At 39.6% G+C, this 1,153,433-nt stretch overlaps 8 protein-coding genes, 1 long non-coding RNA gene and 1 pseudogene across 28 annotated transcripts; 7 read left to right on the forward strand and 3 right to left on the reverse strand.

The window, feature by feature from the left end:
* Positions 1 to 134,718: 134,718 nt before the first annotated feature.
* On the reverse strand, positions 134,719 to 659,107 carry NAV3 (neuron navigator 3). 9 transcript variants are annotated; one of them, XM_052668319.1, is made up of 39 exons: positions 658,835 to 659,107; positions 523,255 to 523,655; positions 313,899 to 314,016; positions 313,150 to 313,202; positions 286,041 to 286,113; positions 281,926 to 282,100; positions 268,345 to 268,413; positions 265,566 to 265,705; positions 258,113 to 259,148; positions 248,257 to 248,372; positions 235,291 to 235,399; positions 234,507 to 234,890; positions 230,912 to 231,031; positions 196,528 to 196,666; positions 193,093 to 193,363; positions 190,307 to 191,012; positions 188,299 to 188,787; positions 181,871 to 181,912; positions 179,416 to 179,576; positions 177,783 to 177,971; positions 175,397 to 175,449; positions 171,176 to 171,199; positions 168,827 to 168,904; positions 163,536 to 163,619; positions 161,828 to 161,939; positions 160,350 to 160,471; positions 158,392 to 158,564; positions 154,732 to 154,885; positions 152,521 to 152,695; positions 149,205 to 149,302; positions 148,458 to 148,553; positions 148,001 to 148,169; positions 146,966 to 147,201; positions 144,938 to 145,092; positions 143,957 to 144,028; positions 143,343 to 143,539; positions 142,588 to 142,706; positions 139,838 to 140,041; positions 134,719 to 137,507 (listed from the first exon to the last, which is right to left on the reverse strand). In XM_052668319.1, the coding sequence occupies exons 2-39, from the start codon at positions 523,324 to 523,326 to the stop codon at positions 137,388 to 137,390; spliced, it is 6,903 nt and encodes a 2,300-aa protein (XP_052524279.1). In that variant the 5' UTR covers positions 523,327 to 523,655; positions 658,835 to 659,107; the 3' UTR covers positions 134,719 to 137,387. The 9 variants fall into 9 exon arrangements, with proteins under 9 accessions (XP_052524279.1, XP_052524275.1, XP_052524276.1 ...); XM_052668315.1 differs by lacking the exons at positions 523,255 to 523,655; positions 658,835 to 659,107 and adding an exon at positions 387,743 to 388,443 and having other exon boundaries at positions 134,719 to 136,301; positions 137,360 to 137,507; XM_052668316.1 differs by lacking the exons at positions 523,255 to 523,655; positions 658,835 to 659,107 and adding an exon at positions 387,743 to 388,443 and having other exon boundaries at positions 258,113 to 259,145.
* A 24,428-nt stretch (positions 659,108 to 683,535) lies between these two features.
* CSRP2 (cysteine and glycine rich protein 2) lies at positions 683,536 to 816,338 on the forward strand. Its single transcript, XM_052668366.1, has 6 exons — positions 683,536 to 683,541; positions 811,238 to 811,356; positions 812,869 to 813,037; positions 814,013 to 814,145; positions 814,793 to 814,886; positions 816,047 to 816,338. Exons 2-6 carry the CDS (start codon positions 811,245 to 811,247, stop codon positions 816,121 to 816,123), a joined length of 585 nt encoding a protein of 194 aa, XP_052524326.1. The 5' UTR covers positions 683,536 to 683,541; positions 811,238 to 811,244; the 3' UTR covers positions 816,124 to 816,338.
* On the forward strand, positions 745,930 to 763,855 carry E2F7 (E2F transcription factor 7). The gene is made up of 12 exons (XM_052668325.1): positions 745,930 to 746,140; positions 748,735 to 749,010; positions 749,874 to 750,042; positions 751,739 to 752,020; positions 752,658 to 752,816; positions 753,819 to 753,956; positions 754,694 to 754,888; positions 755,526 to 755,610; positions 756,370 to 756,883; positions 757,529 to 757,799; positions 758,975 to 759,396; positions 760,736 to 763,855. The coding sequence occupies exons 1-12, from the start codon at positions 746,054 to 746,056 to the stop codon at positions 760,910 to 760,912; spliced, it is 2,775 nt and encodes a 924-aa protein (XP_052524285.1). The 5' UTR covers positions 745,930 to 746,053; the 3' UTR covers positions 760,913 to 763,855.
* A 4,562-nt stretch (positions 816,339 to 820,900) lies between the features above and the next one.
* On the reverse strand, positions 820,901 to 885,422 carry ZDHHC17 (zinc finger DHHC-type palmitoyltransferase 17). The gene is made up of 17 exons (XM_052668339.1): positions 885,291 to 885,422; positions 868,371 to 868,474; positions 860,143 to 860,265; positions 857,188 to 857,265; positions 855,768 to 855,912; positions 850,713 to 850,777; positions 849,809 to 849,971; positions 845,496 to 845,621; positions 844,138 to 844,280; positions 841,553 to 841,655; positions 834,078 to 834,200; positions 831,159 to 831,221; positions 830,229 to 830,322; positions 826,998 to 827,081; positions 826,454 to 826,611; positions 824,278 to 824,372; positions 820,901 to 822,895 (listed from the first exon to the last, which is right to left on the reverse strand). Exons 1-17 carry the CDS (start codon positions 885,351 to 885,353, stop codon positions 822,757 to 822,759), a joined length of 1,869 nt encoding a protein of 622 aa, XP_052524299.1. The 5' UTR covers positions 885,354 to 885,422; the 3' UTR covers positions 820,901 to 822,756.
* A 47,727-nt stretch (positions 885,423 to 933,149) lies between these two features.
* On the forward strand, positions 933,150 to 1,014,209 carry OSBPL8 (oxysterol binding protein like 8). 10 transcript variants are annotated; one of them, XM_052668326.1, is made up of 24 exons: positions 933,150 to 933,269; positions 961,344 to 961,447; positions 965,857 to 965,893; positions 969,494 to 969,631; positions 986,250 to 986,320; positions 989,793 to 989,873; positions 990,758 to 990,859; positions 992,031 to 992,234; positions 996,715 to 996,799; positions 997,781 to 997,952; positions 999,869 to 1,000,103; positions 1,001,261 to 1,001,445; positions 1,002,246 to 1,002,327; positions 1,002,889 to 1,002,987; positions 1,003,475 to 1,003,571; positions 1,003,907 to 1,004,005; positions 1,005,282 to 1,005,379; positions 1,006,672 to 1,006,761; positions 1,007,271 to 1,007,407; positions 1,007,674 to 1,007,859; positions 1,009,113 to 1,009,200; positions 1,009,603 to 1,009,705; positions 1,010,116 to 1,010,221; positions 1,010,485 to 1,014,209. In XM_052668326.1, exons 2-24 carry the CDS (start codon positions 961,406 to 961,408, stop codon positions 1,010,618 to 1,010,620), a joined length of 2,673 nt encoding a protein of 890 aa, XP_052524286.1. In that variant the 5' UTR covers positions 933,150 to 933,269; positions 961,344 to 961,405; the 3' UTR covers positions 1,010,621 to 1,014,209. The 10 variants fall into 10 exon arrangements, with proteins under 10 accessions (XP_052524286.1, XP_052524288.1, XP_052524287.1 ...); XM_052668328.1 differs by having other exon boundaries at positions 969,497 to 969,631; XM_052668327.1 differs by lacking the exon at positions 933,150 to 933,269 and adding an exon at positions 949,858 to 949,880.
* A 139-nt stretch (positions 1,014,210 to 1,014,348) lies between these two features.
* On the forward strand, positions 1,014,349 to 1,017,146 carry BBS10 (Bardet-Biedl syndrome 10). 2 transcript variants are annotated; one of them, XM_052668338.1, is made up of 3 exons: positions 1,014,349 to 1,014,524; positions 1,014,607 to 1,016,474; positions 1,016,569 to 1,017,146. In XM_052668338.1, exons 1-2 carry the CDS (start codon positions 1,014,349 to 1,014,351, stop codon positions 1,016,468 to 1,016,470), a joined length of 2,040 nt encoding a protein of 679 aa, XP_052524298.1. In that variant the 3' UTR covers positions 1,016,471 to 1,016,474; positions 1,016,569 to 1,017,146. The 2 variants fall into 2 exon arrangements, with proteins under 2 accessions (XP_052524298.1, XP_052524297.1); XM_052668337.1 differs by having other exon boundaries at positions 1,014,607 to 1,017,146.
* Positions 1,017,147 to 1,024,375: 7,229 nt separating this feature from the next.
* LOC128073440 (uncharacterized) lies at positions 1,024,376 to 1,028,697 on the forward strand. The gene is made up of 3 exons (XR_008202709.1): positions 1,024,376 to 1,025,816; positions 1,026,388 to 1,026,480; positions 1,027,541 to 1,028,697. It is a non-coding gene; the product is annotated as an uncharacterized LOC128073440 (long non-coding RNA).
* A 46,992-nt stretch (positions 1,028,698 to 1,075,689) lies between these two features.
* On the forward strand, positions 1,075,690 to 1,103,536 carry NAP1L1 (nucleosome assembly protein 1 like 1). Of its 2 annotated transcripts, XM_052668358.1 has the most exons (15): positions 1,075,690 to 1,075,820; positions 1,089,423 to 1,089,455; positions 1,090,105 to 1,090,193; positions 1,092,529 to 1,092,631; positions 1,094,931 to 1,095,072; positions 1,095,518 to 1,095,598; positions 1,095,848 to 1,095,976; positions 1,096,471 to 1,096,542; positions 1,097,192 to 1,097,331; positions 1,098,624 to 1,098,769; positions 1,098,859 to 1,098,878; positions 1,099,527 to 1,099,649; positions 1,100,593 to 1,100,625; positions 1,100,985 to 1,101,035; positions 1,102,813 to 1,103,536. In XM_052668358.1, exons 2-15 carry the CDS (start codon positions 1,089,439 to 1,089,441, stop codon positions 1,102,846 to 1,102,848), a joined length of 1,182 nt encoding a protein of 393 aa, XP_052524318.1. In that variant the 5' UTR covers positions 1,075,690 to 1,075,820; positions 1,089,423 to 1,089,438; the 3' UTR covers positions 1,102,849 to 1,103,536. The 2 variants fall into 2 exon arrangements, with proteins under 2 accessions (XP_052524318.1, XP_052524317.1); XM_052668357.1 differs by lacking the exon at positions 1,075,690 to 1,075,820 and having other exon boundaries at positions 1,095,851 to 1,095,976.
* Positions 1,103,537 to 1,109,426: 5,890 nt separating this feature from the next.
* Positions 1,109,427 to 1,114,476, forward strand: PHLDA1 (pleckstrin homology like domain family A member 1). The gene is made up of 2 exons (XM_052668034.1): positions 1,109,427 to 1,109,444; positions 1,110,340 to 1,114,476. Exons 1-2 carry the CDS (start codon positions 1,109,427 to 1,109,429, stop codon positions 1,111,261 to 1,111,263), a joined length of 942 nt encoding a protein of 313 aa, XP_052523994.1. The 3' UTR covers positions 1,111,264 to 1,114,476.
* A 15,753-nt stretch (positions 1,114,477 to 1,130,229) lies between these two features.
* LOC128073302 (sterol carrier protein 2-like) lies at positions 1,130,230 to 1,131,371 on the reverse strand (annotated as a pseudogene).
* Positions 1,131,372 to 1,153,433: the final 22,062 nt, after the last annotated feature.

The raw sequence follows: 1,153,433 nt of genomic DNA on the forward strand, positions 1-1,153,433 counted from the left end.
ATTTTCATGCTCTAATTTTTTATTCACCGTATTGTAGCATACAAGTTATGTATTTTACTTCATGAAATAATGAGAGAGCATAGTTACTCAGCACTTATATTAAAAGCATTCATAAAATTTACTTCAGTTGGGATTGTTTGTATTTCTAACAGGTGGTAACTCTTTTTGCTTGAGTAGGTAACTTAATGACTTCTCTGTCATTTAAGATCCACTGCCATTCAGCATCCATTACCTTTAATACATGCTTTAGCAGAAGTTTAACTTCTTAGTTCTAACCTTGGTGCAACAGTAAGGGAAGAATGACTGCTACCATAATGTAGGCAGTGGTTGATAATTTACACTTTACACATAGCCTACTGCTCCTTAAAAAAAAATAATAATAAAAATAAAATAAAATAAAATAAAAAAGAAGTAAAGAGAAAGGAAAAAAATCCAATCCCTTGATAATTAGTACCTTTTGTCAAAGCTTCAGTTACAGTTTGATGAGAAAATATTCCTAAATGTCAAGAACCATGCAGTCTGATAAATATGGATGACATTTAAAAAGCAGAGGAGGTAGTTCTACAAAAGCAGAAGCAGAAGAAGCAAAAAGAAATGTAATATGTATTTATGGAAAGAAAGTTTTTCCACCATGTATTCTCCTTATATATTGACTGTTTTGTACTCCTGGTTCTTCTTTTCAAGAGCCTGTGAAGTCTTTGTCTCACATCAAATGCCTTATCTGCATTTCTTCATTATAAAACAGCACACTTGAACAGCCCAGATCCTTCCACTCAGTATAACTGATTGAGAAGATGGAGTCAGAGAATCCTCCAAATATTTTAATTCTTCAGAGTTGTTTAAATTTAGCAAAAAATGACACCCTGAGAAAATGAAATGGCAAGTACTTGGAAATTGCTAACTGTGATATAGATCAATCACAGCCCTTGGTGATTACTCGTTAAACAAGTCTGTCTCACAAGCAGAGTCAAAGGAATTGACCTTCTGAATATTAACAAACAGAAGGCAAGATTCTCCACAGACAAAGCTTCTTTAGCAGATGGAATTAGAAATCTACATTCTCCATATTTACCACACTCAGAGTACTAGTATTTTCATTTCTAAAGACTTTGTTGGAACAAGACTCATTAAGAAAGCTATAAAGGAATGAAATATTATCGTTTAATGAACACCTAATTGAAAACTAATGTGCAATGAGAAAGAAACTTTGTTTATTGTTCTGATGGTAGGATTAGAAATGTGTCTGACTACAATGACAGTATGTGTAAGATAGGATGACATAGATTCATCATCTTCACTTCCAGATCTATCAACCTGTCAGATTTGAGAGCATCAAGAATGTAAATGCAGTTGAACAATAAGTCCCCCTCTTAAACAACCAACACTGAGATGGTCCAGGTACTCCACCACTGTATTACTATAGTTGCTTGGGTTTACTTGGGTGACGGTAGTAAAAAAAAAACAGATCCTATCCACACTGTTAACTGTAGAGTAGATTAACTATACTACCTGGAGGGTGTTTGAACTCTGTGAGGTTCCCCACTCTCTGAGCTGCTCAAGTAAGGCTACTTCTCTCAGACTTCTGAGACTGTGAGGATAAAATTCAAAAAATACATTTATTTCTTAGATAGTTTGAATATCAAACAATGTAAAATATATCTCACTCAAATTACTGTGTTAATGAGTCTTGCCCCTTATTTTAAAGCGATACTGACATAGCATTCAGATGAAGGCAGTAGTATAAAGAACAGTTATCACAAATATCAAAATATGCTAACGTTCTCATGTATGATCCAATTACCAAGAATTTACTTAATAATCTTAAAGCTGTTGCAGAGCTCATTAAAATTGCTTTCAATCTTTCTGCCTTTCAACCATCTCTAAGACCTCCATTGGTCTGATACATTACCTCAAGTATATGTCCAACACCATATAGTTGGAATCTCCAGCACTTTGCACAGAAAAATTACTGTGGTATCAATTCTAGAGTAACAAGTGACCCTCACAAAAATTAAGTGGGAGGTCTACTGAGTGAACCATTTCTGTACTCACAAACAGTTCAATCCACTTTTTGAGGCCGTTTTTTTCATATTATTGCAAAATAAGTTGGTCTTGAGACTTCCCCTGATGCATACTGAAGGAAAATAAGAGCTGTTGATTGTAGCACTGCAGTTATTCTCTGATTTACAAGAGTGATACAAACTGCAGTCTGGCCTCTGACAGAAAAGGTAATGCTTTATTGGCAAGTATCCCTTAAACGAGGAATTTGTGTATGGACTCTGAAAAAAATGCACAGAACCCTGCAAAAATAAGTATACTCGTATGTATGCGTATTTCTCTAACTGATAAATAAGGGAGACAATGTAGAAAGAGAAAAACCGTGTAGTACTGAGTTTTTTTGAAAGACACAGATAGACCTTCAAGCCCTCTCACAAGTGCTGCATCCAACCTTATCACTGAGAAAACATAGCAGTTCTCCTGCTGATTTTCTGGTGTTCAGATCTGTGTGTGTTTTTTTTTTTTTAATAATATCTGCTATTTCATCACTTGCACTATGAGAGTGTCCCCAGATTTGAACACAAGCCACTGGTTTCAACTCCTCCCCTAATTATTATTGATTTCTATTCATGGTGAAACCATGGAGAGCCTTGCCACTGCTTTCAAGAGGACAAGTATTTGGCCTTTTGTGACCAACTGCCTCTGCCCTGCAGTTAAGCAACTCATCTACACATTAAGATCAATGTTTTCATGTTCATGTACACTATGGCTAAGCTAGAGATCCTAGAACACAGAAAAATACTTTTAGATTATCTGTTTAAACTATCAGTGACACAAATGCATTTATACATAGCTGCAGAAACTGTCCATAGGGCATGTGATTTTCTCTGCATTGTATTTTAAATCATAATCTTATTTATCTGCTCTGCCCTTGCATAGCTTGCTGTGTTAGTTGTGGGCTGTTTTTTTGTTGTTGTTGTTGATTTCTCAGGTGAGCTTTCCTTCTCACAATGGACTGTTTGATATGCACAGCACAGCAGTACTTTTAACTAGAATGGTAGTTATACAGAGGGAAACGTGTTGTCATTTCTCCTCCTGGGAGTGCTTTGCAAAAATTGCTTTTCACAAAAAAATTCTTTGTGTCTTCTTATGGGTGATGGAATTCAGGTAGCAAAAGACTAGTCAGAAGGTTATTTAAAATCTAATCCCTTTGTTTAAATAATCATATCCCTTAAAATGAAAAATAAGAAAAAGAACAGTAATACATTTTTAAAAATTAATAAAATCTAAAATTTCAGATGCAGTGGGTGCTTTTCATAAAGCCATGTAGTTGAGATTGAAAGCCATCTGATACTTTTTTGGTAACATTGTCATCTTTTTCTATGGCAAATGTAAGAATATCTTTGTCTTCAGGAATAGCACTTCAGCATGAACTTGAATCCCAACCCCCCAACCATCACCTTCTTCCTAGATTAGCTGAGTGCATTGGGTCTATTTAACCATTAGCTTTTATTGAAGGATAGATGAATATCAGTCCCTGAAGAATAGTGAATTAGCTACTGCCTTGTAGCCAAGCATTTTCTCCTTTTACTCTACAATAGGTCTGCTATAAGCACAGCTTTTCATAATGCAGCTAGCAAGTAAAGTGGCAGGTCTGCAGAAGAAAATGGAAATCTTTTGGAAAAAGAGAGTCTAACGTGCAAGGGCTCTTGCTTTCATTTTAGTAATCTTAGAAAGAGGTGATCTTTCCAGAACAGACTTTTACGATAATAGGATTTGACTGATACTTAGCTGATCCAAAAATATTCTAGTATTAAGCAACATATGCTTAACAGTATATAGAAAAGTGATAAAATCTTTGTAAAGAAGGAAGCAAAATATAAAATACAGCCAGATGAACCCCCAAGCAAAGAAGAAAAACTAAATAACAAATATTTATGGTAGAGGGAGTTATTAATTTCTGTTGATGTATCTGTGTTTATCCTTATTTTCCTTTATTCCCAGGGAATTAATCTCTTATTCTTTCCCTCCATATGAGGCCAACAGAAATTATATCAGTTTAAGAAGTAAGAGGAATCAAAATTACTATTTTTTTTCTTCCCTTATTTGAAAATATCCGTGTTTACTTTACAAGCATTAAAGACATACTACATTCTATTTTCATTTAAAGCTCACACAGTTCTTGGATTCCTTTCTTTCAAATTTAAAAGGATATTTCTGACAAGTCAGCAGAAATAATTCTCCACGTTTTGTTCAACACGGATCTAGAAATAGGGAGGAAAGGACCAACAGATGCTAATACCTCAGGCTCTTAAAATCATGGTACTGAAAACCTTAGAGACAGCCAACACATGCTGAACAGGTAGCAAAATACAGTGATCTGGACATTAAAAATTCTTTCTCCCTCTTTTAAAATTCGAGGATCTTTGGATCTAGGAACTTTGTGTTTTAGTGGTGAAGGGCACTGGAGAAATGAAAAACACACACAAAAACAAACAAACAAACAAACGATGAACAAAGAAAGTGAAGACTTTCAAGACAAGGCTGGATGAAACCCTAAGCAACCTGATTTAACTCTGCATGCTCCTGTTCACTGCAGGGGAGTTGGACTAGATGATCTTTAAAGGAGCCTTCCAACTCCAAGGATGCTATGATTCCATGATTCTATGATTGCATTTGAAGCAAAGAAATACAAAAAAGCCTCAGGAAAATACTGGAGTACATTTTCTAAGTCTAATGATCAAGATAAGTGATAACATCCTATTAATGGGAAAAAGGCTTGGGAAAGATGAAGGAAGGAAAAATGACTTACATCCTGGGTTTGTTTCTCCAGCAACTTGTTACAAGTGGAAAACTACAGATTTTCATAACAAAATCTGTCAGTGCAACAATGTTTAAAAAAATCATCATGCAGATCCAAAAGACAGGAGAGAGTGATGGTTCAGATGGAGGATTTTGAAAGGGAAGCCATGTACCACCAAAACTCTCTGTGGTCCTCTATGAACTTCCAATTTCCATCTCATTTTCTTTACATATTCATGACACTCTGGCCTTCACCTTTGCTGATTGCTACATTCTTTCCTAAACATTAATTAGAGAAAGGCTTCAGAGAGTTAAGCTAAATATGAAACAAGAGAACACAATGGTTGTGGGAAAGAGGGAGATGAGAAGAGGAGGTATGTCCTGAGATGCTCTAGGAAGCAACCAGGACCTACTGAGAGCTGCACCACCTCACTCAGGGCACCTGATGTCTCATCGAGTGTGGCAACACTCATCCCATACCTGAACAGCATCTCTGAAGAAAACATTGTGGGGAGTCAAAAAAATACAGAGGATTCAGAATGGACGTAGGCTTGTGTCTAACTGACAGTATAGAGGCATCCATTGCCTCCTAAACCTCACTCATCCATGCACCAAAAGCAGAAAATCTTTCTAAGGTCTGAAGACAGGACTGACATATCGAACACTATAGCAATAGATCAGCCTAAGCCTTTCTCTAATTAATGTTTAGGATTGGTCTGCTTTATAGGTGAAAGAAATTTGAAGTTATCTACAGTACAAGATTGAAAGGTAACAGTTGAATAACAGGGATAAGCAGTATCACTACTCTGGAATTAATAGCACTACATGGGAATGAGGAATCTTTGATTAAAAAATAAATTAGACTTTCCAAAATTGATTTATGTTGCTCTGTGATTGATCAAAATGGACAACAAATGAAATAAAAATTCTCTGGACACTGATGCTGTGATTTTGGTTGTTTCTGAGTGCTAACCTGACATTAACCAAACACTGAAAGTTGTAGGAAAGCCTTACCTCCCTAACAGCTTCAAGATCTATTGTGATCACATTTGAGATAGAAAGTTTCATTTCAAATTATGGCACTGAAGGCTAAGAATATGTAGCAGTTGTGGTCAATAATACATGTTTTCTTTTTCATGTTTGATCAGCATCATCACCTTACATGTATGCATGTTTCAGCTTGAAAAAAAAAAATTGCAAAGACACTAATACTTACCTCAAATGCAGTAGATTGATGTAGAGGCTGCTAGCTTAAGAAAGAAGACAACACATTAACCTATTCCTTTGCATATTTGGTGGTAGCTGCAGGACCCAGCAGCTAAATAGTGACAGCAGCACTCCTAGAGACATCTGGCTCCTTGGCAGGTTTCCCTGGCAGCTCTGGAGTTGCATCTAAGTTTATCACATGGTTAATTTGTTGGTGGGAAGTCTGCAGGCCCAGACTACTTGATATAAATATATAAAACATCAGGGGCATGTAGAATTTTTGGAGTTGTATCGTATCCCTTTCTCCAGTATGACCAACATTTCTCAGTTTCACTGCATGCTGGAAAAGCACAGCATGTTGTTCCCCTGACTGGAGGAGTTTGAGGCCAGGCTGGATGGGACTTAGAACAATCAGGTCTGGAGGGAGGTGTCCCTGCCTATAGCAGGGGGATTGGAACTAGGTGATCTTAAAGGTCCCTTCCAACTCACACCATTCTATGATTCTATGCCCCAGATTTGTGATTGAATATATGTGGTTCTTTTATAGGTACACCTTGGCTGTGTGCACCACTTTCCTCATCCATGAATTGCTCTGAAGCCAGTACTTTTATCTGAGAGCTCTGCTGCAGAAAACACTGTGCATCATAATGGAAAAGCTTAGAGGGACTAGATCGCAGAGCATGTAGAACAATCAAGTGGTTGCAAAGGAACTAGCTACTATACTCATCTTGTAACTTCACAAGGTGCTGGGTTAATCAAAATTTTAGGTACTGTGGTTAATACCGTAAGTAAATTTACTCTTTTCTGTATTGTATTCTTCAGTGAACACATCTTGTGACTTTCCCATCTGTTTAGATAAAAAAAAATCCATCATTTCCTCATGCAGGAGCCACGGGCTAGTTTTATCACATTTTGCCTGAAATTTCTCCATTCTTTGCCAGCTTTGATGAACTTTATTCATCCTATGGGTGGTGAGAAAGCGATCTCCTTGCAGCACTTTCTGGCTGTTTGTATGCTTGAGATTTCCTTCAAGCACTTACAAACTGCTTCAGCTTCTTTAGTGTTTTCTAGGTCAGTTGCTCTGAATGCTCGATCCTAGCCTTAGGACTGTAAAGATTAAGCATGGCAAGCTTAGAAGCAGCCAGGTAGGGACACTGGCCAATTCTGGCTCTCAGTAAGGAGCTTAATCTATTTTTTTCATTTTGTATTTTCTCCTTACTGTTTGCTGTAAAAATCCTAATTTGATTATCCCTCTGCCATCAGGCAAGATACAATCACACTGATAAACACAGTGTCTGGCAGAAAATACTGAAGCCCCTGAAGCCAGTGATTTGGAATAAGAACACTAACACTACCTATGCTGTGGGCAGGTGCTGTTTTAGTACATATGTTTGTAAATCATATTTCTTTTAAATGCAGATTATCTCTCCTAGAAGCTTCCATAGATTCTGTTTTGTTGCTATGCAGACTGTAAAACATATATACTTCCAAAACATGCAAGGAATTTTGTAATGTTCTACCCAATACACAGCTTAAACCTGTAGCCCAACATACAGCAGGAGAACAATTTGAAAATAAACTCAATTATTTTAAAAATAAGAGTTTGAGCAAGTCAGTCAGATGAAAACACCTTTTCTGCTGAGGTCAGACTATAGAGCTGCTTACAGATTACTTCTAAGAAACAACAGCTTGAATCAGTAAGTAGACATTCCTCACAACAGTAGTATTTACTCTTAAAATCTGCCTCGTTGAAGAGATGGCCTAGAGCAAGAGTATCCAACATTTTGGCTTGCCTGGGCCCACACTGAGTAAAGAGAAATGTCTTGAGTTGCATATAAGCTGTGTAATATAGTTCATGTATAGCAGTAACAAAACTTTTTTTTTTTACATATTTTTTATTACAACGTGAGCGAAGGAGGGCAGTAAAAAGATTAAACTACTGGGAGATTTGACCTTTTGAGATGTTGAAAATTACAAAATTTGTCTATTGTGAACAGTCTGCTTATTTAATTATTTTATGAAATAGCACAAGCCCAAGTGTAATAATTAAATAGGAAAGCTTATTGGTAATCACTGCACTTTACTCTCCCAGTGGCTCAAGCACAGGTAATATATAACACAGAAGGGTTTTGATTTGACCGAGTGTGTATGATGGCTTGAGAGGTAGACTTAGAACTGTACTGCCCCTCCCCTACACAGTGTTCTGATGTTGCCTACCCAGTCCACACTCAAGCTACACACAACCAACTCACAAAAAATATCACCATAATCACAAAATAATGTGAAACTGTCCAGGGTCTCATATGGCCCGTGGGCCATAGTTTGGGCATGCCTGGCCTACAGCATTGTATTCACACACCTAGGGATGCAGATTCATGAGGCTTAGTGGCTGAGATTCGTACCAACAATTGTGGTGGCACCTAGTGAAATTCAGACTGGGAAAACACAGCTAAGCAAATTAGTTCTCGTTCTGCCCTGTGAGATAAAGGCTGTAGGAAATGTTGCTCATCAATTAGTGCTTGCATCAAAAAGCATCATCTGATACAGCGCTGTCTTTGGGATTGTGCTCCCTAAGTTAACTTATGCAAGATAAATCCATGCATATTTGCTAGCTTTGATAAAACTCACATATCAATGAACATCTTTTAGAAGTGATAGTTCAAAATTGAGACTTTACAATAGTCTAATTATATCTGCTTCCTACTCATCCCCCAGATCTATGCAAAACAGTGTCATTAATTACTTTGTCCACTGAGATTACTAACAAGGTCACTGATTGATAACAGAGCCTCAGTGTAAGCTGTGAAGTCTGAAACATCATTTCAAATAAGTTCAGAAAGGCTTTGTCACTCAGTACTTTCAGGTCACTCTCAGTCACTTTTCTTTGCCAGTGTATTTATTCTTCTTCACACCACAAAAGTTTCAGTAATGTAAGAGATTCAGAAATGTTTCAGTAATATAAGGCACTCAGATCACCTGAACCAGAAAACAGTTTCATGAGTTCTCTTTCTAAGATATAGATACTTTTTTTGCTTGGCACAGTTCCAACTGATATTTTCTGTTCTTTAATGTGTACATCAGATTTTTCTATTTGGAAACATATATATATTTATTATTCATTTTAATTCTAGCATATAGAATATATTCTCCTCACAGAAAACATTAAATTTGTTTCAAAGATTGTGAAAACCAATGAAGTGCTCTAGCTACAGACTTCATCAGACCAAAAGAATAGGAGAAACACACAAATAGAACACTTCACTCTGACTTTTCATAAGGAAAAGGGAGATGAGAATTAAGACTAGGACTATCCTTAAAATCCTAGCTTGATTGGCAGCCTCTATTTTCTTGATCCAAGAAGAATACTCTTGTTAAAGTGACAGAGACTTACCATGCCAAGTTCCATGCTTGACGTATTTTTGGCTTTGCAACGTTCCATGCCCACCATAAAGGACTCTTGCAGGACTGGGAATACCGGTACATACCACCCATGTTCATGGCTGACCCTGACAATCGTGCTCAGGCTGAACTGCTGCATAACCCTACTTTTGATTCTTGTGATGATTTCTTTGTGGGAGATCAGTGATATTTTTGAGCTGAAGGCCTGTAGGGTTAAACGGTATTGAAAAGTAGGTGGTACAAAAAGCTTTTGGACTGAACCTGAACCCTACATAGAGAGTAGATAGTACTCAAGATCTGGCCTTCAATTTTTTGGTATTGAATTTTATATTCAACTAGTCACATTACTATATAGTAACAAGGGCAGTAATTTCAATTAAAATATAACTCTTATCAACAATCAGTATCAGGTATATATCAACAGCGTCCATCAATAACTTGTAAATAGTCTTTCTGTCAGCTAATTGCCATATAGCTCTCAATCTAAAAAAATAAGCAGATTCGTGAGAACATGGATGTTAAAGGATGTCAAATAACAAGTATCGAGGGAAATGGGAAAAAGATTCACTGAAGCAGCTCCGTAACTGGTTATGAATGCAACAATTTGTGGAAGCTTAGTTTTGCTTAATTTTTTTCTCCAATGATTGCAGTCTCACTGACTCATGCTAAAGAAGTGGAGTGCTTTGCAATCGAAATAGAGAACCTTAAAAAGGTCAGAATTAGTTTAGTACATTACAATAATTTCCAAGATTGCATTAAAACTCCAAACTCTGATCCTGCACAGTGAAAAAAATATACTAAATGTAAAATGCACAACAGGATTCCACTCTCTTGATAAGAGGCCATAAAGGATTGGCAAATGATCCCATAATTATAGAGTGAAATGTAACACAGACTTTTATTGAAAAGAACATTAGATTGGGAAAACCAGTCAATTAAAACTAAAGAAATAATGTTAGAGTTATGTTCCTGCATGGCCCTGGGAAAACACACTCTAATTGACCCTGCTCTGAGAAGTGGGGGTGGACTTGTTGATCCACAGAGGTCTCTTCTGACCTCAGCTGTTCTGAGAGTTTGTGATTCCTTCAGAGAAACCTCTTACACACTGATAATATATATTCATGCATAATTACAATGCCTCATGATATTATTTTCCACAAGAACCTTGACCTGTTCAGAGACTGATCTAAAGCTTAGTGAAGGCCACAGGAGTTTTTGCAACAGATTTCAGTGCGGTTTAGATTAAATCCAGCTTCATATGGTGGATGGAATCTCTCAAATGAGAGAAAATAACTGTTTTTTTTTTTTCCTTGAATTAATAACCATCACAGCAGCACAGAGCGCAACAGGAAGGAGTACTGTTGCTACTGACACAAATTATATTTAATTTACCAATAGACAGAGTATTGTGCAAAATCTAATTACTACTTAACCAATATGTTAAAAAGCTGATTTTATTCACTGTTCAGTAAGTGATGGCCTGTATAAATATTGTGTATAAAATACAGGTATGATGTGATCTGTTTATTTTAGTCCATGTTTGTTCTAAATTATTTCAGTACCCCTTTGAAACAATTTCTTTACCTTCAACTGAGCAATTCTAAATTTATGAGTATCTGAATGCAACAAAACTGGGCCCACAGTCAGGGAGAAATAGACCAGGCTTGTACCTGTCATGGCAACTGAGAATGTAGCAAACACGAAAGTTTCTTCTGGAAAGGGGCTTAAAGGTATGCAGTGTTTTGAGCTACCCTAATACCATCCAATACTGAAAAACTTTATGAGGACTGACTGGAACGACTCTGTGAAAATAATGAAGATCAGGCATTTTCTTCTCTGAAAGCCACTTAGTTTTTACTCTGCTTTTTTTTATTATTTTGCTCACATGAAAGTTCTTTTCCACATCTAATATAACATCTGCTAAGACTTTTGAGAGCCAGCTCTTCAACCAGTGAATGGTGTTTTGTGAAATTTTGTTTCTCTGTCAGTTTGTCTTTCTGTAAAACACTCCAGGAAACTAGAATTACTCAGTCTTAAAAAAAAAATACTCTGCATTGCAGAAAGCATGATATATCTTCTGGATTTGAGTTTGGTTAATTAGCTTTCTTTTGGCCATAAAGACATTTTCCAGAAAGTCTGAGAGAAGTTACTGAACATCTGATAGAAGAAAGCACCTTATATTGCCCCTTCTTCATCTCCTATTTCCTATTATTTATTACATCTATTAATTCAGCTCAAGTATTGCGTTCTTGGCAGAAAAACTACTAATTTGTCCTGTAACTTCACAGTCAAAAGCAACAGACTTTGAAACCCTCGTTGTAGTAGCTATGCAGAATGGATTTGTAGCAGTGGTAATAGCTACTGGTGAGTGCCTCTCCTGTGAAAAGCAAGTATTTCCCAAGTTCATCAACCAAATAAACTGATCATTAAAAAGCTTTCATAAATATACTAAGTACCACATAGTGCAACAAAAGTAGTGACAGGGAAAACTTTTAAATTTTTGTACTGTGAGAAAAGCCTGCATTTTATGGATGAGACTCAAATTTTTTTTTTTTTTTTTAGAAATAATACAAGATTTTATCCCCACAGTATCAGGAATCTAGAAGCAACCAATGTTTTAAAATTAATGGTCTTTTACCTATAGGGAGTAAATTTTACTTTTGTTTTGTATGAACAACACATACATGCCATTGCATTATATAACTGAAAATTTCTGACCAGAAGTATAAAACTCAATAGTTTATCTTACTTCTGGGGAAAGAGGGAATGATATAAAAATGGAATTCCCACAGTAGCAAACTAAAATTGTACCATGTTTTATTTCGATGACACATTGTGTTATTTGAGTTACCTTTTCACCTTATCTTCCTAGTGGAACAATTGTCTTTGGAAGACTGAGCCACATAATGAAAAGCAAGGAACAAAGGAGCCAGAGTCAGAAAAATAAACAAGGAATGGCTTTTCTAATAAATAGCATACAGTGAAACATAGTAACACATATAATATATATGGTCTATATAATACATATATTGTATTACATTATTACAATATTAATATTATAACTTTATATTATTTTGTGTAAATTATAGTTATATATGAAAGATAAAAGGTGTGAAGTAGAGTCAACCTTGAAAGAATTTTGCTGAGAAGCAGGGTTTTTCAGTTAAAAGGAGTAGGAGGAAGGCAGGAAGTTGGAACCAATGAGGCATAACAGAGTCCTACTTTCCTGCAATGAACAGTGTTATGATGTCCTATGCTGTTTAGTCACTAATTTAGTGTAGCAGTTGACAGAATATGATTTATGTAATCAGTAGAAAAAAAGACATTATTCTGCCACATCATCGCCTTTTCACTACCAGTCAAATTTGGATGTAAGGATGACTTGAAATATCAGCTTGCTCCCAGGAATGGTTTGGATTTCTGATGATCCTGGCTGCTTGAAATTCTCTTTTTCTTCCATGTTGTGCTATATAGTTCAGGTCAGAATAAATGCTTTTTCTAAAACAGGCTCATAGACCTCATTCCTGAATGGGAAAACAACTCAGAAACATAACTGGGAGACAAGGATCACAGCCTGCTATTGGACAGGGACACTGTGTCCCTACCTTTCCCCTCCCTCACTTTTGCTTGATGAAAATATATTATTCCTAGCAAGATAGGCATCTTCTTCCTGTGAAGGATTTCCATGCATTAGATCTGGTTCTCCTGGTTTTCTCATGACAGTGTTGAGCCTCATGGGAGAATGGCTGCATTCAATTGTTGTCATGTACACTTGGTGTCCTAATCTCTAGGCTGACGTTACTAATTTAGCCACTTCCATGGTATGCACAATGCTAAGGAGCCTGAAATTACTTTTCTTGAAGCTCCAGCAACTCTGTACCTTATTTTTAGAAATGTGTGGGAAGTCCTTATATTTAGTACCATTAAACTGCAGGTCTTCCAGCTAATATATTATCTGTAACTGTTTCATAGAATGTATGGTGACAGAGAAAGACAGGATATAGAAAACAGCAGGCTGTCAAAACAATTGGTCAATATTCATGCTTGCTTTGTTCTTCCTGTTCCAAAGGGAGTTTTGTAAGACTGGGAGACCAGCTAAATAATTGTGGGTATGTTGCTCATTTTGCTACCTCATGCCCCTCTTACTTGTTTCCTTATGCAAAGAAAATAAAAAATAGAGTGCTTCCAACATGCAAAATTCAAGAACTTAAAAACATTACAGAGAAGGAAAATAAGGAAAAAATGTACTTTAAATGGGATGCTTATCTGTGTGTTTACATCTTCAATTGGCCAAGCCATTTTCACTACTGCCTGCAGCAGGAATCATCTACCAACTGTATATTATAACTGAATGTATCTGAATCCCTCCAAGACCATATTTGACTCTTTCAATACATGTCACAAGTAAGCATAAAGGCTTCTTTGGTTATCACTGCTTCGATTTCCAGAGACTCCGTAATTTCCAAATTAGTTGTCAGAGTAATTGAACGTTAATGTACTTCAAGATCTGAATATATGTAATGTAAATGACATTACAGTATATGAAGAATACTTCTGATTAATCATTCAGAAGAAACATAAGGAAGACAACTTTGCTTGTCTGTTCTGTTTGCAGGCACAGTCTAATCCTAATATACAAAAACAAAACAAAAAAACAACAACAACAACAAAAAAAAAAACAAAAACCAAAAACAAAACCAGAACTCCCAAGCTTAGTCATGGTTGTTTCCAAAGTTTTAGTGGTAAATGAGATGAACAGCAGTTTTCCAAGGAATAAACTTGTGTAGGTCTGTGACATTTAGGTAGCAACATGAATATTCAGAATCAATTTGGTACAGAATTCATATGCCAGTAAAGATACTCAGATCTTGAATCTAAAATTTGAGGATTCTAATGATTATAAACAATATCTACTGCTGTCTTTCATATAGCAGGTTCTGAACCATAGATTAATTTCAATTGGAAGGGACTGAATTAATCTCTGTTACTGCTCCCAGAGCAAAGAGAACTTATATCAGCTTGGTCAGATCCATACTCTGTTGAGTTCTGAATGTTTCCAAAGGTGGAGATCATAAACATTTTCTGGACAAGTTGTTCCAGTGTTTCCATTAAAGCCTCACTGTCATTTTTCTTTCCCTATTATCTAAGCATAAATATATTTCTATCACTTCCTTGTCTCTTTGTGTTTCAGCAACAAAGACACCGTAACAGATGAAAGTTACACTTTTTCCATGGCAGTTCCCTTAAATATTAGAAAACTCATTATAGGGGAAACATTTAACACAGGACAAATGTGAAATTACCAAAGCTACCATGGATAGGCAATGTTCCCAGGACAGTTGGAAATAGGGATGCCACTAAATCCAGCTCTGTAAATTCAGGAAAATATACCTTCCCTAAGAAGGAATGGGTTTTAGCAATTTTTCACTCATGATCCTAACAAATACAAAAATATTCAAAACACTGAAGCTTTCATAACAAATCCACATGTACCACAAACAACAGTTCAGAACTAGACTGCATCAGGTACATGGCTTCAGTTTCCACCACAGTCCACTGATTACTCAGCTTCATCTGTCACAAATCAACTGTCAGCTAAGAGAAACGTCACTAAAGATGGTTAACAACAATTTTGGTTTGCCCAAGCAAATGAAGGGTCATTTTTTTTTTTCAAAAAAGTTATATATATATATATATATATATATATATATATATATATCTGTTACAACTACTTTTGTAGTTCCAGTAGAGAAAACTTACAGCAAATACACTTTATTTTTTCCTATGCCTTATTAGAACATGGCTTTGGTCTGGGTGACTCAACTGACATATGAGTTTACAAGAACACAAGGGCAAACAGAATCTAAGCCTAGAAATATTGCAAAAATTATTTGTTCATGACTGAGTAAAATTAGTTATAGCTTTCATAGGTTAGGAATTTATTCATGTTCACCGAAATCCTTTAATAATGCAGATGTTTTAGTGTCATAAATACATTTGTTTGCATCTTAGCTGAAGAAAAATAAATGAAAGATTATTCCTATTCCAATCTTGATGTTTATAGTTGTTATAGTTGTAAAATTAAAAACTGCATTGCCTGACCTACAGTTACATACAATGGGAAATCAAGATTTAAACCAACTTTTCTTATGACTTTGTGCAACCTTAACTCTCCTTTAAGTTTCTTTGTTGAAATCTTGAGGTAGATGAGGACTGTAAAAAGAAAAATCTATGTAAACAGAGTCCCTTTGCTATTAATTTCTTTCAAGAAGTGAATGCATTTGTCAAAGTGTCTTCCAGGTTAAGAAGGGCCATGTTTACCACTACATCAAAACTGTCCATCATAGGTTCTAAAGGCGACAGAACAACCATCTGCACATCATCCACATAGCAAGAGGCTGCTTGCTGAGAATAAAAGGAGAGCTCCTGACAAACAGGGAAAACTATGCAGTTATTTTTGAGAGGGATACAAGATCAACCCCTACTGATGAATGCTTAGAAACTCTGCCTTGCAAAGCCAGGAGCTGAGCTGGAAATAAATAAACAAAAGGCCTGCTTTTTTTTGTTTTTTTTTTTTTCTTTTCATTTATTTCTAGTGAGTTGCCTGAGGATCATGGCATATAATTTTTCTAGGTTATTTCCTTTGGATCTACTGACTGGTCTACATCTCCACCAAAGAGATTTATAAACACCCTAGTTTATAGGGCTCGCCCAGGTTTAAAAAAAAAAACAACAAAACAACAAACTAAGGGGAAAGCCTGTCAAAGGACTGCTCAGATGTGCAGTCACGGAGGTGAGATATAACTGAATTCTTGTCTAGGCTTCATCCTGTATGTATCATTTTGACAAACCACTTTACAAAAATGGAATACAGACTAGCAATTTTCCAAAGTGATGTTACAGTTATTTTCTTGTCTTCTTTCCATTCATATGTTGGAGCAAGTCTGAAACTAGGCTTTGAAGCAAAATTCTTTCGTTACTGAAAAACTTCCTTGGCTCCCCAATGCATTTCCCAGAAAAGGGAAAGAAGAAAATGCGATTTCTTTTGCTTAGACCGCAGTAGAAACACCCAAAACAGCAAACAAAACATTTCAACATCAAAAATCCCTCAGCTCCAAGACCAGACTTAGGAAACAATCGGAAATTAAGCAGGTTCCCCCCCCCCCCCCCCCCTTTTTTTTTTTTTTTTATTTGAGCAGTTAGATTACATTTTGATGTTTATATTCAAAATTGTCAGAAAAGAACTGCAGATCAGGGAATTGCTAAGAGTAGTTCTGCCTGCTTCAAAGAAAAAAAGTTTGGCTGCATCATTACAGTATGCAGTTTCTCACCTTCTTATGATGAATGTGTCTCATCCCCTTTTGGTCCGCTAGTAAGTTAACATATCAGAACAATATGCCCCAAAGCCTTATTTGAGACAAAAATTCAATGGATTATGTAGCTGAGAGACTTGCACTTAAGAACAACCTGGTAATAGCCAAGTGCAAATAACTGCAGTCTTATAATGACTTGAGGTATCTGTTTTAACTTGATGAATTCTCTTTAATGCTGCACTGTCACTGTATGTGTCAGACTCCAAGCATCAAACTGATCGAAGGTTTTGTCCAACGGGGTATCTTCATCTATGCAGAAGCAGAAAAAGATTGAAGGTGAACAGGAGGTGTCTGCAAATCCCTAACAATCACTCATCCACATGGAAGCACCACACAAAGTAATTGGCAGCTCTGCAGAAAAAACAGCAAGGCCAAAGGTACCATTAACTAATCAATCAATCACCTGGCAAAGCAGAACAGGGAGCTGTTTGTCAAAAGGAGATTAACTTAATTTTTTCAAGTGTTTTTGGCTAGTTGTTTCAGACAGGAGAAGTGATGGAAAGGAACAAGATGCAGGAGGAAAAACAACACAACTTGAAATTTTGACCAGTCCTTTTAAAGCACAGCACAAGTAACATAAAAAACACCTCAAGGTAGGAAGCTGAAACAGGAAAGCAAGTTTATAACGTTCTGGTGGGAAGAGATAAGAAATCAGTTTTCTAATTCAGAAACATATGCCTCTGTAACAGGAATGACGAGGCTCATCCCCCTCCGCAGGTCACACAACAAGGATCAAACGTACAGCATACAACATACTCAAGTCCTATTCAAACCCTTTTCCATTCCAAACCAGTGTCAACAGAACAGATGGGAGGCTCAACAGTTTGTTAGAAATGAACCACTTTCTTCTGCCTTTTCCCTGAAATGATGAGGATCTCAATTCATCTGAGACAGCGTGGTTCCAGAAGCCCAACAAATACCAAAGTCATCGAACTACAACAGCAGATAGGAACAGAACACCTCCTTACTCTCTCTCTGACTCATCCATATTGAAGTGACAGAATTGGCTGTCTTGTCAGAAAACAAGAACCTGGAGGTTTTTTTCTGCTTCCATAATCCATGCAGCTGGAACATACTCATCATTATTGTCTCTTTGTCACTCCTTCTGTTACTTTAGAATCAATCTATTCTCATTTATGTCCTCTTCAGAAATGAGGAATGAGGGGAAAAAAAAAAATAAAAAAATAGTATGCTTATCTATGACAAACTCTTTCTCAGCTGCCAACACCATGAAAAAGGATTTAGCTGAGCAAACCTCAACATCTTTCTGGATTCACAGCACAGATGCAAAGCTAATGTAAGATGTTTCAAAATCTGACACTGTTTAGATAAATGCACACCAGGTATATTATATATGTACTGCATTCCTAATATGAGCTACTTTCCTTACATATCAACTATAAAGCAAGTCTGAGTGCAGTTCATAAAGTCTGAAATTTGGATACTTCATGTATTTGTGAACAGAAACATTTAAAAAATATATACCAGTGACAGAAAAATGTATCTCCTATTAAAATACTTCTCAGAGCCTCACAGAGATTCCAAAACATATCTGGACAGTTTCAGAGATTTTCTTGCAGAGCATCAGTTCAAATCCAGTTCAGACTGGTACTAACTTGAAGTTGTTATCTTCTTGTGGCTATCTGATAGCTTTATTCCCTATAGAAAAGTGTGCCCATTAAAAATATGCAACAGCTGGCATAAATCAGTTTCTTGCTGGCATTCACAACAGTGAGGCAGGGGAAAGCATGTGGCTGGAATCTAAATGATGCCTCCCTCGAGGTGGTCAGACCAGCACAAGTGTAGGCACTGTAATTGGAAAGGGAAACTTGAACTTTGTACTTAACGGGTGAATAAATTGAAAGCTTCAGTCTGCAAGATTATCAGATTGGTAGTTTTCACAAACACTCAAATCAAATACCACATCTGAGTGGAAGAAATTTAGATGTAAATATCCAGGAACCAGAGCCAAGCCCAAAGAAATCAGTAAACAGATTTGCACTGCTTCAGTTCTATGCCTCAAAAAGTATTAATATTCCAGAACTTTGTGCCTGTGAAAATGGTTTATTGTGTTCTAAAAAATTAAAAAAAAAAAAAAATAATAATAATAAAAAAAAAAATTGTACAGGAAGCTTCAAATCTTTTGCTTGCAATCAGCAATCAAAATAATGGAAAAAGCTCTCCAGTGCTTAAGAAATGGCTCCTGTTAAAAATCAGGCATTTATAGAGAGGGGAGTTAATTACACACTGCTGTTGCTATCAACAGAAATCTATCTCTGATAAACGTTGAGCTCTTCTCTGAGAATCATAAGCATCCCACTCCTGTATTAGCCATGCCTACTTACTGATGAATCATGTCAGTAAGGTAATTTTTAGGGCTCTCAGAGGAAGCCCTGGACAAGTCATCAAAAACAAATGTTGATCATTCCACAAGTGTATCTTGGAATATTTTTAGATGAAATAGCCAAGACATATTTACGCCAACATGATTTGAACATGAGTTAAACCTCTTAAGCCTGTAAGCAAAAACGTTTGCTGCTTTCAGGGCTGTCTGTCCTTTTCAGAAGTTCTGAGAGATCAGCAGGTCAGCCTCCAGAACCATGCTGTTGTGTGATCCAGGGCACATTCTGGCTTGGGAGCTGCTGATCACAGACAGCTGGTCTAAGCTAATGCATGTAGTCTATACTCCTGACTGTCAATATGCAAAGCACCAGCTGTAAGGAAACATAAATTGTACAGTTGATTTGGTTTTGCATATCAAATGTGTGCAGCATATTATTCACAGATTCTGTTAATTAATTCTGATGAAATCGTAATGAAAAGAACATTAACACTAATAGATTTGGATGAGATGAAATTTCAGACCTTCCTGACATTCTCATTTGTGGCACATACCATATTAAAAACAACCAACCAGCTTCCCCTTAGCAATACAAGCATTAGTTTCCCCAAAGGTAAAACAGAAGGTCAGCTTAAAAGTCTCATTTTTTACAATGAACAGGAATGTTTTAAATGACTAGAACAGGATGCTAGCATTAGAACTATTGTTTTCATAAAGCTATTCTTCTGTTGACTATTAACAGTCACCACTGGCACGCGATTCCTTTCCCAAGCAGCTTTCCAATTTAGGTTTCCATAGGCTACGTTTTGACTGAGGAGCTAGAAGAATTCATGCATGCACACTATGAAGTTTCATTATCCAGTTTCTGTATGTCTAGCATTCCTTGTAGGATATGTTCTGTGGCTGCTCTGTGCACAGACAGCCCTATTTGCGCTTTTTGCCTAAAGAGGGTTCATCACAGAGAGGTCACAGGGTTGTGCAATGTTACACCTTCTCACACTAACACTGATCCTGGGTTGGTCCCTGCAGTGGTCACTGACAGCCAGGTGAGACCCTGAGATTTCCCTGCCACTACTTCTCACAGGGTGCTGATAGATGATGTCACAACTACACAAACAGAAGTCCTATTTCACACACCAGAATCTAGCCCATAAGACATTTTTTTTTCCCCTAAATTGGGAATTATGCAATAATTTCTGACTCATACTGCAATAGAATTTGTTTAATCCAATCTTTTCAGAGTGGCTGATACTTTCAAAGTTAGTCTCATCTTTCTCTTCAAGAATAGACATTTCTAATTAAAATGCAACTGGCAAAGCCAAAACATATCTCAAGCTTTTCATATACACACTTCTGATGCTATGACACCTCCAGTTCACCAGGTAAATTGATAATCATCACATCAGAACAAGTTTTCAGCAGAAAATGTAAGAGATGCAGTTCCATTAGGCAGAGGTAACGCACTGCTTATTCCATGAAATTCTTCAGTCTTGTAGAAAAAGGAAAAGTAATGAAGAAACCTTGGAGTAAAATACCCATATTTGTCTGCCCCAGAAGTCAGCCCCCATGGTCACTTTAAATGACCATGGCAAGGTCTCCACTTTGCACTTCCCTAAAGTGTGTATAAACAGGAGTCTTCTATCACAGTTTATCTTTCATTTTCTTGTACATTTGCACTCATGGCTTGTGAAGGCCTAAAAATGAGTACAAATAAATCCCAAGTTATATCCATCTGTCACTGGCACTAAAGGCTGTGCATTTTAAATCACTTCAGCGTACTGCTTTCACAGTGACTCAGCCCCGACAGGGGCGTCCACCCTGAGGGTGAGAAAATGATTCAGTATTCATTAGTCTACCTTAATGCAGTCTCTCCTCAGCAGGAGAATAGCCAATCATGTGCCTTATCTGTGGCTGTTTCTGTGATTTATCCACCGAGAACTGACCTACAATCAAGAACTTTACTTAAAACCTTTGACAGGCAGCTAGCTGCCAGTCCAGGGATAAAGCCAGGCTAACTACACCCATGCTAATTTCAGACTTCACCTTCCTTTCATTCTGAGAGCTCAGAAGTACATGAAGGAAATAATTCCATCATACTGCTTAGATGCATCTTACTCTTAAATCCCAGGTACTGTTTTCTGAAGCTTTTTTTTTTTTTTTTCAAAAACAACAAAGAGTTTGAAAGAATGGCAATGCTGTTAACACACCACGTTAGAGAGGTGTGGCCCGTGTAGGATTTCAGAGTGACATAGTTATGTAAAATTAAAACATTAAAACCTTGAGCCTGCTGAGCCAAAGCTGAACTTTTTTCATTTGTGAATGCTGAAAAACAGACTCTACTTAAGCAAAGAACAGTGAAAAATAGGTGTGATTCCTGCAGTCTTCTCAAATAAACCTGAAATTGAAACATTTCAAGCTCCCTGCACCAAGAGATAGCTTTCCAAAGGCGACGGATTTGATAACAAGACATGAAGAGGGGGAATAGAGTGACAGACCTGTCAGTCTGCCTACATAAAGAAGTCTTCTTTCTCTTACGTGTGCCAATATTTCCTTATCAAACTTTTCTTGGCTTTGCAGGGGGAGAAGGGAGAAGAGAAAAGGTAATGTGCAGATTTTGTTTTTCTTTGCTTTGAAAACACTCCAAATATGATTTTTCTCTTCCAGCCTAAAATATGATGTAATTTCTGGAAGAATATTGACAACAAACATTCTGAACCTCAGCAGATTTTTCCCCAGTATTTTCACAGAGCTGTTAACTCAGTCAATATGCCATACAGTTTGAGGCTGGGAATAGCAGGTTTGAATGCCTGAGCCCAGAACAACAGGGCAATGGGAAGGATGAACCCAGAAGTACCATTTTTGAACTGTTGTTTGACATTTTATAAGTTTGCATTCCAAGAGAGGCAGAACTTTTTACATTTTTTTTTCTTGTCTAAAAGTGAAGTTATCGAACTCCTAAAGAAGGCAGATAGATTTAGGAGATTTGTAGATTTGTCAATTTGTAGATAGCAGTTTCCTATGTAATCCTATGATTGAAGAATGAATGAATCTGACAGTCAGTATCTCTGAAGGCAAGGACTCAAGCTGCTTTTTTCCTTCTGTCAAATCTGTGTCATTTATTTGCAGAAAAATATGAACTTGGTTTCTTAGGTACTTCTGATTCCAAAGAATAGAAAAGTAGTAAGGAAGCAGCTTTTTTGTACAAACATGAACATGTTTGGTTTTTTAACTCTCTCCCTATTGTCAGCTCCAAGCACCATCAACTAAAGTAAGCATTAGGCATCAGATAAATCCCCCAGAAACTCGATGTATAAAAACCACATAAGCTCTGAGATATTCTTCAGTATGTTTTTCTCAAATTCACAGTTTTTCCCCTAATTCAAAAGCAGTATTTTGGTTTGGGATTTGGCATTTCTGGGTTCCTAAGAGCAATCCATGAAATAAAAAGCATAACACAGAAGGCTATTGGTGGAATCCACCCTATTGTTGGTTATTCAAGTTACCTTTTCTAACTGTCACTTATATAATAACAATTTAAAAAAAAATACATTTGAAATCATTTAGGCTATTTCATCTCTACTACTAAAGCTTACATTTTAAAATATCTATTTTAAAATTCCATCAGTAGAATGACATTTTCTGTATTGCAGACCAAGGACTTCACATCCACAACGATTCAGCACTCATCTCAAAAGCCCTAAACATTCTGAAGCCTTCATTCTGAAAAGAAGTTTCAATAATCTTGTTTAGTAAGAGTTTATTCTTCTGTAAAAGTAATAGATGATAGGTATGAACCCAAATGCTACCTTTTTTTTTTTTTTTTTGCCAGACAAAGTCAGCGTTTATGATTTGTATGTCTCGTACCTACCAGTATTTTTGATCCTACTGCTTTTCATATAAGCAGATGGTAAATGGATGGATGCTGTGAAACTGTTTGGAAGCATATGAAGTGGTGTAAAACAAAGCTGAAGGATAGCTAAATACATTAACTGTTGTAAGCACTATAGCAAAAACATTGTTAACATTTACAGATTAAGGCCATGAAGACAATAACAATCAATAAACTAAGACAAATTAAGTAGGGCTGGGATTTCAGGGTTTTATTTTGCATTTAGAAATATTTAGTTGTTAACAGCTAAAGCCCTGAAAATATTTAAGTCAAAATCTCAAATCAGAGTAATACCAAAGTAGTTTTATATGTTGTTATATGCTTTAGTCTTGCTTATAAGCATCAGCATTCGCTTTGATTCTTAACGTTGCTTGAGAACTGAAGCAGAGTTTTCCATTATTTCCATTATTTCACCTTAGAAAGACAGAATCTTCTGCATATTTAACTTTGTAACCCAAACTATACTAGACATTCAGTTACCTTTCATAACACTCTTTCATAAGTGTTTTCTACCATTTCTTTCATGTGAAAGTTACTCAAATAACATTTCAGGAAAATCTTTAGTTGCTGGCAGTGCAAGAACAACCTGGAGAAAGAAGCAAGAAATACATTTCTCCTGCTTGAATTTTACTGGCTGGGAGATTCCTTCTTGTTTACCTGGCAGAAGCAAATCAGGCTGAGCTCTTCCTACCAATACATAAGTACTGGGATGGGGAAGAAAATTCTAGGACAAGTTTTAAAGTACCATCAAAACTGACTTGAATGTTTATATGTGGAAACTAATCAAACATGAGCTTTTCTCCGTGTTATTGTTTTTTAGCTAGAAGTTACTCTGACTGTTGCTTGAGTTTTATGAATACTGCCTACTTTCTGCACCTCACCAAATGTCTAGCCAAGCTAGCCGAATACTATAGGTATTAATCTATATTGATACATTTCAAGTCATGTTTTACTTTCCATATGAGTGTCTGAAATGCTTCTGTTTACAACTACTAATAAACCATTTGAAAGAATTTTGTGTGTTTTACCTGCTTCTTGAGGAAAGATGACAAAACTCTACCAAGAAATAAAAGATGTTCTGATGTGGCCCTTCCATATTTTCTGAATCTTTCAACTCACCACCTGAATTTTTACTATAACTGCCTGCCTGCACATAACAGTAAAAGCAGCCTACAAGGACTTTGAAGATTGTGTAATTTTGCTATGATTGTATTCAGTCAACTCTCGCTATTTCAGCAGTATTCAACAATTTCTGCTTTGAACACTTTCATTCCTACTGCTTAGGAGGCTTAATTCTATTAGACATGAAGAAGTGCCTTTGTAATCTAAAAACTGTGACAGTCAGAAGACATAATATTATAGAATCACAGATGTGTCTGTATTCTTTTTACATTAACTTCAGTATGATGGCAAAAAAAAAAAGACAAAGAGGCAGAAATAACATGACTGTAGTCAGCATATTTCTCTTCATGAAATAAACATGAAATGAAACATTACTTAACACAAACTCTTTTTTTTGAAAAAAAAAAAAAATAAATAAATTCAAATTAAGACAGCAAAATGCTGATCTCCCTCATGAGTATTGGTGATAGCTATTGTTATCCTGCCACTTGTAAAATAATTTTCTGTGAGAAATCAACTTTTCTAAAGAGCACTCTCATCTGAAAGGAAAAGTAAGGGGTCTGTTGATGGACCTTGACTGCAACTTCAGATTATGCCGGATATTCTGTTTCCCCTGTGGATAACTTGCCCCTTAGACTATGGAGCTCTGGAGTATGCACTAGGCTTCAGGCTGATAAAGAACAATTCAAAGTACTTTCAGTACTACTGCATTTCCCATAGTTCTAGATACAAATATAAATAGCTGTTATTAGCTCTCTCTGTTGCACAGAACTTGCTCAGAACTGTCCTTAAAAAAGTCTAGCACTCAGAATTTAACTGGCACTTGATAAGACTTTTAATTTCCTCTTTACAGGAGTTTAATTTCCTTACTTATTTAATAGCTTGGATTTCCAAACTTTCAAAGCTGATCCTCCTGAAGAAGGATTTGCAAAAGCAGAAGACAACTCCTTCAGCTAATTTTGAATTATTCTGTCAGAATATAAATTGACATTTTCAAGGCTAAAGCAAAAAAGGTATCTGCCTATAGGTACTCTGTCTAGTGTCTGAACATAGTATGTTAGCTTACAGGTATAGCTTAGAACTACAAATGCCCAGCAGCAGCCATTTGGTCTTCACAAGATGAGAAACTCAGAGCCAATGCACCTGATAGAACTTGATAGACTTCTATTATATAATAAAAACAAGGTGTTTTTGCTTTTTTTCCCACACATTTCAATTGATAACAGCTTTTGAGCAATTTTCAGCTAAAAAATGAAAAGAGTTGAAAAAGCTTGAGTCCACTCATCCATACAAAAGACTTCTTTGAAGTAATACAACCTCTCTACAAAGCAAAGATTTGTTGTAAATATAATGACAAAAAATTTAAATGATCTTAACACAGTGAACGAGAGTGTTCCGAATGCACGTAGAATTATTAACAACAGGAATATTAACTCTTTATGATAGTTATAGAAGATGCATCTTAATAAACACTAAGAAGTCACTACCATTTATTTCAGTGGTAAGCATCACATAATACTGATACAAACTTACTTTGCTATAGTTGCTGTTGGTACAATGACAGACAATAAATTTCACCTTAGTAAAGTAATAACTGAAATCACATTTCATACTTTCATTCTCCATGGTAACCACAGATAGAAGCTCCTTGTTCTTTAATGAAATTAATTTGATAAGGAACAAGAATTAAGAATAATTGATAGTTTTTTGAAATGTAAACACCTTCTGCATCATAAAAACAAGCTTCAGTTTAGGTGATGGAGACATAGCATGTGCTCATAGACATTCTAGTTCATTAAGTGCTGGTTTTTTTAATATTCAACTTCTATGTATTGAAGAGCTTGATTGGTGTCTGCAGGGGCTGTCTCCATAAATTTAGAATTGGTACAACCCAGACTCTAGACAGAGCTCAAGAGCAAAAGCCATGACACAAACACTTAAAATTAGCTTGAGAATTTTCGCTCCTGCTTAACTATGCAAAGTAGATTCTAGCTTTTTATTTCTTCACAACTTCAGAATAAGAGACCTACCAAACACACTTCTGTTATTTTTGTTATTAGTATACCTGACATGAATAAACAGGCAAAACTCAATAACAGTCTGCAGTAGGCTCCTTTCTTCCGCTGTGTAATTCCTTCCAGATACCCTTCCACCTTTGATATTCTCTTCAAGACTCTCACACTGTTCTTTTGCTACTATGACAGAATTTGAATAACGTAGTTTGCAATGCTACTTTCAGAAAAGATCACCTGTCTTGCTGTTGGTCTTCAGAAGCAGAAAAATTGCTTCTGGTAAGTTCTTTTGCAATACCAAGCAAAGCATCTCAAGAAATACAATTAGGAACACACAGAGGAAAAAGTTGACTCACCCAAATTGGTGATTGGATCTCTGGCTGCAGAACACTCCTTCTCAAGAAACAGACTTCATTCAGCAAACAATATCCCTTTAGAGGCTAACCCTTAAATGAGCCCAGAGAGGGATTCCAGTCAAGTGGAAAGCACAGGTAAATTTCTTGCACCTGCACTTCCTAGGCCAGCCACCCCCTTCACCAAATGCTCAATCATCAGTTCAGGCTGTGATATAACAGCCCCCTTACACCTGCTGACTTACCATTCTCAATTTTTTATATCCTGTAGAGATGTTTGATGTTAGTGTTACTCATCTTGTGCAGTAAGATGGTTCAGAGATAACAGCTGATGTTGGAGCTACATTCACCATGTCAATGAGGACAGGAAACATATAATTAACCACCTACCAATTCTTCTGGGCTGGTATGAATGTATTGTCTGGTCATTTTGAAGATACCAATCATCATCTAACCTTTTTGTCACAGTTACTTGTGGTGTTTGCATGTTCCTCCTGGGCTGATGCTGACTCCATTGACCTCAGGAAGGACTCAGTTGGGTAGAAAGTTGGAGATAGGCTGAGAAAGTTGGTCTTCTTCAGTCTGGAGAAGAGAAGACTCCAGGGGGGGACCTTATAGCAGCTTTCCAGTACCCAAAGAGGCCTACAGAAAAGCTGGGGAGGGACTTTTTAGAAGGGCAGGTAGCAACAGGATGAGGGGAAATGGCTTTATACTGGAAGAGGGTAGATTTAGACTAGATATTACAAAGAAATTATTTACTGTGAGGGTGGTGAGATGTTGGCACAGGTTTTCCAGATAGGCTGTGAATGCTCCTCCCTGGAGGTGTTCAAGCCTGGGCTGGATGGAGCTGTGAGCAACCTGGTCTAGAGGGAGGTGTCCCTGCCCACAACAGGGGGTTGGAAACTAGATGATCTTAGATGTCTCTTCCAACACAATCCATTCTGTGATTCTATGACATTTAGGTGCCCTCAGCTGTGAGCAGTGGAGACACAGAAGAGGCTTATCTCCATTCTGGGGTTTTCAGAAAGGTTCCTGGCTTTTCCATATGCCGGGTAGACCACTTGCCCACATCACCCTGCTGAAAACCCAGAGCTGTACTAGCAAGACCTAGAAGAAGGAGACCGCAGCCCCAGCCAAATGTGTTGGTATAACAATGAGAGTGTGCCAGCTGCAAGTCCTAGCTGTCACCTCAAGCAGAACATACCTCATGAGAGGACATAAACATACCCACTTTTTCTGTATAGAAATAACACCTGGCAGTGGTGCCAAATATTTCATTCTTCAGTGCTATCTGTGAACTCTCTTCTCTCCCATCCTTCTTTTTCCCCCGATAGCAAGTTAGTAAAGTTAGAATATGTAGCTATGTGAAAATTACAGCTAAGAAACTGAGTATTCTACCTCCCTATTGCAGTACTACTATATAGACAATGATCTAGTTCTGCTGATAGAGAGGCAATGAGAGGTGTTGTACTTATTCTGTCTCTGTAAAAATTATACCTACTGCTTGGCTGAATTACCACTGAAGGAGATTTATTCACTGTGACTTATCTCCCCCCCCTTAAGTTTACCTTTATTATCATTCATGCTCCTTCATGTTTTTCACTAGGAATCTAAAGTTTGTTGAGTTGGAAATGCCTACAAATGTAAATGAAAGAAATAATAATTCTGACAAACATTTAAGAATGTATTGTATCCTCTGAACTTAAAACACTTTCTCAAAAAGCTTTGTGACCCACATTGCTCTTAAAAAGCCTGATTATTTTCTTGAAGTTTTAAACATCAAAGTTTTTAATGGCTGCATTCCACTTTTTTTTTTTTTTTTTTTTTTTTTTTTTTCCAACGTAAGAAGGACTGCAAAATTATTGGAAGAATTTTGATAGCCTCTTCATGTAAGAACAAAATGTTTTTTCTTTTTGTCTTTGCTTCAGGAAAAAAAAAAAGCCTCCAAGCATTCTGTGCTCCACCTGGTATATCATTTATGTGTTTACAACAGTTTCCTCTCATAATCTGTGACAGTATTTCTGTATTTCACTTTTGTATAGAAAGTATTCTTCAATTGGATCCAGTGGGTATAACTTACAGCGCCAGCTGAACATGAAATTGTTCAAGCCCTCAATTTTGAGTTCCCTGGGAAAGCAAAGATGAAGTCCTTGTTGCAAGGAAATCTTTTGGAGTTTTAAAAGATCTTTGAGGCATCAGCTTTTATTCCAAAATTTAATGTTTACATGTTTATAGATGAAATCAATACAGTGAGCTGAAACCTCACATCGTATCCCCTATCCTTGTCAACAGTGTACTGTCTGAGAGCCCAGGATTCTCCATACTAGGTTAAGCAGTGTGTAAAAAACAAATGCTCTCCTGCTTCAAAGGATGGCTGCAGGCTGGACATTACAAGAGAACAAGAAAACAATGTTGAGGAGGAGTCTTTAGAGGTATCAGCACAGTGGCACGAGATGGATGTCATGTCAGTGCTAAAAGTTAGAGGACAGTAAATTAGAAATCACTATGATGAACATGTCTAAAGTGGAAGGGTAATGTCTGGGTAGAACCAGAGGTTTGAAAGTATTGCATGTGTAGATGTTATGCCACATGACCAGGAAAAGCAGAGCACAAAGAGAAGATCAATGATGCTTTCCAAAGTTCATGAAGTGTAGTAGAGATTCAAAGCCAATTTAGAATGGAGTTCAGCTCTTCTCTAGGCAACTTTTGCCAGTGCTCAGTAATTCACACAGTATAGAAGCGCTTCTTCATGTTTACTTGTCCTAGTACTGAGCAAAAAGCCCAGACCCGTCTTTGCACTCTCCCTTCAGGTGTTTATGTGTGTTTATAAGATTCACCCTGAACCTTCTCTTCTCTGAGCTGTACGGATCCAGCTCTCAGCCTCTTCTGCACAGGAAAGTTGCTCTGGCCCCTCAACATTCTTAATGGTCCTCTGCTGGATTCTCTCAAATAGCTCCATTCCCTCTTGGATTGGGGATCCCAGAACTGAACACAGTACTGCAGGTGTGGCTCACTGGTGCTGAAGGGAATGATCAGCTCCTTCAGCCTGCTGGGAGCCCTCTTCCTGCTGCACCCTAGAACAACAGCAGCATTCTTTGCCACGTAAAAACACTGCTTGTGCGTGCTCAGTATTTGGCAATCTAGAGAAAGCAATGTAGTATTTAAGAAATGGGCTTTAAAATTTGATTTTTTAAAATTTATTTAAAATCTTTATTTTATTAAAGTATTTGTGAAAGAAAGCTTTTAAATCTTTACCAGATGAAGTAGAAACCAAGGACATTACCTGAGGGACTATAAACCTGTCCTTTAAGAGGCCATTTCACAGCAAACTGCAAATCCATAATAGGTTTTTATAAACAGTTAAACTATAGCAAAGCCAGCTAAACAAAATCTCCCATTTGTGGTCGTCTATGCTTCTTTTATTCTCAGTTATACTAGGAATTTATCATTACATTCATCTACTGTAGAAGGTTCGATGCTGTCTGTAGATAAAAATCATGTTAAAGGGTCAAGTGGATTTTTCTTTCTGATACTGATACTTTCTGCAAGCATGTTGAAATAGCAACCTTTCACAACTCCCTGACCACATATTTTTCAAGTAAAACTAGTGGCTGCTAGGTCGTATGAATTAATATATAATAGTAGTTTTTATGAGTTGTTCTATTCTACCAAACTTCTCTCTATCCAAAGCGTTACAAAAGTTAACACACTCAGTTGTAAATGTTGATCCTTTGTTTAGTCAGAATGATTAAGTGACGGTCATTGTAGCATGACTCATTGCTTCTGGATAGGAACATTTACACAATATTATCTTTGTTATGAAGCGCAGTTATGATTCACATCACTTTAAGCCTTCTACAAGTGAGGACAGTGATGGCTGAATTTGGAATACTTCATTCTCCTTGGTGATTTACTGGTAAGTGAGCTCAGTGCTTAAGTTGGTACTTCGTAAAGGAGGAAAAAAAAAAAAAGGATGACTCCATTCCTTAAAGATTGTTGCTGCCAAAACCATATGTTTTCATTAGGAGAAAATCATCCTTCTTAGAGGAAAATTGTTCAATAAATCCTGTATTAGAACCTTCCCACAGAGAACAGGAGGTTGCTGACTCACTGTACAGGGTACTGAGAGAGACAAAGGGTAAAGCTGTAGACTGAGCTTGTCTCTTCTGTGAAGCCCAGCTTGTATTCTGAGACTGATATGTGGGGCTGTGTCATTGCATTTGTGCATGATTTAATCTAGCCACTTGCACACTACAAAGGTAGCTCAATAGCTGATAAAGCATGAGAATTCTTTTCTTATAAAGATGGTAATGGTATTCTTAAATAGAAATAGAAAGTTAGAAATAGAAATGAATAGAAATAGAAATGTCTTGTTTTTTTCTTTTAGATTTAGTTATAGGGACAACAGTATCTACTAAATTTAGATTTAGTTATAGGGACAACAGTATCTACTAAATTACACAGTTAGGATGATCTATGTAGTTTTCCTTTGAATAGTCTTCTAAGTTAATAGATAAAAGTAAACATATTTTCTCTCTTAGAGTATGCAGACCCACAGTTTTATTCTTTTACAGTAGAGAAAGAATGTGAATCTTGAAACAAACATAACATTCCTGGTAACCTGGAAAAGAAAAGGTTTTGACCTTACCAAAAAGTAGCATTTCATCTTTTTCTTTCCCAAAACAAAGAGACACGCTGACAGCCATCAAGGGAGCAGCTGAATTTTAAAGATGCTATATTCTCTGAGAGAAAAAAAACATTTCTGACTGCAAGTTTTGACTGCTACTCCTTCACATCTCTTGGTCTGCTCATCTAAAAGCACAGAGATGCCTCTACTGGCCTCGTGCAGGGCATGTTTAATATACAAGTTATCTCTGCATTAGTTCTGCCTTCTTCTACATAATAAGTCAATCAAGAAAGAGTTTCATTTGTCATTTATAGAAGTCCCAGAAGGTGTGAGCACAGACTGAACTGTCTTCCTTTCACATGCTCACATTTACCTTCCCTTTACTGCAGTCTCATGTCACTTAGACTGTAACTATGGCTTTTTACAAACTTTCACACAGAGCACACAGAGCTTAACCTAAATCAAGCAAAAGGTAAGTGCCTAACCAGTTTAGCTGCATCAGATGTTCACAGAAGTGGAAAGATTGGGTTTCTTCAGTTGTTTTGATTAATTAGAATGAAAAAGGTGAAAACTAATATCCCACCTTTGAACAGAGAGAGAAAGGGAGACCTAGTAATAGTGTTGAAATAATTAAGGAATGCTTTTGCAATGCTGTTTGGTAGCACAAAGTCTGTAGCTTTCTAAACTGCATTAAACATACAGTGGGTATTTCATCTACGTGGGACGATAAATACAACTACACCTCAGCAGTTCTGGACATCTCATTACAGGGAGACAGTGACAGATTGGAAGAAATCCAGGGTAGCAAAACAGAAGTGATAATTCACTCTCAAGGCAGCCTTGTGAAAATATTTGTTGGGATAAAACCATACCAGTTAAGCCAAAGATTAACTAACTGGAGACAGAATTCTACAGCTATTTGAATAACACAGAGATTGTTTTGTTTTGCTGGTCTTGACCTTCCTATAAAGAGATTTCACCAAGTTTGTACCTTTGTAGGTAAAACTTAGAACCACACCAGCGCAAATATTAGCCCCACTGAAAAAGAAACCTACAGTTAATATGCAGACACTGAGAAAAAAAATTTAATAAGGAGGTAGCAGACTTCACTCCATGCAGACAATTTATCTAGGACTCTTTCAGGGTTCTGAATGATTCTTCTTTGTTTTCTTCTCTAAAATTCTGGAAATTTATCATTCTAAAAACTTTTTTGTGTATGAAATGTTTATTTAGTATGTTCAGTACAAGAGTAATGAGAGAACCATTTGCTACAAGAAGTTTTGAGCCATTTTCTAATAAGTGCCATTACTTAAAAAGAATCCCATCACCATGAGTACTGATTAATTCCTTCTACATTATCACTCTGGGAAGAATTCATAATTTCATATTTCTATTCAGGCAACCTAAAAGAAGGATAGCTAAGTCCTTTTGATCTTAGAATAGTCAGGGAACAAGCATGGAACTGGATGCATTGGGATGATAATAATCTGACAATAATCTGATCGGTAATGACATATTTCTTGAAGTATTTTTTTTATTTTGAATGATGTACCAAAGATAATCAGTGAAAACTGCAGTGATCCTAGATGAGTTTTATTTATTGAGCCTATTAGGTGAAACAGAATTACATTTACTAGTTCAAACAATACTCAAATGCAAACATCAATTTACAGTAGAAATGGTATTTATACAAAGTATACAGGAATAGGTCCTCCTTGATGAGAAGTCCTGATTTAAAGCTTGCTTGAAACAGTACAGGAAGTTCAGCTTCAATCAAAAAATAAACTAAGCTCAAATAGTCAAGGAAAATAAGAATTATTATTATTATTATTTTAATTAAAAAAGACTATAGGATATGAGATACTACTATTTTATCAAAATCCTGCAAGTAAACTTGTTACTGTCTCATATAGAGGAATTAAAGAAGAGGGAGTATTCACTTCAAAGGCTTGAATGGCCAACAGAGGAAAGAAAGAAATTAAATTTAAAAGAATTAGACAGAAGTAAAGGTATTTGCTAGGTAATATCCTTAAAAGTTTCACATGCGATGCCATAATGATAAGAGAATTGCATTTCAGAGGGGAAAGGCCCAGCATGAGGGCAGTTCATCAGTACATGCAAGTCCTGCTTGCACAGCCTGAGCGGCCATGCCCGACAGCTCGAATCTGTCTTTCTAGAAAGGAGACCCTCAGCTAATGCAAGCTGCTGCCAACAACAGCCTACACAAGCCCATTTGGCTGCCAAACTCCAGCAACATCGGGCTGTGAAGCTGTTTTTTCCCGTCGTTGCCAGACTTCTGAAGGGACTGTCACTTTGATGCCTTTTTTTTTTTTAATTTTATGATTTTAGCAGTTTCATAACAACAAATTAGCAAATACATATATATTATTCAATATGATGGGACCCCTTGGGAGCACCAGAGTTAACTGCATATGGAGCTCTATACCCACATTTTGATTTTATGGAGGAAAAGAAACCAAACAAAAGTGAGAATGGGTGAATATATATTTGCTGTCAGCAACTAGTTTGGCAGCAGTTTTGTTTGCTATGACAAGCCTTCATGAACGGGCAGGAGAGACAGCTGGGCTCAGAGTTGTGCACCCGTAGCATAAATCTCTCTCTCTTCCAGATGATAGGGGACTAAAAAAGTTTTCAACAAGAAAAAAAATATTGGCAAGGGCTTATAATTCTGTAGAAAAATAATAGAAACATTAAATATGCTGAGTGCTGTCTCACAGCTTATTAGAAAGAGTTATCAGCCTGAAAGCAGTTTAGAGGCAGACACCATATACAGTGCATTCATTGACAGCAAGCCATCATCCTGCCTCAGATTGAGAAATCACTGAAGTGAAGAAAATCAGTGAAGAAATTAAGCCACCAAGAGCCAGAGTGGAGAAGGTGAAGATTGTAAGGCAACTTACAACCCTTTTAGACAAACATCTTCCTCAAAGTGTAAGGTGCTCTAGTGCAAATGCCATAGGTCCTTAGCCTACATTTCTGTGGAATATCTCTCTATATATCTGGCAGTACAATCCCTGTGTATAACCAAGATGTTATAGTCACAATATAATTGTGCATAATCAATAGATATCAAGATGTTATAATTGCAATATAATCAAGAGAGTAAGGCAAAGCAGACAACGATCACAAAAAGAGAATAAGTGGAAGAGCTTACCCTTGGGTTGAGTTCACCAGAAGATACCAAAAGAGGGGATCTCCAGAAGAGATCCTTCCCTGGCTCCACCCCTTCCGGCAGCACAGGTGAATTGCCTTCAGCTGTGCTCCTCTGGCTGACTCAAGGCTCACCTCAGGTGATCAATCAGAGGTTCAGGCTGTGACTCAGCAGTTCCCATACACCCTTTACTCAGGAGTCTTATGCTTCACAGGAGCACTAATGTGCCTCTGTGGATGTGGGATGCACACAATTTTTCTCCAGAAAAAATGAGTTCATTTTGGGAAAAAAAATAAAAATAAAAAAAAAATTCTGAAAAAGCTGTTTGTTTTAAAGGGCCCTAGTAAAGGTATTTGCAGTTCTACCTTTCTTGGAGAACTGATAACCTGTTGTAAAAAAATGTCTCCTTCTTCAGTCATCAGGCTATTATCCTACAGAGTTTTCTTTCTGTCTCCCAATAACTCTGATAGTACTTTTATTCTCCAGACCTCTCCTATGAAGAAAAGTTGAGGGAACTGGGCTTGCTTAGCTTGGAGAAGAGTAAGAAAGGAAGTAAGAGTCAGGAAAGAAAGAAGGGGATAGACTCTTTAGCAGGGCCTGCTGTGATAAGACAAGGGGAAATGGTTTCAAACTAAAAGAGTGGAGATTTAGATTGGATAGAAGGGAGAAGTTTTTACAACAAGGGAGGTGAGGCACTGGAACAGGTTGCCCAGAGAGGCAGTGGAAGCCCTGTTCCTGGAGACAATGTCCAAGGACAGGCTGGGAGGGCTCTGGGCAACTGATCTAGCTGTAGGTATCCCCGTTCATTGCAGGGCAGTTGGACTACATGACCTTTAAGGGTCCCTTCTAACTCAAATGATACTATGATTCTATGATTCAGCAGGTCTTGTTTTGATGCTGCACGATTCTCAGGTAACAAAAAATGTCGCTAACAGGCACAGCAATACCCTGCAGCCCTGTGTGCAATGAGGGGTGAATAAACACTTTTATGTACATAATAGAATTTTAAACTGTTACCTTCCCTCACTGGAGATTTTCTGAGCAGCAGCACTAGAAGATCTTTACAGTGGAATCACACCTCCACAACGTATGCTCAGCTGTGGCCGCTGCACTGCTGCACGCCATCTGTCAGGAAGGCAGCCCAGCGGAGCGGTGCGACAGCAGCCTGGGCTCGTTCTGGAAACACTGGCAGTGGCTGTGTGGCAGAATGACTAGGAGCCTCTTGGGGAGGCAATGCCTTCCTGCTGCAGCCTCCTGAGGAACCCTGCAGGAACCTCGTGGGCCTAAAGGTGGAGATTGCGTGTCCAGCCGGATGTGGCTGCAGGCGGTGAGCTGCTCTTGTTGAGGGAGACCTCTCTGATCTGCTCCTGTGAGTGAAGGCTGAGCCAATGCCTTGCAGAGCTTTTTCTCCCATCTTTTTCTTATGTGCTCTCATTAATGAAAATGCCAGCATTATAAAAAATCTGTCGGCACAGAGAATGTGCTTGTGAGCAACAGTAATACGCTCAACTGCATGTAGTGGTAATGGAATAGAGGGGAAACCAAGTGTGCATCAAAAAGAGAAATAGTAAGGATTCATAAGAGATATGAGTTCTATCTGCTCTGCAATCAGAAACAAGGAGCTGTGAATTTACAGTGAATTTCTGCTTTCATTCAGTATGCTTTAGAGAGCTGAATTCAAATCTCACGTGCTATGGGGTACTGCGCCAGATTTCATTATGTATGGAATTTGAAATTAGTAGCAGTTACTTGGTGCCCAGCAGAGCGTTTGACAGCTGTTTGAACCAGAAGCTGATCATCAAGTTCAGAGTGGGAGAGCTGATAAAAGAGGGAAGTCTGGGAAAATCCTAGAGGGTCAAGTAGAAGTGCAAGTAGAAGACTTTCTTCAGAGCCTTGTGAACTTTCCCATTAATTTGGCAGTGGGTTGCCTAAGACCTTTATTAAAGCATTGTATGAGTTAATTAGGGATTGTTAGGAGGAGAGAGGTGTGTATGAACACTGCAAGATTAGGCAAAAGTCCTCTTTCAGTGATGAAAGGAATCAGCTGGAGAGGCTATGGAGTTTTGCAGGGCTTTAAGCAAAAACAGCTGGAATCCTCTCAAGATTCACCAGAGGCTGGTAACTTTACAAATAGGATTGATTTTTCAAAACTTCCTCTAGCAAAAGATAAATGTACTGGACAGTCAGAGATTGTTGTCTAGGATTTATCTGTAGTCAGCATAGAGACAGGAGCAGCCACAAAGCAATTCTCTCCATCTGCTTCTTTCTGCTGACAATAAAGGGAGCCACGATGACTATCTTGTGCTGCACCAAAGCACATTTTAAAGGACTAAATTTATGTACAGAGAATGCAACTCAGTTGGTATTAAGCAGTGTCTTTTGAAAGCATGCTTTGAAGAACTCGGAAGATAATCCGGTCTCTAATTTTTGGAACCGGTTGAACATTGTCTTTTTAAGGACTGTGTTGTAATTTTGTAATTGTATCTCTCCTAGAGAACAGTTTACTTAGAAGGATAAAATTACATTCAACTGCATTTCTATTAAATAAAAGACATTTTCTGCAAAATGCCTATTCAGAAAACTCTGACACAGTAATCTTCATCTGTTTATTCGCTGTGCAGAGCTTGAATGTGTGTTCCTGGCACTACTGGCTGTGACTAGAATTGCTGCATACTTTAGGAAGTCCCAACAGCTTTGCACTGTTTCTCCCTTTGCACTGATCTGGAAAGATGTACAAGAGAAAAAAAAAAATCATAAATTGCAAGCAAGCGGTTAGGCTGCGTGTTTGCGGTGGGATATGGTGGAAACTAAATTTAAGAGGAAGTAAAAAATGAAAAAGATTGCTTATGGAAGTTATCAAGCTGTCATTAGAGATTTTTAGAAATTACATATGATAAAAGCAATTAATCTTAACTTCGGACAGACAGACATTTGTATCATGTAACTTCTATTAGGCAGGAGCATTTTGAACTCAGATTGCTTAAGTGGTTTAAAGATGTATAGCCTTGATTAATTTTCCAAATATCAATTAAAAAGATATTATGCAGTTGAGTATTCAGATAAGCAATATGTTGTATTACACATAGTTCTTGGGTTACAACCAGAATTAAGTCACAGTCAGTCTTGGATAAACTATGACTTGCCTTGCCAGAACAGTTTCAGAGCCCTCCACCACACTGAGAAAATGCTTACCTCATGAGCCTCAATTCTCAGCCCCCTTAATTTCTCCTATATCTCAGCATTTCCTTAATAACCACAATTTATTTTTTAATGACAGAAGTACAAATGGGTTTGGTATTCTTCTCTTTGGAGATCAATGAAACAACAGAAAAAATCAGTCAGCAGAAATGATACAGACATCAATAGCTGTCTTGTACTGATAGTTCTTTCAGATGATCTTTTAAATATGTTCTTGAATTTCTGACCTTGAGTGCGCAGGGCATACTGCAGCATCTTAATATTTAAAAACAAAACAAAAAAAAAAGCCCTAACACTTCAATGCATTCAGCAAAAAAGCCCTGTCATATTAAAAAAGCTTTACTAGTTTCCATGGTTGAGAAAGAAAATGGAAAATTTTGCTTAAATCTGAAGAAGAAAACAGTGTAGAAGTTGGAATTTAAATTAAGTTTTAAAAATTCTATGAATTTGAAATGGCTTGTAAAGCTAAAAATGGAATGTTTAAGTGTTCCCACTAAGATCAGAGTAAGTATGAGTATGGAAAGGAGAGAGGGAAAAGGTTAGGAATTAAAAAATCACATAAAATAGAAACTATCTCCACTTGATGTGATGATGTGAAGCTGTGTGAGAATACAAGGCTCTGTGATAATCCTCAAAGAACATTTCAGTTTAATCCTACTTTATGTTCCATTATTTGTATATTTTCCTTCTTTACTCTTTCTTTACTTTTCTTTCTTTCTGCTCATAACGATGATTAAAACCAACAAAGAAATATTTTCATGGTGCATTGTGTCAGGAGCAGAAAAAGGAACACTGTTAATGAAGTTTCAGAACTAAAATTAAAATTCTAGTAGATAATGTACTTTCTTCATTTTCCTACATGAGCTGTAGCATACTGTACACTTTTGAAATTCAAAGGTGTTGATGCAGTATGTCTTCTTAACACATCTTGCTAAACATATAGTCACTTGAGCTATAAGGCACACTTAAGGATAACACACTTAAAATGTTATATAAAAGGCAACTTCAGAATTCTGAGGATAGAGTTTGTCATTAAAAAGTATAAATCAGAAATCAGTTTTTGTTTCGTTACAGCAAAATATTCAATCATCTATTTTGGAGAAAGTCACATTTTTTCACCATCATAATAAATCTTAATGCAAGTACTTCAGTGTGACCATCAGGAAATTGAAGGCACATGTATCTGCTGTACTGAAAAATGAAGAGCTAATTGGGCTAAGTTACTGGAAAACTGAACACTTGCCAATTTCTGAACTTCAAGCCTGCATTCTCCATCTCTCGCTGGCTGCAGTGCTAGATGTTCACTTTATCAACTTGAGAGATCTGATAGCAAGACTTAAACTCAAACTTGAGTCTTGCAAAGTGAAGCAGTTGATTGTGCCATGCCTTGCCAATTTAAAAAAGGAATGGAAAGTCAATGTAAAACCAATGTTGTATCATGCAATGCACTTTATGGTTTATGTTTTTTTTTTTTTTTTAATGTAATTTATTTTGCTCTTCAGTTTAATCTCTGAGGTAAGAACCAAACTGTACCAAACTACCTTTTTAAGTTCAAAAACTGGAATTAAAGGCAGGCAAATTTACTTAGGAGTTCTTGCTCAAATACATAAAAAATGGAAATTGTTTTCTTCATGCAATGTTATTGTATTAAAATGTTAACATTAAAAAAAAAAATCTTGTAAATGTATATCTCTTGATAAATTGTACTTGGTAGTAAAACTTTGATTAAAAAAAAGCCTTTTGAATCCAATCAATCCTAAATATATAGGGTGCTCTAAAAGTAATGCTTCCTTTTCATTTCTATGGAAAATACAACAGATACAAAGACCACAATAACAGTATTTGATAGAGAAATTCTTAGCTGCAGAACAATATTTTACAACATAGTCACCACCATCAGCTATGCATTTTCTCCAGTGATGAACTAGAGCCTGCATGTTGTGATTTAAACATCTGCAAAATTGGAAGTGACTTAAATTTTTCACAGCTGCTATGATGGCATCATTGCAAGGAAAATGTTGCCCACGCAGTCCATCTTTCATCAAACCAAACAGATGGAAGTCAGAAAGCACTAAATCTGGACTATACTGTGGATATGGTGTTACAATCTATCCAAGGTTGGCCATGTGCTCAATGGTCTTCAGACTGGTATGAGGCTTGGTGTTATCACGCTGCAAGAGAAAGGTTGTCTTTGTCTCTGGCATGACTCTGGAAGTTTGAGCCTTCAGCTGAGGCAGTCAGTGATTTTTCCAGGTTTTTGGAAATCCAGAAGGATCACCCCTTACCTATCTCAAAAGACAGTGCATACCACTTTACCCTCAGAGGACTGAATTTTTCTTCAGTGGGGAATACACACACTGTTTTGACTCTGGCTTATAGTGGTTACCTGCATCTTGTTACCAGTAATGCTGCAATCTGGGAAACTGCCACCTTCAGCGTTGTATTGGTCCCATAGGTCCTGACAAACTTGCATACAGTGTTCTTTCTGATCCTGTGCGAGCATCTGTGGGACCCACCTGGTGCAACTTTGTGGTATTTCAGCGTTGCCACCAACGCTGTCTCCATTTGTCTCCAAAACACTGAGGCTGATATTCAGATCCATAACATTTCCCTGTTCGTAATCTGCCAGATTACACGAATGAGCTGATCAACACAGTTCATTTCATGGTGTGACAGCTGTGCATGACTAATCAGAACATGGCTTTTCTTTCACACTGCTGCCACCACTGCTGAAACACATCACCCATTGCCTCACTGTGCAGTCCACTAATTGGTATCTGTAAACATTCAGCAAGCAGTGTCAGTGGGTGTGATTTTTTTCTGCATGGAGGTATTCAGTGACACACCTTTGCCTTATTCATGCTTCTGTGTTGAGACCATTTTGTCAGACTGCCCCTCAGCTGCCATCTGTCACTGAAGGATCATGATCATGGAGTAAAACAATACATTGTTAGTTTGTCTATTTTTCTCCTTCACTGCTAGTTAAAATCTAGTTAAGGTCAGCCAGGAGTTTCAGTGTGTAGATTGGCCACATGTAGGTCCCATGACGCATGCTTAAATCAGCTTATTCCACAGAAACTCATTTCTCTATGTGTGTGGCAGGCACTTACAGGATGTTGTTTAAGTGCTAAAGAGAGTCTCACACAATATTTGGGACGGTGACCTGCTTGCTATTTATATATCGAACTGAGTCAAGCTAAATGGATTTTTGAAAGCCTCTTAATGAAGGTTTAAAGGAAGAAGTGCAATTGAAGAGTGGAGTAAATAGTGCAAAAGATGTTTTGTTCCTGAATATTTATGTTCCTCCAACAGTATTGAACCTACCAAAAACACGCCAAGGTTCATGAATAAGCACAACCAAGGATAGCACACACTACTCCAAACCACTGAAATTAATTTGTCTGTCACATCCTCCCTTTGACAAAGCTGAACACTGTACACTGCTGGTCACCAGGTTAATTGTTCCTGTTTATGAGAAAGCAAAACGATGGATGGCAGGGATGAAGCCTTACTACAGTGTCAGCTCCATTTGTCATGACAAGGGATGCACTGAGAGTCTGCAGGAGAACAAGATGTAGTAAACAGTCTTCCCTTGAAAAAGGTGAACAATAATCCCAGGAGTTCTTTAATGTGACCGGCTAACTACAAACCGTCTGAGATTTGTTGAAAAGATACACAGGTGGTTAATTTGCAGAATGTTACTGTCATACATGTGTTTTCAGAACCCAAAAATTAAATACACGTTAAAGTAACATCTCTTGAAAATTCCTTGAAAAACTGTTGGAAGAAAAGTAAATTCATTTACATCTATAATTGCTTGACATTTTCAATTGTGCATGTTGTACCACTGAATATTTTCCCATACTTCATATTAAAAAAAGGTTCACATATGGTTAAATTCACACTTCTTAAAATTTAATTCTGTAATATTTAGTATATCTAGAATATCCTTCAATTTTTTATCTGTATTATTACTTTAAATATGTATTTTTAAGTATTGTTGTGAAGCAATTTCTGTGTGAGAAAAAACAGGAAATTATACTTACAGTACCTGAGCGCTCTGGCAAAAATTCCCTAAAAATAAATATATATCACAAGGACACAGTAACTAATCAATAATTCAAAGCATTTCTGTTCCTCGGTATCTTTATAACTGCATATGACATACAAGTGCAAAGTTAGAATTTTCACTTTTTTGTTACTTATTTCAGAAGAGTGTCTATAAGCTTTGCTATAATCATTGATTCCTCTGTGTCAATTCCACTTCTTGAAGAGATTCAAATTGCCTCAGAACTCTTAGCTTATTTATATGATGCTTAAATCTCATCCACCCACCAATCACCTTTATCCTAAATTTTTGGAAAGCGTGATTTTGAAGGGTTTTTTTCCACTGCTCTTTTCACAGAAGTGTGCAATATGCATTTAACATTATCGTCACTTAGTCTCAGGTTTGCTGAAGCATAGCTTCTGTCTGCTGAAGCGTACACAACTTTTAAAGTTCACCTACTGGTTTTTAGAGGCTGTTAAAGAGCCACTCTAGTTAGAAACAATTTTGCTTAACATTTCACATTATTCCTCATTTCTTTCCTTAACACTTCTACTGCTGAATTTCATGCAAATGCAATTGTAGAATCATAGAATATTCTGAGTTGGAAAGGACACATGAGGAAGATAGAGTTCAACTCCTGTCTGCCCACCAAGAAACGTAAGAGCATTTATCTAAGAGCACTGCCCAAATGCTTCCTGAACACTGACAACATTGGCATCATGATCACTTCCTTGGAGAGTTTGTTCCACCACCTGATAACCAACTTGTTGAAGAACTTTTTCCTAATATCCAGCCTGAAGTTATTCTGATGCAGCTTAAAGCTATTCCTTTGCTTCCTAGCACTGGTCACCAGAAAGAAGAGATTAGTGCTTGCCCCATTGCTCTCTTCGTGAGGTCACTTCGTGAGGGGCTTCCTCTCAATGTCCTTTTCTCTAGATGGAACTGAACAGTCCTTAATATCCGCAGCTGTGCCTCACAAGTCATGGCCTCTAGTTCCTTCACCATTTTAGTATTACACATATATTTGAGACAGAATTATCAGCACAAAACCACTGTTATAGCTTTAGATAAAGAATAAGTAGGTAGCAAGTTGCTTTCCTTTATTTAAGAGGGAGGAAAGAGTCATTGAGTATGTGTATTGTTCAACCACAAGTATTATGAAGAGAATGTTACTTTAAAACAAAAGTAAAACCATCAGCCATTTTAGAAGATATAATGAAAACACAGAATTTCTACTGATATCTCAGGTTTAAATTTCTGAGTAACACCCACCCTGTGAACAAAAAAAATAATTCAGCAACAACTGAAATTAATGATCTGACTTCCTATGGGTCAGTGCCTTATGTCTGATTGTCTTCAGTATGTTAGAAGGAATAGGATAAGTCAAAACTTAAGGAGGACATTTCTAAGGTGTTTCTTCAGGGTGAATTCTCCATTGCTTAGTGAATGAAAAGCAGCATTTCCTTTACCAGGGCAAGTGGAAAGATGCCATAGCAGCATAAGACTTAACAAAGTTAATTAACCCTAAGACCTTTAGTTTTCTGCTAAATGTGGTTGAAATTGTCCAATAAAGTAAAGAGAAGTTGAGATTTCTCTTCAGCGTGAAAGTAGGCATGAAAGACAAAGCACAGAACCACATCCAATTTTCCAAAGAAAATTTAAGTCCTTTCTTCCTCACCCACTGACCACCCACCAAATGACTTACACTCTCCTCTGGCCAAACGATTATTACAGTTAATGCCACTTATTTTAGGGCTGTTAATGCTCATGAAGATTACGGCTACCTTCTCCTCATACATTTTGATTTCCATTTGCACACTTTATTTTTCATCAGGCTGTTCCTAACAGAAGGTGCTGAAATCTCTCTCAGTAATTCCTTATAATTTTGGCTCATATAGAAATAAGAATGCATCTCCCAGGTGAAAAAGTATAACCCATTTGTCAAGTATCTTGCTAAACACCATATTGATTTTCAGTTGGCCTAAATATGCCATGCCTTCAACTCAAATGCAATTATTTGCAAGTATGCTTGGAAAATAAGTGCTGCAGACTTTCCTATCTATTTCATTTGATGCAATGTACTTCATCTTCACTTTCCTAAATTAAAATATAATCTCACAATATGTTTCAAGCTCTCAAACCAACATTTCATTAATTTTCAAAGACAGCTGAGCATATTTTAAATGCTAGCTTTGTTCATAGTGAATAATATTTTCATTTTCCCAGTAATTTTTTTATTTGTAAATTTCCTTTCTTAGATAATGTAATGTCATGGGGGCTGCACTGCTGAATCACCTTTCATTATGGAACACTACTTCCCTGCTCACATCTTGTAATCTCTGCTGGGTGGTACACAGCACACAAAATGTGCTTCCCCCTCCTCAGTGTAAGTAAAGGTACATTTTTGCCAACAAGTGCAGATCATAAGGTCAGTAATGAAATGACACGTGCATAGCTCAGAGTCTCAAGGCTCAAAAAAGAAGCAGGAGAGAAAGCCTAGAAACACACCTGCATGGAGCTCAGGAAAGGAAAGGAAAAAAAAAAAAAAAACAGAACAAAAAAAACCAACCCAACGATTGCATAAGGTCTTTTGTAAGCAGTAGGGTGGAAGAAGAAGGAACGAACAGAGGGAGACCCTATGAGCAGCACCATCTCTGAGGCCAGAAGGGCTGGTGGTGCTGACATCCCTGTGCTGGAGCTTGCCATGCTTGCTGTAGCAAGTTCTGTTGCTGGCCTGGCTCATGCAGGCTGATCACACACCCAATCCACACAAAAGGATATGCCAAAGCAGTCGGTCATGGCTGCTGAGGTGGCTCCAGCTGGGCTCTGGTTATGCCTGAGCAGCTCAGCTGAGCAGCTGAAGCACTGCTCTACCTCCACATGCCCATGGGCAAGGCTCCAGAAATGCCTTGTAAGTGGCAGCCGCCTCTGTCAGAAAGAATTAATCTGCTAATGGCAGGAGATATTGCAAGCGATTAGGTGCCTTTTTGTAACAAGTGCCTCGCTGTACCATGTTCTCAGACTGAAGGAGAGAGATTATGCACAAATATTGTGTTCATGTTTGGTGTACGTACTAGCTACTTTCTGATGCCCTCTGACACAGGCCTGCTGGCTGGCAACAAGTCCAGCCGCACAGCAAATGCCATTTTCAATTTGTGGAAGCAACAAGACTGAGGTCTTTCGAAGGAAATGACTGATCTACGGAAATTCTTCAAGGGATAATTTAGAGAAGGGGACAAACCAGGAGCAACCCTATGTGAGGAACCTGTCATATGACACTTCAGAGGGAGACGGCACAGAGTTGAGCAGAGATATTTCTTCACCCTGTGTCTCTTGTCTCCTTATTGCTGCATTAGAAGTTGTGTGGCCTGGTCAGCACTGTGTATTTTATCTCAAAACTCGACACATCAAGAAAAGTGATGTTTCAGAATCTGACAGATCTATGTTTTTCTGCTATCACAGATCTTATTAAAAAACAACAACAATCCCAGTGCTTCACTGATATATTTCTGTCATACTCTATTTAAAAATCCGAATTATTATCTAAATAATTTAGAATTTCTAAAATTCAATTGCAATGTTTTAGTAAAGAGACAATGTGAGAATGACAGTTTCCCAAAGATGATTTTATTCTGCAGACCTACTAAATTGAAGTGCTGTGCTCTGTGACAGATACCCTTAGTACTTACTACACACATTAAGTTAGGGGGAAAAGCATCAGGTTCACAACTCAATCTCAATATATCATCTGAGCATAGTACATTTTTGTGTATGTCTAGCTAGTATCAGTCTTTAACTCATTCAATACCCATTTCTGTAGCAAATCAAGAATAAAAATACATTTAAATACATCATGCACCAGAAATTAATTAATTAAATAAATAGAAGTTTGTCATGAAACTGCTCTTGTGGGAACTAAGCATGGATTTCCTAGAAGTAGTCAGCTCAAGAAAGTAAATGAATAATAGATATTTTATCCCAAGACTTCAAGGAATATCCATCTATTTTTATTAAAGAAGACATAAATTGATCAAAGTAGGCTATACTCACACAATGATATATTTTCAATTATTTATTAAAAAAAAATAGGAAAAAAAAAAGGAGTTAGAGATTAACTGCAAAATATGCAAAATATTTTTTTTTTTTAAGAGACAGTAAAATTTGTTAGCTGCAGCACCTCCTTGCCTCTCCTGTTTGACCACTGCCCTTTAGGATGTGTTTTACAAAGGGCTTGAGCACCTAGACTGTCAAGAAATGGAAAAGTATTTAAGTGATACAAAGATCCATAAATTTAATGCCAGCATTATCTACAAGAAACACATATATTTCTACTTACTCCTCACCTCACCTCATTCAGCTGAGAAAATCTGCAGTGCTTAATTCAATGAATGCAAACTTGCATATGAATGGCTAAAAGAGAGGGAAACCTCAAACTTATGTTGATTTTATCATAGAAAATTGTAATAAACTTATCTGACTTTAAACAAGAGCAGATTCAGGTATTATGACATTTTCCTCTCACGTGCTCTTTTACAAGACTGACATACAGATCTTCAGAGGTAAGTCAACTGATCTGGAAAGCTTTCTCTTCACAGTGCTGTAATGAGTTCTGTCACCCACTCAGCCACAGCCCTTCAGTCACTCTCAGTGAACTAACATACAGCCCAAAGAGGATGACACAAGGATGTGGTCCTACATCTTTACACTACAGATTTCTAAGTGTCAGTTTGATTCACGTGTTTTAAAATCTGCCTGTATGTTTTAGGATCTTTGAACATATCCAAACAACCCTACCTTTTTCCCTTTGCATTAAAACCCTTCCCTTGCATTCCTAGAGCTGCACTATGCAACACAACACAGAATTAGCATAAACAACAACAGGGAATGGCTGTGATGATAGGAGTGTGTGTGAACTCAGTGGATGGACACAGACTATGAAGGAGAATGAGAAATGGATGCAGATCTTTAGATCTTTCCAGAAGAAGCATTCCTCTCATCATGTCCTACCCAAATATAGTAAAACCAAAAATCACAAGGAACACAAATACAAGTTGCTACTCTGATCTATGTTGACTGGAATAGAAATAGTTAATGATTTTTTTTATTTCTATTTTTAAATTTGCAAATAATGAATAGCTTGCAGACTTGGAGAAGAAATGAAAACTGTTTTACTATGAAAGCAAAATGTGATTGCAGTACTGCTGTCTCCACCTACACAATGACAAGAACAGGACAGAGTTGCAAAGTTTAAAGGCAAAGTGGATTCTAAGTAGGAGGGGGAAAGAATAAAGAACAAAAAGAAATCTTGAGAGAAAGCTGTATATGTAACTTTAACTATAGCTTTTCATCAGGACACTGGCAGTACAGAAGCTTTTAATGGCACTGCATTGTCTGAAATCCTTGAATTTAAATATGAGAAAATACATTAAGGATGATTGTGTGCTAGCCAGAAAAAGCAAACTGTTCCTTCCTGGCTTTTGATGAATCATGTGAATGATGCAGTAAAACAGATAGTGCACTAATGGTCAATGCTTTATGGAAGGCTGCCTTGAAATGACATTTACATTCCATAATGCGTGTATTATTGTTCAGAAAATTTTGGGGGAATGCAAGGGATTTAAAAAACAAACAAACAAACAAAACCAAAAGATCACAAAGAGCACAAGATGGTGTTTCTAACCTAATTCCCAAACAGCTATGATTCTCAGTCAGAGCTTCACAAAAACACAAATCAAAACAGGAAAAATAAAAGGAGGAAACAATTACATACATGAAGAAAAATGCAGCTTAGAATCTAAGGAAATGAGGACCCAAATAAACTCACATAATAAAATCACATGGGTGTTTTGCAAGCAAACTGCATGCATGATAATGAAGTTAGACCAGTTATGTGGAAATATAGATGATACATCAAAGTAATTTATAAAATATTAAATACAATGTAATATTAGCAATTATGTAGAGTATAATAGAGCATATAATAGATAGTGATTTACATGCAGGGCTGTTAGCATATTGTTGAGATTTGGCTCTGTGTATTCTGAGCCACCAAGTACTGTTCTTTTTTTTTTTTTTTTTTAAACATCACTTGAAATTTTACATTATCACTTTCAAGAATATTTTATGGAGATACCTGTTCACCAGCTAGGATTAGATGCTGCCTACCAGCGTAGAGAATTCCAAATTTCATTCATTGCTTCTGTAATTATTATAAGTGACTTCTAATCAGGATTTAAGGACCATGCCTATATTCTCATTTTTAATTACAAACTGAGGTTTGAAGGACTTTAACTTGACTTGAGTGGCCTTGATGTATGCAGCTCACGATTCATTCATACTAGCCCACCAATTATTCCATTACTGCTTGGGAAGAGAAAGCAACCTTTCTTTTTATAGAGGACTCAGTCACTAATATACGTCACTCTTGAAATCACAGTATCTTAAAAATCTACATTACATAATGTGATGTTTTTAGAACAAGTTAAAGCAACAAATAATTTCAACTAGATCTGCAATTCAATGTATCTGATAGAGAGAAGTTTTCTTTAATGAGAAATGTTCTACTGATTAGGAAACCTCTCTTTAACCCAATTTCCAAGACAGGCTGCCTGACAGAATTAGCTGTAAACTAAATTTTCCAGGAGCTGTATGCTACTGACATTGGATTTGGAAGTCATGGGACTGAATCACAAAATAATAGGATTGTTTGTGTTGTAAAGACCTTCAAGACCTTCAAGTCCAACAATCACCTAGTGAGTCCCACTATTCTCTCTATGAAGAAATTCTTCTTAATATCCAGTCTAAACCTCCCCTGACACAACTTGAGACAATTTCCTTGAGTCCTGTTACTTTTCACCTCAGAGAAGAGACAGGTACCTCCTTGCTGCCACCTCTTTTCTGGCTCTCCTAGCTGTGGAGAGTGATGCAGTCTCCTCTCAGCCTTCTCCTCTCAAGACTGAACAGCCCCAGTTATCTCAGCTGATCCTCATATGTCTTGTTTTCTAGTCCCTTCATCAGCTTTATTGCTCTTTTCTGCACATGCTATTGCAGTCAATTCTTGTAGTCAGGGCCCCCAAACTCAACACAATAATCAGAGTACGCTCTCACTAATGCCAAGTGCAAAGGGATAATAATTTCTGCAGTCACATAAACACTCCAAAGAAAATCTTGGGCAGTGAGTGGATATAGAAGGAAGACTACTGCTTTCAAAATACAATTTATTGATGTGTCATCACTTCAGCACTTGTGGGCCCTCTGCCCAAACACATGTTTTTCAGCAAAACACAAGCGGGACCACTCCCTTTGTGCTGGCAGAGGTGTCCTGTTCATCTAAGCAGAGCAGGAATACAGCACTTTCTGAAAGTTAGAATATTCAAGACATAAGAAACTTAACCTAGCTTCTTCTGAAGCAATGCTTTGTATGCAAGTCAGCTAATAAAATCTAAAAGGAGTCCTGTTTTTTTTTTTCTTTTTCCAGTCTCCAAATATACTTTTAAAGTTATGCCTTTGATCAGTCCAACAACAAATTTTTGAGTCTGGGGATAAACTATCAGATCCGTGGAACTGACTTTAAATCATAACAAAAACTGCAGTGGTCTTGACTTCCTATTCACATCATTAGAAAACAAACTCAATTGGACAGTCCATATAAAAAAGACAGAGTTGTTCCAGGACGTGTCTTCTGCCTATGAGTGATTAATATGTAAAGTCAGCTGAAAAACATTTTTTTTCCTGGCAGGTGAAAACAGAGATACCAGGACCATATTCATCTCCAGCGGCAATTCATTAGCCTCAACAGAATTATAGTAGGGCAGCTTTTAACGTTGTTTCACAAACAAAACATAACTGAAACTTCTCTGTTCTTCATGAATAAATATTGAACAGCTATTTCCATCTTCATTTACCTAGACTGCTTTAAAGGAAATAATTTGCAAAGCTGTGAGATGCTTTCTGTTTTTTTTTCAGACAAACAATGCTTTTATCCTCACACACCTGTGTCTTCTAACTGGGAAGATTAATCAGCAGTGTTCTCTGAAAGAGAAAGTATGTTTTTAACTAATTATTCTAAATGCTCTAGCAAAGTGTTTCTGAATACACAGTCTCATTTACTATGTTAATCAACAGAAGCATCAATTAGTGTCACACGCTGTAGAAAGCCTTTGGAGTACCTCTCCTGCTCTGCAGGTCTGGGGATCAGGGCACTGGTTTTTTTTTTAGTTCCTTGAAGAAACTCTTCTCACTTCCTAATCGGATAAAGCTGTCTGCATGAGCTGCTGTGAAGCTTAACTAGTAAGAACCTTACTTTGACTCTTTGATGGCCCAGTCATCTGTGAGCAAGATAAAAACATTAAAAAGAAGTTTTGGGTAGGGAGTGACACACTTAACACTGCTTTAAGATTAAAAATTTATGACTGTTAATATATCTGTGTTAATATGTCTGTGTGTTATGTGTCGGCTCCCACTGGCTCAGATTACCTTTCTTCTGAGACATAGGGGAGAGAAATTCTAATGACAGACTAGATGAAAATCCCAGCCCAGTGCTTCAAATGGAGACATGTCATTGTGAACAGCCCCAGCTTCATTATTCCCAAAAGTGCCCAGGGCAGTTCTTTCAGCTGTAACATAAGGATACTCCTTGCTAGCGCTGTGCTCTAGGGGAAGGGATAACATGGGATTTTCTCTTCTTCTTTCCTGAAGGCAAATGATTCAATAGAGCAAAGAAACTGAAATTGCCTATAGAAGCCTCACTTTACATCAGCTGCCCTTCACCATACTAGACACTTTTATAATGCACTAAGAATTCTGTAGTTCATGTTAATCTGCAGTGAGGCTTTAGTAAAGAAAAACTGTAGCATTTTACAATTCATACTCTCACCAGTTCACATTCATTTCTTGAGGAATTCACAATATAGACAGATAAATCTTTAAGATAGAAAAATCTATATAAAACAGTCGAGACTGCCATCTGCTCTTTTCTATAATAAATTTTAAAATGTTAACTGTTATGAAGTCTTCCTATATTTATACGTGGATACAGTTAATTATTGAAGGCTTTTATTTCAAAAAGACTCTTCAATGGCACATGTTAGTTGGTAGTGAAAGCACAGGACTGAGGCCTTGCTGACAAGTCCATTGCCCAGCCTGAGATCCCATAGGTGCAACCATACAAATGCTTGTGCAAACATAGTTTCATATCAGCTTATGAAGCACAGCAAGAGCAGCTTAAAGCACCATTCTGCATTGTGGCTTTTCCCAACAGAATTATGTACATATACATCCTACAAAAATGGTTGCTCTGACAAAATTTACCAAGCTAGAAAACTGTAGGCAGTCTAACACCAAAACCATGTAGTGTTTTTCATGTTTGTGGTGCTGCCAGGTTGAGATGAGTTCTAACAGATGAAAATTTGACATTTTGGCAGCATTTTCAGTGATATTTTTGTTAGAGGCAATTTTCACATTGTCATCACCTTATATTTAAGTATTTTAACTTATTTCTTTGCTAATTTATTTATATATTTTCTTTTTTTTTTTTTTTTACAATGCTGATCAAAACTATGTTCTTAATTATATGTTGCAGCTCCATTGTTCTGATAGGGAAGTGGGAAATGCAGCAAGCAAGCTTGTTTTCCTATTCAACTTCTAAAAATACTGAGCATTTTTAATGTTCATATCATTATAAAGCAATAAAGAGGGACTCTTAAAAATAAAAAAAGAGAAATGAAATTTGAACCTGCTCCAAATTGTGTTAGTTGGAGAGTATCTGATTTTATTAGCAAGTGCATCAGGCCCAGAGAGTCAATTTTGATCCTTTCCAGTACAGTCTGGAATTAGAAACAGCAATTTAAAAATTTTTCCCTCTTTTTTTTCTTTTTTTCCCCCCTCTTTCTTTACTTTTTATTTTTGTTTTGTTTTTCTTTCTGACTGCTCACATCATCTGAACAGCTCCCTTTAGCATTCATATGAGCTTCTCTGAGGTCGTATCATCCACCAACTTCCTGGATCTGAGATACAGCAAGACAAATTTAAGCTGCATGATGTTATTCTGTTCTGTTTCTTCTATCTTTCAGCAACAGATACCAGCTCAGAAGGGCACTTTAATTCAATTTGGATTCTATACTAGGAGCCTTATATATATATCCCTTCCAGTGGTATTCCCTTATGAACAAAATCCGTTTACCTCAATGAGAACTGGTTGCCATGTGGAAATGAAGTTATTAAGATAATAACTTCTCATATATATACATATATATATATATATAGTACAAGTCTTAGTTACTAATGTTGTGGCCAGGAAAAGGGAGAAAGAAAAAAATGATTCAATGATTCAATTTCTTTGTCTCGACATGCATTGCCCATTTCAGTGTTTTGATAGAGAAAAAATTACACCAAGATTTTTATCATCAGTTACTTCTGTAAACTTCTACAAATTTGAAAAAGGTGCTCTCTTTCCTGCACAACAGAAGACTCTAGAATTTACTAGAATCTAGAATTTCCATGAGTACTACTTTCTTTGATATTAGAATTTTAACATCTCTTTATACTCCTTATTAATCTCCTTGATTAATATATCATCACTGCACCCCTTAATGCCCCAGCCAGAACCCAGTCAAACACTAGCTAGTCTCCCCTTCATAAAAGACACATCTACACCACTAGTTATACCTAAACTTCTTTTAAACATTACTTAATTAGTCCTAAGACTCCTAGCATAATCAGTTACCTCTTGTTAGTTTACAAAATGGCACCTTGGAGAAATTCAGCAGGAGAAAAGCTCTAGAGAAACTCCCTTGGTCACAGGAGCATTCATTTTATCCACAGTTATAAGGAACTGCCATCATGTGTATAACTAATTTAGGAAAAATACAGTTTCAATATATATCAACTATTCCATGGTGTTTTGGGACTATACATTTTTAATTCCAAATAATAGCCTTTGCCTTCACTCTTCAAGTGATTAAACATATATAAATTAATGAACATTTCATATTATGAATAATTTGCATAGATATTACAAATGTAAAAAGTGCTAAAAATATATGAAGATTACAAGTGAAAAATACGAGAGAAATATAGAAAAGATTAATTACAGTAAAATAATACATTCCCAAATTTCTGTGCAAGTACTAGAGAAATTTCCCCATCAGTATCTAATCGTTCTGGATGGTCAGAAGCAGAGACATCATGAAACTCTTCCTGTTTATAGTGTTGTCTGTTCTGTACGTTATATTTTCCTTTGCCCCCAGTCTTAAGGATCTGCATCAATATTCATCTATATTTCCTGATACAGGCTCTGCTAAGTGTTTCTATTTAATGAATTGGTTCAGTCTGTTTCCAAACCGATTGCCTCAAGTTCCGTCTTCCATTAATCTTCCCTGCTGACCATGACAAAGCTTGCATAAATTTGTCCCACTCAGATGAGTGGCATATCATTTTTCAACTTCATGTTACATCTGCAGAAGCACCTTCTCTTTCCCTTGGCCAAGGACAGTGCTTCTTGAAGAACTAAGCAGCAATTAAAAACTAAGCAGCAGCTTCTGGCTTTGTTAGACCAAGTAACCAAGAAACTTGATACAAAGCAAAGCCTGAGCTTTGCTGTGGTTTGCAAAATCAAATAGATAAATAAATAAAAAGGAACAACTGCAGCACCACTTTACTCTCCTGCATGGATTCCTCTATTGTAAAGAGAAATGAAAAACAGTTTATCTTATTTTAGCTCTTTCCATAGAAATACAGAACTAAGTATAAGCAGAGGCTTTATAGATGTTTTTAACCTGGCCTAAAACAAGAAGCAATCTGCTCAAGGCCATGGAATAAACAATTTCAAAACAAGTTCTGAGAGAGCTGACCATCAATCAAATTTACCTGATAAAGTAAGTTTTCAAAGACATCAACAGATATTTTGAAGCCAGCAGAACAGAATGGTATCACCCAGTGTACAGTTTTTCTGCTCACCCATTCAGGGAAAACTGTTTCCTCTCCTCCCTTCTGGCTCCAGGAAGACAAAGAAGAAAAGGCAGAGCAGTCACTTGTGCTCATGTACGTGGCAAAGAAAAGTTAAACAGTGCCTCGGGATTAAGGTACAGTGAAATACCATAAATCAGCTTTTGGACAAGACAGTTGTGGAAAACTTCTAGAACAAGAAAACGTACTCTAGCAAATTAGCTTCATCTTAATACCACTGCTGTGGAGATGAGCTTCACATTGATGGTAGTGGACAGAAAACAGTAGCGAAGATCAGTTAGAAAGAAAACTAGAGCTCAGATCTGTCATTGATTACATAGTGATACCTAGTCCTAGCTGTGTCTAGGATATTTCTTTTTTTTAATAAAGAATTGGACTAGAGTAAATCTATGTGTACACCTACTATTTTAAATATTAGATATCATTTTTCACTTTGTCCTTGGGAATCTCCACTCTCCTCACTCCCTGTAAAACTCCAGGCATTTCTGAAGTGTACCTTTGGGAAACTGCTTTTATTAGCTTATAGATAGGCTGAGTAACCATACTGTTCTGGCTGACATTTCAGTGCCTCCACATTTTATTACAAAAATAAATCTTTTTCTGAGGAAAATCCTCTTTAGTGTTAAGAGTGTCAGAGAATTGGCACAAGCTGCCCAGGGGGGCTGCGGAATCTTCATCTCTGGAGGTATTCAAAACTCACCTAAATGTTTTCATGTATAACCTACTGCAGGGAACTTCTCTAGAAGGAGGTTGGACTAGGTGGTCTCCAGAGGTCCCTTCCAACAACTATAATTCTGTGATTCTGAAATTCTAACATAATTAAAAAGGAAAACTAAATAGTTTTCTATGGCATAAGAGGAGTTTAACATTTATACAGAATGTTTAACTTAGGTGACAATGAAAACCAATCTAGCAGCTGGAAATGATATGCTGTTTCAATAATGTAATTTTATTTTTTCCATATTTATCTTTGGAAAAAGTATTGGCACAGACAGCTTCCAGAAAAAGTTGAAGAATGTAATTTGAATGCTTCAGTAAAGCTACAAGAACACGAAAACACTGGAATGGTGTTTTCCAGGCTTAAGTGGACTAGGCATTACACACATCACTGCAGTTCAGAAATACATTATTTCCAGAACAGGTAAACGAAGAAATTGTGTCAAATTTAACAATGCTAGTAGCAAATATATTTGCCAAGATTATCCCCCCTTGCTACTTATTCTGTTCAGATAGCAATGTTTTTTCTTCTTTCAGGCAATTCCAGGAGGACAGAGAGTCATTCCTGTGCCAGCACTACTGCCAGCTAGACTGAAAACTGAATGTGTTTGCAGAGTTACAGAAGTAAAGAATTCATGATGCTACTACATGGAGACTGCAATTGATTGGCAGTATTGTATCCAAGGAGGAAGAAGGACAAAGAGGGAAAGAGACAATAATTGTAGGGAAAGGAAGGGGAGGGGAAATCTAGGCATACATCAGCTGCTCTCAATATCATTATTTGCCTCACATCATTGTGTATAGGGGGGAACAAGTTCTGGGAAGCCTGATTCTTTCTAGCTGACCTGTTTTAGGCAATATTGTAGGAATAAGGCAGTGAACATAAGTCAAATGATGACTTTGCTGTACAGTGATGTTCATAGCCCGGAGAAAAAAAAATCATTTGATTTCAGGAGATAAATATTTTCCTTTCCCCCTTTTCCGTATCAGCTAGAGTTGAAAAGTTAATCCTCAAGCTTTTTACTAAGTGTTACCTTGTTTTCACTGATCAAATATTTCTCCGCCATCATTGATACAACCATTTTATTAAAGACTGGATGCTTTTCTTCTCTTTACTGCTTAGGTAGTATCTCCATATACCTGTATATACCCTGTATATACTCCATATACCCTCTGTGTTGTATACAGTCTTGCTGATGGTAGCAGAGCTGACTGACTCTGTCACGTGCCTTTTGATTACACAACACAGGAACTTCAAATGTGACGCCAGGAGAAAGGGGGAAGACCAGTCCAAGTGAAAATAATTTATTGTACCCAAACCTGGTCTTTCCATGAGGCAGAGGAGTAAGATAACACAGAGATAAGCTAACTCCCTTTCCCAGTGCCACACAAAGCACAAACAGAAAAAGCCCTATTAAGTCATACAGTCCTCTGACTCATCACTGCACAGCTGTCCTCTGCAGTCTATTGTACACTCTTGTTTGAACTGACACAGCCACTTGGGAATTTATTCTACAATCTTCTAGATCTCATTCTGAGAAAGTAAAGGGATAATAATTACAAAAACTTGCCATTTTTAAAAATCATACATGAAGATTACATATGAAACTACATTGAAAGGACACTCTAAAGTTTAGAAATGTTGATATTAATATTCAAGTACTCAACTTTATCTGCAGCTACATGATGATATACTCTCCTTTTAAACAATTGCATGCAACTGGTTTTCCCTACCTTGCCATGTCTCATTTAGAATGGACTGTGATCACCTAATGAGGTGACAATGACTGTTTTGCTTTCTTCTCATTTTCCAGAATTTGGTTTCAGGCACCACAAACCAAACCTTCTGAAGATTAATCTCCTTAAAATCTTTTCTCTGGTGCTCTTCACAGTACTATTTGGAAGTTTCACATACAGAGTGCTTGGTCACTTTTGGGAGCTGATTGGAGTGGCGTAAATTCCATCCAACAGCTGGAGAACCCAGGCATGGATACCTGCTAGTGTTTAGATACTCAGCCTTAACCCCAAGAGCATATTCAGAGTTATGCTCTACTGTATCCACCTGAAATGCAGCTGCTACTGCATCAATTACAGTGAAGTACATGTGGAACTCCAGCAAATCAGAGTATGTGTCCCAGGTTGGGCTCCAGAAACCAAGGGATGTAAGCCATGAGAGTAAGTACAAAGCGATATTTAAAAGCTGGATAAACCAAAACCCCAGACCCTACAGACTGGCTCCACTTCATTTACAGAATTCTGCATCCTCCAGCTCCCTGTACAATATATCTAAGAGAAAGATTCACTGAGTTGCTGATTCACAAACTCTCCAGTGGAACCTTTTTCACATTGCATGAAATAAATACGTATTCACTGAATGAGAGAAGCAGAAAAAGCTTTCAGCTTAACAGATGGGCATTCATGGGCACATACTTGTGGATAATAGCTGCAAAACCAAGGGAGCTATTTCTGATCCTACTTCAGGTGAACGGTTTAACTCTTATAGTCAAAGTGGAGCAAATTCTGCAGAAATCAGTGAACCATTTCAGCCAAAGAATGCCTTTCATTAAAATCAGTACTTTACATTGGCTGGTTAAATAATTTCAGTCAAGTTTTGCAGAGCCACATGCATATTCTAAACACTGGAATACTGGAAAAATACTGGTGGCACAGTTTTTGGCAGGGGCACCTTATATTGTTCCAGACATAACCTAATGGGCTCTGAAACAGATACCTAATCAAAAAAGATGGGCAAAAGAATGGCAATTTGTGAATCTTGACAAGATTTATCTGTAAGACAGATAGACAGTTATTCAGCACTGTCAAGACTTACTAGACTTAGCTGGAGTGGTAATGTTACTGACACAGGGACACACTGAAGTGGCAGACCAAGGACACCAATAGCTCCTTGTTGTTCTTCCTGATCTGTTTGCCACTCACCTCTACAGAGTGTTTGTTCCAGATCTGCCTTGACCCCTGTGCACTTGAGCTGGGTGTCTTGGCCTTGCAGACTGCCAGATCGAGGGGCCTGGTGAGAACAGGAACACACAAACCATTTGGTGTGTGTGTGGACCAAGCACAATCACAGCAGCCCAGAGCTGCAACAGTAGGAAGGAATTCAGCTCAGCTCTACATTCAGAGAAAATGACACTTTCGGGGCAATTATATGCTGGAATTTCTAGGCATGTGTGAACTATCTGCATTGACTTATGAAGCATGTGTGGGTTTTCAAACAGAAAGAAGTTACTTACTTCCAAATGCCAAATTCAACTCTAACTGGAGTTTCTAAGGAAAAATATAGTTCCCATAATGTGGATTCACTTCATACTTCCTCTGCACTGATCTTTCTCTTGAAAAAGAGAAGTTATTGTTATGTAAGAATCTTACATTCTTAGCATTCTCCTAAATTCATTGACAAGAGAAAAAAAACAAACAAATTAAAGTTAAAAAATAAAAATAAACAGCAACAACAACAACAACAAAACAACAAGCATGTATTAATGTCTCCCACAGGCATTAGTTTTTTAAATGGACTAGTCAGTGGCATAGAAGTAGATGATCACTCAAACAATGGACACCAATCCAAAGCATAAACATTGTAAAAGATACAATCAAGTCATTATTGTCTTCTGCTTTTCCCCATCTCTTAAAATCTAGCACAAAAATGACTGCAGAGCCTACTGCTCTACTTGAATAGACCAAACTACATGCACATAGTGTCTTACATCCACAGTTGTTTTTATTTAACATTCTGCTTCTTTAAGGGATACTCCAGACTATGGAAAAAACAAAACAGCAGTTCTGGTTGTTCCTCTTATAAATATTTTCTCACAAGTTTTAATTAAATATCGAAAAAAAAAAATAGCAACTGGGTTAAATAACATGCTGTGAATGTAAAACTACCCAGTAGTCAAAGACAAATAACAATGTGAGAGCTATAATGCTAATGACCTACTATGAATGTAATGATCAACTGATTAGACATTTAATTTCTCATTTGAAATCAAATTTACATACCTAACCTATCAATTCATTGTGACAGTAACATTAAAATTAAATATGTGGTTTGGTATTTCAGTAAATGACAGACATTGGTTAAATAGCAATAATACTAGCCTTTGGGACCAACATCTAGAGTGCATTGCCTAATTTATTTCATTTTCAAATGAATGAAGTCTGTCTCTGAATACCCTGCTTTTCTACAGATCTGCCTGGGAGGACTTGTTATTAACTCTGGAGACTGAAAGATGGTGGCTAAAAAAAATAAGCCTCATTTATTATGTCAAGAAACATCCTTTCAAGTGGAAGGGTGCAGTTCAAGGAGCCCAGCATCTCCTCAGAGAGGATAGGTACTTCGTATATGGCCCATCAGACAAGTTAGACCTTGTAACCACGCACTAATCACCTACAGGATTACATCCACAAAAAGGAAATAGGAGATTTTTAAGCCTTTTTAAAAAATGAACCCCTCCTCTCAGAAGATTAGCCACTTGTGGAATGTTTCATAGAATCATAGAATCACAAGGTTGGAAAGGACCTACAAGATCATCTAGCCCTACTGTTCTCCTATCACCATTACTACTCATTAAGCCACTAAACTATATCTTGCAGCACCTCATCCAGAAGCCTCTTGACACTGCTGGGGACACTGACTCCACCACCTCCCTGGGCAGGTTATTCCAGTGCCTGACCACTCTGAGAGAAAAGGTTTTTCCTTATGTCTAATTGAAATGTCCTCTGGTGTAACTTATGGCCATTTCCTTGGGTCCTATTAGTTGCCTGGGAGAAGAGGCCAAACTCCCCCTCATCACAGTCTCCCCTCAGGAAGTTGTAGAGTGCAATGAGGTCTCCCCTGAGCCTCCTCTTCTCCAGACTGAACAATCCCAGCTCCCCCAGCCGCTCCTCATAAGACTTGTGCTCCAGACCCCTCACCAGTTTTGTTGCCTTTCTCTGGACACATTCCAGGGCCTCAGTGTCTTTCTTGTAGTGAGGAGCCCAAAACTGAACACAGTACTTGGGATACGGCCTCACCGGTGCTGAGTACAGGGCAATGATCACCTCCCTGCTCCTGCTGGCCATACTATTTCTAATGCAGAGCAGGATGGCATTGGCCCTCTTGGCCACCTGGGCACACTGTCGGCTCGTGTTCAGCCGAACATCAATCAACACCCCCAGGTCCCTTTCTTTTTCATAGTCATCCAGCCACTTGGCCCCAAGCCTACAGGGCTGCATGGGGTTGTTGTGGCCAAAGTGCAGCACCCAACACTTGGCCTTGTTCAACCTCATCCCATTCACCTCAGCCCAGCAATCTAGCTTATCCAGATCCCTCTAAAGGGCCTCCCCACCTGCAGGCAGATTGACGCTGCCTTCCAACTTGGTATCATCTGCAGACTTACTGAGGGTACACTCAATCCCCTCAAATTTGGTTCATTGTTTTTCTGAAAAAATAAACACTAATGGATCATACATCCATGAAACTTTGGCTAACATCTTTTTTTGCTGCTGATCCTATGTAGTGATGTCATGGTTCTATGTTTTTTTGTTTTTGTTTTTGTTTTTTGCTTTTGGGTTTCAGTATTCCACATCAAAACATCATGTAGTGTACGGGGCATTGAAGTGTCACTGCCCCAATCCCAGCTACCTATCCCTGTACATTACAGAATTCACAGGATCTGGCCCTTCCGGGTGGGGGGGGTGCTCTCTTGCTGCCTTGCAGTGGGTGCTGGAGGGTGCTTTCCTAGCCGTTCCAAGCTGTTCAGGTTTGAATCGGTCCCGGGAACTCTCTCTCTCTTATCTTGTCTGATTTATTAATCTCAATTTCAATTAAATTATATATATTGTGTTATTTTGTATTCCGATATTATAGTAAAATAAGTTTTCCTCCATAGATTGTTGCCGCTGTTCTTTTCCTCCCTTCCTTCCTTCCCATTTTTGTGGGACTGGGGTGGGGGGGGGAGGGCAGAGGCCTGTCGCCCCTGTCACAGACATAGATTGATCTGATCAACTCCATGACAAGTGACTTCAGGGAATCAAGAATGAAATTTGGAGAAAAAATGAAATTACCTCTTCTGTTGCATTTTTCAGTACTGCTAATTAATGCGCTGTTGACTAAGACCGTGTGTCTGAGAAACTATACTTAACAGAATCACAGAATCACAGGAGTTGGAAGGGACCTCAAGAGATCATTGAGTCCAACCTCTGCTAAAGCAGGTACCCTACAATAGATTACACAGGTAGGTGTCCAGATGGGTCTTGAGTATCTCCATAGAAGGAGACTCCACAATCTCTCTGGGGAGCCTATTCCAGTGCTCCATCACCCTTACTGTAAGTTCTTCTGCACGTTAGTACAGAAGTTCCCACAAACAAGTCTTAGGTCGTTACTCTTTTTCCTGTTGCTACACAACACGAAAAAGAACCTGACCTCATCCCTTTGCCACCCACGTCCTTTAGATATTTATAAAAACTTTTCATTATAAATTCTTGGGACACAGACACATTGGAAGTCACCACCTAAGGATCATCAGACTACTTTTTAAACCTGGTTGAAAAATAGCAAGGAAAAGGAAAAGCTTTTTTTTTTTTTTTAAACCAAGAAACGGATAATTGAACCCCCTTACAGACAGGTTACCTTTTCTTCCTCTTTCTTTTTGTGACAAAGACACCTCAAAAGTTGATTCACACAAAAGAGAGAAAAGAGAGAAAGAACTTGACAGATTATGACTCTGTCTGCTACTGCAAATTTCGAATGATAGAAACACAGCCTAAGGAGATATAGGAACAAGTCCATGTGAAAGCTGTGCAGTGAAACATGTGTAGAAATTACATAGCTATAAAGGTCGTCATATAGAGCCATGGTTTATCACAAGATTATCTTTGCTAGTGTGTCATTTATATATACACAGTGTACAGGTATATGCAAGGATGGATAAAATAGTTTAAGGCTTTTAGTGACTTCTGTTGGTAATTACCATGATTATTTGTCCCATCTGGACAGCAATATATTGTGTGTCAACCTATGAAAACTATGGGAGATCACCACCTATGTAAATAAGAATATAAAAGGAAACATTAATGGGCTGTAAAAGGTAACCTGAAATGAAGCATTAGTTTTGTCTTTATTCCTTACTGAATTTCACATAGCTGTTTTCCCAGAATTTATTCAGCATAACATTCTTTCTGTGTTGTCAATCTCCCAGACAGAAAGCAGTTCGAGAGACAAAGTTTGCTGTAAGCTTACATCCTTTCACTCCTTAAGTTCTTAACTAAAAAAACATCTTTCCTATCTGTCAAACATTGCCACACCATGAGAATTAATCTGGGCAAACATAGGCATTTGAGTGTTTCAATTTCTCTAGTACATATTTATCTCAATGTAATATATTTGGATTCCAATTGTAGAAAAAAGAGAGAACCCTGCTTTGCACAGGTGTGAAGGATTAAACATTTCAGAATAGAAAGTGAGGAGCTGCCTCAGTTGTACAGTGTCCTGCCTTGTGAGTTCTCTGCCACACTCTGTTAGTAACACATCTCTGCTTTTGGCAGCAACTAGGAGGATAATTTCATTAAGAAAAGTGCTATCAGAGAACTGCAAGACCAATATATTTAAAACTGCACATTGTTCTTGGAGAATATTGCACAGGACACAGGTTCGTCTCCTTTATCCGTCTGAATAAGGTAGCATGGAAAGAACTGGAGCAACGTGGTCTACTGGGAGATGTCCCTGCCCATGGTAGGGGAGTTGGAACCACATGACCTTGGAGGTCCTTTCCAACCCAAACCATCTGTGATTTTATGAATTTACACTCTGACCATCAGCCGCTGACCTAACTGTCCCAAGAGGTGTGAAATTAACGCATCTGAAGACTACAGTGACAGGGTGACTGTTGGTATAGTATTTGTCACAAAACCGCCATAGTTTGCAGCTATTCCTTTCACTGAAGAAAAAAGGAAAATCACGTATATTGTTCCTCAAGACTGTTCTTATTGTGAAAGTTTTAGGATTCTATCCCTTTTGTTAAACTAAATTTATCTAGTTAGACTGCCAGATTAGATACTGATAGCTAGATGACAAGACTCTGTTTCCAGTTTTTACTGGCAGTTTTTACTGAGCAACCAAGTTGTCACTATGGTATAAAAGAGCCACAGTAACTCCCATGCCGTGCCTCCACTCCAACACTAAGTTACCAGAAATTGCTGAAGAGTCACTCCGTTCATCTTCTCCCCAGCAGCCCCAATGGCATTTTTGGAGCAGGGAGACAGCATGAGCGACAGCAGCCCCGAAGCTACTTTAATGTTTTTCACAGACAGAGGCTGGCATTTGTTACCTGAGGTTCAGAAATATGCATCTGTGTTATAAAGCTTCTTCCTTCTACTTCAAATGTGAGCAGAAGCACTATTCCATTATCCAGAAAACCAAGGCCAAGCTGCAAGCTATTAGTTACTGCCTAGATCAGGAGCGAGTCACAAGCAGGACAGAGGGAAGAGCTTAGTCTTGTGATTATTTGGTATAGCTTTGCAGTCAAATGACTTTTGCACCATAAGGACTATTTTTCTCCATTTGTTAACCAATGGAGTTGGCTGTATAGATATGCAAATACTGTATTTGTAATAAATAAAAGGAGTATTAATTGAGAAAAAGAGAACCTGCTCAGCCTCATTTCTTTGTAATGCCTGTCTTCAGTCTTCCTAAGACAGAGGTATTTGTATCAATTAAACAGTTAATTAGAGTAACAGCACTATCCACACTCCCTTTTATTTATTTATTTAATTCATTCACCTCTTTTAAAGGGTAGATAACAATGGGACAAGGGGAAATGGTTTTAAGTTGATGGAGGGAAGATTTAGGTTGGATATCAGGGGGAAGCTCTTTACTATAAGAGTGGTGAGGTGCTGGAACAGGATGCCCAGAGAGGTTGTGGATGCCCTGTCTCTGAAGATGTTCAAGGCCAAGTTGGATGAGGTGCTGGCCATCTTGGTCTAGTATTAAATGTGGAGGTTGGTGGCCCTTCCTGTGGCAGGGGAGCTTGGAGCTTCATTATCCTTGAGGTCCCTTCCAATTTGGCCATTCTATGATTCTGTGATTGATACATTTATTCAATAGTAGAGAAAGACATAATTACTTTCTTTGGCCATTGTTTTTTCCCCACACATCTCTATGATGGTTGTTCCAGATTCATGTTCTCCCATTTCCTGTTTTTACTCTATTTTATTTTGATAGAATATATTTGGCTGCTCATTTGTTATTTTGTCCTGGACTCTTTGTCTGTCTTGTGTTGATACCTGTCACTGATGATACCTCACTGACCACTCATTAGTACGGGGAGAAGCTGCCTCAGATTCAGTAGAAATGGTCAGGATTGCATGTCTGAAGAGATCTAATGTTACCATTAGAAATGACTGGCAAAGGGATTTCTGTGCTTTTTTGCAGTGTAACTACATCTGATGCAGGCTCACATGAAGAGGAAGCAGCTCAGGAGATCTTCTTCCTAAGGCAGCATTGCTGCTGATCCTTATTGTCACACTTGAATGAAAAAGAGGTGAGAAAATATTACTCTTCATCACAGCTGCAACAGGTGGGTAAATTAGAGTAGATTAGAAGGATATAATCCAGTCCCTAATCATATATCACCATAATTCTCCCATAATTATCAGCATGCATCTCAGTTTCTATTTCTCCATTTTACTTAATCCATCTTATTTTTTACACTTCCTTCTACTTTATTCCCAATTCTGCTTTCTAATTTGCAGCCATTCTCTTTACCATTCAAACTGCATGCTAAATGGAAGAGTGAGGAGCCAAAATGTCAGGGAACTGCCACTCACCCTGACGCCTTCAGCACTCTGCCACACTCTGATTTGGTGACAATGCCTACAATAACATCCTCCTTGCATTTTCTTCTGACTTGTGATTTCTTTTGCATTTTCAAAATAAGGAATACCAATACAGAATCATCAGTGAGTTTTGCAATGGCAGCAATAAGAAATTTCTTTATTTCTTATGAAATTGTAAAAAATTTGTAAGAAAATGGAATTTCTTTTCAATGAAAAAAAAACCAAAGCCACAACAATACCTAGCACTTAATTGTTAATTGTTCAATGTCAGTGACTATTTAAATTCAGTTCAGAGAGAAATTCTCTTGTGTAATGTGTTGAAGAGATAGGAGGAATTCTGAAAGTCTAAGAAAGATTAAATTTTAAGGAATTACCAACTCCTTACAAATCTTTGGAAATCAAAATAATTATAATCTGCTGATGGCAGGTTTATACAGAATAAAGAAGACCAAATAACACAATAGCTGTAGAACTGGGATCTCACCTGTGCCAAACACTTTACTGCCTTCTCTAGCATGTATTTCCTTGGGTGAAGTTCAAATAAATTCACAAAAACATCATTACTGCAAGAATTCTAAGAATATAGATATAAATCATGGAGACAATGGTATGACTAGCAGCCAGACTACAAAAAAGTGAGCCACTAGAATGGCTGGTTTGAAAACTGTAGTCTCAGTCTTTCGGTTTTCTAACAGAAATCCTTCTGCATAAAGACCATGAACTCTCAGTGACCAAATTATTTTCTTTTAGAATTGTAGACACGTACCTTTCTACTCTCCATTGAAGTCTAATGCATGAAAGCTAAAGGTTTAGATCACAGTTTTGCGATACATTGCTGTATTCCTTTGAAATGAGCTCAGTACTTTAAAAACAGAACTTTATCTTCAGACAGTAGCTCAGGGACAAGAGGGCAAAGTTAATATAATTCCTCCTGCATCTTTCACTTCACTTTATTTAAAGAGCTGGCTGTTGTACAATGAAAGCGATAAGATTTTAAGAAATTGGCATTTTTTATTATCTTTTTGCTAATTTTCTTTAACTGCTGAGCAAATTCATATAGAGATGTGAAACACCACAGACAGCACACATTACTCCCTTGTCTATTTATTTGAAAACAATTACAATTTTCCTTCCTTTAAAAAAAAGAAAAGATAATAATGAAATGCATTTATTCCCTAGATTGACTGATATACCAAAGACCGCAAGTTCCAGTTTAATTTACTTGATAATAAACTCTAGGAGGGGCCCAGCATGTAATACTCAAAGAGGAAATTAGCATGTCACTTACTGAACAAGATAGCATTCATTAGATGTTTGGTTATCTTCTGTATTCTTCTCATTCCTCAGCTTTTTCACCTCTATTCTCAGCCCTTCATTCTGAGAGAGAAACAGGAATGCTTATCCACAAATACACCTTTGTAGTTCTCATTTCCCATATAAATCAACAACTTGTAGCAAATGAGAGGGTGGCAATATTTTTCATGATCCGTGCCCCAAGTTAACACCATTCCAACGGCTTCCATGCTGGAATGAATTTCTTCCTGTATTTCCCCTACTGGGAACCAGAATCAGAAACTCAGCAAAAAAAGCTACCCAATATTTCCCCACAACTTCCATTTGGCCTTTCAGCAATGCTCTCCAAAAATCTCTATTAGCATTTCATATTTTTTATCCCTTTTAGTGGTATTGTCAAAGAGAAAGAAGGAAGTTCTTAAGGTTGCTTTTCAGAAACAACCAAATCTTGCGGGGATTCCTGAGGTTGTTCTGTTGACATGTGTGGGCTTGAAATGCAGCCTTTTCACAAACCAGCCCTGCTACTTTATGTTGTACTCTCTGTGTGGATATTCCCCATACTAGCACTGAAGCCATAGGATCAAGGATGAACAGTTCAATGCCTGCTCTGCAGGAAGCCTCTGGTGGGCCAGAAGTTCTTCACAGTGCATGAACTAAAAAACTATAGATCTCAGCACTGTGGTGCTTCCAAATACAGCTACCTCTGAACAAAACAATTTTAAAATATTTACCTGAAAAGTAATATAAAAGGCTTTTTTAGGTTCAGAATTTTATGTTTTTGCATTTTCGAGAGGAGAGTTGATTATTATGACTGAAATCTGAATTGTCATCTTTGAATGAATGTCTAGCAATAGTTAAAAGCTTCCATAATGTGTGACTTCATCTAGGGAATGGTTTTATTGGCTTGGTGATGACCATTCTCAACAGAAAGAACTTCTTTTTCTAAATAGAACGTTAGATGTAGAGGTCATGTGTTTCCCACAGAAAGTATGAAACAGAATTATGTTTCTTATTCCCATTTACCTCTGAAACCTTTACAGCATAAACTGGCAATTAATTTGTCAAACTGAAATTCATTAAGAGCTCAAATTGCAAACGTTCAGCTGAGTATTCACAATATATGAATCATATTTTGCTGCTTTATGCAACAAAATAAATTTTGAGTTGAACTCAACAAGACTAAGTCACTCTGCCTAAGGGAATGATTCCTTAATTCAGGGTACTGAATCAGAGTTAGATTCCTTTATAGCCAATATTCTCTCAAGAGAATAAAGTACTGAGAATGAAGCTGAGCTAAAATGATACTTCAACTACGAGTTCTGAATTATCCATGGGAAGAATTACTCTGTATGTGGTGACCCATCCTGTCAATTCAGATATGTAAGCTAGAGGCCTACATCTATTGCGACTATACACAAATGAAATAATCAGCTGGTATCAGTACTGTACGGGCACAGCCTGGCATAAGATGGACACTAGCTTCTCCAAGTTTTCAAGGCCAGCAAGTGCTCAGTGGATACTGCCAGGACCATGACGCTTTTCCAAGCTCTGACCCTTCTGTCACGGAAAACCAGTTCCAAGATACCTTCACAGAGAAAAAACAAATTTCCCTGGGTTTCCCACCTGCTTTCCCTGGATGGCTTGCATAGCACTGATACCTTCTCTAAGGTGGCAAGAAGGACCCAGGGACTTATGGACCAGCTAGCCTCACCTCAGGGTCTATAAAGCTCACTTTGTCTTCTGGGAGTTTGTTTCTAATGATGTGAAGTATAAAATGTTTAAAGTGGTTGTCAATATGAATTTTAAAGGAACAAATGATGTTCAACAGGATTGCCTCCTACAATAAAATGATTGTGAGCAAGGGGAGGCCTGTGGATGTGGCGTACCTCAGCTTTAGAAAAGCTTTTGATTCTGTCTCCCACAGCTCTGTCATTTAGCATCTGAGGAAGTGTGGAATGGAAGAAATGATGGCTAGATGGACTGAAAATCGCCTGTAACTCTTGGCTTAAAGATTGGCAATCAGTAATTCAGCATCTGCTTGGTGACCAGAACAAGTAGGGTAGCAGAAGAGCCAAACTGTTGCTCATAATGTTGAATATCTTAATCAATGACCTGGCTGATCACCCAGAATCTATCATCTACAAATTCATGAATGATGCTAAATTAAGACAAGAGACATGCACAATGAATGAAAGAACTAGAATCCACAGAGACATTGATAAACTTGAGAAACAGACTCACAGAAGCCTTATGATATTCAACAAGGAAAAAGCAAACTTGTACCGGTACAGTGTAACCTTGCATATAATTAAAAGGTGAGCAGCAGCCCTGCTGAAAAGAAGATGGACTATGATGGACTGTATGTTGAATATACTCTTTCACTATGAATAAGGTAAGCTGAAGATCAGGCTGTTGGCTTGAAGCTCATGGGGCTGTATGTAGCAAAGCAAATTTGATTTTGGACTACTTACTGGAGAGACTGCCATGGGGTACTATGAAGATGTTCATAAGTGTGGGGCTACAAGGTAAGTTTGAGAGGTCCTTAGTCTGCTGAAGCAGTTAAAGTTTGGTCAAATAGCAGGCAACAGATACTTGAATAGCAGTTGATAAGGGAAGATCGTGAAATCAAAACCTTTCTGGCAGTGGCATTTTAAATTTGTGGCAATAAGAATAAATTGTGCTTAGAAAAGTTAGAATGATCACTAAGAAAAACTTTTCACCAAGAGGAAAATCTTTGCAGTTCAGCACTACATCAGTGTGCGCAGGGAAATTCCGAAATCTAGATTTCTTGAGATTTTTAAGACACAAAGCCACTGGGTATTGGTAACAGTTCTGTCCTGCTTTTTAGGAAAGAAGTTGGGCCAAATGACCTCCAAAAGTCTCACTGTACTTTTGTGTCTGAAAGCCATTACTTCTAATTCTGACAAGAAATTTCTGAATTTATACTATGAATTCTGACTGGTCCACAAGATTTGAAAACTAATGAAAGCTTGGAAAATACCTTTCCCATGGTTGTCTGGAATCCTTTAGCTCTGTCTACTTTGCATGCAGAATGCATTTATTACCAAAACCCTGCACCTGAGATGAAATCAGTGTGAACTGTAGCTGTCCATGCAATTGTGCATGCAAATTAAGATGACACAGACAGTCTCCTTGCTGGAACATCTTAGCTGACCTTTCATCTTAAGTATGGTGTACTTTCTTGTAATGAACCTAACATTTAACACCAGGAAATTTAACACCAGGAAAGTTTGATCTGTATAACTCTAGAACAGATATCTCACAACATACATACTCATAAGCAACTATCAGGAGAACCAAGTCCAACAAACAGTCATTATGAGTGTTCAAGTCGTGACCCAGGTGAGATGAGACAGCAGTTTGGAGTTCAAAGAGGTGGTAAAACAAAATATATAAATTATATATTTTTCCCTTCATAGTCTCTTTCACAGCAATCACTTCTGCAAGAAGCAGCCAGGTATTGGTGATGTAGCTGGTGCTATAGGCTCTGATCAAGATAGTGAGCCAGCCTCTACAGAGCATTTCTAGACACTTGTTTATTTTAACACACTACAGAATGTTCCCAACCAGCACATGTTCCTTAAGGCAATTAGTTACTTTAAATAATCCTCACTTCAGCCAAATGAGAATGCAATGGTGCTGGATAACAACAAAATATACCGTTACCTAAGGATTTCGTAGTTCCAAGTTCTAAAATTCCCTGGGGGAAAACAAACAAACAAACAATCAAGGAAAAAGAAAGAAAATGCCACATCACCTAAACATAACATTGCTTAAAATTCCTAATTCGGGATGTAAACAGATAAAGGAAACCAGTACATTTCATAGCAAGATGAATTACTCTCAGAAGTGTATTTTTAAGACAAATTTTTTTTGTTTGTTTGTTTTTGAATTACAAACAGGTGCTCCCTTTTGTACAAATGCCAGGAAAAAAAAAAAAAAAAGTGCAGAATTTGGCATAAAAGTAACACAAATATAGTCAAAGAGAAAGTGCACTTTAATTACTGTACTGTATCAAAGCCTATATTTTTGAGCTGCCAGAAAGCTCTTCTTAGGGATTTGTTTGCTTTTCTTTTATTTGGTGAGCCCATCCTGTTTGTTGTTCTCACTGTTAATACCTGCACCAGATATAACTTGGAAATTAACTGCCTGTATGCCTGTGCATCTTCATTTAGGGCCTTTACAATCTGTCTCACAAGTTCTCTCAGCATTGCAGAGACTATGTAAAAGTAACTATTGAGATTTCATAGCAAAGTACAAGGAAGTGAGAAGAAAGTGGCACTGGTAATGTAACCAAAAGTCTGTCGTGCTGTGTGTGTGCATGGTAAAGGCAAGAGAGGGAGGTGAGTGGTCTGATAGTTCAAAGTTCAGAAGATATTGATCCACTTTGTCTATTCTTCCCTTCTCCATGGGTACTGGCTCCTAGGCCCTGATTCCATTCCCCATCTTCATCTCTATGTTGCTGCTTTCATCTCCAGTTCCCACACTCGTTAGCTGTAGCAGAGAAAATTTGTCCAGACTGCTGACACCTTCATAAGTTACACATATCTGACTACTATCAAATGGGAATTTTGAATTATAGCTCATCTAATGCCATTCTCCAAGTGCCACTGATTTGAGCTCAGGCTGTGGATGTATGGCTATGGATGTTGGTAACCACACTCATTTTCACCCAATACACAAGCCACAGAAGCAGGCACTTTTCCTTCTCTTTATCAGTTTCTCCTACCACACATCCTTCATACACTGCCTCAGATCCCTTTCTACCTAATTTCCCACCTCCCCTTGCCCCATGTTACCTGAGGAATAGAGAACGTATGTGACGTGGTGAGACTCACATCCAACTGTCAAACATGGTGATCCTCTGCCTGTGACTCCCAGTTCAAAGGATGGCAAGGGAAAGCTGTGATCAGTATTGTAAGAAGTTGTTGACAATGAACCAAGGAGGCAGTATGTAGTGTATGATCAGCTTGCATAAAGAATTAACATTATAAGGGTTTCTCCCTGTAATGTTCCCCTATAGAACCCTGTTCTCATTTCTTTTGAACACCATTTCCCTCATACTTCATCACTTAGTACTCTACATTCACTTGAATCTCTGTGGTCCTGTTAACTTATTTTGCTGATCCATCAAGCCTGAGACCACCCTTACTCTTTTCAAGTTGCTGAATGATACAGGACTTTTCTTGTACACTCTACAGTTAGAATTTCCAACATAAATCCTCACTGTGTTACATTTTCCGGTTAGTCATACAAGTACTGCTCTGAAAGCAATGTCTTATGTATTATGTTGACTCACAACATCAGAGGTGGATGTTGGTGGCATGGCAGTAGAGGTTGAATCCTCCTGCCAATATTCTGTTATGTTTTTTTTGCTGTGTGTTGCCAATGCCAGCAGAGAGGCAGTCTGACAAAATGGCGTCTGACATGGAAGTATAAAAGTGGAATATACATGGGAGAGTATAAAGCAAAGATGTATCACTGAATTCCTCCATGTGGAAAAAAACAGCACACACTGACAATCTGATACTTGCTGAACATTTATGGAGACTGAACAGTGGATGTGAGCACAGTGAGGCAGTGGCTGATGTGTTTTGGTAGTGGCGACAGCTATGTGAAAGACAAGTCATGTTCCGGATGGCCACACGCAGCTGTCACACCACAAAATGAAGAGTGTCTTGATCAGTTCATCCACATGAATCAGCCACTGGAAGTGGCTATGTTGAAAAATGGAGTTCTTTAGCTGAGAATGTGCTCTATTAAATAGTGTTATTGTGCTTCTTTTTTGTAGTTTCCATGGAAATAAATAGGAGGCATTACTTTCAGATTGACCTTTGTACATATTGCAATACACATTGTTAAAGGAATTAAATGAACTTTAGCATTCACATACCTCAAAACATTGTGCTTTAATGGATTGTTCATTTTCCCAAATAAGAGGCAAGCTGAGGCTTGACTGTTAGTCTCACTCTCTTCAGTGCATCCCACAGTACAAATTATCACTCTTCACTTTCTTTTCTTCTGAACAAATTTGTTGGGATATTATTTATAGAGTGAGGTTCTGAGTAGAACTATGGCTAATAGCTAGTATGTTCTTAATACCCTACACAGTCGTGTGAGGCTCCTCAAGGATAAAATTTCACTTTTAATCTTGTTTAGAGGAGCTGGGTTTTCTTTTGCTATAGAAATTGCTAGCCTCAATTTACTGTGAGTGAACCTAACTGTGAAGTTTCTTTAGACAACACTATTTTTCTGAAAATTTTTCCAGCACCCTCCCCTAGTTTATACTTACTGTGGTAACAGTGGTTGGAATGGTTAAAATCTTATTTTGTTGCTTTCTGTAGAAAACATCTGAAGTGACATAATGAATGTATTGTCTTCTCCAAGCAGGCATTTTATTTCCTTGTTTATAGCACTCTGGTCTGTGTACAGCTCAGACAGACTTGTTAAGCAATGTTCTAGCCCTCCTGTATTATTTGCTGTGTAATGCCTGGATACTCTGCTGATTCGCACCTTATCACTGACAGGAAAGTTTGTCAAGTTCCTTGACAAGCAGCCATGTTTTTAATTCTTCATTACAATGAAAAATCCCTACTGGGTAATGAATTTTCTGATCATTCAAAGTTGAGCAAGTCAAGGAGTCTACCATATTAATAGCACCTTTCATTGCTTTAAAAGTCAAAAGGGGCAATATTTGAAAATGTTTAAAAATAGCAGGGGGGAGAAGTCCAGCAGCCAAGTCAAAAAATAACACAGTGCTCTGCACAGAGTCCTGTTTCAACCCTGAGCACTGTAACTTTCTGTGGATGAAATTACTGTCTCAGCAGTAAGAAGAAGACCTTTAGAAGACTTTCTTGTTCATAGCTGATAGTATTTCCTAAATGAAAGACAGGCTCTGGAGGAACCTACTTTTGACCTGTGCTTTCTTTCTTTGTCACTCTTGCTACTGAGGAAAAGGTTGGGTAAATCCTCCAGACAAGAAAGAAAGAAAAAAGTTGGAGATCATTGTTTGGAGACCTCTCCTCTCTCTGAACACATACCCTCAACAGTAGCAATATTGTTTTCCAATAAGGTATGTTGCATCAGTCAGAAATAGCTGTAATAGAGTAGTGAATTCTGTGTGGAACAATTCATAGCAACAACAATAACTTAAATGTTAAGTAAATGGTGTAAACATATCGTAGTAGCCAAAAAAAAAAAAAAGCCCTCAACTCTAGACTCAAAGCATAAACAGAAAAATCCCTAACCTATCAGTGGTTTTCCACTCCTCTGGAGACTGTGAAGAATCCATTAATGCAATCTTAATTATTTTTGTTTGATTTTATGAACTCTATTTATTACTATGACCTCTAGTTTGCTTTAAAATTTCATTTTTTATGGTAGAAAAAGGCAGTATCTTTGAATCTGAAACAGGAACATCAAAGACTGTCATCAAAGAGACAAGCTCTTCAAGAAGAACAAAAAGAGACGAATCACCAATCACATCAGAGGGCTGAGCTGAGCAAGTGAAGGACTGGAAAGACATTTTCTCCCTTGGGATTTGCAGGGTATGCAATGGTGATGGTACAAGAAGGAGGAGTCTTCTGTCAGATGTTGTTTTTTATGCATCTGTAAATCTGTTCAGTTATCTGCAAGCAGAGCTACTGCAGTTTCAAGAAGGGCTTTGGCAAAGCAGACAAATTTCTGTCTTTTATTGTTCGAAGAATTAAACAAGAGACCCTATTTCAGTAAGATCTGAGGTATGCATGCAAAAGTTTGCAGTTATCTTGCATACCTGTCTGGTCCAGAACTGTTTTGGGAGGTAGGGAAGTGGTGTGTAACTTTTCAGAAAGGGGTCACAGGATGCCAACATTTTTACTTTTAGGGCCAATGAATTTAGGGGAAAATGAATTAGAGAACAGAAACAGTTCAGGATCTTGTGAGAATTTTGTTTGTTAGAAGTTACTACAGAACATAAACATGTGGAATTTGAGTCAGATGTAGTTGATTTAAAAAAAAAAAGAGAGACCTATTCTTGAAACAAACATAATATTCTCAGAAATCACAGTTTTCTCCTTCAAGGCTTGGGAACAATAGAAGTTGAACAGCTGTTCTAATTTTCTATTTTTTAACGTGGAAAAGGCATTCTTTTATTAGTAATATCAGTTCTGGAAACAGCTTAAACTTTCAACAGAAAAAAAAATACCAACTTGAGCAGGTAACTTTAAATGTCATAGGTGATAATAATAGGATCACAAGGTAGTGAGTTTAGGACTCTCTAGTCATTTAGAAGCATTTCTTACACTGTTAGTGATTGCCTGGTATAGTAGGGAACCAAATACAGACTTTGTATGTTTAGTATAATATTTCAAATGCCTTTTCTGAAAGCACAACTCCTGGTTTGTTGTAGGCTGTACACTCTGTGTTCTCATCATGTCAAATCCTTCAAGTTAAATGACATTACACTGAGTCTGCACTAAGCAGATTCACTACGCTGCAGTTGTTTTTTTGTTGTTTTTTTTTAAAGTTTGAACTGAGCCAATATTCCAACAGGGATTTATTAAAGAACACCCTGATGATGCAGGTCTAATCCTTTGATGGGACCTACCACGGGGATGTGACCTCTTTTTGATCATTTAATGCTCATAGCAATTTTTCTGAAAGCCACAGTATGCCTCTTAACCTGGATGTCCTGGATGAATTCCAGCTCAGGAACACCATGCTGAAAACTCAAATCTCCAGACAGTTTCAGTGATAGAAACCAAGTTACTGTTTAAACTGTTTGTTATTGGAAGACTTCAGGAAGCAGTTGTCCTGAACACCAGAATTGATTGCCTCCTGTTATTTCATCCTTTACTGGATCTGCATTATATATATGTTCTTCATGTCTTAGGGGTGTTATGAAAAAATATTATTTGAGTCATGGTAAAGGCACTACAGATCTTTATATAAGAAATGGTATGTAAGTTTAAGCATTATTACATAGTACCCCCAGTTAAAACCATACCAGCTTAAAAATACAGTTCACAGGCATCTAGAAAGGAATCCTTTCCATTGGCTAGGAAAGCAAGATAGTAAAATATTTTCATTCTTGAACTTGGCATATAAATTTGTGATAACTTGACTAGCTAGAATGCATCATTAAAAGAAGCTTTTTACATTTCCTATTTTGCATGCAATAAACAATAACTGCAAATCATTTTTAGAAAATTGAGTTGTAAGATGCCTTTTTGAAAAAAAAATAAAGAGAACAGAGCTTGCTAGAATCTTTTAAGGAGACCAGGCTGCCCGAATGAGAATGAGTCATCTATAATCACACATCACATTTTCTCAGCAGTTCTTTGTCAGGTGTATATGTTTAATTTCCTGCTGGGTTTTTAATTTTGCCAGATAATGTGGGGAGAAAAAGGAAAGATGTTTGAGTCATAAGAGTTTTTTTGTTGCTCTTTCCTCCCTCCTTCTAAAACTGTCACTTGGATGGCTCAAATTCTGCTGTTTGAGTGCCAAACAGAAAGAGGCAGCTCTTATCTGCAGCAATAGATGCAGAATCCTTTTGGTATTTTTACTCTGCTGAAATTCTAACAGAAGATTTGTTTGTTTAATTGTTGTCCTAAATATTGATCAAACAAGTCTCTTGTAGAAGAGCTCCACTGCAAGCCATGTGCCTCTGGCCATTTTAAAACCCCCAAACATAGGGCTGAAAAACTGCAAACAAGTGTGACTACAGAAAGCTGGACAGTTTTCTAGCTGCTGAAAAGGCACTGAGGAGATGTAAACTTAGACAGGTGAGAACCTTTGTACAGCAAGGAAAGGAAGAGCTGTTTTCTCCCTTCCTCACGCTGCAGTAATGCTGATGTTGTTAAGAAGCCTTACACATCTCTAAACTCCCTAAAGACAGGAAGTAATATAGGTATTTGTGCTGCTAATGAATCTTCCTTTGATCCTGCAAAGATTTAGAATTTGCTTAACTGTCAAGAATGATTCACTATATGAAGAGTTAATCTTTCAACCAGTCTGACCTGTGCACGGCTGCAGTTTTCCATATTCACCATCCCAGAGCCAGACTGTGGCTGTGGGGAAACCCTGAAGAAAGAGAATCCTCGTTGTAACAACCTTTTCAGTAACTTCGGTTATGATCTACAAATTGAGGTGTTTCAGAATTGCTGTCTTCTATGCCCTTAATTTCAATTTTATAGCTCTAAAAAGGAATGTGTGAAATGTGGGTCTCTCTCACAGCGCACAAACGGGGAACTACACAGCAGCCTATATGGATTTAAATCTCTCTCTTAAATACTCCTAAGGCATCCAGCTCCCCTCAGCATGCCTAAACAGGAGCCTCGCAGAGCATTAGGAGTATAATCCTCCAGTAAGTGCTAAGTAGGCTGCTATTTTTCCAAGGGAAATGAGCTATTCTTTTCCCTCTCCCACATCACCCTCCAAGAAACGTGGTTTTCATAAGAGCAAAATGGAGACTCTATTTCAGCTCTCCATAAAAGCACACAGGGAGAATGAAAAATACGAAAAATCAATATGAGCCATTTTGGCAGCTGAAATTAGATGCTTCATGATGCTGTGCCAATCTCTTCTTAACTTCTGTGCCTTTTCACTTCCTTTTGTTCCTTTTGTTCCTTCACCTGTGGGGATAAAATACAGGTCTGGGTTTTCCTTCATGTGTGCATGTGGTCAGTTTTGGTCAGCCTTTCATACAACTTAGGATTTTCTTTATTGCTTAAAAAAAAAGGCCACACCCCAGATCAGTGGCTGCTATCTGTTTTTAATGAAAAGCTTCCATGTCAGGTGTTCCTCATTCAATTGGGTTGTCAGGGAGCATATTTTGGTTATATTTCAAACACATTAAATTGGTGGCTTTCATGAATGCTCACTGCTAAGGAAGATGCACAGAGCAGGCAGAAACAGCATGTGTGATAGGGTATTCTGAGAATAGCTAGAGAACGTGGTTTTCAGATGTATTAATTTGTTAGCATCATACTGAAGAAATCCTCCAGAAAAGAACTACTGAAGTGGAGTGGCTGTGTAAAAGTACTTAGGGCTGGCTGGCTGAAAAAAGCTATGTCAGGCATGATTTTTGAATATGATGTTGAAAATGCCATATGTAGAAATTCTTTTGAGTTGCATGTAAACCACAAATCTTTTTACCAATATCTAATGACCAGCAAAAGACAATAACCATAGGATTGTCCCTAGGAGAGAAGACTTGTGCATGTTATCTATTTGTGCCCTTTAATGACCTTTGCAGTCCTGGTTAAATTAAGAGGTTATGTACCTGTCTTGTTCAACATGCTGCCTGACTGAGGCAGCGCTGAGCAGCAGCAGGAACACTGAGGAAAATCCCAAGGTTTTCTGTCAGAGAAACAGGGAACAGTGCAAAGTCTCTGGAGAAGGGCATGGGAACTAAGCTCAGGCCATGTGGAACAGGGCAGCTTCTACAGGACAGGGAGTGGGGGAGCAGTTAAAGCTGGCCAGCCTGCCTGCTCCAGGGAAAGATGGAGAAAAAGGCTTTTTAATTAAGCAGAATACAATGTACTATTTCCTGTGCAGAAACCCCTGATCATTGCCCCAACTTTCTGGTCATTTTTGTTGTTCATTTTTTTTTACTAAAGAGACAAAACAACCACTGACTAAGATTCTGAGTAGAAGGACATGATGCTTCTTGTTAGTGGGGCTACAAAAGCAAAACCGATGTAGAAATTGATTCTAGAACTTTAACATTGTTGATGGTTAATATCAGCAATTGCTCTGTTTAATAAAAATCTACATTTAATAACTGATGTTACTAAGAGCAGCATAAACTAGAATTCAATATCTATATTTTAGTCGAATATTGGGTGAGAGCATTCTGAACTGTTGGAAAAGCAACAGGTGTAATCTCTGTACAGCCTGCACAGTGCCAAGGGTTCAAAATGTTGAATTCTTCATCTGTGACCTTTATGTAATGAAGAAGGTCATTTTAATGCTAGGACATCTGCACCAAGCCATATGGTGAGCTAGAAATGGTGTGATCACCACACAAAATATGCTGCAGAGATATTATTCTGGTGCCACATGCCCTCTGGTATCTTCAGGCAGAGTGTTATTTATCACACAGTAAAAGCATAATCGTTTGAAGAAACATGACCTGGAGTACTTAAAAAAAAAAAAAAAAAAAGTTTAATACTTAAACAGAAATATTCCCTGCTGGATCTGAAGATCATCTCATGGACATTGTTCTGTTACATGACCTCGCCTTTGGCTTGGGAGACACACTGCACTTGCTGCAATCCATCACAGGACCAGTGAAGCTAGGAACTCTCACTAGCAATAAATTAATGAGGCTAATTAGAGAATTATGGTGATATCTGCTACTGTTTACATGGCATAACAATTTAAACTCACAATATAGCTCAGGTGTCGGTTAACTGATTGAGAAGACCCCATATTAGTGGGCAACCCAGAAGAGGAAAGCACTTTCAAATGCTTAATGTCCAGAGCACTGAGCTTTGTGTGAACATGGAAGGCACTGGCCTCAGGATTTGATTTGTCCATGTACATGTTGCTGTCTTCATGCAGCAGGAATTGTTCAGCCTAGTGATGCATTATAAGCACCTCCTGCACAGATGGAGTTGGCTTTTGGATGAAACGAGTGCTGGAACAGGGATTCAAATTCCAAATAAATAGTGCTTGTGTAAGAACACAGTCCAAAATAACCAGGAGAGCCAGTTTGCCTGTTCTCAAAAGCTGCCCTACTATTGTTAAGCGTATTAAGAGGATTAGAATCAGGATGTGCTGAACACATGTGAAACACCTGTGATAAATGTTCCTAAAATAACTCAGCAGTGCAGAGTGCTTACTAGGGCACAAATTGCTTGATTAAAGCAGGAAAAGCCAAGGTTGTTTTTGTGGTGGGGTTTTTGTTTTTTTTTTCTTTATCAAAGACCTGATCATTTTTATTTTCAGCAAAAAATGCCTTAATGTTGAATTCTAATGCGATTCTTATCATGCAGATGCAGACTGAAACATTTTAGTGATTGTCCTGCTTTCTTCTAACGTCGTTATTCTGCTGTTACATTTGGAAAGTTTGATGAATGGGTAAAATGAAAGTGTGAAGTATTTCACGGAATCAAAGAAAGACAATTTTTGAGAATTTTTTTTATTTCATGAAAAGTTGACATTCCTATTTTATATATATATGTATATATATATATATAAACAAAACTAAATAAAACACAACAGATTTTGATTGATCTCCAAAGCTTCTTCATGATAAGAGATTGAGCTTTGTTGCAGTAAGGTAATTCAAACTTGGCTCTGAAAAAAGGGAAGAAAAAATCTTGTACTTTTTTTTGAAAGAATCAGAGTTAATGAAGAAGATTACAAACAAGGACATTATGGTGGGTGGTTTTTCATTTCCAAAAAGCTCAGTTCCTGGGAGATAAGTAATAATTAAGAGAAATTTGGACTTGATGCACACAAATACAGCTTTCAGCATCCTACTGATAAATCACAAATTGAGTATTTTTAGATGAATAGTTTAGAAACATGAATAATCAACTAGCAAAACTTCTAATCTACTAATTGGATTCCCAGGGAGCTTTCCAAAGCTTTTCCTCTTAACTGAGGACAGGGTTTCATCCTGTGAGCTTGCAAGTCTGAGGGCAACAAGAGTTATCAGCAGTCCCCTCTGCTTGTGAATCCAGCCTTTACACTGGTGGCACGTGGAAGCCAGACTGAGCACTATCGAGACAGGCAGGGCCGAATTCTGCCTGAGCCTACAAAAACAAACTTCCCACAGCTATTTTTCCAATGGAGAAATCCATCTAGAATACTCTGCAGACGCAGCATGAGCCTGGCAGCTGCAGAAGGAAACTGGGGAGGCTGCTACTTCCACCAGTTCCTTCCCTCTCAGAGTGCTTTCTCTCAGTAAACACTAATAATCTTCCGGTAGTGCATGTGGACTTTAGGACAATAAGAGCGTACTGTGGGGAATCTGCACTCTGATATTTTCCCTGAATTCTCAGCAAAGTCTCTCAGCACATTGGTTTTAACTCTGGGATTGTATTTGCAGCATCTGTGCAGTTAGTCTCCAGTGAAATGCTGCATTTGAGAGACCCACTAATTTATTTCTGCTCTTGCCAACTGACTTACCCTGCATATTAATACTAACAATCATGTTTGAACAAATGGGCCCATTAATTCAAACTTCATTTCCTTTTCAATTGGTAATATATGTAAAGAACAATAACCAATGCAGCATAATTTTACCCATGGCTGTTATAAGTGGGTACACAATACCACATTTATTTCCTTCTAAAAGAATTGCTTCTAAATGAGCGAAGGATATTACAAGTGTTAGCTTTTCTCCTTCCCTCAATGCATTGTGAAGATGTGGGAGGGTTGTTGGAGGAGAAGCCGATTAAACTCAGACTGAAGTTGGATGTTATTTGGGAGTTTGATCCAAAGTCAGATGCCTCCAAGAGAACATTCCTTTTTTACTTTTTTAGGGTTTGCTATAGTACCATAGTAAACATTAGCAAAATTCATGATGGAAAAAGGAAGGAATGTATTACAAAGCACAAACTTCAACAACAGAAAAACCTTAATTCTCAATCCAACAATCTCCTGCCAGGAATAATGAGCAAACATTGTTTCATAAATTAAATTAGGATTATTTTTCAGATTAGGACCATAGAAGTGAGTCTATTGATAGTTGCAATCATACTTCAGTATTCAATTGTCCAGCAGGGAAGGCAATCAAGAAAGTTAAAACTGCCTTCGGGAAACTCAAGTTGTAACACTTCAAGAAACAGAATGGAATTGTACTAGCTCTTGAGATTTTAATAGGCAAGACCCTGAATAATAATGAAAAACACTATTAGATTCTTCAGTGCGGACAAAATAAAGAACATTGGTTGATATTGTTTCCATGAGAAACACAGGCAATTAATGAGAAGTTTCTGGTGGCATTGCTAGAGTTTCAAAGCTAGGATCATATAGAATCCCATTTAGAAAACCCTTCTCAAAGCACCTCAGTCTAACTTCAATACTGTCAGCTTGCATGGATAATACCTGTAAGACAAACTCAAAGCTTGCCTCATTGGAACTGCTCCCATTAATCTGAACTATGAATGTTTTTTAACTGGATTTGCTAAACACTCTCTGTGTTTTTAAAATGTTCCCAATATGAGTAAAAATCCTGAGTTTCTAAAAAGTCTTAGCATTTTCTTTGGAAATCATTTTTAATACCTCTTACGTAGGTTATCTTAAAATCTTCTTATCAAAATGATCTAAAGTTTCACAGAGCATGTGATAAAGAAGTTTCCCAGAGGAATATTCTCAGTGTGTGCAAATAACCAATACCACAAAGAGATAGCCAGACTTTTGAAGGAAGCATCTCAAAGGTACCAGGAGTGAGCTGACTGATTAATTTCCTGCGCAATCTCTGTATTTTATTTTTCCGCATTATCAAGTAGTGACTTACTAGATCTCTTCTGAGGAACAGATATCATGTAGCTCATCATTCAAAAGAGAGTTTGTTAGCTATTGCATTAGGTGCCACATTAGGTGGTTCTTTCCTTTAACAGGGAAACTCACTGGCACAAACACACAAAAGCTAAATTCATTCAGAGACATTTTTGGGACTTTACATCATAAAAATCTCTACAATATACTTTGGAGTACCCTCTGTGTACCTCTAAGGCTCAAAGGCTTTACTGTTTAACAGTAAATACAGTAGCTGCAACGTGTTGCAAAACACAGCAGAAGACCTCAAGAGTCAGTGCAATAGGAAGAAATTTGCATTGTGAAATTCTCAGATCATCGCTGGTAATGTTCCATTCGATGGGGCAAGAAAAATAGAAACAAACCAGATCTCAAATATCTGCCCTGTGGAAATATTCTTTCCCTCCCACAAATGAGTCTGTCTGTTTAAACATGTGTGAGCTATACTAATCAAGCCCCCGAGAAATTTTAGAAGCAGTAGGCGTACTCCTGCAGCACTCCCAACAACCTGTCTTCAGTCTCCTGTGCTTCAAACGAAAAGAGAGCATCTTCTCTTTTCCCCATTCTCTGTTTCCTTCCAACCAAATTATGCATCCAGGGGAAAACTCTCCAGGAAGATTCTTCTTTCTCATTCTCCCTTCTTCACATTCCCTTTCAGTATTCCTTCATAATAATTCTTTTTGGAAATACCCTTTGCATTTTGATGTAGCTTCCAGAATAAAAAAAATCCCACTCTGAGTGAAAACTCTCTTTAGCATAAAGTTGGCAGACTTTTTCCCTTGCTGATAACAGGCATTTGGGTATGTTGCCAGCATTTGCTTTGATAATAGTCACACTGTCTTACTGACAATTAATGTAGACTTCCCTGTTAGACTGATAATTAGGCCTTCAAAATGCCAGAGTCTGGTCCAGGTTGGATATTCTGGTAGAAAATGTGAATAAATAAATCAAAAACTAAAGTTAATGGGAAGTGATGCCATCCGCCTGAAATGCAGTCGGGGTGCAGTATGACTGCACCTCTACAGCAGGGACCTGGGACAGGGCAGCAGCCACAGGACTAGGCCTCTTCCCCCATGCTTTGGAGACCCTGCACATAGCAGGGGGGTTGAAACTAGATAATCATTGTGATCCTTTTCAACCCAGGCAATTCTATGATTGTATGCTGCAGGGGAAGGCCTGCTGCACGCCCACCTGCAGAAGTCAGGGCTCTTGCTCACTGGCTGAATCAGATATTTTTTCCCAGTAAAGAAAACAAAATCTGTCACTATGCAAGACAGAGAAAGATCTCTCTGACACTGCGGTCGTTCATGTTTATCAGTAGTCCTGATGAACACTGCAATTGAAATAGCCATAAAAAAACTCATCCTCCAGCTGCATAGCAGTTGATGGCAGAAAGACAAAAGCAGGAATGGGAGGGCTCTCAACTATGTCTCACTATGGAACAGGAGCTATGGAAAATTCCTACTGTCTCAAACTAAAAAAAATGTCATGAGGGACATCTACTCTTTGCCTCTGTCTTAATATTATGCATGTTTGCAACACATGCCACCGAATCAAAAGATATGTTGTTCTTTGTAAGCTTGTCTTCCCTGAAAGGATGTGGGGAGGGAAGCAACTGATGGCTGCTGAGGTGTACAGTCTGCCTGCCTCATGCATCTCTGAGTCACCTCTGCTTTTAAGAAAACTGATTTGTCAGGAGACAGACACATAACCAAGTTCTGCCAGCTGAGCTGTAAAACGCTGCTGCTCCTTTTGACCCAAGCACTTAGACAGAGGATTTTGGTTCAAAGGAAAATCTAAGATTAGACAGACATTTCTCCAATGCAACCTGTGCATTTCTGATTAAGGTTTCCTGGCCAAGACTAGAACAATACTTGGATATGAGGATGTCTGCAGAAAGTTCAGAGATCCTTTCAGTCTAGTGCCTTTTCCTAAAATATTTCATCTTTAGTTTTCTTCTAACCATTTTTGCTTAGAATCTCTAAGCAAACTTCTGCCACTGGGGTGGCTCTTGTACCATCTCTGTCTTGAGGAGAAGATACCAAATGTTGTTCTCTCCCTCCCCTTTTTGTTTTTTTTAAGTTGCCTATTAATAATGAAGGATGCATGATATTAATGACAGGGTGATTTAATACAACCATGTCAACATATTCTGCAACTGTCTTTCTATTTAAAACATGCGTAATAAGAGGGAGAATCTATTTCTAAGTTGTGTCAAACCTAATTTTTCAGTCCACATATAGAGGAAATCATTAAAAAAGCAGTTACAAGCTTTCTCTCATATTTATAGGGGAAAAGACTGTTCTGAGTTTTTAAATTTCAGATAAAATATCCCTGTTTTTAGTAAACTTTACATATTTCACTTTTGAATATAAAATATGTTTTAGCCATGAAAAAAATCATCATTTTGGCAGCAAACCTTTTCTAAAAGATGGAAGGATCTTTATTCTCAAGCAGCAGAGATATTGTTTCTATTTTGTGTGGGCTTCCTTTTTAACTGAGCAATCTGGTTATTTAAAAAATAAACCAAGATGACGTTTCTGTCTGCCATATTCTGCAGGCAAAAAGTTACAGAATTGCAAAGTGCTGTAATCACTGGAATTGGGAAACTGGACTTGATAAGCTTCATTTCCCATATAATCAATTCAGGTGAGTTGGCGACGTTGAAATCAAATTCTGGGGATGAGCAAATGTGTCTTTAAATGGCTGAGCTCCTTCTCCGTCTTTGTAGGTTTAAGGGGGAAAAAAAGGAAGTTTTAGGGTCTTACTAATATGATTTTTAAAACAATCTTTTCCATCCCTGCTAACATGTTCAGAAGGAGAAGGCTTTTGATTGAGAAGACAGTGTAAAATCCAGATCCCAATCTAAAGGACAGCTTCTCCTCTCAATTTTCAAATACTATCCATGATGCTCTTTACTTAGAAATACCTTTATTTTTTGGACTACATTCTTGTCGTGTGATAGGGCAGTCTGAGACTTCTATTAGGCTGGAGGACTGAATGCACTCACCAGAAAATAATAATTTTGCTTATGAGTTTGATTTTATTTTTTTTTTCAGTTTGTTTCGATTTTTCCACAAGCTTCTCTGCAGCTAGCAGAGAAGAGAAATTCCTGCTGTGGCAGAGTGGAGATTGCTTGATTTATGTTTGAGAGCTCTTTGTTTTACATGAGTTAGTAATTCTCAATGTCAGTGGAAGAGATGGTCATGAGGGTTCAGGGCTGGAAAGCATGACTTCATTGGTGACAGAGATTTGAAGTGAGGAGGAGGAAATTAGAGAAACCTGTAGAGAGAAGAAAAACGTTTCCCTCCTGAAAAAGGGATTCATTATTTTTATTTGTATTTATTTTTTTCCCCAGATAGAAGTACAAAGAGAATAAAGGAGCATAAAGGAGAGTTTGAGAATGGGAGTGTGACCCAAGCACCACTAGTAACACAATAGCCGTTCTGAACTAAATCTGCATTTCTTTTATCCTGTTACCAGGGAAGGCCAGGTTATATTTACTGTTTGCTCCAGCTAAAGAGCAGCATAGAGCAGCGACGGCTCCAAAAGAGACTGAGGACGAAGCCTTTGCCTTTGCTGCACTCTGTTGCGGGTTCCTGCCTTGCTCCCCTCATTCACGTCCTGCCAGGGAGGTCCCTACAGCACGGGTCCTTGCATCCTGGGCTTGATAGAGAGCAGGTGATGGGTGCCTGGACTCTGCTTGCATCTAACCTTCCACCAGAAGCTTTGTCACTGGAGCAGAAAAGGTGGGAAATAACCTCACTGAATCTTAAACCACAAAATGGGTAGTTGGAAGGAGCGGATTATCTTTAGGAGCATTTTTTTGCCACTTGTGATTTAGGACCTTCAAAATGTAGCAGGAGAAAACTTGACACGCACAGACATCTCCAGCGAAGGAAAGGAACAAGATGCAAATACTCCTACAAAGTCACTGTTCTGCTTCTTCCCTGGCAGCAACAAAACAAGCTGTAGTGAGCGTTAAGATCCTTGAGAAAAATCACACCTTCCCATCCTAGTTGGACCTTTCTCAATATTTCCAAAATACAAAAGAAGATGCCAGACCATTCACTTGGATTTTCAATTGTTAAAAAGCTGCACTTTCCATGTCAACCAGGCTTACTCCCCCAGGACATCGTGAGGGGTTGAGTGCTCCTCATTCCCTCTTCAGTGTGCCACTGGAGCTGGCAGACATTTCCACAAAAAAGATTTTTCTTATTCCATTGCAATCATTATTTTAAACCAGGGTTAATTAACTCGTATTGAAGACTGCACACTTAGTGCAGGCAGCCCCAGAGTGGGGTAACTGAGCTCACATATCTAAAGTGACTGCACAAAAGCACAGTGGATTCAAATGAGCATCTCACCCTGCAAGCCAATGGGACACTTATCACCTAACGAAGCATCTGCAATGCTGCAGTGTCCTGCCTGATGAGGACCTGCCTGATGAGGTTGTGCTGCTAAGGGAAATGGAGGCAGGATTAGGCTGAATGCCAAGTATTTGTGGACCAAGATTAGCATGCACATTTTTCTTTTGCAGATCCTTCAAGAACCAAACTGGCCACCCTACCTATTTCCTCTAGTGCACCTAGAAGATGTTAGAAACTGCATATTTAAGGTAAAATTTGGTAGAAATTCCAACTCTCATTTACAGGTGTTGTTTATTATGAATGGGCTATAATCTGATGGGTGCCTCTGACAGAAGCAGCGTCAGACTCAGATGGTCAAATTCATCTTGATTACCTCAGTCTTGTTACGTGAGAATTTGCAGCATATTTCCTCTGAAACAAAGAAACATGTCCCATAAGCCAGCCTGAGACCAACACGCATTTCTCTCCCAGACCAAGGGAGTATTATTATCTTAGAAGGCAGCACTGCCATCTGGGGGATGGAAAAGCAATATTTCAGTCACAGTTTGGCTATGGCTGATGGAGGGGATGGGGGGGTAGAAATGTGGAAAAATAAATAGAAGCCTGCAGTAGCTCACAATGATTTTCTTACAGTATACATGAATAAACAATACCCTCTTGGATTATTGCTTTCAATTGAGGAACATTATTTTTCACATTAATGCAAAGGTTCTACCCTTCCAGAAGCATAAGAGGGGTCTTGCCTTTTTAATGTTTATATCATTTAGCAACTGGCTATGTGGTATAAACACTCTGTAATGAATTCGCTGTAATTCCTTGAATTACAATATTATTCCCTTTTTGCTCACTTACACCAGTAAACAAGGGCAGAGGTGATTTGCTGAACCCAGCTAATAAACGATTCCACAGTCCAGTCTGTGGTCTTTGAAATTTGTAACAAATAATAATGCAGACATTACCGTACCCACATCTTTTGATATCCTACCGAGCCTATGGTTGTATTCTTTAGACATAGCATTTATTTTGAAACGTGTGCCTTATTCCTGGGATAACTGCAGTCCTTTCATCCCTCCCACCTAGGTCTGTCAGGATTTCCTTCTGCTTCACTAATAGAGAAATTGCTGCGCATACTAACGTAGCTAATTATTCCTCTGATTTACCCTAAAGTCCTTGTAGAATATAGAGCCACCAGCCTTTAAATAAATAAATAAATAAATAATCCAACAGCAATAACAAAAACAAATCCAAAACCCAGCAACATGATTTATCAACAAATATTATATTCTGGCATGCAGTCAGCTGCTTCTGATGTCCTAAAACGACTGCATATTCTCTGCATAGGTGTGTTCAGAATGACTCAGAGTGTAAGGGAGCAGAAGCTGAACCACACTCAGGACAGAAGGGTGATTCCAGCTCCTGCTTTGACCTTCATTTTGTGCTTCCATCCTTTCACCCTCTTGGCACAGACAAGATTGCAAACTGTCTCTCCGTGTTATTTTCCTTTTGTTCCCCCAAATGAAGCTTAGTCTGCAACCAGATCTGCTGTCTGCTAACACAGGCAAGAGGGAAAGCTGAGATCCTGCAGTCAGACGGCTATTTTGAGAGGTGGTACAAGCTCTGTATCTGCTTACGCTGAGCATGGAACCATGTCCTCCGTTATGCAGTTTACAAACTTAATAAATGAATCATATTTGAGGTAGCATATATTAGTCCACCAGAAGATTAATGCATGAAGATAGAGATAGTCTTTGGGGTTTTTGTTTTGTTTTGTTTTAAGGAATGAGCACATTATTTATGTCTGTAAAGCACACAGAAGGGATTTTTCTTATAAATCTAAATCAACATAAAACAGAACAAGACTCTTCTGACTGAATGAGCAGACATTTTTATGTAGATTCTTATATAACTGTATTGTATAAGCATACACAAATGAATTACACCAAACAGTATTGTTTGAACTGACTTGTTACTCATTTTTTTATTTACCATTAAGCGCAAACAACTTTCCTCTGCATTAAATCACTTTCTTCTTATGTTGTCTCTTAGTGAGCCCATCTATTGCATCGCTGCTGAAAATATTCTCCTGCAGAAGACAGAGAACATTTTTAATTCTGTCTTACAAAGCACTATTTTTACACATTCTTTTTTTTTTTTTTTTTAGTGCTACATACTAAAATCTGAAGACCTTATGAAGATTTCTTATGAAATATATTGGCCACTAAACTGTCTTTCCATACCCACAAAAGAGACACTGGTTTAGTATCTCTGTTCTTGAGCAATTTGGCAGTTTGCTTAACAACAAAGATGTGACCAGAGGGTGGCTGTTGAGCCCTGTGCAATTTATGTGAGTCCCCAACACAGCTGGATCCAGTTGTCTCAGCTGTGGGAGCTCCCCTAAGTCCTCAGCTGCAAGAAGAATTGACCCATAAGGGGTGGCCAGTGTCTGCAGCTGAAGCCAAGCCTTCAAGACAAAAAGGAAGAGCTCCTGTAGATTGTGACCACATGAAGATTTTGGAATCTGGCCTTAATGTTGGCCATCCTTCACCCATAGCATCAAAAAGCAAATTACTGTGTATTTGTCATACCACAAATGTCTGCTGCTACTGACAGCTGCCATTATTTTATGTACTTTTTTTGAGTAGCTAATTTTGCTCTAATGTAAGACTTTAAAAGGCATTGATACTGAACAACAGAAAGTACCCTTCTGGCCTTGTAGCTAATTGTGTTTTGAATAAAAACTAAATGAAATTTTTAAGGTTCTCAACAGATTTCATACTGTTAGCTAAGCCAACAGCATTCCATTTCAGCTTGCTTTGACCACTTCACACTTTACAACATGTCTAACATCAAGACTGCATAGCATTTTATCATCTCAGGTCAGCTAATTTTTTTTTCTTTTGAAAGTCTCAAAACACTTACAAACCCCAAAGACATAGGTGATGTATTCAAAATTGCCCAGGGGTTTTGGACACCCAAATCTCATTAATTGTAATGGAAAAATGGGCTTTCAGCCCCTAGAGGCAAATCTGAAAACCTCAGCCAGATGGTATTGTTATTAAAGCACAGAACTGGGAGTTAAGAGCTGATGTGAAGAGCCTCACAAAGAAAACAGTGCTGTGCATAGGAACAATTAGTAATACTAGATTTACTCAGAAAATACAGCTGTATGGGTACAAATCTAAATGTCATCTATTCTACATTTAGCAAAAAAATAAGAACATCAGCACACAGATCTTCCAAATTTTTAGCTTTCTTGTGTCCTACTACATCCCTCTAAGCCAATTCATTTCTATGTGCTGAAGTTATATTGCTCCTGCAGTAGCACATGTGGAAGTGGCTGTTACGCCTCATTTTTTAAATTCACACTTTAAGAAATGTCTAACCATTCAAATAGAAAGAGATTACATATTTTCTGGATTATTGTTTGAACCTAGTGAGTATAGTTTATGATAAGAAAACTCTACACGAGAATCATTTTGGAATGAACTATATATGAGGGCTTTTAACAGCTGAGGAAAGGGATAATAAACAAACAGACCACATAAAAAAGAAGAAGAAAAAAAAACACAAAAAACCCTCTTCTTTGTTCATTTTAAAGGAAGGTCTCAACAGTCTAGTCAGTACAATAAGGCAGCTTCATATTCTCACCTATATGGGAATCAGGAAATCAAAAGAATTAGAAATACTGTGTATCTGGGCAAGGAAGAAATCAGAGCTTGCTTTCAGACCTAGGTTTTCTTTAAACTGCACAGCCCTTGCACAAAATATGGTGGGGTGACCAGCCAGAGACAGATGGAGCCATGTTCTAATCAGCACTGGAAGAACTGCTTGCTGTAAACACAGATATTAAATTTGCTTGTGACAGCATTCGTTTTCATTTGACAACATTCTGGCCCTTTAACCAGAATAAAAGCTTGCAGACAGTGACAGAAATGTGCTTGAGACTCTGCAGTTTTGCAGAGTGGAAGGACATTTCCTGCTGGAGTCCAGAAGCAAACACTGGAGCATCAGGGGTTTTGTTATTCATAGTCCTTACAACTGTTACTCCCTTATAAACACTATAGCATAACCTGGGTTATGTCTCAAGGGTTTATTAGACGCCTGCTTCCTTATCATTTTATAGCAGAAAACCTGTTCTCTTCTCTATTTTCCTCCATAATACATGATATTTGGCTCTCAAAAAATCAAAGCCAGGGAAGCTATATATTTCAAAAAACAATTACGCTACATTTCAGAAAGAGTCTGTATTGGCTAGGGGTCAAAGCATTCATAATCAACTCAATCTGTTCATTCTCCAAACCCCCTTCCCCCCCCCCCCTCCTCCAATCCTTTGCTTTGCTTTTGATTCTGGCATCATCAGCATCCTGCAGGACACATTGTCTTCCAAGTACTTTGAAGCAGCATTTTCTTGCTGGGAGTTGCCTTTGCTCTGAAAATGAGGGACCAGTGAAGGTGGCAATGTTTCGTCTATGTTACATGCAACATTAAACCTTTGATGGTAAAGAGATAAAAGGATGCAGGGTGATTCTGTGGTGTTAAACTGAGTGGCCAGTTCACAGGTAACTTTCCTGGGGAAGCTGAATGGTGGTGTTATGGGATCAAGCTCTTGGCTTGAAAGTTATGAAACTAAGTAAGTCACACCTATGTATTGCTGCTCAGGAGCTAGATAGAGTGCAAGCACTGCCAAATTTACAAAACTGCAGAGGAGGAGTTGTAAAAGGACTTTAGGAAACAGGCAGATAGTACCATGCAGCAATACAAGAGCCTCCCAGAGAAGCAGCCACATGGGGGAGAAGTGAGAGAGGAAGGAAGCTGCACTTTGGCTTTGTTCTGAAAGGGGTGAGAGAATGTATGGAAACTGGAGAGTGGCAGAGTGTATAAGAGAGTGTTACCAGTGGTTAGGGTTAGTATTTAGGGTTGGACAGACCATTTGTGTGACTGTATACAGCTCCCCTTTTTCTATTTTTTTGCCAGAACTTGTATATTTTTATTTGTTAGGGAGAATAAAGAGGATGGATATATTTACTCCCACCTTAGAGAGTCTTTGAAAAATTCAGAGAGGCCAGTCCTCTGAGTGGTGTGAGCCTTGATCTAAAAAAAAAATGTAGAGACATATTCTGAGAAACCAGGCAACTCATCTGCAAGGCTTTCCATAGAGAAGACTTGTGGATGGCTACCCTCTGCTTTATCCCATGAAACACATCAGGAAGGCCACAAAAGAAGCCAGCACTTCAGACTCTGCAGCCAAAGCAGGACTCAAGAGCTGGTGATGTCTGAATGAATACTGATGAATGAATACCAAGTGAATACAGTCAGCAATTTGGTCAGCAGGGGACATGCAACTGCTATCAGTGAGACATTAGGAAAAGTTAGAGCTTCTCTGTTGTTGTTTTGTTGTTGTTTGATATGTTTTTGTACCAAACCAGAAGTTTTCTCCGCATTTATAAGCTATGTAATTTTCACTTAAGATTCCAAGCAAAATAGATGGGATATTTCTCATAAATGGGTTTATAATGGACACATTCATGCTGCCTGAACTGTAATGGGGGATAGCTGTAAAGAGGGAACAAAAAAAAAAATAAAAATCAGCCTACGGAGGAAAAAAAATCCTCCACCTTTGCCCTATCTTGAAAGGCAGCAAGACAACTTTTTTTTTTCTTTTTTTTTCTTTTTTTTTCCCTTTTCATAAGGAGCCTGGCCTGAGGCCATTCTTCCAGTCACACTGGAGGGGAAGAGCCTTACCGAGCCATCGCATGTCCGAGCCTGCCCTTTCTAATACGTATTCTTTTTTGTTAAGGAGGCAGCTTTAATTGAAAATGTGTCTGCTCCAGAAAGAACAAGGGTCATGAACTTGCTCCACGGTGGGAGCCTGCAGGAAAGAACTGGCTCGGCTTTGTTAAAATGCCTTTCTCATGCAGCCGGATACAATCTCTGCAGAATTTAGTTCTGTTCACACTCATGCCCAACCCCCCACCTCCTGCTCCCAGCTGCTTTTTTTTTTTTTTTTTTTTTTTTTTTTTTAGTGGCTGGTACAACAGAAATTAGTCCAAACAGGATTATCTCCTGAAGAGAGATGAAGGAGAGACCAGGTACAGGGCAGCACACAAAACCTCCATGCAGGAGTGACCCTCAACCACAGTGCACAGCCGGGTCACTTATTTCCAGCCAATCCGAACAGCAAGGCATCTTACAGAGACCCACGCTACAGTAACTATTTGTAAAATTGTCCTAACTTATGCTGTCTCCATAGTTTTCAGTTGCACTACCATATTTTGCCCAACCACCCCCAAAAAAATTCCAGCTCACATAGCTGCAAATCACAAACTAAGGATTAAATCTTCCTCACATTGTGAAGTTTACAAGAGCTGTTGAAAAGAGAACCAAAATTTCAGTTTTATTATCAAATCTGGTAACCAAATCTGCTAGTCACAGGAAAGGTGAAACCTCAAGTGAATACAGCCTTTGAAAAAGTATTATTCTTCCACTAGGTTGCCTTCCTCCCTTTGTTTGATTGATCTGTCCCACTTAAAAAATATAAGCCCTACCTCAACCAAACATGACACCCAGAGAGTTTTATCTTGAAGCTGAAAGGATTATTTCTTTCCAGCACCCAGCCTTTCCAGCCCCTTGTTACAATGGTACAGCTCCAGGGCCTCACAACTGCCACAGACAGACTCACTTGTGAAAGACCTGTTTGCAAGGAGGCCCATAAAACAAAGCTGTGCACTTCAAAGGGCTGGTGAAGACCTCAAGGGGATTAGTTACACACCATTTCACCTGTCCACTACCATCAGCTGAGGCTTGGAAAGGGCAACTTTGCTCTTTTGAAGCCAAAGTTATGTGGTGTAAATTGATTCTTTTTCCCTAAACCTTTCGCCAGTGGTAGGAACTGAACAGCTTTCCTCCAGGTCCCTTCACAAACTGTCCATCGCTCCATCATGATGCTCCCAACACCTCTCAGTGATGGCACAGACAGCTCCATTTATCTTTGATGGTTGCTTTATATATATATATATATATATATATATAGTCTGATAGAAAAAGCATGACAAATATAAGTCAATCACTCTTTTAAAGGATAACAGCAGGAAGATAGCAACATTGCTCCTCAGTTACAGCTGCTCTGAAGAAATGCATTGTCCCCCTGTGCTGATACTGGAGGGACAGCTTGTTAAATGGTGTAAAACATCACAGTCATGTTCTTATAAGAGTTTCTGAAGAAAGGGTTTCATGGCCATTGTGATAGATGTCTGGTCTCCATCATATAAATATTTCCATGTATCTCTCTTGTAAATTATCAGCAATAGAGAGCAAAGTATACATTTTGATGATGAAGAGCTTCATATAAACAGAATGACTGGCAATGCAGCATCTGCTTTACTCAATCGAAAGTGAACACTATGTATCCAACATAACCTTAAGTTACTGCAAAAAGCAAACACATTTGTAATTCATCTGTTGGAACAGCAACAGAAGCAAATTAACTGGCTGGTACCATCTGAGAAATAGGATAGAAGCATTTTAATTGGAAATATAGTTCATGTAAGCTTTACCTCACACTCTGATTATTCAGTTTTATTGTCTGAATTGGAGAGGTCCCAGTTCAACAGCAAATTCAAGTGCATTCTTAAACTTTGCTAAGGCAAACAACCATATGAAGGTTTTGGGATGTCCATCTGCAACCTAGTAAGGTGGCCTTTCCACTAAAATTCAGTGGTTACACTTACCCTGTCCCTTAAAAGCTGCCTCTGTGGGACTCTAAAGGTGATGCTAATTCTGTCTTGACTGTGAATTTGCCCCTTTTGAAGTGTCTTACACCCAAAGTGCCTGAAAGCATTTCAGGCTTATGTGGCTTAGGATGCCATGAACTGTCTTACCATGTTGCAAGAGAATTCTGAAGAGGCTGTGTAGTTGTGGCTGCTGACATAACTGTGTGCATGGAGATGTGGGGGAGGCAGAGAGCAAACAAAGCTCCTCTTAGACTATGCAGGCAAACACAGCTTCAGAACAGACCCCAGCTGAAAAGGGCTGGGCTTAACAATTTAAACATAAATTAGGAAAACAGTTATTAGATTAAATAAAGACATTATTCAAACTAACCAGGACTGTGATTGGTCAAAAATTCAAGTCAGGCATTTTCCTCCTGTAGTTTCGCAATCTTATTCGAAAGACATTTATTCTCTTCCTGCTCCACTTCACCCAACCGTGGTGATCATCAAACAGGAGTTGTTCAGCCTCATTGCATGAGATGAGCTGTCTTGCTCACAGGTGGGCAAATCTTCTCCTCTTCTCCAAATTCTTTTAAACTGAGCTATTGATCACACTTTTTGTTGCAATAGTTTAAAGCTGCAGAACAGCAGAACAGTAGTGTGGAGCTGTAACAAGTCACTGGTAACTCTGTCATGGGGGCGAGTTTTGAAATGCAGATTAATAACAATTGCTATTCTCACAGAAAATTTCCATCTGTGCTTGTACCTAGTTCTCATTTTATGTCACCGTTGTTATCACTCCCTTCAGCTATGAAAGGAGGAGCCCTGGGTTTTGATTCAGGCTTCTAATGAGAGAAGAACAGAAACCTGCTGAAAAGAGCAGAAGGTATCCATATGGGTGAGAGCAGAAGCCAGATAGACAGTAGTGTAAATTAAACTGCTACATCTAATCCTTCAAGGAAACTGAGACAGCTCCTAGGATATTACTGCAAGGGATAACCGTAAGCACAGATTTGGAGAATAAATTTGGTATTACAGATATAAATGAAACCTGATGAAAAAGATAAGGACACACTTTATTTGGGAAATAAAGACATCAAGGTGAAGGTGCTCATATAACCTGCAGTAAGGATGTAATGAGACACAAAGAATTAGTAACAGATTTTTGTTTGAATCACGACCACTTCAGGGAATATTAGTAAGAAAATTCCTCTGAAGTAGGCTTTCTTCCCAGGAGAAAGCCTTGCAGGTGGGTAGAGGGAGATCTGGAGGGCACAGGAGTGAAATCATCAGCAAAGTTCCTGAATAAGTCATTGTGTGAATGAAGACCTGCTAACAAGGCAAAAAAAAAAAAAAAAAAAAAAAAGGTGAACCTGAAGCACTGAAGCACAATCTCACATTAATAAAACAATGTGTTGGTCTTCACAGAGTGCTTCATCATCTCCTGAACTAAGAAACAAGAGTTCTGTCCTCAATATCACTTACTGCTTGTTCTTATGTATGAAGGATCAATGTTTATAAAATTATGATGAAATTTATTAGTTGATAGTTGGCAGAGAAAAATTGCCTATTACAATAAAATTGCCAAAATAAGATAAGAAAATATAACCTACAATTTACACAATCATATAGACCCGTAGCAGAAGATATAGAAGACAGACAAATGTAATACATTTTGATTTTTACTGTACACTTCATATACATTTTACTAGCAGGACCCTCATCTGCAAGGCAGATACCTAACTTGCAATGGAAATTATTCAGATTACATAGATGTAGTATACTTCTAGACTGGCAGAGGCACTGAAAATTTGAGCTATTGGAGGAGTCTTGTTCAGCTTAACTAAAAGAATGAGGGTGGTTGAGGCTCCTAACTATTACATATAGGGCAAGGGAAGAAAGAATAAATGCAGGAACACAGGAACTTTTAAAACTCAAAGGCAGTACTGATACAAGAATAAATGAGTATAAAGCAGTCATGAATACATGAAAATGGTAATGAGAAAAGGTTTCTAATGATCACAGGAGCAAAGCAATTTTATAATAGAAAAAATAGGTCACAAATTTAACTAATACTTAAGATGGAGAATAAGAGCTATTGTTTAATGAACAAAATTGAATGTGGCAGTAAGTGATAAGCAGAGAATAGACTCAATATGAAAGATTCCTTCTATTTCACTTCTTAATATAAAAATCCTCCCCCCTTCTTTTTTCTAGAGCCCTATATGGAGACTAAATAAACATATTGCCTTTTATTATCATCTGTAATTTATTTTCTAAATTAACAGAAACACTAAGGGACAGTAATTAAAATGAAAATGTCATGCTAACATTCACCTTTTTTCTCTTATCTTTTAGTTTGTTGTAGCTCACAGTTGGCATATATGACACCAAAGAGAGAGATCTATTAAGCAGTTATGTTAGATCCAAAAGCTGTTTTTTTCTTAGTATTTGTTAGGTAGCAACTTCTTCCAAGGGAAGATAAATTATATCATTTGATGAAGAAGGGATATAACTGATTTTCAAGATTTCTAGGATCATTGTCTTAATGTAGGGATCACTGTTGATGGAAATTTGATAAATAAGAACTTATGCATCCCTTTCTTTCATTTCCTTTATGAATCACAGCATGTAGTGTCACAGGGAATGCTATGGTAACAAAAACCTTATTTGCTTTCATTGCTCTGAAGAACTCATGTAGAATATCACTAGAATAAAACCAGGCTGGGATTTGCCTTAAGTGCTTTACTTACTTCTACTAACACAGTTTAATTCCTGTTAGCTTACACACCCACCAAAAAAATGACATTACCTCAGTACTATGGGCCCTCCCTCATCCCTCACCTTCCAATTGTATTTCACTGCTTCCTGTTATGGAAAGCACTTGCAGGAAGAATCTCCCCTTGACATAGCTGTCTCATTCAGCTTCTTTACATAACTGAAATACAGCAATACAGAGACTTTCTTTAGAGATGCAACACATACACCTAGGAATAACATATAAAATTCAGAGAGCACACGTAAAGTTGTATAATCTCCACCTTCTAAAATAAATGTTTATCATTTTCCTCTTTTAATCTAGAGTTAACCAAGAACTAATGGAACATAGCTGATTTCAAACAGAAGTTGTGTGGTTAAACATCACTGAAATCCAGTCAATGTCTCTAATTATTTTTAGAAAGCCAATTGTCTTATTATGCTCTGTACATTCATGTAATTGTTTGTGTTATACAGCACATTACACAATTATATGGGTATAACTGCAATACTCTTAAACTATTTTAACTATATTGAGAATCAATTTATGCTGTTTGTAAAAACTGGAAACCATGTGAGATAAGGTTTTGAACAAGCTCCATCAAATCTTAGGAGACATATTAGAGAGTTAAGAGGAGAGCCTAACAAAATATCATAACAAGAAAACCAATAACTTTACTCATAATGGCTGTATTACTCTCATAGTATTTAGTTTAAGAGCTTCAACAGCTTTTTTTATTACCTTCTCAATGTATTACAATCTCAGTGATCACTAGGCCAATTTTGTCAATGTTATCAGTGGAATCTCTCATGCAATAGTTGCACCTCCCATTAATAAACACAACAGAGTCTCAAGAAAAATTAAAATCCTGGAGTTAAGAAAGTCAGGAAGCGTTAATGGAGCTTTCTACCCTATCCTGAAAAAATACAACAAAATAACCACAATCTTCAGAGAACTAAAGAGTCCTACACAAAAGAACACTTACCAATAGGCAAATTCAAAAGTTAGTGCTACCTACCAAGGGTGAAATGTACATAGAAAAAAGATTTTAAAAACAGAAGTATTAGAAGATTGAGAGCAGAGTGACAGATGAGATGGCTAGATTTTAAACAAAACATTAGCCAGCCTTTTTCATCCCTTTCTTCATGCAGCAGTAAAGTGTTGGGAAAAAAGCCTGAAAGCCCTGAAAGAATTACTGAAAAATCCATGAACACACTGTAGAGGAAAATGTCAGTGGCTTCACTTTAGTAGGCAATATTATGACATAATTGATGAATAAAGAGGGGATTTAAGCAACTGCTGACTCCAGTGGGAGCATTCAAGCTTACAGCAAATATGAAAATTTGCCCCAGAGTTTAGTGGTGGGGAAGGAAGTGAGGAACTCCAGGGAAACAGTTGTAACAAAGAGTGAGCACTGTTGCAAGAACCCTGAGCAGTGCATTGGATCATAGGTACCTTGAAGATGTCTGCTGTAGTTGAGAGGAGGACCAAGATGGAATGCTATATTGAGAATAGCAAGACTCTATCTGGCCACATAAAGCCCTTTATTCTGAGCAGGAGCAAATTCAACACTGTATTTTTATTAAGAAGTTAACCCTTATTCTCATTGCCAGAGTCTTCATGACTACTATTACTGTATAATAGGTGGAGAATGAAATAAACTTGGCTTATATGATTTTTGTTGGGAAAACTAATTGCTTTTGTGTTTATGTGTTACATATTTGCAGTCTGTTTTTTCCTTTTAGTTAATGTCTTCTCAAACAATGCCACTGATCCTTCTCTCACAGTTCATCTCTCTTTTTTAATCAGACACTTCTGGTTGGGCTCTACCTTCCCATGCTCTAACTTTCTTAAAATTAAGCAAATATTTTCCATCTGTTCAGCAAGAAAAGCAATTTGAATAAACTATCCATTAGCTCTCTCATTCCGTTATCAAAGGGCCATGCACTGTTTTATGTACAACTGATTTGAAGATTTTGTGGCATGTATTTCTCTGCTAGTACAGGAAAAAGTCAAGTAATTGCTTTGAAGTAGGCACTACCATGAATTTTTTACTAGAGTTTACTGGAGTACAGAAGTCAGAACAGTCATTTAGATGACTAATGATTTGGTATATAGCTAAAATAGCTTTCCAGGACATCCACAAGAAGGAAGGAAAGAAAACACTCAACAGTTGGAAAGACCATCTTAAGCAATATTTTAAAAAATCTCTCCCACACGTGGAACAGAGTCATTTCACTCTAATGGAAAACAGCACAGAACTGAGAAGAATTTCTGCAGGCTGCCTCTGCTCAGATGAGAAATCAAATCAGCAGAAAGACTTACTAACAGAAATAAGTAGAAGCTAAAACTACAGAAAAACATTTTCCTCTCCCAGCCCCCATCATTTCTTTCTAAGATTTGCAGAGCAAAAGATTGCCCCCCAAAAATATATCAGCTGGATCTTTAGTTGGCTGAGAGTAATTTTTATGTTGTCAGTAAGATATTTATGGGGAAGTCAAGGATCAGCACCACTATCTGAAGTACTCTCTGGCCTTAAGAGATAGGTGATCAGACAGTGATAGGACATCCTTGTGCTTGGGTGTTGATTTTCCACATCTGATAGGATAAAATTATGGATCTGCAGGAAGACAGTGCCTGCTGTCACCCAGCAAAGGCTGCATACTGAACTTTCCACTGAAAATAAGGCAATGACAAGTGAGAGGATCCAAATTCAGCACCTCATCATGGTAATTTCAGTTTATCTTTCTTTGACAGAGTGGTGTGATTTCTGTCTTACAGTTTCCCATCTTTGCCTTCCTTTCATTTGAACCTGTTTCTTGCTTTTATTAGATGTTTATATACAGCCTGGAAGATTAAGTGGTAATAGACAATTCAGTGGCTGCACTGTTCCTCCTCTCACCTCTGTTTCTTTATATGTTTGTGAGTGCCTACAGGTTTGTCTTTCCAAGTGCTATGCAGCAGAGCTCTGTGTGCATTTCTTGATTTATGTTACAAATAAGATATTAATTACAATATTTATTTTAATTAAACAATTTGTATGCACATAGGGTACTTTCAAAACCACTTTGTGCACAAAATTGCTGCTACCATTTATTACTACATGAATATTAATTGTTTAAATTAAATTGCAATAATATGAACTTGATAAACTACAAGAAATAATGCACAATGCATTCATCAATAAATTGGAAGATGAGGGGGTGGGCACAGGAGACATAAAACTATGCAATAGCCAGTGGAAAGACAGTCAGTGATATGAAGGGGTTAAGGCCTACATGAATCCATCAGACATGTAAATATATCATGCCTTCATCAGACCATCGAAGTTTATGTACAGTTTGACAATTATGCATCCAGAATTGTATACTACTGTAGTAATGTTTCCATGATTTAAAAGAAATAAATCAGAATTTCCAAAGGAACAGTGTTAGGGGGTATGCAAATCCAAGCCAAGTGGAAAATACGTCCTTAATCTATACAGGTCATTACTCACTGAAGACAAAATGCCTGAAGTGGGACAAGCAGACAGCTCCTGGCTGGGCTCAAAGCTCCCTGAAAATCCTGGGGAGCAGTATTTTAAGCCCTGACATTTTAAACAGATGAGCATTTCCCTCAGCCTGCCCTCTCCTCCTTTTCCCCAGTGCTCAAATATCTTCTTTTTAAATACTCATTACTTGGATGCTGTGGTCACACAGCACTGATTTCAAAGCTCTGCTTCCGTGCACAGAACTGAGCAGCCACAGGAACAGGGCTTTGAAGACGCAGAAGAGACAAGCCACTGAGTTCACACAGCCTTGAAACACTGAGCAGCAAGAAAGGACAAGCAAAAGGGAAACTGAAGCCTAACATCAGCACCAGCATAACACTCACTCATTATACAGTCCCCTGCTTTCCTTTAGGAAGTGAGATACACAGCCACACTCTTGGTACAGCCCTGGTATCCTTTGTCCAGCTGCACTTAAAGTTTGCAGAAGGCTTTCGGAGAGAGGAGAAATGCCATGTGGAATGCCTGGCCAGACAAGCCAATAAAGCTTTGCTACAGTGCCAATGTGTTTTTTTCTTAAACAGGGTTCAGAAATGAGTTATCAATAGACTGATCACTTTCTTTTTTACTAATTTGACACTGTTCACCTCACTCTTTTCCTTAAGGGCTCCAAAGCAAAATAACCCACATCTTTATCCCAGAATCATTTTGATATTCTGGAGGCTGTTTATTCAGCACTTTTATGTACTGGTTAATATGAACTTCCTCAACAATCAAGACTACTTGGATGCTATGTAGTTCTTACAGCAACACCTTGTTCAAAAGTAAATAATTTTAACCAATCTTTTCATCTGATCATCAGGGCTACCGAAGTAGCTGGGGTCTTGAGCGTCTGCCTTATGAGGAGGGGCTGAAGGAATTGGGATTGCTCAGCAATGGGAAACAAGATGGCTTCTGAAGGACCTAATAGCAACACTTCATACCTAAGAGTGGTCACTAAAAAGATAGAGCCAAACTCCTTCTGGAGGTGTACGATGAGAAAATGATGGATAATTGTACTGGCTTGAAATACAGAGAGGGAAAAAAGAAAAAAAAAAAAAAAAAAAAATTAATAAGGAAAATTATGATTATGCACTGGAAAAAATTGCCTATGGGTGTTGTAAAAAAGCCTTGGGCAACCTGGCCTGAATTCAGCACTGACCCTGATTCACTCAGTAAATTTGGCCAGGAGACCACCCAGTTCCTTTGCTGTCCCAAAGAGTCTGCAATTATGTGTGGCTCTTATAACTGTACAGCAAAGACTCAGGATGTAGTCCTTTCACAAATCTCAGTCTTGTTCTGGAAGAGCCCTGAACAGCTAATTATAACTTTTCACAGCACTGTGAAATAGTATGTACATGACATATTCAGGCTTTGTCTACCCTGTAATCTGTATGTGCTACTCAGGAAAGAACTAAAAGATAAGGCTCTATCCAGCCTCTAGTCATTATTGATCTTAAGGCAGTACTTGTTATTTCAGAGTTTTGCTGTGAGTTCTTGCTAAGATTTTGAGTTTTACATATGAGCTACAGATACAAAGTCAGTATTTCAGCATACACACAATCCTTTGAGCTGAAATGATTCCGTAGAGAGATAAGCTCTTCAGAGCCTATTTAAGTAGAACTACAAATTAGTTTTATTCATATTTTGACGGATTTATAATAAAGAAACATTTAGAGGTTTGTTTTCAGCCAAATTTGTCAGAATAGTCATCCATTGCATTGTATTGCATGAAGAGGAACAAATTTCACTTCTTGCCTAAGGTCCATCTATGCCATACAAGGATGTGAAAAGGACAGAACATTTCATACTGCTGGCACCTCATATGGTGCACTGTGTAGACTATATAAAAATCCATTCATTAATACTTGTAGACTAACATGGAGTCCCAATTTCTGTTCATATGCATCAGGAGTCTTCTTCTTGCTATTACTATTTTCCTATAATTTCTACACGCAATAACAGTACAACAAAATTCTAAGTGGTGGCAAAGATATAACCATGTAACAAATGAATTCCAGTTTGTGATGTATACAACTAATTCAAATTTAGGATCACTGTTTGAATGTGGAAGTATGGATCTCATTCATACTTTGCCATGTGGACCCAACAAGGCACCAAGCAGCTCCGATCTGTCTTCCCCTTGTTCAAGGGGAATTCATACGGATGAGGTGCAGAAAAGGGCCACTAGGTCGATCAAGAAAACTTAGGCTTTAGAGAATAAAATCTCAGCTCTCAGTGCAGAGGTTGAGAATAGACATGTTTGCTCTCTCTAAACATATTACTGGGTCAAGGCAGGAAGAGAAAAGATTTATTAAAGCTGAAGAGCAACATCAACACAAAAACAAATAGATATATGAGATGACTCAGTTGAGGAAGGAAGCTAGAGGAGTATTTACAGGAATGGCCTTTCAGTATGAGTAATGAAGAGACAAACAACTTGCATAGCTTTGAGATAAAGCTTTATTAACTTTATGACACAGCTTCTTGTGATGGCATATATCTAGGAGTTCCCTTCAGTCTTATGAAATGTGTTAACAATTCACAGCTACTCTGACAATGTTCATCGTCCATGATTGCTATCTGAGGATAAATTTAGGATAGGGAGACATTCTCTTCCATGTGACTAAAAAAGCAATCTTAGATCAAGAGAGAACATTACATAATTTGTTCGTGCCTCCTTTGCTCAGAACAGAACATCTTTTTATTTTAAATTGTTGGCTTCACTGAAGTTTATGGGAATTTTGCCACTGATCACAGTGAAAGATGACTGTATTTTTATATATTACAACCCACACATCATATAGCGAGTGGTATGACTTCTCAGCATTAAATAAAAGCAAACACTGGAATCACAGAGTTAACTGCTATTAGACAGAAAACGTGAAAGCCTCTTTACTCTTGATTTGTTATTATTTTTTTTTTTATCTCCTTATGAAACATTAGGTATGTGGAGGAGAACAAATCATCACTGCTCAGGATAAAAAACATTTTACTCAGGGGAACAGTGCCTAGATATCAGTATTTCTAAAATAAATATGCAGTGATAGCAAAAGAAAACAACAAAACACAATCTTCACACAAAGAACCTACTTCTTAAAAAAAAAGACACATTTGCTATTGCAAAATAAATAGATGGACAAACCCTAGATATTTCATAAAAGCATATTATAAACTAGCATGAAATCAGATTAATGAAAACTTCACGCTGAAATGAAAGACAAACAAATCCTTAAAGAAAAGAACATCACACACTTGAATGAAGTTTAAGAGCCGTGAAAAGCAGAATGATTTAAAAAAAAGATGTGTATTGCAAAGTAGCCAGCAGTAGTATAGTACGTATCTATGGCTGCAGCTGCATTATAAAAACCCTTTATGCTCTCAAGATAATCTTTTTAAATTATGGATTTGCAACCCTAAGATTTCTTGTTACCATGACAGCATGAAACAGTTGTTGCCCAACATTAGGGATCATGTGTTTCAGAAATTTCATTATATTGCTGCAGTATTTAGGTTACTTGGAAAATATTCTGCTATTTTCCAGTGTATTTAATTTTGGGGGGAGATGAGGCTTATTAAATCTTTCAAAAGGCATGCTTATGAAGGGTGAAATATCAGAAATATGATAGGTTCTGCTCTCAACAAAATTATTCTTTTTATGAGTACAAACACTCCATTGGACAGTTAATTAACATAGTGCTGTAGAATTCTGTAAATACTTGCACCAGAGGTCAGGCTCTGTTACTGTGGAATGATGTGACCAATGGTACAATGATACATAAGCACATGCAGCACCTTCTATTTCTGAATGCTACAACATAATTTACTAAGTGTTCCACATTTGGTATACAACACTTATTGAAGGTAGCAATCATGACTTGTAAGGGATGAGTATTTGGTTCTCTCATGTTATTCTCACACTGTAAAAATCTAAGGATTTGTATATTTTGATGAGTTCCTCTTTCTTCCTTGTACCTCTCCTCTCCTCTCCTCTCCTCTCCTCTCCTCTCCTCTCCTCTCCTCTCCTCTCCTCTCCTCTTTCTCTTCCTTTTCCTTTCCCTTTCCCTTTTTCCCTAACTGCTATGGAATAGCAGAGCAGAAGCAGATGGGGACATCAGGGTCTTAGTGAATTTCGTGCTGGTTACAAATAAGCCCCAGGTGTGATAAATCAGTGGTACCTACTCCAGAGGCAACCAGATGGACAGGCAAAAGATTTACAATTTTAGGGCAACATTTCTTCATACTTCTTGAGATCTTAAAATATATATAAATAGAAGTATAGGTGTCCTATTCTTCAAAAACACAAGCAAATAGATGCTCAGATTTCAGCCAGGCTGTTGCACAGAGAGCTGTCCTTGACAGGCCTTAAAGAAGCCAAGATCTGGCATGAGGAGGTCTGCTCTCCTGTTGTCTCCTAAAGCAAAATAAAAGGTTTTTTTTTTTTGCTTTACCCCTGCCCCTTACAACATGTACAAGCATACCACTATTTCAAGCTGCACCATACCAATCCAGTCTATATCTCATAAAATATATTTTTTTGTGATTAGCCATTTGCCAAACAGAAAAATGAATGTGGGATTCTCCATTAGCGCCCATTAGCATTAGAGGGATAATGAACTAAGACAAATGCATCACAATCTGGTGCCACAGCATCAGCTAGCAGGATAAAAAGGCTGACTTTATCCCCTTTGGTCTTACTTCAAACTCCTACCGGTGATTACTGTAAATAATTTTGCATCTTTTAAGCAGAGCAAAACAGGTACAACTGTTTACATACACACCTCAAAATTCTGTCAGATGAGGGACAGACCAGCCCTTCTGTTTCAGGCAACACAGATTTTTCTGTACTGCAGAGGAGGAGGAGTAGTGGAGAAGAAAACATAAGCAACATTTAGTTCTTAATTTTTTCTATCATTAAACATGGCACATAGCTGGAAAGGTAATAAACATGATAATGAGTATGGTAAATTCAAGAAATCTCTAAATTTGAGGTGAATTGATAAGTTAACATGAAGAAGTAAGCAGTGTATTCACATGCTGTATTGCATCCAGCTGTCTCTTCTGACGATTATGAAATATATTTATGATGTGTGAAAAGCAAATTTGAGCTTCTCAATACAACACAACTCAATACAACTCAATACAATAAAACAGAAGCTTCTCAATAATAAATCCAAGTATTCAAAAATATGCAGGAATTCAATTGCCTACATCAGATAACTGCTATGATGTGTCCTTGCACTATTTTAGGCTGTAACTATCAGCACTACTCCCAGCATCTCCTAAGCCTGGCTGAGATGCTGTATGCTCCAGGGAATGTGCCCATAGGCAGCAAAAGCAGAATCACAAGCCACGTTGTGCCAATGATCCTGGTCACATTTAATTGACCCCAACACGGCATTTACATTATCTGAGACAGGCAGGGGAACACAGAGATGGTAAATAAAGGCACTGTCATGAGAGCAAAAAACAAACTTATCTTGAAGCCAGTTTCTGGTACATACCAAGTGCTAACCTCAAGTATTATTTTATGGAATTCAGATGATTTTGCAGTGACTGCAGTGCAGATATCCCTAAATATCTCTGCATACAGTTCTGCCATTTATTATCTGCACTCTTAATAGTTTAATGTGTCTGATCTGTGTAAAGGGTCCTTTTTTATATATATATTTTTTATATTTTATCAGCATTTGCTGTATGATTCCATCTCGTATATATCCAGTGACACAGTCACAGTCTAGTGGTATAGAAAAGACTGTAGTAAAAGCCAGTAAAAGCCAGTTCTGTGGGTTTAAGTAGTAGTAAGAACTGTAAGATGTTTCACCACCTCAGATTCACCTTGTAACAGCCACCAGTAGGCGTATCCACACTGCTGTTTAGGTAAAACACAGGTCTGCTTGGTTCAGTGATCATAACACAAACATGAGAGGTTTCACTGGAAATCAGCAGAAGCTGTATCTGGAAGCTAGACTGAATGCTAACCACACCTCTGTGCATCTTCTGACCTTCCAACTGCACTTCTTGCAAATCAGTATGTATATGCAAAGATACAAGCCCATAAATACGCTTAAAGTTTGAAAGAGGTTGTTGGTTTTTTGGAGAGGAGAGTGAGGAGAGTGGATAGAGATGGGAAGATTAGTACAGTTTTTTAAGCCTGAGTATTTTATTTGAGCATATTCCTTATCTTCTCTTACCAGAGAGCCATTTTGTGAATAATCTTGGAAAGCCTGTATGAAGCAGAACTGCAAGAAGTTGTACAAAAATGCTGCCAGACTCTGCAGCTACGTAAGAACAAAAGAATCAGTCACAAATGAGTTAGAAAAACTATATAAGCTGCTGATGCCAGAATCAGTTAACTAGGTTATCTGGAGGTGGGGAAACTGACTCAAGGATACTGATGATGCTTTGTCAGCTTCCCCATGGATTGTTCTCAGCAGCCTATCTCCTAAAGGAACTTCACTTAGCTTGTGGTGGTCAGCTGTAAAGAACCTCAGAAAACTCCTTGACATATAGTGCTTTATGTTTGAGAAATCCCTATTTTGCCTAGTCTGAGTCTGAACTGCTGGCAAGAAAGCAACACAGACAAGCATATAACTGTCAGAGAGAACTAGCCCCTCCCTAACAGGACAACTTTGAATGCTACGTGTCCCTCCAAACTTGCAATAAGCTTGCCAATTAATAGGAGTTCAAAAAGCTCCCTTTTCTTCCATCAACTATTTTATTTCAGGATGTTAACCCAACTGTAATATTGTGGTCCAGTTTTACATATTGTAGAAGCACGAGAATTTGCTCTAACAAGTCCCCCTGCATTATGCTTTAAGCAGATACATTTCTTAGCTTTCCCAGATCCCTTAATAGAGATTCCTGTAAACATGATGGGACTTGCTGACAGAGAAAGCTATCCAGAGGGCATGCTCAGAGCAAATGCATGCAGCAAAGCATCTAACACATCCAAATGGAATTATAGCACAGAGGGCACCTCAGCATGTTTATCCTTTCATGGTGTGCTAGTAATTTGTTTTTTCTTACTTCAGTAGTCTAACAGTTCTTTGAAGTGTACAAGGACAAGCCAGATTTCTATTATGTGACATATATTATTCATACTAAGTGTAACAAATTATAAGACATAGTCTTTCCTAAAATCCTTCATTTCGATCATTTTTTAGTCACTTTGAGTGGAAAAAATAATTTAATTTACTGAAATATAAGGTGGCATGTATACTTAAAGGATGAAATACACGGCCGTCATGCTAATTCTACTATAAATCTGTTTTTAATTCCAATCTACTCAAAGAAGTTTTGCATACATTATTAGCAATTGCCTCAAACATATGGCACTAGTATGCATCAGAACAACAGATCTCCATGAAAACAGTGCAATTCAGTCATGCTTAAAATGACAGCACAAACATGGTTGTCCCACATGAAGGAACTGGTATAAAAAGATGTCTATAATTTGCTTTGGGGTTATGAAAACCAACATCTATAAGTATAAATGCTTCCCCTCTTCTGTAATCCCCCTCTCTGCAGAAGAAGAAAACCTTAGGTAACAATCCCAGTGTTTGTCTGCCTTTTCCATCAGAGCATCCTAAAGAAGACAGAAAAAGAGGTCAAGACTTGGCCTACAGCTTGGCAGAATTATCCTCATAGTTCTAAGATGCCTTCTGGATTCACAGACTTCATAAGGCAAGACCAAGCAGGAAATTCTGTGCATATTCTGGTGAGATTCAGACTACTGAATCTGTCTCTTCAAATTCTGCAAACTCTGAATTAAATGTAGGAATTAAGTTCTTTATTCTGCTTTCTTTCCTGTCTAAATAGTCCTAGACAAGGATACAAAAACACACCATCCGTGGTGAAACACAATGCTTTTTTCAATGCAATTTTAAAGGAATTTTTAAAGGAATGTTTTCCCAAGTACTGATGCCTGTCCTACACTTAAAGAAATAGGTCAGCAAGCACTGCATTGCCTGGGGTCCTTATTATCCTTTCACTGCAGTGAAAGCAGAACTATCTTCAAAAGAAATAAAAGAAGACAGAAAATTCTGTTCAAATCTAAATTTAAAAGCTTACATTACAGATTTTGGTACAGCACAGACAAGCAGCTGATTCACATCTGACCTGTCTTAGTCCCAGGCTCTCCTTTATTCTGGAGCTTTCATTATCTGTGTCAGTACAGGCCAAAATAAGTAAATACAGGCAGAGGAAGGGACATCTGAAGAAGTTGTCAAGAAGTTCAAACAACTGGACTGCTTCCTAGGGAGTAGCACCATTCCTATGCATACAGATATAATTCCACATTATTGTGCTCCAAGCCTTCCTAGCCATCTGCCTGTTTTTTTTTTTACTCCTGATGGGATATATATATTTAATATATATATATTTTGTAGGAATCTCTCTAGTGTAAAGCCAAGTACAAAAGCCAAGCAGAGAGGGTACTGATTTCACACATAGATGACATTAAGTGTGCTGGGTTGCTATGGCATGGTTTTGATGCTGGGAAGTTCAGGGCCTGAAGGAGGCATGGTCCATGGATACTCCCCTCCCTGCAGCAGCAGCCCAGGTCTGAGCTGCAGCCCATGAGAAGGGGCCTGCAGTAGGAAAGGAGGCCTGGGAGACCCGTGTGGGGCAGTGCTTAACAGGTGGCCTTATATTACAGACCTGTGTTGGAGCCATGCTTGAAGAGCCACAGCCTGTGAGAAGCCCACGTGGAGTAGGGCAAAGAGTGGCCATGAAGGAGCAGCAGAGACAAAGTCTTTAGGACTGACTCCCTCTTCCCTGTTCCCGTGCTCCTGGAGGACGTGTCTTTATTTAGTTCTCACTGCTCCACTCTGTTATCAATGGGAATAAACTACATTAATCTGTCTGTACTCAGTTGTAACACTGGTTCGTGTCGAACACTCATAAAGTTGGTGAAGTTTTTGAATCACACACCTACACACACAGTACCTGTTCACATTCCACACTGCTGCATACATTGCAGGAGTATAAAGTTAAGGAGTATAAAGTCAAAAGAGGAGATCAACAGGCCTGAGCTTCAAGACTCACAATAAATGTTGCTCACTTTAGCTCATATACTAACGCTTTAGGCATTGAAGTAATGAATTCCTGCCACTGGACATTTTGTTGAGCTAGATGACAGACTGCTTCTCTCAGGTCTGGACTGAGTTTATGAACTCAGACATCTGTATGCTTGGCTATTACATTTACAGACTCTTAGTCCCAACGACACCTCAGAAAGCATGACAGAATGACCTGCTAGAAAAAAGTTATAGCCATTCCCATGAAGACTGGGGAGAGAAGAACAAAACACACAAATCTGGATAGGTGAGGAGACGTTTCCTTAGAGGTAAGTTTCAGCTGCCTGTGCAAGAAAACACTGAGGTATGGTTCTGCAGTCTCAGATTTCAGCCACATGAAAAAAAGGAGCGAGCTTATTTCTTAGCTCGTGTAAGATTCTCAACTGGACTAACAATAGCAAAAAGTCTAGCAAAACTAACAATACAGAGCCACAAACAAAAAAAACATGTTATGTGCTCTCAACTGGTCTGGGTATTTCTCCATTAGATGGAGTCTCTGATGTCCTGTACATTCCTCTGTTTATCTTGGTTGTGCTGGAGTCTGAGAGCAGAATACTAAGGCTGTAAGCAATATACCCCAAACCTTTTCTAAATGGGGTATGGAAATAGTGATTTCTTGGAAATACAGCTTTTCTGTCACTTGTGTCTGACACATTTAGTAGAACAATGCTTTCAATTGATTTGTAGAAACAAAGCCACTTGTTTTTTTTGGAGCATGACATTTGCTATTATCTCTTTCCAAAGCATGACAATCCCAGGGCAATGGAAAGAAGACTTGGATATCGATTAGAACAAACTTGACTCATTAAAAATACTGCTGACATTTCCACTGATCTGTGGTATTCTTTTCCTTCAAATTAAACAATGTAGTCATTTAAAGCTTTAAGGTCACTGTTCCGTAAATGCACTGTGTTTAAGGTACATGCCATTTACCCATTGCTTGGACTAAAGAAAAAAAAAAAACAAAACCAAAACCTAAAAAAAAAGAAAGAAAGAAAGAAGAAGCACACAGGAGATGAGTGCAACAACTTGCTTTTCTTCCCCAGCTCCAGAGCTGAGCTTCCCTCTCAGGAGAAGATTTACCAGTTAGATGCATGCAGGTACTTCACACACAGACTGCCTCATTAAGTAAAGTAATGACTTGACTTCCTGCTGTTAGGATGGCTTGTTTATTCCTCCCAGACGTCACTTTAAAATTTCCATTGCAGAAGCAGGTCCATCAAAGCACAGCCAGATCCTGCAGAATAAAAATTGTGTGCAGGATCTGGCTGCACACAGCCCAGCTCTTAGCACCCCTCAGCAGCCCCTTCTGCTGTGTTCCCCACTGACAGTAAGAGTTAAGAATCATGCCATCTAACACTACAGTCCTTACAGTTTGGTGCATGCATGGAACTGTTTAATTCACTGTTTCGGTTGCAATTAAAGGAGGAGAACAATTCTATAGAGTTTCCTGTACCCAGTATGATTACTGCCTCAGGAAATGTTAATAATGGCCCAAATGTGACAACCTTTGCCATGAGTATTACTCACACTCTAAAATGTCACGTCTGTACCAATTGTTTGACTTCACTTCGAACAGAATGATGGTATTCTCTCCCAGAAGGAAGACAAATACATCCATTAGGCAGAGGTCCTGGAGAGGCAGAGCCAGCGGTCTCTCAGTAGGGAAGCTATCCTGGAGCTTTGCAAGCCTTTTTTCATGAAGAGCTGAAATGCAATTCTGTTTGTAACTATCTAAAAGAAATACATTCTCTTGAAAATTTTGCCTCTGGAAAAAATCAGTAGTCAGGTATTTGGTTGTCAGTAGAAGAATTTTATCATTTTATCAGTCCAAAACTACTGTTTCTTAACAATTCTTTTTTAAAGTCAGCCCCCCCACCCATATAGGCTTTATTTTAGTTTGTATCACTAAGAAAATAAAAGGTTCATCTCACCACATATTTCTCCTTTGTGATGGAATTTGTCCCTGAAGCCCACATCCAGCTTCTCAGGAAAAAGAGGATATTCTAAAGTATTGCAGAAGAACCCATCTGTTTCTGAAGGTCAGGGAAAAAATGCTGAAATCCCCTGCTGTTTCATTTCATTTTATACTGACTAATGTAAGTTTCCTGAATACTGTCACAAAATTTTCTTAAGAGGCTCTAAGTAGGAGAGCCTTAAGTAAGTCCTGCCTTGATTATTCTCCAAACAGGATGATGAATTGTAATTTCCTCTTAAGCCTTTGCTACATAATAAAGACTGAAAGAGAAGGAGAACGATTTTTACTCCACAATGGATGATAAAAGGCTAGAATCAGGAAGAAGAGAGAAGATCCAATGAAGATGAGATTTGTTCTGACTGCCACAAGTTATGCTTGGCCTTCGACAAGAGTATCAAAGCAATGTTTATTTGCTTGTTCATCAAACTCTTGCATCCGTGACTATATTTGGAAGGAGAAATAGTATGGCTCATTTAAACAGGCAGCCCAGGATATTTCATGGCCTATCTCATGAACATGTCATAAACTGGCACAGGGTAAACTCTTGTCAGCAAAATCAGAATATGTAGAAGCTAAAGTGAAAGGGAATTGCTACACAGAAAGTTCAGCAGACAAACTAGTCTACCTTTCTATACAGAAAAGGAATAGCATGGCTTGAAACACTTATCCATGAGTTTATGTCAGAAGCGTATTGATACTAAAGAAAGTAGCACAGAACTTTTCATGTGCTGATCTATTATTATCACTATTACTCCTCCATCTCCCCCTCCTCCTGGTTTTGGTATTAAAAACACTCATTTAACATTCCATTGCTGGTTCTTCAGATAATAATCATCCCTAACATCACTTACAAGTGATTTCTGTTAGTGTCATTGTTACATCTAATAATGAAGCATACAAAGACCATGGTAATTATGAAAGCATGAAGTCAAAGCATTTATGTCCACATAGATTTGACAATATCAACACCATGTATCTGAATTATATTACAAAAAATATTTTGATAAATCACTTCTGAAACAGTGATTTGATACTCCTAGGAGCATTTTAGACCACCTGTAAGAGTGTATGAGTTACAAAAGATTTTTCCAACTGCTCCATAGTTGAAACTGAACATGAAATTGTAATGACTTCGGAAATCTCAGAATACATGTAATTCTGAATTCAGGGGCTCTGCAAGATTTTCTTTAGCATTCTTCACCATGTCTGTTACCAACCAGACTTCCTTCATCTTCCTATTTTCCATGTGGATTGGGATATACTCCTACAAGTTACTTGGGCTAGACCAAATGTAAGGTACAAGTGTACTACAATTATGAAAAGTAAGATAGAAGAAACTTTTATTTCCTTGGAAAAATAAATCTATCAACCCTAAGGAAGCTCAAGATCTGGCCATTCAATTTTTAGGGTTAAACATAAAATAAAGCCCTATATGACTCTGTCCCATAGTATATTTCAAAACAAATCTCTATTGTAAGAATTTTTTTATTTTCCTAGAGATATCATTGAAGATATATTTAAGGAATCCAAGAGAAAAGAAGACTAATTTAATGGAATTGCAAAAAGAATACTGGTCCAAGAGAGAAGAAATTCTCCCAGTTTTAATTGCTTGAACATAGCTGTGGAGTCATATTAAATTTGAAGAAATGAACAGTTCCTGTGTACACGTATCTTGGAACAAAGCAACTAATTTCTGTAAAGAAATATTTATGGGCTTATGTTCTTAAAAAAATATTTAGGAAGGAAAAAAATCTTCTATGGAGCTCAGGTAAGGAAGTGGTTTAGTTTCTGGAGCTTCTTCAAGCAGAGAACATATGAATGGTGAATTATATTTCAGATAAAATAAATATTGATTTATAGACAGAAAAAAAAAAGGCGTTTATAATTTTTCTCCCAGAAACATGCAGAGTAGAAGTCTGTGAGGTTAATGGTGAGGAAAATGGGTAGTGGGAAGGATCACATAATGAAATATGTTAGCTATTGAAATAAGTAATAGAAATAGCAGGTGGCATTGTGATGAGAAGAGATTGTGGACAAATTTTCCTGAATGTTAAACTGAGGTTGGTTATTCTCAGTTCTGATTCTGCCCCGGTCCCTCAATATGCGCTAAAAAATCTAACGGTATAGCAAGTGTGGTGTCCCAGCCATCTCCTCATTATTATTACTACACTTACAATCTTTCAAAGACATGCTATTTGCATTCACTAAAGCCATGCATCTCATGGCAAAAGAAGCAATTATATTTTAGTGATGTGACAGCCATAGGAATTGCCTTTTGGATTATCACTGCTTTAGAGTGGCTGCTGACCTAACCATTGGTTCCTTCCAGAAAAGAGAAGGATCAACGTGCACCATAACAGTGGGAAGACCTTACTCTGCATATCATTATCCAAGCAATTGGTCTTGGCTTCCTTGATGCCACAGTAAAAGCTGATATTTTAAGTCCATTTTACATAGGCCAAGAAATCCTTTTCAGCTAAAAGCTTTAATTAATACAAAACCTGTACTAAAGCATTCAAAATCCAGGAAAAAAAAAAGACAAATGGGTAATACAAACACAATTAGTATGCAGTGCTCTGAAATTTAAGTTCTGTACAGTCTAGTCTTATTGGAAGACCAAATAACAGAGGTACTATCATCGCAACTGATCAGCTTAATATACCCAGGAATTAATACACCTATTTAGACCTTTAATGTCTTCCCTTTTGTTTCCCTCAGTTGCTCTTTCTTCTTTGCAGTTTTAGGTCTTTTGATTCAGGGTCTCTTTTTTACAGTGTATTCCTGCAGTACTGTAGGGCCCAACTCAGTTAGGGTTGCAGGAGCAAGCGCGCTGCAAATAAACAATGGGAAACTTTTTAATTTGTAGCAAATCATAAAACTATCTTATGCATAAGATACTTCTCCCTATTTCATACTCCAGTGCAGCTTTTACTAACAAGCAAAATTAAGGCCACTGAACAAAGACAAGAAAAAAATAAACTAGCAGACTAGGAAATAACAGAAAGCAAAAGTTAAAAAAAAATTTTTTTAAAGTGGCTTCCTGTACAACAAATGACATATGGCTCGTTATTATCACTTAAATTGGATCAGGATCCAATTGCAGTCATCTCTGAAGAGTTATTGATACCTGATAGACATAAATCTTAGGTTCTATACATTTGTGAAGCTGTAGTAGTCTATGAACAGTTTACACAACAGAAGGATCTGGCTCTCTCATCACTCTTTTTATTATTTCTTAGGAGGCAGCATCAACAAAAACTTAATAAAACTATCGTCCATTTAATCTCTCCAAGGACTCATACAGAACACTTCTACAAATGTGCAACAGGGGACATTGTCTTAGTTTCAGCTGGGATGGAATTGTTTTCTTCACAGTGTCTGGCATGATGCTGTGTTTTGGTTCTAGGAGAAAAACAATATTGGTAACAGAATGGTGTTTATAGTTGCAGCTAAGCAGTGTTGTACACAGCCAAAGCAATTCACAGCAAAGGCCCCAAGGAGCTGGGAGGGAAAAGAATTCAATGGCTGACTTCAATTGGCGAAAGGGATAGTCCATACCATATGACATTAAGTAGAAGTTTTGAAAGGGATAGGAGTTCATCTCACACTCTTCTGCTGTATAAGGGACTAGATGGACGTCTGTTGGGGTCTGGTACTATCTGATGACAGCAAGCTGCATGGTGCAGTTGACACGCTAGAGAGAAGGGATGCTATCCAGAGCCTAGAGAGGCTTGAGAGATGCCAACATCGTGAAGTTCAACAAGACCAAGTGCAAGGTCGCAGACCTGGTTCGAAGCAGTCCCAAGCACAAATAAAGACTGCACAAAGAATGGCTTGAGAACATCCCTGAGGGGAAGGATTTGGGGGTGTCAGTTGATGAAAGACTAAACATCAACCAGCAATGTGCGCTTGCAGCCTAGGAGGCCAATGGCACCCTGGGTTGTGTCAAGAAAAGTATGACCAGCAGGTCAAGGGAAATGATTCTGCCCCTTTCCTCTGACCTTGTGACATGCTACCTGGAATACTGTGTCCAGTTCTGTGGCCCCCAACATAAGAAGGATATCAGGCTGTTAGTGTGGGTCTGCACAAGGGTCACAAAGATGATCAGAGGCCTGAACTTCATGAAGGAAGAGCTAGAGAGGGAAGAAATTAACTGTTAGACAGGAAATGAAGAGGTCATCTGGAAACATAGAGAGAAGAAATAGAGGCAGCCAGAGAGAGAGGACTTTAGTATTAAGGAGTTGCTATAATTCCAAACAATAACATAAAACAATTTCTAATTATATGCATACTGAGCATTTGTGAGGTCTGTTTCCTGGTGGCTTATTACACTTCTTGCCACAAAGCTATCTCTGGCTTGCCGTTCCAAGTGATATTCATCTCCCCTTAGCTCAGATGTTTCACTTTCAGACACCTGAGTTACTCATCCCAGGTTCCCTTTATAGTCAAGGAAGAAAAATAGATGCCTCCAAAGAGCAATTCATTTGACTTATCTTAGATTTCTTTCTTCAGATGAAATGAATCGTGCTCCAGAAAAAAAACGTTTCTATAAAAAGTGCCAATGCCAACTAGCTTAGTGGTGGATATCAAAACTTTAATAACCTATCACTGGAAGAAAGTTACTTTGACTAGTTTTCTATGTTAGGATGAAACAAGTACCTTCAGTTTAAAAATAATAATAATAATAATAATTAGAAGTTCACATCCTTTGTCCTACTAAATCCTTAACTCTTAATCTACATGCCACATTAAGAAACCACTAACCAAGTGTGATTTTATTTAAAGAGTTCTCAGGTGACCTTGCATAGCCAGACCAGGGATGATGACGCTAGTATGCATTATACAAGGACTCAGGGTTTGACCTTCATAAAGAGCACAAAATTCTGAAGCATTCCCTGAGCAGTTGAATCCAGACTGTGGTCCCAGTGCTTTGCTGCAGTGAAGAAAATTCTGTCTCAGAACATTTTCAAGAACAACAGGAACAAACAAGGAACCCACTGTGAACTGGCATCCTCAGCATCCTGTTAGGGTACAGAGCTACTGTACCAAATTTTGCCATAACTATACAAGGTGACAAATTTGCCTCATCTTGTGGTGTTTTATATCGCTCTGGCAAAGCAAACTAGGCACTGCATGCATGTAAACAAGCCTGCTGGCAATAGGATAGAAATTTACTTTGGCATTTGGACCTGATGATTAAAACACACTCAAAAGTGATATTGGAAGGATGCTCTCCACACTATTGTGGAGCATTAATTTATTTATTTCTCTTTACTTTCATGTCATGACCTGGCAAATGTACTGTAAGGCATTCAACAAGAAAACACTACATGCTTTCTACAACACAGTGTGGCTGGGGAAAAAAGGTAGATTGTACTCCTTCACTGCAATTATAAGTAGCATTAGACCTGTAAGAAGATGAAAAAGTACTTCCTTACTTGCTTGCACAGTCTCCTAGTGTATGAGAAAACTACTTCGCTGCTTCTTCCTTGCCTTGCATTGATAGAGAAATCCCATCTTAATAAAACAAATTAATGAACACTCCTCTTCCAGAAGAAAATAAATATATTTCAAGCACAACCACTTGTGCTAGATACTAGAAAACAGACATATTGTCAGCAAACTGACTTTAAAGTCCCAATAGTATGCACAGAAGTAAAGACAGAATGCTAGAAGTTTCATATTATTTTGTCTGCATCCCTTTTAAAATGGGCAAACTCCCTGCCCTAATAAGCACCAGACATTCTCCTGAAGCTGTGTAGTAGTATCATTAGGCTGGAATACAGCAATTATCTAACAAAGTGGCTGCCAACATGGGAGAAAAGAAAACCCTCTTGAAAACCTGTTATTTGCTACAGGAATCAGGAACTTCTATCTTAATGCACATCCTCTTTCTTTCTTCCTGTGGTTTTTTTCTTTTTTTACTCTATGCGCATTTAGATTTCATTACTAACTTCTGCACATATATTTATATCTACTGGAGATGGATTGTAGCTGCAGTTCTGCAGAGCTGACAATGGCAATTACAGCATCAGCCACAGAGTGCAAGATCTCATTTAGCCCATAATGCACCCCAGAGCCTGGGACTGAAACTCCATGCCTCCAGGTCTGTAATGACTGCTGAGCTCCAATATCTACAGATTACATGAGCCACGTGGGACATGAATGTGAGGGGCCTGGGAAGAGCAGCAGTGGTGCAAAGCATACTCTTGTCAGCAGAGAGCCCAACTCCTGACCATGCTAGCATGCACAAAACCTTGCTAAGACACCCTGCCCTTGGTATCCAAACATCAATCAAACACACAGGAACAGGCTTCGATTCCCCAAATTCCAACTGTTTTCTTCTCTATTTTAGTACTTTGAGTACTTTTTGGCCAGTCTTTTTTATTATTATTATTATTATTATTATTTTGTAGGCTGGAATATTTGAGATTATAAAAATATATATTTGAGAATAAAAAAAAATAAACACATTCATGGTGTTCAGGGTCAGGTTGTATGGGGTGTTGGGCAACCTGACTTAGTATGTGGTAACATACCAAGGCAGAGGGCTGAAACTAGATAATCTTTAAACATTTCATGGTTCTGTTATTTGACTCTTTGGACAGTGTTTAAGAGTAGTCTGCCTTATTCTTATCAATTTGCTTCCCTGACAATAAGTTTATTTTACAAAAATATAAGTCCTCATATAATCTAACTGTGGAGCACTGCAGAGCAGGACTTGTAATTTATAAAAGGCAAAAAAAATAGAAGTAATTGTCATTGGATCAATCTTTTACGATTAATATTAGCACTGTCTGTGTCAAAGGCAATGTTCAACCTTCTTCTACCCCAAATTTTATGATAGACAATTTTCTCTCTGCTAAGAAATTGTCTAAATCTTCTAACGCTCACTGCAGCTGTTCAGCAGTTTCTAATATTTATTTTTTTTTAATTGGAGCCAATCCTATTGGAAAAGGCAGCCTGTTGCAATACACTGTTTGCTGATAAGCCTTTTCTATAATACAGCAAGAAGTTCTCTGTGTGGAAAAGATCGTCAACAGAGGGAAGTAATTTGATTTACAACTTACATTTAGAAATATCCCAAATCCCTGTGACTTAGTTTTTATTGGAATCTGAATCAACATTCAGTAATTCAAACTAAAATTCATTTCCATGTTGCATATGGCTTCTTGTGCTCAGATAAGAGCTTAAGCTGACAACTTCAAACAGGAATGTTTGTGGAAATTCTTTCATAAACCTTGATTTTACTGAAACTACTTGGCATTAGTCACAGCATGAAAAACAGCCAAGTTGCTTAGCTGCCTTGACTTTATACATTCTGAAAAAGATTAAGTTCAGTACCAGCCCTCTTTGGCAAAGTGCAAGTATCAATTATTTTTTTCTTTGAACAGTTATGACTGGTAACCAGTCCCACCACTCAATGATTTTGTAAAGATGTTGTATGAGATAAACGTTGCTTAAACTCAGTTATACAAGAAAAAAAATACAGCTCTGAGCTGTGTAATTTCTAGTTGCTGTTTCCATCTGGGTCTGTTTTCACACATGCACTTCTTCATGCTCCACACTATTCCATCTGTGCGCAAGCCAATGTGGCCCCAACAGCAGTGCCCCTTCCTGTCATGTTGAGAACATTCTATCTACCTGTTTTGTCTTTTTTTTTTTTTTCCTATTCTTTTTCAACACTTGACAAATAAACTGATTTAATTCCCAGAGGAACAAACATTAGAGGCCATAAAACATATTGAGCCAGTATCCCATGTACCTAGTTCCTGCTAGAGTTATGCCTTTCGGAGTTGTCTCCAAACATTACTCCCTAAAAACATCAATAAGCCTTCGCATTAGGAATCTGGATTATTTATGTGATCCTTATGACTACATATATAAAAGCAACTCCTCGTTCCCCAAGTCAGGAGATCAGACTGCTATCCTCAAGATAGCCCTGAGCCTCTGTGGCCTAGTTAGGAGCTCCAGACCCCTACCTGTGGCTAAAAACAGGTCTACAGAGGGCTGGAGCTGCCTGTGGTGACTATTGGTGCCAGCAGATTTGGGTTGTGAAATGTTCCTTGGCTTGCTGCTCTGTGCGTTCAGGTCCATGCTCCCAAAAGCATCAGCCCAGAGCTTTGCCCCACTAAGTGCTTCAAGATTGGCCTAGGAGTCTACGGGCTAGTGATTAGGTAACTATTGACGCAGTGACAAATGCTTCCCAAGATATGCTGCTTTCACAAAATGCTCAGAAAAATAGTATCCCTAAACAAATAAAAATCTTCATCTCCTGATTTTATCACATCTAATTGGAATGATCAGGGCTGTCATTTCATGGAAATCTCACAGCAACTATTCCTCTTCTAAGGTATTTTCCTCCCATTTGAATATCAGGAAAGTTTTCAGTTTTTGTAACAGGGATTGAACAGATGGGTGGGCAGACGGTGGGTATAAAATAGTGCCGCAGGAAACAGCCAAGGAAGCAGCTTGCTCCCATCCATTCCTGCTTGTTTATTAGAGGGAAGATTCTATTTGAGGTGTAGACTATAATGGGGCAGTGCCTCAAAAGCATACGGCCTAATCTCATCATGGTACCGTTGCTCAATAGCACCCACTGACTTCAGTGGGAACGGGGCTGCACTCAACAAACGATGTGATTTAAGTGCTGCCTGATATAAAAAGGGCATTCTGTGCAACACTTCTGCGTTCCGTGCCACCTGGAACACTGTAGGAGACTGCACAGGAAAAAAAAAAAAGAGGATTTTATGAAATTAATGCCTTTATATGGAGACCATTATAGATAGTTCCAGGATGATAAAAGCTACAGGAAAGAAAAAAAAAGCCAGACCCTCTCAGGGACACAATGAACTGATACCAAACTTAAGACTTTACATCTTGGCTCACCTTTTCTAGCAATGATACATATTTGCCGTCTGCCAAACAAATTCTCATTTGGTCACAAGCCTTCAGCAAATGCTGCCCTTTAAGACCCCTGTTTCGTTTTTCCTTTCAGTTTCTTCACTACCAGACGTGATCTTGGTGGGACCCAATTCTCTCCTCACGTTTGAGTGCTCCTGCCTGCATCTTTGGTGATATAGCATCTGTGCTACGTCAGCTGTTTTGGCCTTTCCCCTTTCCTCACCAATTTCTCTTTGCAAAAGCACAATTATTATACTATGAATAATTGAAACAAATGCTTGTTTAGATTACTAAAACAAGAATATGACTTTAAGTACAACATCTCTGAACTTTATATAGGGACCTGGCAGAAATCAGGCTTTGTGAAGACAAGTGTAATGAACCAGCACCTTACAACCTCCCTTGCACCAATTAATAGATATTGAAAGCCAAAAGTTTTAGTGTCTCCTGATTAGTTCTGAAGTGAGTGTATGTATTTTCTTCAAGCTCATATTAGTTCAGATGCTCTTATGCAGTCTTAGCCTTTATTCCACAAGACTGTCATTTTACAGCAAGGCTCTTTATCTCTGAAAAGCTACATGTTATAAAGGTTATTAAAATTTTACGAGGAGTGTATCCTCAGAGCTAGTAAGTCTGGGCAGTCCTGTTCCACATCAGTGCTACCATGTTTTTGCATTACGAAGGGGTACAACAGGGAATTTAAATCCTGCCTGCTATTTACTTAAATCACTTTATTTTTTCTGTACTTATGTTATATTCTTAGCCAATAATACAACAGAATTTGCATTTTTAAGTATGGTACATTATTTCATTAATACCTTTAGAATGTTTTTCTTTTTTTTTTTTTTTTTTTTTTTTGTCTTCAGAGATTCATCCTTGTTCCATTAAATGCATACTTAAATTTTTCATTTCACTTGATGATTAATTCTGAATTATAATAGAATAATAAACGGGAAATCATGTAAAAGCATTTATGACAACATAAAATCAGCTGGTGAATTCCATCGAGTTGTCAATATCATCAAAATATTTTTCATGTTTGCCATTACTTCTTACAGTGGTAGACAAGGAACTGAAGAAATACCTGTTATAACACGTGCCCTCCTATTCAAATTATTTGAAAGTAGCTTCAAAATATTATGGGGTATAATGAATTGTCAAGGTTAAGCAATTTCAGGCAGAGTCTAGAAATTCCTTAACAATACAAATCAGTGATACTGTCTAACCCCACATATTTTCCTCTAAAAATGGACTCTGGCTACTTCTAGATATTGCATCTGATGAATTATAAAACAGAACAACCAAAGGAGATTCTTCATAATGCCATGTATGTCCTTGTTTTATATGGAAAAGTACAGAGATCTATGATATCATCTTTAAATTTTTCTTTTTGGGTAAGTTGTTTTTTGTTATTGTTTTGTTTTCTTTTATTTGGTGGTTGTCGTTTTCCTTACTGTAAGCCATAAGAAACCTCCTATATATGAAATATATATGATGGCTGTCCTAAAAGTGAAATAAGTTAAAACAAGAAGTAGAGATGACATATGGTTTAAGATAAGGCAAAGTTTCAAAGGAGAAAGGGCTGACAAGCATGAAATAGCAGAGAGAGATCTCTTAACTCATAAAAAAAAAAAGTAAGATCAGGAAACCAAGACAGGGAGGTAGAGAAGAACAGTTGTACTCTTGTCAACAAAGGTAAAATAATAATAATAATACTAATACTAATGCTAATAATAATAATAATAAAAATTAGAAATAATAGCAGCAGTTTTAGAGTACCAGCTGGCCAAACAAAAAGCTACTGTTAAAAAAAAAAAAAAAGTGCGAAAGACATTTGTGCAAATCTGACCTATGAGAAAACTAACCACACCATAAAAGAGCTCCAGCTATCCAGAAAAGTCAGTCTTGTCCAAAACTGTCCAACCTACTTTGAATTTTACTGTGATTCAGAGATCTTTTTATTTTAAAGTTCCAGATCAAGTTTAATAATAGCTTGGTTGGTTTCTGGTTCAAGGATGTAATGTTTCAATCAAGTTTGCAGATCAAAATGTAGCTTGGTATGATGCCTTCTTCCTTAAACAGAATAGAGAGAACATCCTGTAAAGGACAAGGAGACAACAGATGGTGTGCTGTATCCCTGAGGCACAGGCATGAGGTGCCACTCTCTAAGTACAGCTACTGGCAGGTCTGTCTGCAAATGAGATATTGCAGTATCACCACCAGTTTTCAGAAGAGATCCTATAAAAAAAAAAACAAGTCAGGCTTTCTTGAGTCCTGGCAACAGGGAAGCAAGCAGAACAGACTGCAAAACAGGCTAATTGTCTCCTCCTTCTACAGTAGATTACACTTGTACTATACTTTGAGATTAATCAGTAATGAGAATACATTGAAGGCAGTGGCCTAATGATGTGCACTATAAAATTTTTGTAATATATAGACTGTTTCAGAGAAACTCAGAAGTAAGCTGAAGGAAGAGCACAGAGAGATGGATCTTCCTGGATTTGTCTTTTGCCTACTCTTCAAGAGGGAGACAGTTTTTTGTCTGCTTGTTAGGTAGATGCTGTAACGGCTGTCTCTTCAGCTAGAGCATTTGACTAACATTCCACAAGGTAAAGGGGTTACATGACTTGACTGAAAACTGTGTCCATGTAATAAAAATTTACCTCTCTGGGGACAATCTGGCTAAACAAATCTAAAGGTTTGTTTGATGGAAAATGGAAAAGATGAAGAGAGGAACTGAGTCCCAAAGTTTTGGGGAGCAAAATTAATCAAGATATCAAAGCACATGAGGGGGAAGAAAAGTTCTCTAATAGCCTATAGAGCAATATCAGGGACTTGATTAATAAACGAAAGGAGTCAGAATTGTTTATTCCAGGTCATACATTTCACCTAGCAGGTATTACTGAGATGTGATGGGAATGTGCAAGACCAACATGCTAAAAATAATGGGTAGGTCCAATTTCAAATGGATTAAGTACAGTGAAGGGCAGAAGTGTGACAGTGTTAAAAATTATTAATTTCATATCAGGGAAACATGCAGTCTTGGATTCTTATGTATCAACTATTTCAAGACTTACAGCAGTGCTTGGTGCTTCCTTCTTATAATAAAAGCAGACTAGGGAACAGGATGAACACATTACACATCTACTAACAACTTTGAATCATGAACGAATAACACATTACCATAACAGCTTTCGTTCTGCACAACACTGGCAGTACTCATCCTTTTATCAGACCTCATCTTTACAGATAATTAAGATTTTGAAACACAGAGACAGGATCTAGCAACTGGAACTGTCACACTGGAATCACAGAAACATCCTAAATGTGATCTAAATGATCACATGGACAAGATCACACAGCACAGACACTATCATGAATTTCACATTGGTTTTCTGCAAACAGAATGAGAAATAAAAGTATTATTGATGACGAACTATGTAAATGAAACTGAAAATCAAAGAGAAGAGAAGAATCTTTTGGAAAAAAATCATTTGAAAAAGGTTTATGAATGCAACTGAAGCTTAAAATCAATGCCAAAAGTGTAAACCTTCCACTGAAGTGAAATCAACATAGACCAAGAAAAATAAGATGAAGTGAAAAATTACACAAATAAAATAAGATTAAATAGTATTTTTCATGTGTCGCTAAATTAGAAATGCATATTACAGATAAGACATTTTTTATATTTTTTCCTGATGTGAGTCAAAAGTGGGGAATAGAAGAATACTGATTAGTAAGGCAAAAGGAGAAGCAGCCTATTGCAGGAAAGCCTGAGTTGAGTTCATAAAGCAGAACTTGAACACAGAAAATTATAAGAATTAAATGAGAGAGTTGTCAGTAATCATACACACAAGGAAGAGCGGAGAACTATATTTGTCTGCCCTAGGAAAAAAAAAAAAAATAATACAGTTATTTGGTAATAAAATACTTTCATAATTTTTGAGAATTTTTTTTAATAACATGGATTCCATAGCAATTTACAAATCACAGAATTCTTGTATGCAGGAATCTTTTTGAAAGAGTTGTGCAGAGACAGATTTCAGAAATTCTGTTGGCATTAAAAAGAACAAATAGAGCAAACCAAAGTACTCCAGGCCTTGCTGTGGAACCTCAGATAAACATCACACGAGTAATACTAGATGTGTCTGAAAACATAAGAAAAAGATTTGCCCATGTACTCAATATTTTTGACCAATGTCAACGATATGTATTCAGAAGTGACATTGATGCCTTTGTGCCTGGAGTAGATAGTGCCAAAGCTCAAATTTAAGAAAGAAGGCTCGTAAATCAGAAGAGGGCCAGAGAAGACATTAAATAGTTTCAAAAAAGTGGGAAAAATAGTTCTTATAACAGAAATAGAATAGAAAAAAGATTATGGGAATTTTATCAGTGAGAAAGATGAGAGATGGCATAGTCACAGTTCATGAGTACATGCTTGAAAAAGGGACTTTTGAGAAGGTAAAGCTCTTCTGCAGTGAGCAGAATGCCTAAATAAGTCCAGTAACTGATAACTGCACTTTGAAGTCATGAGCTTGTGTCAGGCACAAACTAATTTTAACATTTTCACTTATTTGCGAAACTTACGACAAGCCAGAGCCAGCACGCAGTCAGTTCTGCATACATGTACATCTTCATGCCAACAACAAACAAATTTATAGAATACAATCTCAAATAGCCAGCATGGACAGGAGGATTTTGGCTGGTCTATGGACAAAAGGGAATCCAAAGTTAGTTTCTCTGTCTAATTATGGCAAACTCATGTAATATTTCATGCACAAAGTCACAGCGAATCTGAGTGTCTGTGATAACAGCTAAATGACATCAGAGAACGTGGACAGAACCACCTGATGTGTCAAGGAGCATGCTTTTCAGCTCCCAGAGTCTACCTAGCTGAGCATCGTGCAAGAGATACCAGAGGAAGATAGGTGTTGAGAAACCTGGCTGCCTTTGTGTCATCAATGTCAGACTACTTTTTTCCTAAGATTTAAATCAGTTATGACATAAAGTCAAAAGCATAAGGGGAAATTTAATCATCTTTAGCTATCTATCCTCGGCTGAACTGTATTGGGTGTACAAAGTTTGGAGGAGACATCTTCCCTGAGCCATCTATTGTACACATGGTCCAGGTGCAACGGGCAGAGACACAAGTGTGATCTGCCTTCCTTAAGGAACTGGGCAGCATCCCAGGGCCTGTATAAGAGCTGTACTTTAAGGTTTCATCTGGCCATGCACTTTCTTTCTGTTTTCTAAAGCAGTTAGCCCAGTCATTTTCAATAAAAACCAACAAAAGAACATGAAGACCAGTACTCTGCTAGATGTCCAATGCTGGTGTTCATGCTTTGGAGTCATTTTCCAGCAGATCACTGCATACTTTTACATGGGCTGAATGCAACTGGGAAACTTTTTTTTGGGGGGTGAGAACCTACATGTGTTACTTCTTTATTCTAACCCTTGGATGCAGGAGGTTTAGTGGACGACTATGTTTTTGAAGGATGTTCTGTCTCTCAACAGCATCATGTTGTTGACTCATTATTTGACTAACTGGTTGTCCTCCTCATTCGTTACTTTAGTAGAGCCATGGGAAATTAAGTGTCTTAACTATTTGTTACCTATAGTGTTCATGGCTTACAGTATGCCTATGCAGTTTAATTGATCTTTTACTTCCAAGAATTCCCTGTCTAACCCACCTCCACTCACATGCTGTAGATCATTTTCTTTCTCTTCTGCTACTCTTTTAGAACTGGAATCGTTGTTATGTCAGCCAAATGCAAAGTGTTTATCCATATAATACCCCAAGTGTTATTTTCAATTCCATTCTTCAGATCTCCCAGCAATGCATATGCCTTTTGAATCACCCCTCTGAAGTAAGCAGAGGTTTTTCCACAGATGGTCAAGTGTTTGTAATTAATTGAGAACTTATAAAAATGTATGAATAATTCCACATTTTATTTAAAAGCTAAATTACTTACATTTGCTAATGCATTTTTCACTTGCTATTATGTGCTTGTGTGTTTTCATTTTTTTTTTTCAAACTCTCCAAAGATCTTATGTCCTCCATAGTCTAGAGAGAACCACCTCCAGACATTACTATCAACATAACACTCTTGCCCACAGTTGTTGACAGCTCAAAGTTCAACCTATTTCCAGGTCATTAATAATCATGATACAGACAGTGATAGCCCTAGATGCAGTGTTATTTGAATATATAAAGCTGTCATGATCTCATCTTCTTCAATCACTAGATCTACCTGTAAACTCTTGACATTGAACATTGCCCTTAGATGTTCACTCATCTATCTCACACACCTTTAAATAATCAAGGAGCATCAATAGCTCCGACCTTGGGGAGCAATCAGTACGTGTCTTGCATTATAACTGAAAAATTGCAAATGAAAAAGCAAACTCCTGACCTGCAGGCAGTGAATTACAACAAAAATCAGATTCTTTTTTATTCAGAAGATGGGAGGATTATCTGGAAGCTTTTCTTACTGGACTGTTATAAAGAGATATTGAAGAGAAACATAAATGGGAACTGCTACCGTTCCCACTTATTCTCAACAGATGAATTTCAGTTGCATGCAACCACCCGCAGTCTATCATTTTAATAAATGATAGACATTTTAAATAGGGCCAGCCTTGGTTTCTTTTTTGATCATTCCCAGAAATACAGAAAAATGAAGATTGAGAGTAACTTCTGAAGGTTACATTGTCTGACCACTTGCTGAAGGCAGTTCTATCTTCAGTGTTGGAGTAGGTTGTTCATGGCCATACCTTTTAAAAAGTTTTGAACTTCACCAAGGATGAAAATCTCGCAGCATCTCAGTGTTCTCTTCTATTGTCTCACCACCCTCATTCTGATCAGTTCTGTATCCTACAGTTTACCATTTTAGGTGGGAAAAGAAAAATCATTTTCCTCCTTGCTCTCTGAAGACAGAAAAGAATGGAAAACACCCTGACAGCTAAGAACAGCTCTGTATCACCAACCTCATATTTCTTAACTAATCTAAACCCTACTAAACTAAATCCTTCCTCTGCTACTAGTAACTTCTGTTTCTCAGCTGCAGTGAGAGAATTAGATTCAGACAGATTCCAGCTGTGCCACCTGGAAAGTACAAAGCAGAGACCACTCACCTCTCTGCAATGATAACCATCTGAAATCAGAAGGGTATGAAGGAAAAGGCAGTACAGAAACACTCCTTTAGCATTTAGATAAGGAACACCTCTCTCAAACACTATTCCCACAGCCGTCTCATGACAGCAGAAATAGATGGAAGGACTGGCAACAGATCAGAGAAGTTATTTCTTTGCAGGAAAGCTTGTTTCCCTGGGTGAAATTCTTTCCAGGAGGAGATGAGCTATTTACTGTTTAGATTCTTTTTTCTTTCAAGTGACGCTTATGATCAGAGCCTTTTTTTCCCTAGCCAAGAAGAATTAGCTGATGGTCTAGACTCATGTGAACAACGCACTTAACTCATCTTTTATCACAAGCAATTATATCATTGCCACCTATACAACTCTGTATTTAGATGTGATCAATACACCAACAAAAAGTGGCAGGCTGAAGCAGAACACGAATTGCAATCAGCAAAGACAGGAGAGGTTGAGAGCAGGGTGATGGTTTTTCTCTATTTGTCACCTGTTAGCTGGAGGGAGTCCCTTTGTTTTATCTCAGCATGAAGTCCACAGTCCTAGAAAAACTCCAGGTGATGCAGAACACTACAGCTGGCAGAACAGCAGCCTTCAACAAGTCTATATGTGCAGTGCATCTGTGTTCTGTGAGAGAAATGTGTCTTGCCCATAGCAACGCTCACCTTCTGCTGCCCACGACCCCTCTCTCATTTCTTCATCCTTACAGCAGAACACGCATTTAAAGACAGACATATGAAAACATCTTCAAAAAACACCTCTTCCTCCATCTCTTCCGGTGGAGGAAGAATTATAACACAGATAGGATGTCACAGATGCTCATTATTGCACACAGGTCTTCAGGTGCTCTTGATACCACATCAGAAAATATATGGATTAAAACATAAAATAGGTCTCTCCCTGCACACCTCTCTCCCATATTATTGTCCCTTACTTCTTTCATCCTTCACCTCCTCAGCACCTGCTATACCAATCTGAAATCCTGCTTACTATCTGACACAGACACTGCCTGCCTGCTCATGACCCTCTGCTCCATCGCTATAGGCAGGTTGATGGCATTGCTTACAATGCTTTTGTTCAACTGCTTTAAGAAGAAACCTCTGCTTTGGGTTACCTGTAACATGCTTGAGTTAGATAGGGCTAGCTAACTCAGACTTTTATATTTCTTTAGCTATATCATTTTGACCATTGCTTGCACTGATGAAGCTTATAGGCACGTGTTTCCGAACATAACATTCCACATAGCAGCAGGGAAGAATTTTCAGGGCAAATGGAGGAGTTGTTTCCCACTCAACTATTGCTTTGCACCCAGAACAAATGGAAGTGACTGCAGCCATCTCAGGAATGATGCTGCTGCCATCTCCTGAGAAAAGCTAGGCTGAGCATGTTTAACAGCACATTATAGTCACCACTGCCAGAGGTTGTGCCTGAGTCGTAATAAAATGGAGTATTTCAGCTTATGGCTGGATCAGTGCAGTCTGTAAATGAGCGATACCTAAGATAGCTGTTATCAAACTAAAAACACAGGATCCAGAAATATGTCTAGCAATTGTATGGAAATTGCATTTGCAGACATAACATTATGTTATTGCATATGAGGTGATTAATCTTCTCTGTTTCCCAGAGGCAAACAGGAAATTCCTGCTCCACTAAGCCATGGAGGACTCCAAGCTCAGCTAACTGTGAGAGCTGAAATTTGGAATTCAGATATGTAAGTGCTTTTGTGACTTGAACTGAAGTGCTCATCCTTGTCACGTTTAATCATAAGCACAAGGATTTTGAGGAAAATGTCACAAACTACCATAGATGCACTATCCATTGATAGTTTCTGAAAAGTCTGTTGAAGCAGTCATCAGTCTTTATTGGAAGTAGAGCTCAGACTCCTTAGATATCAACCACACTTTGATAACTACTTCAATCTAGTGATTGTTGTTTTTTTCCTATCCCTTTCTCCACACAGGAACATATATTTACATGCATTCACACAGACAAGAAAATGATTCTTATTTTCTAGGATCAGTCGTGTGGGTCTAAAACACTTTTGCAATGTCATTCATTCGCCAAAAGCAGTATCTTCCATGTTCACAAAATGTCCTGGAGGGAAGTATTGTATACAACCCCCACACCAAATAAATAGTAGACAATAAGAATGTTAATAATGTCTGGGGTTTTCTTCATTAGCAGCATCTAAAGGTGCAGGTTTATGCATGAAGCTGTGCTGAATTGCCATCTGCACCCTGGTGCTGTTAATGAGATTTCTTTCCCATTCATTCCTTAACAATAAGCTCCTCCTGACCTTTGTGAAGTACTTTGAGATGATGCTTGAATAGCACTAAGCAAGTACTAAATAATATCATCTGATAATTATAACTCCAGTGATGGCTATGGAAAAACATTTTCTGCTTTCCTCAGAGCTCATGACTACTTAACAAATATCACTATAGTAACATGACTATTCCTAATTTTCTTCGAAAAAGGCGAAGAAACTTTGGTTTACCGTCAAGACAAAGTGAATCTGTTCTCTAAAACTGATTCAAAATCCCAGTTTTTTTTTTTTTGTTTGTTTGTTTTTGTTTTTTAATACAGTGAAAAATTCACCTTTCTTGGTCTGCAAATCATCACAGAAGCATCAGTACAGATACTACGCTTTTTCTCTGGCAAGCAATAAAGTGAGAGAAATAAACTTCTTTGGATAGATCCAGACACGGTCTGAAAGTTTTGGAACCCTGTCCTTGCTCGGCACATTTCCTGTCTTACATCCCACAGGGTCTTCAAAGCTAAGGAAACTACAAACTATTTGTGGTGCAGTACTGAAAAAACAGTGAAATACTGTTCTTTGGCTTAGCATTTCCTAGTCAGCAGGGAGAGTGGGATAAGGAAAGCCACAGCCCCAGAAACCATGCAACTTTTTCCCTGTGAATACACTGTTGTGGGTGAAGTATCGGGCTTCTTCTCACAGCCTGCTTCCCTCTCCCACTGCTATACCAGCACAAATGCCAGCACTCAGGCAGCAAGCAGGAGACAGTGTGGTTCTGGATGGCTGTTGCCACACTCTGCTCAGCTGTGACAGCATATGCTCAGTGTTCAGAGCCAAAGAGGGACAGGATGCTGTCCTGGCACACTCTGAGCAGTAAGTGGCCTTCTGGGGAGCAAGGAGGTGGTCAAGTGAAATGTGCCAGGGAGGGACAGGTAGCAAAGTGGGGCATCAGCAGGAATGGCAGTAAGAAGAGGAACACTCAAGAAAGGCTAAACACCAGAAAGGCAGAGAGAAGAGGGAAAAACACAGAGGAAAAAACTCTGACAGTACCAAGAGCTATTTTCCTACCCAAGAAAAAAAGTAAAAAAGAAAAAAGGCTAAAATTGGAGTGCTTGGGGGTGCTTTGAGCATATGCCTTCTCTGTTGGAATGGCACCTCCCAGAGTCAGCGGGTTGGCTGCCTCAGCAAGGTGAATCACACCCCAGCTAACACTGAAAGAGCAGCCTAAGCAAACAACGATGCTAGCACAAAATGATGGTTTCATAGAGAAAATAAGAATTTCCTTTCCAGATAGAATACTTCATGTTTTCATATCAGAAAGCATGCAAAAAGTTTTGTTCATACTGTTAGCAACAGATCAAAACAACCATGGACTCTGTCCTCTACCCCTTCCTCATATCTTAGTAATTTTTAGACCATCTCCAACACTGGGATTCATAGTCACGTGAGCTGAAGGTGGCAAGGGTATTCCCCTGCAATCTACCATAGCTTCAGAAGCAGCATTTGGAGCTGAAGCATTACAACAGGGACTCTGGCTCTATAGTGAGAAGCTGAGAAGCTTCACACCCTGAGCCCAAAGCAAAACTTCAGCAGATCTGCAGGCTTTCTGAAACCGCAATTCATTGAGCTGGCAGGAAACAAAGCCCAAAGCACACCACAAGCAGAGAATATCTGACATTTGTTTATTCTGACATTCTTGGGTGCATCACTTTGGCCTGAAAGGACAGCTTGTGTGGTTGCAGACTTCCTGACCAGCTGTGGTTTGGCATTCAGCAGTCCTGCTGAAAAAGCTAAGGGGACAGAATCAGCAGCACATTGACTTTTTGTGAGCATAGACAGACAAATAAAACAGAAATGCTTTTTTCTCTTTATCCTGCTCCCTTGAACATCTATTAGACAAAGAGCATTATGCAGCATTCTTGTGCAAGCACAGAGGCTTCTACGGATTTAGCCATGGTTTCCACTTGCAATAGGACATCCCTGATTGTTAGGCAGAGTGTTTCAATATAAAACAGCCTTTGGAGCATACATGCTTGTTTTAAGGCTCATATTCAACCTCAGCCTCATGTTTTATGTCTCAATTATTGCACAGCTCAGAAACCCCACAGATATCAGACAAATAGTAAGATAGCATTATAAGTAGTTATAAAAGTTACCCGATTAATTCTGCTAAAGATAAAGTTGAATAATATTTGTGCAGCTCTGTGTAAAGCAATGGAAGGCTCAGTGGTGACACCAAAGTAGCAAGGTCTAAGGATTCGCCCAAATGCAGCAGATGCGGGCACAGAAATGAAGGAAAGAAGCCACTTACCTTCAGAAGGCCTCAGGTATGCAGAGATCCCCAACAAGATACCCTTACCTCCACTGCCAACCCTTACCTGAGGTCTGGGAAGGAATAGAACCAAAATCCACCCCTTCCAGTCACTCCATGCACTGTATGCACCTGATTTCCTCTGAGTTGGCCCTGCCTTCCCACAAGGTAGTCACTCACTCACTGCTTCAATTCTTCCTCACTCTGTAACACATACTACAGCTTTTCCGTCTTCCTTGAAGTGAAGTAACCTTTCTATTCTCCTGCAACTACAAACAGGCACTTAGATTTTATTGCTAGCAGCTGCTCCACTCCAGAAAAGGAGCCCTCCCTCCATTCTGATTAGTGACATAGTCTGAAGGTTTTATTCAACTTCAGAGACCACTAGGACAGGTAATATGGCATCTTCCTAAATACCATTATATTTCTTGCATGTAATATTCTGAACAGTCACTACAAACCACATTTAGCTGAATCTCACAGCATTTAGTTGACCATCTTATCCTCTAAAGACAGTGGTTTATGGAAGAATGAATTGCAGGCACTGAAGTCTGAATTAGGAAAACACTTCAGCACATGTTTAACACTATCCAGGGCAAAAATTAAACATTGCTGGGTCATTTGCTCTTTAAAGTTATAGGCACTTAAGCTAGAGGTGAAATTTACTTTGTGGATGTAGTGTATTAAATAGGTTGTTGGTATGAAACAGTACTAATCAACTCTCGAACAAGCAGTATTGTTTTAAACTCAGGAAGGTGATGTGTAGATGGCTGAAATTTTTACTAGGAAACTATTTATAATGTATCTGAGATACACTGACACTGCAAAAGAGTAATGCAAAGACATTAAGCAATAATGAGATAAGCCACAGCAATAACTAAGAAGGCAATAAAGTTTTCTCACATTGGTAGATTTCTTCCTCCTACTGGGTGAGAAATACATCTCTCCAATGTTAGCTTAGATATAATGTAAGATTTTGTGTCCATTGTGACAGCACCGGATGTAATCAAGCATCAGTACCAGAAGTCTAACACTCAACCTGAATTGGCATGGATGGAACACGCTAAAGCTTACGCCAGGTATATAAAGTGCAGTAATGATGGAATTAAATCATTCATTCTGCCACTTAATTATTTCTTCTAGCTCAGGGACTTCTCTACAGAAACAGTAGATCTTTATAGGATGCAGCCTGCCTGAGTGGAAAAACTAACCTGCATTGAGTTGCACTAAGGAGTCCTTTTTCAGTCTGTGTACGTTTTGTCATTGCACTTGTGAAGTGCAGAACACAGAACTATCCAGACATATTTTAGATGCATTAAGTCATAGCTAAAATAGAGTTCACTGATCTAAAGGACTTAATTCACTAAGACCCTGAGGTTTGGTGATACAGCCAATAAGTATTTCGTCTGCTTCTTTCTTCTTTCAGAGCCATCTATTTATGGTGTGATAAAATTATTAGTGCTGGTTATGTGTCATCATGCAAATGCTTTATTTTGGTGCACAGCAGTTACCGGGTGCCTCTTCTTTCAGTTTTGGCATTTAATTGTCAAGATGCATTTTAGTTTCCTGAATTATGTGGACTGATTTAATAAAGCTGCTTACAAAACAAGAAAATACACTGACAAAGACAAAACATTATTTCATTTATGAAATTTATTACTAAAAATAGGACTTCGTGTGCTCAGTCATTGCTATTTATCAATGTTTGCTTAAGGTTACAATTGAACGAAGAACAGTAAATGCAATGTAGTGTAGAAAAGCAAGGTCACATGGCTTGGGTCTTAGTTAATTTATCTTTCATGACAGATCCTATTTTCTGCTACTGGTATTATTACCCAGCAATACATTTCTTCCATGATAGTGCATCTGCAGCTTACGCACTGTCAAACTTAGTGGTAGCATTTAATTTATGTGACATTATTCAGTTATCAAGAAAAAGTAGTGCATGCTGAGAAACTCAGTGGCTATTTAATGATGGCTTAAAAAATGAATTCTTATGAGTGAGAGCAATGTCTCAAGTACTGTGCTAAAAACACTTCCTTCCATGAGACTGTTCTGTCCTGCTGCTGTTCCTGCCCTGGACATCTGAGTACTCGCTGGTACGCCTCCAGATGAAGGATAATGGGTAGATGTGCTGACACAATAGCTGCAGAAGGAGCTTGACAATTAGATTTCATACTTTCTCCCTTAAGTAATGGCAGATGGATAACTTGTAGATACTACAACACTGAATTATAGGAAAATCACACTGAATGAGGTATTGCATTAGTCTGTTCTATTCCCCTTCTTGTATAAGACCAGCTCTACATACATCACTTTCAACAGAAACTGATGTAATCCATCCTTAGAGACTGACAGTGGTGGAGAAACCTTGTAATTTGTTGTATTCACATATGGTTCTGTATGATATACTGGTATTCATATCCACATTAACTGGAACACAAATATGCAGATGATTTAAGTGACCCAGCAATGTAAGTGTAAAACAGATTCCTTGCAGGATTCAATGGGAGTTCTTGTTGTTACTTACTATCTTCATCTGCAAACTGGTTGGTTAGCAGTTTTTGGAAAACAGGAAGCTGGTGGAGTGATAAATTATACAGATGCCAGTTGTAGATAACGACCTGAAACATTTGGTAGGTTGGGCTGATTTGAATATCCTCATTTAATACAGTTAAATTTGCAGTCTTGTATCTAATGAACAAAAAGCATGGCTTATACGGGCAGGATTGGACAAAGTATTTCAAAATGATGCAACATGAAAAGAACTCAGGGTCTCAGTAGATAATTAACTGAACATGAGCCTGCAGCAGAACGATGCAATTAGAGAGTGAATGTCACCACTAAAGCCTAAGCAGGGAAAATACGAAGTGGGAGTAGGAAGGTGACATCAGCCCTGCCTGTAGCATAAGTAAAGTCATCACAGGAATACCACGTACAGTTCTGATACCTGCACGTCAGACACGACAAGATGAAGAGTTCAGAAAGTCTTCCAAAAATGTGTTGAAGTCTGTATGGTATGCCTTTCCACGAAGAGATGAGAATGAGCAAGCTACTTGCTTTACAAGAGAGAAGCAAGAAAGACTGCTATCTAACCATAAAATATGCTTTTGATTGTGGTTTTTTTTCTTAGTATAAGAGGAAAAGGCATAACAAAAGGCAGTTTGGGGTATTTTTTCTCCCGGAAAGCAGGAATTTTGTGGGATCTAACTACAAATAAAGCACTCAAAAAACAAACCAATCCAGTGAATAATTAGCCATGTTGACAGCAATACGCTGGATCTTCTAATCCACACTTTAATTTTTCCAAAGATATGGCAATTTCAGGGAAATAACAGACCTGCTGCTGAGGTTTAGACCTGAGGTGCTACCACTCACAGGATCATAATGATCTCTTCCAGCCTCAAAATACCTTTGATTATCTAACTAACATATTTCTACTTGCTTTCTTTGAATTCTGTTAAATTACCATGATTTATACCTGCTGAGGAAGTGTCCCTGAATCCTTCAGATTTGAAAATGAGACATAATACTGCACCAGTTGTTCTGCGCAGGTCCACCACCACTGAAATCAATATCCTTGAATTTGAAGAAAATCTTGAAAATGGGAAACCTGTAAAGTTGTTTCTGAACTCCACAGCCTGCTCTCACCATGGAAACAGTTGGCCTAAAATAATACTGAATCCTGGAAGTTGAAGCAGTACTTTACTTTGTTTTTACCAAGATAGTTCTACTGAATTCAGAACATCACATTCCTCATTTTGTCACGTCGCTTCTGTGTTTTTGTTTGACATAATATAGAACTGTTATGGTCCTGACTGCAAAAACACCAGACTGTGTTTTCAATAAATAATTCCACTTTAATGGCAAAGTAATAATTTAGACAGATACAGTGTGCACACCTGCAAAAAAAATATACGCAAGCTGGTTTACAAGCTAGAGGAACAATAAACCAATAGAAAATACATCATCCAGTTAAGTCCGATGACACCAAATACTTATTATTATTAGGGCTTTACAAAGACTACAAAACTTTTCAGATGATTTATTTCACTGTTTCTGTCTATTTACACGATATGTTACATCAAAAATGTACAAAATATAAAATGTATACAGACAAATGTTTCACAAACAATTTCTGAGTTGTAAACTAGGTGGACTCACTGAGATGTATTGCAGGAAGTTTCGTGTATGTGGTATCGTGTGTTTGTGTGTTAAATATGGCAGGAAGAGATCTGCAAGCTTGCTCAGAGCACAGGTACAGGAAAGAGTAACTTTCCTTTAATTCTTTGAGTCGGTCAGGATATACGCACTGACATTTTACAAACAGAAACAGATCCAGCTTCTGGGGCCATGATGTTGGTCTGGCTGAATCCGACATGCATAACATCAGTTGGAGTTTTAATTAGGGCAATAGCACCGTGTAGGAACCTCTAGATTCAGTGATGCAGCTCAGTGCCATTTGAAAACTGCATTGATTTATCTTTGTTGTACAGCGAGTGACCACGGGGTGGCCACAGTTAATAGCACCAAATACACATCCTGAAGGTAACATCGATGGAGGTGTACAGGACACATCTACACAATGCCAAAGCCCTTGGATACCTTCTGGTTTATATGCACCTATTTGAACCGGATGCCTCTTGTGGTAAAAAGGGCACTTCTGATTATTCTGAGCAGTTTTAATGCAATCTGGTTGTAGCCTGCCATGACATATGCACTTAAATCATTTCCAGATGTTCAGTCCCAAAATGTATTGGTTTCATAGAGATATCGAAACATGGTCACTGTAGCATTGATAGCTCCTGCATAGTCATAACAACTGTAAGTACAGGACAAACACACCAGGTAAGAACAGCTTTTAAGGTTTGCATTCTGTATTTGTTTGTAACATACTAGAAATCTCAGCAAGTGAAACATCTCTTAACACCAACAGAATAAAATACAATTTTTTGTTTGTTTGCTTGTTTGTTTTTATTTGATTTGTGCAAGGCTTTTTTTTTTTTTTCTTTTTTTTTTTCTTTTTCTTTTTTTTTTTTTTCTTCATATATTTACATTACCCACCCAATAGACTGTGCAAAACCAACCCACTTTTACAGTATAAACTCTTCCTCTTCCACAGTGGACATCACTGCTTCAGTGTTCCTCTATGCTGAATTTTTCATGTACAACAATAGCAATCAAAACAACATGCTAAAACCAGAAAAAGGAAAAAAAGAAACAAAACAAAACCAAAACCATATATTTGTGCTCATGCTGCATCAAGTGCATCCAGCTCTGCTGGATAAAAATTCAAAACATCTGTCCTCCAAAAACTCCATTCCATGGGACCAAATGGATTTGAGCCGATTTTCTCAGCGTTTAGGTGGCAGTGGAAGTGGGTTTGGGTTCCTTGTGTATTTCTGAGGGTAGGCAGAGCAATCTATTCACAAGATAAAAATATTATATAGCAACTGTTCTTTCTCCTATCCATTTCTTTAAAAAATCATGATATACAGATATGAGGCTACTGTGTTAACTGACGGTTTCTCATTAGTAAATGAAGAAAAAAACAGTGTAAATTACCAATGGTTTAGGAATTAAACCAACTGTAAAACTGTTCTAGAAATCTGTTTTAAGGCAGTGAGACAGCACCATAAGAAATGTTCCTTCTTTCACTGAAAAGGCTCAAACAAATGAAGCCCTAAGAAGCCTTTAATCAGTGTTGGTTAATAATTGGTATAAAACTGTTGTTAAGGAGTGGGCAGGTGGTTAAAAAAGACCTTTGTGGTAAAAACAACTTTATAAAATCTGTGACTCGTATACTAAAAACTTGATGGAGCGCATCACCGTGACCATGGCAGTTAGAATTAAATTGGCACTTATCCAGCATATCACAGTCATGTTTTCTGGTGATTGCACAATACTGTTTGTGCTTTCTGAGTTACGATCATCATCTTTGATTCATTTTGGAATGGGCAGTAGCGTACAACACCAACACCACTGCAGTCCTGTGACCAGCACCACGTGGCACAACAGAGGTTAGAAGAGAATTAGAAGGACTGCATTGTTCATGCAGCACCTCAGGGTAAAGGAAAGGAAAAAAAAAAAAAAAAAAAAGGAAAAAAAACAACAAAAGAACAAAAGAAGTTGCACTGTAAACTTGTACAGATAAACAGAGACAGAGAGAGAGAGCAGAGAGAGCGAGGGAGAGAGAAAAAGAGAGAGAGAAAAAGGAAAAAAAAATTCCAGTTTGGCTAACGTGTGCAATCTGCTTAGATGCCCTCGATCCAGGGCCCCTTCCAGTTGACAAATGGAGTCTCACTTGGCTCCATAGGTATCAGAATGCCTTGAAATTAAGCTAATTCAAGCTCTCCACTTCAATTTTTCTTCCTGACTTTGCAGTTAGGTCTCCTGCCTATCTACAACACACCGTTCTCATTCAGGGACCTCGGCGTGCTGCTTTAATACTGGCAGTGGTCTCGTGGAAGCAGATATTACCATAATCCTCCACCAAGGGCTGTCCATTTCAGAGAGTCGATTCAAGGGATGAATCCAAAATGTCATCGTGGTGGCTGGTGCTATCGCTGTCACAGCTTTGTGCGCTCGAAAAGTTGGCTGCCTCTTGAAGCCTCATTAGCATATTCATCTGAAAGAAGAAAGAAATGTTTACATAATCTTGTCTCATTTAATGCTGCAGCAGCCGTGTTAAAATTTAATTAAGCTGCCTTGCTGTACGAGGTGTGCTGGTATCTAGCTGAGGGGACTGTACAAAAGGATTTCTGAAAGGGCAGGGAGTCAGCAGCTCCTCCTGGTACCCTTTTTGCTGCCTTCTGGTCTTTAAATAGCAATGTGAGTTTAAAGGTCCGGAGAGCCAGAGGGATATAATGAAGCTGCCTGATAGCTCTCTTTCATTCAAGGGTGAGAATGGCTGCAGCTGCACCACCAGCAGGGGAAGGAAGCCATATCACAGCCGGACATCTGGGCCCATATTTGCAGACAGTAGAGCTTCCAGATCATTTTGGATGGCAAAGAAGTATCACACTGGAAAAGCAACTGCAAACAAAATCACACTAACATAGCCACTCTGCAAGAGAGAGAATGGGAGGGAGTGGGCGTGGGGTGGTTTGAGACCAGCTGCTTCCTAAAAGGGTCCCATTTGCTGCTGAAGGAACAGCCTAGCAGAGAGCAGCAAGAGACCCCCCTTCCCAGAAGAGTGGAACCCCAAATAACTCATTAGGGGTATAACTCATTAACTCAAATTGTTAGGATTTGAGGCCACCTAAAAACAAAACATCAAAAAGCAGCAATAGGCCCCAGAAAATTACTTGGGTGTTTGTTGCTCTACCTGTACAATTACCAGGATTTTATTTATAAAGTATCTACTTTTAGTAGCATTTTCAGGGCTTCAAGAGATGTTGACACTGCTTTAGAGTTTTTTTTTAATGAATAAATAGGTTGTCCATGGGAAAAAACAGGTAATAAAAAAAAACAGAGGCAAAGGTACATCCTTGTATATGCACATTAAGCTCTTTTTCTCTGTTTTCTGGGGAAACTTTACATTTCTGTGGTTTCTGTGGCACGCTATTTGCAAAGATTTCTCATAGAATTGAAGAGCATTTAATACTCTTTAATGCTATCAGGAAGCTTTTGCTGAAGGTTAAGAAGTATTCGTGCGGAAGAATACTGGATACATGCGTTGGGTGTGTAATACGGCCTTCCTGTGAAATGTCCTGCTTGCACAAGCACAGTGTTTAGATATGATCACGCTCCCCTTGTGTCGCTGTGTCTCCCTGTGAGCTCCACCTCAAGCCGCACATTCACAAGTTTCATCTTCTGACAACTGGTCAGATAGAAGAAGCTGTAAACAACAAATGATCACAGTGTGCAGGGAGCACGGGTGACAGGATGCTGAAATCTGCCTACCCAAGTATAGTGACCTTAGTGGAAGGAGATGCATGTGTGCTGGAAGCCTGGGCAATATGCTCACTGAGAGGTCAAATCAAAGGGCCAAACAATCACTCCAAATCTTTTGCTTTGGAAGATGAGATCAGATGAGCTGATTTCCTACACTTCCTTGGGATGCAAGGTCTGATTTGGGTACCAAATGCTTCCCCATACATTTCAAGGAGGCTGAAAAGTCACTGCTTTAGCATTGGTAAGAGTTTAATGCATTTTCCTCTATGAAATTCCCTTTTTCTGAGAGCTCCCTGTATTCCAGAGGTACTATTCTCCACAATAATACTACAAATTATGATTGAAAGTCAATAGAAGAAGTGCTATATGGGAGGAGCTGTTCAATATATGCAATTTAATATCCCATTATCACAAGCAGCAATGGTTAATCTCAAACATTTGGGATCACATTTAGGTAAAATGATATATGGCATTTAGGGAAATCGACCTCTTATCTTTGAAGGGCATTATATTTGCATTCTTTTTACATTAAGAGTCTTATACAGTCACAAGTTTTCTTGAAATGTTCAGAGGAAAGGAAGGGTAACTCTATAATTTGCATTTCCACTAAATTCTCTACTATAGCAAAGTTAGATTACGTGAGTTTCTCAGTTATCCTTCATAAATATATATATATAAATAGAGAGAGAGAGAGAGAGAGAGAGAGAGGATATCCTTCACACATAGGATGTACATGACAAATTGGCTGACCTGGAAAAGTGTATTCAGAGCAAGCTGATTAAGCAAGCTGCTTAAGAGTGGTACCTGAATGATGAGTACTAGATACATGGAAACACTTCTGGGCAGATAGAAAATGCTTGTGATTTAGGGACCCATCAGTGTGAAGGTGATTCTTGCCCTTCCTTTTTTTTTCTTTACTTTATCTAACACACAGTAGACTTCATTTTAAAAACACAGTTTGGAACAGGTACATAACATATTTTTTTACTGTATAATGTACAATTTAAAATATGACATCAAGGTATATACCGAAAATCATTTTTCCCTAAGTTTAAGTCATACCAAGGGATCCCCCTCTGTATCAGTCTGTGGAACATGCTTGGAGGTTGTTCCTTCTTTTGCTGATGCATAACCTTCATAACCAACATCTTCTGGTCTTAACTGGAGTAATGATGGCCACTCATGCTGTAGAGATGCAGAGCTCCATGGATATGTGTCAGCTACCCACTTGGAGGGATCTTCCCAGGGTGCCCTCTTACCATACATCTGTAGTGTGAATATAACACAGGTAAGTATCCAATAATTTTCACTACTGGTTTTAATGGCAGACAAAAGTCATCAAACTCATTTAAACCTTTCTAGTAAAAGTTTGCTTTCAAACATGCTCAGCACTCAGATATGATAACACACTGAAAAGATTTCATCCCCATTAGTGCTCCTTCAATACTCAGAATGAATGCAAGTTGAACAGCACTCTGTAACTAGTGATACTTGTAGGCAACGGTACGAGCTACAAGCCTTTGGTATGAGAAACGAGACCTTTAGGTAACTTGCCTAAGACGTAAGGTGAAATTATCTTTGATCTATCTAAAACATTCAAGTTAACTGGATTTTATTTAAAGTGAATTAGGAAGTGCCAGCATTGATTGTTTTTTTCTCCTAGCAAAATGGGATGCAGAAGCAGACATCTGTACAAACCCTGAGATCTTTCACAAGGTTAAGAGAAGAAATTCACAAAGGACAAGTTTTCCCCACTGTAAAGCACAAAAAGGCTTATAAATCTGTAATGCCAGAAAGAAGGAAGAATGAGAATACTATATGTTTAGGAGGTCCGGTAACTTCCTCACTAAAATGCACCTTCTGTACACTGCTGTTCACAAGCAACAGGTCAACTGAGAGACCCTTGGCTGCAGTTTGACAGATCTCCTTTAGCTGTGCTGCCTTCAGTGACAATGACACATGGGACTTGGGAGCCCGCTACCAGGGTCTTCCATGATCTCTCTCAGCTCAAACAACTTCACACAGTCCAAGAAAAAGCATAACACTGGCGGAGGCATTTAGATGGGCTGTACTCCTAACGTGATTCAAACAGCAAAGGATTCTAGTGCTGAAGCCAGAGAGAAGAGTTGTGCTTATCATTGCAACACCTGCTTCCAGGCACTTGCTGAATCCAGATTTTCAGGTTAGGCAGCCCAGTTCCCTGTATTGTATACAGAAATACTCAGACTTCTGCCCTAAACAGAGGCACGGCTGCTTAGAAAGGATCTGATTAAACAAGCCAAGAAGAAATGTTTCTTAGCAAGCTGACTCCTATCTCCTGGCTGTAGGTAGCACTGCCTCTCATCTGAGACAAACAGTGGCTAAAACCTTCCTGGAAGCTGGGGCAAGGTTTGTAAACTGCATGTTTGACAAGTGAGCTTACAAAGCACCAGGCTAGAAAGTAATTTTCTACCCTTCCCTGGTTCCAGGAACATCTAACTATATCATATAAAAGGTTTCTGTTTATTGTTAGTAATGCTGTTCTTTGGAAGGCATCCTAAGCATATAAAAAGTGGAATGGCTCATGAAACAACATATTTTCTTCTGTCTGCTGCCATCTTCTGCTCCAAAATTGAAGTTTTTATTTAAGGAGTTACCCTGCATACTTGGAAAAATATGAACACGATGAATATCCCTGTGTTTTTATGGCTGATCTAAACAAGTGCTCTTAATCTCACTGTGGCTGTTCTAGTGGATGTTTGGCACTTTTTTGCACAGCATAAACACGCTGTAATTTCCAGAAAGATAAGCAGTTCTAGGATTGTGTGAGATATTCAACAGGCAAGATGTGAAACTTCCATCTTGTCAGCATGCCACTATGTCAGTACAAGGCGATAAAGAACCTACAGCTGCTTACATGGATCTTTGACTGTTCCATAACAACCCTCTCTGCATCATGAAGTAATTTCTTTCACTGTCATGTGTGGCAAAAAAAAAAAAAAGAAAGTCTTTTCACAATGGGCCTTGCCAGGGGGCACAGAGTTGCAGACGTAAAAGGAAAGGAAAAGGGAGAAAGCCAAATACAAACAGAAAAAAAAAAAAAAAAAAAAAGGATTAATTGCAAGATTTAAGTTTGCTCCAAACCTGTGCAGAGGTACCAAATCATAACCTGTATGGAACAGCTTACAGTTCTTGATACTGTGAAACTATCCATAGTCTTACTAAAATTACTATTAAACATTATTTGGTTCAATATCAATAGACAGAGAATGCTAAGAGACTGGAACTGGTGTTAAAGCCTAGGTTATGGAGAAGACACGATGGAGGGAACAATGAAATACTCTGAACTGATAATGCTGTTATCCACAATGATAATTACAGTCATTAGAAAGCCCATAATGAGAAAGAGATAAGGCAAGAACAAAATTCAGGGGAAGACAAGTGGCGGTGCAAGATACAAAGATGAAAAGGGACAGATCTTCATGCTCAACATGGCCAAAAAGTAAATTATCTCCATCTTCTGAATGGTGAAAATATCCTTGTTCACAAGCTTTCCTCCACATGCCTGCATGTGTACTTCTCTACATGTTGGACAAGATCAGGCAGACTAAAGCTCTTTTCTTACACCAATATAGAATCTACTAACTCTCACACCCAGAGGTAGACTGAGACCTGCTCAGGTTATGAGCAAGTCAAAAGGAGCCAAACATTAATATCTATGACCTCTTCAGAGATTTTTTCTTATAAATTCAACAGTATTTACAATTGGATGCATTAGTTAAATGTAACTTAGAGGAAGCCTATAAGCAATTGTTAGGAAGCAAATGACATACCTGAAGTCCTTCTCTCACTGCTTCCAGAAGATACGGCACCAAGGAGTAGTTCCAGAGGTCTGTGAACCACACTCTGGAGCCGTCAACATCCATGGGACAAGGGAGGAAAAGGCGGGGACCTGAGAAGTCAAATTGTGTATTGAAAAAGTAGCCCTAGTGAGCCCACTGAAAATAACCTTTATAAAATTTAAAAAGTGGTATTCAAGCATAGAGAATACAAATACAGGACTACAGTATAGGATCTACCAGTAAGCTGTTATTAAAAATGAACTAGTGTCTCTTTATCCAGTTCTATAGTCAGATGAACACTTACCAGTTTTACTGCCAAACCAGTGTAAAAAGATGACTTGCTAACAAAGCTTTTCCACTAAAAGACCTCAGGTATATCTTCCACTAGTTTGCAGAAATGACAGTCCAAGTGTTTTTATTGCTTTGATTATGCTGCAGCGTGATGGCCAGAAAAAATAAAGCTTAGCAAAGTTGTTGTTGAGGTAATATTTTGTTAAGTTATTTTCTTAAGATGATAGCAATTTACTTTAAAGTCTTTAGCAACCAAAGCACAGTCACCGGGAAATATACACTATCTTTTCATTTTCATTTCAGCCTTGCTGGCAACACTAACTAGGTGAACTCCTCACACTTATTTTGTGTTTATCACTGACAGATGACAAATTTTAAAAAGAGAATTCAACTTTCACAAACCTCTGAAATAGTCAGTCTGTGTCTTTATTTCAAACCAGTTTGCTAAGACTCACCAATGGTTACATCTGAAGAGCTGTGTGTTTCTAAGAAGCTGTTGAGATGATGCCATGTTTTTGGGATCCAGTCAATGATTTTGATGAGCTCATTATTGCGTATGTTCTTTTCTATTTCAGTCTCAATTAGTTTCCTTCTCAGGTATCTTCCTAAGAAACCTTTAACAGGCTCTGTGTGATTAGCACACAGCACCCACCTAGGTAGAAAGGATAAATGTCAAGTAGCAATGAATTACAAGTAGACTTCCTCTTTAACAGGTAGATGACAATAATGTCATACGCTTTTAAATCTTGTGAACCAGCAAGTATAAAACTGCATTACTGCTCACTGTCACAGTTCTTAGAGGGAATTCAAGACATTGCTGAAGACAAATGGAATGCAAGAATGCCATCATGTTCAGAATAGTGCTAAAAATGCTGGAAAGCATCTCGTTTTTTTTTCAACATTCCCAAGTACCATACTGAGACCTCTCAGTACAGGGAAAGTCACAGAATCTCAAACATTCTCCTGTGATGAGACACAAGATCAATGTTTATTGAAGAGCTAGTCAGAGGAGCAGGGAGCTTGAGACTTCTGTGCAAACACAGACATAGTAAAAACAAAGTGAAGGTACCTGAAATTGTGATGCAGCTCCAGATTTGGTGAGGAGGAAACTCCCTGGTTCATAGTTCCAATAATATAGGGACTGGAAAGAGAATTAGCATGTTTTGTAGAGGGATAATCTTTTCAGATATTCAGAGAATATTCTTAATCTTATTTGTGCTAGGCTAATTTTGAAGAGTGTGGATGTGTTATAATTTTTGATTTAAGATATTTGTGCAGTATCCCCTTTTGCAATTCTTGTTCTCATATGATTTCCCTCTCTATACATTTGTAGTTCACTATCACTCATCTATAATAAAGAATAAATGAGGCAACTGTTCATATGCCTCATTATTTTGTGGGAAGCTCAGAATTTTAATTTCAGACGACAATGAATCTCGTGCGTAAGACGTAGCGATTTCATAAAATTCAGCAATTTTATGAGGGGAAATCCCTATGATGGTGCTTTTACAGTAAAAATAGTCAGTGGCCAATAAAAATCCCAGAAAACATTGTTATTCTTGCTTGGCAATAAAGGACATTCAGCTAACTCCATACTTCTTCACTATTATAACTTAAAAAAAAAACAAAAAAACAACTATCCACAGTTCCTTCTCCATGGCATGGTTCATGTGTTCCCACATGTCCCAAATTCCCCTATTATAAAGCACATTTATTATTCTTTCCCATAAGCCAACCTCATGGTACAAATGATCTTATGTCACCTGTCAGGGCAAAAGAGATAAGAACCTATTTCAGTCAAGTACATCTTAAATTCAGTCTCAGTGCAATGCAAGGGATCATAAAGTAAAGTTGGCACATAAGTACTTGGCTGAAGAGGGTCAAAATTGTTCAAGTGCTTAAATTGAAGGTGCTGTACAGAAGCTTTGCTGACAGCCTAAGGGAATCTAAGTATTTACTGGAACATTTTATTTTGCAAAGTAACAAACAGCTTTTACTGTAATGTGAGTAAATGTGATGTGAGAAAGCGGAGAAAAGAGCTTCTACTTACCATTTATTGTATTTACAATTGAGGAAACCATTGAAGATGTCACTTAGTGAACTGATATGGTGGAGGTTATCCAGAATTATGACCACAGGGAGGTCAGCACCGTTGTTGTCAGCACTGCATTGCTCAGCTAGGTTAGCTAGGTATTGTCGCAGATCCTTCAGCAGAATTAACAAAAACCATGAAAGATTAGCCCAGTTAGACCACAGATGTAATTTCGGGGGAAAAGAACTTCAGAAAAAGAGGTTGCTACAGAGTTTCACCACTGTGGACTGCTCGGCTGGATGAGCACATGCTTCTTAGACGGGACAACACTGAAGCCACGTGCTAGGAAGAACAAAGGCTCTAAACTTAAGGCAAACGACTGAAACAGACACATTCCTATTTGGTGGACACTGTTCTTAGAAACCTGCTGGCAAAATATGTCCAGTAGAAAACAGGTTGCAATAAAATATCCTACCCATTTTTATGAATGCCACACATATATATATATATAACAATGAAACAAACCAAAATCCAAAAAACAATGAAACAAAATCCAACCAAATTGTCACACAAACTAAGCATACTGAACTGCTCCCATAGATATCTCCTTTCATTATTCTCCTTGAAAACCTGATCTTTTGGGGTTTCTATATCACATCTTACAGTAAAGATCCTCTTGTGAATGTTTTGTTTTTTTTTTTTCCTGTCTGGATGTCATTTAGTGCTGAAGTAAAAGCAAGCCTTCTACAATCAAAATATTTCATATTTTCCTTGATGCTTTATTGCCCTTCAGGTTCTGAGCTATACAGTTTTATAGCTCCTTCCCTAGAGGTAACTAATTGCGACAGTGTTAGGAATGTTCAATATTATAGGCAGAGCTCCTATTGTCATTTCACTTCCTGGACTGAGGATAGCAGAATCTTCTTCTCTTTAAAAAGAACATGTAATATTTTTCTTATTTCAAGAATGATTTTTCTTTGGCTTTCTATGCTCAGGTGTCTCTAGGGAACATCATGGGCTTCTTCCAAGAAAAAGCACCATCTGTGTTGTTTGAGCACACTTGGCATTTGACAATGATGCTTTTTCTTTTTTACTACAAACTCAAAAGCTCTATGCAAAAGAAAGGCGGAGGGCGGGTGGGGGTGGAAGAAATCCACCGCATATATCAAGCAATTTACCAGCAATCTAAAAGCTTGCTCATTTGTGGGACAATTTCCATTATAAATGTATATGCAGTATAGCAATAAAACATGAGCACATTCCCCGCCAAAGTAAAAGGCACCACAAATCTTCTGTATAAAGACAATGGAAAGCGATGTTTGTACTGGAACGGTTCTCTCACCCCTTTGAGATCTGTATGTTCTTCCTTCTTATATTATGTTAACATTCATTATGTTCTGTGCAAGTCAGAAAGCTCTGGACAAAACCTTTCATTTTCTTTTCCCGGGGTACCAAGTTAGGAGTATACCCAATCTAGGATAGCAAGTGATTAGTATGATCTGGGGCTGCCATAGTAGTCACGTTAGAGGCTTGCTAATTTGAGCCACGTAAATTGCTCTGACTGTGACAAGATGTCACATTTAGGCAATTTTACTATGGTCAGCTTCCTGACCGATGTACAGCAGAAACCATGGGAGTAGTCATATTCGTAGCTGATTGCTGCACCCAAGACAGTGGTTCAAAATTCCCATTCTCAAATCTTCACTAACAATAGGCTGCTATTGCCACTATACAAAAGCAAGCTAGACCAGCTGTTCTACAATGTTTCTGATGAAGGAATTACAGATACATCAAGAATTGACATGTGACTGCGCATACGGCCTTAAGATAGATTTCTTCAAATGAGGAAAAATTCTGTTTTTCCTTCAGTGCTTCAATAGTTTGTTTAGAATAGAAAGATTTGGTCTGTATTCTTAACTGGGATTGGAGAGTGAATGCTTGTCGAAAAAGATGCTAACTGAGCGACAATCAGTATGCCAGCTAATGGTATACTCTATAATCTCCCTACAAACCAGGCAATAAGTTATTATTTCATTTCTAACTTACCTTGCTTGACTTGTGATCTACATTAAAGGTTGTAATGGCATCTTCAGTTTTTTTCCTCCCAGATTTAGTTATAATATATTCAGCCAGCCTATTAGCTAAATAGGTTTTTCCTGTGCCACTGGGTCCCGAAAGAATAATTCTGCGATGCTCCATCAGTAAATTAAAGTACCGCTGAGTAATTGGCTTAGGAATTAGTGTGTCAAACACAAAACTGTCCAAACTGTTTTCTTCCACTCCTGGGAAAGAAAGAAAAGAAAAATGGCTTGTCTTCATCCATGCTAAGGTAAGGTTTGGACCAGAATCCGATGACATCAGTGTCATGCTCTAAGCAAGGTGAGATACTTCCTAAACCAAACACCTGTCAAGGGCTCTGCTAATGTGGAAATGCTGATATCCTTATGCAGGGCCAAAACATAAAACAGTGGCAGTGGCAGTGTGACTAAATGGATGGGAGAAAGCATATCAAAGTAAATGTGAAGAGAAGGCTCAGTGAGGCAAAGATGCGTGTTTCAGACACTACAGGCAACTATGATAAAAAAAAAAAGGACAATTTGACAGCTACAGGAGTTACTGGTTGTCACATCCATACATGGACAATTCTGAAGGCCACTCTCCACTCCAACAGCAAATCCCTACAGCTTTCAAAATGTTTCAAATTTTTGCTGAAGAATTGGGTAATACATACATATTTTTCGTCACAGTCTAAGGGTTTTCTCCTGTTTGTTTGTTTCACAGAATCACAGAATCACTGTTTGCTCTTCCTTGTCCACTATTCAGAAATTTACACTTTGTTGTGGTAATTTGGCAATTAGACAGAGGAGAGAGAAATTCTTAGGTTTACCTCAAAATGTCCCTGTGCTAGGTACTGTACAATGTCATACAGAAAGTTTATGTGACAAATGAATCCTCGAACTGGACACAAAATACAGAAAGGTCAGGCTTTAGGAAAGAAAAAAGAAGGAAAGAAAAAAGAAGGTATGGAGAAATGCACTGAAGAGCTGTACAGTGTCTGCAAAAATATTCTTAGGGTTTTACCTTTCAGGTTCACAGTGATGATGTTATTATCTCCAACCAGATATCCACAAGGCAGCAGTTCAGGCACTTCTAGGCTATGGGCTCTAGTTACATCCCCTATACAATAGCTAGCAATGCAGTCAGAGCTTAAACCCAAGCTAGCAGCTGGATCCACTCGGAAAATATATTCCTGAAATTATATAAAAATATAAGATGTAAAAGTGGATACAGTTATTGAATGAAAGCAGTATACCAAAGTACAGATGAATTCATTTGGAGAGGAGATTCTTGCAGTCAAATTCAATAGGAACCACCTATGATCATGAAAAAATACAGCAACATTAACAGTAAAGGTTAATGGTGGTGTTAGCTATATATTAAAAAAAATGACTTGGTAAGACAAACCAAACACATAGGCTTCTTCTTAATCGAGAAAGGATATGGAATTAATATTTAAGTTATGTTTTTAGTACCTTACCTTAAAGAGACGTCTGATTACACCATCTAAAACGTCCCATTTTGTTTTGCCACTAACTCCAATTGATCCTATCAGATACGTATGCGACTTTTGATCCTGAAAAGACAGATACTTTGAGAACTAGACTAAAAATGGTGGCAAGAAATTTGCTATAAAGACTCCTGATTTTCTCAAATAAAGAAAAGTAGCATTATTTGGTATGTGATGTTACAAGTTTGTTAACAGCCTCCATGCCAGAAAAAGGTATAGGTGATATTACTTTGGTACATATTTATACAGAAGGAAATAAAGTATCTTATTCTTCTATAAGCTTTCACCAGTAATTGTAAAGAGTTGAATGTAAATAAAAGTTGCACTGTGTTTATAATTTTTCTGCAACACAGAACATGAATAAACAACTCTATTTCAAACTGATTACCCAGCAGCATATTCATAGTTGCACTCTAAGAGGTATAAAGCATACATCTAATTTATAACTACTTTTAAAAGGAGCTAGCAAGTCCCAGAATGTATTACTACTAATTAAACTGAGAATTGGTAATGTCTGAACCACTACAAAGGCAGGAGGAGGACATATGACTTCATAGTCTATGGAGCGCGCCAAACTGAACACAAACAACAGGGCAAAGGCTGCTGCCTTTTGGACATTTATTCACTTCCTGGCTGAAAACACTGAAAAGAGCTTAGTTACTGTAATGGAGGATGTGCCAGAGTAGTAATTTTGTGACTGCTGGGTAACAAACTTACCTTGGATCGACTATAACCCTTATTTATAGTGACTAAAATTTTCACACTATGGCCCTCTTTGTGGAGTGCTCCATCTGTGACATCATCCAACAAAATATCTGTAATAAAGGGAAAGAGATCTAACAAATCGTATCAGTTATGTTAACCTCATCATTTCAACACTTGCTCAAAGGGTTTTTTGATTGAAAACAAAGGTTGCTACCACAACTTGCAATCATTTTAATCTCTATTTATCTACATTTTTCCTTTTTCCGATAGAGATGAAAAAGACAATTACAATTTGTCAATTTTTGAAGCAATATTAGTAGCATTAATCACATAGAAATGAATTGGGAAACAAGAAAGAAAGACATTTTTGCATTATAATTTTGCCTTTTCTTTCCTTCTTGGAAATTGTTCAAAACCATTCATCTACAAAGAGATGTTGTATAAAACTTAAATTGAGTTTATGTCTTTGGGCACTCACTATGCCCTTTAGAATGTTGTCAGAAGAAAAACAACAAATCATTGCAATGATATGTTTGCTGCTCCAGTAAAACAGCATTTTAATTTCCCTTTCTAGATTATTTTCTTGCCTTCTGTACATATGGCATGGATAGAACCCTTTTCCCCCATAATACAGACTTAAAAAGAGAATCCTTAGAAAATCATTTTTCATTCCCCCAGAACATGTGACAATATTTAGCCATTCCACTGAAAAAAGTTTTACTTTTCTTGGAGGTAAGGAGCAATTCTGATCTGCACTGTGCCTCCATTTCTAGCTCCTCACTAAGTCCCTAAATAGGAATCTGGAAGGATTTATTTCTTAGTGAAGACTGAGCCTGTAGCTTTATTTCAACAAATAAAATGTCTATCGTCCTCTAGAAGTTCTGTTGGAGACATTCATGTTAGACATTTAAACTGTCAAATTTGGAGAGATTATGAATTTGCATTTTCTTCAAAGGTCAGTACAGTAATCCACAACCATAAATCCTGCTTATTCCCATTATTACGATTGAATAAATGCATTGACTTATGTTAGAGTTTGCACAAAGTCCAATTTCCTTCAAATTAAAGAAGGTGAGATTCAATCACAGAAGTATTCGCTTGAAGCAAAAGAAAATAAAACTTACCAGTATGACCTCAGTGAATGTATTAAAAATAAGCAGGTCTTCATGTAAAATATTTGATAATTTACTCCAAGACCTAGAAAACTGAGGTCTAGAAAGAAGATTCTACTGGTTTGTTTACTTAATTATTTTTAATGGATCAGATGAAGCACATTTTGCTGTAAGCTTGAAAAAATCAAATCTCTGTATATTTTGTTCTAGGCAGCCAGTTCTTCTGTCCACTAACACTGAATGTTTCACTTCACTTGTTTGGCATTTTGGCATATATAATAAACCTTAAGAGTTTTCATAATGTCACAGTTCATCTGAGGGCAAGTTAGGATATCTCTGATGCTCTAAAATTTTTCATTTTCTAAATGACTCTTAGGTAGCCTTTCAAATACAGTTTTCAGTAAGCCTTTAAGAACAAGGCACCATTCTTTGGCTAGAAAAAAAAATTACGTTTGCTTCTGAGATGTCTCTCTCAAGGACACAATAAGCTGAGAAGATGCACGCAGAGGGCCTAAACTCCAGGGGCATGCCAATTGCTACCTCCTGCTATGCCCCTGATAGCATACCTAGCTATGCTATGGTGGCCCTAGAAACCTTTTGGTAGGGCTTTAGCATGCTCTTCATCAGACAGTGCAGAGAAAGACCTCTACTAGTCCTTGTTTTTTGTTCTTCACTCTCACCCATCTGGAAGATATGGTCATATTCTTGGGAAGAGGCAGTGAATCGGTTTAGTGATTTTCATCTGACACTGGTTTCTTAGAAAATGCCATAGTGCTTGTAAAGTGAGGAGCAAAAGCCCTCAGTAGCTGTCTTAGTTTAGTTCCCAACAGGATTCACCTCTTCGTATCTCAGGGACTTTAGTTCAACAGCGCCTCAAAAACCCCACAGACCTTGGGAGGAAGCTTCCACATTTCATAGTTCTCTGGCACAGCAATAAAATGATACCATCAACGATCAAGAAGGCTGGATTCCTAACCAAATGAAATCCTCCACTCCTCATTAAGCACTCTTAACGTTTCTTTAATTTCTTACAACCAAAAGTAATTACTTTACATGCTACAAAAACATCTTGAACTAGTAAGACAAAATCATATAAAGCTTTTATTAAACAAGCTAATATTTTTCCTATATCTATGTCTAGTTTTTTCCTATATCTAGACAAAGAGAGAGTCAAGAGACAAAGTGCTAATAGCTGCTATTATAAAAGAGTTCCTAAAACTACCCTTCTGAAAAAAAGAAAAAGGATTTATTTATTTATTTCTGTGTGCAGATATGTGAGCAGGGACAATCTGTTTTTCACAACACTTCCTTATATATCATGGTTCAATTTGATTTCATACATACTAAAAAGTAGTACCGGATTAAAAAAATAGATTGGAATGTAGATAAAAATATATTGATTTTCATATCAAATTGATGCTAACCAGAAGAAATATTTAAATATCCATGTAATTAATGACTGGCAAGATAATATGCCTGGCTGCCAACCCAAATTACAGTCAGGCAGTTTGGCTCATTCCCAGCTGTAGTCTTGCCTAGACTCTTTCTACAGTTATTAGGCACATTTTTATTGCTTCCAGAGACTACATTATCCTTTCTGTGGACTCTATGCTAATGAGTGCTGCTTTGCTTCTGCTGTGCTTCTGATTCTAATGTTAGAGACAGCACTTCTGTTTCTTGGCTACATTATCAAAACAAATGTAGAAGACTTATTGTCATAAACTCTGTGGCATGGAAAATAATGAAATGTTAATGTTCAGGATGTACACCACAGTTCTGCTTGCTTTTTCTCATTCATGGAAGACAATGAGCACTTAATAAGGCCAGGCAGGATTTAGCTCCTGTGATGAATGAAGTTTTGGTCCAACACAGGCTAGCTAGCTGTATCACATAAAGCATGTGTAAGGAATAAAGCTGAGACCACCTTCTGCTCAACATGCAAATGGGATGTTAAGGAAGATGACCAAAGAGATCTGTAAATAAACAAGGAAAGTTGCATGTACTACACTGATATTTGTCCCATATGGACATGAGAATCTGTCAATACTGTTATTTTCAGAAATGTCTGTCAACTTTATTCCTCATCTCCATTACTGAATGTGTATCTGATGTTCATATGAGCGACATGAGGCATTTTAATTTTCATGTACGCTTGTTAAGAAGATGAAAACTAATAAATTATTATAAATTCATGCATGTGCTCAAAATATGTTTACCTGATGTAACAGATTCAGTGATGTTTAAATTGTTCAGAGAAAGTCCTAGCGACTGCCGTGATGAAGAAGACGATGTGCTACTTGAAGACTCTGATGATGGCCGGGCAGGTTTTCCAGTATTTCCAGTTTCCGCCTTCAGACGATCATTTTCAGCTTTCAATATCTCAATTTCATTCTGTATTCAAAAGAAATCAACATAAAAGCACAGAAGTTTATTCTTTTAGAAAACCGACAGTGCTCTTTCTGGTGCCTGCTGTTTACCTGAAGGAGATAAGTGGCTCAGCAGTTTAATTGCAGCATGTAGCACTGTATCAGAAGCATAAACTCAATGAGTGAAAGGTGGACTGCCCTTACACTTGAAATGGCCGGAAAAATCCTACAATATTGTTCTAGCTTTTGCCTCAAGATACGTTACAAACATCATATTCTCCAAGATTCTGTGTTTCAAGTTCAAGTTCAAGTGGAAAATTCTTTAGCTACTCCCAGTTTTAGAAGCTATTTTTAATTGCCAAGTAACTTAGGTAAGTTTTTAGAAAAATCTTCGATATATCAATGTTTCTAAAGTCATGAAAATGATTACTGCCACTGAAGGTAAAATATTCTTCTTCAGAGAAGAGAAAGAAAATTTAAAATAAACAATTAGAAATTGATATTTTAACAGTTTCATAACCTTCCTTGTTATCAGATAAGACTTCTTGATCATTCAGAAATGGGACTGGTCATGCAATGGCCAGCAAACCCTCTCTAATGAAAATACACAATGACAGATGAATCAGCACAACTAGGACTTTTTTTTTGTTTAACTAAGTTTGCTGTGATGTTAGGTGATTACTACATAATAATAATAAAATGAAATAATAAATAATAAAATGCAATAATAAAATGAAAACATCCTGACAACAGCTTGGTACCAGGTAGAGCTAGTTTTCAGTTACACCACAAAGCACAGCACAAAGCAATGGCTTATTCTCGCATACTGTTTTGCACATCAAATTTAATTCCTGATTCATTAATGCTCTGCTAAAAGTCTTATTATGAAGGCTGTTCAGCCACATTATACAAGCAAATCAGATAGGATATCAGCACAGAAAAATGCAACTGCTACAAATAAAAAGATGTTACTGGCAAAGGTGAGAAAAAAGTTAAATGGAAGGGTCAAAACAGAAAATCATTGACAGAAGGAAACAAGTGAATGCACCATTTAGCCTTGGGAGCATATCAGGAGCTATGGTGAAACAAGTCATGTAATTTTAATCTGCTCCACACTACACACTGACTAATCACACATTTTTGCGGTGCTTAGAATTCACACAGCATTCTTATATCTTCTTCACCAATCCTACTCTTCTCCTTTTCTAATCGCCACCCATCCTCCAAAATGTCAGAGTCTGTCATCTCCTAGGTGGCTGTCTGTCTGACTGGGAAAACTTGAGAAGAATTGGTGATTACAAAGAGCAGCATCTGAAGTAGTTACCTCTGCCCAGTTTTGGTGAAATTAAAGCTTTGGAGGCATGAAACTATGTCAAATTCTTCTCTGGGGAAGTTCAACTTGTTTAGGCCTTCATATCCCAGTGTATGATTGTGCCCTATCTGTGTGAATATTGTGGATATTTCTGAGCATGCAGCTCTAGACCATTTTATGTAGGTGACAGAGCTGAGTCCCACAGAGCTCCATGCCACACTGAAGCATGCGATTCTTTCTGCATCCTTTCAGCCACATGAAAGGAAAAGTCTTCTGAAATAGTAAAATGTGTTCAGGAAATAGTTGGAGCAGTATCACAAGTAATAATGTAGTGAAAACTGAATGATGCTGGATGCAATAATATAGTTCAAATTTACATAGTTTGCTTCTGCAAGCCATGACTAGGTTAGGAATTAGACATGAAGAGAGAATATGCACATATTGTCCCATGGCTAAAGCATTTAAAGATCTACAGAAATCACTTCTTGATCTGCTTATCTGTCATGCACCTTTCACCAGATTCAGGGTTTAGAAAATGGATTTTATATTTTTCCACCTCTCACAGCCATTTTAACTGATAATATAAATGCTAGGGCTACTATCATTATAAGTTGAACACTTATCCTTTTGAAGCACAGTCAATCTTGTAGTTTGCTGCATATCAACACCTACCTGAAACAAAGCAAAGGAAACACACCAAGCATACTTTTGGTGTGCATCCCTGTCATCACTTCAGCTGCTGCACTGACCTGCATGCGGTTCATGGCCTCCCGAATCTGATCCAGATGATGTGCAGAGCTGAGGGCTTCAAGACGAATGTCCGTTAATTTTAGCTCTTTCTCTCTCAGCTCACTCTTTAGCTGAAGAATTATTTCAGCCTCTGCCTCTGTGCACTCACAGATCCTAAAAAGGAGAAGGTGACAGGCAGGAGATTAAAGGAAGATTCTCCCCCCAAAGCAGTATCATTACTAAACATCAAAGTACAGAAAATGCTTGCTGCTGGTGAAACCCTATGAGTGAAGAGAGAATCTTATCAAAGAAACATGAAAAGGCTTAAATTGCAAATTAAAAAAGGGAAAAACCTCCTCCAGCTGAAATGATCAGCTTGCTTTATACCTTTCTATTTTAGTTACATCATATGGTGAAAAAATAAAATCCTTAAAAACCTTTCAGAAATCTCTTTTTGCCTGTGCATCACCCATGAGCTTTAACTTGATTTTTCTGGATCTTTTCTTCAGTGTAAAGGTTATGATTTTTCTAAGTACTAATAGTAAGAACTGAAGTATGCCGGTCAAACTGTGCTACTGACACTGACTATTTTTAAGCCACAAGCCATTTTTTTTTCTGCTTTGAACTTTTTTCCGCTTTTGATTTGTTATCCAGAAGATTTTAATCCACATTGGTTTTAATTGATCCATTTTCCTACAGTTTTGGAAACCTACAATGTCTAAATTAAAAGGTGCTTTTTCTTAAATAGCTTTTTTTTCCCCCTTGAATACAGAATTAAAAGTAGTCACCATGTGATTACTTTTTGTATTAATTTTAAGGGAAAAAAACATTATATTATGAGAAAAGATAAAAATATGACCAGCTGAGGCATTCAGCAACTCTTCAAATCTTGTTTCAGATTGTTTGGTATCTGTGTGTCTATCACACCCAGATCCATTGCATAACAGAACCAGTACAAAATAGAACACTGAATTTTGGACCCATTGTTACACTATGCAAAATTTTCAGCCAGTTCACCAAATGTTATTCATTTCTTATTACTGACACTTTAAACAGTTAATATTTGCAGAACAATTTAAATATAAAACACATTTTATGACGATAAGTATTATTATTATTATTGTAATTATTACTACTAATACGACAAACAAGAAACAGAGGTCAATTTTAATCGCCAAATGCATGCAAATGCATTTTGGAGGAGAAGATGCAGCACTTTTCAGGTCAGCAGCTGGGTACACAACTCCATGCCCCACACTCAGTTTTACCGGGATCTATGCCTGTAGACCACGTGACCATTTTGCCTTTTCTTTGGTGCCCAGCCTAGAGAGGACCTGCACACACACGCATTGGACAGATGCAATCGGAAGAAAGTAAAGTCAATGTTTTAGAACAAGAAACTCAGAGCAAGAAAAAATGTAAAGAAACTATAAGCAAATGGAAGATGATGGAGTTCATCGGAAATAAAAAATATGGCAAACTGAAGAAGAGAAAGAAAGAATGTTATTCACAACATGCACAAATATTTTAAATGTGAGCAGAATGAGAAAAAAAGAAGCATATATTAGGATTTTTTTCCCCAACTATTTTGACACAATTCTTGGTTTGGAGTGCTCATACCTACACTAACAAAATAAAAAATGAAATTTTATTTAAATGCGTACTGTAGCTCATAAAATAATTTTGACAGCTGGGAAGTCACATAAATATTTTTTCACTATTTTCTTTTGGGACTTTTTTCAGTATATTATGAGAAGGAGTAGAAAAAAAAACACCTTGACAAACATCTTCAAAGTAGATAAAAACTAAGCAGAAAGCCTGGATATGGTTCTAGAAAAAATCAGGAAGATGCTGTCTAGAATGGAAGCAGAAAGTAGAAAGTATGAAACAATTTTTTTTTTTTTTTTTGCAGTTCTTCAACATGCAGCTACTACATCTATAAAATTCAGAAAGATATTCAGGCTTCACCAAAAAAAACTAATAAAAAAAAAAGGCAAAATTCTGATCTGCAGAAAAAAAAATTTAAATGTTTATAAATAATTTAAATAATTTTAAGTTTTCTCTCTTTTGATAGTTGCAGGACTGTTAAATCATTAGGTTATTTTGGGTGAAGGGAACAAAGTTGTCATCTTTAAACAGCAACTGCTGACAATTATGAAAGACAATAGAATTTTAAATGGTGCAATGGAAAAAGGTCTTGCAAAGAAAGTAAAATGTCCATATGACAGAAAAAAAAATTAATCTGAAGAAATACATTTTATGTAAAAAAATGAACTTATTATATCCTTTGTAGGAAGCTCACAATAATAAAAAAATGATCCAAAAGATCAGTGTCCAGAAATGTTATAGACAAAGAACTAGAAGGCCATTAAACAGACAGAGCTTAGGAAGACAAGGCTCAGAAACCTAAGCAATTATGGGAAGAGCTTGGGATAAAAAGTTAGACACGTAGTATTGTTCTTGATGATTCCAAGTGATCGGGACATCTAGGCAGTAAGTCAAAAAGATACAGTTGGATGAAAAAGAAAAGGTTATGAAAGCAGATCTGTGAATCATGAATAGATAATTTTGTTGAAGAACAGTGTTGTGTTTAACTTCAAGCACTTTCTATTAAGGTTTTTACTAGTGATTTTAAGGTTGATAGCAAATCAGACTGAAGGGTACAAAATGCAGAAATTATTCCCCAAATACACACATATACCTGAAACCATAAAAGTGTGAGCTTCACATAAAATGCCTAATAAAACTAGACATCTAGATGAGTTACTCTTTCATAGGCTGCATGAAATGTGTGAAATGAAAAACATTTATTGTGGAGCAGTTTCTTTTATGCAAATATTTGCTGCCTAAACCTAGTAATAAAAATCCTTACAGTCTATCAAAAGTTGATTGTAAAAAGGTGCATACCAAACACAGGGAAACTCTACTCTAAACTTCAGCCATCAGTTGCAAGAAGAGAATTCCCTGCATGCTCTAAGGAAGGATAGTTCTGAACTGGTTACCCTCAGAGCAAGAAGAGGAAGGTTGATGGCAGTTGTATATGCTTGAGTGAGTGTTCATGGAGGATGATTTACCCGTGTTGGAAAAAATTAGGATTACATTTAAAGGCATTAGGAAAAAAAAACAAAGGTAGGAGAATATGAATGGGAACTGAGAATTCAATAAGAATGTATTGAAAACAAAAACAATGACAAGAACACAATGATTTCACAGTGAAGAAATGAGGTGGCTTCTTCTGATTGATGATTTGTTCTCAGCCCTGACAGAGTGAAGATGTTGACCAGAATAAAATTATAAGGTAAAATCCTGCAAAAAAAATTTCAAGTTGAAGAAGCAGGGAAAATTGATTTAAAAAAGGATATAAATTAGTAGTTGCATAGTAGAAAAAGCAAGAACAGAAAGGATGAACATAGTTGTTAATGGTGTAGGAAGAGCACAGCATAAACTTTTGAGGCATTCATTTCTAAAGAGATTTGTACTGCCAGATGATTTGGAATAAAAACTGTGAAAATAAGAGAGAATATTCTAAGAAAAACCTGCTGGAAAATAAGTGTGTAAATTGAGTAAACCTGGCAAATGGATGAAGTAAGGGTTTAAAAGACCACAACAACTGGCCACTTTGAGGAGGTCTTCACAGCTCATCCCATTTGGGAAGAAAGGATATTGAGGGAGAGACTTACGCAGAAGCTGATTGTGACGGTTTCATTGATGTTGCCCCGCACTCTCCTGAGCTGTGGGGCAATTTGGGTGATGAAGGAAGAGATGAGTCTGTTTGTTCTTCGATGTCAGAATGGGACGAGGGAGGCTTGGTGGACTTCTTCTTTCCAAAGGCCTGTTTGAAAGAGCTTCTTAGCTGGAAAATAAACACAGATCAAGATTATTTCCCTCATCTCAGTAATCTGCATGCCGGTCATGTTTTGAAGAGTTAGTTTGCAGATGCCATCCTAGCTACTGCCTGAGGTCAGTATACAGAAGCAAGGTATTAACATATGCAACACGGTATCTCTAAAAACATGATACAGTGTTTGTTTTTCATTTATTAATCCAGCACAGCGCAAACATAAGTCTTTGGAAAAGATGCAGGACTGAGTGGTGCAGCTCTGGGAGAGAGGGGTGCTCATTTAAAGCCAGTAGACCCCAGAGGAATCCCATTCTCATGGCATTCCCCTCCAGGGATGGCTTTAAATAACCACTTCACATCTAGGTACAGGCAGATCCTGGTGTTCCTAAATGCTGAAATCAATAGACAAGTCCAATTTATTAGGTTTGCCAATTGACTAAAATTTGAACGGTCAAACCATTTCAATGCTATGATTTGGACCACGAACGACAAGACTTAAGTTGGGATGTAAGATTTCCTTTTTGAACTGTGAAGAAGAACGTTAGCTGAAAAGTATCTACTCTGTGCTGCCGTTTCCTTTAGAACAGTAAGATCTCTGAATATACAAGCATTGCATTTTTTCTCTAGAAGCTTTGCTGGTATTGAAAAGGGACAGAATAGCCAAAGAGCCATTTATTTCAGGAGCCAAGATGAGAACAGTTTTGTTTACATTGAATTGTAACTACCCCATTATTTGATACCTTCATCTAAGTACAGAAATCAATCATCTTAGGAGAAATATGTTGCTTTATTTATTTATTTTCAGGAAATTGTTCTGATTTAAAATTGTATAAAACTCAATGACAAACCTCTACATAAAAAATGAGGTACTCAAACATTTTATTTTCATGATGTAATTGGGGAGTGTGACCACTGACCAGAGAAACATTGCTTAAGTATTTTTCTATTTTTCAGATCATGAAATCTAACAAGAAAGAAATGGATTTTGGCTACACTCCCCCTTTCTAGAGTCTAAACTTTGAGATTAAAATGAATGAAGAGAAACTGAGAAGACAAACAAGATAATCTGTTTTTAGGAGGTATAAAAGCCTACTGCCAAAATAAATAGCAATCATGCCAAGATAGGGTTCTTTATAGATGCATGCCAAATTTTCCATGGTACATATTCACCTCACTTCCTCTAGAGTTCACCTTGCAGAAACATGAAAGAGTGTGGAATTACAAATCAAGAGAATGAAGGCTGGTCAGTACTTTAAAACAAATGTTTACGCAGGTAATACTTCTAGAGCAACAAAAACATATTTTCTGATTATTAATTGAAAATATTTGATAAAATCCTTAGTACCATGTGGTATTTGTGTGTTCCTGTGGGGAAGTATCTTACTTTCTTTAAACACCATACTAATTTTATATGATAATTCTTAACAGATTTCAACACCCTTCACAGCCAGATAATGTATTTGAGACAAATTTTTGAGTCAAACTCTTACTGAAGAAAAATTAAGTGGGATTTCAACATGGTCCATGTATATTTTAGGTCACAACATATTTTAAGGTCATTTCCAGTTTTTATTATTAATATATTTTTTTAATTATCCTGACTTATGCAAATGAATCTCCATTAGTATTCAACAATTTTTAGTTTGCTAGTAGTGCCACAGTATGCATCACAAGTGAATTGCTTTGCATCTGTCTGGCCCAACACAAATACTGTAGACAAAATGGGCCAAGTATGCTATACAGCATAGGAAATGACATAGTAGATAAAAGATAGGTTTAGAACCGTTGGGCACTTACCCAGTTTTTCTTTTTCTTTTTTTTGGAGTCAGCATCATTACCACTGCCAATGCTGGAGTGGCTTGTCGCACTGTTGATGCTGGAAACACTTTCTGAAGAATGTTGCCGCCTAATACGTAAATCTAAAAAAAAAACCAAAAAACAAGAAAGGAAAAGAAAAAAGAAAAAAAGGAAATACATTGAAAGCCATCTAACTAGGAAATATAAGGTGATATAGACTCTACTTCAAAGTAACTTTTCTTGTACTTATACAGCACCACCCTCCTTAACTGAAGCCTAAATGCACATAAATGGCATTGATTCTTATTGTGGCTTGTATCCAACTTACTGCAGCCTGTGAGAAACCGAATGGGAGTCAATGGGGATGTATTCAGAATATGTATGTGCTTCTCTGGATGGGAAGGCATGAGGGCAATGACCATGAACAGCAATCTACGCAGGCATAACTTCACTGCAAAGCAGCTTTTGCTACAGATGGATTATTTAAGTCATCAAATGTGCTACAGGTTTTTTTTTATTTTTCCTCTGAGCAGTATAGGCACTATATAACTTGTAGATGGCCTAAACAGAATTCCTTCTAATATACCATGAGAGAAATAAGCAGGTAGGTTCATTTAAAACAAATGAAACAGAATAAGAATTGGAGATTGCTAAAATGGTGGGTGAGACTTTTGAGTTTCAATTTCTTAAAAGTTTCTAATATCTATAATTTAATCACTGAAATATATTCTTGGAAAACATACTAATACCAAAGCATATTACTTTTTAAGTTATTTTTTACTTTCAAGAAGTTGCATTTCATACAATGGGATGATTTCAGGACAAACATCCAAATAATGACCTCTTTAAGCAAAGATCAATGATGCTCTAAAAAATGAACCATGCTACTATTTTTTTTTTCTGCAAGTGATTACTTTGTTACTGTTCATCAGCACACACCTGTGAGGTGCATATTTATCACATAACATCCGCCAACCACATGACAAATTAATTCAGAATCTGGAGTTTAAAATGCCTGTTCTGCACTGCTTTGGCAACTTGTGAAGAGATAGACCAGTTGTTGTCAGTCTGTCTCTTAATGATTAAAACAAGTTGCATTGCTACATCTTATGCTGGATTTCCAAAGTACGACAAAGTTTTGCCTTAAGATTTCACTGGCGCCTTGGGATTACTTCAATATAAAACTGCAGCAACAGGTTTAACTCTTGACATCTCTTGACAGGCCATGCCTGGCCACCCAGTTCTGAGATGACAAGGTTCCCAGAACTCTTCAGCAAAGAGGAGATACAGGCAAGGTTTCCAGCCATGGAAATACGACAAGTATGCCTACAACTTGCTTCAGAACAACTTTGCCCTTGCAACAGAGCCCCCAAAACAACAGGAACGTAGTGATCAGCCTTTTTTAAAATTTTTTCATTTTTTCTTTTTTTTTTACCTGAAGAGAAAGTGTATTTATTTTAATTGTGACACAAGCCTACCTTTGTGGGTGTGATCAGGGCCATTCAGAGCTCCTTGAATAGCAGCTTGTGCAGCAGAATTTTGGGCTTTCAGCATTTCAATGGTTTCCCGTAGCTCTATAAGCTCAGATTCCTATAGGGAGGGAAATGAGAGCTGGAAATATATGCCACAAGAACAATATTTATCGAAGCCAAGAAAAGTGACAAGAATGATCAAACTGAAGTACCATAAGACTGCCAGGATGAAAACAAGGATGGCACAAATTTCAAGTAGAATCTCTCTAACAATATTAAACTAATGTATAATTTTGTATTTTTTTCTATGCAGTGTGATCATGTTATCCCTAAGGAGAAGAAATCCTTTTTTATATATAAAATTTGATCTAAAAGGAGTCTTGGTTGAATACTCTTTATAAAGTGAAGAAAAAGACAAAAACTTTATTGGCAAGAGGCATTAAAACCACTTGGATTGTATCTTTTATATCTTTCAGAATTAGAGGCAAGTCTTTAGTGGCTGAAACTCAATCTAAATTTGTGTAATTTCAGTAATATTAAAAAATGAATAAATAATTCCATTACATAAAAATCTGTTTAACAGTGACTGTCTTGTAATTTAAAGTGAAATTACTCTACTTCAGTGCAGGAAGTTCTGTACTGAAATGCAGAGTTGATTTTAATTAAAAAAAACAGCTTTTTATACTGATTTGTTAAAACCTCTCCTTCCGGCTCTTATTTATGTAATGAAGATTAAAGGAATTTAATCTCAACAGCAGGGAAAAGAAAAGAAGGGATGTTACAAATCTTAAGTGGAACAAGCTTGCTTATGAGATGATTTGTTTCAAAGTTTTTAATCTCTTCTGGAAAGAAAATATTTGAGGGAAACTATACTTTGTAAAAAGTTAATTTGAACTAAATCTTTTTATTTGTTTATTTAATAATTTTGCTTTTTAAAAAATTTTAATCTTCTATCCAGTTCACACTGCATCCTGCAATGTTTCATGTGTTGGTCCTCAATCAGACTGCAAAATTTTATTGTATACACAGGTACACTGATTTTAGAGGTGAGAAACAGTTTACTGATATACAGTTTCTTTCAGAGTTTGGCTCACTGAGGCCCCTTACTTTGTAGGATAGTGTTCTACTAAGGGCAGAAGACAGTTATAAAAGTTCAATACTGGAAGGTGCTAAGAACCCCCCTAATCTTCAGCTGGGGACAAAACCTCACATTAAATTTATTCTCTACCAGGTTCTTGTTTCTTCCCTGACAGTCACAGCAACACTTGGAAAACCAAAACTGTTTCTAAGTGAATAGGCATACCCAACCTGCATTAACAATGAATGAAGGCATTTTTCTCTGCCCAGAGTCCCTCCCTTCTCACACTGATCTCATTCTAACAAAGTTGTTAGGCTGGGCTATGACTGGTATTTGTTACAGGATCTTTCAGTATGGATTAATCCTAGAAATGCATACATTTAATTAAAATCTGGAAGCAAAGATTTTATCTTCAAGCTATTCTGCGATATTGTCTGGATAACCCTGATGTGCAGAGTTTAATTCTCCTGGAGCTTTATGAAGATTTGATCGCAACGGCCATTAAGGAAAGATCTGTCTGCCTTGCTGACACAGCTGTTCCTGTGTTTCTGTTTCCCTTCAGTTTTTTTTAAACAAAAACGTAATATAATCTGCCAACTTCATTCCTCATTACAGCATCTTCTCTGGTAAACGTACCTTTTGCTCAGCTGTCATTGTAAGACTTTGCAAACGGCCAGTCATATTTCCCAAGCTTTTTTCAAAAGCTGCTACTAGGTGAGCCTGTGAAAGAAACAGAAGACATCACTACTTGTGGTAATGGGTCTTACTTGTAAATTTTTACTTGTAAAATTGTAAAACTTAAAGAAATTGTGGGATGCTCTATACATTTTGGCAGGACAAACAATACTTCATAAAACTCAGCACTCCCAGTTTGGGCTTTCTTCCAGATCTATTTCTTTCTTTTTTTTTTTAAACACTCTTTCGCCCTCCAAGTTTATCTTCTCCAAACCTCTTGCATCAATTTTAAACTCAGACTGAACCAAATTGGCTATGTGTAGCAGCCAAGTGAGCCCAGTGTTCCTTGGGCTTCTCTAATTCCCAAGGAGTTTAGCTTCAGTACCTCTGCCTGCAATGAATTATAGATTTAATGTCCTGCCTGAAGTTACTGATATATTGACCAGAAGTCTGCTCCAAATAGAAGTCCGCAAGTGATTATTTTCAATTACTGAACAATTCAACAGAGGAATTCAAGTGCTTTATCTTAAAAGGAAAGTTCTAGGCTTCCAAATAAAACGTTCCAGTAGAATCCCAAGGATCAAAAATATTGCAGTTTTTTTGTACAGAAGGTCATTGCTTGATCTCTTTCTCTTATACTGATTATATATATGTATGGGTGTGTGTGTAATTGTGTCCTTATTTATGAAATTAATATGTAGCTTACATAAAATATAAACACGATAAGTGCAAAAAGGTGTATCAAAGACAATCTTGAAAACTGTAACTCCCACTCCTCAAAGAGCAGTACATTGAAACTGAACTAAAGATTTAATAAAATAAGCTTCATTCTGTTTCTAACATTATTCACCCTCTAACCTATGTCTAAATAATACATCACTTCTTTAGCGGTTGCAATTTATATTGAGCTCCATAGGCAAAAAAGGGAAAGTAGTCATAAAAAAATCAACAAGATAATCCATCTTTGACAGTAAAGTGAGAATTCACTTTTCATGAAACTCCATAAAATCAAATCTCTTTTCACAATACCAAATAGTTAAAGCAAAAGAAAATACTTATTTTCACTTTTCTGTCTCTAGAATGATAATAAGTGAAGTTTTCTAACATAGGGACTATAATACACTTAGGAAGATAACTCACAAGCAGCTAATTTATATCCACAAATGGATTAACTGAGCATCTTCACTCCTAAAGAATGACAATTTCTTTCTTTTAATACAGCAGTAGACTTACACTTTGCTTAGCAAATTTTCCCACTAGAGTAGAGACTGGCATGCTTCTGTAAGAGTTGCTAACATTTGTCAAACATAGCTGATAGTACAGTCTCAAGTATGTACAAAAAGAGACATAGTTCAAAAAGGACTGTTAAACAGTTCCTTTGGTCTCTCCTCATAGGACACATTCTCCAAGCTTTTCACAAGCCTTGTTGCCTTTCTCCTTGAGCTGCTCCAGCACCTCAATGTCCTTTCTGTACTGAGGTGCCCAAAACTGAACACAATACTCAAGGTGAGGCCTCACCAGTGCCCCAATAGGGGCAGGATGACTTCCCTAGTCCTGCTCACCACTCCATTCCTGATATAAGCCAGGATGCATTGGCCTTCTTGGCACCTGGTCACACTGCTGGCTCCTGTTCAGCTGACTGTCCATCAGTACACCAAGGTCCCTTTCCATCAGGCAGCTTTCTAGCCACTCCTCCCCAAGCCTGTAGGATTGCCTGGGGTTGTCATGACCAAAATGCAGGACCCGACAGTTGGCCCTATTGAAACTCACACAGTTTGCATTGGCCCATCGATCCAGTCTGTCCAGGTCCCACTGTAATGCCTTTCTGCCCTCTGGCAGTTCAACATTCCCTCCCAACTTTGTGTCGTGAAGATGATGAGCAATGTCCCAGAGCACAGAGACAAAGAAGATGCACTAAAAAAGAGCTACAGCCGATGTGTCTTTTCTACATGTGTTTAACAGGAACCTAAAGGGGCTTTCTGTTCACTGCCTCATAACAAAATCTGTAGTTCTGCTGATGACCCACGGGTCTGCTTTACTACGAAAATAAAAATGGGTATTTAAGGTTTGAAAAGAGAAATCATTTGCTCAATTATGCATTGCTATTTCTGATTTCTCACAATTGTATTGGGATAACTGCAGTCCTTTGGTACCTAATCATGCATGCTTGTGCAAAGTAATTTCCTATTCCATAGATACAACCTCAGCTTATACTTTACACAAATAAAGTACAATTAACAAAGAGCATCATTAAAACTGTCATTAAAGGTCATTGGAACTATCAAGTTATTGTCTGACAGTTTCTAGAGAATGACAGCCATGTCACAATTACAAATTCTTAGTAAAATTTACCCAGTGATAGTGTACGTTACCTCAGAGTAGCACACTGTGATTTTTGCATTCTAAATGCAATTGGATTAAGATTATAATGGATCTTCCCCAGGTGATTTGAGACTACAGGTCTTGATTTGCTAATAATTCAAAGGTCCATCAACTGAAAACTAGTCATGAAAAAACCTTCAATCACACTGGCCATTATTTTAAATGTTTATTACAAAAGAACACTATCCTATGAAATACAAGGTGTCAATTTTGTAATGAACTGTGCTATTTTCCCCCACAGTAGCAAATATTTATTTATTCAGGAGTCTTGGGGATACCTATTTGTTCCAGCAAAATGTCTAGCTTTATTATGATATGCATCTTAGATACATAAACAATATACAGCTCTTAATCTCTAGATCCGACAAATATCAACTAACTTTGACTTCTGCTTATAGCTGAAATTCCCATTGGAAAGTCAGAGACACATGCTCAAGGAGATATATGCTTCAATGTGAAGATAACAGATTTGATATACAGCATTTCCCAAGCCCCAACTACCTCTTAGCACTTAGACATACGGCTATCTTGAACAGACCCCTGGCATATCTAAAGACTTTGCTGATGCACATTCCCATTTGACCTGTTGAGTCCAGGCTTGTAAAATAAAGGTAAATAAATAAATGTCCTACCACTTGACACAACTGAATGGGAGGAGTTGTGAGAGGGTGCCGGGGTCTGGTTGGCTGCAAGTAATGACTGCTGACCTTTCTTCTTCACTACTAGCTATTGTCTTCTTGTTTGGTTGCAGGACTAGCCAAACAAGCATTAGCCAGTGAAATCCCTCCACTTTCCAGTGGCATCCAGACTCTACTATAATTGGTAAGCATACATCCTTCAGCTTCATACAGTATAAAAAGCAGTGATCAAAGGCTCTCCAAACAAGCTGCTTGCTGGAATTTGAGCTGATTAGTCTCATAGGAAGTCTGCTGGCTGAACACTTTCAGCACTGAAAACAGCTCTTTCTTAATTAGCACTGAGATTTGCCCTTCAGCAACATTGAAAGAGACATCAGGGAAAAGCCAGAATATATATATAAAAAAAAAAGTAAATTAAGCATCCAAATAACAGCTGGGCCTGGCATGGATTTAATCACATGCAGGCAAAACACTTTGGGGTTAATCAAATGAAATAAACAGCTGAAATCAAGCATAGTACTCGAGTCCAACAGTGCCTGAATAATAAATGAAAACGAGTAAGTAAAGTCTCATCAGAGGTTCCCAAATGACTAAGAGATGCTTTAACTTCCAAATGGTCAGATTCTGGTATAAAATCGTACATGAAGAAAAGGCTTGACCAAACAGGTCAAAATTCATTCTGATGGTCCTTTAATGACACTTGCACTACGAAGTGTCTTTTGTAGCAAAGCAAGGGAAAAAACACACAAAGAGGATGGTTATGAAATGGCTGAAAGACTTTTTTTTTTGCTCGGTTCTACAAAGGGAAAGGATAACAAAAAATTCCAGCCTGAAATGAAATGAGATCTCTCATTGTTGGCTTCAGTTTGTTGCTCTCAGGCAAATGAAGAACTGTCCAGCCTGGCAGAGATGAAGATTAAAATTTTACTTCTAAAATACATAATAGAAGGAACCCCCAAAAACTGGATGGACATACTGGCAATAAATTCCCAAATATATATCCTGAATTGCATTTACAAATCACTATAAAACAGATTGTTCAGTAACTGTCTGCTAATATCATCTGAAGCCATAGTAGCCAGACAGGACTGCAGCTCACGTTCCCTATCTGGCATTATTTTCTGATAACATGTTCAATAACTCATATTATCAACTGATAACTGATAATTATCATATCAACTATTGGAAGTTAAACCAGGGATCTTTCTATGAAATGTCCAGTCTTCATTGGTTATATATCAGCATAGTTACTGAAGCTTGTAAATTCTATGTATAATTTTATATTGTTCACATCTGTCTGTATTATGCTGAGCTTATCTTTGTGAAATTTAACTATCATAAATTCTATCAAAATCTTCAATTCATGCCCTTTCCTTGGTTGTGTCTCCTTACTTCATGGTTTTCCTCCTAGCATACAAAAAGATGAACATGAGCCAGCAGTGTGCTCCTGCAGCTCAGAAGGTCAATGGTATCCTGGGCTGCATTAAAAAAGGGGTGGCCAGCAGGGAGACAAAAGTGATTGTCCCCTCTCTACCCAGCTCTTTGTTTTTCGTTTTGTTTGTTTCTTTCTTTTGGTGCTTGTATCATTTTATATGTCAGAAAAAAATGTTTCTTTTCAACTTAAGAAGTGGAGCAGCATACTGGTGTTGGCAGTTTAATACCAACAACGCTGATGTAAATTTTACTATGGCTCAAGATCTCTAATAAGCTTTAGTTTTGGTAGTTTGAATGACATATAATGGAACAGAGTATTTCATGTTACTGTTAAGCCACAGCATTTTATTTATCCTGGTCCATATTGAGCCCGTCTCTATACATTTCAAAATGATTTTTAACAATCTAAGTAGAATGGATTGATACTTCTGTCATGAAGCATCAATCTGCCACTCTTACTTGTGCAGAATCCAATTAAAATTGCCAGACACTAAATCTAACACTTCAAATTTCATCTTAAGGGACAGGTAACAACATCAGAAAAAAAAAAAAAAAAAGAGAGAGAAATCACAACCACTACCCTTTTCAGAACATTAATTTCCATATCCACTGTGTTTGACCGTAAGACTTTTTTCTGCCTGAAGGTGAGGAGATGTGGATGTGAATGAAACAATTCATTTTAAAAACACCAAGATAAATCAATAGTAAAAGTATCCTAGATCACATCTCGGAACCTGAATTGAATAGAAGTTATTAACCTATTTGACAGTATTTTTCAGCAGGGGCAGAAATACTTACATTTGCAGAAAGTTGAGATGTAAGAGTAGCAACTTTTTCCTGTGATGCAACAAGCTCTCTCCGTAGTTTCTGAATTTGCTAGATGGAAAAAAGGCTACCATTAGTACTTCAGCAATTGACTTCAGTTGAATTTTTCTTGACGTTTTTCTTAAGAGATCACTAATGTGTGATCACTGTGTTAAACAGTACCTTAACTTTTAATTTTAATCTCAAAACTGTGAAGAAATACAGATTAATAAAAGTAAGCAATTAATGCTACTCCAAAAATTTTCTTCCACTTAAGCAATACACCTGCTAGGATTGCAGTTAAGGAGCACAGGTGAGCAAATGCTTCATTACTTCATATGTACAGTTCCCTGTTTGCACATGCAAACAACATATTTTCTTTTTACCAAACTGTGTAGACTTCAAACATATCTTTAGTGTTTGACTCTTTGAGGCTGAAATTATGCAATACAAATTTGCAAAGATTCACCTTGCCAGAAGTTAGCTGTGTAATGCAATTACGTGTTGAATGTCTGCATTAGATGTAAAATAAAGTGCCAAAAGATACTCCTCCACTGTCCGTTATGAAGAAGGCTTCAATGGCAACCTCTGACACAGAACATTATTTCATAGATGTCTAAAGTTAGGTGTGATGTGGCTACATATATATATATATATGTATTTTCACTCTAACACTATAGTTCCCGCATGACATTTGATTCAAATATGCAACCTTCAACCTTTCTAAATCTTATCTTTTTTTTTTTTTTCTCCAAAAAATCTCTGGTCAGCTCACAAAAAAAAAAAATAATGTAGCTTTAAATATACATGCTGATGTAGAAATAAACTACATTCAAAGCTCCTGTATCCTTTTTACAAGAAACATAATCCTTAATAAAAGCTGAAAAAGGCTAGATAGCAAGCATGAAACCTGCATATCATTTTAAGAGCATTTGACTCTACTTGAGATCTTATAGAGACTCCAGGCATTTCACTGAACTTAAGCACAGCATAAAGTTTCACTTTGAACCCCTCTCACATTCAGACATAAAAGGAATTACTGCAAACTAGAGAAGTAAAATGTCTACAGACATCCCAGCAAACAGAGCCCATGACATTCTCATACTAATACTTTCACTGTAAGGACTACTGCTATATTTTAACTTTACTATTCCTGTGAAAATCAACAGGGAATACTGTACATGCTTTAAAGGTAAACAAGCTTCTGTATGCCAATGATACAAAAGTAATTAAATAATTTGCACTGGCTCAGAATAGAAGATATTTTTGAGCTGTTTTCCATTCTGGCCTTCTCCTTTTCTTTTCCCAAGAACTGTCTTTGGTTTTCAGTAGCAATAATTCGAGCTTCCTGAGTAAGAATCCTCTGATTACAGAAATGCAGATCTCACAGGGCATATCTAGATACTAAGAAAGCTTCATAAATGTTGTTACACCACTATATACAGCCCTTTATGAAGGGAAATGAAACAGGGAATTGTCATTTACTCTGCTGAGCTATGATGCATCTTTTCAACACGTTTGATTTAACTGTCAGACAAAGGAGCTTAGAAAATCTCAAGGAAAATCTCAAGTATTTTTTCAATACTGAAAAATAGTGCAGTAATCAAGGACAAATATGTTTATTTGTTCAATCTTCCCAAAGTATCTTTTGTACTTTTTTTTTTTTTTTTTTTTTTTTTTAAATTTTTACTTTTTGCCTGATCAGAATAGTAAAAACAAGAGCAGAATAGAATAAATGCAGTCTGGAGACATGCAGCTCTGGGAAGTGGACATGCACCCCTTGGTGCTGCAGCTTATTGCTGCTATTCCTTGGTGCCCTTTCAATACGACAGAACTTTGCATGAAGAAAGACTATAATTGTATTCAGCTGCTGACTCACTCTTGTAACTCGTTCTAATGTACTGTGAGGAGAAAGAAGCTGTTTTCCATGTCAGGTTTCATTTATATCTGAAATCCATCTGCTTTTCTCCAAAATTCATCAAAATGGTCAGTTTTGGAAATTTAATATGCAGCAAAGTGTAAGCGATGGAAGTTCAAAGTGAACATTTTAAGTCTTTTTCTGGTGAAGTACACGGAGTTACCTTGAAGTGCACAGTCCCTTAGACCCAGTCTGGAGTGGTTTTAAGTATGAGATCAGACGTATTACAACTCTTCTGCTCAGCAGCCTGATTCTCACTGATTTTTTTTTTTAACCTTTCCAGAACCTCAGCCAGGAATCCTTCAGCACAATGCTCAGAAAACACCTTTTAGTGCAGTGGATCATACTTTTAGTTTAGATAAACAATACATTTCTAAGAAATAGCAAACAAATACACAATTACAAAGATGAAGAAGCGTTCTTACCTCTGAATGTGCCTTTTCTTCTGCCTGGAAGAAAACAAAGAAGAAATGGTTTAGAAACAAGAGCAACATAATTGAGGTGATAGAAAATAAACACCAGCTACTCTAAAGTGAAATGAATAGCTTCACAGATCCCTTACTTTTAATGGAGATATGCAGTAAAAACAGTAAATGGAATTCTTTTTAACTTACTTGGAAAGGCTCCAGCTGAAAACCCAAAGAGTTTTCCAGCATACTGACAAGATGAAACCGGGGTAGAGGAGGAACGGTAACAGAATTGTAAACTGCAGCTACATTTCTAACAAAGGAAAGAAAACTTGCTATGCTGTCAATGAACGTACCTAAATCTCCACACATGAACTTTTATACCATAATGAATATTATGGCTCCTGTAACTATAGTTGCTTAACTGTATACTGTGCAATAATCCTAACAGACTAATCCCTGCTAAGAAAAGTTGGCAGCGTACCAGTAAAACATATACAGGATAAGGTGTGGGGAGAGGGCTCCTTGTAGTTTAAGGTAATTTCTTCCATACAGAATATTAAAGTATATCAAAGCATGTTAAAGTTTTAGCTTACATTTATTAATAATACTTAGTAATTCTAGATATTGTCCACATTTTTATGTATTACATCATATAATGATGCCAAGCTTCTTATTTATTTAGCAGCCTTTTTCAACAAGCTAAGCAACTAAGTCATTACAAAGCATACCTTTGGATGTCTGCTAAGATAAAAGTCATTGAATTTGTAAGCAGGGGAGTGGATTAATTTAGCAGGCATTTGGCAGACAGAAAGATCTCACTTCAGTGGGATTCTAATGGAAAGTAAAGACGTAACATGAGAGAAGAAGCTATTCTGTAACACAAAGTGAGTGCACTGGAAATCAATGCACCCCATGATCTGAGGTAGCTGAACTTCAGAGAAACAGTCTGATGTTAGGTGGAAGAGTAAAACAAACACGGGTAGAAGAATTAGATGTAAAAAAAAAACTTAAAAAGTGTAGGAAAACTCAAGGTAAGCGTTCCTAGGAAATTTCCCAGATGTCAGGTAGTACCTTTTTTATTGTTTGCTTGTTTGTCTTTGAGGTTCTAGAAAGCACAACTTTCGTGTCACTAGAATTTTATTACCTGATTATAGAACCATTTTCTTTCCTTACCTAATGTTGGTGAGTAAAAGACTTAGAATAGTCCTTTTTCAGTACCTGTCTTTGTGTTAATTGCCAATAAAAAGGCTGAGATGCTATGATATTTCCCTGTGCAACACTTAGCTGAAATGACTGTAATACCTACATCACCACATGGGAATGATTTAGAGTAGTAATTGTTTTATTTGTCAGCACTGATGTGACACATCCTGACATTGGCTTTCTGATTTACGCTCACAAAAACAAGATTTGCCTACAGAAAATTTTGAAAATCTATTCCCATTATTGTTACTTCAAACATGTCATGCATGAAAAGCCATTAGAGGATCAAGAAAGACAAGAAAGTTTACCGTGCCAAGAAAAGAAAACAAAAATTAGGTTTGGTGATCTTTTGCTGGAACTGCCAGTGACCTCAGATCACTGTGGTCCCACTGACAAGAGAAGTGCTGCATGTTGCTAGCAGATGGCTCCCTCAGCATACAAGGAAGTTTTGGCTTTCTCTCAGAAGTCATAGAGGCAGATGCCACAAGTCATCTTTAATGGAGAGTGGAAGGAGTAGATGAAAGAGAAAAGGGGTTCTGGGTGTTTTATAACTTATATAATAAGATCTGAAACCCACATAGAAGTGTGCAGTTTTCAGTTAGGAATTCATGCTGACATCACTGTAATCTAGTTCTCAGTCATAGGCTCACAACTTCAAAACTCTGCTCTAAAAGGAAGCAGTATTGTTCCTGTATTTCTCTATTGCATCCATGCATCTCATCCTTGAAATGTAATCTTTTCCTTTTTTTTTGTAGTCTTAGAATATTAACATACAAATGACATATCCTTACTCATCTCCTTTAAGCTTGGCTTAGCACAGCTAATGAATTCTGGGGATTCTAAGTGTAGCTAATGCTGAAGAGGCAGTGCGAGAAATAGAGCAATTAACTAAATATGTGCAAATTGCGGTGTCTCACCTACTGAGCAGGAGATTAAAACTGGAGACAACCTATCATAATTTACACTATCACACATCTTTCTTCAGCCTCTTGGAAAGCTAGATGTACTCACTGTCAAAATGGGATCAGTGTTTCAACCCTAGAGTCTACTATATCCACCCACATGGTATTTTCTGTGAAACAAAATGTTTTAATCTGTAAAGTATATCTCAACAAGCTAGATTCCCAGTTTATTCAAGTAAGTTCTGAAAACTCAAATGCAAACCCAGAAAGAAAGCCAATACATATAGAAAATACTAGAAGATCCATCTCACTGGATTTATTCATTGCAATAATAGCAAATCATGAAGCATCTCTTCTGAATCTCATATTCTAATTTTCAAAGAGACAATCTTCTGAGAGCATGTTCAAGCTTTCCAGCTGTCCTCAGTTAAAAGTATGTAAAGATCTTGATATTTATTGCATACTTTATCTGAAGCATCAAGGCGTAAGGCAATGCTTGAAGTCTGATAAATGACTTTTACTGATACGTTTATGGAAAGGTAGCTGCTTTGGAGTTCACACTGAGTGATTTTGGCCTGCAAAAGTAAGGCAGAGCACCCAGCTCTTGTATCCTCCTTGAATCTAGTAATAACTGAAAATGAGTTACATGGAATATAATTCTGTGAAGCTATCCCTTTCTGGAGGCAGTGGGGCACTGTGGGTATCACTGAAAAATGAATCATGGCTCTTATACTTCCAGATGATTTGATACTGATTGTCTATCTTCCATCTTTCCACTCCGCTTCTTCCTCATTTCTTGATTAATTTCTGAAAATGCTTACATTTTTCACAGGATCAAAGGGATTAAGTAGGAGAAATTCTAATCAAAACCATCCCTGGAGCTCAACTCTAGTAATTTTACCATACTAATTCTTTCCTTGCCCTTTTCAGATTTTTCTGTAACTTCTATTATTCTGTCTACATAATCCAAGATTTAAGGAGCAGGGCTTAGCTGCAATGTGAATTTACAGCCAGAAGTTTTCAGAAGCTATTTCACTGGCTTACAGCATTATGTTAGATAAAGAAGTTAAAGTTGGTTTTACAGAAAAATTACCAGTTAAACCATGAAGTTTAACTGTTAGTGTTAGGCTGTTAGATTATTCTGTGCATAGATGCATCCCACTTTCTTAGCTAACACAAGTTAAGTATTGAGACAATTGCTACCAGCTGTACAAGAGGTATAGCTGCATCAGCCAACAGGGGCTGGATATTCCCAGGCTAGAACTAGGGCTGGCCTAGGGCACAGGAACCCATGTTGTTCCAGGGCAGTGGAACACTACTCAACACCTGAAAATGTGGTGAGGAGGAGACTGTTCATGAATGCATTGTACAAAACAGGTGCAACTACAGCATGTAATTGTGGTTTGCAAATAAGTTGCAAAGCAGCTGTTTTGTATTAGCAAGGGAATGGAGAAACTTGTTTAACTCCTCCCATCTGGATGATTTCTTGTTAGTAGAATACTGGAGAAACAAATTATGCAGAAGAAATAAAAAAAATACTAAAACAATAGTAAAATAGAAAATAGCTTCTGCTTGAGACAGGAGAATACGATTAACATTACATAATCTAATGATCTAATTAACTAAGACTAATGAGTTTTTAAAGATGCTCTTATCATTGGAAATAATATTGTCATTTTCAACACAGATCAATAGAAATTTAAACTGAAAATTCTGTCTCCCTTATTTTGAAGCAATTTTGTTTTTTAAAGTACACCTCAAACAGTAACAGGACAAAACAACTTTGTAAACTGTACAATTGGAAAAAGAGCTTGAAAAATGTCTAAACCGTTCAAGATTATTAATTACAACAGCATAAAGTCCCTCCCAAAGAGACAGTTCTAGATTATTACCTTCTTTCTAGTTTTCAAAATATACAGTAGGTGATTTTAAGCAGTTTCATATCGATCACTTAAAAAGATGGAAATAATGCATTTTAAAATAGCATAACAGTAACACCAACACTAAAAATAAATCTTCCTGCTTTATTCCAGTGCAATCTTTATCCTTCTAAACCTTAAACTATTAAAAGTGTAATGAAAAATGAAGAAGAGCAGAGGCAGGCAGAACTTTCTAAAACATCAATACTCACCGTAGAATAGAGAGACGATGTGCTGGAGACAAGTGATAACGAGGACCCATGTACTTTAAAAAAATGAAAACATAATGAAATATTGCAAGCATAGAACACCCCCAATAACTCAATAAGCTCAATTACTATGCATCTTTTTTAAAATGAGAACCAATTTTCCACAAAGAACAGTTATTATGAGTTACCAGTATAGAAAAGCTCTTGATATTTTCTCTTTTTCTCTTTTTTTTTGACAACAAATCATCTTATAAATACACTCTTTGTAGAAACCAGAAATTGAGTTGTTTATGTACCTGTCCAAAGCTGAGCAAACTGATTTTTAATAAGAGACTGTTCTCAGCAAACCAGTTCTCATTCCCTAGGATGAACTCTAAGGGTCTTCTCAGTTGGTTTCTCCCTTCAGCACAGCACAGACCAGTGCATTATGGCATTTGTAGTTTCTGTGAAGGGGTTAATGCAAGATGTAGTGACATACTTCCACTAATCATCAGCAGAGTCAGTCGCAAGAGCACTGAGTGAAGATGGGAAGACTTGACCTCAAGTTTTTCCTGACCTCTCTGAAAATGGGAAGTGAAAACTGTGACAAAATAGCCCCTTCTGCTGCTGGTGACTCTCCTGAGAATAGACACTCTAACAGGGAATTTTGCAGGAGACCATTTATTTCTTTAATACTTTTCATTTTTGTTTCACATGAAATGTGTTTAATTTTCCTGCTCTGCTGTTCTCAATATACTGTTTTGCTTAAATAGCTCTCTATTTGGCACGTGCCTGCATACCAAACTGACAATATAAAATACTTGGATTAGCTGAATAGACTTCAAATCCAATTTTGTAGCTATGTAATTATTTACAAAGATATGGTCATCACTGATGTCCTATTGCTTTCAGTCTATCCCTGATTTCCAATCTCTGGTTTTAAACTCTTATCTAAGCTTCTTTCCGTCCTTGCACTCAGTGGCTCTATCCATTACCTGACTTGTTTCACTAAAACCTTCCTTAGAACTGCTATCTTGAATAAAAGACATTTGTCCTTTCTACAATACAATCTAACGTGATTCTCTAATGACCATGAACTGCTTAAAGCTGTTAATTACTGCTGCACAGTATTCACTTCTATTTACTCAGGTTGATCACGGTTATCCACTCCAGCTGGATATGAGACGTGAACAGTGAAAAAGTTTCATCAAAGTCACTGATGACAGATTATTGAAATTCTAGTTTTAATACCTCCTTTTTAATGCACAACTGTTTGTCTTGTTTTCTCTATTATTCGTCCACCACTATCTTTGACAATTCCCCCTTTCCTCAGCAAAGGCTGCATAGCCACCTCTGTCCTTGAATTATGAGATATGCTTCCATGCAGTCAGCCATCCTCTTTGTACTGACAGCTCACGGCTTAATCTGTCCTGCACCCTACTGCTCGTATTACATACCCAGATGTCTTCCTGACACATCATCTAAATTGCAGAAGAATGAATAGAAAAGTAAAAGTGTTATTTGTCCGCTATTTCACCCAGGACTTCTTTTTCTCCTCTTTATTTCTTGACTGTGAGCTTTGGGGGCAGAGGAAAATTTTTAATTTTCTTGTTATAAAGATCATTTGTATTGTTATCATTTAGCAGTAAGCAAGACAGAAGAGATGATGTTCGAGAATGAAGCTCCATTAAATTTTACATTTTTAAAATGAAAATATGTGAGAACTTTGTACTTAGGGGAATTCTGCAAATGATCAGATTTAATAGAAATGTTAAGCAGAAGAAAATGTTATCACACATTTAATCACGACTTGTTAAATTCTCTGTGGTTAAAAAAAAAGACAACAAAAGAAAACCAACAAATAATCTTTAAATTCTAGGTGTTGTGCATAGCACTAAAGAAACCAGAAAGACTAATCTCCAAAAAGAAATTAGATTAAATAGAGGTCAGATTAAATGGAAGAATTAGAAAAGTAAGATGGTGGTATTAGAATTTAAAAAAGAAAAAAAAAAAAAAAGGAAATGCAGATGTAGGACTATGAAAACATTAAATCACAGTTAAGATATGCTCAGAGACTTCAAATTTGGATACAAAAAGAATAAAATAATTTTCCAAGAATGGCTACCTTTCCCTAAAATTTTCTGGGCCAAAAGTAAAGTACGTATATAGGAATGATTACTCTGTATTACGAGGGAAATATCTGTCTGTGCTGTAGGGTAAGGAAGTACTGTCAGTCCAGCTCAAAAGAACACAAAGTTATTTATAATAACTATAATAATAACTATAGTTATTTATTTATATTTGTTTATATTTATTTATAATTAGAAAATTATTTAAGCTTTCATGTTGTAGAAGAAATATTGATGATTTTGCGGCCTATTTGGTGATTCAAATAATAATTCAGTCTTACCTTCTTCCATGCTGTCCCTGAATGAACCCGAATGACTAATTGCACGTGGTCTCTCTTCTAGGGATGTAGCACTGCCACACAGTTGGGAGTCATCATACAGATCAAAAGAAGTATCTTGTGCCGGGATGCTATTTGAACGCATCATACTGGGTCCGGGAAGGTTAAACTGAGACAGGTTGGTTGGACTCACTGGAATACAAAGCTTTATTAATGAAGTATATTTCCATTAACTGAATTCTGGTTCTTAAAAAAATTGTTATTAGGGACTAGCATGGTTATGTGGATTTTACACTGCTGAGAAAATAACAAAATGCATTTATTCCAATATCCAAAGCTATACGGAAAGGGGAAGAAGATGATTTCCAAGGAGCTGGAGTTACATGAGTGTTCCTGAAAAACACATGTAACACTAATGCTGGTGTCTGAATAAACTTGCTTACTTTGACTTAGTGCTTAAAAGAAGCAGCTGCCTATTCAAATCCGATCAAACTATTGCTTTAGATCATTCACGATGTGCCTGAAGTTTTGCTATGAAAACCAGTTATTCAGTGGAGCTGTGATAATAGTAAACAGAGAAGGACATCAACAAAATAAATTAAGCAGATCTTATTACTCTCTGATGTGAGTGCAAGAACTATGAACTACGAAAGAAAAGAAAGATAATAGTAAGAAGAAAACTGATAGAGTGAGAAAATCACTGCTTAAAGAGCACTGTGTCTTCAACTACTGCAAGTATATGGAAAAAATTCAAAGTAGTGGTTTACTTAGGCAGCATCCAATTTCATTTTCAAAATTGGGTTTGCTCAACTTCTTTTCCCCATATGTAATAAAGACCAATATTTTTAAGGGCAATCAAATTGCTTTTGAGTGACTATAACCTACAAATGTCATAAGCTGTGACCGAGTGACAGAAGTATAAATACTTCACCGGCTGCAGCAAATTCCACAGTAAGGATCTAAAATACAACAGCTCATTGTGAACCTAGGTTTGTGTCTAGTGCTGTAAAAATAAAGGGTTTTATATCAATCATTAAAGAATAAATACATTTATTAACTAAACTAGATTTGAGTTATAATAACTTGAAGAAATATCTAGAATAATTAAATCTAACTCTTGACCCGTAATCAAATAAAACTAAAGTGTGATTCACATCCTGTAATATTATAAGGATTAAGGATAGAACACTGATTGGGTCCAAAGCAGCTGTATGTAGGTCCACACATGCACTGGAATGCCTAGAAAGACCTGTCTCAAAACAAGCCTGTTTACGGGAAGAAAAACAACGTTTAGCATCTGGAATGAAATCCACTAAACTCACTAGAAAGAATCCTAATGCCTCAGATAGGCTAAAAGACGAGCAGCTCTGAGCTAAAGGCAAATTTCCAGCTCTGCCTTCGATTTTCCCCTCCTTGGGCAAATCACAGAAAATTTTTGCTTTTTTCTTGTAAACAAAATAAGAAGTATCCTCATCTACTCCATGAAAAATGTTGTTTCACTTTATTAATGAAATACCAAAATGTGGTGATAGAGCAATCTAAATACATTACTGAATTTAATAAAATAAATATGAACAACTGGATATTACGACATTATTCTGAAATGGGAGAAACAGTGAAGGGAAATAGCATTTACCCAGGTTGGAAAAGTGATATTTTCCAGTCGCAGATGTAGACATAGCTGAAGGAGAAACAAGTGGGGACTGACTGCCAGTGTCCTGCAGGCCTCCAGTGGAATGGGAGCGTAGCCACTCCTTGCCTTCTTCCTGACTTGTTTGCCGGGATGATGGAGTATATCTGAAAAACCACAGCTGACAAGCTCAAAACAATGACAAGGTGGTGGTTTAGAAAGAAATGAATGTGTCATAAAAAGCCTTTTCCAGTTACAGAAAACCAAACCCTTAGAATGCATCAAGTCTAGTTAGTCAAATGATTACCATCAGGAATTTTACCAACGTAATGTTTACTGTCTTACAACACAAAAAACACCAGGCTTAGTTTCCCTTCTGTTTCACCCCCCTCCCCAAAATAGCATTCCCTTCATTTTAAGAAATACAACGATAAACCACAGAAAACAGCTGACAGGAAAGAACTTCAAAGTTAAATGTAGTGTATAGGTTGATGCAAAAGCTTGGGAGCTGCATGTCTAGAATGGGCAATGGACAAACTAGAAGCCAAGAAAGGTGAGTAGCTGCTTACAAAATGACACCTGGCATATCTCATGGGAAATTGATTAGATGAAAGGAATGAAACAGATCAACAGTTCTGAAAAAGCAGATTGCATTGGTAATGACAACCACTAATGTTCACAGTCATGGTCTGCTGCTCTGAATGCTACTTGGCACTCTGTCCTGCCCCAAACTGCAGGGAGGGAAAGGGACAGGAAAAAATGGCGATTAGCAGAAAAAACTATTCAGAAAGAAGTCTGGAAATCGAACAATTCATCTACTGCTTCCCACAGCAATCCAATAAAACATGCACAACTGCCACATGGGCTAAGAAGGAGTAATGGTAACTCACTGCTTCACTCTTTTATAGCTGAACTGGAAGAAAGGCAATTCCAGCAGTGGTTAAAAAGTAAAATGCGCAGGCAGAGCGGATCTTAACCAAGAGATTGATTTCAGCATTGTCTGCAATAGTTTGCTTCACTCAGCACAGTCGCCTGCTTAAAAATGAGCATGTTCTTCACCACTGTCATGAGCCATCAGTGCTCCCCAAACAGCAGAGCTGAAAGGGCTTTTGATATTCTGGCCTCAGGCCTGTGAGGCAGGAGTATTTCTGCTTAGAAAGCAGATTGAATGAACATGCAAGTTCCCATGTTGTGCTTGGGGTTTTGTGCAATATTTTAAGGCATTAGAACATCTTGTTCTGATTAAATATTTACCTCCTTTCTTCTTTCAAAAAATGGCTATGATGTTTGCTTCTAAATGTGGTATAGAAGAGTTACCCAATGGTTATCAGATCAGAAAGATGGTAAAATGAGAATTCAGGATCTGGGTTTTGGTCTGGGATCTCTGCACATTGAATCAATCTGACATTTCTTCTAGGATAACTGATCAGGCTTGCATGCCTATAAGTTGTTTCTCCATTTCACTTTCAGCTTTCAGCCACCATTACAATCTGTCAGCCACAAACCTCATCATTCCATTGTACCCTTTCAGGGTCCCTTTTATGCCTTTTTCATATGCTCCACCTTTTCCATTCTCTCTCAATCCAAAATGATTGTTTTGGGATAATGGGAAATTTGATTAAATACTTTTAAGGAGAGGGTAGTGCAGAAGAGCAGAAGGTGCTAACTACTGACAACACTTTAGCACAATCTTTAATAATAAAATACTGTTATTTATAAAGAACTCATGAGATTTCAGTCATATAGTTTCAACAATTGGAAGGCTGTAGAGTGTCTCTGTGTGTGTATGTATATATATACCTTTGCTTGCCAAGTCTACTAGCTGGACTAGGGCCATAAAGTGCCATGCCTGATAAATTACTACTGATTCCCTCTTTTAAAAATGGAGCACAGAAGAAAGCAGATGACTTCTGTTTTCTGTGTTGAAGATGGCTCTAATTAGTGGGGAATTAGTAGCAGAATGGGACTCAGTATTGCCATGTACATACCAAGAATAGTAGTTGGAGCAGGGATCATTTTATACTTACAAATCTTGGAGAAAAGAATTAGAGTTTTCTGGATTTACCCTCCAACTCAGATTGCATGAGTGTTTGCATTTAGAGTTCAAGTTCAGATCCACCTCTTAAATTTTGTTTTTCTTAATGTTTTCAACAACTAGTCCCACTGAATTGCAAAGGCACTTTGCTCTTTCTCCAGGATTGAATATCCTTTAAGAATCATCTCAAAAGGAATCTTCTTAATTTTATTCAATTTCCAAGATATATCCAGAAGGGATATTTATGCACGAGGCAGACTTGGAAAGACAAAATCCATTGTTAAAATCTATGAGTTTTGATTTGAATCTAAATACAAAGAACTCTGTTGGGAACAAGATGGACAAGAGGAAAAAGAAAGGGAAAGACAGTGTAGGAAAAATTACAGTAAAACAGAGAAGTAACAGTCATGCTCAAAATATATATACCTTAATCCCTTTTTGGGTAGTGTATTTCTGTCAAGGTGCATGCTGTTAAAACAAAAAAAATCCCTAAGGACATATAGAAATATGACTGTTCAGAATTACAGATTTAAAGGTCCAGATACGGGTGCAAAACAGAACATGTACTCTCACCATTTATTTTCCAAATAGACAAGCTCTGAGCTGGGTCAATAGTAATTTGGAGACTGCCCAAGTCATAAAGAAGTCCTTCCCTATCACTTCTATCCTTCTTACAGCTTCACCCCACAATCTGTGCAAGAATCATATGGTCACAGTATGAATCTTTATTTTTCACAGTTTCCTACGATGCACCAACAGTTTTTCAAAAGAAATGAAGGTTGTGGCACCTGCTAGGAGACAGCATGGCCTTGCCAGAAGCCAAATGACAGCTCAGCTTGAAGAAATACGTGCCAAACATACAGACCTTTGGCTTTCTGTTGCTATGGGGCTCACATAGCTAAGTCATGTTGTGGACAATGAAGAGCGGCACTGCGACAACGCTATTCCATATTCATGCATAAAAATCTCAGGGTGGCTGGTTATCAGAGATCTATGGCTGGCATTTTCCTAATTCAATTTCCATCACCATTACAGAGCTGTCTGCAAGGGCACTCACTATCCTTCCTTCAAACAGAGTGCAGTTTGGGCATTTCCTCAAAAAGACTTAGAAGATCAGTCCCTGACTAGTATGGGCTGAACTTGAGCTTGTTATCATCAATTAAATATGGCAATGCTTTTTCCCTTAAGAGTATAATGTAGTCTCACCGTATGGATTAAATTACGAAATGGCTTTAAGAAGGCTTCTGTATTATATATCACAATCACACCTCTTAGAGCAATGCGAACTTAGGACCATACTTCCTATCTAAGAAGACTCTCACTCTGTTACTAAAGGTCAGTTCCTGTTGCATCAGAGATGCTGGGTACTTTCATGTCACTACCTTTATCAAGGTAGGAAAAGGCAGTAAAATACTGTTGGAGTTACCATTATGGTCAGTCTGATGGCAGTAAACCACCTTCAGCTTAAGGAACACTTACAAACAATTTTCATAGTTAATCAGGGCCTCACTTGCATGGGGAGTCAGCAAACTGAAGGAACTTAGCAGGATGTCAGTACTGGCCTAGTGGTCCGGGTGACAATAGCTCTGACAGAGAGAAGACTTAATTTTCAGCATTTTGCTCCTGAAGTAACTAACAGGAATGAATAATAACTGGTAGAAAGAGAACATCATTATGAATGCATGATTCCTGTATTTTTTAGTTCTCTACAAACAGGAATGAGACCTTGATATTCCTTCATGTATCTTTATGCATCTCCAAATCTCAAAACAAATAAACATGATCATAAGATAAACAGCTCCCACAAAGATTTCAAATACGTTAAAAAATATTATATTTTCTAATATTTCTTTAGTTTGAAGTCCTATATATTTAACAATAATCTATATCACATTATCTAATCAGTCATTCCTCCTTTAAATCAATCCAAAGTTGTGTATTGAAACAAGCCATGTACACAGGTAAGAGTACCATAGCGTTCTGCTGAAAAACTTTCGAATTCACATGCCCAAATGAAATTGAGGTGAATATTCCCAAACAAAAGTATGGAATTACTGCAATTGCATAAGAGTGAATGTATAAAACATTCATTTTCCTTTTTAAGATACTAAAATTTACAAAGGCGATCCTAGATTTTAGTTAGTTACATGAAAATATTAACCAGGGTACTATGTAGTTATTTTTTCAAACCCATAAGTGGCCATATGTTTTTAGTATCTGAAAACACTGTCTCCCCAAAAAGCTGGGTATGTTACTGGTACAGAAACTAAACTTCTTGTAAATGGAACTGAACTGCAATATCCAGAGATCCCCTTTGAAGACAACTCCAGTCTCAACCGAGTGCCCTAAATTCCTTTAAAGATATGAACAAAAAGTCCTTCCTTTCCCAAAAGAAGCATTGCATTCATAGAAATCTGTTTCTGGCTCAAAAGAAATAGGAGCCACACACCACTATTAAATGAGGCTGAGAATTTGCCACTCTTCCTAATGTCTTTCTTTGCCATGTCAATTGCCAAAATTACTCTTGCAGAAATATACCTGTAACTGTAGGCTGAAATGATTGATCCCACCATCTATCCATTCCCTTCATTTATTTTGCACTGCTGCACCCATCTGCAAGTTCTCTTGGGAGAATCCCCAGGGAGTCTTACAGTTTTTGGTTCCTTCTCCTTGGTGTTGACTTCAATTTGGGAAAGGCAGACAATGGCCATAATGAAATATCTTTGGGCTGTATTTAACTGTTGCAGAGCTGCTATGGAATAAAATAAATTATTGCAAGCCAAGGAACGCTGAGGGCAATCTAGGATAGCCAAGCTGATATGGGACTTACAAATGAGTTTACATGACTGGCTGAGCACACCAGAAAATCTGATACATGATGCACTGTTTCACACCTTTAAAATCACAAAACCATCAACTCAGCTGATAAGTCATAACAATTGAAATCTTCAAGTGCTTAAATGGGTATCAATGCATATTCATGGTTCTCAGAACTGAACCATGTTCTAACGAAGTAAACCAAAACAAATCAATCATGTAATTAGAAAATACTTCTAATTCTGCTAATCTTGAAATGCAGCCATATTTGCTGATGTAAAACTGCACTGTAAATTCCTGTATTTCTGCACTATTTGTGCATCTGTTGCTGTCACTAAGACCAACCAGGAAAAAAAGGCAAATCTATAATATTCAACAGCAATTAAGTATTAAGCTAATTACTAGTGATGACTACCCATCGAAAATTTTATCATTTAAACCAGTGTTATTTCACCAATTAACTCCAGTTGAGAATTTTATTTTAGAGTGCACAGAACTATTCCGTGTATTTTAAACACTCTAAATTGATGTAAGCTGAAATACAAGTGCCCTTCCAGACTGTGAGTTACACTGCAATAACAAAAGAAGTAGACTTATCTAAATAAAAGCTGCTAGTGCACAACTGGAAAAGGCCCTGAGGGAGATGCAAATTTTGCTGGAAAAGAATCTTTTTTTTCAGTATTTACTGAATATATTTTCTGTTTATTACAGTAGAAAAATCTTTGTGGAATGACATAAAAATTGGCTGGAAGAGACTCTGATGCTGTACAATTCAGCAGTTGTCAGGAGGCCTATGTTTGCCATTGCCTGGTGAGTATCCTGAAGGGCTGTGGGCAGTGCCCCCAGAAGGTCTGAGACCTGCTAGGTGTGCGTGAGCACATGTGGCGGAGACCTTGTAGACTTACTGCTTCTATGGCTAGTGGCTATTTTCTTGAAGGTAGCCAAGGGCTACTACCCTTAGCAAGATACCCATGCCTTGAGATTTTCATCTAATTTTCTGTGTTCTTTCAAAAAAGTAGTATGGGATAACTACTTTATAAGTCTTACAAGGGGATTGGAACTAGATGATCTATATTAAAGGTCCCTTCCAACCCATGCCATTCTATGATTATATGATTCCATGATACATCAGATTATAGATCACTGAGACAGTGCTTTATCCTCCAGAAATGGCATTACAACTCCTTAGACACCCTTTCATCACTCTCTATTTTGTATTTGTGAAAATATATTGTGCTTTGTTATATCCCTTCAATCTAACAAACAATTGCTCACTATTCAGATAACTCTTTTTCAACCTGGCCAAGCACCTTACTTTATTCCCTCATTTGTTTATGAGAATGTCATTTGAAATAACACATGAAAATTTACTAAGTTTCAGATTTCTTACTGTAGTTACCAATTCCTATCCTTTAATCACAAAGCCCAGAATTATTTAAAAGGATGGTAATGACAGACCCCATGCTATCTGCTACTTAATCTGTTTTAATGTCCTCTTTCCAAGGACATAAAGTCAAAGAGGCCTTGCCCACAGTCACCTCCATCCCACCCTTCCTCATCATTCCCCTTACTCAGTACATGCCCTTTAAAACCTCTTCTTCATTCCTAGAAACTGCAGGGCCAATTCAGACTCTGTCTGAAGCAGGGAACTGAAAAGTTCATCAGACAACTGAACTGGAGATGTCCCTAAGTAATATTTAACCTTTTCATTCACTTTTAGCATGCATGCCATTAGTGATGCTTAGCTATCAAACTATGATCAGTAATTCGAGAAAGTAAAAAATAAATTTACTTGTATATTTTTTATTAGTTCTCTCTTCTCTTCCACCTTTCCCTATACTTTCTGTGCAGAGAATGTATGTGGCTTGCTAAGTCTGTCACTTTTTACTTTGGTCTTTCTGATCTTGTCCCTACGTTATGTTAGTATATCTCACTGTGCAGACTGCTCATTCAGTCTTGTGCAAGCTCTAGAGTGACCAAAGGATCACTCTATGACTCTAGGATATAACCTGGGTTCCCGCACAATGGCTTACAAAGGAAAAACCATACAATACTTTGCGAAATATATCTGCTGCTAGCATTGCAAAATAATGCTTTTGTTTTGAGGAAATACTTTCCAGCATGGAGGTTTTGCTTTATAAAACATCTCAGAAATCACACATCACTTGTAAAATATCTTTTAGAAAAATAAAACTGCAAAAACCCTACTGGGGCTATAATTCCAGAATGGACACCCTTTTCTCAAGGTGCATTTGCTAAGTTTGAGGTCAGATCAGTATGATAAATGTTTCTCTCTCGACATAACCATGATTTCCCCATACGGACAAATCTGAATCTTACAATATTGCCAAAGGCAAAGTATTTGGAACCACTGAAATTAAGTCACTGAACAAATACATACAGGATTAGAAGCAGAGGTTACTCAGGAACTTATGCCAAACCATTAACATTTCAAATGTGATGTTTAACATCCCCTGCATAAATATGATCTTTAGCATAAATTCACCACTCTTCCACATCATCTTATTAACTTCACCATCCATATACACAGTCATAAAAATCAGTGGAAAGTTTTCTGATCTAAATATTGATAATTAATGTTCTGAGAAATATTTGGTTGATGGCATACAAAGCAAATTGCTATTAGAAAAATTAAAGGCACAGTGCAAGTCATGAAATCACTCATGTATCAGTGTACTATTAACTGCAAGATTACATTGGTATATACATATATAGAACTGTAACGATGTTAGTTAGAGGTGTGATTTGAGCTGATACAGTAATACTTATGAAGGCAAAATAAGAGAATGAAATGTGTGGAGAGTTTCCATCTAGATTTGACCAAAAGTTATCTAGTTTTGTTTTTTTTTTTTTGTTTTGTTTTGCTTTTGTTTTTGTTGTTGTTGTTTGTTTTCCATGCTGCTTCACTGAAAGTGAAATCTTTCCATTGGAAAGTCTTGGTATTGAATAATCTCTGGTTTAATACAAAGGAGAAAAGCTCTCAACAGTCTGTTTTCCAAATGTACACAAATTTTTTTTCTTTCTTTTAAATAATTGTGCATTTTCCAAACAACTAGTTTTACCCTTAAAATGTTTTAAATATTTCTGACTCACTATAGTTTTCTTTTTTGAATCAGATGCTGCATACATATTGAGAACATTGAATTTTCAATCCTCATGTCAGATAAGAATTTCATTATCAAATCCTGGAAATTTTCGCAGGATGTGAAAACTACTGACTGCCTACCAACGCTTATTTTGTCTCCTTTACAAAATTTGAGTAAATGTTCCACAAAAAATAAGTAAAATTATAAAAAAGAAATTTTCTCTCAGGGTGGCTACACCATTTGCGTTATAACTTAAGTGGTAAAGCAGAAGTCTTTCACAGAGCAAACAGGGGAAAACCCTGTCCATCTGTTCCAGATGAAACTCCTGTTTTCTAAACAACATTCCTGCAAGGGAAACTGTATTTTAATGTCTGTGTAATGATTATCAGGTAAGGAAAATCGGTCAGGGCTGGATACTTTAATGTGTGGTCATCTGAAAGCAGGGACCCTCCAGCTCTGCCCCTGCACTGTGCTTGTGGGAAGAAAACTGCTGGGGTCCCACATTTGTGGTGCAGGTTTGTTAGCTTGGGGGCAGTGAGACAGCTGTGGAGCTTCTGAATGCTGGGAGGGAAGGCAGAACTGGCATGCAGGACTCACTGTGTGGCCCTTTAGATAGATATGCCTTTAGTTAGACAATGTTCCCTTTTCTCTGGTTCTTCTCCAGAACAAGGGAACAATAACAAAAAAACCCCAAACAACTCAAGATAGAAAAAAGTCCTTGTAAAACCTCAAAAGGTGGTTGACTCCATATCCAATGCCTGCAGTAGCTTTCAGCTTTCTTTCCTTCCTTTGATCCTTTTCTACATATAGGACTAGACTGCTAGTTAAACAGTGTCCCTTTAGGAAAATGGATGCAGGCTTCATTTTTTTGGCTCCTGTCCTTTTGCCTCTCACTGGTTTTGTGGTCACTGTATCTATAGGCAAGCTCACCTTTCCGAAAGAGTAGATCTGACGCTTCCCGTCCTCATGAGCAGGCTCTGAACCTCCTGAGTGCTTGTTGTCAGTCCAGAGAGAGAGCCATGATGGCTAAGAGGAAGGTCAATAGACTCGGAACTGGTGTGCAGGCTAGTCATGGACTGGTAACTTGGTGTGTCCTTACTGCCCGCTGAAGAGCTGCTCAGGTTTGCAGCCCACACAAGAGCACCTGATGTGAAAGAGTGCACTGAGGCGGGACTGGAAGCCAAGGAGTGACTTAAGCTTACAACATCTGCATTTAAGTCCGAAGGTTTACTGAAGAGGGGGCTGCTGCTACCACTTTGCCCACCTGCACTGCCCATGCTGCCTGTGCCCGAGGACGGCGATTCCAGGCTGCCTTGCCGTGCCAAGGTGGTACTAGGGCTGGGCATTGCCGATGTGGGTTTCACACCTTCAGTACTGGGTGCAGAGGCAGCTTTACCACTTGCCTTGGCACCAAACAACCTAAATGTAAAACAAATAGCTTTAGAGAAACCGATAGCCACATTAAACATTCATGGCGTAACATCCTAAGAGCCAAACGACACATTTTAATTACTGCTACTAAAACCATGCCTACCTAGTTGTTCAACGGCATCTCAAAATTAAATTCACTTAACCATATCATAATAATCAGGGTTTGTTTCATTAGCAACAGCTATTATTTACTCCTATTCAGATGTGCTCTTTGCACATGCAGACCCTCCCAGAGAGAGGGAAAATAAGCACATTTTTGTCTTATTATTGCATGAACAGATTACACTTTCACCCAAATTCAGGAATTTAACATTCCCACAGTCATTAGGCTTTTAAACCTCTTGCTTCTCAAATCTGCTAAAATGATTGCAACAAACACTTGCAAAATCCTTCAAAGTTTAACTAACATCTGAGTATTTCTGTAAAATTTTCCTTTGTTGCTCTTGTGCAGAGTTCCTCTTGTGGTCCCTTCAGACAGAATAAACTGCACCAGAGCTAAACATGCCCCATTTGTTTCCAAGGGCAGTCCTGGCAGAGGTGTATTTCACATAATTGCTCCCAGTAATTATACAGAAGAAATTGTCCACAGCGACGATGAAAAAGTCCCACAATACTCTAAAACTGTTGAAATAAAGGCCATGTGATGATTAAATGTCTTACTGAAAATGCATTAAGCTTTAGTTAAAGTGCAGCTCATAAATTAATGAGAAATAAATGCAAAGCTTATCGTGATGTGAAAAATGCATGGCTAATAATGTAAGAATCTGTTTTACTTATTACCAAGCCCACAAAACCAAGCTGCAGCTCCTTCAGCAGCTGGAGATGCTGTTTCGGTAACTAGCCACCAGAAGGCAGACTTGGCTTTTTTTTTTTTTTTTTTTTTTTCCAGCAATGGAACTGCTTCACCCAAAAGTGCATGCTGATTTTCACATCCCAAAACATTACAGTAGGGCATTTCCAACTGAAATTTAGTTTTGATTAATGTTTTTGAAGAAAGACATGAGATAGCTGCTTGGAAAATCAAACTCTTCCAGCTGGAGCTGCTGACAATGTACAAGAAAATACTTCATTAACCTACAGAGCTCATCAGTTTTCTGAACAGGCTACACCACCTGTTCAAGTGACAGAACGTGCCTTAACAAGGTGTCTTATTTATGGATATATCAGAATATTGAGAAAGAACTTCTCATGTGCTTGAACAGTCATTAAGAACTTATTTTAGCTTTCAAACTATCATCATGAGAATGTACTTAAATTGGTCAAAGCTCAAGCAATAGCCACAGCCAAAGCTCAAGCTATAGCCATGTCATGTCTAGAGAGGTTTTTAGGCCTAAACAAATAATTGTGTTGTGGGAAGGAGTATTCCCTTTTTGCCTCTGTATTTGGTTCTCTGCTTATGGGAAAATATACTCCAAAAATCCTTTTTACCCACTAGACACTTGTTTGACACATCAAAAATCTCTCCTTTATCTACAGCAATACGAAGAATTCATAGAAAAGCGCATACCTTCGAAATGTGGGTGATGCAATATCTGGGTATTTGGATCCTGGCTGCCTAAGTCCCGGTGTGCCAGAGGCGCTTGCTGAAGTTGGGCTGGATTTTGGGGAACTTGACAGTGAGACACTCTCAGAATCAGACACGGCCACTTTTTCCTTCTCCTTATCCGTCTGATTGATGGTGACAGGACTGGACCGCCCGGACCCAATCTTGCTTGGCTCCCGCAGTTTGGTGGCAGCGGCGCCCGCAGACTTGCTGCTGACATTGGAATCGATGCTGCTGGTGCTGGAGCGGTGCCCACCTCTGCCTGGGATCCCAGTGCCGCTGGACTTAGATGGGCGAGGCAGGCTTCGATACTGCAGCGTTGTCTTCGAGTTCACGTGCAGAACGCCATCGTCCTGGTTCTGAGAACCGTCTAAGCTCGTCTTCCGTCCCGCGTTGGACTTGCCACCGATGGCTGAGGATTTGGGCATCTTCCCCAGAGTTGCCGATCCACTTGTGATAGTCGCTCCACTCGCAGTGATTATGGTAGAAGATCCCATCCCAGACTTCTTGAACCCGAAGGACCCAGTAACAGTTGATCGCCCAATACCAGAGGGAGGCTTCTTTCCTTCGTCACCACTGCTCTTCCCTGCATCTGATGGAGAGCGCTGAATGGAGGCTCCTTTCAGAGGAGTTTTCACTTTTTCTGAAGCTTTTGCATCATCTGTTTTTCCTAAGTAAAAGTATATTTGAAAAGGTCACTTGTGTTTGAAGCTGAAATATCTCCAAATCTAATTTTAATGCTATGTGATTACAATTCCAAAATGAAAAAGTAAACAGAAATACCATCTTAAAAAAGCAGATCCATTTAGGACTTTTTCAGTTCCCAATAAGCAGTCAGGATCAGGTATAATACTTCTAAGTAAGCTTTCAAGTATTAAACTCTGAAGCCCTCCTGAATATTTCCATATTTTATACATAGCAAGAAAGTGTGGATGTACAAAACACTCCAGGACGGACCATAAAAAATCTGATTTTCTGCTGTTTTGGTTTTCTTTTTCTATTAATGGTATTTTATATGTAAGAAATACTATTTGAAAGTAAAACACGACATGTAATTAACATTTCCTGAAGAATGACATTAATTATGAATGTAGAAATCAGTGGTACTTACTGAGTTCTTTGGTTTTCATCAATTACTTTTTTAGCTTATCACTAAATTTGTTCTTTTGTTAGCTACAAAAATTATCAGAGAGATTATGCTGTCATGGTACAAATCTTCTTGATCTATAATGATATCAATTATATGAGTTAATAGTTTTTGTCCTATCCTTAATGTCTTTTCAAGAGCCTCAGGAGAGGCTCTCCCAAACTGCCTACATGCCATATATTCCTACATAAAATTATTGTGACATTCAGAAAGGTTTAAATAAGACACTCTTCTATCTCAAAAAAGTGGCAGACAAAAATGCTATTTCTGTTCTTGTCTGATTTATCTCTAAGTATTTACTGTACACACTTAATTAGCCACAAAGATTAGGCATAACAAAAACATCAACTCATATTTAATTCAAGTGATTACAGAGTTTTTGGAGGTAGGTGGCCTGACTTTTCTTAATGAACTAAACTTTAACAAGGAGCAACAATTACAAGTCAGAAATAAATCCACTTGCATATTTGTGCAGTGCACATTTTATGCCACACAAAGACACACCAGGACACTGATCAGGCACTTGCACTGCAAACACACAGGCTACTAGTACATACTCAAGAAATAAGAGCCTCTATTCTGTGTTGCATAGTAGCAAGTTCAATTGGATCTTCCACAAAACAGAAGACCTGGGAAATTTATCTTGGCACGTGGCTACCTTGGTAGGATCTCTTTTTTTAGTTGCTATTATGAGGGTGTCACTGCTGCAACCACATGAGCACTGACTGCTGCAATGATCCTGAGTGTCCACACAAGATCAGAGGCTGACTAATAGCAGTTCCAAATTGCTAAGAAACAAAAGTGGCTCACAATAAGTTCATTCTGAGAAGTTCCTTATTAGTACAACTGAGGGTTAGTACACACTCATTAAATGTTTCATCGGGACAGGTCAAAAGTGCTAGAAAATGTCCTACAAAGGATTGATAGTGCTTTAGTAAAATGATAAATTAGAAGGTGCTAATTGATGGCTTCCACCAACTTTGGATTTTTTTGCTGCAAAAGTAGATTACAAAAGCAGCTATTATTCCTTAGAAGCTTTTCAGAAGATAAGAAGTCATCTAGAATAGAAGGAATTTTGTAAAATGAATAGTTTTAGAATTTTTATTTCTTAAAAATAGACTAGAAGATACCTACAATACATATAATGTGGCAATTTAGGTTTAGTTCAGAAACACTAAATTTGAGTCCCCTGGTTTGACCTTTAGAGGTTAAATCTTTTAAACTCAATTTTTAACCTCTTGTGATTTCTACACATATGTTCAGTATAGGTTTATTTTTTCTAGAGAATAATGACAGGGCAGAAATGAGTCCAAATATTTTTTTTAAAGAATTCCCTGGTAGATGTTGTGTACTGATATGATAATAAAATGTAATCACAGCTTATCTATACATGTTTGATTAATAACTTATTAGTCTGCAATGTAGCACACAATCTTGGCTTAGAATCAGTTGTGAGAATAACACAGTTTTTGATGTCTGCCACTCACTTATAACATCCATTAACTATTTTCAAGCCTTTAAAAAATCTTTAATGCTTATAAGTGAAGTGAAAGTATGAAGCTTAATTCTTAATGCAGGAAACTGAACTACAAAAATCTCCTACCTGGGGTCTTGAGAGCACTGGTCCCTGCTTTGTGCCTGGACTGAGTGGCTCCCACTTGTGTAGTCATGCCTCTCCTCCAGGATCCCGTCTGTGAGAGGGGTGCTTTCTGTCCCCCCTTCTCCGACTCTTCAGACAGCCCCGAGGGAAGGCCTTTCCACTTGCCACTGCTGTCTATGTTGCTGTCAAAATCTTCCTCTGGTTTCTTCAGCTCTTCAGTGCTGCCCCAAGTTTCGCTGTCTGTAACTGAACGCTTCTCCAAGTCTGTCTTCAGCTACAAGAAATTAGTATGGAAAACAGTCAGTTTCAGCACCTTCAGAACTTGCTGATTTAAGTTCCAGGAAGAGAGAAGAATAAGCTTGTTGCATTTGAACTGAGGGACATGGAAAACTCTTGTTTAAAATGTCTCCTATTTTGGGAAAGACGTTTTCCTCTTTATACTCTTATTTTCAGAAGAATTCAACTCTTCCCTTCATAGGCGAGCTGGTATGAAGTAAAACATAATTTACTCTCATCATCAGCTGTAACACCTTATTTATTATCATCTGCCTATGAATTTCACAGAAGAATTACTGTGCTGAGGGGTTTCAATAAAGCCTGACTGGGACGATCCCTAAAGATACTGCTAACCTCATTGTAGGCTGCTTTCTTGTTTTTATTTGCCTGCTGAAATCTTCTGCTAACCAAGTTAGAACCACTGCTCCAGCAGCACTGATTATGCTATGCCATCAGTGACAAAGCATAACATCTCTACTAACATTATCAGTGCTGCAGATGATGGCTTTTCTTCACATTTTCCTCCACTAAGCTTAATCATTTTGATCAAGAAAGTTGCTCTAGGTGCATCAGCCAGAAGAACAGCTTTTGCAAGCAGTACCCCACCAGGAGGGAAGGTAATCAGCTGGGCTCATGCTTGCTCAGAAACTCAGACCCACGTGGAAGATCCCAGGCGACCTAACAGTGCTGTGGCAGTTGCCTCCCCACAGCCCCAGGTGAAAGCAGCATGCTTCAGGGAGCAGCCCAAAATGCAGGCACCATATCAGCTTTGGAAGTGGCCTAAATAGAAATGCCAGGGACTGATCCTACCTCTGGTGTTGAGACTCACCATCTCTGTGCTGACAGGCTGTTTGTTGTCACCTTTCCTCCTCCGTTTTCCCAAAGCCTCCCTACCTCAGCCTCAAGCCTCACTGGCACATCACCATCCCAGTAGCCTGTTCTCTTTCCTCCTTCATCTTTACATTTAGTTTACCTACACCTCTAACAATGAAACCAGTGTGATTAGTCAGGTATCACTACTTATTGTGTGACAGCACTGTCCCTATACAGGCACCCTAAGCAGTCCTACAAACTGGATGGTGATCAGAGGAGAGCTATTTATTAGTCTGTGTTACCACAGCTCCTTCACAGAGACACCTCTGTTGTTGTTTCCTAGACACTGCTGTCATAAGAAGGATTAATACTGATTAGATAATCAGCGTAATCAGTAATTGTTTATACATTTTTCATTTAAAGCTTAGAAAACACAGAGGCACTCTCAAAATTTCATATCTGTTTTGGAGAGGCTTACACAGATTTGGGGTAAGGACTGTCAGGAAAAAAAGCCTAAACAAAACTTCTACACAAATATTACAGGGTCCTTCATATCAGAGTTTGTCTTGGTGCTATTTTCAAATGTGTAATGTTCCCAGAATTTTTCTCATAACTGAGCAGTTATGAACACATAGCTCTACATTTTTTGAAGCAAACTGCACCATTTCCAAGGAGTGACAAAAACAACGCTTTTTAAAAGCCTTTTTTTCACTATTACTGGACCCCAACAGCAACGTTAATCCTGTTTTAGTATGTAAACAACAACAAAATACACAATGTAAACCTCAGGTTATAGACAGCCTGCATTACTACAACCACGAGAAGATGGCAAAAGGGACCTCTGTGTTGCAAGATTATGTCCTGCACCTGGAGAACAGCTGGCAAAATCCTTAAATACTGTGCTTATCTCAGCTTCTGGCTCAGACTGCAGCCAGTCTGGAATACTCAGTTCTCTGATTAATCTGCTTGATGTGAAAACTAATAAAAGTCTGTTCATAGCTTTCATGACATAATGCAATGTTGGCAGAAAAGCAGTGTTTGAAAACATGCTGCTTTTATGTTTATCACAGAACAAAATGCAGCTAGTATAATGAGTATTTAGAAGATGAGTTCACTCAAGCAGAAAACCCAGAAAGAGTTAAATGGTCAGTCTGAGATTTCTCAGTGATGATGATGATGATAGTGCAGTGGAACAAGGAAGCCAGGACCCAGCTGGCTGTTACTATTGGTACGAAAAGAGAGAAGCAAATCTCCAGTTAGCAACCATGGGAGGACCTGACTGAATGGGAAAAGCAATGGTAAAAACTGAAGAATGCTGGCATCTGTGTGAGTACCATCTCATGAGTACAGAAGCAGCCTGAAACTCATTTCAGAGCTTCTATTGCAGATTAAGACCATCTCCATTCCCAGACTTCTCCATTGTCTGTGGGGAAATAAAAAATGTGTTCTCATATTGACACAGTCCACCACAGTCCACATCTACAAAATGGTTCTCTCAACTCCAGGCACTGGCTGCCTGCAAAAGTCTCTATGGAATTCAGGGTGTCAGTCTTGGCTCCTGGATTTTTGACGTGAAATCACTAGAGGCAAAAACTTTTCTCCTATGCCGAGTTTTCAGTCTCGAGGTTCCTTGTTTATAAACAGAAGGTGCCATACTGTTCTATCGGGACTAACTCTTCCCTTTTTTCTTGATTTTTCATGAACCAAGTCCTGTAAGCACCCCACATCACCTTTTTTATCACTTGAAATTTTAAGGTTAGCTAGGAAGAAATAGAAGGGTGTCTGGCACAAAAACTGTTCATTATCTATCTATCTGTCTATCCATTCATCCATCCACCCACGTATGTACATACTTACTTACATACCCAAATATATGTATCATATATAAAGCTTTATATAAGGTTATATAAAGATTTCTCAGAACTCTATTTTGACACTACATACTGCCAGCTTTCACAGCGTTGTGCAAAACTTGGATAAAAGGATCAGTGTTTGTGATTTAAAAGGAAAAAAAGAGTAATTATGAATCAAAAGTGACAGAGACCAACAAATCATGGGCAGCATTTCATCTGCAACAGGGAACCAAATAATTAAAATTTAAGAGATAGTTAAACATTTAATGTTTCCTTTGTGGGGCTAGGGAAAATAGGATTGGACAAGACTTCAGGAGATGTGTTGGTCCATAACCCTATCCAAAATACAAACTAACATCCAGAGACAGGACCTGAGCTGGTAAAATATAAATATTTCATTTGTTTTGGAGGCATTGTTACAAAGACTTTTTTGTTTATTTTTTAATACTGCATACCTGAGTGGTGTGGCAAGAAATAGCAATGGAAAACTACTTACCTGAGCATGAGCATTCTTTCTTGAAGAGGCAGTTATATTGGAGTAAGAGCTGACAGATGAGGTGGTGTTCAAATCATCTGTGCTGAGGTTGTCAAGAGTGTCACTGAGGCCACTACTAACTGAGCTGCTGTCATCCCAGCTGCAGTGAAAGAAGTACATCTACTTACATACTGTACCAATAGGAAGAAAGCATCTCAAAATCAACGGACAGCATTACTTATTTTTCAACAGGTTTACCAGAAAATTTTCACTTTTGTTTCGTAATGTACAGTGCATATTAGTTTTCAGACCTTAAAATTAATTTTTCACTCACTGACAAATGGTTTCTTGTTCAATTAATAAACAAACAGTTGCCTTTGAAAAAATTAACATCAGGTCTAAGCAAGCAAGGTAAGTCATTAAAACAGGTTGTTTCACGCTTCACTGTGAACACATTCAGTACACTGGCAGGGAAATCCATTAAATCTACCTGGTATTGCTAGCTAAATCATTATTAATAACCTGGAGAACACCTGATAGATTTCCAGGCTACAGAAAAATAGAAGGAGCATCTCTTTTGCAGCCTAATCAACTGTCAGTAGGAAGCCAGTATTTCCAAAAGTTTTATTTTCTTATCTTAAGCCTTTGTCTCATGGGAGCAATGCCATCGTAATAGGATTCCCTGACAATACAGTCACCAGAGTTGACAGAGAACATGTTATACATCTCTCAAGAAACACAGGCTGTCAACTCCTGTTTTGGGAGATTGAGGCAGAGAATGTGAATGGGTAAAAAGCCATTCTTACAGAATTGTCATCTATCTACTTTCACAAAAGATTTGTTTTCCCACTGAAGGGAGGTGGATTGGTATTTCTCAGACCCTTCTCCACACAACTGTTTCTCCATGCTATTACACTATGACCACCATGGCTCCTAACTTATTGCTGTATCCAACATTATAGCTGTATACTTCCAATTCTGCCACATTTTCATCTGCTAATCTTGCTTTGGGTTATCCCCAGTCCAGGGTTTTTAAAAAATCCACTTTGTGGATTTTCTCTCTCTCTGATAGTTTTAGCCATCTAAAAGTTGGGTATCTCATTTGATCTATCTGCCTTAGCACCCTTTCTAACTGAGAAGCCTCCAAAAGGAGGCAATTTATCCTATTTTAAAATATATCATAGATTTGCAGGATTAAGGTACATTTTATACCTCTTTCTCCCTCCTGGAGTAGAGGGTTGATTAAGCCTATTACAGACACGTAACCTTTGCAGAAACAAAGTTAGGTGACATGTTTAGTTACAATGTTAAAGTTCAAAAAACAAGAAAGGGTACATCTTCTGCTGCTGCCTATGTCACATTCTGCCTTTTAGGTCAGATTCTGTAATTCACACCCAGATTCTAATATTTAGCCCTAGAGTCTAGTTACATCTGAGTACTATTGCTACTAGTCATTCAGAGAATGCAAGGAAAATACCAATAAATTCTGTTTTGCAAGTTTCAATTAACTATTTCACATAAGTGTTTAGAAGGTCCTAGCAGCAGTGACAACGAATTGTGTGACAACAGAATGTGACAATAGAATGATGCACCAGAAAGTTCAGTGCACAAGTCGTGTATCATAGCAACTGCAGCAAGCATTATCTTCATTTTGTGAAAGGTAGAAAATCGCATTAGTAAGCTACCTCGGTGACAAGGTAAATGTATTTTGGAGGGCAAGAGTTTATTACAGTACTGTGCTTTCACTGTTAAGTACAATGACAATAAATAAATTCATCTTCTGCAACATTACCAGGCAATATACATACAAGTTATTTTAAAATATGATTTCATATCTAAGCCATTATATTATAGACTGTCCACATTAACCTTAGAGCCCTCTCTGAAGCACTAGACATTTATAGTGTCTGTATTTTTCAGTGGCTATGAGATATGGAATTTCACTGATGCTAAATGCCATTACTGAAAAGTTATGCATCACATAAGAACATAATGTGTAACTACTAAAATCAAGAACCTTAAAGTTGAATAAAAACAAATATTTCAACATGTGATCTGTTTTTTGCAACAATGATATCACCTCATCACTTTTAAAAGTAAACAGTCATAAGATAGATTCAAAGTATTGGGCGCTTGCACAAGCAACATGAATTTCTGAGTATGACAGTCACATTAATAATATTTGACCATCAGTTTCTCGAGTCTGTTGTAAGGCCCTGGCGATAAAGATCAACATTTAATTCAATTTGCTTATGTCTTCTCATTATTTTATTCTATTTAATTTTTTTACTGCTTCATTTTATGCTCATTTTTCTCAGTAAGAAGATTCAGGTTTTCTGAATTCAGAAATAGTCCACATCTGATTCACAAAATATTAACACATCAACAGCTGAAGTTGTCAGGCAAAAATGACTATGATTTTATGCTCATTCTGTATGGCTTCTCTGTAGTGTTTCACACTCATCACACCTCACTCACCAGGGGATTATTAGTAGGTTCTGGGAACACTCATGGCCATCCTGTAAGATACATACAAGATTACTTTGACACTTCCACTATTGACCTTTCAGAGTCATCACTATATTTGTCTGGAATTTTTTTCCCTGACAGGAGGTGCTCAAGATGTTTTCTAAATGTGAATCATAGCATCGTAGAATCATTAAGGATGGAAAAGACCACCAAGATCATCTAGTCCATCCATTGTTGAATCCTTACCAACGTGTCCACTACATCACGTCTCCAGATGCCATATTTGCACTGTTACTGAACGCTTCCAGGGATGGTGAGTCCACTACTTCCCTGGGCAGCCTGGGCAGAGTGGTGCATCACCACTCTTTTGGAAAAGAAATCGTTCCTAACACCTAACCTGAACCTCCCTTGGCTCAAGTTTCAGGCAGTTGTAGAGAGCACTAAGGTTTCCCTTGAGCCTTCTCTTCTCCAGACTAAACAATCCTAGTTCCCTCAACCACTCCCAACAAGACCTATGCTCCAGACCCTCCACAGCTTCACTGCCCTTATCCAGACATACTCCAGGGCCTTAATGTCTTTCTGATAATGAGGGGGCTTTCATACTCAAAATTTTCTACTAACATTCAGAATATCTGAAGCAACAGGATTACCAAAATCTCCTTCTTTCCTATAGGTCATTTTTCTAAGCAGAAATTGATTCCTTCTTGACACGCTTTTTTTTTTTTTTTGTAAGATCTTTCTAAAAATATATAGTAAAAAAATGGTAATTCTGGCAAAGCAGACCATATAATGAAGTAATGAAGAACGTTGTCCTGTGTTTATTTTACTGCATTGTCCAGAGTTGTTTTAACTTGATCAGGCAGTTTAATCTCTTCTGTTTTAGCACACAGTGCTTCTGCCTTTTGAGCTCCCTTTGCTTGTGTCTAGGAAGTATAGCTGCCATCAAATGAGTTAATATAATTTCTGGATAATGAAGATGCCGCATTTAAAATTTGGAACATTTCCTGATGATTCATATTCATTTCTCCTTTAAACTGGAAAAAATATATGACAAAGAAATCCAGTAAAATTTTATGCTCATTACCATCAGATTGCAAACCCATTATCGCTAATCTGAAGCAAATTTTCAATGTAACTTCTGCTGTTGTTCCTCCTACCCTTCACCAAAATAATATTGACATTATTCATTGTCAGCCTACCTAAGGGACTTAATATAGATTTTAATATACTGGAAAGGATTTATTTTTCATTTTAACTTAGTCCTTCATTTACTTTTCTCTTTTTCATGCATCCTACACAGTTTATGACAAGTCAGGTTAGCCCTCCTGTTCACTAATGACTCATGTCACAAAAGCACATCTTACCTTTCTGTAACTTTGGCAAAATCTTTATTTTAATATCAGCGTCAGGTTGATTTTATTAGAAGAAAGCTCAGCAAATGCAGCTGTGCTATCTGAGAGACTGAGGCTAAGAAATATATGCCTTATTTTGACAGATTCTGGCAGCCTTTTCTTTAGGAAACCCTTGGATCCCAAGAGGAATAGAACTACCTTGATGTTTCGCAAGTTATAATCCTCATATTAAGGATGTTGATTTTGCCTTTTATGGTAATAATCCTATCAAAACTAGCTAATTTAAAAATTTCTTCCAAGTCACACTTTGCTGGGCACAGACTTTTTAGTCTTTCATTCAACTAATGGCCCAAAGTCTCTATCCAGACATGTGGCAGCTCAGCTGAGCTCACCTCAATCTGCTATGGTCTGGGGTTCAAAACACCAAACCGAGAGCAAGTCAGCAAGCCAGTTCACATTGTGAATAAATGTAACAGTTTCTAATAACCCAACCACATACTGGTATTTGTTCTCTAGGAACACTTCATTAATTTAGTACTCTTAAGATGTCTGCTCTAGGGATGAACCTCAATTTTGCATTAAGGCATGCTGTTTCTTGTCATTATTTTGTGAAGTTGAAAGACTTCTGTAGCAGAAGGGACTGTACGAAGCATAATTGAAGACTCCTTGCAACCTGCAGGTTATTAGGTGACTGCTTCAATCAAAGTTTTTAACAAGTTGGACATGAATAAAGTGTTTCTAATTTTCTTCAGAGCTTAACATCTAACTTGCAAAGATGTAATGCTTGCAAGCATACTCTTTGAAACTACCATGTGCTGCAGGCATAGCTCAAAAATAAGATTACCAGCACCTCGACCTGCTTACTAAGTAAAACAAGGGACCACATGTGATGAGTGACAAGAGATATACAATATTCCAAACAACTATTTTAAAAATGAAAAACCCAACTTCAGATTATATAAAACAAGGACTCTAGATTTCAGGGAAAGTAGTTCAAATCACGATTGCTTGCAAATGCATCTGCACAAGAAACATGCGTTCAGGTGAAACAAGCAACTGTTTTCCTACTTCTGAGTCTTTACAACCCCATGTAGTTGTTTTCATACTGATAGCATTTAGTTCTACCAATAGTTAATTCTGATCATTATTAAAACACTTCAGACATACAGAGAGTTGAAAAGGAATCTGTGCAGAAGGAATGCCTCTTCAATATGGGACGTAGAAAAAGCACACCTAATCATGTGACAGGCACAGAATAGTGGCTTCCTTCCCAATTCCTGGTTAGATTTATGGCCAGTATGTTAGAATCCTTTCTCTGAAGCATACCTCATGCTAGTTGAGTTTGCCTGAGATTTTTGCAGTAACATTTTCAATATTCTTTCTACTCAGAGGATCTGTGGTTTGGGCCTTCTTTGATGCATCAGATGTGCCTATCAGAGTATTTGCACCAGCTAAAGCTCTAAAACTCGTCCTTGTTTCTATCTTGGCTGCTTTAAATCCTAACAATTCTCATGCATTTTCAAGCTAGCAATAATATTTCCTCTGGAAAAGACAGTCACTTCTGAACTGGATTTAATTGCAGAAGGTGCCTGTGAATACTACAGAAATCCCAGTTCTCCACAAATTGCTCAAAATTCTTGAAGTAAAATTCTAAATACTCCAGGAGGTCTAGGAATCCACAACTTGCTATCTACACAGTTGGTTAGTTTCCACTATCACCCTTTGTCTCATTTAATTAGTGTGAGGTACTAAGAAGATCTCTCTGTAATAATCCTCTTACTGACCTTTCTGCTGCTTAGTTATTCTGGAAATAGCAAGGTGTCTGAAGTCAAAATACTTAACAGTATGTAGAGCTGAATGAAGATTGTAAGCATATCCCCACAAGTATTCTCTCGAACAGAAAGATAAATTGCACTCAGCTGTGCTCATGTCACTTTTGTGTTTATTTTCCACAAGTATTCAGTTTTCTCTGCTTGAAAAAAAAAAAATCCAGTTTTAAGTTCACACACTGAAGTATATCAACCAAAGGAGGAATATTTTATATGGAATAAGACACTGTTTTACACAGCAGGTGGACAAGCAGCAGAGTTCCAGGGCAAAGAGGCAGTGAAACAAGACAGAAAATACTTCATCATATGCTACATAAAAAAGATCTGCAGAAATATGCAACATTTTCAAGATGTTTTGAGTGACTGCCAAAAGCACAGAAAGCACTTCATTGGGCAAGCAATGAATACTGAAGGTAAATGACAAGAGGAACGTGGAGCTCACAATCCATGTTAGCTCCATGGATACACAAAACTATTCTTCATTCACAGTACTGGTTTTAGAAAATCAAAGCAGTCTCTAATTGCAGAGAAGACACAATGGAGAGCACAACTATAATGACTGTTCCTTCCACCCTTCCTGTTTCTATTTTCAGCATTTTCCTATAAGCCTTTAAACTTACCAGCTCAATAAAGTTCACCATACTGAAAAGCTGGATCAGGGCCTGGAATTTGTTTCAACAGTGGTGTAATTCATTAATGTTTGAGAGTGTCTCCAGCCAAAGTGGCCTAAGAAAGTAAATACAAAAGCTTTTCTCAAGCAGATCATCAGGCTAATGAAGGCAGCAAGACTCCAATTAGTGTGAGAATTCTGGAAAAGTGTGGTTTCTTCAGAACACTCAAGCTTTTGGCACAGTTGCACAAGTTAGAAATTTAGTCAGATACTAGGAGAAAATTATTTACTGTGAGGGTGGTGAGGCAGTGGCAAAGCTGCCCAGAGAAGCTGCCTCATCCCTGGAGGCACTCAGGGCCAGGTTGGATGGAGCCCTGGGCAGCCTGAGCTGCTGGGGGGCAGCCCTGCCCATGGCCAGTGGTTGGAACTTTACAGTGGTGGGCTTTACAGTCGCCTACAATGCAAACCGTTCTCTGTGACTCAGGGAATCATAGGTTGACATTTAATTCTCTAAATAGTGTGCAAAGGCAGGTGCATACAACGGTTAAGAAGCAAAGACTGAAAGGATGTGAGTGATATGACTTTAAACCAGATGCCCACAGTAAAAAGATTAAACTTAGTGCATCTTGCTCTACACTACTTGCACAAGTTTGACCCCGCAAAAGTAAGACAAAACTCATTTACAACCAGTCCATGCTTAAACTAGTCCCACACACTTAAATCCATAAAGCAGGGAATACAGTGCACCAGCCTCCAGAACATACTGCACACATGTATTTTTTTCTTCTCTACCATGTATTAGTAAAATGTGTATCAGCATGAAGTCCAGGCTGCTGCCATGAACCATCATCTTCCCTGTATTTCAGCACATTTCAGGAAGACTAAGATTCAGCCTTAAAATAAAGACTACAGCAACTCCTCTAGCTGACTTCTGAGAACATAAATTATCTCTTAGCTCACTAAGAAGGTAACAAGAAAATAATTTGACTGTTTTACTCAGAGCAACTCCTCAATAGCATGTCAATATATCAGCTGGAGAACTCTCTCCTTCAAAGCTCAGTTCATTGTGAATTAATCCATTTTACATCTTTTACTGGGAGCTCACCTGCTCATTATTCATAAAACAGATACACTGACCCCTTGCACACAAATTCAAGATGGCACAGAGTTCATAAAATCAATACTTTGTTTCAATCCACAGACTCACAGAGCAAAATCCCAGGCCCTGAATCAAACCAGAAGCTGTCCAGGGTTATAAATTTCATTATAGCTATTCTGTCCTCATAGCTAAATGAAAATGTAGTCAGCTGGACTCATACTTCACTGCCTTTTCCTCAGCAAGTTTAATGCATTATCTGTCATACTAAAACAAGGCAACCACTGAAGCATTAATCTTGCATTACTTTGGGGTCACTGATAGAAAATCATGTCATGCACATCTCAAAATGCACTTATTTAGCATATTATAAGGAAAAATGTTTACAATTAGGAAGAATAGCAATGCATTTATGGATTAGTTTTTGCATAGCATCACTTTGGGAGGATTTTTGTTTTATATTTGAAAAAAATTATATCCTACTAAAGCATAATTAGAGCAAAATGTATTTTTGCAATGTCAATATGCTTCCGTATTTCTTTTTCCACATTTTAAATACGTTCTTCAAGAAATAATTTGGATTTAGAGCCTGAGGGGTGGAAAAAAATAATAAAAAAAAAAGATTTGATAGAAGATTTACATTTCTTGTGATAACCTTCTGTACTTCATTTTTCACATCTTAGAACCTGAACAATTCTTCACCAGAACCCCTCATTGGTTTGCACTTATTTCTGAATATAAAGCGTAGTATGACATCAGAGGGACAGTGGAAAGTCTAAATTAGCTCTAAATTCATAACTGATATTGCTACAATCAGAAGAAGTAACTTACAAAATTGAATTAGGCATTACCTAAATAATAAATGTTCAACTTAAAAGAAGTTTGTTGTTTTTTTTTTCTTTTTTTTTTTTTTTTCCTGTGGAATGTACAGTTCTTTTTTTGCACGAGGAAGATAAACGGCATCTATTTTTAATTACATTTCAAACAGCCTATGGAAAACACGAAAATATGGGCTGAAGCAAGATGTAAGGAAATAATTCCATCAAAAACTGTTGACAATATCATAACAAACCAAGAGAGAAAAGCTTTTGATGGAATTATCTTCCCGCTGCTGGTTGTTATGTTTTTAATACACTGTTTGGATCCAAGAGATGTTTAAATTTTTCAAATGCAGATCAGACAAGTTAATTAACACCAGCTGAATAGACATAAATAAACAAATTACAGAGCCCATGCAATTCTTCAGAAAATACAAAACCAACTTTATTCCTTGCTTTCTAGCCTCTTTAAGAAGTACAAATGTCATTCTTCATTCTGTACATGGTCAATTTGCATCCCCCCAAAACTGAGAGACATGAGATCCTGCAAGCATAAAGAAATATCTCTTGGGAACCACATTTGTGGTTTAAAGGAAAATCATTTTAAAAACACTCTGAAATAAGCACAGTTTGCCATTCACCTTTGCAAACTGCCAGTTAAATTAGCTGAGGGGAGAAAGGGGTGCTCAGAAAAATCAAAGCTCTTCACTCAACCTTGCCTATACAACACATGAAGAAACCAAACAGATCCTGCTGATAATTGTTCAGAGAACTCTTCCCTATAATTATTTGCCTGATATCAAGGTTTTGATTTATTGGTAACATCCTCTCTGTGCATAGTCTCTTATTGTTAAGAATTTCTATTGCTAGAACTATCTACTCTGTTTTTGCTTACGTACAGGGATTTGTTTTTCCTGCTGATGACTGAATTCAATCTAAAGAAAGAACATACATAACTATGTTAGCAGAATGGTTCTATTCTAATCACGATATTTTTTTCTATAAAACTCCAACACTTAAAACCAACAGTTTTCCACAGTTTTCCTATTGCAGTGAAGCAAGGTTGGGAACTGTTTCTTGCTTTTGACATACTATTGTCACCACTCATAGTTTCCTTACCCTTCTTCTTTCCCCTTTCCTTTTTCCCCTTTCTCCTTTCTCCTTTCCCCTTTCCCCTTCCCTTCCTTCCTCTCTTTTCTCTCTTGGGAAGCAAGGGTGTCCTCCCACGTCCCCATTCTTCAAAGTAATTTCTCCCTGCATGTCTGAAGACAATGATGTTTCGAAAGGTTATTGGTTTGTTGAGTTAAGCAACAGGTTGTAACTGTGGGAAAAGCTGCTAGGTTGATGCCTCAAGGGGCTTTTAACAAAAACCTTCAACGCTGGAACTCTATGAGAGCTTGATCCACATAAATATGTTCAGGGAAGAGGGTAAGCCTATTGTTTGAAGTCTAATGTGCTTATTTGCTTATAGTCAGCATCACAACAATTTGGCTAACTAACAAGCTGAACACAAAGCTGTTTCTGTTCTTATTTTTGTCGAGGTTCTTGCTTGCACTTGTTGCTCTTCTTGAAGTCTGCTGAGTGAGACCCGATTACTGCTTTAGTAAAAAGGAGAAAGGGACTTTCTCTTTGTTCTGCATGGCCTAATTTTTAGTGTCATTTAAGTATGGAAAGAAACTGAAATGCTTTGTACACATCTGGTCTTCAGGCCCTTGCTCATTACTTGTCAGCATGGTTTTGATGGTTTTGAAAAGGGGACCCATTTCAGTCTCTATCTCCTAAGCTTGTTCAGAAGGAAAAAAATAATGAATGATATCCCATGAGGTATATAAACAGCAGCCTGACAGGATTTACTACTCGAACACACCAGGACCTAACCAACTGCTTAATGAATGTGGTTCTAAACTTTCAGGGATTCCAGGATGATGGGGCTGCACACTGAGTTCAACACCAAGGGGCAGAAAGAGTGGTGGGAGAGGACAAGAAGTGATAAAAGTCCTCTGGCTCATCCTCTCCAGGTTGTGCTCGTGTGCTAGAGGAAATGTAGCAGCAGAACAGACTGAATGGAAGAGATAATGGTGCATGAAAAGCTTTACATACCCACAGGACCATGAGTGAGGGCCCACAGCATCCTACCTGGGACAGTTACCTGCAGGGCCCTGCTGACTGAGCTCTAGCAGCCAGTTCACTTGGCTGCATAGGACATCTGTGAGTTTACCTCAGAACGAGTTTTAAACTCTTTGCAAACTGATTATTATATCAGGATCGCAAATATGAGGGTTATAATTAGGACAGATTTTCAGTGCAACTTATCTTTGTGGTTGCGTGAACTTTTAAATAGGCTTAGTAATACAAAAAGCAAGTTTGCTATTTGTTGTTACCGCCTGAAAAAGCCCAGAAAATTACAGCTTGGTAAGTGGGGAAATAAAGTTATGAAAAAGAAAACCTAGTAACAAACAAAAATTCCACAAAAACATTGCAGTTCTTCAATGCAGTTATTCCTTGCGAGAAAAAAGAGAAAAAAAAACACAGTAATAGATGAGCAAGAAACCTGTAGTTCTGCTGGAATCAGAACAAAAAGGAACAGCATCCTCTTCACCTCCTGCTAAGAGAACAAAGAATGAAAATACTCTGTAAAGTTACACAAATAATTAGGATGCAGGAAAGCCATCAAAAGATCAGGAAGATGTGGAAAGACGATGGATTGTGGTGCAGAGACACACCAGCGCTCATATCTTGGATGCACACTGGATGGATGTTACCCACAAAGGTCAGAGCAGAGACTGAGGAATCAAATTGCAGCACTGTCTCCACCCTGGGCACAGAGCAGAGACAAAGGACACTACAGACACCAGCACATGGCCTGCAGCAGTGAGCCACTCCCATGCAATGCAGCTGTGGAAAGAACAGTGTGTTTACATCATTCAAGTATTTTGTGTGTTTACTTTTCACCTGTAATTGCCCTGTTCTGTCCATTTAAACCAAATTCAGATAATCCTTGTTCTCTGACAGACCAGATAAAATTACTGGAGACAGGGGAAATGAAAGGGCAGAGGCTACCACAATAATGAGAACAGGCTATGGCAAGACGGGACCACTGATACAAGTTTACCATACAATATTTACTACTACAGCTCTACAAATAACCAATGTGTATAATGTCAACAACTTTTTCCCTAATAAAAATATTAATTTTCAAGTGTAAACCTCAAAATGTACAATTCCAGGAAAAGTACAGGTTTACTGGGATACCTATGTATCACAAAATGTCACAAAATTGTTTTGAATGAATGCATTTAAGGGTGAAGGGATACTTAACCTTATTTTGGTATTTTTGGTACCCAATCAGGGTCACTGTGCTAATGCATTTTCTTACAAATAAAGTAGATAGGAACTACTAAGAGAGAAGTAACTTTTATGCAAGTATTTAATTTGTAAGAAGTAAAACAAAACTACCCTTTGCAGCAGCACAGAAGAGGTCCTTGCCAAGAACACCACTGTCTTGATTGTATTTCTTCAATCACTGCAAAGGCAAAGCAGATACTACTGCAAAAGTACTGCTTTTTCGTAGTCACAGAGATGATTCTTCATTCACTTTAGTATGTTTTTGAATTCTTCCAAAGAAATAGCGAAACAAAACAGGATACAGTTAAACCTCTGACCTTCTTCCACTTCTTGCTAACTCACTGGCTTAAGAAAGACACTTGCTCCCTCATCCTTCCATCAAAACTCTGTTCTTCATATGGCAGCTCTCAATGTTCCCATTCCAAGTAAAAGCAGTTTGAATGCAAGTAGACTTTTACATGGATCGACCCAATGCAGCCACCAGGAGCATCTCCCACATGCTACAGGAAAGTGCTAAAAACATCACAGGGCTCCTGCTGCTTAAGACAAAAGATACAGATGATGCCTTGGAGCACCCTTTTGCTGCAACGCTGCTATTAAAAGCATCCAGAATAGTTGAACATGATAGGCTGCTGGTTCAGGCCTCTGGTCATACTCAACTCTGTCAAATGAGATGGCTTGCACTTGGGAATTTTGAAATCTACAACATTGTAAAATAAACAAGCCGACTGCGCAGTGAGAGTCCAGCTTGTTGCGTCTTCTTCGCTTTCCACTAACAAAATAGAAGGAGACTAGTAGAAGTCAAGGCATTTCTTTGAAATAAAGAAATAAATAAATCTGACATCCTAGGACTATTTGATTTTCTGTTTAGTATACTTTTACCTTACCAAGCACTTTGGTTCAGGTTTTCTAACACATCTTTCTGGCAGACCTTTGATTGGTTGGGGTTTTTTTTGTTTGTTTGTCGTTGTTATTGCTGTTTTATGATAGAGAAACTTCTAGCAGAGTTTGAAGGAAATCCACACTATTTTATTTATAGCACTATTTCTGAAACTCATTTCTTTTAAAATCCCCTGCTCAGGAGGACTTCCAAAAGCATAGATCTCTTGGGGAAGAAACAAAACAAACTGAGATATAAACTGGCTTGACAAAATAAATTTGAAATTGAAAAACATCAACAAGTGACAAGAATGAAATGTATTCCATAAAGCAGTGCATGATTAAATGCTACAGCCTAGCTAGTGTTTTTAAAGGAATTAGGGAGCTGTAGGAATAATGAGAATATTTTTATATTAGAATAAACGTGAAAAACTTTACATTGTTATGTATAAATCATCCTTAAACATCTTTGTTCTAGGATTCAGATTGTCCTAGAACTTTCCCTTAGAGAAAATATGTTTCCATTATTATTAGACCATAACTTATAGTGACTTTAGCATTTATTTCTGAGTGACTTGAAATTCTAAATTAGATGCCGTGTGGCACTGCTTTTCTTTATGATGTGTGGAATTTGGGTAAAGACCAAGCTTAGGTGACTAAAAATGTGACACATAAGCAGTTAAGAACGTGATTAAATGGTCTGATTTTCCCAAGATATTACACACCCTGTAGTCTGTTGAGACACAGTCTGCCTAAAATTATACCAAATAATGCATCTGAGCAAGGAAAGGAGGAAGGATTCCTATTGACTTTCTTTCTATCTAGCACTCCCACATGTCAGACAGATTAATTTAAATCTTTAATTATCAGAATGCATTCTTTTTCCTCTTTTTGTTTTCAAAGTTTGAAGGGGGAGGAATTGGTTTACTCCCGAGAACTAAGTTTCCATCTTTTACGCATTGCTGCTTTCCATTTCTCTGAAATCGATGACCTTTACCAGTACCGAAAAAAATAATAATAATGGGAAACTGGCAAAATATTCTGCTTAATGCTGCTTGAAAAGATTCTTCCATCTCAGAGTTAATCATTTCTACATCAGGTTATGAATGCACTGTACATCAAACTTGACAGCTTTTCCCATAGAAAGGCTGTGCTTAACAATTATTTTAAGTGGGCTAGATCTGATGAATATTTATGTCCTAAACCTAAATTCAGTGTCTCCTCGCTCTTCAAACTAGTCATTTGTTTTCCTCTACCTTTTGTAATAAGTGCCAAGTGCTCCTTGCAAAAGTGTTGGGTGATAGGCAACAGGTATGGAAACCTAATTGTCTTTACAAGACCAGGCCTTCCTTTCCAAAGAACCTGTGCCATTCAGGAGCTAAAAGTTTGTGAGTACACCAAAATGTTGCCCAGTTCAAGTAGATTAGCTCCTAAATTGAGTATATTGTTAAACTGAGACCTCCTGTTATCATTTGTAAACTCTGTAAGTATAGTGCATTTTTGCAATGTCATTAACATCAATGGAAGTTTGAGATGCATGTCTTTAGCAGATGTGGGGTCATTCTTTACGTGAAGTTTAGTTTTTTGGGATTGGAAATGAGTATCTATCACAATAAGTAGTTTATCTCCTGGAAAATAAGAAAGTCTCTATTTAACACTGCAACTGGTATAAGAAAAATGCAGCAGAAACAGAGGAATCAAGCACAGTATTAATCAAAATTACCCATATGAAGCGGCTCCAGATGGTCAGCTTATCAAATTCAGCAGGCTCTTAATGCAGCTGTAGACAAGGGCCATTAAATGCAAATAGAAAACTGCCAATCAATTCTTACTTCTCACAATTTACTTCTCATTTTGTAAACTCAAGTTCTCATGCACTTCCATTTACATACAGCATCCTTATTGTGTATGTAGTATTCAGTATACAGACTAGTGAGTTTGCAACACACAGCACTGTGAAAGATAAGTCTTTGAAATGGCATGACATTTCAGGGTGAACTGCTGAGCCATCATTTTTCAGACAAGCAGTACTTCACTGCCTGCATTACCTCATGTGAGAGAAATTGTCTCCTAAGGCCACTACATGATACATTTTTCTATGAATCTTTAGAAAACCTGTACCCTCATGGCTAGTAATTCACAGCTGAAAGTAATTACTCCAACTTTAATGAGATGCAAAATGCACTTGGATTAAACAAGATCTCTCCATGAAATATAGACAAGTATATGCAACTTATATAGAAGAACATAGAATACCGTGGTCAACTTTGAAAACAGGACAAAAAAAGGAAAAAAAAAAAAAAGAGCTTTCCATAGTATAAGACTGTTGGTAGAAAAAGATCTTTCATTTTTGCCTTTTCACCCAGCAGCGCCATGCTTGCTGAAGATTTTCTTTTTGGAAACATCACCAACAAATAACACAGGGCTGGCAAGAGCAGAGCTGACAGTCCTGTGAAGGTGACAGCTGCCTGGCAATAGTGATTAAAAACCTGGAGTGCTGTTGGTAGGCAAAGATAAGGAGGATGCAATAAGCAAATCCTACTTATACCTGCCAATGAGTATTCTGTCCAAGTCCAAACCTCTCTTTGAGGCCTCACCCCTCCCAGTGGCAAACCTCCCTTGGGCACTGCAGCAGTGACCTTTTCCTACAGGGCTCAGCATCACTAATCCACCCTGTCAGCCCTCCCAGCAACCGCCGTACCAAAACCTTCAATCTCATCGTAAGGAGAATTAGTAGCTGCTGCCAGAACAGAATCATTAAGGCCAAATATTTCATCGACGTTGCTGTCACTACAATGAAGAACCTAATCTCAACTACTGTAAAAATATTGATCAACAAAAGATTTTATAGAAGTGGCTAGAGTTATTGTCAAGAAAGTGCCTGCAGAAAAATGGGATTTGAAAATGGCATCCTGAAAAATTATCTTGTTTTCATTTAGGTTGAATGATTTTACCTAACTCAGATCTCATTATTTTCCAGTCATTTTACTGTGAACTGTTCTCATTTCACTCAATATTCAGATATATGATGGATGAGCACATTCTTAACCATTTTCTGGTAATGTAGTGAATATTTTATCACTATTGTAGTAATATTTCCATTAACTTAGTGATACGTTAACAGTAATAATAATATTAAAAGAAGTGTGAATGAGAGCAATAATTTTGAAATAGTGCAATTCTCCTTGCTTCCCCTTTTGTGTGTGTGTGTGATAAAAATAATTTTGTAATAAGCAAATCTTATTTAACTATTTTTTTTAGTAAAGTATTTATTACAACATGATCTTGGTGTTAATGTTCAATAGGTAGAACCTGTTCAGAGTATACGTTTGCGTAATACAATAAATTGAGTTGGGAGATTCCTTGATTAGACAATGAGCTCTACTGGAGTTGTCAAATAGCAGACCATATTGCAATCAAAGAGATAATATGGGAGGTCTCTCAGCAATTTTATGACAGAAATTAACTAATCATGAGAGGCTCTACTGAGAGTTTTATTAAATAGCTTCTTCCAGTAATCTGTAATGAATGCAAGGGAGTGGCACTACTGAAGAGCAGCAAGACGCTTGGCACATTCTCTTTCATCTCACCTTGGCTCTTGTCAATAGATGATGCTCATCTCCACACGTAAGGATTATGTAAAAAATATACGCTCGAATATTCTGAATAAGGCATCAGAATTACTAAGCAGTTTCTCTTGATTCCACGTGCATCCTATTCCCACAGTGTGGTTCAGCATTTAACCTCTCTAATTGACTGGTACTGTCTTATTGGGTTCCAAAATTAAGTGGAGAATATCTGAAAGTTTTTTTCCTGCTTTTCCTTCTAAATTGTTGGATGTTCTTTGTCCAGATATCTTACACTACTAAGCTATGAAGCAACATTTCTCCCTGTCACTGTTACTAAGTGCTAACTGCACCTTGATAATTAACTGCAGCCATACAGAGAATCAGTGGAATGCTTTACCAAGATGGGCACAGACATTAGTATGATAAAAGCACCTTTTACAATTCAATTTTTGAAAGATTATGAAAACTACCACTATTCTTATTTCATGGTGATTGATTTATTGTTATTTTTTTAAACAGACTACGTTCTCATTTCCTTCAACTCTTAGCTCAGAAATTATTGTGTTTTGCTTTTTTGTTTTGCTTGTTCTGACTGCTTTTCTGATAGCTATCTCACATACATTTCTTTAAATTTCCTGCTTTCTACCATTTACTGCTATTTTTTATTTTAGTATTTTGCGTTAATGCATTTGAGAAAATCTATATAAAAACACAACTCAGTGAGAAAAGGCAATTTAATATCCTGCAATGGCAGACCATAAAATTGTCACTCAGGGAAACACAATAGTCAACGTGGGAACAGAAAGCCAAAAGTATTTACTCAGCAATAGAGAAGAATTATGCTAGATGGGACAACAAAGGTGCTTTCCAATCCAAATCTCTAATTTCACAGCCTCACTTCCTCAGTGCAAAATACCCTCAATTAACTTTTCATGTGTTGTTTCATCCCCTCTATTTTAGGCAACGTATTTCAAGGAGGAATTCTGCTGGAAAAAATAGCAGTACTCTGAAAGAAGTGCATGACTGAGTCACGGAGAAATAGCATTCGATGATGGCTTGGAATCAATTCAAAAAATGAGTGCAAAGTTAATTTTGTAAAGGCTGCTTTGAATGACTGTCACTAATAGTTACCATAACATTGATTGTGATATCTTCAAAAGAATAGAAACTCAAATATTTTAGCTGAACATGCTATATGTGCAGTGGAGCAATACATCAGTAAAAATCTCTGCCCCAGAAAATTTACAATTTTCATGGCATTTAGGACAGGGCAGGATGGGAAAACAGTCAGGGTGAGCACTAAAGAGCGTGTAGTGAGCAGTTTCAGAACTGAGCAAAGCAGCAGAGCAGCCAGAAGCTGCTTGCCTAATCAATAACACAAGCAGCAGATGTAAAGGGCAGACTTATCACAGTTAATAGGAAGAAAACATTTCCCCACTGCAGAAATAAAGCAAAAGTAATGTGCAGATGCTTTTGAAGCACTTGGAAAACTTTGTATCAAGGGACTAAAAGTCTAGAAACCAGCAGACTTGTCTAATGATAAAAAAAAATAAAAATAAAAATCCTTCCTCCTCTATTTCCCTAGCTGCTTGGAGTATCTGTTAAAGTTGTGGAAACAAAGGAAAAAAAATATTAATAGTGAATGGCAGAGTATAATTAAAGAATACTTCCTTCTTTTGTCACTGCAACAAAGGGAAAGAGAACACATGCAGATTTTTTCCATTTCTACTTCTGATATGTTAAGTAAAATATAATGTCATTTAGGTCTGACACACAGCACCAGGGTAAATTTTTAATTATCTAGTTCATCAGACGGTGGGAACCAAAACAGTTTCTCAAGTCTGATGTATCTTCACAAAATGCTTAGTTAATTTTAACTTATCTATTTGGAATCATGATGAAAACATCTTCACTGTGGTTTTGCTCCCTTGGCCCATAATGTCATTCTTTATCTGTTAGCTTCCTAGGACTCTTCTTATGTTTATCTTCCAAGAGCTAAAGCATAGCGCGCCGTGTCAGTGCAAACCATTTAAGGTCACATCCTCTTAGCTTTTAAATCCCACCAGCTTGCTAGGTGACTTTCAAAGTCAACCGGCTTTGAGCACAGAGTTTGCATGAACAGTGACAGCACGAAGAGGCAGCACAGCTTGTGGAGCATCACTCCTTCCACTGCTGACAACAGAGACACTGACACAGTGTGTGTATGTGTGCACATGCTCCCACTGCTTGGACAGACATCAGTAGGCAGAATGCACACAGGTATACATCAGTGAGCTGCTTGGAAATTTTTTTACCTCCTCTGGCCCTCTCAATAGTACCACTGGCATTGCAGGGGATATGTGGCATTTCTAACCTTGCAGGACAGAAAAATGGTATTTAAATTCATTCAAATCTTGCATGGCTTAGGGGTGGGAGGTAATAAAAATATAAGGCAAGATTCTTTCTACTGCAAAATTTGCCTTTTACAATACACAGACATTTCTTTCTTACTCCTTGGAAAGAAAAAAATCAGCCCCTGTAATGTACACTACCAAGAAAATTTAAAACAGTAAGAGACATAGCATTAAGCCAGGAATTTCAGTTTTCTGTCCAGCTTGCCTATTGAATTAGAGGTTATACCTGCTTTCATGTTTGTTTCTTTTTATGCTGTCATTTTGTTTTGATTTTAGGTAAAGCAATTAAATTCAGGTAGCATGAAATAGACTATACATATTTAATATCATTTCTATCAGTTCTGCATTGTGTTTCATATAATTGTGGGTTGAACGACAGCTATAAGTTTGTGACTTTGCACTAGCTAAACAAAGGAAAGATAGTTTTTTCCTAGAAGCAAAGACAACCCATGTCATAGTAATTTTCCTGCCTTGTTGTTTGATCGTTCTCTTAGAATGTCTCCTAATTATTAAAGCACAAAGCATCTTCATAAAATTAAAAGAATATGTCCAGAACTCAGAAGTGTTCAATCTTCTCTACAAGAAAGTGAAAAACATACATTACTTCTTCTAAAAAAAATAACAACAACTCAGCATTCACAGGGTCAATACGTATCCACAATGGCTGCTTGCTGCAATGAAGCACAGTTTACTTATAACACATCAATATTTGATATTAGAAAATGAAGTCATTCTTCAGCTTTGAACTTGAATGTCAAAGTCTATGACACAGGAAAGTTCTACTGAGAAGGTTCCAAGACCTCTGGCGAGCTGGGCTTATAGCAGTGAATGTGCCAGAATCTCAGTTAGAGAGATAAGGCAGCTGCTTTAATAAATCACTGCCAGAACAGCAGCCAGTCACCCTGGATCTCTCCCCAGCATCCTGAATTTCTCTCTGATCTCCCATAAATGTCATCCTGATTTAAAGCTGGAGCAGACCAAAAATCAGGGCTACTGTTTGGCTTAAGCTAGGCAAGAAAAGAACAAAACCAAAGCAAATGGAAAAGAAATAAAACAAAAGCAAATTAAAAAAATCTTTCATCAGTTAGAATGCTTCAGAAAGATGTAACAGCACATGCCCCTAACCCACAAATTACTCCAGTTAGATGCCCAAGACTCAGAGGCAGATCACTAACATGAAGCTGGAGAATACCCTGAATGTCTTCAGCATATGGGGAAAACACAAATAATCAAAAAAACTCCTTGTTACTAAGAAACCCTTTCTCTCTTTCTACATTAATAGATGATGGCAATGCTTGAGCTGGAGAGTAGACTAGCAGGACAGCGCTGAAATACAAATAGAACTGCAGACAGCAAACACATTTGAAGCCTGTTGCAATTAAAAAAAAGCCTCTGTCAGTTTAGGAGATGTTCCTCTCTCACATTCCAGCCTTCTTGTCTGTCGCATTTGTTACCACCCACTCTGAGATGCCGAAGCAAATTTCTTGGAATGTTTCACATCGTCAGTATTTATTAGGATGTCAAAGGCTTCTTTCCTAATTGAATACTGACAACAGCCTTTTGCTACTTTTTCTCATTTTTGCCTAATGATCCTGTCTTCCACCTCCTAGTCAGTGCCTGGCACAGAGTGCAGATTCACACCAGAATAAACATGAGTGTGCCAAAACCAGCATAAGAGACTGAAAGAGAAGCTGAAGAAAGACAGGGCTGTTCAAAGTGCAACACTGGGCTAGCATTTAACACCACAAAAGTAAACCTAAAACAGAAGGGCAATTGCCTTCATAAGTGTAACTGAACATCAACAATACTTATATTTCCTGAAGAGAGACTCTAAGATGATCAGATGGCTGAAGCACCTCTCTTATGAAGAAAGGTGAGGAAGCTGGGTTTGCTTAGCTTGGAGAAGAGAAGGCTCCGGGGAGACCTCACTGTCGCCTTCCAGTACTTGAAGGGAGCATATAAGCAGGAGGGAGAATGACTGTTTATGAGGGTGGATAGTGATAGGACAAGGGGGAATGGTTTTAATCTGCATCAGGGAAGGTTTAAATTAGGTATTAGGAGAAAGTTTTTCACACAGAGGTGGTGTGATGCACTGGAACAGGTTGCCCAAGGAGGTTGTGGATGCCCCATCCCTGGAGGCGTTCAAGGCCAGGCTGGATGTGGCTCTGGGCAGCCTGGTCTGCTGGTTGGCAGCCCTGCACATAGCAGGGGGGTTGAAACTGGGTGATCATTGTAGTCCTTTTCAACCCAGGCCATTCTATGATTCTCCGATTCTATCATTCTATCAATCATTCTATCATTCTATGAACATAGATTTCAGACTGGTACCATCACTGAGCTATAATCCCACCATCAAAAATGCAGTGGTGATAAATTTAAAATGATGCAATCACTATGGGAAAATGTGAAGGAAAGTCTTACCGCTATTTACTGGGTTATTCATTCAATCAAATGCTTATCAACAAGGAGAACCAGAGTGTATTTTGAAGTATAATCTATCCTTCAGAAAGGTAAGACTACTGATTAGCATTCTCTTCTTTTATAAAGAAAAAATAACAATAGCAGATGCTGAATATAAGATTAAACATCCAAATGAAAGGAGCTAGAAGAAGCCAAGAAAGAAAAACACTGCTGAAAACTTCCAGGGTATAGGAAAGCTGGTCAAGCCTAAAGGACACCCCAGGAGGTATAAAGGGATTCAGTACTGCTTCAGAAGATGAATGCAAGGAGAAATAAATGACTGGTGTGATTTCAGAGTCCGAAGGTTAAAAATGTCCTTTCTTGTAAAATGAAAAAGGGGAGGAAACCAATTAATAAGTTAGCTTCAGCCAAGTCTTGCAGGCAAGAGATAAGGCCTGAGAAGAAGCATCATGAAGTAATGCTATCCAAATGGGAATACAGAAGGCTTTTATAAAAATATCAGAGGACAAAAACTAGCAGTAGGAAGAAGAACCCATTAACGAAGGGGGTATGTTTTTAAACTAGCTTAAAAATAAAGGATGTAGTGCTTTCTTAAAAAGCCTTGTTTAACCATATAAATTAGAACTCTGGCAAAACTTCGGCTTTAAAATCCCATGTTTTTCCAGTGATCATTTTTTAAAAATACTTCTAAAATTTTTCTAAAATTTAGAGAAAAATAGCAGACAGAAAGTCTTCATGGAAAAACATTAATATACTACCAGCTTTCCAAAAATGCATGAATGATTGACTGTGTTCTCATCCAATAAAACATTATCTGGCTGACAAAAATAAGACAGTCAGTGCAAAAACAAAAATGTACTCAGAATGCAAAGAAGTACTGTGATTGTTTAACTTCAGGAAAATTAAAGGAACTTGAGTATACAAAGTGAAATAGTGTGTAAAGTACACTGTTTGTACAAATACTCTAACTTGCAACATATCTACCACAAGGTTGGTCATTTTTTGTATAAAATAATTACAGTCATATGTTTTTTACCATCTCTGCTGTTATTTTCATGAGATTTACTGGGATCGTAATAGAAGCCAGCTGATCCTTAGGGCTTGTCCTGATGGCACTGGCACATAGACTTCATTACAACATGGCAGATAAATATGGATTAGAGAACTTAGAAACTACAGCAGAGAAGAAATCAGTACTTTTTTTGCTACTACAGGATATTACTCTGAAGTACTATTCTGATAAATATATTTTTCTGACATAATGCAGCATTGATTTATTTAGCATTTAATATAGTTTTCTATCTCGTCTATCTGACTAAAATGTTACACACAGATACTGCAAGTTACATTCCCTTGTTCATACCAATTGCACCCAGAGCACCTCCGGGCCATACCAGGATTTCCACAGCCTAACAACGAATGGAAAGTAGTGAAATGTCTTTTATAATTGAGAGCATCTGAAGGGCTCTTGAGCAACCATTCGGCTAAGTGAAGCAGCTGGCAAGAGCTGAAGCATGAAGCTAAAGGAGCCACACCAGCTCTCTTGAGCTGCTGGCAGTCTCGCAGGGACAGCTAGGGCTTCCTCTGTGCTCGGCCAATCTCTGCAACAAAGGGCCCAGCATATTCCACTGCAAGAACCTACTGCATCCATGCCAAAAATAGAGTCAACAGATACACCTGCAGTCTTTTCAGCCAACAGCCTATAAAGTCATTTCAGAGCATCCCAGTTGAGTGGGATGAGGATAACACACAGTCCTCTTTTCCTGGTGTACCAACCAGAGCCAACGTCAGCCTCACATTTTTGCACGCTGTACTTGTCATGGCACATATGCTCTTTGGAATAGTGTTGCCAGTATCCTTTTGATGTTTTGTGCGCACACAGCCTCAGAAGATCTTTAGGTGTTAAAGAGACACATGATAATTCTCCTTAGGTACATTATTAGCAACAAGATTTGCCCATTCTTCATGATAGTCACTTCTCTGCTGCGTCCCTAGGAGTTTCCTGTTCCAGGTTCAGCCCAGACCAACAGTTCATTTTCTGGCTGCCCTTTTCACATATGCTCCTTTTTAAGAACTGCAGGGAAAGTACTAAATCATTCTCAGCACTCTCTGGCTTACTGTAAAGAAAATTTAGAGTGTGTTAATGGTCTTTTGGGGGAAGCTTTTAATGGTGAATATGATCTTGTGTGTACAGTATGCACTAGAGACCCACAAGAAAGCAGACAACATGGGGGGGCCAGTGTAGGAGTTGCTCCATCTTTCAGTGGGGCCAAGTACTAAAATGCAAATAATAAATGGTAGACTGATTGTATATATCACAAATCCACAATATTCTCATGAGATTGTTCTAGCAAAAATACACTTGTCTTCTAAAATCATACTGGTTCAACATAGTGGTGTTTATTCTTCTTTCAGGAACAGAAAAGTACAAAAAAACACAGCAAGATTCATAGCTGAGTTTCCTTAAAGAGCAAAGGCTTTCTGTGACATGTACATTAATCTACAAATTTACCCTGAGGAAATTCTCCAGGGTCAATTGAAAAGAGTAAGTAATTTGCTAAATCTGCAACTTTAGCATCCAGCTCTTGACTCTAATCACGTATCATTCAGGAAGATCTGGTTATGTGTATGGCCTAATCTTTAAGTTACGGCAAACTCTTACAAAAAGATTTTTAGAAATAGTGTGGAGAATAGGACAGAAGGCTGGAAAAGCAGGAGACACTTCAAATCCAGCTTTATGAGGAACAATGACTTCTTACAAGGATCATCAGCAAACACAAAATCTGAGATTCCTTTAGTTTGAGAAGTATTTTTACAAAGAGCTACAACTTGAAAAGTTGAAGAATCAACAGCAATTTGGCATCATAATACCCTATGACAAAGCCACAACTACAAACCTAGAAATGAGCTGCTACCTTCTGGATAGAGAAGATCAAAACCCTTATTCTTATGACAATTCAATTATTGGTGAAATAAATACAATGTTTGGATTTACTGCTGTTTTCCCAGTAGACAGGGAACAGCTAAATGTTCCCAGCTGGGCATGGTAGAGAAGATATCTGCCATGTTCCTAAAGCTTCAAGAAAATGAATATCACATACAAAACTCCTCACTGTTCTGTTCCTCTTTGTATCAACACCACGGCCAGTGCGAGAAATAAAGCTCCTGTCAAGGAAATAGTTATGATGCTCTGAGTAAGTGCTAGATATGCTCACTGAGGACTAAGAACCAATAGTGCATGAAGCACTGATGGTCAGTTACCTTCAGTATTTATCCCCTCTGTGCAGAGTTGTACCAAGCAGCAATCCAAAATTAATAAACTCTCTACTGTAAATTTTCTGTGATGGAGTCTGCTTTTACTGCTAACACTGGAAATCTGCAGAAATTTTTGAGGCTCACTTACCGCTACTCAGCAATTCAGAGGCACACTGGAATGACACATATACAAAGCATAGTCTTATTAAAATTTCCTACACTGCCAGTCCAATCAAGTTGTTCCAAAAGAAAACATGATGGATAATATTATAGAATGTAGCACTAATAAAATATGGTTGGAAAATTAGCTTTCACAATATATCTGCAAGGCTTTAAATTATAATTGTCAACACAAAAAGACTATTTTTCCTAAATGGTTTTCAATTGAGTTCATCCACTTTATATTCATCCATTTCTTGAGAGTATTATTTTATCATTAATTTAAATGATTAAAGAAAGAGAAAGAAAGATGTACAAGATAGGAGATCATAAACTTCTTTCTATCCTGAACAAAGGGGAAATACATAGAATAGAGCCAATTCAGTGTGGTTTTTTTTTTAAGCATCAAAAGATTTCAGTCATATATGGCATACTAAGGCAATTCTTTTCATGAAGGGGAATGATTTTCACTTGAAGAGGAAAAGGAATAACTTTTTATCTTTAAAGAAACATTGAATTTTCTTTCAATAGCTTTTCTGTACAGAAACTGGTTTTCCTAAAATGCAGCTATTCTAAAATCCCTTGAAAGGCAATTCCTTCTACCAAGGGATGACCCCTGGATGACACTATGTCATGTCATGCTGTGGCTGATGTAAGTACATACAGGTTTGTCACATCACTGCAGTGCACCATTAGAATTTCTTTTATTTTAGGAGAAAACCAAACAAAATCAAAACCAAGCCAAAACAAACAAACAAACAAAAGAAAATCTTTTTTTTTTTTTTTTCAGTCTTCAAAACAAGGGTGCTCCATCTTAACATAAGCTAAAAGCTAGCTGTCTAGTTATGTTTTAGGTGTAGGCAATGAAAAGATGAGAGCTTCCAGATGGTGGTTCACAAATTATGAAGATTATACACTGTTATTGGTCACTTGCTTCTCATAAAGCTTTACCTTTCTTCAAGTTACACCAGATACAGATCATTCATTAAATTGAGTCTACTTTGGTGTTTGAATCTGGCATAAATATCTAATAGAAACATCAAGATTTGATTTCAAAAATTAAGATAAGCACAGCTCACCTTAATTCCTCGTGGCTTGTTCCTAACATTCATGATCTTACTCCTAAAACTGAGTGTGTATTTCAAATCTGAATAAACATATTTTCAGATTTCAGGCAATGGCTATCAATATTAATCCGTTAATTAATGAACAATTGGAAGATAGGTAATGCATAGATTAGTATTTTCTGTTTCTGCAGTCTTTTTTCCAGAACCCAATTGAAATCCCACTGATTTGAAATATTTGAATTTCATCTTTAACACGATATCCTGGGGAATTCACAAAAAAAAAAAAATTGTAGCATATGAAAATGCTAAAACACTCCAGCTTGTATCACTAAGATTTATTTCTAAAAAAAACACCTTGAGGAATGAAGAATACCTGTTCTGTCAATTATTGTACTTCTCAGGGAAATGCAATTATTTTCAAAGCCATACATGCTTTTATATTTCAGTAAAGCGATTTTTTGCTTTCCTGAATTTACCTACGCAGCAGTTAATAGCTTTAGCAGCCATTTTACATTCTATTCTACAGTGCAAAATGGATCTAGAGAAACATACATCCAAAATAAATATAAGAGGAAGTTTAAAACACTGGAGATAAAAGTTGATGCACACAAGCAATGGATTAAGGAGATATTTGTTCAGATAAGATTAAATAAGGAGAAGCTATTTAAATTTTTAAAAAATAATATAGTTTACACCATTTAATCTGCTATAACTATATTGCATTCTTTTGTACAAAACTTGATTTGCAAAATGTACTGCGGGTTCCACTCTTAAGTTTACACAACTGATCATGCTTAAATTGTCACGTTAATCTTTTGTTTACAAAAGAGATCTTTGAAGACTTAATATTTTAGCAATTAGCTACAGATGAGATTGGTGCTGTAACTTCAAAAGAAAACAAACTCTAAGAACATTGCTGCACCATTTCCCTATAAGCAGCTGAGGCTGTCACAACAGCAGTCAAAGAACAGATAGGAGTGGAAGGATCTCTCTTCTCTCCCCACCACAAGAAGACTCAAAAGTGATACTTAAGGTTTCTAAAGCAAAATGTTGACACACACATAAAAAAAGAGGTTTTATTTTGTTTTGTTTTAACAATTGGAAAGATTAACAGGCGTTGAACTCGATAGCAGGCATCACGCAGCAGGAGCATTCTCTGCTCTGGCTGGTTGCTTTGCAGCCAGTGCTGCATCCTTCCCAGCTTATCCTCCATGCTTTCTCCTGAGCAACCTCTTTAGCCAGCTCACAGGGATGACAGGCTATTTCTTCCTTTGGAAATAAAATACTCCCACTTTTTTTTTTAACCTGCCTGGCTTTCGATACATTCTTCTCTTCATTTTGTCTGATCATAAACAGCCCATAATCAGATTTCAACTAGATTCCAGTCTTCTTTTTTAGCCATTAATGATGAAGTTATCTTGTAATGCAGTTCCCAATACAAAATAGATTGAACATCACCACAAGACAGATAGCATCATTGCTTTAAACTAAGAGTAGCACAGTGCAATTGAAAGGGTCAAAAGCTTGTGGTTTCCCCTGCCACACTGAAAGCATCCTCACAAGTGAAGTAAATATGCACTCTCATCCTTTGGATGCTAAGCTTAAATTAAATGATCTCCATTTTGTTTCTTCCTCATCATTCTGATGAAGATGCCAAATCCAAGTGATCTTTAAAGTGAACTTACCACTAATAAATCAAAAGCAAAGGATTTTTATGGCATTTCAAAAGAATTGCTTTCTATGGAAGTGCTAATTGGAATATTCTCTTAATTCATCAATTATGTTTGTCAAACGTGCCCATATAAGCATATGAAAAAGTACTTCAATCCGATAAGAAGCAATCAGAAAAACAGTTCTTCAATAAATGACTTAAGTAGTAAACGAGAATAGCTTACTCCATGAGGAACTACGTCTCTCTGCTGAAAATTAGAACAAAAGACAGCTAAGTGATCACAAATTGCTGCCTCTCCAATGCTAAATTCTCAAAATTACAATTTTTATATCCAGTTTCATGAATTATATCTAAAACATACCATGTTTTTATGTCTGAACTGTAATCTCAATTGGAATTATTTCATTGCATATTTCAGTAAGTTGTTTTGTTTTGTTTTGTTTTTAAATAGGTATGCAGGAGAACAAAATTACAACATTATTTCCTCCAGCCATCAACCAAATAACCAAATCAAGACATCTGAAAGAACATCATATGCTTCTTGACTTCAAGGCTCAAATATGCATCACACGGGAGATAGAAATTGTTTGGTTTTATCTTTTAGGTGTTTTGGGTAATGTTTTATATCTTGCTACCCATGTTTTGTTCTAACACAAGGGAGCCAGTATGATAGTCTTTGCTGACACTGGTGAAATACAGTAGTGAACCAAAATCACGCTGCTACTGAAACTGGAAAGTGCATTTTAGCTAGTTATTATTAAATGATATTATTATTGAATACACTGGTACTCTCCTCAGAAGTAAATTACAATCAAAATAAACCATCTGCATTTTTCCTGCAGAGAAAGTAATAGCAATCTGTTAAAATATGTTAAGTCCAGCCTCGTTTCAAATAAATGTAGTTTCAAATAACTTTTAAGTATCTAAGCAAAACTTGGAGATGAGCAGAAATAAAGACTGCATGACATTAATGCACAGCTCCACACCACCCACTCTGAAGAAACAGATTTGTGAAAAAGTTAAATGTGTCAGCTGTAAACAGACACCCTTCAGTTTAATGGCCCTACAGAAAATCAAATGCTCAATTCATTTAGCACCACATGAGAATGCAATTCACTTCCATTCCTTGTAAGCCTAAAAACTTTCTTCCAATAATCCCTTTTTCACAAAACTGAAATTAGTTGATATTGTCCCTCGTTCTGCCACTTGACAAAAAAAAAACACCAACAAAGAACAGAAAACTTCATTTGTCATTCACTCCATGTAAACACTTGCAGCTCATTCTTGTTTTAAAGTAAGCATCTGCCATGCAACGTTCTCGCATTTTCAAATGTCATTTCCTTATGTAAGCTGGATGTAAATAAACATTTCTGCAGACACGATGGTGCAGGACCATGACATTAACATACTAATGACAGCATGCTAACAATGCAGTTTTTATCACCGATACTAATAAAATATCCAATCTAACAGCTTACATAGCTGTTAAGTGCTTCCACGTTCTGGTCTGTAGTACTGTAGGCAACTTCCACAGACACTTAAAGCAACTAAGGAAGGGGACAACCTCACAAAGCAAGACCAAAGTCCAGTTGTTCTGCTTACCTTATATTATCCAAATCCTTACTTTTGGAAGCATGATCAGAAATAAAGTCATACTCAATTCAAATGCAATTCTTTCTAACTTAATAATGCTGTACAAAATCGCATTACTGAGAATTTTACTTTTAATTTTGTGTTATAAAATAAGGAATTTATTCTCAAAGGATCCTAAGTACTTTAAGATAAAATGAGCCAAATAGCCAGAAGCGCTACTTTTTGATATAATTATTCTATTCTTCATGCATGGATGCACACGTATCTATGCTGTAGGTAGTTAAATTTAATAGTGTACTTATTTTGCAGAAACGTAAAAATATATATATATATTATGCATTGAAATAGATGGTTCTGACTAGTAACATTCTTGATAGCCTAACAGATGCCAAAATGGGGAAAGATTTACATCAGAGATTATGAAAATGCAGGATCATTCGAGAATAATAAAAGTAAATGGGGGGAAATGTTAACAGTAACAGCTGTGAAAAGAAATTATACAAGATTAAAAGGATAGAAGAGAGCAACAATAGCAAAAACAGAGCTTTAAATTTAAATTGCTCCACAAGAGGCATACTTTAATTATGCTTTCTTGAGATATTTGAGTAATAATTGCAGAAACAGTGAAATATAGATGTTTATAATTATTTCAGTGTCCTAAGGACCTACTAATACTGTAAAACCACAGCCAGGAAAGCTATAGCAGGTCACGCAACTAGATGAATGATGCTAACTTTAAGGTCAATAACCACTTTTTTTAGTTTAGCCCCAGCCCCTGCATACTAAGAGGTAAAGTCAGGTGCAGCAGATGTATAGGAAGCCTCCCACAGTGCAATAGATTAACAGCAAAGAAGATTGGCGTATATATAGAGGCGTACATGTCAATTTTACAGTTTATTATATCATTCCTACAGGATTTTTGTGCTATTTCCATTGGCACTGATCCTTAGAGCTGGACAGAGCTGAAACGTTGGGAGATGGAAGGGCAGGTTGGACATGTGCAGACAGTGAAGAACACAAATGCCATGGAATACACATTTCCTTTTAACTATTCATAGTAAATTCTAGAAGCAAAAGGTAACAGTTGCAACACAGCAGAGGAGTGATCACATCAACACCAAACTGCAGGGGCACATTGAAGGCCGCACAGTGCTCACATACATGACATTTCACAGAAGTAACTGGACAGGAAGGTAATACAAAGTATGCTCGTGCACTGAACAACCTCTCAAGGAGTCAAGTTCTAAAACACCACCATCAATTCCACTCTAATGTCAATTTTCCAGCACAAGACTGGGCTCATATTCCATTAGGATTTTAAGTTACTTCATGGTCTCTCTTGGCCTCTTCTGATACTACCATGAAATAGGGCTCCCAGTTCAATACCTTGAAGATCCTTTTCCAAAAGTACAATATTGCACCTCAACGTTCATCTATTCTGACAAATACCATAAGAAGACTTACAGACATTCATGCAGAAAGTTAGTAAACCTCAAGCAAAATCTGGAATTATTTTATTATAATTAATAATGTATTACGGTGATTATGGTTTGGCTGAGAACAAGCAGACCAGGCTGAATGCATCTGAGCTAACTGCCAAATCTTCTACACACGTGACAGATGGTGGAAACATTTTCAGGGCTCCCTGTGCACAAGAACTCTGAAACCATGCAAAAGCAGGCTCAGATTCAATGTAACAGCAGGTCATGATGGAATCACACTAAGCAGAGCGCTAGCTACCTTTACAGATTTTTCCAAGGAAAAGATGAAAAAAATGCAGTCGAGATGTCAGGAGAAAATAGCAGCATAACTTAACCTTCGTGAAAACGAAGAAATCTGTGACTTTTGATAGCGTGCTAAATTCAACAAGTGTGGAAGAACAATGCGACTGAACTCAGTAGAGCTATGTGCCCTCCTCAGAACAACCTGACAACAACTCCTCCTCCTCCTTCATCAGGCCTCCTTAACAGCTTTTAAGGACAATACAGGGTGGTTTGGAACTACTACCATTTACCTTTCAATGAACCTTACTCTTTCCAAGAATATAATTCATTTTGTGTGGTTCTGTTTAATCTCTTTTGGCTCATCATACCTTGAAAAAGGTTTTCAACTCCAAGAATGTTCCTTAAATACTCCCTCTAAGAGTCCCAGAGGGCAAATGATAGAGAGTAGAGCAGGAAGATAGAAGAATAAATGAAAAGTAACATCATACCACTTAGAACTCTCCCAAACACACCCCTAGTTACGCTCACTGCAAACAATGTGTCTTGCTCTCTACCTAAATTTTTATGGTATCTGACAGAAGGTAACTCACTAATAAGGAAGAGGCACCTACAGACAAAAGATGTCAATAAAAAAAAATCAAGAGAAGAAGATCCAACCATTGACATGTGCCAGTTCCCTCCATCCTTTTACTGAACCATTTCAGTTCTTTCCCCCAGAACAAACAACCACTCTGCATTTCCCCCAGAACAAACAACCACACTTCTACAGTGATCTGCTTTCCAGAGCAGCACACAAGCAACACTTGAGCCTGAGCTTATGTCGTGTTCATGCATTTAACTTTTTATGAAGTTGTTCAAAGGGCAATTTAATATTATTGCTTGGATGAGTTTACTTGCGCTGTTTCCAAAAGGAGATCCTTGAATACTTTGCTTTTTGGCACTCACCAAATAAGCAGAAATGCAGGTGTCATCAGAAACCAACTTAAGAGTGCAAGTTGGAGACCTGATTGTCTTTTAACACAAGATTATGCCCTTAATTTTAATGAATTACTCCAGACTTATCCCTGAGACAAGAATTAGATTGAAAGTATAAATTTTCCAAAAATGGTATTACTCATGGCTATTATCAGCCCACCTGTCTGATGAATACTGTACTGTCAGCTCACAAAAACAAAGAAGCTGTAAAATGTAAGCAGAAGCTGCAGTTTAGGTCATTAGAGAAAATCTAAGATGAATTTTCATGAAGAACATGGATCTGCTGTCAGCAAAACTTGCTGGCTGTAGTGATGGACAGATAGTTTCTCTCCTTGGATGCCAGCTAATGTAAGTCAGTATTTGCAACCTATCATTTATTTTCTCCCTGCACAGAGATGCCAGCAGAATCTTTTACAACAGAAAGGGCAGGGCAAATCCTGCCAACTATGAAAATAGCTTATAATAATGATACTATAGAGAAAATGCAAATGTTGTTCATGTATCTATCTGGCCAACAGAAAATAGAATAATGCTCTTTAATGGAAGTTCATCATATTAGTGGCAAAGAATACCTTGAAACCCTGAAATAATCCCCCTCTACTTTCTAGAATATAAAAATTATATGTAAAAGCTACCTGAGATGATAATGAATCTCAGGTACCCATACTGTTGTGAAGGTTCAAAACATCTCCTTTCAAACAAAGCAGGAGTCTCAGCAATTTCTATACTGCTTTCTCATTTGACTTCATATAAATGTGACATGCTTTGGTGAAGATCAAAGAAATAATTTTATTGAGTGACCTAGAACAATTTTTTTGTGATTCATTTTTGGCAAGCATATGTTTCGCTGTCGTCAAAACTCATAAAACTACTTGAGCTTTTCCCACTTCCTAAACACCTTCTTGTCACTTAAAGGAATAGAGTACACTGATACGCAAAAAAATAAGTGTCAAAGATGATTAAGTTTCTAAAAATCAAGCACTGAAAGGTCAGAAAATGGCAAAGTAGTCTAATCTTTAATTTAAATTCTTCATGCCAGTGCATCATGATTAAGTTTTTAATAATATGATAATAAATGGCATGTAATATGACATCCCATTTAAAGGGTCCGGACCAGCACAAGCTGTCATTGTTTGTATAAGGGTAAAGCGTCAGTACAAAGTAAATCCGACTTCACTATAGGCTTTAACCTCAAAAAAATTACTTTGAGGACGATTCATGCAGTTTACTAATGTCAAGAGCAGTCTGAGAATGTACAATGAAGATTGAATATATGTAAATTTTAGTTGTTGAGATCAAATAACTCTTCCATAAGTATGCATGAATTCCAGTATTTTAAAAGCTTTGCATCTTGCGTAACACTGGTCAGCTTTTCGCTCAAGACCAAAAACAATCTCTTGGCAATTCTGAACTCTCTGCTTTAAAATCTTAACATGAAAAAGACTCAAAGATGAAAGGCTCAGAAACAACATAGTAGTTTTGGGCGTGCTATTTTTTAACTACTCTGATAAGTCTGTGAAAACAAACCAAAACAGATTTATGTATTGGCAAATACTGGGCAACCTCATTAACTTAGAACTGATAGCTTCTTCGTATTTTCACATCCAGAACATACATAATTGCACACTATACAGAACAAATTAACACATACATTACTGAATAACACATCAAAGAAAAACAAGCACAAAGGCTCTGAGTGGCATTTAGGGTAGAAAGAATAAGAAGAAAATTTTAAAATCCCTAAATTTGGACTTCCTTTTTCCCTGGAAAATTTGTGGTTTGAAATCTGGTTGTGAATAATTCAAAGTAAGATCTCTAATAACTTCCCATCCCAAATGAACTCTATATAGAGAAACACAAAAATGTGGCATTGTCTATGTTCTCTGTCTTTAATTATTGGATTTCTAACTCCCAAATTGTCCACCATCTCTCCCACTTTATGCTTAAGGTTCTTGTTCTCACATACAGAGCTCACAAAAGTCTCTCCTGCCCACATTTCATTTTCTCCTTCTGTTACTGCCTGAGTTCTATCCAACTTATTTTTCTTAAACGCCTACTAACACTCTTCTGGTCTTTGCATAGCATCATTGCTTGTGTTCCAAATAACCAACACAAACTATATAAAAGTGATTTTTTCTTCAAGGTCAATAAGTGTTAAATCAGTTAAAGCAATCCTTTATTTTAAGTAACTAGAATCTCTAGAAGAAAATTATGTTGTCTATCTTACTGCACTGCATTTATTGTTTAACGAATGCAGACTATTCCTGACTTGTGTCATAGATATATTTCCACTGTAAAACTGGGAGAAGTGAAAATAGTATCATATCTAGATTATTGTTCTGAAGCTTCAACTAGCTTGCTGGGTTTACAAAACCAAAGCTGCTCCACAAATCTTTCAACCCTTCTTGATTAAAAACATTGATTTTGAAAGGATGGGACTAAACCCCTGAAACTGAACACTGCCAAATTTCACAGCTGCTCCTTATCTCTGTGATTGTCTGACCAAAACCTCAGAGCTGACAGCTCTGTGATGATGAAGTTCTGCAAAAGTTAGGTTATGGATCTGTATTTCCCAGAGATGGACACAAGCCAAAAGAAAACTCTTGCATGATCTTTAGAAGTACTAGTGGGAGTACATTTTTATATTCACACCTATGTATACGTGTATGGGGGTATGATAATGTTTCTTTTCACGCTGCATAAATAGTAGAACATAACCATACTTATCGCCTCCCACTGCTCAGGGGCAATATAGGGGAAGAAGAGCAGGGTTCTGGTTCCAGCTAACTCCAGAATTGTGTTTTGCCCCACTTGTCAGGCACAAGCAAGCTCCCTGCTGCCTAGGGACTGTGTGTGCTCATCTACTGACAAGGCAACCCGTAAAAATCATGCCCTTCTTCAGAAATTCAAGTTTATAGGTCTGAGGTCTGAGCTGCTCAGTATATTCACTCACACATTCAACAGTAAATTCTTCCTCTGATTCCCTTTCCCTTGCAAGAAACTTGCTTTTTCCCCATCCATTGCAGCATTTGGCATATTCAGTGATCAAACATCTAGACTTTGAAGCTTGCTTTCTCTTGCTACTCCTTATGATCAGGACAGTGGTATATTAGCAGGTACGGAGGATGAAAAATGTCTGTAAAGCTCAGATAGGTTTTGACTGTGCAAAGCACCATTACCTGTCTGCATCCACGGTCACGTCATGAACCCCTCTCTGAATGACATCTCGAGAAGTAGCTAGGTCTGGTATTCGGTTCAGACTTCTCGTATATAGGTTGAGTCCTCCATCTGTCATGTACCTGAAAATAAATGTGTGGTCAATCAGTGGGAAATGCAGCCATCTGCCAACTGTGTTTCACTCTAAAGTTAATGGAGTGTGGAATTCAACTGCTTAAGGTAAAGACTATGCTATTAGATGTAGACTTAGACTAAATATTCCCAGCTTATGGGCTCGGTGAAGGGAGATTAGCTATGTGCTCATTTTCTAGGATCATTTGGTAAGAGTAACCTGTTTTGCCAAAATATATTTAGACTGAAGCTCTCAAATATCTTTGTAAATTTGAAGTACCTTTTAAGTACTGCAGTCTTGTCAAAGAATAACACTAGATGCAAGAGGTATAAATCTAATGGAAAAACAAAAGAGCAAACAAAATCATTCATCTAAATTGGAAGAGAAATTAAGAACCTAAATCCATAGTCCCTGCTAGGATGCACACACTCATATATGAAGAGAGATATCACTGAAGCCCTTACAGTGGTATTTATACATCTGTTTCTATCTGTGTTTCCTTTGCTTGATTCACATTATAGTGAATGACTAATGAATTCAACAGAGGGAATAGTGCTTCTTACTCACTAGAGAACCATTAAAGAATTCTGAATTTCAAGTGGCAGCAGTAATTTCTGAAATGTCTACCTACAATTTAGTTATCTCTGTGAGATGTTTAAAATGGTGCTTGTAACTGAGCATTACTGTGAGCTTGTCTCAAGACCTCTCCATTATTTTCTTGAAGAAGCTTACATTAAACTGTCTGCCTTCAAAGAGTTGATTTTTATACCTCCTTCTTATTTTTGATAACTGAAAAATATTGGCGTACCCCAGTGAACCTATTAAAAAACAAATGTACAGGCTTACTGAAATAAGAGGGATCCTGAATGCTGGGAGAATGTCTAAAATACAGAACTTCACTCACAATTCAAACAATCTTTAACGAAAGTTTTCCTAGGGCCATGAAATGATGCCATTCAAATCCATCTTTCAGCCAAAGTGTCCAAGTATACAAACACTTGACTTTAATAACTCTACACAGACTCTGAAGCACAAGCCAAAACTCACACACACCACTGGTGCTCCAGATGTAGTGTTGGCCCTCATCCCATGTCTCCTTCTGGAGCTGATCTAGTACAAATCAACTGATCTCTCAATCCAGGAGACCAAGGGAGTGACACAGAAGTCCAGCAACACCCATCATCACCCCCGTGATGTGAACTGGTCCAGACTTAAGAGTTCAAAGCTGTGGTAGGGAAGCCCTGTGAGACACCAACAGCTTGGGACAGCAAGCTGAATGGCAGTCTGGATGATGGCAACCTCATATACATTAAAACACAAAGGATTAGTTTGTTTATTTTTAACTAAATGCCAAGGGATCTGCAGTTCAGAAGGGGACTTCTGAAAGTCTGATATCAGAAATCTGCAGAAGATAACTTTAATTATTTTTTTCCTAAGGTACTAGATTTTCCTTTTATTTTGAGACTTTTTGAGAGATTATTTAGGAGGGGTATATTCAGCAATACACTCCAAGGTTCTTAAATTGCATATTAAATTTTGCTGTGATTTGAGTGAAAACCAGTCTATATGGATTATGTACTCTATAACTAAGGCCTGAATGGAGAGATATTACAAGTCTCTTAACAGGCCTCCCTCACACTAAATTCTAATTACTGCTGCATTCCTATCCCCAAGTGTTTAAAGTAATTAAACTGAAAATGGAAGAGGAATGAAGAAGATAAGACTTTATATGCCTCGATGAATTTTGAATTTTCTGAACTTATTAACTTGCTTTTAACATTTACCACACCTAAAAACGTTAACTGAGCACACTGTAACTTACTGTCTATTGAGTCATACTTATTACTGATGCAAAGAAAAGTCACACAAGATGACTATATTCATTCTCTAAAGTGATAAGCTAACTAATACAACTCATCAGTCACTGCAAAGGATTCAGCTCTTTTTGAAATCTTTTTAAATAAATCTATGCATCCATTAAAGGCGGAATTTATATTTTCTTTATTATAAAAGGTCTTCAGACATTAAGCTATTACATTTTCAATATTAATTTTCTCTGCTTCTGTACTGTAGTCAAGACCTACTCTTTGTTTTCTTCGTTTCATTGTCTTTTCTAGCACACATGCATATGGCATCCAATTTTTTAGCCACTAATGCTACGCTCCAGGCAGGCTTATCAGTACTATTCCTTTCATAATTGACACAGTGTGTTAACAGATATAGGAATTTGCTTTCTTTACAGTTATGGTATTTCTAGAAATTAGTCTTTTGGTGCTGCTTGAGGTGAGACAATAATCAAGGCACAGGCTGGATTACAAACTCAGATTTCCTTTTAGGAACGTATCATATTTGATTTCATCAGCTATCATTCTTTTATCATAGCTATACTTCAAAACAAAAGATTAGACTGACAGTCCTAAATGTATGCAGAGTGAGGTAGTGCAGGGTGACAAGGCCATTGGCTCTATGGGACTTTGTTCAAACCAGTGTTTGAACCTAAGCCACCAAGAACCTTTGAGCAGCCAACTTGTCACCTAAAATAAAATTTGCTGCAACACTGAACTGCAATTTATGTATGGATAACATTGTAATATGCCTTTTTTTAAAAAAAATAATGCTTTAAAACTTTTAACATACATAGGGGTGAAGTAATAGGATGCATAGGAGTAAGAATTGTTCAATAGTAATTTGAAACTTAAGTTGTATATTTTTTTGTTATCTCAGCATAAAGACCCTTATGCTATATATACTTACAAATCAGTCAGAAACTTCCTTTTCAAAAAACTGAAAATTGAAAAAAAAAAATCTTTTATAGAGAAACTCAACTTCCACACGAAAAAAGTACTTTGGTCAACCTCTTGGTATCATAAGGAATGATGTATCTGAAAGTCAATCAATTGATTGGCCAAAAAGTATGTTTATAAGTAATGTTCAGTCTTCCTCCTGGATAAACCAGGATAATAACCATTCTATTCTTCCATCAAAAGATATTCCTCCCGCTCTGATGATATGCAATGATGAAAAACTGCAGTATCATTTTGAAACACAGAGTACAGATGACAGTATGCAAAGCAGTTAACAGAGAAAGGCAGGCCTGTCAGCAACTGCTTTTCGTTAGCTGGGTCCAATTCCATATCTACCATCTCTAATAAAATATAAAACTACTGCCAGAAAACCCATCTCAAGGCAAGTAGTGAAAACTGATGGTTTACCAGACAACTAAGAAATTCCAAAGCAATATACCTGTGTTATTATCAACGCTCACTGCAAATTCATATTGATGTGAAAGAGAAGGATCTGGATTTGACTGCAGGTGGAACATTGCTGGCAACTTAAGGGCTTATTTTTATTACTATTATTTCTAATACATAGATTTTTATTAGCATCCGTAATGCAGCTCCCACCTGTATGTCAGAATTTTTCAGGAAGATGCTAATGAACTTGCCAATCTGATGTTAGTTCAAACAGGAGAAAGTGCTGCTTACCCACTATTGATGTCATCTGTTCTGAGACTTTTTCCAAGGATATCCCCATCACTCATGTAGCCACCAGCGTCAACTTCAGAGGACATATCCAAATCACTGCTTCCCTTCTCACTCACGTCGATCTGTGAGATATTTCCAAGGCGAGAAACAGCTGCTCGGCGAAGCGGGGTGGTGTACATGAATCGAGAAGGGTCTGTGTGGATGAATCGACTCGTGCTGCTGCGAGGATACCCGGCACCCAGGGATGGGGCATCTCCTGCCTGTAGCCGAGGACTGGCCTGCCCAAGCCTCCAAGTCACTGGGGTGGACCGGCTTGTCAAGCTCGGTATGCTTCTTCCATTCACTTCTGTTGTCACAGTGCTGTCAAAAGTTGTCTCCAATGTGCTGTCAAAACAAAATGGAGAAGTCAGAATGCTTCCTCTCATCCTGGGAGAAAGGATGGAGTATTTAAAAAAAGTTGTGTGTGTGTGCATGTCTGTCTGTCCACAGGCACATACATTTGTGTGATAAAAATGTTTGCTTGTAAATAATCTAGAATAAATTTTATTAAGTATCTATTAAAGGCTATTAAATGTGTATATGAAACAAACATCTTTGTGAATGATTGCATAGGACACTGACGGAAAAGTACATTGAAGTCACTTATAAGTGGTTGAAGGAGTCTAGAAAACAATACGGATGGTGTTATAGTTAATTTTCCCTTGTTAAGTCTCTAATTCATATAGCAAGTAATAACACATTTCTATAATCTGATATTTAAGTAGTCTACACAAAAGCAGCTTACCTGTGGCTTATCTGGGTCCCTCTAAGGCTGGACATAGTTTCTTCCAAATTCTGCCTCAGGTCTGCTATGTTCTTTACAGTTCTCATCCTTCTTGTTTCAGGGTCTTCCCCTGAAAGAAATAAAACAAAAGTCACATAAATTTAAGTGCATACAAATATATCATGTTAAATAGTTGAGAATACATACATATGATTGTAAACATCTCCGTCTCTTGTTAAAAAATCAAACCTCTTTCTTTCCGTAATAAAAACCACATATGTTGAAGTTAGTGAAATATCCTGATAGGGCCGAAATTTATTAATGAAACTCAGATTAAGAGTGACTGGATTTTTATCTTCTACAATCAAAGCAAAATGCAACCCTGGACCACTTGAGATGTTACACAGCTTCTTTTTCCTCCTGGACATTTTACATGATGTGGCAAGAAATAAAGCCACAGTAAATTTGTGTTTGGAAAGAACTAGAATGACCTTTAGCAGTTCTTCTGTCTGCACTTAACATCCAGACTATTTCAAAGTACTCAAAGCATCTTTCTTTAACGGTTCGGTTCCTGAAGTAGTAGATTATTCTATTATTATATTTTACTTGGGTTAAAAGTCAAAACACTCTTAAGTATGTGAATCATTTACACGATTATGGAATTTAGCAGCCTTCAGCAGGGATGCAACAAATAGCCACAAGTTGTGCCAGGTGAGATTTAGATTAGACATAAGGAAAAACCTTTTCTCTCAAGGGATGGTCAGGAACTGGAATGGCCTGCCCAGGGAGGAGATGGAGTCGCCGTCCCTGTAGTGTTCAAGAGGTGTCTGGATGAGGAGCTACGAGATATGGTTTAGTAGCTTAGTGGTAGTAATGGCAATAGAAGTACTGTTGGAATAGATGGTCTTGTAAGTCCTCTCTTTTTTACTCCATCCGTGACAAATTTGAAGTCATACCTCACTTTGTCAATCCTACTCATTATGGAAAGTTACCATCAATTACAATATCATGCAGTCACTAGACACATCTCTAATATCTAACTCCAGATTCCAACATTCCCATCCAGAAAAATCTTCTATTTTATTTCTGGAATTTTCAGAACATTGAGAAACTGTTTCATCTTTGAACACATCCATCATGACATAGTCTTGTGAATTTAAATTCAACACTGTACAAATTTCAAGATCAGAAATTTAAACATAGACAAAATACTATGTAGCATTGTAATATTTCACGTTTGTAAAATGTAAAATACACATGAAAATTGATATCTAAGTTGCTGCATTTCTCATTCTGTTCCCATCCTTATTCTTCCCATGTTGATATGTGGATTTATACAAGTATAAATTCAACAAAGATGATGTCTCCAAGGAAAAGGATGGTGTATCATCTAAGTGACAGAAGCATGTCTGGGGACAAGAGAGCTGGGAAATATTCGAATAAAATAACCTGATAAGACAATCTAAATGCAACGTCTGTTTGAAGACCTGAGTAAAACATACAAAGTTTATGTTGTATCAAAACCACATTTGTTTAACACGGGTTTACAATAGGCAGATTTGAATATAGATAGAGACATTTATTTCAAATACAAGAGAGAACCTGCTGAAAAAAATGGTACCATTTTAACCATGGTTAACTTAATTTATTTATTTTAATTTTTGACTAAAGGATGAAGTGTTTCAGATCAAGGACAAACCTGAATTTGCTACTGTGCTCTCCATGTTTCTGTCGTCTGCTCACTATGCAGGCAGTTAAGAAACTTTTGGCAGTTAATGGAAACATGTTATTGCATATAAATTCTGTATACCCTTTCTTTCTTCCCTGATAGCCCAAGGATGTACAGTACTATTCAACATACTCTGCAGCTCCGGTAGAATGTCAAGCTAGCTTTTGCAGCAATGCCAGTTTGAGGACTTCCCAACTACCGCACGACCAGCTATATCTTCTGCCCTTTTGCTGCAGCCAGTAGTTGTTCAGGAAACAGTGCTATCCCAATTGTTTTATTGCTCTGAATAAATTCCACAGTGATTTCATGGCCAGACATCCACAAACCTCTGGCTCGGTGGCATGGAACCAACAGTGGGGTGGAGACAAGTACTGCTGCCAAACCTTCCATCTCGTCTTGATGGCATGCCCACCCAGAAGGTTTTGCTCCTTAAAATAAGACATCTGTGTGCATTGAAGGAGGCAAATGTTCACACTCGCTGAAATTACCACCACTAGTTCTGTGTTTTAGGCTAGGCATCTGTTAGTCAAGCACCTTGCTGATCAGTACATGCATGGATCCCATGTACTATTTGCAGAGGTTTCTGTGCCATACTGGAAAATCCTGTGAGGCAGAAGAGCTCATGCCAAAGCTGTGCTGGAGATCACCCTGTTAGACTGAGCCTGCTGATGAAAGCCCAGACAGAGCTCAGGCTGACTGTCCAGGACAGCCTCCAGGCAGATGCACACAGTTCTTCACTGCCATTGCTCTTTGTCCCTCTGGCAAATGCACTTAAATTTACTTTCAGGAGTGAATCTTCCTGCCACAACACTTACGTGGGGGAAACTCCAGGCCTGTTCCCTACCTTGCCTCAAACCAAAAGTGAATCATAAGCTAGGTGGTATGAGGCAATATTCTGTTAACACAGAAAGATAAATCTCAGAGTGTAGGCAGGCAGAATTAAGGCAAAGCAATCATTTACCTCTGTATTTATTTGAGGAACTGAATATAATCTGCACATACAGTATCTTTGTCTTTTCCTTCCTTGTTTGTCCTTGCCAGTTGTCCTTTGCTGTATGCTAACTCTGCAAATTCTTGCAGCAACAATGACAATAACTGTCTTTTTTAATATATATTGCACAATAACTAGTATAACAAAGCCTTCAGGTGCAATTGCAATAGCAAAAGAAAAAAAGTATGTTTATATGGCAAACTGCCAAAATATATTTTCACAGAGAATGTCTCATCTTCAGACAGATAACATCATAAAAAGTAGCACTCTTATCCCCTGGAAAGGTGGAAATTTTGAGATTTAATCTCTTTTGATGTCTCAGTCACACAGGGGTAATATCAAAACTACTTTTTCTAAAAGAGATAGAACTGGAACGTTATGAACGTTATGATCTTAAAATACTATGTAGTGCTATGAGGTACTTACATAGCACTATATAGTATTATAAGATCATAACATTCCAGTTACGATCCAGTTAGAAATCTCCATTATCATAGATACTGTTTTACAAATAACTATTATTTTTTCTTTCTCTTAAGAGTGGACTGATGAGCTTATGCTGTATCCCTCATTAATAAGTCAAAAAGAATAAACAACTGACCACAATACTTGAAAAATTTTCTGTGATGAGTGTGAGACTCTCAGACCTGACTTGAACCTGACATTATCTACATTTTCAGGACTTTCCTGTTGCTGCTAATGTACATAAAGTCTTCCACACAGAAGACCATAGGGCTGGTGGATACATTATTCTGAAAGCTAGCTATACCTTGTTTCCAGAACAGCCACTATGTGCTTATTGCAGAAGGACTGGGACACAACAGATAGGTTCAAAGGGATCCCAAATTCTTCCTGACATCCTGTTATAATAATAGGCACTGCCATCATGCAGTCTACCTATATTTGCATGTCCTCACATATCAGAAATGGTTTGTAATCTCAAGTACTCTGCTTTGCACACAAGAAAAGTCATTCTGCTTCATGCACAAAAAGACTGGGATAAGAATGACTAAAACCAGGGTATTCTGAAACTTTCTTTCAAAATACTGTTCCTCTTACAAGGAAGTTGGATGTAGATATTTTACTGACTTCATGGATGTAATCTCCTTAAATCACTTGTAGCTTTATCATTGGTATTAAACATAAACATTCCAAAAATTTGCCTCCCAAATTCTTGCCTGTTAATAGTGAAACATTACAGCTTCTCTCAGTAAGTTTCTAAGAAACACTGTTTGTTCTTCCATTGTGTGAAATACACACATAGGAAACAAAATAAAGCACCTTACAGAAATCAGTGATCACCTAGGTTAAACTTCTACATTTATTATTCTCAATCTTACCCACATTGAACATTTAAACATAGCATTCAGAATCATTTTGGTACTTGAGTGTACATAATTACAGCCCAAAGCAGATAATGAGAGAATAATAATTGCATTAATTTTGTGATTTTCACTAAAGGATTCAAATATAAGCAGCAGAGAATTTTTACTCTTAGACATAAACTTCATTCACAAATGAGAGTACCAGTGTCATTCTGCAGATGGGGAAACTGAGGCTCACAAAGAGAGATTTGCTCAAGGATAGATGAAGAGAAGCTAGAGAAGGTGAAGAGTTCAGCTGCCTTTGCTAACAAGCTTCTAATCTCTAGAAGAAATCTCTTCTAGAATACAGCTATAGTCTACCAGGTTAATCATAAAAAGACAGTGCTTGTTTCATTGTCATTTGGAGATGATAGCTTTCTACATTACATGTACAGCAAACATTTTGTCCTAAGTTTAAACATAATCAAGGCTAGCACACCCAACAGAAAAGAGCCTCCAGGCCAGGTGCATGCTGGGTGACCTTGGAAAAGGAAGAAGACATTTCAACCATTTGACAGGCTAAAGAACAAAGCTCTAGAAATGAACACTTTGAGCACTGAGAGATGAAAAGTAAAGCCAATAATACAGAAGTCTTTTGAAGAACCTATGGCAGTGGATTTCAAATGCTCTCTGGCATGCACTGATACAGCAAAATTGTAAAACCCTGGCACTAACAATTCCTCATATATGGATGAAATTATCAACAGAGGGAAGGGAACAGCAGTAATGGACAGTTTGTACGTAGGCCATTTGCTATAAGACACATTTGCTATAAATTGGAATCTTGAATTCAAGGTTTGGTTTAAAACTCATGGGAACGAATGCCATGAGATTAATTTTAGAGTGAACTAATAGTACCTAATTGTTTCACCTTATTTATTTCCAACAGCTTAAGAAAACTACACTCAATTATTCACACATTATTGCTGCCCATGCACCCATCAAAAATGATTTGGACAATTGTCTTCATTTCACAGTCTTTAGATATAAAAGTAAGCAAACAAGGAAAAAGTGACCAGACCCTGTTTTTGCATACTACTGCAAACAAACCCAATTCTGTCTCATGAAATCACTGTCAAGATCAAAAATCTGCTCTGTGCAGAAATGTGCTAGTTCACGGGTCTCCTGATTTGAAGACAACATGAACTTACCCAAAATATCAGTATAAAGGACCTGTTCTAAGTCCCCCAGCATCGTTATTATGACATCTTCATCCAGATGTGCAGTTCCTTCACGCAAGCAGCCTTCCTCCTCCTCCTCTGCCCAGTTCCTGCTAGCAAAATGAGCTGTACAGGATACATTTTCATCATCTGATTTCCCCCTCTCCTGATTATCGATCCCAAAGCCTTCATCTGTACAACGGTCTCCAGACCTCTTGAAAGTCCTGCTTCCAGCAGATGGTAGCGCTTGAAATGCTTGGGGTGCGGTGAGGCCAGGCTGACAGAGGGAGTGCACTGAGCGTGAGAGTGCCTTGGAAAGCAAGCCTTTCCTTTCAGCTTCTGCCTCCTGCTGATGGTAACTCTGGCTGGACTTGGAGGCGTTTCCAAACCAGTTTTCCCTATATGAGTGTCGCCTCTTCTCCCCTTCGCTGATGAGCGTGAGGTTGGTTAGAGACTTCTGCTTCTGAAGACGAACACACTCTCTCCTAACCTCCTTGCCTTTAAACACTGACAGTTCAGCAGATCGCTGCATCTTCCCAGCTGTGCTTCGCCTCAGTCAGATTTCATATTCCCGAGATGGGCAGCAGTTCAGTTCTTCAGCACGGTCTGGAGGTGAACCTTGCAGCATCACACACTGCACATCCCAGGGAGCACATCCTTTCACGTGTAATGAAAAGCACAGCTCAAACATGCACAGTACACACTGTAAATGACTAGACAGGCACAGTCATTTTCTTTAAAATTACGCTGCTGTCTCTGCTAAGCCACTTCTCTCCTGTCACATTAATCTGCAGTACTTACAGTCATTTTCACTTGGATTTCTCTCAAGCAGAAGAGAGTTGATCAAACACTCTGCTCCAGCACAGAAGTAATCCCAAAAGCCAACCGTGTTTTCCCCTCTCCATCCAATCACTGGTCTCATCGGAGTGGTGGGCCTGCATCTCTGTCTACGGCTGCTGCACTCTGAAATCCAAAGTAGGCACAAGTGCTATCTCAGGCGTTTTTCCCTCTCTCACCAGATCATGACTGATCCCAGCGCACGGCTCTTCACTTCAGATGGGCTGACACAGAACTGCAAGTACAGCCTCCACGTCAGAGCTCAATAAAGAGCCAAAATTAACCACTGAAGCAAAGCTCTGCACAAGCCTCCTTGCATTTTAGTATTCAACCTGCATTCCCAGATATATGACTCTTCTCTGCTACTGCAGCGAATGCTGCTGGCTGCCATGGCAGCAAACATCCTGGTGAATTAAACCGGAGACACAGAAGCCTCTGCCCAGTTTACAGTGCCACAGGTTTCAAGACAAAGCTCCACCTGAACGGGATGCTACAGTCACAGAGCTAGCTCAGTGCAAATGCTAGTATTCTCCCAGAAAGGTAAGGATGATGAACTATTTCTTCCATATCACTGCCAGCCCTTGTGCAGGAAGCTAAAAGCAGATTTGCAAATGGACCTCGAGCCTTGCAATTTCTGTTATAAATTAGAAAATGTAATTTAAATTGTAAGGAAGCTAATAAATAGAATACGACAGCAACTACCCAGCAAGATGATTTAATGAAGGAAATATTTTGTTTCTTTACTCTTAAAATATACCTTGTTTGCATCTCTGTGAGGTTCAGACTCTAGTATGGAATTAAAAAGCTGTGATTAAATTATTGTTTCACAATCTTCTGAAGAAATCCTATTAATTGGAATAGTTATTTTCATATAAAGAAACTTGATGTCATGTCTGAACTAAGTTGTTCAATTCTAAATGTGGTTTTTAAATAAAACATCAAGAGGAAAAGAAGACTTTACATTTTAATATATACCTTTTCTGACAGGGAAAAAGATGTAAGCTCCAGAAATGATAGAAGGATAAACAAAAAAACTCCTAATTTCTATATACAAATTTCCTTATTTAAGAGCAAGTGGTGTCATAAAACATTACATAGAAATCTTCAAAGATGATTTTTTTATGTAACAACATATTGCTTCTCTCATATCCTTACCCGGAAAGCTTTGACAGGGAGGTAACCTTTGAAAATGCCACTCTAAGAATTATAAAGTATTCAGATTCTCTACAGGAATAAGTGCATATAAAGAGAAGCCTCAGTGCATTCCTTGCATTTCTCTTTCTCAGTGCAGTTTTTAAAACATTAGAAAAATTAAAGAACAGGGGGAGAAACTCCTTAAAAAATGTTGACGGAAAACTGCATTTTTTCCTGGGTAACCCTCATAAACACAGAACTGAGAGAAGAGTCAGCAGTCTCAAGCAATGAGAGTTTCCACACTGAATCACTGACACATTCCTAGAAAGACAGCGTCAAGAAGAGAGCCCACTCCTACCCCCCACCTAACCCACAGAGTCATGGGACCAGAAGAAGACTGTCACCCTGATATGATTAATTCTCACATGTGAAGTCTGAAAAGCAACACCTGGAGGGTTGCACCATTGACATAATTCCCATGGTCTGCTCGGCCTAGTGGCACATACGCCCTTGGTGGTTTCTGCAGTCGTGCTTGTGAACACCAGCAGCAGCAGCTGGTGGGGATGCTCTCAGTGGGGCTCCAGCTCTGTGGGCAGCACCAAGCATTGCTCTCCTAGAGAAGCACTCAGCTCTTTGCACAGACACACCGGACACAGAAGCACCAAAACTGGCCTGGCATATTTAGTCCTCAGAGCTACCCACTGCAGCCCAGCTGCAGCATGGGACAAAGTCCAGAATAAAAATGACAGCTGGGCTCTGTGGTGGCCCCAGGAGCATAGCTGGCAGCTACCCTTTCCTTCTGTGCATTAAAAACACAGTGAGAGAAACATGGGGATATGGAGGCATTTGGTTTACTCACACAACCTTCATTCAGCCCTCATGTATACAAACATTACACTACAGCCCTCAATTATAAGAGTACACAAACTTTTCTCCTATGAATCCCACTGCCCCATTTGGTATACAGATCTGTCCTTAGATAGAGCAAATGCACATGTACATTTTGACCAAATTGTCAGTGCAAAGAGTTCTGGATTTATCCTCGTGCTTTACCACACCTCTCTGCAGTCTGTTATTTGACAAAACATAAAACTGCAGTGTGGAAATTCTTGGTTTTCTTTATTGAAAAACACTTTTGTAAAGCTCATACCTCCATTTTAAACTGTAACAATGAATAAATAAATCTTTCTAAACCAACCGCACAGTATGGGAGACCACAAGAAAGCAAATGTCATGATAGAGCATTATTCCCCAACCACCCCGCAGTTCAGTGTGTTCCCCACCCAGCACATGGGAGCATGGTTAAATAAAGAACAGCACAGGGAATTTCCCCACTCCATCACAGTCACTGTAATGCATGACATGTATTTACCATCTCTTTCATAAAAGGAATTATAGAAATGATTTTAACCATTAATAGACTTGGGACAACTTTTGCTGTCAGATAAGATGTTCTCTGAAGCCCCTGCACATCATTAGCAGCTGTTCAAATGAATTATGTAATAGATCTGCAAATGCATAACATTATGAGTCTCTTCAGTGAAGATTACTTGAAAAAAAATTGGTAAACTATTTCCATACCTATTCTTTGTTTTCCCCCATTTCTCTATTCTTCTCTTTTCTCTGTTTCTATTTCAGAGCACAAAAGAAGCACAGTAACATAAAAGGTTGAAAATTGAATACTGTTATGAGAATACTGTCATTGATATTAGCACATAACTCAAACTAAATTACTGTCATTTCTGCTTCATCCTTCAGATTTTTTTATAATTTGCCAAAATTTGCAAATTCATGAATAATTATTTAATTAAACATTTTGCTTTAAACTCTGATTAACGCTAAAATCAAATATTAGCACTGATTTCATGAAATCACACTCTGTAGTTACAGATATGTACCACTTTTAATTAACTTACTGACATCCTTCTTCAATAAATTTTCTGCTGAAACTGATAAATGTTACAGATACTACATACAGAAATATTGCCCCCAAAGTGTGCAGGAGGTGCTACACATACTGCATGTATGCTGTGCTGCTGATCTGCACATCCACCATCAAAACATCTGGGAGTGCTCTGTTGAGCTGTGGGAATTCTCACCAAAAAGAAAAGAGGGAAAAATTCTGAAGCACTTGAGATCACAGCTGGAACACATTCCCAGCAGAGATGGAGGAACTGTGGAGAAACCCAGGCTTACAGTAGCTCTACCAAGAGGTAGAACTGGCTTTAGGCATAAGACATATGGTGAGTTAGCTATGGCAGCAGGCTGAGGACAACCAAAGAAGAAAGTGACTATTCGAATTAACAAGGTAACTGTTGAGAGTTCATGTCTGCACCAGCCTTACTATCTCCTTCACCTTCCAGCACCAGCCTCCTGTCCCATGGCTCTACAAGTAAAACCAAATCATCACTTGCCCAATAGCAGGCTAGAAATAGGTAGGGTGCTCCAAAAGTAATACCTCCTATTTATTGCCATGGAAACTTCAGCATCTACAAAAAGCACAAAAAACTGATACAGCAAAAACACTGTTTTTCAAACAATCACCCCCATTACCTGTGCATGTTCTTTCACCAGCCATGAACGAAAGCCTGCATCCTGCACTCATAAAAATCTGCACTAGCAGAAGTGACCCACTGTTACTGTCACTACTGAAACACACCATCCATTGCCTCATTGTGCTCATATCCACTGGTTGATCTCCATAACTGATGCAATCATCAATCCATGTTAATGGGTGCAATTTTTTCCACACAAAGGAATTCATAGACACGCCTTTGCTTTATACATACTTCCATGTCAGACACTATTTTGTCAGACAGCCCCTCTGCTGACATCTCTTATATGGCAACAACACGGAATGGAATATTGGTCGGAAGGTTCAACCTCTACTGCCATATCACCAACATCCGCCTCTGAGGTCATGGGCCAATATAAGAAAATAGGAGGCATTACTTCAAAGCAGCCCTCATAAGTGGAAAAAGCCAGCTACACTCTGACTTTGTGCCATCCTTTCAACAGCTCTGAGATGGAAGAGAGGAATGCCGTTTAAAGAAACCAACTGCCTTAGAAACTGAGAGGAATACGAAGCAGAGAAAAGCTGGAAACTACCTCTAGAGCTTCTCACTTTTCCTCCCTACTTTCTCTTATCACCACTGTTGAGGAAAGGCTGTGAACTACATTGCTAGGCACAGAAAACAGAGCCATGACTGACACATTTCACCAGTGGAACAAAGAAATTCATTTTATTTTAAGAATTTTAATCATTTTGTTCTCATCCAAATTTTGCCTATATTATGGAGACGTTTAAGACTGATCGGCTGATTTTACCCTGAAGTAGATTAGGAACTCCAATATGACCTGCTTGGCTAGTTAAGAGACAGTAACATTCAACCAGTGAGCAATAATGAACAAGAGAATGTAATTACAATGAAAGTAGTGAAACAGTTTATACAATTATATGGATTAAGATATCTTTGTCTTTAATATTTTGGCCTTATCAATAGTTGGCACCATAAAAAACCGTAAAGACTGATGAATTATAAGATATAAAATAGGTGGGACGGCACTTCATGAACCTTCTCCTATAGCCTGTCAGTGGTTTCCAGATGCTCAGTCTCTTGCATGATTTTCATTGATCTTTTTTGCCTACAAATAAATTGTGCTAGTGCATATGGCTACCAATTTACAAAAAGAAACCTGAGATGATACAGAGAATGTGCTCACACACAACAACAGTGGAAGGTTTCTGAGAAAGACATTAGCCACTTGAAAGAGCTTTTTTTTTCATGCAGGTTCACCAATGGCAGAGTCACCAATGCCTTGGTGATAGTTCACCAAGCAGACAAATACGTATTCAGCAAATGCAGCATCTGAGCCATTTATGCTGTTACAAGCCAATTACAGGTGACACACATCTGTTTTCCGCTGCACAAAGGCCCTGAACCATATTTTCCCAGTGATTCTGCTTTGCTGTCTGTTACATCAATCAACTGCTAATGCCAAAGTCTGAATAATCAGCTTAGAAACATCTCTGATGCCTAGTGCCCTTTATGCTTTTTTTCTTCTTTTTGATACTGTTCCACTTCTGTTCAGAACAGTAAAAGGCCAGGAGACATGATATCCTTTTTGATCATTTCAGCAAGTACTGAACTGATTTTTTTTAAAATAATCTCAGTAGATAATTCCTTGAAGCAACCTTTGAATTGCATTAAATGTTTCAATTTACACTCTTCATACTTACAAGACCAAAGAATCTGACTTCTGGATTAATTAAGAATTACTACTGTAAAATAACTTTAACAGGTACTTGTCACCTGCAGGGAATATTTATCAAGCTTCAGGGTGACATATTTCTTATAAAATAAGGGATGTTAGACTTACAGAAGTTTTGAAAGCAGTAAGACAAACCAGGACAAAAGCTCAATGTCAGTATGAATCAGCTAAATGCCAAGGCAGTCCCACAAATCCTGGGCATCTGATTTCCCTTCTGGTACAGAGATAATTTTAGACTGATGTGTCAAATGAGTATTTTAAAGTGACTTATATCCTGTGTAAGAAATGAATGACTCGCTCTAAATTTATTCGAGTGTTAAAAATTTGGAGTAAAATGGCAAAACTAAAATTGAATCCACAGGGACAGGATTTCACCTTTTATTCTTGTAAAAGGGATACTGAGAATAAAAATGCTGATTAGAGGGAAAAGAAAAAAAAAAAAAAAGAACAACTCTGTCAAAGAGTCCTTTTGAAAGTACTCCCACACAAGTCTGCAATGCACTTCAGTCCTGATGAAGAAGTCAGCTATGACACACATTGCTTTTGAATCTGTAGGCACTCATGGCCAGATCATGGGCTAATGTAAATCAATAGGTCTCTGATGACTTCAAAGGAGCTATTCCAATATGATTTAAAAAAAAAAAAAAAATCCCTCACATTTGTAACCTAACAAGGGAAATAAAGCCTTTACTCCAGTTTTACAAGGAATTGCAGAACAGAACCTGTACCAGATTAGTTCTAGCAGTAACTTAAAATACAGGTACAATAATAAGGACTCGTTCATTTTCTTATTTATTAAATAAATTCATTATTATTCATTTAAAAAAGAAAAATATACTCTTCTGTCATTAATGTTTCAATTCTGGAGTTATGACTTAATTTGAAGGTCTTAAATGCAACATGATATCAAACATCCTGAAGTATAATTCCCATGGCTGTTCTGAAGAATTCAGCATGACTCTAAAAGTAACAATGACTCGGAACCCTCACTTATGAAAGTCCATTTTCTGCAACGATGAAGGAGCAGAACAGAACAGAAGGAATCAGTTCAGTCAAGGAATTGGTAACCAATGACAGAATTTGTGGGTGGCAGGGGAGGTTCAGATAAGACAGAAGGAAAAAATTCTTTATGATGAGGATGGTTGAATGCTGGAACAGGCTTCCTAGAGAAGTTGTTAAGGCCCCATGCCCATCAATGTCCAAGAGACATTTGGACAATGCCCTCAGTAACATGCTTTAATTCATGCTTGGATAGTCCTGAAGAGGTCATAGTGATATTTGAAGGTCCTTTCCAATTGAACTGTTCTATTTTGTTCTGTTTTGCATGTGAAACAGTAACTGTGTATGATCCAAATTTTCTATATACTTAGAGCCACTCATGAATAGAAGTCAGAAATATTATTTCAATGGCTGTAAAGCTCCTGGTAAGAAAAAAATATATATAAACAAAGAAGCACAGAATTCCAAAATTGAGGCTTTTTCTGACTTTTTGTCACTTACCAGATATCTCCTCTAGGCACTGTTTGGCAGTCTTACTGAATGACAAATCCATTTTAGTAGGACTGGTGCAGGAATCAGCAGGTGGTAAAGAGGTACTGTCATTTTCTGAAAGAGTTCTGAAAACAAGCAAGAAGATGGATTATTATCATCTGTCATACAGATATCAATGGAAACAAACAGTAGCTGCAGCTCAAACTAAAATTATATCTCGATATACATCCTAGGTAAAGACATACGGAGAAAAAAACCATGAATGTCACATTCTTACTGAATTAGTTTGACTCCAGTTAGACAAATTTGCAACTCTGTCTCTTCAAAAACAACTCAGGAGCTTAAGTTGAGAAGTTTGGAACCATTTTGTTTCCTTACTTTTTCTTTGCAGGAGTCAACCAGATATAGGCAAAATCCATTTAAATCTGTTAAGTCACATGGTAAGACATATATAAGGGAAATGAAAACTTGTATTTCATTGCTGAAATACTAAGTGAGATAGGCCATGTGTGAAGAAGCTTAGGCAAGAATGGAATGGAAATCTGGCTTAGATATTTAAATCCATGTGCAGCTTCTTTTGATAATGCTCCTTATATAACTGGGGAAATGGAATAATAAAAAGTGATTCCATTTACTTACTAACACATAGACCACATTTTCTGTGATGGCATATTTCTGTGGATATCAATGCTAAACTACAATGGGTACACTTTGGATACAGTGGATACAGTTATTTGCCACTGCATAATTGTAAGTAGCAAGAATACACTAATACATAGATTATAATATAGAACATAACAATTCTATCTCTTCCTAATGAAGAACTCTAGCATAACTAGATGATCTTCAAGGTCCCTTCCAACCTAAGCTGTTCTGTGATTCTGTGATCTCTCCTACCCACGTGCCATTCGATCATGATGACATTAAATAGCAACCTGTACCACAGTTGTATACAGTAAAAGAATGCATCTAAAGATAATACCAGCTACTTCTCAAAATAAAATGGAAAACATTCTTCAGTTACCACTGAATTTTCTCCAGTTTTTCTGACACAAATAACACACTCAGTCTTCTGATTCCTTGAAAGACTGGTGAAATATTTATATCTCAATTTTAAAGCATTACATTTATAGCTCAAGTCTTAAAATTCACAACTGTGTTTCTAATGACCAACTAAACTGTCAACACACAAGCATTTAACTTATCACTCAAAATAATTCTACGACAATTTGTGTCATAAAATTACCTTCTTGTTAATGTTTTCTTCATTACATGTTGCACAGATTTTTTCAGTAATTCATGGCAATAACTGAGGGAACAGATATATGCATATACAATGGAGCAAGTTCTGTCATGCTGAGATCTGTTGATTGTAATCCTTTCAGTCATTTAACTCTGACCTTAAAAACAGAAATGTGCACTCCTTATCTCTTTCTGCACTTTGGAGATTTGGGAAATAAACAACAGTCCTCCAAAAACAGTTTTTGCTTCTTGTCTACTATTTCCCTTTTCACACTACTGGAAACACATATGCAGCAAGAAGCTGCAGAATTCTATTGACCCTGAATGTGATTTTACATCTACTGTGTGAGGACAGTGATCTCAGTAATAAACTGAAATCCCACAGCCCCACCTGCTTTCCTGTCTTGCTTCAAATCATCAAAATGAATGAGGGACACATCTACTTTCACTGAATGTAACTTTGACAGATCATGAAAGCTCTGTCTGGGCTTTATGATGACACATAGTGCTGGATCAGCCCAGGACAAAAGGTCAGCCCAAAATCATATCTCAGAAAAAGACACAATAATAGTAAAGATAATCAGAATGTTCTGCACTCTTTTCATTAATCTCAAAAAACTATGCTACAAGCACTAGAGACAGAGAAAGGCTGACATTAAGAGGAACATTAGAAACGTGCAGGCTTCTATTGGTCTTGCACTAAGGGCCCTCGGCTAGCTGAGAACAGTTCAAACATTTCTAGCCACATCTGTAAATGTATATGGACTTCACATCAGTCCACTTCTGTGTAGAAGTGGAAAAGGACCTTTTTCACCTTCTGACCTTATGGCATTGCATGCCTGATTGTGTAACTGTTCTTCCATCAATCACTGCATTAGCCCAGACAGGGGATGTAAACCCCTCTCTGACTGACCAAGAGCCTTATGTACGCTATTTTCTAAGAGAGGATTGAAAGGATCTATTCTTAATTATTTGCCTTTCTGTAACTAAAAAAGGGATTAATTGATCTGGATCCTCACTAGACACCAGTATCCAACATTTGCACTTCTCAATCTAGAGAATGGGGAGAAAGATAAGCACAGAACTTCAGTGATTTGGACTACCCTCTGTCAGATAGCATTGTCTGTACAGTCAACAAAGACTAATACAAAAATCACTACTGACTCTATGGTATATATTTGCTCATGTTAAAAGGGTTGGATTCCCCTATAGGTAAAAGAGCACAGATAAGTAAAGAGTGAGGTAAGTAAAGAAAACTTCAGAATGAGAGCATCTATTCACCTAATATGACAATGTGTAAAAGTTTTCACTTGTTCAACTCAGGTCAAATCAAACCTTCCAGAGTTATACCAAACAGCAATTAAAGTACATTGTCTGGACGACGTGCTGCATGATATGGCTTAGTACTAGTGGTGGCAATGGTGATGAGGAGACGGTTGGACTGGATGATCTTACAGGCCGTTTCCAACCTTGTGATTCTATGATTCTATGATTCTATGATTTCTGTTCTTCATATTTTTTTGTTTGTTTGTTTGTTTGTTTTCCTCATTTTCAAATACCTGATACAGCTATAATCAGGAGATGTTAAAAAAATGCCATGAGAAGAGATACTTGCAAAGATTCCCATTTCAAATTTTAGAATCCAATTGGTGGGATGAACCACAGCACAAAATCCAGTTTCTGACATAAAAAATAGCATCAAAATCTAGTCTCAAGCTAAAAATACTGAAGAAGTAATATCACATAACACCAATAATTAAAAAATGTTTGATTTAATTTCTAGAAAGACCATAGAAACACAAACCAAATGTAAATGCAATGAGGTTTTCTTAACTTCACAGGCAGCCTGAAATAACAGATCTAAGAAGCATGAAACGTTTCTTTTATCTTACTTCAGACTTGAAAGCTCAAATATGACGTAAAATAAATTTGATTTGATAGAAAACACATTACAAAGAAACTGCTTTACTGGCTATATTCATCAATTTAATGTTCGATTTAGTAAAAACATCAGTGATTCTAATTATTCAAAGTGACAGCAGAAATTCTACAGAGGACTATGGATTTTGAACAGTTGAAGTTCTGCTTACATAAGAAAGGCAGTTATTTGCCAGTGGAAGTGTTGGGCCAAAAAGCACCTGCTCGAGGACTGTGCTTGAGTAACCCAAGGAGGAACCTGTGGACAGGGCCTCACCAACAGGTCTTTCTCTAACAGGCCTCCACTTATCTTGCCAACAGCCAGCACTTCCACAGCAGCCCTGTTTTTGGTGCAAGACGGCCAAGGCCCTGTCTTTTTTCTGGAGCTAAGTTTAGACCACCTAGATTGAAGATGGTCTAGTGGTAAAAGGCTTCCAAGCAAAACCATGCATTTCCTGGGGAACAACGAGGTCCAGGTATGGACAGGGCACCTGAAACATCAAGTTTGTTTTCCTCAAAGCCAATCACAAGGTGTGATACTTTGGATTACTGATGTAGATACCTCTTTGCTTAGTTCAAACGCCATGGTTTATTTAAAAAATAAAAATAAAAAAAAGAAAAAAAGGTGAAATTGCCAGAGTTGCCTTCCCCTGTATTCCTGGCTGTTAATTCTTTCTGTGGATCATATTAATCCTATGAATGACTCAAATGTCCTCTGCAGTACTGCAGCACACATCATTCTCCAGCCAAGCAAACAGTAAATAAAATATATTTTAATTAAAATTAGACAGGGATCTTAATGAATGGACCTGTATCATCTACCTATTTGTAGCCCACTGCCTTTAAAAAATAATACTTGCATCTCTCTTGTCATCAAGGAAGACTTTCAGTTTTTTCAAAATACCCTGTTGACACTTCTTCCAATGCTATGTATCTGCAGTTTAGGTTCATTTAAGCAGCTGTCATGAAATCAAGACAATCTGCTTTCTATTTTAATCGTGGCAATCAGAATAAGTTTATCCCCAACTCACTGAAATACATGTTACCTATTTGTAGGAGATTAAGACATGCTTAATGGGACAAACTCTGTTCTTAATCACACCTGCACAAGCTCATTCAGTTTGATTAAAATGATTGTGTACAAAAGTAATTAAGGACAGAATTTGAAACACTACTTAATAATCTGTCTTTAACACAGTCAGTGATTTCCTGTCTCTAACAAAATAGCCAACCTTTAATAAACACAGATAACATCAAAGATTTCTTTGGTTACTGCTTCACATTTCACATGATATCAGATTAACGTGCTGCTTTTCTTTTCTTTTCTTTTTTTCCCCTCAACAGCTCTCTGAGCTGCAGCTGTCTTGAATGTGTATTGCTGTGAGTGTAACAAACTGGCAGGACCACATCTGGAATATGAGTAGTTTGATCACCCATGTTCAAGACATGTGAGTTAAACTGGGAACAGCTGCAGAGAATGGCTGCTCGGACGATCATGGGAAGGAAAAAACTCTCAGAGAAAACAAAAGTGATAATTTGGTTTAGCCTTACAGAAGACAAGAATGGGGATAAGCTTATGCTCTGATGCATTTAAAAAGAGCGATAACAAATTCAAGAGAGGAAAGACAATTTCTTAAGCTAAAGGATAACATTGACAAAAGAATAAATTGAGCCATTCTGATTTGTGTTGTTTGTAACTAATTTCTAACAGTGAGACGAAGGAATTACTGAAGGAAACCTCCCATTGGAGTAGTGAGGATATCTAGTTTAAGATGAAGCATAGTTGCTATATGATAAAGGCTTACAGGGCTGCCAGTGACAGAAGACCAAACAGGACTCAGAATATCATTTTTGGCCTACTACATTTTACTGATTATTCAGGCAAAGGGAGAAATCTGTATGAAATGTAAAAGAATGACTTCAGCTCGTAAACAGTGGGAAACTAAGTTATCAGGCTAATGTTTTAACTTAGTAATCAAGTATGTGCTTAAATGATTTACTCTCCTGCTACCCTCCTTTCTACCTTTGAAGCCAACTCCTCTACACTTGAAACTTTTCTTGCACAATTAGTTGAAAATCAAGCATGAGAAAATGGGAAGATTTTTCTAAACACTGATGTTATATGGCAATGTTTAGTGCTACCTATGACTGAGAAATATTGGTAGTGACTGTTGCTTTAATTTCACAGCAGTAGTGTAAATAATAGACATCAACAAAGCACTGCAGTATAAATTTGAGTCATCGCATTTTTAAGAGTTGCAATACGCTTACCAGCACAACCTATTATTAACAAACACAATTATCTGATAAAACATCCTTTAGAAAAAGTTAATTCTAACTCCACAGTCTATGACTTCAAGTCACTAAACGTGGACACAAATATGGTTTCTACAAGCCCTGCAGGTGCTGTGTTTTCAAGATCTTTGAAGAGTAGTTTAATTATTTCCTTAAGCTGGTACAAAAACATCCTGAAAAAGCAACTGGAATTGAATTTCACTGTGCCTCCAGAGGTGCAACCAGATTATATCCTCCTTTCCATCTGTCATAGCTATGCAGTTCCTATGTGCCCTTGAACCTATGGTCTGGTAATACAGTTGTTTCAATTATCATATAGGAAAGGAGATGGGAAGATTGTAGTACCTGGTAACGTGTTTATTATGTTTATTTTCTCTTCATACAGTGAACACTTTAGTCCTCTCCAAATTATAATTTAGATCAGAAAGGTGGTCTAGAAGCCATCTCATTCAGTGTTCTGCTCAAAACAGATCCAGTCACACGAAGTTGCTCACTGCTTCATTTGATTAAGCCCTTTCTGAGGACAAAGCTTCCACAACCTCTCTGGGCAACCTGATAAATTCTCATCACCTTCATGGTGAAAATATTTTTCTAAGATTGAATCAGTGTTTCCCCTGTTGTAACTTGCATGCTACCTCTCATTCTATCATCCTGCATTTTGAAGAGTCTGTCTCCATCTTCTCTATACTAGGCTGCTGAAATCATCAGCTTCATCCTCTTGCTATTGAAATAGCAATTCTGAGTGGTCTCAATTCAGACAGTACTGAAGGTTCTTTCATATGTGTCCATCATTAACTGACAAATTTACCTGAAAGAGTGACATTTAATCAATTCGCAACAGGATGATGAGCAGTTGGCTAATTCTCTTCTGCAACTTCTAAACCTTCAGAATGTAAGGCACTAAATACTTTCTGAGCACTGCAGCCTCTGGGATTTGGGCACTTCAAATTCTGTATTCTAATCAGCAGTTACTACAGGAATCAATAAAATAAAACTAAGTGACAGTTCATGTGATAGAACTTGACGCTTTACTGAAAAAAATTTCCGTTAGTATTTTAGCAAGTCCACAGCAAGTGCTAATTGCAATCCTTTCACATACTTCTTGTGGGTTTGAGATGATTTATGTCAACTAAGCATTTACATTATGGAGTAAGCTAATATTTGCGTTACTACTGGGACTGTTCTGTTTCCCATTTTATCGAAACAAAATAATCTTTCCATAATTTGGAAAAATAGAGCAATAATTGCATACAATAGGCACTTGTTTTTGCAAGAAAGTGTTTGAAAGTACCAGTTATATTACACTTCTGAGCAATATATTTGAAAGCTAAGAACTCCTAATACTGAGTAATTAAGCTGTTACTTGATTAAGATTTTAGGACAAAGATTCAGACATTATTTTCAGTTTTGTGTCTTCCTTCCCTGTTTTCAGTATAACCTAGTAAGCACTAAACTTCTGTATTACTCTTCTCCAACTGAAATTTAAGCAACACTATGAATATGACCAAATTCTACAGCCAGTTTTGATATGAGTCCAATGGATTCTGGCAGATGGTGTAATTTCCATTTTCCTCTAATTCTGTCTGCATGGAAGAATGTGTAATTTAAAGTTGGGGCTGGTTTACTTCAAAAAAATACAATCTCTTACACCCTCCTTTGAGTTGTTTTTCCTGCTGCATCTTTCTTATCAAGCTTTCTGGCAAACAAATTACATTTCCTTCAGCCTGTCATAAATCCATTGGACCCTGCAGGCAAGTTCAGAGAGGACATTAAAGGAGATGTAAATAACATATTCACAATAAATAATTACTTTCTGATGAGGATGGAAGAATTTAAATTACATCCATTTAGATTATGTCAATTGCAGTTTTTACTGTTGCTAATCTTTGAAAAGAAGTAATAATCCTGTAAGAATTTCCATGCCATGGTGTTTAAGAGGCATAAATACAATGTGCCATCAGATAGTGACCAAGCACGAAGAGTGCAAAGCCGAACAGTGCAATGTATCATTTCAGCACCTACTAGTGAAATAGCCTATTCTATCCCATTCTGCCCATTAGCAGTGAAAATGTTCTATTTGAAGCCATGAGCGGTGATAGCTCTTCAAGTACTCAGTATTCACACTGGTCTCAAAGAAACTCTTTGGAGTAATTCCTTTTACTCACAAATCTACACTAACATCCTCAGAGCTAATAACTCATCATTGCCAAATATACGGAATCCACAGATATCAGTGATAAACCAGAAAAAGCATTTGTCTATTTAGCCTTGTGTTGATAGCCTATACTAACTATGGTAGTGTTTTGCAGTTGGATGAATTCTGCAGGTTTCTGGATAAAATGCATTATCTTTTTTATTAATTTATTTTGAAACATTTTACAAGGACTATAATAGACGTTCACTGAGTCTTTACATTCTTTCTAGCTATAAAAAAGCCTGCTAGTCTGAATGGTAACTATTGTTTACTACCCCACTGATCCATAAAGCTGTTCCAGTAGCCAACAAGTGTACCTGAAAATTCCAGGTATAAATTGTTGACATCACTCAAAAAACATTTAGATTTAAAAGCAACAAAATGTAAATATAGTACCCTAGCTTTGTGCACACTTCTACTTGCTGTTTGTCCTCAAAAATAAATCTGCTGACTTTGGAAATATGACTATTTTATCCTTGGTTATATTTATATTCCTCTGTGAAATCGTCGTGTACTATCACAAAGCCCTTGAGAGTTGTAAGGAATGCAGTTACTGTGTATTTGTGGGTCAGATTCAGCTTTCAGTTACAGAGATATACATTGAAAAAACCTCATTAAAGTTGGCCTATTACCCTGCGCTCATGGCATTCTGAGATCAGACCTTGGCTCAGAGAAATGTATTTTCATGTGAGATTTAACTTCAAATGCAGTCTCTTTTACTGCTTGTCTGAAGCAAATAGAAGATTATTAATACAAAATTTTGCTGGAAGATGCACACTTATATCACCCTTTCAAATTCCAAATACATTTTTCATCATGATGAAGCTTAAAAGAGCAATAAGGTTTCTCCATCATGCAATGAAATGGCATAAATCTGTGACAACACTGCCATTAAGTAACAAAAGCATCTGAAAGCAAAGCATAGCCTCCTTTTCTCTCTCCTTATCTATGCAGTCTAACACATATGTAGGCCATCTTATGTACCACCCTGCAAGCGACTGTCTCACTGCAAATATTCCAGCCAGCTATACTGAAACATTGCATATTTAGTACACTCAGTAATACATTTAATTAAAACTCAGGAGGCAAGCCACTGCATACTAGAATAAATGTATCTTATATAATGCTTTTTGCCCCTCCCATGTGATTTTCAGAACTGCTTTTGTTCAGAATTAACTTAAACAGTTTATCACTCATCAAGATTGGTTTTGAAGCTATGTTTAGTTGTATGTAATGATATATATACTCCCTCAGAGCCTACTTCAGCATCTCTTTATTCTTTAGCCAAGATTATCTGCAGCAATACTTGCTAACAAAAACTGCCAGTATATTTTGTTTAATAACATATTTGTCATTTTATCAGATGTTAAATTTACCCACAACTGTAGCTGAAGCTCTCCAATAGCTGACATCTGAAATCATTACTCAAAGCTGCCTGCCAGTCTTTCTACACTTACTCTGTCTTATGGTTTGTATAACAGTGAAATCTCTCATTTTCCTTTGGTTGCTTTACTACATAGCAAAATAAATTCAGACACAGATCAATACATTTAACTGCTCATTCCCCTGTTCCAGAGCCTTGGCCAGCAAAAGATCATGCACCACCACTAAAAATTAACTGCCTCTAAGGAGTTAATCTATATCTAGTTCATGTATAAAAGCTAACAGCCAGCAAGCTTTTCTCTCTGCCCAAAATACTGGAACACTTTCGAACGCTTGCAGAAGTTTGTATGTGATTCTTCTTCTAATATCCTACAAGTCATATTCTCTGAAAACGTCAGCAGTTTAATTTAGGATTCTTTTAGCAAATGGTGTATTTTAAGCAAACATTATCAGATATCAGCAAATAAATGTTGAGGTTCTTAAACTGCACACAGGAATATTCTCACTGGAAACCTGACTCAGCCATGACCTTTCAAAAACAGAGCAGGAAATTCATAACGTGACTTGGATTTCCAATCAAAATATCCCAAATTTTAAACGGCAAATATTTGTGATGGAGTGCCTTCATATAAAGTAGAGAATCAGTGTTCCAGGGAGAAATTTTTTGTGAAGCAGTATTACTTAAAACATAATATCAGAAAAACGTGTGATGCTGTGACAGCATGTGGAACCTGGGAGATAAGAAACATGACAGTGTGATAGCTCATCATGTTCTCCATTTTAGCTCTCTTTTCTAAATGGTAACACAAAACCAATTTTCCTGAGTGACCTTACCTATAAATGAAAGGGGCTACTGTGGCAGTATTAGGGTGGCTGTATTGCTGTTGCTGAGGAAGTTGGACAACACCATTCCCCGAGCTTTGGCCGCTGCTTGTTGCTGTGCCTGACAGAGCTGTGGAGGGCCCCGGGGTGAGAGCAGTGCTTGGTTCTTTCCCTTCAGAAAAAGCAAGCCCACAGGAAGGAGAAGCCTTCTCGTTAAGTTGGGACTTAGGTGTTGGTTGGGACTGGTTTCCTTTTGTAGTCCTCAGTTTCTCAGCTTCCTTACTTCCCACACATGCAGATGAAGTACTTTGCTTTGCTGTTGGCACCTTTGATCCAGGTTTTGGGATCCCACTAGAAGATGGTATTAAACTTTCCTTCTTGGCTGTTGCTGTCTTGCTTCCCTTTGGGATTAAGCTTGCAATTTTTGAGCTCTTCTTTGTAGATGTTTCAGTGACCTGGTCCTTCTCTTCCTTGACAGTTTTCTCAGTGCAAACTTTGTTTTTGTCCCTGTTCTTTTCCTCTTTGTCCTTTGGCTGTAGCAAGGACTTTTTATTGCTGAGATTTTTGCTTCCAGCTTTTGGAGGAGTTAACTTCGGCGATACTTTAGGACTGCTACTTGTGGAACCACTGCTGTTCATCCCACCACTTAGCACATCCACCTCACCACACTCTGAAAAGGTGTCATCCTCTCTCCCGCTGTCACTGGGCCCTGAGCTCAGCGACAAAGGCGGTCTCAGAGCAGTCCTAGCATTAACCAACTTGAATTTTTCCAGCATAGATTTTTGTCCAGATGAAGGGGGCTTCACACCTTCAGAAGGGGGCGGCTTAAGCCTGTCTGAGGATGGAGTAGGGGAGGTTGCAGGACTGGGCTGCTTCACGGATAGCATGGTCGAGGTCGCGCTGTGTTTGACATTCATGGATTTGCTGCGCCAAGGCTTGCTGGCACTTGGAGAGGGTATGGCAGAGACCTGCTGCTGCCCAGTGCTGGTGGGATGCTGCACATTTCCATTCATGCCTGCAGATGGGTGAGGGCCTTTTGGTGAATCTGCTTAAAAAACAGAAAGAATGACAATGGTACAATTATTCTCTCATCATCTCCTGCCTAAAGGTAACAGCACACCCCCCAGCATAAAAAGCACAATCACATAAAAACTTTCACAAATCAAGGTAAATGTGATTTCTAATAAATATATTTTGCAAGTGTACAGAGCACACAAGAATATATGATCAAAATGCCTTTTTTCCCACCATTATGGTGTTGCACAATACTTCCTGCTATGAGCTCAAGCATGCCTGAAGATGCCTGACTTGTAACCATCCCATTATACAAATTAAACCTTCCAATGTAAAGATTTTATCTTTAATAAGTTGTTTTAAAAAAAAAAAATCCAATCAGTCTAATAACAAAAAAATCTGAAAGGACAAAGGAAAAAAGAATGCTACAAACATTGGAAGAAAGCAAAACAAAACAAAACAACTACAACAACAAAAACTGAGAAAGATGGTATTTTTGGTGTTTATCTAAATATATATATATGTCTATCATAGAAGCGTAGAATCATAGAATTGCTCAGGTTGGAAAAGCCCTTCAAGATCACTGAGTCCAACCACAACCTAACCAAACTACCCTAACTAACAACCCTCCACTAAATCATGTCCCTGAGCACCACATCCAAACGGTTTTTAAACACATTCAGAGATGGTGACTCAACAACCTCCCTGTGGAGCCTATTCCAGTGCTTAACGACCCTTTCTGTAAAGAACTGTTTCCTGATATCCAACCTAAACTTACCCTGGTGCAACTTGAGGCCATTTCCCCTCATCCTGTCATCAGTGAGAAGAGACCAACCCCGCTCTTGCTGTAAGCACCTTTCAGATATTGGAAGAGAGCAATAAGGTCTCCCCTTAGCCTCCTTTTCCCCAGACTAAACAGCCCCAGCTCCTTCAGTTGTTACTCATAGGGCATATTCTCCAAGCCCCTCACAAGCCTTGTTGTCTTTCTTTGGACCTGCTCCAGCACCTCAATGTCTGTACTGGGGTGCCGAAAACTGAACACAGTACTGGAGGTGAGGCCTCACCAGTTCCCAACAGGGGCAGGATGACTTCCCTAGTCCTGCTCACCTTGAGACTACAAAACATGTAACAGAAATACAGTTCATATAGTAGAAAAACTATGCTTGATATTTCACTTACACAAGAGGACAAAGTTATACCCTGTGGCTCCCCTGTCTAAGTAATACAGCAGAGGAAGACAGAAAGGACATATCTGTCTCCAGCACAGTTTGAAGCTGTGTGCAATTTCCATTTTTTCAGTCTCAGCCCTTAGGCCATAGTATGGATTAGACTACCCACCTAGAAGTCTCAAGGTCAATAATACAGGAAAAGGGGGATTTTGAGCATCTCGGGAGAAGAACTGTTTTTTCTTTAACAAATAGAATGCACACATAACAAAATGTACTGATCTAAGCACAATAATTATTAACACAATAGAAATGTAACAGCCCCTACTTATTAACTCTATTGCCAATTGCACTCCAGAAATCCAATCACTTCCACCTTCCATAGATGTCTTAAATGCCATCTGCCTGGAGTATTTCATGTGCACAGAAGATTTCGAGAATATTTTGAATGCTGGGTCCATTTGATTGGCAATAAAACATTAACTGACATGAGTGGCCTCAGAGCATTTTTTGGGAGAGGTGAGGCGATGGCTTATTTCTCTGGCTCCAGGCAGCATCATGCATACAGAGATGTGCTGCTGCAGAACTGTTCCCCACTCCATGACCAAGGCAGGAACTGTGGCTGGGCCCCTGCTATTTTCTGGTGAGCCTCAGATCCTGGAACAGAGCCTGGGGCGAACAACAGCTGTTACATATTAATACAGCCCTCAGGCTTCCTTAATTTATATCAGGGATCAGCCCTATGGCTGATAGCCTAGGACTGGGTGTGCATGAGGACCTTCTTGCACATATGCATTGCCTTCCACTAAACATGCCTTCATTGCACAGGAGGATTGGGGTATTTAGCTATCCCAGTGGTACTGCAGTTGAAAATTCACCTAAAGTATGTGCAAAATTAATGAAGAATAGATGTAACAATCTGAGCACAGCAGGATGTCACTGAATTTTCTTGAATTAATTCTGTTATACTTGTCTGGCTTCAGGCTGTTAGTTTTACCAAAAAAGAAAGCATCCTGATTCTAAAGAAGAGTACAAGCACTGCCATATTTCCTGCTATATAATACTGAACTAATGGGGAAAAAAATGTAAAAAGAGAAGTATTCACTATTTCACCACCAGCTTGTTCTGCCACATATGTAACACATGCAGATTCCAGAACCACTGATTTTTATTTGATCCCTATGTCACAAACCATAAACAGCATCAAAAGGTACAAACAGAGAACTTGCCTTTTATATTAAATCTGAAGTTTCCACTGCACATTATCAAGAAATAGAGAGAATGTGCATGTAATTAATGATGTGGAATAGAAAGATTTATCCACTCCTAGTCCAAATGTATGACTTGAAGCTGTACATCCTTCATTGCTTTCCGAGCAATTGGCTTTAGCTCTAGCTGCTCATTATATGAAATCTGTCCCCACCTTGTGGTGCTTTTGTACTATAAACTAGGACAAAATTTTCATATTTATATACACTAAATTTTACAAGCAGATGGGCTTCTTTTATAGGTTCCCATTCCTTTATTATTGAAAGGCATAATCAAGTTCTGGTGAAAACAATCCTGCATTCTGCTTGGGAGCTTTGTGCTGCAGGGCTCAGCTCAATCTCCTTTGGGAAAGCATAACTTCAGCCCCTTAGGTGTGCACTGCAGAAAGTGAAATTGGCTCCAGAACTCAATATACAGTCCTTCTCATCTGCTTTCTCATCACTGATCTTTGCTGTATTCGGTGCTAGTAGGGAAGACGGGCTCTGAGAGAACAGCTCCCAGCTGCAGCATAGCCAGGCAGTGATTTTCCAGATATACTGGAGCAGGCATAGAGTTTCCAGCAGGCTTATTAATAACGCTATGCCAGGTGCCCGGATCATAGCACTCAATGTTAGTCACTCACACCAGAAAGGTTAACAGAAAATGGAAAAGCTGTAAGGGATAGCTGTAAGGATGCCTGACAGAATGGGAGCTCTGTGTAGTGATTTCAGCCAGTTCAGCTATCACGTTCCAACCAGAGAAAGCAGCCATCTCTTATCAGAACAGGAGGATAACACCACCAGGGATCACTGGTGGCATACATGCACCAGAGCACATGTTAACAAATTGGCAGTGGGTGCACATACTGACCACAGAATAATGATGCAGCCATCAGAAAATGGGGATCTAGAGTCATTATGAAAAAAATAATTAGAAAAGCATTGAAATTGATTTAGGACAATATATAAACAACATTTTATGTTGTAAAGGTAGGCAATTATTTTGGTGACATAAAGGTCCTTATTAGTATTCAGAGACAGTGTTCCTAAGCTCTGAAATGTAAATATTTGTAGGTTTGGTTTTTTTAATGTTAAATTTGCCTTGAATTATTTTGCTGTTATTCTCAAAATGCTGTGCCTTATTACCTGTGTGAACCATTAGTTTCTTCAAAGAGTTTTATTTTCCCAGTTCTCTTTTCCTCTGTATTTCACTAAATCCAAAGGACATAGATGTGGTGTCACCTGAATAACTTCTTGCAACCCATCCTAAAGCTGTAAAGTCCAGGGCAAGAAAAAGACTCAAAGTTCCACTGCAAAGTTTCTGCACATGACATCTTTATCATTTTGGTGCATCTTTTATTTTTTTTTTTACCTTGGATTTGATCACTATAACATAATGTTACCTATATCATGGCAATGCATTATGTCCATGAGTGAAAATTGGACTGTTCTGAATGAGCAGCAAAACTGCTTTCACTAAAGGGGACTTTGGCTTTCATATGGTATAAACCACGTACTAAGCAACATTCAGAAGAGATAACATTAAATAACCTACTAAATAATGACACATTACATAGCAGACACTTATTACATCTTATTCTGGACCGCTTTAACTCTCCTTTATGTCTATACCTGTATATCCTTTCCTTACTGTGACTGAGCTGAAAACTGTGTAATAGGAGAACAAATTTCAAGTATTACTTATAATTGGATCAAAAAACTCTTATGTACATCTTTTCTAAGATCTCTTTATAGCACATACAGGAAGTTGTACAGCAGAAAAAAAGAAAAAAAAAAAAAAAAAAAGCAGTATCAACAGTGGTCTGACCTTGAAGAGGTTTGTATATTCTCAGTTTCTCAGTTCTATTACCTATTTGCATAATGCATGGCATCCCCTTTTCTGCTTCACTTTATGCAGCCCTAATGAAGAATCAGTTGTTTGCTATACGATCAAAGTCTCAGAAATTAGTGTATGCGGACTGTATGTCCGTTACAACCTGCTGAAGTTGTCTTTCTGCAAGCATCAAGAAGCAAAAATTAAAATACTAGGCTTACTGTGTGTGCTGGAATGTTAGGATAGATTCTTTTTTCAAGGTATAGTGCCACTTTTTTTTAAACAGACATTTGTTATTATCAGTACTGCTACTGTGAGGGTTCAGGTTTGTCTCAGAAAAAATTCTTCAGAAACACAGAACACTCTCAAGTACTCAAAAATTAATAAAACTAGGAAGTTTCATTGTAACATTTTAAAAATAGCCATTATAATCATTTCATTTTTAAAATATCATGCTACAACTACTTTTCTAGTTCGGCAAAGAAGTAGTTTAGTGAATTGAAATACCGATTCCCCTGTGTTCTGTCAGTGTATTATAAAAGAAAAAAAAACATATAGCTATCCTCGCATTTTTTCCTCGCAGTCATTTTCTCTAGCATTTTCTTTATACACATATTGTAAAACCTGTATTCAGCTTATATTTGCATGAAAAATCAATATTCCTCCATCTGTTTTGCTGTTTTTTCAAAGGAAGAAAAGAAAGCAGATAGAAACATCTAATATGCAATACTTAATTTAGTTACGCAACATTATATTTTCTATATCCTGTAAAAAGAACTGGATGCTTTTTATACAAACAAAGCCACCCTTATCTTCTTGCTAGCGATGACTTCACTAAAAACCTCATCAATGTTCTCATCCCCTGCTGTGAAGAAATGAGTAAGCAAAGAAATCCATCATGCAAAAAGCCATGAAAATGTGCAATGCCATGTAAACCTTAGCAGTTCAAAGACAGTTTTCAACTAATGAACCAAGAGCAATCATAGCAACAAGCATACCAAACCTTGAATCATTTCACTCTTTTACATATTTCAATAGAAAATTATGTCAATATTACAAAGTAATTCTAAAACCTGAACTTGCTGTACATACCTTCACTCAAGCGGCCACATCTCCTACTTCATAACTTCACTATCGTATTTGTGAACTAACTGTCTGCTCAGTTTATTCTCTGATCTCTTTTTAGTTTTAGTCTGTATGTCTTGCAATAAACAAGTCCTTAATAAAATAAACTGCACTACAGAGCTAACTAAAACATTCAACTGATAGTAAAAGTAAAAAAGTAACTATTGAAAGAATGGTTTTATATCTTCAGATACAGCTAGGGGCAAACTGTGTTCATCAGAATTTTATAAAAAAAAAAAATCTGGATAGCTGCCTGTTGCTTGGATGAAGAACATTCACTGCATACTTGTTCCTCCCACAGACCCCAAGGATGCAAATGGGTACTATGTATATTGTATCATTTTCAACTGTATTCTAACCCAGAGATATGAATAAAATGTTGTTCATTACACAGAGAGAGAAAGAAGGGGAGGACTGGACTAGTTACACAACTCAGAAGGCTGAATTTTTACATTTTTATTTCTGAGATAAAGCCTGAAGAGGCACATTTTCCAGGAAAACAGCATCAGAGGACTGATGAAATGGAAGGACTAAGGGAAGTTTGTTTGAAAAACAGACAATCATGCTTAAAGAAGGCAATAAAACATGACCATTGAATTCAAATCCCTGCCAAATTTCATTACGTTTGACCTAATTTCCAATTCTCTGTTCAGTCTGACATAGGGTCCTGAAACAATAGACATATGTGATATTCTCGTGTATAGGTAACATTCATCTCCTTTAGTCGCTCAGATGCAAAGCTCTCATGAAAAACACGGCAGCCTTCCTATGGTATGAGTGGACCTGAACATGGACCAAGATTATAGGCAAGCAATATGGATTTATTTTCCCTTCAGAAGTATCACTCGAGGACCTTTCTATCAAAGAGGGATGAAATACTCATTAACATCTTGAAAGGTTTCCATTCTTAAATTCTACCCCAACTCAATCACAAGTCCTAATTCAGAGGGCTGACTCCATGGTGCTTCCTCCACAAGTCTAAAAATTGTATTTATTTCTTTGACCCTTGTGGATAGAGCTATTTTTTTTTCATCGTGTATTACTTCCGTAGAGTAAGTTGTCTAACTTTAATCACTTACCTTTTTCATTACCATTTGCATATTGTGGAGGCTTGTTTTTGTCAATGCTGTTAAAGCTCTGGCTTCTCCGATTTAAATTGGAAGCTCCCTGAACTTTGGTACTGCTGCCTGCAGCTGGCACTCTTGAGGGTCCTGGAAGCCTAGAAGTAGAATCAGAAACTGGTTTGTTGTATGCAATGCGACATATAGAAGAGGCGGTATGCAAATATCAGACCAGAACTCAAAACCAATGACCAAAACCAATGATTTTATGTAAGCAACAATAAACAGGAGGATTCAAATTGGGTAGACTCAACAAATGAAAATAAAAGCTTATCTTTATGCACACAGAAGAGAAAAAAAGATGCTTTCTAGATTCGCAAGACACGTAAGAAGATGCTTTGCATTTGCCATTAACATTGCTGAAACAGATTCACCTTAAAAGACCATTAAAGCGCAGCATCAACTTGTATTTAAATAAGTTACTTTTCAAGAGTAAATTTTACAGTAATTGATTAAAACACAACAATATATAACTGAAACATATTTCATTTGTCTAACTGTACTCAATACTCTACAGCTGCATTTAACACAAAAGCTGGTATTTCAGTTTTCTTATTTGGTTATTTTCCAGAAGACTATTGTCTTTAGCAATTCTACCTCTTCAAGCTTGTAATTTCAAATAAGAGTATTGAAAACAAATGTTTCACCTAAACACTACAGAAGAATGCATGCCTTTTTGATACAAGTACACAATGTAGGTTATGCAGTTCGTTTGTTAGTGTTTGCTGCCACCATCTGAACCTTACAGGGTGGCTATGCAAAGGAAAAAAATGCAGTCTGATATCCCAAGTTTAAGCAAGTGTAAGCTTGCACTGTTTTCTGTCTGAATCTGCTCTTTGATGAAAGATTCTTTAACACATCCTTGCATCAAACTTTCTGCAGCATCTTTGCGGGTCACTCCACTTCTTTCCACTTTGGTTCTCTGACAGACAAAATGAAATGCTTAAATTGGAAAGACACTTTTTCCATAGGAGAAGAATATCTATCTTGCGTTTTTCATTTATTGCAATGATATAATGATTTTAATAATGTCAATGCAAATTAAGTCAGATGTATTTAATTATGCTACACTATATGATGAAATAACAGCATGAGAAGGGAGAAAAACATCACAGTACAATGAATTACAAAATGCTAGATTTCTTGTAAACTTTTTATGTTGACTATTCTAGTGTAACAGAAAGGTTCAAATTTTGTTTTCATGAGCAGACACGTGTAAACAGCTCCATGTTGTCTTCCTTTACCAATTTAAGCCTCAGAGAGCTAATCCATCCATTATTTTTACGGCTCCTCCTGGCCGCCAGCCTGCCCTGCTTGTCTGTGCCAAGCCTGCAACAGACTGTCTCTGCTCTGCAGCTGTACGCGTGCTAACCTTTACTGTGACCCATGAATTCTAGTGATCTTCTGCTCCCTGAAGAATGCACTAAAACAAACTTAAAAATCCATTTGCTCCTTCTCATTACCCTAATTTGACAGGCAATGAGAGCCCCGAGATCATTTGTCAAAGGTAATGAAAAAAGCAATGAAAAGGCATGTGCAACACTGGAAACTCATCTGTTCTGTTAAAATATAAAATATGCATATATTCTGCATGCCAGAATTCAAGAACTTGCCACAGTAAGCACGTTATACATGAGGTCATTTGCTCTACACACTTTCCAGTTTACCTCATATGCTGTCTCTTTTAATTGAATTCAGGTTTTAAATTGCTCTTGCAGAATCATGTTAAGCAGCTAAGGAAATGCAAAGAGGAGAATAACAAATAAGGGACAAGTCACATACCTCTGAACAGGCTTCGGAAACACTGCCACACAGATTTAAAGTATTAGACATTAAACTGTTAACCCCAACATGTTGAATGCAGACAAGACAGGAGCATCAGCAGTAAGGAAAACAGAAGACCTATAAATGCAGGTGCAAAGCAACTGGACTGTGGTATAGCTCACTTCAAGCTATCGCCAGCAACTCAAACCATGTTAGTATGCTATGCTGCAAAATGAAATCTTTATTGTAGATTATGCAACTTATAGTTCATTGTTCTCACCAATGAACTGTCTAGCAAAAGTATGATTAATGAACACATTAATTGCACGCCACAAAAAAAGAATAAGCTTTAGATCTCAGCTTCTTTCTTCTGCAACCCGGCTCATAGATTTTAGTGCTCGTGGTGCTCATAGTGCTATGAGTATAGGTGAGAACAGAATCAGGGCAGCTGTGTCAAATTCACAAGCAAAACAAAGCATTTTGCTGACAGGGACTGTGTTGGGCCTACACTTGAAGGAGCAGAACTCTTGAAAGTGCTTTTTACTGCCCTGTTTTGCTTCTGCATGAACTTGGCTCTATGAACCTCTCAGGTAGGTTCCTGATACATATGAAACATCTACTGGGAACTGGGATGGCTCCCAAACTTTTTTTGCTTATGACTAAAGTACGAATTTGAGCTACAGAATAAAGAGCACTAAAATCACCAACTAACCCTCCACCTGGTATTTTACATGCAGGATACAAAGATGCAGGATACATATAAACCAGAAATATTACTAATAAACAGTACAGATCAGCTCCTTCCAGTCCATACAAGGCTTTCCTATTGTAAAGCTCATTGATGCAAAGTTTGCACGCATAACATCAATACACATTGATTAATGCCCACTTATGTCCAAAGGATAACATACCAATGGACATTGACTCGCTTGAGTATCGCTAACAAGCAATAAATTAGAGATATTTAACTGACCTAGAAGCCTTTTTTTGACTGGTTGCAATTCCACTGTGATTAGACTGAGTTGCATATCTGGCTGTGAGACTGTATGAGAAGAAACAGAGAAATTGAATTAAAGAATTTCTTTGAACATGTATAGAAAGAACACACTTACCAGCAAACTATGAGTTAATGAATGTAAATTGAACATGGAGAGAAAATACAAATCAACTGGCAAAAATATGAAGTAATGCAACATGCAGATTTTTATGAAAGATGCAACGCACAGATTATGAAATAATGGTATTGCTATAACTTGTCTTATTTTCTAGAAATTATTTTAGAAATTGACAGTTTGGGCACAGTGACTGAACACTAGCTCTGCTATGTAAAGAGCACTTCAACACTTTATGCCTGTGCTTTTTCCCCCACAAAAAGTACAAAAGACGAATATACACCTATCAGCCTCCCCCTAGCAAACTGAGATTGCAGTCTGGCAGGTAGGAAGAGATTTGCTGCACCAGACCCAGTGGGGACTCCGAAGAATTTCTACTAAAGAAAGGTAACCCTCGTGACAGTAGAGCTGTATAGAAAGAGAATTCCATCATAATTTTCTTTATTGATGGCAGCACAGTTCATGTATACAATGCATTACCAAGGCACTGAATCAGGGGCTCCATTAGGAAAGCCAACACGTGTACTCAGATTCACTGTTAAATTTCATAGGAAAATGCACCTTAGTCCATTAAGACATCCAAGTAGTTTATCTACAAATGCTGTGCTTCAGGGCTAAAAACTATACATTCCTTTAAACATTCTGCAACGTATCTTTACTAAATAGCAGATTGATACTGCTACTGTTTCAACCATTTGCACAGGGGGAATATCAAAGGTATGGCCGAGATAAGGCCTCCTGCCAAGTAATTTCAGATACAATAAGCAGGTGCACCATGTGGGACCCATATAGCCTAAGGACAGAGTCAAATGCCATCACAAAATCAAATTCCTTGCATTCTTCAGAAAGGAATAGAGAACTGAGTAAGCAGAAGCTCTGACAATCATAGTCTCTTACAGTTCTGCATATTCCTAACTATTCTGAGTAGTGATAAAACCAGTGTTTAGTACCACCTTGACAGACTGGCAGAATTTACAGGAAATGCCTAGTGACACTGATTTTACCAGAAGAACATTAAGAAATTTCTGCTGGCCCAATGAGATAGATAGGCTCAGCATAGAACAGAGGGGAAAGGCTCTCACAGGAGAAAAGTATTCCCACACAGGCATGGCTGCTCTGAAGAAAAGCACAGGAAAGGCACAAATAAAGGGACAAAGTGACACTTAAATGTGCTGCATGATTACTTTACTGTTACTTTATGAGCTTATACCACAGTAAAGGGTTCAACACTGCTTCTATGCCTGCCAGTTACAAAATGCACGTGCTCATAATGAAAAATAAAAGGGAGACTATCAGCGTTAAGAGAGTAAAACCAAATCATTCAACATATAAAAGCAGCATTCAATTCTCTAAACATCTAACTTCATAGTAATGCCGACAAAGTGCTCTTTCATATGACTATAACTTTTGTGGGAATTGTAAAAAAATATAATAATATCATCATAATTACAGTATATATTTTTTCTATGTATAGTCCTTAGTACATCACTTTGTATTTCATTTGCAGCCATTTTTTCTTAATGCCTAGACATATAATGAAAATCTGATACATGATGCTTTACTGAAGTTGTTGAAATTGTGTTTAAATTACTGGCTCATCTTTTGATAAGTTCTTCCACTTGTGTTTTTTTTTTTTTGTCTACATACTAAACACTAAAATGAAGAAACCTAGCAATGGTTAACCACTTATCTGCAATGACTAAACTCAGAAGTTTGTGGGAAAAATGGAACGTCAAATTAAACCTTAGAGCATTTATGCTGTAGAAGTTACAATGATACACAGTACAATCAACATGGACAGTGAGCTGGAAAAGCAGAATGAATAGGATGCATCTTAACCACTGGCTGAAGAGCTGAAAGTTCTGCCTTGTCACGGTGCTTGGTAGCTTTTCTAACTTGAAGTGTTACTCCAGTGGAGCTGGAATCTACTCAAATCACTCAAACTCAGTTGCTGAGTTATTGATAAGCCAGTCCACAGAGTGACAGAACATTTTACTTTGTTTTCTTTTAATAAGTAAATGAAGCATCTATTTGGAAATGATCGCTGGAAAAACTTCTTTCCTCTCAAGCCTGTTTGCTGGGATTCCATCCACTAGCAAATTCAAGAATCTTTCTGTAGACCATATTCAATTTTTCCAGACAGTACTGACACGAATGGATAGATTTGTCAACACAGTATCTAAGCATCGTGACTATCTAAATTTATTTTTCAAAGCAACGTGTCAAATGAAAAAGAGAATTTTAGCAGCTCATAAAATAACTGTATCAAGCGCCTAAGTATTTTGGTTCTTCCTTCTCCACTAGCACTTGATGTGCTGAACACTCTGAAGCTCTGCACAGATGTCTGTTTTCCAATGGCTGTCCCCTCTGTTACAAATGTGAACTGCAACATTTCTAAAGTCCAGCCACGCCAGAGCCATTCTGAGTACATAAAATATTTACCTGCTACCTTTCATCCTACCTGATACTTATCAGTGGGTAACATCTGGCAGTGAGGAAAATAGACTTGTTTTGCTCAAAGCTGTATTTTTGTTAATGCTAATAAATACTCAAAGGCATTATAAATATATTCCCGCATTAAAGCAGCACAGACTCATGCTAACAATCCAAAGAGCAGAAATTTAACATCACAGCATTTAGGATGAGGAATTATTTATTTACCAAAAGGCTAGAAAGTGAAAACTAGGAGTATCCTAGTTGTCTGCTCCCCAAATCCTTTCCATTGCCATAATACTCCTATCAGCAGCCTTCCCTGCTATACAGTCACAGTTTCAGCTCTTTGGAGCAGCCGCAGCAGCTGCCTGCAAAGCCCAGCCTTGATAAATTGGCATGAAGGGGACATAGGGATTGAGGAGGAGAACGGCTCCATCTGCAGAGTATTCAGGAAAGCCCAATGGGGCAGCTTAGAGCTGGGGCTCAGTCCTGTCATCCAGAGGCTGGCACAGCCTGGATCTTTACCGAGGCCAGGAATAAATCAGCTAGCCTCTGGCTTCATGCTTATCACTCCTCTTCTACTTAGTGCATAGAGAATGAGAAAGCAGATTCTTCTGATTAAGCAAATCCTGCTCAAAAGAGGCGAGATGTTGTAAACACATCTGATCCCAAAATCTTAGACTCTTCAAACTGGCTTCCAGGTGAAAACAGGCCCTAATGTTTTCGTGTTTCCTCTCGCACTCCAATGAAGCACTAATCACCACAACAGAGATGAAATGACAGAGCTTGGTGAACTGTGAGAAAATGGAATAAGCATGCTGAGGCAGCCCAGAAAGAGAATTCACTGTGGACTGGGGAAATACTGAGAGGGAAGCAATGCAGATGTTAGAGACTGTGATGCCCCTACGTGCTAATGGAAAACCCCAGAGCTATACCACAACCAGTGGCTGTGCAGCACTGTCGGTCGCTTTGGGGAGAATGCACCACGAGTGATAACACCCAGACAGGGAGCTGAATGAGGGCATGCAGCCACTGGCAGAATAAAAGGGTTTAAGAAATGGTCCTGAAAGATGCAGGCAATCTAGGAAGTCCACATCAGTCACAATACTAAATATTAATTATTAAATGTCATCCTGCTGAAAGTGAAGAGAAATACTCAACTAAAATGGGAACATAGGAAAAAAGATGAAGTGGGAAGACAAGTGACTGCTAGACACTGGACTAAACTGCCAGAAGATGTTTCTGCTGAACAAATAGCATCGTATACCAGGAAAGAAGAAGCTCCTTGAAAGAGTATATAACATGTAAAGTTGAAGGATACAACTTGTAAAAACCTAGATAGTGAGTACCAAGCAAGCTGATTCAAATAAAATATTTTAACTGCCTTCTAAAAAAGATAACAGTGTCAGCCAGCATATCACCTACTTTCCATTAACAGTCTTGAAAGATCAAAAGGATCACATTACATCACTCTGTCACATCTGTGTAGCCATTTTCCTGTAATGTTGAGGTGTACGATGGCTTTAAAATGACAGTTATGTGATCTGTTAAAGATAGAAAGAAAACCAAAGGGGGGCTGTAGTATGTAATCAAAGTTCAACCTTACTTGCATACTTGAATTTTAGATGCTGTTGATCTTATAAAGTATATTTATATCTCACTAGGGTGACTGCACTCCAACTCCCGAGATTCTTTTTATTAGAACGATTCCTCAATTAAAAATGAAACAAAAAATAATCAGCAAAAAAATACTAGTTAAAAATGAACAGAAAATGTTCCTTAGAAGATCTTGATTGTGCTGTAGTCAATGTTAACTCTCTCTCTTGCTTTCAGACTACTTAACTGTACACTTCTCATTGGTCTGGCTGGTAGATAGCACAAGATACAACAATCTAAGGTTCACCTGATTCCAAATCCCAAGCCTGCCACATGCTCCACAGTGTTCTCCAAACAGTCTGGGCAGTGAAAGTATGTCCCATTCCTCAAAAGAGCAGACTAGGAAGACTGAGGAAAAAAACATCAAACTCACTTTTCAAAGAACAGTGTATTTCTGACATTTCTTGTGCTATTTTAGCCCAACTCTGGTGAAATAATGTTTATAAATATTAGAAGGTCGCTCTGAAAGTAGTGCCTCCTGTTTATTTCTATGGAAACTATAGCAGATACAAATAGCACAAGAACAGCTGTTGACAGAGGAAGTTCTCAGTCACACTATTTTTTCCAAAATACTGACCACTGTTGCTCTCCATTTTTGCCAGTGATGAGCAAAAGCCTGTATGCTGTGCTAATGAAAAACTGCATGGCCATCCAGAATGTCCTTGTCTTTCACATCCCTGCCACCACTACTGAAATATGCCACCTACTGCTTCATTGTGCTCACCATCCACTGTTTGGTTCCCATGAACAACATCAGTGAAAGTCAATGGGTGCCATTTTTTCCACACAGAGGAAGTCAGTTTCACACTTTTGCTTCATACACACTTCCATGTCAGACACCATTTTGTCAGACTGCCCCTCTGGTGCCATCTGTCACATGGCAGCAAAATGTAACAAAATATTGCTGTGAATGTTCAACCTCTACTATCCTACCACCACCATCTGCATTTGACAGCATGGGCTAACATAACGAAATACTGTCTTACTCCAAATGCAGTGCCTTCTATCTATGTGCTACATATATGCTTTTAAATCTTACATAAGCATGTGTATTTCATATATTTATATCGTAGAGATACATACATATGATACAGAAACATTTATTTTTTCATTCACAGGAGGAAATGTCTATTGGTGTTGGAGAGGTGTCCCCCAAGGGGCCATCTTGGGATTGATACTCTTCAACATCTTTATCAATGACATACATGGTAGGATCAAGTGCACCCTCAGTGACCTTGCTGATTACTCCAAGCTCATTGGTGCTTTTGACACATTAGAAGGAAGGGATGCCATCCAGAGGGACTTGGACAGGCTTGAGAAGTTGGCTTATAAGAACTAATCATGTTTGAAAAGGCCAAGTGCAAGGTGTTGCAGTTGGGTCAAGGTAATTCCAGATATGTCTATACACTGGGAGGAGAACTAATTGAGAGCAGCTCTAGGGAGAAGGATATGGGGGATTCTTGTGGAAAATAAATTGGAAGCCAGAAATATGGTCAAGTGTGCTCAAGACCAGGTCGGACGGGGCCCCAGCCAGCTTGATCGAGTGGGTGGCAGCCCTGCTGACAGCAGGGGGGAGTTGAAACTATACGGTTTTTAAAGTCACTTCCAACCCAAAGAACATGTTAACACATGTTAATAAGTATGCCCAACTGTAAATATACAATAGACAAGAAAGAAGCAGATGGCTTATGTTCAGATATGTTAACCTAGTTTAACTTGTGCAGTATCAAAAGAAACCAGTCAGCTTGATATAGTGTTGCCAAACCTGCCCACGGCAGGGGGCTCGAAATGGATGATCTTTATGGTCCCTTCAAATCTAAGCCATTCTATGATCTGTTTTGTATTAACTAGATATCTTTCCCTTCTGCTTTAACTTCTACAATCTTATACAGGAAAGATATCTGCATCTGATTCAGGCTTGGAAACAGAAGCAAAACTGCTTTCTCAATGTTTTCATGTTCATAGTTCATAACCCAAAAACTCAGATAACTCAGTTGTCCATCTATATTTATGTTCTCAGTCAGAACTAGTCCTCTACCACAGCAACTATATCTTTCCCACCCTGGTCCTGGTATTTGTAGTACTGTCATTCAGTGAAAGAATGTGAAATCACACTGTTAAAAAAAACAAGAAGGATGACACCTTAGTCAAAACATGCAACATAATGTGTTTAGTTGACATGTAACTCACTTCTAGCAATACAATCTTCTAAAAACCACTAATTTTTCTGAACAAATCAAGCAACACTGTGCTACTAGAACTGAGAATGTATTCTTAGGGATAATTTTATCTTTTATGACCCTATCTCTGTGCCATTTTTGATCTTGAACAAGAATACACCAGATGACCTATACAGAAATGTATGTCATTACTAAGACTGCAACAAAGTTTTCTCCAAAAGGGAATGAGAAAGAGGATGCCAAAAAATCTGAGGCTGTCACTTTCTGAAATCTAAAATAATTGTCTTTGGAACATTTTCACAGATTTAAAAAAAAAAAAAAAACCATATTCATCAATGCATCCTATAGAATGGTTGGGGTTGATATAAACCTCCATTAATCCATTAAATAACACCATCTACACTTCTCATTAGTTTTTTGGGGGGAGTTTTTTGGTCAGTGAAGAGAGAAACTCATCATATCCATAGCTGCTGCAAAGAGTACTGTTCTCTTATTAACTGGTATCTGCCAAACAACAATACATAGAATATCATTTCACATTCGCAGAACTGTCTGTGAAAATATTTAGAGATAAAAATGGATAAAAGAACTGACTGTAGCAGAAAGAAGTAGCAGTACAAACATAAAGCTGTGACTAGAAGAAATACATGAATACAAGTGAAAGATCAAGTCATACCCTGCCAGCAAGGAATTTATTGAGGAATAAATAAAAATAAAAAAAAATATTGCTTCAGAATAGATAATAAAATAAACTATAGGACAAAAGAAAGAATGAAGACCATAATAAATCACTATGGTTCCCACTGAATACTATATTTATTCAAGTTATATTTGCCATTTACACAAATGTTTGCAAGCCATCTGAATTAAACAGATGCCAGATCTGGAAATGGAAAAAGATTCACAGACAAAACTTCAGCAGAATTTATTTTCAGAGAATCAGAACAAAGAATGAATCTGGACATGTAGGGAGGGCAGAGCAGGAAATAATATCTGTAAAGAAAATAACTGTATTCTAAGGTTACTTCAAAAGGAAATACAGAAAAAGATGGATCCCGACATTAAAAAGATAAATGGAAGAAATCCCATTAAGAGCTACAGAAAAAATATGGCTGAAGTACATCAAAATGGAAATACAAAAAGTAATGAGTGATGAGAAGCAAAGGAGAAAAACAAGACCATGAAAGTATCTGAGGCAGACAAAATGAAAATCATCACTAAAGTGAATTAAAAAATTCTCTTGAAAACTGCAAGGACAAGAAGAAAGGATGACAGTTTCATCTTGACGTGCAGACAAAACAAGAGAAGTATCCTCCTTGAGCAGGTGGCAGAGGTAATCTAACAGGAGAAATCAACTATATATCATTATATGCAGATGCATGATAAATAATATAACTAACAAAGGACAAGATTTTCAGGAACCAGTCCAAAGAACTATGTAGGAAGGTGAAACATATCAGCAGTTTCTGAGAGGGTCAATAGCAAAAAGATTAAATAAGAGATGAAACGTTTAAGGAAATCTGAAAAGCTATTACAAGGATCTAAAATGTTTTATAATTTACGTTTTTATATTTCCTCTCTAGTATGTGGTATATTACAGCTATAAAAGAGACTATTTCTTTTGGAAATTGAAACTCCTCTTCAAAAGAAATTTTCTTTCCTTATGTTAAGCTTTAACATTGCTTATCTTAGACAGCGTGGACTACAGGGAAGAAATCTGTGAAAAATATATTGTTGCTATTGCACTGACTGCCGTTTACAATGAAGGTTACAAGAAAGGAACATCTTTTGCAATTATCAAACAGCAATCCTTTTGAGCACAGTAATTTCTAAGTTGTTCAAATGCAACTATGTATTATGAAACTACAAATAATGCTCATGCTTTGCCTGTTTTGAAATATTCATTTTGTTAAAAAACCAAAACTTGCTACTGAAACTGTGACAGAAATATTAATATTTAGGACACAGTGATGGTGTATTTTTTATGTGCTTCTCTGTCATTACGTCATGGATAAATCCTAGAGAATTCCCAACACTGTAATAATCTCTAGCATCCTTGTGAGAGTTATGTAAATGTGTAAATTAATTTGATACTTGTGTGATACTTGTGCAAAAAAATGGAGTGTGCAAGAAGATTAACTGGTAAACTATATACAAGAACAAATCTCTGATTTATGCAATCCCACGTTGTTACTTATAATCTATTTGCTTAGGTACACAGTTAACTGATATAACTGGTATGCAGATACACCACATGTTTTAGTTACTTGGGCTACAAGAAGGATGAACTTCATGCCCTGGTCTGTTAAGGCATCAAAATTTCCTTTCATTGGCAACTGTAAGGACTGTTATGATAGTATCTTTAAGGAGCAGAAAGAAATGGGGCAAAAGCTGACTCTTAAAGGAAGCTCAATTAAAGTAAAATGAAATCCCAAAGGTCCATTTGAAAGTCAGTTGCCACGCATCACTTTGCAATCACATTAGGTAATGCAGATCATTGTGCATTATCCCCCAGACAAATAAAAATACATCAGATATGGCTAATAGCTTGTTCATTCAGATATCCACTGGAAAAAATAAAATAATAAACCTTTTTCTAATTTGTCTTCTTCTTTTAAACAGTGATTATATAGTGAAAAAAGCAGGAACAGCATACCTGGTTATCTTCATTAAAACAAAATGATCAGTAATGGCAAGAGCTAAGACAGGGAAGAGACGTAGTTCATCCCTTTGCTTTTCATTAACCAAGACACGTGACTTTCATTTTTTAGCCTATGTTGGTGTGATGCACTTGGTGCAGACTATTAAGGCTATATTTTAAACCTCAAGAACACTGAAACAAAGGCCTTTTTCTAAATTGCCAGTGGTGGAACCAAGATTGGCATATGGATCACCAGTATTCAGGCATGGATCTATTTAAATGCATAATCATAACCACTGCATTTGCATTACTGTGTTTCACACAGCACTAGCTGTGTGTTCAATAAGCTTCATTTTTTCCCTAATACATCTAAGAAGTAGGCAACATGACACCGAGTTCATTACACTAGTTATACATGCAACTGCCTGTAGAAATCAGCTACCTAACTTTGTTTATGCACTTAGGAAAACCAGGGTGCTCTTTTAATATAACAAATTTAACAAAATCCATCTGGACCTCAAGCTGTGCTCATCATTCCTGTACGTGATAAAATAGTTTGTCCGTCTTCTGGAATTTTGCTGACAGCTTACTGAAACCAGTTACTGCCTAATCCATAAATGAGACAGAACTTCTTTCATCCACATGTGTTTTCTCTTAGTATCTGGGTGGTTGAAAGATCATCACTGCAGAAAGTTTAGATGTATTGCTGTGATAATGGAATCCACCAGCAAAGTGAAGCATAAAAATATAATGTAACCATTGTTGTCATGTATCTGTACTGACAGATAAAAATAAGGCCACCAGCACTGTATTTTTTAACCAAATCTCTAAGCAGCAATGCAGTCATAACTAAACAGTGAAGTGTCTATTCCAGATTTTGAAATTTTCAATTCCCAATTAGTCGCAAAAGAACGTAGGAAATTTTAGGATGAAAAGAAATCAGAAATCCCATCTACAACTGTTCTCTTTCTTGAATTACCATTTGTTGTTTACCACAGACTTTTCCATTAATTGCTAAATGATTTTAAGAGATTTTATACTTAGTGGTACAAAGTTACAATCTACCATAAGTAAAGCATATTCTTTGAAATGAAATTCCACTTACCATAAATCAGCTTCCTTCATTCTTTTTATATTTACTTCATTATTTGATTATCCTCACTAGAATTACATAGGACAATGATACCCTTCCACATTCAGAATCTTGCTCCCCTTCTGTGTATACAGTTTTCAAAATTCTGAGTTTGGTTAGGCATAGTTTACAAATGGCTAAGGATGCTGAAGTATTGCCACACTGATCAACTGTAGATACCTTTGTTAGAGCCTGCCACAGAAAAGTTTGCATGGAAAACCATCTAGCCCAAATTAACTGCAATTATAAAGAAATATTTTCAAAGACTTAAATTGCAACTTGAAATGTGATTGAACACCAAACTCTAAAAAAAAAAAAAAAAAAAAGTCTTAAAATGCATCTACCTTTGTCAGTGTATGTATTTTGGTTTTGTTTATTTGTGTACATACAGATACACACCAAACACACTGCAGTGTATATAATCCTTTCAAAAAGACCTCATTCATCTAACACAGTAGAACTATGGGATTTTACAGCTAAAACAAAAAGAGGCAGCACCTAAAGTGTGCTTTATTGCCATCTACCCACAGGTGCAAGCAGATACTTTTCTAAGGGTACATTCAGAATTGCAACAGACTTAGTAAAGAAAGAGTCGCTGCTCAATTATAAATCAGTAGCAATAAATTGTCTTAAAGATTACTATAAACCATCAGTTCATAAAGACTTTTAGTTCCTGCTCTGTTAATCAGTCATAGAATAGTAGAATATTTTGACTTGGAAGGGACATTTGAAGATCTTCTAGTTCCCTCTGTAATTAATGTTGAGACACAAATGCCATGAAAGAAATTATATCACAGAACTGAATCTTGGGAGTCATGTAAGCTACTTGTCCGTATTTGAGACAGCAAAATGTAGGCAAGAGGCACGACTAACACCATCACAGGAGATCTATTCGTTTCATATTTTGACTTCCTTCTAAATAGAATCTTCTTATTCATTTCTATCTCAAAACTAAGAAGTTTTTTAGCAAAAATGGCTTTTCTGATTGAAAAAAGAACAAGTTAAATAAGATGACTGTTAAGAAAGGAAGAGCTGCTAAGTCCCCCACAGACAGTTCAAATTAACAGATCTATACATCTGTGGAAATCATATTTTCCAAATGCAGTAGTGGTGGACATGTTACTCTATACTAATTTCCTAGTATTACTTCAATGACAAATGAAAAAAAAAATCTTTTTGTCTTCTTTGTTTTGCTAGCAGCTCAGAATACTAGAAACATTCATTCACAATAGAAGGTAAGAATCTTTCAAATATAGACAACTTTCACAAAGAAGGATCTTTACCTTTACAGCCCTTATGGATAAATATGGGGATAGAGAAAATCGTGTTCAGTCAGTACAGAAGTTTGCAGTGAGAAATACTCAAAATATGTATACGTAAAAGCAAGCATAAATTCTTGCTTTTAGTTTACAGGTAGGGAGTAAGACATTATTAATCTTGGTGTACTTTTTTACAAAGAAAAAAAGTAGTTGAAATATAAATAGCTATAAATAACATGTACAGGCATTAAAGCAGGAAGTCTAATGCACATTGATGAAAGTAGAAATTGTTAAAACAGCTTTAGATGTCACTTAATTAAGTCATGAAAGCTGAGATTCTGGATGCAGAAAGACTGCCTTCCTTCTAAACAATGTATGTTTAAACTTAGCAAAGGAGAAGAGCAGAAATAGGCACTGAAGTCTTGCAAAATTACAATGAAAGGAAAGCTTTATATAAATTCATCCCCTCAGTGCTGACCATTCCTGAGCAGACAAAGAACTAGTGTTTAAGTTGTCTTCCAAATGATAACAACTGCTTTTCTCCAAGTTTTTTGGACAAACAGAATTCTTTACAATAGCGGTGATGCATAAAGGAACATCATAGCTAGTTTTAATTTAAAAAACTCCATGGCTGAACTAGAAAAGCAGGAGATGTTTCAGTTTTACTAAACTGTAAACAAATCCCAAAAATCAGAAGCATCTGCATACAGCTAAGTCCTTAACTCTATTGATCAAAGCAGTGAATACTTCTCTATTCTAAATATCTTTGTTATAATAGAAAAATAAGAACTTTTTGAATAACAAGATATTATTTCCTCCTATGCAGTTATTTAACACCCTACAGACAGCAAAAAAATCAACTTGTGAAAATGTTCACAGTCTTCCAGAATGATGCCATAATTCCTTAGATTATATGCTAATAAAAAACTCCACAGAAAAAGAAAGCATTCAAAGAGACTAATTTTTAGAAGCGGGAAAAAAATGCATTCCACATTATAACGTCTAAGGCAGTGCAAGTGGTTCCTAATTTTTGCATCAAATGAGATACTAAAATTGCCACTGGCAATGTCCTCCTAGATTTATTTTTGCAACATTCTCAGTCTCCAGGCAAAGTTTTCTATTATTTTGGGGTGCAAAAGGTTTTTTTCAACTGAAGAATAAGTTTTATAAACATGAGGAGTATCTTACGTGCAAATCGGACTCAGGAACCAAAATTTAACTACTGCACTCTCATATTTTAATCATTGATTTATCATATTCTAGACGATTGTTCATGAAGCACACAAAATCTTTCAAATGAGAAAATTACTGAAACAAATATTACAGCCATCAGATCAACATTAAAGCTTTTCATTAACAATGCACTTACAGTCTTATTTGTGAATAGCTTTTTTTCCTTCCTCAGTACAGCATAACTTGCTAATACTTTTGATTTAAATAGATACTTGTTTAAAGCTGATTCTTTTGTCATGGCCAGTAGAAAACCACCTTCTCCAAATATCTGTATAGCTTCAATCTGAGAGGAACATAATTCAACTATTTAAGATGCCACTGAATTTTTTGCCTTCCTAACTAAATCTTAATTTGACCCCTGAAAAGAAGAAAATGGATTAAGATCATTTTATTTCCTTTTCTTTTACCATTTCAAAAGCCATTCAAAGAGAATTAGGTACTCAAAAACAGAATGCATGGGAACAAAAAGAGTTAAGAACAAATTGAACTATCAGTTGTGCCTTTTCCCTGTGCATTTTGCTAAGCATTTGAGATAACTCATTTAGATGTGCAACTGGGCATAAGAGGAAAAGATAAGTGTGTGCTAACAATCTCTTACTGTGTAAAGTACTGCTGAATCAAAGTGTAAAAAAAATGCCTTAAAATTAACTAGAATTTGAACTAAATTTAATTTAACTGGGGAGATTATCACTCTACCTTTATTATAAGAAATACAAGCTTAATACCAAACACAAAATAAATATTGTGTTCCTACATATATACAAAATAATAATAAATAAACAATAAATAAATAAATAAATAAAATACAAGTCTCTTGTAAGGGATCTATTTTTCCACAAAAGCTTCTCCTTTTTGAACACACAAAATAAATTGCTTTTACTTATAAGGAAATTAATTTTTTAACCTACCTCGACTGCATATCTTGTGTTTTGGACTGGCTGATTTCTGCTGGAGATGAAGGTACTTGCTGTTGTAGCTCCACCAAAGACTGGTAGTACTGTTGCTGATGATGTTGCTGCTGTTTGTATCGAGACAAACTGAAAAACAGGCCTAAAATGGCTTTCAAATTTCCATTCCTTATTTCTATATTAAAAAGAAAAAAAGAAAAAGAAGTGAAAACACAGTGGTTTTAGACTTTCAGTTTTGAAGAAGTTTTACACTCTAACATCCATGTAAACTAACCTATACATATTTATACTCTTCTGCATTTCTCTCTGCTATGAGAGACATGCCAGGTGCCATTGACACTTTATTGTTTGTCTTTGCTTATTTATGTGCTGTTGTTGCAAGAAACACATCTCTTTAATGTCCTCGTGATGAAACACATGTGCATGGTCATAAAGAAGAGTAAAGCTAACATTAAGCAATATATATATTTGAAAATAAATACAGTACACAGCCTCAACTCAGTACAAGGATTCTTGGGAACAGAGAGGCTAGAACAGCTAGTAAAAATCTCTGTTCTTCTGGCTTTAGGTAAACATCCCTTCTAAGTAGTGGCTTTACATTTCTCTTACGGCTTCTTGGGCAAATCTTTGTTCAGCACCAGTAAACAATGACTTCTAAAAAAAGTGGACAGAGGAGATGTCTGCAATCTAGTGGATGAGTGCATATGCATTCACAAGAATTAGGAAGGAACACAAGAGAAGCAGATTAATGGGAAATACCAATGAAAACAGGTGACCATAAGATTTGTGATTATATCTTTGAACTTTCCAGTAACATCATTTTCTAGTTTCCTATTCCATGCTGCTTGTACTGATTAACAAAAACTTCAAAAATACAGCTTTCACTTGTGGCTAAAATAGCTTTCCATATGAAATTTTGTCTCTGGGTAGAATCCTGAAGTCTCCCATTCCTTTCTCTTTGTCTTTGCACAGCCTGAGATGAAGGTTTTAAAAGGCTAATGTTATTCTTTGCTCATAAAGGATCTCCATGTCAAAAAAGAAGCCTCAGGGGGCCTTAATGAAATTATCTGCAGCACTTAGGTCTGTTCATAACTTCATTATTAATTTTCTTTGGCACTGGGCTTCTTGTGTAAGGTTTTCATTAGGCCGATAGCCTTGTAACCTAACATGCAACATTTCAATCTTTCTGTCTTTCCTGCAAATACAAAGACTGAGTTTTATGTACTACACAGCCTTTCCTTATAAATACTTAATACAGCTTATAAACAAACACTATAATATTAATGTTCTTTAAATCATATTAATTTCCTTTCCACAGGTGAAATGCTAGTGCATACGTGAACAGGCCATCAAACACTACAGCACTTATGCTCTCACTCTGTTCAGCAAGAGCAAACAATTCTGCACACCCTAATGTACTTTGCAAAATGGAAATTTGTTGTATGTATCTATACTTGCTCTTGTTCCCTATGAAGATGCAGTAGGATCACTGATTCCTCATGAGATATCAGCAACATGCAGAACTTTCTCAATTATTAGCAAAAAAAAAAAAATTAGCAAGCTGTTTAGGAATGATGACTTCTGTAGTTATACTGCTGTCAAGGAAGATCAAGAAAGCTTTTATTTAACATTATCTTAAAAAAAAAAGAAAAAGAAAAAGAAAAAAAAAAGACAAACCAAAACATGTAAATACCATTGTTCAAGCTTCTCCAGTTCTATCCCAGATATTATTTATTCTTGTCATATTGCATCATGTAGTTCTCAGGAAAATAATCCCTTGTTCATTAAATCACATCCATATATTTTTATCTTATAATTTCACCTTTTTGTGTGTGTGTGTGTGTGTTAAACCATATGTTTAACTACTTGTAAAGGAGAATGTGAACAATGTTGTACTTATTCCCTGCTTTTAGACCAGGTACAGTTGGAAGATTTCTCTTAAAGCATAAACTCCCAGAAAATTATCGAAGGTACTAAATATAATACTAAATGCAGGGAAAAGGAGAGGAACTGCTTTTCTTCATTGAAACTGGTTTATTATTTGTCACTTGAATTCTCCAGTACAGATTTTGCTCTCAAGGTTTAAAAAAAAACTTTTGTTCAAGAATTCCCTGCTCAAGCATCTAAATGAGGTGGGAAATCGGTTTCAAATCTTTAATCTTTGTTAAGGTCGTAGTTTTCTGTTTGGGAAACTGTCTGCAAAATGCATTAATACATGTCTCAACAGTAGTAAGACATTTACTAAAGCCTATTAGAAGAAGCAGCCATATCAGTTTGTGAACTTCATGGATTTTAAACATAAATGCAATGAAAAAAAACACTATGAAGATAACCTGATAACTTACTGAAAAACAACATAGCAGTTTTGCTCAATTCCTTCTTCTCAAGGAAATTGCAATGTTCAAAATAATACATGTTAAAAATGGTACATTTAAGGGAGGCATGTTACTGCAAACTGATACAGAAACATCAAAGATATTAGAAGATGTACTCCAGAGTCAATATTGACCGACAAACAGCAAAATTAGTTTGAACATTACTTCAGAATTCAAGGAATGCAGTGTTAAAATTCTGTCTCAATACAAGTTTTTAAAAATAGTCTTTGCATTTAAAACTGCATTAGATTATTACTTTTAGTAGTATTTGTACTTAATGCCAATTGGTTGAATCCTACATCTTTCTACAAGTGATTTTCCAAAGCAAAACAAAGGTTTGTATAAAGGCTTGTATTACAGAATGCATTCTGATTTTGATTTAATGAAGTACAGAGAAAAAGAATGTTGTTTTGTGCCATGCTATGAAACAATGAAGAGTATTGTTGTGAAATAAATTCATGCTATTCATACATTTGATTCTTATTTTGTATGCAAGTAAAAATAAGCTTCCCTGAAAAAATGAGTTCTAAATGACTTTCTGGACAGCCTGGTCTAGTATTAAAAGTGGAGGTTGGTGGCCCTGCGTGTGGCAGGGAGGTTGAAGATTTGTGAGCCTTGAAGTCCCTTCCAATCCTAGCCATTCTGTGATTCTGTGATTCTGTGACTTTGGGATGATTGGCAGCATGTAAATATTCAGTATTCTAACACATCAACATATCTTCATTACATACAAAGGTTCCTTTTTATCAGTTAAGGAGTTTTCCATAATTAAATTATTATAGAGAAAAGACAGAATATATTATGGCTGTGCTACGCTTCCACCAGAGGTACTAGGAAAGGTGGGGATGGTAGAGGATAACAATGTTAATTTTAAAATCAAGCACTAGCTAGCATTCAAAATTTTTCTTCACATTATCTTGTAAAAATAAATGGAAATTGGCATCTCTTAAAAAAAGAACGCCTCCTTTCCCTTAGTTTTGCCACATGCAAAATAAATACATAGCATTGTGACTTGATAATACCTATTGGCTTCAGCTGCCACAGAATTCAAAGGGACTTCTATGGTGCACAGAACCCTGCAGAACTGTTTAATCCCTTACAAGACAAATGTTTGCATACATTTTATTATGTTACAAAATAAAATAACCGTTTGAGTTAATTCTGCATTGATTTAGCAAATATTACACGTTTAGACAATTGGTACTTGACTTGATATATTGATTACTCATAACTGCATCAGGCACTAACTTGATTAAGACAGTAAAAAGAGCTATAATATAAGCAGCAAGACTGTTCTCTCTTTCACGTAATACAGCACATCACTGTTATGCAATACATTTCAGATGCATCCAGACAATACTAATACTGAGTATAAAGGCTCTTAAACAGTCTTCCCCGGGTTTATTTATCTGAGCAAGATTCTTATATATCTATATTTGTTTTGAAACCCATATATGAAGAAGACAAAATGTGTACTTGGGGAAAACTGTACTTATCTGACATTTTGGAGATAACATGAAAGTGTTAATAAAGGTTGCCTTAAGTTTTGTAAATATACTAAATTCCTTAGTTCAATTTCAATAGAAAATTAAAGTTTTCTCTCACTCCTTATCAGTAATCAGTATTTAAGTGCTGTTCAAAACAGCTACAGTTTGGTACAAAGGTACAAATAATTTCTATTAAAAAAATTAGCTTAAAAAAAAAATCCAGTTATTTGTTCTGATGATCAATTTCTCTTACCTTCTGCAGAAAGACCTTGGACATTTACACCTCTGGCTGCCAGAAAGCTGAGGCAGACATCAACATTCTCAATCTGCAATATGAACATAAATAACAAGCAGCGTAAGACTATTTGACAAAATGTACTAAAGTGTAGGGGAAAAAAAAAAAAGAAATGTCCTAGGAATGAATACTTTACATTCACTGCATTCTACAGCTCTTTACCAAAGTTTAACAAGAATGATTACTCCTAATTAGGGACCTGATATAAAGCTTTCATTGTCCACTTTGCTGCTTAAAAACAATTCATAAATGCCCGATCCAGAATGGCATGCTGGCAAATCAGCAACCCATCTACTTAACATAAAACTGGATTTGATACACTGCAAACAAACAGCAATGAAAGCATCCATAGAGAGTTAAACACTGAACATATGTTTAGAGAAGTGGGTGAGTTAGCTGAAAAACGAAATCAAAAGCATCCAACAAATGTTTTAGCAAAGGTATTTCCCTGAGATGATGTAGAACTTTGTGAAGATTATGTCAGAGCAATGTTTTATTTTCCTTTTCTTTTTAAATATCATTCTAAATAATTTTAACTTATTTAAAGATTATATATCTCTAAAAAGTGCTTGCTTATTAAAAGATATGTTGCTGATTTCAGTTGATTGTTTAGATGAATTTTACAGTTGCCACACAGTTTAAGGAAAGAGAAGAAGAAAACTTAGCCCAAATGTAGACCGATAAAAGGATCAAACTTCTGTCTTTACAATGACTAGTCACAGTATTAATGCTTTTCAGCTTTGTACATTTCAGATTAGGGAGCAGAATGTTCCAAAAGGTTCATTTGAATGACCATCCCTGACTGATTTCCCAGACGCTTTCAGGATGTATGAAGCAAATATAAGGGTAAAACCTCTCAACTAACAACTTTATATGGCTCAATATATTCTTATCTACTCAAAATTATGCTATGTGGAGCAGTGTCCTATGTCAAGTGCCTTACACGGACCTGATTTAAAACTATATTTTTTAGGTTGAAGGATTTTTTTATTTTAAGTAATTGGGATCACAGAAATAAAAAGTTTAACAATATAATTAAAATACCTATTGTCATTGGGAAACATTAAAAGAAACAAGCACCAAGCACCACACCCATAAACCTGCAGTAGATCAAGTCCATGCTATTTTGTTTTAATGTTCACATGTTTCACAATATCTCGTTATCATCAGTTTTCAGCCCTCATAGCATGAGGCTTAAATTCACTCCTTGACTAAAAAGTATTTGATCGTTGACAGTATCTTTCCTAACCTGAGAGAAAGGCCTTTTATTATGGCTGTCTTTCTATGATAGCACTTCTACACTTATCCTCAGCGAATACTATTAGATAAAAGGAATAGAAACATTATTTTTAACAGTGACCCTTGAAATATATATTATGAGTTTACACAGACTTTCTTGACCCACAGATACTACTTATAAACATAAGCATCTGCAAAGCTCTTAGATATTGCTTGTTAAGCACAACAAACTCCAAAACATTAGTAACCATATCTTTAAAAAAGTATTTTCCTACACTTAACTTATTTCTAATGACATACTACCATTTATAGGAAATAATAAGCAATCTCTCTCCTAGATCAATTAAAAAAAGTAATTACAACTCTGCTGCTAATTGTAATTAAAGTTACTCTTATGTTGGGATTCACCATAAAACTTTCTTCAATCAGCTTGGCAGCATTCACTTATTTGTACAGCTGGAATAGTGGAACAACTGTCATAAAAATCAATGGGATTATTCCAGTTCTGGTCAAGCAATGTAAATGCAGTTCCTCAGGCATTAACTCTGTGATTCTCTTATATGTTTATGTAGTTTCACATCATGAAAATAAATAAACAAATAGTCCGATAGATAAACAAACTAGGTCATTTCATAAAGGGCAATGATGTGATACACCTAAGTGAGTTGAAAGTAGGCTGCATCAAAAATAGGAAGATCGACTTCTTCCTCACCTCCTCCTTCTCCTCCCAGGTGTGGAGCCCTGCTGCTGCCAGCTCGTCTGATCTTCAATGATTCTCTGAGCACACCAGGAGCTCGCTCAGCACACAGAACCCACCCAGCAAAGAAAGCAATCATTTTTTAGTCACTCCAGTTTCCCATGCAGACTGATGAGCACAGGCATCAGAGGAGGAAAGGGTGCGTCCAAGCCTGAGTAAGGCATAGTTTGGGGAGGAGAGGGCAGACGAGGAGGAGGGACAGGAAGATTAAACCACTCCTGACAGCAACGGCAAGAAAATGAGCTGGCTCAGCCCTGACCTCCAACTACACCCATGGATCAGTCATGAAAATAATACGCATGATGAGGATAGCTTTGCTCGACCTTTAAAAAAGGTCAACTACACAAGAAAACAATTTGAATGGAAATTTTCCTGTCTTGAAGAATTTAACAGAAGTGAAGATTTCTTTGGATATAAGCTATATAACTGTGTCTCTTTGAACTTTCGGATCAACCATAATGCAGAATGAACTACTTCAAAGATGGGAAATTTTGCTCTACCTACCACTTAATACTGGGAATCAAATGAGAAAAAAAAACAGGACCAGAGTCAGTAGTGACCACATCCAAATATCCAAACCAATGTTTCCTAGCAGACCTGCTAGCGTAACAAACATTTTTCATAATTGACATGTATTCTCTGTCATACTTCAGGAGACTATTAACTATAAACAAAACCTTATTTTCTACGTACTACAGTACATAGTACATATATATACCACAGTACATAGTATTATGTAAAGTACTAATACTATGAAAACATCTCAATAGCTATCTGCAATACTAAATATTTAGTAAATAATAAGCCAAAACCTTACCATACGCTTAGGATGAAAAATATTCTATAGAAATGGCTCCTGGTTAGTTTACATGTCAGCATCTACTGTATATGTCTTTGAAGTCACATTTCTTAAACCTGCTGACAAATCTAGTCATCATTACTAGCACTGATGACTCAATATACTGAAAACTACAAAGCAAATTCTGTTTTGCCTCATAGTTCACCCAGAGAACTCTAATAGAAACCCTGAGTCCAAAATCATTCCTCTTGGTGGTGCTGTATGAAGTAATAGCAGAAGCCAACTTTCAGACAATTGACTGTGGTTGCAGTATTAGCCTTATAATGAAGTCTTCTTTTGGTTTGTGAATAGAGCAAGTCTGGCGTGGCAGTTCACAGTCACACAGCACACAGAAAATGTCAGAACATAACTCTTGCAGTCAGTTTTCTGATAATAACTGCAGTTACTTACAACTCTCAGAATCTATTAGGAGATTCAGTGAAACATCTATTAATACATTTCTGGATCATTTTCACTTTCTTTCCTTTCCAGAAGAAGCTTTCTAGAAGAAGTTACCCTTAATCTTGTCCCATTTTAAAGCTTTCAGTACGTCTATAAATGCTGCTTTAATTACCTACTTCTTGCTTTCGCAAACCACAGTTATTCTTTGAACTCAAACCCCAGAAATACCAAACACTTTTTATTCAAACTTACACACAGATGAGAGTAATTTTTCAATCACAAAAGCTCTAAGAGATTTCAAGCAGCTTCCAGTCAATACTGTTTCAATCAAGAGTGGTATGAATCCCTGAAGTCCATGTTTATTTAAGTAGTTAGTGGTGGCATTATTATGAGCTGGGTTAAATTCTTCATAGTGCTAACACTGCACATACAGAAGTCTACCTGCTAATATATCAAGGACTATGGATTTTGCTTTGTTACTCTTCACATAGACACCAGACAGATTTCATGATGTATGCCCACAATTTTGTAATGAATTTTGCTTCCAAAAATTTTGCATCCATTCACAACAGAGATGATGTTCCCCATTAGTGCAAGCAGCATCATCAGAATTATGATGTAGATCATCCCAGTACAGAATTCAAGTTAAACAGATTCAAAATCCAATGTACCAAAAGATAGAAAGTAAATCAAAAGTGCAAATTTGCTTGTACAGCTAAATATTGCCAAGATCAGGCTATCGCTGAACAGTTTTTCACTATCAATCCAAAATATTTTTTGTTCCAAGTCCCTTATTTTATAATCTCAACTCAAAAGACTGGAAGATATGAATAACAGATTTGCCACATTAAAAATGTTAAAACAGAATAGGGAAATTAGTACCACTTCCTTGACATGTAGATTTGTCCACCTACTTATTCAATTAACCATTTTGAAAGTCAGTTGCTACTACATGAGATTGCTTTTCAGAGGCAAACAAAACTATCACCTCTGATTGTATAATCACTTCCTTTTCAAAGCTGAAGAATAATTTGCCCTGTTCTGAAAGGTGGCTTCAACTTCATAGGTGCAGAGAAACTGCTAAGAAGATAATGATTTAGGAATCAAGATATTGGAGAATCATCAGCTAGATATAATACTATTGGATGCTAATTAGATTAAGGCTACTACATTATGTTTATACAGTATTTAGCTATTTTTGTAAATCAAATCCTTTAAATATTGTTTATAGACACAGCATTATGAAAAAAATTCATCTGAAATACTTACACCGTAAATACTACTGGATCCCAGGATATTTCTACGCCCACATTTTAAAGGATAATCTTTTAAATGATTTATATACAAATAAGCAGCAATAGCACAACTGCATACTATTATTACATTATATGGCATATAAAGAAGACACGTCTCAAATCTTCTGTAATACACTGCATACTATAGTCTTAGGTAATCTGCTTTTGACCTGTAGGTATTTGAAATTTTACTGATAGATATAAATGACTAAACCAGACTTTGGGACTTGCGTGTAGATGAACAGTAGCACTTAATACCCAGAAGTCAGCAGACTTACAGGAAGAGATCATTTGTGGGATTGTGCTCACCAGTGACTCAACATATAGAACATGTCTACTTATTATAATTATTTTTGCTGTTACCAAGATTAGCTTTCATCTCTTTTGTCTGGCAGAAAACACTTTCTTCACTTCCAGCATCAATTTAATTGTGGGATACTCAGAAGACAAGTAATGATGACTAATACAGCAGGACGTTTTCCTGTATTTGTAAGAAGCTCTGAAAAATATCTTGGTTTGACTAATTGTTTTTAAGTTTATGACAGTACAGTTTAGGAGAACTAATAGACACAGATGCGAGTTGCCATTTGCCTGCTTCTAGCAGGATTTGTCACCCTGGAGAACAAGATGCATTTTAACAGTGTTTTTATACCTACATGCTACTAAATCTCTCATTATTTTTGCACAAAAATAAAACAGTACTTCCTGTAAGCAAGAACTTAATTCCACACTAACAATGCATGTGCTTTAAACTTCTGAATCACAATACACAGCCCCAGATAAAACCTTGTAAAGAGTTTGACCTATAGAAGTTTTACTGATTACAGCTGCTGACGGCTGATTACAGATGGACATGGAAAGTGTCACAGAACCCCAGAAAGCCACATACATACTCACCATAAACAGTTCAGTACGTGCTGTGGGGTGAGGCTTTCTTTTTTTCTTTTTTTCTTTCTTTCATTATTGATTTTATCAATATTGATACCAATAATGAGAAGAAGTAATTTCAGATTAACTATGACAGATACTATTTCTAATGTATTCCAAATACACTTCATTTTAGATATCTATCTAAATTTCCCCAGAGTGACTTAAGAGCTGTGTTTCACTCTTTTTTTATTCCTACGGATCCTCATCTCTAAGATCCAGAGAGATCAATGGATTCAAATGTATTGTCACAACACAGCTCGCCCTCATTCCATGAAGTACTCATAGAGTTAAAAACAAATTTAAAAAACCCAGTAACAACAAAAAAAAACCAACTCAGGCTACGCAGAGAGCATCTTGGACTCTTGAGTATTAACAGTACTGATGACTAAACTGAAAAATGGAAAAGCAGATCCACTCTGTCTGACTATAATATGTGTGGAGTATGGAAGAGGACACATGAGCTTTCAAATTTCGGCTACTGGCTTAGTCTTAGTTTAATTTTAGTTCTAGTCTTAGTTGTGGGTTGTATAAAGAACAGAGGTTCAAGCAAGCAACCAAGACATTTTCATGCCTAGATAAAAGCATTTTGGTCCACACTTGAGCCAGGGGGAGTATGAAATTATCCATGAAGACTTAGTTATATGGAATGCTTTGGAGGACACTGAAAAATATTTTTAGGTGGACATGGCCTAGACTGTCATTACCGCTTACATAATGTGGTGCAGAATGAGAACTGGTCACCTATTTTCTCACAGATACTTAGTAAAAATGAAAAGTAAAAAGAAAAACAATTAAATAAAGAACTTCTAGAAGATCTTTTACTGAGTCAAATTTATAACCTTGTACAACCTGCTGCACCTAAAGCTGTTCTCAGGGACTGAGAAGCACAAGTTTATTTCACTTTCTGTTCTCAGCTGACTCATATGCTGTACATGGTCCAACTTGCTGACAATTCAGTTGTGGTGTGGGCAACACCTAGATTTTCAGTTTGTCTTGTAACTTTACTCCTTCATTATTATTATTACTATTACTATTATTTTAAAACCAGCTGGTTTTACTACTTTGTGTTCCTGTTCTGTCTCTCCTTAAAGTATAGGGCTAGAAACCTACAACAGCGATATGTATTTATATATATATATATTGCAGCTTTATACTGACATATTTTTATCTTCAGTTCTATCTCTAAGCTTGCTTATAAAAAGTAGACTTCATAAACCAGGCAGGTGGGCATTCATCTGTTTTGCTGTGTACAAAATTGACAAAGATCCAGTATTTTCTTCACCAAAAAAATGAACTATAATAACTCAAGTACTTCCTCTGTTTCATACAAGTGATAAGTGAAAACATTACATGCTATTCTACTTCACATCATGCTTTCACTGTATATATTTGCATTTACTATGATTATCGAAAGCTGCGTGTTGGGCCCAAATGCCCACTGCAAATAGCTGGTTTATTCTGAGGACATTCAGTATCATTCCAGATTAAAACAGGTACAGCAAAATGAATTACTCTGTTCATTGCCTTTATTGATCTCCCTACCCATTCTTCAAGTGCCCCATTCCCAACAGTTCTGGGAGGTAATTCTTAAATGACTGCAGAAATAATGGAGTGGTGAGGCACTAGACCATGCTGCCCAGAGAAGCTTTGGATATCCCATCCCTGGAGGCATCCGAGGCCACGACAGATGGGGCCCTGGGCAGCCTGATTGAGTGGAGGTGTTCCTGCCCATGGCAGGGGTTTAGAACCACATAATCTTTAGGACCCTTCCAACCCAAACCATTCTATGATTCTTAACAATATTCATGATTTAGAACTCTCTATTGTTCTTCACTTGAAAACAGATGTTTGACACACTTGAAGTTCTGCACACCTCTTAAGAAATTTTTAAAGGGTAATACAATACAATTAAAATATTAAAACTCCCTAATAACTTTGCATTGTGTGCATTTTGCAGGACAAAATTCACTGGTCCACCAAGAAGACAATACATAATTCTTTGACATATCATAAGATTTATTATAATTATTCTTAAAGTACCAATAAGTAACCTAGATCATCAAAAGAAAAACTTTATACGCCATACATTCCACTTAATTTACCTCAGCTGATGATATTCCTCTTACCTATATAAAACTGTCATGAAATTGTATTTACAAAATGTATGCAGTATTTTCACTATACTGTATTGGTTTATGTTATCCACAGTAGGTCACTCTTATGTATTCAAAGGAGAAGGTCCTGCTGGAAAAATAATTTGTTGCAAATGCACTTCTAGTATAGCTAGAAAAAAACAGGAGGGTATAAAGATTTTGAAAGGAACAATGGGAAATAAACACCTATGAGCTAACTTCACAAGTACTACAGTTGTACTGTAGCAAGCAGACTGGTTTCTTTCGATATTGCACAAGTCAAACTAGTTTAACAATCTGAATGTAAGGCATCTGCTTTCTTGTCTATTGTATATATACAGATGGGCATAGTTATTCATATATGTGTTAATATATTCACAGAATGGCTTGGGTTGGAAGGGATCATCCAGTTCCAACTCCCTACAGTGGGCAGGGCTGTCACCCACTAGATTAGGGCCTCAACCAACCTGATGTTGAACATATTCAGGGATGGGGCCTGCAGCTTCCCTGGGCAGCCGGTGCCACAATGCCTTTGAGTAAACAATTTCTTCCTAACATCTAATCTAAATCTCCTCTCTTTTAATTTAAAATAATTTCCCTTGCCCTATCATCATTAGACTCTGTAAAATGTTGGTCTCTCGCTTGTTTATAATCTCCCTTTAAGTAACAGAAGGAAAAATAACACCCATTCCTACTAAAAGATTATGGCTTTTGAATGAAACTGTCGAAGCTTCACGCTTACATCAAGATTTCCTGCAAATTAACTGCATGTGTTATTAAGAAAATAATTAGTGTCACTATGACTACACATGAGAAGAGCAGAGAATACTGGCACATACATATCTCACTCTGAAAGCAACACCTCCTTTTTATTACCATGGAAACTACAACAGATAAAGAGACTACAACACTATTTGATAGAGCAAATTCTCAGCTTGTACAAAATGTTATTTTACAACAGTCACCACCATTAGCTGTGCACTGTTATTAGCAATGAACAAGAGCCCACGTGCTGTGCTTGTAGCATCCTCACTGTCACCATCACCACTGCTGAAATGCACCACCCACAGCCTCACTGTGCTGCTCACATCTACTGTTTGGTCTTCATAAACATCTAGCTAGTGTCAGTGAACATCAAATCATTTTTTCCATATGGAGGAATTTAGTGTCACACTACTGCTTGACATGCTCTTCCATGTCAGATGCCATTTTGTCAGGCTGCCCCTCAACTGCCATCTGTCGCATGACAACAATGTCTAACAGAATATTAGTGGGAAGGTTCCAAATCTATTGCCACATCACCAACATCCACCTCCGATGTCACGGGCCAAGATAAAATAGGAGGTACTGCTTTTGAAACTTTTGAAGACTCTTTCCAAACCATGAAGAAAATGGTATCAGAAAATATGTGACGCAGAGTAACTGACATTGACTCTACTGAAAAACATCTTCAATATCAAGATTTATTAGTCTTTGTGCAAGCTGCTTGTATGGCAGGCTGAATGTAGCACTACACCCTTGACCTGCAACTACTGAAAACGGGAGAAATTTGCCATGAATATTTGGTTTACCATGATACAGAACTCAAATGAAATGAAGAAAGTTGAAACTAAAGGAAATTGAGAGATAGTCAACTCTCCAACAAAAAAGAAGAGAAACTTAGAAATCATATTATTTCTTGTTCTGATTGTTAATTTCCCATGAGTTTCTGAGGTGATAGTTCACGGCAAGACATTTTTGTTACTGTACTGGAAGACTACGTTAAGTTTCAGAGGGTGGTGTAAATTTGAAAACCCACCCTGGTGAAACAGGTGTTAGTGGTCCTGCTGGGAGATATTAAGTGTGTTCTGCTGACTTGCTGTTGCACGTGGCCAGTTACCTCACCCAGATGCAAGGGACATTCCATTTTTCTGTGGAAATTATTGTATGTTTCAGAGTGTTAAGCAAAATCCACTGACACGTATACAGATTCAGCTTGTTTTCTAATAAACTTGTGACTTGCTGTAAAAAAATTTAAGGAGCATTTAATGAAAATAGCTATCAGTGATCTGTGTAACAACAATCCAAAAAAGTGTTCCAAACACAGCATTGACCATATTAGCAAATTGAAAAGTGATTTACTGGAGGCATTTGGGGAGAATTTTACCTTAGAGTATAATAACTACTGGTATGTAAAAGGCCTCCCAGGCAAAAATTTTTAGGAAATGATGCTGAAGTTATTTAATTAGGTTTTTTTGTTTGTTTTATTTTGTTTTGTTCTTTGAGAAAAGGACAGTGGTGTTATTTAAAACTGAAATACCTTCCACTTCCTTTTTTTAACAAGTATGATGGAACACGTACACCAAATTCTTCTAGTATGCACTCCAGACACGAAACATGAACAGTAAAGTCAGAAATGTAAAGGAAATTAATGTCCCAAATACTTGGAGAATTCAACAGGCATATGTACTGACCTGCTGATAAAAGAATGTATGAGGTCATTATAAAGGTTAGAGTATGAGCTGGGTGTGTATTGATTTCAAGAAAATACAAAAATGGGAAATGGATTCCTTTTAGAATATATTGCTGTCAATACTGTCTAGAATATTGAAGTGACAGCTGGTGTTCCAGATATTTTACGTTGCCCCTAATCTGATGCTTTGAAAGCTTGGAGTGAATGAGAGGTAATGTCAAATGCAAGTTGTTTGCTGTTTCTTGTATTAGTATATATCAACAATCAATTTGTTAATTTAGATACTCTATGATTCTAATAAAGCTTTTATTTAATTTTTAAGATGTCCAAACATGATTATGAACATCTGTTGACCATTTAATACATTAAAACAAACAAATACAAACCTACAAACCCCCCAAAACAATTAAGACAATACAGAATTTTCCTCTGCTTATCTGCAGTGGTACATTCTTGCTTTATCTTTCTTTTTTACTCTTTCTTCTTTCTGTGTTTTATCCTACATTTGCTCCACCAGAGTCTCTACAATAGCCACTACAGCAGAAACTGTATTTTGCAGAACACAAAATACGGTGACCATATGTGAAGTGATTTTGTGCTGCTGTGAGAGAAACAGTGAGTAGAAAGTGTTGGATTTTTGGTTGGAACACAGCGTTGGACTTGGCCCTGATTAAGCTCCTGGCTCTGGGTTCAGAAAGCCATTGAAGAGTATTTCATCATCTTGCACAAATTTCTTAGGAACCTAAAATATGACTCCACGGCAGCCAGTATCAAAGGAAAAGTCTAGGCAAGAATTCTCTTCTAAGGTCTCAGAGTAACACCGTATCTTAGTGCTCCAACCTCCACAGACACGTGGCCATGAACACTGTGAAAGATCCCTGTACATGAACTAAGAAAGCAAAACTGAAGATAAATGCTACCCTAGGAGGACATTTTTTAACATAATGATAAAGGGGACTCTGTTCAAACATAGTGTTTGTGTTTTTTGTTTGTTTGTTTGTTTGTTTGTTTTAAGCAAACTATCACTCTAGCAAGCATGTCTACAACTTCTTTTTCAGTTATGCAATGCTTCTGAGTCAGCAAGGTGCCAGTGTCTAAATATTTATGGAGCGTGGCAGCTTCAGAAAATTAGAGGGCAGTGTGAAAATGCACACTTCTCTAAAACAGAGTAGTTTCTCTCCATTAGTTCAAAAGAGAGTCTACAACAGAGCATTCATTTACTACATTTAATCAAACCTATGAAAGCATTCCAGTTCTCTCCTTCAGCACTATTTAGTGTATAGCAACTTCATTTAGCTCATCAAAAAAGGCAGCTTTTACAAGTAAAGGCTAGTAAAACAAGTAAAGTTACTGACAGTGAAGGAATGAACTCTGTCAAAGATAAGAAAATGTATAAACTATGGGGCATTTCAGTGCATCTCTTGAGTTCTGCAAATGGAGTCCATCCTGTTGGACTTCATGCTTTCTAACCACATTACACTCTTGACTATAGAAGAAGCTATAGTGCTGCAGCATGTGAGGGAAAGACTACAAGAATTGGGTATCTTCTGATCTTTTAATTTCATAAACATTCTGATGTTTTTCTTAGATATACTTTTAATATTACCTTGAAAATATATTTATAGAAAGTTCAGCTAATCAGAATAACAGTGACACAACTATTTGTTAATGAAGACCTCTGAAAGTACAGACTAGAGGTTTCTGTACATCGAAAGTTATGTGGCTGGTCTTCCTATAGGAACCAGAAGTTCCTGGAACAGGAACAGGAACCCAGGGGAACTATGCAGGAAACAATATAACACACCACCAATTTTCCTGTATGTTTAGTCTAAATCTTAAGGTAAAAAACCTCAAAAGAAAGAAAAAAAATGATGAATTAATACCACATTCTAATTAAACAAGAAATCGTTAAAAACTATAGGTATAGATCATATGGTTGAAAAAATCTTATGAAAGATTCAGGCTTTCATTTTGACTAGTGGACCAGTGCACCTGTGCACTGTAATTTATACCGTTTGGTATAATATAAAAATAAATATTAGGGCTAAATATATATTAATATGCTCATACACATGCTACTTAATTATCTATTTCTTGATATATGATCATACACATGGGAAATGTTTTCCAAATTCTTCACAAGATCTTGTGTTTTGCATATCAGTCAAGAAAAATATAAGCACCTACAAGGCAATGGGATATCTGCTCTTACATTCAGTAGGACGAGGATTTCTCTTGAATTCTTAACCAAAGCTATAATAGAAACAGCAGAAATACTTGAGCCTGTAAAAGGTCTGAACAAATATTGCTTGTCATTTCACTTCCAGTTGTAGCCAATGAAGAGTGAAGTGTTAGAGGAAGTAGTATTATAAATAATTACCCAAGTGTTTTCAAGTTATAAAATATAGTCAATACTATCTGAAAAACAAGCATTTCCTGGGATTTGGAGGGGCCACATATCTTCAAATAGGTTAATTTATAAAATGTAGCAGTATCAATCTTTCAAAACTGTTTATGCTAAGAAATCCTAACAGAGACCTCATATACACAAGATCTGCGAAGACACCCTGGTACATATGTTTGCTGTGAACTGGGGTTGCTGATTTGTCTATAAACTAAGTGAAAACTTCTATAAAAAAGCTAACTTAAAGTCATTATTGGGAGGAATTACTGAACAAGTCTGTGAATGACAAGCCAAAGATAACATAAGACTGGGAGCAACCTATGTGCGCAGATAGAATACACAGAAGTGTAGCCTTCTAACTTTGTGACCTATTATTTATTTCTCATGCAAACAGGTCTCAGTACTGAAGTGTGCAAACCCCGAGATAAAGAAAATTCTTATGGTTATTTTTTCCATAGAGAGAAATGTTGATGGTATACCCCCCCCCCATTGTAATTCCAGATAAACTTGGAAAAATCAAGTATGAATAATTCAAACAAGGTTCCAATTAGCTAGCAGCACAAGCCTAAAGAAAACATATTAATATTATTTATTATAATAGAAATAAAGATGGCCAAAAGCTAACAGTTAAAATGTGAACATATTTGTATTTCAGAAAGACCTCTCAAATTCAACTTCATGGACTTCACAGGTTTTATCGAGGATTCCACCAGAAAGAATCGTTAAGAACCACATACACAAACAGATACACTGCCTTGATAGCAGCTCTTCAAAAAGCAGAAGTAGCTTTTGATCAGTTTGCGAGGTTGAATATAATCAAGTCCTCACAAAAAAGTGTATCTTAGATTGACTCTGAAACTGTACCCTGCCTGGACTAATTCATATCCAAACACCAAGCCAACTTAAAATAAGTTCAACTTTAAAAAGTATTGCTCTGATTTATGTCATAAGATCATCTGTTGATCATATGGTCAGCAGATTCCTCAGGCCGGGAGTGTTTTAAATAATTCATACACATCAGAAAGCTGCCAAACAGATTACTGTACTTGTACTGTTTATTTATACTGAAACAAAAAAGTACTGTATTCTAACAATTTGTGTACTAAGTTTCAGGTCAAAGTGGATTTAAACAGAATTTACATTTTAAAAAAGAAGATTTTGTTAATATTTTAATTAACCTGAGAAAGAGTCTTTACATGAAAAGGGATTAGCTAATGCTATTGAAATAAGCAGCCATTGTCATATCTTGCCTATTTTATTATTAGCTTAAGCCAGTTTACCTTTGTGTACCTTAACAGTCTGTGATACGGTCATAAGCGCTAATAGGGTTTGCATTTAGAGTTGATATCAGAATTTAAGACCAGTTCAATATCACCAAGATGTTCACTAACACAGCATCAGGAAGGTGAAGCTATCTCAAGCTATTCCAGACTAGTCACATCCCCAGTCTTCTGACAGACAGGGATTGGGTAGAGATGGTTGGTAGAAAAGTAAGTGCAACGAAAGAAACACACCTATTCTGCACCAAGACTCATGGCTTTGTATAAGAATATAGGAGAAAGAATATGTTTTTTTCCCCTGAGAAATCCAGTATGTTTCATTATGTGGAAATAACAGTGATCACAACAGCGCATAAAAATATATACTGAAGAAGCATGCAAAGTGCTCTCTAATTTCCCTAATAAAGTAACTGTAGGTATTTGGGAAAAACAAGAGGAATGGAGACAGGAAATTTAGGCAGGGCCACTTTTTCTACCTCACACACCTCTCATACTGACACTCTCAGAAAGCAAATATTGACCTGATACACCATGGCTCTGAAGCAACAGTGAATATTAATAGCAATACGCCGTTGAGGAAAGGGATTTAAGTTGACAGGATTTGCAAAAGGGTTGAAAAAGGAGTGGGTTTACACCTGTGGATGTAATCAAAGAGCAAGGTTAGTTGGGTTTGTGCGCATAAAATTCAGTGAGTTTGAATATGGTAACTGCAAAAGGCACTTAAAAAATAATCAAGAAGATTGGACATTCTTTCCATGAAACAGGCTATCACTTAGCTATTGCAGCTCCTCTTAAGCAAAGATGAGAGGCAGAATGAGAAAATACTCTAAAATATTCTGAGAAAATGATCTGGACTGATCATATTAGTGTAATTATACACCTACTTTCTGTTCTTTCCTCTGATCTTCTAACACTGCAGTCATTTTGTTTTGAAAGTAGTGAAATATTGCTGAAAAGAAAACTCTGTCTGGCTTCAAGTTTTTGTATTTCTGTCTCCAACAGGAGAGCAGAGGGAGGTTATCAGGCCTTTTTGTATGAGATTGACAATTACAGTTACAGGATAGTTTTTGTTACCATGTCGGCTTGTAATTAGCACACTACATTGTTAGGACATTCTGTGGTACTTTATTCTCCTTTCTTCCAGTCTCTCTGCTATAGTGCCAAGTTTTGAAATACTGGATATACATAAGCTTAAACAAGATGATTCAGCATGGTTATCTAGGCATCATATACCACATAAAAATTCCAAAAGCTTCATAATTTGTTGGATATTATTTACAATAATTTTAAGCACATGTGAGAAGATGAGTGTATTTTGATCCTCCTCTCCTGCAGCGAAATTCACAACACAAACCCTGTTCCACTTCAACACTACTAGTTGCAATCTCTTCCCTTTTCCATTCATTACAGTATAAGCCACAACCCTCTTCCTCTTTATGTGTTGCATAACCAACAGCAGCTTACAGATGTTTGTGCATTTCCTGCACCTTCCATAAAACATCGAGGTGCTTTTTCCAGCCCAGCCAAATAAAAGAGAACAGTATTCCTACTTGCTGTACATCTTCGTGTATTATTTTCAGGTCTTGGTGTTCCAAGCTCAAAATTGTGTTCGTTTCTTCTTTTCTAAATTCAGTCCCTACTTACCCTAGGAGCAGAGAAAGTAGCTCTGGTAACTGTAGAGAAGTACAGATATACTTGACTGGTATGGATGTGCAGAAAACATAAAACTCACATAATGACAAAGGTCCCACAATCCCCCATTCATCAACGAGAGGCAGAGAGAGCAGCTTTAATGCCTTTCAATAAACTTCAAGAGAATAAAAATAGAGTTTTATCAAAACTACACAGAATACTTTGTATAGATGCTCCATGTGCACTACACACCAAAACATATGCCTATATAATTTCTTGAGAATCTTGCATTTTACTGAAGCTGCAGAATCTACTACTGATGCCATCTGGACATGGTCCTGGGCACTCTGCTCTAGCTGTCTCTGCTAGAGCAGCTGTTGCACCAGACAACCTCCAGAGGTGACTGCCAACCTCAACCATTCTGTGTTGCTCTGACAGGCAATGGCAAATTACCTTTGGAGAAAGATATATGAAGAATCTTCAGATTCTTCTTAACAGTTAAGAATACTCTTCTGCGAAAAGCCTACCACTCTGAAGGAATCCAAAATTCACAGACATACATAGATAACAAAAGAGTATAAGATAATCTAAGTAGAAATATTGTAAATAGAGTGGTCACGAAGTCTTTAAATAGAAGAAACTCCTCAACTATAATCATAACAGAACTGGCACTTTACCACATTTCCAAAATAATCAAGCACTTGATAAAAATCTAGAAAGCTGACAAAATCTCAAAATTACCAGAAAGTCTTGTTTGGATATGCTGTAAAAGAAAACTACTTCAGAGATTGTTTATTTTCTTGTAAGGCTTAAATATGCATTTTTGCTGTTCAGCTAAATATCACGCACTTCTCTATTTTTAAAACCAGTAAACATTCTAGACATTCCTAGTATTTATAGCATATTCTCCTTATAGAAGAAGATGAAAATACACCATCACGAAGCACACGTATTTACAATAATCGTGCTGCTGCTGTCCTGGGAAAGTGTATAACTAGAATCAATAAGTGCTTTCTAAAATGTGCATCGTAGTCAATTAGTGTGTATGCATTTGACATACGTGGTTATATTAAAACTTTTCAGTTCATTTCTATCAATTGAGCTTCCAGGGCCATTATTCATCATCTCTTTGTGTCATAAATATACATATGATAAATTATAAAACTTCAAGTAATGTTCAAATTACATTTTTGAGGGGAAAAAAACACAGAAAACTGAAGAGGAGGGAAAGCTGGGTGGGTGGAAATGGCAAGATTGCCAACTGCATCTTTTCAAAGAAAAAATAATTCAGAGTATATGTCAGTCACTAATATTTAAACATAAGTAACTCCAATGTTTCATTCTGCCAATGCAGTTGAACATCATGATGTTTTTGATCAAATTACATGCCTGACAAACATTGCTGAGGAACAGGGAGGTGAGTGAAAATGGGTATGCCTTGATGTCATGGAAGTACTGGAAGGCAGGGGAGTTCAAGAGATTGATTGGAGGAAAAGAAAAATTTTGAAGGCATTTTTCTTGTTTGTTTAAGGAAGAAAAAGATCTTTTTGTTTTCAGCAATCTTAGCCTACAGAAGCAGAATGCACATAAATCTAATTCTAGCCCTAATCAAGCAACCTTCAGCAAGCAAACCTAACCCTAGATGAACTTCTCAGTAGGTTTAATGAGATTGATACCATCACAATGTAAGTAATTCTCATGACACGACTATTTCATTAACATCTAGATGACTTATATTCATGTGACTCTACTCATTAATAGGACAAGGAATTTGTAAGTCTAAACAAGACGACTAATAACTGCATGTGATTTATTTATAATGAATAATGTACTTCTTCCAGTACAGAGAAATAAGAACCAAGATGTGTTCCTGTGGCATTTTCTTTTATGACTTCAGAAAGTCAAAGGCAGACGACTTGGGGAAATATCCAGTTCACTGCCTGATGTAAGTGAGTAACTCTGAGCTGTTCTGTGAAGAGGGATTGTCATAAAATCTGTGGTTCTTTTAATGTTCTCAGATCTTCTCTGGATGTAAAGAGAAATGCTTGTTTCAGTGCAGAATAAAGAGGTCTAATAAAAAGCCAAACCAGAATCAAATCATGTAAAAAACAAAAGTGATTATTTGGTTGCTTTCTCCTCCTCTTTTCATGACTGCAACATCCTTTGGCAAGATTGATGAAGTTCTCTTTCATTAGCTTTCTCTCTCATGATAAAAGCCAGCTTACTCTATTTATCTGTGCAGCTCTCACACCATCTATGTAGTCACCCCAAAAGTACTGCCTCCTATTTATTTCCATGGAAACTACAACAGAGACAAAGAGTCCAATAACACTATTTGATAGAGCAAATTCTACACTTTTCTAGTGTAGAATTTGCTCTATCAAATAGTGTTAGGGACATAGTCCCTAACATCAGCCAATTTTCACCAGTGATTAAGAGAAGCCTGTATGCCCCACTCATAAAAATCTGCACCAGTAGAGGTGACCCACTGTTTCACAGCTGCTATGATGGCATAGTTGATAGGAAAATGTTGCCTGTGAAGTTTATTTTTCATTAATCTGAATAGATGAAAGTCAGAAGGTGACAAACCTAGACTCTAGGGTGGATGTAATAGGACTGTTCACCCAAGACTGGCAATGTGCTCCATGGTCTCCAAACTCGTATGAGACTTGGCATTATTGTGTTGCAAGAGAAAGGTTGTCTTTGTCTCTGGCTTGACTCTGGAAATTTGAGCCTTCAGCTTAGGCAGCATCATGATGTAGTGGTCAGTTGATGGTTTGTTCAGTTTCCAGGAAATCCAGAAGCATGACTCCTTCCCTCTTCCAAACAATAGGGCACCTCACTTCATGTGTTGAGAACTACATCTTGAACTTACTCTTAAATGGGAGTTCACATGTCTTTACTCCATGGACTGCCATTTTGACTCTGGCCTGTAGTGCTGACACCACATCTTACCACTGGTAATGATGTGATTCAGGAAGCTGCCACCTTCAGCCTTGTGTTGGTTCTATACATCCAGACAAACTGAATGCATACATACAGTATGCATACAACGTTCTTTCAGTTCCGGTGTGAGTATACGTGGGATGCACCTGACACAAACTTTGCAATATTACAACATTGCCACCAACATTTCCAATGTATTGAATCCAATATTCAGCTCCATACACAGTTCACTTTTTGTAATCCACTGATTCGGGCAGAAGAGCAGATTGAGATGCTCCTCATTTTGTGTGACAGCTGTGCATGACTATCCAGAATGTGGCTTGTATTTCATGTCACTGTCACCACTGCTGCTCTCAGACAGCAGAAATAAGCTTTGGAGCCCTATAAATCTAGACAGCATTCCTAAATGGAAAGGTATCTTAGTAGTTACATTCCTATCATCAACCAGGGAAATTTTGGAGATTTCAATGGAATAGCCTGTTCGAACACTCAATAATAATTGTGCACACTCAGAAGCTATTTTGTTATATATTACACAGAATATTGCATGTACTGGCATGTGGCGAATGTGTTAAAGAAATTCTTCCCTAGAACAGGGCCGGTCACTCATTGAGGGAGTGGATATGGGGTTGGTTCTCAGACGGGATGTCTACAGTCTGAGCATGCCTAAGAAATGACAAGATTTTTCCAAGACAACTTCAGAAAGACAGAAGGCTCCTGGCTGCAGCAGCCTTGGAGACATCCCTTGGAATGCCAGTGAGGATACAGGTTAAATGCAAACCAAACTCAATGAGGAATCTCAAAAAGCATTCATAGTTAAGTCAAAAATGATCTACTTGAAAGTATCATCAGAAAGTGGGAACTCTGAAAACGTGTCACACTGAGAAGAGTCATTACTTCCAAAAGCATCTGCTTAGATAGTAGAGCTGAGTAAGTCTTGCAGGCTTCAATCCACAATGTCACTGTTCTAAGGAAAGAGAGAGTATTTGCCATTTGAGTGTTGCACCAATGGATTTTAAATTCACAGTGTCCAAAAAAGAATAGCACAAGGCTATTCTCTGCCAAACCATAAAAGCAGGATTCATAAGTGTAGGATTAAGCCATAACTAGAAACTTGGTAGGAGGGGGCCAAAGAACATATAAGCCACCTTGTTGTGACAAATTCTTGCTGAGTAGTGGGGAGTTTGATACTTCAGCCTGCTTATAAGGACCAAGGAAGAACTGTGTGCAAGGACAGGATCAGCTATTAGCGCAAAATGCCAGTTTTAGGCCACATGAGGTTATAGACAATATGGGCAGTTATCAAGAACAATGTTGAGCCCTTTGAACAACAAAAATAGACCAGACTCCAAATTAAATAACAGAAGCAGAAGTTAAATGTGGACTTTTAATTACAGCAGATCAGGGTCTACTCTGAAAATAAAGGATCTCTAAGATGGAGGAAGCCTATGAGAGAAAGTTTGGGTCGTAACACAATCATGACTACTCATCTTACGGCCAGGTCCTTTATAGAAAACCTGCCGAGTGAAAGTGAGGAGGGTAGAAATCTTAAAAAAGCAAATAGAAAGTGCAGGGAAAAAAATCCAGGGCTTTCTTCACTCAGCAGAAGTGAATGAAGTACTGCAAAGATAGAATTGGGACCCCAGAATCCTTGTAGATGGAACCAAAAGAAAGCAGTAAGAACCACCAAATACATCAAGATGAAGTTATCTCTTCATATATATTACAATTATATATTCCTTCATATACATATTCCCCTCATATATAGCTTCAGATATCTGATTTAGAACACACGTATTGCTAATACTATAGTCAGCACTGATGTTACTATCTCTTCGCTACAATGAATTTTACCAGTCAAAAAAATATCCCAGAGATCAGATAAGAAGGAGACCAAAATGGTTATGCAATCATAATTTCAGAGTATTTAGTCAGTGAATCACTACACAGGTGATGGCTCTCCTCAGTTACAGTGGTATTGTACAATGCAGCTTTCTTTGCTAAAGTACCAGAGAGAACAAGCCGCCCTGATGTGACATGTGGGGACAGCAGACTTCCAGGCTGTGATGAACTCATGCACTTAGAAGGCAGACAGCCCTAGAGGTAAGGCTGTCACCTTTGATGCAGTAAGGCTGCACATCCTCATTTCCAGGGTTTTCAACATCCTGAAGTGCTATATTTATCACAATATATACAAATACTGCAACAGTGCTATGAGCTGAACAACTGCCATTCACCTTTGAAATCTCGTGACAGAAGATCTTAAATTATTAAGATGCACATACAAACAGTAGGAGAGAAGTCTGAGAATGAAGTGTCAGGAGACTTACAGAGCAGAAGGTAACTCTGAGTTGATAAAGGAAATTCCCATGTTAGTTGTACACAAAAAGACAGAAAATAAGGCATTTGATCTGTGTTACCAGGAAGTTGACTAACAGGAGCAGAAATTACGATGATCAACATTTTTATGCCTGTATGCATGCTGTGTTGAAAAGCAGAAGTCCCTATGTACTCTTTTTGATGATGTACAAGTTAAAAACTTCCCTAGTAAAGTATGCATGTTCCCAATGTGGTCAAGCCAAGTAGCTGATGAGCCAAATGTAATAACACGATGGAAATCCCAGCAATGACAGCACAATAGCAAAATTCTATGCTGCAGCAAGTAAGGAGCTGCTCAAATGCAACAGGTGTAGGTATAGAAACAAAGGAAAAAAAAAATCTTACCCTGGAAAAGCACCAGGTACACAGGGATCTCCTGCAAGATACCCTTACTTCCACTACCAACCCCTAAATGAGGTCTAGGATCCTGGCTCCAGCCCTTCTGAGGTACACTGTGGTACACTGCATGCATCTGAGCTCCCCTGAGTTGGTCCTCCTTCCCACCATATGTTCAATCACTGGTTCAAGCTGTGACTTAGCATTTCCACTTCAGTGAATTACAACAATCTAGAATACAGATATACTGTCACTGGAAAAAGGATCTCATCTCTTTCTCTATTCCAGATCTGAATGTTCTCATCCAAATAAAAATAACCTTTCTTAGTTCCCTATGTGAGCAGAATTCTTAACCTTCCTCTGATCCTTTCTATGCAGTCCCTTATATAACACTTAGGTATATTCTTTGCTTTCCACTAAATAGTTCCGCTATGTTTTGACAACTTTTTTCTATGTACCACAGCTAAAACATGAGCTTTCCTACATGTAAACACTAGAAACCTCTCAGAGGAGCTCATATTTTAATTTTTACCATTTTTCTCTGGTTTTATTGAGAACATTTCCATAAACATACTGCAAACTTCTCATCTAAAAGTACTTTCATTTCTTCCCTTTTCAGAGCTACCCTATTATTGAAAACCAGATCTCCTTCCCTACCACAGAGGTTAGGGAAATGAGCCTTTGACTTTGTCCTGCCAACACTTCAAGATGCCAATCCTTTGGTGGTATTTTTTAACAGAGATCTGCCCCAGTAAAAGCCTTGTCCCCTCTCCAAGGCAAACTGCATCCCAAAAAAAGAGCCATCAACTCAGAAGACTCCATGTATATTTTTTTAATCTGATGAAGGACAATAGAAGTTCAACACACCTTTTTGTTCAGAATTGCCAGATGCTCCTGCAATATTACCTCAAGATTTAGATTTCATTATCCTAAATAACTATTTGGAAAAAAAAAAAAGAACTACTTTTCATCCCTTTTCCTTTTTGAATATAATAAATGAATCACTTACAAGCACAGACCTTTGGGAGATGAGAATCATAGCTTGTTCTGTATTTACCAGTTATTCTTTGTTTTCCATTCTTAAGGAGTTGTTAATGGCTTTTGTGTTCATCTCCAAGAAAAAGCTCATGAGTGATGCTTTCCTTCCAGTTCCATTCCAGGCAGCTTCTGTTTCAACCTACTGAAAAATCTTCCTGAAAATCTGCTAAGCATAATGGTACTCCCCTATTTTACAATGCAATACTTTTACTTCTCCTAGACTCAATTACATGGAATAGTGTACACTTTCATTGAAATACTTCAGGCTATTTACTTCATTTCTGAAACCTGCACACAAGCAGGCACTGCAGAAATACAGGAACTAGATTACTAACTTGTGTTCTGTTTCTTCATGCACACCAAACCTGCAAAGCTGACAAAACTCAAATCTCCCATTTCCTTTGTATTTTCAGAAGTCTCTCATAGTATCCAGTCACGAAATATGTGAAGACTCACTAATTGCCACACGGTGATAGCAAGAATGTAAACAAAAAGATGCCACTGGACTGCAAAATAAATGAGATGGGATTTGTTTTTAAAACTAATACAAAATTTTCAGTTGCAACAGCATATTTTTACACAGTCAACTTTCTATGTATACTTCTATGCCTCATGCTTGTGTGGGAGGCTCACCTGGAGCTGCTCAAGAGCATAGAAAGCATATAAGTTACTCTTACAAGAAAGTAATGCCAACAAGAAAGTTACGAGAAAGTTACAAGAAAGTAATGCCTTCTATTTATTTCCATGGAAACTACAAAAGATACAAAGATCATAATAATGCTATTTGAAAGAGCAAATTCTCAGCTACCAAATGCTATTTTTAATACAGTCACCACTATTAGCTATACATTTCCAGGAGTGACCAAGAGCCTGCATGCCTCAATCGTAAACTTTGTGTGCATTTGGAATATGCCTTGTCTTTCAAATTACTGTCGCCACTGCTAAAACGCACCACGTACTGCCTCATTGTGCTCACAGCCATTGTTTGGTCTCCATAAACATTCAGCAACTTTTGGATACTGTCAACCTGTGTTATTTTTTCCACACGGAGGTATTCAATGACACCTCATTGCTTCATGCGCTCTTTCCCGTCAGACGCCATTCTGTCAGACTGCCCTTCTGCTGCCATCTGTTACATGGCAACAAAAAGTAATGGAACATTGGTGGGAAGGTTCAACCTCTACTACCATACCACCAACATCTGCCTCTGACATCGTGGGCCAACATAACAAAACAAGAGGCACTGCTTTAAGAGGAGCTCTCACATTCAGGTAGCCAAAAAAACCCACAGACTGCATGAAGAGGTAACAGAAATAGTTCTGTAAAATTATGAAAGGAGGATAATGAAAGTGTCACCATAAAAAATTTTCAGTTTATCACTCTGGGTCTCCTGCATTTTCTCTGCCATCCCTATGATGGATCAAATTTGGTATTTTGTTTGGTTACTACATGTTTTATAGGATTTATTTAGAGATCAAATGCTGGCAATCTTCCAGTACGTTTTCAATATGTTCAGCAACAAAAAAATCTGAATTCATTCTTTTGGACCAGTAGATATGATAAATGTAAATACTTCACAATGTATTTTCTATCCGTTATATTTTCCTGCTTTTTCTAATGGTGTTGGGATTTTCAATAAAAATTAAAGAAACAGATGGCCTACAAATAAGCAGAAAGGAACAACCATTCTATTACATCAAAACATAAAACCTTGAAAGATTAGTAAAATAATAAGTATTCTAGGTTTCCTTAACCGATGAAGTTATGGAATAATTAATTAAAGGAAAAGATAGAAATGAATATGGCATTATTTCCACAAAAGGGTTTGAAAGTGATATAAAAAAAAGGCTCAAGTGCCATATTCCTCTTTGAGTGGAATAGCTGAGAAAAAAGAAAATGGCAGATTGTGTATGATACAGAAGACAGACAATGTATCCTGAAATTAATAGAATGCAAAATCCTTATTATAATACTTCATAGTAAATACCAAAATCATTTTACAACTGTGGGTTTATCCAGGAGAAGAAAGTCTCACCAGTTAATGACAATTAATGGGAAAGCTAACTATGCAGAAACTGAATACTGCTGGAGTTTACAGGTTATTATTTTCATAAACTTGGACCTCTGGAGCTGGTTTAACTGGTCTACAAGTTTTTCTGTATTGCTGCCAACGTGACAGGCAAGTGCAAGACACTGCAACAGATTTAACTAAAAGAAAACTAAAAGAAGCATTGGAAAAAAAAATAAGAAAAGATGTTTATGAATTAGGGTAGGTAACAGCTTAACTGAGATGTTTTAAAGATTATTTGAAAGATGAAATCAATGGCAAAAGGAAAGCAAAATACTGACTGAAACAGAATTGGGGGATACTGGTAGTGATTAATTATGAATTGATATAGATATCACCTACAGTGTAGATGAACATCAAGAATTCTCAGCAGTGGACAATTCATGTCAATATTCTCTAATTTAAGCCAATAAAATATGTTAGACATCACCTCCTGGAAAGGCTATCAAGTAACAGATAAGTACAGAAAACATTATTTCTTAATTATAAGTCATGAGAAAAGATCATGAAAACATATGTGAAAGAAGGGTAGTGGAATTTTTGAGGTTAATAAAGGAAAAGAATGAAATTAAGGCATTGAATGAATGGCTGTCATGCATAGGAATATTAATGAATTAATGGCTATCATGCATATAAAGTAGCGTGATTACTGCTGACATACTGACTGACATTCTAATTGTGACAGGACATAATTTTACATACTAGCAAATTTCAGATGTAAACTGACTTTGACCACTGCATTTATTTGTTTGTTTGTTTGTTTGTTTATTCATATCTTTGCGTGTTACAAATATCTAGGAGTTCACTGCCCCAGGGAGAAGAGACTTGGTTCATCACTGCCTAGTGGGCTAACATGACCTGAAAATGAGATAACAAGGCATCTTCTACTAGGTTATATGAGTGAACGATCCAAAGGAGACAAATGGAGAGCAGGTGCAATATCTGGGTTCTGAGAGAGGCTTTGAAAGCTGACAAATTTGAACTACTTTGCCTTCAGAACATTTTAAATTTCCTAGCTCGGTTGAAGAAATCAGCAGTACAAAACTGTTATTTCAAAGCATAGGAAAATAATCTGATCAGACACAGAGATAAAGCAATAAAGTGACTAAATCAAAAAAAGGGGAAAAAATATGTTATTTCTATCAAGTTGAAATGGGTAAAACTGATGCTTTAGCACTGTGCAAACACCAATCTGAGATGGTGTACAGGTGTGAGTGTTTGAGGGGCCCATTTGCAAGCCAAAGCACATGAGACAAAAACTCTGACCTGGCTGAGATCAGAGTTGGGTTTATGGGAGAGAGAAGATAGATGCAAAGAACCCTGCAGGTATTGCTGTAGCACAGGTATGCACTGATCATGCTTCCCCCATAACTGCAGTACAGAGAGATGAAATCCAGAATCACTGCATCTCATAAAGATTTACCTGCAAGAAGGGAAGATGCCATTTTTGGTGGTTTTTTTTTTTTGGGGGGGGGGGAGGGCTAGGGGTGGGGTGTGTGGGTAGGGGGCAATGCAAACATTGCTGGAGTTGTCCCTGCAGCTTGGCTTTGTCTCATGGAAATGAAGTTAGATAGACATCAGAGCAGTGAGTCCCTCAGCAACCCTAGATGGTCATTTGCCAGTTACATGACCGGGGGAAATCATATCACTTTTCCATGCTTTTGTCTCTTCTTGTTTGCCTTGTCTGTCTGGAATGGCAGGTTTTAATGTGATTAGAGTAAAGAGTGATTATCTCTCAATCTGTATGTGTAATATTAGAGTTCCACACTGAAGTTCCCAAAGTTCTCAGCCAGGGCCACTAGGTGCTGCTGTAATATGAGTAATTAAAATAATAACTATTATTAAGGAGATTTCCTATATTCTTGCTACAGAATGTTTCAAAAACCCTGAGAGCCAGAGGAGAAACTTATTCTTACCCTCCACATTTTGTGAAAAGTAAGAATGGGAAAAAGCTTGATGAGTTATTTTGCTGAAACTTAAAATTCTTCCTTCCACTTTCCATAGCCTTGTGGAAAAACACTGCAAATATATTCCATCTTTTAGGAATGCATTGAAAAAATGCAAAATTTTTATTTTTTATTTTTACCTCAAAACCTAGCTGTCATACAGGCTTACCCAAACCATGATGCTACAAAATCCTTGACAGCTGCACAACTGTGCAACTTTTCACTTACTGTTTGGCTGTGAACACAGGCAAAATCCTCAGCATGGGGGAGCATGCTTGCAACTGCAAATGATTCAGCAAATGCTCGGTGATGTTACTGATGCTCACATTTTGTACCTGCCAGTTCCATGGGCTTCTAATTAGGCTTTATCTTATTAAATTTAGTTTAGTAACCATAAGCACAGTAGAAGATTAATCAGGCTCGTATGAATCACAGTCACAGAGTGCTTGTTGCCTGAGTGTATCAAAACGTCTTTAAGCAGCTGCCAGTGATAGCTCAGAAAGTTATATGACTAAAGTGCTATTTCTGAAAGTTGTGGAGTCAGTGCATCTAACTGGACTTCACAGTGGGCAATCCAAAGGGCTATTTATATTCAGAAATAATTTGGCAAGTCTTGTTCACCAGACCAGTTTTCCAGACACAAAGACTCCACTTAAAAATTTATTCTTGGATTTATCATGCTTAAAAATGAAGTTGAATGAAATTATGTGGATAATCGGGAGAACAGGTTCACTAAGGCAGTTCTGGATTCATTAGTACTAATGAAGTTTTGCTGCTGGGTTACATCAAGACCCAAAGTTAGCAAGAACAAAAATGAAGATGCAGACACTAAGTATACATGGAAAAAAGAAATATAAAGAACAGTATGTGAGAATTAGGACTGTACACTAGATATGGGACAGAATATTCACCATTTAAAGAAATCACTGTTAGAAAGCATTTTAGAAAAATGCAGAGATGCCAACACACACTAAGAATATATGTTATTCTTACCATTTGAGACTGGCTCCGGGGACAGCCATTGATATCTTCAACCTTCTCATTTGCTAAACAGAAACAGTGAGGTGAGAAATGAGAAGTAAACAGGGAGATAAAAGTTTTCTCTCCAGCCCCAACCTCGGCAAAACAAAACAAAACAAAACAAAACAAAAAACCCACACACACCAGAAAGAAAGAGAATAAGCAGAACAGACACAGCGATAAAGTGCACGGGGTTTTGTTGACACAGAGCTCCTTTCTAAGTAAAGCTCCGTCGCACAGTAACATTTCTTGTTAGCAGCAGTTGCTTCCACATGCCAAATCATGCAAAGGGGGAAGTGTGAAGGAGATTGCTGCTAATTCTTCAGCCCCTGCAAAATAACTGCTGACATGAAATCTTCCGCAATTGTCTTTGTAGGGTCAGGATACAGTTTCAAGGCAGCCCAGAAAGTATGAGCCACTCCAGCTAACGAAATGCACACATGGGAGACATACGGCTTAATGGAGCATTCATTTCTGACAATTCAAAGTGTGTAAGATACAGTTCTGGCCATTTAAAGTATGGTTAAACAGACAGTTCCAAACATGCTCACATAAACATATTTTTTAATTAAGACAAGGATGAACCACACAAATATCAGAGACATATGGAGTCAGTCAAATCATATTATTCCGGGTTCATCTTATTGTTAAATACATTCAACTTGAATTATATATTCCCCCATGCAAAGAGCTCACAGTACTTCTCCGAGCCTGGGTCTTACCGATGATCTGGATGATTTCTGCTAGCAGAACTCCATCTGCAATGTCCTGTTGCAAATCCTTGATCAACCGCTTGTGGCCAGATTTTGCTAGGTAGTGGTTAGCCCAGTCAGTGTAAATCTGCAGAGCAGAGGGGAGGGCAGGACGGAGAGAGGGGAGAGGGAAAGAAGACAATAAAAATTCTTAAAACAAATGTTGGCTTGCACACGAAAACTATTCCGGATCGCATTCCAGTTTAAGAAGTCAGCACCAAAGGAAACAATTTTAACGTTATTTTTTTTTAAAACAGCCATGCCCCTCCCACTGCCGTTTTCTGTTTTATTTTAACATCAAATGATTCACTCTGTTTCATGAGGGTTCAAGCTTGCTGTGACCAAGCAAAATTCCCCTTATGACAGTAGAGGAAACTCAGGCCATAAATCAGTCACGTCTGCCCCAGTTCTACCTCCTGCCGTGCCCCTACCTACTCTCACACCCCACCACACACCCAGCACGCAGAGACTGCCAAAGAGAAAACGAGAGCAGAAGTGTGTGCCTGTGTTTTGGTGGGAGTTCATTGGTTTGTTGCTTGGGATCCCGTCTGTGACAGCATTTCTGCCACACTGCTGCAATAATCACAGTTTCCCGCCCTGCGCAGTTCATTTGTTCCCATGGTTTTGTGTGTTGCACAAAAATTGAAAGCAACCAATGGAAGGTTAGAAAGGCCCAGCTGAACGACATCCACCAAAAGAAGGAGGAGGGTGGCTGGAAGCAGGTGAGATGGAGAGTCAGGGACACCATGCCATGCATGCTGAAGGCCTGGAGCACCCCAGAAGGTCTCACGCTGTCTCCCATGTTTCCCAGCAGGCAAGGCAGCCTGGACCAGTGAAACTTAGCCCAGGCACGGCACAGCCTTGATCAGATCATCAGAGCATCTCTGATCACCTGATCAGAGCATCAATGGCTCTAGGCAGCAAGGGCTGAGTCCTATCTGTGGGGTTCCCACAGTCCCTCTCACCACCCTAGAAGAAAGGACAGACCCTCTTGCTGTCCCTGCATGTGGTTGCTGAAAGAAAGCCTATATGCATAGCAGCATCACTATGTAGGAATATATAATATCTGTGGTACCCTCTATGCTGAGGTTATTGTTTGAAATTGTTGACACCGCACCTCATCTATGAGAACAACATGAGGTCACTTTATAAACATCCTTTCATTTAACCTCAGAGACCCTTGGGAGGAAGGGGTCAGAATTCCATTTTGTGAACAGAAAAACATAGACCAAAGCCATGAACTATTTGCTTAATTCAAGTAAATCTGTGGCAGAACCATGGAAAAACTGGAAATTGCCAGTCCTGAGCCTTATCTGGAGAACCAGCATCCACTTTCCATCCAGCAAAGGTATCATTGCTTAGTCCACACTCAAGTCAGACTCATTTGCACCCAGAAAACCTTTGTCACAGGTTTTCTCACTCTTCAGTAAAATTGACAGGAAATTTTGATTGGTTTGGACAATCCTATATCTCCTCAAAATTCCTGCAAGTGGATCACAACTGGTTTGTCTAAGCTTTCTTGGCAGGTTTAAATAACTGTAAATAACTATATGGCATCAAATTGTGGGAGGGGATTCAAGGCTCCCATAGCCAAAAGATGCTGCTGCTTGCTGGGGACCTAAATTTCCCTCCTGTACCCAGAAGTCTGCTTGGGTCATAGGTTTTCAAAAACCAGAACTCTTTTTTTCATTACTACACAGGTGAATCACACGGAAGACTCCATTAAAAAGTTTTCAAAGCCAACAGTAGATAAGAAAGTGTTTCTTCAGTGTGTATAAACACATATAATGAATGCCAATGCGGAGTCTCCAAAGATAGTATTAACAAATATTTGGAACAATATGAATTCAGGAGGATAAAAGGCACATACCACACCCATAGCATCATGTACTCCCTACTACTAGTGTTTCAACTTCAGTCAGTCTTTAAAAATAATGCATCTTAAGTATTCTCTGAGTTCCCACTATAAGCTGAACTATTTTCTGTACTCCAATGAAACTGATCCACTGGAAAATACAGAATTTAATACCTACCAATATTATTTTGGGTTGATTCTTTACTCCAAATAAAAATGCTTTACCATGCATGTCATTTTTTTCATTTGTCACACCCACACATAATCTGATGTACCAATCCTAATTTTGACTGCAACTTGAACTACCGTCTCAGTACGTAGCCAGACAAATTTTATTCTAGCAGCTGCTGTGCAAGTATCTAATACTCAAAGAACAGACTTCACCCACCCACTCTTCATATAGTTCTTTTTTTGTAAATTTAAAAGTAGAAAGTAGAAAGAATGAAGAATCTGAACAGCAGAGATGGAAATGAATTGTGATAGATATGGGTGATTTGCTACCAAAAGTTCCTAACTCACATCACCCTGGTGGCCGCAAAACTGTACCAATGGTCTGTATTTTGACAGTCCTGAAATGATGGGAAAAAAAAGTGAGATGAGCTGGTAGTCAAAGGAGTTTTTTCACTTCAAAAGTATTGCAAAAAAATCAGAAATTGAAGAGCTATTGACAGAGACCAGAGAGCAAAGTAATATCCAGTTGGCAATGGAATGTCACGTTTAATTTCCTCTCTTTACAAAGGGTCACCACTTGCTTCAGTTTGTCCCCTTCCCCACAGGACTCCGTTTTCATTCATCTCATTCTTCCATGAACCCAACTGCTCAGGAGTCAGTTGTAGAAAATGAGAAGCATGCAGATGGATACATGAAATTACAAGAATGTGTGCATGCACTACATATTTCACACTAAATTCTTGGATGCAAATAACAAGGGTCATAGAAAACCCCCTTCACAATGATTATCAAAGTAACTGTAATTTTATCTTAAAATGCTCAGGACAGCAAAAATCTCCAGTGTACGTAATCACTGATGGCACTCAGTTGCAAAGAGAAGTTACACAAAACAAAAGATAGAAGCGCTGCAATTTCATGCAACAGTTTGCTTGTAGTTGGCATTCCCCTTTTATTGGAGCTCTCCATGCTCCTCCTCTTTTAAGAGCTAGCAGGAGATAATTTCATCTTGCACTAACTGACCAGTAACATTTCCCAAAAAATTTTAATTTTTTAAATTTTTTTAATTTATTTTATTTTTTTTTTTTAATTATTTTTTTTTTAATTCTGAGGCTGTTCCAGACAAGGCAACACACAGATGGGTCAGTGGTTGCAACACTTCCTCCTCACTACACTGACCAGCCCAGGAACCCAGCCTCAGCCTCACAACTACGTGCTGGGGCGGGCTGATGACTTATTCATTTCCTCTCAGGTTTCCTCCCTTAGCACTGTGGTTCACAGACCCAGCTAAAACAGAAGTATCTGCTCCAGTGCAAGGCTCCAACAGCTGAAGAAGGATGGTGGAGTTGCTGCTGTCTGTGGTGTGGAGTACTAGCCTCAACAACCTGATAGCAGAAGAGAGCCAAGACTGCGTTTGTATGGTCCAAGCTGTGTCCTGGCATTGGATAATTTAACCGCTTGCAACACAAAGCTGAATTCAGTGGGGCAATCTGAGCTTGGGCACAGCCTGCTTGTGTTAACAATGGTTTCCCCTAGCATTCTTCAACTGCTTGTCATGCTAACCTTCCAGAGGTTAGAGGAAATCAGTTCTCATTCCCAAATATAGTTATGAACTTCACCTCGATACTCCACACATTGCTGTAAGGAACACAGGAGAGCAACTTGGCAGGACTGGTGAAGAAACAAAACATTTTGCAATACGTTAGTTTAACTGAGTGAAAAAGAACAGGGATCTCACAGGTTACTACCATTTGTTGAAAATGCTTTAATCGTAAACCAGGCAATTATACACGAGGTAGTGCTGTAATTAGCCTCCTTTAAAATTAATGCAGAAATGCTACCACACCCAATCAACGTCAAATGTGAAATGTCAACTGGATTTCAGAATTACAATCAGTCTAATGCAATAACTCGTAACACTTTGTTAGTGTCTTCCACAAAGCCACCTCAATAGGCTTTACAGAAGTTAATGAGATCGCCCCTAGACTTTATTTAAGATGTAGAGAAACCAATGAATAAAAAGTATTATCAGAGTATTTTTTATATCTATATATATATTTTTTAACGTCTTGTTCAAAGGCAAGCAAAGCTGAAAATACAACCCAGATATTATGAGTTGTAATCATTTTTTTCTTTATATATTTTTTTTAATCTGATTTTTTCTTTCTCTTTTTTTTAATCAGGCAGTTTTATAAATAGTCATGGTGGGAAAATACATATTCCTGGAATCAAGATCCTTCTACATATTTCTGCTTTTTTTGCTTGCTACAGAATATAGATTTTCAGTTCTGAAAATGGTCTGTTGCCATCGAGAAGGCAGCTTTCCATACTTAGTGTGCACCACTGTCATTCTGTTATGTGCCAGTGCTGCTACTTAGGAAGAACAACAGTTGCAGCCAGCTGAGTTATGCTGAGACCTCGTGACAGAATTCCATGCCATTTAGGAGGTTAGGTTATATCTGAAAAGATATTAACACATTTTACCACTGTATGAAAAAGTTTCCTCCCTAGATATCTGGGAATCAATAGATATTACCCATCTTTCATATTCTGTCCTTTAAAATGCTCTCTAGAATACAACCATGTCCTCCTTCATTAGTATGAAAGAATTGAAGTGCAGTCCCCCAGTGCTCTCTTCCGTTCACAATACCAGCCTCATATTTTTTGGGGAAGGGGATGTTTTCAAGAACTTATTTCCCAAAAGGAATCCCTTTACATTAGCAAGCCTCTCACTGTTTCTTTTTTTCCCCTTTATCTTGTAGCAAACAAAAGTTGGAAAAATAGACCAACAGTTATCTATCATGAAAAGTGTTGCTGCAGAATACCTGGGTTGCAATGGCTCACAGCCATATAAAATATTATTTTTCAGTACAGCAAGAGTCTGTCTTTTTTTTGTGTTCAGACTAGATCAATACGTTTGATATTCATTTCTGTTTCTCAAACAAACAAACAAAGAAACAAAAGACCTGAAAAAAGTAGAACACAAAAATTTTTAACAGCCAGCCAAAGAGGAAATACAGTATTTTTAACTTAATAAATGTGTTATGTGACTAACTAGTGTAATGTATTCAGCCTACTTAAAACATGGGCAGTGAAGACAGCTCAATGTTGATAGCACTTAGAGCTTTTCACCCATAGACAATCTTTCAAATCATGCTTGTACAAAAAGAGATTAATGACTTGTTTTTACTCCTCTCCAGCATGCTATGCAATGGGCTGCAAAGGCTGTGTATCTATTTCTTGGGCTGTTTTCTAGTGTGTGGCCCAAACTGGATGCTGAATACCCAGAAGAGTCTCCATAGCAGTCCCAGAGTCCCCGATGAAGGGAATTTGCCAGACGAGAGGGCATGACCACAACTCTACTTCGACAGAGCTATTCTTGGCCAATGAGTCGTGGGTAGTGCAACGTGTGTTGGAGTGTCCCTGAAGCTGCTGGCCTTTATAAGGAGAAGTTGGGCAATGTCTTGACTACTGTCAGAAGAAGGTGAGCAAATCATTTTGCAAAGAGATGCCTTTATCCTGTCTCTTCACTAAGGAAAACTTAACTGAAAGTCTTGTTCTGACCTTTTAAATATTTTCTTATTGCAGGTTTTCTCCCCAGGCTGCAAAAGCACAGTTCATTAGTTTCTGTCCTCCTCTTAACAAGGAAAAGGGCTAACTTTGCAAACAACGGTTCAATATTTATATTTAGCCTGCCATCAGAGGCAGATCTAGCATCCGATTTATGTCAGGATTTAACTTACTACAGAAAACACACTCCAACTCATGTGCTTCAAAGTAAAGCTGGGGGTAGCACTTTTTTTAATGTGGAGCAAATTGCATGAGAAGGAAAAATATTTGCACAATATAAACATATATATTTTTATATATATATTTACAAAATATAAGGCCAGAAAAATGAAACTAGAATGATACAATTTATATGCAAAATAGAAGCCAACACATTTCATTCAAGAGAGTGAAGTAAGTATTAAATGACATTCCTGATAACTTCTTTCTCGATTTGAGTGAGCAAATGACAACAATCACAAGTTTAGGAACAGAAACTGTTTAGAGAAGTACACAGAAATTAACCAAAATGCCAGAATCCCTGTAGTGTGATCCTGTGTTACAAACAGCAGTATGTATCCATCAATGTTATTCTGCAATTTTAGATAAAAATACAATTAAATAAAATAACATTTATTTAATCACAGCAAAGAGAAGGAATAGAAATAATACCATTCAACCATCACTGACAATTTTTAGATGACTTATTCAACTTAGAGTTTCTGAATTGCCCAAATGACATTTGTCCTGATGTACTGCTCTCTCTTTCCACACATTTCTTAACAAATCCAACTCAGAATTCATTTAATACATGTGTTTAGGCCAATTTTTAACAACAGCACTGAGGCTTGTATCTGTGGTTGGGTGGATAAAGTTTGCGAAGTGATTTGTGTAGTGCAAATTAAACAAAAATCAACTCTTTATAGAGTTAAATAACTTACTCATCTTTTGAAAATAATCGTACCAATTTGCTTTATATTTTAAACACATTGTTTTGCTTACTATTTTATTGCAGCTGCTCATCAGCCCTGTGCAATAGCAATGAAGTACCACAGGAAGGAGCCAGATATTCATAATGCAGCTGCTGGGCTCCTGCAGATTTGTACTGCAGCAAAGAGATTCTTGTCAGAAGAGCAACAACACCACAGTTATTAATACTGGCCTCAAGCTTCCTGAATTAACAGAAAACAAGACTCACACAGAGTAAGCCTCCAAAACAGCCAATCTTGAGATGTTTTGATATTAATACTTCATGTAATTGCCTGTACTAACTTTGGAATTATTTCCTACCTGTATTTTTCAACTTCAGAGCACATTCTTGCATCCTTTTAGCAAAACTACAGTAAAATACCAAACCTATTATTCACTGCATCTTTTATATAAAACACTGATTCAAACTGGTATCTCTAATATTATAAGGGCAAAGACAACCAGTATTCTCTGCTGGGCATTACTGTGAAACCCAGAGACACCATTCAGAAGGTGAGTCTGCCTTGGCATATCAGTTCAGATGCGGAGAGCACTCCTAAAGGTAACATCCCATCACTTACTGCATATGAGCAGGATGTCTCTCACGTGGAAAAAAAAAAAAAAAAAGAGAGATGTGTTTCAGGAACATGCTGGATGTAATCCACTCACTAGCCAGCATTTAGCCCATGCAACAGAATCTGACCCAACAACTCTTCCTGCTGATATTCACATATGTGTGCCCCAGAAGTGATGAGGAAGAGGGAGGATATGATGGAAAAAGGTGCCAGCTGTCCTTTGTAGTGGGACACAGACAGATATTCTTATGGATGCTACAGCAGCAACAAATATGCAGTGGAAATATATTCTTTTTGATAGTGGTGATGCATTAAGAAATTACTTTGATCAACAGAAAACTGCTAGTATTCTCCAGACAAAATAAATGAGCTGATACAAAACTACTTTTTTCTACAGGTACAAATGCACATTATCTGAGTCTGTGTAAAGCTTTCAACCACAGATGTCTACAACAGTTCCTGGCAAATGAGATTGCCTTTGGAAGAAATAGGTGAGTTGGGAAGGAGCACCTGTGCCTGTCCAAAAAAGTAAAAGGAAGCCTATTTTTTGCTTTGGGCTATCCAGGACAGAAATGATGGCTCTCTGCACCAGGGGCCTCTTTCTGTTCTTCTGAGTGAGATATCATTTATTCCATACTTGCATCAATCTTCTGTCTCATACATATCTTGTCACTTCTAGGATAATTTCAAGACTAGTCTTACAAATTCATTTTAATAAAGAAGAACAGAGAAAAGTACTCAGATCTGTCTGGAAATCACAAAGTAATTTGCAGAATAAAATCATCCTTGCTCTTTTCTGAGCAAAAGCAGTAAGTCAGCAGAGCAATTCTGGACAAAAGGAACACCTGCCCCATAGATGCAGCAGTGGGGCTCCTCACATGGAGCTGAGGAGATTCCACTGTGAAACTACATTTTCCATCAAAGCTCATTTTAAGGATTTATAACTTGGATGGAGACATTCTTTCCACATTGCGATTTGGCATTAAAGAACTTGGCCCAGGGATCAAAATAACCCTCTTTTCCAGCACTTCTTTTTAAGCATGGGAAGGCAAATTTCTGATACATAAAGATGCAAGAATATTAATACATACTTTTGCTCTTTTGTTACAAGAAATCAGTGGCAGAAAGACGGCAACTAACTTTATAATTAAAGTCTCCATCCAGCTTGTATCTTTTGAGGCTTAGGAAGTGATTTGAATTGTTTGGTTTCCTCTCATGTGGAAGAATGATTTTGCGAATCAAAATAAACAAAATAAAGTTTGCTTTCCGAGCTGCATATTTTATAACAAGGCACTTTAACTTCTACTTAACTTTTCCTTGGGCTTTGACAGTTAGAAGTTTTTTGTTACAAACACTATAATTTATAATTTAATATCAATGAACACGTCTCACATATTCAGCACAGCTTTCAGATACTGAAGATAGCATATTAATATCAAGTGAACATATTAATGACTTCAAGCAAAAGTGATCTGGGCGTCTTCTTACTGTCATTCATTTTTGTTGACACAGGTCTTTCTGATGCATGTGTTAGCGGTAAAGATCACTGCACAAGTGTTTAGCCTTCTGCTACCTTGCTGAAATTTAGGGAAATGAAATTATGTGCACAGATGACAGTCTACACATATATTTCTGCAGTTCAAATATACAAGTCAGTTTTAGGGCTTGAATGATTAAGGGTGCAGCTCAGTACACTAGGAATACCACTTCATGTTTTTTTCCTTTTGAAAGTGTTGCCCCAAGATAAAGGCATGCCCATTTGAATGATAATAATACTTAAAATAGCAATCATCCAGCACAATAAATTTTATGTATGAAGTAAATTCTGCCAAATAATAATCTTAAATAACAAAGGGAACACAATAATCTTATCATTGTTTTTGCAGCAGAAAGCTTGTCATCCCAAATTAGATTCAACATTATATTCTTCCTCAGTTCTAATCAAAAATCCTATGTCATATATTGGTTTTGTAACACAAACAGATCTGGAAGGACCATCCTATGGAAAGTAAAAGGTTTTGAATACCCTTGTTTTCTATTATGAAAGAGGAGATCTGACTAAACACTATAATGAGAGCTCGAACTGCACACCACACAGAAAAAGGCTGTTTCAGGAAGGGGTGCCCCATGGCCTGCTGACTGTCCTTCATCTGTGTCCTATCTGCAATCTCCCATAAAAATCTTCAAAGGTATATCCCACTTTTTGGGGTTCTGCTACTCATTTCTGTAGGACTACACCACCCTCCTAAATTACATTGAAGATTCAGAACAGATATTTTTTTTCATCTGCTATTTACCTCTGAAGACAAGGAAAAAAAACCTCTCCTAGTTCAGGGTAAAAATAGTGACACATACATACATAATATAGAAAGAAAAACAATGGAATCTAGCATCTGATAAATGCACCACTTATGTTAAAGTATATTTATTAACAAACTATCCCATTCTTACGCTGAATATTATCATACTTATATGTGAACTTCAAGTCTGGAGACCAAGGAGGTTTTGATAGTGTGTGATCATTTAGATGGATAATTATATGAAGTTTAAATGCAGAGTCTTCTATCACATTGCAAGGACAAATGGAGGAAAGATCAGGGATCAAGGCTTACATATGTAAAGATCCACACTGACAGAAATTAACACTGAAGTTCTTTAATAAGACTTTGTGGTAGGAGAGGCTCTTCTCATATCAGTACCTCTGTGCATACACTGGACAATACTGCTTCAAACTAATATCCATACCACAATGCTTGTATCCCTCCTACAAATAAGATGCATATTTTTTGATTCTTAATGTTACATCTCAATAATATGGTGTGAATTTTTAACCAGAAATAAAAATGACGAGCAGATGTGAGACTGGACACTGGAAAACACTTCCAGCTCTGGACATATCTGCAAACTGAACTGTACAATTTTTAGGATGTGTCATTGCTGAATCCAAGCACACAAACATCTTATAAATGAATGTAAATCAGATGATCACTTAGAATCTATCAGTCTGCCATCTGAAAATAACAAGAGGATGATATCTGAAGAAGAAGAAGGTCTTGAAAGACTTACGTGAAAGCTCAGCCATTACCTGATATATTTTTTTCATCTTCCTCACTACAGACATCATTGCCTGATATGTAAGTACAAGTGCTACTGTTAGTTCTACAAATGTGGTGGTTATTTTTTTTTACTTCAAGGCCAAATCCATCCCCCTTATACCACAAAACAGCTGGCAATTCTGAGTTTGAGGTCTGTTCTCCAGGTCCTCGTGACTGACCATACAGAGGGCACTCACCATTGAACTCCTCAAGGGATTGTGCTCCACATCTGCAACTCTTCACTCACTGTCCCATGTTTCTCTTTAAATTATACACTCCAGTGATACTCTTGTCTCTTGAATACCAGCGTAGAAATGAAGGATAGGGATTGACTGACTCACTTTAAAGGGCCACTGTCTTAAATTTAATTAAATCCATATCTTCTACCTCCCACACAATGACTCCTTGGGACTAAAGGCTTCTGTAAGGGATTAGGGAGGGCATACTCTCATTGCAGCCACACCACTATGCAGAAAATAATTCAAGATTTGGGAAGTTGTGAGCAGGAAGCAGAGGATGAAGAAGAAAGGGACACTGAAAACACAAACAAATAACTCTGCTGGCTAGAGATTACAAGCATTCATTCTGGAGAGAAGAGAGTGTGCTCCAGCCTTTCCTTCCAAAATCCCTTTTGTATTTTTTCTTACTAATGTAAGAAACAGAAATGATCCTTTGTAAAAGAAGCATCAGGTCTTCCCTCAAAAACCTGTAACCTACCACTTTTTGCCCCTTTCCACGTAATGATGAATATTTTTCTTGGGACTGTGATGCAGGATGGCACTGTTGGCACCACTAGCTTCTGAGTTAGCTCTGTGTGCGAGAAGGTTGGCATCAGAGGAGAGCCCACACAGCCACTTAAATCATACAGAAATGTGCAGAGTGTCACTTTGAGGACTTCTGTGGGTAGGTCTGTATTTAATCTACTGGTTTAGGATAAGAAAAACTGCTTTTGCTGATCTTGTCATTTTAACTCACAAATAAAGTAGAATGAAAATTAATTTAATTCTGCTTGTCCTTCCTTCCTCCCCTCCTCCCGTCTCTTCCCCTCCTCCCCTCCCCTCTCCTCTCCTCCCCTCGCCTCCCCTCCCCTCTCCTCTCTCTCTTTTCTCAGAAGAAACAGCCACTGCCAATGAATACTGAATATTTCATTCTGATGCACTGCTTTTTTTCCCCCCAACTATAACCTTTTGCTACAGTAGGCAGGTGCTTATTTCACCTGTACTGTAAGTAAACCTTGCTGGTAAGGTGCTTGACTCTGCGAAGCCAATACAGCTTCTGAGCATTCTTAGAAATACAATTTTAAGTCCATACAGACGCTTAATGTGAAAACCTGGGATGGCTATGGATGGACTACAAGCACTGCCAAAACAGGCAGCTGCTGAGTGGGAGTTTCAAGGATGAGAATGATGTATATAGGAACCTAAAATGCAAGTGAGGTAGGTCATAGGAACATAAATTCTTTGGAGGAGGTGGAGAGGTCTCATATTTCAAGAATTACTGTGAAAAGCAGACTCTTTGTTAAAAATTCAACTGTTTACTACATTATTTAGCACATAAAATAGGTATGGAAATAAATAGTCCTTAAAGTCCTTAAAAATTTTTTTCTTTCAGTTTTTACAGAACTTCATTAAGGCCTCTGATAACCAAAAATTACCTTTTCCAGTGTGACCTGCTGAATGTCTCTCATTTCTGATATAAATGTAAGGATAAATACTTTGGAGAAACTTCTTTAAAACATACGGAACACTTACACATTCTTATTCATTTACTGAAGAACGTGTACATTTGGGACCCATGAGTTAGTGAGGAAAATTAAGTTTGAAATTTTCTTAACTGATGTACCTCTAAAGTTGCACATTTCCACAGAGAGACTTCTGAAACACTACACCAGATGGCTTTGCTCTCAGCTTCCTTTGTCAGATTCACATTACTTCACTATCAGTAATAAAATTCCATACGTACCTTAATATTTCACTTCATGTTACTGTCATTGTCTTGTTACAGGTTATAACAGTATTGATATTATCTGTCTAATAATTACTCCTGAGTAACAGCAGTAAAAGTCTCAACTTTCAAGCTCTGATCTAAAATCTGCTGAAGCAATTAAGTTTCCTCTGTGTCTCTTTGACTGAAAAAGATATTCTAAACACTAAAAGAAGAATTAAAGTGGGCAAATTGCTTCTCTAGTTTGTGGTTTTATAGTAAACCAATCCCAAACTTAGCTACATAGATTTAAATCAATCTCTTCCAAAATACAATTATGTTTACTGTATGCATGAATGTACTGTATTTCTTCAACAGGGATAAATCCACAGAAGTATTTTCTTCAAAACAGTTGTTTATACAAGAGTGTAGGACTATGTAACTTTGGTATGTGACAAACAGCAAGCAAAATAAATATGAAGGACTGGGATCCCCAAAGAGCACTGAAATGTCTGACAAGACTGCAGTAAGATTAAATACAAAGTGTAGTATAGGGATAGCCAAGGGTCTTGTCTTGTAAGTCATTATAAAATATTACATTCTAAAAAAGGTATTTAAAATGTTCATGATTCTACTTAGTGATACAACAGAGTTCTGTAAACAATTATCTTAGGAACAGGATATTTCAATTAATTGTGGTAGCATGCTCCAAATTCTAATCACACAATAACTGTAGTGATAGAGTGGATGTGACAGTACTGCACAATCAGCTTTACAATGAAGTTCAACCAAAAAACTGCCCACACAATAAGAAGATCCCCTGGATTTATCTGATATCTAGCAAAGGATATTTAATCAAGATAGCATGCACACAGAATTGCATGTTGCCCACTCTTTACAAAACAAATGTTCACAAGCTCACTGAGCACTTAACTTTACATGAGAGGTTCACAGTACAAAAAACAAACTAACCAACAACAACGAAAAAATCCCAACAGAGGAAATTCAACCCACATTAATAGAACTTAATCTGGCTACTGCTGTAAAAGATAACACAAAATGTATTTACAAATACATTAGCAAGAAAAGGAGGGCCAAAGAAAATCTCTGTCCCTTGTTGGAGTGGAGGGGAACATTACCACCAAGAATGAGGAAAACAGGCATACTCTTCACTGGGTAAAAAACTGACTGGATGGCTGGGCCCAGAGAGTGGTGATGAATGGAGTTAAAACTAGTTGATAACCAGTCATAAGTGGTTATACTCCAGAGGTCATCAATGAGGGCAGTCCTGTTTGATATATGAGAAGCAGCTGAGAGAACGGGATCATTTGTACAGGATAAAAGGAGGCTAAGGGGAGACCTTATCACCCTTTACAGCTACCTGAAAAGAGGTTGTGCTGAGGTGGGAGTTGATCTCTTCTCCTAGGTAATTAATAATAAGACAAAAGGCAACAACCTCAAGTTGCACTAGCATCTGTTCAGGTTGCATATTAGGAAAAATTTCTTATTGGAAAGAGCATTCAAGTATTGGAACAGGCTGCCCAGGGTTTAGTGGTGATGGGCTGAAGGTTGATGATCTTCAGTCGTCTTTTTCAACCTTAAGGATTCTGTGATTCTATGAAAGTTGTGTGTGTGGTACACTGTTGTGTACATAGTTAGCCTTTGCTACTAGGCATGAAAGAATCTGTGCTGGGGCATGTTTGTGGAGGTTGCAGGGGCACTACTGAAACAATTCTCTCTTATAGGGAACAAATAGGCTGCAGCTTCTGCTGAGAAGCTAAACAAAAATAGTAACAAAATGAGAATGTGAAACATTTGGCAAAACTTGGAGAAGTATGGTGGCATTCATCTGAATCATTTAAGATTTTTTTTTTTCCTCGTAAATTACTTCTCAGCAAAACTCAGGCACAGAGTTTGTTATTCTAGCCCTGCCACAGCCTTCTGAAGAGACACCTTTGCACCTCCTGTGCTGTGTTCTTCACATCACCTCCAACTAGCTATCTCCCGCACAGTTTCTTACATGGTTTATTAAACTATCTTGACCATCTGAATTTGGCACAAATAATCCTTCTATAAGGAAAGCTATCAGAATCTAAGTTGCAGGGAAACCCAAACGCTTCTGAACACACTGTGAATTCACTTAAAGCCAGGAGGCAGAACAAAGGAGTAAAGCAACAGTCTTCTTTCTTCCATTTCCTAAGTCTTCATTGCCCCTTGAAAGCATTTTAAAAGTTACTTTGGTCCATTCTCTACTCCTGCCTGGAAGCTCTTGGCTCCTGGCCTGAGTTTGAATGGTCAGTTCCTGAGTATGATGTGGTTACTTGGTCCAAACAGCAGCATGGACCAGCCCACTTCACAGGAGTTCACATGTTCCTCATGAAGGAAATAGCCCTAAGTGATCTTGGGCTCCTGGAGCTACAAGGCATTGGCATTCACCGCTCTTTGGGAGTACTTTCAAGCAAGCAGACTAGAAGTGCTCTGTATACTTGAGCACTACATCTGATATAATAAAAAGCCTCAACAACCTTTCATAAATAGTCCTGTGTCCTGTACCTCCTAGCTCTTACAAATTCTTCTTCTTTTAGCATGACCATGCTCAGCCTTTGACATTACTGTTCTCACTCAGTTTCAGCAATAGTACTCTGAATTCCTTCAGGAAAGGAATATTTCTCCTGCTTTTGGATAAAAGATTATTTTTGCCATCACTTTGTGGCTTTGTCATTTAGTTCTTTTAATATGTTCAATAAGGTAATCCCAGGGACAAATAATAGTTTAAAAATCTTTACAACTGTCAGCAAATATAACAACTAAAAGCTGTAAATGGCACATAAGTGTAGAAAGCATGAAAAAAAGAAGTAAAAAAGGCAACACTTTTAATCATTCTCTTGCTTGATGAGAAATTTCAGGAGCTACAGCACTGCAGTGAAGATAGAATTTTCATTTGGTCTTACCCTTAGAAAAGAAAAAGAAAAAAAAAAGAAAAAGAGAAAGAAAAAGAGAAAGAGAAAGAGAAAGAGAAAGAGAAAGAGAAAGAAAAAGAAAAAGAAAAAGAAAAAGAAAAAGAAAAAGAAAAAGAAAAAGAAAAAGAAAAAGAGAAAGAAAAAGAGAAAAAGAAAAAGAAAAAGAGAAAGAAAAAGAGAAAGAAAAAGAGAAAGAAAAAGAAAAAGAAAAAGAAAAAGAAAAAGAAAAAGAAAAAGAAAAAGAGAAAGAGAAAGAAAAAGAAAACACTTTGCTGATTTCAAAATAACTTTTCTGTAAATGTTTATAATCTATACAGAAATGTAAGCAAACTTACAATAAATATTGCGTTTAGCTACTTTTCAGATGCCTTAAAAAGCACTCCACTGATTCCTGTAGGACTGTTGTATGTCATAGGAAATACTATCACAAGCAGAGAGCATTTTTCATGGTCTTATATGTGTATTTATACATATAAATATTGAGTATTAAGAATGAAAACAATTACGACAGAAAATATTCTTTCATTAAAAATCCTTATATTGACTTTTCTGCCATAAGAGATAGGATGTATCTCATAAGATAGATCTAATATTTTTCAACACAGTCACCACCATGAGTAACACATTTTTGTCAGTGATAAAGAGGAGCCTGCATGCCATGCTCATAAAAAATTGTCTGGAACACATCTTTCTCATTGCTATTGCCACTGATGAAACACATCACCCACTGCCTCGCTGTGCTCACATCCACTCTTCGGTCTACATAAAAGCTCAGCAAGTGTCAGTGGATGTATTTTTTTCAGCATGAAGGAATTCAACGACACACCTTTACTTCATACACACTTCCATGTCAGGCACCATTCTGTCAGACTGCTCCTCTGCTGCCATCTCTCACGTGCCAACAAAATGTAATAGAATATTGGCGGAAAGGTTCATCCTCTACTGCCATAACACCAACATCTGCCTCTGATGTTGTGGGCCAACACAGTAAAAGAGGAAGTGGTAATTTTGCAGCAGCCCTCATAAATTAGGAGATAAGGTTTATCCCTAGGAGATAGCTAAGCATACAGTTCTGCATGAAGCAAAGACAATCTCAAGGCCTCTCAGAAATTCAGAGAGGTTTGGCAGAATTACTTTGTTAAAGCTGTTCTCATTGAGAGAGGCAAAGAGAAAAAACAACAAAAAAAGTTGAGATAAAACAAGTAGAGACAAATTTAATGAACAGAGAAGAAACTCCAAAGAAAAAAAAACACAGAACACACTGAATTACAACACAAGCAGAAAACTAGAATAAACATTTCATGATAGAGGATGGTTGAAACAACCAAGGTATAGAGATAAGAAAACTGCTCCAGATTGTTCTTCCATTTTGATATTAAGGGTGTCTAATATTCAACTGAAGTAGAAAATAACATAAAAATTCCTTATTCTTTCTTTTTTTTTCCTTCTGCTGGAAATGCTCTACTATTTATTCAAGTTAAAGGGTTAGCAAATATATTTCACTAAGTCCATTCGCCAGCAGAATGCCCAGTGTAATCATGTCACACACAGTCAAAATCCTCCTCATCAAGAATGGCCAACTGCAGTATATATTGATGTGAAAAAATAGATAACATTTTCCTCACAAAGGAGTTAAAAACACATTCATCTGGGTTTCAGCCTCTTCTCACCTGTACCATAGCTCTGCTGTAGACAACATATAAACAGAAAAAAGATTTTTATGTTCAGGGAAAGAGCTAGGGCCTGGAGCTAAACAAACAGGAAAACAAACGAACCACTTCTCTCTTTGGCACTGTTACAAATGGAAATGTTCATCACAGCGTATTGTAAGCCTATTGTACTAATGACTATCTGACGTCCTGTCCTGTCTTGTCTACAGATGCTCAAAAATCTAATTTGTTTCTGCATCAAATCAATTGCTTCACTAACACCATTCAAAACTTTGTATCACTCTAATCCTATTTCATGTGGAATTAGATAATATTCCTTTATGTTGTCATCTTGGTCAGGCATCACAATCAGTTCAAGGCAGGCAAAAAAGTCCAGCACCCCCAGGGGCGCAGTTGGAGCTCAATGACATGAAGCTGTGTCAAGGCAGGTTAGGTTGAGCATTAGAAAAAGCTTCTTCACCAACAGGGTGGTGGAAAAGGTCACAGAACCAAACTGTTGGAGCTCAAGGAGCATTTGGACAGCACTCTCAGATGTATGGCTTGATTTTGGGTGTCTTGTATGGAGCCAGGAGCTAGACTTAATCAACCTACTGGGTCTCTTCCAACTTGGGATATTCAATCATTCTATGATTCTTAGATGTTTTTGTAACCCAAAAGCCATTCTGTAATACTAAATAAGTTGTAAGTACAAAGAAAGCTAAAATATCCTAATCAAGTTTCCAGATTTCCCTGGAAAGGCCCAGTTACCATTTCCCTTTTAGATTTTTGGTAAAGTCCCTGTTTTCAGTTCTGGATAAACACAACTGGCTATTCATATTATACATACAATTCATTGTAGGCACACATTAAACTTAGGCTGTCTTTTTGAGAAACATTGATATTAAATCCAGCCACACTCCAGCAAAAGTCAAATAGCATGCTGTCAACAGAAAGAATTGCTTTTATCAAGATCAGTTTACCCCATCCATGGATAAATATGAGAAATAAAGTAAAAGCAATAAATTAATGTAGAGCTATGCATCCTTTCAATATAAAGATATAAACAAGTCAAGCAATATTAATACATTTATATGACATGAACTCAGAGCGTACTGATGAACTTAACATTAAATTGATTGCATTCGCCCCGATGCTGAGCCAGCTCTGCATCAGGCCAATACTTTGGCATTAATTAATGTAGCCTTAAAACTGCTCCAACTAAAACCAACTGCCTAAAGCATTCACAGCACTTCTCATGAGCTAGATGGCTGCAAGCAATGCTCAGTTACACCTGCTCTGAAGAGACACAGCCCCACCTCACCTACCACCAGTCATGATGCTCCTACTAGACCAGTGAGGAAACACATTCAGGGAGAGGTTTATACTTCGATGCATAATTTTCAGCTCTATTTAAACAGAACACACATAACTAGAACTGCTGGTAAGCTTTATTTGAATGTGAATCTTTGGTGAAAGAAAGAAAAGGCAATTATCGGTGCTGAACTCCATACATATTTTCACAAAGGGTAAGAACTACATTAGACCACTCACAATCCAGGAGATGTGTGCAATGTCACCATCCACTCACTGACAACTGAAGTGTTTCAGATGGTGGGAAAGAAAGGTGTTATTATCCCAAGACATACTAAAGAGGTAAATTCCTGACATTTGCACGGTTTTGTTGAAGTGGAGCTGTAGCCTTTTCTTACCCTCAATTTCCTTTCCAAAACAATGTAGTCCTTTGAGTAGCAGTGAGTCTTGTTCTCCTGTCTCCATACACCCATTTGCTGCTGCGTCAAAGTGAACTTTTGATTGAGTCATTTTGCACTCCTACATCACCAACGGAACTATATGTAGGTGATAAAACACTATTAACTCTAAAAGGTCTCTTTAAAGAGAAGCTTTGTGTAAATAAAATGTGTCATACTCAGAGCCATAGCATATTCTAAAGAGGTGCCTTTACCCTACAATGTGTATTTCCTGTTGTAACTTAAACAATGAAGAGTATAACCTGTGAAATTCTATAAAACAATCTATTTTATTTACCGTTCATTATATGCCTTTTTGCATCCCAGAAAACTCGTATGTAAAATGAGGTAATCAACTTCATTCCATAAGGCTAAAGAATTAATAAAAGCACCTATGTGGCATCTTAATAGATCCAACCACAAGCCTCGCAGGACATCATGTATGCCAGAATCTCATTAAAGGTGGTGTTAAAATTCAGAAGAGCACCTGCTTCTCTGATTGGAAAATGTCAATGTGAATGCAGAACAGCCAGAGAAAGAAAAAAAATTACCCCAAATGGGGTCAGATTTGTTTTCCTAATTCCTGCAGGAAATCAACCTTGTGCTATCAGAGGACCACTGTAAAATAAACTGATTTATCGTTGATTCTTAAGTAACATATAGAGTGCATATAATAAGAAATGTGTTTCAAGTTTGCTAACTCATTACAGGAACTCAACGGTCTTGTTTTGTTACTTTTTGAAGAGCAGTACAAGAAGAAACACTAGCATAGTCTGATAAGCTTTTTAAAAATATCTATTTCAAAACCTTTACTGGTATATAGTAAATCTTTAATTTCTTTCAACATTCTAAGCTAACAGGGAATTGTATTTTGCCATTAGATACAGGCAGAACTGATTTTTTCTTTTCTGTACTGCTTGTTACTGTGATGTTGTTCTGTTTGGTAGTATGAAAAGCAGCAAGTCCCTGCAGATGTTCTTCCAGACAGTGATCTTTTACAAATTAATTTTAAATTAATCTGTACCTATGCCAGAAATGTCATCAATATCAAACAGAAACTTAAATCTTAATACTTTGGAAGGCAGCATCCACTGATAATTATACAGAGTACAGGAGTTCAGTTCTGCATTTCTACATACTGTGTGTACTCCATAGATGGATTTTTACACTGGTTATGCAAGTAGCATATTAGGAAATGATGAAAACTTCCAACTCCATGAGGGAAGTGTTGCAGACAGGGAGATGAAAACCAAAACAAACACCAATATTAATGTCAACAATGAAACAAACAAATGAGAGATTCTTGAGAAAGAGCAAAGGAGACACATAAGCACTATGAAATGTCTCCTAGGAAAAATTCTATTAAAAAACTGGGATAAAGAAAACCAAACAGGCTAGCTAGTCTTTAGTCACCTAAAGAAACCCACTTCATTCTTTGAATTTAGACACAATTCTGACCTTCTATCTCTCTACCAAAACAAAGTATGACACTTGACGAACCAATATATAATGTCATTATCAAATGCAGAAAAAAGACTCTTCTGCTGTTGTTGGGCATAAGGAAATATCTACTGCATAAATAATAGGTGAACAAACTGCTTTTATTCTCTTGAAATAGCATGGAAATCTAAAGTATTGTAGCAAATGTTGAGGTGAAAATCCTGTTGTAAAAATGCCAAAAAATACTCAAATTCATGAAACCACGTTATTAAAATAACCATCAAATTAAAACAAAAAATACTTTCCAAAATGCATTCATAAAAACTGAAAAGAAAAAAAAAATCAACAATAATGTGTATATGCATGGAAGAAAAGAAACATCAAGACAGAAGAGAACCAGGGAAAAATAAAATAAAAAATCTTAATTAGTCTTCTACTGCCTCGTGTCCCACCCGCATCATGAGCTTTATCGTTTACTAAGAAAACAAACCAAACCAAGAGGAGGAAGCAAGGCCACTATGCCAGGAATGTGTTTTTGATGAAAAAGTTATTCCTGTTTTAGTCCAACGGTGACGTTCAAACCACTCTCAAAGAAGGACAGATGTTGGTAGGAGCAAACTAACAATGTGTTGTATATAATTTTAGTCCATTCTTCCTCTCACTGAACCAGCAATTTTCTCCTAATGCCTTCACACAGCATCAATTACCTCCCAGCTCGAAGAGGTTGCTCACACAGCTGAATCACACAGCTCCTTAAGTAGCTTCTGCCGTGATAAAATCTCCTGAGCTCTTCTCATCACAAAGAGCACTGGGTCTTGGCAGTTAACCAGCTACCAGTTAAGGCCAGGCTCCACATCTTCAACTTGGAAACCTGAGAAGCCACCTGAATATTCACAGCTCTTCTGTGTACCATTGTAGCATGAAGGTCAACCATTCATTTTAACTGAGGTTGTAGGCAAATGAAGGCTCTATCAAGATGAACTCACAAGCTTATCTCAGGCAATACCCATTATATGCCTTGAGGCAAGGCTGACAGAACATGAAGTCGTTCTGGGAATGAGCTTAAATGGCAAACACTGTCCGGGGAAAGCTTCTGACATCCAGGCAACAACAACATCCTGTTTCCAAAGTAAGGTCTTGGGAACCTATACTAGAATCACAGTAAAGATAAAGACAATTTCTGCTAATAATATTACTTCTACTCTGTCAAAGTACACAGTCTTGCATGATCTTCAGATTCCTTTCTCACTGCACTGCAGCACTGATTAAGATTTCTAAAGAGATGATGAAGATAAAATTTCAGTATTCAGATTCCTTCACAAATAAGTAAAAGTCAAAAGCTTCTTAGTTCAAGAGAAGGATAAGAGTTAATAAAAAACGTAATGGTCTTCTGATGCCTGGAGTTTCTACAAGAAAGCACACCTACCTCCCAGGGTCTGACCTAATCTCTGTAATTACACCACCAATTCCTTTCCCTTTAGCATCAGTTATGTACCCCAAACACTTCCTAAACCAGTGCAGCACCACTAATGATGAGAAACAAATAGACGATTTCAACAGCAAACAGACCCAAAATGCACTTCAGAAATGACAGCAGCTGTAACAATTTAGATTAAACTACAGCATCCTCCAATCCAAGGATTCCAAAATATTTTTGCAGCAGCTAAACTAAATGCCATGTGCAATACTAATTAAATTACTACAGTATTAGGGAGCCCTAGCATATTCTCAGATCCTCCAAACGAAAGGAGCAAAAGGTATTTCTAGATCTAAACAGCGTAATGCCTAGTTAGGAGATAGAACAATGCAGACAGATAGAAAAAGCAAGGTGTTTAGGAAGATATCAGACATGCCTACGCTGTAAGTGCAGGCACACTCAGGTAAACCTTATTTCCCTGGAAACATGCTTGCTGTGTATACGTACTGCTCCTAGAGGAACAAGCTTCCGTCTCCATCTACGGTGTGTTAATACTTGTGTGGAGTTTACTTATTAATCCACACAGTGAGGTGCAGCACAATGTAGGCATACTGAGACAGGTCAGTGGGGCAGATTTTTCAGCCCTCTTTGGACAGCCACAGTGAAGTAATACAGATCCTTCTGGTAAACAGCACTCACTGCATGTCTGCAGTACCAGGAACACCAGGTTTACTTTAGGCGTTGTAAACATAATGATACAAACTTAATGAAGACTCGTTAGCTTATTTGGCCAGCTTAAAAGGCAGCTTACAGGGCTACTATGATAAATACTAGAAAATTCCAAATGTTTCACATCTCACTGCCGTCATAAGTCCAAAAAGTCCTTCTCTTTCTTCCTGTTGAGGCTGGAAGGAAACTAGTTCATACCTATTTTATTTTGGAACTCAAATGTGTAATATATTTCTAGCTAAGAGTCTTCTACTTACTTTTTTTTTCTATTCCTCACAGGAATAATTACCATGTATCTTTTAGCACATTAATCTTTTCAGATGATCTGCCAAAGATCATTCACGTTTGTCTCACTTCTTTTGGGTTATTTTTCAGCTACATTTATAAGATATTTTATACTCTCAAGGAAGACAGTCCAGAGTTTTTCTGACCACGTTCATCATCTTTTGAAATTTCACTCTTTCAGACGGACACATCAGGAGTAGCCTGGTACTGATCATGATTTAATTATTATTTAAAAAATTGGCATTTGAAACCAGGAAAGGAATTGATTAACATCAACATGTCACCTACTTAAAATATATATCTTATTTTTATAATCTGTCACCAAAAAACAGCATGCTGGAATTCTGCTGAACACTGAGCCAATGCCACAAAGGCAAGATTGAAAAAGGCGTGAGGGAAATAACAGCACTTCTCCTTAAGCAGTGAATAAGGTGTATTGTAAGGTGCTGAACTCTGAGGAAATTCTCCTGGAATTTCCAGAGCAGCAGCTGACTATCATAGATCTCATATGCCAGCTGGTGGAACTAGCTGGAGGAACTACCGCTGATGCTATTTACTGACAGTGTGAAAACAAACAAACAACCCATACACTCTCTCAAATGAATTATTAGAATGAATTGTCGTGCGAAGGACAAGGTTCAAATTGCTTGGAGAATGGCTGCCTGAAATGAACTGGTTCAGAAAGCACTACATTCTTCCATCAGTTTCTCTTTTAAAGCATGTTCTTGCCTTCCTTCCAGTGCAGCTGTTCATCTTTGAAGCTCTTCCATACTTCTGAATTAAGCAGAGACATGCTGTGTCTATGTTCTGACTTCCTGCCAATAGTTAGAAATTGAAGAGATAGAAAGAAGTTGGATCCTCTTTTCCTCTAGCAGGTAGAGGATCTTCAGTGACTCTGGAAACAAATTGAGGTCTCCAAGCAATCAAATGACTGGATTATGTGTAAAGAGCAGAGGAATAAGAAAAATATAAAACAATGGGAAAAAGGAATCCCACTCACTCTTCAATAGGTGTTAGGTACTAGGCAGCAGAAAAGGAAATTCAAGGAGCAAAGCAGAAGAAAGCAAAAGCAGTGATTTAAATAGCCATAAAGAAGCTTTTATTTTTCTGTATCTCCTCCCTTTTGTTTAAAAGGATTAATCCCAGCAGTGTTTTATGCAGAGAGCTCTTTGGGCTACTCTTTTTCTACACTCTGAATCACTAGTCTCTACATACAGCTCCAAATGAATCCCAATAGGGGCCTCAAGATCCTCTTGCAAATGCACAGTTCACAAAAGAAAATGTTTGTGATGCTCACACAGTGGATGAGGTTAACTGAATGGCAAAATATTCATGACTCAGGCACAAAATTAAATGCAACAGTCAAAGTACACTGCTGTGTAATATCTATACATAGCTTTTCTGAGGGGAAATAAAAACAGAGCAAGGTAGTAAAGAAAGCCTGAATGTGCTCTGCTATCAATCTCTTACATTAGAGGTTAGTCTCTACAGCCGGATATGCACACCATTCACAAGTGAAGGCAGTTACTACACAAAGGGGAAAACTTTTATGGTGTCTTGAGCATTACGGATGTGTGACCAAACTTAATGAAGCACTGGATTATTAACTGCGTTAACACAGAAACAGCTGGGTGAACCACATTCATATATGGTAAGGAAACACCGTCAGGACTCTGCCTGTAGTCAATGAAGAATTATCTGTACAATGAAGTTTGTTTAAAATGCCCTACCTTCTCCACATCTTTTACTCATGAGTTTTAAAAGTGACATGACTAAGAAAATCTCTGCATACTGTAGTGAGGGATTCAATCTGATGCTTAGAGAAATACACTGGATTTTTCTGCTTGCTTGTGGAAAGACCAAACAACCTGAGCAGAAGAGCTCTGTGCTGTGCTGAGAAGAGGGACCCAGAGGAGTTGGCGGCCCTTCCACCAGAGCGCTTCCCACAGCAGTCATGCCAGTCCAACCAACTGGGAGACTCCTGAGACCTGTGGGGCCAGCAGGATTTAGAGCTCAGGCATCAAGCACCTCTGGTAGCCATAGGTAATATCACCCAGTCTTTCTCACCTCAGTCTCACCTTTTCACTTCTTTACATCGTCTAAGAGCAATAAAAAGGTTTCCTAGCCACGTCTTAAATTCCCAAACATCACAGCTCATAGGATGCTTTACTCTACCAAACGTAGCTTCCCAAAGCTTAGTTTTCACCGCTCCCTTTTCCCACACCAGGCAAGGTCCTCCCATAAAGGGCTAAGATCAAAACAAAATTCCAGTTCTCACCTGTGACACTCCTTCTGTCTTCTCATCCAAGTTTGTAGCCCTCCCCTATTCCTTCTCTTGCTTACCTGACTCGTTGGGCCCCAGCTTTCTCCCAGCCTGCTAGTTTTCTTCCTCAGCACTGCCCTCAGCTCCAACGCCAGGCCTCTTCATGATTTCAGAGTCTGAGGAGAAGAGATGCTGCTGCTCAAGGCAGAGATTCGATTTTCTCAGTGCCTGTGGCTGGTATCACGGCAGTTTCTGATTGCTGGGAAAAGCAAGTCCAAGGGCTGGAGCATGTTCAGGGCAAGTTTATGTGAACTGAGCGTTTCCAACGCTCACATCCTGTTCAAATTTCAGAAGATTTTTCACAGGGAAGGAGTGAAAAGCACTTTCCTGACCCTCCAGCTCTCCTTTGCCAAATTCAAGGATTCCTCTCCAAAACAGAATTGTCACAGCAATTAGTGCAATAGTTATGAGACTTTTCCCATTTTATTCAGTACAGTAGTTGCTCTCCACTTCAACTTCCCTCTCAGAATTAAACGAAACATAATTTTATAATTTTTCTTCTAAAATTTCTAGGTAAAGCCAACATCTGTTTAAAAAATTTATTAACCCATATGCTTAAAGTCAACAAACCTAAAAAAAAACCTGAAAACAAGGCCTTGTGATGGAAAGAGGTGACTCACTATGTTTACATCCTTCAATACATCTTGGAGACTGGCATCTGAATACCAGTGAATGCCAATGAGCCCTAAATCTCTTTTAAAGAAACTGCTTAGAATCTTAAGGTGAGCTTTATTTCTTTTTCGAGTTACAATAGCTCATATAGGGAATGTGACTATCTCCTGATGGGAAAACAGACATTGATTGGAGGGTTTATGGCTCCTTTCTGAAGCCTACTTAGAAGATTTGATATCTCTAAACCATAAAGACAGCAAGTAGCACTGCTCTCAAAGACCCTGTATCCTCAAAGACCCCTGTATCCTATCCTGAGACCTTGCAAACACTCAGGTAGCCTCCTGAGTCTGGTCAGGTAGATGACCAGACATCTAGTCTCCAGGACAGTAGAACAAGTTAGCACAAGTCCCATCACTGATCTTCTTGATCTAAACCAACCTTCTTGATTCTATTAACCTCAATGTGTGCATCATCTATCCACAACTATAGAAGCTCTGACTGAAAAGCAAAAAGAAACTAAAATCCACAGCATGCTAACCATCCAGCTTGCTAATTAGCTGGCTGGAAGGAGCAGCAATAATAAATAAGCCTCTACTTGGAAGCCAGATGTGGCAGAAGTACCCTGCAGCTGCCAGGCAGGCTTGAGGAGGTCCCAGCCTCAGCATCACACAAGGGGAAATGGCACTGCATCCTTCCCCTCTCCTCCCCCCCCCAACTTCTTGCTATGAGGACTCTGAAATGTACATTGTGGCACTAAGAAATGGAGTGATACAGTCCCAAAGTGTAATTCATAGTTCAGCAAGAGTGTTTATTCATTATGTTTTAAATATATAGCATCTAGAATGGGTTGAGGGTTTTTCTTCCATCCATAAAACAAGTTATAATTTTCTCCCAGTCCCAGCAGACCACAACCCATATTCTAAAAATAAGCCTTTCTTAAGTTTCTTAAAGAACTATAAAATAGGCCTATAAATGAAATGATTGCTTAAGTAAACCGAACTCCTCAGAAAGGCTCCATTCTGAAAAGCATTTATTCTACATGTATTCATAAAGAAACCGTCCCCCAAAAAATCAGTCTCCAGTCCTGAACTGGGTTGTGATTTTCTGTGACACAATTACCTGCAGCATTGAAAACTGTGTGGTATAATTAAAAAGAAAACAAAAACAAAAACAAAACTAAACTAAACAAAAACATAGCATAGAAACATAAATTGCTAGAATGGAAAGTGTGGGAACCGCAGATGAACAAAGTGGCCTGAAGGAAAACGAATGTCACCCTGAAGGAAAATGAACAAAGACAGGCAATGGAAGCAGAATTGGTTGAGCATAAACACTGAACTCTTCAAAAGCACTGGAGAGGGAAAGTAATAGCAAAAGCCCAAGATACACGTTAAAGGTATTTGCTTATTGCTGAAGAAGCCACTTAAGTCATTTGTCAGCAGACACAAAGCCTCTGATGATCATAAAGCACTCTTAGTGATTCTGTGTCATTAACTGTCTTAGAAGGAATTGGGAGATTTGAACAGTGAATGAGCAATCTCTCAGTAAAAAATACACTGTCACTTCATTGGCATCGTTTGTTTTACAGTACTCGTGCTATCCTTGCAGTTTAAACAGTGCTAAATCAAAGCAGGCTTGGAGTGTAGGCGCAGGAAGGTTTGGTTTTTGTTTGTATTCAAAATAGTGGCAGCAGCACTTGGGCTTAGAGTATTGGGATCTGTTTTCCTGTTACGCTTTTCCTTCGTAATAACTGCTTTTCATTTTTAAAAATACAGCAATAAAAACGGAAATTCCACAAAGGCCGTCTTCTTTTATACGAAAGTAAGGGGGGAGGGGGAACCACAAAACCATATGGAAGTCAATTAAATGCTTTATTTGTTCAAGAAGAAAAAAAAGAAAAAAAAGGAAAAAAAAAAAAGGACTGTGTATTTCCTGAATTACATTTGTTTTCATTGTCCTTATGCTGGTAACTGTTTAGGGGGATCACAAACAATGACAAGTCCTCATTTATGACTTTCCAAAGTAAGAGACTGTATTCCCCAGGTAGGCAGTTCTTCAGGCAAGGTTCGCTTATGGACATCTTTGCTTCCTGCTTTCAGTGATGTAGCTGGAAGCAAACTATGTCCTGTTATTATTTTATCAGTGAAGCTCCTATACAGCTGTCAAAAGTTCCATAATAATGATAGTAATAGCTGTATAATCTGTCAGTAACTGAAAACTTCAGAGATTAGTCTTCAAGTTCATGATCTTCCTGATTGTCTACAGGCTGCCAGTTCTTTCTGCAACACACCACAGTCTACACATTTTTTAATGCTTTCTCTTCCATCCTGAAGCTAACTTAGTGAATCTAACTTAGGTGGACTGAGCTGGGTAAAAATAAAGTAAGTGATTAAGAATATTCAAGAGAAAGGCATCTGTGTGCTTGAGGCAAGATCAACTGGCAGGAGACCAATGTCAGGGAATGATCTTGCAAATATGTCATTGACATTGTGCACAGCAGATGCTCACAGCAGAGAAAGGTGATAATTAAAAAAAGACTACTGAACATCACTGTCATTCTTGCACACTAAGCACGAGTAAAGACACATGCTAATAGAAGGAAAAGGCCTTATGTTGAGATAATGAGGATCTTTTTTTTTTTACACTTTATCACTAAGCAGTTAGAAAATATTCTGAGTAATTTTCATAGACAATAACAATGTCTAATAAAGTAAGGCAAAACATCACACATCAAATGCTAATCCTTAATGGAAATGACCAAATAGTCATTTAGCTTTTTGTTTGTTCATGCTTATTTTTCGTTTTGAATATCCATGCAATATGCATAATTGGATAGTTTTGGACAGCATTAGTATAGGGCTCTGATTTAAAAAATCCATCAGCAGAAGATTAGTTTTAACCTGATCTAATACTGGAAATTGTAAGCGATATTGTTATGAAAGTGGCACAAATCCCAACACGCTAATTCGTTCCAATAATTTCTGAACATGCAGCGTATATTCAGTATTTTAAATTAGAAGTTGATATAAGAGAGAAATGAGTCAGGTTCCCCCAAATCATTCTTCATTATTGCTTCAACATCACCCTTTCTTAACCTTTACATTTTCTGCTGCTCATTAGCATTGTTAGAATCGCACGCAAGACAAACTATTAGTGCTCTGGGACTCAGAGCAGTTATACTTCACATGCAGTTACAAACAGTTATACTTCACATGCAGCCACCTAGCACATTGCTAATTGATTCAAGAACAATGTGAAAAGTAATTCTAACCGACACTGAGATGTTCATTAGAATGTTGTCTCAACCTCAAGAAAATAAATTATAAAAAAAAAAGAAGTAGCCTAGAAGATTTGAAATGCAGTTTTGACTTACCTGTGCAGATTTAAATTGGTATTTTGATGACAACAGCTGCAGATGGTATGCAAGAGCAAGAGCAAGAGACATAATAATGGAGAGCTGCACTTGATGGAAAGTCAGAGGAAGTGATAATAGGATGGTTACTGTTTTGAATTAGAAAGACCCATAGTCAGCTTTTTATACAGCATCTGAAGAGCTCAAAGCACACTGCTTTTTCACTCTATACAATGAGTAAAAGAAATCTGTGTTTGATTATTCTCTTTGAACAAATACTCTGGCAGGTTTTTAAAACACAGAAATAACTGTGTATTACTAATTTCCAAAGTTGGATTCCTTAGCCATTAAATTATTATTACATCCAAGTAAGCTCTGAGATAAGACTTATGATTTGCTCCAGTTTTCATATACAATGTTGATAGAAATGTGAAAGTAAGAAACCATAAGCCTTTTTTTCCTTAAACATAACATAGCAAGCCAAACAAATTAATTACAAACATTCAAAACAAATACAAAAGCTGAGTTAATGATACAGAAAAAATCAGGCACTGAAATCACTATACTTATACACAAGTAATGCAAACTACTAACTTCTTCCTTCACATTGTATCTTTTAGGATGCAGTGATGAAAATGCACCTAATAACCTTTTCTAAAAAAAGCTGCACAGACAGAATATGAAGCTGGGATCTATCATACAAGGAACATAATCTATGTAATACACAAGAATCTGAAAACTCAGATGTTTTAAACTCAAAGGGTGAGACAAGAATGGATTTTTAAAATAACAAAAAATTCAAATGGAACCATTTGCCTACTTAAAGGGTTATGGTAAAGCACAACAAAGAGACCAGTATTTACAGGTGCCATGTGTTTGTGGTACCTAGATTCACTGGTTACATAATGTGAACTCAAGCACCAGCAATACGATGCACTGTTGCTTCAAAAATAATCCATTACATGGAAAGAGCAGCTGAAGCTGAGCAATAGGGGATACTGCTTGAGAAGGGACTATATTTAGAAGCATATATGGTCATAGTGAAACTGGAAGATTTAGATACAGTTTAAGATCTCTTCTGGGCTTCCTGCTGATGTTAACCTTTAGTGGTATCCACAAATCCTCACTGAATCACCTCCAAGTGGGTAGCTAAATCTACCTAGCAGAAAATACCTTCTTCACAGGTATTTTTACCTTAGTCACTCCTCACCTAGATGCTGGAAATACATTTCTGATATGCACAGATATTTTAACAGCCATCAAAGTCCACTGGGAAAGAGTAGTACAGCTTACTCAGCAATACAAGCTATCTGTATGAGCTCATACAGCATAGCTCCTGAATGCTGTCTTTTCATAGACCCTTTATCAAAAGCCACTATTGAAGACCCCATTTTCAATACATTATTGACCTCAGTTTTGTAAAGGAGTTTCTATGAGAAGAGTCTGACAAAGAGCTAGGACAAAATTGAAATCCCTGTAGGAAGAAAAATAATCTAATGAACAAGAAATCAAGTCTTCTTGGGAGTCAGGGCACCTGCACACCACAGCTTGGAGTCCCTATTCTAGATAATACATTTTTACACAGTCAAATGCTGCAATAAGATTGCTACATTTAAAGAAGCTTAAAACAGCTCATTAAAGCATCCAGTATATTCTTACCATGCTATCTGTTTCTCCAGTGTGTTAAAGTTACTACTAACGCACCGTTCTTAATATTTTTCAATCAGTCTGAAACTTTGGTCTAGGTTATTAAAGTAGGTATTTTTCAGTTTCTCTTTTATGCTTTCTTTTAGAACCATAATTAGAACCGAGAATATCATGGTGAATTAATATTAAGTTGCCATGGTTATGCACATAAAAACAAAAAACAAAAAGATGAATCATTAAATCAATATACAATGTCAATTATGAATAAGTTCTTAAGTAATATCTTCATAAATAATGTCATACACCCATGTATATGGACTGCTACTGCAGATGCTCCATGTCTCTTTAGATTGTATAGCAAATAATAAACCTTAAATATAGGAAATTAAAGTGTGGCTTTTAAACCATGTGGATTCATGAAGAAACCAAATCAAGTCTGAAGTGATATAGCCCAAAATGATGTCTTGCTCTATTCATCTCCCATCATCTGCTTCTACAATCACGTTTACCACCACTAGTCTTCCCCAAAGTTGGATAGCTGTTGCCCACCCTCCTGGGCAAACATAATTGGAAAAAAGCCTGGCAAAGAGAGGAAAGTTATTATTCAAAATGTGAACAATTCAGCAAAGAGCTTTGTAAGCACTGGAACTAGCCCCAAGCAGGGGAAGACTGCATGTGGCCTGGAACAGGACTAAAAGGAGCAGGTGAGAGTGAGCAGGAAAAGTGACCTCTCTGCACAGAAGTATTGGATCTGCTTAGCTTTATCATCATATGCTTCCCTGGAATGATGTCACACGTGTTTTCCCTCCTAGCTAAAGGCTGAAGCAACGTTAATGGCAAAGACAAAAGAATATAAAACACTTTGAACAGAAGCCTATGTCCTCAAATGACTTTCCAAAAAAAAAAAAAAAGCATTAGTGAACTGGGAGTAAAATGAGAACACAGCCAGCATTACAAAAACACTGTAAACAGTGAAAAATCTGATGAATAAGATTTAAATTGTTTAGCTTTTATATATGCTCATACTGCTCCATTGCCACATTTAAAACACAGGAACTTAGTATACCTAACTGTTAGGGACTCAAGCTGTCAGCCCCCACATTTTTTCCAGTTAAACTGAGTGAATGTATTTACCTCTCCTGGATTATTTTCCTTTTACAGAAAGGGAGAAACATCTAACTAAAAACAGATAATAGTAGCAAATGATGTGCCTTCTGCTGATCAGGTAGTAAATGCAAGTGACAAAAGAGTCGCCTTTCCTGTTCTAATCTTTGCACTGTAACATGCAATGAGCATAACTGGCTAAATGCTATGAAGCCCAGCACAATGAATGCACACAAGCAGGAAGGAACAGCATCTATGTAGATCCAGAATGCACATACCAATTAAATGGGGAAGCCTCAGGATCTTTTCTAACTCCTTTGTTTACATATTTTACAGCCAATTGTTCTCTCTCTGGCTCATGTGCTAGCAAGCATGAGATGTAACCCAACAGATGACTGTGCAATCAAACCCGTTTTGTTGCTTAAACCTAGAAAATGTCATATCTTATTTCTGAAACTTAAAGATCCTGGTCTTTCAGCTATCTTGCTGCAGTGACCCCCTAGTAAAAAACCTCTGTGTCCTCTCCTTCTTTAAGCTAAACAAAAACCTGCAGTGAAACAGAATGAAGACAATTTTCAATAATAATTCTCTGAAAAACAACCTAAATGCCTCCTAAACATAACAGAATTTTCTTCAGTGTTTAGATAAAGGTCATCTTTTAAAAGCGTGCTTAATGAGATTTTTTTCAAGGATTCTAATGGACTTTGACTGAGAAACAACTGTTTTACATTACTGACTTGTAATGTAAAATCATGGCTAATATTCAGAAAAAAATTCTAAAAATTCCTTAATAATCATATACCATCTAATCAGTGATGTACCCTGAAACACAGTATTCAGCTGTTTTCCAACTCAATGGTCAGAAGCCTGTAATAATGCAAAAGCCAGGTGGATGGCACTTACCCAGACTTAGTGTCATGCCTAGCTTCAGTAAAACAACCCATCATGTATTTGACAACAAGGTTAGAAAAATTAATATGAGAAGTTTTAATGGCAATCTTCAGCATTTACAATGTATTCTGCAGAGTTCTGAAATTATATTATTTTTTTCCATTAGATAGTTTTACAGATGGGCCTACATAAAACACCATTCTTGTACCTGTACATCCATTGCTATTGGATTTTTTAGAGTACTCCATCGGCATGTGAATCAAACTATTATTTTTACACTGTTATGTATTTCCATATTCAGACTAGAAGTTTACTTAATGAGGGTGTAGGATCTCTGATCTATTGATCTGTCCTTCATCTTTACACACACACTCGGGTCATCAAAAGGAACCTTAGGCTTCTGTGAGGCTTCCTGACAGTTTGCACCCTGAAAGAACAAGAGAAAGTACCCAACTGTGTCAGATACCCTAATCTGTTCTAAAATTTGGTTAAAACCTTACACACAAACAAAGTAATGATTTTATGCCTACTAATTCTTTCAACTGTTTTATGGTCATGATTTACATCAAAGAGTTACCTGAGGATTCCTGTGCTTATGATTCTATGTTTGAAAACTCAAATGGACAAAAAAATCCTGCTAGGATAGAGAGGTTTAAAGATAAGATGGGCTATTAGTAGTTGTATCATTTCTTCCCACAGAGAGAAAATGTTTAATAGTAAATATAAAAGTAATTCCAACAATATTTAAACAGGATGGACACAGCAAATGTGATCCAGGTCTTAACACAGGTGTTTCTGCCTGAGAACTTTTTCTTTTCCTGCTTACAGGATATTAAAAAGGTTGCATGTGTAACAGTTTCACTATTTTTTAAAGTACTGTGTTACAGAATTCAAAGGGACTGCCAGGTATCTGCTGGTGGGGTAAAAATCATCAGGGCTTTACACAAGGATCCCAGTGGTGGTATGACTATGGAAGTGCTGCATTCATAAACAAATACAAGCAGTATAAATCTATTGCAGTTCAATTTTTACATGCATATTTAGTCTTAATGTGTGTGAAAGAAACGTGAAAGCATATTCACCTGCAGATAGTTAAAGTCCTAATAACAAAAGACATACACATTTCCAAGGCCAGTAAGAGGGGCTTGAGGACCTAACGTGTCTCTAACAAATAGAACTTTATGATGAATCTTACAATTGTGGAAATATTTCACAATGGAAAGAAATAAGATTTTGTAGGCTTACAGTTGAAATCAAATAATGTCAGTGATAATAACCTTATAGTTTGTGGCATAATTACCTGAAGTGACCGGTCTTTTCCAAAATGACCACAGAATCCCACTGGTAATGTTAGAACTAAGACTTTTCAAGATTTCAGAAAGTCAGTTCAACATCCTCCTAACTACTTTTTAAAAATCTTCCACATTTAGTTTGTACATATGGACATCTGCTGTCTCACACAGTTCAGAAGTAAATCCCTTACTTGACTGCCAGTGCAGGTGTACTTGATGTCACCCCATGTCTCGAAAATATTGCAGCTTTGAGAGTTACAACTAAGACAGTCAATGTCCTGAGTGGGAAGAAAACCATATTTCTCACTGTGACACAGAAAACCAGCCCTTCTTCTATTGCACATCTGCTTTTCACTGACATTATGCATCTCTCTGCATAAATGTGAAATTGAGATAGATGAGGATTTCCTCACCACCCTGCAAATGTTACAAATTATCTCTGGTTTCAGTGAAAAAGCTGGAATTCAACAGGCTGGCAAGAACAACTAACCACTATCTGTATGGTATCCTATATATATATGTGTATTGCCTGTGGGTCCAGTATGCGGAAATCTCTGTATGGAACTTTACACAAATGGTTCAGTCAAACACCTTAATTTATTCACAATGAAATCTTTCACAAGCCTGGAAGCTTTTCCCTAAAAGAGCAAGTATTCCAGTCATACAGGTTCAGCTTTCACTTTCTCTAGTACAAAGGAGTTTCTATTAGGATTCTGCATTTTCCACCCATCTGTACAGATAAGAGGGTTTTAAAAGTAATCATGAGACCTCTATCCCCACAAGTAAACATAAGTAATTTGGATGGCAAGATCCAGCAATATTGCTAGAAGATGGGAAGCATTAATCTCAATGCTACTACATGAAACCAAGGCTAGGACACTGGAATTTACCAGCTTTACATATTCTGTTTTGAAATGACTCTAACAGTCTTTACAGGCCTCTGACATCTGCGGAAGTGGAATTTTTCTCTTTACCCAAAACAGCATGTAATATTGAAAGTAGCAAATTTCTTAACCATGGCTAGGTTAGCTGCCACTGAGAAAGCCATCCCCTGGGTCAAAGGACAGTTTAGTCTCCAAGCTTATCTCGGTCACTGGCCTTCCTCGCTGTGATCTCCAGCAGGGTATTAATTGGTTCCAGTTGATGTATAGGCTTCCAAAATATCAACACATGCTCACATGCAAGACCACACACTTATTCCACATAGGCCATCACACAGCTACTGATCTGGACTTAAACTGAGTCAGTCTCCCGAATTTGAAAGCCTCTAGCAGATATCATTAGTCTGCTTTTCTCTTAATTCCATTTCAATTTTTTGTTGATTTCTGATTTTCCTTATTTAGAATTTTATTTTGTTTTTTTTTCTTCTTGAGATGTCTTTTATTGGGACTTTTCTTATACATTCTCCAAAAGCGTCTTTAAACATAGTTAGGAAGATATTTAAAGCACCAGACAAATAACAAAGCACTAAACTGAGCCAAGTCAGGCATAATTCAAATGTCACTAATAAATGGTGTATGTTTTTAAACTGTATTTGGATATCAATCTGAAGTTAAGACCTATTTTCTTCGGATTTTGACTAAGAGGGGCTGCAGAAATCCAACTATACACCCTTCTGTACTGCGTAAATGTTTTCATGTGCATACAGAAATCAATGAATGTATGTACAGTAGACATAAAAATGAATGCTATCTTCAGAAATATGATTACAGAGATCCAGTGATAGAGATGTTCCTGAAGAGGTGCTTTAGAAGCTGCGGTGGGTGCAGAAACACTCTTCAGGAATAAGTAGATTCCATCCAAAAATTCTGCTGCAAATCCTATTTCAGCAGTCGTTTTAATAGTCTATAATCTAATTACAGTATTTAAGCTGAATTTCACTTGAAAAATACAACATATTGCTTAACAAGGGGTTAAATTATGTGATAAGTTTGAATCTAAGTTTGATCTGGTTTTGTTCAAGGCTATCAGAACTACATAGATTATATTTTTCAAAGTTTATCATTTTCTTTAAATCATGTAAGATTTTTTTTTCCCTTTAAAAGATGAAATTAAAATAAAAACAGTACATTCTTATTTACACAGATACTGCATTCTTTCTCATTCTTCAGGATAATACACCAAAATAAATAGGCCCCAAATAGAATTCTTACATTACATTAAAATCCATACTTTGTCTGCAAAATTGTCAGAGCTCTGTTTTATTTGGCTTTTGCCTTATTTAATAGGGGTATGAGGTCACTATTAGCTTGATTACAAAAGCATGAATTCATTAATATGCATTAGCTGACATAATATAGAACTCCATGCATCAAATTATCCTTTTTTTCCCTGAAGTGATCACAGCAATTAAATTCAACCCTGATAAATTGGAGCAAGGAAAAAGGAGAATGTGATAGTAAAAACTCATTAGGAAGTAAAATGTCCCATTAGAACAGCCTGGGCTGCTCAGATCACAGGATTTTGACTCATTAAGGCAGTTGGTGGCCTCTAGCTGGAAGTAGTGTGGTTTCTAGGACTCACCATCACAGTTACAAAGGAGAAATCTGCTGCATCTCTTTTTCCATATCATAATCTGCTTCTTTTGTACTTCTCTTTCCACACCATATCCAATCACAAGTGTTTTATGCCCCTAGTCTTCTGGAATATCACAAGCTAAGCAAAATCCACAGATATATAAAAAGAATTTTATTTCATTTGCCATCTATGGATCATATCAAGGACTTCTCTACAAACAAAATCTGGACAGGGAATATTAATAATTATTTTAAAAATTTACTAGCCTCGATCCTGAATTTTCCATTGTCAGTTGTGCTGAACAGTACCTATCATATCAGTACCTATTCACAAGTGTGAACATATCAGTACAATCTCCCAGAGTGCTCATCAAGAAACACATTAAAAGTATTCAGGCTGTGACATACTCTTAAGCAAGCATAAAATCAGCAACATTTCAGTAAATGAATACAAATACGTGGATATACATGGATATAAATATCAAGTAGTAAACTGCTTAACTTTAAAACTTTTGCTACAGCACAGAATTTACGAATCTTTCTCAAGTATTTAGGTTACCTGTGTAGAACTTAGAAAAAAACAGGGATCATCAAAAAGCCAAGCGAATCTTGAATGCTTCCAGGGATGGTGACTTAATCATCTCTCTGGCCAGCCTGTTCCAGCACCTGACCACTCTTTCTGAGAAGAAATCTTTCTTAATATCCAACCTGAACTTCCTCTGACACAATTTGAGGCCATTACCTCTCATCCTACCACTGTTATCCAGGAGCAAAGGCCAACCCATCTCGCCAAAACCTCCTTTCAGGCAGTTGTAGGGAGTGATAAGGTCTCCTGTGAGCTTCCTCTTCTCCACATTAAACAATCCCAGTCCCCTTGTCTGCTCCCTATAAGACTTGTGCTCCAGACCCCTCACCAGTTTCACTGTTCTTCTCTGGACATGCTTCAGGGTCTTGATGTCTTTCTTGTAGAGATGGGACCAAAACTGAACACAGTAAACAGATGTGGCCTCACCAGAGTTGAGTACAGAGTGATCACTTCCCTGTCCCTGCTGCCAACACTGTGATACAAGCCAGGATGCCATTCACCTTCTTGGCCACCTGAGCACATTACAAGCTCATGTTCAGCTAAGTGTTGACCAAAACCTTCAGATCCTTTTCCTCTACAAGACAGAATGAATTGGCACAATGGCACAGATGGTGGAATTACATTTTCTACTTTCCTCTCTATTGCTTTACCAATAATCTCTAACATTTAACTGGCCTTTCTTACTATAGTGAGCATTGAATTGACATTTTTATGCTGTTATCTGCCATAACCTAAGGCAGAACCTACCTCCAAAGCAGTAATTATAGATGTTATCAGTTAATGTGTGAACTGTAGATGATGTGCCTCTTATGGGACTTGTGCCTCTTATAAATCTAGTCTGTGAGGAATGTTATGTTATTTCTTTGCTCAGTCACTCAGTCTCATAATATTCTTCAATATCTGTAGTTAGTCCTGTCTTAATAACTTTACAGCATAAATAACCTGGTCAGATAACTTTTTGTCTTTTCTTTGAGCCATTTATGCACATGGTTCTGGCACCAGTCACTGCTAATAACTGTTCACTATAGTAACTAATCATATATTCCTAACCTCTGTTTTAATCAACTGAACATTATAAAATACAAGAGTTCCCAGCTTTCATGTGACGACTGCTTAGTTTCTTCAAAGCTTTTGTTTAGAGAGCATCTTGGAAACCTTTTGGAAACTGAGGTAGGAAACTGTGTCAACTAGACCTACTTTACCCAGATGCTCTGTGACCCCTTCAAAAAACTCCAGAAATACTGAACAGAGTCTAGACTTCCTTCTGAGTCAGCACACATTTGCAGATCTTCACAGTAGTGACATGAAAGTCTCCACTGTTCCTGCAGTTTTGTTCAGGAACTGGCATCACTATTTGGTGTCTTGCAGTCCTCTGGCTCCCAAACACAATTAAGCAAGACATTACTTGTCGCAAGAAATTCTATAGATTCTACAGATTTTTGTGGAGAATAATAACTGAACTTGGGAAGTTGTTACTGTTCATTTTGTGCATTTCATTCACAGAAACAGTTCCTAGAGTGACATTAGGTTCATACAGAAGTTCTTTTGAGTTCCTCAAAGGGTAGGGTACTGCTGTCTCCCCAGAATTTTCAACAGTAAGCAGAGAGTGATTAGAATCAGTGAAGATTTTCTAACTCATTATCTTCTCTGAACACTTCTATATTTAGATGAGCTGCTGGCTCTGTAGACCAATGCAAATATTATCAGCAACATTACTATAACTCTAATTTCACTTCAGATGATTTTAGTTTTACTTAAAATAGTGTATCCATATATGACAGCTTGTGCAAATAACATATTTGCCTGCCTTCTCGGTAAGGAAATAGCAAACCCACTTGGAAAATTAAAGAGAACTTTAGCAATACTTCCCAATTGTTACAGTGCAGTCTTAACTCCTATCAGAACTGCAGATTTAATTTTCTCAGCTGTTAGCACTTATAAAAGTTGGGTCATTTGAACCATCTAACAGGATTCAACAAATAATCAAGCAATTTTCAGTGGGAATAAGTACACAAATTTCACCTAGGACGAATTTCACTGTGCAACTGCCCAAAAATTTATGAACTGTCCTTACTATGCCTTGCTAGATTTTATCCTTACTGTCATATACTGTCATATCCTCTGCATGAGGATTAAGTTCAGCTCAAAATGAAAAAGTTAACAAGTGGCAAATAGATTTCTAAATTTCTTACCTGTTAATAATTTAAATTATCATAATAAGCAGAATGATTATTTGAGGAAAAAATAAAGATTGTAATTTTATCTACATAAGGATAATACCAAATATTTTGACCTGGGCTCAAGATTTCTATTTCCTTAAAGAAAGGGGTTTTACCAAGTTTATTATGAATAGAAACATTCTCCATAGCTTTTGCTCTTAATTTTATTGGAAAACAATATTCATAAATATCTTATTTTTAGCATGCTGTTTTACTGAATGGAAAAAAAACATCCAAAGTACAAAGCTGTGCTCCAGCAATGATGTACATTTTAACAAGCTACCATACATCCATGTAAGAACTCAAACCTTATCCTTGGTGACTAGCATGTAAAATAGCCAATGAAGCTTTGACTTTTTCCATTCCAGTCCTTCAATCTTCCTTTCAAGTATAGCAAGCACGCTCTGAGTTCTGAATCATCAGCTGAAGCATGTTTTCTTCTCCTCTCCAACAGTCACTATCAACTTTGATTTAAAATATGGAAGAAGAAGCATGACCTGAGTCTCAATAAATAACAGTTATTCTCATGAACAGGATTATAGCAGTCTAATTGTAATGCTTAGTGTTGCCAGAGCTATAAGCCTAACTTCTAGAATAGGTACATTCAAGACTCCAGTGAGCGCAGACAATATCAGGATTAATCTTGACATTCACTGGATGCTGAGATGAACAGACAAGTAAAATATCCTTTGGAGAAGCTCTCACTCCACTACAATCTAAGAAACTAGTCCAATATACAGGATATAACCCTCAGGATCAATTACCATACTCTCAGTGGAGGGCAGTAGAATATATGTAACTCAGAACTTGGCTTTTATAAGGTGCAGAACCTGGGTACGTAAAACACAGAATGATGAAAGATACATAATTCTCTTCAGTCTTTCAAATCATGTCTTTCAAATATTAAACTCATTTTCTAGCATTTTCAAAATGAGATATTTATAATACTGCTTGACAAATTGGAAATTCGAAAACTGCATATGCAGACAATTTCCATGTACATTTACATTAAGAAGGAATCCAGGATTTATTGAGCAGCAGGACTAACTTTTGCATTACAGTGGGAAAGCCAAAAAGATTATAAATCTTCACCTTAGCCTCATGAAACAGTCCAGCTTTGCCTTTCTATGGGAAGCTCATTTAAACAGATGCATCTGTGTTTTTAAAGCAAGACATAGGAATTGTAGAATATAATTCTTTATAATCCAACTGATCTTCTGTGTTATCTCGAAGTTAAAAGCAGCCACACAGTCTATTTAGTTACCAAACATCACTATAAAGTATCTAGCCTTTTTCTAGGAAGATGAACTACTATAATTTTCCCCAAGGGCCACAAAAACAGATTGCAAAATTTTAGTCATCAACAGTCCTTCTGTTCACATGACCCTTTCTATGAACTATTTCACGTTAGCACAGCTCATGACGCCTTCCTATCTTCCTGTCTCCAGTACTTTGAACTCTCATGGAGATTTCTGGTGTAAGACCAACTTATCAAGCAGGGAAAAGAACAGCTGCTATTTATTTCACTTTAGTTCTCTCTTGTGTTCTGCATTTGCAGGTGGTGGAAGGAAGTAGAACTGTTCTACAAACAGCTTTTAGACCAATTCACTACAGCTTGGAAATTATCAACACAGACACTTGCACACTTGGTCATTTAGGGAGTAATAAAGACAACCAGACACACTACAGCAGTGTCTTCCCACTCAGAAATTCAACTGGTACAACAGGAATTAATTAGAAATATATGATATTCAAAGGACATTTAAAGGAATTCATACTTGTAATTATATAGCAACATTCTTCATGCACATATTCACACTTTCAAGTGTACTTGAAACATTAAGTAAAACTTCACTGTAAAATTTACAAGTTAAATATATATATAAATACATATAAACTTGCAGATGACCTTGCACTGTTCCTGTTTTTGAACAGCAATAATCTTCAGTTGCATTTTCTGTCACTTGTTCTGATTTATTCATCATTTGTCACCACATTTGCAAATCTGTTCTAAAATTCAACCACATGTGTTATTACAATAATGATGATGATGATTATATGGAGTTCGTAATTTTTCAAATCCATTCTTTTCCTTATGTCCATGAGCCAATTTCTATCCTTTGGCTGTACTACCCTCTTTCGACTTACTGAAAGTAATGTATAATCATGAGCACATTTTGGTTCTTTTTCTTAAAATTAAAGTGTTAAATACTCAAAGATTATTTTCTCTTTATCTATGTGGATATTCCTTTTTTTTTTTTTTTCCCTATTAAAATGGTAAAATATTTCCCAGAAAAGGTGGAACTTTTTTTTTTTTTTTTTCCAGAAATCTCAGATTTTTAGCAGCCTTCACAGTAACCAGCTGAAGAACGGTAGTTGTTCCCTCCTGTTCCCTCCATAATGTGGTTTGCATTAAAAACCTCCTAATAACTGATTATAACTGCATTTTCTCCTCCCTCACAGACATTCCATTCAGATATTTCCTAACTAAAACAGGACTCAAAGGCAGGTGATATAGACATTGTCTGTACAAAATCCTGCACTCACTTAGCTAAAATATGTGTGTTTCAAGCCAATTTAGTTAAATTCATGCAGTCTGTCCTTGCACACGTATTTAGGTTTACAGATATATTAAAGAGAACTTTGCAAGAACAGTCGGTTGGATTATAGATTCTTATTTAAAGAGTGTGGCCTAAACTGAAATTGGATCCAGAAAGAACATATTTCTAATATCAAATCCATTTTGCCCTGCTGGAAAACAGAAAACTGAGGGATTGGTTGTGGAAATTTCAGTTCTCAAGAAGAAAGCTGTCTTTTTTCATTCTTTCTTACAAGGTTCATGCTATAATGAAAACTATCACATCATCTAATCCTGCAGAAGTAGTGTATTCTATAAACTTCTGAAGTTGTTCACTGGTGGTCTTTCTATTTAACCGTTGTCTACCCTTTCATTTTTCCTGTGCAAAGCCAGCTTTCACAAAGAGCAATACTTAAGGGTCCTTATCCTATAAAATATATCTGGCTATCAGGCACCTCTTCTTCCAAAGATTTATTTATGTTATTTTTTGTTTGTTTTTGTTTTTAATATAGTCGGTCTACAAGTTTTATTCTCTCTAAAGTATGCACTGAAAATAAATAGGAGCACAGAGATAATATTGTTTACAATCAAATTCAAATAAATTGATTTCTCCCTTCCTTATTAAAGAGAATATGCAGAAAGGAACCTTTTAATTATTCACCAAACCCCGCTCCATTTAAGTTGTGCATTGAGTAGTCATCCAAAGAGAAGAAGTTATCCACAGTACAATTTTTTCTGTGTAAGCAGTAGCAGTCACTCCATTCTCCTTCCTCAGCGCAAAAGATGCAGCCTGCCTGGAGACTTGTCCCTTCCCTAACTTTTTCTGACCCAGTAATCTATTAACATCCAATTTACCCTACACTTGTTCTTGTTGTAAGTGCAGCATTTAAGCACAATATTAATCAATCAAGAAAAGGTTCAGAAGTCCACCTTCTGTTGTTGTTTGAAAGAGAAAATGGAACTACAGCCATTGTGATCAGCGCGAGTGAGATGTGTTTGGAGCTTGGGCAAAGTGTTAAGCCATCTGAGGGACTAAGGGAAATTCCTGCATACTCCAAGAAGAAAGCAGGGTTCAACTAGGAGTAAACTACTTTAAGGCATCCACAGCTAACAGAACTTTTCACTAAAGCAAATCTTTGAAGAAAAACCTAAGCATGTCTGTCACTGGCTAAAGAAATTAGACAAAATTGTTCGGATTATTTCCTTAGATCCCTGAAGGGTAATGCAATTTGTGATCTCACTGTTCATATAGTGCCTCTCAGCTTTAGCTACTTTGTTTTCTGTAGCTACCTCTTAAAATGAAGTCCTCGGTTAAAAGGATTGTATCTCAAAGATCTTCTTACCTTACGGCTCTTTCTACTTAACTGATGTCAAATATATCACCTCAGATTTGCTTATTATATCAATATCAATTCATTGTCCCATTAGCTAGTACTCAGGCCATTGCTAATCAGCACTGTTAGTGAAGGAAAACCCTAAAGTTACATCCAACTTCCACACCTGGGGTTGAGAACATGAAACTCTAGCTTACATCTGGAATCTTGCTCATTTTTCACTTTAAAAAGCACATCTAGTTCTGATAAAAAAAAAAAAAAACAAAACAACAATATCCAAATACAAAAACCCTATATATGCTATATGTTCTTTTCCACTGTTCGTCCAGAGTATATTCATTCCTTAAAATTAAACCACACTCCTAAAAGTTCGGTTTTTCCTAATTTGGCATCATTTTTCCAAGTCCAGATCAAAATGCATTGAAATCTTCAGTCTGTTTCATTCCAAAAGAGATTTAAAATATGCTCCTCTGAGCTGTTAAAGAAGCTTTCCTTCAGTTGTCCCACTTCATCTCTTGCCAATATATGTTCTCCTTAACTAGCAGATGTCTTTCTTTTCCAATACCTTTCTTTGTGTTTACACTGCATGGGATTAATTCCTCCCTCTACACTGTCTCCTTCATCTCGTGGAAAAAATCTGGAATTGAATGACACGGTGCCTTATTCAGTTCCTCTTCAAGACATTTCTTCTCAACCTTCTATGAGTTCAAATCATACTCCTAATAAAATAAAGCAACTACATTCTGTTCCTAAACCTCACATAGTCTAAACAAATATATGCATGCAAAACAATTAAGTTGATACATGATTTAATGACATTTTTTCTTGACAGTGCATATTCTTTATATTTGTATGAACATTACATAAATATTTTGTCATTCAAAACCACTTTATGCTAATAGTTGCATTTTTTAGGTCATAACAATTTTTTTATATAAGGAATTTCTCATGCAATTCCTATCTGTGATGAAGAGTAGAGAAAAGGGTAGCACATGCCAACTGATGAGTTCAGGAACCCCCAGACTAACTCAACCAGGATTCATTTGAGCAAGCCACAGTCCACAATATTCTTTCTTGTGTGTTCCCATATTTTTAAAAGGACTTCTATGATTGTGTAAGGAGGGGAAGGGAGGGGAGAGGGCAGGGCAGGAGAGAGGGCAGGGCAGGGCAGGGCAGGGCAGGGCAGGGCAGGGCAGGGCAGGGCAGGGCAGGGAAGGGAAGGGAAGGGAAGGGAAGGGAAGGGAAGGGAAGGGAAGGGAAGGGAAGGGAAGGGAAGGGAAGGGAAGGGAAGGGAAGGGAAGGGGAGAAAAGGACATTGTGAACAGCGGGAAGTGATGCAACAAAGAACATATCCAGAGCATGGTTCAAAAGCAACAGTGAATCAAAAGAGTGAAGGAAGAGGTGATTGAAAAATTAAGTGAATTGAAAACATGTAAGCATTTTTTGAAAAAAACAGAAAAGGAAACTTTGTTGAGATCAGACAGTCATTAGTCAGTAAACTAGACTGATTGGAAAAGGGGGATAGATGTGAAGAAAATGACCTGATCTCAGATCAGATGACACATAAACTTGCTATTAATAATGTCTTTGGAGATATCTCAACTTTGTTTAACAGTGCAAGTTCAAAAGAATGATTCAGTTCATAGATCTGCTTAATAATTCTCATAAAATGAATAATAATAAAGGAAAAATAAATGTCATTAGCCAAGGACCTGTTCTTAATGATGAGAAATAATTCCCTTCATGTTTCCCAAACAAAAGCACAAACCTGCTTTTCATTCTCTTTATTTGAGGCTAATTTAAAAGAGAGAAATTGTCAGTCAACTAAAATATTTCCTTCCTTCTAAATACGGTTGTTTTTTTCCTTTGAAGCATCATTATGTTTCTTATTTAAAGCAGGATTTAACATTCGTACTTTATTTTACATAGCTTCCTACAAAACAGTATGAATATTATACTACTAATTTGAATATGTCAACTCCAGTGAAAATTTAACCTTAATTTCTGAAAGCTAGCATAGGATGAACTCTGGCTTGTTACAAAAAAAAAAAAAAAAAAAAAAAAAAGAAAACACCCACAATAGTAATTCTTTATCAAGTAACTTCCTTTCATTACATACCTAAACATCCACTATAAATCATCTCTAGTAGCATACTATAAGTAGCTTCTTAATCTTTATGCCTAATATTTGAGATACGAGGAATCTCATGTTAATCAGCTCAACTCTTTCTAACTCTCACTGTTACCTTTTGATTTCCTAAAATTATATAGGTTCCTTCTCATGGATGGATTCTGCAGGCACAAAAAGTGTTTGCATGCCAGGGAAGAAAATTTGTATGAAGGACATTTACTCCCTGTTCCTCCTTGGCTATTTTGTGAAAATTCTCTTTTAAAATTGCGCAGTCTGAAAGTCTGCACTGCCAGCAGACCTTATGCAAAAGTGTATTTGGGACTGGCCAGAGGGACACAAGACATTTAAAGTCAGCTTAGAGTCTGCTGTATGGGCAATTACGCAGTTATCAGAGAGGATGTCTCTTTGGTGAAATGAAGGAAAGGAACAACATTTCTGTGGCTAACTGTGAGGACGGGGTGAGAACTTCAGCTGATACAGTGTTAATGAATGATTAAACAAATAGCAGTGCCTACTCCTTCAGACTGTTTATACTTCCATATCTTTCAGACATGCTCCTAAAGCATTTTCTTTCAGTTTTATGTGTTTACTTCACACATTTTGCCATTTGCAATAGTTGTCATTTTAGCATTTATTGGTGGCAAATGCTGCATCATAGGGTCTACAAAGGGTCTGCAGGTGGTAAGAAGTTCTCAATGAGTTTAATAAGCTAAAAGATCTTCAGGCTACTAATTAGTATATTTGTTGGAAATAGGTATATGGTGTGTCTATATTGATACATGAAAAAATATATACAATCCCATGAAAAGCAATACAAAGGTTTATTTACGCCAATAGATAAATCACCACAGACAGGAATTCTTCTGATGTTTCAAGATACTGTGCGCTGCTATTTTTTCTCAAAATCATTGACAGATCGAAAGTGTTAGAAGCAAATTCTTTCTTATTTAATTCTTAAATATTACTCCTTTTCCAATGGCTTTATTTTATATATATCTAATGCTTAATTTTATCAAGGACATGCATACATTCAAACGGTCTCATTAGCAGACAGACTTTAAAGATTCTGGAAAAAGCTAGGAAATAATAGAGTAATTTAAAGTCTACCCACAGTAATTATGAAATGTAGAGCTTCATCAGGGACACAAGTACAGTCGTCAAAAGTCCTTCCATATTTATCTTTGGTGTTTTCATTTTTAATCTGAGTCTACTGAATCTCAGCCTCAGGAATGCTGAAATTGATATAACTGACAGCTGTTTAAAAAGTCCCATCCTCTTCCTACACCCACCACTTACTCCCCTCTTTATCTCCTGTTACAAAAGCCTGTCAATAGTATCAGAGAACAGACCCAGATTAAGTCATATTTTTAATTTAGCTTCTGGTAGACATTCTATGAATTTTGTTTATCTACATGACTACAAAAGCTAACTCAAAGCTGTGGACAAGAGGAGTCAGGGCAGAGAAACTGCCATGCTTAAGTTTTTGCAAAAGCTTTATCCAAAACCGCAGGTGGAACAGCACTAGCACGTTATTCATTATGCAGAGCAACATGGATGTTTTTGAAAGCCATGTAGATTGCAAGCTGAGCATGAAACAACAGACAGCAAACATACCAGACATAGTTATAAAAAACATTTCATTAAGTGGCAGACAGATTTCTAAAAGGGACACAGACACTTTGATCTCTTTTAAAGTTTTGTTTGTATTGTCAAGAGTAGGTCTTAATCCAAAGTTCTAATCTTATGCAACTGCCTTCCTGATTTTCATGTCTAGTGAAGAGAACATGCCAATTACTTCTTTACTTTAGCGCCCATGGTGCTAAAAAAGCTTTTGGGAAGCTCCTTTTTGGAAGGTGTTGAATATCAGCACAGTATGATTAAAATCAGACAGGCTTTTCAATTTTAAAAATATGATTACACCTCAGTGGTCTCCTATGTCAAATCTTGTAACTAGAACAATCAGCTGGGCTCTTAAAGGAACAAATGTGGCCAATCTGTAATCATCCTTTCCATTTATCTAACAGCAATATAAGACAAGCTATGCATATAAGCAGAAAATGCCCAGTGACCAAAATGGTAAAAGCAATAAAAATGGTAAAAGCCCTCAGTTGTTACATTTGAACAAATATTATAATGACAGACATTAATCAAAGGTTTAGCATAACCATTTGGTGCCTATTACACTATCACTTTCACCTGCTCATTCAGAAAAATGAAGTGCATAATAATTCGAGAAGGATAGGACTGTTCATAATTCAGACTTATGAACAGGAAAAAAATTGTAAAAGAAAAGAAAGCTGAAACAAGGGAACTTAGTATCCAGGATTAATAATCTTTTCCGTGTCCCATTCAATATCTTAACTGTGTTTCTATGTTTTAATTATGCTACATTTTAAACAGGTTACAGTTTGGCTAAATTACATTTAAAAAATCATCACTAAGTCGTTGTAGCGTTCTTCAAGGGTCACTGTTGTCCTGTCCTATGTAAAGGAAAAAAAAGAGTAAAATAAAAACATACGGGACTGAAGCACTACTTTATTGAACAGAGAGTAAACACTTTATATAAAAAGACATCCAGGCTCTACCCAAAGCATGCCAGCTTCCTAGTTTTAAACAGCACTGCCATACAGTTTATCATCCAAAATGATGCCTCGTGCTGCCTTTCAGGAAGTCTCCTTTCAAAAGCCTAAATTAGGGTTAGTGACCCAAGCAACCAAATTCCACTCCAAGATCAACGCCAGCTTCCCCAGAGCCTCTCAGCAGGGGACAGACAAAAACCAGAAAAGCAGTCAACACCTTATTGAGGTCTCTTGTATTTCCTTATGAGTGGAGAGCAAATACAGGAGGTGCCAAAGTAACTTCTAGCCCACAAGACACCACAAAGAGGAGCTCAGAGCAATCTTTGGAGTTGTGATGATATATGAAATTATACCAAATCTTTAAACAGATGTGAGTGGGTGGTAGAGAAGAGAGAATCAGCACACAGGAACTCTGAAAGGGCTGATGCCTGCTAAGATTATCCATCTTCCCATCTGCAATGAAGTGAGACAGACCATCTTTTAATTTGGCCTGAAGAAATGATAATCTAAACTACTGCTCCATCCCAAGGGTTACTACAGGGATCAAAGAACATCAGTCCTTCTAATATGCCTCAACAGCAATCTCTGTGAAATTTTCACTTTTCCTTCTGTTCAAAAGTAAAGGATGCAAAAATTGTTAAGAATAAAGTTTTACTCTTTGGCTCAGGAATGGGAGAAGACTTGGCTCCAAAATCTTTTAGGCTGGTTTATGAGTTATTAAGAGTACAATATTTGCAGTACCCTGATCAAGTACACCAGAGCCTCACAGAAATGATCACGTTTTACAGAGTGCCATTCAACATATGGATATCTGCATTTCTTGGCATCCTGATCTACGTACAAAGGTAATATCTGCAAAGACATGTTCCAACACTCTTTCCATAAGACTGTAAGAAGAGAGTCATGGAGATGTACAGATTTCTGCAGCACAGCAGTATGTTAAATCATAACCTCAAAGTAGATGCCATACATTGGACAAAAAAGGAAATGAAAACATCTTTTTGATAAATTGAAACCAATATGAGAGGTAAAATCAGAGAAAGAAACTTTAAAAAGATGTGGCATAAACTGTTTCAATAGTACTTGCAGAAGAATAATAGATGCCATAATGAATACACATTTAACTAATGAAAGTTCTCCACCGATCCAAAAATCATGGCCTTACTGTTAAAAAGAAGCCAAAATCTCTGTGTTAAGCATGGTAAAAAATGCAGAAAAAACCCATAGGTTTTACACAAAACAAAACAAAAAAACAACAACAGAGAAACAGTTTGATGACTTTATCCTAATATTTATCAGCAAAAGAAATCCTCATCCAAAGCAAGAAAAAATGGCTGCAAGGAAGTCACATCTCCTGAGGATATTTATAAAAGGTATCCTCAGCTCAAGTCTTTCATGTTAAGATGTTTAATGTTTAGAAATGCAAGCCGTATTATATTTTTAAAAATAATAATAAAAAAATCATAAGGATTTGAAACAGAACGATCCACAACCAGCAGTTCTGTCAAGCCAGGTTTCAAAAACTTTCTTTATCCATTTGATATAGATTTTCCCTGCTGTCTGAAAACAAAAGAACGGGGCCAACCAGATGGCAACCATGAGTATAATCTTTCCCTGTGCTGGAATTTCAGAGGCAAGGATACCTGCCAACCACCATAAGACTGCTGCTGTGCACATGTGCAGCCTTCTGAGGAAAAAAGACAACTCCTAATATATGTTACAAATAAATTCTCTTAGTGCTAGGATAGTTTCATTAGAATGAATAACAACCATGAGGCCTCTGGGATTTTCAAATCCTTACCTTCTGGCAAAGAGTTAAAGGACCAGATTCTGTCTTTGGACATGCATGTGCATGGCTCCCAGATGTACTCATAGATAAAACACTCAACCCGAAGTGATGTCAGGTGTGGTGTGAATTTAGTCCCAGTTCACTTTAATACAGTCCCACCAAGTCACGTCAAAAATACATCAGTGACAGCTGCATACAGTAACAGTGGTTCTGGTTCACTCTGTGTGCTCTGGTAAAACAAAAGTGATACTCGTAACTGTAGTTGGGAACAAGAACCAGTTACTCTCATTTAAGTTAGAACAAAAGATGTCCATCCACATGGAGTACCACAGAATTACTAAGATGCATACATCTGAACCTTTGGATTACAGGTAACTATATAGGTCACTCCAAAAGTAATGCCTTCTATTTATTTCCATAGAAACTGCAACAGAGGCAAAGAACACAATTTGATAGACCAAACTCTGAGTCACAAGACTCTCAACATAGTCACCACCATTCGCTGTGTACTTTGCCAGCAATTAACAAGAGCCCGCATGTTGCACTCATTAAAATCTACACCAGTGGGGGTAACCACCTGTTTCACTGCTTCTATGACAGTATCATTGCTAGGAAAATGTTGTCCACCCAGTTCAACTTTCACCAACCCAAGCTGATGGCAGTGAAGTCAGAAGGCGATAAATCTGGACTCTACCGTGGGTGTGGTAGGACAGTCAAGATTTGCAATGCACTCCACCATTTTCAAACTGGTATGGAGCCTGGCGTTACTGTACTGCAAAAAAAAATTGCCATCTTCTCTGACCTGACTCAAGAAGTTTAAGCCTTCAGCTCAGTCAGCATTGCAACGGAGCAGTCAGAGTTCATGGTTTATCTGGGTTCCAGGACCCAAAAGACAGTACACATCACTTCCCCTGCTGAGGGCTGCATCTTGAACTTTTTCTTTGATGGGAATGTCATTTTGACTCCAGCTTGCAGTGGCAATACCACATTTTGCCACTGGAAATGATGTCATCCAGGAAACTGACATTTTCAGCCTTGTATTGCCTTAATAGTTCCAAACAAACTTGCAAACAGTGTTCTTTTTGTTCCTGTGTGAGCACTCATGGGACCCATCTAATGCAAACTTTGCAAAATTCCAACATTGCCGCCATCGCTTCCAACATATTGAAAACAATATTTAGCTCCATACCCAGACTGATCTGCCAATTTGCACAGAAGAGGTGATCGAGACACTCTTCATTTTGTGGTGTGACAGCTGTTCCTGGTTGTCTGGAACATGGCTTGTCTTCATGTCACTGTCACCACTGCTGATATGTACCACCTACTGTCCCACTGTGCTCACATCCACTGTTTGGTCTCTGCAAATGTCATGAATGTCAGTGGGTGCAATCTTTTCCTTAGGGAGGAAGTAAATGACACATCTTTGCTTCACCCACACTTCCACTGTCAGATGTCATTTTGTCAGACTATCGCTCTGCTACCATCTCTCACAGGGCAACAAAATGTAACAGAACACTGTCAGGATGGTTCAGCCTCTACTACCATACTACCAACATCCACCTCTGACACTGTGGGCCAATGTGATAACATAAGAGGAATTACTTTCCGAGTAGCCCTCATAGCTTTGCTTATTCACATAGAGAAAAGTTTGAAGTCCTTCAGGAATAAAAAATGCAGGCCTGGAGAATCTGTCACAAATTTCACTGAGAAATCAAACACTTTTCTCATGGAAAATCATGCAACCTATAGGAAAGGTATTTTCAATGTTAAATCTAAATGGCTTAATTTTAGGTAGCCTGGTCATCCTGTCTTTGTATACTCTTTAAGTGCAATTGTTTTCAGTTCAATAATATCTTGTTCTATGTACATGTTCCATCCTTCTTTGTCTCAAGTAGGCCTTTAAGTGTCCTCAAATGCTGGCTGCAGCCAACTAGTCAGAGCATCTCATATATTTCATGTCAAGAGAATTTGTGTTGTTAACCAACAAGAAAATGCAAAGGTTCTTGTTTCAATGGAAACGTGCAAAAAGTATAGAGTATCTATTGCAATAAGATTTAGCATAATAAAGATATAACAGATAAGATACTATCACACAAATGATTAACATAACAAATAATTAACTATCACACTATCCAGTGTGTCACAGCTACAGTAGCGGATTTGTTAGTGAGTAAAGACACATGAAGTGTTTTGGTAAAAGTGGTTATTAGGAAAATAGAAAGTCTTCATGACTACTTCTGTTTGATGGAAATAGCTTTAAGGTGAACTACTTTTTTTCTTTTGATGGTCATGAAGCACCGAGTTTAAAGTAAAATTCACATGCAAATCAACAATTTGTAGCTTTTGCAAGGGGATTACTGAAAACTGTTGTAAAGAATTGCCTGAGTATTAGAAATCTGTCATGTTTAACTCTACAGTCTAGAACTTTGTTTAACATGCAATGTTTTAAAAGGCATAATTTCCTTAGCATTATCGTGGTCTCACTAAGATAATAGAAAACATTTTGTTGTATGAGATAGAAAAAGCATCTGGGTTAAAAATAATGCTGCTTACTGAGTGTTAATCCAATCTGCTAATCCAAAATTTACACACTTGATTAACTGTGCACACAGTAGGTAAAAAAAAAAATATGTTTACTTTTAGCAATCAAATCTGGAAAGTAATTATTTGTCTTCCCTGGGGAAAAGAAACATTTCCACAATCCACATCTCTAGAGCAGTCTATGAAATTACTGCGTGTCAGTGTAAAAAGCAGAGGAAGTAGGATATAACCTCTGTGTTCTTGAATTTACTTCCTTCCATTGTAACATGTTCTTACTCTATGTGGGATTACCCTGATCTTAAAATGAATTTTAAAAATTGACTCTTGTTCTGTTTTTGCCTTCTCCTAAACACAAACACAAGCCAATCTAAACATGCTCAAATTACTCAACAGACTCAGCAAAGTCTGGTCATGTTGCTTCTAACCTCTTTCACTAATGGCAAAAAAGTCAATTTTTTTCATTGTGGATTTAAAAGCGATTCGTCATCGGTGCATCAGACTCACAGGACAATGATCGAAGGCATCCTTTATCTTTACCACCAAAAAAATGTAAATAATTGCAACAGCACATAAAAGTCTTCTTTGGCCACAAGCACTGATGAGAAATGAGCTAACAGCTGCACATTTTTACTTGCTGAACTTAAGTGCATGAAATGAACCCAACACTGAGTCTAATGTGAAGGAATCAATGGACTGTTGCCTTACTCGGTGCTCCTCCAAAGACTTTTGAACTGGAACAGAATTCATTTTAATGAGCATCCAACATCTGGAGAAGCCCCTTAAGAGTTACAGAAAGCCAAGTTTAAAAAAAAATACTGCAAGAATACCAAATCTCTACTGAGAAAACACCAGAAAGAAAGAAAATAAATAAATAAAAAATCTTCAATTCTTATATTTCAGATTTAAGAGTGCACTACTTTATGATTTGCAGTAAGAGATTTATTTTCACATAATTTCACACCAAGTCGCTCCTTTAATCATCTGATAAGCCTGGTCCACCCATAATTTGCTATAAATTTTTGGACTATCCCCAAGCTAGAATTTTTTTCTAATGGCTTGGAGGAATGCAGTTTTACTCTGTTCTGTAAGAGCACAATACCTTTTCAACAGTACAGTAAACAACACTGAAGGAAAAACACTTCAAATCTCCTGAGGGTTTTTCTTATTGCTTCCTTTCTGTTTCCCGCTCAGTTTTCAAAAATTGGCTGCAATGCTTTTCTGTCTTTAAAGTAAAAAGAACAGGATGCTCCTGCAACTGCATTTTACTCGTCCTATTGCTTATGCAGCAGGTGGCTGATGTAGGAAGAATTCAAGCCTGACTGTCTCTGTGCACTTGCATACATCCACAGTCTTTTCTAACTCAGACATACATAACTACATATGCGTATTTTTACATAGTGGACTTTTGGCCTCAGTTCACCAACAATTTAAGTTTGGCCCTGAAAATGGCTGGATATGTGAGTTAACCTTCACAATAAGTCCAGATTTTAAGTGCACAGTGAATGCTGTCTGCTGCACACTATTCTGAGGAAAGACAACAGACAGAATTTCACAGACTCTTCTTTTTAATCCCTCAGAATTTACCATCACCACTATGACCCACAGCAAAACAATAAAATAAAAAATAAAAAAACTTTCATTTTTTTTCATAATTGAAATGTTGGAAAGAGGTTAAACACTTTAAGATGGTCTATCTTTTATCCTCTTTGTGCCCACAAGAAAAAGATAGTGATAGATTGTTAGATAAATAGGAGAAAGGTTGCAGGGAGGAGAAATAAGTTAATATTTTCTGAAGAGCTTTCCTCTTCTTCTTGCTATGATTTTAATAAACTGTGACCCTATTAAAACCATCACTCCATACACTTTTATAATCAGTTCCTTTTTTGTAATTGTGCCAGCGTTGTATCCACTGTATGTGAATCCATGCCAGATAAACATGGCTATGCTTCAAGAAGCACTATTTTTCAAAGCTTTACCCTGAACTCTCTGGCTCAAGTATACAAATTTGAGGGACAAATGTCTCTGAAAAGAACAGTCTACAGTACTTTCCAACCCCTCTCTCCTACATGACTCTTCTGCAGTTGTACAAAGGCCAACAAACATCAAATGAGACGTAGACTGAAGCCAAATAATTCAGACTAAACTGATCAAGTTTACCCACTCAGTGCAAGATGTTTTTAGTTCATAAGATCTTTTTTTTTTCTTTTGTAGACTAATTAAAACAGTTTGACGAAGACTTACTGAAATATTATGCTCCTTGCCATTCAAAAATTGTATGAGCCAATGCCAGCACTCCTCCCTGTTTGCTTTTAAAGCCATATGTACTTCTCTTAAAATTTTAAACCTGCTTGAGGTATCTGCAGCTGCTTCTAATATTCTCTTAAATTCTCTTCTTCCTCTGTAGTTGAATTTCTATGAAGTATGCCAAACAGTTAGTGCTGTTTTGTTTTCTTGGCTTCTTGCGTAATGCTGCTGTATTCAAACACAGGAACTGTGTGACTGAACAACTAAAACCTGTATTTCCAGATTCAGGATCTCATGCTTGTCTCTAAAAGCTGTTCTCTGCCAATTTAGTTTAGCATCATTTGTGTTTGTATCATATAAAACTTTTAGGATGTAAACAAAATAATGAATACTAAAAGATGCATATGTAGGTTGGAGAATCCAAAAATAAAACACCTACCTGGCTTATTAGGTTTACCCTGTGGAGGTTAACTAGCATACCCAGCTTCTCAGGGCCACAGCGAAATCAAACAGCTTTGCTTAGACGCCTTTCCTGACTGAGTTTCAGATTGCTAAAGGAATTTACTACTGATTTGGACAAAGATAACAGAAAGAATGAGGTTTGCAGGTGATACAGATGCAGGGTTAGGATAAACATTTTCTCTTGTTATTTTTTTGGAAAATATTCCACTTTCCATTAGCCAGATACTTTCTTAAATTTTATGAGGTGCAGCTAAATTTAGAGTGTGAACTTACCCCCAAAAAAGTCTAAGATCTTCAAGGTTCAGAACAAAAAATAAAAAATAAATTCATGCAAGCACATGAATAAGAAATCCACAAAGCCTTCGAGCTGCGGATAACATGATAACATACATATGTATAATATATGTGTATACAGTTACATAGATATATGTACATCTCCATCTATATTATGAACACTGTACAGACAAGGTGAACTACTGATGAGGGAGAAGGAAAACTGAATTTTTTTTTCTCCTTAAATACAGCCTACTCTGACACCACTTTCTAGCAGATGATCACCAAAAGGCACCAAACATTAAGAAGCCAGACCACATCACTGTTTCTGTTGACAGGCTACATATTTTATACAAATATCAGCGATAGAAAAACTATGGCAATTTGAAATAATAGGAAGGAAGAATGTGAAAACAGAGTGCTAACCATCTCCCCCTAAACCTCATACAGATATTGTGAGCTTTGCAGTCTGCAGCTGTAAACTGTATTTTAAAATATCTATACAGAAAAACTGTTCTCTTACTACTGTTTCCAACACAGCATATTAAGGCTGTTGCTGCAGCAGTAGTTAGACCCACATCAATGAGTGCTTAGGTAGCAGTCAGGTATGACACAAACTACCAAGATTTGGAGAGGGTCATGTTAAGGACCCTACTCACAGAGATTGCAACAATGGAGATATTTTCACTAGCCTCATTACATTGAACATGCTCTGACAACACGTTGTCCTCTAAAATAACCAGATCCAGGAGGATCCGCATCTGCCCTACTTGTCAGGAGCCGCCTAACAGGGAGCGAAAGTGCTGTGTAAGGAAAATGTTCAGCCCCTGAAGGCAGAGAGGGAGGATGACTCATCTGGTGCCGTTCCCAAGTCGTCCTTGCCAGCCAAACCAAGAGTTCACTGATGTGCTTCAGAAACCACCCCATCTGGCTTTTCCAGAGTAGCAGAGATGGGTCCACAATCTGGGTCTTTCGTGCAGGGGTAAATGAGCAGTTAGAAAAGGCATTCTTGTACAAAGAATAAACAGCTACTTCCAGCACTGTTAAATAGCTCCTGAGATAAGTTTTCATTACTCTACATGCTATAGAATCTTTCCTGAACATACAAAAAATTAGCAAGCTTTTGCTGTTTCATATGAACACCAGCCAGTGGTAAAGCAAAAGCACAAAGGTTATTTTTTTCTTGGTTTTGGTGGTAAATTTTGTGAAGTGTTTCAAAGTGCCTTTCTGAGAAAGCCTTTGATAAGAATGATGGAGGAACAGAATCAGCAAAAAATATTGCATGGGCTGCATTGTTTAGTTAGATATTGACTTTAATTAGGTCAGCCATACAAGTGTAAAACACTCTACTAAGTGACTACATGAACAGATAGGAGTCAAACTCTAATTTCCTTTTCAGATGTCTAAAATGCATTTTTTCAGAGTTAACATCATAACTTCCGTAAGAATTAACATAGAAAGGGTGGAACCTTCTATGCACACGGAGTCACTAAGAAAGTTGCTGGGTTATGTCTATACAGAGTCTCAAGGCCCAGACTGTGTGTCTGAACCCTTCTGTTGAGTTCTGAGTTGCACAGCCCTATCCTCTGCAGCTGTGATCTTCTACTGTCCCCTCAGGGGCCCTATCTTCCTTCCTTGTGTACCCTTCCATAGCATCTTTATTAGTTCAAGCCTCACAGGTTGCCCACTGTGTATTTAGGAGCAACGTGCCTGTAAGCACGATGACCCACAGCATAGAAGATTTGGATATGTAAGTATCATTCCTGACAAAAACAAGGATGAGAGAATTTGTCCTAATTTTCTCCTTTCTGTGCTTCTTCACTCCTGTGGACATAGGAAGAAAAGCTCTCTTTCAGTGACAAAATGAAATTGCTGGCTGCATGGTCAAGAAAGTGAATGCAGTCACTGTGGCATTTGTGTTGCAGTCATTTTCACAGAAAGGCTTCCAGATAACTTTGCAGTATCAGCCTCAATGTGTACTTTGTTCAGAAAAGATTTCCCTAATCATCAAAGCTCTGCTTTAACAAACAATCACAGCAATTAGTGCATGCCAGATAGTGGAGGCAGCTGTGAAGAGCTTTTTGTCCATTTCTCTGGACATCCTTCCTTTGATTCACTGAATTATAAATTGAAGCTCTTTCAAACAGCCAGAGCCCTTACATATCTATCAGTTGCTAACACTGCTGCACTGTCCAGAGAGCAATAGCAGGGCCTCAGTGCTCATCCATTCATTCCTCTCCCAAATATACACATTTCTTCATCTCCATCCTGAGGGCAGTGAAGGTCTATAAGGCTCTCACTGCCCCTCATGAAGAGCAATTTCTGCTGTAGTATCTAACTAGCAATAAGTGAGCATACGCCAGCAAGGCCATCAGAAGTTCAATATTTAAACATTTATGTAATAACATAAACAAAGATAAAAAAAACCAATTTATCTATAGCTGCTTTCCTCTCTACTCACTTGTTTGAGGCTGTTTTCATGGGTCTTTTAGAACAGAATCTATATCGTTGTCCCACTTCTTCAGTATCTATTACTGGGCCCCGACCCTTATTTGAGCACTAAGACATATCGTCTAGTAAGTCATAAGAATGATGGAACATCATTCAATCGTGAGTTCATTTAAACTGTTGTCTTCAGTGTGCCACATTTTTTATCTGAGACACTGAAACTTACTATCATGAAGCTAAACGAGGGAGTTTCTTTAGCCTTAAAAAGTTAGTTTGGAACATCACTGGTTTCACATGAGTAAGTAACAAATGTTAGTGGAATTGCAGAGGCAGAGTTCAGCATTCTGAAATTTAAATTAAATCTGTGTCTTAAAACTGATTCCAAACAACACAAACATATTAACAACTTGTTGATTTGCTGTTCTCTGAGTTGAACTGTTTCAGTTTCGCTTCTAATGTAACGGGAGAGACAAGAGAAAATGTACATAGTATTATGCACTTTCTTTAGGATGATCAGCAGTGTCCTGTGTGAGTAAGAAGCTACAAGATAAAAAGGCAGGTGCAAATGGTGATTATCCTTCACTAACCTATAAACTGGGTAAAATATTAAATTACCAATTCAGGTAATTCTGGTTCTGAGGAAATGAATAAGCCATGAGAATGCAAAGAAGGAAATATATAAAGCCTCTAAAAGAAAATAGCACAAATATTAAAAAAAAAAAAAAAAAAAAGATTGGGGATTTGATTCTTAGATGTAACCAGAGAAGTTGACAGTACCAAATTTTAGGTTGTCCAGTTTGAAAGGAAAATCATTTCTGTGAAAAAAGTGGTATTTTGTAAGGATATATTCAACATTGATATGTACATATCAGTCACCCTTTTAAAAAGCTCATTTCCCATATTCCTGCAACACTGACATATCAGAGTGTTTATATTTTTGAATAGCAGGCATTTAGATATCTTTTGCCCCGTCTCACAAAATATACTCTTAATCTACTTGAAATCTCATTCCCACTCTGATAGGTGCTACATCTGTGTTCTTGTTTCTGCCTCACTTGAAATATGAATGACAGCAGCTAGAGAGGTGACAGCTCCAATACTTTCCAGTTATCTTTAGTTCAAGACAGTTTGCCAAGCAAAGAAGTTCGTGGCTCAAGAAAGGATTTACCTGAGAGATTTCAGTGAATACAGACAGGAAAAACACCCTTTTCGGAGTACGCATCAAATTTGATTAAGCCTGCATGTAGTTTTGACACTTATTATGAAGTTATATTATATATATATTACTTATTATCAAGTTAATAAGGAGCAACCACAATTCCTTAATGTTGTTCTTCCCTGTAAGCAACAGCTGCAGCTGTTAAAGCCATGTCATTCAGTTCCTATCTAGAAGGAAGAAAAGCATCACATGGCAAAGTTGTAATGTGCAAGAGGAACTTTTCTAAACTTATATATGAAATCCTCTGCAGAAGTATGAGAATATTACTGAATATCTCATTTTTATAATGGGTAAATTACTTGATCTCATACCTTATTTCTTTAAGTATATAAGTAGTTTCTGGATTGTGACAACAAATGAAGAAGGAAGGAGTCATGCTGGAGCTGAGTGAAAACGACGTGTAAATCATGCACTGGGACACTGCTGAAATGGTGAGAGATTTTCAGTGCAAATACATTGCTCACCAACTCATTAGATACTTTTCCTTTTGTGTGCGTATAAAGCCCATGCATGTGTACACACAGCAGCATTGTCACATATTCAGTAAACTGATTCATTACAGCAGTTCAGGGTAATGATTCATCTCGGTATGCCTACTATCTCTGTAGCACTGACCTGAAAGATAGCTGCAAAAATATATCAAAGTGAAGCGTATCTCCTTAACAGAGATACCTTGATTTCGTATGTGACTGGCTCATTTCAGTACTATCTTTGCTTGCTCATCACTCCTCCTCACCACAGGGACTTTCAAGAACTTCGTATCACCAATCTGTTTAAGAATTAAAAAAGGATGCTCCTCGCCTCCTCAAAAAAGCATGCCTGGCTCCAGCATGCTTATCACAATAATGTCTGGACCAGATTTGAGAGTAGTTTCAGAAGATTTAAATAACAAAGTTTGGAAAATAGATGTACAATCTGTAGTAATAATAACATTCAGTACTTGAAATGGGAATATCTTCCCAAATAAAAGTTCTATACTACAGGTAAGTTTCATCTCAATTAATATCACACATTTGAAAAGTAGATGTTAAACCAGTTGATTCATCTCCCCTTGATTAAAGATGTACATTTCTCCAGAGGGTGAGACATTCTACCTTTACATAAACATCTCAGAAAAGTGAAAGGAATTGCCCTCAGGAAGTATTTATCTTTCCAATCTGACTACAATAGAAGCCCAAGCAGCTAGCTCAGACTAGACACCAACCCAGTAGCTGGCTATAATGAGGTAAGATGAGCCATGCTATGCCCAGGAGCTCCATACAGTCTTTGAGAACATCTGACCGCCTTGCCTGTGTGTTGTCTGTTCTCAGACTCCAGCAGAGTCCTCTATGCGTTCCCAGCTTGACAGTTACAACTAATATGGTTTAGTTTTCATTAAATGCAAGAATTACAGGAAGGAATTAACTTTTTCTCAAATACTCTCTGTTCTGCGCTCCCCACACCAGCCAGACTTCACTGATCTGTGATGCAGGAAAATAGCTAGGGGCACTCTTGAACTTCACTGATATTTTTCTTTAATCCCAAGTTATTTACAGACAGGAAAAAGCACTCCCAAACAGCCTGTCCCCTGTTCCCCATCTTCTGCTCATGCTGACTATTTGTCACACACATGTAGTCCTGACTAAGGAACAGTACTCAGCTATTAAGACCTAATATTAGTAAACTTGAAAAGAAAAAAACATTAAATAAATACAGCATTTCAGAACACTGGACTATACAGACCAAAATCTTTTTTGTATGTATAAGAGAAGGACAGAGAAGGCAAAAAGGGACTGGCAATTAGGATTGCGAGCAGATTTTTACTGTGCTCATTTCTACTGCCAAAAATCATTTATGGGTGGGACAGAAGGAGCCTCAATTTTAATCTTTGGAGCCATGAATGCGAACAATTCTATGCAGAATTTATGAGCTGTTTTACTTATCAGTATTTCCTCAGAGTTTTCACGCAGTCAGATTGATTACCCTTTCCTCATACTGTTTGTGCGTGCTTCAGTTCGGCCATACAGCGCAGAAATGGACATGAGCTACATACTGTACCATACAAGGAAAGTAAAGGCAGTGACATGCCAATCATGGTTATTATTTTTGTTAGAAAACTCAGAAATGATATCACTCATAATAAAAATCCATTTTTCCAAATACTTAAGCAGCAAGCATAACCTAAATATTTGCTGATTTCTTTTATTATTATTATTATTAATCTAAGTTCCATAGGTCATCTAAATAGACAGGATAAAAGAAAGAAGGGAAAAAAAAAGACAGATGGAAGGAGTCTTATTTTCTTCTTTAATATGCTTGCCTTTCATGAAACAATTTGTCCTGAATGGCTTCAGTGCACAAAGAAGTCTATTTTTTTCTTCATATATCCACAGTTTATATATCTATAACTTCCAAGAGTAAAAATCTCTGATTAGCAGAAAATACCAGCTGCCTGGCATAAAACAGCTCAGGATAACAAAACAGCTTCATGTTCCCAAAAATAAGGCCTTTGTCCTGGGCCTACAATGTAGTGCATTTATGCATTTTATTTCAAGGATTTTTTTCCCAACATAGTGCTGGAGACTCAGGCACAAGCTACAGCTCTGCACACAACTACCATGATGCTCACAGAATTTGGGATACACAGTCCACATGACCCAAGTACATAAGGTATGCCACATCAATACATCCACTGACAGATAAACCAATTTCCCCAATTAGCAGCACTATTAATGGCAGTTTTCCCCCAAGTTTACCTGTAAAACTTCGACAGACAGTTTGGCAGAGAAGTTAATCACATTTCTCAAAAAAAAATAACTTCATTCTATGGCAATGGCTGACAGTTACTAACCAACTTCTGGATGGATTTCTTGAGTTGGAAAAAGATGCCAGTGAGGAGGTTTTAACTGTATAAACCTTGGAGTTTAGGTATTGACTGAACCTGGAGTACTCCAAGAACTAACCTAGGAAGCATTTAAAAATGAACAAAGGTAAAAAAATGAAACCAAGAGATTTCTCTATTTCTCCACAGAAAAAAAAAAAACAGAATACATTTTTGCATAGTTTATTTTACTCATCTACATAATGATGAGATTAGCTATACTTTAGTATAGCATGAGTAACTAGCATGGATTATAGACATAACACCCTCCAAGGCAGAGGTGTAGGTTGTTTGATTAGAAAATATCACTGGTTTGTGGAAGAAGCATTCAGTATCTAAGCCTGAATGGCTTGAAATTCTATCTTGTGATAATATAAGAAATTAAGAATTTTCTAGACACAATGAGTAGCCCCCATTGAGAAAATGGAGAAACTCCCTCTGATAACATCAACTACACAGCGAGTTCTGATTATGGAAGTATGATTTTGACAAGTTTCCCAAATGAGGCACTGAAAATGATCTAGCTAAAAAATATCTCTCTGAAGTTCATTGAGGAGATGATAAAAGCAGAGAGCTGCAGAAGTATACAAGAAGTATACAGATAGGGGGCAACAATATGTAGTTTGTATAGAAACAGACTCCTCAGTAACTTGAACACCTTTTCCTTCTCTGCATCAGTGACCTCTGCATTGCTGAGGAAGTTCATTTACCAGAGAAACAGGGAAAGCAACTGGGAACAGGTACTGGAGACAGTCTCTGTTCTTTTACTGGGATTTCAAGTTCCTTAGCTGCTGCAGGCCTCTCGCAATATTTAAAAAGAAATGTTCTTGTGACTACTTACGCAAATACAGATATAAATGTGAATAGGGACCTGTATACGAGCATATATACCCACTTCTAATATGAACCACAGATTTGTAATTTTTGAATGGTTTCCATCTACCTAGGATGCACTACTGCTGCCAAAGGGCTAAACCTACATTTATTATCTCTGTGCTGTAAATTTAGAATCACAGAATCCTTAGAGCTGGAAGAGTTGCCATTGCTTTATAACTTGACCAGGATTCATATTCCTTCCTAATTAATTTGGACAAAACATTTGTTTATTTTGTAACCATGTTGTAAATCACTGGTTACTGTGTGCAAAGGTTGTTGAAATCCTGAAAGACATGTATACATCTGAGTGAAAATCACTGTTGAAAATCCTGACTTTACTGTTATTCAAGCTCAAGTTTCTAATGGGAAGTGAAAGAAACATTTGTCCCATTGGACTGAAATATGACCACTATCACTCTGCCTTTGCTGGCATTTATATCAGTATTTCACAATGAGATCTTACCATTTCTCTCACATTAAATGAGATCATCTCTAGTTTTCAGAAGAGAAGGGATCAAATTTTCCATAATGCAAATATGTCCCTAATCCCCTTGTTTTTAGGGAGTCTGAGTTCTCCAGTGTGTCTTTTGCTGATCTGAATCTCCTGTATTATATTCTTGCTCTGTTGCCAAACTCCCTTTAAGGTTTTTGTTTTTTTGTGGGTTTTTTTGAATGACAGTGTTCGGTCTGACAAACCAATTCCAAATATGCTCACTCTCATGTGCTTCCTTCTTCAAAACTTTGCTTGGTTTGGTTGTACAGGTTCCCTTGGGACTCTACACTTCCCTGCACCATGCCCACGGATGAGGCAGCACAACCCAGACAAATTCTGTATTGACAGTACAGTGCCCCGGGAAGAAAGTCATGATCTACTTTCTGCACATTTTTCTTTTATTCCCTACTCCCATCTGCTAATAGCTTATAGGCTCAAACTCCTGAAAGATTGTGACTGACATAGTCGGCCTGTGCTGGGAGGGCTTCCTTGCCTTCACTCTTCACTGATTCAACCACCAACCTATTGCCAACACCGAGCTGAAGAAACCAAGTTCTCAGTCAAGAGTAGTCAGGACATGAACGTTTTGCAAACTAGATTGCATTCAAAGATAAGGATGTGGTGATGTTATTGCCTGTAAACAGGGCATCTGACTGTCAGTAAGACATAGTTTATTTACTGAATACTCTGCTCCTTAGGCTTCGGCTAGTAATTCAGAACTCTGCCAGTCTCTAGTGTGATACTACACTGAGGTACAGAAAACAGCAAAGACACTGTTATTCTCCTCTTATCACATATTTCCACAGGACAAATGCACATTGTATATTCAATGGCTTCTACTTGTGTCTTCTTATTACAAACAAGAACTAAGGATGTACATGTTATTAAGCTGTCAGACAGGAAGCTGTTAACATCAGTAACAGATTAGGTGAAAAAAATCAGTTTTCCTAAGGTCATTCAAAGTAACTTCAACAATATTTTTAGAAGTAGCTAATTCGATTATTCCTTTGGTATTAAAAAAATAAGAGGAAATAATACTTAGCTACCAAAAACCTTTACTCTGAAATAATGGCCTTAGTACCATTTTGCACATAAGCTGATTTCAAAGAGGTACGTGATAGAAACCAGAAGTGAAACTAGTTTGTGGCTTCCCATGCTAATCACTAGGCCCTACTCCCTCTCAGAAGCATTTCAAAAGCAAATCTGAACCTGTAGCCTCCAAGCCTTCAGATCTGTGCTGCTCCTTCATGAGAAACAGATTCCCCAGCTCTTCCTTCCAGCATGCTATCTCTGGCGGGTGAGCTGGCCAGCAATGACTAAAGCAGTCAGGCCGATCAGCTGAGGATATTTCTAAGCTCCTTTTGAACTTTTATTTGTTATTTTACATTCTTATTTAATGCCTATTTATTTCCACTACAGAGACATCTTACAGGAAAAAAAAAAAAAAATTAAAACAAGAAGGAAAACAGCCTGTTTACTGCATAGTGCTGCCAGTAAATCCCATTGTTGTAGTGGTGAGTAAAAGTCCTGCACCCTGACTTATGTCTTACTCACCCTAAATCATGTATGAGCCATGCAGCTTTTTCTGATTAATGAAAGTGGTCAAATGTTTTACAACACATCTTAGGAAGTCGTCTCTCTGTGCATGACCACTCCGATTACTAAGTCATGATGGTTTTACACATGCCCTGTAAATCAACTCCTGATGCACAACAGGAAGCCTTTACTGCCAAATCTTTTGGAGTTTAACACAGTATCAACATGATACAAAGCCAGGTGTTAAATTCTCAACGGCAGATATTTTGAAATGGAAAACACAGGAGAGGGGTCAGCATCTATTTTTGTTCTACCTTTGCAGATTTGCTGCAATTCATTCACTAATTGGTGAGTTTCACCCTAGCAAAATATTTTAAGCTTGTGATGAGAGACATACAGAATGACAAAATATTTCCACTGGAATAGGATTGGAAGGGCAGAGCAGTAAAGGAGGCTATGGGAAAATAAACATAACCAAAAAGGTAAGTCAGACCAAATATCAGGCTGAAAGTAGGTTAGGACAATATTAATATTGCACTTGCTTAACTTTTGTTACGTTTTATGCAGTTAGTTCAGAGGCTGGCACCTTCTCACTTTGTATACCCAAAAATACTGTGATCCTGCCCTAATAGCTTTAAAATTCTGCTTCCCTTTGATTTGCTTATTTTCCAACTTGGTTTACACTGAACATACAAAGGAGCCATCAGAAATCTACACATCTTACACAAGGGAATTATTCCTTTGCATTTACCAGACAAAACACTCCACATTCCTTTTCTGAATTTTAAGTAAGTTATGCTATCTTTCAGCCAAAGTTCTGCTGCCAGTAAAAACAAAAAAGCAAGGGTTTTGACCTTAAAAACATCACAGGCAAGTGAAGATTCACACAAAATATTCCACTAGAAGGTTTGAGAATAGATAGATGCTCCCTCCTCTCCCAGCTTAGTCCCCAACCACTCTAGCTGTCAAAAGGCTATTGTTAAAGCATGGGCTTCCTCCAAGACCACATCCTGTGAATCAGGTCAAAGTGAAACACAGAGCTGCTTTAAATGAACTACAATTTGCTTGCTCTGCATGCAAGTGTAAGAAAAGCTACACAAGTCACAAATATTAGTGTACTAGAGAAAGAAGTCAGTGGGCCTAGAAGTCAGTGGGAATGAACACAGAGTTAAAACAACTACATTTCTTTGCAACTGATTTGCCTTCATTATTTTGTAAATGCAAGAATTTCTGCTACAAGGAAGCTAATCAGTATATACAAAAGCAGACATAAGTACTAAAAATATCATCTCTCTTTAAGAAAGGCCTGCTTTTATTTCATAAATATTTATACTTTCTACATCATGTTTAACAAGCGAAAAGCCTATGAGCAGCATTACACACAAGACTTCTCATGAGTGTTATACCACTCTACAAAGGGCACAATATTTGTGCATCTTGAATAAATAGTGTCAAAATCTGTGTTGATCAGATAGATCAAAACCAAAGAACGTGGCTTCTGGAGTAAAATTCCAACTCCACTTTAGACCTGGGCTCAGGCTGATGCCAGCTATTGACATTAGGAGGAAGAAAGAAACAAAACTCTCCTTGTGAAGTAAACAGGATAAATAAATAATAATGTGAACACTTCTTTCTTGATTCCTTAGAAAAGACAAAGATTGGGCTTGTGTTTATGATATGAGGCTGGAAGTCAAGATATGCAGGACCTAAGATTCAAAGTCCTATCAAAAAGACCTAGCCCAAGTGTGGGAAAATCATCCATTTCCCCTTAAATCTCCCCTCTCACTCTGTACTGTGGTGATAATATTTTTCCCTTTCTCCCACACTCTAATACAGCCATATAAATACAGCCTTATATGCTATAGAGCTGTAAGCAACTTCTACTGCATGCACACTACCTGTTGCATTAAGGCCTCAATCTAGTAAAGGTATCTAGGCTTAAGGTCTGGTTGAAACTGGAAAAAAATCAGAGAGGACATGAGAACATATTTTTACTTAGGGAAAATAATAAGTTTCAGCTGAACTGAATTTCAGTCTTAGTGCTACCTCTCATTGCACTGGGTGCTTTGGGAAGCTCCTGGAACCCAGGGAGCAGTCTGAACAGCCTCCATGAAACAGGACAGGCTGAAAGACTTACTGCAGTGTTCCTGAAGGGATTTTGAAGGATCTTATAGTTCTAAACTAATTGGATTCTTAGGGTTTCCAGGTCCCTTGCACAGAACTGGGTTTCTGTGTGTGCTTCTACTGTCAGACTTCACAGGTTCTTGAGACTTCAGAGCACTCCAATGCTGACATCCCACACGGTAAGGAATATTTCTGAATGAGAAACTAGCTTGCTGGTTTCTGATGATACCTATTCCTGCTTTCAGGAAACTTAACAGGAACTGCATTTTTTTTTCAGAGAAATACCTCTGAAAACACCCATCCTGTGCAATGCCATATTTTGTAGCAAAGATGTCTCCGAAGTGAGTTCTTACATCTCAGTGGCACTGTGAGGCACAGGGCTATCAGCTCAGGCTTCCAGAGTAGCAGTTTCACCATCACACACCTGCATTTAGCGGAATCCGTGAATGAGAAAAGAGACCTTAAGGAGAGTCACCTACTCCTCTGCACAAGAAAGGGTCAGTGTAACCACGCAATGACCAGCAGGTGTACCTCTGCTTGGCTTTTTGAATTCTCCAGTGGCAGAGATGGTACACCTTCTGAATATAATGTGTTCCTCTGTTTAACTACTATTAACTGCTGGAAAGCTTCACTGATGCCTAACAAAAACCTCCTGGGGTATAGTATAAGCCCATTATTTTTATGTAGAGACAGAGACCACTTATCTCCATTTATGGTCATGGAGAACAGATTACCCAGAGGGGCTGCATTTATTAGCTCTGGTGTTGCACCAAGCAAACGTTGCTGGGTTGCGTTGGGATCTGGAGCTCTGCTGCTTTCACACATTCTGGGAGCTGTATGCATACAATCAGGAACACTTCCATTTTCAAGGAAAGAGAATTTTTTAAACTTGTTTGTTCAGGAAATCCCCTGCCAGCTTCCCTAAGCACAGATGCAATACAAAAGAGTAAAAGCAATTGTTTTTTATCAATGCCTTGCGTCAGCTCTCCGTAGCCATTTAATATGAAGTATGCTGAGTTCTAATTTCTTTTATTAGAGAAACATAGAAAAAGAAGTCTAAAGGTAGGCAGAGGTTTTAAACCTGAGTTAGTAAATATCCTCCTACTCATAATCCCAATTAAAAATCATAAACAAAAGGCTCATTTCAACCCACACTCATTACAATTTGCTCATAAATACAAAAGCTTTTAGAGTTATATACTTGTCTTACTGTTAATTTATCTTAACTAAGTGAAAATGTGTTTGCTACAGATGATCAGAAAATAAACATGTAACAGCAAAGTTGCTTCCAAACTCGTGCAGCACGAGACTCTTAAATCAGTTATAATATAGCATAGTCAGATGGTGCTGAATATACAAAGCACATTAAAGATGCTGTTATCTGTTTGATAAAGCAATAATTCAGACCGCAAGGCAAGAAGCTGAAAATGCTGACAATCTGAACTCCTGCCAGCTGTCCTGGCTTCACTGGGCCAGTGTGAAGTTTAAACACATGCAGTCCCAGGTGTCAGCAGTGCCGACTGAAATTTCTGGCAGCTAGTCAGTGCTTTTGAAACAGTGCTAGCTTCCCAGCACTAGCAGTCACTGTGGGAAGAAGATGGGCGGCCTCTGGCTGCTTCTGCTGTCCTTTTTGTTGCCTTGGCCATAGCACTGTAAATGAAACACTCGGCACAACGAGCAGCCTCCTTTCTTGCCAACCCACAAGGCAGACATCTCCAATGTACTAGCACTGGGAAAAGGAAGGGTATGACAAAGTGGGGAAATAAACTCATTTATTTATGTTCCCTAGACTAAGTATGTCAAGAAACTTTGTGAAGTTTGGCCCTGTGAGACCAGACAAAAAGGTATCCAAGAATCTGAAAGGTCAAATAGATGTGGGATTGCAACGGATGCCACACTTGGGAGTGCTGGGGAATGGTGGGAAAGGGACACAAAAAAGCTATGGTGTGGAAGGGTTAGCTGAATAAAGACAGAGATATGGAAGTCATTCATGGCACATATCTGGTTTCCAGTGTGCACAGTACTCCCACAGGCACAGTCAGGGAGCTCCACCCATGCAAAGAAAGCAAAAATGTTTGTCTTAAGAACTGTCTTAAGACAGAGGATAGAGGATCCTAGCTGTTCTTCAAGTCTGGTATCTGGCAACAGGCAGGAGTTACCACACCGCTGATATTCTGCTGACATTTGATGGGGCAGAAATGAGGGGTTTCCATGCTCATTCCAATGTCCTGATGCAAAAGCACTGGCTGAACGATGCCAACACCAGAAGCCTTCAGATCAATAACGAAATATAGAATTATGACACTAAATGAAATGAACTTCGAGAGCCCTTACAATAGCAGCAGTACATGTTTTTTGCCTAATCACATCAAAGCACTTAGGATTGTTTTGTGGCATTGATGTTAAATTTTATTTTAGATCACTCCAACGTTGCTTTCTTGGTACAACTATCCTACAGAGTCTAGTCTTTCAGGGCCATATTCCCCACGTAGAGCGCATCTATTCATTCTCTGTTCTGCTGCTTTACAGACCACTTTCCCAGTCCAGATGCTCAGATTTCAATGCTCTAGAGAAGAAACCGCTCACATGTCTTTCATCAGGTGGACATCATATTCTTTGCCATTACATCCAGAAGACTTGGCAGTAGATCCATTTTCTGAGTTCCCCTGAGATATTCCTGTCTCAAAATTAGATAGTTTAGTGATGAGCTTGGTGTGGCTGGATCACTTTTTAAGAGAGTGTCCATACATCCTCCGGCTGCCAGTATCTCTACAACTCTCTACAAATACCTGAAAGGAGGTTGTGACGAGGTGGGAGCTGGCTTCCACTTGCACGTAACCAGCGATAGGACTCAAGGAAATGGCTTCAAGTTGCACCAGGGGAGGTTCAGGTTGGATATTATGAAAAATTCCTTCACTGAAAGAGTAGTCAGGTGCTGAAACACACTTCCTAGGGAGGTGGATCAGTCACTGTCCCTGGAGGTGGACAGCTGGACTGGATGATACTGAAGGTCTTTTCCAACCTTGGTAATACTATGGTTCTACAATCTCCATGTTATGAGAATCTTAACATAAACCCTAAAAAAAAAAAACAAAATGATGTATCTATAAGAGTTTTAAGTTTATATACATACATATACTGGGTCAGTTGTAGAACCTAACACTTTCCTTTAAGGTATAAAAATGTTGTAGTCATAACATAAAGACTTGATTTGTAGATACAGAGAAAAATTAGTCTCTCTAGAAGCCTGTAAAGATGTCTGCTAGTAGGAAGGAAGAAGATAAAGCAGACAGCAAAGGACAGATAGCACAGAGAAACTGAAAACAGCAACAAAAAAAATGTATGTAAGATAATGTGAGTACAGGAATGAATTAGCTTAGGAAAGAAGGATAAAGTCTTATATTTGAAGTCATATAATCAAAACACTACAATTAATATATTGGATTCAGTCCATAGAAAACTAAGTTGGCAAGCTTAAATGATAGTGCAGTATTCTTGAAATAAGAAAGTTTGATGATGGAAGGAAACTATGGGGAACTTAAAGCACAACACTACAAGGAGTAGCTCTGGGCAGCCAGATCAGAAGCTGACATGCTCAGCATGGGTGCCAGCTCCCAGCATCTGCTCAGATTTTTGTCAGAGAAGATTTGTGACAATGTCCTTGTTGCCACAGCAGCAAATACGCAAGAACTACTGAAAGAAATTACATTCACCTTGAGTGAAATGTTATCGGTACCGATACTATTCTGCAGTACAGCACAAAGTTATCATTTAGTGACCAAAATTAGTTGTTTTTACAAAGAAACTCTTAAGTTTCTTTGTTTTAGCCATTTCCACAATATTGATTTTTTTTTTTTTTTTCATTTTAAAAGTTATCTTTTACAGAATACAACAAGAGTAGCACAAGGCAGCCTAATACAATCTGATAATTTTGGTCTCATTATTTTAGCAAGTAGTATGAAAGGAGAGACACAGATTTAAAATACTACTCTATATACGGTTAGAAAAATGTTACAGCAAATATTGGTATTTTCAGATGTGGATTTTCATAAAAACAAAGCACGGTCCTACTAAACAGCAAAACTCCATCTGCTTCAAGGCAAGCCAGCATTTCACCTCACGAATTCAGCAGCTGGATTCTTTTCCTGTGTACATATATAGGAATAAACTTTTGTCTATATGATACTCAGGGAAAAAGAATGTGTTCTGAATGCTTGCGTTCAAATATTTTGCATGACTGTTCACATCATAAGTGCTCATGCAGTCAGCTTAAACATTAGCAGGCTTAGCAAGAAAGCAGATGGACCTACATACCAAAGCACAAATTCTGAACAAAAGTGTATTTGAATAAATTACACACAGAATAATTTAATGATTAGCAACTTATTTGCCATTAAAGAAAGAGCATTGAATGTAATCATTCATTTTTTTTTTCCTACTACAGAGTTCTTATTAAAATAATGTCCCTTTCACTAAACTCCAAACTGTATCATGTCCACAAAAAGCCTCCAAGACTACATATGCAAAAGCAACAAAATCATGTGAGAAAGGAAAAATGCTTAGGAAAAACAGATCTGATGTTTGCAGCTGTATTCCTAGCCAACTCTGGCAATGAAGTTGTGCGAGAAAGCCAACACAAGTGTCAAAAGTCTCAAACAATCAGGTGCAGTGAGACTGAGGGCCATAAAGGAAACAGCTGGGTGGCAATGACCTACTGCATTGACATATATAACACAAATTTATCTTGGGGTCCTTAGCACTTATAGATAGCAAGAGGATGTGTCAGAGAGCGTGTCAATCCAACTGCCTTTCAGACACAAGGTTGGTGATCCACAGAGCAGGATGTGTAAAATACAGAAGAAAGTAAAGCTAAAGCCTGCAATCCAGCAGACAAGGGCAAATGTTAACCAGATGATTAATTCATAAGCTCCACCATCTTCTGCAGATAGATATTCATCATCTTACCCTCAAAAAACAGTGCTGTTTTATACCCAGTGATATAACATAAGCATACAAGCAGTATACTATAGAAGAAGATTATACTCTCATATAGAAACTCTGGCTAGGTATTTACAACATTTTGACTTAAAGACTTTTTATCTGATCACTGTTGTAATGGAAATGCTCCTAAAGTACACCATTGTATACTATAGAACCATGTAGGAATGTCCTTGCTAACCAAAAAAAAAAAAAAATCAAAGGACTATGGGCTCTTACAAATAGTCAAGTTTTAGAACACTGATATGTGGAATCTGCATCCACACAACAAACCTGAAGTGACCTTCACCCTAACAACTCATTCAAATTTGTGCTTGAACTACTTAGATATTTTAGACATGCTCCTAAGGAGACCAGGCAATGGGAAACAGGGGGCAGGAATCCGCAGCACTGATGAATGAAAATATCATTCAGTAATTTAGGATGATATTCAAGTTTATTAGTGACAAAAGCCTAAAATCAACTTCATCATAACCACTCACTTTATTATGCAAATTCTGTTGCCAAAATGCTTCATGAAATTCACTCGATAAGTGAATAAAAGAACATTCTTCAAAAAAATGTACTTGGGAAAAAACTGAACAAGGACATCCACCAAGCTTTGCTGGAAATGTCAAGACTTTATAAAAGGGAATACAGAAAAGCTGCAGAAGTTAGTCAACCCATCTATAAATCTAGGCAGCCAGAGGAGTTTTCAGACCAGCATGTGCATAAACCATCTTTAAGGGTCATATTCTAAATGTGCTCAGCTGCCTCCATTGAGAAGAGAGAGATGGATCTAATACCTAGCAGGACTTTTTTTTTCAAATAACAGCCTCTAAGTGCAAAAGCATAGTCAAACCAAAGAAACCTGAAATTCTCAAACTCAGATTTGAGAACCACTTGGGTCCACACAGTCTGTTACTTTACTCACCAGTACTTCAGCAGTACTCAGGACCAGATGCCATGGAAGTAAATGCGGATCATCAGAGGAACTGACTCCCATTAAGTCTCATGCTAATCACTAATAGATCCTAAGCTGTTTAAATACTGAAACAAGATGTTCTACCTATCTCTACAATTTTTTCAAAGAATCAGGAAATACAGTTCTCAGCAGGCAATGCTATTTTTTTTTTCCCCTGAACATAGTACTTGAAAATCTAAAATACTTTTCATGCAATACTCACTAAAGAACACCATCAAAGAGTAAACAGAAGGAATCTTTTCCATTAAAGATAAACGAGTAAACAGGAATTACATTGTGCTGAAAAGTTTTATTCTTATCTTCATGTTGCACTCATGTCATAGAAAAGGATTGTTCATCATTTCTGGAAATCAAGAAATGAACAGTCTAGTCTCTGTCTATTGGACATCTTTGATACCATCAAAACATCATTTGAAAGGCAGGGAATAAAGTGACAAAGAGAACTCCAAGAGAAAAATTAAGTGACATGACCAAAATCCCGTGGGAAAATGTGGCAGGGATTAAAAAGGAAACCAAATGTTCAGAATCCCAACCCTTTGCTTCACCACAAAACCAACTTTCTTCTTGAATACTGAATTAATTCAGTAACTAAAAACAAGGGAAAACCAAGTACATACATTACATCTATCTTACTACTGTAACAGCTCTGATTACACTCAAGTGTCCTTAAATTAAATATGAAGCAACTACAAATACATGTTTAATCACAGTTTGGTCATCAGTTCCACAAACCAAAAGTACTAGGAAAGCATGAGTGGTTTTTTAAATTATCAAGCAAGAATCCAAAAGTACTCCTTTACAAAAGAAAAACTATATGAGCAGTCTAAAAATGCTATGGAAGCTTAATTAAGAAAAACTTCTTAAAAAAATTTTAATCATAATGAATCAGAGCTAAATGAAGTCTAGGAAGAAGTTCTGTGCAGAAGCGAAAAAACACAGGTACTTTTCACTGGGAAGCTGCTATTCAGGTTCTGCAGCAAGAATATCCAGATCATTTGAAAAGTGAAAAGAAAATCAATTAGTCGTTCTAAAGGAGTCTCCTTGTGGGCATAAGTGTGGGTGTGAGATCTCTTTATAAATTTCATAATATCATGTGAAGCAGCCAAGATTTTTTATTATTATTATTATTATTTTTTTTTTTTTTTAAGTGCAGTCATGTCATTGCTCTGTTTATGGGATGCTTCTACTTGTGATTCTACTGATCTTTATCAGATTGTTCAGTGAAATTTATTCTATCATTAACTTAACATTAATATTTCAAAAACAGAATATTTATTCAAATGACAGCACTGAGCAAACAAAATTTACAAGGCTGCTATATAAGTTCACTGCTGACAGCAAAAGTCTACCTTTTACCCAATCACACCAGAGCTGTGCAGGCAGTCAGTTTCTATCAGACTTTGCCCGAGCAAATCAACATTTTTTGAGAATTCAGATGTGCAGGAAAAGTTTCCAACTAACCTTGCTATCTTCCAGCTCCTGGGTTTTCCCTTGAAGCGCTCTCCTCTCTCCAAAATCACAGGTTGACTTTAAGGTGAGCTGACAAGACAGCATCGAGCTCTCTGCCCCGGTAAGCTCCAAGGACTTTGGTGAGTAGTGCTGCGTGCCGGTGGGGCCAAGGTTTGGTATCGGGAGGGCAGTATGAACAGGCTTTGACCCTACGGCTGGCTGTCTTAGCTTGGAGGCAACCCCAAGCACAGGCATGGCTTCTCTAAAAGTATCTTCTTTCTGCCAAAGAAAATGCTCCTGACCTCAGTCTGGTAGACTCCAGATTCAGCAATTCCGAACAAATACTTTAAACAAAAGTAGCAGTCATCTTTGCAAAAAGTCCTTAAAACAATAGTATTATGAGTTTCACAAGGAAGCAAAACTTCTCCTTCATCTCTGCCTTCTCCCTCACAGACACACACGCGCTGCTCAGTGAGTCAGTGACTCTGTAAGACTAAACACTCCTTTGGGGCGTGAACTTTTCTTGAAGGTAACTGCCACAAAGCTGCCTGCCTGGGATTAAAGAACTCGTAAATTTGCTTTCTCTTCTTCCTACAGCATTCCAGGTCTGCACGTTAAGTGAATGAAGGACGGGAGAGAAGGAGGCAGAGAGGAGATGAAATCTCCCTGTACTCCAACTGTCAAAACAGCTCTGAGACCACAACACTGGAAGCAGAGACCTCTTCCTGACTGCATAAATAACCAGCCCACAGCTTAAAAAAAAAAAAAAAAGCAAGCCTCTTTTTTTCTGATGAAAAAAAAAAAAGACCTGAGCGGTGGCCAAAGCAAACAGCTGTTGGAAGAGTTTTTATCCCGGAAATAATCTCAGCAATGAAGCTGTTTGTCTGATTCCTGGCTATTTTTCACTGCTGACAACCATGAGCTAGAGTGTTTCATTCCCTGTTCCTCCCGTGAAATCAGGTTAAAATCGTGCAAGAGCATGGCTAGGAACAGACGCTGAATCACAGTGTGGGGAACGTCTGCCTGTGCTATGAAAAATCCATACAAAAACACAGAGCAGGATATAGGAAAATCACGAGCATTGTTAGGAGATTTAGTCAATACAGCTTTTCAGGGCACTTTTTTTTCTTCCTTTCTCGGTGGTGGTACTAACGTCATCTACTCAGTTTTAACACTTCCCTTTCTAAAAGCATTTAAAGCTCCATGAAGTGCACGTCCAATACATCGCTTCTGCTTGTTGATCATAGACATATTCTTTCTGGCAACCTTAAATCCTTATACAGGGAAACACACAGCAGATAGGCAGACAGAGCAAGCCATAAAATGAATTGCAATAGACAGTACAAATTGCTGAGCAGCATAAACGCTTGCTTAAAAGGACAACTGTAGATTCCTTTGAGTACCTACAGCAGGGAAACACATTTTATACTGTGATGTAAGGGAAAAAAAAAACCAGTACAAAAATGACACATCATTAAGCTCCTAAGGGATGTTATCACCCACACCACGGGCAAAAATATTCCATGCTTTTACTGCTATCTCTTCCAAAATAAAACACAGATACCTGAGTGCTATTCTGCCACTGTACTCTACATGGTGTTAAGCTGCTCTACCTGAATAGCAGATACTTTTCACACTAAGATGTAAGCTCAGAGAAAAATAAGAGTCTTGAGGATGCAAGCTGAGGATGGCAAGAGTTACAAAAAGCATTTAAAACAAAACCGTATAGACAAGAAGCAGAATAGAAGGGAACTCCTAGGCCACCTTCTGAAATTATTTTGCGTTATAAAAGTACATTTCCTCACACAGTATTTTCTTCAACCTTTCATTTAAAAGATCATGATGATATATTAATTATGAATTCAATATTCTATATTGACTATCCATTCATGCTTTTAGTTTAAAGGAATAAGTCTGACCTCGTTTAATGATCTCCTTAGTTTTGCAGTGTGTACACAGAGAATCAGCAAAACCTATTTCAGCATCCTCTGCTTAGCAATGAGCTTTACAGAAGACTGCACGGAGATACCTTCACTCCATTTTGGACAATTTCAGTACACTGCATCCAACACTCTTCTCAATGGACAGAATATTCTTGTTCCAAGTAGTGTTACAGGTCTTGTGCAGAGCAAAAGGGAAAAAAGCTCCTTGTGCGGTCTGCATTTGTTCTCCAGCACCATAAAGCACTGTAGCTTAAGTTTATCAGACACAACTGTGAACGCTTTAGAAAGGGCACATATGCAAAGGCTGAAGTGGACCACAGGAAAAGAGGGATTTATCTGATGCAAGGTTTGAGGAGATGAAAAATCCTCATGAGGACCGCTGACCAGTGATCAAGACAAAGAATAAACTAGAGTCGTAAGACAGATACTTTCTTAAATAGAACTTTGCCAAAAAAATGCAATTGAATCTTATTACTTCTCAGGGTTATAATTTTACAAAGTAATGTATTATGGCAATCTTGCTGCTCTTCTTTTGAATATGAATGATGAGGTCATGATACCCACAGTCTCTTTTGCAACCCATTTTCCCAGCACAGAAACCCTAGAAGTAATAAGCAAGCTAGCTTACCAGGAGAGAGTCATCTGCAACGCATAACCAAAAGGGTTTGGAAACAATGATGTGAAGCTGGTGCTATTTTTTCAAGGAAATTATTACTCTTTCAAAATAATCATCAATTATAGAAGGATTACCAGGTCACTGCCATCAGCTTCAAAATCCCATTTTTCAAGATCTTTGGCAACTACGTAAACCTGAATTGCTTCTGATCTGCAAAGATATTAATAAAAATCTACAAGATTATTTGCAAGAATCATTCCTGATTTCTACAAGGTAATGGAGGAAAACAGTAGCAATACTCTATAGGTAAGAATACATTTACAGGCCTAGTTACAAGACTAGTCTTTTGTTCTCCCTCATTCTAATTCTCAGTAAAAGATAAGAAACAAACATCTGTTGTCCTTAGAGACCACTTACCCACATTTTTCACTAGAAAAGATTTGCATGCCTCATGATTACTGTGGATTTTATGAAGAATGTCAGGGGAAAAGAATATTTAACAACTAAGTTTCAGCTGTGGTTTCCATGTGAACCATAAAGCAGAGCACAGAGTGCCTGTGGACAAAGTGCCCCAAGTGGTACCAGGTGCAGGTAATATCAATGAAGCTGGATAGAAGAGGGACAACATCTCAGGCAGAAAGTGTCTGCACTGCTCTGAGAAGTGCCCTTGAGGTACTGTAAAGGGATGAACTCTTGGAAAACTGTGGATGTAGGAGCTGCAAAGATCACCATTAGGAATTATGATGGTAATGTGAATTTAGTGGGATTGTTCATGGTAGCTCTGAAGTGGGGAGCTAGGAGACCAGCAAGCCAGGCTCCTATAGAGAATCCAAAAACAGAAGAGAGATGGTTTAGTTATCTGTGAATGGTGCCTGAAAGGAAAGAAGGCCTGCCTATGAGAAATCAGGGGTAGAAATGTTGCTGGAAGTGGCTATGAGCCGGGACTACATGAAATAAAAACCAGCACCAGATTATTGGACTAACTGGCATGAAAGGCAGTAGCACTGCTGGCAGGATAAAGAAAATACAGTGTAGAAAGACATGACAGATACAAACAAGAAGAAAATATCTTGGTTGTGTGAAGCAGATAGGGATGACAAATACGCGAGGCTAAACACACAGAGGACTTGCAGGTTTATCATTTACCCACTTAGATATTTATCAGCTTAGATACCCTCAGGCCAGGCAGGTACAGGACTCCATCTAGTCTCAGGATGCAGGATATGCAGAGATTATGACTGAAACCCAGACACAAGTGAAATGAAGTTTTGCAGGAAAGTTTAGAAAGTTATGAGGAAGCTAGAAGACATCTGAGCTTTGGAAGTAAAGTGAGAGCAAGATTTCAAGTGGTATGTTAAACGAGAAGATAAAAATTAGGAGAAACCTAAATATGAGAAAACAGAGCTAAGGTCATGATGTAAACCTTTGAAGTCTTGTCAACAGCAGTAGTAGTTCCAGTGAGATATTGCAGGCAAAACTACTTCTTTCTCTCTAATAAAGATCAAAAGTGATGTCTATATGGCCAAGAAGTACAACTTTAGAAGTATCAAGCAATCAAATGTTTTAACAATAATTATTAAAAATTTGAGTTACATAAATGACATGTACTTCAGAGGAAGACAGTATGTGTGCATTGAGTATAATTCCTATGTCCCTATAGTATTTATTTCATACAACACCTGAAACCCAAGTAACCTTGTAAAATAAGGTATCTGGTAGTTGTACTATTAACGTGAATTTTTGTTCTAAAGACTTAATATGAATAATTATTTACAATACAACACTTCAACATAAATTTTCTTTCCCTCATCGTATCTGATACCAGAGCCCCATGAAGGCTGCTCCCCTCTCTAACCACAGTTCTCAGACAAACTGCTTGTATGAACTGAGCAGACAGCTGGCAATGTCTCCCAGACCACAGGAAATATCAAGAGAGGGGACACCTGCCTCAAAAGTGGAGCCAAGAGATTTGTTTGCTCCTTCTGGTCTATGATCTTCAACAAGGAAGCTGTTGCATGTGTCCTGGGTCAAACAGGAAATGTCAGGGGTCCAGAGACTGCTGAGGTCTGTTCTGAGCCATTTCCCTACTTCATCCCACTGGTTCAACAGCTGTGTCTATAGCTTACAAGAGCCAGGCTGACTTCTGAAAGAGTTTGAATGTGATGATACAATCACCCTATTTTGTGAGTACTGATTTCAGGTTGAGAAGACAGTTTTTCTCCAGTTAGAAACAGCTGGGGAGAGAACTCTTGGAAGCAATTATAGTACCTTTGAAAAAGAAACCAAATTTAAAATATTATATATAAATATAAATTTATATTTATGGAAATATTTTGATATATTTAATAACATATCAAAAATGTTAATACAATAATGCTGACCTAAAGTAAGAAACATGCCATAATTGGTGTAATAAGGTATTTTCAATCTATCAGATAATGATGAGACAAATTATCCAGCCCTTACTCACGTTCAGACCATAATCCTACCTACACTGCAGTGCTTTTTACAAGAGTTAGGCAATTCTATAGTCTAAAAGTAAGCCATGTAACAAGTATTTAATCCTATCTGTGTGTAATGCTACTGAATAAACTGCTGTTGTTTTTCTTAACAGTTTGGAATTCCAAGAGATATATAATCCGAAACCCAGTTATAGTCACTGAAAAAGGTGCATCCGGCTTCCTAAAGGAAATCCTTCTGCTTTGGCTGAATGTTTGGGGAAGTCTTTCAAAGAGGACAACTTTTAAATAAGGATATCTATTTATCCTCTGAGTAATTTGGCCCTTCAAAGACCAAGGAGTTACTGGTTTTGAACCATTACTGATGTGAGTGACTAGATCTTTTGCAATTCTTTTGTAATTTTGTAATTCTTCTGCTTTACATTTGCACTATCTTCCATCAGGTGGTTTCAGACATTTATACACATACATTGTATGTCCATGTAAAGTGCATTAAAATCTTGCGAAGTGCACGCATGAAGTTAAATGACCTTCTAAGGACTACATGGGAAGTCAATACTCTCTTTGTCAAGTAGAGATTTTTTTTGGCTTATGCATATGTGTGGGTTAAAAACGATAATTATTTCTCTGCTGCTATGCACTGCATTTAATCATGGAGTGTTTGGCTCAAAGGAATCAAGCTTAAATACTAACGGATTGGGAAATGTAAACAAAAATGTTGAAAGAATAAGAAAGGGCTAATATGCTATGTAAGTATTTACATACTGACCTACTGACTATCCCATATGGCCAGCTGGTAAAGCTTAATGAAAACATCAGCCATCCTCTTTGGGAGGTGGAAGAGGGTAAAATAAAATAAAACAAAGGCAATCTATTTGTTCATTTGTTTCTTTCTAAGTAAATGAAGCAAATAACAAAAGCTGCTTATTCCCAAAACTGCTGTTAACTATGGCTAATAAGGTAACCCTCCATTAACATCACTCTGCATAAGCTAGTCTAACGGATTACATTCATTGTATGAATCAAAGTGCTAGGTTTTCCTTTCTCTCTTCCTTGTGTCCTCAGTTTGCCATTTACAAACTCCAGGCAGCAATGCCCACAGCAGGCACACTGACTTCTCCAGCATCCGTTTGGCAGGTTTTCTTTTGTCTCTTTCAATGCTCCTTGTTTTTCCCATGGAGTTTTCTATTTCTGAAGATATCTCTCTCTTCTGACTTTGTATCTCTATCTCCATCTTCTGACTTTGTATCATCTTTGGTGCACTGCGGTGAGTTATAGATTCCAACGTTTGCATGCCTGGCATCTTTATTTCTTAGAACATTACAGGTTCATAACTTCACTGTCATGTTGCCAAAGTAGTGTTTTTGTCAATTCTAAGGGCGTTTAGGAGTACTCCAGCTCAGTCTAGAGTTACTGGAGAAATGTCTAAGGTAAACAATACAAAAGCAGATATTTCTAGAACTTAGGATTAAGTTTGTGGGTTAATCAAAGCCGTTCTGATTCAATACTCAATGTGAGCTCTCCAGAATTTTCATTCAACATTCCTTTACAACATAAGCTTACTGTGAAATTTTCAAACAAACTGTAAAAAAACAAACAAACAAAAAAAACCAACAACAACAACTTGTTAAGGTAAAGCAATGAAGACTAAACAGGAACCTGCTAATTATCTAACATCTGGGATCTGGCAAGAGTGAAAATATGCTTTTACCTGCTAGAAAGGGAAACTTGCCTCTTACAAACGCAACAGTTCTGATAGAGGGTTTTGAAGTCATGCAACGTAGCTATGCTGGCATTCAGTCCAGGATTTAAGTAAAAAACTGTTGCATAAGGTTCTCATTGGTCTATTAAAAAGAAAAAAAAAAAAAAACACCTTAAAAAAACCTTAAAAACATCTGCTACAGTCATGAGCAGATTCTTGTCCAACTGCGGCAACAACAGTGGCTTTGAAGTCTATCAGCTTCTCTATCACCAGCAGACACCCCTGCAGTCAATGGAAATTACCATAGAGAGAGAGTTTGGGGGATAGAAGTTTCTTTGCTAGAAATGGATGTAGATAACAGTAAAAAAAAGAGGATTTTTTTTGTTTTAATAATCATGAAAATGGTTGGGAGTGAAAGGTTAGGAATACGTGTTTCCAGAAAACAGAAGATACGTTAATACTTAAAGAATATTTCTTAAAAACAAAGACGGATAGATTTTCAGGTACTGGCTTTGATATTTGACCTTAAACAAGTGTGAACTGCTCTGCAGCTGGAGAAACACTACTAACTCACAATCTGCTGTCTACTTCCTTCTTTCTTTTAGACTGGTAATTTAATGTTGGCTAGTATCACCCACAATTTATAATGTCTACTGTGCTAGTTATACCATCTCTCCTCATCTGCCTCTTCATATCTTGATCTAAGGTGCAACCATTGCATAATATTGTCTGTTAGTTCTCACTGCTTATCAGCATGGGTGAATGATCCAAGACATGTTTTTGATTTCCTGCTACTACTTCTTGCTCTCTTTGCAGACAGCCACAGTATTTTTTTTAATCAAGTAAGCCTCCTTACACTACTACATCATTTTAATTTCGTTTAACTACATACATACTTCATATTTACCTGCATTCCCTATTATTTGCCATAATTAGGAAGATACTGGCAACAGTGCTTAGTACGGATGCACACTGTAGTTCTTAGTGAAGTCTCGCAAGATCATAACATCAGCCTCCCTGCCACCCTTCCTATTGAAATTTGGTGTTTACTTTACTCTGGCACTGGATGGATATCCTAGAAAAATTGTTACTCCCCATGTGCTTCTGTTTCCACACACTTTCTCTGCATGTCTTCTACAGCAAACAGTCAGAAGCAGTGTACTGAGTAATTGATCTTTGCTATTACCTAACACTCTAATTCTTAGATGAAGACCAAATATCATGAAGTATTTTGAAGTCACACTAGGACTTTTTTTTTGGTAAGCACACATGATCTCTGCCAATGTCTTTGGATTATAGGCCTACTGTGATCAACCACTTATGATAATGCTACACAGAGTCCACATTTTTTAGCAGCATGTCTTCACTAGGGTTCATCACCATACTCACTGTCGCTTCCTACCTCTTAGCTTTGCTAGCTTGGAGCTCTTACAGAGAGGTCACTCCTCTCTATCTGCATTATATTAATATGAAAGAAAAACCTTGATCACATACATTTTGGCTATATGAGAGTGTTCTTCTTTTTCAAATAAATATAGGTCCAATGCACACACTGAAATCACAACTGTCTGCTTTTATCTCCTGTTGGCCATATGTGAACATTTCCTACATTTAGCCTTGAAAGCTTGTGCTTTACTCTGTTCTGCTGTGATCAGAGCGTGCTCCAGGCTAAATGCTGAAATGAATCCTGCATGTCTCTAGACCAAACCTTCCAGTTTTGTGATCAATAGGTGTCAAGGTTGAACTGCTGTTTCTTGTTATCACAAACCTCCCACCTATACCACATCATATACCTTGTGCCATCTCAACAGAAATCTGATTGTACAGTACAATAGCAACTTTTCAGGTCAGCAAACTATTTCCTCAACTCCACTCTGTATATAGATACATAATTTTATCTTCTGTGTCTATCTTTATGTACATACGAGAACATATGTTTAACATGTCTGACAGTCATTAATGCCCTTTGAGCAATTCACCTGGGTTGTTTTATCTTTCACAAAAAGAAAGAAATACCCAATAGCACACAGCTGTCAAAAATAACTTTGAATCCTGCAGATGTTGGATGCTTCCTTCCTGCTTCTCAGCATACTGAGGAGAAATATTACCTTACAGATGTGGCATGTAAAAAAACAGGAGGTTATCATTATTTATTATATTGGACTTACCTTCAAGTAAGCAAGAAAAGTACTGGATGAGAGATAAATGATAAAGCTCCTCTCCCAGCTTTCATCCATCAGCAAAGCTTTTAGAACTGACATATGTAACAAGCATATGGCAGCCATAAAAGCAACATCAGCATTCACAAATTAAAAAAATAAAATAGCCAAAATAATTTTATTCCACCTACAATAAGCCTAGGATGAACTACGAACAAAGCAGAGTTTTATCAAAGCCAGAAGGGAGACTAAACTGGTTACTAAGCTGGAGCAGCCAGTTAGTAGGTACTAGCTAAAAACTAGCAAACACTAAGTTAACAGCCCCCAGTGAACAGGTCAGCAGTACCATACACACTTTCCACAGTGACAAAGTCAGAGACCATTATGTACAAATTCTTTTAGCATCACAGCCAACAATAACTTTGTTGACAGACACGGAAAGGTTTTCAGTAGGTACAAAACTGCATAATTACAGATACATCATTAACACAAGTGTGAGCCACACCAGTAAAGCCTCACTCTACATTTAGAAAAGGTATAACTAGATGCCATACATTATTCACTTATTGTTTTCTTTTACTCTCTTTGAAAGTCTTATTTTTCATTCCATTCCCTTCCCTGCACCCAGTGAGAGAATCTTCTTCAGAATAAGAACAAGATGTGTAGGCTGTGTTTATTTTCTTTTCAGAAACCATCATAGCACAGCACAGTACAAACCACCTGAGCACTGCTGGGATCTGTCACTAGTAGAGTATTCAAAAGTGGAACCTGACAACTTGTCAAAAGATTCCATTTTTTTCTGAAACCTGCTTTAATTTGGGAAAGACCTCTCTTCTTCCAGATCATTATGGGATCATAATATGGGATTTTGATTCTGTCTTTTTCCTGTCGTTTTTCTATGATTGTTCCCTGATCACTCACCCTTTGCAAGTCTCTGTTTACTCTCTCAGGCTGTAAGCCAGCAACTTTTTATTTTATTTCCCAGCTTCCTTTTGGTCTTCTGTGGAGCTTCATGACTCTGCTATGAGAACTTCCCCCTGCCCTAGGCAATAAAGCTGAATCAGTCTAATACCTGGTGCCATGGGATACTACATGGGTTACTGAACAGAACTGAATGCTAGCCTCAGTGTCTTAGCTAAAGACAAAGAGAGATACATAACGCACAGTCTGGTATTTGACCTGAAAAAGGTTTCTTTCTGTGATTAGAATTTGAGTTCCAGGCAAGTTAACTTCTGGCCAAATTGATTTTCCCACCCTTACAGAACTGAACTCTGTTCCTTGTTATACGAGTGTAAATCTGCAGCAAAAACTTTGAACTTCCAATGAGTAATTCTAGATTTATGCCAGAGTAATTGAGAGCAGAATGTAGCCTCTTGGTTGCTCATAAATATTACACGGTTTAAAATTTCTATCCTCCAACACACTTGTGAACATTCCAGTTCTTTGCCCCAACTCTCTTTTTTCCTTCAAGCTATTCTACAAGTTGACATCATAAATATCTGGAATTTTCAACACAACACTTCTTTGGATATATTCTACTTCCAAGTTAACGGACAATGTAATTCCTTAGAATGTAAATATCAAGAGATGCTTTTTTTTTTCCCCCCCATTGAAGATATTTAAGAACAGTATGGAAAAATCCTTCAGCACTGACAGAGGCAGGAAGGATGACTGCCCAGCTTTTTTTCAAGACTGAGGAACATTTTATTAGTACCATCTTATTAATTCATTTCTAGACTGCTGCAGGTTTGATTAGCAGACAGCTCAGAAGTTCTCTATTAAGTATCTTTAAAATCTTGCACAATTACTCTGTTAGCATCCAACTCGATATAAATACAAATCATTTCAATAAAAAGTAATCTGTATTTTCCGAGTAAACTTTATTCCTGGTACACATATAATTAATTCCAATTAATTATACATATCAATTTTTTTTGTTGTTGTTTTTATATTATATATCAACAAATCGCTTAACAATCAACAAATCCCTCTTACAACTCCTGTTTAAAAATTCATCCCAATAGGCTTTTCTTTGAAACAATTTCGTTGCTACATACCAATAAAATGTCCTTTGTTTGCTGTCCAGAGAATCCAGCAGGGTCACTGAGATATTCCAGAGCACGCCAGTGGTTTCAACCCACCCTGTCTGTCCACAAAGCACAACAGTACCTGAAGCTCAGAAAGATCTACATTGTCCAACTGGGACAAGAGTATTGCTATTCTTTGATCTGGGATTTCAAGAATGCCACGCTTCCCCCCCTTTGATGAAAGACAGTTGGTTTCAATTAAATAAAAATAAAAACATTCAACAGGAGACTTACCCAACAGGAAACGGAGTTTAAAGTGAGTCAGACCTTAGCATCATACCTTTTGGATCATACCCTGAGCTGGCTGTGAATATCCCCAGTCATTTCAGACTTCAGCTTAGGCTACCTTTAGTTCTCACTAGTTATATTTGGATTTACACAGTGCAAGTGAAAGCAAAATCTTACAGACTTGAACTATTCCTTAAAAAGACTTTGAGCAAAACTGTTGAAAGGACAGAATTTTAAAGGTCTCTGAGTACCTTAATTCTCATTGATTTCAATGAAAGTGAGGTGAAAAAAATCCATCCCTAATTGCAGTGGTCTCTGAGAACCCAAGAACCAAGCCCAATTTCCACAAAAATCTTTCCACAGACAGAAATATTTCCATATACTTCCATGGCCACATGTGCTCAATAGTTCTCACTGAAGTATTCTGAGGTTGGGATTATATTATTCATTTATTTAAATCAGTTCAAAGAAAATGTAAAAATTAGTGGGGATGGTAGAAACTTTAGGACCATTATGAGATTTGCTTAAATTGGCAAGCCAAACTACTCGGCTTCACTTCTCTGAACTCTTTGAAACAAATCCGGCTTATGCAGAAGCTCTCATGGACTGATTAAAAAATTATCAAGGCTGGTTTTAAAAATGTATTTATTCAAATTCTCCTATTCTGCTGGCAGCCAAGTTGAAGTCAGAACTCATCTGTGAATGGAATAAAATCATTTGAAGGGCAGTGGGTTATGTAAAGGCTGAGACTTCTTGCCCAGAACTAAAACTGTGAATGTTATATTGAAAGTTGTATTCTAAGGAATCAGGAAAGAATTTAGAACCTGAAGGACTCAGATACTTTCAAAACTACTTTGAGTTGAAATAAACATGTTGATTTTCCCCTTTCCTTGCCTTCACAGAAAACAGTCATTGATTTTTTTGCTGTTACACTCACAATATGAGCAAAACTTCTATGGCCAAAAGTCCCATGCCCCAGAGTTTTCACCTTAAAGGTAGGAGTCCCAGCGCCTTTGTGAAATCTACTGAAAACCTTCTTATAACTGCTGATTTTTGACAGTTCAGACTGTGGTACAGTAGCAATGGAAAGCAACAGCAATCCTGGATACTCTTTTTTTCTATGTGTTTTTTGCAGAAAGAGTCATAGCCACAGACCAAGACCCCAAGTACTGCAAAAAGAATGCATTCTGACCTCACTTGGGAATGAAAAGTGAGAGAGGTCATCTGGATTTTGTTGGTGATTCCTCACCATCACCAAGTATGACAGTCTGTTAGAAGAGATCTCAGCTCTTAAGTAGAAGACAATAAGCTACCACAGGGATCTGTGAAGAAAACGACTGTGAAACATTATAACCTCAAAGTCAGCTGAAAGAACAAAATCAGGCACTTTCAAGCAGTGGATGACAGTTATAAAGATTCTGACATGGGAAGAATGAAGATGGAGCAAAGTCGATACTCAGAAAAAGTATCTACTTGTAGGAGATTAAAGGTGGTAGATTATTTGTCTATCCAATCATCTATCTGTGCCAAAAATGTTATGAGAACATGGCTAATGTCTAAAATATTCCGGGAAAGGATTACATAGTAGTTATTATTTTCATGCTCATTTTATTCCTATAGTTATGAACAGAAAAAGCAAACAGTACTACTGTATTCCTATGCTTAGAGTAATGGACATATATGAGTCATGATTTGGATTCTGTAATAGTTTCATCATTCTACTGTCCTTCAGGCTGATCAGCGGAGGAAAAAATCCAGATTGTTATGCACAGCCCATGACTGACTGCACTTCAGCTAAAAATCCTATGACTTAAGCTGCCTTCTAACCCTCCTAAAGCCCTTAATTATATAGGTTTGAAAATGCGCCCTTATAGCTATTATGTGCCCAGATTGAAATTAATACTTATATTTTCTTCCCCTTTTTAAAAAATTCCATACTTGACATCATTTTTATTTTTATTTTTAAAGATTCTATACTAAATAGAAAGTTTTATTAACAATAGCTCTGAAAGAAGTAAGCTGAAAATCACCAGAAAATTTTCTGCTTGTAGTGCAATCTATTTTTAAACACAGTTAAGGTACCTATATAGCTTATTCTATGTATGAATAAATTACTGTACTTAATGAGCTATTGTTAATTTACTTCCTCACATTAAGTCAAAGGAGATGAGATACAGATTAAAATATATTACTTCAATTACAGTTAAAGAAGCCAAGGCGGACAAGCTGCCTTAAGCTGTACTCTAGCGTAATGTGCTTCCTAAGGGTTTGATCCTGCAGCTTTACCACATGCTTAGTTCTCACTGCCATCAGAAGAGTTCAGTCATCAGATGCAGATTTAGGCCCATAAGGACGTATCCATTTCAAGCCATTAAGAAGGGATTGTGAGCTGGAGCTGGTGGGAGTTGTGCAGCTACAGGACAGTAGCTGGCTCTGAAGTTCTGGCTAATTTGTTCACCACTCTTTGAAGTACAAAAGCAGAAAAGGAAACCGCATGAAATATTAAATCATCCCATACTGCCAGGAAGGTTCTGAAACAATTAAAACCTGCTACTACTAAAACGTATATACATTAATTGGTTCTCCAAGAAAGCTATGAAAATTGTGACAGAAGGGATAAACTTTCCACTTATAATTCTAACAACAGAGAGCATGTTTGGTTCTTATTCACTGAGCAATAAAATACATGTTGAGGACTGAAAAAAAATGACTATATAAGCATGAGCTGCTGTATTTCAGGCAGTGAACATTTTCATTAGGAAAATGATTTAAATATTTCTCAAACTTTGAAGCCACACAGCCATCATAGTTTAAAATTTGCAGTGGAGCTTGGCAAGGGCAACTTACAAAAAATATGAGTAGAAAAATGGCAAAAGAGGAAATGTTTCAGTGAAAACTAGAAAAAATATGTCTAGAAAACCTACATTTCAGCCTGAAAACTATTAAGACTAAATAATTCCTTGACTTCTTAAAGGATCTTCTTACTCCTCCTTCATCTCTCTAAATTACATTGTTCTTTTTCAAATTGATGTGTTTAAATTAACACAAATCAACCCCCCCAAATCAACCAGAGATTAAATTCAGCCAAAAGCATACTAAAAACTTGTCTTTGCTACATTCCTTCAAAAGAAGTATTTAATTCTTCATTTTGAAAGTGTTTCGTTTCAAAACTTTCCAGATGCTTAAAAAAAAACAAACAAAAATAAAAACAAAAAAACCCACACATTTAAAACGTATTAAATCAAACAATATACTTTTGTCTCTCTAAAACAATTTTAAAAATTTAAAATAGATTTGCACAGCTGTAGGACATAAAGAATAGCTGATGTTGGCAGGCAGCTGTTGTGCAACAAGCATGTTTCGCAAGCGAGTCATAATTGTCTCTCTTGAAACTTGTGCTCCCCCATCTGTCTGTTGCATCCGTTACAGAGAGGAACATGTCTCTATCAAATTATGAACTACATTTTGTATTATGTTAAAACACATGTCTCAACTTGCCCAAAGCAAACCTATCAAATTACTTTCCAGACAGCTGCTTTTCCTGCAAAAGATGCTTGAAATCTTGGAGGAAGAATAATATAGAAACACCGCTGAAGATGCAGTTTGAAGCCTGTCTCTTCAAATGTTTCACCCATGCTAGCTCACAGAAAAGGCATTTAATTTTACACAGGTCAACAGCAGTACATGCGAAGACAACTGAATGCAGTGGAGAATTTGAGAAGATCAAAAGAAGTCCTTGCTATGACCTGATCTCCAACACAAAAGGAATCACTCCAGGCAGTGGGATTTTGCCTATCTTAGGATACACGCAAGCAGATATTCACTCCATGCATCTTTACAGATCTAAGTTTAGGCAAACCAGCCTCAGTTGTAAACTCCACAGATGGAAAATACAGGACAGTTTGAGGATTAAACTAATCAACTTCTTGAGAAGTCTTTTTCCTTCCACTCACCACTCTGTGATTTTCCCCTAGGTATGAACAGATTTCAGACACTCAGGGTTACAGTTTCCAGTTATAAAGCACGTGAGAGAAACATTGCATTAAACTATCCACAACTATCCTTGTGCCTCCAACACCACTCTCACATCCATCTCATAACCTCTTTACCCCTTGGTAGTGCCAGTCATGTTTATGAATTGATCATTTTTAAATAAGATAAAACTTCTTATTCAAGAAATTTGTTTGTTTTTGTTTTAAGGATAGAATAAATTACTTAAGCTGACTCCAGCACAGCCCATACTCCATCCTTTTCCTGAATAATTGGGATATATGAGTAACTCAAGGCACTATTGACACTGAGCATTTTGTACTGTGAAACCATGACATGACATCTATTCAAGCGGTACAATCTTATCCTGACTGGCATGAGTAAAGTGCTATTTAAAGGGTTAATGAATTCCCCTGTAGCCAAGTTTCTTGCTTTCTTGTCATGCCATTCCTTGAACGGGTTAAAAGATCATGACCATCCCTGATGGAAATGAAGCTCTGGTGGAAATCAATGGGAAAAACAAGAAGTCAAAAAATCACAAAAATGTTGGTTTGATGGGACTCCTGGAGACTGCCTCATTCAGTTTGTCACATGGCTTTTTCAAGCTGAGACATAAAGGCTTCCACAGAGGGAAATTGCAGAGTCTCCCTGGGCCACTTACACTGTCTTCTCAATGAAAGAAATTTGGTCTCAGGCAAACTTATGGTTTTGATGTTTTCCAAGCTCTTCAGAAATGTAGATCAAATAGGCCAAATATTTTCAAATGGAAGAAGTCTAGGAAAAAGAAGCTGGTTATCAGAGGACATAGATGATCTTAGTACTGATGATCTTAGTTAACATGTACTCAAAACAAAGGAGCCTGGATTCTCTCCATTGCATTAAAGGATTTGTGAGAAGGGTGTTAATAAAATGGAGCAAGTTTGGAGTAGAGATAACAGGATAAAGTTTTACTAAGTGACCCATTACAGTACTTCACCTTCAAAATACTGAAAAATCTCATCCTGGCACCCTGTGTTTTGGTACCAATATCATTCTGCCTCAAGACAGGTTTGGATGAGAAGCAAGCCAGTGTACTTTGGCTACAAGAAGTAAAAGCATTGTTGCTCTTGTAATGTGGGTGCCCTACAATATTATTTTGTGAGCAACATCTCAGTAAGTTCAGTCAAATTTTATCCTGACTAAAAAGTCTAAATTCTCGGCTCCTGACTACATCAAATCTCATGCTGTATTTTTTTTATACCACAGGATTGCTGTCCCAAATGAAAAAATAAAAGGTTGAAAAAAATGAAAAAATAAATTATCATATCCAGATAGAGAAAAAGAATACCAAAAGAAGCTGTTACAGTCTGATAAAGCAAAAGATAACCCAGATGCAAAAATATTTGTCTCAAAGTATACATACATTTTAAAATGAAAATGTTTCTGAAAACATTTCTTTTTATATTTAATTTTTTTTAATAATGCAAAAGTGGCAATTTTTAAAACTAACTAATTAGTGAGAACTGTGCAAGTAAATCTTTTTGGAGGCTCTTAAAATTCCCTCTGAATTTCTCCTAAATGATCACTCATCACAGCCCTCATCACACTCTACAGCTCTTGACAGTTCTGAACATAAGTGGAACTCTTACTTTATAACCTATGAAGATACAGAACATTCCCTATTTCCTATTGTGAAAGAGCAGACATTTCCAAATGCAGATCTGTGGGTAGTGGCTACATCTAAACAAAAGGACCTTGGACACCATCTGAGCAACCATATCCACTTGCAACCATACACAACCCCACACTGTTACAGGCTCTCAACCGCCTTCTGCCCTCTCTTCATGTTCCCACCTTTCCCTCAGATGCACTTTGATCGAATCCCATCTCCAGAAAGCAATGGAAGCAGAATCTTGGAAAACAGCTCATCACATGTTCACAAGAAGATTAGGATGCTACCTTAAAAGAAGGCTCCGGCACCAGACTCTTGTCTTTACCTTCTCCGTACTGCTCAGCCAGCGTAAAGGGTGTCATTTTGATTACAATTAACCAAAGAACAGTGTCTTGTAGGGTCTATCTTTACATCAAGTAGAGAGGCAACACAGCTGACAGACCTGAAGGACAGTGTGTTGGTCATTTAGTAACACGGGATTCTTCAGCCTGCTCTAAGGTACACCACAGTCCACACCAGTCTCTTATGCAACAGAAATCATGCCTACTCATTTTTTGATTGTATCTGTGATTCCTAAATCTATTTTACAGCAAGAGATTGAAAGTCTGCATGCATGTATATGGATTGATTTCATTTCTAGTTTTTATAAAATGCTTCTCTAATGTTCACTCAGTTTTGGTCTTCCTCCTATTAAAGTCCTGGGCAATTCAGTCTTGGTTTTGACAACACAATTATACCCAGGCACTCCAAAGTAATGTGTACATTTGGATAGAGGTAAGAATTGAATAAATGTAAAACCAGTGTGAGTTAAAAAAGACACTGAACAGAAACGTGTATTTTTAGAATCAATAATGTCCATTTGGTGAAAGAGGAATTGTTATTATATGAATAGAAGCCCAAATCTATTACGTGTCAGTTCATAGGTAGGTGAAAAATCCACAATGACTGACTTTTTAAACCTACAAGCAAAGTCAGCCCCATTTACAACATTCATAAAACAAAATGGTTGATAGTGCTTGTCACTGCACTATTTCCAAACACAGAAAAATTGACCAGTCAAAGAAATATTCTTTAAAAAAAAAAAAAACCAATCCAAATGGTAAGACAATCCTGGATGAGCATCTGTATTTCACAGTGTTCATTAGAAACGTGTATTTCACATCTGATACACACCAGTATTTTTCAATAGCTTTGTATGACTTCTTTTCTTCTTTTTTAGTGCACGCCAGCATTTGAGGAGAAAGATACATATGTGTGATATTTTTTCTGCATGTGGAAACAGCAGGAAAAGCTTGATAAGCATGGTGCAACCCAGTATTTGTAAATGCAAAGGAAGTATTCCAAACGAAGCAAGATTAGAAATCAAGGATGTAAAGAAGGATCAGAGATTCAGTTTGTAGTCTAGTCCAAGAACGAATGTTTTTTTAAACACTACGTTTTATTATTTTTCCATATACAAAATCTTGGAAACCAAATACATTACAAACATAAGTGTATGCATCTGGTTCCATGAAATTATTATCAGAACATCTTATACAGTTTTGATCCAAAATTGTAAAAAGTCATTTTAGAAGAGAAAAATAAATCTAAAGACTTGTATGAAGCAATAAAAGATAACTGCAGGTCAAGAACGATCCGTCCCTTTATAGCAAATGCAATAAACAGATGCACAGAAAAAGGCACTGGAGGGCTAGAGATACCTCTGCAGTAGGAAGGAAGTAAAAAGACTACTAACACCTCTGTTAATATAACAGGATATCTCATTTAATCACATCTCTTATTACAAAGTGCTTTTCAAGAAAGTATTGCATATTAAAACTCACTTCTGTTATATACAAAGACTCAGTGTTTATAAACTTCATGTTTCTCTAATATTTTGACAAGTATATCCCAAGCTATTACAAATGGGGATAAATCCACAAAACTTTCGAAGGAACTATTGAAGCTCATATGCCACAGAAAATACAAAGATGGCTCATATTTTTGCACTGCTACTTTTGTTTCTGGAACTTCCATTTCAGTTCAAATGGGTCAAATTTTGCTGCTCCCTACAACTTTGTTCCCAGAATTTCTGAACTGAGATCTCCTTGTGACATTCTGCTGAACGCATTGCCTTCTAGGTGGCACCACTTCTTATCTTGCTCCAAAGACTGTTTTTCCTCCCATATCCTCCCCTGATACTTACGACAGAAATTCAGCTGAAACTTTTCATGGATTTCAGTTTAATAATCCATTCCCTTGTGAAACAGTGAAATACAGCATTTAAAGCGCCTAAGGAGCTCTTAAATTAAGCAAGCTGATTTTGAGAATTAAAAAACTTAATGAAGATTCAGACAATCACTAAAATGACCCTGTACACATAACTGCAAAGCACGTTTAAGATTTTCAGGCCTTTTAAAATCTGGTTTTAATAGATTCTCTTTTTAATGTTTTTATAACAGTAAAGGTGACAAGCCAATGAAAACATCTGACGAGTCAGTTTTTGCTATAGAAGAACATAAGGAACCCAAGTTAAGACAGATACAGCAGTCTAACCAAGTCCACGTCTGTCATCCTTGAAAGCAGAACTGTTCTGTAATTCACCATGGAAAAAGCTACAAGACTGTGGTTTTGCTACAAAATGGAACTGAACATTTAATCTCAATTTGTGCAACGGTCCAAACAACAACAACAACAAAAACTTTAGAAAAGAAATCTTATTTGATTTGGATTTAGTTTATTTCATGAACAAAACAATGGAGCAAGCACAGTGTCATGAGAGCAAGCATGTATGAATCCAGGTATGAGAAAGGAGGGAATGAGGAATTTCATCCCTTCTTTAAACTGTAGATTAGTACAGAGCTACTTTACCTATAACTGTCTTCAAGATGCTACCTGGACGATAGAATGATATGGTTTCTTAAAGTTTTATTAAAATATGTACACAGAAGCACAACGGAGCAGATACAATTTTGGACTTCCACAGCACATTTTCTCCAGAGGAATGTTTTCTTTCTGTAAACATGGCAGCAGCAGCATTCTAAACTGCTGCACTTAATTTCAAGAATATCCAGCAGAATGCAAAATGACCTCCTTGGCTATCTCACTCAGGATGTTTGTGTTTATTCAAAAGCATACACATGTCCAGATCTCTCCCTCTGGTCAAGCTTTGTTAAAGACTATTTGGCACATGTTCAGAACCATTACAGACTAATGTAGGGTCACCTGCTTTGAGATTATTGAGATTTTTCACTTCTGTATTTCTGATTTTATGTAGGAAGAGAAGTGGAAACTGTAAGAGTATCACTGGAATTCACTATTCCAAAATATAGGAGGAAATATATAAGGAGGAAAAAGAAAGGACAAATTATATGCCATTGAAACACACACATTTAAAAAACAAACCAAAACACAAACAAAAATAAAACATGGATGTTATCTCCAAAAACATCTAGAGAAACAAAACAATGGACTGTTTGAAATAGCACAGTTTGAGATGTGGCGCTTAAAATTTGAGGAATTAGGCCAAAACAAATGCCATGGATTCGGTGCTTGTGTCTGTTCCAGCTATGAAAAGAGCAAGAATTTTGCACTGTATCCTTGTCTTCTGCGTTCTGGCAAAAGCTTAAGTCCACTGGAAGTACACAGAAACTGAGGGCACTCTTCGACTGAAGAAGAATGAAGACAAGAAGGCTCTCATTCCTTTTAGGAAAATATTTAGGATATTCAGGAAATGTTTTTTTAAGAGTAAAAGTAGTCAGGGATTACCTGACAAAAAGAACAGGAATTAAAGAGAAACTTTAGGTCATGCAAACACAAGGAGACAAGGAGACAGCCTGCTATATGACTTCTACTAAGAAGCTCAAACAGAGAAAGCAGCTTTTATGGCACAGAAGCTGTAGGAAATCCCTAGGAAATGAGATCAAACCAAATGAATCCCCCCAAAAAGCCAGTTTTTCCCTATATTAAGATCTAGATCACCAAAAATACCATTTCCAATATATAGTGAATTGAAGCAAACTACAACTCCTTTTTAACATGATCATTATTAAACTAATAGAGAAACTCTGGGTATATTGATTTTTTTTTTTTTTTTTAATGTTAGAAAAAAAAAAAGACATTAAAAGGTTGTCATAATAATTAACCAGTGAAACAGGGTAACAATCAGTGGAGAATATTTCATTTGCCACTGAATCTTTCCCTAACGGGCAGACTATAGTTCAACAATAATTGTTGGAGATTATTTGACTCAGAAATTCAAACTGGATATGAGCGAATATTCACATCATCCAACAAGTCAGACAACTTCAGTTTTAAAAATGAAACAGTCTGTAAAAAACTATACAGAAAATCCACAAATCTAAATAAAAAGGAGAGAAAATGAAAGCTAAGCGTGCATTCAGTACAGTCAGAAACAATTCTGACAGTGCAGATCTTTCTAAATTCTAATACATCCTTAGTGTTCTCACAGCAAGAAGGGCAGAGAGGTAAAATATTATTTGATATTGAAACTCTTTGCTTCAGAATGTACCTCAGAATATATTGAGCCAGTTATTCATTTTTCTCTATGACTGAGGGTAGATGGGTAAAGAACGTTATCCACCTCTATCTTTGAACACAGAGGAGAACTGGACAGGTTCGGGTTCAGAGACAGGCTACTAGCCAGATAATCTGACTTTCTAGCATGGGCAAAGATGCCACAGGGCTGACTTCCATCCTAGGACTTGTGGTGCTTCTGTTACCCAACGGCAAGGCCACTCAGTTCAAGCTCCTTTAAGTGGCACCCAGTGCCAGGACAAAAGGCAATTGAGCACAGACACAGGAGGTTCTGTCTAAACATCAGCAAGCACATCCGTGCTGTGTGGATGATGGAGCACTGGGACAGGCTGCCCAGAGAGGTTATGGTATTTCTTCCTTGATGAGCTTCAAAAGCTGTCTGGCCATGGGCCTGGGAACCCTGTTCTAGGTGTCCCTGCTTGAGCAGATGGATCCAGAAGTTCCTGCCAACCTTGATGAGAGATTCTGTGATGACAGATCTTTGCCTGAGAAAGTCGCTTTTTTCTAAATGTCAAAGTGGACACCATGAAGATTATATTTGCATATATTACATACCTTTCTCTTTATCTAAACAATACAGAGAACATTAATATATTTTACTGTTTTTATAGAGAGACTTGCTTTATATAGTTTAGAGAAAAGAAAGCTGCAATAAATGAAAATATGTTAAAGAGGAACCCAGTCTGACATACGACTTTCTGCTCTGATTTGTCTGATAACAGATTCTGACCACTTTGAGCTGTTTGCAGTCTGGCCCCGGGCACGCAGTGGGTAAAAGTGTGCTGCTGGATGAATGAAGGGTCCCCCAGAATGTCTTCTCTCCCTTCAAATGCAACAAAGTTTGCAGGTGAAACTACACTCAGTACAGGTTGAGATATCAGGCCACAAAGGACTGTTAAACCAGGAAATACTGCCTATTAACAGCACTGTTTCAGATGATTTACTTGGACTTAAGCCACACACATATTAACGTGTGAAAAATACGATATGTGGTCAGTGCATGATTTTGTGGCCAATTCATCTCATTGCAGTCCATAGAAGGAGGCAAATAAGTTCTCACATGCTACAAGTCAGCCTTGCTCCTTCTTCATGCTGGTATGAGATCAACTTCCAGCAGCAGAGCACGTCCCCACCACCTCCAAAGGAGCATCCATAGCATTACTTCACCCAAGAGAACTACAGCATTATACCCGTCTCTACAGGTTTTTCTTAGGAAAGGTAAAAAATAATGCTGAGAACCAGACGTTCTCCTGCATTTTCTGGAGTTTATCAGAAAAACTGTATCATATTATTCACAAATCTTTTGGAGATTCCTGTGAAATACTGGGGGCAGATAAGCATCACAATTGTGTCACTAAGTGGTACTAGCTGAATGAATATTGCCCCCTGTGATGGTTCCAGTTTCCTCCAAACCCCACCAAATTTGGCTGGTTTGACAGTATATTTTCTGAAAGGATAAAAAGTTCTGCATCATTTACAGAGTCTGATGAGAGATGATTTGCACATTTGTTTAAGAGACAAGGGAGCTGAGAGTGGTGAGAAGAGGAAGGAGAGAGAGAACTGCCTCTCCAAAGTTGCTCACAAATTTATATAACTATACATACATTTTCCTTGGATGTAGCATAAAACCTAGCTTTCTGGCAATGAAAATTTTTTCTTCTATGAGTGTAACACTTGTATTATTACCCTATACTTGAGATTTTACTTATCTGAAGAATTTTGAACACCCTGGGGGTGTTCAAGGAAAGACTGGATGTTGTGTTGAGGGACATGGTTTAGTGGGAGCTATTGGGAATAGGTGAACGGTTGGACTGGATGATCTTTTAGGTCTTTTCCAACCTTGGTGATTCTATGATTCTATGATTCTAATTTAGTCTAAACAGCTGTGGTGTAAGGTGACCAAAGGAAAATGATACCATGCATGAACACAAGGATGAACACCTGAAGGGTCACTGATGAATGACTATCCTGATTTTCACAGCACAGTACTATATTGTCACATTTGCCCCACGACACATAAGTAACGAGAGCTGACATCACAGCTTTTTAATTCCTAGGTTCAGAAGTCTATACCTTAGTCATACACTTTGGCAGATTGCTATGGTTGAGTAAAATAGCATCTTTGGAAACATTAATCCAGCTATGTTGTTGAAATGAGCATTACATGAGCCCTGAAAGCACACTGACAACAGGAAAAGAGGTACTGCTTCGGAACATAATGGCTTAAGAGGCCCCTGGTTTGGCTGTAATCCGTAAAGCATAAGAGTTTGTACCACATGCATTACAGACATTGAATCAGTTGCAAGTTTACAATTTGCACCACATAAGAATTTCAAAAAGCATCCATATCCATTAGAATACCACAACTCTTCCTTCTTATTTATTATCTAATGTGATAACCTAATGCTCGTCGCTTTTTTTCAACCTCTGGGAGGGAGCCAGAGTATGCATGTATGTCATAACCATGTATTCATACTTTACATATTATTTGTAAAACACTAAAAATAAGCCAAAGATTTACACTACTTTTTGCACTGAGGTGAATTCAAAGTATCCCCAAAGCTAGGAGAAGTTCAGTGCCACAAAATGTCTCCCTGAATACAGCTTCCTTGCAAAACAGCTGCGTTGATTTCAATGTGTGGTATACTTGTTGGATGAAAATAACTCGCTTTGAAACAACACTTGAGGCAGAGTTTACCATTGCTTAGATAAATGTTTACATTAAGATTTCCAACTACCATAAAGCCAAGATGCATTTCAATATTTGAAAGAAAAGCAGATGCATACCCCTCCTGTATGAAACTACTCTCATAAAATTACAGACCTAATTTCCAGAGTTCAACAGTAAGATTGCTTGCACATGTAAAGAAGAAGACTGTTTTAGTGTTGCTCTGATTTTTTTTTTTTCCAGCAATCTGTACAAATTGCATATATTGAAACAATATCTGAATCTGGCTTTAAGAAACTACCAGAGAATTAATCTACTTTAATACTGACTGAATTATTAATAAATGTCTGATGGCAAAATGAAAACAAGAAAAACATTACAAATATTTGCGGTCTTTGCATCTATGACTATCTTGGAAGTAATCCCAATCACAGATATCTTTCAATAAATTTAAATTTAATTTAGCATCTATCCTTACAAAAGCATATCTACCAATAAATTATATTTGAATAGACAAATTACAGATGCAAACACATGCACATACATACACCAGACATCATACACATACAGAGATAAATAATTAGAAACAGTAACTATCTGGCTGAACACAAGAAATATGAAAAAAGAATAATATGTGAAAACAAATATACTATGCTCTGACTGTATTACAGAAGGCAATTACATTGCTCCTGATAATAACAATGAACAAATTATTTCAAACCACACTAATCCAAACTTTTCTGTGAGGTCCTTTCAGTGCAGGCTACTTTACATGCATTTGACCTAAAAAAATTGTTGATGAAAAGGCAAATTACCTTCAAGTCATAGACAGTCTACAGGCACACTAAATTAGTAAGGAAGCATTATAGAACATATACTAAAAGAAAGTTCAGCCATGCTAATACCATGCAGAGAGTTTGCTTATTAAAAGAAACCAGACTACTTTTTCATTCAGAAATCTGATACTTAAAATGTTTAAAAGATTGAATTGACTGTTCATTATACTGAAATCACACTTCACAAATATGTTTAACAGTGAAACAGTGGCAAAATTTGCAGCCACAAGTTACAGTGAACAGGATATCACACTTATGAAATGCTCTCATAAAATAAATAATGTCAGTAATATCAGGTGCTGTACCACAAACTACACAGCTGACAGAGAAAAATCCAGTTATGTCTCAAATGCACCTTTTTTTTCATGCAGTTTAGTTCAAAAATGTTAAGTGCTTGTTGTGAACTACAGCATTTAATAAGTTAACATGGATTTACAAACATTTTAGTAACCCATAGAAGCAACACACTGATTTAAATTCAAGCAATATAATAACTTCCCTATAAAAACTCAGTATTTGATTTCAAGGTGGCACAATGCTGTACGAAAACACCATTTGAAAAACACACTGTTAGGAATTAGACACAGTGACTGCAGAAAATAAACAAAGTAAATGAAAGACCCTTATTCATGCTGGATGAAATTCACTCCTGTGCGGAGTGCTGGCACAAGATTTGTGTACTCCTTACACCTCACTTAAGTCCCATTTTCTCAATAAGAGCACATAAATTTGTGCTGTCACAAGTATTTCTCATACTCTGTTAACTGTATATTTCCTCTTTCCAAGCATGTGAATTTCTCTTTTTCCTTCAGTATCCTGGCCCCAATGAAAAAGCAATAAATAACTAATTCTCTTCAATCTGAAGTACCATAGTTACGTCCCTCATTTTCCTTGACTATGGGCACAAATTTCAGTCACTGTTGGGATAGTTAGTGGTTACTGCATTGTTCTCTATTTGTTTCCTATTCTGAGATTATAACTGGAATACTGAATGGCATCCCGTTATTGTTTTTTGTTTTTTGTTTTCATTTTAGCTTTTTATTGAAGTAAAGTAAAGTAAAATGAACTCTTCTATTTCAGAATTCATGCAGGAATTTACTCCTGTGTTACAAAAGTGCTTTTCCCCACTCTTTTCCCACTGAGATACAGAGTTTATGGATATGCCAATTTATTTTTTTTTCCAGTTGGAAACACTCTGTCCCAAACGCCTTCCAGAAGGTATGCTCCCAGAATTTTCAACTTTCCATGGAACAGTGCAATTTTGATGATTTAGAAAAGTATGTAACGGCGACACTGAGCGAAAACGTTGCTTCTCTTGTCTCCCTGGTTCACCTCTAGGGCACTGAACTAGTACTTCAAAGTCTTGCCTCAAATCTCACCAAAATCCCACTGAGCTGCACTTGCCAATCCTGTTACACAGTGTGCATAGGTTGAAGTATCACTTTCACGTGTGGCATGGCTTTCCTGCTACACAGCACACTGAGCCACGTGTATCAGTATCAGGGCTGACGTTATGCTTGGGCCGAAGAGGCAGCGTGGGAGTTCAAGGGAGCTAAGAGCTGGAGGGAAGCATTAAGAAAAAATACTGTAAAAGTTGGCCATGGCAATGTTGCCTGTGAGCCTTACTAGCACAGTGTGTATGTTCCTACTGAGAAAATGTTCTATTTGATCCTAGAAGCAGAAGATTAAATTTTGCTTGTGCTTCTGATTGCACTGTGGAAACTGCATTCCTTCTAGGAGTCTAGCTAAAAAACAAGAGTGGTTTCCTCTCTTACAAACCTCCTTTACAAACAAGTGCATTAATGCAGAGAACTGAGAGCAATCCTTTATATCAACAAAACCACAGGGAATATTTCCTTGTGATATATGTTTCCTCTCTACATAAAGCATTACAGAATCTGTATAAATACCAAGAAAAACTAAAAGTTTGCCTTAAGACTGCATTGCTAGCTATTTTAAGAGACTAAATCGATCTCCTCCAACATGTGCAATTAGGGCTGACACTAGGCTAGACTTAGCAAAATTCATAACCTGCTATGCTGGTTATCAATTTTATCCAGCCTATTCCCCCTGATGGTTATTACTGACTTTCTGGTGTTTTTAGGAGAAGATGCCTCACTCAGAATATGCACAACCTAATCTTTGCTTTCATAAAGCAGTTTCTTTGAGACAGAAATCTCTCCAGCACATACTGAATGCTGCTAGTTGCAACTGGAGAGCTGTATAATTACAAAAAGGAATAAAAGGAAGATTTTTGTTAGAATTTTCCTGATCAGCAGCATTAAGGCCACTGAGAAAAGAATTCCCATCAAGCAGTTAAGAAGATGTTATATTTGGGTTTTTCCTCACTGACAGCTTTTAGACATAAGAAGTACAAATTACTGAAAGAATTTCCATTTCATGATATCCCCACTGAAATCTCTGAGATACTGAACAACAAATAGAGAAAAACAGTGTCTATTTTATGATCAGGGAGAAGACAAAGGATGTCAGTTTGGGATGCCTATCAACAGTTGCAGCAACAACTGGGAATTCACATGAATAAATTGCTACCATTAGGATGTTTACTCTTCATCCAGAGCATGCTCAGTAAAAGCAACCTGAAACACCACAAAAATTATCTTTATTGCTTTTACTACATTCCTGTTCATGTACTGCCCAACTGTACAAAACTGTATTTGGCAAGATTTACAGTGAAATAAAATGATTTTCAAAGAGCATTTTCTTTAAAATGTCTGTGTGTTACTTAGATGCAATAAATTCATTCCTAAGATAGCCATGAATACTGTTCTCCCAGGTTTTAGACAGATGACCTACTAAAGGACTATTAAGAACATACACTGAGGCAGCACTCTACATAACACATAGGGAATACAGCTCTAAATACTTTCTTAACCTAACCACTACTAATAATTGCTTGTGACATCCATCCTAACATCTTGGAGATGTATAGGAATAAAATGCATGTTTTCTGGACTGATGGGCAATGAAATAGCATCGTTCCCATTTATACGACATGAGAGTTAGAAGAAAGGTTATCAAAGCAATGAAGGGAGAAAGAATGAAAACACATTTCTCAAAACAGGAAATGAGAGATAGGGTGTAAAGATCATCATTAAAAAATAAACAGTAAAAGCAATCTTAAAACACTTATTTTCCTGCACTTTCCTTTCTCAACTAGGGTTATTTCTTCAATGCACTTACACATTATTTCTACCTGAGCAATGAAGACATCTTTTGGATTAAAATTCCACAGCCAGTGACATCAATGACAAAACTCCCATTGGCTTCAAGGTCAGGATTCCACTTCTCATCAGCGATACCCTGTAAAGTCCTGGATGCATCTGGAAGTTCATGGCACTTTGGAAGTACTATTTACACTTTGGAAGTTCATGCTTCTCCTGCTGCTAGGTTAAACAATCTAAATTGTGCTTTGAGATAGGGCCCAAATTCCTGCTGCAATGCTAACAGCTCTGACACAGTTTAAACAAGTTACATTCCTCCTCAGCCACCGCTATGTATTTTACACATAAACATGCACGGCTTCAAACATTAGCTGTACTTTTTCATGAGTCTGAATGATCAGTAGCAAACAGGGCTGCACTGTACCCCAGTGGGCCAAGCCCAGGGCAGCATGTTATGATGCAGGCAAAGTTGCAGCCCTACAGGTAATTCTGTTGTTCTCTGTATTTTTAAGGGGATCTCTGACACCCCTTCTACCTTCTGCCACTTATCTCAGAGCTACTCATGGCCTCTCATGGGGAAGACATCTCCCCAGTACCCCTATTGCTAAGATACCTTTTTATGAGCTGCCGGGACGCTCTAGTGTTGTGATACCAGCCAAGCAGTGTCATTGGAAAACTGTCACTCCTTTCAAAAGAGTTAAGATTTCTGTCCTGACCACTAAAATACTGCTATGGTCCCCGCATCACCCTAATGTTCTCTTTCTTTTAGCTAAGAAATCCATTCCTCAGTATTTACTTTCTTGTCCCAAGAAGAATCTTGGTCTCCCCGTGGATGTGCTTTTCTCCTTCATGCTGATGGAAGGATTTCTCTTGCTTGCATCTCCCAGGTTTTCCCCTCTTAGGAGGTGCCTGCAGAAATGACACACAACCTCACTGCAATGACAAATGGTATCTTTCTTGTACCTCCACTTGTGAGTGAACTTTTTTATTTTACCTTCACCCACTTGAAATATTTCTGCTGAACTGATGAAAAAACTGGAGGATACTTCTGCATTTAAGTACTGCAGTATTTTCTCAGATATTCAGTAAAGTCATCCATGCAACCTGTGCATACTGTATTTATTACACAGCACAAAATTTTTCTGCTTTTACCATTTAAATAGACACAAAAATACATGCACAGTATTGACTGAACACCTGAACACTGGCAGTAACAATTCTTGATGGAATAGAAACACGCTATTACAGAACAGCAAACAAATTACCTCAGTTTTCAAACTACGGGAATGTGATGTGAAGGCATAGAGCAAAGAGCAGACCAAAGCTTTGAAGATTGCCAGATGTTTACTTGCTACTTCTACCACAAGCCTTCAGACAGAAATCAAGCACACGCCGCCCCAGTGCCACCATATGCCAAGGCCCCCTGACAGCAGTACCATATGGTTACAGCCTTTCTGTTTATTATCATGTTTAGCCAGCCAGACGATAGAAAAACATTCTTTATTATGACACTGATTAAATTATTAGATATCTCGATACCAATGAAATGCCCATAAGGATTGACCTGAGGTTTCTTTTATATGAAGAGATTCTTTGAGGAAAACCGAAAACCGTGAATGGATGATAGGAGCAGCTGCTAGGAAAGAAGAGTACTCCAGTTAAATGCAGAGAACCAAGACTGAGTGCTGTCATGAACACTGCTTCATATCAATGTCACAAAAGACCTTTCTGGCCATCAGCAGTAATCCTTAAAACCCAAGAAGAATGCAGCTTTGTTTCTGGTTGCTTGAACTGACTCAGGCAATTTAACTTCAACCCAGCATCTCAAATGACATTATCCATCTAACTTTAATCTCATAATAGTAGTCAAAAGGGACAGAAAATTAAGATAAAAATGCAACATTTGAACATAAAATATAGTTCTACTTTCAAAATACTCCTGGCAATATTTCAGTGAAAGTTTGCCCGTGTCCAGCTTTGATTCATATTGAGCAGCAGAGCAGCTCTGTCAGCAGTTTAGAAACAGTGCTAAGTATGGAAAAAGGGACTCTCAATTCTTTTCTGAAAAGAGCTACTTCTGAATTAACATGGTTATCTACCCTTTCCACATCCCTTTTCTTCTCCCTAGTGTAAAATGTCCTCATAAAATAAATTGCAGTATGAACCCAACTGGGAGGAAGGCTTTCTTCAAGACCCAAAACAAACAGAACTGAATGGTGTGGGATGCTTTTATAGGGTTTAAATAATTCAGAAAGTTTCTTGTTTTGTTTTATTTTATTGTGTGTGGTTTTTTTTTCTTCGAGGAAGTAAAAGCTGTTTGTTTGGATGAAATTCACTACAGCATGGAAGGTAAGATGCAATGTCTACTTAGGCCCCACTAAAGGCCTCCAAATATGAAATAAAAGATGGAAGCTAGTCTTCTCGTTCTAATACCAGAAGTAGTGAAGCAAGGTGAAGAATCTCTTACTGGCTTTCAAGGCATGGAATAGATCCACAATTATCATGCTCCTGTGTTGCAGGACCACACCACCTCATCTCTCACTTGGAATCCACCCAACTCTCTATCCTTTCTTTATATTTTTAACTGAGATTTTTTTCCTTACTTACTCATATTAAACTCAGTTTCTAGCCAAATACAATCTGTGAAACAGATTTTCAACTGTGATCACATTGTAGGCCACTTTTTTTAAAAAAAAAGAGAAAACCTGGAGCCACCTTTCCTACTAATCTCCCAATATAAACATATTTTCCTGTGGAAACTGGCATACTTGATTGCATAAAAAATAGTATTAGAATGGTGTGAAGGGAGCTAAATGAAAATAGGCTGTGTTCATGGAGGGTACCCTTCTTGTTATAATCCATCCCTGCTATAGACATATATTTTTTTCCCTCTTTCCTTGGTTAAGGAGTTTTACCTTAACACTTACATCATCATTTACAGACCCACAACTTCTACGTTTGTCCTCTCCTGACATTCCCAAAAATTGAATACAGTTAACTACTTGGCAAGTAATTCTAATACTGAGAAAATCTGAATGAGGTCAAAGAAATATTCAAATTTAAAAACATCTTTTTCCAAAATATTTTTCGAATCATGAACGGAGCACAAGAGATTTCAGCATTGCTCGTTTGCTAACAGCAAAGGCCTCTGTATGGATCACCTGGAAGAATTCTATGAACCAAGAGGTAGAACACTGGATACTACCTCAAAAGAACACAGCACATAAATTGAACTCCCTCATCTGCAACAACTGGATACTGTCATGTAGAATGCTCAAAGTCTAAAGTTCTCTGAATAACAGCTATTTTACTTTATATACAGAAACTGTATCATACTGTCTATTAAATATATATATATATTTTAAAGAATATTAAGCTTGTTGCACTAACAACACTAACAACCACTGAAAGACAATACAAAAACCTGGCTCTGCTGAAGGACAGCTTCTCACCCATGTAATACTTCTTCCCCATGGAATGAGGAAACAAGTATGGAAGCTTTAAGCCAGTCAGAAATGCACTCAAAAATAATTCAGTAATTCAAAATTTCCCATCTGTCGTATCACCACTGGACTAGACTAAACCTTTTTCCCAGCAGACCATCTGTGACAACAAGTTACTGTCCACTGATAACAACAATGAGCCAGAAAAAATATGCAATTAACCAACTGAGTAATTATGGATTTTATTTGGTATACTTAAATTGTTAAGCAAAAAAAAAAAAAAAAAAAAAAAATTTCCCCACTTCCAACTACTGCCCCTAAAACCAGAACGAATACACTCAAAAACCTATCTAAAACAAAGCAAGGTTTTGTGAAGAGCCAATAGAAACAAAACACTTCACATACAAATTGAGTTTAAATAGAGATACTGGAGAGCCACATCATTTACTTTTCCATGTCCTTATCCTACAAGTCTTTGTACACTCACTCATACAAAGCCTAAGTGATTCTCCAGGGTATTGCTTGATATTGCTTTCATTAGCTCTTTTCCAAGAAAAGGAATTTATTCTAGCTTGTACTTCAAGTGTGTGTGCTCTAGCAGCTTAAAACCCACTTGCAAATCCATTAAACCCAATGGGACTTTTCACTTGCATTAAGCGAAGCTTATGCATAAACAGATGCAGAATTGGAACTCTAATGGCTTTATATTGTCTTCATCAAGGTAGAATTTCATGTTTTATATCATCTTCTCCTTCTAGAGCAATATCAATTCTTTATTTTTTAGTATGCTTTTTGATTTTAGGTCCATCCTATGATGCTGGAGCATTTTTTGGTTCCTGAAATAGAAGGGTCTTTGTTCAAAATACCTGATATTCTTAATGGTGTGGTATTAATTTCCCCTGTGGATCACATTTCTAATTTTTACCCACTGTTTTAGGTTGTTAACTCATCCTCAGTGATGCAATTATAGATGGACACTGACATTTCTTTCAAAACAAACTGCTCCAAGTGATCCAGGGTAGTGTGGATCATATGAGTTGACATATTTGGCAAAGCAGAGTAAATCGTGTAGAATTTGGTGTTACTGCAGCTTGTCCACTCCCAATACCTTAACTATATCATTCTGTTACTCACACTGAACATTTATGTCTGAGATAATAGAGATTAAAACAGAACAATTAGGTAAAGGTTTAAAGCGTATTTTGACACATAAATCCCACAAAAAGTACAGGAATTGAAATGCAGCTTAAGAATTAGTGAATACATGTGGGAATGAGAAGGGATAAATTCCCCAGAGAAGGATAATCAGATGCCTGTGCACAAGAACACTGATCCCAACTCAGAAGTGTAAAATAGTCTTACATCCCAACAACAAATCTGCAAAAGTATTTCGGCACCTACCTCCCATTGTCATAAATAGGACTGAGTCAGTTCAGTAACATTAAACATCTGGGTTTAATCCTAGTTTTAAAGACACTAATGTGTAGTTTTAAAAGACATTAGCTGCTGATAAACGCCAAGGGGCATTTTCAAAAGTCTCTGTGTACTGATTTCCAAATGAAAACTCCATTAATTTCTATTTGTGTGATTAGAAACATTGGAAAATCTAGTCTGAACTTGTGAAATGGGGATGTCAATATACCAGTTAAACTAAATTTCACCCAAACATTAAGGGATGCAATAACCAGTGAAGGGAGAGAAGCAGGAAACCATAACAATAGTGAAGATCTTTTTTTCTCAGCCTTTCAGTACCTAAAGGGAACCTATAAACAGGAGGGGAATCAACTCTTTGAAAGTGTAGATAACAGCAGAACAAGGAGAAATGGTTTTAAGTTGAAGGAGGAAAGATTTGGGTTGGATGTCAGGGGGAAGTTCTTTACAGGGAGAGTGGTGAGGTGCTGGAACAGCCTGCCCAGAGAGCTTGTGGATGCCCTATCCCTGGAGGTGTTCAAGGCCAGGTTGGATGGAGCCCTGGGCAGCCTGGTCTAACATTAAATGGGGAGGTTGGTGGCCCTGCATGCGGGCGGGGGGTTGGAGCTTCATGTTCCTTGAGGTCCCATCCAATCCGGGCCATTCTGTGATTCTGTGATTTCTGCAGGGACTCCTGGAAGTTTAACACATTTTATTGATTTTTATCAAATGGTTAAGTATGCTCTGTGATTTCATGTTTGCAAATATCTTTTCCAAACGTAGCATCCTCAGTAACCTCCAGAGAAGCAGTTGAAAACAGTTACACTAACCTTCGCACAAGTGAGAACTGGATTTGGTCTTTAGACATTGGAAGAGCTAAGGTAGAGAAGTTTCCTATTACTGAGAAACTATTTGGAGGAATGACTGCAACATGCAGAATTCATGCATTCAAACATAACCACCAATATGTTTTCACAGAAAATGTTTAAAACATCGTTTAATATTCACAGTTCTGGAAGCCATTCACTTCTCTATAAATTGATTATTTTTGGCAAACAAGCATTTTATATGTGCCAAAGTAATTTCTTTTTTTGAAAGTAAATTAAAGCCAATGTACAGAAGCATTATGTCAGGACTAATTTCTAAAAGAGAGATAATTAGATATCACTGCACTGCATTTTTTTTGTGAGGCATTCAATTTGTATCTTTTTAAAATTGTATTCAGCTGAGGAAATGTTTTGGTTTTTTTTTTAAACAAATTGATTTATCTACACTGTCACTGCAGTGTTACATATTCCCCCTTTGGAATTGTGGAAATTGGGCACAAAGAAAACTATTTCTCTGAAACCAACCATGACATCTTATGGCAGAGCCAGAAAAATCTGGAATCCTGAAACTTATTTCATGATCTCAACCACAAGATCATCACTGCTTTCTGTTCATCACTTAAGATAAGATGTTCAAACTACCTCAACAGTTTAGGCTTTTACTTGGCTTTGTACCCAAAGTCACCTAAGAATTTTTCTAATTCTCATGCATAATTTACAATAGGAGCATGCTACTCCTGCTTCTTAGACAATAATAAAGGCGCTAATAGTAAAATAGTATTTGATAATCTACTTTATAGGACTGCATGAACTTTACAATGACTTTTTGTACAAAGGCTGCTCAGGAAACAATGCCTCCTGTCTGATTATGTTGGCTTGAAACACCAGAGGCAGATGCTGGTGGTATGGTAGTAGAGGTTGAACCTTATGGCCAACATTCCATTCCACGTTGTTGCTGTGTGACAGATGGCAGCAGAGGGGCAGTCTGACAGAATGGTGTCTGACATGGAAGTGTGTGTGGAGCAAAGGTGTGTCATGGAATTCCTCCCTGTGGAAAAAATTCCACCCATTGACATTCACCAACGCTTGCTGAATGTTTATGGAGACCGAACAGTGGATGTGAGCACAGTGAGGCAGTGCTTGGTGCATTTCAGCAGTGGCAACAGCGGCACTGGAGCACCTCCACTGCTGCAGATTTAGAAGAGTGCGGCATGCAGGCTCTCATTCATCACTGGTGAAAATACATAGCTAATGATGGTGACTCTGTTGTGTTTTGCAACTGAGAATTCGCTCTATCAAACAGTATAGTTGTACTCTTTGCATCTGTGGTAGTTTCCATGGAAATAAATAAAAGGCATTACTTTTGGAGCAAACAGATGCAGCGAACCTCACTGACACTTGAAGTAAAAAGTTAGAGCTTGGATAATCAACATCTTTGTATAGTTCTTACAGCACTTCTACGGAAGTCTAATACAAGCACTGCCCAGCTGACAGAGGGCCATCAGTTGCTTCTGACTGTAATCAAACTTTTTCATAACTTTATGGAGTTCATTTTGTAACTTTATGGAATCCATTGCTTCATGTAATTGAGAATTGCTCAAGTAGCAAAATTAAAAAAAAAAATTGTCAGTAACACCACTGTTCCTAGAGTAACAGAAAAATTTTCTCAACTGCCCTGATGCATAAACACTTCCATTCCTTACAATTTTAATATTCATCAACAGATGTTATAAGTAAGCAAAAAGTGCAGGCTGCACCAGCATGGTAACATACCAGCTCTACACTGCTCTATACCATGATAACAGTTGAAAATTTTTGCAAACTCTCCTCAACAACAACGGGACTTGTATACAGATTTTGATAATCAGAAAATGAAAATCATAGAATCTTAGAACGGCCTGAGTTGAAGAGGACCACAATGATCACCTAGCTTCAACCCCCTGCTGTGTGCAGGGTCACCAACCAGCAGATCAGGCTGCCAGAGCCACATCCAGCCTGGCCTTGAATGCCTCCAGGGATGGGGCATCCACCCTTGGGCAACCTGTTCCAGTGCATCACTACCCTATGAATTAAAATCTTCCTCCTAATATCTAGCCTAAATCTCCCCTGCCTCAGTTAGAAACCATTTCCCCTTGTCCTGTCATGATCCACTCTTGCAAACAGTCATTCCCCCTCCAAAATGTCTTTCAGTATGTTTTATTTGGGTGCTGCTATGTCAGTATTCCTCAAAAGTAGCAAATTATCACCCAAGATTTTGATGTTAAATATTTCAAGATGATCACTGCTAACATGAAGTGGGGAAAGGACAAAATGAGATTGAGGGAATCAGAGTCTTGCTTCTGAGAACCCTGCTGGGGAAATGTATCCTTAAAGATCCTGTTCTACTCACCCACTCACGCTATTAACGCTGTTCCACGCAGCCTGCTTTGGCAAAAAAAAAAACAAAAACAAAAACCAAGTTTTCCTCTAAAACTCCCATTCAAATGATAAAACAAGTGCAAAACATCTCGTCTGCTTTGTAGCATTTTCTAGCTATTTATTTCAGCCTAAGACATCACCTCAGTGCAGGAGAATTTTATACCAAAGTTCTCTTTTTTATGTGTAATAATGGAAATAATATCCATGAATGAGTCAAAATGATCCTGAATTACTTTTCCAAGTTCATGTGATAGTCCCAATGGTCTGAAAAGCAGTAGGATAAGTCTTTATACAGCACTATCTAAAGTCCAAATAAGGATTATCTCAGTCCTTGATTAAAACTCAGTCATTTATTTGTAAAACACCATATATTGTTTTTTCTGATAAGACAGCAGCTATCTCATAGAATAAGAACAAAGTAGAGTTTCCTGCAATAGCCTAGAATTTATTTCATAATTATAATGTCAAAAACTGAGCAGAATTTCAGTCATTTGCTCCTTAATGAACCAACTTCACTTGAGCTTCTAATTAATCACTGTCAACAAACAGACTATGTGAAATGAAAATAAATGTTCTATTCTTCTATGTAATCACAGCAGATTGAAACAAAAAATTTCCTTACAAACATGAACTTGCCCTACAATGCTTCAGTTTAGCTGTATGATCAAAAGTAATAATAATTAAATACTAAATGCCTTATTTCTTATTTTTACACAGGAGAATCTTTATGGATTTTGCAGAGTTCAGGCATCTAGAAGACTGCTCCTCAATTCTCTATAAAATTATTGTGCAAACCAATTTCTGACACCTGGTTTATAGGCAGTTGTTACACTCCATGCTTAGGAAAGCAACCTCCAGAGATATAAGTGTGCCCAAAGCAAAGAAAAACTATAATTACTTCTGTGCCCTCAGCTGTATCAGAATGCATCTCTGCAGGTTTAAAATTCATGAGAAGAAAGATCAGAAGAACAATCTGCAGCCTGAAGTCATTTCTCAGCTGGGAATTTCCTGGAAAACCGTACTACTCCTTGCACATGAAAATAACAAAAACTTGTATATATACACGGACAGATGCAAAGGGCTCGGAACACTGTGCAAAAGGGACTTACAGGAACCTCCGAATATTAGATGAGTTTAAATTAAATAGCACTTATTACAGTCTGACCTCTACAGATAGCTATAATCCTACGGGTAAAGCTTAAATCCAGGAAACAGGAAATTCCCTTATTTCCTACCCTGAGTCTGAACCTTCCTAGCTCTGTGATTGATTTTTCACCTTTTGAACATATGCTCTGCCTGTCACTACGTCCAGTAGGAGAACTCCAAGTGGAAGACTGTAAGAATGGTCCAGTTTTGTCCCTTTCTTGCCGTTATCAAAAAAAGTATCAAAATGCAATGTTTAATAAAGCCTACATTTAATGAAGCAGGCACCTTACAGCCAGGCGTTCCCCAGCAGAATATGTTATAGCAGCTGGTGTAATTTGCTGCCCAGGATGAACTTTTAGGGCCTGCCTATTTCAGGCTTTACAGTCCCCTTAGTTTGTTAGTGAAGTTAGTACAGTGGCATATGGGTTACCATGAAGGATATGGTAACAGAATAACACTGCTTACCAGATCAGGCTTTTCAATAAGTGATTAGCCTGTACCATGCGGCTGGGTTTACACAGACCCACCAACACAACTGGCTTGCAGTGGCAGGAGTATATAGTAGATTATTTCCATCAGGGGCTTTTAAACAATTGGGTACCTCCTTGCTACTTGGTTTTGAAAATCCTCAGTTGCAAAAATCTTCGGGTGAACTCAGATTGCTTGACAGTTAAATACTTATACTCTAATAAAAATGTTGATACTTGTTGGGACTTAGCACAATTATCACAAAATTCAAAATAGTAAATACATAAATAAGTTGTTAGATAAACATATCCTCTATGAAATGAGGACCTATGAGATCTGGTTTAGTAGTTTGTGGTGGCAGTGGTAATGGGTGGATAGTTGGACTAGATGATCTTGTAGGTCCTTTCCAACCTTGTGATTCCATGATTCTAAATACATTTGCCATGCACTCTACTGTCATAGATACTTAAATATGGGATGCTTTTCTTCCCCTACAGCAATAAATAAAAAAGTAAATAAAATCTCCCATGTTTGATGGTTTATCACTGGCAAGAGAATGGAGAAAATTTTTTTTTTTCTCTCCTAACAAAAAAAAAAAAAAGTTTTTCTTCTTTAAGTTGTACTTTGCTGTGCTTACGTGTTGCTGACAAGACATACAGAGTATGTAGATAGGATTATGCACTACTCAGTCTGTGTTACTTGATGGAAAATGTGGTGGTTAACTCATTCATGGATAATCTCCACTACTAAATTATTTTCCTGCTATTTAGTGTGGCTAGATCTATAATATTTTTTATTTAGACAGTCAAGAGATGTGTCAGGTGTTGAAAGGATACCTGAGGCTCCTTGAGATGGAGAACTCTGTGACAGGTAAATAAACCACTCTGATTAACAGTGGATAAAAAATTTTAAGGAGGAACCTCAAGTAAATCCCCATATTCTTTCTTCATATCAATAGATTTGATAGTTTTACAGCAGAATGTGACCCAATAGTCAAGGGATGTTGGATTTTAATAATTTTTATTCAAACAAAAAGAAACAGGGCAAAAGAGAAAAGTGAAAAGAACTAAAACTGGGAAAGGGAAGGAAAGGATCGAATACTTAATTCAGTCACCTGCTCATCAATACCTTATTAAATGATAGCACTGTGCAAGTTATATTGATTTCTACTAGGAGTTTTTTTGCTGTTTTGATTTCTTTATTTTTGAGAATCAAAGAATGATGGTGTCACTAGGGTTGGAAAAGAACTCCAAGATCACCTAGTTTACCATCCACCTGCCATATACTTCAGGCTAACGATGAGAAACAAAGCTTAATTTGAAGAACACTGAACTGAGGGACTACACTGTCAAGCAGGAGTGGAAAATGGAATGGAGTGATGAGAGACAAAAGTCTCAGATGACAGCGTAACATTTCTTATGATGCTTCAAATCTTCTCAAATTCTGATTTGGATATCTTGCATATTCTTAGAAAAATCAAGCTGACGCTATAATTACTAATAGTGTTAGAAGTTTTTGCTGATAAACACATTTTGATCCTTAGAACCATTTGTTGGTACTTTTTCTAACAAAAAATGTCAAATGTGCTCAGTGCAAAGTAATGAGACACCGTTCTCACAACGAAGTCTGGGTAAAGGACAAGAAAGAAGTCACCATAATGGATGTGACATAGTGTGAGGGCTGAGCATGACGAGATCCTAAAGCTAAAGTGAAGGAGGACACAATATAAACACAATCTAGTTGTTTTTGGAGGAAAGCCCAGTGAAGGAGATGAGCAGAAAGGAATGTGTCTCAGCAAAAAAGGACTCTATGTCCAAGGTCATCCTGTTTTTCAACTAAGCCCCAAGAAATACCTAACGATGATACAACACAGCTATAACAAATCTGCTATATACATCATATACGGAAATCTCACAGAAACAGATATGTTACAAAAACCCAAATGCTTCAATAAACTGTGCTACACAACCATAGTTTATATATGAATCTATGTTATTTAACATATGTCACTCTGTATTGTAACATTAAACTAATAATCAGTAGTCTTTTATTGAAGGGTATCATTACAAAAAAAAAGAGCTACTTCACAATTTTGTGCTGCAGGCAATAAAGCATCACTTCTACAGAAGAAAACCCTAAAGCAACAGAAATTACTGACATCAAATGTGACAATTCCTGAACAAGAGTTATAATTAACAGAGTGCTGCCTTCTAGGTCTCTTTCCTCAGGCCTTTCAGGCGTTCTCAGTTGTGGTGCACAGGGACAAAGACTTTGAATTCTGTGTCTGTATTATTTTAACATCCTGATTCAAACACTGAAAAATCTTACCTCATAAGTAGTATCTAGCTGTACTCTTACTTCAGTGAAGGACTTCTCTCTGTAGCTGACTGAAAATTTTGATAATAAAAAGCAAGCAAACAAAAAAATAAATATTGGTAAGCTACAAAAATGAAGTTTTACTTTTCTTGCAGATACAAGCCTGTTGTTAAATTCAGGACCAGGTATTAAATCTGCTACATCTAATGCCAAGATCTCCAGTGTATTTTAATTTGAAAATTTAATAAAAGTACCAGTCCAAATTAAGTTGTAATGGCGTTCATCATCAAACATCTCAACAGCAAGGATACAGAGACACCCGAAAACCCACATTTACATGTCAAGACCAAACAGCAACGTACATGATCTACCTTTTAGGAGGAAGACTGGGATAGCTGTTCAAATTATTTGACTGAAATATCTTTTTTATTTACAAAATACAGAGCTACCCACCTTAAATCTCAACAGTATTAGTTACCATCTGAACTGAGCTAACAAACAGGGAGGTATGTTCTCTGCATTTTTCACCTATTCGAAGGCAGAAACAGCAACATGCACCATTTTAGACTCAGGCAAAGAAATGGAGGGGAAAAGACACTAGGACAAAGCAGCATGATATGCAGAACTAAAAGCAGTCTCTGTTCTCCACATCTTCTTTCATCCATGTTGAGATATGATACTAACAAAAAGGCTAAACATGGCAACTTATCTCTGTGTGGCTAAAGCAGCACCAGGTAAATAAGAGAAGAAAGAGAAAGTGATTTAGGCCTACCTTTTGGTAGTGTACATCACAATGAATGATCAGTAAACTTATGCTGCCTTCAGTATTGATGAAGGGCTGTGAAAAGCTAGGAAATGCTACTCTCTCAGCTTGTTGTCAGAGGAACTTTAGTAGATGCTGTCTGAGATTGCAGTGACACCCACTGCACAGAGACTGCACAGCCACAACCAGGTAACAGATCCCCATCACCAGCAGCGTTAGCTCAGTGAGCTCACTGTCTCATCCAAAGCTTTTTTTGTATTTTTTTTTTCTTCACAGTCTGCTTTGGATATCATCAGCTAAGATCATTTAAAGCAACCTAGTATGTAGTAATTTCCTTTATCTGCAGGGTGAATAAATAAATAAACTCTATTTATAATTCTTGGTGAAACACAGGGGGCTTGGCTTTTTGTGCTTCTATTTCAATCAGAACCCTGTGATGCAGTTTTTCAATTCTGTAATGCTTTATACTGATCTGGTATCTCACGTTTGTTCTTAGAAGGAAGGAAGTAAACAGAAGAAAGAAGGGAGGAAAAAAAAGAAAAGGAAAGAAGAAAACAGAGAAAAGGGAAGAAACACCCTCAACTGCTATCACCTCAATCTAACAAGTATTTTATGTAAGAACTCACTATTACCATTGCTACCGGGCAGTCTACAAGTGATGTTCTAGCAACTGTAGCCGACTTTTTCACCTTCACATATTTTCATTTTGCTCAAAGGTAATACAATCATTCAGATGAGGAATAACAATAAGAAGGGGGTTATACTGCTCTCCAATGGAACACCCTCTGCAAAATAAATAGATGCTTCCCCGAGTTTTAACCCCGCTGGATTCCCCTAAAACGGACCAACGCTGGGAAATACTCAAACATAATGTAAGTATACAGGGCTCATCCTTTATCTGTGCCTTACTCCTTTACGAAGAAAGTACAAGAGTTCAGAACAGAGTCCATCCTGAATCTCAAAGGAGTTAACTCCTAGCTTTTATGTCAGAATGGATCTTGTCTCATGTTTTACACCAGAGGGAGACACTATGCCAAATTTAAATTAAGAACAAAAGTCCCAGTAATGGTGCATCACTTGTGGTTTTGGCAGTGGTAAAACAAACCCGATAGCCTCAAAGGAAACATACCTTTTATGAAAACCAAATATAGACCACAATTGGCATACAGAAAACTGCATGGACAAATAAAACTGCTGGATAAACAAATCAAAATTACACAGGAAGCTGACACCCATTCTTTTCAGTGGAAAACCAAAGATAAGAATGAGTCATATATTTTACATTTTTGGACAAAACAAACTTCCATCTGTCTAGCAGTATATGATTTATGTTTTCAAAGTCTAATATTTCCAATATTATTCCTAAATAACCAACCAAATTATCAGGAAGATGAATCATTTAAAACAGTTGAAGTCATGGAATAGCTGACTGCTTTGCAAATAGCAGGGAAATGGCTGTCCTTGAACTGTAGTCTGTGTTTTAGATCAAATAATTAGAGTATATAGAGAAAGTGGGAAGAAGCAAGAGTGAAGAAGAGACAGGGAGAGAAAGAAGGGAAAGGAGAGAGAGTGAGAGGGAGGAAGAAAAGGAGAGGAAAAAAGAGAGAGAGGGATGAAGAGAGGAAAGAGGAGATAAGGAAGGGAGGAAGAAGGAGGAGGGAGGAAGGAAGCCCCAAGCACATTAGATGCTGAGTTTGTTCTTACGATAGTAGTAACAATTCTAAATGCAATTGCATTTTCCAGAGTTTTGTTTTTCTTCCTAGCTTATTTTGCATTTAAGTTGCCATTTCTAAATATTGGTACTCACTTACTAAAATAAAATGTAATCAAAAATTAAATTCAATAATGATACGAAAGTCAGTACTATGAGCCAGGCCAGGAAAAGGGAAACAGTCCAACCCAACTTACTAAGAGCTTTTATACCTCTGACGACCCCATCACATTTTGCAGTAGCCTCTTTTATGTATTCTCAACACCTGTTATCCCTGTTGTCTCCCCCATCCCTTTGCCAGAGGTTATCACACCTGTAGAACAGAAACAAACTGCAGGTGTATCTTGGCTACTCTAGTTCACAGGTCACTGCAGCAGCTGAATCATAAGTGAAAGGGGGAAATGTGTGGCAGTGGATTGTGACAGAAGGATAGCAGTTTTTCACAGCTCTGCCATAAACTTAGCAATGCCCGTGGGGACAGAAGCATATTACGTCTGTTTGAGTTGTAAGAGGGCAATATTGCTTCCACAAATGATTTCTCATGAGTCATCTCCTACATGCCCAGTATTATCACTTTTCCTTTCAGGAGATGATTCTTGATCCTTCCTTCCTCACATAGGAAAAAAAGAAAACCTATTCAGATTACTTGGAAATTTTGTCACATTAAAATGTACGCTGGACAAATTCTAATGGGAGAATCACCACTTTAAAAACTTAGCTGACATTTCACTTTTAAAGAGAACACGAATTAGATTGTATCTCATCCGTATTTACAATTCCTATGCTCTTCTCTACTTCAGTAACCTCAAGGCTACATAGAAGATTTTACTAACGTGGCAGATTCTTCTCACTGAAGTACAGTATGTCTTAAAATATATTCCTGTATATTTAAGTTAGGATTGACTTAAATAAACCTCTACTCATCTAGCAATATGTTGATGCTATGTTTCACTGAAATGTGCTGAGTAGCCATGGTGATTTGACAAAGGTATAAACAAAAGCAGGTGAGATTTATCTGCAAACAGAGCATACAGAGCCAAAGCAATTTAATCAGTGTATTCCTTGAGGCACAAACAAATCATGTCTACCCATTCTCCATCACACAGGGAATGATAGCTACATGTATTTTGCTTTTGAGTAAATAAGAAAAGTGCAATTACATAACATACAGAGCTACAAAATAAAATAGAGATACTTTACTTTAAAACTTATTTGTGATAGAAGTTCTGTCACCTTTTAATAAGGGAAGTATGATTCATAGTAGCTGAGACTGTCAGTCTCAGCTGAACATGTGAGTAATAGTATATTGTGGTAGGAAATGGGCTACGTAAGATTTCTGTACTCTAGGAAGCAGAAATAAATGCAATGATTCATAACATTTTGTACACTGCAGTGAGCATTCATACATCAAAGTTCTCTATCACTGCTTTAGCAACAAAGCAGGACAGAAGAAATCAGCAGCAGCTCCTGAAGATTATAGAATAGCTCAGGAGGAGAAACAGCCCAAAAGATTTTTAAAAAGCCTTGACATAAATGCTTGTTCTGCAACTTCAGCAGTGGAAGAAGGAAAAAGAGAGTCTAAGTGTCTCATTTCCTTTTCATTCTCCAAATCCATCAGTACCATAATGATACCACACTAGTCCCCTCAGTCCACAGAGAAACTGCCCACCCATCTCCCACTCTGAGCACAAGGGACTCCCACACAGCCAGCCCTTGCCACAGACTCCTGTGTAGCCACAAAAATATCCCATGTATAGCCCATAAACATGATGGCCTCATCCCATTTCTGATCTACCCAGCCCATCACAGGCACTTTGATCTGCATGTACCACACTGGACCGACTGAGTGCTGCAGTATGCCCAGAGCCATGCTGACTCGTAAAGCCCCACACTGCTGCATCTGTTCTGGCTGCCTCCCTTCCTACATCACTGGGTATGGCAGAAGCACCCCCTACCAGGCTGCAGGGCCAATTCTCCCATTGGAGAAGATAGGAATTGATGTAAGAAAATCTCTCAGCCAAACACAACCACCTTCCCAGACAACAGATAGTAGCAAATGAAATAAGCTAACCAAACACAGAGTACTAAACATGTTTTGTATATGGCTACTTTATTAAGCCAGAAATCATTTTCTGAAACATAAAATAACCACAGTCATCTGTATTCATCCGCTCTTAAGATTTGCCTGTATTCTTGTGCTTCTGGGGAAGTTTTCTTTTCTTTCTTCTTGCAATATTTGAGGATCATGCCAAGAATTAAGATGGCACTGTATTCATTAGCAATAACAAACAAAGGATTTTGGTAGATTTATTTTTAATTAACATAAAAAGAATGGAAGTCCTGCATCTTCAAGGGTAAGTATAGCCACAGTCACGCTTCTTGAGGACAGTCTGCTCAGCCAGGCCTAGGACAGGTGCAGACCTCATAGTAGGAGCACATGGTGGCTCCTCTTCCATGAGTTATCAGCCTGACCATGCATACTGACCACAATTAGCTTTAAACAGGCACCTTAGAACAACGAAAACTGGAGGTCAGTTCAAGCTTTCACAGTACATCAAACGTCTGTGCTATGGTAACTCATTTTGCAAATGTTTGTGCCCAAAAGTATCCATTTACTGCTAAGCAAAATATCAGTGCAGGGCTGGATCAAAACTGCACACACAATGGAAACCACTCAGTTGTTCTCTGTTTGACATTTACAGTTAATATTTATTGTAAAAATGGCTCAAGTTTTTACACCAGGTATAAAAAAAACCTGAACTTCCAATGAGCAATTAAGCACCCAACCCCAGTGCCTCCAAGACAATTACCTTTGTGTTTAATCTGGACATGCAGAAAATCACCTAATCTCCTACATATCTATTAAAAAAAAAAAAGTTTATGCAGAGAATTATTACTCAAGTCAATATCCAAATACAACTAGAAGCTCTCTTCTCTCTCCACTGTCAGGTGGCTCTATCACAAGGGCAAATATAGAGCTCATCTAAGATGAGAGGCAGATAGGACAGTATACAATTTTATTAGCTAACACACACAATATGTATCTAAATACTTGTGGGAACTCTCCCACTTCCTCCTCTGGAACTTGCTCCATTTGGAAATTTTATACCCATTTCTGTATTACAGTCATTCCATTCTACTCATGGGACCTGTGAATTTTGAATTATTGCTACAAAATAGGAAAACATTAGCAGAACAAAGTGACCAGTTCTTCTGATAGTGCAACCTTCACATCAGTTGTCTTCCTCAAGGCTGCTCACTACTCTGGACACTTGTATTTATATTCTGAGACAAGAAAATTGATGCCTGAAGCCAGAAGAGGATATCAGACAGAAGAAACCTCTCCCTGCCCTCTTCTCTATTGCATTTAAGTCCCAGATAGCTTTCATACTCTTCTGAAGATTATTTGTTTAGGTACTTGTACATGAATTAAAGAAGTGAAAACTCAGGGTAACGATTAATTCTACTGAGGTCAACAGCCTAGGAAAAGGAGTCTTTACTGCTGCCATCACGTTTTTACTTTTGTGCCAGCACCTTGGAGGGGGTCAGGTGCAGTGTACATATAAAATGTGTTTCTCTCTGAACTGGAATTTGAAAATGTATTTTACATAACATTTTACAGTTTGGGATTATAAATGTTTTCCGATCTTACAGTTGAAAGTGTAACTGATGACACTTTTATCAATGGTTGTGAAATTCAAACAATTCTATGAGAGAAAAGCTGATGTGAGACATGCAGCACCAGTACCTGAATCTCCTTTTACAAAACATTGTACTAAAATAGTTCTTTGTGTTACTGTTCGGAAAATGATGCGTATATAGACACATGCACACCAGCAACTGTAGCAACAAGCCACCAACAAAGGGGCAGATGCCACTTAGGGTCTCAAAGGTTAGGGTCTGAAAGGCCTCAGGTCTTACAGCAAATTCATTCAGAATACATACCTGAGAACACATTAATAAAGGAAAAAAGGTCAATAGCAATCTTTCTTACCATTCCTAGGCACACTACCAAGCCAAGGAGCAACTGTGCATTCTCCAGCAATATTTCTGTAACTTATTACAAATTCTTTTATTTTTCAAGTCATACAGAGAAAAAGCACTTTGGTTTTCAGGCTGTATGCTTCATCGATGATAGAACTGAAAATTCACTCTCAAGCCTACACTGAACATTAAAACAGAGGAGGGAGAATGAAGGAGGAATATAATGGGCAGCCTGCCACACCCAAGTCATCCTGTGTAATATAGTATGCATACATATATCCTTCATCACATTTGGCTTGTAAACTAATTGCCAATTTTCTTAGTTTTTCATCGACTCCTCCCACTGGGATCTAGACAGCGTGTTAAGAGTTAACAGATGCAGCTGATTTTAGCATGTTTATATTCTTTCAAAGATAGGACTGTTGGTGTTTGTTTCTGTTTAAAGAAGACAACTAGATATTTCTATAAAGGTGGATAAGGTGCATACAACATTCTTGTCATGTCAACCTTGAGGGAGACTCTTAAAATTACAGGCACACGCCAAATTCCTTTTAGAACCGCAGAGGAAGGCAGCATGGCTGCTTCTTCCACTCTCCTTTGAATTGTCACTACTCTGTGCCAGCCTTGACATTTACCAGATGGAGTCAGATTTGTTTCATGCACACTCATAAGCAGAGGCAGGCTTCAGCTAAACCAATATTCTTCCTTTCCAAATATTGGCATTAACACCTTAGTTATAAGTACGAGGTATGTAAATATAAGCATGAACTAAAAAGAGAAATCTGAAGCTTCTCTGCAGCCAAGCAACACTGTTAGAGCTTTCTTGTGTGCAAGGGGATACGCAGTGATTTGTAATATTTAAAGACTTCATTTAAAAGTCTTTAATCAAAAAGCTATTGCAATAAAAATGACAGAAGTGATGGTGTTAGCAGGTATATGACTACATTTTTAATAATTGTTTCAAACTATGACCAGAATTAGCGATTACATCCACTCAAACTGTACATCTATTTTATGCTGAGAAAAAAGAAAGGAGGAAGGGAGGGGTGGAAGGTTGAAGAAAACACCCAAACACTTACTAGCCTTATGTACTTACTAAGTACTTAACAGTTATTTCAACAACAACAAATTTGCTTGATATCTTGTGTATTGTATGCATGTAAATAAAACATACGCTATTTGGTACCATACTATTTCTTCCAACAATATTTTAAGTGAGACTCCTGAAATATCTTGCTGAATTTATTTGACTTTCCACAGCTACTGTGTGAGTCAAGAAAAGCACTGAACTCCATTCGGATCAGTACATATATTGGAGCTTGTCCCAAGGAAGGTATGACTTAGATATTTAAGCAAGGCAATTAGATCACTCATTTGTTTAAAGCTACAGAATTAAATAGTTTTTACGTTTGGTTCTTCAATTAATTTCCCTTGGTTTTCCATATTTGAAACAAAAATCAAAAAAAAAAAAAAAAAAAAAAGGAAATAGATCTAAGGAATCAGGATGCCCTATCTTCAAGCCCACTTTAGAGAAGGATGGCTTCCCTACACATTTTTTTTAGTGTAACTATTGTTGGTGGCATAGAAAAGGAGGTAATGCAAGTAATGAGTAATACTTGCATTAATCTGCATTAATGATGCAGAACCATGTATAAAGCTGTTGCTGAAACTCCCTTCTTCAATATCAGACTCTAAAACTCTTTGCTGTTACTTTGAATTACTAGTAATAAAACAGCTCCTTAATATAAAGCTAATAGTTAGAAAACTTCTTTGACGACATTATCTATTTCCATTAGATTTAAAATTTACTTCTCTGTAATAAATCAAGAAAAAGACAAGACAAGTCTTTATTTGTGCTGATAAAAATAGAAAGAAGTCATATTTTGCATGGCATGTCTATTGTCAATTGCTCACTAATTTGTTGTTGCTGGGATTTGTTTCAGAAAGCTGCAAAGGACCTAAAGTATATTTTAACATAACTTTTTAAAAGGGCACTGATAGCTTCTGCAAAGTAATGACATTTCAAAGATGCATCAGTAAAGTAACTACCCACAAAAATCACAGCAAATATACAAATCTCATCTTCCAGAAATATTGCCAGAGAATTCTACAGAGGAAAAAATAGAGACCTAAAAATGCTGGCAGTGGTGCAAGGGACTTAGTACTATTTCTGCTTTACATGCTCCCATCTCATCCCAAAAAAAGAATATGTTTTGAACATGAAATTGTTCTCCATTAAGTAAACAAAAAAAGCACACTGAAATTCTGAAAACGAGGCATAATAAATCGCAGAAATCACAGAAATCACAGAATTGTAGGCGTTATAAGGGACCTCTAGAGATGATTGAGTTCAACCCCTCTGCAAAGCAGGCTCCCTACAGCAGGCTGCACAGGCAGGCATCCCGTGAGAATCCACAACCTCCCGGGGCAGCCTGTTCAGTGCTCCATCACCCTCACTGTGAAGAAGTTCCTTCACGTACTGGTGTGGAACTTCCTATGCTCCAGTTTGTGGCCATTTCCCCTTGTCCTTGCATACGTGCAATATGAAGTAAGGAAAAGGGATCCCATAATTAACTGTGGGGACTTTTAATAGTTAAATATAATAAGCAATATCCAGGAAATGAAAATCATAGAATCATAGAATGGTCTGGGTTGAAAAGAACCACAATGATCATCTAGACCCCCCTGCTATGTGTAGCGTCACCAGTCACCAGACCAGGCTGCCCAGAGTCACATCCAGCCTGGACTTGAATGCCTCCAGGGGCATCCACAACCTCCTTGGGAAGCCTGTTCCAGTGCATCACCACCCTCTGTGTGAAAAACTTCCTCCCAATATCTAGCCTAAACCTCCCCTGCCTCAGTTAAAAAGTATTTCCTCTTGTCCAATCACTATCCACCCCAGCTGTTCCCCCTTCTGTTTATATGCTCCCTTCAAGTACTGGAAAGCAAGAAACATCTTACTGCTGTAGAAATGTAATTTAAGTATGACTAACTTCATCTCTTCTGTCCTTTTGTTCAGCCCATCTCTGCTTCTAGATTGCTGATCTCCATGCCTCTAACCAGCGGCTGGCAAGCAGGTCACTCTTTCCCACTTATAACAAGTCCCCATGTCCCATTACTACCAATCCCTTCTGCTCATTTCCAAAATCTTCCCTCCTGCAGACATTTTTGTATTTTGGCTTTTTTTTCCACTTTCATTTGTCTGCTCCTCCAGTGCATCATTCTTCATTCTTCGCTCAATCTGCTCTCTCATCTTATCTAGCCATTCTCCCTTGGCAGAGGAACAATGGGATAACTGCCAAGAATTCAGGAATTATGAGTTGTCTGATCTTGGATAATACTTTGTCCTACAAAACACTGAAATCCTGTTTCACCCACCCAGACTGAAAAATACACAGTCACTCTGGCACAGAGTTCGTGTGCAGCCTGAACACAAGTAGTTTTTTCAGAGAACATGTACTAGCCAAAAACAGTCCATAGAAGTCATTTCTGAACATGCCTGACCTCTAAAAATCTTTTAAGGCTTATTAACCTGCCAGACTTGCACAGATTTTCAGTAGGACAAAAATTCTGTGTTCAATACATGGCTATCATATTTTAAATTCCTTAAAATGAAACCACCAGGATTATTTTAGCAGTACGAAACAACATGATTTTTCCCTCATTTCTCAACTGTAACTTTTAGAAACATCTTCAGATATAAGATTTGCAAGCCAAATTTCATTCATATTATGCAGAATTTAGCTAAATTCTACCTCAATAGTTCTTAAGTGTTTCTTGAATTTCTGGATGTCTTGTGGCTTGATAACATGTAGAGCTACCTGCCTCACTGCTCTAATGAAGAGTTTTCTACCTTCAGTGTCTTGTCAGTTTTTCCTTTTTCACCCTATTCATTTGAAGTTTAAAAGAGAAGATATGCTGTTCCTCAGCAGGAAACACATTGAGCCAGCTATTAGATTTTTAGCAGGAATGTAAAGATGCTATGCTAGTTTCACACATTCATTTATCAATATCTGTAGTAGCAATAGCTGTAAGAGAAGAACACAAACATCACCAGCTAGAAAGCTGAAATCTCACTAGTTCACCATATATATGCCTTTCAGACTACTGCTCATAACAACCGCAAGTGAGATATTCTATTAAACAGAAACCCAACAAGAGAGTACAATCTAACAACAGCAACAAACACAGATGAAGAACATCTTTGTGTTTCCTGAATCCCAAAATATTTCACACTGGAACATACTACTGTACTGAAAGTTTAATAATTCTGTATCTATAAAGATTATTTAAAAACATTTCCACTTTCTGGGATATTTATGTGAAGAATATATCATCTCAATGTGAATTCTTCACTCATGTGAAGAATATATCATCTTCATCTCAAGTGAGATGAAGATCTTGAGATGAATATCTAAATAGGCAAGCAGAAAATGGGAAACTGAAAGGTGCTATATTTCAACACTAAGTCATGAATCAAGCTATTGAAAAACTAAATTGAACTGGATAAACATGCTGAGACTGCCACAAGGAGGAGATAGTGCATGAAATTACTCAGCTAAAAAATGCATGGATTTTATTCAGGTGGTTATCAAATTCGTAGAGCTTCCATCATGAAGAATCATTTACTGGTGAATGAAGGGAAATGAAAAAGACAATGTCCTCTACATTTGTTCTCATGGCCTACATTTGTTTTAAAATTTTACTAAATCACCAAATGACGGAGGTAGGAAGGGGCCTCTGTAGATGATCTGTTCCACTTCCCTGCCCAAAGCAGGATCACTTAGAGCACAGTTGTTCAGGGCCATGTGCAGCTGGAGTTTGAAGATCTCTGAGGATGAAGACTCCAGAATCACTTTGGACAACCTGTTCTATTGCTTGACAATGCTCACACTATAAAATGTGACTTTATATTTAAATGGAGTTAAAAGAAGTGCAAATGATGTGATTTGTAGTGGTTATTGATTGCATTTTGGACATCTCCTTATCTACCGTAAGTGAAAACTCTTAAAACAGCAGAATTTCAGACAATTACTGGACAAGGTCAAACGCTACTGTAGTTATATACTTAGATAGGATACCTGCACACAGCCAACACAATTAACAGCAAATCATCTTTTGGATTTGGTTCATACCAATAAAAATGAAAATTTTCTGAGTAAACTTTGTTCTGTTAAATGCAATTTCTTTTGAGCAGCAAAAATCCAACAGTTAGTTCCTCACTGGCAATAGTTTTCTCTTTCCTATGACTAGAATTGCTTGTAGCAATACAGTGAACCTCCAAGGTGTCATCCCAGTCTTTGTAGAAGTGAACTTAAAACTTTACATAACAGCAAAGAACAAACACACTGACACAAAAAATGCTAAGACTGTGGTAAATGGTAAGACATTTAAAAAAACCAAAACAACAAACGTGACTTTACTGCAGGGAGTGAATTTTACTGAATGCTGTGTATAAATAAAACAAGAGGGGGGCATTTTATAAACATCCAGGAAATACACTCTGGCTACACTTCATCCTTCTTTATCCAAAGGCAAATTAATTGGTCTATAATTAACTCTAAGTCCACATTTTCAGTTCAGTTTCTTGCTGCCTGCAGACTGTAATAGTGGCTGCTGCCCCTCAGTAGGCAAACTGCGTCAACATATTCTTATTTACAACTAGGCATGTCTGTAATTTTTCCCAGCATGCTGGCTAAATTAAAGCCAGCATGGACCCACAAGTTGCCATACTCCTATGGATGCAGATGCTCCTTCCAGAATAAGCCACGCTTAGTTCAGAAATTTCTGTGTGCAGGGAAAGCTGATGAAAACATTTTCTCTTCTAAAGCTTTCTCAGCTAAAAATATAGTTTAATTTAAATCAAAAATTTAAGGATGATATAATAGTTTTCCGAAAACATTTGATTTTAGTATAAGAAATGCAGCTTCATTTCACGTTTTCAGTTAAAATGCAAAATCATGGTATGGAAGGTAAATTCAAAATAACTAATTATATTCTTAATGAAAAATGAGTCAAACTGAGTGATAAAAAAATAATAAAACAAAATACAGGTTAATTTGAATGGAAAAAAAAATTCAAGTAATCTCTCCAAGACAAAGAAATTCAATCCCACATTTAAATTTCAAGGTGTAAAAGCTATGAAGAGCATCGTGTAAATCTGAGGTGAGAAAAAAATTTGAAGAACCCTTCCAACTTGATCTGTATGTTATATTAGTGAAAGTTACTGGCTGGTAATATCAGTGAATGGACTGTTTTTTTGACCTGTAATCCAGCAGATTCTGCCAGATGCAATGGCTCCCAGACCCACTTTTTTCACTGTCGCATTGGATGTGCATTTGTCAGCCAACACAAAGTCCTCTCCTGTGATGAAAGAACACCAGCCATGGACCCGAAACCACTTTTATGTCCAAAAAAAGAGACCGGTCCCAAAAGTGTGACGTGCCCAGTTAGCTGTGTGAAAACACAGTGAGGTTGGAAAAGAAGCTGGGATATCAGCACCAGGAGCATCCTGCTCAAAACTCACCCCCTAACAATGCTGGTGGGCAGCGAGCTGGATCCAATCTGCAAGTCTGGACAGCAGTGTCTCTTGCTGATTTGGCAATTAGACTGCTATGGGATTGAAGACACTAATGTTCTCCCACCACTTGTCTGATGCATTATATTGGGAGTTTTGTACTTTTTTTTTTTTTTTTTCTTTTTTCTTTCTGATTCTGATTCTAGAGATAAAATTGGGCTACAATCTTTTCTTCATGCAATAATACTCTGTCTGGCACAAGTAGCACTGACCAATTGGAGCTCCATGTGTTTGTAATACCAAATACAAAAACTCTAAAAAATACAGTTTGAAACAGAAAAATCAGATGTATTTTAGCAAAATTCATACACGGTGGCTTTGAATCCTAGAAATAATCATTATAAAAATATGGCAAAAGCTTCAGGGCAGCCCGTTAAACATAATGTGTTAATTACAATTCACAGAAAAACATAGCTGAAACCTGTTATAGCTGACAAACATTTCTAATTTCAAAGGAATGAGATGATATTCTGCCAGTAATGACAATGTATGTGGCTGCATATAAGAATAGTTTCAATACCACATCCCTATGAAAATAAGTGTGGAAACAGCTTGGATATTCTTCAAAGAACTCAATGAGCTGAATAATAATATAAATTAAGACCACTTCAACCAAACTAAAAGAGAGTATTTTCATTTTATTCCATTTCTGTAATTTTTGATGTAATTTGAGTAGTGTTGGAGACTCAAAGTAAATCTCATTAAGTCTAATCAAAACCTAATGTAATGCATCATTAATATACAATATGTATCAGATATTTAGTGTAATCAGCAAAAAGTTTGTTACAGTCTATCATATCAGAGTTCTACATCTCATGTAAATTCCATTAATTAGATGTTTTCTATTTATTTACAATCCAATCATACATCAATCATACAGCAATTGTATTAAAATACATAATCAGCTAAAACAAAGTTATGTTCACATTGGTGAAGTCAGGAATTTATTGTGAAATTTCCTTATGGAAAGTCAATCTTCCCTTTTTTTTTTTTTTTTTCTTTTTTTTTTTTTTTTTAATTTATAAACTATTGAAAATATATTTGCAGATAAATTTTTCCTATGTCTGCATAATCTATCCTCTGACTCTCCCCAGTCTGCAGCAATAGGTCTTGGCACTAGCAGCAGCGTCACTGAAACTGCTGCAGTTACAGAACATAAAAGTGGTGTGAATCAAATTTTGTCTTGATATCTTGCAGTTTAAATCAGCTGTCTAATTTACAAAGAATGAAATTACTACAAAAGGCGAAATGAAGACTTTTTACCTGTCAGGCTGCTCTTGTTGGACTCATCAAATAATTTTGCTATGGAGATGACTTTGTTCAGAAGCAAATTAGGAAGTAAAATTCAGAAGCTTAGCATTGGCATAGCACTCCTATGTAGGGATGGTCTACAGTCCAAGTGTTAGAAATGACTGGAGGTATCAACCTCAAATGGAATAGCAGCAATCAGTTTATGCATAACAGGAACCAAATTGTATCCTTTCAATTAAATCATTACCACATAGGCTTCTATATATTCCATTATAAAGTTCAGATGCTGAAGAGTCTAAAAGACATGTGGTTGTAGCTTCTCTGTATTCTCTTTTTTTCCACACAAAATCACAGAATGGTTTGGGTTGGAAGGGACCTTTAAGATCCCCTAGTTCCAACCCCCTGCTATAAGCAGGGATACCTCCCTCGACCAGTTTGCTCACAGCCCCATGCAGCCTGGCCTCGAATGTCTCCAGGGAGCGGGCATCCACAGCCTCACTGTGCGACCTGTTCCAGTGTCTCACCACCTTCACAGGAAATTTATGAGAATTTACAGTGCAGTTCTTATTTCACTGAACCATCATTGCAAACCATGCACAGAAATCATGTTCTTCTACCATGTTTCTCAGTCAAATATTTCTCAACATAAGATGAGATTCAGAGGTCACGTCACAAAGATTTCACCCCATCTAGCCATCTACATTGCTTCCTAATGCACTTTGGAATTGTCAAGGAAATAATATTACAGATTTTTTAAAAAATGCAAATAAAATATGTTTTCCAATATAATATTTATCTGTTTAAAACCAGGTTTTCCCTGATTTGCTAGTTTGTTCATCTTGGTCTTGCAGACATTTATGGAATGGCTGTGATTCATCACTGCAACAGACATACACCTCTTATCTGTCTATGAATTAATTGAATTCATTGTCTAAGAGCAAACTGACTTTTTTTTGAAAAAAGCATTTTTTCCTGTTTTGAAAGCCTAAAACATTTGGTTTATCACATTTATAAGCCTCAATATTTTCATGTGACCATAGAAATTGGGGATAAAATCTTTTTGTAACCAGTGTTTATAGTACAGAGAATTACTTTAGTTCCTGGCAGACATCATTTTATTTCTAAACGGTTTGGATTGGTTTTCTAAGCAGTGGCTTCCAAAAGCAAGTCCATGAAACTCAGGGGAACTCTGCGTTGCTTCTAAAGGGCCTTGAAGCAGCAACAAAGATAAACATATTGCACAGAGGTTTGTACCACCACAGAAAAGCATCAAGTGTTTCAAAATGCAAAAAGATTAAAACCAGCATTCTAAAGCTGTTCTATAAGACACCAACAATAGTTGTTAAAGTTTTATCTTATGAATAGCCATAACTTTGCTCTCCCTAAACTTTGTACTATTTTCTTACTGCTTTATAGGGGTTGAAGTAGGTCCTGTAAAACAAAATTTGTTTGGTATAACTGTGCCTTGTCAGGATGTAAATAAGCTGAGGCGTCCAAGAACATCAATTGAACTTTATCATAATTCACTTCATTCTCAGCAGAATTGGCACAATGGCTGTTAACAAAAATACTTGAACTGAATGTAACCATGTCAGCAAATACGAGATACTCAAACCTTATGTGCTGAGCTTGGTTGATGATATACCCTGAGGTATATTAACAAAAGCTAATGGGAAAATGAATGTCATCTCAAAACTCATCAATAATTTGTACTTAAAAAAAAATCTTTTCCTGATAGTGGCTGGTTTTATTTCAGTTATTAAAATATTCATTTTTTCTCCGCACTGTAACACAGTTACTTTCCCTTTTACTATGGAAAAAAGACATTTTTTATAATATTTAACTCTTGGTCAAGGCAAGGTTGTGCTGCTTCCATGACAACAGACCATATTCATTAACCTGCTCATCAATTTTAAATATACAATACACAGAAATATGTTTTTTCAAGATCTGTTATGTGCCCATACATTCACACTCACCTTAGCATAAGATTTATTTATTTACTTATCTTTTCAATTTCATGACAATTATCTTCACGCTTACTATTGTGACACTATAATTGCAGTGTAAAACTTTGTTATGTTGTATATTTTATTCATTATGATGTATGTGATTATTTACATTAGGAGAATTATTATAGAATGGCAGCAGCTCTGCATTAGTCTTTTTTGCCCTTTTTCTGCCTCATTGTAGATGACTCTGGTAAAAATTCCTTTTTTAATTATTCTTTTGCAATGCCTATTTCCTACTGCTGCCTTTGATTACCACTAAAATGATAGCTGCTGGTTTGAATTTTCAGCTTTTCTTATAACTAACATTCATACATAGAAAATAGGGAAAGTTGAAGGTGAGTGATAGGAAACACAGTCATTCTGTATTCTTCCTCAAACATACATAGACACTGACAGAGGCATCAGTGAGTAGGTTATAGAAAAATCATGTGAGTTCATATGAGAAGAGTCCATAGGATTCTAAGCTGTATTTTCAGCTGAAAGGCCATGTAATTTAAAAACATCTCAACTAAGACAACATTTATTGATGTTCTCAGCACACACTTTCTTTCATTTGCTGCTAGATTTCTGTCATTCACATGGGGAAATACAAACAGCAAAAAGGAGAAAAAATACCTGATGCAAACATAAATGCCAATGAACTCACAACAACCTGTAGTACTAGGTATCTGAAAGTACTATGCTTTTTATGAAACCAGCATATTTTAAAAAATATTTAAAATATTTGAAACATTTAAAAAATGAACAACAGGTAAAATGTGAACATAGAGAATGAGTAACATGATTGTCATATTTTCACTTTTATTGTTATTCTTCCTTGGCATTAATCCCATAATGTTCTGAAAAACTCATATAATACTGTAAAATATAACATTATAACGTACAGGGTTTTTAAGGTAAATTGGCTTTTTAGAAGTTGGAACAATTGTATACAATAACTATTTCTATGTGTGGGGTTTTTATCAGTACACAGCTCGGACTGCTGTATGTTGGCCATCCTGGATGCATTCTGCAGAGCTTACGTGTCTCTATTTCACACGAAAGATATTAATAGTTTCAATACCTTCAAAATACGCATATAATTAGGTCATAACATGTTTTGTTATATTAGCTAATAATTTAAGAACACGGAGAGGGAAAATGTTATATATGTGCATTTTTTAAAATGTCAAAGGAGATTTGTGTTCACTGGCCATGAGAGTACATGGACACGTTCCTTCCCAATCTGAAAAAAAACAACACCAAAAACAGCAAACATCTGAGCAACAGTTTAGGCCAGTTGGGTGATAAATACAGTAATTATACTGAAGTCAGTTTTGGATTCCATCCTTTATATACCTGATAATTCCCATGAGAACCCATTCCAAGAGGACAAGGGCCTCCCTCCAGCCCTCACATCCCTCCTGTCAAGGCTTATCTAGACAAGCACAGGCACCTTCAATCACTCGTAAGAATCCCTCCAAAACAAATATGGTCAAGTCTGTGGGCAAAGGACTCATCCTTGAAGTAGAGAGATCTAGAATTTAGATGTACTCTGTTTGCATAGCAATAAAATTAGATCTCTTGCAATGGAGAATTATTCTCAACTCCTAAGCCACCACCACCAATGCTGAAACTGACAGCACTCTCTTCTCTCAGTCCAGCTGTGCATCTGTGCAGTCAAAACCTGTGTGATCAGCTGAAGACAGATGAAATAAAACCCAACCTAGTGATGAGGATGCTCAACTATGAGAACAGACCCACTGTTGCTGACCCAGCTCCCAGGAAAGTGCATGTATTTTACATTAGGTTTTCATCAGAAGATAACAGAAAAAAGATAACATAAAAAGGGACCAGAGAGCAAAGGCCAGCACTCCTGCACCTCTCTTCTGAGTATCCTATCTTCACAGCATTGTTCCTGCTCTTTCTTATCTATATTGCAGTTTTCCTGCTGGGATTTGGATGAGTGTAAGATGCAACTGAACTGCTAGTAGGACTATCCTCAGCTCTGCATTTAGATCGTTAAAAAGGAATAATACTCAGACACTGATAACATACTTCAGCGGGAAGAAACTCTGACAACTTCTAGGCACTGCAGACGCAGTCTCATTGGGAACATCAGTGCGATCTGGATGCCAGAGCTTTCCTTCCAAACCAGAATAACCCCAGGAAACTGAGTTTGCTGCTATACAGGTTTTTGATAGATGGTGCTTACTTAGAAATATCCAACGTTCCAATAATTTTACTTTGCTTTATAATAATTATAGTGAAAAAAAACCAACCAATTATCCACAATATAAAGGCGTTTCCAGAAATTGTAATTATGCTCATTTTAAATTTCATTGTTGAGTACAAAGGAGTGCAACATTATAAAAGTACTTTGGCTATTTCATAAGCCATTTGATTTGGAAATCAACTAACCAGTATAATAGTACAATATTCATGCCAGGACAGAGAATCCAAATAAGAATGAAGCCAAGATATTTTAAATAAGATGGAAATAGCTGCCAGAAATATCCACATCAATAGAAAACAAAATTCTACTAAGCTTACACTTATCCATTCATTCTGAATTAGGACAGGAGAGGAAATAGAGCAGGGTGGAAGGACAGGGCAGTGTACAGAGAGGAGCAAAGCACAGTGGCATGGGGTAGCACTGGAATGCAGTACTGATGGCCCTGAAAAATAATTAATGAAGGTTTAGGGGTAACACAAACAACTGATGACTTTTTATTGGAATCATTTAAGATTTTAAGGGAATGTATCAGTTTAACTTGTAGCTTGGCCTAATGCTTCAAATATGTATTAACTGCAACAGGGTGGTCGAAACAGTAAGCCTGCCTGTAGCTTAACTGATGACCTTACTTTGCTACTCCCCCCTTCTTGCAACATTTTATTGTGAGTAACTTCTGTTTAGTTATCTTAGTGCTTGCATTGTTATGAATATTCACTGTGTGCAAGTGTATTCTGTGATACCATAAAAATCGTGGACAAAGGAAAGGAAGAGAACGGTATGGAAAAAATCACGATTCAGTTGAAAAATAAGGTGGTGTTCTTTCACTTCCTCGGGACTAACTTCCTTCTTCACACTCTATGATAAAGACATGTTCACAGGAATTTTAAATGGCTCAATGATGGTGATTTTTCAGCTTCCTGGTGTTTACCCATCTTGCTTTTCCTATTTTCATCTTACTATTGTCAACCTTTTCCTCGCACAACATGAAATAACTCCATTCTCAGTGTTTATGCTCTTCATAAGTGTCAGCATTTTAGGACAGTTTTTGTGTTAAACTAACTGAGTTGTAAGCATTTGAAAAAGAGAATTGAATTTACAGAAACAAACAGGATTATGGACATATGTACAGTTCCAGAAAAAGAAAGCTGACAACATTTTGACAATCCAAACAGAAGCTCACTTGCATTGTTAGTATAAATATAGTCCTACTGAAAGAATCAATGCAGATAAAAGAATTTGGGAGGGAAACATATCTAACAATGATCAAAGAGAATAGGCACTTGATTTCCATTTTTTTTTTTTTTAAGCTGGGTATCATGTATGTCCTTCCATTTATTCTTCTATCACAGTAAATTACATCTTATAATTCCCATTACAGATTTCCACCATACTGTATTTTGCAAAATGTCTTTTTTTTTTTTTCCAAAGCACTTGAATTTGAAAGCCATTCCATAACATCCCTTTTCTGATGGTTCTAATTTCTACCTCTAATGTTGTTCAGGATCATCTTAAGTGGTTTTCTTTTTTGTGGCAGCACTGTCAGTTGACTTTTCTTCCCTACTGCTCCTCACCTCACCATATCCGATGCATTCATAAAAATAAATTATATCCCTTCTCAACTTCTGATTCACTTGGCTAAGCAAGCCTTCCTGTAATACCTAAGGTAAACTGATCTTTCTGCTGACCATCCTAGTAATCCTGCATGTATATGTCAATACATTTACAGTCATTTTTCTATAATCCAGAAACCAGAATAGAGAACACAATCTAAGGTGACGTCATACCAATAACTGCAGATAGTTGCATGAAAACTTCCCTTCCCTGGACACTGGACTTTGTCCAACACATCTATGATCAAATTTGGGCTTTTAATTCCACTTAGAACTCATCATATTCATCTTGTGATCAACAAGTATCATTTTCTCTTCTGTCATTTTTAGATGAAGCATTCCATATATATTATAAGCAAGCTCATTTATAATATCTTTTCCACAATTTATTTTACTCTATAGACTTCAAAAATACTCTTTCATGGTGTTTTGATCCTCTTTTGATGCATCTCAGTGTTATGATCTACAAATGCCATTGGCAAAAACCTTGTTGTGCTGCAGTCATTAATGAGTGTTAAACAAGATCCACCCCCAAAGTACTCCCAGAGCAAGTCCTCCAGCAACTTGCCTCCAACCTTAGTTTAATAAATCCTCATTCATGTTCTTTATAAATCTTTCTAATCATGTTACAGTTCTGAATTTCTCTGCCCTAAAAAGGAGTTCCCAAGTTTTGTATTATCAAATTAACATCTTTATTGGCAACATGGATGATAGGATTGTGTGCACTCTCAGCAAGTTTTCAGGTGACATCAAGCTGAGGGGTGCAGTTGTGTCATGGAATTATCTCCAGATCTATCTGGGTCCAGATCTATCTGTCGACAGGAGGTCCACAGGCCCTCTGACCCGAAAAAGGAGGGGGGAACAAATAGAGAAAGGAATAATAATAAAGAAAGAAAAAAAAAAAGAAAAAAAAAAAGCAACAATGATCTGAGGAGGAAAGATAATTTACTAATTGTAATAGCAGAAATATAAGTTAATTGGGATTGAAGATAGTAAACCAAATAAATGAGAGTGTCCAAAACCGAAGGCCTTGCTCTAATGCTGAAGGCGAGAGAGCTAGGGAGCATGCGCTGCTGAGATGAGCAGTAAGAGAAGGGGCAATCTCATGACTTGCAAGCAGGCCAACTCAAGTCATTACACGATTCTATGAATACTTGCCATCTACGATATTTTCTTTTGCAGGAAGCAGAGCTGTCTTCTCAAGACAATAAGTTATAAACTACCACATCAATTTCTATCTCATCATTCATTTACCTCCATATTTTTTCTTCCAAAGGATATGATGGACCATCATTAAAAGTTTTGTAGCCCTTTGGATTATTTTTTTCTTTAAATATTTATGAAATACTTGCTGTTCTTTTTCCTTTGTTCCCCCAATGTCATCCATGATAGTCAATTCATGACTTGACAGTCATTAAAACTCCTGCCCTATGGTTTCATAAGACTGGCTTCTTTTCTCTGCATCCAGTACCCCAGGATCAAAAAAGCTAGTCCTCATTTACTAAGGTTACAGTCCTTCTTGCCTCTTGGATATGCTGATTTTTGTTCTATGCAATCATTCTAGTAATTTAGTCACCTAGCCTGTGGCTCCATGCTCATCGTATCACAGAGACACAAAATCATTAAGGTTGAAAAAGATCTCTAAGATCATCAAGTCCAACCGTTTACTTACAACCAATATTGCCCACTACACCACATCCCTAAGTACCAAATCTAGCCTTTCCCTACACAACTCTAGGGATGGTGAGTCCACCATTTCCCTGGGCAACCTGTTCCAACACTCGATCACTCCTTCTGAGAAGAAATTTTTCCTATCCAACATAAATCTCCCCTTGTATAACCTGAGACCACTGTCTCTTGTCTGTCACTAGTTGCAGGGAAGAAGACGCTGACCTCCACCTTGCCACAACTTCCTTTCAAGGAGTTGTAGAGAGCTCCCCTGATCAACTCCCCTGATCTTTACTGAATACTGACTCAAGCATTTGTTTACTTACGAGGTCACTCCAACTTTATCTTCAATCTTGATGTTAACAGTCATGTTATATGCTGTTTGTTAAAATAATTTCCCTTCTTTCTCCTTTCTCTTATCATGTTACTAAAGAACCCAGCTTCATTTTAGGAAGCTCTCTTTTTCACTGTACTTCCTGACTTTTAAAATGGACTTTCATTGCTACCTACTCAATTTTATGTTCTCTACATGTCTAAAAATCCTATAAAAACTATCAAATTATCTAGTTAAGGCACAAAGATATTTTTTTTAATTTTTAATTGGGGTGGGGTGGACGACCGTGTGACCACATCAGCTAAGGATCTTTTCTTCTAGCAGCTCTCCTATAAAAATTATGTCACTAAATACATATATATAGAATATTTGTTCTTGTTATTTATATGCTCTGTGATGAAAAAACGTTGCTCTCATTTCTGAGAAAACTGTGTTATACCTCCTTTGCTAATAACATTTCTTCTCAAATTTGTAACTGGAGACATCTATACTGGCTGGTATTTTTCTCTCTGTGAAATTTAAAGATACCACATTCAACGTTAAAATCTCTATCCCAGCATTATCTCAATTTAATCTCTTTGAAATTGATATTGATTCAAATAAAAATGCTTTATCTACACTCTTTGTTGTAATATGGTATATACTGAACACTTCAGTATTGGTGCCACTATTATTAGTTCCTCAACCTCATAGCTGTAAATGCAAAAATACCCAGTTTCAAAGTGTACAGTAATTCACATCTCCATTTTTTACAATTAGGTAAAAACCTCTGAGTTGCATTTCATCCCATGTTCATTATGGTCCTTTCATTATCTCTATCATTTACAAATGTTTGTTTTATTTATCCTTGCAACTTGTTGTCACACCTAAGACTGATCTTTCATCCAATAGTTACCTTTCTACTTACTAAAAACAGTAAAGGAAACTGCATCAGTTTTTCTGTTCACTTTATTTTAAAGCTCTTCATTACAGAGCCAGTATTCTACTCAATCCACAGTGAAGAGACACATTTCTGTGAATGAAGTGTAAGCTTGTATAAGTGGTAATTGTGCAGGTACCACACTCAGTACCTATGTTTTGATTGACATCACCTTGATATTTTTATTTGAGCTACATCAGATACAATATATTCCTTTAATGCTGCAACTAGTTCAGATGAAGCAAAAGTAAGTAGTCAGCTTCAGCATCTCATGCTTGCGCTTGTCCAGCACTGTAGTTCTAGGTCTTATCATTAGAGTGCCCATTTCCACAGAAAAAAATCCTAACAGCACCTTCCATCATGCCATTTAACAAGAAAGACTCATTTTGCAAAGACTTACTACACTGAAGTTAGTTGCAAAGACATCTTTATGTGATACTGGGATCTGAATCAAACCTCATTTGGTCATTGAGTTTTTTGTTTGCAACATAGAAGGAAGAGTTGAAATAGTGACAAGTATGAACTCCTTTAACTCTAACAGTGTAAGAGGGAAATCATTCCCATTAAAGCAAATACCATTCAACCATAACATGAAAGTGAACCTAATTCCATATGTTTGCTTTGATGTGGTACATAAAAAATGTTAATGGCAAGTAAGCTAACTGTATATAAAAATATATTTACTGGCTACTCCTCTGAGAACAGGTTTTGGATGTGTATTTTTTTTCTGAAGTTGCTTTCCTATTCCAGAAGATTTCAAAATACAACCCTGAGTGATTGCTTCACCACCCCCCTGAGATGGGAAGGCTATTTACGTGGTTTGGGAATTGACATATTGCTGTTTCTCCCCCTAACTTCTGTGTTTAAAATTATGCCAGGCGAGATTTAGGCTGGACGTTAGGAAATGCTACTTTTCTGAAAGAGTGGTCAGGCACTGGAATGGGCTGCCCAGGGAGGTGGTGGAGTCACCAACCCTGGAGGTGTTCAAGGAATGTTTGGATTTTGTGTTGAGGGATATGGTTTAGTGAGAACTATTGGTGATAGGAGGGTGGTTAGACTGGGTGATCCTAAAGGTCTTTTCCAACCTTGGTGATTCTGTGATTCTGTGATTGTGTTTGCATTTCATGCTTGTGCATCTCTTGCCTAACAATGCTTGGATGAACACTGTTTTGCATTTGATTGAAGAATACAACTGCATCTCCAGACAAATGTACATCCAACCCAACTGTAGCATTTAAGAAGCAGACACATAATTGAATGGCATGTTAGAGAGAGGGGATGTGCTGCAGACTTTTCTATTCAATTGACTGAGGACATTTTGCATTCTAGTTGGCTTAAAGCATGAAGAATCTACACAAAGACTGAGGAGAGTGGTTCTCTACAACCACATATTTGAGGTTGTGCTGCAGAAACTGAAGGGAGTATTAAGCCGAGGATGGACTTTGTAAGGTGACTTGAATACTGCTCTGCCTTATGATATTTACTTCAATTCTGTGTTCATGGAACAATGCCTAATTTTTTCACTGATTCATTTTATAACCTCCTCAAGTGCCTGCATGGCCTAAAATGAACTGCTGAGTATTGAGAGAGGCTTTTCATACAGTTACTTGTTCTGCTCCAATTACACATCAGTTGTTTTAAAGTTAATATTCTCTATATTTTTTCATCTTTTTTTTCTTCCATCTCATCCTTCAGTATGTGTATCTAGAGGCTTTAAAAGGTTATACTAACAGAGACACATAGCGTGGCTCTAAGGCTCTTGCTCTTTCATGAAGATTATATTTTGCATTTAAAAAAAAAAAATTAAGCTGAGTTCACTTAGACAAATCTCAAGGGCACAGATTTTTTTCCTTCTTTTGCAGCTAATAGGGTGTAAAAATCCTTCAGCTCATCAGCCAGCACATTCTCATCAGGGAATTGAGAAAAAAACAGTTTGCCTTTCTGAACTGGAAGCTGACATTCCCCGGGGAAAACATATTCTGGAAAAGATTTAAAAGAAGTAATTGCTGGCTGCCATGAGGACTTTGACAGCCTGCAGAGAGCATCACTTGAAGAGAAACAGCAGTTGCACAAAGAATATCTGAAGGGACAGATTTGAGATTTGACATCATTTTCATGCATTTCTACTTGAAATTTCTCGTGTCACGTCAAAATGCAAGCTGTGCTGTAACCTACAGACTTCCCTGTAGCATCATCAGACCTGAAGAAGATGATCTTCCAGTTATCTTGAAGCTTGTATATAATTCATGCATAAAATCTAAAATCCCATTTAAAACTCAAATCTCATTAAAGGGAACAGCTTATAATGGAAAACAGACAAAAGATCAAATTAAGCCTGATAATAATAACAAACAGAAATAAGCAACAAGCTGAAGTAACAAGATATATCATTTGCATAAAGTGAAATATTGACGGTGTTCTGTGCAGTACAAAAGATGAAATTTTATTTTTCTACTGCAAGCTGTAATTAAGCAGGAGCTTAATTTCACAACCAGGTTCAAGTTTTCTTTCACATATTAAATCATTCTTACTTGTCATTTTAAACCAACAAATCAGCAAATGGTCATTTTTTAGGTTTCAACTGAGCTGCAAAGTTAAAGTAGCAAGACTTGAGCATCAAGAGAGGATTGTGAAGCCAAGGGGAGTGTACTAGCCTAGGAGAACTTCTATTTTGGAAAAGGTTATTGCACATTAATGCATGTAGAAGTGAGAATGAATTGTGACAGGGACTAAAGGGCACTGAAATTATGGGGCCTTGACAGGGGTCATAACTCATTTTTAGAGTCAATAACTCAAACTTCACTTCTCTTCATGTCATCAGATATCCATAACATGTGAGCACTTTCTCAAGACTATTTAACTGCTTGAAATTACTAGCTTCAAAAACATTCATACCACATCTCTGATTCTTCTGTAAGGCATACATTTCTCCCATCTAAACAACTCTGTGTATGTTTCTCAATTTTAAATTTATTTATTTGTTTTGGTAGCTTACTGCTTTTATTCCCTGTGTTGCTTTTCATGACCTAATCAAAACACAAAACTGTTTTAGAGCAAAAATCTATTAGTTAAAATGATGTAGGACACAGAAACACTGCTTAACACTTCGCCAGACCATGAAAATAAAAGCACTGAACACCACTACAGTGACTGGCAGACAAATGAGGGCTACTTCCCCTGATATGATAACTTGTGCATAGACATCAATTGCACTCATTTTCTGCAATAGATACATGGATGAAGAAACCACACTCCTAGTATTTCAAAGCTCACTTAAGCAGCAAGCAATTCCGACAAAATCCAGAAGATGGCAGATGCCACACGCAGTACAAGGGACTCAGGTAAATGCACAAAGGCTACCTGCAAAATACTGGAATTATTTAAGTCAGCGTGTCCTCATATATCATTCCAAGATATTGAAAGTAGTGAAGGAAGAATCTTAACATTATCATTATGCAAAGCTGAAACACAAAACGAAAACACAAAACTAATAGTTGCTTCAAACAATAGAAGCCATTTTCTTCATGTTGTCTTAAAAAAGAAATGCCTTCAGTATAAATCACAATTTATTATACACCTTCCTTACATCGGAGAATTATTTAAGAAAATATTTCAAAATATAATGTTTTCATAAAGCCTGACAGTCATTTTTAGGCTTTTCTAAAATAAAATGGCACACGTCACTTAAATAATAATAGTAACACTGAAATATCACTAGAATTATACATTTATTTATTTTCAAGTATAAAAAGGTATAAAGATTTTCCTTTTTACTTTATGCACCTGGTTCTGTAAATATAGACACTGATCTCTATGGGATGTATCAAAATGTGACGTCTGTCACAATTTTTTTTCCATATGGTCTGGAAATGTAATCATTCCTTAATAGCTGGAGATGTAAACTCTGCTAATGTGGGCAGAAATAACTGATGAAACTAGTAGGGGAAGGTCATGGGCAGTAAATGAATTGTCCAACCATGACTCGTGACATTAGCTGAGTTTTTAATGGCTTTGTGTGGTCAGGCTTCGTAATTCTCAAATCCCACTTAAGCCTCCTTCCCACCTGTGTCCATTCACAACTGAAAAGATAGAAGAAAGCTCCTCTTTCTAAATTGAAGAATGTTCCAAAAGCTTTTTTGGATGATGAACTGGCAGCATATCTAAGTATCATTCTATAATAGATGGTTTGGCAATGTTTCTTATTCTGAATTCATATAAGCACAATTATTCTTGAGGAAAAAATATCTAACTAGTAGCTACTAGGAGAAAAATATTTGTACTTTTTAGTTCAGCTGAAGTACTTTGACTGTTTCTATTTGTACTAATAGAATTATTCTGATTTAGTGTATCTTACTGAGCCTGTTATCCATTGCCGTAACAAAACTGCTTGTTAATCTATGAATCTGCATAGAACAAATTACAAAGTAGGTTTCTAATACTATCTTTATCAAGATTCTTCAAAGAACTACTTCTATATTACAGATACAAATCTGTAGCTCTTACTGGGTTTTGAAATCAGAAATTATGTGTTACTCAGAAGCTTACCTCTGGATCTGTTTATGACATGAAATACTGCTGTGGGTACAGGTGATGAAAGCATGAAATGCATTTGACTCGCTTAAGCCTAAAGGCTTTCTGAAGGGGTGGTCTACAAATAATTGTCTGAATCTTTTTCTTTTCTTCCTTCTTTTTGCTTCTGAATACTCTTCCAGACCTACTTAAGCTTTTTTTTCTTTTTTTTAAAGAAACAACTCTTCTAGTTTCATCAACAGTGCTTTTGATGTTTCTTAGCTGCTACAGGCTAATAAAAGTCAAGTTTGAATAAAGCATGCTTTTTTCAGTGAAAAATACAATGATAGGATCTCTTTGCTCAGCAAACAGAAGTCAGTGATGAAACTGATTTATTTTTTATAAGACTCCTTGTTTTCAAAATGACTGTAAATAATTAGCCCAGCAACAAAGCAGTGTAGTGTCTTCAGGCGAACTGCCATTTCATAAACATCTTGTATGGCATACAAAAACAATTTTTTTGAGTAAATAAGAATAGTTCAGGAATATAATCAAGATTGATTAAGAAATTATGAAAACTAGGAAACTCTCCACTGATCAGTTCAAATAGACCAAAAGAAAGCAACAGCTGAGAATTCCTCAACAACATCTTCTATCTTCTGTGCTGAGTACAGATGACAAACTGTAGTGTTGTGGTAAAGCAAATTCTTTCCCTATGCTTCATCTTCTATGAGAATCCAAAATATATTGGCAATTTGTACACACTGTCATTGTGATATGTGTCATGGGGATACCTGGTCACTGAGAACTACGGTGCAATTGCCAACTCTTTCATCCAGGACAAACAGTTGGCAAGGTATATTAATTTTCAATTGCTAACAGCTTGATGTTCCTTCCAACAAGAGGATACAATCACAATGTAATTACAGTTCTCCAAGCCTTACGCCTCCCCTCTATTTCTGAACTCTGTGAGCTGTGAAAGGAGTGACATGCGGCATTTTTAAAATGAATATCTGCATCGAGAGATATTCCTTTGAAAATGCAGCACGCAGCTCATTACCTATCAGTAACATCAATCTCAGACATGAGACGTAAGAACATACTTTTCCAAGGTCAGACTCCTTGTAACATTGTCTTACAAACTGCAGCTCAGGCTGATAGCTGCGTATGCTCCTCCTTGAAAGAAATTAATTTAAATCTTGTGCGCTGCTGCTCTTGCTTCACTCATCTACAGTACAGCTGACTGAAAATGAAAAACAAAGGCCTAAGCAACATATAGGCAAAACAATAAAAATATTTGATAACAGCATTAGGAGAGCTTTCTGATTGCTTTTACAGCTCTGCTCCACGAGTCCAGCACCCATCTCTGAAGGGCCTCGCAGGGCTCAGCACCAACATACCCTGCAAGGAGGAGCTAATCTGCAAGGTTTCTCAGAGCAATGTCATCTATTCATGTGCACCCAGAAAGGAAGGGATTATGACTCAAGGCACTCAACTGATAGAGGAGCTCTCATTCCGCTGCATTAGAAGAACTTAAAAGCATGCTGAAATGCTCTGGTGATGTGGTGTCCAGAGATGATGTAATATAGATATCCCTCACATTTGTTTTGCAACCTACTGTCTGACAAACACCCTAAATGTAGGCACTGTATTTGGCCCACACAGTGGGGCATTACTTCACCTTCCTTCCTAGCAGTATAGGAGATCCACTGGTAAAAATGCAGTATTTGGGTAACCAGGGTAACTAGAAACAGGTTGAATACATTCCTTTATATGATTTATGCAGTGTTTTAATCATCAGAATTTTAAGGCTGTAGCTGTTTTATTCTCTTCTCATAACATACTATGAGGGCTGCTTCAAAAGTAATGCCTCCTGTTTTATTATGTTGTCCCATGATGTCAGAGGCAGATGGTGGTGGTATGGAAGCAGAGAGTGGATCTTCCCACCAATATTCCATTACATTTTGTTGCTGTGTGACAGATGGCAGCAGAGAGGCAGTCTGACAGAATGGCATCTGATATGGAGGCATAGTTGGATCAAAGGTGTGTCACTGGATTCCTTCAGGAGGAAAAAATGGCACACGCTGACATTCAGCAATGCTGAATGCCAAAGAGTGAATTTGAGCACAGTGAAGCTGTGGGTGGTGTATTTCAGCAGTGGCAGTGACACTGGGTAACCTCTTCTGGTGCACATGTTTACAAGTGCAGCACACAGGCTCTTGCACATGACTAGTCAAAGTGCAGAGCTAATGGTGATGACTGTTGAAAAATCGTGCTTTGTCAGATGAGAATGTGGCAGTCTGCCCATTTAGGAGCAGCGTAAGGTGCTAGTTATTCCTGATATTATGAAAATGCCTAAAAGCAATGTGAAAATTATGAGCACACATAAGATGGAATGAGAAAAATTAGAAGGTGCATTCAATTCAATTCTACATTGTTTGTGTACTCATACCAATTAAACAAATCATAATTTATATAGAGGTAAGGTAACATGTAAATTATTACTGTGAAATAGATCCATTAAAAAAAAAAAAAAACACAAAATAAAACAGCTACACTTGGTGCTGAATTATTTCAAACTATTTTCAAAACACAAATATGATGTATAGGAATGCCGAAGACTAATTACCTGCAAAAGTATCATTTGCAAAATCAGCTCTTTTATTCTGGAGGACACGTTCTCAATAAAACCAAACAGAAAACTGCATATGTTCTGAAAATTAATACGGCATTAAAATTCCCAAAAATTCTCCTTTGTCTTTCATGACTTTCCGGCCTACTTCAGCATATTTGAAATACTGAAAAAGTTTGCGTATATATGAGCTCTCTCACCACTATTTCTGATTAGTTTTATATACAGTAAACAAAACTAATGATATCCATACTTTAGATAACATTGTGAAGTCATTTTTTTTTTATCAGCTATGGTACCCCACATTTTAAATGGCCTACAGGAAGACAACTTTTTTTTTTTTGCCTTAAAGGTCGTGATTCTAAAAGTTGGGACACAATGGCAGAGATGAAGACACTCTCTTGGCAGAGAGTAAATCTGACTAAAAATGCTCTTTGACATGGCTAAATTGCCTGTGCTTTCAAGTGAAATTTCAGAAAGAATTCTGATTGGATAAAAATCCTGGAATACGTTTTACAGGTTTTTAAAATTAGAGTTTTGTAGTTGAAAATTTGCTTATCAAATACTATTATACTGTTACTGTGCTCTTTGTATCTCTTGCAGTTTCCATGGAAATAAATAGGAGGCATTACTTTTGCTGCAGCCTTTGTAAATCAGTGCTCTCCAATATAACCCTTCCAAAGAAGAAGTTAAATATAATCCTGTTTATATACATACACAAAATTTTTTCCTCAAAAAAAATTTTTTTTTAATAATACCAGAATTATGATAAGAAGTAAGAAATTAGGAAATAAAGAATAAAGATGAAATTTAGCACCTGTTCTCAAGCGAACACAATTGATCTGTCTTAGAAAAGACTTGCTTGAAAGTCAACAGACATATGGTATATTTTACTTAAATTACTGTTTACATCTCAAAATTAAGACCAAATTTGTCTCTTGTGGGTTTAATTTGACCTCCCATTGAAGAGGAAAGTTCATGCCTGACATGCAGAAGTGTTTTCTAACATGCTCCAAACACTTCTAAATAAGATTTTTTTTGTTGTTTTGAGTTATTCATAATATAATATCCCAAAGGCAAAAATGACACAAAGTATCACAGTGGCAAGGGCAAACACTCAAAATTTTGGGAAATGTCAGAATTATGCATTTTTGCTTTACCTCCAGTTGACTTGGTTATGTGTACTTTCACCAATACCCTGGATAGAATGGATAGCATTCTGTTTCTTTGTGAGGTGGCAAGCTAAATCACTGGTAACAGCCAAGATAACAGAAAATGAATCCCTGGATTCTGAGTGTCCAACTTGGGAAATTCAGATCCTACTCTTTAAAAAATGTTGAGATTTAATGTCCACCATATCTCTGAGGGACTTAATTTGCAGATATAAGTGCTTGGCACTTCCACAAGTGAGTCCTGTCTTTATCAAATATATCAAAAAATGTCAAAGATGAAAACCAAAGCCATATACAGTGAGGCAGTTATCAGTCCTACTATTCACGCCAGTAGATGAAAGATGCAAAGTTTCCTTATTATCCTTTGTCTATTGGTTGTAGTCCACCTCTGCTGCATGACCTCACTGCATTGTTTATGTAGTGGCTGCTTCCTACTCTCTTCCATCTGCAGATTTCTGGTTTTAATATTTGCCTAAGTGAAATAAGAAGGTCTCTGTTCCTGTTGCCGTAACAAATAGGCTATGTGAGCATCAAGGTATTTGAACAAGTGGTAGAAGATGATAAAAACAAGTCCCACTACAACAACTCTCATTGATCTCTCTACAGTCACTGGAAAAAAGGAAATTCTTTTGCAGGCTGCCTTAAAGGTCTGCAGTCCACCTGAAGCTGGTGTCTGTTTGTACAGGAATCTAATGTCTTCTGCTCAAGATACAACTCGTTTTCTCTGCTTCAGAAAGCAGATGCCTAAAGTTGGATAACTGGACAGATTGTTTAGCATTTATGCAGCCATTTCTGCAATTGCATAGCATTCTGGGATGCTATGGCATTAAAAGTATAAAAATGCATAGTAGAATTGTAATGAATGATGGATTTTTAAAGCAATATATTTATATTGTTACACTGCAGTATAATACAGTAGACAGAGATTTAACATGCTCTGAAGTGAAAAGAATGCTAGGCGACTTTGAGGTACCACTGCAAGGACTACTTGATCATTTCAGTTACAGACAAGTATAGGTAAAACTTTCTGACACCAATGGAAATCAGCATTAAATCTGAGAAAAACGCATCTTCTCTCCACCCCTTAGGTCTGCCATACTTAGAACTTATCACATGAAGTTAAATCTCTCTGTCTGCTGGTAAAACAATGTGCGATTAATTTTTGCTAATCACTGGTGACCATATGTGATTCTGAGTGCTCTGTAGAGGTCTCCACGCAACAGTTTCTGAGGGGTTAGGGACTACAGGTCCTTCATCTCACAATTTAAAGAGAAACACGACTCAACTTATATTGCAATTATTCTAAATAAAAAAGGTACGAAAGGTAAGTAAGTAGTTATGCTGACACTCCTAAATTCAAATTTATGTTATCCAGCCATTGATTTAGAAACTTCTGGCCTACATGTTCAGTTACTGCACTAATAATGCTATATTAAGAATCACACTCGAAACAGTTTGATAAAAACACCAGAATATTATATATTAAAACCTAACCTATTCCTGCTAAGTGGCATGTAACTTTCTTAAATGAATGCAACTTTTAAAAGGGTGCTTGTATTAGGATTTATATAAATTGAAAACAAAAAGAGGGATTGTAAGTACAAGTAATAGACGATAACAGCAACTATAAAGTTTAATGAAGCTTTTGAACATGAAGATAATAAAAAAGGAGAATAAAGATTTCCAAATGGAAATAAATAAATAATTCAACAAGCAATATAACCTCTCGAGAAACAATAGCATTTTTCATTCATAATTAAAACATTAATGGGAACCGTAATTAAGAAAAAGTATTTCACTAGCTTACTGCTGAATTAAGAGCTATTTTAAAGTCCTTGGGACATAAAGTTTACAAAACAACAACCTTTCTAAATAATTGCTATTTCTACCAGCAATACAAGACGCTGTAAATACAAGATGCGAGACAATTTTTCACATGACAGCTACAGATAGATTTTGGAACCAACTACATTCATGAAACACGACTGCATGAAACTGTGCTTAGTACTTACCACTAATGTTTACTAATGTGATCTCTTTCAATGATTCATAAGAAATTACGAAGGTAGCTATTAAGATCTACTGAATCATTCATGGAACATGCTAAGCACAGTTCTCTGGTAATGCAAGCTGATTTGAACAGATTAAATTTTAAATTCAAAATGCATGTGAGCTGTAAAATAAATTAGTCAATGTCAGCAAAGCTTAACTTTCTATGGAAAACACCAGAAGCTCATCCTTTATTTATTTTTACCATTTAGGGGAGGAGAGATGGGAGGGAAGAAAACAAGTGAAGAGGGCAAGAGACTATTGAGAAACTAGTAAGCTGATGAACATGTTTTCAGTAATTAAATACTGCTTACAGAATGAAATACAGAATAAAATCCATCTGTATGGAAAAATATTGCATTTAATTTTAATAGGGAGACATCTTCAGATAGAAATTATGTTTCTCAAGCTTGTGTAATGGCAAACATACACATTACCTTATATAGACCATTATACAGTGCACATTAATTTAATTTACTACCAACTCTTACAATTTTTTAAAATATGTGTATATAATAAAGGATTGCATATTATAGGAAGATAAAATATATGGGGAAATTGGCATTATTTAATGAAGATGTCTTCAACAGATAAAAAAAACTCAGCATAGTTTCTGAATTGTTCATGCACAACCAGTTAACATATCTGAAACAGGAATAATAAGGGAAATCATACACTACTGAATTTCTTAGCCTTGGTAGTCCATTCCTTGTTTTTTTAAACCTTAAGTTGCTCTTGAAATCTCAAATTCTTTTATGAATTGTCACTTTCTACTACTAAGACATAAAATATTGAACTCATCTAGGCAATAGTTTCGTCATGTAGAATTCCTGTCACCTTACAACAAGATTTTATTTCACAATTCCAGATAATACCCTAAGCAGTAAATGCAAAGACTTATACATTGACAAGTTAATTACACTACAGTCTGAGAATTCATTTGCAGGAGCATACTAAATTCTGACTATCATCAAAGTCATACTGTGGGCCATTTTATCTAATTAGTGATATGTCTGACACTTGACACAGAATTTTATAGTCTTCAGGTCAAACTACAGCATTCACATTTTTAAATTAAGCAATCATTTCCCCACAGTTCAATCAATACTCATGGTTAGTGACTGGTGCACAGTAAATGATGTGTTTCTAGCTCTGCCATACATTCTAGAGTGGAAATGTGCGTCATTTTTTTAATTATTATTTTACAGTACAAGGAAAAATATTATCAAAAGAACAATGGGAATAAATATGATGATAATAATAGCTAAGAAAACTAGCTAAGAAGAATTTATATAAGAGAAAGGAAGAAAGCTGCTTTTGTTTCCTCATTGCCTGTTCTTAATCTTTAGCATTATGTTTTATGAATCCTGAGGATATATCTTCACATATTACTTTGAAAATAAGAAAAAGAGTGAATACAATGGATTAAAATTCTTAATTAGCTTTCAAGTTTTCTACCCGTATTTCCACATGATGCCCTGCTGGAGAGGTGTGTGCTTATTCAGTAAGACCATGGGGTGACAGTCTAGGACAAAAACAAGAGAGCTGCAAAACTTATGACAAGTGTGGAACAGCTGTTTGCTAGCTAAATTAAAAGGCTGGAAGAAAAGCCTGTTAATTTATATTCAGTTTAGACCAGACTCAGACTAAATTAGTTTTATTTTTAAAAAGTGCATGGGAGATTACACTGATTTTATTTACTTTTTGGTGTTCCCTTTAGGGTCATGACTGTTCAACTTTCTCGCTTGCCTAGGCTGCAGTGTGTGAAGAATTGTCTTGGGCCATATAGAAACTACATAACATAGCTAATATATGTAAGTAACAGAACTTGCACATATATATTTATTAAAACATTAATAAAAGGAGAACAACAACAACACAAAACTTGCAGGATATTTGACCTTGTTTTTGTGAAACTAATGAACATGCTAAATTATTTATACAAAATAACATAAGGCCAAGTTTAAATAAGAAAATATACATATTTCCTTTATAACAAAAAACATGTGCCTCACATGTGTAGGTAGGCTGAAGTATTATTACTAGCAATCAAGTTTCTTTACTCTCCAGGTGGCACAGGTACATGTAACATGTAATATATGCAGGCTTTGAGTCAACGGCGTGTGTGTGTGTGGTGAGCACGAGAGGTGGAGTCAGCACTGCATTGAGCCCTCCCTTCCACAGCATTCTGTTATTGCCTATGCAGCCCAAGCTTAAGCTTTGGAAGTTTATACTCCCCAAGTATCTACAGCCTTGAAAGCCTTTTCTACTTTAGTTCTGCTTGCCTTTAGGCTTGTCATCTATTTCTTATGGACGTTCCATAAACCACTGCTCCCATATTTTCAGATTGGATTTGTGCCTTCTTTCTGGACACTTCCACTATCCCAATTTGAGTTTAACTTGGAACACGTATTTGTGGATACTGAAAGTGTTTTTACTACTTTACCTAGTTTAATACATCTTTACTGTGAATCAGTAAAGTAGTTTTATCCATTAACCCCAGTAACTAGGAATTTTCTTCATCAGCACATGTATCTGTTGTGATGCAGGACATAGTTATAATTTGTAATGAGGAATAATTTTACAAACAAAGAACTTTGCATTTACTGGGTCTTAGACTATAATAATGGGTATTCTAAGTGATATATTTTCAGGCTAACATCTGTTCAGTGAAATTTATCTTGTAATATTTATTGATAGTTTCAGTATTTCCTGTGGTTCTGCACTTATACAAGCACAGCTCTGAGTATTTCTGGCCTGTAAAATTTTTGTGTTTTTTGTTTCTTGTTTTTTTCTCACCTCTTTTGTCACAATTGAGCACATGGCCACCTACATTTTTTCTCAAGTGTGTATTTGGAGTATGTGGAAAGACTGTACAAGCAATTACATTTCTATCAACTGCAAGATCTGAAGATTATCTTATTTTTTCTCATCCTTTGTTTCGTTTATATTGGTTGACACAGATAATAGGATAAGATGTCAAAGATATTTTATGTAATACAAACACTAAATTATTTGTTAGGAAATGGAAAGTGGAGGACAGCCTGACTGATTACTCACTGTTCAAACATGCATACATTTGCAACAAAGTAGAGCACCTCCTTATCCAGAGGTTTGTATTTGAATGCTACAATGGTTTGTTAATGAGTCCAGCTCATTACAATGCCTAACCTCTGAAAGAATAACTTTTCACTCAAAGACAAAAGAAATAAAGCTTGGAAAGCTTGAAAAACATACACGGATGACAACATAAAAATGAAGTTATACAATTATGGATTAATTAATGCAGTCTTCATGAAAGGAAAGACACTACAGCATCTCTACCTCAGTGAGCTCTTTTGTGCAGAGTAATATAATGAGTTTGGATCAGGGGAGCATCCTACCCTAATTTTCCATATTTTGGAGGGACAGTTTCTCCACAGTCACATTTATAATTTAAAGTCACAGTCAAAGAGAGCTATTTTCTACATTACTCATGAAGATTTATAACAAAGAATGGTTTGCTACCCTGATTTTTCAAGTATGCCACAAAATCTTAGTTTTCGGCTTCTATAACATTTAGCATTGTTGGCTTCTTATTTGAGACTGGGCCTACTCAAAAAAACAAAACAAAACAAAACAAAAAAACACACCTAATGAACAATAACAGACATTATCTCCTCTCTTTTATGAACATCGTAATACAATCTAGCCATCAGCCAGGTGGAATTCACTCTTCCAGTCTTACAGTTCAAAGTCAACATGGCGACTGCTGACAATTCAGCCGTGCCTGAGGTAAACTGTGACAGATGTTGGAACAGCATATAAGAAGAAGAAAGGAAAATGGAAAGACTACAAAATAAAGCAAATAATTGAATGGAGCGAGTTAAAATGAGTAAGCTTCCCAAAGTTCTGTCTCATTTTAAAACATTCAAATGTGGTACCCAATAAACAAGGAAAGTCTTCAGAGAGAAGAAGCATTTAAAATCATGTTGAATTGAATAGATCTAACAGATCTAAACATTATTTCTATATCTGTCAAGTATATCATACCACGCATCATCTAAGCTTTTAATTACAGGCATACAAGAGTACCACAACCAGCCATGCACTGTAGTGAAATTCAACCAGCTCTGAATCAACTGAAGCAATAGATAGGCTAAGAAGCACCAATATGAAGTGTCAGGATATCTTAATCACATGTCACTAAGTATCTCAATTTGAGCATATGAAAACCATTTTTACCAAGGTCTCCATGTTTAGAAACTGCACTTCTGCAAAATCAAGAAGATAAAGTCTGACATAAGGATGAAATACTTAAGGGTCCGTGAGGCCTGGAAGCATCTTTGAGGCACGTATTTCTTTAAAGAGTATACTGTCAGTCCTGAAAGAAGAGTGAGAAGACACGTCTCTAGAAGAAACAAGCACCTGACATTTGTTGCAAGTCATTAATTTCCCTGAGCCTGTTTCCTATACAAGAAACTGCAGTCTTTTAGAGATGGTAAGAAGAGAGATTACATAAATTTCCAATTTTTCAAAATACATCACGTACAAAAATCTAAACTACTTTAACCTTTATCTCCACCTAGGGAATATAAAGTGTAATGCACAGAACTTCCACTTGGCATACCTGCTGTTTATTACTGTAAACTTCTGAAGAACAACCATTTCATTAGCCTGAGCATCTAATAGTTTATTTACAGCAATGGCTACAGAGCATTTCACATCACTTGTATTCCGTTTTTAAATATGCAGGCCATTAAAACAATATTCATCTTCTGTGTCTCAGGAACACTTTCTAGCTAGGTCAAATTGTCTCTTTTATCATCTAAAGCAGATGCTGTAGATAGATCAAGTCCTCCTTGTCTATTTAAAATGCAGCTCACACTGACAGCTAAGCACTGATCTGGAGATCAAAAGACTCAGAAACCAGGATTATTTGTTAGTTTCTCACTCTCTCACAAAGTGAATTTGATATTAAGGTTTTAATCATGTGTATACTCCGTACTACTGGATCGTTAGATTTGGAAGCGGAGGCTTCTTTGTCTTTAGGAAATTGTAAAGAGGCCAAAAGTAAGCAAATCTTCAAGTGTGATGTATGATTTCTTTTTGATTCATCTCTCCAAAACACTGGTACTTCAAATCACAGGAAGATGGTTCTGTATATCTATAGATTGCCAAAAGAGTTTCCAGAGCTTTCCAGAGGTGAAGAACTGCACAGTATGGGTATTTAATTAGTAGATTTCCAGAGATACTGGTGGCATGAATGACTATCACAACAGCCAGAAAAATCCAAAATTCAGAGTACCTTGCAGCTCGATGTAATAAAAAATGTCCAAAAGATCCTAACTTAATCTTTTTATTTAAATGGACTTTGATATTATTTTAAGTGCACTTTGGTGAGGATTTGCTGAATGGATTATCTTGGTCAGATTTAAAAAAAAAAAAAAAAAAAAAAAACAGGAACAAAAACAAAACAGTAAATCATGTCAAGCAGAAGGATATTTAAAGGTTATTTCTTCTGTTGTTTGAACTATTTGAACACTTAGCCCACTCATCACTGTTAGCATTCTAAAATACTCTTTGCTATTTCATCCACGTCTTTCACCTTATTATAGTTTCAGCTCTCTCTTTCATGCTTTCAGTCACTTAACCAGTAAAAACTGGATTGTTCCATGCTCCTGTTATAGCTCCTCATTGGCTTTTGTTTTCCAGTCATGCCTGTTTTCATGGACATCTCAAGAGGGAATTTAGTATCTGTACACAGGGGTTAGGCTTCTCCTAATACGTTACTGGGAATCTCTGTAAAACATCTAGGACCTGAGCTCTTTTTTCATTGCATTTTTAATTTTTTGTTTGTTTGTTTATCATCAAGTTCAGTGCTCTAGATTTTTCACTTCCCCATGCTATTTTAGTATCCTTTTCTTACAGTACTTATTTGATTTTCACTAAGTGAAAACATAAACAGCTTTTCTTCTCACCAAATAAGCAAAGCATTCTGCCTAAGGAATTCTGACCTGAGGCACGTGTTCAACAGTTCTAAGCTACATGCTAAGCTTATGTCTGAGAACTTCATAGTGCATGGGATTCTATCTAAACTAGGAAACACAGACCTAAAATATTCAGATGTGTACAAATGCGCATACAGGTTTTCATCTACTTATAGTTCAAGAAAAAAGCAAAAAGAGTTGACTTATCAATAAAGATATCTTCAACATTAGCTTCAAGGGAATTGTACCAGTGACACAACACAAACATCTGAAGACTGTGGCAAGAAGACTGCTCATATCATGAAATGAATTCTGATGGAAGCTTCTGAGCTTTAGCATCTCTTGTAAGAATCTCTCTAAATTAAGCAATAGCCTATTGTCAGAAACATGAAAATTTCTGTTACTATTCATGCATAAAGTGTACAAAACAAGTTCAGTAAAGTTATTATTAAATGTAATAAAAATGGTATTTATTGATGACTGATTTCACCAGATATTTTATACTGGAGGATAAGAATGCTTACTTGCATGTTAACAATGACAATATTTTCCTGCTGGATATTTCACTGATTTTGAAACCAAAGTATGACTGTGACGAATACAATCACATTTTGACATCCTGAACATGCAATATTCTGCTGTCACTCTCATTCTGCACACAAACAAACAAACAAAAACAAATGTACAGAATTTTTCTGCACCTTAAAACAAGTCTGTATCAGTTGCTTATTAGCGGTCTAATTCTTAAGTATCAACTAAACTCATACAGACCAAAGGATGATCAGTTTAAATGGTAACAGGAACAGGAGGGAAGCATGCAAACCCTGAGAAATCATTCAGATGTCAAACAGTTTTTCCGCCAAAGAGTTAATTATAAATTCAATTAATACACAGATCCAAGTATGAGCAACATAACCATGCTGGTTTTTCTGCACCTCTGAGCAACTACACGATGTCATATCTGTGAAAATACTTGCACGTGTAAGACATTCTAAACAGAAATTACTCCCAATCATTTTCACTGTGAAAAAGCCTAGGAAATACAAATTTATGGCTCAGCAATTTCAGAATGCTGAACAGAAAAAAAGATGCACATTCCTATTATGACCGTTGAAATTGGCCATACATGCTACAACACAAATGTTAGTACACACGTAGATGCACCATCCTGATTTTCAATGATAGCTGTTATCAATGGCACAAGACATTGCCTTACCAAAGCTAAGACATTTTGCATCAGCATAGATAGCTAGGCTAGTGATGCATTCTCATCACCCATCTTTCATCTGCTGCATTACATGAGGTGCCTTCTTTAAAATATAAACAGATTACTGATCCTTATTAGAGCCAGGATCAGCACTGTAACAGAAAAATGAATAAGAGTTATCCCTTGGGAAGTAGATCTGCATATGCAGAGAAACTGAATGAGCTCTATCCAGGGCAGAACAGTTCTTCCATAGTTTTGAGGCATTACAATGCAACACATCCACACTGAAAACAAAACAAAACATCTACTTGAAACTAAAAGAAGGTCATCAATTTTGATTAAGTAGTATAGGAAAAGCAACTTAATTTGCAAAGGAGGCAACATATATATCTTTAAATAGTGATGGAGAACCCCTCAGAGGTATACACATCATTTACAGGTGGAAAAAGTCCTAGACTGAAAGAATAGGATGTCACTGGGGAAAAGAAAATCGGAGTTAGCAAAACCCATTTTATATATAGGATTTTATATCTATTTTCTGTAGGCTCTTCCTGACAGAAGCAGATAATGTTCTCTTATTTTCCAAGCATGCAATTGCACTGTTACTTTCAAGATCCCATGTACTTGGGCTAATCCACCAAAAACCAGCAAAGGCACTCAACGCTTCTGAGTACTCAGACATCTAATCGAAATCAAGCCCTGTTATGAAATTATGCAGTTTAACAACTGCACAGAGAAATTACAGTTTCCCTTTCCTGACTGAGAGCTGCAAGCTTTGAGGGATTCCACCTTCCACACTCCCACTGATTGCTTCAAACTCTACTAAATCAACTGTCTAGTCATTTGGTGGCTCTGACGCACCCAGTGGGCAATCCTAGTGCATGCTGAATGGCTAATCAGCCATCAGCTTCACTCAAAATTTGGAAGAGAAGTGTAAAACAGCAATTGGAATGAGAACACAGCTGTACATTAAGTAACAGTAAGCTGATCATGTAACGTAACAAGGACAAGGACGCTGGCTGCTACAAATTGCACTGTCCTCCAGCATGCAATTTCCATAGCCTAGCAAAGCAAAGGTTTAGTAGTGTTTATTTACTCATTTATTTAGGAACAGAAATCAGCTTTCCCCTGTGAGAATAATTCTCCACTAGCATAATGCTACTTCATCTTCCAGACAAATTCTATATAATTAGTTCTCAAAATGTCTTTGTGAAATCTAAATCTTTAATCATCACTGATGGATTTCTCTCCATTCCTTCCAACCTTCTGGTGCCAGTCTGTCCAGAACTCAAGCCTACTCTTCACAGCACTGCAAACAAATGGAAAATTTGCTCTTGAGATCTCTCTTTGTAGTAATATAGTAGTTCATTGGGGAAAATGTTATCTTGGGTATCATTTCTGAACAACTGGCCTTCTAAACATGGACTGTAAGAGATCTAAATTCTAATACAGAATCTCTACTTAGAGCATGAGGCTTTTCCAGGCTTCAATTAAATTATTACTCATAAAGGCTAGAAAGACTAACATTACTGCTACTATGAATAAATCTTATGCATTCAAATGTTCCTCTTATAACAGTGGCAAACGAAAAGAAGAAAATAAGTTAATAACAAAGGACTATCAATATGTAATGCTGTATCACATGCAGACTTTGGTCTACTGAGTATTAATTCCCTTTTACAGACCTAGCTTACACATGATCGACATAGATATGTGAATCAGCTGGTAGCCCATGGCTATCATAAAAGATGATCACATGCTTCCATCCAATTGTTAATTTGTGAGTAGATGTGTCCTATATTTCTCCTACCTCATCTTCTTTTGGAGACTTCAATGAAATACTTCGTCAGAAATCAATACAACTGTGAACTCCAATGCTCTGCGGGTACCAAATAACACAACGTCTCAGGTGGATTCTAAGCAAAAATCTGGCAATATATCTGGATTAGCATTAGACTGTTAATCACTATAGGCTTGGCTCTTGTTAATATGAATTTCGTATAAAAAACGGAAGCAGCAGGTTCTATCCTGCAAAAGTTGAGTAGAGAAATGGTCAGGAACTGGGTGATTAACAGGGAAATAGTGAATGAGAAAAGACAGATACAGTGAGGAGACATGACTTTTTCCAAGGGGAGAATAGAAAAAGGGTGACTCAAACAGCAGGACAGGAGGGTCTTCGTTTCACAGAAACAAACCTTTCCTCTCCACCCCATTTTGCCAACATCAAGGGGAGATGGGGCAGTTCCAGGTGCCCATCCACATCTTGATGGAGCAGCTGGGATGTCAAATTATGTGGGCTGTTTTCAGAGGAAGGTAAGAGCTTGCTTTCTTTCCTTTGCTAACTGCATGACTGCAAGGGAAGCATTGTGGTTTTGATGTGAGTGCTTCAGAGTTGAAAAAAAGATTCCTTTCATGTTGGTACAAAATGCAGGCATCCAGAGACATCTACCTCACCAGGATAATCTGTTTTTCCTTCCTGTAATCCCAATTGAGCAAACCACTCTTACTGATAATGGCACGCACTGATTTAAGTGTGTAAAAGTCCTGCTGAATTGAATGTTAAGCACACAATTGAATGCTTTGCTGAAACTAGATGTAAGCATTTCTGCAAGCCTTTGGCTGACCTGAGGCCACAGCAAGAGGTGCAGAAGCTCCCAGAGCATAATAGCAATGACAGAACAGATTTTCTTGCTGCAGACAGCAGTTGGGAGTGCTCCTTTCCCTTTATCTGCAAAGCAAAGCCACGCTGAAAGCCAGTTTACTGCTGTCTTCAAAGAAGAGAGGATTAGATATCGTTTCTGTAACTTAGCTAACCAGTATTTCAGCAGTGAGAACAAGATTCAATTTAAATTGAAATCTATTAATTAACGTATTAATCTAGGTTATTAGGCTGAATGATTTGGGAATGAAAGTAATTCTTCCATTTAGTAAACACAATATATGGCCAGAACCACAGGTCAGCCCCCTGATTCTGAAATGACCTTCCATAAGTATAGCAAGAGAAGGCAATTAATGTTAGATGCAACTAGCTGTTTCACACATGACCACAACTTGTCTCAAGTTATAGAATAGATGGCATGTGTTATCTCCCTAATAACATAAATGTAACTAAACATCTCCATTATCATAAAAACTGTTTAAACATCACCACTCCACCACTCTTTACATATGAGAGGAACCATAACATCTGTTTTTTAAGAGAATGAATAAAACATACGACTTATTTAAGTGACACAGGGGCAGGCTGTCTCAAGCACTCAAGTGAAAAAATGACCAACATAAGAGAAGTGGACGGCACATTAATGGATTAGCAACTCCCTCGTGAGTACTTCGCTAGCAGTCATCCCAACCTTCCTATCAGTAATGCAGAATCCTTCTCTTAATTACCCCAAAACAGAACAATAGCAAATGCTCATGATTTTCTTACTATTTCTTTAGAACAGGTTTAAATAAGTATATTTAAATTACAGACAGATCAGAAATAGAGCAGCTGTGAGAGTGACTTTGTAGCCATTCACTGAGGAAACAATGTCTCAAAGTCACCATAATGTCTTCAGAAAAACCATCCTTAGAGTAAGAAAATCTCAATGTAATGAGATTTAATGCTACCGTCTGTGAAAAAGGCTAAATCCCTCTGCTTTGAGGAGAGCATCAAGGTTTGGTCTCCCTGTCCTAAAGGTAATAAGCAGTTTCAAGTGTTAGGTAACAATTTTCTTGGCAGAACTTCCTACATGAATATTTACAATGCTGGAGCCCAAGGTGGCAATGTTGTCACAGACTGCTCTCCATAACCCAAAAGAGGCAGAAGAAGCACTCAGAAATCTCCCATCAAATGCTTCAGACAAGATACCTTTTCAGAGAATGACTCGTCCCTTTCATACAGCAAGAGGAATATTTTATAAGAAAGAACTTCTGACTCAACAATGCTTTTTCAGAGGATATGCTCATGGGAAAATATCTCAAACTAATTGTTAAGCCACCCAAGTTCCCATTTTGGAGGTCTTAATGACCATAGTATGGAATTTGTATTTTATTCTAGAAAGTCATACGCTGTTGGGTAAGATTTTGAACCACAAAGGACAAGACAAGAAAGGCAAACCCTATTTTCTTAAAAATATGCTTGGTCCGTATTTCATTACAGTCATTACTTATTTCCTTAAAAAATGCATATTCACCTTGTTAACAAGATTCACAGAAAGTAAAATAGTAAAAGAACCAGGCTTATGATCCACTGTGAGCTACAACAGTGAAACAGCAGGCTCAGTTATTAAAAAAAAAACAGCCCTCTCAAGCAAATCTGCCTGAACCAAGTCATTATTTCTCCAGTTAAAAAAAAAAAAAAAAAAAAAAAAAAAAGTAGTGAAAAATTCAGAATCCTTAGGCATTATCTTCTTGCTTTTGTTGAGTCAACAGTGTTGTTAAAATGATTCTAATAACCCACAGCATTTTTTTTTATGGTGTTCGTATTGATTCTAGATGAAGAAAGAAAACTGCGGTCTGTAAACCATCCCAGCAGATGCCATCAGCTCTGCTACATAAGCAAAACCAGACCGAGCAAAATTCAAATTAAGGCTGAGCATCATAAGAAATATTGAATACAGCACTTGGAAACTGTTCTGTTTGCCCCAAAATCCTCATGGGAAGTGGTATGTTCTGGAAAGATAAAGCACATCATGTTGCTTCTACTCAATGTTCCCTCATGCTGAGTAGGAAAAGTAGAAAATACCAACATGCAGAGCCTAGCACTAATCACAGCATCATTTAATCAAATTTCAGCCACCTGAAAATCTAGTATTTGTGCTTGAGCTTTTCTTAAAAATAATAGAAAGAGGAAAGGGAAGCAAAACACCATCCAAGGATTTCCATCTTTCTCTGTCCATCCGTGCAATATGGACAATGATCCTAGAAAACCAATGCAGATTAGAAGCCTAACTTTTATGCACCTGAGTTTAAGTTAGCTATGTCTTTGCCTAACTACAAAAACAATATAATAAATCTCAGGGAATTCATGGTTTAAGAGGATGGAAAGGTAAGGGGTATTTTCTTATAAAGCGTTCCTTTTAAATATATATATGTTATTAGATGGTGGCTTGAACAGGTAAAAATCAATGCTGAAGTTTCTCATTTTTAATCGATTTATCAGTAGCTTAAAACAGGTATACACTAAGTTTCCACCACAGGAAAAAAAAAAAAAAAACAGAGCAAACTGAGCACATCTGCTGTCCTTTATTCTACAAGGGAGGGATCTCCAGAATCCCCCTTTTAGCAAAACTGGTCCACAGTAGCTCAGAAAAATGGACGATTGCTGCTATAAAAATACTCTTTGGACTACTTGTGGGGAAGCTGCGTATGGATTATAATAATTACATAAACTTCATAGTAACATTTCCTGTGATTTATGCATTAATTATGATGCTGATAATATTTTCTTTTCTCCCCTGAAATACTCAACTTTCTGCATTTCTCTAATCCACTAAGAAGGACTTATTATTTAATTGAATTAGCTCTGTGAATACCACTTTCTGCCACTTTGGTTAAAAGAAAATGTTAAAGAGCACATTAAATCAAATAGTAGAAACAAAATAATTTATTACCTCAGTTGCAAGAAAATCTTCTTTACCATATTCATACCAAGAAGATTTAGAACAGCTAATTCTAAGAATTTCTATTTCCTCTATTTTATTGTGTTTTGCAAGCATACATTCTTTTGCCAACAATATTCTTCAACTTAAAACACTGCTGTCAGGACTGAGAGAAAGTTAACAAACAGATCCGTCTAGAAGTATTTCTCACGGTGTTTTTGGTTGTTGTTTGTCTGTTTTTGTTTGCAAAGCAAGTGCTTTCAGAGAACGCTACTGTCATTTCTAAAGAAACATTTCAATTTTCAATAGCAGGAGGGTGCTCAAAACACTTGAATTCCATCCTCAGCACTGAGAAGCTTGAACAGGCACCTACAATGCATTTCTCAATGTATTACCAGCACAAGCTGACTGGCAGAAATTTTGCCAACAGCCACGCATGAGCTGGAGGCTGGCATGTTATATTTCTTCAAAATATTTTTAACAGTGACAGACATAAAGAAGAGCTAATATTCCAAAGCCCTAGACACCTACAACATCGATGGAGGAAAAGATATTGCTAGGAATACATTAGCAGCAAAAACACATTCCAGCTTGAAAAGGTGCAAATGCTGTCTGTATTCAGCACTCGCTAATGAGTGCCCCTCACCCCTCACTGAGATCCCATCCTCAGTTGGTATGGGAGCAAAATAACCCCTCTAATTGAGCTTACTGATGGGAGGCTCATATTATTTTCTCAGTGCTAGCAAGTTGAGAATACAACAATCTTTCATGACAAAAAGAAATGAAATGTCTTCCTTGCCTCCCACAAAATCAAAACCATTATGTGTCAAGAGCACCATGATCCCTTCTTCTTATTCTTGAAGAAAAGGCAGATACTTCACCTACTGCCTTCTTACAAGCCCTGAAGATAATGACAATAATGAAGTCTCAGGTAATTCAGATATATACCATTGGCCATAGTAATCTACTTAATATTTTTTTACTACTTTTTCCTCTTGTAAATGGTACAAATTATTCTTGCTAGGGGATCATAAGCAAAAGTGTCTCCTACTTTAACCTACATAAACTGTTTCCAGAGAGACCATATTTTCCACTATTGTATCAGCCTACTCTCTGTAAGAGCGTAATAAAATTAAAAGGACATTTCTGTACATTTTTAACAAGAAATCACGCTGGTAGTACACAGTGCTATACCATATCATCCCTGCAGCCCACGACCAGATTGGTGTATACTAATACTTGAACTTAAGCAGAAATTCTCTGACTTCCAGGTGCTTCTGTGCAGGCAGCACTAGCACATACCAGTAAGGAGATGATTCTGGGTTATTCTTTCTGTCTCTGATTCAAAGAACACAGCACTACATTTTCGGCCAATATAATATCTGGTTATAATGACTCAAACTGGGTCATTCTCTCTTCAGATAGAGTCTTGCTCGCAGTTTCTGCTTGAAATTAAGCTTGATCAAAACTACAGGGATGTCAGCATGTAAAAATATTGCCTGAACTTTGCTAGAAAATCTCAGCTTCAGCAGTTTCTTCTTTCACCAAAATTCAGCTATTTGGATTAAAGATTTTCTTGTTCGTTTTTGCATTACACAACAGGGTTGATGTCTTTGATTAAAAATAATTTCAGGTTTCATTTAGAAAAAAATCTCATTTCTGGAAAAATCTCCACAGTTTTCTGTGTGAAAATGTGCCCAAAGTCATTCTATTAATTTGATGAGGTAAATTCAATTTTGAACACTAAAACCGAGGTTGAAACTGCTAGCAATGCTCCAATTCCCACTTATCAGCTGCACACCTTGAGAAATCCAAATGCTGTGCAGTTTTCTCCTGAGCTCTCAAACTTTCTGAAATGCTTCAGCCCTACCAAGACCCACATCTTCATAATACCAGCACAAGAGAAAACAGCACACAGCCTACTAAACAAAAGCATGCACTATACTAGGATTTTAGAGGTTAACACTGACTCTCCATTAAAATCAACATTCAGGTACAAGGAGGAATAAAGGTTGTACTTTCATATTGTGTTAAGCTGCTGCATACAAACTTATTAATGATGAGTGTAGTGTGTGAAGGGTATGCGGGAGCTTGAAGAAATGCAAGCACTGAGAATTGAAGTTGCTTAATGCACGGTCAAGGATGAAGTGCACAGTACAGACACACTCTGAGGTATAAACTGATTTTCACTTTCCCTGGCAGCATCTGACGAGTGAATTGGACTCCGGTAGCAAATAAAGCACTCAGTTGCAAGAAGAGGAAATGCAGCACTGTGATTACAGGAGTTCAGTGTTGGGAGGAGAACTGCCTTTTATTCCTTTCTGTGCCATAAAGTTTCTGGATGTTTCCTGTCATGCAAGACAAAACCAAACCCTTCGCACATGTTCACTAATTGCCTTTTCCTCACTTTTTGGATGGATACAGGAAGCCCTAAGTTCTGGTGTGTAGACATGCTAAGCTGGTACATCTGCAGTGGCAGCCAGTGAGATCTGTGCACTAAATTCAGAAAATCCTATGTAACTCTAAATCTTGAGAAAATAAAAATCAGGGCTGAAGCATCTGTAGCTGGACTTCTAAAATTACCAAAAATTAACCTTCAAGTCCTTTAGGTGCTAATCCATAAAACAGTAAAACCAAACCAAAACCAACCAACCAACCAATTGCCTCACTAGAAATATCATGAAGGTAGTTTGTAAGGGGAAACGTTCAGCTGCTGTAATGATAAATGTCAGAGAATAAATCAGAAGAAAAGTAGTAAATACATCCTGTGCCTTGAGGGATACAGGAGGTTGGAAAAAATGGTATGTAATCAGGTTCTCAGCACAGTCTCATGCATGGAAGCCCAGGCACTGAATTTGAGACAAATCATCACCTTGTGCTGGATTTTTTTCTGGCTTCTGATGATTCGATAATGCAGGTCTTTTAATCTGACAGCATGTGTATAAACATATAATTTTATATAAAGATTTTATGACAACTAGATTGCTACTGGTTTATATATAGATATGCATATATACTCTGGAACACCAAAAGAGCCATTTTGGTTGGTTTCTCATCTTCAAGGCTGAAAGTTACTAAAGAGCAGAAATCTGACACTGTGCTGAAGACTTAATCCATGCACATAGTATTAGAGTATACATACAGCACAGCCTTTCAAATATTTAAATATTTAGCAGGAAAAAGGCAATGTTCTGCTGCTCATTTTTGCAAAATAATTACCTGCTTGTAAACTGATTCAGGACACCATCTCTCCCCACATATTTTAGAGGGAGCCTCACCGACACACTACTCCCTTCCTATGTTAAAGACATTTAAAATCCCTATATAGATTTAATTTTAAATATTTATTAGAAGAACAAAACAATGTGTTATTATGTTGCAATTAAAACAGCTTAAGAACTATGCAAATCAGGTTTCAGAATAGTTTTGTTAGGATGGAAAATCAGCAAGGACAGTTTTACAGTCTTTCTAAAGCTTGTAATGCAGTATGACCACAAAGAACTGTATTATTATTATTATATTTTAATAACAGAGCAACAATAATGTTCTTTAAAAAAAAAAAAAATAGTATAGTAGCTAATGAAAAGAAAAAAACATCCCAAACTTACATTTAAAAATAAACCTAAAATATATGTTCACAATGAAATTGGTTATGTGTGACTTCATCAAAATCAAGAAATTAATTTCATCCACAAGGATTATCTGAAATGAGTTTTTCAATTAACCGTCACTAGCTGAATAAATCCCCAAGGAGATTTTAGCCTGTGTGACACTGTAATATACAAATAAACTTGGTGGGAGCTGAAAAAGAACTGAGACAAAGGTTCTCCTTTGGTTTTATCACAGGAAACCCATTATCTGAGAAAACCTTTTATTTACTAATTGCATTTTAAAATTAGAGTACAAGCTTTTCAATAAAAAGATAATTGTCTATAGAATACATGCTAGTCCGTAATACATTAAACTAAAATGTTACGAGCTCATCACAAGATTCAATTTGAGGTTGAAAATAAGAGATTTATATTGAAATAAGTTAGTTTTAAAGAGAGGTATTCCCTTTAACTGGGGAGCTCTAAACTCAGACTCGAGTATAATAGTGGTCAGGGAAGAGCTATGAGTACTGCCTGATGGAAGAGGTGCTCTCAGCTTCAATAGTATTCACTTCTCACTTTCCCCCTTTGCAGCTTCAAGTTCACCAAGTCCTAGGCTGGCTACTGCAGAGCAGGTATTGGTTGAGGTGATGTTGGGGCCACCTTATATAAAAACCTTCAGGATTAGTCACATATAGGTCACAATGAGCACACTTCAAGAAAGACACTGCGGTCCTGGGGCATGTCCAGAGAATGGCAATGAAGTTGGTGAGGAGCCTGGAGCTCAAGCTGTATGAAGAGCAGCTGAGGGAACTGGCATTGTTCAGTATGGAGAAGAGGAGGCTCTAAGGAGTCCTTACTGCCCCCTACAACCACTTAAAAGGAGCTTGTGGCCTCTTCTCCTACATAACTAATGACCGGACTGGAGGTGATGGCTTCAAGTTGTGCCGAGAGGGGTTCAGATTGGACATCAGGAAAAATTTATTCTCTGAAAGAGTGGTCAGGCACTGGAACAGGCTGCCCAGAGAGGTGGTTGAGACACCATGCCTGCTGGTGTTCAAGAAACGTTTAGATGCTGGACTGAGGGACATGGTTTAGCGGGAGATAGTGGCAGTAGGTGGAGATTTGGACCTCCAAGATCATTCAGTCCCTTACAACCTTGGTGATTCTATGATTCTATGTGATGTATTGTATTAAGTGCAAAGCTCTTTTTGAACCTTTCACAGTGACAGTCCCAGGCCGTTTTATCCCATTCCTCACCATCTTACCCTATCTCCCAGTCTCAATCTCTATATTGTCCTGTCTTGCTCTCCTCAGTCTTCTGCATACTATTTAATGCAAATAGTTTTGAATTACCTGGAAGACTTTTTTCCATTGTTTTTACCAGTAGTAAAAAGTATCAAGAGCAGGAGAAAAATAATGTACTGTTCAAAATTACAGACAAATGCTCCATTTAAATTGTTGAAAAATGTAAGTGTTATTGATGAGTGTTAAGGTAATTTGGAATAATTTTCATGAAAAATGTATGCCATTTTGAAAAATAGCTTTTACTTTTCCTGAGGATGATCTAAATCCACCGCTCACATTAACTGATGAGAACAGTCCCTAGAAGTGGTCATCACTGTTAAGCTTGTCTGTGGAGCAACCTTGTTTAGCACCTACTGATGATAACACCCATATTTTGAAGAAGAATGAGAAAGAAAATAATCCTCACAAAAAGTCTATGAATGTAAATGATTTCTTAGCCTTCAGTAACGAATAATGTAGTAATTCAGTGGGAATGCAATTCATATATGTAATCTCATCACTGAGAGTATTTGAAACAAATTAAATATATTCATATTTGCTTTTATTATTCTGTGGGTCTTTTTTGTTGTTTCTTCTTTTTTAGATACGGAACTATTTTAAATCACATCAAATAGATACAACTGTCATCTTTTGTCAATAGACAAGCACGTGCAGCAAACAAAACATTGTCTGTAAAAGAAATACTAAATAGAACATGAATCTCTTGTAAAACCTATGATTTATAACCAGTAATTCCCTTATTTGATAGCATTCATAGCATTTTTTAAAGACCAGGCAAATGTAAAGACAAGCATCATTTTCCATGTGGAAAAAAAATATAGAGACATATATCTTTTTCTTTTAACTGGCATGCCATTACTATAAACTTAATACCAACCATTGACAAATTATTACAATCTTTAAAAGCAGGGTATGTATTTTTTATGTATAAAAACTCGGGAATGTATTTCCTCAGTCAGAATAGCATTTAATATACCAGTAAGTTTTAAAATGTTTTTAGATTGTATTAAGTAATTAAGAGTGTGCTAAATTTTACAGATTTTGAGCCTCAGACATCAAGACTCAAATTCTTAATCATGCAGATTGTGTAGGAAAACTTCTGTCAAGTCTTCCACATGTAGTAAATAATTTTCTAAATGTTTGCTAGTCATCTACAATGCCTTTCACAAGTTTTTATATTGTATACATATACCCAGCAGTGCTTAGCACAAAACACATTCTCTAAATGTTATTAATTCACTTGCCACTCTTCAGTAGTATCAGCTACTCTTTAAACTTTTTTTCCCCTAAGGTCAATTCCAATAACCAAAATTAATAACAGCCACAGAAAATATATATTCTTAGCAGACATTCTTGCTAACCAACTCCACAAAACTTCCAGTAATTGAAATTCTCTGGCATTTCTTACAGTATGCCCCTACTTTTCCTTTCCCTCTCACCTTTTGAACTCCAATACACTTTCAGCAACTCCTCGTGTTTCTGTATCATAAACTATCTGCAGTCAAGATGTTAGCTATGAGGTCAACATGTTTCAGAAAGCCACTCAGCAGTAAAGGGCTGCTTTTTCTTTGTATAAATAACAGATTTCCCTTAACTTCTTTGTTAACCTTTGAAATATTTTGAATACCCAACTGTGTTCTGGAATTAAACTTAACAATTCACATTTCAAAGTCAATAAATTTACACAAACTCATTACCTTTTCTTAAATGAGAAGAAATGAGCAGTAATTTTCTAAGTCAGAAATTGCATATGCATATCACATAGATATATACACACAATCACAGAATGGCCAGGGTTGGAAGGGACCTCAAGGATCGTGAAGCTCCAGCCCCCCCCGCCACATGCAGGGCCACCAACCTCCCCATTTAATGCTAGACCAGGCTGCCCAGAGCCCCATCCAATCCAATACACACAAATGTATGTGACTGAACATGCCATACATGTTCTAGTGATATGACATGACACGCTTTGTGCCAACAAGTTTCAAAAGATAAAAACACCACTTCCTAATTATCATTGGTAAATCCATGCAGCCACCTAAGACTCTCTGACTTTCTAATCCCATAAGCAGTGACACATTTTCACTGCATAACCTGACAGCAAGATGCAGTTTCAAAATATTTGCTGCAATTCCTAGTTTATGAACCAAAGAAAAAAAGACCTTTCCTACATAACTGAAAACAGCTTGCCAAGGCACTGCTACTGAAATAAGCAGTCCTCCCCCCTCACTGCACCACCAGTGAACACATTGGTCAGAAATCCTTTCCATTGATACTGATCACTACATTTTCACCGAAGATATTAGATAAAATGGTTTATTTTTTATTTGTGAACACTGTTCACTTGTGATATATCCCAAGTATGTACTTCTGGAAGAAGAATGTGAAAGCACCTTGTAAGTACAGAGGAATATCAGAGCTGGAATGAGAAGCTACATGAGTCAAGAGTTGCTGGGAAAAGGAGTCAGGCTTCAGACATGGGAGAGAAATTTCCAGCATCTGCAGGGAATGGGCCTGAATGTCAAAAATGACAAAGGTAACTGAAAGGAAGTTTGGAAGCTGAACCCTAAAACAACAAAATGGTCAGACAGAGAAAAAAAACATTATGTTTTTAGTTCAATTTTCCATCTTACTGACTTTGAACTCATTTTTAAATTCTACTTTTTCTCTTTAACTTACATTCCACTTAAAGTTGTCTTTTTCTTGCATCCCATAGGCATCTCACGTAGAAAGTCTAGGAGCATCTATATCAAACCTCTGGATGATTCAGAATGTTGACATAAAGGGCAAAGCAAAATACAGATCCTGTTTTCATTCAGTGGTTGAACCAGTAAATAAGTGATAAAAATGGATCTGTCAAACTGAGTTCAGCTGAGGTTTCTTCAAAAGGGATATATTTCTGTATTTATTTTATTGCAAAATGGAAAACCCAAAGAAGAAAGGAAGGCCTTATTTCTAGGATGACTTGGAGCCAATCAATACTGTTGGCTTCATTAGCAGAATTATGTTTAACTTTAAAAGCACTGTTAAAAGTAAACTAATATAAACTGTCAAACTATTCCTAAAATGAAATGCTTTATTTTCACTTTTTCAAAATGAATGAAGTTAAAGAAAACTACTTTTTGACAATGAATTTTTGCCTACAATCCACGCTAGATCCAAAACTAGCTTCAGCATCCACAAAATTCCAAATTTCTCTTACATTAATACTCATTGAAATAAATCTCATTTGGTTCTGTCTTTAGGCATTAAAAACATCAGTTAACCCAAGAGCATCTGTCAGTTTGAAGTGGATTCTGGTTCTCAGAATTTGGACCAACATCCAGTTGTACAATGCTTCTTCAGGATTCAAAAGACTCTGTCCCATAGTTGTCTCCCTCAATTGCAATGTAAATCTGTACCATGGCTAGAGAAACTAGTTGAGTAGCTTGCCATTAGCATGTTCTTCCTTCCTTTATGAATTAAGATTACCATTTTCATATATCCATTTTTTATATTCCCTGGTACCTTGATTGTTTCACTAATCGCAGCCAACCAGCAAAAAGATGCAAGTTGGTGGCTTTTCTAATAACTTATTGCTATCGATTTCAAAGTAATTTTGTTCTCCTCTTTTCCTCTGTCAAATGATTTCATAAAGAGAAATGTTCCTTGTTTATCAGTTTACATCTTCCCATCTGAATGACCAAAAGACCCAGAGACCTTTATCTTTCAGGAAAGAAAAATACCCAGACCAGCTGGAGATCTGTGAACATTTTGCTGTTGTTCCATTTTTAAATATTCAGGGGACACATTTGCAATTGCAGTAGAAGAGGATTTAATACTGTAAAGATCGATTTTTATATCTTCCAGATCCCTCTCTGGCTGGAACTAAACATCAGTCAACACTTGTTCCCCACCTAGTATACCCCTGCTTATCCTTACACTATTAAGGATAGATCAAGTTTTGTTGCTTCAGTTATTTATCTTACATTCATTATGAAAGATATACTGGATAGGTATCTATTCTGATTAAAATCAACAACTACCAGGATATTACTAATATATAAGCAAAGTTCATATTAGGCTTTTAATGATGATATTGTTTGTATCTGTACCCTCCACGTAAGAATTTCAGATTTTTTTTAAAGGATTACTTTGATTTGTTTCCTTTTATAGAAGCACCACACATAAATTGAATCACATGTCATCATCAGCTCCCAAAGGTCTTCATTTCTTCAGTACTGATACTTCAAAATATGGTTTGTGCTTACAGAACTGTGATCAGAGCCTTCCATCCTATATGGAAGACTAGTAGTGTTAGGGCATCTTCCTCACTGACTCATGTTATTATAGCCCATAATGTCTGGAAGAGCTGGGTAGGTACAAACAAGAGTAGTGCAACAACCATGTAACATCACCACAGAAAATGGCAAGAGAGTAAGATGTATCTGATCAAATGTACTCATGACACACACATGACACACACATAGCACACATAATCACAGAATGGTTTGGGTCGGAGGGCACCTTTAAGATCACCAAGTTCCAACCCCCTCTAGAGGGAGACACCTCCCTCTAGACCAGGTTGCTCACAGCCACATCCAGCCTGGCCTTGAACGCTTCCAGGGAGAGGCATTCACAAGCTCTCCAGGCAACCTGTTCAGTGTCTCACCATCCTCATAGTAAATGATTTCTTCCTAATACCTAATCTAAATCTACTTTTTCCAGTTTAAAACCATTTCCCCTCACCCTGTTGCTAGATGCCCTTACAAAAAGTTCCTCTCCAACCTTCCTGTAGGCAATTATGTGTCTTTCACTTCCATACAGAAGAACCCTGAAAGGCAAACTTCTGGATTACAAGGAAGCAGAAATCTTCTTTTGCAACTGAATGATTCCATGCAATTTAATAGTGTACAGTAAAGGAAAATGTGAAAATGAATTCTGACTCCACTTTGGTGATACTAAAAAAAAAAAGAAAACTGAGCAAGTATTTTTGTCTTAAGAATATAATTCTTGCAATTCTGATAGGCAACATGAAAGAAGGTGCTCTTCTTTTATCCCTTGTAAACTTAAACAGTTATTCTTGTTCCTTTGTATTTGCAAGGAAAAGGCTAATATGGCTTTTCAGAGAAAGACTTACAACACATCTCTGAGCTCAAACAAATTGCTTAAAATAATATATAATCATATGATAAAGAATAAGATATGATAAAGGACTGTGCCATAATGCAAATGCACAGATCCAAAAAAGAATTGCATGAGGTACCTTAATTGTGCCTCTAAATGATTGGCATTGTATTTGTGATGCCATCTCCTTCATGCTATTTTTCAGCATTCAGCACTATTCATTTTGAAACAGGCGTCAGAGCCCCAGCTAAAGAGTGACGTGGCCACTCAATGTTGGGTACTGAGCAGGCAGACTGCGAGTAGAGATACATTCGCTATTTTAGATGGAAGAGTACTCCTACACCTCTGCTGATGCATTAAGACTCATCACAGTGTGAAAATTAAAAGGTACAGGAACCAATACTGAATAGCTATGGCGTACAGAAATGAAATGAAATATGTTGTTTGTTTGTTTGTTTTTTTGTATAGTTGGTGGTGGTTTCTTTATACCTATTTTACAAGAGAAAAGAATGTAAAGAAACAGACTTAAACATTTAACCCAAAATCTCACATAGATTCCACAGGAACTTCAAGATTTGAACCCAATGCAACTCTGGATCCTAAAGCACATTCAGCAATAACAACTTAACTCTAAATGGAAATACACCTTTGAAATGCCTCAAGCCTTCATCAAAACATTATTACAGAGCCAGTTTCCACCAATACTAATAAAAACATGTTTGTTTTTTTTTTAAATGTTGTAATGCAGCACCAAGTACCTCAAAATTTAAAACACCTATTCAGTTATCATTTAAAAACTAATTAAATATCAAATTATTTCATGTGTAATTGGATATCTGCAAAGCAGTATACCACTTTAACACTGCAAACCAAATCAGATTGCCCAGACTTAGCTTGCAACTCAGCTGTCGGTGCTGCACATGATGAATCACACCCTATTTTGAGCCATTTTCCACACGCTGAAACTTGCATTCATAAATTCACATTAGGCAGTTAATGGGATAGAATCAGGGTTGCTATGGCAACAGTGTGACGTGATCTATCACTTAAGTGAGAAAATGAACGCTAGTAATTATCACCAAGCAAATGGCATTTTTGCTTTTCGGAGATGGCACCTTTTCAGTGTTTGGTTTAGCTAATGAATGCGTTTGTGGCTTTTAACAAAGGTAAAAAATGCTGTCTAAAATGATGATTCCCTGATCCCATTCTAGAATACAGATAGAATAACTCCATAAGCAAAGCCTGTATTACTTATATATTTGCAAACTTTTTTTTTTTTTTAAATAAGATTATAATTATATTGGGAAACTACAACGCTGATTTCAGTAGCAGTGAGCATCATTAATGCAGTACATAGGGTTAAAAAAAATCACATGTCTCAATTTTGCTTTCAGTTTGATATTAAGACTGTATTAAGATGCATGAAGCCAAAATGGTAATACAGGACATACATCTGCCTTTCTCATTAGAGTTGCAACAGATAAAATTCTGTACTGCAGCTAAACACACTATGGGTGTTATTACCAAAACCTCAGCTGTTTTTGTGCACAAGCTTTCTTCTCTTTGAAGGTCAGTCTGTCCAATAACACCTCTGGTGATTAAAGGAACAGAAGCAAGCAGAATACAGCTGGACCTGCTATTTGGCAAACATTAAGAATGTCATGAACTTATCGCTGTTATGTTTTATCTTATAAAACATATATATAAATATATATTAAAAGCATAGTTTAGAATTTTAAATATTTAAGTTAATGTGTTAAGGAGAAAAAAGATCTGCTCACATTTAAACAGACTTCTGCCTTTGGTGCGACTCTCCTTTAACCTCCAGAGGTCTAAAGATCTGCTCTTTTGTAAGATTTATGCATGTTGGAAGATAATTTGAGACTGTTCCTATTTTCATGGATGCTGAGCACAGCAGCTCTCATTTTGAACTTAAATGGGCCCACTGAAACTGCCATTGTTCAATATAGGTATGTCACTGCCTTATTGGTTAAACAAGCATAGCTGTGTAACCATGTGAGCAGATGACTGAGGTGTGATGATTTGAAGATTTTTTTGAAAGGCCTATCATCAAAATACTCAAAAGTGGAACACTTTAGAAATTATGAATAAACTCGATCATACCCTAAATTTCCTTATCAGTTTAGGGATAATTATTGACAGAAAAAAAATCAAAAAAATGCACATAAAGTTGAGACCTGACCTAACCTAACAGCCCCTGCCACACTGAGAAGCAGATCTGCCTCTCACTGCTGGGACAGACCATAAAATGTGCATGGAATTGTTTTTCCTCACACTACAGAGTCCCAAGAGGCCAAATTAAGGATTCTTGTCCTGTGGTAACATCAGCATTCTGAAATTATGTATAAAGCTCAGAGGAGTCTGAAGAAAAAAAGAAACACGCCTGACTGATAAACAATATGGAAAGGAACAGGAGAGAAAGGAGACAGCACAAAATGAGTAAGACTCAAGGGATATAACTATCACCTGCTATGTACAGCATTGTAAAACAATAACATTTAGAAAGTTGATAAACAACAGTTCTTATTTTATAAAATAATAGACTTCTAGATACTATAAGCTGAGGATGTTGATAAAAATGTAATATAGGAGAAGGATAAATTTTTATTGGCTATATCTCAAGAGGATGGGAAAAAAAGAAAAAGGAACAAAAAAAAAACCCACCAAAACCTAGAAGCATGATCAGGTAGTCAAACAAATGTCCCAGCTTTTCTCAAAATCCAGTTTGTAAACATTTCCATCAAGTTTAGCTTTGTATACATACATTTGTATATCCAAAAGATTTTCCATCTAACCAGGACTTGTTGGGTTTGTTAAGTAGAGCTTTGCTGCAGCTGCTCTTTTTTTCTCAATCAATTTTTTTATCTGCAGGCTCACAGGAAATCTTTTCTCTTTAGATTTTAAATCAAAATAATGATTTGGAGTTCCAGAGCTGGCTGGGGAGTTAAGGAGATTTAAGGACTGCACTTCAGATAAGTAATCTCTATTACATGACCTTATGATCAGTGGCATTTTGCAGCCCAGACTGCAATTCCCATGATGTCAGTGGAGACAGTTTTTGGCTCTAAACGCTTTTCAATGCAGACTCCATCCTCAGGCAAATTATAATAGTTAGTTGCTCTTCTTCTGTGTACTTAATGATTAAACCACAGCCACTCAGAAAAGCAGATGACACAAGTTGAATTCTAACGTAGAACATAAGCAACATTTTGTAAACAAGCAGAAACTGGGTTCCAGGATGTAAAAAAGGATACTAATGTTGCTCTAGTCTGAATGCTTTCAAAGGACAAGGGCAACAGTTTTCGTAACAGGACAGGAAAGCACCTGCTGTGAAGGGAGGTTGAAGGCATTGGGCTGCCCAGTCTTGGGCAGAAGAGGCCAAGAGGCAACCTCACTGCTCTCTGCAGCTCCTGAGGAGGGGAAGCAGCAGGAGATGCCGGGCTCTGCTCCTGGGAACCGATGGCAGAATGGGAACAGCACAGCGCTGCAAGGGGAGAGTCAGGCTGGGCAGCAGGAAGCATTTCCATATCATGAGGTGGTCAAACACTGGAACAGGTTTCCTAGCAAAGTGGTTGATGCCCCATGACCTCAGTGTTCAAGGGGTATTTGGATGCACTCAGTAAACAAGATGCTTTAATTTCTAGTTAGCCCTCAGGTAAGGCAGTTGAGCTTGAGGACCTTTGAAGGTCTCTTCCAACTGAATTTTTCTATTCCATTCCTAGCATGTGTACTTACCAGTGCTATAAGGGGACAATTGTGCACAGAGCAAACATATATCTACAGTATGCCTGTATTTCAGTAGGAGTTTATCCTGCAAATTGTGTCTCTAACTGCTAAGAAAAAGTCAAATATCAGTGTAGAGACAAAAGTAAAAGGTGTGGAAAGCAATTTCTACTTCGTGATAGATCAATAAGCCTAGAGAAGAGAAGGAGAGAACATGTTATCCTCCTTCCATGGTATCATTATCACCACACGCAAGACAAGAGGCAACAGAAATTTAAATTACTGACACCAGCACATACACAGAACTTTAAAGACCTCCACTAAATACCATATTTCATGGAGCACAAACAATAATATAAACAAAAGAGAAATAATAGCCTCTTTAAAGTTGAGCAAACATCTACACAATTGCTCTGCATTTCAGATGCTCCCTAAGATTCCTACTACAACTATCTACATTACACTTTCATAAACAAGGATGAGAAGTATTAAAATAAAAATCTCTGAGATCAAGAGGTCAGCTGGAGACCTGTTTAAGCTCCTGCAGATTTTCTGTGCTATAGCATACTTTGGAGAAGATGAATGCAGTAACAAATAGAAGAGACAAATTTTCAGAGATTTCTTACTCATATTCAGTGAGGGAGGGGTTTGTTTGTTTGAAGATTGTGGTCCTACTCTGTGGGAATCCATAGAATCCCTTATGTGCTATTCATTTGGTTCTTGTCAAAGAGACTGCTGTATGAAAGCATGGGGTCAATTCAAAAAGAGGCTAACTGCATTAAAGCAGGAAAATAAACATTAGCTACTGATAGCACAAAAGCTTGCTCTTCAGAAACAGTAAGATGCCATTTGCCTGAAGATCCTGCCTTTGAAACAACAGTGAACCAACTGATATTGTCTAAGCCTCTAAATACAGCTAGCAAATTGAGACCAAAATAAAGCGTGACAGTCTTAAAGGAAAAGTGAGTTTGGGAAGGGATGATTAATTCACTAAGAATGCAAGTACTCTGAAGAAATTAACATGTGCGTGTAAAATAAATACATGCATCTTAACTGTTTTCCCCAAATGTTAAAATTAAACTGTATTTTGTTCTGAGGAAGTTGTCCCTCTGTTTATACAGAGCACACAGCTTAGCTCCCAAAAAGAACTGCATGGCTTACGCCAGGATTTTTCAGCTGTGTTTTGTGGAAGGATGCTTAGAAGCAAAACAAAACAAAGCAAAATAAAACAAAACAAAACCAAAAAACTTGAGTAAGGGACAATACTGAGGAGAACAGAGAGGACAGAGCACGAAGGATGGAATCCTTGAAGTCCTGACTCCCAGTATACAGCACAACAGCAACACCTTCCTCCCAAACAACAGAAGGCCTATCGTGGAGCTCTGACTCAGCACCTGACTGGCTGCTGTGATCCTGGAGGAGATTACAGGAGTAACTCCTCCAACACCAGCACTTCTGTAGCAGGATCTCTGCACTAAGTATCTTGCCTGTCTCAGTAATACTGCTGGAAAACCCCATTTCTCCACTGTTCACATCTGAAAGATAATCTGGACTGGGCTGCAAGACTTTTGGGGCAAAGTCCAGAATACCCTTTGTAGGGGAGCTGGTCAGGACTTGAACTGATGACTGAGCACCTGATGAAGGAGGCTGGCCCATGGAGCGCAGGCAGATTGCACCTGTGTTCTCCATGTGTCCAGAAGGGGTGGACACAAGGTGGAGCCACCCTAGGCTCATATGAGGGCCAGCCACTGAAGGGAGGGCACCTCTTGGACCTAGGTTGCTTCTTGAGGAGGAGTGAGCACCTTCACGAGTAGAATGATTTCAGCTTTTCTTTCTATGCATCTCTATTGGCCCACCTGTGACTACTTTCCCTGGTATTGTCAAGAACCTGTCAGAAGCAATTTCACCCCCTCATAAGCAGAACATCCTCAAATTGATGTTCACAATTTTGCAGGTCATATTCTTGACTACAGGCCTGTAATAAGTCAGTGCCCCAAGAGTAGTCTTACATTTCAGGGCGCTGTACCAGTGCATGCTGTTTACACAGCGAGATGCAAAATAAACCCTTTGTTACCTGTGCTCATTAAACAGTATTTCCAAAGAGGATGGCTATCAACTGCATACTGTGACTGCTTTCTTGCATCATGGATTTAAAAAGAAAAAAAAAATTCAACAACCAGCTTTGGCACAAAACTCTTCAGTTTCTCACACAGATAAAACCTCATGTTTGGGGATGGGAAGGACTGGGTTATCTTCTTTTTTCCCACATCGTCTCGCTGTGAGTGCTTTTCTCCCACTCCAGTCACCTACTACAGACTGTCAGTCCACAGAGCAAGTTAAATTGGCTCTGTAGGTAGCCTGTATCTGCAGCTCCACATATTCATGTTTGCCTGTCCCTGCTGCCTCTGGTGAGCAGGCCAAATGTAAGGCAGAGACATTTACATCAACTGAGCGATTCTCAAAAGCAGCAGCATGTACACTTGAGGCAGTTTCAGATGTGACAGCAATCCCTGCTCTCCCAATGAGATCTCTCCCTCCTGCATGAGGCAGCTCCACACAGCCCATGGGTTTACACTCAGCTGCCCTGCCCACATCCAGGCAGGAGGGCAGTTGTGCCACCTGCAGGCAGCAGCAACTGATCCCAGGACATCAGTGCTGCGTCTTCTGCTTGTGCTGCCTGTTCACCTGCCCAGCAATGGTAAGAACGGCTGTAATTGCTCATTCAGCTTTTTGTATGGGATAGTCATCATGATGGCATATCCTGTGGATTCAAGCACTTTTCCTTGAGATTCAGCCCCTCTACACTAGACGTGGATGTTAATTGATAACATGGGCATGTGAAAAGAAACAAACTATGTTTCTTAATACAGCAGAATATGTTCCATTGATCCTGCCTCATACAAAGGACTATCTTATTTCATAAGTAAATAAACCAGAAAAAAACGAAACACCAAAAATCATATTAGAAATGTACTTGATAATATTCAGACTATGCGAACAAAAGTGAATACCTTTAAAACTCTCTGGGATCCTACATGAAGAACATGCTTTCTTGCACTACAGAAATGGAAACTCTGGAGAACAGTATAAACTGTAATTTGAGAGTATTACATCTAGCTGAAAAGGCAAAGGCGAGCAGTCATGTGGAACCATCCCATGGTTACAGAACATAAGATGGATAAGAAATGCGTTCCTAAGCGTAGGAGCAAGAAAAGCTTACTACAAAAGTTTAAAATGTGCTTGTACCATTAAAAACAGGCATACCAGTAGTTATTAAAAAAAAAACACTGGTAGTCAGGCCCATTCTCTGTAATGCCAAAGGATATCACTAACTCAGAAGTCTATTAAAAACAACATATTAAAAAGAAATCTGCATCCCTATGCCATTGTTCATATGTTCATAGACTTTATCATCAGACCACTTAATGCTAATTATTGTTATTAACATATTTGTTCACAAGAGTATTTCCAGAAGACTATTATGAAAGAACTCAGTAAATTTGGAAGATCTTAGCTAGAAACTTCATCAGAAAGCAGTTGACAGTGTAGGAATTCTCACACAGTTCTAACATAATCTCAATAATATTCAAAGAAAACGATATCTAATAAAAAAAATTTCATTGTTGTTGAAAGGCTAATTTAAGCATGTGTATTTAATTCATTTAAAACACAGAAACATTACAGACTACTGGAATAAATTCCAATATAATGTTCAAGGAAAATCACAATTAGAAGCCTTCAAACTGAAGGTAATAGCTTTGCAACAACTAAAATGAAACATTTTGGGGTTATTTGCATTAAAAAGGAAAATCAATAGAAGCCCTGGGAAATACGGATAAGAAGTAGTACAGGAGATAAAATGATCCTTTCATGTTCTGATTAAGGGTTTGTGGATAATGATGTATTTTTGAGGCAAATACCAAAGCAACCTAGATAAACACAGGAAGTATTCATCATATGCAGAAGATAAAAAATTGCAAAAATAAGAAAAAAAACTTTTTTGTTTAAGGGTCTTTTTTCTTTTCCGTTTTTGCATAAAGACAGAACAGCAATATTTATACACCAACATCTGAAAATTCTTTCCTCAGGTTAAAAACTGCAAACATAAATTACAGAAGACCAATTGGTATCCTTGAGCCTGAGGGGCAGAAATCAGGCTGTCAGTGACAAATAGGAATGACATCATATATTTGAAGTTACTGAAAGATATTTTGCTGTTTGGAAAATACTGTGATATTCCTCATTCCTATCAATCAATTCCAGTGTGTTATCTCCCGATACAGAATAAAAACTTTCATAACTAAAATTACCTGGGTATCAATTCTAGATAAACACTTTATGGTGGAGTGGCCATACCAGTGGGCTTTATTAATCAGAGATGTAAATTCAAATACAATGCACTGTTCACCATATTACACTCCAGGGAATTGTTAAAAGGGGACTTGAATAGCTGTGCATTTGCCAATTGGAAGATGTAATCAATAGTCTAAATGAGATACCTAAAATACTAATGAGAAAAAGAAAAGATGTCTATCACAAACAGTACATAGTGGGTCAGCATCAGGTGACCCATATGAGATTTTGACGAATGTGTGTGAGCAGCTAAGAGCCAGTTAATAGGATCTTACTCCGGAGACATGACTGTTTTCCTTTGATACTGACCACACATAGAATCCTGAGACTTGTAAGGGACATGTAAAGGTCATCCAGTGCAGCTCCCCCTCAACAAACAGGGACACTACAGCTAGATGAAGTTGCCCAGAGCCTTATTCAGCCTCACCTTGAAAGTCTCCAGGGACAGGATATCAACCACATCTCTAGGCAACCTGTTCCAGTGCCTCGCCACCCTCACTGTAAAAAACGTTTTCCTTACATCCAACCTAAATCTGCTCTCTTTGAGGTTGAAACCATTTCTCCTCATTCTGTCACCACAACCCTGCTAAAGAGTCTGTCCCCTTCTTTCCTGTAGCTCCCCTTTAGATACTGAAAGGCTGCTCTCAGGTCACCTCTAGGTACAAGGCTCACAACTGACAAAAGAAAAAACAGAACTTAAACTTATTCTGTGAAACAATCTTCCTATACGGTGGGATCTGTTTTGCTGAATTGATGGCATAACACTGAACCTAACCTAAGAAACCCCAATTTGACAATCTCATCTGACTGGAGATGGTGCTATCAAGGAGTGGTTGTAATGGATAAATAGTTCCACATCTTTTTCCAGAATAAGAGAGGAAGAACAATAATACAGGTTTAGTGGTTGCTCTCTGAAAGAATGGAAAGCTAGAACTGGTTGATGCTACAGAAATATTTGGCGTTCACTATTATATTTCTTCCTTGATCATTTAAATACTGTACTATAAAACATGAGCATTTTGGTTCTTATAAAGTCATGCACTACAACAAGATAATGAAAAAAGCTCAGTGGTTAAATTTTTTAAGGCTTTACGAAGCAGTATTTACTTTGTTCTGAATTTTTTTTTTCAGTAGCAGTTCTTTCCAACAACAATTGTGATTTGCGTTCTGTGTTCTGTATGCTATTCAAGATCAATGCAAAATGCACGTCGGCAGAAAATGCAGATGGCAAAATGTGGAGTCTGAAAAGACCGTCATGAGATCATCCATCAATTTGTATTCTCAGTGCTGATGGTTAGAGAAGGCCACAAGGTACTCTACGTGGTCACTGCTATATGGAAAGAAACTACAAAAATAACTTGCAGTGAAATAATGGGACTTCCTGGTGCAGATTCCATTGCAATCCACTAAGTAGGTGCTTGTGTTCATCAAATAACTGATGAATCAAGACAGTAATGAAGAATTTACTCCTATGCAAGCAAGAAGCATATGGGTTTTCCTTTAGTATCTGACTTGACAAGTCTGATCATACTCCTTTCACATTACTAATGAACATGTTTCTTAACCATCTTCATCAAAACAAAGCTGCAAGTCCTAAAAAAGAATATTCTCTATTTCAGGAAGTACTACACACATTGCTCTCTCTTTAGGTATTATGAGTGTTCATTATCACTTCAATCACTGCAACTGTACCATGTGCAGCTCACTTCTGTCAGAACAGTTTCCCTCATCTAGTAATAAACAGATCTCCCAGGTTTTCATTTGCCAGTCCACAAGTGATAGGACCCTGATTTTGCCAATTGATGCAGTGCTTTAAGCTTCTTTGTGGATAGCAGGAAAACCAGGTCAGGCTTCATGGGAATGTTAGTTCAACAACACATGACTGCATATGAGATCAGCATTCCCAATGAGTTTCACAAAGAGCTGGATCTTGGTTTCTGTGACATCCCTTGTCTACTCCTATGATCATCTTCACTGAACATTTTTTTGCGATGAGACTGACCACACATCCTTGCTGGAGGCCTATGAGCAACTTTCCTAATACTCTGTGTCTGTTTTCATCATAGGTCCAGGACTCTGCAGTCTTTCTGTTTCTTCTTCCCCCACTTGCAGAGTTCCAGATGAAGAAAAGACAGTAAGATAGTACATGAATTTCCTCCTTCCTTAGGGCTGACATTAATGCACTATCATAGTGCTGGAAAACATTCTGGAGGAGCTCTTGTCAGATCAAATGGTAGCTATCAAAGTTATTAGAGAAATAAAATGGGAGTTAAAACCAATGAGAAAAAATCCTCTATGTAAAGCAAGGGACATGACTGCGGAATGTCTTCAGATGTTGCAAACAGAGCTCTTCTGTTTGCTACTCATTGTGCAAGGCTGGCAACAGGATGGAGAGCTGCCCTTGAGGAGGAATGAGTTCTACACTATTCTGGGAATGTATAGTTCTATTCACATCCCTGCCTTCCCAAAGAGCTAGTTGGTAGTTTTTTCAATTGTTGTTGACTTTTCCTTTTTTAAAAAAGAAAAAAAAAATGTTTATTTGTGGAAACGACTAAGCTGTTCCATCAATTGTATGAAGTACCTCTTCTGGACAATCAAAGAATAATTTATTCTTGAAGAGACCTCAGAGCTCCAATCCCACCTTCTTCTCTAAGCCAAGACTGTTCTTATTACATTGTTTAGGGCTGTCCCTAGGTGAGTCTCAAAAATCTCCAAGGACAGCAACTGCATTTATCATTGTTGAATTTTGTAACACTCATTAGTCCATTGCTTCAGTCTGGCTAGGTTCTGTTGGTAGGCAGTCCTGTCCTTGATTGTTGTGACTGGTCTCATTCAAATTGGTGTAAAACCTTACAATCAACTACTTCATTACCTCCTTCAAATTATTCAGATATTGAACAAAAAAACCAAGAATACACCCTGCAGTACTTTACTGGATACTTCTCCAGATAGAGCACAACACATGAACTATTGTTTTTCCCCACCAGATCACAAACACCCTCACACAAGAACATTCTATGAACTGATCTTAAAGGCTTTGTCAAAAATGGAGGTCAGTGATAACCACTGATTTCCCCTAATCTGTGAATCCAGATATTTTTATTATAGAAGGTAATTAGTGCTGACTTTCCATTGACCACCACCAACTTCACGTGACCTGAACTCTGTTCCAAGATGACTTACTCTATGACTTTCCTAGCATCAAGAAAGGTGCAGATAAAGCATATCTACTAAAACTAAAGACAGGCTTTTTCTCCCAGACTGAGACTGGGAAAAATCACAAGTCTTCTGTGATCCAGACACGAGACAACAGAAGGCAGCAGTTGACTCCATGCCCTGGATTTCTTCCAGCTGTCAAAGTGGCATTTTCTATTGTGCTATTTCAGCTGGTGCTACGGCCCACTTTCTTTGCGGAATTCCTCCTGGCAAGTTCCAAAACATTGAATAACCTTGGCTTTGCACAAAACGGATCCCTGCATTTTTAAGAGACATAAATATCAATTTTACTAAGCACCTAATCTCAGTGAGGTAGGATCCCTGAAGAAATAAATAAATGTTCTATTCTCATCAGAAAGAGCAATTTTAGCTCAAGAGAAATCGTATTTGTAGTGTTAATGTCAACACTGTGTATGGGTTTAGCTGAATTAAAATGCATTTGCACCGATTTCTGCACTGGTGAGAAGTTATTTGAGTTTCCAAATGGCTTCCAAAGAGCAGAGTAGTTGGCTTCAGCTGTATCTCTGACAATCTAAATGTATTGTCTATTAAGAGAAGTCTCTGGGCATGAAAACATGTTTCATTCCAAGACGGTGTTTTTTTCTGCTTATGTAGATTACAAAGCTGGGCACACAAATACCCATACAGAATATTTCTGCTTCTCTCCACTGAGAAACATCAGAAAGGTCCCTTTACATAGACTTTACAAAAGCTTCATTAAAAAATAATTACTAACTACATGCATAGTTTTGTTATATAAGCAGAGAGAGTGATTTTTCAATAAGAGTGGAGATTATTTAAATTTCTAAGGATTAACACCATTTTAGTTCACTCCTCTCCGGTTTTCTAAGTTTTCACAAGATCTGTATGTGTGAAGATGGTGGTTCCAATAATGTAGAATGACAGCTCATAACTTCAGAGATTATAAACAAACTCTATTTCTAACCTAAAATGAGGCAATTATTTAAGTAGCACTCCCCAAATAAAGATGTTAAGCTGTGTAGCTTTTAGTTCTAGATTCTGAAAAAAGCAGTTTTGTAGTCTTTGTCCCAAGGTCATAAGGGATTAAGCAATGTACAAAACAATAATTTATGTAGATTTTAAGCTTCTACAAAAAAAGATTTTATTTCTACACCTGCAAAGACATAACTGTAGCCTGTTAGGGAAATTATTTTTCTCTAGTATTGCTGGTTTGGAACAGAAATAAAGCACACTTTGAAAACTGCTATTACCTAAAGCAGGGCAGTACTCATATAGAGTATTACCTAAGCTCTACACCCAACAAAACAGCAGCACATTAATAATTCCAGAGAAGTTGAGACTAAAAGTAAAGCTACAACCTTGCATCAAGTATAGAAATTAAGAACTAACATTCTGGGGGGCTTTTTTTGTTTCAGTTATTCTGATTCATGAAAACATTTAACATTAATACAGCTTTCCTGCCAGGTGATAATTTCTGATTTCTGTGTTTTATAGAAACTCAAACTATAGCACAGCTATTTGCATATTAGGATTCCTAATACTTTTCACATATGCCTGCTGCCTACACTGTTACCTGCACTGTTTTTTGAACAAATGTCTGGCTTTTACAGGAAATTGACCACAGGCCCCTTCAGAGATCTCAGAGGTGATGAAGGACTGCACAGTCAAAAGAGGAAGGGACTGGGAACCTTACAGAAGGGGATGTAAATGCACACAAAGCTCTTCATACCTACAATCAGAGGGGCACTGATGCATTCTGAGAGTAGAGCCACATCATGTTGCAAAGAAGGTGAGGAAGAGAAAGCTCATTGCAACTCCTCAGCTTTGGCAAGCTGCTGATTTCACTCTGTGATGCTGCCATATCTCCAGGTGCCATTAGTTGGGTAGGTGTCTGCCTTGCTTCACTCTTAAGCACTCCTGAGCCCTGCTGAGGACGGTGAGGACCTAGAAAGGAATGCACTTGTACATGGCATGATGGATCTGCTATGTTCAGTGTGAGAGCACAGGAGAATCAAAGGTGAAAGAAAACCAACCCATCTTCTCCTCATTTACGCCTCTAAGCTGAGATTCCATTTTTGCTCTCTAACCATAAAACAGCAATGAATTGCAGTGGCCTTCCATGCTTTGAAACAGACTTACAGCACAGATGCTGATTTTGCACCTCATTTAAAGACATGGCAAAAGCAATTAAAGTCTGAATTCTCCCTCCCACTTCCTTTTCTTACTCCAGACCTTCTCAGAAAAATTTATCTGTATGGGATATAACAGTTGCTGAGAGATGATTAATTTAGACAGCTCCTTCACATTTCCCCACAGTTAGCTTGCAGTCACAGACATGTATATGCACGTACGTGTTCCTTAGCAAGCTGAGATATCCCACTTCTAGCAAATGATACTAAGCAAAGCATAACCTGACAGAATACCAGATAACTATATTGAAGCTTAGATGACTCATGAATACAGGTAAATATTGAAACTGATTAATACACAGAATGGACGAGTGACCATCTTAGTGTGACATATTGAAGTAGAGCAATTACAGCTTTAATCACTTCTTTTCAGAAAACTCTTAAACTTTCTATAGAGAATAAGTCTCATTTAAAAGCAGAATGGAAATAACCCTAATATAACCCTTCAAACTCATGTCTTTTTTTCCCTTTTTTAAAAATCTCATATTTACTCTGCATATTCCAAAGCACATCTACAGAACAGCCTGAATTTGCTATTGCAAAGCCAGTACATCCTGATTGAACAGCAAGCAATAGCACCATTTACAGTGTCTATGACTGAAGCCATTCAATCAAATAAAAAATTCACAAATCAAATTAGATTACATCAAGAATATCACAGAAAAGATCCTAGTCTAACTCTTTAGCATCCTTTACATTTAAGTTTCACAGTATTTCCAGTATCTAACAAAGAAGACATTGAGTGATTTTAGACAAGAGTAAATGAATAAAACGAACTTGCATAATCTGTCCATCAAAGCAGGTTAGAGAAGCCTGTGCTGCAAGAATAGCCTTTATAGGAAAAATAGAATCCCTTTAGTACTTTAGACCTGGTGTTAGAATAATTGTAGTTAAAATAGTCATAGGGAGCGCAAGAAGTAGTTGACAAATTTTAGTTAAATCAAAACACATGGGAAATATCATCTATTTTCAATTAGTCATGGAAGAGCTATCTAGATTAACAGTGATACATACAGGAAAGACCCTGAACTTTTTCCTTTTCATTTTTTAACCTATCTTCATTTAAAATTTGAATATAAATTATGTACAGAATGCTCTTGTAATTCCTTTATATATGTTTTAAATATTTGGGGGATTGCTTTATTTTCCTTATCCCACCTCATTTATTACCAAGAATAGCAAAGTCAACTGTAAATAAATACGTGTCAAGTGCACTTCTAACTTTGTTTTCTTTTCATTGGTTTTAGTCATTACAATGAATTTCAGGCCAGTTTTCTCTTTAGGAGATTCAAAAGGCTTTAAACGAATTATCAGCTACACTACTGCTGTGGTTTAACCCAGCAAGTGGCTGAGCACCACAGACATTCACTCACTCCTCTCTTTCCCCATGGGATAGGGGAGAGAATTGATAAAAGCAAAGTAGAACTCATGGGTTGAGATAAAAATAACTGCTAAGATAGAGAAAAGGAAAAGAGTTATGACGAACATCTATACATAAGACAATTACCTACAGAGCACAGATCTACATGAGATATGATTATGCAAGATGTCTTATTCTTTCTTCAAGAGAAATTCTGAATGGTCTTTAGATATCACTAAACTTGGGCTACAACATCATAATCTGGTCTGACTGTGAAAAAGATTGAGATAAATATGGTAAAGGCTGATAAGGAAGAAAATGTACTTACAGGTAAGGAACAATTAAGGATGTACTAAACATATCTATCTTACAAAAAAAAATATGGGGAGTTCTCATCAAAACTTCTAAACTGCTCAGCACACTGAAATTGGTTAGTCAGAATCTTCCAAGAGACTGAATTTAACTCTTCCATCAAATGTTCTATAACTTGTCAAAAATTCTTCCATGTGGTTTGGAATGAAGATCAATGTTCACCTCTGTCTTAATGTCATTTAGATGACAGAAAACATACTTTATGTGAAGACTGTTTCGGCACAAGGAACTTCAGACTTGAACAAACTCTCATGCATACCCCAAATGCTTCCAGGAATTGTCTTACATATGTAATTATAGGCAGAAACATGCTTGTCCTAAAAGATGTGAAAATTTAAATCCTGAATTGTCATAAGAGTATTTGTAGGACAGAAAAGCTACCAAACTTTTATCTTCTTCAAAGAGGGGAGGATTAAAAAATTTAACCACTATTTTGATACCCCTTGATAAAACCAACAATCAAAATAAAAGCCCAAACAATAAAGCCACTGTCATCTCAAAGGCAACTGACAGACTTAGTAGAAGAGAATTGTCAGACCCATGGGATCTAATGAAGTATTCATAAACTGCAGCTGTAGTGAACAGCACTCTTATTTTACTCCTAAAAAACAAAATGCACCTGAGTTCACAATCAAGCCTTTATTGTTAACATCCACAGCAGCAGAACATAAGATTTATTCTGAATATTTTTTGCACAGGATCTTATCCCAAACACGTCTATGTCTCTGAGTGAGATCTGAGTCCTCTAGTAACCTATTTGATAGGGCACACTTGATAAACCAAGCTGTATGAAACAGCAGAAAGGCAGTCTAAAACTCAATGCCAAAATGATTCAGTATATCAAGAAATAAATGATCCCAAACATTTAAACATGCCAATAAGTTCCCTGCATCTCTGTGAGAAATCCAATTTTACAGTTTTCCACAGAGAACAGGGGTACATACCTATGTACTAACTCAAAGCCAGTATTTAGTACTATCCAGGAGATAAACTATGAATTATTTAGGAAAAATTATATAAATGTGAACTACCAAATACAATTGGGCAGAATTGCATTTGAATACAATTCTAGAAACACAATCTAAATCACCATCTGAAAATGACAAAAATTTGAACCCACGTTTGCTTAAGAGCATAAAAGCATCCAAAACCTTAATGCTGTAAATCAAAGCACAATCTATCACACAGAATAGGATTCGTGTTTCTGTCTTTCAAATGCTGTATATTAAGGTGAAAATATGCATTGCATATAGAGCAATTCGGACAAGTCCTTGTGTGCTGGTCTCATTGCAATAGAATCTGCCCATGTGAAATGGCTATTTGTCCAAGATTTCCAGATGTTTGGCAGCCCAGCAAAGACCTGTCCTGAAAGAGAATTTCCACAAGGGTATTAAAAAAAAAATAGATGTCTGATATACCCAGACATAGAATCATAGAATCACAGAATGGTCAGGGTTGAAAAGGCTCAAAGATCACCTAGTTTCAACCTCCGGCTATGTGCAGGGTTGCCAACTGCTAGACCAGGCTGCCCAGAGCCACGTCCAGCCTGGCCTCGAATGCCTCCAGGGATAGACATGAAGCTATTCTATTGTGGAACAGTTTACAGTGGCTCAGCATTTTATCCTAAAGAATAGAACTGAGAACTCTCCCCCAAAATATTTGCATCTGATGAAAGAAAAATGGAAAAATGTCTGTCAAACATTACAAGTTTTGTGTTTTAGGAGCCCACAAATTAAATCATGTTATCTACTACATAAAAAAATGAACAATTGCAGATCTAAAGCAATTGGGATTATGAAATAAAATACAAATATCTCTCCATGTAAAGAATGTCTATCCAATGCCCACAGATTGTCTTTGTTAGTAGTAACACAGGATTACATATGATTAGCTGCAACAGTCATTGTGAGAAAAGAGGCAGCAGCCCTCCAGCACAGGCTGTCTGTGAGCAGAATAGGAAAGTGTTTCCTTTCTCTCTGAAGTAGACAGAGCTCAAACTAAAGCTATATGAAGTTCAAAGACTTCAAAAAGCACGTGCCATGGCTCATGCTTTAGATGAATCTGAAAGCACCAGCTTCAGCAGGCACTGGAGGTTTTAGGTCTTCAGGCAGGCAGTACTTTCAAAATGTAATTAGGAATTAAATGCATAAATCCATGTAATGACATCATTAGACTGTGAATTTAATCTCAGGAGTGAGCAAATCTGAAGTTAGAGGTTACCCCAGCTGGTTTATCATCTCACCATGCATCTATGCATAATGCTTATGTTCAGGTTGAACAACCTATTTCGTTTTTCCACACAAGACAAAAAAAATAGGTGAAGCACGTTCACTATGAAATATTTTCTTTTCACTGTCTGGAGTTTCTGATTCAGTTGGCCCCGCAGCACTGCCAGATGGTATTTAGGAGGCTACAAGTACCTGCAGGACATAATTGCGCAGGCACAGCGCCATGCTCATCCAGAGCAGTATCTTACTGATATAAACGAATAAATACAGCTATGCCTCCAGAAAGCTGGCTGCAAAGATTCAGCGAGGCCGTGCCACTGATGACAACACAACTATGTGTGTAGCTGTAGACATGAAGGAGCTGCCAGCACTGATGTGTGAAGCGGTCTTCAACAAGCCACAACCTTGAAATTTGAAAGTGATGAGTTCTTGGCTTCAGTAAGGTGCACTGAGCTCACAGTCAACTTTATGCCTTGCTGTAACTAAGCATGAACAGCTTGGCCCAGCATTATGCACTCAGGCCCAGATGATAAACTTCAGCAACACTTCTTCCACTGCAAGCACCAAATTTTAGTGGCACAGATGTGGGAAGTCAGGGAAAAGGAATGGAGAATGTGAGAAGTAAACATGAGGAAAAACTTTGAGACCAATCAACTAAAAGACCAATGTAATCAAAAGTAATATTTTGGAAAGGTTAGAAAGTTCAAAAGTAACTGAAATGTCACAATACTGATGATGTGGAAATCCCACTCGTTCAAGCTGATTGCATTGAATGTAATATATTACATCATTTGCTTTTCCAGATGAAGAATACAGTTTACACTACTTCACAATGTCTGCATGAATATTTGGCACTTGACAAAGAAAAAATAGTTATTTTTAGTATTTAAACAGAAATCCTATGATTTAGCTATACCTTCTAAATCAACTTCTGACTCTGAAAAGTCATCTCTGGTCAAATATCCATTCCAGGAGAAGAGTCTGCCAAACCCTAGTTTAGAATACATTTATATGAAAGTTCATTCACTTCTGAAACTGATTTGCAAGAAAAGTTAAACAACCTGAAGTCAAACAACTTGTATCAGAGAAAAATTCTTCCAGGCTCAGAAAAGGATCAGTACATAAAAGTATAGTATCACCTCTTCAACTACAGCAAAGCATTTCTATGTGGGTTGATGAGATCTTCATCTGACACTGCCACAACTGTTAGAAAGAGCTCTGATTTTTACCTCTTGTTCACTGATTGCAAGCATTTTTTTTTCAGAGAAAAGTCAGACTGGTCAAGAAGGCATGTTACACTGACACAACTGACTTCCTACAGTGCTTACAATTGTTTGGAAGCAAAGGCTACAAGAAGATTACCTGAGAATACACACCTGGAGTTTAAAAGCATAAGGATTATCTACAAATCTTCCCTTGTTTTTTTCTCAACCCTTTCTAATTGCCTTTCGTACCTATACTGCCAAAACTAAACACCTTTCAGTGTAAAACAAACGTATAAAAACAACCTTTCTCTGCCCCAAAAAAGGACTGACTGAATCAAATTTGTGCTTTTCAGGATGGGTTACAAACTGAAATATCTTCTGTTGGAGACCTTGTGAACAGAGGACACAACTTAGGTAGGCTGGCCTAATTTACACATCAGCTCAGCTTGTTGCTGCACTCTGCAGTATTTACTAAGGGAAGTCACTGAATCATAAATGCTGTCACTGGCCATAAGCATCTACAGGACATAGGCTCACCAGTCAAAATTGAACTGCTCAGCTGAGAGGCTAAGTACCAACATGACATAATTTTCTCAGAAACACCTTAGCCAGTGCTATTCTTTTCATTCCCTGTGAAAGGTAGCAAAAATCTATCGGATTTCCTTCTGGTCTATTATTTCTGGACATGCTCTCTTGCAGTATCTCAGAGATAGACCTCAGGAAAGTTACTTCTACTACAGTGTAAGATAAATAACTGAGCTTCTAATATCTGGGATACCCATCCTCAGGTAGGCAGAGGAGCTCACAGATAACAGTGTGATCCATTCCAGCAAGGCCTTTAATCACAAAATTCCAAGCAGAAGGAGACAGCCTGACAAGCTCAGGACAGACAAAGGATGCTCCCACTATCTACAGCATCTTAAGCAGCAACAGTCTTGAACATCTCCAATTCTATTTGCATGTCTATTAAAATACAGTGAATTGTTTGAATGGCATAATTCTTCAGTCTCATCATATTTATGAATTTTATGTGTGCATTGTGAATAAACTTAATGTGATATGCCTGTATAAATTTCCCTCAGTATCAGCTGCTTGCCTGAAAGCTATTAAAAAAAAAAACAACATCAGAATAGCAATAATGCATCAGCAAATTGATTCATTCTCCTTCAGTGCCTTCCAAGTGTCTTTTCCTGTCAGTTCTTGTTCTCTATATGCACTTATTTATTTTTGGGGTCTGACAAGAATTGTTTCTGAAGAATACATTTAAATTAAATCATAAAACTTGTGCTCTATTAAACACATCATCCACCATCGGTGAAAACACGATTACATTGAAAGACTTTGACTTCCATATCTTACCTACTGCAGTACTAAAAATAATAATAATAATTTTAATTAATTATTAATAAAACAATTAATGGATTTCTATTTATATACAAAAATCTGATAATGCACATGGACAACAGAACATAGTAAACAGCACAACAGTGCCAATGCTCAGTTATTATCTTTGTTATAATTTTAGTGGATTCTTTGGTCAGTGCTATAGTAATTGCTGCATTCACAAAACATTTTAAAGCTATCAGTGAATTTTTCAGAAAGATGAAAATAATGAGTGCATGGTTGCAATTTTAATCTATATCTCCAAGTCTACAATTAGCTTAAAAATGAGATAAACCTTAAAACAGCAGATGAAAAAGGCCATCAGCACTGACCAAAAACAGAAAATCTTTTTTTTTCATTGAGACTCCAGACACACATAACTAGATTAGGAGTATGGCAAAGAGATTGCTAACATCATATCTTTGTTAGAAAGAGACATTCCGGAGTAACACTCATTGAAAATACAGACAAGTCTCAAATACAGCACGGAAAATTGAAAGCTGATAGCTAAATTCATTTAAAAAGCACATTTGGGCTCCAGCTATCAAGCCCCAGGGAGAAAGTAAACAGAGAATACACATCTCTTCTAATTTGAAAGACTGATTTTTTAAAAAGAAAGATGGAAATAACATCTCTAGCTTAAAAATACCAAGTGAACTTTAAATATGTGGAGCCCACTTTAACTGCTTTTTCATAAATTCACTGGGATGAAAAGCAAATCCTACTGAAAGAGAGGAGCTTGTACATACATGTTTTCCTTCTGTTTTCCTTCACTCAAAGGTCAGTGGCACTATTCTAAATACTAGATTGTTACACCAGAAGGGTAAGTGCTTAAAGCTCTCATTTTCTTTTTATTCTTTTCTTTCTTGGGATGGGAGCAAGAGGCAATTATAAAAAGTAAATGCATCTTCAACTCAGTAGCCCTTTGAATTAACAACAATAAGCAATCATTATATATGCATATATATATACGTTCCTGGCTGCAGGAGTGGGGATGACAAAAGAAAGACGACAAAACATCCTTCAAAATTGCTCCCCCTCTGAGCTTTGTACAATACCTGGACAAGCTTTTTAACCAACGTCAGTATGTTTGAAATGCAAAGTTGCAGACCTCATCCACTGGAAAAGGCTAGAAATAACGAAATACTTCTTTACTGACACTTCTGAAAGGAAAATGTAATTTTGTACAACGTATTTTGTACTTTTGCAGTATTTTCCATATCAAATGTGCTTGGGGTCAAACATTTTACACACTCCCTTGAAGCTGAAAACCAGACTTTTTGTTTTAGCTTCTGTACAACAACTGCAGAAAATACAACTGTTCTGTACAACTTCTGCAGATCAAATTCTATTCTCAGTGCCTTACGTGTGGCTTAAAAGTCTTTACATTTTGACTTCAGCTGTTCTCAGATAACAGCCTCTTATCTTCCACTGTAATTGCATAGATTTAGCTAAAGGCAGTTTAATCAAAGACAAACCAGTAATTCTACAGAGCAAAATGATTTAGGAGCTACTGTGTAACAATGCTTTTACTCACAAAAGTAAAAATAGTTCAATTTGGATTTGTACAACCATAAACAGTCACACAAACTGTGGTAGCAGATTGCAGCAGCAAAGATGCAGACACAAGCAGGGGTCATTATAATGGTTTATCTGTCTTTTCTCACCAGGGAAGATTCTCTTACAAGCAGTTGATCACCCAAACTGTGCTGTGATCTAACCTACAGAAGTACTTTTTGTCCTAATCGGCTCTGACCTCCTTCAAAGTCAATGGCACATCATTTTTACTCAACATTATGATTTCATTTGTCTATCTCTAAATGCTAAAAAGAGAACATGGCAAGAACGGTGTAAGAAGCATTTGTTGACAGTTTGCTTCTTTAAAGAGAAAAAAAAATACAATGCTGTTGGCCAAAGTGACTTAAGGTTTTTGAGATTATACGTTCCATAAACCAACTACAAGGAATCAGAAATCTTCACTAGAGACAAATATAATAATAGATGTCAAAACGATTCTCTCTTGTTATACAGAATATTATGCTGACAACACATAACATCATTACATTTTCCTATTAACTATAAAACTTTTTTCCAGTTCAATTTCTATACTTGCTTCTAATTCAGGGATCATCTCACTTCAAGTGCAAGAACCGTCTATTCATGCGGAGAGAAGTTCATCAAACCTGCTGATATTCCAGCAGATATCACTTTAATTGTGACAAAATGTCATGAGGATACAATACAGACATCAAACCACACCATGTACTCCAGTGGATAAATGAAAAGATCATTTTCAGTAGATTCAAATACGTTTTATCTTTGCAATACTTACAAGTTTTCTTTACCTCCTCTCTTCCCTATGAGCATGTGGTTATTGGTTACAGAGTCAGGAATGCCTAAAGCACCCAACGTTTTCATTGATCAGAAGAATTCCAACTATAGCCATTCTTTTGAAGCACCACTGCTATAAAGCATTCATTGGAGAAAAAAAAAAGAAAAAAGAAAAAAAATAAGAAAAAAAATAAGAAAGGTAATGCAGAATCACAGATATCAACCCTCTGCTAAATCATGTCCCTGAGCACCACATCCAAATGGTTTTTAAACACGTCCAGGGATGGTGACTCAACCACCTCCATGGGGAGCCTATTCCAGTGCTTAACAACCCTTTCTGTAAAGAACTGTTTCCTGATGTCCAACCTAAACTTACACCAGCACAACTTGAGGCCATTTCTCCTCATCCTGTCACCTGTCACGAGTGAGAAGAGACAAACCCCACTCTCGCTGTAAGCACCTTTCAGATACTGGAAGAGAGCAATAATGTCTCCCCTCAGCCTCCTTTTCCCCAGACTAAACAGCCCCAGTTCCTTCATAGGGCACATTCTCCAAGCCCTTCACAAGCCTTGTTGCCCTTCTCTGGACCTGCTCCAGCACCTCAATGTCCTTTCTGTACTGAGGTGCCCAAAACTGAACACAATACTCGAGGTGAGGCCTCACCAGTGCAGAGTACAGAGGCAGGATGACTTCCCTAGTCCTGCTCACCACACCATTCCTGATACAAGCCAGGATGCCACTGGCCTTCTTGGCCACCTGAGCACACTGCTGGCTCATATTCAGCAGATTGCCCATCAGTACACCAAGGTCCCTTTCCATCAGGCAGCTTTCCAGCCACTCCTCCCCAAGCCTGTAGAGTTGCCTGGGGTTGTCATGACCAAAATGCAGGACCTGACACTTGGCCCTATAGAAACTCATACAGTTTGCCTTGGCCCCTCCATCCAGTCTATCCAGGCCCCTCTGAACTGCCTTTCTCCCCTCAGGCAGATCAACACTCCCTCCCAGCTTAGAAGAGCTGAGTCATGTCCCTGGAGGCATTCAAGAAACATGTAGACGAGGTACAAAAGAATGTGGTTTAGTGGGCACCATTGGTGCTAGGTGGACAGTAGGACTCGATGATCATAGGGGTCTTTTCAAACTTAACCATTCTATGATTAATCGTGTCTTCCATTAAGCCTTTGGGATAATCGTATCAGTGAAAATGAATCTGTAGGATCATCTTCCCTAGAGAAAGCTAGCATTTCTGCTACATTACTTTGACCACATTTCCAAATGAAAGTAGACCTACACATGCACTAACATCATCAAATTAAGTCATTCTACAGCATTCTAAACAACCAACATAATTTCAATTGTCAATTTATTCTAATGCTAAAAATACGCTAAAACACATCCAGCTTTGCGTTAGATATAGCCTTGAAATATCACATTTCATTCAGGATGCTTACATTCATATGTGTCTTTGTATAGTAGGAATATGTGTAATTGCAAACAAAAAGAAGGTGCCTATTGTTGGAAAACACTTGAAGTAGAATAGACACTTAAAAATATGTTCTTCATATTTGTTCAGACTGCAACTTTTTCAATACAGCCTATGATTTGTATGTATACAAGGAGCATCTATCACCACGGGACTTCCCAGGCCTGACAATAACTCCAAAGATCATCCTGAATATAAATTACTATGAAAAAAAAAAGTAAAAATAAGGCTAGTAATTACTTATTCTTCCCCCAGGCAGCTGCTGTCAAGGCCAAGCCAAAGAGAACTATTTGCATATGGCATGCAAACGTGTAGCTGTACCTGCTTGCAAAATGACAGCACTAAAGGATGTGGATCTCCACCCACTGCTATAATAATAGATGACTCCACCTGAACGCTCTTAGTAGCTATAAAAAACAGAAGCAAAAATAAATAACCACTAGCATAAAAAAAAAAAAAAAAAAAAAAAAAAAAAAAAACCTGCAACAAAATGAAGATAATTAACCTAAAAGTGAATTATTTGGTTGAAGGCTTAGTTTAACCAAGCACAGCACGGACATGCTGAAAAAATAAATTCACTGTCCCTGATTGCTTGCAGTTTCAATCTATGATAATATATAGTGGGAAGGAAGAGGATGGCAGGGGCTAAGATAAAAAGATGAAGAAAAAAAAACAGAGAAAGAATTTGGTACCAAAAAGACTAATTTTCTCAAAATGTGTAAGCATCACCCAAATATTTGACAAGTTTAGGTCACAGCTACTGTATCAGTGACAGCAGTTCCAAGGCTTTTGTGCTATGGTGGGAACACTCAGGCATTCCTGGCTTTTCTTTTTTGTCTTTGTCCTCAATCATGCAAAATGCTGTGCTACAGAGACTCACACGAACTATCTTCATCCCCATTACTTCAATTTTTCATTTGTTCCATTCTATGAGCAGAAAATCTGACTCTTCCCCTGTTACATGTCCCCCCATCTTCTGTGGTAGACAAACGCTCTATGTGACAAATAATCAGTCAAAGTACAGGAGATAATGGACATCAACAATACTAATAATTTTAGACAATATCATCACTGCTGCTTAAAATCAGTACTGCAAGCTTTTGTTTTTTAACCCAAATATCCATTGCTTCTTAATACAAATTTCTTTTCATAATCTACTCATAAAATCTAATCAAATTGGATAAACAGACACTTATTTGATCTTTATATTCTGGGCACAAATAATGGTAAAATCTTGTTTGAAAATTCCGGGATGAAGATAAAGAGATTAAGTGCATGTTCAATGACACTTTTTGCAGATTTTTATTTAAGGGAGGCAATCTGTTCTTTTCCCCTGATAATCTACTCTTTCATTTTATTTTCAGCGGCCTTTACAGCTACACTGTTTGAAGAATCTAATTTAATTCTTGCTAGAATTCAGCTTTATGAAACTGTAAAGCAGTATTCTCATCTCCTGCATTTATGTTGATATGAATGGGAGACTGGAATTTTACAGCTCTCAAGAAATAATGAACTTCATGAAAGTAGAAAAAAATAACCTGAGCTTGCATATATCCGAAATTACAGGGAGGACTGTCATGCCATTGTATGTTCATCATGAGTGGAACCTGCAGCATCAGAAACTTTCTGCATCTGAGTTTTCAAGACAAACGTGATGCACGTGTGTGTGAAAAATAAGACAGCAGCTGATCCCGTGTTGGCAACACTAACTGCTTTAACTAAGTTTTTATACTGCTCCAAGTTGATACACTTAGCAAAAATGAATAAATATGATACACAGCAAGCACAGTATTTTAAGTAGTATGGAGAGTGGGGACCAAATCAAAATACTGCACAAACAAAGCTCAATCTGGTACTGAGAAATTCAAGAATGATAAGTTTTCTGAAGACATACAAGTCTCATTATGTTATACTGGAGCAATTCCCTGAAATTCATAGTTTTCTAACAGTCTTTCTACATAAATTGTAAAAGCAAAAGAAAACTCATCTACATAAGCTTCTCATTCTCTTCCTTCATCTTCTGCCTCCATAGCTGAGGTCCCTTTGACCATGAAGAAAACAGGTGGGGTTTGTAATAGCACTGACTGGGAAACATACACTTCTATTGTGCTCTCATCTGTTATCCTCTCTTTAAGAAGACATTAGTCTTTCTCCCCCAAGATGTAGGGCCAGATGGATGGCCAGCAGGACAACTACCCATTGGTGAACCCCAGAGTACACAGTAGCTCACTAGTACTGCTCTCTTCAAGCTCACAGCATTTCACAGAATCACAGAATACCCTGAGCTGGAAGGGACAGCATGGATTGTGCAGTCCAACTCCACCCAAAATTTTGGGCTCCACCCAAAATTCAAACCATATGTCCGAGAGCATTGTCTAAATGCTTTGTGAACTCTTGCAGGCTTGGTGCTGTAACTGCTGCCTTGAGGAGCCTGTTGCAGTGCCCCATTTGGAAGGACATTTCTGTCACCTGGACCTACACACACCCCTCCACTTTAGCTAACGTATCAAGGCAGACTGCATGCAGTCTGCCTTTAAAGCGTAAGCTAGAAAGATCTGAAAATATAATAATTAACAGATCTGAAGAAATCTGTCCAGATCCCAAAAGGAAAATGACTGTATGAGAACTAATACATGAGTAAAATCCAAGTATCACCTTCAGTCTTGTGTACCAGTTCAACTTCTGTTTTCAGGTCCTCCCAAATTCTAATAATAGGGTGGATTTGATGAAGAATTTAGGGGAATTTGTAATGCTTCCTCAGGAAGAATCAATACATGTTTGATCCAGGAGATATTAGAAGCAATTCAATCAATCCTCAGCCTCATTTAGGAGCATCATGCAAGTAAAACACTGTTTGGAAAAGCTTTAATCTTATTTTCAAAGCAGCCTATATTGTTGTCTTAATGACAGAGCTATAAAGGAACTTTCTTAGCAGCTTTTCGATAGTTGGGTTTTGTTTCATTCATTAGTAGAACTTTTTTTCCACTTAAGTTCACTGCTGCATGCACAAAAATCGATGTATGTTGGTGACTGCAATTCTCCCCTTTTGTGAGTAATCACAAATTATTTCTTTCCCAAGAAAGATCTCTTTTAAGAGCCCTTTCTTTAAAATTTTTCAATAAGATTTTACATCATAAAATGGAGCCACACTCAAAAACTGAAAGGCCTTGCAGAAAGCCTGCCAATCATACTGGAAAAATTCCCACTGTTATCGAAGAGATCAAGGAAACTTTAGAGTTATTACCATTTAGTGTTATAGTGTAAACCAAAACACAGCCTTAACCATGAGACTGCCAGCAACACTACATCTCTTTAAAAGTCCATGCAGAGCTACTGATTTTATTTTTGAGAATTGGTTCATAGAATAATTTACAAGGACAAATATTTTGGAGCAAACATTCACGGCACATGCCTGGAACCCTTACCGGGTTGTGTGTTTGTAGATAAAGTACTAAGACAATCACATAATATCTCACAAACAAACAACAGTTTCCCTGTGAATTCAATCATCACATACAGTATTAAAAGCTAGAAACTGTAAACTAAAAATAAAAAGAGAAATAAATATTCGAGAATAGAAAGGATTTGCCATGAAAATCTCCCACCCCTTTGTGTAATTCTAGAAGTTCTGTCTCCACAGAATTCTTGAACATATGCTGTATTAAAGAAAGAAGGAAAAAAATGGAGTTTCACATACTACAATTACATTTTCTTAATCAGTATATCATGACTGGAGTAAACAACTATTTTTGCAAACATTAAATAACAGTGATGGATTCATTTTTCCCCCCCTTAATGAGGTTTCAGTTGTCGCTTTCAAAACAGAAGCCCTTCTACAGAAGAGAGAAAATAAATGAGACAAACTAAAGAAATATACAGTGTACTGATACCCATACGGGAGAGTCTCTGATTTCCCTGGGCAGCTGTCAGAGCAATTGTCAGTCTGAAAACCAGGGAAAGGAAATAAAAATTATAATAAAAATCCCTCCCCCACACCAAATGTATGTTGCACAGTTTTCCTTTTGTGTCTCCTGAAATCCTGTTTTTAGCCAAGCAATCAGCACAGTCCGAGCTATAAATTTAATGGTTTAAACCTGTGATCGAACCTACCTTGGTAAAAATATTAATTCCTGGAGAGTACAACTTCCAGTCTGTAATGCCAGCTGTTCTGCTAACAAATGGTAACTCCACCTTCCTTTCTAGCTGTACCATGAACTGACATATCAAGATAACACAAGATTTTTGACAGATCAAATTTTCAATTATTAGACATACACCGTAGATGACTTTGTCTTAATCACTTTGTCGATTTAAATAGATGAGAATATAGCAAGGAAAAGGCTAACTACTCTTAAATGTATTTTGCCACTGGTTTTATGCTTAATAGTTTATAGCAGCACAAAAAAAGAAGTGAATAAAACAGACAAGGAGGTGGGAGCAAAGGAGAAGGCATTCTCTATTTCTGCTTATGAGGGGCTAAAATCAACTCTGAGATCTCCATAATCACTCTTTGGCCCTTTTGAATTACAGATCCACTCAGGAATTTTGCTCTTGGGATCATCTTTGTTTATGATGTTTACATTCCATGTTAGCTTATTACTGCTGAGCATGGAACAGCGCAGAACAGCACAGTCTTTTTCTCCAATGGATATCAATTAAACCTTGATGCAGTGTTAACTCCTTAACAGACAGCTTTGACTTAGGAGTGTTGTTTTGATGGAGCATTTGTTGCAGGCAATGCAATTCTGCAGATGAGCTTCCACTACTGGTACATTTTTTTTAAGGGAGCTTCTTTGAATTTTGAGCCAGAAAATATCTTTTACAGCAGAACTCCAGAGCACGCTGTTATCAGCTCCATCTGCTTTCAAAGAACAAAATCCCAGTTGTCTAGAGTGACAAAGGAAAATGTTTTGGAAAATTTTGTAATTTTATTCTATTATCTCCTTCATCCATCTCCCTTACTGATCCATTTAAATCTCTTCCTCTCATATGATCTCTTTAAGTCGTCATTTGGAAGTAAATAAAACAAGTAACTGGCGCTGTAAGAATTAGTCATATGACAGTTGACAGTGACAGCTAGTTTAGTTACCAACTAAATCCAATAAATTTAGAATATAAACCCCTGCTTAATGCACAGCTGAAGAGACTGCTGAAATTCTGAAATGGTGTTCAAACGACTACAGTGAAGAAAAAATCAGAAAATTAGATGAAAATACTGATGTAATGCATTAACAGTCAAGCTACTAAGAATTTTTGAATGCATGACAATAAGGCAAAGCCTGCAGAGCTTTATGTACACAAACTTCTCCCTTCTCACCCACACTCATTACAACTTCCTTCTTCAGTGATGTGTGATTTTGTACAGACATTCTACCTGGAAAAAAAAAAAAGGTGTATTCCACTGCTGGGTGCTAAATTCAAGAGTGAAATCAAGGGGAACAACCAAAATACTAGAAGGTCTTCAAGCCAGACAGAAACATTTTGTTCTAGGTTCATACAGCACCAGCACAGCTCTGTCCTGATTCATGACTGAGAATCCTCTCCTTTGCCACAATGCAGATAAATAGTTGTAGCTGCAGTGCATTTATTTTAAATAATAGCAAGGCCTTCAATATGAAGATCTTAATGCTCTGAGAAAAATCAATGGTCAATGATTCAAATCTTTTAATTTTACAGATGGGTAAAACCGAGTGTAAGCAACTTCCCTGAGGACAAGAAGAATATTGACAAAGCTGTAAGAGAAGCAGATCTTTAGTCTTTCTGCCTCCAGCTTTACTCACATCATCCTTCCTAAAGTGATACAGCAGCAACAGTAATATAGCATCAGACATACATCTATTATTAATAAGTCATTGCTAGGGATGATTTTTCACAAAGCAGCAGTAGTTCTTCTGTTCCAAAAACAACAGATTCTGACAAACAATCCTATAGCAATTTGGCTTCAATATTAATCTGCTACCTCTGAGATAAAAATGACAGCTGTGTATGGTAATTTGTGTTTATGTCAGTAGATTTAAAAAGAAGAAAAGAAAAAGACATCACCATTGAGAAGTCAGTATGTACCTCCATCATCATGACCACACATCAGGAAAATGCCTTCATGATATCAGAGCACAGTTTATAGTAGCCATAGGTAGAATCTGTTTTAAAGCGATGCCCACCACCAGTACACACCACATGTATTGGCACTTCATGGCTACTAGAGGATATTGCATTGAATCACTGCACATTTCTGTACTGTGCTCTCCTTTGTTTCTCATTTATGATCTTACAATAAACACAAAGTCATCTGGCCTCTGCAACTGAGCCAAAAAAAGAACATCTGGAAATTAGCCCTTACAAACGGCTTATTGTGGACAGTGTTTACACCCAGCAATTAAAAAAATAAATTACTGGCAGCTTCCCTCTAGTCCTGTTTTACTTGTTAAATTACTTCAACCATAACTAATCACACTCCCTACACAGACTTACGATGCAGCTTATTGCCATCACTTTCTGTATTCAGAGAGAGTGATTTCCTACCACTGTTCCTTATAAGTAAGGTAAAGGAGGAGCTGTCAGTATCCTAAGGTTGTCTTTTTATTGAGAACTAAGAGCAACTCGTCCCAGTTGAAAATAGATGGTTCCTGTTCTAAGTACTGCACACCTTCAACTGCGCACACAGGACTGCAAAGACTCTGAAGGGTATTTCCAGAAAAAATCAAGAAACACATGGAATATAACAGGACCAAAACATTTGAATGTATGATTATGCTGGAAATTGTCCTACATATGATTGTCCATATCACATCCTTATATGCAAACATCTGCTCAAAATATTCAAATGTATCTGTGTACACGTGTGCTTTCATACACATCTACATGTGTGTGGATGCATACTGAAATGAGGATAAAAATCAATTAACTTGAGCAAGGGAGAAGGAAAACAAAAACAAACAGATAGAGAACAAAAGCCATGTCGCAGGGATAGCAGGAAGATGACAGGTAAGGAGAATACACCTGACAGGAAGGAGAAAAGAATAGCAGCAGCAGCAACAAAAGGAAAGAAGGAGCAGACAATAAATAAATAAATATCAAGAGTCCAACCTTTAAAGACAGCCTGCTGACTCGCATTTCCACCACAGGTTTGTTTTTCCTTCAAGAACAATTAATGTTGAACTGGAACAGCGGCTGCTCTGTGATTTACCTTCAGGTAAAGCCCTGGATGCCAAGGGGTGTCCTGCTGCCTAGGTTCAGGCACTTGGGTGAAAGTGCTGCTAAAGGAAATAGCTGTACCTGACGCTGACTATTCTAGAAGATGTCAAGAAAATTTATAATTAAAAAAAGAAAGTATGGATTTTCCATGCAGCATTGCTTACTGAAAGAAATTTACTGCATCTAAACATACAAAAAAGAGTTAACGTTCTGAGATTCAGTTTGATGATATAGGTGTATCCTGAAAGTTTGCATGTTGGAGAGATGGCTTTGTTCTGTTCCCCTTCCCTCAAACCAGAGCTGGCAAGGAGATGAAATATACTGGTATTAAACTCCACAGCTCTACCAGCTTTTTCTTCTCGCAATCCTAGTTTGTGTGTATACATGCAATTATACTCAATGATAGTCGCAGATGTACTTGTGCTTGCTGTGAGCAAACAGCAGGGAAAGAAAAAAGAAATTTTGCAAAAAAATCCTACCCACATGCAAAATTCTTTCCTACTTTTGCATTCCTTTGCACTCCAGCACTGGAGAACAGCTACTACCATTACCTGAGCACTGAAAAATAAAAATGAAGCACTTCCCAGAAGTATCCTGTTATTGAGACACAGCAGGTATGCACTCTCATGCTTAAGTTTTAGGTATAACAAAGTATAGTCTTCCATCCGGCAACAATATCGTCACTCAAGAGAGCCTCAACAGTATGCCTTCACCCTAAATCTGCACATTGCTTCCTTTCACATGCATTTCTTATGAAAACATTCAAAAATACTAGAAAACTTATTTGTAGAAACTAGGCTTTAAACATGTATGTGCATCTTTTCTGCATTTACACCAAGCTTTGCCAATTTTTTCTCACTCCCTCTACTCATAGGGTAACTTCACATACTGTATCCAGGAAAACAAGATCTAGTTTGATGCAGGACTGCTGGTAATCACTCCAGATCACACAGATGTTTTTGTACAGAAGCTAAAAACCACAATCCCAGGTATGGATGTCCTCTCCTATGTTCCTTAAGGCCAGATCTATCTAGAATGAGTTTAAAAGGCTATTACAACTCTGCTTTACAAGCAGGCCCACAATGATCTCCCAAGAGACTTCTTGCTGTAGCACATATACATCAGTCTTAAAGGAAGGTCTTCATATCTCTCCTGCAAAAGCACATTGCAGTACACTTTCTCACTGGTTTATTTCTTCATATACAGCAGCAGAAGATGCTTCTCTTTACTGTGTCAACAACTATAGCTCCAGGGGAATTAAAGAAAATAAGTGAGACTACCATCCATGAGATAGAGATTCCACAGCACACACAGTGCTTTATTTCTGCTGTAAGAACACAGAAAAAGCAGAATCCTTGACCTGAGTTTGGGATTCAATTAAAATCTCAAGGTAACAGAACATGGTAATAACCACCATTTCCCTGTACCACTCTACCACTCTATAAACACAAAAGCAACTTTTTACTAATACAGAAGTGGAAAGATAATTTTTTTTTTTTTTTTTAAAGGGGGGAGGGAGGAGAAAGAGAAAAAAAATGAAGTTAGTTACATTCAGATCAAAACTATGCTAGTGATTTTTTTCTTTTTTTTCCTTCAGAAATTCACACAACTCTGGCACTAGGTTAAGAATAAGGTTAACTTTACTTCTACTTAGTCTTTCCAATATTTTGTGAAGAATCTTAGATATCAGGTTTTTTAGTCTTTTTTTGTAAAGTCTGTTTAGAACAGAAAACAATCCCATGACAAGTGCAAAATTCATGAGAAGGGAGCCAAGAAAGTAGGCTTTCACTCCAAATGACCACTTCGATACAGGATCATCCACTAGATTTAATAGCTGACTCCCTAACGCACTCATTAACTCCTTACAGGACCACTCCTATGGCAACCAGACTGCAAAAGCTAACACAGGACAGTGCTGCAAACTATTTCAGCAGCAAAATCCTTTCCTAATTACAGCATGTCATCCTCAAAGAGCAACAGTTTCCCATATGACAATTTCAAGACAAACATCGATGGTAACAAAGGGTTAATATTATTTAGTAACACTTTTTAAAGTGGGAAAGAAAGCCATGTGATTCTGTTTACCAACTTACTGGCATTTCTTTTATTTATTTTTTTTTTCTATTCAAAGTTGTCAAATGAAAATTTTGCAGATAATTTGTAACCATCACAACATCCTACAGCAAGTGATGCAATCATGAAACATTGCCTCCAGAAATTTCAATTGCATTCTGCTTGCAGCCATTGCATTTTATTCTAGATTGGGTAAAACAGCTTGAGAAAAGATGTTTAGAATTTCTTTTGTATACATACTAATTACTAATGCACACTAATGTAACTGGTAGAAATATGAAAGTTTGCCTTTAGTAGTAGCAGAAGGCTTACAGTACAGCGAGTAATTGTATCACTTCTGGGGAAAAAAAAAAATCATATATAACCAATCCAAACAAAAAGCCACCTTCTTCTCACTCTACTCTGTAGTGTGTTTCACAAAATATGCTGTAGCATACATGCAAAATAGTATTCATTTCAGCTATCTGATTACGCAAAAATCTGCCAGAACAAACAACTGCAAAGCAGCTGAACTTCTTCTAGCCATGCAGTGATGATGTCCTGGTACAGCTCCTACCTGGTATTCCTGAATGAGTTTTATTCAGTTAGCAAGCAAGATGACACTGAGTAGAAAGGAAACCAGCTAAGAAACCAAGACATACTACTGAAATGTAAAACACAGCCAGCATCTTTTTATGAAAACAATGAATAAACCTATTTTGATGCAGCACTGGGTCAAATACTTCTCTGGAATTGACAGTTTGTTGCAGATAATTGGTTAGGAGACAAAGAAGAGGAGAGAAAAGAAGCATAATAAAGAAGTGTGTACTCATATTTGCATTGTGGTTCTCTAATAAGAGGAACAAAAATTGTAAGCATTCAGAGGGCAAGGATTTATCTTAAGAATTATTAAATATCAGTTTCATATTCCATAAAATGATATTTAATACCATTTATTGAGCCTATAAAGACTGCAAATTGGAACAGCTGCACTAGCAGAGTGCATTGAACAATTTCAGAGAGTGAGATAGAGAGAGAGAGAAGTCAGGTGGTGAGGCCCTGGGGAGGTTTGACAGTGAAGGAAATAATTCAAGTCTTTCTAGCATAAATTTTGAAACAGAACACTCCTGGAGTACAGAGGGAGACAGTTTAAGTGAAAGAGGAATGTAATATGTGACAGACAGCTTTAAGAAAGAATTTGGAGAGCAATTGCAGTTATTCCCACAGCTAATTTCTCCTTATCTGTTTGATGGACGCTTCCTATTTCTGCCAAATTCAGAAGTATTAAAGAAGGAACAACAATAAACCAAGTAGAGAACAATTTTCTCCTCCCAGCCGTGAAGACTTTTCCCCATCCACTCACTCTGCTATTTTTGGTGAAAACTCTGAATATATAACCTGAAAAATAAAACCTGCCAGCTGTTATGAGACAAGGGATAACAGTGAACATTGAGCTTAATGATTCTCTGACTCTTTGATAGATCTTCAGACCTCCAGCTGTTTGAAAAGCATTTCTTGACAGACACAGATGAGCAGGTGGACAAAACAAAACAAAACAACATACACATATGTATATATAAGAGGGACTGGTGAGGAAGGAAGGAAAGCTCAGTTAGTGCTACCTTGGAGACAGAATTGAAATCCGGATGGGAGAAGTCAACTTTTCAGGGAGAGAACAAGCAACACCATCCAGATCCTAGCTTGTCACAATAGCAACAAATGTAGCCTATATTTAATGCCATTACTGTTAAAAACCATTGATGGCTGACTACAACATCAGTAATAAAGTAAGAATGGAGACATGAAATTGGGGAGTACAGACAAAGCAGTATGAGCACGTTTGCAAGAACAAACAGTGCTCCTGGCCCAAATGTCTCATGATGATGGCATCTGATATTCCTGAAATATTTCATGTGCTTAATATTCAGAACAATGAAGTAGGCAAGGAATGGAGGAATAGTTCTGATTCCTCCCATTTCACTGTATTGCCCTTTTAAAACCTTCTCTCTTGATTTGATTTTTAAAGGATTCCATATCAAGACAGCCTTACGATTGTGATGCAAGACTCCTATTTTACCTTATTAGCAAAAAGCTAACTGATTATTGGACATTTAGTTAATCTGCAAAGGGAGATAAACTGAGCTGTGCACACATTCAGTCCAAAACATCCAACGGTAGTCAAGGACTGCTCGGTATTCCTGCTTTTTAATAATATTTAATTACTACTCAATAATACAGTCATGGTGCCTATTAAAAAACCCTCTGAGCTCAGAGGCTGACTGGCCTCCAGAAAGACTGAAAGAAGTAGTGTGTTTTGTTCTGAAAGCAACCAAGATCCCTACACTTTCTCATATTTAGCATTAAAAGATACACTTGGGTGGTAATGTTGAAGCACTAAACTTCCTTTCTTTACTGTATACTGCGTGGCGGATTTCAAATCTAGACACACATCATGTGGTATGAGTTAGGACAGAGACCCAACACGTTTGTCTTCCTCTCAAGCAGCCCAGACAATGCAAAACAACAGAAAGCAGGAAATTTGCTAGCCCACAAAGCAGATGTGCCAAACCTTTGAGGGATGGAGTACTATTGTTAGTGGGAAGCATTTTGTGCATTAATGTAGTTCTGAAACAATTTTACAAGTTTATACAAGGTCAAGTAGATAAGTGATACTTGATCGTGTTCTAATCCAGGTTATTTGCCTGTGTGTTGCCTCACGTGTACCCACACACTCCAAGTGAAGCACTCTCAGGCTCCAGACTTTAACAAGGCCACAGCTGCAGCATCATTCAAAGGCTTGGCTTTGCCTGTCTGCAGCCAACAGGTGCTCTTCCAAGATACAGAGTAGCCCGGATAGTCTGTCAAATGCATGCCCACAATGGGACTTAAATGGGACTTAAAATTAAAGGAGTAGCCAGACAAATTGTGTCTTGCAGGTTTGGCTAGCATAAACTACGCACGTGACAACAGACAACAAACTTTTCCATGGATTTTGACAACAGAATAATCCCATTAGATGACGAAATGCAGATTAATCAGTCTTTTTTGGGTTTTCAAATGGTTACTTACAGCAAGTTTCTCACTGAAACCTGTTATTCAAATTAGTAGTTCATAATTCTCTATGCTATTTACTGTGTTCTGAAATCATGAATCCGTACTGCAGTAAACAATAATAAAAGTATTTGCTACTTAGTAGCATTCACGTCCCAAAGAACTGAATATTTCCATGCCTTTAAAGTAGGAAATTACACTACACTACATGTATGGGAAATAGATGCAGAAGCACAGCATTTAACATGAAACGTCCATACAGATGAAGCTGCATATCTGATGCTTTCAGCACGATGCATGGGAAAGAGGGTAGCCACATTCTGGACAGAGATACCATGGACACATGGACCTCAGGCAGAGGTGATGGACATCCCAAACCTGTCCATTCCTGTTCATTTCCTGAATCTTCACTCCCAGCTAGAAAAATTTGCAAATGGAAATCCAATGCCTGTGTTCCATAGGAAGTCAAACGAACTGATTACAATGATCTTCCTGAAATCTCTTTCCTCTCTGAACTGCCTTCTGTTAGTCTGTTTCCCTTCTTTCCCCAACACTTCAGGCACAGAAACTGGACTACTGCTTCCATGCAGACAATAAAGTCTCTCATTTTGTTTTGTACATTATGAGGTCAATAAACTGTCCAGCTGGGTCTACCTGCCAGGGCTACAAAAGCAAGCAGCATATTGACAGAAATCAGTACAACATCATCATGTCTCGGAGTCACACAAAAACTGCAGAGCTTGATAGTTCTGCAACCATAAAATTAGTATGCACCCATTTAAAATGCAAATGATAACATTTGATGTGAGATAAGGAGCATATCTCAGCACCCTATAAGCATTACAATTCACATATTAGCAAAATGAAAATATTATAAACATAGTCCTCTAGGCCCAAATCCAGACTTAGGGAAAGCAACCATATTGTTCATACTATCCTTTGAAATTATTAGAATAGTTAAGAGCCAAAGTCTACAATGCATTTTTAAAGCCACCTTATTAGTTTTATGTCTTTAATAGGCATGGAAAAAGTATTTTGCTAGATTTTGGTTTTGTTTTCTAAATTCCCCATGCAAAAGCAGTCCAATGGCAATACATAGAGCAGCAACACAGCAGCTGAATCTTCACAGCGTACAGTATTTTTCTTTTATTTATGAGAATGCAAGCTCTCTTAAGAGATTCAGCTTGACTTCTGCCTGATCCAGGTACAGCACCAGTATGGCATCTAGTTCTGATAGTAAGTCAGCCAGTATTTTCCAAAATAACCCATTTCTATTTCAATTATTTCTGTCTAACGTATTTCTAAATACTCTTTACATCTAATTCAATGTAAAGAAATTGTCAAGTTATTACTACTACTTGTGTAAAGCTTTATTTTAATAAAATGTAATGTCCCACTTAATAATAATAATAATAATAATAAAGCAGGTGCTATCATAGCAAAGGTACAAAATTTTTAGTTAGGTTTCCTGTATGAAACAGAAACTAACCAGACTTCTGTTTGTTATCATAACATTCAATTCTTCAGCATCAACCATGCCACAGGAACAAAGATTTTTAAAAGTTGCAGAGTCTTCAGCAAATCATAGTTCTACAGCTGGATAAAATATCCTCCAGCTCACTCAAAGACAAATTTGACCTCGAGGTGCAACAGAACCTCTTTGAAACAATCTTTCTACTCCTAAGCAATCTGAAGAGTCAGCCTCTAAGAGAATCTGCAAAATCCCCTTTGAGAAGGAAAAAAAAAGGGGGGAGGGAAAAAGAAAACCATCACCTTAGAGCACAGTCAATTCCATATCAGATAATAACGGTTCAGAAATGGTTCAGAAAACAGTTCAACGGATGTTGAGATTACCCTAAAACTTCTCAGATTTTCCTTTATGCAGCAAAAGGGTGGGAATTGGGACATGGAGAAAGTCCCATGCTCTCAGCCAGCTATCTTCTGTCTTCTGTATCTTTTCCATTACAAAGATCCCGCTCATGTCTGAAAATATCTTCTCAATAATTTCATCACATGTTATCGTGGCGCATTCCCAGAAATTCTGCCCACTTCAAAATGTCTGTGACTTCAAAATCAGCTGTGACTAAATAACTTAGATTAATATACACTAATTTCAGAGGTATGAAATCCAAATGTTAGCTTTTATGGGACTTAAAAAGTTTCATTATGTGCCCATAAGTTCTCCTCATTTGTATTTTTTCCCGAACAAGATTGAAAGGATTTGAAACAGTAGTCAGTGGCTCCATACCAAAAATTAAAAACCAAACAAACAAAAAACAGAAGCACTTATTCTAATAACGTGTAATAACAGAGTACACGATCTGCATTTTCATTCATGATTTGGTTGTTAACAGACTCCCTGAGACCATGCAGTAATTCAAAGAGGACACTCATTGTAAGGCCCACAGTTAAGTGCACAACAGCTGTAAAATGCTACACTAGAATGAGCCCTTGGCAGGTTTGCCACTGGGTGCATGTGAAAGCAGAAGACCTGAACATGTTAAAAAGCATCAAATAAAGTGTATGGAATAATCAATAGGAAAAACAAAATAAAACAAAACAACCTCCATACCATAGTCTGAGTAAAACAGATGAACCAGGAAGGTGATTCTTTTGGGACAGTCTGTTACAGAAGTGGGATGTACGAAAGAATTTTCCATAGTGTGGAATTGTGAATTTACATGTGTTAATTGCTTTGGTTACCGAAGGATGAAACTCGAATAGCAACAATTAATTATCATAAAACCAAATTACACAGAGCTATTGGTAGGATGCAACAAAAAGGGTCTATTCATACATGTTAAGTACAAAGACCTCTCAGACCTCAGCCACTTGCTTCAGCAGGCCCCTGACAAGAAGGAAGCACTGATAGCAATGAAGTAACACTTTTGCCAAACAATTTTCCAGTCAAATTCAGGGAGCTGTTAACACAAATCACGAAGCAACCAGGCAGTATTAGAAACAAAATTATTAGACAATGCAGAAACTCAGTCCCTCAAGGCAGTTCACTGCTGGTTGAATGATGGCAGACTACCTTTTCCATGAAAGCACACTGATTTTCAGTTTTAATATTAAAAGAGTTTGCAATCCATTAAAATATAATTAAGTATGTGCTAAAATAGCCTTACCTTTTTTTGATCTTCTAGTTTGTGACTTACTGGATTCCTTCCATGTTTGCTCATCTCTGAAGATAAATCCATCACATTCACTCCTTGCCCTCAAAACAAAATTGGTTCAGCAATGCAGCAAACTAATCCAAAAAAACAGGGGCTATGAATGCACAGGCAGGGTGTTTTTTCCATCACACATCATCTCTGGACATCAGTGATTTGTAGAAGTGCCTAAGAAATCCATTGAACGAGCTGAGGAAAACTTCACAGTTCACTCTTGGGACTTTCCAAATCACCATAGCGTTTTAAAAATCTGATGCTTGAGAAGATAAATATTCTTCCACTACTATCCACAGCTGCTATCTGTGACTTTCTTCACACGTTTCCATTTTATGTAAGGTTACATTCTGATTGTGAACCTGCCAAGGGGTTTAAAAAAAAAAAAAAAAAAAAAGTATAAGGTTAATTTGCAATTTGCTATCACTTTTGTAGATGCCTGTCCTTCTCAGGTATGAGGGTTGGTTTTTTTTTGCTGTTGTGTGCTCTTTTGAACAGAATAATACTGTTTTGTGATTTAATAATTGGTAGGCTGAATTTAAATATGATCCCATTTGACCCCCTCCACCCTCCACATTACAGGTGGCATACAGAATATTCACTGTAAAGAGAGTGAATTTCAATTATGGACAAAAGAAAAGTTCAAAGAAAGAGAAAAGCAAACACTATTTGACTACAGACAGTACTGCTGAAAATTTTACACCACTGTAATCTGATGCTCACTTAGTTCCTTCAGAAAGCAGTAAAGCAATATCCAGTACAAAACTGACAGAGTCAAACATGGAACATCTGCAGTCAAAATATGAAGTCCAAGCCCATATGAAAGCTTTAAAAATAAAAATAAAAATAAAAAATAAAAAAGTAGGACAAAAAGAAAAACGAACAAAAAACTCCTCCCTCAATTTCTCTTTAAGCCTGCAGTGAAGGGGGAGGGTGAAGGGAGGAAGTCACTACAAACAAGAAATGGCTGCCAGAAAGTTCTATTAGTAACAGTTGTGAATAGTGAAAGCACTGAAGTACCTTTTCTGTCATTTTGAAATTCTAAAATAATAGAGTATTCATGCCTTCAGTGCATTTGAAAGCCAACTGCTGAACTCAACTAAATGAGTAGCTGAGGTCCACTCAGAAATTAACTTGAATGCCACTTCAATTCATTTTGAATGGCATAAAGCTCACAGTATGTCCTCACTATCGCATGCAGAATAAGAAATGTGTAGACAGGGGATTGAATAATACACACTAGGTCATGTAATCTATCTACAATAAAAAGTCATGGAAAAGGTGATTTTCTCTTAACAAGGTAAATAAACCTAAAACTCAGTGCAGTCATTGCTGGTATTACTATCAGCTTAAACTGCCTTTTAATTGGACCTAAGTTGCAAGTGTTACTCCACTGTAATTGATTTATACTCAGGGCAAAAACTATAAACTTGATGGCTGGACTTTGCTTCCAGAGAAAGAAATCCAAATTTGGGAACCTATGATTTCTTCCCCCCAAGGAGCCTAAATATGAAGTTGACGACCAAGTCTGACAGCAGTTTCTAGGAGGATCTGAACCAATCTTCTGTATTTGCAATAGAAGTTATATAATCACAGAATGGTTTGAGTTGGAAGGGACGTTTAAGATCAACCCCCTGCTATAGGCAGGGACACCTTCCTCTAGACCAGGAGCTGAAATCAAGGCACAGAGAGAGCGCAGCACTCTAGGACAGAACAAGGGAACTGACCACTCACAGGCATAGCCCCCCATTCCCACCTCCCGTGTAGTTTTGGAGACACACAAAATCCCCACATCCATAATGTCAACATGCAGGAATACGAAACACAAAGCACCACTGCAGCCACCAATATGTGGATTTATAACTGCAACAGTTCCAAAGCTCAAATAAGTCAAAGCCAAGCTGTTAAAAATGAGCATTTCTCTGGTTCACTGCATGGCCAGACTTAAATTATATTACTCCCCATGCCTGGCAATTATGCTATACTAGGCAATTAAGCTATTCTGTGGAACTGTATAGTGTTTTCAAGCCAAAGTTGGATAGAATGCAAATAACTTTGTTTAGACTGCCCTCATTACTTTTAACATGCAAAGCACAGGATGGCAATTCTTCCTTATTCCATTTAGCATATTGTTCAGTGGTCTACCCTCTTTTCAAAATAAACAGCTATAATTAAATGCTCTTGGCTAGCAAGTTTGGTTGTTCTGTTTTTGTTTTTGTTTTGTTACATTGGCACAAAATTTATTATTTATCATTTTACATTAATACTTAACACAATTACAGAATAAAATATCCAGAATCCTAGAAACCCTACAGATCACAAGCTAGATAGAACAGATCACAAGTCATCTACAAATACAGAAGACAAGAAAAATAAGAGTTTTCTAGTAATGCTATTCCCTTGACAGACATATAACAGTCATTCAGTGAGAACCTCTAATCATTTGCAAATATTCTTAATAAAATAATCTGGCTGAATAAGCATGTAGCACTGCAAACAGAGGCCTAAAGTGAGGGAGTGAACTATCTGAGTGAGGCACAGGCCTGGACATTAAAAAGCACAATAAGGGAAGTATTTTGAAAAGCGTTTCTGACTGTGGGTCACTGAATTACTCCTCTTAGAAACATGCTATGTGAGGAACTCAGACTGATTAAGCTTCTGGTTTAGATACATCCATTACATGCTTTAATTCAGTTAGATACAATTTAGATGAAACATGCCTGGAAAAACTTGTTTTACTTCACAATGAGCCGTACGTTATTCACAGATTACTGGGGAAATCCCTAGATAATTTTCCGAGCTATAGCCAGAGCTATTCCTTCTATATTCTCATTATCAACACAGGCAGCTCTTGAAAATTTTAAATCAGTTGGGTCTTCAGGTGTATTAGAAACCCCTGACTTCCTGAGGTGAGTTCTGATGGCTAGGTAGCAACTCACACACCACAAAACAGTTCTGTTGTAGTCATTATTGGCATGGATAGATACTGAAGCCACCAGAGATTATTCCCTTTCCATGATATTACTGTAATCCCTACATGGACATTTTCAAATTTTGCTATGCCATTAAATTTACATTGCAGTGATCTTGAGCGAGGTCCAGGTATGAAATTGTGACCATATTTCATGGTGTTTTTTTTTTTTTATTTTCCTTGTTCATGTATAGAATACGCTTACAGAGCTGCACGCTGAGCATTATCAACTGCACTGATCAGGATTTATCCTTAAGAGCATTCGATAGCTATGTTTTTATTAAAGCATTTCTAGATATGTTGATATAGAAATTATTGTAATTGTTGTCTGAGTATGGTAATAGAAAGGGCCATGGACATTTTAGAGGGAAGTCATATCCATTTTCTCTGTTAATAACTTGTTATCAAATATCTTACATGCAGCTATTAATGTTGCTGGTCCTCAATGAACATGCTGTGTGGTGGTTTGCTTTTGCTTTTTGAGGTTGGATTTTTTTTTTTTTTTTCCATTTTTCTTGTTCCTTTCCAATCAGAAAATGAACTGAGGTCTTGATGAGCAGCACAGCTATTTAGAGAAGCACAGGGATTGTGTTAGGAGTGGGGAGTCTTCATGTTAGGCAGTAGACACAGATGAATACCCATTATGGAAATCCTAAGTGAAGTTCATGTGAGCATGCAGTTTGCAAGTTGAGGGAGGCTCCAGCAAAGATATCATACTCAGGATCTTTCACTTAAATGCAAAAGTCAGAGGCTGGGATAGAGCAGAAATCAAACATTTTATCTGTCAGTATCTTTCAAATACGACAGTAGCTAATTCAGGTGCAAGGGCAAATATCAGCTTTAAATCTCAGTACAGAGCTAGAGGGAATGCAAGATATGTGCCGGGCACAGTTTCTGCCCATCAGCACTGCCATGCTTGGCAGCCTGGCAGAAAGGCTGGGAGACACAAGTCAGAGCATTATAATTCTGTGACTCTCATGAGATGAGCACAATCTCATGCAGGAAGTCCTCTGCACCAGTGTCCTCCAGCCTGTTCTTTAAGATTATGGTACAAAATGATGCAAAGATCTGTAAAAGTCTGCGTTGCAGACATGCAGTTCAGGTACACCAGAGATGCAACTTCCATCTTTGACATGCTTCTATCTAGGCAACACAGCATCTAAATATGGCCCTATTAATAGCAGTAGCTTCACAGCAGCCTCTAAGAACTTACCTCTGATAATGAAAGCACCTTAATGTTCTTGTTGGGCTTTTCCCAAAGGGACAAAGCATTTAGGAACTCTGTGTGAGTCTAAATGCAAGTACAGAGATCAGGCACACAAAGAGTTATCAGGAGACAACCATTATGTTAATTCTTGGAGAATCTGAGAGCAACGCCAAAGAACCCTGCATTTATCCAGCATTCAGAATGAAAAGCCAGACTCTGTTCTCTGTAAACATGAATGATAAAAGTGCCATGGAAAGGCTTGTCTGCACCAGATAAAAGCCGTCTAGGAAGGCAGCTGGTGAGCCAAAAAAATATCTCTAAGCAGTGAGGCCTGCCTACAAATTTATTTTTTTCTGATACAAAATTACTTCTGGTTCCAACAGCAGTAAAACAGGTCCAAATATACTGATTCACAGCAGTACAAAAAGCCACAGTGTATGCAGCCCTTCCCAATCAATGCAATCCTGTTCACTCAGATGAAAAGGAACCACATAAGGACAAGTCCAAAGATGATACTTAACTTCCTCTGTTAAACGTATGTGAGAGTGACATTATTTTTTTTTTTTGTAAGCAGCATCATTCTATCCTCTGTATTTCTTCATAAGGCACAACTCTCTTCAACACCAAATGCAACAGCGATGCCACTGCATTATCAGCAAATACAAAATAACAGTTGCTTGCATTGTTCCTGGCTCTAAACAATTCGAGATAACTGTGTAGTTCTCACATTTGTCCATGCTAAATAGATTTTTTAAAAATGAAGAATTAGAAGAGGAATCTCATAGTTACATTCCTGCAATGCTGTTCTGCAAAGAAGGAAGCTCATTACTTCTACTTCAGAATGACTACATGAGTTAACACTGGTTCAGATAGTGATTCGGCTAGTACTGTTAAATAATCAATAAATGAATAAATAAATAGAGAATATCCTTTAGCAACATCTGGAGACATTACAGATTCCAATACTCTCAAAAACCTTTGCTATAAATTGTACTTGTCTTACTTTTCCTTATTTTTGCATGCAACAGTTGCAGACTCCAGATTGGAGTTGACTTGGATTTGATAACAGTTTTGTAACAATAGTCAAATTAGTTTATTTTGGATTTCTCAAATCCTTTTTATCTTTCATAGCAAACTCCATCAAACAGCATTAAGGCTATGCAGACAAGTTAGAGCTGCTATGTATGAATTTTCAGATTTGGAATGAGTATCAGACAGGAATGTCTTATTCCTTCCATCAACCAATTCTTTGTCCACTGATCATCAGAGAGAAAGAAACACAAGGCATATTTTTGAGATTCTGCTCCAGTTTTTATGATCTCCTACAGATTTCGTGTGAGATGACAATTCTGTTATATGTGCAGCACTCTGCCAGGACACGAGTGAGCATCCGACCTGAATCTGATGCTAAAGTAACCATTTTCTGTGATATATAAAACATCTATGCTCCACTGTGCATCTTACAGCACTTCTGTAGAGGTGCTGCACTAGCCAAATTCCAACTGGAAAAGTTATTTCAGTTACTTATGTATACTGTCTATTTTCAGTGGGATATTTATGCATTTCTGTCCACATTTGTTTTGAATGCTTCTCTGTATCATTAAAACAAAAAATGTCTCCTCACATAAAAAGGGTGGTGTAACTTCTGCATAATATCTGTGAGTCAGTAGGAATAAGGAATATTCATCAGCCTTCTGTGATGTCATGATCAGCTGCATAGGTGAGAGGAGATCGGTGACGTAGCTTGACTTCAGCAAGGCCTTTGACACTGTCTTCCATAACATCTTTGTAGTTAAACCTAGGAAGTGTGGGACAGATGAGGATGCAGTGAGGTGGCTCAAGAACTGGCTGACTGGCAGAGCTTAGAGGGTTCTGATCAGAGACACAGAGTCTAATTGGAGCCCTGCAGCTAGTGAAGTTTCACAGAAGTTGGTACTGGGTCCAGTTTTGTTTAACATCTTCATAAATGACCTCAATAAAGGAATAGAATGCACCCTCAGTAAGTTTGCTGATTATTCAAAGCTGGAAAGAGTGGCTGACACACCAGAAGTCTGTGCTGCCATTCATGAGACCTGGACAGACTGAAGAGATGGGCAGAGAGGAACCTTACGAAGTCCAACAGGGGCAACTGTACAGTCCTGCACCTGGGGGGAAATAATTGCATGCCATCAGCACAGATTAGAGAATGATCTGCTAGAAAAGAGCTATTCTGGTGCAACAACAGGTTGGCCACGAGCCAGCAGTGTGCTCTTGTGGCCAAGAAGACCAATGGTAACCTGGAGTACATTAAATAGAGCCTGGCCAGAATGTCTGTTAAGGTGTTCCTCTTTCTCTGCTTTTGTGAAGACACATCTGGGGTTCCGCACTCAGCTCTGGGCTCCACAGTTCAAGTAAGACAGGCATTCTAGAGAGTCCAGCAGAGGACTACAGAGATGATTAGATGCCTGGAGCATCTCTTTTATGAGGAAAAGCTGAGAGAGCTGAGACAGTTCAGTCTGAAAAGATCTGGGGGAAGGGAGGTATGTCATCAATGCTTATAAATATCTCATAGATGAGAGTCAAGTGGAAGAGACCAGGCACTTTTCAAAAGTTCCAGCAACAAAATAAGAGGCAATGGGCACAAACTGGAATATGTGCTCCATATGAACATGAGGAAAAACTTTCTTACTATAAGAGTGACAGAGCACTGGCACAAGTTGCCCAGAGAGGCTGTGGAGGCTCCTTCTCTGTAGATAATTCAAAACTCACCTGGATGTTGGGGTTTTTTTTGTGTAACCCTACTGCAGGGAACCTGCTCTAGGAGGGGATTGGATTACATGACCTCTAGACATCCCTTCTAACCCCAACAATTCTGTGATATTTGTATTATTAATTGTAACTCCACAGGTACCACAAAAGAGCTTCCTTGAAAAAGAAAGAACCTACCAGCAGTCTAATTGGGAAATAAGAAAAGACAGCAGTGAGTCGGAAATAGAAGACAGGAAGCATACTCTAGGCATATCATGGAAAGTAAGCAAGAAAATGCAATTTAATCCAAAATTACAAATAATTGCATGCTTATACGTATTTCCCCACAGAAAGAGAATGTTTCAGCTGATGAAATAGAAAAATTTGAGATTCATGAGAAAGAGAAAGGCTAATAGAAAATAGTAGGACCAGCATAGCTTTGAAATTTCATTTCTTAGGGAGCGATTACACTTTCCCTTCTGTTGCTTTTAGATTTTGATTTGCACGCTGAAAAAAGATGCAGAAGATGTGTGCATGATCAGTGGCCATTCTCCTGGGACTTCTAGTCATCTCTAATTATGTTGCTAAGATACCAGAAATCCCAGGCAAATTACTAAATATTTATTTTTGCCCACTTTACAAAATTTACAGGAAGAAAAAGGCAGTATGCTTTGGGAAATACCTAGATGGCAGGTTTATAGAGATTAACACATCTGGCATTTCTTGATACTTTACATTCTTCAAAATTTTGCTACTACTCCATGAATGGCAATATTGTCCAACAGGAAGCGTGTTCTCTTTGATTCTTAGGTCACAAGTAAAAGAAACAGGAGAAAGATGTACATATATTCATGTTCTGAGCAATTCATATACTCATACACAGCAATACCCTACTGAAAGTTCTCCAGTTACATGCAAAGGTTTACTTCCCCACCTTACTGAAAGTGAGAATACATGCTCCCAAATTTGATAAACCTAAATCCTTAAATCTTAATATTGCTATTAAGCCACACAACCTCTCTTGGCCTACCATGACTTGCTAAATAACTTCACCGGATCAAAGCTATCTGCTTCTTCAGAACATCTTTAACTTTATGCCTGTTGCAAGTGATAGAGCAAAAAAGCACACCTATCTTTGTAGAGCATGCCTCTAATAATTTCACGGGTACTTCAAAAGTGGATAATTTGTTTGTTCAATATTTGTTTAGTAGCAGCCTTTCCATGGGAACTTGATGCTTACCCCCAAGAATATAAATATAGGTGCTGACTAAAGATTGCAAGCCGTGCTCCACTAAGCCTATATTTCAGTATTCTAGACATGGCCAAACTAGTCTCACAATTAATTGGACTGATTCAAACAAATATGTGACTGAAACAACAAACAGCTCCTAGAAGTGGCAGAAGAAAAAGATAGCTGAGGAGGGGAGAGAGATGTTGGAGGCATGGGGGAGGCACAGGGAAGGAGGGATGCAAAAGGAAATATAAATATATATACTTACAGAAAGAGATTCAAGTTATTATACATATAAAGCAGCAGTAGCTGGTGTATCTTAATTATAAAGTAAAAAGATGACCCCTAATGGCAGAATTTTATTTATCTTCAAAAATCATAGAACCACAAGCTTCTTTAAATCCAATCTGGAAGAGATTGTTTAGTCTCCCCTGGTACCTCCCTCAAGACCTCACTTCTCCCCTGGTGCTGTCTGCCAGAGGCCCTGGGTGAGGACATTCTCCACAGCTGCAGTTACAGCACATTTTTACATCCTAGGTTCATACCTAGCTTCATCTAGGTAAGTCAGCTTCCTGATCTCCCAGTACAGAATAGAATTTGACAGTCTATATTCCAATGCTTTATTCTGACATTACTTTAAATTCCCAAGTGACAAGCTCAAGGTGTTCTTCACAGGAGAATATTAAACAGTCCAATAAATCTGAATGCTCTAGGAAGTTTCTTAAAAGCTAGGTATATAGAGGTATGTTTTACATTTACATGAATTTCACATTCTTCAGGCATCCTGTATGACTCTTCACAAATACAGGCAATTAATCAATTTGTAAAAATACATGGAGTGTCTTCTCACAGTTTTAGACTATATCCATGTTCAAGTTTCTTCTGTTAAACATGAATATATAAACAAATTGAGAACACCAAATACACAACTGCACTTCAATATGTCAGAGCACTTTGTCAAATGTATCTGAGCACCTGAAAAGGTAGAAGTCCATACAAAGGTTACTTTAAAAGGGATTTAACTGAAAGTAACAGGGGACCAGGAACACAGGACTATACACACATTCCAAGGCTTCTCTGAAAATCTAGAACTACAAAGAATCTAAGATAATAAATAAGAAATAATCCTTTTTTTTTTTTTTTTTTTTTAAATAACTGCCTGTCATGTGATTACCATCAACTACATTTTAGGTGTTTGTTGCTATCAAAAGGATGCACAGAACAAAGCACACCTCCACCCCCAAATATCCGAAAATAAGTCTCAAGAGAGTAAGGCAGTCAAAGTACGAGTCATGTTCTGCTTATAAACAGGAAAAAGAAAGTACTCAGAGTCTGCAAGACCATTTTGGGTGGGATTCATTTGAACACACACAGGTCCAGTCACTCAGTGCTGTCTCTGTAGTTTGAGGGAACAAACAGGCATTTTGAGAATGTAATTCCTCACGCTCAAAATAGCTCAGACGAATTGGTACCAAAAAATTCCTATCTCTTAGTACTGACTGCAGAAATATCTTTAAGGACTGATGTTTGAAGTCAGGTGAGTGGAATCTCTTGCATGAGATTACACTTTTTAAAGGACAGAAGACATGAAGTTTATAAATTCAAACTAAGCACAAGGTTAGAAAGTTGTACAAAAGGAAGACAAAAAAAAAAGCCTAAACCCAATAATACACCCAATGAAGTCCCACCAAATAATTCCAAATGAGTAATCTATCAGCTCTTTGTAACTCTTAACTGCAAGTGGAGAGCAGGGTCTCTGACTGCAGGAACATCTGATCCCTACTGATTTGTCACAGGTGAGGATTTTAGTTGCTCCAGCAAGTTGCTCCTACTCGGGGTAACTACAAAACTGCTCCTTTCACAGCAAAGTTGCCTATAGCAATCCTTTCACCAAGTTTTATCACCCATCTCCTTTAAGAGCTGACTTTTGACATAGAAAACAGTCTCTCAAGAATCTCAAAAGAATGCGATTCCTTTTTTCCTATAGAAAGCAAAAACTCTTACATACTCCTGCCGTTTTTGTTTTTGGTTCACATACTGTATGATACTACAATTAATGACGATTTTTGAAAAGGTGAAAAATAAAAATAAAAAATAGGGCTTTCATTGTTTTCTTTAGACTTTTGGGATTACTTTTGAGCTGTTTTGCCTCTTAACAAGCAGAGCAATTTTTGACGGCTTTTTTCTGGTCACCTTAGGTTTTCCTATCTCTGTAAAATGGCACTGAGAAGATCTTCTCTTTTGCGCCACACACAAGTTACCAGTCCTGAAAAGCAGCATTAACAACTGCAGATGGTGAAGGGCCTGGAGCATCTCTCCTATGAGGAAAGGCTGAGTGATCTGGGTCTGTTCAGCCCTGAGAAAAGGAGACTGAGAGGGGACCTGATCCAGGTCTATAAGTATCTAAGGTGTGGGGGGCAGAATGGCGAGGCCAGACTGTTTTCAGTGGTGAGTGGAGACAAGACAAGGGGAAACGGCTGGAAACTGCAGCATAGGAAGTTCTGCACAAATGTGCTCAAGAACTTCTTTACAGTGAGGTGACGGAGCACTGGAACAGGCTGCCCAGGGAGGTGGTGGAGTCTCCTTCTCTGGAGATGTTCAAGACCTGCCTGGATGCCTACCTGTGCGACCTGCTGTAGGGAACCTGCTTTGGCAGGGGGGTTGGACTCGATGATCTCTGGAGGTCCCTTCCAACCCCTACGATTCTGTGATTTTGTGATCAATCCCACGAATTCAGTTGTGCAGACACCATTGCTAAGGCAGATCTAGCTACAAGCTGTCCCCTAACACATACCCTGTTAGAATGTTCTGAGATTCATTGCCACACAGTGAGATTACAGAAGCTTAAAGAACTGTTTGTAATGTTATTATATCCCTTGTAATATCTTCTGCTGTTTACTATATACATTATGCTGCCTTTGTACTCCCTTTTCTTTCCAATTTCTAAGCTCTTTTTAACATTCTGCTAGCGTGTAAAACTACAGATTTTGTTCAGAGCCTGAAAGTAGAGCTGTAACACTGAATTGCCACTGGTTGTTCATCCATCTTCATCCAACTTCACTACAGGATGGATTATTTATAAAGTATTACTTTCCCTTATTATTGTCCCCAAAAAGGATACAGCCAGACTTGAAAAATATGCTTGGTGGTTTTTTTTTTCTTAAAAGCTAAAAGTACTGTGAAAAGAACATTGTTTCCTGCCTTGCTAGTGCAACTATTTCTATTTTCATGCAGGATTGTTTTTGGCTGAAATTCACCCTGTTGAAAAGGAGTATCGAAGACCTCCATGACAATGATGATAAGTTTAACTGGCCCATAAAGCCAAGACAACGCATGTCTGATTAAGATCTGGACATCACTTTAGATTCAAAGTATACATTTATACAGTTTATAGCCTGGCAACTCCAGCATCTCCATTGGCTTTGTTAATTTTCAGCACTCTAGGAATAATGCTTTAATATTTCCTTAAAAGTATAACAGCCTTTCTCTGAATCATAGAAGATTCGTATTGCCAAATTACTACAGTTTAGCCCTAAGCCTAAGAAACGTTACAAAATATAAGCACTAAAATGTACAGAGCCACAGATAGTACCTTAACAGCCTCTCCTCGAGGCTGAACTGTGAGAACAATACCCATAAATTTCCCTTCACTTTTAGCACCACAATGGCTACATACATAACACTGATCTCAAATTCACCCAGTCTGAAAGCTGAAAATGCCAGTAGATATATTTCTCTCTTTTGTGCAAACACTTCCTAGCTCTTTGAAAAATGCCAGAAAATTAGGTTTGCATGTATGGAACATGCCATAATTAAATAAAAAAGGGAAACGTGTAATTAACAATGCAAATAATTTATATTTTCTCTGTTGAGACAGCTGACATAAAATTTGCCCTCCCAATTATTAAAACGTGACTTATGTCACAAACATGCTCCTGAATGAGACCACAAATGTACACTGCTGCATCAATGAATTTACATCTAAATATTGTCGGTCTCTCAGAGATGATTAGCAATCATCAGAGATGACATGTATCATTCAAAAGATAAACAAATGTGAGCACCAGAGATTGCACTGACAAAAGAAGAACAATTTCTTCACATGATCAAACACACATTCAGAGTCTAATAAGGGCTGAGAACAGTGTTAAGCTGGATAATATCTGCATCTCTTCTGTAGAATAGTCTGAATTTGCTATTAGCAACACTGTTAATCACAAAGCACGTGTGAAATAGCCCAAAAAGAGATTAGCAGCTGGGCTGAGTATGTATTTTAAGAAAATCTGGTTTCTGAAATTATAAACACATGTTTAATTAATTTGTTCACCAGCTGCTCAGAGTGGCAAAAAAAGATTGAAACAATCCTGTAAAATCTACTGCAAAATTTATTAAAGAAACATTGACTACCTAAAGAACTTTCTGCAATTAATTGTGTTACACAATTATCTACAAACACAGAAGTCCCCCCCCCTAAAAACATACCCAATTCTTTTATTTTTCTACAGCCAGGAATACCCAAGAACAAATAAGTAATGCCAAAAATATTATTTCATTTAAAAATATAGCCAATATACTCACAATATTATCATGTACAACAATGCTCCACAGTTTTTCAGACGAACTCATAAATCAGATGACTACTATAATATAGCATGCACTGAGATAAAGTATCTTAATGATTAAATTTACTTCAATTGCTTTTGCATCACTAAAACCAACTTTCTTTTAATTATTAAGATCAATCAGCCTAAACAATGTCAACCAAAATATTGTCACATTTCTTATCATATAATACTAATAACACTTTGAAATACTGCCACAATATTAATGTATTCTTTAAAACAGACCACTGCATCCAAAATTCAACAAAGTTATACCAAGCAGCAAAATATGAATGATGCCTCATTTTATAAAGGCTTATACATACCAGATAACGCAGTAAAAATGCTTAATTTGTTTCATCTTTCACTGTGAGATTCTGCATGAAAATGCTATGCTATTACTACTTACGTATTTCTACATTCTTGCCAATTGTGGATTTAAAATATATATATATATATATATCTCACAGAGGTGGAGGTTAGAAGAAAAGGCTCAGAAAACAATGCCTCTACCCTACCCAAGGAGTGGATCACATTGCACTGATTGAAATTTAATGGTTCTTCAGGAAGCATAATGAACAACCTTATCTCAGGAGACCTCTGTTCTCTACACACATCAAGAGTGGTGACAGCTCATCCTTCCCAGAAACCAATACCAGGAAGAAAGTGAGCTGCCTGAGAGCGTTAAACCCACGGCAGTGTTAGATGCCTGCTGTCATCAGGGACAAGTATTACCATGCAGCCTACCAAGCTTGCTCAGATACTGCAATTCACACGCGGAAACCTCTCTCCTATTTCCTAGCGATACAAATCAAGAGCATCTCTGTTTAATTCAAGCGTGTTTGCCTTCACGAGCCTGGCAGCCCTCTGCCTAATTCCCCATACTGCTGTATGGAGAGCCAAGTCTGGCCTTTTCTCAGCAGGTGGTGGGGAGCTGCCAAGGCAGCCCCCTGCAGTGGAGGGGAATGTAAGGCATCATCCTGCCAGACGAGGATGGCCATCAGCTTGCTGCAAGAATATTTAGCACACACAGCCCCCAGTAGGTGGGTCTCTAATTTTGAACCCTCGAGTATGGAAATAAAAAGCGTGAGGGAAAGCTATTAAATATTTGGGGTTACAGAAGGATTTAAATGAGTTTTCTCCAAAATAAGAGCAGAAAGTAAGATAGCCTAACACAGTAGCTATGCATTCACACACACTACATGGTATTTTGCACAAGTATCATCATAAAAATTCATGACTTGGTTGCTTAACATAACTGAAGCAAGCAAAAGGCTATGTGCCTCATAAAAGCTTAAGAAACAGGTAAGCAAGTTCAAAAGCAGTAAGACACACTCCACTAGCCTGTAAACAAATATTCACACACACACACATACAAAAAAAAAAAAAAAAAAAAAAAAAAAACCAGCCTCCAACAGCTCAGCTATATATTTCTGTGAAGCTCAGCACCAGGAATCAGTTCAAACTACAGTCCAGTATTTACAGTCAGGAGAAACTGATTTTTATTGCTGGAAGATCAGCATTAATTTGCTCAAGACTTAGCTATACTGCATAAGATGCTATTAACTCTACAGTGTAGATGCTATTAACTCTATTCCAGTGTAGTGCTGGACACTCAAGCGAATATCAATACCTGAGCTGCTGCTTTTACTTTACCTAATACACCAACCAAACATCACCGACAACAATATCAGGCTTTCTCCTTGTAAGCCACAGAAGTAATTAGTACTCACAAGTTTAAACTAAAAAAATAATAATAATAAAAAATCAGGTTAATAGCAATTTTTAAAAAAATAGGTTAAACTGGTAGGGTTTTGGTCTATTTGTCACCTCTGTAATATGAACACACTTGTTTATTCCTAACATGCTTATTCTTTTATAAGAGTGAAGGGAAAAGGTGTCATACCTAATTCTTTTCCACCATTTCTTTTCCTCCTTTCTCCTTTATGAAATGTGTTGAAATGAATAAAAATAGCCCATTTTTATGGCTGCCTTACAATGATAGCAGCAACAAGCAAAGCTTATATTTGTAGTCTGTCACAGACGTTAGTGGCATAACAAAGTCAAAATGGAAGGACACATTATAATGTATGATCCAAAACTGTTTCCATTATGTAGTGACATTTCTTTACATAATATTTTCAAGAACAAAACAAAAACAGTGTTTTTAGAAGCAAACTACTTTCTGTTCCAGATTTTGTAATCAGGCTAAGAACCATCTAAGCAGCCATTTGTGCTTAGGGGAACACGATTTTGTTTTTTAATCTCCACATGGAGGGTAGAAAGAATTTCTGATGGTGACCATCAAGTTCCCATTTCATCACCTTCATTAGTGGGCTCTTTCTTTCCTTTAACAAATGCCTTGTCCAGCCCAACAGCAATTTTTAAAAAGATCACCATGTTCATCCTTAGTACAAATAAAAAATGAAATGGAGAAAGATAGTCGCCATCCTGTTCACAGCAGGCAACCACCTGCATCAAAAGGCTTCCATAGCAGAAGCAGGTATGCGCCAGCAGCCTTAGCAGAGCCAAGAGGCAAGCTCCAAGCTGGAGGCCATCCATCTAGGACAGGGCAGAAGCACTGACAGGATGACTTGCTACTGCCCACGGTGCATATGTTCTGCGGGGAACAGATCAGACAGTGCTGTCAATCTGGCACCTCAGATGAGTCCTAATTTCTCTTGCACAAACATTTAAAAACAGCTTGCTATTTCTTTTCCCCATACATTCTATTTCTACAGTGCTTTTCACCAGGCAATTTTCAAGAGGCTAATATTAATTAACACTCAAAAGACTCCTAAGAAGCATTTCAGGAACAGAAACAATCATTTCACCCACACTCCTATCCTCTGTGGCACAACGTGACAGCTTCTTAAAGAGCAAAATATAGCGATAAATTGCCTAAAGCTGGTTAGAGTAAATTGTCTTAAACTTCGATTTTCAAAGCCTTATCCATGGCCCCCGATGGGCTTCTTTGATTCTAGCTCTCCTACTGAATCCAACGCTGCTTTTTCAAAGAGAAGAAAACCTGTTTTATGAACCCCTACAACGTGCACACTTTTCACACTTCTGTTCCATCTCTGTGCCTTTTCTTCGTAATGTAGAATATTGTAAGATTGTGCTGAAAATTTCTGAAAGAATCCAAGATAAAACAACTCCTGACACGAAGGCTGTAAATAATACTTAAAAAGCTAGTTTGCGTTTAAAAGCCTCAACATACCAGTAATGATAACTAATTTACAGTTTTTTGCTGTCCAGACATTTTTCTTATTCATGTGTGATTTTAGTTACACCATGTCCATTTATGTAAATGGTAAGCACTGCAGACATTAGCACATGCACCAGAAAGCGCACTGGAAGAGCAACAGAAAAAGATTTTTCTAAGCAGTCAAAAAATACCATTAGAGAACATCTAGTATGGAGATTGCATAGATGAATTACCAATAATGAACGAAATAGCTAATGCTAATAACCAAGCTTAACTGGTAAAATAGCCAATTAAAATGCCATCTCCAATTAAAATGACAATTACAGCAAAGGGATATTAAGATACACGTCAGTGTGTAATTATTCTTTTACACTATTTCCTTTCTTCCAGTATCCTCCAACAGCAAGACTTTTACCAGAATTAGAACCAGGCTCTCATTGTCTTACCTTTAAAAATTTGACATTCAAACTATTCCAAAAGACAGATACAAAAGGTAAAATACAGCAGAAAAAGGAATTAAGCAGATTCAGATTCTAAGAAAGAAAAGTATCTCATGAACATAAAAGAAATGAAAGAGCAAATACACTGTCCTGAGGCAAGCTTTGTAGGGCAGCTCATAAGAATTGCAGATCCTCCTCTCTCTGCCCTCCCGGCAGCCTGCCTTTGGAAGGAAGTCTTCCTCTAATTTCAAAGCCTATGTAATGAGGAGCCAATAAAACATTATAATCTGCTAATGTCTATTACCATTGATTCGCAGGACTTCCTCTCCCTTCAATTAATCCACAAGATCACATGGTTTACCAAATGACGCGTGAGGACAGGGGATTACACCACAACTGATATAAGATAATAATACATGTAGTAGAAATAAAAGAATAAGACTTGCAGCAGCCCCTGTAATTGGTGCTAAGATACTGTAATGACAGATCTATAAGCACAAGGTCAGTGGAAAACATCTCAGTTTCCACATAACAAGGACAGTTTTCTGGCCTGATCAAGAGTTCATAATTACAAGTTTTTTCTTTCCTGTTGTTGTCAGTGAACTCTTGGTTAAAGAATGTCATTGTCATCATAGCCCTGCTACCTTCAATCACACAATAATAAATCCATGCATATAAACTAGCCCACCAGTCTCATATGCCACCTTCCTCTTCTTTCCTCAAAATGAAAATTTAGCAAAAACAAACGTAACATTTCACTGCATAATATTTTCAAGAACAAAACAATCAAAGCAATGTCAGTGTTGTCATAAGCAAACCAGATTCTGTGCCAGCTTTTATTCCAGTAACACAACTGTGTTCCAGACTGCGGGGAATTAGTAACAGAGACTTCACCACACTTCATCAAAACCTGCAGACTATTGCTAACAATACTGCAGATTGCTTATTACGCCTTCTTCCATACTGTTTACTGGCATTTCATCTGCCCTTTGACAATGAAAGACGCAAAATGAACACATGCTTGTGGGGTTTAAGTTCTACTAAGAGTTCTGCTAAAGTTCAGCCACAGGGACAAAATTCCTGCAATGTACTTCTGCAGTCCAGCCAGGACATCAAGTATCAGGCAGGTTTTATACTGTAATATTTGTTGGAGGGAAAAAAAAAATGGAAATTAGAAAGATGCCTGCAAGTTTTAACTGAAGTCTCAGAAAATTCTTTTCTAATTGCTCATAAATTAACTAATGTATATGTTTTGATAATTCTTTAATAGTTGGTTCCACAACTGAAAAGTAAACTCAACTGTTTTATCTTTGCAGTTGACTTTGTTTAGCAGATGATTCCTGAGCACCAAAAGAGCTGACTTAATCTGTACTTAACAATCTGTGTTTTGTGGAGTCGCACTAAACGTTCAGAAATTAGCTTAAAATGTCCCAACCGTGTTGGCCTGTTTGCAGTACTGAAAATGGTCCTTTCAAAACTGTGTTCACTTCAAAACAGATGCTCAAAAGTTCTGGCATCTGTAGATTATAGGCTAAATCTTTCAGCCAATCCAGCACAAACAGAGGAAAAGGGGTAAAAATCACATTTACATTCATTGCATTGGCTACAGCAGAGCCTTACAGCAAATTAAAACAGCCCAGAAGATGTTTCAACTTACACTCAGCTCCTTCCAAACCAAGAGGCCCACTTATCAGGTAAACTACAGTCTAGTCAGAAGTCTCAATCTGTTAAAACTTCTCTTCAAAATTTTGCCCTGTTTGGAGATGGGATGGAGCTACAAGACTTTAGAAATGCCTCGGGGATCCCTTATCTCTGGGATGCAGAGTGGGCTTGCAAGTAATTGCATACTGTGATACAAATATTCTGTGTCCAAAATACACATCACCAGTCAAAGCTTCTTAGCATTTTGTTTCTTTGGATGACAAAATGCAATGACTAACTTCATGGTGACTAAACTACATATTTGCAACTAAGACCATACAAGTCATTGCCAATTACTGCATATGAAAGTACAAACCTTCCCTCTCCGCTACCAAAAAAAGCCAATAGTAGCATTACTGCAAGTATACTGGAGTATTTTTACTAGTCTATAATGAAAATAGGCAGGTTGTCTGAGATCAGAAATGTTTAAGAATATAGGATTGAAGGAAGTGTGCACCAAAGCAGGCTGAAACTGCTAAGTAAAACTTCAGTACATCAGAAGCCTCCCGAGAGAAGAAAGCAAACAAGCTACACCAACAGAAATAAAAGATCAAGAAGAACAGAGATGTTTAGTAATAGGCACTGTGGAAAGAAAAAAAAAAAAAGAAAACAAAAGGAAAAATTAGTTACAGTAGAATGCATCCAACCAAAAGCCATAGCTCTTGTCTACCAGACATCCCTTCTTCGACAGTCTTTAGCAGTATCCTCTTAACTTAGCTGTTTTTGGTTTCTTCTAAATCAACAGATGGATAATTTGCTGAGGCATTATAAAATTCTAAATAGCAGAAGACCACTGATTCTGGGTAATAAATTAGCTTTAAAGTACTTAATTTGTACATCAACAACCAGTAAACTTGCATTATTAAGTATAGACTCTACACATTATATTGAGTAAGACTATAATACTAGTATCCTAGTTTTCTGAATTACTAAATTTTCTGCTATGAAGAGAGCAGAGGAATCAGAACTGGCAAAAGAGTAAACACTGAAACAAAGTTAAAAGAAACAAATTGGAAGAAAAAAATTTGAAAAGTAAATACAGCTTCTAACAGTGAAATAATGAGCAAACCAAAGCATATGAAATGAAGAGAACTAAAGATCACTGAAGACTTGGATTTTTGAACTAGAGTCTTCTAGTACTCATTCAGCATCCCATACTACATATGAATTGTACACGTGCGTTTAATATGCTTTGTTTCATTTTCAGTCTCAAATGTTCTTTCATCAGAAAAGGTGAGAAAATACACCATTTTGATGACTTGACAGTCATGTTTACTGCTGCACAGAGAAATTATTCAATTTTGGGTTCATGAATTGCAAACTATCCCTGGGAATCAAGCTTTTTCCTATTCTTTGCTCTGTAGCTTGGTCATGCTCTACACTTCTGCATCATTTTATCACTACAATTCCACTTAGCTGTACAGAACAGATTACTTTTCCAGCTCTTCCTTCTGACTCTGGCACCCTCCTGCATACTCTCATATCCTTTTATCCCACTGAACTATTTTATTTGCATCATGCTTGCAAAGTATCTATCAACAAATTCTTAGGGGCTTGTTAGTATGCAATGAGGCATCACATTATTAATCTCTCTCATCACACACGTGAGGATATAATAGGACATCAGTCAAGAAACTTTAAAGAGAAGAAAAATACTGAAGCCTTCACCTAGTTTGAGCTACTGCTTGAACATTTTATACTAATTTCCTACAAGCCTGTACTGTGTACTGTGTTACCACTATGTTAGCACAGGAGCAATTGCTGTAAACACACACATTTCTTTTCACACCAACACGCTGATGCCACCACTACCAGATCACTTGCATTCAATTTGCATACCAAAGTACATGGTGCAACCATCATGTCAAAAAGCCCATGCTGAAGATCTAAACTACAGCATATTTATGCTTTTCCTCTTTGGAGTCTTCTAATGTTATAAATGACTCTTCTCAAAGTATTTTTAAGATTAGACATTACAACAAACCACGCTTGCTCTAGCAGTCTGCCTAATCAACACCTCAGAGATTCCAAGGTCTAGATGAATCTGACAAAACCATCCTGGCAAACTTAATTTTATTATGAACATTATTGTTACAGGGGGAAGAAAAGCAGCCATTTTCAGAAAACAGTAAACCGAGCCAAGCTACATCTCTTCAGGCAGCAAAGATAGAAGCACAACAGAATACCCAACACAACTCTGCACGTCCCAGACTCCTCTACTTCTCTCTCCTATCAGGACAACCAAGGGCAGCTCCTCACAGCCAACACCAGTGCCTTGACTGCACCTACGGACCATAATGAACAAAACTTCAGCTAAGGATGTGGTCAGTCTACTTTTTTGATACAGAAGCAAGCTCAAGGCAGGAATAAAAAGGGCTCTTCTCTCTGGGTTCTTGCCTCTAGCAAACTCAAAATCCAGCTACCAAAAAGTTGCTTTTTCTAAAGAAAAGAGTTCAGCATTTTGTTTGCATGTTGTAAGTTCAGCACTATGTTCCCCTGAGTCAGAAATAGAACCATTAATAGTATTTCTCTGTCATCCTCTTTGCAATATCACGCTCTTGGGAAATTAATTAAAAGCCTACGCTATTCTACACTGAGACTTGCTGAATTTCAATCTGAATAGTTCACGCCCTCCTCCTCCCCCACCTCTTCCTCTAGGAAAGGATAATAAAATTAAAGAAAATTATTTTCAAAAACAAAATTTTGAAGACAGGTGTGATGCAGCATCCTGGACGTTCATGGCTTAGAGAACATCAGAGCAGAGCAGTTTACTGCAAGCAGTGAATAATAAAGTCTAACAGACTCATGCCCCTATCAGAAGCTCCTCAAGTAGAGATGACAAAGAAAATGAAGATGACTGTCTTGTATTGGCTTGGATGGCCAGAAAATTACTCCTAGCAATGAAGTCATGTGTTGCCAGGATAGAGCTGTGCCTTCTCTTAATGTGTATTCACATAATAGACAAAGAGTAATTTTTCAAAGGCAGCCTCTGACAGCTTTCTAGGGAATCAAGTAACACGTACTCGTACATGACAAAGTTGTTAATAATGGCATCATACTATCAACTGACAAAGAGGTTATTCATTTGCTGTCCATTACATGCTGGCTGGATGAATCTTGGTAACTCTAAAGGAGAAGAATATCTGTTTATTTTCTTACAAGACAATAATCATTCACTGCACAACTAATCAGAATTTTAAAACAAAGTATAACACTGAGCTGTTCCTTGAATTTCAGATAACCATGAAGCTGCATTTATGTACTCTGAGTGGGTTTTTATTCTAGGACAAACAATGCATTTGCATGTGATCTGTACTGGAGAAAAAACCAAACAAACAAAAAACAAAACAAAACAAAAGAATGAAAATTCAAGAAAGAAAAATCCAAAAATTAAAAAAAAAATCCCAAGAGAAATTAGTTTGTTTACAAGAGCATCAAACAGATCTTCTTGTTTGTTAACAATGTTATTACTTGTGGCTACTACTGCATTTGCTATGCTACCATACGCGTCAACTGCAAGCTAAAACTTGAAAACACGCTTTTTTTGACATTTTATTTCCGCATAATTACACTTACATACTAAAGATTTGCTTCCTAGGCTTTTTTAAACAGATAATATACTCAACAATTACTGTCAGAGGTTACTGTTTTATCTTAAACAAACAAAAAAACCCTACATTCACATAACTATTTCTAGAAAAGATAAAATGCAATTGGTGCTTTAGGAGGACTGCTTTTATTGAACACATGGGATATGAGGCATGAAAATTAACAGCAGGCCCAGCAGTCAGATGAAAATAAGGGCATAAGCAAGTTTTCATATTCTTCTGCATTGCCATCTGCATATATGATATCTATAGGGCTCCACCACACGGCGCCTGCTATTAAACATTCAAATCTCACATGCACTGTATGCACCTGAAGGGCTAAGATCACAAAAATTAAATATGCAATGAAAAATAGCAGGAGGTATTGGGAAAACATGGCCTTTTTTTTTTTTTTTAATTTAATAATTTTGCTTAAACATGAAATTATTACCTTTAAAAAATAATTACAACATTATAGGAAAGTGGCTTGCTTTTATTTAAGAGTTTTGGAAGCATCAGCAGAAGATGCTCCCGGGACCAAGTAGTTCCAACAAAATTGACAGACCCATAACCAGTGTGAATGTCCATAAATGAGAACAGATCTCAAGTAGGTTAAATTAGCATTTAGTAACATACAGACATACAGCAGTTAAGTGAAAAGACACCATATTTCTCCTTACCGCTTATCATGGAAACCAAGTAGCAGCTCATAACTGAAATGTCATTACATTAACTTCTTTATCAGATAATATAGCATTTAATTGCCAGTTAATTTTTACGAGGTTCCAGGCAAGATTTGGTGTATTTCTGTTAGATTATTTATGAAAATCTACCTTGCATGCATGCAATTTAAAAAAATCTTAAAAAAATAAAATATAATTTAAAGGCCGCACAGATTTATGAAGTCAAGCTTCCAGAGCTGCGAACTGCTTCCAAAGTAATGGCACACAAAGAAATAAAATAGAAGAAAACGTGACATCAGTTTAGCAAACACTCCAAAATACACATAACTGACAACTATAAACAGTAAGCAACTTCCAAATATTTGCATTTAGAATGCAACAGATACCAAAATTCATTAATAAAAATTACAATTAAAACCTGTCAAATTTCTGATAAATGCATTGTTACTGATGAACACAACAGAGAGGAACTTTGCCAACTGGCAGCCTGGGCAGTTCTGTAAGAATCTGCTAACATGGAAGTGGTTACAAATGAGGAATAGCAGCAATTGAAAAACAAAGATCTTTAAGTGGTCCCTATTAGAATGCTACAAATCTATTATGTAAAATACCTACAACTGAACATTAAATAAATATATATGAATTACAGTCTTCAATACAGCATACATAATAAAGCTAGGATATAAATGAAAGTAATAAAAGAAGCCTCCATTCAACAAGAAGAGTATTAAGAAATAAAATACAAAAGGAAGCAAAAATGTTAACACGATACTTCTAATGTTTATAGCTTTCTGTAAGAACTTATTTTCCCTTGAAACACTTAAACAAAATTCTCTTTTAATCCAACATCGGTATGAAACCCTGCATGACTGCTAACAAGAATTCAGTGGGGTGCCAAGCAGGGTGGCTACAGCTCTTCTGTTCTCTGAAGCAAACTTAAGAGAACTGTCAGGGCTGGCACATCAGTGGAACTCTGAGGCTCTCTGTAAGCCAAAGTACTGCAAACTCACTGCCTGCTTTGGGAAAATGGAAAAATCTGCACAAAAGAAACTGGGGTAAATCTCACTTATCTCTCTACTTCAGAAGCAATAATACAAGCATCTTGGATAAATAAATCTTGCACTGCAAGCAGATTCAATCTGCAGAAAGGAAGATTATCAGAAGCTTCTGTAGAAAGTGTTAGCACCTCACTAACTGTATTTGACTGGGAGAAATGACAAGAGCCTGAAATATGTATTTGAGAATGTGACATTAAAAACTGATCAGGGAAAGCATGGTGAAGGTGTGGGTGGAAATGAAGTGACACTGCCAGGATTGCATAACAGCCACGAGTCCTCCTCACCAGGAGTTGAAGACAGTGGGACACTGTCACAAAGCCAAATGAGTAAAGAGAGTGGACAAAAGTGATTTTTCTCTGCCTGCAAACTGGTTATCTTTAGAAGTGTTCACAAGACCACACTGTTAAGTTTACCTCTGCTCTTTGGAACACTGACTCATGACTGTCAACTGAATATGAGAAAATATCTCTAAGCCACATTTCTGCAGACTTCAGTAGAAGATTCAACTCTGTCAAATATCTCCCATAAAGCCTAGAGCAGCAGTGCAAACCACAGAATCACCAAGGTTGGGAAAGACTTCCAAGATCATCTGGTCCAATCACGCATCTACCACCAGAATTTCTTCACTAAGCATGTCTCTTAAACCATCTAAACATTTCTTGAATACCTCTAGGGACAGTGACTTGATCATGTGCCTAAGCAACTCATTCCAGTGCCTGACCACTTTTTTGAAGAAGAAATTTTTCCTAATATCCAACCTAAACCTCCCCAGTGCAACTTGAGGCCATTCCCTCTTATCACAAGGGAGAAGAGGCTGACCCTCACCTTGCCACAACTTCCTTTCAGGCAGTTGTAGAGAGTGGTAAGGTCTCACCTGAGCCTCCTCTTCTCCAGACTGTACAATCCCAGTTCCCTCAGCTGCTTCCCATATGGCTTGTGCTCCAGATCCCTCACCACGTTTGTTGCCTGTTCAACAGTGTACCTGTCCAAGCCTTAGGCTTCTCCAGGAGAACACTGTGGAAGACAGGGTCAAAGGCTTTGCTGAAGACCAGGCAGATTACATCAACAGCCTTTCCCTCACCCACCAGGCGGGTCACCTCTTCATAGAAGGAGACAATCAGACAGGACCTGCCTTTCATGGACCCTTGCTGACTGGGCTTGATCCCCCAGTTGTTCTGCTCATGCTGTGTGATCACATTCAAGACGATATACTCCATGACCTTCTCCTCACCCTACCTGGCACATTTACCATTTACGCATCAGATTTGATGCTTTCTAACCTGCAGGTGCAGAACAAAATGGTCAGCACAGCATTGCAATAGGCTGCAGAGACTGGAGCTCATGAGGACAATGGCTTGTGAGGGGTTACTGCTGCCACCAGGCAGCTCAGAGATCAGTCCCAAAATATTATGAAGAAGAAAATCACTTAGGCAACATGAGAATTAAGTCACTCTGCACTACTCAATGAACTTGACAGGAAAATATCCAACTTCTATGTGGCAGCTGCATAGATAAGTTTACAGATGTTCACAATCCAAAGCAATTATACATTTTTTCATTCTGAGTTTGGTGCTCAACATTTTTATATTTACAAGCATAGTTACGCACATCCTGGTTTTGTAGAAGCCCCAGCCCACTTACCATAGCACTGCTATGGCTGAATTCCTTCCTCCTCTGCCCCAAATCAGACTTTCACCTCAATTGTGATGTGCAAGTTCACGTTCTGCATAACCTCTAGCAGAGCAATATATGAATTTGTGGACACAACACTGCTGATGAAAGCATTCCCTAGCAAGTATTCTTAGCAATGCATGCCACTGCTGCAGCAAACAAGGAATTCACACGCAATTTGATATTTTGTTCAGCTAAAAGACTTCTCAGAAAAAAAAGTGAAGTGAGCCAGAGGTGGCATCTGTTTCCTGGTGTATCCTGTCATAAGCTAAAGGTTGGACAAAGCCTCTTTCTTCTGTGTTTTATATCTGTAGATTTCTTTGCCAGAGGGCACAGTAGTCCACAATCATTCTTTACCAAAGAGAAGAATTGACATTAATATTTTTAAAGATCATTGAAAATGAAAATGTTCATACTAAAAGAAAGACATAATGCATATAGGGCAACTTCTCAGCCCAGTCTGGTTTAGCAGTTTATACTTGTTTCATCATAAAACACCAATTACCTAATCCCTGTAAGTAAGGGGGTATGTAATGGCAGAATTTCTCTTTCTACTTCTCTAGTCAGAGACTGTATGGCATTACAGTACTAATTCAGCGCGAGTAGAAACTCCCAGGATAAACATATAGCAGATGGTTGGAACTGCAACATACATGCTGCATTCATTCACCCCTTCATTATTCAGCCTGAAGTCCCTCATGACTGAACTGTAATTTTCAGGAAATTGTGATGATAATTGTAGGTAAATTAACAAAAATAAAACCTTATGCAAATGAACTTCATCCATAAAATATGATTCTTCTTGGAGCTCTTTTTTCTTTTTTAAAAGAACTGATCCTCTTCTACATGCAGATATGAGCAGCTAAAAATAAATACACAAACACTACAATTACAGGAACATAAAAGCACACGATGGTGGCATTGCACACAACAGGGTCCATCGCCTGCACCCCGCTCTTCTCAAAATCACCCCTTTGGTAGAGAGAACTGTAATTAGGACCTGGAGATTTGTTACCATGTCACTTGAATGAATTGATCTGCCTTGAAGCTGAGAAAAAGGGACGTGACTTGTAGAGTGAAAAATGCTCTAAAACACCAACCTTTAGTGGGTTTTGCAGTCAGCAAAACACTATCTCACAAGACTGAAGCCATGACACCTACAAATAGAAACTTGTTTAAAACTAAGCACGGCCTAAAGCAAAGTGGAAGGTTTGTTACATGTAACAAAAAAAAAAAAAAAAAAAAAAAAAAAAAAAACCAACCCCAGTGTTTCAAGCCAGTTGGAGAGTTTCATTTCATGGAACAGAAAGAAAAAGAGCTTTTGTATATGCATATTATTAAGTTAGCCAAAATTTAATTCTGTGATCCATAACAATGGAAATTTAACAGCAGAAATACAGCTCAGAAGGAAAGAGATGTAAACATAGTCTAGTATCTGGAAAACAATAGTGGAAAGAACAAACAGCATTTTATAATGTTAACTGCTGAAATGAAGGCATATAAAAAAGTGTTCCTTCTCCTGTAAGCAATTTTTCTTGGGCCAGGATGTTATAGAGGCTTATTTTGACAGTAAAGCTACATACATATAGGGCAAATCACGGTAAAATAAAATTCTGCAACAGAAAGAGAGTAATAAATCACCATGTCCATCAACCCTGTGTGCAGTGTCTGCTCTCTCTGGCATATTTTGAAGTGCTCTATTTATTGAAGGAAATGATTATGCAGGAGTCTGCCACATATCAAATACTGTGATAGACAGACACACACATTGAGTTACTAAGCATTGCTAACAAAGCCTCAATTTGTGCCAGAACTCCATGTTTACTTAAATTTCATCATTTTAGCAGACACAGAAGTTGATCATAATTGTTATCGTAGATAACTTAATTTTTGCCCATTTTTCCATCAAAAAGTCCAACCCTTTCTTTGCTATGGAAGTTGGTCTTTAAACAGTTGCTCGAATTAACACAGCTTGACTGAGGAAAACACTGCTTTACTTTTAAAGGAAATTCTAAACTGAAATAGAATCACGAAGCAGCAGTCAGAAACCAAATGGCACTTAACTTACTACAGAATTATCTTGTAAATGAAATAATCAATCAAAAAGAGGAAAAGAGAAAAACACTCTGTACGCTGCTGATTCACTCCAAATGTGTTTCATGGATTAGTCATAGAATACCACATACAACACTGAATCAATCTTACATTTTCAAGAACACGTATCATTACCTTCTGATTTTAGCAAACGTTATTCTAGCACAAGTTACCTGTGTCAAAGAGAAACAAAGATTCTAGAAACAATCTGACTAGAAGCAGTCAGACTTCAATAAGAACTTCATCTCTAAATGACCAGAAAAAAATGTGCGTGTGTATAAATCCAAAACTAGAACTCACTTTGAAATTTTCCTTATGTAGATAAGATGGACTTTCAGAAACAGAAAAGATACAAGAGACTCACCATCATAAATACAGAAGAATTACTTGTATACAACCAATGCGTAGTAATACTGTAAAACATCTCCTAGTTCTAAATGCACACTGTCAGATACTCAGGCAACAGTTTCGCAAGTGCTTGAAATACAAACCTATACTCAAAAGACTTTTCCTGGCTTCCACAAATTCCCATTACAGTAAGTAGCCTTGGCAACATTGAAGCACAATCCCATTTAGAAATTCAGGATTTGGATCATGCATCCCATTATTTCCTTAGGACAATACTGGCTGAGAAAACTGAACCCAGGTCTCCCACAGATGAAGCCGGTGCCCAGATTCATGAGTTACTTGTGGTATGAAGGATGCTTCACTATAGTATTAGTTTCAGTAATTACTTGAGCCCATTCCAAATGTCTTCCTATTGCTCAGAGGTTCAAGATTTATAAATGCTTTGGAAACTTGAGTGGCAACTCATTTCACTGATCATGGCAAGAAACAGGAAATAATTTGCTGTCCAAACGTTTTGCAGGTGCCCAGCTTAAGGAGTTGCCTTTAATCTTATCATGCTCATATTCAACACCACATGCTGCTTAAAACACTCATTTACAACTAGACCCAGATTCACAAAGATCTACAAGAATCTAACCAGATGGGCACATCATCCTGCTGAGCACAACTTTCAGCTTTAATATAGCAGCAAAGGTACAATTCCCTGTTCTGCTTGACTTGGAGCATACGCACTGGAAAAAGCTACAGAATTTCTGATTCTGCATATAAATGAGGGTTTTGGTTGCTGCACAGAGAAGGAAGTGATCTAAAAATAGAGCAACCAAGGAAATCATACAGATTAATCTTGGAAAGTATTGACTTAACTCTACCCCAGCTTTTTATGAAAACTACATGAAAGGAGAGCTATGTGAGAGGAGAAAATGGCCATCACGCTAACCAACATCAATGGAGACACTCAAGAAGAAAGGTCAGTCAAGGGCAGAAAGTTAAACTGCCAATAAATTTAATCTCCCCCCTCAAAATCTTGTACATAAGAATGCAAACAAATGTTAAAACACTTTTTTTTTTTTTTTTTTTAGGCTTAAGCAATTTCAAAGTTGGAGGATTTGGATCGCTTTATGCCTCAAATAACAGTCATACATCTACCGTACAATCAGTGCTCAGCACAAGCCAGTTCTGAAAACACAAATGTACAGTATTTCGAAGATTCCCTCCTTCACCTGTCACTACTTTGCATGATTGACACTAGTTTGAAAGAGCAATGTATTATCTACTAATCATAGTTTGATGCTTTTAAATTGATTTAAAACAATAAATATTTCTTTTGATAAGAAAGCAAAGGAAGAATATGGGAGAATGCACTATTTAAGTATTTAACTACTTCCCACTGAGATTCTTTTTACAGAAGGCAAACACTAAAGCTATACATTTGTTAAGCTCTCAATACCAAAAATCCATGAATCTCAGAATTTCAGTACCTGATCACTGCCAGCTGACATTCCCTTTTCAATGAACATTCCAAAACAGCAGAAGACAGAAAAAGGAAGATGTACTGATCTTCACAGATATTACGGGTGCTGCTTCTGTGCCAAAATCCACTCCCAGCACTGCCCACATGAAAGCTGCTTCATTCTGAACTGATTCTACCAACGGCCTATTTCATAAAATCTCTTGATCTCATAGCTTCTCTTTTAAAATATGGCCACAGTCCCCAAAAATAAACTCAGAAACCCACAAAAACAACAACAGCAAAAAAGAAATAGATAAAAGAAACTTATGTTTAAATACTAAATTTACACAAATTCAAGATGACAACATCAAATTTAAAACAAATCCATAGGCCTTCATTGTTTGCTTAGAACAATAATTTTTAAAGCTAAAGAGTAACAATTTAGTCCTTGTATTTTATGATATAGGAGGCATCTGTAATGAAGGAACAAAATATTTAATTGTCAAAGATCTTTTATGTTGTCACACAGTTTTAACAAAGGAAGCCACTAAATGTTTTCTTTTAACCACTGCACATTACCAGGAAGAACTACGTTTCTTCATCCCGTGCCTATCTCCTTCCTTGTAGGGTTAATGTCTACAAGCAACAAGAATAAATACTGAATATTGATTCCCTCTGTTTCAATTGCAGAGGCATTTTGAATTAAGTGAGGAAAAAAAGGCCTCCACAATTATTTGGATAAATAAGGTGAATGCATTGCATGCGGGAAATGAATAGCAGTTCACAGTGCGGATTCATGATCCACAAAAACACTGCAACTAACATAATTTGCCTGGAAGTACAACAGCGAGTTAGAAGATGAGACAAAAAGTAAAGTATGAATTGGAAAGTGGAAGACAAAACAATTCCTGCAGTCATTAGGCAGCAGGCTCATTTTTACTGAGGGCAGGTATCAGGAAAATGTGAAAGCACTGCTAGCATTGCAATGGCTGTCTTGGAAGCTATCCATATAAGAGAGAGATAAATAGTTTGCTGAAAGAGTGAATTATGGTACAGATATTCATCATATTACCATCTTTTCATTAACAACGAGGTTTCCAATCTGTAAGCTCTTCCACCCATATCCCTACATGACGAGACACAGATAGAAAGCACTCCAGGACAGTGGGGGCCAGGCGCAACGATTGCAACCTGGGACCACTGTTTCTGAGCTGGGCCACAGCAGTGGTGACAGTCCCATAGATTCCCAGGAATCAGGCTATGGGCAGGGACAAGAGGCCTCAGGGCCAGGACCTGTATGGGGAACTGCTGCCAGTGATGCTGCTCTAGCCAGATCCTTATCCTCAGTCACAGACTGCTGGGCTCACCTCGTGCCACATGCCCCACATCAGCTTGGCAAGCCCTATTTTCTCTGGCTGCTGTTTTAGGAAACATGGCTCCTGAAGAAAAGCAGATGCTGAAGGTCCCAGGGTAGAGGAGAGGCCTAACAGACCTCTGCTGCAACTAGCACAGGGAGAATGTGCAATGGGGCAACACAGCTCACCAGCCAAATGCATTTTTCCCCTCAGCGACACCACTAGCCACCTGCAGGTCTTCTGTGGTGGAATGAAAAAGGTCATTATTGAAGAATATCTAACAGCAGAAGAGAATTAGAAGCAATGGCTGAGGGACCTCTTCAGCTCTGCTTCTATTTCCTGCAGCAGCCCATGCAGAGCATGCAGGCCCCTATGTCCACTATTACTTTGCCCATTTCTGCACATCCTTTATTAATCTCCCACTTGTTTGTGCCTGACACAGTAAGGCACATATTGTTTACATTCATTCCCTGACTAATTACACTGAAACCAGAAAATTTATGTTTGGAGGGAAGATTGTTCTATGCCTGTGTGCACTTTTTTTTTTTTTCCTCTAAATCAGACATTCTCTGATTTTAGTTTTGCTTACTTATTTTTTTAATGGTTAGACATTCAGCCAAGTCCAGGCTACAAAGCTAACCTCAGCATACTGAGTGCCTATGGAGCTTTATGTTTTCCTTACCTTCATGGACTAAATAACAATATAATCTTCACAGTAACAGTTATTCAATGGTATCAGCAGGATCTGTGGTGACAGGACAAGGAGAAATGGCTTCAAGCAAGGGTAGATATAGGTTAGATGTAAGGAAAATATATTTTACAGTGAGGGCGGTGAGGCACTGGAAGAGGTTGCCTACTGTATATCCACAAGGCTGATGCCCCATCCCAGGAGGCTTCTGAGGTGAGGCTGGACAAGGCTGTGGGCAACCCGATCTAGCTGGGTTGTCCCTGTTCATTGCAGAAGCATTGGACTAGATGGCCTTCAGAGGTCCCTTCTAACTCTAAATATTCTATGATGCTATGATTTGGTACGAGTACCAAATGCCTCAGAATGGGTAGATAAGAACATCTGTTTTGACTACATAGACACTTATATAAATCGTAAAAGCAAAATTGCAGACAAAGGTTTTGGCCACGTGAATTTAGCTTGCAATATGCTGGCCAAATATTTGCTACATAAACATCTGTAATACCATGTAAATCAAGTAAATCACGTGTTGAGAGGAATAACTGCTAATTTCTCATTTATTGCTCCCTTCTCACCCCCTACGTGTTTAAAGTGAGATTCTTAATAAGCCTGACATTTAGTTACACAAAAGAAATGCTATGCAATTGGAAAAATGAATCGTACCTTAAAACAAACAAACAAAAAACTTGACCTAGTCCCAAAAGGATAACAAACAGACAAGTATTTGTAAACTAAATTACAGACAGGGCACAAGAGTTTGAGTTCTGCAAATACATCTATCAACTTGGTAGCTGTGACTTAAAAACTTACAATACCATTTCTCCTTGAAAGGGAAGATACAATGAAAGATACATCGAAGATACAATGGAAAATATTTGTGCATTTCACAAAATCTAAAACAAGCACTTGGATGGGCAACCACATGCTTTGTGTCCTGTCCCAGGTCACCTGGTCTTGCTTCTTCAAAGACACTAAACAGCCAGAGCAGATCATGTTTTCATTAGCCAATCAAACTCCCAACCCTCAATCTATAATAAGAAGGAAAGTGTCTGATAAAAAGCAATATCGTTAAATGAAATTGGAAAGCAAGGTAAATTACAACTTCTCTTCAACAAGTTATGCAGTCAGTTACAGAGACTCTCGAGAAGCAAGGTAAACAGAGAAGGCTATCCAATGAATACTCAATGAAATTCCACAGAGGCAATTACTGCTCTAGAATTGTCACCTATTAGTTTCAGGTGTGAACTGAGGCCCAAAGGGCAGCCATCATATCTTCAAAATTCAAACGTTTACAAAAAACAAATCTCAGTACCACAGAATCACAGAAACACCAAGGTTGGGAAAGACCTACAAGATCATCCAGTCCAACCATCCACCTATCACCATAGTTCTCACTAAACCATGTCCCTCAACACAAAATCCAGATGTTCCTTGGACACCTCCGTGGTCGGTGACTCCACCACCTCCCTGGGCAGCCCATTCCAGTGCCTGACCATCACCAAATACCAGTTGGAAACTGCTTCAATCTTTTTAAAAAACAAACAAACAAACAGATAAATAATCCTTTATTTTCCCTTCACTCTCATCATAGGTCACAATAAATCATTAAGATAATCCAGAATTTAGAACTTTCTACAGGTAATAAATAGTGTATTCTTAGCTGAAGTACACTGCTTGTACAACTGCATTACAAAGTAGCGTTAGGTTTAAAAGCAGTAAGTATGGTCTGATTAACACGGAATCAACACGACACTGTGAAGACACAAGAGACTCTTCGCTGCTTCAAGAAACTGTATGAAGTGATTCCAGATTAAGTCCCCAGTAATTTTCCATCCCTCCAACACTGGCAACAATGTCTAGAATTCAAATTTATGTATTAAGAGGTTTTTGATAAACCTTTGCTCACAGATGCAAATGGTGTTTTTTTTCATAAAACCATCACAGATCTCACAATGAAGAGAATTCACTAATTCCATAATCTTCAAATAAGAAGATATGAGTAAAGGGGGAGAACCCAAACAAATTTTAAATCTCTGAATGTGTGAACTGCATACACATTTAATAATTGAATTTAAGGAGAGTTCCCACCTATTTGAAGATAAGACATAATTTAATATGCCACTCAGTAAAGATACAATAACCAGTGGCTGATGGATCTGGGGTTTTTTTGTTTGTTTGTTTTTGTTTTTTAATATTTAGCTTCAAACTTTGATATAATAGATTACTATTCATTTAGTTAAAATGTTATTGTTGTTTCTGTGATGAGTAATCCTTTTTGTATGGTTTCAGCGGTGGGCATCTGTGCTGTGGTAAATACACACGCATTATTTCTCTTGCAGTATTAAAGGGAATATTTAAACATACAGTAGGTCTGTATGCTTCAGTTGAAAACCAAAAAAACAAAGAATTACATGCATGAGTTGTCTGTTACCACAGTCACCTGCACAAAATGTAGAAACAGACTCTACTGTAATTCTGTTAATACCTTTGACAATTATTTTCAGAGATTTTCAATGTTTTGCCATCAAGTATGCAAAAGGAACATTCTGCATTTGAAAGACACTTTGAAAGAATGTATTTTTTATTTTAAAGCAATCTGCTTAATTGATCTTCTGAAGTTTACTTGAAACTTAAGAAATAAAATCCTATTTCTAAAACATCTGCATTGCTTTAAAATTTGAAGTTGGTATGCAGTCCAACAAGTCATTAAGTAACACACAAAGTTGAACTTCATTCACTATATATAATTGCCTCCAGATCTTGTTTTGCCTATTTGCATTTCTTCCTAATTTTGAAAGCAAACATGTAACCATGTTGGGTAAGGGTGCCTCCCTTTACCCCACATCATGAATTACCATTCTTCCCGACAGAAGGAAAGGAAGTCGGTAATAAAATTGGTCACTGATCGTAATCAATGGATTATTTGGTTCCTCAGATTTTTCTGGAGTTTTTGCAATGTTCTGTAACTGTATGGTATTGAAAGAACGATACCACTGCCAAAAACATGCCAAGAGGAAAAATAAGCCTGCGTTTAGTGTTCGACAGCTGAAGTTCATTCCAGCTTCTAAAGAGACTGTACAAGACATCTTGTGCAGTAGAAAGGAAATATATGCCTCTTTCAGAGTTCTGTATCACAATTCTGATGAAAAATCAAAGCTCATTCTAGATATGAAACAGCCAAAGGTAACATTTCCCTGAAGGGTCTGGATTTTCAACTCACAGAAGTGGAGGAGCTTCCATACATGGGAAATTTATCATTACTAACTTGTTTGTAGATAAATTTTTTAACATTAATTCCATTCACAACAGAAGTTTGGAAAAGAAGAGTTGGAAGTCCATGAGATTTCAGCTCTGCTGGCCAAAACAGCATTAGGTGATCCTAATGAGTTCCTCCGCACATACTTTACACTTCACATCTTGTTTTGCTAAAGACAAAAGCTGTATGCCCACTGGTTTCAAGTAACCCTTGATATGTCTTTCACCTTTCTGACAATGGCACAGAAACTATAATAACAACATATTTGTTTCCGTATAAGTCTGTCCAACAAGACTTGCTAAGACCTCTTATAGCCCATTCAGAAAGCAGAAAACTGACTAAAGTTAATAAATGACCCTCTGAGGGGGAGGTAAAAAGGGGGATTTATTATTATTATTTTAGAAATTCAGATTTACCTTGCAAATTTAAAGATTCTGGTTACAACTGTGACACTAACAATCCTGAAAAGTTATTTCAAACACTAGAAGTCAGGCTTAAAGTGTTAAAACCAAATATGATTTTCTACACCAACCAGCTTTTACTTTTTTAGCTCACTATTTGATACATAACTGTATGATTATGTATGATTATACATAAAGGTATGATTATGGGTACTGAAAAGCGACTTATTGGAGCTTATTAAATCACAACAGACTTCCTGGATAAGGCAATGCAGGAGATGAGCCCCTAAACAAACAGCGGCTCTCCTCTAGACTTGCCCCAAAAACTCCATGTCCTTCTTACGTTGTGGACCTCAGAGATGAAAACAGTACTGCAGGTACTCACTCATGACAGGGTCATAGAGGGTGACAATCCCCATCCCCACCCTGCTGATCATTCTTTAGATGCAGACTAGGATATGGCTGGATTTTGGGGCTACCAGCACATTGCCAGCTCATGTCAAGCATTTAATCCACTAGCACCTCCAGGTCCTTCTCCAGAGGACGATCCTGAATCCATTTGTTTCCTAGCCTATATTCATGTTTGGAACTGTCCTGGTTTACATGCAGGATCTTATACTTGCATTTGTTGAACTTCATGAAGTTCTGGCGGGCCCACATCTCAAGCCTGTCAAGGTCCCCCTGGATGGCATCCCTTCCCTCCAGCATGTCAGCTGGACCACTCAGCTTGGTGTCATCTGCAAACTTGCTGAGGTTGCACTCTGTCCCAATATCCTCCAGTATAGGGAAGGATGCTGAGCTTTTAGAGAGGGTCTCTGGAGGAGGACCACAAAGATGATCAAAAGGATAGCACACCTCTCCTACGAAGAAAGGTTCAAGGAGTTGGGCTCGTTTAGTTTGGAAAAAAGAAGGCTCCAAGGGAAACCTCACTGCAGCCTTACAGTCTGACTTTTTACAAGGTTTGACAGTGATGGGAAAAGGGGGAATGGCTTTAAGCTAAAGGAGGGGAACTTTAGATTAGATATTAGGTGGAAATTTTTTACTCAAAAGGTGGTGAGGTGGTAGCACAGGCTGTCCAGAAGAAGCTGTAGATGCCTCATCTCTAGAGGCATTCAAGGCCAGATAGGATGGGGCCCTGGGCAGCCTGATCTAGTGGTTGGCAACCCTGCCCATGGTAGGGAGGTTTGAACTTTAAGGTCCTCTCCAAGCTAAGCCATTTTATGATTCTAAGATTCTATGATTGCTGGTGTTAACATCGAGCCCTGAGGAACACCACTTGTCACTGGTCTGTACCTGAACACTGAGCTGTGGACCATAGCTCTTTTAAGAGTAGCCAACAGACAAGTAGCCATTAAACCCAAATCTGTCCAATTTGGAGACAACAATATTGGGCAGAACAGTGTGAAATACTTTGCACAAGTCGAGATAGATGACATCAGTTGCTCTTATCTATGAAAGCCATAGCAGAGTTTTCAGGGTATGTTCCACAATATCGCTGGGCATAGGAGTGAGAATGGCTGGCTGAAAGATGCACTCAGCATTCTCAACTCTAGACACTTGAGTAAAAAATGTTACAGAATATTTCTACAGAAACTCTGTGGCTTCTCTCTTGGAAGATGTTCAACCTTAAGCATAAGCAAACATTTCCACTTCAAATCATCATATCTGACTTACTTTTTCCTATCCTACGTACTGTGGGAAGTAACAATCATTGTGAACTATGCCTATCCACAATGAGATTAATAAATTGAATTTATTAATTTTCCATATTGCTTCAAATAGAGTGAATACATTTTGCATTAATCTATGCCTGAAAAACTGTGCATGAATAATGCATGCACTGATAACTCCTGAAATCAATCACAGAATGACTTAAATGCATTTTACTAGTGTTGGACTAACTCAGTTCACTATTGCTCCACTGAATTCCATATAAGAAATGCCAAATTGCTCCAAATTCTACTATTATTAGCAACTAAAATCATTTTTGTACCAGGATTTCCTACTCAAGGACCATAAATTCACACTAGTTGAAAGAGAATTCCCACTGCTATTCAAATAACTATAAAGAAATGCATATCACTGGGGAAGAATGGCAGGTCTCTTGATAGACTTAGGGATGCAAACTCAGTGGGAGAAAAGCGTGTTCCAAATCCATTATAATCCAAATTTCAGCTTTCATAAAAGCATCTTGTGGTTGCAGGTTAGAAAGTTTTCCCCTTCAGAGAATACCTAGCAGGAGCCAAAAATGCTAAGTGCTCCAAATCCACTTCACATTTTCATAATCGTGACCTCCCTGCCTCTGTCCTCCAGGTATGATTCTGAGGAATACGTGAGGAAACCAAATTGATAATTCATTTGTGTTGTCATCATCCCCCTTCTGGATTAAATGAGAGGCTTCTATTACATGGCAGACTTCTGCTTCACTAAACCCTGTTTGGTTTTTTTTTAAATTTTGGTCTCTCAGATTCAGTTTTATCCTTCTTTTTTTCCCTCTTGGGCGAGCCTTATTGTCTTCCTTTTCAACTGCAACTACCACTTTTCCATACTAATCCTTTTCCAAGCAGCCTAGATTTTCACCCCTTTGTACTGAACCAGATTCTACACCATTTGATCCAGTAACTAGCTTATCTTAACCTCTAATCCCTTGCTTGCCACCTCTGCATACAACCTCAATCTTTCCCTACATAAGCATGCCATTTTCAACACACTCATTACCTCTTCCTTTGTACTTTTCACTTATTATTCTCTAGTGTATAGGATTACTACTTCCTCTTCTGTCCAATAAATCTTGCTCCCTTCATGTTTACATCTAATCTTATTTTCTCCAAATATATTTCAAGCCTTTATTACATTTAATTCATGTTTAATGCTCAGACTTTAGATGAGCTGCTGTTTTGTGTGGTGTAACAAAGAAAATCAATGATCATTACAAAGTGTACAAAAATACACAAAACAGATGTAGAACAGACTTGTTTCAATTGGTTGTATGCATTCCCCTGCCAGATCCCACATCAAGAATGACAGCTCAGGGATCTATTTTGCAGTACCAAAAGGCGTGACTATAGGAATCTTGTTCATTTTTACTTTTGTGGCCCAAACAATAGTTCACATCACTGAACAGATATTTCTTCAAAGATGTGGCTTGGAAAATGAACATTTCCTGATACACATCATACCTCGGACTGTATTATTTCAGAACAGCAGCAGGGTTACAAACATCACAGTGAAAGTAGCACAGACTGCAAGTATTTAAACCCGCATTAGTGTTAGTTTTATGCTTTTTACAGTTTCATACAAAAAGCCATGAACGACCAAATCCATTGGGGTAAGAGAGGTTAATGGCATTCATTCTCCAGACTACATACATGCATTTCCATAATCTTAAGATAGAACTGCTAGATTTTTTCCTCAACTGTAAGAATTACCATCAGATGTCTAGAGGGCAAGCACCATGTAATAGAACCAAAAGAATACTTATCAGATTATCTTTAATGTGCAGTATTATTAGAAACAATGCAATTAAGGACAGTAATATGAGTTTCTCAAATAAATTATGTAAATTATATTATCATTTTAAAACTATAATTAAATATTCAATTATAAGAAACACAAAGGAGATTCAGCAATTACATGCCATGTCTTTGTTATGGTGAATATGTTTTAAATTAACATAGAAGCTCATTAAAACAGTTGGGTTTATGGAATTACACAACAGTTTTACTATGTTCATCCAACAACAAAGAAGTCAGAATCACTGTATAGTAATACAAAGGGAGTCCCTTCCATCATGTTTGCTCGTGCGACACTGGTCAAATAGATGAAAACAGAAAAATGTTGTGCCACAATTTTAACTCTCCTTTTTCCCCGCTGAGCTTGTTTACAGTGCAGATCCTCAAATACTGAAATACTATGACAGTGAGCAAGCAGCAAAGGTTTATGCAGACAGGGACCAGAGCAAGTAGGAACTTCTTAAAATGGTTTCATCATCAAATCCATGGGCTCCTATGCAACCTAACTTGCATGTCTCACTGCTCAGGGAAACTTTTGGAAGTCTGCTCTGTAACATGGCTCTGTTATTAAGAACTACTTAGGACTTAAGCACATTCAGTAGAGTGATTTCAGGATTAACAGCCACTACACATAGAGTTCAGTTTTTACTGAGTAATCACAGAATCACAGAATGGCCAGGCTTGGAAGGGACCTCAAGGATCATGAACTTCCAACCCCCCTGCCGCATGCAGGGCCACCAACCTCCACATTTAATACCAGACCAGGCACCCCATCCAACCTCTCTGCGCAGCCTGTTCCAGCGCCTCACCACTCTTACAGTAAAGTAACTTTCTGTGTAAAGTGTGAAAGTAAAGAACTTTCCCCTGACATCCAACCTAAATCCTCTCTCCTTCAACTTAAAACCATTTCCACTTGTCCTGCTGTTATCTATCAAAGAGTTGAAGCAAAGAGTTCAAAGAGTTGAGTAAAACACCTTTTGCTTTCCCCCTATGAAATAAAATAAGTCCAAGCAAGGTGCAAATGGCTGGAAGTTTATCCCATTAATTTCAATCCCTTCTATTCCCAATACACTACTAAATGTTTTTGAAAAACATACTAAGCAGAAGAGAAGGAAAATGGAGCTTAACTTAATTCAGTTAAAATACTTAATAGCATCATAACTTACTAAATTTCTCATTTTGTATAGTAGGAAAAGCTTGGTACAAAAAAAAAAAAAAAAAAAAAAAAAAAGTAGAGGTGAATATAAGCATTTAAGTTTTGAATAACTTCTCAACAGTTCAACTAACTTTATGAAAGTCATTCGAAGTACTGTTTTTAAGGAACGCCCTAAAGCCTCAGTTAAAATACAGTTGGTAGTGAAAGACAATTCTGAAAATCAAGAGAAGCTGGAACTGGTAACAAAGCCCCTGCTTATTTTGGATTAGGTCATTTATAAATACTGCAGATTTAGATCACTCAAAGCAACTTCTTTTTTTCCTGCTTACTATGAATATGTCTGTTCAATGTTTCTGAGCAGAGGTTGCATTCCACTTAAATGCACCTGAATTCTATGTACAAGATGAAACAACGTGTGAAAATTACTTAAATTATACAATGTAGGTTAGTGAAAACATGGGTATAGATGTTTCCTAATACAAAAGTCTTCAGTATCTTTAAGTATTCTCCAGTATTCCCACTATGTTATCTTAATTAAGATCAAATGCCCCTCATACCCATTATCATCATTTTCAAGAAAAAACACCACAGTTACTAACACAGTAGCCAAAATACTATTACACTATATGCAAAGATAAAAACACAATCATACTGCAGAAGGAAAAAAAGACAAATGTATGTACCCACTACAAGAACAATATAAACTTTCCAGGATTCTTAGAGAGCCTTCAGTTTCATCTGACTGTGCTCAATACTTCTCCCATATTTCTTAAAGAACAGAAACTTTCAAATTCACAGAATCATAGAATGGCCTGGGTTGAAAAGGACAATGATCATCCAGTTTCAACCCCCTTCTATGTGCAGGGTGACCAACGAGCAGACCAGGCTGCCCAGAGCCACATCCAGCCTGGCCTTGAACGCCTCCAGGGATGGGCATCCACAGTCTCCCTGGGCAACCTGTACCAGAGCATCACCACATCTGTGTGAAAAACTTCCTCCTAATATCCAACCTAAACCTCCCCATCTCAGTTTAAAACCATTCCCCCTTGTCCTATCACTATCCACCCTCGTAAACAGCCACTCCCCCTCCTGTTTATATGCTTCTTTCCAATACTGGAAGGCCACAATGACGTCTCCCAGCAGCCTTCTCTTCTCCAAGCTAAACAAGCCCAGTTCCCTCAACCTTTCCTCACAGGAGAGGTGCTCCAGCCCTCTGAAATTAAGACTACGATCAACACTTACTCTAACTTTGCACATTTCAAGCTACTGCTGCTGCTCTCAAAGCACCTTCTTAACTGGCTGCCAAATACACTATTTCACCTAATCTTAAGTGACCATAAAGCAAACTGCCACTGAGTTCTCTTAAAATGGAATACTGTGCAAAATCCTGGCAAGTATTTTCACTCCGCATAGTTAATGCGGGCAATAGTGGCTCTCTGTTTTACATGGATGGTGACATGCCCTCAGCTGACAAGTCCCACAGCTCAGCTACCCCCATACTCTCACATTTTGTGAGCTGCTTTGCATGCCTAAGGATATATCTTATAGCTTTATTCACAGACATTGATTTTTTTTTTTCCACACATCATACAATCTACAGCAGAACTTGCCAGATATTTTTAGGTAAAAGAAAAATAAAGCATACTGGAAAAAAAAGTTATTTTACTTTTCTTAATACTTTAGAGAGTGATTCCTTTTGTGAGTAAAATTTAAGTTAGAGTAAAATCCAACACCTCCAAGGGTAACCTCAAGCACAACCTTAAAGAAACTCTCAACCTGCTGTGAAAATGGTTAGAAAAAGCTGGAGGAAGACCTACACAATGTCCTCGTAAGAGCCAAGCCCAAGAAGGAAAATCCATTTGATGGAAATGCCTCAGGTACTTAAGACAAGATGATTCCCCTTTACCAAGTCAAAGGAAATAAACACATTACTCTCATCCTGTCTTTTCTGTACTGTTTTTGCTCACCTACCTCTTATCTCATGCAAGTGATGCACTTGAATGGAAAGTTAGAAGAATTGCTGCTTTTCAGAATTTTCCACTCTGAGCTGTACACTTGAAAACATGAAGTCTTTACTTGTATAATCATAAGGGAAGGATGCTTAACAAATCTGTTCTCAGGCCCTATCAAGTCATTTTTGTTTACCATTTAGTATTTATCATTTGTTCATAACGCACCCTGATCTTCAAGGGAGAGAAAAATCCGTGAGGCAACATGTGAAATTTGGTTAATCACAGCAGATCATTTGTCAGGGCTGACCTTTTCACAGCTGCTGACCTTCCCCCACAATATATTTGTTAGCCAAATGCGAAGCTGTCAGTAGAACAGTGTTAGTATCACATGTTCTGGATCTTGACTTTTCCAGAACGCAAAACAAAATATCTGGAGACACACAATAAAAAGAAAAATAATTAAATAAAGAAGAGAAAGTTGTGGGGGTTTTTTGTTTGTTTGTTTTTGTTTTGTTTTACAAACTCGAGTAAGAAACAAGGACTTCCAAGCACCATCTTCCTCTCACAGTTGCCCACTAATATTCACTAACTCACTAATACTCTTTTGCTAAAATTTTGTCGTCTCCCTCCTTCCCCCTCCAATTAATTTACAGCACTAAATAATTACATAAATAAAGTATGTGACAAATCAGTCTGTTGAGTGGTAACTTAAAAAGCTGGCTGCAGAAAAGATCAAGAGTGAGCATTTATCTTCAGCCAGTGGATGTATTCCATCCACTCCCACTTTTTCCTTGTAATTATCTGCAGACAGCTCAGTATCTTGCAGTTCACACTCGTAGCCTGTGAAACCACTTCATTTTTCCTACAGCAACAGACAAAGCCTGCTATGGCTCAGATTCATACTGAGTACCAGCTATGACATTGCCCAGGGAATGCTGAGATTCAGTGCTCTAGGCCCTAGGCCAGGGAAAGACAGAAATGTAAGGAACAGAAGGGCTCACAGAAATATGTCTATTTTCTGCTTATGAAATGCAAGCGCTAACAACAATATGAGACATTTCCTATTTCAAAGCTGAGAGCTTTCCACATGCATCAGCCTGGCACTAGCCTTCTAATGACACCGAAGACACAGTACACTTCTCCCTTTGTCCTCACCACTCTCTCTAATCATAGCAATAAAAAGTAAGGTCAGAATGGACAGTTATACTTTTCTGGCTTATGTACCCCATTCCTGCTTTTTTCAGACAACATCTAGGAATAGCTTTACAGCTTGTTGACAAACTACATCAAAATTGTCCAGTCTGTGCCAAACCCAATACATACAAGCATTCAGCCCACTTCATCTCAGCTTTCATCTCAGAGATCTGAAATCCCTGCATTTTAAAGCAACACAAATATGCACTTGAAATAGATAAGCAGTCATCAGTCCACGATGTTTCCATGTCTGAACTGCTTGACTAGGAAGATAATATTAGGTTTTCTATCCGTTGTATGAAGTGCCATCCTCCTGGCAGAAAAAGGCTTTTATTTGCTTCTAGTTTTATTACACACAAGCACAATATGCATTTTGAGACAGCAAATAATATTTTCAATCCTCTTAATTCTACGTCTGGTAACACCTGGAGGGGTTGATTACACTTTCTCAATGGTTAGAAATGACAGATCCCAATCTAGTCTTAAGACACACCTTTTTCCTTCAGGAAAAAATGTACATTTTATATAAACATTTTCTTCTTATATTATTCTTATATAAGAATATTCTTATATTCTTCTTTCTCAGCAACTTGAGTAAGGCTACTTCATCTGAATAGAGCTCACAGTCACTCCTAAAATAAGCTGAAGTTATGTTGCATTGTCAGACTTCAAGAAAAAATAGAAAAAAGCCATCAAAAACAGATTTTCAGTAGGCAGAAGAGGGGAGGAGGGTGACAAAAGTTAATGCGCTCTGAAAAAAAATGGAGCCTGGAAACGCTTCATCAGTCTGAGTTAAATTTGAAAAGGAAAATGCAACAGCTTAGCTACTCATTGGCTGCATCTTTCATCCACATTTTAAAACCCAGGAAAGTTGCATACTTTCAGTACCCATGCAGTGAAGTTCTACTGTAAGGACAGTCTCCTCTTTGTCCCAGTTGACTAAGACATTTACACACACACACACACACACATGCTATAAGGAAGGGTGCTGGAATGCCTGGGTTAGAGATGTGCATTTTACTCCACGCAAATGCAATTTCGGAAGGTTAAGGCAACCATGCCATTGTTGGTACACCTGCTATATCTCCCATTAAAAACAAAATCTTTGCAAGCAAGAAGGTACTAAACAACCATGTACTTTAATCAAGTTTCTATGATTTCATATTACCTTTAGCAAGTAAAAAAAAAGATAGTGCAAAGCCTAGTGATACAGAAGATGAGGTATTATATTATAGCTATGCCTATGCCACTTTCAGCAACTGGGAATCACTGCTTCATCTTGTATGTCCTACCTGCTCTCGCACCCACACTCAATAGATGTTCATTTTCTAGGTTATACAATGACAACTTAAATAACTTCCATATATTTTGGTAGAGCTTGGTGAAACACAAATCTGTGTAACACAGAAGAATAAGAAGAGAGGACACAGGACTGTATCGTGGCCTTTTACTCTGTCCCTTTTCATACTCCAGAAGCATATATAGAACTCAAATGGCTCAGATACTTGGATTACAATTTCCTTTCTCAATAACAAAAGAAAAAGAAAAAAAAAAAGAAAAAAAAAAAAAGAATACTTCCTGGATTTTCAGTAGTCTGCATAAGAGTCTGATTTTTATTATTATTCTCCACGCAACTCTTATCATATCACACTTTTAAGCAATAGAATTGCATATGAACGGTGCATTCCTCATCACAGCTGAATTTGATCTCCGTTGTGATATTTTAATAACAAGGTAAAAACAGCATGCATATAATTGCAGGTTGAGCAGTTTAAAAATAAGTCTTCTCTTCAAAAGTAATAATAGCAGCACAATCTCTTCTCTGCTGCTTCTTTAGGTAATGACTTTATTTAGATACCAACTGTCAGATTCGTGGAAACATTTTGAAGACTGAGAATGTTGAAATACTTTCTGTAACGGTGATCACAACAGCCATGAAAATGACAGCAAATGACTCCTTCAAGTGAAGTACAAGACTGAAAAGGCATTTTATAAATGTTAGTTGCAGATGTTACCTGAATAACTCACTTCCCCTAGGTAAAGGCTTCTACCCATTTGTATTGAAATTTGATTGCTTAAAAGAAATAAAATATCATTTACTTGGGGATTTATATATAATTTTTTACTTTTATTTTTCTAGACATATCAGCAGAATATTGAAGAGGGACACTGAATGATACATACGATTCGTTTGACTACTCTAGAGCTTTAAAAGCGATAACAATCTAAGTATGATATGTGCAAAGTTAACTATGATTATCTCTTAACAGTAAGAAAGTTTTTCTTAACAAACAAGTACCTTTTCCTAAAGTTCAAGATGTTGACACAGAGAAAAGAATTCAATTCATTTGGTGGATGGTGACCAGTGGCATTACGTAGAGCTCACTGTTGAGGTCACTTCAGTATATTCGTAGACTTGGACAGAACTGTTGAGCTGCTTCAGGGCAGGAAGGCTTTGAAGAGGGGTCTGGATAGGCTGGTTCAATTGGCCAAGTCCAGCTGTAAGACATTCAACCAGGCTAAATGCTGAGTGCTGCACTGAGATCATAACAACTTCACGCAGCAGCATAGGCTTGGGGAGAAATGACTATAAATTTGTCCAGCAGAAAAGGACCTTGATGTGCCAGTCAACAGTCATCTGAACATGAGCCAGTAGAGCCCAGGTGACCTACAAGGCCAATGGCATCCTGATTTGCAGAAACAGAATGGTCAGCAAAGCTAGGAGAGTAACTATGTCCTTGTAAGTGGCACTGATGAGGCTGCATCTTGAGTACTGTGTTCAATTTTGGGTCCCTTGCTACAGGAAGGATGTTAAGGTTACTGGAACATATTCAAAGAAGAGTAACGAAGCTGGAAAAGGAACTGAAAAATAAGATACACAAAGAGCAGCTGAGGGAAGTGGTGCTGTTTAGCTTGAAGGTGAGGAATCTGAGAGGTACAACTGCATGAAAGGAAGCTGCAGGGAGGAAAGCTCCTTTCTCAGATGGGAGGCAACAAGACACATTCCCAAGTTGCACCAGGGAATGTTTAGATTAGATGACAGGAAGAATTTATCCATGGATAGTGTGATCAAACATTGGGATGGGCTGCCCAGAAAGGTGATCCCATCCCTGGAGGTATTAAAGAGATGGCATTAAAGAATACAGCTTAGAGATAGGATTTGGTAGATCATGAGGATGGTTGGACTTTGTGATCTTGAAAGTCTTTTCCAATCTAGATGATTTTATGATTCTACACTCTTACCATACAATTCTAAAAGTCACGCTAAATTTAACAGATCATTTCAACTTCTCAGACTGAACCTCTCAGAAAACACACTGAAACTACTTCATAAAGTTTGTTGTGGAGACATTATGGGATTATCTACCTAGAGAACGTAGTTTTTTCCTCTCAGTTTTCTGTCTTGTACAATATGTCCTATATAAAACAGATAAGAATTACAAGATTCAGCAGCTCACTTGTATACAGCCTTTCACAATACCAGTTCTTCAGTTTTTTGCTTTTCCTTTTATCCTCCAGATCACCAGGATCAATGAAAGGGTTCTTTACACATTTCCTTCAAATTCAGGATATTCATTCAACTTACTCAACAATCTCAATAAGACTTTGTATATGAGTGAGTTTGCAAGAGACTTTGGCCAACATACAGGAAAGTACAGATCACCTCAAAGACATCTTAGTACATATTACGTATTAATATATGGCTATTAACTACTTGTTTGACACCTTCCATTGCCACCACTGCATTTCAGCAGAAGTGAAAGCAACATGAAAGATAAACCGTGTTCCATATGGCTGTGCACATTTGTCACACCAAGAACTGAAGAACATTTCTTGATCAGCTTACCCATGCAAACCAGTGGATTACGATCAGGGAAACGTGTACAGAGCTGCCAAAAAAGCTCACTCAAGAACAGAAAGAACACTGTACACAACTCTGTCAGAATCTACTGAACCAACATGAAGCTGAAGGAGACAGTTTTTGGGATCTTATCATTTCCAGCGACAAGACATGGTGTTGCCACTACAAGTCACAATGAAAACAGCACTGCATGGAGTGGTGATGTGATTCCTCTATTGAATAAAAGTTCAAGATAAAACCCTCATTGTGTAAAAGTGCATTATCTTTTGGGACAGGAAATGGGTGATCCTTCTGGATTTTCTGGAATTTGGACAAGCCATCAACTCTGATCAGTCCATTGCAACGCTGCCTAAGTTGAAGGCTCAAACTTCCAGAGTCAGGCCAGAGAAGACGACCAGAAAAGAAGACAACCTTTCCCTTGTAACAGGATAATGCCAGGTCTCATACCAGTTTGAAGACCAAGGAACACATTGCTGAACTGTCTTACCCCACCCACCATACAGTTCAGATTTGGTGCCCTCTGGCTTCTATCCATTCAGGCCTACAAAAGATGGACTGCATGGGCAACATTTTCCTAGCAATAGCACCATCAGCTGTGAAACAGTTGATCGCTTCTGCTAGTGCAGATTTTTATGAGCATGGCTTGCAGCCTTTTGTTCATCACTGGAGAAAATGTGTAGCTAACAGTGTTGAAAAATGTGTTCTTTAGCTGAAATTGTGCTCTGTCAAATAGTGTTATTGTGCTTATTGTTCTCTCTGTATCTGTTGTAGTTTCCATGGAAATAAATAGGAAGCATTATTTTCAGAGCAACATCTGTACAATCTAAAGCTATGCCAGTTTCATGAAGGATGAGCAATACTTGGAACACAATACAACATTCAGATGATGTGCGGTAATATTGACTCTCTTTGCATACATAATGTATGTCACACCTCAAGGAAAGAAAATACATTAAGAAGAATAATCTCCAGGATACCTTGAAAATATTCTTTTTTCTTTTACTGAATGTTCAAAAGAATAAACGAAAGGAAAAAGCACTTTTTCAGGTAATGGCAGTCTCCTTTTTAAGTGTCTTAAATGATATAAAGTCAAAATAAATTACACAAACAATTTGCTAAGATAAGTAGTTGAACTTCTCAGTTAATCACAAAGAAATGGTTTAAAATCCCTGAAACTCTTTGAAAGTTATAGTCCATTACTATAAAGGTATAAAGGCTCTGAAAGTATCAGGAGAACTCATCAACGTAAAGATTTTTCAAGGGAGACCAATATTCTCCTTGCCTTCAGACAAACATTAGAGAAGAGAGAAGTGAGATGTCAAATGACCATGACCAGAAAGAGGAAGTCAAGGGTTGACATGTTAACATTATGGGAGGCATGGGGAAGGAAAAAAATGCAGCAGCCTCAGCATTTAAAAATTCCCTTCCTGGGTTCGCACCAGATTACTCGGATGTCAAACCCTGCCCCACAAACAGCTATTTCAGAGTAGCTGATTGAAGTCCAGCCATCAGTTTCGCTTCTGAGACCCAACCACCATTCAGAGATGCGGATCTCACATTAAGATCAGCTCTCTGAGACCTGAACTACTCTCCAGACAGTCAAAACACACCCCCAGCTTTCCAGAGACCAAGTTATTTGAGCAAACTCATCTAAAACTGCAATCTGTGGAAAAGATCTCCCCCTCTCCCCTTACATAACTACCTACCTCTTCAAAATACGTGATATTTAAAAGAAATCAGTCAAATAACAGAACTGTTGTAATTTGGAGAGGATAAAATACACTCAGATGAACAAAATGAGATACTTTCACATCTTATTTCAATTCTCTCAACACAAGCATTTTAGAATATGCTCACACATCACCTTTGTCCTGAGCATCCTTCTGTCCTCCATGGCTACGGAGTGACTGAAATCTTTCTCTTCGATAATTTTAAGAATTCATGCTTTCAGCTTTCCAGTGTCTTCAGCACTATTTAGTACTGTTCAGATACATGAATTCAAAAATAAATTTGTTATGACAGCACAGACAGGCACCCAGACATGTTTAGTGACTCACAAAATCTGGGCCACCAATTGCCGAGTCTTCTTCACAGTAGGTGTTTTCAGAAATAATTAAAGCTATTATGGCTGAATAAAATGACTTTAAATTGGTAATAACATTTCATAAAACTGAAGCAGATATCTCATATTTTCCAAAATTGTCCTTTTCAGCCGATTTGCTTTCTCACTTAATGTAAGTGGGTATCACAGTTCTTTAAGTCTAAGTGATCAAATGAGTTTTGCAGAAAGTGAGATTACTTTCATAAGATCCTCAAAAGCCTTTTTTTCCCTCATCTGAGCTATGTGTAAATGAATTCAAACTTGAGTGATACACATAGGAAAACTAAAGTATTGGGTCCCAACGATGAAGATCTCCATCCCAACTTATTCACAATCCATGACATGTTCCAAATATTTTCATCATATTACCTTTATTATGAGGTTTGACTTGCAATTTTTATTCCTAAATTTGTTTTCTTTTTTTTTTCCTGTTAAAAAATTAAAATGATTTTTTTTTTTTTTGTAGAAGCAGGATGGTCTTTCTGTTGTGGGTTTTCATGTTTTTTTGAGCTTTGTTTTAAAAGCTAATCCTCACCATTTCACAATTTCTTTTTTTCCTCTTAAATGTCATAACAAAGAAAGAAACCAGATTTTGTGTAGAGGCAGAAAAGGCAAAGCTTTTCATTTTCTATCAGAAGCATCAACTTCGAATAAGCACATTCCTTTATAGAACATCAACCAGAATGAATAATTACTCTCATCTGACAGAACAAAAATGGTTGGCTTGCTTATATATGAGATTTTTTTAGTGTAGGGACATAAATCTCCCACATTTCCCTTGCATCCAAATGACAAATGGTTTTGTTTTTTTTTTTTTTCCTTCTCCTCCATGTCTGGGAGCTCTAAATTCTATCTGTGCACAAAAATAAAACTGTTCTTCATTTCCCAACCAAAGGCCTCCTGACAGATCTCCATTATAGCTTTTCTTTTGAAAAACTGGATGCCTTTTATCTTTTCCCACTCTCCATTTTCCCAGTTATCAGTCTTCATACAATATCATATATTTTCACTCAGCTGTATTTCATTAGCTATGGAAAATACCTCCATGTCCACAATGCTGAGACAGCATTGACAGCAACACTACTGGAGACAGTGAAGAGTTACACAAGTATTTACGGACTGTAGGTTCCAATGTGCGTACTTTTCTCTGCAAAGAGAACATAGGAAGACAGAACTGAGGACAGAAAGGAGCTTCCTATGCCTTCTGCTCCAGGCTGGGACACGTTCATGCACTGTGGGAACAACCAGCTCCAGAGGAGCTGTAAGACAGCTTCTTAAGAAGGAGCACTGAGAGAGTCTCCTGTCATCATTGCTCTCCACACATTACATTTACGTGTGTAATGACTGTGGAAATTACAGGTAGCAAGTACAATGTCTACCAGACTGTTTAACATTCAAGCGAGGCAGAAGCCTAGGAGGACTACCTAATACCCAAAGAAGTTATTTCCCATGATCTTGTGACTAAAATATTAAAATTTAGCAATATCCTGTGCTATTCATCTATCACTGCCATTTATTGGAGGCACTCAAAAGACTAAAGGTATCATCCAACCCATCTATTCTAGCAGGAAAATATTTCTATTGCTAAATTAAGGCTGAATACAATCCGGCAGAGAGCTAAATGACCACTCCTACCAAAGTCTTCCACTGCAGACATCGAAAGAGCCACAGGAGCTCCCACACAGCTGTAGCATTCACTAGTCCCATTCTTTCCAGCCTAATAAAATAGATAAAATTCACATAAATGCTCAGTGTTGATTTACCTGTGCTCACAGCAAAGCCTATGGATCCTACAGTGGCTCTACGAGAGCAGCCACACTCACAGGAAACATTTACAAAGGCTCCACAAGCATTTCTGACCAATAGCATCAGTTCCACTAAAAAAACTGCACAGAGATTTGCAATCACCTGCAAGTGTCTAGACTGACAGAACAGTCTGTCATCTCTTATGGTAATAGTTCAATCCTCAATAATTTTCCCAGTGCTTGTTCACACACAGAAAAATTATTTCTGTGACCTTTGCTTCCAAAAATTGAGCAGAATAATTGGAGGAATTAGTATATAATTGAAACTTTCAGCACAATTATTGGCAGCTCAACTCCAGAGATTTTTACTTTTAATCAACACTTCATAATTTCTGTAACAAACATCATCAGGAAACAATAACAATAATAAATATGGTGCTGCTTAAGAAGACTAATAATGTTATTCAGTGCTGCCAGTGGCATAAGCAAAATGCATGTGAGAATAATCAGGTAGTAACTAATTCTAGCACACATGTTTCTGAACTTCTTTTCAATGGATGTTTTGTGTAAAAAATGTATATATATGACTGACCTACCAATTCTTACGTGAACATCAGTATACAAAAAGGACAACTGAGATATATGAAGCATATACAGTGCATCTGCCAGTGCTGTAGGAAAAATTAATCAGACTGCTGAGGAGAGGAAAAAAAATAAACACTTGTGGAATATTTTTCCTGTTTTCTTTCCATAGTGTACTACAAATATGAGAACGTGAGACTGCAGGTAAGCACATCAGCTTTCCAGTCTCCCACCACTTGCCACAACTTGAGTGTAAGTAACTATTGTATTCTTTCTCACCTCTGTTTATCTCCCCCTACACACTCAGCTTTCTAATCTCTCCAATACATTTTATTCTTTTCCCATTCAGACAAACCTCGTTTACAGAAGAAAAAATAAATAAAAACTAACAGCACAATAGGTACCTAATCACAATAGCATCTAAAAGTACCTATAGAGGCTTTTTTTTTTTAACCAGTGAACGATTTAACCAGGACTAACCAAAGTTAATATACTGTCCCAACATTCACCACCAATTTTGCAAGGCCTGTACTCTTTGTCATCAATCTGCAATTTCCCCTACATGTATACAGCCATCAAGACAGCCTGTAAATCCTGAGTTCAGCAGGCAGCCATTTGCATTTACTCTTTTGTCATATTTTGAAGATTTAATTGCGCTGAAGAAGATTATGAGGCTGACACTGCATGTTAAATCACACGTCCACTAGATATTTCCACATGCAGAAGGGGAAAAAAACTTAAAAAGGTAATAAAATGGTACAATTACAGAGACAAACAATCCTTTAGTAGCAGAAAGCCCTGCACAAGGCATTCTCGCATTTTTTAAGCTCACATTGGAGTAAGGGCAGATGGCTGAGCAGAAGTACTCTTCACTCCAAGTCCACTACCTCCTAACCAATAGCTCATGGGGATTTAACCCTGGAAATACCTTTACCCCAAGTCACAAAACAAAAAGTGAAATCTCATGGTAAGTCAGTCCCTTAAGAGGCCTACCTCCAGTTCCTATGATTTTCCAACTTGTGAACTGCCAAACCACCTTATTCTGAGACATTTAATATGCCCATTCTGATTTTGCTGGATTCTCCTCTCCTTCTGCATAGCAATGCACATCTGGTTCAGCTACTTGGCACATACACGGAGCAGATCTCCACGTGCATTCAAACTACCCCTTGTAAAAAGGAAGGGTGATGCATTATAGTCTTTACATTCTTTACTAAAAAAAAAATAAAGCCACAAGAATCTCAATAGCCTGATCTTGCCCAGTATCTTCAAAACACGCTGCCTAAAACTTAAATTTGCAGGAAATAAGGACATGGATAGTAGCCAGCTGATGTAAATTGTTACTGTTCTGTGTTAGAATCTGGATTCAATTTCCAAATCTGATACTAACTTCCTCCAGGATTTTGCACAAGCCTCAAATTCTCTTTATCTTCAAGACTATGCGCTTAAGATTGTTAATGTTCCCCTGCTTCCTGAAGAGGAGTCAGAGAAGCTTCCTGAAGGGCCAGGTACCACAGAAACATGGGTATATCTAGAAGTTTATATGGAAAACAATATAAAAGAATCAAGATTTATCATTAATAAAAAGCAATTTCTTAAACTAGTTTATATAATATAGTATATATATAATACTGAAGTATATATATATAGTAGTATATACTACTATATACTATATACTGTATATACTACAGTATAGTATATACTGAAGTATATATATATATAGTACACATAATACTGAAGTCGGGGGGGAGGAAGTATCTGGATTGGAGTGATCAGTAAATATATAAAGTGGAGAGAACTTTTCTTAAAAGAAATCTAATATGCAACTGTAAATTCTGCATTTGAAGATGCAAGCATTTATTTACAGATTTGGTCTCTTAGACTAAATTTTAAGCTGTGGCATATATGCAAGATAGGAACTGCAAAGTCGCTTTAAAATGAACTTTTAAATCAAGATGTAGAGACACAGACAAGAACATGACTCCAAATCTCTATCAAGCAGAATACATTTCTGTTCATTATTAAAATAAAACTACTTACAAATGCCAGTCAAGCTTTCTGCTTGATTTCTGCTTTCTTCCTTATTAAAATGAAGAATGTTAGCATTTTTTCATGCTGCTTTTAGAGAGCAGTACCATTGTCTGCTTCTAGAGAATGGTAAGGCTAAGAATACCCAGCGGCAGAATACTGCATGAGTGCAGGGCTAAATATTCACCATTTTTCTGATCCTTTGAAATTAGAATTGATTCTGAAGAAAGTTCCTTCTATCTGTTGGATAAAACTAATCCTACCCCGCAATTATTTTTAAACCCTAAAACACAAAACCAAGTTCAGAGGGAAAAGAAGTAGGAAAATGTGCAAACTACTAAATCAAGGTTTAAATTCTGAACAAGAATAAAAGGCTGTTTCTGTGGTGCATGCACTTCAGATTTTTTTCTAAGCTAAAATATGAGCAACTTCATTATACTTAACATTTTTATTCCTTAACATCAGATCTAGGAATCCTGCCAGTGATTTTGGAACTGCTATCACTTATGGTTCATTTAAAGCCAAATTTGCACCTGGCTTTTGACTGCCAGCACCCATTTACAAGTTTATATCAGTGGCACTTATTAGCACGTTCTCTGGGATACACTTTAGTTTCTATAGTGATGTATTATTAATGTAATCACCTCAATAAGCCTTATCTCATAAAAATGATGGATTCAAGCTACAGAAAATTAATAAACTAGGAAGTTATTTCACTGCATATAATATTAATACTAAAAGGTAAGTAATTTGGTATATATTCACCTGAACTTATTTAATTGACTGACTAGAAGAAACACAAGTAACGCCAACAGAAAAGCAGCAAAGAAAGCAACAGAAAATCTGAACTCCGTGCAATCTATGTGAATGGATTATTCTATATGAGTAGATATCAGATTGTAATGTTATGGGATTTCTGTGCTGAAACAAAAGCAGCCCTCCAGAGCCAAGCATGTACAGTGCAGCTATTAGATAGTCGAGTAGTTTTATGTCACCTAGATTTGACAACAGGCAATTACTACTTCTGGGAAAAAAATAAGGTAGGTTGCTGATGTAATGCCTTGAACAGCCTCACTGTGTAAGGAAACACAATGAAGTAAGTTATAAGTCAAAAGCATGTGTTCCAAAACACAAGGGCCTGAGTGCTGAGTGTCTCTCAAACCCTGTCACTGGAATCCCACAAACCTGTCTGTATTTGAGAGTTTGCTCAGTGCTAACCATTTGATCCAAGGTTGAGTTCATTGCAAAAATTAGTCTGTCATTTGAGACAATCATCTCCTATTTCTTCTTAGCCTGTTAAAATAGCACTCTGTTAAAATCAACCAAATGGAAACTTGATTTTTTTTTTTTTATTTGTATTTGCTTTTGAGCATATCTTCCAGAGATTACAGACCCTCAGATCTTCCCACTTTTCTAAAGGAAGGGTTGTTTCAATACTTTCCTTACATAGCCTATGTTCAGCTAATGATCACCTTTAAGTAATCTCATTCTAAAAAAAAGGTCAAAATTTTATATTCTTCACAGGAAGTGGGGCTGCATAAAATGAAAATGAACCATGGGATTTATTAACGCACCAGACTCCATATCATTCTTAAGCTAGGTTTCCACCTTTAGAATTAATTAGCTCTAGAATTTTATAAGCCATTGTTGGTTATACTTCTGGTTATACTTACTTTTACTTGGTTTAACTTATTGTGTATCACCTCAACAAGTGGGATATCTTTGTAAATGCCAAATTATGAAATACAGTTCTTTGTCATATCACTGGAGCAATAACAAGGACACCCCATCTGATACCTGTAGCAGAGAAAGCAAATGCTATTTCATGCTTCAGAGCATCAACTAATCATAGCAGAGGCTGTGACAGATCCTCCACTCTGTGGGCTGCATCACATCCCTGGACCAGCACCAGTCATCATAGCAGATTTTACCATGGTACACTGTGCATAAGAGGTACTGGAACAGGAACCAAATAGGACCCCATAGCTTCCATGCCACAGACCAGATCACATTTCCTCCTCTCCTGCATGCAGCCCAAGAACTAGGCTTGAAGCATAGTTTGATGCATGCAACACAGTGTCCTACGCAACCTCTAGCTCATGTTACCCAGCAATGCCACAGAAGAGGAAAGGCAGTATTTATTGAAGGGTAAATGCACCATGCACATCAAACTTCATGTTTCTCAAAAGTCAAACTGATCAATACATCACCCAGAGCTGCTAACTCTTTTTTTTTCTCTTAAAACCCAGGATTTGTGATGAGGAAAACTACAGACATGGAAGTAAAAGCTTCTACATCATCTTTTAGCCTACACGTTTTGTCAGTACATTTTAAATGCAGACAACATACAATGGTTGAGGAGGAGTTCATCAACATTCACAGTTTGCATTGCTTGAGAGGCAAAATCCCATAGCATATGTTCACAAAATAAAGAACAGTGCAAGCAGAAAGCCATCCAACAAACAGTGCCAGCTGCAAGCAATCTTTAGCTTAGTGAGACCTCTGAGACGAAGGCCACATTTGAATCAGTGCATCAGCATCCATTGCGAACTTCTGTTGGTATGTCCAGAACCCCCTAAAACCATTAATATTCCTGGTCTGCTCAGAATATTGGCACAACTCATTACACAGATATAGAGTGCCAGAGCATTCAAATGAAAAAAAAAAATAATAATAATCACAGATTTTGGTTCAATGGCTCAACTTCGGGTCTCACATGATTTCAAATCCTTGCAAGATATTATGTGGAATGAATAGGCAGAGATTGAGACTATGCAGGTTAAAATATAAACTTCATAAAAAGAAACAAAGCAGGTAGATAAAAAAATATTACCTCTCTTTTTACACTCAGTGAGATTGCAAGGGTGACAAGTCACTGAGAGGACACACATAGGGCTAAGAACTGGAAGTTAAAAATGAAATACTGCACTATATTATATGCATCCAAACGTGTGAAATTCTGACTCATTCACAGCAGCTCATGAGGCCAGCAGGAAAAAAAAAAGAAATCAGGGATCAAGTGTTGTCACAGCAGCAAACAGGATTTCGTTCATCCTTTTGTGTAACATCTATCTGATCTCACTTCCCTCCTAACCCTTTTTCCTTTGTTTTGGTATATTCAAGAACTATCACCAGAAAAGACCAGAAAGGTTAGATGTTACTTCAAAGCAGGAATGGTAAAAAAAGAGCCTAATGTTATCCCCCCTGAGCCCTCCAGTTCTCAGTATGCATCTGATTTACTGTCTGAATGAGAATGTGCACAGGAACACTGTTAGCCATCCGTGCTGCTCAGTGCAACCCAAAGTGCACACAAAAAGCCCCACTATTAGAAGACTGGTGCCTGAGGGCTCATAACCAGCATTGAAAGAACTGGCACGGTTTTGGCTTATGTTTTCTTCCCCCCATCCTTTAGATATACATAGAAGCATATTTGAAAGTTGTAACTGCAGAGAATAAAGGAAGAGTAGAGAAGTTCATGGAGAGTGGACAGGGAACACTATACCTAGGGAGAACAGATGTACATCCTGACAAGGAGAGAAAAATCTAAGAAGCAGCAGGGAGAAAAGGAACAATTCAAAAGGTATGAGAAGGCAAAGAGAGAAGTACTTAGGAGCTGAAGGGGAGAGATGGATTAAAAGTCACTGGAGACTGAAGAGAGAATGCAATACAGGAAAGTACTGTGGTGTTTTCTATTTTGTTTCAAGTAGCAATGAAGAAATGGAGGAAAAGACGAAGTGAAAGGGGGAGAATGCAAGAATAGAAGATGTAAAAGAGGAAAAAGACATGGTGAGAAAGAACAGAGGATGAGGTAAGTGGATACAGAAATGTTCTTTATTATTTGTTGCATTTTGTGCAGAAAGAACACACAGCATCTGCTTCTGGTTGGTGACAAGTCTATGAGGTAGTCCTAGGGACAAATATTTAAGGAAGGGAAAAAGAAAAAAAAAAGAAAAAAAAAAGCCTTCTCTGCACTGCTGTTTCCCGACTGTTCTCTGATCCCATCAGCCATTTACTGAGCAGCAAATCAGTCAAAAGGTATTTCCCAGGCGGCCCGTTAACGTCTGTGTGTTCTGGGCGTAACACACATCTTCTACTTTTATTATTTCTTTAGATTTATAAGAGATGTTAGCTATTCCAGAGGGCCCATTCCTATTCTCTAGCATCTTTTGCAACAGCCAATTTCACAATCTTATCAATGTCATTGAGGAAAACAGAATTGCTCAGTGCCCACTAAACACTTAATTCTTATGATGGTCTACAAGCAAAATAAATCACTGAAGGAACAAAAACACTCCCATACCCATTCTGGTGGTTTTAAAGAGGCCTTCACAGAAATACCTCAATAGCTGCCCCGAATCATCCAAAATTACTGAAATCCCTCTCACCTTTGCTGCCACTATCCGAAACAGGCTAGGTACTGACCCTCTTCTCCAAGTCCTAAAACAGCTTTCAAATTGTCAAAAAATAGAATAAACCACACAAGGATCTCGCTCTAACACGAAGGCTGCCAGCTCAGCTCCCCAACCACCAGCTCTGCTGCTGTTGGCAGGCTTTGCTGGGAAGCTGCTGTCCTGATGCAGCACATCAGAGCAGCATGGCTGTAAGGTGGCAGACGGGCACACAGGAGCGGAGCGAGGTCAGGCTGCTGAGCAGGTGACAGCATTTAACTTAGCAGCTTAGGCAATGAAAGATATGCAGTCCTTTTTACAGTAATTATCCAAAAACTGCCAACTGAATGCCAAACTAGTGAATGAAACTGAGGATGTCAGTAGCAGGCTTGTGGCAGGTTACCTTACTGTACACCACAGCTGTCAAAATTCCATGCCTATTCAGAAGACTGCCACATCTCTTTTTGAAAATTGATAGTATTACACTCATCTCTCCATTTGGATAGCTCCATCCATTTTACGACCGTGCTTTGTGCAATGAGTCTTGATTTGTGGATAGCTGACGTCTTTCAGCACTAGACTGACATTTAGGGATTTGAATTCATATGTTTTTTTATTGCTCTAAGCCATCTAAATACCTCCTTTTTTATCTACACACGTTGAGAAAGTGCTGTTTGGAGCTTTTTTAGCTTTAAATCTTTTTCTTGTTCACTTATAGCAGCTTTGATGTTCAGCTACTTGGTCCTTTGCGCATTTACCTCATTAACATAGAATGCAGAAGCCCTAGTGAATAATTAGCTGGGCTAGGATCCTCGACTCCCACATACACATTCCTAATTTGACATTTAAATTAAGATCAGATTATGGTGGCTTCATTTAAAAGCAATGAAGGAAAAAACATGGCAACCTACACAAGGATGCATTCACTAAAAAAAAAATAATAATAAATAAATCTGTCTGCTAGATACACTACCCACAAAAGGGCTGAGTTATTTATGGAATTAATTCTATTGCAGTTCGAAGAGACACAGATTGAGGCTGTGCCCAAAAATAAATCAAGAGGAGGGAAACCTGTCACAAGGCAGAAAACAACTGTTATTCAAATATTTTTTCTAAATGTGGATAGCAATGGGTGATCCACTTTGCATGAAGAAGATATCTCAGGCTGACTCTAGAAGCATTAAGGCGATTATGTCATTCAAGTGAAGAATCCTTTAGCAAATTCACTTGTGTATTGACAATTTCCTGCCTTACCATCACAGCTACAAAGCTTGTTACCTATCTCAGACTACTGCAATCTGCTTAAGCAGCGTCATTCAGGTATCTGTATCTATTTAATAACTCAAAGAAGGCATGGATATCTTGGATTTTGTTTAGCACCTGCAGCTTCAGCATTGCTTTGTCCAATTTCTGCTGAGAAATACACAGACAAAAAGGTGAGGGGTGGAGGTGGCTGCACAGCTTTAACTGTTACTTCTTCATAGAATTGTATTTCTACAGGTGAAGACAAACTAAATCCTGGATTTTTAGCACAAAAGACTAGTGGAAACATTAAGCGAAACCTCTTATCTTCATTACCATTAAGACAATGTGCTACACGCAAAATGAACACCATCCAACTTGTTTGCCTACCACAGAAATGAGTTGCAAAGGGATGAAGAAGCCTGGCTCAGACTGGAAGCCTAAGTTGCCTATTTTCTGTCACGGCTGTTCCAAAACTCTGAATTGACAGAGTAGAAAAAGCAACTGGACCAACCTGCAGGGACAACATGACAGAAATCACTGATTTAATCTTAGCTCAAACAAATCCAACAGTTCCACTTGTACTACTCCTTTACAGTAGATAAGGTATGATTGTATCTGTAATACTCTATCAGATACTTTATCTGACATAAAACCGTGAAGCTAAAATAAACTTCAATCACATTTTCTTACTAATACAACAGTAATGTGATTCCACAAATGCAATTGCCACTGAAATCTCTAAGATACAAGCATACAGGCATAATGCTTTGTCATCTCTTCCTTCTTTCCTTCCTTCCTGTGTTTTTTAGGACTTTTTTGCAGGGTTTGGCAGACAGTTTGTTGCATGGTGTTCTTGGCTGGGAATGGTTTGAAAACAGAAGGATCCTGCAAAAGCAGAGGCTATCTGCATTGTACCTGGTAACAAATGTCACTATTAGTCTTGCATTTCCTCCACTGAAGCATTCCAACAGCAATTCTGCTCTATGACCCAAGAGCCAGAAAGTACCACGTGCTGTCAAGTCACTCAGGGGAAAGGCTTTTTCGCTGTTCACAGCTCCTTACAGATTTTTTTTTTTTAATACTTATTTTAAAATGCTGATTAATATTACTGATATCATCTAGAAGCTAAGGTAAGCCATCTAAGCTAAGGTAAGGCTGAAAACAGGAGGGGGAGCTCTCACTGCACCATGCAGGAAGAAACCTGGTCACAATGGTGCTTTTGCCTGTCAGAGAGCTCTGGTAGTGCCAGCACTTCTGCAAGGCAAGTGGCAGTGGAAGGGTGCACTGCTTATCCAGCTGGCTCCTTATCTTTAAAGCATATCCCATTTGCTGTTACCACAATTTTTAATTTATGGCTTTCAATCTAATCTTTAAACTTATTTCCTCTCCCAGGAGCAGGAAAATAATCACATTTTGCAATACAAAAGTCTACATCTCTCCTTCTCCCCTGTGCCTTAGTCTGACCACTGAGAGAGAGGACTTGCATGCATTTTGCTCTGTTATGGTTATATGTTCTCATTTTCCATTATCTGTCTGTGGTGACACTGGTTTTTATGACTGCTGAAAAAAAAAAAAAAAAAAAAAAAAAAAAAAAGTGAATTCAATACCAAAACAAAAGTCTCTATCATCTCTGTCACTCTACAAAGAATTTTCATCTCAAAAATCCCACAACTTTGGTTCCCACAGTAACTCAGATACCCTGCATTTATATATTAACACATCAGAGCTCAGCACAGATGATAAGTACACAGTACTCCTACAGCACAAGTTAGGGAAGAATTACAGTTGCTTTGGTAACCATCACTTTGAATTTCCTGGCTTTTTTTTCACACCCCCCACCCTCTCTTGCATTCAAATTCTCAGCCATAACTCTATATCAGCTCAGGTGCCTGCATCGATATTCATAGGATTTAAATAAAGAATGTTGTTTCCCCAACATTACAGCCTGAAAATTGAAACGTTCTCATTCCAAGCATATTCCCCCATAAATATTTGAAACTATTGTCATGCAGAGCTCATGCAGAGCTGAGGCAAAGCTGCACAAAAAGACAGATTCTGCTCTGGTGGTTGGACAAGGCAGGCGCACACATAAACAAAAAACAGCCACAACTCTAGAATTGCTTTAACAGCCTCTTTCCATTTCCCCAGTTCACGAGATACAGCAGATGCAGGCAGAGCACTCAGGGAGCTGCCTCCTAAGAATTCCCCATGTCAGTCTGAGTACCAATGCTGACCACACATGCACAGCCAGCTTTATTACCAATCCTACCAATCTGGATTAGGTTTGCTAAAGAAACACGTGTGCTGCTAATAAAAGCTGCATCAACCAGCTTAAGAGAAACAGTTTCTACAGATTATTCATATGTTTCATTCAAATTGTCATTTATTTGGCTGATTTATGAAAAAAAAAAGTCTTTGTATCATAGATTCTTTTAACCAGTATTTCCTTTTGTGTGGAACATCAGTATTTCACTACTGAAAATGATATTTAAACATTCAGAGTAATAACAACAACAAAAAAAGGCACCAGCACAGAAAATGAAGACAGCAAATCGAAGGCAAAGACTTCCAGACTCAATACAGAGGTACTATTTATAGCTGATCTTGAGTAAGGAGAATGATGGCTAATTAACTGTTTACAGAACTTCTGCTTCTAATGGAGATCTCACAGAAACGGGAGAAACTGCTCAGTGATTCTCTAGAACATAGTACGTGGCTTGAATTAAACAATGAATTTGATTTTCTCTTAAAAGAAATCCTAATTTCTGGATAAGAAAAAAAAAAAAAAAGGTAGGGAAAAAAGTAGAAAAAAAGGAGAAAGGAAAACTATAAGTAATATTTTTCGTCAATTTCTCAGGACTACTTACTCTTGTAGAGAAAAATCATTAAGACGACATTTCTACACAGCCTACAATGCTACCTTTTAGAAGAATTAATTAGATCAAGGAACAAACCAATCCCCTGAATGCAAGGACCCAGCATTACTGACACATTGATAAGAAGAGGGATGAAGCAGTGGGAAGGTAGAACTGGTTAAGGGAAGTCTTCCAGTGTGCTAATGGTGGTGGCATAACAAGAAATGTGGGCTATTCCATACCTCTAAGATACATTTCCCTGCTGAACCAACAGCTCTGAGCACAAACCTACCATGAGTAAACCAAGCTCCAGATTTTCTACTACTGTTGTAAAAGTTACATGAACCTTCAATAAGGTGCAGGTATTTTGGGTTTGGTGAAGGTTCGACTTGACTTTACAGACAAGATGGAGGAAAATCGATACTCTGTGGTGTTTGTGGTATATAGTCATTAATTCTTACCACAATAAACGCATACATCAAGATTCCACAACAAATGTAATTGGAATGGAATTTGTAACACTTTGTTGGTTCAAATCACCCACAAATGACAGAAATAAAAAATAATCACTTTAAACCACAATCACACTTAAGGAGTAGAAGGAGAATAGCTAGTTTCCACCCTTCTTAGTGGAAGGATGCCTGAAACAGGTGGCATTCACTTGCATCCTTGTAAAAAGACTGAATGCAAGTCTGTTCCCATGCCTAGGCCTCTTTTAGGCAGGGTTGCAAATAGAGAAGAAACTCAGACTGACATAGTTCACCTACAGGATCTATCTTGGGGATGAAAAAACACCTTAAAGCCACTTTGAATTACCTTGGCACTGAAACCAAGCATTTCAAACTCACTTACAAAATTGCAAGGGTCACACTATATCAGAAGTAGTGCAACGACTGAGGGAACATGAAATCCAGACCCTACTCTTCAAGAAGAAATTTATTTTTGAACATTCTCCATTTTATATATAATTTCTTTAATCTTTTCATGTTAAAAAAAGAAACCTCCTGACAAGTGAAACCAAATGCTAATGTTTCAAGCCTTGCTTTTACTGCCTTGCTATTACAATAAGACATATCAAAACAGATTAAGAAGGCTAATGCAGAATTATGCAGAATTCAGTAATATAGAATTACAGTGGGAAAACCAAGTACTTTGTCAAACTGCCTATAGAGCACTTGGAAATATCTGGGGCATTTGCCAGATAATAACCACTGAGCACTTCTTTCAACATAACCATCTCTCATCCTAAATTTTTTAGGATCTCTTCAGTCACTTTCATAAATAGAATATTCCCACAGAAATTTTCATTCATGAAAAATATCATCATGACGGCCAAAACTGTTCTCAAGTTCAGGTTATGCTTGAAGAATGACTTTGGATTGTTGGACGTTTGAAAGAACACCAGGATGATCCACCAGCAAATTTCTCCTTTTTAAGCTGGATTCCAAGCAGGACAAAGCATCCTCCACCCCCAGAATCACAGAATCACCAATGTTGGAAAAGACCTCCAAGTCCAACCAACCACCTACCACTAATATTTCCCCTTTAGTACATCCCTTAGTACAACATCTACATGTTCCTTGAACACCAAATGAAGTCGGAGGCGCAGCGCCACCTTATAATGTAGAGCTTGTGATATACGACATCCAGGTTGAAATCTTTGAATTGTTCATCTCCTCTCTTTCAGACTAAAAAAAAAGGAAACAAAAAACAAAATGCAAACAGATTAGGCCAAATCACAGAAACCCTGCAGAGCCAAACTTAAATGGTCAACAGGTACAGGCCAAGCAGCATGATTTCCTGGGATTTTGGAGACTGCAATCCTAGTTCCTGAGAATGCCCTGCACAAGGCCATGGGAAGCAATGCCAAGCCCCCAGTGCTGTGGCTGGACCCTCTCAGCCTCCACCCTGCTGATTCTACCACATGCACTGTTAATTACCATCACCTGGCTCCAGTCAAACCACACTTGCTTTCCAGTAGCACAGCTCATTCCCCCTTCCTTCCTTCACTACTAGAGGGTTCTATTCAAGTTGTTGCTGGCACAATCTCTGCCTAAACTTCCTCTTCTTCTCTTTTGTGTCATATTTTGCATGAGGAAATCTTTTACACGACACCCTATGCCCATTGCATTCACTCTACTTGATCAGGTTATGCCTTGCTGACTGAAGTGTTCCCAGTTGTTTTGTTCCCAGAACAAAACAACACTGGCATTCTTAGGGAATTTTATCTGAAATATTACCCCTGCACATGGATATATCAAGCCTGATAAATGGGAACAGTTCCTGTAACTGCATGATGCAGTGTACCTCTATAGGTACCTCAAAAGCAGAAATGAATCTGGTCCATCACATTTCCCTTACACAGCCCAAAAAGCCAGGTTCCTACTGACTTCTGCTGATGTGCTATTTATGAGTACAGCTGCTGCTTAAATTAGCAAGTTAAGTAAATCAGTTGAAGCTAAGCTGACTGTTCAATCGCAGCATGGAGTTCCAGCTCACAAACACAGGGTAACTGTCTTCAGTATTTGCTAAAACTGTCATTTTAATGAGGAATCAATCTAATTTTTTGCCATGAAAATATGAATTATATTCCTATGTCAAACTTCCTTCATGCTAGTAGAAATACTTCAGTTAAAAGCCGCTGTTTCTCTAGAAACTGAGCATGCTATTAATCAGTCCAGAGGATGACACTATCTGCTTTTATTCATTACAGTAGAACAGCCACCAAACCAAGTTTAACAATTACTTGTGGAATCAAAGTACCCTTCAGAAATGTACTCTCTAGACCTCCAATGATTTCTTCCGATCCACCTCACTGCAAGCTGCTGCAAAAACCTGAACGTAATTAAACTCGTGCCTTTTCTGTATCCCACACTAACTTTAATGATTCACCAGGCTAGCAAGCCACAAAAGGCTCTGTCCACAAGCAGCACCAGCAAAATACTGAGACTTCCTCAGCAGCCATACCTGGGCCACCTCAGCCACTGCACCCCTGCATTTCTCCCCTGCCAAGTGCAGAACAGCAGGCCTAAAATCATAACAGGATCCAGAAATTTCACATTGACAGCTACTGGAGAACTCCAAAACCATATACAGACTTGAAATAGCTTTCTGTTATTTAAAGAGAAAGCAAAAGACTATTTTGTACTATGAATCACATCCTTGCAATTCCATAAAATGTTGCAGTTATTTTGAAGTTACTGGAAATAACTGAGAGCAGATTTTGTTCCTAATTACTCCCCAGTGCCATTGAGGCATTTATTTTAGCAGCCATTAAGGAATGACGTAATGAAAATAAATTCTATGCATCAAAGTTGTACATTCTTGACTTGGATACTTACAATTAGACGCTAGTTTTGTATCTGAATTGGGCTTTGTCATAGACAAATTGTATTACTTGAACAACCAGTCTGTTTCATGAAGTTACATTATATTTCACACATTGATCTAGACAGACTCAAGCAGAGAGCCTGGCAGAAACTCACAAGGTTCAATTAATCCAAGTGCAAAGACTTGTACCTGGATCACAGCAATCCCCACTATCAATACAAGCTGGGGGATATAAGGATGGAGCACTGCCCTGCTGTAAAGGACTGGTGGATGGGAAGCTGGACTTGAGCCTGCAATGTGCTCTTGCAGCCCAGAAAGCCAACTGCATCTTAGGCTGCATCAAAAGCAGAGTGGCCAGTAGATTGAGGGAGGCAATCCTACCCCTCAGCTTTGTATGCTGAGGCCTCATCTGGAGCACTGCGTCCAGATGTGGAGTCCTTGGTACAGGAGAGGTGTGGACCTGTTGGAGCACATCCAGAGGGCAGCCACAGAAATGCTGCAAGGGGTGGAACACCTCCCTGTAAGGACAGGCTGAGAGCCTAAATGATCTTTAAGGGCCCCTTCCATCTCAAACAACCATACAGTACTGGGCCAAGTTAAGCCAATCATGCCTGTTAACTACACACATGATAACAAATTATCTTGCTTAAGTCTTCTTTCTGCAGGCCAGTAAATGGAATTATACTGAAGAACAACTTTGTTTCTCCCTGTTAGATGTTCCCTATTCAACACAGAAAGACCGCAGAAATAATCAATATGATCTTTTTTGTAAATTTGTGCAAAGATGACCTTTACAAGATACATAATAGAAATATCAAATTTAAGAGCTGCCTTTTTTCCATAATCCGAAAATGAATAAGGAACAGATGAAACATTTCCCGGTATTCCATTTCACAGGAGCCTCTGAACATTTCATGCCAGGCATGATTCATGAATGGATCAAAAGAAATATGGGAGCTCCTCCACACTTCTTTATCCCCTTCCACCCTCACATCTCAGAACCCTTCATGCTGAAAGGAAACTGGGGGAGGGTTATGAAAGCTCTTACTAACTTTCAAGTGCTGGCTGACATGAATCTCAGTGCATCATGCAGAACATCCAAGAGCCAGGAATATCCTCATTTACAACACGTGTTCCCACAGCAGCCCCATTCTCTGTAGACACGCTCCTGCTCTGCAGCAGATCTGTCACCACACAACTTGGTGTTTGGGGACTGCGTGAGAGGAAGACGGAGACACCACACGTTTACTGCATGCTACAATGGAAATACAGTCCTGTGTTTCATCCCCCTCCTAAACCTGAACTACAGACCTCAGGGTACTGTCCTCCAAGAGAGCACATAAGCACCAAGCGCAGATTTTCTTTCAGACTGTAACTGTCTTGCATAGCAATATATCTGTGCTGAGGCAGCAAACGTACTCACAGGCACTTCACCCACATTCTCTCAGTCCAGACTAGAGTGATTACTGTTAGAAAAGTATAACCCAAATGTAATTCACTCAGTCTATAAACGCGCATGCATTTCTTTATCATACACACTGCTTCAGCCATGTCTGAAGAGTCATTCGGGGCACTGCAGGAAAACAGAGAAGCCTCTTTCCAAGATTTTGAATTTAAATAAGTAAATGTAAAATTAGTTGGTCTTTCTTTAATGAAGGAACGGGATGGTAAACATTATCAAAATATGTCAGCAGAAGGCAGAAATCAGAAAAATAAAGCAAAGCTGTGAAAGCATAAATTAAAAATAAATGAAAAATAATTATACATTTTAAGTTACAGTAATTCTTCATTTGTGGTCAAAACAGCAGTAGGCATTGGGAACTCTTTGTTTGATTCTAATGCTAATTAAGAATATGCCATCCCTTTGACTACTCCCACCTCCAAAAAAACCCTAAGCAAGCAGCTGCTATGAGGCCAATTTATTTATGACTTTAATAACTTCAGAGTGCATTAGTTAGCACATTCTAAAGCCCACTGCCCACTAAAGTACCAATAACAGGTCTCATCACAAGAAGTCTGTCCTCAGGTTTCACTCTTGGCAATACTCATGGCAGCACCTCAATTGCTTCTAGATTGGATCTCCATAATTAAAGAAAGATTTGTGTAGGGGTGCAGACCAGTTGGAAAACTTTGCCCAGTGGGTTTTAAAAGACAAGCTCTGGCAGTATAGGACAGAATTCCTCTCCCAGTACAAAACCTGTCACCAAGAAAACATATATATATGTGTGTATATATATATATATATATAATATATATATATTTAATATATTTATATATTTTACATATATATATATATATATATATATCTGCATTTACACCACTGCAATTATAATATCCTCAACATTTTAAATTACTGATGCTATGGAATTTGAGAGGCCAAATCTGGAGAATTAATTCCTAGATGAGGGGCCGAATTTTACCAACTTTAATAGATCAGTATAAAGCATAATAAAATATATTCTTTGCTCTGTAAGGACTTTTCTACTCAATTGGAATTAAAAAAAAAACAGTGAAAGATGACATTTTGTCATTAATGAAACAGACTAAAAATAAGATGATCAGATCTCCTGGGTAGAAAGGTGTAACTTTCATAGTCATCCTTCAGTTTTGACATTAAAACAAAAGAGATTTATCTTCTCAGCAAACAGTACTGTTACATTTTTTTTTCCTATATCCCCTCATCAAATTAAATAAGAAAGACCAGTAACTTTGCAAAAACAATAAAGATTAAAGAAAGGTTATTCCATAAAAAAAGCATTTTGTTTCGTCTACAAAGCAGCATGTACTACTGAATTTCAAGTCCATAACATAACATTTAATAGTACTTGAACAATAGAATATATTCCAATTCTATTACTGTATATTCTCAATTATCTTTATTTTTCTATTCTTTCTTTTTAAACCCAATTATGTTTTTCTGAGCATGTGAATATATAGTACTGTAGGATCCATTAAGCCCTTCATTAGATACAGAGATATTCTACAAATCACTAATCCTCCAAAGACACGTCCTTCTTCAGTCAATAATTCTACTTTGATGAAATGATCTGCAGCAAACACTGCTAAGAAACACTGTAACAACTTAATATGTTCGTTAGTAACAGCATCACTAATGAAAATGTAACTCTGTAGTAAAATATTCAGCCAGAGCATGAAAACACAGCGAAATTTCACACGCCAAAAAATTAAGTGAATAGTTACTGAGCTCACAAAGACTTTGAAGAATCAGTCATCCAGGAGAACAATTATTTGAGTTACTGGCATGAAGAGTTTTGTGGTTATGGAGTAGTGATGTACTGTAATTTTTAAAGAAGCATTCAGAGGTACGTGTGCATATATATACACACAGGCAATACTGCTAACTTCTTGCAACTAATCATATAATCTGTAATTCAGCCAGTTGTATCTATGAGAATTTAATCATTTAAATGGATGTATTCCACCCAGGGCATCTACTTCAGGATGCCATCATTTTCCATGGATCATTTTAGTATTTATATAGATCATTTTAGAAATTTATCAGATTAAGTAACTCCACTGCTTAAGTGAAATGATTAAGCAAATAAATGAGCTGGCAGTAGTTTGGTTGAGGAGTTCTAGCATTTTTAATATATTAGGACACGGAGGAGAAAGCTCCATGCTGTACCACTTACAAGAATAACTTTTCCTGGTTCCTTCATTGCCTCTATTGGTCAGAGGGTCTCTTCTGTCTGCACAAACCATTTGTATCACTTTGCTTCTATGAGATGCCACTGCATCATCCCTACCACCTGGCCACATGTGGGATGGAGGATAGGCAGAGGCACCCTGAGGAGAAGGGGAGATGAGAATAGACAAAGGAGCATCCAGAAAGTGGTTAACAAGAAACAGACTACTGGATGTGTTGCATCCCAGACAGACTGGTCTGGACACTCTTCAAACAGCACATGGTTTTGGCAGAAAATCTGCATACGTGGGTGTGCAGTCTGCATCCCATAAATACCATGCGTCACCAAGTTGGCAAAGGTCTTTGAAACATACAGGATTCAAAATGGCTGGGAGGTTGCTCTATGTACTAGGCCATGCCTTTTGCACCTCTGAAAGCCTGCATCAGAAGCAAAGATATTTTCCTGAAAGTCTCAGTTCATGAATGCTCAGAGGTTCTCTAAGAGCTCGACAGCACAATTCACTAAGGACTGCAGGCATGTGCCCTGGTTCCAACCTGGCCTTGACAGAGCTTCTATCTGTGATCCTTGTCAACAACTCTGCAATATCCCAATGCAGCCCTGCTTCCCCCAACACAGCTGGTCTGCAACAGGAGCAGATAAAGAGTCCTCACTGCCCCAGCCATGCTGAGGAAATAACAAATTTGGTGTTTCCCCAGAGGTTCAAGACTTACACATACAAAGCATCAGCTTGCACAAACTGAAGAAAGTCTTAGAATCTAGAAGGATTCTAACAACTTGCATCAGTTGATAATCTACTGCATAGCATGTCTATAAATAGGTTGCCCCGAAAACAATGCCACCTGTTTATTCTACAGAAACCACAACAGATACAAAGAGCAAAATAACACTACTTGATAGAGCTACAAAACAGTTTTTCAACGTAGTCACCATCATTAGCTGTGCGTTTTTGCCGTCAATAAACAAGAGCCTGCATGCCATGCTCATAAAAATCTGCTCTAGAGGAGGTGACCACTGTTGCTGTCACCACTCATGAAATGCACTACCCACTGCCTCACTGCCCTCACATCCACTGTTTGGTCTCCATAAGCAATCACAAAGCATCACTGAATGTCAGTGGGTGCCATTTTTTCTGCACAGAGGAATTCAGTGGCACTCTTTTGCTTCAAATAAACTTCCACGTCAGACTGCCCCTCTCTGCCATCTGTCACACAGCAACAAAATATAATGGAATATTGGTGGGCAGGTTCAACCTCTACCACCATACCACCAACATCCTCTTCTGACGTTGTGGGCCAACATAATAAAACAGGAGGCATTACTTTTGAAGTGGCCCTTACATATAATTTAAAACAGGACGGGGGGTTTTGTGCTTTTCTTCTATGTGCTCTTCTTCTGTTTGCTTTTACTTATTTAAACATTGCATGCCATTAGCAAATTAAATAGAAATATCTATGTTTCTGTGCCCACCTTTCTGATTTCACACAGTCCTCCCTATCTTCTTCAACAAGAAGACATCCAAACAAGAACCAGTTTATCATAAAAGAAAGGTATCAAGAGCTGAAACATAAGAATTGTAAACAAAAAAAAAGAAGTCCTGTCAGATAGATCCACATTATAGCACAAAGGAATCACAGTTAAATATTAACTATGATTTATAACATGAACAATAATACTCAACTCATAATTCCATGCATATTAATTCTTATGGATTAACATCTTAATTTTTGTTAGTGTTCAGAAGCAGAAGTCTCATATTCCAAGAGATTCCCAAGGGAACAGATGAAATTAGGTAATTGGGCTCCTAACTCTGAGAAAAAGGTGATAAAATCCACCACCCAACCACAAAGAACATCACAGACATCTACAGATTGGTTGGAGAAAAGAAAGCTACACTCTAGTACAAGAGAGAGAACAGCAGAAGCAAGTGAGCAAACATTAAAGAGAGAAACCTTCAAAATCTAATGGTGAAAGCAAATGATAATGAACACAAGCCCAGCAGGAGCATTTCCTGGTTTATTATATTGCATGGAATGCTTAGAACTATGCACCCCTCTAATATGCAAATTCCAAGCAAGCAGACAGACAGAACAGTGATATTAGTGAAGCTTGCGCTGTAATGGGCCTTCAAGGTGAAGAGGTGGCACTTCACAACATGACCAGACAACCTGCCCCAGATCTCTGGGGAACAGTCAATGGTTATGGCCTCCTCCCATAAGAGCAGAAGAGATCAAAGACAAGGGTTGAGAAAGGAAAAAAGAAATAGACAGAAAGAAAATGAAAGTGCAAAACAAAATGTCCACAAACAAACAAACAATTATAATCACTTTGTATATTTGATAAAACAACAAAAGGCAGCTACTTGTGATGAAGTCACATTCAAATAACAAATCTCAAAATTCTGGCAACTTAAATGCAAAATAAGACTCATCAGTAAGGACTATGAAGAACAGTTTTGTATATGCATACCAGCAATAATTGGTTTTTAAATATTATATTAAATAAATTAATGACAGCTCTGTAAGAGAACTTTCATGGCCACCTATAGATAGCAAAAGGCCCATAAGACTCTTTTTTTTACCAAGAGGTACAAGAAAGATCAATGAATGGTTTGGGTTGGAAGGGACCTTTAAGATCACAAACCCCCTGCTATAGGCAAGGACACCTTCCTCTAGGCCAAGTTGCTCACAGCCCCATCCAGGCTGGCCTTGAATGCTCCAGGGAGGGGCACCCACAGCCTTTCTGTCATAAACTGAACTGCCAGAAAATTAGCTGTAAAACAGATCGATAAAAAATTGTATAAAATTGCCAGGACCAGATGGTTGCTCACCCAGGAGATTTAAAAGAGTCCTTCTGTGAAATTGCCTAAGTATTGCCACAATATCCCATTTGCACTATCATTTAAATCTTTCTCATTGCTGGAAACTACAAGAATGGCATCACTAGATAAGTGATTATCTTTGATACACAGAAATGACTTTATTGAAAGAACTGATATCAGACCAAAAAATATAAAGTGTTCTCTTAAGGAGTTATCTAGCATGTGAATAAAAGGCAATTATGGATTTACAAAATGTCTCTGATCAGGAAGCAGGATTGCAGTCACCAAAGCGGTAAGGTTCCATACCAAAAGCTATCTTGAAATAAGAGGAAAGATAAATTAAAGATTAATATAAGGTGTGCTTTAAGACAGAAGGAATACGAATGAAAAGTATGTTAAGTAACCCTGTGCAATTCACAAAAAACTAAAGCTGTGAAGAGTTGTAAGATCTTACAATACTGAGAAGCCGGGCAATAGAACAGCAAATGACATTCAGACCTCAAGTAAAACACATAACCAAAACTAACATTGGCTATCAGCAGCCAATAATGGACTGCAATTTTTTTATTACCATTTAGGAACAGTAGTTCAGATTCCCCATCAAATGCTCCGTAAGTTATTCAGTTTTGGATGGCTGCCCAGAGTACCATAACAATAGTAGGGAGGGTTACAATGAAAGATGATATTTCAGCATGTAACTCTTTATACACATCACATGCTCCCAGCTTGGGTAACTTTGTGAAGTTCTGGTGTCTTTTAGAAATAGAGTAATAGAGAAAGAGTGAATAAATTAATGGAAAAGACTTTCCCTTTAGTAGAACTAAATAGTGTTATTGTTCAGGCTGAGTGTAGTAGGAAAGAAAATAGTGACCGAAAATTCTGTAAAATCATGAATGATCTAGAGAAGTAAACAGTAAAAGAAGTCTAGAATGATATACGAAACATCAGTAAAATAAAACAGCAAGCAGAACCTTGAAACAAAATCATTGGGTTTGGAGAAAATACATTTTTGAATACAGTAACGCCTTACGCAACATACATTAAAAGCTTAAAAAAGGGCCCAATCTCATGGACAGGCTCACTGATTAAAATTCAGCATCTATTAGAAGTCACAAATATGAGATGCGACTTCAGTTTAAGAAGCCTTTATACTGAGGAAAAGTTAAGAGGACATACAAGAAAGCAATCGTTTTTGTAGTTGTGGTCAGAAACCTCTTCCTCACACAACCTTTACTGAACACTGTCACATACGAAGTGTGAACAATTGATCAAGGTGCCAAGTTTCATGTTCTTAAAGACTACTGCAATAGGGTGTCTGTCCCCAGCTCAGAAAAGCTTCATGAAATCTATTCTTGGATGCATCAACATCTGTCTGAAGCAACTCCAGATTTGCTAACATTTACCTACAGCAGTTCAAGGAGAACAAAATTCCAGATGCCTGGAAATGACATTTCTATATGGGGACAGGGAGGAAACACAAAACTGTAACCATTAGACTAGTGAAGAAGGCATATATATTATCTATCTTGTCTTTAATAATGATTACTGACATTTCTTTTCTACGGATTCCAAGCTAAGGATACAGACTAGATAATAATCTCATCAGCTCAACAAAGGTCTTACCACTCAGAGTAAATACATAGTCCGACCAGGAGAATGGAGAATGCACACTCTTATCAAAGTAATTCCCTTGGTATCATAAGTAAAACACTGCTCAATTCTTCTTTTAATAGGTAGTTCTTCCAATACCATTACTGAAACACAACACAGCTCAAGCTAGCCAGAGCTCTGACATACAGGAGAGATGAAAGTCGTGAGGGAATCCTGACTTATACTACAGCATTTCAGTAAATATGTAGACTCTCTACAGAAAGCCCAGTTAATGATTGTGAGGATACTAAGGGTATAGAAAACAGGTCTCATGAGAAAACATCAAATAGAACAGGATTCGTACCCACCAGACACAGTCCACAAAAAAATGCAAGCTTTAGGAACTTTTTTCCAGGACTAAGGACACAACTGGAGTATGTATCCAGAAGTGAACAGCAGAAATGCTGTCAGTGGCTGATCTGCTCTAAACACCTTCACACATCAGTGGGAAGCAACTTAGGCTGATCCTGCGCAAAGACAGGACGGTCGTACAGCCCTGTCCATTGCCATCTCTATTACTCAAGATTTAATAGCTAATATACAACTCTATAAGAAACAAGTTCTCAACATCTGTGTCTGATACCATGATACCACAACAACTGAAGCGAGACATGCAATACAGACTCAGACAGAAATTTATGCACACACTGGAAGGGGTCAGGGAGGCAAAATCACATACCCACTTCCTCCATCTAAATCAAGTTATCTTAATATTATGCCTTGGAAATAGTAAATGTAGAAGTTAACTTAGAAGTCTTACTGTCTTTAGCCATCTGTTAATATGACACTTCAAATTAAAATGTAAATAAATAAATAAATAAATAAATCCATACATGTGAGCTATTCTGTTCTTTGTATTAAATATATATATATTCATTAGCAGGTTAACAAAAACACTACCAGGGAAAAATGAGCAACTTTCTCAACTATTTATGCTGCAAACAGGGACACTATACAGAAGTTTATCTACATTACTTTAAAAATCAGAGTAAAATTCTATCCCCAGACCACAGAGAAATCAATCCATGCCAGTGTTGTGAATAATTAAACAAATGATTATCTTTAATAATGAATGACAGATAGATACAGATCTCTAGATTTGAATTGTTCACTTAAGGTCTAAGACAATTAATGAGAGCTGAACTTTTAACATTTTAGAATAATGGAACTTTAATAATCTACTATACTTAGACCTTTTTTTAAAAAATAGATTAAAGAGGCTTCTCATTGTTTTAAGTTATAAAACACTGAGTATTTCAGAAGAGAAAAAAAAACCTTTTCTCTGTAGGACACAAATAACATCACATAGTGATATACATGTAAGGGGAGGAGAAAAAGAAGAAAAGAAATGACTACAGAAATTTATAATTAAGTGTAAGTCATCAATGTATACAAAGCTACCACTGGAACTAGTGGTATTTTATTTAGTTATGCTTCAGTAATTTTTCTCAAAACGCAACAAACACTTATAAATGCCCCAGCTTTGTGTTCAAGCAGAATTTATCAAAATTACAAACACTGACTGAACAAAGTCAGACCACTACTCTGGACAGCTTACCATCAACCATTCTGGTTCACAGAACATGGTAGAAGACAGAGAAATTAACTATATTTAACAAACTGATTACCTTACTATTGAAAACATATTTTCCATGCCTCTATTCAATTAAAACTACTACTGTAGTCTCATACCTCAAAAAATGCTTGAAATGCATTTATACAAAAAAAACCCAACAACTCATGTCATAGTGAGAATAATTTGTTGACGTAGTCTCCCTAGATTTTAGCAAAGCCTTTGTCACTGTCTCCCACAGCATTCTCCTGGAGAAGCTGGCAATATTGGTGGTAGGGGAGGGTCAGATAAGGTGACCTTAGAGGTTTTTTCCCAACCTTAATGATTCTATGATTCTAATTGTTTAATAATTTTGTTGCAATGTTTTCAATGAATCAGGATGTTCACATCCTGTTGCCCTTTCAGGGATATTGCTCACAGCAGTGATTAAACAGCCAGAGCAAGGGATACTCATAAAAACTGCTCCTGCCCTACCACCATAAATACTATTTTATAGTATGCCAGGGAAAGCATGAATCAAACTATCACAGTATTTAAACTGTGCATTTTCATACCACAGGAGAATTCAAGTGAAGAGCTGCTGCCACCGCAGACAATGCATAACTGTCTGAAATAGGTGAGTAATAGTGAAGAAGTAACTGTTCAATGACTATCCCTTTGAACTGCTTCCACTGGATGCAATGAATTACTTTCCTAGAACTGAGCAAGACCACAGACTTGAAGCATCACTGCCTTTGCCAGTAAAGTGAGAGAGATGGCTCTAGCTTCAAAGGATGTTTCACCACTGGTCACAGGCCATGATATATTATAAAATAATACTCTTAATGGAAGAAGCTGGCTTGGGAATAATCCAACAGCTCTGCAGACAGCATTTTGCTTTCCTGCTCTGACAGAGATTAAAGAATCAAAGTCTGGTAGAGGAGGAGGGAAGTGTCATTATATCCTGTATTTTAGCCCAGAGCTGAAATAAACATAGAAGGTTTTTTTTTTTCCTCAACAAAACGATAAGAACCACCACTTTGCTAAAAAGGAACAAACAAACATCTTCAATATCAAAACTATAAATGGGAGTATTCTGTCCCACACCCTTTCATAAAGTTCCAATAAGCATTTATAGCGAGCATTGTCACTATTTTTGCATGCATTTCCAGTTTTTTTTTCTTTCATGGAAACAGTAGCATGGTGGTCACTGAGTATTTCATTTCAGCTACAGGCATTAAAATAGTATTTCTATTTGATAAGCAGCTCAGGAGTCCCAGTATCACTACTTATATTGCTATCTTAAGAGGAGATTGCTGTTTAATACATTCTTTGCAGTGATATATACAGGTTTCTATGCAGTCAAGATTTTATGGTGTTAATAAGGGACTAGGCTTATGGTACAAGGTGGAACAAGATTCAATAAACACGTTTTAATATGACAAGTAAAATAAGCAAGAGAACTGGGGAACAACAGTTGCAGAAATTCACAGCATTATTTACCAAAAAATCCATAACCAAACAGGAAAAAAACTGCACAATTATTTAAAGCGTTCTGTAATCTGAAAAGGGATATGACTTTGAATAGTTTGATGGGTTTTTTCCTACATTAGTAGTAGAAATAGTACTTTCAGAGAGCCTACAAAATCCAGTGAGGATCAGGGATTTACCACTGGAGCCATACAAACCAGAGCAGTAACAAGGCACTGGGGGGGTGGCAGTTACCAGAGCAGTAACAAGGCAAAATGAGAAGAGGAAACGGCAGAAGTAGAGAAAGATGAAATGAACAAGCTTCTCTTTGCCGTGCTCTAGAGCCCCACATCATCATCCCCACAGCATTCACATGAACGAGAGCACAATTCAACAGCAGCTTTCAGGACTAACAGCCAGCGAGGTTACAGGGATGGTTGGAGGTCTGAGCAGGGCACAGGTGTGCCAGAAAGTCTTCAGAAGCCACTGAGCATTTTCACAGCTCTGCTCTGCTTTACACAGAGGCAGTGAGGAGTGAATGGCAGGCAGCAGTTCTTGTGGGAGCAGGGCTGTGGAGCTACGGCAGCACAGCTGGGTCAGAGCTGTTGTCCTCTCAGCATATTTATGGCATTACCATCATGGAAGCAAATACATGTTTTGCAAATCATGGAAAAAGTAGTTTTTAATTCACAGCAGTCCTCAATAAAGGTGGTAAGAGGAAAACATTCCATGAGTTCAAGAAATATGGGAGTAGAAAGAGGGACCAACAAGTCCCTTTTATATTACATATTTACAGCTTCATCATGGATTATGTTTTCCAGTAACTGCAGGAAAGCTGAGTTAGGGATTTGCTGCCATTATCATTTTCCCTTGATAAGTATGCATTTGTTTCTTTAAGTAGACAAAGAGAGAATGAGCAGAGCACAGGTACATATTCAGAGACATATTCAGACACTTTCGCATGGCACGCTGGTGAGTCAGATAAACACATGGAAAGAGGATCTCAGCTATGATACATACATATTTAATAGGAAAAGATCAATCACAAAACTGCTATACAAGCTTGAAACCCAGTTCTTATCCACACAAATGCATGCAACACAGTTTTGCCAGGTTCTCACCTCTGCAAGCCCAAGTTAGCCAAGTATTTAACATAGATCTTTTTCTCTGAAACACTGTGATAAGAGAGCCAACTCTGCAGCAAGCCTCAGGTCTTAGAAGTGTTTCTCACACGATTATTAAAATGGTTAATGAAATTTCATTGCTATGTAGATGTATTTACATAAAGCAATTCTGAGTTGAAAGGATCTCTAAGCTGCCCAGGCACTACAGTGTAAGCTGCTGATCTTGGCCAATAGCTTTCTCAAGTGGTTTATACAGACAGACTATTCCACACAGGTTTCATTAGGCACTGTGTGATTATCGGTTTCACTCATGAAAAAAGCAAGCCCTCTACATTTACAAGGAGAGGGATGGTTCACTGATTTAGAGCCTAAAGCAGAACCAGTCTGTAACCTCTAGAAAAGACATCTCTCCCACTGGCGTGCCCTGAGTCAGTTCATTTATGTCAGCGGAGATTTTGGGCTGCATCAGGAGGCAGCACAGATCTACAGGGGATTTGTAGCGTGAAACAGCCAGTGTTAAGGACATGACATCCACAGCATAAACACAGTGTGGGAAATAACTATTTCTAAATAGTAACTCCATAAAGTGTTGGAGCACTTCACCTGGTTTAGTTTCATCCTGGAGAGAGTGGTGCAATATCGCTTTATGGACCAAAAATGGAAATACGGACTTCAAATATGTAAAATATGTACCCATAACCCAAGCTCAAACACTAACAAGACATATGCTAAGTAAGCTGCCAGCCAAAAGACTGTCAACACAGGTCCCATTATCAAAATGCCTACCTCCTGCTCTTTGCACTACACGACGCATCAGGTAATTTAATTAAGGAATAGAAGAGCCTATCAACTGCACATTCAAGTCCAGGCAAGGGTCATGAAACCAATGTCCTGGTTCAAGTGAGCTTATAAGCCATTCCAAACATGCCAGCCTATGACTTAATTGCTTGTTGAGGCTAAGAAGAAGGGCACATATGCGTTTGGGAAGAAAATGACAGTAGGAAGATAAGAACTGCATAGATAAGAGTCTGTGGCACACCTCACCCCCTTCTGTGTCACCCTGAATTTCAGTTCATCCTAATCTGAATGTGTTGCTATCTATATGGTACAATCTATATACCACCTGTCATGACTACAAATGCACAAAAAGACAGGGGGACAGATTCCCAAGCATGAGTTGTCTTTTCACACCAAGACAGCAAGAAAAGGCTCTTCTGCCAAACTCCACCAGCCAAAACCCTCTTCTCGGAGACTTCCTGCTAGCATACATCTGTCAATGCCTACTCTTGGTGCCATCTTTTTCTGCCCTGCATTGCAAGCAACATGCTTAGAGTGAAGAAAGAATACATTTGTTCTCCACTCCATGAAATAAACTTGTTACTGGAAGATCCTACTCCGGGGACCTTGAGCTATGTGAAGAGATAAAGTTGCAATAAATTCCCACTGTCTAAAACCTGGCTCTTGTCAGAGAAAAGCTGTATTTGCAGTATCCCTCACTCAGAAGTGGTAATTTCAGCCACTGTGGATACTGGTTGATGTGCCATCTGGCTCCAAGGGACAACGCCTCCAACCTGAAACATTTTCTGCCATCTAAAGGGTTTCAAAGAGATGGGGAAATAGGGGTTGGTCACAGCTGTTCCAATTACAATAAAGCAGATAGGGTTTCAAGGGCAAAATGAATTTCTTTGCCCTCTCACAGTTTTCTGGGTTGCAGCCTACCTCCTGTAGCACAAAGAGTATGAGAAATTTTAGCTTTCTTGTTATGTACAAAATTCCACCGAACATCTTGAAAAACTGTGAAAAATGCACAGTTAAATACTGATGCTTGAATGCCATCAACAAGATGCTATTTTTGAGAGCATGTGTGACATAATTCTTCCATGCAATGCTGAATTTTAATGCTGCCTTCTACACAGATTGATTGTATTTATTTATTTTTTTTTAATCTGAGAAAATAGAGATAGTATTTTTGGTGAATCACCTCACAGAATTTTCTTCATGATTCATCTGGGCTCCAATGTTTATATATAACTAACTCATTTTAGTTTTATCCTGATATAATGACTGAGTGGGGGAAAAAAGTAATGGAAAGCTTAAGGCGTGCAGGTCCAGCTGTATTCCAAGATGGCTAAAAACAGTCATATGGATAGCTGTAATGCAACCAAAACCAGTGGAAATTTATGATTAATACTCTCTTACGGGTAGTGGTGCAGAAGTGGTTTATTTAATGAAGTTAGCAGGCTTCAGCTGAAGAAGTACACAGAGGAGTAATTGTGATGTTGTGCAAGCACACACCATGCAGTCCAATACACAAAAGAGATGGCCTATTAAAAAAAAAAAAAAAAAACTTCATTCCATTTTCAGTGGTCATAAATAAGGCACAAATTAAATGTGCATTCTATCCCTTATGAGGCCTGCATGCACCACTAACCCATAGAGGTCTCAGACATTCTGAGCAGGATCATAGCTGATTCATATCGAGATCAGACTGGGAAGTTGTCCTCCCCATAGTCCTTCCTTGGTACCTCACTCAACAGGTAAAATCACTATCCCACATGATCAGTATCACTGACCCAATAGGAAAAGTGTGACAAAGAAGTTTTTATTTTAAATTACAAAAAAAAAAAATTAGTAATTCCCCTACCATTTCTGTGCAGTTTTTTAGTTTGTTTGTTTTTTTTTTTTCCTCCTTATTTGATGGCTCTCTGCTGAAGTATCAAAAGCAAAACAGAACAGAACTTGGGCAGAAAAGAGCAGAGTTTTTGTATTCATGAATTGACAAAGCATATTCCAGACCCTAAAAACAATCTTGACAACTAAATTATCTGTAGCAATAAAGCTTGAAGAGGTTAAAAGACTGAAATTGAATTCTGTATAAAAAAAAACAACAGAAGTATGCTCCACTATTGTCTTCAGTTAAACAACTATAGGGAACAGTGACTACACAACATGGATACTGAATTAATTGGACAACAGCACCATAATGGAGGGTCACTTAATTAATCAAATATTTGTCACACGGCTGGTCTGTGCTTCTAATCACAGCCTTTGCCAACAAAGATATGTGAAAGGTGTGATCCCTAGACCACCCTCGTCCTTTCACATTTAGGGCTAAGCATTAATCAGCACAGGTGACAGAACTGCTCTAATCTGCAACCAAGGGAGGACTGGCCGTGACAGAGCGAAGACAAACAATAATTAGCATCCTTATGAAGGCAAAAAAATTTAAGAGTGCATCAGTAAAATCATGAACAATAACCTTTATTTTTGAAATTAGATGTTAGGAAAAAAAAATGAAGGAGTAGAGCTTTCTCTTAAGGAGAATCATATCTTTGTAGGTACCTTGAGGAAAAAAAAAAGGAAAAGTAAACAAAAAATCATACTTCATGAGAGACTCAGAAAAAAGACGCACATGGGAAATAGATGACGTGAATCTAAAGTGAAGGAAGTCAGCTACAAGAAAGAGAGCAATCTGCAGAAATCAGACTTTTGAAAACAAAGTCCTAGAAAGAAGATCTTTAAATATCCTGGCCTGGTTTCCAAAGAGTCCTTCAGAAAGGTGAGGATGGAAAAAAAACAGCTAGTACTTTCTTAAATGAGAAACACTGAACCTTACGCAAGGAATACATCTGTTTGCTTCCCTTATCGTATGATAATTGATGTATTGTCATCACACTTTTTTCCAGATTCAGTTCTTGATCTACTTAGGAATTTGGAGAAACGAGCAAAGGTCACAGGACGTCACTGATGAAGCCACCAATTCAGACCAAGGGAAAGCTAATGAGACAAGTTATTGCAGCTATCTCTGCACACAACCTTACTTTTGGTTTGGGTAAGGACTTGAGTTTGCTCAGGTCACAACAAAATGTGTTATACCAGATGCAATTGCCCTTCACTGACTGCCGGGTAAACACACATTATTTCACTTCAGACTGCTGCTGGTTTTCTTGGTTGACCTAGACCAAAAGTACATTACATGTTGAGTAAGACAGTCAAAATTATGCTCAATTTGAATCCTACAGAATTAGTTTATCAGTTCCCAGAGGTGTTTTGAACTCCTCACATAAGATTTTATGACTTCTATAAGGAAACCTTATTATTCTACTTGTTCAGTCTTTCCCTTGCCAAATGTTGGTCAATAACAAACAAATTTCAGGTTTTATTACTGTAATATATAGGGGAAATTTGAAATCCCCTTTGCTAGCCTTGTAGTTCTAATTATGTCAGTATTAAAAAAAAAAATTTTCCTCTCTCTTAACTAAGCTGGTTTCAGTTATTTGATTGTGGACATACAACCAAAGATCCTGAGTTGGCAAGTTTGCAGATTCTATTGTTGCAATTTTACATCACAGTCAAATGTCATCACTGCCAAGCAATTGCCTTTCTATAAAATAGAACCAGCAGACCAAAGTTTTGTTCACATTATTGCTTTAGAATAATAGAAATGAGAGATCAAGCATTCCACATGTTTATGAAGCTATTGGGATTCTGCTGTTTCTTTGATCTTTATAATGTGACTGTCCGAAAAATTAGGAACATAATGATTCACAGCTATCCAGCATTATATGCCATCTAGTCTAGGAAAGCATAGCATGCTATGTTTTTCATTGAGAAGTCATGGAGTGATTAAGCAACCATTCCTAGGTCAATTTGTAGTTACATGCACCATTCTAAAAAAGACTATGTAAAAATAAGTCAGTTTTCAGCATAAATTATTCTGTAGAAACACTTCAAAATAATGCAAACTGCTGCAGGGATCATTTGAAATGAAATCAGATAGTACAGGAAATCTGCTCATGGTGCATGTGTGAATGAAAAGAGCGAATGAATGCCTGTATACAAATTACTCCTAGCAAGCCACTTTCAGCTCAAATACCAAGCTAAGTATTCTCAGGCTACATATTCACACCCATATATAGGTTTTCTAGCCATGACATTATGTAGAAAATAACAAAGACCAGCATAAAATTGAACAAGCTTATTAGAGGTTTGTAGTCAAACAGAAGTGCTGTTGTATAAGAATACTTGCAAATTAACAACTAATGCCATCAAAATTCCAATTTGTTATCAGAAGCAAGGTAATTGCTCTGACTGGGATTTATCCACAATTAAAACATCTGTATTTAGGAGTCCCTGAAAAGCATTCAAGCTCTCTTTGTAGTCACTAGTCAAGGCAACAAACTTAAATGCTTACCTCAGGGAAAACTGAATCACTCTCTAAGAGCCAGTAGCCTATCCTGACATGGAATTCAGTTCAGCTGTCTTTACATAGGTGTTGGCTGACATTTAAAAGCCCAAAGGATCACAGATAACTACAACTTAATGAACTTTTCCTAGATCTTCGCTTATCACAATGGGAATTAGACGTATGTATTTCATACATAAAATAAATGCTTAATTTAGGTACCATTCTCAAACTGCAGTAATTCTTCAGATACCAAAATTTGATGCATCATCTTTTGAGTCTGGAACATAAGGAAAAGGGAAAAGAAGCATGGGCATCCAGTGTTTAAAAAACAACGCTCTTTAGAAGCTTATCCTTTTTCTCCCACCTTTCCTTCTGGCCAGCATCCATCAATTTACACCAGCTGCTAAGTAGGAGAATAATGATAAATTGCACTGAAATTCTGGGAAAATGCAAAGCTACTTCACGTGCAAACAATAGAAAATTAGAGCCCTAACTACCACAAATTTAAATAACAAAGGTTTAGCTGGTACTGTGAAAAATGCTATTTTTCAACTTGAAGACTTGGAGGGTTTGAAGAAGGGAGTGGAAAACACTGTTGCAGTGTATTTACCATGCATTGTTCATAAGCATGCCTAGGAGCTTTACACTTCATAATCCAGTCAGAAAATGCTGATAAATCTTAAATAAAAATAGCCCAGGGTGTAATGATTCTCAAGCTCCATGTAGTTCAAGGTTTACTTCCAAGAGATTATTTCAGCCTCCTCTCAACAAAGTTTCTGTAGTTGTGGTGTAGAATAAAAAACTATTTTGCCCTTTGAGAAAATCTTAGCTACAAACCTGAATTTAAGTAAGAAAAGGTACCTACAATCTACCACTAACACTTTAATCTTGTGTTTAATTCTTATCCTATTACCATGTAAATTTTGTTATTAGCTTCATTTGCAGTTTAATTTAGATAACTGGTTTATGGATATATCTTGTCTCTCAATACTAATGAGATGGAGGATTTTGTATTACATTCCAACAAGCTTTATTTCTGCCTTAAACATCATTTTTTTCCTTTTATTTTTCTAAATTATTTGCAGCAACTTCGGGGGGAAGTGAACTAGAGATTTGCCGAATTTCTGTAGTGCACGTAACACCGGCAGTGACTGCACTGCTGATAACCAACCAGGAACAGCCACTGAAACCCTTCTGTGGCTTTTTACCAAGGGATCTTGTCAACAATAGAATACCTGTTTGAAGAGTATCACAGGTAAGGAAGAAAGGAAAGGCCAGGCTGTGGCTCAGAAAGGCAATCGTCTCTGTAGATGCCACTACTCTCCTCTTCAAAGTCACATGCACCCAGGGAACTCCAGGTCCAAGAGTCCTTCAGGCAAGTAGGGCCGTGGGATCTCACAGTCCCTTACTCATGACTCTTTTAATCATACACACTGCAGAAAATGCAAGACTACCACAGGGATGCCACTGTCTCCCTAGATTTTTTCCTGAGTTTCTCCCAAAAGAAAGGCTGAATATGGTGAGATAAAGCTATAGTTACATAACTGTATTTTTATATGTCTCTGTTCAAGATACATTTAGATGTTGTACTGAAGGACATCATTTAGTGGGAAACACTGTTGATAGGTGGACAGTTGGACTGGATTATTTTGGAGGTTTTTTCCAACCTCAGTCATTCTATCACTCAACTATTTTATGATTCTTAAACAGCAGAAATTTTTCTTTCTCCTTCACCATTTGGATAACAAATGTTGTGAAGAAGTGAAGGGAAATGTGAACATCATTTTGCCAAAAGTTTTATACTTCATAAATACTTATGTTCAAAAATTTCTGCTAAAATTGCAAGATAGAAGTTGAACACTTTGTAAAGGCAAACGTAATGTGAGTCGCTATTAACTTTACTGACAAAATGATGACAAATATAATTGCAGCAAAATTGAGGAACAAATTTAAAAAAGAACATTCATCACCAATACTCATTCAACCTTTGAAAAAAGTTATCTTCATTTTTTTGGAATGATGAAAATAGAAATTCTGTGCAACTGAAACCTGCAGCACAAGAGGAATACGGCCCCTCTATCTGAGCTGTTCTATTTCAGGTGATCGCTCTGACCTTCCTGGAGAATCACTGACACGTCAGTGACCTGCAACAAAGCTCTGAAATTCAATGGGCAGGCTGACTCCACTGCACTCTGGCACAGCTGAGAAAGAAATCCCCAGAAGTAATATTAAGAAAAAGAGAAATAACTATTTCTGCATTCAGGACAGGGTTAACAGCACCCAAATAAGAAGCAAAGGTGAACACATTAAGGTTCTCACCAAACCACTTGCTAGAAGCCTCCTGTTATCACTTGGTATGGATGGGTAAGACTACAATCATTAACCCACAGCTTTACCAGGAGAGGATTGCACGTACAGTCCTCACTCATCACGTACCCTTGCAGTGAGCCCTTACAAAAGCACATCTTTTCAACTGCTTTAGCATAGAGAAGAGAAGGCTATGCAGGTTTCCTTGACACTGTTTCAGGCTAAGAAAGAGCCTGCAACTAAAGAGCAAAACCACTGCCATTACTGTCAGTTTACTCTTGGCAGTAGATACCATAGATGAAATAGCAGAGAGCCACAACTGTAATCCTGAAATTGTAGCTTTGAAATCCTCTGGTCAGGAAAGTGAAATCGAAATTCTCACCTGTTTCTCTAGCTTAAAAAAAATAAAATAAAATAAAAACCAGAATAATAAACAAAGGTATGTTACAAAGACAAGCATTTGATTTTAATAAGCATCTATTAATGTCATAGTTTTAACTTCTACAGTTCTTACATTAAGAAAAAAAGGAATAAATTCATTGCAATACCAAGTCCAGCTATTTCTGACAAGGCTTAAGATCTATCAGTTTCAGCACCCTGCCTCCAGCAGTGCTCAAAGCTTAGAGACCTAAGCAGCAAACACGTGCCGAGCAGTTGACTCCTTGGGAGCCTTACAGCTCCTTCATTCCTACAACACTGCTTTGGTCCCTTTCAAATCTTCCATAGTTCTGGAATCTAACTTACCATCTGGCAGCAAAATCTATATTGTATTATGTAGAAAAGGCTTGTCTTTTGCTTGAAGTTTTACTGCTTCCAAGCATTTCCCTGTTTCTTGCAATTAGTGAAATCCCCGTTCCTTATTTACATTCCCCAAGGTAGCATGTGAGCAGAGACAATTGCTAGATCCACTTCATCACAATATCCAGGCTGTGTTTGCCAAAATAGTTTTCTCCTGAGGCCACAAAAAGGAAGCAAAGCATGATTTGTCAGCAGATTTCTCAGTTCTTGCTGATGACCAAATCCATGGTGCCCACAGACATCCCCACATCTACTCACAGCTCCTCACCCCCTAACACTTCTAATTATTTTTTATTTTTAGGTTGATTACTATGCATTTAAGTTCAGAGACTCTTTTATTTTCCATTTCTAGCTCTCTGAACGCATGCAACTCCCCTAAACCCTTGTAACCATACTTTTGTATTCTCTCCTGCCAACCAGGCACAAATAATGGGACAGAGGTCAATCAGGATTTAGAGACAGTGCTCTTAGTTTCTGTCCCTTGGCTGTCAGAAGAAGCAAATCAAAAAAGGTCTCCTTCAGCCTTCATTGCCCCGGCATCAAAACTGCTTCATGATACTGAAATGTTAAGTAATTTTCTGAGCACTAACAAGCTCGACTGGGTTCAGAAGGAATAACTGAAACTGCCATTCTGAAGAAACTGGAAGTTTGAGAGTTCATGCTCAGCATTTCAGCAACAGAATAGAAACAAAAACAAGTGAAAATGATGTTTTAGAATGAAGCATGCCTTTTTAAAATGAAAAAAAGAACAGTAATTCAAAACATTTCATTTAGAATGTTATTTCCTATTACATGGGACAATTAGAAGAGTTGAAAGCCAAATACAATGTTTTGATTTCATTAAAACAAAGCTTCAATGAAGCTGAAGTAATGTTTTTCAAAAAAACAAAAAAAAACAAACAAAAAAAAACAACAGTTTTATGGACAAATTAATATTTGTTTTCATCTTCATTCAAAAGAGGAAAATTCAGTGTTGGCATTTCATTCAAAACAGACATGCCAAGTTTCAGCCAGCTGTAATATACAGCAGTTGTGGAAACAGATTCCAGAGGTTCATAAACAGATTCCAGCCATTATTACAAATGACAACCACCATCACCACCCCCCAGAAAAACACTCACAAAATGGTGAAAATATGTCGTTGAACAAAACATTCAGAAAACGTTTCTGTCAAAGAACAGATAGGCTTAAGCTTCTCAGAGTCATAACCATGGACGCCTAACATGGGCAAAGCAAAGCACTTTCATATGCATGTTCTGAGAAAGAGCAGAGCTGCTTTTATTGTATAAACCTCTCTTCAAGATAATTTGAGACCTGTAAGAGTAATGGAAGACTTCCTCCCCAAAAGCTGAATATTCAGTAGAGTTTGAAGCAACTTAACATGTGGTAGCACCACATAACAGTCTTACAATAGGAAGTGCTGGAAAGTAGGTATGTCTGTGTACAATGCCTAAAGTCTCCTGCCTTGGTACCACATAACAGCTGCTAATTTACACAGACACAACATAAATCTTTTCAGGAAAGACATGCTTGCACACCTTGCTGTACAAAACACATTCACGTATCCTTCCTGGGATTTTGATCTTAAAAGGCCTGAGTTCTTTCTATCACAGCCTAACTAGAACTTAAACACTGCACCCAGATTGATTAAAAATAAATAAATAAAGCAGCTTTTTTAGTCAGCTCAGTGATCACTTCCACAGCTCTTCGATTCTGAAATTGTTCTGAAAATTGTTCAAGTGATTTTTGTTCTTCAGAGCGTAAATTTTCTGATGGATAGAGACACTAACTCATAAGGAAAAATAAGCTTTGTGTAAAATGCTGGTGGTAAGCCCAGAAACTGTTCCCAAAGCCCAAACAGCAACCAAACAGAGGGATCTCCAATAAAAGTGAGAGCTATCAGGTCTCAAAGAGGGACAACTTCTATCTGGCACTGTTCCATCATCAGAATTTCCATGGAGTGTTTCTCAACACAGGCCAGGGCATCCCTGCCTTTTACTCCCAGTTGTAGCAACTCCATGCAGCACAGCCAGTACTTTTGGCCAGCTGCCTCCACGTGAGTTACCTGCTCAGAGTGAGAGAGGCCATCAGGTGAAGCAGAGATTGTGGATCACGTTGGGATTGCTACAAAATTGCCACAGTAGTAGAGAACTGGCTCAACTAATTCCACCAGCAGCCTCTCTTCAGATGAGCATCCTAAAAGCCATTTGAATTTTGTCTGTGGATGACTTTCATTTAGCAGTAACTCTGACATACTAAAATAAAGCATCAATACAGATGATCTCCCTGGACCCATCCACCTGAGGGCTCAGGGACTTGCAGAAGCAAACCGAGATTTCCCTCAGGGACCTTAAATCTCCAAAGGTATTTTCATCTCAGTTTTTCATGCACTCTCATGGGCAATAAAGATGGCACTGGGAAATATCAAACAAGGAATATCTCCTAGGAGGAAGAAATAAGACTGCCCTTATACTTTTGGTCTCTAACACTGAAGGTAACACTTCAGGTTTTTTCCATTTTATTTCTCTCTTTCTACATAAATGGTATTTTTTTTTTCCTCTAAGTGTTTATCTCTTTAACAGCCCCATGAACATTCACTACAGATTTTAAACAATCCGAAGTATCTTTCTTTTGATCCAGCAGAGGCACAAGTAAAGAAAAAACATCACAGTGCCAAGTTTGAGGAGTGTTCAGGCTAACAAGGTTTGTACCAACAAAAGAAACTTTAAGCAATTGAAAAAAAAAAAACAAAAATAAATATATTTTTCACACTGGAGCGTGCACAGATATTAAGCGAAAACAGAACAAAACAAAACAACAAAAAAAGGAGAATATAACTAAAATGTGCTACAGTGAAAAACATCCTTTTATTCCACTTGCACTCTAGCAGAATAAAAGGCAACTTTCTGCTAACTTTACAACACACGAAGCGCAACCAATGTTCTTTCAGTGTTAGTTTATCTCCTGGAAGAATAAAGCTTAATAAAAATACCAATAATCGCATGAGCAATAATGTAGAGTGAAATCCAAGTGAAGTTCCTGATCATGCCTGCATTCCATTTGGCAACGAGCACACAGCTTCACACTGTTAACTAGACTACAAACATTTCTCACAGTAAGAAGCAGAGCTTTCCAGGAACAACTTCATACTTCTACATGTTGTTATTCTGCAGCCAGCTGCCTACAGCCCTTTACTTCCCACTTTTGCACTTACCATCCCACAAGTCCCATACTCCCTGAGAGTTTTGGTGACAAGCAGAGCACAAGCCTCCTCTTGCAGCTGCTGCTGGCTGCCAGAGCAACACCTCCTGCCATCACAGCAGCCTCCTGAGAGGTTGGGCTTAGCATAGGGATTTACAGCTGAAACCTATCAGACAGCATGCCTTGTTAAAAGTACATGACAGGAGCACTTGGTAAGCTACATTAACTGCCTTCATCAGCTTCCTCTTGTGCCTGGATCTAGATGATCACATCACCAACCAGCTACACACACACACACACAGAGCAGAACAAAATCAGCTTTCAGTGTTGCAGGATCAACATAAAACAGATGTTAGATCTGGGCAAATATGGGTCTGGGAGTAGGCAAAGTAACATAAGTAGAACAGCAGTCAGCACCACTCAAATTATCCATCACCTGTAATTATGAAAATACAGGCAGCCTAAAATACTCCTGAAATTGCATTTAAAAAAATACTACCAACAATAATTTCAAGATCTCATGGTTTAAGGAAAAAAAATAATTACAAAAGCATCGCAGGGCAACTGACTAAATGACCTTCTAAAGGTCCCTTCCAACTCCAAAGATTCTATACAACTAATATTGCTAAGATTGCTAAGATTGCTAAAAGCCCAGATACTAAAATGCCAGGAAAAAAAAATAAAAATAGTTTGTTGTTCTTTTTACAGCTTGGAATTTTTTACTCGTCCCTGTGGTTTCTGCAACCTTTACTGGTTTTTGCTGTTCTTTTACCACCAACAGCACTCACCAGACAGTGATCTTACAAAGTTCCTCCTGTACAGACAAGAAATAAAATGAAATGCAAAGTAACTTACCTAACATTCTACTTATCTGTATATCCACAAGGTGAGACTTTCAATTCAGGGTATCCTTTGGCAGGCAGCAGCCTAGGTAACAGGTGACTCACACACCAAAAGCTCTCTGATTGCCAACCCTACCAGGCAGCCTATCATCTAAAGAGACCAAAGTGAATTATCCTTAAGGTTTCTGGGATGGTTATGTTTGACCTATAGTTTCAAAGCCACATCTATTAAGCAACCAATTTCTGCTAGGTCATCTCGTAGTTGTTGAAGACCTTTCCACCTTATTTCCTTCCTTTGAAGTATATTCCTTATGCCAGCATACACAGTTATTGTTAAAGGGATACTGTTTTCTGGCTTGCTACCTTAAAGCAGGATATAAAGGACCAGGGTTGTCAGTTTAATTCAATTCAAAACTTCAACCTGTCAGATTTCAGAGTACTACTGCTGCACCTTGAAGGTGCATTGGCACAGCGTCTGCAGTCATCTCTGACAATGTAAAGAAGCAGAAAAAAAGGACTGTTACCTTAAAGGTGCAGCACTTTCTTTTCCATGCTCAAATGAAGCTTTCTTATTCTATTTTTTTTATGCTGCAGTTGGTATGTATTGGGTCCTGGGTTATATAATGTCAAAATGCCTTCTTTTTCCTCAATAGACATCTGAGTTACGATGGAAACTCTCTTATTCCTGAAGCCTTTATTTTTCAATCAAAAGAACTCGACTGTGCAAATTTGCTGGAAGTGAATATGATCTTTTGGACAGTTACACAACCATTGTTTGACCTTTTCCAGAGAGTTCTATTGTTCTGTATCCAGCAGTTCTAACATACATTTTAATGATTTCCAAGTATTATGAGTAAATGAGGAACAAAATACATCACGAGCAGTAGAAAAAATACAAACCATCATGAAAGCTCTTTGGAAATACTCTGCACATTTTCAGCTCTTTCTCACTACATTGTATTGCTGATATTTTTCTTGCAAATCAAAGCATTAGGGTCACAAAGTTGGATAAATGCTATCTACCATTTCAGAAGTAAAATGCAGTCCACAACGCTAACAAACAGCAGGAAACCTTCAATAAGGCAGAATACAAACCATTCCCAGTAGTACTTGCCACGGAACAAAATAAAAAGCAAAAAGGTGCTAAAGTAGCCCTTTGAAGAACAAGTAGGTATTTTGAGTATTCCTTCACAAAAAGGAAAACAAAAAAAGAAAGAAAGAAAGAAAGAAAGAAACTAAAGAACTCATGTTAACCTGAACACTTGCTACACATCCTTTGTAGTTGCATACACTCAAGTGGAGTTCCAGGTTGGAGCAGAGCACACCACAGTCCTTGCAGGGGTTTACTTGAGTACCTCTGAACATGCAAGAGCTCTCAATCCACAAATGTACAACATACAAGTGCATTTCTTATCAGCAATAACAAAGCAAAGAAGCATTCCCACCTCTGACAAGGGAGGCTTGCTCACCTGAAGTGAAAACCAGGCAATCCCAGCTGCCCATTTTCAAGAGGGAGACCACAGAGTATGAATTAAGAAACCAGGGCTTACCATCTCCTGCCCCCACTGGGGGAGCACAGGCTTTTCAGAAGTAATGTCCATTCCCTATTGCAGTAGCAGACAAACACACCACAGGCTCCAAAGTGACCTGGCTGCTAGGCACATCTTTTCTTCATGCTAGCTGACCAACACAGGCATACTGAATCATAACAGTAATTGAGAACATTAAGTACCACAAACTCACAGTCCTTCAGCTCCCTCCAGCTGACTAAAGAGCAATAAGCCGGCCCCAGCCAAAGAACAATTAACTTATTCCTACACATGACACTAAAACAGGACATTCATGTGTTCAAATGCTGTGCTAGGGTTAAGCTAGAGAACGGAAGGAAGAAATTGGAGCCAGCACACATTCTGCAACCTTGATGGGAAGGACAGATGGGGTTCAATTAGAAGAGAAGCCTGCAGTCTCATTACTAGCACCAGTTGTTACTTAAGGTACTGATACAGACAGCCTACAACACAAGAGGCAAAGAAAAAAGAAATTATGGATAAATGGAAATAGGAAACTTTATTAAAATACCTTTCATAGTAGAATATATTGTTCCATCATGTTTTCTCCTTCATGAAGACATACAACGTTTGCTCTGAAAGTAATGCCTCCTTTTTTATTATGTTAGCCCACAACGTCAGAGGAGGATGGTGGTGGTATGGCAGTAGAAGTTGAACCTTCCCACCACTATTCCATTATATTTTGTTGCCATGTGACAGATGGCAGCAGAGAGGCAGTGCAACAGACTGGCGTTGCATACACATGGAAGTGTGTATGAAGCACAGTTGTGCCACTGAATTCCTGAATGAGGAAAAAAATGGCACCCACTGACATTCACTGACACTTACTGAACATTTACAGAGACCAAGCAGTGGATGTGAGCACTGTGGGTGGTGGCAACAGCAACATGAAAGACAAGCCACGTTGTGGATGACCATGCATGGCGTCACACCATGAAGTGAAGAGTCTCTCTTACCAGCTCACCCGTGCAAATTCCATTACAGCCAGGGAATAATATATGGAAATTATGGTGGCAACATTGGAATATCACAGAATTTGTACCATGTAGTTCTCATGTATGCTCACAAAGGAACAGAAAGAATATTGTACACAAGTTTGTCAGCACCTACTGAACTAATACAAGGCTGACAGTGGCCATTTCCTGGATTGCATTATTACTGGTGATGACATGTGGTGTTACCATCACAATGGGGAAACAAAACAGCAGTCCGTGGAGTGGCAACATGAACTCCGCATCAAAGAAAAAGTTCAAGTTGCAGCCCTCAGCGGGTAATGTGATCTGCACTGTCTTGGGATTGGAAATGGGTGAGCCTTCTGGTTTTCCTGCTCAACCCCTTAACTGGCATCACTACATCACAACACTGACCCAGGCTCAAACTTACAGATTTGTGCAGATTTGGCACCTTCTGAATTCCATTTTTCTGGCCTGATGAAAGATGGGCTGTGTGGGCAACGTTTTCCTAGTAATGATGCTGGCATAGCAGCTGTGAAATGGTGGATCACCTCCACTGGTGCAGATTTGTACAAGTGTGGCACATAGACTCTTGTTTATCGCTGGCAAAAATGCATAGCTAATGGTGGTGATTAGGGTGGAAAAAAATCATGTTTTGTAGCCAATAATTTGCTCTATCAAATAGTGTTACTGTACTTTTTAAAAATCTGTTGTAGTTTCCATGGAAATAAACAGGAGACATTACTTTTGCAGCAACTGATGTAGAAATGCAGACGTTAGTGTTCTGAAAGAACTCTTGTAAAGGAGAAAAGCCAGAAACAGGCATTTTTTCTTCCCTTCCTCCTTTCCCCTTGGAACCATACACACACAACGGAACAGGAAATTTTTTATAACCAGATACTGAACTACAGTTGTTGGTATTAAATTTTCAGTAGTTAATACAAATTGCCAGCTTCTTCATACAGATGTTAAGAGGTCAAGGAAGATCTCACTACCTAAGCACTTGCCTTCTCTTAGTAAAGCAATAAATTAACACATCTGGTTAAGATGCAGGACTGTGACTCAAAGTATCTGATTTCCTCTTTGTTCTTCTCCATGTGACTCAACATCTCCACAAGGAGTGAGAAGTTTTCAATAAAAATCATGCATTTTGACTCACTTTTGTTGCAGAAAACTCTCAAATTTCATTTCACTGAGATTAAATTTAAATTTTAATAAGGAGAAGAAAACTTTTCTGTCCTTACCTAAACTGCCAAGAGCCTTAGAACATGGATCATCTTTATTGTGCATTCAACTGATGTATGGAGGCCCATCTTCATGGCCAAAAATCATAACAGTACTATTGATATTTAAAGGTTGAAAGAGCCAAAATAAGCAACCTATAGTTCTTCAAAAAATATTTGATGGCACCAAGAGAGAATTTTTTTTCAAGAAGTCCAGAAGTCAGGGAAACAGATGCCAATAAAAGTCTGAGGGAGCCTCAACCTCCCAGACAACTGAAATTCCCAGCTGCAAAAGTGAGAGTAAAGTAGGGTATGAAGACTGACACTTGGTTGTTCAGTACACAAGCAGATTGTCAATAAGAGGCTATCACTTTACCTCTCCACATCACTTGACAAAAAAGTCCCTCCTCCCACTTTCACCAGGTGTAGCAATGAGCAGGCTACAAGAGGAGTCTGTTGAGCGTGCAGATCCAAAGAAGAACTATTTCAGTTGGATGGATTTCCACATGCTTGACCCATGATCTCTGGCTATGGAGAAAGAGGACTATCCTTCAGTGGCAGCCTGCAATTACAGTGGATTAAGCATAGACTGAAGTTCTCAACAAACACCATCACTGCAGCTGCCAAAAGCAGAAGTCCTCCTTTCTTCATTCCCATTAATTTCAATCTCAACTTGTTCTTTCAGTGTGTAGCAACTTACACAGGCATACAATGAAACAGGTCAGAGAAATATGTTTTCTTTTACTTGCCTGGATTAGTCCCTTGATTTTGTTCATGGAATTGAAACATAAGCAATGTGTGCCAGTGAAAGAAGGCAGTGACAGCAAATTATCAGGTGTGTTCAAACTACATCTTAGGTTTACACTGTTTCAGCGTCAAATTAAAAAAAATAGATAAATCAAGGAACTGTTGATACCAGGTTACAATGCTTAAGTCTTCAAAAAGTGCATAAGTCCTACTAACTTCTGCAGGAAATACATACTTTAACATCACCTCAGATTTGAGAATGGCGTTTCAACAGCTTATTAGCAAGAGAAAACAGAATGGTCTTCTGAGACAGGGGAGGTTTAGGTTAGATATTAGGAGGAAGTTTTTTTATATAGAGGGTGGTGATGCACTGGAACAGGTTGCCCAAGGAGGCTGTGGATGCCCCATCCCTGGAGGCGTTCAAGGCCAGGCTGGATGTGGTTTTGGGCAGCCTGGTCTGCTGGTTGGTGACCCTGCACATAGCAGGGGCGTTGGAACTGGATGATCATTGTGGTCCTTTTCAACCCAGGCCATACCGTGATTCTATTATATATTTTACAATTAAATATGATAAAAAGGATATAAAACACCTCCTGATTAGCTCTCAAGGGGATCCATTCATAACATCCTTTAGAGAGACAAAAATGCCTGCTTAAGTTCACATATTGCTACTTGGTCACGTCTTGAGCATTTGTGTGGGGGCTCCTAACTGCAAATCTGTCCCAGGTAAATTAGCATTTTCCACCATGCACACATTTCTGTGTTCTAGTTTTTCTTACACTTTAGATTTCAAGAGCCAGGTGTTGCCCTTAACAGAAAAAAAGAAAAAAAAAAAAAAGAAAAAAAAAAGAAAAAACATTGATAAGGGGAAAACTTCTCTGCATAAACACACAGTTACAGAGCTTCTGTCACATCCCACGTTTGCACGTGCCTTTCAGCAGTGGAGCTCTTAAGAATACTTTTGTTTTCCCAGTAGGCAACATCCAATCAGTTGAAAGTCACTACACCTGAGACAGACTTATTCAAGACATGAGATGCACAAAGGACACATTCAAGAGAAGTTTATATGGCCTTTGACTTGTATTACATCTTCAACTCCTCTATGCCTCTAAGCTGAACATTAAGAAATGCAGCAAAATGGTCCCTGAGAAAGCCTGCTGGAACTGCAACGTGGGCTGAGCATCATACTGCAACCACAAAATTAATACACTGTGCACTAGGCATAAGCAGAAAAGACACTGAAACCATCTCCTTACTTGTCAGTTCAGCACATAAACTAAAGTAGAGGACTGGGGGAAGCCCAATTACACTGCAGTTCAAACTGGAAGCGCATTTCGTTTCAGACTGTTGCTAAAGTAATCATCATGTGCATTTCTATTAATGAGTGAAAGCATTCTTTTTTTAAATTCTTTTGTTGTTTACTGTAACAGCAGGTATTTGCTTTGACATTTAACACAGAAGACAATTCAATTTGGTAGGGACAGTTATTTCTTGCCTACTGATCATAGCTTACTTGTCTGTAAGAATTAAATAGTGCCATAAACACCCAATATTTTTGAATTACAATAAAAAGAATTTGACTGCAGATGTAGACAGTAAATAATTTGCTTAACACTTGAGTGATAATGAAAACCTGGATAAAAGAACACTTGAATTATTCCTGCTAAATTTATAATTAAATACAATTGAAACCACCTCCTGTGCCTTTATCTCTTTTTCCAGTGGCATAAGTTTGATTTAAATCATTGTCATTGTTTTTATTATGCGATTCTTACTATATAAAAATTAAAAACCTAAAAATCCCAAACTGTGGGGACAGAACAGAAATCGAGCTCTTTTGATCCATAAGTTGATACCTCCTCATCTGTATGCAAAAATAAAGTTGTTCCTCAATGTGAACTTGACAAATCACACACACTGTGTTTTATTTCCACAAAGACATTCTTAAAATCTGGCAAAATTCATATTGAGAAATTCACTGAAAAATACTACAAGAACAAAATCTAAAGAAAATAAACAGCACGGGAGAAATGCTGAGGATACAGTAAGAATCTGCTCAACCTCCATATTTTCAACTCCTGTCATGTAAGATAAGACCACAACCACACCAAGCCTAGCAGGGGATCCTCTTTTTCTATGACTGTTTCAAAATAGAAATCCTCTTCCATTACTTACTGTGTATGAAACACTAAACCTGTTGGTAACTACCCAAATTCTCTTATCTGCTACAATCTTCCATCCTTCGCACCTTTATAATATCAAAATCTTGCAGAACACCCTGTCCCAGTACCAAAATTGACTTGTTGTAATAAGTCAGTTCCCACTGTGTCCAGCCACCTTACAGAGTCAACTTCCTGGGCATCACGCTCACCTTTTGGAAAACCTGCCTGAGTTTCTGGTATACTGTAAGGAAACAGGAATGCCTCACTCTACAAAGTGATTCATAACTGGTTGAACAGTCTTGTAAAAAGGAGGAAAACTTTCCCACCTGGAAGCGTCTGCAGTCAGCAGTTAGTTTTCATAAATCAGATGGAGGGTATAAGGGGACAGGAAACAAAGCCAAAATGTTCAACTTCCAAGTTTCTCTAAAAGTAGAGAGAGTGTGAGCAGCAAGAATCATTTTTAATTAGTCCCAGCGAGTCATTTAATTGTTGCACTTTTAGCAGGCTGCAAGATGGATAATAGAGTTTCTGCATTACAATCTGGTATAAAAATAGGAAAGTAAACTTATTCAAACACACACAAGCCCAGACATATTGATAGTAAAATTTTTATTGGTTTTATGCAATATATTCCAAGTGCATCTCAAATATTCCTTAAAAAAAAAAAAAAAGATGAATACAGCAAATAAACATTTTTCCAATTAAGTGAAATCTCTTTAAAAGTTTAGACTGTATTCATTAAAATTGGATTACATTCTGACATAAACTAAAAGCGCCGTTGAGAAGGTTCTGCATACATCTTTTCCAGTAATTTACATATAAAATGCAGCTATTTGCAAATCAAAGTACACTTTTCATGCTGCCAGCACAGAAAATCCAACATTGACTCTCCATACAACTTTATCTCCTTTAATGATGGTGAAAGTCCTCCATGCCCTCAGTGATGCTTCACAAGATGGATAGCAGTCCGGCCACCCTTTTGCCATCCCCCTGCAGGGCTGCCCCTGACCAGACCCACCTTCATCCTCATGGTGAGACATAAGCAGCCCCAGGGTCTTCCTCAAATGCACAACACAGAGTTAATAGTTACATCTGATGCCTTTCAGAGAAGAAAATGGGTGGAGGGAAGCATCAGGAAGAGATCCAACTTGTCACTGTGCAAGAAACATAGGAAATTCTGGGGCCTCCTGCTATTTCTGAGGTTCACATGGCCTCCTGGGGGCATCAAACAGCAGCAGCATTGCAGGAGAAGAGGTGCATGAGATAACCATGAGAAGGGAACAAGGCTCAGACTGCACATGGTAAGACAGCAGAGTGATAGCTCATGTTCAGCTGCTCACAAGAGTGCTCAGAGACCACTACAGTGAACTAAAAGTTCATCAGAGCGGAAGATGTAAGGTAGCTAAATAGAAAAAGTCATGAAAATGACATTCTTCTGGTTGTAGGACCAGGACTAAGCCTGTGTGAAAAGAGCACTGGAATGCTAATACAAAAACTTCTTTACAGCATGTAAGGAAGGATACACAGCACAGATATTTGAATCCTGCTACTTCTTCACTGCCAGCACATAGGGCAATGGTGGGTGTATCTTCTTTTTTCCCCACGGACACGAGCAAATCTATCTCAGTACCCTGGGGGTTAACAGGCAAGGCAAGGCGATACTATTCTCTCAGAACTATTTTTTTAAATCCATAATCATACCCTAATCCAGTTCATCTTCATCAACTATGATGGGGTGAAAAATGAAGTGCATTTGTCTCCACTGCCCTGTGAAATGGGTATTGCTGGAATCCACACAACATGCATCTACACTACCTGTTACTTGCATCAATTTTAATTCATTTTTTAAAAGCTATTTCTTGCACAAATTGCACGAATGACAGGAGAGAAACGAATGACTGCACACTATCTTGTAAGGGCAGGTGGTTTTGTCAGCTCAGTCCATTGGTGTGATTAACAAACAATCAATCAAAGTTCACCAATTTCATCTCAGTATTGCGCCTGAAGATACTGTGAATGAGGTACTACATCTACCTTGAACTTGCTGTAATTTTAAACTGCTTCACTTTATCACACCTCTTCATCTGAATGACTGGTGCCAGGAACTTGCCACTGTAGAATTAATAACATATTGACACCTTCAGCCCCACAGTCTATCTTTGAAGTCTGAAAGCAATAAGAAGGAACAGAGTACTTTACTTGGAAGCGATGACAATTCATCTAAGACCACTATTCTCCAAATGCAAACAAAACTGAAAGTACACATTTTTGCAATAATAAATAGATTCAGTTTGCTTGGGTAAGTATCAAGGGACAGACAATATTTCCAGCCACTCCACAAGGGCTCTAGGGTACAGAGGAGGAAAATTAATGGGTCTCTTCTTTTCACTGTTAAAATCTTAGAGCTAGACTGATCACTACTGAGAGGCAGGCGATAGGTGGTTGGGGCCACCTGTCCAGCACTTTCTTGGAGAACATCAGCTGTGATCCAGGCTGCAGTGTGAAGTTGCTACCTCTTACTGGGGTAGTTCCTTTCTCCCTCCTTGAGCCTGCATGAATGGAATCCTCCGAACTGCCAGAAGGGTCAGCGCCACTTGTAGAAAGAAAAGCCCCAGAGAAAGACCACAATGAAATCCAAGCAAGATTCGGAGGTAGCAACTGTAACTTCACTGCATAGCTGTGTAATGTGATAAAAAAACACAGGAATGACAGCAGAGTAGCAAAGTTCTAGTCTGCAGCAAGTGAAGATATGCTCAAATGCAACAGCCATGTGCACAGAAATAAAGGAAGGAAGCTACTTACCTTCAAAAGACCTCAGGTACAAAGTGATCTCCTGCAAAACAGCTTTGCCTCCACTGCCAACTGTACCTGAGTCCCCCTGGGTTGGCGCTGCCTTTCTACCAGATGCTCCATCACTGGTTCAGGCCATGACTTAGCATTTCCACTACAACCTGCTGCTACTCAAAGCAAATTGCACACTATGTGTGCTATTCCTTCCTTCCACTGCCTTCAGTAGGGCTGCTTCTCCTTGTTAAATGCCTATCTTGACAGTTCCTATCACAAAAATGAATGCGGTTTACTCCCACATTTAAGCCAAGACACCTGACCACCCACAAACAGCCTAGTGAGCAGGGGTCCGTGGTGCTGTATGTCTAGGATGGGCTGCATTGCTGAGATTCCAATCAGCTGCTCAGACTACCTTGTCTTGACTGAAGCTGCTGAGCAGAGCCACCTGATTGCACTTAACTTTCCAGTGCCCCTCCCCTAGTTTTCTCCAGAGTACAAAAAGGCTCTTTCTACGTATGACAGAAAAGATATTATGGTAGACTTCAGCCCATAAAGGCATTAGGCATATCGCTAATCTGCTAGTCAATGAGCCCAGCTGCTTCCAGGGCCAGAAACATGACTAAGTCTTCACAGTCAACACCTCTGCAAACAGTGTAAGCTGACAGATGCACTAACCTTGGGATGCTGGTACCTCTGCTGGAGCACATATGAACAGAAACATTTTACTACTGAAATAAATCTTTGTCCACCTCATATGCCACCCTTTCACTTTCATCCCCAAATCCACCAATCTCTTCTCCAAATTACTTATCTCTGTATCAATAATTTTAGTGAGTGCTTCACACAGGGCTGTATCTTTTCCAATAGCTTTGCACTAACAAGAACAAAGCAGTAACAGTGGAGAGCATGAAGAGTCAGAAGGACAGTACCACTGTCTGATGACAGTGCCCTACAAGAGTTGAAAATCACTGCTAATACAGCCTGAGCATGCCCATGAAGGCAGCATCCAATAAGGCTGATTATTCTTGGACAGCAATGTACTGTTTCCCCTGTAATTTATTCATTGCAAACTCTAATCCTGACGCCAATAAGTCAATATCCAATCAGCAGGAAAATATAATCATGTTTGAGGACAAGAGTAAGAAAGCATGTCCAAGCCATTTCCTGCTTTGTCACAAATGATTCCAACACCATTTTATTTTTCCCTGGAAGCAGAATGCCAGTGTCTAACATTTCAGACAGGGAAATGTATTAAACACAGTCTTTTCTCTATCAATAGTATTAGTCAAGGATTAATTTAATAGTTAAAGAATATGGAGAAACTGCATTAAAAATAAAAGATGGAAAGAAAACTGTTTTGCGGGGTGATGATAGAAAAGGGATGTACATTTTTATTACAACTGTCTTGGCCATGACTGAAGCCTCTACTAAACTAAACCAAAATTAGATCAGAACTACACTGAATGATGATGAACACATCATGTGCTTTTGCACATGAAGGACTATTCTTCTCTGCATTTCAATATATACGTAGGTCACTCTGAAAGTAGTTCCTACTTACTTCCACGGAAACTATAACAGATGCAAAGAGAACAATAACACTACTTGATAGAGAACGTTCTCAGCTATGAAACACTATTTTTCAATGCAGTCACTTTCCAATAGCTGTGCATTTTTGCCACCAATGAACAAGAGCCTGCATGCCATATTCATAAAAATATGCACCAGCAGAGGTGACCACTGTCACTGTTGCCACTCATGAAATGCACTACCCATTGCCTCACTGTGCTCACATTCACTGTTTGGTCTCCATAAACATTCAGTAAATATCAATGCAAGTCAACGGGTCCATTTTTTCTTCATTCAGGAATTCAGTGCCACCCCTTTGCTTCATATGCACTTCCATGCTGATGCCACTCTGTCACTCTATCTGCTGCCATCTGTCACACGGCAACAAAATATAATGCCAATAAAATATTGGTGGGAAGGTTCAACCTCTACTGCCATCACCATCACCATCCTCCTCTGATGTTGTGGGCCAACATAATAAAACAGGAGGCATTACTTTCGGATCAGCCTTCATCTGCTCTCTGAGATGTACATTGGAAGAAACCATCCACATACAAGCTTTTAAAATGCTGCTATTATTCAGTGACTATTGTTTTCAGCCCCAAAGCTGTACTGATAATGTGTGTGTGTGGAGGGAGAGAAATGGTCCCAGTAAAGCAGCCAATGCTTGGTTAGAAGATGTCATTTTTTGAATATTAGTCTCAGACACATATGTCCCATTGCACAGAATTCACAAGGAAAATGTCATTTCATCTGTCCAGCACTGTGGCTACTAAAAACTTGCTGCAGTGATCACTGTTCTTTTCAAAACAAACGCTTGGTTTTGGTGATTTGTGTAAATATCTGGAATTCTTTACAAGCAGTTGCCAAAGTATAATGAAAAAATAGCACAAGGCAGCTTTCTCACTGTTTTGATCAGGAAGTTTCGAGGAATCGTTCAAATACTGCAGCTGAGTGAACTTTTAGATTACAGATCAGTCTTCGGCCCTTTGATCCAGTGTGCAGCAGTTAATTACCAAACTCAAGCAGCTGCTATTTCCCAGAGGAAAAGGCAGTTTTATGACAACCAGAAAGGGAGGAAGAAACAAATAGAACAAGGAGATCAGTAAAGAGAAGGAAATAGTACTGGACAAAACAGCGAAACAGACATCATTAAGTAGAGAGAGCATACAACATCAGGAAACAGTGGGCAAGACATCAGAAAGGTCTTCGCAGGTCAGGCAGAGGATGTTTCACTGACGTCATACAAATCAAGCAAAACCAGGTTGAACAAAGGTACAGAATAAGCACTGCATGCATCTAAAGTTTATTTTATCATCCTGAATCAACTGAGGCATGAAAAAGAGGAGAGCAAAAATTAAACCAAAAACAACCCAAAGGATTCTGAACTGTCTTGAGGGCTTGAAAGCAAAACAGTACGCATAGAGATATTTAGCAAATAGTATCTTCACAAAACAAGTAATGCTGCCATAGGAAATCATCTAAAGTATCTCACAGATAAGAAGTCATTTTTGTTATGATCCATTTTCTTGGTTGCTTGGTCAGCATTTTGGCATCATCTGACATTGTCCAGAACTACTTCCAAATACAGACATATACTCTGCATAGGTGTGAAATTATATTTTTATACCATAGTATCAATTAAATATAACCAATTTTCTGACTAAAATTTTCTTATGTAAATGCTTCAGGTTAAATAGGGGATTTTCCAGAGTTCAGACCCTAAGCAACATTCATTGTATATTTTTTCTCATTCCGTACACGTTTAAGGCAAACAGAATGATTCCAGTGAAACATGACAAACATAGTCTCTTTTTTTTTTTTTTTTTAAGAAAAACATTGCATGTTATTATTTTTCTTAGAAATAAGACTTTTTCTAATTAAGAACTCAGATCTGTTCTTCATTACTTTCATGTAAATTTGGAGTTGTTTCTCATTTTAACAAACAATTTTTGAATTGATCAGGTCCTTAAAATTTTACCAAATACAAAATCTTAAATTTCTAGTAACTATGATTTTGCCATAACTTCTTTCATCCATGCTTTCAGCAACTTTATTAAAAAAAATGTCCTTTTAGAGAGGTGTTCATGGAGTTGTTTGACACAGATACTACTAAATAGCTATGAACTTTTATTGTTCACCTGAGTGCATTTGAGAACTTCAGAAACATATTAGTATGGAATTGCAACCCATTAAGGTTAAGAGAAAGGGAAGAACATTGCTGTCTTACCAAGGAGAAGAATACGTTCATGAAAATGAATAGGAAGACTTTTTTAAGAGAGAAACTTGCCATCTCAGGAACAAGAGATTTAATGAATACAGCCGCATTATTCAAATGCAGTCAACAATCTTCAAAATCACAGTTCAGTTTCTAAGGTCTACAGCATATTTTCCAAACCCAGGAATTAAACACTTGTTTTTATCACAGCGAATACTTGTAGCAAATATCCTGGTGCACATATAAGAGCTTCTGATCGGAACAACTACAATTATCATTGCTCATTTAAATTACAAGGAACCAAGAACAAACAGGAATCCTGGTATTTCTTTGACTAATCCACACAACACGTTCTGGGTGAGATCATCTCTCTAACCTGCAAGTGCTTTTCAGAACGATATAAATGAGCAAGTGGATAACTGTTGGATTAAGGGTACACAAGAAATACTGAGAAGAAAAAAATCTTGAAGCTGAGAAACAGAAACAAAGTCTGCAAGGACTGGGAATAGCAGATAGAATCATGTGCGTAAATAACTAAGTCCTTGTCAAGGACCAAAGCCCCATTGGGCTTGACTGTCTTCAATACAAGTCAAAATCAATGGGCCTGTCCTAGAGAGCTTACAAGTGAGAAGAGGTGAGGGAGACAGAAGAGAAAGGAAATGAAACAGTAAGAAAGGAAAGGGCACAGCAGATGGACAGCTAGCCATACCTGTGCACCAGCTAGCCACTGGTTTTATAGGATTTACAGGGTTTTGAAGGGATCTGAAGGACAACAAAACAAACAAGAAATTAACTTTGCAGATACTAGAAGAGCATTATTGCCAAATAAGGGCTGGAAAAAAACATCACAGTGCTAGCCTGAAAGTTTACAGCTAGCAGAATAAAGCTGGTAACCCATACATCCAAATAATTATTACTTAGAGAGGCTATGAAGGGCATTGGGAGCAAAGTGAAGCATCTTAAAAACATCACCAGCTGGCATGGTGACCTGAAGGTTGGACCTGAAGGCAGAAGGTTGGTGTGCCACAACAAAGTTTGCCACTCCATCAGCTGGCTGAATGGCTCACTAGGCACTCACAAATTGCTCAACTCAGAATAACACGAGCTGTGCAAAAGATGAGGTAGAGGAAGGCCCTCCAACCACACTCTGTGCAAAGCCAAGCTGCACAGTGAGATATTCCTGGGGGCTCAGGAGGCAGCAAGTCAGCCTTCACAACTATTTAATACCCGAGCTTTGTACTGAAGAAAATACCATTCTCCTACTGCAGCCATGACTAAGAGTTTTGCAGTCTAAGAGTTTTGCAGTCTAGCAGCTGTTAGAAAGCAAAGACTTCCAATCAATATGAAGCTCCTGGAATCTCAATCCAAACGTGAAGCAAGTGTATTTTTCAACACATAGAATTTGGCAGACTGCGTCTAGGAAATTCCACTTTAGGGGAACACTCTAGCACAGTGAAGCACATTAGTTGACAAGGTCAGCATATTTATCTCAGCGTAAGCTAGAAACCTACTCTTTTTTCAAAGGTAAGAAATTTTCACCAGTTATGTGTCTGAATGGAGAGGAGTTGCCTGCAGCAATCACAGGGCACTGCCACGCCACTCAGCCAAGCACAGAGTGAAGCCCCTCTGAAAGTATTGCTCTGCACAGAGCAAACGTCAAAGAAAACTCAAGGGAAATCACTGAACTGCTGAAAGTGTTTGAGAACTCTACTCATCAGAGCTGCAGAATAAGAGGAACGCTAAAATGAGAGAACAAAACCTGGAAAAGATGGATGTGTATTAGAACAGACATGCTTCAAGCACACAAAAAAAGCCCTAAGTGGCAAAACTGAATGAGATCACCAGCAAACCAAGAAGATTTGTTCAGGCCAGAGATAAAGCTTCATAGCTCATGTTACTTGGGAAATTAGTGCCTTAATAATTTTCATTTTATGAACATCTGAGACATGTATACTGTTAACGGAATTTTATTAATAGACACCAAAGGTGGTTTCAATCAGTCACAAGGTTAATTATCTCTGATAAAAGGAATGAAGTGTATGAGATAGCATAAAATCCAGTTATCAAGCAATAGAGATATTTTTATGAGTTAGCAGTGTTAAATTCATATGCATGCACGTATAAAACCAGATAAATTACTGTTCAAGATTTTCTCTTGTACTATATCCAGTGTGAGATATACTAGTCATTCAGAGTGCCATTAATCCAGCAGAATCCCTCTTTGATTCAGGTACAAATCAAACAGTTTGATATTCATTCCACTAAAATACATCAATATGGAGAAATACATAGATGAGTAACAGGTCATTAAAATGCCTCCGAAAAAAATTAACTCAGATACCAATTTAGAATTTCTTTGCAGCACTGTGTACTGTGAACACTAGCACTGCATTAACGTAGAGGAAATCTGTGTAAGTGAGTGATAAAGATCCCCAAAGGAAAAAGGTTCAGAAAACCATTGTGTGCATAAAGATACAATTAAATATGTTCCAATTCTCTGACCTTCTTCTTGGGTGTAAAGGGTCTGTTTCTGCCACTTGCCAACCATCCATCCCAGATGGAAAATAGCTGCCAACAGATAAAATGTTACAGCTGACAGCATGCACGTTTTTGGTTGTTTTTTTTTTTTCATTTATTCCCCAGGGAAAGTTATCACACAAGCATTTGCCTCTGGCAACCTATTCCAGTGCACACTGTGATAATGTCTCATTTTGATACAGGCTGGCAAAAATTATGCATGGTTTACATAGCCACAATCTAATTTCTTTCAAGATCTGATCCTGGACATGGTTAATTGAAAACATGGGTTTCTTTATTCCTCAAGCTTTGGTTGTCACTCACCATCATATATTTCTCTACTGCAAGCCCTGCCTCCACCTTCTCTAAACCTCATTACTATACGTTCGCTGAAGGGAAAGAGCCATGGAACAACGACCTGCCTGCTCGTACTTGATTTATGCTGCTGTCCACCTTTTCTTAAAACAATGTATTTCACTCTGGAGCTTAGGCTTGCATGACACAGAAAGTCAATGACATGATTTGCAAATGAAGTAAATTATAAAGGGACTTCAAATTAGCATACGCAACACAGTAGTCTTCTTCCTGCACTAGAGGGAGGTTTTGTTTTCCTCTGAGGTTGCTTGTGTGCTGTTTTCTGAAATCTGTTAAGGATGACAGCAGGAGCGTGCTGGATCTTAGCTGTCACCAGATTTCTCTTTGCATTTCTCCCAGCCATTCCATTATACACACAATCTCTGTACTTCAAACATGAAGAATCTACCGTGATGTGTCTCTATAATCACCTCCCCAAAGCAACTCCTCCAGTCTTGTCAGTCCTTCCCAAGGAACCAATGCCAGCAGATGTGTTCACATGCCACACACCCACACTGTGAAACTTTTCACCATCACATGCATTGCCTATCAAAAGCATCCTTCACCACACAGCACTGAGTCCTATCTACAGCAGGAATGTTTCTCCCATCCACCAGCTCATGTTTGCATGTCCTGTAAAACACTTGTCACATTTCTCCTTCCTTCAGACTTTCTTCTCAAAAACCTCAGCCTATCTGTTAGTATCCAAAGTTATTTAAGCCTCTGATGTCTAACTGGCTCCATTTTTCACCTTTTCCTAGGCTCTGCACTTTTGAGGCAGAGCTGTCATTGATTTGCTCTGTGAAGGATGGTATTCCTCAACTTCATCATCGGGAAACAGCGTTCTCTCAAATTGAAAATAAATATGTTTAAACAAATGAAAATCTCTTTCAGCATTTCAGTACATTTGGATTTTATTAGAGCATTTTTAGGCTGTATTTTATTTTAAAAATGAAGTACTGAGATATTATTGACTACTTAGTGGCACATGTACAAATAGCCTAGCGAATCCATCACAGATCCCTGTAACTGCAAAAACATGGATTAACAATATTTAGTATATGCACTAATGGACAGTCTTCATAGAGCATACTGAAAACTCCTACAGAGTCCCTGGCTTCCCTTTAATGCATTATTGTTGGAATTTGATGGAGTAGAGCCAATAATATCTGGATACAAAAAATCTCCTCTGCAGCAACACATAGAGATGTAGGGAAAGAAAAAAAAAACACAGAAGCCATTCAAATGACAGCACGAAAAGCATGACAGAAGCGCCAAGAAGAAAAGGACAACTCATGCAATAAAGAGGAAGGAAAGTCCCCCTGCCTTTTACAGTTTCCTTCTTCCCACTTCCGATTTAGTGCACTAAGATTTCTGGATTAGGTAACCTCTTCAGCGGTTGCACTTTTTGTAATGAATAACATATTACAATGAATGATGGAATCAATATAGCTATTAATGATGACAGTACAGGCTAGCAAAGAAGCTTCATCTGCTAAAAAGGATGGCACTGAAGAAGCTGAGCAAGCCTTAAAACTATTAAAGCACTAAGTTTCAGAGTACATGTTGCCGAGACCATGGAGGAAGACACGCTTTCCTTCACACTTCTAAAGTTTTTATTTGCAATAACAAGAGTGAGGGATTAATTTCTCTTCAAACAAAAGCTCAAAATTCCAGAACCAAATTCTGTGGCAAAAAAATGAATTTGAAGATGTACAATTCTAGAAGACTTTTAATAAATTGTCAACAATGTTCATGGTAGGAAGTTAGCATTTTTTTCTGCCTTAGTACCTTTCTAGGAGAGATAATTTGAACGTAGCTTTTACTGTAAGATGATACCAGGCTTTATTAGGCACGTTTCTAATCTGTAATATGCATAAACTACCCAAAGAAAATTATAAGCAGCTTTCCAATGAGAACTGAATCCATCTGTGTTTGTCCAGAAAGACACATACATCTACTCAAATCTCAGTCCAGATAGAGCTTTAGGACTGTGAAAATGTGGATGCTTATTAAGTTTCTGCTTAACAGTATAGCCAAGAACTAATATTTCAAACAAAGCTCTAGCTATGATCTGCCAAAACAAGTGAACTTGACTGCCTTCAAGCAACTGTGGTCTGGAAAGCAACACTAACCAACATCTATCAACATCAAGCACTTAAACAAAAACAGATTTTTTTTCCCTCTGACTTTCCTTTATTCTATCCCTCGTAATATGCAGTGCTCCCCTTTTTTTCTGTCCTTTCTCCATAAAGCCCATGGCCCTGCATGACAATGTGCTATGATACTCCAAATGTAGACTAAGTTATTGCATGAAATGGAGTGATCATTCTAATGAAGTCAGGAAAGACATCATATTTTGGAAGAAGCTAGAGAAACATATTTCTTTGTAATTTCTCTAGATGTAACGCCACCATACTGCCAACATAAAGCAAGAAGCTAATAGCTTCTTCTGCCCACTGTCTCACTTATATCTCAGTCATTTACCTTGCACAATAGTCTTCGTTTCTGTGCTGGTCACTACGAACTCTGAGCAGAAATAGCTCTGCTTTCAATGGAAGCAGAGCTGAAATCAGATGAGTGATTTCCACACACGCAGTCTTTAACAAACAGTAAGTGAAGTGGAAGTAGTTCTTGGCAAAGTCTTGTACAGTACAAAACAGCATGTTTTGGAGAGCAATCTTAAATATCAGATGTATCAGTCTGCACCACTCAGTAAAAAAAACACACATTAGTTTTTTTCTTCCAAAAGACTCTCAATTGCATTACAGATGCTTGCACCTTGAAAAAAAAAGTCATTGTTGTATGGGATCTTTGTGGCAAAGTTTTGCCAATGGTGGGGGCTGTAGGAATGGCCTCTGTGAGAAGAAACCAGGAGCGGCCCTCATGTTCAAACAGACCCACCCAAGAAGGAGCCCAGCACAGGACAATGTCAATCCTACCAGTGGTGCTGGCAGTGCCTCTGTGACAATATATTTACGAAAGGGGAAAAAAAACACTGCAAAACAGCTAGGAGACAGGAGTGAGAAAATGTGAGAGAGACAGTGCTGAAGCCACCAAGGTAAGTGCTGGAGGGCAAGAGGTGCTCCAGGAATGGAGCAGAAGCTCCCTGCACCCCAGGAGTGGCCCATGGTGCACAGACTGTCCCTCTGCAGCCCACAGGCGCCACGTGGAGCAGCCATGGAGGAGCACATGGTGCAGCAGTGGATGAGGCATGGACGAGGCACGGCCCCTAGAGAGCCCCTACAGCAGCTGGCCCTGGGTAACTCGATAGTACAGTGCCCATTACTCCAATCCAGTGGTCAAGGCTGGCCTATAGCATCGTTTTCCATGAAATCTCCTTTAATCTGCCTGTAATAACACCGGAAGAACACAACTTGATACAGCAGTGAGCAGACTACAGGAGCGAACAAGTGTGCCAAGCCACAGCCTGTTTTATGCGGCCCCACTCCCACCCCTGCCTTCTCCCTTGGAAGAAAATCCAGATTACACTGTGGGAAGGTAGAAGGTAGAGCAAATTTTCAGTTTGGGAGCTTTCCACATTTTCACATTTTCTAGTAGAGTATCCACATTTTCATATACTAGTAGTATATGTTATCTTCCTGCAGTTTTCACATTAACAAACTGGTTGTCACCAACCAATAAATAACTTCTACGTCTCAAAGATTAGCAACAAGTTCTACAGGTAACAAAACACAAATGTTTTTCAGCAGGTAGAACGCTTTATAACTGCAGATGTATCCAGATATACTGTTGTAAATTCCTTGTACCATCAGCAATGCTTTGTCTATTCTTTTTTTAACTGTGGCATATGTAGTGTTTTCAGGGGAATATTTTGGACTGTTCTTGGCAAAAGAAGTCAGGAACATCTAAAGATCCTTCGAGACGCAGATTTTTAAGCCTTCTTGCGTTGGAAGATGCGATGGACACCACCACTATCAGACACCAAATGTTTGGGTTGAGGAAACTGTCTCAAAGTAAGTAGCACTTTTTCTGATCAAGAAGCTCCCCTTTGTAAGGTGACAGACAAATGGCACTCTAGTTGTTCAGTGCAGAGATTTTTTCCTTTTGATGATGCAGTAGCTCCTCGGCACTTTGAGACAGGACGTACTCCCTCCTCTACCTGCTACCTTTAGCAACAACCGGACACCGTCCATCACCTTTGACAGAAAGGAATTCAGTGTTTTTCAAGGAATCAGAGCAGAGAAGTTAAATTTGATCAACACTCCCATGGAGGGAAAAAGGCAAGGCTGGATAAGGCCCTGGGCAACCTGATCTAGCTGTGGTGCCCCTGCTCACTGCAGGGGAGTTGGACTAGATGGCCCTCACAGGTCCCTTCCAACTCTAAGGATTCTATGATTCCGTGAAAAACTTAATGCTGAGTTTGGCTATCAACACACAAATAATGTACTCCTAACAGAGATGTTACAGCTAATTGCCATTACGTACCACTGAGGCAATCAGATTTCACGCCTAACTGGATTCCAGAGGATCCAACCACACTCCAGGTACCACACACATACACAGGAATCTTCCAGCAAATCAGGCTTCAAAAGTCACACTGTTTCTGAACATCCTTGGATTTTAAAAGTTAATATGGATTTCTTCCCTTTCTTCAACATCAAAAAACTTCTTAAGCTTACACAGCGTTCATCCTTGGATCGACCCCAGAAAGCTGACACACATCTGCAACAAAACACAGCGATGTCAGCCAGCAATCCCTGGATTATTTGGCCCACCTGATTCAGCTTCCGCCTGCCTAGGGCAGAAAGTAAGAGGGTGTGTAAATGCAAAACGTAACATTTCAAGTAATCTGTTTGAGGCGTAACAGCATTTGCCGTAGTCATTGAGAAACACAGATCATTTCCATGGGGAATACTCCAGGACCAAAAAGACAAATCACCACAGTGCATGCCAGAATTGTCTCTGTCTCTTCAGCAAATAATGGGGGAAGGTTGCAAGCACAGAGATGCACACACCAGGTCGACCCACACATATATCCTGGTAGAAATGCTTAAGCAAGTACAGGATTTCCATCTCAATGACAAATTCATATTTCTCACTGCCTTTATGAAAAGGGTCCCATTTTCTATACCAAGTTGCAGTGGCTTAAAAAAAGGATTCTAAATGCAGTAATTTATGCCATTTTATGCATTTGCTGACAAGAATACAATTCTACAATTTTAAATGACTTCCTGAGGTCAGTGCAGCATAAAGCCTTGTAAAAGGGGGTGTTGGTATTAGTCCCCAGAGGTGCAAAAGGGCATTAACACTACTATATCAAATATGCGGTGTCAACAAGTAAATCACCAGGAAGAGCTGATGAGCTGAAAATTGAATCTACTTTTCAGTATGGCTGGAAGCTCGAGAGGCTTGATGGTTACCATAGTAATCATGTGACAGTTTGGGATTTATTGCCTTGTACTGCACGGTTATAAAGGTTCTTCAGCTACCTTCTGCACTGCTTCCAGAGTCAAGAGGAACGCTATGATAAATGTCCATTATCCAAAAGATATATTCAAGGGGATGTAATGCAGGAAAGCAGTGCTTTAAATGCAAATTACATGCTTTTTGCCCTTTTTAGAACATTAAAGTGTGATTTCAAAGGAATGAAAACAAAGAACTCTGACCTCTGACACCATGATTCTTCGCTGCACAGATCACAATTTTCTGTGGGGCCAGCTACTGCATATTTAAGTAGCATGAAACTGAAAATGAGGTAATAAATTCCACTGAAGATAGTCTGAGTAATGCATTGATTATGAAAATAAGCATACAACTGAGCAATTACTGAAATATGCAGTCATGGGGTCTTGTTCAGTATATTTAGATCATTCTGTAATCATTAGAAATTAAATTATTTCATTATGAGTGATTTACATCCCTTTACATTTTCAGTAACTCAGATGAATATTGTTATATGCAATAAATATGATGAACCATTAGTATTCCAATATTCACATACTACGCCATAAAGAAAACGCATTAATGTTACAGATTGCATTAGATTTTAGTTTACCTCTGTGATGGTCTTTAAAGGAAAACACGGATAATTTGCCTTTTATTACTATACTAAATATTGCTTGCTGCTCTGTTCAGCCACGTCTTTGAAAGAGCAACTTCTACTCTTGTTAGTAAACATCACATTTCATGAAATATTCCATTATATTTTACTGGGTTGTTTGCGTCCATAATTCTCTTTGATTGCACAGCAATAAAGGACTGAGAGAATACAGGCTTTCTTTCTTACCAAGCACAGAAGCACCATGCACTAATTTGTGTATTAGCAATCCCCATGTGGATACTACATTATTGATTCTGCCATCTAAATTCCACTGTTTGACAGGAAGGATATTGCGTGTAGGATTAATAAAATGATTTCCTCGAGCAGTATTTTTTAAAGCATTGGTTATATACTTTTACTTCAGAAAAGCTTCTCACAAACATGCTTTACAACACAGAAGAAAAAGGATTCTGTGGAACAACAGACTAAATACAAAGGATTACGTAGCATACGCCAACAATTCAATAGTATGCCTGCCTCTTAAAATATGAAGACAACATTGCTGTTGAACCTCAGAGGAAAGTGCGTACCTGATAGATGGTTAGTTCATGAAAAAAGACTACACAAATATCATCTGATTAATCAAATGCATTCTTTGTTCATACTGTAAGGTACAATATCCCAAAGATAAATACTAAAAGCTTCACAGTCTGTTTTTACGAAAAGCACTAAGTCCAAATCTCATGAGCTTTGTACTGCAGAAGCACAGCCCTCCTTCAAGTATTTGTGTGCTTTTAAAGACAAATTTAAAGGGAAATTTCAGAAGAATCATCTCAAGCTATACAAGAGAAATAAAGAGGGGATTTGGGCTGTTTTTTTGTACCACTGAAACACCAAGACCCCCTTTCGTAGGATTCCCCAAAAAATGTGGTTACACCCAAGCAAATGTCATTTATTTTAATTAAATCTGAGCTACCCATTCAGGCTTCCGGGCCTCCGTGGACACTTCCACAGAAATGACCACATCAGGAGAATCTTCTAGTTTTAAACCAAGAATCTCTTGAAATAAATATAAACTGAAACAGGTCATGGTACCTGTCAGCCATGTTCTTTTCCTAACAACAGATTTTTAATGACTGCACAGACAGAGGCCAACTGGATCAAGCAGATATCCCATGACTGGAAATCTTTATCTTGCCACCATGGGCAGCATACCCCATCTCCTCTTCAACCGGAGCCAGGAGATGTGCTGGATCTCATCCCATGGCTCCTTCATTTCCGCTCCACATTCTTGAATTTCCACCTTGCAGCCCAGAGGGAGCAGAACAGGATGGCATCCTTGCCTTTTCCCTATATGTGGGACGCACATACTGACCAGAGATCTGATTCCTGTCGTTTACAAACAGACCCAGAGGCATTACATCTAACAAGTATAATGCATATCAAAACTGCTGATTGGTTTTGTCCTGTCCTTAACTGCTATGCAATGAGAAGGGTCCCTGCACCTCACTACCTGCCACAACAAGCACTCATGTAGAAACACTGAATGTTGCCTTCAACTCTAATGACTTTCTGACTCCAGATTTCAGTGTACTGAAGTATAAACCTACAGAGCCCACAGAATATGTTTTTGTTGCCTGCTATTACCCTTGCTTAATGCATGTTCTTTGAAAGGATCTGAAAGAGTTCCCTCAACACCAAAGCAAGTTCCACAGGAATGACTGGCTCAGTCCTACATCCTTTCTTCCTTAGAATTCAGCCCCAGAAAATTCATTTCTTAGTAGCTGACTGAGAATACAATCAGACCTTATTATAACTGAAAGTTGGCATTAATAAAACATAAAGAGTAGAAACAGACCAAATATTCAACAGTTGGTAGTCAACGAATTCATGTTGCTAGTCAGACACTATTACATGCTGTTCAAACCACCAGGACCAGGAAACATTTCACTATACTTTAAGAACAAAAAATATTTATTTCTGTTATCTGTATAAATCAATAACAAACATAAACACAGCTATTTGTTTTTTTTTCTCCCTTTACTTTTCATGGCCAACAGCATCTCTTTTCTGCAAAGAACAAGAAAGGACCAAGGATCAGTTCACCAAATGGATTGTACACAACAGCCCAAGTTGGGTGCAGTGACAGCAATGTGACATTTCCAGGCAGCAATGCTTGCTGACATCATGACTTGGTTTAATGTCATTTTCTGCACCTCGTTTATCAACAGCCACTTAAATAATGAGGCTGTGAAGGAAAACAGAACTCAACAGATGCCAGCCTTTGCCCATAACTTTGCCCACCCTTCATAGACTTGGGAAAGCCCTTGATTCAAATCTTGTTACAGATCAATAATCTCATTGAAACATATTTACTGTGCTGCAGATAATAAAAGACAATAATTTTTTTGCAATTCACATAAAATGACAACATGCAATACAAATTGAAATGGACTGACAGTGGAATGCAGCCTCTGTACTGAAACAGAAGCAGTACTGCAAACATTGGCCTTTTCATCTACAGGGAGAATGCTGAGATAAGTGAAAAGTGCCAGTTTGTGGGCATCATGCTGCTGACTAGTCAAGTATTTTGGTCAGCTTGATACATGTCAGTACTGACATCAGATATAGACAGTGAGAAACAGCAATAAAAGAACTGGCCAGCAAAACATCAGCTGCTGAGGAAAGTGCCCAAGAAGTAAAGGGAAAGGCAGAGCAGCCTCTTCACACTCACAGGTTTACCAAGAAGGATCTCACAATCTCTTCTCTCTGGTCTGTTCCAGCAAAAAGATTTGCAGGATGGAAAATGGCCATGAGACAGAGACCTTCCCTACCATTCCTTCCTTCTAAGCAAGTGAACTTTGTGGATCTGATGTAAAAATGGAGCTAGAAGGGCGTTTTTAGTCATACTTAGAAGACTAATGTTTAATACAAGGTGTTTTCCAGTTCACTGAAATGGGATATCTAAGAAGTTAAAAACATGCCTGTGGTTCACAAGCAGTTGCTATAAGACAAGGAAGCCAGGCAGCTCTTCCCAGATGAGTGAGTGGTAATGCAGATGCATTCAACCCCAAACACTTTGTGTAATACATTTAGATAGAGGTGATAGTTTAGATCAGGGAGATTAGCTTGTAGGATTTGATAAGTAATCGGCATATGAGCAGAGCGAACAAAATCATTCAGCATTAGCTGGTCTCCTGGATTATTCATCATGCAACAACTAATATACCAGGGAAGTAACAGTGCAAAATTTGCATTTTGCTTTGTTTCTGCTCCTGGTTTAGGTGCCATTGATAGCTGTGACAGAGATGTAACATTTGCAACAGAAGAGCAGAAAAAGCAAGATGCCTTCATTTCCACCACGCTGCAGCTGGTGTGGCATCTTTGATCAGACTTCAAAAGCCTTAACCTGTGCTGCTACAAGCTGAATCAGTATGCGCAGGATAAGGGGTGAGGAAATGAATGGGATACAAGTAGCTGAAAACCTGCTCAGCTGTCTGATTCTGAAAAGATTTCCTAGTAGCTAGAGAGTTCACTCATTCACATTCAAGCCCTGAAAGAGTCTATTTTTCACAGCTTCTTTGCTGTAGTGGGAGAGCAGCCTGGAGGAGTGTTACCACTCTTTGTTCCCAAGGCTGTAACTTGGCTAAAATTTCTCCTGCAAACAGACTGATGAGTCATTTTTTCCTTCTCGCTGGACACCTTTATTTGCTTTTACCAATAAAGGCATTCAATAACGTAGTGAATTGCCCTGAAACGATTATGTAAACATGAAAAGATATATACATGGCATTTTCAAGTGCAAAGCCTTTCTTTGTTACTTAGCATAAAACAAAGCTGCAATAGAAGGAACCACTCAAACCAAGAGGAAGGGCCTCCCAAGAAGCAGTACAGGTGCACCAGTGACCTGACCTGTACTGGCTTTGGTGTCCAGCAACTCCATGTCACACATGAGTGGCCATCACCACAAAAGAACTCAGCGGACAACTTATGAACATTTTATGGACATTTCACAGAGGTGTCCCATAGAGTAAGGGAACGATGTGGATACTGTCAGTTTTCACTGGGATGATATTAATCTTTTGTGGAGGCTTGTATGAGGCTGTGCTTTGGATTTTTGTTGAAAACAGAGGCAATGGTGCACCAGTGTTTTAGCTGTTGCTGAGCAGTGCTCACACAGCCAAGAACATTTCAGCTTCTCGTCCTGCTCTGCCAGCTGGGGGGGAAGGAGGGAGGGAGGGCACAGCTGGAAGGGAACAGAACCAGGACAGCTAGCCCCAGCAGGCCAAAGGGATATCCCATACCATATGGCATCACGCTTAGCAGTAAAAGTAGGAATAAAGTAGGAGGAAGGAGGGATGATTAGAGAGATGGCATTATCTTCCTAATAAACCAAATTGTAGGACGAGCCCTGCTTTCCTGGAAGTGGCTGAACGCCTGCCTGCCAGAGGGAAGCAAAAAATGAATTTTGCACAGCTTTTGCTTCACCTAGAAAGCTGTCTTATCTCAACCCACAAATTCTTGAACGTTCACCATTCTAATTCTCTTCTACTCAGTGAACAGTTGTGCTGCACTGAACTGCCTGCAGGAGTTAAACCACAACTTGGTACTTACATTTCACTGAGTGTTCAAAACACTCAAGTGCCTCACAATAACATATTTTCAATTTCATAAAATATATTCCCATGCAACTAATTATTATGTTCACTGAAAGAAAGATGAGAGTCAGCATTTTGGAACTTGGATAAATGAGTAGCTGATTTCTGGGCTATTTATGGCAGCAGAATTACTTTATAAGTCTTCAAAATCCAAATATTTTGTTGTCTGTTGATTTTAGCAGACTGCAATTTGGTCATATAGGAGAAAGAGAGGATTTCCTATAATGGAAAATATATACTTTTTCGGTTATGGCTTCAAATACTATACAGTGCAATTTCCCCTGCTAATAATAGAGGCAGTGTTGACAAGTAAAATATGATGTAGAGAGCATCCTTTGCTACTCTACCAAGAATATAAACACTAAAACTACTGTCTCAGAAAGTCACAAAATATCGAATATCTGAAGTGTATTACAATATACAGTGCATGCAGTTCCTCAAAATGGGTCATTCATAAAATCCCCTCAAATATATCTGCAGGACATTGTTATGTGTTAGGATAATTTGAACCAGTGCAAACTTACTAGCAGTGGATGAAGAAGCTGACTGGAGGGAGTACTAATTGAGCTGAATGGTAAACCAATACACTGACCACCTGCACTCAGGGGACAGCAGTGAAATTTCAGACGCCAATGCTCGAGTTAAGAATCGCAAGTGGGTGAAATCTGTATAGACTGTACCCAGACAGGGAGATGGCATTTTGCAGCTTCTGGCCTAATAGTCTGATAGAGCAGGCAACACTTACAGAGATTTAATGTTATGAAGCAGACTTATACCACTGAGTTATGACTTTCATTAAGATTTGCAAAGATTGCTATTGCAATTCTAGCTTCTCATGGCACTTAAGCCCATTCCTGAATAAGAACTGTCCTTACTCATTTAGAAGTGTCAACTGGAAAATATTTTACCTGCCCTGTTGAGGAAAGTGTAGCAAAATACTGTGGTATTGTGTTTGTCCCATTCTGTTTAAAATAAATCTTTTATTAGCATTTCTTTATGACCATCAGACCACTTCAGGACAAGGTATAAAGTCATGACTGGAGTCACTTTAAAAGGTCTTTTTAAGAACTAGGGTGACAATCAGGCCCCTAAAAAACTGTCTTAAGTGACTAGCAAATATCGAGGAAATAAACAAAAATAAAGATGATAGGTTTGGACTTCCTGGTAAAGATTGAAAGTTCTCCTGAACGGTAGGCAATGAGTCAAGCAGTGGGAATGACAACTTTCCTTTTGCACCCTCCTGTACTGTGGCTTAAACCCTTCAGTGTCCACTGAACAGGAGAGCAGAGGAAACAGAAGGAAAAGAGAATTGTGTTTCTTTTTTTTAATATATGCCTGACTGTGACTCTTGAATATGCAACTGTTTGCTTGCTTTACGTTTATATAGAAGAACGGTCTACACTGATAGTCTTTTTCACAGCAGTGATAGAGCAGAGCAATCCCCTCATATGATGGGAACACCATGCTATTAAAATCCCAGTAATACATTCCATAGCTAACGACGAATAACACCCCAAATAAAAGTCACTGTGACACTGAACTTTCAGATATGTCAAATTGTTTCTTGCAAGCATTTTCTATTTATGTATATATACATAGATGTATGCTAAGCACTTATTTTCCAGACTTCAAAATAAGAATAGTCAGTGGTGCCATCCGGACATCCCCTTCCCTTGTAGCCATGAATTTTAGGACAAGCTGGCAAAAATGCATCACAAAGCACAGTGGCTGTGAGCTGCTGTTCCTCCTCCATCCAAAACAATAGATGTTACAAGAACAAAATAAAAGCCGATTTCAGCTTGTTAGAGCAACTGCCGCATGTCGCACACCAGGCGTGGAGTGCCCAGACTACAAAGGATGTGCCCCGTCGTTATGGAAACCAAATTACAACTTTGTTGCACACAGTCATCGCCGTCACCTTGGGTACAGCAATCCAGCTCAGCGGGGATCCGCGCCCCCACCTGCCTGGCCGCATCCTGCCATGTGCCATCCAGCTGCCACTGCCCCACAGCACAGCAGGGCTTACCCAGGCTCCCCGGGCTTCTCCTGCTCCCCTCAGGGCCCCAGAGCTGGCAGGAAGGCACGCTGCAGCTGGCAGTGATTAACAGTCTGCTGGAAAGGACGTGACCGTGATGTCTACAAGTCACCATCCGAAGAGACAGTCATGGCTCCCATGGCCATTTTGGCTGGAGGGCTAGCTTGAACCCCTCATTTAAAGCAGAAATAAGGAGGCGTAGCACTTCTTCTCTTATGCAGCAGACACCATCCACTCCATCAAGTCTTTTGCCTGATGTGACAAAGAGTGGATCCCTTTCCTCCAGGCGCCTCTTTCCTCCTGGCTTCCAACTTAAGCTTCCTTCCCTGCCCCACATCACCTGCTCAATCTACTCACTGCTTTTCCAGTGCCTCTGCTAGTGTGTGAACAGGGTGTTCCCCAGAACACAGCATTGCTGCATTGAAAGAAGCCAGTGTGACCTCTCTTCAGGTACTATCATGGCTGACAGCTTCCAGCATTCAATGATTCAGTTCAGTATGCCTAAGGGAAGAGTACTTTTCTCAGGCTTCTACACTGCTCTGCCCCCTTCTTCTGCCACTGTCACACAAAGAACTGCTGCAAATGGCAAACCAAGCATTGTCTGACCTCAGCCACAAGCACTTGCAGATGCTTCCTGGCAGGTTTCTTGGAAGCATCTGCATTTGGATGCTGTTACATCACCCATCATCAGCACATACTACTGCAACAGAAATAACAGTCTCCCTCAATAGCACCAGTTTGGCACCACAGAGCTGCAGCTAGCAGATGATCCCCAGAGGCCCCTTCCGACCCAAGTGATTCCGTGACCAGAGGGGAGGCAGAGGGCAAAGCTGCAGCACGTATCCTCATGGTGTGAGATGTGCTCAGTACAGATGATGGTGATGGTCACAAAGGACGGAGCAGGATGGGGATGAAAGACATCATGCGAACTTTCAGTCATATCTGTAGCATGATGTACTGGCATTGCCTCTATTGGTGTGAACGGAGAAAGAAATTCTTTGAAGTAAATGGGTAAGAGTCTGGTATTAGATATGGAGGTCGGTGGCCCTGCAGGCTGTGGGGGGTGTTGGAGTTTTATGATCTTTGAGGTCCCTTCAACCCAAGCCATTCTATGGTTCTACAATTTCAAAGATGGTGAGCTTGTCCTCTCAATATTATTTTTAGAAAAGCCAAGAACACTGCAGCTTTTTTACCATTAAAATGTTGTAGATGCACTGTACCCCTGCGTAGCAGGAGCACACACTGCACAACAGTAAAACCTGGGCTTCTCAGACCATTAAAATCCAATCTATTATAAAATGGGATGGATATTACAGAAAGAAAAACTAGAAGTGTTGCACTGTAAGCATTCTTCTTTGAGTACAATAGTAGGTAGTACTTCAGAAGACCAAAGCGACTTCAAGACAATGTCCCATTGACCTGGCACTGGAAGGAGGCAGTTTTCCCCACCATCTTTTGCTGAACTATCTGAGGCTAAACCAGCAGAGACAGAACGTAAGGACTTGTTTCTATGGACTTGTACCCCTAATGTGGGTTTACCTAACTTTATCTTTTTTGAACTATGCCTAAGTATATAGTAGACACACAGTCTGAAGTGTTACGGTAACAAGTTCTAGCTGTGTCACGGTAAATTAAAACTTACATACATCCAATTTTGACTGAGTTGACCTGCTTACCAGTTTCTGCCCATAGGATATACTGATCTCTGTATTTTCCCTTTCAGTCTTCCCATGGTAGCAGCAATGTCACTCAGTCTTCACAGCATGCTGTGAGCTGGTCCAGGCTCACTCCGACCTTTGCTGCTTGCTCAGCCCATGCCTGCAGCACTTCATGCCCCCGACTCCCTGCTTCACACACAGCTGTAACAAGTGCAGCACCTTTGTTAAACCTGTGCATCCTGACTGCAAATGGAAAGGTGGCCTCAAAGACAGGCCCCAGTCCATTAAGAACAGTAGGATCAGGACCTTGAAGTGTATTCAGATTGAAAGGGGAACCACTGGAGTGTGCAGAGCTTTCTTGTGGTGCTCCTACCGACACTCTTTCCACCCCAAAAGACACAGCTACAGAGCATCTGCACGGAAGGTTCAGTAGTGGCTTTCACCTCCTGTGCAGCTCGTAGCACTGACACAATGACCTAAATCTAACACTGTATAAAACTGGAGAGATTACTAGATGTTGTTTCATCACCTACGCCGCTTTTAATTGCTTTGAAGAACTCATTTGTCTTCACTCCAGCAACCTCTGGCAGCAATCAGTGGTTCAGACACCAGCACTCCCACACACACACACACACAGCAGCTCTTTTTGCAGCCACACACCGCTTACCAAAAGCTCCATAACAACCAAAATCACACTCATTCTGTTTGCTGTTCTGATATACCTATTTAGATTCCGCCTCTGACAAAATCAAAAGATTGCATGCTTCTGAAAAAGCAAGAAAATGCTTCATCATCACCAGGAATGGGCATTAAATTCCTGTCTGTGTTTTACAAACTGCATAATCAAATTTCAATGGAGAATGTGCAAAGATTGCAAATCTATAACAGACATAGGAATTTACATAAATAACAGATATGAATGTCTGATGTTTACAGAAATAAAACTGCATGCTATGCAAAGTAAGTCTGCAAAATTAAATGTTTTATTATGCTCATTTTCCAGACGAAGGCTCTTTGTATGTGAATATGCACAATATGTACAAGGTGTTTCAGTCCTGTAACGCAGAGAAAAACATACCTAGAAAAGACAGTAAGCATACTGCTGTGCTATGCTGCCTACAGAAATTTAGACTCAGAATTGGAGGCAAACAGAGATCGTTTCCCCTTAAGACCTTTAGGGTTAGAATTTCCCAGCTACGAAAAGGCTCTTAACAATTCAGTGGGAGCTAGGTACCCAAAGACGTTAAGCAGCCAGAAAAGAATCTGATATATAATATCATCTCACACTGAAAAGGAAAGTTTGAGTTTTTAATGGCTCTTAAGGAAGGGTGCAAAATATTAACACCACATAAACTGTGTTGATCAATCTGAAGCTGCTTTGTAGATGCAAGGGAATCACACACAAAATGGACCATTTGCTAGTCTGTACTCAGCCCACTTCATTCACCCTAGAGCTAGCCCATTCAATGCATGAGCAGAGGTCTGTAAATGAAATTTCTTGCAAGCACACGAATGGCTCCCAGTGGGAATCGAGAGAGCTAAATATTTGCATCAGAAGCATAATAATGCCCACTACTCACATCAGTAGCACTCATTCAAAAAGAAATAGGGATGGGAATCTGGATAAGTTAATATACAAACTTTAGAATTATTAACTAAAATAAAAAACACACCTTCCCTAAAATCAAGGAGAGGCAGTACTGCATGGAGCCAAACACACTGTGTTGGTCAAGGTCACCCTCCTAATTTAGAGTTAATCCTCAAGATGAATGTGGCCTGTGTTGCACTCCAACTGAAACTGCATAGGCTCCAAATAAAAGGTCATCAACTACTGTTATAAATGCAATCAAATGGCTGTAAGTGTGACTAATACCACTCGATTTTCCTCTTTCCAATAAGCAAGCAAAACAAAGAGGAGTGTTTCTCTGAAGGTGTGCATTGTTTAAAAGGCCAAAAGGTGTCTTTTCTCCTAAATTTTAAAACTATTAATCAAGCATGAAATAAACAACATGTGCAAGTCAAAGGTTAATACCCCAGGGTCTTTATTGTACGACCACCACCCATTTCTTTTCCATTAACACCACTACCTCCTCCCTGCCTTTTAACCCATAAACTATTCTTGCTCTGAGTCCCACTGATTCACACAACAGAAAAGTAGTAATTATTTAGCACTTAATCTTCAGAAAACAGCACCATAGAAAACGAGCTTTGTCTTCTGTTCAAAACTCTGAAGGGAATGGCCACTAGAGAGAAGTAATTGTTTCATTCCTCTTTAAAGAGTTTGCCTAGGATTTGTTTGGGTTTTGTTTCATTTTGTTTTTAAGAAAAGTAGCTTCACTAGTACATCAAAGACAAACATTCCACGTTAAAAATATTGTAAGGACGAGGATAACCAAGCACTATAGAGCAGATCTTGATTTTAGAGAAAATGGCATTAGTCCAACATAGATTTAAATGATTTAAATAGTGCGACTGTAGACATTTGCCAGTGCTTTTAAGCACAGAGCATGTCTCTAATTACATCTGAACAATTAATCTTTACAATGGTGATGTTCAGCATGTTCCTCTGAGTGAGTATATTCTCAATAATTGGGAAATTAATTAAAATGACTATCTATAGAGGTGTCAGAAGCCTTCAGATTAAAAAAAAAAAAAAAGGTTAGTATCAAAAAGAGCAGGAAAGAGCCCCTCTCAAATGTATGTTCTATTATATTTTCTTGGGGATGCCCCTGGAGGTGTTCAAGGCCAGGCTGGATGGGGCCCTGGGCAATCTGGTCTGGTATTAAATGTGAAGGTTGGTTGCCCTGCATGCGGCAGGAGGTTGGAGATTCAGATCCTTGACATCCCTTGAAACCTAGGCCATTCTGTGATTCTGTGGCATACCTGCTCCTCAAACACAGCAACTTATACCAAGTTTCTTTCATTTTAGCAGGTAGATAACAATGCATAAAACTTTCTGGCTGTTTCCATCCAAGGAAACACTCTTAGATGACAAGCAACAGTATGCAAGTTTAGAACACGTTTCCTTAGTGCTTCTGGACTAAAACACCAAACAAGTAGCAGCCATTAACCTTACTGCTAGAGTTCCTTTTTTTGTGGAGTTGTTCTGGTTGGTAAGGCCTACAGCAAAGGCACTGCACATGCATTTCATGCAGCAGGATGAGTATTTGGTGAGTACTCGAGAAATCTTGAATGTCAGCATGGGAGGAAACCTGTGTGTTCTGATGCTCTGCACAGATTGGTGCTGCCTGAATTCCAATGCCTTTGAATCTGCTACTTGCTCTCCTGCACACCTCCGGCAATGGGCTGTAGGGCACAGACATGAGCTGCACTTGCCAAAGGCAAGGGGAATCTATTTCAGCCCTCAAAGTGGAAAGCAGAGGTATGGGTCAGAGAACACTATCAGCCATTTAATCTCCCAGGGTCTGTGAATGAGAAGGATGGGAAGGCTGGGTAGAAGAACAAAGATTCCCTGGTCTATTCCCCAGGGCAGCAGAGGCACAGCAAGGAGCTATTACACACATATTCAGCTAGGCATGAGAACTCAGATTTCTAAAACAAACACCAGGTCTTTCAGCAATTTGTGGAATAGAGTTAAAAATGCATATAAATTAGTCCTGGTCCCTTTTTACCTTGTCATTACTCACTCACTACTTCAAGCATAGAAGAAACTGCCAGCTAGTTCAAATCCTGCAGGAGAAAGGAATCAAGCTAGGAGATGATGCTCAGGCCATCAGTATATCAGTTTAGGAGCATCCCTGTCTGTAAGAGTGTGTTAGACCATCATCTGCCTCCTGAGAAGGTCCAACTCATGCCATTCACCCTGTGCTCTGCAAGGAAGGGGACACCAGTCCTGTGGCTCTCACTGTGTAAAGAACAGCGTGCAAGCTGGCATATCAGAAAAGTTGTCTGCTTCTGGCATAACGTATTGCTTGCAGTCCAAATACTCGAGAATCTTTGCCACCTAATGGCTGGAATAAATCAGGCCATGGCCTGCACGCATTGACTGATCATCATAAAAAGAAGATTGTTGGAATTCAGTGCCTCAAAGCTTCTCCGTGAGAAAGTAACGTGATATTACTAGCGAGAGCAGCAGTTTGAAAATGGGTGTAACATGGAATCATTCTGCAGGTAAACCTCAGATATATTCAGGTCACGAACTCAACTCCCCCGTTACTTCTGAGCCTGGAATGTATTTAATAGAAAGAAATAAAATGTGAGAGGGAAAGGAATGAATTATCCTATTTTAACATCATTGAATTATGTGCCATGAAGTTACTGCACTAAAGTTTTCATCAGCAATAGGAGAGGGTGGGTAATTTGAGGAGCAGATCTGTCAACAACGGACTACAGCTACATCACAAGTAACATTTGAAGAAGTGTGTATAAGTTTGTACGCTTTGGAATTTTGAGAGCCCAAACCTGGCCTAAATCTGGTCATTGATGTTTGCAAATTCTTTTAGTGATCCTTAACCAGCAGGGAAACTTACCTCACTTTACTGTTTTTCCTGCTTCTCGTTAAATGACACACAGGAAAATAAAAAGTTTCAGAGCATGGTATATGAGGCCAAATATAAGTATACATCTTGTCACATATTTCCTTATTGGCTTAAACGTTACAAGATACAACACAGTTCAAACAATGTAGGAAAATACGGTACTAATTCTGTTGATACTTCCACAGATAACACAACTGAAATATAGTGACAGAACTGTAGGGGTTGGAAAGGAGACCACTGGATCATCATCTCATCTGACTTCCTGCTAGAATAGTTTCCTACATAAGGTTATGTAGGAAGGCATCCAGGTGGGTACTGAATATCTCCACAGAAGATTTCACAGCCTCTCTGTGCAGCTTGTTTCACTGCTGTGTCACCCCTCACAGTAAATAAGATTTTCCCCATGTTCAAATGGAACTTCTTACGGTTCAGTTTGTTCCCATTGCCCCTTGTTCTGTTGCTGAACAGGGCAGAGCCTGGCTCTAAACACTTGACTCCCATCCTTTAAATGTTTGTAAGTGTTGATAAAGTCCACTCTCAGTCTTCTCTTCTGCAGGATGAACAGCCCCAGGTCTCTCAGCCTTTCCTCATAAGGGAGATGCTCTAGGCCCCTCATCATCTTTACTCATCCGCTGAACTCTCTCCAGCTGTTCCCTGTCTTTCTTGAACAAAGAAGCCCAGGACTGCACATGGTACTCCAGATGTGGCCTCACCAGGGCAGAGTAGAAGGAGAGGATCACCACCCTCCACCTGCTGGCTATGCTGTTTTTAATGCACCTCAGGATACCACTGGCTTTCTTGGCCACTAAGGCACACTACTGCCTCACTGCCAGCCTGTTGTCCACAAGCATAACCAGCTCCTCTGCAGAGCTCCTGTCCAGCAAGTCAGCCCCTAATCTGTACTCGTGTACAATTCTCAATCCACCTCACTGCCCATGCAATCATCCCACTTCTCCTTAGCTTACCTATGAGGATGTAACAGGAGACAGTGCCAAAAGCCTTGCTGAAATCAAGGTAGACAGCATCTCTCTCCCCTCAACTACCCAGCTGGTCATGACATCACAGAAGGCTACCAGATTGGTCAAGCATGACTTCCTTTTGCTGAATCCATGTTGATTACTCCCGATAAACTTCTCTTCCACTTGCCTGGAGATGACATCCAGAATACGTTGTTCCATCACCTTCCCAAGGGATGGAGGTGAAGTTGACTGGCCTGTAGCTTCCCTAGTCCTCCTTCTTGTCCTTTCTGAACACTGGAGTGACACCATACACCTCTCCTACTCTATATGGCCTTTCATACATGATAGAGAATGGTTTGGCACTCACTTCTGCCAGCTCCCTCAGCACTCATGACTCCTGTCTAAGCCAATGGATGTGTGAGCATCGAGTTTGCCTAGATGAACTCTGACCAAATCCTCCTTGACCAAAAACAATTTAACATCAAAAGGAATCTAGGAATAAAGATATCAAGTACTACGTAAAACATTCAGTAGCAGAGCTGTCAAATTTTATTTCCAGTCAACAAACCCCTTCAATACCTGATTTCAGGAGAAGAATCAAGTTAAATGATAACAACAACAAAAATACACAGTAGGAGTAAAGCAAAGTCATTCTGACTCCAAATGCCAGCTTGTATTGAGCCAGCTTATTCTATTCTCCACCCTAGGATGATCATTCTAAGGCTTATGTTTTGACATAGCAGGTGCCTGTAGCATAAAATAGGGAAAACAGCTTAAGAAACATAGGCTTACATTTGCCCAGTAGAGCTGTCTTGCAGTCTAGGCAAGGGGAATCCAAAGGTTTTTCTTATTTTAGACTACTTGTGACCACAAACAACCTTTAGAAGGAATGCCTGGATAAACTCATTCTCTCTGGAGACTACTAGTAGTAAGCTCACAGGTGACTAATATTAACACTTGAAACTACTGTGTAATATAATATATTTAACTGAATCCAAGTCCTCACGATTAGTAATTTTTGTTATATCCAAAGACTTCTTTAGATTTCTTTCTCATTTTAAAAAACCATGCATGAGACATTCCAAAGTAATAAACTCAGTGGAAACAACCAGATTAGAAAGTATGGCTGGCAGAATCACCAGGAATTAATCCCTGGTTCTGAAAGTAACCATTCAAACCTGCATCGGCCAAGTGATTTCTTCCTCAGTGTGGCAACAGATAACAGAATCATGAGACAAATTTGGCTCTTTCCCTTACTTCAGTGGGGCACTGACTCTGAAAGAAGTTAAGAATGAATTCAAAGCTGTTAACTAGTTCTTTCTAGTCAACATTTAGGCCTTCCATTAGCCAATGGTTCACCCACTCTGAAACAGGCTATGTGCAATAAAGACAAAATGAAAAAACAAACCAAAGAAATGTCCAGTATCACAAAAATCTGACAGTGTCTTCCAGGATTTCCCAGGTAGTGTGTCAGAATTAATCACCTATCACTATTAGTCGCCTGACGCCAACAAGATCGCTTATGGAACCTCCATTTCTATGCATGATAACGTGAACTATTTGCAAGAGAAAAATATGCAATGGTACATATCTATAAAGATCTCTTTAAAAAAAAAAGGAGGTATTTGTAAGCTTTTTACCCACTCCCTGAAAAAAAATGGATGCATAAATCTAATGTATTCAGTCTTAATCATCTAATGAAGTACACTAAGTGGATAGGAAGAGAACAGGTTAGTAAGTGGAAAGAGTTCTGAATGGATTCAGTTATGGATGAGGTCAGAGAAAATGATACTGCAGCCAAGCTACTGTAAATAAAAGGAATTTGGTTTGGTTTCTAATGCAGTAAACCTTTTAAAAAGCAAATTACAGAGCTTTAGTCAAAACTGACTCAGTGTTAAAGTCAGTGTTTAATAACTTATTCTTGCTGAAAATGGGCAGTTACAGAGACATAACAAAATGACCACAAGGACACGAGCATAATTTAAACTACACTGCAGAAAATGTGGATTTAAATGTCATCAGTACACAGACATCTAAGCTAACTGTGCATCCGTGTTAAGCTCAAACTACCACTTGCATCTTTTTTAGCACCATTATCTCATTCAACACTTCCATAAAACTCTACCATTCACCAGCAAAATCTAGCCCAAGAGTGACAATGATGCAGATTGTCATTCTGCCTTAATCTAGTCATTAATAAAATGTGATAGAAAACTATATAAATCAAAGAACATACGCATTTCTTGTACTCTACTTATAGCAGTCAAATTATGTAAGTCCTTCCATTCAAATCTTTTATCTAGTCATTAAAAAGCAACTAAAGAGCTCATCCAAACAGATGCCTTTTCAGTTCAGAATGTGCCAAAAAGGAACACTTAGCAATCTGCATGTTACAGCATGGCTTTTCTGGGTCTCTTTACTAGAGAAATGGGAAGGCTAGGCTGGAGGTAGCTCATGTAACAGATGAAATTTAGTCAGTAGCACTGTGAATTATTCATATTAGCAGGAGGGTTGTGAGGACAGTGAGTTTACTCGGGTGGAAGCAAAGTCCGTAAAATTATATATGTCAGTGGGATGTGCTTCTGTCCTTAACTCTTTGACAAGGAAATCAAAAGCTTGGCTTGAACAACAAAATTAAAATTTATCCAGAGTCTATCTTGACTTCTTATCAACAAATCAACAAACAAAAAATAACCCTAATGAAAACATCTTCGCTTTCCTGTGTTCCAGTCATCTTGAGGGTATAATTTCCTCAGCACTGGCGCGATGTAAAGAACTTCTCAAAAGTTCAAAGGGACATTTTAAAGTTCAGAATCAGTGGAGCTCTATTGAATAAGCATAGCTTCTACTATTTGTCTGCAATCGCATCTGTTGACAAGGTCTCAGTTTCTGCCTTCTGTTTGTCCTTTTCTCATTTTTAGGAAAGACAGAAAACACATTATTATCATAGAATCATAGAAACATTAAGGTCAGAAAAGGCTTCTAAGACCATCTTGTCCAGCCATCAGCTCATCATCACCATGCCTACTAAACCAAAATATAACAGAATCCCTGAGGCTGGAAAAGACCTCTCAGATCACTCTCAGACCATCTAGTTCAGCTGCCCACCTACCATCAATGCTGACCACTAAACCCTTAGTACCCTATCTGCATGTTTCCTGAACACTTCCAGGGACAGTGACTCCACCACTTCCCTGTTCCAATGCATCACCACTCTTTCTGAGAAGAAATTTTTCCTGATATCCAACCTAAACCTCCCCTGGCACAACTTGAGGCCATTCCTTCTCATCCTATCACTGATAATCAGGAGAAGAGGCTGATCACCACCTCACCATAAACTCCACAAATTCCTTTCAAGCAGTAGTAGAGGGTAATAAGGTCTCCCCTGAAGGTCCTCTTCTCCAGACAAAACAATCTCTGGCTGGCTCACGTTCAGCCACTCACTGACCAACACCCCCAGGTCGTTTTCTTCTGCACAGCTTTCCAGTCACTTTTCCCCAAATCTGTAGCATTGCATAGGGTTATTGTGACCGAAGTACAGAACGTGGCACTGTGGTCTTGTTGAACCTCTCACAGTTGGCCTCAGCCCAGTAATCCAACCTGTCCAGATCCCTCTGAAGGACTTCCCTAACCTCAAGCAGATGAACTCTTCACCCTCAACTTAAGTGCCATTTGCAAACTTACTGCAGGTGCACTCAATGCCCTTATTCAGGTCAACAACATAGATATTAGGCAGGACAGGTCTCAGTACCCACCACTCACGTCCAGTTGCCAGCTGCATTTAACTCCATTCACCACCACTCTCTGGGCCCGGACCTCCAGACAGCATTTCATGTTCTCTGCAGCCCATTCACCATAAAATAAGAAGAAAAACAGGAAGAACCCACACCAAATGCAGGCAGTAAATGGGAATTTTGGACATATCAGAAAATAATTAAAGTATGACCCTTTGGGGCATCAAAGTATGACCCCATAGGGCCTGGGTGCACAATGATGGTGATGAAAGAGGACTGAACTGGAGTTACTACTAAAACTTACTAAATGCTTTACTTCATTGTTGAGCAGAGAAACGAAGGAAAGAGCACAAAAGTTATTGTTCTCCTTTAGAAATCATTCATGGTCTTTATCCCGATGATAAAAATCTCAGCAGGGTGGTTTTAAACTGATATCTGACCACTTGGTACTGTTTATTTCTATCCACTGCTCAGCTCGAAACCTTCTTATTGATGCAGAGCTTCTCTGCCTCACTGCTGAAATTATCTCCAGTGCACTGCCAAAATAATGACAACACTGTGACACTCTATGAAGGTTCACCTTCTTTACCTCTGCATCACAGTGACACAGAACCACAGGGCTGCTTTGATATTCAAGAGAGAGGACAACAGGTTACATAAACGAACCATTTGCTAGCAACAGAAGAGAAGTAATTCCTCCCAGACTCTCCAAAATAATGGCCCAGTTAACTTATTACTTCCATAAAATGAATAGCTATTACTTTTTAGTTGTTGTTCTTACAAGCAGTTCCCCTCTCTCTCTCCCTCTGCAACCTGTATCTCAAAACAAGCACTTTAAAAAAGCACCACGCATCATGGGGCAGCGTTCTTCCACTTTACCCACTCTTACTGAGGCAACTCCTACCTGCAAAGTTAACCTTCTGATCTTCTTTTTTAATCTTTATCTTCCTCGGATGTACCTTCAAGAAATCATGCCACAAAACATATAATCACAGTAATTTGTATCTGTGATGCACAGATAAATCTTCAAAATACTGATTTTATGGGAGTCTTATATTGCCTCATAATTTGTGGTGTAACTCAATGCCTACTGATACGCTTTTAAAACCAAGTATGTAGCCTGCATTCTAAAGTAAGATATATTGACTCTTCTTTTAACTGTTTTGGCTGTTTGGATGACTAATCAGCTTTGTCTGTGGCAAGTTAAGACTTTCACTACGGATATGTGGATTTACTGCTTCCAGAAAAGTGATGAATTTGCAGTGCCCTTAAATAGATTATAGGAATCTTTATCTTCTTATTTTGCTTTTTTTTCTGAAAATTCCTCAGTTGTTCCATCATCACTTTTTAGTCACCACTTTTCAACTGCCTGTTTGTCAAAGTTATTGTAAACATTGCCAATTTTATTTACTTCCTCTCGCTTCACTGATTTTTAAGACTTAATAACTGTGTATTAAGATATACATCCAAAGACCAAAGATGAAAGTTTTATAGTCCAGCTGGAGTTAGACTGTAAAGCCTGCTTATCTGTAGTACACAGAATTGATCGTAATGAGCTACTAGACAATTTTAGTTTCAGTGTCCTTTTCCAAACTGTCATGTCATCTAGCAGTTTTCTTATCAACTATGCTATTATTCTATATAAAACTGAAGAAGGCAAGGGATCTGTATTTAAAAGCCAGATGGAATTAAGCTCACTGGATTAAAATATCTAGATGTTACATTTACATTTGAGAAAAGGTAACATCTCACTGTACAAAGTAATTGACATCACTGTGAAATATAGACAAACATGAGCAAATCAAAACCTTTCAACACAGCAGCTACTCTTGAAGAAGGTAATTACACCATAAATTCAGATTTCTAACAGTGAACTTGATTAATGCTTAATTTACGGATCAACCTATCTCCCTTGCTGAAGATATTTCTTCTCAAATCCAAAAGAAGTGATTCTCCCAGTCGTCAGCAAACCATTTTGTTTCAAGCAGCATCCATCATCTTGCCAATGAAAATGTCAATAGCACAGAGAGAAGCAGCACATTTATCTAATTTTTCCACATTGAGGGAGGTATATATGTAATAAATCTATTATGAAAAATATCTCATGTTGTTTTTACGACACGTAAACACATTTGATCTATTTTCCCTCAAAATCAAATTGTGTAGAACACTGCAGGATCTCCCACTTAAAAGGCAACTACTATTAACTTTTATCTCTCTACGAGCATGGTTCTGAACAATCAGAAAACTTCAAGTTTTCTGTCACTGACAGAGCACTCATTAAAATCTGGTAAGACAACAACTGCTTCTATTTCTGTAAGCTCTCAGTCAAGTATTCTTTTTTATGGTCTTTAATAGCCCTTAGGCTTTTTTTAACTCTACGCAAATGTTTGTCTGGTTCAGCACAAACCTTCACTTTCTTTACTAACACTGCTATTCCACCAGCTCTCAGTTACTACCCAGTTGTTTGCAATGAGACAACTTCCAAAACCAGCTGGGACTGCCTGTTCCAAAGCCCAAATAACTACCCAGCACTGCAGCATGATGCGTACAAGTAGAACTGGCAATGATGATACTGCCATATAACAGAAAACAGTGACGGTTTTTAAATGAAGTGTAAAGGTTGGCAGACATAATGGCATGACCTTATTTTTTTTTACTCGCATTCCTTGTCTGTCTGCTGGTTTGTCACTTGCAATTTGTTGAATTAGTCTGAAGGAACATTGCTGTCTCATTTGAGGCAGGTGGAATACATTTGCTGCAAGGAGCTGTGAGCCTGGCTGAGCTCTCTAGACTCCACTTACAATCAAACACTGTGAAGCAGGCCGTGAAGTAAGCAATGCTCATTGGTCTATTCCTGATAGACCAGGACATCATCACCTGCCACTGAAGTCAACAACATTCATTGGGTCTTACTGTTAGCTGGCCTCATTCCCTACAATTTCCCACAAGAAGCCACTTTAGCATGCTTTCTACTGACTTGCACGTCTATGGCTATATGAGGGAGCACTGATGTTCGTAGCACAAACATGCAGCTCCTCATAGGACACCTGATGTGCCTGCAGACTGCTGCACAAATTAGAGCTGTGAGCAGCTAGTGAGAACTAAGAAGTTCTGCCAGAAGAGGCACTGGCCTTTTAAATGGATGCATCAAAGTATTACTTTAAATTTAGATGTGAAAGTGGGGAAATCAACTGAGTAAAGGGGTGCTAGTGTGCATGCAGTCATTTTCAGGAGTAGAAAAGAACATAAAAATTAAAATATACTGCAATTCACTGTTACTTATTTCTGCAGAATGGTTCAGCAGGGAAATTTTACCACAGCATTTCCTACAACAACTATCACGGAAATGCTGAGCATCTGGACAAGTCTCTGGTTTTACACTGACTAAATCCTAAGTATTTTAATGGCAGGCACAGCATTGGGTCTTGCCAAACATATATTATACTGACGAGCATGAAACTCAGTGCAGAACATAATCAAAGGCACAGCAGTGTTCTTGCCCCTCGGTCACTTGTTTCTCTGACATTATACATGAAAGTTTCTCTTGCAGAGGTGGGACAGATTTCACAAGCCAGCATCCCTCTGCGCTAACAACTTTCCACGCACACTTATCCTCTCAGAAATAACTGATCTGCATATAAACAAACCGGTTCAGTTCATGCAAATGCTAGCAGCTCTCAGGCAGATTGCCCCACGAGCACGTGCAGGCAGTCCTTCTGGCAGCTAGTACAAAAACAAGCACAGCACAGGTGCAGGCCAGAATTCCTCCTAAAAATAAGTGGGTCCCAAGCACAAACCACTGATTCACTGCAATGTGAAGGCTAAGTGTAAAATTTAGCATTAAGTAGATAACACTTCTCTAAGAAAAAGAGAAAATCTGTATTGTTGCATCTCAGCACAACCAAACATAATGAATTTTTGATCCTCTGTAGAATAAACCATATTAATGCCATCTGAAGGAAACATTTCTAGACTCAGAAAAAAGCAACAGGGGGTTCAGTGATCGAAAATATCACCAAGATCAGCACTCTGCCCAGCACAGCACCATTTACATCTGCATTTCCAAGTCCATACCAGTGAAATCAGGGTGAAAGGACAGCTTAATGAAGGACTCTGTCAACTCCTCACCAGTATTGCAGCTGGCTGCTCAAGCGACGTATAACCCAAATTATCCTTCACAGCGATCTTCAGGCTGAAATTTCAACCGATTCCACTTATTTTCCTGTGGCATTTTTAATTGGATCAATAGCATTCAGCCATTTTGGAAGCTGTGGTGGCACACACGGACTGACACACACGAACGCGAGCGCTCCCTGCACCGCAGGCTAATAAAGGCCGGGCTGTAAGTCACGTCCAGCCAAGCGCTCACTACTGAAGGCCGGGGGGCTGCGTTCCCTGTGCCGTGCTCCCTGCGAGGCAGCGGCCACACGCCTCCTAAGCCTCGGCCCACGCTGGGACAGACGCCGACCCCTGCTCACAATGCACGGGCACTGCTGAAAAATTTCTCTGATGAAAATGCCCGAGAGCCGCCCCGGGTTCGGCCCCCTGAAGTCACATCGCCACCGGGGCTTTTGATTTTAACGGCGGAAGCCTACGCGCCATAGAGGAGACGAAGTTAGGGAAGCGAGCGCATTAAAGGGTTCCTCGGCTCTCAGATCTGATTTTTGTTCGTATTTAAAACCCACAGCGGGGGAAAGAGGAGATTTTGCTTTTCCTCGCAGCACTTCAGAGTCAATGCACTTGCCGAGATAGGATCTGAATTCCATTCTGCAAAGCAGAATGGTTAGCTAATTGGCAGGCACACACAATTTCAGAACCAGATCTCGTAGATTAAGCTCATTACCCCGAGCTTTTCATGTCAGACTCCGAGTCCCGGCGTAACCCCTTCCCCCGCCGGCTCCCTTCCCGGCTCCCTCGGCGCCGCTCACCTGCCCGCTCCGCCCGCCGGCCGGCCGCCCTTTCCCGCAGCGCCTCATCCCGGCGGGTCCCGGCCGCGCTCCCCGCGCCTCGCACCTCTCCGCGCCGGGGCTGCCGGCCTCAGCTCGGCTCCCTCAGCTGCCGCTGTTGGGCGCAGCGGATCGCTGGCTGCTCGTCGCTCCCCTCCAGCTGACGGCCTTTTTTAGCGTGCACGCTCTTCAGGCCACAGCCTACGCCTTTCTTTTGTGTCTGGAAGCCGGTAGCAGTTGCTGGGCACTAAGAACGAGCCAACCTTTGTGTTGGCAAAGACAAAAACTATTTTCACCTCAGAGCATCACAATCCCCGTACGGCTTGGCCAAACTAGAAGGTTTTAAAGGGTATGAGGATGATTCAGGATGAGACACCTTCTGTCAAACAGCAATGGTTTCCCGTCTCAACCCAACGCTGATTATTTACATTGGGAATAAAGCTCATCGGAAGCCCGAAGTTGCTGTTAGTTTGAAAGGAATACGTCATCTTCAAATATGCAAAGCAGGCAGAACGCTGACAGCTCCGAGTTTCTGACCTTGTCTCTCTGCTGTTTGCAGCGTGCACTTTGGCTTTTCTGTAATAAGATCACCTTGCCACCAGATGATTATTGATCACTGGTGACAGAAACAAAAAGCCCTGACCAGAGCCATCTATTCCTCGTGCTCGGTAAAACCCAGTACAAGAAATGACAAATACCCTTTCAACTGACTCACAGTCCAAAAGCCCATCTCTGGCTGGCACCCGGAGGGGCAGGGTGGGTACTGAGCCATGGGAAGTTACAGCATCACCCCACGCGGTGCATGGCTCCCACCTGGCAATTGCAAGAGGCCCAGTGGGACAGAAATGGGCAGAATCTCCACCACCGAACCCAACCCTGCAAGGCCTACCCTATACAGCCCAGCGCTGCACAGGGAGCAGGAGGCAGGTGGGGCTGAGCAGTGGGACTGGCACCAGCGGGCATCTCAACACCCTTAGGGCCACCTGCGCCACCACCAACCCATTGCCACGCAACAGTGAGGTGACACATCCCTCGTCCCCAACTTCTCCGGACCGACCCAGCAGGCGGGTGAGGTGCGGGCTATGGGGGGAGAAGCTTCTAGACCACCCTGCCCACAGGTTTCCACACGCGCATCCCCTGAACCCGACACCCAACCGCTTCGGGCTAAACCCTCCTCGGGTGCTGCGGGCTGACCCCAGCCCACCCGAGGCGCTGCGGGAACCCCCCGGAGCCGGGGCACGGCCGGGGAGAGAAGAGCGGGGATGCGGTTGTGCCGGGAGCGGGCGGCCGTACGGCTGCGTCCTCGCTCGCCGCTGATTTTAAGGTAAAGTGCGTGCGATCTCTCACCCTCACAAAAGGGAGAAGGAAGGAAAGATGATACAAGGAAACAAACCAGGCAGAGGAGAGATGGGGGGGTGTGCGGGAGGGGGGAGTGGGGGGGGGGGGAGGAAGAAAAGGAGGGAGAAACAAAGGGAAGAATAAAACCCTCTCTGGGAACAAGCAAACAAAGAGGGGAAGAGGAGCTCTGCGCTCTCCCCGGGGGTAACCCCCCGCCGGGCTCCCCGGCTCCGCCCGACTTGCAGTCCCGGCCCGCAGCCCCCGGCCGCGCACGCCGAAGCACCGCGCAGGACCCCGCGCCCCGCCGCTGCCGCCCGGGGAAGTTAGCGGCGCGGAAATACCCCGCGGGGCAGGGGCACCTTACCTGCCAGCTGTCACTCCTCGGGGGCCGACGAGGTGGGAGGGAAGAAGCGGAGGAAAAAAAAAAAAAAAACGGAAAAAAATAATAAAAATAATAATAATAAAGCCACCCCAGTTTCCGAAATTGCACCGCTCGATCAGGTTACTATGGAAATCATCTCGAGGAGGCAAAAAAAGCAGCCAGAAGCGACCCTCATCCTTTCCGCCACCGCGAGGGACCGCGGCGCTGGAGCCGCTACCTCCCCCGGGCGCAGGTTGCGCGCTCCCCACCGCCGCGCACCGGCAGCCGGCCCCGGCCCCAGCCCCGCGCCGCGCCGCCAGCGGTGCTGCCCCCCGCCGCACAGCTGGAATTTAAAGGGGCCGTGCGCTCCCCGCGCCGCTGCTCCCGCCGCCGGGGCCGGCTGGGTGTGCCGCTAGAGGAAAAGTTTCCCGCGGGGGCCCGGAGCGGAGGGGCTGAAATAGGGGCACGCGGCGGGGGGGGACGGGAGCGAAGTATCTGCTGTGCGCAGCCCGAGGCGCTGTGAGCGAGTGTATGCGTAGCAGCAGCGTGCAAAGGCCTCAGCAGGGCTCGGCTGCAGTGAGTGCGGTGCACGAGGCAGCTCCTGCCTCAGAGCGGTAACGTGAGCGGTGGGAGCATGCAAAGCGAAGGAAGGGTATAAAATCTGGGGGGAGCGTGAATGCTTCCAATCCCCTCTGTCCCAGCCCCTATAATTTGTTAACTGTAATTAACAGACCAGAAAAGAAACAAAATCAACAGTGGTGAAAGGTGCCATCCTGCCTCATTTCCTTCCCCACAACCTGAACCTTCACCAACCCCACCTGTCCCAACAAGTGCACTTCGCCCAACAGAGTTGTCTAGGCTGGAAGCCAGTGCCCATCTGACACTGTGCTTCCGGCAGAGCAGTGCCAAAAGCTGCTCGCAGGTGCGACTTTGGCGAGAGCAGATGAACAGAGAGCAGCAAGAACTGTTGCAGTCTCCATACTCTCTCCTCATACCCTGGTCGGCTCCATTCCCCTGCTGTGCCGCCCGCCCATCCCCCACACGCCTCTCTCCTCATGCAGTGTGGCCCACTGCAGGCTCTGGTTTGGCTCCCAAGGGGCAGCTTTTCCCAATCCAAAATATCTCCACAAGTTTTTGCTGATGGGGAATGGAGCTTCCGAGTTTTTCTGCTGTGAGAAACAGCCTGCAAAGCACAGAGAAATTAGTTCTGCTCTGCTGCTGCAGACAACAGCTCCAGCTCCCAAGAAGGGGAGAAAAGGAGAAGACAATCCTCTGATGAGAGGAGACCTGCAAAGAAGGATCCCTGTGCTACTGCAGGAGGAAGGCAGGTTGGGTGGGAGGGACAGGAGAGAAAGACATGCAAGTTACATCCAAGTCCAAAAATGTCTTCAAGCTCATGCTGTTGGATGCCTCATTTCTTTTCTCCTATTTTCCTGTAAGAGCGAGGAGGAAATACACACTGCACTCGGTCAGTTTAGGGAGAATGTTTTGCAGTTAGTGGCCACGTGACACCTGTGGGTCTTTGAGAATCATTCCTTGCACAGATTGCAGCTGGTTGGGCCTCAATGCTCTGTATTTTGCAGAGATAACAGCAGTGCTGCTTGGCGTGGCTTCAGCCAAAGCTGGTTAATGACGGATCCTAAATTGTGAGCAGGGTTGGAGATGGGGAATTGGCCAATGGGGCCGTGTTTGGATACAGGAGAAGAAAACAAAAGAAAGAAACAAAAACTCTCCCACTGAGCTGTGTGGTATTTCCCCATTCCAAATAATTCCTGGCATTTCAGAGGGCCATTTCTAGTTAAGAAAACTAGGGGTGTAAAAAACTAGCTGCCAGCAGTCTACTAACAGCTCAGCCTTAAGAAATAACAAAGGCTTTTAAAAAAAGGGCTGAAAAAAAAAAGGCAGGAATCCACTGTCACGTTGTCCAGGTGTCCAGCTTTCCAAATGCTGCCATAGCTTGCACTAGTCCTCCCAGAATAAAACACAACATGTTTTTATCATAGTTTGCAAAACACAGTGGTCCAGAAGGGGACAATTGGAGCTGGTCCTGCTTGAAGGTGCAAGGCAAGAGGGAGTCTCACTTCACTGCAGCTCCGTGAGCAGAACATTTTTTATCTGGGTGTGGAGTAATGTCACTGCATTGCTCCAGAGCCGAGACCCAGTGGTTCAGTCCTTCTGCTCAGTGCAGCCAAGGCTGTGCTGTATCTGTGCAGCAGGACAGGCAGTGGGGCACAGAACTCCCCACCCATCTTGCCCATGACTAATCTATGACTGCTGGCTTTTCCAAAAAGCTCTGCAAATGCACATTTCCCCTGGACAGCAATTTTTACTGTTTCTTAGGCTTGATCACTCCCTATTAAGCCTGAAGAAGTTTAAGGAGTCTGTGCTTAGGGACATGGCAGTGCTACAGTGGTCGGTCCTCCAGAAAGCCATGATCTAGATCAGAGAAAGTGCCTTGGGGCAGTACCTTGTATATTCACAAGAAATTCTGCAATGATTTCCACAGTTCTGCCAAAAAAATATGAACCAGTCCTTTATTTTTCCTTTCATTGAGAAACATGACTAACATATAGTGAAAAGAATAAAAGGCTGGTACTCAGCTTTCATACATAAAACTTCACGGTTTCCTATCTAGTAAAGTATATGGGAAGTTTTACTTTATGTTTCCTCAAGGTTTCTGTGAATTAATTTGCAAAATTTTGGGAAAAAAAAGTCAGTTATGTTTTAGTTTTCCTCTAGATGAGATATAAACAAGTTTGTTGGTGTCATTTACATGAGATTAAATGTAAATTTATTTCAGTGATATTTAAGATAACTGCAGCGATAAGCTAATTTGAAATTGCAGTATCTTGGCTTGTGTATTTAAATGAGATCAATTATCTTAGCTAACATATGCTTATGTAAGTGGAACGACAAAATAATGAAAAGGTCACCAAGGGAAATGTGTATTATCCTCATGGACTGGGTACTTTCAGTCCTTTGAAATTACAACACTACATGGCACATGACCTTGTCACAAAGGCTGAAGGAGTCTCCTACCAACCGCAGAGATTTACACAACATCTCAAGAAAGACACTTAGCTTCTTTTGTATGCTAAATCCCCATCTCAGGCAAAAGAACTGCTCATAAATAGGCTCTGGAGTCCAGTGGAAGTGAAAGAGTGTGTTTCTTCATCCAAGCAGTAAGCTGCATTGGAAGCAAAAGTTTATTGTTACAGCAGTTTTGGAAAGTTTGAAAATTCCCATCATAAATAATTCTCTTGAAATGTGAACTCAGCCATGCTGAGACTCGGTGTTTTTTGTAGTGTCAAATAAAATGCAAAAGCCTTTTTTCACTTAGTGTGGAAGATTCTGCACCGTGATGTCACACAGATAGCATGTTTGTATGTCTAAATTGAAGCCTTCAATATCAGAACAAGAATTGAATTGAGATAATTAATTAACTCTTAAGAGTTTCACATCCAGATATTGAAACTTGAGGCAGGGCCTGCAGAGTGGCAGGCACCTGAATGGGACAGTACAAGCGCAAGCTCTAGATTGCATCCCATGGGATCGTGTGCATGGCAGGAGGAGAAAGCCTGAGCTGAAGCTCCACCATGGGCATCAGAACAGCCTGAACACAATGTCCTCAAGAGACATGATGTTCTGACGGTGCCTCAGGGACAAGACCAATCTCCTAAAAACAAAAGCTGACGCCTTTCTTGAGAAGAAGTTCCTGTCTCCATCAGGAGAATGAAAACTAGGAGTTACACTCATGGCTTGATAAGGCATTTTGGATCATCTGTTTGTTGTTTGGATCAAAATCATAGAATCACCAAAGTTGATCATCTAGTCTTAACTGTTCACCTACCAGCAACATTTCCCCACTAAGCCATGTCCCTCAGGACAACATCTAAATGTTTCTTGAACTCCTGCAGGGACAGTAACTCAACCACCTCCCTGAGTAGCCCATTCTGTCACCTGGAATTGCCTTCCTTCTATTCTATGTTGGTACAGCTGTCTGGTAAGCACTGTCCATTTTCTTACAACATGTCTTATCACCATCTCTTCTCCAAGACATCTGTGAGACCCATAAGGCTCAAGGAAAGATCACCGAAAGGTCATAAACTTCACCGAAAGCAATTTATGAAGAATTATGTATATTCATGTATATTGATTGTATATGTATATTGTAATGTATACATTCCCTCCTTGCATGCAATTCCATACATACACACATACATATACATAATTGCACTAAAAGAACAATCCAAAGTCTTCAAGTCTAGTATTAGAAAATGGCACAAAGTTTCCTGCTCACCTCACTTTGTTCTCTTATACTGAGGCATCCTCTTAATGAGCTCATCGGAGTTGGTGAGTTTGTTGGATGACACTCAGTTAATGAATGCTTTCTCAATAAAATGTTTTATCATAATAACTCATGGTACGATCTTATACAGTACATATCATGCTTTGAACCATAGAAACATAAGATCATAGAAACATAAAGGCTGGAAAGTTCATCATCTGAACATCTGAGTTCATCTAGTCCAACCACCAACCCCTCCCCACCAATCCCACTAACCATGTCCTTCAGTGCCACATCTACAATGTTCTTGCTCACCTCCAGGGACAGTTACTCCAGCATCTGCCTTTGTAGAAAGAAGTCTTCATTTCTACATCCATATTACCACAGGCAGAAAAACTTAACAAACCAAGTATCAGGTAGGCTGTTCCTGAGAGCACAGGAGAGTAAGGCTGCCTACTTGATTTCTAGCCTTAACACTACCTTGGAATGAAGCCGCTTTTGCAGTGAAAGGCTGACCTTGCACTGAGATGGAAAGATCACTTTGATGCCAATTTTCAAACACCTGCTCTAAAACTGAGGTTTTACTAAAATGAAAGAGCACAACAAATTTTAATGCTGCATCTTTTTTGCATTTACAGAATGAGCCACAGAATCACAGTCTCACTTTCACATTAAAAAAAATAAAAAAATTAAAAAAAATTGGTTTTGTTATACCATGGCTATAAAACAACTTAAATGGTCAGAAATGAGAAATCTAAAAATGCCTAAAAATGATATTTTCATGGGGAAAAGAGGGTGAAACATCAAATCATCTTATATCAGCAACTGCAGTCTGATTCTTGAAAAGGGGAAAGCTCAGCAGTCCCTTGAGCCAAATGTACAGCTTTTTCAACAGTGTGCTCAACTCTTTTTATAGTTTTAGTGTTTTTCAGAAAATTCACTTTCTTGATTGCTGTTTCCGTTAGCCCCAGACCCTGCATGTTTTGTACCACTTCCATTCATCCAAAGGGATGCCCAACTGGGGACACAAATTGGCTTCTGAATAGCCCTCTCTGACTCCATGCTGTTATTTTCAACCTCAGATGGAACAGAAAATGCTCTTTACTGTCCTTGTTTCCATATAGAAAACATCAACAACAAAAACATCACCACCAAAAAAATCCACACACATAAAAAAGCATCAAACATAAAAACAAACAGAAAAGTCTTCCAAGCACAAAAGAGAAGGAAAACCAAATTATTTATGTTTAAATATTACTTCAAAACCATTACATCCCAAATAAAGCAATCAGAAGGCATTATAAAATATGTGCTTCTTGTAACAAAAAGCAAAAATACCCTGAAGAGCGATTCTGTAATACTTAAATAAGAGCTTATATGCATTAGAGATGAGCTTCTATAGCTTTCTTACTGACAAAACAGCTTTCATAGGCAGTTTTTTCTTATAACAGGATCTGCCCAGCAGACGTAAATACGTTTCTGTCAGATTCACCAGTCTGCCCTGGATATAAGAAAATATCTTGAGGAGACATGGATGTGGTTTTACGTACTTCTTTAATCCTTCAGCTCTTTGGTTCTCAGATGACTGAGATCTCTTTTCATATTCTGTGTTTTTAATATTCCAGCAAAACCTTCTGAGCACCTTACAGTCTACTGCTTCTGCCTAGGAGCAGTATCCTACATAGGATAGATCATCTTTTTACATAATAACATTTCTCTACAGGATGTTCTTTACCCTATTCCAGAAGTCCGGTCCTAGATGGAGGCAAAGCTACTTGCTCTCAGTGTTGATAATTCACAACAAGTAAGCGTGAATAATGCATACATGAAGCATGTGTGAACAAGATAAGATAGGCTTTGGTCCGGAACCTGAGCATTCAGCGTGAGATTTCTGCAACCCAAACCACAGCAAGGGAAAGGAAGGAGCTGTAGGAGTCAGAGAAGCTGAGTAGTACTCATTTGGCAGGTAATGAGGAGCTGGACACTGGTGAAAAACAAAATGGTTTCCAAGAATCTGTTCTAGTAGACTACCTGTGGAGGAAGTGCATTTGGTATGGATGGCCATATCTTCAATCATTAAGATGGCTTCTGTATTAAATTTGGGAAGGCAGATAACTTGTTAGTAGTATTACTGCATTGTTTTAAGCCTGGCCTGATTATGCCTGCCTACTGGGGATCAAACCCTACTTCTCACTTCATCTGCCTCTTGCAACTGAGTTTATCTGTTGTTACAGATTACAGGAAATTACAGGGCTGTAATTTCAATGTTAGTTTGGGACAGAGCTCATTTATTTGTGAAACTGAAAACAAATTCTAGTCATCACTAATCTTGGTTTTGTTGCAGCTATGTCGGTTTTCTCTCTCAAAAATAGCAAGCTAATTGCTTTGCCTTCAAAATGGTTGAGTTCTGATGCATATAGAGGATTGTGATCTAAGGCAAACATTCAGAGAGATGTACAGACAAGAGTATCTTGTGTTCCCTGTGTTCCTGCTGCATCTCAGCTGCAACAGTTGGTCCAGATTCGGGTACTGATTTTAAAAAATGGTATCCAAATAACTTAGGAGTCACTTAGGGATAGAGCAATGACAAGAGGCTTTAATCATAGACTGTGAGGAACAGCTTTTTCTCAAAAGTTTGTGAAGGATATAGGAGCATGCAGACCAGAAAACTTGGTCCTACTCAATGTTCTGGGAGCCTGTGTAACGAAGAAGAATTGCTCCAGCAGAGCAAGTGAAATGTAAGGAATAAACTATAGAAAGAAAATAAGATGTGACGAGATCTGAAGAGAGGGACAGGAAGAAAGAAAGGAAGGAAGTTTTCTATCCAAGACTGTTATCAGGTGTAGTGGAGAGTCACACAAGACAGTCTGTCTCAGGCTGCCACTGAAATAGATATATTTACTTAATTGCCATCAGGGTAGGAGTCTGCACTTCTGTATTTGTGCCACTGCAGTTATTTTCCTAGGAGTGAAGCATCTGAATTTTAATATCCCATATATTCAGTGCAACTCAGCATATTACAATATCTTGACCTTTTCAATGTTCCATAAATTGATTGACTGGTTGTTCCTGTTCTCCCTTGTTATAGCTCTGGAAACCTTAGAAGAAGAAGTAATATGGGCATCTCTGAGTCATATCTCCAGTGTTTATCAGCCCTTTCTGAATTGCACTGCTGCTCTCTTGAAGGCTTGACAGAAGCTACATACTGTGCGCCCGAGGTGCAGTAGCATACAAAATCATGCCAGAGAAGGCAGGAATAAGAGCTACAGGCTGGCTCATAAGGTCCACCACAGGTGGTCCTGTTGTAGGTCACATTGGTTGAACAGTGTTGTTACCAAATTCTGATATTTCCAGTGAGTTATTCTGACAGCCAGATAAACCTTCAGCTAAATAAATAACAGGCATAGCCTTGAACCAACCAAATGCAACTGTTTAATTAATGTGCTTATTCTAAGTAAATTAAAAGGCAAGGGATTGGGAGGGGGAGTCTTCTGATCTTTTAAGGATGAATAAAGCAGAAAATGCAAAACCAGATCTAAACATGAAAGCGAGTGAATCCTCTTAAAGCTGAGGATGCAACAGTAATGCAAAGCAGGAAAATAGCTTTTCATTTTCAACCATAGAGTCAATCTGGTGGACTAATAGTAAGAAGATACAATTGTAATAAATTGTGGTTTTTGAAGGAAAGCTTGAACATCAAACCAAAACAAGAACAATTTCCACTTTCTCACTGCCTGTCTTACAGCAAAGAAGGGAATGTAGACCAGTAACCACACAGAACAAAATCTGGCTATCAGGAACATTTTTCACTTTTTGTGAGATAACTAGAATACCTTCTCTCTGATGCTTTTTAAGGGCTAACGTGTGGGTGCCTCTCTGTCTAGAGTATAGTACAAACATAGCATTGACTCTTTTCCTGCCTGCTGAGGAGGGAAATACCCACTTTGTAGTGGGTTAGAAGGATTAGATGCACACACAAATCAAAAGCCATTAAAAAAAACTAGAAATGCCACATCCATCTGAACTCCTTCTTCTGAGAATAGATGTAGAAGGTTTTCCTGGGAAAACTCTTCCACCTCCAGAGCCCTGGCACGCATGTTCCTTAGAGGCACACACATCTATGCAATGAGTGTCTAAGATAAGAAGAGACTAGAATGACTGTAGTAAGCTTCGTGCAGGCATGAAGGCACCTTCAAAACCTCCAATCTGCCCCTTCAAACAGTGGCACCAGCAGCAGAAAGTCCTGTTTTTTATCAGAGTACTGAGCAGAACAAGAGGAGCATGCTGCTACCTGTACTACCAAAGGTAGTGGAGCAGGCAGGCAGGACCCACAACTTGGCTCTGTTAGACTGACCGCTACACGAAAACTGCTGGCACCAATGTTGCTTCTGCTTCTCTACCTCAGTTACTCATAAAGTTTTCTAGATTTTTGTGCACAGCACCTTTTTAAATCCCAGATCTGATGTGGAGTGTGAGGGGTGCTGCGAGACTGAGACAAAACATGTGAGAGAACCTAAAGCCTGTAGTTGTAGCCTTCAGTCCCCATCTTCTCTGTACCCTATGAGGAGTAGTGCTGCCTTCCCAGCCTCTTGCTGGAATAGCAAGATGAAAAATAATCGCATTACGGTGAATCCAGACAAAACAGAGCAGCCAGTTCTGGGAAGAGGAAAGAATGTTTAAGAATTTCTCTCTTCTTTCAAAGGCATAAATCTTAAGATTGTTAAAATAAGTCTCCGTCTCAAGTTTTTAGACAACTTGTTAGTTTTGGATGTCCATTTACCTATCATAGCAACATTCATACATTTCTGTCTTCAATTAACAAGAACATTTTGAACAAGTCAAACAGAACTAAGCCTGATCACATCTGTGCTGATATGACTTCCTACGCTGTTGAAACTTGAACTTCTTCAACACCAACCATCGAAATATGCAGCAATACCCAGCAATAAAGATCAGTGTAAGCTGATCACTAGCACAGCATTCTGCATGTTATCCTCTTTCTTTATGCAATGAAGAGTATAAATCATGGACATTGTTCTGATACACAGAAGCTTCTCTACTACTGGATTATATTGCTTAATGCTTTATCTATGGATATGTTACCAGTCACAATTTGTGCCTTAAGAGAGTCTGTACATTTTCTTACCAACTTGATGGAAGAAGCATCAATGTCAAGAAGCAAAGAGTATCTATTATCCATATCATCCACGGATTAAAAAAAAAAAACAGGATATATGTGGTGGTTGACTGACAACCAAGAAGTCTGCAGTAGCATAATGCTGTGACTGACTGTGAGAAAGGCACAAGAGGAAGGGCAGATGCCTTACAGAGCAGCAGATATAAACAGTGTAGGCAAGAAAGAATGGAAACCTATAGAAAGAAAGTAGCTGTCTGTAATGGGGGAGGTAATTTGTACACGTGTCTCACTCTTTATTTTCAAATTAGCAGTAAAAATCTAATAACTACAGGCCATACAGTGAGGTTGTTTGGAATGGGATAAAATAACTATCAAGTATATTATTGTGATGTGTTATTTAGGTTGTATCAACTGAACTCCAACTAACGGAGGGCTCTGAAGTGGACACGTTCTAAGAGGAACTGCCTTGCAAAGTTTTCTCTCCAGGTGGGCTATATTGGAGTCAAAGAGAGGCAAAAAGTGAAGAGCCTTACCATATTCACATGACAGACCTGTGCCAGAGCCAGAAAAAGGGCAATTACTTCACAGTACTTGCATCTTATACTTGGCAGGAAAGCTATGCAATTTATGGTACTTGAAAAGGAATATAATGAAATATTTCCTCTACTGTCCAAACATTCTAACACATGAAAACCAAATTAGTACAATTGCAGAAAAAAAATAAAAGGAAAAATAAAACCTTGTGTATCTGAAAAAATATTCAAGAACTATTAATTGTTCTTAGACTATGTCTTATTTTCTTTGCCTTGTCAAGGTTTTTCACTGATTTCTGAGCAATTTGGCCAAACATGGAGAGGATGATGGCTTTGAATTTGTGCAGCACTTTGTTGCTTAGGGTGCATTGGCAACACAAGACGCATTTGAAGATCTTTCAAATAGTCTCTGCTGAACACAGAGTGAAAAGTGTTTTACTCATAAGACTTAGTTAAAGGGAGGCATACAGTTTTCTTTCAAGAAAATAAGAATGAGTCATCCACGCATGCATTTGATTTCCAGATCCAAGAGTTTGCTGTCTAGACTTAAGGTTTTCATTTTTCTAAACACTTAATCAGTCTCTCTGTAGGTTGTTACATCCTGATGTCAAATTGAAGTTCGTGAGAATATGAAAAGCAAAGCAAGATGTACAGAGCTTTTCTCATGGTGAGAAGATGAAATAGTTCTCCAATGAGAAGAAAAAATTAAGATAAAAAAAATCAAAGGTATCTAAATTGAGGGACATCTTGGTTCCCTCCACACATGATCCATGGAGAAGTATTTTCCTATTGCATTGAAATCTGCAAAAATTCATTTGTGGCTCCTCAAGATAAGCAGGTCTGTAAAACTCTAGTGTACTGTGAGTAGCAACTGCAGTTTTGCTCTGAGCTCTGCAAGACCACTAGAGGATTGGCAGAAGAGTTGCATAAGAGAGCACGTGTTGACAGGTGGAATGAGAGCAATGATAAATGACACAGTGTCACATGCAGGAGCCTTGGATGAATGGTTTCTCTTCCTTGAGTCTATATGCACAAGGTGGAAATGTGAAGCAGAGCTGTGTCCGTGCTTTCTCTTTCCATTCCAATTAGAGTGGAATAAATAATCCATTGGAAAACTGGGGATCAGAAAAGAGATTCATAGATGAGTGTGCTCTATAACCCTAAAGCTGCAAGTGGAATTTTTGTAATTAAGTGGAGGAGACCTTAACTGGCAGGAATGAGGCTTGGGCTTTTTAGTTCCTCCAGAGAGAACTGGTCACCGCAGAAATGAACATCCTTTACCTCAGCTCCTGAGGAGTGCAACTGATTAGAAGGAGAAATTTTGGCTTCTAAAGGCTACTCGTGGGTGCTGCATTAGTTACAAGATTTTGGCACTGCCTAGGTATGCCCTAATCCTCCAGAACATTTGGTGTGGCAAGTCTGAGAAAAGTAGTGTCTCCTAGAAAGCAATCCACCTTCCATCTGTAGCCAAACAAAAGCTGTCAATACATCTGCCATCAAAGCAATCACTTACTTGCATGGGGCTGCAGGTGCAAAACATTGCTTGTCTGCCCAGTTCTCCCACGTTTGTTGCTGTGATATTAAAATAAGTCCTCAGAAGATATATATAAGCCTTCATCAAATCAGCTGATATTTAGCTTCAAGTAGCATATTGATTTTTTCTTAGCAAGGAACAAAGAGAAAGAAAAAAAGAAGAGAAATAGCAAGGGAAAATAAATGCATGTGCAGGAAAAAGAAGATGGCTCACGAAGCTGTCTCTCCAGGACATGAAGACCTGCTCCAGGAAAAGGCAGCAGGATGCCCAAGGCACAACCTGCTGTCACCAAGAGAAACTGGTCAAGACTCCCTCTCTTTCCTTCCCAGACAGAAGAAGGCAGCAATAACTATTTAAAAAAGCAGGCTTCTCATCTCCCCAGTATGAATTATTCATTGTCCTGAAGGAAGAGGCTGCATTTAATCCCCAGTAAACTTGCAGGCTTCACCTTCAGCATGCCGCTTGCAATGGAGCAAGGTGTATTCGACACAAATACACTGGCAACTTCCAAAAATGATGTGAGGTTTCATTGCCAGAGTGGGCTGTCAATCTCCCCTTTGTGCTCTGGAAAACAAGGCCAGTGGGCGGCTATTTAATCCTTTGAGTTTCCCCTGATAAGGAACACTCGTATTTGCTCTCCTTTTATTTCTCAAGGACTCTCAAGGCAGACACAGAGAGCTGGAGTTCAGTTCCCCATATCCACCCTCAGCAGGCTTTAGGGACACGGGCTATGCTTCATACAGTAACACAGAAAGGCACTTTTCTGCCCTTCCAGTGCTCATCAGAATATTCAAAAACAAGCAGAAAAGTTGCAGCTTTGAAGGCATCCATGATTTGAACCATTTTTTCCATGCATATAGTATTAACACCACTTCCTGTTTCAATAGTGGTTTTCCCTGTAAGCTTTTTAGCTCAGAATTTGGTTGATATTGTTATTGTTTATTACCTCAGTACGATGATATTACAAGGTATGTATTCAAAAAAGGTAGGGATTGAAGGGAAATGCCATCTCCTTTACTAGCACAGTTGAAACACTTAGGAAAAAATGAAGAGACTCTCATGCTCAGTCTCTGCAGGTCTAGCAATATTTATTATGATTAGTATATCAAAGAGAGAGAATGATATGTGCTTAGGGAAAAAATACCTGAAGCATAGTTGTCACCACCTTTAAAGAGCCATTTAGAGTCATTAGAATTCAACTTAAGCTCTTAAAAATGCAGGTTTACAAATTTTAATAGTTATTGGCAAAGAAAGTTAGCACTCATGACCTTTAAGTAAAGCTGCACTCTGACCCAAGCTTATAGAATCAATTTTCACGTTCCTGATAATGGTTTTCTGGGGTACTCAAAGTAAAAATTACACCTCATATAGGCATGGTATGAAGTACAGTCTGACATAGAAGCGACCTAAGGTACAGTGGTTCCTTGGAAATACAATAAAAGGTAGGGAGGGAGGGATGAAGGGAGGGAGTGGGAGATATCTATTTCTGTTGTTAGCCTCTCTCCTGTGAGCTTGGTCCTCACCATTTGAGGCAGGAGAGAATGGAGCCCTCCTAGTGACACCATGCTGTGCCCAACATCTTCCCCTGCCCAGGGTTGAGGATAGCCAGGGCTGGAAAAAGCTCCGTTCTGTCTTTTTTAGAAATTAAACAGAGAAGCTGCATTGTTTTTAGGAGTAGGTGGCAGCTGAAAGTGTGTCTTGTGAAATTTCTCTATGACGAATGTATAGCATCCCTGGAGGAAAAAAGGAGTTTGCCAAGTTAAGACATTTTCTGTTCTTACATAACTAAAGCTGCTTTGATCTAAATTTGACAAGTGATGTGTATATTATGCTACCGCAACCACTTTAGTCTTTCTAGCTCAAAAAAAGGAAAAAAAAAATCCAAAACAACCAAAAAACAAATAGCCCAGGGACCAAAATCTGCTCACAGACATCCCTGTTGTGGAGCTCCCACTGGTTTCAAATTACTGAGAATGAAAGGCAGGTATGGCAGAGGAGCAGGCAGGAAATGCTGTTCCCAAGTTGCTAGGAGTGTTTGTGCAGTTCAGATCCTGGGACACTGGTGACTCACCTTGGAAGCTCTGGGTCGGTGTCCTACTTGGGGTGCTGGATCCTTTCCAGGAACCATCGGTAGTGCTGGGGCTTGCATGAGAAGCTAAACCAGCACTGAACATTTAGAGAATCACAGAACCACAGGGCTCAGAAGGGACCTCTGGAGGTCATCTAGTCCAACCTCCCTGTGAAAGCAGATACCCTACAGTAGTTTGCACAGCTAGGTGTCCAGATGGGTCTTGAATGTCTCCAAAGAAGGAGACTCCAGAATCTCTCTGGGCAACCTGTTCCAGTGCTCCATCACCCTCACTGTTAAGAAGTTCTTCTGCATATTTATGTGGAACTTCCTATGTTCCATTTTTCGGCCATTGCTCCTTGCCCTATCACTACACACCCCTGAAAAGAGTCTGGCCTCATCCAGGTGCCTCCTGCACTTTAGATACTGCACTGACACTGTCTCATTTTTTGCTTTCTATTTTTTAATATTTTTTTTTTTTTTTAATTTCAGAGGGAACTGTATTTCACCTCATCTATGGAAATTAGTGACACATAATGTCCATCTTCTTTAAAGATAGCCCCTAAGGTCTAAAAAGGAAGATCGATAAACTCTTCGTCTGCTTAATCGTCTCTTTCTCAATAAAATCTGATTGAAATATGGTTAACTTTGGCTCATTAACACCAAAGTGACTTCAGTACTCCCTCTACCTGGTATGTATAATGTAATGCCATGTTTTAATTCAGTAATATAAGAAGGGCCATGAGGGAATGCTGCTGTGTATTGTGATACCACGGTTGTCCTCTGCACAGAGCACCCTATTCTTTGTGCCTTTTCTAAATACTTACTATACTTCAAAGACAGCAATTATAGATCAATTAATATACATTTTAAAATACATATTTGTTTGCTACATTGTGTCAGAGACTACAATGTCCTCTCATGGAAGCTCTCCTGCTTCTGCTTGTTAACATTTTTACTTCACAGCTTCCACTAATTTTCCTATAGCTTTTAGCTTTAATTTACTAATCCTCCCTTCCCCACACTTAATCACAGCTCTGTAGCAACTATGTGAACCAGGAACAGTTGCCTTCCAGCTGGGAAATTAAGAGAGAGTTAGTGCTGAAAATACTCGGGCAAACACGTGAGCACTACTACCACATCTAGGGTTAAAATGGTATTTGTTCCACTACAGCTTTCTTTCAGAAAAACCAAATCATTGCATTACTTGCTTCTCTCTCTCTCTCTCTCTTTTTATTGTCAGGGTGATTTTCCAGGAAGAGATTTTAAAAAATTACAGCCAAGCAAACTGCACACTGCAAGAGAGGTAGGAGAGAAGCCACACAGCCTTGTGAAAGCTGCACTTTTTGTAGATTTAATCTGTGTTTAGTAAGCAAGGAGAGGAACAACATTTGTTTAATAGTTTAAGAAATCATGCAGTGAATGGCCAAAGAAATGCTGTTTGTTGAGGCCAGGGCACACTCCGGCACAGCCTCCCACACAGAGAGCTGTATGCCAAGCCTGGCTGATGCACACTTTTGTATGATATAATTGTCAGGGGGGGCATGACTTTTTAGCAAATTATTTTTGCTGTTACAGAACATAACATGGATGGTTTTACATCATAATAATATTTCTTTTGTTCTCTAATTATGAACATATTTAATATAACAAAGAACCAGTAGGAATTGGAAATCGTTCAGGTCATCCACTGCATTCCTCTGCCTGTGACAGATTATTTCTTACATTGTGTTCAATAAAGATTTTTCCAACATACAAAAAAACACTGAAAAGTCATGTTAAGTGACCGGGGGGAAATAGCACAGAACCAGTAAATAGGATTACAGGAACATCTGCTGGAAACTTTTTTGTTATGAAGTACGACATTTATACCTTGGCAATGAGCAATATTCACATTAACTGCAGATTATTTGTACAATCGACCATTTGACAGCACTACCCAGCCTGTTTCCATGGCAGTCGGAAGACTTTGTCCCATGCTGTTGAAGGAAAAATCCTGCAACAATTCAACTACTGGAGTCTTTGTAATATCAGTTCTCAAGCGGGACACAGCCAGGCCGGCTTCCTCTAAGTTATATCTGCATGCACTGTTACTCTCTTTGAGACAGCTTGTGGGTTTTTTTCTGTAAGAATGTGAAGAAAATCATTTAAGAGAAATAATAATGGCCATAATGATGGCCAAAAGAAATGAAGTCAGAAGGGCCACGTCACTGCCTTAGATACACTTAAATCAGAAAACTTCTCTGTTTTAGAGACAGCTATTGTTGGAAGGCATCTATCTTTATATACACAAATACTTTTCTGGTTTTTTTTTTTTCATAAATTAAAATGCAGCTGCGATGACTGTGCTGTGGGAGGGGGCAAGAATATGTAAATATAAATTACTCTGGGGAATTAACAGGCCTAATGGAAGTGACCCTGAATGCATACAAAGCAGCACTTTAAACAAATGTTTGACTTCTCTTGGACACAGAGAGCTCTAGGAGACACAATCACTGTCTCTGAATTTCAGATGGTCTTTCCACTCGCTGCCATTAATGTGTGTCTGTGTGTCCCTCAGGGACACACAGGGTCCCCGTGGGCCAAGTCCAGAACCCATCTGGATAGAATAAAGTTTATCAGAGACCACAACAATCATCCATCACACTGTCTCACTCCAAAAGTGTGTTTCTGCTGAGATGGGAAGGGCTTCCTGGGACAGGGATTGAGTAGATGTGATGGAGCAGCCAGGATGGGGCATCTGATCAGACTCAGTGCTGAAGCTGCAAAGATGACTGCTTCTTCATCCAGTGTCAGAGAGTCAAACATATAGTAACAGTGAGCCTTTGTTCATTCTCTTTTGATCAGTTCCAGATTTTTCACACTACCAAGCAGAATCTTTGCTTTTCGCTTCATGTCCCAGACAGGGGAATCAGAGCGAGTTCCCTTCCTAATTTTCAAAGAGGAGCAGAAATCTTGCCCTCAAATTAGCCCTTGCTTTGTGAGTGACTTCAGCTCCTTAACTGAAGTCTTAGCCCACCTTGTGCAGATAACTTACAGTCTAGAGCCCTTGCATGCATTGTTTTCTCTTTTCCCGTTCATGCTCTGATTGATAAGGGTTAATACATGGCTGAGGCTCTCCTCACATGCCAGGCAGCTCAGGTAGTCATTTCACTGGTTTAATGGAATCTCTGGCACCAGCCTGTTGGGCATATTGAATTACACCATTCAAAATGTTTCCCTAGACATCCAATGAATAATGAAAAGAGTTTAAAAGGTACTTCAACTGATATGCCTTTACATCCTTTGGGGTGTGGGGTTATCTTTTGGAAGGGCTAAATCTGTGCTAGCTCAAAGTGTTTTCCTTAAATTGTGCATCCTTTGATGTGAGAGATGGCTATAGAGCTAGAGAAAACAAACACTTTGGTATTGATATTACTCATCTACGTTATGCCTATTTGATCCAGTTTCATTCCACCTTTTGTCATATATGCGCTCTTTGAATAAATACCTTAAGTAAGGGGGCTGAGATGGTACATAGCCATCGTATCCTGTTGTAGACAACAATGTTCCTGATAGGGAACATTTACAACAGGTCAGAAGGGGCTGCCATATGGCCACAGCCAAAGCTAAAATGAATGCAATGACTCAGCCTGTTCCATTAGTTAATCCGTGCACGGAATTTGTTTAAAGCCTTAAAATTAATGATAAAGGTTTGCTAACTTCCCAAAACTTTGCAGAAGTCAGACAGTAGGCATGTATACTGGTGTGTAGCTGGGCAGCTTAGATTACTGGCTGACAGTGTTTCTTCTCTTTCAATCCATGGTCCCTGCTGGGGGAGTATCTTCTCATACCAGAGGTGAATATCTAATTCACACTCTTCATACTGTGCCAGCAACCCATTAGTGAAGCCTGCTGGTTACAGGCCTGCTTCTCTCTTGCTGACTTAGCACCTTACCTGTATGAGCATAGCGCAGGCAATGTCAAGACTCGCCTTGGTTTCCCTTGTGTGTAATGCCCAGAATCAGACGTTACATAATAATGCATTTTGAAGATTAAGCTTAGACAAAAATGAGTTCATTGAGTTGCAACTCCCAGCCATGGGCAGGCTTACCAACCACTAGATCAGGCTGCTCAAATTATCTTTGGATCATAACCTTTCTAATGCATAGGCTGACTCTATGTATTTTGTCATAACGAGGATGCACATGCTAGGTAACATTTCATCACTTCTAGAAACCCCCATTTAAAGAAAAAAAGAATCAAAGAACTGGTGAAAATTGATGCCTTTTGAGTAAACCATATTAGGCTTAAAAAATATTCAAGCTTGGTGGCAGTAAAGAAACTGAAACTTGTCTGGTAAATTAAGGTATGAGCAACCCACACAAATGCTTTTGAATTAGGTGAAGAAAGATGTTAACAAGAAACCAAAATTCATTATGAGTAACACCTGGGTATTTGGGAGGGGAGTGGGAAAGGGATGGAGTGGGGAAAGAATCACAGGGAAAAAAATTATAGATCCAAATTTGTTATTCAGTCTTTTAGATAATTTTTAAATATTGGTCTTCTGTTCAGTATACTTTTTCAAAGTTAATAAGCAAGAGAAGTTTATGTTCCATCATAACAGTTGTTTAACCAGTCGGGTTTTTAACTGCACTCGTTCTTCCTATCAAGTGGTGGCAAGAGCAGCCTCTCACAGCAAAACAAATCTGCTTTTACTCTCATTCAGCAAACACTTTTGGAAATGATAGCAAATGTTTAATATGTTTTTGCAAATATGACCCTTTCCTTGTGTTCTGTTTCAAGGTCTGCTTCACACGTTCATGTCAAAGATCCGGTTTCACAGATCGCTGCTGATGAAGTTTTCCAATATGTACCATAATTATAGGTACAATTTGTCCCACAGAAATAAGTCTTCACTTGTTATTCTCAGATCCTCACACAAAAATGAGCTTACTCCATTCACACAAGTTTTTCACCTTACTGCACGAAAGAGAAATTGAGCAAAAAAACAAGCTTGGGCCACGAGAAAATCAAGCTTCATGCAAGTGTCAACCAGAAAAAAAAGGGCAGGATCTGCAGGTACTGAAAATTGCCATTTTACAATTCTTTGTGAGCACATTCAATAAGAATGTGGGCAGGTATTTAACCTGTTTAAGTAAAGATAGTGTCAATGAAGGCAAACTGTTTACAATGAAGATGAAGAAACCCCATTGTGTCTTGCTCTTAAAAAAATCAGATTATGCACATTTTAATTATTGTAATCCATCTCATTTATATTACACATTTCTCTTTATATTTTACCTCACTGAGAATACAACTGAAAGAGTTAGAGTGAAATGATCAAACGTTGCACTGAAACACCATGTTTCTGCCTTCACTCAGCCTACTGCACATACCTCAACCTGAAAATTTGTTCAGTTTTCTCTCTTTTCTTCAGGCAACTGATCATGGACATGTCAACACCTTCTCCCTTTCCATCCTTAAGTAAATGACAGTTACTAAAAGCTTAATTTCTGTTCTATTACTTGGTTATTTCTGATATGGAATCCACTACTGTTCCTAGGGACAGAAAGCCAAGGGGGGACATGCAGTGCAATAGATGGCTGGGACTAAAGTGCGATGGACTTAAAATATTTCTTTTTAAAAGCCTTTTCGTATGGAGCTTAATTAGTATAAAAAGTTTAAGGAGGAGAAAAATAAATTCATGAAAATGTCATCCATTCATGGCTACCAAGCATGAGCACCAGATTATATAGCCTGTAGCTCTGGGATTCCCCTGATGTTTTGGAGGTACGTGGAGACAGAGCAACCTCCTTTACTTTTGTACCTCCTCCCCTCTATGCGTGCATGAACGCACGCACAAAAGCACACTCCTTTGTTTTTATATTCCTGACTGAACATCCCCTAATGATGTGTATGGGAGAGAGAAAGCAGGACCAGATGAGCCTCTGCAGTGACATAATGTGAATGCTCTGTGTTATGTTATACTGCGATGCTGTAGCAGGGCAGGCTACTCCCATGCTTCTGAGGCTCACTTCAGCCAGCCCTGCAAGCTGGCTATCTGATGCAAAGCCCAATGGATTCAATGGATTCTTTTTTCAGATCTTCAGAACAGACTCTGAGCTGCAAGTCTGGTTAATGCTGCAGCAGAGAACATCTGATTATTACATGGGGCTGGTCAGGAATAGTAATCAAATTGCCTAAAGGAAAGCATTTAGGATACATTATTTAAACTGCATTAGATATCCATGTAGTCATTCCCAGGCAGAATGAATATTTCCTCAATTTTATCCAATTTTATTCAACTTAATTTACACCTTTTGTTAGTTGGGATGAATATTGCTCTGTAACATGTCTGAAGGAAGCAGGCTCTGCAGGAAATGGTGTGAGCTACTGACGTCATTGCTATCAAGGGAGCCTAGTATTAGAAAACGTTGCAATGGTACAGAGTTTTCTCTTGGATAAGACATAAAACCAAAGCTGCTCCTCTGCAATTATGTGGTAAATATAATCGTGTCCTGAACATGGAAGTACATATGTCAGCAGAAGGCAGGAATGGCTTCTCTAATGTCCAGACATGCAATGTTTCCCTTACTACATGGAAATGAAGTTTGCCAGCAAGGTCCTCGCCACGCTGTGTGTCCTGCCCCATTCTCACAGGCTTTTGCACTCCATTCCAACTGGCCGCATTCCACCTGAACTGCAGCGTAGGTGCATTTGAGTCATCTCAGTCTTGGAGAACAACTTTGCTCTCAACAACTGCTTAATCTCACAGGCCCTGAAATCAAGAAATGCCTCTGATTTTGAGCAATTTTCTAAGAAGCGTCTTTAGAATTTTCCAACAAGAGAAAGAACTTCTCCCCCTCTCCAGACATTGCTACAATCACGGAGTTATTGTATGAGAGACAGAGCGTGCTTTCCTGCCGCTCCCTGTGCCGGGCTCCCTGCCTCTTGCAAACCAATCACAGCATCTCAGAAATGTCCCTCATCCATCAGTTCAGCAATGATTTATCAGGAATCAGGAGTAGCAGTTTTCTCCGACTGCAATTACAGGGTCTGAAGTCACCCAAATGGTGAGAGGCGAATGGTCTGTGAGTTTGAGTTTCAAGGAAAATTTGCTTGTTGTCAGCTACAATTATTAGTCAGTGTTGGTACTCAAGAAAGATGTGCTCCCTGTAAAGATTGAGTTGTGTCATTATCACTGATATGCTGGGCTTTCATAAATATTGACATTCTGTAATTAGACAGCTGCTGTAAACTGGAGGAGACAGTCATTAAAATAGCCATTAACAGAGCTCAGAGCAGAAAAGAAGGCTGTTTCTTATTCATTTGTGACAACGAAGCTGAGAACAAAAAAGGAAATTTTTCTATATTCTACATTAGTAATCTCTATTATATCCCTGTTCTTCTCATATTCCTTCAGCCAAACAACTCATCCTGGATCTTCATTTCCCATTCACCCAGATGAAAGCATGACCATGTTTCTGTGTGTACAGTCCAGAATGCTCCAGCAAGAAGGATATGTAGAAAAGTACTCGCAAGGTCTTTGTATGGACTTTATAGCCTGCTTGCAAATATCAGGTAGTACCAGAAGGGCTGTGTAAAGTGACTGATCTATGACAGGTTTTCACAGACTAAATACCACTGTTGTTAACTGAACATTTTGCCTTCTGCCACAAGAAAAATACCCACAATTCTCTGGCAATAGATACTGGACAATTTTCTAGCTTTGGCTTTCTGTTAGAATGACTGAAGCATGGTGTTATCAGAAAATCTGTCCTTTTGCTTCTCATATAAAAATACAGTGTCACCGCCTATAGAATTTTTGCCTGATTACTCTCTCAAGTTCTATACGTTGTTCACTCATTTATTTATTTTTATTTATTGAAATTATATAATTCAAGGTTGGACTTCATCTTTTGAGTGATAAAATGACTTTTGTTGTAATCTTTTGGGGGAAGACAAGGAATTTTTGGAGCTTGGAAACAGCAGGCTGAGCAATGGAGCTTCTCAGCATGCAGCCTTGGGTCACTGCTGGTCCCAGGCCATTAAGAGGTGTAACAACTGGAAAAATCCTGCCCTTCCAAACATCCAAATCCACATATTCCAACACATACTGGCAAACAAACAAGCAGAACGGGAGGATGTGAAAATGATTTAAAAAAAATAATTCTGCTTTTATGTTCATTATAATGATGAGGGTTGTTGTGCTGCAGAAGGCAAGTTCACAGGTTTTTATCTCTCCAAATAATCCAGATGGTGGTACTGAAATTTATCTCATAAAATCTTACCGTTGCCATGAATTGATACTGAGATTCCTCCATAATGATGATACATATGCAAGCAGCTTTAAAATTCACTGACTGGAGTCCCACAACAGGCAGGTAGAAACCCAAGGCAGCCACCCAATGAGCAGGCTGTCATAGCCATTAACAGCAATTCTCCACCCATCTCTTTGATGAGAGCCAATGCCAGTAAGCATTACAAGTGGATTATTGTTTTACACTCAGCATGAAAATGCTCTTATTAAGAAGAAGAAATAAGATTAATCTGACTAAAATCACTTTAAGGGAATGACTGCAAATTGAAGTGATTAGCAATGGTAAGTCCAAAAAAGTGTATGCTGTAGATATGCAGCCAGGGAGGTCTTAGAACATGGGGAACTGCTGATATGCATCTCTTGAGTTCGCTGAGTTTTAGATGTAATCATTTCACTTACATATTTTGTTTATTGTAGATTGCACCATAGCTGAATGTCTGTATGGATTTGTGCATGTGAACATCTACAGGGAGAGGAGAAATTGATGGATTTTTCTAATCTAAGAAAGAGTTACATTTATTCATATGTGATCCTGACTGGAATATATTCTTTTGGTGTTTTTATGAGTTAGCACATGTATCCGTGCAGCATCAGAATCATGTAGCTGAAAGGCAGTCAATTTGTTCTTACCACAGCATCCAACTATTCACCTCTTGATCCTGCCCTTTGCACAAGTTTCTCAATGAGTGATTACAACTAGGAAAGCTGAAAGCTGAGAAACATCTCTTCTGTTAACAAATGATCCAAAAAGGCTTCAGAGCCACATGGGTGTATCTGCATGATGCGGATGAGACTGTGGAGGAGTCTGCCCATACCCACCATGGGCTGGATGAGATCATGAGCTTGCATAAATCACCACCATAGTGATCTCACTTCTGAGCTACAGGCTAACACCAGCCCCTAGTGCCTCTGCTTTTCTCTTCCTTTCAAAGCTCTTCAGGACAGAGACTTTCACCTTGGCACATTGGGAAGATGATCCTTAGATCATCTTAGAGGGGAAGGTGTCTCCTGATCTGCCCTGTTTCTTCAGGCTATCTCGGTAGGTGAAGCCTGACCTTTTCTCTGTAGAGAAATAAGTGCAGGACATGCCACAGTTTGCAGGAAAGACCCATGCTCCATCCCAGCAGGGATCCAGCACAGAGTTAATCCCTCAGAATGCTCCAAGGAATGCTCTGGTCCTACAAAAAAAAAACAAAACAAAACAAAACAAACAAACAAAAAAGGCAGGGAATGCTGAGGCCAGAGACTACAAGATACTGTTCTGTTCCAGCTGCAACAATTACCTGAGCTGTCAGAAAAACAGCAGGTCCTAAATTTTGAACAGAAGGGACTAAATGCATCCCTGGAGCAAATCCAGCAGTTTCTGCAGGTTATGGGAAAGATTTTGGTCCTCCATCTGTTTTTTTGCAGGGAGCTAAATATTTTCTGTAACACTGAATCAAAGGACTGAAACAATCTTTCAGAATGAGAACTTCGGCATCAAAGTCAGCTGACAAAAATACCTTACTGCCACTGGAACTGGTTCCTCTGTATTTCTTGTGCACGCTAAGCAAAACAGCATCTTTCAGACAGACAGCTCTTACTGATAGGCATTTCAGAATTTCAATTTCAAGTGCACTAGAGGGTTCCTCAATGAATGGGAACTCATCTTCTTACCATATCATTTTTCAAAGGGTTGTGGTGAGACCAATGAAGAGGCTTCCTTTAAAAACCCTCCAGCATTCTGAGCTAATTCTGTGGTGAAACACACCCCATGCCAGCTACTGCCTTCACTCTATGGGTAGCTGAGTGCTTATGGGGAGTTGTCGACGGTTTGTAGAAGTTGCCTTTGATTTTGATGGTATACTTTTACAGATGACAGTATTTAGTAGGACTGAAAATATCCTACCAGCTAAAGTATGCAGAAGAGATATGCATATCTTGTGGCACACAGCTTGGTGTGGTTCTCAGCATTTCTTACAGGATGGTAATTCAGATTGCTCTTGTTTCTGATGGATGCTGCATGGGCTTTGATTCCCAAAAGTGAGAACAGGCAGGAGACTGGACACCATGCACCTGGGTGTGGTGAGAAGGCAAGGGCAGCAGATCCCACAGCTGATGCTACAGTCCCATTCCTGTCTCAGCACGGTGTTCCCAGGGTGGCTGCTGCAAACACATTGAGGCTGAAAGAGGCTGAGGATGCTTGTCTGAGCAGGAGGCTGCTGTGCTTTGTTTCCAGGGAGGCCACTTCTGTTCAGTTTCTTTAAGTCTCATTTTACCCATCTGTTATGCGATGCTCATTTGCTCAGAGTGGTGTCATGAGACTTCACTGATGTATATGAAGTTCTTTGATGCATGACAGCTCTACATGAAAAATAAAACAATCAGAGCTTGTTTCCATCTACATCACTTTTACTTGGACATCAGCAGCTATTTGGTGTTATTGAATGACATCGTTAAAAAAAAATCATTTTATTTATTCAACGGCCCATTCATGGGACAGTCTCAGTTCAGGACTGGTTTCCTTGTTCTGTGCTTTTTTTGTGTGGGGTTGGGGGAGGGGGATGGGGGGGGAGTTTGGCTAATATACTGTAAAATCTACTCTTATTTGTTCTTCTCATGATGCTGGTTATGACCTCCTTTTCCCACTTTAAACAGTAAACAAATCCTCCAATCCTCTCACATAACTACCTTTCCCTGGAGTAGAGTGATCTGCATTGTTTGCAAATTACATTTGGAAAAGCAAACAGGGGAAAAAAAACATCCTTATCAGAGGTAGAGTGGCACAGACAGTTTAAAAAAGCTAATAATTGATCGCTAAACCACCACTGATAGTAAAGCAGGATGACCACCAGTGGTACAGCCCATAGTCAGCTGGTGAAGTCAGCCGTGGCAGAGGGGCAGAAGTACAGCAAGAGACGAGTGCTTGGGTAGAAGCTTCTCACTGAAGGCCTGAACTGCTCCCATTCCTTCTGCATCACTCTGCAGATGCTCGGAGGCCAAAGCTAGATGACTGCAGAAGCCAAAACACTCTTCTCATCTGTCGGATCGACTCAGCAACTGGTCTGAGAGTAACAGATGCCGGATGCAAAGCCGCAAGTTGATAGACATTGCCATTAATGTGTTTTAATTAAGTAGCGGAAAAGAGTAGTGAGGGGACTAAAGGAGTGACAGTGAGAGTGAACACCAAAGAGCCTAGATTTTTTCTCTTGTATCTGTTCCTTTCATCAGCAAGCAGGGGATCGGTGCTGCTGCCCAGCTAGTGCATATTGCTGGGAAATGGGAGAGTCTTGCTGTTTCTAGGCTGAGTATAAACATTTGAGTCTGCTTCTTATGGAACATACTCATATCGACCTTATATTCCTCATACACATTTGGCTTACTTTGCCCATATGTGATAGATAACTTACATTTTTCAGGTCCACTTATCTATCATTCCCCACCCATCCAGAGCATTCTTGGTTCACCATCTGCAGAATAACATTAGCAACCACCAGAGCCTTCAGCACTGTTATGGAGATGCCATGTAATGCTTTCGGCTTTCTCATGTCCCTGCTGGTCTGATTATGAGCAGATTCCCCACAAGTGCCCGTGTGCTGCAGACACATCCCAGCGGCTGCCTGAGGTGGCTCTTTGCTAAGGAACCCCCAGGGACTGCCTTGGGCTGTGGCTCCCACATCATAGCCAGGGGTGTCTGTGTGTCTGTCTGTGTGTGGCTTCTTTGTTTCCAGCAGACACAAAGCAAATGCAGAATGAGTACGTAGGCAGAGTATGAAAATGCACCTTAGGTAGAAAATCAGACTGTACAGAAATATACAGTGAAGGTTTATTTTCCCCAGTTAGAGTGAGTCTAAAAAATCTGCATTTCCATGGATCTCAGACACCGTAGATCTGTTTTGTCACAGCTTATGTAGATTTGAATTTTATGTTTGGGGATTTTCCAATGTAAGGCCTTTCGAAATTTCTCAAGTACTTCCTGAAACTGAAAGGAGAAGAGAGTCATGCTACATTTCTGTGTCTTTATCACGATTGATGTCAGAAAAATGTATGCTCATTCCTACTCCTTTTCTTTGCTTGTAGAAGTGCTCTTTTTTCTGTGTCAAGTTCCAACCTCTCTGTAAATCACAGTCTTTAGTTTAAAATGCATGCAGTGTAGTCACTGTCAGTGTAATTTATAAACAACTGTGAGATTTCCTAAAGGTATTATGAATTTTAAGTAAAACCTAACTAGAAGCGTATGTAGATACGCGCTTTGGTTGTGAAGCATTGCTGCTGTCCAGTAAGTGTGCATTAGTATTTGTTCCATCGTGTGCAGCTTCAGACACTGCTTCACCCCTTCTAAAAATCCAGCTAAGTTGCAGATGGATGCAGAGATTCAGCTTGTACAGGAATTATGACAGGAAGAAGCCTCTGCACCAGCAAGGTGTGATTTGTCTTTTCTAAAGTTAGCTGCCTAAAAATGGCAAATCTCAGCTGTGTTTGCTATACAATCAATGGAAAAAGAAGGCAACCTGCAGGCTGACTGACTCACTGGAAAGGCTGTGAATTATAAAGGACCCTAAGTGGCTGAACCCTGGGCATCAAATTCAAGCTAGACAAGCACAGTTAATCAAAATCAATCCAGCCCCAAATGACTTTGGTCCTTATGGGATTTATAAAAGCTGTATGCAGACCTTCAGAAGTGGCAGCAACTGCCCCATTAAATTCGATGTCATAATCCCTGCATCCGCCATCCCAAGGGATTTCATCCTTCACAAAAGCCCTATTTTTTCTAGGGAGTTGGAAAGAGGAGTTGGATATGAAGCAGAGGGAGTTTTAAAGACCACCATTGATTTAACACTTTGCTGTGCTGGTCTTTTGGAGGTTTAAAAGCTGCGGGGTTATTTCATAAGGGATTAATGCAAAAAGTAAAATGCAAAAAAGCAATTTAATGGTAATACATTCACATCACACACTACGCACTGTAACTAAATTTGGCTTGAATGCTCACTGAAGTCCATGTACTTCTGTATGGCCACAGATAAGGGCAATACATCTGAGAATTTAGGATTAAGACAGGGAAGAGATCAAATCTCTTCTTCTAGGAGAAATATCCAGAAGAAAGAAGGGGCAGAGATGAGAGAGAGAGTCAGAGAGAGACAGAGAGAGGGCTTCAACTACCCAGTGGGAGCACAGAAAGAAGGAGCAGCTAGACACTTCTTGGCTGTACCTTAGGAAAGAACAAAAGACAACGTGCACAACTTGTAACAAAGGAAATACTTCATTCAAGACAAAAGGAAAAAAAGTGGTCACAATATCCAAACACTACAAAAACAACATGCGATGTGAAATTTTTACTTGCTTGGACTTTCAAAAGTCAAATGGAGCTGTTATAATTCACCTGCAACCTACTCTGAGTGGGGGATGAATGCATGACTTAATTGTAATGAGTTTATAGACAGATAGACTCACAGATACATAAATAATCAAACACAGTGATGTTCTGAAACTCCTTGTCCTAGTGGCCCTGCAAGACATCACAGTGTTTACATTTTTGTTACATTTTGAGGTCAGCAGGGGACACAAGAGGCCATGCTCATATTGACATATCTTCCCCCATTTGGGATAAATTGGTGCAAGTTGACAGGTTCCAGGGGGAAGTTGTTCCTAGAAAATGATCTCCAAATAAATGTCTACATAAAAATCAACCTCTCAGCAATGAAAACATGCTTTCGTTTATTCACCAAGCCTGTCAAATTTGAATGTGAATGTCTGACAAATTTCTTTGGCATGTGGCATTCATAGTCGGACACAGTCTGACTGTATAGACATCAAGGATTCAATAATTAGAGCAAAACTCTTGTTGCAATCAACAGATATCTTAATCTGAAGAAGAAGCTGTATAACTACTATACTATAACTACTCAAAGTGCAGAAAAACTGAGTGTCATCTGTTCAAGCATGCTTACCCAAAACCAGAGGTACCACTGGTTGGAGGTTTGGCTTCCATGTATGAATGCAATGGAAGGAACTGGTTTCCGTATAATCCTGAAGAAATTTCCACTGATTTGGTCAAGAAGCAGGAATACCAGGTAATACCATTTCACCCCCTTTCAACAACCAGTTCCCCTGGTTATTGGGATGACTGAGACCTCCAGGAGCATGGTTTGAAGTGTTGGTTTTACCGCTGGGAGCTGACAGTTGCCATCAAATATACAAAGGAGAAATAGAGCACCTAGTTGTCAGGTTAGCGACATGAAGGCTCAGTCTTAAACTTCATCTTGAAGCAGGGCTAATTTCTACTAGGTGTTCTCGTGGTGCTGTCCTGCCTAGAGAAAGGAACAGTAGGAAAATGTAGATCACGTGCCAACAAAAAAAGCCTGGTAGCAGTGATTATGAAACATTATCAATTTGACTTTATGCAGAGAATGAGGCACAAGTATGGTTCATGTGGAAAACTGCTCGGTGCAGATGTTGTGGTCCTATCAGTACAGATGAAACAACACATGAATCATTCTCTCTAGGAATTCACAGAGCTAAGAAGGGAGGTAGGCTTTGTGTCAGACAAAAATTTCTTGGGAAATGCACCTTCACAGAGCATTTTAAGACTGACCTATAAGTAAAAAGAAAAGTTGTGATGCATAACTGGAAAAAGCATTTCTGAATTAAAGCACACTGTTCCTAACAAACGTTTTGTCACTGTGGCTGGAAGTTAAAGTAAATTTAGTACCTGTGACAGAGCTGGACTTAAATCAATGCCCAAAATGTGGAGCTTTTGTCCCTGGCACTCTCTGTCTTCCTGCTAGTCATGAGGCAGAGATAGCTTACAGGCCAAACAGTGCCCATAACTTTTATCAGATGATCTAAGGCCATGCCATTTTTCCCTTGTTATAACTGAACACCATTAAGCCATGTTTTACTGTCTGGCCCATCAAGGCTTTCAGAGCACCTTTTTGGCTCTGAAAGCAGCCCTATTTCATGCTTCCTCAGTCCTCTTATGAGAATTATCCTCACTTTAAAACAGAATAAAAAGAACCAAGAGCTAGTCATTAAATAGAAGAAAAGACTGATTTCAGGCTGGATTTTGTTGTTCACTTATGTAAATGAAAATGCTCCTTTAAAAAGAAGATGACATCCCACCAACCACATTCCTACTTTATTAAGATATCATGTAATGCTCTAAGTGGTGATATAGTCAGGCTGAGCAGTACCCATGGTCTGGGAGCCAGGTGATTAGTTTGTGTTTAACTACCAGAATGAAGCCATAAGCCCTAGAAGATCCCTCCTCTGGAAATCTCCTGAAGGCATCAATATGGTACAGCAGAAGTCTGTCTGGTTTTGCTGGATCTTGTTCTTGCATATGGAAAAGGGCATAAGAAAATGACTGTAGCCAGTTTGCTTCTGTATGCCAGCAAGCCAGCCTCTACCAGAGCCTTTTCTAGTCATAGGCAGGGGATTTCAATTAAGGTTTTCCAAAAAGTGAGGAAAATCATATGATGAATGTCTATCCAAAGGCAGAAAGCAGTCTGTAAAACACAGACTAGGTATGTTAAAATACGGGGCTTGGTTTCACCTGTGGCACAGCTCCATAGCATTATTTTGGCAGGTGCCCTGGGGCACCTGGTGGCACCTCCAGTGACACCTAAGGGCTCAATGTCCAGGCTGTCATGGTATCTGCTGATAACAGCAGACAAAAATAACACCTAGGAACTAGAAACAGTGCAGCCTACTGAAAACTCCATCCTGTGGGAGCTTCCTTGTGCAGTGCACGTACGCATCTCTGAGCAGACTGTGCTTTAAGCTGCAGTTCTGGACTGCTCCACACCCGGTAATGTGTATGTAAGCCACTCACAGCCGTGCCGCTTCTAATAAACCATTTATTAGCTAAACATGGGCTGATAACAAAGACATTTATGCTGAGAAGGATCCTTCCTTTGAACTGGAATTTGCACAGTTCAAAATCCCATTTCTTCAATCTCCGGATTAATGTCTGTGCTATCTGTGTGTGAAGACAGTTCTACTTTGTCCACATTGTAACGAGGGTCTGTGCACCCAGGATGTACGTGTTGGCATGTATTTGTAGGAGGATTGTGCTCAAGGCAGGCACAGCTTGACTTGGGGAGGGAACTGCCGCATAATATTTGTATTACCATTAAAAAGCCCCCATGCTGCGTGCTAGGCATTATTTCTCTCATACTTGGCGTGTTGTAATAGGTTCTGAATGCTGTAATGCCCCTTTGAAATATCACTGGAAGTAAATCCATGCAGAGAAATAGAGAGAGAAATCCATCTTACACGCTAACCTATTCTTGAACTCAGACTGCTTCTTACGCTTCTCCAGAATTTAGGCATGGAGTTTGTATAAATTTGGAAATATGCCTATGTCTTATCTGGTTTGTAACTTAGCAACCTTTAATCTGCGTTTCTTGCCGCTCCTTATAAAGCAGCTGATAAATCTACTCAAGCTCCTACGATACACTTGTGGGCAAAGTATAGAGAGGGTTCATCAAATACATGAGTAACACCCAAAGCTCTGTTCATTTTGCTGACATTTACCTTTACGCATAAAGACAAGCACAAAAACGCCCACTGCTCAAAGTCACATTTAATCAGACTGAGTGGATTTATATTAGCAGACACCAACTGCTAGAGGGAAGGCTGTGATTTGCAGAAGTTTCATAGACCTTGATTTGCCTGAGACATGGTGATCTTTGATTGAATTGCTTAACTTAGTTAATTTGCCATCTTTTATTTGAAGAGAGAGTTAACCAGATGTAAAATGAAGAGGAAGCAGTAAAAGTGGAAAAGATTACCTTGATAAGGTATATTTTTTTATAATGATTTTACCCCTCTGAATGCCACAAAGCACTGCTAGATTTAATCTTATCCAGAAGGCAAATATATTAAGGAAAATAAGGTCTGGGAGCTCTGAGTGATAAAACTCTAAACGGCATAGTTGTCACAAGTGATTGGCATATTCATTACCAAATTGCATCTTCCCAAAAGGTGTTTGGCATGCTACTAAAGGATTCCTAGTCACACACATGAGGCTGTCAAACAAGCTCCTCTCTGTTTGTTTACCTCCTGCATTAATGCAGCTGCGTCCTCCTGGAATTGAAAGCTGCTGCTGTGCATCCCGTTGATTGCAGAGAGACATGTCCAAAGGGCAAAATTACAGGCTCAAAGCTGGAGGCTGCCCCACAAGGTTGTTGCTTTCTTTTAAAACATTTCTGTACACTGCTGCATTTGACTCATTTCTTCTGTTCTGCCCTAAATCTGTTCTGGTATTCTTTTTCATCTGAAAAGCAACCCCAGAGATAGGAGGGACTTCAATAGAGCAGTGTCACTTATGGCTTACAGAGCAGCAAACTGATCACTGATTTGCAGGCTTCATTTTTTCGTAGGCATTGAGAGCAGAGTTGTATCAATGCACTGAAACAAGCTCTTTGATACAAACATAATAAAAGACAAAGTACAGCTGTCTACTACTCCCCATACATGGCTATAAGCCAGCAGAGAGAATGAAATACATACTCAAAATCAATATTATACAGTGACATAAAAGTTTGTGTTTAATACCAGCCCTTTTCAGGCCTACAAATGTGTTACCACAAGTTTTTCTCTCTTATCTACTGGAGATGGACTGAGTCAGCCTTGAGACAGAAAACAGGGAGTTCAAGATTCCTTCAGGTGTTGAAGAAAGGAGTGAGAAAGACTTGATCCTGTGATTCTGTAATTCTTTGTGACTTGGCTTTTGCTGCAAAGTGAGTACTCAGTCCAAGTGCCAGGAAAATAAAACAGGCTGCTGGGTGCTGGTCTTTTGGAAGAAGTGCAAAAACAGTTTTTGGACTCCTGTTATTAGTGCTGAGAAAACCTCATAGTTCTGGCTGACTTCCCACCGACTGAATTAAGTGCATGCTTAAACATTTCATAATTAACTCTCTACCCTTGATGTCAATTAATCTTATTTCTCAATTAAAACATCAGTGGTTCTGGTGGTTACAGATGTTGGGTGGGTCTGTGACCTCGTGATCCCCCAGCCCATATTACTTTCCTTTTCTTTTGCTCCCATTTTGGGTGGCTGTGACATTCTGCTGGAGCTCACCAACCTCTCCAGTGCCGCCAGGGGAGAGCCATAGGGCAGAGCCTCCTCTGAAAGGCACAAGGAGTCCTGTAGGGTGGTACTGAGGAAAATCTCTCTCACTGTGTTGGGCAGGAGCAGAATGGGTGCCTCCCAGACTTCCCAGCTGGAGCCAAGCTTTGCTGCGAGCAGTAGTGTGGGGAGATCCATGGCTGGACACTGTACTCAGGCAGCAGTCACAAGGGCCGGTCACAGGAGGACAGCCATGGGGAGTCCCGAGTGCTGCTGAGGTCCACATGGGCTCTCACAGGCTGCTGCTCCTGCCTGCTGCTCCTTTCAAGAGGAGTGCCGAGATCTGCAGCATCTCTGCTGCCAGGCATTTCCCTGAAATGTTAAAGGCCATAGGAACATGACTAAAACACATGAGTCATACTTACTCAGGATTATTTTAGCGTATTTTTTTACAAACGTTTTAGTGGCGTTGCTGTGGCACATACTACTCTGGTTAGAGGATGATACAAAAAGAGCTGCCTCTACCCATCACATGGGAACAGAAAAAGGACAGAGGTGACCCTTGTCTATCATTATCAAAAATCAAAAGTCACACCTGCAGTGAAGATCCGTGCCAGTAGTGAACTGCAAGAGCTTACTTAGCCCTGATAATTAATTATACCATACATCAGCTTTCCACAGAGAGTCTATGTGATCCCAAATCAGGAGAGGTTTGCCATTGCTGCTGTTTGCTATCATACCAGTTTGTGTGACTGCCGTGGGCAGATGACATTCTAGTACTGTTTCCCCTGAACCTTAGGAATATCCACTTGCTTATGGACCACACTGCTTTACAGTGAGAGGAATTAGCTTCCTTCTCCTTGGTTTTCTTTTCATGGCTGGAAGGAGATTCCTTAGCCCAATTCCCACACAGGGACACGCAGTGTTCCCCGTGCAAAATATAAAGCTTTGAACAGATGAGATCTGCGATTTTTGTTTTGAGCAACAAGATCCATCAAGTTAACTTCCTCTTCATGAGGGAAAAAGTGGTCTGCAGTGCACTGACATGATTGTCTCTGACAACACTGCCAGTTCATGTAAGAATAACACCAAGGAGGCATGTTGAAATTAGAAAATACAAGCAAGCAACAGCCGAGAAACACATGAGAGCATGGCTCAGTGAGAGCTGCCAGTTGCATGTTTAAGTTACCAGATGTCTGCTTGGCTTCTGAGCTTTAACATCTCCATTGGCTTCCTCAGAGGTATTGTGTCTTTCTGATGTCAGGTTTTAAGTGTGTGTGCTTTCTCTTCCCTCCTGTGGGCTTTCATAATGTAATGCCCTTTCAAAATTTGCCTTTTGTAACTTAGACAAATAGACAGTACTTCCTCATAACTGCAGTAATCCTGTGCTTCTTGCATTTACTAAATGAAATAGCTGAAATAAAACAATGTCCCAGCTAGGTCTCCATCCACCAATCTGCACTGACCCCCTGCTGTATGCACCAGGAACAGAGTGCAGACAGGTCATGAAAGGTCCAAGGACCACATCACTACAGACACACATTTCAGATATTTTGAGAACAGTAACAAACCTTCTTCTCTTTTTAAAGCAAAAGGTAACATCAGCATTAAAAATTCACTGCTTGTGTGCTTCCTAACTCATTTCTTTCCATTTATCCCTTCTTTACTAAATACACTATCTAAAAATGCTAAGAGATTCAACCATCTGGATGAGCTTACATTCACACACGTGTAAATATACAGGTATCTTAACTAGATACATTCTTTTACTGAATGCTATCTTAATGCCCTTCAAAAGAAATGGGTTGCCAGTATCATGCCTCAGCATCCAAAGGGCTTTTTTCATCACACTGCAAAAGATGGTGTTGGCTGAATGTGCCACAACAACATGCAAAATACAGGTGTATCTTTTTGAAACATGAAACGAACATCCCATGAAGAGACAGAGCATTTTAACTGCATGTGCTCAAAGTCAATTTCACTTTCCATTTCTAGTTTTAGAAACTTTCTGTTTTGAATTTTTAATGAGTGGGGAAGGAAAAAAGAAAACGTTTCCTGAAAATCTAGAAATGCTTGTAAGAAATGCTTTCTTCTCTTGTCCGTTTTCAGATAGTAACAAACATGCACAATAAAAAAATGGTTTCACAAAAAGCAGGAAAGTTATTACAGTATCTTCAAAAGTTATGTTTTCCTATCAAGCCATTTCAGATACTTGAAGAACAGTAGAACAGTGACCTTTCCCTGTTTCTGCTCTCATAACTGCCAGTGTGGAGAATGATCTTCTCTCCAGTGTAACAGCAGCAGCAGCAGCAACTGGTGTTCTGCTTCAGCAATGCAGGCTCCTAATGTGGCTTCAAGACAGCACCATAGTCCTGGATGCACTTAGGCAGTTCAGATGTATGATTTAGATCACTGAGTTGTTTGAATTATTATCCATACTCATTATGATACAGAAACAGTTGAAATTAACTGCTGGTTTTCTTTCCCCAAATTCTTCTGTGATCTCTGGTTCCTCTTTCAGTCACTGAGGCTCAGAGCCTCACAGGTGTGGCCTGACACTCCTGCTCCTGGAGCACAACACTCCTCTGTCCTCTGGATTGAATGAATAGCTGGGTTCCTAACCTTCCTGCTCAGTGTGACACCTCCATCCCTGGTGGTGGCTTCCTGAGACCCCAAGAAATGCACTCCAAGAAACAAGCCCTGCTTGGAGTGGAGTACAAGTAACTCTTGTCCAGTCACTTTTGCATCTTGGCTCTGGACAAATAAACTGTAAATCAGAATGGCCAAAAATTTGCCCCTCTGGGAATAAATGAGCTAAGGCAACAAAGATTATTCAGAATGGCCAGGGTTGGGAGGGACCTCAAGGATCGTGAATTCAGAGTATACAGCACCTCTCCTATGAGGACAGGCTGAGAGCTGGGACTGCTCAGTCTGGAGAAGCTAAAGCTCAGGGGCTTTATCATCAGTATCTCTTAATATCTGGAGGGAGGGTGCAGATGGGGTCAGCAGTTTTTCAGAGGCCCAGTGCCAGGACTTGTGGCAATGGGCACAAACCAGAACACGGGAGGTTCTCTCTGCACACCAGGAAGCACTTCTGTGCTGTGAGGATGATGGTGCACTGGCAGAAGCTGCCCTGAGAGGTTGTGGGGTCACCTCCTTGGAGATCTTCGGATGTCACATGGATGTGGACATGGGTGCCCTGCTCTGGGTGCCCCTGAAGAACAAGAGTTGGAGCGGATGGACACAAAGGACCCTGCCAGCCCTGGCCTTTCTGGAATAGTGATGCAGTGAAATTGTGTATCCTCTGGGCTCAGGGCACTTGTGTCTTAAGTCACTGAGCTCTTAGGGCTGTGAAGGAACAGAAGAGAGAAGCAGCCCAGGAAGTGCTGAATGCCAAAGGAACACAAATTGTGGGCTGACAAGTGATGAAGCAACTGGAGCATGGAGACCAGAAGGCAAAAAAAGAAAAAGCAATAGCTAAATGAGATGCTGCACTGCTCTCCCCCCAGTTGGAGAGACTATCCTTCTGGGGATATTCCCAGGCCAGTTACCTGGCTCTGATCTCGTTTCTGTCTGATGTTTTTCTTTATTTCCCTATACTGGTAGGATTTACATTTGCTTAGAGTGGAGGATCTGGTTGGGACAGATGTCTTCGTCAGCTGCTTATTAAAATTTATGATGAGATAGTACAGCTTGTGGAGTCCTTCTGAGCTCCAACAGGGGCAAATAAAAATGTTGTATGTTTAGGATATTTTTACTTGTCACTTGGCAAATAGAAGCTCTACTTACCACCGGGTCTTAGCAAATTCCTGATAATCTGCATGCTCTGGAGCTGTCATTGTTCAAAATCTGTGGCACCCCATCTCTTGCAAGCCATGCCTAGAGACAGATGCAGGGAGAGGGAGCAAGAAAGATATATAGGGAATACATATATAAGGAAAACATGTTTTAACAGGAAAGGTTTTATATCTACATGTTAGCATAGTGATTGTGTGCATCAACAATCACTGCAAATATGGAACAATAAAACCTCTGTCCTGCTACCCAAGATTCCTGCATGCCCCTTTGCAAGCCCCAGAGCAGGTCAGCAAGGGCAGCAGGTGCCAAATGCAGGCAGGACTCAGCTCTTTATTCCCCCCATAAAAAGTCTACATCTTTCCAGCAAGCTGTTGAGACAAAATGTTTTTGGAAATGGCTACTGATGGGAATTAGGGGCTATATCTATCCTAGCGAACCAAGCAGTGCAGCAGATAGCCATTTATCCTGTTTAACTGAGTATCTGCAGTAACACATTACCTGGCACAGGTTTGACCCACACCAAGTGGAATTTGCCTGGAAGCCAGCCAGATGATACACAGTCCAGAAGGCAGATTGAATGAAATTATCACATCCAGAAGGACAGGGGAGGAGTTTGGTTATAGGAGCACAGACCAGAGTTTGGCACTTCCCTTCAGGATCATAGAACAGACTCACTCATCCTTATTTATTAACACCAATGTACACAGGGAGACCTAAAGTCAGACTGTGGGTAATTTTTTGTTGTTTCTGTTACCATAAATTGAATGGCACAGGATTCAGTCAAAAAGAAAAAAAAAAAAAAAGAGTAAAGATATTAAACAGCTCTTCAAAGGCTGTGAGGCACTTTTTCTTTACTTAAAAGGCCCCTCTTTTTAAAACCCATGGCTAGAAGCCAAAGGAGATTCCCCTGGGAAGCTGGACATTCCCAGAGTGAGGCCGTCGGAAAACAAGACACCATATTTCCAGGAAGATAGCATAGCTCTGAGCCAAGGACAGGCACAGAAGGTTATATGCTCAGGATACCAAGAAAGGCCAGAAGAAGAAGGCTTTTCTTTCTTTCTCAAGAAAACAAAAGCAATCAAAAGGAAATATTTGCAGATGCTTATGAAGTGTCTCAGGAAGTACATTAGCATGTTGATTGAGGTGTCAAGTATCTGATACACTGCACAGGGATATGCAGTTTTATGCATACATTTTATTTCTACATATGGTTCATATGTCCAGTGGGGAAACTTATCCAAAATCTGAAATTGCTAACCAACTTTCAGCCTGCATTCAGTTTGCTCTTCTTTGTTGTAAATGTAACTGACTGATGTTTGCATAAATGTGTGTGTTAGCATCTCGGATGATATTCGCTGGCAGTAAAACCGCCTTAATTAAGTTATGGCATTTTAAAGTAAATTTATTTGAATTACCTCTGTGACTATGCATAATTTTGATTATTTCCTTAGTGGCCCCTGATGCATCTCAGGAAAAATCATAACTGAAACACTGAGCATTGGTTTAAGGCCTTGTAGCTGTGCAAGCTTCCACATCCGCAGTTGGTGTGTGCTGCCTTGCCATCACTGCTTACCACCAAACTCAGGACAGTTCTGTTGACACACGCTAAGTGATGTTCCAAGTCACAAATATCCACAATTTATTTTAGGTAGAACCAAATGGTCATGGAGAATGAGCTTAAGAGAAAACTTTCACTTAGGATGATAGCTTGCACTTGAGCTATAGTGCAGCATGCCTAGTGTTAAGGCCTTGCCATTTCTCTGCATTTGATCTAGTTTCCATAGTACTAGCAAAAGTGGGAGAAGCTGCCCAGTGGCACAGCTTATCCTTTCTTATACAGCATTCATCATCCACTGCATCCAGCAATGGGGATATGGGTCTGTGTCCCCTGGGCCCCAAGGCAGATTTGCCAGAAGCCATCTGAGGAGTGCTGATTCTGGAGTGCATGCCTATGACAGCAGCAGGAAAACCTAACACCACAGAGGACACAGTCATGTCAGGAGGTCAGGAGCATTCTGAATAGCAAGCATCAGACAAGCAGGAGTAACACTGGAGGAAATTTCATCCAGAGACAAAATGGGCTGAGATAGCACATAATGAATGATTTCTCAGTTTTACTTACTTCAGTTCTTTCTTTTTTTTTTTTTTCCCCCTAAATCAACAGCAGAAAATATTCAATGTCTTTCATTCTGCTTCCTATAGTTTTAATAGTAATCAATCACTTTGTAAACTCATCATCTTTTTTATCTTCCATGTCTATGCAATATCTTTTCTGGTTTTTGGAAAATAGTATTTATGAATATTTTCTTATAAAATCAAATAAATGTATTAAAAATCAGCTACACCCTGGCAGGTAAAGTTGAATGCATTAAATTGCTCACTATTTAACAGAAAAACTGTTTTTGTTTGAGACCTCCTCTGCCAGCATAACAGCCAATATTCATTCTGCAAGTATCACTTCAAATGTCGTTATCTGGCTTATCAGATGAAAACATTATCATATACAATAGGGCCTTACAAAAGTATCAGTAACACCTCACATTTGCACAATAACCAAATTCCCTCCCTTTTACTTGTTAGGAAAATGTACCCTTTCAAGACAGTTAATTTGGTAATGTTTTGATTTTTCTATCAAAATGTACTACAACACCTGGGAATAAATCCGCATTAAGTATGAACACAAATATGTCAGTCAACGAATAGCACAGATACAAGTGCTCACAATTTTCACCTGCTATGTGCTATCAGATGCAGTCTTCACCAGTATACATATACTTCGTTCTTCAAAGGCGCCACTTCCCCCAAAATAAGTATTAAAAAAAAAAAAAAAAAACAGGAGAAAGCAGCAGAAAGCATTTCAACATCAACTTCAGGATAATAGTAAGCAGTGACTTAGGGCAATGAATGTACACGTGATAGCACTGAAGTGAATTTGGGCTTGTTGCCCAGCATTTGCAGTAATTTCTGGATGAGTTTTCATGTTGAGCTGTGATTCAAGCCTGCAATGGCTGCAGTGCCATTGCCCATGGCTAGCCTGCTGTCCTAGCATAGGAGTGCAGGGCTGTAATCACTTCAGCCAAGGCACCAGGCTGCTATGGATGGAAAGGCTCTGATGATGCCTCTCCAGCAGGAATGGCTCCAAACATGTAGGCATAGACTGCTTTGAGGACAGGGCCCTTCAAATGAGCAGTTGTTCACTCATTACTGCCTTAAAGCATCTCCTCCCCTCTCATGGGGGTGGAGAAGGGAGCCAGGTCTATTCAGGAATCAGCCCCAGAACCACCTCCGCCTCCACCATGCTTTAGCAGCAGCTCTGCTCCTCAGTCTGTCCACTGTACTGAGAAGCCCTGAGGAAATTCAATGCTGAGATCAGCTGCAGGGACAGAGCTGACTGCACAGCTGCTGAACCCAAAAGACATTATTTTAGAAAGGCCCAGTCTTGTGCTCTGGTAGATATTTCCTTGACTTGAGGTTGAGAGAAATCAAGTTCTGTAGAAAGCAGCTCCTAATCATCCATATCTGGGCAAAGACTCCTCAGCTCCTTGGGGATAAATGCCTCCATCCACTCAGCGGTGAAATTGAGGTAGAATTACAGTTTAAAAAAAAAAAATGATGCTGCTAGCAATGGGCAGAAATAAGGAGTTAGAGAACATGATTGGAGAGAAGAGGCATCAATGGCCAGCTATCCAGGAGTTGCTGTTTATATACATGAAGAGCAAGTGAAATGAAATGCCATTAGCACGGCCCCGTTGCTGGGCAGGGCTGGCAGTAACATCGATAACAAAATGCAGAAGGCTGACGCATTCAGGCGGTGCTTCCCTCAGGTGTGAGGAGCTGAGGTGACACCAGCTAGAGCCAGACACTGGGGACTCAATGACTGCTCTGTCCCACACAACCTGCTCAAACCTCCTTGAGTCTGCGAGAATGGGCAATCTGCACCAGTACGGATTAAAAGGAACCAAGAGCCAAGGAACTCTCTGAATTATTAACACAAATAAATCCTAGACCCATCATAAAAATCCAGCCTGCAAGGTTACAATTATAAGCTTAGATTGACATTGGTCTTTGATAATATCCAGGCAAGGCTGGCAGGGAAAACAATCAGCAAGGAGTCAAAAGAACAAGTGATTCAATCAATATTGTATTTTATTTTTCAAATCTACCTCAGAAGTTTTGTGACATCACAGATTTGATTCGGTTACTCAATTTCTATGAAGAATTACAGCTAGTCCTTCATAATGTTCTTATAAAAATTAGCTGTACAAGAAAATCAATGCAGACTCATTTAAAAAAGATTAAGAATTGCTCAGATTGTAGATCTCAGAAAGGCATTTGCTGTCACCTAGGGTTTTGCAAGCAGAAGCCTACAGGGAGCTGCCATCATCCCCCTCAGTAACTTTATCAATGATCTTGAAGAAAATATTAAATCATTGCTGATAGAATTTGTAGGGAATAAAAAGGAAGAGAGAAGAGATGATGGGCATATGTCTGGATCATTCAGAAAGGCAGCTTCATTTGAATGCAAACTTCAACGCAGACAAATACAAGGTTACACTCAGAGAATAAATCCCATTCATAAGGGAGGTCATATCTGAAGCAGTGGCTTTTAGAAGGACTTAGTAGCTGTAGCCGATAAGCAGTACATTGCAACAGCTGAAAGAGCAAACCCTGTCCATCACCATGTTAACAGGCAAATGACAAGAGGGAATATGGAAATAGCATTATGTTGTTGTATATGATGTTCATTACTGCAAAATACAAAATTAACTATGAGTGTCAATGGAGCTGCCACTTTTGTTTCTCAGGTGGCTGGTCTACCCTTACAGATTCTGGTTTTCCTATGCTGGTTCCATGCCCAGTGGCAAGACCAGGCCAAGCTCATTGCTCCAGAGGAAATGGGTAGGATAATCCGTAGGCACCGATTATCCCTGCTATGATGTCTAGAGATGGGGATATGAGGGATATTTTACTATTTAGGAACTAAAGGAGAGCTGGAAAAGAATGATCTGGTTTAGGAAACATTCTCTGGTAAGAAAATCTAGAAGTTTCATCTATTTTGATTACCCAAGAAAATGGTAAGAAGTGGTTTTATCACAGTATAAAAGAACTGTAACACGCAGGAGACGTTTCACAGCTAGCAAGTCTTCAATCAAACAGAAAAAGTTACACGATCCAATGACAAGGAGCAGACAAACTCAATCCAGAAATTCTTCCATTTCAAAACGGAGAGTAAGTAACTACTGAGCCTTCACTGTGAGCTTTTAAGCCAGGAGTGAATGTCCTGTACAATGATGTGCTATGGTTCAAACAAAAGTCCGAGCTGGATGGAGAAATCACTGCATAAGCCTAATTGAGAAACAGACTGGAGCACAGAAGGCCATTCTAATCATTATTATTTTGCTATTTTTCCCAGATCTTGGGATTCAGGTGGAAGTCTCCCACTATCCTTTCTTATATTTCATTCTACCTTTCCAAAATTGTGGCACGACATGGAAAATGTATAAATCCAAATTCTATATATTTTGTGGTCAGGCAGATTTTCAATCCTGGATTTGTAGACCTACAATGACTACTTAGAGAACTGATATTGATTTTTTTTTTTTCTTTTTTTATTTTTTTTTCCTTCAAATGCACGGAAACAGCAACTTGCATTAGTATTTTGTACTCTAGGCATAAAATAAATAAAACTAGACAGATTTTCATGTCATTTAGCTAACTGTGCATTTCAGAACATTGCAAAACTTTGTTTCAAGGCTACGTCAAGCCATTGTGGTTTTGGAATGATGGTACTTTCCTGAGCATATGAACTTTAAAAGTTGGAGGTTGTCTCTATGACTGAGTGACTTTCTAATCACTCAGCTTCGTACTTAATGCCTATTTTTAGATTCCAGATGCACTAACTGTGTTGAATCCATACTGTAATAAAGAGTCATGTAGTAGGCAGCCTATATTGATTATTAAATGCAGGCAACATGGAACTGCAGTAATTTTACTGTGATTATTATGCAATCTACCATCTAATCTACAAATTAAATATATGCTACTTTGCCATTAATGTTTCAGCTGCACAGAAGGACTTAGGTTGGAAGGGACCTTAAAGATCATCAAGTCCCAACCCCCAGCTGTGGGCAGGGCTGCCACCCACCAGCTCAGGCTCCCAGGGCCCCATCCAACCTGTCCTTCAATGCCTCCAGGGATGGGACATCCGCACTTGCCCTGGACAGCCTGTGCCACTGCCTCACCACTATCTGAATAAAAAATTTCTTCCTAACATCCAACCTAAATCTCACCTTTTCTTAATGTAAAGCCTTTCCTCCTTTTCCTATCACTGCCTGTCCATGTGAAAATTCAGTCTGCTGGAAGACAAGTATCACTTCAAATGTTTTTCTAAAAACAGAAAAAATTGTAGTGCAAATGTGATCTGCTCCATGGTAAGTCTCCAGTATTTCTTGCTTGACAGTTGAGCTGACTTGTCCCCAGTGCTGGATGAGTTACTGCAAGGCTAAGGGCTGCTTTAGTACTGCTTCCACCAGGCCTTACACTTAGGATAAACAGAATCAAATCAATGCCAATAATGTGTGTCCCTTGCAGCTTACTCCAAGGAGGATCATTGGTACTTCAGCAACAGATTCCTCACTCATGCATGATATGAGACTATCCATGTGCAAAATTTGTCTTCCATTATCAGTAACCATCTCTCTATGCTGTAATTCCATCTGTAATGAAATAAGTAAAAAATCTCTTAGAGTATGAGCTTTTGAGTCAGTGTCTTTTCTTTCCCATCTCATTTTACTATCGCTATTCATTCTCTTTCCCTTTTTTCTTACTTAACATCTTATCTTTCTTGTCATCAATATTATTTTTATACAAATCACTGTATTTCAGGCAGCAGCATATCTGCGTAGAAAAGGCAGAATATCTTTTGTAGGCTCTAAACTACAGACTCACACTGACATTACTCACCTCTCTTGAGAGTTACATATTCTCTTTCCTGGCTAACTTCACATAAGAACAGCTCAGACTCAAAATCCACTTACAGATTAGATTTTGTAAATGCTTTTTCTTTTCATTTCCTTTTTTAAAAAATAATTTATTTTTCCATTTACTTCAGTCTGGCTTGTCTCCAGAAGTTATTTCAGAGTAAAATACAAGACCTGCTATTTCCTTTGGATGAAATCTTTAAACAGGGATTTGGGAAGCTTTAAAGTACTCAGAAACAAAACACATGACACTGTATAGGAAGGTTCTCTTCCTCTCAGCTTCTTGGGCCAGGTGGGAGCCCACCCAAGGAGCAATATGACTGAAATGACCCCAGTTGAGCAGAAGCAACTGGGCAGAGCAGTCAGTACTTGAATTTACCAGGCAGAGTCTAAACCCCATGGACATGGAGGGAATAGTCAGCATTAATTTTGTTATAGTAGAAAGTATTAATTTTATTCCACAGCTTCTGATTGGAAATGTGCCCTGAGTTACCTTTTCCTATGTTCACACCTCTGGAAATTTCTGGGAGCGGAATTCAGTTCCAGCTGTGACATCCAAACTCAGGTTTGTAATTCAGGGAGCAGACACAGTTCCAACAGTAGTCCACAGAGACCTTGCCAGATCTTCCAGCAGAGGTTATCTCAGCTGACCAACTGGGATGCGTCCACTCAGGGAGATCAAAGTCACTCTACATGAGTTAGATCTCATCTGACTATGATAGGAGCCTGGACTCACACACTAAGATGCCTAAATCAAGCTTTTCCTTCTGAAAAGCTGAGCCTTAACGAATGCATGCTGCCAATTTGTCCAGTAACCTAATAAATCTCTACATCCTGGAAGGTGCTTTAGTAAATTCCCCAAATCAGTTCAAAACCGAAGCTGAGACTGCTAACTAAAAAACTGTTCTATAACAGTGGCAATCTTTTTGCCAGATTCAGAATAAGCACTATGTATAATAAAGATCCTAAATTATTTGTCGTATTTATTCAAAATGTCTGAAAAAAATTACTTCTATACAATACAACCTCCGCTTTACAGCTCCATCCATTTCTGTTAGGTTTTAATACCGGGCCTAATTTGCATCTTTATGCTAAAACATGAAAATAGAACTCCTTTCCTTGAACACCCACGTTTTTCATTAATTTCAATAGAAATATCTCATGTAAAATGAATGCCAAATCAGAAAGTGGTAGCTGCAGTATGAGCAAGGTGAGTAACAGCATGTAAGAGAGGACAGTGAGGATAGTGTCTTTCTATTGCTTTATGAGGAATATTCACTTTAAATCAGGCAATATCATGCCTAAAACTTGGAAACATTCTGAGCTTGTTTTTGGATCCCCTAACTACTGTTTTCAGAGATCCTCTTACCAGAATTTAAAGAAACATTACACAATGCCAAACTGGTAAAACAAGGTGCTGAAAAGACTCCCCTAATTCCCTACAGAAAAGGGCATACTCTTTACAGGAGGCACTTAGAACAATAACCTAAAAGCAAATCTCCAGGCATTTCAGTCTTCAGATGACACTGACAGTGATATCTTAAGGATCTAGCCACCTCTTTGATAGTATACGCCATCTTCTAAACATAAGCTTTAAGGTCATGGGGGTGTATGTCACAGGGTACATACAGATAAAGTTTTCTGTTTCTACAGATGAACTCCAGAGTCTTTTGCTTCATCATCCTTCAGGTGTAGGTACCAATGGCACTGCTTTTCCCCAAAACAGTTAGAAAGATGGCAGTGACACTGAATGCAGATGGATTTCAATGACACTGAGCAGATTAAAGTAACAAAATAGAAACCAAGTGCAACTGAAAAAGAAATCACAGTACAATTAGGGCTGTACACCAAGAGCACTAATGTCAGTCTCAGCACAGCAGCACACTAGTTACTCCTCACTCCTTTTGTTAAAGAACAAGTAAGTTTTTTAACTAGAATTTTGCATTTTATTCCTAATTGCATTGTGTATTCTCATTGAGAAAGTGCAGAGGACACAAATATTTAAGTATGCGAATCAAGCAACACTGCAATGTCACTGATTACTTTCAGTCTATTTTTCCATCATACACAGCTTCCCTGCCATTACAAGGAAATACCTGCCACATGAATCTGATGAAGTCATTGTGGCAAACTGCAATGCATTAGGTGGCTGTTTGGATTTACAATGTAAGAACATGTTGCTGCACCAGTGATTTCAGTGGGTGAGTTGCCTCTGCTGCAAGCAGGAGCTGCTAAGTCTGCTTTTTCTTCACTAGACAAAGTGGCAAACCTTATTAAGACACTGTCATTCTGCAAGTGGCATGCTAGTTTGACAAGGAGCTGAAATTGTTTTTAATAAATCTTTTAGTACTCTTCCTACACATTGCCATGAATGAAGAAGCTTCAAATGTAGGCTTAAATTAGAATGAACTCAGAAATACTGTGTTTAGGCCATTAAGTAGACTGTGCTTATTGCAGTAGCAAATAGTAAAGATATTTTTGTGCCAGTTCATTGGTTAAAAATGAAGATAAGCCTATACAATCATACAGATGGATCCAAAGCAGAGTACGTAAGAAGAGCAAATGAATTTGTAGATATGCAGTGCCTGAAAAAAGCCCAGTGTGAAGAAAAATAAAGAAATCTTCAGTGTGACAATACCTGTTACACCAAGTCTACTTGTGAACACTGAGATCCAGCAGTTCTGTTGGGTTGGCATTAAGACAAATACTCTTATCCAGCCCACAGCTACAGACTGAGCAGCAGGGAGTGAGACTCACTCACTGCAGGGATCCCACAGAGCTCTCTGCATCTCACATTTGTGGGAGTTTCTTCTAAACAGTGAACAAGAAAATACTGGGCATCGACTGTCCTTCAGCAGTTTACCCTGAACTGATATTACCTATGCTATTTGTTGTGTTCAGATGTAAACCCTGGTGTGAAAATTTCAATGCTAAAATCTCCAGCATACATAGCATATTAAACCTTTTTCCAAAAACTGCACTTTTTTTTTTTCCTGGAGAAATCTAAATCTTTTCATCCAAGTATATAATAAACTTATACATCTTTACAGCCCACATTCTTTGAAATAACCATAAAATCTTTTAGAGAGGCCGTGTTGTAATAAAACTGCAGACTTACTCTTTGATTTAGAAACAAGCAAACAAAAATCTATATTTTCCATTGAAAGAGAAAAATATCATATTACTTGTCTTAGCTCTGCTTTCTCTTTACTATATAAAGCAACATTAATGATCCACTGAGTAGTTAGGGAAGAAAAAGCCGGAAAGTGTATCTCCAGAAAGCAGAGTGAAATAACATGCCTAGGAGGAGGATGGATCCTCAGCTCCACCATCCTCACATTCTCTCAGGAGGATGCCACAGACTGAACCTGCAAGCACTCATGCTGCAGGGAGCACTCCTCTGTAAAGCAGGGCATGGCATCGTGACCCCTTTGCAGTAAAGGCCGCATCTGTGTCTAGGCTGTTCAGAGAAACATAAAACCGTGGGATTAGGCTGGTGTATGGACAGCAACATGTTTCCCAATGACCTTCTGTTATCAGGCATCGCATCTCCTCCCAGAGCTTCCAGCTCAGTGTGAGGGGAGCTGTTTCTGCATAGCTATTCCAGGAATGAGGGGTTCTGCAGTGCTGTGTTGTCCCTGCGTATTCATGCAAGCAGCCTCAGTACAGCCACAGAGGTGATGGCTTCTGGAGGGATGTAGTTCTCATTGCTATGCTCATCTGGCTTCTGTTTAAATCAGCAAACACAATGAAGATGTCATAGTGTTGAAATGACTAATGATTCTGAATGGAAGGTAGCTGGTAATGGTAAGCAGATCAGAAACATATGCTTAGAGGTCAGATGATCCAAACACAGCTTATCTTTCTCTGAACATTTATTCCAAACAAAATCCCAAATAAGGGACGTGTGATGGTTAATTTGGGCTTGAGGGAAACATGAAAAAACCTACATGATAACAAAGAGCTTATAGAATCATAAATCATAGAATCACTAAGGTTGGAAAAGACCTAAAAGATCACCCAGTCCAACCGTTCACCTATTCCCAATAGCTCCCACTAAACCATGTCCCTCAACACAACATCCAGTCTTTCCTTGAACACCCCCAGGGTCGGTGACTCCACCACCTCCCTGGGCAGTCCGTTCCAGTGCCTGACCACCCTTTCTGAAAAGTAATACTTCCTCATGTCCAGCCTGAATCTCCCCTGCCGTAGCTTGAAGCCATTCCCTCTGGTCCTATCACTAATGACACGAGAGAAGAGGCCGACCCCCAGCTCATGAATGAAGAAAAAAAGATGAAAAATAAAATAAAAAAAAAAGGTCAAAGAAATGAACAGTGTCTTGAATCAGTTGAGGAAAGGAAATCTTCAGGACTGAAGAGTTGTATAAGGCCACTGTGCACAGTAGCTTGCACACTTGGCATTTTCCTGGTGCAGGGCACCTAGCTCAGCTGCTCCACGGGGACACTGCACCCCATAGGACACACAAGACCACAGGACTCCGTCAGAAGCAGTGTCCAAATCCAAGCCACTGAAACCCCATGAAAGAATAAAGTCCACTGGAAACTTTGAAAACTGGAGTTCAAAGAGATTTCCAGTAGATCAGAAAAAGGAGAAAAATATTTCATCTCAGGGAAGAAGCTGAGCTGCTGCTCCGGGATCCCCTCTGCAGGTGCCTCACAAGGCTTCTGCTAAGTTTGGCAGGGTGAGGTTTGCTCACATAGCTTCATCCATTTGAAAAAAAAATGCAGATTTAAGCCTCTGTTTCTCCAGCTAGTGATCAGAACTGGCAGCTTCAGGAGACAATCCACCACCTGAAAGGCCTACTATAGGATGGGACAAAGTGCCTGGCGGGGTTTCCCTTTTCTTCTCCTCTCTCGCTTCTCAGATCCCAGAGGGAGCACAGGTGAAGAGCTTGCTCAAGAGACTTTGCTTTAGATCAAAAAGTTCTCTGAAACAAATCCTGCTTTCAGCTTTTTCATTCATTTCTGGGAACTACCACTATGTCAGATTAAGATTGACAACTTCCCCTCATGGAAAAGCACAGCAGAGGACTGCCTTTACTGAATCACACTTGATTTGATGTTTCTTGTGTTTCTGTGTTTGAAATAATTTCCCACATGTAATTATACACTTAAGCAATATTCATGTGCATAAAACAGCTAACAGTTTTCCTGTTTTCCAAAAGAGATCAGCTTGCCCTAGGAACATTCTGCCTCACTGCTGTATTTGGACTAGATTCTGTATTTAGGATTAAAACGTGGGAAAGAGATTCTGAATTGTAATTTTGAACGAGTCCTACAGGAAGGTCCTACATGAAGCCATCCATTTGTGCATCATATAGAAATTGTGTAGACATAGTGCAGTGCTGCACTTACGTTGAACATACGTATGCGTTACAAAGAAAAACACTGGAAATTCTTTAATGATGTGCCAAATATTAAATGATGCCTTTCTAATTCAGATTCACAGTAAATCTTCTGATTTTTGAGCAATCCATATATTAGCAAGATGGTTACATTTCATTTATCTGCTTCCTGACGAAAATCAGCCTCTGTCAGATTTTGAGTGAATGCAAGGTTTGAAAAAGCCTCAACGGTAGCCAAATCCTGCGGTGCTCACACAGCTAAACCCCGACTGCAAATTGCAAGCGGTTAGCGGCTGCGAGATAATGGTCTCCAGCCTTTGTTAAACTCTCCATCTCGGGGTTTAACAGCACAATTCTGCAGACTGCAGGGAATAGTCCCGCTTTAATATGACTCATTTGATTTTTTGTCTGCTTTTCCCACTTAGTACTCAATGTGATAGAGCATATACCCCCATGACCTTCAGGGAAATTGCGAGGATGTAAATGAGAACGGTGCTTAAACTGAAATATTTGTTGAGTAAAAGCTCTTGTAAATTAGTCTGCAAACAGCCACAGAGTGATACAAACCGAACAGCTTTTACAGCATACTTTACAGTGTTATTTTAGTTTAGCAGCTGAAGTAGGATTTTACTCATTACAATTCTTCAGTGGTCTCGTTCCCTATGCAGCCAGAGGAGGTTCAGGGCAGCTCCAGGCCAGATTGATATATATATATATATCAATATATATGGCCATAATCCCTTGAAGGCAGATGGCAGCTCTTGAAAAGATGCCACCTCGTTTGAATAGCATAATGTCCTGGATCCTTGTTTTTTCATACCTGTGGCACCTGTCAGGCTGCCACCCAAAACAGTGGCAAGAGGCAGATCCGTACAAGCACCCAGAAACAGTTTTTCCCCCTAGAATGGCATGAAGATGGACAGATTAATCCAGATGTGCACAGCCAACACAGGCCTGATAGAAGATACAGTGTTCCAATGTAAAACATGGCCAGGCAAGCTCAGGGGGAACTTCAGCCTCTGCAAGGATCATTAAGTACAGCCGGTCCCCCAGTCTTAAGTGAAAATTAAGTGCAGGTGCTGGGACCCAGCCCAGGGACCTTAGTCAGAGCTGGCAGGTTTCAGTGTGCTTCCAGCCCCCAAAGCCAAGAAAGATGGCTGGATCCCAGCCCCACGGGGAAGGGTGTGTGCGTGCTTCTCTGCAGCTCATAAACATCAAGAGGTTGCTTACAGAATGAGGCCGCTTCTTTACAGAGCTGTAAGGCCAGTCCTGCTTAGCTGGGAGGAGGGCAACTGCTGCTTTTGCTGTGAAGTGAATGGAAATTTCTCTGTTCTTTGCCAAGCAAGGCATAAAGTGATCTGTACAAGAATGGCAGTGCTGATGGTGCTTCTCTGCCTGGGATAAAGGCGCAACCTGCTGGTACGTGGTCCACCAAAATAAGGCATGTGCCATTTGCTTGGAACAGAGGAACTGAGAAGATTTCCTCCATACAAACTTTGGATTGCCTGCAAGAAGCCATGTGTAAAGACCACTGGATGTCTGCAGTCAAGGCAAGGGATACTGGAAGTGTTAATTTAATCAGTGCTGCATTTCTGATCAAAGGAACTCGGAGTCATGAGAAAATCTCTTTGAGAGCACAACTTAATATGATTACCACTTGTCAAGTTTTTCAAATAAGGAAATTATCCATTTTCACTTATAACACCTTCATACCAGGCTATGCAAAGATTTACAGGAACTGAGTATCTGTTTGCAAATCTTCTAGGTCCTTAATCATATGGCCAACTTGATGGCCTTCTTGTGGAAGAACTGAGGAGTGATGCCTTCCAGTATGACTGGCCCTTTCTGTCTGATACGTTGCTTTGGAGGTGATTTTGCCAGACTGGGTTCTAAGCCCTATTCCGTTGGCTTTGGTGCCTCCCTCCATGCACTTTTACATAATCATTAATGGAAAAAAAAGGAATTAAAGGTATGCCTGAGTACAGTCAAAAGCATGAAGTCCCCAGCTTCCTGGGGAAAAGCCAATTCAGGCTTCTGTTTGAATTCTTGCTCTGTAGACCATCAATTTTGCCTTTTACATTGCCATAGTTTCATTTGGTAGAGTTAAAGATTCCTATTCCCACAAATTTATCTTCTCACTTTTCCAGTCTATTTTCCCATCCATCTTACTTATGGGATATTGAGTAGCACAGTCCCTACAAGTTGGGAATAATAGGTTAAAACCCACATTTCACTGTCTTTGACCAAGAACTTTAGGTTACTACATGAAAGATGAGTTGCAGCTCAAATTACCTGTATTGAGTAGGAAAACCTACAGCATTTACTATGTCTTGCATCAGTTCTCCTGCTGTCAGTCAGCACTGGTGTTAAAAATTGCTGCATTATTGGGGCTGAGAGGCTTTTACATATGTCTAATACAAAGGGAGACAAATACCATTCAGGCCAAAATACAGATGTTTTCCAAGTGGACCCAGCTGCCAAGTCTGAAGCAGAAGACAGTTCTAAAGGTACATGAAAATCCACAATATAGTTTTAGGATAGCTGTTCCAGAACCCATCGCATTTAATCTGGAAGTATGAGGTTTCAGGTTTTCTTTTACTCCCAGTTATACTTCAAGATTTTACTGTTTAAGATTTATTTATTCTGTTCAGGCTGTCGTTGCTTACTTCCCCTACCAGCTGTCTCAGTGTAGTACTAGGGTAATTAGCTGGGCTGAATACCTCTTTTCCACTCAAGGCCTCTGCTCTGGCCTAGTTACATGAGGGCTATGCACTTGACCCCTATGAGGGGTGATGCACAACTCCCTCCAAACCTGCCAGCTTTGCTTTGGCACTGCTCTGCAAAACAGCCTTCCTGGGGAGAAATATCCACTTCTCATTTCTCTGCTTGGATTGCTGTGATGGTACTTAGTGACTTCAGGTAGAGTTGAGGGTCAAATTCAGGCAAATATTGCCAAAGACAAGAGGTAATGGCCTAGGACAAAAGGCAGCAGCCTCAAGTTGCAACAGGGGAGGTCCAGGTTGGATATTAGGAAACATTTCTTCTCAGAAAGAGTGCTAAGGCATTGGAACTGGCTGCCAAGGGAGGTGGTGGAGTCACCATCCCTGGAAGTGATCAATAAATATGCAGATGTAGCACTGAGGGACATGGTTTAGAAGGCATGATGGCAATGGGCTGGTAGTTGGATTAGATGATCTTAGAAGTCTTTTCCAGTCATAATGATTCTATGATACCGGATCTGCACAGGCTTCAGCCATGTCTCTTCAATGGGATAAATTCTTTTGTCACAGTGGAGCTTTAAAGATAACTTTGCTGGTATTTTTGAAGCGCTCTGGTTTCCCAGTGACTCACAATTCAGAAGAGCACACAAGGAGATGATTACATCCATTTCATGCAGCACAATGCTTAGTTAGAGCAGCACAGGGCCCCTGCACAGGGAACTGGTGAAAGAGGCTCGCTGAACAGATGCCCATCACAGAGCATCCTATGTACCAAGCAAAGCTGGAGTTAAATGGGGAAAACACAGTATGTGATCACGTAATTAGCAAATTTATCATAATGCTTAGGCATAAGGCAGCTAAATTAAGGTATGGATATGTAATCTCAATTTCTAGTCCCTCTCTTAGCTGGCCTGTAAGATCTCCATAAAGACTGCATTCTGTCTTCTTTTATTGATGGATGCTGTATGCGATAAACAATCCTGCAGATAGATTTTCTTGCTTGTGTACATGGCTGCTAAATTCAGCATTTATTAGTGGTGTCTGAGAGGGAGACTGTTGTTATTGATGACAGTCTGTAGAGGCAATAGTTGCAATACCGCAGCTACTGCTCTGTAGAAATGACTGGGAGAGAATTTAACACTTTAAAATTGCTGTGCAGGGGTAAGCATTTCTGGTACTCCACATGGCACGTGAATAATTAGGAGGCAGGATAGCTTAAAACAGAATAACTCTGTAGGGTGGTGGTGACTGCCTCTCTATACTGACCTGCTCTGATGCTCAGTTTAGATGGCTGTAATTGCTTGCATGTAGCTGAATTAATGGTGTGTATGATATATTGTAATGCTCAATAAAGGTGTTCCAATACTCCCTGCTCAGGGAGAATATTGAGTGGGAAAGATATACATGAAACAGGGAAGACTGAAGCTCCAATCTTTCATTTTTATTATGGATGGGCCTGAAAGTAGTCACAGTGTTTCATAGCCTGCCTGGAAATAACTGATTTCCAAAGCATTTTTGCTTTGCAGCATGTGCCTTCCCTGGGCAAATGCCATAAAGGACATCATCTGGCTCACTGCTCCTTGAAGACCGCTTCCTTGCTCCAAGCTGTGACTGGTCAATGACCCACCAAGATAAAGCTTATTAATGTGGCATGTTACCATGATGATAAGAAGTGTTGGGAGGAGGAGGGATCCCCCATGCCCTGAAGCGTGCTGTATTTCTGCTCTGCAATCAGGGCTGATTTACATTTGTATTGCTCACATACATTTTAAAATGTATAAAGACTTGAGTTACCAAATAAATGTGATACCAGTACCTGTATCTTTGCAGAGCATTTCTGCTTACCAGCTATGAGATGACACTCCTGTGCAGAGGGGTGGACTGGGAGCCCAATTTAGACCACATTCCTTCCCCAACCTTCCTTTGTTTGTAGGCTTAGCTTAGCGTAGCAAAATTTTAGACTACCTTCCTCCTCAGAGATGAAGCTACAAGCAGCACAGGTGGGTCCAATTTTACCATCTGTAAGTGGAGAAGGTGATATGTTGCCTCCTACAGATGCTGAGAGGTTTCACTCATTGCCATTTTGTGCTTTGCATGCAAAATGCACTACACAAGTGTAGTTTATATACAGATATTTGCCAGAGGCTTACAAAGCTTCCCATATGGCATCTCCACACAGTGCTCATGAGCTCACATTTTATCGGCACAGGACTGCTGCAATGAAATAGTGTCTCTGTCAAACTGGAAGACTCCAAGAACCAGCACTAATTCTGCAAAAACATTTAGAAGGTTTTTTGGTTTTTTTTTTGTTTTTTTGTTTTTTAAGCATCTGAAACTCTTCTGTTTTTTCAAATTTTTGTCCTAATTCCCTTCTTAAATGCTGTCTTCCCCATTCCTTTAGCTTTTCTCTCTTTCACTACTAGGAAAACAGAAAACAACTTTAGGAGGTTGAAATGGAATTGTTGCACTTTAAAATGAGATGCTTTGGAAGTAACATTCCTATTTACTGTTGGAATTGTTGCTGCATGCTAAAAGTAAGATTTTAATTCACTTCATGTCTCGACCTCAAAAATGTTGTTACAAATTTTTCCCCTAAATGTAGACAAGAAAATCTTCTGTCCTCTTCCTAGGTTTAATAATTTCCTCTGTAAAGAGAAAAACAATGTGCAGAAGGAGAGATCTTTCCTCTTGTGGTCCTGTCCTATCCCTTCCATTGCCCTGACAACAAAAAACATTTGCCCATTTTTAAGAGACATGCTAAATTTGAACTGTCATATTTATTTATGAGCAAGAGGGATAATTCTCAGTGAAGACTAATGATACACTAAGAAGTGATACAGAAGGTCCTTTTCTTACACTTCTCATCACACTCTCATAGCTCATTAATTAATCTTAGGACATCTCTGGAAGGCAAAGTATGTGCCTGTACTTCAGTAGGATGTAACATATGGGAATATAACACAGTCACAGTGATTTGATTAAACTCAAGCCTGATACCCTGGTCTGACCTTAGTATTAACTGGTACTCTGATTCAGCTAACACAGTCACCAAAAATGCAATTTCAAAGACAGTAAGAGAGAAGGCAAGCATTGTTTAAGAGAACTATGATTAGAACTGTTTGTAAGTTTACCCATTGCACTCTAAATGGTTTTTTTTGGGGGGTTGGGGAGGGGGAGTGAGGGGACAAATGATTTCAACAAAATAAAATTTGAAGAAAAAAAAAAGACTGAATATTTTAATAAGGTTTAAAGGTCATTGACTTTAAAATTTTTTACTTAGGAAAAAAAAACCCAAACAAGCCCATAATATTTTCTTTAAAGGTCACCTGGTGGTAAATTCACAGTGTCTCAGTCATCTCCCCTCTGTCTTTGTGACTACTAGATTTCAGTGCCCTACAATTTAGAGAATATTTCTCCTCACACATTTACCAGTATTGTGGAGGAAGCATTTATCCCACAGGCAAAACTGGAATATCAAGACAGTGAGCTATTTAAGAGAGTGAAGACAGCTTTAATCTGGGAGAAGAACAAGAATCACAAAATCAAGAATCATTAAGATTGGAAAAGACCATTATGATCATCAAGTCCAATCGTCAGCCCATCACCACGATTCTCACTGAACAACATCCCTCAGTGCCACATCCACATGGCTCTTGAACACCTCCAGGGACAGTCACTCCACCACCTCCCCAGGCAGCCTGTTCCAATGCCTCACCACTCTTTCTGAGAAGAAATGTTTCTTAATGTCCAACCTGAACTTCCCTTGGCACAACTCAAGGCCCGTACCTCTTGTTCTATTGCTAGTTACCCTGTAAAGAAGGAAGGAGTTGTGTACAAAAAGAATGGAACCTAGTTAGACCCCTCACCCTCCTATGCAAGCCAAACACCAGTCAGCCCCACAGTGCAGGGCCTACAGTGTGCTGGTAGGTGCCAGGCCTCTCACTGCAGGGCACCTCTAACTGGAGGTGCACCCCTTGTCTGCAGCACACATCCCCATTATCCAGTGTCTTCCCCAGCACCTTGTGGGGACACCCCCAGCTCTGATGCTCCTTTCAGTCTCTTTGCTCAGGAAATACAATCCAGGCTCAGGCTCAGACTCAAGGCCACAGAACAGCTCCATGGCTGAGTCGGGAGACATACTTAAGCCTCGCAATGGCCCCATCTTTGCACAGCTCTGAGAAAGAAGCTCCATATGGTTAAATGAGTGTATGAAAAGGTAGAAATTTATAGCTGCAGAATTGTATCCAGGCTGTTATGACGATTTAGAGTTGGGTCAGAACCAAAACCTTTGATCGTGCACAGAGATTTGGGTGGTATTTGAAATCTGGATCCACTTCTGAAGTCTCCATCTGACTCATCTCTAGCTGCAGACATGGTGTTCTACAGTTTTATTTCTATTCCAGAGGGACATTTTCATGCATGCCTTGTAGCAGACAGAGGAGGTGGAGATCTCTCTATGATTTATATGCAAGGTAATGCATACATAACTACATCTCTATTTCTCTAGCACATAGCAAGATATAAATTTAACTTTATTCATTTGCTGCACTAGGAAACAATACAGCTCCCTTGGCAACACACCAGCCGCAGACAGAAGCTAGGTAGAAGAGAGATTCAAAGCCAGTCTCCTAATTGACTTCTTGAAGTCATAAGCCATTTGTATCCGGAGCAGTAATGATAGTAAACAGATAGTTTAGAGACAGTAGAGAAAAAACCTCCAGCAGGAATATTGACCTAAGGGAAACCTGGAATACTTCACATGCTGCCCAAGAGGAAGCGTTTCTTGGCTTGCTTTGGTAGAGTGCTCTGCTAGTAAGGCCGTTGAAAGCAAATTCCCAAACATTCGATATTCTGAAAGGTTAAGACTTGTGTATTTTTTTAAAAACTGGTAATTTAATCTCTGTGTAACAGAAGATTGTATTACCCTGGAAGAAAAGTAATTTATTTAGCTGGGAATAGATGACCTTGCTGAATATGATTCACTTATCTGCGGTTTCAGGTGAACAGCTTTTTTTAAAATTGATCGGGAGCACAAGCTGTTTGGCTGGCTTTGGCAGGAAAAGAAATGTTTTCTGGAAAAAAAAGGCAATGGCTAATGGTTGCTTCTTTTTGTGGAAAATATGAATTCTAACAGGTGTAAAGCAGAAGAAAATGAATGTGAAAGCAAGAACACATTTACATATGCTATTTTGAGAGCTTTGGGAGGAACTGAATCAGTTTCCACATGGAAAGGCAGCAGCACATGCACCCAGTGGGATATTTCTGTTCTCTAACCAACACATGCATCTTCCTGAGGGGCTATACAGTGATACTGAACCACATTTTGAATTCCTAGGGAAAAACATCAGAACGTGTCAGGAGACTGCAGCCAGCTCTGTGTACGCAGCAGTACTGCTGTGCATAGTGACAGAGGTTCCTCTTTGCTGCTCCTTTCTCCCTGTTCTGGTTTGGCAGGGATAGAGTTAATCTTCTTTCAAGTAGCTAGAATGATGCTATGTTTTGGATTTAGGATGAGAATAATGTTGATAACACACCGATGCTTTATTTTATGCTGAGCACTTCTTACAAACTCAAGAATGTTTCAGTTTCTCCTGGTGCCTTCTAGAAAGGAGGCTGGAGTGCACACGGTGCTAGGAGGGAACAGAACCAGGGCAGCTGACCTAAACAGGCCAAAGGGATATCCCATACTCATCCCATATCCCATCCCATATGACACCATGCAGAATTATGGAATTATAAAACTGGAGGAGTTGACCAGGGGCAGAGGGCTGCCACTGCTCGAGAACTGGCTGGGCATTGGGCAGTGAGAAATTCCTTTATGCATCACTTGTTTTGCATATAAACAAATAAATAAATAAAATTATTCTCCCTTCCTTTTCTGTCCAATTGAATTGTTTCTATCTCAATCTCTGAGTTTTACTTTTTCCTATTTCTCTCCACCATTTCACTGGGGGGGGGGGGAATGAGCAAACTGCGTGGTGCAAACTGCAGGTTACACCACAACAATCTCCCTGATAAGAGTCGTTCCTCCTCCGGCCACTGCTTCACTTATTCTGCTGAAGCACTTACAAGCAAGGTCAGATTTGGGGTCCTTTGGGGTTACAGTCACATATTTCTCAGCTACACCACCGGATCCTGTCTGCTGTTTATCAGCTCATAGAGGCCTGAGTAATGGGTGCACATTTCCAGATGGACCTTTGTAACACATCCTAAGATGACATAAACTGAGTTAGCCAATCTATAAGGAACTCTGCTTCCACAGCGATTTTTTCTGCAATCTTCATTGCCCTACACCATGCCCAGGGACAGCCAGTCAGCCTAGGTCACAGTGCTGAGAAGTCACCACACTGAGCAGGGGCTGCTGTATCTGGCCAGGAGGAAGTGAGAAGAGAAAAGCAGGACTTCAAAGCTAACTAAGTCCTCACACTGCTCTGATGGCAACTCTCAGCTGTTGCCTCCTCCTGGAGCTAGGCCATCCAGCAGGTCTGTCATAGAGCAGTCACAGCTGTCTGAAAGGAGACCATGCATTTGAGATGCCTTGGCACATGAGAAGGGTGTGGCAAAAAAAACAAAACAAAACATAAGACATCTGCATCCTGCTGGAGGTTACCCCAGAGCATCCCAAACAGCACAAGAAATACTCATTTAGGTAACTGAAGCTGACACCAGTGCACACATAGGATCACAGCATCACAGAATGGCTGAGGTTGGAAGGGCCCTTTGGAGTCCCTCTGGCCCACCTGGAGCTGGCTACACAAGACCTTGTCCAGGTGACTTTTGAAGATGTTTAACAAACCAACTGTCACAGCTCCTCCAACTGCCCTTCAGCACACACCTGCAGAGCTGCGGCCTCAGGAGCCCATCACACCTGTCCGGACTGCCAGAAATGCTGAGGGTGCTCCTGCTTAGCTTTACCTTCAATACTAACAATGTGCTGCTGGCCTATGTTTAGCATGGATTTAATGCCTTCAGAGACTGGGACACATATCTGAAGCTGGCATTACAATAGTGCAGTCAATTACCTTAGTGCAGTCAGGTTTGAATATTTCAGTGGCCAAAGTAATATCAGAAAATCTGCAGACATTTCTACTCTATCCTTTTTACATCTGTTCGCAGGTAAAACAGTACTGCTATCTGAACTAGTATGAACTGATCTCTTAAAATGAGCATTACTGGACATAGAAGTTAGAATACCACATGGATGCTCAGATTCTGCTCTTTACACACAAGAGGAATGTCACTAGTATAAGTCTGAAAAAAAGAGCAAAATCTACTTTCTCTCTGTCCAGCAATGCTCTGCACCACCGATGTTGCTAGATTTGCATGGGTCAGCATGGTTTTCTAGGCCCAGGGGTGATAATAATAACTCCACTATGCAAACAAGAGAACTAGTTGTTACCAAAAGGCATGCTCCCTCTTTTCCCTTCCTCCTTCCACTTTTCATTTGGCAGTTTTCCACTTACTGAGCTATCTCCAGGAAGGCAGATGAGCACCAGTGCCAGGAAGGTGGTGGGAACACACACAGAGTACAGGAAAAACCACCGGGATGCCACTTTGGGGGCAAATACCTGTTAAATGACATTATGTGCTGCATCAAACTGCATGCCCACAAGTGGACTCAGCCCCTTCCCAGCACAACTTCCCTTTAGCCAAACTGGTGAAGTGTCTCATGTCTCTGTCTCTGTCCCACGTGCCCAATGGATGGCATTGACTCCAGCAGCAGAGCAAACAGCAGGGTTCTTTGTGAAGGAGGATTAAGGTGATGCTATTTCTTACAGACATTTTTCACTCTATTTGCTCACGTTTTCACTTCTTTGTAGAGGAATTTCAGAACGATCAGTGGAGTAAAGCTGATAGCTTGACACCCAGGACCCATCTTTATGCATGCAGCCTGATCAGGATGGAGGAAGGAAGTGATTTAGTCTTCTAGACTCTGAGTGCTGGTGCTTGCTCTACAGCTTGGAGAAGGAAACACATGTAAATGACTTCCAGGAGCTGGTGAGTAATTCTGTGCTTTTTCAGCTGCATGGAAAACTACAAACACAGCATCTCTGCCATATTTGTGAAATGTAAAATGAAAAGATATTGATGGCTGATATCTGCAGCTGGGTTTGATCTGCTATTTAGATCTCGTTTCAAAAGGGAGAAAGTTAGAACAGTATGTTAGTGCTTAAACAGAGAGTATCCTCATTTCAGGACTTGGACTAAAAGAATACAAAGCAATTCTGCCTTGATTCTTGTGCTTCTGAAAGCCCCCTACAGGAAAGGAGAAATCGCAAGGCAGCATATTTGAGTTCACAGATGCTGAGATATTTGAATTCATGCTGTTTTTTTTTTTAATATACCTAGAAAATAATAACAAATAAATGATCCCAAAGCAAAAATGTGGCTGTTCAGATCACCTTTTTAAAAGGACATTTGAAAAGTGGTAGTCTTTCTAGCCTTACTGCCTCCCTGGAGCTCCTGAATAAACTAACCAGATCTCTAGGCCTTTGCACTTTCAAGCAGTACCTTTTGTTTCTCCTTATTCCCTCCCAGTTTAGGTTGTACAGTTTTTTAGTGGATAAACTCAAATCATGCACAAGTATTTAAAATTCTGAAAATCCTCTAGGCTTACAGCAGCACTGAAATATTAACGAGCAATTGTATCCCTCCCAACAAACCTTGTTATACATCTATGTTTATACAAAATACAAATGCCTTATGCTGTCAAGGCAGAGACCTAAGGGAGCACCAAGCACCTTCACATTCACAAGAGAACACAGTCCTCCCTACAGGGTGCTCCCGTGGATTTGGGTTGGATTTCTTCACTTAGCATTTCCTGACTCATAACCTGCATGCTCAGATTAAAAACATCAGCTGAAGGTCTTTTTTGAAAGGTTAAAGTCAGCATTTTGGGAGTCATCTCACCTTGAATTTACTTGAATTTTATGTTTAAATCATTTCACATGAAAACCTGGCTTTACTTTTATTTTGTTCCATACCAGAGACTGCAGAAGTTGGGGGAGCAAAGCATTATATTACACTGCTGATTGAAATTTGCTGCTTTCACAGTAAATGAGTATGATGAATTCATGCCTGTGACTGTGGGGCCAGCTCACAAAGACACTAAGTCTTCTTGATAAAGGATTTGCTAATATCATTTTCAAGGCAGAAACTTGGTCATGAACTATAAGTTTGATGGCTTCCATAGCCTTTTAGTCTGCAAACAAGATAAAAACACCTGAGAGGGTCAATTCTATCCACTAGAGAGAATTAAAACTTACATTACTGTGATGCTCCTTTGCATCACTCTGGTCATAGCAACCACTCTGAAGCACAATGCAGCTGTTCATTAGGAAGAACTAAACAAAGCTAAACTTTCCTATCATTCTCCTACTGCCTTACACTACAACCCCAAGAGCTTCCATAGACACAAGAGGCTTTTGCCAGCCCTGCCTCGGATCCAGAATGAAATGCCAGGTTCTTTATTCCTCTATCAGTGAGCGGTATTAGCTCTGAACTGTGTCACTGGGAACGTTGGCTATACCTAAAGTTCTCTCCCAGTCCTTCCTAATATTGATGTATTTATTCATTCACTCATTTCTTTTGAGGGAGTTGATTTGGCCGAATGCTGCATCAAGGTCTATTTGTTCCAAATGTAACCTGACCTTTGTTTTTAACCCAGACTGCGTCTTTTGCTTATAGTTCAACACAGGCTGATAAAATTTAGCAAACATCTCTGTAAAAAAATTGATGTGTTCATAATGAAAGGGAGCATTTAAGCAGATGAAGTATCCCAGCTTTCCTTTAAGGCATGGGTTCACGGTTTATTGTTTTCCTTGGGTTTGGTTTTCCCATCTTCTTAAATAGTCCATATCTACCTGTCTTTTACTTTTCCTTTTCAGAAATGTAGGTTCTCTTGTCTTACTGTCACAAAATCATCCAACTCAAGAAGAAATGAAAGAAGTAGGATTTGTGAACTCTTGACTGTCAAGAAATCAGTTGAACGTAACACAAAATCTGTTATGTTCTAAACATTTAATCTTCTCAGGATACCGCTGTGTTAGAGGCAAATACTTATTTACTTCCATTATATTCCAGTAACAACATGCACCACACCTGAGAACTAACACATTTTTGTTTAAAGGGGACAGAATCCCAGAAGCAGTATTTGTAAGCAGATTTAATCCTCAAACCATCACAAACATGGGAGAAGTTCATCATCTGCTGCCGCTGCTTTGGACACTACAGCTGGAAAAACTGCCTGCTGTCATCTATTGATGGAATAGCAGAAGGCACTGGACTAGCAGGAAACCTTCAGCAAGCATTTTCCTTGCTTGGGTTAGAAATCAATTAGATCTGAGGTGTGGCACTCTGAGAGGAATCCTTATTTGGTGACTTAAAACCAGCTGAATGAATTAAGGCAGCTCAAGCCAAAAGTAGGTTGCAGCCTGACCTCATCTACATAGCCCAGCAGAGCAACAAGCATGATTAAAGCAGAGTACACCCTTCACAGGATGGGCTAACTCGTGAGCCTTATACACCATGAATATGCTTACTGCATCTGCTTTGCCTTCCAGTGGCATGAGAAGCATGAACCTGAGCATTTGTTACCTTCATCCTCCACCTATAGCACCAACGTCTCTTGGCCTGGGTAAAGTAAAGAGCCTTCCAGACACAAAGATGGGAGCAGCAAACATCCATGACTGCTGCTTTCTGTGGCAGCCCTGCAGCTGCAATCACTGCTGTTAGAAGAAAGCAGGGGGCACTGAGGCAGCCCTTCTTAACTGTCAGCTGCCTTTGCCATTGCAGTTCAGTAACACTTTTCTTCCAGGTGAAGGAATAATTCAGAATCTGCTAGGCCTGGTGCTGCATACCTCCACCACAGGCAGCACCCCAGAGGGGATTTCCCCAAGGGCACAGTGTCAGTCAGCTGTCACCAAAGCCAGACCTGCAAGTTCAAGGTACCTCTGGAAAAGCACAAAATGGCTGTGTCCACCAATTAGACTTGTGAAAAAATCACAAGGATTGAGAAAAAAGAAAAAGAAAAAAAATATAAAACATCCTTGGACTTTTAAGTGTGGCTTTCACCTGAGAGCCAGAAACCCTTGGGGTGAGTTTGAATGGCAAGGGCTTACTGAAGGTAAGTGACTGCATCTTCGTAAGCACATAGCACAGCAAGGAAATTTATTTGAGTTTCTTCAAGTCTAGGCAGCAAAGGGATTGGGAAGGCTTCTGTCTGTGAGCAGAGGGTAGAAAAAATATTGCAGAGCACTGTAATGAAAGAAGCAAGTTTTAAAAGGAATCTTTACTCATGATCTGATCCTAGTTAACCCTCGTAAGAAGAATGACAGCAAAGTCTATGAGTTAGTCCCAGTAGCTAACAATAGGGTGGAGAGAAAGAAGGTAGACCATCAAAGAGCTGTGATCCTGTTGGAATGGGTATTTTACTTACTATTGGCATCCTGCTGATTCACTGCTGCCATGATTTTCTTAAAACAAAAGAGCTCTGCTCCTTTCCTCTTACTCATTCCAGTACCGCCTTTATGTGCAGATTCAGACACTAAGAGCAGAGAAGTACTGACCCCTGTGGGCCTCAGTGGAGATATCAAGATTTGGATGGGAATGTAGGGAGAATGTGGACTCACACCTATTTTGCTTGTTTTATTAACCTCCTATTTCACTGAATTGGAAACTAATACTTCTTCTGTCTATTGATAGGGAACTGTTTTCCCCTGTCCATAAAAGAATGAGTGTTCTTGTATAGCTTGTATAGTTCTTGTGTATCTCTTGTACAGGCTAGCAACAGCATCTACAATCCCTGACATTGGTTTTGATGTTATTTTATGAAAATATTGCAAAGAATTTTTATTCTGAAACCTGAAACATTTATCTTCTGAGGTAAACACATCATGCAAGAGAGGTAAATGAAGCCAAAGCAGCAATAATGGAATATGCATGACTCTTGGATTTTGAGCCCAGGATGATTGCAATTTATCTCGAAGAAAGGGGCATCTGAAACTCAGTCAAGTAATAAAGAAAAAATTGCACTCCCTTGTTTGACAGGGAGACCTACCCTGCACGCATAAATTTTTTCACTTTGTGTTTCACCTGTTTCTATTAGATTGCCTTTGGTATGTGAACACAGAGAAAATACACAGGTAATCTGTCTGGAGAGACAAATAAACTTGACAGGTTACCTTAGGAGAGTCCTGTACAGTCAAAGCATCTGCAAGTGTAGGCTTGGTAAGAAGATTTGCTTTACCAATTAATTTCTTAAAGGTCAAACAACCAGAGCCTTTTTCTTGTGATTTAGGTAACCGTTCAGAGATCTCATCCCATAGCTGAGCTCTGCTAGCTGCAGTCTGGCAGACCAAGTGACCATTTATTTAGCATTCATTTCAGATTCTTGCACCTGTGTTGATGTGTACTCAGTATGCCCCTTGCCTCCATGCAGAGAGGCACTGTGCTGACAGCTCCTTGATCAGTGCTACATACAGCTGAAAGAAAAAGGAAAGCTGACATACAGTCAATCCACAGCATGTACTACTTACCAACACTTTCAGAAGTATGACTGAGAAATACTCCTTTTACCTCTCCTGTTCTATTGATATAGGTAGCTTCTTGTTTTCATTTGAATACTATAGAAATAATTTGCTGAACGTTTCATTTCAAGGAGAGGTCATATGATTCCCAGCTCATATGGGTGATTTAAATACATTACAGGCATTTAGAAATGTTAGAAATTGAATTTCTATTTGCTGCTTCTTTTCTATATGCTTTTGCAAGTATTCATGAATTTCAGTTTCATAATGTAACATTTTTCAATGAATTTGTTTAGAGACTTAGTGGGAAATTTAACGGCTTGTACACTGCCAAGGCTCAAAAATTGATTTTTAGAGCTCACAGAAACAATTATGTGTGCTTCAGCTCGCAATTTGTCAGTCTCTCTCTCTCTAATTTTGGCAACGGCTTTCTCTCACAACATGCAAAGGTAGTAACATCAGTAACGTCTGTTCTTTTTTTTTTTTTTTTTTTTTCTCTCAGATCTGCACCATAAATGGGACATAAACATAAAATAGTAAATAGCACTCACTAAGGCTTATTCCAGGCCTTCAGTCATCTGACTGTGTTCTCTACTGCCATATCTACTCAGTACGTGGTGTGTACTGGTGTATTAGCAAGGACACTTGTAAGTAGAAAAACCTTCAGCATAGGACTGGATCTCTAAATGCTCTCTACATTTTCCTGCAAAGACAGAATACATTCATAACACTACGAGAAATAAAAAGCTTATACCAGCAGCTTTTATAAATACACGTTGTAAATGAAATTTTAGTGCAAACACAATAAAAAAATGACACAGTTCCTGAGGATTCAGCTCAAAGGCTGAGCACTAAAGTGGTCAAGAGACTTGAGCATGGCTATATCACCTGTTCTTGTTATTAATGTAACAGAAAAATTAAGTAAGCTGTGGATGAAGTGTTGCCTGGGACAAGCAAATCTTGCAAGAAACTCTTACACGTCATTCAAATGTCTCCCATCATAACTACTTAGCATTTTCCACTAACAAGCCCTTACTGTATCAGTGATCTTGGGAGCTGCCTGTCACTCACCTGGTCAGAACACCAGAACAATATCACTACAATACAGAAAGCACCAAAAGCTATTTTGAAAAAGCCCACTGTACAAGAGGTAAGTGCTCCCCCATTGAAACTGCTGGATCATAACCTTCCTCTCTTCTGGCAGCATCCTGGGGGACAGACAACTTCAACTGACTTCCATACAGATTAAAACCAGTACGGACGTTGATTACATTTGTTTACTAACTGAAGGTGACTCATACGAGTAACCTAGAGCCTTGCTAGTTCTTTAGCAATTTCATGACCCATTCTGTATCTTCTCCAACAAATAATTTGACAGTGCAGAAGGCAACACTGAGTGAAATGCAGTACCTGCAGATGCAATGAAGGAACTTTGCCATACTACAGCCTGGTCATAATATGAAGAATAATACAGCATAGATAAGCACAACAACTGTTATGGCTTGATAAGAGGTGTAAGAATGATGAGAAGCATGACACTACAATAAAAATAAAAGGTTACTGCCATTTTAAACTCCACTCATATTTTTCTGTCGCTCACATCCACGATGAGCACAACACAGTTGTACATGGGTCTTTTTGTAAACCAAAGAACCCTTGGAAACACATATAGCAGCCCAGAGTCATGAATACAACATGTAACGTCAGTTCAAAATGAAAATCAGAGCATTTCAGTAATTGTGTGAACTTACATATCCAGTGTTATTGCTAATGTGTATGTAGTGGCAGATTGAAAGATTTTCTGGTGAGTGGAAAATGTGATGTCAGAAGTCTCAAATCATGTTGCTGAGGGCATCAGGTAAGAACAATTGTGGTGTAGGTCTAACTATGAGAGTAGTATTTACATTACAGCTGTTTTTTATCACATGGGTACCAGAACTAACTATTCTTCAAAAACAGAGTGAAGACTATTCAAGTGATAATATATATGCCTGTTACAATGATTGTGATGAAGATAAGCATTTGGACTTGCAGCAGCACTGACTCACATGACACTATCCTGGTTCCACTACCACTGTTTGAAATTTTAAGGCTGGCTATAAAGTCTTGAGCAAAGAAGGCGCTCTGAATAAAATCTGTACAGTACTCAGAAAAGGACTTTATGAACAGTGTTTGAAAATATGAATTAAAAACTGGGAACAACCAGAAAAAGTAGACTACCAGGATGGTATTTATCTGTCTTTACCTGAAGTGGAAATTTAATTTAATGAATCCAAATCACAGGTAACTCATCTTTCTGTATATGAAAGGTAACTAAAAACTTATTCCTCTCCCCAAAACAAGCACTATTCCTAAATACTGCCACTCACCTTGTGCAGTTTGAGTGGAATAAGAGTTATGGCACTTTTTCCAGCTTTTCATCACTCCTTTTCTCACAGTGAATTGCCAAAAAAAAGCAGAATAGTGATCAACAAATGAAACTACCGCATATATTTGATAATTTTCTGTACTACTTAGTTTCCACTGCAGATCTATGCTATATCATACAGAGATGTCTGAATCCTTCACGCAAACACATTTTTTTGCTATATCCACAGCTTCATAAAACCAAACAACAACAACAAAAAGAACCCACCTTCATTCTTTTTGACAACATCTTGTTGTTTTGCTACATGCTTCATGGATAACTGCAGCCTACTTCAAGGACCAGTTTATCCTACTGGTAATTTCAGGTGATGCTATCAAACTCGAGTTTTCCTATCTCAAAAAATGGCAGACAGCCTGGCTTTGAAATGTCTTTGGCACCCTGTTTTCACAGCTCTGAACTTAAAATTGAAAGAGATCCAGAGTAGATGAAACTTTTTTTTTCATTTTTGTTAGCAAGTGATCTACTGTATGGAAGAATAAATTTCAGACAATATTTCATGGAAAAAGAAGAATATGAAAAACATATTGTGTATAAATGGTGCCTGCTGTCTGTCTACTTAATAACATGGAGCTACAGCTGTGTGACCAGCTACAAAATGCTATTGTGAAAGTGAGGTTCTAAAACCTAAAACTGCCATGCATGATCTAATAGCAACTTCCAGACATGCCATATCATCTCCACCTCCATCCTCATCTCTGTCATTCACTAGGCTCATAAAGTTTGCTTCCTCTCTGATTCCAGAAGCAACCATCTGCTCATTCAGATAGTCTTAAGGATCCCTTTCTGCAGGGCTTGTCAAGCTTTGCTCACTACTATCTCTGCTGTTAATCACATAGCATTCTTCCAGGTTGACCTCTGTGGAATGATCTATGTTAAAAATTAAGCAGAGGCAAGTATCTCAAGCCATTCTGCACTATGTCTACTTTAAACTTTGTTGTAGACATCTATTTTGTCTTTTTCGGTTCCTGTACACAGGCTCAGTTACCTGTTGGCTGAGATGATTCTGTCAAGTGCTGCTCACCATTTTATATCTCTTTGCAACAGCAAACAAACAAATTCTCTTCCCCTCTCCCTCAAGAAAGACTGAATGGGGGAAAAAAATGGAATGAGTGAACAGCTGCATCCTAACAAAGGATTAGAAGTGTTGTATTTTTGTTTTTATAACATAAAATGCTGTGTCTTACTGAAAATATCCTATTCTGAAATAGTTAAGAAGATAGTCATTTTTTTCATGCAATAAAAAAATAGCTCAATGTAGAACATGGCAAATAGAGCTTATTGTGCAATGAATGAGAAGACTTTGAAGAGAATCATCTTAAGATTTAATCATTCAAAGCAGGATTAATAATATGCCACTGGCTGCTGAAACTAACAGAATAGTAAATGGTTCATTAAGACTTCTGCTTTGTTGGGTGCCAGTGCAACACTGCTCCTCAGGGCTGACTGGGATTCCCAGTGGTGTCTGGGAAGGACATTAAGGCACCATGACTGGGCCATCTTTCACTCCTCCATGGTGCCTGTCAGTAAGACAGGGGCTCATCTACAACAGGCCAGGCAGACAGCAAGTGTAGTGGTTTTACTGAAAAATACAGCATTTGATGCAAAGTTGAGTTCTCTACTGTTTAGCCTCTAGCTTAATCAAGGTAAATGCAGAAGAAAATAGTGCAAATGTTTTCCTGTCAGTCTGGATCTGTAACTCCATCTGAAACCTCTCTTCCCGTTCCCCATCAGAAAATCAGCCATCTTTGTTCTAGACTCTTCACCTCCAATTCTTTCCCTACCAGCTCCATTTCACTCTGGACAAACCTGGTCTGGGTTTTTCCTGTTCTCCCCTAAAGCAGCAAAACTTTTCTGACTGGAAAATGGAGGAGTTCTTCATGTCACGCACCACTGAATGGTATCGAGTGCTCTAAGATGTCTCCAAACACTCCCAGCTACCCCTCCACAAAGGTGCAAGACTTCCAAAGGCCCTATGTCATATTTGGCAACCCCATGCACAACTCTTGGGTACCATCCACATTTCACTGGATCTCTCAGAGGTCAATGGGCACTTCTGTTTAAGCTGAATTGGGCTGCCCAGCTCTATGCCTTCACCTCTTCCTTTCCGCTTCAGAAAATTATTTCCTGTGGGACTTCTCCTGGACAGGAGTGGGTTCACCCTCTGGAGAATTGTTCTATCATTCTCTGAGCATCTCTTACCAGTCAGTTGTGCAGCATGCTGTGTGAGAGGTGGAGCAAACTGGAAAAGCTCAATGCAAGTATAAATAATAATCTTGTTTTACAGAATGTGGATCAGAAAGCCAAGTTGACCAGCTCACTGTACTGGGCCAGTTGGGGTTTTATTAAAAAAGGTTTTCCCTAACATTACCCAAAACAAGCACAGTTACAAAACAAATCAGATTTACCTCAAAGAGCCTAAAACCTGTAACTGACAAACTGGCCATGCTTGCATTTATGGAACTGGCTCTTGTCTCCAAGTCTGCATGACATTCATCAGCACACATCCATTAAAATGGATGGGTCTCTGATCCTTAACTGTGCTCATGACTGTTCAGGCTGACTCAGAATAGATATAAAAATACATGAATGTGCCAGACTGAAAACCTCCCACCTCACTCAAGATTTCACTTTCCAGAAAGAACACAGGAAGGGAAACTATGGGGCTGTGTGCAGACTCTGGAGAGTGTTACTGGACTGTGCTGCACCCAGGTGCCATGTGTGTGGTATCAGGTCCAATACTGCTAAGAGTGAAACATTAAATCTGTTGGTTTTTTCGTGTTTTGGTAATGGCAGTCAGAGTACCACCACAGGCAATCAGGTTAAGTTACTGTGGTCTGAGAAGCTGACTCATCATCTGAAGAATTTTAACTAACCATCTGCATGCTTCTGACTCACTGTAATGGAGGAATAATAGAACTTATATATTTAATTTTGCTTAGCATATTTTGCTCTGCTGCTGCACTAAGTTAGGAGTGCATGCACAGGCCAGGTTACAGCAAATCAGCTTTCCATCTGGAGACTGATCATCTATTCAGCTATTCAGACATTCTGCACAGCCTATCAGGAAAAGTTTATAAAATATTTTGGTCCCTCAGCATTTTGTTTTCATTTTGTGCTCTGAAAATCTCTCTTTAAATCAAAGATATCCCCTAAGCCTTGTACTCCTAGCTAGAGCTCCAATGAAAGCTGTTCAATTTACAGAAATAGGTTTGAGCTTCTACTCAGTTTCCCACTGAATATTTTTCTGGGAAAATTTTGACTTACTGTTTGTAAATCCTCACAAACTTAATTAGTTTGAGTCAAGCCTAGATTTCTTTGGTTCAGTGAGTGTTCTTCAATGAGAAGCAGAATCTTAGCAAACTGGAAGTATATAGCACAGCTCCCTCTAGAAATAGATTAAAATTCCCCAACTGGAGTAGAATTACACGAAATGTTTTTTAAAATGTCCAGATTCAGGCTTTTTGTTAAACTTTACTCGGTAGAAATTTCCCCAGCTACATGAAATCTTACTTCAAATTTAGATTTTCACATTTCATTTTACTACATGTTCAGAAGCTAGATTCTATTTATGTTTCCAGAACAGTTATTTTAACTGCATTCTTCTAAAAAAAAATATGTTCAGTATTGAAATCAAAGCCAAGATATTGAGAAATATTTTGTTTCCAGGTACAAGAACATTTTCTTCCCAAAACAAACATTCACTCAAGTGCAAAGAAAAGAAATTGCTGGCTCCTCAGACAGAACATGTATCCTTAGGCTATTCTGCCTTTTTGTTCCATTATGTCTGCAACAACACTCAAATTGACCAGAGATAAAAACACATTTTTATTTTGTTTATGATCAAGCCAAAGTATTTGTCCAAATAAATGGATAAAAACATTTGCCTATTGCAGTTGAAGATGTATTTGGTAGTTCTAGGTTGCTTGAATATGATTGATTTTCTTCTTTTTATCCTAGTTCGATAAAATAGTAATGTAGACATATATAGGCATAATACATGGCTGGCCATTCCCAAGGCTCTGAAGTGTTCTATACTATTTCCCTTGAAGTAAGTGTATATTTTACCAGATCAGTTGTACAATGTTTTTACATATAGCAGCACAAAGGTGCCTTTGCCTAATAAATCCCTTGACTGTAGTGCCCATTTGATAGACTTTTGCCATTTCATCAGGTTTCTACTACAGTAATCAAACAAATGATCCCCATATATTGCAGTGCAGGAAAAATGTGGAACAAAAAGATCAGATTAATAGGCACATAATCACAAAAAAATGAAATTAAAACGATATATCGCAAAATGGACTGTCTTTGCATTTTTTAATGTTTGGTTGCAGGTTCTTTTCCCCTCATAACACAGAAAAGCATAGCTTTTAGAAATACTCAGGATAAGCAACAATATGAAGCACAGGAAATACTGCTTTGTGGGCAGAAGTGACTACTAAAATACTAATAGCTGTTTCAGCCAGAGGAGCCCATACATGACAGGACATGAGATCACCACTACCTCACAAGCCAGTAGAGGACAATCACAGAGCTGTGGCTCCCATTTCAGAAGGAATCTGATTAAAAGTCTGGGACAATTGGGCATCCTGAAACTGTTGTCTAGCAATATGATTTACCCTCCACTTGAACTACCGACTTCCACCAGTGATACAACAGAGAGCTGAATGAGAGTAACAAAGTACATGGGAGCCCATACTTGTGGGGCTTACTGCAGGAGCAGCCCATTTCATGAGTGGGTTGAGAGAAGGCCCATGTCCTAGCCCCTGTGCAAGGCCTCTTTAAGTCTCACACTGGTTTAGCCTATGTAAAACATTCCTCAACTGACATAATAAATAGGCACAAACATTTCAAGGCAGTTCATTCATTCTCAGCAATACTTCCCCTGATTCCAGCATGCTCAGCTTGCACGTCACACTCAGAGCTGGGATTTGCAAAGTCCCTCTTTTCCTCCATGGCCACAGGGGAGAGGACAATTCTGAAACTCATGTGCAGAAGGCTAAGCTCAGAACGAGAAACAAGCCTAGAGCCACAACTCAGATATAAAAAATGGCCACAAGATATATCACAAAGCTTGTTTTTAAATTGCATTTTTTTGCACTGATATTCTGAGGATTTATGTTTTTGTGCTTTTCTTTAAAGGCAGCTTCCATCTTTGAAGATGATGATGATAAAAGTTTTCCTTGAGCGCAGGCTGTGAGAAAGTTACTCAGGAGAAAGACCAAATGTTATGAGGCTGGTGATAAAAGGAAGAAGCAAAACTGCATCAGTTTCTGGAGGGCCTGAGGGAGCCCAGTGGGCTTGTTTTATTGTGCTTTTTGTTCCCTGCCACTCCTTTTGCCAACACCTTCCTTGCCATGATGCTGTCCTTCTGGACTCGCTAGACGCTTGAATGGCATTAGCTGTCCACCCTGAGCTGCAGGTGGCAGGGTCCTGAAGCCACTCCAGCTCCTTCTCAGGGGCTGAGCCTCCAAAGACTGTGAGGCATCAGGCTGCAGCAGGCCTTGGGAATCCTTGTCCCTTCTTCAGGTAGGCTCCCTGCTTAAAGCCAGAAGGAAGGCATTAATACATTAATATTCTGTCCTTAAGTTTTCAGAGCTGCCACTTCTAGTGCGGTGCCCACAGGGGCTACTTCTCAGCACAGGAAAGCAGGAGATGACACAGTACCCTTGAAATCTCTTTATGACAGAGGAGAATCAGCTGGGAGAAGGCAGAGACAGCACCAAGCAGCAGGTTGACTGCTACATAGATCTTTAGGATCCTTGAGAAGAAAAGTTTCCTTTCTATGGGAGACCAATATCTCAGCATAATCCCTCTTGTCAGCTGTCAACTAATCAGCCCACCCCGAGTACCAAGATATTTCGATGTTTGACCTCATCTGCACCTTCCTCAGGCTCTTTCTATCTGCTGCTACAGTCTCTGTCCTTCTGTCTGAACAGTAGTGACAGCCACAAGCTCACAGGCAAACACTATCTGTTTTCCGCAAGTGCTGGATGGTGCCCCTTCCCACACTGCCTTTGTGACTCTGGAACCAGTTCTTCATAATAAACAGTTCCTGCTGCACAGCATCATTTTCCTCATGTTGGAACAGAAATGTTAATTCTAGAAATGGGAATCTGACCTATTGTGAAAAGATGCAAAAGATGACCTTGTGGACAGGTGTGCTGGTAGACTCTCTAGAAAATGACACCCATACATAGGCACAAGTTGTTTTCTGGGCTTTAAATTTGTGCAGTTAAATGACTATCACAATCTCCCATGTCACTGTTTCTTTCTGGTGTATTGCCTCTCCACCCCTCATTCACTATTTCCCTCCACCTTGTTCCACGTACAGGGAAGCTATGTGACTACTGGCAATCAAAAACAAATACATACGTTTGCTTCCTGGTTGGGCAATCAGGTTTCTTACTCATTCCCAGATCCCTTTTATTATATTTTATATTATATATATATATATATAATATTATTTATATTCCTTTAACATCCTACTTACCATACTATTAGTAGCTTTTCTAACTCCACAACACTGAACAATATTACGAAAAGCTGGAAGAGCACAAGAAGACTTCCACTTTTTTGTAACACAACTTCCTGTGGTTTTTAGGAGTGACAATTAACGTAAATCTGTTCGTTTTAGGATACCTGTTGCTACATGCTTCTAACCTTTTGCCTCATTAATTGATTATCCTTCCTTTGTCTCTCTTTTCTTCCCACCTTGCCACCCCTTTGACAGAAGGTGACACACTGCTCCTGCTGGGAGTATCTACCAGATGACTGTGAAAACAAGCTCAGGCTTGTAGGCTGCTGGAGGAAATGACAGATGCCCCTTACAAAGTGCCAAAAAATACAGGGATGAAAATCAAGTCATTCTCAGGCAGAAATGTTACCAGTTGCTGAGCGGCAAACAGGAGCCTGTATGGCGTAGAAGAGAAGAGACTTTTTGCTCAGGCAGATCTGCAGCAGCCTTCCTGGGTTCATTTCCTGTGGACAGACCAAAGATCTCGGTTCAGAATATCTACATTTGAACAAAACAAGTTTGTATAAACAGAGCATTGCGTAGTCACCATATTTTGATAGTTTCATCATTAGATTTCTAATACTAGGATTAGTACCAGGATCTTCCTCACTGCTCTCTATGACACAAAGCAGTGCTGTATCTGTGCCACTCAATGAAGCAGCCAGAGAGCCCATACCTTGTGCATCCCCAGCTAGTGCTCCTCTGCTCCCCAATAATTATTACAGCAATATTTGTTTTTAAAATCCTCTGCTACAGAAACACTCTTCAAATACTGCACAATCTAACTAGAATCAATTAATAGCACATGGGAACACGATGGCTATATGACACTCTCTTTGAAAGAAGCCAAAGCAAATAGTTTTGCTTCCAACTCTTTTTCTTTTGCTGTTTTAATAACTAATACCAGCACTTTATAAATAAGAAGGGTCAAAGTCAATGCCTGAAATCCTCTTGCTGGATACAGCTTTCCATGTATCTTCCATCAGTAAGCGCTGTTTAGATGCACCTGACTAAAATGATCACTGGATATGTAGGGTTTTGCCTTGGGAGTCTGGAGAACTTAAGATTGATGGGAACTTATGCAGAAGTTTTTATAGCCACTGAAACTGGCAACACTTTAGAGATGCTTTAACCTTCAAAACTGACGTGTATTTTTGGCTTTTTAAGAAGTAAAATGGTATATTTGCCCACATTATTTATATTAATATTGGATGGCTTTAAGTACTGCATTTAATGTGTGACTTCAAGATGTGAAGCAAATAGCAGTTAACAGGAAAGCAAGACCAATTCTAAGAGCCCTTTTCCTTTTAATAAACATTGCTATGGAAGCTATTTTATAGCCCATGACTATAAAGGGGAATATGAATAAAATAAAAGAATATTTCAAGTACTTCAGCACAGGAAAGCACCATTCTGCTCATCTTGTTTGGCCCCGTTGGTTTAAAAACAAAACAAAAAGTAACAAAACCGTCAGGGCATAAAATTTCATCAAGATATTGCTGAACCAAACCCGTAACTTTACATACTAGTACCAAGGTACAAAATTAATTCTGCCAAGTCTGCATTTTACTATAGCTAAGATGTGAGAAAACATTTTTTCTTAATAAGATATGTTTTTAAAAGGCTTGTACACCAGCTCTCACTGCTCCTCCCGACACGCTCAGCCTTGCCTTTGGGCCATCATGCAGGAAAGGGCTGTGTTACAGCACAGCCTCACCATTCCTTGCTACCACAGGACTCCCATGTAACAGGGCATTATCTGAAGATCTGTTCCAGGCAGTTCTCTGCTTGTCCAAGCAGTACAAGCAACTGCATGGCCAAAACTTCTTCAGGTTTATAAAAGTTTTGCATACATCAGTATCAGCTACATCAGACCAGTGGAAACATTACAGACAGCACCTTGCAGCCCTGCTGTTGCCCTGCTGTGACAGCTGAAGGGAGAAGGCTTTCTAAGATAGGGCCTGACAAATCAAAACCACGCATTTTCTTTAGTTCAACACCATCATCTTTACCTTCTGCTGGAAATCTAATTTAGAAGAATTTATTTCGCCTTTTCTCCTTTTTATAAGATCTGGTATACTTTATGGTTTGCCGTGCATAGCAGCCACAGAAAAAAATGTCACACTAAAATGGTTTTGAACTGCAGAATGGAGATGGAGAAAAACAAGAGCTATGGAAAGATCAGTAGGCCCTGAAGACAGCTTTGCAAGAAGAAATAGCACCCATGGGATGCCAGCCCTGCCCTTGGTCTCCATGTAGACCTACAGAAGTCAGTCCTGTCCCAAGAAGTTCTTGCTTCTCTCTTCTTGCCTTCACATACCCTCATATTCCCACTGCACAGTGTCCCATCCCTGTGCCAGGCACATGTGGGGCTGAGCTGGGAGCTGGGCCAGGCAAATGCTCTGGGTCAAAACAATCCTTTTGTGTCTAGGGACAGGAACTCCTAAACCTGCACATCTGCTGAAGAAAGCATGAAATTAATATAACCTGGATGTGAGAGTGCATGTGTTTTGTTGAGTCAAATCACTGCAGAGATTAAAACAGCAGAAAGGCAAACAATCCACACACCTCCAGAAAGGCAACGGATGGAGAGTCTGGAATGAGCAGTGAGGACAACTATTACACCTTGAACACAGCTGCAGCACGTGTTATCTAATTTCCTTTCTATCTCCATTTACTTTTCCAGTTGCCTCCTTGTCAAATTGACTGGAAAAATCAAGTATATCTAAAGACTAAAGTCCAGGCTGAATCATGTTAGCCATATCTTTTTACTTAATTATGATACTGATGGTGATTTGATCAAGATCAGATACCTGAATCTGGATCCAAGACTAGTTATATTAAACAGCTTACTGAACAGGGAAGTCCAGATGCTCATAAAAGGCAGTTTCCTGCAAAATACAATTACATAATTCTATGTATAAATACCCCTTTCTAAGAATGCCTCCTTAAATACTCTGCAGAAGCACATGCTGCACTTCTGTAAGAAAAGAAAATGTGTTTCAGAGATGTGTGTCAACTATACAGTTCTCAATAAAACACACAGGGTTAATACAAATGAATGACATGAGAAGTTCTCAAACACTCATCCAGTGCAAAGTACCCTTGTGTCTTCCAGTGTTTTACAGAAATAAAAGACAAGAGCATCTACCTTGAATTCACAGAATCATAGAATGGCTTGGATTGGAAGGGACCTCAAAAATTATCTAGTTCCAAACTCCCAGCCATGGGTAGGGACACTTTACATTAGATCAGGTTTCCTGGGGCCCCATCCCTGGCCTTGAACGCCTCCAGAGATGGGGCATCCACAACTGGGTAACCAGTTCCAGTGACTCTCCACCCTCTCAGTGAAAAATTTCCTCCTGCCTTCTAACCTAAATCTCTTTTACTTTAAAACTGTTCCCTTTTGTCCTATCACTATCAGAACACATAAAAAGTCTACCTCCCTCCTGTCTGTTAACTCCTTTTAAGTATCAGAAGGTCACAAGGAGGTCTCCCCAGAGCCTTCTCATCACCAGGCTGAAGAAGCCCAGCTCCCTCAACCTCTCTTCACAGGGGAGGTCCAGCCCTCTGATCATCTTCATGGCACTCTATGGACCCACTCCAACAGCTCCACATCCTTCTTGTGCTGGGGGCCCCAAGCACGGATGCATTACTCCAGGTAAGGCCTTACAAGAATAGAGTAGAGGGGTACAATTCCCTCCCTCTCCCTGCTGGCCTCCCTTCTTTGATGCAGCCCAGGATACTGTTGGCCTTCCAGGCTGCAAGAAAACACATCTGGCTCATGTCACACTTTTTGTTCAACAGAACCCCCAAGACCTTCTCCACAGGGTTGTTCTCAGTGAGTCACTGGAGTCTCTGCCTGACAGCTGTGACTTCTGAAAAATGATGAAGAGTGGTTTGGCAATCGCATCATGCAGTTCCTTCAGGACCATGAGATGTGTGATGTCTGGCCTTATAGACTTGTACCCATTTGCTCTCACGGGCGGTCTCAGACAGAGCATCCCATCGACATATCAAAAGGTAAACACTTCCATCATTAAAAATTTGAAAAGGGGCACCACAGGAGTGCTACAGGTAAAGTACAGAGTATTGAAGCCGCAAGATATCAAAGAGTTCTTGAAGTGAGAAGTGTCCAGAGAAATAACAGCAGAACAAGCCCCTGTGCTGCAGTAAGGGAAACAAACACCTAAACTCAAATCTGGTGACAGCATAAACCAGAGTTCCTGTCTACAGCATGCTGAAATTTACCTTCTGCCTACATGACACGCATAGCATAACTCACGGATTTTCTGTACGAATATAATAGCCACACAATATTTCATAAGTCTTAAAGGGACTTAAATACGGTAGCTGAAGTGTGTATTTCTGTTCTTCCTTCTAGTTTAATAAATAAGGCCTCTCACACTTGAGTTAGAGTTGCCTTGCTCAGTGAACAGGTGCATATCAATGTACTTTCTTTGAAATCACTTGGCAAGCAGAAAATGGCCCATTGGATTTTTTTTACCACATCCTATATTCATCAACTTTTATTTCACCTCTGAGCTATTAATACGTTTTTTTCATTTTAGATGCCCATATCACACCTATAAAAATGGCCACAAAGGACAAATGAGGAGTGACAGATATACACTTAGACATTTTATTCTGTCAGATTTGTTTCAGCAACAGTTGATTTCCAGAATCAATACTGACAGACAGTCAGTCATTCCAAATATCAGCATCTTCATGTATCAAATCTTACACTATATCACTGTATCCATACAGACAGTATAAGAAAAGCAAAACCCCAAGAGATTCAATTAGGCAATGTCCATGACTGATGTCATGAAGTTCACATGTACTTTTTGCATAATTTGGCCTCGGCATGTTTACCAATTTCCAGGAGAATGCAAAAACTTTAACCAATCAACCTACATGTTTTTGAGACTGATATTACATGCTGCTTTACAAGCAGAGAGGTTGTACCCCATCCCCAGCTAGAGGAGTTATCAGTAAGTCTTGAGCAATCCAAGAGCATTTCATGCCTGTAAACCCTTGGCACTCATCTTTAGAGATGACAGCACGATTCTGACCCTGAGTCAGTGACACTAGTGACTAACAATAGCAGACTCATTTGCGCCATGGTTTGCACAAAAGAATTATGTTTTCACAGGAGCTAAGTGCTTAGGAACATCTGCTATTCCTGGGCTAAGTGCAACCAAGATGTCCCACTAGAGGTGGCAGGGGGATGCAACTTCCAAATCACTCAGCATTTCTCTCCAGTCCCCTAGGAAAATCTGCTACTAACTTTCTGTGTGACTTCTCCAAAACTAGTAGAAGTGCTCATAAGCAACATAATCGAGAACATTTAGCACCTATGCCTTAGCCCGAGCTGTATCTCAGTTTCCTGGCAGTTTGGGCACTGCCAGGATGTGTGTGGAATTCCTAAAGCCAAGGTCCTGCTGTGAAAAGGACAGAACTGGATATTCAGCATCTGATATGCTGAGCCTGGGACATGTCTAACCCAGCTGACAGCAGAATGATCTGGAATCCTGCTGCTCTTCTGTGCCTACAACCTGTTTCAAGTATCTTCACTTGGTCATAAGCTGGTTAAAAACACAAGATTGAAAACACCTCTTGAATTTTGGGAACCAAGCTGTCCTAGTGCCTGTTAGTCTTCCTTTCTGAGGAAAGCTGAGGAGGACAGATCTCAGAGGCAGATTTGTCTAACCATTATTCCTAGATGCCCCAATCTTCCTCATAGGAGCATGAGTTGCTAGCTCTGGACATCAAAGTCTGCTCAGGTGCATTTCCCAGTCTTTAGACAATTTGCTGACTCTAGTTATTATTATTTCTGTTGATGCCCAGATGAAGAGGAACACCATTCCTAATCTGGAAGGAAGTCTGTTTCAAGCAAGGCCAGAATACATCTGCTCAGATTTCTCCTGTACTACTTTCTTACAAGCTGTTGAATGAGAGCAAGTTGTTCCTTCACAATCCTCCTAAGTATCTTTAGGTTTCTCATTCGTACTGAACATTTTAAAAAGCAAGGGTCTAGCTGAAAAAAAAGAAGGCAAAAGAAGAAGCCACTGACTTTCCTGGAAATTATTTTGATTCCTCAGTGAGAAGGGTTAAGTAAAAGCAGCTAGATTATTAGCAGTTTTCACCAAGCAGTGAAAGCTCTGAACTTATATTTAGCCATTCTTGGTATTTGGCCAAAACAAGCAACAGTAGCTCCTATTTAAGTTTGGTGCCAGTTCTCTTGGTTAGATACTGTATTCTTTCTTGATAATGTGGGCAGCACCAGCAAAATCAGTTCTCGTCATTCCGTCTAAAAAGACAGCCACCACACTGAGCCCAATTACTTGTGTTCCCAGCTACCTGGGGCACGTCAGAAGAGCACTGAGTAAGTTGAAAAAGCAATTCACTCAATGCTTGTGCTGAAAATGAGTGGCTTTTCAAAGCCATGTGAGTGACTACGTGGTTTTTGCAGCGTTCCAGCATTTCAAGAATAAAACAGCGCTGTTATCTATTTTAAGCACTGTGTCATTTGAGACAATTGCAAACTATGTTAGCAAGCTGCAGTGCAGGCATATTCAGAGGTTTCACACAATTACTAGAGGCCACAGTGCTTTGATAATTATTTTCACTTTTCACCTGCTCAACCAGAGTAGCTGAAAAAGATTAATTTCATGCTATAACCGAAATCCCAAAGGAACCAGAAGCCTCTGATTGCACATACTGCAGCTCAAATACAGCAGCTCATTCATACGCTGTAGAGGGCTTAGGGGAATAAGAACAGCAGTGCCACATAAATATTCAATTTACACCTGCAAATCAAATGGTAGCATTAATGCACTTGGAGATAAATCTATAGCTGGCTACCACAGCAGACCTCTCATTAGTTCATTTTACTGTTTTAACAGATAGCTTAATGTAAAGAAAACTTTTGTACTGTGTCAGGCAGCACATTTCAAAGTGAAGTGCCTTCCATGCTTTATAATGAGCCTGTGGAGCTTGTCGCTGCAGAGCCAGGAGGAGTTCAGGAGGCTGCTTGTGCAGACTGGGTCCCGAGGCGACTGCTCAACATGGCGGTCTGGATGCGTTCTCCGTATCGGGAAGTTCCCTGTGGTGCTGGGCCTGGGATGGATAAGGAGGGAGAAAGGCATTTTCTGTACAGTCCTATTTCATGCATTCTCCTTAAGCATTTGCTCCTGCCTGCTGTGGGACACAGGACGTTAGGCAGAGCAGGCCCTTGGCTTTATGTGACATGGCCATTCTTTCTTTCTCCTGTAGTCAGCAGCAGTAACTACACTGACTGGGTATAATCTATGAATCTGTGGATATTGTCAGCTTTGCTCAAGGTACCCTCCCTGCATCTGACATCCTCTCTGCAACTGACTTTGTGTTTGCATGTGGTAGTCTTCAATAAAAGGGATATCAAGTGTGTTTGCACAGGTTAACTGCAGCCAACAGGCCAAACAGACCCCATTAGGTATGTTCCCTTCTGTCCTTCCTCCTACTTCTTTCTATCTCCTCCATATTTTAAAATACTTGACAAAAAGATAAAAACTGACATTGTGCAATCTTTTTTAATATGGATGTAAAACAAATTAATTTTATCAGTAAGAATTTTGGGTTTCTAAGAATATACTGAGAAATCTTGATTTATTAAATATCAACTACAAGTAAATAAATCCAATGATTAATGGCCATTGTAGCCTCGATAAAGAGAAACTCCTCATCTTTGTTAGTCAACCACCCCACATACGCTGCAGCAAGTCAACTAGCAAGAAGCAATTGAAGAGCTAAGACACTTTCCCATCCTCTCCTGTAATTAGTTCATACGTCACATTTGTTGAGACTTGGTTCACATCAGTATCACTAAGATTTTAGAGCATGTGACTTCATGGTTCAGTTCAAAAGTATGCAAATTAGGTATCAAGATAATTTAGTAATATTGTTTACATTAAGTATGGAAATCCCTTTTTACATCTTCAGATAAACCCACACTTTAACATACTTACAGGGCAGTGCACAAACCTTTGCTTTACTGAATACAAAGAACTGTTACGAATGATTCTACATGATTTTGTATTTAAAATTATTTTACCAAATCATCCTCTTATCCTTTAATGTCTTAAGCAAATACTTCTCTGCCACAAGCAAGAAGATGCCTGAAAGCAGTTTGTTGAGGGTAGACATGTTCCAAACATCTAGATATGTGTTATATTTCAGACAATGTTATCTCTTCTTTCACAGGAAATACTGTTTGTATTTTCCCACAAGAAAGCCAGAAAGAAATCCTTTAACAGGGAGTGCAGTGATACAAGGGTTAATGGCTTTAAACTAAAAGATAATAAGTTTAAATTAAGTAGGTTTAAATTAAAGAAACTTGTTACTGTGAGGGTGGTGAGACACTGGAACAGGGAAGCTGTGGCTGGTCCATCCCTGGAGGTTTCAAGGCCAGGTTGGATGGGGCCCTGGGCCACCTGAGCTGGTGGAAAGGGTCCCTGCCCATAGCAGGGGATGAAAATGGAAGGTCTTCCAGGTGCCTTCCAACTCAAGTCATTCTGTGATTCTGCAACTGAATTTGAGAATCTTTCTAGTAAAGCATGGCTCAAAATACATTCCAAATGCTCTATGAGAAAGTCTTACTCTCCATCTGTTTCCAAAAGACTACATCAGGCTTAAACACTTGTTAAGTTAATGAACAAAAAAAGTGAAAAATTGATTCACTTGAAAATGTGACTGGTTGATGAGAAAGGAGATTTTCCTGTGGATTTCCCTGTAGTGTATACAAGCATGAAATGCAAAAAGGGAAACACAAAAGGAACTGTCCAGAGGGTAGGCAGTCTTTCCGAGTTTGTAAATTAGGACTACATTCAATCACTTCCACTGTGATTGAGAGCTGTTGCAGAAAGTCATGTCTAAAACTACACCAAGCTCTTAGCAGTTCCTCAGCTGATTTGTGAGGATTGTAGGGCACGTCTTGAACAACAGACAAATGGTACTTGGCTTTTATTTAAAAGAGACTCACAGCTTTACTCTATGGTGGCATTTTAAAGCCCATTGCGGTAGGGTTCTGGTATTATTCTATGGCATTAGCTGACCTCTTTCAAATCATCCACATTCATACATCAGAGAAAGAGGAAAATATTACTCTTGGCTTACAAATATCAGAGAAATTGAAGAGCACTGAAAGCAATTTTTAAGAGAGATTTTGTAATATAAATATAGCCCATGCAACTTATATCATAACAATGTTATTCTGTTCTCTAGCCCTGACAGGACCATTACACACAGGTATTTCAATTCATTCCACTTCCAAGAGCCTTCTTTCATATCATGGAACAAATTTCATTAAATCACAGCCTTGATGTGCCAACCATAAGTTTCAGTTGGCTTCCATTTTCCTTCAAGTGCACTGTAAGTATAATACTAAATCCTCACAAATACCAAGAGGGCTTGCTCCTGTAAGGTGCTAAATGTCCTCCTCCCTTTCCAGGTCAAATAAGCTCCAGCTGTCTATCAAATGCAATGCTGAACTGTTGCTTTCTTTCAGTGTCACTATTTTCAAAAATGCAGTCATAGGAGACTTCAGATATATAGTCACCTCTGCTCAGTTACATATTGGCAATTTATCTGGATTACAGCCTGACCTCACTGCAAGTAGAGACACTTCATAGGGCTCTGTGCAGAACCAGCCCAGCACTAGTTTATTATTCCAGGGACTGCACTGCATGAGCGCACCTGTATTGTTCCATACCACAGCCTGGAAGCAATGCTTTGGTGGAAGCAGTCCAGCTAGTAAATACTGCTGCTTTGCCAGATTGCAGTTAGTGACCTACAGAAGCACAGTGCTGTCTCTGCTCAGACTGCAAGGACTGAAATTGAAATTGAAAATCAGGTGGAATACTCCTTTGTGTAGTAGGATATAGGGTAAGCACAAGAAAGCTTGGGGCAAAAAGAAAGGGTTAGGGCAAGGAAGAAAAAAAAAATGACAGAAGCAATGGTAGCTCAGACCAATATTCCACTTACAATGGAAGGAAAGAGGCTAAAAGTATGTTCATGATAAGAAGCTGTTCTTCACTATAATAAGGTTTATAAGCCTGGGTGCAGGGTCAGATGACAGCAGCTTGAGCTCAAGAGCCAAGAAAAGTACTTCTGAAACCTAAACCTTCAGACAACATAACACATTGCCACTGGGCTGTCTGCGTGGCATACGCTTTCTGGTTCAAGACATACCCAGAAGTTCAGTTGCTCCAAAGACAGTTGCACCAGGCTCCATCTTAAACAGATAAACACTTCCAGATACCTAGGTTGAGGGATTCAGCTTTGTCCCTGTTTTCTCCCGTTGTCTGTATGTACCAGTCTCAAGCTAGATACTGCCAGTAAATACAGCTGCTGGGGAGGGGCAGTGGCCCAGCCTAGGCCCCGGCCTACTTCCTTCCTAGCTGATGGGAACCATTCAGTTGCAGAACCTACTGTGCTTCTTCCCCAGCAGATTCATTTTCCGGGATGTGGTGGTCACAATGTGGAGGCCTTTTTCACAATAACTATCTATTCTTGGAGGCTGAAGTCTGTCTAAGGTGCCCTTTCACTTCAAATTTAAATCTGATCAATTCCTTACAAATACCTAAGAGCTTCCTCAGTCCTGTAAACAGAAGAGCTTTTCCCCAGTTTTGCTTATTAAGAAGAGATTTTCTTTATATTTTGGTAGCCGTACGTTCAGGCACTGGCACCAGATAGGCCACATAAACACAGCACACATGGAATATGAGGGAGCAGTAGTTCTCCTTACTACATGAGAATCTGGTGAGAGTTTCAGTGACACGTGGTAACTTGCCAAAGCAATAAGCATTGAAGATACACTGCAAGAAAAGAGCCATATCTGCTGTCTTCCCAGCAGGTGCAAAATTTGCAGACAAAAAATAAAAACTGATAAAAGTCGCAGATGAGAAGAGTTGTCATAGAGGAATATGGGTAGCTTGATGAGAAGAGCAATTTGCAAACAGAAAACATTCGTACATGCTCACATTATTCATCTAGGAAGGGGCAATGCAGGTCCCCTGAATAGCTGTGGGGCTACAGAGCAGCGACTGTGAAAGATCTAAAGCCCATAGGTGACAATCAATTATTAATGAGCTCTGGCTGCAGTGCTGTATAAGTAGGGATAGTGCAGTCTGTGCATTGGAAGCAAGGAGCAGAGCAGCCTTTTTATCATCTTGACTGAAGTGCTAAATCTATCAAAACTAAGATCTTCATGGAAGGATGGTAGCTGAAGAAATGAAAGTGTATACTTTGATTGATACATACATTTCATCCGATAATTTGCTTTGTGAAAAATTAAGGACTCCCAAATAAAATTACAAACCTCTATAAAGTTTCGTATTTTCTTCTGGTGAAGGAGAACCTTCTTGCATACAGTTTTCTAAAGAGTGTAGATTAGGAGTGGGCAATGATTTTTTAACACAGTAGAAAGCTGAGATATCTGTATTTTAAAAACATGTGCAGGAAAAATGGAGAGTCTGATATAAAAAAAAACCAATTCATTTGAGAGCATCAGAAAATGGCTTTTAGAGAGAAACAAAAGCTGTCATTCTGAGTTTGTTACTGACTTATGGTTCCAACATTCACATAGGAAAAAAGGAGTGCTTGAAACGTACTGCAGTTTAGCATCAAAAATCCCAACAGGAACGTAATGGCTTGAAACTGAAATAAGACAAAATAAAATTAGAAGTAAGGAGAAAAAAATTAATAGGGAGAATGGGATAATATTTAAACTAATAAGAGTGGAAATGATGAATTCACAGTCTTTTGTTGTCTTCAGATCAATACCACAGGCATCACTGGAACACAAGCTGTAGCCAGGCAAAAGACCTTTAGATCAATACAAGGGTAATGAACGAAATTTAATAGCCTGCAACACACAAGAGGTCAGATCAGATGATCTAATGGTCCCTCAGGATTTATAATCTGGGGACAACCATACAAGATCAAAGCACACTGGGCAGGGTAATGAAATGAGCTAGGAGTGTGCATGGCAGTCATTGCCAGGACTGCTGCACTAGAAAGCTAAGAAGTACAGGACTTTGTTTTTCTTCTTGCTCATCCATCTCTTGATTTTGTTCCTCCATCAGAAGATGCTTTGTGGATAGAGTTCACCACTGACTGCAAATGTTCTTACAGAATCACACTGCTGGGGTGATACTGAGACTTCTGTTATAGCATTTACATCCATCATTTTCAGGTAACAGCCTACTTTTCAAACCCGTGTTTTCCACATTTGGTCTCAAGAGAAATTTTAAAGTGATTGAGGGAGGACTGCTGTCCTGGTTTTGGACTGAAATCAGGAGGAAAACCATTCATCTGTAAGAAGAGACTTGGCAGTCTCTTTCACTGCTAATTCAACAAGCCAAACTTTCAGGTGGTAGGGCCATGGAGGAAACTAGTGCTGTTGAGATATCTTATACAATGAAATAGTAGCAAACGATCACTCTCTAGTGAATCTAGCAGTTTTGAATATCTGCAGCACAGAGTGCATCCTTCTTTCTGTTAAACTACTGACAGTCTTATGGAACAGCAAGGCTTTTTCTGTGAATGTTAGGTAGAAATGGCTGTATGGTTGTGTACTTCATTGATATTCCACAGCAGAAACAATTCCAGAATTTAAGTTGAATCAGTGGGAGGTACGGTCTCATGCCTAAATAGCATCTATGAGCTTTATTTATCTCAGGTTGAATCTAAACAAGTTAAACAGAGGTACTAAGGCACTTTTACTAAAGGTAATCTGTCAAGGCAGAGAAAAATGTACTCTGTGTCTATGACATGGAAGCCTTATATCCCAATATATATCCCAAACTTCTTATCTTTTAGATTGAGGGTTGTCCAGGGTAAAGATGTTATGGTCTACCCAGGAAGACAAGGTTTCTGCCAACAATCCCTATGGCTTTCTAGTCTTACTATGTAATACTTTAGCAATTGTTTTAATAATTATTACATTAAACATTCTTAGTTAAACAATTAAACACTGATTCTTTGTTTGCATCTTTCTGCTGAAAAGTCATATATCTGTAACCCTAGCAAACAAGGTTTATGCTACGGGACATTAAGCAAACTATATCTCATTCAGAGCAGAGTAATGAAATTGTAATTGTACAAAAAGCTGATCATTAATAACAATTTAATTTCACCATCCAGTAATCGCTGGAGGTGTAATGCTACCTTTGTGAAAGTCAGCACTCTAACAGCACCAGCTGGAAGTGATTTTCAGGTGCAAGCCTGATTAAAGAGATGTGATTCAGTGAGCTACCTGCTTCCTTATGTGACCTTTGGCAGGTTACTTGAGTTCCGACTCCTAACAGCATCGAGGCATAGCCTCACCAGTCACTCAGCTTTCAGAGGGATTTCCCAGGCCAGCTGAATGCCCTGGTGCACTGGGCAGAGCTGTTTGCCTCCTGTGAATGGCAACCGTGACCTCCAGCAAAGCTACACCTGAACAAGGTAATGGAAATTCCTGAAGCAAGGCATCTGGAGCTCATAGAAACACTTGGGCTCAAAAAGACCTTCAAGATCATCAGGTCCAACCATCAGTCTGACCTACCCATTCCAGTCACTAAACCAGGTCCCTCGGAGCCACATCCACACGTCTCCTCAATATTACCAGGCAGGGAGGCTCCCCTACTTCTGTGAGCACCTGCTCCAATGCTCTGCACAGAGTACTGTATTTTCATGTCTAGAAACAAAGTGAATGAAATTGATGGGAATATTTACTTTTCAATTATATTCACATTAAATAGAAAAATACATGCATTAATCCAGGTACCACTCGTACAAACTTGGAAGCAAACAGCAGTGGGGGGAACATGGTTAGATTTTGCTTTTAGTTCTCGCTGCCCAGCTCTGTTATTTATTAATTGGTAATAAATCAAATTTCCCCGCCCCACCTATCAATATGTCTTTCCCCTACCGGTGACTGGTGAGGATCTCCCTGTGCCCACCCCCACCAGCGGCCGTCCCACCCTGCGCCGAGCTGGGGCGCTGGGGGCACAGCCAACCCAGGGCGACGGATGCAGGTAATGCGTGCATCACAACACCGCACGTCGCTCTAATGGCAGAGAGCGGTTTAAAATTAAAGCTGGTGCCAGAGGCTCGATGTTTACCTGTTACCCTATTAGAAAAGCTTCCTCGCGAAGTAACAAATACGAATCGTTACACATTTTATACGTTAGCTCCGAAGTCTTCTTTCTGTGGTACTCAATCCTGAGTCCCGGGCGCTCGGTGAAGGACCGCTCCCCCTCCCCCCCCCGCAACAGAGCCGGGCAGCAGCGATGCAGCAAGCGCTGCCGCCAGCACAGGAAAAGTTATCTTCAGCCCAAACTCGGCTTAAAAAGACAGCTGAATTGCACCGCACACTGAATATCGCTCGGGAAGGAATCTCCCGCTCAGAGCGGAGCAGAGAGCTGTCACTGGGGTACTCTTCCCTTCACTTTTCCCCCAGCTTTGTGCCCGTCCGGCCACTGTAGCACAGATCCAACTCCGCGCGCGCCTTCCCGCTGCCCCGCGCCGCCCGCGGCCGTTCGGGCGGAGGAGCCGGGGGGAGGGGATGGGAGGGCCGCCGGCGCCCGCGCGAAGAAAAAGGGAGCGAAGCGGCCCCGCGCGGGCGGGATCCTCGTCCCGCGCTGCCGCGCGCCGCTCGTCCGCGTTCTGATTGGCCGGCGGCGCGGCCGGCGCTCCCCGGCAGGCCGCGCGTGATTGGCCGGATCGCGCAAGCGATGGCTGAGGGCGCCAGCGCGGGGACTGCGGCGCCTGGCGGGAGCGGCGGGCGGGCGGGCGGTACGGCCCCGGCCCTGCCCCAGCCGCTGCTGAGGTGAGGCCGCGCCGGCACCGGGCGCCCTCCTGCCGCGCTCGGCCCCGCGCCCGTCCAACCCCCTCTGGCGGGGCGGGCTGCCCTTAAGGGCCGGCGTGAAGGCGCCTTCTCTCTGTGCAGATGGAGGCGAACGTCCTGAGTCTGCGGGACCTGGCGGCCGTCCGGCCGAGCCGCCGAGGCCGCGCCGAGGCGGAGGCGGCGCAGAAGGTGAGTGAGGCGCGGTTCGGCCCTACGCGTGTCCCGCGGGGCGCGGCGCTCACCTGCCCGGGGCGCTGTCAGCGGGCGGGGGCGGCACTGCGGCGCTGCTCCCCGGGAGGGGTCCCGGCTCTGCCTCGATACGGAGTTCGACGCTCGTCTGGGGCTTTGGCCGCGCCGCCGGCCCCGGGATGCCGATCGCCTGCGGACGTGCCGCGGTAACGGAGCGGGTCGTGCTGCTCGACGGGAGCGGGACCGCCGTCCTCCCCCGGGGCCGCGGGACGGAGCGCTCCGTGCGGCGGTGTGTCCCTCGGCGACTCCGAGCCGGGCCTGGGCCGCTGCCCCCTGCCAGGGCCGGCCGGCGCTCTGAGGGCCGCCTTATGCTCCTGCTCCTTCGCAGACGTGCCCGCTCCTGTGTGCATCCCGGGTTAACCTGCAGCCCTCTTGCGCTCTGAGCCATCTCTCCTTGGATCAAGGTGAACCTGGGCTTTCATCAGTCTGGCTGCTCACCTCAACGGGCAGTTGTGACATTCCAGACGTCAGGGTGTGGGAGGCTGATAGCGGAATGGATGTGTGCATCTCGCAGTAATGCTGCCGCTACTCCTTTGCAATATCTGCACAAGGACGGACATTTGAGGTAGGGGAACCGCGGGTTCTCCAGTGGCTCTCACTGCAGTCCTGCTGGCACCAGCCATGGTGAGCAGAAACATGAGGGGAAAGGGACTTCCTCTGCTGCAAAGTGTTGATTTGTTGCCAGATGGGAACTTGCAAGAACATACTGAGTGCCAGCTCTATGTAAGTATGTAGTCCAAGAAACACTGTCACCTCTAAATTCACCCCTATTTGTCACAGTTACAGCTGGCTGCTGTTAATTGGGAAAGGAGATACTTATCTCATTGTGGGATATTCATAGATAAATGTACACACAAATATTCCGTATCGTTGCTCGGCACGCAGTGCTTTTGATGGGCCAGATTGATCCTCACAGTGAATGTTGCTGAGCTGCTCCTGGTAAAAGCCAGCTTTAGTTGTGTTTTCTGGCTGGATTGGACTTCATGAAGTGGTATTGGGAGTCACCTTGCTAGTGATAGCTGAACTGTTCCTGATAAACAGCAAAACTTGAACAAGTTATTAGAATCATTTAATCCTTTGAGTTGGAAGAGACTGTTACAGGCCATCTAGTCCAACTCCCCTGCAGTGAACTGGGACACATCACATTGTTCAGAGCCCCATCCAACCTGGCCTTGAGTGTTTCCTCCAGGGATGGGGCTTCTGCCACCTCTCTGGGCAACCTTTTTGCAGTGTGCTTCCCCACCCTTATAGTAAAAAAAAAAAAAAAAAAAATTCAATCTAAATGAGCTTTTAAAATTCAACTCATTTTGAAAAACAATTAAGCGGAAATGTAGATCTGAAGAAGGCAAATTGCTGTGTTTGTGAGCACCAAAAAAGCTACAGCCAAAGCAAACAGCAAGCAGCTGCCATCCTGATTTGTTGTCTAAGAGCAGTTTATGTGGTTTTGAGGGCTTTCTTGAGTCCCAGTTCCAGCAAGCTATCCAGAAGCCATCTGCTATTTTTTCTCGCATTCCATTCAAGGTGTGTGCAGTCAATTTAAGGGACTAAATCTAGAAATCAGTGAGAAATAATAGCAACAACCAAAAAAAACTCCCATAGTGTCCTGTTTGTGGGAGGCTAGGTAAAACTGAGTGGTAACTGGATTGCCTGAGAACAGGCTGTTCTCTCAGGGCAAAAAAGAGTTCCTTCTCTGTACCACCTGATGCATCCTGCAAAAACAACAGTGTGACCTTCTGTCTTCCTCATTCCTTCAGCCTTTGTGACCTGCTTGCATCCACAGGCTGCAGTGGAACACTGTCTTTTGTAGCTTAGAAGATGGTCTTTCCGTGCCACTGATGCTTTCTCGAATGAATTCCTTTCAGCTAGTTATTGGTCAGCAGTGGGGGTTCTCACAGTAAGGGCAGAGATAAGGAGTCTGGCCCTCCTACAAGACCTGAAGATGAGAGAAGGTTGGGTTGCAGCTAGAGACTGGAGAGAATTGAGCTTCGCTTTGTTCAAGGAACAATGAAAATCAGCTTACACCTTAGACTTTTCCTTCTGGCAGCTCCCAGCTGTGGTCAAGGAATGCGGTTATTGAGTTCTTTGTAGTTCTGAGCAGCGGATAGAATGGATGTAAAGCTTGGTCCCCTTGCATGTGAAGTTCATTTCAGTGTTATGTTCCTGACAGCCCAAGCTGCATTCTCAGCATGGCTTTTCATTGGAGACTTTTCAAGCAGAACCTCGTATTTTCGTTTCAAGTGTAATGTGACCAATGCATTCTTTCAATCCAATCTGGTTATTTATGTTCATGTGCAATGCTCTCTTGTAATAATGGAACTTAAAAGCATAGGCCAAGTTTGACTGCTTGACCTCAGTTTCTGTAATTCAGGGTTGTGTCTTGTATACTATCGCATAGAATATTTCACTGCTTCCAGTGAGTGCAGAAGAACTGCACTAAATACAGTGGTGAGTGCCAAGGCATGACTCACCTAAGATTACCTTCATAAGAGCAAATGAAATTGATTGTCGAACTGTTGTCTTTCCTTTTTTAATAGGAAAACATACTTGATCGATCCAGGATGGCCCCAAAGACTCCCATTAAGAACGATCCAGTTGACTTATCAAAGCAGAAGGGCTGCACCCCGGACAGAAACCCAATGACACCTGTTAAGCTCATTGACAGACCTCAGGCTGACCCTTGGACCCCCACTGCTAACCTGAAGATGCTCATTAGTGCTGCTAGCCCTGATATGAGGGACAGGGAAAAGAAGAAAGAGCTCTTCAGGCCTATAGAAAACAGTGAGCAGAATGACATACCTGACTCGTTACAGGTAAGACTCAGAATATGTTTAGTCACAGCTGAGACCTTCTTTTAACTGAGCATTAGTCCTTGGCTCTTCTGTAGGAAATCACAGTATTTCAAAACATTTCCAAGGGCAGTTGCGAGTGCAGCGCTACTTGACCAGTGTGAATTTCAAAGACTGAAGGTAGCTCTCTTACCAGTGACTGACTTGGGACCACTCAGGAACCTGAAGATGAATTGATCTGTGAGGACAGTGGAAGAAGTAGAGCTTACAGCAGTGAAACCATCACATTTAAGTTCTCCTGAAGCTATTTTCCAAACTGTATTAGAAGAAAAGCTGCCAGTTCACACCAGCTTACAAAGTTCCCTTAAACTAACAGCGTAACTAAGTTTAAAGCTGGGTAGTGCCTTTTATAGCCTCTTGGTATCATATTTGCCCTTCTTCCCCACGCCAGCTGGCCCAGTTCCTTTAAGTTAACTGCTGTGAAGGGCAGTAATATCTCCTGAAAGTGGTTTCACAGGAGCTGTTTGATGGTTTGTTCATCTTTTATGGATTTATTAGATCCAGAGGTGTTAAAGAAAATATTTCTCTTCCTCTCTCAAACAGAATTGTTCCTTCTAAGTTCTTATCTGCTAGTGTAGAGTTTCTTATGTTTTGTTTGTTTATGCACAACATTATTGCATGAACTTGCAGGTAAGAGTTTTTCATTACAGGTCTTGTGTGTTGGATTAAAGAGCATGCAAGCAGATGTGTGTCACTCAAGTGCTTTGCTCTTGCAGGAAGCTCACATTAGAAAGTCTGAATATTGCTGTCGTCTGAAATATACCTTCCTTGACTATGCCTTATTTCTGAACACCTGCACTAAAGGCTTAATGTTTGTATTTTAACAGTATGATATGGTAGATGATGGCACGGTTGATGAATTTGAAAAGCAAAGGCCCAGCAGAAAACAGAAAAGCTTAGGACTCTTGTGCCGGAAGTTTCTAGCTCGCTATCCAAGTTATCCATTGTCAACAGAAAAAACTACAATTTCTTTGGATGAAGTGGCTTCAATTCTTGGTAAGTATACCTGCAAAAATGGGGTGAATGATCACACAGGGCAGCCTTACAGTTGCAAACAAGTAGGTGTAGGAAATTAATTGGGGAATCGATACTTCATAACTTAAGTACATACCTGACATACCATCCATTGTTTGTCAAAGTTATCTTAGCTTTAAATGTTGTCTGGTGAGGACAGGTTGCCAGGAGAGTGGTTGCAAAAATAGAGTGTGGAAGTGTGTTGTACTGAGGTAGTGAGACTGCATCAAATAGTCTGTTTTCTGGGTCTTGTTTTCAGGTTTGGTCTTAAGTAAAAATTAATGAAATTTTTGAGAAAGGTAATAGAACTTGGGAGAGAGGACTGAAATCACACCAGTAATGAAAGGATGCAGATCTGTTGGAAAGGTTGTCTCTTAAATAGGAAGGACTGTACAAAGTCATCTTTAAATAAATTACCTCAGTTTAGAATGTGGCTGTTTAACAGAAAAGAGGTAGCAAGAATGAAATGCATCTGTTTTGAAAGGAAAGGGGACAGAAAAATGATATCCTTTGTGAATGGTAGGAAGATCCTTGAGCAGTGTTCTCTGAGACTCTAGTAAAAAAGTCCATTTTGGTACCTTTGTAATGGGAAGTGGAAATAAGAGAGAACTCAGATCGAGTAAACAGTGAAATAAATTACTACTTAAAGGAATTATTCTTCTAAATGTGGCAGATATTCCTTTGTATATTTGCCCATAACTCTGATTTTCTAACTTTGTGTAGCTGCACAGGAGTAGTGCTTTACTCATGTTGGGAGTGGTGTTACCTCACCTTCCTCAAGACAAGAAATTTTGCTTCTGGTGTATGATGGGCACCAAAATTTTATCTCTTATCAAACTCTTATCTGGAGTATCTTTCACTCCAAGATGCCTGTACTCTTGGATATATTAATGAATTGTTTGTTTTAATATCCATTTGAAGTTGTGTTATCCTTATCATGCAGATGGGTAAACAGATGCATCAAGGCCTTGTCTTCTGCAGAGAAGTCTTTGAAAACCTTTGCCTTTGGCTAGCATGTGTTCTGCTCAGCTAATGCTAACAGTTATGGGATTTCAGGTGCACCTGCTGCCCATAGTGTATTGTACTCTGTGTCATACCTACCACCAGGCTTCAAACAGCACTGGAGGGCAGTACCTGGGATACTTTGTGTTTGTGTTACTTTGTAGATTTCCCAATGGTGCAGACCTGGTTTGTTTTTTGCCCAGGACTTGTTTCCACTGCAGGTGTAAGATTTTATATCTACCCTGTGTCAGTGCTGGGCTCAGACCCTTTCCTGCCCTTCCTGACACACATGGTTTTAGGCAGGTCCATGCCTAAACTCCTGAAAAGAACACTCTGAAAAGAAGGGCCAAAGTGCTCTGCAAACCTTAGGACAGTATAGTTAAGTCTGAGTGAAGCTGGACAATCTGCAGCTAATTCATCTAAGTGTCAGTGGTTCAAGATGAAGCTATAGTTGGGTTTGTATCTGCTGAACAGACAGAAAGCATCATACCACAGTCATGCATAGGTTTTGATTTTGCACATTTGGGTGGGTCTAATGTAATATGTTCAGGGGAACAAGTGAAAGATGCTTTGTGAATACTCAGTGTCGAGAACAGCCGGTTCTTTGTTCAGCTTCTGCTGAAGAGCATGTTAAAACAAGCATCCATGTCTCTTTCATTTTCCCCTCTTAAAACAGGAGTCGGGAGGAGACGGATTTATGATATAGTGAATGTGCTGGAGTCGTTGCACTTGGTTAGCCGTGTGGCCAAGAACCAGTACTGTTGGCACGGGCGGCACAACCTAAGTCAGACTCTGAAAACGCTTCAGGAAGCAGGGGAGCTGCAGTATGGAGAGCTAGTGACCTCCCAGTACAAGGAACAGGACACAGAGTACAAATCTGGAGAGCAGAAAAAGGAAGCAGTAGCAGACTCACAAGACAGAGCATTACTTGACTTTGCAGAACCAGATTGCACATCCGGTAAGATAACTAGTGCTTCGATGTGAGATACAGATATAGGTCTCTTTCTCCTGCTTACTGTGTGACCTTTTCCCTTGCTATGCTTCTAAATTAAATGGTACAAAGTTACTTTTTACAAAAGGGTGATGACTTCACTGTGTAGGTGACGGAATTCATCCTCCCGTCCTACCCCTAGCATTGGTGTCAGGACAGATTTCCCTTTTCTCGTTGGGCTGGCAGGAACCTCTGCAAGATGCACCAGTCCTTTTTTCCCCACCCATACCTGGCAATAAGTGCATTATTTTGACAGAGGGTGCCATATTCCATTTGTCCAGTATTTACACGTTCTCCTTAGAACTTGTAGTGCTTAAGTTCTGAAGTGCATTGAAATGATAATTGCACAGAACTGTGTAATACAGCGGAGAATCAGCTTTGGAATCTGTCTTTATAAAGGCTATTTCTGTAAGCTTTAATTTGTATTGTCTTTTGAAGAGAGGCTTCTGTCTGCGTTATTCAGTTATTTTCTGCCTTTCAAAAGATTTCTGCTTCCCGACAAGAAAATACTTTACTCCTTTTATGTGTGAGAAACCTACTTATTAGTTTTCTGGCTGTGACGGATGACATATGCTAAGAGGCTTGGGTGTTATTTGTAACACAGCATCTGCAAACAGCAGAAAGGACAAGTCCTTGCGGATTATGAGCCAAAAGTTTGTCATGCTGTTCCTTGTCTCCAAGACCAAGATAGTCACTCTGGACATCGCAGCGAAGATATTGATAGAAGAAAACCAGGATACGGTGGACTACAGCAAGTTTAAAAGTAAGCTGGCTGTTGAGAGACAGATCAGATAGTGAGTAAGGAAAAGGGGCATGTTTGGATTGACACCAGTAGGTAACAGCAAGAACAGGTCAGGAATCTTTTGCCAAAATATGGTTTGGGTTCTATTGACTGGAAACAGTAGTTTCTCTAAATAGACCTTGGAGTGAGAAGCATCAATTTAATAATCATCTTGAAGTTTTAGCTTCACAGTATGGGAAAATTGGGTTTCTGGGTTTAATTCTTTATACCTTATTTCCTCTTCCTTTCTGAATGACGTGGTTTCAAGACTTACTGAAATGAAATGTGTTGAATTGAATGGCGTTCGTGTTTTCTCTGCAGAAGTTTGTTACTTCTCCTTTTCACCCCAGAAGTCTTTCACAGCTAGATAGCATAGTTTTGTTTCCAGTTAGTGGAGTTTGGTACTTAGATCTCTCGGATAACTTGACAAAAACAGCATTAGCAAATCATTTTGCATTTTCAAAATGATGTATCACTAATTCAGTCTTAAAATGCTATTTCAGATGCCAGGAGAAATGAAAGAATTTTATATGAGCAGTGGATATGTGTACTGTATCCAGCTCAGAAATGTTATTTATTGGAGTCTGAGAGATTTTTTTCTAGGAGTGTTTCGTTTTTGAGATTGTAAATATACAATCAACTGTGCACATTCACAAGTTTCTTTATTCTATGTGTTGCTTTTTCCCTTTATTGAAGTTGCTGCCTTTTCTGGTGATCCAATGATGTAATCACTCCCTAAATCATTTCCATCAAAATGAGGTAGGCTGGATGCTCAGCTAAAATAAAATGAGTGATGACAAGCAGGTGGAAGTGGGAACCGGCATGGCAGCCTTTAGAGGGGTTTCTAGAGTCCATCCCAGTTTGATTTTACTTGTTCCACCTGTGAAATCTGTGATGATACTCTGGAATGAAATAACTACATAAATACATACTGTATGCATTGCAACTGTGACTGTCTTGACTATTTTTGTTCTTTCCTCTTAGCAAAGGTACGAAGGCTGTATGATATCGCCAATGTTCTTACCAGCCTGTGCTTGATAAAGAAAGTTCATGTCACAGAGGAACGAGGCCGCAAGCCAGCTTTCAAATGGATTGGGCCTGTGGACTTCCCTGGCAAGACTGGTAAATTGTGTAGCTCTCTCCACTTTTCTTTTGACATTCGTTTCCAGATTATAAAAGGTTGTTTTCTGCATGTGAAGAATGACTTGACATTCATTAACCATTGTGTGGTTATCAACCACTTACCAGCTCAAAATTTGCCTTCACTAAGCTTATCTAATGATAATTAACTAGATGAATTGTAGAACAATAGAAGATTATGCCTACATCTCCAAATGTGGTTCTGTGAGTCTTAGGGATTACAACACCTCAGTATTTCTATCATAACTTGGTAATTAGTTGTTTTCTTGGTAAGGGAGCTTGCCTTGTATTTCCCCATGAAGAGGTTTGTAACAGAGAGGATTGACCCGAGCTCTTGTAAGCTGCTGATTCTTGTCTAGAAGCAAGTGTGAAGGAAGGCCTTGTGCTACTGTATTTTCTATGTGTCAGGCTGGTGCTATGAGCAGGTAAAAGTAAAGCATACTTGGTTATAAACTTAATGGTACCTCAGTGTGTCCCCTTTTTCTTGCTGGCCATACATGCTGGAATGTAGCTGCTTCTTGCAGCTACCATGGAACTGAAAAGAGGAAAGCCATTGTTTTGTTTACCCACGCTTACTCAACTATGATATACTTAGTGCTGTGGGGCTTGGGATGGTATAGAGGTTACCTCTTCTCCTATGGCCAATTTTAGTTACATGGCAAAAGTCTAAATAATGAGCTGTGTTCTTTGAATGACTGTACAAAACTGTATTCCTTCAGGTGAGCCAAGAGGGCACTGCCCAACATCTGGTCCTCCAGCAGAGGCACGAAGAGGAGCCCATGCCCCATATCAGATCTGTGCTACTGGAAAACAGAGGTTCACACGTCATGCTTCATTTAACAGTGCACAGCCCTGTGAAGGTACCAAAAGGAAAGTCAGCTCTGAGCCCAACAGCCCAAGTCGAGAGAGACAAGGTAACTTCTAAGGAAGTGTATTTGTTCGTGTGCTACTGAATCAGCCCAAATCTAAGCCCACTCATTAAGGCAGTTGACCAAGTGAAACAGCCTAATAAAGTGTATGTGAATATATGTGAATTACCTTAGATAGATGCCAGTATTTCCACTCGTATTTTGGATCTTCCAGGCATGTGTCTAAAATTAAATGAGCTGGGTTTGGGCATCACTGCCTTGAATCAGCAGCTTGTTTTCTGGTGAATGTTTATGTTCTTCGTCAATTGCAACTATAGTGTGGCTTCTTCTGTTAAAGTGTGGTATAGATATAGAAGGATTATTTCGACTCAAATGATTGCTTTAATTTATGGTTCTTAGTAAATTCCACTATATTGTAACACTCTAACAGATAGCTCTTAAATATGAACCCCAGTTACAGGGCCTTTCACAGGTCCCTGTTATAGGAAATGATGTTTTCAAGCACCTCCTGAGTGGGACTGAGAGTTCTAAGTATCTTGCATGTTCTGGCTTTAGGTGATCAGTAGACATTATAAAAATGTGCCAGGGAAGAAACACCATAGCCAGTATTTCATATGGCCAGTATCAAAATACACTTAGTAAACCTGCCTCTTATTAACTGAATGTTCCTTTGTTTTTTCAGCTTGCATTGTGAATTCAGATGAATATTGCTCAAAAACAATAAATCTAGCATCTGTCTGCAGGCAGAAGATAGAGGAAGATACTAGGTAAGATGGTGTTTAAAAACTCTGGTCTTGTTTCAGCTTGGTGTTTGCCATGTGAAACTCAGTATTGCTTGTATGTTTGGTGTTTTTGTTTGTTTGTTTGGTAGTTTTTCAGGAGAATCATTTTAACATGCAGAAAGCCTTAATGTAGAACCAATCAAGAATATAAGCTTTTGCACCTCAAACTCCTTTGTTTATTTGCTCCCCTTACTACGCTGTCAAATCACAATCTAATTTTACTGCTGTGTTAATTAAAAGTTTTCTTCTGTTTAACTACTTGAGCTTATACACAGCCAACATGTATGTATCTATGTTTGTTCCACTGTGTCCCTTTGCTTCATTAGTAGTTTTTTATCTCAGGTGTGTTCATACAGGGCTTTACTGCCTCCTTTTCATGTTATTTAGGCTGAGCAAATCACAATTCCATGGAAAACCTCTCTTGTCATATTAGTGGGTCTTCTCTATATCTATCCCGATTTGAATTCATGTCTGGATGCCAGGCGTAGCTCCCTATGGCCTTTTCTACTCCAGTCAAGTGCAGCTGAAAGCATTATTATTCTGCCAAACAATTGATGAGTCTGTTTCCCTATAATTTGATATAATAAAAAGTGACCCTCCTGGTAAACTGTGTAAAATAAGTGGAGTTTTTTCATGAATTTTCCATGTTTATGCCCAAGAATGGCATGTAGTAGCTTGTAAGGATAAACACAGGTTTACTTTTGTACTAAGTGTTTTGTTTTTTCTTTTTTTTTTTGTCTTTAGGAGCAAAGGTTGTGCCACAGAAGCAGTACTCAGTGCAGCAAGGAACCCAAGTGTAACCTCACCTCTCTCCCTTCTTCCAGTTCCCGGGGACTCTGATTTTTGTGCTAACCCTTTATCTCAGGCAGTTTTCCCTGTGGTCCAGGCAGATATGCCAAGCCTGTTGCTGCCAAAAGGGGTCAGCAGCCAAGCTCTGCATCCTTCCAGTGCAGCAGCCTCCAAGACAGAGAATGGAAAACCTCCCTTACTCCCCAGCCAACCCTTCTTGTGTTTCCCCTCATCATCCTTTTTTATGCTGTGCGGTGGTCTTCAGGAGAATCTCTCAAGGGAGAGTGGGAGCACAGAGGAGAAGGCCTTGCCCCCGGAAGCTCAGGGTGCTGTACCTCCAGCTAATTGCCACAAACGCAGCTCCCACAGGTGCACATCACCCTCTGCTCCTACTGATGATGAAGAACCAGCTGCTAAAAAGCAGACTGTCGAACAGAGTGATGTCCCTATCTCACTTGTAGTACCCAAGGTAAAGAAATGAATTTCTTTATCAGTTAAGCTTCCTATTGGCGCAGAAAACTTTTTCCCAGTATAGTGTTATTAGAAATATCACTCTGGTTATGGGTACAAATTAGCATCTTGATACAATTATGTGGCTGCTGTGTCAGGAAGTATAGGCATTAACTAGGAGATGATTTTGCAGTATTAGCAGAAAACGGACTGTGATTGCTTTGCATTGCGAAGTGATGATCAGCTGTCCTTTGGAATCATTGTCTTTAACAGAACAAGCTGCTGGGGGGGGGAAGAAATCAACGTGACTATTCTTATTCTTCATTCTTCACATAGGCTTTCCTAGACAGCAGCAGGATTGCTTACTCCACTGAGCCACAGAAAGTATGATTTGTACTTTCTCCCTAATCTCCAGACTCAGTATACACTGGTAACACACTCAGTATTGCCCACAGCAGATTAGTGAGAGAGCAGATAATGGTGAAACTGAAGTGCATCTATTTCTCAGCTCTCTTCACTACTGAAAATGGAGGTCAGGCCCTGTACCAGTGTTTGAATATAAATTTGAAACAGATACAGATGTTTTATTCTCTATCTGAGGAAGGTGTCTGAGCATCATACTGTTCTTCAGTTTGGACTCATTACCTCTCTTGTTTTTGCTTAGAAGCCTGTTGAGTTGCCTAAGGCAGACGCTGCTCCAGGAAGTGGCTGTGCATCTGCTGTGCATCTAGAAGCTTTTCATCTTGACCTCTCAAGTCCTGCTGCTCCAGAGACTGCAGACAAAAAGTCTACCAAGCCTTTGGATTCTCAGGAGCAAGAAAAATGGTCTCAGAATAAAGACCCTGATGAACCTTCTCCAGGAAAAGATCACATCTCTAAAGAAAACACCAATCAGCCTTTTGTACCGCAGTATCTTTATGTTCAGCCTGCTGCTGGTAAGGGCAGATGTGAGATCTAGAGGCACTCAAACCTTTCCATTTGTTCACTGAGGCATTCAAAGAGGGAGACCTACAGATAGGTCAGGAAGTCTTTAGTTGGCACAAGAAGTGTCAGCAGCTCTCTGTAGGAGTTTAATAACTCTAACTTCCATATGAATTGTTGCTTCTCTGAAAATGGAGGCTTTTGGGTTTTTTAGGCACTTAAATGTTACTAGAAATAAATAGCATGCATTTTACATGCTATTTACATGCTTGAATTACATGCAGCAAAGTAAGACACCTATCTGACATTCAAAACTGAGGGTAGCTGGAAGTCTAGATTTGTCAGTAAGGTGGCTGGAATAGTGCAGCAGCATTTTCCTAAGGGTGAACTCAGTCGTGCAAGCTTTGCACTTCCTTGTCTTATGCCTCAATGGGATCGTGCCACACAAACTGAATTGTTTGCTGGGAGCGTCCATGGACACAGCAGTAGGGAGGAAGCATCTGCGAATACAATAGGATTTCATGTTCCATCCTTGTTTGCATCTGTGCTTGCACAGTGACAAAGACTAATTTTGGGAGCAGCACACGTGAGATTTTCATGACTACTGCTTTAATATTTGATTCCCTTGTGGCATAGAATGGGGCCTGTGGACTTTCACTTTTCTGGAGCAACTTGTAGAATAGAGATGCTTGGTTGGAAAATGTTGATCTTGGAATTTTGAAAGGTCAAACAAAGTGGGAACCAGCTTCTTTTTCAAAATGATATTTCAGCAGTTTTAAGGAAAATGAGCATCTTTGGGGTATATCTAGATGTTTTCTAATTGTATTTTTTCTTGCTAAAACACAGTGTATATACTTTGACATAGCAGAGAATGGGGTTCTTGTTAACGTAAAGAGTTTGTTTAGCTAAGCTGTTGCTTGTTACTCAAGTTAGAAGCAGAACATAGGAAGGTGCCGTTGGTGCTTAGTATGAATGAAGTGAACAGATGTAGAGAAAATGAACAGGCAGCAGGGGGGGACATGGGGGTATGTAGGAAAAAAGAGCCTGGCTTAACAGCCACAATTTTGTTTCTTCCTGGCCAGCCTATCTCTCCTTCTTTCTTGTCCCTCCTGTTCTATATGAAGTTCTGTTAGCTTAATTCCAATTTGTCAGCTGTATTAATGCCTTGCTGTTTTTCTCATTTGTTTAGGACTAAGCAGTTTTAATTTCCTGTTCTCTGCAAACCAAGCTCCCGGTGCCATCGGGCTGGCTGCAAGCCAGTTACCTTCTCTGAGTGTCCCCTGTGTCATGGTGCCATCAGCAGCCTTGGCTTCCTTTCCTCTCGTCTGTTCACCTGCAATTCCCAGCCGTCTCTCTCCAGTTCCCAATGGCTCCTCAGCTGCTGCCTCCATGAATATCAGCATGCCTGGCCTGGCATCGACAGCGCCTGTTTTCATAGGCACCACGGCAGTGGTTACTCCAAATGCCTCACCTTCACCATCAGTGGATCCCCAGCAAACTGCTCACCCTGCTGCACATCCGAGACCTGTGCTCGCGAGGTCCTGCAGTGCTGTTAAACTGGATTCCCCTGTGTGTGTGGGGCATCCAGTCACCCTTCTGAAACTGCAGCAGGTAAGCATCAAAGGTGACTGAATGACAGTGAAAATGCAGTTCCAACTCAGTGGGACTGAAGGCAGCTTGTGCTGCAGGCTGGTGCCTGGGCGCCAGAGCAGCAAGTTGGCAGGCTGGGAGGTGGTGTCATCCACATAATTCACATGTCCATCTGTCATGGTGGGAGGGCTTGGGACAGTCTTTGTTTAAACACATGGCCCAGTGTAAGGTGTCTCATGCTGCGTGGTAAAGTGGTGAGTTTACAATTCTTACAAGAATTTTAAGATCTTAGAAGTCTGACGTGAACAGAGGAAGAAAAATGAGGGTTTTTTGGGCTTGTTTTCCCAGAGATCTGAGTGCTTTGGTTTGGGTTTTTTTTTTTTTGTTTTTGTTTTTTGTTTCTTCCCTGTTTGATTCTAGCATTCTAAGTATATCATGCAGGAACTGCAGAAACACAGTAGGAAGATGGGAGGATTGTCATCATTACAGAATCAAATGTCCAGAACAGGTAGTAATGTTCTGGGCTACCTCCTCACCCCCATTGTAATCTCTGCTCACTAAGTAAAGGAAGCTTAGTGGCAACATCTGACAGAACTGAGTGATATCCACTTGATCTTTCTTAAAGATCAACAAATATTTTTGAGAATTTACCACAGTAGGGGATTTTTTTAATATATAAATGAGAAATTCACAAATGAAGGACTCATTAATCTGAAGTACAACTAATGAGATAAAATAGTCGTGTCACACCTTGTTAGCTGTGCACAACTATTCACAGTGATATTTTGGCACTGCTTCAGCTTACATTTTTTTAGTCTGTGATGTGTTTTCCTACCATCTAAAAAAGAGACAAATGGAAGCTTTATGAATGTTACTTTATGTTAATTTTGTTCAAGCTTTACAAAAAGGCTGTAATAGAGTCAACCTGTTTACAGATACCAGCATTAGAGTAGCACTTAGATACCAGCATTAGAGTAGCAGAAGAGGCCTGGGTTTAGTAGACTAATTTTAGATCTGTTTTGTTGTTAGCAAATAACAGAATTGACTGAAATATTAAGGAGGGGAAAGAGCCTTTTGAGCTAGAGGACAAGACTGGCATGAGAATGAAAGAGTACAAACTAGTGGTGAATATACTTAAGTTGGAAATGAGATAAAGGTTTTCAGTTTCCCAGCAGTGATGTACTGGCAGATAGCCCAGAGCTTTTCATGTGGAGCTCCTGAATGTATTGTGTGACATGGCTCCCTGTCGTAGCACAAGATGCTGGGCTTCTTGCAAACCAAGAGAGCTTGTAGGCATGCTTGCATGTAGACTTTGATTTAAAAAAACTACTGAATTACCTTGGTTCTGTTTCACAAATAGCCTTCATCGACTCCTGTCACTCCCAAGAGCGTTCGTCCTGCACGTCACGAGGCATTCTTCAAAACTCCTGGAAGTCTTGGAGATCCTGGTGCATGGAAAAAAAGTGAAGGCAACCAGACCAGAAATGCCAGCTCTGTGCAGAGAAGACTAGAAATCTCTAGTACCAGCACTGACTAACTCCATGCATTGCAAAGGTTGGGCAGATTGTCCTAGGACACAGTATTTGTTACAAGAGAACAAGCTCTTAATCTGACAAGAAGAGTGTGTTGACATGTCATCCCTTTTGGCATGCTTCCCCACTATCCATTCACCCACCAGTTCTGTTAACCTTCTCCACAAGTCAGACTTGGTAGTGAAAACCTTTTACTTAATTGTTCCTTCAGTACTGATCTGAATTCAGATGCTGTAGTTCACGTAACCTTGTGGGCATCAAATTTTATTTGTGGTTCTAATCTGGAAAACTCTTTATCAATGTGAGGAGATGTAAAGAGATCTCCTTGGAATCCCCACGGGTTCTTTGCTCGTGGTTTTAAGTGAGACATCTAGCACTTATCTGGGGTAAGCAATTTTTTAACGTCTGCTTACCCTGAGTAAAGCTGTGGTGAAATTGATGAGCTAAAACAATCTGCCAAACCCAGTCGCCGCAGTACAGCCTCTTGCTATTTATTTGGTACATTAGAGTGGGAGCTTCAGAGTAACAGATTTTCTCAGGGTGGGATTACTTGAATGTCAGTCAATTGTTGTACAATTTGCCCAGCACTTGTGGTTAGGAAAACGAATAACAACACCATATAATTGAATGTATACATTTGAAAAATATTAAGACCAAAATAACTGTGAATGTTAACATTTTTATAGTTATGTCAATGAACTGCGTTATTCCTTGGGTTTCTTTCTCCTAATCTGAGCAAAAGGTACAAAGGTAGATGTGAAGAATACAAAACCTGATTCTTGGAAAAAAAAAAAAAGTTTGACAAAGTCATTTGAGAGTGTCATGCCACTGGGAGAGCTGTGCTGAGATTTAGTTTCCCGTGCGATATGTGTTCTGGACTTTATGACTAAGGGACAGTGGTAAGTTGGTAAACACAGCATGAGATTCACTTTAACCTGAGTCTCCTTAAGTGCCTTCTTAGAGGTTTACTTCAATCTGTACCCCTTAAGTGGATTTTAAGTGCCTATCTGTTCATCTGTGGGAATTTTGCAACTAGTTAATAGTGTTTGAATGTACTTGGAAGATGAGGGAGATTTTATCTTTTGGCACGTACCTGTCAAAACCACAAAAGAAGCTGAAAAAGAATGGGAGTCAAATTTTGAAAGTAAAAAATTACTTGTGTTCCTTATGAGAAGATAAGGAGAAGAAAAGGGCATGTGTAACACTTAACATTCAGGGTCCTCAAATAATGAATGGTGCTATTAATAATATAGGACATAATTTTAAGGGTTAATACTCTCATGGTTGGGTATGTTCTTTACTGGTATAGCTGCCATGAAACTTGTGCAGTTTCCTTTTTAAAAGACAGAATGCATCGCTGTTGACTGATTTTACTCTGGATTTTTAGCAAACACAGGGCCAACATCATCAGCTCTTCCCTCACAAGTAGTAACTTTGCTTTGATTGGTACTGGTGTTCGAGGGTAGATAGGCTGGTGTGCTGCTTGGTCAAGGGAGGCTAGGATTTATGTGGGAGTTTGGAATTTGATGAGGATTTTTATTTTTATAACGAAATGTATTACGAAAAAAGAATTTAAGAAAAATCTTTGCCAAAACTGGGAATTGAGTCAATGTGGCCTTATCTTAGAATAAACAAATAACAGCCTTGTAAGGAGAGCCGGTTAGCCCTCATTGAAGGGAAATCTCTACAGTGGAATTATCATAGGAAATTTCAGGGATTATAAGAAGAAATCTTCAGACTGCTAAATTTAAAGTTGTTTTTTCTTGTGTTTTTTTTTTTTTTTAATCACACTACAATTGTGAAAGTTTACAATTTTTGCTTCTGAATTATTTCTTCTTATACCCCCATTTATATTTATTTCATTTTGAAAAGTTTTGAAATGGGCACGGTGCTGCCACTGTAACATGCAGTTGTTGCTGTTGTGGCTGGAAAGAGGCTGCAGTGATTCTGGTGGACATCGTGGATGTCGATTTCCAAACCTTGTCTTTTCCTCTCAAGTGTGGTGCAGCCTTTGAGTGAAATAGCAGCTGGCAGCAGAGGGGAGTGCTGGGGTCAAGTACTGGCTCTAGCTGAAGCACGATCATGATATTTGCCTTGTGTTGTAGTCTGTGTCATAGCATACTTGAAAATGCAGGGATTGAAAACGTATCTTCTGTTTCCAATTTCTGCATCTACTTTTGAGTTTCTGTAAATACAGCAGACCTGGAAATGAGGATCAACTCCCTCACAATCAAAGCTGTTTGATGGGTTGCGGTTGTGAAAGCAAAATTGGGGCTGGGAACAGGAGGGTGTTTATGTGATGTTCTGGTTTTGTCATTGCAAAATTATCACTGGAGGAGGAGGAGGGATGGATAGAGAAGCAGCACCGGGGCATTTGGGTGACACTGGGGACAGTGCTGCTTGCAACTGACTGGCAAGGTAGAGGGGTGGGCTGTCAGGAGGGAATGAGTTTATTTTCTATCTTTGCCTTTGCTGAAAGCAAAATAGTAAATTAAACTAGTAACAATTCACCAGGAAAGTAGCTTTGGAAAAGCAGAATTTGTACTCACACTGAGGAAACGTGCATACCTATGATGTTTTGCAGGGTTTGTAAAACCTTTCTGTTCCAAAACAGTTGTTAGGGAGGGTGAGTGTGTAACTTATACTTGAATCTACCTGCCACGTTTACATTTCTGATTATCTTTTGTAAATTGGTGCTATTTCTGTATTTAAAAAGCGGTATTTTTAATGTAAAGCTGCTTTCAGTTTGTATCTTTGCACTGCTAGTTTAATATAGATATTAATTTTATTGCTGCCTATAACTGTTGTGCTTCTCCTGCTCTGTAGCAATCTTTTTAGCTGTTTGCTTATAGCTTTACTCCAATCACAATGTTGGGATTATTATCTTTTAATCCTATCTCTTAGCAAAATATTAAACTTTTACAGAATAAAAGTGGAACTAAAAACAAGTCTGAGACTGTGATGTCAGTATGGAAGCATTCTTTAAAATAAATAACCATCCACCATGCATTCAAATTAGTGCTGTTGAAGCCTCAAGGACCAGTGCAACGTAAGCTGGCTAATAAAGTCCTGGAGCATGGCTCTGCCACTCAAGTTCTGCTCCTGTAATATGGGGCAGATGTTCTGGGTCTGACTGCCATCGTTGAGAAGCTGTAGTTGGTTGTCTAAATGTGTGCCTAGGGCCTGTCACCTTGGTGCCTCCTGGCATGAAAGGTTCAAGCCCTTGCCTATGTGTGGAAGTTTCCCAGAAGCGAGGCCCTGGCCTGGGTTGTGGGCAACTGTCCTTGGGAGCTATCAGCACCACAAGGGGCCTGTCCTGCTACCAGGGACCTCGGGGCTCCTTTAAAACCAGGGATCATTTCCTTATTGATTTCACCAAGTCCTGTGTTGCTTTTCCCCAGTAATTAAAGAGATGAGACTTAATGTCACTGAGACCCGGCTGCAAGATGCCTGTGAGTTACGACTGGCTGAGCTCCTCAGAAGTCATTTTTTAAAATGAAAACTCAGCAGCTCAATATCGTTTGGCTTATTTCTGACCTGTGACTCCACCAATATTAACTTTCTCCTTCCACTGACAAGAAAGATTATAAATTAATAAGATAAGATATGAGCTGAATGCTAACAGGCCCTCCTCCGGCCCCTTTTGTTAGGCCATGGCTGTAGCCTCCTTGGCAAAGTTCAGGGCTGTAGCTTCAAGTACTTCCCATCCACATCTGTGTGCCCGTTTGAAGTAAAAAATAATTAGAGGGGAACATTAAACGCCCTCTGGTTTAGTTCTCTCTGTTAAAAGGGAAAATTAAAAGCTGTAGCATTGTGGATGAAAGTCTTACTGCCCTGTGGCCTGAGCTGTGCAGCCAGGGCCAGCTGGGAGACCAAAATCAGCCCACAGTGCTGGAAGGTGTTACATGCTGCCAGCAAGTGAAGCTTTGATCTGGGGAAGGCATCAACCCCTGCCCCAGGGCCCAGCTGCCCCTTGTTTGAGTAATATGGAAGAGGCACCCAAGTGTCTTTGTGGAGTAGGAAAACCAGAGCAATAAAAACTACAGGAAAAATCTAACAAGATAGGTTTGGGGGAAAATTACAGAGGTTACCTGGGGGCTGATTGCCATCATTGGGTTAAGTCAGAGATCTTTTTGCGAGCACGTTTGCTGTGGCATTCAGGGGCAGAAAGCCAAAGGGAAGTCTGCAAAACAGCTGCACGATGAGCTCTTCCACTGCAGGGGCCAAGCATTGCACAGCATGGGACAAGCGAGGCACAAAGAGCAGAGCTTCACTCTGCTGGCTGTGATCCTCTGAGATCTCCGTGGTAAGAAGCATTAGTGTCCAGGTTCTTTCCAAGTTAATTGGCTGCACCAGCAAGACAACAAGAATTTCAGCTGTTTTTCAGGAGGTTTCCCCAAGGCTTCCTGGGTGATTAAATGAAACCTAATAGTGTCAGTCAGCACTAAGTCAAGCTGCAAAATCCTTGGGCCTTTCCCTGCTCCACTAGGGACACGCAGCAGTTCTGCTGCTGAGTGGGCAAAAACCTGCATTTCAAGATGCCGTGACGTCCAAGTCTGATAACACAGGATCTCCTAGGGAAAGGACAGCATGATCTGCCTCTGTCAGAGCTTGGAATTCCTCCATTTTCTGAATAAATAAAGCCCTCATTTTCACCCTGCAGGAGAACGTGAGCTGCCAGAGGTTCTGCCTTTCCCATATCTCTGTTTCAGTGTGACAGCAGTTTCATTTAATAAATGATATTGCAAATTTAAGTGGGAGGGGAGAATGAAACTTGTTTCATAATAAGATGAAAGAATGAAGTTTCTATTCCACAACAGTAAATTGTCCAAAAGGAAACAATTTACTTTCGCTAGCCAATTTGTTAATGCTGATAAAGTCCCTGTGTCTCACTGATAGCCAACAAATATGTGGCTTCCTAACCCACGCCCCTTTAAAATCTTGGTTAACTGGTAACAATTAGTTTGTGCTAAAAGCATCCTCCTGTACCTGAAATGCACAGGGAATTTAATGGACATAATGGAGAAGACACTGAAACTCTGGTCACAGCATGAAGTCAAGAGGGGATTGATGAGGCTAATTTTCCTCCATATGTAAATGTAACTTTCCTCCTGATTCTGGAAGTGCAACGTCACTGAGGCTTGTGACATTGCACCCACCTTGCATAGCCCTGAGGAGGGAGCTGCAAGGGATGGAGATAAACCAGGTGCCCCCATGGGCTACTGTCATTATCTAGCTGTGCTGAAACTGGAAGGTTTGGAAAATGTTGATGAACAACAGCTCTTCAGATACTTCAGGCTCCAGTGTCAAATGCTTCTTTTCCTGTCTTCCTTAGTATCAGCGTGATGCCAGTGGCTCCAATGCACTTGCTCTTGATTTGTGTTGGCTTGAAAGGAGAAAGATCTGTCTCCTGGTTCTGGGCTTACTTCTGCTTGTCCTGTACTGCATGACTTTGAGCAAATCAGTCTTTGACTTCTCTAAAACCACAACAATTACAATCAGTCAGGCCTATCACCTGGCCTCACAAGGCCTAACAAGTGTAGGTATTGTGCTGAAGGAAAGGGAAAGGGAGAGACATAGAGCTGAAGAGAGGAAGGGCAGCCCTACTGAGTAGGCTATTTCTTAAGAAATAGGTGAGCAAACACATTCCCCAATTTGAAAATAATGTAGGGCTTTTCAACTCAGCCATAGTTGGGTGTTCACATTTCACACTAGCCATGTAGTATGAGCCTAATGGTCTTAGGCTGACCTTCTCTTACTGTCTGACCGTTATGTGACATTGATTTTTAATTTAAGACTCCTGTTCATGTATCTTGAGGCTGAAATCACATAGATTGGAGCCCATTATGTCTACCAGACATTCACAAAAATGCTTCAAGATTCATTAGATAAAAGATTATTTTAAGAGGCCGAGGAAGAAAAAGCTTTTTCAGTCTTCCCAGCATATACAATTAAAGAGGAAAGAACATTTCAGATGCAATCAGTGAATACATTTTACTATAATCAGATAACTACACGGTGCCTTGCCAGAGTAACTAGGGCTGGGCTCCAGGAGTCTCTGCAGAGAATAAAAGGATTCACTCAGGCGCCAGCCTCCCTCCTCCCCCAGTTCTGAAGTCTCTCCAGACATTTCTTCAAGCTACTGCATGCTGCAAAGTCTTGCATGATCCTAATGAGTTGTTATCTCCTGGAGAAACCAGGAGACAGAAAGTACCAGCCTGTCAGCTCTTTTTTTGTAGCAAAGCCCTTGCCACTTGTTTTGCTAGGTAAACATGACCACAGCCTCCCTTTGCCTTTTGCAGCATGGGGAGAGTTTAATTAAGGAGAGCAAAACAAATCTCAGATGTCCACAAACGTTTTAAGTCTGTTAAAGCCCAGGAAATCTTGGTCTGGGTTATAATTCTGCATATAAGAAAGTTGTTTTTGCAGTTCTGTGCAAAATCAGTTCAGACTTCTATCCCTTTTTCAAGGAGGAATTCTTCATGGCAAAATTAAAAGGAAAAGCTGAGATGAAGTGAAAAGAAGCAGTTGTTCCTCAAGATATCTCTGCTAGGAAGCTCCACTGAATCATAGAGGTCCACTAAAATGCAATGTTGGAATCAGTCAGTGGGCAGCTGCTTAGCAGGAGTTCTTTAAGACCCCTATGGCAAAATAGAAAAGAATGAAAGAAATAAAGGAAGGAAGAAAGAAAGGAAGAAAGGAAGAATAGAACTACCTTAGGATTTTCAGAAAAAGGACTGAATGGATTAAGGTAGACAGGAAGGCTAGCCCAGCCCCCCTGATGGCACATTTGCAACTGCTGCAGCAGCACTTTCATGCAGGATACAAATCCCAGTTCTGTTACATTTTGAGGCAGCACTGAGGATGCTGGCATAGCTCTTGGCCACACAATCTCAAGTTCATCTGAGCAGAAGAGACATTTGGATCCATTCTCCAGAATCATTTTATAAGTTGTAGACAGCTTGAGCAGACTGGCCCAAGTCATGTTTTTCTGCTGCAACCTGCCCTCTGCCTTTGTCTCTGCAAATTCTGACTGTACCCAGCATCATTGCCTTTTCTCAGCACCATCTCCTGCCTCTAAAACCCTCTTCTGCCAGGGCAGGGGAAACAGAGTGCCTTTCTTTGAGGAAATCCTTTCCTAGAGGAGGTCCAAATCCCAATTTCTTCTGCCTTTGCTTCTGCTACCAGTAGCTCATAGCACCTTCTCCTCCCAGGTGCCTGATAACGTCATCATTCCCCCTTACTCAGAGCTGCTGGAAAATCTCTCTGACTCAACGCACTCACTTGCAGCCTTGGCTGCTGGTCCCCAGCTGGCACAGCACGCAGAGGCTCAGGGCCATCACAGGTTGTGCTTGCATCAGTGCATCACAGTATCCCTGACCCTTCTGGCACATCCTGTCATACCCAGCACAGCTGCCAATTTATCTGGGTCTGGTTTCAAGCTGCATCAAGAGCAGCTCCTTATCCTCTTCCAGGAGGCACATGGGATTCACTCCCCCTTCGTGCCCCATTTTTCTGAGCTCAGTTGCCCATGGGGTGTTTGTAGCAGCATATTTGTGAAGGAAGTAGAAGCTACTCTGAGGGAAGGACATAAATGTGGATTCTGGCTTCTTCTTGCAGTGGTGTGCATTTTGCACCCAGCCAGGGCCATCCCTGCTACTCACTGAAATGCTTACTCAACAATGTGGGATTCTGTTTGTAGCTCAAAATATTTATAGATTAAATGAAATGGAGAGGAGACTACTACTGACTGTTTTGTTTCTGTTGCAGCTTTAAGTGATGGATACTGTGATTCTGTGATATTGGACAGTATGCAAACATCTGTGTTACTGGTTTGTGGTACCTGGGAGAGTGGTATAGGTCTATGTTTTGATAGGAGTGCCTCCATAATGCACGGTCCCTGATTACCACAACAGGCTCATTTGGGTTAAGTGATGCCTGCAGGAGTCGGACGTCAAAACAAAAGGTAGTGCAAAGCCTTATTCCATTCACATCACAGAACATAAATCACACAAACACACACACAAGAACAACCTGCACACAAGTCTCTGCCTTGTGTCACCGTGTTTCTGCTTTGTAATATCATCTGTGACACCTGGCTCCCTGTGAATTTTTGTGATGTTATGGGTTCCCTCATTATGATAAGCCTATTATGTCCTTTTCATGGTTCCTCTGACCTCTATTCTCTCCTTGGTCAGCTTCCCTTAGTGTAACTTAGTGCCCACCTTGCCCCAGGTTTCCTGCCACGACCACCTCTCCAAGGTGGTGAGAGGTGAGAGGCAGCTCACTCCGTGTTTTCCCCTGGGGCCAGAAATTCAGTAGTGGGCTCAAAACTTATGGGGAATGAACTGACCAGCAGGAAAGCAGGACTCACAACAATAAATCTTGACTTGTTGAAATGAAACACAAGGCTAAAGCCCAGAGTTTGGGGCTATTTCAGATGATGACTCTCAGAATTACCCATTAACTCTTCAGTTTTAACTTGGGTGGAGCTGCATTCAGACATTTCTCAGAACTGGACCAAGGAGAGAATCTCATCATTATCAGACCTAGGTGAGTCCCAGCAGCTTGTGTCAGGGAGCAGAGAGCTTCCTGCTGCACAGGGAGCCAAGTGTGAGCACAAGGCCCTCAGAGGCAGGACCTTCTGCAACAAGGACCTGGAGGGGCAAGCCAGGGTCAGGACTGGGCCCAGGGGTCAGGCGCAGCCACTGATCACCTAGCACAGTGACAAGCAAGGCCCGAGGCCAAGCCAGGTCAAAATCAGAGGAATGAGCCCTGGGGCAGTCCTGGCTGCTGCCCTGTTGTGATGTAGACCAGCTGGGGCCAGAGGTAAAGTCTCAGCTGGAAAGCAGCTTCCAAGGGATAGGAAGGGCAGGCCCCTGCTTTTAGCTTTCTTCTTGCTTTTATCAGCAAATAGCTGGCCTGGGAGTCATGCAGCTGAGCTCCTCAGCTTAGCCAGCAAAACGCCTACAGGGCAGGACAGCTTGATTTACTAAAGAGAAAGGGACAAACTTTAATATGCTCTTCAAGTTTAGGCAATGAATAGAAAAGCTAAAATCAACTCTCTGCAATGCTACCTCCACACAGATGCTGAAACTCAATCACATTTTCCAAAGGAAATTGGCTTCTGTTGTGCCAGAGTAGATTCCAAGATACAGAGGAAGGTTAAAGAGATTGTTTAATCCAATTGTGTGATAATAAGACAAAGTGATTAATTACACCTCCATAATGAAAAAGAGATTGTGTACAGGCCTGAATCAGCTTTAACATATCACCTTGTAAGCTGACTGCGTGTTCACGTATGGCTTCTGGCATTTCTGCACTCTAATTACTAGTGTTCCTGTGTTACACCAAAGGGTAAAGCCTGTAATTACGAAGGAGAAAGACCATTCTTGTCTTGACTTGGTCCTCTCCTTGGCCAAGGAGAGCCTGGCTGAGATTAGCTAAAACCAGATGGGAGTAAAAAGAATATTCTCCTTTCAGTCGTCCTTCACACAGTGGATATTAGGATCAGTGACAAGCAGCATAGTGAGCTGCATTAAACACCTTTCCAACCAGAGATGTGCCGTTACACAAGCAGCGCCAATGCTGCAACAGTCACTAGCATTCACTGAATGGCAGCCCACAGAAGGCCTTGTGTGCAAGGAGAATTTTTTCAAGTCACATCTGGCTAAAGCTTCTTTCTATCAAACAGATTCAGAATGTAGCTAGCATTTACTAGAACTGGTGGAAGTTTGCGTGTGACTTCCATCAGCACGACACCAAAGAAGTAGTAGAATTGCCATACCAAAAGTGTGAATACCTGTCCTACTGCAGCTGAAGATACTCAAGATCTGTTCAGTTGGGGCTTATTTTTAATCCATTCTAAGCTGTTTCCTGTCTTCTCACCAGCAATGTTGTTTGTTTACAGCAGCTGGAAAATGTATATGAGAGAAAAAAATGACATTGAAAACACTTTGGAGGACAAGATGCTGATGTTGTGGAGGAGAATAATGAAAGAAATTTAAAAGTCTCTGCAGTAACAAGGGCCAGCCAGGAATTCAACTGCAGCTGAACCAAAAAAGAAGCCGTTAAAATACATGGAAATATGAAGCAACTTTAAAATGATCACGGGTTTGGAAACAATTATGCAAAGAATGAGCAATATCAGCAAATCCAAGTAGTCCATTACTGCATATTGCACTATGATGTTCCTTCATGACAGCCCCCTGAAACCATTCACCTGGTCTTCTACAGGATTGTAATAGCTGGTACAACTTTGTCATTCATCAAGCATTGTACAACAGCTGGTGTCTGTGCTCTCTCTGCCTGTTTATATTAACTGAGTTTGAAACCCCTCTTGACCAACATCCTGGATTTCCAAGACAGCTCATCGTATGAACTATAGAATCATAGAACATCCTGAGTTGGAAGGGGCCCTCAAGGGTCATCATGTCTAATTCCTGTCTCAGCACAGAACCACCCAAAAATCAAGTGAGGGGTAAAGAATCTTGTCTCCTGGGTGTTACATTCACACCCTTGGAGATGAGGATTACAAGGAGCACAGAACTATATTACTGTTACAGGGACAATCCCTGCTTTCTTGTACAGCATTGGCATTTAGGAATTAACAATACTAAAAAGTAGGAAATGCAGAGTAACTCACCAATGAGGGTGAGTTACGCTCATTGCAGCAATTCTTGAAAAAAGCAGTAGAAAATTTGTCTGAAATTTGGAGACATTTTCAGTCGTGTCCCCCATGGTAAACAAAGAACTGTCCTACCTAGTACTTTCTCCAGAAAAGCATTATTTTTAAAGGATCCAATGAATCTGTGTCAGTCTGCTCTCTGAAGCTTTTCTACCACATTTTAATTGAGTCTTCGTTACAGTATGGTGGAGCTTCCACAGATAAAGGGCAAGAATCTTTCTTTTCTTTTCTTTTTTTTTGCTTTTTTTTTCTCTTTTATTACAATGTCACCAATTTTACTGGAATTTCGAAATTCAACTTTTGCTAGTTTGGATGAACTCATGAGCTCTGTCAGCAGAAATTCATTGATCAATCACATTTGTGAATTCTGTTTGAGGAGTTTGGTTTCTATTTGTGCTTGCTCTTAACACATTGAGTTACAGTATGAGTCAGATATCTGTGTATATCTGTATGCGTTACAGTGGAGGTCGTTTTTAATCTCTTCATTTAATAGGTTCACTGTTCAGCCTTACCGCAATCACTTCCTATTTTATGAGTCTTTTTCTCAACAGTACGATTTTGGTTTGCTGTAAAGGGACACATTTTTCAGTGAATATCCTGTTGTGTAATGATGCAATTCCAAGAGATTTTAGGGATGACTGAGTCACTCATATGGACATCCATCACACCATATGCAGAGGAAAAAAGTCCCACTTGAGACCTGGATTAAATCTCACTTAAGAGACATCAGTATATGTATTATGACATAATACAAGAAGATATAATTTGTTACACGTAGCACAAAGCTATAAAATGAGCTTTCTTTGACCTTTGCTTTTTGAGGCCTTCAATTCTGTGAGGCTATCACTCACATCACTGAGGGCGTTCAAGTATCTGTGAGTGCTTAAGTCGCTTACTTAGTTACATCAGGAATCAATCAGGTACAGCTCCTCTAAGTGAGCTAAAAAGGATTTGACTTTGTACTTCTGGAGAAAAAGTAGAATGAAAGAGGAGAAAAGGAGTGACTTCTATAAGCAGATTCAGAACAATGGATCTATCTGAATACACTGAGAAAATTAATGCCTAAGAAAAACATCTTGGTAACATACCAGTTAAGCCAAGGTTTCTCATTTCAAGATTTTTGTAATGCCTGCAGCAAGGTTTTATCTCATTGTATTTTTTTCACTTCCTTTATCACAGTGAAATTTTGTCCTATCAATGGTTTGTTTCTGGAGCCAAGTATAATTCGAGGTATCTATATGTTCATACCCTCTGAATATAACTATCAGAATGCACACCTGGAATGGGAGCCATACACATAGAAAATATTTCAGTTGATATGAAACTAAGCAGCATATCTGCTTAACAACAAATTGCTGTGAACATATCGCTGCCATGCCCAAAGCCTTATCTACTGTGGCCAGGAAAATCACATTGGTATCCATACCAAACACACTGTACTGAAGAACTGAGAAAAGTGCTAAATTGACTTTCTAGCTAAAACAGACAGGCAAATTCCGCTGCTTTATAAAACTACTATTTGACTACATAGGGGTTGATATTTCATAGAGGAAGAGAAGTATGTGGAGGTAGAAATGGTATGGTCTCCAGCAGCACAGCTAGTAGTGTTCCCCATCGTCCATTCAGACGTGACAGACTATTCTGTCACAGTTCTTAGTGCACTTCCAGTTGGTTCAGATTCCAAACATCTCCTACAGATGAGACATTAAAAAAGGTTTATTTTCACTATAAAAGACACCAAAGAGCCTCTGTAATGGGAATCTCAGCAGACCGACAAGGGGAAGCTACCTTCAGTCAAGAATTACTGACTTATTCAAGTTCTGCAAAGCTTCTCCATATGAATATCTTGCTGATTTGTAACTAAATACCAATTGCAAGGCTGAACACAAAACTTTTCTTGCTCAATTTCAGCCATCCGCTCAGTTTTGTACCACGAAAAAAACCCACAACAATTCTCACCAGGTGACGTCTGCTTGATGTTAGCCTTCAATACCAAAATCTGTCATGTTGCACTCTAAGGCCCAAACATGCTTATGACTCACATCTCCTTTAAACAAAATGTTTTTATTTACATGTGAAAGCTGTGTTGAAGGACCCTGCAAAAAGTCACTGCATTGGCCTGGGCTTCTGGAAATTGTCACCATTGTTCTGTGCAGCGTCTGCTCCCAGAAACACAGCACTGCTGCCATTAGCTCAGCTGCAAGAATGAAACGGGCCTCTGGGTCCAGCCAACCTGCTGGTGCCTGTCCTTCCTTTCCCCCATTATAGATACACATATCTCTTCAGGCTTTAGTCTATGATGTGCTGTATCACCTGAGTACTGGACATTTATTTTACTGGATGGGGTGAACTCTGCTGCTGCTTTGTGAAAGGCTAATAGCTACTAACCTGATTCAGTCTTTGGTATCAGACGCTGTCACAGGTACTGCTGTCTCAAGGATAGTGCCAGTCTCTGCCGTGCAAGACCCCAGCATTACAGAGCGACTGAGCAATCCCGGCTTGCTATCCAAGAAGCCATATCTATGCATGATAAAAGCACAGTGTTTTTTCCAGTATCTGGGTGATCAGCTTAAATAACACACATGATGCTGTCTTGGCATTTTGTTCAGATTTCCTTACATTTATTTTAGTTCTACATAAATAGTAGTTTTCCAAGCAGTCATAAATTGTCTGAGAGTGGGAATATCTTGACAGCAGGGGAACACACGCAATCATTTCTCTTTGTTCTCTCAGTTTCCATCTTGGAGAGAAATATGCTATTCCTCATGTTTTCTGTAGCATTTAAAAATCCCTTTTTATGTTTTTATAAAGTTTTAGCTTTCGGGAATTTCAAGTGAGCATATTCCTTAATAGCTGCTGACATTTTTTTCCACAAAGCTTCAGCCTCCACGTGGCAGCCTAAATAGTGTCAGTGAGGGGAATATCATGCTTAAAAACTGCAGTTCCTGTAGCATCGTTCCATGAATATGCCTAGCTGACATCTGCTGAACCTGTAAATCACTGCTGGAAGCAAAACCGTCCGCTTGGTTATTGGCACAGAAAGAATGGGTGGTGTGAGTGAGAAAATGAACATCTTGCAAAGAGGACATAAAAAGTCCAACTTTTCCTCCTCTGTTAGAAACAGACGTCATGTTAAAAGGAATGAATAAAACATAGTGAACAGTGAATGAATGCTATTGATGTATGTAAGAATATAAACAAGCATTTATAACACAGATGCTGGTGGTTTGGGGAACTTTGGTATTTCCTGCTTTTGGTCACTTATCAGTAGCATATAAATCTGTCATCCAATATTGGATTTTATTAAATCTGTACTAACTAAATCTGTGCTGGTTGGACAAACTGTCCTTTCCTGGGCAATACCATGTGCTCTTCACAAAAATAAACGCACAACTCTGGCCCCCTTTAGTTAACTGCACTTACTGCTTGTATAAAAGTCATCCTGGGACCTTGTACAGACACATGTCTAAAAACACATTTCCTGACCTGAAAGTGTAATTCACGTTACCGTGTACTCACAGGATTACCAGTGATATTCTGCAGTTAAAAAGATTGTGCTGGCACAGACATGCTCAATTCCAATTACTAGACCAGCTGTAAATTATCACAGACAGTGCTTATGGGACAGCGAGTGATTTAATATAGCAAGAAGCAATAAGTCAAAATAATAAAAAAGCAGGCACATAACTCTACCTTCTTTGAAACTGATTGAAATTTAGTTTTACAGAAACTTTGCTTTTAGAGGGGAGATTTGGATTGCAAGTATCACTGCAAAAATATTCTTAATTCAACCAGCCTGGATTTGATGAGCATAAAACCTGACCACTCACTGAAGTTCCTAAGAGTTCCCAGTCCACGTGAACACATGCACTGAGGAGACTTCAGAAAGATTGCAATAATTGTAAATCTGCCAGTAGGTTGTTGCAAAAAGATCAGTTTATTCTAATCTGTTTTTCAGTCGTAACGGTACTGCCTCAATAGTGTTGTCTGGATGACAAATGCATGTTTCTGTACATGAGACATTTTTATTTTTACAAACTTAACTCTATTTGATTTTAACTTACTGGACTTATAAAGACTATTTGGGTGATAATGAGGACATGTTTTGAAAGCTATTTTGCTTTAAAGTTTAAATTATTCTCTTACCCTCTCTTGTGCTTATGGTCATTAATTTTACCTAAGCATGCACAAATGTTTGTTTTCTTAATTACATACAGAGACTAACCACAAAGCTCTTAAAGGATGGAGCGGGATGTCACAGCCCAACAGCCCAAAGAAGAGAACCATAGGTAGGGTGTGAATTAGTGGTACAGATAGGGAACATAAAATCTGGAGTCAAAGCACAAACACTTTTGTAGTATCAAGTAGTTACTGAGGAGTATAAATCCTACTTGCCAGACTCCCTTATTTCTTGCCCTTTGGTCATGGTACATCTTTAGATCACTAAATGTAAGACAAATGTAGCTGTGTCACCATGCAGCAAACACCATGTGAGCTCCAGAGAGCCCTTCAGGGAAGGTTACTGCTGAACATCTGAGTGGAGAAAACATTTGTCTCTGACTCACTGGGCTTGATGAAAAAAATATATATATTTGAAGAAGGTTTGTATGATAAAATCACACTTTAATTATGGTCCTAATTAAAGGAGGAATAAGAGGAGAGCTGGTGAGTTCCTTCCCATGAACTGGGTATCTCCAGTGTCCCACGGCACAAGGAGCTTCCTCCCAGGGGCCTCCTTCTGTCTTGGTGGGCCATGATGATGCCTTGGACACCTGCACTCCATAGCTCCCTTTCTCCAGCCCATCACAGTGCCAGTCTGAGGGTGGATTTTCATGTGCTGATGTGGAGTGCACCCCAGCCAGTGGCCTTGATCAATGACACCCCGATAAATTGTGCTCTGATAAGAGTCATGGCTCTGAATGTTCTGAAGGTGTGGCTCAGAGCTCTCTCCTCTAAGCGATAATTTAGAGATCTGCAGTGTCATTTAGTGCTGAATTCATGAGGCCTAGGAAAAAGCAATAGCCCGGAAAATTAGCTGAGTGTAGGGCTCATTGCTTCTGATATTCCTCAGACAAATGACCTTCACTAAAATATGATTCATTAAGAGAAAAAAGAAAAAAAAAGGCATGTAAACCTTCTACTGTATTTAAAACAAACAAACACAATTTCAGTCTAACATGATCTTGCAGAAGAGGGGACTTATTTTTGATTGTGAAATGAACACAATCAAACACCACTTCTGGGTAGATTTACAGTTATCTGGATGATCCGTCTGCGTATTCCCGTATCTTAACTCATCTCAGTTTCCTTTAAGCACAACTTCCAGTCTTTAGTTTGAGCAAACTACGACATGCTCATAATGAATTTCAGCCTCAAAGGCACATTTCAATAATCTCAACTCATGTCTAGTAGGTTTTTCCATCCCTTGAGAATATATGTGAGCTCAGTTACTCCTGAACATAAAGTATTTGTCTTTCTGTGAATTTCTAGTCTATGTTATGTTAGCAACTGAACTTTCCATCAGCAACAAAACCATAATAAATGTCCAGCTTCCAAGGGACAAAAGAAAAGTCAGAGTAGAGTCTGCTTAGCTTCCTTTGCCTATGAACTAATGAACAGAGACCATAAATGACTGTCTGTGAGATCTAGTTATCTATCTCTGTGAAAGGAACATACACTGCAGGAGAAAATGAGATTGCAGGCAAGTGGGAAGCTGGAGGATTAATGACTGCAGGAAAGAAAACTCATTTAGAAGCCTAACATGATCATTATGTAACTAAGCTTTGTTCATGACCATTCAGATAATAAAGTGGTATAAACTGAGTCTCAACTAATGAACTGCTTGGAGTGCTTTAGAAAGTAATATTTGTTTATACAAACTCTGACCAAACCCAAATCAAGATGACTGTTATTATTTATATATTATTTTTAAACGTGTTCTGTACACACCAAGAGCGCTTTCCTTTCCAGGAAATCCAGGTCTTAGCGTTAGAAAGACTAATGGATGTGAATTTTTCCTCAGAGAGTCACCTGCAGCAGCATGGAACCTGTAAGAGTACTGGCTCAGCTAATTTAGAACAGGGATGCACAAATGCATTTGCTCTCTCATTGCACCTCACAAAACTACAGAGAAGAATCCTTAGGTAACACAAATGACTAGCCAGGGCCATCAGTTGCCAAACCTCCACAGTGCAGCTGTGTCATGGCTACTCATGAGGACCATAACAGGAGTGAAAATGCTGTGTGGTGGGAAGAAGAGCTGGGGCTTCTTTCTTGCTTAGAGATTTTGCCTTGAAAGGATGTATTTGAATTCTTTTCTGTCTCTTATCTGTTTCCACACATTTCTTCCAACATAACTGGACTGTCGTGGCAGCAGCAGCTTGACTCAAGTCTTAAGCAGTGTGAATGACTGTCAGCTTGAAGAAGTCTTTGCATGTTAAGGAAAGTAATCACAAGCAGCCTACTGACTGCTCTTCCAAAATCAAATATCTTTTAACACCTAGCAAAACTCACATTTTGGGCAGCGTTATTCCCCACCTACTTAGGGAATCTGCTCGCTCCTCTGACCCTATGAGTGAGTGCTTGTTAGACTGTCTATCTTCTGCTAGATGGCAGCAAAACCAAAAGACCTGTCTCTTCAGAGTTGGTCTTGCAACCAACAAATGATTTTCCTTGTTTTTCTTTCCAGTAATTCATCCTGGTGAAGGCAAGTAGCCACATCCAGTTCTTAGCCCATTTCATGCCATGCTAGACACCTAGCAGTTGTTCCCCATGTTCATGCTGAAAATTATCTTGACAAACTTAAGTATAAAAAGCAAAACAGAAGAACATAGTGAAATGGAGTCACAGACAAATTAGAGTAGGGACTGTACATCAAGATATAAATTAAAGCAATGTTGAACAACTCTAAGTGTTAGGACAACTTCTGCCTATTTTGATGGTCCTGACATGGAAAGGCAAGAAAGGCCAAAAAAAAAAAAAAAAAACAACCAAAAAACCAACAAAACAAACAAACAGAAGCTACCAATCAGCTTGGGACAAAGTCTGATTTTATTTCCCTTGGTGGAAATCTGAGATTCAACAGTATGTAGGATTTCCATGAGCATTTACACTTTTTCCATTACTCAAGACTTCAGTTGCTTCACTGTGCTTGAGAGATCTCCTCTAGGATACAGCATAAGAAACAGAGGTACATCAGTACATCAGTGGGGTATATTAGTCTGGAAGCACAGAATAAAACCCAAACCAACAGCAGCTTTCAATGTCTTCCAGAGCTTAGACGTAAAATAAACTCATGTAATTCTTTTTTATGCCATTTTAATGGTGCTCTCAGGTATAAACAGGATTCTGCAGTTTGTCTTAGAAATGATGAATTTCCAATTATATGAATCAATCATAACTGAAAAAAAATCACCCTGTAGCCTCTTGGAGTGACAAATACTAGTCCATGCAAAAATTGTTTATCTCAGTGTAAAATTTTTGTAAAAAATGAATGTAAATTATTTCTTAATTGCCATAAAAAATTAGGCACTCACAGACAGCAAACAGCCAGCAATCACGTAGACTTATAAAGAAATTTAGAAGTGAATAGCAGCATGTATAAAGATTGATGTGAACAATGCATTTATTTGTGAAATGGCTACTGCTGTCCCTGATGGGTGAGCAGGATGTGAAGGATACGATGCCCTCTTAACATCATGAAGTTCAGAGTCATTAAAGTAGTAGCAGTATTTATGGCTTCAAAACACATCGTAAACATTGGCTACTGCATCCTCATGACATCCCTATGAGGAAGACACTATAAATGCGGATACGTACAAAGAGATGCAGTAATCTAAACAAGGTCACAAGTACAGTCAATATTAATAGGAATTAGTACACAGTGTTCATTAGTTTCTTAAATATTTAATGAAAAATATATTGCACACCATTCTCACCCAAACAGTTCCACAGCTGTGACAAATGCTTTGTCTAGAAACAAAATGACCTTGTGCAGAATCATCTACTCTACCTCTTGTCAAGTGTGGCAGTCTGCTTGGTTTGATTTCCATAGCATATAAATCTGCAGAGAAATTATAGTACAGTACTATTACCTACACTGTCTTCCACAACTTGACTGATAATTATTAAGTACTTTATATGGTAAATAACAGAATTACTTGAGAAAACCTGCTCTCAAATATCTGTCTGCTTATTCATGTGACATAGCTAACCATCCTAATGCTCTAACTGAACAAGTTGGTAAAATCATTAAAGTTATATGCATGTTCTTCAAATTCATGATTGGAATCAGCTCCACTGTAACAGGGTGATAAATTCACTGGGCCAAATTCATGGGAAGACTTGATACTAAGGACAAATAGAATGTGCCAGTCAAAGAGATCACTGCTGTCACCTTGCTGCCAACCACTGGTCACCACTCTCCTCTGTTTATTTCCTCAGTCACTTCTGTTCGTTCAAACAATCCTAGTTGTAGGTATTAACTCATCTCACTTGGACTGATACAAGGAAGAAAGGGCTACAAGGAGTAGCCCAACTAACAGATCTGAGCAAAAAGAGAAACTTATGGTGGCCCAGCAGGAAGAAAAAGAAATTGAGAGAGATTGCAGGCATGGTCTCTGAATAGTCTTCCACTACTGTGTAGTCCTGGATGTACATAGATTAAGAGACAAGTGGCTGGAATGCATTCTTGCAGAAAGAGGTCTGGGGATTTTGACTAATAGTCAACTCCATGTGAAGTCCTTAGCAGCCAAGCAGTCCAATAGTGTCAAGCAGTTGTTACTTGCATGCTGAGGCAACACATCAATGCCTCTTACACCGTCAGTCATCAGGCACAGGGGATGCTTCACAGAATCACAGTATCACAGTATCACAGAATCACAGAATGGCCCGGGTTGGATGGGACCTCAAGGTACATGAATCTCCAATCCCCCTCCGCCACAGGCAGGGCCACCAACCTCCCCATTTAACGTTGGACCAGGCTGCCCAGGGCTCCATCCAACCTGGCCTTGAACACCTCCAGGGATGGGGCATCCACAGCCTCTCTGGGCAGGCTGTTCCAGCACCTCACAACTCTTACAGTAAAGAACTTCCCCCTGACATCCAACCTAAATCTTCTCTCCCTCAACTTGAAACCATTTCCCCTTGTCCTGCTGTTATCTACCCTTTCAAAGAGTTGATTCCCCTCCTGTTTGCAGGCTCCCTTTAGGTACTGAAAGGCTGCAGTGACCCTGCAATCACCCCGCAGCCTTTTCTCCAGGCTGAACAAGCCCAGCTCCCTCAGCCTGTCTTCATACGGGAGGTGCTCCAGTCCCCTGATCATCTTCATGGCCCTTCTCTGGACCCTCTCCAATAGCTCTCTGTCTTTCTTGTACTGGGGGCTCCAGACCTGGACACAATACTCCAGATGGGGCCTCACAAGAGCAGAGTAGAGGGGGAGTTCAGTCCCACTACTACTTCAGCTCCATTATAGCATCAATCCCACTATACCTATAATCCCACATCTGATGTACAAAAGAGAAAGCAAGAAATGCTACACGGGTTGGCATGTCAGAACACTGCAGTCATGACCATCACTCCCATCTTCCAATTATTTCATCTTAAATCTAAATCCATCTCCTCAGAACTTTTTACTCCAGCTTCAATCCCTCGACGATTACAGATTAGGAAGAAGACAACAGCAATCTAGAGCTGACATGTGGGAGTTTAACCCACACCTCTTCTCTGATCTGCAGACTTACAGCACTGCTCGGCTTTTATTTCCATCATTCAGCATTTCCATGATTACTGACATTATTTGATTTTCTTATCTCACTTTTGCTGCATCCTAAGCTGCAGCCTATTTTCCTCCAACTGTAGTTTAGGTATACATTCTCAAAGGGAGAAATGAGTTTGAACATTGGTAAAATAGTACAGAGCCATCTTCTAAAGAGAGCCATCTATATAACCACTGGAAACATCTGTAAATCATTAACATAGTTATAATAATTCTTTTCTCTTTTATCCTCCCAAGCTACATTCCAACCTGTTCATTTTTTTGTGTGTTCATCTAATTGTAACAGAAATAAAACTGGCAAATTGATGCCTTTTCATAGTAAAGCAACATGAGCTCATTTCTTACTAGACCAGACATCCTTTCCTTCCATTAACTTCTGCATGTTCTGCCTCAGGTGTATGATTAATAAAGGGCCAAGGTTGGATCCGTTTATTTATCCAAAATAATCCTATTAAGAACAGTGGGAAGTCCAGCTGCTGGTAAGGAAAATAATCCACCTGTTGAAATGTTTGGACCAAGTAAGAGAAAATGTGTTCCATCTGGTTTTTCCATATTCTTAAGTCAAAATGACTAGCTATGCAGGAAAATACATTTCTGGTGTGCTTTAATATTGTTATAGAACAGTTAGAGACCATTTTCAGACAGAGAGAAAAAAATCTGGAAATGAGTACAATTCCAGCTGCTGAGTTTGTAACAGCAGGGCACAGAGTTTTGGTTTGAGAGAACCAGCACTGAGCCACCACCACTATCCTACATTTGGAAAAATGGAGTTCTGTTTTTTAGTGCCATTTTAAGTACTTCCATTATTATAGATATCAGCAGCATGGCAGATTGCATCTCCTAAACGTGATTAATTATATTTAATAGTGTTTAATCTCAAACATTACACTCTGGAAATGAAGAAACTGCCTACAGAACTGCCAGACCTGGGGAAGGGAGAGCAAGGTGAAACCAAGAAATATTTGTAATTCTGGAATTGCTGCAGGATGGGGTCAGTCCCAAACTGATCCGCGGATTTTTGTCCAGATTCTGATTGGTTCCATAATCTACAATATTTTTTCCAATATATGCATTTCTACTAAGAAAAAATAAGATAATAAAGGGAAGGGGAAATGCCAGACCAAGAAAAATAGGCAATTGCCAACCATGCATCCGAACAACTGAAGCACTACAGATCCTATTACTGTTTTCAGCAACTGGGATTAGAAATGTCACAGAATACCCTCCTGCCATCCTTTTACTGACAACACTCTCCACAGCAGAGTCTCCAGATTAGGCCCATAGCTCTAGTTTCAAGGAGACTTCTTTTAAGACCCAATCTTGACAAGTAAATTTCAAAGTCCTTATCATCTTGGATAGGCCCTTTGGCACCGTAAGTATCCTGGATCAACATCATTGTCTAATGGATAAGGAGGAGAAGAAAACCTGTTTCTTTTTAAATTCTGGTTTATTGCAGCCTAAGGTCCCATAAGTTTCCAAATCACATTTTGGAAACTGCTTGAACAGCTGGCATCATAATAGCAGTTTTGTGTTACATCTTTCTGGATTCTTTCTATTTCTCAAGCTGATAGCCTCTGAGCTATTCACCTGCTCCACCTTTCCAACAGCTATAAAGTGACTATATACCTTCCCCCACAGAATACTGCCTGCTAAAACTGTTAGCAGATAGTGACAAGGAGGAACTGATCCTCCACTATCCCACAGATGCCCTAGTTATGCCCACATCTCCTGGGGGATTGAAGAGGCTGGGAATGCACAGAGGTCCTGGACCCACTTTCATGCAATGTGGTGTGATGGTGTCACACAATGTGTGGGTCACAAAGAGCATCAGATGGAGTGTGGGTGCCAACTCAAATGGAGTGTTGATGCCTTCCAGGTCCTGCCACATCCCCTGGGACAGACCTGATCTCCAGACAGGCTGCAGGCCACCATTCGGGCTCAGTGCAAATGCAGCTATCACCCCTCCAATTAATATTATCTGGCATCTCGTGTCCAGAAAACAAGTGTAAGAACCCTGTCTTGAAATACTGCTGAGTGCCACTACATGAGCACACTGCTTACTTTCAATGAAACACTCAAAGTGGCCTACGATAAGCTCCCACAAAGCAGTGCAGAACAAAAGCTCCCAGCCACTCCTGCTCACCTCCACAGATGTTTCCTTCCTTCCACATGGATGTTCTTGGGAAGAGAATCCATGCTCTGTTCTTCTTCAGGGAAACAAGATAGCTATCTATTTATAAAAATGGATAAACACACTTCAAAGTCATGCAGAAACTCTCGACTCTACAATCCGTGTTGTTGCTGTAACCCTATGAAGCAGCATCTGGCTCAGCCCTGCACTAGCTGCTAGGAGCAGAACTACTCAGGGTTTCTTGTGTTGTATGGTTAAAAGGTGGGATGCTGCTGCAGGGAGCCCTACCTGGGGAAATACTGCCTTGCTGAGCTCCCCACAACCTTGCTAGCTACCCCAGTGTATAGAGAGTCCATGCTCTGCACAACAGCTCTTTTGAGTGCTGGAACAATTGCCTACTTATGTACAAATTGTTTCTGTTTACATAAATTAAAAATTGTTTTTGTTTGTATGCCTGTTTAACAATGTCCATCTTAAAGATGATTTCCTGGGAGCTGGAACCCACCTCCCTCTGTGGCCAGGCTTACATAGCAGTACCAGGCATCACTGATCAGTGTGATGCCTGGAGTCCCTCAGGGAGCTTGGGTACCTCAGGGACACGCAGAAAGTTTGGGAGTCTTATCCTTTGCAAAATGAAATCAATACAAACTCTGGAAAGGTAAAAAATGAGTTAAACCAGTGAAGCACTTGTTTTTTTCTACTTCTATAAAATGAAGTTTGTGTTTACACAAATGGATGGCATGTCCAGTAGGCAGACAATGAGAGGAAGAAGGCTTTCCTACACTTAAAGATACTTTTATACAGGAATGCAGTATACACTCTGAAAAGAAGGAAACTAACACTCAGCATGTGCTTTCAACTTCAAACAAGTGGGTAACTGTGTGAAACAAAAGCTGAATGTGTATTTTGATGTCTGAACAGGAAAACCAACATCTTTCATGGCTACAAACACCTTCATTTCGTAGGAACAACTCTTGAGTCTTGGGCTGTATCTTCCAGGCTTACAGCAGGAAAGAGGACTTCCAGCATGCAGGCAACCTTTTGCACCTCAGGAATCACAGCATGGTCCATTCCTGGCCAAGGGAAGACGGACAACAGAGAAAGATGGGCACTTTCTGGAGGTATGTGAAGCAAGCTGAAAAACAACTGCAACCTGGAAGCAGCTGTACTGGTTAGGCTCTTTGGTACCTTGTTTAAGTGTCTGACATGAAGAGGCAGGAATCCAGGCCATAGCTCTGAAAAACCTGTCTTGGTGTCACCGCCGAAACTTGTCTTTGTGATGCCCCTTTCTATTTCCACCCATAAGCTGCCAATAGACATTTGCTTAAAGCACAGAACTAGCATGTCCAGAAGAAGAAGAAATAAATTCTAAGAAATAACTGCTGAGAAATAATATGATTGAAACAGACTTTCTCAAACGCTGCAGCTAGATCCCAGATAGGTGCCTACTACAGAAATATATAACAGGAGGTAATCCAAAAATGCCATGGAGAGGCTAAATACTACCCACAACAGTAACTAACTTACAGTGGCATTTATATACGAAGTGATGCATTGAAGGAAGCCATACCTCTTCTGCAAGAGCTCAGCTGATGGCATCTTTAGACTCAGGAAACTCAGGGAATCAGAGAACCATCAGCTAATGCTTACCTCCCTCTCTAGCGGGATGGTATCTTCCAGGGAGAATGGAAGCAGGCATAGGTGAAAAAGAGAGGTGGGAAGATGGGAACACCAATGAATTGTTTTCAGACCTCAGTGGACAGGCCTCTTCCACCTAGATTTATGTTCCCAATTCTCAACCAGACAACCACAGAGTCAGAGTTGTATATTCTGTTCTGTACCTGCATAAGGAAGCTCACGGAAATCACGGATGTATGCTTGCTATGAATGTACAAACCAACATAACAAATCATATTATCCTCATTGCTGTCTTGATGCCTCCAGAAGAAAAGAGAACCCATCTTGTCAGTATCTAGCTGCTGCGATGGCTCCCTTGCCAAAAAAAAAAAAAAAGGCCTTTGTGAAACAGGTTTTCAAGTTTAAACTTTACTCTTATCTTACTTCTCTTCTGTCTACAGTGGAGTCACTTAGGTTAATGGCTCTCTTGTTTTGTCTGTAGTGTCCTCTAGACTGTTTGGGCACTGTGTGTCAGCAGTGTGTCAGACCAGAGCTGACGCACTCCAGTGAAGCAGCCAGCCAGCAGAATTAATCACAGCTTGTGAGCTCTACATAGCAAAAGAAAAGAAAAACAACAACCCTCACTTCTGCACCTCTGCACTGATAAACAAACAAAACAAAACAAAAATGCTCCAAGTGCCTACATTTGTCACCTGCAGCTTCCTTGAAGTCCAGAGATAGACAGGCACCCTGAGAAAGTAATTTAGATCACAGAAGGACTAAATTGCGTTCTGGAGTTCCTTGTCTACAAGAATCAGAGAGCTTAAGACAATGAAACCCTTAATTGAGGTGCCTCACTAAGTGCCTAAAATGAGATGGGATGAATTTGGGCAAAACTGTTCACGGCACTGTAATATCAGAATTGAGTGAGGGCTGTTGCTGTGTTTCTACTTGGAGAAAAGCTAACTCATCATTTTCCCACAAGCCTTTGATCTCATCCCAGTGGCTCTGCTGAAGTCACTAATCCCCAAAAGCCCAGAGCATTCCATTTTCTTTTCAGTTTAGGAGAGTGGGTGTATAGAATGTACCAAAAGAGTTTGGGAAAACAGAGAAGATGGAGAATATAATTTCAAAACCTTCAGCAAGGGATGTACTTCTTTCTTCTCTTACGTGTTTCAGTCTTTCTGTTATTGCTCTAAAGGCTGAGTGTTTAAACAGACATACTGTCCTCTTGCCCGAGGGCAGCTGCAATGCACAAAGCACATTTTAAGAAATCACCACTTTTATTAACAGCAATTATACAGAGCAGTAATGAAAACAAGAAAGGATTATTATCCAGTCCCTCCCACCTATCAAGATTCATAACAATAAGCATCACTTTATTGAGGTATAAAGCAAATAGTTTAAGCCAGCCAGAAATAGCCAATGTGGGAGTACAACTGACACAACTGCCAGCTTTCACACACCACATTTCTGACCAGAATTCTGCCCACTCAATGATTTCATAGTAAGTGTTCTTGTCTGGGGAGGAAGGTGACTGCACAAGAATGTGAAGGATTGTCTCACTTTTACACTGATGTATACCTTTCATCCATATATTCTGGGATAAGCGAAACAGAACACAACAATAACAGAAAAATATTAAGTTATTCAGAGACTAAGCTGCTATTGAGATTGAAGCTATAGGAACACAAAAATCTAGGTTGGAAGCCACAAGTTAATGGAAATGTAGATTGGAAGCCATAAGAAAATGGAACCATAGGTTGGAAGACAATGGAACATGGAGGTATAGGTCATCTACTCCCACTTTCCATTCAAAGCAGGACTGTTGCTATCCCGAGGATGGAGATGTGACAATGCTTCTCAGCACCCTGCTCCAGCACTGCACTACCCTCCTTGTGAAGAAGTTCTTCCTGATGTCCAGCTCTGGGTATCTCCTGGACTTATTTGTGCTGGTTCTGCAGTACTTCCAGTCTGCCAAGTTGCAGTCACCCATAAGGACAAGGGTGGCTGATTGAGAGGTATATCTTAGTTCTTCAGTCCTGCTGCAATGTTCCTTGTAATATAGCCTAGTATGTTGGTTGCTTTCTTTGCAGGGAAGGTGTCCTGTCAGCATCTTCCACCACAGATATCCAGGGCTTTTTTAGCATGCCTGCTACTGCCACAGGTACAAAACTTGGCATTTCTCCTTCTTAAACTTTTAAAGCTGTTTAAGTTGCCCTAGTCCTCTCGTATAGCAAAGATCCTTTGGATTGAAGCTCTACCTCTCATCTCGTCAGCCACATATACTAATTAAATATTTTTTACAAATTTGCTGATGGTTTATTACCATCGGGTTGGTAATAATTCATTACCAAGCAGGTTGCTAATGAAGACATTAAACAATTTGTCTCATAAATGGCTGCCAACCAGATGGGAACAACACTTTGAGCCCAGAGGTCCAGCTGCTTTTCAGTCCCCCTTGCTATTCCATTCTCCAGCCTGTATTTTTTCAGCTTCCACATGACAGTGCTGTGAGTGATGGCATCAAAGTCATTAACAAAGCCAAGGAGTGTTACATCAGCAGGTCTCACTTTTCTCACACAGCGAGTCACAGTGTTGTGGAGGGCAATTCATGTTGACTGTTTCTCATAACCTTCTTACCTGTTGTGTCTGTGAACAGCTCTACCTCTGCTTCTATCTACACAAATGGTAACTTGTTCTGTATGAATAAACTCTTTTTTCTCCTGTTTATATCCTGCATCTCAGGTCAGGAAAATGAGAATCCTGTTACTCTGAGAAGCAGGGTCTCCTGCAGCCTTATCTTTTTTTAGGATCCTCTTCCCATTTCTTCAATCACACTGTGTGACTTAAACAGAACTGTGTTTGTTGGCCTCCTTTCTTATCTTACACATACACAGAGTTTATGTACCTCCTTTCAAACGGGCTGTTGAGGTTTTCTCCAGCACTCGAGTATCAAGTTATCCATTAACACAGTCTGTGCTGTCTGAGGTCCAAGTACCCGGTGGTTACACTTAGCACTGATTTTCCAGTCTCTCTCACTAACCAGGATGTTTATTTTCCGTAAGACTCTTATGAGTTTAATCTCCTCAAAGGAATTTGTATTTGTCTCCTGAACGTAAATCCCCTCCCCCTTGCACCTGGCAGCCTCTCACAAAGTAAGCTGCTGTTACGGGGTTCCCAAGCAAAGCCAAAGTCTCATCTTCCTGAGAGCCCCTTGGCTTTTGCACTGTGCTGGCCTCAGGAAGGTGTCAGTGCGGTGCATTTTGCAGTGCCTTGAGGGTGCTCAGCTTGAAGAAACTGTCAGTACTATTTAGCCCCGTCTGCCTGAGCCAGCTGCTCATGAATTTTGCCAAGTGGCGTTTTAGTGAGATTTTGTGTTCATAGCGGGATTTTTATAAGGACTTATCAATAATGGGGATTAGCCCTGATTTGAACACTCGGAGACCTAGTTCAGGCATACTGGTGCACACATGAAGCCAGCTCCTTGCACACCCAAAGCTGATCCTCATTTGAAAGTGCAGCGTGCTCCGCCAGTGAAAGCTGCCGATTTCTGCAGCTGCTCAGAATTCAGCCCCCTCTGGCAGGTGTGTTCCACCTAGCCCAGAGCCACGGAGCAGCCGCTGAGCCTTCTGCTCCTCAGCTTGCACAGGAACAGCAGATGCTTCTCACATAGATGCCAAGAGCTGGAAAGGGATTCTCTGTTGCAGTTGTACTTGGTATATGCTGTGCTGGCAGAGCACTTTCTGTTAGCACAACTGCATCTCCGCTCCAGCTTTTGCTGGCACAGATGTTTCATACTAAAACACATGCCTGTCCAGCAGCCAACATTCTTGTTGCTGCCAGCACCTTCAGAGTGAGCCTGGCTGGAGCTCGGCAGGCCGTGGCCGCACACAGCCAGCTGCATGCTGCTGGGTGAATCCTCTCCTGAAGCACAGTGTTCCAGAGGGATCTCCTCAGCAACGCTCACCCAGGCATGGAAGCATTTCTGAATGCATTTTGTCTTTCAGTTTAAATTAACTATATTTCAGAGGAGTGGTAGATTTACATTAATTCCATGATCACCATTCCCATGATTCTTGCCTCACCAGTAATTTTTTTGGAACCTCGCATAGAACAGAAAGTTTGGAAGACAGCTGTTTTTAAAGCAAAGGCACTCCAGAATACCCATCTTCAGCCAAACAATAGAGGTTTGGCAGCATCCATAGCAGTCTAGCCAGCTTCCAGCTCCCTGTGAGCATGCTCACCAGAAAGTCACGCTGACACGGCTGCTGTCACACCCAGTGAGGAAAATGAAACACAGAGAGAAGCCCTGCCTCCCACCCCCTGCTGCTTCCCCCACAATAAATTCTGCTGGAAGATTATTTAAAGTTCCTTGTGCCTCAAATCCTATATTTGGCAATAATTCTTCATGCTTACATTTTTTGAAAGTGCCGCAGGGAAGAAAAATGTTATTAATTGTTACACTTTTTGTTGAGGGAAAGCTTTCTTCCCAAGGCAAAAAATAAATAAATAGGCACACTTGAACTTAATCAGCTTATCGCCCGGGGCTTGCCTTAACAGAAAGCCATCCTGAACAGAAGGAAGCAGAATCAGTAAGGGGCAGAAACCTGAGCTAGCCAAAAGGAAATGCTTCCAGGAAGCGTGTGGTGTAAGCTCAGCCTGCTCCTGGGGGCGCTCCGGTTTGTGCGGGGTGCTGTCCCCCCAGGCACCACATACCGCTCACCCTGCCCTGGGCTGTGGCCTGCCCATGGCCAGGCAGCTCACCTGCTTGCTCTGGCTGCCCCTGCAGCGTGCTCCCCTGCCCTATAGCTTTTATTGCATTGGTTTTTAAAGCTCCCACTTCAGTTTGGGTTGCACTAGCTTGCCTGCTACACAGTTGAAGAGAACTGTAGTTTTTTACTTTTAACCTTGTTTTCTAAAGTGTTTGCTCTCAGCTCATCAGCATAGGCAACCGCTGGGTACAGGTAAGCACTAATGGTTCAGGCTCAGCTTTTCTTCTGTTCCACATCAGAGAGGCACCTTGCATTTTCACTGTGTCAATCCTGCATTTTGCAGGTATTTCCTTCATACCTATCTCATGCAGTTCATCCTGCCCTCCCTGGCAGCACTGCCAGGCCCTAGGTCCAGACATCTGGATCTTGCCCAGCTGCTCCCAGCACCTTGACCTTTCCTTGTCCAAGGAAACTGGTTTCTGTGTGCCATGGTCCCAACAGGTTTGTAGTGGGCACAGACAGGCGGGAGTTGGTAGCTGTGGCTGCAGGGAGGTGGCCACGTGCTGGTACCAGCCATGTTCCCAGCCATCTTGCCCAGAGCCTTGCGTAGTTAAGGAAAGGGACAGGAGATACAAGAAGAGACACAGGGATATCATGTAGCTGGGAGAAGCCAAGCATTCCTGGGAACACACCTGGAGCTGCTCTCTTGGGGGAAGCACTCTGTGCCAGGATTGACAAACAAGTCACCGCCAAGGGACCTCTCTGCTGGAACCTTCCACTTGTCCTCTCTTTCCGTGTCCCCTCCTCCCACACCCGCAGAGCAAAGTAAGCACAGCCCCCTGAACAGGGAAGCGAGGTATTTTCGGGTGTACAAAGAGCAACATCTCCATGCACAACTCTGCCTTACCTTATGGAGAATGTGGGGAAACAGTTGTGCAAGCCCACTGTGCATGTGGAAACCATCATTCCAAGGCCTTGGCTAGCTTCACTGGAATACCAGAAGGCCCATTGCCTCTCCAAGGGTAATTTTCCTATAGAGTTTCATTCTTTCCTTACACTCACCCATTTTGACACCAGGGCTGTACGAAACAATCTATTGCTTTTCTCTTCCCCTCCCTCCCTTTTTTTTGCATCAGGTGAAGGGAGAATATTTTCCCCATCTGCAAAAAATAAATGAGCCTCTTTGCTTGCACATTTAAATTAATTCCAGAGGAAAAAAAAAAACCCTCAGCTCAGAGGCTGAAAGTTTCAGCAGGTAGTTAGTACCTGAAAATAGAACCGCCGAACAGGAATGGTGTGGCTGTGATGGTCTGACTCTGGGTCTCCACGAAGAACCAGGGGAAGGAGCACTCAGCTGACCCCGCTGGCTGGTCACCACTGCTCTTGCCTGGCTGTAGACTCACACCCCACACAAAATCTGGCATTAGCCCCTCAAACCTCCCACTTTGTCCCCATGAACCCACAGAACAGTGGAAAGAACTGCGCTACAGAGAAGGATTTCTTTACTTCCCTCAGACTTCTATAGTAGTATGACTGTCTGAAGCTGTCACCGTTAGTCCTAATGGCAGGAGATTTGCAGAGACTTAGTTCAGGTGTGTTGGAGCTCAGCCCTTCACAAATCTTCTTGAAACTCCACAGATTTACTGCTAATGGTGGCTGCTGAGAATCAAACCTTCAACCTCCAAAGCACAAAAATGTCTTTTTTGTTAGAGGATTTAGCTACTACTTAGATTCATTAGCAAAGGTAATTTTGGCCTAATTAGTCTTCTAATTTCTATGTTATCCCTTTTAGAAATATGCCCGCAGAAATTAGTAAAATGGTTTATAATTTATGCTAATCACCATAATCTGATTTGTCTTTAATTATAGATGTAACAGGGAAACTAATTGAAAGATGGAGGGTATTCTGAAGGGCCAAAATGTATAAATCAGGAAAAGAATAGAATATTATCATTAAACAATGAAAAAACATGGAAGAATACTAGTTACCTACAGTGGAAACATCAGATTGCAGTATTTGTTTTGGAGCTCTTTGTTATAGAAAAACTGTTTCTTAAATGTAATGACAACTGATATCTTGATTTTACAACACCTGCTGGGGTGGAAACAGAATATTTAATATTGGGAGAAAATTATGGAAAGATTATGTGCAGAATGGAAGGCAAAGTATAAATAAAGGTGGGAATTATAACAGTGGTTTCCAAATGAAATTGCCAAATGAAATTTTCTGCTTGAAGGAGCCACGTCACCATTCACAAAAGGCATTTGGTCATTAAGCAACTTTTCAGTGTGTTTGTTCCCTTTCCGCGGATTTAATTGGCAGTGGCAGAAAAAAAAAATAGTAATTTCCTGAGCATTTATTATTTCAGCTCTTGAGAAGTGCACTTCATAAGAAGCACTGTCAAGTTTTAGCCATGCTTGATCACATTGTTCAGAAGGCTCTTTCTGAGAAAATGACATCGGTGTCTGACTATATTCAGCATTTGAGATCGGAGTGCATTTAAATTATGACAAAGAGACTCAAACTCTCAAAATTTCCCCTTTGTACCTTCAGTCTGTGGCAATGGTGGCCACAGCAGTGGCCACACAGGGTGGTGAGGCAGAGGGTACATTCAAGAAGAGCCTTGCCTCTTACCCGAGTTGTTAGCAAGTACGATGAGGTACAAAGACTTTCATTTGAGTTGTCCTTCAGTACTTAAGCAGAAAAAGATAATGCCCTGTTTGCTTGCTTTTGTCTCGACACAATAAATCTTATACTGAGGGCTTTTCCAGATTGCCAGTTAGTTTCATTTATACCATTTCTTTTGGAGGTTTTACGTCAGCAGAGGGTTCAGCCTAATGAATATCATGCGCTGACACCTCCTCACTTAGGCAACATAAAATACCAACACTTATATTTTTTAATGCCTTGTGTGTACATGAGGGAAGATCTCAGCCCAGCAGCTGAGATCCCAGCACAGCGGGGACAGTGATGCCATCGCATCCGCTCATCTTCTTAGGAGAACAAGCGGAGCACTGGGATGTGCCTTCAAGCTTGTTCTTAATTTTTTAATATATTTTATTAAATAGGGGATTTGGGAAACAGAGAACATTCATAAATTTGCTGTTTCCTCTGTCAATAGGACAAAACCAGGCCAGCTATGCAGGATAAATTAAACATGAGACAGTTGAAATATAAATTTAAAATAATACTCTTTATAGACATAGATCTTTCATAACGACAAAACATTCAAAAGATTTTCTAATTGTCTGTGAATTTGCAATATTTGCTGAATAATTTGGACAAATAACTTTCCCATGAGGTACTACAAATTGTTTCAACTATCTGCCAAGTCTTCTTGTTTGGCTGCTAACTCGAGTCATCTGGTATTGATTACAGCTGTTGGAACATGAAGAAGCAGCAAATTTAAGCAAAAACAACCTGCCCCTTTTACAAGCACTCACAATAATTAAATGCCTTTGTTACAGTGGGGAAGCCTTCAGAATACCATTACCTTTCTGAACATTTACAGTTATTAAAACACACAGGCAGCTGAGCCAAGCACAGGTGATTTTTTTTCAATAAGCAAAGTATGTTGCTTAACATATTCATAAAGAATCTAAGTCAGACATCTCAGGAGTGGCTGGAAGTGGCACCCACTTCCAGTGGGATTGCTGAGGCTCTGCAATCCGCCCGCCCTGCCTGCTGAGGCTCAGCCCTGGTCCTGCCATGCCCAGCACCCACTCAGAAAGCTGTGCACACGCACAGTCTGCAGTTGCTGCTATGAACCATCACCTTACGGTTCATGGTGTGATCCAAACTCTGTCACTGCTGGTGACCTTCTCCTTTCAAGGAAATACTTGCTGTGCGCATTTAAACCTTCCCATGTAAGAGGTTTTGTGAGATGCAGTCTGTCTGCAGATGAAGCTACCAGCTGAAACGTAACTCTAAGGAAAAGCCAAATGGGGAAGGTAATCACCCCTCTCTGGTGGGCTTCGTTGGAACTTCATTGCATTTTTCCCCCACACGTATTGCTGAGCGAGCCCACGTGTGGCCTCACACCATCCATTATGAACACACACACGCACAGAAGACGCAGCGCAGTGAAGAACGGTTTGAACAAATCTGGATGACATTTAACATAGTAGTTAATGGTCATATTGTTCTTGGGTCCTATTGAAAATTGCCAGGCGGGCTCTGGAAAATATGTGTTGTTGGGAATCTGTTCAGAGTTTTTATCAAAGCTTCTTTGCAATTAGTGGCAAATTACCGTTCATTCCTCTGGCATTCTTTGAAATAAGATCACCCTGATTTCAGCCCGATGCTATTCATGGCCCCGCAACGCGTGGCTCTGTGGGAAGCGAGCCTTAATAACAGACGTAATAGCAAGCATTAGCAAGCGGCAGCGATAAAATGCTAGTGCCCATCTGGGCGTTCTCCCCCTCAGGAGACTTGGCGCACCTTAATCCACACAGCTCCCTGTGCAGAGAGCTGTGAGCAGCTTATCTCTCTGGGTAAGCGCCCACAGCACAGCTAATCCGGGGTGGGCAGGCCAGGCCCGATAAGCTCCAGCACAGCAGCAGGAGGTGCAGGCTGGGCAGCCCGCGATGGAAGAGGGAGCACAGACACCCAGTTGGCTCTCTTTAGATGCCCACCTGCTTGCTGTCCACAGGCTGCCTCACTTGTCTTCACACTGCGGTGTGGTAGGAAATGAGAATTAAACGTTCCTCTGTTGGGCAGCCACAAAAAATCTTAATGCAGCGATGTCTACACCGTTTATGAATGCAGTGCCGGTGGGCACAGAAAAATAGATGATTATTAGATAGGGCACTGGGAAAAAAAAGAGCATTAGGAGTATTACTGGTAGCTGGTTCAGTGCTATGGGGCAAAGAAGATGAACCACGATGGAAAGAGCTGGAGTGCTGTCAGTACGTTCATGGTTGTTCCTTGCACTCTAATTGCCAGTAGCATGAACAATGGGAAAGCATTGTTAATTTAAGCTGCAAAATATTTGCAAGTAATTTATGCAGCAAAAAAGCCCCTGACTTTTCCAACAGCCTGAGTGAAGGCACGTAATGATTTTAAAGGGAAAGATAATACTAAGAGCTCCTTTGAGTTGATGAGACACATAGTTTCTTTTCCTCAAATAACAAAAAATGTTACTAATTTGATTAATGGTGAATCTTCAGAGATTAAAAATGAAGCATGGAAATCTTGATTAGCAATCAACTGCTACCCAAAGTTAATGATTGTTAATGATTAATTAACAATTGCTCAAATGAGTTCCTGCAGCAATTGGATGAAATTATATCGGAAATTACTGTGCCATGGTATGCTAGACAAATGATTCCCCCGGTGTATATTTATAGAAGTAAATTGCACAAAGAAAACAACAGAGCAATTATCCAAATGAATTACTTCTAGAACTTGGGATCTTGTTTACCTTTTATCTGGGGCTGTTAAATGGACAGCAAATACCCATGAAAAGAGGTATCATCAGTGGCAGAACAGCATCTGGTAATGGATACCGACCCAGACTACCAGACTTTCAGCAGCAACATATGCTTTTCATGTTCCCTCTTAACCTTCTAGTTTTAAAGGAAACATACAAAATTGCAAGGAGTCTGTATTTTTCAGTGATCAGAGTCAGGGATTGTAATGACAACTGCATTTCTCTTTTGGGGCCTTACTCAGCAGAGAAATGCCAACTGGAAGCTTTACAGGTCGATGTGTGACTGCTGGATTGAAGGAAGCAATGCAGATCTATTTGCATTCATCTCACTGCAGGATCAGTTCTTGGTCATTTATTTTACTTAAGTGTGCTCGCAGCAAAGCGAAGGTGGAAACTGCTTGATATTATCTTGGAAAGGAAATGAGGGGAATAAGGAGGAAAAATTATGCAGTCATCAGAAAATGATTTGAAACAGCAATAAATTTTTAATAGTCTAATGAAAAAGTGGAACATGGAACTGCAAAATTTGTCACATGGCTGCATTTTTTTAATAAAGGAATTTATTTTTTAAGTGAATGGATGAGTCACATGGAAAAATATGTCCTCGGTGTTCATCATCTGTGGGAGAGTATTGTTACAACACGCATAATGTGGTTTCAGAGAGAACAGTTTGGCTGTGTGTTAAATATGTGGGCTTTAGCAGTAAGGAAAGTCTACATTACTTTAAAAATCAGTCAACGTTCCATAAATGAAACTTTATTTAATGGAAAAATATAGCATCGTTATTCCCAGCCAGTTATTATGGCTTGGTTTCATCACGCAGAGAAAACTACAGTTGGTTAACCATGCTACTGAACCATCTGATAGCCTCCTTGAAAGACACCATCCTACCCGCATTATAACTTGGCGGTGACACAACCACGCTGTAATTATCTCTCCTCTCCCAATAAATGAGGGTCATAATGCTGCAGTGGGCAGAAATATCCATATATCCTTTCATCGTTTCTTCTGGGCCATAAACCCCTCTGTTGTTGTGCATACTTTTCCTTTCTTCTTGCATTAATTTATTCAACGTGGAAATCTACCTTCAAATGAGCTTCTTATTTAAGTTTTTGAAGCCAAAAGCTTGCTTAATGGATGGAAAGGAAAGCACAGGTTCTTTGGTTCCTCCAGACCCAGTCCTGCCAGTGATTGCATCTGATGGGAACAGCTGGACTGGCCTTTGGTGACCACAGGGTGCTCATACACAGCGTGTGGGGAAGGTACACTTGCTCCTGGGCACAGGACAGCAGAAAATAACTACTTTAATTCATTAAGAAACAAAGCAAAGATGAAGTACAATTTCTGCTCTTTGATCACGGTTTCCAGAGACATAATGTTTGTACCCAGCACACACAAAAAAGGAAATTTTTCATATATCTCTCATTCAATCTGAAAAAAAAAAGAAAGTAATACTTTTCATCCCCTCACAAAAATAAGATGGTAGAAAATCTTCCAGCGGGAGACTGCATCCATCAACAGGTACTACAGGACAGTAGCTACATCCCTGCATCATTGCTTTCCTGTTGCAATGCATAAAGGAAGTGGACTTGTGCTTTGACATGACTTTCACCCAGGTTCTATCTTTCTTCCGTAAACATCACTGACCACACCAAGTATGCGTATGTAAAGCCATAAAGGCAATGCATTTAATGTGTATTTTTAAAGTAACGTTTCAGGATGAAATAGGAAAGTAAAGAATTCCAGACCACTTGCAGCCACACTAAAGGAGAAAAATGAACCTTTGAATAATATTTATATTAGTAACTTGTATCAGCATCGGCAATCCTGATACAGACTGAAGTAACACTTCTGCAGCCAGCTGTCATACATGTGCACGCAGTCTGGAAAGATCAATATTTTGACACCTTTCTTTTGGTTAAACTTAAATTAAGACCCAAGTTGTATGTGTTACTGAATGTCCCCACGTGGGACACTGCTCGCTCCCTGCTCCCAGAAACTCAAAGCCATCTTTGTGCAGAAGTCTGTGAAGATCTACTCGATACAAGAGGAACACAGGTTCCAGTTTCCTCGGAAGTCTCCCCAAAGGCTGGGATGGCTTCACCAGATTTGTGTCACCGGAGCACACAACGGAAATCTGTCCCTAATGATGAAGCTGAAGGAAATGGCCTTAATTGGTCTCTTTGGAAATGACAAAGGATTAAACAAAATTGGTGAGTCACCAATGAACAAGGAAACGAGCCAGTACAGCCACGGAGCCAACAAGCAAACAAATGAGCTGCCCAAAACTCTGAACTAAGAAGCAGCCGTGTCTTTCAGCCTCTTTGTACCCGCAATGCTCTTGTGTCAGAACCCACTCTAGCTACAGGGCAAGAGGGCTGCTTCCTGCCCACCCCTCGTATCCCTTTGGCCTTCAGATTGCTTTTTAAAGCATATTCTTTTGTAAAACCCTAGTATTCCCTTCTCCACCACAAGGCATCTGATGCTGCTGCTCTTACTCTGAGCATGCCTCCGCTTGATACAGAGAGCCTCTCTGATGTTAACAGCCTATTTGAGCAAATAATAGAGTGAGCACTTCAAGATGTAGCCAGGAATAGTGTGCACATGTGCTTTTCAGACCCTCATGGGTATGCTGCTTGCCAGCCCACCCACACAAGCTGACTGCTGTGCTCTTTGTATGACCACTCTTATTCCCACATTGAGCGGAATGTACCAGCGCTCCTTGTGTTGCCACTTTCCCTGAACTATAAATAAACCAAAAGACATCTCAGAAATTCCAAAGTCTCGATCTCAGAATCAAGGAGCTATGCACAAGGAGGGCGGAGTGTGTTCTCTTTCTCAGGTCGCCCAAAGGATTGATGTGGGCCAGCAGCTCTTTCCTATAGAGAACAGGCACCTGTAGGCCTGTAGGCAGCTGTGCTGCAGTTCTACCTGCATCAGCTCATTAAGCTGACTGGTCAGGAGGCCCAGATACCCAAACCCCAAGTATCAGCTGAATAAGGGCTACATAGCACAGTTCTACATCTCAAACAACTCTGCAAGCTGATATTTAGCTATCTCACTCCAAACAGACTGCCAGATGTTACCTTTTGCTGAAACATCGTTGCTTTCACAGGGAACTTGGAGCCGTGTGTCTCACCCCTCTAGAAATCAATTAAATACTTGTTACCAGAGCACCTGCTGCACAGAGCTTTGCAACACCAGCTGATTGCTCACCTGCAGGCTGAGGAACATCCCTGTGCTGCTGAGGTGACACTTCCCAACAAACACGCTCAGGCTGTTGTCAGGATTTTCAGCATCACTTGTCTGCGTTCAGACTCTTCAAACACATATTAATCCAGGAGGGATTGTACACAGTGTAGCTCTCCTGGACCTTAAGGTAAATCTCTGCGTTTGTGTTTGCTGAGCTGGGCCTTTTGTAGCATAACGTGGTACTCAAGATGAATAAGAAACCATCTCCTGGGAAACTGGATTCTTGTAGACATTTTCATTGGTCAGTGTTCAAAACACACACTTTGAGAAAATATGGAAGTGCTTTGGTTCCAAAGGGTGAGGACTGCAGAGTATTTTGTAAGCCTCAAATGCATGAATACTGCAATTCTGCCACCCTTGCTGAGCTGCCTGGAACACATGGCAGGGCAGAAGCCCCAACAAGGAGCACAGTGCAGTTTCTGTGCTATACATCCACACCAGGGATCATTTTCACCTCGGAGAACCAAAGCCCAAGCCCCTTGTTCAACTCCAAGGCCTGACCACACTGTGGTGGCACCAGCCTCCTCCTCCCACCGACTCCTGTGCCTGAACAGAGAGCAAAGCCAGGTCCTGCAGCCACTGCCTGCTGCTGCAAAGCAACTGAGAGATACTCAGTGACCGACTCAAGCTTCATTCAGAATCACAGAATCATAGAATCATCGAATATCCCAAACAGAGAGACCCATACAGATCCAACTTCTGGTTCCACACAGGACTACTGAAGAATCAGACCGTAAGTCTTAGAACATCATCCAGCTCAGTGCCATGACCACTTCCGTAGGGAACCCCTGGATGAAGGGACTTGAGGTACATCCTAACAAGTGTGTTTTGCCAGGGATCTTACTTCAGGCTTGACTGGCTGAAAAATACCCACTGTATAAAGAGCTACAACAGCCCAGGCATGAGGAAAAGCAGGGCAGGCAGCACCTTTTGCAGGACAGGTGGCTCTCCCTACCTGCTGCCTTCACAGTCCCAGGCTGGCAGCCTGGCGAGGACAGCACGGCAGGCTCATCCTATCCTCCTGGGAAGAGAATGAATTCTGGGTTTCCCAGACTCTTGTCCGCTGCCCTAATTGCAAGGTTATCCTGCACAGAGCTGCCTCCAGGGCAGCTGGCAATAGCATTTCTGTGAGAACAATCCTGCCTGTGTACAAAGCCCAGCAATGGAGGTGGGGCAGGAACATTTTGCACAGGATCCCAGCTGGCCTTGGGCATCCTCTACACCCCAAGGTGGCATCTATGCCAAGAACAGGGCAGCTCTGGGCCCCCTATTGCTGCAGCAAGGGGCAGCCTTAAAACCAGGAACTTGAGGAGCTTTGCAGCCAGGTACAAACACTCTTCTCTAACTGTCCAAGTCCTCTTTTGGATTTAACTGCAATTTTATTTTATTTTTTTTATCCATAGACTGTACACAACGTGCTAATACACTGAGAAAAAACAAAACAAAACAAAACAAAACACTAAGCACTCCAGGTGCTATGGTGTTATATAAATATCTTATCTGGCATCTAGTGAATAACAGCAGCAGTGAGAGCTGCTGGTCTTAAACAAAGCAATGAATGCTGACACCACAATGCACAAGTACAGTGTTGTACATTATCTGCAAGAGTCCCCCTCCTGCTCACCCCAAATTAAACCTTCTGGGAAGACATCCAAGAAAGAGTACACCTAATACTCAGGCCCAGGTCCCCCGTGACAAAACTCTATAGAATGGAGCAGAATTGAGAGCAACGAAAACCTAAAGCAAAACAAAGAAACCCATTTTTAAGAGCTACACCAAGTGCCAGAAGGCTAAAGAAGACTTTATCTACTTCCAAAATAACAAATTGGTTCAGTGCCACGAGGAATCTAGCAGCTCTGGAAAGCATGTGCCAACAATAATAGACACCTTCAGTCGAAATCGACCCCTTTACAGAGATTTACCATATATGACTAGTTCTGACAGACTGTAGTACATTAAATGTCTGTTCCTTATTTATATATTGAATAATTTATAGCACAATGAAATTCTAACATTAATACATCGCCTAACAGTTTCATTTTGTATTTATATTCCAAAACTTCTTCCCTTAAGTATAGTTGAGCAAGGAAAAAGAACCAAACTATAAAATACCTCATAAATTCAATGGTAAACACACTGCTTAGACAAACTAACATAATTTGATAGGAGTTATCTGCAAGGGCCAAGACAATAGATGTGTGCTCTATAGTAAAAAAGAAGCTGTGGAAATGATGTAAAGATGGAAAGTGCTGCCAGTGGAATGGAGTGTGCACCTACTGCAAGGGCATGAGGTAAAGCAGAGAGCAACTCCAGCATGAGAATAAATTTCTTATGTGCAGAATATATTGACACTCTACTGAAAGAATGGGAAGGTGGAGTCATCATCCTTGGAGGTGTTCAAGAAATGTGGAAACGTGGCACTGTGGGACATGGTTAGTGGGCAAGGCAGTTGCTGGTTGGGCTAGGTGATTTTAGAAGTCTTTTCCAGCCTTAATGATTCTGCCATTCCATGATTTGGTGTGCCAGCAGTGTTAACAAGCATGGTTTAGAAAATGCAGATGGGCATGTAGGCTTTGGGGTGGAGGCAGCAAAAAGACTGCCAGGCAAAGAGGAGAATGAAGGATGGAGCAACATGATGCGCCTTGCATTTTCCATGCAGAAAGAGCAAGAGCAGGTGAGGCAATGACAACAGAATGAGTAGCAGGAAGTGTTTGCATAAGCAAACGGGTAACCCCTAGAAACTACCTCCATATGGATTATGGAGGCAATTAGCTTAGAAAACATCAGGAAAGGATTATGTTTATACAGGTCTGAACATTACATGAAGTCATGGTAGCTAAAATAAATACTTCCCAGGAGCACTGACTTTCCTCATTGGGGAAGGATTCTGCTTGGCAGTGCAGGCTGCAGCGGCAAGAGCAGTGCATGGTGTCACTGACCACGAGCAGTCCCATTGCCAGGCTGGTGGAGAGCCCTGAAACCTCCATGCCCAGGTGCTTGCAGCTAATTGGATGCAGTGTTGCATCTGATTTCACACCTAGTTGGTCTGCCTGCCACCTCTTGGAATGAGAGCTGCGCTCCTGAATCACAGCAACACTGGAAAACCTCTTCCTGAAATCTGAAGTGGGTGAGAGCAGCCTGAGCACAGAGAGAGCTGATGTGTGTGTGAGGTCTCCTGGTGCATGCCCCGAATTTGTCAAGCTCCCTGTGAACACTAAAGCAGCACAGACTGATGGAAACCACCAGCATTTGTTACCATGAATGTGTAATTACCAGCAGCTGTGTCACCACTGGTTAAACCATTGTCTCTCTGCTGATCTCCCTGTTGGTTTTGGTACCACAGTCCAAATGTGCAGCAGAAAGTGGAGTTGTTCCATCTCCTCTTCATTTTAGACCACAGAATGGACCATCAATCATCAAAAATTGCACAAACCTGAAAAATAATCTTAATTTGCCTTGTTCCCTTTACAATTAAAAAAAAAAAATTCCTCTTGTGTTTTGCATAAGATGACTACATTTTGGAAGACCTGATTGCCATTGGTTTCTATTAACCTTTCTGCTAGGAACACAATGCTGCACTGAAAACAGGATCTGCTCGCATGAAAACGATTACACGGAAATAAAAGTTGTAGTTGTGAATTTCAGCCCCGTGTAATTATCCGTGGGACATTACAAGCTGGTTTCGGAAAAACATGAGCAGTGCCAAGAAACATTCTTGAGGTCTGATTCCCACCAAACAACCACACGCTGCAAACAAAGCTCTTTCAAGGAAGCAAACAGAAAGGTTAGATTTTGGAATGCAAAATTAATATGAAGGCTCTTTAATACTGCAGCATCTCACATGTTGGAAGCACGCGGTGCTTGTTGCTCCTTTGTCCTGCTGTTGTTCCTGTGGGGAGCTGAGCATTATCTGTGAGACACAGGTGCTGCAGCAGCTGCAGGCACCAGGCTGGAAGCCCACACGGTGCAGCAGAAGGCTGCTGGCTACATGGCCGCTGCCAGAGCCGGACAGGGTGCTACTTTATAAAAAAACAAAGGGCTGAAAGCCTGCTCAAGCCTCACTGAACTCCACAAGCCTCTTTTAGACATTATTAGCAGGTTATTGACTCAGCCCTGGCTGGATGAGGGCAGCTCAGCAGCACCACTGGAGACCCACCAGACCCACACCTCAGCCACGGCTGTCCCAGGGTTCCGTGAGCCGTACAGCAGCCACAAGACCCTTCTGGGAGGGGCTCTGCCTCCCACTGTTAGCCCAGGTCTCTGGGCAGCCTGCTCCAGTGCCTCACTACCCTTATGATAAAAGACTTTTTCCTTATATCCAACCTAAATCTCCTGCCTTTTAGTTTGAAACAATTTCCCCTCATCCTGTCAGCACAAACCCTGCTAAAGAGGTTGCTCCCCTGCAGATATTTATGTATTCCTACATATATGTGACTATATACATTTCAAACTTGAAACCTGTTACCTTTAAAAAAAAAAAAGCACAAATTATTTTGAGTTTTGAGAATAAGCTTTTTGGTGGTAAGGAAAAAAAAAAACACCGTTAGCTCATAAAATGTCAGTTAATTGTTTATTAAAGCCTTCAAACATCGGAAAAGGAGCACTTGTGGTCTTCTACTGTGAAGAAAGTCTTTGGACAGATAGCACAAGCGCCATGATTTGCAAGAAATACAGAAAATAAACATATTTCTACTTCTAGAAGCCAGGCCAGAGTTAACACACTTCTGAACTGAGGGATAGGAGCATAACCTCTGCCCACAAACCTTGTTCAGCGTTCACGTCTCAAACAACACTAGATGTTGGCTCTTTGTCCTCATCCAGAACACCTTATCCACTGGGGACGCTGCATGTTATCTACCCTGTTACCCCTGCTCCAGTTTCTCTTTTTCCTACTCATCTTTCTTCCCCATTTGCACATTTCCCTTCTTTGCTCTCTTTTTCACCCCACGCTTGGCGCTTCCTGTGCTGCTCGTCCTGCTTTCCCCAGCTGTGCCTATGAGCAATCTCCAGAAACCTTTCTTCAAGATTCCTCCTTGCTTCCTAACTTTCAGGCAATAACCCTCTTCAGCTTCTGTTTGTATGTCTTCTCCCACTTTGACTTTTATGTTCAGGAAGTTCTCTTTCTGATATGCATACATGTGTGCTATCTCTTGTTGGGTGCAATGCATCTTTTAATTAATGGAAGAATCTACATTCCAAGAAGGCTGGAAATAACCTTGTGATACACAATGACAGTTTGCAGCTTTGAAGTTAGTGCTGATAACCGTCTCATGTGGGCTAGAAAGAAAACAACAACCGCAACAAGAGTTAATTGTTGACCAGAATCTGGAAAGATAAACTGGCTTTGAACACAAAGTGGAATCAATAAGCAACGCAACAGCCTTGTTTTGTTGTGTTGCTCAGTGAAGGGTGAAAAACAAACTGACACTGAAAAACAAACTGAGCACAAGGAGAATAGAATAATTGATTTTTAAGTGTGCTCCAAAAGTGACATTTGTAATCCACTTAAGGAAAATATTGTAACTTATTTGGGCTTTGACCTGATCTCAGAATTTCCCTTTTGTTAAAGCTGCTCTTCTTTCCCAAATGATAAAAGATCTGTAGAAATCTGCTAGGCTTTTTCATTACCTTTTTACAACAGCGATGTGATCTGTATTTTCATGGTGCCCCTGCTACGTGTGCACTGTTACAGGATGAGCATTATGTGACCACAGCCTTTATAAAGTGAATGCTGTGTTAAAGATAATTAATAAGCCAAGTGTTGAAAGTTGACCATCAGCACCATGCAGAAGAGGCTCTGACACCCTGTAGCTTCCTAGTGCTTGTGTTTGTGCCAAGAAAAATGGACGGTTGCCAAGACTGCGTGATGTGCAAGAGCTAGCCAACGTGATCTCTTTAAGCACAGCTTGTTTTCACTCACTCTTTGTGGAAGGAGGTCATAAATTGTTATCCAGAGAAACCACAGAAGAGCAGAGTGCCTTGCAATGATTTGTTGCTGAGGATGTAGCTGTACGACCGGCCGGAGCCAGCCCTGCCATTATATATGATTTCTGCACAGTCTGCAAGAGCTGGGATCCATCGGACATCCCGATCAGTGCTCCAGCCAGTGAGAGGGACAGGGCATGGCCAGGGATGGGCACAGGGAGCAGCAGCAGGACCAAGGGCCCAGCAGCACTCCAGTGTCAGTACAACCACACTGCATCTCCAAGTATTTGCTCTTGGCATCCTGCTGGAGCTCCTGTGCATGGAAAGGCACCAGCTGGAGGCAAGGCTGGGGCAGATGCTGGGTGTGGGATACTTGTCCTCTGCTGTCCTACCACTGGAAAAAGGACACCTTGCATCACACTCATCCACCCTATGGTGACATCTGTTTGTCATTCAGACATCACAGTCAGCCACAAAGCAGGAGTCTGGTGCCGATCTCTGTTTAAATGAGAAGTGGAAAAATACACAATCACATGGAGCCCCTCCAGAGGCAGGCGGTGCCATTAAACCTCTCAGTAATGTGAAGAGACCTGCTAGAAGCTGCACACCAACTACACATAATAGCTCATTCCCCTCGAGGCTGGGCAGGTTTCCTGCCAACATTTCTTTCCCTCCCTCCCCTCAGACCCAACATCCCCAGCCTAGAAAACATGAGGCATCTTCCAGGTCGTGCTCAGGGGAGAAACACTAATGATCTATTTTGTAGCACCAATGGGATCATCCTGCTTTCCAGCAGGCACCAGCATACCGTTCAATCTGTGCACTGACCAACCTCTGGCTGCTTCTGGGGAGTCCGAAGTGCTTACCTTTTGAGGATACAGGAATCTCCACAGTGAGAGTGGGATGCTTGGAGAAGCGCCTGCCCACCCCCTTCCTCTTTGTGGCAGCCGGCAGGGCTGGGGTTGGGCATGGCACAGCTGCCCCCAGTGCTCTGGCAGGCAGAGCCGTCCCACCTGCAGACTTGCCTTTGCAGCTCCCCATGTTAGGACACGACACAACACGCAGCAGCGCTGGGCAGCTGTAGAAGGGTGCTGGGCCTCAACCTGCCCACAGGAACAGGATGATGGGGAATATTTCCTGGGTTCTTGTCCCAGCCCAACCACTGCCTGTTTTTGTTATGGACTGTGTGTCTGCCATCCGCTATCTGGGTAACATCAACCAGCAAATCCCTCAGCAGCCCAATGGGGCTGAAGAGCTTTGCAACAGCAGCAAACTAGACTGTCTCACCTTGTTATCCCCTCTGCGTCTGCTGTCTAACACTGACCACATTTCCTTGCTCTTGTGGCATTATTGGAACGAGTCACATGGGTCCTCATGTTCTGTCCTGCACTAATGAAACTGTCAGTCAGCAGCAGAGCTTGTACATCTCGGGGATTACCAAAGCCCTCATCTGCAGGTTTTCCCCTGGCAAGATGTGAGGGATAATCCAGCTGCATGAGCATACTGTGAATAAATCAAGCTTTATTAAAGAAATCGATACTTTCAACCTAGATTATGCCTTCTGCCAGGAAGGTGACATCATTACTGGTGCAGGTATTAGCGTTCTGCTGAGCTGCAACTGGAATGGAGCCTGTGCTTTGCTAGGCTTCTCAGGAGTCGCCATGCAATACCTCAGCACTCAGACTTGGTAGCTGTGGTTCATGAAACAACGCTAGGTTGGATCGTGTTGTTTATTGCATGACCAAACTGCTGTTTCTTAAAACTGCTAGGCAAACAAGGCTAATGATAAGGAAAGCAATGAGTTTTGACGGCACAGCCTTCTCATTCTGAACGTCTCTGAGGTCTCTACTTGGGATTTAAGCAGCTGGTTTAAAAAGTCTCGGCTGCGGCAAACTCTAGAATTGTCTGCTGCATTTTCATTACTTTGTGCAAACTTCATCAAGTTATCATTGTTGAACTTACAACAGAAAAAAATACTGTAGTACTACTGAGATACATGAATATTTAAACACAGAAATTAATTACATAGGTATGTCCTCTTAGAACAGGGGTATGGGAACTGAACAGGAATTTGCTTTTCACTAGCTGATGTTGCACAGAGCTCATTTCAAAATCCCTTTTAACTAAGGGTGCATGTGGATGAGAAATTAACCAAGGTAAAGCTCTGTCTGTAGTATGAACATTTTGCTAAAATGATGTCTGGAAAAAAATGTAACAGAATTTGACTAAGCCCCCCTGCAAAGTAAAATGAGAACCATCTCAAAGAAATGCATGTAACATAACAGCAAGGGTTAGCAAAGGAGCACCAGGGGAGCAAGCAGATCACCTGAGATGTAAACAGACTTGCGGGACCACACCAACAAGATCAAACAGGGATAAGATAATCCCAGGTGAGTGGAAAGTATTGAGTGGATGCAAAGGCCCGGGGCCAGTGATGTGTGACAGTGCAGTACAGAGGTCAGACAGTCTGCTCATCCCCTCAGTGCCCAAAACATGGAGAACAACTTTCACATAAGATTACAGTACAGAGGACTAAAACAGTGGGCTTTGTTTTGAGGTGATAGCAGTGGGTAAACACGCTTTGGGTCATTTGCACGAAGGAGGGGAGGACAGGTTATCATACAGCGGCAGGCTCGCACGTGGCCACCAAGCAGAAGCAAGCAGAAGCACGGCTCCCTGCTCACAGGCCCCACGTGCCAGAGCTGAATGACCGATAGGAGAAGCAAGCGGGAGTTGTTGATAAACCTCAGTGCTGCTTCTCAGAACAATCTGACCTGATTACAGACTGCCCTGCTCAAAACAGCACAAATCAGGAAGAAGCTGGCAGGCACCAGGAGCCCAGCTGTGTGTGGGCACCAGCTGGGCGTAGAGGAGGGCTAGGGGGCAGTGGGGCTGGCCAGGGAGCAGGAGGAAGCTTGGGGTAACAGGGCCAAGGGGAGGAATGTGGAAGGGTTGGATGTATGTGTTATCTTTAAGTGGTTCTGAACAACGGCCTCGGGAAGAACAGAGAGCAAAAAGAGATCTGCCGAGGAGATAAAGTATGTGTGTATACATAGATAGATCTAGGCATATTTGGAGAATATAGACATATAAATAAGCATGCATTCAGACATAATATTTATGCATATTCATATATATTTATAAAGTGCATCGATAGAAACAGTCATTTTCAATAGAAATGAAACATGTGGTGGAAGTTTCCTCTCTCGTTTTTGGTTTCCTCCATTCCAAGGTGGGACCCTTGAGCTCTGCAGCAATGGATTCCTTAACACTGCTCCCACAGCTGTGGGCATACCAACGTCTGTGCGTCCCTCCAAGCTGCTCTGACAGGCTGACTACTGGACACAAGAAAAGTAATCGTTGGATGTGGAGTGCCAAAGAGAGTTTCATGATGTAGCAGCACTGTCCTTCAGTCACAGGGAGAATTTCCTTCTCATACACCCCCTGTTTTCCTGAACTGGAGAGATCCTCTCCCTTAGCGCTATCTCCAGCCCACGACACAGCAGTCAGTATCGCTCCCGCTGCTCTCCGTGCGCCCTCAGAACCTGCAGCAGAACATTGGCTGAAGTCGGTCACCCTCTCGGCCTCGCTCACAGCCAGCACCATCCCACCCCACGGGAACCCGCGCTGAGCGCAAGCTGGGCACAAGTCCGTCATTCACAATCCACTGCAAATGGGGAAAAAAAATACATAATAATAAATGGGAAGGAGAGGGCTGGGGCGGGGGCTGGGGCGGGGGCCAGGCCCGCGGAGGCTCCGCCCCGGTGCTTTAAGCGGCTGCGGGACCGCGGCGCGCCGAGAGGTGCGGAGTGCAGCCCGTGGTAAGTAGGCGTGCGGGTCGGGTCCTGTCCGCCGCCCGCCCCGGCTCCGGGTGCTCGTGCATATGAGGGAGGTGGGGGAGGGAGCCCTCATCTCTTTTTCGCCCCCTCCTGCCGCTGACGGCCTCCGGCGGCACGCAGTCCGGCTTTCTAGCCTCAGTTCTGATGCTTGTTGCAGAGGGTGAGGCTGACCCGGGTGCGTGGGGAGCTAGCGGGGCCAAGCCGGGGGCACCGTGCTCTGCCGGGCAGCGCTTGGTATGTCCTGCTGAACGAACGCAGCTTTGGGCTGTTCGGCTCCGGGACGGGTGGCTGGAAATGCAATTTTGTGTGCTTTAAAGATAACCTCGATTCTTTAGTGTTTGTCTTGTGGCTGTTCTTGTATATAAGCTCTCTGCTAACAGACGCGCTGGAAAGGACGGGGCAGATGAAGGAACTGGCTGCGTGCAGAGCACCGGCTGGGTACTGCGGCCTCCTCTTGGCTGGGCACGAGCACCGCAGAAGCCAAGGGGTTCTTATCTCAGGAAAGTGGCTGCCAACACGCCTGCACTCTTAAGTCAGAGCTGCTTGTGCTGGCAATGAGATCACCTGGCTGCTTAATTACAGCTGCTGAGCTCCCTGGAGGCCTGCCTGGACTAGCCAAGAAGCCTTTGGCGAGCAGAGCTGCCCTTGGGCAGGGCGTGGGGCTGGGACCTGCTCCTTGTGGAGCCCGCTGTGCCCCATCACCGGCAGCTGTTGGGCAGCCACGCGTGCGTGTGTGCTGTCCTATGCCCACACTTCCCAGACATCGCTGCCGCGGGGCAGCCTTTGCTGCTGGCTAACTGAAAAGGTGCTGCTGTGAGCTGGCATGGGAACAGCATGGGGAGGATGAGTGGAAGTCTATTCTGTGGGAGAGCGCAAGGTTAGCATGAAGTACTGACTTCAGTTTCCTTTTGTTGTTTGTCTAACGAATTCCCAGCATCCCTATCAGGGTATTGGAGCCAGCTTCTGGGTGCGGGATCCTTCAATACTCCGTCCTCCTGGGGAGGGGTAGAGGGGCTGCACCCCATGTTGCCGAGTATTGCACGGGAAATGTGGGATGAAGCTGGAAACCCGAGCCAGGTCTTCAGGTCTGGTGTGTGTGGAAACCAGATAATGGTTTGTTAGCGGAGCGATTAAAATAGTTTAAGCTGAAGTAAATGCAGAAAGGGACACGAGAGTGGGGATGGTGAGAGGAAAAGGCAGAAGTAGTTCTTGAGCCAAATTCCTACCACTTCTACTTTGAGAGTGTACAGAGTGGAAAGGAGTCTCCTCTCTGCTTTTTCCAGTTAATGGTCTCCTTTTGCAAAGCTTTGCACAGCCCATATTCCCTCTGACTGAGGACGCCGTCTGCCATGATTGATGTCAGCTGCTGTGCGGTAGCACGGCCAAACACTTGAATAAAAGAAATGGAATCTTAATTTTTAGACTGTACGATTGTGCCAAGAATGACTGAGGCAAAGTGGTAAACGTCATAAAACTAATTTTATGAGCTCGGTCAGAGTATTAGTGCTAAACCACAAGTGGTAATGGTGTTAATCCTGTGAAAGCATTGAACAAAGGAATATCTCAGTAATTAGTGTCAGTGCTGTAAAAGGCACTGCTCAGCCATTGATGAAGTTTCCTAAGCCTCTGGTTAGGAATGTACCAGAGATGCCCCAATTCACATTAATAAACTAATCTTATTTTCCCACATGCCGTAAATGGCTGCTTGCATATCTGGGACAAAGCTCTTTTATCAGACACTTGGCACTGGGTCGTGCTTGGGAACCGTGCAGCTCTCACTCATACCCAAAACTGCTGACCCGGTCAGGGTGCTTGGCTGGAGCATGGATGAGGTGGGTCCCTTTGTTGTGGCTTAGCAGAGTTTGTGTTGGGATTTATGAATCCTAAGGAGTTGGGTGCCCACGAGAACCAGGCTGTGCACCAGGAGGGAGCAGTGCCACCAGGGGGGTGTGTGGCAAATAGCTCGTAGCTTTGGTGGTGGCAGGGGGAGGAAGCCCCATAAAAGCTAAGGGTGCTCTGTGTTGGTGCTTCAGCCCAGGGCAGCTCATGAGACTTGCTGAGAAGGAGAGGGAGATCCCAGTCAAGCTACGTGGAGGGAAAGCATGAGGAGGGGAGTGGGGCAAGTTAGGATGGGATGCTGTTGCTTCTGTCTTTGTGTAGGAGACTGCTGCTAGGGCTGCAGCTGGACGTGTCAGGGTATCTGTCCCTCTTCACCAGCCTCCTGGGCCTGCTGCAGATCATGTGGGAGAGAGAGAGAGCTTTGCTGCTGCTTACAGCAGCTGCAGGCCCTCAGACACTTGCTTTTGGCTCCTGTACCTGTTCGTTAAAGCCAGTTCATGTAACAGTGATGGGTCTGTGGGAATCAGTCCCCCTTCAGCCCCTTTGAAGCCCAGGCATGGTCTTAGAGGAGTTCAGAATGCCCCTGCAGCCCCAGCAAGTGGTTCTCCAGTGGGCTGAGCTTTGGCTTGTGCTCCGTCCCAAGTGATGGGCCCCACAGTAAAACAAAATGCTGTTGTTGGCACAATTGGTTTGCTTCCACCAGTGAGGAGCCTGGAGCTAATGAAGCATAGAAACTGAAATTACATCCATCTGGGGGGATGTTAGCTCAAAGTACGGTGAAACCCTTGTGCGTGAAAGCGTAATTTGTGCACATGCAGTTTACGTAGCTTTGAAAGCCTTGAGTATGGACTGGGAATCATCTCATGGGCTCGGTGTCTGCTTTCCTCGCTGCTGGGCAGCAGCAGCCGCTGTTCCCTCCAGCCTGTCAGGTCCTTCGGCTCCGGCTGAGAAGCTGCTCTGAGGAAGCACAGGTTTTTAAACACTTGGTGAGATCCCAAGCTCGTGTCTGACAGCTGGATGCAGCAGGTTGTGTTTGAGGGAGCACCAAATCCCAGCGTGGAGGCAGGGCCAAGAAGGGCACTGTGTCAGTGCAACTAATGAATCTCTCCTCCCCACAGTGCCGCCATGCCGAACTGGGGAGGTGGCAACAAATGTGGTGCCTGTGGCCGGACGGTCTACCATGCTGAGGAGGTGCAGTGTGATGGACGGAGCTTCCACCGCTGCTGCTTCCTCTGCAGTAAGTACTGCCCTCCTGGCCCACCAGAATCACCCCAGCAGAGCTCAGGCCTGCAGCAGTGAGGTGGTGGCCATCTCATGCTGGGCTGGACACTTGCAGGTGCACAGTGCCCAAGGGGAGCCTGTGCCGTGTGCCTGCAGAAGTGCTGTCCTACCTGCTCAGCACAGCGTGGGTAAGATGTGCCCAGGGCATTGCTGTGCTGTCAAAGCTTTGGCATGGCCGAAAGCCGAGGCTCTCTTGGCACAGAGGCCTGTGGCTTATTTCAGATGAAAGGAGTCCAAAGCACTGTTCTCCAGTCCAGCCAACGAGTCCACTGAGGCATTGAAAACAGCTTTCTCTGCTGAAAAGACTTCTGATTAGATGAAAGAAACAAAGGGTCGCTTTATGGTTTTGAACGCTTTGCAAACCAGCAGCCTGTCTGACCGAGTCAGAGAACTTTACCTTATTACAAACACGAAGTATTGTTTTGTCTTGTTTGCTGGTGCTCAGTGCCTGCAGACAGAAGTTGGGTTTAGCCTTCTCTATGAGCTGCTGCTGCAGCTGGGCCTCTGGGTCTGGTTTGCCATTAATCTGCATAAGGTCAGCATAGTGGGCTGGCATGGGAGCCTGGGCACACCTACACTCCTTTTCCTTTGCTCTACAGCAGCCACAAAAAAAAAAAATCAGATGTCTCAACTGCCTCATTTTCAGCCTTTTATGGGAATTTCTATTAAAAGAAACCTGGAACTTACATTCAGACAATGGCTCTAGTGTGTCTGCCTCTGTGTTTGCTTTTGCCTAGTGGATAATTCTGCTGGGGTTAAAGTCTGCATGCTCTAACAAATGTGCATGAGTTGATTTACTTATTGGATATTTGTGTCTTATAAAAAGAGCCTTGGAGCTAATGAACACCGTAAACAAAGGCCGCCATGTATTTTGAAGATCTTAAATTCTTTTTGAAGACAAAACTCGTAAGGTTTTCTTTATTTTACTCTTCCCAAATCCACATTCTTCATTGCAGCAAACTGTTGTTGCAGACTGAGAGCACATCAGTTGGGTTACAAAAGACGGCTTAAGAAGAGCAGGAAATAGTTCAGCGTTCAACTGTAACCTTGAGCAGGGTGCTTACGCTGTGCTGAAGTACGACTGCAAGAGAAGACAGGCCCCTCTAGTGACAGCTGTGAAACAGTACCAACTGTGCCCCAACCCAGCACTGGGCAGGAGGGTGGGCTGGGGACTCTCCTGCACGGATTTGCTCTATATTATATGGCATCTGTCCAGGGAAACTGCTGACCGCTCTGCTTGTTTCTGAGCACGGCCATGGAAAGGTAGGAGGGCACAGAGCTCTTTATAAGGCTACGCATAATTCACCAGTTCAAAAGACAACCCACGTCTAATCTCCAGTGGTCTCACAGCCTAATCAAAACATTCTGCACGAGGAAACCCCTGTCAACGTTTCTTGCTTGACTTCAGGCTTACTGCATGTGCTGCTGGAAGTGGGCGCTCAATGGCGTTTAACTTTTTTTCCTCCAGTGGTCTGCCGCAAGAATTTGGACAGCACGACTGTCGCGATTCACGATGCTGAAGTTTACTGCAAATCTTGCTATGGAAAGAAATACGGCCCAAAAGGTTACGGCTATGGGCAAGGGGCAGGCACTCTGAACATGGACAGGGGAGAGAGACTGGGCATCAAGCCTGAGAGGTGAGTTAACTAAGCCACAGCGTGCGTGAGCTGTGTTCTCCAGCAGCACTCACAGGCGTCTTTCAGGCTGGATTTTGTCTAATTCGTGCCTCCTGGAACAGAAATGCTGCAAAATTCCCCAGTGTAACCAAGTGCAGGGCAGTTAGCCAACAATGCACAAGCCTTCTATAGTGGCTCTGGGTAGGCCCTGTTAGGGCAGGTGTTGGCACAGGTGAGGATGTGAGAAGTGAGCTGCATGCAATGCAATAGGATGGGATTGCTGACCCACTGAAGGTTCTGCAGGAGACATTGGCTGGTCGGCACCCTCTTGGTTTTGAGGATGCTCTCTTAAATAAGCTGCAAATGCAGCTGCTCAGCAGGTTTGTGCAGGGATGGAGTCAGGGGAGATGCAAATCTGGGGCTGTAAGAATGAGTTTTTAATTGGTAAATGGAGAACTGTTTGGACTTAATTATAGCCAAACCGAATGGCTTATTAAACAGTAAACATTCCTAATCTGATTAAGTTCTTGCTATAAAGCAAAGCATGTGAAAAGCGCCTGAGCTATGCCTCACAGATGATTTTATGCAAGTTCCCAAACTGTTGCTTGACTTTGTCTAAAAGTCCTGCCAGAGCAAATCCAGAGATGCTAAATAGCTCTGTACTTAGGGTCACTGATCAGATCCAGATATGATCAGATGATGGAAATTTAACATAATTGTTTTTAGCTTGCTATAGCTAAAATAAATCCGTGTCCTGATACAGGCCTTGGTATCAGCATGCTTCTAGCAGTGAAAAGGGGAAGGGCCCTTGGAAAAGTATCTTTTCCAGTAGCTCCTTAGGGTCTTCTGAAGCTAGGAAAAAAAGAGAAAGCCTTGCTTGGTAAGCATCTCTTCAGTTTTGAAAAAGTATGGTATTCTGTTCTGTGTGTTGCATGGTTAGTGTTGTCGGGAAGAGCCAGAGCCCTTAAACTACAAAAACAAAATGTCCTTTTTCAGCACACCCTCTCCTCACCGACCCACCACAAACCCAAATACTTCAAAATTTGCTCAGAAGTTTGGAGGTGCAGAGAAATGTTCTCGGTGTGGGGATTCTGTTTATGCGGCAGAGAAAGTCATAGGTGCCGGAAAGGTAAGGGAGTGTGACTTTTGTATCTATCTGCTAAATGAACTCCAAAGTAAGTGCAGTATGTTATGAAGGCTTCCTGGAGCGTGCTGTCCAGAACTGACCGTGGCACGGTCCTTAACACTGCATTTCTCAGAATTGGAAATGATCAAATCAATCTAGTCTTCAGTTTTTTGAACTTGAAATGGAAATGCTGGGTAATGAGCTCTCACCTTGTTTTTCAGAAGTAAAACTTCAGTACCTCCTTAAAGTACCGGAGCCCTCCAGATGAGGGAATGATGGTTTTTTTTCTTTCTCATAGAGCTCAGGAAGGGCTGAATGTTCAGCAGAACAGGCATGTTCTCTGCAAGCACCGTGTGATGCATTCTGCCAGCTGTCTGGCTCACTATTCAATAGCTAAGATCAGAATTGATCAAGGCAAGCTTGGACCTCTCAAAACACTTCTTTAAGCAGGAAGCAGTGTGGAATTCAGGCCTTTGTGCCATCCAAAAATACAGACACTCCTAACTGGTTACTGGTGCGTGCACCCCGACTGGTTTTCATTGCACCAGTATAAGTAAACAATTCTGATGTAGTCATCTTTAGTGAACGCCTTTTTAAAAACAAACTGAGGCATTCTGTGTATTTAGACTGTCTTTTCCATTTCCCCCCAGCCATGGCACAAGAACTGCTTCCGATGTGCCAAGTGTGGGAAAAGTCTAGAATCTACAACCCTAACTGAAAAAGAGGGAGAAATCTACTGTAAAGGTGAGAAAAGAAACAAGATGATTGTTTAATCCTAGAATCATAGAACGGTTTGGGTTGGAGGGGACCTTTGAGATCACCTATTCTCACCCCCCCACTATAGGCAGGAACATCTCCCTCTACGCCAGGTTACTCGCAGCCCCATCCTTGAATGCTTCCAGGGAGGAGCATCCACAACCTCTCTGGGCAACCTGTTGCAGTATCTCACCACCCTCACAGTAAAGAATTTCTTCCTGATATCTAGTCTAAATCTATCTTTTTCCAGTTTAAAGCCATTTCCCTTCATCCTGTTGCTACCTGCCCTCACAAAAAGTTCCTCCCCAGCCTTCCGTAGGCCCCCTTCAGGTATTTGGAAGGTCACTATAAGGTTTTCTTGGAGCCTTCTCCAGTTTGAAGAGCCCCAGCTCTCTGTCTGTCTTCGTACGGGAGGTGCTCCAGCCCTCTGATCATCTTTGTGGCCCTTCTCTGGACCCACTCCAGCAGTTTGACCTTCTGGTGTTGGGGCTCCCAGAACTGGATGCTGTACTCCAAGTAGGGTACTGTCCTCATGAGAGCAAGAGTAAAGGGGCAGAATCACCTGCCTCGACCTGCTGCTCACACATCTGGTAATGTAGTGCAAGGACAGAGACAGAATTTATTCCTGTTTCAAGAAACTTCCGGGCTTCTGTCACGATGATAGAAATGGTCTGTAGGTCACAGCAGCAGAGCTGAGTACTGTGCTAGTTCTGAGTCTGCTAATGTGGCATATGTATGCAAAACCTTGCTGGATCTGGACATACTGAGCTGTGTAGTAGCAGCCCATGCCCTTAGACAGGTCAAGGAAGAAAGCAGAGGATGGGCTTTGTAACAGTCACCATGCCATACCTCCTGTGACACCATGGGTGACGCACACCATGGCTGGGTGACAGCGTGCTTTGATGTGTACTCAGTCACAGAGCTGGCGTGTGAAATGCTTTCACTGAGCATCACCTAAATCAGGAGCTACCCTGACGAAAGAGATGTGGGTGTTCAGCCATGCCATTTACCCAGAAGAGGTTGTTAGGGGTTGCTTTGTATTCCAGTGTTCTGATAAAGAAAGTGGCCAAGTGTCTTAACCTTGAAAAACGCAGCTCTTCATGAACAGCTCAGAAGCCTCAGCTCTTATCAGCACCTCTGTCTTGCAGGCTGTTACGCAAAGAACTTCGGCCCTAAAGGATTTGGCTATGGGCAGGGAGCAGGAGCCCTCGTTCACGCCCAGTGATGGAGCACAGCACAGCCTGCACAGCTCTGCACAGATTCAGCTAAAGGAAAGTTTCCAAAATGTTACTAACTACTGTGAGACAGATGCTAGTTGACTGTAGTGTTTGGGCCATACTTTTAGATGATTTTTTTTTGAAGCACTGCTTTCTTCCTTGCTTTATGTACCACACTTTTCATACTGTGTATCAATTCAATAAAGCTTTGCTTGTTGACATATCTTAAAGTCAAATGTTATCTTGCTGTCAGTTGTGAAAAGGTTGTTACATATACTGTTACTGGGGTGCTCTGGGGGGAGCTGGATAGAGAGACAACTGCTTCACTGAGAGCCTAGCAGGACTGGAACCTGCAGAGGTGAGTAACCACCTCACTACCACAGGGATGCAACAGCAGGACAGGACATTCATCTGCTGCTGCTGCGAGCAGTGGTGTAGAGCTGGGTGTGCTGAATTTAACTGGCTGTACACATAAGTGAGCAGTTGTCCCTGCCCTGGATTCACTATGGAGGAGAAAGCAATCCTTGCTCACCAGAACCTTCTGTGGGATTACACCTGCCTTGGTATTGAGTTCTTGTTACGTGCAGGGTTTGGATGGTTGCAAAGCACTAACAGGCACAGATGAGTACCACCCCTACCCCTGGTGACATGCTGGACAAACATGTGAAACACAATGTTAAGAGAAGCTTTTGACCTTTTTCCAGTAGTTTTACAGTCCTCCATTCACTCAAGCCAGAGGAGGATTGTTTGGGGTCTGCAGCTGCGGTGCCACAACAGAACAGTTCTGCCTTCAGGCACTGGGGTAGACAGTGGGACATGGGGTCAAGCTGGCTGGGCGAAGAGCACAGACAAATAAACGTGTCACACGTAGCCTAGATTTAGTGTGATCATACCAGTTGTGTGCCAGGGTCTTTGAATCTGCTAAATGTCATAATAGGATTTGCTGAAGGCTTACTGAAATTACTTTGTGCTGTTGTCACATCTTAAGTGAAAAGCTCCCAGAAGAGACGGGCTACTCATAGGGGCTGGAGCATCTCCCACTGATATTGCTAGGCTTGAGTCAACAGCACCTCAACTTTCACTTCTTGTAGAGCAAGTAGGGGTCACTTCCTCAACAGAAGCCCCAGGTTCAGCCCAACACAGCAGCCTTATGTGAGAATGAGGTACTAAAACTGAGGCAGAAGTCACTCACTCTGGCTGAGGGAAGCTGCCTCCTGTTCCTGCAAGGAATCAGCATTAGTAGAAATAGCTTTGCTGTTTTTGTTTTTAAAAACATCTTGAGCACCAGAAACACTTTCACTGGTGTGCTCAGGATCCTCATCCAGGCTGCCATCATTACATCCCTTCACAAACTTTCTGCCTACTGGAGGAAGTGCTGAGGATCTGGGAATCCTTATCCCACACTCTGTACCTCAGGAGCACACCTGAGCTGCAGCAGGTGACAGGTTGCAGGAGGAGCTTCTTCCCAGCCCTTCCAGTGCAGAATAGACTCCAGCACAGCAAGGAGGTCAGTCAGGTGCAGACTCGAGTTACAGCACTTACAGCCCAAGCAGTGGTTGGGGCAGATGTGGGACATTGTTTCTCTTCTCATCCTGCCCAACAGAAGTTGTTACAGAAAAGATGAGAGCTGAAACCGTCTGGTTTTGGGAGCCGGCTGATACCTTTGGGGAAAAAAAAGCCTTTACAGAGTGAGTTCATGCAGACATAAGCACGACTAGGAATGCTGCAATAAAATGGTAATCGTGTGTGAGCTTGGGCTCAGGCAGAGGTTCAAGCAGCGTTTACCGCTCCAGTCTGAGGTAGTGCAGCAGCGCCAGCCAACTGCCTGATTAGAAAAATATGTCCTAGTCAAAGTAATCCACAAAGAGAATTTTGTACGAGTTAGGGAGGAACAATGTGGATACGAGGAAGAGCAGACAGGCAGATCAAAATGTGAGCCAAGAGCTCGCATGGCTCACACACGGGGAAAGATTACAACTGAGAACGACAGCAGTAGTGTACAGGCAGCACACGCTGGGGTAGCAGTGAGAGCACAAGCACCAGCGCAAGCCTTCGGTCCTTGATAGTGAAGAATTTAATACTCTTCTGCTACAAAGTGATTTTTTTCCTTTGCTGACTTGACACTGGTGCAGGAAGGCTCCTGCGCCTCCAGCCGTCCCAACCACACCAAAGGCTCACACCTCCACCACCATCACCGGCCTCCAGGGAGTCTGCCCTTGTGCTAAGCACAGAGCTGAGAAGCTGGCCTCTGGGAAAAGGGGAAGAAGGCCATTACACAACAACAAAAAAAGTTGAAATAAACTTTCAGAGCGACTCAAAATGAATTCCTGTAGTTAAGTCCTAAGTTTTTATATAAGCTCCTACCAGACTTTTGCATTACTATATACAGTAGTCACAAGAAACTGCTTTCAGTGCACAAACTCAGGGTCCTTTAGGAAAGACATTCTTCAGTAAATTCTTGTAAATTACGACCATTTAATAGCATATAAGCCACTGCTCCTAAGTGAAATTTTACTTAGTGCAGGTTTTGTCATTGTAGCCATCATGTTCAGATGCCACCATCTCAAATGTGTAGAATGTCTCACAACTGAGGACAGAGCTACTCTTCACATGCGAATTTGAGAGCTAACAACAAAATGAGAGAAAAAAATTTGATCAAACTTCCTAAATACAATTATGCTCACACTTATACTGGAAAAAAAACCAAACAATGTTTGGTCACCGTGTGCAGGCCAGAAATACAGCATGAAATCTACTTAGTTCAGAAATATCTACAAGCTCTTTCAACTTAGCTCAGTAAAGGCTATGCTGTGTGTTCTTCCTAAAATCCTGCAGTACTGCTAAGACTTTCATTGCCTTTGATCTCTTTATTTCTAACCAAGCGCAGGGAGGCGTGCAGCAGCATCACTGCTTCAGCTGACGTCTGTGCGCACGGCCTGCTTTAGTGAGATGAGTTTGAAAAGGCCTCTCCTCCTCACCAGACCCCAGTTTCATAAGGTCATTTCACAGCTGAGGTTTTTTCAGAGTGACCAAACAGAGCATCAAAAGCATTTCAGAGAATACAGTGCACAGAGTACTGCAACTAAGATCGGAACTATAACTGGAAAACACTGACAATATGCTGTCTGCCTTATTGATACTTAGGAAAAAAAGACACTGAAGGGGAAATAATGAACTGATGCTTTCTGCCTCAGCTGTAGACAGCAGCTCTGCCTGTCACTGACCAGCAACAAACAGTCCATCCAGACACCTGTGATAGATGTGGCTCCCTTGCAAACAGTTGCAAGAAGAAGGAAGACTAATTCCAGATGCAAACTGCATCTCCCTCCTGCACCACGCAGAGGCTGAGGCAAAGGCAGAGCAGTGCTCAATGCAGCCGAAGAGTCCCCTGTCAGGCACAAGGCTTCCCCCCACTGCAGAGTAACCTGGACTGGGCCAGCTCAAACTTAGGAGCTGAATCCACCAACAGCTGAGGACACAAAGACAACTACAGTAGCACTTTTCTGTAGCCTTGTTACATGATGGAAGTGCTTCCTCTCAGTGACGTCCATTTCCAGAAAGACTTCTGAGAATGGACAAAGCCAGCGCTGTCATAACCACACCAGAAGTCAAGACAAACACTGCATCTAAGAGTCAATATTTATTTGATTAATAACTTACAAAATTTAACAGATTTAATTTATGTAAGGAGAGCTAATTTATTAAACATTTTACAGATTTTATTGTTCACAATGTAATACATCAAGATCTTGACAGTATTAAAATAATACTTGGCACAGTTATAAATAAAGAATATACAAAAAAATCCATAGCTTAAAATGTAGTGATGCTGTTTTACACATTAATTAAAAAAAATAATCTGGTGGACATCAAAGAATACAGAAACCTGCAAACGAACAGCACATGTTTAGGGCCAAGACAAAATTCCCATTTATTCTACCTGGATCAGATCAAGCTGGTCTGATCTGTTGTTGGTCTGGATGAGCTTCATCGAGTTTCAGAAGCAGTGCAGTTTTGGTTCAACAAATGAATTGCAAGTTTGATAACTTGACAGAAAAATGCTGCATAGTTGGCTCCCCCCGCTGCGCAATTTTATGACTCCTGATCCAAAAATTCAGTGTTACTCAAGACAAGTCAGTCTGCACTGGAAACTTCACATCCCAAATCCACACACAGGTTAATATTAATAACAATCAATATTGCTCCAATTCTACAGGCCTTCACAAAACCATCAGAGAGTTCTTACCAAGTGAAAAGTGCAGAATTTCACCACGTATTACCAAAGATCACCTTCTCTGCAAACTTTTTAAAAGGACTGCATGACAATCCATGGCAGTTAATGCTACTGGACAACGAAAACCAAAACCTGTACCACGTGCTGAACCGCTCTTCTGGTGCGAGGCGGCTTTTAACAAAGCGGACTTCAGTTCTTCAAGTCAACCAACCCCAACAGAAACGTGAGAAGTGAACAAGTATGCAGAACATTACGGATAAATAAATACATGACGCTGCAAAGTCTTCAGGCTTTGTTTCGAGATTACGAAAAAAGATGAGGAACTGATAGCAACTGTTTTCACTGAAATGGAATTGGGATTGCAATTTTGTCTGACAAGAACAGCAAAGCTTCTTGCCTCCCCTGTACCCACACCTCTCCATCCAAACTGTGTCCACGATGATGTTGTTTGTTCCAGTATCAAACATTCAAGTACTTTAATGCTGCACTTCTGTAAATCCTGATATCTGGTACTTGCAAACTAAGCGTGTGTCTCGAGATCCACAAACTACTACAGAAAAAAAAATGTTTACTTGCAAATACTGAACATCAACTATTTACAGTTTCACTGCTCCTCTTACTAAGGCAAGGGGCGGGAATACCACTAGATTGCTTTATTACCTGTAATCTGCGTCTGACAGAAAACGCTAATTTTGCCAAGCATCAAACATGCAGTGAATTTGCAGGGCGTAACGCCTATTAACAGCAATATTTAACATCACTAAAAGCTCATTAGATATCTTCCTATACTTTTTGGTTGGATAAAATGAAAATGAGCAGCTTTAAATATACTAAACACACACTCACAGAGAGAAAACTATTTGATAAATTATTTATGTACAGATACACATTCTTTACACTGGTCTCAGACATCGGCTTTCAGGTCCCCTCCCCAGACTCCCCTCACAGGATTCTCGAACCACTAGGTTGCTACAGCACTTAGAAAAGAACTAACCTGATTCTCAGTCTCTCTGTAAACAATAGTTAAGGAAGCAGTGAACAATTCACAAGAGTATATGAAAACACCATGACAAAAATCAGTGCATCACATTCAAGAAAAGCCCCCCTGGAATGCCATTTCAGTTGATTCCTTACCTTCCAGACATTTCTGTAGCATGAGAACTTAAAAACACTACGGGTGATTCCCACTTGCCAATACACCACCTTCTTCAGAATGTTGCAACACATTTTCTATGTGCGTGTGTTATTTTGGAGATATGCTTTTTTTCTTGTTTTTGTTTTTTTTTTTTCTTTTTAAAGTTTGGTTTCCATTATTTTACACCCATACAAAAGAATCATTTCAGATGACTGTGGCTTCTTCTGCATTTGCAGCTGATTTGAAACTATTTTACTTTATATTTTTATAACTGAGATTTTTGTTTTCACATCTTTGGTTTCCCCCATGCAACTACTCTTAGAACACATTTGCAGCCACATTACCTTGTGCTGTCTGGGGACCAAAGCCAGTACTGAAGCACTGCTAGTTTGTGAAACATTTATCCATTTACTTCAAAGATAATGATTTATTTTCTACTTTTTTTTTTTTCCTGAACATTATATAGTGTAACCTACTTCTGCAGGTGCATCATGCATTTAAGCACGGGTTCAACTTTGACAGAAGAGCTTTCCTTATTTGTGCAATCTTTTATTTCAGACTATACAATCTCAGAACAGGGCTTCCACAAGTATTTAGTTGTACCAGTAAACGGTGACAATAATAATCACCAAAAAATGTGGGCAATGTATTTTTTTCTTAGCATTACCAGATGTGCATTACTGCTATAACTGAACATTACAGGGGATCCCCGCCACGTGATGTTTATCACAGTATTGAAAAGCACATTTTTCAATGTACATAATACTACAGAAAATCTGTAATTAAAAACAAAAAAAAACACATTACAGGAACTACGCCAAAGCAATCAGTGAACTTTGCGCCATGAAATTTAGCTTTATATTCTAGATTCTCATTTCAGTGGAATTATTCATATTGGGAAATGAATTTTTCTGCTCAGCACAACATAACTACTTATGTCAATACTTCAATAATGTCATGCTCCATTGTGAAAGATCTTAAATAAAAAAACCAGCAACAAATACTGTGAATATGCTGTTGCGAATAATTCTCATGTTAAGAACTGTTAAAATCCCTTTTTGATCTTCCTCCTCTTCCTTATCAGGTTTGGCAGTTTATTCTGTCCATTTTTACTTTTGTTAATAAAATTCTGATGAAGAGAAGGTACCTTAAGATTCATCACCAGCCCTACACATAGCATGCTATTCTTCAAGGGATGTGGTTTCGAGAGAGAGAGAAAGAAAAATTTCAGGCACCACTCAGATATGATATGCTCACAGGATGAAGGTGGTGCTACACCAGCTGGTAGCCTGATCCTGACGTTTGGTCGTATTCAATCGTATACTGCCTCGTCCAGTCCACGATAACAGGCCGAAAAAGACCACAGCATCTGAATTCAAAGAAGTCTATAATGTTCCTTATACAACCGTGGCTAAAAACAGAACAGAAATACGTGTAAGTAACAGCAAAGCTCTTCTAACAAAGTACGTTGTTTTTTCTTTGTACACGTTCAGTTTCTCACCCTAAGTTCCCAACTGCACAGAACCAATTCAGATAAAAATTGGCTTAGTGCTTGCTGATGGAACAAGCTCTAAAATAAGTCATTATACGGATGAATTTTTGTCCTTGGACACAATCATGACACTACATTTCCTTCGCTACCTGCTCTCTTATTCCTTCAGCTATCCACTGTTCTTACTCAGAATCACTTCTATCTTTCCTAGTACTTATTTCTGTCATACCTAGTTCACAGCTGTGGGTCTAAGATCAATTAAGTTCCTAGACAGCACAAAATTAAGGAAGCATTAAGGAAGTAGATGACATGTTCAAGGGCTTTCTGCTGCTGAATTAGTTCACCATCATGTGTTTAAGATGCTTGCATCAGAACTCCAACACTTTTTTTTTTAGTAACTGCACACAGGCTGAATATGTTCATGATTTTCTGGAAGAGAAGCCTATGTAATAACACACCAGAAAAGGTCAAAACAACAAGATGACCACTCCTTCATTTGACAGGTGATGCCAATTAGTTATTTTAGATACACGGTGTTAATTTTTATGAGTCCTTTTTATAATAGCAGCTGTTCCACCAAATATGGTTTGTGAATTGGATATCAATATAGGGATAAAAACAGTTTTTTTCCTATCCTGCCCACTGCTCTGTGTTCTTTTTTCAGAAAATGCAATTACCTGGTTTTACAACTTTTTTCTATGGAAAGATGTCAACTATAGAGAGGTGCTTGTCTTTTTCTCAATTAAGGTTTTATATGTAAAGATATTAAAAGAATCATACAAACTTCTATTCCAGCACAAAAATCAAACTACATACAACTAGGATTTCTACCTGCTCTTCCTTCAGGTACTCTCTGAAAGAGCAGCAGCTCCCACAGAATTGACAGCATTCACTGCAGGATGAAATGTGCTTCTGCCCTTTCTCTGCTCCTTCATAATATGTCCTCAACCCGCCAATATTCCAGCTTCACGCCTTCATTTATTTCCTGCTTTGATCCACAAGCTTGTCCATTCTGCCTTATTCCCCTCCTACAAGAGCAAACATCCCAGTGCTACACCATCCTGTAGCTCTCCTCTCTTAGCTTGCACTCTTCTCACTACAGAAACTAGAACCTCACTATACCCTACTCTTCACGATAATGAAAAGCCTGTGTCTTACCTACACAGCATCCACTTCAGCTCCTGGGACATCCTGCACCCCTCCCCACCAGTATTTAGTTATGTTCCGTTTCAAAAAGCTGCACAATTCAAACATGAGGAGCAACACAAGTGAGAAATGCACGTTTACGCTTCAAAACTTACTTGAATGGGCTTTCAATAGATGTGGTTGTAACTTTAAAGTGCTTGTATCGTCTTGCATTCATTCTTTCATTTGTAGTGATTCCTAAGCAAGATATCTGAAGACAAAAAAAAATAAAGTAAGCAATCTAGCCAACATAAAAACAGGCAAACAAGCCCTGTGTCAGACAGGCAGAAAAAGAATTTTTTTTTTTTTTTTTTACATTTGTTCCTTTGAAGAACAATTTTTGTCCTGCTGAAACTGCTGGATCCCAACATAAAATGCCATACAACCGTTGTACCAGATTGTGCAAAATATTTAAGAGTGATCAGAAATAAATCATGATCACTGAACAAACTGTGCCTTGCTAGTTCATAGGGTAGAGATGCTGTTATTAACCACCAACTGAAGTGCACTGTAAATAGCAGATTCAGGAGTTAGTTTATACAGCATTTGAATCACTTTCTTTTCCTCTTGATATTCTCATAATAGTATGGTATTATGACAGTGCTGTATTTCCCTCTCGTTTAAAACTTTGTAGCAAACTTTTCTGTCATTAAGACAGAAAGTTGACTAGAAAAAGGGGGTTTTTTTTGTTTGTTTGTTTCAAACCACAGTCGTTTGGCTAAAAAGAATACAATTTTATGTAATAACTTTCCAACTACTTCAGCCTAACAGGGTACATATAAAACTGCAGTTTACTGCAATGTGGTGTAATTGGAAACAGAACTGTGAGAAATCCTTTAATAGTCTACAGCAAGATAAAATCTTATAATTCCCAGTGGAATATCAAATCAACTCTGCTACATGTTACAAAAACATGAACACTGAGAAAATTAAACTTGGGCTTGCTTGCCTCATTTGGATTTACTTGTATCAAGCATTTTTCTCTCCCTCCATGAAACCCAGTGGAGTTTCATTTCCATGTATATAAATGAGGTGTTAATGGCCAACTTTTGAAGTTGAAGTACAGTTTTTTAATTACTTTTCTTTCATACGTAGTACTTTGGCAGGAGTCTCAGCCAGTTCAATATAAAGGGCAAGTAAAAACTTGATAATGGAGGGAAAAAACAAGGAGCAATAGCAGAGACTGTGTAGCTGCACAGCCAAAGAAATAATCTGGAGAATAATTTCATCAATTCCTATGTCAGACTGGACAGAAAGATCTGTCAAACAAGATCCTAAGTTTTCTAAGTGCAACACTGTATTAACATGAGTATGTTTATTTTATTTTCCCAGGATTAATAAATAAGTGCTAAGACTACGTTGTCTGATTACACTAAAGATACAAAATACAATGCAATGTGTTTTTCCAAGTGTTGCATAATTCAAAGATTCATCTGCACACAGATGATATTTACAAGGATTCCCAACGTGGAGCTCAGTGGGTCACAACAAATATGACAGAAGGCTCTCTGCAAAGTTACACACTCATCTCATTTGCTATAGAAGTCTTGTGGTTCAAACTCGCTTGAAAGCCACATGAAATGACATGGTTATCTTTGCTCATTTGTTTTTCTAAGGGTCTTTTGCTGGTTGAGACAAATGTCACATACACAAGATTCTGAAATTGGCATATATTGTTAATAAACATCCTACAGAAAGGAGGAGAAAACCCCAATTTCCTAAGAAGTTGTACTTAAGTTTTAGAGTGTGATTTTTATTTCCAGGATCTGTGGACAGATCAAATCAGTGTCTGGCTGCTCATTAATGACAAGTAATATTGAAAGGCTTCCAGCATGACTTGTCTTTCATTAAAAGGGATACAGAAAAAAATGGGTTTGGTCAGATTACAGTAAAGTCATGTGATGATGAATCACCCTGAAGCAGTTTAAGAAATTACTGCATCCCATCTGAAGTTACCACCCAGCTAATGACATACTGCATTATTCCTACTTTTACCCACAGATTTTATCCTCTAGGCTTCTATTAGTCTTTATTGCCTTTCTCTGGTCTATTTTGCCTTTTTGTCATTCTGAGAATGGAAAGTGGGAGGTAAGTATTTTAATCTCTTGCACAAAATAAAAGTGCAAATGAATGAGAAGCGAGTGATGCCTTCTATTATGCAGAGACAACAGATGCCTCCCTCCTGCAGCTGTGGCTGAGACTGAGCACTTGGTCTTGCATAATGAACATGAACATTTAATCAACAACTATCCGATATACCTATGCAGTCCCAAATGAAATGCTCTTCCATACCTGATACATCTGACACATGAGTAACACAGCCACCCACATGAAGTGAAAAACACTGTTTAGAAACATCCAAAACATCCAAGGAGAACAGGTAGCAATCTGTGTAATATAGGTCCAAAATCCATCCTTTGCATAACTTGTCTCACAGTGGAAACCCCAGTCTGAGAAAAAAAGAAAGCAACAAACACCATAGAGAAGATTTAAGATATGTTTACTATACATCAATGTAAACCTCACATCAGAACGCGTTACATGGAATATGAAAACAGCAGTGTACCAAAAGAGTTTTACTTGTTCTGGCTTCCTTTTCCAAATCACTGAATATATGACATAGACACACACATGGTTGTGAGGAAGACAAAAAAAAACAGGACAAAAAAGATCTTTTAAGTTAAATTAACATGGGAAATGATTAATATGCAGTTCAAGTCCAGCATAAAGAATATAAAAAACTGATAAGGCAAAACCCTGTAGAAATCCATACTGGGAGATGAAGTATTTATAAGTGATTAAAAACAAAACAAACAAACCCCCCACATCTACTCACAAGAGATGCATCCATAAATCATCCAGCAGATCATAAACAGCAGGAAGAACAAGTATCCCATAAAATAGCGATGATTCCCTGCTCCTAAAGTTGCACAAGAACAACGGAGATCAAATTATTCCACTTTCAAAAGACAAAACACATCAGGAAGCTTAACTTCCTATTATAGGCATCCTCTCTCATGAGTTAATACAATTATTAATATGCAATATTTAGAACAATGTCGTTAACAGCTTTACAGAACCCAGAACAATGAGGAATTGCACATCAGTATGCAATTTTCTTCAGAATGACAGTAGAAAAAAATCAGACTGCAGAGCTCTTAAAAGGAATGGGAATATGAAAAAATACACCATCTCTGCTGAGAACAAATTAACTCAAAGCTTAGCTTCATCAAGTGTGTTTAAGCCCAACCAAAACATGTAGCACAAGTCAGATAAAAACTTCAGACAAGGCCTAATTAACTGGCTAACGTAATGAATGGCACAACAACAAGTACAACATTTTAACTGGAGTTAAAAACTAGAAAAATCAGTTTTAAAAAGAACGCTCTATTGTAAACGTTAGTACAGCTAAGATGATGTCTCTTACACAAGCAGGTCCTAATTCTGAAGGACTCAACCTTCCATCTATAAAATATGTCCATTGCTTTAACCTCCTAACAGCACTAGGCTGTAAGTTAAACCCACAAAGACTGTAATGGGCTACAAAGATTTGGCTGTCATCATCTACAAGCACAATATTTACTTCATTATATCAGATGTTTTGCCTGCTAAATAAAGAGCATCCTCTGGAGGCAGAAAATAATCAAGTGCTTTCTGCAAGCAAACTGAATGACTATACATAAAAAAGAGATGAGGAAAAACACCCATAAACGCAAGCTAGACTGACTACAAGACATTTCCTTGAAAATCAAACAAGTTCCTTTGGATGTAAAATATGCTGCAATGTTGCCTTCAATCAACTAAGAGTATATAAGGAGGAGTGTTGGGAATGCCCGTAAGGTATTACTTGCACTTTTGGAACTGCTTGGTTTCATAAAAACAAATTCAGAAACAGGAAGTTAAACGGTCAGACCAAGAGGCCCAACTGATAGGTATTCAATGAAATGTTCCATTCAGCAGCATCTCAGTTCTATGGCAGCACAACTCATGTCGTAACAGTAAAAGAAAAAGTTTGGTTATCGCTTCTTCCGTGCTGTTTTTTGAAAACTACATTTCTGTTACAAGTCCACAGTTTGCATTTGAAATGGCATTTGCTTAACTGTATTAGTTAATAACCACCTGTGAAATACGTGTATTGTCATTCTGATATTCCACTAGAAAGACAGCTACAATCAATCACCGTCAGAGACCCGCTCACTGCAACATGCAACGTTAATGACACTGTTGCAGATACGCTAAAGATAATTTTTCCTTACTGCCAAACTTTTTTTTTTTGAAGCTTGTCCTTCTTTTCATCTGTTTGCATAGCAAACAAAGCCCAAAGAGTTTATTTTTAGAGTGTCTGTACACACTCTTTCCTCAACCTTATCTTTAGTAAAATTCTTGTCCTTTTGACACATTTCAAGACTATACAAAACATTTCCAAATTTAACCTTTCCATCACAATTCATGTTTCCCTATTTGGGAAACATGCCATGAATGCAGTTTTAAGAATGGATTCTGTTTTGTAATCCTGTGCTCATAGTCACCATCTATGAACTGGAGGCAGAAAAGCCATATAAGGTCGTTAGACCATCATTCCCTTCTCATGGTGCGACTTTTTTTTTTTTCCCAGCATATTTTCCAGTTTCCTAATGTTTACTTTTATCAAGTTATCCTGATTTGTTCAAGACCAAGAAGGTTCTGTTTTTTCATCTACTGTTTCTAGGGGGGGGGGGGGGGGGGGGGAAAAACAACAAATCATCACCATCACCACTCTAAAAAGAACCCCCCAAAAAACACCAAGAAAAAGTCCATTACATTACCTCTCTCTAACCCAATCCTGCTACACACGTACTCTCTTATTACTCACAAACTAAGAGGCCTCTTTTTTCCTTTCCCACCCAATCTTTCTGCTTTTCAAATTACTGGTTAAAACTCTGGATCTTTCTGTCCCATTGACAAGTTCTTCTCAGCACTCTCACAAAACAAATATCAAACTGTCATCAGCAGCGTCTCCAAAATCTGAGCTTGTGCCCACTCTGCCTTTTCGCTGGTGTTCATTAATGATTTCTTAGTTCTTCACTGTAAAACATCTAAAATATAAATCAAAAGTAACTCACAGAGTGACAATAGCAGTAAATGAAAAATATGGAAAAAATTGTTCCATAGAATGGAACAACCCGAGCCCATCTCCATGAGATCTGAGTGTTTTGTTAACAATTCAAATGTCAGCACTGCCCTGTCCCTTCAGAACAGTCAAACTACAGTGACTATCTATTATTATTAATACTTGAGGGGACTACAGTGAAGCTTCTGTTAATGAATCCAGGTCCTAATTCCTCCCAAGATCAAAGTTATCTCTACTCATGTCTTTAAAAAAGTAAATAAATGAAGCAATTATATTTCTTTTCTCACTATGACACCCCTGCATAATAATAGCTTTCAAGTAAGTTTTTCAAGAAGAAAGACAGGGAATTGCAGCATTTAGAGACTTGATTCCTGTTTTGTATCAGTTCTCTATATTACCACCAGGGAGAAAAAATGAATTTATTCTGGGAATTACAGGGTGGAAGGTGTGAGGGGGTCAAGAAAAGAAATATCTCAGTAGTAAGACATTCTGTATCTGTACTGCAATTGCATTTTTTACTATGTACACTTTCCCACTAGAAAATTCTTAGGAAAGATCAAAAAATTTATATTAGGCAAATGGATAAGCAGTCAGTGGTGGAATCAGTAGATGTTCTTAGTGTAGAAAGGATTAAAAGCTTAACTAACCTTTTAAATTATCAGAATTTAAGTTAGCATAAATAAACATGCAAGAAACTGAACAAGACAGAAAACAATTTTGAGTCTGGGTATACAACAGACACTACAGGTAAAAAATAAGACATCGAATCAGATGTAGAAAGAAAAATTAAGACCAACATTAAAAATTATCTTCCTTCTACCAAAAGTCCTCTATGGTTTTTCTGCCAACTCACTTCCACCATGAAAGAAGAACAGGCCAAATCCCATACAACACACAGGATCATTTCCAGAAGGTTTTGTCTTCTTGATCTATTACAGATTTCAGCAGATTACTTACCTACACAATTGCCCACCCACGGGCAGTGGTGATCAAACTTTGCTATACATCGATTGCATACACCACAGTGTTTAGACCTCACTGGCTTCCGTATCTGAAATGTTTATTAACATTTGTTAAGAACACCAAAAGAACAGTTGAATGCAAAATAACTTATTTTGTTAACTCCCCAGATAGCTTCAATTTTTAACTCAATCTTAGCTATCAGTCTTAAACCTATATGTTATTTAACACAAACACATAGACCGCAACCTTAATTTTCTTACATAAAGGATTTTTTTCCCCCCAACGTTCTTCTATCCCCTCCAGCTCTTGAGCTTTGTACAGCAACCAGTTTCATTTCAGCTTTTCAGCAATGAATGTACAGAACGAGTTCCAGTTCCACGATTCTGTCAGCAGTATTCATAATGAAGCCCTAAACTGTTCTGCTTATTTTCTAAAGACAGGAATGCTATTCAGCAACTGCAACTCAAAACTCTCGATTACTCTCAACTATTTTTTTCAAGTTCCTATTTTGAAAGAAATATAAAATAGCAACAAAGAAAAAAGATCTGATATTAACTATTTGGAGACATACACAGATACACAATTTTAAGTTGCTGCCTTTGTCCATCATATTCCAGATTTTAAGACTATAGCATCATTCATGTTCTACACAGCTCAGATCATTAAAGCGCAATACTGACTGCCCTGATAATTAGGAAGTTGCCTTTTTTAAAAAAGAAACACATTCATTTACCATGAATACTTTCCTTCCTTATTGTTGCATAAGGCTTTGTGTGTGAATTCTTTTGTTCCTTGAAAATACTGCATGAATCAAAGACTGCAAATAAATTCTGCCCTTTATTTGGAATTAGTAAAGACAAGAGTGCATTCAGTATAGCATCATCCAGTTTTGGCACAGAAAAAAATATATATATATATACATACCAAGCAGGTACTGCAGAATATACTAAGGTCCAGACTTCCTGTCTCTGCAAGTTCTACTATTGTCTGCAGGAAAAAAAAAAAAAAAAAAAAGAGGATGAAATAGGATTTAGCATACAAACAAATGTTGACAAGAACTGTAATGTGTCTGACTCAAAGGCTGTGAACTCTAATGAATTTCAGGTACTCTTTACATACAGAAGTAAGTTAAACTCAGTTGAAACTGATTTTAAACATACTCTGTTAATCCAATGTTAATTCAAGCCTGATTTCTAAATCTCTACAGAGGAACACAATGAAGACCTTTCAGGAAGGTAGCAGGATCAGCTAGTCTAAAAAAGACCATTTCTAGAGGTAACACAGCAAAAATCTTGAATCTGCCTTTGCCTCTTTCCTCAAACCTTGAAGTTTCTAGAAAGAAAAGAATGCAAACCAAACCTTCTCCTGCAGATAGTATATTATATTCATGGCTTAACTGAAGAACATAAAGAGGTATCAGCTAAAGCACCCCTATTCCTTCACACTAAATGGTAACTTTTTATTTAGTGCACTCCCTCAGTATCTACTTCATTGACAGAACAGAAGAAACCTTCAACTCCATGATACGTTTTCCAACAAATTCCAAAATTCAGCAGCTGAAATCTGTCTCACATGAGACTTTTAAATGATGCTTGTCACATATGGAAAATATCCTGAAATCATCTTCTGCCAAAATAGCCTTCCTTGATCCAGAAGGAATTCACTCAGCATAAACTGCCTAACAGTAAACAGATCTACTGCTCCCTTTCAAACAACATATAGCTTACGCATCAACGTAGCTTCTCATTGGAGAAGGAGTAATATGGTTCTTACAAGTATTACTTCATCGCAGCAATAGAATTGTCACTTCCCTAATGAGATGACAAGCACTAACTTGACCGAAGGTGCAGAAGCTTTCCCCACAGTACTACACTTAATTAGCCAGGAACATTTATGGGATTCTTAGCCTCAAACTAGATGGGAAAAGCTACAGTCAACAGTCCAGGGGTAAACAGTGTCTTAGCGCTTCTCCTGCTGATTTCAGATGAATGAGGAATAGTCTGATACAATTTTCTAACATTTCTTAACTAAGCTCTGGAAGTTTGACTTTTCTTTTGCTTTGCTTGCTGTGGTTCCATTGCTTTTGGTGCAGAATTCATCTCCATCAAAGCAACCTTCCAGACTCTCACTCCACGCAACCACAAGTAGTTCCTCTGACTTCAGTGGGAGTTTGCACTGTACTGCACACCAGTGACAAGATACACAAAGGAATTCACATGCGATGATCAACATTGGAGTTCAATATAGCCACAAGCAACATCCTAAAACTCATGAGAATAGAGCTGAAAAGGTCATATAGAATGCTTTCAAATCAAGTTTTCCTTTGAACTTACAACACAGAGAGATCCAGGAGGAGATGTTACAAACATACTTTTGTGCTTCATGAGACCTGGGGGTCTACCTTCTGTGCTTTCAAATTTTTAACATTTGATTGTGAAAAGTGACTGACTTACTTTAAGAAAAACTCAGGTTATTTTGTAATATAGAAATGCTAAAAAGAAAAAAAAAAAAAAAAAAAAAAAAAAAAAAGACATATCATCCAAAGAATAAACATCTGAAAATGCTGCTTACAGCAACATTTCCAAACATCCTTAACTCAGTCATCTGGAATTAAAAGAATTTTTTGCTTACTTATTGAAAAGCTAAAGGCAAACAGTGTAAACACACTTGGAGACAAATTATGAGTACTAAAGTATGAGAAAATACTACAGTGCACCCCATTAAGACATAAACTACAGAGGTTTATGCCCCCAATAATAAATCAGTTTACACTTGGGTTAGTTGCATTAGCACATTAACAATTATATGCATCTAAATGAGGAAGTTGTCTTTTACAATTCCTGTACAGTTCAACAAGGCTTTCATACCCACGTATAACCACTGGTGCACGTGGATAAAATGAATTGCATGTTTCTGCAATTTGCTGAATCTGAACCAATAAGCAGATGTGGACTTAATTTAGCCCTGTCGAAGAAAGAGAATTTAGCCTGGATTTTACTTTGGCAAATTTGCAGTAACAGAAAACTTGTACACCGATCAACAGAACTCAGTAATAGTCTATCAGAAAAAAATCATTCAAGCCATCACAACCATCTTTTAAAGTCGCTGATATCTTCTCACTTGTCAAGGCCATTACTCCAAGTGGCTTTATGGTAATCCACACAGCTGTTGTCACAAGTGAGCAAAAAATAGAAACACAGAGCTCAGCTTTTGGTCATATGTGAGCTTCCAGAAAACTTAGAATGAAACAAAAAAAAAACACGTTTCTGGTGCATTTGGCATGGTCAGTGCTCAGTTTGGCTGCTGAGAATGCACAGAAATTAGAGGTAATGTCATTAGTGATGAAAAACATTAGATCTCATAAGATCATCAATAATTCCTCTAATATTTATTTATTTAAAAAGCAAGACTGCCAGTGGTTTGGGCTGTTTTATACTTGAAATCTTCAACAACTTCACGCTTTTAATTACAAACATAAGAAGAAAAAAAAGTGCTTTAAAGTCTGGAAAGTTTTTATAGCATCAAACCAGCAACACTTAACCCATAATGAGTCACTTCTTACAGTAAGGTAAAATTCTAAACCTTTACATTTTTATCCAATGATTTTTTAAACTTTTTCCTATTGAAAACAAATTTTTTTCTCGCTGAGAACAACCTAAATGCAGCTAGGCTTAAATGCTTATTCTGAACAGAAGAGAGAAACCTGGGAGACAAGCGAAATGTTCAACATTTCAGATTCTTTCTTACACAGCACTTCATTGAAAAGCCATGGATCATACCGCATACCCCAACCAACTGGCAGAAGGCACCCGAAGAACAAGTCTGACATGCTCACAGCTTTACCTTTTTCTTTTGTTCTTCTGTGGCTTTGATGATTCCTGGATCAGACTTCCAGGATTTTCCAAAATTGTAGAAAAGTGCAACGCTATTAGCAAGGAATGGAAGATGGATGAAAAAAAAATTGAGATGTGTTTGAAGTCAAGGAATTTAAAGTTTAAAACCGAACTTCCTCTTGAACACCCACTAATAATTCTGAAATGAAATTAAGATGATGCCCTTATCTGAAATAACAATACACAATGTTGATTTTTTTTTTGTACTCAGCATTTTCTATTGCTCAAAATCCCAAACTCGTAAAATGCTCTCTATGAGATACTTCTAAAGTACTTAGTGCTCTAGAAATGAATAACGATAGAAATGAATAATGATAGTTAAGTTTTTGTAAGTATTTTCCTCTTTAAATAAATTCCATTAAATGTATCTTCTCAAAACTACTTCCTGTTTTCACAACAAACATCTCAAAGTTCTATTTATAAAATCATCACTGGACTAATAAGTCTTCATTGGCTTGAAATTCCAGCTAGATGACAAAAACGCCTGTTTCCAGCCTTTTAAGGAACTGTACTAAATGGAACAATGCTGGACCGTGATCACAAATCATGTCAAAACCATCAGTTATCTCCAAGAAAGGTACTATTTGAAACCTGGTCCTGTCATGAGGCATTACCCATATTTCACACCAATGAAAGTTATCTTTAACATACTAATATATCTAATGCTTAAAAAAAAAAAGAAAACAACCACAAGACTCAGAGGTCCCTGGAAGTGTTTATAAAGTCAATTTACCATATTAAGGCAGAAAATAACCATTAGGTTTAAAATATATTTCCTGTGTTGAATGATTCTCCATAACATGCATAGTCTTGCAACATTTGACATTTCTTCACAGAACTAGAACATTTCTTAGCAATGACGTTGGAAAAGCAAATCCTTCAGATATGCCTCTGCCCCTAAAACTGAGTATTTACTCTGTTCAGTGACCCTATAAAGTACTTCACCAACACTAACGATACCTGCCAGCTGTTATTCACAAATGCAACGTGATGCTATATCTGAAAGCACTGCACAAAGTATTTTGTTACTCTGAGTTACCTGGATGAATATTACTCTCTACTCTGGTAGTCGTTGAGACTTCCGTAATTAAAGCTTAATATGGAACTGTTTGTGTTAATAAAAAAAAAAAACTGCATACAAGCAGAAAGCATTATAAAGCTGAAAACATCATGTGGCAACTTGTATGGAACTAGTATATAAGGCTTTAAAAGCAACATAATAAAAGCATTTTTGCAAGCTTTACAAAAATTGATTTTGAACCTAGATGTTCAAATATATTCCACTATATAAATATATTCTATTCTGTTTGTATTCTTAGAAAAACAGATTAAGAAAGGCATTAAAAAGCATTAGAAAAATATTATAAAAACCATTTGTAAATAAATCTATGTGGCACAGATATAAGCAAATATTAACTGAAAGAAAATTAAAGTTCTGAAGAATAACAGTAAGCCTCTCAAATCCTTCTGCAACACTCTGGTGGCATGGAAGAACCCTGAAATATCAGTAAATGCAATTAAGACTTCTTTTGTACTTACGAAATCATAGAATCAAATAATGGTCTGTGTTGGAATGGACCTTAAAGACCATCTAGCTCCAACTCTCCTGCCACAGGCAGGGACATCTCCTTGATCATGGTTTTGGGATACCTGATCTAGATATCAAAACCCCATCCAACCTGGTCGTGGAGTCTCATTCAAGACTCACCTTTCCTCTAACAGCTGCTTCCAGGGAAAAAAAACAACTGACCAGCTGTACTATAAACTGAACAATGTTCTTTTTGATACATTACAGATGAAAAGCTCTGACTTTAGTATATGTACCATCTACTTTCTTCCCTTTTTTTCTAAATTTACCTGCTGCCAAAACTAAGCTGGTTCAACTTAATTTCTCTAAGGCTATAAAAAATAAGTTTTCTATATAATACTCATATTGTCATTGAGTTTTATTTGCTGCAACAGTGAAAACTTTGCATTAAAAATGCCTTAACCAGACAGCTGTTATAAACAATAAAGGTACAACTAAAAAAAGTTATGGACCATTCCTAATTACTGTACGTCATGTCTAGACTTCTAAAAAAGATAGGAGGAAAACCAATTTATTTTCTATCTAATAAAATGGTTTTATAACATTAAGGTTTTTTGAATTTTTTTTTAACTGATCACAATTTGTACAACGTGGCATGCCTATGGATTCAAGAATTTTTCTACATCTGCCCTTCCTACATCTTACCCCATAAAATACATGGGAAAGTCTAAGAAACTCTAACACAGATTCTAAATTTTGCCTTCTACCATGGTGGTATGAGATGAATGTAATGCTGACAGATATAAATTGTGGCAGATAAATACCACTGACAGGAGATGCTGGGAGATCACATGAGAAAGGTGATTTATGTACAGGCAAGCTATTAGTACATAAATTGTGAAGACTGAAAGAAAACCAGCACCTTCAAATAAACCCAAGATATTTTTCATAAATTTTAAACCAAACGGGGGAGCAGGGATACAAACCAGCCACAGCCTGAAGGAGAAAGAAAATTAAGAATTGTACTTTCCAGGACATTTCTCGAATCTCATGTAGACAAACTCAGATCGGGAGACTCACTTCACCTACCTTCAATCACTCGGCAACATAGAGAAGCACAGGGGTTTAGAAGGGACCTTTCAACAGAAAGTAAAGCCACATCCTAATGTCAGCATTAAGGCCCTTAAGTCAGACAAGCAGTGCCATACAATTTCTTCTTTTTTTTTAAAATCATGAATTCTCCTCTGACATTTACTTCCACAGAGATCTTAGCAACTTGTATCACAAGCATCTCTCAAAATTCTCCATACACAACAAAATCCTTGTAACTTTGCATTAGCTACCCAGTAGAGAATTGACTCTCCAGAGAGTGCCTCATTTTGTCCTAACATCCTCATTTGCAACTGTACAAAAAAAAAAAAAAAAAAAAAACATTACCATATTAATGGCTGAAAAAGCATGATACAACATTTACCTCTGGCACCATACTAATCTTCTGCCTTTTGTAAGGTTTCCCCACTTTACACTGTGAGAGATGAAGCAGAAACAAACACAAAATGCTTCCTACCTTCAGTCACAGTCAATAAGGTTGTTTAAGAACAAGAACAGGCTGAAAATCATTCCAGGAAACCACTTGGAACCTAAAGAGTGCCTCATTAGAAAGAAACAAAACCAAACAAGTAATCCCCATCCCACTCCAAACCCCATGAGTGATGCAAATACACGATCAGCTAATATTTTATCCTGACCTGCAGCCTATTTAGAATGGCCCAATCAAATGTCAATTCCTGGTATCACAGTTACACATCGTACAATAGACTGAAACCAAGCCAGAGTGCACATTATATAGCAAGATGCTCTCTTATACTAGCTACAAAGCCAATAATAAATTCTTTTCTCCTAAAGATCTGCAGCTAGGATGTCAGATCAACACAAGCTAATTAATCTGCCAATTTGTAACAGCTGTACATTCAGATCCACACCTACAGGTACACAAGAGGTCTCATATGGCTAGATATTTATTAGATGATATCCATGTTTACCAGCTAAAGATTGCCAAGGCCTCTACATCTGACCTCCATCCTCTGTTGATAAAGAAAAATCCCCTTAGGATGGACCTCAGGGTCCATCCAGTTGCAGCTTTCCACCACGGGCAGGGCTGCCACACACCAGCTCAGGCTGCCCAGGATCCCATCCTACCAGGCCTTGAATACCTCCAGGGATGGAGCACCCACAGCTTCTCCAGGCAGCCTGTGCCAGTGCCTCAGGGCCTCCAGAGTATGCTACTGTAACAGCTTCGTGAAAGCATGAAAATAATCATGCATTCTCCTAGAACAAGTTTTAACAACTGTTTAATTGAAATCATGTTTTCCTTCACTTAAAAAACATCAATACATGAAGCACATTAGTCATAATAATAAGGTCAACGACAATTCTTTAACAATTTTGAATTTGCCTTGCATCTCATTACCTCAGCATTGCAAGTGGTACGTCATACCAAAGGAGCATAATGAAAGAAAATGACATCCTAAAAATTGCATCAAATGGAAGAATTAGAACAAAAAAAATTGTCCTGTGATTATTTTGGGTTATATAATCCCTGAAATCTTAAAACAAACAAACAAACAAACAAAAGAGCAGCAAAAAACCTCCAACACAATAAACTCAATTTGTTCAGCTGTAGTTGGAAGATGGCATGAACAACAGACAAAGGAATTCAATACGTGTGCCCTGAATTTCTATAGGACACAAGAGAGCATTCTACCTACAAAATGCTAAAGGAGAGGAATAAAATACTCTACAGATTTATTATTTGTAAGTGTAATTTCAATGCATTTTTCTCCCCTAAAAATAAAAGTAGATTAAAATACGGTAATTCTGTGTATAGGTTTTTTATTATTATTATTATTTGATAATAACCCTGCTCCACAAACAGTAGAAGATAAACTAAGAGAATAGGACAACTATCCTTCATTACAGGCAAAACAGCAGAAGGGAAGTGTAAATGCACGGTTCAGGAATTTCTTCACTCCTATAAAGAGAAGTATTCTATTTTAAAAAATAAATCTCAGAAAAAATAAGTCTCAGAAATCACAAGGAAAATTCAATCAAAAAGAAACATGCACAAAATTAAGCAAATCAGTCATATAAATTGTTCAAATTTACTTTCAACATTGGTCTTTAACTGACAGATCACTAAGTCATGTAACTTACAGAAGACCTTATTTTCCATGCAACAATCATTAAATTCAAGAAATTACACTGATCAAGATCAACTTCAGCTTTGTATGTTCCTTATGATACGCTGCTTCTACTGCCCTTTCCTGCCTCATTAGGATTAAAACCAGCAAACTGGATGCTGTTTCAGACACCTTCAACAAATCTACAAGAGTTCTCTTGTTAAAGTTCTCTTGTTAAGAGAGTTCTTAACAAGAGAACTCTTAACAAATACTTGAATATTTAAGTAATGTTTGCAGCAATAACGACTTCTATATTATTTGTAATATTACATCTGAAGTTCCAGGAAGGCATTACTTGACAGTTTAAAGTTCAAAACATTTTTCCTGAGCAAAATATTGTCACAATTCATGAAATGACCAGAACAGGTTTCATCATCGGATGAACACTACAGAGTATAAAGAAGTACTCTGGTCTGCTGTAAGTAATTATATAAAGCTGTAAAAATAGAAGAATATTTTCCCCAACCACAGCATTGTGCCTCATGCCATAAAAATAGAACAAGCATGCAATTTCTTCTTTTTTTTTTTTTTTCCCCCCCTCTTCAATAAAGCTACAGGGCAATTTTCCAGAAGAAGAATGGATCTGGAATCTTATTACAAAGACTTCCAATTTAAAATCATCAATTAAAGGAAAATGGCCCCAAGTACTGTCTCCAAAGCTGCTTGTCACACAGAATTGTGTCAGCTCTAATGAATGCAATCAGTAGAAATAGAATCTTTCGGACTACTTTTGTGTCTAAAAAAGCTTTTGCAAAGGTTTTGATACAAACTTAAATTACAGCAGCAGTACAGTATTTTATCAGTGTTCTCAAGTCACAGTTTCAGATTAGTTAATTATCTATGCTCACTACTTCTAGTGAACATTACCCAGAGACAAATGCCAAGTTACATTAACCAGCATGGCTATCAGAAATAAAAATCTGAGCAAGCTGGTACACATTAAAGACATCAATTTTCACTGGAATATGAACAAACTATATACTCCAAGAAAAAATATCTTATAATTTGCTAGCCTTAAGACACAGCTTTTCACATCAAGATGGAGGCCATCACCATGCCAAGCCAGCTGTAGAAGCAATTCTAATCCAGTGAAGGACTCCGACTGAAAACTGAGCACATATTACATACAGTTCAAGATGATGTTATGTTAGCACAAGAAAGCTTTTCAAGGTAGCTCAGCATTTGCTACTCAACCACAAGTTCCTAAACAAACTCTACAAGGTATAGAGAGATCAGAAATGAGATGCTGCAGTTGTTAAACCTGCCTGAGAAAGTTTCATTTCACTGCTTGCCAGAAGTCAGGCATGTTTTCTCACCAAAAAATAACAGAAAAAGCAAGTTCACTCTAAAGGCATGGTGTATTTAGACTATTCATTCTGTCAAACATGGAAAATTACACTTCCATCTTAAAACTATGAGCTAAGACTGAAGAACATACTGAGAAGATAATAAAATGACTGCACTGCTATTACCTTGTTTCGTGGTATAATTTCTCTGAAGCAGAAAAATCCTTTCCAGGAAATCACAGAATAACAGAATATCCCAAGTTAGAAGAGATCCACCAGGATCACCACAACTTCTAATTCCACACAGGACCACACAAAATCAAACCCTATGTCTGAGAGCACTGTCCTAACACTCCTTGATCTTCACCAGCTTGGGGCCATGCCCACTGCCCTGGGCAGCCTGTTTCCAGGGCCTGACCAGCCTCTGGTCAAGAACCTTCCCCTAACCTCCAACCTGATCCTCCCCTCACACAGCTCCATGCCATTCTCTTGTTGCTGTCAGAGAGCAGAGCTCAGTTTGCCTCTCTGCTCCCTTCTTGAGGAGTTGTATGCCACCAAGAGGCCTCCCTTCAGCTCCTTTGCCCTGGGCTGAACAAACCAAAGGACCTCAGCTGTTCCTTACACATCTTGCCTTCAGATCTCTTCCCACCTTTGTAGCCCTCCTTTGGATGCTCTCCAGTCTTTATATCATGAAATTGCACAGCTTATGACCAATATCCATCATAAATGTAAAATTCACTTCAACTATGTGCAAACATTAAACATTTTAAAAAAACATTAAACGTCTATTCAGTTTTTAAGTTACTGTATTTGAAATATAGAAGAAAGTTGTTTAAGAATTTCAATATGTTTCCTTAGGGAGCTAAGGGACATTTTTCATTGAACTCTGAAACAATTTCTACCCCAGTGAAAACGTAAGTTCATATCTAGGCAGACACTCAAAAACATAAAAAGATGGGTAATATAATATGTAATCTAGTACTGCTAATGCATCCATATTCAAAGACTGAAAATAGTTAAAACCAAATTTATCTACTGCCTACTGTTCTTTGTGAAGTTAAAATTCATCAGCTCACAGCCACAGCGTATCTTATGGACTTGCTTACATTTCCCCACTTAAACTGGCAAAGCATAGGAGATTTTGCAGACTGCAGTAAGGCAGTTTTGAGGAAAATCTTCTACTTTCTGAAGCATAGCAATATCATATTTTTTAAAGTAAAAAAATGATTACCATGAAGACACAAAACAATTTTTAATGAAGACAGGTCCTTCAAAATTTTAAGCTGTATGCTTACTCTTTCATGAAGAAAAACCCTGGGCTTTACCTCATGCTACTAACACGAAGAAAATATTACTGTACACAGAAAAGGATATCATTCCAAAACCAGAAGAACCACGTCACATACATCCAGAATTTTGTTGCCAAGTATATTCCAAGAGGCAATGCACTGTGCATGGAGTGATCAAAGAATGACCTGTAAAGCAGAAGCAATGTCTTAAGTACATAAGAATGTTGTACATTCATTTTTTTTAAGTAAACCTCCGTACGAGATAAATGAGGTGAACCTGATTTGAACACCCTGGGCAAGATAACAGCCATAACAGAAATATGTATTTTTTAAAAAATAAGATGTTAATAGTTGATTTAAGAAAAATCCATCAGTAACTCTTAGGTTATAATGACTCATCACCACTTTAATATAATCTCATAATATTTCCTTATCTGATTTAAAAATAGTATCTTCGTTACACACATTAAATCAAAATGATTGGTCTTCTTAACAGGAAAACAAAAGTCTTCAGTTGGTTTTGAAATTGTTCACAATATTGAAAAACTCATGTTTTTTCTGTTGCTATTTTGGAAGGTACCATGGTTCACTGAGCATAATGCTTTGTAAGCAAACAGCACTGCAGCAATCAAGAACTACACAAGAAATGTGAAATGCTTACTTACCTAAAACTACACTGGTAGCAGTTACACATCTGTGAGATTCCTAACCTACAGCATGGATGGTGGTTGCAGGCTGCATTTACACACAAGATTCCAATGCCAAAAATACTTACGAAACCCACACAATGGAAAATAGATGTCAAAATTACTTCAAGAAGGAAAAGGTTTAAGAGACTTTGGTGTTATCAGCCTACATACTAGAAATATTTCTGATTCCTGAATCTTCCACTTCTGTAAGAGTTTCCATTAGAAAATTAGAGGAAAATTAAGCATTTCCCATAACAATAGATGTGCCAATTTGCAAGCCTGAGTGCTACTACATTAACAAAAGCAAAAATAAAGCCATCAGAATTCTTCTTACCTTCTCATTCTCTGCATTTTAAAGAATATTCTGCACAGAATTTGAATTTAGTTGGGACAAACTATGTTAGTGACTAGGTAATTCCATATTCAAGGAAGAGCTGCTAAACATATGAAAAGTCATCTTCTAAACTGCTTAACTCCTTGAAATAAAACTTCTTCCACTTCCTGCTTAAACATCCTCACATTGAAGCTTTTGGCTTTCTGTCCTGACAGTGCCTCTGAGCTGCCATGGTTATCTGCACACTGCACAGCCTCCATTTTACTCCTTTAGTCCCTTGCAGTAACTCTCCTCAAACAGACATTTAATAGTTTTCATTTTACTCCTGTATTCCTTTGTAGTAGCTCTCTCTCCTTTAATAAAAGCTTTTTAAATCTTTTGAGAAAATCCTGAAATGCTAAGGTGATGAGTTAAGGTGGCAAATAAAATGTGAATATAAATTTGGATAAACAGCAATTACACAGCAGTAATTATTCCTTCAGTGATCCCTATACACTTTTTTTTTGGTGAATAGAGAGGGAAGAAAACAGAGCTAAGCAAATTTGCTAAAATTTAAAAGGCAAAGGAAATATTACTAAAATAATAGCAAAAGTTTCATTCAAATCTCTATTTTATGGAAAACACTTTGAAAATCCTGCATAACTGAACATTAAGCAAAAGATAAGAGAAATAATGTTAATCCTGAGCAGGTATCAAGCAGATAAAAAATAGAACAGAAATGATGCCAACGCACATCTTGAGAAACTGAAACGCCATCCCTGCCTGTAGGAAGTGTGGTTGAGGATCTGCATTACCAAGGGATCTAGCAGTAGAAGGAGGTCAGTAGATCGAACAGCCTCAGATAACAAAAAGACTGAACAGATTTTCTCAAAGATCTTTCAGAGGCGTGAGTCTGATGACCACTCCTCCCATACGTATTAACATCATATAGATTCCATGGATTTGTTTTGTGGAGCAGAAATATTTTGTTTTCCTCTACGTAGAAAGGAAGGAAGAGCAAGTGGTTCTAAAAAAAACCCATGATATTCAATGCCAGAAAAGGAGATAGCTTGTAAGTACAGTTATATAGCAGGTTCTTCTACAGACACCACGCATGACAAAGAAAAGCAAAGAAAAGCAAAGCACAAATTAAGAAGTCTAAAGATCTTGAAAATCTACAGAGTACCTGTGCAAGTATACATTTATGTACACCTACAGTCATTTAAGTAATCACAAACATTTAAAGCTCTCTAAGATCAGTTAACAAATCAACACTATTAAAAAGCAGCCATTTTCTTCAGCCACCTCTTTGCACAACAACAGGGTTTTGATTGTATACTTGCACAGGTCTTTTTTCTGTCCCTGTAGCTTTTCCACTGACTGCTTTCTATGCAATTTACACTGATAACTCTTCGTCAGACAGACATTCAGCACCCTCCTCTGGAGAATGATTGAATTTCTGCTTTGCTGCTAGCTTTTATAAACTCAATGTAATGCAACCAAGGTAATTCTATATGTATCTGCAAGACAGTGGAGCAAAGCTGCACGAGTCCATTCCAAGGAATAATGATACAAATAAGTAAATAAAGTAGCATATCTAAAAACACACATGAAAGACAAATTTAAGATTATCTATCCAACAAATGAGATGCCCAAAAACACTTACTTTGAAAGAAACTGCACCATAGCCCAAACACCACCGTACATCAGCCCTTTAATGAGCCAAGAATCAATGTCTAGGTCTGCTATGAACCCAACAAGCCAAATAACTAGGAAAGGAGTCCCCAGCATCACCTTCTGACGGAATTCCTACATAGAAACAAATAGCTGTAAGTAATTCTGCTTTTAGGAACAGGTAGTAAAATAATATTCTATAATAAAAAAAGACAGACACAAAAACTTGTACCAAGTTTTTTTTTTTTTAAAATCAACCTATACTTACGTATCTGCAGCATATATGCAAAAAAAATTTCCTATAATCTGTGACAAACTAACTATTTGTTTTATAAGAATCACCTTTTGGAGATTTTACTAATCCACAATAAAGGCAATAGCAGTTCATTTTAAAAGCACTGGAATGCAGTGAGATATTATAAACTATAGTGCAGATAATCTCAGGTCATGTTAAACTGCCTAGAAAAAAGTATTGTAAGAGACTGCCAAACTGAAGACTATGTGAAGAAAGATAGGTCATATTATGGAGGTGCAGTTCCTGTTTAAGGAACTTTCAACTTTTTCTGGACACTGAAAGTGCACACGTGCAGATAATCCAACACACAGATCACATAAGGGCCATAGCTGCTGCATTACTGTATGGCCGTACCGTTACAGCAGAGGCTGTAGCCAGTGCCGTAACCACCAAGATGCAATGTCTATTTAAATCAAGAAACAATTACAAGCTACAGCAACACTTCATACCCAGCACGGTATTCTCACCAATAGGAAAACATTAACAGTACACAAGTCCTCAGACTATGGGCAAACAGAATTTCCTCACACTAGTGTGCCCTTTCATACCCTCATTTCTCGTCTCCTCCTCTCCACAGCATCAGATACTAACCTGAGCAGAGAAAGGCCTCCACATTAAAGATTCTCATGACATTATAAGACTGTCAACACCAACTGTTTTAATCACTGAACACAAAATACTACATAAGTGAGGAGATCAGTGATCTGGGTATATAAAACACTGTTTTCTCTTACATACTTGAGAATCAGCTTTGAAATAATCTTGGATTTGCCCCAGCAGAACTGCTTGGCACTTCCTTAATGTTTAAGCTGCACAAAAGCTAAAGGTTACTGTGGAGGCTTATGGTGGGTTGCAGTTTTGTTGCTGTTGTTGTTTACTCTGCTGTTTTATTTTTTCTTTTGTAATTATTTTTAGTGTAAAAAGACAGCATTTCCTAGAACTAAAACACGGGGAACATACATTACTGAATTGCTTACAGTCAACAAACATGATTCCCTCCTCCCACCCAAGTCAGCAGTAACACTGACTTACAGAAGTGCTATACTACTTCTCACCTTATCAGCTTTAAGTTTCCTCAGAAAGGATGGACTGTCATATCCCTTAGCCTGCCTTGCTTCCTGTAGGTGATTGATCATCCAAACGTTTTTCCTCTGTTTTGCTAGATCAAGTGGTGATTCTCCCTGCCAAGAGCATAAAAGTGGGAAAAAATCTGATTTAAAAATAAAATGCATTCAGTGCACTTTTGAAACAGAATTATGGCATTGATTTTTATTATTATTTTTTTTACTTTACAGCATATTTGACACCAATCATCATTCATTCATCATCCCTTTTGATCTTTTTCACACTCTCATAACTATACAAGTGTTCAAACAGAACATTAAATAATTCTGACAATACATGTCTTGACATAGTAGTAATTGTTGCCTTTGGCATAACATATCTGTTTCCTTGCTCTATACACAGCCCACCAGTCTGTAATAGAAAGACTGTGCTTCTTCCTTAGCTATTGACAGGCAGCAGAAATCCAGCAAAGAAATAGAACTCATAACCCACTGGATCATGGAAACTCTCCCAGTCTAAAGCCTGACTCGAGTTAATCCTCTGCTTTCTTGGCAGAGTGAGGTTACTAATACCATAGAATTTTTTAAATAAGGATTTTTTTTTTCCAAAAGTTTACTGTTCTAAGTTTGTCTAGTTAATGAAGTTCAAGGAAGAAAATGGGAAAGAATTAACTGATTGCTCATGTACAACTTATTCCATAAGTCTGAGCTTTGATGCTTGGCTTGTGCTTCACATACTTCAGGTGCAAAGCCAGCAACAGTGCATGCTTTCACATTCCCTACCTTAAGAGAACTGACAGACAAAGCAAAGAGAGAGAGAGAGAGAGAGAGATACAGGGGCCAAAGGAGCCTGACAGACTGATTTGATATCACTACTTTTTAAACTTCCAGGAAGAGAACTAAATGAAAGCTACTGACTGGGTCTAAAATTATAGAGGAGGCAAGAGACAACCAATTGCAGGTACCTCCAGCTTCAGTTTTGCATTTGACTCCTCCTCTCTTCTACTGGAGTTAAATCCCCTCCTAAACAAAGCACTCATGGAGGCTTGAAAAATGGCTGAATCCTCCATCGCTTGGCCCCTTCCTAAAAAAAAAGTGAGACAGGTACCAGAAACTGAAATTACCCACAAAGGGCAATCATTACTATAGACAGAAGAGGTGTCAAAAACAAAAAAGACAGTTAGCTATCTATATGGCACAGAAAGACTTAGCTGTCATCCTTGCCTTTGAAATCCTGCTCCAGATCTCTAAAAGAAGGGCAAACAGCATAAGCTACAGATTATGAGGTGAAGTGTTTTGCTGACCAACAGGATCTTGCAGGCTGCCTGTCCAAAAAATTCAACTACCAAAATTGGTTTAAAAAAAAAAAAAAAAAAAAAAAAAAAAGAATATCCTTCTGATAGATAATTAAGAAACAGACTGAGGCCTCTTGATTCTCAGCAGAAATGCCTGAAATCAAACTATGGTGCCTGCTTCATCACAAAATGTAATGGCATCTCATTTTGAACTGCTAGTATCTGGAAAACTCCAGACATCACGCAATTTTCTTTTTTTTTTTTTTTTTCTTTTTTCTTAATATCACTTAATATTTCCAGACCATAAAGATTACCTGTGGACAAGCAATTCTCTCTGGGAGCTCATCTCCCAAGTAAATCCTGAAGTTGTCTTGGGGTCCAGCTGAGCATCCCTTCCACTAGAGGGCCATGAGACACCTAGGAACTGCCTAGACAAAAAGATTGAGGGAGCTTTAAAGAAATCTTTGACTATGTGTCTAATCATCTGGGTATTTTAATATTTTCCTTGTATTCACAGGAATGGATGGCTGACTTGCTTAAAAAGCAATTAAAAAAAAAATCAGGGATCTTGGTCTAGTAAACAACTTGGACTGACAGAAAGCAATAAGGTTTCAAGAGTGTATATTTTGAGTGATTAGACAGAAAGAATAATCTGAAGCATCATTACTATAGGGAACTTTACATGTAGACTTCCACAGACAAACCTATGGATATGCTGCATAATCAACAAACTACACCTAATATCTACTCAGCAATTTATTTACAGATTTTAATTATTTAATTCCAATTATAAGCTGAGTTGTTGTGAAATCCTGTCCTCATCTGTCCAGTCTGTCTGCTACTAAGGCAAGATACTTAAAAACCCACAACTCTCCCCTGACTCCTAAAAAGCTTCCAATTCTAATTGTAATCTGGGTCTCAAACAAACAACAACAAAAAAAAAAAATACAAAAAAACCCTTTCTTACTACCAAAAGAAAATTCTTATTTTCTTGCACAGCATAATACAAATAGGATAAATAACAAGAACAGGACAAATCCACTTTGATTAACTTGAAACAACCGTACCAAAGATATATACACGTTTAGGTGTCAATAATCCACATTGCTGATTTATATAATTTTACTTCCAGAATGCACATTTTCTTTCTTTTTTTATTTTTTTTATCCTCCAAATTATCAAGATTTATTCTGGAATAATAGTGTGATTGTATTTTCCTTTAATTCTCCACTATAGCATTCAAACTCTCATGCAACACAGAAGTAGGACCTTACTGAGATGACTGATTCCAACCTGCTCCAAAACTAGAAAGCCAGCAACAAGCCGTTTTCTAACATAGGCTGCCTAGAGCTGATAACAATTTCATGTTTATTATGTGCTTGTGATGAACATACACTAAATCACCCAAATCAACACCCTTTATAAATACTGACAGGATGGTGAAACCAGCTCTGCTAGAAGGATTTTGACATCTGAAGATCCTAGAAACCAACAGGAAGGCATACAAGTAATCCTGAATCCACTGCAGATAATGAAACCAGGCACGTGTCTCTTCTGGCATGACCGGAAAGACATCATGATCCAGCAGGTTCAAAAGCCTATTTTTCCTACTGACTGCTGCTGTCTGTCAATAACGTAACTGCTGCAGGCTAGCTGGTATCGTTTCAGTTGGCCAAACATATCAATTTGTGTTACAGATTTCACAAGAGTCCAGAAGTGTAGATAAGGTGAGGACTTCAGGTGCACTAATCAGTTTGTCATGGGAAGCAAGTTATGACACACTGACCTTTTTTCCACAAAAAAACCCTACTTACTAATTTTTACCATTAGGTGGCACAGAGAAGAGCTTGAGCTTCTTAACAGTTTGCAAGAAGTGTGGCTAAATTACGATTTGTCTCACAACTGATCTTACAAACTAGGAAAAGTGTTTGCATAAATACATAACTATTGCATGTAGAACCCAGAAAGCTATAAGTAAATTAAAATGCATCCCTAAAAACACTGTTACATGCTGTTCAAGAAAATGGATGATTAGCTTTGTTTGTTTTTAGCACATTTCTATCACTTATTCCAACTAAAGTAAGGCCTGGCCATCTTAACTGGTAGGAAAAACGGTGAAAGGTCAAATTAATTAGATATTTAATCTTTTATAAATGCAGGTATGGACCTGTCTTTTTGCAGTCTACCTATAATATTTTTAACATTTAATATTACGTGAGAAATACAAATATTTGAAGAGAAAGGGAGTAGTGGAAAATTCTTTTTCTAAATTTGAATTCTGACACCACAAAAGAAACAACTCAGGTGATAAAGTACATTTGATTTGCTACACAAAAAGAAAGAACTTAGATGATTTGCTATACATAACAGTAATGGACAGGCTCTGGACAAGAACACTGCAGAGCAAAGATTGAATAGGCCCACCCTCCATCAGAGAAGCTTCTCTTACAGACTCCATGCCTACCACATAAATCCTAGCAGCTTTGTGGCTGGTCTAACACATACTAAGGATGGGTTAAGTTAGTGCAGAACCAATTTTCATGAAGTGCTTCTGGCAAAATAACCAGGCAACTTGAAGTTCCGATACAAGAGCCCATTTTTGTAATCTACTCTTACTGGTATTTTTCAGTCTTCGATTTCCTTGCCACTGGGAGATGAACTTTCCCAAATCTCAATATATTTAAAAAGACAGTCACCCCAAAACTTCATAGAATATGTTCAGCCAGATTTTTTTTCTTTCATCCAAATAAATGGCTCATCATGCATGCCATCTAAAGCTGCACCCCACCTCAAATATATTTGTACTTAACCATTCACAAATTGTCTACATGGGTACTTTTGAAGGTTCAGATTTAGTAGTTAGGCATCATTGTTAATAAACACTGACTCTTGGATGAAAGTTAATGGCATGATTTTTACTCCATCTTCATGATCCCATCATACCCACAAGAATAATTTATTCTTCAGATTTCTATCTCAAACCACCTACAATAAAAACAGACTGTTTACCTTTATATTCTGAGCATCAACATTAGCTCCAGCTTCTAACAGAAGACTAATAACTGTAGTATTTCCTGCTAGAACAGCCCAGTGCAACGCTGTGTTCTTGTGATACTTGTCTCCAAGATTAACAGAAACATTAAACGTAAGTAGTAATCGGGTTGGATCCACACTAGAAAAGAAAAGTCTTATTAGATCTACAAAGGAATTCAGTACATTCTAACTTCCTGTTATTGAGTTCAACTTCTATACAGAATATCCATCACTGACATTATGTAGAAATCACATATTTGTTGATTATCAATGGCTCAAATTCTACTCCCACCAAAGAACAACTGCAATTTTGTTGAATTCTAAAGGAGTTTCTTCTGAAATGTCAGGCAATACATTTAGTACATAATTCTGTTATCCTGCCTCTCAACAGTATTAACATAGATTTGTAAAAGAAAACAAATGATTGTATCAAACAGTATATAAAAGTTCTAAATATTTCAGACTTCCACATTCCAAATGATGCACATTAAGAATGCTGGTGGCAAATGGCAGTATTTGCAAAAACTTACTTATGGCTTCACTCAAAAAACAAAGGAGACAAGTTAGTTTCCAAGCAGGAAACTGATCCAAACTACCTTGTTCTTTGGAGAATTGCCTTTTTATACCAATTTGTTCCAGCAGTCTCCATAGGAAGACCTACTCAGTTAAAAAAAAATAAATCATAATATTGAGTATATCTGGATAGTACCTTCTCTCTGGAGTAGATCACAAATTAAGAAAGATAAAGTGGCATTTGTGAAAAGTACACTGACTAATTAAACCAAAGCACTCTCAAAAACTCAAAATCAGTCATTACTCCAAGCGACGTATGTAGTTAACACCAAGATTAAGTAAAAATTGCAGCGAGGACATTAATTACCTATGTGTTCTGTAAGCTGCCCACATTAGAGGTGTCATTCCATTTTGATCCATCATATCTACATCCTAAAAAAAAAAGTTGCTGACATAAGTATGTTTGTTCAAGTAGATAAAACAGCAGTACACAGGACATCTGAAATCTGAAATAAAATGATTATTTAACTTCTATCAGAAAGGAAAGCATCTACTACCTACAGTGTTTTGTCCTGTTACAGATCTCTGCCTATAGTGAGGCAAGGAAGTTGGTGGCTCCTATATACATTCAAAGCCAGATCAGACCCTCAAGCACATGCAAGCAAGTTCCACGGCCTGGCAGCACAAAATTACTCTAAACTAAATTTAATTCAAGACTGCAACAATTGGACTTAGAGGTGGCAGAGCTACATCAGTATCTCTTATGTTATTTCCTTCAGCCCTTACTAAGAAAATTAGTTTGAAAGTGTTTTAATAAAACCATTTGCTTCAGAAATTCTTGAGAGAAACTCAAAATATAGAAGTAGCTTTCTACTTGCCACTTCTCTGCTCTGGTATCTGCCAAACGTTCAGCAGTCTGGGACTCCCACTCACTGTGCTACTAGCCTGAAACAGACAAAAGTTATCCAGAAAATCCAACTTAGTTCTATTAAATAACTAAATAACTGCTTTTAAAAGATAGCCAGATTGCAGATACCTGTGCATTTTAGAATTCTTACTCAATTGCTAAGTTAAAAATAATAAAATTAAAAAATCAGAAATAAAAAGCGATTGATAAGAGGGGAGGAAAACCACTACTTTATTGCCCAGCATATTGAAAAACAAGTTGTACATACTAAGACCAATATTTAGGTCTATTTCCTCTATGTATGCACATAGACTGTATTCTTTAGAACCTCTTAAAGCCACACAACCGTTGGCATTCGCTCCCTTCAAGCTCCTGTTGCCAAGATTGCGAAGGAAATTAGAACCACAGCTGAGCCTCAAGGTCATTCATCCTTAAGAAGCATGACTTCAGTTCACAGGTCGCACTGTGTGAACCACGTGTTTTTAAACATTTGTGTACTAACGAGACAAACAATCACTCTCTTAATTTTTAGATTATATGCAGAAATGCAATGCGTTGTGATCAACAGACACCTGATTGCTTGGAAGGAGGTAAAAAAAAAGACTCCTTCAGTGATACCACCAGACAAACTGAGATTATGTCTTGCATACTAGGTCACAGTTAAAAGAGGAAAAAAGAAGATGAGCTCCAAATTACTATACTAGATGAGCAGGCTATATCTATTACTCATACTACGCTCCAACATGGGCTGAGGCAGATCCCTCTTCAAAGGAAATGTAGCAACTGAAAAGAAACTAAGACTCGCACACAGTTTTATGCGCATGATAAAATGATGCACAACATGCACAGAAGAGATGCTGTCTACCAAAGCTCCTGTTAAAAATTCTTTGTCATTCTGCCAGATGAATGCTACATTCATACAACAAAAAAGTAAGTTTCAGAAAGTTCTGTTGTTCTTCTGTATCAGAATGCTGAGGCAAAAAAGTAAACAAGAAAGTAAACAACGTATAATGCATCAGAAGACTGTTCTTTTCTTGTGTGAACCAACAGGCATCTCAGCATTAACTTCTTGTTAACTCCTGGTGACAGGTCAATCTGATAATGCTCTTGGACAGCTGTCCATGCTGCTAAGGCAGGAATTTGAGCATTACAAGAGGCAGATTTCAATACTAAATACAGTGATGCAATGATAAAAAGTATACTTATATGCCATGTATACAATTCAAATGAGAGAACACAACAGACCAACATCAGTTATTATTTAAAATGTATCTGAAATAGGATAACTCTGGCTGTGAAAGAGAACAACTTTAAAGATTAGCTAGATTTTAGTTCTACAGCATTAATACAGGATTCCACAAGAAGGGTAGAAAACACAGGGGAGGAAACAGCTTCTTACATAAAAAGGAGCTGTGTCAACTAATTCTGCTGCTTGACACCACTTTCCAAAGTAACACAGCTGATGAGTTTGATTTCTGAACAGTCACTAGAGATCACAGCAACACTTTGCTTACCAGGGCTTTTTAATAGTGGTGCTCAAGCCAGTCCTGTGTTAGAATACAGCCTTCTCAAAAGCACAAAAAGCATAAAGGGATTCCAACCAAAAATACACTGAATTGGACAAAAACAGACTGGAAATTTGATCATCTTCAGAAACATTACTGGTTATTTCACATCTCATAGGCTTTATAAAAAGATCCATCATATGTTTATGAAGAATAGGAATCTGAACAAGGTAAAGATCTCTGGCTGACAGTCCATGTGAGAGAACATGAAACAGACTCTCAAAGAAATAGAATACATAAAAGCAAATAGTAAAGAAAATTTATCAGGAAGGTGGAGGTACAACTGAAAACATTTTCTAATTTGTGAAAGATGTACCAGCTATTCTCCAAAAGAAAAGACTTCATAGGATTCTAGTAAAACAAATCCAGTGCAGATGCAGACTGACAGGCAACTTAACAAGCCAGGTATGGCAAACAAAAGAAGCTGCTTCTGCACAAGAGGTCTGCTCTGAACCTAGTTCATCAGTCTGTTTCAACAGCCATAAAGAAGAATCATGATTGGCCTCAGAATTCTGTAACTAATGCACTCCTGTGTAGGTTTAGGAAGTAAATGCTTGGTTAGCAGCTTCCTCTGGCCTTAGTGCTGCTGCAAGAATGATGCTCAGTGTTGACAAGCGACGGAGAGCTGGCACAGGTTGTTGCCCAGAGAGGTTGTGAAATCATCCCCCTTGTGGATTCAAAAGCTGCATGGACTGGGTGCCTGGCAACCTGTTCTAGATGTCTGTATTTGATTAGGAGGATGGACCAGACGGTCCTTCCAACATGATTCTGTTTAAACCCACGTGCCTTTCATCACCAGATACTACAGTTAGGGTCAGAACAAACACAAGCCTATTCTCAGAAATGTAAGAGAGCCTAATCTCTGTCAAGGAAAAAGGAAAAACGCTTACAAGACTAATAGGGTAAGTCTACATGAGCAAAAGTAGTTTAAGTTTCCAAATCCAAATCATTACATTATAAAGGAAGTAAATATTCATGTCAGCAAAGAGCAGGGTCTGGTGTGATAGGACAAGAGAATATGGTTTCAAACTAAATGAGGCGAGATTCAGACTGGATATAAGGAAAAAGTTGGGGTTTTTTGTTTGTTTTTTTTAAGAGTGGTGAAGCAGTGGAACAGGTTGCCAGAGAGGCAGCTGACGCCTCACCCCTGAAGTTATTCAACATCAGGCTAGACAGGACTCTGAGCAACCTGATCTACCTGTAGGTGTCCCTGTTCATTGCAGAGGAGTTGGACGAGAGGACCTTTAATGATCCTTTACAACTCAAACGATTCCATTATTCCATGATTAACAAACTGGTATGCACTTTTAAAGAATAAAAAGTAAAATCATGTGTTTCATATAGCCTCTACAGAAGCTGAATAGTTACCATAGTATAGCTAGAAAACTTTGAGTTCAGGGATTGTTATTACAGTGTTATTTATATCTTTTATAATTATATTATTTAAGTATACAAATCAATATATAACTTTAATTCATCTTCTCTGAAGTGCTTGAAGTAAGTATTAACTCAAACACTGAAAGGCACGCAAAGGACACTGAAATCATGCTTGATTACGCTGGGGGGAATTTATTAAGACTTATCTTTAAAAGAAAGAGTTATTGTCAAGAAACCTGTTACCAAGATAATGGGACTCAAATTTTTAAGTAAGATTTTTGCACCCATGTACACAACACACACAGCTTCTCTCATAGTGAAGCATTATATGCTCAAATAAATAAATAGGGCAAGTCTGTATATAAACATCAGGGCAAGTAAACATTCACAGTGAGATTTCATAATAATGACAAAATATTATAAGGGATATCTATACTTCATTAATGCTATGCTTTAAACAACTCTGCAAATACAGAGCACTTGCGAGGTTTTTCTGATGTACGAATACGGGTTTTTCATTTTAGATAATTTATGAACAAAATATAAAACTTGTTCCTGACCAAAGAGTTTTTATTATCTTGCAAAGATAAGAGCATTATTTAGCTTGCAAAACAGTGATTACGTAAGACTGGCCTCCTCTTGTATCTACCTTACTCTCAACCATACCCTAAACAGTTTCACCAAACAATTTTAAGATAAAAAATGATTGTTGCAAAATGCAGTTTTTAAAAATTGTATACACACAGATCACTTCCTGTAGCAAATCTAGTTTTGTTTTACAATACAGTAGCACTTTGCAGCTGAAAACAGACCTAAATCAATTAATTTTGTACTCATACTCTATCAGATGCATTGGATTGTACCTCACTTGATATCTGAAAGAACAAGTGCAATATAGAACTGGAACAGTATTAGCAGGACTGTAAAAAGAGAGAAGGGTTTTGACTTCTCTGTATGGCTTACAAAGAAAATCAAATCTGTGCTTCAGGAACATACCTGTGGTTGAGTAAATCTATGAAGAATAATGCAGAGCAAGTAGCAAAAAAATGAACAATGTTTTGAGCACAGAGAATGAAGGATGGGAGACAATGTGAAGATAGTGAGCACATGTGCTATACATACACATCTTACGTATCTATCAATAATACAAGAGGCATCAAGATTGGTTTTTTTAAATCTAAATATGTATGTCAATTCTTAGTTATTAAATTCTTTATCAATGCCTAAGCTGATGGTTCTATGAAGACTTAAAAAAATATTTGCTATCATAGTCCTGGTTAATATTTAAATACTAACTTAATTGGAAATAAAGAATGATAAAGGAATACATTCTACAATTTGCATATATTACAGTAAGATGTAAATGTAAGCCAAGGTACCATTGTTCCAGGAAATTAAGTTAACAGATACATGTGCATCAGGTAAAATACAGCGGTCTACAGTAAAAGATACTGATTCATCTTTAGTCAGGTGAACGTTTTGCACTTCCTGACCGATAGATACAATTTTTAATTGTTTCATTATTCCAGTTTTGAGTAGAAGCTACTTTAAAATGATATTACTTAAAATTTACCTGTCCCTTTGCTATCAGGTAAGCAACAATTGAAGTATGTCCAAACTGGGCAGCCAAATGAATACAGCTACATCCTTCTCCATCTATTAGCGACGGATCTGCCCCATATTTCATCAGCTGTACAACCATGGATAAGTGACCCTGCCTAAATGCAACAGAACACAGAAAACAAACAACTGAATAACTATACACAGGTATGCCATGCAATTTTAAAATATTTTAAAACAACAAACATGACCTTTAATATATACTTGGACAAAAGTGATCACCATGACCTGAGTCTGCAACCAAGTTTTTAAATCCTTTCACGTGAGCAAATTCTATGCAGCCAACACACAGATCACATGCAATTGGCTAAGGTGTGTTGTAAAAGGTCAGTCAGCAACAACAAAGTTATTAGCTCAGATATTTAGCCTATTGTGGCTTCTTCCCATCCACATCTGAAACCTGTTGTTTTAAAAGATGCCAAACAGATTATATATATATATATATTTGTGGGGTGGTGGTTTTTTTTTTGGAATATATATATCGTTTTCCTACTTTTAAAAACAGCACAGGAGAAAAAAGCCTACTTTTTCTCCATACATTTGAATCTCATCTATTTGATAGACTTATTCTTCCAGCAGATAGGGTGTACAATTATGAGCACACTTACCGACATAAGCTAAAACACAATCTGTGTGTGTCAGAAGAAGCTTTGCACAATGCTTCACAGAACAGATTATACTTATGAATACCAGGAAGTGTAATCAAACATTCGTGTATTAACATATAGAAAGTAGAATGTGATCTGTATCAGCAAGAAATACCCAAGCAAAGATTTTTAAAGGGGTCTAATAAGAAAGTTCTCATCTTTAGTAAAGAAATTGTCTTGATACAAACTGATTTTCTACGTCTTCTTTACTTTCCTGCCTATTTGCTACGAATTGTCTGCCACTACTGAAGGCTGACTTCAATTCTTCCAGCCAGTCATCATCCTCACACCACCTTCTACACCATAAGACTGATTTAAAGTGCCTCTTAAAATATCTACACACATACTAGAAAATTGCAAGGACAGTGTCACACAAAATCAACCCAAGCCCCAGATGGGCATACACTGATCTTCCAAAGACTGATAAAGCAAAGATCTTCAATATAAGAATAAAGCAAAGTGACTACAGGCTCTAACTTTATTTTATTTTCTCCTGTCACATAAATCTTCCTCGGCATCAGAAAGAGATAAGAAAAAAAAAAATCAAACCACGTGCTGAAAGCTCTTGTAGATCAAACATGCCATATTCACAGCACTCCCTGTCATCAGTGACTGAGTTCATTCCTGCACAAGTATTCCCATAAAATACAGCCACTGTATAAATCAATCCGTGGTGGATATCAAGTTAAGAAAAACACAGAGGATAATCCCAAGACTTTTCCTCACCTTGTTGCCCAGTGGAGTGGGGTAGAATTTAAATCTCCTCCAAGCTGATCGACGATTGCACCTTTTGATATATAGTATCTGTATGACAAAAAAACCAGTAAATGTTAATCTTGTTTCAATGCTCATCTTGTTTCAAAAGAAAGGACACACAGTAGGCATGTTGTTCAACATTATGGAAAACACCATGTCTTCATTTAAACCTCCTTTTTTTGCCTTTTTGATATGGGTGAGGAGAATAGGTATACCTCTTCCTGTATATTAAGCATGCTGCTCTTTCTTATCTAGGTTCTAAAGCAAAACACAGTAATTGCTATGTATATTAATAAAAACCATGCCACCATATAAGTATCCTCAAAAAAAAAAAAGTTTCTTCTAAATTTGTTGGGGTGCTCACTAGGATAAAAAATAATTCTGAATTAATAGTAAAAGAAATGCTGCTAGAAGACTAGCATACTTAGAGAAATTTGGCAAAGATGACAAAGCTATATGTAATTCATCTCACAGCACGTATCATCACCACTGGAACAGCCCTGGTAATGTCACTGCTCCAAGAGTTTCTGCTTAAGCTACATTTTCAACCAAGTCTTAAGATTTTACACTTTTCTCTATTGAAGCACAATATTAAATAAAGAACAGAAATATTTGAGTACTTTAAAAATACTTTAAAACGACAGCCTAAAATTCATTTCTTCTTCCAGAACATTTTAAAACAGACAAGCTACTTGTAAGAACACATTAAGTAATCCGTTATTTAACTGTAGCAACTCATATTCATAGTCATCTGTAATGTTTCTGCAAACTGCTTTCCTTGCTGTTTTATTTGGCACACAAAACCAGCAGTATTATTTTTCCTTTGTGAAAGAAAATGCACATATTACAAAAACTCATGTTTTTTAAAAAACAGTTTTCTGGTAAGGCTGAGAACACTGATTCTTCATTCAGTACCATAAGTGCCAATGGCAAAGAGTTACAACTAATAGATTTTTGAAAAGTGCCACCTACCTACAGATTTCTAAGTGCCTGCACATTTCAGGTACCTGTGCCTGTAGACTTTTTGCTTGCATAATACCTTCAAGGTCTGTGTGAACCCTACTCTTCTACCCACACAAACTGTCCTTCCAAATCCTCAGCAGAGAGTTTCTCACTCCTCAATTTTCTGTATGTATTTCAAGGCAGATGGCAAGGAGGACAACAAACATAACAGTCTGAAAACCATTACTCAAAGCAACTACCTTCTTTTGCTCAAGTGCTTATCAATTCTCAGATTGAAGCTTCAAAGAGAGTCCAGAGGATACTTACAGAAAGAGTAACTGAAGAATGCATTAGCTAACAATATCCATGCTAAAAAGCAGAGTCCTTTACACAGCAGGTTTAAAGGTATCAGATATAAAGACTTGCCAGTGTCAGACAAACAGGTTATCTAACCCTGACCAATGCAGTACAGTCCACTTCATTGCTTTCTGACACCAAAGCAACAAATCTGCAGTATCTCCCTGCTGAAGCTTTTGGACAATTCAACGAGAACAAGCTGGATTTTTTGAAAGACCTGGTCCTATGCAAGTGAATAGACAAAGCTTACATAAGCTACAGGGACTTCATTTCATTGTGAAGCAAGATTCAGACACCAATATATAAATTTCAAAAAGACACCAAGAAGCAGATTTAGTCCATTTGGGGAAGAAGCTTCCAAGACAATCTGTCTAGAGAAGAAGACAACACAGAAATTCACAGGCAAAGCCTGGATCCATCTCACTGATGTGACAGCCACTCATAGGGAGGTGAACATTAAACAGATTGTCTCCTTTCAAACAGTAGTCCCCGCAGAAATGCAGAATATGTTCAGATTTTACTGAGCAGCAGCACTGCTTGTTGGCTAGTACATTTTATTTAGAATGACAAACTTACAGTTTGACAACGGGGAAAAGATAAGGCGACTATCTCCTGCCAGATGGTGCACTGAAATAACTTATGTTTATTTAAGGGTGTTCTAGACTAAGTTGAGATTTATCACTCTACTTCAGTATACATAGATGGTGAGTTTTTTGCAAAACTAATCAAATAACTTGATCTTGCCTAGGTAAATCTCCCAATTTTGTGCTTGGTGAGAATGTTATTGAAAGGAGAAACTAAATGATTCGACTCTCCACGAGTCATTCAGAAATCCATGCCAGGTGTGCAAGTCTTAGTTAAGCAAACTACTTACATTCAAAGCAAGCAGATCTTACGATAGGTTGGCTTAGGAAGAAAATACTTCCAGTGATTTCCACATTAGAATCACTAAGTCTTGGCCAAGCACTCGACAACTGCCTATGCTTGGATTCAGTAGCTGCGGAATTAAAGTGCATGCAGTTGCTGTTGGCAGAAAGAGGAAAAGCAGAAGACAGATCCTTGTCTGGAGAATATTAAAGGCAGCATCTGATGTCAGTCACTAGGTAACTGTAGAGGTAAATGGCTAATTTTGCCTCTTCATAACACTGAGTCAAAAACAAACAAAAAAAAATCAGTGCAGTCATTTAAACAGAAGTGCATTATAGATGTCTGACACTTATGGAACACTTTTCCCTGATCCTGTAGAAATAAAAAAGGGTTCCATAGTTTTCATTACAAAGCATCCATGGACTTCGCACCTACCTAGGCTGAAGCCCTAGTTTTGCAACAGAAGAACACAAAGAAACAAGGGAAGCCTAATTCCAGGTTTGCACTCTCCACATACAAACTGCTAAACTCCTTCGTCGGCATGACCTAAAATAGTCCACAGCTAGTGAGATGGGCACTGAGATCTGCTATTGCAAGAGAAGGTCACTTAGACCTAAACATCACCTATGTGATACCAAGCTCACTAGACAACATGTTTATTGGAAGTAGCCACTGCACCTAATGGTCTTTAAAAAAAAATAAAATCAGCATTTTAAAGAATGTAATTAGTTTATATAAATCCTTATATATAGTACATACTTCACCAGATCTATCCTGTTGTTGATTGCAGCCCAGTGGAGAAGTGTCACATTTTCTTTATCCGGTTGTCGCACATCATAACCTGCTTCCACCAACTCTCTACATCGTTCATATATTCCATACCTTGAAGAAGAAAATATTATTTTCAAAGCTGTTATCTTGGGAAAAAAACGAATTAGACAAACACCATAATGATTATCATACTCTATCTTCAACAAAATGGAAACGAAGCAGAAATATTCAGTTTCTAAGTGAACACAGATCTGTTGCAGCAACAGCTTTCCACTTGTAGAAGTTACATGAACCAACTCAAGACTTTACGAAGGACTTCTCTCCACAGGAAACTATAGAGCAGAACACGGTGAAATACACATCAGTAAGAAGGGCGAAATAAAACTCCTCCCAGGAACTCTCCTGTATTTGTTTCTCACAGGCCCGTTTTCCTTCCTTTCCATCTCTGGAAGGCCTCAATAATTAGACCAACCAATATGAAAATATCTTCCAAAAAATCAGTACAGCAGATAACAAGATCATCAGATCAGCTATAAGCATAACAAACATATTTCAGACATTTACCATTTTGTCTTCTTAGATAACAAACAATGAGCACCTAACTCTAATATTAAATATTTGTCCTGTTCTTAGTGGCAATAAAAGCAATGTAGTAAGGCTTGTAGAGACTACACTGGAATGTTTGTACAACCCACAGGGATTTCCCAAGTCAAAAGCAAAACCTGGAATCAAGTCCAAACCTTTCTCTCCATGCAATATCTGACTTCTGCTGAAGCAGAAGTTTAACATCCTCCCAAAGCTGGAATTTAAGTACATTTTCCTTACGCTGCTTCTACATTTTCCTTTTTGGAGATGACACATACTTAGACAACAGAAGGCCTCTTTGCTCTACTTAAGTCAGCCAGTTTAACTATTGTTTAGACTTTTTTTCTTAGGATAATTACCATTCTTACTTTTTCTTTAATACAGTTGAATGGATCTTCAACCCAGACCATAATGCCACAGTGACATTTCAATTGACTCAAGTCAAAGTCAGTAACACTTTCCAAGCCCACAGCTGGACAGTATTAAAAAAGAAGTATTAAAAAGAAGTACTAGACAGAACCTACTAAAGTATGCTGTTCTCAACTTCTCAGGCAAGTTACACTGGAAATCATAAAAAACAAGATACTACTGTCATTTCTCTATCTTTCAAAAGCTTTGCCAAGGAACAGGACAAAGATCACTGCCTGCCACACACATTAATTGCAACCAGATACAGTTTGATTCCAACAGTTTGATATGGATCCAAGTTGAAGGAGGGAAGATTTAGGTTGGATGTTAGGGGGAAGTTCTTCACAAGGAGAGTAGTTAGGCCCTGGAACGGGCTGCCCAGGGAGGTTGTGGATGCCCCGTCCTTGGACGTGTTCAAGGCCAGGTTGGACGGGGTCCTGGGCTACCTGATCTGAATGTGTACGTTTGGTGGCCTTGCTAGGCAGGGGGGTTGGAACTACATGATCCTTGAGGTCCCTTCCAACCCGGGTGATTCTGTGATTCCTCAGACCTAGCAGAAAAGCAGCTACGCCATGAATAATTTGGACAACAAATCTTTGTTTTCAATCAGGTGGGGGGAGAAGGAGGTGCACAGAAGGACAGCGTGGTTTATGAAGACTCAGAAGTATGCTATCAGTTAGAACACATACTCAGACACGTGTAAAGACACGTGCCAAGAAAATCAAGAAGGTTCTTAGTCTGGCCAATCTTTGAAGTTCAAGTCTAGATCAAAAATGGGACCTGACAAGTGACTGCTCAAATGGGTTAAGATACAATTCCTGGATGTTCATGCAGTCAAAAACACCACTGAAAAAGGTTTATGGTAACCACAGGCAAATCAGCCAAAAATGAAGATTAGTGAAAAAACAGCAAGAGGGGTGATAGCAGAGCTTCTGAAAGCAAGATAGCTAATTCTGGTCGTAAGGGCAGTATATAGAATTGAATAGGGCAGTTGGAAGGGAACACTTCCAGTCAGTGGGAACCTCTCCAGCCTACAAAGAGGTGCAGTAAATCATTGAGAGGGATCCAGCTATAAAACATCACTAACTCCTTCGATACTATGGGGTGAATCTCATCAGATCCCACGAACATTCAACTGATGGTCCCTTGCAACTGAAAAGTTGTTTCTCTCCCATGGTCTTCCAGCACAGAGGACCAGGCATCCCAAGTCATTGATGTTAAATACTGAAGTACAAAAAAAACCTAAAAAAAAAAAAAATGCATTAAATACCTCTGCCTTTTACTCATCCTTACTTCCTAGGTGACCATCAAGTATCAGTCCAATGTTTTCCTCAGACCTTGCCTTTTTTCACTGTCTGACATTATACTGACAAGTTGAGCTCTGGCTTTTTTTGTTTTCTCCCAGAAGAGGTAAACTGCAGCACTGTACTGCCCCTGTGATGCAAGACCTTGCTTCCAGATATATATTTTCTTCTGCTGCCCTTGTTCTAAGAGTTCCCCATTCAGTCAAACCAGTCTTTTACCCCACTTGCTTCATTTGTGGCAGAGTAGGATTGCAAACTGCTGGGCTTTTAAAAGGTGGTTCTTGAAAAGCAATCCTCTAAGAGACCTGCAAACCCACTGGGTGTGATTCCCAAGGCACACTGACAGCTAACTCCTCAACTAGTTTCAAGCTTGCTCTCTTAAAATGGGCGGCAACTCAACTGATTTCTTTTCTCATTACATCAAAAACTTTGAGCTCAACTATTTCACGATCAGTGTGGCCAAGACAGCCAACTACCTTCGTATCTCCCATAAGGCCTTCTCTATTCTCAAACAGCAGATGTAGGAAGGCACCTTTTCTGGTTAGCTCACTAAGTACTTGTAACGGGAAATAGTCCTCAACATGCTTTAGGAATTTCCCAGAGCTGCTTATCTCACACTGACATTTTACAACGTTCAGAGGTTGCAACTGATTATAAAAGATTTAATGTGAGGTGTGATTTAGTAACTCTATAGTTTATTGTCACAAGAGGTCATAAGGTTCTAAACATACAAAAATCACCAGGCAGAAAAGATCAATTTACAGCAATTCATTCCATTTCCTGTTCCATGAAAAAGCATGCTCTCCACAAGAAAACAGCGAATTTGATGCAGTTCTGGTTTCTTGAGCTCTGCCCTAGAAGCACAGCACCCCTCTCTTACACAACAGCTAGTCTTCTTTCATCAGTTTGCTGCAGTTGACTTGGCACTATCTTCTGCAAAAGTTCATGACACACTGTTAGATTACAAAATGTACATTATACTCACCACACTCCTAATGTAGCTATAAAGGAGTACAGAATGGCTCGAGTTGGAAAGGATCTCAAGGATCATAAAGTCCCAACCTCCCTTCCACAGGTGGGGTTGCCAGCCATTACATCAACAACCAGACCAGGTTGCCCACGGCCCCACCCAACCCGGCCTTAAACACTCGCAGCGATGGGGCATCCCCAGTCTCTCTGAACAACCTGTTCTGGCAATTCCTTTCAAGAAAGAGGAAGGAGGAAAAAAATTCAAATCCCACAAGAGGTTTGTACATCAATATAACAAATTCTGCGCTTGGGTGAATTCTAGAGGATGATATTTGTAAATATCAATGGAGTGTAATTATGAAGGTATATTACTAAGCTCGTCTTGTTCTTGGGAAAAATTTGACTAGCTCTTCTAGAGCAAGAATAACATTGTGTAAGCTCATTTCGTTATTACAGTCTAATGTCAGCAGTAACTAATGTAGTATCTCATTTTTCATAAGTCAAAGATATCTAAATTCAATTAGAAACTCATTTCAAAAATAGTATTGTAGAATCCCTTTCCATTTTAAATATGGAATCCATTTTTGTCGGCAAGCACAGTTTTAGAAACAGACACTGCCAGCTTTGCCATAAGATCAACACAAAGTACACAACACTAGCAAGGAATCTCTTTTCAGAGAACACATCGCTATGCCAAGCCAAGAGTTTACTCCCTCATTTTGCTATCTTTGCAAATTCAATCAAAGCTATTTTAGCTGGAAATGCAATCAGTAACGAAACGATCATTTTTTCCCCTTAATCTTTTCAAGTCTCGTTCCATGAATGATGGCAGTTATTAACACACAAACAATATAGGAATATGTGAAACAGAAAGACAGCTTTGTTTTCAACAGCAAAGCTGCTCCTTAGCAAACTCAAGAGCTGCTTAGTGAACCACGAACAATGATGTTGACAAATGAGAAATTCAGTTGTTGCATGCGTTCCGAAGTCTCAGAGAGGGTAGGTAGTTGTAGTTATATTGGTAATTGGTTTACAGAACAGGAAATTCACACCCTTCTATTTGAGCTTTGATTATATTGCTGAAAATGGTATGGGTATATACACATAAAAAAAAATCCACAGGCTAAAACAACAAGCAGGCAAAGCGCATGCATGCCTCTGTCAAAGTCTGCCCATCCTGTCCTCTGAATGGTTGAAAATAACAGTGATATTTGTAACATTGGCCAGCCCTCACCAATTTCCATTATTCTGGAGGATTTTTTTTTCTTTCTTAAGTAAACTATGAATGTTCTTAAATATATCCAACTTTCTTTTTACCCCAGGAAGCTTCAGCACAGATTCTGCAAGCATTGCACCACACTATTTCACAATGCACACAAATCTCATTTTGAATGATCTCAGTGCTAAAACTAAGAGAAAGTTAATCTTGCAATAGGAAAATCATACTTGGGGAACAAGGAATCCATCTCGTAGAACCCAGGAAAGCAGTTCTTAATATCGTTAATGTTTAACATTAATGTTCAGAATATTATTTAACACACTTCCAGCATAGTTGGATTAAATTGTCTCAGAGGTGGTTCTAGTCATAACCTTGGCTTTCATTTGCACCTGCTGAACGCATCATTTTACTAACACTTTTATTTCTCTGTAGTTAAGAGTCAAGAAAGTCAACATTTTAAAGTCAAATTTTACAAACAGCATATATAGAATACAGAGAAACTAAAACATTTTCATTCATTTTTTTAATCAACTTTGTAGTTTAAGCAGCTGTTTCTCATTTCAATTTTGTACAATAACAAACAGCTGATTTCACAGCAGAAACTTTTAATAGTGCAGTACATGAAAAACAGCATGAACAACAACAACTGACAATAAGTTAAATAACTGACTAGCTACTCAGAAGTTGTGACTGCTTTCTCCATGGATTATCACAAACTTGAGAGCCAACAGTTCTACTCTACACTGAAACGCACCTTCCATCTGTCAAGAAGCCTGCAGTTTCAATGGTCTTACTTTAAACGTCAAGTATTTCGGATGACATATTTGTCTTTTGAAGCATTGTGGGTTTTTATTTTGTCTTGAAAAAAAAAAAAGAGCAAGACATGCTACTGTATTATAATTAGCTATCCAATCAGTCCTGAGAGCAATTGAAATTCTTCCACTAACAGTAAGCACCCCAGCTATCATTCAATGTTATCATGCTATGAAAATCATAACATTCTTCTAGGGAAGGTTGAAAACGTTCTGAAAGGGGGAAAAAAAAAAAAAAAAAAAAATGTGCTGCCAACTTGCATTGAATGATATGCATTCAATGGAAAACACTGAATTGAAAACAAAGAAAAAAAAACACAAAAAAGCCAACAAACCACCATCAGAACTTAGAAGAATGAAAATAAATCCTATTCTGTTTTGCTACCTTTTCCTTGAACTTACTGATTTAGTTAGAGAAGGTCTAGAAGACAGATAAGCATTCTTTTGTATTTTTACTTTTTAGCAAAGCTTTTTGTGGCATCTAACTTACATTAGCAATGAACTGAAAAGTAAACTAAGCCACTTATTTTAATCAAAATGAACAATGAGTTTTGAGGACAAGCGCTAGAAGAAAAGGTCTTCTATTTTCATTCAAGTGAGAGAGGTTATATTTCTACTAAAGTTACTAGACTGTTCATTTTAATATCAGTGCTGCACCTCTTCCCAATAGCTGCTCATCAGGTGAAACTTCACTTTCAATACTAATGCGGACACCGTATTTCTAAAGACGTGGTTGTTGCTCATAAGTTATCACTGAGTTAATGTAGTAGCAGCTTTATGTTATTCCAAGCCTTACAATACTTGGTAAGCTTATTTTCTGTCTTAAACTTCAGAGTTTCCCACATTTTATGTAACAGGGCTTTCAAACTGCTGTAAAAACTTAACCCAGTGAAAACAAAGTAGAGGTGAGGTTTCCCTCTAGTCCGATTGTTTCCATGGAATACTACTAACATAACTTGATCATACACCCATGCTGACAGCCACCTATCCCTGAGCTATGATGGCAAACAGAATCCTCTCTTGCAGGTAAGAGAACATAGAATAGTAGAATACACTGAATTGGAGGCGACCCATAAGGATCATTAAGTCCAACTCCTGGTACAACACAAGACCACCTGAAAAAAAATCAGACCACAACTGAATTCATTGTCCAGATGCTTCTTAAACTCTGGCAAGCTCAGCACCATGACCACCACCCTGGGCAGCCTGTTCTAGTACCCAACTACCCTCTAGTGAGAACCTTTAAGTAACACCCAACCTGACCCTCCCCAGATGCAGCTCCATGCCACCCCCTCAGGTCTCATCACCACCACCAGAGAGAGTTCAGATAGATCAGTGCTGCCCCTCTGCTCCCCTTCTGAAAAGCTATAAGCTGCAACGAGTTCTTCCTCCAGTCTCCTCTACTCGGGGCTATACAAACCAAGGAACTTCAGCTGCTCTTGATACATCCTCCCCTCTAAACTCTTCATCTTTGCATCCCTCCTTTGGAGGCTCTCTCAGTCTCCCAAAACTGCACACAGTACTCCAGATGAGCGCACACCAGTGCAGTGAAGAACAGGACAGTCACTTCTGTTGGTCTGCTGGTGATGCTGTGCTTGATGCATCCCAGGTCATGGTTGGTATTCCTGGCTGCCTGGGCTCACTGCTGACTCATGTTCTACTTGGTGAGAGTGGCTCACCAGTGCTTCATCCCCCAGTCTGCATATATAGACATCTCACCAACCTCATCACACCGTACTGTGAAGGAGGATAACAATGAACAGGCCTATCAGTTGTATTTTAGAAGAGACCAGAAAAGAATTAAAATCCATTAGCTGTAAGCACAGATCAACCTAAATTTAATGGATAATAACAAATGTGTTTTGGGTTTTCAAGCTCAGAAAAACAGAAGAAAGTAACTTGCAAAATCATCACTTCTGCTGTCACAGTCCCATGTCTTTAAGAAGCACCTTGTTTCATGTTATACCAATGGTTTCATTTCAAGGAATCCCCTGCTAATAGGATTATAGGTTAGTATTACTATTTAAATCTTTAGAGTTACAATCATAGGTTCAGTCAATGTCTATATCAGGAAGTTAAAAATTCCCATCCATTCAGAAAGTGAAGGAAAGCACACATCTCCTACACCTAAATGTGGCATAAGTCAGGAAATGAGCTGCAAATGTACTAATTAAAAATAATTTTTAGGAAATAAATGGAAACGTATATAAAAATATACATAAGAGGCAAATAGCTTGGCAATATATATTATCATGCAGGCATTCAAAATAATGTAAGACTTCTTTTTGTAAAACTATCATGTTTTCAGCTAACTGAAGAAGATAGATGGAAGTGATGTTGGTAGTTTCTGAACAGTAAATAATGGAAAGTTGGAAGGTAGCTCAATGACAATTCTTCAGAATGTCTTGCAAATGAGAACTATTACAAGACTTTACAGAAGACAAATCTGTATAAGAAAATAATTGTAAGTTAGATTTTCCCTCCATTTGTTCTTACAGTCCTTTCTCTTAACAATAACTCAGTTTCATAGCAGTGTTGAAACTGCCAAATAAGAAACAGAATTCATCTGTACGGAACATATTTGAACCTACAAATGATGCCAAGAAATGAAGGAAATCCTCATGTCTGCTTATCAACATGTTGCCCACCTACCTTTTAATCGTCAGTTAGAGAAAATAAACTCCAGCACAAACATGAAAAAATTGCTTTCTTTTCCAACAATCCTCCCAGCAACCACCTGTATTTACAGTTAACGCCAGTGCTTCACACAGTGCTTACAGATCTTAAACAATACAGTTCATTTACAAGATCTTGCATTACTATATACACAAATACAGTCAGCCTTAAACTGCCTTCACGTTAAAAAATACTATTCAACTAACACAGAAAGACAAATCTAAAGCTCAAAAATAAGCTTACTGTGTGGCTTTGACAATGTCCCAAGTGCTGTAATCATCAATGTGGCTTTTTCGTCCAAGAGATTCACTGTATCCATGGTTGTAATGGCTCTGAGGCTTTATTTCCTAAAAAAGAAATGTGTTGTTAGGACACCAAAATCAGCACAGCTAAAAGATCATTTAAAAAAAAAAAAATGAAATATAAGCAAGTAGTGCCCTATACATGCTGTAAATCTACCCGAATCTGGTAGATGACTACTCAAATTTCTTCATTTTGTAACTGACACCAAATTGCAGTCAAGTATCTTCTGTAAGCTAAATACTAACTAAACAGTGAATAATAGTGCCTAGAATCTGCTGATACTTCACTGATTCTTCAGCTCAAGTCCCAGCTTCAGAGGTCATTCATGCACATTTCATCAACAGGTCCCTTTTTGATGCAAAACATAAAGAATGGAATTTAACACTTTGCCAGGGCTCCTCAGCACAGAAATAGATGGCATCAGTATGAAGTTCTTTGTCACATAGCATTCCCTGTTTGCTTAATTATTTTGATGAATGGAAACACTTCAACCCTTAACGTTTCCCTTGGTGGAATTTACATTAAAATACTGCACTGACAAATCACTCCAGTAGCAACATTACATTTTTCTTTAAAAGCTGAACGCATGTAGAAATTCAGATAAATCAGCAAGCTGAAATAGAGTGGATTTTATACAGTTTACAGTTTTCTGTATCTTACAAGTAACACATAAATTGGTAGCGTTGGGTAACGATTGTTCAGTTCAGCACAGCTGCATAAAATAGGAGAACTGGGACAGTAAGGCATACAGATAGAGTAGTAAGCTCCCTGAAAGTTCAAAAAATGTATTTGAACTGATTTTAATAAAATGTTATTTCCTTCTTATACCTGTACTTTTATTCAGTTTCTCTTCACAAGTATTTACATGAGCAGAAATTGTTTATTTAATGTATTTACACGGAGACACTTTGAAATGCCTTTTGAAAGGTTATTAAAGTTGGTAATTGACTTTTTCTTCATACGAGACAGATTTCTATTTACAAATAAAGCTGTCCTGAGCCAAGACAATCATGCTGCAACACACCTAAACTTAACAGAAAGATTAGCAGTCTCAAATCTCCACAAACTTCTTGAAAACAAACATTCTCCAGCTAATCTAGGTGACTGAAGATATATTAGCCCTGGGGACCTGCTGCTATCAAGATGAGCAGCTCTGCTACTTCATACACTCTCTCATCTCTGCACTTACTTCTGGAAAATGAAGCATTAGCATCTCCTTACTGCACCCACTGACTGCATCAGGAGTATCATCTCAAAAACAAATGACCTCTATATGCAATTACCAAAACAGATTTATTCCTGTTCATAGGCTTTTGTTTTTTAGTAAATCCTTTTTAGAAAGATTTTCTTTAGTTTTCCTCAGTACTCAAACAACCAGAGAACATCTATACACGACTGCAATGTTTTCCGTGGTGCTCAATCTTCTCATTGTTTTTCTAAGCCTGAAAATTAACTAGATTAACCACTTAAGCATTGCCAGCCCAGCAGGAAGGCTGCTCTGTTGCCATCTCTACAGGATAAAACCTAAAACTGTAACAGGGCATCTGCTGCCATCCAAACTGCAGGTCACAACCAACTCTCTTACTACCCAAAAGCCCTGCTTCATTTTAAGGCAGCAACAGCTTAACCAAACCCACTCCACTCCAGCTACTAGATAAGCCAGCGCGCTTCTGAAGTAAAGCTGCAAAAAGCACCAAACAGATGATATTACAATGAAAGCAAAACATAATAGCATACTAAATTCATTATTATGTGCCATGCAATTTTCTCTTTCTCCTTGTATTAGAAAAAACAGGATTTGTACCAACTCTGTTCTCCTGTTACACCATAAAATCACACCAGTATTTTTCGAACAACAACTCTCAGATCTTTAAAATCTAAAGGAAAAATCTAACAGGCAGAGGCCAGAACAAAGGAAATCTGCTGTCCTGGAATACCCTGATGAGGAGATATATTTCATAGAATTACAGAATTATAGGGACTGGAAGGGACCTCTAGAGAACGAGTTCTAATCCCCCTGCAAAGCAGGCCCGCTACAGCAGCTGCACATTTCTTAGCCTTCCATAGATACTGAAAAGGGGGGAAAAAAAAAAATAAGTCTGCCATCTTGTTATGCAGCAGGTATTAAAAGCAAACTGAGAAACTTATGTTCAGACATTTGTGAGTTTACTAGGTGTTTCCTATTTACTACGTGTTTCCTATTTCTCTTCAGCTGCATTTTCCCGAGCACTTTCAGCACACAAATCAGGCTTCCCATCCCCTGAGCCCACACTAGACAAGACAGCTGCTCATTTGAAAGTGGTGATTGTGTCAGCCCCAAGTGACCATGAAACCACAGCCTTATGATACTAATGCTTTCACAAAAAGGTTTATAAACATATAGCAAAAGCCTGAATATTAATTATTAATAATGTCATATCAAAAATAAAGTGAAAAATTATATCTATTAGCCCCTACTCCTACTTACCTACTAGGTCTACTAGGCATTTAAAATGTTAAGGACACTGTCGTTACCATTGGAAATTTAATTTTCAGTATCTCCTTCTGCACTGTTTTCAACAGGTGAACCCAAAACCCATGAACACAGACTGCCTCAGTCTACTGAACACAGCTTCCCTTGGACTTCCACCTTTTGCTTTAGCACCAGCCTCAGTGATTTCAGTGAACAGTTTGGTTTCTGTACATCTTTGCTTACTCATTAAAATCACAGAATCATAGAACAGCCCAGGTTGAAAAGGACCACAATGATAGTATTTCAACCCCCCTGCTGTGTGCAGGGCCGCCAACCAGCAGACCAGGCTGCCCAGAGCCACATCCAGCCTGGCCTTGAATGCCTCCAGGGATGGGGATCCACAGCCTCCTTGGGCAACCTGTTCCAGTGTGTCATTAGACTGAACACTAACGTCTCAGGAAACTATAATCACCTCAGATTTCCTGACTTGTGATATTCCAACCTCTGGCCAACAGAACTCAACTACGCTACCTCTGCTTTCGTAAGGACAATATATAAATGGATCAGGGAGGGCAAAAATAAAACCCAATTTCAAATAAAGATGTGCTATGTCCTCCTCATCCCTGGTAAGACTGATTACAGTGGTGGTGTACCAGAGATGAATTTCCCAACACCAGTCACTCTACAATAGAAGAAATCGTAAGTCCTGGTATTCAGACATCTATTTTTGGAGGTCAAAAGAAGATTAAAACGCACAAAAATACAGATTATTTCCTTTGACTTGTTGGAAGAGAAAGCTCTGATTAGAAATCCCCCTCTGATATAGTTACACACTTTTAAAGGAACGGGAAAAAGCATTAAAGCAAGTGAAAAATGATGTCCTGTTTACATTATGCACGTCATAGAACGTTTTGTTTTGTCACTTTCACTGTCATTTCCCTTCACAAACAAAAACAGATAAAATCCTTGCAATCACTACAGCTGTTTGTTTGTTTTGCAGTGAGAATGTTTTTTTAATCATTTCTAAGCATATGATAAACTGAGAGTAAAGTAATATGTAGCAGTAATATAACAGTTATTTCAAGAAACATCATTAATTGTATTAATATCCATTTAAAAACCACTATCAGCTAACTAACAGATGAAAACATGACTGAAATTTTGTTTCATATTTATTTTGCTATCTACTGTCAACCGGTTTCCCATCTCCCACTGTACACAGCCTGAATGCCAGGAAAGCTAAATGCGAGGTATTAGAGATGAGGCCTGACTTTACTGCCTCCAGATAAGCAGGCTGCAAATGCTACATCTCTACTGCACCCTGTTTTAAGCAGCCAGTTCCAAGGGCTGGACTTGAGAGACTGGAGCCAAAGGAGAAGGACAGCACTTCTAGAAGAGAAAGATCAACGCTCCATCCAGCCCCCCTGGTGCTCTTGGCCATGCACTCCCTGAGCCCAACTCAGCCAGCCTGGGTCCATCACATCACTGCCACAATCAGCCAGTGCCATTATGAGAGGAAAACAGACTCGATTCTGCTGTTCCTGGTTTGATTCTTCTCCTAGGGCAGCATGCTGAATCCATTTTTGCTGTAGATACAAGATCCACAGCCACTGGTAGGGAAGAAACAAGGAAAGAGAAGGCACCAAGAGCACAATTGGCAGCTGCCACTCTGTATCTGACAAAGCAATCAGAGACCTTACACAAGTGCTGAAATACTGAAGGACACTGGGCTGACAGGATGAACAGAACGATGCTGCATCTAAGAACGAGTTGATCGGCTGGGAAGGATGCAAGAGAAACAGATCTCTGTTTTATAATTGAACTTGGTTCCCTCATTACTTCTAAGGGGCACTTATTTGAGACAAGCTTCCCACTTCAATGAGTGTCCTCTGACAGCACCCTAATGACTCGCATGCATCTGTGGTTAGCTTGTCATTACTCATTAGTCACAAACTGTGCAGACTGCATGCACAGATACATAAGCAATGAAGGGTGAGGAAAGAATAACGCAGAGAAAAAACAGGGTGCGAGAGAAAAGGGAATCTCCTCTGGAAAACAGGAGCAATAAGCTGGGGAAACAGAAAATAGAGCAAAATATGGAAAACATGGCTAGAAGGGAAGGAGGAGGTGAGGGAGGATGACTCCCAAATGCAAGCAATACCAGCATTCCTGCTCACTTTTCATCACCAAGGGCTCCAGCTATGCCAATTTCTCCTCACTACTTGAATCTTAATCTCTTCCAATTAAAAAAGCCAAACATGACATAAGTTTAAAGATAATTCCAAAAACAGTAATTGCAGGGGAAAAAAAATTATGCGTGAAAAAATAAGATGACAAAGATGGAATTGTTCTGATTTGTCTCCTAATTCTCAATTATATTTAGCAGGAGGATACGAATAGGTCAGTGTGCCTGTTTGGACATAAGGAAGGGAGGAAAACACTGCTGCTTATAGCTGCTGCATATGGCTATGGTAGGCATCAGCAGATGGCTAGGGCTGCTTTTCCTTTAACATTATGCAATATTGCTGCAAGGAAGAGATATAATGATCGAAGTCAGCCAGTCAAATTCTGAATGGGAACCAAGTTAATTAACAGACGCTTGGAAAGAAAATACTAACAAGGTCCAAAATAAAAACATAGAAATGGAAGCATTGCCAGCAATAAAATACTGTATGCTATTTCCTGTGTTTTTAAATTGAAAAGAGAAAAAAAACCATAACATTTAGGCAGTCAGATATATTTTATACATACATATGTCGTATGTGGCTGCAATTGAAAAAATCTTGATAAAATCACAGACAGCAGCCAGGCAGTCAGGGTAGCTAAATAGTGAACCAACTCTTGTGTGTGTTTACTATATTTAATGCAGACCATTAGGAGTTAATACTAATGAATTCCTTCACCCACATTATATATTCAACTTCTATGTTCTCCATTCGTTAGAATGCACTGGGAAAGTTTCTTCAAAGCAATGCTCCTCCCACTGTTAAGTGCAGGAATCTGTGAAGACCAATGGATTGAAACTGACTGCATGTAACACATACAGACTCACAGTGGTGTCTTAACACATGCCCCTTAGCCAGCCCCTCACACATTAACAGAAAAATACAAAATAATCAAAGCAAATCAATTAATAACAGTACTAAAAAAGATCATGTTGCTGATATAAGACTTTTACTGCAAGTCTCTTTTCTAGACACAGGTGACACTTTCCTTTCCCTGCCCCTTCAGCTAATGCTGCCAGTCACAGAAACAGGGACTGAAGTCACGGTGCCTTGATTTCAGGCAGAATCACATCAGCACAGTCTCTTCTTCTCCAGAAACAGTGCTAGCACTGCAGGTGTACAGCTAACCTAACTGCTGACTGCCATCAAACAGGAGCCTCATCTTTCTTACATTCATGCACATGAAGACCCAAATAAGAATAGCCTGCAGGGCTGTACGGGTTCATCTGCTGCAGGACACAACTATGAGCTGTTTGATTGCTGAGCTGGGGCGATGTGTGCACACGCCTTCCATTCAGATAATACGTGCTAGAAAACTCTCATCCAAACCAGTCTGCATTGCCCACGAGAGGATGTTCAATGCCACTTTCACGCGAATCTTAACTAGCCAACTAACACCTTAGAAAAAAGCCATCTTTTACTTGGACACGCACAGTGTACCTTGGGATTCTCACTGCCCTTCAAAACAGCATTAAATTACACAAAATTCATGTGATTTGACAAAAGTTCTCCACTCAATGCCAATTCCATCACCGTTTCCTGTTACTTTTCATATTTGACAGCATCTTGTTAAGTCTGTTTCATGGTTTCTTAAATTTGCCCTATTTGCATGGACCCTTGGCATGCCCACAGAAAGCGAGATAACTTATGGAAACCCCCAGAGAAGCTAATTACAGAATTAACACACAATGGAAAAACATCCTGAGGCTAAAACAACATCCTGATTGTATTTGGAAAGCAAGTTACAGTTGAAGATGGCGCTTTCTTTAAAAGGTGAGATAAACTGAGCAAAGCCTCATCTCAAACACAACGTTGTGCAGCTGCAGAAGAGTGAAGCTGCTGCAGAGTTCCACCTACAACAGCCAGCCATCGTGCGAGTGAATAACCCCACACACTCCAATGCAAACCTCTGCTTTTACATAACAAGGAGCCAGAGCCGCTCAGCCAGAGCCTTTAATCCAACCACTGCACAGAGGTCAGAGATCTGGGGACTGAAGGCACAGCTGGCAACAGCTCAGTCTTGTTTGCATAAAGCAATTGTCCATCACCAGCCAGCCGCTTCCTCCTCATTTACTTACAGGTGCTTCTGAATTGAAGATGATCACCTTTTTGTCCACATCAGCTTCACACAGAGGCTAATCAGAACGCCTCTCATTTGCACAGGTTGTGTCACCAGAAAGCATGAAGACAGACACGTTTACTAGCATTTGAAATAGTTAAAATGATTAAAAGCTTACAGTAATATCATTTAAAATATACTTAATTACACTATTACCCATTCAAATGCCTTTAAGTTCTCAAAAACAGTAAACACAGGCGTTACAGTTGGAAAGAATATTGTGGAGAAACAGAAAGAAACAGAGAATGCTAACCCATATTCAAAGATTCAGGCTCACGAAGGAGGGATCTCCAGAAACAGCTCCTCCCCCAGTGGTAGTCAGCCCTTCTGTAGGGTCTAGGATTTGCCTTCACCTGCGCTCTCACAGCTGACCCAGTCCTTGCCTCAGGTGACCAAGCAGTGCTTCAGGCCGTGACTCAACAGTTCCCATACAACAGGTTTATTGACAGTACAGAAATGCTTAGGTACCCCATACCAATAACCAGCTCCAATTGTAGGTACGTACAAATTATTACTTACTAAGAGAAGTGTGAGTTGAAGTGCTTTGCTACATTACTTACAGGTCTAAGGAGCTATCTGAATAGCACAAATATCCCACATTCTGTGGTATTTTCTAGTTGTATGCTTTTCTATTTCCTCAGTCCTTTTATAGGTGAGGGTATTACAAATAAATGAGTTTTCTGTCATTTTAAGTTATGAAAACAAAATGTCTTTGCCATTCAGCAGTAGCAGCTTCTCTAATGAAGTATTCAGCATGAAACTGTCCCATCACCAGTTAAACTCAGCAACAGAAGTGTGCTGGAGAGAAGGTTGTTCAATCAGAATAAAAAAAATCCAGTTTATATGCTAGGAAAGTGAATAAACACAGGCAAAATATAACTGCTGAGTGCTAGGAAATGTTAAATTGACTACATGCTCTACTCTAAATACTTTTTCTTAGCAGTGAGAAATAGTGAAGCCTTTCAGTAGCAATAACCACCAGAAGCAGTGGTGCTACAGGAGATTGGGCCACAACCAGATGCATGCTGAAATCTTCATCTCAAACTTGACTCTTTGAAGCTCCTTTCTGGATCCCTGCTACATTTATGCACTTACAGGACTTCATATCAATAACCAAAGATTCTCATAAATACATGGCAATAAGATGTTGAAAAGAATAAGGATTTCCTGAGCTACCAATTTCTTTGTTTTGTGTATCAAGTCACGTAATTGCCTTAAAGACCGCAATAACTACAGATACTCACAGCTCAAAGTCCACTGATACCACCAGTTCTAACTCCTTTGCTCCTCCTAGCAAGGTAAGTCCATACAGCTGCTGCCTTACTTAGCAGTTTCTACTAACACATGCCTGCATCTTCCTTGGCTTTCCTTTCAAAAAGTTTTGCTTTGTATTCTCATCCACTACCAGAACATTTTAACAGAAATGAAATTATATTTTTCCAAGTAATTTCAACATATCCAGGTCTCAAGAGCATGAGAGTTTGCAGACCTCACAACATACATCAAACACACCCCAGAGACCCAGCATTAGTATTTAGCTATTGTGAGAGTAACTTAAAAGCAACAAGAAATTCTCCTTTTTTACCCTCCAAGTTCAAATTTCATAAATGCACTTAAGCACATATGCAGCTGAATCCTGACACTCAACGACTTAAGAGAAAAACAACCCTTCAGAATTCCCCGAAAGGAGCAATCAGAAGATTCTTTAGACTCTTTTAGCCTAGATATCAGGAATAAATTCTTTATTGTGAGGGTGGCGAGACACTGGAACAGACTGCCTACAGAGGTTGTGGATGCCCCTCCCTGGAAGCATTCAAGGCTAGGCTGAATAGGACTGTGAGCAACCTGGTCTAGAGGGAGGAGTCCCTGCCTATAGCACGGGGTTGGAACTAGTGATCATAACAGGCCCTTCCAACCCAAACCATTCTATGATTCTGATTCTTTATTAAACTCTCCTACCATTACATCATCAAAAATTATTTTTTTTTTTTTTAAAAAAAAAAAGCATACTGAAAGCTCTGTCTTATTCAACAGGCTGCCAAGGCACAGACATCAAATGTAAGTGATGCCACTTAGTGAGTCTGTAACTAACTCATCTCTGAGAAACAGGTTAAAAATAAATCAAGGATTACCAAACTGGCAAGTGAGCATTACAGAACCAGCCATCTGCCCAGCTGTGAACCCCCTCTTTTCTCTTTAGCACATACCAGAAAACAACAACAAAAAAAACCATTAGTACAACATGCAATAAGCCCTCACGGAAAACTTCAAATGGCCAATCCTCACTCAGCAAAAAGACCTTCAGACCTATGGCTGCATAACTTCTCATTCCCACTTATAACAAGCACAGGCCAATTCACCTGCTTGAAGCAAGAAGCACCGGAAAGGTACCTGCAGTCTGGTAGGTGGCCAGAGGTCAGGTATGTAACAGTTCAACAAATCTGCGGGGTGCTGCTGTGTGTGGGCAGTCTCACTAACTCCTCACCTTCCAAATTGGTCACACCACTCTTCCTTCGTTCTTCCATCAGTACTGAAGCACACCTCACCCTTCCAGTACTTGAAGGGAGCATATAAACGGGAAGGGGAACGGCTGTTTACGAGGGTGGATAGCGATAGGACAAGGGGGAATGGTTTTAAACTGAGACAGGAAAGGTTCAGGTTAGATATTAGGAGGAAGTTTTTCACACAGAGGATGGTGACGCACTGGAACAGGTTGCACAAGGAGGCTGTGGATGCCCCATCCCTGGAGGCGTTCAAGGCCAGGCTGGATGTAGCTCTGGGCAGCCTGGTCTGCTGGTTGGTGACCCTGCACATAGTAGGGAAGTTGGAACTGAGATCATCGTGGTCCTTTTCAACCCAGGCCATTCTATGATTCTACAATAAACAGGACTAGTGAACTCACATTGTTTTTCATGATTTTCGGTTTAAACTGTATGGAATTAAACCTCTCTGAATTTACTTCCCAGAACTAGCTCACTCTATGATAAGTCAAAGACACAGAGGAATGCGGCCAGAATTGTTTAAAGGCAAGCTTGACTTAAGTCCAGCTAAAATTGTCCTGCCACCAGATGGGGTGCGCTCACTCATGGTCCTGGCCACCCATTCTCCATCACCCCTCCCTCTCCCTACAGCACAGTCAGACCAGACCACACACCCATAAAGCAATCAGTGTCCCTGCTCACCTACTGACCACACGCTGCAAGAGGAACAACGAGGGACTGCATGTGCATCGCTCTGCGCTTTAGATCAGCTTAAGCACAGTACAGCAATAGGGGCTTTCAAGGCACGCTTTGCTGACCTCTCTCCCTTTACACTGTCCGCCTTTGAGTCATCTTCCCCTGGATGTGACCCCAGCAGCCCTCCAAGCTGACCGCAGCCTCTCATTGCTCTCCAGTCTTGGTACCTCCCTCCTGAACAGAGTCATCTGTTCAGGCATCTTAGGAGCATAGGAAGGAATTACTAGATCTCAAGATTGTACGAGACAAATTGTAATCTAATGTTATAATCACACAGCAGGCCTGGGGGTATGGTTCAGACAGACTCCCCCTCTGACATGACAAGTTTTTTGAGCAGTCTCCTTTCTAACAAACTCCAGAGTCTTGCTCAACTACAGGGATGCTATAGAAGTTGAATTCTTATTTCATATCATCTTTAAAAAGCAGCACAGGATAGAGCAAACACTGACATCTAAACACGGCAGCATCAATAACAATGTTAGCTAGTTTTTAAGCAACCAACAAACCTTTTAAGCGTTTTCTACGTCATTCCCTTAAATTAAACTTCTGAGAAGTTTACCCTAGTGTTACCCTCTCCCTAATTTGTATGCCCCACTGATTTCCTGAGCAGAAGGATACACAGACACAGTGAGATACTTGCTGTTGAAAGACAAGAATTACATGTAATCAGAGAGACTAAGAGTGTATACAACACACAGACAAATGGAGTCAATACAAAAATGTTGCATACATATTCAAAGCTAGATCAATGAGATTTACTGCTCATTTTTTGAGTACTATACAGACTGTCCTTAACTGTGTGGGCCAAAAGAAGGCTGTTCAACAGCTCATACATATTTTTAAACCTTCCATGGAACGCTTAAATGTGAAAACACTTAAATGGCACTAAGCATTTTACAATTTGTATTTTGATCCCATTCTTCTTCATGTTTCTCTACAACCAACAAACAACTGGAACAAACTGGAACAAACAACTTACAGGCAAGTTTTGATGGTGAGCAAAAGAACTGATAACAAATCAGTCAGAAACCACCTGCACAAGCATCCAACAAGACTGCTACAATGGCCTATACATACCGAGCAAGAACACGAAGATGCTTTACAGCTGCACCTGGCCCCATGCAAATGCCCGGAAAGTGCTCTGTTCTCAAACCCACTGCTGCTCCAGAGTCCACTACCAGACTGTTCTAAGAACAACACTATGAAAACTGTTAAAGAAGGAGGAAAAAACACTCTAATCTTAAGATACTCAGGAGATTCAGTATGACTGCAGACCATAACTGCAATTCGGGATCTGATAATCATGCAAGTATTAACTACATACAGACAGATCTGTGTTTGGACAGATATAACTCAAGACCAAGTGATCTGAAATAAATTTAATTCATTCTAAAGGCAGGTTGAAGTATTTAACAGAATAATTAAATTTAGGGGCAATTTGCCCAGCTATACAGGAATAACTGTTACTGTAAAATTGTGTTTATTTTCTTCTTCACAGTAGCAGCAGTATCCTGGTTATAAAAAGAATTTTTTCCTTGAAGAAAGCCTTTCAATGGTTGTGTTAGAAGGTCAGATTAGATTTTCAGTCCCCTCAGGCCTCACAGCCTATGAGCCAACTGTGATACATTAAATAAGACAAGATTACTTTCAATATTAAGCATGCTAACTTGCCTGAGACTTCATGGTTCCATTTTCTTTCCAAAAATAACACAATAAATAATAACTGGTCTGAATAAGATCACAAATAGATGTTTAGCTCCCAGAGAGTCCCTGACTAAATTAAGGAGTAATTTCCACTCATTTACAGGACAAGCAAGAACAACGTGCACCCCAGCACGGCCTTAATGACATTAACCAAATCTCACTGCAAATAGACTCGGACTGTGAAAATCATCTATTTCCTAAGATGGAAAAAAGGAGAGCCAAAGTTAGCTGCAGCAGGTTTACCCACCTCCGTGCTTCTGACTTCCTACATTGTTACGTACCACAGGGACAGAAACAAAACAAAAAAAACCCAAAAACTAAACTAAACATAACATACTTCCAACTGGGATAATATCTATCAGAACACACAACTCTTATAATTTTCTTTAAACTTCGCAGGAAGATTTGCCTCTGACTTCAGATTAAACAACAAATAATCTAAATTCACAGTCAAGACTTTCCCAGTGCCAAAGGAATTTGGTAATACTTGACAGCTTCCACTTCTCTCACAGACATCCAGCACAAACAGAGCTGCAGAGCACCTGACATAGCAGTAACAAAGCAGAGCTTCCTCTCCATCAGCTGACAACAGGTACAGCCCTGGACAGCTGAAATACCTTTGGCAGTTCAGGCAGTATCAGCTCGCACACTAAGAATATTTTGCAAACAAAGAGAAGGAATGGTAAAAACAAAAGCCAGTTCCCAAATATTCCCTCAGAGTTCCTTTATTTTAAGCCTACCATTACCTACTACAGAACCAATCAGGGATCCAAGAACCATCAGAAGTTCCAAGGAATTTAAGGTCAGAAGGACTACTACAATCATATAGTACAAACAGCACAACCATTCCCATACTACAGCTACAGGCACAGCTGGAAGCTGAGCTGCTTGCCACTGTTACTGCCATATGTAAGGTGAACACTGAAAGGTGGAGGCAAACCAGCAGGGCCTGCTCCAACCATGTATGTGCTGTCCAGGGTGCTCTGCACACACATCCCATCTCCTAGAGAAGAGCTCTCACAGCCCAGGACCACGCTGAAGGATGCATGGGTATGAAAGCAGTGACACGTCACTCAGAGAACCAGAGCCAGCCCATTGTGGTACAGCTCCTTTGTAGCCACGGATCTGAAACACCAGTTATTCATGTACCAAATTCAAAGACTGCATCTAGTCTCCAGAAAGACATGCAAACTTGATCTGAAAGCATCGAGAGATGGATAAGCCACTGTTTCCTTTCTTTCTTTGTCACTCACCCTCACTGTTTACTACTTGTGCCTTTCAGTTTGATCCCATCTGTTTTCACTTTCCAGCCACTTGATCTTATTAAGTATACACTAAACACTGCATCTCACTAAGCGTGCTGCACAGAAGTCACTTCTCACTATTTCTAATAGCATGCACAGTTTTTCCCAACACTTCCACCATAACACAATATTAAAACCAAATCTTCAGTGCAGCACTTCATTGTATTATTACACACTTAGCCAAAAAACACATTGCTCCTAATCAGTAAACCACCTTTAAAACTAACCACAGAACACACTGCACTGCTTGTTCATATCTACATCCACCTGGTTACAGCACCACCTGATAGCCCTGTGCCCACACCCCTCACCTTCAATGTGATTTAGAACACGGCTGCACAAAGATGGACTTTGCTTGAACATGAGTTCTAGATGGGTCTGTGTCATTGTTTTGTCCTCACTGCCTAATATCTACCTGCCCTGTTCATCTGCAAGTTGCATTAGTGATAATTTTGTAATTCCTCCCAAATTATTCATAAAAATGTCCTAAGTTTAGTAGATTTGCTCCCATAAGACTTTCAGGAACAGTTCCCTCTGTTCAACTTCTGACAAGCTATGGTTAGCCAGCCAACTCCATCCATTTATTATTGCTGTAAGATCGTGTAATGCTCATACAATGCAAAGTGGATATTAATTATCGTACTTTGTGAAAAAAATGATGTTTATATGCTTTACTGCATTATTAGTTTTATAACTATGTTAGCAGAAGAGTAGAATCTAGCAGGGTCTGTGATAATAAGACAAGAGGAACTGGGCAGTTTTAGGTTGGATGTAAGGAAAAAGTCTTTTACAGTGAGAGTGGTGGGGCACTGGAACAGGTTGCCCAGAGAGGTGGTGGAAGCCCCATCCCTGGGGACACTCAAGGACAGACTGGATGGGGCTCTGAGCAACCTGACCTAGCTGTAGGGATCCCTCTTCATTGCAAGGGAGTTGGATTAGACAGCCTTTAAAGGTCTCTTCCACCAAAACAATTCCATGATTCTACACTGCAACACTGATCTGAACTTTGATTATTTTAAAAAAAAAAAAAAAAAAAAAAAAAAAAAAAAAAAAAAAAAGAGAGAATGTCCCTTGAAACAAGTTTTCCTGATAAAAATCAGGCTGCCTTTCTAGTGAAGGAGGGAGACTCACAATGATAGTGTATTATCAACAAAAATGCAATGGTGTGGTTAGGCTGGTATCTTGAGATCGTATAGCTAGAAACATCATTGCAGTGGAAAGGGATAATCGAAAATAAATGAAAATGCTCACTGTGTCCTGGGCTCCCAAGAAAATCCCACAGGGAGCGATCTCCAGGAAGGGATCCTTCCTCTGTGGCAGTCAGCCCTTCAACGGGGTCTAGGAGGGGGGCAGCCAGGCTCCACTCCTTCCAGTCACACAGCTAAATTGCCTTCACCTGCGCTCCGGCAGCTGACTCAGTGCTCACCTCAGGTGGATCAATCAGAGGTTCAGGCCATGATTCAACAGCTCCTATACACAGTCAACAAGATACCCTCCCCATTCCAACACCCACATCACCTCCCCTAAAAAAAAACACCACATCCATGTAAAAAGAGATCCCATCACCAGCAGTCACACTTTCAGAGTGGTTTTTACCCCTTCTTAACAAAAAATTATTGGAGTCACTTTCTGCTGTTCCTTTCACAAATAAATACATCTTTCAGCACTTGAGTATTTAAGTAATTTGTATTTCTAAGACCACCTTTCCTACATCACTTGCAGACAGTGTCCAAAAACACCTCACAGGAAAATGCAAAACTATTTGCATAAAAACACTTTCCTCTTCAGAAAAGCCCCTTAAACTTAGAAAGTAGTACAAATTAAGAAAAAAAAAAAGAAAAAAAAAGGGAAATTTGAAAGCACAAAAAGATATCTGAAAACGATGCATGACGCTGAGATTAACACCAGCATGAAATATGAGAAAGTGGGAAAGGTTATGACAGTCCTATAAAAAGCATCGTTTTCTGTGTATACAAACATAAGAACAGATTATGTGCTCCAACGTCACCACTTACATAAGGATATGGTGCTATTTCCTTAAAAAGTGGAAGTCATTGAGTACAAAGGCGTCTGAACTTCAGAAGAAAAAACACAGATGGCACTACATTGTTCACTGAACAGGTCTGCAACAATACAGCCCTGTGATGGTACAGAATCCTCAAGTTTCTAATAAAATTAATCTAACAGAAATACACTTTAAACAACCATCACCACCAACATTGAAAGCATCCTCCTCTTTGAGAGTTAATCTGCATAAAGGAATTTTAAGGCTGAGGGAACACCCACTGAAATCTATGTAAACACTCCCCTTCAGTGCTGTCAGATAGTCAGATATGCAGTCACTATAGTCAGATGCTCAGCATTTCCAGCCAGATCCATCTATAAAAACTCTAGACTAGTGGTATTTATTGCACATTAACAAATCAGGGCTGGTGCTGTGGTATACAATATGTTAGATTAACTTCCTTCCTCATCTATCATAAACATACTCCTTCAGTATATAAACATCACATTCTACCAGATCACCTCACCCAGAATTTTCCATCAGTTTACATTAAGATACTTCTTCACTCTGCAGCCCTTACTCAAAGTTAATTTACTGAATACTAATTTTCAGTCTTAAAAACAATGAGGCTTTCTAACACGCGATGTGTTTGTTACTCCATTTTATAGCTTTCATCCTCCCCTCTAAGCTTTCAACAAGTTCAGAACATCTTCTTCCAAATAAAGACATCGGTTTGGATGGTTACTGTCAACTTCTCTCACTTCTGAAAAACAGGAAAAGAGAGTATTTCTCCTGCTACTCTACAGAAACACACAGCACCAGTCTTTGCACATCATTTAAAATAAATTTTAAGAAACCATCAAGCCACCTTAGAAGTGCATGCATCAATCTTCAAATAGACTGCTGCATTTCAAAGCCTTAAGTATGCACAGTATGGAGAGGCAGAGAAGAGTGGGTAGAATATACAACCATATACAGATGCCTATGGAGCCCCTTCAGTCATCAAGGAAACTAGAAGTGCCTTTAAGATGTTGTTTACAAAAAAGAGTGCCATCTGTTTAGCAGAAAGTGGAGGCAAGCATATGCACTCCTCTTTTTTGTAGGCTGAAAAATTAGGCTGAGGATGGTAGGGACTATCAGGTAAGAAGCTCACATATAAGGCTTTAGAAACCGTTCAAAACACCCTTTGAAACAATCACAGCAGTCCTCAAGAAAGCACAGGTGCCGCTGACAAAGGCGGGTGGCACAAAGGAGAAGAAAAACACGACACGAAACGACCTCTGCACGTTACCTGTCAGCACTCCTCCCACCGCCCGGCCGACACACCGGGCACGGAACGCGGCCGGCTCCTATATAAACTCACGCACTGGCGGCTGGATGGGAGCAGAGCGGCGCGCAGGCAGAGCCACGGAGCCAGAGGAAGCGCCCGTTCCGCCCCCGGAGCGTTTCCCTCGGGCCGGCGGGGCCGGGCGGGCTGCGCGGGGCGGCGCCGCCGGAGAGAGGCGGCTCGGTCGCAGCGGGCCGGGGGCGGTCGGGCCTCGCCCCCCTCCTCGGCCCGGTTCCGCGCAGGACCCGCCGCGCGCCTCGCTCTCCACCACACGCACAGGGACATCCGCGCCCTCCTCCACCCGGCCCGCCCCATCCCGCCCCGCCGCGCACACCCGGGCCGGGAGCGGGGGGCGGCGGCGCACCTCGCGCACCTCTCGCGCCCCGCTCGGCCGGCCCGCCCGCCTCGTCTACCCGCGGCGCCGAGCGCCGCTCCCTCTGCGCCCCGAGCCCGCACCTCGCCGCCGCGTCCGGCGGGCCCGGCCTCACCTCGGGATGCAGGATGGGGACGCAGCCCGCTTCTTTCTCATACTCGTCCAGCGGCGCCGCCATCTTGGTGCGAGCCGCCCGCCCGCTGCATGCCGGGTACTGCGCGCGCGCGGCCCCTCGCGCCCCCGGCGGCGGCTGAGGGAAGAAGGCGGGGCCGCGCGAAGGCGGGATGCGCTGTGCCGCGCTGCGCTGCGGGGGCGTGCGGGGCCGGAGCGCGGCCTGAGCCCGCAGGCCTCGGCTGCGCCCTGTGGGCTTCTGCTCGGCGTCAGGCGTCGGGGCCAGCCTGTGGCGTTTTCTTTATGTGTTTAGTTTTGGGTTTTTTTTTTCATATTTTGAAATAAATATTCTTCCGCTGTTTTAATGGCCATAGTATGAGTGTGTGGTGCTCATGACAGCCATTCCATGCGGTGCTTCTCACATCTCACTCCCACCAGGCTCCTGCTTTGCCACACAGGCTGCCCGGACGTGGCAGTGCTCGCTGCCTGCTCTGCCACTCTCTGTAGCAGCTTGGCCACATGTGCAAGTGCCCACCGGGCACCAAAAGCTCCTCCAACGCAATCCTTAAAATCAGTCAGTGACCAAACAGGCTCAAAGCAGCCACTCCGTGGACCGAACCTGCCAACAGGTCCAAAGCCTGCTTGGCGGTGAAGAACTCCGGTGTGCTGTCCCTTAGGCTGCCTGCCTTAAGGCCTGTCCCAGTGGCTGCCAGCACACACCGACAGCCGGCTGCCCTTCATGCCTGAGGGGAGGCAAACGTCCTCATGCCGGTGCTTTTGAAAGGAATATTTACTGTAATTTAGGTTTGGGGAGAAATTTCGACTTAATTAAGTTCATTCTAATTTGTAATGAAAGCAAAACAAGGACTCCTCTGTGGTTTATGTTAATTTGTTTCCAAACGAAGTAATGCTTGTCCGGTTCTCTTTGGAGGTTATGTTCATGGCTAGAAGTAGCCAAGAGAGCATAGGAAGAAATCAAGAGTGATTTCTAAGGTTACTGAAAACTCCTCACCTTTCTAAGAAAGTCTCCAAAGGATTCTTTCTGATTGCTGGTACTGAGATGAACTGCTGGTTTCTTACATCCTGTCACATACATTATCCGGATGGACAAGCTGCCTGCTGCAGATTTGGAGACCACATTAGATCTTGCTAGGCAATAGGTTTTGTTTTATTTGTATTCTCTGTTCTTACTACCTGTGTAATATGCGTACAGTCAATGCTGGCAATCTGAAAGCTCTTTCTTTAAAAATTATCTGCCTTTATACATTTAATGTTTTATAAAAAATGTTTTTCCAGTTACAGAATGTTATTGCTGGTTTGATTGCAGCTTTATGTTGTCATATCTATGGTGCTCTCACTTGCCTTCCTGAGAAAGGGACTTTATATAATACATTTTGTTATATCATACTACATTAAGCTTGTAAGCCTAAAAAGTCACAATGATTACTCTCCTGTCTCATATAAAATGTAACAGAGAATCACTAATAAAATTTGACTACAGCGTTATTAAAATGTTAAGCTGTAAATATCCCTTTGCTGTATAAATAAAGGTAAATTTGCAATTGTCAAGAAGAATGACATGAGATTTAGAAACCAGAACTATGAAACGAGCATGAAAGCATAGTCTTTAAAGCTTGAGGTACTGAAGTGCTGAAAGAGCAGAACACAACGCACAATATACAGAAGAGGATTTTTTTTAACTGTGTATATTGTTAAATGTATGGGAGTTTAGATATAATTTGCAATCTGATTTGTGTAAAGAAAAGGGTTTTCAACCTTCTGCAAACCTCAGAAACAGAAATCCTGTAAATCACTGCTGTTCTTATGCATAATAAAGGAAAGGACCATAAAGCAACCAAAAATCTTGACAGCATTTTTACTGTAAATGTCGTATTTCTCCAGAAGTCTAAAGAACCTGTGCTTCACTCCATGGCACATTCAATTTCTGCTCTGAACTGGATTAAATGCAAGCCCTGACGTTTCCTTATTTATACTCCGTTCTTCACAGATCCACACTTTTTGTAACTGATTCTGTTCTCAAGGACATCTGCACAGAGAATGTTTGCCATTACACTTAAAGCTCTATCTGTGTATATAGTTCATGTGAGGCCCATTATATCCTTCTTCAGAACTGAATCTCTCTTTTATTCCCAGTCATTTCCTACTCTGTAATACGGTTGCTCAGAAACAGGGTTCTATACTGTCTTATGTTGTCACTGCAGATACACTTAACAACTATGTAGAGTAACTGAGCAGCAGGTACAAACCTAATGACCTGCTTTGGTAACAAACTTGCACCTCCTTTGCACAAATGTAGAGGGCTAGAAGGTTATTGCAGGGCAATACAAGATTCTCAGATTAAAAATGTCTTGTAAATGCCCGGAATTACTGTTGACCAATAGCAGAAAATGCTATTCTGGTTGGTTTCATAGAATGATCAATTGCTGATATGTGAAATGTTTCCCATATTGACCAAAGATTTTATCCAATGCTACTTTCTAGAAGAGGGACAAGTCTATAATATTGACCGAACATGGTGTGCACTGAAAAATGCTTCTAGATTTTAGTCTGAAAAAAAAAAAAAAAAAAAAAAAAAAAGGAAAACACAATTCATCAATACCATGGACCCACAACTTCTCTTCCATCTTCCTTTTTCTTCCCTACTTCCCAGCTTAACTGTGAATTAGCACAAATTCCTATGGTTCTCTATTACACAGCATGAATTTCAATTTTTGGAATAAGCTATTAGAAAAAAAAAAAAAAAAAATCTTTGGCAGAGACAAGTCTCAGTGTATTTGCAAAATAAGCATCCAGATACAGTTCCTGTCACTATAGATGATCGTACAGGTATTTTATAGTGTATCTTCTGCTAAACTTTGAAACATGAAATAAAATGCGTATGTCATAGTAGTATTTTTGTATGACTGAAATGACTAAAAGTGCAATTGAACAGTGTTTATATTTGTAGTTAAATACCACAGCTCAAGGCAAATGTTTGCACTCTTGGCAGGCAAAAACTTGTAGTGAAAATATTGGAAATGTATTAGTGCAAAAAGAAGTACTAAGTCAAGAATACCCTTCCCAACTCCACAAGAATGAATATCTTTAAAAGAACTGCATTTGTCCTTCACTTTTCACCTGTAATTTTCACCAATCCTACTCTAATTAAAACACCGTGGGTTGGATTTACAGCCATATTGAGGCCTCTCTGAAATGTCCCTTTCCTCGGTCATCCAAAAAAATAGTTTCACTGACAATGGCTAAAATATCTGCGTAAGACTTATCGCATTCCTGTTCTCTGGGTATGTTTGCAGAGCAGCTATGATCAGAATGAGTAATGTAATTAACACAGGAAAAATGAAATATTGCTAGAGTGACATCCTCAGCACTCCAGTGACCCTATGTTTTACATCTTTGTTATTAGCTCTCTGCAGTGCGTTTTCTAATCTTGTTAGTTTGTGTGCTCTGTGTTTTCTCAACTGATAACTACATCCACCCATCTAAATGTGGATGAACACGTGAAACATGACATTCTGCTCGGGTTTCTCCAAGTCTGTGTTTACTCTCAGTGTTCACTTCCAGGTGGAAAGCACCCAGTTCTCAAGCAGTGCTGACCAGCTTGGGTCACCAACAACCCGTGAGTACAGCCACTCCTAGGTGCCCTCCTTTTTTCAGATGTTCAGGGCTCTAGTTCTCTGAAATCTTTGTGAAGGTACTTCTACAGGGCAAGCTACTGCAGCACACTATCACAGAATCATAGTATCATAGAATAGCTCAGGTTGGAAGGGACCTTGAAAACCATCAGGCTCCAACTCTCATGCGCTGGATTCTGGATCTTCACAGGAGAGGTGCTCCAGCCCTCCCACCCCCAGGACCTGCTCCAATGGCTCCACATCCGTCTTGTTCTGAGTGCCCCAGGCCTGGAAGCAGGGGTCTCGTGAGGGCAGCTTAAAGGGAGACAATCCCCTCCCCCTGTTGCCACCTCTCTTTTGATGCAGCCCAATGGTGGCCTTTTGTGCTGCAAGCATACACTGTTGGTTCATGTCCAGCTTTTTGTCCTCCAGAACCCTCAAATTCTTCTCAGCGGATCTGCTCTCATGCTTTAGATGTTAATTCAGACTAATTCATGCTCTCATAATTTAGATGTTAACTCATCCCAAGACAGAATCCTGGCAGACACCACTCATTGCTGGCTTCCACCTGGACACAGGGCCATTGACAACAACTCTCTGATTCCAACCATCCAACCAATTCTTTACCCACCTTTATCCAGCACTACCATGTTACTGAGTGTTTAGGTACACACGGGACTCAAAATCATACCATTCTTTAAAGACTGTATGGCTTTTCCTTCTCTGTGAGGATCAGCACGTTTTCCTTTTTTTAGCATCCGTCTCTCTCCCTTGGCTATGACAAAACCTAACATACTTTCATGAATGTCTCCCATATCAGTTTTTGCTACTGAAAAGCCAGCCTAGCACAAACAGTGAAACTTGCTTCAGTAATTTCATTTTGAATCCCATGCTGTAGGCCTTTCACATTTTTTAGAAACTCTAAAGTCACTAGATCTTACTCCAGTGTAACAGGAGATAATTGCAGGGAAATTGCAGATGAGATTAGTGAGCCCCTTTCAGTAAAAGAGAGAGCAACAAAAAACTCCATTCATCTCTTGTCAGTGACCTCTTTCCGACCAACGTGGACGAAACTGGAGAAACTACTACATCTGGTATGACCATTTTTCTTTTTGAGGAGAAATGTCTTTAGTGATCAGCAGAAGCCATTTACATATGAATGTCACAGACAGGATGGTGCTGGTATTACTGAATTTCCTTTCACACCTTCCTGAAGTTAAGATGGGCTGCGATATCACGAAATGCACAGTTTAATAAATCAGAAAAAATATTTAAACTGACAACAAACAGTTCTTCCCCTGTACTGGGCAGGGAGTTATATCTGAATTCAAATTAGAACCAGTCATTGTAAGAACAATCCAAGTGAAATCCACAGTTGGTGGGAAAATTAAGATACTTTTTTAAGCCTCCTTCTGCCCAAACAGCTCCATGGAATTTGCCTTCAGAATTATAACCCAGATGAGGATGCTCTCAAAGCAAGCACATTAGGGGGGATATTAAGTATCCAGAACTCACTCATATCAGAAATCAAAGAGTTGGTGAGGATGACTGGGGACAGTAGCAACTCAGCTGTGTGACTGCAACGTGCCACCGTCTGTCAGTCTAAGTTCTGAGTGTGAGAGATCAGTGAGTGTTGTGCTTTGCCTTACTGCCATGCACTGTCAGGCTCCTCTTCTCTGCCTGGCCAGCAAAGAGAAATGTCACAGTGGCTGCACTAGGCGCTTGTGGCAGACTGTTCATTTCTGCAGATCACGCCAGAGAGCTTGACAGTTCTCTTACACCTGCTTTCTAGTGATGGGTTTCTGAATTTCAGTGCTGTTTGTTTTGATTTACAATGGTGCGAAGAGAGGAAAGTCAGATACAATGTCTATACTACCTTCAGTAGCTCTCATACACTACCACATTTCATACAGGGCAATTTTAGATACCATGCAGTGATCCTCCCAGAACAGAGGGAAAATGGTAGAAAAATCTCAGCTTAACTATTATCTGATGTCTGTGCTCTGTTAACCACTGGAAATGTAATGGTAAATGGTAATTTGTGACATGGACAATGGTACTAACAGAGATGGCTGCTTTCTTTTCCACAGCCCCTGTGCAAATCTGCTGGAGGCAAACTTGTTTTGATGGGAAAGCAAGCCATGATTTGGCTATTGCTCTGCAGGTAACAGGTATTCTGCAAGACTGTAAGCATGAAACAGGGAAAGTCTGCCCAAGGAAGTCTGCTTTTCTCCCGTGGAAACACTTGAGGAGAATGCAGTCTTAAAAGAAGCTGGAAATCCCATTTCAATGTTAAAGGATGTTACATGTTTCGTTTGAAGGGAGCCTTTGCCGGTAGTACTCCACATGCTGACAAATTCACCAGTGATTCATAGTGATTTAGAAGTATAGAAAAATGGGTAGCTTCATCTTATTTAGCATTCTTATGCCACTATTTTCCCCTCTAAGACAGTGTTCATATCTTTCCCACTCATCTTAATTTGAACATTTGATCTTGATATCATATCATATTCATGGATGGCTTTGCTGCTATCAGAGCATAATCTATTTTTTCTTTATTCACTGTAGCCAAACTTACTGTTACTTAATGTTCTCACTGCTTAGACTGCCTAATTCTTAAATATGTCTGAAAGGAACACTAAAATATATATTTTTAATGTACTTATTAGTCTCCTCTGAGCTTTGCCCTGCAGCTCTTTCATTAACACATCCAGGAACACGCTGCAGATATCAGTTTGTTCTGCTAATGTCTGCCTGTGCTCATTCTCTGGGGCAAATCAGCTGTGCAACAGCTGATACTGGATTATGTTTAATATTTGTAAGGCAAGATGAACACATTTGGGGCTGAAGGCTGACTTACTGTTCACAAACATCCATGGCTATTTTTCATTGTCCATTTCTTATCCCAGAACTCTTTTTGCACTTGTTGGGCATGCTGGGCACAATAATAAGACACTTTTATAAGTAGCATGATCATGGAATACTTTCTGTAATACACGTAATCACGAACTGCAGTCACGAGTATCATGACAGTCATCTAGATAGACATCTAAAGACCATTGTGAGAGGCAGCATATTGCCAGGGATGAACCTGCTCATTGATTGAGCATGGAAGGTTGTTTGCATTCGTGTAAAAGAAAAAAAGGAATAGCATCAGGAACAAAATATAGAAGATCAATACTTTCATCGAAGTATTAGGAAAATGAAAAATCGAAACCAGAAACCTCCTGCTATTCCTATCGTCCATTTGCTCTTTGTGGGAGATACTTTATTTCTCTGTGTTTTAAATTCTGTTGGCTGTTTGAAGTATTTAAATCATGCCACGAAGGTATTTTAGATTTATTATATCACTAGAATTAAGAACAGTAAATAAGAAGCCAACACCACTCATGAAAAGCTTCAAAATTGTGATGGAAAGTGTTGCATGAGTTACCATCTTATTTAGATTTGTGATGAATAAATATTTATTAATGTCATTAATTGTTACAAGCAGGCAAGTACTCTGTTCAGGGTGCTGATGTGATCTAGGCTATGCTTCAGTCGAAAGAGGGGTAGAACCAGTGGCTGTACTTGACTAAGCAAGGATATGCAGGGAGCAGCAATCTCCACTGTCTCCTTGATAGAGCAGGGGGAAGAATGGACAAGGTTTTAGGGTTGAATTTCCTGTATTATATTCTTATAATATCTGCCAGACTACTGAAGCTACCAAATGAAGAATAATCCCCACAGTTAGGCTTTAAAATAAAATGCAGAGCAACTACTGGATGAAAACGGCCAATCTGAACTCCAAACTCAAGCTTTCATGTGCATGATTACCAAAAGAGTGGTGAGGTGCTGGCACAGGCTGCCCACAGAGGCTGTGGATGCCCCATCCCTGGAGGTGTTCAAGGTCAGGTTGGATGGAGCCCTGGGCAGCCTGGTCTAGTATTAGATGTGGAGGTTGGTGGCCCTGCATGTGGCAGGGGTTTGGAGCTTGATGATCCTTGAGGTCCATTCCAACCCAAGCCGTTCTATGATTCTATGACTCTATGATTCTATGATTGATTTTCAGTATTAGTGGTATATTATATTAGTATATTAAACTATTGCATGAAATTTCATTCTTAAAAATAAAAAATGCAGACTACTGAGTGGTACATTTAGACAGCTTGGGACTCACTAGAGACACGTATAGGCAGTGTGTAGCCAGTATAATCAAGCTCAGAAGCAGTAAGAAATGAACTGTTTTTAGAATAAATGTGAGAGAACGAAGCTGTCATACAAAGACTGAAGTGCTGTTGCACAGCTCTAATCTGCTGTACAAATACTGGGATTAGGAGAGGATGATAACCTACAGATGCACTATTCCAAGGCTGCCTTTCTGAAAGTACAGATGAAAATAAAAAATCGTACGTGGTCAGAAACATTACAGAATGTTGGGAATGTAGATAATTCCAAAAAGGTGGGTGATTTAATCCTCTTCCCCATTTTTTTCTGAAATAAAAGGGTCTCTAGATGCTAAGACATTTTAAATGAAGTGAGTTTGTTATTTCCTTTATATGCTGAGGTAACACAAACAAAATAGCATAGATGGCTCCTATGATGCATTAACACAGATTTCCCTTGAATTGCTGCAAAGGCCCTGTTCTCAAAAGTGCCAAAATGTCTCTTGGAAGAGAGACTTCCCAGCACTCTAACTGCACAGCTTGATGTTAATGGGAAGTGCAGTGCTCAGGAACTAGCAGGATCAAGACCTTGGTCACTTTGGACTTAATTTACTGCTGACTTTTTTATCAGCGTACAGAAAAAAAAAAAAAAAAAGACATTTAATACAGCAGAACTAAAAGGTTTGGCAGGCAGAATGGTATTTAATAGATGGGTGTATAGCTGGGCTTTAAGACTGTTACAAATGGTCACACGTTATACGGCAACAAAAACTTAAGCAGTTTATTGTAGTGTAGCCTGCCACTGCTAATTCATAAGCCTTTTAGTTTAGGTTTCAGCATTTGCTAGAAGCACATACATGCTTCCAGCATGCTTGGGAAAAAATGACAGAACACTTCTATCAGGAATGCTGCACTGTAACACTGAATTTTAATAGGGAAGGAGGGGGCTAACAGCAAAAATAATCAATTTCAGTTATAGAACTGCAGATCAGCATTTGTAGGTGAGCCCATTCCATGCTGCGTGAATGTGAGCTCCCCTGTATAACACTAATGGTTTCAGAGAGAAATGCAGCATTGTTCTCTAATGATGAAATGAGAAATAAAGCAGACCACAGCACCATGTGCTTAATTTCTTAGAAATGTCTTCCTTTTTCCTGACTGCTCATGTCTGGTGTTCTTAGTTTTCAACTAAGTAATGCTTTTTAGCACCATGCTTCAGAGCTTCTGCGTGCTGAGGCAAAGGAGCAGAGCTGTTCCTTTCTGGGCAGGGCCGTGGGGAGCCCTGCTGTGGCCTTGTGGCTGACATATGGGCCTGGGGATTGCCCCTGGTACTTTGCAGGCGCAGGCTGCGTAGCATCGTAAGGCTTTGGGGTGAGCAGAATCAGTGCACACAACTTGTGCATCCAGCCCCCTCCCAGCTGGGGATGGTAACATGCAGCACAGGCTGCCTGTGGTCAGAGATGTGTGCTAGAGCCAAGCTCTGAAGATTTTTACTATACTGGTTTTACACAATTGCTGTAGACAGAGACAACAAATCAAAACAGGTCTTTGATATAAAGGAGAAAATGAAGAGACTTCGCAGACAGAAATCCAGAGTTGCCTCACACAATAATGACCAGGAGTCACCTGTATTGTATAAGCATAGTGCTGTTTAATTGGAATGTCACTCGGTGCTCATAGCTTGCCCTTTGCAAATATTCATTTCCTGTTCTAAACTGTGGGTAAATTCACACAGAAGGCCAAGCAGAAGTGGAAAATACACTGAAAGGACCCAGCTGCTTCTGCTTTATTATGGAAAGGTAGCAGTGCTGGTAGAAGCACAACACACCTGTAGTCATCTAAAGCTAAAGGTTGCCTCTCTGTGGGTTTTGTGCTTGTAAGAAATTTTTGTGGACATTATCTTTGATCTAGCCTAGAATTCACTTTCCAAGGCATCTGAATTGTTTGGATATCTGAGATCCATTTTAAAAATTGTCCTGGCTCCTAAATAATACAGAATCTTTGGAAGTACTATATTTATACAAAAAGATGCTGGCTTGAATTCGTGTGCATTTATTTAGTAGTGGTATTTCAAGTGCTTGTCAAATGCATGGGGAAGAAAGCATTCAGAATGGCTGAATCAACAAATACATAAATTGATTCAGACTGTGAGAATTCTGTAGATCTCAGAATAATTTTTGCCAAAATAAGAGAAGTCGTCGTAGGATTAGCATTTAGTGAAAATACTAGCTCTATCCTCTTATGTGCGTGAGTCTGCCAAATTCAGGAACCACTGGTATTAACTGAGCAGGTCTGTTTTCAGCCTTGCAGCTGAGCTGCTCATTCTTTTCCCAAAACTCCTTCTTCTTTCAGACCAAAGCACACCAGCAGCCTGTAATTTCAGTGCGTTGGTTACCCAAAGCTGCCAGCTGGCAAGATATCTCCCATAATGCTGAGACCAATGAGTCTAGACTTATTCCTTCAATTGCTGCCTTGTAATTCATTAATGCGTGTATACCTTGAAATATCTGAGAATGTCCACTACACGCACAGAATGTCATATGCAATATTCCTGAGAACTCATGCATTTCTTTACACTGCTACTTCACTATGGAGTAAAGAAAATTTCTCCTACCATTTTTTGGCATCCTGATTTTCAAGGCCAGAAGAAAAATAGGAAGCAAAGCCTGGAACTGAAGATTAATTAGAAAGCTAATAAACATACATGACGGCCATATTTGTAAGGCTGAGAAATTGTTTGTATGTTTCTTTGCACCTAAGTGCAAAGCAGATGAAATTTTTCAGGATACGAAGAGGATGAATTAATAGAGATAGGGGCAGAAAGAACAAAGTATGAAGATATGCAAAACTCTTTGCCATCCTGTAGCTTGTTATTCTGTAGTAAAGATACTGTGTAAGAGATGAGTTTGGCCTCTGTTATGCATCACAACAGCAGAAAAATGAGAGGAGCATTCCGTTATCTGTCATGAGTTAACAAGATGAAGGTCAGCAAGAACATGAAATGAATTTTTATGAGAACACTGGACATCTAAAACCACTCTATCTCTTGCCTGGATTATCTCTCTGGCTGTTCTTTCTGTATTTATGTTTTTGATTTCTAGTGGGAAAAATTAAGAAGAAACAGTAAGCCTCTGCTGTCCTGACATAAAATCTACAATAAAATTCAGCCTCTGGAAGAAAAGCTTAGAATCCATCAGGGGAAAAAATACATCCCCTTGGTAATTGCTTAGCAGTGGCAGAACACTGAGGACGCTCTAAGGATATGAGGCATGAGATTATAGATCTAATAAAAACGTCTGTATAGTAGAAAGTAATTGAGATGTTTTAGAATACATTCAGCAACCATGAACTGACACAATAGGATGAAAATCTATCAGTCTGCTTGAAAGAATGGAACCAGCAACCTTCCAGTGTTCCCTTCAAGGACAATAGGGGGAGGGTATTTTTTCTGTTATACCTTGGAGGAGTTTCCAGTTTTTAAAGCACAACAATGCTGGAGCGAGTTCTGTGAAACATGAATAATTGAATTTGAGTGGAAATGCAGAGACTCTCAAAACACAGTGGAAGACTTTCGAAAGCATTCAGAGGGAAATATACGGGCTAGGTTTACTACTCCTGATCTCATCTGTATTTGCTAAGCTTGGTCTGTTTCCAATGAAATCAGCGAACTTATACTGGTGCAAAATTTCAGCAAAAATAGCTGTGAATCAGGTTCAGTATTTGCAGGGATCATTTCTTAAGAGAAAGGAGCAGTGAGTATTGTTGGTACCTTTGCAAGCACTGAAATAGACAGTATGAGTCCATTAATAGCAATAGGATTATTGAAAATTTCCATCACTCCGTACACTGTGAACAGCCTTTTCTCCCATCTTCCTCCAGTGGTGTTATCACTCTGTATTTGTGCTTACTGCATTAGACACTAAGGAACTTCAACACTTTGTCTACAAGGACATAGTACAGATTTCTGAAGTCTACTGGCTTCCCAAACCGTTCGTTCTTTCAAGAGTTCATGCGTGGAGTGAAGCCAGGTCCTGGCCTTTGCTCAGAGCCTTGTCTTAAGTTGGCAGCAACCTTGATATAGAGGTAGAGATGTAGAAATAGGAACAGAGTAAGCCAAGGTTCAAAATGAAAGAGTGGGTGACTGGGAACACGTGAAAAAAAAACAACAGAAAAAGAGCTCTGAGTAGAAAGGAAAGAGCATGAGTCAGTAAAGATTTAGGGAACAGAGAGAGAATGGCAGGCAGGGGGACAATTTACCACCCAAAGCAGGCAGTAAAGATAAAGAAAGGAGTTTATTAAAGAAGCAAAAGGTAGGTGGAGAAAAAAAAAGGGGCATTTCTTACTCTTACAACTATCCCTTGAAAAATGTTTAATGTTAACAAGTGTTGGTTAATTGTAAAGTTGCTGTTATTTAATCTAATTTTTGAGTTGTGCTCTATCTTCCCCACACGATGCATATAGCCTATAGGCTGGGGCAAGGGAGCAAGGAAGCAACAGGGTCTCATTCTTTCATTGACTAAGCAGTATTTGAGCTTTTCTAACTTAGTAATGTCAAAAATGGCATCGAGGTTTTGGTCTGTTTCTAGGGTTCACAAATCCCAGGCTCTCAAAAAATAGAAAAGAATTGCCTTTCTTCCCCAGAGCTGCAGAAATAATGTTTCCAAAAAACAGTGCAGGCAGAATTAGAAAATCAAGCAACAGATCCTCCTTTTTACCCACGCTTGATGCTATCAAAACTGAAGACTGTGCGCACAGTGTGTGGTTTGTTCCATCGCCTGAGAAGTGAGTGATTAAGAAGAGCTTTACGCTCCACGTGTGAGCCTTTCGGAAGAAGGCCTCATGCAGACAGTTCCTTTTATGCATCTATGTCTGCATTTTTTACTCTCCCACGCTAGGAGAACAAAAAATATTTTCTTCAAATTCTATTTACTCCTGTGGGGTAGATTTATTTCACATGAATAATGTGAGGTAGGTGGTCTAAAGGTACATGAGATGCAGAAAAAATTCTGCTCCAGCCAGAAAAAGGCCTGAAAGTTTTCCTAATTTGAAGTCGTTGATCATTGATTTGGGATCAGTAGGAATGGAAGCCAATGCTTCATGTCACAAGAAGGCTAGTCATCCATCCCGTCCCTCCAAAGACGTATAGCAGTTTGTTTTCTAGGCCAAGTGCTTCATGAGATTTTGAAAATAAAAACCACATTACTTTTGTTAACGTCCTCTCTGCTCACATTGATTCACTTCAATTCTGACCAGTTTTTAATGGCTACTGCCTATATATTATTAGGTTGTCTCATAAGCAGATAGAAGAAGATATATCCACGTAAGAGAAAACTAAAGAGTAGCACGGAGACAGGAGAATAAGACTGAAAAGGGTGACAAATCATCTGTCTGAGCTGACCTGGTGTGAGGCAGTGTGTAGGGCTGGAGGGAAGAGGCTCGTCGCAGTTATGCTGTGATGGTGTTGACATTTGGCTCAGGTGGATCCTCTGAGTGTCTGCTGCTCCACCTGTATCACGTACCACAGAGTAGTCTCTGGTAGCATGTAGAAACTGCAACGCCATTAGTACAGCAGGCAGAAAGCCTCAAAAATTCACTATTGCTCAGAAAGTGAACAGAAGACATGCACAGCACTGTCATTAGCTGAAATATCCCTGGAGAATTTCGAGCAGATGGACTCCGCATCATGCCCCAAAGGAAAGGAAAAGCTGTTCAGTCTCTGCCAATCTGACACCAAGGAAAAGATTAATCTTCACATTAACCCCAAATCTGTCAATTTGCTTAGCCCGAGGACTATGAACAAGATATGGCGACTGGCAACCTGAGAAGTCTGTCAGATTGTTGCCCTGACCTAGCTCTAATTGTGGCCAATCTATGACGTGTCTAAGAAAGCAGATCCACAGACTTTTCTCTCTGCCCATACCTGGCATCACAACTGCCTAATATGCCTAATAGAGGATATTAGCAATACGGAATTCAAATTCTGTGACATATACAAGATAAAGTTTTTCTTTGTTTGCCTCCTTCTCTCCTGTTCAAGATCTGACGTGTGAGCTGCAGCGCTCTCATAAGGCTAGCAGGGGAGTGGAAGATTTGTGCTTTGGCGCCAAAGTCTTGTCCTGTGAAATGATCGATGATGCAGTGACTGCTGCACCAACACTACACCTGAGACAGTCTGTGTCCCTTTCCCCATCACCTAATTGGTCATTTGGGAGCAGGAAAGCTTCCTAACAGAGTTCTCTCGAGACTAAATTATGGCAACACTTACCCAGGAGTCTTCTAATTCAGATATCAAAATCTACCTTGCACACCAATCCCAGCCAACCCAAGCAACCCAATAAAATAAAACCAGCCCATACTTCTTTTATGGGCAGTCACAGCCTTTGGTTCTCAACATGCAAAACTGAAACCATAAACCCAACATCTGTCTTCACCTTAGGCCATCATTCCCCACGGATCACACCTGTCTCATATTCCAGTGTAACATATTCCTAAGTAACATATTCCAGTGCTCGCCCTTTAATCCAGTCTGAAAACTGTCTTGCTTAAGGCTCTTACTGGCAACATTGTCCCTCCAGCTCCAAAGGCAAACACGCTCTTGATACATAATTTCTAAGAGTAGTGAAAAAGGCCAGAGTCCTTTCCAGATCTCCAGATTTGAAAATATGAAAGTTTGAGAATCAGACAGACCAGCCTGACACAAGCCTACATTTTTCTTCCCTAAATTGTGGTATACAAACAAGGACAAGAAAGATGAGTTGCTGGTTACAAGTACAGATGAATAGAAAGAGAATCAGCATGCAATCACTTTTCCAACTGAAGTAAAAAGCCAACTCTCTTCAATGGAGCCAAGATTTCACTTGTATGGAATAGCTCAAGCAAGTCTATGTTAGATTTAAGCTATGATCACAGCCCAAGGTGAAGTATCACTTCAGTAATTGAGACACAGACAAGGATGATGCTGTACTAGAGTTTGGTTTTATTATAAGAACTTGAGAAATCCATTTTTTTATCACAAAAATATCAAAGAATGCCAAGATGTGATGTAATTTCATGTCACTCTTTACCATCACCATCCTATTTCCAAGCAGCTTGCTTGCCATTAAACACATTTATGTGGTCTCTCTAGATTGTTTTCTTCAGCAAATTCACTGCCCAAATTTACCGGGCACACCAAGCAAAGCAATAGAGGAGCTGGGCTCCCAGCGGGGAGCAGTTAATAATGCTAGCAGACAATTAATGTCACTTCTGCATCTGGTGAGTCCCGTAGCCCTACTTGGAGGTAGCCCATTTCTACCAGTTCTGTATTTTAAGGAAATATGTATGTTTACTTAAAGGAAGGGGACCAAGAGGAAACTGATAGGGTAGATGAAGAAACCAGTGTTACACTTCCTGAAGGACTTCTGTTATCTGCTTTCCCAGGCAATGACCTTTTCTACTCAGCACAGAAATAAATCTCCATTGGAAAGCCTGCTAGATACACTGCCCTGTCACTGAATGGAGAAGAAAATCTCAGAAATTAAAAAGCATAGGAGTGGAGTTGGAAAGGAAAAGAGGAAGTTGTAGCCTGTTAGTGAAACTCTTTATTTTAATACACTCTGGAGAAGTAGAATAAGTGCTTCCTAATTAACTTGTATTTCAGTTGGCATATTTATGGCTGTCACTGCACAAGTAGACCAATATATGAAGCATTTTACTAAAGGGTCTCCAGAGAAAAGCATCCAAACCTGCCAGCAACCATGTTTCATATGTTTAACCTCTCCAGCCGTAATGGTTCAGTTAATATTCTCTCTCCATGCATGCAGATTACATCATCCTACTGAGCAAAATGCATGCTTGACTCAGGTAAATACCTTCCCTGTTTAATATGCAATGTTTTCTATTTGTGGTCATGGTTTATTTGGTTTGCTCATAAAAGTTACCGAGTTAAATAAAGGTATGGTAACAGAAATGCTTAATGTAGCTGTTGAGTAGGGAAATTAGATGCAGCCAGCCACAGTGCTCCTGACCAGAAGACAACTGCATGCTGAGGAGCTGGTGGTCCATGTAAGAGTTTGCCTGAACAGGCAGAGGCGTGTGCCACACTGCACTCATCTCTTGGCTGCAGGACAAGCTGAAGATAAATGACTTTACCAGAGGAGCCTGCAGGCAGTTCCTCCACTGTACCCACAATTACACCACCTGCATGTCCTTCCCTTTATCTAAAACTGCAGCAACACGTTCCGATGTTTTGCTGACAATATAGAAATGATGAATAGGGTTGTTTTCTTGTAAGAATATCATGTAACTGGACTGACTGGCTGAAAACGGCGTAACTCGTCCGTGGTTGGGGTCTTTATGGCAGATCAGAGTCCTGTTTGATGCTGCACAGTTTGGAGCTCCCAGCATCTGAAGGGACATGTGGTTAGCTATACTACCTTCTCTTTTTTTACATTGTTAACTCTAATAGGGAGACTTTCTTATTGGATTCATAAGAAACTATCATCTTCTGGTGCAAAACAGCAACTAAGAAAGTAATAACCATGTCTCTGTTCTTAACTATGTACAGGACTGTTGTCCTTGTGCCTGCACTTTTCCTATCAAAGGATAAATAATCAGACTGGGAGAGTTATATCTTGCTTGAAGTACCTCTCCATCAGCAGGAAGACCACATACTGGAAGCATCACCCAGTACGACTTCCACACTGAATTTTTGGTAGGTTTTGGTTGCCTTATTTCCCCCAGTATTAAGAACAGTACAACCCTAGCAATCTCTCTCCTTCTCTCCCTCTCAGGTGTATCATTGTTTGCAATGACATTTTTTTGGATCACAGACCTCCATCATCTTGCTGCCCTCCTTGCCAAAAAGCATGGTGCTTTCCTAATGGCTCCTCCATTCTCCATGGATATTCTTGGTTGCACAAGAGCCTTTTCAGCACTGATAGAATGCTCTGTTTTACTCTGAGAGTGAACATTTTTCAGTCTGTTTCTACTCTTATTCTCTACTAAACTGGAATATACAGACATTAGATGTTTGTATCTGGCCCTAATTAGCAAGTACCACCCATCAGAGTCGCTAAACATAACCCTGTTTCCAAAACCCTGTGGAGGGTTTCTGTATCACTCCATGTAAGCTCTGTGTTTTCCTTCCAGATTATTCCTGCATTTTCTCCTGTGGTGGAGCATCATCTCTTTTAGCGCTTGCTTTCAGCCAGAGATCCCCTTAGGGAGTCCCTCAGATGCTCCTTCAGAAGTCTCTTGGTGCTGATCAGCCCAGTGGTGCATGTGTGCTGCTGTGGACTCAGATCCAGCTGCATAGAGCACATCCTGAGTTCTCACTGGCTAATTAGCTCTGCTGAGAAACCAGGTACATTAGATCTCAGCAAACAGCACCGTACTGCAGATAAGTGCTTCTAACACCTAAGCATAGTGCATTTTTTCCCTAGGCAATAAAAGTTCCTACCCTTTGCTTCCACAAAGTTTGGTGCAGTTTGAGCAACTACTTGTGAAAACATGTTCTGAATATTGTCTCTGTGCTAATTACTCCCAAACCCACCGGTATGCATTGGACCTCTCCTTCTCCAAACTGAAATGTTGCTTTTGGGGGGGGAGGAGAATGATTTGTTTTGTTGTGTTTTTTGTTTGTTTGTTTGTTTGTTTTGTTTTTTTTTTACTATCTCCTCATGAAGTACCTGTAGCAAAAATGTGATCAAAGTAGCCTACACTTTCTCTCTCTCTTGCTGGTTGCCATTATGAACATCCCAAGTGATCTGACAAGAAAACTAAAAGATACCATTAACTTTGTTTCCACTGCATTAGCTCAAGAAAAGGGGAAAAGAAAATACTTACAAAGCATTACTAAGCAATAAACTGAAAAGATGGCTTGGTTAAGAGGTGACCCAGTGTAGCAGAAATGCTGAGTCACAGCCTGAAGCAGTGACTGAGCACCTGGTGGGAAGGCAGGGCCAACCCATGGGAGCTCAGGTGCATGCAGTGCACCTCAGTGACCAGAAGGGTGGAGTGAGGATCCACCCCATCCCAGGCCTTGTTTAAGAGTTGGCAGAGGAGGTGAGGTTATCTTGTTACAGATCCCTGTGTAGCTGAAACATTTTCAAGCTAAGAAGAGGTTTTTCTTTGTTTCTGTGTCCACTGTTGTATTTAAGCATGTCGTCACTTGCTGTAGCTTAGAACTTTGCTACTTTGCTGTTACTGCTGCACTGGCCATTATAGTGTTATAGTCAACAAAGAAGGCGTTAAAGATCTGAAATGTAAATAATAATAATAATAATTAAAACAAAACAGCACTTTTAAGCTGGGGAGAAATTAATGGAATCAAAATGAGCAAACTTCTTGGAACCCACATGTAATTAATATACCATTATTTGTACATGGTAAATGATGACATTTCATTGCAAGAATTGGGAAACATCCAAACTGCTTATGACAAGCTGTAGTGGCTGTGTACAAACAAGAGATGAAAGATTTCAGCTTGTCATTCTGAAAACATACCATGAATCATCCTCAAGTAAGCCCCATGCTGACTAAAGCAAAAAGGGGAATGTAGCCTGAATCTCCAGCAAAGAACATGAAAAATGTGCTTAGAACTTCTACCTCTGGCTTTGGCTTACTGCTTATACTGGTTTTAAGGATCTCAGATTAAGGATTGCTTCCTCGGAACAAGGAGAAACCAGGGGTGCATGAAGATTTATTTTTGCTGAAAGGATGGGAAATATCATTTATTTTGTAAACTGAAATAAGCCATGGAAATGTTGAGTAAACTTTAGACCTCAGCATCTAAAATGAAATGTGACTGCGAGCAGTTTGAGAAATCACCTGACGAAGTTTAATCACATGGGTGGCTCTGATAAAATTGGATGAGTGAGGTGGATCTGTGCTGTGCATACACAGAGAAAGCAGAGGGCAGCCCCCAGCCATAGCAAAGCTAGCAGTCCCTTACAGTGATACCAAAGCACCTTTGTTAACAACTTTAACAACTAATTTACTTTTTTTTCTTGTATTTTAATAAAAATGGACTTAGTGGAAACTGGGAAAAAAATAATAGAGGAGCACTATTCCAATAAAGTCATTATCTCAAATCTCAGAGTAACTCTTTTTGTTATAACTCAGAAGCAATCATCTAGTCATGTTATTATGTTAAATACTATTCTGTTAAATGTCACTAACCATGGTACAAAATTGTATTTACTAATGAAGAGCAATTCTATAAACAATGCAGATACTGCTCTTGAATACTGTGTACTTAATTGGGGTCTTGGTTTGAGAAGTTCTCCAGCTGATAGTGAAATAGGTCCAGCATTACCCTAGACGGAACTCCACTGCATTTTAACTCCTGTTAGAATGCCAAGGATTTCTTCAGAATCTCATCTGCTGCTTTATTTATTGTATTAGATAGATAGACTGGAACATAAGCACAAGCCTTGGTAATGGAGAAAACTAGAAGAGCCAGCACCACCTTACAGAGGATCTGCATATGGGGGTGAAATTAAACGATCTATTCTGATGCTGTATTTAGACAACTCTATAAGTGGGCCTAGATAAAATTCATCTGTTATTGAGAGAAATATTTGCAAGAAACCAAGGATATTTCCAACAAATAAGGGAATAAAAACATTGGTGGGAATAAAAACATTTATTTATTTACCTGTAATTAAAATCAGTGTGCACGTTGAAGGGGATCCAGCAGGGAGGGACTTTCTGACAGGATGGAAAAATGGAAGTACGTCTCAAGTCACAAGGGACCTCTGGAGGTCACTTGGTGCAATTGCTGGCTCAGGGAAGATCGAGGAAGAGCAGGCTGTTTAGGGTACTATCAGGTCTTGGATATTTAATCACAGAATCACAGGATGGAAGGGATCTCAAGGATCACAAATCTCCAATCCCCCCCCCTACAGGCAGGGCCACCAACCTCCCCATTTCATACCAGCCCAGGCTGCCCAGGGTCCCATCCAACCTGGTCTTGAACAACTCCAGGGACGGGGCATCCACAGCCTCTCTGGGCAGCTGTTCCAGCACCTCACCACTCTCATAGTGAAGAATTCCCCCCTGACATCCAACCTAAATCTTCCCTCCTTCAACCTACAACCATTTCCTCTTGTCCTGCTGTTATCTTCCCTTTCAAAGAGTTGATTCCCCTCCTGGACATCTCCAAGGACAAAAGCCCATAACACTCAGAGAATCTGTTCCAGCGCCTGAGTACCCTCAGCCTCAGAGTGCAGCACTGTTGAGCCCAAAGCCTTGGGTGAATCCAAGGCTAAGTCCAAACCTTCTGTTGACTGCAGCCTTTCCGTGTTACTGTGATAGCATGAAGAACTTTGAGTGTTGCCTTGCACTGTTCTCCCAGTTAGTTTTTGTTATTTGTATGGTGTTCGTCATTCTCAAGACTCCAACCTATGTCTTTTGCCTCAATACCTATGGACAAGGAAAACCTTAACTAAATGAACCAAACTCCTAATTGGTCATTTCTGCTAAGGATGGGAGTGTCTGGGCACTCATTTCCACTGAGGCATCACCGAAATCTTAGTAATTATCACATCCTTACAGCTGTGGGATCCTTTCCTTCTGGTATACATTTCACCAGGAGCAGAGGGGCAGCAGATCTGCATCAAGCTGTCTGGAGACACCACTTCTGTGTCTGCAGCAAACCTGATGACTCCAAAACTGCTGTTCTGCAGCTGGTGAGTGTTGATAATCGCACTTAGCAGCCCTTCTCCAGCTGGGCCTAGATCCTGGCAAGATGATTCACTGACCCTGAGCATTAATTTACCCCTGGCAAAGGACCTGAATGTGGTTCCCTCTGCTCTCTATTGGTTATCCCTTGCTGCTGAGCACTGTGGCCTTACAGCTGATGCCAGCCTCCCCATCCCTTCCAGCCTCCTGCTGACAAAACAGCCTGCCTTCTGACTGCCATCTGGAGAATGGCATTGGTGCAAACGCCACACTCTTCCCTGTGCATTAAGAACTCCACTCATCTCTCAGGAGAGCCTGCACCCAGCACACACTTACCTGTCTCTGTCTCCAACTCAGGCGGTGGCAGCAGCCTGAAGCATGGATCCTATGCAGAGCCTGATCCCTGGGCTTGCACTGCCTGGCCACAAGCCCATACTCCCTGGAGCAGTACAGGCACTCACTCACTGTGATGGGTAATGCCAACAGCCACTCTCACCTTTTCCTTACAGGATGCACTTCTTGGCTTTTATTCACCTCAGAAATTCTCCCATCGGTGTAATTCTACAGGTTACTGATGAAATGAAGCTGTATAATTCACTCCCCCTCCCCCCACTTTGCAGTTCTCACACTGTGAGATGTAAAAGCATTCTGCATGTCATTTCATTGTTGATCTCTTGTTCCATTCCTTGGGGGATCATTGCAAAAATGTCCATCCCTTGTTCTCATCTCTCTTGGTCCAGATTTGTTCAAGAAATCACTAGTTGGGTTTGTCAGGCTCTCTGAGGCTTTCATGCATATTTTCTCAGAGAAGTTCAAGAGACAAGCACTGCTGAAGGAGGCAAGGCCACAGGTTTAAGCTTAGCATAGATATCTTCTGAACGTGAAGGTTTCCATACTCAGAGGAAGTGTTGCCATGTCCTGGGACTGCCCCTTCCTAGCCCCATGTGCCACCTCTCTTGCTCCTTATAGAAAGGAAGGAAAGAGAACAAGGGCTCACAGCACCTACAAAACAGGTCCAGCTCACCAAAACCCTTCCTGACACAAAGCCCCCACTGCTCTTCCCCCACCTCCATTCTTCACACCACTGCTCCTGCAGGAGGGTGTCTCTGCTCTATCTGCTGCTCCTCGGCACAAGGGAGCATCTGGTCACCATCATCTGATGAGTCACATGTTCCGGAAGATTAGAGCAACCTTTCTTGCACAGATCTAACAGCCAAAGGCATGGAGGGTGCAGCTGAAATGTGACACAGAGACATTCTCCAGTGAACAGAAGTGCCTTTTGGCACCATGCTTACAGCTGGCTTTTAGTTGTCTGAGTTATCAGACTGTGTTTAACAGCAACAGTGGTATTTGTAGTAGTCAGGCAGTTTCTGTAGCTGCTGCTGTAGACGTTTGCGCTCGATACTGCTTGAATGAATACCAAGTTTAAATTCAACCCAAATTCAACTAAAGCCGTGGGTGAAGACCTAAAGCCATCACTGCTGAAAACACAGTCTGCCATGTCTTTAGAAATATTCCAGCCAGAAACTCAGCAGTCACCTTAGGCAGTGTAATTTCAAAGTGCCAGAATGGCTGGGATTGGCAGAGTCTCTGTGTCCATCTGCTCCAACCCCTGCCCAGCAGGGACTCCCAGAGCAGGGTGCCCAGACCCATGTCCATGTGATGTCTGAAGATCTCCAGGGAGGAGTCATTGCAGCCTCTCTGGGCAGCTTTTGCCAGTGCCCCAGTCCCTTGATCTTGGTGGCCTTCCACTGGTCTCTCTCCAGTATGTTCATGTCTCTCTTGTACTGGGGCCCAGACCTACACACAGTGCACCATTTCTCTGCAAGGTTACCTAACATTTTTCTCCAATCTGTCTTCTTTTCCTCCTTGTTTAGCATTAATTCAACTCCTCCAATACTATTTACCTTTATCACAGCTTTACTCCTAGTGTAAAGGTGTGACAATGGGGTTCTTAACAGATACGATGGATGGGGACCTCAACAACCTGATCTAGTACTTGATCTACTGTCTGTCCACCCTGCCTGTGGCAGGGGAGCTGGAAGTTGATCCTTGCAGTCCTTCCACGCCATTCCATGATTCTATGATTTGGAATTTTAGTTAAGGTTAATATGGTTGGTTTCTTGAACCGTTCTCCCCAGGATTTCTACCATTCTGCCAAAATGCTTACTCATAACAAAAGCCAAGACGAACCACAAATAACCCAAAGTAATTTATTAATCAGTGATTAAAAGCTTGGATGACATAAGGCTAAATTGCCAAAAGTAGTATTTTGTACCCTTCCAGAAAGTCATGGTAACGCAAAAGTGAACATTTCAGAAAACCAAGAAATCAAAAATGAAGTGTCAAATCCTAAATTCAGTAACTCATCCAGATACCTACTGCAAGGTATCCTACATAAGAGGAGAATATGCAATGCATTAAAAATACAGAGGCCCCAGTTCTCTACGTGGTCACACCAATAAATTATAAAAGCTCCTGGCAGCATTCTGCTGCCATAAAACCAGCACAGCTTTGGTGGGCTTGAGAAATGTCTCTCATTAGCTGCATGTTTTCAACTCAGTTTGCCATTTGGCTCTTCTTTATACATCTTTGCTAGTTAAATACCGCTGTGCTTTACTCTGTTGAGCACACACATCAGCTCATTCCACCTGTTGAGCCACGCGTTGGCCCAGCAGAGGCCCAGGCAGCAGTGGCAGCAACCTGAGTGCCAGACTTCACTCAGAGCTATGGACTGCCATAGGAGATGCTGCCAAGCTCGCACTATCTCTGCGTAATTACAGCTTTTAGTGCAGTGGGGTGTGATTAGCTCAAGCTGTAACTCATTTAGTGCACTGTAATTACAGTGCACTCAGCTTCATAGTCAGTTTTGACCTAGAAAGGATGCATTTCTGGGGTTATTTTTAACAAACTGTCAGCAGCACTCACAGGTACTGCCAAGGCTCACAACAAAAACATTTGAATTTCGACAGGCACTTGACAGTCTTGTTAGCGGATGCCAACGTCAACTGTGTTTGGACATCCCTGAGTACTGGGAAGTACCCTTGTTGCTCTCATTTGTGTGCCTTTACCTGTCATTTCAAGACTGTGTCTTCTATCAGAAAGAGATTCCCAGGGAAACAAACCCAAGTACTCTGTTGAACACTCACTGCAAAGGGTTCGACTTTAAAAAATTGTATATTAAAAAGTGATTTTGTTTAATTCCAGCATTGAAGTCGCTTGCCAATTTTTGATCAGAGTCGTCAAAAAGATGAACATGCAGTGAGTGCTGGAGTATGGAAAACAGAGCCACTATGGGAGCTGCACGTGGGAAAAGTCTCATCTCATGGTGGGATGCAATTACTGCAATGAGAGCAACTGGTGCCTTCAAAAAACACAGCTTCCACCAAAAAAGATTATGTTACTTTCCTAGTATAGGTATGTATAAAAGAAACAGCAGTAAAGCCACCCCTCAAAGGACTGTCCTCTTTTGTTTATTTATTTTATTGCATTTTGTAATATTATTATTTATTACATATTTCAATGAATGTCACTGCACAAACATTACCAATGTGTAGGACAGCTGCCAGTTTACCACATTTATGCTGTAGTGGTTTGGTGATGCAGAATCCCACTTGCCAGTCACACGGAAGGATCTCTCCTTTATTTTTCTATGCTAAAAAGAGTCTTCTGGATAATCTCTCTCTGTGTTGCTTTCACCAGGTATTTCTGGGCATGCGAGTGCTGCTAGAATTCTTCTGCAGGACCAGAACTGCTTTCCACCTGCTAGGAAGGAGGAATTGGTTACTTTACCTAGAGGAAAAAAGAAAATCAGCTGGTATTTCTTTGATCAGTAGAAAATGAACATTCTATATTCAGACTAGTATGGAGAATTGGTCATTGCTTTTAAATCACACATAACTGAAAACAATGACCTGAAGTACCATGAAAGCCTGGTGCATTTTCTCTTGTTGCTTTGTATGTCTTTGGGCTGCAGGCAGGGATGCAGATGGACCGACATGGATGGGGCTGAGTTTGTCTGCAGCAGAATGTGTAACAGATACGCCGTGCTTCTGTTTCAGAAGACAAATATTGCACCTCTGCTGACATCAAAAATCTCCTCTCCATGAAAGAAGCGGTGCTGAAAATCAACTTTACTGGAGGTGACCTTACTGTAGCTGGATGTTCTCTGCTGGTGGGGAAATGGGAGAGCTCAGATGCACGCCCTCTTTTCTTGCAGAGTGACGCCAGGATAAGCAGCTTGCCCTGTAGGCAGCAAGCAAATCTTTCCTATCAGTAAGCAAACTGTGCTCGGTTGTGTGCCCTCTAAGAGCTCAGTCCAGAAGAGTGCACAAACCTCTCTGCAGCACGGTGGAGGTGTCCAGCATGTTAGCAGAGCACTGCCTGCACCAGGCCATGTCTGCCTTAACCCAGGGTTGCAAAGCCAAGCTGTTGTGCTTTCCTGCACAAACAAGTCAGAAGAGTGCTGTCAGGCAGCCTGCCAGGGAACCTGAAACGTGAGCCAATGACCTCCAGAGCACCTCTTCAAGCTATGTGTGCTTGTGCACGCTGAGCTGCCTCTCCAGCTAACCAGCAGCATCAGTGCTGCTAACTGCAGTGGGAAACCAGTGTGAGCATGCTGCAGTGACATAGTGATAGATGGAGGCTATGGGAGCAGGACTCACCAGCCATCCACCAGCATAAACACAGTGGCTACTGTCTGTACATCATTATGGCACTATTACATGTTCCAAAGAGTAGGACAGGCTTCTAATCAAAGCTTGTCCTACTCTAGCCCAGCATCTGCTGTTTGAGACATCTCTCAAAGAAGAGGCCAAGTAGGTCTCCTGCAGTTCAATGTACGCATCATCATAAGCTCAAGTGTGCCTCTGTTTGTCGTGCTGGGAAATGCTGTGAGCAGTCAGAACAAAGAAAAATTAGGCTTTGGAATCCTTATCACAGGATGGACTTGATTCAAAGTAAAAATAGAGCAATTCCTCCTCTCTGTTGTTCCCTTTATTCTTCCATTGTCACTGCTCTATGCTACTACTTCACAAATTCAGTTTCTAAAGCCAGGACAGAAAACTGATTACAGCACTGTGAAACACTGCACATGGCTGATTTTATTGCTAGAGGTCCCAAGCTCCCACTAAAATGAATGAATAACTAAACAGAGAGAGTGTGGCTCTTCCCAAGAAGAGAATAGAACAAGGCTAGGTATTAAAACACCAGTGTGTGTTAATTCAGGCAGTGTCACCCATTAGATGCCATTTCAATGACTTTCCATTGACTTTCAATGACGGATACTCTTAAGTATTTGTAGTATGAGCTGTATTCGGTACAAGGTGGTACACTGAAGTCAGCAGAAGTTTTGCTGGAGTGAAGTGGTCAGCTTCTCAAATATCTGCAGCACCTCTAGAAATGTGGTTTCTGCAGTTGAGCTGCTGTGGTGACAGACTGGGCCTTACGCAGATGCACTGAGGTCTCTCTTCTGAACGGGCTGCCCTGAGTAAATAACTCTTCTCTAGAAGCGTTCACAAATCTGTGTGCTAGGACACTGACAGCAAAATAAAAACAGAAAAGACAATAAAAGAGATTCTCTCAATTTTCTTATTAGAGCTGAACCAGCAAGCATGCAGCAAAGATGAAGAAACCCAAGGCAGGGAACCAGAAAACAATAGAAAACATGAATCTGTTTGCATGAAAAGAGGACTTGATTTGAATGGTACAAAGACAGGAACTCACTTCGTACCCCATCTTTCTCGTCTTTTCTCTATTTCCAGAGAAAAGGAGAATTTTCATCTATGTTGTGCTCCTCTTAATGAGTAAGAGGAGGGTACCCAAAAGTAAGGTTAGGTGCCTGTGAGAAAAGGGAACCTGTCCTGGCATTAGGAGAGAGCTGGGATTTCAGGAACACTCCCTGCAGTGTGTAAACTTGTGGCTCTCTTTTCTTCAGCCCATCTTCTTAGCACACAGCCTTCTTATTCCATTTCTGAATTTCCAGCTCCCCGTTCTGAGGGCACATTTCCTTACTTCAGGTATGGATTTGAAGATCTGCCTCTGAGTTTTGTGGATCCAAGGTCTTTGAAGTAAGAAGAAATACATAAAAATGACAGACTACTTACTTAGGAGACTATCAGGAGCCATATTAAAAGCAACTTTCATCCTCTTTGGCCATCCTGCCATACATAACACTGCACAAAGGCCCTCATAACGTGTAACTGATGAAAGCAACTCTTCCCCACGTGAGAACAGTGGATCATCTCAGACCACTGCAGACTGACTACTGTATTTCCTGCAATCCTTTTTCTCTGAGTGATAAGAATTTTCCCCTAATAAGGGAGGTTAGTGCCTAGTGCATCTGCACTCATGCAAATTGCCTTCTCTTTGTCACCTTTCTGGAATACATTCTAGCTACTCGCTCAGTTTCCACTGACTTGAGTAATGAGCAGTCTTATTCAGCATCTTGTCTGCTCTCTGCCTTGAGTTTTGCTTTTTAATGAGCTGAGAGGGTCAGATGATTAGCATGAAACTGCTCCAGTTGCTGCTGTGACTATCCATACCTTCTAACAACAGTACTTCACTGGTGCCAATTACAGATGTTCTCCTAATTTTCTCTTACTTGCCACAGATACAGACAGTATCCCACTACCTGCTGACTTCACAGAAAGCTCCTGTGCATATCTCTCTCCCCAGCAGTTCTGACCCAATCATGCATTCTTCCCCAGAAAGAGTCCAACACCTCCATCTTATGAGCTAATCACTCCCCAACTTCCTTCACCACATAATGAAGTCATCCTTGCTCCCTGTCACATGCAGGACTCAACCCACGCACTTGCTTCCCTTGCTCTGCTCTGGAGAAGGGCAGGCACACATGGCGTGGATGCTGCCCTCTGTCTGCGGAGAAGGAAGCCTTTAGCCCTGGACTCAAAAAGTTGACACAACAAAGAGAGAATGGGAGATGAGAACCTCCTCCACACCCCCCAGATAAAGACTTAATTTCAAATATGAGGCAACAAAAAGACTAAAAAGCACAGGCCTTTGTTAGACTACAATTTGAAGTGTCTTCTAGCTTGACTTTCCTTTTTTAAGTCTTTCATCGTCTATCTACAGAAACACCCCCAAATTCAGAAGGGGTTAGAAGATAATTTGTAGACCACATTAAGTCATCCACTGATTTTCTGTGCTTATACTACAATCTTCTGGGCATATTGGTTTTAGTCTTGTATCTGCACTTGAGCACATGATACCCTTCCTTACTCACATCAGAGGTGTAACTGAGCTATCCATCAGTGTCACATTTGCTTATAGATCTGGCTATCACTCAGCCAAACGTGCTCCAGGGAGGCATCCTTTTGGCAGCTACAGCTTTTCTTTACTGACTGTGCTTTGGCAAAAACTTGCTGCTAATTTAGCAGTAATTGTTCCTTTCAGGCATATGTGTCTCTAGTTTATCTTTCCACCGTATCACATCTTTCTTAATCCTTGAAACCTATGTAGGCATATAACTGAATATGCACTTGTAGATTTGTTAACGTTCTCTCTTTAGAGAGTAGAATCCAGAAGATGCTGATGATTTAAGCTGGTTTCTGTGGTAGATGGAATATGGTAGATGCTTTGGGTTGATGCATAATGTTTAGTGACAAGTAAATTGTATGGTCATAACACAACCCAAACAAGCAAGAAACAAAATAAACCAAACCAAAACAAAAAACAAATTGAGATATTGATTAAGGTGTAGGTGGCTGGATGGGAGAGAACTGGCAATATTAAACAAACACAACTTCCTCTGACAGAGTAAGTCTTCAGTTTCCAGACAAGGAGAAAACGTTAGTAGAAGATGGTGCTGCCAGACCTTAACAAATGTAGGTCTATTGTTTGTTTAAGCCTGGAGAGGTCACTCAGCGATCTGCCAAGAGCACCACGTTGCTCTTTATTAAATTGAAATGTACACAAATTCTTGTCCTGTCTGTACTGAACATCCAGAGATTAATATCAGATCACAGCCTCATAGTTGTTATTGTAAAGCCTCTCCTCCAGAAATCAGAGAGCCTCAGAGTTACTCATGGGTGAGACCTGACAGTATTCCTCTGGCAGGAGGAATGAAGGAAAAGTGAAGTGCAGAAGCAGCAGTGAGCAGGAGCACTGTGAGCTTTTGCTTTCACTGAAAGGTGTGGTGGATCTGCAGGTCCATTTGCTGTTTCTCACAGAGGCCTTTTAGCAGCAGCAAACAAAACAGCAGCTGCAGGAAAAGGTGCCATGCTCTGATATACTTTCACAACAGGAACACTGCTGCTTTTGAAACCCCACTCTTGATCTTGGGCTGTATTGCTCCATCCCTATTCTCTGCTGTACAGGACAATGTTGGATTCCCTATGTCCAAAAGCACAAATAGCTGAGCCTGCCACAAGGAAAAAAGGCTGAGCAGAAGGCAATCTCACACAGAAGTTAACCACACAAACAGTACTGTTTTGGCAAGTCAGTAGCAGAACCTCATTTTTCTTCCACATATTCCACACAGGCACAATTATCTCAGATGCCCACTGTGAAGAAAATATGTATTTGAGAATGCTGGGGCTCTATTCAGCTCGATTTTGTTGCCGGTTGAACCAGTGGGCTAGCAGCAAGGATAAATCTTCTTGTGGTCTCACACAGGGAACAACAGAGTGCCAAATCAGGTCGTTACATGCTAGAGTCCATTTTCACTTCTCTCTTTGTTCTTCCCTTTTCATTCTCCACTTCCCCCTCCATCTGAGCAGTTAATTTTGTTTAGCCCTTCCGCAAAGAGCTCTACACAGAAAGAGTAATGAAACTACCAGTAGCCTGTTAATTAAACTCCCTTCCTTTGTTCACTGTGCCTGGAGCACTCTGAAGTAAAGGGAGAAATCTGGTGATTTTATTGATGACTGAACATTACCGGTTCCTCTACATTGTTAACACTATAAAAGAAATCACAGGCATAACTGTCCTACAACAACAATTAATGTGGGAAGCTGGAGGGCAAATTCTTCTAGAAAGAACAGTTGTACAAGAGAAGATACTTATGTAGTACACTCGTGTAGGTGTGTAGGAGTTTGTTGTTTCTGGTTGTACAGCAGGTCTGTTAAGGGCTCATGAGAACACTTGTCATCTTTGTGTTTATTTTTACTAGCCCTGACCGGTCTTATATTTTAAATTACTTTCTTATTCCCTGTTCCCTGCTCTGCCTCTCAGTATCCGGATGCCTTGAGCAACATCTTTACAGCTCTAATTTCTTGCTATTCTAACTTCTGTTTCTCGTATCCCCTACTCTTTAATTTCCATTACTGTTCCATTAAAATTATTAGCAATTTTGCTTCCTTCCCTTTTTAAAAGTTTTTAAAGCTTTTTGGTCTTTCACTGTTACATAATTACAGTTACTTTTCCTTAGGAAAATCTGTTTTCCAGCATTTCAGTCTCTTCTGAAAGCACCTGAAAGAGCCAAATTCGTTATCTTTTTCCATCATCTGAATGTGTTGGCCTTCTTCCCATAGCTCCAGTCTTCATTCTCAGTGCTGCCCTTTTTCACTCCTCTCTGCCATCTCCTCATAACTCCTGGCTGTTCTCCAGTTCTTGTCCTGCTTCTGTGATTGCTCCAGGAGAAGGAACACAGGTAATTCCTGAGGGATTGCTCGGCCCTTGTTGCTCTCGGCCCTGGTGTCAAGTACCACAGAGCCTGCATCAATCACAAGCAGCTGCTGCAGGGCTCTTAGTCTCTGTGCTGCAGCTTGGGCAACATATGTGCTTGCCGCAGATCGCATTTCCTGCGAGCATGGGTACCAAGCTCTGACAAGTCTTTATGGAGCACATATTAGCTGAGCTATCACAGAGATGTATAACCTTTTCAAAATGGGCTGTTGTCAGGAGACATGAAAATGGCACATTTTTGACATGAGGTCATCCTCCTGCCAAATATCAACTGCCATCTCTAAAGCAGGAAGGCACCAGAGAACTTTTTATTTTTAGTATGAACCAAAACACATTTTCCATTATTCTTGCTCTCAGAAATGCGCCTCGCTGATTTCTAAAGTACTGCTGAAATTGTTTACATATTCGTGCTGCTTTGACAACAGAGGTATATAACTGGCTACTTGACCTCCCCAGATCTTTAGGCAGCATAAAACTTGTCTCTGTGCTCCAATCTGGCCTCACTAAGTGCTGTGCCAGCATTGCAGGTCCCTGGCTATCTTATACTAGTTTCTTGAGGCTTTGTCAACCCAACTAATGAAAGCTGCTACAAGCTGCTTGTGGACATGGAAACCGTGCTCAGGGAGATGGAAGTGACCCCTTTGGAGCTCTCATTATGTTCAGTGCTTGCTGTGCATTGCTGTAGATGGTATCTGTCACTTTTTGTGGTCACCAGGCTACACCAGGGTCAACGTCCCCAATGATACCAGCAGTATCCAAGTTTTTCTTTCACTGAGGCCTAAAAAGGCAGAGAGACTCCAGTGAGGAAGTATCCCTGTGCACAACGGTAAGCTGTTCCTGTGAATATCAGCAGGCATGATGGAGACAAGTCCCAGGAGACAGCAGGCCTCAGCAGGACCTCATCCTCTCTGAGAACCTCATCCTGCGCGCAGCAGGCACTCGCAGGACACACGCAAAAGGCACAGATGAAGACTCTGTCTGAGTCCACCTTCCCAACAGGATGCTCTCCAGGCCTGCAGCACCTCCCTGCTGTCTTCACCCTCAGCCTGTCTCTCACAGCATTGTGGGGACTGCTACTGCAGAGAGGCAGAAGAACAGCAGGTCCAGAGCAGCACTGGTACCAGCACTCAGCAAGGCTGCCAAGATGGGAGGGAGCTTCTGTCTGCTTGGTGGGGGTGGCATGGAAGCCTCCAGGCCTCACTGTTGTTGGTTGCTGCTATTCTAAGCTCAGGGAGGTAGAGAACAAGCTAACCAGGGTGTTAGTGCTTGCCATGGGAGGCTCCTGAGATCACAGTGAAGGATTGGGTTATTTCTCCAAGCGACATGAAATCAAATGGCGGTGGCAGCAGTCACAGCTGTGTCACCACAGCGCTAATTTCATCACACAGTTTCAGTTCTGCTCTGTTATGTAAGGAACGTTTTTGGTTCCTGAAACAGGGCAGAGCTATCTCCACCTCCATTTATCCCTCTTTTCTTTCTACCAGTAGATTTTATCATCTTCTCACTCAATTTATCTCCTTTTCAGAAACACACTCCCTGATGCCTTCCCATCTTCTCATCGCAGTCACATAAAATCTCATCATTAGGATATCATTGGTTGGTGGTTTAGTAATGTACCTCAGTACCTAGGGAAAATAAAAGTGAGCACTCAAATCATTCTTTCTGTGCATGGCCAACAGCTTTTCTATGAAACCTGGATCTGTGAATCCAGCTGTGACAGAGAAGACCTGAGAGGAATGGCAGCTTCCTCCAGCACACCACCACATGTCTGGCATAGGTCTTGGGAGGTGAAGCACTGAGGGAAGGAGTGCCTGGATGGAAACTATGTATCCATGGCTAAGAGAAATCAATTCAGTATATCAGGCCGGAGCAAAGGTCACAGAATCAATAAATATCATTTATTTTTAGAGATATTCTTCCCAAGTCACTCCCTCTGGGAGCTCCTTCCTTCTCCCTGCCTCCAGCTGTATCCCCAGGCACAAGGAGACACACCTCCAGTTCCTCATTCCCCCTCTTCCTGTAGAGAGCATGGCTGTGCTCACAGCTGTTGGGCCCAGCAGCAGAGGGGTCAGCGAGTTATCCCAGCAGTGGGTTATGCCCAGAGGACACAGCAAATCCACTTTCACCCTTCCTCCTCCTGGTGAGGAGCAGGTGTAGATTGGTTTTTATTTGTTGGGTTAGCTGCTCTGGCCAGACAGGAGATCCAAGTTGAGCCTATGCTCTTCCCTTTGCAGAGATGGAGGCAATTGCATTAACAGCTCTGGGCATGCGTCAGGTCACAGCAGTGTCCTTCAGATCATACATGAGCTTCACACTTCCCAGTGCAGTCAGTATATGGCTTCAGTCATAGACCAGCTCTGCATCTAACCCTATCTGCAGGGCTCTGAAGCTGTTATCTCCTGCTGTCTACCAGCTCCCATCAACACCAGCACACAACAGAAGGATCCAAATGTTGCTCTTGCTGTTGGGGAAAGCAGCAAAATCTTCTGGGGCACATAATTGCTGCTGTAGGTGCAAAGGCAACAGATGGAAAATAGGTTTAGAAGCTCTGAGGATGTCTGTGATGCTCAAGGGATTGCAGATAGCTGCAAATGTTTACAGTAAAGGCAGCTGGAAAATTACTCAGGGCCTCTTTACCTTCCTAGAGCTGACAGAGTGACTTGGCCACCTCCTATACATTACCCTTGGCAGATGGTTGAATATCTATCCACTCAGAAGTTGTTAATATAGGGAAGAGTATGGCAAACCCTAATTTGCAAATTTTAAGCATGTACAAAAGACAGAGAGTAAAGCTCACCCAGAAACAAAAGAGCATGATCAACCTCCACATCCGCAGAGATGAATTAGTTCTTCCTTACCCTCACCACGTACGGCTCAGTAGAAAAACGAGAAAAATGAGCGAGCCAACTTTCAGTGAGTTTATCTCTGCTCCACTGACCTTGGTTTTGAAAAGAATGCACGTGCTCATGCAGAAACCGCACTGCCTTGCTCAGTCCTCTCTCACTGCCTTCTTGAAAAGAGGGAAAATGTTCTTGAATTTCCATCTATTTTAAATTCTGCTTGCATTGAGAGAGCACAGACAGAAGCTTTGCCTTTCACTGAAGTTTCAGCAAAGCTCAGACTCAAAAGCTGAAATTGCCTTCTATCAGGCACATTTTCTTATCTGATATCCCTAAACTGCATGTTAAAGCTGGGTGGGAAGACGCTGTCTATGGGCTTTCGCTCATATTCTGCAAAAGATAAGACATGTAGCTTAAACCTCAGCTGCACAGACTAGTGCTAGCAGACATGCCAGGTACGCTGCACATTTCTTCCAGCAGCTTAATTTTATTATCCTAATTCCCCTAGAATTGCAGGAATCTACAAGTCAAAAAAGGCCGGAGATAGCTTTTCAGAAATAAGGATTTGGGTGATTTTTCTTGCTGTTGCCTGACTGTAGCTGAGAAAATCCTGCCATCTGCTGGAGAAAAGAAAATCTGCTCCAGTTTCCATAACTAATTTCATCTTCCTGAGTCTCATGTGCCCTTGTCTCATTTTTTGCTTTGGTTCTCCTTTTCTTTGTTTCATTATCATATGTGCACAGCAATTTGGTTGTGTCATTCTGTGTCAGTGTCTCAGTTATTCACTCTACACTTTAACTCCCGCTGCTGTTTCACAGTGAGGCAGACAGCCTCATCTCATTCGTACTAACTAGAAATTTTGTGTGGGGAGAAAAAGCTGACTTCATCACTTTTTTATTACTTCTTGAAATATAAGGTGACTTCATCCAGTGTGTTTCTGACAAGCAGGCTTTTTGTGCTGGCTGGAACAGGTGATGGTTGTGCTAAGCCAGGCCTGCCAGCCTGGTGCCTCATCATATGATGAGAAGAAAGAGCACATATGGCAATCCCACCTTAGGACATCAGATTTCATAAACTGATTATAGAAAGCAGAAGGCCAGCATATTAACCTGGTTTAGTGCACGGTGGTCACATCCTACATTAGATATAGGGCATGATTCTCACATGCAAGTGGACACCCATACCTCCAAGCTTGTATGTGCATCGTGGCTCCTGACAGGGCTTTGATGGATGCACTGGTAGGAGCCAAATCAACGATTCTGACCCTCCGTTCTCCAGGAGTATCATCCTCACTTCTGCACCAAGACCAAAAGCAAGGGCACAACAGGGGTGTGGGTGGGGCTGCTGGAGTCTAACTGAGATGTGCAGTATTGCAGACATTTAGTACAGCTCCATCTGTTTTTTATGCATGTAAACCTCCTTGGTGTTTCCCCTTACCTTCAGCTAACTTTGGCCTTTGTGCTACAGTAACAAACCCACCACTGACATTCCAGAGAGAAGCTTTCCTCTGTTCCCCCTCAGTTTCACTACTCAGTGAGATAATACGTAATATAACATAGAATCACAGAATCATAGAACTGTAGAATGGTTTGGAAGTGACTGTTAAGATCATCTAGTTCAACCCCCTGCTTATAGACAGGGACACCTCCCCCTAGACCAGGTTGCTCACAGCCCCATCCAGCCTTGAATGCTTCCGTGGGGGGCATCCACAACCTCTCTGGGCAACCTGTTCCAGTGTCTCACCACCCTCACAGAAAATAATTTCTTCCTAACATCTAGTCTAAATCTACCCCATTCCAGTTCAAAACATGTATATAATCCTGAAGTCTGACATGTATCTATTTAGGCTCACAGTTTTCAAATGCTATTTATAATCAATACACTGTATAAAAGCCCAACTCTTCCAGAATTCTGTAAGTCACAGGTTTAAAAAACAAAACAAAACATTATTTATTCTACTGTGTGTAAGTAAAGAAAACTAAAGAAAAGTGACCTGTATTTTGAATACTGTTATTGTGCTTTCAGTATAGGCTGCAACACCATCAAAAGAAACAGAATGATATAAAGCCTAACAAGTAGTTGTCTGCATAATGAAACAGTGAAACAAAAAGCCAGGAAGGTAGCAAAAATATCTTTGATCTTATATATTACTTACCTCTTTGAGTACATAAAATGAAATAGGAGGCTTTGCTCTGAATTCTGTGCATTTTATAAATGCAAAGGGACTAACAACCCCAAATCCTTATTACAAAAAGGTGAAAATCATCATCAGCTTGTTCCTTTCTGGACAGGCAGGGAAATATCAAGGACAAGATCAGCTCTACAGTGTATCCAAAGGCTGCATAATTTGGCAGATTGCTGAGTTCACGAGGTATTTTCTAAATAAAGGAAGTAGGAGCTGCCAGAAAGTGAGGTCTGTGACAGGTCTTATATGAGGCCGTAGCCTGCGGCAGTGTTTGTGGGGCACAGCTGATACATGGTAGCAGCCACCCAGCAGTTACCACAAACTTCAGACTGACTGAAATGTATTGGGCATGAGGCAGAACCTTCTTGCTACCAGTTTGTTCCTGCTGCTGTAGATTATAATTTTTTTGCTTCGTACATCCAAAAAGGATTATAATGCTGGAATCCTGCGATGCTTAACGTTCCAGTGGAAATGGGCTTTTCTGATGTGAAGCCATACACAGGGATGAAAAAAGTGCTAGGAAAATATTTGTTTGCACCAGAATTAGTCCCTCAGTATGCACAAGGTAGGCTAAACAAGAGCATCATACGTTTTCTCAGAGACTGTCAGAAAGCATCAATGTGGTAAATAATTTAAATGGCATATGCCTAGTTAGGAGATGCTGTTGTATATGCAGGAGGGTGTGTGAGAGATGCACAAAAAACAAAACAAAACAAAAAAAGCCTGCAAGAATTATATAAGAATATAATTCCCATGATGTTTGAGAATAGAAAATTCACACTTGAATCTTGCCTGCTGAAACACCCCTATTAATTCAGCTAAATTGGGATGTAAAATGATTAATCCACTGTAGCAGTCCTCTACAGACACTCACATTATTTAATCAGTTGTCCTTTATCAATTATTTTCTGATTTTTTATTTATTTATTTATTTTTTGTCCAAAGAAACAACTTAAGGATTTCTGCATAATGACCTGCACTGATCTTCTCAAACTGCACCTAAAAATGTCATCAAATTCTGTGCATGGTTAAGATTTAAAATATCTTACTTGAATATAAGTGATCAGAATAGGAAAAATACTTCTGATGAGTGCACCTGTATCAGTTCCATCGTTCTGGAAACGAGTTAGAGAAAAATGGATTTTGTTGCCAGTGCTCACATACCTCTGAGTGAAACGACTGTAAGCACACTGATGTTTCACTGCTAATACAGGACTTGCCATGTAGAAGTGAGAGAGGGAATGGGCTGCATTCATTTCAAAAGTCATGGAATCACAGAATATCCCAAGTTGGAAGAGACTCACAAGGATCACCGAGTCCAACTCCTGGCTGCACACAGGACCCAAAATTCTACATCTGAAAGTGCTGTCCAAATGTTCCATGAACTCCTGCAGGCCCGGGGCTGGGATCTCTTCAGACAGCAATGTGGTGAGCTGTGAGAATGTATCTCCCATGGCCACTTTGTCCAAAAGGTACAAAGAAGCCAGAAAGCTTAATGCAAGATGAGAAGCAAGAAAAAAGACACAAAGAAAGCTGTGTTGGGCTAAGCACATGTGATGTGCTTCACCTCAGCCTGGGTTAAACCTGTCTGCACACTGAGTGAGGGCGCAGCAAACTGCTGACAAGGAACAAGTTCTTATGGCACTTCTTCAGTGAGAAAAACTCCACCATCAGAACATAGGTCTCTGAAGGACCAGGAGTTAAAAAACAAACAAACAGATTTTTAATGAATAACAGTGATCTGATCTCAGAAAACAACTCTGAGATCCCAGAGCAACTCGATTTTGTCCTTCCTGGAGAGATTTTTTCCTGCCATGGGTCACTCCATCAAACGAAGGAGACCAGACTGACGTGATAGCTGGCAAGCCAAGGGCCATATAGATGTATTCCTCTTCCCCTGCCCTCACCGTGTTGCTCCTTGAGATACCTGGACTCACACTTATGCACACAGGGCCAAACATTGCAAACACTTGTGTCAGAAGAGCACATGTGCATGGCAGGACATGGCCTCTACACAGTGTAATTTCAGATCAGACTTGTGTCTGGCGCAGCAAAGAGGACATACCTGCTCAGGTATAAACTAGCAGTGAGCAACAGCAAGTAAACTTTCAAGGCTCAAAACAAGGATATCTTAATAAGCTACATATTGTAGTAGTGACATTCTGGCACTGGAAACCTTCATTCAACTTCCAAATCGAGTTCAAAAGATTAATGCCATTAAAAAATGCGTAAAGCTTTTTAATTAGGAAATACACCCATAAGCAGAAATGAGAATTCTCACCTGAGAGCATGCTCACCACTTCCCTGCAGTCACCATTGTCCACAGCACAGTGCTTGGCTGTGCTCCATCAAGAAATGTCTTCCTCTCACTCGCAAGCTCTTTTCCTCCCAAACCCCCAGGGTTTCTGGTTAACTCTCACTTTTTTTCCTGTAGCCTTTTCTCTCTCAGACTGCATCAGCCTGTGTTGCTCTCTTTCTGCAGCTGAGCCTGTCTGAGTGCTTCCTTCACCTGATGTCTTGCAAAGCCCACAGCCAATCTGCGTTTATTATAGTCATTATTATAGAGATCTAAAGCAGAGCCTTAAATGCTTGACAAACAGCATGAAAATACCTACTTATTGCCAGCAACTAAGAAGCTGTGAATGCTTTTCTTTCTTTCTTTTCTTTCCTTTTTTTTTTTCTTTTTTCTTTTTTCTTATTTCTTTTTTCTTTTTTTTTTTTTCTTTTTTTTTCTGACAGGACGTTATTTATAGTAAGCAGGAAACTGGGGACTGTAAGTGACTCTGGGCCAAGCAGAATGATGGTGAAATCTGTCAGGATTTCTGTGCTTGCCATCATTCTCTCTCACTGTGAAGTGCAGAAAAATAGGGAGTGAGGATTTCTTGTCTGATACCCCAGGCTCTCAAATAGCCTGTTCTCTACCTTGACAGGAGTTTAAAATAAAACAGGCATTTCTTTCTGCAAGAGAATCATCAGCAAAATGCTGACGCGTGTGTTTTCCTGAAGGTTGAGTTCAGTGCCTCGTGCTATTTGGCAAAAACCATTGCAGCTTGGGATGAGCTTCTCTGCTACCTCCTAATGAGTTATAATGCCCAAGATGCAGAAAGAAACAGCAGACAGATGGAACTAGTGATTTATGCATAGTCAGGAACAGAAGATAAGTGAGAGTGTTTATTGGAGCCATCTGCAAGCTTTATGCGCTGATCTTACAGTCTATTCATTATATCTTGACTTCACACCAGCAAAAGGATTCTTAATACACAAGTGGCAGCGAGCAGAAATGTTATAAGGTCAGTAGTAATGAAGATTTTAAGTTCCCTGAGAAGATTAGCACACCTCAGTTTTCTGCTGAAAGAGGAAAGTCCTGCAGAAGATGCCCCAGTGTATGACTCGGACATGCTTATTGGGGCACTGTTTTCCTATGCTTCTGAAGGCAGGGCATTTTGGCAGCCAGTGACCAGCCTCAGACAGTGCCAGGGCTCCCTCTTCAGTGGAAGGGAGATGTCCTTGGCTTTGGGATCAACAAGGAGGATGTCTCTGGGGCCGTGTGGCACCAAGGAGGATGAAGGGTAACTACTGAGGAGGGCAGAAAGCAGCCACCACACTTAGACCCCTGCCTACCATCTAGGATGACTGAGTGTAACATGAAGCACAACAGGAGGCTGTACGGGACAGGGAGTGGTGAGCAAAGGAAAGATGTTTCCCAAAGTGTTTGTAATGACTTTTTTTCTCCTTGTATCCAAACCAGTGAGCAGAAGTTAATGTTAAAATCCCCTGAGTGGAGTGCTTTACCTGCAATGAAACCCAAATAAGAATCTTCAAACCTAACTCCCTCACCTGCTCCCTGCAGTTCCTGGAAGTTCAAAGTTGCTCTGTGCCCTGCCTTCAGTTAATCCCAGCAATGGATTAACTGAGATTCACAAGAGTGTTCCCTTTCCATCACAGAATCATAGAACTGCTCAGGTTGGAAAAGATCTTAAAGATCATCCATTCCACTTGTGCAGTCCTACCCTTCTCTGACCCTCTGTCAGACAGGCTTTCTCTTCTCCTTGCATTTGCTTTCAGGTCTCCTTTCTGCAGATTTTGTCTTGTGCCTATTCGTATGCCTCCGTCTGCTGTTGCTTTTCATTTTGTGCTTCACAGCTATATCATTTGTATGAAGTATTGCAGAGCTGCCAGAGCAGAGCACATTCTCTCAGCAAAGGAGCGTGGAAAGTGCTGGGGAAGGGGTGGTCTTTTTTTATTCCACTCACAGTTACATTTCAGTGAATGCACAGGTTGCTGGAAATAATCAGCTAGACTCAGAATCAGCGTTTTTTAGTGATGAATTTCATTATTCAATTGAGATATTTGCTAAGTTAAAACCTTCATGAAAAATATCAGACCATGAAATTCTGGTTTTCAGCATTTTCTGAATGCAGTAAGCTAGAATTTGGATGCACTTGCAACTTGTTCAATTTCTGTGGTACTGGAGGATACAGAGAGGAATCAGGTTAAAAACACACACTGGAGAATATGTAATGAAGTGTCCTGCTGCAGAGGAAGAAGGTCTTTTTAGCACTTGTTGAAATGAATGTTTTGAACATTTTTACTGAACATGGTCAAGTTTGTTCAAAAGTTGAACTGTAGGAATAGTATGCCTATGTTGTGTGCAGTTTCACAGTTCCACCTACCCAGCAGATATTCCCAGTCTTCCTTTGCATTCTTTCCATTGATTTTCCTCTGGAACTGTTATTATTAGAAACTGGCTTCTGTTATAATAGCAAAAGATTATAATGCAACAAAACATGTAAGTAGATTTCAGCCTTCTTCCATCCTAGTTTCACAGAGCTAAATAAAAGCTGGTAGATTTCTGTATGGCTTTCTGTTTCTGGTTGGACTTTGTTCAGGAGAAACTATTAAACACTCTGAACTGTTATAAAAGCTTAATAATGTTTATTCATTTGCATTATGGTCATGTAATTCTCTCTCTAATTTTATATTAAGCATTTGTGAGATCACTGTACCATTGAAAAAGAAAAGTATTACTCTCTAATCCCAACCAGAGTAAAAATAACTAGATTCTAGCTTTCATGTTCTTGAAAAGAAGAACTACCCATTTAGGCAAATCAGTTACCAAAAGCTCCTCCTGATTAACGTAGTGATTAACAACAACAGCTAGAAAAAGTCATTTTGAAACCATAAATGAGGCACAAAACACCCATCATATTCTTGAATGCCTGATTTCTAGATACAGCCTGTTTATCTTCAGTCACGTATGTACTGCAATATTCCTGAAGTAGGAGTATCTTTTAGAGAGGAACAGAATATTCTGCCCCGTCCAAAAGCTTCCTGGACCACTTGAGCATCTAGAACATCTACAAGCTTCACTAGATTTTCTTATGCTACTTGAAACTTCCAGAAGTGTTTTCTGATGGTTTTTTTTTTCCTCTTTTTTTATAATTACAGTTCTTGGAAAGACTCTTTGTTTGAGATGATCACTTCAGTTCTACTCCTGTCTATTCCTGGACTCTGCCTTGTTCAAAAGTGTCTTTCACAGCAACACCTGCCCTGTGGAAAACTGATTTAATATCAATTTGAGTTGTTATTTTCCATCATTTAAATGTAATGATGGAGGAAAATTAAAGCCAGAATAACTGTTATTGCCAGAGAATTTACAGATCTGCTTCAAAAGAAAATATGCAGTCAATGGCATTGTCACATCTCCTTTTCTTGATCCCACAGGAACTACTAATATTTTTTCTGTGTTTAGAGGTAGCATTATACCTATCCCTTCCTTAGGAAGCTTTATTCAGACTGTATTTTCATACTTTCTAAGGTATTACTAAATTTAAGATCTTCACATTGCTTTCCCATTCAGAATGTTCCTTGCACAGAGGAAATTAATTAGATGTGATTTGTTCTGATGTATTAATGTCAGCTATTGCTCATTACTCTATTGCCTTTTGGTGCTCACAAGTAGATAATTTATTCTTACCTATCTCCAGAAACAGAAAGGGCACAAAACGTAATTCCTTTGGTCAATTCTTCTCACACTCCTTTCAAAAATGGGAACTGTGCCTTCCATTTTCCAAGCCTCCAGAATTTCCTTTATCCTTGACGATGCAATAAATACTCGCTCCAGCAATGCTGTTGTAGCTCTGCACACACTGCTGTTGATAGGAAGCTGGTTTATTCTCTCCCTCACAAAATCTTTATAGGGAAAATATGCCATAACTTTCAGATGTTTGGGAAGATTTGAGTTACTGTTACTTTATGTTCTTCTGAAAAAAAAAAAAAAGGGATCAAGTCTCCTGGAATGTGCTTCATTGTCAAGGTTCATGACAACTGTAACATATACAGTGACTACAAGGAAATGACAGTTCAGATAGTCAGATATTTTGTGAGATGGAAATCCAGCTAAATTCATAGATTACAGGGTTTCATCAGAGAGGAATGACAAGAAGTTTCCAGTAGCTGGGCCAGTGATGAGCTTCACACATTGTATTTCATTTGTTTATAACTATAAAATACATGCCAAAATGGAGGGTATAACTCTCAGCTTACCAGAGTCAGCCTGTCAAGGTCCAGATGTGAAACATTGGCCTTTAATGTACAAGAAAGTAATAAAAGTATAGTTAACAATGAAAAGTAGCATTGTATAACATGGAAAGGACCTAGAAATGGATGGGATGATTTGCTTCGACATAGATTTCTATATATCAGGCTTTCCTAAGATAGAAATAAAGTGTCAGATAATGGAGGAGCTGTGTGGTACAAGAACTAAGAAAGAGAAACATTGCTTGACTTGCTTTTCCCTGATTAGAAAATGTTTCTGACAGCCTGGAGAACACATAATCACAACACACATTTGCAGAGGTGGATGGAGTCTTTATTCAATTGCCCTGCTAAATAACAATCTCAACAAGACTGTGAGAGAGAATAGAATCATAGAATGGATCATCACAGATACCGGTGTTTTGCTCTGGATTAATGAATTCTTGACTGTGAAAAAAAAATCAAATGTGACAGTAGGCCTTTTTTTGACCAAATCCCCCAAGCACTGACTAGATAACTACCCTGAACGGCTGAGATACTCTCAGTTCAGAGAATATGTTTTTAGTAATGACGTGCTAGAGACCAAGCATTTACAAGATAAGTGAACTTAGCTATCTACCAAGAAGATGAAGGAGCTGAGATGTGCCAGCAATCCCTAAGATTAGGACGAGGCCTGGAAATAGAATATGCTTTGAGGATTATGTATTAAGGAAATAAGGATAAAGACATAAATAGTACACACATTATGGGTGTGAATTCAATTAGCAATCAAAGTTTAGGACGGAGCCTTGTAGCAAGATAGAAGGTTTCGTATGCAATATGCTAAGGATCAATTGAAGTTGCCACATCACCTAAAGCATCAATCTCAGCAATCAGTCACAAAGGGACTGTATTTGTAGCTGTCATGAGCTAGCTGAATGGCATTGCTTATTGCCAACAGGTTTAAAAGCAAGGAGGGCCTTGACTCACTCCAAGTTACAAGCACTCCACTCTGTCCTGAACAGGCCACAGATGGTATTCCATCCAGTATAATAGACAGCTGGTGGAAAAACAGGGGAAAGGAGACAACCCAGGAAAAAAAAATCACAAAAGAACACCAAAAACCTTGGTAAAAATCCTGTTATTGAGAGAAAAGCAGATACTGCCTACTGACTCAGTGACAGACCAGAAAATTCTCACAGGTCTGGAGGTCCCTCACTTTCCCTACAAGCAGATAATCTCCTTTCGGAAGACAGATTCATGACTTTGAATATGTCTTCTCAATATCCTGCATAAGCTTTTACACTGAAGAAGAAAACAAAAGGGAGAAGTTCTTGATAAAAAGGCACACTTATTAAAATGTGTGCACATCTTTCTTCTTTCCTGCAAAACTGGCATGAGATGGAGGAATTATGTGAATGCAACTCCTGTAACCCTACCGATCTGTGCAGGAATTGCTGCTACGTACCGCTGACAAAACATGCAAGTATGCAGTGTGTACTGGATTTACATTCCTCCCAATCTAACATTCCAAAGATTTAGACTCAGGATGTGGTGAGTAAGTGAGGGTCTCTGTGATAAGCTTGGAAAGAACAAATATTAGGACTTCTTGCCAGGAGTAACCACCTGAGATGGTTGGAACACATGGATGACAGGGATACCCTGTGCAGAAGATGAAGACTGCAGAGCCACCCAGGTCTGGTTCTGACTCCCAGCTTTATTGCCTGGGAGGATTATATTAATCATGTAGCTACTTTTAGGCAGAGGAAGAATTCCACCTACGTACAACTGACAATGATATGTGATGGTGCAGAACAAGCCCTGTACTCTCCAACTGCAAAGTTCTGAACTGCATTTATTAATCACTTCATTAACGACTGCGTACCTTTGGCCAGAACAGGTCAGTGGAGCCAACAGCCAAATACAGCTGTACTGTAATTGGTAATTGCATTGGTTCTTTTCACCTTCTCCCTCTTTGTTCTCTTCTCCAAGAATCTCCTCAATATGGAGTTTCCAAAACAAACAGTTTCAAACCTGGGGAGCAGCTAGCCTGACAGTGCCACTTCGGTCTGATGCATCTGATGTTTGCAGAGAGCCTGATAGAAGACTTGGGAAGGTCATGACTGGAAAGAATCATTTCAAACCCAGGAAAGAGCTGACTTTCTACATGAAAAGTACCTTTACATCTTGCATCCTTTAACATTTTTTTTCACAGTAACAGACATTGACACAAAGGGTTTTGAGGAGGCATGCAAATTACATAGGAGGTAAAATGTGCTTTAGGTCTCCTTGCTGACAAAAACTTCTCAGCAGGATTACTGGATTTGAATCCTACTCATACAGATAAATATAATCTTATCAAGCTCAGCTCAGTGTGCGTGAGAAATGAGAGGTTCTCAACACGGAAGTTGGAGGCTAAAAAGATAACAGCACTCAGAAAGAAAATGGAAGCCACAGAGATGTGTGGAGAGAAGGAGCTTTCCCAAGATAGCAGAGGAGCTGATACAGCAGATGTTTAAAGAGGACTTGTCAGACAAGAGCATATTGAAAACTGCAAAAAAAAAAAAAAAAAAAAAAAGAAAAAAGATAAAGCAGACCAGGATTAAAAATACTTGAACACTGGGGATGCAAAAGAATAAACATAAATATTCTGCTACTTGACAAAATGCCTGAATTGAGTTAAAAAAAAAAAAAATAATGCTATAACATCATGTCCTAAATAACTAAATATAACACAGAAGAGCAGGACTGACATATTTCACAGAGACAAGCTTAGATCAAAAGGAAGGAAGAACATATGCAATGGCATTATGGAGTGCCAATGCCTGTGACAGAATGAGCAGTTCTAGAAGCTTACAAAAGGAAAAAGTGATCCAACAGTGGAAAAAAGAAAAACGGACTGTCATATTGTGAATAAGTGGGGAAATTTATTTAGTAATCTAAATAATTTTAAAATTTCAAAGTATTTATTCAGAAATGCCCAAGCATTACCAAACAGTGTGATGAAAATGATACTATTAATGTTGTCTTCCATCACAGTCTTCCCGGAAACATATAAAAACTCTTTCAAATTTTTAATTCCAATGCTGATGATGCCACGATGCTTTTAAGTTCTCCAAAAGAGCACAAAGGGAAACGCGGCGAGTGGGGCGAGAAGTGTTGAGAGGCAGCAGAACTGAGCTCTGCGAGCGATGCCGAGGCTCTCCCCTAGAGGGCAACGGAGGCTGTCTGAGAGTCCTCGTAACCCGGAGGCTAAAAACGTTTTCGGTGAACATCAAATTACAAGTCTTTTGCTATTCTGCCCCCGTCCAACCCCAGCTGCTTTTTAGTTATAGCCAAGCTTTCTTGGACTTATAATCAGTTATATTCAACCTTCGCTGTAAAAACCTTTTCAAGCTGAGAAAAACGCATCTATTCTCTTTGAAAGCGTTGGGAAGGTGGAATTTCTAGAAGAGCAAGGAAGAAATAGCTTCCCTGAAAACAGAAAACCACTCTTTCCTTCATATCAGTGGTTCTTAATACAAGATTTTTAGTTCATTTACCGGTGGGATTTTTTTCCTTCTAACTTTGAAGATGTCCACCCTTGTGGATGTGTCAGGAAGCTGTCGTGTGTTCCTGAGAAAGTGAAAAGAAGTCAGGGTGCCACAAGCTCCCTTGTTAAGACTGCAAAAATCTCGCTTTACTTCAAACTCTGCTGCTGCTTTTAGACTTCCTCTGTTTTACTTTACCAGTGAAGCCCCACGCGGTACGTGTTACCACTAGATGGTATGATGACCCTTAAAAGGATTACAATGAATTATCCTCTGGTGACTCTGCGAGTATGTTATCGGAGAATAATGCAAATTTCCTTAGCTCCTTTTCTTTACAAAACCTGTTTGTGTTCCTGTGCCATTTACCATTCCTAATCATAGCCCAACCACAAAACAAAGCACTCTGCCCTCCTACTGTTCCCCTTACACTGTAAAGTACTTTATCTTATTTTCTGAGCAACAGCAGAAGATACACAAACCTAGGAAGGAGCTATGTGGTGGCAGCATTGTCCTAAGCTTCCACCCTCAGGTGGGGGCTGCTTCTGCCCCCAGATTTTATTCTATGAAACTGAGCCCTGGCTGGCAAAGCTCCTACCCTGCCAACTGTGTTATTCCCTTGGGCACCCAACTCACATTTTCTTGGGGAGCAACCTTCTTGTACTGTTCTCTGACTATTTCAAACACTAGGTCCACCCTTAAATTCTCTGTATCCTTGCAATTTCAAAGGAAAACATGCCCTAATCAAAGCCTGGTATATCAAAGATGGAACAGAGCTTGTCCAATTTTACACAGCAGTTTCCATCTCTTCTTTCCTCTGCCTCCAGCTAAGAGGATTGGTAGCTGTGGCCTTCCTACAGGAAAATTGGTTCTTTTTTTTCCTACTGCCATTCATGCTTGCCAGGAACATGCAGTGTGGGCAAATGCTTTCACCACTCAACATATCAGTGGTGCCAGTCATGTATTTCTTCCACTTGAAGCCCTAATGATTGAGATACAAACTCCTATTATCTATCAGCATTCTAGGTCCTCAAACATGAATATACAATAGTGCACAGTCATTATCCCCTTGCTATAAGAGGCCAATTACCACAATTTCTGTGATGTAACCTAGGTTTGCACAACCAAATGAAACCTATGTCAGCATTTATTCAGTTCAGTTGACATCATGTGATCAGATAACTGGGCTTCTCCATAAAAGATTGCTGTTTTGGCATGCTGGCAGCCTCCCCTCCTATTGCAGACTGAAATACAAGAACTGTAATGCAAAGAAAGCACTCTAGGAGATGAGTAAGAGGAGTTTACTGGTGACCTCCAGGAGAGGCAAAGAGTGCGGCATGGATTCAGCTGGTATGCTCTCTACACAGACCAGTTCCTAGCTGCCCGAGTGCCTGGTGTCGTGTTCCTCACACATCCGACACCATGCCCATGGTTGTCCTGTGGGACTTCAGGCGCCCTGTTTCCTTTCTGCAGCTCTCTTAATATGACGGGGCAAAGATGATGATTCTGAAAGCAGCATTATAAGAACTGCCCTCTGCCACAAGGCCAGAGGTGATTGAGTCACAAATTGCACACAACCGCAGAGCCAGCCCGTTAGCTAGGCCACAGCCTTGTGAGTTAAAGCTGAACGGAGAGAGCCTGCGTGGGTACCTCTCATCAGTGAGAATTATCCCATCCTGGTCCCTCCTTCAGCAAAAAGTGGTGTTGAATCATAGAAAGCTTTGTGCAGAAAAACTCCAACTTATTTCTGAGAATGAAAACAATTGCTTGCTGCGTTCTTCAGCATTCTGTACCTAATAGCGGAGGGGAAAAGCAGTGTTCTGCAGCTGGAGATGCATGTGTGTATTTCTACAGACCTACGTGAAAGAAAAAGAAATGCTGCTGGAAGAATACTCAGCCTTTAATTAACTCTGCCTATTTGAGGAACAGAACAAAAAGACTGTGAGTGGAACATTGGCCGGAGATAATGGACTCCCAGTGACACTGACATAACGAGATAACACTGAAAAACAGATGGAGCTGAAGTTGTACTTTCAGGGTTGGAAGCATTCATCCTTTGGCAATTGCTGTGTCACTAGTTAGCTGGGCAGCACTGGAGGCACCAAATGTCTTCTGTCTGTACTGACAGCAATTCCTCTTGACATAAGTGGAAAGAGGATGCTCAGCATTTCCAAAGTTACTCAGCAGTTCGCAGCTGCTCCCAGTTATAGCAATTGGCAGGCGATGAAAACCCAAGGTACAAATTTGTTTTATTTTTAATATGGCAACATGTGCTGTGGGTTTATATTACCAACACATACACGGCTAAAACTGCCATGAGAGCACACTGAACTCAGTTCCATACAAACATGAAGAGCTCCTTCGCTGTGGGGTGACGGAGCAGAGGAGCAGGCTACCCAAAGAGGCTGTGGAGTTTCCTTCTGCGGAGATACCAAGGCCTCGCCTAGACGCCTATACGTGCGACTGCGGGGAGCGCACTTCAGAAGGGTAGGACTCGATGATCTCCCGCTCCCCGCTACCAGCCATTCCCCCCGTGTCCCCATGGCGCGGGCAGCTCCCAACGCCTACCGTCGCCCCCCCACCCCAGCCACCACCGGCACTCGCACGACAGCCCGGCGCGCGCCTGCGCTCGGGTTATGGCGGCGGCGGATGAGCGGATCAACCGGCGACCGGGCGCGTGCGCGCGGCGGGCGGGGCTGCAGCGGAGCGAGAGGGGCGGGGCGGCGCGGGGGCGGTGAGGGGTCTGTGTGCGGTCTGTGTGCCGCTCCCGCTCCGGCCGCACTGGTTGGGCCGAGCCGCGTCTCCCGCCCGGACCCGGCCGCGGGGACAGGTGAGCCGGCGCCCCGCCGGGGTCGCAGGGCGGGAGGGTCGTCTGCGTGGCCCCGCGGTGCTGCCCGCTCGGCCGGGGGTGGCGGCTGCCAGGCTGCGGGACGGGCCGGCCGTTGGGCGGTGCGGGGGTCCCGCGGGGGTCGGCCGCGCCGGGAGTGCCGCCTGCTGGGCGGGCGGAACCGCAGCCCCGCGGTGTGCGGTGTGCGTGGGGCTCTGCGCCCGGCGGGCCGCTGGCAGCTCGGCGGTGTCCGACACCCGGCGACAACCGACTCCTGACGCGGGCTGTGCCGCTCGCGGAGCGCGGTGCGAGCGAAGCGAGCTCTCGGGGCGGAGGGCGGGAGGCCTCTGCTCGCATCTGCAAGTTTCCCTAACTTCAGTCATTTAAACTGAAGTACAGAAAATATAGATCTGTTTGGTCGCCGTTACGCAGTTGAGTCGCTGCTGGTGCTTGTTCGATATTAACCTAACGTTCGGAATTTTGGGGAGACAGCCGTGGGTACTGAATTGAAGCTCTCAGCCAACGTCAGTGTAAGAGAACTGGGCACAGTGCAGCTCCCATCACGTCTGCCCTACGGTGAGCCCGGCGCTGCTGCAGCGCTGCTCTGAGTGCAGGAGGAGAATGGCTCGGTGCGGCTGACACCTGGTACCAAAGGCACTGAAGCAATTCTGCGTGCTTCAGAGTTCCCTGACAGCTACTGAGAGTGTTTGCTTCTTTGGTCTCATAGTAGTTTCGCGTCGTTACTCCTGAGCTTTGAAGCAGTTTGTTTCCTGGGCAAACAGCTTTCTAGAGCTCCCTTCTGAGCTCTGACTTAACGCAGTCTGTTTCAAAACTGAAGCACTAATCTGCTCACTTGTGGGTGCTAGCTTAATTTTTGTCTTGTTGGGGAGTTGCTTAGGTGCTGTAAGTAGAGTGAGTTGCTGAGACAGATATAACTTAGAATACAACAAGCAACGTATGTTTTTCTTTTCCTTGGTCAAATGTGGTTAAAGGAAAGGGCTCTGTTTAAACGTGCTTTCATGTCAAATTACTGTAAAATGATCTTCTCAGAAAATAACCGTGCAGCTCTCGTGTCCACACGCAGCAGTGAACTTCTGGGGGTACTTCATGTTCTGTGCTTGAATTGGCATCAATGTTTGTTTAAACTTGTTAACTTTTACTATGGAAGGAAGAATTTCCCGAGGCTGCAGGAAAAACTGTTGGGCTTGTGTGCTTCTTACTGGGAATTGAACAAGGGTGAAAGGCAGGCTGATTTACTAATGGTTTTTCTTTAGATCTTACTGTATTGCTTCAGGGTTTTACACCTGGGGGAGCTGAAGTGCTGGAATTAGTAGAAAATGGAAGTTTAGGATTGCTGTGCTTTGGGGGCGATAAATATTCTGTTGAACTGGTCAAGAAGGGCCAGGGAATTACATGTACTGCATTCCACTTTTTTTTGTCTGTTGTCATGCTTTCAAGGAAATGCTCGTGCAGCCACCCAGTACAAGAACCTATGCATGCTTGTGCCCTATGGAGTCGTGCTCCAGCTGCCTCTCCCTCTGGTAGATCTTTGTGTGGAGCGTTTTGCCAGCATTTAATCAACCGTGCTGCTGATTTGGCTCCTCTGTTCCCTGGTGGCTGTTCCACCACCTGCCTCCCTATTGCATTTCACACAACTGTTCTCTGACACCTCTTGGGTAATTTTCTGAGGGGGTTCCTCCATTATCCCCCATGTGCTATGAAATCTCTGTCATGTTAGGCTATCCTCCAAGCAATTTCTCATGTTTGTCTCTTGGGCTTTTGTTTTGGAACAGAAAATAAATTTGATACAGAAAACACATGACATCATATAGTTAACTATTCCAAATGAGCCAACTGGCTTTTCTTTTTGAGCCTATATCAAGCCCTGAGGTACTCAGATTTCTGATTAAAAGCAGAACAACTTCTAATGCACAGCGGACAAGATATTAATAAAAGAGAACAGAAGAAGTCCATCAGTGAAGAAACAGAGCTGTTTTCTAGGAATCAAAGTAGTTAAGACTAGGTGGCAAATTACCTAAAAGCGGGGATTTTTCTGAAGTAGCGTTCAATGTAATGAAGGCAGTACAGAGGGTATGATTGTGTTCCCAAAATGGTACTATGTAAATCTTGGTCAGATCTTGCTTCCATGGCAGGTGAGCTTCTAAGGAGATGGGAAGCAGCTGAAAGCTTTTTGAGATGGGTCCTTACGCAGCCCCTGCTGTTGCGTGAAAGCAAGCAGTGCAGCTCTTCACCTACAGGGATTCAGAGAATTGGTGAGGAAGTAAGAAGTCCTGCTGCTAAATGTCAAATAGTGCTGTACTGAGCGACACATTGTTTCCCCCCACCCCCCTTTCTTATTCTGTGCTCATACTGATATTGAATGAGACTGCCTTTCTAGTTAACTTCTATTACAAGGCATGTAGCAATAGTAGTAGTAATAGTTAACAACACATAATTGATAATTATATGTTTCAGCAGTCTGTCTTTGAGAGATGCACAGTCTTAGGGGTCAGAAAGATTTTTCCTGAAGGCTTTGTTTCCTTTTAGAGGGCTGCTTCTGGATTTTGCTTGAGTGATTTATTTTGCTGTTATGCTGTGGATAAAGTTGATAACCTCTCTGTTTACTGCCAGTATTTTGCTTCCTTCCCTCTGCTGCTACAGCTCTTCCACTAATACAGAGTGAAGGGCTTACAGCTGGAGCTACTTGAATGGCCTCTTTTCTTTAAAAGGTATGAACAGATATTGAGGCTAGTGTGGCTTTTACAAGTTTTTCAGATGTCAGAAGGTCTAATTGTAACCAGAGAGTATATTTAAAAAAAAAAAAAAAAAAAAAGTTTTTTCCTCTGAAAAAAATAGTATTCACTTTCATGATCTTTGGAATTAAATGGAAAATACATTGTTACTTTGTGCACTTGCTTTGAGCCCAGACTTAAACAATCTGCATCATTTTGGAGATGTTTTTTATAAATCAATTTCTGATCAAGGAAATGGTTTCTCTACCTAAAAGGTTGATCAATTTAAACTCAGTAGAAGCTGCTGCTTGTGGCTTTATCTCAAGAAAGTGCTTGGCCAATAGCAAGTTGCATACTTTTCCAGTAGTTTGTCTCAGTTAATTCACTTCTTTGTCATTTTGTACTGTAGACTTGAAGGAGCTTGGTGTTTCAAGGACTGACCTTCACCTCCAAGAGGAAGGTATAAATGCAGCACTGAACATTATAAACTGAGGGATGTTTAGGAAACAGTTCTTGTAATAAGGTGCTGTTTAACAGCAGTTATGTTAGTATGGAGTGTTCTGTACAGAGTAGCTGGTTCCGGATTGTGCACAGTTTGAATTCTGTACAGTATTTTGGTATGTTTGTTATAAAACAATGTTTTATTCCATCTGGACTCTGCAACAGGAAAATCTGTTGCAGATGTAACGTATATGGTAGCATAAAAAAAACCTCTTGAGAGGAACTAGAAGTGTTTGACAGATGGTAAGAGGCATTTGAAAAGTGAGATTTTCATTTTGAGGAAGTAACGTGGACTTCTGATACAAGATGAAGAAATAAGCCTCATTTTCTTCACGCTGTTAGCAGTAGATGCGAGTTTGAGCCTAGTTTGCCTTTTCCCTCAATGTGCAGTGTTGATAGTCCAGTGAAACCGTCACTTCTGTCTCTTTGCAAGCTCCTGAGTTTGCAGTGACTTTGACACAGAACTCAAGTGTGCGTATCTGACCTTCCTCCCTTTTTTTTTTTTTAATTCAGCCATTTCCCTGCACCGTATCTCATTTCATGTTCTCATAGCATCTAGGCTTGAATAAATTCGTGCACTATCTGTACATTCATGTATTTTCCAGTGCTGTAATCCTGTCAGCCAGCGTTTGTATTGAAGTAATGCAGAAGGTGTTGATATGACTGTTCAGTTGAGGCAAGGGAAAGCAGCTTGTTTCTTTTTGTTATCTTTACCTTGCCTGCAAGCAGAAGCTGTGGTATTCTGAAGACCAGCTGATTGTTTTGTTTTTGTTTTTTTTTTTAAAGGCTTGGACTTCACAGGGCGGCATGTTTCTCCTAATTTAAACACATAATTTATTTTTTTAAATTAAAGTATTGTTACACAACTTAAGGAAGTGTGTTTGTTGAAGGAACTGTGCATCAGAAGATAAGTTGGTTTTGGTGCTCATTGGTTTGAAGCTGATAGCAAGCTGGTGCCCAGTATACTGAAGAGGATACTTGACTGGGGTTGGTCTTTATCTTTCCTTAGGAATAGCTGCAGTAAGCTCTGTTTTCCCCTCTTCCTCCCCGCAAAGGTAACAGTACTCATAGATGATTTACTTGACTCCTCAAATGACAAATGGCAGAACTGTCATTCCAACGCTGGGATTTCCCGAAGTACAGGAGGCTTTTTTATGAATACCTGTGGAGTGCCTCGTCTCAGCAGCTGGCTTATTTTCCTCAGAAAAATGTTCTTTACATATGTGTTCATAGATGATTTGGAGAGTTGAGGCAAACAGCGTGTTACTTAAAATAGGTATATTAAGTAACAGGGGCGTCATTCTTAATATGAGATTTGGGCAGTGAATGCTGGTTCAGTTGCTATCTAATTTGTGAATTACTGACGGTTCTTGGCAGCATCCTGTAGGAGAAATGTGATTCATTTTAAGAGACATGGACACTTTTTGACAGGTACACACCAGGTTCCTTTGCGTGAGATTTTCTGTTGAATTTTTTTTCTAATTACTGTTTCAACATGTAGTAATAAGGATAGTTCTGCAGGCCAAGTGAGCACTCTCCTAGGCAGAGCACAGGCAGCGTTTGTTCAGGCAGTGCTCTGAGGATTCTTTCTTGCTTTTTTTGGTTAACATGCTCAGATTGTACATTCTTGCAGTCTTTGCAAGTTTACAGAAGTATGTGATGATGCCATAAATGTGTGATTAGATACTTGTCAAGTGGTGCTGAATTAAGAAACATACGTTTACTTGTGAGCTTAGCTTCCCTCTTCCAGCTGTGAAGTAATGAAGAAGATCACTCAGTATGGGGATTCAGTGATAGAAGACATTTGCAGTGCTAAATAGCATTTTTTTTGCCATTATTGCTGCGTGTGAAGCTGACCAATGGAAGTAGCTGCTTGCAGGTCTCTTTGGCACAAGCAGCAATTAGAGAGTTCTGCATGGTGCTCATGTGCAGGGACATCAGTGCTGTAGGACTGGTCTCCTTAGCTGAGCCAGGGCACTGACATCACACTGCTGGAGCCCTAGGGGCTGCTGTGTGGGAGGTAGCTGGGCAGGAGGCCTGCTCTGTGTGAGCTGGGGCGTGCTGCGGAGAGCAGAGCAATGCGGCTCTTCTTTCAGTGTGGCCTGCAAACCTTTACCCTTTGTAAAGCAAACACTGTTCTTGAGCATGGCAAGCATAGCTAGGATATTGTGTGGACATGGAAACATTTGGGCTAGATAAACTACAGGTCTTTGTTTTGTAGCTGTGGGGGTCAAAACTGCACTGCTGTATTGTACCAGGGGAATGGGTTTACCATTGTTTGTTATTGAAGGACTGCTCAGAGTGCGTGCGGCCTAAAGGCAAATATTTAATGTGGCCTGGAAGATCACCAGTCTTCCTCCTCACATGACATTACCTTTGTCCGATAAGAGCTGCATTGTAAGGCCTTCAATGTAAGTTCCTTTTTGCATTGTTAAGAGCTCTTGTGATGTTTCTCTCTGTATTTTTCCAGTGGGAAGCCATCATAAGAGTTAGTTTATCTGTCGCCTGCTGAGAGCTGAGATGGTTTAGATAAATGTTTGGAGTGGTGTAAGCAACTACTGAGAATGGGTACTAATAATATAGAGAAAATGCTAGTTGTTTAACTTTTACTTTCCACTCATTCCCATTCTCAAATGTATCATGGAATAAAGGCAACTCCCATTTACTTACTGGGTTCGCTTTGTGCTTTGGTCCTTTTTAGAGAGTGTAGCAATGTGCTTCCAGGCTTGTAGAAGGGACTCTGAGCAAAGGAGGATGGCAGTGCTGTCTGCTTCCTATCCACATTGTCTACACTCTGTCCACTGGAAGGATGCAGGACTTATGCACAGGCTTTGCTCAGTACCCCTTACCCTGCTTTGCAAATGGTTGCTGAGAAAATGGTATCTCTGGTCCTGCAGATTGATGGGCAGGGGCAGCTCTGTTGTGTTGCAGTCCTACCCAACAGAAGGGAGCCAATGGAGCCAGCTGGGCATGCTGGAAATGGACTTCTTCTCCCCTAAGAATTGTCTGTGTGCAGTTTCACTTTTTTTGGAAGAAGTCACTTGCTCTGTGCTCTAAATTTTAAATCTTACTTTCACATGATGAAGTTCTTACAGAGCCACAGGACTTCTGTGCAAATAATGGCTGTGCCAGCATTGCTTCCACTCTGCCATGCACTTGCCCAGGGTTGTAAGGTCTGAAGAAGCTGTGCAAGATGTTAGGTGGAGATGTCAACTGCATGATATTTGATGTTACTGTATGAACTTCTTAGAAAACTGCATGATGGTCATTATTGTGAGCAATGGAGACAACTTTTGGAGATTTCGCAGAAAACTTCAGATTCAACTCTGTTATCTTTTTCCCAAGCATTCTGTATTTTGGCCAGATGTACTGCATGTAACATGTGATCCAAATACAGGTTATATTCTGAACGCATTTCCAGTGCTGTTTTTTTACTGCTTGTGCATGTTCTTGTGCATGTTATACATTAGATGTAAAATCGTCAGAACTACTGTCTGCTGAAGTGCTTAGAAAAAAGGGAAGGCTGTGACAAGGGAGAAGAAATTAGCGTGTGAGAGCACTGGAATACCTATGTTGGTCTATTTACCAGTTTGAGTGCTGCTGCTTTGATGATTTTGGCATAATGCTATGAAGCTCTTTGTCTTCAGTGCCAACTTTGCTGCTGTTGGAATTTGGTTACTCAATACTTACATGTTTTAGAAATCATGTCACTATTGTTCTTTTTTTCCCCGACCCCACAGTATGCTTTATAAAATTGCCATGCGTTAATTAAAGAATCTAATAATAGTGAATGAACTAAAATACATATGCAAATAATTTCAGTGTAGTTTATTATCTAAAATGAATCCAATTAGTCATGGACATTCTTACAGATTCTAGTATCTCATCTACTCAGTTTTGTCAACTACACTTGATTACAGCCTGTGTAATTAAAACAACAGCAAAAAAACCCCTCAAACCAACTAAAAAAACCACTCATGACAGAAAGCTGAGAACAGTGACTGACTGGAAGGCTGTGCTGCCATTCAGGAGACCTGGACAGGCTGGAGAGGAAGTTGGCCGAGGTTCAACAAAGGCAAAATGTGGAGTCCCACACCTGGGGAAAAGCAATTGCATGCATCAGTACGGATTAGGGGCTGAGCTGCTGGAAAAGAGCTTTGCAGAGAAGGAGCTGGGTGTCCAGGTTGGCTGTGAGCCAGCACTGTGTGCCCTTGGAGCTAAGAACAACAGTGGTATCGTGGGGTACGTTAAAAAGAGCATGATCTGTAGGTTAAGGGAAGTTATCTTCCCTTCTGCCCTGCCCTGGTGAGGCCACATCTGGAGTGCTGTGCCCAGTTGCCCAGTTCAAGAAAGACAGGGAACTGCTGGAGAGAGTCCAGTGGAGGGCATCAAAAATGATGAGGAGCCAGGAGTGTCTCCCTTATGAGGAGAGGCTGGGGGAGGTGGGGGCTGTTCAACCTGCATAATAGAAGACTGGGGGTGAGGGGTGAGGGGGGGTTATCAACAGTTGCAAATACTCAGAGTGGGCAGGGCCAGGCTCTTTTCAGTGGTGCTCAGCAGCAGGAAAGGAGACAACAGGTCCTAACATCCTGCAACACAGAAGTTCCGTCACAGCTTGAGAAAGATCTTTACTGTGAGCACTGAGCAAGCTGGCCAGAGAGGTTATGGTGCCGTCTTCTCTGGAGATGCTCAAAGCCTGCCTGGACATCTTGCTGTCTAACCTACTGTAGGGAGCCTGCCATTGCGGGGGGTTGGACTAGATGATCTCCAGAGATCCCTTCCAACCCCACAGTTCTGTGATTCTGTGGGGAAAAACAAGCCCCACCCAAGCAAATAAAACAGAATTAAGTCCATTTTTGCAGTCTGGCCAAAACAGTTGTTGTAATTCGTTTTGTATAGGTTCCTTGATGAAAACAAAGTATCAGGAAGTCTTTCCAGTCAAGATGAATAAAATTTATGAAGTGTGAAGTCTTTGTCATCTTTTTAAATAAAAAACCGCTTTGTATTAGGTTAGTACTAGCACAGAACGCAAGCAGATAACTGTGAACTTTATACTGTGGAGGCCTGTAGGGGTTACTGGTTTCAGTATATGGCATATTTAACTGCAGCAAAACTGGTGTAGCACAGTCCGCACTAAATAGCGCACAGAGACATCCAGGTGCTACCTCAGAAGAAAGGGTTTGTGCTTTGTGTACTGCCTTACAATGGGGTGGGTTGGTACCAGCCATCTTTTGCTGTGAGAAGGCTCGTGGCTTGTACAAAGAGTAGAGGTGCTTTGCCTCAGTTTTTCAAAAGATGAGGAAAAATAGATTAGCTTATAAGTGCCTTGTATTAGGAAAGGTAGGAATGCCATCTATACTTCCACACAAAACGTTCTTCAGAATCTGTTAGTTGAGCTGTTTGGGGATATAAGACTAATGCCACTGTGGGCCTGCTTTTCTACAAACCTTAAAAGCTACGGTTCTACTCTTTGAGAGGTTATTGGCACTGCAGATTTGTTATTATTGTAATACCATCTGGAAGACTAAGAATACGTATGTACTTGGAAGATACTTGATTTTTTTAAATTAAGGTGTAGTTCAAGTGTAAATGAAGAATACAATACGCAGAGATGTTATGTTGGTATGTGGAGTGCGGTAAGTAAGGGAAGTTTTATCTTTTCCTAGTATACTGGCCTTAAAAATATGGGAGTAGTCCCGAGATGAAATACTAGTGTGATGAAAGCATCAAGAACTGAAAAAAGGGACACAGCTGTTACTCCTTTTAGCATATGATTGTCACTAATCTTTGGGCACTTATTGTTTGGTTCAAGTCTAGATGAAACAAAACTTGTGCATGAACTAAAGCAGAGTTAAAATAAAGCTTAAACCAAAAAAGACTTTCTGAAGATTCAAATAATAGCTAGTAGGATTGGGAAGAAAAATTGCAAAGGAGAAGTTCTGTGGGTGCTGGTCAGGAACAGGCGTGGACTGGGTGAGAATTCGGTATTTCTAACAGACTGATCTCTTTTCAGCTGACACTGACATAGCGGAGCGCTGTTTATTGGCTGCACCGCTAAAATCAGGGGCAGATACAGTGGTAATTTGACTTTGGCCAGTATGCCAGGGATTGTCACATGTGCTGTACAGCCAACATGCCGTTATTCTGAGTGTAGTAGACCAGGTTCTTTCCAAATTTTGAAAACAAGAATCACTAAGGTTGGAAAAGACCTTCAAGATCATCCAGTCCAACCATCCACCTATCACTAGTAGTACTCACTAAACCATGTCCCTTAACACAAAAACGTGTTACATCTTGTTATTGTGGGTTGTATGATTGAGTAACAGCTTGCATCATCAGAAGTTAATACAGAAGACCTTTGGGAAAGAGAGGGGTCTGTGTGTTCGAAGTCGTACATGTCATGTGTGAGGTGTGCAAGAAGAAATTTCAGGATCAGTGCTGGTGTTCAGATTTATGTGTCTTCCAGCTCTCTAGATACCAGTCTCTAAGACGTGCTGTTTGCTTATGGTGAGAAATTACAGTGCTCTGTCCTCCTTTGTGGCATGTTACCTTTTTTTTCTTTTCTGTTTGGAGCTGTTATGAAAGGTGAGCAACAGAGGTGGGGGCAGGTGGAGGATAGAGCTGTAAAAGCCGTACCTGAGGCAGTGTGTTTGTCAAGGCAGTGTGACTGCCCTCCTGACCGTGCTGCTGGTGGCTGATACATTTAATACTTGAGGTGGATCTAGCATATGTGTCACAAATGGAGGAATGCCATTTGTCAGTGCAGAGTTGCACTTGATACAGTGGTTGCATGCACACTTGGTGGACGGTTCTCTGCCTGAGTTGAGATGGCTGTTTTGCTTCTACTCTCCTGCTGCCTGAGCAGGATGCTGAGTGTCTTCTGCATGTTAGTTTTAGTTAGGAAAGGACATCTGGGATGGCTGCTTACTCCTGTGGTGTATGTCCTGTCTACTTTCTCCTGTAGTTCCATCTAAACTGCCTGCTCTGGTTTCCTTGATTACTTCTCATCTTTCTTCGGCCTTGGTCTCCTGCACAGATTGTGGTTAAATGGCTGCAGGGAGATTTCTGTCTTATTTCTTCCATCTCTGGGCACCATATGACTAACCGTGGCCTTAGCTATTTTTCAGAAGGATATAGCTTTAGAAGAGGGAATAGTCATAACCTTGTATTCCCCCTGGACAGCTCAGACACTGAGGAGGGCTACTGGTTTGAGATGAGGGTAGATTCAGTTGTGTTTTTGTTTTTCCTAAGGTGGTATGCTTGCAGGTGACATAGAGACAGTAGTATGTGCTATGTCCCTGTCAAACAGACGGTGCCTGTGAAGCATCTGCCCAACTGCAAGGACTTGCTAAACCTGTAGAACATAGTCTGTGTGCAGGGGTGCATCTATTTACACGAGTAAGGGAGCAGTACTGGTAATATATCAGAAACAGATTCCTTTCTGTGAACTGACTGTCATCTGTTCAGAGCTGTTGCCTTCAAATAAGCACAACAGAACAGTAGGGGTAGGCTACACCTGAAGTCCTTCATATTCGTTGCAGCTTCCTTTGGAAAAATGAGGCTTTTGTGTGGGTAAGCAGAGCAAATTTGTATAACCTCTCTGATGCAAATTGAAGACTTTGCAGATAACTCTTTGCTTTGATTCGTGTCTCTTTAAAAGTCTAAAGTGAGTTTGCACAATATGCACGAAGTTGCAATTCTAAGCCAGTAATTCTGGATTCAAAATTTATGCTGCAATGTTACTAGATTGACCATTTTGATCTGTTGGAGGCTGAAAGACTCATGTAGCGTTACATTTCTCCTGTACAGGAATTACAATTTTTGTGATGTTTCTTTTGTGATCAAATGAATATCTCGTCAGGAATAAAAATGCAGTCTTTGTGCTTGTGGAGAGAAGCCAATATCACATGAAGCATGCTTTGTAAGTTTAATTAAAGGCTCCAAGTATATCTTCCTATGAGGATGTGCTGCGTTTGTCAAGATAGTACTGTGATTCAAGATTGGATTTATACGGAACTGCCCTGACTGTGCTGCTGTGACACGAGTGGATAAATCTCAGTGCAAACAGCTACCTTACGATGCCCGTAGTAGAAACTCTTCAGGGGAATAAACAAGCTTCTGGCATATGATCTTCAAAAGAAAAGTGCAGGTTCTATTTATTTGAATAACTCACAGAGATACTTGTAAGAGCTTTAGCCCGACCTTTGAAATCAACAACCAAAAATAATGTTTTTCTTTAGAAAAGATTCTCCTATCATTAAAAAGAGGAGCCTCACTGTGGTAAAGGAGCTCCACATAGCAAGCTTATGCTTGCCAAGCAAGGTTAAAACAAAAAACAGAATGAAAAGCAATAAAATGCCCTATGAAATTAGAGAAAAACTGATGGAAATAAATCTGAGTGCACAGACGCACCTGTCATCAACTCCAGCTGGTTCTCAGCTTGGAACAGGTACACATGCTTTTATTTCATGTAAAGAAGGAAGTGAGGCTTGTGGTGCATGGGGATGGTTGGTTGGTTCTTCATTTGCAGAGGATCACTCATTTGGGCACTGCCAGCCTTTCAGCTCACAGGTTACAAATTGTGTTGCTTCACGTGTAAGAAGCATGTTTTTGATGAATTCTAGTTTAGTACTTTTTTCAGGTTCTGGCATATCTTTTTAACTCTGTTTGTTAATTATTCTATACAATAAATTGTGGAATCTTCCTTTCTCTTTGTATGTGCACAGAATTCTTTAGATCTCTGAAATTCATACCATCTTGGCAATTTTCATGCTGTGAATACTTAACAAGTATATTGCAAGTTCTTCAGCAGAGCTTGCAACAGTGATTTGTTCATCAGGTTACTGAGGAATCCATCTCAAAAATTACACTTCTCAATGGCTTATTCTGCTTGTGGAAAAAGACCAGTAACTTGTCAGCAACATGATTGCAGGGTATTGCTGAGTAGGAATGGGAGCCTTAGGGTTCTTGAAACTTCGAGTCTTTCGATTTTGCTTTTAGTTTTAAACTTCAGGAAGGCTTTGCTGCATCTTAGGTTAATGGTATAAAGGGCAACTCAATTGTTATTCTATGGATTGCAGACTGAGTTTTATTTTTTTACTTTTAAATCTGAATGTGGAATGTTGTCTGGCAGCTGACCTTTTGCAGAAACAGCATGTACAATAGCATTGGTGCTGGTAGTCACGGCAGAGGAAAAGGAAGCTCGAGTGACAGAGAACTGATGTTACTGCCAATGTACTCCCAGTGTCCAGAAGTGATAGCTGAAACATCTGAGACATTGCACGAAATCCCAACTGTTACTCATTGTAAACATTTTTGAGGGTTTCAAAAGTAGTGCTTATAATTCCAGCACTAACAGTCAATGTAATTTCATGAGATTAAAAAAAAAAAAAAAGATTCTTGTGGGTGAATGAAATGTAAACTGTTGCCTTAGAGGATATTTCTGTCTTAAATTCAGACTTGAGATACTTAGGTTGTCTCTCCAAGGATGAGTAGCGTCTGTTGTGATTCATAATATTTAAAGATGTTGGGGGATGTGTTGTAGAAGCAACCTCTTCCCTCATAACGTGAATTTCTGAGTATAGTTCAGAGTCTTCATTGAGGTGACTGTTGAATTTCTCTCTTTATCTGTGAAGTCTTGGAGGGAGGGAAGGAAGTGTGACTTGTTTCTTTGTTTGCTTCTTTCTTCTTGTTATGTTTGGTTTTTGTTTTGATTTTTGGACTGAACTGCTCTTTGCTTCCAGTGACAGCTTACTTTTGTGAAGCTCGTGCCATATGTGTTGTGAGGTGTGTGAAGTCACCTTTTAGAGAAAGCTACTGCTCCTAGGAGGCTCTGCAGAGCAAGCTGGTGGCCGATGGGCCAGAGTCAACTTAAGGAGCTGGAGAGTTCATTGCAAAACATCCCAGAGTTTGCTGGGAAGGCCACTGCTTTCTGGGAAGTATGTGACAGGATTCCAAGCACACTGGAGACCTAGAGGATTTAGATCATCATAATCTCTTTTTGGCTTTGGCCAGCTGAGGTGAGATGTCTGAGGATGCTCAGATCACATACACAGGAACAGTCTGTGGGTCTTGTACGCAGAAGCTGCACCTTCTTTCACTCCAGGGTCAAACATTTTGAAGGATGTTACCTCAGCTGCAGTACCTTAAATTTCTATGATGGATCAGCACCGAGGTGCAGGTCCTTCCTTCCTCAGGGGAGAAGGAACTAAGGTTTTGCTTTTCAAATTGATACATCTTGTACACTTATTATGGATAGTAAGTTCTACAAATGCTTACATTGAATTTTCTTGCAACAACCTTGCAGTATATCCTTTATATTGCACTATTTAACTGAAAGTAAAGAGGTGAGTTGCATAAAATGCTGCTATCTGCAGCACAGCTATGTGCATTAGATATCAAGGATAACTTGACAGCATTGAGGACTGCTTAGATACACACATAGATCAGGGGAAACAATATTCTGATGGTAGAACAGAGTAGTAACTTTTACACGGTGATAAGCAGCTCAGGTTCATTGCAGAATTAGGAAAAGTAGGTAAAGTGATTTCTTCTGCCAAGAGAGTTATGTCTCTACCTACTGTTTTAACTGGAAAAACAACAACAACCATGAATTTAATTAGTACCAGAGTGAATAACAGTGATGATTAATGAGAAGGAATAGATGTAATAATCAACTATAAAGATACACAGATTTTACCTCTCTGATTGTAATGTGGCAGCTTCTATACAGAATAGCATGGAAAAAGTTGTGATGTTACTAAATGAGCAGAATCTCATACCTGGTTTAAAATCTTATAATGTGAATTTTGAGCTCATGGCATGAAGGGTGGAAGGCAGGAAATGATAGCAATTTGTTTTTTAAGCAAAGCTACAGAGTGCTTTTCTCCACCTGTGACAGTGTTTGTATTTTGACATGCAAAATAATATTTGGTCAGGTCAGTAGACTCTGAAATGCTCGTGTAAGCATATGGGCAGCAGTCTGTTATAAGCTTTTGTTTGCTTCAGTGTTTAGGGATATGACTATAATCTTTGATTCCCTTCATTATTTGGGGATGTGGTAATAGAATAACATACAGGTTGCTCCAACTTTGACAAAACTAAGGGACTGGAAAAAAAGCCTTAAGCTACAGCTGCAGATGCACAAGCACCTGAATTTCATGGCAAGACAACATGTTTGGTTTATGTTGTTAGAGGAAATATGACATCCACTGTAAAGATCCTAAAGATATTTTTGTCTCGATGAGATCTAAAAAATCCTACCGTTATTTAATAGAATATTTTAAAACTTCAGAACCATTTGTAATCAGCTTAGAGCACTGTCTAAACTGGAGTGCTGCCACATTCAGAAATATTCTTGAAAATGAATGACTGCGTGTGGTTTGGGATGTTTCTGTTATCTTAAGGCTGGATGGATTACAGAAGTAATCTCCAAGGAGACTCCACCATTCTGAAATGTTTTTTAATATATTTCTAAGAAGCTCTCAATATGTAGGCAGCTTTTAGCTGGCTGTGAGGTCTGCCTGAAGCCTTACCTTGCAGTTGAGCACTTGCAGTTAACCCAATATTTTCTATGCTTTTCATTCAGGAAAGAGCATCAGAGAAATGAAAACTTCAGATCCATTTGTCTGCCATGCTGTTCTGCTCATTTAAAACTGTCAGCCCTAGAAAGGCCGTTTCAGCAACATAAATCTTAAGTATCTTTCCTTTTCCTTTTGATCTAGAGGGCAGAATGAGTAAGGGCACCCTGCTGGGCAGAATGAAGTTAAAGGCTAAATGAAATGCAGAGCATGCTGTGTGAGCTGAGAATGAGCCCTTGGCCCTTATTGATACAGCTGATGTCTGTCATTACAGATAAGCACAAAAAGACAGCATCAAACCTTGTGACTCACTTAACTCTTTCCTTTGTTTCTTTGCCTATATTTTTTTTTGTTAAACCTTCAGTTTTGTTAAGATGGGAGATCTGTATCCCTGCATAAATCTTAAATGTTTCAGGGTATTAAAGGAGATCTGAAGAGTTGTTCAATTATTTAAAAGCATGATGTAGTTAAGACTTTTGCTTAAATAACCAACAAATCCTTGATGCTAAGGAGACAATTGTACTTTTCATATTTTTATTGAATGCAGTATGCCGTTTTCTAGTCCCAAAGTGTATAGACTACTTAGCATTTTAATTGGTTTTCAAGATGAATTCAGCTTCAGTGTTCAAGGCCAGAGACAGGGTTATGAAGGTTAATTACACTTATCAGCGTTTGCAAACAGTCAGTCTCATTATTTACGACGTATTGGCACAGAACTCATGGTGTGGGGGATGGCAAGTGGCTTTTATTACTGAATGCTCGAGTGTTTGTGTTGGTTGGGTGGTTTGGGTGGGTAAACATCTTGGTTATTTTACAGTCGGTGCTTTTAAACAGCAATGTCCAAACAGCCATTCACTTACAGTCTGGAATTTATGAATTTAATAGCATTCCTGGAGTTACCAGATTGTAGTTCCATATTGCATGTGTGTAGCAGATAATCTGGACATGAGAAATAAAAGCTTAATCTGTGAACATCAGAGAATTTCTGAAAGCTATTGTGGGAAAGCAGAACATGACATTGCATTAAGAGCTACTGATTTATCTTGGGTTTATTTTTTTCCCCAAGTCGTGATCAATAGGAGGAGAGGGCAGTTCATCTCTTTCTGAGTTCTGCTGAGGGCTGCAAAATGGAGGAAGGAAATACTTTCTCATAGGAAAAGTTACACATGCCAAGGTGGTTTTGAGAATGCAGGGCTCTGTATGCTTGCTACTTTCATTAAAATGAATATTACAGCTACTTTTCCATGACTACTTGGGGAGACAAAGAGAGCATGTTCGTTATGAGACATCTTAGAGAGATCAGAGTACTGTGTATCTGCTGAACTCAACAGGTTTGTATTTCTGACCACTGATTTTGAATGCTCAGTCTGGGCTCTCAGTAAATGAGTGAGAATGCAGGGTGCTACAATTTTCTAGTTGTCCCTTTTAGAGCAGCTCATGGCTGGAAATGTGTGGTTCCAGATATATAGCTACCTCTGCAGGCAATCTAAACTGATACATTCAGTTTTCCTTCTTCTGACTTCTCAGTGCTGTGTTTGAAAATAAATGTCAGGCATTGTATATGCTCAAAGAAATGGAAGCTCAGCTCTGCCTAATTCAGGCCACATGTTTCTTGTTGAGTTATGTTTCTGACACCTCAGCTATTGTTACCTAGATTAATTTACATTATGAAGAATGGAAATTAGTGTTTTATTCTTCTCCTAGGTGCTAGACTTCAAAATACACGTGGAGTGCCCTTTGTGGGAATGTGAAGTGCAATGTGACACTTCCAGGTGCAGTTAACTGCTGTGGCAGAGATACAGGTATCAAATTGCTTTAAGCTAATATTATCTTGGTAGTTAAGCAAATGTTATCTCAGTAGTGGGTGCAATTTTCTATATAAAACCGAACAATGACATGCTATTAGAAACTGATTAAGAACTGATGAAAACAGATCTTACTGGAGTCCACAATCATTGCAGCCTTTTGTCTGGGTGTTTGTGTTTGCCTTCAGTCTGTCATTGGCTTCCTAAACAGAAGGGTATCTTTTTAAAACCCGCCCCACACTGTTCTTATTTTACTTATCTAGCTGACTAATTAATGATCACTCCATCAATCCATTTTGCAGCAGAACAAATTCCTACTATGTGAGTAGACTAGATGGAAGGGAAGAAGGATGTTCCTTGTCCATTCAAGATTCCTTGGGCCTTGAATTGATGAAATGCTTCCTTTTCTTTATTTGTTTTATTCTCTGGTGCATCTCAAAGAACTTCCAAGGAAGTCTCAAGGCTTCGTTTTCCCGATTGTGCAGCGCTAAGCAACCTTGCAACCATACTCAGGTTGTAAAGGCTCAGAACCCTGTTATCCCAACCATACTTTCTTTTCTGCTTGAATGTATTTAATATCCTCTGCATAAGCTCCTAAGGGAGAACATCAAGTGTGTTCTGATAATGCTGTGAAGTTGTTGCTACTTGTTGCTATTTAACTTCCGTGCTCGAGGATTGGCTTTGAGCTCTGAAAGACTCTGAAAGTTCTATCTTCACCATTGGCAAAAGCTGTTTTTATGTACTTATTTGTTGTAAACAATATGAGCAGTTGCCTCACTTGCATTAAAAAGGAATTCACCTCTCCTGTGAAGAAAGGTTGAGGGAACTGGGCTTGTTTAGCTTGCAGAAGAGAAGGCTTCAGGGAGACCTCATTGTGACCTTCCAGTATTTGAACGGAGAATATAAGCAAGAGAGGCAACAGCTGTTTACGAGGATGGATAGTGATAGGACAAGGGGGAATGGTCTTAAACTGAGGGGAGGTTTAGGCTAGATATTAGGAGGAAGTTTTTCACACAGAGGGTGGTGATGCACTGGAACAGGTTGCCCAAGGAGGCTGTGGATCCCCATCCCTGGAGGCATTCAAGGCCAGGCTGGATGTGGCTCTGGGCAGCCTGGTCTGCTGGTTGGTGACCCTGCACACAGCGTGGGGTTGAAACTGGGTGATCATTGTGGTCCTTTTCAACCCAGGCCGTTCTGTGATGTTTCTATGATGATGATGAGAAATATCAAGATGATTTCTGAGGAGGACTGTAAATTGCAGGTACATTGTCACTTGATTATGCTTGTATCTCTTCCATTACTGCTTTCATGGAAGATTCAGTACTTCTCATCACCTAGAGAAATTCTGTGGGGAACAGGCAATTTAGTGGATAGAAGTGAATAGGGAAACAGGAGGTCTGTCCAAGAAGCAAGAGCTGGGCAACTTGACAAGGTCTGGAATGCCACAGTGTGGTAAGCAGCTGCATCACTTATTTTGTATATACTATAATTGTTGTTAGCATTGTTGCTTACTCTTCCATTTTTGTCTTGTTGAACTGTCTTTATCCCAGCCCACGAGTTTTGCCTTTTTCTGACTCTCTCCCCCATCCCACAGTGAACAGCAGTGTGGTGTGGAGATGCCTGCTGGCTTAAACCACAAAGCCAGCTTATATTGTTTAAGTGCCGTTAGTTGATGTTGTCACTAAAGGATGCATGACATTCATGAAGCGCTTCCATATGAAAGTTGCTCAGTTGCTTCAGAAAGACAAACTTGAATTTTTGGCACTAAAAGCATTAGTTCTGCTAAACCTATGCATAGGCTATTTGAAATATTTGTTTGTGACTTAAAAAATAGTAATAAAGAGAAACCCCACAACAGAAAATAAAACTGAAGAACTCTATGACAGATCCCAAACTGCAAGCAGGTAGAATAGCACTGGCACATAAAGACCCAGAAGTTAGGTGCATCAACTTATTTTAATTAAGCAAAGAAAAAAAACTTGGCATAAACAACGGAAATCTAAATTAGACTTTCTAAATCTTGTTAATAAACCATGATGTGTAAGCGAGATGCTATCAGATGTGCAGCGAGATGCTATTGAACTGCTGCTACTTTAAGTTGCAATTTCTAGGGTTTTTCCTTTTGCCATGCACTTCTCTGACCTTTTGCTCTTAAATTCTGTTGTAGGAATTACCTTCTAGCACTGGCTTAAAAAAACCCAAAGGAAGGCCGTCTCTTATGTCAGTGACTCTATTTTAATATCAAGAAGAAACACTGCTGCTAAGATATGGAAAACTAAATTGTACCTGAGAACATGAGGTTCCTGTTTGAAATGATCACCATGTTTAATACTGCAGATCATCCATCTCATGAAAACCTCCTTCACACAATGTAACTGTACTGCAGCTATGCACAGCTCACAGAGATCACAGAATCACAGAATCACCCGGGTTGGAAGGGACCTCAAGGATCATGTAGTTCCAACCCCCAGCTCAGCTGAGATGTGTGTTGAGGCTAAAAGCATGAAAGAGGATTCACATCTTGCACTGATTTTCTCTCATGTGTGTCTCATTTTAAATCTGAAATTAGGATCATAGCTGATGTTAATGGAATCCCTTGGAAGTTTATGGTTCTTAAAGCAACATCCAGAGACGTGTTTAAACTAAGTCCTTAGGTGTAGAAAGGTATTTCTGTACTGGTAGGTTGGGTAGCTCTGGGTAAGGAAAGATGGGTGGTCTGTTTTATTCTCTTTATATTAAAGCTATTCCTTAACAGTGCTTACTAATAAGGGGAACAAAAAAAAAAAAAGAAAAAAAAAAAAGCGTTACCATTGTTGGACTTTTGGAAGCCTGTAGTCCAGTGGTATTTCTAAATGAATGCAGTGAAATGGCAGCACGCTCCAAGTTACAGTTGTCGTACTCTTGTTGCACATGTGTCAGTGAGTCAGCTAACGTCATTTTGAGGGTATTTTCACTACATAGAATCACCCACCCACCCCTTCACCTCCTTTTTGTAAAGCTTAGTTCCCTTTTAACAGGGACAGAAAAAGTGCTACAATGGATTTGTCATCCTTTTCAGTTCTGAGAAGTGGCAAAATACACAGTGCAGAGGAAAGATTAAAACTTTACACTGACTCAGTTTTGGAGGAATATTATTCATTTTATGAATTTCATTTTCTACTTTTTGCTGTAATTTGCATTAGGATGATTCTTCTCCCTTAACTTTCTTGTTAGTCAACAATTCCTGTTTATATTGCTTTGAACTTGAGAAGCCTTGTTGCGTTTGGATCAAATTGAATTTAATAGCATACAGATAAAGAACAAAGAAATAGTTTATGCTCTAAGGAGCCTACAGTCAAACTGATAACTATTAGTTAAGAGATGCAGTAAGAAAAGTAAAGATTGGTATCTTTTTCAGTTAGTTACTCTAGTTACTGGGAAGGACCTCGTGTACAACTGAACATATGATACTGTAATTCATTTCTAGTTGACTCCTTCCACATTTATGCTCTTTGGAAAGGATGTGTGTATGTTCGTTTTTTTTTTTGGTTACTTTTTAAGTTGAGTATGTTTGGCATATTCTGAGTTTTGGCTTTTGCAGCAGGGTGGTACTCCTGGCTGTGGTATTAATCTGAATTTGCTTTAATTGCACATTGTCCATTGTCAAGAGTGTACTGAGACAGATTTGATTGGCTTTGTTTTCTTCTGAGGAGAACTGCTGTCCTGTATTTGAGTTATCTGAAACTCCTGCAAAGATGCATGAGAGGCTGTGGGTGAGAAAGGGGGATGATTCTCTTTAGGTAGAGGATTGTGTAACAACTTGGGTGCAGACTTGGAAAGATGCTCTTGTCCATACTCCAGCAGTACAGATTTTTTAAAACATAAATGGTATTGCAGTGTAAATAATACATGTTCTAATGTCTGAGATAGTTGCTTGGTGTTTGCATTAAAACCGTAAATTAACTCTTAGAAAGCAAAATATGTTGTACAACTGTCTGTTCTGAAATTTATACAAACTGGAATCCTGCTTGTGTTTGCTTGAGTCAGGTCAGAGAGAAGTGACTCTGGAATTGAGCTGTGATAGCTTTTGTTATGGTCCTGATGATAACTATTTGTCCAAGCAAAATCACTTCTACTTCAGAAGGACTGAAACTTCAGTGTAAGTTGTCGTGTTTTACTTCATTTCTGCTAGGTAAACAGCCCTCACCTAGTCATTGTTCATCATGCAATTGGCAATTCTCTGTTCTGCAATAATGTGATTCCTTGCAATTAATTGCATGTAAGAATAGTTTTCTTTGAAGCTTTATTCCTTATGAAGTCGATGATACTTTTGACTTTCACATGACCCGTAAAATAGTTCTGTATCTATGATTGTATTGTAACTGAGATGCTTAGAGGGTTTCATCACTGAAAATAGTATTCTGCTTCTTTTGAAGTATTAAAATAGACTTACAGCATCCTCTCGTTGAGTCTTTTTCAAGTCTTGTACTTAGTATGATAAAAGTAGTTTTCATAGGTTTGGAATAGTAGGTATCTGTCTTCTTAATTTTTGGCTCTGTACCTGACAGTTATGTCTGTCAAGGGAAAACAAAAAACAAAAAACAAAAATCCTTTTAGGAGAAACAAGGTTGGATTTTGTTTTGGAAAGTTCCATGCAAAGGAAACTCAGGTCTGTCTCAGTTTATCAGTATGGTGACTGATTCCACTTTGGCATCAGAAACGGAAGGAAATATTCAGTCCCCTATCCATCTTGTCAATGGAAACATCTCTGCTGACTTACCTTTCTTTTTCATTTCAGAAAAACCTTTCACAAAAACACTACTTTTTATTTTCCAGTGGCTTGACTCCTTTTGTTTCCTCATTGGTTTCCAGCCAGTGTTGGATGGGTCTATAGCTGTAAGCACAGCCCACGTCTTCACGAAGCGATGTACCAGAGGCTGAAGCTCTGTGCTGCTGCCATGTACAATGTACAAGCAAACAGGCATGTAAAAACTCACTTGCCTTAGCCCTGATGAAGTTATCTGCCTGTGTCTTTAAAGCAGTTTGTCATGATGTGGCTGGCTGGGCTGCGAGTATGTCCTGTGTATGCAGGCCACTCTTGAAGCAGCCACCAGAGCAGCCCAGTGTGGAGGGCGAGTTAGCTTGGAGACTTGTTCCACTGTGACTACAGGGGTTGTCCTGCTGCAGCCTCATGCAGGTGTCAAAACGAGAGATATGAAGACATAGAAAGTACCAGTCAGCATCAGCACAGTGCAGGATGTACAACTGGGAGTGTCTTGGCTTCTAATGCAAGCCTCTAAGGAGATGAGCATGATTTGGGTAGCTAATGTGTGTGTGGCACTAGGAGTAACTTTACAGTTGGGAATGAGAATTTCTAACACTGTTAGAAGAAAGGCAGGATTCCCCTAAAATTAAAATGATTGAACTCGTCACTCTCCTAAAACATTTTCTAACTTGTCATCTTTGGGCAGGAGAGATGCAAGGCCAATGTGCCCCAGGGTGGGGTTCTGAAAGGTAAACAGCTTGAAAGGTGTCTAACCGCTTTGTCAGAGTGCATCTTTATTTCTTCAAAGGCTGAGCAACATAATCTCTTTTAAACAATGATAGTAGTGATAGAACTGTGTCTGCTGTAAGGTCGGTGTGGTGTCCACTTGGTTATTTTGCTGGTTGGTATTGCAGCATCTTGGCATAAAAAATAAAGTAGTAGATTTGCCTGTGAAAGGTGTGATTCAGCCTTCTTTCCCTTCATCATCACAACAAAGCAGGACAAGTCCTTTGGATATTTTATGAAGCTTCATAGATGGTCTCTGTTTCAGTTTTAGTAAATGCAAAGTACTAATAATATTGCCTCTCATTCTTATGTTCAAAAACTAGATTTAGCCCTCGATAAAACTGCCTTGTGGAGGCAGTGGGACTAACGCTCCAATAACTAGACATGCTTATGCAAAGAAATAGCCGTTTTTACCGCCGAGACCAACAGTAACTTTGAATCTTAGGAGCAGTCATGCAAAATGTGCATCATGAAAACTGGGACAGGCTGGGGAGCTTTGAATAGCTGACATAATATCTGAGAGGATGTTAGCATTGTTTTACCAAAACAAGTTTGCCTGTGGGATGCCTGTTTAAGGTTGTAATTCATTAAAGTTGCAGTGGCTGTTCAGAAGCTTGGTATCCTTTTCTTGGCATTCATTGCCATCTACCACTAACAAAGTATAGCTGAACTATCAGAACTGTGCATCTACTTTCCAAGTTTTTGCTTGATGAGAATTTTTTCAAGTCTTTCTTAACTGTTTCACCCTTCCTGTTTTTTTCCTTCTGAAAACAGCAATAGAGAAACAGAGGAAAGAGCTTTCTTTGCACATGAGTTGTTTATTCAGGAAATGAGAAGGCAGGTGATGAAATTGACAGTGGAAGGAAGCACTTCAAAAGAGTGTATTTGTTGACTTAAAACTTTACATGGCCACAATATATGTGGGAGAGCACATTTGTTGAATTTGGTGTTTAAACTTTATTTAAAGTTGTGGTTTAGAGGTAACCATGCAGTTACTCATGTACAACTTCCCCTAGATTATCACTAGTTTTGTCAAGCATTTGTACTTGGCCTGACTTTACAGTTAGAGACATGGAACTGCAAAGTTAATTCATCTCTCAGATTTCTCTTTTACAGAATCGCAGAGTAAAACCTCTCTCTAGTTCTTACAAATTCTTGTTAGCATGCATAATATGTTTACTTTGGTAGCTGAAGAAAATGTGATTTATTTTTTTTTAACAAGGTCTTCTACTCGCTTTTTGACCTTTCTGGACAGCTGCCATTTTTACTCAGCTTCAGTTTCTGCTTTCTCGGAACTGCTCTCAACAAACATGCGGTCTTTGGCATGTGGTGACATTGTGTTACGTGCAAGAAGCTGGCCTGATCTTGTTAATAGTGCACGCTCAGTGTGCACTCATGAACTGAAAGAGCTGCTGTGTGATCTTATGCTGCTTCCAGGGTGCTGTATTTTTCTGCTGCACTGAATTCGGACATTCAGATGTATATCTTCTTCAGAGTTCAGTGTTCCTGCATGTCTCCCACTGCGTGGACCAGAGTGGAAATGCCTTCTCCCTGTCATATGGCTGCTGAAAGATACTTGAATTATTTTTAAGAAACTTATCGTTATTTTTTTTAAGCACCTATACTGTTCTCAAGGGTACTGTTTTAAGCTTTCATACAGGCTTTACTGAACTGAACCCACTGATAACCACAGCTGAGAACTGCTTATGTGGGGCTACCTGGTGATCCTGGTGGACACCAAATTTAGTGTGAAGGAGCAACGTGCCCTTGCTGCAAAGGAAGACAGTGATGCTCTGGGCTGCAATAGAGCACTGGTCAAGAGAGGTGATTATTCCCTACCACTCAGCACTGAGGCCATACTTGAAGTGCTGTGCCCAGTTCTGGGGTCCCCGGTACAAAAGAGGCATAGACGTACTGGAGATCAGCAAAGCGCCTCAGAGGAGGAAAAAGCTGGGAGAGCTGGAACTGTTCAGCCAGAAAAAGACCTCTTGGTGATCCTGAAGGCAGGATTCAAAGAGGATGGAGCCAGGCTTTTTCCAGGGTGCCCAGTGCCAGGACAAGAGCCAGTGGGCACGAACTGGAGCACAGGAGGTTCCCTCTGAGCACCAAGAAGCAGAGCACTGGCAGAAGCTGCTCAGAGAAGCTGTGGAGTCTCCTCCTTGCAGATCTTCAGAATCCACATGGACATGGTTCTGGACACCCTGCTCTGAGTGTCCCTGCTGAGCAGAGGTTGGAGCAGATGGACTCAGGGACACTGCCAACCTAAATGATTCAGTGATTCCCCATGGAGTGTTTCTTTGGTGCTGTTGTGACTGCAAAAAGGACTTAGGTCAATTCTTACCCTTCCTGATGCCAATGCAAACAGCTAGGTTTCATTTTTTCCAGTGTGCCTGTCTGTATTTGTTGCCACAGTGATCTTTGAAGTCAAGTAATTACACCCGTGTCATCATAACAAAATTTAGAATATACTGTTAGCTGATAACCATCTTGAGCGTTAGAAGTGCAGTAACTTATTCTAGACCTTAAAGAAAGAAGGCAGGTGTCCAACAGATTAGCAGGTCTGTTTTGAGGTCAGAGCCCTGGAGAATACTTCCCCCTTGGGCAGGCCAGAGCAGTGCTGGGTATCCATTTCAGCAAGCACTCTCTGAGGCCCATTAGCGGGTCACAGTCGGGGCTGTGCACTTGTCTACGAGGTACTGTGTTGCAGTGTAAACCCTGATACTACAGCAGATGAGGAAGCAGCACGGTGCAAATGGGATATCTAATGACTGCAGGTGACAGTACTTAAGGACAAAGCTAAAACCTACCTAAATATGGTCTGCAAAGATTCAAATAACTTGGTCCATTGACGAAACAGCAATGGAAATGAAGTAGAGGTGTTAGCGTGACAGGTTGTTGGTTGTGTGCTAAGTTGGATCTCTCTTTTTACTTGAAATGTTTACTTGAAATGTATGCTTCTGAGCTAATCACCCTAGATTATTTTCACAGTTGGAGAGAAATAGCTTGTTTTATAGCATAATTTGTCCAACTGTTGCAGCTGCTTTACAATGAGTAATGCCTTTCTAAATGCCTGTTTGTGTCTGTTGTTTATAAAAGAAACAGGATTAGCTGGGCTATCATAATATATTTATCTTGAAACAGTTTCCACTTGTGAGCTCTTCTGAATGTTTAATCTCTTAAGAGGTGTGATTATAGAATGAGAACATCTGTAAATTAAAAAACCCAAGCCAACCAACCGGGCAGAGAAATTGTCAGTGTTGGTGTACATGATGAGAACAGCAAAAGCACATCATAAAGGCCTCCCAGAAGCTAAAAAGGTGGTGATTTAAAATTGGGGTTGTATTTTCCTTTTTGGCAAAATCCTTTTGCTAGGGATCCCTTTTCCTGCTTTGATATTTACTTTGGCACATTCAGAACCAATGTTGTACGCTTTCAGCCTCTGTTTTGCTAAGAGAAGTAAGTGTAGCCCAATATCTGCTGATATGAACTGTTCCAACGTGGGCAGGCAAAGCCTTCCCTCCCCGTAACTCCTCTGTGGTGCACTGGGCTGTGCTGGATTGTCTGCTGCCTGGCCACCACAAAAGGCAGCAAATGCCAAGCAGTGGATATGAGGGTGGGTGTCATGGGTGCCACCTTTGGGACTGAAAGGAGAGAAGATGAAGAAGGGGCTGCAGTTTTGTGGGCAGACAGAACCAGAATGCATCAGGAGTGTTACCAATAAAAATCATAAGTCAAAGACATCTGGTAAAAATAGAGATCTGTTTAAAACAGCTTTAGGGTGAATGTTCCAGTGTCAGGAAAGATCTGTTTATTTGGATAACTGAGCGTGGCAGCGAGTTCGTGCAACTCAGACAGCTGACTAACTGCTTTAGGTATCAGTGTGTACATCTGTTTGTAGTGTCACTCCTTTTTCATCCTGTTTGAGAGTGCTTAGCGTTTCCGTAAATTGAATGTGTGTGCAGCCATCCTGGTGCTGTTGAATAGCCTACTAATAATAGAGCCCCAATCGGGTGTGGGGTGAAGAGATGAAGAGGAGCGGCCTGCAGGAGCGTGAAGCGGTTGTGCCTCAGTGCCCTGCGCCCCGGCTGCCCCTGGGGAGGCAGCACCGCTGTGCCTGCTGCTCCTGGAAGTAAAGCTGTGGGGTCAAGTTCTGCCCATGGTAACATTATCTTTCACCTCAGTAATGACGATTAATCCCTTATAATAATTTCCCTTCCAATGGATCGTGTTTTTAATTTAAATGTGAACATACAGGTGCACACTTGCCAGTTACGTGTCATCTCAGTACTTGCGGAGGTCCATAATAAGGTCTTCCTTGGTTCTTGAGCTGAGTCATGGAGAACAATAACCTTTGCAATTTCTTAAGCACAATGGCAGACTATGACTTTGTTTAAAAAAGTTATCATTTCTTTTGTGTTTCAGTGGCGTATGTTATGGTAATTTAATATTTCAATTTGCTATAGTGTGTTAATTCTATTTGCTCTGCCTAAGGGAGTTCTAATTCTAATGTGCTTTATGTAATACAAGAACAAAAACTATGGTAATAATGGAACAGTTGAACAAAGTAACTTCTTTCTAGAGAGATTTTCTTCCACGAGTGTGTATTTCCCAAGGCAGGCTTGGAGCTGCACAGCCAGTTTGATGTGCTCTCCCACTCCTCTTTTCCCATCTCTCTTCCTGTTCTCCTGCAGCCTCCAGCTCTCAGAAGGCTGTGGGACCACCTTCCTTTCTGCTCAGTTACTCTTTCTGCTATTGCTTGAGCTAAAGCTACAGCTTCATGTGTACCCCAAGCACAGTACACTAATACTGTAGCTTAAAAAAAATTCCACCGTCTTCACGCTCTTCTTTTTGCCCAAATGTTCAGCATCTGGCTTCTGACTCAGCTTCTTCCTGCCCAGCCCTTCTTAGAAAGGAGGAAGAAAGTGTCCTTGGGCTAATACTCTGCTGAGTGCTTGCTCTGGCAAGAGGGCAGGCAGTGTGAATGTGCTTTGAGGCTGCTTGGACAGCTAGTTGTTCTCCTGTGGGATGTTGCCTTCCTCTATTCTGTATGGGCTGGCTTGCAGCCCTCACTTCTGCTTCTGTCTCTTCTCTGAGGCCGTGGAAAGAGGGGCAGAGCTGTGGGTGGAGGTGGGCATCTCTGCGCTCGTCCCATCTTCATCTGCTTCCCTCTTTGAACCCACTAAGCACATGATTAAGCCTTCCCACTGAGTTCTGTTTCCAAACCCTTTTCTTGTCTCACTGTTGACTTTAAATGTGTTGTAGTACTGAGGTTGGTTTTTTTTTTTTTATAGCTTTTGTTCTCTATCAGAGAAGTAAATAGGAAATATCAAGAGAATGAGGCATTGTTTGGCAGATTCCAGGGCAGTGACCATGAGCTGAATGCCCAGGCGTGCCACAGAGGGGCTGGCTGGCTTGAATAATTTAATTTCTCTGTTGTGGTTCCATGAAGTCAAACGTGGCTGTTTCCAAAGTTAATCTGAGAAGCTCTTTGTCTCTGCTATTCCAGAACAGCTCCTATATATTCAAACTGCTTATATGTGCTTGTGCCTGCAGGGCAGGAGCGGTGTGCTGCTGCTGCTGTCTGGAGTGAAGGAAAAATACAAGGGAAAAACGAAGGATTTCCCTCTATCTAGCTTTCCTTTTTTTTTTTTTCTTTTCTTATATTTTTGCAAGTGTGACTAAATGTCAAGACTTGCCTTCTTGAGTGTATCTGGAATAACTTTTGTTTTGGCCTTTTTTTCAGAAGCTGACCTCTCCTTTCACTCCTGAAAGGCTGAGTTTTACAGGTAGTGTGTGCATTTTGCAAGGAACCGTAATGCAGAGGGCATACAGTAGAAGACTCTTTGTTCTTTTAAGAGAGAATGTGAAAGATTTTCAATGGATGTCAGCCACTGGGCATTACTGTTTGTTTTGTTTTGTTTTCTCTCCAGGACATTGTGTGGCAGGATGGAAGAACTGTAGCTGAAGGAGAGACAGAACACGCTCTTTCAGCATGGAGACTGTTCTGGCTGATGGGGAACTTGACAAAAATTCAGTGAGTAACTTAAATGTGGCTTCATGTATTCAAATGAAAACAAAGATGTTTTTCTTAGGAGAAGGGTCAAACAGCTTGAATTGTTTCTGTTGGAGTCAGTACTTTTCTGGTAAATGCACTTGGTACATTATGTCCTATCAACCATAATTTGGTAGACTCTAATGGCAGGAGGGCTGGATGTCAAGAAATGTCTGGTTCTTGGATTTGATACTTCATGCATCTGAATCTCAAAAGAAAAATATGCCTGTCAGTCTCACTTGTTAACACTTTATCAATTACTTACTAAGGACAAAAAAAAATATTTCTCAGTGGGATGAGGGGCAGAAAAGAAAGGGAGAGAGGTAATTACATATTTTCAGGCTCATTTCAGGTACAAAAGTTGGTAATCTGTGCAGATTATAAATTTTCTGAGGCAGTGAATATCCCAGCTCTCTTTCTAAGCACAAGTTAAAAACAGGAAAAGCACAGAGGGTGCTGTGACACTTAGTCATCATCAGACTGTCAGAATTATTTAAGAACTTATTTTTTTCCACAAGCTACGTTCTGTGAAAGCACTCTAATAACTGAAGTAGGAAATGACTTTTTCCTTCCAAAGTTGTTATCTGATACAAAGTGCTGCCTCCAAAGGGCAAAATTGGATTCTCTAAATTGAGGTGAATATGAGGTTTTAACAATTAGAAATGAACTTTTTTTTTTTGTGATGGTTCAACTACCACATGAAGTTATTCATTTGATAAGATAAAGGCAGTAATAAAATACTTTTGAGAAATCATTTTGAGATTGTATTACAATGCACTTAAAAAGTTGTGTTTTTTTTTTCCTGTAGTTAAAATTTCCCTGAATTGTGCAGGACAAATATGTGTACATTCCATGCACATAAATACAGCAGACATGCACAATACACTTCCAAGTATTATCTACCAACTCTCTAATAGGATATTTTATTAAAAAAAAAAAAAATACCATCAGTTCAATTGCTGTGCTCCTTAACCGAAAAAAAATTCACTGTAATGTTGAAGGTAATAGAAATTTCCTATTTCTGTTTTTATGACAGGCCTTCACAAAAGCATGTTTTTTTAGAAAGGTGTCCTGAAGTGAGGCTGTGTACATTTTACTACACAGAAACCTGAAGTTGGGCAGATCCAGCACAAACTGGGATAAAAGTGTTCATCTTATATCATACTTTCATTAAGCTTTAAGCCTGACTTCGATCAGTAAGTACTTCAAATCAGTGGTAAATTTTTATTCTAGAGCATTTCAATAGGAAGTGCATGATTTGAAGCAAAACTGTTTGCTGCATTGGAAGCCAACAGGCTATATCTGAGATCAGGAATATGTACTTGTATTTAAATGCATCAGCAGGTGGCAAAGTAACTTTCCCCCCCTCCCTTCCCCCTCAAGTTTTAATTTATTGGTCCTTTTGACTGATCAGCTCTGCAGGCTGGGTTAGTGGTCCTGAATTTAATTGAAACATGACTGATATTAGTGATATATATGTAATAAAGACAGCTTCCTGAAAATGTCTCTCTTCAGCAGGCTAAAAATTCTAATTTGGCTTTAAAATATGTGTTCAAACTCTATTAAGAATTTAGTTGTAGGTTTAGATTGTAAGTCTAGTAAAGATTTTTAACAAATTGATCTCTTATAGTGTTAGATTGGGACACTCTAGCATGACATTCACTTTTGATTTTGGCTAATCTTCAGCAGGAGAAGGATTTCATTTTATAGGACAAGTTAGCAGATGTAATTTCAGGCTTAGTGGCAGCTATTATAAGCTTTATCCCTGAGAAATAAATGTCTAAAAATAATGCTTTTTTGAAGCACAGAGCAGCTTTTGTATGAAAGTATTCTTGCTGCTATTGCATGAGATGGTCAATGTCACTGTTCTTCATTCCCTGGTATTGAATAGCTGAAATGTTACTGGGAGGAGTGCTGAGCTTTGTATGGTTTGGTAGAAACATTTTTAATTGAATATGCCTCAGCAGAAACTAAGTCATTTAATGTGGGGAACCTCCCTTGTCAGAAGGTTTACTCTGTAACTGAAGCGTGTCGTCGATTAAGTAAATGTGAAAATACAGTGGGCTGTGTCTCTGGAAATAAGTGCATATGGATTTTTCTTAATTCTTTGTACTTAAAATAAAAATCATGGGAGATGAGGAGCAGGAATGCCCTGAGGGTGCATTCTTTTCAAAGCAGCCACCAAGGTACTAAAATGATCATTTTTTGTTTCCTGAAGGGTTAGAATTGCTGATCTGCAGGGATAGGAATTACAAATCATTGAGGTTCCAATAGGCTATTGGAAAAAATAGAGGTCTTCTTGACTGAGATAGTCTCATTTCAGTATTTTAATGTCTCACATCGTGTTCAGAATATTCATTTGGTTTTAGGTAAATGCACAGACCCAGTTTTTTCTAGCGAAGGGGACGCTGACCAGCAAGGAATGTGGTTTGATGTGTAAACAGAATGTTTATTGGGGAAGATCAGAGTTGGCCAGGCTTGTGTTTCAGTCCCTGGCATGGGAGCTGTTTGTACCGGTGCATAGGATTAACCAGGCAATGCTAAAATATTTACACAAAAGTCCCTGCATCGTCTCGGGTGACCGGTTGCCCTGCTCTGTGGTGTCATGTTGTATCTTGGGCAAACTGCTTGAGAAGCAGGCAGTGAGGCAGAACCCTCTGCTGTGCTTTTTCTCTGTGTTTCTTCAACACGTAAGTATGTGCTGTTAGCAACCGTGCATCAGAAACTTCTGATCTGTGTGCCTGTTAGTAATTTATTTTTCCAGTTCTATTCTCTTGCTTTCTGACTTGCAGTGTGAAATAAAGCAAGCCAGCACTGAGCATTGGCTTTTCAAGTCCTTCCATCAGCTGCTGGATCTGTTACTGCAGGCGCTTTCCTTGCTCTCTTGTCAGTAATTCTCTTCAGTCTGTAAACAGCGTAGGGTGGCACAGTTACAGTCCAAACAAAAGTTTTCTCCTAGTCTGCTGTACATTGCTAAAAAGCTGTACCTTGAAAACTGTTGAGTTCTTGCATGCATTTCATATGCTGGTACTTAAACTGATCTGGTAAGTTCATGGGTTCCTTTAGGAGTGTTTCCCTCTGACCTAAAGTGTCTGACAAGGGGCAGAAGGCTGTTTAGCAAGCACACTTTATTTCAGCTTCTCTCATTCAATCACATCTATTTCCATGAAGTCAACATTATGAAAGAAGCGTTCCTTCATCTTTCCAATGATTTGTTCTGCAGTTTCATAATTCTTGTTGCAGTATTTTAGGTTTGCTTGTCACTGCATGTTGCAGTGATGATTTACTGCCCCTTTGCAGCTGTGAGGAATAAAAATCTGTGTTTTAAGATGAGAAGTGATGAGTCTCCTGCTTGCAAAGATTTTCACTTCTTTCAAATTTGCTGTTAATTAGTCCTGATAACAGAGAAGTAAAACTGAATGCTTTACAAAGCAGGACAAAGATTTCCTTTCTACATGGAAATGGAACAGAAGGTTTTTGTCTGAAGTATAGTAGGTACAGCTTTTTTGGATTTATTTTGGTGTTAGAAAGGAAATGGCATTTCATGCTGGTGTGCTGGCTTTCACTCTTCTATGTTTTTTGTGCGTGTCTCAAAAGTAAACCTTTTGAGGCATGGGTGGAACTTATCTTGTCCCTATACTGCTAAGCACAGTGGGATCTTAAGCCCATTGTGGCTTTGAGTAGTAGTGACTTTTAAGTGATTCCAATTCCAGTGTCAGAAAGGTGTCCAGACTGTTAGTATGCGATTGTTCTCCTGCAGTAGCCGCATTTCATGTATCTCAGTGGAGGAAGATAGTGTTTTAATGCAAGTTAGTTCTTTGGGTATATTTTGATACAAAATGTGGCTTCTAGGTCAGTGTTTGCCTACTGAAGCCATTGGCGTGGATATGGCTTTAGTGCTTTTGCGCTTGTTTGCACACTAACGATCATTTAAGAGCTTTTTTATTTCTGAAACACCTGTCTGAAAGTGCTCCAGTTTTGGAAATAAACGTTATTTCAACTTTCTTTCGAGCTTTAGCCTTCTGAAAACGTTTAGCTGGAAATTTCTTAGTGTACGTTATATGTAAGTCATAGGAGCAGTGGGAGATTCCACTCAGAATTAGCAGCATGGTCAGTTGCCCATCGTGTACACTAACCATACACAGCCATGGCTTCTAATGGCTGCTTTATTAGTATATGTGTCAGTTTTGTTGCTTTGACTTTTCTAAGCTGCTGATTCTCTTGAGGTCTCGCCTTTGTTATTGAGGTGCACGTTGTATTTTAGCCATGAACTAACTCTGTTTTCATTGTCCTTCTTCTTTCCCGCTGCTGCTGCTTTTGTGCACTTGCTTCTTCCTGGCCTGGATCTTTTTGTTTGCTGTTCTTCGTTCTTCAATTGTATGTGTACACAGCATCATGGTGATAACAGAGACTCTCATGGACCATCAAGTAAGTGAACACACCTTTACTATGGTATTTTGGACATATGTGCATAATAGGTAGTCTCTTTCTTTGTAAGTGAGCCCCTAGGCTAAATATTTGATTTGCTTCTGTCTTCAAATCCAGAAGCTGAGATACAGTGGAAAATATACTGTTTTGAAAAAAAATCCTTCAGAAGCTACTGTAGTGTGGATAATAAAGGCAAGGAAATAGTGGTTCAAAAATAAATTCATTTTTGCAGTTTTATGTTTATGGTGCTGTATGGTTTGTTTAATTTCGCTAAGTTATTTCAGTAAGTCATCAGAAATCAACTGGTGCATGAACTGTAATTCTCAAAGATTGACTCTGCTGTTTCAATAGAGAAAACTTCTGTGTGTTCATGAGCATGCAGTCAAGGATCGACCAGTGCCACTGCTTCACGCACATGATTGGCAGAGTAATTTTGCCTGGGATTTAGAGTCTATGTATGTGAGGGAGGGACAGGTGCAGGTATGAACTTTGTCCTTTGGAAAAAATCTGTGCAGAAGCTATGATTTTAATCAGTTTTTGTGGGCGGTCCATGTACCCCATACAGGTAGGGGTTTTCCCTTTATGAAGAACACGTTTTGATGAGGCACATTTTTAATATGAAAATTATATTTAATCATTGAAATATTTATCTTTTTGACAATGGAAAGAGTTCTTTTGGCATCCGGCTGTTCATTTTTCAGATTGATACATGTTGCTACTTCCTGTGATATTAGATGTACAAAATAAAACTCTGTCTTGCAGATTAATGTACAGGCTGCTGCTGGCCTCTTGTCTGAATTTACGACATATTGTTAATGGCATCCACAGCTTCTGTGTCTTGTGAGCTGTAGATAGCAGGTACAGTCTCCCAGACTTTGATTGCAAAAAACCTCACAGTCTAATATAAAAATGGGCAACTTTCTCTAAGTGTATCTGCTTGAGCGAGGAGATAGAACAGATGAGCTCCAGAGATCCCTTCCAACCTTGACTACTCTGTGATTCTTTGAAAAAAATATGAGACAGCTGTGCTATATAAATGTTTGATCTGAAAAGCAGGCATTTACTAGAGTGTACTCATGTACATGTATGGAGTTCACAAAGCCTCTTTATCCCACATTTGGAAGTTATTTTCTGATATTTTTTTCTCAGTGAACGAAGTAGCCTTGCTAGATGCTAGAAAATTCCTGAACAGAGTATTTAAAATCTTACTGCTAAAATAATTATCTAAGTAATACTTTTAATTTACCAATTTACAATCTTCCGGATTTTCTGTAAGTGGAGCTACTGTTGCTACTCAGTAAAAACTAATGCAGAACTGAATTTGTATAAACCTTTTCCTATATCTCACGTCCTTGTATTGTTTTTAAGTGTGTAGGCACTTTGATATGATGTGCTCATTATGGAACAGAAGAATTGGCAATCTACCACTTCAGTTATTTTTTTTCATAACTTTATCTGATGAACTAAATTGGCTGTAAAGACCTCAATTTGTATTTCTTCTGATACATAAATCTTACTGACAATCTGTAATTAGTAATTTGATTGCTAGTAGTGAGAAATAGAATGAAGTTTGAATTATCATCCCTAACAGTTCTGTTGGTATTCAAATGTGCCCTCCAAAGATTCACAAAGAGACTTTGATGTTTACTACTTGATGTTTCTTTTCTAAAATAGCATTCTGCTTATCTTCAGGGAGATAGATTAGATGAGTTTAAACCCGTTCAGGTTAAGGATCGGATGAACTAAGATCTTCTCTCTTTTGAATGAGTGCTCTGAAGCCTGAGCTGAAGTCTAAAAATACATAACCACTTCAAGGCCATTGAGTGGAAGAAGTGGTTGGCAATGCTATTGTAGTGCATGCTGAGTATGTATCTACTAGATCTGTTTCTCAAGTTGCAAAGATGACATGAAACCTAAGAATGAAGTGATATGTTCCCTGGGATCATTAGAAAAATCAGATTTTGAATGTCCTTGCCATAAAGACCTGATTAAGAAGCTAAAGCCGTACTCTCTAGAAAGTTTGAGTGCTTTGAAGATTAGTCAGCATTTGAGTGTGGGTTTTGAGACTTACAGCTGTCATTAGTTTGCCAAGATTTTACTGCAGATACACGTGGACACCCAAGTTTAAAACTAAAAGCTTCAGTTTGGTATTTTGGGCAAATTAGAAATAACACGTTTGACTAGGAACATCATTCACTTTCACAAGTGAGCAAGACACTGGAGTAAATGACCATTGCTCTTTTTCTGAGAGATAAACCTACTTTATTTTGTGAATTTACTGAAATTCCAGGATAAAATCATTTTTTGGAGGAGCATGAGTTTAAATGGGGAAAATGAAGCTTGCTATGGGTGTCGCTGAGTTAATATCATGGAATTTAGTTTGTGCTTTTTTGGAACTTTACTGCAGAGCAGATATCATCTGAAAAATCATTGCATCTTGATAGTTAAAAAACCAACCGAACAAATCTGTGTAAAAACCTTTGTAAAAAGTTAAAAAGGGACACATTTGAACCCTGAACTAGGAAAATGAGCTTTTTGCTTCCTTTTCTATTTGCTGACTTTTCTTGAGCAGCAGTCGTGTTATAATTTATCTGGAGAAGAGCTCTAGATGGTTTATCTTAGATGGATATCTTAGCATCCTTACATTCATCTTAATGCCTTGTGGTTTTTTTAGGCTTTGCTCGAGAAGCACATTTGAGCTACTATAATAATAGCAGTAACAAAGCTAAGGAGACAGCCTCTATACCTGCAGGTTCTATCTAGAAAATTGAACTTATTTTGACTACATATTCTTCTGAACTTTTAAAACTATTTAGAGGAAAGCTGGGTAACTCTTTAAAGTGAGCAGCATTGTAAGTTAGAATCTTTTAGGCAGAGTGTTGCTTAGCAAGCATCTTCTGTTTTTCTTTTTATCTCCTTTTGCCCATACATCTAGTTCCAAAGGAGAGATGTTACTGAGTCAGCCATTCTTCCCCATCAAAAAACTTACAGTTCTGTTATGTGCAGCTTAAGGATAAGTATGAACAGCATAAACAGGATGGCTGTCTAACTATGAATAGCTAGAAGAGATCAAACAAGTGCTTTTCCAACTGATAAGGTTCAAGGAGAGAAACTGTTCCACTTTGAACCTTTCTCTTGATATATTCTCTACATGATCTTTATTAATAAGATGCATTTCTTTGATGTTTATGTATATATTCATTCATCTTAGCTTTCTAGGGTGCTCCTATAGCTTGACCTAGCAAGTTGTTTCCCTGGTCAACTCTCTTGTGACTAGTTAAACCAAGTATAAAAAGTAGCAAAGAAATCCTAATTTCAGAACTTAAGTAACAGCTCAGTGCTGTGTCTGTATTCAGTAGTAGCCTGCAGCTTTCATACATCTACTGTTTTTTGTTTCCATCTTCTGACTCATATCTTAGACCAGTCTTTCTGGCTCCTTTCCGTCATCCCCTCCCAAGCAAATCTCTAGTTTGAAATCTTCATTTTATAGAAAGAAGTATTTCACAAGACAGCATTCAATCCCTGTTTCATGAGAAGCATTGAAGTTGATATAAATCTACGCACAAGCTCACAAGATTGAGCATCCATTTTGTATTTCAGCAGTGGTAACAAACAGCGATGAATCGCAGCTTTTAACTCCAGGAAAAATGAGCCAGCGCCAGGGGAAAGAAGCTTATTTTACTCCAACCAAAGAGTTACTCCAGCCATCTCTCAGCCCAGCAACTGCTCACAGCCATGGTAAGACAAAGCTTTTTCTTTTTTAACAGATTTTGAAGATCCTAAACGCTGACATTACCTATTTCAAATATTAATTCAAAAACACTGCCCTCCACAGTAAAGAAATAAGGAAGAAAGTGTATTAAAGTATTGCAGGTAATTTCTTTTGTCCTTACATGTTAATCTGAAACAGAAAAAAATTACCACATGGTGCAGTACTTTAATGAAGTGCGCTGTGACCTGCGAGAGAACAGCCCACATGATGGAAAATCATTATCTGTGTATAACCCTGTAATTGATGGTCACATTAATATCTCTGGTATGCAGAAGTGTTACAGTACATCGCCTAAGCCTGGAGCCCTTGTTCATTAATTGCTTCTCTAAGATCCTTCTCCATTTGAAAGGTAAAAGTATCAGCTCTGCCTGCCTGTTTTCAGCCCATTCTCTGCTTTGCTAAACCTGTTAAAAACAAACTCTCAGTAAATCTGTGTGAACTGATTGGATCCACAGTGAAACATACCATTAGACCTGATGTGCTGATAGGTTGTTTAAAAGCAAAAATAAAAAACAGCTGCAGTTGCTCTCCTTGTACTTATTTGAATTTGAAACTGTTTGTCTTACTGGCTAGAATATAATTATAAATGTTTGTGGTGGTGTATACAATCTATTTTTTTTTAATTGATACTCCTTTTTGATCTTGTCAGCTGTGTTAATCAGCTGTGATTACTCCAGTTATCAACATGAGTAGTGTTTCTGAGTCGACTTTGTGCAAGCCTCCCAACTCCTCTAATGTGATTTGTCCAAGTAATGATGTTAGTCATAGTAATAAAGCCTGATTCTGAGACATCTTTGAATCGCTTTGCTGTTTTCCCATTCCATGTCATTGACATAACAGGGGAAGTACTTTTACATCACATATAGTTCTTACTATGTTGAGTCTAGTAGTCTTTCATTGTATTTTAAGAATTACAGCAGTATTTTCAGTGATACGCATAGCTAGCTCTGATATATTTTCTAAAAGCTGCTCTTATCTCACTGGAGCAGTGCTTGATGTTTTCTGGCTTACACCTTGCTTAGTCTGGAAACATTTTCTGTAGCATATGTATATGTAACTTCTTTGTAACATTTACTGTTCAAATAAACGTTGTGCTATTCTGTGTTCTGTGTCAGATCTCTTATTTGAAAAGCGATGCAGTTATTTTAAGTTTATTTAAATATTATGGTAAGTGCTTTCTTTTACTGTATAATACACCCATGGCACTGTGTGATGAGGACATGCAGAAATATAGGAAATGTTTAGATACAGTTTTTACAGGCATTTCTTACAAACTAAATGGAGACATGTCTGGTCAGTTGTACCTGAATGCACCCTTAGGAGAGGATAATCTAAACAAACGGTCTGAAAAGCTGACTAGGCACAGCACAAAAGAGAATCAGAAAATGTGTGATCTGGTTGAATATATGTAAAGGAAAGCTATGGCATGAGTATTTTGGCTTCTGCTGCTGGATGGTTTATCCACCATTACCTAAATTATCATTCCTACTGCCTGAATAAAGTCATTTTCATGGCAAATCCAATTTTTTTATAAAACTTGTGGCTAAAAATGAATGAGTTGAAGCAGCTAGTAGACATGCTGGTGTTGGTGGGCAAAGAGGAACAGGTTGACGAACACGATGCGTGTCAAATTCTTTGGCCACCCAGCAACGGTCCAGGGAGAGGGGAAACCTGGTGCTTGTCCTTGGCAACCTACTGGAACTAACTTGATTTGTGTCTTCTGTTCATGTCTTAAGATCCTAATGGTAATGACTACAAGTGTAATTAAAATAAACAAGAAGTTGTATCTTGATATAAGGGAGCAGAAGTAAAGATTTTAAATGTTCAGTTATTTTTAGTCATTGGCTTCCTATTTGGAACAAAGAGTGAGCAATATCACATACCATTGTGAAGTTTTAAGTGGTGTATATTTCATAATTTCTAGTCTCTCCTGTATAAATTTCTATACTCTCCTGTATAAAAACTGGGTCTTAACTTACATGAATGTTGTTCTTGATTTCAGAAAGTTTCTTTTTTCCTACACTTGGCTTCTTAGTGTGAAATACTTTGTCCTTCCTCATTCCTTTCCAGTGCAGATCTGTTTTGCTAAGCTGATCGTGGGAGTTATGCCTGCATGATCTCAGCAGTTTAAACTTCAGAAACTTCTGAGATTCAGTGCTGAAAGTTTGTCAGCTCTATATAGCCTTGGTCCTAAGGTTGACTTGTAATTTTAATTAATATGGATTCAATTTCTTTCTGCCATGCCCATCTTGCTATCTAGAGTGTCAGAATAAGCCAGTATTGATTGGCTGCAATTATATTTTGTTCTGGAAGTATTGCACCTCCAAATGTTGTGGCATTAAGTTGCATAGTACACAAAAGCCAAGTGCTATCCAGTATAAAAACTGAGACACTCATGTACTGAGGTTCAAGTGACATGAAAACAAATATAGAAACTAGCCTGTTGCCTCTATAGCATGCAAGAGATGGTTTAATTCTGGAAAGCCAGCAATACAGCCTTTTGTGGGAGCTCTAAGCTCAGTTGCACAGATGAAGATATTCTGATTAGAGACATTCTCAGCATTGTGACTCAGGAACCACTTGTGAGATTGGGCTTCACCAGCTCCATGTAAAGTTGATCTTGAAGACGTTTACTGATTTCCACCCTCCCCACCCCCCACTTTTTGTTATATGTGTTTAAATAGCCATTTCTAGATTCCTTCATTCAGCAGCTTGCTCAGTAAGGCTACATTGCTTCTGAAGTCAAGGTGGGAAGTGATCAAAGAGAGAAAAGGATTTGGTAATTATATGCACGACAAATTTTTTAAAGCAGATCTTTTTTCCTTATAGGATCTTTAACAGTGACTTTGGAAGTCTGTGTTTGTACTCGTCCTTTCCTAATACTGCCACATTGGCCCTGTCTGTGACTTGTCAGTGCTGTATATGGAAACTTTGGGATTTTTGCTTCCTTTTTTTTTACCAAACTATCAGTGCAATAGGAAGGAATCTTTGACAAAACTATGCTATCACAGTTAAAAAGGAGCATCAGAAATACTGAGTCTGGGACTGCATTTTCAAAAACTGTAAATCAGAAATGCGCTCGCTGATGTAAGCTGTTTATGTTGTTACACAAATTATCCCTGCTAAATTGGATTCTTGTAAATCTTGTTAACTCAGACTGACATCAGCATGCCCCTTTATTTCTGTTTGATAAAGGGGACTAGATAGAAATACAGATCTTTTAAAATACATGAAAAAATCAGAAGCTTCCTCAGGAAGGGGACACCTTCCAACCTGTAAATATGCAGTTAAAACATTTCAGACTTCTTTTGAAAATAAAATACATACAACTTAACCGATAAGTTGTTCTTGTGATAAAGAGAGAAATTTAATTAAGGTAGCAACATTAAGCATTCCATAAGGTGTTTGAAAATGTCAGACTTTTTTTAAGGAATGTGTATTGTCTCTCTATGGCTTTATTTAGTGAGAGCTGTGCTGTTGTTTTTTGTGTACCACTGAGTGTATGTTACAAAGCATATATGGTGAAAAGAAATGGTTTTTTTTGGTTTTGATCATGCTGATTGCATTCGTGTATGTTTATTTACTCAGGAAGTAATCTCCTGTGTTTAACTTTTAAGAATGTGAGGAAGTGAAAATCCACAGAGGAATGCAAAATTCACTTCTCCCATTTTTGGGAAAATTTACCGTTCTGGATTTTAGAGAATTTGAACTCTTGCAGGTTGAACAACTTGGAACAACTTGCAGGTTGCATTAATGGGAGCATCATCCCAACCTGAACAATAGCAAATACCAGTGTTTGTGTTGACAGTATTCTAACTTATACTTTAAGGCTGTCAACTCAACAGATGATGCATTAGGATTTTGGAGCTCTGATTTCTTTATTTCCTGTGGTGAGCAGTGACCTGTGCAGACAGCTTTCCTGGCTCAATTTAATCGCATCAACACTCAGTATTTCTGGAGGAGGCATTTATAGGAGGCATCAATGAGTGAAAATGTGAGTAGTATCTAGATTGAGGAGGAGATATTTTACAATAATGTAAATCTTTGTTCTCGATAAACAGCTTCCTGCTCTTTGTTTGAAGTCTGCTGCCTGCCACATTATTTCCTGGAGCATGTAGTTTACAAAGAAGTTGTTTCAGTTTGTTGATTAGGAGTGAGGGGAGAAAGAGAGAGATAGCACTTTGTGTTGGATTTTAAGGGCTTGGTTGTTTTAATGTGTTAAACTGACGTACAGTAGGACTAAGTGAATGCTTGTCACATAAGGATAAGCCCTGGACGAAGGTGTCCAGAAGGAGCTTGAACTGAGCTAAGAAGCAGGATCCGCTCTTCCTTTCTAGTAGAGTAGTAGTAGCTGTTAATTCATTTTGCACAAGGATGAATGTGTATTGTGTGTAACTGAGAAACAGAGTGGCTTAGGTGCAGGGAGATGGGTTGATGGTGGAAACAGAACGTTTGGGTTGTGAGTAATGATGATGATCTTAATGAATAAAAAGGAGAAGTTGATGCTCCTTTTGCAGGAGAGTAAGAACATTTTTGGCTGCGCAGAGCTTGTGCTAAAATGCTGCTTGCTCTCTAGTAAATGTCTAAAGGACGTGGTAGGATTTTAATCTGTAGGAAGCTTTGGAGAAAAATTGGGAGAGAAAATACAAATTTCACTCTATTTTATATGAGAGAGAAGATGGTGAGTGAAAAATTAAATGTTTTCAAGCACTAGTTGCTGAACAATGCTTGCTAACTCCTGGAGGGATGAGATGCCTTTGCAGCTATACTGACCAAGAGAATGTAAGACTTACACAAATTGCTGTCTACCTGAGCAGCTGACAAGTTAAAGGTGGTTCACTGTAAATCCATACAACTTGCAGCTTTTAAAACCATTTGTTTTCAGGTGGGTTGGCTCAGCTGACAGCTTGATTACATGGCAAGAAATACATGGCACTCCAGACTTGGGATCCCATGGAGGTTACTGTTGTGACCCACCGGCAGGTAGCATCAGGAGGCTCTTGAAATGTAGCATGTGAGTTACTGTGATTCAATGGAAGGAAAGGTTCAGTCCTGTGTTATCTGACTTGAGCCTTTTTAGCTCACTAGCAGCTATTTCTGAGATGGATGCTTTGTTTTGGACCTTTGGGCAGGTTGGTGAGAGCTTGTTCATGGGCGTGCTCAGAGTTGAAGCAGCAGCAAAGGCAGTCTGTGCTGGAGTTGGAGAGAAAAATCCTCTGTGCCCGTATCTCCAGGCATATCAGAATACAGGGATTGGGCTGGATAACCTCCAGAGGTCCCCTTCCAACCTCTGCCATTCCAGGACTCTAAATTCTGATCTCTGATTGAATGACAGCTTCTAGTTTTCTTTCAGCTAGCGCTTTCAAAGTGTTAATACTGCTTTGTGAATATGATGCTTGCAGATGATGGATCTTCCCCATCTGCCTGGTTCCAAATCAAATTGCTTTCTGGCAGTGGGGTTATATGGAATGGTTGATAATGATTTCTGGTTTTCTTCTAATGTTTCCTTTGATTTTTCTGCTGTATATCCAGACAGACTTAATCATGCAAATAACTTCATGCAGTCTCCTGTTTCACCCTACTGTATCTATCCTTTGAACAGAGAAACTGAAGAATGACTAAATAATTGATTATAGTATGAGCAACTTATTATCAAGCATGTCATGTGAGGTTTTTTGTTTGTTTTTAAACTTAGTTCATCCTCACTTAAAACTGACTCAGCACTAACAAGGAAACTGCTAGAGGTTTGGTGAGACTCGTTTTGTTGTTTTTAATTTGTTTTAGCAATTCCATGTTAACAGCAAATGGTACTTCTGATGCCAAGCACCTTCTCTTTCGTATAAGTATAGCTAACATCTTAGAAATGTGTTCTGTAGTCACGTGATTATTTCTGCCTAAAATCTTTTAACCCTTAGTACTTTGTCTTGGTTTCTCTTGCTGCAGTTTGTCTTACTTTGTCCTTTGATGCTGAAGAAGTGTTTTGTAATCTGGAATGTATAGAAACCACGTGGACTGGTGGTTCTTCAGGTAGTTCTGGATTCGTATCTGTATATTGCTGCAGGCAGGCACAGGTAACTGGCCTCAGTGACACGAGTGGTCATTTTTCAGCTTTGTGCATGGCATCACGCAGGTGAAGCCTCTGCAAAATTGTGCCTCTTACTTGGAGTAGCTTCACTGATACTTTTGTCAAAGAGGATGTTAATATGGCTCTGTTCACAGTAAAGAGGGGGAAGGAGTTTGACCCGATGTAATTTGTTTTCAGTTTGTGTTGCCAAACTGAAGGTGAATATGTTTGTGTGTGATTAGTCTTCTGAATGTATTATCTTGATGTCCTCCTTTCTTGCTGTAATGCACGCTCTGGCACATTCCTCTGCAAGTCATTGTGTATTTAATAAAACTTGCCATTTCTGAAGTGCTGCTCCACCCAGCATTTGTGGCTTGGGTAAATTATGTGTGCTCCTTTCTCTGTGACATAGCTTTGTGAAAGAATAGTGCTGGGTTTGAAGGGCACAGTAGGGCTTATTACTACGAAACTTCTCAGACGAGTTCTTTTTCTCCATGTAAATCTCAGGAAAGCTGGTGTACTTGAACCTGAACTGTGACCTTGAATTTTGTAAGTGCTGAGATGAAAAGTGCTGAAACCTGAGCAGCGAGTGAGCAAGGCTATTTGCTTTGAGTGGGAGGAGCTGAACAGGAGCCTTAGCAAGCGATGAGGTGGAGGCAAGTGCAGTTGCCAGCAAGGCGCTGGGAGTCTTGGTGTTATTTCATAAACCATTCTTAGGCACGCCTCTGGAATTACTCCTCAGCTAGACTGCACTTGACCTGGAAACAGTAGAGAACAAAAGAAGATTTAGTGAAAGAAATTTGCCACTGAAAACTGCCATCACAACGTGTAGACTCATGGTTCAGATGTCATTTTTATTAGTCAGATATTGGTATCTGAAGGCAAGTACATCTTTACTTCTTTTTTTTCTTAAATAGAAGAAAAACACTTTTGCTTAAAATCCACGTGCAAAAATTGTATGTTGGATAAAAGTTATTTGTAGGTATGGTAGCCTAGCAGTTTGCTCTTACTATTTTCTGCATGCTGTACAGAATGTGCATATACTACATGTAGAAAATTATTTACAATGTTTTCATTTGCTGGACTGGGAGGAGAAGCCTGCTGGAAACATCACGTTGTTGAGCTGTCAGAGCAGATTATTGTCAGACTTGAAGAGTGAGCATAAAAAGCTTCCAGCTTCTCTGCTGTGCTATCAGTTTTCCTTTCTCTTTCTTCTCCCTTCAGCTTTTACAGAGTTTGGTTTTAAGATTTTTGGGCTTCACCTGCACAACTCTAAGACAAAATATTTTTTACTTTGCATCAGTAGATGTACTCAGAGTTGTGTTATTACAGCAGTATGAATTTGTTTAAAATCTTCATCACTTGAAGTTACTAACATCTGTGTAAAAAATAATTGTTTACAGTTCCTCAGTAGGATAATTTAGAATATGGTTTGATCTTTAGAATTCAGCTTTCGTGGTTGGCAATTCCTACCAATGCAACTCCAAGAAGTTTTTTTGTAAGTCTGTGTTTTATTTCAGCACTGAATATTTATTTTTTTAATAAATATTTTAAAACTATAACTGTGCTTTATCACAAGTGCTCATGTGTTGTTGGAACTGCATGCATTGCTTACTTGCTTTTTAGAGTTTGTGTGTTAAGATTTAAGGCAATATCATGAAAGAATGCCTTAAGCACAGGACAACGTTTTCAGCCAGCATTTACTAGTAAAGAAGCTCTGATTGAGTAGTTGATATGAGAAATGTATTCTGTCCTTGAAAATATGAACAGCGCATAAGTTTTCCTTCTCTGAAAAGATGTTCAATAGTTTATGATTAGGAATGGATTTTTTGTTTTGTTTGTTTTTCCCTTGAGATAGATCAGTGAAGTATTCCAGTCATGGACTTTCTCTTCTTTCTGCTGATGTAGCTATTACATGAAACAGAAAACAGAAGATGTTTTCTCCCTTTAAGTCTGCTTTTATGAAGTGCTTAGCTTTTGCACTGGCATGCACCTGAATACATTTAGACCAGAGTGTGGCTATTTTCCTGTTTACATAGATACTGATAGTTATCTACTGTCTGCCGTTGGTTTTGGCTGTAGTTCTATTTGGAAACTCTAAAACTTTCAAGCTTTGTATGTTAGTGCATTTTGTAAGTATACCATTTATTAAGGCGCTGTGCACTGAATATATCAAAAGAATACAAGACTTCCTGGGATGTTAGTTTAATGAATGATGCGAATTCTGTTCATATCAATAGATTGGCTCATTCTGTATTAATTTATGTTTAGGTTGGAAACAGGGAAAAAAAGGATTTTGTTTAATATATGGTGGCTTATGAAGTGCACCTTGCTGTTGCTGTATACAGAATGTGCAGATAAGAGTGCTTCCAAGCAACTTGAAACATCTTTGCAGGCTCTTTCAGGAATAAAATTTGTTGCAGAGAAAGAACAGAAACCTTTTTAATACTGCAGGCTGATTCCCAAGAATGATAATAAACTTTCATTTACAGTCACGCTGTAGAGAAGAATGCTCATTTTTAATCAAAAGTTATAGATTTCTTTGGGTCTAACAGCCTTTCGTTATGTGTCAGTTATCTGCTTCTGCTTTAAAATAATTGGCCATACATGTACAAGTATTAGAAGCCATAAGAAATCACAAACTGTTCCAGAGGTGGAATTTTTATAGCCAAAGCCTGATATGAAGTGTCCTACTGCTGCACGAGGAAGTGAGATATGAGGATGAATTGGCAAGAGGGAGATGACCTACTTTTTCCCCTCTCTATTGTAGTGGTGAGATGGTCATCTTTTGACAAAAGGCTCAGAGCCTGCTGCTCCTGTGCTGCTGTTGGATTAAAGGAAGAGGTGCTCAGTTGCAGCTTCCTTGGCTGGGAGGAAACTTCAGAGAGGAGAGATGCAGCTGTAACGTTATCACAATTGGAAGGCCAGCCAAAGATTTTAGTTTTCCTTCTAAATGGAGGAAAAGGTGTATGGAGAAAGGTTTTAAACTGTACTCTGATACAGCTTGGCAACACGAAACAGTGCCAAGGGACTGAGACAATGTGGCTGGAAATGAGGGATAAACCTTCAAGATTTCATTGTTTCCCCCTGGATATCCAGCCACTTCTCAGTAAAATGAACATAATGCCTAATTTCTCCGTTCACCGTGCCCATAAGTTTTTCACTTCCCATACAAAATAAGTGAAGGTTACATATCGTGTTTCGTTTTTCTTACATTGCTTGAAATATATTGGAACATTTTTCTGGTAAGAGGCATGAGGAAATTCTAGCAGTTCATAGCATCCTGGAAGCTGCTGTGCTTCATAATCAAAAAGTTAGTTTTCAGAGATTTCTGTATGTATTTTAGTATATTCATAGGTACAAATACACAAACATTCTGCACAATTTAAACCTGTCATGGAATTAAAGAATGTTTCTGTCTACTGTATTATCTTTAAGCCAGTGCAAACAGAAATTGCTTATCTGCAAATACTGCATTTCTTTACACAAACAGCTGAATTACACAGGATTATTTAAGAATTAGTGAAATTCACATTACTGATTTGATTTAGGGTATGCGTTTCACTTTGTGAGAAGAGAAGACCTCCTGTACCAAGTAAGGGAGCACACGAGACTTTATTTCAAGGCTATTTTTAGCATTTTATTTTTCTCCTTTCCAGCTAAGAAAGCAGGTTTCAAAATGTAGTTTGTCAGAAGTATGGTGTGAGTTTGTCAGATCCAGGTGATGGAAGAATGGAATTAGTGGAAGCATGTGGAGCAGGGCAGAGAAACAGCCAGTGAAAAGTGGGGTGCATGAAGGAGATTAGGGAGAGCTTATCTAGCTTCATTCTGCTACCAGCAGTGAACAGTTTGGATCATCTGATTCGTAGTCATGAAGCATAATTTACTGGAATTATTTTTGTATTTAAAATTTAGGATGATTAGTGTAAGTGTTGTATTCATTGCACAGAATACTTGGGCCAATGAAAATAATCGTGGAACTTATTCTGTGCAGCTCTTCCAGGAGTCAGACATTGCATAAATAAATGTGGCAGTGTGTTAGAGAAGAATATGCTATCACCTCACCTTTTAAATAAAAGTAAGAGATGAAGATGTAGAAGCCATAATAATCAGCTGATGAAAATTAGCTAGGTAAGTGCCTGAACAGGGGAGTTCAGCATGGCTGCATAAAGCAAACATTGGCTTCCTTGTTAGGTTCCCACTGTGTACTGAAATGTCAAATAGGGAAGCCACATTAGCTCCTAAATGCAATTTAAGTTTGGGACTTGGAAGACAAACATGAAGAAGATTTGATTTAATGAACCCTTAAAACCTAAATAGTGGTTGTTTTAGTGCTCTTAGAAAGCAGAGATGAATAGGACCAAAGCTGAGATGTAAAAAAAATGTATATGTGGAGAAGAAAAGCTGAAATGCAGCTGTTCACCTTTAAATGTGGAGAAGAAAAGCTGAAACGCAGCTGTTCACCTTTAAATGTTCTAATGGATTTGACCAGAACAGTATAATATTGCTTGGCTTGCTGCTGATTTGGCAGCCTCTGTCTCTTCACTGCATTTTTCATGTATGCCCTTCGTTTGTTTTTTTCCTTTTGTATCTTACTCATCAGAATATGAGGTAGAAGGCTGTTACTGCAACACTCTTGTTCCAGCCAGCTAATGCTAACCAGCTTTCACAGAGAACATAATCCTTGTACAAACATCTTAACTCATGAAGGAAGAGGGTGCACTGCGACGTAGGTTTTCCTCATGTGCTGGGATTTCATCTGTGTTTTCTTCAAGAGCTGATGGCCGAAAACTTGTCCGGAATGCTTCCTTTGGAGGATATAATGAACTCTCACCTGCTTCACCAGGTTTGTTGTTCTTAAAATGTACAGAAGATAATATAATTTCCAATTCAGATTTTTCATCTTGAATGAAAGTAGTCTACTGAGATATTGGTAGAAATCGTTAACAGAAATCAGAAAGAATATTGTTTGCTTGCATTGAATTGACAGCTCTTTGTAGTAGCAAGAGCTGTTGTACATAGGCAAGCAAGGTAATTTATCCTACAGCAGATAACTGTTTAAAAGTAGTTTGTTTACTTGATACATCATGGAGTATTTTGGTTTGGTTGGTTGTACTGTAATTTATAAATCCCTTTCTTGTAGTATACGTAGTGACAAGATAGAGTGAGTTAAGTCTAAAACATAGCCTCACTGAAGGCTGTACTGCAAGACTTCTTTTAAGAAATTTAGCATCCGAAAGGGCTTGAATCTCTTTTTCCTTAGATTTGTTGTCTCCTAAAATCAGTAATGGGATACTGAAGTGAATTTCTAGAGGTTCGTTGTCTATCATGTGTCCTGCTGATGTAGGTACTTGAATTTCAGTAGTTTACTTCGTGAAACTTTGATCCTTGGAAATGCAAGGTCACCTATTTCTGAATAGCAGTGCTGCGAAAATTGCACATTCTTACTGGAATTATTCTGCACGTGTGATTTGTCTTGAGCCTGTGCAAATGCACAGTTTGTGGGGCTGGAATGTTGGGAGAAAAAAAAGCACTTTTCTCTTCTTACTGTGTACCTTCTAAAGAATAACTCACTCGTTAAGCTCTGCCTCTGAAGCAATGAAAAAGAGTCAGGGTGCAGTGCATGCGGGAGGCTGTGGGCTGCTGATTTCTCAGCTCTCCGCACCACTGGCTCACAATGGCTTGCAGAATTGCTGGAGCGGCATGCTCAGCTGCTGGCAGCTGGGTGCTTCCTCACAACACCATGTTCTGGTAGCCCTCCTGGTAGCCCTCCTGTTTTACCATAGAAGATGTCCTTTCCGTCTGCATCAGGAAGTGGCCAGTCTTCTACCAGGAGCCTTGTTAAAGCTGCTCAGGAAATGAAGATGTCAAACCTGGAAAGCGTGGAGTTGGCAGATAGGCAGAACCTCCCTATCTTCAAAATGAATTAGATAAAATGGAATAGTATTCTTACAAGTGTTTGTCAATAAGCTGCTGAAAATCACTCAGTCAGAAACGCTGTTGTCTCTGATGTTTGAATCTGAAACGACTCTTGCCTTTTTTTCTGCCTTGTTTCTGCCTTGTTTGTTAAATAATGCTGGTACTTGTCTCCCACAGATTGTAATTCACTTCGTCCTTTAGAAGCATATCCATTTTCAGCTCAGTAACTTTTTTTCAGAACTGTACATTCATGCCAGTAATCAAATCAGTCTGTTCCTTGCTTTTCGTTTGCAAGTCGCAAACGAAATATTACTTGGCTTGCTGTTCATCATCTTTTTATGCATTCTGTTACTTCTTTTCGCTTGTTCTTTGGGCTGTTGGGAACAAAAATAAGCAACAAACAAACAACCCTTCAGTCAGTAGTTATTTTTTCTTAGGTTTTTAATAAAATAGTATTAAAAAGTAACTTTTATTTTTTTTCTTTCTCACTAAAGTATCCTAATTGTAGATGATAATTGTTGAGAGACACAATACCAGTACTTGAAATGCAGAAGATGTTGCATGGTTGTTCTGCTTTTTCTTTCTTTTGATTGAGGGACAGACTGTAGGTATGACTTCAAACAACCAATACATGCTGTGCTTCAAAACTGAAGTATCTTAAACAAACTCGTTGGTTTTAATTGTACCCTACTAAAGGCTTCATATTAAAGATTCTTGAACACTAATCTCCTATCATTCCTACTCATTTTTTGTCAAGGGTGATATTTTGGAAGATTTTTTTTTCTTTTAGTGTTGACAGTGTGCTGTAGCTCCATCTCTGAAGAGTTACCGAATCATAGAATGGTTCAGATAAGCAAGAACCTTAAAGATCACCTAGTTCCAGCCTCCCTGCCAATTACTGATCAGTTTTGTTGTGAGGACAGCTTACATGTATGAAGTTCTGGTTGTTCAAACTGTGTGCAGTTGTCAGCCTCCTCTCAGGTCTTTCTGAAAGTTCAATGTGAGTTTTCATCTGGACTTGCCATGTGCCCTCAATGGGAATGTAGTCCTGCAAAGTTTCCCTTGGAGTCTAAGATCAGATCATGAACTGTAGCTTGCTTGGTTTTGGATCAACTTCCAGAGTACGGGGCTGTGATGTTAACAAAACAAAGCTTGCAGTGGGAGAAATTTGTTAAGATGGTGTTGCTCTGGATACAGTTTCTACTATTGAAAACTGCTTTAGAGGCTACAGCAGAGAAACTTAAGATTAAAAGAAATATAACTGCAAGTGCCTTGAAGAATACTGGGTGCTCAGTCTGCAGCTCTGAAGGCTGATTCAGACTGCATTACCTGAAGATTGCTCTAATGGGTTTAAATAGAAATCCGTAGAGAAGCTTTAATTGCTATCAGGAGGGGGGGAGACTGCATCTTATTTCTGATTTTATGCATATAATTGTTTTGGTGGTGTTGACCAAATATTTCCATGGCAGAGTGTATATTGTCCTCAGTTAGGACTCATAGGTTGCTTTTGGTGATGTTTCAGTACAAATCTGACACTAATTAGTCTCATGCTAATGTCAGAAGAATCAGGACTTACTTGGGGCCTGAAACGCCTCTCCAGTCTGAGGCAGCTGGGCTTGTTCAGTCTGGAGAGGGGAAGGCTCTGGGGAGACCTTATTGCAGCCTTTCAGGACCTAAATTAAGAAAGGGCCTATGGGAAAGCTGGGCTGGGACATTTGCAAGGTCATGTGGGAACGGGACAAGAGGTAATTGTTTTTAAAACTAAAAGAGGGCAGGTTGGAATTAGGTATAGGAAAGGAATTCTTGGCTGTTAGGGTGGCACAGGCAGCCTGGAGAAACTGTGGATGTCCTGTCCCTGGAGGCATTCAAGGCCAAGTGGGATGGGGCCCTGGGCAGGCTGATCCACTGACTGGCAATGCTGCCCATGGCAAGGGCGTGGAACTGGATGGCCTTTAAGTTTCCTTCCAAGTCAAACCATTCCATGATGGTGACTGTACATGCGTTCCCTCATTCTTAGTGAAGATGCACTGAGGAAGGCTGTGTCTGGTTTAGCACCTGAATAATGCTCTATTTTTTTTAAGTCATTCATGTTGTCTTATGGCAGAAGGGCCTTCTGTCTAGTCGGTGTTGGCTCATTCCTTCCACTGAGAGGGGAGCAACAAGGATAGCACAGGATATGGATCCGACTGCTTGGCTTTTTGTCATAAACTAAGACAATGTACTGCAAAGTGACCTAGAGCCTGCAGTGCTGTGATTTCAGCAGCTGGATTCACTAGCAAGCCCTCCAGCCATCATTTTGCTGTTTATGTGACCAAGAGAGGGAGTGCAGTGACATATTGTAAAGCAGCAAACGTGCATCTCTCAGGCAGGAGGCTCTGGGAGCGAGAAGGTGCAATTAAGAGAGACAGCTTTGGTCTTTGTCTGACACTCTGACTAAAGAGCACTCCTTGCTTTATTAGTGCTTGGTGATACCAATGCAAAGCTTGTATATGAAAATAAAAATGTGCATGTTAGATAAGGATGTGCAAAGTCCTCAAAGTCCTTAAAGCTGCTGTACTGCAGAAAGAGAGCTGCTCTTCTGTAATCCCAACCCTGATGCAGCACTTCCTTGGTAATTCCCATCACTTTTGTGTCTGTGTTTGAACAGATAAACGAAACACGGAAAGTGATTAAAATATCCCTGCATTACCTTTTCAACAGAACTTAGTTCCTAACTGGTGATTGCTTTTGGCTGTGGGATGAGGAGAAGACATTGTTATTGTGATTGTAGTGCATGTTTGACTGTCTAAGACTGGTATCAAGTATAATAACTTCTCACTGAACTTAAGTCTGTCCTCTAAGACTTGAGGTCACCTTTGTTTTCTTCCAGCACTGTGGCTTCCAACTTCTGGATCCTGATGAATCTGTTTGTGGTGATTTTTTTATTATTATTTTTTTATTATTATTCTTTTTTTTGCCGCATTGCCTAGAACTACAAATCTTCTGCATGTCTAGGTGCTTGTTCTCTGAGGTCAGACAGCCTGCTGGATTATGCCTTTTTCTTTTTCTTTTTTTTTTTTTAACTGAACAAATCCCTCACAGATGTGTTAGGAGAATTTCATAAGGAAGGGTTTAATGAACTGTCTGCAGAAAGGCTTCTGTAAAGATGTGTGAAGTTTTATTTGGGTTGACACAAAATGAATTGTATTGCAGTGCATTTTTTCTTTTAATCTGATCTTCAGACGGAATCTCTACAAAAGGTAATAAAGTAAAAACAAGAATAAAAAAATAGGGCTACTGAAGCAAAGCAGGAATCTTGGATTCCTCGCAGAGCCTGAAGATTGTCCTAATGTCTCTAATAACTCAGAGCAACTTCCCAAGGCACGTATTTGTGATAGATGAATCAGTGCTGTGTTAAACTTCTGGGTTTAGTGTGAACTGTGGAAAGGTGAAGATACTATTTATAAAAAGAAAAAATAAAGTCCCACATTAAACAAAAAACACAGCTGCAGAGACTTGATGAAAGTTCTCTTAAACCTTACAAAGTACCCATTTCTGTGGCAGAACACTGGGCTGAATTGTAGCAGGGGCTCAAAGTAGCATCTGTCCGTCCGTCCCATCTGCCTTTTCTGTGTGGGTCTGGTGCCCTCTGGTGGGCCGGGCGGCAAGGCAGTGTCATAGAACCATAGAATCACCAAGGTCGGAAGAGACCTCCAAGATCATCCAGTCCAATCATATACCCACCACCAAAATTTGACCACTAAACCATGTCCCTCAGTATAGCATATAAACGTTTCCTGAACTCGCTTTTTGCCGTTGCTTTTTGCTGTTTTCTTTTTTCCTGATATTCACTTATGCCCTTATGTCTGGAGGGCATGTCAGCGGTGACGTTATAATAAAATAAGTGCATTGAGGTATTTGTTTTATTCCCATTTATAAGTGCCTATGCTAGAGCCAACTTCTTCAAAGAAGGCAAATCACTGAGATGTTGGCTCGCTTTGCTCTTTGGATACTGTGAAAGTGTGGGGTTCACATTATGCATCATTCACAGAAGATAAATATAGAATTTTGGTGACTTAAAATAAAGCCAAGTAGTTACATCTGTGCAGTGTGAAGTCCAGAGTATAAATTCAAGGCAGATGTGGACCATCTTTTCATGTACTTGTGACAGATTGACTGGCAATCTTAAGCCATGTTATCTATTTGATTTCAATTGTATGGATTTTAACCATTATTTCTGGCTAAAGAAATGAACAAGCCAATCCCAGCTTTCCTTAGTGTTCTGCTGTGTTCATGCCTGCATATGCAGACAGCAGAGGCTGAGGACATAAAAGGATGACAATTTGCTGATCATGTTTTCAGTTGGTTAGATCTCTGAATTGGGTGCAGCACCATCCAAATACAGTGGACTGTTCTCACTTCTTAGCAGGTATTAAATCAGACTGTGCTGTGATAACTGATTTTCAACTTACATGAAGAACTAATATATATGAGCTGTTTGAAAATCTGGTTTGTTTGCACTTTTCAATGGTAAATACTATTTGCAAGTTTATTTCAAAGGCTAGCTCGTGTTAAAGCTAGTGCATTCAAATAATATGCAACAATGCTGTCTTTTCTTTAAGGTTTTGACAAAGGGAAGGATGATGCCTCACAAAGCAAAGAGGATACAGCACATTCTATGTCCAAAAGCAAGGTAAGGAAAGCTGCCTCTGCCTGGCTTAAAAATGTCAGCATGCAAAGGAGTTGAGTGCCTGCTTTAACAAATGTATTAGACTTTCATTCAAATTCATAATCGTATTATACTGATGGTAGAACCCTTTTTGTCTCTGAGAAAAAGGTTCACTGAGATGCAGTGAAAAATGAGAACACACCAAATCGGGATACAGCAGTCACCAAAAATACAGCATATTGAGATGGCTGAAGTTTAAAGAGGAAGAAAACTTGAACTGCTTCAGCAATCAAAAAAAGACTGTTGTTGTGTAGTGATCCCATTTTTTCTTCTTTGCAGAGTTTTGTTTTGTTCTAATCAAGTTTATCTATAAGAACACTTTGCAATAGCATCAGCATTCAGAATAAAATGTTCTTTTCTGCTGGTCCTGACGTAGAATGAACCATTTGTGTAAAAAGTCATAGTAATGCAGAGAAAAATCTTCCTTATTTATTTATTCCTTTCTTAAATCCTTTTAAATCTGTGCATAACAGTTAGAGAAGCTTTACATTTTAAGACATCATATGGGCTGCTCCAATGCTACTTTCTTTAAAAATTGTATTATTGTAACTCTTGGAGTGCCTGGCTTGTCAAAGCTCTACATTTTCATCTAGTGGTCTATATATATTTAGAATGTGGAATTCCAGAAAAATATTTTTAATTGAGTGTCTTACAAAACAGATGTCTTTTTCTCATCAAAACTTTAAAGAACAGACAGATGCCATTTTGTGGAGGAGAAAGTTTTGTATGGTTTGGTTGCTGAATTGAGTATCTGTGTTAAATTGGTGTTCTTATGTAAGCAAGACCACTGGCTAGATTTCAGATCTTTAAATGATCCCATTACATGGCTGTGTGGGGAGGGCAGCGGCCAGGAGCGCAGTGCTACCACAAACGGACAGGGTGAGCAGAATGAGGCTGGTAGTGTAGGCCAGGCTCAGCTTACAGCACCAATCTGTGGGGACAAGGTAGATCCAAAGCCAAGCTGGGGGCTGAAATGGGTCGGCTGCTGGGTCTGTTAGCTGCACAGCTAGGCACAGCTTAAGCTGGTTTGGGCTGGGACCAGGGGCTGGGAAGCAAGCTCCTGTACGTCCATCTCCTGGGTGAGGTGGGGAAGAGGACTGCCTCCCACTGAGCTCCCACACAGCTCTCCTCTCAGCATTCTGATCCAAGATTCCCCGAGCTGCCCCAGACACAGGCAGCCTCAGCCAGAGGAGAGGGGGAGTGCCCTCCAGGCCTTCGTAGAAGTTTTTCTGCAGTTTTTCCTATGTCTGAGTCTTCAAGAGAAACATCTAACAGGTGCTGAACAAAATCAAGCTGATGTAAAGATTATGGTAACATCCCCTACTTAAATGGTGTGTTCAGAATTGCATTCTGGAAGAGCAGGACTGTGATTGGTACAATTCTATGATGTCACAGCTGAGCAACCCTTGGAGTCACTGCTATCCACCTAATCTGAAGTCACAGAACTGTGTCTGTAGGCTTTAACGTATCCTGATCAAGGAGATCAAGGAAGCATACTTAATCATCTGGCTTATGTCTGGTCAAAGTATTTTTTATTGGTCCAGAAACCTCTAAATCTTCTTCTGTCTTGAAAATAAGTCAGCATTGTCTGTTTTAACCCAGATGAATTTCAGACTCTATTAATAATTTATCTTTGACTAACCAATTTGTTTTTTCTCTTCTATTTTTTTTTTCTTGGAGGGGTTCTTTTTATTTCCAGAATCATAATTCTTTTTATGCTTTACTGTTCCTTTTGTGATTTTCTGCTATTCAAGAGGAGACAGATACTCCTACTTCTCTTAATATATATAGTTCTTTATTCTTATTTTTGCAATGGAGCTTGTTAAGACCAGTAGTTCCTTTATACCCCACCAATAAGCTTCAGGCTAGTAGAAGATGGTTACTGGCTGTCCCAGCTATGGAGGTGAAGTCGCACTCCTTGTTTCTAACTAAAGAGGTTTCTTCTTGTAAATTTTGATCCTATCCCCCCACATGCAAATGAGAAGATCATTAAAAGTATCCTTTTCACTGGTCTGTCCATAATCTGTTGGATAGGCAAACGGACTTTCACTCAGTGTCATGTTAGTGAACTTTATAACTGAGAAAATGAGTCTTTGTAACCTGGGATATTTACTGGTTTGGGCTTTATATGTGTGGACTTTAGATTGCATTAGCTTTCTGCTGGTGAGCAACTGGAATATTTATGAATGTTTCACTTGCGTTACCCCATTATACCTTGCATAATGACTTCATTAGCTCTTATGTGACAGTGATAAGCATTTTTCCTTTCTCTTGTTATTATGTTTAAAGTACCATCTTTAACTTCTAGGCTGGAATTAAATTTCAAGATGCATGCTTATATTTTCAGTGTTAAGGACATAGCTTTAATACAAAATGAAGAGATAACCTTCCTTCTTGCAAGATGTACATGGAAGTTAAGGAACATTTACTTACTGCTGAAATAATTTTGATTTAAAATTACTTTTTGCCAGTTGTTGCACGTGTGTTTTTGACAATCCAGTTTATATTTCCTTGCACAAAGAAATACAACTATGTAATTTATCTGATATTTTTGTACAGTGGGGTGCCCATACAGTGTTCTCTTGAGTTGGAATAGAAATGGTGTGTGATAACTCAGTGTACTCTTCTTGTGTTATAAAAACAGCTCTGTAAGCCAGGGTGAATCTTTGGTGGCTCTAGTTCCCCTACAATTAGTAGGCAATAGATGCCAAGAAGTAAACTTTGAACCTCACAGGAGGTGGGGGGGAGTGACAGAAGTCAGGTGGTGCTGAGGCAGCATATTGTCCTGCCATGAATGAGGACTTGGGTTTTATAAACAAACCTGAGTTGCCTTCTGCCTATTGCCATGGTGAGCTTCTCTGAGATTATTTGCAGAGTAACGAGAGCGTGGCATTAGGGAGGAAGCAGAGGAGCAAGTGCCAGCAGTGGTCAGTAGTACTCTGGTAACTTGCAGAGCACTGAATTCTAGGTTGAAGAGGCTCTGTTTTCCTTCATGGGTCATGGGGTAAGTGCCTCTATAGCAATCTTTTTGGAGGAACTGTGTAGTTAGGAAGATGTTGAGATTCACGTCTGACACAGGAATGACTCCTGAGTTTGAATAGCAGGATTCTCCTGAAACCTTCTTTCTCTGCAGAAGTAATGCATACCTAGTCAAGACTGTGACATGTGAAGCAACAGGATACGTGGCCTAAATATTTACTATATTTACTTCAACTTTTGGAGGAATCTCAGATTTGTTGCCCACAAAAACTTTATGAAGAAAAGACTCCGTGGGTGATGAACATTACTGTTACAAGCCTTGTTTTACTGATTGGGATAAACAGCAGAAAAAAGGAATGGGGAGTTTGGAAACATAGCTGTACACTTCAAACACTGAAATAGTAATATGGCCTCATATCTATTATCATGTGTTTATTCTATGTTTTGTTAATTTCAGTCTGAATCCAAGCTTTTCAATGGCTCTGAGAAAGACATCTCATTATCTTCAAGCAAACTTACCAAAAAGGAGTCTCTCAAGGTGAATTACTGTCTAAAAACTTCTCATGGACTATAAACATGCACAAAGTTTTATCACATTCTTCTGATGAGAAGAGAAATGCCAATCAGTGAGGAGATTTCTGTGGAATATCCGTGTTGTGTGAGAATTAATGTTGCTGGTTCTCTTGGGTTTTTAAGTCTTACAGTACTGTTACAAAGTATGGGCTTTCATAATGTAGTCTTTGAGAATACGTAAGATTATAGGATAGCTGAGAAGCTTATAGGATAATTCAACTTTGCAAGGACCTCAGGACATACACGTGTGATGAAAAGACAAAGTGAAATAACAAAGCTATGGTTTGCATGCTTTACCAGTGTTACTTACTGATTTTTTACCTCTCTGTTGTAACAAGACTAAACTTCCTCTGTTTGTTAAATACCATGACAGGGGAAACAGAACATTATTTGCCAGTAAAAGATAAGTATGTATTATGTTGAATTTTTGCTGTGAGGGAAAGTGAGAGATGGATGAAAATTGATCACATAAAGTGCCAGTAAAAATCTGAATCTAGCCCTAAATTTGCTTTTGTACCATAGGTTTGTAAAGGAAGAGTATTTTTGTTTGTTTCCGTTCGTTCCATCCCATCTCACTCCATGATTCTAAGAGGAGTTTCACAGTTCTCAGTATCAAAAACAAATTGTAGAAGAGTATGAAGTTTTTATGTTGGTAGCAGCTTTTGAAACAGTATGGAATGGTTGTTTAGACTTTGGATTCCAATACTGTTTTAAAACTGCTTATCTCCATCTTTCTTGCAAATTCAATTTAGCAGTTTTTACCTCAGTTTATACTGGTAGGTGGCTTTTTGTGCTGTGATTGCTTGCTTTTGCCTGTGGCATTATAAATATTTTTTTTATTATTTACAGGTTCAAAAGAAAAATTACAGAGAAGAAAAGAAGAGAGCTACAAAAGAATTGCTCAGCACAATCACAGACCCATCAGTTATTGTTATGGCTGACTGGCTGAAGGTCAGAATCTAAATGTGAAATCTAAGTTGAAGATACAGCAGCTGCCCACTGATTTCTGACTAGAATAGAAAAGGCTCAGCAACTGAAGTTGCTGTTAATGTTTTTCTACAAACAGCAGATACTAATTGTGACTTTGTGCTCACTTCCTAGGGGAATAATGGAGGAACCTTGCTCCCACTTACTGCACTCACCATAGTCACATGTGTCTTGTATGTGCAGCTTGTTAGCTTCACATGAGCTGGCTTTATTATTCTGATCTTGTCCTTTTTATTTTGCACTTTGAATTGAAGCTCTGTTACGTTTGTTACTAACTGTGAAAGTAGTTTGGTCATATTAGGTATATATTTATTTGTGTTTCTTTCTGGCAATTTTCCTTTCCTCTCCTAACAGTCCACTAATACTTATAGGGAAAGTAAGAAATGAATTTATTAAAGATTGCAGTCAGCATCATAATGCCTTGAACGTGTAACATACTACTTGGAAATCCTGCTTTCATATTTAGCTGCAAACAATAGCTTATCTAGGAGAAGTTTCTCAGTGTTTTGCAAAATCAACGTAAACAGGTTGAAACATTGCTTACAAGTTGTTTTGGCATTTAGTCCTACAGACAAAAGAACCTAAATCCAGAGTTGATTAAATGACGCAAGTAGTTTAATCAGATGTGCAGAATCCAGGGACGTGAAGGGGTCTTATATAGCACATGTGGGTTGAAATTGACAGCTCCTTGTGAGAGGTTTTATCTAAGAAATTTAATTTAAATAATTTATTTTGTGAATATATCCTATTTTTCTTATCAGATGTCTGTCCTGTTTTCAGAAGAACTGTGTTTCCAAAGATTATCCTCCCTACATACTAGAGATAACATGTGTTTCAAATAAAACAACTCATGAAGTCAGTTTCAGATGACTATCCACATTTCACAGATCTTAATGTGTGTATATTCTTCTGTAAAATAAGTACTTGTCAAGACAGAGTAAAAGGATGAACACCTAAATTATGCCTTTTTACTATATTTGATAAACATGGATGAACTTGAATAGACTTTTTGTTTTATTGTAATAAAAAAACACAAACACTAATAAACATTTCTAATTTTGATTTCTGTTTTGTTGAAGGGGGTGGTTTTTGTACTGAGTTCACTGGAATGTAACTGTAACTGTTTGTCTTCTAGATTCGGGGTACCTTGAAAAGCTGGACCAAACTGTGGTGTGTACTGAAACCAGGAGTGTTGCTTGTTTACAAAACACCCAAGAATGGCCAGTGGGTGGGAACAGTGCTCCTGAATGCTTGTGAACTCATTGAGAGACCTTCTAAAAAAGATGGCTTTTGTTTCAAACTTTTTCACCCTTTGGAGCAGTCCATATGGGCCATAAAGGTTAGTGGTAGCACGTGTGGTTCTTAAGGATGACCAGTATTAGCCAACTATGAGTTAAGACAGCTGTAACAGAAAGTTAAACAGTCTGTTATAACTTTCAATGATTTGTTTATTCTGAATGTAAAATTTGAGCACGTAGTTTTCTTCACTGCAAAAAAATATTTGCTTTTTTTCTGCTGTATATACTAAAATAACTTACAGTATGCAGAAGTGTGCCACAAAGAGGATAATGCCATCATGGTAGTTATGTAAGTGGAAGGAATGAGTATATAATGTTGTATTCTACATCAGTCTAATCTAGGAAATTAAGGAGGAAATTGATTGAAAAAGATGAAAGTATTCAGATGCATTATGAAAATTTCTTGGCTTCCAGCTCTATATTCATGTAATGTCAGCCTGGTTCAATTTGCTTGTGATATTAGAAATTCAACTAGCTTCCTTATACAATAATAGCATATATTGCTAATTGTACTCTTTGGATTTGGCTGAAATTTTACAAAGATAAATGTTTCTCTTCAGTTCTGATGACTACTTGCTTTGTCAAACGTGGCACAATATTGTTAGTGTTAATAATCATGGTGTGTTCTGCAGAGCAAAGGCTTATTTCAGGTTTCTGTAATTTTTATTTTAATGTTCACTATTGCTCATTGTTTACTAAACTATCTGCTGTAGTCCTTGTTCTGTGTTTACACATGGAGAGCAGGCGTGGAAGCACAGCACAAGTGATCATGTTTACCTCCTGAATTACTTCAGATGAAATCGTGATAGTGTCAGAATCCTTGTCATTAATTAATTGTGTTCTCTGCAACATCTCAGTACAAGTACTAATCGTGAGATTGTATTGTATGAGACGTTAATACCAGTGTGGTGCTGTCACATCTGGAGAATATGCTGCAGTGTTTTTTGTTTCTTCCTCATCTCAGAGTGGGAAGTAAGTCAGCTAGTATGATCCTTGATATTTGTGCTGATCTTGCTGAAGAACTGTCATTATCAGTATTATCTGAATCTACCAAACTTAGAACAAATCATTTATCGTGCCTTTTGAATGATTTCATTTCAGTATTGATATTTATTTCAGTATTAGGAGGACTTTTCCCTAATTAATTGTGATCTCACATTAGCAGAACACAAACATCATATTCTTTTTCAGAAACAACAGAGTTTGGTGTTAATGCGATTGAATTACGAACTTGTATGTGTACATTGCAAAGTGGTGGCCTGTCTGCAGAAGATCACAAATCAATCTTATATTTCTTTATTGTTTGGCAATGAGAAATGGATTTGTTTGTTTTTTTAACTAGATATTTAGAATTTAGAGGACATGCCCCTCCAGATTTTTACTTTTTTAAGGTAGGTCATATTTTGAACCTGAACAAGTTGATATTGTCCATTTTAAATGTGCTGAGAGCTGGAGTGGCGTTTGTTCATTTTGGTATGGCTATTTGCAATTGAGAATTACTGGACTTAATTAGATGAGAGGCCTTGAAGTTTGAAACTATTTTCTGCCTTGTGTTCCTAGTCAATTATGACTTTCTAGTAATAAATTTATTACTGCAAGGTAAATTTTCATGAACATAAATGGCAATTGACTGAATTGCAGAGTAGATAATCCAGAACAAGGTTGAAGTCTAAGACAAAATGAATTGTGTTTGCCATCAGTGTAGGAAGATGACATTGCAAGAAATATTTACACAGAGATAAGTACTGGCAGGACATTTTCTTGCTTAAGCACACCTTCTGTAGTGTGTCCTTCTGGCAGCTTGTAAATTCTCATTGACAGTAGTTTGCAGTCAGTCACTTACTGTGCTCCCTTAAGCCTATTGTTGTGGTCTGTGATGTTCCTTCTGCACTTTAAGGTACTTGATGCACTGAACCTTCTTCTTTCTTCCTCAGGTGCCCAATCCTAATGCCATCTCAGTTTTTTAAAATGTTAACTGGAGAAGTTAGCACAAATGACTTCTCATGAACAGATTTAGATTTTAGTGTGACTGCCTGATTTTGTTGTTTTCTATGAATATTTGTGGCACTTGAGTTTAGTTGGCATGAATATTCTGTTGAAAGTAAACTTCAAAGTTTTTTAATCTAGTGGAATTTTTAATTTGCCCATTACCTCATGTTCCAGTAGTTGTGCAATCAGTTTAAATGCAGTTATCTAACAAGTGAAAACTAACATCTGTCTTGGACACTAATACTCTGAAAATTGATTTTGAAGTCACAATGGCTGATAACAATGAAAATGTCAAGTGCTTTTGAAACAATAGCCAATTAAAAATCCACATGCAAATATTTCAAAATAAATCAACCTACTTAAATGTTCAATCAGATGATTAACTCTGTGTTAGTCAGCACATTGTGCAGCTGCCCATGGAAGTATAGCTTTCTCATACGCAGTAAAACGCAAACCATTATTTCTTTATTACATCTTTTTGGTACAAAGTGATGCATCCTGTATGCCCACGGCATAACCTTATAGCTCTCAAGGGAGGAGTGCTGCCCTTTGTATCCTGTAATCTGGCAATTTTGAGGACTTGGGATAGTGGAGGCACTTGCTCAGTACACATGTGCCCGTGGAGCCATAGCGCAGTACCATCCCCCTTGTGCAGTGCCCAGTGATCTCTCCCAGCCCTTCTCTCCCCAGGGGTGCAGTGTACTCTCCCTTGCATCCCCCAATGTTCCAGACCCTTAGTGACCCACCCTCAAAACCAAGAGTGCTCTGCATAATGTCTCCCACGGGTCTTGTTAGCTCCAATCCTCACGTGTCACCTCACCAAACACCTTGCATAGAAGAGCCTCTCCAGTCGCTGGAGGAGGCTGTAACATAGAATTTAAATTTTAACACCCAAGTGGCTTCTACTCTGTATGCATTCAGAAGTTTCTGAACATTGTTTACCAGCACCAGCTCGTGTGTACGGGTATCTGAGCACCACCAAGACTCCTTGTTACCTGCCTCTCGCCCTCAGAAATGTTCTGGCTGTTTCATACGCTTGCTTCTAAAATATCTGCTATTATTTGCTTTTGCTCAAAAATTCTGCTGGCTTTCAAATTCCCTCTTCCAAGCCTTATACTTGTTTTCATTAGGCTTCTATGGGGAAATCAGTCAAGGCCAAACTGTGATAACTCATGAATTAGGCAGGCTTAACCCAGCTTTCAACAAGCTTCAAGTGTGTTTAATACAGCCCTCTTTGCTTATCACTTACTTTAATGTTCCCATGGGTAAATGTTTTTGAAGAGACATTTAAATGATTGCTTAGTATTTTATTCCAAAGCAAAGCTTTGGATTTGCTTTAAATTCCAAATGTGAAAAAACTTCATAATGAAAGTTAAACTTTGGCATTTAATGTTCTGTATGTTTCTTTTGGTTGAACTCAATTCTTGGTGTCCTGCTGATTCTCTTTGTAGAAGGACTTAAGCATCTGAATGTCTTTTATGGACTTAGCTATCATCCTTATCATTTTAATTATTTTTTTTTAAGCACCAAGTCTACAGGTAGGCATCTAAATACAATTAGGCACCAAAATTTTTTAAGGGGATTGACTGACTGTTGGGTGATAGAGAGGTTGAAGGGAGAAAGTGGGAGACAAAAAGAGAGTGGGTTCCTATTGCAAGACGTAGTGTTCAAGTGGGAACAGTTAGCTCAATGTTGTGTAGATATTGATCGACTCATGTCTTCTGAAGACAGCAGATGCCATGCAGTTCTGGAGTGTAGGATGCAGTTGAGATAACAAACATGTTCTTGTGTAAAAGAAGCATGAAGTGGAATACAGAAGAGAGCCTCCTGCTCTCTCCAGTGGCTTAGCTTGCTCTTCTGTCTTTTGGGGATTTCTGAACCATAGCATCTTCTTAGGAGTTGAGAGGAATCTACTCACATCAAGAGAGGATGAGGACCAGAGGGGAAGGGTTAATTGTTTACAGATGTGGAGTCTTCTGATAGACAGCTTTTGCTGTAAACCAACCCTCTTAAAATACCCCTTCCCTCCCAATATTTTTTGTTTCATACTTACCTGTTTATCTGAAACGCAGAGTTGAAGAGAAATAACTCATCTCTTCTGATCTCTGCCCATCTGCAGTCCCTTAAAAAGTGAGGGTAACTCCCCTTGTAGCATTCATTTTGATGCTTTTGTCTTTTTGCTTTAACTGGCATCAGCAGAGCATTTCTAAGCTACTACACCAAGTCTGATTTACCAAAAGCAAACAAACAAAAAAAAATCCCTCAAACGAAGACAAAATAAAAGCACCAAAAATTATTTGAATCCCAAAGACTGTTCTCTTTGAAAGAAAGAGGGTTGAATTGGGAGCTATACTTAAAATGATGTCTTTGAAGAAGAAATCCAGTAAAAGAGGGCTGTCCATCTTTCCATTCATATCTTCATTAGATGTTGCTGAGTGACAGTAAATAGCCAGCAGTGTGTCTGCTTGTTACGTGAATGGTAAACTCTAAAATGGAATTAAAATATATGATGCTTGTTTTGTGTATTTCAAGGGTCCAAAAGGTGAAGCAGTTGGTTCTATAACTCAGCCACTACCCAGCAGTTACCTGATCATCCGAGCCGCTTCAGAATCAGATGGTAAATAGGCACTTCAGTATTTTTTCACCAAGACAGCAGTCAGTCGTTAGAAAGACATTGCTTAAGTTGTCTTACTGTCTGTTACAGCCCTGTGATTGCAGTTCATGCTTGTAAAGGCTCTTCCTTAACTTGGTACATTGTTGTATTGGAACTAGCAGTTTTTCATGTTTATTCAAGGAGAATATTGAATTGAAGAAATTGTCATTGAGCTCCTTGCAACTAGTTCCTTTCTTAAATGCTACTGTAGACTCTTTCTAATGAAAGTGTTTGTGTATTATAAAATTCAGCAGTTTTACAGAGCTCTTGTAGTAGAAATTCCCTTAAAATACACGTTTTTAATGCTATCACTTAGAGGAGATAGGGATTAATATTGATGCAACCATCTTGGAAGGTTAGAAAACAAAAACAAAATTTAAGACCGCTGTTTAGACTTCTTAGTAGCTGCTTTCCTTCTACAGATTGATTAAACATACCCTTGAAGTCCTTGAAGTTAAGACTCTTATTTTCCTTCAGATAATGATACAGTTACTTTTAAATACAGTGTATAGAAGAGAAATAAAAGTCACGTTTTTGTATTATTTAATCACCCTTAGATGTAAATTTGTACTATCTTCATTGTTTTATTTTAAGTGCTTTTTTTTTATTGCTTTTGAAAAACTATTAGATTTGAAAATGAATTAAATACAGGAAAATAAATAAGTGAGGAGTGAAAAGAGCACATAATTTTAGAAAAACTGTATTGGAATGTCCAATATTGAATTGACTTTTATATTGTAATTTCCATATTGTATAACATGAACAAATTCTGCCAAGTGATGCGATTACATAGTCTACAAAAGTGGAGTATGTCTGCAAGCACCTTTAGAGGAGTTCAGTAAGTACAGCCTTGATGGAGCCATTAAGGAAGAAATGCTAGAATGTGCTCTAAATTCACCTTGATCCCCTACCCAACAGCATCTCTAATATTAAATTTGTCTTCAGGCAGGTGTTGGATGGATGCTTTGGAGCTGGCTTTGAAATGTTCAAGTCTACTTAAACGTACAATGATTAGAGAGGGTAAAGAACATGACTTGAATTCTTCAAGTGACAGTGCTCATGTCTCTCTCTATGGCCTGCTTCGTGCTAACAACTTAAATAGTGGAGACAACTTACCGTGAGTAAATTAATTACTAAACCTGATTGCTTTTCTGGCAGAACCATATAGTAATAACTTCTCCAAAGTTATTGGAGTTCTTTGAAGAGAGGATCTCTCTTTGCAGTTCTATTCGCTTCCAGATTCTCTGTATAAGACTTAATTGCACTGTGTTTTTATACATGGATAAAATGAAAAACATGTATACTTTATTTTTTGAGCAAAGCAGATACAGAGGGCAGCTCGGCCCAAGGAACTCAAAGCTGAGTATTACACCAGTAAGTTAAAGCACTCAGTTAAGCTGTTACAGTTTAATTTTTTTTTTTGTATTGTGAAGTTGATCTCTCTTGTTTGTTTCACCTGAAAAAAGTTTAGTTCATGTTATGAAAGTAGGCAGGTGTGAATATAAGTTGCTTTTCTTTGGTCAAAGTATAAATAACACCAAAACTATTTAAATGGTTGTCATTTGCCTCAGGTTTGAATCATCAAGTTCATCAGTAATGCTTCCATCAGCCTATGAAATTAAATAGTACAAAAATTGAAATCACCTGTGTCAAGTATTAGAGGGCCCTTGAGTCATTTCAGTAAATGCTCTCATCCAAATTTTTGTGAGCATGGTCTTTCCTGAAAATATATCATTAAACAAGCATGGTGAATGTCTAGTATTAAATGTGGAGGTTGGTGGCCCTGCATGCGGCAGGGGGGTTGGAGCTTCATGATCCTTGAGGTCCCTTCCAACCCTGGCCATTCTGTGATTCTGTGAATGAATGTGCTTTCCAACACTTCCAGTTATGGCATCAGAGTGCATTAGAAAGATATAAAAGATTTAGTCATTTGTTTGAAATAATTTGGTCTGAAGCTTGGGCTTTGCTTTCTCTCTTATCTTCCACCAGTTGAGTATACTGATAGACTGACATAAATGTCTTTGAATAATCCTTCACACACATGAATACAGCTGCCCACATCTGTTCTGGGTGGGTGGGGCTTTTATACCGCTGCAGCTGAGATAAAAGTACAGGCCTGTGCAGGAAGAAATGCTTTTCTTGCTGCCTTTAGATAGCCTGAAACACTGAGAAAAAGCAGACTATTGCCTTATTGCCTCCAGTCCAAATTCAGGGCACTATCCTGATGACCAGCCAATATTTTGTCCAGGTACAGTTTTGCTCCTTCCACAATCCTAAGGAAACAGTGAAGCTGCAGTGTACAGTTCAACTGGAGATCTGTAGTCATAATTTAATATCATCACCTGACCGAGATTACAGTCACAGCAATTAGCTACAGTCGTGAAGTCTAATTAAGAGTAATAGTTTAATTAAGTAGATCTTTGGATGTAGTGTATTGCAAGAGTATTCAGTGTGTTTCTCTAAACTATAGACATAGTTTTAAAGGGGTTGACAGGAGAGGGAGAAAACATGAAAGCAATTTTAAGTCCAGCTGAGAGCTGGCTTTTTACATTTCTCAGTGATGTTGCAGCAGAGGATGCCTTGGTCCTTCTGGGAATGTGTACAGCTGTGTAACCTTGAGAAGGAAGCATGCTGGGGAGTTAATAAGGAGTTTAAAATCAGTATTTATTTACACTGCCTTAATGTGGGAAAGGAAATAGTGTTCTATACCTACAAATTACTGCTTTGTGTGAAGTATCACTTCAGTTATGGAATTCACTTTATCGTTCTTCATCCTCGGTATGCAGTCTCTTCCTCACCTCACTAGCCACAGCCAGAGAATATAATAAACATAAATGCAAAGTAAATTTGGTGCATTTTACAGTTCAGTGACAACACCGCATCCTGTATATTTCCACTGAAGCAAGTTCAACTTTGCTGCTAGACTGGGGTTCATACTGGCAGCTAATTCAAAGGATTATTGTGGGATTTTGGTTTGGAAACATGAAATCATGGGGTGAAGCTGAAGATTCATTTAGCTTTTATCTTTTGTAGATTAAATGACAGTGAAATCGAAAGGCATCACTTTAAAGACCAAGATATGTACTCTGATAAATCTGATAAGGAAAACGATCATGAACATGATGAGTCTGATAATGATGGATTGGGGAAAAGTGAAGAAAGTGATAGCGACACATCAGAGCGACAAGATGACTCTTATGTTGATCCAGAGCCAATTGATATCAAAGAAACAACTTACTTAGAGCAAAGTCATGAAGAACTTGGAGAGGTAAAAGTACTTTTCATGTAGTAGGCAGGTCACTTTGCTGAATGTAAAGCTGATATTTTAGAGGATGTGCTACATTTGACAGCTGCTTTACAGGATTGACTTTCATGTGGTCAGTAATCCTGAGGAAAAAAAAACTGTATCCATCCGTGTTCTGCTCTGCTACACTTCTGTGCTTCTGAGAGATACGTTTAGTTAAAAAGAATGACCTCTTTGTTAAAGATTATTTGGTGTATTTCTCAGAGAGAAGGTGCTTACTTTAGAAGGACCACCTGCAGCAGAAGTTGGCCATGTCTGCCTTTCTTCTCGTTACTAACTCTGTTTTTTTTATTAAATTGTTTTGGTCTTTTTCTTTAAGTAAAAATTTTCAAGTTGATTTTTATACAAACTGACACCTATTTTTCTACTGCAAGAGAGAAGTTAAGTAGTGCTGGGCTTTGCAGAATTCTGTGAAAGACTTGCTATGTTTTCAGTGTTCAGCTTGCATTCTATTATGATGCCCAGAGTTACTGCTCTGTTTCTGTGGGTTTTCTTTCACCCCTACACAGCCAAATGTGAGAGGAATATGTATGTATTACTTGCTATAATAATACCAAAAATCTTTTTAAGGGAAATGGAGAGAAATAGAATAGTTGTGACTCTCCTCTTTTTCTCAAGTGCTAAGTGTGAGGTTTGTTGTTCGCTTCATTTTTATATACCTACTGGACATGGAAACTTTGTGCTTTGTTGCTTTCCAGGATTGACTCTAGAATAAACAATGGCTCAAGAAAAGTTGAGGGTTTAAGTTAGCAAAAATGCATTTTAGAATAGTTTTGGGAAGAGGCATGCTTTTCCTATAGACCTTGTTTTTCATTTCAGGAACTGTAAGAAAGAATATCTCCACTTTTCTTTGACCAAAAGGAGCACATTGGGGTGTTTTTCTGTTTTAGGGTTGATAAAAAGAAATGCAGTTTTTAATGCTGAATAGTAAATATGTAATCATGTGTATCATATATTAAATGTGTACTGTAAGTGTATTTAGAGAAATTTTCTATCTCTTCCTCGGAACGTTCCATTTCATGTGTACATTTTGTATTGTTATGGCGTCACCAGAATGCATTGAAACAGTTCAACGTCTATGTTCTTTATCCTTTCTGTAAGCAGTTTCTTATTTATCTTAGGCAGGGGAGGCTGCTCAGACAGAAGTAGTGTCTGAAGAAAACAAAAGTTTGATCTGGACACTTCTGAAGCAAGTCCGTCCAGGAATGGACTTATCCAAGGTTGTACTGCCTACGTTTATCTTGGAACCTCGTTCTTTCCTTGACAAGCTATCTGATTACTACTACCATGCAGACTTCCTATCCGAGTGAGTCAATCCTATCACTGGTTTTCTTTCCCTTTAGCTTCCTTTTAAGCTAAAATAAGAAACCAGTAAGATACTGAAATCTTTGTTGTCTGGTCTGGTTCACTTGAACAGCATCATAGAATACATAGTCTGAATGTTGGTCTGACAATCTATCAGTTGTCAAATATTCTTGCTTTCTGAAAAATTATCAGCCTAAGAGCTCGGCTGGTATGTCTCAATGTCTGTCCCCTCTTAATACTTTAATAGCAATTGTGTTGCAAACATTTCTGTTGTGGATTTTAGGAAATGGTTAAAAGACGTCTCAAGATTTAACAAAATTAGTTTGTTTTTTCCTTTTTCTTCTTTTGGATGCATATTTATAATGGTGGAATAGCAAGAGTTAGCCTTTTTAAAGAAATTATTAAATACTGTTTTGATTTAGAATTTATTTACCTGCTCAAAGAAAGCTAATGAATTAAAACCTGTACATAGAGATATTATTCAACTGTGCATGAGTATGCCAATTCTCTGAAGCATTCTCTTTCCTAAATAAAAGGAATTGGAGGGGGGTGTTTAGCAGGATTTAGTGTTTCAAAGTCCAGACTCAATTTTGGAGTAAGCATTTCTGATTTTTATTTTGTTTGATTTCCATGTTCAGAGGATTCTGAAAGCTTAATTTCAGGCTGAAAGTTTTACTACTGAGAATTACAAAACTTCTGTTTAAGTGAGCTTCTAGATAGAAGATGTATAACAGCAATTGGTAGCGTCTCATAATCGAAGCAATCCTGACATTCAGTCTGTGCTTTCTGCTTGTTTCACAGAGCTGCTCTTGAAGAGAATGCTTACAACCGCATGAAAAAAGTAGTAAAGTGGTATTTGTCTGGATTCTACAAAAAGCCAAAGGTGTCCTTTTACTCATTATTTTGTCTTTGTTTTGGAAGTTGTGTCTAGTTTGAGAGCTCAGGAATGTGCTGGAGTTTTTGTTTCATTATATTGTTGTGCATTTTTTTCTGAAGAAGGTGAAGTTTTCATTATTTAGATAAATTTATCATAGATCTTTCTGGTCCCCAGCCGTGCTTAAAGTAGATTGTGCACAACTGCTTTTTCCCCTTGAAGTAGAAATGTAATGAAACATTTTTACACAAAGTTGAGCAATATCTTGTTTACTGTTCTTCAGCAATAGCATTATGTATTTGGAGGAGTAAAATTTCCCCTACTTCATTTAGCTTTAAACTCAGTATTCTTTATAAGCAGCTTGATGGGAAATAGTATTTAAAGATGACACTATTTACTGCTTCTTGAGCCTGATATTCAAATGATGAGATTGAGGCAATGTGCTCTAGCATATGCGTTATGCTTGCTTTTTTTTTTCCTTTCTCTGTCTTTCAGCGACTGACTGTTAAAAATATTCTGTGAGTTCTTTACATGCTCTGTATGGTTACTGTCTGTTTTGTTTCTATTCAGGGACTAAAAAAGCCGTACAATCCTATACTTGGCGAGACTTTCCGCTGCATGTGGATCCATCCCAGGACGAACAGCAAGACTTTTTACATTGCAGAACAGGTAGCTGCCATAAGCAGCATGAATATTTTTAAGAAAAATAAATGTGCTAGGTTTTTTTGTGTGTGCTAGATAAGCAATATGGCAGCACTAGAAAATGTATTTGTATGTATGTGTAGTATCCTAAAAACTCTCCTCAGTATATTCTTAGAAAGACAAAGATGTTTCAGTGTTTTTGTTCCATCTTCCTCCAGTGAAAGTCAGACACTAGTTTTCTCAATTCTAGTAATTCAGTGAAAATGCTTGCTTGATCTTTATCTCTGAAGATTAAGGTTGTGTTTGGACAAGGCTGCCAGACATACAGTTTGAATTTTGGGTGGTCCTTTGTCGAGCCAGGGGCTGGACTAGATCTCTGTGGGTTCCTTCTAACATGGGATATTCTATGATCCTATGATCTCATATATTAATTGTATTCTATTCTGTGTAACATGAATTTTGCATTGTCTTTATTAGATCAAGGTTTATACTGCACTGCATGTTTTTTCAATAGGTGTCCCATCATCCCCCAATATCTGCCTTCTATGTTAGCAACCGTAAGGACGGTTTTTGCCTTAGTGGTAGCATTCTGGCCAAATCAAAATTCTATGGTAAGTAATATTTTTTGGCTGTGCTTTTATTGAGGAGTGTAAAATCAGTGCAGGTGTTTTGATGATGAAAAAGGGCTTTTAGAAGAATTGTTGGGTTTGGATCATTGTATTATAATTGCCTGACAAAATTTTTATTGCTGGTCTTAGCATTTTAATTTCTCTTTTACAGTACACTTCAATTTTTGTTTGGAGATGCTGTGATTATAGTGGCTTCACTAGGCAAGATAGATTTCAATGCCAAATATGATAATTTTAATTCTGTTTCTTGGTTATTAGGAAATGCTGACTGTTGTCTTGCAGGGTGTGAAATGTGCTTCTCTGTGTTTGAATTCCAGGGAATTCTTTATCTGCCATACTAGATGGAGAAGGACGGCTGACGTTCCTAAATAGAGGAGAAGATTATGTAATGACTATGCCATATGCTCACTGTAAAGGTAGAGTTCATTATTCTAAATATACTGTTGTTGAATTTAATCTTGTCATCTGAGTAAATTTTTCTGAACACAGGCAACGTTGGTGTTTCCAGGCTCCCGTATACTTACCAAGATAAGAAGTATTATTTAAGTAATCGTCTGGCTTTGGCACAGCAGAAGATTTTTTTTCATAAATATTAAAAGTGTTTAGATAGCTATTTGTCATTACATGACAGTAATTTATTGCTTGAGTTGCTTTCTTTTCTGTAGAGTACTCTGGAGCTTCTCCAGTATTTTCCTATTGGAACTATAATAGTGTAGTCTCTACACCTCATGTAGTTTGGGCGTAAATCATGACTTTTTTTCTTTAGTTTCACTACAGGGAAAATAGTCAGTAGTTCCTTTCTGAAGGGCTGGTAGTTGTACGGAATACATTGCAGCATTGTTGGGATTTTTGCCTCTGTATTTTCTGTCAAAATTCTATTTCAGAGCTCTTGTAATCAGCAAGCGTAAGACTTTCATACAGATGCATGACAGATGAGTTAGCAGAATTATGTAACTTAACATGAGTTTGGTAGGCTCTTCTTTCCTTTTTTTTTTGGAGGGGGGTTATTTTTAATACTGTCAGATTTTATGTTACCTTTTATATGATTTTGGTGACAGAAATAATGCTTAACAAGTAATAAGTACCTTAGGTGTATGCATACATACAAAACAGACAGGAAGAAGAACTAGAATGACTAGTGATACTGATACAGAGAAAGAAAGATGGAAGAATATGCGGGGGGGGGGGGGGGGGGGGGGGGGAGGAGGGGGTAATGTGCATGCTGGAAAACATATTTCTGCAGGCATCTATTGTGTGTAAAATACACTCGGTGTTTCAAATGCTGGGTTGCAGGGGAAAGACTGTGATTGTGGGAAATATGCTGAGTTGTCAACCTTTTTGCTTCCAAAAATCTTTGGAGGGGTGATCAGTGATGTCCTGTACTGGCTGTGCGATTTTCTTTACTGCGCCTACTGTATCTGTTTGAGGAAAGTTGTTTTCCTATTGGTAGATCGTATTTCCTGCTTAAGTAATTCATTTGGATGCTTTTCTTTCTGTTTGGGTTATCTTACTGGGCAGAAACATCACGCTCATGGTTAGGGAAAGTCACCTAAAGAGAAAATAAGCAGAGCTGTTGCTTTCTTTTTGTTCTCTGGCACAGATGCATTTACCCCAGGAATTGGGACAAAAGAGTTTAGGTTGTTTTTGTCTTGTCCAGTTATAAATTCTCATGTTGGCTCTTCCTTCTTGCAGGAATTCTTTATGGCACAATGACCTTAGAGCTTGGGGGAACGGTCAACATCACCTGTGAAAAAACTGGCTACAGTGCAACAATTGAATTCAAACTGAAGGTTAGTAAATGCTATGAGTGGACATGAGAATGAGCATTCTAATATTAAAATGTGTATATTATCAGATCATACCATAGATACAATCTAGCAACCTGTGGCTAGAGAAAAAAAAAAAGGAAAGAAACATAGGACAATATAATTCCTTTTTATTTAATGTTTTCTTCTGGGTCCAAAAGTCTTGACCAAAACTTCCAACTCTGTCTTAATCTCTGCTTGTAAGGATGCTTCCATTGCAGCGCTTGCGTATTGCCAGTTGTGTGAACCTTACCAACAGCTTAGCTGGAGGGGTGACGGGAGGAAGCAACAGTCTGTCTCATTGCCAGCAGTGGCATCTGTATGTGTCTGGGAAGGTGTGCAAGAACAGGGATTAGTGATCTAATCAGCAACCCAAGTATTTTGTATCTTGCTGAGTGAAAAATCCCATGGAGATTTTTCATTCTCTGAAAACTTTTGAGTGTCTTTTTAAACTTCTTGAGATCCCTTGAAGAAGAGCTCAAGCTCAGGCTCCCCTCTTCCATCCTGCATGAAAATTAAGTTGTTCCTGGCACATCAAACGAAGGTAACAGAAGGGTTTTAGCTAACATTCAGATCAGTTTAATGTCCAGCCTTATGAGCAATTATGTGTACTATTTTTTACAGCTGTCTTTGCTATAGAAACACTCACCAGGTGCAAAGGCTAAGCAAAGGTTTCTCAATTATGTATAAATGGCTGGCTCTTCTGAAAATGTTCCTGCTGTTTTTGAGACAAACTGATTTAAAGCTAAACAGTCACTAGGGAAAAGTGCATGTGGAGAGAAACTGTACTCAACTAAGATTGTAGGGGAAAATTGGAAGTTAGGAGGCTGTATCAATTGAAGTTTTACCTCTTCAACGCATGGGATGCGTGTGTAGACTATCAAAAGGCTGAAGAAAATTTCTTGCTGTCATTTTTCTTGTTTTCACAGGAGTTAATCTCTATTAACAGAGTCTTTGGCAAAGTGGTGAGATTAGTAATAGCAAATGACAATTTCCTTCTAGATGCCATTCACATGACTTGCATATCATCATGTTTTTACATTTTTTGCCCTTTTCAGATTTCTTACCCAATCCTAATAATTTTGATCAGCAAAGCTTTTGAGAAAATAGAGAGAACAATTTAGTTGTGGTACTATTAGGCAGAAGTTGTAATATTGAAAGCATTCAGGGCTGTTTACATCGGATTTCATAAATGCCTTTTATTTCATAACACTCAACATACGTGCAAATATTTTTTGTTATTAAAACAAATATGAAAGCTTCTTTTTATTTTGCAGCCATTTTTAGGTAACAATGACAGTGTTAATCAAATATCAGGGAAAATTAAGCTTGGCAAAGAAGTTCTGGCTATTTTGGAAGGCCACTGGGTAAGTAGTAAGTATTGAGTAAATTATGAGTTAAAATAGGGGAAAATAGCATGTAGTTACAAAAAAGGCTCATAAAAAAAACAGGAGTTGAGTAAATGCCACTTTCAGTGAAGTGTCCTTTGTAGTTAAACAGTCCTCAAGGGTGACGTTAGAGTCAAGGTACTGTTACTGTTGAGTATGCTTGAGTAGTTCCTGGTGAGAATACTTGTATACATATTAATACTTGGAGGAATTGTAGTGGCACCAGGATGAAATACTGAAATTTGTTTCAGTTCTGATGACACTGGCGCCGTTGTTTGACAGCGATGGTCCCACTTCCTCTCTATTCTGAGTTAGAACCAGTGCAGAATGCAGAAATTGGATTTTGAAATTAGCATATGTAATTATTCTTGTCTGCTAATCTGAAATATTTTTATTTACAAAAATAGTAATTATTCCTTCAGTTTGCATTATTTTTTGCACTCTGTGTGATTATTACAGTTAGGATCATTAAATTATCTGTGTTACAGGACAGTGAAGTTACTATTAGGGACAAGAAGACCGATGTTTCGGAGACGTTCTGGAACCCAACTTCTGATATCAAGCAGCGTAGATTACCTAGGTACACTGTGAAGTTTGAAGAGCAAGATGACTTTGAGTCAGAAAAGTAAGTGCTCTTTAGAAGCACAAATAATTATTCTGACAAAATAGAACTCATTATCTTCTTCAAATTATGACATTAGCTGGCCAGTAGCTGATGGCTTTGTTACTTCCTGTGTTTGCTGATATTGACCTGTACAGCAAGAAAGCAGCACTGTTAAATACAGGCTCACTACTTAGAAGCCTTACGACCTCTACTAAGCCTATAATTAGAGAAATGTTGTCAATTATTTTTATAACCAGGTGTTACTCTTGATATTGCTTGTTTGTCAGGCTTTGGCAACAAGTGACTAAAGCAATAAATAATAAAGACCAAACAGAAGCTACTCAAGAGAAATACGTTTTGGAGGAAGCTCAGAGAAAGAGTGCCAAAGAGAGGAAGCTGAAGGGCGAAGAGTGGACGTGCAAGCTGTTTGATCAGGATTCAGTCACGGGAGAATGGCACTACAGATACGCTGAGTGAGTGCTGGAATGCTTGTAACAAAACTGCCAGTTGAATGTTCGCAAGTGTCTCTGAGCCTCTTGCTGTGCTTTCAAGAGCAAAAGCTGAAAGCATGGAAGCATGAAATTTGCTATGCTACTTGATTACTCCAATTCATGTGTTTTTAACCAAAATGTGTAACTTTGTAGCTGAACTTTTAGTTCAGTCCCTTTTAGCAGGGACTGTATGTAATTTTGAAAAGGCAGGGATTACTACAGCAGGAAACTATGTTTCAAGCACTTATTTCAATGGACTTGTTCTGTGTTTTGTTTTGTTTTCCTTTTTTTTGGAAAATTCACTTTTTTGTGTTTTGTTTTCCTATTTCTGGTTATGTGCCTCCACAGATTGGAAAGCACTGTGTGTATTTTCTGTGTCCGTGAAGTTTTATGATTCAAGTGTGTGCCACAGAAGTGTTACTGTATGTTAGAAAGCAGTCTGTGGGGTCTGTTGTCATTGGAAGGAATCATTGATTCTTTTTATGAATGTGAGGCCAGCTCACCACGTGGTCTGCATGAAGAGCAGAATATTTTATGCTTACTGTGAAAAATGCATTCAGTGAACTGCAGCATTTGTTAAGGTATCTAAATTAGATACCTGGATTGCAGTTGTGAGAGACCTTTGGGAGAAGAATGCCTTGTTCTTATCCAGTTACCTTAGACAACATTTAACTCAAGCCACATTATCTAAGATGTGAATGCAGGTCTATGTTCATAGTACCCAAACAGCTGCAAATGTTTTAAAAAAGACACAAGAAGAAATGAAAGAAAACCAGTGCTTAATCTGCACTCATTAAAGCTGTGCATGATAATGATCTTCAAGCAGCTGACTTGAGGTTTTTGTCATGGAAAGCCTGTGCTTCATGGGAATGTCTGTCTTCACCTTTGGCAATTTGTCTTCTCTAATGAGCTATGTCTTTTGCTTGTTATTTTTCATTTTATGTCAGTTTGTATTTGGAAAAGCACTCTTAAAAATCTGCAGAAGTGAATTGTATGTTGCTCATTACTGCCTTTTGAAACTATTGCAGGTTACCATTAGCCATTTTGGAATGAAAGTAGTTCTGAGGCAACTGGATCTCATGGCTTTTCAGGCTACACGTGGACATTTGGATCATTTTTTCAGTGTCTGACTTCTACACAGGGAGAAAGATTGTTATTTTGTTACATACGAAATAGTTTCTGAGCAATAAAATATAATCTCTGTGATATTAATCATTTGTATTCATTTTGTCTAGTACCAGGCCGTGGGACCCTTTGAATGATATGATTCAGTTTGAAAAAGATGGCACAATCCAAACCAAAGTTCGGCATCGGACACCAATGGTATGTTCTAGTTTTGTTAGTAGGTGCAGCAAGCTCCAGGGACTCACGTTTATTGTGTTGTATGTATGAAGGTCCTCAAAGCATGGGGAGGGTTAAAGAATACCATTGGTACCCTGCGAAAATGCAGATTAGCCAGTCCACAGTCTTTCACTTCTGTGATGCATCCTGAGCGGTAGAGATGACTTAATTGACTAAGAATGTGAAGTAATGCCAACTTGAGGTCAGCAATTTAACACAGTTCTCCCTTAATGGAAAGATGCACAAGCCTTGGGTTGCTTTTATGTCAAAAGTCTTGATTTGGAAGTCTGTGAGATATTATGCTTTTTGCTGTTACTGACAGAATGTGCTGCTTTGCTGCAGTTCTGGTTCTGTGGAAGTAATTGACGTGTTTTACAATTGTAGGTTACTGTTCCGAAAATCAAGCGAAAACCAACCAGCCAGAAAAAAGGGGAGTGTGGTTTCTCATCCCCTGAGCCTGATAATCAGGATTCCTCTGGAAGTGAAGGTAGGAGAAGATATGTTTACATTCAAACATAAGAAATTTACTTAAGAGAGTTCTTTAGTCGCACATACTATTATTATTTCAGAATGTTTTCATTACAAAGTAAGACATGTTTTAGATAGCACTTCAGTGTGACGCATGTTCTGGTGTCTCTATTGAGTATGTGGAAACAGATTTTTGTTGTTGAGACTGTCTGCAAAAATTAAACTATACCTGGAGAGTTTTAAGATATTCCTAAATCTTAACTTGCTTTCCTTCTGAGCTACAGTAAATTTGTAATAAAACTTTAGTTTTCAATAGAAACTCACTTAGAACTTCCTCCTTGGTTTTGCAAGCTTGTCATTACTGCTTTGTTCCATTTTGGATCGAGGGCTTCCTTCTGGGAATTACACCCATCTTTTCTATTTTTGTAGCACAACTTATGAAGCATAATACAAGAATAAGGAAAAAAGGGGCAGACCTTGGTGAGCTGCAGAGTGCCATTGAATCTATAAAGGAAACACAAGAGGACATTAAGAGGTAGTACTAAATCTAAAATGGTTTAAAATGACAAAGAATACTGATTGCCCAGCTGTTTTGGAGGCTTATCTTTCTCCTTTCAATGCCATGATGTCTTTGAAGAACTGGGAAAATTAGTTCAACTATCCTTCTTCTACATGTTAATTACTTATCAATAGTACATAATTTTCCTCAATGTTTGTATCCTGGGGGGAGCCCCAACAAACTAGGAATGTCAGATTGTCTGGATGGTGATTTACGAGATATTATTCTGTGCCTTACAGGGACATAATGGCTCTACGAAATCGAGTCACTTCTAATTCCCCACCTGTGGACAACCAGTTTTTGCAGCTGAAGCACTATATCTTCATTTTACTCCTGGTTCTGCTACAGCTTATCATCAATTTCTTGTTCAAATAGGAAGTGTGAACAAGAGCCTTTCTGAACTGGAATGATCAAACTCTTACTGGGGACCATGTTTTAAGTTGGACTTTAAATGATGCAATATTATCTGAAAGAGCCTTGTAGCAACAACTTGCAGAACTTTTTTGCCTCAGAGTCCGTGGTTCAGAATCATCCTCCCATCTACCCAGTTGAAGTAAGACTCGTGTAAGTGCCAGTACACTCTTGCTCCTGGTGTGTGCCTCTGTTTCAGACATACAGCATCAGCCTTGTGTTTTTTATTACGTCACATGCTGTACTGATGAATCTTCACCACAGAATAGATAAATTCAAAATTCAGAGTGCAGGCTCTGTAGGTTGGACCTGATTCCTGTTTTGGTAGTGTAATAAGCAGCAGACTTTGTTACATTTAAACTTACAACTTTTGTAACAAAGTAACTTTTAAAGTAGCGAGGCTTACCAACTTTTTTTTTTTTTTTTTAATGGTGTTGGGTGTTTGGATGTGAACTTTTATTTGAGGTCAAATGAACACATTCTTATACAAAGGTCATGACTGTTAGGAACTGGCAAGTACAAAGCTGAAGTCTCTGGGAATTCTGCAATTTTATGTCCTTGATTTGTTTTGGATGTGTGACAGTTTGTGTCCTGAATTACTACAGTGGCTTATAAGCCAATTTTTTTTTTTTTTTTTTAATACATATAATTTTAAAACTTCAGGTTCTTCACAAAAACATTCCTGTATCTACTGTACAGAGCACGTTTTTAATAGCGCAGCACCTGGGCAGGTACTGTGTTTGTACATTCACACTCATGAACTGCAAATACTGAGGTTTTAGGGTTTGCTTTTTAAGTCTTGATAAATCTGTAAGTCCTGAATTTATTTTGGAGTATGGCTGCGTCTCAGTAAGAAGGCAGACTGCCAATGCCAGGACTCTTTCTTATTTCAGAAACAAAATGTGAAGATGAAAAGTTATGTTTAGTACATAGCATGAGTTGAGCTTTCCAAAGGAGGGACTGTGTGGAACAGGATTTGGCCACTGTCAGCAGGTCATCTGCAAATGAGAATGTGTGTTTACAAGGGAAATGGCTTCAGAAATGGTGGGACGGCTAACAAAACAAATAAGAACAAATGATAGTGAAGCGCTGTTTGTTACATTCACAGTGTATATATACTACCTAACTGAATACTCAGTGCACCTGTTCATTATCTGCAGCCATACCAACTTATGTGAACTTTAAATTTCAAATTAAAACCAGAGCTTGTAGCATCTTGTTGGAAGAACAGCACACATATACAGCACTTACAGCTAAAAAAGTGGTACCAGTGTTTATCTGGTGAATTCCTTCTGGCAGTCAAGCCTTTCCATGTACATGTATCAAGTCCAAAAGTAGCCAAAAGTGTTGTAAAGCTACTTTCAGCAACCCAGATAAGAAAGCAGGAAGACAGGAGACACAGAGTATAGCCAAGTTTGTTTTCAGTGGGTCCTCTCAGAAATCAAATGGAAAGTTTGGAGCTGCCATGGCCTTGGGCAGCCTCAGTAACTCTTCCAGTGATCTCACATTCTGTTCTGCATCAGCCTTGTCCAGCATTTGGTGAAAATTCTATTTACTTAGTCAAGCTCATTTGTTCCCATGGCTGACATCTTCACAGCACTTCACTTTCTTTTTCATTTTACCCCTTCTTTGGACCTCAGCTGTGTGAAAGTTCGTTGCTTAAGCAGTCACTTCAGCTTGTTTCTTACAGCTTCGTACTAGCATAGCTTGTTCTGGAATCAGAACATTTTGGAATGTGGACTCTATTGTCTGCAACTGATGAGGTGGAATTTGTGAATATAGGAAGTTTCTTACTGTTAAGTTTTGTGTCCCTAAATTAAGTCTCCAACAGAAATTGAAATTGTTTGCCGTATATAAAATGACATAAAAAAAGCAGAATACTATAGTATTAATTTAATCTACTCAGCATGGAATTGGGCCATTTGTTACAGTGCTCAAATGTCAAAGCTTCATCTGTCATAACTATCCATTACAGGTTCCTAAGCATGCTCCATGTGTGGGAGTAATATAAAAGGAAATGAGTGAGGTAAAAATAAAATCAGAATTTGAGCAATAACTTTAATCCCCTAAAATAGCTCTGCTAAATTTGGGGTGCTGAAAACTCTTGACTGACAGTTACAAGCTTTTTATCTGCCTTGTAAATGGAAATGTCCTTCTGCTCTTTTATTTTGATTTTAATCCTTCTATTTAAGATCAGTCACTAACACAGACTGGATGTATTTTTACATTCACTGTTCATGGATTTGACCCAGCTAGCTGGCTGGCAGCACAGTGTTGGGCAGCATCAGACTAAACAAATGTTCCATATCTGAAATTGAGCTTCAGCTCAAGGCAAGTCAGAACTGAATGGAGTGAGACAAAATGCCTATGCTTATGTTCCTTTTCAGTTTATTTTTAGAGGTTACTTCTGTCATAAAGGTGGTTTTAGTCGTGGTCCAGAAAAGTAAAGGATATATGATGAAACTTTTAAAAAGTAAAACTGCAGACTTCTGCTTGACAGAACGATTGGATTTCTTAAATTCTAGAAAGTACATCGGAGTCCAGCTGGATGATGTTCCCCCGTGTGAACAGGACGGCATCATTTCCTGCCTGATGCTTGTAGTACTGCTGCCCGTGGGCCTGGTGTGTGAGGGCTTTTCCGTGGCACATCACGATTGTCTGCTTGCCCACAACGTGTGGGTGATCTTGAATATGAAATATCTGATGCTGAGATCTGTGTGAGTTACAGAGCGGCCTGTACAGCCTGCAGATAGATGTGTGAGGGCTGTAGCTTCCCAGTTTGTATGATTAAACAGCACTAGTTTGTTTTCACATTTGATTTAAAGATCTCAAGGGGGTGGTTGTTTTTTGTTGTACAGGAAATACCATCAGAAATTGTTGCCACGTGGTTTTGTTGTTTTGTTTTCAAATACACTCTAAGCCTTTAATTTGCCATTAGGTACAGATTGCCTAGCTAGGTGCCCGTGACCTAGGCTAAAAGAGCAAATATGAGACGTCACAGGGCACTATTTCAGCAGCAGGAGATGTCGTACTTTTCACGTTGGATGTCTTTTAAAGACGAGGCATTGCTTACTGAGGGCAAAGCCTGCTTTCCCCCCCCAGTTTAATTTTGTCAGGAAGTTGTCTTATAGGTCTTCCTCCCAAATGCTGGTTTCTCTTTCTTTCCTCTTTGTTTGCCACCCTCCTGTGCCTTTGGGATTTCCTTTTTTTTTTTTTTTTTTTCCCGATGTGTTTATGGAGCACTCCGGGTTCCATGTGTAGCGCGTTTTCTTAAGAGGCTGTTACTTCACTACTCCATCTGTAAATAACGGATAACAGGGGTTCTCTGTACATCTGTAAGTTGTGTTGGTTCTTAAGGGTACCCTCCAATCGCTGAAAACTGAGCGGATCGAAGCTTTGTAAACAGTGCCTTCCCGAGGGGTTTCTTGTTGTTCCCAGACACGGTTTGTCGAGTTTGTGCCATATGTAACACCCGACCTTTCGTGAAGGCTTGCGTGTTTGAAATTAGTTCCCCTGCTAGACCCTCCGGTTGCAAATAAAAATGTGAACTACAGCCCCCGCTCCCGCCTTGACAGCATTTCTCGGGGAAAGGGGCCGTGAAGGGCGGGCAGGGAGGCGGACTCTCGCCACAGGGCCTCGCGTCACGCCGCCGCCCCGCGCATGCGCCGCGCTCCCCTCAGCGGACGGTTGCCATGGCGGCGCGGCCCGGGCTGCGGCAGGAGGCGGCGGCGCTGGCGGGCGCGGTGCGCGGCGCGTTGGGGCCGCGGGGCGGCCGGGCGCTGCTGGTGCGGCCCGACGGCCGGGCGCTGCTGACGCGGGACGGGCGGCGCCTGCTGGAGGCGCTCAGCCTGCAGCCGCCCACGGCCAGGTACGGCGGCGGGAGGGCCGGGCCGAGTGGGGAAGAGAAGGGGGCCGGGCGGGGCAGCGCCTAACGCCCCGTGTGCCCGCAGGGCGATGGCGGCCTGCGCCTGCCGCCACCAAAGCGCGACGGGGGACGGCGCCAAGACCTTCGTGCTGCTGCTGGCTGCCGTGTTGGGCGCGATGCGGGAGGGCTCCCTGCGGCGGGCGGCGCGGGCGCTACCGGCCTTCGAGCGACGGGTGCTGGAGCGCGTCGTGGCGGGGGGCCTGAGGCCGCACCTCCGCAGCGCCTTCCCCGCGGGCGGGCCGGAGGCGGAGCTGGAGGCGGTGGCGCTGGAGGCGCTGCTGGAGGCTTATCTGCGGGGTCGGCTGGGGCCGGGCGAGCGGCGCGCCGTGGCGCTGCTGGGCTGCGAGCTGTGCACCCGCTGCGGGGCGCGCCGCCCGCCCGCGCTGCGCCTCCTCTGCCGCCGCTTCGCGCAGCTGCACGCCGCCGCCGCCGGGCTGCCCCTCTCCCGCTCCAGGATCCTGCCCGGCGTCCTGCTCCGCAGGGACTTCGCCGTCTACTGCCCGGCCGGCGACCGGCTGCGCGCAGTGCTGGTCACCCGCTGCCTGCGGCCCGTGCTCGCGGCACCCGGCGTGGAGTGCGCGGTGCGATCCGAGCGGCAGCACCGGGCCGCGCTGCGCTGGTGCGGCGGGAGAACGGAGGCCGTGATGGAGCGCCTGCGGAGCAGCGGCGTGAGGCTGCTGCTGTCCGGCGTGAAGCAGCACGAGGAAGTTATCTACTACGCGAAATTACACGGTGTGTCCGTGGTGGAGTGTTTGTCATCAGAAGAAGTGGCCCTTATCTCTGAAATCACAGGAATCTCGCCCTATGACCCTGCCGGTGATAGCGTGCAGAGGGAGATCACAGAGGCTGCAGTGGTAACCTTCTGCCAGCCCCTGCTGCTGGGCTCCCAGCGGTATGCGCACATTGGCTTCAGCAGCGCAGGCGCCTTCCAGCCCCACTGCCTGGTTCTGTGCGCTCCTGTCGATGCCGTTAACGAGCAGCATGCGGCCGCTCTGCACGGGGCCTTCACCATGCTGCTGCAGCTCTTCAGAGAGGTGGGTCAGGAGTGCGGAGATGAGAGCCGGAATGGTGCCTCAGGTGTTGGGAGCGGATATTGTCCAGCTACTGAAACGCAGGTGGTGATAGAAAGTATTGCTTGTGGCAGCAGTCAGGTTTCTGAGCATCAGCTGGGAGGTTGCAGGGGTGAAACAACAGCACAAAGTTCAGATTTTGCTTTGCAGGAAAGCGAACATCCTGATTGTACGCCACCAGCCTCAGCTCCTGGCCCACATAGCAAGGAGCTGAATGTCTGCACCGGTGGGACTGACTCGGCAGGGACACACAAACTGTGTGAGTGTGCAGATGGGATGAACGAGAGCCACCGAAGGCACACAGTGGTGTGCAGTCACAGGAATCACAGCACTGCTGTAGTCAGCACTGGTACCCTGTGTGAGCACCTAGGTGTCGATAAAGGCTTAGAGAAGGCTGGCAGTGGTGTTACACAGAGTTGTCCCTGCTCCATCCTAGAAGCAGGATCAGTTCTGCCAGTAGGAGGTTACTTTGAAATCCTGTTACATTATTATATTCTGCATTATGCAAAGCAGGTTCAGCAGTCAGCAGTTATTGTCATATCTAATGTAGTTGCTGATGCTTTGTTAAGTATTCCAAAGGCCTTATATGGAACAGAACGGAACGGCTTTACCAAGTTTTATCTTGAAACCATAGAAGCACTCAGGAAGAATCAGCCCCTGCCTGTGAATGAGAAAGGCTTGGAATCAGTTTATTGCAAATACCAGCTGGTAACTTCAGTTCTTCATTGTGCTACACAGCTTCTCAATATTGATTTAATCATTGGTGTTAAGCGGCCACCACAGAAAATTGAGGATAATGATTCGGATGACGATTGCTGAAATTGTAAATAAAAATGTTTTTGATAGCGCATTTCCCTGCGTCTTCTTTTCAAGTGATCTCAAATTTCAGTGCTGGAGACTAAAAGATCTCTTTTTAGATCCACAGACCTAACGTGCTTCGTAGAAGTAGAGGAAGAAAGAGGCTGACAGTTGGGATCTGTGTAGATCTATCTCCCTGCAGCCCGTGGGCACTGCACAGGGCAGATCTCCACTTGCGCCATGGAGGAGCCTGCAGTGCACCAGGATGAGGCCTGAAGGAGGCACTGCCCGTAGATGCACCCGTGCAGGAGCATCCTGTGCTGGAGCTGCAGCCTGTGGAGAGGGGCCCGTGGTTGGGCAGGAGGGCTGGGGGAGCCGCCGCTCATGGGGATGTGTGCTGGAACAGTGCACTTCTGAAGGTGGGCCCTGTGTTAGGGGCTCTGTTGGAACAGAGCTTGGGGAGCTGGGGCCTGTGGGAAGGACACCTGGAGCCGGGCAGGGAGCAGCCAGGCCTGACTGGACTGCAGCCCCCCTTCCCTGCACTGCTTGCAAGGAGGAAACAGTAGAACAAAGGCTGAAGCTGAGTGAAAACGGAAAGGGCTGAAGGTGTCATCAGTTTGTTGTTTTTTTGTTGTTATCGTTTTCACTGTCCTACTTTGTTATTAATTGGCAATGAATTAAATTAATCTTCCTCAAACCAAGTCTGTTTTGTACTTGACAGTAATTAGTGAGCAGGCTCCCTCCCTGTTGTCCCATGGTGTTGTTCCCAATTTCTACTCCGTCTTGCTGAGGGAGCACCTCCATGTTCACTGAAGAGATTTATTTAAGGAAGAACAAGGGACAGTAATTTTTTTTTCTAGTAGAATCATTTCTGATATGTGCAGAAGAGTGGGTGTGGAATTAAACACAGAGGAGAGAAAATTACACTCCTGACAGCTCAGTAATGCAACAACTGGCCCAAGCTGAGCCCACAGAGCTCCCTGCTCAGACAGGTCCAGAGCTGGGAGCTGCTTGCTGGCATTATTTTCTGTACCATTATTATCTGTACCATTATTATATCTGCACAATTACATAGAACTGTTTTTTTTCTTTTTTTTTTTTTCTAACAATTCTTTCATCTGGCACCTGACCCATCTCTGGTAAAAGCTCTAGAATCTGAAGGTTCTTTGAGTTGAGTGCTGTATTTCATTGACTTCCCTGCTATTTTCTATTTGTGAATGATCCATTCTTACTTTTGAACCACAGTTTCCCCAGTTTTTCTTGAGAGTTCCCAAAATGGCGCTCCTTTTCCTCAGAGAATATCAGGAATGGTGTCTTTGCTGGGGTGGGTACATGTTTGGTACGTGGCCATTCAGTTTCCAGCCCTGGGGTCTGAGTTGGGTGTGAGAGATGCTCCGGGGGAAAAGCAGAAGAGCGGGATCCCTCCTGGAGCCAACCCTTTCCCAAGGCAACCTGCTCAGCCTGGGCATCCTCTCACTGCTTCTTGGTACCTCCTCCTTCACTGCAATTCTTTGTGTAGCTCTTCCAAATTTTAGAGCTTTCTGTAAATGTATTCACTCTTTGAGAGCTGACATGGAGATGATTTTAAGACTGATTTCTTGATGTCGTGGCAAGGCCAAATTCAAGACCCAAGGGGCCCCTGGGTTGGGAATTTGGTGTTTCAAAGCCACAAGAAGCAGTATGTCTAGAAGTGCACTATGGTCAGATCAACCTCGTGGGTTTTATTTCTGGTAGCATGGCCTAGAGAGTTTTTCTGTTTGTGGTTGAGTGTGGATTTGTGTCCACACAAACTGGAAGGCAGGTCCGTGCTTGAAATACAAGCAAGCACAGAGAGAAACAATGCACAGTGACACTAGATCCACGCAGCAGTGGCTCTTGAGAATGGGTGCAAGCAGTTCACCTGATGGTGATTTGGTGAACCGTCATTTGGTGCTCTGGGTGGTGGTGGAGTCTCAGCACACTTCTGCGGGTGGCAGTTCCTGTGCTGACAGAGACAAGCCTGCATTCCAGCAGCATTCCTCCATCCCTGCTCCCGCTGAGGAACCCCAGCAGCACGGCCAAGCACAAGTTCCCATTTGGGTGGCTTAGTGATGTTATGAGCCGTCAGCTGCATTCACCTGTTCCTATGTTTTAACATGTTGAATATGCCTGAATAGGTTAGCTACAAAGGCGCATTTTTTGTTGCCTTTAAGCCGAAAGCTCCGAGGTTAACTTAAAACAGTACCAAATGTCAATGTGGTATTTGTTGTACTGTGCTAACTTGCTATGGTTTCTGTTGTTACCTTTGTAACAGTCTTCCAGAGCCGACAGGTGGGTGATTAATGGTACCACATGAGGAGATTAAGAAAGATTATATTCTTCACACGCATGCATCTCTGTAACTGAGATAGAACTGTATTCACTTCACCCTACTAGATTTGCTTTTTGTATAGCAGATCTGCTATTAACCATAGAAACTTCCAATTTTTTTTTTTTTAATTGATAAATTTTCTATCAGTGCTTAGGTTAATGTGTCTCCTCGTGTCTCCTTTTTTTCTTCAGCTTTATATCTCAAGCTAGAAACTATTTTGGTATTAAAGCAAGGAGATGTTTGCAATTTAATTTCTTTACATCTAAGGAATAGGTAAATATTTCAGCCACCATTAAGAACGGGTATCAAGCATGAACTTTGCTTACTATGTAATTTATCTCACTATTACTATTAAGACTGAACAAAACGAGCACTAATGTCAAAATTTGTAAACAGCAGCTTTGGAAATGTGTTGGCTGCAATTAACACAATTAAATTTTTGCGGTAGCATTTTGTGAGCATTTGTATCTTGTGAACGAAGCTGGAAATAGCCGCTGTATTGGAGATGAGACAGATTGCTTCCCTGTGGGAACGTCAAACTAATAATTGCTTTCAGGAATAATAATTGTAATGTTAGCATTCCAAAACCAAAAATGATAAAAGTGAGTATGTAATACAGTTAATAATAACAACTTCCTCTTATGATGTGATTCAGTGGAGGAAGAGACTTCAGAAGCAGTTCTTCTGCCTGCAGTAGATAGGAAGGCAGGAGGTAAGCGCTGCCCTCTGTTTGAAAACACTTCTGGCAAAAAGAGCAGCAAATAGTTTTCCTACAGAAACTGCTGGTTCAGCAGACTGTTTATCATGAGCAGATGAAAGCACCGTTACACTGAAGCTTTGATTCAGTGCGGGATTAAGGGCACATCAGAAATACTGCTTCCTGTGCGGCTGCGTTCTAAGCCACCAACAGCAGAACTCACTGTAAGGGATAATATTTCCACTTAAAGTATTTGCAGAATGTGTTGTTTTACAGAACAGAATTTCTAACCTGGTCATGTTTTGGATTTCCAGTGAAACAATTTAGCGCTGTGATGTTCCTTTTCAGAACTATCATGACCTACTTTCAGTGGGTGTCTCCATTTTCCAGACCAAGCATCTGATCAAATCCTAACCTGAAATGTAAATGCAGAACGAACACATGGCAGGGATTTCTCTGGGTATGCAGGAAAAGGCAGCTCCAAATGAGAGTTATGTCTGCTGAGATTTCACCTTCGGAATTGATACATGCCTGGCAGTGTGTGTGAGGATTAAATTTAGGCTTTTGAAGCAATGAAAGCCATAGTAGAAACAGCTGGATTGTGTTTGTGAGGCAAATAAACCACACAGAGCCATTTCCTAAAACTAGGAATACTCTGAGACTCCTGTTACCACTGTAGTACAGGAAAAAGTGTACAGAATAGTTACACAGTGCTGCAGAAAATACGGTGTGTTATCAGCATTGGCCCTTGTTGCCAAATATAATTAGTTTTCAATTATTGGGGCAGCTGTAGGCCCCTGCTGCAGGATGCCTCTGCCTTCCCTGGTGTGCTGGAGCAGCTCTGCGTGGCTGTGGCCTCAATGAGACACTTTTCTGGTGCAGCTGGCTCCACAAAGCCTGTAGCTGCCCTGTGACCAGCGCATTTATAGCTCCCAGAACACAGCGGAGGGCAGCCTATTCAGTTTCTTGATTGATGACTTTGTGCATGTGAAACCTTTCTTCATAACTTACACATCTCAAAAGAACAGTTTAGAACTGTGATGCTTTAAGGTCAATTCTTGGTAAGAAGTACCGGTACTTGCCATAATGAAAGTCGATTTTCAGCATTTGCAATTCAGCCTGAATAACCTTTTTGGCTGAAATTTCCCCATGCTGTACAAGGAGTGACTGCTTCCTGCTGACACATGGAGAATTTTGGCCAAGCACTTCAATTCTTTTGGAAAAGGAGTTAGAAAAGTACTTTGCTTTGCCTTCATTTTGTCTGGTCTTTTATTTGAGCTTCTCTTCAGTCCCCTTGCTGGGAAGACAGTTCTCCTGTTTCTTCTCTGCTGAGAGCTGGAAAGAGATACGAGCCAGGTAGCAAAAACATTCTGAACCCAAATCCTTCTGTCCTTCTGTCTGATATCAGGTGCTGCTGGGCTGTTTCCTCTCATGATTCATTTGGGGCTGAAAAATATAAAAGCTGCTCAGTCGTATCCAGGAAGGGTCCTGCTGTGCCAAAGTCACATGCAGCATCGTGCAGTTTGCTGTAGTGCTTATCTGTATGGATGAGTTTGGCCATCTTGCATGCTGCCATGTGGATAAGTGGGGAGGTTTGGAAATTACTGGTGCTTGTAGTAATACAGCAAGTGTTAGAAATCAGAATATGTGGTGCATTCCCTGTAATCTGAGGCATTTTTATCACCCTGTAAAATTAGACGCACTTTCTAACCCTTGATGGTTAATAGGAAGTGCTGTCAGCATCTCTATATCGTAGGACTCCCTTCTATTTCAGAAGTTTGCCACCTTGGCTGCAGTCCCAAGTGCTGCAGAAGATATCTGGTTTGGATGCATGAAAAAGAACCAGTCAGTAAACAAGCAGGAAGGGGAAACTTTTCACCTCCTGTATCGCTGGGTCGTTGCTTCTACTCTCTGATTGACTATAGAAGTGATGAGTAATGCAATGGTAATTGCATGGATGTGTGGGTGGGGAGAGGGAGGAACCAGAATGAGAGAAGGCAGAAGATAGTAACACCCAGTTCAAAGGGAAGAGAGAGGGAAAGACAAAAAGAGAGTGATGAATGAATTGTCATTTGGAAGGAAGAATATAGAGTCTGGTGTACATAAACAGGAGAAAGCAGCCACAGCTTCCGTATCACCTTCCCTGGGCATGCAGTAGGAAGGGGAATACACTATGTTCTCGGAAGAGTGGCAAATGGGAAAAAAAAATCCCTGAAAAAAATTTTCTCCTGTGCTGGAATATACAAATAGCTGCCTTGGAAAGCCTTGGGAGGAGCCCTGCAGACAGCCTGTCCACACACATACCCTGCCAATCTGGGCCATAAACTTGCAACAGCCTGTGAGAACAATTCAGAGGTCTGATACTGAAGCTCAAGGAGTCAAGGGATGGGTGCTGAAAGGACTGGGTGTGTGTTAGATTTGTTGAGATAGAACGGCCTGTCCTCACTGGGGTGGTTTTTGATCCTTAGGCACACAGACACACACTGAGGCCATCAGCAGCAGTAGTTCCGCTCCCTGGCCTTGGTGGCAGGGGTTCCTGGCCTGAGCTCATGTGTCTGTGCTTGGCTGGGGGCACTGGATAGGTTCATGTTGTGGGAAGTGCAGCAAGTAGCACAGAGATGCCATGGGAAGGCGTGGAAGCTGCTAGATTTATTGCTTTGGAAATAATTTTACAAACTCTTATTGTAGTCATAAATCATCTGATAAATTTGGCACTAGCTACGCCTCAGATAATTAATCTAAATTTACTTGTGTTAAGCATAGAAAGCACACCCAGGACCTTTCAGATTATTGTACATAGTGAAATATAACAGAAGCTCAGTACTTTTATAGAATTATAGGACATAAATCAGCTTTCTTACAATTTTCTGAGTTCTCATTTGTGTGAAACGTTTTGAGAAAAAAAAATTATTGTGAAAATCATCGTTTTCTGGGAACTCATATACCAATCCCTCTTATTGCCAGTGTTTATTTAATAACTGGCACTCGGAATCATGAAAAGAGGTCCAATGGTTCATCCCCACTGAGAACAGCAGTTCTACCTCTGTGTATTCAGACCCAAACCTCCAATCCAAATATATTCAAGTGACTTCAAGCCAAATATACCAAACTTACAGAGTGCACACCAGTGTACTTTTTTATTATCTATGTTATTATTATCATAGAATCATAGAATTACAGAATGGCTTGGGTTAGAAGGGACCTCAAAGATCGTCTGCTTTGGGCCGGGATGCTGCTGCCATGGGCAGGGATGCCAACCACTAGATCAGGATGCCCAGTATTGTTATTATGTTACATAATTGTCCAATCTGTTTCTGATTAGTAATTGACATTGTTTTTCACATTAAAATGAAAAGTGGTCAAAAAAAATTATTAACAGGATCATAACATGTTACCTTGTTTTATATTAAACTTATCTGTGTTCTAACCTCTCGCTCTGTGGCAACTGCGGGGTATTACAAACGTGACTAATATCTCACATTTAACACTGTGTTTTGACTCAGAACTGCTGACTTTGACTGTATCATTTCAGCTGCAAAGATCAAGTTGCAATAAAGATGTGGGAAACACCTCTGAATATCTTGGAAATCTTTTACCAGGAACCACTAGGGAAAACAGTGAATTTGTATTCTGGAGTCCTATAGCAGTGTATGCCCAAGGTCAGAATTGAGTTGCAGAGCAGCAGCATCTGCATGCTGTGTTCAGTAACTTGGCAGCCGTGAAGCTTTTCAATTTTACCTTTACATTTTGGTACTGCTCTGTACCAAAGCCTGAATCTGTGTGGAAATGCAGAGAAATACATTTCTCATCGCCGTGCCCTCTGGATTGCTGTGGTCAGAACGAGTGGGTGTTACCATGAGGAGATGGAATAAATGTTGCTGCTTTGAAATGCTGCCTCTACAGCTCCCAGTGTTACCGCACTTGTCATCATGAGCTTTCTAAATGCTCTTCTTTTCAGCTTCCAGTAAATTCATTCCACTCACAGAAACACCCACATCTGTAGCAAGACATGTATGTATGTATTCGCCTTTCCTTATTTTCCATATCGTGACAGTCATGTTTTCCCTACCCAGCTCTCCTTCCTTGCACTGTTCTGTCGTGCCGTGTGACCCCACTCCGTGGTTATGTCCATCTTTTTCCCCAAGGTTGAATGTTGTCATGTTTTGTTAAACTCTTCAATGCCAGAATATCTCTTGACTTACTGCTGATCAGATTCACGTGTATTTTAATTTCCCTGTTAAAAAATTATTTTAATACAAGACTCATTGAATGATTCAATAGAAAAGAGCAGGTCTGGATATTTCATTTAAAGGTGGCAAGTGCTGAGGAGTTTTCAAACTTTTCACCATAACGAGCTGCACAGAGTTAATAGCTTTGGCTTAATAATAGCTGAATTTTATTTAGCAGAAATTTCCAGAATGGCTGTCTGGAGCAGGATCAGAGAGACGTTATATCTTGTTCTGATTTTTACTTCTGACTACTGTGGTAAAATTTAGATGCTAGTAAGGAAGCAGACAATGTCTTCTGTGCCTTTCCCTTCTAATACAGGAGAAACTGGCTCACAGAGGAAGGATTTCAGCACACAGCCTGGAGATGCGTTTACAGTGCCATGGTTTTGACAAGCCTGGCCCTTCCACTTGCTGCAGCCCTGAGCCATCCAGTGTGGCTGGAACCGCAAGCAACTGGGAACACACTGTGACTGCAGTATCTGGCACAAACACGCCTTGGGGAGGAATGCTCCCATCTGCTGCATTCAGTGAGGAAATGCAAACAGAGTGACACTGGACTCTCAACTCATCTCCTTGTTCTCTGTTTCAGGTCCCAGCCTGATAGGATCATGGGGCAGGTGCCAGGCACAGCCCTGGGCAGGGATGCTGGCACCCTCCTGGCATTGCATGGTCACCCCTGTGCCACAGCACCAGTCCCAGCTCCCATCGGGCCCAGCAGGCGCCTCAGAGCCAGACAGAGGGGCTTCAGCACCCAGAGCTCAGCCTTGGCACCCACACCTCACTGCAGTGCCTGGGACTGTCAGGAAGCATATCTGTATGGCTTTTTTTATGGCTCCAGATGTGGTTTGTGGGTTCCCATCTCCGCTGAATTATTTGTCTTTTGCTTCTCATCAGCTGGGCCCACAAAAGGGTGTTCCTGCCAGCTGCAGAGCAGGCCTGAGCCACTCAGCACATTCCTATCACACTGCTCCGGGAGCCCGTCTGATGGCTGGTAACTGGCACTGCGCTATGTCTGCAGGGAGAGCCAGCCTGGCCCAGCCTGCCGTACTGAGCAGGTTCAGCTGTCACTGTGTGTGTGTCTCTGGGCCTGTCAGAGAGCACTGCGTGTTCAGCTGTGGCTGTGCACCATGGCTGTGGGAACTGAGCACTGAAAATCAGGAACCTTCTATTGGATTGTATGTGTCAGGTAATTCCTGCTCATGTTAATCATCGGCAAATGTAAAAACGCTTTGAGACTTTGATAATCCTTGTGAAACAGCCTACGCTTTGGAGGATGTAGCTGCCATCAGAACAAATCCTAATATCTACAAATTTCTCATTTATCGATGGAATTCTGCTTCTTTCCTCTAATCTCCTCTTGGAGATTTTATTTATTGAGAAAACAAGAAACTGTTTTTACTGATAACAGGTCCAACCCATACCTCTGGTTCAGAGTAATACCAGATACTTATCTGAGATCATCATCTGCAGTTTTTCAATTTCAATGCATTAGCCCTAACACTCACAAGAGAAAGAAGCAATTTTATTCAGATCTTGTTCCACTGGGCCAAAATCAACCTTGAGGTTCAACATTCAGGATTGTTTTGTTTTGCTTGTTTGGGTTTTTTGTATCAAAAATGATTAGTGTTGACTGATCCCTACTTTACAGGCTGCCACTTCAATAGCAATCCTGCGTGCTCATTTATAGACTCATAGAATCACAGAATCACAGCACCATAGAATCATTTGAGTGGAAAGGAATACTTAAGGGCAGTCTAGTCCAACTCCCCTGCAGTGAACAAGGACACTTACAGCTGGATCAGGTTGCTCACAGCCCCATCCAGCCTGACCTTGAGTGTCTCCAGGGAACGGGGCTTCCACCACCTCTCTGATTGACCTGTTCCAGTGCTTCACCACCCTTACTGTAAAAATCTTTTTCCCTATATCCAGTCTATCCATTTATGGGAAGGAATATTTTAGATGTAGTTGTACTGCCGTGATGCTCTGACTTTGAACTTTGATTTCTGCAGGTTCTTTGCCAGAGCATCCTCACAGCAAGTGAAAGGACAGAGAGCTATGACTGAATGGAAAGGCTGACTAATTACTCCAAAGGTAATGTGGGAAAGTCAGAGGGAATTGAATCATCTGCCACTAGCAATCAAAGCCCCAGTGTTCTGTTAAAAAAAGGTTGATGTACATTCCTGCTTGTAGAGGAATCAACAGATTTTGTTTAAAATTCTGCTGTTGCAGAGGGCGTTTCCTGGAGAAACATGACCACACCAGTATGTCACCTGGTGACATTCAGTGTCAGAGTGCTGATGGAAGAGGGAGGGAAGGGAAGTGAAGTGAAGGGAAGGGAAGGGAAGGGAAGGGAAGGGAAGGGAAGGGAAGGGAAGGGAAGGGAAGGGAAGGGAAGGGAAGGGAAGGGAAGGGAAGGGAAGGGAAGGGAAGGGAAGGGAAGGGAAGGGAAGGGAAGGGAAGGGAAGGGAAGGGAAGGGAAGGGAAGGGAAGGGAAGGGAAGGGAAGGGAAGGGAAGGGAAGGGAAGGGAAGGGAAGGGAAGAAATTGGTTGCTTTGCCAGGCCCAGGAGGGACAGAGAGGTCTCCTGCCCTGGCGGTGTGTGGATGGAAAGCTGCCTTGCCTTACTGTGCTGAACGGGGCCACTCACTGGATCATCCTCACAGACAGAAATCAAACACCAGAGCTCAAGTGGAAGAGATTACAGTCCTGGAGCCTAAGCTCCCACGTGCATTTGGTGAAAAGGAGACCTCTTTTAGGTTTCACGTTTTGTTTATTTATTTCCTACATGCAGTATATTCATGGAGGGCAGGCTCCTGTGGGAGAGAGGTGTGAAGCGTTTGGATTTATAAGGCAAAGAGCAATCGGGAAGGGCTGCTCCTAGTATTGTTAGAGCTGACCAAATGCTCACACTGACTCAACACAGTCAGAGATGAGCTGTGGGAGGTGGGATGGGGCTGAGGGGGGGCATTGGTGTGAGTCTTGTTCCACAAAAGGCAGGGTGCTCTCTGGTGATGCAGGCAGTGAGGCCCAGTTCTGCTGTACTGCCAGGACTGTGGCAGCCAGAGCTGGCAGGTGCCCAGAGGCAGCTTGCAGTGGGCAGCACTATACCCCGTCCCCAGAGGCTTTGCAGGCACTGGGGTTGAGCCAACCATCCTGCTGCTCGGTTTCCTTCTTCTCATCCCCTTCCTCTGTGGCTATTAATATTTTTTATAGCCCAGTTGCCAGCAGTTCTCAGCAAAGCAGCTGGTCCCTCCCAGGCTGCTCTGGGTTCCTTCAGGTTTTGGCAGCTGCTGTTTCTGTTCAGTCAGAGGAGAACCAGCTCCAAAGCATGGGCTGGGCTGAGAGTGGATGGGATGGGATGGGATGGGATGGGATGGGATGGGATGGGATGGGATGGGATGGGATGGGATGGGATGGGGGAACAGCTCACATAGCCAGAGATCTGCCCACTTCTCCCTGCAGAGCACAAGCAAGGAAGGACTCCATGCACTGGGGACTACACAGCAGCCAGCAGTGCAGAAGAGGCACACTGTCATCCATAGCTGTGTGTAAATGTGCTGTGTCCCCCCATGTGAACTTGTCTGCTTCTCTTCATGAGTTGTATAGAGCTTTCATTCTGTGTTTTTACTTGCTCCAAGCTGCAGTCCTGGTGCAGCTGGTGGTGGAAACAGGCCACTCATTTAAAGTAATGGTCATCCTGGAAGGGTCAGTAGTAGAAGCTGAAGCTTTCCAGCTCTCTTCATTTGCTAATGCTGTAGGGTTGGCAGCTCCTTGTATTGATGGTGGCCCACTAAATTCACGCTTCTTTTTTTTTAGACAAACCATCCATCAGAATGGCAAATTACCCCTGAAGTCTCAGCATTGTGCTACTGAGTTCCTCTAGAAGCAACAGTGAAAAGCACAACCTATCTGCTAATTGTTTTACTTCAATGCCTTTTGCTGATATGGAGAGCTTAGAAGAGCTCAGTAGTGGTTTCAATTACTTGGGTATAAATCCAAAAAATGACAGTGGGGTTGGGCCAGATTTACAGAGCTGTAAGTGAGATTTTAAGAAATGTCTGCGTAGTTTCCTTTCAGGATCTATATCTAAATGTCTTAATTAGCCTCTCAATTCAAGGGTCTAATTTCCACCACGGTTAATGAATTGCATTTATACACAGTAGCTAAATTATCTTGCCAGTTTTTACGGAATATTTTAAAGACTCTTTATGAGAAAAAAGAGCCTCAAAGTTCTCCAGCTTTGTTTTTCCAAGTCTGAGGACTAAATATAGTGTACATTCCCCAGAAAATGTGAGTGATGGGGATTAGTAATTCATGAGTGATGTGGCCCATTTACAGCCTTAACAGCACAGAGCTCATTGTTGCATGGAGAGGATCAAACAAAACAACTGGGTTGACTTTCATGCATTTAAAACAATGAGGAATAAAGGCTTAATCGGCTAGAACTGCAAATGCTCTCTCCCTTCCCCCCCCCCCCGTTTAGTTAACACTGATGAAAATACTGAATCATGGCTAAGAATTAAGCTGTAAAGTGAATTTTAAAAGGCAAAAGGGTAATAAATAAAAGCTCCAAAGTATTAGAAGTTGGGGCTCCAAATGAATTTGGATTATGTAATAAAGCTGTCATCTGATGAAAGAAGAAATGTCCTCCCCAAACCTATGGTTGTTTCTGATTGCTGTGTTTTTAGTCCCTTTTTGAGAGGTACTATAGGTAGTAGGTGGTCACCATGAGGAAGTGCTTTGAGTCTGAGCTATTTATCAACAGCTGATTGTTTCCACACCCTTCTCTTTTATGTGAGATAGACCTCAGTGCTGGCCCCCCAAAGGGAGGGATGCCCTGTGCTATAAGCTGGGCCCCTGGAAGGGCTGCACAGAGGAGCAGAGCAGTGCCCTGAGTGAGGTGACCGTGCTGCAGCCACCTCTGTGCAGTGCTGTCTGTGCAGCCCTCCTGCAGCTCCAGCAAAGGAATGGCAAGCTTCGAAGCTTGGATGGATACACTCTTGGCTGGGTAAGGAGCTGGCTGGAGGGCCGGGCACAGAGAGTGGTGGTGAATGGAGTCAAATCCAGCTGGTGACAGGTCGTGAGTGGTGTTCCCCAGGGGTCGGTGCTGGGGCCTGTCCTCTTCAATATCTTTATTGATGACCTCGATGAGGGCATCGAGTGCACCCTCAGTAAATTCGCAGATGACACCAAATTGGCTGGAAGTGTGGATCTGCCTGGCGGTAGCGAGGCCCTACAGAGGGATCTGGACAGGCTGGAGAGCTGGGCTGAAGCCAATAGGATGAGTTTCAACAAGGCCAAATGCCGGGTCCTGCACTTCGGCCACAACAACCCCAGGCGACGCTACAGGCTTGGGGCGGTGTGGCTGGAGGACTGCGTAGAGGAAATGGACCTGGGGGTATTGATTGATGCTCGGCTGAACATGAGCCGACAGTGTGCCCAGGTGGCTAAGAAGGCCAATGGCATCCTGGCTTGCATCAGAAACAGTGTTGCAAGCAGGAGCAGAGAGGTGATTGTTCCCCTGTATTCAGCACTGGTGAGGCCGCACCTCGAGTACTGTGTCCAGTTTTGGGCCCCTCACTGCAAGAAAGATATTGAGGCCCTGGAACGTGTTCAGAGGAGGGCAACAAAGCTGGTGAGGGGTCTGGAACACAGGCCATATGAGGAGAGGCTGAAGGAGCTGGGAATGTTCAGCCTGGAGAAGAGGAGGCTCAGGGGAGACCTCATTGCTCTCTATAACTTCCTGAAGGGAGGCTGTAGTGAGCTGGGGGTCGGCCTCTTCTCTCGTGTCATTAGTGATAGGACCAGGGGGAATGGCTTCAAGCTACGGCAGGGGAGATTCAGGCTGGACATGAGGAAGTATTACTTTTCGGAAAGGGTAGTCAGGCACTGGAACGGACTGCCCAGGGAGGTGGTGGAGTCACCGACCCTGGGGGTGTTCAAGGAAAGACTGGATGTTGTGTTGAGGGACATGGTTTAGTAGGAGCTATTGGGAATAGGTGAACGGTTGGACTGGATGATCTTTTAGGTCTTTTCCAACCTTAGTGATTCTATGATTCTATGATTCTATGATTCTATGAATGTCCCCACGTTATCGAGTAACCTTCGGATGATGGGCGTACTCCCAGCTCTTGAGATGCACGCCACAAGCCTGGCTTTTGTTGCTGTTTTCTTCTGGTTGTTTTGTTTTTGTTTTTTGCAGTGTTGTTCTAACGTAACTCAGTTGCCTGCCTAAGACTCGCTGTGCTTTCCAGCAGAGGTAATGAGCAGTCCCTGTGAATTATCCAACAAAAGGACTCCTACTCATGGTCTTAAAATATTGCCTGTTATATCTTTGATTGGAAAGGAGAAAGTGGCCCTTCCGTTAATTGCAGCCACTTTTTATTCTCATCTCTTCGAGCACAGCCTGATATGTAGGCCTGCCTCTGTGCGTTTGTTCACCCCAGCCTTTTTCTAATGCTCCGGGAAAGGCAAAGCTGCTCTGGCTGCACGCTCCGTAGCTGTGAGTAGGAGGAGGCATTTGCTGCTTTCTGTTCTCTCACAGAAGTAACCCCACTCACTGCTGGCGCAGGTTTGCAACAGAGGATGCAAGCCTCGCTGTGTGCCTCTGCTTTGCTCCAGGTATACATCAGTCACAGCAGCCATTTGCTGCCTGCCGCACTCCCAGACCCCAGGTCTGAACTGCAGGCACAGGATTTGGCAGCAGTTTGGTAAGTAGCCCTCATTGCTGTGGTGCTCAGAGTGAGCTGGTGCTGAGCAGCAGGGCATGCACTGACCTCTTCTTCAGTTCGCTGAGTCACACACAGCCACTTCTGGCTGGAAGTGTTTATCTCCCTGGCTTTTTCTTCACTGCAAGAAGAGATGTGTTCTTAATAGCAGTTAGCCATCCAAACCACAAATGTAGTAAAGTGTATTTGCCTTGTTGATTGTAGCATTTTAATTCTGTTGTATCTTGCAATGTTAAGGCAAATTAAAAAGGCAGCTGTTCTAGTGCAGTTTGTGTATCAAGCACAGAAGCACGAACTTTGGAAAAAACAAAACCCATCCTTTCTTTTCCAGCTATTTAGGAAGAATCTTTCTGTTCTTAGAATCATAAAATCATAGATTCATTAAGGTTGGAAAAGACCCAATAAACCATGTCCCTAAGTACCACATCTACTCTTTCCGTAAACACCTCCAGGGATGGTGACTCTTCCACCTCCCTTGGCAGCCTTTTCCGATGCATTATCACTCTCTCTGAGAAGAAATTATTCCTAATATTCAACCTGAACCTCCCTCCCCTGGCACTACTTGAGGCCATTCCTTCTCATCCTATCACTGTTACCTGGGAGGAGAGGCCAACCCACACCTCGCCACAACCCCAGGCAACAAGGTCTCCTCTGAGTGCCTCCTCTTCTCCAGACTGAACAATCCCAGTTCCCTCAGCCACTCCCCATAAGTTTTGTGCTGCAGACCTTTCACCAAATTCATTGCCCTTCCCTGGGTACACTCCAGGGCCTCCATGTCTTTCTTGTAGAGTCCAAAAGTGAACTCAGTACTTGAGGTGCAGCCTCAGCGGGGCTGAGTAGAGGGAATTAGATTTGAGCCTGGGGCAGTGCCCGTGAAGGATCTGCAGCACAGGAGGCTCCATATGCTTGCCAATACATGGCCAAGCATATGGAGCCATTTAACTGAGCCATTTAACTGATGGAGGTGAGTGCTGATGCCCTTCCTCATCCAGCTCTTGTGCTGGAGTCTCTGCTAGCCCCTCAGGCTCCCATATCTCTGCCACGGCTCTGTAACCATGGCATGTAAGCACATGGCAGAGAGCTTCTTGTTAGTAATCAAACTCTTATTTTTTAAATCACAATTACCCATTTATTCCAGGCTTTTTGACAACTCCTAACTGTCTTGAGCAGGTATTTTCAGCCACTTCTCTTCCCCAACTTTTAATTAAAGATATCTGTAGAGCCACTTTCTCACCATGTCTAAAGAAGGGTTTATCCTTCATTAATTATTTTTTAATCACTATCACTGGCTTTATCCTGGCCTATACTGAATCAATCTGATCCATTTTCCTTCTGCACCTCCGCAGTTCCCTGAGGTAACAAGTTCATCAAGTCAAGGCCCAGCTCCTCCATTTCATCTTCACTCCATTGCCAGGCCCCTCCATGTACCCTCTATGCTTCTGGGATTCTGTAGACCTCATACCCCTGAATTCTCATTCCCTGGCAGGAGACCCTAATCTTTCTCATGCAAAACCCTTTTCTCCTTGTCCCTAACACTGGTTTCCTCCTGACTATCGCACACTCCTGGGCTGGCTCATTTACTTTGCTGCAGTAAGGAAGCCTTACAAAACCCTGATGTAAAAGCATGGTGTCCCAGGCCTGCCCCTCCTCCAGGCAGCACTTGATTTCACCCCTCAGGAATCAGCCTCTGGTTACCAGCAAGGAGGTTTGTCCCTTTGGAGCAGGGCCAGACGGCGGCTTCTTCCAGGGAAAAATAAATCTTTGAGGCTAATTAATAGCTCCCTTACACAGGCATAAATCTGCTGCAGCCATTAGAGCGGAGCAGCAATCTGAAAGGATGGGCAGTTGTCTTGGTCTGAGGGAGGGGAAAATCTTTGGAGATTTTTTTCTTTGTTTTGAATGGTTCCCATTTGATTTTAAATTAATTATTTTTGTGGCAAATAAATGGGAACTTCCGGATAAAATTGGCTTTGTGTGAATGAATCGCTGCCATGCTTTTTTTTCCCCTCGTCTTTAAGAAATGTTTTAGGATGAACAATGTTCTCCCTATTGAATAAAAAGAAAATAAGGAAGAAAAGAAAGTGAGATGTGTGGATTTTACGACCCATTTCTTGGTGAAGCAACTATAAGGAGCTATGCCAGATGTGTGGCTTGCCCCCAAGAATCCCCCTGCTGCAGGCTGCGGGTGCCCACCTGTATGCAGGCAGCCTGTCTCCATTACAGGTCGAGGGGGTGAGATCTCTTCATGGGGCCAGAGGAGTCAATTTGGGCTGGTCTGTGTGCCATGGGGTGCCTGTGGGCCGTGTCCCACAGGATTACCCTGAGACCAGCAGCAAGGCAGCTCTGGGCAGCGCTGCTCAGTGGGCCCTGCAGAGCACCGGGTGGGCAGAGACAGCTGGGGAAGAGGAGCTGCTTCGTTATTGGTTTTAGTTCTTTGCTTTTTCTCCTCTTTTCCTTTTATTTTCTGCCTTGTGTGTGCATGGCTCTCCTTTTCTCTCTTTTCTTCTCCTTATCTCTCTTGGCCTTGGATGACGAGCAGATGTTATGCTCTGGGAACTCATCCACAGTAATGATTTTTTCATCTTATGAAAGTGAATCTGGAATAAAGCTGTAGGAGAGCAGAGCCAGCAGGACCGCCTGCTCCAAATCCCCTAGGAATGGCCTCACAGCAGCCATTTCTCACTGGTACAACAGCAGTGACAAGACACCTACCTGTGTGTGACAGCAGGTTGATGTGCCCCTGCACTCAGTGTCCTTGGTCATGATGAGCAGCCGCAGGGCCAGGATCTGGGAGAAGTCTGGTCCCTGGTGGCACAAAGGAGATGTAAACATGGAAGGTCTCCAGGGAAAGGTGTTCTTCATGAGGCACACAAGCAGTGTGAGATCTGTGTTAGTGCAATGGCTTGTTTCAGGCAGAAAACAAAGCTGAGGAACTGAGCACTCGGAGGAAGCCTGCACAGTCACAGGGAGACTGTCAGTCTTGCGGTTCTAGAGCTGGGCAGGTGGGTGCTGCAGACTGGCAGGACGAGGTGTTTTGTGTGGGGAGCTCTCATCCTGCATCCTCTTTGGGTGATAGAGACACAGGTAGGCAAAAAGGGTGACCTCAGGTTTCCTAACTCCTTCCTTGCCTTGCTAGCAGAGGATGTTGCTGCACCACCTTAGTTGTGAAACCTCAGCAGAGATTCAGCCTAGCTGCCTGCAGCCCAGGAGCTGTTCACCAGCAGCTTCGATTCCAACCGAGATCAACTTCAGCTGGCCCTGAGCAACCACAGAACAGATGTGGGTGTACCTCTGGGCAGCTCTGTACCTGGGCAGCTCACCACCCATCTGGGAGGACGATTCAGGGAATCACAGCTCTGGCTGCCTCTCGTGCACTGCCAGTGTGTCCATGATGGCTTGTGGGCAACCTCTCAGCCTCCCTGTCCCATGGCCTTTCAGCCTCCACTTTCTGCTGCCAGGTTGTCCTCCGAGCAGGGCTTGTCGGCCTTGGCAACTGAGACCTGCAGCCTCCACTGGGTTTCTCTGGGCTCAGAGGCTGCCTAGGACAGCCACAGCTGAGCAGAAGCAGCAGCCACTCTGTCCGTCATGGGGCTGGGTGTGCAGCACAGGGACCTCTGACAGCGCTCTGCAGCTGATGTGAAGTCATCCAGGAGGCATTTGGACAAGCAGTTTGCTCAGCACACCTGAGCTCAGAGCTCCCTCCCAACTCCCACCCCTGGGAGCCCCATCCTGTGCTCACTGAGCAGGCAGGAAGCGGCCCAGGGCTGCAGGGAGAGGTCCCTGCAGTGGAGAACTGGACATGGGGAAAGAAACAGGCAGGTAAGTTCTGGGGCACCAAAGCTTCTCTGTTCTTTCCAAGTGCATCATTTGGTCTAATAAAAGAGATGAGCTCTCCTGTAGACCACGCACGCATGTCCTGGACTGGCAGCAGCAAAGCTGTACTTGGCATTGTGTCACAGAAATCATAGTAGGAAGCAAAAATGTGGGCAAACACCCACTGGAGAGGAGTGGCTGGGACAGAAGGGAATGCAACTGTAAGAAATTAAAGAAGACTAAAACCCCATATGCCTGTGCCTTCCCCCTGCTTCTTGGTAGAGACGGCAATCAAAAGAGAAGGGCACTCACTGTGCTCTGCTCCTGCTCTTGTTTTGAAAGCTTTGAACAACAAGTGGTGTTTATTTTTGTCCCTGATAGCGGCTCTGTTCCTGCTCTGAAGTAAGCAGTGTTAAGTTCGAACAACTGGGGCATCTCCATCCAAGCCTGTTTTGTTCTCTTGAATCAGCACAGACCCACCGTCACCCCATGCCTGGCAGACACTGTTGTTGCTTGGAGATGCAGTATTGTGTTTGCGAGCTGCCATGAGGCACTGAGATGCATGTTTCTGTAGGAAAACACTGCTAATATCAAATCCTGGGCCAGGCTGGGACACAGCTCACTGAGTCTTTTTGCACCAAAGAATGTTTTTACAATTGCTGGCTGGCCACAGCCTTGCAGATCTCACCGGTGTGTCTGAGCATGTCTGTAAGGGTTTCCAATGAGGATCTGCATGCAAATCTTAAAACAACAATCAAAGCTTCTGCCGCACTCCTGTACGCTCACTGGAAAGCAGGTTGAATGCTGGAATTGTTCCAGCGGCGCTCTCAGCATTTTGCTGACATGAAAGAGATGCAAAAAGAATGCATTTTCAAGGACACTTGAACGAGGTGCATCGGGCTGTGTCATCCTGCCAGTGAAATTCCCCAAATGGAATAAATTAAGATTTATTTCACAGAACTTGATGGCTACCAGAAGTCTCTCCACATCAGCTTTGCACAGCGTTGGGGCTATTTTCTTAAAATACTTACACAAGGTGGGTTTGACTGTGTTCAGATCACACTAACCTCCAGCAGAAGTGCTTGGTTTGCAGTGTTATGTCCTGACACAACAAGCAAGCGCTAAGCAGAAGTGTTATACAGGGGATCAATGACCTGACAAACCAGCAGGAACATCACTGATGTGACATTCAGAAAACACACCGAGCAAAGACCAAGCAGCAGCAGCTGCAGAAGCTGCATTAGCACACCTCCAATTAAAGCACTGCAGAGTTGTCACCTGCTGACAGGTGCCAGAGCATGGTGCTGCTGCTTCCTTGTGCATGGGACATGCAGTGTCTGGTAACAGCAGGACAGTTTTGGCTGGCACGAGCCGTCCCAGTGCCTCAGCACCACGTGCCGGTGTTGAGCAGCAGTGCTAGGGATGCACAAGGGGAGGAAATGGGGTCCAGAAAGGGAGCAAGATCCTGACGGCATCTCTCTATTTCCTCACTGTTGTCTGTTAGCCACCACCAAACTATTTTATCTCTTGTATAAAAAAAAAGTTTCACTAGCAGTGGCTCTTGCCCCATGTGCCAGAGTTGCTCTGTGTGGGTGCTTTAGTAGAAATGCCCAGAAAGGGTGTGAGGTTACTGCATGGTTCTCCTGCTGCAGCCTGATAGCAGCCTGCAGCAATGAGGCCCGAGAAACACCTCTCAGTGTGCATCTTGAAAATGAGCTGCTTACAGCAGATAGTATTGAGCACCGTGCTAGACAGTCTGCAGCCAAGTGAAGCCTCTCCTGCCATGGTTGTGGTTTTGCAATGGGGAGGAATCAGAGAATTATGGAATGGTTTGGGTAGGAAGGGACCATAAATACCATCCAGTTCCAAGACCTGCTGTTAGCAGGAACACCTCACGCTATATCAGGTTCCCAAAGTGACAACAAACCTGGTCTTGAACTCCTCCAGAGATGGGGCATCCACAGCTTGTCTGGGCAGCCTCACCACCCTCACAGTGAAGATTTTCTTCATAATATCTAATCTAAACACATCCTCTTTTAGCTTAAAGTCATTACTCCTTCTCCTATCACTACACCCTCTGGCAAAGTCCATCCCAACTTTTCTTTAGCCCTCTTTGGGTACTGGAGAGCCGCACAGAGTCTCCATGGAGCCCTGCAGGCTGAACAAGCACAGCTCCCTCAACCTGTCTGCATAGGAGAAGTGCTACAGCCCTCTAGATCATGGTTGTGCCCTTCCTCTGGATCCCTTCCAACAGTTCCGTGTCCTACCTGTGCTGGGGGCCACAGGTCTGGACAGTACTCCAGATGGGGCCTCAAAAGCAGAGCAGATCCATCTTCCTGCTGCCCGCCCCTGTTTTGATGCAGCTCAGGACACAGCTGGCTTTCTGAACTGCAGGAGCATACTGTGGGCTTTTGTCAAGCTCTCAGTCCTTGTTAAATTTTATGTGCTTTTTTTTTTTTTTTTTCTCTGTGGCTGTAATCCACAGAAAACTGAATCCTGCTGGGATTTTGCAGATTTGCCCTTGTGATCCCGTGCTCTTATGGAAGCTGATGGAAGAGACAAAAGTACTGACCTGACCTCCCATCAGCACTGATACTGCCACAGCAGGAGATGGGTAAGGACTTCCCACAGCTCTCCTTCCAAGCACTGGGGATTCAAAGAAATGCACCCTCCTTCTCTCATCATGTCTTCCACACTTCTGTACATGAGAACTGCACTTGGTGTAGCCTGAAATGTCTCTTTAAAGGTGTGCGATCTGTCAGCAGGGTGTCAGTTTATTTTGGTTAAAGATAAAAGGACCAAACAGGGATTTCTTGACCAGCTGTACAACACAGACCCAGCCCCTCGCTGGTGCTGGCACCACTCTTCCATCGGCAGTGCCTGCAGTGAGCTGTGTGCCCATGTGGGCTGTGTCTGGGACTCCAAGGCAATGTATTATCAGGGGCATCAGAGACTCCTCTAAAATTGGTTCAGACTATTAAAGGAAAGGCAAAGACAGGGAGAGAAATGGGAGAGTGATAAGTTGGTGACACGTTCATTCAGCTATTCTTTCTCTACAAATTCAAAAAAAAAAAAAAAAAAAAAAAAAAAAAAAGTATAACTGAACTTAATAAGGACTGCTGTAAAAAAAGCCAAGCTGAGACCATGAGCAATGATTCACCCAGGAGGTGAGCATCCAGCAACAAGCTTTGAGGACAACGAACATCTCTGGTTGTTACTGGGCTATCTCCAGGCCCATAACAGAGCTGTGCTCAGGCAATGACCCCAAGCAGTCTGCAAGCTGAGCAGGAAAATCAGATGGGGACGGAGATGTCTACATGTGTTGTCAGCAACTGCAGGAGGCAATGCAACATACATGGCTGTTTTTTCACACTGACACTGACACAGGCAGAATGCTCTGTTCCCCCTATGCTCTTGCTCGGCAGTTATTTCTCAGCAGGCAAGCTCAGCTGCCAAATGAGAATGAATAAATGTTACCCTGAGTGGAATACTTTCTAGCCCTTAAAAGACTGCTCCCGCCACTTTCACTTACACAAAGGCAGCAGGATTAGTTGCGTGTCGGAGGGCTGTGGGAGCAGTGCTGGGCCCCTCCTGTTGAGGTGGAAAAGCAGGCACTGAGCAATTTGTGCTAAGACCAGCACTCAAAGAACTGTCTGGAAGATGAGTTAGCCTGCACGATGTGCTTTGGTAAAGGGCTATAGGAGAACGGAAGGGGTAGCTGTGAGAATTGCATGAACGTAAAGTAGAATGGGTAGAGAAGAATGAGGGTGTGAGGAGCTGGCATGGAAAAACTGTGCTGTGCAGGCAAGCGTGCCGTGCATGTGAGATGGGGAAGCGCCAGCACACGCTCTCTGCTCCTTTTTGTCACATCATTTATTTATCAGTAAGAGCTGTTCAGCATCTGCCTCCTAGCTTTGTGGGAATTACCTTATAGCACCTCCTGCTTAAGTAACACTTGTTTCCACCGGAAAGGTGGCAAGGAACTGGGCTGTGGGAAGGCTCATGCTGTCCCCCGCCATGCTGCTCCTGCTCAGCACCATCCATCTCCCCAGGCACATCCCTCCCAGTGCTGCTGCCACTGCAGGATGACGTCCCCCAGGAACAACCCACCTTATGGCCCTCATGGGAGAGCCCTGGGCTTGCTGACATCCCTGGCAATGCTGCCAGCTCCTCAGTCATCAGCATCCTCCTTCACTTCCCTTGCTTCTGAGGCTGCGCTGTACCTGGTTGCCTTCAGCCAGCCTGCCCCAGCAGAAACCTCCAGGAGACTCCTCTTGTCAGGCACTTATTCCTCATTTTCCGTTTCTCTCTATTCATGAAGTGAAAATACCAGCAAAATCAGCTTCCTCAGAAAAGGAGGAAAAAGAAGGAAGAAAGGCCAATGGGGGGATGGACTGAAGAGCAGAAGGCTCTTTGGTGACCTCACTGTGGCCTTCCAGTGGTTGAAGAAAGCTTATACAGAGCAGGGAGTCTGACTTTTTACATGTGCAGATGGGGACAGGACAAGGGACTAAAAGCAGGGAGATTTAGAAAATACATTCCTTGGTCGAAATGCTCATGAATAAAGCTTATAGTGCAGTATTAATCACAGGAAATTGTCTAATATCCACGTGACTTTTATTTAATTACCAAGCATGACGTTTCAAAATCTACATTCTCATGTGGTTTTTCTGACCTCAGTTGATCTGAATCACTGTCAGCAGCAGGGAAAGGGAACAATAAAACGGAGAAGTATCTGGTGGAGCTCTCCTGCTTCAAAAAAATGCAAAAGGGAATTAAACACTGGAAAATTTGCAAAGAAACCTTCATAGAGTGAACTGGTCTCCACCAGGAAAGAGCTTCCAGCTTAGAAAGGACTCAGGACTCACAAGCTAAGGGGGATGTATGGACCAAACTGTGATCAAAAGCCTTCTAGTTCTGTGAACTGTCTCCCCCAACAGAGAAAGGTTTTGTATTCAACCTCACGTTCTATCAGTGTAGCTGCTGTCTTAACACTCAGGTTCTCCTAGCCTGAAAGGCAAAATGAGGTGGAGCTGACAGGAGTGTGTGAATCCCTGCCCTCTCCTGCAAGTCCCTGGGTTTTCTGGGGCTGGCGTGTGACCGGGCCATCCCAGAGGCCTGCCTCAATGGCCAGCTGCCCCTCCTGAAGATGTCCCCTCCTGGAGATCACACCTGTCAACTCTGCCCTTGCAGTCAGAAGATAAACTGAAAATGCAGTGGCAGCAGATAACTTCTGCAAACTACAGAGCTGGCAAATATGTCAAAAGCATTTTGTTACTGAATTTTCACTTGAAATCATCGATCCAAATGAGACTTAACTCACTTCTTATTGAGGGTTAAGAGCAAACTTAATATTTAGATCTTCATTTGCCCGTGAGTTGAACAGAGTTTATGAGTAATAACTGTATGCAGCACTCTCCTGTGTCATGCATTATTAAAACCCCAAATCTGAAGGAACAAAAATGGATGGGACTTGTTCACATCTCCTTTTCCAGCTCCAGGGCAGGACCTCTGCATCTTCACATCTCTACATCTCTGTATAACTGCATATCAACATCACCACACATCTCAGCATCTCCACATTTTTGCATCTCAGCAGCTCTACCTCAACCTAAGTTCCTAGCACCCTGCCCTGGTCCCTCCCACCCACCTGGCTCCAGAGGTGCCAGCTGAGCCTAAGCCTCAACCCATGATGGCACAAACCCGTGCTGCCTGTCCTGCTCATTCCTGCACAGAGAGGACCCGCACAGCCACATGACATAACATGAAGTGAGAAGGGCACACCAAGCATGATCTAGCCCCCTGATCAAAGCCCAGGCAGGTCCCTTGCTGTGGACAAAACCAGTCCCAGCAAGGCTGGGTTCATTCTCTTATCATGGGATCATGCACCAGCTGAGGTTGGAAGGGCCCTTTGGAGATCTAGTCCCTGCTCAAGCAGGGACACCCAGAGAAGCTTGTCCTGGACTCCATCCTCTGCCTCCTGATCCTCTCTGCCTTATTGCTGACAACTATCAAAGAGGGGAGGCAGTCTTGCTTTCTCTGCCTTTGATGTCTGGAGGGAGGCTGAGGGAGTCTAACAGGGAGCCAGCACTACTGCAGCCACAGGTGTTGTTTTTCCTTTGTCAGAGTCCTTCAAAACAGAAGATAAGGCTGTGGGGCAGCTGAGTGAAGTGGCAGCTCACCAGAAAGTCCTTTTCCCTGTGGCCAGTGCTCAGGCCTACAGAGCACAAGTTGAGACCTGCTGCCTGAGCAACCCAGAGCATCCATCTCTGTGCCGCGTCCACCACAGAGAGCCACCATCTCACAACTACAGAGGGGTGTGCAGCAACCACTCCTGCCTCCAGGCTTCCCCTGTTGTCAGCAAGGTGCCAGGGCTGGAAATCCAGCCACACTGAAGGAGCCACCCAGCTGGCATTGGCCAGCTCACGCTGAAGCGGGTGGCCAGTAGCCCTCCCTAGCAGAAGGGGCAGGTGTAGAACATGGCTGCGACATCCCCACTGTGGCCTCAGCCTTTATCAGCTGGCAGAAAACAAGCAGCTGGTGCAGCCTTTCCCACAACACGTGTTTAATGGAAAGGCATGGATTCAACCTCTGTAACATATTTTCTTGTAGCCCCTTTGAACAAACAACTAAATACCTCCAAAAAACTCCTGGTTAGCACTGACAGCTTTCCATACACATAGCAGGAGAAGGAATGTGCCATCTCAGCCACTCACTGGTAACCGCTGCAACAATTTTTTGCAGACCCATGTCTCATCACACAACATTACATTCCTGGCGTTACTGCAGCCCACCAGATCTCTCTATCAGCATGCAGCCCCTAATTGTGCTCCCCTTTTCAAAATGCTCCAACGTTATCATAACTGCCCTCAAATGCATTATGGATAGTATAAAAATTAAAGCATAAAAACAGTTTACTGGCTGCTGAATACAACATAAAAGTCAATTTGGAGGAATGTTGTCTCTCATGGCAAAGCTGTCTGTACACAGAGATGCTGTTCTTCTGGGAGTGAAAAGATATTCTTCAGCAACACACACATGGGATTTTATCTCCTATTCCTACCATCCCCAGTGGCACCAAAGCACGTACCCTCGCAGCCTGTGCCCCTGGAGGAGGGAGGTGCTGAAGTCTGTGAGCTCTCAGGGACATTTGAAGGTTGGTGGCCCTGCCTGTGGTAGGGGGGTTGGAACTTGATGGTTCTCAGGGTCCCTTCCAACCCAAGCCATTCTATGATTCTGTGATCTTGTCCTCGTGGTTGGATGTTTTCTCTGCCCGCTTTAAACCTTTAGGTCATACGTGGCACATGCACCCTCACTAGGCATTCGGGGTGGGACACATCTGGCCCTGGGGTTATGTGACACAGCAGAACAGACCTGGCAGCTTGCAGCTCCCAGGAGGGCTGGTCCTTCAGAGGTAGGCTCTCCTGCAGTGCAATTCCCTTGATGGAATGTTGACACCCCCTCTGGGGAGAGATGAATCACGCCCTAAGAACATCTACACTTCTTCAGATGATTTCCACCCCTGGTTTGCCTGTCTGGCAAATTCTATAAAGAAAACAACAGTGTCACAGCCTCCATCATCACTTGCTGTCTCACCAGAGCTTGCTGGCCTTCTTTTTGCAGTGTTTGTTTAAATACTTTTTTCTTTCCCCACAGCTTCGTGCAAGGGAACATCATGAGAAATCAAACAGAGTGTAACATGGAAGCTGCTTCAGAAAAGCTGCTCATGGCCATCCTGTGACTCTTCTCTGTGGAGTACAGATAAACCCTCGGTGCAGTTTTACATTTCTGGGGCTTTGGCTCTGATGTGGCCTTCTCAAAGTGCCCTGTCTCCCCATTTGAAGTCCTGGGGGGCTTTTTCTCTTGATATCACAGTGTAATTAAAAGCCACTCAATTTGCAAAAGGTATGTTTTGATCCATGGTTCAGTTCAGTTGTACAGCACAACAGGGTCTCTCCCTGCACCAACCAAGGCACAGCTCCCCACATGTGGCATCTCTGCCATCCTTGCTCTCCCAGACCTCTCTCTCTCTACTCCGTGTATTTTCTTTGATAGCTTAACTAGAGCTGCTCTCTCTATATGAGAGAGCCCACCGTGGGCAGAAGAGCAATAGATTAAATATGAATCAGTTTCTACAGTGGAATGTTTTTTTTGAGGGGGAATAGTTTTCTCTTGAGAAACCCCAGTTTCCTCTGTTTCTGCATACCTGCAGCAGGGGCAAACTCAGAGCACCTACTGGAAGCATCTCTGCCCTCGCAGGCAGTCTGTACCTGGAGGTTCCTGCCAGAGACATGCAAGAGCCCATGTGTTTTGCCTCCTGCAGCAGATCATCGGGTATTTGCCATCACTTCAATGAAAAAAAAATCATGAAATAATATCTGGAAGGGCACTGGGGGCAGAAATTGCTCTTGTTGGCTAGAGAAGCTTGTTTTGCCAACAACCAGGTTCTTCTGTGTTAAAGAGTTGCGGAGCTAAAAATAAGCACACAGCCCATTAACCTTCAAGTGCCTTGCAGCAATTGCTTGGGGAAAAAGACAGAAGAGGTGAGTAGAGCCTGAAACAATAATTAACTGTGAATAGAGGCTGGAAGAAAAACAAGGATGATGTGGGAATTACAGAAAATGTCTTTTCCCAGAGGGGCTCTGCTCATCACAATCGGGAGCTCAGGTGTATCTCCCCAACAGAAACTTGCAGCAGGAATAGTTTCTTCATAGCAAAAGATTTTTAGGAGGGAGAGTCCTGCTTTGCCATTCTGATTTGAGAGGGTAATGGCCTGTGTTTTGGCTGGCAGCTGGGTATCTGTGCCCTTAGCCTGACAATACACTTGGGATGTATTGCAGAGGGAATACCTCCATTGCAGGGGGAATTGTGACCTGAAGCCCTCTCAAGGGCATGGAGAAGACATTTGAGCTTAATGTGGCCTGAGCCACTAGTCTGTGCTGCACTCAATCACAAAAACTGACATGCTTTGAAAAAAGAAAAAGGCCTTTTTTTCCGTGTGAAAAGGTTTTCTCACCCAGCTGTATCCCTCAAGGAGACTGTGCACTTTCTGGCTGGTGTGACCGTGGCTGTGCACTCAGCTTTTTTCATGGCTTTGATCACTGCCCAACCCTTGCCATGGTGCTGGTTCCCATACCCAGGCTCTGGACAAGAAAGAAGGGCTAACTACTGTCTTTGACTGAGCAAGATGTGCTGCTGGTGCTCATCTCACCCTGATGCACAGCATAAAGGGTATGTGGGACTCAACCCTGAACCCCTTCGTCCTCTGTGCTACCTGCAAGCCAACACCACTAACAGCACCTGAGTGTCTTGCTGCCAGATAACAAGTCGCATCTGCAAAGAGCTTGCAAGCTCCCAGAAGGAGGGTGCATGGAGGTGTGGCATTATCTTCTGCATCCAGAGCCCACACAGCCAGGAAACACCAGAGGGAGAGATTTCACGTTCAGAATCTGTCACGCTTCATTCCACTCAGCCCAGGTCTTAAATGTGTTAAACAGAAACTGGATTTTCTAATTAAAAAATAGCAAAATAGCTCTTTGTAAATGAAGAATGATTATTATTGTTGTTTTTTTTTAAAAGCTAAAATGAAATTTTAATTGCATCTGTGTAACTCAAGGCAATCTTCAAGTAATCAGGGAGTTTTTGTTCACCATTTTGTGGAGCGCTCACGACTCAGCATTTCTCTTTTAAATGCATCTGGCATCCAGTGAAAAACAATTCATGGCTATGATCATTTCATTAAAGGTGCTTGGGAGGATTTACCGTCAGCATTACTGAAAGAGGTGCCTTGTAAGATCAAATTTCCTGCAAATCTCACAGCGACTATGGAGTGCCCGTGCTTCAATAAAGCAAACAGAAAAGCCTGGGCTCCCCAGCATGTAAGAAGTGCAAGCAATTTTTCTAATGTCTCTTGGAAGAGAGAATCACCCCAGGACCACTGCACCTCTCCAGGAGTTCAACAGCTCTGTTCTTTCACCACCCACGTCATCAGAGGGACGTTTTTCAATCCTGTTAGAAAGACAGTGACCTTTTATTTGCTGTGGCTCAATGACTGTTCCCAGCATAACCAGCCCAGCTCCATTTTCTGACACTTTCCCACCGCACTGAGGTGGCTCAGGGCTGCAGGAGGGGAGCAGGCCCCAGACTTGCCCAATGCTCTCCAGCCTTGCCACGGCCACCCAGCACAGCTTCCCCTCGCAGCACAGAGCTGTGCTCCCACTGCGAGATCCTGGTTTTCTCGCTTTTCGTTGCCTTCATTTCACAACAAGCACGCATTTTCACCAACCTGAAAGTCTAGGAGAATCAAACAGGTGACATACCCAGACTGAAATGCCGGCATCCTGGTGTCTGTTTGTGAAAAGGTTCCTATTTCTGATCATCTTGTTGGAAGCCATTAGTTGCTAAACATTAAAAGACATCAGTTTTGAGTTGAGCGTAGACCCTCATTTCCTAGGATGCAGTGGGAGAAGCTTTACTTGGAGGAAGCTCCCTCCCAGTAACAGCAGCAAGGTTCCTTGTGCTTTATTAGAAGCAGCCGGCCTAGGGAGAGGACCCTGCTTCTGAGGGAATACCAGTTGCAACAACTATCACTAATCCTCTGCTTCCAGCTACTATCTGGTGTTTCATACTCCACATCCTGATTTCTTCCTGTTTATGACAAAGCAAGTGTGTACGTACGGTAGATGCTTTTCCTCAGCAGGTCTTTCAGTCTCTTTTTCTATCCGTCCTTCACCCCAAGTCTCAAACCATAGAAAAAATCCACCCTACCCCATCCCATCCCATCCTATCCCATTTGTGCTGTGTAGCAGCTTCCCAGTGATAACACTGAGGCAGATCCCACGATAACCCAGCTTCAGCTTGGCTGTCAATAATCATCAGCCGAGCTTCAGGACAGGAAGGTAGATATCTGGCTGCCTGTGGAAATACTGCTGCAGGCCAGCTGGTGAGCCTGGTCACCATAATCACACTGAGATCACTGCGATTGCACTGAGATCATCACTGCAGCAGTGTCCACTGTAGTGACATGAGAGCAGGGCTGTTGGGCAGGCGGCACAAAAATGCTGTGAGGTGCTCCATTGGTTTCCACACTTCATGACATTCATTATTTATGTTTTTCTGGGACTACTTCAGGTAATCTTAGAAATATTTCTGCAGTGAATATTTGCTAAATTATGCATGGTGTTTACTTTCATTCTTCTGCAGCTCTGCTGTCTTTCATGAATATGAAAAACAAGCATCCAGAGAGCTGCCTTTCTTTTGATAACAAAATTTTCCAGAGCAATCGGCCCAATTGCACAAACTCACACCCGTGTATGTCAGCAGGACTTCTTCAGTACCTGGCGATTACCAGTGCCCAAAGGGGACTGCCTGCTCTGATGGGGAGGGAAAGGAGGGCATCGCCACCAGCCCCTGTGATGTCTGAAGCACAGGAGGCACGAGATCTGTTTTGCCCACAGGGGCTGTGCATGCCCGAACACCCGTCCGCATCAAGCGACAGTGTAACTCAAACAGTGGTGAAACCTCAAAGCAATGGCAAGTCTCCAGGAGAAACAGCCTCCTGGGAGTCAAAGCTGATGTACAAACCATGATGCTTCAGCACTGCCTTGCTAATTTAGAGACAAGGCTGGCATTTTGGCCCAGATAGATGAAGGGGCATGCTCACAGCCAGAAAAGAGGAATCTGCCACAAACACACCCTTCTCCTGTTTTCCGATAAAAACCAGTGCGGGCACATCTTCAGTCTGTATCTGGTACCCAGTAGACTGGATGGACATTCCCAAATTTGCTTACTGTAGGGAATTTACCTGTAGGTGAGAAGCTGGCTTCCAGTGCACTGATGGGGAAAATCACTTCAGGACTGTGTATCATCCTCTGTCAAAATCAGGATTTTCATCCCTAATGAGAAAGGTGAAACAGCAACTGGATTTTCCATAGGTCGTGTAGATCCAAGACTGATGTAAATCCAATCCTGATGTAAAAATCTGGCTTTTCCCCAGTCATCCCATACCGACACAGAAGATATGTCAGCCAAGAAAGACTAGATACTGGCAGGATATGTGCAACACAGAGGGTGGTGATGCACTGGAACAGGTTGCCCAAGGAGGTTGTGGATGCCCCATCCCTGGAGGCATTCAAGGCCAGGCTGGATGTGGCTCTGGGCAGCCTGGTCTGCTGGTTGGTGACCCTGCACATAGCAGGAGGTTGGAACTAGATGATCACTGTAGTCCTTTTCAACCCAGGCCATTCTGTGATAAAGTGAGATCCAAAATCTAAGTCTGAGACTCTCATAAACTTCAATCCAGCTTGCTAATTTGGGTCAAAGCTAGAAATCTCTTTATTATTATTATTATTATTATTATTATTATATATTTTTAACTCTCAGTTTTCTATGAACAAGTGTAAAAACTCAAGAAACAATGAAAAATGTTGCTCTAGTTTTGTTTGTTTGTTTGTTTGTTTTGAAAGAAATGCAGATCCCCAATATCTTCCTGCAAAAATATTTAAATAAGGAAGCATTTCAATTGATACTTGCAGTTCAAAGATTCAAATTTTGTAAATTCATCCTTCAAATCTACTAAGGAACACTGAACAAAAATGTAATTAAGCAAATAATACCCCCCTCCCAAAAAAGTAAATAGAATTTTTGAAATACTTCTTTATATTGAATGCCAACTGTTATCCATGCAGAGGAATGTGCTTGTTGAGCAAAATCTCCCTGCAGTCAGCAGAGCGACACTTACACGGCTGAGCTGTGGGCTGCAGGCTGGGAGCCACCCGAACAGATGTGGCTGTCTGGTGCTGGTGTGAAACAGGCACTTCCAGGTCATGCTGTGTCTCCTCCCAGAGCAGCTGGCTGAAATGGATCAGATGGACTGCAGCTCTTGAAATACCTGCTCCTTTCCACTGGTGGGGACAGGCTGTGATGGTGATGGTGCAGGGCTGTCTCTGAGGGCTTGTGAGGCAGAGCCTGGATGGGAAGAGGTGACCCTTTGACTTCAGTGCTCTGCTGTAGTGGTGGCCATGCCAGGAGCAATACTCCAAAGGCAACATTCAACCTTGACATAGTGATAATCTGCAATATTTATTATATTCATAATTCCTGGTATTGAGCAATTATCACAGAATCATAGAATGGCCTGGACTGAAAAGGACTACAGTGATCATCCAGTTCCAACCCCCTGCTATGTGCAGGGCTGCCAACCATCAGACCAGGCTGCCCAGAGCCACATCCAGCCTGGCCTTGAACGCCTCCAGGGATGGGGCATCCACAGCCTCCTTAGGCAACCTGTTCCAGCGCATCACCACCCTGTGTGTGAAAAACTTCCTCCTAATATCCAACCTAAACCTCCCCTGTCTCAGTTTAAAACCATTCCCCCCTATCCAGTCACTATCCACCCTCGTAAACAGCCATTCCTCCTCTGGTTTATACGCTCCCTTCAAGTACTGGAAGGCCACAATGAGGTCTCTCAGGAGCCTTTTCTTCTCTAAGCTCATTATGGTACCTGGAGATAGCCACTGTCTCACATTTCCCTGCCTCCTCCTGAAATACCTCCCATGGTGCCAGTGGATGGATCACACTGTCAGCATGTATTCACCCTGAGTTTGGCTGCTGTGTGTGTGTTGGTCCCTGCTGCTTCCATCCTCCAGTTCACCCCATCACTCCTGATCTCTCCCTGCACCACCAAACCCCCAGTGTTTGGGTCAGCACCGCACCTAGTGGACATGCTCATCTGCCATGCTGGGGTGCTCCCTAACAGATGCTTTCTTTAAATCCAGCACAATAAAATGTATGACAAAGTTGTAGTGGTTGGTTTTTGTGGAGGGTTTTTGTTTGTTATGTTATTTTAAAATTTGTTGTTGTTGTTGCTCCCTCCCCATTCCAAACTGGGCTTTAAAAGTATTCTAAATATCATTTAAATTCTTAAAAGCCCTTAAATGGCCACTGGCAAATCATGCCCTGTGATGCTGAGAGGATCATGTAATGAACTGTTCTTGTTTAAAAGAACCCAGGATTATACAGCAGGATGACACTGGTAAAATTCTATGTTTTTTCATAGATACTAATGCACCAAACAGGTATTTTCTGAAAGAAATCTTCCTTCATTACAGCATTACAGAAAGGTATTGGAACCCAGATTACTAACACTGTGTCAACAACCTTAATATATTGAGATCATGATTATTTACCATTCAGACTCCATTGCATCACTGAATGTAAATACATTCACTAACATTGTTATAAATAGAGACGAAGGATTTGCACATTCCAGCTGTGAACATACTGAGAGAAGAAACAGGGACTCCATCTGTTATCGTGTTTGGCTGGCTGAATAAAGTGAGTGACAATTTGGAATATTGCATTAAAGAAAGGAGCCTTTGTCTTTTGGAAAAAGTCTGTTACTGGTCAGCTTTTTGCGCTCTTCTTACTCACCTACGTGTGCTGGAAGGCAGAGTAATTGCATCAGTCTCTGCCTTTTCACTGTACCTGTTTCTTCGTCCAGTAGTATCATTGTTAACCCCAGCAGCATGCTGCAGGATGCCTGTCCAGACACACCTGCATGGCTGACCCCTGCCCACTGCAGTGGAGGCAGTGCTGCAGAGGAGCTAGCATAGTCCATGGCACTTAGCTAAAAGCATCACACAATCATAGAACTGTTTGAGATGGAAGGGACCCTTAAAGATCATCTATTCCAACTCCCCTGCAATGAACAGGGACACCTACAGCTGGATCAAGTTGTTCAGAGACCGGTTCAGCCTGGTCTTGAGTATCTCCAAAGGGCACCCACCACTTTTCTGGGTAACCCGTTCCAGTACCTCACCACCCTTATCATAAAAACCTTTTTCCTTGTATCCAGTCTACATCTTCCCTCCCTTTGTTTGAAACCACTTCCTCTTGTCCAACCACAACAGGCCCTAATAAAGGGTCTTTAGCCCTCTTTCTTATAGCCCTTCTTTAGATACTGAAAGGTTGCTCTCAGGTCTCCCAGAGCCTTCTCTTCTCCAGATTGAGCAGTTCCAGCTCACTCAGCCTGTCCTCACAGGGAGGTGTTCCACTCCTTGCATCATTTTTGTGGCCTCTCTCTGGATGCACTCCAACAGGTCCACATCTCTCCTGTACTGAGGACTCCACATCTGGATGCAGTGCTCCAGGTGAAGTCTCATCAGCACAGAGCAGAGGGACAGGGTCACCTCCCTCAACCTGCTGGCCATGCTGTTTCTGATGTAGCCCAGGATACAGCTGGCTTTCTGGGTTTTGAGGCACATTGCAGGCTCATGTCCAGCTTCCCATCCACCAGCACCCCCCTGTCCCTTTCAGCAGGGCTGTGCTCTATCTTTACATCCCCCAGCTTGTACCGATAGTAGGGGGTGTCATAACACAGGTTCAATACCTTGCACTTGGATTTGTTGAACCTCATGGTCTCGCTGCTCAAGCCTGTCCAGGTCTCTCTGGATGGCATCCTGTGCCTCACACTGAGATATTTTATACAGCTTTACAATGCACCACTGTTAGCTGAAGGGAGTAGATCTGCACCCCGTGAAGTTTCTCCATGGAAAGGATAGGAGGCTGCACTTGCAGTGAGCTTTCCAGTGACCTTTGTCAGGAGTCAGTGGTTTTCTTGTTAGAGAAACATTAGAAGAATCTGGAAGAGAAGTTAGCTGCTGACAAGGAGTAATTGGCACAAGGAAATGAGACTCAGCATTGAAAGAGAAGAACAGCTGGGGCTGCTGGGGCCCGTTTGTCTTCTCCTGCCCAGCAGCCTCGCATCAGGTTAACCCTCACAGTCTCCAATGAAGCATGTACAAGGGTGTAAAGAAGCTTCCAAGTATCTTCTTTCTTCTGTTTGTTCTAATCTGAGTATTTGCATTACAAAGCAAACACTTCGTTCTGCAATTTGAACTCTACCTATTTGCTTCCTGAAAGCAATTTAAGAACCAAATTTAAGAATAGTCCAACAGGCAGTGCCAGTATGCTGGAGGCAATGATATTTAAGCATGTGAAGGTAAGATAGTTACTTCCTTGTCACATTGCAGGGACAGAATTAAAAGTTCAGGAGATTAGTCTTGGGTAACAAAATCAAGAACTAAGTCTAGCTCATCCCTTCCCAACAGCAGGAAAAACCTGATTTGCCTTGGAGGCACCAGTAAGACAACAAGGCACAAAGCTGTCACCCGTTGGGCCGCTCTCATTTCTTATTCTCTTCCAGGAATATAGAAGTCCTATTAGGAGGAATGAAAATTATTGCCCACAGATTTGCCTTTTCTTTGGAAAGCTGCATCACTGCTTCCACTGGCAGCCTAAGCACTGCCAACAGGGCTGTGCCTCAGAAGCTGCAAAGCAGGAGGAACCTGCAGCCAACATTTGTGCTGCTGCATAGAGGGCACCTGGAAAGACTGAGAAAAATTCAGATATCAATGGCTGCCATAATCCCTTCTTGGCAGGAGCGACAGACAAATGACCTAATAGGTCTTTTCTATCTGGAATATCTGTGAACCTGAAAATGGTGCTGAATTGATTTCCTAAAATAACATCTTCATCATCAGGCTTCATTTCTTAAACCGGTGCCTCAGAACCAGAGCATTTCCATGCTAACTGAACTTCTCTATTTGTTCCCTGAGCCCATCTGAAAAAAATGACCCTGAGAGTGAATGGTGACAGGACTGAAGGTGTGAGGACCACTGATAGATTTCTGTCTTGTGTCATTAAAAGATTAGATAACACACTGTGTGTCACTGTCCTCTATTAATGTTTCTATTATAAATATAATAACTGATGGATGATGAAGCAAATTGCTGCAGGCTTTTGATAAACATGAGGCAGGTCCTTGTTTACCCAAATGTAACCAGAGGCTGTGATCTCACCGCTCACCGAGGAGCAGCTTCTGGCAGCCCTGCAGCTCTGTGCTGGGGCACTGGGGATACCTCGCTATGCAAAGCAGGAAGGAGCACTCGGATTCTTCCTTTAAAGAAACCATTCAGGTTTCACAGCAGTGGGGTTGTTAGAATACTTGGGAAAACAAGCTAATTTACGGGCCTTATTGTGGGAAAGAGATGGACAGCAGGAAACGGTGCAGCGAGAAGCAAGCTCTGATAGAACAATATGAAGACAAGACCTTTCTGGCACAGGACCTTCTGAAAATAGCACTAAGGTTGGCTGGGAAAGACCAAAGCCTCCAGTCTTGGTCAGCCATATAGTTATCTCTTGACTCAGTTCTGTGGAAGCAGAAGCATGTGCTGTCCTCAGGTTGCATTTCCCAGCCCATACACCACACGCTGGGCTCAGCTGCCTGTAGGACTTGCCATCAGCTGTGGGTTGCAGGGCTTCATGTTGACACAGCTCAGCAAGAAGACTCCTCCTGGTGCTCTGGCCTCACTCAAGAATTTAATATATTACATAGGATGGACCCCCCATGTTCATGGCATGGCCCAGCATAGGTTTTTTTCTCCAGCATGGAAGAGAACAGCACGTCAGGGGATGAAGGGTTCAGGTGGGAGCCTGCTGAGCTGCAAGCACAGCTGGGAAACCAGGGGAGGAGAGGCAGAGCAGCTGCACTGCCAGAGCAAGGTTTGGATCATTTCATTTGTTTCAGCACTTTTCAGCATGGATGAGGACATCACACACACTTCAGCTATAGAGAAAGAGCATTTTATCAAACTATGTTTTTATGCAAACTAATCAATAAATGATGTTTTGATAGTAACTTTTCTAAATTTCTAAGCAGATAGCATCCCCACAGTCTGATGTTAGCAGAGCCATTTACGTGATTTGCAGCCTTGTACTCAGCCCCAAACCCATCTGTCATCCTGCCTGTAATTTAGTCTTGCTCTGAAGATGAAACATCTTTTCAAAATTCATCACGGTTAGTGAAATGGAAATAGCTTCATTTCTATTCAGCCTTTTTTAATACTTTGGCTTTTTCCCCTATTCTGAGAGCATAATAACCACTAGGAAAAACTATTTCAACAAACAATTCTTGATTCTCCGATGCTCAGTTAGGACAGACCTCTGCTATTTCTTTCTCTTCTCTCTCTTGTGACCAGATGAAGCACTTGATTTTTGTATGGTTTTCTACAAATTTGAGGTTTCTCTTCAGCACTTTTAGCCTTACTAGAAGTGGAGGTAAACACTTACATGGGAATGATTTTTACTGAAAGATTCTTTGTAACTGAGAAAAATAAAACTGGTGCTTATTGAAGAAAGGATCCTTCATTTGCTCTCACTCCTGTGGACATTACAAAATAATAATAATGTAATCCTACTTATAGGCCCAAATATTTCGTACTAGCCTTGGTGGAGCTCTGCATGTTCAGCAAGCCAAAAGTAGGCACAGATTTTGCTGGATTTGTTCAGGAGAACATGCCTCCTCTCCTTTCATCTATCCATTTTTACCTGCTGTTTTCTGGCTAAGCTCTGGAAACCAGCAGCACTTGGTTCACCCTCTCAGCAGCCCCTCTCCACTGCCCACCACCTGCTCTTGCATGGACCCTTTGCCACCACCTCCGTCCCCGAGCTGCTGCCTCCTGCAAGCTTCAGCTCTGCCCTTTTCTGCGGTGCAGCCTCAAAGAGTTTCTATGCCAAGTTTTGTCAAGGTTGTACAAGCACTCTTCAGTACAACTGGAAACAGAACTTGATTGTGCTGTCCTCAAGGTCCTGCTTTTATTTATTATTAGACTTTGCTAACTGTTTGGCTGCAGGGTTTGAAATGTGAACACATGCTAGCTCCACTTCAGCTGTGACAGTACACAAACCAAATGGAAATCTACTGATCAAAGCTCCTATCTATTTCAACTGGGTTAGGATTTCACCTAGGTGTCTCTTTGAAATACCAGTTCTGGTACTGAATCCTTGCCTCACAGCTCAGGAGAGCTCAGTCCTCGGGTAAGGTCACTGGTACATTCCACCCCACCCATTCTGTTGTGTTTCTCAAATCAGCTTTGGACAATGCGCGAGAGCATGAAGATGGCCTTTGTCTTCAACCAGTATCCTGCAGAGAATCTTAGACTCAGAATGTATCACTGGGTTTTAGCATGGACGGCACGTATAGGGAAATTCCCACATGAAAGTAATATATAAGTGCAAGTTTAAGCGTTGAAGAATGTGGCACTTTTTGAAGGCGTCTTTCACAACCTGAGAACCTTCCCTGTTCCCTGGTGCAGCGGGCACCAACCTCCTCCAAGCTAGGTGAGAATTTTGCTACATTCCACTCAGCTCTGTAGCTGCGACGGTTTGGAAAGATCTGGGTCAGAATCAAAGACAAAGCACTTTTGCAGGAAAAGCACTATTTTTCTTTTTCCAGAATGCACTTGTAAAAATGAGACAGAATATGCAGCTAAAAGAAGCTCCTTCTGTGTCCTCAGCAGGGCACACAGATCTGGGAAAGGTCTGCCTCGTCAGGGCACTGCAGCACTGAGCCACCCCAAAAGCGGGGGATGCAGACACCCAGGTGCTTTTCCCAGCACACCCGGTAACCTCAGACCCTCTGAGTTTCTTTCCTCTTGGTAGGAATGAAGCTGCTGAAGTACAGCCCCTCACCAGGTGCTGTGGCTGCTTCTGATACTGTACAGTGACAGAGCTGCATTAGCCAAGGGCTGCTGGCCTGAATGAATCATCTGTGTGCATTGTTCCTATGGCTCCTCTCCACTTCTAGGTCCTACTTCCTTCTACCCAGTGTCAGCAGTTTTTGCAGTTTATGCAGTTACTGAAAGAGCATTGGCCTATTTTATTTTGTCAATATGAAGATAGAGGCTGTGTTTATTATCTGAGCTGCTGCAGTGCCCTCTGAGATATCTGTGGGAAGGAAGACCTGGAGGGGCTCATGTTTTTGTACCCATACAGAGATACAAGAAGGGGAAGTAAGTCCTAGGAAACAAGGGCACAGTGTGAACCAAAACTGAAGTTTGCTCACCAAAGGTTAAAATCTTAACCGTACAACGACACAAAGAAATAAATAACGAGGTAGGGTGTTTTGTACAGTGAAGCTGCATTAGAACAGGGCTCTTCAAAACAGCCCAGAAAAAAATGTGTCAAGACAGTAGTTTGTTTGGGTAAGATCAAGTAAGGACATACGGATCAGGATCCTGACTTTGCAGGTCAGGTCCAGCTCTTGGAAATACAGGCAAGAAACACAACACCTGGCTGACTCATCCAAGCCTGGGACGAGTCAAAGATAAAACACCTATTTATCCAGAAAGGACAATTTATCTTTCCCCTCACTCCCAGGAGAAACACAGGTAATTCTGTAAGGAACACATCCACCTGTGGGCTCACAGGTCTGGGTAGGCCCTGATGCTTCTGCCTGAGAACTGTGAGCTGAGGGCTGCAGCAATGAGCCTATCAGCCAGCAGTGTAAGAAATGTAGGGGTTTGCCTCCCAGGGAAAAGCAGATTTTTACAATTGAGGTCCAAGGAGAAAAGTGTTCTACATAAAAATATTTTCATGAAAGTCTTTTATTCATATGCTGTACTTCTTTGAGCAGCCCATATTTTGCCTTTCCTATTTGCTTGCTTGCCAGGTTCTATTAGTTGTTAAAAAGACCTTGCCTCTAAGGCTTTCTGTGGCCACTACACTGCTGCCCAGAATAGCAGTACTCTTTCTCATTCCTGAAATGTCAAAATGTATTTTTCTCCCCGGGATAAAAAGCAATTTCTGAAAAATAGTCTCTTAAATTTGTAGCAAAAATGAGCATTTTCTTCACCAAACAGTCCAAAACAGACTGTGATCTCCTATTCCTACTTTTATTTTCATGTTTTCATATTGCATATCTTTATGTAGCATTCATAGGCACAGCCCCAAAATATCGACAGGAAAGTCTGGTTTGTAATTGAAGACAGTGTTGTGATCATTACTTACTCTTGATAGCATTTTATAGTCAGTTTTTCTGGGAATTCATTAGTAGTGTAAGAATCTTTCAGTCCATCTTCTGAAGAACTGTTGCTCACAGTTCATGTTCTGACCTTCCATCCAGCCAAGCTCCAAAGTCCACCCAACTTCTAAAAGGTGCTCTTTCTGGACTGCTGTTAAGAAATCAAATGGCCTCTATAAATTCAAATGTAACCTCTTGGAAACAAAAGACAAACCAAAGCCACTTTCCCTCCCACAGAATAAGAAACCCCTAAGCTCTGCGATGTCTTATTCAGTGAAACAGTCTGGGAGATGGAACAATATCTTACTGGAAAAATTTTTACAGAATACCAGAAAATAGTTTAACAAATCAACTTACCATAGTGTGTGGCATTTTGGCTGTCTGAAATCATTTACAACCACTGTTGTATACCATAGATTGATACCAGAAATCTACTGTCAGAACAAGTACTGGAGACATGTTCAGGGCAGCATCCTGCCAGCTGTGCTTTTGTGTTTCACAGCACAAGCGCAGAACAAGGCACTTCTGTAAGGCAGCACGGATTAGAATAAGCTGCAGCATGGATTCCATATGCGGTACGATAAGGAAAAAGGAAACAAACAAACCTAAAAAGGTGGACTATTTCTAAAACCAAACTGTCTGGTATCAGAAATGTTGGAATAGTGCCAAATACCCAAAGTCCCATGTGTACAGTCTGATATTCCTGTGCCCCTCGGCGTTTCCTGCTCTGCAAGCTGCACACAGAGCAGTGCATTTCTTTCATTCTCAGCTACAGACGCTCCTGACGTAATTCTTGTGTGAGTGCGGAATCAGAGATGACAGCAGTGGTTTTGACAGCTTTGTCCTTCTGAGATGCAAACTGCCAGGGAGAAAACAAAATTCCGTCTTTTCCACAGCTGTTCTGTAATGCCATCAGGTACCAACACACTTGGGGGCAGAGCAGCAGGGCCTGGTGAGCTACAGCGCACCAAGCTGGCAGGAAGCAGTCTAGCCACTACAACATGGCACTTGGCTCACATTAATTTGTCCTGCTGAGAAGTATGCATTATCTATAAAGCCAAGACAGGACAAAAAAAGAGTGGTTCTGAATGCCTTCTCACTTTGGAAACTCACCACCACATCAAGGCAGCAAAGTTCAGTGGAGCTTTGGTATGGATTATTGCTTTCTCACCCTCATCCCCATTCTGCCTCCATCTGTGGAGGTGTTCAAGAAACGTGTAGATGTTGTACTGAAGGATGTGATTTAGTGGGGAAATACTGGTGGTAGGTTGATGGTTGGACTGGATGAACTTGCAGGTCTTTTCCAACCTTGATGATTCTATGATTCTATCCCTCTTTAGTCAGAGATTTTGAAGGAGGAAACAGTCCTCACTTAGTCCAAGGTGCCCTTTGCAAATGTCTAATGCATATGGTGCCCTACCACCCATGAACTTTCCCAACAAATTCCTACACAGTAGTGATGAAAATGCAGCCTTCAGAAAAACAGAGTGTCTAAGTTTCCAGTGCTGCCAGTCTGGCACCTCTTCTGAGCTCTAAATTCTGCTGAGGATGTAAACGGGGGTGGAGAGTGGGAGAGCTAAGTGCAAAACTGGTACCTTTACTTCCCATCAAAATGCTAAAAATAAATCTTTTTTAGTAAGAACTTCCATTCAAGAATAGTTTCAAATATGAGAGACAAGTATGTTGTTACTAACAGAATAATTTATCATGTTCTTTGTTTTTTTCTCTCAGTAGAGATAAAAAAAACTGGTGAAGAAATTCTGGGATAATATGTCTACTTAATTCAAATACAACATTCCAAATATATTTTTTCTCTCTCTATTTGTCTTGTAAGATGTGATTGAGATGTTTCCATCTAAATGTTTAGCAAGTTATAAGTAAACAGATCATGGTATTGCACATATTTTCTTTCCTCTTTGAGAATATCTATAGAAACAGCAGTCTAAGAGGGAATGGGGACAGAATGATCTCTCCAGTTGCTGCAAAGGCTGCCTGCTCAGAGTTGGAGCATCTTTTTTTAATGCAACATCCAATCTTGGGCACTGAATGGATGAAATGAAGCAAAAAAGGAAGATAGAATTTGCTCACTTATAACAATTAATAATTTATAGCAACAGCGTGCAATGTGTGATAGTGTATTAGCACAAGTAGAGGCATGTGATGTTTGTACATGGTGAAAAGGGTTGGGTTCTTACCTGGGAGTCCTCCTGCTGCTGTGCTTCCTCTGGGTCTGACCATTGCCTGGTTAAGGACAGCAGAACCGAGTGACTCACCTTTCTATTCCTCCTTGCCAGAGAGGATTTTTCCCAATGTTTACTTGGAATCAGACCTCATAAGACCTACTGAGTCTGTGAAATCTTAGCCATTACAGTCTAGATGAAGGAAAGGTGGAAGAAAGGAAATTTAATCATCCCCATTACAGAGACAAGGAAAAAAAAGACCTGAAGGATACAGAGCAGGCAGAATTAAATCTTGACTATTTGAGTCCTGTCCCATTGCTAAAATACCTACTCAGTCTTCCCCTCCACTAAAGCTCTGACTGTTACTCTCAACTTCAACACTCCACAACTAAAATCTTACAAGGTTTTGTGGTGTATTTGTATGTGTATAACAGCTAGTGTGCCACGAGCAGAGAAAAGAGGAGGGAAGAGAATGAAGAGAGTAGGAGGCAGATAAGGAATTCAAAACAATGTATGTAATTGCCATCAAAATACAGAATTATAATATCAGATCTACACATTACATTTTTCTGTATGAAAAAGGAATTTGAGGATTTTTGAACCAGCACTGTTAACACTGAGCTTGAGGAACTTGGTTTCCTATGGACTCACTTTAACTGCAGACACTCACAGAAGGTCGTCTCAAAATACAATCATTCTCAAGCTTTCTTCTACTTGGGATGTTACCTTACCTGATCTGAGAGATGGCTCTTCCCCTGGTCTTGCTTATGTACCCTCCTGTCTGGTTTACAAAGCTGGTAGCACCTATACAGCATTTTTTGTTCTCCTCTTTGCTTTCAACTAAGCTGAAATCCACCAGTGGCTTACAGCATGGAGTGGGAGGAATGGCACAGACAAGAGACAGACTGGTAGGCAGGCAGACAAAAACTATGAGCTTGTAAGTATGATTGCCTTCAGAAAAGAAGCTAAGGGTGTCTGGATTATCTCCCTAACAATATAGATCCCACAAATTAAGATTTAAAATAATTGACATGAATATCACACCTAAGAAATGGTATAACATACTTTTATACATCCCCTTTTCCTTTTCCTTCTCTCCCAACCCCCACCCCCCCTTTACCTCCTTCTCTCCTTCCTTTCCTCCTTTCTCCCTCCCTCCCTTCCTTGGCTGAAAGAAATGTAAGGCAAAAATCTTTACTGCTTGGAGTTATTTGTTGCCTCTCCAGATAGTTGCTACTTCTGAAACTCATCTTGCTGAAGTTTCCTCCTATAAGAATGGATCGATTATGCAAGCCATTCACAGTGTGGATCCCACACTTGGAAGAGGTTTCTTGTCTGTGGATATGTGGATATGCAGAGGTAAAAAAAAAAAAGGAAGAGAACAAAACCTGAAAGTCCAAGAAATTCCTCTGTACTTAATTTTCAGAAAATTTATAGCTGTGGATGATTATGTAACAGAACTTTTTTCCATTGACAAGGTATAAAAAAGAACTGAAGAAACATGAGTGAATAGCAAAAGCAGTGACCTGTGAGAGTTAAAAGGAAGGACCTGCTCTGTGTGATGATATCCTGACTTTAAGGACTAAATGCCCACTTTATTTCAGTTGCTCCATTTTTTTCTTAAATAGTTCTATTGCAAATCCTTGTTCTTACCTTTCTTTAGTTCTCACATAATGCTATGAATTCAATTATATAATTAGGAGGTTTTTATTTCCTTATCCTTTCCAGGAAAGGATGTTCCTTTGAGCAGAAGCAGGTGTCACATCTCCTTTCCACAACCCCTGTTCCTGTCAACTGTTTTTTTTAAATTTGAAATATTTAGGGGCTTGGCTTTCTGAACCCTGCTTAAATCAAATGAAATTAAAAACACATATTGAGTAGTATCTACATTCAAAGCGAAAGCAAGTCATTCTTTCCTACTCCCCAGAAGCCAGTTATGGTTTTGCCTTGAGTGCCTGAGAGGGGATTCACTCCAGACCTCCGGGGCTTTGGGCTGAGAGGTACCTTGAATACCAGCTCCCAAAGAGCTGTGCAGCTCGGAGCAGAAGGAGGAGGGTTTGTGATGCGACCATCCCCCCAGAGAGTCTCTGTTGTTGAGCTGGAAATGAAGATAAAACACTTGCACTGAGGATCCTTCCTGCACCGGGAAGAGTCAACACCTCATGTGGCTCACCCCACCGAGAGTCCCATCTGCTGCAATGCCTAGTGGCTCAATGGATCTCATAAACAAAGTGTTCCTATACTGGAAACACCAGGCCTCGTTTTGCTCATCAGCAGGTTAGTGGTGTTCGGTAGCCAAGTATAACCTCTAAGAAGCCCAAATTTAAGTTATAAAGGATAGAATCTGATGTGGGATTTTTTTGTTTGCTTGTTTTTTATCGCTACGTTTGAACTAATTGTAATCCTGCTATGAACCACAGGGTCATTTTAGGAGGTTTATAACTTCATGGAGTGGTTTATTTAGCACAAGTGGAGAGTGGCCCCTCCTCCTCCTCTCTGTTTGCAATCTGAAAATTACTAATCCTGAGAGTTTTGAAGGAGGTGTAAAAAGCAGACTGGGGAAAGGGAAGGGAATTCTCACATTTATTTGATCAACCCTCATAATGCTTCATTCAGATAACATCTGCCTCCAAGTCACTGCACAAAAATTAATTTTCTCCTAATCTTTGAATAGAAAATGTGACACATCTGAACAATTGGAAGGGATAACTGCTTGATGGATTTCTGCCCTTTAAAGCCTTCTTGAAGTTTTTATGAGACTTTTGACCCAGCCCTCACACTGTTGGCAATATTATCACTAAGGAAAAAATAAAAGAAACAACAACAAAACCAATACCAATGCTAATACTACTAATAACAATTAATGACAATGACAGTGCCTGACATCTCTCAGTCCAGAAAACTAGATTTCAGTTTTCTCTTTTTATTTTCACACTCAACATTGTTTTCTGGCTTTTCATCTATTTTTTCTTTATCCATCTACATACTACTGCATTTACCACCTCTTCCTAGCACCTTCATATCTCATTTCACTTGTAACTCAAACACTGGTCGTGTAGTTGCTCTCCTTGATCTTCGCTTTTCACACCGGAAAGAACAATGCTTTTTATTCTTCTGGAATCTACTGAATCATAGAATCATAAAATGGCTTGGGTTGGAAGGGACCTCAAGAATCATGAAGCTCCAATCCCCTCTGCCTCAGGCAGGGCTACCAACCTCCCCATTTAATACTAGACCAGGCTGCCCAGGGCCCCATCCAACCTGGCCTTGAACACCTCCAGGGATGGGGCATCCACAGCCTCTCTGGGCAGCCTGGGCAGCACCTCACCACTCTCTTTGTAAAGAACTTCCCCCTGACATCCAACATAAACCTTTCCTCCTTCAACTTAAAACCATTTCCCCTTGTCCTGCAGTTATCTACCCTTTCAAAGAGTTGATTCCCCTCCTGTTTCCAGGCTCCCTTTAGGTACTGAAAGGCTGCAGTGACCCTGCAATCACCCCGCAGCCTTCTTTTCTCCAAGCTGAACAAGCCCAGCTCCCTCAACCTGTCTTCATACGGGAGGTGCTCCAGTCCCCTGATCATCTTTGTGGCTCTCCTCTGGACCCTCTCCAACAGCTCTCTGTCTTTCTTGTCTTGAGGGCCCCAGACCTGGACACCGTACTCCAGATGGAGCCTCACAAGGGTTGGAGACCTCAGCTTGCTCATCTTGGATGCAAAGATGAGTAAAAACTTTGATGATGACAAAGCCTGAGTTAGTACTGTCTTTGCTCTGTGTGTTATGTCTCAGCAGATTTTCTCATATGTAATACAGGAATGTAACAGATCCTGTTGAATTTGCAGAAAGTGCACTGATTTAGGCAGGGGAATGAAAAAATAAAAGGAAAAACAAATATTCTTTAACAGTGAAGCATGTCAGTGCACACAGAGAACTATGTGTTATTCCAAGACTTACTATGTCTTAGTGGGATTTTGGGAAGAATGTGTTGAACCAGATGGCAGTGCTAGATTTTTAAGTATCTTGAAAAGCAATTATCTGAAGACTGAACTCAATATTTGGTTGTGCTGATAGTGTCTGAAGGTTGATCACTGCAGTTTCCTTCTTATCAAGTATCTTGCAAAATGTAACACACAGTTATGAAAAAAATATGACAAAAACTGATACAATTTCCCTGTTGTCTTTTAAAAAGGGTTGGAGTTGTCTTATCTTCTATATGTTTTTAGCTCTCCTTGCAGAAAAACATGAAACATCTTTCTTATCCCAGCAATTTTTAACTTTTTTTTATAAAAAATGGGATCTATTTTCATTCTGAGCAACCAGGGAAGGCAAAACTGGACTTAAAGCTGAGTCAGCCTGAAATGCATGCAGTGCTAGGGTTTCCTTATCCTCCTTCTTGTCAATGTATTTGAACTAACAGGAAGATGACCTGGTTATCGTTAAGGAAAACCTCCTCGTGAGTGTTAGCCATAGCAAGGCCGTGTTTAATCCACAAAGATATTCTCAACTGAAATATATGAAAAAATATGTATATTTATTAAAAAAGAAGAAGAAGAAGAAAAAGAAAGCGAAGATTTTGGAGGATTCACATTTTCTAATGAACAGCTGTTTCACTGGAAAATTCCAGATCAGTCATAGCATATGGAAAGACAAGGTCATCATGACCCAGTGTTGTCATCTCCTGCTCTTTGGAGGATTAATATGATCAGTAATAACTGCAGCAACCAGAACAATTAATAATTGAAAAGGTGCTAATGAGCGCATCAATGAAGTCAGCAGAGTCAGAAATTTCTTACCCATAGTATTTTGGTCTCTTTTTGATCCTTCTCGCACGACGTGTTTAGAAAAAAAACCCTGAGTTTTACTGCTTATAAGATCCAACCATACTTTAGTAAATGGAATTACGTTTGATGGTACTGTGACTGCAAGTATCTGCCTGGCCATTAAAATCCTGCCTGAATTTCCCATCTAACTGCAACCTGTGCTTCTGTTTTGAAGTTCCATGCCGTTCTCACCTAGGGACTTGAAACCATCTGTAGTCTGGGCATTATTTTATCCATGAACTATTCAAGTCATCAAGGAGAAGTTACTGCGCTTTCACTATGCATGGCCTCCTTCTTCCCTCAGGCTGAGCAGTGCTGACCGGCTAGCCCTCTACAGGGGTTGCATGGTACCAGTAAGATCATGAGCAGACAGAAATCCTACTCTCTATGCTCATTTACTAACTTCATCTCTGATGTGAAGTCGGCTTGAGCTGTAATCCAGAAAATCCTTGCTAGGTGCTCAGACAGATCCTTTATGTGGTCCTCTACTGAACGCTCTGGGCTGGATGCTGTCATAATGAAATGACTGTGCTTAATAGGGGATCTCCTACTTCTCAGATTCACGCTGCAAGGGGACAGAATAAGCTACATGACAAGTATTGTATTGCTGATTAAGAACATAATAAGGAATGAAAAGGCAAAAGAAAATCAAGAACAAGTAAGCAGTTTCATTTTCACAGCAGCCTTATCCTTTCCCTTCAGAAAACCCTTACAACATTATTCTTTTTACCCAAAATATCTATAGGGTTTTACTGGAGATACCTTAAAATAGAGTTTGCCTCTTGTATATTTTTCACCATTGTACATTTCATTTCTGGCACCTAAAAATGACACTTGTATTTCACAGATAGTCTGAATTTAAAGTACAGATCGAATGCAGGATCAAGAGACTTCTAGAAACCGAACAGTTCCAGGAAACTGTTGGAAAAGCATGTCATGCTCATTTAATTAAGAGAGGGATACACAGCCTACATACCAAAAATTAGTGTGGCCATTAGTAGCCACTTGTCTACCTGACAACCTTCTGAGGCACACCAGGATACTGCGGAAAGGAGGAGGGGACAGAAGAAGTGTCAGCTTCTTCTGAAGTCAACAGAGCTACAAGCAGAAATTCTTATTTCCAGCAGGAAAAAAGCAATTTTTTGAAATAAGCTATTATATAAGATAATACATAACGTCTGCTGCTAGATAGAAACGCTTGGACAGAGCAGCACTTCTGATCTCCTGCCCATGAAGACAAACGGATCAACATAGTCAATATGAGAGAGAACTGGGAAGGACTGTACGTGAGCAGCTGATGGTATGTACTTAGTAAGGTACAGTGCATTTCTGCTCCAAGTGACCCACTTAATGACTGTGTACTGCCAGCACACATGACTAAAGCAGACGAGGCAGATAAGACAAACACCACCATACTATGTAAGAAAATGCTTCAATTGTATTGTTCAGTGGCATTAAACAATGGCTGCATATGGCTGAGCACCACACAGTTGTTCACTCATTCCCCTTCTTCCCAGTTGGATGGGAGAGAATGAAAAAACAAATTAGAACTTACGAGTTGAGATAAAACTATTTACTTAAATAGGGAAAATGAAAAGGATAACAATTATGACAGATACACCTATGTATAAAAATGCATATAACAGGTTTTATGACAAGTGATGCACAAGCAATTGCTTGTGCAGCACTGTTTAGCAGCAGCTATAAACACTGGTGTATTATTGACATTGTTTTTCTCCTACAACCAGAACATAGCATTATACCTGACACTCTGAAGGGAACAATTCTGCCCCAGCTGAGATTGAGACAAAGCTGCAAACTAACAGGATGAAAAATCAAAGCAGGGAACAGTTTTAGCTATCACTGAAAAACGATGAGCTGTTCTATGAGGATCTATGACGGAGTGCATCTAAGGACCAGGGCAAAAATGCGTCACTCTCCTTTGCGAGGCATCCTCTGCCTCCTGCTTGCTGTCAGCCTTCTGACCAATTAAAAATAAAGTTCCCTTTAAAAATTGTTGCTGTCCTGTGCCATGTGTGTCTACCTGTGTCAGAAGGGCACGCTGTCAAAGTGACAAAGTGCCATGCTGAGTCCTCAGTCTTCTGGGTGAGCTTTAATTCTGGAGGATTTTTAATCCCTGTGCAATGGCTGTGAGGGATGTTTGGAGCTGCTTTTTTTGCAGGTTCTCTGGAGCGTGCAGATACCTCTCCCAGCCCATCAGCCCGTCTTGACAGTATCACACTAGCTGAAAGCAACACGTTAACAACATTTTACAGTTCAGGAGCCAGCTTCATTAATTTTTTTGCTGAGTAATGTACAAAGAAGGACAGCAAGCCTACAATCATCTATCACTGCCTGTGTTACACAATTTTTTCCAGAACACCCCGAAGGCGAAAGGACAACAACAAAACAAAACAAAACAAAAAAACCCCCCACAAACCTCAGTGATGAGTAAGTTACTAAGAGTAAAGAATGTATTTATATGCACATAGTGTGCAAGTAGCAGGTTAGTTGCAGCTGGTGAATTAAAATTCTGGAGGCCACACATTTTTACTTCCAGAGAAGCTCTTCTCCCATTTTAGGTAGGTCTAAAGTGTCTTTTATTATGACTACTGAGGTACCAAATATTTAAACAATATTTAAATACCTGTGTCACTGCATGACAACACGTGGGAGCTTCAGAAGTTTGGGCATTTTCCTCTGGAATCATTTCTTGTAAATACCATGTGTGCTGCCTGCTGCCAACAGGGAGTGCTGGGAGGGGTTGCTACCTGGTCGTATTGGTTCAGTGGCAGCAGAGGTGTTCTCTGGACTGCCTGAAGCTCTCAGGAGAAAATAATTGATGTACTGTGAAGTAGTAAGCACTTGCCTCCATCACAAAACAGGAGACAAAGGGCAGGAAAAGAGATTCAAACAGAAAACAGTTATTGTTCTCATGCCGTATAAAACTGCACATCTTTGCTCACAGCCCACAAGTCCCTGAAGATGCACTTCAGTGCCTCGGCCTTCTCAGCCTCCATCTAGCAGATGTTTTCAGTTTGACTGTAGCACTATAAACTATGTGTAATGGTAATGAGGCAGTCTGATCTTGGAAAACTGATCTGTTACTGATTGCTGGAACAGAGGGCTAACCGTGCTTGGAGCTAGGTGTAGAGACGGACCTGAGCTGCAGTGCAGAACCAATGGCAGCCCCATAGGACAGAGGTTTGAGCTGGCTCTCGGCTGTGGCCACCCCACATTCAGTGGCATCACATATCAAGAGCAGCGCAAGACTGAGCTCAGAGGCCAAGCCAAGATCTGGAGGCACAGCAGTCTGTGTTGCACATTTTGTCCCTGGACAAAACAGTGCCAGGGCTGGGCTCAGAGCACTGGTTAGGAGTGGCAATGTGAGCAAAAAGAGCAGGAAAATGGCTGGTGTGCTCAGAAGCTAATGAGATCCTCAGAGACTGGGAAGCGCCCAGGTGGCGGCCTACAGCCTGCCTGCCTCCTGGGATTTGGGAAGAATAGCTGCAGATTCGGATATTTTTGGAGTAAGCGATAGCAGACTCACTTTAATGAAGCAGGATTCCTCCAGTTCACTGAATGTCAAGAATGTACGTTTGCAAAGCAGTGTTTTGTCAATTAGTATTTTACCATTCAGATTGAACTAGGGCTGGGGGCATTGTAGACATTTATAAATAGCAGGAGCAGCACTTGCTTATGAAATAAATCCCATTAATATGATTTAATTATTGTATTGCTATCGCTCTAACACAAATAATTCCACTTTGATGTAATAAACTGTTCTGTAATGTGTAATGTCTGCAATATTCATGACTAAACATCAATAGAGAACAAGATAAAAAAAAAAATACTGGTAACTAGCAAGATAAAATGTAGAAGTTTATAGCAGTACATACTTATGTTACTATTTTATAGTATCCAGTATATTGATATATAGAATGCTACTGCTTGCATAGTTACAGGTAATTATAAAATACTGTGTCTAAGTGTAACAGCTCAGGAATACAATTTATTTCATAAACAGATTAATAGATTAGAAACTAAAAAAATAAAATCTTCTCTACGTTTCTGGAATTTACTGAAGACTTGTCATATAATTCAATTATATAATACTGCATTTACAGGGAACATATCACTTTTATGGAACAAATTTCATTATGCCTGTCCCTTCCTAAATTGAAGGTGGGAATCATTCTTAACTACATCTGTTTTGCTAGTGATGGCTGGTGCTTATAAATTATTTATGTTGAAATCATATTATTCTTTGTTGTGCATTAGCAGTGAATTCATGACTGGCTGATCAGCTATTAGGAAGTAATCAGAGAATTGATACTTGGGTCTTTGATACAAAGGAGAAGTTTCTTTCAGAATCTCCTCAGGGATTTGCAGAAAGCCTATTTTCACCATTTTTGAGTTCCTTGTTATTTTACCCACAATCACTTATCCCTTTGGAGCTGGAAAACAAGCCATTGCAAAGTGATTTTTTTCAATAGGTTTTTGTAACATGTGCCTATTTGGATTATCAAGTCTGGTTTCTGTCCTTTCTATCTGCATGACTTCACTGCTGGATCAGATCACCTGTTCACCTGTGTGGCATCTTGTTTGGATAAACTCTCTGTGCTTTAATGATGCTAAACAACAAAGTTTTCCTATCTTTCTACAGCATGCTGCCCTCCAAAACATGTACTCTCTATAGCAGCCAAAGGCTATCTTCTAGACCTTTCAGGAACCTTGGCCATCTTTCTTGCCTTTCAGACTTTTGCAACAATACTAAGGTTTGGAGCTTCTGGCACACTACATTCACAAGAAAATGTATCATGAGGACCAGAACCACATCTACTCCAAAACAGCAGAGCCAAAATGATGCAAAGAAAAGGAGCGACACATCTGATAAGGTTTGCACATCTGCCCGTGCCAGGAATTTTGCAACTATCATCAAGTCCTAGCAAGTAAGTCCAAAGCATTTTAGGAAAAAAGGACACAAGTGGCCACTGAAGTCAACCAGGTGACCTTGGGAGCAGATGTCACCTTGACAGGTCCAAACCTGAGCCAAACAACCAGATGCCACATAATCTCCTTCCATTTCAGATCTAGGCACAACTGTGGAAAACATAAAGGAAAAAACAGCACTAACAAATAGCACACAAAATACAAATACTGGGTGATCTGAAACAACTGTGTTCCAGATGCTCTGTGGCACCACGCTGCAGACATGAGCTCTGACAAGAACAAACCACCCACCCTATTCCTGCTGTTTGGCTTCCTTTTCTTTTCAGGTGTTCAAAATACTGCTAGAGAACTTGTGTACATTCAGTAAATGTACACATTTACACTTGAGCCAGTCTTCTGTACTGTTAGTAGATAGAAGGAGGCATTTCTAGGGCACGAGTCATCTCACCTTCAAATAGACAACTACAACAGGTCAGGTGAATGGCACTGTACAAGAGCTTATCTTTGTCCACTATTAAGAACAAGCCAAGGAAGCTTAGATACTGTAGATGAGGCCATCTGAATTTAGGTGGAATTAATTCCACTCATCATTTTTAAAGGCTTTGCTTACTGTGAGTAGCAAATCCTGCAAATCTCATCAAACTTCCTCTCTTTTTCTCTTTATCCATCCTGTGCAACTTCCCTGTATGTTGCTGCCCCATTTCTGCCCTTCATTTTTTTTATCTAATATAGCAGTACCACACAGTTTTTCAGACTGGCACTTCCACTACTGTTTATCGTAGTGGAAGACAGAGAAAGAAGAAAAGTAAAAGCAGCAACATTAGGCAACAAAACACGACCACACATAAACCAGTTTCATCATTACTCTCAGCTTTTGAACGGTTATGCTTTGTAAGAAAATTACTGAAATGAGCCTATGTATATGACATGAAACGCATAGAGATGATAAGACTAAGTGGTGCAGAAGCAATCTGCTCTTCCACAGAACATGAAAATGCTATATTTGTAGCTAGAAGCCAGCATGTCTTTCTTTAAAATAAATAAATAAACAGCAGACAACATAGCCAACTTTCACTTCCCCAGATAGGAAGACTTTCTGTCTCCATGCAAATCTGCCATCTAAATCATGGAGAATAATTTTGGTCCGCCTTTTATGTGAACATTTTGTAATTAATCAGGCAGATGTGTGAGTGCTGTTTATGTTATACGTGTTGTGTCACTGTTGTAGTAGTTTCAAATTAATGGAATTGTGTTGCATTTTTCATTGCAATTTAACTGGGATGTCTTTCATAGCTTCTTAACCTCACCTCCCCAGACATCAAATGCAACAAAATGTTTTTGTAAATATCACAGAAAAGTCAAGTCTGGAAGGAACTCTGAAGAGTTTCCTCAAAGCTAGAACAGCTAGAAAAGGCTGCTGCAGGCTGTGTCCAATTGGGGTTACAATATCTTCACAGATAAAGACTTCGTGATCCCTCTGGTCAACCTCTTCCAGTGTTTGATCACCCTTAGAGTGAAGAAGTTCTTCATATGTTTAAGTGGAATTTCCCTTTTTTAGTTGGTGCCCATTACCTCTTTTCTTTTTACTGGGCACTTTTAAGAAGAGTCTGAATGTTACATTCACAGACTTTGATAAGATTACTCCCAAGCCTTCTCTTCTCTAGGCTACACAAACCGAACTTTCAGCCTTTCCTCCCAGGAGAGATGCTTCAGTCCCTAGCCTTCTTCATGGCTCTTTACTGGACCTGATCTACTATATCTACATCCTTCTTGTATTGGGCACCCCAGAATTGAACTCAGCACTCCAGCTGTGTCTCAGAAGGGCTAAGCTGAGAGGAAGAACCACTTCCCTTGACCTGCTGTCCATATTTTTCCTAATGCCATGCGAGAGGCTGCTGGCCTTTTTTTTTGTGTGTGGTAAGGGCCCACCACGACCCCCAGTTCCTTTCCTGCAAAGCTGCTTTCCAGACTGCTGTCCCCAGTCTTGTCCTTGCACACAAGACTTTACATCTCTCTTTGTTGAACTTCACGAGTTCCTGCCAGCCCATTTTTCCTGCCTCCCAAGGTCTCTCTTAATGGCAGTACTACCATCTGATTTAACAGCCAGCACTCTGAGTTTTGTATTAAGATTTGCAAATTTGCCAAGGGTGCATTCTGTCCTACCACCCATGTCATGAATGAAGACATTAAACAGCACTGGCCACAGTGCTGATCGCTGAGGTTCACCACCAGCGACTGGCTTCTAATAGGACTTCACGCTGTTTGCAGTCTTCTGGGTCCAGCCATTCTGCTCATTTCCAGTAAACCTCAGTGCCCATGCATTTAATCATCAGTCATCAGCTATCAACTGTGTTTACAAGACACTAAGTTTAAATAGACAACATACGCTACTTTTCCTACATTCTCCAAGTCAGTCATTTCGTCATAGAAGGCTACTGGGATGGGCAGGCACAATACCTTTGTAAATCCATGCTGATTACTTTTAACCACCTTCTTGTCTTGCATGTTTGCAAATGGTTCCCAGGAGGATTTGCACCATTAGCTTCCCAGGGAACAAGGTGAGGCTGACTCGCCTACAGTTCCCTGCATCTTCCTCCTTGCCTTTCCTGACCATGACTGACATTTGCCTTCTTCCAGTCCTGAGAAACCTTTCCCAATTGCCACAGCCTTTCAAAGATGATTGAGAGTGGCCTCACAACACTCCACTAAGACCCTCACACCCTTGTCCAAAGCAATGCTTGATAAACTCCAGGTCTCCGCAGTAACATCACTGGTGAGCAACAGGAAATAGTTTGACTGTCAGACCTCAACAACATCCTGGACCTGAGAATCACTAAGCAGCAAAGCTCCTTGAGGATGTCAGGTCCCTATGTTGGGCCCTTTCTACCCAAGGGTTGCAGCAACAGAGTGGGTGGATCTAGCAGAGAGAATGTCAGATACTGCTGTTGATGTTGACAAAAACTCTTAGACCTCTAGCTGAATACTCTTCCCTTTCCTCTTTCTACCACCCAACTCCAGCCTAAGGTCAACGATATAGAGGAAGCTGTGCAAGATTAAAGATAGAAAATGACGTCACAAAGAATATTTAAATATCTTCCTTCTCTTACAAATTTACTTCAGCTAGTTCATATCTCTGCTTTGACATTCTTCAGACAGCTTTAGGTATGTGAGTGATCAGTCTTTGAATGTCAGCCACCTGAAGTGCTGCAGTGTTTCAAACTATAATTTTGAGACACTAAATTATATAAAGCCTTAAGATTTTTGCTGACTGAAGTTGAGTAGCTGCAGTCCTTTCAACCTGTACTCTGTGATGGCTTGTGATGTTGTCTTCAGGCAAAAATACTGTCTATGTTGATGAAAAAAACCCAAAGTTTTAGAAAAATATACTGGGAAAAGTAAGTAGCCTGCTTTTGTGTCTGTGTTTACTAAAATTCACCATTTTCTGAGAAATCAAGTTGCCAGGGAGGAAGGAACTAACTCTTCTGTGTCAGATCACACTGACTAGAGCTGCTGGAAATCTTTTTTTTTGAAGGGCAAGGTCAGAGATTAAACTTGTAATTGCCAATTCTTTGAAAATGAAAAATTGCTCATTCAAAAGAGTTAGTCTTGGTGAATGTTTCAACTATATTTAAAACACAGCATGGGACAAAATGTCCCAAAATTGTCAAGGTGTCATTTTGACTTTTAAAAATAATAAAATGCAAGATTTTGGATTTACTTAGATTTTTAATTGCAGAAACAGAATTAATTCAAGCAAAGGCATACTGAAGTGGTAAAAAATCAAAAGAAAGCAATCAAAGTTTGTGTAAATAGAATGTTTGGATTTGTACCATCTGTGATTTCAGGGAGAGAAAAGGAAGGGAAAGATCTCAGCCCACGGATTGGGATATTGTCTTCTACTCCCTTTTTGGAATGCTACTTTTTCCATAGAGCTCAGAACTGTTCATGGCACAGGGAAGCTATTTCTTGCCCAGACTCGAGCTGAATATATATCTCATTCCTGCCAGGGGTGCTTCTGTGGGCATTTTTAGCTGTAACAGAGAGTTCTGGCAGTGGATAGTACACTGTGCTACCCTGGAAAAAAGAAAAAAGAAAAAAAAAAAAAGAAAGGAAAAAAAAAAGAACTCCTAACCATGAAGTCTGCAAATGCCAAAGATTACCAGAGAACTTTAAGGGAATGACCTTGATCTTTTCATTTATAAGGTAACTATGAGGAAGTTGTGCAGCCTTTGGACAATATACCACATCCTTGCAAGACCACAGCAAAACAACCATTATGTGACATTTCATGGCATTTTATCATATGAAGTAACCAATGACATTGGAAAAAATCACCTGTCTGTATAGAGTTTCACTGTCATGTTATAGTTAGATCTGTTAAGGCTGACGAGAAGCCCTAAATGAGATACCAGATTCTTCTACTTACTGTCTTTTATGCAACAATTTAACTTTACTTTATATGCATTATGAAAAGATTTACTCCAATGTAATAAATTAATAATTTACCAGCTTCCACATACAACTTATTTTAAAAAAGTCAATTCTACAGTAATATTTCAGTTAGCACCACTGTGTCATTCCCTTCCCTTCCCTTCCCTTCCCTTCCCTTCCCTTCCCTTCCCTTCCCTTCCCTTCCCTTCCCTTCCCTTCCCTTCCCTTCCCTTCCCTTCCTTTTCCCTGACAGAATTATTTAACTGTGAGCAAAAATTAAAAATAAATCAGTATTTTTCAGCTCCCAGGAAAGGCCCTAAAAATACCAGGTGCACTGTACTCAACATTCTAACTTCTGTAGTACATCTGAAGCACTTGTGCATCCATATTGTCACTGATTTCAATATATCTCTACAATTTACTTTTTTTTTCTGCAGTATGACTCCACTCTGTACCCCTATTTCATCGGCTGTCTTGTAGGTTTTTTTCCTGCTACTTTTGATTTATACGTGCTGGATCTATGAGCAATCCCTATAATGTAAGACGAGTCACGATTTAATCCCTGGTGAGTTAAAAATATTAAGGAATGAAAGGTGCTGAAGGTTTATTATGTCAAAAAGTGTATAATCACATTTCATCTTTTGATTTTTTTGCAAACCATGTCATTTTTCTTTGCCATTTATTACAGTATCTCAAAGGTTACCTACAATGGATTTCTTCAGTTTGCTGCTACCCTGCCGGAAAATACATTCCCTAGGGAAAAACTTGCTCTCATTTCACAAAAGCAGAAGCAAGTGCAAAACAGAAATCAGTGAGAGGTGTTCATTCAGCTCTGTGCAGGGATTTGCATGACTTGCCATGTGATAGTTCAGCAGAACTTTCTATGCTGTCTGTGGCACTGTTTAAAAGCTATCACTTGCTTTCTGGGATTATGTACTTTCCTTTACAAAACAAGTAGTTCCCCAGAAAATAAAAAATACATGGAAGAGATAACAACAGCTTTGTACTGTATCATTTATTGGCTAGCTGTGTAATTTGGAATTGTCATTCTGTAAGAACTGAAAAAATGCTTCTTGCAATCCAGTCTTTTATAAGCAATATTTTGGATTCACTATTTTCATTGTGCACCAGTAAATCTAGTACTTCTGTACTGAATTTCTTGGTTTGAAATGGTACTGAGGAAAAGGCCCTTGGGGGACCTTAGGCTTTTTGCTTTGTAAGTAATTCAGTGAGCATGTTCTCATTTTCAGTGTCTGATGATAGATTCCGTGGTGATTGTAACTAAACTGGCTAGCACAGACAGGAGCAAAAAAGGAGCACTCACACCATCCCTCACTGTAACTCAGTGCTCACATGAGGTGCACTGCCAGCTGGTTTCCACAGAGGGTAACCTTGGGCAATCAGTGCTGTGAAGAACTGTTGGGGTGAGCTGACTTGAAATCAGCTAAGGTCAGAAGTGAACATGTGGTCATAGTCTTTCCTGTGTTACAGGTTTTCAGTGCTGAGAAGGGCCCGAGTCCTGTAATACTGAGCCTGTGGTAGGTGCCAGGTGAGTCTACTACTCAGAAGGGGTAACAAGGTATCCAGGTAATCAGGTTCAGGTCCATACCAAAGAACTTGGCATATTTCTGCTAGTATGAGGGGCTGAGAACAGGCTAAATGATAAACAGTCCCCTGTTACAAAGGAGTTCTTGATCAGAAGCATACCGATGTCCATGACCTACACATTTTCCTTAGCTATAGCAGCGTAGCTTTAGCTTTGCTATAGCCTGACTGCATTTCAAGGACGTAGGATGAGCAATGTGCTCAGGAGGACTGAGCCTGGATGCGAGTGTCAAACCCATGTGTAGTGACAGGCTGTTACACAAATACTGATGGCCTTCTACAAAAGAGATTGACATTCTCCAGACCCCTCCAGGTACAAACCCATGTTCATCCTCTGTCCCCAAGAGTTCTCATGGTCTCCATTTAGAGACAAGCGCTGCTCTGAGCCTCTACCCACAGCAAACATGCAAGTCAGTGAAGTAAACTGCAGAGGGAAGAGCTCAAAAGTGAGCACAACTGATAAGGTCTGTGTACTCAAGGGACATATCAGATTCCCTGATATTTAATAGCTCCGTGAGTAAGATACTCAAGCAGCATGTGGATGAGACAGTTCAAACTCCTCTTCTGATTTGCACCAGTGATTTCACCTCAAGTCACTATCCCCAGGAGTCCTGCCCCAGCAGCCACACTATAGGGAGTGTCTCTTAACAAAGCTTTTCAAGTCTATGAAAAACACTGTGTCTGCATTCAATGTCCACACCTGCATGTTTCTTACAGATGCATATTAAAGCTTTAAAAAAGTTAACTTACAAGACATAAGAAAACCTGCACTGGCATCTAATGCATTCTCAGGTGACTTCCTTTCCCTTTTTTATCTTTCAATGCAATACTGAGGCCATATTTAGCACTGAGTTTTGGATGAAAAGGCCATTCCCTCCAGCCTAGAACTAAGTTTGAATCTCTTTTGAGGGCTTATCTTACTCCTTGACCTCTTGTGTCAGCTAGCTTAACCTCTGCTCAATGCTTTTGGCTTTTGTGCATCTCCTCTCTAACGTACCCCACTCCTTTAGAGGGGTCACTAGGGCTCACCTCATGAGGTGCAGGCTGCAGGGAAACAAGACAGGCCAGCCTTCCTATGAATCTAACCCTTCTGCATCACTTGTTTACAGCTGATTGCCACTTTAGCTGATTGCATAAAGGGAATGTCTGCAATTAAACATAATCAGTGTTGCAATAAATACCAATCAATTGCTTGTTTTTATTAAATGCCTTCTGTACACCTTTGTTCTCTTCATATTAACAAGCATTGGACACCTCAGAAAAGCAAGTTAGCAACTGGTATGATTTTAAAATTGGAGCTACAAGAGACTACAGGTACTTTTATTTTAGAACCGCATGTTATCTGGATCCGTCTCTCGCTTAGACTACTCTGCACAACCTTTTGCCTGGATCTTTCCTCTGCCTCCTTTCATTTCTGTGGTTTCTTCCTGTGGCAAATTGCATGCTGTTACAGTCTCCTCTCCTCAAACTTAGTGCGCTGTGGAGCAGTATACCCCTGCATCTTCTCCACGAACCTTGCTTTTGAAGATTGGATATGTATATTTTTATTTTTTACCACAGAGACGTCTGCTTTTGGGGCCTGAGATTTCACTGGAACATACTTGAGCAAAACTGGTGTGGCACTGTACAGTGAAGAAAGGATCCCTTATCTTTTGCAATTGTTAACATAAATGGCACTGAACCTATCAGGCAGATCCATGATTTTCTCTTCCTTTGCTGTCTGTTGCAACTTCCATTATTTACAAAGCTCCGTTTAAGACTGCAAACTAGACAGATGCCAGAATTCAATATAATGTAGGGACCACACGTTAAGCATCTGATAAGTGATTCATCCTTACAGCTCTTGTGCCATCACCCTGTGTGTCCATCCATCCTGTAATGGCTGAACTCCTCGGCTCGTCCCAGCCGAGAGAAGTTAAGAGGGGCTCACGGACAGCCAGTTTAGAACAGATTACGGATGCATCCTGCAAGTGTGCCAAGCGATGCTGTTGCTCAAGCCCACACAAGTGGAAGAGAAGCCCCAGAAAGCATCGGTTTCCATCGAGGCTCCGCTCGGAGTCAGGCGCTGTAGCAGCGCGGCTGCGCTCCCCGTGGCAGCGGGGCAGGTTAGGACCGGAGGGCTGCGGTCCGGTTGCCCCCCGGCCGCCTATACCGTCCGAGGCCGAAACCGACGAAGCAGCGTTCGCACACCGCAGCTCCCAGCGCGGCCTTTCGAGGCGAGCTGCTGCTGGCTGCGGTTTGCGGCACCGCAGCCTTTGTGCTCAGGCTTTTAGCCGCTCCAGCGAACCCGCCCTGCGTGACAGAGCACCGCTCTTCGGTGCCTTCGGACGCCCCGGCCCGGAGCGCAGCGGCACAAAGAACAACACCCGCTCTGAGGGGAGCGCCGTGCAGCCAGCACCGCCTCGGGCCGGGCCGAGCAGATCAGAGTAGGGCAAGGCAGGGCACGGCAGGGCAGCGCAGAGCAGGGCAGGGCAGGCCCGGCCACAACCGCCTCGGCCAATGGCCTGCGCGCGCCCGGCGGGCGGGAGCGCGAAGAGGGCGCGCGCGCGTTGCCAGGAGACCGGGGCGCGCGGAGGAGGGGGAGGGGGGTGACGTGGTGACGTTAATTCTATATGAGCGCGAGCGGCGGGAGCTCGGGTCTTTTTACCGCCAGCCGCGCGGCGCCTCCGCCTCGCTCCTGAGTCACCGCCGGTCCCGGCCCGCGCAGGTACCGCGTGGGGACGCGGGCGGGGGGGCGCGGGGAGGCTGAGGGCCCAGTTCCGCGCGGCGCGGCGCGGTGCGAGGCTCGCGGAGCGGGTTGGCCCCGCTCGGAGCGCTGCCCGCCGCCGCCCACGCCTAACGCGCGTGGCTCCGCGGCCCGCGGAGAGCCGGGCCGCGCGGCGGGAGGCGGGACCGCGGCAGCACGTGGGGCGGCGGGGCGCCGCGCGGGCCGGGGCCGGCCGGGAGGATGGAGGCCGGGAGGAAGGGAGGGAGGGAGGCAGGGCGGCGGGCGCACATGGCGGCGGCGGGAGCCAGGCCCCGCGGCGGGGCGGGGGCTGCCGGGCGGGAGCCGGGGCCGCTCCCGCCGCTCGTCCGCGGGCCGAGTGTCGCTGCTGGCCGTGCCCTGGGACCGCCGCCTCGGCCCGGTGCACCCGGCGGTGTCGTCAGGCGGGTGGTGGCCGAGAGGCGAAGGAGCTGCCGTAGAGAGCTGGGAACTACGGCTGGGCTGCGTTTCGCATTCATATCTACCTGTGTGCCACGCGGGTCTGTCTGTTCTTGCGGGACGCTCGCAAGCGAGACTTTCAGTATTTCAGCTTTTTTCCCGTACGGTGCCCAAAAGTGGGCACAGTCCCTCTGCACGCTGATACACCGATAACATGGCAGCATCTGCGCGGTTCGTCTCCAGGCACGCTGCAGTTCTGTGCGTGTCCATTTGGTGCTTGGAGCCCCATGCGATGTGCCGGCAGTCCCTGCTCTGCCTTCCCTCGAGAAAGGTGAGAGTGGAATGGAGCTATGTGATGCACCGTGCGCCCACGGCTTGGGCTGGAGTTGGGTTTTGGCAGAGGGTACCGTATCGGTTGAACAAGGGCTAGCGCCTGATTTGTTTTCACAGCAGTCATGAAATAAAGCTTGAGAGAAGAGGGAAGGCTGGAGGCTGTGTACGGCTGTAGGTGTGTTCTGAGGGACACATTAGTAGCTGTTACCTTCTTGGTGAACTCCGTAATGGATGAGAATGAGCTTGAATGGTATCCTTTCTCTTGTGAATCTTCTAATTATCCTACCTTTTAGGGCAAAATAACATTTGGAGCCTACACACGCTGGAATTGAGTGATGTAGGTGCCTCTGCCGGGCAAAAACTTAGGACTGAAGGCTTTGGGCACCTGGGAATGCTGTTACCAGTGCCTAGCACAGGCCCCAGCTGAAGCTGTGTTTGTGTGCCCTCAGTGCTGTGTGGGAGGTACGTAACAGCAGTCTCCCTTCCTGTACTGTGCACACTGTGTGCTTTGGCTTCTGGTGACCGGGGACTGTTTATCTGCGTATGCAGGAGGGCCTTGTGTGCGTCGCTTCTTAAAGCCCCCGATCCTTTTACATTTTCAGGGCAGCAAAGCGTTGGGACTGCTGCACACGTGCGGAAGTAGCGTGCTGCGGTTGTGCCGTCAGCCTGGTGCTACAGGAAGCGCTAGCAGCCATGGGCTGGCTGTGCTGCTGCTCAGACTGGGGGCTCCTGGGAGCAGGCAGGGGAATTGTTATGGAGATCTGCTTAGCGAGCGCCCTGAAGTGGGTGGTCTGGTTTTTCTTGGCTCCTACCTCCCATTCTCATTGTCAGCTGTGCGCAAGTGAAACTGAAAGCAGAGCATGGTAGGGCATTTATTTACATTGTGAAGCTTTTTATAAGAATTTCCACGACGCTGAGGGAGACCCAAGTCTTCCAGGCAGACACCATTTCCTTTAAAGTAACAACAGAGTTGCAGATCTTTAAGCAAACTTTGGCTTACTGTTCTGTCGGTAGTGTTGGCATAAATCATCCACTTAGCTCCCAGAAATTGAAGCACTTGTAACAGAATTTAATTCATTGTGACAGAGATTATATCCCTTCGGGGGAGTGAAATAGCTTGAGGGTTTGAGTTTCAGTAAGGGAAAATCTCAGGGGAAGTAAGACAAGGATCTTCCGTCTGCAATTTTTGATCAGAACCTTTGGTGAAAGCCAGTTTGTTCCAGTAGGCCAACAGGTGTAATGAAGATGTCTATAGTATCTATTTGTTTTTGTTCTTGTGGCAGTAACCCAGTTCATCTTAAGAGTCCTTTTATCCAGCTGCAAAAATGATGTGTCTCAAACAGAACTGTCAAAGGTCTGATTCTTCTTTGCAAAGCTTCAGGAGCTGGACAGGTTGCTGAAAATGGAGATGTAGGTGTTTTTTAAATATCTGTTTGTTTTTCTGCATTTGTAAAAACACTCAGTGTAACTTCAATGATGTTTTTTTCTTCCATGAATTAATACTGCTTTTGGATTTGTGGTATAGTAGGCACTCGTGTGGAAGATGCTACTTTGCAGCCAGAAACAAGACTCCTCAATGGTGACTGTGTTTTGCTGGAGCTCTGGGGTCTTCTGAGTTGGCTTCTGGCTGGGGACTGCCTTCTGTCTAGCTTCCCATTAGGAACCAGTTAGTAAGTAATAGAACAGAACTGTGTTCTACAGGAGGTGTTTAATCTGAGAAACAATTGCGGTGACTAATGTTTGTAGGTCAGTTTTTGTGAATTACTTTGAGCTCAGAAGTGATTATAACGTAGTTAATGTGATCTATCTGATCCTCACTCCTCTCGGTGGTCAGTGCACTTCCTCACCACCTGACTTTGTTAATCTGGAGAGTAGGGTTGGTGCCTTGATGTATTTGTCTAGAAAACCAGATGTGCCCAGAAGGTGTCACAGAAGTTGTTAAGTGATTCATTTGAAGACCTTCTGAATAATCAACTGTTTAAAAATAATGCAGGAAATTCGTAACAGGATAGAATCATGAATATTTGTCTTTTCTGAATATGCAGTAAGATGTGTTTCAGTCCACTGCTTTGTTCTAGACAGCCTTTAATACTAGATGCGTAGAAATAGTGGTGGTTTTTCTGTGCTTCTTGGGGGATGAGTTGTCCTTAAGGGAAAGCTTCCTTATAGTTGTGCCTCTAGTTTGAAAAGCTGGCTTAAGCATTCAGAGATTAAGTTTGGAGGTTGGAATGGAGGAAGAAAAACCCTGTCAAGAAGAAAAGAAAAATGAACCAACCAAACAAAAACAACAAAAAACAAACACAGAAAGCCACCAAAGGCATACCCACAATACTTATTTACACCCAAAACAGTTTTCAGTCTGTTTGCTTTTACTTCCATGTGTATTTTTATGTCACTTCTCATTGCTCACCTCTGAAATGCTATTAATGTCAGATTCAAACTATTTCTTTTTTTCAGATGTTCATGTTGCTAGGCCTTGAATCTCTGACACGATGTTCAGCAGCAAATACAGTATTTTTATGAAGGATGTATTACTGAAACTCTAATGATCGTGGTTTTTATTGTTTCTGTCACCAGGCATCCAATTCAGATCTTGCCTGCTTTTGCATGTTGAATAGAAGTCTTTAGTGGGCTGCATGCCATTACACTTACATCTTTGCAGACCGATTTCTCAGCCTTTTGAATAATAGAATTGTTTGAATTACTTCTAATACATGGTACTTTAGATTTTAGTACTATTTCTTTTAACTAGCTTACATTGCCTTTTTAAACAGTTCATAATTCTATGATATTCTGCTTCTGGAAATTACTGATCTCAATTTTGGATGTGAAATATGTGCCAGTGGAAGCACTTCTGTTCCATGCACGTGCTAAGCAGTGCCATCAGGAATGTGCTTGCCTTTGTTGAACTGGTGAGATCTTCATGACTTGGCCTCTTGACTATTTTATCACCTTCTTTGCTGTTATGAGTTGGTTGGGTTCTGCTGCTGCTGCCAAGATCACAGTTGAGTGAAATTCAGAAGAAAATGCTTTTGAAAAGTTTGTCAAATTTGTTCATGGAGAATCTGGCTGCCCACGGTTTGGATGGAAATGCACTCCGCTGGGTGAAGCACTGGCTGGATGGCCGGGCCCAAAGAGTTGTGGTCAGTGGAGTTAAATCCAGTTGGCTGCTGGTCATGACCAGTGTCCCCCAGGGCTCGGTATTGGGGCTGCTTCTATTGAACATCTTTATTAAAGATCTTGATGAGGGGATTGAGTGCAACCTCAGTAAGTTTGCAGGCGACACCATGTTGGGAGGGAGTGTTGATCTGCCTGAGGGAAGAAGGGCACTGTAGAGGGACCTGGACAGACTGGATCGTTGCAAGGCCAAGGCAAACTGTATGAGTTTCAGTGGGGCCAACTGTTGGGTCCTGCATTTTGGTCACAACAACCCCAGGTAACCCTACAGGCTTTAGGGGAGGAGTGTCTGGAAAGCTGCTTGATGGAAAGGGACCTTGGTGTACTGATGGACAGTTGGCTGAACACGAGCCAGCAGTGTGACTAGGTGGCCAAGAAGGCCAGTGGCTTGTATCAGGAATGGAGTGTTGAGCAGGACTGGAGAAGTCATCCTGCCCCTGTACTCGGCGCTGGTGAGGCCTCACCTCGAGTATTGTGTTCAGTTTTGGGCACCTCAGTACAGAAAGGACATTGAGGTGCTGGAGCAGGTCAAGGAAAAGGGCGACAAGGCTTGTGAAGGGCTTGGAGAATGTGTCCTATGAGGAGAGACTGAAGGAACTGGGGCTGTTCAGTCTGGGGAAAAGGAGGCTGAGGGGAGACCTTATTGCTCTCTTCCAGTATCTGAAAGGTGCTTACAGCGAGAGCGGGGTTCTTTGAAAGCTGATTGTTTGGGGGGGTTTGCAGTGTAGCAATGGCTTCATTTCTATGGGGAAAAAAAAATGGAACCAGAGGTAGCAAGAAAGTTGCTAAATATATTTTATGAATTCCAATGACTTCTCAGAGTGAATGAATTTCCTACATTGCATTCATCAGATGTTCCAGCAAGAAAACAACAATGAAACCGTAAGGAAGTAGTTCCTTTTTAACTTCTTGGATGAGGCTGGAAAAACATGTGTTCTAAATCAAATTTGTTAAAAACCCGAATGTTGTGGTGCAGTCTTGCAGATAGCGTAGCTGCCAATATGGTTGTGTTTGATTATGTTGCAGTCTCAGTAGTCAACTGACCCTCTCCTTCAGTTGATGCTTTGATGTATGCGGGTTTATTTTGCTCAGCTGTTAAAACACTCTCTGCCACCAAAATACTTTGTTAAAACCCAATTTGTGTATTACTTGCTTGGCATTGTTAAGAAATTGATATTTGCACCAACATAAACTGCATAGAGAAGTACTCCCTTTGGAATCATAGAAAGGTTTGGGTTGGAAGGGACCTTTAAGATCACCTACTTCCAACCCTCTGCTGTATGCAGGGGCACCTCCCCCTAGACCAGGTCGCTCACAGCCCCATCCAGCCTGGCCTTGAATGCCCCCAGTGAAGGGCATCCACAAACTCTCCAGACAACCTATTCCAGTGTCTTGACACACTCACAGTAAAGAATTTCTTCCTGAATCTCTAGTCTAAATCTACCCTCTTCCAGTGTAAAGCCATTTCCCTTTATCCTGTCACTACCTGCCCTTATAAAAAGTCCCTCTTTGGCTTTCCTGTAGGCCCCTTTCAGGTACTGGAAGGCTGCTATAAGGTCCCCTGGAGCCGCCTTTTCACCAGGTTGAAGAGCCAAAACTTTTAAGAAGCTCCAGATATTTTCATATATGAAGATTCCAATTTTTGCCCTTCAGTATGGGAGGTGTTTTATCAGTGATGGAAGAGAAGATACTGCAATAGGCCACTCTGGTTAGTTTGTTTAGAGTAAATCCATGTTCTGGTTTTGCAGAGATGAATTTAAATTTCTGGATTACTTTTCCAATAAGAGAAGACTATCCTAAACAGAAATTGGTGTATTTTCTACTACAGAATCTTGGCATCCAGAACAAAGACCATATTGTGTGTTTAATCGCCTTTTTGAACATGATCAGGGAGTTCAGATCAGTAGCAGAGACAAACTTGCAGATACAATTCAGTTCTGATTTCAAATTGTAATTCTGTACTCTGTTTTCTTCTTGTGTAGATTTTTTGGTTACTTGCATTTTTATTCTTGCTCTAAAATACAGTATCTTAAATAACAAAAATGTTACAAAACTAGAGGATTTCAGTATTTGTCTGCTGACTCTTCTTTTATTTCCTTATTTAAAGACTGGCTAAGGTAAAAGCTCTGAGAAGTGTTGCACACAAATGAAAGGAAGCCTTGCAGTTGCTAATAACAAATGAGTTAAGTATGTGATCATTCTGCTTTATGTTGAGGAATTAATTTTCATATCCTGTAACTGGAGTTCACATTGAGAGCTTAGAGTAGAAATCTGCTTGCACGCCACAACATGCATTGTGCAGAAGCTTGTAAGTACTAGAGAAATAGTTGCAAATGGCTGCAACTGTTGCCTTCACTCGAGTAGTTGTTAGAACAAAAACGGCAGGTTGAAGGGCACCGAGCAGGCCTTTACAGTTAATTGGTTAATAATGCTGTGCTACTTGGGTCAGCAGTATCATGACTATTTTATTCCCTTGTGCAGAGTTCCAAATCTTGCCATCAGGAGGCAAGATGCTGTAGTGTATGTTTTCACAGTAACTCCAAACTTGTCTTACCCGATTCCTGAGTTGTTCTTAAAGGTATCTCACTTGTGCGTTCTCCTCCTGACCCTGCTCTTGCATATCTGGCTGTACAAGAGAAATATCTGTCACTTCTAATCTTCCAGTTACTCACCCATTGCTCGTGAAAAGAAAGGGGTATGCACAGCTGAAGAAGAACCAGAGCCAGCTTTTCTGGCAGTATTTGCCAACTGTATAGCTTTAGCTGACTGGAAAATTGTACTGTCAGCAAAGAAACTTGTTTCTGCCATTGACAAAGACACGCATCTCCCTTGGGGCAACCTGAGTACTTACCATGTTAGTCAGTTACAAGTTAAAAGTTCTGAATCTGTTTTGTGAAACACAACTGCTCATTTGAATTTCTTGCCCTTTAATTCTGACTGGTCTTACTCAAGGTTCTGCTAACAGTTCCCATCTATCCCTGTGGCAGTGAGTGTTTCTGGCTAGTGGCTGCATGGCTATTTGAATGTGGTGAATGAGCTGATTGCTGTACAATAAAATAAAACAGAAGAGATGGGTTTGGTCTGACTGTGAGGGTCCAGTGGCACCTTGTTTCTCTGAGGGATGTAGATTCCTTGCTTGCACTGACCATTACATCCTGGGTCCCTTCATCACACCTTGACAGTCTTTGTAGTATGCTAGTGCTTTCTTGAGCATTAGCCCATACTCTTCATTTTTCTCTGCTTGCATTTGGGTAGGCAATCTTAATTATCTACTCTAGCTTTTGGTTTAAATTTAATTGAATGTATTAATTTTTATTCTCCTACAATAACATTCAGAAACCTTTTGTTAGCAGAAGAAATATGAGGCACTAATAACAGAAATATTCCCTAGAGAGCTCAGCAGCTAGTAACGTCTTTCATCAAACAGATGTGTTGTCTTGATGTTCTAGTGCAGGGCTCCCCATCTCAGTTGAGACTGGTATATTTTTGACCTTCAGCTTTCCCAGGAAGACATTTTTCTGTAACACAAATAATATCTATTTGTAATAAGTTTGTATGCCATGTTAACGATGTGTGCAATATCCTCTTGTTTTGTTGCCACTTTCCATGCTAATTAAAAGTGGATAATAAATACTTCATGAATTTGATCACAGAAGAACAAAGAAAAAATTTGGTCTTCTGCTTAATTCCCTTTTGAAGCGGCTTTTTTTTTTTTTTTTAATTAATCTTATACATTATTCAGTTGTTCCTTTTTGAAGGGAAGCTAAATGCTCCCTCAACTGTTCCTAAGCTGTGTGATCCCTTCCCGTGTAACAGCTCTTCTACCTGGCAGATGGTTCCAGAGCTTCTACTAACACTTGTGAAATGAATGATATATATGTATATATATCATCTATATATAATATAATCTGTGTACGTATATATTTAGGTCTTGGTACCTAACATTTTGGTGCAAAGTTACACATCTTGCAGTAGAGTAGCATGTACTTTTTGAACCAGTCAGCTAGTTCTGTGTTTGTGTGAATGAAAAAGCACTCGGCATCTGAGGTCCTTGGAGTTGCAAACTTCTTGTAGCAATGAAAGCAAGCTGCCTGAAACAATTATTTTAAACATCTACTGACGGTCTTGTGGTGGAACTCTATGCTCCTTTTGGTTTTTTGGGGGGGCCAGTTGGCTCTAGCTTATGTAAAGAAAAGTGCTCAAGTTGTTCTGGACAAGAACAGCAGCCTGAAAGAACCATCAGGAATGTATTACTTTTGAGTTTCCCAGTCTTCAGTGAGTTGAACTTGGCTGGTATGATGTAATTTGTCTGGCACCTTAGGTTTTTGCATGCATTGCAAATAGCAGCTCACAGTACTTAACCCTGATTTTTTTTTTTTTTAAATATAACTAGCTGTCTTCCAGCTGGACCTTTCTTTTCCTTACTGACATCTGACTTAGTCCACTCAATTTATTACTTTTCTATTGCAACTTCTTAATTGCACACAGAGCTCACTTGTTTGAGGTTTTCTGTTAATGTGTTGCTTTCAGTTGCCCAAGGCTTACCAGAGACAGAAAGAGGCTGTGGTTGCCGTGCTATGGATGGACTGGCTGACTTGCAGTACTCAAGAGTTACTGATTGTTGAGGAAATTAGTTGTGACAAAATAGTAGGCTTCTTCTGAAGGTGTGATCAAGCAAGACTTGTTTGTAGCCTGGATTCAGTATTCTCAAGAAGCCTACTTGTGTCTCTTGAACTGCTTGAGAAACTTGTACTCATTGGTATTGCAAGCTAATTGAGTAATTCCTTTAGAGGGGGGAAATGAGGTTTCCTGAAAGGGACAGAGGGGGTACCATGCACAGCCAGGTACCCACAAGGATGCTGGCAGCTGAGGGCTGCTGGCACACAGACAGCCTTCAGGGCTATACCCTGTCAGCTGGCTCCCAGCTCACCTTGCTGGGACTCACTTTCCTGAGGTTGAGTGGATGTCAGGTAATCTAATAGCTACATTCTCCCTTTGGGTGCTCAGAGGTGACCTTCAGAAAGGAAGGGTTTCTCACCAGGACATTCGCTCCTAGCTGTAACATGGCTGGTGCTGTTGTGCAAACTCAGGATGTTTTCTGCAAGGGTAAGGGGAGGCTGGGCCAGGGAAAAGTTCAGGTGGTTTGCCTGGGAAGGACTCAATGCTCACTGAAGCCTCACTTGTTTCTTCACAAAGTGACTTTGCACAGCTTTTGATTTTTAGGTTAATGTGAACAAATGCACAACAATGTCTTTCTTAGTTTGTACATGTATAGGACTCTACTTTTTTGTTTTAAGAAATAATGTTATAACAGAAGTTAAAAGTAAAGTGTACTTTAAACATTATGACAAACACTGAACTTTGGTAGAGTTTTGATAAGATTTGAGGTTTTAAGGGGTTCTAACTTTTTAAGTACATCCTGTAGAGTTACTAAAACTGACCAAATTTGTGGTTGGTTATCAGTCTCCTGACCTTTCAGTTTTGAGAAAGAGCACATTGCTATGGCAGCTTGGGCCATCTGTATGAAAGTTTAAAAGTTTGAAACCCTTTAGAAAGCTTGTACTGTACTTTGCTTTTGTGTGTTTTTTTTTGCTTCTTTTTTGTAGTGTTTCCCGTGTGCTGTCTTTAATGTCCTGTGGAGATGAGATCCTTATCCACTTTCTTATTTTTATTGTATGCAAGTGGAGCCTTGGAGCACCTTTATATTTGTTGGTAATTCAGTGTTTTTGGCAATAGTGGTTCAAATAACAGGGAAATAACCTCCTGATTTGTGCTTTAAAAAAAGCACATATATATATAATTATATATATATATATATATAGAAACTATATATATATATAATATATTTTATATATATATATATTTACCGGCTGCATTTTGAGAAGTAGAAGCTATGCTATTAGTGTTGTAAGCCTTCCCGTGCATCTCCCAAGGGCAGCTTCAAGCAGTGCTACCAGTGAATTGCTCTAGTCATGTATATCAAGGTGCAGCTGCTGTTCACAGTCTTAAATGTACCTATGAAAAAAGCTAGGAAGGAGGGCTGTGTTGACATTCTTGTGGAGGGACAAGTGTTAGGAGTACTACATCCAAAGAGTTAGCTTTGGCGAGCTGTGTGCCTCTACAGCTTTTCACCAGTAGAGCTCTATTTGTAGAGAAGCTTGTGCTTGTTTAAGTAATTGACAATAAACTAAATGTGGTGCAGCTCTATATCCGTGCTGTTTGGATGCAGAGATTAGTCTAAGTGTCTGCCAACATAGTTCTGCTGGCATAGTGCCTGGTAGCCTCATAACACAAGCACAGTTGCCTATTGCTGACAGATGAAGTGTCATGACAAAAGTAGTACCTCCTCAGCGTGGGGAAGAAATCTCTGACTGCGACTGTTTTGATACAGAGTTGTGTAAGCAGAGGGCAGATTAAAGGATAAGGTATGACAAAAGCCAATGCCAGGAAAGCAAAAGGAAAAATAGGTGAAGAAGATATGAACACACTGAGGGGAAGTTCTGAAGTTGACAGCTGTTTGATATAATCTACTTGAATGTGCAAACAAACTTAGCAACTTTCTCAAAAGTCTTGGAGTAAACTAGGCCATTGTTGATAAAGGTGCTTGCAGTGCTTGCATACGAACTAGGAAGCAAGACAGCAACGGATCTGCCCCTTGTAGATGAAGGTGAGATTTCTGCAGGGTTCTGTGCTGCAGTGAATGCTTTCGTTGTAGTCATTAGTATGGTCTTTCAGTGTGGTCTTGAGAAAAGGAATAGCAAAAGGATGAAGGCTGTTGATGTTAGACGGTAGTTCAGAATTGTAAAGACAAGGATCTGCAAGGAAATTCAAGAACATGGATGTTGCTGATGAATCTTCACTTGCCACTCTTGCCTAGTATAGGAAAAACATTGAATCACCAAGGTTGGAAAAGACCCCACCAAGATCATTCAGCCCAACTGTCCATTTACCATCATTATTTCCCACTAAACCATATCCCTTAGTACAACATCCAGATGCTTCTGGAACACCTCCAGGGATTGTGATTCTACTGCCTCCCTGGGCAGCGCATTCCAGCACCTCACCAGTCTTTCTGAGAAGAAATCCTTAACATCCAACCTGAATCTCCCTTGCTGCAACTTGAGGCCATTCCCTCTCATCCTATTGCTAGTTATGCAAGAGAAGAGACTGATTCCCCACCTGACTGCAGCCTCCTTTCAGGTATTTGTAGAGAATGATAAGGTCTCCCCTGAGCCTCCTCCAGGCTAAACAATCCCAGCTCCTTCAGCTGCTCCCATAAGACTTGTGTTCCAGACCCCTCACCAGCTTCACTGCCCTTCTCTGGTCACGCTCCAGAGAATTCCATGTAAGAGCTCTGAGCTGATTGTTGCAACAGAAAACCAGGATTTTAGTGTTTTATGTGAATGATAACATCAGCTCAGCTGCATGATTTCAGGGGAGGATGAGGACTAGTTTATGAAATAGAATAATTATAGAGCTGTTAAATATGTGTACTTCTGAAGCCTACGTGTTTGTTTTCTGAACATAGTTGAAAGCTGGAAGAGTTTATGGGGGAATTTTTGCTATGTCATTGTTCTTAAATAGATATCTGCTAGTAGTTGCTGTTGGGGATGATATGAGTACTTATTAAAAGATTTTCTTAGCCTGATGTGTTCATAGCTAATCTCATGATATCTCTTAAAAAAAAAAAAAAAAAGCTTAATTGAACTATAGAAGTCAGTCTGTTTCAGCAAATGTATTTAAGGTACTTCTTCTGCTGTTTCACCTAGCCTGCTGGCCTGGGAAGACCATGTGTGCTGCGTGGTATATGGTACACCTTTGAAGAATAGAAAGTGAGATGATGTTTAAATGGAGATGGCAAATGTATCTATAAGGAACAGCAATAGTTGATGTGATTGTCTGTCACCTTTACATGAAAATGCAGAAAAGCCAGGTTCACTGGGCACTTTGTGCTCTTTTACAAATTGAGGCTACTGGTCTCCTAGAAAAGGTCCTGAATGAAGAACAAGTTAACAGTGCATAAGGAAGAAGTTGTATATTTGGCATAGCTAAAATGTTTAGCAAGTCAGAAACAATGCTAACTGTGATATTGTTCAAGAAATGTGGAGACATCTAAGTTGTAATTGCTGTATGTTCCCAGTTTCTGTAGGTCTTTGGTCCATGCTGTCATTCTTCTGAGAATGATAGCGAAGGAGATTGTATGGAACTTCTACAGGCAGCTTGTATCTGGATGTAAGCCTGAAGTCACAGAATGGGCAAACGTCTGAAACACGTGAAAATTAAAAATGAATCACAAGTGTTACTGGAACTCCAACAATTCAGTAATAAATCAAGAATGCTTGGCTTATGGTAGTGTTGCCATTCTGTTTGGTAGCAAATACTCTATTTTTCTGAAGTGGATTGACAGACTTTTCCACAAACTAGGGAATTGAATTGCTGTGATTATGTGCAACCTCCTAAATGCTTAATTGTCAGGAAGATGTTGGATTCTTCCTCTCCATATAGCTGTTGAAAAGTAGAAAAGTACATTTGGATTTTATTTCGAATGTAGGTGTTTAAATTTGGGAGAATTGAGATTCCAATATCTCTTCATATTGAGCCTTAATATCCTGATTGTAAGCATTATATGCTCATGTTATACTTTTTTGTCCGTTCAAACAAAGCAAAGCCAACCTACTTTGGTTAAAATTCTCGTTGGAATACGAGGAGCTGAATCTCTATATGGCAGCTAACATGAGGACTGTAAAATGGTGGTTTCTAAGTTTCTTGAACCAATGGATTATTCTTGGTACTTGGTGCTTCCTAAACCACTGGGCCTCAGACAGTAGTAATGGGATAGTATTTTCTTGTGTATAATATTGTTTCTGACTTTAAGCTACTGGAAACATCTTTTTTTGTAGGCCTTGTTGAAGTATTATTTTGCTGATGGAAAAAGTTATCCATTCTGTTATGCATTTGAGAACTCAGGCATTTCATTGTATGCAAGCTTTACAGTGTTCTCAACATTTACTGTTTGTAGTTACTGGGTCTTGATCATGCTTATGGTGATACTGTGGTGTTAAGAAAACTCTGGCAATTCAGTTTGTGAAATCTTGCTATGTTAAATAGCTTGGTACAGTGGCATCAAATTGACTTAATAATGTTGCAATTCTCCGGGTATTTTGTGGAACTACTTGGATTGGTTTTATAGAGTTGGGATTAAAAATGAGTTCACAAAAAGACATGCTTATTGTTAAAAGATGGCATTAAGAGCTTTGTCTGCAGTTAGGTGCTGAAAGTGAGTAAAGAGTTGACAAAGGGTTTCTAGCATCCTTGTCGCTTCACTTCTTTCCTCAGATTCTATTTTGTAATTTTGTTACTTTCAATTAGACAGGACTAAATTTCATATTAGTACAGATACAAAACGTGGTGTGTCATCTTGCTAGTATTTAAATTTCAGTAGATCCATCGTTTCTAAACCACAGTGATGCTTTTCAGAACTTCTGTATACACTAGAGTGAGCCCCAAAAATTTGCATGTGAGGTATGCCGCTCTTTAGACTACAATACTTTTTATTTCTAAAAGCTAACGTAGTTTGTTTCTTTTTCAGTGTTATGGCACTTGCCTGTAGACTTTGTAAGTGATGTCTAATACTATTCTTGCATTTTTTTCCTCTAGGGTTCGAAATCTGAGAATGGCAGACATCGACAAGTAAGTAAATCTGTAGGTTACTGAGACTGTAACTGGATGTCCTTTACTATGCTTCAGGTAGCCACATTCTCCAGATACTTGAGGGGCAGGGTCTACTACAATGGGACTTTGTCATTGTGGCAAGATGTGCAGTTCAGAGCACAGGGGAAGAGCATGGGTTCCTCATGCCAGTTAACTTATTACTTTGTTGGAATTCTGGAGGGGAAATTTATAATGTTACTTGTTAATATTGGTTCACTGTGTGTAGCTTTTTCTGTACTTTGCTTGTATTTTCTGGTGCCTGAAGTATTGTTTGTGTGAACCTAATCTCAGTTCTCAAGGCCTGGGTGGCTTGGCAAAGAATACGTATAGGGCAGAAGGGGAGTCTTGAACTTGTCCATGCTGATAGGAGCTGAAGGAATTCTTTTGTGAAAAGGAATCTTCAAAGTCCTGAAAAGGTGTTAGTTCCATACAGAGTCTGAAAGTGACAGTGACTTTATAAAGGCAAATTTGTCTTTAGCTATTAAAACTTTCAAGCATCAGCTTTTAATCCACAAAAATCTGTTTGCTTCTACCAATGCAGTCTCTAACTTGAACTTTTTAAACTTGTTGTAGATTAAAAAAGAAAAGCCGCAAACTTTTCAATCCTGTTATTAAATATTCCTAACAGCAAAGAACAGTCTGAACTTGATCAGCAAGATATGGAAGATGTTGAAGATGTGGAAGAAGAAGAAACTGGTGAAGATGCCAACAGCAAAGGTAGCACTGAAAAGAAGGCTTTTTAAGTAGCTGCAGAACTGGTTTCTAATCAGTGTTAAAAGGATTTTATATTTTAAAGGGAAGTGCTGAATCATAACTACTGATACACCACTTTCTTTGAGTTCTCAAGCAATGATTTCTTTTCAGCTTTGTGTTTTCTGTTGTCTCAATTGCATTACTCATCTTAGTTGTGGTCAGTAACAGTGCGAGCGGTGCTGGCCACCTATAAGGACATATAAGTGGAAAAGAGAAGATTGTTGTTATCATCAGATGGTTCCAAATCTAATGGCAGTTAAATGCTTTCAAAAAAAAATCAATTGCGTATTTGTATTATCTTGATTATTTCTTAGTAATTTGCTGCTAAATTGTTTGAGACCGGAGTTAAAATGTTGCTACCAGTCTTAGAAATAAATCCTTCGTCCTTTCCCTGAAGAGCAAGTACTTGAAAGAGAAAGTAACAGTTTGTTACAAGAGATGATCCTCTGGGTCACTGATAACGCTCCCTTCTGTGATTGCTCAAGCAGAATGGTAACAGTAAAAAAAATTCTCACTAAAAAAAAGTAGAGGCTTTATATCTGCTGAATGCGTTTTCAAAACTGGATTGCAAAATTTTGAATAACACAGGGCAGCCAAAGAAAAGCTTTCACTAATTAAATGGTAAGTACTCAAGTGTCCCAAAGGAAACTAGAGATGAGTAATGTGTATTTTTAGTAATTAATCCCAGCAATTGTACATGAGGATCTGAGAAGAGTAATTACGCTATATGAATCTTGGAGAGAAATTGAGTTTTCTAGGTAAGAAACATGTTTCAGTGCTAGGGAACTAAAATGGTTTGTGAAATGATGTTATCAAGCAATTATTTTGCTAGTTTTCTAGTAATTTTTTGCATGCATAATTTAAGTTTTGCTGATCTTAATCGTTTTTTTCCTGACCTGGTTGATTCTATTTTTAAATGTTTTGAAGTTCTTTCAATAAATGCTTAAGTCAAGCACTCTTGCTTTTGGGGAAAAACCTCTCAGGGAACGTTTGTGGACTTGTTCTTGCTGTCCAAGAACTTGCAAAACAGAATATCTGTTAGATTTCAGTTAAAGAGAGTGGGGCTGTTGGTATTGACATGCCACCTGTATCATGTATATATTAGGTCGGTGTTACAAACAATAACTGGCAACAGATTCAAATGGCAGTGTTGAGTGGGTTTTTAAATGTAAGACTAATTAATAGTTAGACCAGAAAAAATGTAGATAGCAAGAGGGGTGGTGTTGACTAATGTGGATTAACGCATAATTACAGCTTCCACTGCTAAAATACAAACTGCATCCTTTTTTGGATGTCACTTGAAATATAATTTTTTTTCAGTATGTAATTTCAGTGCTAGAGCATAAAAGCAGAAGAGAATATTCGTGTAGTTATTCTAGAAAGGGGCATAGAAATAGAGAATCATGTTCCAAAAAATGTCACTTCAGGAAGGACTGAAAAGCTCTGCTTTTATTTCAAGGCATCCTTTAAAAGAATGCTATACAAACATAGTAAAAAAAATACAGAATACATGTTTGCATACCTGTAAATCTTGAGGATGAGGGAAGAAGGCAAAAAAAAAAACCCCATGATTATAAATGATCATAAATTCTTATTAAAAATGAATTTAAGTTCCTTTCTGCAGGTTACTGAGATGTAGACCTTGAGCTAAAATAAAAGAATTGATGTTAATATGGGTAATGGGAACACTTAGGCTAGCAATTTGTGTTTTCCAAAATGGACTTCTATCGTATGATTTGAAACAGTTATTCATTAGGGCAAATTACTTTTGAAATATGTAGATAATAGAGATCAAGACTTCAACACTGTTCTGTAGTCAACAATATGTCAGACTGAGCTGACTGGATTGCTGTGCTATTTCTTCAGGAAAAAAATAGTTCTAATGAATAATTTATTCTTTTTGCAAGAAATAATACGTAAGCATAGACTTGTAAACCAGTTCTATGCCCAAGTCTGAAACAGTCTTGTTTCTCTCCATTTATCTGAAATGGAATGAAAACTCCAACTCTAGTGATATCTAGTGGTAGGGTGGACTTGTTTATAGTAAGGGGCATGGTTTAGTGGGGAAATATTGGTAGTAGGTGGATGGTTGGACTGGATGATCTTTGGAGGTCTTTTCCAATCTTAGTGATTCTATGGTCCATGCATCTAAAATGGAGACATTTGAAATAATTCTGCCCATGTTTCTTCTTAGAGTAATATAAAGTAAATGTATTATTTTTTCTTAGTATTTAAATCTCTTTCAAGCCTAGTCTAGAAGATATGCTTTGCATTTACAGAATTTTCATTTTGATTTTAGCTCGGCAGTTGACTGTGCAGATGATGCAAAATCCTCAGATTCTTGCAGCTCTTCAGGAAAGACTTGATGGTCTGGTAGGAACATCTACAGGATATATAGAGAGGTAAATACTTGTTCTAATTCAGTACGAGCAGAGTGATATAAATGCTTTCACTTTCTCAACAATATTGTCTTTAAAATGATTAATAATCATAAACCACTGCACTGCCTAGGTAGTAGGAAACATATAATCAGGCACTAATGCATTTCAAATTAGAAGGCTTTCTATTTGAGCCCTTTTAAAGAAAAGAATGCAAAAATATTTAGTGTCTGATCATGTTTCATGCAATTGCAAAATGTCATTCTGTCCTGTTTTTATCAGTATATTCTGTATCATGACATCATGCAGCAGGCTGTTGGTGCAGATGCACACTGCATTGCAGAGCTGTACTTCCTGGTTTCTCTAGCAGCTTCATGTGAATTCTGACTCTCCAAGAGGAAGATACACTGAGATGTACTGCATCATCCCAAGAGCTTCCACATGATTTCCATCTCTGGGTGATGGGGAAGAGCTCTATTGTCTTTTCTGGGAGACCAGCTGTGAGGACCTGCTGATAAGGACTCAGACTTGATTCTTTCTCTTCTCCAGTTTTATTTTTGTTTCTTTTTGCTTTACTGCTCTTAGTTATTCAGTATGATCTCATGTTCCTTTTAATAAATCCATTTCTCTTATCTCAATTGGATTTTTTTCTCCTCTTCCTCCCTCTGCATTTGTCCCAAGGGAGGAGAGAGATGTTGCATGGTTAACCATGACACATATGTACAGACATTTTTCCCAGAATGTGTCCTCAGTTTTGCCTGAATTTGAAACATGGACAAATACGTGGTCATGCTATAACCACAAATTGGGGGTGTTGTATCAATACTTAATGTGGACTCCTTATGCATCAAAATTTGAAACAATCTGTTGCTTACTAAGGTTTTCTGCTCTAACAGATTTATCTAGCTTCTCCCTGTAATTTCTAATTGTTTGAACTTTTCACCACGTGCACACGAGTTCTAAAGCACAGAACTATCTGTGATAGGATCCTGTGTCGCTCTTGATGTTAACTGAGATGGCTTCTGAATAACAGGATTTGTTCCAGCTACTCCTACCACTTTCCTTTATTACAGCCAGTAGCATAGAAGAAAAGCACAGGCAACTAATAGCCTACCCTAGTAACTACAGGTCTAGGAAGAGCATAGAGTCAAAGGACTACACAGGTTCTTTACACTGTGTTCTATATGCTGTACAATAAGGCTTTCTATATCTAATACATTTTTTTTGACAGATATTGATTTATCTCTACTAATCTTTCGGGTCCTAGATGTAAGAAGTGAACAGAAGTCATAACATGTATTTACTTGGTATTTTCCCTGTCAGCTGTTCTCTAAGATACTGTACCTTTCTGCATGTATTCCAAGTCTTGTAGTGCTTTTTTTTTGCAAAGCATTGCAGCTTTGCTATACCAAATGCTTGCCAAACTTACAGTAGAAAAATAGCTGGAAAATGTGTAACTTGAATCTATGCTTCCTTAACATATGCGTGCTGATCTAAGCATGCTTTTACAGGGACTTCTTATCTGTCTTACCAAATGTTGTTTTAAGTTAGTTTGTTTTTTTTTTTAAAAAAAAAAAAAAGTCTCACCATTGAGGTGGCACAGAAGTCAGAAGGAATCTGGGAACCTAAAAGATGGTTGTGTGGGCTCTTAAAGAGCTAGTGCACAAGCTGGTGGAGAAGCTAAACATGTTCCAGGAAAAGATTTATCTGTCTGTTTGGGCTTAAAATCTGCAAATTGTTTGGCCGCACTCTAATAGCTCACCTTTTTACCTTCACCTGGGTACAAAGATTTTAATTTTAAGTTTTCTTTCGTGGATTCTCCTCAGCTGTGAGCTGGAGGTTGGATTCTACTGTGATTGCAACATTTGCTAGTGACTTGTATTCAGAACAAGTTTTATTTGCCACTATTGTACTTAAGGTAGTCTGGTTCAGATTTCATGATCTCTTTTTGCCATTTTGGATTTGTTTTGCATTAGCTGCTTTTTTCCTTTTTAAGGAAACTACTTTTTAAAAAAATATGGAACTTACCAGTGTAGTGGGTGTACAAGTTTTGAAACTTGAACTAGTTGGCACAGACTTGGGGAGGGGGGAAGTTTTCTGGCACTTGTGGAAGATTTCAGTTCTCTAATAAAGAGGTTACAATCTTTATTTGGATGTCCTGGAACTGGAATTTCTATGCATATCTTTTTTTCCTCAGTTTTTTAGTGTTGTATGTAGTATGAAACGTGTTTTGATACATGTTGGTGAAAGGAGCTGGTTAAGGAGTGGTCAACATGTGCATAGAATGCAGGGTTTGTAACAGTTCTGTTGCTGTATTTTTCAGCTTGCCTAAAGTTGTTAAAAGACGTGTGAATGCTCTCAAGAATCTTCAAGTTCAGTGTGCACAGATAGAAGCGAAGTTCTATGAGGAAGTTCATGAGCTGGAAAGAAAATATGCTGCTCTCTATCAGCCCTTATTTGACAAGGTATTTTAATGCTTGTCTGATTTGTACTTAAAAGCTTTAGCTAAACCAAAAGGGAATATAAACTGAAAGCTTATGTATGTTCTGAATTACCTTGGTCTCCAATGTGCCTGTTCAACTGAATTGACACTATTTCACCATCCGTGTGAATCTCAGCTAAGAATAAGGAGAAAAGTTGTCTGTTCCATGGTTAGCAAAGTCACTTCAGTATGTTAGGCCTCGTTATGTTAACTGAGCAGATGTTAGGTGATGTGGTAACCTTTCTGGAATGCTGGTTCTTCAGTGTATTATGTATAACATTGTTAACTACTGGGTCTTCCTAGAGCAAGAAGAGAGCATTTGGTTAAGTAGTTAATGCTTTATGTGAGACTAGAATCAGCAGTTTATTGGTTAGAGTATTGCTAATTGGAATAACTAAAACATAAGTATCTTTGGTTCAATTTTTCAGCGAAGTGAGATCATCAATGCAATCTATGAACCTACAGAGGAAGAATGTGAATGGAAAGCAGATGCTGAAGAAGAAATTTCAGTGAGTATCATAATCAATTCTCACCAATCAATTCTCCACCTTTAGCATGAAACTAGATTCAATAGATAAATAAATACATTTTTTCTCAAAAGGAGAATTTTTGTAACGATTGACTGCGTATTATTAACTACATCCTTCGATCATCTGCATGAAACTTCATGTGTACTATTATCAGCTAAAGACAGTGAACAAACTTGATGGAGGATGGTTTTTAAAGTTTAGAAAAATTAATGTTTTTATTCTATCAAGGAGGAAATGAAAGAGAAAGCCAAGCTTGAAGAAGAAAAAAAAGATGAAGAAAAGGAAGACCCTAAAGGAATTCCTGAATTTTGGCTGACAGTATTTAAGAACGTGGACTTGCTCAGTGATATGGTTCAGGTAGGTAGTAGTTCAGATTGCTTTGATGTTGCTTTAGTATTTAATCAAGTGTGCCCTACAAGGAAGGAGAACAAACACTTACAGTACTTGTCTTCTGGAGAGTAAAAATTGAGCCAGTGTTTGGATGTCATCTGGTCACTTATTCAACTCCGAGCAGAGAGCACTCTGAAATGTCGTCTTATTTTGTTCTTATTTGTTGAAATTACAACTTTGCATAGACAGTCCATTAGTAAGATATATAGGAGTGTTTGCATGAAATATGTACTATTGCTAAAATTTGTATTTACTTTGCATGAGATTTAAGCTGTGAGCTGCAGTGAAAACTGAGCTGCTGTTGTTGCCATCTGCTGGTCATGTTCATGGAACAAAATATTTCAGTACTTGGACAAGGTTCTTGTTGAGATTCATTGGTTCTAAATATACCTTTTCATCTCTGCTGTGTCTTAATTCTGTGTACAAATCTTACGAAAATTTCATTGACATTTTATTTACAGGAACATGATGAACCTATCCTGAAACACTTAAAAGATATAAAAGTGAAGTTCTCAGAAGCTGGACAGCCTATGGTTAGTTTAATTTACTAAACAAGAGTTCTGCATTATCTTAAGGCTTGTATTTGTATATCAACAACGCGGTCTGTAATAAGCAGTTGTCTTATGGCAATCCTGAGAAACGTGTAGCCAGCTTCTTGTCCCCTGTAAAACAGTACAGAGACTAATTCTGAAGCACCATCTGTATGAATTCAAACTTAACGTTTGGATTTTAATGAGTTAATAACTTGACCTTAGTATTTGATTAGTTCATTTTACCTTTAGAGTTTGAGAATTTGAGGCGCTTTTTGTATAACTACCATAAGAGAATATAATTTCCTTTCTAGAGACCAAATAACTTGCAAAGATAAAAATAGTATATCTCTATAATCAGGAAAGTAGCACCAGGAAGTCTGTATGTGATGTGAGATCTTGTGCTCATTTCTTAACGTACTGCTTGAACCAGTGACATGAGATCAGCATAGTAAGTGTAAGCATCTGAATATTTACTATACAATTTGGGCAGCAAATTCTAGGATAAATTGTGCATGCACCACTTCAGAGTTGGTAGAGATGGACATATTCATTTGCATGTTTATTTTTGATTTTGATCTTCAAGTATTTAGAAATTAAAAGTATGTGTTGCTAGATTGCTGATGTTGTCTCTTTGCAATTCTTTCTTAAGAGTTTCACATTAGAATTTCACTTTGAACCAAATGACTACTTCACAAATGAAGTGTTGACGAAGACGTATAGAATGAGATCAGAGCCAGATGATTCTGATCCCTTTTCCTTTGATGGACCAGAAATCATGGGTTGTACAGGGTAAGTGCTAATGAATAGCCATAAGGTAATATAATGGTTTCTTCCTTATTATCCAAGTGTAAGCTTTTAATTACCTAGTAACTTGTAACTAGCTAGGCTCAAGTTTGAGGTTAAAACTTACTGAAAACTGCCATCTTTTAACTTCCCATTAGTTTGAAACATCTGACTCCATTCCTCATGTATCCACCTAGTGTTACTTTCAGTTTTTTATCATGTAATATAGAAATATGAAAAAAAAATATATATTGTGTAATCTAAACATTGATGCAATTTGTAAGTTCATAAATAGCATCTATATATACATACAGTTAAATTTAATACTCTTTGTAAATTGTGTTCTGCAACTACTGAAGCTGAATTGGAAGCTGGATAGTATTCTTCTAGTGGGCCTTGATAGCTTTTTAAGAGTCTTGTTAGATCATATTTTGGAAACCTTTTGTATTTCTGGCATATAGGTTTTTTCAGTGGGCAAGTCAGTTTTTATGTTCTGTATTGCTGTTGTCCAGTTTATAATAGCTGAATGTTTGCCTCTCTGAGCACCTTTCAATTAATCTATTTGAGAAGTAGAGAACAGTCATATCTAAGTCCAATTTTCTCATGATTTTGAAGATGTCACATTTGGTGGTCTCTTCTAAATTAGCTATAGTTCTAAATAGTCTATAGTTCTAAATTAGCTATAATTCCTTAGATTATTTAATCTGTTCTGCACATATCCATTGTGAACACTCTTCTGAGCAGTAACAACTAGAGTATCTCACTGTCACTTCGGGCTGGTTTTACCCATGCAGTACTGTGCTCTGACTGATACTGACTGATGCTTTACCCTTTGTTTCCCCGTCACTTAATGTAATACCTTGCTGCAAATGTCCTGTAGGAATTAGTCTGCTTGAGTACATTTGATCAAACTCCCATAATTCAGGCTGTTACTGAAAAGCATATCTCCTGGCAGAGATGCCTGTGAGATGACTCTGCCTTTCTGAAAATGATTTATGCAGAGCAATGACTGGGAATGTTAGGAAAGCAACTTCTTATCCTTAAACAACTCACCTCTTTCCTTTGAATCTGCAAAAGATCTAGTCAAGAAATGTCTTCAGCCTTATTTTTGTGACTTCATTTACCTTTTCCCAGAATACAGTGTCAGTGTCAGTCAAGCCTGTGGGTATGATTCTTTCTCTGTAAACAGCAAATAACCTTGATATTTCATGTTCAGTGTATTCCTTAAAACTGTGATAGTTTCTGTGTAGAAAGCAGAGATGTTCTAAGCTACAACCTTTTTTTTTTTCCTTCCCCAGCTGCCAAATAGACTGGAAAAAAGGCAAGAATGTTACTTTGAAAACAATTAAAAAGAAGCAGAAACACAAGGGTCGTGGAACAGTTAGAACAGTGACAAAAACTGTTTCCAATGACTCCTTCTTTAACTTCTTTAGTCCTCCTGAAGGTAAACAAAATATTTCTGTATTTACATTAACTTTAAATGTAGTATATAATTCATTCACTTATTTCCTTTCTTTCTTCTTTTTCTCACAGTTCCTGAAAGTGGAGACCTGGTAAGTTGTCTTATCAGAAGAGTTTGGGGGTGAGGGAATCACCAGTGAAAGGCACTTATATACAGTATGCTTTCTGAGATTTGTTTGGGAATTTAAATTGTTTCAGTTTTAACTTAACTTGGGAACATTTGTGATAAATAGATAAATAGTTTTTCTTTGTTAGAACAATGGTAAAGCCCAGTTCATTTCACTTTAACAGCTTATTGTAGCAGAGAACATCTTTTAGGTGTGCAAATGCTTTACATTGGGGTGATCAGTGAGAATCATGAAGATACTTACTTAGAAAGTTTAACCTGGTTAGTATTTAGTTCTTAATGCTGTGCATGCAAACTGAAAATGTATGGATGATATTACATTTAAGTAGAAAAATGTTTTAAGTTCTTATGTAGAGCAAGAAGGAAACTTAAACTCCAGGGCTTTGTATGGTTAAGTTTGCTGAAGCAGCAAACTCTGAACTCCATAATGTGTGTAAATGCTTGAAGTATAAAACTTGATTTCACAATCTCAATTCTATAATTGCCTTGAACCAAGAACTCATGAGATGGGGATTTGTGTAAATCTGTCCACATCAAAATTTGTGCAGCTTGTGTTTTGCAGTCAAATGTAGTTACCAACTTATGATTTAGAACATGAAATTGTTTTATGCAGGATGATGATGCTGAGGCAATCCTTGCTGCAGACTTTGAGATAGGTCATTTCTTACGTGAACGTATTGTCCCCCGATCAGTATTGTACTTCACAGGAGAAGCTATTGAAGATGATGATGATGATGTAAGTAATGTCCTTCTGTGCTAAAAGCCTCTATATACTGTTGCTTGTTTTTTGTTAACTTCTGACTCCTATAGTTACTGTTAGTATCCTTAGAATAGGAGGCACTAACTTTAGTTTCAGATAGACTTCCTAGGATGTTATGTAAAGAACAGCATGAAGGTAATTAATCTTCCAAGTACTGAATTCAGAGTTCTGTGGCAAAAGTACTAATAGATGACCACTTAAAGTGATGTCTGAATAAAAGTTTGTGTACAAGTCATTCCTAGAGTGATGTACACAATACTTGGATAGAAAAATGAGCTGCTAGAGAACAAATTAGTCTACTTATGTAGCTGGTCAGCCTGTTTATTATACCTACATGTCTACTAAGTTCTTGAGCTTCAGGCTTTCAGGAGAGCTCTTTTTAGAAAATGAGAGCAAATTTTTTTTTTTGAAAGCAGGTTCTTCAAAAGCATTCAATGCATTAAAGAAGCTAAAGCTGAAAAACAAGCTGTAAAACCCAAGAACTTGACAAATTTACTAAATCTGTTGAGTTGATTCAGCTAAGCTAGGTCCACCATTGAGCTGAATTTTTAGAATTTAGAATGGTAACCTTTAGTCCAGTACTGTGGCAGTTGATGGGTAGAAGATGGAAGTGACTGTATGGACTGCTTTGTAGTTCAAGACACTTTGTTGGACAGAGGTATTACCAGTTTAATCATCTCTTCCAGTGTTGCATGTAAGGAATGCAAGGCAGGAAGTGTTCTCTGCCTGAGCATAGTTTGAGATTGAATGTTATTCATTCTGATTCATAAAGCTATTTCTAATCAGTCAAATATAGGATGTTATCTTAAAGCATAGTACTGTGTGTATGGTTTCTGGCATCAGCTTGAGTTACCTTACATGAACTGATGTCTGTAATGCGTACATTTATGATAGTCAAAACTATTTCTTTCTTTCCTAGTATGATGAAGAGGGTGAAGAGGCAGATGATGAGGTAAGTTGACAGATTGCTTTGATTTAAATATCTTCTCTCCTGTAGTCTGTGTAGAGCAAGTTCCATTATTTTTTTTAAATCCTGTGAAAGCAAGTTTAAATTATACTTATGAATGTAAGATGCAACAGCTTGTATTCTGTGATCCAGAGTGAATATTACAAACAAAACAGCAACAAAAATAATACTACAAATCAAATTGCAACTGATATCAAAAAATGTGCTTTGTAGAGGGTCAGTATGCATAAATTGAAGTGGTAGTGGAAGTATTTCAGAGTAGAACTTCATCAGAGTTCTTGAGAATGGCGTGGGAAGCTGAATGTGGATAAGCTAGTGAAATATGAACAACTGTTTTCTTTCAGGAGGGGGAAGAAGAAGCAGATGAAGAAAATGATCCTGATTTTGACCCAAAAGTAAGAAATTAAGAGGATGTTTCAAGTGTGCATGTGCATTCATATTCCTATTATTTAATGAAGGTTAAATATCAAGTTTTACTTGAAACATTTAATAGCTCTTACAGTAAGTGTTTTTTGGCTGAGACTGTTTTGGTTCCAGTTCTGATGGTCTAATATGTGTAAGGCAACTTCTTTTTTTTTTTTTTTTTGTTTTTTGGAGTTCCTTCACTAAGAAACTTTCTGTGAAGTGACATTTTACTTTGAATGCTGAAATCTGTCAAGCTCAGTTTTTTGTTAACTTGGAGCAGATTCCTGGCTTAGTTCAGTAATGTAAGTGTTTTGTACTAGAAATCAGAAAAGTACAAGTAATAAACACTCAGTTTTGGAGAACTTGCCATAATCTGGTTTTTGTACTGTGCTGGAGTGGGTTTTGGGTTTTTTTTGTTGTTTTTTTTTTTTTTTTTTTTTTTTTTTTTCAAGGGAGATGATAGTGAGCCTGTATTTCTTGAGGCAACATATGTCAAACTTCAGGAATGCATCTACAACCAAGCACTTGAATGTGGGCAACTAAGAGCAATGTGCAGCTGTGTTTCATGTTTAACGGTCAGAGTAAACGAGTAGTTAAGCTCAGTTCACTGGAAAAGTGATTGTGAGCAACTAAATTCTTAGCTTTCCCTTAGCTGAGGGGAAGGCATCCTTAACCAGCTGAAAGCATCTGATGGTTGAGGGAAAGCTACAGTCAGAAAGTCAAGCTAAGTTGAAAGTGTGCTACAAAATATCCTTCCCATTTCTAATCTAGAGGCAGTATATTTTTCAGTAGGAATACTTTTATCTGAAAGTAGTAGTACCATAATTCTAGCATTGTACTGGAAAAGATGTGGGCTATGGAACTACTAATAACAATGTATGACTTTGGAGGTGTTTCATCTGCAGTAGAGTATTCCAGTTCAATATAGTTCTGGAATCAAAATGAAACTGCTGCAAACTGGGCGTCTGATTTCTAACACTTCAACTGTTTTTGCAAGTTGTATGACTGAGGGCAAGATTGTATGCTCAGTTTCAGAGAGAACTGCTGTAGGCTTGTAGAGAGGTAGGCAGTAGTGGTACTATACTGTTTTGGAAAGAATAGATAATCATAAGTTAATCACAGACTGGAAACTAGATGAGTTTATGAAAGCACTGCAGTCTGAAAATAGCTGTCAACAAAAACTTGCAACTCTTCACCCTCAAAAGCCTTTTCAATAAATTCCCATGTTAACTGTGAGGTATTGCTGATTGCCTGCTTCAGTGCAGAAGAGTTTGTAATATCTACTTGAAAATTTTCTAGCAACTGTACTTTATTTCAAAAAATCTTTCCTGAGTGTTAAGAACATACCTTGATTTTTGTTTCATTGCGCTGCTGTACGTTGGATCTGAAGTAAGGCTGTGCCCTTGTCAATCAAAATGAAGGCTGTGGGTGTTTTTGTTTCAAACTGTTTAGAAGGTGTGGATGTCTCTGTGCCAGTGTTTGATACAACCTATTGCCCTTTGCCTAGTTTCAGTGTCATTCAGAGTATGACCATCGTGCTTGATTCTGAACAGACTTTTATTCTCAATGCACATACACAAAAAAAAGTGTTGTGAATGTTACCACATGTAAAGGTACCCGTAATATTGGACAGTTAGCTCAGTTGAAGAGATGCAAGAAAAATCTGACTGCTGGAAGCTGATGAAGTATGTTAACGATTTGAATAATTCCTGAAGTATTGATATCTGTGAGCTGATATTTCCTTTTTTTTTTTTTCCCCCTCCACAGAAGGATCAAAACCCAGCAGAATGCAAGCAGCAGTGAAGCAGTGTGTATGTGGCCTTGAGGATTACCTGCACTGTAATAGCCTAAACACAACTATTAGTTACTTACAGCCTTATGTTTTGTATCTTGGTAGAATTAAGTAACCAATTTGTTAAAAAATGGAATCAAACACATAAGAACCAGTTTAAAATGTAGGTTCAATCTACCTAACATTTTAACAGTATAATTTTCTGCCAATATGTAGAATGCAGTAAATCCCCTAAAGCATGAATGTTAATTCATTGCTACATAGTTTGGTTCTTGTGAAGTCTTTGTCATGTAGCTATTAGACTGCAGCTGTGAAGATTATCAGAACTGTTAACTGAGACCAATATTTGTTTAGAGAAAGCTCTCTCCTGAAGAACCAACCAAAGTATTTTTTCAGCCCAGTAGTCTGAACGGGTTTAAGTCTGCTTGCACTAGCTGTGCCTTCATTACTTTGTTATAGAAATGGCAGTGACTTGTACTAACTAGGAGATGATGATGCGTTTTGAATTTGACTACTTGAGAAGACTAGTATAACTTGTTTAATTTCCATTGAGACCACATTAAACGTTCATACCTGTCAGCTTGTTTATGCTATGGGTTTTGTATTTTATGTGACATAGTGATCTACAAAAGAAACCTAGCCATCATATTAAGGTTATTGTTTACCACGGGGTGTGAATAAAACCTAGTATTTTCAGAAGCTAGTCTTGTTTTATTATGGTGTGTTCTGCATGTGTAAACTGATAAGGCGTATCTCATGCTGCAGTTAGTTCACTGTGCTAAAACTGAAATTGGGAATTATTGAAAAGTTCTATAGCATCTTAAAAACAGTAGTTTGGATAGATATTGATCCATATTTTTTACTTGCAGTGTGATACCTGTGAATCTGATCTACGTGTTTCAGTGGTTGGTCAACACTGCCATTTTGAGAAGACAATTGTTCTTAGAAGTGGGGCTAGATCTAATGAAGGACTTGGATATTGCCATGCCTGATTCTAATAGAGAATTGGAATATTGGCATGAAATCTGGAGTGAAGAAAGTAGTGTGGATTTCCAGCCTGCATAGCCAGAGCTATGTTGTCCTGAACAAAATCTACTTTGTAACCTAACAGACTGCTAGAACATCTGGCTGTATTCTAACTTGAACTTGGTATTAAACATCTACAGAGGAGGAACCAAACCCCAAGGAGTTCTTCCTTCCTCACCTAATGTTCTGTTCACTTTGTTTGCATGATTTGATTCATTTGTTGTCTATCCTGGATGCTCTCTGTCAGCTGAACCATGTGCTAGACCTGTCTCATTAGTTTTGTCTCTAGATGTTCTCAGTGTGAATTTAAATGCGTTCAGATTGAGGAGATTATTAACTGATATCTTTCATGCAAGTTATTCCAGTCAAAAGGACACTGATGTACTTTAGATTCTTGTTCATTACGTAGCTGTAGAAGTTCTGACTTAAACAAGTATGCAGATAACTTTTTGAAGAATGGGAAGGTCCTCAGGACAGTGGAGAAGTGTCCAGCTAGCTGTAGATGTGTTTCTACATTAGCTACTCTTTGCCACTAACATAATGAGGTAGGCATAAAGAGCGAAGGGACTGAGAAGAGCAGGGCGAGCAAGAAGCAAACTGCTATGTCAGGATGAGGTTGTGGAGGCCATGTTAATCTTGCAAGTTTCTTGCTTAGAGGATAGGTAATATGTAATGAAGCTTATCCCGAGTGCTCTTCTTAGTCCTCAGCCCCTTTGAAAGGAGGATGGTCTAGTGTGCTCAAAACTGTTATTTTATTCCTTGGTGTCTTGAATACTATAGTGATTAATTACAGAATCCTTGTCAGATGTCATCTTTCTCCTCACCAGATACCTATGGGAAAAGGAACCCTTGTTATCTGTAGCTGTATAGAAAACAAATGCGAAAGCTGTGCTTTTAAATGTTTTTCTGATAACCTATACATCATAGCATAGAAAAATATAATAATAGGAGGCGAACAACAGTATCTCTAGTTGTTGTGTCTTAAAGTAGATGTGGTTGTGGTCTTGTGATAACATTAGTCCTGATAGAATGTGCTTATCCTTTGAGACACTGGTGCTGCCAGGTGTTTCACTTGGCTATCTTTGTCTCTTTGAATGTCTCCCAGGATCGAGTGAAAACCAACTACTGGTTGTTTCAACTTGAACTTCAGGGTAGGCAGAGACCAAACTGATATTTGGCAGTTACTAAGGAAGGGCTTTGGGATTCATACTTCTAGACCAAGTATCTAAAGTCCTTACTTAAATCCAGCCCATTTTTCTAACAGTATCTGGCAACAGTCTCCCAAGTGGAGAAAGTGCTGTAGGAAGTCCTCCAGCACACTTCAAGCTGTTGTTCATATGAAATGTGGCTTGCATTTAAATTGTTTTCTTATTTGATATCTTATGCAATGTGATACAGTATTTGAAAAGAGGAGTTGATAAATGTTAAAGATCATCCATGGATTGCAAAATCCAGAACTGTGAATGCATGTCTGTGGGCAGATTTTGGTAAGCTGTCTCTAGACTGACTAGCTAGTGCTTGGGCTCAAGTTGAGGTGCCAGTCCATGAGGTATTGGTTTATTAACTGTGTTGATGCTTCACACAGTTTCATGATCAACAACACTCCTCTTGAGCAGTTCTGAAAGGCAGTATGGAGCAGGAACGTTAAACTTTCTGCAATGATTGTGACTCGTTCTTGTCACTTCCTGTGGATTTATGCCAGCTGTAGAGAATCTATTTATTTAGTATTTCAGGAATTACCTTGTTACCTGACTATTTCAGGTTAGGTAAATGTGTCACCAGAAACTGAATTTCTTGATGAGTTGTTGCAATAGTACACTAGAACTTCAATGATGGTTTTCTGTCTAGTTCTGATCACTAAGCAAGCTGCTGCTCGTTGTTTCTATACTTCTGGCAACTGTAAGTTACACTGAAGGATCTGACTTTTCTTACTGAACTTTTCTATAACTAGCTTGATAAGCTTAGATTTCTTAATTGGATTATTGGAACCAATGTTTCCCAAGCTATGTAGCAAGTAGCTTAACTTTTTAAGGTTTTAATTGCTAAGTGAAAAAAACACAACAGAATGTAAGAAACTGCAGGAATGTAACATATTCATCTTTGCCTTCAAGCTGATATTTAAACTTTCTCTCTGTTAAGTCCCATTGTTGTAGACTTTGTTCATAAATTAGTAGAGCATGAGAGCTAATCATCAGTTTGTATGTCTAACAGTAATTGTTCTATTCAGAAATGTCTGTGCAATGGTTGTTTCTCAGATACCTTGTGTTAGATGGGAGAATTGCACTGTGTTCTTCTCAGTGACAAAAATGCTGTACTTGGTATGCATTGGGCAGTCTGATAATTAAGGCATTTCTGTATATGATGGCTTTGATGGCCAGCTGGTTGGAGCTTGAGCTGTGCATGTTTCTGAGGAGATGCATTTAGTTCTACAGCAGTTCCTGCTTCATTCTGTGCTAACGTAGCTACTTTCAGTTAGGGTACAACCCTGTCAAAATCTTTTCTTGTACAGGCTAGTTAAATGTTTGCTGCTCACCCAGCCTTTGCTTTCACTTCTGAACTGCTCAGTTCTGTTTATGATGCACAGATTCTCAAACTTTCAAGAAGACGTCAAAGTAGTGACTTCTACTTTCTAATGCTTACCCGAAGCAAATAAATCCATTTGTTAGAGTGGGAAGTCCCACTTTTGTGCCCTCTCAGATCAAGAATTGGAAGCTTGTCTGCATAGCAGAGTCAAGTGATAGTTCCACATTCATCACTTATGAAATGTTCTGTTGGACATGTTAGCCTTCTGCATCCTTCAGCTCTGGCAGGAAAACTAGAACAAGCAGCGCAGAGCAGCATGGAGCACACCAAGCAGAAGATAAAGCTGTTCTGCATTTGCATCTCCTTATGTACACTAGAAGTGGGTGTGCATAGAGTGTGAGGGTTTGGCAGAAGAGCTTTTATGTTTTAATAAATATCTAACCTAAATACCTAACTACGGTGTGCTGAGATGGGAAGAGTGGTCTCTTCTGCTTCCTCCTTTATTTAGCTGATGTTTGAAGTACTTTTTTTATGTTCAAGTAAGTGTTGCAACTTTACACCCAAGCTTGATGTTTAATCCTAGTGTTAATGAAAAGCAGACTTTGTTCTAAATGCACGGCACATTTTACCCAGTGCTAGGTGCTCAAATCTGAGACTCTTCATGTCACTTAAACCTCTTACAATCTGGTTTTGCTCTCTAATATGTGTTTTACCACTTTGTGACATGTTTGGAAGACAGCTGACTGTGGATTGGAAGGGGCTCTGGGAAAGTCAGGCCTGAGCAGCTGCAGTGCTGGTGGTCTGTGTCTAGATACTGCTATGGGTTGTAAGGAATGTGAAGGCCTGGGGCAATACAGTGAATAGTTTTGGTCAATATTTTATCAGTTTGTGAACTCTGTAAGGCGTGCTCAGGTATCAGTGAGATGGAATTCATAAGAGATTGCCACCAGATTCCACACGCAGTGCTTCAAGTGTTCTGTTAGCAGGAAGTTCCTGGAAAATAACTTGGAGATGGTAAAGGTCAGAAAAGCTCCCAAGTAACCACTTATTGTCTAATCATTTTAGTGGCATACCGCTACACTTCATCTGTCACATGTTTCTCAACAGTAGGCTATTCTGTCCTCCTTCCATTTAGCAGTGTCTGGCTCATGCTTCTTTTAGGTTTCCCTTTTTTGCTGCTGTAGCTATTTACTTCTGTGTAATAGAAGGAATGATGCTGAGGGTTATCGCTCCATGTACATTTCACATCCTTCTAAAATTAAGAGTTGATAGTTGATACGGTGCTGCTGCTGTCTGCAGTTCTGTTATCCAGGAGAACACTAAAATTACAGGCTGCTTAGTCTTTCACAGTGACTTCCCAAAACAGTTTTTATCTTGCCTGAGGGTTAAAAAAACAAAAACAAAAGCACAGCACCACGCTTTAAAGAATAATTGCAGCGAGAGTCATTATAGTTTACACACTGCTTGAGCCTCTAAGTCAGGAAGTTTATCATGCAGAAGACCAAGCATACCTAACAGCCTAGCATCCCTGTTACCACTGCTTAACTTTGTATGTAAACAAAGAAACAATCAGGAATAAGTGGATCTTAGATGTAGATTCTTTCAAGGAAAAGTGGCTGGTCAGATTTTTTTTTTCCCCTTCAGATGGCAGTACTTCAGGTTTGACAGTAGGAGGCATCTGTGCACCAGCTGTTCCAGAAGAATTTTCTCTAACTGGGCAATGCAGAACAAACATAGTATTTAGTGGAACTTCAGGAAAGGTAGCAGATCCAGAACACATGATATGATTGCAATGGATTGAAAACGTTTAAAGAAAAGATAATCAAAACCTCAGTGGGGTGTTTAGTGGGTTTAACCATGTTGAATGTGGGTTTTCAAAACACGAGTTATAAGAAACAGCATTTCGGGAAGATCTGTTTTGAATTCCATGTAGGAAAAATATATTTGTTATCCTTTGGTAAATTCTGCACAATAAAACTGGGATGTTGTGTTCTTTTTGCCATGGGACTCTGTCAGTGTTTCCTCCAACCCAAGTCCCTTAAGTTCTGACTGCTCTGGTGTTTTTTGGTCAAATGTAGTGTATTTAAAATGGCTGTTAATATTTGTTGGCATAGAGAATACAAGTTGAAATGGATGTTTTGCATGTTTACTTCTGATCCACATGCTGAGGTGAATTTCACCAGGAATAAATGGTTGTGAGTCTCTACATCAGCAGAGTATGTCCATCACTGTTTAGAGCTGGGTTAAAAAGCTGACACTCATCACTTACCTCAGTGGAACTGAGAACTTTATACCATGGAGGTGGAATGAATGCAGTCCTGTTCTCCTACATAGTTGATGAAATCCTTCAGCCTTCTTCACCCATCTCAATTTTTTCCCCTTTGATTAATTACAGATTACTATTGGCACTGAGAACAAGTGATACCACTCGAATAAAAATGAGAGAGATTGTGCTAATGTACTTAAATACAGTGGTGCAGTGCTGCAGGGGAGAAGTTCCTGAATGCCTGCTGCAGAAATAATACGTAGGGCTCTGGCCCCAGTTTCTGTACTACGGGCTTGGGCATTTGCTAGGAAGCAAATGACTGTCACTTGTAGTAAATGAAATGTATAGGGGAATTGTTAGGAGCTTGTGCTTTGTGGGTTTAGTTCAATGTCCTGTGCTTTTATATTTGATATAGGTAAATACATTTTAACTTGACGTAAGACTGACTGTATGTTAAGGTTTGACAGTTTCAAAACTAAATCCATGTTCATGTCACAGTCAGGAGAAAAGTAGATGCAAAGCACATGAGAAGCCTGGAAGTTCTTGCTCCATGCAGGGTGTGTGTGTGTGTGTGTGTGTGTGTGTGTGTGTGTGTGTGTGTGTGTGTGTGTGTAAGCGAGCAGCAGGAGCTGAAAGTGCAGATCCTTGCGTGGGGCATTTGGGTTCAGGTGGCAATGAGCTGCAGACTGAGACCACTGCAAATGATGCTTGGTTCTTCTTAACATGTATGTATTGTAATGCTTCCATTACAATAACCATAAGGCGGTTGTGAGGATGAACTCCATTTTTAGTGTACGTACTGAGCTGTAAGGAGGAAGCACTTGTTGTCCAGTTAAGCAGACCTTTACAGCACACACCCCTTGTTCGAACTGTGGTCAGTGTGTTACCTTTGTTTCTGACTTAACTTTCTTCCTAGTTACCACAGGAAAGATAAAAACAGCTAGAAGATTTGATTTTAATTGCTTTTACTACCTTAATTGTTTACCTCTCAGCAATTTGTCAAAATTAACTTTGAACTTCAAGAGGAAATGATTATAATTTGCAAGATATGCAGAAGAAAACTTTAAAGAGCTTTATCAGAGAGAAACTCCATTAATACAATCATTAATAGTGAGTTTTTTCTAATGTGCTCCTATGGACCTGTGCAATGTGGGACTTGCTTTGTGCCTGCTAAGAGCAGTGTGAGGAGGGGGAGTTGATTTTTGCTTTTGTGTATTATTTTAATGGCCTTATGTTCAGCAACACACCATTTCCAGCATTCAGTTTATGGTGGCGTCGTCAACTAACTTCAGTTACATAGCTTTTGATTTTATGCCTGATACCCAAGGCTTGCTGTAGGTCACTTGGCTTTTCTACTCACGTGGTTTCAAGGAACTGAGAAGCAATCTACCACTATGAAGATCTGTGGTAACAACAATCAGAAAAAAAGAATCTTCTCTTTGTTAATTCGGACTCGTTTGTTGTCTGTTGTCAAAGTTTGCCAGTACGGGGCTTCCCCTAGGTGGGGGCGGTGAGAGGGATGCGTGCAAGTAATGTAAATCGTCTATATCCTCCATCGCTACGTACCTCCTGTAAGCTGCTTCTCCCGCCCCAAGATCAGCTCGTTACTAAAACAACGCTAAAGGCTGTGTGTGAGGCTCTGCTTTGTCGCACGTTACGGTGGCTGTAAATGCTGCGGTGCTGCTAGCAGCCGGCGCCGCTGCTCCTGGCCTCCAATCAGCGCCGCCCGCCCGCGGCGCTGGGCAGCCGTACCGCTCCCCCTGGGCCGCGCTCGGCCGTCGCTCTCAGCCGGCAGCCGCGGAGTCGCTGTCGCTGCGGGGCGGCACGGCCGGGCGCGGGGCTCCCGGGCGGCTGCTGCGGGTCGGGGCGGTGCCGGGCTCCTCCGCTGCCGGCGGGGCCGCCTTTTCCGCTGGGTGTCACTCTGGGGTGGGAAAGGCGCGCTCAAAAGCCGAGGGGCGGGAGAAGCCCTCCGCCACAGCTCCGCTCCGGCAGCGCTCCCGCCACGCCGCGCCACGGGCGGCCGCCGCTGCGCTCGCTGCGGGCCGGGGCGCTGCGCCTCGGGGCCGGCGCCGGACGGAGGGTGCTGGGCTGGTGCCGGCTGCGCCCCGAGCGCTGCCCCTGCGGACCGCCGGCCGGGAGGATGCTGGAAAGCGGCTGCAAGGCGGTGAAGGAGGGCGTGCTGGAGAAGAGGAGCGACGGGCTGCTGCAGCTCTGGAAGAAGAAGCGCTGCATCCTCACCGAGGAGGGGCTGCTCCTCGCGCCCCCCAAGCAGCCGCCCCCACCGCAGCAGCAGCAGCAGCCGCCGCCCGCAGCACCGAGCACCGAGCCCACGGCCAAGATTAAGGAGCTACACTTCTCCAATATGAAGACGGTGGACTGCGTGGAGCGGAAGGGCAAGTACGTGTACTTCACGGTGGTGATGGCCGAGGGCAAGGAGATCGACTTTCGATGCGCGCAGGAGCAGGGCTGGAACGCGGCGATCACGCTGCAGATGGTGCAGTACAAGAACCGCCAGGCCATCCTGGCCGTGCGCTCCACCCGCCAGAAGCAGCAGCACCTGGCGCAGCAGCCCCACGGCCCGCGCCTCCGCAGCGCTTCCAACTCCGCCTAGTGCCGGCCGCACGGCGCCCCGAGCCGCTCCGCGCTGCTGCGCCGCACTGCGCGGGGCAGCGACCGCGGCGGGACCGAGCGCGGCGCCTGGGGACGGAGCCGGGCGCGGCCCCGAAGCGTTTCAGCCCTTTTATTTATGGACCTCGGGACGGAGCCTCGGGTGTGACGGGACTTCGGGGAGACGTGATGTACTGTAACTTTATTTTAACGTGTTTTATTTATTAGGTTGTGGGGTTTTTTGTTTGTTTGTTTGTTTGTTTTTGCAAGGCATTTCTGAATGTAGGCCGTAGCCAAAAAGCAAAGAACGATGTATATGTGCTGGCTGCCTAAGGAAGCTCTGTGTAGTTTGGCCGCACGCAGTTTGGCAGAAAGAGTTCTTCATTTGTGCCCCAAATACACTGTATTCTGCAAACACGGGGCATGCAGTGCGTGGTTGGAACGTGGCTGGAACGCGCGCTCCTCTTTCCAATGAGAAGAAAATTAGGATTTAGGATTTAACAATTCTCTTTCAAAACATATAAACGTGCGGTGGCCAACAACAACGCTCTGTACACACTCGGTTATTCTACAAGAGTCACGGGTGTTGGTTGCTGGGAGGTGAAACCCATCTGATGGGTCCATGAGCTGGGGGGCTCAGCCCCATCTCCATGGTGTGGGGTCACAGCCAGGCTCTACCTGGCTTTGAGGCTGCTGGGGAGCATTAGGAGTGTCCCTTAGCTCCTGGGGCTCCATCTGTGCTGCAGGCTCTCCGCCTTGCTTGGATTCTCATGGCAGTGTTTAAATGTCTTGCGTTAAAGCAGCCCCTAGTTTAAAATTCATCCTCTATATGTCGTAGTGATCAAATGGATTACTTTGGTCACCGTTCCGTAAGGTGAAAGTCGCTCTGTTAGTATTTAGAGCTGCCAGAGATGTGTGACCTGCCTCTATAAGCGCTGACAAAGCCATGAAGTTAGAGAACAAAGGTGCATCCCATAGGGGTTGGCAGCTAGCTGTGGGGAGCTGCCGGCCCTGGGTGCTGTGCAGAGTGGGGCTGAGCTGGGGAGCGGGGAGCAGCACAGGGTTGTTGGTGGTAACTGATGTGTGAGGAGAACAGCAGCGAGGCCCTTTACAAACGTGAACATAAACAAGATCTCTTGAAGCCGGGCATCCAGGATTTCTCTGCTTGTGTAACTGGGACGTGGTCTGTCTGTAAAACCCTGCAAGCTGTTCTCTAAGCGCTTACAGGCAAAACTGAGCTGACACTGACGGAGAAATCAGAACCCGCTGCTGTACGAAGTGCTTCTTTAGGGCCCGCTGCGCACCCTCAGCTCCAGCTCAGCCCCATATGGAGCAAATGGTGATCTCTTACTGTTTTCCTCTTCCATCCCCTTGCCGCAGGTGTGCAGGTTGCATCCCCAGACACACAGACCTGGTGCTGAGTCCTGCCTACTCCTCTGCAGCCGCTCCTCTGTGTTTGGCCCTGCGCTGGCCTTGAAAACACTATGGCCAAGCTGAGGGGCAGGTTACAGCTGTCCTAACAGAGCTGTCACTTGGGGTCTAATTGAAGTCGAAGGTGCCCTGCATCTTCGAGGATTAGAATCGCTGTCTTGGCAATCACAATAGCCAATTTCCACATCTCTGTACATCTGCCATTATCGTTCTGCTAATGCTTGGATGTTAGAGCTGCGAGGGGATTCTCTAATGAGCTAGTTGGAGACTTAAAAATAGGCTGTAATTTGTAATTTGGCTCCTCTCTTCAGTCATTAATTACGGTGTACTGAGCAACTAATCCACCTTTCCAGATAGACATATTGCTGGTAGCTCACCTACTAAAATGCGTTAGCCTCCTGAAGAATAAATGTACATGATGAAAAACGTTCCTACGTGATCAGCGACATGCACATTGCTCTGGCGGAGGCAGGTAGCCATATTCTGTGTGAACGTAGAACATCAGAGTTTCACCGAAGTCCATAGATCCGTTGTGAAGCTGAAATTTCACTGCTCTTCTGGAGATGTTTGTAGTTTGAAAATGAAAGATGACAATTTCAGTGATGTGATTGAGACTGAAGGTTGAAAAAGCAAAGGAAATTGAAAATGTCGAGGTTGATGGTTCAAGGTCGATGTTGTCTTTCACCTCAGGCTTCCTGTTTTAAGTTGCTTTGAAGGATGCTCTCCAAAAGCCATTTGGACTGCCGAGTTCACTGACAAACTTTTGCCTGTTACCCTTGCCCACTGCATTGCCGTTGTGAAACTCCAGAGTCAGACAGTCACATCACAGCAGCCACCTCAGGCTGTGCCTGTGTCTCAGCCTGAACCAATGGGCCAAGGACACCCAGTGTCTCCTGGCGACTCCATTCCTGCTGCAAAGCAAAGGGAAGCGGATCAGGCAGGGTCCCCTGGGGACAGCTGCATCGTGTGGCTTGGGCCGTGTCAGCATTAAGGAGGCTGCATCGTCTGACGTCGTCAGCCCCATCGCTTTCTCATGCTCTAAATTCTCCAGTGCCCATGGCTGATAGCCATTTTAGACCCAGAACTGGTTTGATGTTATGCAGTGAGATAGTTGTGCTTTTTTGGCTTCCCTCTGTTCCACTGCACAGTCTTCACTGGAGCTGCACGGTTAAGTACTGTCTGTCACGCCTCGTAGGAAAAGGCTCTAATTGCCATCCCTGGAGATTCTTTGCAAGAAAAAGTCGTTATCCCCTTACAAGAAAGAAAGCAAACGAACGCACACAAACAGTGTATGGTTGATGTAAATTTCTCAGAGATTAAACAACAGTTGGTTAGTAAAACATGAATGGGAGAATGCTTGGTATGGGTAACAAAATTGCTGACAGCTGTCAATCAGAAGGTTAAAACTGTATGTCTTTATTTAAAAAAGAAAAGAGTGGCTGAGGGGCAAGATTCAACAAGAAAATTCAAGCTGTGGTGCCTGTTTTGTACCAAGGAAATATAGAAATTGGGGGGAAAAAGAACAATTGAGTGGATGTGGTCCTTGTGACATCCTGAAGTAATTCCTCTCTTATGGCTCGTGGTACGCGCATGCCAGCTTCTGGGTTATAACTGTGGCGATGTACCAAACGTTTTCTGGCATAACCTATTGTGAGCAGAAATGTCAGTGTCATCAAAAAACCTGTGTGTAAATATGACTCATAAATGATTTCTGAGAGATGTGATTTATTTTTCATATTTTTCAAGATGCATTCCATTTCAAATAAAGAGGTATCTATTGAAAGAATTCTCATTGTGTTGGATGAGTGGTTGTTCGGGCTGTTTTCTCACTTAAAAATGATTAAGATCTGATCTAAGCTTTTCTTGTGTCCTAGGGCCAAAAAGGAATGCTTTTAACCTGTGTTAAAAACATGTGAAGAGATCTGATCATTTAGGCACTATACATAGCTCAGTTACGAGGCTCTGAGCCGTCGACTCGCTTCTTGCTGCGTGAGATGTGATCACCCACACCCGGTCCCACCAATTCAAGTAATGCACTGTCTACTTGGCCTCAAAGTCAATCCACACGCAACAGACCTTAAGGATGCGGTTCTGGGGCTCATAATCTTAAGCCATGAGTGCCTCACCTCATAGAACAGCAGGAACCTAAAGTGAAGCATTACACGTGCTGTGTTGCCTTTTCCTTATGCATCTGAAGTGTTGTGATTGAATATGAAGTAACCTGAAAGTAGTCCAAAAGACCGCTTCTGACTTTGGGTACCTTCCTACCAGTGACACATTTTCTTATAGCTTTGTGTGAAAAGAAATGAGGTACAAAGAGAAAAATGTGGGGTGGCTGCTGCTGCTTTGGGCCCTCTGCAGAACTGTGGCTGTTCTGATGCCTCTGACTCCCATGCGGTATGTTTGAATTGCAAAAGGTGTTGGTTTCTGAGCCTTATCTGAAAGCACATTAATTTCAGTCATCCAGTGAGCACATAGACCTGGGCTCACTGGTACTGCTCGCCTTCCCCGGATATATGTCAGCAGCCTCTGCCATAAGAAGGTTATTGTAATAAGTAGAAGATTCTCTTTTTCCTTAGTAAACATCTGAACTATAGGTATTTTAACTTCAAGCATTGCTTATGGATCAAATATTAAAGAATAAAACTCACAAACATTGATTGTCAGCAGCTTTGAGAAGCTTGCAGTTAAGTATCCCTGGCTTTATTGCCTACTCAAGTGCCCACCGTCGCTTTTAAAGATGTCCCTTGTGCCAACAATAAATAAGCATCTCTAAAAGGATACAAACACAGTGGAACAAGAATTTCATCATTTGCCACAGTTCCTGTTGCTGTGTCGATGATGATGCCTTTACAAAGGGGTATAGAAGATGTGTTTCTCCATTTTAAGTTGTGATTAAAGGATGGGAAGTAAGGTTGCCCACACTTCCGTTCTGCGTGTGCAGTAGACCTAGAAAAGGGGCCATTATTTTCCTACTGGAGAATATTGTTTTGAAAAGGTTTTCTCAATTTTTTTTTTTTTTTTTTTTCTGATCCAAAGCAAGATAGGATGAAATCTGCGTTGATTTGTAAGTTTCAAGGATCAGCAATTGAAATCTGTGGGCCTGATTCAAAATTCATTGAAATCAATAGGATTTTCTTCCAGGCTAAGACTGATTTTGGCTGACAGTAGGAATAGTGGCTCATTTTCCTCTTCTGTCTAGAAAACAAATGAATGCAACCTCAGAAGTATGATCTCTTCCCATAATGTGTGCCAATAGTGGTATGCAGTGATTAGTGTTACACTAACATTGTGGCCTTTCATCTTTCCTAATGCACTGAGAGAGAGCAGTAAGAAGATGGAATAATGCCCATGTTTTCAAAACACAATAATGTATTACAGAAGACACATTTGAACTGCTTTTATTCCTCTCAAACTAAATCTACACTGGAATGATTTCTTGCAGTTTCTTCCAGATCCATTGAATTCACAGCAGTGCTAAAATTAAACAATTTTCTTTTTAATTGAACCCAAATCATTACTAACCACAAAGCTTCTCTTGCCTGGTTGCCTATTTCTGAGCAGCAACATCTCAGCCCTTTTCTAGCAAATGCCTAAATGACTTCCCTCACCTACCTAATTTATTTATTTTTAGAACAGCTTTTGGAAAGACTGCTAACTGGAGCCTTTATTTCTAAGTTACAAAGCTACTAACAGTACTGTGGAGGCTCTGGTGTACTTGCTAAGTTTTTGGTTTTTTTTTCAGTCTTTCTATTGAGAGATTTTTGCCTTGTAAGATAAGGAGCCTGGAAACACTGCACAGCTGCTACCTGCTGCTGACAGCATTGCCTTCTGCTCTTGGTGTTGAAGAGCTGAACACTCCTAAGCTGTTCTTACTCCTAGAGGACCTGGGAGGTGCCTGGGACCTCACAATGGGATTCAGCTACTGGTGAGGTCTCAGCCTAATGCTGCATGCTGAATTTCCAGGAAAAGTGGCATCACTTCCAGGGCAAAGGGCTGGGAATGAAAGCATCTTAGTGGCTGCGACAGACTCAAAGCCCATATTCTGCATGAATCATCTGGTTTGATTGCAGCACTTAAAATCTGTCCTAAAGAGACTCTGGAAGGAAAGCCATTGGTCTTTTGTTTAGGTTTTTGGAAACAAATGTCAGGGATATTTTTCATCCCAGCACAGACTAATCACAGGCACTGCAAACTGGCCAACTGTGTTGTCCTTCAAAGTCATCCCGATAGATAGCCGATGCCAGCCACTAGCTGCATGGAAAATGGTTGGTTGAGTGGTGGTTTTCGTTTATCTATTGTGCAAAATGATGATGTGACAACATCAGATTTCACATAAATGATTTTTTTATTGACCCTGCTTCATCATCTTTGTCTTGTTTGTAATCAGCCATAGTAGATGAAGTGCTCCAGTAAATACATATAGGGTGACTAACTATTACAATGAGACATACTGTACTCTGTGGTTAGTAGAATATTCTAAATGAGACAATTTACCACACGTTTTGTAATGCTTCCAGCAAGATGAGGAAATCACTGCTTTTGTTTTTAAGATCTTGTCAGTGTTTTGTAAATATTTCTGATATTTATGACTGTACATACGGTTTTGATTATAACTTGCAAGAGACTAAAGTATTGTGTCATATACTGTTTAGGAGGTGATTATTTCATTAACTGTCTTTTTTGATCTTTTTTTTTTTTTTTTTGGTGCATCTTTTGCACTACTGCCTCCTGCAAAGCTGAAAACACAGCACTGAGCAAGCCGGGGCTCTCTCAAAGCACCAACACAGCTTGTCTTTGGTGCTGTGGTGCCACACTGGGACCCTCTGAGAGAGCACCTCTCCTCTGGGCACCTGGGCCATAGCTGCCCGTGCTCATGATAGCTCCTCCCCACAGGGCCCTCAGCCTGCTTGTCCATCACAGCTCCACTTGGTGGAAGGGGAGACATGGGCCTGGAGCCCAAGGTCGTGCAAGAGCAGGTCAGGTGCTCAGGACCACCAGGAAGAGTGGTGGTGCTTGGTCATTGGGCCCTCCCACCATCATGGGGATGCTCGGAGGGCTTGGCCCACTGTGTGGGATCTGTTGGTGCCTGTGGGAGGCCACAGCAAGGCTGCATGGTCGTCTTGTAGGAGGGGTTTGGAATCAAATTGGGTGGCTGCCACTGCTGATCATTGTCAGCCCCAGTTGCTGAGCAAATACCCTCAATGAAGGCAAGTTATTACCGTATTATCCAATAGCCTGAGCTATTCAGCTCCTCTGTTTACCACAGATTCAAGGGCAGAGAGAGGTTATCAGCCTGTGACAACTTGGAGGGATGGTACAGGTACAAAGCCAGCATTAGAGCACCTTTTCTAGCACTGGAACTGCCTTAGCTAAAACACACAAAAAAACAAGAGAGGAGACTAATTTTTTTTTTTTCTGCTTGTTTTATTACCATTCTACTATCACTTGACTGTTCCATACCAAAATCAGGAGTTGTGAGGGAAATTCTTTGAGTCAGAAATGCATATTCCCATACCCAACAAGCAATTTTCCACCAGAAAGAAAAAAAAAACAACATGAAAACCGACAACAAAACAGCACAAAACTTGATTGATGTGGAAGGCTGTTTAGTAACGCACTCTTCTAGCTCTCCACTGCAGGGCACACGCTGTGCTTGTACAACTGCCTCATGAGTTCCCCGTGGGACCAAAAGCTCACTTCTTACCCTCTTCTGCTGGCAGTTGCTGCAACATGCAGATGACCTTGCTGGGGGCTTTATCTGTGTATACAAAGTAAGATGAGGAGGAGAAAAATTACTCCCTTCTTTAAAAAATGTTGAACTGGAAGAGCTATTTCTTTATTGGCTTCTTTTGGGGCTGCTACTACTCTTTGCCAAGCAAGGAGTGATGTCTCAAAGTGGATTGGTTGTGTACTGGCCCTTTTTCATTTTATCATGTGTAGCTAATATTTCCTGTTCCACTAAGCCATGTCTCCCTGGTTCCCATTCCTAGTGCTTGGCTCCTAAGCAGAGTCACAGTTCCTGTCACAAGGCAGAGGCTGCACGGTGATCGGTGTGGAAGTGATGATTGGGACATCAGTAGCAGGGAAGTCATGCTGACAGCCTCAGTCCCTGGCTAAGCGTGGTCTGCATTCCTCACCGGGGCACGCAGTGAGCCTGGGAAAGGGCTGCAGGATCTCCAAATAAGTCCCACCGTCCTTCCGGAGCCAAGGGGGCAGGGAGGGACAGTCTCTGCTTCCCAAGCTTTGAGCAAGCATCTCTTTCCATCTTTTATGCAGCAGAGCCCAGAGCAGTTATTGCAGTGTTGTTGAGTGCAAGTGGAATGCTTGATCATGAAGAGCATCTAATGGCTGAGAGGGCACTAAGACGTTGTCAGTGATGACAGCTGTGACAATAAGTCATTTCTTGTCCCATTCTTAGTGCTAGGAAAAAAACACAAAGCAGAAGAGAATGGGTGAATGCATGGATGTGTCTGGGATGAAATTATGACCATTTCTGCAGCTAATCTGTGGGCCAGATCCTGGTTTCAGGAATTACCCTACAGGCAGCTGAGAGGTGCAGATGAAATGAGCAGGAGCTGCTGCCCCAGTGAAGCCACTGCAGTCAACTTTCAACAATTTGGAGATTATTCTTTTGTTTTCCTGAGAGCTTAAGCAGCTTGTCCTGGTTCACAGCCATCTGGTGTTGTAAAACTGTGATGAAGGAGCGACTGGTGCACTGCTCTCCCCTAGTCCTGAGCCAGCTGGGCAGAAGGCTTCAGTCACTGAAAGAGAGCCGATGATAGAAGCCTTCCTCCATGCCATTGCTGCAAAGGCACTGGTGCAGGTGGAAGAGAAAAGGCCTTGTTTGCTGTGGTCATGTCGCACACTGGATGAGTGCTAGCATGGCCAGAGGAAGGTCTGGAATATTTGTGCTCGCCACAAGTATTTGCGGGGCTGGGGAAACTGAGTGAAAGCCAGAGATACATGTTTGACAGAAGAGAGCGGTAGACTTTCCCAGGACATGTGGACCAGTCATGAACAGTAGGAAAAGGTGCATTTTGAGCAGCAAGCAGCATCATGGTTAAATGCTGATGATACACAACAGAGGAGTGGCTGATGCACCAGAAGGCTGGTGCTGGTGAGATCTGGACAGTCTGGAGAGTTTGGCAGAGAGGAACTTTATGAGGTTCAACATGGGCAAGTGCAGAACCCTACCCCTGGGGAAGAATAACTACACACATTAGTACAGGTTAGGGGCTGACCTGCTAGAGAGAAGTTCTGCAGAGAAGGAGCTGGGTGTCCTGGTAGACAGCAGGTTGGCCATGAGCCAGCAGTGTGCTCTTGTGGCCAAGAGGGCCAATGGTATCGTGGAGGGCATAAAAAGGAGCCTGGCCAGCAGAACAAGGGAGGTGATCTTCCCCTGTTACTCTGCCCTGTTGAGGCCACATCTAAGGTACTGTGTTCAGTTCTGGGCTTCCCAGTTCAAGAAGGACAGGGAACTTCTGGAGAGATTTCTGTAGAGGGCCACCGAGCTGATGAGGAGCCTGGAGCATCTCCTTTATGAATAAAGGCTGAGAGACCTGGCACTGTTCAGCCTTGATGAAGAGAACACTGAGGGGGAATCTTATCAATGCTGATAAACATCCAGTGGGCAGGAGTCAAGCAGATGAGGCCAGGCTCTTTTCAACGGTGTCCAGCAACAGGACAAGCAGTAAGGGGCACAAACTCAAAAATGGAAATTCCATACTAACATGAGGAAGAACTTCTTTACAGTAAGGGTGACAGAGCACTGGAATAGGCTGTCCAGGGATGTCTTGAAGACTCTTTCACTGAAGATATTCAAATCAGCCTGGACTCTTTCCTTTGTAGCCTACTGCAGGGAACCTGCTTTTGCAGGGATTTGGACTAGACAGTCTCTAGAGGTCCACTCCAACTCCTATGATTCTGTGATTCTGTAAAGCTAAATTATCTTAACAGGAAATAGTTTTTCTCCCCGAGGTCCTCTTTAATTCTCCTTGTTCCAGCCACCTACAAAAAAAGGTATTTTCTTTCCAAAATTCTAAACAACTTGATCATCTTCTCATTAGCTGAAGTTCTGCAGCAATCTCTTCTGCTACTGAGGCTCAGTGCACAATGGTAAGTGCTTACACAGGTATCTTCAATGCAGTATTTAATTGTTATTCTGGGCAATGACATGACTCTTACAAAATGTGAAGCTTGCATAAAAAGGAAAGATTACATATCCACAAAGCTGGCAAGGCTACAAAGATCATTTTGTCAGCTTTAATTTCCTAATGTTTTAATGTACTGAATGTAATGGTTTATTTTCAGAGCATTTGCTTCAGGATTTTTCTCAATGTACTCACTCAAATGAAGTCAAAATCTTAAATCAAGCTGAATTCTGGACAAGTAATGCAGTTTTGCTGGAGTTCCAGCTATGCGTAATTTTTCTCCAGGCCTCTTCTTTCTCATCTCTGTGTTTAAGACACAGCTGGGAAAGCTCTGCACACCGCGATGCTGGCAGCTGCTGCATGCCTTACTGGTGGGGCTGTGTTCTGTATGAGAGCTGCAGCTCTTGGTCAGCCACAGGTACGCAGCCACCATCTGTGAGATCTGCCTGTTAATCTGGTGTCTCTGAGCCTCTATGGCCAGGCAGCCTTCTGAGAGAAAATCAAACCCAGCTTTGCCTCTGCACCTATCGTTGCTGTCTCCGTGCTGCAGGCAGGAGTGAGTTTAGGTGCACTAAAAGCAAGGGTAGGTCTAAAAGCACTGCTTATTTATGTGATATTCCTAATGGTTCTTCTGATCTTGTGCCTGGTGGCCTTTTTTAACCTTGACTATATGCAGCTGCTGTTACACCCAGCAGCTCCCCAATCCCCACCTGGAAGAGGCTGGCTCATGGTGTCAAGGGCTGGTTCTGAAAAGAAAAATGCTTTCATAATCTAAAGAATTCCCAGTTCATGGAGCAATGTGTGCCAGAGTACCAGGAACTCACTCAGTATGATACACGTGCTGGTGCCTTGCTCCAAGAAGCATGCAGTGGCTTTCACACCCTCAGAAATGCGTGCAAATAAAGCACCATGGCTGAGGAAAAATGAGTGCACTGAGCAGGCAGAGATGTTAATAACTGCCCCTCTGAGAAGCGTCAGTGTCCAACATTTTCATCCAATTTAGGATGTGAGGAATGTTTGTTGCTGAATTTTTCCTGCTGGAAGATTGCAGAGCTCTGGGATCAGTTCAGCTTGCAGCTGGCCCTGAGGCTGAAGCCCTCGTCTCCATGCGCATGGAGATTTGCACAGAAATAGCGACATATGCACCCCAGGGTGAGCCGTGGTAGCCGGGAAGGGAGGGCTACAAGGTAGGTACGGGAGGCCAGGAGCCTACACAGGAACCATGGCCTTGGTGGGGGAATGGGGAAATTGCTCAAATTCTTCCTCTGTTGTCTCCTAGTGACCTGCAAAGACTTCACTGTGGAGTAGGAGTGTGCTGCTGGCAGTCACAAGGCAGGCTGATGGGAAGCTCACAGCCAGGGAGGCCACACAACTCACAGCCACTGCTCTCGTTAGCTGGGTGCTTCCTTGGCAATACCATCTCCTGATTGCACAGGACTGGGGGGGAAGGACACACTACATATTAATGTATGCCCTTCACTCTGAGTCTGCCTGGAAGCACATGGAGAGTCCCGGGCCTTCAGCAGGAGCAATGCATTGGTGAAATGGCTGAAGAAGCATTGAGACATCAAAAGCAGCAGCTCTGTGTAGTGACCTGGAGCCGACAGGACACCTGGTCCTGTCCTTGCCACTCCTGGGGCTTCCTGTTGATGTAACCTGGCCAAATGTTTAGAAAGAACAACCAAAGCAAGCCAACAAGGCAGTTAATCAAATAAAGAATAAAGCTCTGAGGTGAAGCTATGGCACCACAGAAGTCTGTAACAAAATTGCATTGGCTTCAGTGAGGTTTTTGTCCTTTCAGAAGTTTGGGATCCTTTATGCCCATTCAATGACTAGCATAAAAATTAAAATATGTATTAATCAATTGCATTCATTGCAATTTATTTTAGCCTTTTGATTGCGTGAAAAGGAGAATTAGGCACCGAAAAGAAAAAAACATCAGGTATTTAAACAGTCATCCTTTAATACAGTGATTTCTGACAATAGAGTCCTACGGGCTCCCAGGAGAATGGGCAGAGCCCACTGCCTAATGCTTGTTGAAATTCTGAAAAAGAGCTCATTTGACAAATGGTTCCCAGTTGTGTGCATGGGCCCCATAAAGGGACAGCTGGACTGGGCTCCAGCCTGCAGCCATTCCAACACAATCCCCTTTTCTTTTGTAAAGTCAGAATTGGTCAGTGGCAACAAAATTGGCGTTGCTCATTAATGTTGCATTCTGTTGTCTTTCTCACTACTTATTCCCTTGCAGCAAGAACAGGCATTAATCTCTTCTCAACTACGTCTAAATTGCTGATAACAGAGTTTTGTGAGTTGTTTGCCTGTGATAAAAAAAACATGAGAAAAGCAAGCATGGCAGCACCAGAGAGCATCCTGGGAGAGGGCATGCAACAAGGGGAATGTGCAGTCTGCAATGACAGCTCCAGCCTGCTCCTATCAGTGAAACCTGTATGCATCCTGACGTGCCAGTGCCTGCTCAGAATATTTCCACAGCATGGGAACACCATGAGGGCTTCCCAGTGCCCCAGCTTCCACCCAGGTGGGAAGAAGACACCCAAAGATGTTCCTAAGCCAAGGAGCCCAGGTAATTTTGGTAGCACTGCAGCAGCCTGTTATGCTTGGAGCTGGCCAGGTCCTAATGTTTTTAGTCCAAAGATAATTCCCAGCTATAAACACTTCAGAAAAATGACTTAGCTAAAATATTTCTCTGATCGAATGGAGCTTGGACTCGTTTTAAATCTCGTTTGGGCATTTAAAATATGGACGTGTCCTAGGCACCCTGGCCCTAGGTGTCCCTGTTTGAGCAGAGGGTTGGACCAAATGGACCCAGAGGTCCCTTTCCACATCAACCATTCTATGAGTTTGTGAAACCCAGCAGTCCTGAAGGGCATGAGGGGTTTGTGTTTCTCCCTATCACTGCTCATAAACAGTACCTGTGTTGAGCTGGTGCTCCACATGGGCTACGACCTTGGGGCCCAGCTGTGCTGACTGGACAAGGAGGTCCTTTTTGTCTGGAAACAAGGAGTAGCATGTAGCTGGCAGCTGCCATTAGTGCCACTCTCATTAAAGAAGGTTTTGCTGCTATTATATTTCCCTACGGCAGCTCGTCATATTATGAACTTAAAACTGAGAAAGTCATGCTTGCCAGCTCCTGGGAATGGCTCTGCCAGTTTAATTAGCTGTCTCTGATCATAGCTGTGCTCATCTTGCTGCAAGCCCTGGGAACATCTTTCTGTTGTGGCAGAGGTCAAGCCCAACAGGACGTGAAAAAGGGATGGAAATCTTGTCTCATGTTGGTTTCTTTTGTATTTCCACATAAATCAGTTTGTGGATGTTTAAAATGGGAAACGCTGGTGGGAGGTCTGGCTGGAAGTGGTAGTACTTCCCTGGGAATACAAGGAAGACATACTCTTTCCCCACCAGAGCCAGGAGAGTGGCAGGGTCCCTCATCTCGTGTCTGAATGGCATGGCAACAGCAGGATGGCTGACCAGGGCTGGGCATCCTACACCTTGAGGATGTTGCAAGTAATAACAAGGAAGGCAGTGTTATTCTTTAATGACTGCTGTGCTGTGAATCCTGCAGACTGGTTGTGGCACGAAGGATATTGTTGTTATTAGCCCTCATTGTGTCTACGCTTCTGAGAAGACTTACAGACCTCATAGCATTTTGCAAAGCAGAGAGCAGTGGATCTCCTTCTCCTCTGTTCTGACTCACCTCTGTTTTGCCCCAAATCCATTCTTCTGTGAGCATGCCCAACTCACTGCAAACATCTCCACCGTTAGCACAGGCAGGGAAGTGTTTGCATGATGCTGTTGTCAGTGGATGGTTTATCTACTTTTAATTCCCATGGCTCCAGTTCTGCGAGTGCTTACACACACACCTCATTTTGCTGGGGTGGCAAGGGTGAAAAGCCAGTGCTATGAATCATTTCCTCCTGGCTGTGGCAATGAGGTTGGTTTGCAGAGTGAGTCATGGAGGAGCATCGCAGAGTGGTAACATTCCCCAAGAAAAAGACCTTCAGGTCAGCAAGTAACTCTCAGAGGTAGCAGCTGAGTTGCCATCACCATTTGCCATCCTTGGTCACTAAAATCTTTATTTAAAACTGTGAGTACACTGAGTACCGTATACCTGGTATGTAAGAAACTGTGCTTCTCCTAGAAGTATTGCAAAGGCTTGCACACATGGCAAATCAAGTGTCACGTAGCTCTGCCCCTTGCAGTGTGCCTTGGAGGAGAACTGCAGAAGTGGCATGACTGCGGGTTTTAGCAAACCTCTTCGCTTCAAAGAGCCACGAGTGTGTTGGTGATGCCCAACAAGCCCATCTCTGTGGTAGAGAGTGTAAGACTAAAGGGCCTGAGAGGCTGTACACAACCCAAGGTAATGCTTTTACCATCCTGAGGTTGCATCCCTCACTCAGGAGACCCACTTTATGGCAAGATTTCATGAAAAAACAACCAATTTTTGAGTGCTCCTAATGAAGCTTTCATACATTTCTGTGCTCACCTAGACAAGCTGGGCTTTTTGTAGGGGACGCTGAGGAGCTTGCAGCTATGGCAGAGGCAGCAAGATGTGACACTGTTCTCTCACTGCTGCTGGGGCTGCTTCAGGAAGCCGTGTGCCTGTGCAGACTTCACACTGCCCCAGTTCCAAGCAGTTCCCAGTTCTTCTGCAGCATCTCCTGCAGATCCTCTCAGGACCTGCACAGAGACAGTGCTGTGCTTCAGCAGGGAGAGGAGGCTGTGTGGAAGGAAGGAAACACGGGATGAAATGCCCATCTGTGATCTCCTGTGAGAGCAGAGGGCAAGGCCAGCGCAGTTCCAGCAGCAGAGCGGATTTCGCTGCTGCCCGCTCACAGTGATTGACACTTCCTTATTTTTAAAATAACCAGCAGCATGAATTCTCAGCATTTCACACATTTGAAGGACATATTGTTTCCTCTGCGAGTAATCCATAGCCATCTCCAGTTACTGCAGAAAGACAATGGTTGTCTTAATAATATAATGTCCTGTGTCGGATGCTTTCGATGCTGATGACTTCACTGCGATTAACAGCGTCCCTCCAAATCACAACAGTAATTGTCACATTCGTGTGAAGGTATCATTCATCCTCAGGGATTTAGAGCTCTGTGGCATAGTATTAATGAATACAATCCCTCCATTCAGTTTAAGACTTCAAAACTTTCTCACGTATCTTCAGTATCTTCAAAATGGTATCCATAATTCTCAGGAAAAGCCTGAATGTGAAGCACATGTTGCAGCAAGGTTTTGAATCCTCATAGGCAATGTTTTGCTGGAAACTCTTCTCTTTTTCCTCCCTCAGGAGCTCATGGATATCATTGCTCAAATGCATAGTAATTGTGGAGCTTTGGCCTCCTGTGCCTACTGAAAGGCAGCATTATTGAAGGCATCAGCAATAACTGGGGAAGGAATATAAGATAATTTTGAAGTTGCACAGTGCTTTTCCAGGCTGTATTTTGGCTGTTCTCTTAACAAGGCTCTAGCTCTCTCCTGGATACCCGTAAATCTGTAGCATGCAGGACTTCCAACATTCAACTGCATGTAGCATGCAGCACATCCAACTTCCAACATTCTTTTACATTTTGATTTTTTCCTTTGTGATAGCATGCTGGCCTGCTTTTCTTTACATGGTTTGATAGTATATCCTCTTATTTGGAGACAGTGCCAAGACTTTGCATTTTAAGCATTTTAATACCACTAGGTATACTTGTATGCATAGTCATAGTCAGCACTAGGTTATTTTTCCTTCATGATCACTTTTGGATCAACCATCTTGTGTGCAGGTTGATGATGATTACTTCCAGCTTTCCTTTTCAGCTTTTTGTCTTCCTTTGCTTGAAATCTCTTGTAATAAATCTCTTCGGAGAAGGCAGTGTGAAACGTCCCATCTGTTTTAAAACTACACAGCTCCCAGGGAAGGCTGACCTTCTATGAATGGAGCAAGGGAATTCCTCTGTGGGCTGTTGTGAGTTAGCACTTGGTGTTGGCCATGCGGGAGGCAGGAGATGGGGAGATGTGCCCAGGAGGGAAATTCTGCTTACAAAGGTTTTCGAGCCTTCAGATTCAGCTTCAAGTGAGAAGCTCAGCATCCTTCTCCCATAGCTCTGGTGCTGTTTTATGCACATCGAATATCCCCTGTGAAATGGCTGTTTTTCTTGTTGTCCCTATTTTCTACCTTCCCACACATTGCCAGCATAAAGCATGCAGATAAGTGCTCAAGCATTTCCTGAGCTCATAACCCTGGTCTCTTGAGTGAGAGTTAATCTGATACAGTCAAAATCTTGAGTACCAAGTGTCAGTGTGTCCCTTTTATACATACTGTATGCGACTATGAATGTTTATTCCCTGTACTGAATAAACCACTCAGAGCGTTCCTCTTTGTGCAACTGCTGGGCAGCAGGGGCATTTGTCCTATAATATTATGTATCACATGTCTAAATATAAAAGAATTCTACATTATACATAGACTGCCTCTTTATATATACATGCTATATATACACAACATATACTGAAAACTGTTAGTAGGTATTTTTGGCTTCCGGGGGATCCAAAGAACTCTGGTCAGCAATGGGTGCTTATTGGGCTGGAGCAGTGGCTCTAAGATGTAGTCTGTGGGTCTGCCAGGGGGTCTTCAGAAGAAATTACCAGATGCAAAAGCCAGTAGCTTCAGAATCTCTGTCACATCATACACTAGAGAGGTCTTAGAGTCCTAAATATTACAAGAGTTTGAAACACATTAATTTTTGGCCTTCTGTTGTTTTGGAAGTGTCTGAATGGTTTGATAAAGTGGACCATGACAACTGATAAGCATGTAATTTAAAAGATTTTCCCAGTTATCCTCTTTCTACTAAGTCTTGTCCCAAGATTGTCACTTCTTCATGTGTAGACTGCTTGACTAATTTCACCCATATGCTTCCATGCAAGCCATTTAGATTTCCTGTAACAGAAAGCCTCAGCTCTTAAGCTGAAGTTGCGCCAAGCCTAATCTCCAGCCAACAAATGTTTTCTTCTTCTTTTAATTTGATTTATTTTTTATCCCAGCCCAGTATATTATTTCCTTGCATGGAGAAAATGTTAGTGCAGTGGCTTGGTACAACACCTGTTGTGTAAATCTTTGTGATTTTATAATGTGAGCTCCTGCTGGCAGAGACAGCTGTGTCTCACATTTAAACAGGGAGTATAAGGTATCAGAGGAGGAAGGAGAGAAAAAAAGGCTTAACATAAGAAAACAATACATCAGTGGCCAGAATCTGCTGTCAAGTTTTATAAGCTAAATGAGTTAGAGCTGAAGGGGATATTAAAAGAAAACCATTCTGTTCCTAGAAGACAAAGTGTGTTTTCTTACAGAGATTCCCAGAGGATTTTTCATTTCTGACAACGGACAGAGCAGACAGCTGGTCCACACAAAAATGTACGTGCTAATTAACTTAACCCTCATGTTACACCCAGACAATATTTAACAAGCAGAAACATTGCTGAGCAATACCAGAAAAACCTGGGGGCTTCCTTGCACAGCACCAAATTCTCCTAGGTAGCTACACGAGTTCCTCAGCCCTGCTGGTTCAGCACTATCTTTGGCATGAGTGAGGAAAGCAGGGCTGTGCCCTTCATCAGAAGCACTCTGAAACATGTAGGGTTTTTTTTTCCATTGCAGTCTTACCCTCTCCTCATTTTTGCCACAAGGGTCTGTGCCCAGCAGCAGCAGCAGAACCACAAAGTCATACTTACACTGGCCCCCTGGACATCCCAGTCCATGTGGATTACCCCACTGAGGAGGTGGCAGGACCATGCTAGCTGCGGCAATGTCTTGGAATGCTTGTGCTGGACATGTGCTGGGCCTCTACGGCCAAAGCAGGAGGCAACGTCTCACACCTCTCTGGAATCCAGGCAGAAGATAGAAATAAGACTGCCCACCTCTGCTGAGATATCCAAATTTTTGGCCTGTCCATGTTGGTTTGATGACAGCAGCCCTTCTTTTCTTAAGAGGAGCAGAAATTGTGTCAGTGTGCGCAAAGGGGAATTGGGTCTTTGAGGAATGACCCTACAGGCAGATTGTAATAACACTGTGAGAAAGGTGATGAATGAAAGAGGTTAAGATTTGCAACCAGATTAGAGTGGGCATTCTCTTTCAGTGTTTGATGAGTTTTGCTTTTGTTTAGATCATGTCAAGTTTACTCATAATCAGACAGTGTTTTCTGAAAGCTTCTCCTGAATGTTTTAATTCATTTATTTCTCTCATCCGCTTCCCCTTCCTCTTCTATTTCACTATTACAGATGCCAATTCAACAAATAAAGTGTATAGCAGAACAACGAAACTATTCTCTTGTAAAAAAAAAAGAAAAAAAAAGAAAAAAAAAAAGGAGATTAGTTCATCCTCCTGCTATTAACTTTGTAAGAAATGTCCTTTTGTACCTTTCATAAAAGTGGGTGTAATGATACAATTGTGTACCTCGGCCCCTTAGCTTCTGAGGAAACAACTCATGAAGGAGAGTATCTAGTTTGAAAGACTGTCAAATATATCCTGACATTTCTTTTACCTAGCGCTGTGGTTTAACCTAGCAGATGTCTCAGCATCACACAGTCATTCACTCTCTCCTCCCCTTCCCAGTGGGATGAGGGAGCAAATTGAAAAAAAAAAAAAGAACAACTTCTGGATTGAGATGAAACTATTTATTAAGATAGAAAGAAAGGAAAAGGATAATATTTGTATTTAATTTTATATTAAACTTCCAACCAGAATACGTGTTCCCAAAATAGAAGTTAAAGCCTTTACAGATAAAAAATTTATAATGACCAACACCAGATTTTCTCAGGAGAAAACAGGTAAACATTGGTTATATTCCCCTTCTGCTCTCCTGACAAACCTTACCTTTGTTCAAGGTTAAGTATTATCAAATTCTGTGAATCTCAAAGCAACATTCTAGTTGCTACCTATCTGTGGATAGCTTTAACTCCAAAGTAGTAATAAGAAAAGTATTTTGTCTCAAATTCTTAAAGGCTATTTTAAAAACATTGTTAGAGATCCCCCTTTATAAGACCATTTTCATTTAAGCAGCAGCAGATTTGTTAGAACAGAAGTCTGAAAGCATTTGCATGATCTCCTATTACAGACTTTTAAAAATGCAAATTTAAGTGATCGAACTATTTGCAACCTTCCTCACTCTCTCACCAACTAACCTGAACAACAATACGCAGCCTCCATCAACTCTGAGTTTTATAAAATTTTTCTTAGATTAAAAGAAAAATTTATTTTCATAATACAAACCATAAACCATTTGCAAGAGTTACTGCCTCAAGCTTAGCCTAAAAATCTTTGCCATTTACAAACTGATGGAATTTATTAAGCGAGTTAAGGTCTCTCATCACTGAATTTAGATAAGCCCAGTCCGTGTCATGTTATCAACCTCCAGCATCATTCTAATTTGTTGTAAAGAGTATGAAGTACTGGTTGTTACTTCAGCAAGCTCAGAGTTTAGCTTTTCCTGGCTAGGATTAATGACCCATTTTCCTCTGTAAGTGTTGTCTCCTCTGTCAATCAGGTCACATGCTTTTCCTTCTGGGCAGAGTCCAAGACCTTCGTAGGTGATGAACTCATTAACTGAGAAACAGTTATGGAATTCAATTGCATTGACATTAGTAGGTTTTAGGCCTGCTTTTTAAAAACATTTTTCTGCAGCTTTTTTTAGTCATATCATAACCAACCATCTTCGTACAACTGTTCTCTTCAAATGTGCTTAGGTAATCAGTACCCATCACCTGGGCTAGAATTTCCACAGCTTGAGGCTGTAACTTATGCCTTTTCACAAAGTCCTCACTAGCCAAAATTGCATCTGCAGCGCCATTTGATGTTGGACAACACTGTAAGACAGTCAAGAAATCAAAAATTTTGTGAGACTGCAGAACTTCATCAAATGTGTGTTCCTTTTGGAACTGGGAATACAGGTTGTTGGTTGAATGGCTGTAATTCTTCCGTGCAATTTTTGCAAAGTACTGTGGATTTGTCCCGTATTTCTCCATATGTTCTTTGCCAGCATTTGCAAACATCTGCGGTGTTACTGGAGCACTTGCTAAGCTGTATTTATTTATCATGATTTCTAAGTGTTTGTCCATTGGATTTGTTCTGTCTGAAAAACCTTAAGCAGGGGATCCTTTTGCCATTCTCTCAAAGCCAAGTGCCAGAACACAGTCTGCCAAAGCTCTCTCTACCAGCTGTCTGAACACGAACAAAGCAGTAGATCCGGTGGCACAGTTGTTGTTAACATTAATGATAGGAATGCCAGTTAAACCCAAACCGTGATAGATGGCCCGTTGTCCACAGGTTGAGTCACCAAAACATAACCCACACAGGCCTGCTCCACTGCTGAATACGGAATCCCAGCATCAGCTAAAGCCTTCTGGCCAGCCTCTTTAGCCTCTTTAGGTCAGGATGATCAATGCTGTTCTCACTGGGCTTTGCAAACTTGGTCATGCCAACACCCACCACAAACACCTGACGCTGCGTGATGGTCCCCATTTTGTCCATGGGGCTGGATGAGATCCACCTGAGAGTGCTGAGGGAACTGGCAGAGGTGACAGCCGAGCCGCCTGCCATTATCTGTCAGCGTTCCTTGTTGACTGGTGAGGTCCCAGAAGACTGGAGATTTGCCAGTGTGACTCCCATCTACAAGAAGGGTTGTAAGGAGGATCCGGGGAACTACAGGCCTGTTAGCCTGACCTCGGTGCCAGGGAAGGTTATGGAGCAGATTGTCTTGAGGGAGTGTGTGTGTGGGACAGCCAGGGGATCAGGACTGGCCAGCATGCGTTCACAAAGGGCAGGTCCTGCTTGACCAACCTGATCTCCTATGATCTATTGACCCCTCTGGTAGACGAGGGAAAGGCTGTTGATGTGGTCTACCTAGACTTCAGCAAAGCCTTTGACACTGTCTCCCACAGTATTCTGCTGCAGAAGCTGGCAGCCTGTGGCTTGAACAAGTGCACTCTTGGCTGGGTAAGGAACTGGCTGGAAGGCTGGGCCAGAGAGTGATGATGAATGGAGGTGGCGACCGGTCACGAGTGGTGTTGCCCATGGGTCAGTGCTGGGGCCTGTCCTCTTCAGTATCTTTATTGGTGACCTGGATGAGGGCATCGAGTGCACCCTCAGCAAGTTTGCAGATGGCACCAAGTTGGCTGGAAGTGTGGATCTGCCTGGCGGTAGCGAGGCCCTACAGAGGGATATGGACAGGCTGGAGAGCTGGGCTGAAGCCATTGGGATGAGTTTCAACAAGGCCAAATGCTGCGTCCTGCACTTTGGCCACAACAACCCCAGGGCAACGCTACAGGCTTGGGGCAGAGTGACTAGAAGACTGCATAGAGGAAATGGACCTGGGGGTATTGATTGATGCTGGGCTGAACATGAGCCAGCAGTGTGCCTGGGTGGCCAAGAAGGCCAGTGGCATCCTGGCTTGCATCAGGAATGGTGTTGCCAGCAGGAGCAGGGCAGTGATTGTCCCCCTGTACTCAGCTGTGGTGAGGCCGCACCTCGAATGCTGTGTCCAGTTTTGGGCTCCTCACTACAAGAAAGACAATGGGGCCCTCCAACAGGTTCAAAGAAGGGCAACAAGGCTGGTGAGGGGTCACCCCTTCAAAACTCCTTCCTCATGACGTCACATGACATGCAATGTCCCTTTGCCCAATTTAAGTTATCTGTCCTAATGCTGTTCCTTCACAGCTCCTTGGGCCCCTCATTGCGTATGGCCTTGTGTCTGTACAAGATTGCTTAGCTGCAGCTATAAACAGTGTGCTATCAATATTGTTTTTCTCCTAGGACCAGACACTCTGAAGAAAACAATTCCATCCCAGCTTAAACTAAGGCACCTAGAAACTTCTTTTAAGTAAGAAAAATAATTTCTGGGTATAAATGCCACACTTGTAACCTGGACTGTGCTGCTTCGCTCCAACTTACTCCCAGCTGGGCTGTGAAAGGGTCTTCATCTTCTTGGATACATAATCAGATTTTCGTTAGTTTCTACATCATGTTTTGCATTATGAGTGTAGGGGAATGAGAGTACACAGGAGAAGCAGAGACTAGGATCAGATGAAGAAAAAAAAATATTTTCTGAGAAAAAACAGTATTTGGTTTTGATGCTTTGCCTGATCCCAGGAAAAAGTACTATCCAGAGTAATTCACTGCCAAGTGAATAAGAAAATAAATAACCTTTCTGATATATTATTTTTATGTAACAGAAGCATTTGTGTTGCTATTGAAGACACTAAGGACATGTCTACTATGGCACTGAAAACATGGGTGGTGTCTTCCAAGTTAGAATGTGCTGTGACTTTTTCATGCCTTGAATAATTTTCTTTCCACACATGGTTATGGCTATGAGTATGTAGTGTTTGAGCATCACTCTATCTTTTTGTGGAGAAATATTCCACACTAGACCAGCTGGGTTTAATGTCTGGCCATGCAAGCACCTCACTGGGACAAGGACAGTGAGGCCCTGTTGGATGTGGCTTTTACCTTTCCAGCTGTGTACTCCCTTCTCGATGTCCTTCTCGTCTCTGACCTCTTCCTTTGCAGTAATTCATACTATGTACTTGGCCACCTTGGCAGTGTGGAAGAGCTGACATTTCTCCATAGTAAAAGAACTTCAGTTTTGCACAAAATCTGTCTCAGATGCTGTGGCAGTGGCGCCCGCCAGCCCTGGGACTCTTCTAAGAGAAAGGATTGCACAGTGCTGGGCATGAATCACATGGCACATTGATAAGGATGGACATTACTCATCGGATACCATGGAGCCAGTGTGGCAGAACCGTCATGGTCTATTTTGAACTTGTTATCTCACGCTCACTTCCTTGTACATCATGCATTAGCCTCAACAATAACCTACTAAAATAACCCACATCTCTTGTTTCTAGGAAAGATCTGCTGCTTCTTACCATCATTCAGCGTGTTTACTTGTGAACAAGACTGTAAGCAGCTACAAAATGGAGTTTTAATGAAGCCATTAGTAGTTTGTCCTTACATGGATCTGTGACCCACTGACTCTTGCCTATACTCTCCTGTGCTTGGCCTTCAGAGGAGTCTAAAATTTAATAAATTTAAATGTATTAAAAATTAATTAATTAAAATTATTTATAAAATTAAATAAATTTAATAAAGCCCAGGTTTTATTCAAAGATAATTTAGCTAGCCACAGTTAATTTCTTCTCTTTTTCAGATTTTTTGTGCCATTTAGGTCACGACCTGTCAAATTAGCACAATACTAGGGTTTTAATTAAAAATGGGCCAGCGCGACTAAGCATAGCTTTGCAAATAATAACATAAGATGAATAAGGGTAAGAAACAGAACTGACTTTATTTGAGACCAGATTTTGGCATCCTTCTGGTGAATAATAATGAAGCCTTTAAGTAATTCTGTTCCTTTCATTTTATTCATTTCTATGGATCTGTTTCCAGGGTAGGACTCAGTGCAGCATAATCTAGGCCTTTATGATTTCATATCGTTTGGAGATGAGACAGCTTTCCTGCTCCAACTCTTCAAGTATTTGGAATATTTCATAGCTTGTCTCCTGTCTTGATCTCTTCATCTTCCCTTAAAACGTGGCTAGAGTTTGTTTGCTTGGATCTAACATTTTTAAGCTTTCTCCTGATTTCTTGAAAATATCACTGATTATGTGTGATGCATCTTCTGGAGATATCAGTTTTCCACTATTTTAGTCCAATATTTAAGAACAGAACTACATCTGCATGTAGTCCGAGGAATAGTATAACTGCTATTGCTTTGCTTGAAGCTATGACCATGTCTGAATTTATTCCAACATTTTTGTAATCAGGAAATCACAACCAATAAACTTTTATATCTCTACCCACTGGGAAATACTGAGTTGTTTCCTCTGTGCCGGTAAGCCCAATTTTTCTTGCCCCTTCAGATCTAGATGAAGGCTGTACCCAATCCTGTGTGGTTCCTCCTGTCCTGTGTACACTGTGTGTCTTGGTGATGGCACTGTGGGACACCTTTCCTGAAAGGAAGCAGCATCACTGGTACAATGTTACAGGGGGGTGACAAGTGCCAATGCTCAGAGTGCCTGCCAAGGAGGAGAAAGCAGGAGTATAGCTGAGGGGGCTAGTGGGATGCTAGTGATGCAAGCAGCAGATTTCCACAAGGGAGAGTACAAATGCAAGCAGATTGATCAGAAGACAGAGAAAACTTGGGCTCCTCCATGCTTAGAAATACAGACATACAGGGGCCTACTAACTCTTTCATGAACATTTTCTGCTGGGAGCTTTGAGCATATTTTATCTCACACCTTACAGATAAGAATTTCCTCAGTTTTTCATATCAGATCCTTTGAGAATGTCAGAAGTCTTGCAATAAAATGCATTACCATAAAAAAGTTGCGAGCCAAGCCACACAGGAAATGTAGATCTATATTAGAATCTGAAACAGCTGAAAAGCTTTAGTCTTAAGAGCTGACCTTAGAAATCATTTATGAATGTCTAAATATGAGTGCAGATTCAGCCCCTGGAAGCAGAAAATTTGCAAGAGGAACTCTCAGCTGCACTGCTTTCTGTGCTTGGGAACCTCTCTTGAGCTCTCTTTAGGAAAAGGTAGATTTTTCCTTTCCTTTTTTCCTTACAAAGGAAGGGAGCAAGGTCAAGAAGTAGCTTGTTGAAAGCCATGGCTAAAATGGGCTTTGTTTCTATTAATCTATGGGTATATTACAAATTGCAGGGACTGCAACCAATTGAATCAGTGGTATGTATATTCACTTATATTTATCATATTAACTTCTATGGAGGTCAGAGAGAGTTATCTGTATAAAACATCGAGGGAATTATCTTTCTAACCCATAAACAGTAAGTCTTAAACTAGTAGAAAGAATAATTTTTTTAAATCCAATTAATCTGAAACATATCATTCTGAATATGTTTTTCCAGAGTACAAGGGTTAGTCTCTAGAAGCTGGGTCAGAAAAGACGTATGAAGGAGACTTTATTCTTCTAAGCTGAACAGAATTGGTCATTATTTAGTGTCCCCACATGTCCATTCCCCTTGTTCTCTCAGATACACCCTGTTTCTTTTCCTCCCCTACCCTGGTTTCATATTTGCTCCTATAGTAGAAGTACTTGGCAGGCTGTAAACTGTTGAGTAGATGCAGACAGACTCAGTGGGATACATAGGGATACATCCATCCTTGGCCAGATGCCATAGCCTAAAGTGTTCTGCACACTAACTTCTGCCCTTGGTATTTGATGCAGTCCATGGCACCAAATCCTATTTCTATAGCTGTAAAAGTAAATTAGTGCTCCTGGTGATCACGTTTCAGCAACATTTTTACAGATGAACACTGCTTCCTGGTTTGTATACTATTGTATAATATACAACTATTGTTTGTATAGCTATTGGAAGCCTGTAAGTCTCTCAACACGGTAGCTTGAAGGGTCTGAAAATAAGGTTTACTGTGAATTCAAGAGAGAAGCAAAAATGCAGAATGGGTTTATGAGAGAGTTAAGGCAATTTATTTTACTCTGCAAAGCAATCTATTTGTATCACTATGCCTATGTATTTTCTGCTACTATGTGCAATACAAAAGCTACGCGGTGCCTACGTTCTGTGAGGTGTTAGCAACCATTTTAATCACCACCTGGAGGAGACAGCCGGCTGTAAGCCTGCAGCTGGTTTTAGCTCATGGGAGGAACAAGCATTGTGTATTTTTTACCAGGGAAGAAATGGCCAGGTTTATGTGCACTGATGAAGTATGCCGTCCCTTGGTATTGCTGGCAGGTGCAGGGTGGCGGCCCATCTTTGCGTCGCCTCCCAGACAGGTCTGCCTGCATGTAATGCTGCCGTGCATCGCCCTGATTCTGTGGCACAGATGTGGGGCATTCCCCCAGTCGTGGCACATTCCTCAGGAGTGGCAGCACAGTGCTCACGTTGCTGGTAACTGCGCCCTGTACTGTGTACCAGGAGCTCAGCGCTGCCACCACCTCCGGAAGCACAACATCCACTGCAGAGTCTATTACAAATTCATTACAACTTAAAAATATGTTCTTAATCTGGGGACTTGGTACTGTTGTTCTTCACTTCAGGTTGGAAGTAATGTTCATGGGAATACAGAAGAGACAAATCCTTTCTGTCTTTTAATCCATGAGCAGCAACACAGCAGGAGAAGCAGTGCCGACTTGCACACCGGGCCGGCAGCAGACAGGCATGCCTGTGTGACAGCACAGTGTCCCCATCTCACACACACATGAACACAGTGCTCACCCGCAGTCATTCCTGACCTATTACAGAATGTGTTTGTGTGTCGGCTCTTGTATTTTTAGCATTTATTTTTGTGGTACTGATTTTATATCCCACTGAGCAGAGGAGACTTGAAAGCAGCAGCCTTGCGGCAGCGCAGAACTATTTCCCTGTCTTCCCTCCCATATGAAATTCTGTTTTGAAAATAGCATCTATCAGATATTTCTTGCCTCTTAGACCTGCTGTTTGGGTTTTCCTGCACAAAAGTAACTTGCAGGGAACAAAAATAAGACACTATATGCTCCTCCAGATTGCAATTATTTTTTGTAATTAAAAAATCACTCCCTTGCTGTTTCTCTCCTTCAGGATAATTATTTAATGTAAATGAGTCCTGCCTCTCTTTCTCAGCCTTTTCATCTCTGCCAGGGCTGATTAAAAAGCCTGCCTATGGCCGAGAGCTCGACTCATGTTTGGGAATAAAACTGCAATCTAATGTTGCAATTGCAGTGGGATAAAAGGCCTCTTTGTGCTCCTTCCCGCATGTCTGGATGCTGAAACCTGCCTGCCCTGGGGGCTCATCCCCTAGTGGGGCAGCAGGGCAGGATGTGACCCACTTCTGCTGGAGGCAGGGTGCTGGGCACTGCCGTGCCCACAGCACCCAGGGAAGCCCAGCCTGCAGCACCTGCCTGCCCAGCCCATGCACCTCCTTGAGTTTTCCCACTCAAACAACAGGCCGGAGGAGCTTAATTGTATGGTTTGGTTTGTTTCCTTTGTTTTGATACAAGGGAAACAGGGAGAGCTGCCTTTAGGCAACATTTGGAGGTCAGAGTTTACAATTTAAGCACATATAAAATTAAGATTATGTGGCACTGGTGGTTAAACAGCAGAGCATCCCTGCAGCAAGATTATAATAGAAGACACAAAATCCATCTGGATCTTCTCCCACATCCCCTCCTGTAGTTCCCCATACTCCCACAGCACCTCTGGCTTTCCCCTTTCACAGACAAATAGATTTCTGAGCCCCATCTCTCCTTTTCTGGGTTCACTGAGCTTCCTGCCCTTTGCATCACTGCGCCAGGAGTCTGAGGACTGGCTTGCTGCCCTGTCGCCATCTCTGTGTAAAGCCTCTCTCCTTGTGGGACTTATGCTCTCGGGACTCAGGTCCCCATGGCCATGGGAAAGGAAGAGATGTTTTGGCCACATTGGCCTCAGCCCACAAGAGCAGGGATCTGTTCCGTCCCTGCGTGGGCGAGCCCTGCCCTATCAGACCCAACCTCAGTGGAGGCCGCACTCCTGAGGCAGCCATGTGCCAAGAGCAGGCACCATACACCCTGCGATGCTTCTCCTCCAGAAAGCACAGCCCAGCTGAGACCAATGGGCTGTGCTGCTGAAAGGCAGGAGGCCGTGCTTCCTGCGGCCAGGATTTAAACACGAGAGTAAGGCTAAGCCTCTGTTTACCTTTCTGTCTTGGCACTTCCCTAATGATTTTCAGTAGGAACTGCTGAGAGCTCCGCACTTAAAAAAATATACAAATGCAACAGGCACTGGAAGTCAAAACTGGGCTGCTATTTTTGTTTGTTTAAGGTTGGACCGAGGTATTAGTAGATTACGCGTCTCATTCACTCGTCTCACTTACAGGTAATGTCCTCAGCACGTGCCGAATTTCCTGTGGCACTGTTAATGGTTGTAATGCTCACGGAACATCAGCCTCATATGCAGAAATAGCCATGAGGGTAAAAAGAACACTGTTCCCATGTCTTGATTCTCGGGCAGCAGTCATCATCTAAAAACTTTCACTGTAAGATTTTTTAAGGAAAAAATATATGAAAGAAGAAAAAAATAGGAAATGAGATAAGAATCACTTTTCCTTCCCCTCCCCCCCCCCCAAATTTCCCTGTTCCCAGACTTTCTCACTAGGAAAGAAACGCATTTTAACTATCCTGGAGGAGGTTATCAAAGGGAGTTTATAAGCAGAACACAGAACCCCTTCTGTGAACAAATGGATGCATTTGGGAAATGCATACTGCCCTTATCTCAGGGCATTCTTAGTAAAGAAATTGAATTTCTGAAATTATTGAATTTAATATCTAGCATACATGGGTAATTCAGTCAGCATTTGAGCAAAAACAAATGCTGTGTGGATCGTTTATAACCCAGTTAACCTTTGGAAATCTCTCACATCTTACATACCCTATACTCTGAGTAAATAAAGGTGAAATCACCAGAATTTCTTCAAATTGGGCCACAGTGAGCACACGTGATATACAGTTGACTGCTGACTGTCAAGGTGAGCGTTTCATAGTGCAGACATTTGTGCTAACACATGTGAAATTTGCTTCTTGTAAATACTAACAGTTTCATAGAACATGAATGCCTAATGAACAACCCTGCCAGAAAGCAAATTCAACAAATGTTTGGGGAAGAGGAAATGAAAAAGACACAATACAGCAAAAGTGAATTCAGCTGCTACCCTGAGTGAATATTCATAAACATTTTTGTGTTTAAATTATCAGGCTGGTTTTTAAACTCCCTTTTGAGAAGATGACTGGAATTGTATGCTTATCAGCAGATGGAGATTAACTAATTCTGTAGGCAGAAGGCAACATCACCTTCTTGCAACTTAGGCTATCATGCTGAGAGCAGTCAGTGTCCAATTACACAAGTCGGTACATAAATCAATATGCACATCAGCTGCTGAGTGATTTTCTGAAACACCTTTGTAAGCTCTATGGCTACATCCTCTTGGATTCAGTAGGAGAATAATGGCATATTCATAACAGGAATTGGGTATCTGTGTGTGTCTTCACAAGGTCACTGTCTTCCCTTTGGTTCCGTACACAGAAATTTTCACTTTCCACCAAATCAAGACCTTTTCTTGCTTGGTTTATGTCATGCCTGATCACCTTTCAAGTCCAGCACAGCAGCCTTGCTTTGCAAGAAGAGATGGGGGGAAGTGTTTTCCCCGGTGCCTCTCTCCAGCTATAGCATAGCCTCTGGGGCTGCAATTAGGACCCCTTACATCCGTTATGAGCTTGGGGGAGGAAGTCAAACTCAGGCATCTCACTTGCAGTACTGCAGTTTCGAGGGGAAGAGAGGCATTACCCCATCTTTCAACAACTGACTTGTATTAGATCTACTAAAAAAATATGCACGCTCTCTGCAATTTCTTAAGGCACTGCTTTTTTCTTGCAGTAACTTTTCTTGTTCAGACGACTATAAAAAAATGGATCAGAGGGACAACTGATCAAATGAAGGCTGTTGGAAATCAGCCAGTTTGATTAATTAGCCGGCTATTTCCTAGCAGAGTTTTAATCTGACAAACACTAGTCAGCCAGTGGCAGAACAGCTTGTGGTATAACTTAATACATGTAATTATACTCTGTGTAGATTGGATTTTTTTCAAACAGGTCACCATTCAAGGCTGAAGGCATGTCATAATTGATCAGATTTTAATCCTTCTGCAGTGTGGCCTCATAAACAGACTGTTAGTATACATTTATTACAACATCTGAGAAAGCTTCACAAAATCACTTTTAATATTAATTATTTAGGTAACTTGCCAGAAACAAATCTTCAGGGGATGATGAATAACATTAATGCAGTCATCAGTTCTGATTGATTCCTCCTCAGCTGACAAAAATGAACTTTAATTGCCGGTAGCCCCAGGCAAAGTCAGAGCACTGTGACTGCTCCCAGAACAGCTAATTTCAGCTGAGTGCTCAGTGATGGATGTTTAGCAGACCATCATGGTCTTATTCTGTGCTGCTGTCATTATTTCAGAGAGAGTGAAAAAGAAAGGTTTATGGACTTCACTGTAGCAGGGTTAGAGTGATTTTTTTGCTTGCATACCCTCTTCCATTTCCCTCACAAAACCTGAGTTGTGTAAATGCTTCCACAGCAGCACATGCTGTCTCATTCTCTTACAGCCCACCACAGCTCCAGGGCAGGGATGAGCCCTGTGGTTCTGCTGCTTCCTCAGCCCAGGGAATTCAAATCAGGATGAAGCTGTAGAAAAGTCTCCATTCAAGCTCCCTCTCCTAAAGCTCCCCTCAGACAAACTGTGGAGGATTATCTAGGCAAGCAAGCTGTGGCTACAAAGCCTGGATGATGGGGAGGGAGGAGTGTGGTGCTCTTTCTCCAGGGCAAGGTTAGCATTTACACTGGAGATGCTGTTTACACATGAGCAGTGCACAGAACAGACCTTTAACAAAGACTGATGTGGAGAAGGGAGCTTTCAGCAGGGTGGATCTAGCTGCAAATAGCTTTGTGTCCTCCTCAGCTGTCTCCAGGAGCAGAAAATCAGTCTGCTGTCTTTCTCTGGTCGTGGAGCATTGAACAGGGGCTAATCCTAGCTGGACTCCAGTTCATGCAAGGGGTATGCCTTTCTGTGACACTGCTGCACTTTGTATGTTGCTGCACAATACCAAGTCCTGGCTTTCCTGTTTCCTCATAGCCCTAAGGATTAAGTCCCTCATCAAGATGTTGTCTTTGCTAGAAAATTAATGTCACCTCTTCCAGTCTTGATGAGAACTTACCAGAGGAGGCAGATGAGGGAGCTAGCAAGTTGCAGTGGCTCTTCCCTACCCTGGCAGGGATACCTACAAAGTGATAGTTGGTATCGTCTCTGCTAATGAGAGATGGTCACATGACTGTGCACCCCAAACTACTTGCTCCCCGTTGTGTTACAGCTGCTTCTGATATGGGCAGCAGGATCATAGAACAGCTTAGGCTGGAAGGGACCTTAAAGACCATCCATGTCCAACCCCTGGCCATGGGCACGGCTGCCACCCACCAGCTCTGGCTGCCCAGGAACCCACCCAATCAAGCCTTGAATGCATCCAGGGATGAGATACACACAGCTTCTTTGAGCAGCTTCTACCAGTGCCCCACCACCCTCTGAGTAAAGATTTTCTTCCTAACATCTAAATTAAATTTTCCATCTTTTAGTTTAAAGCCATTCTGCCTTGTCCTATCACTATTAGACTGTGTAAAAATGTAGTGTCCCTCCTGCTTATAAGCTCCCTTCATTACTGGAGAGATGGTCAGTTGATGGTCGTAGCATAGGACAGCAAAGTAACGATTCCTGTGCATAAAAATGAAACAGTTCAATTAAAATATTCTCAAACTGGTGGATTTTTTTTTTTTTTTTACCTCTCAAAATCACTCCACTGTAGATCCAAGCTTAACGAAAATGGTGAATCCTGCAGCCTGAGTATGTAGATAAATGTAGATGGATCATACCGTTCCCTTCTGGCCAAACACTCTATGAAAGAGCTTTTCTGAAACACGCAACTCCTTCTTGATTATGCAGCTTTCTCAGAAAAGCCCTATTATTTTTTTTCATGTAAACACAACCGGAGGAAGATGGCTTTTGATTTATACACAAATCAATACTGCCTTCTGATTGAACCCTGCTCTGCACCACTGTAATTATATTCATGGATTTTGTGTAGGTGTAAGACAGGAAGCAATTATCAGCCGCAGCCATGAAAGAATATGAAAGAAATCTCACTCTTCCCTGGAACCATATCATCAACGACATTCTCTGTCTAACATCAGCTCCTTTCACATGACTTCTGCTAAGGGCACTGTTGTTTAGCTGAGGAATAAGCAATAGCAGATAGCTGTGAGAGAAGAGGCTGAGTAACATCTGCATGAATTTAGGGTGCTGCAGAATTTTGAGCTCTATCTTCCTTTAAAAGCTAAGGGTTTTAATTAGTATCTGAGCTGGTGATGCGTTTTAGTTCAAATATTTTCTTTGCTATTTATCTCAGATTTAATGAAGTTTGCAGTTTATTCCTTAGTGATTCTCTGCAACGACAGCTGTTGCAGAATCATTTAAAGGAGGTGTCATTGAGGTGGTTTCACTGGGAAAAGGCCTAGTAAAATATATGTGTGCATAGTCTGCTCAGGGATGATCTGAATCTTTTTGATTGCCAGGGGGCTAAGGAGGGACAGGGCTCACTTGTGTGCAGAGCAACCCACTGACTGAGCAGTGCCCAGGCTGGGCCGGTCCAGGGCAGAAAGCACCCCAGACATGAGTGATCCTGCTGGGCTGGAGCTCTCCGAGTTCACTGAACTGGTTTGCCCCTTCTCTTGTTTTGTGAGGTGCTTCAGCAGTGTGATTGTAGCATGGGCCTCGTATCATATCGCACTTATTATATCATTGGCTGGAGAGCTTCTATTTATGGCTGCCCGTTGCTTCCACCTCTTAGAGGGCCACTTCCAACTAGCCTTAAAGCCAGTGTGCCTGAAGTGGGATTTTTTTAATGACGGAAATTAACCTTTGAATTGCGAGCTTCACCCTTGCTTATTCCTTTCCATCAGAGCATTTTGTGCGCGTGTAAAAATCCTTGTGGAAAATGTGGACCACGTATTTGCACTTACGTACAGCTCATTTAGGTTAGAAGGACAAGAATTTACTGGCACTATAAGATGGTGGGGTTTTTTTGTTTTTTTTTCCCCCCATTTGCAATGAGGTTTTTGCATTATGAGCCCAATTTAACATCCTAGTGCAAAGCAGATTATCAAAATTTTTATTATAATAAAAATTGTGATGTTCACAGATTATCAGAAGAAAACACTGTTGATTTATTTGGGACTTAAAGAAAGATTCAGAAGGTTAACTTTTCTCCCTTTGACAAAGTACTAGCTGGGAGGGCTGATGTCTGCAGCAGGCATGTTCACATCTTCTGTGGATATCCTATATCCATAAAGATGTCCCTAAGGGACAATTTTAACCTATCCTAAAGATGATGAGTGGCAGCTGGGGCCTCAGGGTCACCAGTACCACAGCCGTTCTGCACTGATGTGCCCAATAGCACTGGTGTGTTCATCTCAAACATCTGCTACAACACTGTTAATTTTTACAACACACAGGCTGACGCTATGGCTCAGTGCTGGCTGAAGCTTTCTGGAACAAAGTTAACCTGGCAGATTTTTTTGGAGATGGTTAAAGGTACATTTTCATTGACAAGGTATACTGCCAGTGTTACTCAAGGCCAAGTCCAGAGTGACTGGTCAGCAGGTTTGGGAGGGCCCTGACAGTAGTCTTAGCCTTGGGGAAGCTCAGACCAGTGGTAAGGTTGTATATGTCCCCCAGCAGACTTCTGCTGCTGAGACAAACAAAGAGTGCTGAATCCCAAACCGTCAGGCTGTCACTATCACATTGAACCTATGCTGCTCTTGGTTGACTCAGTTCTGGCACAGGCAGTGGCTAGGGGGCTGTAAGCAAAGGCTGGGGGGCACTTTGCATTACTGTAGTTCCAGAATATTTATTTATTTACTACAGGGCAGGCAACAGCATAAATAAATATATACATACACAAGGAGATAGGGTGCCATTCAGTGAGAGCTAACGCCCCTTGCTCTCTCCTTCAGCTGGCTAGGCTGATTGCCTGTTTTTATTTTGGATTTACACTGCTGGTGAAAAGTGTATGTTCCTTGTGATTTCAAACAGCTGGATCCTGTATTGGAGGGCTCCAACTCCCAGAGTTCAATCCAGATTTCTGGAAATTTACATAAACACTAACACAAATCAACAAATAAATGGGCAGGCTGAGAAGCACACCCTGTGGCTTCCAGCCTTTCTCATTGGATGAGGTTTTGTTGCTCTTGGGGTTCAGGGTAACCCCCATTTAACTAATGAAAGACCAAAAAGGTATGTTATGCAGGAGTGTTTGCTTTGTGGGAAGGATCCCAACAGCTTCTGAGGTAGCAGGGGAATTACTTTTGAAATAGCTCTCGTCACTAGAACCAAAGGGGACTGGTGGCTGTAAGATGCACAGAGACACAGAAGGACAGGTTGGCTTGAGAGTGCGTGGCTTCAAAAGCAGGGCTTTGTTGGTGGGTTTTTCCTTTCTGTCTTTTTCAGGGGGATGAGAGTAGAGAAAAGAACATATTTCTCCCCCTCAGTCTTGGTGTTTGCCTTTCGTCATTCATTGCAATCTCAAGCTTCCTGTATTTGAGTAAATAATGTTATCATCTGTTTCCAGAAATGGTTTGGGACAAATTCTTCTTAGAAGTCCTTCCCACGCAGTTATATTTTGGTGTCCTTTATTTCCCAGGCAGGCAGCAAGACCTCATGGGGAGGCTATATCAGTTTCCCCTCTCCACCCGTCAGCTGTCTACTGTATTCAGATAGGACCACCTAACAGGATGTGTTGTAACAGTGAAATAACCATCTGCAGTCTTTTCCATGCCACTGCCAGGAGAACGTGAATTTTTACTGACAAAGCAAGCTTTGAAAATTCAAAACAAAAGCTAAAACAAAGATTTCTGAACCCGCAGCAGTGACCTGTTCTTGAGCAAAAGCAGAGTTTTATTAGCACAAAAAGCACTCAGAATGAGTTAGTGAGTTGTCTCTCAGAGATGCAGGGGCAGTCACTCACATGCCAAGAGCCTGACAATTCTGCATTCCGCTGCACGATGAACCATAACTCACTTCAGCTGTTTTGCTGCGAGGAGAGGCTGCTGTCTGCAGAGGGCACGCCTCCTCCCACCCATCTAACACCAAGTGTCTTCTGAAGGGCTGGGAGCCCTCTGGAAAGCCTTGCTTGCCAGATGAAGAGTCTCAAGCCTGACCTGACAGCAGTCAGCACAATAAAGATAACTATGAGTCAAGCAGAGGATTTGCCAGGCCTCAGCTTGTGGTTGCAGCTCCAGTCACTGGGGCTGGTGGCCTCCCCTGGGCAGATTGTGGCATGAGGGCTGGAACCAACTCGCCTGCTTTTGCAACATGAAAGATAGGCATCAGCTCTGGCCAGGGCAAGCATGAAACTGGCTTGTGGCAGAGGCCAAAGGGAAGCTTCTTGTCAAGTCACAAGCAATGACCCACATGTCCATGGCCACTACACCTCTCCCACCCCAGCCATTCCTCTCCCCTCCCAGGCAGTGTTTTCACCACTTCATCCTCATCAGCTCCTCTCCACAGAGCTGATTGTAACAATGCCTATGAGACTGCTTTTCTGTTCCAGTAGTAGTAATCTTCCCTTGAGGAGCTGTTAAATGAGTCACAGGAGGGAAAGAGAGCGTGTTGTGCCATGTCTGAGCCAGATGTGTGAGGTTCCTTGAAAGTAGGGGCCATATGTAGTCATCCAGTGAAACAAAACACAAATGTTACTACTCCACTGTTTTGCCATTAGCTCAAAGCACAAAAGCTCTGTAATGCGAGTGCAGAGTGCTTACATTTTGCAGTTTGGTTAGCTTACCTAGGCTGTGGGGAAGGTCCAAGGACAAGTTAAGGGTTAAAGATATTTTTCTCCCATTTCCTCTGTTGGATGTTGCCATCTTATCACAGACAGGAGAAGGAGACCAGCTAAAGGCCTTGGCTTTGTAATGATGGGTAGCAGACAGGAGCTGTGGATGAGAAACATGCTCCGGTTGAGATAATGGGGGCATGAGATGACATGCTTCACTCTAGCAGTCCTTTGGGGCTGTGAAGAGTTGTGCATGGAGAGGTAAACTCAGTTGTCTTGGCTGCAAGAACCCATGGAAGCTCCTATTAAACACTAACTCTGTAATATGTCTCTAATGACCATAACAATCACAGTTAACAAGATTGCAGATGATGTTGGGCTCCATGTTTGCACAAACTTCACGTACCTTACGGATGGCTTATTATGCAGCACACATTGGATGGCCCACATCGGAGGCAGTGTGGCACAGGGAGAGAAGTGAGTCTTTAAGAGAGGTGAAATATTATTGATGAAAATATTTCTGTTTGTTTTGTTGTTTTTTTTTAGGAAAGGCACTTGACCTTGCTCATGACAGAATATTTTACCACAGAAAGAAGCAAATTCTGTGCTGTACAGAGACATGTTTCTCAGCCAGAAAGACAGAAGAGAATGAGGAAGACTTGGAAAAAGGGGATCTCTGCCAACTCCAATCTGCTGTTTATGAGATCCATAGCTTAACCATCCACATTTCAGGTCTTGTTTCAGAACAAGTGTTCTGCTGGTCTCATCTAGACAGCAGGGCCCAGGTTCTGCAGCTATGCCCTCACAAGGTGCATCGGTCATGAGCCATACTAGATGTATGGGAATGAGTCTGAACAAATGTTATTTTTCCTCTTTCCTGAGTGTTTTCACTTTTGTTGATAGGATGACAGCATTTGGAGAAAACAGCTCTGTCTTTGAGAGGCATGCTAACTTCAGAATAAGGCATAAAAACAGCTGATATTTTAAGGCAGATGATTAAAATAGACATCTGCGGGGCTAGAATACTACAGCTGCTTAATGCAGCTTTGAATCAGCAGATTCAGGTACAGACACTGCCCTAATTAATTTCAACTCTCCCTGTTATTTTGATGCATACACAGTGATGTACATTGAGATGGAGTAGCAAGGTACACGCTACATTGCTGATCACAGGATACCTGCTGCTATTTTCAGATATAGGCTGTCAGGAGTCTGATATCATATGCCACTTTCTGCTGTGCTTTATTTTCACATGCTAGAGGAACTGCTGACATTCAGTGCATCCCAGAGTGCCTTCTCTCTTCCCTCCCCAGCCCTTGTAAATGAGATGGGGTGGAAGAGCCTGAATCCTTCTATAAGATATTTTTCAACACAAAAGGAATGCAAAGATTTGAAATCAGAAAGGAATTAAGAGTCAGAGGAGAAGGGAGTGTTGCAAGCCAGAAGTGCTCCTTTTCTGTTTTGAGAATGAAATTTTTGCACCATGAAAGAAGAGCAGATTCCTCAGTAGCACATAAGATTAACTTCAGCACCCATAAATGCATCCACATAGCATCAGATCCTATAGGTTGCCACACGTACCTTGGCAGAAGAGGATAATTATTTATTATCCCTACAGAGAACTGCAGTGGCTTCGTAGTGTGGGTTACCTGGAAATGTTTGAGCTGGGAGAGCGGTGGTGTTACATGGCTTGGAAGCACTGTGTTTCAGCCCTTTGAAGCTGGCTCTTTGTTCTGTGCTGGCTAGCTGTGGTGCCAGGTGAAAGGGGTGCTTCATGTACTGTAATGTGAATTCCTCACTATTTGCTTTGCATCCTTATCAAAGCTGGCAATACTGCTGCCTCCCCAGTCTGTCATCAGAGAGGAAGTTTCTCCATTGAGAGCTTCGTTCTTTGACCTGCATTGTGAGAAGGTAAATTACATTCCCATAAAGACCCATCTTGATAAGCCAGCTCAAAGAAGCCATGTGTGCGCTTTGTAAACTATGCTGATTAACTTCCTTTTAAAGTGGAACTGAGTCCCCAGGGTTTGTCCTGCCTAAAAAGGGTTGTCATTAAATATGCTGGAAAGTGTTTGTCCCATAGTGAAAGTAATTTCAGGGTGTACAGTCAATGACCTCAGCCTGTACACCCGAGGGTGGAATTGTCTGCCAGCCTGTTGAGTTGGAAAGGCAACTGGGGTTGCCTTTCAGCTCAGGAGCATAGCCAGCAGTCTGGTGTCTACACTGGCATGAATTTGTGCTGTCCCATGGCATTATGTCTGTGCTGGGCAAACCTTCCTACTAAGATCCTGACGAGGCTGGTTCAGCATCCTCCTGTGCCCCTTTTGTTTCTGCTCACTCCAGATGTTCTCTAAATAGCAACAGATTTCTTTCATAAGGAGGGAAAGTAGGTGCCAGCTGTAGTTGGTGCAAGTGCAGCTGCTCCAGGATTGTTTGCTGGGCAGCTGGAGGTGGCTGCAACTCCTACGGGTCCAGATGAACTGCCTGTAAACCACCCACCATGGTAGCCACCTGCAGCAGGGCTGTATGGTGATTTCTGGCTGTATGGTGAATCAGCTGTAATGCTGATTTCTGTAGATGTGGGACTTCATCCCCATCAGGAGGCTGCTGTCAGGGTCTGCTGACTCCTCCAAGCAGGGACTTTTTGGAGAGGGGCATTGGGCCCTTGTAGGCAGGGGAAAGACAGGCGGGTCCATGAGCATGGGGCACATCAGGAATTCCCTGAACACAGTGGTGGGAGCTCAGCATGACTGCTCCCTGTACAGGTGCTCTAGTAGTGTTAGCCTAAGAGATGTGCCCCTGCAGATGCACTGCATGCATCACCTGACTTTTTGTGTCATGTGCTAGGGGCAACCTCTCCCCATCCTTTTAAACGTTAGTTTTTGATATTTGGTCTCAAGCATTCATTTTCAATTCTGTATTTTCCAACTCCTGCACTTGGAACAGGTTTTCTGTTAGACTTCCATTTACAGGGTATTTGAGACACTGTTGAACTTTGCTGTAGAATTTCCTGCTGCTTTCCTCCCTTTTATTTACTTAGGAATTCTAGTGAGTTTTAACTAGAAATCCTGATATAATTGTGCCTATTTCTGTAAACAGTTTTGAACAAAAGGGAGTGTTATTCAATGCTTTAGCATGTAGGATTTCTAAATGTTTACTGAATTAATAAACTAGCCAAAAAAGAGAAAAGTCCCCATAGAGACAGACTGCAATGATATCAGCTAATGTTAAGTGTTTTGTTGGAGCAAAGAAACTCACATGTTATTGAGGATAGCTAGCATCTGCAGCAGGATCTAACAAACGCAACAGTGACATCAAAAGTACCCCAGTTTATGTCACTTATTGCCAGAAACACCAAATTATTTGAGATCAGAGTTAGGATTACACTTTGGTAGAAGTGCCTGGTTGGGGCTTGTTGCAGAGAAGCTGCAGGCATATGCTAGCTGAAGCTGGTTTTTGCCTCTGGAAAGCGCTGTGTGAGTCACCTTGCTCTCCTGGTAGCTGCTGGTGATGCTGAGCCAGGATGGCAGGGGAAGGCACCAGGCAGTGGGGGTAGTGGCTGATAGTGCCCTGCAGTCACCATCAAGTCAGTGTCCTTTCTCTAAAATCCAGAAGTTTTCTTAGCTTACTGCCTTATACACATGAGATCTAGTGCAAAACTGAAAAGGACAGAGCCTGCACTAAATAGGCAGCATAAGAGCAGCCTAGGAGAAGTGAAAAATGAAATAATCAGACTTGGAACAAGAACAAGTTTTATAGGGGTTGCACAATTTGACAATGGTGCAATTGTTGAGAGCTGTGGATGGAAACTCCCATGAAAAGCTAATACCACCCCACATGGTTGTCCCACTCCCTCCATTCCCAGTGATTCCCACAAGGGAAAATCCAGCCTGCCCTCATCCCAGGGTTGCACAGAGGGAGGCTGTGGGCTGTGGCTTATGATGTGAATTAACTGCTCCTGGGTGTTTCTTGCTTTATGTTATACTACTGCATCATGGCACTGGAGGAGGGAGTTCAGGCTTTCCTCCTGACTGATTCAGAAGACTCCTGATCTTGGGGCTTATAGCTGGAGAAGGAAAACATTGAACTGGGAACTTCTGAACCCTGAAGTGAACTCTGTGTCTTCCTTCTCTCACCCGTACTTATGGTACTGGTTTCATAATAACAACATCATGATGTGTTGGGAAAAATATGCATCTAATGTTTGTAGTCATTTTGTCCCTATTGCCTCAGATGAATTTCAGTCACTGTTAATAATAATAATAAAAGGTGGTAATCTAAGTGCAAAATTCTGCTTTGCAAAAGTCCTCAGTGCTGTAACATTTATGCTTTTTCAAATTATTTGCTCATCTTGGGGGAAATTAGTTCATGCCAGGATCTTGCAATAATTGAACTGTAAAATTGTACAGAGCAACTCGACTTCAGCACAGCTCCTGTTCCTCTCTGTCACTGGGCTGCCTGGGGCCACCATGAGGGTCAGAAGACTTTGTTTCTTAACTTGATGGGTAACAGCTGCTGGCATTGTAGACCCAGATTACTTGATTTTGGTCAGTGAAATTGGTAAGGTGTGTTGCAGTAACAGATCTGAAGGGACATGCAGTTTACAGCATAATTGTTAGCAACACAACCCAAGAAGGGCCCGCAGTGGTCATCTCTACAGGGAGGGGATATTTCATTTTCTCAGTCACTATCTTTTTCCACCTTGTCAGATAGCTGTGGCTTTGACCACAGCTAGGGTTGAAAAATATAGAAAAATATAGCTGTGTGATTAATCTGGATTAATATTTCCCTAAAGAAATCAGCACTGCAATACCTAGCCTGCTGGTACACGCTGGATTAGTTAGCCTTCATATAACCCAGCATATCCCAACCCTGCAGAGATAACTCCTGACTTTGTATTTCCGAGGCTCGCTTTGCTGCTGAGCAGTGGTCCCTATCTCGGTGATGTTAATCCTGAAATTATGCTCCTATGCACTGTTGGTTTTCCCCTCTTGGCTTTATCACTTCTTTTTATTCCATGGGCTTGGTTTAATCAGTGACCTAAAATGAACTGTTCCTGGTATTATCCCACTACCTTGTCAACAGCAATCCACATGGCAGCATCCTGACAGACAGACACACGCACAGACTGCGCTGCTGGGAACGGCCCCTGCTCAACGCAGCCCAATCTGCAGCTCTGCCCTTCCCAGGGAAGGCAGCTACTGCCAGAACCATGCTGTCATCAGGCCACGCTTCCAGAGGAAAGGGTGCTTTGGGGGGAAAATCAAATATTGCTTGCCTCTGCCTTTACGCAGCTGCTGTTGGCTGGGACGTGTTGACTTAGGGAAGTCTTTCTTTGTGTAGTCCTCTTTCAGATGTTGCTTAAGTGCAAATATGGGCTGTTAGTTCAAATTTAGTAACAATCAGGATTGATGTAAAATCTCATACTAGGATGCAACAAAGAAATTCAATTACATACATGCACTTGATTTCTATGCTAATAAGACTTACAGTAGTGATGAAGAAATGGCATTCTTGACTACAGTGGCAGCTGGGTTTTGTCACTGAGTACTGTGTTGGCAGCATACTAATGACTCATTTCTGACTGCCGACAGCTTATCAAGTGACTTTGTACAGTGATTTAAAGGCTAGTGTCAAGCCCACAAGAGTCATTGTGCCCAGCCTGGGACCTGTTTGAAGTCAGAAGTCTGGGGCAAGCAGTAAGGGCAGGCTTTGCACTAGCAAACACTGCAAACCTGGGACTGAGCAGATAGCCCAAATTTATTTTCTCGCCTGAGGTGACACAAATAGGCTACATGGGGATTTGCAGTTGCATTGAAAATGGTGCTTTTGATTTGTTTTCCCTTTTTTTTTTTTTTTTTTTTGCTCAGGGAGAGAAGGGGAAGTTGAAGACAGCTACTGTTTTTGACAAGGTACCATCAGTCAAGTATGGCAGCAAGTCACAGAAAATCTCTCCTCCAAGAGAACACAAGCATGACAACATGAGCGACCACAGCATCCTTCCCAATCTGGGGGAATGCTCAAGGGGTGTGCAGGAGAAATGTCACAGTGGTGAGATAGGGACAGCCATGTAAGTATCTTCCTTGTATTCACAGACAGTCAGCATATCACAGAATCAGAGAATCACAGGATGGCCAGGGTTGGAAGGGAACTCAAAGATCATGAAGCTCCAACCCCCTTGTCAAATGCAGGGCCACCAACTTCCCATTTAATACTAGACCAGGCAGCCCAGGGCCCCATCCAGTCTAGCCTTGAACACCTCTAGGAACAGGCATCCACAGCTTCTCTGGGCATGTGTGTGAGCTGAGAGCAGAGCACACCAGATCCCAGCTGGACCCATCCCAACCTTTTCCCAGGGCAGGAGCCTAGTGGATTTTCTGTGTTTTGAGTATGCACAGTTAATAACTGCAGATAAGAACTGCTGCTTCTGCTTCTCTAAAGATCTCCAAGGAAACCTCAATCACAGCCTTCCAACACTTAAAGGGTGCTCATAAACAGGAGGGAAATAATTCTATTTATTTATTTACTTATTTCTGATACCATAACATTGACTTTTTCTTGAGAAGAAAAAAACCCACGAGAAAACACTCCAAAATGTCTGTAGTTCCCATGGGTGTGTATGTGTTCATAAGTAATGCATTCAGGACTTGGATTGAAAGAATTTTCTTTTTTCTCTTTTCCTTGTGGCACGCTGAAGGCTTACTACTGCTTCTGACTCTCTCCTGCTGTAAGCAGAAAAGCTGCATGACTCCTGCAGCTGAGCTGCTTCACACCCGTAGGCAGTCTGACCCACTGGAAGCTCTGAAGCACAAGCTGCCTCATTAGCAGGGTCTGTGTTGCATTAATTAGCCTGTTGTGCTGGGGCTAGATCTCATCTGTGTGTTGCATGGCTAAGGTAAACTGTATTGCTGCAGAAGGGAAATTCCTGGTGGCCCCAGGTGTTCACAAGATGTCTACAATCACAGAATCATGAATGGCTTGGGTTGAAAAGGACCATAATAATCTTTTAGTTTCAACCACCCTGCCTGGGTAGGGTCACCAACCACTAGACCAGGGTGCCCAGAGTCAAGAAGGTGTCTGCAAAGCCTCACAGGCAGCCTGGTGGCCATCTGCTTCCCTGGGCCATGGCACCAACGCTCCCTTCTCTGGGAGT

This window comes from Tympanuchus pallidicinctus, unplaced genomic scaffold (assembly GCF_026119805.1).
Source record: "Tympanuchus pallidicinctus isolate F22 unplaced genomic scaffold, pur_lepc_1.0 scaffold8, whole genome shotgun sequence".
In the NCBI taxonomy this organism is placed as follows: Eukaryota; Metazoa; Chordata; class Aves; order Galliformes; family Phasianidae; genus Tympanuchus; species Tympanuchus pallidicinctus.

Bases quoted from the DNA above. Each gene is read 5' to 3' on its own strand.
- NAV3 (XM_052668315.1), bottom strand. From the start codon at position 387,985: ATGCCTGTGCTTGGGGTTGCCTCCAAGCTAAGACAGCCAGCCGTAGGG. The intron at 145,093-146,965 runs GTAAGTTAGAAA...ATTCTGCTGAAG, and splicing joins TAGATCACAAGTCAAGCAAG to GATCTGCGACAATACCTAGC. The intron at 144,029-144,937 runs GTAAGTAGAAGC...TTCTCTTTCCAG, and splicing joins AATTGTAAATACAATAAATG to TCCCTATATTATTGGAACTA.
- E2F7 (XM_052668325.1), top strand. From the start codon at position 746,054: ATGGAGGCGAACGTCCTGAGTCTGCGGGACCTGGCGGCCGTCCGGCCG. The intron at 753,957-754,693 runs GTAAATTGTGTA...GTATTCCTTCAG, and splicing joins GGACTTCCCTGGCAAGACTG to GTGAGCCAAGAGGGCACTGC. The intron at 759,397-760,735 runs GTAAGCATCAAA...TTTCACAAATAG, and splicing joins CCCTTCTGAAACTGCAGCAG to CCTTCATCGACTCCTGTCAC.
- CSRP2 (XM_052668366.1), top strand. From the start codon at position 811,245: ATGCCGAACTGGGGAGGTGGCAACAAATGTGGTGCCTGTGGCCGGACG. The intron at 811,357-812,868 runs GTAAGTACTGCC...TTTTTCCTCCAG, and splicing joins CCGCTGCTGCTTCCTCTGCA to TGGTCTGCCGCAAGAATTTG. The intron at 813,038-814,012 runs GTGAGTTAACTA...GTCCTTTTTCAG, and splicing joins CTGGGCATCAAGCCTGAGAG to CACACCCTCTCCTCACCGAC.
- ZDHHC17 (XM_052668339.1), bottom strand. From the start codon at position 885,353: ATGGCGGCGCCGCTGGACGAGTATGAGAAAGAAGCGGGCTGCGTCCCC. The intron at 857,266-860,142 runs GTATGTACTATA...TTTGTCATACAG, and splicing joins AACAGGATAGATCTGGTGAA to ATACTATATATCAAAAGGTG. The intron at 824,373-826,453 runs GTATGGAAGAGC...TTTTGTCTTCAG, and splicing joins TCATGTGTCAGATGTATCAG to ATATCTTGCTTAGGAATCAC.
- OSBPL8 (XM_052668326.1), top strand. From the start codon at position 961,406: ATGGAGACTGTTCTGGCTGATGGGGAACTTGACAAAAATTCA. The intron at 965,894-969,493 runs GTAAGTGAACAC...TTTGTATTTCAG, and splicing joins AGACTCTCATGGACCATCAA to CAGTGGTAACAAACAGCGAT. The intron at 1,007,408-1,007,673 runs GTAAGTGCTCTT...CTTGTTTGTCAG, and splicing joins GATGACTTTGAGTCAGAAAA to GCTTTGGCAACAAGTGACTA.
- BBS10 (XM_052668337.1), top strand. From the start codon at position 1,014,349: ATGGCGGCGCGGCCCGGGCTGCGGCAGGAGGCGGCGGCGCTGGCGGGC. The intron at 1,014,525-1,014,606 runs GTACGGCGGCGG...GTGTGCCCGCAG, and splicing joins CTGCAGCCGCCCACGGCCAG to GGCGATGGCGGCCTGCGCCT.
- NAP1L1 (XM_052668358.1), top strand. The intron at 1,096,543-1,097,191 runs GTTAGTTTAATT...TTCTTTCTTAAG, and splicing joins CAGAAGCTGGACAGCCTATG to AGTTTCACATTAGAATTTCA. The intron at 1,098,770-1,098,858 runs GTAAACAAAATA...TTTTTCTCACAG, and splicing joins CTTCTTTAGTCCTCCTGAAG to TTCCTGAAAGTGGAGACCTG.